At 38.4% G+C, this 987,096-nt stretch overlaps 14 protein-coding genes, 2 long non-coding RNA genes and 2 other non-coding genes across 49 annotated transcripts; 9 read left to right on the top strand and 9 right to left on the bottom strand.

Annotated features, from left to right (window-relative positions):
- Window positions 1-66,346: 66,346 nt before the first annotated feature.
- LOC124166819 (von Willebrand factor A domain-containing protein 8) lies at window positions 66,347-187,331 on the bottom strand. Its single transcript, XM_046544513.1, has 33 exons — window positions 186,930-187,331; window positions 186,763-186,843; window positions 186,444-186,685; window positions 186,133-186,300; window positions 178,536-178,700; window positions 119,005-119,163; window positions 112,493-112,717; window positions 110,206-110,412; window positions 109,105-109,265; window positions 107,748-107,923; window positions 105,123-105,229; window positions 103,525-103,715; window positions 101,671-101,881; window positions 100,740-100,888; window positions 97,905-98,061; window positions 95,409-95,589; window positions 94,693-94,898; window positions 93,915-94,066; window positions 93,520-93,631; window positions 89,209-89,347; window positions 88,159-88,364; window positions 86,908-87,087; window positions 86,397-86,539; window positions 85,587-85,941; window positions 83,678-83,817; window positions 82,636-82,820; window positions 80,937-81,136; window positions 80,183-80,338; window positions 78,309-78,417; window positions 77,544-77,664; window positions 75,472-75,661; window positions 74,486-74,724; window positions 66,347-66,719 (listed from the first exon to the last, which is right to left on the bottom strand). The coding sequence occupies exons 1-33, from the start codon at window positions 187,039-187,041 to the stop codon at window positions 66,611-66,613; spliced, it is 5,634 nt and encodes a 1,877-aa protein (XP_046400469.1). The 5' UTR covers window positions 187,042-187,331; the 3' UTR covers window positions 66,347-66,610.
- A 68-nt stretch (window positions 187,332-187,399) lies between these two features.
- LOC124166820 (formin-like protein 5) lies at window positions 187,400-211,545 on the top strand. Of its 3 annotated transcripts, XM_046544516.1 has the most exons (12): window positions 187,401-187,711; window positions 187,881-188,008; window positions 188,091-188,198; window positions 188,280-189,314; window positions 190,022-190,265; window positions 191,573-191,733; window positions 193,287-193,469; window positions 204,146-204,279; window positions 206,195-206,446; window positions 207,859-208,019; window positions 208,689-208,818; window positions 211,253-211,545. In XM_046544516.1, exons 1-12 carry the CDS (start codon window positions 187,434-187,436, stop codon window positions 211,277-211,279), a joined length of 2,841 nt encoding a protein of 946 aa, XP_046400472.1. In that variant the 5' UTR covers window positions 187,401-187,433; the 3' UTR covers window positions 211,280-211,545. The 3 variants fall into 3 exon arrangements, with proteins under 3 accessions (XP_046400471.1, XP_046400470.1, XP_046400472.1); XM_046544515.1 differs by having other exon boundaries at window positions 187,400-187,711; window positions 188,091-189,314; window positions 190,034-190,265; XM_046544514.1 differs by having other exon boundaries at window positions 187,400-187,711; window positions 188,091-189,314.
- A 4,611-nt stretch (window positions 211,546-216,156) lies between these two features.
- Window positions 216,157-219,272, bottom strand: LOC124166687 (probable isocitrate dehydrogenase [NAD] subunit alpha, mitochondrial). The gene is made up of 6 exons (XM_046544333.1): window positions 219,162-219,272; window positions 218,712-218,837; window positions 218,454-218,626; window positions 218,114-218,377; window positions 217,780-218,029; window positions 216,157-216,858 (listed from the first exon to the last, which is right to left on the bottom strand). The coding sequence occupies exons 1-6, from the start codon at window positions 219,186-219,188 to the stop codon at window positions 216,631-216,633; spliced, it is 1,068 nt and encodes a 355-aa protein (XP_046400289.1). The 5' UTR covers window positions 219,189-219,272; the 3' UTR covers window positions 216,157-216,630.
- Window positions 219,273-225,893: 6,621 nt separating this feature from the next.
- LOC124166657 (39S ribosomal protein L34, mitochondrial) lies at window positions 225,894-226,570 on the top strand. Its single transcript, XM_046544280.1, has 2 exons — window positions 225,894-226,100; window positions 226,219-226,570. Exons 1-2 carry the CDS (start codon window positions 226,066-226,068, stop codon window positions 226,514-226,516), a joined length of 333 nt encoding a protein of 110 aa, XP_046400236.1. The 5' UTR covers window positions 225,894-226,065; the 3' UTR covers window positions 226,517-226,570.
- A 133-nt stretch (window positions 226,571-226,703) lies between these two features.
- LOC124167213 (endophilin-A) lies at window positions 226,704-553,633 on the top strand. Of its 23 annotated transcripts, none has more exons than XM_046545068.1 (14): window positions 226,704-226,833; window positions 332,593-332,863; window positions 516,797-516,865; window positions 517,482-517,698; window positions 520,005-520,138; window positions 520,470-520,545; window positions 525,375-525,434; window positions 531,309-531,409; window positions 531,970-532,073; window positions 533,337-533,428; window positions 538,543-538,680; window positions 540,904-540,987; window positions 545,361-545,479; window positions 550,809-553,633. In XM_046545068.1, exons 2-14 carry the CDS (start codon window positions 332,819-332,821, stop codon window positions 550,926-550,928), a joined length of 1,359 nt encoding a protein of 452 aa, XP_046401024.1. In that variant the 5' UTR covers window positions 226,704-226,833; window positions 332,593-332,818; the 3' UTR covers window positions 550,929-553,633. The 23 variants fall into 23 exon arrangements, with proteins under 23 accessions (XP_046401024.1, XP_046401038.1, XP_046401034.1 ...); XM_046545082.1 differs by having other exon boundaries at window positions 332,590-332,863; window positions 520,470-520,536; window positions 525,375-525,383; window positions 531,324-531,409; XM_046545078.1 differs by having other exon boundaries at window positions 332,590-332,863; window positions 520,470-520,536; window positions 525,375-525,383.
- Window positions 553,634-557,742: 4,109 nt separating this feature from the next.
- LOC124166535 (alpha-aminoadipic semialdehyde synthase, mitochondrial) lies at window positions 557,743-625,242 on the bottom strand. Its single transcript, XM_046544085.1, has 18 exons — window positions 625,098-625,242; window positions 593,665-593,749; window positions 581,635-581,844; window positions 580,847-581,023; window positions 580,592-580,744; window positions 579,725-579,950; window positions 578,378-578,505; window positions 577,797-578,071; window positions 577,192-577,363; window positions 576,447-576,517; window positions 571,452-571,579; window positions 570,476-570,716; window positions 567,543-567,792; window positions 565,318-565,466; window positions 564,779-564,893; window positions 561,751-561,958; window positions 559,715-559,891; window positions 557,743-558,857 (listed from the first exon to the last, which is right to left on the bottom strand). Exons 2-18 carry the CDS (start codon window positions 593,737-593,739, stop codon window positions 558,742-558,744), a joined length of 2,871 nt encoding a protein of 956 aa, XP_046400041.1. The 5' UTR covers window positions 593,740-593,749; window positions 625,098-625,242; the 3' UTR covers window positions 557,743-558,741.
- Window positions 603,519-603,590, bottom strand: Trnaa-ggc. Its single transcript has one exon. It is a non-coding gene; the product is annotated as a tRNA-Ala (tRNA).
- Window positions 625,243-631,255: 6,013 nt separating the features above from the next.
- LOC124167313 lies at window positions 631,256-655,226 on the bottom strand. Its single transcript, XM_046545278.1, has 10 exons — window positions 654,137-655,226; window positions 653,890-654,025; window positions 653,770-653,813; window positions 652,208-652,402; window positions 651,607-651,832; window positions 649,406-649,639; window positions 643,830-644,101; window positions 641,901-642,055; window positions 635,029-635,216; window positions 631,256-633,761 (listed from the first exon to the last, which is right to left on the bottom strand). Exons 1-10 carry the CDS (start codon window positions 655,058-655,060, stop codon window positions 633,574-633,576), a joined length of 2,562 nt encoding a protein of 853 aa, XP_046401234.1. The 5' UTR covers window positions 655,061-655,226; the 3' UTR covers window positions 631,256-633,573.
- A 22,497-nt stretch (window positions 655,227-677,723) lies between these two features.
- On the bottom strand, window positions 677,724-682,882 carry LOC124167102. Its single transcript, XM_046544891.1, has 2 exons — window positions 682,581-682,882; window positions 677,724-679,045 (listed from the first exon to the last, which is right to left on the bottom strand). Exons 1-2 carry the CDS (start codon window positions 682,709-682,711, stop codon window positions 678,613-678,615), a joined length of 564 nt encoding a protein of 187 aa, XP_046400847.1. The 5' UTR covers window positions 682,712-682,882; the 3' UTR covers window positions 677,724-678,612.
- Window positions 682,883-703,725: 20,843 nt separating this feature from the next.
- LOC124166671 lies at window positions 703,726-729,730 on the top strand. Its single transcript, XM_046544305.1, has 4 exons — window positions 703,726-703,849; window positions 706,269-706,511; window positions 725,905-726,111; window positions 727,023-729,730. Exons 3-4 carry the CDS (start codon window positions 726,050-726,052, stop codon window positions 727,984-727,986), a joined length of 1,026 nt encoding a protein of 341 aa, XP_046400261.1. The 5' UTR covers window positions 703,726-703,849; window positions 706,269-706,511; window positions 725,905-726,049; the 3' UTR covers window positions 727,987-729,730.
- A 4,280-nt stretch (window positions 729,731-734,010) lies between these two features.
- On the top strand, window positions 734,011-748,347 carry LOC124166675 (WW domain-binding protein 11). Its single transcript, XM_046544312.1, has 10 exons — window positions 734,011-734,216; window positions 734,318-734,443; window positions 734,699-734,796; window positions 735,511-735,896; window positions 736,926-737,343; window positions 738,596-738,941; window positions 742,004-742,153; window positions 743,447-743,687; window positions 744,073-744,173; window positions 747,156-748,347. The coding sequence occupies exons 1-10, from the start codon at window positions 734,153-734,155 to the stop codon at window positions 747,269-747,271; spliced, it is 2,046 nt and encodes a 681-aa protein (XP_046400268.1). The 5' UTR covers window positions 734,011-734,152; the 3' UTR covers window positions 747,272-748,347.
- Window positions 748,348-753,936: 5,589 nt separating this feature from the next.
- LOC124166975 (suppressor APC domain-containing protein 2) lies at window positions 753,937-772,822 on the bottom strand. Its single transcript, XM_046544725.1, has 10 exons — window positions 772,644-772,822; window positions 772,361-772,481; window positions 771,920-772,218; window positions 765,451-765,650; window positions 763,656-763,832; window positions 762,987-763,042; window positions 761,847-761,947; window positions 759,335-759,481; window positions 757,306-757,554; window positions 753,937-756,162 (listed from the first exon to the last, which is right to left on the bottom strand). Exons 2-10 carry the CDS (start codon window positions 772,473-772,475, stop codon window positions 756,004-756,006), a joined length of 1,503 nt encoding a protein of 500 aa, XP_046400681.1. The 5' UTR covers window positions 772,476-772,481; window positions 772,644-772,822; the 3' UTR covers window positions 753,937-756,003.
- A 61-nt stretch (window positions 772,823-772,883) lies between these two features.
- Window positions 772,884-785,480, top strand: LOC124166840 (sphingomyelin phosphodiesterase 5-like). Its single transcript, XM_046544539.1, has 5 exons — window positions 772,884-774,090; window positions 774,198-774,310; window positions 782,209-782,425; window positions 783,891-784,099; window positions 784,525-785,480. Exons 1-5 carry the CDS (start codon window positions 773,394-773,396, stop codon window positions 784,732-784,734), a joined length of 1,446 nt encoding a protein of 481 aa, XP_046400495.1. The 5' UTR covers window positions 772,884-773,393; the 3' UTR covers window positions 784,735-785,480.
- A 2,558-nt stretch (window positions 785,481-788,038) lies between these two features.
- Window positions 788,039-863,133, top strand: LOC124167240 (DENN domain-containing protein Crag). Of its 8 annotated transcripts, none has more exons than XM_046545117.1 (35): window positions 788,043-788,765; window positions 789,173-789,495; window positions 795,884-795,980; window positions 798,236-798,355; window positions 801,491-801,614; window positions 802,500-802,569; window positions 805,248-805,420; window positions 807,487-807,719; window positions 808,958-809,083; window positions 809,166-809,310; window positions 809,812-809,987; window positions 810,929-811,115; window positions 811,208-811,349; window positions 811,450-811,595; window positions 811,996-812,121; window positions 813,500-813,702; window positions 814,166-814,286; window positions 814,377-814,573; window positions 817,152-817,441; window positions 819,758-819,916; window positions 820,766-820,921; window positions 822,114-822,528; window positions 822,774-824,015; window positions 831,700-831,786; window positions 840,041-840,190; window positions 841,226-841,464; window positions 842,138-842,333; window positions 844,607-844,833; window positions 846,298-846,538; window positions 846,917-847,007; window positions 847,778-847,945; window positions 853,711-853,884; window positions 857,564-857,658; window positions 857,837-858,012; window positions 861,605-863,133. In XM_046545117.1, the coding sequence occupies exons 2-35, from the start codon at window positions 789,291-789,293 to the stop codon at window positions 861,739-861,741; spliced, it is 6,834 nt and encodes a 2,277-aa protein (XP_046401073.1). In that variant the 5' UTR covers window positions 788,043-788,765; window positions 789,173-789,290; the 3' UTR covers window positions 861,742-863,133. The 8 variants fall into 8 exon arrangements, with proteins under 8 accessions (XP_046401077.1, XP_046401073.1, XP_046401074.1 ...); XM_046545118.1 differs by lacking the exon at window positions 831,700-831,786 and adding an exon at window positions 832,386-832,391 and having other exon boundaries at window positions 802,494-802,569; XM_046545115.1 differs by having other exon boundaries at window positions 802,494-802,569.
- On the bottom strand, window positions 789,510-790,440 carry LOC124167242. Its single transcript, XR_006866638.1, has 4 exons — window positions 790,342-790,440; window positions 790,075-790,262; window positions 789,692-789,968; window positions 789,510-789,564 (listed from the first exon to the last, which is right to left on the bottom strand). It is a non-coding gene; the product is annotated as an uncharacterized LOC124167242 (long non-coding RNA).
- Window positions 861,187-861,258, bottom strand: Trnag-gcc. Its single transcript has one exon. It is a non-coding gene; the product is annotated as a tRNA-Gly (tRNA).
- A 2,083-nt stretch (window positions 863,134-865,216) lies between the features above and the next one.
- On the top strand, window positions 865,217-868,895 carry LOC124167216. The gene is made up of 3 exons (XR_006866631.1): window positions 865,217-865,318; window positions 866,101-866,321; window positions 868,636-868,895. It is a non-coding gene; the product is annotated as an uncharacterized LOC124167216 (long non-coding RNA).
- Window positions 868,896-874,398: 5,503 nt separating this feature from the next.
- On the top strand, window positions 874,399-880,523 carry LOC124167215 (polyubiquitin-C-like). The gene is made up of 3 exons (XM_046545090.1): window positions 874,399-874,508; window positions 875,039-875,229; window positions 877,490-880,523. Exons 2-3 carry the CDS (start codon window positions 875,040-875,042, stop codon window positions 880,267-880,269), a joined length of 2,970 nt encoding a protein of 989 aa, XP_046401046.1. The 5' UTR covers window positions 874,399-874,508; window position 875,039; the 3' UTR covers window positions 880,270-880,523.
- The last annotated feature ends 106,573 nt before the right edge of the window (window positions 880,524-987,096 follow it).

The following is a 987,096-nucleotide window of genomic DNA, read 5'->3' as shown; positions in this document are numbered from 1 at the left end:
AAGAAGTGACAACATATAAATATTACTAATAACTTACCATCATAGGTGGATCTAGAGGGGGGCACGGGGGCTCGTGCCCCCCCAGACCCTTAATAAAAATATGAAATATTTTTAATTCGGTCACATTATCATTGCATTCGCTTTGTATTACGAAGTATCCTTGTACCCCCTAGGTCGCACTTGTATCCCCCCCCCAGAAAGAAATCCTGGATCCGCCCATGCTTACCATTATCTGTATAAATACTTCAGGAAATTCCTCTATGAAGTGTATAGTTCAGTTTCAGTTACATGGTATGGCAGTAGCAATTTTTTAAATCCACTTTAACGCATATTAACTTAATTAAACACTGCTGCCGTTATAAAATTTTTAATGGGTAAAATTCTTTTTTGCTCCGCAGATATCATAATTCATTTCTACCGAAATATCAATGCGCCTAGTGAACAATGAACTAATGGTTAAGGGGAAGACTTACTACGGTAGTAATCCGAAGTCCGTGTTTCGAACCTCTCTGCAATAATTTCTCTTCAGTTACATGGTATGGCAGTAACAATTTTTTTAAATCCACTCTAACGCACATTAACTTAATTAAACACTGCTGTCGTTATAAAAATTTTAATGGAGAAAATTCTCTTTTTGCTTGCCGCAGATATCATAATTTGTTTTTACCGAAATATCAATGCACCGATAATATGGAAAATATTTCAGTCAGGTAAACTGCTTCATCAAGTCTTTTTTCGTATTACCCAAATATTCTATCGTGACCTTGTGACCTTGACGAACACTTAGTGGCCATGTGAGATTGCTCTTGCTGCACTCAAATATATGCATATAATACTGGATCTTACTGCATCTGATTTTTGGGGTAGATACCTTACCCTACTAAGAAGTGGCAACATATATATATAACTAATAACTTACCATCATAGGTGGATCTAGAGGGGGGAACGGGGGCTAGTGCCCTCCCAGACCCATAAAAAAATATGCAATATTTTTAATACAGTCCCATTATCATTGCCTTCACTTTGCATTACGAAGCATCCTTGTGCCCCCTAAAACGAAATCCTGGATACAGTCTTGCTTGCCCCCCCCCCCCCCCCAGAAACAAATCCTAGATCCGCCCCTGCTTACCATTATATGCATATACTTCAGGAAATTCCTCTATGAGGTGTATAACAAAAAAATATCCCAGGTTGGGCACACACAGTAAAATACTCACTTGAAGATGAAAATAAATTTTCAGGGGCACCTACCACCTCCTTCAGAGTTAGGAAGATTTTTATTAAATTGTCTTGTACTGTGTGTGCCCCACCTGGAATATTTTCATCTTATATGTATAAATATTCGAGGCTGATATCCCAAAGCCCCTTACCCTCCATCTTACTGTCTAACAGTGTTATATATTTAAAAAAAACAATGCAAATTAGCTATGCAAATGAGGCTCTAATTTCCATGGTTGAACTGACCTGGCAGATCGCTGCTCAGTCACATAGCCAGAAAGGTATGAAGAGTTTGGGTGTTACCATCATAGGTGGATCTAGGTGTGGTTTGCCTGCACTGATACTCTTTTGTCTGTTTTGATACACACTGGATGCATCAGACAACGATACACTCGTTACAAACATTTCAGCTATTTAACGATGATATAATCTTTCAGCATTATAACAATTCATTGATTACTGGAAGGCATAATGAAATGTAACCACATAATTTGAAAATTGGAGTGCTGGAGGGCTTGTGGTCTTCTCAGCAGATGCGTTGCTGGTAGTCACCTCCAGGGGAAAAATATGGGGGATGTTTATGCCCCCCAAAACACCCCTATCGTTATAAAAAATTAAAACGTACAATATTAAAAACAATTTATACTGATCAAGCATTACCAGTAATATTACACTTATTCACAAAATCAATTTCATCCATTGGTACCCAATCCATTGTTAAAACCATACCTAACTAAATACCTCAACATGCACGCCTGAATTAATCTAACGCCACAATATGGACTCTGTGACAATATGTCCAAAGGCCTGCCTAGTCTGAGTTATTTATAATCGACAGAATTATATAATTAATATATAACCCATATTCTCCTGTTCCAAAGCTAAACTGTAGCGGGAAAAATACATGTTCCTAATCTTTTTGTGTAACAATGTCATATTATCATTACCAAAAATGGATTAACAACGCTAACAAATTGCCTATTTGCATACAATTGAATGAATTAAAATATTGCTATTCACACAATATATGCCCAATGCAATTGCACCTTTCTGAATATGTTCACTTTATTTTGGTTAATTGTCAACTGACGAATGTAAAATGTTCTCAATACCTTAATGACATTCCATTTTACTGGATTTGTACCAGCACTTTAATTTTCACAAAAATTACATGTAAAATGTCATCATACAAATTTTATGTCATTAATTACAAAGAAATTAAAATATTTTATTTTTACAACATCTCCTTAGTTACATAGTCAAAGGTAAATAGAAAATACATTTATTGCCTTTACTTGTACAAAGTAGTAGGGAGAAATTACATGCACACCATTTAATTGCATTTAAAATTAATAATTTCAAATGCTATTAAAATAATATCATTTAAAAAATCGAGACAAAATATCACTAACAATAAAACAAATCGCCCTTAGCAATGGGTGCAATTTATTCTGGTCAGGGTGTTACTTAATTATATTTTCATGGTCGCAACATAAGAAGACCTGCCTATTATAAGTCATTTCTAATCAACTGTAAGATGCAATATTAAATCCCTACTCTCCTGCCCCAAGTCTCAACTATAGCTGGAATAAAATACATGCATTAGTTACAAAAATAAAAAGGCTCTGTACAATATTATCGAAAAACATCACAAAAATAGTTATGCAAATAGTACTAATCACTGGAATAAAGATCACAGCAACATATATATTATATTCGATGGTTTCACATATTTAAATACAAATCACAAATGCACCAACTGTTTTAGCCAGGGATAAGTCATATTTGCTTGTTATTGAATAACCTTTACAATTTGCAACTCATGCGGAAAAACCACAAACTTTGGAAGAAAAAATATTCCATCACATTCCCAATAAGGGTGCAATTTTGTAAGCAATTGGTGCAAATTAATGACTTAACCCTGTTACACCCCCTCCCCACGATGAGGGAACAGTTTGGATTTGAGGGGGGCATGCACTACACTACGACCAAAATTAATAAGAATTAAAAAACTACACAAAATATAATTAGCAATTCATAACAATCAAGCACTACTACTACTAATATCACTCATTCATTCATAAACCACATTCCATTCACTCATTCATCAAATCACATTCCACTCTCTCATTCATAAAATCACATTCCATTCACTCATTAATAAAATCACATTCATCCATTCATACAGCCCTGCCTACCTAATTACTGCTTTGTATGCCTGAATTAATTAAACGACTAAAAACGGAATCGTGGCCACGATATACGAAGACCTGCCTAATCTGAGTATTTTTCTACTCGACGGTATGACGCAATATAAAATCCCTACTCTCCTGCTGCAAATCCTAACTATAGCTGGAAAAAATACATGCATCAATAAAAAATATACAAACACCCTGTACAATAATAGCAACAAAAAATGCAAAAAAAACAACTATCTTCAGGCATGGTGTCTTCTTCCTTCCTCTCTTCATTCTTCCTTTCTTCACGATAAAATCCTGAAGTCTCTAGTTGTCGGTGCAGTAACCTTCAGGTGTCCATTTCATGGACCTCCACAGTTGTCTCCAAAAGCAATCGCTGTCGTTGTCCACAAGCTTGACCTGTGGTAATATGTATATCAAATAAATTCTCATAATCCAACAAAGGGGAGACCTAAAAAGTTAACTCTCAGCTCAGAAATATCATTTCGAGGAAGACGTTAAGAAAATATTAACTTTTAAAGTGTCTAGAAATTTTTAAAATTAAAAAAGTGCAAGAATGGGTAATTCCAAATTATTTTATGCTTATCTATATCGCGATATTTCAATGTATTTTCATTATTCTTTAAACTTTTTAAAGATATGATTGGGCAATATTAGAAAATTTTCCCGGAAATCATTACAGTGAACTGACTGTGTTATTTATATAACTTGTTTTCAGACTTACTTGGACTTCATGGGTATTACTAAAAATTGATAGCAAATATATACCATTCTGCATTTAATATAAGCACTATTATATGAATTGGAAAACAATAATGAAATTATAAAAATCAATTCGATGAAAATATTTAAAAAGATGAAAACAGAAGTTACAAATATGGCATCCATATTAAGGACACCACACCTATCCAGGAGGATGTATTTTTATAATTTCTTTTAGGATATATTTTAATAATGAAGTCTTCTGATACGAAAGAAATAATTTAAGTTAATTCTCAAGATCATACATGCAAAGAGCCAGAGGCCAAAATATCACTTCAGAAACAAAACAGCCAAAAGAAATGAAAAATATATACTGATTTTTCTGACACCATTGGCTTAATAAATATTCAATACCAAGGAAAAATGCGTCACCGGAAATTAAGTACCATAAATTAAACTAAAAAGAGTATCAATATTGATACTCTTTAATATTAACATTATTTTTGCGACTTTTTTTTAAATATGTCACTTATACTCATTAAATTCAAAAATTCAGAAAGGTAGAAAATATGGCCAGAATCTCATGTTTCCCTCCAGTAGGGTCTCTGAGGAAGTAAATACTTGAGCATGCATGACGGATGCTGAGTTACCATAAGCAAGGCCAATATGGAAACCTCAACCTCCACATTACAATGAGAATATTAAACAGCAAAGTTAACACTTATGATCGATTCACGAAAGTCCCCATAACTGTCCTTCATTCGAATTATTAAATTTAATGGAAATGAAGTTTCAAATCTAAATATATGAAAACAAACGCTATCGTCGTCGTCAACCAATCAATGCCTTGAGATTCAGCGTGAGATTAAGTTTTGAGAGTGTTGCAAAAGAAGCAAGAGATCATAATTTTGGGTGCGGTTTAATTAAATATTTCCCATTGCAGAAGTGAAAATATTTATTTATTTTCTCACGCAATCATTATTTTTATCATCGAGGTTCCTGAATGTAAAAATTATAGTGTACCTATATGATCACTAAATAATGGTTCTGAACTGAACTCAAAACTTGGAAGAGGAATGAATGAAATCTCACCGTCTGCCTGCGGCAACCAGCTGTATTCTTTCGATATCTTTGCACGTGCTTTCATCGAGGCCTCGAGCAGTCAGCTCACACAATACGATCCAATGAACTCTGCAATTAAAAAAAAAAAAACACTCATAAAGAGAAGAAGCAATGTCCTAGAAAATCGGCATCATGGCCGAATCAATCAATAAATTTTCTTATGGCGCATGGGCGTTACAGAGTGAATAGGCTCACCTTTTAATTAGATTTAAAAAACTTTGAGTGAAAAATAAAATTTCCCGTATTGCAGAGGAAATTAAAATAATATTCAATTAATTAATAATAATAATTATAATAAAATAATTCCAATTAAATGGAACTATATCTTTGTTTAAATAGGAAAAATTAAGGATTGATTTTGAAGTGGGTATCCTTTCACAGGAAAAAAAATAGTTAAATAATTCTGATTCAGAATGAAAAATCATGATAGAAAATAAAATTTGTAATGAATAAAGAGATAATTAGAAACTAATTATAAACAAAAGTTATTCGCACTGCTTTATAAAGTGAAAATATTTTGCGGAGACTGTTGAGGGAGGTGATGTTTTGACTCGAAAACATTTGTAAAGAAAATACGTTGATGTGTGATTATGAGTCATCCAGAAAAATGTTGGCACAAAAAAATATTTAGCACATTGCAACATTTTTTTCACAACTTTTCAATTCAATTCAAATTTAATATAGATCAATGAAATATCACTTCCAGTTACTAAGTACCAAGTACACTTTTCAAACTAAGTAGTCAATGACTAAATTGAGGAGGATATTAAGTTTATTCGTTAATGTTGATGGCATTATGGGCAAATTAGAAGTTCAGTATAAGCATGAACACAATTGAGTTCCGTTAATGAATGCAAAATTGAACATTCTCAAGCAACTCGATAATTTATAAATTTATATGGGAAAAATGAACCAAATTTGAATGAATATTAAGAGATCATACCGCTCCTTATCTGCTGCAACTCGTGTAGAGCCGCAAGAAGCCGGCTCGGTAAGGTGCACCATCCCATCTTCTTCCAAGTGTCTTCTTTTTCCTTATCAGCATGTCCAGCGATGACTTGCGGACCTAGGGAGAGAGCGGGTTAGTGCATACACAAATAAATAACCCTTCCGAGGATTTGCACCACTCCAAAGCAACACACAAGAACGTGACAATGGCATCGATAGGAAATCATAAATTTCCTACCTAGCCACAGCCACATTCCTGCATGACGCAATGGAAACCGTAATGCAAAACCACGGCACAAAAAACTAAAACTAACGCACGCAAAAAACGCCTAGCCTTACGCAAATTTATGTTCATTGGCCAGAAGGGCCCAAAGCTAAGATGTCGTCTTCTTCTGGTCCCGAGATGTCATCCTCTTCTGTCTTCTCTTCTTCCGATGAATCTTCATTCTTCTCTTCACATCCAGCGATGGCTTGCGGACCTAGGGAGAGAGCGGGTTAGTGCAAACACAAATAAATAACCCTTCCGAGGATTTGCACCACTCCAAAGCAGCACACAAGAACGTGACGATGGCATCGATTGGAAATCATAAATTTCCTACCTAGCCACAGCCACATTCCTGCATGACGCAATGGAACCCGTAATGCAAACCACGGCACAAAAAACTAAAACTAACGCACGCAAAAAACGCCTAGCCTTACGCAAATTTATGTTCATTGGCCAGAAGGGCCCAAAGCTAAGATGTCGTCTTCTTCTGGTCCCGAGATGTCATCCTCTTCTGTCTTCTCTTCTTCCGATGAATCTTCATTCTTCTCTTCACATCCAGCGATGGCTTGCGGACCTAGGGAGAGAGCGGGTTAGTGCATACACAAATAAATAACCCTTCCGAGGATTGCATCACTCCAAAGCAGCACACAAGAACGTGACAATGGCGTCAATAGGAAATCATAAATTTCCTACCTAGCCACAGCCACATTCCTGCATGACGCAATGGAACCCGTAATGCAAAACCACGGCAAAAAACTAAAACTAACGCACGCAAAAAACGCCTAGCCTTACGCAAATTTTTATTCATTGGCCAAAAGGGCCCAAAACTAAGCCGCAAATATCGCACACGTCTTCTCACGATGCTTCTCTTCTTTCTTCAGTGAATACTTGCGTCTTCAATCTCCTCTTCTTCGTGCAATCTTCACTCTTCCATCCTTGAAGTCCAGCGATGGCTTGAATCTGTCAAGAGGTAAGATTAGTGCATGCACAAACAAATAAATAAATAACACTAACATGCAAGCCCTAACGCGACGCAACGGAAAAATACTCGCAGCACACGCAAATATAAATAATCACTCGCAGAAAAATGTCACACGAAATCACACGATAGATAAAAAACACACGCATTTGAAGTCTTGCCGTTCTTCGAGCTCAATTTGATGTCTTCAATCTTCATGGCTAGAAGGGAAAGAGTTACAGACATGTTACAATTAAGTACAAATAACACTAAGTTCAGGCGAGGGATTAGCAATGTCCACTCATTCCCGATACACACACACATTATCTTCCCTCTTCATTCTTCGAGGCCCCCTGCGATGTCTTCAATCTTCGGGGCCTCAGCTACGTCTTCGTTCTTCATTCTTCACTCCTGCAATAAATGGTGTTAGTACAAAACCCACCCAAATACCTTAAAAAAACTACACACACAAAAATACCCACATGGATATCCGGCCTAAGAATGCATTCTTAATCTCCTAGGACCGGTCTCATTCGTAGTAAATAACTTTAAAGTGCACTTTCTGGTACCTTTGTTTCAGCGCTGCTTCGAAACCTTTTTAAACTTGCTCCTTCGAGCCGTTACCTTTCGTGTACTGTTGTTACCTAGAGCTCGTGCTTTGATAATCGAGGGTGAATTCACTTCCCACCAGGAGTCTCTCATAACTCCAGTTGTGTGGTTCAGGTGGGCCCTAATTTACCATTTCACGTTCAAGATTACCTCATGTAAACCTGATGAAAATTTACGGCAATGCACAGCGTACGAGGAAAACTGCACTCTTGCCAGCCTTCAACTCAAGTCGATGAATGGTGTTCTAATTCTTCAGTATTCATTCTGAAATTGAAAAAGCAAAAATGTGGATTAAAATTCGAGTCAAATCTCTCCGAATAACATAAAAGGAATTAGCATTGGATGTCCCGCGAGGCCATCGTCTTCTTCTCTTCTTCATTCTTCCTGCACCACCCTTCATTCTTCCCCTCACGTCCGGGGATGGCTTGCACCTAAGGAGAGAGCAAAAAATTAAATTAAATTAAATTAAATTCGGGGGTATATTATTAAATATGGGTCACTCCACCTTAATTCAAAAAGCGTTTGTCCCTAAGAGACTCAGATTTTGATATCTGTATAGGTCTACATCAACCTCAAACTAAATACCCTGAGATCCTTTTTTTATGTGGTTTTAATACGCCATTGAATTTTTTCCAAAAAAAATTGCCTTAAATCATATAAATCCAACATTTTAACTATCAAATTGTGGTGGAGCCATTATTTATTGCTTATTTTAAAGCTAAGACCTTTAGGAAGTCACTCTGAGTAAAATATTTCTAAAGTTCACTTCCCTATTATTGTTATATTTAAATGTTTAAAACATTGTTAATCGACTTATCTCAAATAACCCACATCAAATACTAACGACATCAAATAACCCACCTCAGAATTGGCCCATGCATTTATTCTTTAGAATTTAGGCTCACTCATTACGTTAGAATTACAAAAATTAAATTTAAATCAACTCCTGAATGATATTTTTTGAAAATATTTAAACGTTTACTTTTTCTCCCGTGCGGCTTCCCGATTACTTTTAATACCAGTATGTGGACGTGTACTCATAGAATGGTAGTCTATATCATAGTAGTATGACCTACAGCTTCAACTATAAACTATCAACGATGAATTCATCAAAATCTGAGACCCTACGGGACTAGCTTTTTTGGAATTGAGGTAGAATGACTCAAACTATTATACCCGTCTGTCTTTAAAAATCGTGGAAATGGATGCTAAAAAAAGGCTGTTTATTTAAAAAGAAGAGCACCCAAAAAATTCTCTAGAAATTCACATATTTGTTCAATGACTTTTAAACAACAGGCTATTTTTTATGGAGCTTGCTAAAGTGATATTGAATAGGGTAGGTGTATTAAAATCTCTCATAAACTGATAAAATTATTGTACTTTAATGTGGAATTCTATATATCCACTCGATTTTAGCAGTGAAAGATTTGTATAAATATGTAAACTGACTTAGAAATATATATATCTTAAATTATTATAGTAGCAACACTAGAGATTTCGTAGAATGAGCAGTACCAAAGAAATACATAGCAAATAAACATTATTATTACATAGTATCAACTTTTTTGTTTTAAAAAATAGGCAGAAAACAAAATGTAAATATGTAACTAAAAAATTGAAGTTATTAACCACACGATGTTAGTATATTACAAGTTGAGCAAGATTCTTTTACTATATTGGATTTGTATAAATTGGAATTCAAAGTTGCTTTGTTCCACCGAGATCACGATTTAACGTTATATAGTTTATTTTGGATGCGTTTATTGTGGATAAATTAGTACGGAAGTTCATTTTTAATCAATAATCAGAGTCAATATTTATATAAAAATTTCCTTCTCTCTTCACATAAATCGTTGAAACTGATACTGGAAACAAAGGAGGCAGTCAAGTGAACCTTATTTCTATATTTCACGGGTTATCTTGGTGGTAAAATGAAAAATCAATAACTTAAAACCATCACCCATACCCATGCGTTATTATCGCGACAGAATCGAATGCGTATTTTCAGTGTAAATACGTTAATCTAACCTCCATTCGTTAGATTTATTAAAAAAACAATGTTTCATCATTTTTGTTAAAAAAAATTACGTGATACTGGTCCCCCACGTGAGATTGGGTGAGAATCGGCTTGACCCCCTCGCCCCTCCTAAACGCCAACCTTTTTTGGCCAACGCGTTTGACCCTTTCGCTACCAGCAAAGTAAATATTCTCCCGGACGGTTTTTTACACGGAAGACGAAAGCCGCAAATTTTCGTATCATATTTTCCTACGCAGGCGAAGGAATGCCACAAATATCCGTTTCGTTGCCCTTTTATGCCGGTCGCCGCTACGCGGAGTCTAACCGGGACCCAACAAAGCGGGGACATAGGCCGTACCCTCGAAATCCGGGAGCAGGTACCCCGATACCTCGTCTTCTATTACCTCTTTTTGTGGTAAGGGATAGCGATCATTCAGTCAGTTTTTGAAATAAGGATTTGTTCCTTTCTCAAAAAAATATAAACTAATAATTGACTTCTTTGTCTTTTAAGAAGCGTTTACAATTTTAAATGAAATTTTACCGGAAATATTAACTTATATCTCGATTTCAATATAAAAATCAGCAAAGAAATTGTTGATGCATTAAATCCGTTAATTACGACGGCATAGCTCCGTTCAAAAGTTGACAATGCACAGAAAAAAACCGAATAATTGAATTCGAAGTCTGCAACATACGGGCAAACAACAATTATCCATGCAGCTAATTCACAAAAACTAATCATGAGTTGACCCGGAACCAATTCCGCTGCTAGGGCTATCAACCCGGAAAGGAGGAAGACCAACTATACTTCTGAGTCCGAGGTAATGCGGAGTCCCCGCTAGGAAAAGTCGAAAAAGGTTGGCGCTGAGAGAGTGTGATTATCCGTGAGACCCTTCTTAACCAATGTCCTGCAAAAATAGTCCGTACAGAGGGGACGGAAGGGACCCTTGGGGCTAAGTCCAACAGTCATGCTAAGGAAAACAACACCACGAAAGGGTTAATGGATATCCCCAGAGATGTAATATTCGTAAGAATTGGCTTGTATGATACAGAGTAAATATATAGTTGACAGACGAAAGTGGTATATTTTGCTTGAATGTTGAAAAAAATAAGGAAATAAAATCCTTTCAGGAAATAAGGAAGGTGGAGTAATAAACCAACGAAGCATTATTTTACATTAACGTCCAAAAAAATATGGCTTAGATGTGCCTACAAGTCAAGGGGAAAGTGAAGGGTCTATCAATTTATAATGAGAGGAACTTTGATAATAATATGATAATAATATTCGGTTCTCTTATTTTTCACATGCATAAAGGCTTTAGTATCAAGTACGGACACGTAAAAGATAAGCGTGAAAACTCCATCTGCGAAAAAATTATGAAATTGAAAGTATGAAATTCTAAATATTGAATAAATATAATATAATTTTTCAAACGTTTCAACTTCAGACGTGAAGTATATGAATAAAAAATAATAAAAAGCACTGTCTTATCCTGTAACTCATGTCATAAATGATTAGCCTCATTCACTGAATCGAATCACGTACTAGCTTTCTGTACGAGAGAGACTATTTCTAGACTTAATCCGCTTCTTTGCTTATTTATGCTTCATGTGACATTTTTTCCAATGCCCTTTGAAGGTTTAGTTAAATTAGCGCCAACGAGAGTGAGACATGTATCCCGATGTCAAATGCTAACTCAGCATAATATCCAGCCAGCATTGTGCGAAAAATCCACGGAAAAAAAATCATTCGCCAGGATTCGAACCCGGATCCCCCCGAATGTATTTTTTTCCTCAGTGGATTTTAGCACAATTTGTGCATTGCGGGTGACTCTCGTAAAGTTACCACCGTGGCTGGTCCCGGTATACTTATAAAAAAAGAAACACTTATCCAGCCAGCAAACTGAAAAGGTGTTTGGCAGGGTTGGCTTATCTATATATCATAAAGCCCTCTAACGACCACTCATTCATTCATTCATTCACTCACTCATACAAATGTTTGGGGTGAACGAGACGAGATACGACAAAAAGTCTAATGAAGACCCCCTCTAAAATTGTCTGAAACCCCAGGAAAATTATGAAAACACAAAATTTACAATTATTTATCGGTCTATTCATATAAAATTGAGTATGGGGATTAGTTCAAAAAATGGCCACCAAATTCCAATGGCGGCGCGGCAGTCATACAAACGAGCAATCATAGCAACATATTTGTTTATGCAAACAAGAGGAGCTAAATTGGGAAAGAAGATAAAGGAATTAAAACGAAAAACTGATAAATATAAGGAAGGAAATAAGGAAAATAATATTTGAAGTGTCTATTTCTTTGCGTCTTCTTTCCGCAAGAACAAACATCTGTTTAAATCAAAGCGCATTCAAATGAAAAGCGGAGAAATATAAGGTAGGAAATTAGTTGTTGTTTTTGGTATATTACATCCAAAGTGTGGTGGTTATTAATTTCAAAGTTAACAAGTGCACTAAATGCCATTTTAGTAATGTGATTCGTGCTGTTGACTATAGTTCGTATCTTGTTGGCGATACACGATTGTAGTAGAAAGACTTTTAAACAAGTGTTACATAATATAGGTAGGTAAAAATTATTATATTTTCATTTTTTGTGATGGTGATAATTTTTTATTTTCGTTTAGGTTCTTTATTCCGTTAATGTCCTTTTTAATGTACAATGTTATCCGTGAGCTGCAGGAGTGAATAGGCAGTGAATAATACAATATGGAATATAAGTGCAAAGAAAAGTATTTCTTATTCAATTATTTGTCTTGCGAAAAGCACGTTTCCTTGAGTGACTAAGTTATTCAACTGTGAAAATTATCGAAATCTTGACATTCACAATGTCTTGTACACCAAAGACTGTGATCCGTTACTCACCAGATTTATTGCGCATTACGTTGGATATTAAAGCTGAGATATTTGTGTATCCCGATTCATTAAAACTTTAGGTATTATTTTACAAGAGGTACAATCCGGATTTCGCCTTCAAACCTTCACTTTCCTGTAGTATTTTTGCCTCCTGATTAACGTGGTGACATTCATTCCTGGCGGAAATTAATAGTTTTCGAGATATTTTAACTTTTATGGATAGCGATTTTCGGGTTCTGCGCATGCGCCGCCATTTACGATCTTCACTTACTCACCCTTTACTTTACGCACTTCACCTTCTGCGCATGCGCAAACATTACCATCATAATAAAAGAAGAGTCATGGGAAAGTTATTTACCCACTTTACCAACTGGACCAGCTCGAAGGATATTTTTTTCTAGTTGACCAACTCGTACATGTGCCCGGAAAGTGATTTACCCACTTTACCAACTGGACCAGCTCGAAGGATATTTTTTTCTAGTTGACCAGCCCGTACATGTGCCCAGAAAGTGATTTACCCACTTTACCAACTGGACCAGCTCGAAGGATATTTTTTTCTAGTTGACCAGCCCGTACATGTGCCCAGAAAGTGATTTATCCACTTCTACCTCCCACTTTGTTATGTATTGGACCATCACTAGGGATATTTTTCTCTTGTTTTCAATTTCAAACATGTTCCGTGAAACTCATTTACCGCCATTCCAATATGGCCGCGCATGCGCAGAACCCGAAAATCGCTATCCATAAAAGTTAAAATATCTCGAAAACTATTAATTTCCGCCAGGAATGAATGTCACCACGTTAATCAGGAGGCAAAAATACTACAGGAAAGTGAAGGTTTGAAGGCGAAATCCGGATTGTACCTCTTGTAAAAATTTACCAAACTTTAAATAGAGGTATTTCTGAAGTGAAATCATTCGCGATCAGGATAAATTATATTTCGATAAAATTCGTCATACTAGCTCCAATTCATGCTAAGGCGCATTTGTTCTAGATAATGATATTCAGTCCCTACGTAATTCGCTTACGAAGGGGAACAGCTGTTACATTTTATTCGTATATCAAGAATTTGGTTGAGTTTTGTGGAAAATAATTAATAAACGTGTTTTTCATTGTAATACGTAAAGTCATTATGTTATGATATTACGTATGCATTGGGTGTTACAGTGGAACGTGGTCTCAACGTTTTTTGTATTTGGATTGAATAAGTTAGAGAAACTCGTAGAAATTTATTTTACTTTTTTAGCCCCTCAGAAAAACGTTTCTCTTTATAAATATTTACATTCATATTGTAGCCTACGTACCATGCGCTCGTTTTACGTGAAAGTGGAAATATTGCTTATACCTAAGCTAGCCAGCTTAAAAGTAAACGATCCTTAAGTAACAAGTAGCAAACAAAAAGTGTAAGACCTCCCACAGTGAGCATAACAGGCCGCAGGCCTTTTTCGGGGGGGCCTAGGGGGGGCAGAGCCCCCCCAGCGAGCAAAGCGAGTCACAAGCATGTAAGCTACCTTCCATAAATTTTTATAAATAATAATAGTAATGGAAGAGGAGTTTCGTCCGTGATTTCAAATGAAACTATCGTTGAACATGTAATTTACTGCGTTCCTTTGGCCCTAACTTCCTTTCTTCTTAAAAATTATCGCTCACGGACACTATAAAATTAATCTGAATTTATTCATTTCCGGTATACAAAGAACTCGAATCAATTTTGTCATGTGGCAATGTTTCAAAAAATATTCCTGTAATTTTCCTGGGCAATGATTAGTACCTCCCGATTCCCAATGAAGTTATTCGAATAATAGAGATTTATATTATTGTATCAGCTTTAAACTAAGGAACACCTTTTCATTTTTTTCATTAAAACCAGCACAAACTAATATTTCAGTTTTCTACGGACAAATAATGATTGAAAAGCTAATTTTACTTTAAACAGAATCCCTACTACTATGTAGTTTTCCTATCATTGTTCTCAGTGCATAACATATGACGTTATTTATTCAACTTTCTTCTCTTCGGCAACCATTATTATCCTCTGTATTGTGAAATTCTTTAGAACTAATATCATCTACTTCGGATACCGCAAAGTAAAAGTTTCAATATTTCTGACTCTCGACAAGAGGGCAGGTAAAAAATTCTAACGGAATGAAAAAGGAAGATTACATGCGTGCTTGTCAGCGAAAAGAAAAATATTAACTCGAAAGCACACAATATATTAATGAGCGCATTTGTAAAAATTTATATACTAACGCATTTTATCATTAATTAATCGTTACTCGTCATCTGGGCGTTATTTAGACGGTGCGTTACCCTTTTACAGAACTAATCCACAGCATAATTTAAATTATTTAAAAATTTTTTGATCATCTAAATCTACATCTACATACTAACCAGCAAGCCGCCTCAATAGGCGTGTGGCAGGGGTTGTTAAGTCACCTGCCGTTGACAAATAAAAATGATATGGTCTAACGAAATTACGCCCAGCATTTAGTAAAGTCCTTAATTGTCGACGGGGGAAAAACTAATTCCCACACCAATCCGTTCGGCAAAATATCTCTCAATTTATCGTTTCTGTCAGACCTGGAAATGTGGTGGGGCTCTGATATGATGTGCTCCGTTTTCACTTCGAAAGATATCCATTGTCAATTGCTCAAGCAATCGAAGTCTAACGCGCAGCCTCCGAATCTACAGCGTTTCCCAACCTAATTCTTTTAACATCTGTGTATCACTTTATGTACGCCCGAAGCGGGTTTATTACGAATCGTGCAGCTTTCCTTTGTATTTTATTAATTTCACGAATAAAGTCTTTCTGCACCGGATCCCATACGCTTGCTGCATATTCAAGGTGTGGCTTGGCGAGTGTGAAATAGCACCTCTCTTTTACTTTCTCATCCGAAAATCCACCCTCTAAACGCTTGACGAATCCCAGCTTCTTCAGGACTCTGACAAAAATATGTCTCAAGGCCTGTTTACACGGTACATTAACACTTACGGGTCTAAATGTATGAACGCGAGAATAAACGCCAAAATGCACCGTGTAACCACCCAACTTGTGCGAATGGATGCACAGAAAATAGAACCTGTTGTAATTTGGTCCATGCATTCATACCTGCTCCGTTCCGATCCACAAAAATCATTCATGGAAACAGACATTAACACGTACGTGTTAATGTATCGTGTAAACAGGCCATTATATGCGTTCCCCAAGATAGGGTCGAGGTTATGGTAACTCCCAGATACCTTACTTCATCTGTCGCCATAATGTTAAAAATATCCACAGAAAATACATGGAGATAGTAGGGCGACCCGAGCAAAAAATTCTCCGTCGTGCATTTGATCAGATTAAGTTCGAGTCCCCACTCTTGGCTCCACACATGGACGTTGTTTAAATTCGTCGATGGAATTTAAAAGCCAGAGTGATCACTAATATGGCTTCCTCTGTAGCCTTTCAGTTAATACCATCCACAGCATTAGCATGGTTATAGTTGGACGAACTCTGCAAAAAATGCACCGACATGAATTTGCTCAAATTAAGTTCGAGTCCTCACTTTTGGCTTCACAACTGAACGTTGTTTAAATTCGATAATAGAATTTCATTGCCAGAGTGATCACTAATTTTGCGATATATGACGGCGTCGTTAGAAAATAAGCGTATTTTACTGCTAATACTAGGGCATAGGTCGTTTATGTTTATGCCTAATGAACAAAACGGGGCCCATTACGCTTCCTTGTGAGGCACCTTACGTCACTTCAACTACATCAGAGCTAATTCCTTATTGAACCACTTGTTACTTACGATTACTCAGAAAGTCGCGTATCCAGTTTACCACTGGTTCATCTAATCCACATGACTAAATAGTATATGAGTTAATTGTGACTTACCGTGTCAAATGCTTTCTTAAAATCTAAGAATAAAGTGTAATCATGTCTTTTCGATTCGAAAGATTGAAGGACATCGTGAAGAAAGAGCGCGAGCTGTGTTTCTGGAAGCCGTGTATATATAAAACATTTTCTCACAAATAAGGTACCTAATAGGATAGATTAAATCGAAATCCCTCCGTGAAGGGATTCAGGGCAAATTTTTGGCAGGCGGCTCCTCAAGTTTATTGAAGCCTCCTGAAACATCTAGTTATGACAATTATAATATTCCACACAAACATTTCATTTTTGCTTCATATGTTTTCTTATGAGATATACCCCTGCCTGTCCTTCCCGTATTTCATTTATAGCTAAAGGGTTCCTAGAGCCCGTCCATATTACGATAGTATTACTTACATAACACTATGTCATCACCGATGTATTCACAACAGCGTATCAGCATTCCACGCCTACTTGAACACCTTATAAAAACTAACAACTGTCATATAAAGCCTAAATAAAGTTTTAAAAAGGAGTACTGATATCCGTATAAATAATCGGTTATAAATTAGGACTCAACAATAGCTGTCAGCTCAGAGTTCTCAACGCGAATCAAGCTAAAAGAAGAATAACCAGACCGAAAACCTTTTGCAGTACAAGACTTCGGAGCCTCTGATGAGCTCAGTTATACTCCCAGAACTTTTCCGTTACAACCGCGTACAGTATAGACGTACTCGGCGACGGGTCCAAATTTGAATAAAGATAGGCAAAACCTCGCCACGGAGCCCGAAAGAAAACGCTGCAACGACGGCCCAACGTGAGTGTGGACGTAGGTTACCTCAGTACATTCCATCCGCTAATCGTAATTCTGATTGGGCTTATGCTAATGGAGTTTGACTCCAGATTCGGTGGCTAGGTCGTGTCCACCTCCGTTCTCGTCGGCTCTTGGTTGCTTACGAGTGAGGGATGCAGGTTGCTCTATGTGCCAACCTCTCAAGTTTTCACCGACCCGGCCCAATCAGTTAAGTAGGTCTACTGGGTGTCTACATACTTTGGAAAACGATAGTACTTCCATTCTACGTATGATGGAAGAATGGAAAACTTTCCGAGAAGTAACCGCGCGATAACCAAATGAATCCTTACATAAACCACCTCTAACATTTCTGTGCAATGTATAGGGCCATCTTACGATTATTCGCCAGTGTATTGGAAATTTTGTGGCTTGGATACGTATATGACGGCGTTGATAGAAATTCCTATTATCAATAAAAATCGTAAATTACTCTCACTGTAGCGTTCATTTTAGAGCGTTTCTACGCGTCACTGACTGACCGTTACACCCAGTTTTTGTTCACATATTTCCCCTTTGACTTAATACAAATCAATTTAGGAACTTTCTGGAGGATTCCACCAAAAACAAGTAAGTGAAAGCATACACTGGCTTTGGTACCACCCTGTGACCCCAGTAGAACCGGAGATTTTAAATTTCAAAGTCATCGTCACTGACTGACAAAAATGAAACTCCGTTTTGTGACGTTGTCACATTTCTTCGCATTGCTCTGAAATTATGCAAGGTAAAGAAAATCCACGAAATACGTAAAATAGTTCTAAGAGTTGCCCAAACGTATGCAAAATCGTGGATTTGTGTAAGTAATGGTTTCCTCTCATTGGCCATAAAAATGGAGCGTCACTGACTAACGGGAATTGTCATTGACTGACACATGTGATTTGATGCGTGTTAACTTTTCTTTTTCATGGAATGAGCATTGCAAAATATATCTATACTGAACACAGAAATTTATATAAAAGAAACATAACAGTTGCATAGCTAGGGGGTATGTCAAGGGGGTCCGGACCCCCCCCCCCCCCGAAATATAAAAACACAATTATTTTCCTTCAGAAAAAAGTGTTAAAATTAGTTTAGAACCCTCTACTTAGTACCCTGTTTTTAAAACATTTTCCCCCTGAGTTAGACCCCCCCTGAACGAAATTCCTGGCTACCCCACTGAAACATAAGCACATAGTATGTATTTTATCCAGTAATTTTGCTTCGATTTCTATATTCTCGCTTAAAGTGGTGAGTGCTCCTAGCACTATGATCTATTGCGTAAGGAGACATCTTAATTATATTTGTAGCAACTAAATCCACATGGTGAACAAAGAGTGTGTTCCGTATGGGTGAAATGCCGTGCCACTGATAGTCCAGCATTTCATTGGAGGCAGAAATGCCGTGTACAGGGATCTCTGCAAATTTTATTTTCATGCTGTTTTAATTACACACTCACACTGCATTTATTACAAGAGAACCCAACTTAAAAGCTTCCCAGGTCATGTTTCTGCCTTTGCCCCCAACTACATCAACACGACCCTTGCCATGATCTGTTACGACTTCATTGCCGCTCTCTATTCTTCCTGTTTAATTCCTCGCACTCACCTCTTTGCTTTTTCCTCTCACGATGCTCGCGCTGTCTCTCTGCTCCCGTCTTTACCATCTTAATAAATCCTGACATATGTTACCATTAAGGATTTCAGATCTCAACAATCATTCTGCTCCTATGTCCCGCTTTCACAACAAACGTACCGAAGCGACGCGACGACAATGAAGGTGACGTTCATACATGGCATGCCGAAGTCAACAATTGGTAAAAAAATAAAATACTCCGCTGCATAAACAAACAATTTACCAAGAACAATAAAACCGATAAAACATTATTACTCGAGGAACATATTATGCCACGAATTTAGTGTACCAGTCGGGGCCAATGAAGCGCACGCACCAAAATTTGAAACTTGAGCAATACCAAAGGTTAAAATGTCAGTCAGTGACGGCCCTCAGGAACAAAAACGGTGAATGCTGGGGAATTTTTTTATTCTGATCTTTCATCCTTGGGATGGACTTGATTTGGATACGAAACGATTTATCTCCCGCATCCCTCGATTTTGGTCAGCGGAAAAAAATGTATGTCAATCGTCACTGACTGACACCAAAACGACGCACTGTTGCGTTACATTCCTCTGCGTGAACAAGTGACTTTCAAGTATTGATGAAGTGGATTGGTAAGACACAATCATGATTGGGGAAAATGGTTAACTGGAAATTTTCATAGAAAAATCTTATCTTAGTTGCGAAATCTTCAGTAACAGATTGGCTATGTAAACGGAATCATTTGCTCATATGATACGAGAGCTCAATTCCGCGGCGTTTTCGTAAAAAATGGTTGGAGTAAGGGGAGAAACAGGTACGAATTATTAAAATTTGGAATATTTACACCATGTCAGGACTTTGAACGGTCCTTCTACCTCTAATTGAATTTTTGAACCCTAGTATGACAGTTACGTAGAAACGCTCTTTATTAAAAATATATTAATATGTGATGTTAGTTGTGATTTAATATTCCGTAAATATTTGTGGGCCCTTACGGATGAAAGCACAAGCAGTCTTCTACTTGACAATTCGCAGTGTGAATGTCTCGTCATCCGAAAAATCATTATCAGCCCGTTGCGTGCGAGAGGTGAGTATGTCGTGTGCGAATCTCCACGTCCGCCTTCAAAAATAATTCAGCGTGCTACCTCTGCCTTTAAGCTTATCTATTTAATGTTAACAGAGTACTTTATTGTGTTTCACCGCTAGAATTTCGTGTATTGGAGTGTTTGGAACCGCAGAGCAAAAACGCGTCTTATCTCATTTGATGCCTCATCTATGCAGAGGAATAATTACCCCAATATGGAATAATGGCCAAAGTGTACCTCATCGGAGTTTTTGGTTGGTAATCGAGTAAAACTCATCAGTATTCTTGAAACGATTACTTTTGCAGTAATTTGTATTTGTAACAATTACTTTTTACGAAATGCAAGTTTTATTTGTAATTTACTACTTACGTTGGAAGAGGAATCGGTACTATCGATGTAATCGTTAATTGCTCCTAATCGACGGTAACATTACAGATTTCACTGATTTGTCTAGGCCTACGTATAACTTCTAATCCTTGAGTGTCATACTTTCCTTGCTTAGGTTCAGCCACTCCTATGTTGCAGCCAAAGACAGGAATGGGTACAAAATACGACACCACTAGTGTCGTATTTTGTACCCATTTGTGGTGTTACAATAGTTATCATTGTATGTATCGCAAGTTAAAGAGCAACTTTAGCTATTTTTGACTCTAGTTTTCCATATTTTTACTCCAATATTCGACATAAACTGCCAAGTGGTCTTTAGAGTGGACAATTTCACAAGAAGTAAATATAATTTTACTGATTACTTTTAAAAACAGTAATTTATACCCGTAAATGATTTCCTTTTAAAAGTTAACTGCAATCGAGCCCAGTTTCTTTTTCTCAGCACTTTTACTAACTCTGCTCATTGGATAAATATACGATAACGGGCAAGTGGTGGAGGGTAAATTTCACTGGCATCCGAGGAAGTGATTTATTACCAAGGAGCAATATAAAATATTTTATATCTGGTGAGACCTGCCTTCATTTTCCATTTCGCTGATTGTCATTTTGGTACCACTGGATTGGTGCAGCCGAGCTTCTTAACCAGGTGAGATTCTACAGCCTCGAATTAATATTGATATGACTCCCTTCATTCTGTGTAACGGAATTAATTACGTTCGACTTTTTTAGTTACTCCAGTAATCAAAGGTTCATTTCCGTGTCTGAAAACTTCGCAGTGCCCCTTCGCTTGATTAAACTGTGGTATTAACATTAAAGCAACGGACGAAGTGAAGTACCTGGGAGTTATGATAACTAAAAATCAATCGTGGGGAACATATTTAAGGAATATTTTGGCAGAGCCCTGAAGAAGTTAAGATTCGTGAAGCGTTTTGTGGGAAGATTTTCGGATAAAAAACTGAAAGAGAGGTGCTATTTTACGCTCTTCCTGTCCACACCTTGAATATGCAGCAAGCATATGGGATGCGTTGCGGAGAGACATAATCCGTGAGCTGAAATAAGTACAAATAAAAGCTGCGCGATTCGTAAAAGAACAGCTTCGGGCGTACAGACAGCGTTACCCAGCAAATTAGCCATCGGAGACTCGGTGGCTGCGCGCTAGGCTAAGATTGTTTGAACAATTGAGAATATGTATCTTTAAGAGTGACATTGAGAACATAATATTAGAGCCCCTCTATATTTCCAGGTCCGAAAGAAGCAATAAATTAAGAGAGATATTTTGCCGAATGGATAGATGTGTGAATTCGTTTTTCCCCTGAACCATAAAGGACTTTAAAAAATGCTAATCGTTATTTCGTTTGAGCATCTTCTTTCATATGTAAACGGCTGGTATTCTAACACCCCCTGCCGCACGCCTTTTTAGGCGGCTTGCGGGGTAGTATGTAGATGTAAACTAAAGAGCAGTGAGTGCAAAGAGGTCCGGTGCTAAGATTGGCTACATTCAGTTCGTGTTCCGCTCCCGTCGGGTATGGATGTGTTCTGACTCCGTGTGCTTGACTCAACGCCATGCATCGCCGGTTGCGAGCCATTTATCGTAGTTTCCGGCTAAATGTGTGAAAATGGTTGCCTTCATTGAGTGGAAACCTTATTTGTGTAAATTTAAGTGTGCTAAATCGAGCTTACAGGAGTTATATCCGCCAGGCCTACAACATCTTTCTGGCATTAGTTCGTGTGCAAAGTGTAACACATCTACACGGAATACAACTTCCATCAATAGCGATACCTGCCGTAAAACTTTCCATGGATTTTCTCTACAGGAGTCACTGACATCGAAGGGATTGAATCAAGAGGACAATCCTGGAAATGTGTGGACTGCCAAAATTTACGAAAGATATCCCGGATGGACAGAAGTAAATCGGAAGGTAAATCTATTCAGGAAATATTTTGTTCGTAGAGGTTATAAAATAACTAAAGATAACGGATCAAAAAAACTAGGGAACACTATTCATAAGCCATACGATAAATTGCAAGGCAGGTTAAAGTTAATTGAATTGCAGGGTAAAATTTTAGAGAAATTTTTAGATCAAATATCCAAAATGTGGTGCTTAAGACGCAACTTTCTGACGTACTAAACCCTTCTGATGGCCTTGAGAAACGCATGTTAGGTATTAACACGGAAATTCATGGCATCCCCAGCCAATGTGATGAAAATATGGAAGTGGTAGTGAATAAAGTTTGTGCTGCATTAGATGTAGAAATAAATAATAGCCGAATTATCTACTACTACCCGGTTAAGACGAAATCTAGTTGGGAAACAGGAGGAATTCAACTCCGACTTCTGAATCAGCACGTAAATGATAACCTGTTAGCCAAGTGCCAAGTGAAAATATTTTTTTTCTGTTCGACTCTTGACCTTGTAATCCGTACCTCCAAGTGATGTACAAACGTGTTCAATAATATGTAGACATCCACGTGTCCCATTTTAGTGAGTTAAAATAATCTCCATACCCTAGGGCTATAAAATGATTTCAACTACGAATGTATCTGGTTAGTTATTGAGTATTGTCGATTCTATAAGTTGGGATTTTACTCGACGGATATTTGACCGAAATTAACCACAAGGAAATTAAGATACAACCACTGCCACTTCCCCTGCTTATTTCATCTCAGTGATTTAATCTGTTTAGAAAGAAATGTGTTAAGGTAGATAGAGCCATTATTTTTATAAATGTAGTACTGACTCTTGTATACTCTATTATTTTATAAAATGAAAAAGAGAATAATTAATTCGAATTTAAACCCTCCCACATTTCACCGCAACAACTGCACATGTAATGAACCTACTAAGCGATGGAGCCACAAATCCATAAGTCAGAAACGGTGAGTGACATATGAATATGAAAAGAGGATATACCATGTCGCAAAGTCAACCTTTTTCCGGGGAGATATCGCGGATCAAAATATCGAATTGATGCAAAGATATCGTACTGCCCACTAATTTCATTCCACTCCTCACAGCACGTGTTTCGATTCCTATACAGTCACAATTGGGTACAAACAAATTACTATTTCGGACAGAAATATATATCTTCAAAAGTAGCAGTGGCGATTACATTGCCCCTTGCGGGACCGCCCGCATCGCCTAATACTTCATAACCTAAATTGTAACTTTTTTATATCATAAGATATAAAGAAGTATAAAAGTATTGTATATGCGCATAATCATTTTGAATAAAACTATCTTAAACTATGCATGTGACTTGATTATTCTTCATTACGATTAAAGAAAAGGTAGCTCAAAATATATTTTGCGCTTCCCCTTGAGTTTTTTCTATATCCGTTACTGAAAAGTGAGGGGGAAGGATCAGAAGGAAGTAGGTTGGGTTGTAAGATGAGGCACAGACGGTAAGTCAAGAAGAGTTCATCATACAGACAACTTATATTCCGGACTTGCGTCATATCACGATATAAAAAAGGTTTTGGGGAAGGAAGTGGGGTTAGGTAGCAGTCAGGGGAGTACATATAATATGGGGGAGTGACTAAAAAACTCATTTCTGTTCGGTAAGTCAAATTTCTTCCTTTTCTTTTTCACTATTTCCCACTTTTCGGCCGCATCTAAAATAAGCCCTTTTTCTTGGAACCGAATAATTTTAATATCGAAAATTTGATGTATGCTTTAGTGCCATTGGGCGCTTTGAAAAGTTGGGTCACGGTTCTCCAAGCACCTTTTCCGTTCGGACACACGATTAAAGAAGTTCCTCCCAGTGTGGCCGATTTACACCCCCTCAAGTGAGTCACATCATAGTTTGCACTTGCTGAGCCCGAAAGAAAATACTGCCCAACGTGTGCGTGAGTTTCCTCAGTGCATTGGTTTTTGCCCCGGGAGTTCGACTCCCATTTCACTTGGCAGACTGCATCCGCGTCCGACCTCGTCGGCGATGTAAAGGCAAAGGAAGCAGCTTGCATTGATTGCCAACCCTGTAAGTGGTCACCGATACCAGTGGCGCAGCGAGGGAGAGTTTTGGGGGTAAACCCCCCCCCCCCAGAGCTCAGAGAAATATTTAAATTTAATCCATTTTACTTAATTGGATTGATATTGCTGATATAATAGTGTAAGGATGTATAAAATATCCCTCAGAAAGGCGTAAAAATCACCATTTTAACCGTTTATCATAAAATTCCGCAGCAATTTATAAATCTCGCACCTACCGCTTATCCTGGTGGGTATTCGATATCCCCACACACCCCGGTATTAGTTGCACGTAAACCCCCCCAGCCTTAATTCCTAGCTGCGCCCCTGACCGACACGGCCCCATCAATGAAATGTGACTGGTGGGTGTCTGCATATTATTGAAAACTATGATACTTTTTTACATTAATGAGACCCTTATGTGCTGGTAGAAAGGTGGGGTGGCGCAGAATGATGAGCACTGTAAGTATCTTAGGATTCGTGGAGGTAAAATTTATATGCGAAAAGTAGAAAAGGAGCCAGAAATTGTAGTTAGCATCATGAATGACGTAAAACAACTTTTATCATTGCTGTTGTGATTCATACTTCAATGGTATAGAAGGTATACCTAGACTATAAGCCAATTTTATGGATATAAATATTACTATAAATGAGTTTAATGGAATGAATTCCCTATTGATCGTCCATCAAAACATCCGAAGTGCTAGACGCATTTTTAATTTACTACTTTCACATTTAAATAGCATGTCACAATTACCCGATATTATATCTTTGAATGAAATATCTATACAATATGATTAAATTAATGTATATACAGTGATTGGGAAGGTACTATTCTTATGGAAATTGTAATACTTCTGAAAGAGCAAGAGGTGTGTTAGCATTGATTAGACATTACATAACAACCGTACTGAGGCCTTGTCATATAAGCTCTACTGATTGCTTGTTGATCAATGTTTCATGCAAGTTTTGTATATTTGATCTCTTTGTCATCTACAGGGACAAAAAATTTCTATTGATCTATTTGTTTTAGATTTTGAACCCTAATAAAGGGGCATACCTAAAACATTAGTAATGGTCGGTGATATGAATGTTCACTGTTCAGTTACTAATGCGCAGCTGCGATTCCAAGCAGTTTACAGATCTCATGACTTCATGTGACTTGACTACCTTAATCAATGAAGCAACCAGAATTACTAGACAATGAGCTGCCTGTTCAGATCATGTAATCACTCGGTTCTTCAACTCATTTAATGTAGACCTACAAGCCAAGGTTATGGATTTAGGTAAAACGCATCACTCTCCAGTCCAACCCAATCTCCAATCTTTCTGCTCGCGAAGAAAACGAAAGTACACCATCTAATGTCACTTTGTTACAGTATTGCTGCCGTAAATCATTAAATGAAAATGTTCGACTGTATTCTTGGGAAGTGTTGTATGAAGAACATGCAATTTCCTAAACTTTTATTACATTTTCAAACTTACTGTTAACATGCGTAAATGAGTCTTAAGTATGGTCAGGAATGAACGTGCCGTAAAATTAAAACCCTGGATCACTGACTCCTCGATAAGCAAGATTGCGCGTAAAAAAATCTTTTTCAAAAACTACGTCATCACCCGCACAATAACGGCTTGAGAAAAGAGTACGTAAAGATAAGAAATAAACTTTGTCTATGTGTCCGTAATGCGGCTAACTCCTATTACATGGAACAATCGGACAAAGTAAATCAAAATAAAAAGAAACAGTATAGTATCTTCAAGGAATTAACGGGAGCGAAACAAACTTCGGATGCATGAACTAATACAAGGAAATCGGACCTTAAATGACCCAGTTATTATTGATGTTGGCTTCAAGGAGAAATTCATAAGCACATTTGAGTCTCCTAAATTGTACCCATTTGTAAGAAATAATTCAATGATTGATAATTCATCAAATAGTAAAAATCATTTAAGCCTAAATTCCTTTTTGGAACCAGTAACCACGCCTGATGTATTAAAAATTGCCAATAGCCAATCTTTAAAAAAGCTGCCCGTCCATCGATCGACTAAATGCAGGAAATAAAGTTAAAATTATCATATAAGACATTGCAGATGTACTCTGCCATTTCTTCAATCAAAGCTTGCCATATGCAAGGTTCCCTGTATCCTTAAAGCAAGAAATTATTGTTCCCGTTCTCAAAAAAGTCGAACTACGTGGTATTCACAATTACCGTCCGATTTCTTTGCTTTAAATTTATTCTAACGTACTTGAAAAACTTGAAAAAAGAATACTGGTAAATTTTCCGGAAAAGGAAGTAGTTTTGTGACAGTCAATATAGTACGAGGGTCGTTCAATAAGTCTTTAGAAAAAGGCATAAAAACAAATTGTATTGGACCAATTATTATATATGTTTGATTTTAGTCTCCTTTCAGCTCTATAATTTTTTGTTAGCAAAAGTTGTTCTCTACAATCGGTAACAACAAAGAAACTATGGGATGGATACAGCTCAAATTTCAACTGCTGACGAGTCACAAGTGCTAATTTCTGACTAACATTAATTTTGGAAACTAAGGGAGCAATTTTTCGGAAATTCCAAGGACTTAGAGAACGAACCTCGTATTAGGATAGGTAAAAGTACACAGGACGCTTGAAAAACTTTATCACCCCGATTTTCCAGTCCATTAAATGTAATAAATAAACCGCCGCTGTATGCATATGTTTTTAGATAAACCACATCTGGCAGAAATTTGTAGCATTTCTATAAAGTCATTTCGAAAGTTTCCTGTCTGCGCGCTTCAAGTTAAGGTACTACAATAGCCATAGAAGTTACGAAAATATTTGTTCTGGAGTGGCTTAAGGATCTGCGTTAGGTCCAATATGATTTTTATTATAAATCAATCATCTGTGTAATCTAAATTTCAGTGGTAAACTAACCGCCTTTGCGGATGACCTAGTCCTGTCTTACAAAATTGTGAACTGGATTGATGTACAGCAATGCATAAAATGTGATATAAACGATATCAACCAATGGTTTGCATCGAACAAACCTAAAAAGCGAGAAATCACAATTTATGTTTCAATTTATACAAGAGCTTCCCCATTGCCTAATTTTGGGTACGGTTCTTCCAAGCGTACTAAAATGACATGCTGACAGTTTTACACTGGTTCCAGTTGAGGAATACAAATACCATGGTTTAGCAATTGATGAGCATCTTAAATGGAAGCATTATACAAATAATATTGCAAATAGTTTGAAAAATTGTAGAATGAAACACTATTTGATTCGTAGTAAGTGTTCTTTAACTGTAATTTACAATATTTATTATGCTTTCGTATATTCTAGGGTAAATTATGGTATATTGAGCTGGGCTAGTCCATTTAAAAATTCGCTCAAACGTAAACATACAGCTCTAAGAGCAATCACACTTGCTCCTGCAGCCGGAGCAGATGGCGTTTCACTCTCTTTTCCTATAATTGTTAAACTGCAGGTACCTACTACCCCTGAGACACTGATAAATCTATAAGGTGCTAAGGTTTTCTACCTTTGTGTTGATGGAGGTAGTCCAAAAGTCTTGGATAAGCCCCAATAATACTATCTACGAACAAATACTTCGTATGTATTGCCCAAACCAAATGTAATTTTTTTAAAGGCAGCTTTCTTTTCTTGGGACCAAAAATTTGCACTAGTTTGCGAAAAACAATCAAAGAGAGTAACAACATGTATAAGACTACGAGAGTAACAACATATAAACCATCATTAAGCAAGTGAACCTGGCTGTATACTAAAAATTATTATTGGGGATATCTAATAGAAGTATTTTCAAACCATATTCCTTTTTTATTGTTAATTCCATTTTTTAGGTTATATTTATTGTGTGTTTCTAACGTATCAAAAGTTCATTTGGAAGGCATTTCTTGGTTCGCAGCAATATGCACAGAATTACGCTTGTTTTTCTGAAGGTGATCCCTCCAACAGACAATAGACTGAGTTCAACAATAGCTCCGAAATTATATATGTATGTATTATTTTTAACTTTTTAAATAGTTTAAGGAGTAATACATGTAACTATTATGGAGGACTGATGGTAAAAATAAAAGGTAGGCATTTCACCATTGCAAGTCAACGCCAATGGTTAAAATCAACGGGAAACTTAAAACGATAAACACGTTTTTAAAATTTGAGTTTTATACCCTTGCATTAATATGGCGCCAGATATGAATAAAACCGTAGGAGAAAAAGATGACTGAATAATCGACTAACTATTGTACAATGGGCTTCAAAAGTAAATGTCTAGTTGAGACAGGCCACAGATAATAGGCATAATTCGCTTGACATTTTTCCGCTTTGGAAAATAGGCACGACAAGAAGAGGGAGACTCGGAGAAAATCATATTAGAACAACACTATATATCCAGGTCTCTCAGAAACGATAATAAGACATTTTTTCGAATGGATGAATTTTGTTTTCCTCCCGCACAATAAAAGAATTTAATAAATTCTGGGTAGAACTTCGTTACAGCCTTTCTTTTTTAATCGTTAACGGCTGGTGTCCTAACACCCCCTGCCACACGCTTATTGACGCGGCTTGCTGCGTAGTATACAGATGTAGAAGAGAAGGTGCTGAGAAGAAGTAAAAGGGGGAAGCTGCGCCGAATATATTGTGCATAAAAGCCTGCTCGTAGTCTAGACCCTATGTGGGAGGTAAATGGAAAAAATTCGCAATGCAGCCGATCTACCACCACAAATGTTTTCACAGGAAAACTGCTGATTGGTTTCACAGGATCAAATCCAGACCTCTAAGGTCTCCTCTGTCATCACACCACCAACCCTCAGCTCACATTCCATATAACATCCCTTAAGTCATGGAAATTCCCCTTCAAGATTTTGAAACGACATTAATTTGATATGTCTTTCAAAACTGAAGTTATGCGAGCATGTATTGAAAGAACGAAATCTGAGTTGCGGTTGGTTCGGTATAGTTATAATTTCAGACATTCGAGAGAAAAGAAATCAAAAATTAAACAAAATCATATTTTGTCACAAATGAAAATGACGAGTCATTATCATTAGTCAATTTTGACCTGTAATTGGTTGAAACGTGCTAATAATGAGTGGAAACTATTGTGCATCCTTGCATAAATGTGGAAAAAGTGTACTTTGTATTTTGTGACGTGTCCTAGATCAATGAATTTATATCAGTATCAAGAACTTCTTTTCCTTAAAGATATCCTTATAGATTTCCTCCTATTCCCTTAGGCAGCAGAGATAAGAGGTCTTAAGCATTTTCACGCCTAACTTGGGGGAAAGGAACCCTACGCATGTGTCTGATAACAAGGAAGTAAGTTTTAGCCATGATGACAAATACGAGAACAGGGCAGGTCGTAGTGCGCAAGTCAGTCGAAGTAAGCTAAAATCATGCATTGGGCAAGTAAAAATAAACGGCTCTTAAGACAGTTATTTGCATTTAATGCCTACCGACTGAGAAATTGAAAAATTTATCACGAAGTGAAAGGAGAGCCTGGACTGCCCAACGGTGAACCAAGCACTAGAGACCCACGCCGCTAAGTATTTCGCTGCAGCCCTTAAAAGGCAAAATTTCACAATAGGGTTGATTACTCAGACAAGAAACCGCAATTCATCATGAGAATTCGGTTGATGAAGTGGGAAGATTAGTAACGATGAAAAATGATCTTCTTCATTCAGCCATTCTCTGTTTAAAATAAAAAGATACAAGAAGGTACCGCCCACATATCATGAGTTGGTGATGCCATTACATCTCTAATAAATCAGAACCGATCAGGGAGGGAAAGCATTCCTAACTAGAGAACCGTCTAGTTGCTCCTTATAATAATACCCTAACCTTCCAAGACTAATTGTTGCATTTATTTTGTAAGCAGTTATGTTTAAGTTGTACGCACAGTGGCGAATCTATGGGGGGGCTAAGGGAGCTATAGCCCCTCCCCCCTTGGGTGTCCAATTCACACTAGAAGAATAGTAATTTTGTCGTACCCCCACCACTGATGGTCGGCTAACCAACCCCCACTTAGCCTCCCCCCTTTTCCCTATTCTGGATCCGCCACTGCTGATCCGCATCTTACTATATGTCTACTGTTTTCATTCTAGTAATAAAAGTGTTATCGTCGGCACAAATAAATAAAATAAGCAGCAATGAACTTCGCTTGTTACAGAGAGATTTTTGGGAGTATATAGGGGCGGTGACTTGCTTTGCATTAATTCGTGACGGTATCAATTTTTCTGCCAAAGTCTGGACACCTTCGATTTTTCACCGAGAATTGCTCGATAAGTGAACGATTTGTAAACGCAAAAATGTGTCAGTGCTATTATCAAAATCTACGATTAAAGAAAATCCTGAACTGGTCTATTGTGTCAAAAACAAGTATGAGCTCAAATAAAGACGTATCACTCGAGCTGAGAAATAGATCGAAGTAAGAATGGTGCATAGGAGGCAAAGGGGACAAGTTAGCTCGGTAAATCCCAGTACGCAAGTCATTCAAATTAAGCTATAAAGATTATAATACATGGTTATAGGTAAACCTATTTATCTGAATGAAGCCGAGCAAAATTGTATATCCTGGCAATGGATTAACATGACGACTATTAACTTATCACTGTGAAGCTGAAACATGCGTTTCATTTGTTGATGATTGAAACATATTTCTAAGAAGGTTTCTTGAATGTTCTCATGGTACATGACCCTACCTAATGCCACCTCATTGCATAAATTTATTAGAATATCTTGGATATTTTTTCCCGGGAGTCTCCCTCACGGAGGAACAAAGCAGACGTCGAGATCTACGTCGAGAAAAAGTTTACAATGCCCGTGAATCACCAAATGAATGGTCATTGGTCACTACGCCATTAAATAGTTCTACTTTGCGAGTGCATTGAGACAATGTGAAGTAAAAGCAAAATATAAATGAAGCAAAGGCTAAAGGAAGCGAATGAACCACCAAGGATATACAAAAATTAAAATGAACGAAAATTTGACTGACTTACCATATCTTAATCAGCACACCTCTCCCATGTGACCTTGTAAGGATTTCTCGCAAAATCTGATTTCACTTCACGCAATCGACAGCGACAACTGATTTGCATTGCTGTAAAGAAAAAAAATAACAAATTAAATTTCGCCTCGACTTAGTGCTCGATTAAAACGATAACTATCCTTTGTAAACCTCTAGTCACACTATAAATATTATCACTAGAAAAAAGATTAAAATATGCGAGAATATCTGAGTGAGCCATCTTGATAAATTTTTCAATAGAAATAAACGGAATTAAAGAAAGTTATTGGAATTCGATCCCTAACGACTGAGGATTTTTTAAAATTTCGTTCCTAATAGAGAACCAAGCGCTACTAGTAGTCACCCACGCTACCATGTATTTCGCTGCAGTGTTTAGGAGGCAAAATGCCACAGTAGGGTAGATTTTTCAGACCCGAAACTGTAATTCATTATACGTATTCGGTAGATGGGAGTGGGAAAATTGTATTAGTTACGAGGAAAGTCCGAAGATAATTAAGTTACGAGGAAAAATAATCTTCATAACTCAGCCATTCTCAGTTTAAACTGAAAAACACGCGAAGGTAACGCCCACAGTTCACGAGTTGATGACGTCATTACAGCTCCGGTAAATTTAACCGTTCAGGTGGAACCAATCATACAGGGAAAGAATTTCTAACTTCTTGTTTTCTAATTCTAATTTCCAACTCCCTCAGAATTATGGCCCAACCTTAGTTTCAAAGAAGCGTTTCATATTATGTATCAATGTACTCATTTCCTAGACCAATCCGTGGAATAGGTGGCTGCAAGGTGGAATATACCAATGAAGATTGACAAAAGATATGATACTACATATTCTGATTCACATCACTACATTGTTATGGAATATACGAATACTTTGATTAACAATTTTTTACGCAACCAATATAATACACCGGTGAAAACTTGAAAAGACAACGTCAGTACCAACTGATTATGACGGTATAGAGCAATGTACAGTCCCGAGAATCGCCGATTCAAAAGCTTACATTGAAACCCCGGTCAAAAAATTTCTGGAGCACGTCTTACGACCTTGGTTCACGCTTGCCGAGAAATAGTGAATTTAAAATTTGAGAGGCGATAGAAATTCACCACACACAAAAATGGATATTTCATACGTTGCAAGTATCTTGCAAGTCCCAAAACTTGACCAAACGAAAACGGCTCATGTAAATGAACGATGGAAACTTCCCTCCGAAAAATATATTCACGAATATCACATCGATAACATTACGTATCCTCAAACATCGAATAAAATATGGGAATTACTTGATAAGCTTGAAGACTATACAGGGTCCCTGGTTCTCAGCACTTCGTTGAACACGATTTTCCGCAAAATTAATTTACTTTACGGAATCGATAGTCACTCGCTGCAACAATTATTTTCACATGCCTAAAGTCGAAATCACACACCATCAGCACCGGAGAGGAATGTAGAATATGCAGGCTGTTAACTTTTTGGGAACACTCCCGTACTCACCTCTTAACTTAATGCAGGTTGCCGCCAGACTGAGAAAAGATTTTCACGAGACGCATTGTGGGCCTCTTCGAGTGTCACGTGACAACTGGCCGCCACAGTAAATAGTTCCGATAAATTAAAAAAAAAAAAACAGTACAAAGCAAGCGACAGCATAAAATAAATAACTTATAAAATATTTAAATATATACATTTTAATATTTGATGTTGCTTATTAATTTAATAATACGTTTAGGTGCGATTAGAAAATTGATTTGTTACGCGGAAGAACGAATTTTAATTTTAAGTCTTCGCGGAATAACTTTAGCGGAAAACAGTATCCTTACGCGAGGGCCACGATGCAATTTTTCCAAACGCTCATAGACCTTTTTCGCGTATAGACCTTCTAGAAAAATCATCCCATTGTGGGAGGGGAAAATCTGCTTCAAAAGTCATTCAAAGACGTCATCCGCAAGATTATCATCATTTTAACGCAAGTATTGCATTATTCCATTGCCTCTCGTAACAGTCTGCTCCGCGACGTAAAATTGGGCAGTAGTCATGGCTATTCGACGTCGCGCCTGCCTTAATTCGACGGCCTCAGTAACTGCCCTACCCCGCCTTCTATCAAGTCTTACCCCCCTCTAGTCTAACCGTCACGAACCTTGGTGTCATTTCAAGCAACTCATTTCTTGATTAGACAGCTGATAAACAAACCAACCCTCTTCGTCAAGATCACCTTCTTCCTCAGCAGTTACGGAGTTGGTGTAAGAAGACAGTGCGAAGGAGACTACGAAAGAAACATAAAAACTCTTCGGACGGCCATTTACGTGAGTACGAAAATGTTTTACTAGCGGTGGAACAATTCATAGGATAAACTTACTTTGAAAAATTCATGGGGGCTATTTTATGATAATGTTCGTAATTTTTTTACTGGTTGTATCAGTAGGGTGGGAAGAATCGAAAAAAGTAATAGGCATTTGTAAAATCTCGGTATTTGAGATGTGATTTTTTCATCACAATAGCAGTGCAATTAAAGGACGCAAAAATCGGTCGCTAACTGACCTCCATGACAGTGTTGAAAGCATCAAAATTATTATTATTTAAATGAGATAATTTGCTGCACTTTTAAGCGGGCGGTTGAGTTGTACGTTAAGATTCAATGGGATTGCTGTTTTTGTGTTGTTTATCATTTTCCATATATTTACGGTTTCGGTAGTTCCACATAGTACATTAAGAACTTAATGGTAAAGATCAACTCATTCGCATTTGCATGTATTTTCGTAATGTTTTTTCAATGAAATAATGGTAAAAGATTGAGGTCATTGGCGTGGTAGCGGTGGGAAAGTCAGGGCGGTCTCAATTCCTCTTCCTATCGAAATTCTAGAGAGAATGATCATATGCGAAATCTCTCATAATGAATCCCTCCTACCCGGACATTTTCTGTGTATGACAGGAGCAGTCGTTGTACATCGTTGTTTAGGGGGTTCATTAACTTCCATACCGACTTGGTGGTGTGCAATACTTGTCAGTGATAATACGTATGAAGGCTGATATACGTTGACGAGTGACGGTGGTTTTCATAAATTATTTTTAAACATTGTTCATTAATCTGTTCAAAAGAAAATTTTCATTGGTAAGCCACCTAAAAGCAATTGCAATATTTTCAAATTTCCCAGAAATTACGTGGGTAGTAGGGCGGATCGGAAAAATCGATTTTTTTTCAAATCCATCTGGCCCAATGAAAAAAAGTTGTGGGACCGATCAAAAATAAGGCCTGAAAAATTTGAGACCTCTAGGTGAACCCCTGACCCTCGCTCAAATGCGATTTAGGGGGGGAGGGTCGAAATTCTAAAAATGTAATATTTAATGGTCATTTCCTATAGATTTTGCCGAGTTACTGCCCTTTTTAGGGCAAAATTTTCGTGCATTTTGACGTATCTGCCACCGTTTAGCCACAAAATGCCTAATTTGAGTCCGCGCCCGCGAAGAAAATATTCCAACGCCCACGCAGCGTCGCGGATACAAGAGCCGCAGGCCGATCCCCTCCCCTCCCCGCTCGCTTCTACCCCTCCCACGCTTCCAATACAGCAAAATTCATTCCGCGTATGCTGCTAGGAGGTCGTTTATCTTTGATTATATAAATAGGAAGATGGTAGAAGGTAATAAAGGAAGCTTAGTGAGACGACTTGTCCCTTATTAGGCGCCTCGTCGGGGTTAAACAAATCGATGTTACCAACTTTTAGAGAAGTGATGGAATAGTTTTAGATCCGAGAACGCAGGAAAGGAGCCTACGGTCCATGAAAAGGCCTCTCGAGTGGCTATAAAGGTGTGCGAACTATGGTGACGCTTCCCTTCCATTATGTGTGTGACTAAATGGATTTAGCGATGCAACAGGAAGTACTAAAACTTACGGAAAATGGGAATAGGCCAAAAGTAGGGTTTTTGCTGAAGTACAAAACTCAAGCACTATTGACAGAACATTTGAAATTATGCGATATTTTTGCGTGTAAGTGCAATAAGGAGCATAATGTTCTCCCCAATGAAGAAGTATGCTGAGAGACCAGCGGACGAAACTATAGGAGTGGCTATAAAGGTGTGCTAACTTCGGATATGCGCTCCAATTTCGGCTTTGTCCGACAGATGTGATTAAATGGATTTTGGGCCAAAGCCGCTCGCGTCCCCTCCCCTCAAGCCTCTCCCACGCGCCAAATGCACCAAAATTCACACCAAGTGCGTCTTACTTCGTTAGTCTAAATATTTAATGTTTCAGTATCGTCTGTGGAGGTACAATCACGAAAGAATTTTTCAATTACCTGCTTTCCAATCTGTATTTCTTATGTCAGTGTCATTCCTCGTCTTTCGCTGATGTCAACAAAGTTTTGGTGAATTTCTTCACGAATCTCTCGTCCGTATGTATAATAAAAAGAAATATTTATCTTCAAATTTGAACGTTCATCAATAGATTTTTGAAAATCCACAGCACTAAGGTCAGATGTAGCCGGATGTACTGTGGTCTCTCTCCAATATGTCATCAGCGAGTAGTCATTAAAGTTGATATTAAAATCCAGCACTGAAAAAAATCTCGGATCGGCCGCCAAACGCATACTTGCAGCAATGCAAAGTCGGTCCTTAGATTGCCCTCTCAATGTTTATGTCGCAAATCTAAGTCAACTTAGTGCAATTAGCAAATAGACCTCTGTAAGGGATGAAATATGATTTGATGCTTTACCGGCGAATGATGTGGGTAAACTCTTCTCGAGATTCAACGAAATTTATCCCTGATGATGAGCCCCGATTCGGAGCTTGAAACGTTTGCCATTATGGAAAAATTAACCCGGTGGGAATCCTGAGAAGAGTTTACTCACATAGCAAGGGATGTTGGAATTATGCTTGTAGCATAGGGATGATGCCTCCTTTTTGGGCGGTATTCACCATCGCATTCAAATCCTTTTTATTTTTTAGTATCTAATTTTCACTCGGAAAGGAATCGAGAATCGCAGATTTTACAACTTTTGCTAATCCTCCGACGGGGGAGGCAAACCCAAAAGTGGGACCCTGTTTCTTCAACTAACATCACACATTCCCCTTTAAACTTGGATTGATAAGTGCTCTTGCCTTTTTTCATCAGACTAAAGTATAGTCTTTCACTCCATAAAAATGTATTCCTTTGATGACACCCTTTGATACCTCTCTTTTCGTATTCACAATAATTAGCATCTTTTTCTGTCTACGTAAGTAATTCTTACAAACTACCTTGGATGTTTCTTACGAAGTTATGATTTTTGCATCAACTAAAGTTGCGGGGACGATCATTGCTGTTTCTTGGTTCTTGCATATACCTCTATGACATTTGGCAGACGCATTTTCCACGCAGAAGTTCCCGTTTGAGTTTAGTCCTGAATTTTTATTTGATGAGGAAAGTAGAGATAAAAATCGGATGATTTCTCTTAAGTTTAATTTTCTTCGGATGAATTGATGAAGAAAATTTTTGATACTATTTTCCCATACAAGAATTGACGATGTTGACTCAACGCTCTCCGACGATCCTCTTTTTTTTTTCCTCAGTTGTCGAGCTTCTTTAGGACTTAATCCAGCAGGCATCATCTTTAGTTTCGTCCGCTGGTCTCTCAACATACTTCTTCATTGGGGAGAACATTATGCTCCTTATTGCACTTACTCGCAAAAATATCGCATAATTTCAAATGTTCTGTCAATAGTGCTTGAGTTTTGTACTTCAGCAAAAACCCTACTTTTGGCCTATTCCCATTTTCCGTAAGTTTTAGTACTTCCTGTTGCATCGCTAAATCCATTTAGTCACACACATAATGGAAGGGAAGCGTCACCATAGTTCGCACACCTTTATAGCCACTCGAGAGGCCTTTTCATGGACCGTAGGCTCCTTTCCTGCGTTCTCGGATCTAAAACTATTCCATCACTTCTCTAAAAGTTGGTAACATCGATTTGTTTAACCCCGACGAGGCGCCTAATAAGGGACAAGTCGTCTCACTAAGCTTCCTTTATTACCTTCTACCATCTTCCTATTTATATAATCAAAGATAAACGACCTCCTAGCAGCATACGCGGAATGAATTTTGCTGTATTGGAAGCGTGGGAGGGGTAGAAGCGAGCGGGGAGGGGAGGGGATCGGCCTGCGGCTCTTGTATCCGCGACGCTGCGTGGGCGTTGGAATATTTTCTTCGCGGACGCGGACTCAAATTAGGCATTTTGTGGCTAAACGGTGGCAGATACGTCAAAATGCATGAAATTTTGGCCCTAAAAGGGCAGTAACTCGGCAAAATCTATAGGAAATGACCATAAAATATTACATTTTTCGAATCTTGACCCTCCCCCCCTAAATTGCATTTGAGCGAGGGTCAGGGGTTCACCTAGAGGTCTCAAATTTTTCAGGCCTTATTTTTGATCGGTCCCCCAACTTTTTTTCATTGGGCCAGATGGATTTGAAAAAAATCGATTTTTCCGATCCGCCCTAGTGGGTAGTTCTATCCCCACTGCGTTACGACTGCGGCCTTGATTTGAATAACAGTAAGGGTAATAAAGTAACACTCTCACACATGGCTAACACCAGTGTGATGCCTCTTCAAGTGTTTATTCAAGTGTCGAATTACTCTATTTTCCGTGCCAATTCACATAAAATTCCAAAAATCATTCAAAATTTTCTGTCCGTCTTGATGATTATTCGCTGCCATTTGCGTGGATATTTTCGAGACCGCAACGATTTCAACAAGTTGGGCAAAATAATGAAATTTATAGTGCCTGAAAAGTATTTTTTCTGCTGCTGCTTTCCCGTTGAGCTGCAGCGATGGCTTTTTCTCTCTGGGTTTCCGTCCGGGTTAGGCTCCCCAATTTCTGCCGACGTTTTGATGGACTCGTCTCACTAACAGTATGTCGGAAGTCCGAGAAAAATTCATGGCATATTAATTGCCATTTCCGTAAATGCCGAGGGGCGAAAATGTTTCTCTAGGGCATAAAGTTAACTGCAGGGGAATGGTGTGGCCAATTTTCTTCAATAAAAGCCTTCGGTTTGCATAAATGTAACTTATTTCCTATTAACTTTCATCTGTAGAGGCGTTAGACCTATTTACCACTCACAATCAGTCTCCAGCTATTTTCCACGCGTTTATATGACCGGTTAGGCCCAACTTCGCATTACCACTTTTTGGGGCGAGTCAGGGCCTATAGACTCAACTGGATCTGAACCTCTCTGCTCGAGTAAAGTGTCCATATACCAATACATACCATTCTACCTCCTAACCTTTAAGCTCCCACCTCTTGTCCTTGCTTCGGCCTGCACAAACCAACCAGGACAAGGAATGAACTTTTCGGCCTAAGCTAGGATCTTATCTTCGAATAACACCTATATTTTAAGCTTTGGTTTTTCTTTTGTCTCTAAACAGGTTTGTTTTCCTTGCCTAACTTTTTCAAAGCAGCTACGGTCTTCTACAACTCCTTACACGCCTCTTAGAACTAATTTTCAGTGACGTCGCCTTACCACAGCTCCGTTGCTTATCAGTTGCCAGCCCTAGTTAACCGCTTCGATTTATTATGCTAAAAAAATGTGCTCATACAAAAACTATCACGTAGTGCCCAACATCAGCGCTGATATTTAGTGTTAGTTTTTATCAGGACGCATACCTCGAGGTCAATCGGTCTTTTTTGTGACGGATTACTAGCTTAAAACTCATGTACCAACTTGGAATTTTCAGGGTGCGAAAAATCGGCCGTAGACAACATTTTTCCAGCATCTTCAACTTGATCACTTTACTTTTTAACCGTTTTCTTTGATGATTTTTTTTTTAACTTTTGAGACTCAGGAAAATGCTGAGCAGATGTCATGATATTGTGCTTTGTGTGAGTCAATTGTTTTAAGTGCTGTCTACAGCTTCCTGTATTCATTTGCTCACTGTTGAATAAACGTTCGTAAAAGCCGTTTTACACGGGACACGGAATTGCGCAGGTTAGAGCTGCATTAATTTCTAAAATGGCGTGGAATTGCGCGAATGCATGAACGAAATTAGAACAGGGGCTATTTTGCCGTCTCGCATCCACGCATTCTCGCATGTGTTCTAGCAATTCACCACTCTACACGACGCAATTTTGACTGCGCCTTCACACGTACGTCAGACTGCGCAATTTCGTGTACCGTGTAAAACGGCCTTAAGAACATGACATGGCGCCGCCGCACAGTGGTCCCAAATCGAAAAAAGCTGGCCAAAATTAATTACGCCGTTGTTATTATGTATATATTTGACCTAAAGGTCAATTCTTATTGTTTTTGACCCGCTTATTCTGAATTTATAACTATTTTTTATGTATTTGCAATAATTTTATTGCTATTTCACATTTTGTTTAAACAATTAATTTTTTTAACATTGGAATTTGAGATTATACTGGTGATAGTAAATTAAAATTATGCATATCATAAAACTGAATTAGTTATTTAAAACATACATAAATGCATATAAAATTACTGCATTGTTTGTTTTTGGACAAATTTTGAACAACTTATTTTGAATGAACCAAGAGAACATTTTCTACTTTCTCATGTTTGATCGTATTTGATACGAAAAATAAGTTAATATTAATTGGAAATTTATATTATAAGTATATTATTAATATTATTGTACTGCATTAATTGTTTAAAAATTATAATATCTAATTCTAATTAAGTAGACAATTTTATAGTTCCTTGTAACGTGCCAATGGATTTGGAAGCAATTTTAAACGGGGTTCCGTATTTCACAAGTTTCAACGGAGGCATTATTTCAATCATTGAAATGTTATAAACAATATTTCATAACTCCTGTAACTCAAGTTAAACGCCAAATTTATTGATACGCTTGCAATAAGCTCTTTACGAAGTGAGGCATCAATTTAACGAGCACATGATTTGGTACGAAAAATTAAATGAGATTTTCCATTAATTTGGGCTATTTTAATTATCAAAAAAATAAGTTAACATTTCTCCTTATCTTTCTCAGTCATTGTTACGAAAAAAATTTAAATAAGTACATTCATGATCACTATCCGACAAATCCTCATCACAGTCGTCATCCACTCAATTCTTCCAGGATTAATAAACTCTTTACCTCGACTGGTAATTGAAGTAATTTCCTTCTTTGAGCCTTAGAAATACTTGATATCATTGCATCTGAAGTTAGGAGTAATCTTTTAAACAGGTCTTCATTCGTTGCTATCCAGGAAAATTTCCTTGCATCGTGCTCCCTGAATCTTCTTATGTCCTTATTCCTCGCCTCCATTGCCTCCTCGGACAAGTGGACAATAGGAAGGGCAGCTTCTTTAGATGTCCGTCGGAGGAGCAAGTACTGATGTTTCGTGAAATTACCAGAAACGATCATGGAAAGGGCTTCTTCGTGGGAGATTTTACTTTGCCTCACATCCTTGGCTCTCCATTTTGATAACACTCGCCGCGCTCTTGAGAGAGTGGTTGTTGTCACCTCATATATTATTTTCGCCACGAACTCATCACCTTTGCTTCGATAACTCATGGATGCTCTACTGGCGATGTGCTAGCTCTAAGATCCTCCGTTTTCCATCTCTAGGCCCTCTCACTGGACTTCTCAAATTGTTTAAATAAAGGCGGAGGAAATTTCAACTTCTCATTTAGGCAGTCAGCGAACTTTCTTCTAAAAAACCTGTCATTTCTTTTTCTTTCCTTCCACCGGCGAAGATAATTTGAGAGAAAAAACACTTCTCCGCAATTTTTTTAGGATAACTTTTGAATTAACGTCCTCATCTAACTCTAACTTGTTGCTCCAGCAATCCAATAAGTATTGGTTTTTAAACGATACGGACCCTTTTCCACTTTCGAGAAATTTTTCATGCATCTCAAGACGCGTGAAATTTTTCAGAGTTATCGAACTAAAACACTATGGGCACTCTTCTTCAACCCCACAAGTCTTCTTTAAAAAGTTCGAGGATACTCGACTTTTTCAAGACTCGATCTTCACGCTTGAGGAAACTAACTTTCACGTCTTTCGTTTGGCAAAATCTGAGTAAAACTGAGTTTTGGCGAGAAAATTTCGGGCAAGCGATGTCTAGAAGTAATTTGGGGGTTCCACAGTGTGAGGTTCGCGATGATATTATCTCCATTTTCTAGGAAATATCACATTTGAAAGGTGAAAAGGCTTACTCCGTTCATCCCCGGTGGCCAAAGTGCAATTCATAACAAGTGTACAGAGAGCGGTGGCTGTGTTTTCCCGATGGGCGCAATCAATAGCCTAGGCCTTTTCGGCCGTCGTTTGCCCTGCATGTGGTTGAGGAGGCCGCTAAGGAGGCGTCAGAGGGACAATGTGCCGCGTGAGGGCGAAAACTAACCCGTCTAACGGAAGGAAAGGGTGGAGTAGCATTTGAGGGATTCTTTTTTGTTTTGAATGCATTCATGTTTTTGAGGATTACTATAAGCACAGCTGCGAACTTTCGTTCCATAAATATATCCTTCCGCTCGAGTCCTTAAGCAATTTTTATGAGAGCATGGGCACGCGTAAATAAAAGGTAAGGTCAAGTGGAAACTATTAATGATAAAACGTTCTACGTATGACAAGAGATGTTTATTCATAGGGTAAATATTTTTTGCAGAAATAAAATATCCAACAATGTTGAATAACACCCATAAATACTGGATTTCCTCGAGCCCTACCACGCGCCAGCCAGGCCGCCGCCCGCGTCAGCGCATTGCATCATTATAGTTAAATCAATGCTGAGGTCGGAGTAGCAACTAGTAGCAAACATTTTCTTCACTACTGCGTTGCATATACTTTTCCCTTTGTATTGGTGCAAAAGACACCGTGCATTCACGTGCCTCTCTAAACGATATTGTACATTTTATTTGAAAATTCGGGTAAAAAACACTAAAAGTTACAAAATATATATAAAATAGTAAACATAGTAAAATCCGAATAAAATTTATGTCCCACTATGTAATAATGTTTATATTTGTAGTTAAAAATGTTTTTGGCCAAATATATCACGTAAAGGTTGTCCTGCATGACCCTGAACTTCCTCAAAATCGACCGATTTCACGCAACTGTGATTTTTACGGTGAATGCTCCATGTTTGACGGATCACTGCAGCCGCTCTGATGAACAAAAATACTAACTTAGTAGTGTATTTTGTAGACCATATCCTGTAGAATCCGAAAATAAGGTTCAAAAATTCCTTGAAAATTTTCGAAAAAACGACTTTTAGCCAGCTTTTTTCGATTTGGGACCACTGTGCGCCGGTAGTGCTCGGTAGTACTCGATGAGGGTCATGTGCTCGATAATACGTAGTCAGACGACGTGTTCAAAGTTAAGGGAATAAGAAAGTTTCGAGGATGCAGCAAGCGAGGCCTCCTAATCCGTTAGTCTTAACGGGCAATGTAAGTGATAATTTCCGGAAGTTTAAGCGGAACTTGGAGATGTATAATGTATATGTGACTTCTGGACTGAAAACGAAACCGAAGGAAGTTAAGACTGCCATTTTACTGAATGTAATTGGTGAGGACGGAGTTGAGCTCTTTAATACGTTTAATCTGGAAGAAGTTGATAAGTCAGATTACGATAAAGTACTACATGAATACAAAAAACACGCGAATCCTAGAAAGAACGTGGCAGTTGAACGATTTCCGTTTAACACGCGCAAACAGCAGGAAGGTGAGACCTTTCACTTCTTTGTCACTGACTTGAAAAAGTTAGTCAAAACCTGTGAGTACGGCAATCAGACTGATAGTGTTCTGAGAGACCGAATTGTTCTCGGAATGCATGATTTGGCTGTTCAGGGGCCCTATCCACTAAGACAATCTCTCGGATAGTTCGTGGTTGGTTCCCGGAAAGACGTAATCATTACTGAATGAGCTATTCACTAAGGTCTATCCGAACTTTCCGTCACGGGAACTCGTCCGAGAGCGGCCGAAATGACGGAGGGTGTCGGAAAATGACTTTCCGTTTCTCGGAAACGGAAAGGCATTTTCCGGCGGCTTATGCCAAGCAAGTATCAACTTTCTCAAGGGTTGCATTGATGAAACTGGGCTATACAAACGCGAATGTGTCTAATTTTTTTGTTATTGACGCAGACGCGTGTTAGTCTAAAAAAGTTACATGCATAAAAAAACCCGCCCTCAGCGCGTATTTATAAGAAACTTTTTTTCACAGGAAAACTCGCTCTCTGCACGTTTTTATTATCATCAGACTTCAATTATCATTCGAAAATGAAAAAATATATTTCGATCTATTATACTTTAAAATTGGTGGTCCAGATGAATTCTCCGAATGTGATTCATAATCGCAATAATTTGATTTTCCGTGACCAGCGGTTAATAGAAGAACGGGAGACGAATGCATTGCTTCCCGATCCCGTGGTTTCCAATTTATTTTTCTCTGAGAGTTGCTCATGAACACGCGCCATTTCAGGGTTCGTCGGTTTGTCGCTCTTGCCGACATTTTCATGTTTCCGAGGCCTCTTAGGCATGTTCGTCGCAGCACCCGCGTGCCGGGCGTATCCTTCGCGCGGGCAAGGCTGACACCGCGGCCGCTTAGGTGTGTGGCAGCCATTATGCCCCAAACTTAAAAGTCTATGCTCAAAACATTTATCTTCCTAGAATCGATGGAATCGGAGTCGACTTTAGGCGATCGATTCTCGATTCCGATTCCGTGCCCCAGAATCGGTGGAATCGAGAATCGACGTTTGGAATCGACTCATTCCTAGTATTAATCTGTTGATTTATTTGCATCATCTGTTACTCAATTCAAGCAACTGTATCTGTTATTTGTGTAAATTTGATGCTGAATGTGCATATACTGTGGTACTATTATTAGTATACAGAACTAGTAGAAATAGATGCAGGGGCGGATCCAGGATTTCTTTTTGCGGGGGCACAAGCATGGTCGTATCCAAGATTTTGCTCCGGGGGGGCACAAGGATACCTCGTAATACAAAACAAGCGCAATGATAATGGGGCTGCATTAAAAATCTTGCATATATTTTAAGGGTCTGGGGGAATGTGCCCCTCCCCCCCTAGATCCGCCTATGAATAGGTGGTTCTAGGTAGTTAAATACACTACATTATTTGAGGATGGAGCTGTGAGGAGTTCTCAATAGTAAACTATTGATGCTAATTCTTTTTTCAACAGTGGACTTCTGAGTTATCAACTCCTGGGATTGGGTATTTAGCTTATCACAGGCAGCAATATTCCAAAGGCTTAACTGTAGGACTGTTGAATTACCAACTCAGGAGGTCAGTGGCATAACTATGGTGGGGGGATAAGGGGGATAGATCCCCCCCAAAGCCTTGGAGAAAAAAAATTATTATAAAACTATTGCCTAGTTTTGATGTATAATGACTGCATCTATAACTTAGAGGTAAATTTTAAGTACCAAAATGATGTAAAAAAGCATATCCAGTCATCTTTCAAAAATTTTCATGGACCCCGATTTCTTGAGGGAGGGGGGGAGTCGCCCACTTGGCCACTCGTCTCCCCCAAAGCATATTCCTAGTTACGCCACTGCAGGAGGTAATAATTGGAAATTGAACGTGACATCTGTTGAAATTTTGCTAAATATAAAAATTTCAGAAGTCGTGAAAATACCCAACAGCATGTTTTAGTTTGGATCCAAAAAGAGTGATTCAAGCTTTGGTGGACATGCAACTTCCTGTTTAAGTTCACTGTTTATGCCAATGTTAGTCAATAATGTGTTAGGTCATGCAATTCCAATCTTCCTCCACAAATGATCATGGGATTTCATTGCATGTGTGGCCATATGTGCTTCAGGCTTTGTGTACATCTTTTGATAAATTGTGTCATTGCCAAATTTTTTCAGGGTTCCCAGAAGCATATGTCATAATTTTCTGTATTGCCCAAGTGGAAGTGATTCTTACAGTCGTTTACAACTGGCAGTTGTACTCAGTAGATAATTATTGGCAGTATTTTAAAGTGCAGCGCAAACATTACCACAGAGTTGATGTATATTGTTCTTCAATGGCAAATGAAAACAGGATTTATGCGCGAAATTTTCCGTCGTTTTATTATCATTCGTCTGTCTGTACGGAATTTAATGTTCACTAAGTTTTATTTAATTTTTCGCGGAAAATGACACGAACATCTGGAAGTCGTCTTCTCCTCATTAGAAGCTCCGCACATTCCCTTAGTGTACGATTTTACCTTTCGGCCAGGGAATACATACTTATCTGAATTGATATTCACCTTAAATCCTCCATTCATTCTTTTAAATTTCTAAGGCCCCTTTACGAGCAGACGATATTCCTTCTTTTGTTCCTACACGCTAATTTACCGCTGTTATACGTCATATAAAATGAAAATGGGCCACATTATCCATATTACCGATAATATCCACATTTCTCAGTAATTCGACATCTAATGAATAGAAAAATTGTAAATATACAGCTTCTGGCCTATTACGCCGATGTAAAACCACGGACTCTCAATATGGCGGAGAGTTGCGCCCACTCGGCTTCACCCTCACAGTCGAGCGTAGGCAGCGCCATCTCTTGTCCTTTAATAACTCTATGGTTTCAGTCACCTTTTCCATGCTTAAATCTTACCTATAACTTGAACAACCATGGCTTGCTCCCCCCCCCCCCCCAGTTTTGATCCTGGGTACGCCCTTGATTACTACGTCATGTTGATAGCCACATTGGCTATTTTTTCAGATTGGCAACTAAGTTCCCACTGCTTTTTTACTCTATAAAATTCCGCATGTCACTAAATGCTTATAGCTCAATATATTAAGTAATTGGAAGGAGTACTTTCTGTTCTACTAGAAAATTTGTTTTTTTTTAAGATAAAATTCTCTCATCAAAGATCATTATAATGGAATGTCGAGTTGAGAAAAATGAGCGCTTTCCACCAGTGGCGCAGCGAGGGGGGGGGTTTTGCGGGATAAAACTCCCCCCAGAGCTCAGAATTTTTTAGTTAAATCCATTTCAGGGATGCTGACTTACAAAAAATATTGGGGGGGCCCAAACCGGGGATCTTGCCCCGGGAAATTTTATAAGTAGTGAGTTTTAAGTTTTTTAAGCATTTTAGATGAGTCATATGATCAATATTAGAACCCTGATCACTCGAATCTCGATATCTGGACACACTGGGGAAAATCGACAAGCCAGGCACATTTTTTCCTCACACCCATAACGAATTGTTGAGGGGGCTCGGGCCCCCTCAGGCCCCATGGAGTCGGCGCCACTGATCCATTTTACTTAACTGCATTAATATTACATATAGAATTTAGTAAGGATTTATAAAATATCCCTCACAAAGCCGTAAAACTCACTATTTATCCTATTTTTTCTGGGGAGGGCCCCCGCGCCTCTCACTTACCCTGGCGGGTATTCCATACCCCAGACACCCCAGTGTTAGCTGCGCCTAAAACCTCCCTACCCTTAATTCCTAGCTGCGCCCCTGTTTTCGACACCTCTTCCTTTTTGCTGTTAATTAAAGTTCTCTAGTATGGAGTTAGCGGTATAGCTTAAAGAACCGCTAGTGATTGGTATGTCAAGTTCAAAAAAGGAAATTTTTACCTCAAAGCAGAGAGGAGAAAGTCACACCTCGCTCAAAGTCACACCTCGGTCTGTCCATCCAGCTGCATTGTATGTGGCCAGTCGGGCCAGTCTAAAAAAACGGCGGGAACTGAGTTACCAACCTAATGAAATGTACGAAAACTTATATAGATTTGTTGCTGAAAATTAGGCCAGCGGTAGGTATTTATACTTAATGTTATGAAGATACATTGTTTTTATGAAAAAACAAAACAAATGCGAGGTTAAAACGGTTGATCAAAATAATTTCAAACATGCTATTGATTTTCTAATGGGGCGTGCTCGATAAAATTTAAACGACGCGATAGTAAAATTCTCCGGATTTAATGAACACGGTAACAAGAGACGGAGATTTCTAAACAAAGTTCAAAAGCCAAATGTGCGAGGAGGATTTTGAAATTACAATTATGTATGTGTCAATACGTATGAATTTCCCACAAAAAACATTAAGGAAATATGATTCAATCAAGACTTCACATGATTTTTAGACCTTGAAGAAAATGATAATTTTCACTTATAAGTGTGTAGTGATCCGGAAATGGAAGATTTCCATTTCCAAATTATGCATAAACATGTTGTTGTGTGACGTCTCAGAATAGCCAGGTATGACAAACTATGCCTCGGGATTTGCACCTTTTCACTTTCGAGAACGCCCAGCCTTCCTTTTCCCCTTCCTCTTTGACGTTCACTTGTAGGCACCGTAGTGTCGCTTAAGTCAAACGAAATATGATTTTGTCCAATTAAATCAATTTCTCCGCCGAAGCAATATTATTTTTGAAAGACGGATTACACGTCTCAGAAGTTGATAAAGCAACAGCCGAATGATACTACAGCATATATTTAGTTCTATTCCTTTTACTGCCGCAGAAGTGAAAAAGCATTATCGGTACGACCATAATTTTCTATCAGTGATGAGGTAAGAATAACTATAAGTGCGCGTACGGCACGGTAACGCATGGTTTGTGAAAAAAATAATAAAGCTTCGGAAACGTCGAATTTTCGGGAAAAAAGTTATCAATGGCGAACTAGACGAGCATTTCTTGAATGATATCAATTCAAAAATGAATAAAATGGATAGACACTGAAAAAGTAATTTTGCAGTTTAATAAAAATATGCACTGTTAATCAGGGGCGCATTTAGGAATTAAGTCAAGGGGGTGTTTTGGACGCAACTAATGCTACATAGTCTGGGGGCCATGAAATACCCGCCAGGATAAGCAGGGTGCAGGGTACCTCCTTCAGAAAAAAAATTAAATAATGGATAAACGGTTCAAACAGAATAATAAATGCAACCTACTATTAGATTTTACCTCATTGAGTTATTAATACGAGTATTAATAACTCAATGAGGTAAAATGAATTAAACTTAAAAATTTCTCGGAGCTCTGGGGGGGATTATCCCCCAAACCCCCCCCCCCCCCCCCCCCCCCCCCCACTGCGCGTCACTGCTGTTAATTGCCCAATGCTCATTATTAATGGGAAATAATTCAGCTGACAGAAATACGACGAACTCTACGGTAAATTTACGAATACTAAAGTTTACAGTTACGTTAAAAGATGCTCCAGAAGTATTGAAGAGATCATTGAAGACCTTAAAACAAACATTATATTTTGATTGATTATATTGCGTTCTCATGCGATCTTAGAAAACTGAAAAAAAACTACGGGTAATGATAAGGTCTCCAAATAATAATCCATTATTGTCTGGAAAACTCCTCGTTCTGACGGTAGTAGCACAATCGCAAAATACCAAAAGAAACGATTTTACAAAATGATTTTGATTTCCACAATTATTGCAAATTTTACCAAATTCTCGACATTTTCTTTTATTTTTATAATTATAATTGCACTTTTTACACGAATAGGCATAATTTACTTCTGTCTTAGGTAAGTACTTATCAGTGTGCCTCGCTGAATCCTTCAATGCTTTAGCTCTCGTCCCTTTCCTGCTGACTGCATCCACGGGTTTGGTTCCTTGCAGGTTCTCAGCCTGATGTTTCCCCATCTCAGCTGCCTTGCAGATCTCGATGCTCTTATCCAGAGATAATTCCGGTATCCGCAGAAGTCTCTCCTGTCGGATCGGATACCTCGGATCCAAATATCCGCGGATATTGCCCTTCAACAGATACATCGGATCCAAAGTCGCGGAAGACATCGGATCTGGATCCGAAATTTCAAATAATAGCTTCAGTGAATGCAACGCCCCATCAGGGTGGAAAGAGTTCGGATTCTCTCTTCGAATGCGCCGTCGCATGCGATTCTTGTCCTACTCATGAACCGTTTTGTTTGAAAGCTCTCGCAGAGGTTACGAGTAGAATTTCAGCCGTGGCCAGGATTTTCAGCCAGAAAATAAAAAAGGCAAAATACGACTGGCACATAGTGTGACTCTTCCCAAAAGATTGAACAATCATCGGGGGAATCTCAGCGCCGTAGGATAATAACCACGTCAAAAGTAACTACGTCGCAGATTTCAGAAAACCACCCCCGGCCGTCCATCAGCCCGTGCCTCTGTTGTTTTTTTTTCGTATCCGAAATCACACGGACCAAAAATCATTGTCTTCTAAGGAAAATATCAAATCACACGAAAACAATTGAAGCGTGTTTCATCCCTAACTCGTCTCACCAACTGACCTTTTTTGGCCTACTTGCTTCAATTCTCCGTTTCAAGACGGCAAATTCTAGGTGAGTGACTTTCTGGGCCCGGAGATATCTTGATAGCTTCGACAATTAGATGACATGCATCAGATTCAAAAAAGAATTAGACCAAACGAGACGCATTCCTGACGATATTTCTATTTATTTTTGAGCTGTTATTGATTGCAACTCAGTTTTCTATCTACAATTCTACAATTAGACTTTACTGATATGCAACATTGTCCAAACAGCACAATTTTCAAAGAAGCAAGCGCAGCATTAACCCCTCGAACAATTAGAGACGGATTGGAAACGCCAACTGCATATATCACGTAGCGCGCCCGGCTTCGCTTTGAGGGCAACGACGTGACTGAAGCAAGATCTGACTTCTTCGTCCTTGACTCCCTCATTTGTAGCCTTGTTGTTTGAAATACGGAGGGAGCGCGCTCCTTCGTCTCCACCTTTCCTTCACGCGCTCCTTCCCAGTGGCGTAGCCAGGGGGAGGGTCCGGACGCCCCCCCCCCTCGAAATATAAAAACACAATTATTGTCCTTCACAAAAGAAAACAAAATATTAAAAAATCAGGAATTTACAGAATTTTTCTTTAACAAATTAAGCTTTTTCGATTATAAAAAGTTAAAGTTAGTGTTAAAATGTCTAAAAAGTTTTTGAATGTTTAGTTAAAATTAGTTTAAAAACCCATTATTTAGTGCCCGGTCAACCAAATTCCTGGCTACGCCACTGCTTCTTCCCCTCCACCTCTCCTTTACGCGCTTCTGCTGCCCACTCCTTCCTCATGCTGAGCGGTTGAGAACCTCGTCGCACGTGACGTTAATGCCGTTTTAAATACTGTTAATTGTGTTGCTAATTGCGCAGTTGCAATTCAATTTAATGATACACCGATAAAAATGTCTTTCATTGTGTATAAATATTTCCATTGAGATAAAGAGAACCAATGAATGCCGTGTGCGTGCACTGTGGCGTAAATTATCGCGAGGATGTGCTAAATCCACCTCACCATACTGAAGCATTTTCGGGTGAAACACAAGTCCGTATGCGATGAAAAAGTAAAATTCGGGGGAAACGTGCGTTAAGAAAATTTGAATTCAGTCGATAGCCAGGGGTAGCCAGGAATTTTGTTAAGGGGGGGTCCAAAACCAGGGGGGAAAATTTTTAAACAACAGGGTACAAAGGAGAGGGTTTCAAACTAATTTTAACACCCTTCATAATAGAAAAAACTTCATTTTTCAAAGATTCATTTTTTTTTCATTTTTAATTTTTGTAAATTCATGATTTTTAAATATTTTGTTTCCTTTTATGAAGGAAATTTCCTTCATAACAAACAAAATATAAATACATTGTGTTTTTATATTTTGGGGGGTCCTCTCGCTACGCCACTGGTCAGTGGTTCATCCTAAGATTTTTCCTATTTTCATTTCCAAACCCAAGCGTAACAGTTTAGGCCCTGAGTATGTAAAGATGTTTTAAAAAAAACAACTTGAAAGCCCATAAAATAATTTTTAATTTATAAAAATATTAAAATGTGTATGAAAATCTAAATATCATTCCATTGATTGTATGTACCCAGAATAAACTTGAATAATGACTTTGTTTAATGGCAGGAATTTGAAAATTCATTTGGATTCGAAAATATCCGATTCGAAAGATCTGGCTCCAAAAATCCTGGATCCATCCACCCCTAGTTATTTTATTCCATTCAATTCTTAAATTTTAATGACAGCAATGCTACAGATAAATCAAAATCCCATCTGTTAGAAGGAATAAGAATCGATGGAATCGATTTGAAGGAATCGGAAATGGAATCGGAATCGAAAAAAGTGGAATCGACTCATCCCTAATTAATACCAGCCCAACAAAAATTTCAAGCATTAGAAAAATGATCATGCATGGCTTAAGATTCGCATTACCTCAAGAAAATTACCACTTATCTAACACTGAACAAAGTAAGAGCAACAATTAGTCATTGGCAAAGAGAAAGTGGACATAAATGGACTAAATTTCATGCTACATCACTAACCAAACTCCTGGGATGTAAAAGATTTTTATTGTTAAATATGAAACTAAGGATACGAATGGGGTCCCTAAGTGTGCTCAAAGGTATTTCTCTGACAATTGCTAGTTAAGTTTCCCCTAGATAACTTACAATTTAGTGGGACTTTAAATTGATGGAAAATTCATCTCACTAGGTTGCCCAACATATGGACATAGCGTTCATTTATGAAGTAAAACTAATGAAAAAACTGCTAATGCCAACATCATGGACAAACTTGCATTCAAGAATTTATTAAGAACAATATATGTACTATCTTAGCTCAAGTAAATTTATTGCCACTCTTGTGTAAAACCATTAATGAAGCAGGGTGAACACAAAATTCTAGTACGAGTTGCCTCACAACCTACCTCTAGGATTAATCCAATAATAAGAATCCATGCATATAAATAGTACAATGATGCCTGCCAAATAGCCTGATGAAGATGTGGTGAGAAATTACACTTTGGGTTAACATTCAATGGAAAAAAACCAATAATTTAATTGGACAAAAGCAATTTTATTTACATGATGTACATAATTATATTTGAAAAATATAATCATTGACCCCTAAAAATAACAATTTTATTCAATTTTTGGCGTATTTTGCCAGCTTGGTGGGACTCATTCCTGCATTTTGCTACATAGTGAAGCCTTATATTCACATTCTCATGGCAAACAGATCTTATCAGGTGAACCCAATGATTATTTTCTGGCTCCTGGTCCAAAGCATGCTCCTTTAATGCATGGAACACATTACTCCCTGCAAACATCTTTAACACAGAGGATACAATGTACAATATATTCACTTTAACACTGTGCAGAGATGCTTGAACAAGTCTCTCTGCATATTTGCATATTCTCACGACATCGTGAGATGGCATTACAAGGCCACCCCTATCCTTCTTCTGGATAAGCCCACATGCATCATTGCAATCACCCCTCAATACTGCGCAGCAAGTGCCACACTTAACCTTCTTCTCCAGTGTTCTGACAACAAATCCAGCAATGTATGCAATAATATTGTCTGCTACCTCAGAGAAATGATGGGGATGGGGTAGAAAGTAGCTTTGGTCATGGGCTGTAGGGTCTTCCTCAATGGCAGCACTTCCATGACAAGCTGTGCCATTCAAAATGCCCAAAGAGTTGCATCCACTATCACTCCCAACATTTAAAATCTTTAGTTCCTCTAAAGGGAGGCAACTGGCTTGACTGATGCCCGACACCTGGCATTGAACCAACAATTTTTTGCATGCTGAGGAAAACTGCCTAGCTGTTGGGTTATTATTGTATCCCCCTTGGGACCTAATGCAGGAGAAAAATATTTCTAAATGGTCCTGACTCATTTTGTATGTTGAAATATACTTTAGGGGTGGTTGACTGCCTTCTACAAGGGATGAATACAAGCCAAGAAGGCTTTTAATATTTATCATAAATCCCATGAACCCAACTTTTCTATTTGGCATTGTAATTGCTACCCCTTTAGCATCTTTAATATTAGAGATATATTGGTCAGCGTAAGATAAAAAATCAAACACCTCACTGGAATTGAAGGCGCAAAGGGGTTTCTTCCACCCCTTTTGAAGGATATTTCTAGAATTAAAAATATCAAAGAGCCTATTGAATACCCTCAGGAATTGGCACAATGGAGCTGACCCTTGGAATTCATCCACACCAAGCTCACAAAAAATTCCATGGTATCAGCTGCAGAATAAATTATCAGCTGTGTTGCGAGCTTAACCTTCATCTTTTGTTTTTGCCAATGAACATGAGCATTCTTCAGCTTGTTAGCAAGATGCAATCCCTCTGAGTCTTGCAATGCTTTCAGTTTTCAATGAATTCCCACTCGATTAGAGAATGGGATCCATGGATTAAAGTTCTCTTCTCCCCCAAAGTATTTCTAACTAACTTTATCATATGCAACGGATCCAAAAAAAACATAGATAGGATTTTTCGTCACGAGGTGAGCAAAATAAGTTACATAATCTGGAGGAGCCAACTGTCAACCTAGCATTCTCGCCATGGTGAAATTGCTTGCTGCACCATCGAATGTGACAGCTGTTACTATTGCCCCAGTGTCGTGTTCTTGATGCAAAACCTGAAGCATCAAGTTCGCTCGCTGCTCACCTGACATCTGACAAAAAAATGCCACAGGGATTTTCCAATTGGCATTTACACCCACAATCATGAACACAGTTGCTTCCTAAGCGACAGGGATATCATCATCACTGGATTCAGTGCCAAAATTCACATAACCATGATACTTAAACCCATCCCACTCAACATGTTTCCTAATAGCCATGTCATCAACTAACAAAGAACAATAAATAGGACACTTTGATTGATTTACTTGAAGTCTTAGGGTATTTAGCGACTCCATCGTGACTCAGGGACTCCCGTTCATGGAGCTATACCATTTACTAATGGTACGAGGGTGGGGAAGACATGTGTTAAAAGTTGTTTGAACAAATTTATATGCCCTTGGGGAATAAAAGTTTAAAGTAAGGGCAAATGCTCTCAGCTCTGCTCCATATTTCTTAGCATGAGGCTTTCCATTTACAGACAAAAGTAGCCTGTTCAACAATGCTTTAGATTGGCCTGAAATATTCTCTAAAATATTTAGGCCATCTACACTGACACAATTTTTCTTTTTTAAAGTAGCCAATACTTTTGAAAGCTCAGCCTGTCTCTTCATATGCCTTCATTTAGACTGTTGAAGGGCTTTTATCTACCTCTTGCTTCTCAAATACAGGGCTTCAACTCACTCCTGAGTTTTGCAACTTCATTGCAGCAATCATGGGAAGTGCTTGGAGTAGCAGGATCAGCAACAGGAGCCAGTGTATCTTCAAGAGTATCAACCTGCATTGCCTCCCCTGCATCAGAGAGAGGTTGACTATCCTGAACCTCTGGAATCTTCCTCCTAGTCACCTGTCTCCTCTGTTTTGAAGGCTGTGGGAGGAAATTAACTATTTCTGATTATTCAATCATGACTCCTAGTCCTATATATGAGCATAAATGAGCTAAAGACTACTGAATGAAAATAGCTACTGTGGTGGCTACATTAGCCATGTTACTTTTATTTCTCTTGGCATGCACGAAGACTTTTAAGTAGAGATGGGTCGAATAACAGATTTCTCAAACTCGAATATTGAATTTGAATATTAAATCATTGCTCGAATATTCGAATACCTCGAATACTAGAATTCCGCAAAGCATATTAAAGGTACGATTTTTTCTTCTATTTCCTCGATCTATCGTTTTTCAGGGGGGACGAAAAAAACGATGAATGCGTGAATGTTTGTCTAGGTTGCCTATGCAGCAGGAAACCCAGGATTTTGGCGAAAAATTGAGATTTCCTTTAAAGGATTCAAACAGGAATTTAGCTGATTGGTGGAATATTTTAATTTTATGGAAATAATTTGGGCATATAGTTGATTCAACTAACATCTCTTTCAAATATCCTATGGGGACACACCACCTCGCAAAAAATGATTGCATGCCGTCCAGGCTTTTACACTGCTACGATGGATATCTATATGATGTATATACTCTTATCTACCAAACGCCATTTCAGCGGCACGCCGATCTGATACTCGGCTTCATACAACTTCTCATTTTCAATAGGTAGCTCACTTTACCCTCACTCCTACTGTCAAAAGCTAGCGGACAATCCGAGGCGTTTTGCAAAATACATGCGCTTCTCCACCGGATTTTCTTCTTCTTCCATTATTTTCAGTCAATCTTTGGAAGTTCTCACGAGATAAGTAGATGAATTCGAATTGCTAGCAGGGAGAAACCAAATATCCTGAGAAAATATCCCTTCCTCTGTGACTGTGACAATAGAGATTTATAGCATAACTCATAAATTGTAACTTGATATATGTTTTCGGAAAAAAATACCACATCAACTTCCAAGAAGCTCAGCTGCGAGGATATTGAGTTTTGCCAGAAACTCTATATTCTTTTTGCTCGTTTATTCTTTTTGAAATTACGCGCACATTACTAATATTTCAATCCAATAAAGGTTTAATATCAATTTCCGAAAGTCATTTTTAGACACCTTTTGGGCTAATAGATGACTCATGAAGCAGATGACCTCCAGAAATGGGGGTCTTCGAAGCAGGTAAGCAGAAAAAGGTCAGTGGGGGAGAAAGAGGGAAGGGTGAAACACGATTCTATTGTTCTCCTGTTACTTGATATTTTCTTTTGAAGCTTTTGATTTATGGTCTTCGTAATACCAACCCTGCGCAAGCTGGGGCCTTTTGTTTGATTTCGGAGAGGAGGAAAGCGTCGGAGGGGCCGAGGGCTGATGGTTGGAGGGGGTAGCGGATTTTGGGAATTGTGCTACGTAGTTACTATCCCACGGCACTAAGGTTCTCCTGGTGGGGGAAACAGGGAATTTTCTGATGTTTTCACCCGATCATTTTCGGTTCCCCATGTTGAACTCTTTTCACCCCGCTAATCCACGAATTTGATCTAATTCCTCAACTTGTGTAAAACGGCGCTGCATGCACTAAACGACAGAAGTTCTCTACATTTTTCCGAGTCAACTACCAACGATGTGCGTGCGAGAGTGTATGATGCGAAATGCAAAGTATTCGAGACTGTACCTTTAGCATAACTATTCGAGATCTCGAATATCGAATACTTTCTAGTATTCGAGGTATTCGAGTATTCGCGGATACTATTCGCACATCTCTACTTTTAAGCTATGTAGTAACATAATTCATTGAACTATATGTAAATACAGAACTGAATTTAAAAATTACAGCAAGACCTTTAGCTTAAGAGGACAACAATTCATGAATATAAAAAATTGCAAGTTGATAAACACGACCAGTTTGCAAGTATAACATAAGGATTTTCTTTGAATATAATTCAGCTGAGAACAGTTTGAATGAATAGAAAATTATGCAATTTTTATATGCAATCATTTAGAAATACCAAGTAACAAGACAGACCTATTTTATTAAAATAATGACAAAACAATAAAGCAACTGGAATAATTCTTCAAAAATCTGCTTCTGTGGAGCAGCATATTAATAAACCCTTAAGTTGGTAGGATTTAAGATCTGTAAATGTAAAGAACACTTCCAATAAAACGGTGATAAGAATCATTCAGAGGTGGTTATAGTAATGACTGGAATTCATGTATTAGTTCTGAAAACCTCATGGTTTACTTCAGATTTTGGCTTTAGCAGTAATTTTTGGGAAACGCCAATGAAGGACATAATCTCATTGGTATAGGGATATGTTAGTGACTTAAAAAACTTAAATACTTTATGATTAGGTACATGTTTAAAGATTTCAGATTCATGGACAGTGGGTAGTGTCAAATAAAAAACCACAGTTCAATAATTAACATAGAACCTCAATAATTCTTTAAATTGGACCAAGGTTAAAAAAATCAGTCCTTGGAGTGTACTATTTATTCTTTGCTATTGTTAAATATCAATACATATGTATGATACTAAACAAATTTTCTCAAACGAGTTCAGTACTTACAGTTTTCAAGTACGATGGGAAGGCAGAGAATATAGAAGGAATCGCATTCTCTCGCAACCTCACGTAACACAAGGATGTTCTGTCCATTTCCTCAGGTCGGAAATGTTCTGAACAGAGCACGCTTGCAGAGCTTGGACTCCAGTTCTCCCTTCTTACTGCCTTAACCCATGCTGCTCGCCTTTCCTTTCTTTTTGGAAACCTTAAACACGGAAGAAAAGTTGCTCACTCAACTAAGACCCACGAACCCAGATAACACGGCATTTGTATTACAACAATAATACATAAAAAATACGTGACCAAATACATATGTATAAGATGGAATACGATCGTATTACATCGGTATATTTCACGTAGAAGTGGTTCAAAAGTCCCTATGGATGTATGTATTCGTGCGTATTACAAATTGGAAATCTGAATACCCATACATGAATTATACATATGTATACAATGGAATACAATCGTATTATGTCTGTATATTTCACGTAAAAGTGGCTCAAAAGTCCCTCAGGATGTATGTATACATGCGTATTACAAATTGGAAACCTGAATATCCTTACATGTAATATACATATGTATCTGCAGGCCCTCGTACACGAATTATACATATTGATTTTCTGACCCACATCCACTTAATATCAATATGTATCAAACGGATGAATAAATATAAGGAAACCAGAACATACAGATAATAAAACATTTATTCAAAGAGAAAAATAAAATAATACACACTAATAACAAGTGTGGCCATGAATATTGCTAACAAGCATTAAGGGCCAGCAAACAGTAGGTGAAATTTAGTTAAAAAAAATGGCACAAAGATAAATCAAGTACAAACAATGGTTTGAGTTGAAAAGTAGAAAAAAATGTTAGCACGGAACAAGCGTTGTAACCCATTGCACAAGAAGAAACCTGAATTCAGGAAACCAACTCTGCACAATTAGCCACTTTCTGAAAGGAGAAAAGAAGAAGTCAAGTTTAAAAGTCATGCAAAAATATATCTTTTTGTAAGATCTGAATAGGAGCTCAAGGCCTTTCAATTTTATTTTTTTTCAATTCATATAGGCAGTCAGTATTCTGTGAAGTCTGTAATTTTAGTACTAATTCTGTATTCTGAATGCAAATGAAAGTTTGGCTTCTCTGCTAGATTCCAGACATATTAAGTTTTAAATTTTCTCATTTACCAATAATGCCGAGGTCCCAGCTAGCGCAGATTTGACCTTGTCCTTTGAGAAATCATATATTTTGGGGATATGCTTTCATTTTACAAAATTAATAGCCTTTCTCTTAAGAAGAATGAGAAATATGAGAAAAGATCATATGACTACTTTTAAATATAAATTAACTAGGAAAACGTGAATTCATTGGTATGCTTATTTAGTACATGATACTAATATATTAGTACCATGATTTAGTAGCGGATGACTCACACAGAAAAAATATAAACTTGTGATATCAAATTTTCAAACAAATAAATTTCATACATAACCGATAATTTCAGGCTTAACTTTAAGAAACCTCTCCATTATGGATAAAAAATTTTTTTCCCTCAAAGCTTACCTCGGTATTAACAATTCCACCTGGTCTTCTGGCTTTGCTTCGTCGTTTTTTCCGTAATCCATTCTCCTCTTGCCTCGGTATTAACAATTCCACCTGGTCTTCTGGCTTTGCTTCGTCGTTTTTTCCGTAATCCATTCTCCTCTTGTCCAGGCCAAGCTATTTACATCGTCACCTGCTGGGTATGCGCGAAAGAGCATGAAAAGAAAATTATAATTAATTAATTTGGCCCGTACGCACCTTTTTCTTACATATAATGACAAACTTTCGCATGAAAATTACGTATTTATCTTGTGTTAATAATAATGACGAAATGCACCTTGATTGACTGCATTTCAAGATGAAGGAAATATTACATTTTGCTTTAAGGGAACCGATATTACACGACCAATACTTCTTGTTCGTTAAATAATTAGAAGTAGAGGGCAAAACAGCTCGGAACCTCGAGGAATCTATCAGTGACAAGGCTACGCTGATAAGAATACAGTAGGTTGTGGTAATAAACAGCGATAAAACAACTTACACGTGAACGAAAACATTCCTTTAAACAATTTTTTCTGCTCTTAATTAAGAGAAGAAAAAATGTAACTTCAGCCGCGAAGCACGGAATTACTATACGACGAATAATCTATTAATTTATACGTACAAGATTGACATTACTATGTTTTACCATATAACTTCAATGGACACCAGTCTCCTCGATACATAACTCAACAAAAAAGGAAAACAATAGCCAAACATAAACAAAATAATTACGTCTATTGGCGCAATGTGTTGACCACATTGCGCCAATAGTTGTATCCAAATATACTCAAATAAAATAATTAATGTAGTCTATATAGGCGTACAATACAATAAAAGATAAATCATACCTTACCTTAATAATCCAGTGACAGGAAACTGCTGGAGCTGGCTTGCACGAATCGCAATAACGTGTGGGATTGAAGCACATTTCCAGCAAAACATAGCTTTGGGTTGAGCACACCATCCACACGCACCGGTTATCGAGGATTAAAACATTATGTCAATTCTTCCAATAAGTATAATAATACAAACAAATATAAAATTAACTATACATCAGTAGCTAGTTTATAACAGATTTCCTTTTGTTTAGTAGCGTAGATGCCGGAGTTCCTCCTACAGCACGTTCTCGTAGTCTCGAACGAAATGTCGAGGTTTACTGTCAACGAGATTATAACTGTATCACTCCCACTCACTTCTTTAGCGACAGTGAGCCGCGGAATTGAGAATTTAATTTTTTGTCTAAACAGTTACATTGAAATATTGTTTAAAAAATCAAACTTCGCTTTTACTTTTGATCTGTGCAAGTACTATGTTTTGTATTTTTCATGTATTGTGAACCATTTTTCCATGTGTATATTTCGCGGATAGAAACTGAATTTTACATATGTAATACGTCTGTATTTCGCGTGCATTTACAAATTAACATAAATAGCCGCCATCTTTACTACCCTCCCAGATAACACGGCATTTGTATTACATCAATAATACACAAACAATACGTGCCCAAATACATATGTATAAGATGGAATACGATCGTATTACATCGGTATATTTCACGTAGAAGTGGTTCAAAAGTCCCTATGGATGTATGTATTCGTGCGTATTACAAATTGGAAATCTGAATACCCATACATGAATTATACATATGTATACAAAGGAATACAATCGTATTACGTCTGTATATTTCACGTAAAAGTGGCTCAAAAGTCCCTCAGGATGTATGTATGCATGCGTATTACAAATTGGAAATCTGAATATCCTTACATGTAATATACATATGTATCTGCAGGCCCTCGTACACGAATTATACATATTGATTTTCTGACCCACATCCACTTAATATCAATATGGATCAAACGGATGAATAAATATAAGGAAACCAGAACATACAGATAATAAAACATTTATTCAAAGAGAAAAATAAAATAATATACACAAAGAACAAGTGTGGCCATGAATATTGCTAACAAGCATTAAGGGCCAGCAAACAGTAGGTGAAACTTAGTTTAAAAAAATGGCACAAAGATAAATCAAATACAAACAATGGTTTGAGTTGGAAAGTAGAAAAAAATATTAGCACGGAACAAGCGTTGTAACCCATTGCACAAGAAGAAACCTGAATTCAGGAAACCAACTCTGCACTATCAGCCACTTCCTGAAAGGAGAAAAGAAGAAGTCAAGTTTAAAAGTCATGCAAAAATATATCTTTTTGTAAGATCTGAATAGGAGCTCAAGGCCTTTCAATTTTATTTTTTTTCAATTCATATAGGCAGTCAGTATTCTGTGAAGTCTGTAATTTTAGTACTAATTCTGTATTCTGAATGCAAATGTAAGTTTGGCTTCTCTGCTAGATTCCTGACATGAGTTTTAAAATTTTTCATTTACCAATTATGTCAAGGTCCCAGCTAGCACAGATTTGACCTTGTCCTTTGAAAAATCAGATGTTTTGGGGATATGCTTTCATTTTACAAAATTAATAGCCTTTCTCTTGAGAAGAATGAGAAATATGAGAAAAGATCATATGACTACTTTTAAATATAAATTAACTAGGAAAACGTGAATCCATTGGTATGCTTATTTAGTACATGATACTAATATATTAGTACCATGATTAAGTAGCGGATGACTCACACAGAAAAAATATAAACTTGTGATATCAAATTTTCAAACAAATAAATTTCATACATAATAGATAATTTCAGGCTTAACTTTAAGAAACCTCTCGATTATGGTTTAAAAAAATTTTCCCTCATACCTTACCTCGGTATTAACAATTCCACCTGGTCTTCTGGCTTTGCTTCGTCGTCTTTTCCGTAATCCATTCTCCTCTTGTCCAGGCCAAGCTATTTACATCGTCGCCTGCTGGGTATGCGCGAAAGAGCATGAAAAGAAAATTACAATTACCTAATTAATTTGGCCCGTACGCACCTTTTTCTTACATATAATGACAAACTTTCGCATGAAAATTACGTATTTATCTTGTGTTAATAATAATGACGAAATGCACCTTGATTGACTGCATTTCAAGATGAAAAAAATATTACATTTTGCTTTAAGGGAACCGATATTACACGACCAATACTTCTTGTTCGTTAAATAATTAGAAGTAGAGGGCAAAACCGCTCGGAACCTCGAGGAATCTATTAGTGACAAGGCTACGCTGATAAGTCTAAGGTCAAAGATGTTATGACTAAAGCATAGGATAACTAGGAATGCAAGAACTACAATACAGTAGGTTGTGGTAATAAACAGCGATAAAACAACTTACACGTGAACGAAAACATTCCTTTAAACAATTTTTTCTGCTCTTAATTAAGAGAAGAAAAAATGTAACTTCAGCCGCAAAGCACGGAATTACTATACGACGCATAATCTATTAATTTATACGTACAAGATTGACATTACTATGTTTTACCATATAACTTCAATGGACACCAGTCTCCTCGATACATAACTCAACAAAAAAGGAAAACAATAGCCAAACATAAACAAAATAATTACCTCTATTGGCGCAATGTGGTTAACACATTGCGCCAATAGTTGTATCCAAATATACTCAAATAACATAATTAATGTAGTCTATGTATGCGTACAATATAACAAAAGATAAATCATACCTTACCTTAATTATCCAGTGACAGGAAACTGTTGGAGCTGGCTTGCACGAATCGCAATAACGTGCGGGATTGAAGCACATTTCCAGCAAAACATAGCTTCGATTTGAGCACACCATCCACACGCACCGGTTATCGAGGATTAAAACACTATGTCAATTCTTCCAATACGTATAATAATACAAACAAATATAAAATTAACTATACATCAGTAGCCGGAGTTCCTCCTACAGCACGTTCTTGACGTTCTCGTAGTCTCGAACGAAATGCCGAGCTAACTGTTAACGAGATTATCACTCCCACTCACTTCCCTAGCTTGTTGCGACAGAATTGAGAATTTAATTTTTTTGTTTAAACAGTTAATTTTAAATATCGTTTAAAAAATTAAACTTCGCTTTTACTTTTGCGCTGTGCAAGAACTATTTTTTGTATTTTTCATGTATTGTGAACCATTTTCCATGTGTATATTTCGCGGATGGAAACTGAATTTTACATATGTAATACGTCTGTATTTCGCGTGCATTTACAAATTAACATAAATATGGTCGCCATACTACCCTTGCTCACATCGATCAGTATATGATTTATTTTTAAGCTTCCTGGGTATAAATTCAAATGGATGAATGATCATTGAAATGAGGAAATCTGGCGTTTGCAGTGAACATATTATTTCTGCAAAAATGTTTCTGAACATTTCACTAGACGCCACGAAAATCCACCTCTCAAAAATTACAGGAAATATACATAATGTATATTTTGTGTATTTTTGACCACATTTACATATGTATTTCCTCTGTATTCATACATATGTAAAAGTTACAAGTGTTACACGATATTTACATTTGTATTTTTGACCACATTTACATAAGTATTCAAATTTCAAAAATACAAATGTATTTATCGTGTAAACACGTACCACTTTTACATATGTATGAATACGAAGGAAATACATCCAATAATACATATGTATTACACATGTTATACATAACAAAATTACATATGTATGTGACCCATGAAAATACAATATAAATACATTATGTATATCCAAATGTGTGCTGTTGGGGCTTGCTCACATCGACCAGTATATGATTTATTTTTAAGCTTTCTGGGTGTAAATTCGAATGGATGAATGATCATTAAAATAGGGAAATCTGGCGTTTGCTGTGAACATATTATTTCTGGAAAAAATGTTTATGAACATTTCGCAAGACGCCACGAAAATCTACCTCCCAAGTATTACAGGAAATATACATAATGTATATTTTGTGTATTTTTGACCACATTTACATATGTACTTCCTCTGTATTCATACATATGTAAAAGTGGTACGTGTTACACGATAAATACATTTGTATTTTTGTGTATTTTTGACCACATTTACATAAGTATCCAAATTTCAAAAATACACAAAAAATACAAATGTATTTATCGTGTAACAAGTGCCACTTTTACATATGTATGAATACAAAGGAAATACATTCAATAATACATATGTACTACAGATGTAATACATAACAAAAATATATATGTATGTGACCCATGAAAATACAATATATATACATATGTATATCCAAATGTGTGTTGTTGGGGAAGTTAACTGTTATCACAATTGATATTAATTCCAATGAAATCGGACCTCACAAGTACAAAACGATCAGTATAATACCCTAGCAAACAAGGATTGAGTAACTTCCTATTGGTGCCGTTAAGTTAATACAACTAACTCATCAATCAACAATAAAAATAATAAATAATAACATCAACAATAAAAGTTATAATAACAAATAATAATAATAATAATAATAACAAAACATTATTAAAACACAACATGAATGGTTTTCATCAATAGTTGAATCCTACGCCATGTACTCCGATCATTACCTTACCACCCAAGCTTTCAACGATAAATGACAATTATTGGAATAAATTACTAATTTTTCACGGCTAATCGTACTTACTTGTGGTACGCAACTCCAGGTTTCTTTTTATCTTTATGGTTATTGCAGCCATAGGCAGCGCCGGCGACCATCTATAAGAAAGAAAGAAGAGAGGAATTTTCACCATTATTATACAAATTACTGTTCATAATAGATATTGCGGATTTCTTAAAAGTAATCGCTATATTTTTACTTACCTTAATTACTTAATGTTAACCAAGGAAGCTGAAGATATCTCCATAAATACACATAATCCTGTCGCATATTTTCTTCAGGAAAAAAGGATTTCCACAGACACTCAATATGGCGGAAGGATTTTCAGCCTGGCTTCACCCAGAATACGTCAGGCCACCTCTGTTGAACGATATACTCTAAGACTGAAACCAACATTTTAAGGAAACTGTAAAAGCTCTTTATTAGTTTTTAAAATTATTTGCTTGAAAAAATATTATTTTACTTAAAGACATTTGCGATTTTTGCTTCTAGGGGGGGCAGCTGCCCCCTCTTACCCCTCGCTGGGTAAGCCCATGATTGAGCTATAAGCATTTAGTTACATGCGGAATTTTTAGAGTAAAAACACGGCGGGAACTTTGTTGCCAACCTAAAACATAGCCAATGTGGCTATTAACATGATGAGTAATGTGAATTAAATCCTTTATATTATTCTAAACTTATATCTGCTGGGTTCCTAAAAGGATTATACCTTTTTATCCAATAAAGAGTCATTTCTATCTTATTGTGGAGCACAATCGATGTTTTTCTTACAATAGGGGGAGTATAGCAGCTTGCAATCATGGACATTCAAACAGCAGATTCAGGAATATAGAGAACTCTAAGAAATCTTCATCTACAATGACTTACAATTAGTGAAGTGATACAGGAACTCAGTGAAATGAATAATAGAACAAAACATATAGCGTGACCTGAAGAGCTGAAGCCTCAAGAGTTGAAGATGCAAGAGGAGCATGCACTATTTCAGGACTCAAGAGATGAAGAATGGCGATCTGCAATCTGAAGACCTTGATTTTATTTTGTTTCATATTTTGTTCATTTCAAATGTACTTGGTTTTTTACATTTTTTATGGCTGTGATTGTGACTGTGGTGTGAATGAGAATATGTGATTTGGTGTGAATGAGAGGGTATATTCTTACAATTGTAGAGAGAATTCAATTTCGTGTGAATGAGGGTATATTATTTAGAGTGAATGATAATATGTACTTCGTTTGGATGAGAGCAGGAATGTTACTTACAATTAGTGTGAATGATGGCACTAATAATAGGGTGAATGCGGGTATGTTGTTTACTGTTAATATTATTGTGCTATTTAGCATGAATGAGGTTAGATTATGATGTGTGAGTGAGAGTATGTTATTTAGTGTGGATGAGAGGGAAAAGTTTTTGTTGCAGAATGTGATGTACCGCAAATGAGAGAATGATATTTCGTGTGAATGAGGGTAGTATTTAGTGTGAGTGAGAGTTAACATTTTGCGTGAATGAGAGTTAACATTTTGTGTGAATGAGGCCTTATAATTTAGTGTGAATTAAAGGGAATATTTTAGCTTAAGTGGCCGAATGTGGTGTTTTAATAGTGGTTATAATTGTTATTTCATATGAATCAGTGTAAATTATGCAATATAAAGGAGTTCATGATATTTAGTGACATTTAGGGTGTTGAGTGTTCAGCCAGGAGCTGCACCAAGTCAACCCCCCAAAATACATTCACCTGTTGCTCAGGTGTCAATAGATGGTGATGATGTTAAAAGTGTTCTTTGGATAGCTGGAAGGTATTCCTGGAGAATATAACTGCACTGTTTTTCCCCTTCATTTTATAAAACAGATTTATTTTAATCAACACATCTTCTATAAATATAAATATGTTTACAATTTCTTTGAAATACCAACATACATGTTACAAAAATAAATTTTTAAACAACAAATCTGGCAAATGTGCATAACATCAACATTATTTATTCTCAATTCATTCACACATTTTTCATTGGATCTCAGGGAAATTTACTCATGCAACTCACTTTCATTATGATAAATATTTATATATTGAATAGTAAGCTATTATTGAAAGATCATCATCTACTGCTCAAAACGGATGATGCAAATATTTGCTGAAGAATCTGAGGAAGTTCCTTCAAATCCAAACAGACAAAAGCTCTCCCTGCCGGAAGTTGCATTTTCAACCTGAAAAGTAAAATCATACTTTATTCTTAGAGGAATGCTTCCAAGACTACCTTTAAGGTAGTGCTTTAATTTTCTATCGAAATGGTGGAGTTAACCCAATAAGACTCATAATTGAAACCAAAAGACAATTTTTTGATTGATTATTGATAATTTTGTAGGTTTTTAATAAATTTTGTAAGTTTTTAATTAATTTTGTAAGTAAGTAAGCGAGTTTTGAGAATTTGGTAAGTAAGTTTCATGTTGGTTTGTCCAACATCTCCGCATCGTCTCCAATAATTTCATAATGAATACATTGATAGATGGACAATCAAGAATTAACTGGGATACCTCAAGTAAATATGACTTCTTTAACCCTTTCATTGCGTAACATTTTCTCAGAGTTGTTTCACATTGGCGGAGACTTTTTTTTCACTGCATTCACTTTATTTTTCGAAAATATGAAAACAATTACAATAAAAAAAGGATTTTTATATTCATTTGCCTATTTATTAAACAATTTGTTTATAGCATCACAGTGATGCCATCCGCACCCATATGATAAATGCTTCGGATATTTATGCAACCCATTACACAAACATTCGGAACGACGGACAACATATTTTTACGTAGCAACTAAGAAGCTTGAAATAATTTCTGAAATGATGGCGGAATTGAATTATAAAATAAGACTAATATTTTTTCAGATGTCATCCACTATCCATGCATCAAGTTTTGGGTAAATAAAAGTCTTCGAATTTTAATTTTCACATTTCTAAATTTTTAAATTTACAAGTAACTTAGATTTGCATGCAAACATATGAAAATTATTTTTAGCTTTTTGACATTTTCTTTTGCGTTAAATCTGCAAAAATTAACTAATAATTGTGAAATTCTTTGAAAAAAGGGTTCAAACACAGTCCTTGAACTTCTGCACATCATACACCATCAGAGGTATACTTATTCGCCACTTCTTAGTCGTTCTTAGGACGTGAGGAGGAGAGTTATTTCTTATGTTTGTCCTTAGAGTTTCAGTGGTGTAAGTGTCTCTTTTGAGTAACTCAATAGATATTTGAACAGATTATTATAATTTCCATGTATAAACTCAGTAGGGTAGTCACGGGAGGGGGGGTTATGGGTTTCAGAGATATAGCGTTAACATTTAGAACCGACGTACAAGAAATACCTAAACGTGTATGTTCCAGATAAAATGGCAATGTATAATAATCCAAAAATAATTGTTTCTTTGCGCATAGAAATTTTGCTGACTTTCTTTTCTGATTATGAGAGCTCTATTTGGTCGAAGTAAAATATGTAAATAGGGTGGTTTCCTTCATCAGAGAAAACGAAAGGCATTCATTGCGATTCGTTACCCACCATTAGTGTATTCATAATATACACATTATTTTGTTTTAGCAATACCGGGTTAGACGAATGGCAATGGTCCATTTTTATCCTCATTTGAAAACGGCCAGATTGGCGCCCATGCGATGCCACTCCACGTGACGTCACAGGGACCTAGTTTCTATACGAGAAGATAGGAGTTATACATCGTCTGAGGTTACCAATGCATGCATGAGGCCCAGAGCTCAGGGAAACATGTCTTAATAATCACTTATTAAAACTGGCTAAGGTCGGAAAGTTTTCCTCGTTTGATAAGTAATAAATAATCCTTATTTAAGCCAAGCGCTACCAGCCAGCAGGGTACTAGGCTACCCGCTAGCAGCCTGTGTCGTATCAGCGCTAAGCCTCGCCTCAAGGTCACCTCGCAGGGCGGCAACGGGAACCAGAAATACGTCACGCGGAGAGATTTCCCGGCATTCTTACCTATGCGTCGCGTTTTCGCGCTCTTGAAAATTTTCACTTTACATTTAATCGCGAAAAATAGATATCGTCATTTAAAAATCTAAAAGCGTGCAATACGTACTCCAGGAGTAATAATATTTCGATTTAGGCAATAAAAAATAATAGGAAACCACCCTATTGCTTCAAAGTTAAAAAAAACCTTGGCGTAGATGACCCAATGCAGAGTTTCATGTATACCTACACTTGAGTAAATTGTGCCAGAAGTAGTTTTATTGCGAGGAGATATTCTAAGCCTAGTTCACCAAAAGCTGATACATAAACGGTCCTTGGGGTTTGAAAATAGGAATAAAATTAAAAATAAAGGTTTCTCCCATATTCCACGTAAGTTGCTAAATGTATGTAAAATACTGAAATATCTAATAGAAAAAGGCCGTACGGTAATGTTAGAAAAAATAAAATCTCTATAGAGGAGTGAAATGCACGCAATCGAAAGATGTCCGAAGGAAAGACTGTACTAATGGAGAGAGTCGCAAAAACTGAGAAGGAAGAGCTGACCTTCTCCACGACATGCACAAAACAGAATACTTGCATGCATTTATAATAAGAATGGCAAAAATTCTTCTAAAAATAGAGATAACAGGCGACACAGAGCGAATTGTAGTCTGTTCCGCGGTGACGTAAAACGACTCTTTTATTTGAGCCCCGAAATTCGATTATTTACCCAAGGATTTCCCCAATTCTAATTTCTCATTCAAAATGAAAAAAATATAAAAGTTTTCCTAGAACCTTCATTATTTCCCGTGATTAACGAATTGGTGGTCGTAATTATTCCCACGTAGTAACTTTAACAAACTCAAACAAAATAAATGAGAAAAAGTCGAAAAAATCTATTTCTTTTTCCGTAACCAATATAACCACACCTCTATTGAAAGGATCGTTCAGGAAATGAGTTGCAAATATATTATGGAAGAATGTTATGAGTTATAACGGCATTATGTAAATATTAAGTTTAAACATTAATAAAAACAGTAATAGATTATTCAACTGTGTTTAGCGTGTGTATAGTGACCGTATTTTGAAATACGAAAATATTTTTCGTCGATGAGGTGGAAGGAAGATTATGACTAAATATCGTTTACAAAAACTTTAATAGGACTAAAACGAGAATAATAACATTCAAATGTGGCAACATTTAGTACAAATATTCAGAAGAGTAAAGAAAATATCACATTTAAATTTTTTTGTAATGGCAAAAAATCTTACAAATTAAAAAGTACTCCATAAATGTAAAAAAAAAGCATTAAAAAAATATAAACTTTTTTTCAAAAACGGAAGGCATGTCCAGGTAGCCTAATCCACTGCGTGTGCGGGAAACCATCATGAGAGTAGAAAGAACAGAGCGGAGGAGCGTAGGGAGCGATTGAAGGACATGGGCCGGCGTGGCATCAATGTGATGCCACCCGCCCGTTGGCAGGGCCTACGCTGGGCATCAATGCTATGCCATCCGCACTCAAAGGGTTAACTGAAGATATCCATGAAATATTAAACAGCCTATGATACTTAAGTTAGGCCATGGATTTTCCAAAATGTCTTCTCGTATTATAATTTTTATAATACAATTTCAAATAACATTAAGAAAAAATTGTCTCAAATTCATGAAACAAAATTTATGGACGTCAAAAGGTACATAATTTGAAGAAATTTTAATTAACACATTATCAGGGGTAAAATAATGATTGGAACATACACCACGACCGCATTAAAATGAGTATGGGCTATTGCGAGACTCCCGCCATTACGAGAGAGAGCCGAAGTTCTATCAATTGACCCTATGATTAGCATGTAAAAAAATTTGTTTGAATGAGGCCCTTTTGTTGTTGGCACTTGCCTTAGCGAGAGTTTCCAACACCAAAAAACCTTCACCAAGAGTCCCTAATCTCTGTAATTGCTAGCAATCTATTAAAAATGAAGTTAACATGGAGAGCTCAGTTTCTTAACCCCTCAACGCCTTCATGCGTACCCAGTACGCGCCCTTTAAATTTCGTATGCCACCGTCATGCATACCCAGTACGCTTCCTGACCTACTGTATATAATATTCTTTCTCCGCCAGATATTGTATTTTAAATTAAAACTAATTAGTCTACTTTTTGAAGAAATGTTTTTCCTCTCCAATAAAATATTCATAGCGACTTTATACCTTCAGGATTTTTAAAAATATTTCGATGAAATTCTGTTTCAAACCAGCACGTTCACGAATTCAGTCCAAAAACTCAATGCCTTCCTTCAACCGTACTATTTTGAAAACTGCCACCTATTCTGCTTGTGAGACGTCAAGAAGGGTCAGCTACTTTAGCTTGAGATATGGTATCTTCTAAGCTCACTGCCTTCTCTCTGTCTTCTCCTTGTGTGTCGTCACCTTGAGCTCCAAGTGTGTTTGGTCCGCCTCGTTAGTCCTAAGCGTCCTAAGCGAAGGGGCCATGTGCCTGGCTCTGCATTTATTTTTTCATTTTTTTTCTGGACAGTAATCAACGAAGATAAGATTCCTTCTAAACAGTCAGCTTTATGGTGTTCTTTCAAGTGGTGTGTTGAAATTCTCATCGGGTGTACTTCCTGTGTGTGGTATTTTTATTTATAATTGGGGATCCTACGAAATGGGAATAGTATTGAAAGGCAAAAAAGAGACTCGGAAGTCTGTTTGTGTGTTAGGTTATAATAAATTCATTGGTGGGGTGAATTTCAAGGACGTGTTATGGCATTTGTACCTAATGGAAAGAAAACGTCATTACAAGTGGCGTATGAAGTTATTTAGGAGACTATTGAATGCCACAGTCCTGAATTCGTATGTTGTTCACAGGAAAAACACATATAAAAAATTAACTTATCATTTCGCGTGCCGTTGGTCAAGGTAATATTTTTGAAATATCCAACTTCATACGGACTGTCACTCCTTCACTCCTTAGACAATTTAGTACCAAGACTCACAGAAATTAATTTCTTAAGGTCAATTCCTGTAGCTGGGAAGAAATCAAAGTCTCAGAGAAGGTGTGCAGTTTGTGCCTAATATGGGAAATGAAGAGACTGCGTGTACTGTTGTGAAAAATGAGCAGTGGGATTATGTTTGGATTGCTTCAAATTATGTCACACAAAGCAGATTTTCTAAGGCAAAATCATTTGAATATTCACATATTGACGTTTGAAAATTAACACGTGATTACCTATATGAAATGATACAGTAATAATAGAACAAAGTCAGAGAAATGGGCGAAGTTATAAATTTTCAAGTAGGTGAAACGGATAATCCAATGTGGAAAGTATCCAATCTGTTATGAAATTTTCAACCCCAAATAACTAAAATACATCATGTAATTGTATTTTTTAAATGCATGGAATGTTATAGATCTTGCAGCTTATTCGAAACCAAATTTAAATCTTTCAAAACTGAAAATTTATCCATTAGTTCATAAAGGAGATACATAAAACAATAAATATTTATTCAAATCGCTCGAAAAATTATTATAAAGTGGCACATTATATTATGCAAGTTTACAAAAAATTTCAACAATACTGATCGTATATTGTGAAAGATATAAATTATTGAATGATAGAATGCCAAAAAGGCAAAGTCGTTTAAATCTCATCCGGCCGCTGGGATGGGATTTAATTAAATGCCCGCCGCGCTTGAGGGGTTAACTGATAAAAAATCAAATATTTCTTCCCAATATTCAAAAAGGCTTTCAGGAATTTTAGGTGCCATCTGTACATCTCTCATAAGTGTCATCTCTCAACTACTTTTTTGTCCACTAACATTCTCAATGCATTCTGGATGAATCCTAGTTACTTTGAGGTTCCATTGAAAATTTTTTGCATGCTGCTCTACATGATGTATTGGAATTTCACATAATTATCAGATATTAATATTTATCTGACATCTTAACAACCACACCATTTCCAACTACACACAGAAATGGTGTAACATCAACGCAGCCGCTGAGATTTTGAAGTGTAATCAATTTTGAGTGTAATAGGATCTACATCTACATCTACATAATACCCTGCAAGCCGCCTAAAAGGCGTGTGGCAGGGGGTGTTAGGACACCAGCCGTTTACAGCTATAAAAAAAAAAAAAGAAGTGCTCTAACGAGGTTGGGACAAGCGTTTATTAAAGGATGAGGAGGTGGAGGAGTGCAAGAAGCATTTTAATTCAGAATTTAATGCGAGAGGCGACAAAACAAAAAAATTCATCAGATGCTGCATATGCTGCCAGCCTCAGTGGCGACATGGTAAAGTCCTGGCCAATCAAACAAGAGGTTGTGGGTTTGAGTCCACCCTGGGTAATTTTTGCTATTCATGGCATGGTTGTTTGTGTACATGCACTTGTTAAATTTGTTGAATACCCCGATATAAGAGAGCCTGTATGAGCTTTATTCGGTGGTTTGGGAATAAAAATATGTAGCATGATTCTCTATGGAAGCAAGGTTTAGACATTGACAGCAGCAGACATGTCAAGAGAGGAAGCATTCAAAGTGTGGTGTAACCGAAGAATGACGATGATGATAAAATGGATAGACTAAATAAGTAATGAGGAAGAGCTGAGAAGAGTGGGAGAAAAAGGAAGTCATCTAAAAACCTTAAAAAAAAAGACAACTTAGTTGGCCATATTATGAGGCATGATAGCCTGATGAAAACATTCATTGACGGATAAGTTGATGGGAAGAAGGTCAAGGGATGACCCAAATGAGTTACATAGGACAGGTTATAAAGGATGTAAAAGAGAAGAAATTCATCACAATGAAAATGCTAGCGGATGTGAGAGAGGAATGGAGAGCTGTTTAGAATGGTTCACTAATGTGATATACAGTTTGCATTGCTTGAAGTTTCCAGTCCGTCTCGTCTTGTTTGAATGCGCTCATGCTACGCTTGTTTCTTCCTAAATGGTCCTCTTTGGACTATGTTGAATATTAGTAGCCTTGTTGTGACTATAAATCTTAAGATCAATAAAATAAGGCTTACAAAACTGAAATGTTGTCAGATGTGCGTCATGTTAGGTCTCATTCTTTTACAAACCTCGTGAGCGTCATACAATTGCTGAAAGCTATCGAGATATCTTCGAGCTTGGTAGGTGACTCGCCTAGCATTTGACCGTCAAAAACTGGGAGAATTGAAGCTGGTAGACCAAAAATGGTCAGTTAGTGAGATGGGGTAGGGATGAAACATGTTTCCATTGTTCCCGTGTAACTTTATATTTTCCTTTGAGGCAAGTGATTTATGGTCTGTGGGATCTCATAACGGCCGAAGCATTGACTAATGGAGGGCCAAGTGTGGTTCCGTGAAATCTACAATGTGATTATTATCCTGTGGCCCTGAGATTCCCCCGCTTGTTGTTCAATCTCTTGGGAAGGTTCACACTCTGTCATGTTTTGCCTTAAAATTTTCCACGACTGCAATGCTATTGCAATACTCCTACGAGAGCTTTTAAACAAAATTATTCATGAGTAGGACAAGCATCATAGAGCAACGGCGTGTGCGAAGAGAGGATCAGAATTCTTTTTACTCCCTCTTATTGGAAGTTACATTCACGAAAGCTTTGATTTAAAAATTTCGGATTCAGATTCAATTTCTTTGATGAATTTGCATCCGGAGTAAAGGGTGAAGGGCATTATCCGTGGATATGAGGATCCGAGATATCCAATTCGACCATCCCTAGTAAGCATCATAAGGTTGACTTTAAGTGAATACCTACGTATCTTTGAGCACCATATACATATATCGTGTAAATTTAGCTGAAAAAATGCCGCATAAATTTTTAGTATCGAAAGAGGAAATTTTGATAAATATTGAAAGTCTGCATACATCTGCAACACCGCGCGATAGGATAAAACAATACCACAAAATTTTTTTCTTTAACTTCGATGCTCAAAATAGGGGTGCGTCTCTAACACGTGTGTAGCTCTTACACGCGCTTATAAGGTAAATATCACCATACCTGTCAGCTTGATCACCCAGAGAACCAATGAATACAGCATAGGCATTTACGCTGGGGGTGCCGGTGAGAGCAGTCCCAAACCGCTGAGGTGGTATACCATAGCGCTCAAGATTTGCATCAGATAGCACCAACACAAATGATTCATCACAGTCCTCTGTGGCTAGGGTTGAGACTGCATGTTTAGTAGCTTCAAGTGTGTGATCTCCAGACATGCAGAACTGCGAATGTGCATGCATAGTCTGAAATGGAAATTCTGTCATTAGCATGGAAAGCAAGCATGAGTATTAAACTAATTACTGACCAAGTATGTTCTATTCAGCATTCACTAAGACTATTTGACTTCAAAATTTCATTAGATATAAGAATACCTTTCAGCAACATGTTAAATCAAATATAAGCTATAAACATTTTCAGTGAGAAGAGAATCTTACAACACCTGACAGTATTCAAAAGCATTTACACTAATATGCATAATTTAAAAAAATAAGTTATACAATTTCTCTGCATTAAAATCATTTAAATGAAATGAAATCCTGAAAAATCTTTGGTATAAAGCCAGAGACAAATTGGCAAAACTTCTTTTGGTAGGGATTAGAGGCCTACAATGACAACCACATATTCAGGGAAAGCTGATCATTTAGGAGGAGTAGGCAAACAGTATTTGTAAAAAAATGCATGCAAAATAACCAATTTGACAGGCTTTACACCAATGCCTCTTATATGTACATAAAGTTATTGTATTAAATACCACTTTACACAATAACAGTGCATACCTGAAAACTTACCATCATTCTCCCTACCACAAATAAATTTGAATTTATGTATCAGAATTTGAATGGTGGAAATTGCATTGCAATTGTTTTCTGTCTTTAGGAGAGATTACTACCCTTATATCCCATTTCACAGGCTAAGCCAATGAATAATATCCTACCTAAAAATTATCCAGCTATTTTACATAGAGAAATTACATGACATTGAATACCTACCTTAATTACATCCAACCGCTCTTTATTATTCCTGGGTGGGTTTTTATGGTCTACGAATGTCAAGTCATAGCTTTCACCAGAGTGTCCCACAATGTCATACTTGAATTTACTTTCATAGCCTTCAAAAGCCTCCATCACCAGTATTGATGCTTCCATAATCCTATCCAACCTGGCATCATAGCTGTTGAACCTAGAGAGTAAAAAATTAAATCAATCACTCCTTGAATTATGATAATATTTTATCTATAAGTAACATTGTCATATTCATAACACTGTGAGCAAATAATGTGTGTCATCATGAACAATTTGTACATATTTGCCACACACACACGATGCCATTTTTTTGTATTGTGCTACCAACTAGAACAGAATAATGGAGTAGATGAGCAGTTGTTCCTGCCAACGGAGTCTATCAGATCACACTTATTTAAACCCCAATTAGATAACAGTCAGCTAAGGTCTGTAAGAAGGGTATTTAACTCAAGGAAAAAATAGCAACATAAATTACATTGACATCAAATCTAAAGAGAGTACTGCAACTATGCAGACTAATTCATTTAACAAAACATAACATTTGACAAAACAACATTTTTTTCAAATATTAATCAGGAAAATCTTCACTATGGTCCTATCTCATGGATGGTCAGTTATAAATGAAGGTTAATAGAAAGTCAGAATTTAAAACAAAAAATTCCTATTTTGAAAAACAGACATAAGGTGAGAGAATAAAATGATGTACTGCTGGGATGTAAATTGCACAGATACAAATCTTGAGATTTTTCAACACTGAAAGAGGAAAGTCCTCAAAAAACTCCTACAGCAAAATTTATCACTAATTTTTAATTAGTCTGAAAATAAGTCTTTAATTTATTCTCTTTTGTACCCAAAGAATAAAATTTGCACATTTCTAGAATTGGATTCAGGTTGCTAACTTAAGTCAGGATAACAAGATACAACAGAAGACTCTTGTTATTAAGAAGTTCACGGGACCGAAAAACCAAAGATTCGTAATAACGCTTGAATGAACGTTTCTTTTAGGAATCATCGAAAAAAAAATAGTTTGCCAAAATTTCTGGTCTCTGTACTTTTAGTCGCAATGCGTAATAGCTTCAGAGTCAAGTGTACAATGCCGCAATTAAATTATGCTTAAATATACAAAAAACAAGCACATCTATTTCATTCTCTCAAAAGAAGAATGTGGCATGACGCAATCGAGGTTTGATATCTTACCGAATACAATAAATCTTCGATAAACGAACAAGATGCCTTCCTTGAGACCTTGTTCGTCAGTTGATAAACCTACACAAGGCCCTGAGGAGTGTGGTTATTCTGCAACACTGCATCACAATTGTGAGTTACACAATTGTGATGAACTTATATGGGCTTGCGATGCAGCCGGAGCCGAAAAAAATTGCTGTCCATGGGAAGAAGGAACGGGCGAAATGCTGAGCAGTTCCTGACTTCACACCAATCCAATGATTCTTTGTTCACATTATGCCCAAAGTATGAGTTCCCCTATGCCAAACTGCATTGCACTGTTGTCAATTCGAAGTTAGCAGAGGTTTGCGTTGTTCACAACAACTCCGTTAATTTTAGTGGTATAAACAATTTGTTTTCGACTAACTGCTAATAATAGATGTGGCTTCTTTATATCAAAATTGCAATTTATAGGAACGAAAACTACGGGAATGCCAAGAGCTCAAAGTTGGGCAACTTGATTTTACTCGCAAAAAAAGGGGTACTTTTTTGAGAAAAAATGAAGTACACATAATACTATTGAGCCGATGATTTTTTTAAATACATGATACATCGTAAAAATAAATTCTTTTTCATGTGCTTTTCGAGGCATTTAAATTGATTGCTTCGTTTAGATGCTAGAGCTCCTCAAAATCGGATATCTTGCTTTTTTTTTACAGACATTGGGCTCAAAGTTTCTGCAGTTTAAAAATGGTCCGTTTTTGACCAAAACATCATTAGTAATTTTGGTATATACTGGCATCAACAATCCATTGTTAAATTTTAGTTACAAAATTTTTCTCCACCCTGTATTTACCATAAAAATTAAAACAAACCTATACATGCTTCCTGAAACATCAACAACAATTTTCAGTCGTTTAGGTTTTTGTTGTGGTGCCCCCATCTCTGGTTCCTTTTCAGCACGTCTCCGATAAATTGTTTTTTCTCCAGTCAGGCCTATAACAAGAAAATCAATCATTCTCTTAATAGGATATCAAAATATTACCCAATATAAAAAAAATAACTATGAGTAAAGTTGGGTGGAATGGCATTTTTCTCAAATTTGAATATTGAATATGAATACCTAATCTTATTCCCAATTACCTCAAATATTCAAATTCGTATCAAATACTGAATTTTCCACCAATTTTAAATACAAACGGCAAAAAAAATAAAAACTGTTGAACACTTTGCCAGTCACTCTACTTCAATTTGGCCCCTATATCCTAATGTAACTATCATCCACGATTACCTACACCAAAATTTCGCACATGACGAGCACCGCAGTTCTTTAGGTTTTTATGACATGCATATTGAAGGTTATATTATTGTTAATGCTTTATTGCAAACTTAAATTAAATAATGAATTGACAATTAATTTCAAATTAGAATATGTACAATGAAAATTTTGTCATGAAACAGAGTCATAAAAGGAAAAGCCAATCTCACGAACATTTGAAAGTATGTAGACATTATTCTTAATGCTGTTCTCGTGGAGTCATCAGCATTATGGACTAACTTACAACTGAAGCAGATTTATGTCAACCACAAAAAAAATAGGTGGTAAATAAAATTTCCGGATGACAAAACTTAATGCAAACCTTCAATGAGTTTAGTGTCGTCCATTTCTCCAGTTGTCTGATGTCTCACCCATTGTCTTTCCTTAGACTTGGCCTGCAAGTTGCTAAGGATTACCCGTAGGGATTTGACCTGAAACAAATGTTATGAAATCAATGAAATTTTTATTTTGATACAAAACTTTTGATGAATCTATGACCTATTTGGTGAAAAACATTTATTTCTTCCCTGTACCACTATTATTTACCCAATTAGTGTTTGATATGATACCTTAAAGGTAGTGGAGGAGGAATAATTTACCAGTAAATACAAATTCTATGTCAAAATATGCATTTAACAGAAAAAGAAAATTGGCACAGACATGAAGGATGATTTTACCAGTTAAGTCCCAGATAGAAGCTTCACAAAGGTGAATAGAATTCAGAACATTAAATCTAGAGACATATCAAACTATCAGAGGTAGATATTAACGATACAATTCTTCCATCAGTAATTTTCAATGCATACATATCAGTTACAAAGAGGTCTGTTGCACACTGAGATTGAATGTTGAGTACATCAAGGCACATTCAATATATCAAGGTGAATGGAAGTTGTAGTTAAGATTTACCTGGGTTAATACAAGATACAGTGCAACCTCGATATAACTAAACACCCCACGGTGCACTAATAAACACTCGCTATAGCGAATTGTCGCTTTACCGGAGGTGGAGCAAATAATAGCCAATATACATGTTGCGAACAGATATACAGGAACAGGAGTGGTGCGGCGACAGATAAACATCTATCCGATAAACGTAAGCATAAATCCAGACGAAAGGCGATGTTTTTTTGCATCACTAAATTTCCTTACTCAAATAATGACTAACTATTCAAACAATTTATAAGCGCCACACTGAATGAAAATCATGCAAAGCATTGTTTCGTCAATCATTATGTTTATCGAACGACAGTTTACCACATAAATTTGAGACTGAGCACTCCATTAACTTCATTTCTAACAGATCGCTAGCAATTACAGAGGTTAAGGAGTCTTGATGAAAGTCTTCCGGCCGTGAAACCCTCGCTATGGCGAGAGCCAACACCGAAAGGGTCTCGTAAAAACGAATTTTTTAACACGCTTATTATAGGGTCAATTGACGGTGCATCGGCTATCTCTCGTAATAGCAGGGGTGTCGCTATAGCCCGTACTCGCTTTAACGAGGTTCCACTGTATGTCAAGGTCAATGATAGGATTGACAATGAGCACTAAGGTATATAATTGCAATAAATATCAACAGGGGTGGATCCAGTATTTTCTCTGGGGTGGTGCCCAAGGGTCTGACTGGTAAACGATCATATCATATTTGAGATTAAAAACAAAATACTAAATTTATGTATTGTACAAAATATTCTCTTTATTTTAATATGAAATTTATTTATTTGAAATTTATTTATAAGAAATTAAATGATTGAGGCTCCGTGATAAAAACATAACTAATATAATGATTACCGAATAAAACTATTTGCATATTTTTTTAGCACCTTGGGGTGAGGCACGTACCCCTGTTCCACCCCTAAAGCCGCCTATGAGTATCAATATTATAGTAAGATTACATTGACGAATTGCTTCTAACGGCTAGGTTTTTTCAATCCAATGCAACATAACAGCAAGTCACATGAGATATTTGTCAACATGGCAACAACATTGTTTGGTTTGACAATTCCATCACAATCTTGTTTTACCATTGGAAACATGTTCAGGTTGTATCAATGGTGATGTAAGAATTTTTACTATTTGGACATGCACACCAAAACGTTTCTATGGCCTTAGATCCAAGATCGTCCAAAACTTTGTAGATGGAGTCCTTGCTGTTGCACTAATAATTACAAGTTGACAATGAAAGCGGCAGCTTACCTGCTTACTGACACCTGAAGAAAACTGCTCATAGAGCTTGCCATCATATTCACTCATCTTTATCTCCTTGAGACGTTCCTTGAATGCCTTTTGTGCCATCTCCCTAGCTGCCCTTCGAACATGCTCTGGCACTTGAGCCTTTTCCTCATCTGAAAGCTAATTTTAAAAAAAATTTAATGAAAAAAAAATTCAACATATCACAAATATTAAAAAAATTGTCAAAATAAAAAAAAACAAGGTCCCCATAATTAAGATGCCTGACATTTGAAGTCAGGATGTACACAGAATGTAGTCACTTATCACAATCACTTCTGCAGTAAAGTTAAATTCTGCCACGTAAACGGTGGTCAAAGGCACATTAACTGCAATAGGGCACTTAATACCAAGCACTATTGACCAAGGTAAATTTCCATCCAGGTTCCTTGATTACTATGACAAATTGATCAAATCATGAGGCCAGAAAGCCAAAGGAATACTGTTTGTACACAACAACTATGACATCCACCTTGAAAAAATATCTTGGCTAGGATTTGAGCCCGGATACCCCGATTTTTGATCAGGTATGCTACCAGCTACACCACCAAGCATATGTATCGGTATCAGGAGACTTCGGTTCAAATCCCAGCTAAAACAAATATTTTTTATGGTGGATTTCGTCCTTGGTGTACATAACTTTGCACCCATCAATTGATAGATGATTCAACATTGTTCCAGACTAAATTTTATGGCCTTGTTGCCTCATTCCTGGTATTACCTGATGCACATCATGCCCAGCATCCAATCTGTATGGCCCACCCTTGCCTCCGAGACCAGCTGTGTCTCTACCTCCAGTGCCACCAGCCCAAGTATTCCCTCCAACATGGGGTGCTCCAGTAGGATCAACTTTGCCAAACTTTGGCGAAGAAACGTCCTTCCCACTATGAGAATCAATGGTCATCTGGAGGTTGCTTTGGCCTAAAATGTAATAAAAATACAAAATAAACTCAACTTTACAGCTCTGAACAAAATTCACTAACTCATTATTAACTTTGTGGTATTCCATTATAAGTTTTCTTGGATATTAAACTACCACTTCTTTTAAAACACAAAAAATTAACCACTTCTTATTTTAAATTATACCACATCTTTTACAAGAAGTGGAATAAGTAATAGTTTAATATCCAAGAAAACTTAAATTTATAGCTCTGACAAATAAATATATTTGGCTAAGTTTTCGAATCCTACTCATCCTCAGTCAAATGATATCTACTATAAAATTGGAGCAAATGACTACAGATCCCCGACTGCTCTAAGCCTCCCAAAAAATGTAGAAAATAAAGTACGTAACAAGAATTCACAATGCTCATTCATATTACTCACATCTATTTATTTTAAGGATAAAATAATATGGGGTCTCCTTACACAAAGGGCAGTGTCTTAACTATGGGGGGATGAGGGGGATAGATCCCTCCCAAAGCTTCAGAGAAATTTAAAAATTATTTAAAATTATTGTCTAGTTTTGAAATATAATAAATGTATCTGCTTTTTAAAAATTTTAAGTGCCAAAATTATATAAAACGAGCGTGCTGCACCCGCTCCCAGGGGGCTTCCCCCGCTCTTTTCAATGCAGGTCCACAGAGGGATAGGCGCATTTTTAATTTTAAAATGTAGAAAAAAAAAAGGCAGGGTCTTATGTAGAAATTTAATTGGAATGTTTATGTACAAATTGAGGTCAGAGGACCTCTTTCAACACAATATAGGAAGTAATTACACTATCCTCTGTTAAACGCACATGATGACTCATTCTTACGTATCAACAGGAGACTTGAATGTGGAATCAGCCGCATTTTGATAAAAGTTATTTAAAGAATGCGAGATATTGTTGCAAATGAACAAATGTATCAGTTTGTGCGCCGTTAACGTCAGGAATATTTACAGTTTTTTTTTAATTTTATTATTTTTATTTATTTAAAAACCAATTTTAGGAAACAATAGCAATATTTAGGAAGTAAGATATGCCGTTGCATGTTCTCTGATAAATTCTGTGCATTTTGGTACCTCATTTGTAGAGTTTGGTTGCGTATAAGTTGAGAAAAAGGTATCAATACAGTAGAAATAATATAGAAGATTTATATGCAGGTGTGTTATTTTTCAAAAATTTTCCTCAGACCCCTGTTACCTAGGGGGGGTTGCACCCCCAGGCCCTGCCATCCCCCAAAGCATATTCCTAATCACACTATTGACCAAGGGTATAATTTGCCATGAAAAAAATCATTTTACTATGTTAAGATTCCAGGCTAACAAATCTCACCCTTGGCATATATTTACACCATGCGTGTGACGGCATACAAAGTCACTTGCTACATGCAGTGCTCTGGTGTGTCCTTATTTAAAATGATTTAACCTAATTTTACATTGATCTTAACCCCCAACCCTTGAAATATATTCTAAATACCCACTGCCATATTCTTTACCAGAACCAATATTTTTCCTCCAAGCTTTGAGTGAGAGTTCAAGATTGGAAAGGCCAGTTTCCCAAAGACGAATGGATCCTCCCGCATCCAATGAGACAACTCCATTACCGCTAGTACCAGCCACTAGCACAGATGTATCAGTTGATCCATAAAGGAAAGCCAGGTATGGTGAAACATTTGCAGGCCTGCAGCCAAAGAGAAAAATGAATAAATACTTCTGAGGGAAAAATAAGTTTTTCACAAAAATCATTGGTCTCACCCACTCAATTTTATCCATTGTGTCATATGAACTGAAATATAAATTTGATCTCAATGGCATGTCATTAGCCCACGATGAACTAAACAGCAAATTTAAATGGGAATCACATACATAAGAAAATTGGGATTGATTTGAGATTTTTTGACTTTAATATGGGTCAGAGTTGATAAATAATTTTTAGCTGTTTTCATGACAATAAAATATAATGATGTACTTTTGACTAAAATATTATTACTAGCTTGATATTAACTATCTATTACAGCCTCATAGTGGTAGTAGTTTGGCATCGGTGGTAGTGTTCCGATCTCCATTTCAATTTGCTATAGCAAGTTTTACAGGCATTCTAATTAATTTGGGAATGAGAGCTAAACATTATTTAACTTGGAAAATAAGGGCAACCTAATCCACAATCATAAAAATCCCTTAAGCATTCTATTTTGCTAAATATATATTCATCTATTGCAGGCCACCTAAGGTTTCACAGTTATCTTTTCTTAATTAATCACAATAAGTCAGTATTCACTGGACAAGTTATTGATTAAGAAATATTTTTGGTTATGTATTTAAATTCTTTAAAAAAACAGTCAATGATTGGTTGCCATGGTTGTAATATATTCATTCCTATGCACAGCAAAATCTCATTGATTAAAGAACCCAAAAAATATACCTTGGAATTTACAGGTTCATACATTAAGTTCATACATTAAGTTCATACATTAATACTATTTAAAATATACTAAACAGACTAGATTAGGAACTATTAAATGTTTAAAATGTACTTACTCAGGAATAGGAATGTAACGCAGTTTATGAGACATGACATCTGTAACCTCCAAAAATGCTGCAATGCCTGACCTCTTGTTTTCATCATTCTCTGGCAGAGCTTCTTTGGGAGCTTTCCATCCAGGCAAGCAACGGACAATCTGGAAGACAAAATTATAGGAAAATGAGAGAGGGAAGAAGATAAGCTAGCCCCTTCTTTCTTCAACTTGCCCTCCCTACCTGCATCAAAGCACAGCAGTTAGCCCTTTCCAAATGATCTTCGGATAACCTATCCGTTTACGTACCACCATCACTTCGTGAACATTTGATACATAATGTATCACAAACAAAGCAAACTGACACTAAAAATGTACTAGGAAAATTATTGATTCTTGAAATGCTCAAAGGAATTTATCAAATATGCACAGAGTTTGTTTCACCAAGGCCGCAGACTTGGTTAAAAGCATCACTCAGTCTGCTGAACAAAACAAGGAAAAAAAAAGGTATAAAATTAAGAAGGGTTCATCATAAAATTTTGATGCATGCAAAAGCCTAACAGGAACTAAATCGTAATTATTTCCATTAGATGATGCATACACGATTTATTTCAACGTGATTATTATAAGTACCTCAAAATATTCACTTTTTGGTGTGAATGAACTTCAAGACCAAAGTTATTTTTTTGAGCCAATATATGTTAAAATAGTTCTTGGAGTGTAGGTCGATGAATGTTATGCAAAAAAAGTTTTAGCCAACCTTTCTGTTTATTTTGAACGTTCCTCAGGGCTATGAAAGAAAATGTAAGAACAATATAAAATACAAAGATAACAAATATATACAATATTTTACATTAAAAAAATATTGCATTTATGTAAAACTATATTGTATTGTTTTTATGTAAAATATTGTATGTATACCTTTGTATTTTATATTGTTCCTATGTTTTCTTTCATAGCCCTGAGGATGGTTTAAAATGAACAAAAACGCTGGCTAAAACTTTTTTTGCATAACATTCATCGACCTACACTCCAAGAACTATTTTAACATGTATTAAACGAGATCAAGATAAGGAAAAAATAATAATTATTATTATTACTTAAGCCAATAGTGATTACTCATTGTAGCCTTTTGTATGTATTTCAAAACATTGACCAATAGGGTAGTTTCCTTCATCAAAGACAACGAAAGGCATTGATTGCGATTCGTTACCCACCATTAGTGTATTCGTAATATACAAATTATTTGGTTTTAGAAATACCGGTTTAGACGAATGGCAAGGGTCAATTTTATCCTCATTTGAAAAAGGCCAGATTGGTGCCCATGCGATGCCATTCCACGTGATGTCACAGGGACCTAATTTCTATACGAGTGGATAGGAGTTTTACATCGTCTGAGGTTACCAATGCATGCATGAGGCACAAAGCTCAGTGAAACATGTCTTAATAATCACCTATTAAAACTGGCTAAGGTCGGAAAGTTTTCCTCCTTTGATAAGGTATTAATAATCCTTATTTAAGCCATGCGCTAGCAGCTAGCATGGTACTCTGCTACCTGCTAGCATCCTGCGTCGTATCAGTGCTCAGACCCTCGCCCCAAGGTCACCTCACTTGCGGCAGCGGGAGGCAGAACGACGTCACGCTGAGTTTTTCCCGGCATTCATACTTAGCCATCGCGTTTTCGCGCCCTTGAAAATTTTCACTTTTCATTTAATCGCGAAAAATAGATATCGACATTTAAAAATCTAAAAGCGTGAAATACGTACTCCAGGAGTAATAATCTTTCGATTTAGGCAGTAAAAAAATAATAGGAAACCACCCTATTATCAAAAAATTATAATGAATCAAGACTGTTTATTATTATTTTTTGATAATTGGTCTTTGGGAATTGGATTTTTTGATAATTTGATAATCAAGACTACATGCTCCCTTACCTGGCCACAATCCTTGAGTAATACTGACAAGTTTTGAACTGGAGTGCGATTACTTTGTTGTTGCTCAAAAGTTTCTACTGTAGGCTTAGGCCACAAATATACATCATTTTCACTATGTTTTAACTCAGGAAATCCCACCACTATGGCAGCATATGTATTGTCAGTGGACAGAAGGCGGTTTGGAGAATCTATCTGATTTCCAAGGGCAGAGCTGAGCACAAACTTATCCATTGGCTGTGATTCACATTGGTTGATTGGTCCCATGCTAAGGTCATCTTTTGACTTGGTTTCATCCAGATAAATTAGATGATTTGCACACGGCACATTATCATTTTTCCTTTCAAGAGTATATTTCCTGGAGAAAAAACAAAACAATTAAATCAGGGGTAACTACACAGTAAATAAGCTTACGTTTTAGGGAATGATGACAAGAACTACAACATAAGCATTATTTTCTAAAACTGGAGATGGAATGAACAAAAAAAGTCACTGCTTTCATTGGCCAGAATTGAGACATTTTTATGCATATAAATAATACCAGTTTTTTTATGGGATCATAGAGCTACTAAACCTACATCTTTTGGCAAAAACAAATAAGATGACCGAGGCTTGTTGGACTTTTTAAGACCTAGAAACCTCAAATCTTATCACAAAAAAGTTAAAACCATCATCATTAGAAGACAAGGCCATGTTCTAAGAGAATCAGGTCATTCATTCAGACCCGTGGTATCAATCCATTGGGAAAAATCATTGACATCATGAGAAAAGACTACATATAATTCCAAACGGCATGATTTTTTTTTAACTTACGTGCCATCTGTTGCCTCCACAAGCCAAGAATGTGGGCCAACTAGATGAATGGAGGATAATTCAAAAGGAACAGTAAAAGAATAAGAGCTTAAACTCTCAATGTTTATCATTTCAATGTGGTTTCCACCAACCCTATATAGAACCTGAGGAAAAAAGAGCAAATTTAAGAGATGAAAAGTTTCCAAAAACTCGTGCAAAATTTTCTATATTAACACAAATTGCCTTTCATCATGAACACACATCAAAAAGAAAACTATAAGTGAGGTAGCATAGGTAGACTTTAAAGTTAGAGAAGTTAAATCAGAGAGGAGGGTTGAATGCTGAGTTGAGGAAAGTATGACTGCAGTTAGATGGAAGATGTTTTCAACAATAGACAAGGTACTTGAATTAATATGCCTGGTTACTAAATGAATCTACTTTAAGTAACAGAATTTTTTGGAAAATACATGCAGTCAAACTTTAAATGGTAACAGTAAAAATTGTAACAACACCGGAAAACGGCAAAACTTACCCCCCAATTTTGATCCATCATGCCAGCCTGGAAACTCCATCTCTCCCTGTCTTTGTATAAGGAACTACCAAGGAATGACTTGGCTAATCCTTTGGCATCTTCAAACAACGAAGCATTTGTTGGTAAAGGTACTTTCTTCACCACCCCAACAGGGGGATCAACAATCAATAAGGTGTTTGACTGAAATAGTTTATACATATAAAATTAGCGTTATGAGTGATATGCCATGCATAAAATAGTCAATAATAAAAGAATCAACTTGCCAATTCAACATATGTAATTACTAATTACATATGTTGAATTGGCGAGTTACTAATTAGGCATGTATCCATAGTTATGCAAAAACTTGCATGAAAACTATTAACACATTTGTAGAAAAAATTAGTACATTCGCTACTAAGTGACTTTATTTTCATATTACTAAAATTCAATGAATAACTTCATTTTTCCATAGATGTTAAATAACTTGGTGGTGTTGCTATCAATCAATTTGTCTCACTTTTTAAGGCGCTGCATTTTTATGTGAATGCTGCTAGAAATTTAGATATACTGTAACCTCTTTCATAAAGTATTCAGTGCTTGGTATTTGTGACATAACATAAAGTGTTTTGTTAAATAGTGTTTTGGTTTTTATTTTTATGACCCTCTTCCAGTAGCCAAATCAAGCTAGGGAGATTTTAGATGCAAAAATTCTGACACACAGTGGAGCATATGGCAATTGTATAAGAAAGGCAGCCATTATGCAATTACTTCTAACTTCCGACAAATGGTAACAACAAAGTTTGGAATTATTGCTGTATCAAAATCATTTATTGTATACTGGATAAGCAGTGAGATGAAAATCTATGCACTCATAGGATAGCAGAGCACACCTCACCACCAACCCATTTAATCTTATCTACACAATTCTTAGCATAAATATGCTTTCCTACAGCTGATTATCCAATTATGCAACTGTATTCTGGTGAGTCCAAGGTCTATGCCAAGTTTCAGTCACTTTTTTAAGTTACTAATTCTGACAGACATGAAACAATGATATGAAGTTCTCCAACGACAAGCATAACACAAGGTAAAATAAAAATTGAAGGACATCATGCATGCTTGTAAATATTCAGATGATACATATTTGTTCCAGCATGCAGCTCCTGTAGCTAGGCAACACATCCTACATCTGCAGTTATTTACAGGACAGGTGAGCCACAGCCAAGATATTGTGAGTTACATTTAATTTAAACCGGAGTGATGCCTTACATGTTCTTCATGCACTGCTAGGCATCCTTTGAGGTCCTTTCCCAATGGTGACATAGTGAATCTGGGATAAACACCACGTGGTACAGAGAAGTATCTTTGAAGGGGAAGTTCAGAAATTGAATCACCAGAGGGCACCATGGACATTAAAGACACAGGATTAGCAAGCAGGACATGAATGGTATCCTTCATTTGATTATTGGTTGTATCTGAAAAATATAAACCAATAAGCAATGTGCACATTATTAGTCCAACATGAAGACTGGATGCAACATTATTAAAGCCTTCTATTTCAAGAAGACCTGACCATGGGAGTACCCAGGGGGGGGCAGAGAGGGGCACAGCTGCCTCCCCTAAAAGCAAAAGTAAAATTAATTCAAAATGAAATTTTTGAAAAAATGTTCTTTAAATACAAAGAAAGTATTGACATTAGTATAAAATATGTCATTTAAAGCTGTTAAAATTTTCTTGAAATTTTGGTTTCTTAAACTTTACTGTATTATAACTTGAACGACCATGGCTTGCCCCCCTCTAGTTTTGATCCTGGGTACGCCCTTGGACCTGGCACTTCAATTATATCCAGCTAATTCATAAATGTATCACATTGTTTCAATAAAAATGATAAATTCACAATTGAATACATCAAGACTTGAATACAATGGACCTGAGACATGAGGCTGTTGTAAATATTTTTAAATTTTCCCAAAATAATCTTCAAAATCATATTTCAAATAACATCATTTAAGAGAGTGGAATGGTCTGACATGGTTAATTCGTATTTGAGCTCATGGTATAAAATGGCTGCATCGGTCATTGTAGCAAAAAGAAATACATATTTTCTCACTATGCCCCATTGATCATTATGCCTTAAAAGTGATACAAAACTTCATTCACAAGCAGCATGTAGTCAGTCCCCAATGTGATGCTGAGCATCAAGTTTGGCCAACACCAGGTCGGCAAAATCATTATGAGCATGTAATGATAGGGAGTATTTTGAAGCATTCGGCTTGGCATAAGGCTAATTAGTCTTCAAATAGATATTATACTTCCAACCTTTATCAACTGTGAGGGCAGCAATTATGTTTGACTCTTTCATAGGCAAAGTCCAATACGACTGCAGTTCACTGAAAAAAGCAGATCTGGCTTCTGTTTTGTCTAGAAGATGGACTTGTGGAGTGACACTTTTCAGGTCCTGAAATTTAAATTAAAATAATGATGTAGTGGAGCACACTTTAACTTGCATATCAGTAAATGCTTATTCTAATGAAAAAATCTGATAAAAATATATTTTTACAAAACCTATACAATTAATTACTAAACTATGCGAACAAGTTAACTCATTACTTCTTCTTTTCTTAAGACACAGACACATTTAGTGATTTCTAGTTTTCATTAGGCTAAATTCTTAGGTTTGAATATTCCAGAAATGAACGAAAATATAGGGAAAATCAATACATATTGGAGGACAAAAGTCCACTAATCTCGGGAAATCAATAGATGGTCTGGAAACCTGGGTCAGTAGAGATGAAGAAGTGTGGAAATAGGTGAGTGCTTTCAATATGTTAAGGCTTATGTTACATAAATTGCGTTTGCTTATGTGATCCACTAACACTATCAGAATGCTATTTCACACGCTTGTTTCTGGGTACTGAGAGGGCACATGGGAATAAACTTCTCCTTTCCGGGAACAAAGTCAGAGACTTTTAAGCCCATGTACCCTGAAAGGGGGGAGGAGGACAGAGGGAGAAAAAAGGGAAATGAGGCACCACCACAATGAGAGCATAGCAATACCTCCAGGGGTAAGGAAAGGGATGGAAGGGAATAGGATGTGAGAATCTTGACACCGTCATTTAGGCAGTGTACCACTAGCCAAATTGAAATTGCTGCACCTAAATAAATGGGACCACCCTACAAGAAGAATGATCAAAAGATAGGTATTTCATACAGTGGTACCCCCATTGGGAGCAGGATTGAAGGGGTCCTAGATCCCCCTTAGCTCTCTACAAAACAGGAATTCATCTTTCATTTATGAGCCACAGTCATGTGGTAGAGGTATTTTTGTCTGTCAATTGGATATGGCAACTTGCATGATTCATGTATACTGATTATTATGATTACAATTGGGTTAAAGGGAGGAATAAAAGCTTTGCTTTTTTTATTCCTTCAACTCCTACAATAAAGGACTTCCACCAACTCACGCCCACCACCACCTTCTTTTCAAAATATCCGACAGATTTTGAGATCCCCCAAGAAAAATATGGGCATGCCATTTATCTCATTACCTCAGATTGGCATCTGCACAGCACATTAATATGATGTAACAATAAGAGCAAGAGTATATACTATCACTTTTATACATGCCATTATTCTATCATTCATGTCTCATAAACAAGCTCTTATATCAAACACATGGTTCTGAAAATAGATATTCCATTAAGGACCTCACAGATTAGCCATATAAAAAATATCAGTGGTGCACAAGTAATGGCTAAATCTGACTGCATTGTTAAAAGAGTGGCAGAGGGAATAGGAGAGTGGAATGGTAGTAGATTGAGGAATCACAGTCATTGTACAGTTTCTTCATGAGGTGGATGGCTCTCAGGCACTACTGAGTACATATTTATTCTGGTCAGTTGGATTTTAAGATCTTTGCCAAGGAGCCATAGATCATATTAATCACCAATGAAGAGGAAAATTGTCAAAAGGTACCTGAGGGTGAAGATTTAAGAGAAGGACAAGGTGAGGTAGAAAGAAAAGGGTGAAGAAGAAATGAAAATGGAGCTATGTACCACTGTTTCGGGGGCAAACCCTTACATAAATTAAGGACTCACATCAGGGAAATATCTGTTTCCCTCCTTAGCCTAAAGAAGAAGGTTGTGCATTAGAAAAAATACTGTTCCTATATTTCCTATATCAAATTCTTATACATCTCTTCTCCTTCTACCAAACCTTGTCCTTCCCCGAAGCTTTCACCTTAGAGCACCAGTTCCTTTTCCCTGGTGACCTCTGCAATCCCTAACTCTCCAGAATATGGATGCAACATGATCAGGGATCTAGCCCACGAAGAAACACTCAGGAACCGTGAGTCACCACTTCAGTAACCTTCACTTTCTAACAATCCCTTTTTTTATTCTTCCACCTAGTCAACCAGAATTGACCATTCGAGCCGCCCATGACTTCATGGGGTCTCTCTCTCTCGTCGAAGGGAGATGGGAGTGCTGTGTGCAGGGTAGGCCCACTGCTAAATATATGTGCTTTGCTGGTCAAACGGAGGTGAATATGCGAGGCCCACAGCCAACTCTACGAATATGTACCTTGCCAGTCAAATGGAGTGACCCACTGTCGGCCCTGGAAAGGTGGGATATAAAAGGAGCGTGAGACCCCAATCCGGGGAATTTTGGAGACGCATACCTGGTACGAGGACGACCTGGAGTATGTTGGAGAGGGAGTCGTCCATCCACGCTACTCCTTCCATTCCTTTCCTTGAGCCCCCATTGGTCTCTAACGCCCAATTCTATTAGGCTGTGTATTTTTGTTAGTTAATTAAACTGGTGCCGATATGAAATTTCTATTGTTGTCGAGTTGTTATTTTTTAATACTACTGATGACCTTCCACATCGTGTTTCACATTGCCTCCAATCCATTGATTTTTATAATATAATACTTAAAAATAATTAAGTTCTTGTTATTTGTCTTATAACACATCACTTAAAAGGGTTAAGGCTTGATGCAATTTTACAGTCTCCCTAACCATGATAGAGAGGAGAAGGATATTTGATGAAGGAGACATGGGGATGAATGATTGTTAATGGATGGGAGGTAGAGTAAATAGGCCTTAAGTAGCCCTTGAGGAAGAAATTCAATTTAGTACAGTCGGCACCTTGGGGTAAGTTTAAAAAAATGGTAACCAGAAATCATATAAGAGATGAAATGAAAAAGTTAGAGAGGAGTCTGATCAGGGGTATAGCACTTTACAGTGAGGAAACATGGACATTTAGGAGGGAGATCAAGAGAAGACTGGAGGCATTCCAGATGTGGGTCTGGAGAAGAATGGAGCAGGTGAGGTGGACAGAGAAGTGGAGAAATGACGAAGTGCTGGACGTGGTAGGTGAGGAGAGGCAGCAGAGATAGAAGGTATGGATGGAGAGAGTACTGAGCAGGGAGGGAATGCTGAAAACGGTGTTAGAGGGCAGAATGTTGGGTAAACAAGGGAGAGGAAGGAAGAGAATAGGATTTTTAAATAGAATGAAAGGGAATAGACTTATTTTGAATTGCAACACAATGGAAATCTCTAATGAGCCAAAGTACTTTGTTGTTCCCCATAAAAAAATGTCATCGCAAGACCAGGGAATTGGTGAGGATTGACATCATCAGGTACAGTTGAAAGGTCTAGCACCATTTAAATAGTGATGCAAAGTCAGAGTTAAGCAGCACACCAGGAAGTACCTACAAAGTAAAGGAAGAAGTTCCCCATCACCCATTGCACCCACCTCTCCCACCCCGACCACACATCAGCAACATCATACATAGTCTCAAGGGTATTCTCCCCCAGGGTCAAAACTCTCATTCCACAACTCCTACCGTCTTCTTTTTCCTCCCACGTCTGACTTTCCTCGACTAAAAAAAATAGACGGAGGCCTTATAAATGTAACTTAAGATGTTAACTGTTGACGAAACCCTGGTTATGTAAAAGTTTTTTAATGTGGCACAGCTAAGTTTTTATTCTCATAATTTCCATTTTGAAGAGAACAACATTAGATTTAAACTATTTACAGTTCCAATAAACTTCAGCATAGTTATGGCTTTTTTGCAAGAGAGGAGGAAAAGGTTTAGCATGTCAGGTTTGGTCTCCAACAGTCATGCACTGAAGTAAAAATTCATCCATATGCAACTCTGAGCCTGATGGAAATTTGCAAGACTGTGGTGAAAATCTTAGTCTACTCAATCATAAGTAGATAGACAAATTAAATGAAAATACGTAATTCAAAATTGATCTCTACACATGAGTCTTCATGCAGAATTATCAAATGGCCAATATGTACATTTATTGTATTTTTATCATTGAGGCATTGTTCCATATTATAAATCAACATTTTAAAGTTTCTATATATGTTTTCATTTAGATTAAAATGATAAATTTTAGTCGGTAGAAACTTATTTGATTGAATACCAAATCATTTAAGGAGACTTTAGGTAGATAAGGTGATATCGCCAAAAATAAGAAATTCATAACTGAAATCCTAGTTTAGAAAGCCAGTCCAGGAATGAACTCTGGATTGTTAGAATTTATCTTGAAATTAAATGATATAATGATGCCTTCAGTTAAACACCTCAATGATTGATATTGTAAAATCATTGATCTACCTTTAGCTTGAAAAAATTCTCTTGCAGCATAAGGTCATGGGTTTTCAGGGGAGATCTGGGACCTACATGGGCCATCCACTTTCCCGCAAGCTGCACTTTTGGCAGCGGTAGCCTATGGGAGATGCAGAAAAATTTTATAAAAATCCTGCCCAAAATCAGTGGTAGGTAACCACTAAACAAAATCATGATACAACACATGCATTACTTGAATCACAAGTTTAATTCTAATCAATAATAATGCATTTCATTTTAACAAAATAAATTTATTTTAAAAATAAGATAACAACTTCCAACAACAATACAAAATTAGTTTCGATGATTGACACTTCGCTCGAGCAGAGATAAACTACGATTTAAGGAATGAAAGAGTAGCCTATCTTGAACAAATTTCTTACTCTTTGCCAAGGTAAATACTGGATGGTTTTGCCCCAACTGGAATTCCATGCTTGTGCAAAGTCTTCACCAACAATTCTTTTGATTCCTTGTTGTAGGAGTCAAAGTCGAAAACATTCCTCACCACGTTACCAAGGGGTTCCTCTGGAAATTTCTGCAATGAAAATTTAAAGAAAGCCCATTATCACACAGTAAAGATAGAGAATTTTTTTCAATAAAGATTAGTGCATGGATTTATTTTATACCAGCTTCTCCAAAAGTAACCAAAATAAATGGAGCTAACTTAACTATTACTTATCATCTTTTATTTTTGAAGAATAAAAAACAAAATGCTCTTAAATAGAATATGCATAAGTTAGTACCTCATTAAAAAGACTCAGAACTCCATAGCCAAAAGCCCAAAAAGTTACTCCAAGTTATAGTTCTTAACTCACCAACTAAAATTTTAGCAAAAAAAGTGAAGAAATACCATAACCCATGAGAGCATATGTTCCATTTAAAAACTTCTCCAGCTATTTTCAATAAATTTTTCCCGATTTCTGAGACCATTAACTTCATATTTCATTAAATTTTAAGCACTGCAAATTGCTTCAAATATGAGTTAGATACCATTTTGTTCCCACAAACAAAAGCAGGGAAGAGTCATGAATCAGATCTTGAATAAGATCATGGAATCACTTTGAACAGCTTCCTCAGAAAACCAATAGACGTACTTGTTAAATTGCCAAAAATGAGAAGTATTATTCTTCTCAGGAAAGACAAATAGGATGAAGTACTTACTTGAAGATGGCGTACAATATTGACAACTTCCCTGGTGGAATAAGGATATGAAACTAAGCCCTGATCAGCCAAATCCCTAAGCTCCCCAAAGGCCTTAACCAGCTTATGAATTATTTCTTCAGGAACGTCAGGTCCATAGTTTTTGAGAAGGGCAATTTCGGACTCTTTGCTTGGATTATCAACAGCATGGCAACTAAAAAGATCACCTAGAATAAATAAGCAAGCATTAGCCTCCAATCAATGAAAAAGCACAGTTCACAAAGTTAAACCAGTATCAGTCAAGTAATTTACTCCCAAATTAAATGATAATTGAAATATTATTTCATCAATTACATGAATGAAAATTCCAATGAAAATATAAGCTAGCCTTTGACTCCTGCAAACGTGGGCAATTTCTCAATCATAAAATCATTACATTTTCCCAAAATGAGTGCTCCAAAATCCAGTATTTAATTTTTCCTATCCTATTCAGCACTAGTGTTTAACATGCATGGTCTTAAATAAGATACAGGAACAAAAAATCTAGTAAATCAGGGATTCCCCGTTATTTGCCATTAACATCAAAATAAATGGGTTTTCTCAGAAAGCAACTCCCAAGAAATATGGTAAGCGAATGGGTTAACATGCAAACAAAATTCAGAATCACATATTGGATATGCTTCTTATCAACGTCCAACACCAATTTTCCCTAGGATGCTTAAGTGATCAAAACATACCCAAAGCACCAAAGAAATCATTTCCTAAAAATGGGAAGCCAGGACGATTCGCCAATACAATCATCCTAAAATCATCATGAAGAGGAATAATTCTTGGGTCTCCACTTAGTGCACGTGGATCTGATTTCCTCACGATTCTGCGACCATCAGACAAAATCATCTCTCCCGATTCAACTAGAGTCTGAAAAGAGAGGTTACAAAAAAATCAACCATTAACTGAGCAAATCAAATATTCATCAAGTAAATGCATTCAACCCAGACTGCTAAAGGGCTCACAGCCTAAAAGACAGATGGTTTTACTTTGCTAATACATAGTTATGGATATAAATTTGTCTCCTCTGGCATCCAATTGTTTGGATGTTGGATAATAGATAGGATAAACATCCTCAACATACATTAGCATCTTTCAGGATGAATGCATTTACAGACTTGATTTTCTTTTATCACAAGTACAGTTGGATAAATTTTAACTCTGCATTTGCCACAGCATGCATTTTTAAGTGCACATTTATTTCGCGGAAATTACAAAGTTTAAATTTAATTCAAGAGTAATCATGATCAATTCCCACATATGTGAGCCAAGTATGATTTCAATGATTGAACAAAAGTTGAGATGCACAATGGCATCATCACCAGGTATCTTGAGACATGAGAGATGTCTATGAAATCATATTAATACATCGTAATATACACCCATGTCTCGTATAGCGCAAGGGATGCGTTCCTTGGGGTGTTTGCGCTATACGAATTTGCGTTATACGAGAGCGTTTTAACATAGGGGAGATAGGGATGCGTTCCTGGTAGCATAGGTCTTGGGTATTGAATTTCCTCTAAAACATCTATATTCCCATAAAAAGCCTTAGAAAACATTATTTCTATAAATATTTATAGTTTAAAACATCTTTAAAGATAGTATTCACGCATTCAAAGACTTTTATTCACGTCAAAAAAAATTCTTACGTGCTTTCGAAATTCCATCCTGTCGTGCGGGTGGGCTAACATCTGCTATCTCAGGGGATCGTAATGCGTTGCCGGCAGTTGATGATTTTTCAAACTAGTCTAAAAACAACTATTGTGTCACCCAGGCCATTTTGTCGCTCATCGAAATGACAGGAAAATGCTACTATAAATGCCATTTCATAGCTAGCGGAGTTTATGAATGATAAATCATTTTAATTTGAAGTCCTCCGAGTCATTAGCAGCTACGTGAAACAGCCTTTAAATGCCTTGAAACCTGACCCAGGTTTTCCTTCCCTGAAAATGGATGAACGAGAATGCATTCTTTTCCAAAAGAATATCGTCTCATTAACACTAAAAACTAGTTGAGGGGGAAAGGAGCCACTTTCAATAACAGCTTGGAGTTCATCAGAAAATGTTGTGGTGGCTGCGCTATCAACACTTGCAGATTCACCTGATATCGCCGCACTGAAAATACCTGCTTGCCGTTTAAATTCTGGAACGAACCGGAGCTTTCACTTAATGTCTCGGAGCGATTACCACTCTCGTCTTTTTGTACTGATTCACCATGAACTTTCCGTATGTGTAGACCGCTTGGTTGAAGTTGGTGCGGCTGAGGTCACTGATGTTTTAGCTTCGTCTTTATTCAGAATAAGGCATCGTGAGTTCAAACTTCCGCGCAATATCGCTTTGACGCTCTCCATTTTCAAAGCAATTGACCTCTCTCAAGTCCTCTTCTAGGTTAATGGTTTTTCTTGATAAATTCTTGATTTTTCTACACGCATTCCTATTTTTTGCCATATTCTCTTGGTTTTTACTCTGTATGGCTCTATCTAAATCACCTTCTTCTGCTGAACAGTATTCCTGAGACGCAGAAGGGCTATGACTGCGGGGAGGGAAGGAAGCCATTGTGTTTAAGACTCTATAGCGGACCCTTTTATGTGTTGATGCTATTCATGCGCAACTCGGTCACCGCTCCATTTCTCCCCCGTGAATACCGATGACCTTGAAGGCTTTAGCATAGACTCTCTACCTGGAAGTCAATCGCCCGGTAACCTACGACGGCAAAAATACGTCTCAAACCATATTGCTGAAAAAAAACTCATTTCCACTAGCCCCACGCTTAATTAACGATCTAAATTATTTATTATCATTCTGTTAAGGAGACGAGATAAATCTTCGGTAGGCCGGCTATCTAGACCCAATGACGAGTAATACTTTTGGCAATTGCGCAGCAATGAATTTCGATTAATATATAAACAAAAAAGAAGATTTGAGGCAAGAAATAATATTAGTATGCGTAAATTGATGGAAATTTCGTGTGTACTTAGCGCAAGTTCACGTTTTATCACGAGAGCGTTTAAGATTTTTGATTAGGCTACACTGCGTTGCAATGTTTCCCCGAGGAACGAATTTGCGCTATATCGAAATTGCGCTAATCGAAATTGCGCTATACGAGACATGGGTGTATATAAAGGACTGATGTATTGGTTATGACCACAGTTGGATCTTTCAATTTAACACATTACTTGAGCTTACCTTTAAAATACACGTTACATGAGTTGGAGCCTTATCTGCTTCATCCACAACAAGAACATGGCCCCACTTCACTGCCTGCACCAAGGGTGAATCCTCGTACACTAATATACCTCCTTGCACAGTAGGCTGGGTGGTCAGAGTCTGGACTGTTGTATCCCTACACACAAGATAAAAATTAGCGATATGTCAGCCAAGCTAGAGTTACCTTTTTTTCTTTAAAATCTAAGGCAGGAGCAGACTCATTTCTTTTACCATCAAGGGTAATAAATTGTACCTTGATATTGAGCTAGCCAGTTTTGTACCAGTACTGTGCCAGCTATCTACAGCACAACTACATGATACACGCTGGGCATATTGATGGCCAAGTTCTAACAACACATATCTCAAAATTTGGCCGGTTTGACACAGGTATCTTTTACAAAGTGGAATAACATTAAAAAATAAAATTCAAGCTAAAAAACAACTCTTTGGTGGCAAATGTATGCTTCTTTTTCAGTTTTATGAATTTTTGGTTTTTAATTTTAGCGTACAATTAGAAAAAATTAATCATTTTTTACCCCTACTGTAAAGTTGCTATTTTTGAGACACGTGTTGTTTGAACTTAAGTCATCCATATGCAATCTGTGGAGGAGAATAAATTACTGTTGAGTACAACTCGTAATACATACGTTAAAAACTGACATGTTTTGAAAGAACTATCATTGAATATGCACCCCCTTTCACTTCTACAGCCACAACAAACAAATATGGAAAGAAGTAGTATGCAAATTCCAATAACTTGAGGCATATCTTTACTACCAGAGTAGGTAAATGATTTATGTTCCATCTGAAACAGCAAGGGTGCTGAACTGAATCACATGAAAAACTAGTATGATGAGTAAAATCTTAAATTTTTCTGTTCTCGGTACCGGTCCCGTTCCCCCCATTGGTTCTCAGTTCTCGAAGCTTGATTCCGAGGATCAACTTTTATTATTTGAATTAATTGCAGATTTAAATGAACAACCACAAGAAGTGAATGAAAATAATTTCACTAAAGATTTAAATTAGCAGGAAAGCTTTGTATAAAAAAACTTTCGATCGTCTCCATACTTTTATTTGCCAAGTAAAAAAGTTTACATTACACGTTGTTAAAGAATGCATGATCGCCCAATATTTATTTTTATTTTATTTTGTTTATTTGTTATTATTATCCACCGAATACAGCTCATATTGGCCATTTTAAATCGGGGTATTCAACAACTTTAACGAGTAAACGTACACGAACAAACATGCCCTGGACAGGGGAAACCTGCCCAGGCGGGACTCGAACCCGCGACCTTTAGTTTGGCAGGCGAGGACGTTACCCCTCCGCCACCGAGGCCGGCTAATATGTCACATTACATCAGGCAGCCACTAATTCTTTTTCCAGGTTTTTTTTAAATTCAACATTTTTATCCCACAGGGGTCTAATTTATTCTTTTTTGACAGAAATACTTCTTGCACAACTGAACAGGAGTTCCCTGAAAACAGTAGTGGTCGATGTTGATTTTGAAGAACCATACGAAATATATTGTATCCTGCAATGTAGTTTAAATTCTTACTTTAAATGACAACTTATTCGCATGCCCTTCTGTCACAGTTCTTATAACCTCAACACTAAACTGCTCAACACTCCAGCATACAGCGACACTATGGGTAAACTGAGCAGCCGGAATAGCCTGCATGGTAGATATGTCTGCCACGTGGGCGCCACTATGCACACCCCTAAGACCGCTTTCAGACGAAACGATTTTCTGCCGGCCACCGTTCACGGCACGGCACACAGCATTGCAGAGAGTCGTCTTGTTTTAAAGCTGCCTGAATTTCACATGAACAGTGGTTGGCGAAAAGTCATTTCATCTGAAAGCAGTCTCAATGTAGCATTGTGTGTATTTCACAACATAGACGGCACATCGCCGGGCCGGATTGAGATGGGTGGAATGTATTCAACAGTGCAATTTGACTCCTTGGAAGACATCCTATGGTAATTTGAAAGCGGCATAAGCAGCCGTGGGTACAGAAATGCTAAAATGTTGGTGAGAGCGACAAACTGATGAACCCTTAAATGCACGTGTTAGCCAGCAACACTCAAAAGAAAAAAAGTTGGGACACCATGCAATCGGAAAGTTTTATATGCATTTTTTAAATCTTTTTTCACAACTGGTCATGGCAAATCAAATAATTATGATTATGAATTACTTTAGGAGTAATTATAAGGACCACCAATTTTTAGAGCTACAATGGGTCAAAATATATCAAAATTTTCATAAGGTAATTTTATGATTACAAAAAAATGCACAGTGATTGCAGAAGCAAAGACGAACTCTAGCCAATGTTAATAAAAAAAATATTTCGACTGTTTCATGTTTGCCTAGCCCAGTTTTGACCAAGCAACCCATTGGAAAGTTGAAACTTAGTTGGCATCAGTCATTGCAGCCTGCAGCGAAACTCTGTAAAAATCCACTAAACGATTTCACGGAAGAAATAGAATATGGCATGTTCCTTATGTCCGAAGCTATTAAAGCGAATGTCATTGAACCATTGCCTCTATATTACTACAATCTCTCATATGATTAACAGTATATAATTCTTATAGTTGAAAATCACTACAATAATACCACAGCAAGTATCATCCACATAGATTTACTATGAGGTTAGATCCTACATAAGAACTATAGAAACCAATTAGGAGGGGAAGAGGAGAGAATATCACTTAAAACCCTGTAAATTGTGAATTCGTACATACACCAACCCTTAAAATTTTGAATCAATACAGGCATCATTTTGCAAGAGAAAAGACTTTACAAGTAGACCTACCTGTGTAACTGAATATACTCCCTTGGTCTATTAAGCAAATACAGCATTCGATCAACCAGTTTATTCTTTCCAACTCCCTGGTTTCCAACCAGCAGTAAGTGTTCACCAAGCTGGAAATCCTGTAGCAGCCACTCCAACTTTTGCATGTGCTAAAGGAAATGAGGAAATAGAGGTTTCATTCAAGGAGAGATCAATCATCATTTCTTTTGCTTCCAAATATTGTATGCATATATAAATTAAGATAGACGTATGTTATAGGGATGATCATCAAAAGCTTCTACTCAAATACCAGGATCTGAGGGTCAAAAGTGCACAGCATAGGAATTTTTCCTGAATTTTAGCTGAGCTTTTTCCAGGTGGTTATACATTTTAGCAATTACAGATCAACTTGGTAAAAGTTTGTAATAGCCAAAAAGGGTGAGCTCCATCTTATTTTTGTAAGAAATACATGATGTAGGAGATTTTTACAATGGCATCAACCAATTTTTACCACCCTCAATTTACTCAATGTCTGAAAAATAAATGAAATTACTGCTGACACCCCAAACAGAACATGCAAGGTTGACTAGGGAAAGGAACAGTCCCCCTCTTCCCTGATTATGTGGTATTAGATGTCTGTGGCTTAGACTGGGGTGAGCTCTACCCTAGCCTCTACAAAAAACCTTACAGGTTGAATCGATTGGTGATTGAATGAATATGATAATAAATGCAGCTTCTAATAATTTGGAGTCACCTCCAAAAATGTGAACTTCTATTAAAACATAGAGCCCAGCTTCATGACTTGAGCAAAATTAAACAGATAGGCTAACAAGCCGAATATATGTACATATCACATAAAATATTGCAGATCTTACAGAGCAGCTTGACAAATTAATGGAAACATAATGATAGTCATAAATCTACTAGAATAGTTGAGTAAAAATGCACTAACCTGCGGGACATCATAGAAAAGCACATCAGGAACTTTGGTTTTGTTTTTTGGATCATATCTTGGAACTGTTGTCTTCCCAATGGTGATATGGTCCTCAGTCAAATTTGCTACAGGAAAATCAGCCTCTTTTATTGATCTTTTATCAGGGGCTCTCAAATCAAAATCTTCTAGCTCTCTGTTTAAAGCTTGTTGGGCAAGGCTAGGGAGGAACCTGCAATACAAAAGTTGAAAATACACCAAAACGATGAAAAATAAACATTTTTGAAGACATTATAATTGGAAATAGCCTAATTTCATTAGGTTGAATGTATTTCCTATTTTTACAACTAGATCAGCCTCAAAAGTCTTAGTACCTGGAATTTCGAGGGAGGGGATGACTACCCTCAGAGGCTGGCTTTTTGCTATGAATGCTTCGCAATTCAAGTGATGCTTGAGAATTTAGATGATAAACACTTATCAATGTGAAATGGGACTGATATATTTTCTATTTACCAAGTTTTACTATTAATTATCAAATGGTGCCATTCATCACTTGAGTTTTTCTAGTTCACGAAGGAGTTACCTTTAGGCTTTTTATTTTCTTTAATAGAAGTTGCCTGCATGTATGAAACGTACATTTTCTTTGCACACTAAAGAGATAAATTACAGTAACATTCATATTTACAGCAGCTATAAGATAAAGAACAAATGTGAAAGTAAAGAGGGAGGTAGTGCAGGAAATAAAGCAGGGCTTGAATTCTTGTTTTAGGATGCTATAGGGTGGCAGTGGCAGATCTAAGGGGTCTATGCACCCCCACTTGGGTATACAATTTACATTAGATAGAATTGTAATTTTTTTGGACCCCCACTATTGCTGGTAGGTTAACCCCCTTGTCCCTATTCTGGATCCACCACAGTAGAGTGGCACATAAAACTCAGGGCAAAGCGTGATATTCAAGCTTAGTCGTGCATGGTGGGTGACCCATTTCCAGGGTGAAATGCAACCTTCATTTAATTTAACCTGAACAGATGAAATTTAAATACCGTGAGGCCATACACTATTATATTTATGGGCAAAATTAAAGAAAGAAAAAGTTAACAAAAAATCCTAGGTTGAACGACCAATGTCTGATGTCCAGTGCATCCTGTTGCTCGGCCATCTTTTTACGACAATTGCAAACTAGGAAGGAATACAAAATACCCTCACAAAGTACGAAGGAAAAATCAGCATGGAAGCTACAATGGCCGAGCATCTGTACGCTCAAGCTTAGCTCCCCTCTCCTTTCAAGAGTTGTCAAGTGTGACCAGAAGAGCTGAATGAGCAGGGACATGTTGACCTCCGTTGGCCTCCATTAGTCTACCGAAATGCCGTTGCTGCCTTCAGTGGGGGGGATCGGCGAGGGTAGGCATGGAGAGAGGAATTTCCACCAAAGAAGATGCCCCAAAATAAGCAAATCTGTGGCTTGTTTTCGATCATTACAAGTTGTTTCTCCAGCAAAAAAGAACAACTGCCATCTTGCTCTGACTTTAAATCATTTTCTGGCCTTTTCTTAATTCTTCTTAATATCTTAATATATTTTATTTCAATTCAGCCGTTGGAAATTCCAGAGATGACGAGACCCTTCACCAGTGAATATACTATTTTTTATTCATCTAATATTAAGTTAAACTAAATGGGATATTATCCTTTTATATAAAATTTAGCATGAATTCAAGCAATTAGAGTGACTAAATGTAAGAGTGCATTACAAAACTAATAATATTGAGTAAGAGGGATTTTTACAGGAACAGTCACATAACATAATCAGCATTTATAAAGAAATTCTGCAAAAATGTGACCATTTTGCTAGGCATGCAACTAGTTTATTGACTTACCTCGATAGGCAGGCTCGATGTATGATATCATAAACACTATCTGAGGGATACAAAGCCATTCGACGAGCTATTCTCAATAGCTGTCTCGTGGAAAGAGAGCCTGAGAGAGATTTAACAGTCGGATCTGCTGATGACCTCAGCCTGTGCGTAATATCCAGAACTTTCTTCATTGCTGGATCTATTTTACCATACTGAAACAGGGAGAAACATAAAACTTCAACCACAGGTTCAAAATAACTCTGCAATTCATACATTACTGATGACAAGAAAGTAATGATGATTGAATGAAAATTTATTACTATATTTTCCATTAGTATATCTTTACCACTAGTCTTATCTTAATGAGAAAAATGAATAATTCATCCAAGTGAAATCATTGAGTTGGCAGGAATTTAAACCAAGGTCTACCAACCACCACTCAAGAATTTTAATCAGTTCAAAAGTTATGTCCTCAGTTATTAGCAGATGAGTATGTGACTGCTACAATCAAATCTGACACTTTTAATACACAGTACACTCACGTTTATAGGAACAACTTTATTATGAAGTTTGCAGTATTACAAAGTAAACCGATGGCACTGGCAAAAGGGGTATGTTAACACATGATGAAAGAAATAATGTTTCAAAATTATGAACCTATGTCATCCGGCAAAGTCCCAACACTATCAAAATAAATACTATTACGAAGTATGATGCATACACTATGGCATCTAAAACATCCCCTAACTACAAATCAGAAAGCATGGCCATATACCCCACACCCTAAGAGTGGTGAATTACGCAAAGGAAATAAAGATGTGAGCCGTAACTTTTATTTGTGTGCACAAGACTACTGGGGAAAGAAGCCCGGAAAGGGAGGAGAATGCCTCCGGGCTAGATAAGCAATTACTTCATTCACTCACAGCTAAGTAACCAATCATTAGGGTTAGTTAATCAGAATAAACAGTAAAATAGAATATCTGACTTTCACGAAAAAAAAATGTTTTTTCCACTTTTTTGTCAGCTCGAATGGAAATAAAAACCCTTTTTTCAAACATTCCAAATGTTTAGCTTTTTTCCAGTTACACATCACTGCACAGTCCCATTGACTTGAGCATTTATGACACAGTTCCCCTGGAGGTGTGCTCTTCCAATACCAGGTCAACCTTCACATAGGAGCCTTAAAAGGGTGGGGTTTTTGATAATGTGTTTTCCCCTTTTGAATGCCATCATGAGACAAATTTTTGCAGAGTAAATATTAATTACAGATGTGGAAAACTGACAGGTGGAAATAGTTTGTCAGATAGATATTACTTCACAAGAACCATTAAAACTAGTGAGCAGAGGTTCCCCTCACTTAGAATGAAAAAGAGACGAATTAAGATCCATTTACAGGAAAAATTATGTGAAAGGGAATGAAGGAAAGTACATTGATAGCTAGCTATCTGAGTATTCTTACATACACAAATTGTATTTTTTTATTACGCAAGGAATAAAATGTTCCCGCTCTCCAAATAATGAATTCTTTTTATCACTGGCATTCAGTGTCTTCATTTAATACCTATATTAACCAAACTTCATCACTGAATATATCATCCATACTATAGCATATAACTTACCAAACTTTCAATGATACTGAGCTCCTCTAAAAGACTAAGAGCCCTCATTTCATGGTATGTGAAAAGGCTGAGAAGTTCTGGAGAGAGCCATTGTCCTGTACTGCCACCTGAAGTTAAAGAGAAAAATAAAAGTCTAAGAGTTAATTTGCACATTATTCTATGATTTGAGTATTTCAGCACTAATTCATCAACTAAACTGTTAGAATGGAATCTTTTCAAAAACCTTCAAAATTAGACCCACAGCATATATCTGTAAATGATGAACAGCAAAATTAAATTGGCAAGTTGATGACTGCCAAGTTCTGGGTTTGACAGCTGCGTCTGTCGTTTATAATTGACTACAGTTTTGAGAGCCATCCTGCTTTCGTCTTTAGGTCGAAGGTGAGAAGTGTTGATTTTTCGCCGCCTTATACATACACCCATGTCTCGTATAGCGCAATTTCGATTAGCGCAATTTCGATATAGCACAAATTCGTTCCTCGGGGAAACATTGCAACGCAGTGTAGCCTAATCAAAAATCTTAAACGCTCTCGTGATAAAACGTGAACTTGCGCTAAGTATACACGAAATTTCTATCATTTTACGCATATTCATATTATTGCTTGCCTCAAATCTTCTTTTTTGTTCATATATTATTCGAAATCCATTGCTGTGCAATGGCCAAAAGTATTACTCGTCATTGGGTCAAGATAGCCGGCCTACCGAAGTAATTTATTTCGTCTCCTTAACAGAATAAAAATGAATAATTTAGATCGTTAATTAAGCGTGGGGCTAGTAGAAATGAGTTTTTTTCAGCAATACGGTTTGAGACGTATTTTTGCCGTCATAGGTAATCGGGCGATTGACTTCCAGGTAGAGAGTCTACGCTAAAGCCTTCAAGGTCATCGGTATTCACGGGGGAGAAATGGAGTGGTGGCCGAGTGGCGCATGAATAGCATCAACACATAAAAGGTTCCGCTATAGAGTCTCAAACACAATGGCTTCGTTCCCTCCCCGCAGTCGTATGCCTTCTACGTCTCAGGAATACAGTTCAGCAGTGGAAGGTGAAATAGATAGAGCCATACAGAGTAAAAACCAAGAGAATATGACAAAAAAATAGGAATGCGTGTAGAAAATCAAGAATTTATCAAGAAAAACTATAAACCTAGAAGAGGAATTGAAAGAGGTCAATTGCTTTGAAAATGGAGAACGTTAAAGCGATATTGCTCGGAAGTTTAAATGCACGATGCCTTATTCTGAATAAAGACGAAGTTAAAACATCAGTGACCTCAGCCGCACCAACTTCAGCCAAGCGGTCTACACATACGGAAGGTTCATAGTGAATCAGTACAAAAAGACGAGAGTGGTAATCGCTCCGAGACATTTAGTGAAAGCTCCGGTTGGTTCCAGAATTTAAACGGCAAGCAGGTATTTTCAGTGCGGCGATATCAGGTGAATCTGCAAGTGTTGATAGCGCAGTCACCGCAACATTTTCTGATGAACTCCAAGCTGTGATTGAAAGTGGCTCCTTTCCCGCTCAACCAATTTTTAGTGTTGACGAGACGATATTGTTTTGGAAAAGAATGCAATCTCGTTCATTCATTTTCAGGGAAGGAAAACCTGGGTCAGGTTTCAAGGCATTTAAAGACTGTTTCACGTAGCTGCTATAATGACTCGGAGGACTTCAAATTAAAATGATTTATCATTCTTTAACTCCGCTAGCTATGAAATGGCATTCAAAGTAGCATTTTCCTGTCATTTCGATGAGCGACAAAAGGGCCTGGGTGACATAATAGTTGTTTTTAGACAAGTTTGAAAAATCGTCAACTGCCGGCAACGCATTACGATCCCCTGAGATAGCAGATGTTAGCCCACCCGCACGACAGGAGGGAATTTAAAAAGCACGTAAGAATTTTTTTTAACGTGAATAAAAGTCTTCAAATGCGTGCATACTATCTTTAAAGATGTTTTAAACTATAAACATTTATATAAATAATGTTTTCTAAGGCTATTTATGGGAATATAGATGTTTTAGAGGAAATTCAATACCAAAGACCTATGCTACCAGGAACGCATCCCTATCTTCCCTATGTTAAAACGCTCTCGTATAACGCAAATTCGTATAGCGCAAAGACCCCAAGGAACGCATCCCTTGCGCTATACGAGACATGGGTGTATAGCACTGGCCGTCCTCCTCCTGTGTGCTGATTGATCAGTACTCTCTTCCACACGTTGCTGATTGGGTAGCCATTGTCCCTGTTAATATTTGGGGTTTCCAGGCAGATCAGGGAAGCATTAGAAATCCATAAAATGCCAAATATTTACAGGGACAATGTCTACCCAATCAACAATGTGTGGAAGAGAATACTGACCAATGAGCACACAGGAGGAGGACAGCCAGTGCTATATAAGGCGGCGAAAAAACAACACTTGTCACCTTTGACCTGAAGACGAAAGCAGGATGGTTTTCGAACCTGTAGTCAACTATAAACGACAGGCGCAGCTGGAAAACCTGGAACTAAGCAGTCATAATGTACAATGCCGCGGAAACCTATGCACAAATTTAAATAGGCAAGTGGTTGACAAATATAATGTCCCTTGCATTCATTTTAATTGCCATTCTTGTAATTATATGAGATAGCTCACCAATAACTGGAGGGTCCGCTAATGCAATGATCCTAAATGAGGGATGTATCCTTAAAACTCCAGATTTCACCATGCTTTCATCGCTGAGGTTATTCTCCTTCTTTATTTCATCATATCGATCATGTCTAAGGAGTCTTTGTCCATCATAGAGATGCAGTTCACGATCATGGACCAGCCTAGATGTGGCAGATAACAAAAATCAATGCAATTTATAAGGAAAAATTAAAAATTAACACAACACATCTAACAAAAAATATAATAACATTCTGCATACTATTTTATTTAGAAACAATTTAAGACAATATGATTAATCATACAATACTGAAAGCTGATAACATTCTATTTAGTCTATAAATAAGAAACCGCTATAAGCAATATTGTATACTGTACTCATTTGAATGATGGATTAGCAATTCTAATGGAAAAATATCAATAAGTTTCATCCCCCACCATGAAATCTTGGTCTCAGGAAAATGATTTGATGAAATTGATTTCGGTCATTACAGATGCAGAACGAAAACAGGTTTACAAAATATTGTCCTAGTACATAACCATTTTTAAAATGCAGATAATACAAGGTATAACAAATGGGTGGAAGTATGAATCATGCGCTGGTGAATAATTATATGTATCAAGGTTCAAACTGTTTCCCCTGAATATAGGCCACATTTAATCTAAAATTAACTTTACAAACTAGGAGGACAGAAGTTTTGCAATAGATATCTAAAAGGAAGGGCAGCTAGGTCATTTTGACACACAACATTTTCTAGTTTCAGGATATTTCTGTAAACAATACGTGCAGTGGCACTTAAATGAAACTATGTAGTTACAGTAGAGAGCTGCAGGCTTACCCCAGAATTACAATGGATTATTTTACTGCACTGTATTTCCAAAAATGTGCAAGCACATAAACATGATTCTATACCCATTTTACCCAGTAATATTAGATTATTTCATTGGGGAGGGAATATATATTCTATGAAATAAATATAGCTATACAGTAGTTAAAATATTTGTTTTTTTATATGGTTTACAATTACTTACCCTCAGAACATTTTTTCACATTCTTATATACCAATTTTGCATTCAAAATAAGCTAATGAAATGGCCGGCAGGTCCCCACACAATAAACCATTCAACAGTGAATACACACATGATAAACTTAAAATACAGAAGCTGACTCAATCAGGTAGACAATGCTCCTCAGTTAGTAGAAACATGTTACAACATTGGAGCACATTGAGTCTCAAATTGAGTTCTCTAAGATAGGATTCTCATGAATGAGTAAACCCAAGCAAAAAAAATCCTAAACTCAAGCAGTAAGAAAGAAAGATAGAAATACTAATGGTTGCTTGACCTGTGAACAACTGCCAATGTGCTGGGATGTATCCGATGGATTCCATCGAGAACAGCCAGCTTCCCTTCCAGCGCAGCCGTCACCAAAGGAGAGTGCTGCCACACCGTGTCCCCACTTTCAAGGGTCGTTCTTTGCTGAATCAAGTCTCGAGAGGTCATATCCTTAAAAAAATAATCATTTTAAACCTTCAATAGATGAATAACTCACAAGTTTATGAACAAATGCTTTGAAACAATTGACATACAATGGACAAATTGGGGATTAGGTTGGTGTGGTGGTTAGAGTGTTGGCTTCCCACCCCATGGGCTCAGTTTCAAATCCGGGTGGTGGGAAAGAATTTTTAGACTGCCTGATCCCTGCTTGAATATTGTGAGGAGGACATTTCAAGCACAACACTTCGTCCATCGGATAGGACGATAACCTGCGGTCCCCTTTGGACGTTCACTTTTTCTAATCTAAATAAAGACTTTGCATGGTAATGTCATTGTTCTTTTTTCTTTTTCACCCAGTTAAAAACCATTTTCACAAATGCTCATTTTTCTCTCTCTCTCTCACTAGACCTTTGCATCAAACATGATTAAGATATATTAACCAATTGTGAGGCATTGGAAGTAATCTGCTAAGTGTAAGTCGTCTTCGCCGACGGTAAAGGGGTTCAGGGGAAACAAAGCAGGGAACAAGTCCAAATTCTCACACAAAGCAACTTCCTTTATTCAGCCCAAAGCATTACACTCTATCCCGCTGCCCAACCACAACTGCCTCCCTTAGCCGCCGCCAGTCCACGTCCCTGGAGTCACCGAGAGAGATCGTTTGTCAAGCGACTCTTCCGATGACAGCAGGAACGTGCTTAATGGCTGGGTCTCAAACGAAGTCCGTTCGAGGCGGCTCCCCGTCATCTCGCAGCTTTTAATAATCTTAATGAAACCACGCTTACAAAAGTTTTATTTTAAATGATTGCTACACAACAAAGCTATACTCTCATATGATAATTTAAATATACTTACTGCCCTTGAAAATAGAGATGACGGACGCAACCACTAGGGTCAAATTTTTAAAAAGGAATATTAAGTTCTAATGTAGTACAAAGGGTACATAACATACCTGATACAGGATAATTGGTTCGACCACATAGCCAAGCATGTTGGCCAAGCGGCTTATAGTTGCACTCTTTCCAGAGCCTTTGGGCCCAACCAAGCATATGTCACCCAGCATGTGAGATTGAATGAGTTCCGCCAAAAGTTGCTCTTGATACGGTGTGCTCACAAAGACCTCTTTGGATGACAACGGTGGGACGTTTCCCATTGGAATCTGTACAAGAAAAAGTATAAAGCAAAGAGCATAAAGTAAAAAACCACCACCTATTCAGGTTAATAAATGAAATTTTGGAGTCTTAATTCAAATAAGTGAAATGAACACAGGAGATTCCCGATTATCCGGCGGCCGTTTATCTGTGTTGCGGATTATACACACACAGTTCATGCTACTTCGACGTTCTCCGCGAAAAAATCAACTGATTTGGGCGTTACTTGGCGGAACGATGAAATGTTCATGGTGAAACAAAACACAGTACTATTCCACAAATTTTTATTTTAACAGTCTACAAGTTTCGAAGTTTACACCGTCATTATCAAGACTAACTGAGCAGTAGCGTACAACGTCCAGCCTTATTTATCCAACAATAGTGTGAGGGAAGGAAGAGGGGGGGAACTAAATGAGGAGGAGCATTGCTGGTTGGATTGGAGGGTCAAAACACAAAGTATAAAAGCTGGGGGGGGGGGGGGAGGCAGATAGAAAGTCAGGTGGTAACGAGGTAAATGGGAAGGGGAGGAGGAAGGATTGTTAAGGAAGAAGTCAGATTTTAAAACAGTAGATAAAAAATTAGAACATTTGAATACAGTCATATCATTAAAAATTTTGATGTTACGTGCAAGAGTGCATTTGGTGAATTCTAAAATATTTACCGCGATATTTATCAAAAAATAAAATCGGACGCAAAAGCACCAAGATATTTGCATTTTAAGGTAAGGCTACACCAGGCTTATTATTTCCATTAAAAAAATCCCCTTTATAAAATGGAATTCTTTTATTTACTTGCTGACAAGGAATTTTTCAAGTTTACTTGTACGTCTGCTCTAGCATTGTAGACGACGATCAGCGGACGGAAAAAAACTTTTATTTTTCTATTTCTTTTTCTATTATTTTTTCTATTAATTTTAGAAGATTTACCATCACGGGAGTTACGTGCTCCTTTTTTTCAACCACTGACGTACCCGATTGTGCTTAGCAGCGACGCCGACTTACAAAAAATATTGGGGGGGCCCAAACCGGAATCTAGCCCCGGGAGCTTTCATAAGTAGTGAGTTTTAAGTTTTTTAAGCATTTTAGAAGAGTCATATGATCAACATTAGAACCCTGATAACTCTAGTCTCGATATCTGAACACTCCGGGGAAAATCAACAAGCCTGACACATTTTTTCCTCACACCTATAACAAATTTTTGAGGGGGCTCAGGCCCCCTCAGGCCCCATGGAGTCGGCGCCACTGGTGCTTAGTGATCATGGATCCACAGATCAGCTGTTGCATACCAGGCAACTTGTGCGAGACACGACTACGCGGCATGGTGCCTAACATCTATAGTTTCCAATGCTGCGGAGTGGTTTCGAAGCATTCATGCAAATAACTTTTCTGAATCCGCGATCTTGCAGCCACGGATGCGTGGTCTTTGGAAACTAGGTATAACATGGAGCAGAAGTGGAGAAGTATGAGTAAAATCTCATTAACGCTGCTGAAAAGTTCGCGGTCGGGAAAAGAAAGCTCGTTATGATTCTGGAAAGCAATCTAAAATAACAGATAATGCGCGCAAACAATAACAGTTTGTTTGATTTGCGTAAATTTTAAAAATTACAAAAAATCAGAGTAAAAGTTTGGATTATTCGTGTTTACCGGTTATTCGTGCCACCTCTCCCCATCATTAGCCCAGGTAATCGGGAGTGTGATGTAGTCAGGCCCGCAACAAGGGCAGGGCGGAGAGGGCACACGTGCAATGGGCAGCAAATTTCAGGGGGGGGGGGGGGGAGCAAAATTTGAAAAGTTTATTTTTAAAAGTTATTTCATTATTCTTACTAAATTATTACACAATAATTGTTAATGTATACATTATTAAACAACAATATTAATAAAACTTCTTAATAGCAAACATAGGGTGAGTAATTTCAACTACCATGTCTCAAAAAAATAGTTTACGTATGCATTATATTTTAGTGGTGAGGGAGTGGGCAATAGGAGAGGAGGGACAGCATACAGATCTTTAGCCCCCCTGACAAAACTCCTTTTTTCAGCCCTGCTTATAGTGTTTTCGCGTAATAATTACTGCAGCCCAAACACTCACCTCAATAGCAGAAGTTTGGCCACCACATTCTATATCAACTCGAGCTCCGCCAGCAGAGGGAGTGATACTTTTGACTGAACTTCTGATGCCCATATCGTTACTTCCGAGGACTTCAAAAGTTTTCAAAATATCTTCAACAGCATTCTTTCCTTCTTGATTCAAAAAACATTTATATGGATACAACCTGCATATCACATCATAGACACTCATCTTTGGGAAAGTTTCCTGAAAATAAGAGTAAATATGGCATATCAAAAATTTACATATTTTTTCACTCCTAACCCCCTAAGTGCTGACTTTTTTGCTGGAGAACTGGCTTGACGCACAGAGAGTAATTAGAGGAAAAAAGCATGACCTCCGAGGAAAAATTCATTAAGGAGCTAATGTTGAAGATATCTATTTCTTTTTCTATTTAAAATGATTTATTTTATAGTGACATAACAACTTGACACTTTCTGAAACAAAAAAGTTATAATTGAGGTGAGATGGTATTGAATCATAAAAATTTAGTGATCAGGGCGGAGAGGGCACACGTGCAATGGGCAGCAAATTTCAGGGGGGGGCAAAATTTGAAATTCATCATAATTTTACATTGATGTGCAAAATTCGATGTCAGCTTGAAACACTATACAGGTTGATTTCAGCCCCAAAGACATTAGCAATAAATGAAACTAACAAAATATCAGAGAAAATCTTTGCCAAAATTGAAAAGTTCTATAAAATTTGACTAAATTTAGGTTTAAAATTCAAAATTCTGAATATGAGAATCATATTGACAAAACTAAAATGAGAACTAATTGTGCAAAAATAAAAATATCATGGTCATATAAAACACATAGCGTTAGCAGGGCATTTCCATGAAAATGTCAACTTTCATTCTCAAATTAAAATTTAGGCTGGAAATATTTTATCTTGAGAAATCGACATCTAAATGATGGAATTTTATGAAATCAGTATTTGAAATATTATTCAGAGCTTTATAAAAAATTTTCAATGTATACTTCGATTCACAGAGTTTTGGAGATGCTTGAAAACATTACACTTAGGAGGTTGACGTGGCAATAATTCCGTCACATGTTAATTTTGGGCTTATTTAGAACGTATTTTGACAACTAATTTTGTTTCTGTAAATTTACATCACCTTCATAAATGTTTTTTGATCCTGCGCAGCTAGAAGTGTTGCAATTTTTTTGTATTTTACAATTTTATCAATATATTGCATAGTTTTGTCTAAAGGTAATTCCGTCACAAATGGAATTGCCCAGCATGTAAAAGTCAATATTTAGCATCTGCTACTGCTGAAACCCCAATTAGCCAAAGAGTAACACAAACTGACACAGTTTATGTTTACAATATCAGACAAATTTGACCTCAAGTTCACCCAAAATGGGCTTATTCACACAATGGTCTCAGGCAATATGAACCAAGTAAAACAAAAATTAGCTTCAAACGTCAAATTTAAAATTATCCATTGAGCTCATGGTACACAACAATTCTTATATTACTAAATATTTACATTAAACATGAAAATTATGTTAAGAAAAGATAAACCCTAATATTCAACATTATAAATTAGAATACACAGAGGCCTATAAAATGGCAATCTCTTGTTATATATATCTACTCTAGTTATCTCTCAAAATATTTCTCTTTAATTTAATGTCAAGGAAGTTCCTGATAAGTTCCTCATTTAGAAATTGTCCAATCCATACAGAGAAAAATGATTTTAAAATCAGAGGCCTCTCTTGAATTTTCCACATAGTATTTTTATTAATTAATTATTAAATCATATATTATTAAATATAGTACAATAATGACCATTTCAAATAAAAATTCTGAGAAAAGAGATGAAGAGAAACTGATGGCACAATGGCAAAGAACAATAGGGTAGTTTCCTTCGTAAAAGAAAACGAAAGGCATTGATTGCGATTCGTTACCCACCATTACTGTATTCATAATATACAAATTATTTGTTTTTAGAAATACTGGTTTAGACGAATGGCAATGGTCAATTTTTATCCTCATTTGGAAAAGGTCAGATTGGCGCTCATGCGATGCCACTCCACGTGACGTCACAGGGACCTAGTTTCTATACGAGTAGATAAGAGTTTTACATATTCTGAGATTACCAATGCATGCATGAGGCACAGAGCTCAGGGATACATCTCTTAATAATCACCTATTAAAACTGTTTATCGTCGGAAAGTTTCCTTCGTTTGATAAGGTATTAATAATCCTTATTCAGGCCAAGCGCCACCAGCTAGCATGGTACTCTGCTACCTGCTAGCATCCTGCGTCGTATCAGTGCTCAGAGCCTTGCCCCTAGGTCACCTCACTTGCGGCAGCAGGAACCAGAACGACGTCACACAGAGTTTTCCCGGCACTCATACTTAGCCGTCGCGTTTTCACGGGCTTGAAAATTTTCACTTTTCATTTAATCGCGAATAATAGATATCGTCATTTAACACCTTGAGTGCGGCATGACGTGATATCACGTCATGGTGCGCTATCCCCTGGTGCTGATGACGTGATATCACGTCATGTGTACCCCGAGGGTTCCGGCCTTCCGTAAGAGCTCGGTTCAGTTCTATTATGACATTTTGCCCCCCTAAGTTGCTCAGCAGGGATCTAGCAGCGCATTTGTGAACGCCGTTTCAAGCAATCTTTCCTGGGAGGATCGGGAGAAATTTTTTCTTTTATCTTAAGGTAAGCCAATTTCCATTCATTTTCCCCCCTGTATTTTATGCTATTATTTTTATTTATGTCTATTAATGCGTGAATATGACAATATTTATTTTAGTTTTATTTTACAAATCATAACTATTTACTATCTGGAACTTAATTATGTGTGTTTATTAATTTTCTATTCTGTTTTAATAATGTTTAGCGAGAATATAGATATTTTTTCCACCCTTCTTTTTTTCTTCTTGCGAGACTAGTATTTTTCGAACCTTTGTTGTCTGATGTTAATAAGTTTTATTCAATTAATACATGAAGTACTGTGATTAGTTAAACTTTAATGTAAATTTGAAAATGCCATTATATTTTATTAATGCAACGTAACATATCTCTAACTTTTGCACCCTTTCTTTGTTTGTCGGTGCAACTCCTAAGCAGGGAGGGAATCGACAAGCGGCAATATTACGAGAGTGAAGTAAGTTATTTACGGAAAAAGTGTAAGTTTTTTATAACTTTTATTGTTGATATACGTATATTATGCACCTATAAACATTCTTATCATAATTGCAAATAACTTTTTGCACATTATCCCATGGATTGGCGAAGAAGTGCTAAGGAGTTGCTTTATAAAAATGCTTTTATTTTCTCGATAACTGTGAAACCAATGGCTTATGGGTGCTCTCAATTCTTTGTCTCGCCATTGTGAATATTTAGTTCCTAAACATAGTTTTACATTAGTTGAGCTGCTTGTAGCATTTCAGCTTTGGCCTATTTCACCGAGAGTGTTTATTTTGATCCTGTTATTTATCGGAATTTTTACAAAAAAATACAATGTATTTATTGCAGATGGTACAGAAGCGAGGAGTAAAACGGAAAATTTTTCATGCTGGCCAGTAGTCGATGCCGCCTGAAAGAGGTGAAATTCTCTATTCATCAGCTTTTGCCGATGATCAGCAGTCTTCGACTTTCCTTCAGGACTTGCAGCCATCGACGTCGAGGGAGGAAACCTCCGCAAGGACACAAACATTTCCTTCTTAGCTCTCTGCCTTCTCTAGACGAATGTACACGAAGAAGGAATAGTGGGAGCTCCTGGAAGAGAGCGGGATCATGTATTCTCTGAAGACTCCGAGCTAGAAATTCGGGAGGAGGAGGGTGGGGAGGAGGTTGAACCCTCACAGTCAGGTATTCCGTTGCCTCATTCTACGCCAGATCCCTTTATGTCAATAACTGGCCCATCCCCTTTGTCCTATTCTTTCCCTGAACCCTCTAACAATACCGTCAGTCCTTCTCCATCCGAACGTCCTTTGCGGTGGACCCGTAATTCAGTGACCCCTCAAAATATCACTTCCATAGAAAACTCAGCTCTCACCACTCCACCCCCTTCCAACTACCCAAGTGTTTTTTGCGTCTCCTTTTTCCAGACACCCTCTTTCGTATACAGAAATACTTTCTTATTATCTCCGAAAGAATAGGTTAGGAATTGGAAACAATTGACCTATGAAGAGTTTTATCGTCATAGGCCTAATATTTCACTAGGTAGGTGTTCCTATAACCAATATATCCAACAAATGGAGCATTTGACCTGCTTTGCTTTCGGATATACATGAGTCTTGATTGATTCTTTAGTATTCTTCAAGCCCAAACGATTCAGAGCCTGAGTATTTTCTCTAAAAAAATCCGTCCCTTTTAGATTCATTTTTATGCTCCATTGATTCCCTAATAATTCCTTCCCGAAAGATATGCACGCTTTTTCATTTATCGTGAACCCGCCTGAAAGATTTCCCTTTATAAATTCCGTCTTTCTGTCATTAGATCCTTTATTCTTCCATCCTACATTCCTTATCCCAAACCACCTTTACCACCAATATCTCAATCTCACTTCCCTGAACTCATCCATCATGAAGGAAGGTGGCAGAAAGAAGAATCGATGGTGCAAGTATTGCACTATTGCGGTGCAAGCATTCGTGGGCGTAGGAAATGACCGCAGAAATCTACATTGGCTGCTAGGTCTCCTCTACTCCGTCCCGAGCTTTTTTCTTTCTTTCATGAGAAGGCATAAATAGTATTATAAATATATTTTTGTACCATATATTGCAATAGTATTATAGGTTAAATATATTGCTATAAAATTTGTGATAGACGTATTTCCTACATTGGTAAAACATACATGACTGTACTTAGTTATATATAATTTGAAAATGGTCATCATTTAGATTGTATTGAATTTGTTTTGGGTAAATATAATATTTTTTCATGTCATGTGATTCCGTTTTTCAATAGACTAGGGCTCTTAGATAAATAAGAAGAAACAAGAGATTTCCAAGCACGATGGAATAAGTCTTTCCCTCGCGTAATTAGAAAGAAAATGCCATCGTTGCTTTCGGTAATCGGGTAAGTAATAATAGATGCTGCAAATCTATTCCTAGCAATATGTATTATTGAATGGTTTACTCGAATTGATATTATTATGCACCTAATGAAAAAATATTATTGCGGTAAAAATTTACATCATTTTCAGATTTCCGCAGAATATTCGTAGTAAGAACCGCGATACGTGGCCCAAATGAAGACTAATTGTAAGATGTTTGCTTGCAAATACTATTAGTTCCAGTCTTTATGCATTAATTTCTAACTCGGTAACATCATATTGCAAAAATATGTTATTGGCTTGAGTTCAGAAGATAGTAATGAGGAAGATATGGGTTGATTATTTCTATTTCCACATCCATTTTTATTTCGGCAACGGAGTCTATACCCCAATGACCCAAAAAGGACACGTATCAGCAAAATCTTTCCCCATCTTTTTGATGTGCCGATGGCACTTCCAAAAAAGTTATTCCTAGTTCTTACAAGTGGACCGACTAAATCTTACTATCACTCCTCGCTTCATCTCCGTACCCCCTCCAACCTTAGAACAGCCGGCAGGAGTGGTGCACGTCAAGAAACACCCTAATACACCGTCGGAAAATAATCTCGAAAGAGGAGTGCCACCCATCTCAAGCCACTAGATTTTTACCTGCAGTAAAGGAAATACATAATGGCATGTGAAAACCATTTTTGTTAAATATCTGATGCTTACGGGTGGTCGTATGGGAAGAAAGGAATTGGAGCTGAAAACATGAAACGAGTGAAGGAATTTGTGACGAGAATAGTGGCTTCAGAAGAAAATGTAGAAATTATTCAATATTATCGAACCCTACCCCGAAACTTAGGATTACTAGTACAAGGAATACGCCGAAATATCTTGCGCAGAATTACCATCACAATCAAACAGCTGTTCACGGCGATTCCTTGTACTTATAACTTGCATTACATCCATCTAAGCCAAAAATTTCCCTATGACAGTGGCAAAATACCAATGGCGATACCAGTAGAACATAACAAAGTCATTTTCCTCGTATTTTTTGGGATACATAGCGCAGAAAAAAAGTTGAAAGAAAACGGTGGGGAAAAAGCCGACAGTATGCAACCCGCATTACGCTTATATCCCGCTGTGCGGGTGACGTGATATCACGTCATAAATAAAAAAATTCATAGCAAACAAATTAGGGCCAAGAAATTTTTTTCATTATTTTTCCCAGCTCTTTTGGCACCGATGCATACGTTTTGCATTAAAAAACGACAGCCGCACCGGGGGTCGATTTTGAGTTTTACATGGTCAGCATTGAAAGTGTTAAAAATCTAAATGCGTGCAATACGTACTCCAGGAGTAATAATCTTTTGATTTAGGCAATAAAAAATAAAAGGAAACCACCCTATTGAAATAAGTGGTAATGTAGGTTAATGAAGGTATAAGCTACTGAATGGTAACTTAGCAAAACTAATGGTCATACCAAAAGCTTAGCAGCAGCTGGGAGGGCATCAGTGGGAAAATCAGGGAGTGACAGGGAGGCAGACTCTGGAGACAACAAGGCATATGCAGTGGAGAGTAATTGTGATAATCTTGCTTCATCCAAATTAGGGCACAGATCCCTTAGTGAATCAAACTGCTCCTGGAAAGACAGAAATGATTCGCATTCAATATAAATAGACTTACTCAAAATAATTAATAAAAATGTAAAACAATAACATCAAGAGGATAAATGGACTTAAAATAAACTGATTAAATACATTTTAAAAGAGGAGACAACAATGAAGAAAAACTGTGCTTCACAAGCTGTAGAATTTAAGGTTATATTCCAGCTACACCACCATTTACAGCTATAACCACAAGAGATAAGACAGTTCTTAACATAAAGTTAAATAAAGTAGTAACTCATTCTATTTATTTGGTATTTTATATTCAGTACACTAAGAAGAGCACATCAATCAGATTTTATAAATCAGTAGCAGATACAAAGGCCTTTAATCTAAAAAAATAATGACAAAATCCAGTGGGTATATATTTAGTGATAATGAATTTTAAAAGTTAAAAAAAAAATTCAAAAATTTTATTTCATATTTTTAACTTCATCATTCACCACAATTTTTTATATTTCATTAAAAAATCTAAAATTAACTAAGAGTTTTATCCCCTGAAATAATCATTATTTAAGAAAAAGGTTTTGCTAGCATAGCTTTATGCTATATGAGTGGCATTCAAGTGAATTTCCAATAGCATAACAGCAGAGAGTTTGGCCTTTTTATTTATCTTTACTAGACTTCATGCTGGAGAGGAAATTTGTGGAAGGTAATGACAACTGGCCTATTGAAGCATTTTAAGCTAAAAATACTTGTGCATTTATTTAAAAAAAACTGTTGCACTGGTGCTTTACTTGCATATTTGATCATGAAAGGCAATTTGGGTTTCCCGTTGAAACAATCATAGTTGCTGAAATTCTGAAGCTCAGAATGAGACTTGTATTGTATTTTGTAACTTTAGCCATTAAATTACCAACCAAACAGTGCAAAACTGAAACAGCCTTCCTTGACAGTAAAGAAGTCTAGCCACATATGCTTAATTTTCCGGCAAAACTTCCTAAAGTAGATGTGCCCCATTCTCTTCTTCATGGGCCTGTTCAATCCCCATACCTAAGGACTGAACCCCTCAAAAAAATTAATGAAAAAACCCCAAAAATATACATGAATAAACCCTCACCACAAACTCATAACTAGCCCTCATCACAAAATGTTGTGCTCACTGAAATAAATACTTGTTATTTTCCACAATTATAAACTTTATAATTCCACGATAATAAATTTTATAATCATGGAAAATTGCACCCATTTATTTCAATATGGAAAAATTCCACTCCATCACACTTGAATCTTTGGATTTAATTATCATGCTTATTTTTTTACTACTATTCGAAGCAGATTTTTCTCTTTATCCATATCTGGTTATATTTTTAGTTATATACTGAAATACTTCTTAATTTACAACCCTCTTCCCCCCAAGTATTATAGTTTCCTGAATTCCCCTAAAAATGTTCAATGCATCACATTGTGCTTTCATTTTATCAGCCTTCTTTCTTCTCCCATTGGCGACCCATACGTAAGTTTAAAAAAAAAGACGCTCACTGTCAACATGAATTGCAAAAGTTAAATGGATAGTCAAATAGAGATTGATGGCAGGGCGTTCTCCAAAGGCGCAGCAGTCAACCTAAAACGCAAATGTTTCCTAGTAAATTCCATAGAGGAGTTCAAATGCAGCTTTCGCGTGCCACAAGTACTCTTCAACTAAACGACGCAATTCCCCTGCAGAGAGCAGATGTTGAAGTTCCCCGGTAGAAAGCCACAATGGTCGGGCAGCGCTTCACCAACTTACACGAAGTTGATAATCTATTATACCGCCGCGGCGTAGATATTGAAAATAAAATCGTGCGCATTGAAAGCTATTCGCCGAAAGCATATAAGGAGTTCAGCGAGGTGTATGTGAGGTAATAGTAGGCAAGAAGCCATACGTACCGAAGGGGGGAAAATTTATAAGAGTTTTGGAGCATATTCAAAATAAACGCTCAATGATACACAGCCTAACGTGGGCCAAGATGTTACAGATCAAATTAAAATAAATCAGATATGCTATTTTCACACGTAAACTGAACAATTCCTCGTAAAGGTGGGTAAAATAGTCATCATTTCTCTTCTACAAGCCGGACGAAATTATTAACTTTCAAGCAGTCCCGCTGAACACCCACATGCATTTGAAGGCATGAAATTATATTCCGCTAAAATACACATTTAGCGATTTCAACGGAGCTATGAAAAAATCAAATCCGTCTTAAATGTTTCCGTCAGATTCTCTCCAACTAACTGGGTCATATTTTTTTACATATAACATCCACGAAGGACTACCAATTGCACCAAACGAGGATGTGGTCTCATTTAATGCGATCAACTAGAAATACTTCTCACAGTTTCATCCATACGTTACTTCGAAGAGTCATTTTAGATGGTCTCGTTAAAGCGGTCTAGCGTAAACATTAACAGGAAGAAACAAAAGAAAGTGAAGGAATAACATTGGTATTCCTTCAGCGCAGAAGTAAATTATGACATCAGAAGGATGTTACGGATATCGCTGATAATACCAGGAGTATTTATTATCCTGTCCACTCAACTCCATTGAGTTTCTAGCAAATTAAAACTCCGGATGTTACCAGAAAGAACTTCGAGAGTATAATGAAGGACTGGGATATGCGAACAGCGGTTTAAATGCTTTCCCGGAGAGTGGATTGCATTCCTATTCACTCAATCACCTATAAGCACAGGGCCCGTACTTGAGAACGAAACGCCCCATTCCACGCGATTCTGGAAACACGGCAAAGCAATCCATTAGACTACAATGAGCATGAGTAATTCCTCCCGCGGAACAATGGCGAAACGTTAATGCATTGTTTCGAAGCCGAGGCGAAGCACAATGCCAGGCGCGTGACTGGCCATAAAAACATAACAGACCACGTGGGTTGAAGATGCATTAAGGGCGATTGCCAGATAAGTGACAATAACAAAGCGCCCTCATCACGTTAAGCGATAATCCTTGATCGATGGCACATCACAAAGTGCTAGGCACTGACGACACATTTCCAACCTTCACTTGGTGAACAATACCGCGGTTCAGAGATTAAATCCCCAATTCAGACGTTAATGCAGCGATGGTATCGCTAGAAGCGACCAAAATTGGAAGTCTTTCGTGCCTTAAAAAATGTATAAATGTTCAAGGGGTCTGCATAGAGGCAGTAGCGGATACAGAAAAGACTCAAGGGTAGGGGGGCGCAAAATATATCTTGAGTTGTCTTTACTTTTATCGTAATAAAAAATGATCAAGTCATAGACAGAGTAATAGAAAATTGTATTTTAAGTGATTATACACATGTAAAATACAATGCCATCTTATGATGTAAAAAATTTACAATTGCGGTTTTGCAATGTTCGACAATACGGTCGGACCCGCAAGGGGGGGGGGGGGGTGCGCGCACCCGCGCCCCCCATCTGTATCCACCGCTGCATAGACGAGGCCTAATTCCGACCGATAGAATGCCGACCGACCGATTTCTGAAGTCACTTCGGTGCATTTTATTCTGTTTTCAAAAATGCCCGCGGCGCTGTGATGAGTGCAATACGATATGTTTTTTTTTATATTTTGCATTATGATGTTTATAATTGCGATGAATAGTATTGAAAAGTTATGAACACGAATACTACAAAATAGGATCCTCGAGTCGGCCTCTAAATGTGATGTCACCCACCGCGAATTTAAATGAGTTTACTAAAGTCGCCACTCGCGTCGCTGACGGACGAATTGACCCGAGTTTCACAGGGAAATTTGGTATAATTGGGGGTATAAACACAAATTTATACACACGATTATGTGGTGCATCAAATTCATAACTTTTCAATGCCATTCCTCGCAATTACAAACATAATAATGCAAAATATTGGAAAAAGGGGATCGCATTGCACTCATCACCGCGTCGCGGTAAGTTTTGAAAGACAATTAAAATGCGACCGAGATGGCAACAGAAATCAGCCTTCTATGGGATAGAATTGGGCCTCCTCTATGCAGTCATCTTGGTTGTGAATTTGATCGATCGCATCATCATGAATATAAAGTTCGGGTAATACCCCTTATTATTCCTCATTTCCCCGTGAAACTCGGATCTCTTTTGTAAACCCATTTAAATGCGCGGTCGTTGACGACACAGATAATCTCTATAGTCTCAGGCTCAACTTTGTGGAAGTTCATTCTAAAAAAATGGAAAGAACAAACCATGTATTTATCCACCAATTTATTCTCGTGGTACAACTAGTTTCGACGCAGCGGCGTCATCATCAGGTACCTCGCGAGAATACATTGTTGTACCGTGAAAATAAATTGGTGGATAATTATATAGTTTGTTCTTTTCATTTGTAAAAACTTTTAGAGCCCGACTTGAGGATCCTCTTTTGTAATATTCGAGGGTTCGATACTCACGTACACAGTGCTTCAACCAAAAGGTTGGATTGGAAGTTTGATGAGTGTATAGCTCACCCCGGACTAGGGCACAGGCGAATGAATGCGGCACATAAATGGTGGGGAGAGGGTAGTTTCTTTCCCCACGTTACTTTTCCAGTTTGAAGGTCTCCGAGGGCTTCGCCCGGGTGTAAATATTGGACCATTAGATCAGTATATCTATCTACCCAGCAGCCATAGAGTTTATATGTATGCAAGCAACTATGCGCTGTACTACTTAACGCAGGGCACCTGGTTTATAATACAAATATGTATTCTAAAATAATTGAACGCTTGAAATTTCTGGTGAATTCGGTTTAATCCACCATTCTCTAAACTATTATAAAACTAGCGAAACTAGACGCGAAGGAAAGAAGGAATTTTCAACACTCTGGGCTTTGTGATATATTCAATCTATTTCTTCAATGTAACTACAGAGCAAAATGTTTTTAAAATCAGAGGCCTCTCTTGAATACCCCCACATAGCTTCATATATTGTCCAAGCAATATGGAATTTACGACATGATTCTGAATTCTCAGATGCTATCTCACTAACGACTAAAACAACAAAAAACAAATCAAATTCGAATGCGAGGTTGAACAAACTTCGCAAGAATATATATTTTCGAAATCTTGATGGTTTACAATTGGAATGCTCTATCAAAACAGCGTCACCAAAAGCAATTCGATAAAATGAATTTCGAGGCCGATAACGTTATTGCATTGCAGGCATTGCGAGATCGATTAAATAAATAACTTTCCGTGAGCTGTGCAATGGCCGAGATTTTAAAAACATGTCCGCGGAAAATTCATCGCCCTACCTCATAATAGCCCCATCAAGATTTTCCCGTATACGGCGCCTGACCTTTCAAGAAACTTAGGCTATTAAGGAGAAGGCAGCACGCTTGGGTAAATTGAGCGCCGTGCGCCGCCACGCCTTCTTCTTTCAGACGTTTCCAAACCATTATAACACGTTTGAAAAACTGCTTCAATGGAAGTGACTTCTCCGTAGAATTACATAATCAAAATTTCACTATTTAACATCCTTTTTCACATATTGACATCGCATAAAAGACTATAGCAGATGATATGAAGTAAAAATGCTTTGCACTTTTCCCCAAAAATATTTATTTAAAAACGAGTATACATATTCCACTGCACAGCAGTATAATCAGAACTTAAACAGGAGATAAATAGTAGTTAGCAACCTTTATAGTACATACAATCATACGTTTGCGCTATCCAATTATTATCTCGTAAAAAACTAAATAGATAGAGTTCCCTATCACTAAATTTGCTCCCACGGCAGAGCATTAATATTTCCACGAAGAAACTACAATGGAAAGTCCTGATGATGCTGCAGTAAAGTGAAACATGTTGACTAATTTTTAAATAAATATTTATGTGGAAAAGTGCAAAGTAACTTCTCTTCGTATTCAACAATTCACTTGCATAAAGTATCAGCCTCCACGATCCATTAGATTATAGTGCATCCCATTTCCTGGAAAATATATTTCCGTCACAAAATCCAAAATTATTTAATAAATTCTGAAAAAAACTGCGACCAAGGAACGACTGAAAGAAGAAAGCTTTTTTCCGGGTAAATCCAGAAAGGGGAAAAACTGACTTAGTATACAACTAGACTTATTCCACGCAAACAGACAAACCGACCTAGGTTTCAGCAATGCATGCTGTTTCCAAAGATAAGCTGAAACTTTTCGGGATCTAATTATCTGAACTATTTTGTATTCATACTCAAGCAATTGAATTTTATCACCTCTGAAAATCCGCTGAAATGGAACAAAATTAGGGATAGTGGGGCATTGAGAAAAACAAATTACTAATTGTCAATTTCTCCCTTATAATTCAAGAATATAATGATTTCATCTACCTCGATAGTACATAAAATCACATGGAATTTCTCACATTTGCGCTAGCGAACTCTTATCTCGTAAATATTAATAACAAAATATATTGAGTTCCCCTATCAATAAAGTTGCTCCCAAGGAAGAGTATAATTATTTTCACACATTAACTGCTATGGAAAACCATTGGAGAAAAGAGGACAGATGTTTAAAAAACAACGTCCCATGGATGATAAAAACATTAAAATTGAAAAAAATATCAATAGCAATACTACTTTTAAAGGCTGATGAAAGTATGACCAAAGTAAAGCCGGCAAGAGTTGTCTTATAACAGGTAAAAGTGTTCAAAGAGGGGTAGGAGCAAGGCTTCCAGGTCAGAAATGTAAACATATAAAGACAGAGATGAACAAAAGGCTCAGCAAAGAAAGGATTCGACTCATCCTTTAAAATTTAAAAAAAAGTTAGGATATTTCCTGGCATTCCTGACGATTCACGCACAATTGTCAACGGTGTATACGAAAGCGAGGATGTGGGTTATTAACGGAAGACAGCGATTGGCCGAACGACACGTTCTCCGCCCCCTATCTTCTGTCATGGGAACCCTCTGGACGGCTCCACTGTAGGTAGGTATCTCTATTTTTTACTGATTTTATTCATGCATGATCAAACATTTTACAATATTTTTTAAGGCAGCGTTTAAACTAGACTACTGAACATATTGCAAAACATGATTGTAACAAAAATTTCATTCGTCAGCCTGTATTAAATAATATATTAAGGCGTTCGTGTAAGCAACTATAATGGAAACCGATTAGACTAGTTATTAGGATCTGTTGCTACCACACCCATGGTCCCATGCTCAATGCGTGAAGCCATTTTTTCTCCACTTTTTTGTATTTATTTTGCGGAAACTTACGTTAAACTCCTAATTTAATAATTTTCAATCAGAGCAATGTTTTTCTAGGTGGAAAATCTCGCGTATGCGCACGCTACGTCTGTTTTATTATCCTTTTGATCTTAGTAGTTTATATCGAACTGCTGCGGCCATTTTGATAGTATTTAACAAACTCTATTTATCCAATTGGTTTGGTAAAGTTACCGAAATATTAAATTTTCCGAATGAACCCAAATGTTCGATGAATTTCGTTATAAATTGGTATTTCTAACTTAACTTTTTTCAGTGTAGGTTATCAAGTGGCAGGATTCTCAAAGCTACGTAATTTCTGGAGGATCCACGACTAAATAAAATAGGTAGCGTTTCCACAGAAAAAATTATTCTACGCAGAGAATTTTCCTCTAAGTTTTTTTGCAACTTACAGACAAGGCCTTCTTCAGCAATCGATATTTGGAGGATCAATGAAGAATAAATTTTGTCATCACGTGAACTCAAGTTCTAAACTCTTAATGAAGACGTAGAAAATTGTAGAGTTCTGAAAATACGGCTGGGGATGGACGATACCTAAATTTCCATTCAAAGCCTGGGACATTTACCAAAATTGTTCGGAGGCAATTTCAATCTCATTTTCTTACCACTCGTCAGACACTCGACAACGGAAAACGCCCTTGCTTCAATCACTTCCCTCGCACCCACAATGGCACTTTGAAAAAGAAATCATCCCCATCCCCTGGCTCAACAATTCGACCCCCGGGACAAAGGCTACCGACGCCCAGAGGTAGGAAACAACCCCTTGCGGTTGAATTTTTTCCTGGTTGCGGGATAACACTCACGGCCGCGATGGGTGGGTAAGAGGGTGGGAGTGTGCGAGGTAACAGAGGGGGGAAATCCATTTCCGAGAACTGTTACGTGCACCCCTCACTCACTGCTTTCGGCTCTTCTACCTGTTTTACGGCATGACTGAAACCGCGCCATCAAACCACAACGCCAAACAAGTCAATAGGGTGGTCTCCTATTATTTTTTTATTGCCTAAATCGAAAGATTATTACCCCTGGAGTACGAATTTTACACTTTTAGATTTTTAAATTACGATATCTATTTTTTGCGATTAAATGAAAAGTGAAAATTTTCAACCGCGCGAAAACGCGAAGGCTAAGGATGAATGCTGGGAGAAGCCCTTGCATTGGTAATCTCAGACGATATAAAACTACTGACTACTCCTATAGCATCTGGGTCCCTGTGACGTCACGATGAGTGGCATCGCATGGCCGCCAATCTGGTCATTTTCAAATGAGGTTAAAATTCACCATTGCCATTCGTCTAAACTAGGATTTCTAAAACCAAATAATTTGTATGTTATGAATACAGTAATGGTGGGTAACGAAATGCGATCAATGCCTTTCGTTTTCTTTGATGAAGGAAACTACCCTATTCAGAGGGACTCATGCAGACATTGTATCGCAAAATCTCCAGCAGGGAAGCTTCAACATAGACCATCACGCTGAATATTTTAATAGGAATGCTGGTAGGAGTTAAAAGAATAAAAACTTTCGTGGAAGGTTACTCTGGTTTTCCACCGGGTCAGGTTCTCCATCACGGCCGCCGTACTGTGGTCGGAAATCGGAAAAAGCCGGACAAAATTACAAAAAAGCCTTTTTTGAGGCAGAAACTTGAAACTTCGCTGGTATACTAAAAAATGGTTGAAATTTATGGATATGTACTTCATGTGACATAGTTCTCATCCGTTACTGAGGATCAAACGTGGGCAAATTTCCATAAAAACGCCCGTCTTCAATTTTCTCTGAAAATCTTCCAAAGTAAGTAGATGGTGAAGTTATAGGTGGATTGTTGTGGAATAAAAAAACCACATAATCCGTTGCCATTGTGTTTTTTATTTAATTTTCTGTAATCATCAAGAATATCTTATATGAATTCTTACCATGCAGTTTTAAAATGGCGGACACTATTTTTCGATAAAGTTTTACATTTAGGTAGAGTTTCAAATGATTTTTCGGCAAAGTCACGAGAAGTAACTTGTATGAACGCATTATTGAAAGATTTCTTGAAGTGTGATTGCAGTATCTTTGAAATAAGTTAGCGAAGCCGGAAATTACATTGATTTTTCGATCGCGGGGCATGGTTTGTCTCCGCGCGGAAGCTGGATTAGCCGCGTCGAGGTAAGGTTTTGATGGGTTTTGCATGGGTTTTGACGCTCAGGATTCACCGTTTTTAAGTTTTGCTTCAAGACACCGATTCTCAAATATTATATGGTGAAGACAGTGGAGGATTTTCAGCCGAGGAAAGAGCACGTTTCATTGAAGTTCATTTAGTTTTCTTCGGATACGATCGAAGACCATGCTTCTATTAAAAGCGTTCGAACCTCGAAAAAGTGAGTTGTTTCCCTGGGACTCATACAAAAAGACCTCCCAGAAAGACACCAGCTGATACCCTTATACCTTCTTTACTCTCCGATCCCTGACCCCTAGTATTCTATTGCGAAAGTGAAACAAAGTAAAAGCTTTAGGATAATCAAACTAAATAGAGGATGGGTAAAATATATCATCCATAACAATGAAACACTGCATCGCGACGTTTCGATGCACGATTCATCCATTGTCATCAGTGCATCTTCTGCATCGTCATCAGGGCTTCATCACGTCTTCATTTGGTTCGGCCTACCGCCACCAGATGCATGGATTATTGGGGCACTCCCGGTGCATGAATTTCCCTCCGGGTCGAAACGAAACATTTTTGTTGAATAAAAACTTTTGGGCTATGTCGCCGCGTCAATTCTTGGGTAGCCCAAACGTTTCCCGACCGATGCTGCTCGCTTTCTCAAGGGATTCTGAAGAGTTGTGAATTTAAATCCTTATATATAGGTATCTGTGTCAGGTGGTGGGGGGAGGGAAGCGGGAGGTTGGAGGAGTGGGTTGTTCATTGTTTTTTTCTGATTACGGGTTGCCAAGTACGTCTAATTTTAATGCCGGTGTCCCTGTTGAAATTGTTCTTCTCTTCTTTAGATATTTCAATAGCTTCTCTGACGAGTCTCTGTTTAAAAACCTTTTACTTTGGCAACGATTTTTGCTTCCTTAAGGTCGATTGTGTGGCCCAGCGCTGCGTGTTCGGCTACCGCGGACTTTGTTGACTGCCCCAGTCGAATCGCTCCCTCGTGCTCCTCTAGGCGTGTTATGACTGATCTGCCTGTTTCGCCGATGAGATCAGGCAAGGAATTCGGTAGACCCCTTGGCGAGTACCCGCGAAAGTTTTAACTAAGAATTACGAAACATTTTTGTTTCGTTTCACTGGCCAACCCTGCTTACTACGCAACATATCATCGGGGAAACCTCTGACAAAACGGGGAAGCAATAGAGAGAAGAAAGCCCTTTCAGTTCCGTTTCCCTTCCCATGAGTCAACCGCCCTTTAAGTTCACAGCTTTCCGATCCCACCCACGCGACCTCGACCACACACATCGGCACCCGGGGCAGAACGCGTCGATTTCCCGAAACTTCCATTTCCGCGACCGTGGCGTTGGTCGTAACTATGAAAAAAGGACGGAAACAAAGCAAATAACACGAACACGGGGAGGAGGCCCTCCGAATTTCTGCTTGACCTTGATAGGATCTGCGAAGAGAATTGAAGGGTGCCTCGCATCGCGGGGCTACCCCGAGATTTCGATTACATTCCGCGTCCCGCGATGTTTATATTCCTCTTCATGGACGGCTTACGTGCCTTAAACCATTGGATCGGAAGGCGAAACAGAATTGCGGCGCAGTTCCCCCCCGAAAAGGAAGCGAATTGAAAATATAATCGCCTCGGGAATGTCTCATGAAAGACTCAAGAATGCAGACGATCCTCAGCTACGAAGCGGATAATAATCTCTCCATTTTTAGTCTTTCTTTAGGGAAATGATTCGATGATTTAGACCCGAAAAAATCTGAGATATAAAACAAGGATTTATTACGAAGATAAAAACCCCGTAAAGGAATTCATTAGCTCAATTGCAGAAAGTTATTTAGTATCGCGATCACCAATCATTCACGCCTGGACATTGGGTCACATTAAGGCTGGCTTACTAGTTCGCTTAGGTGATACACACGCTAAGGTCCAGCCTGGGATTTTTACGCTATTAAAAATATGGATTAAAGCTTATCAGGTTTTCCAACCGGGTCAGGGTGTTTCGATAGTTATACCCTCCTCCTTCACCTAGGTAGTCTCTGATTGATTCGGGATTTTTCCTTGGAACTCGGCAATAAATAGGACGACAAAGGAGGAAAAACCCCGAACCAATCGGACACCTTCTAGGTGAAGGAGGAGGGTATAAATATCGAAACACAGCGATATCGGCATCATCAGCCCTGAAGATGTTGGGAAAGTCTCCCGAAGAAACGTCGGCATACACCATGCAGACCCTGATCCGTTTGGAAACCCGAGAAGCTTTCATCCATGGTATTCACCGGGGAATTTCTCATATTCTCTATTAAAAATGGTGAGTGGACAAGAAATCTGGATCCAGCATTGTCTTGCACTAAAAGGAAGGCGTCAGGCTAAACACGACTTAATAAATCCTATCCGACAGATGGGCTTCTGTACGCGTGTGATGAGCTCTACAAGGCAGCTAGTTTTCGGGATACTTGGGGAAACATCCGTCACAGTCGCAATTTGCATCGCAAGCCGTTCAGATGGGAAGCTAAAACTATAGTACCCAGGATAATCCAATGCTACAAGAAATAGCCGAAACAAATAGGTGTTCTCTCAACATCGTCGATAGAAACTAAACGGACACGGTGCCCGGAGTATCCTACAATATAGACTTCTCCGCCTGTCACTCGTGGCGTGCTCGTCATACCTACGATATAAGTTCTAAGGCGAACAGGCGGATAAAAACTCAATCAATTGTCAGAAAACGCACCGATTTTAACGTGATATATTTACGCAATATAGTAAACTTGATAGAGGTGAATATCATAAAAATTGAACAATAATCATACATCACACTTAAGGATGAATATATAATATTACGAAATGTAAAAATACAGAAGGGACAATGGAGATATCAGGAACAGAGGAAGAATGAAGATGACGGATTCTACCAACGCCAAACAATAGATTTCTTCCAATGTCGTCATTCCCGAAGACAGAAGCTTTGAAGTGCCTCTTGCCTTTCATGTAACAATTCACGCATTCATGCTATAATGCCCTTCTGTACACTGTACTGTCAACGTCCTCCTTCAACACACTTGGCCCTCTTGAAATTTCTCGCGGACATCAGCCTTCTCGGATAATGTACAGCCTTTCGCCATTCGTTTCATTAAGCACAATAACCAACACCAAAAATTAAATAAACGGGGATACCCAGACCATTCTCTCACCACAGGTCTAGCCTTTCAGTATACAGCGCAGAAAATAATTTTTATAGGTCCAATTTCTGGCTATATCGGATGAGGACTCATGAAAAATTACACAATATTCAACGTTTCTACACACAATTAAGAGAATTAAGACGAAGGACATCATAAGGAAAGCAAGGAAAATAACCATGACAGAACTTTCCATGATGACCAGCTTCGTACTTCACATCAGATAAAAATATCACATCAGATACTTCACACCATAAAAATAGATTGATTAAACAACATTAAGAAAGCATTATCTTTCTTTATCCCGTTAATTAATCACGCGATCACAATTTATTATTGTTATTTATTCACTTTTTATTCAGAAATCGAACTCAAAAATGGATTATTAACCAGTTTTCTCTAAGTTCATTTCGCCGACTTTTCATTCGAATATTTCATAAGATAACTATATTTTCTTTCGGTGTGCCAATGAAACTTATTTTAGCTATTGGCTTCGACTTAGTCCATATCATGATTTAAAAATCAATCTCTCCTCAGATATTCGACGAATCAAACCAAATCAAACATAACTGTGTACAGAATGCATGTTTACTTAACAAATGAAATAGAATCACATAATTGACAGGAGTAACAATCAATAGAAGACAAATTAATACTCAAAACCATCAGCCACGAATTCGCCAGTCTTGTCAACACAGCACAAAAGTAAGATAAACACATTAGTGCAAAATAATACTTTTATATGCTCACAAATTGAGCCTAGTAACCAATTTATTTTTCCCCAGGAGTGCAGATATTTAGTGAAAACGAGTCGATTGGGCGCTTGAATTCATCAAGCGGGTAAATAGGGGGGGGGGGAACATAGTTGTGTCACATGTTTCCGAGTCATGTGCCCATAAGTGGTTCAAAAAGCGAAAGAAACACCCCAAATATCGTTTAAATGAGTGAAATATGCGGGCAATACGCTCATTCACTGTCAACAATACTTAAGACCATCTTAGTAACCACGGTGATCAATGCTTCGGGGAACCGTTTTATTATGAATGATTTACGCAATATAAAAAAAATATAGTGTATGGTAGATGAACTTAAGCGATTTATCGTATTTCAGCCATTACCCTAGGATTGTATCACCTCTTGATTTACTCACCTATTTTTGATTTATAATGTTTGCATACAGCAAACTTAATGAAATTAAAAACAGCATTTTTAGAAAATAAACGAACAGAGACTAATGAAATGATTATCCCAATAATTATGTCTCGAATAATGAAGTAATGTTCGGATTTCTCTGACGATGTATGTCTCTCAATGGTGTCAATTTTTGGATCTAAGGAAGGTTTACAACAACAAAACGCATTGATTACAATAAATATATTAATACGGTTATGAAACTTGAATTGGAGAAAGAACCGAAGAATGTTCAACTGTCCCCGTTGATGTTATATTCGGTAAGTAATAGCAGTTCGATATATTTTACAAAAACGTAGATTCGATATGTGTCGAATGGGAGCTTGGAAAGCAAATATATTTAATTGGTGCAGCATGAACAATGCTATAATAAACATATTCATAAAATTTCTTCGGTTTAACATCAATAGTTAGACAGATACGAAAAATTGCATATTTGCTACCGTAATCATCGAATTATCAAGTATACTGACACGTGAAGTTAAAATTTCGTAATCCTATTGATTTATCTTCCCGTTTGGTCATCTACCCTATAATTCATGGTCAAATACGCCCGCGGATGTAAAATCCTACATGTTATAGCAATTCGACATATTTTAAGAAAACGCTGAATCGATATATATCTAATGAGACAAAACATGCAAAACATATTTCCATTGGGGTTTGTGAAGAATACCAGGATGTGCACATTCACCAAATTTCATTGGTCCAACGGATATACGAATCAAGTTATGCCAATTTGCGTATTTTCTATAATAATTGAATTGATATTTCGACTATACTGCATCTGTACTGTAAAATCCGCAATGCTTTTGATTTTAATTCCGGTATATGGCCATTTACCATATAATTCCTAGTCAACTTTGCCCGTTGATGTAAATTCCTATGTGTTATAACAATTCCATATATTTTAAGAAAAAGCAGATTCGATATATATCGAATGAGAAACTATACACAAAAAATGTTTCCATTGGGCATTGTGAGGAATACCAAGTTGTACCCATTCACCAAATTTCATTGGTCCAACGCATATACTACTCAAGTTGTGCGTATTTGCTACAATAATCGATTCGATCTTTCGATTAAACTGCATCTGCACTGTAAAATCCGCAATGCTGTATATTATAATTCCAGTTAATAGTCATCTACTCTATCATTCCTGGTCAACAATGCCTGTGGATGTAAAATCCCAAATGTTAAGGCAAATCGATATAATTTGGAAAATGAAGATTCGATATATATCGCATGTGAGACCATATACAAAACATATTTCCATTGGGCATTGTGAGAAATATCATGATATACCCATTCCCAAAATTTCTTTGGTCCAACTTATATAGCAATCAAGTTATGCCAATTTGCGAATTTGCTATAATGATCGTATCGATCTTTCGATTATACTGACATCTGTACTGTAAAATCCGCAATGCTATTGGTTTAACTTCCAGTCTACGGGTATTTTCTATATGATTCCTGGTCAACTATGTCCTTGGATGTAAAATCCTGTATGTTATAGCAATTCGATAAATTTTAAGAGAAAGTCGATTCGATATATATCGAACGTGAGACTACATACAAAATAAATTTCCATTGGGCATTGTGAGGAATACCAATATGTACCCATTCACCAAATTTCATTGGTCCAACGGAAAAACTATTGAAGTTATGCCAATTTACGTATTTGCTATAATAATCGAATCGACTTTTCGATCATACTGACATCTGTACTGTAAAATCCGCAATGCTATTGGTTTAACTTTCAGTCTATGGGTATCTACTATGTAATACCTGGTCAACTATGCCCTTGGATGTAAAACCCTATATGTTATAGCAGTTCGATATATTTGAAGAAAAAGTAGATTCGATATATATCGCACGTTAGACTACATACAAAACATATTTCTATTGGGCATTGTGAGGAATACCAAGATGTGCACATTCGCCAAATTTCATTGATCCAACGGGTATACTTTTCAAGTTATACCAATTTGTGTATTTGCTATAATAATTGAATCGATTTTTCGATCATACTGACATCTGTACTGTAAAATCCGCAATGCTATTGGTTTGAAATCCAGTCTATGGGTATCTACTATTTAATCCCTAGTCAACTATGTCCTTGGATGTTAAATCCTACATGTTATAGCAATTCGATATATTTTAAGAAAAAGTAGATTCGATATATATCGCATGTGAGACCATATACAAAACATATTACAATTGAGTATTGTGAGGAATACCAAGATGTACCCGTTCACCAAGTTTCATTGGTCTAACGTATACGCTAATCAAGTTATGCCAATTTGCATATTTGCTATACTAATGGAATCGTACTTTAGACAATAGTGACATCTGTACTGTAAAATCCGGAATCCTATTGATATCCCTTCCATTATTTGGTCAATGCGTTATCCCTACCTTCTCTACTATCCCCGCTTTCAAAATTTAGCCTATGTTCTTATATTGGTGACGTAGATAGACGGGATGCGTGTATTTCTTACGGGGGCCTAATACAAAAAGGTATAAATTCATATCGATGTATCTTCATTAGGAAACGTAATTCATCTAAATAATTTATGTGTGCGCATAATTCATTCTTTTCCTTACATATTGTTAAAATTTTTATCCCCGTAACTATGTAAATAAGCCCAAAAAAAGGCTCAATCGAATACAACCTTGTATCGATCATAACTTCGAGTCTAATCAATCGATCCGCTTGATTTAACTTTTGTCGGATGAAACACATTATCAGTTGTATTGTGTATGACTTCCATGTTCAAAACTTGATTAACAAAAAAGTTATTAGCGATTAAAGCGTATCCAAGGAGATTGGTATCGATATAACTCGCACATGAATCGATCGAGCGGAATCATCACCATTGCAAAAGTTGACTATTTTAATGATGCTATTACCCTGAAAATTTCATCCATCTAGCTGAAATGGTTGCTAAGATATTTAAGGTTGTATGCTCCACAAAAAAATGGCGACAATGATTTTTCGCGTGCAGGACATTTTTCGGAATTTAATTATTAATTAACCAAGAGGGATACGGAGAAAGTGAGCTCAAACGTAAGGGTACGAAGTACCCATTACGGTTTTTCTAGGAGATTCCAAATTTTCACATGGCACATGTCTCAAGGCCGAAATCCGAATTTGAATATTCGCCCATCACGACAATGTAAAATCGAAATCGTTTATTCCTCGGAATTGTTTCGACATATGAAAATTCCAAGATAGCCAAAAAATCAACCAAAAAATTCTCTACCAAATAAGTCAAGGAATTTGTCGTACGATTATTGAAAGTTGGTCAAAAAAATTCCTAAACTTTTTCCATAAGAAAAGCATAGAAAACGTTCAAAAAATAATAAAAAATACTGAATATCAATTTGTCGCTATGGCAACTATACCAAAAAATCGACCAAAAAATCTACTTTATGTCCATTGATTATCATGTTCCTCAGACGTTTAAAAACATAGAATGAAAGCGAAAAAGATTTAGTCCCATAAGGCTCCCATGTTAATTCAAGTCGATATATCTCGAAAACTAATCGACTTTTTCAAATTTTCAGATTTTTTCTCCCGATGAATTTTTTTTTACTTTTGCGTCCAATAAGCCAAATACCCACACCTATCACAGTTTGGGCTGCGAATATTGATGAGTCAGTCAGTGGCATATCGATTTGCCATTATATATTAGCTTAACTCGCACGCTCCGCGCGCTCGTTAAGGGGCTCCGCCCCTTAAAACCCCGGTTCCGGCTTCGCCGTCTACATTTGTGGTCGCTCGAAGACTTTTAAAGTTCGAATAATCTCACCTCAGCTAGGGACCGGCTTCGCCGGCCAGGGGGTAGGGAGGCGCCCCACTTATTCCTCGCTGAAGGGCGGCTTCGCCGCCCGGGGGTTTAGTGTGGCAGAGGGCGAGGGCATTTCGGAACTGTTTCACCGTTATTCATTTAAGGGGCGGCTTCGCCGCCCAGAGGTGGGGGAGTCCACAGCGGCTGCGTCGCTTGAACATCGGGGCGGCTTCGCCGCCCGGGGGTTACTGAAGCTCCCCCTCACCTACGCCAGTTCCTCGTTGTGGGGCGGCTTCGCCGCCTTGAGGTGGAGGAGCCTCCCCGCGGCTGCTCCGCCTAGTCCTCATAAATGGTCTTCCCCACCGAGAGGGGTGCCCAGGGGGGATTCGGGGATTTTAATGTGTTATGCATGCGGTCAACAAAAGTCCACAGTGATCATGTAGCGATGATTGTAAAAGGTAGTGCAATGCGGATTAATAGTGGCGACAAGTACCCATAAAAGAAGACTTAATGGCAAGTTTTTCATTTTTTTCGGGGGGTTCCTACGGAATACCGGGGGTTTTATACTTGTGTTAAACCAGTGGACACAAATCGTTCTCATTAATTCCGTGCCGATAAGTCCTAGGGGACCGGAAGATTGGTCTGACGATTCTTTTACCTGGAGAGGCTATTTATTAGAAATTTTTTGGGAGGTTTCACGGGGTTATCGGGGGTTTTAATAAGTGGTAGGGGCACTGGTTAAATTGTGTCGAAAACTATTCGGAAAGGCGAGTGTAAATTTGTTTTATTTTTTTTTGGCGATGTTCCATGAGGTAATCGGGGGTTTTCTGGTATTTTTTCCCGTATGGTTTACGGTGGCTCGCCCTCACCAAATACTCCGGATATAGAGCTCAGAGGGGACCGGAAGTGCGGCGTAATGTTTGAGAAAAGTTCCCAAATGGGAGACTTAATGGCACATTTAACATTTGGGGGGTATTTCAGGGGGATTCCGGGGGTTTATGTGTGTGTTCCAGGTGGTCACCATCCGTTCAAATAATTTCCGTGGGGATGAATCGTTGGGGTCGTGGTATACTCACGAAAAGTACCCAAAAAGTAGAGTAATATGCAAAATTTAATTGTTAGGGGGGTGTATGTGGGTTTACCGGGGATTTATAGCTTTGTACTGCCAGGGGTCATCAATCGTCCGCATTAATTCCGTAGCGATGAGTGGTAAGGCTTGGAAAAGCGGCGGAATCGTGACGTAAAGTACCCGAAAAGGCTACTTATGTGCAACTTTTAATTTTTTAGGGGGTTTCGGGGGGTTTAAAGATGACGATACTATATGGTCACATTCATTTACATTCATATCTAACAGAAGTGAGCCCTATGACATCCATATTTTGAGAGTAATACAATAAAAAGCATACCAGTCCCCGAAAAAAGTGAGTAGCGCCCGCCATTTTTATTTTTTCGCGGTTAAATGCGTTGAATCATTTATTAAACGTTCATGTTTTCTGAAAGACAATAAATAAGTGTATGTAACTACAAAGTTTGAAAGAAATCGGTCAGGTTATAATTGACATAATCTTGTGTTAATCTTTTGGAAATCGTAATTTTCGGTGATTTTCGGAATATTTTAATTTTCTTCTGAGTAACCAAGGACGAAGATAGAAAATTGTTACCTACATTTCGTAGACGATGTTATGAGCATATATAATAATCATTTTCGTTATCCTATACCTTAAATTAAGTCGAAGGGAGCGGAAGTTATGAAATTTCAATAGAAAAACGAATTTTTGGACGCCATTTTGGCTGCAATTTTCTTAAGAAGAAATTAACAACATTACGTAATTACATGCCAACGTTCATCAGCTTTCAGGAAATGCATTAGCGATCCGTGTGGCACACACCATTCGCGCGCAGTAAAATAAAAACCGAAAGACGGTCCCCGGAAAAAGCGCGATTTCGGCCATTTTGTCGACCTAGCGACGACACGTGGCGGAAACTTCCGGTTTTCGGATTTTTCCTCCGGATCATTTCGGGTTCCCCGCACGCGTGCCAAATTTCAGCTCTCCAGCACTTCTGGAATTGGCTGGGAATTTGTATCCATGAGTCAGTCAGTCACCACGCCGGCTGTATATAGATAGGACTCGCCGCGCTGCGCGCGCTCGTTAGGGGGCTACGCCCCCTAAAACCCCCCGCATCCGGCTTCGCCGGCTGCCCCCACCGGACGGCTTCGCCGTCCAACCCGCGACTACTCGGAACGGCTTCGCCGTTCCTCACCGAGGGGTCGTCTTCGCCGCCCATATATTTAGGCAGCCCTCCGAGAGACAGCAGCTGGTTCCTCGGAACGGCTTCGCCATTCATCGTGTGAGGGCGGCTTCGCCGCACAAGGGTTACTCGAGTCCCCCATAGGCGTGGACTCCTGGGAACGGCATCGCCCTTCCTCGTGCCCGGGCGGCTTCGCCGCCCAAGGTTTACCGGTGTTCCCCCGCGCCTTCGACAACTCGGAACGGCTGCGCCATTCCTCGCCTGTGGGCGGCTTCGCCGCCCAAGGGTTATCTCGTCGTAATGGGGCGGCTTCGCCTCCCGAGGTTTACCTATTTCCCCGAGCCATGGCCTCCTCGGAACGGCTGCGCCGTTCCTCGCGTGAGGGAACGGCATCACCCTTCCGCGTGATGGGGCGGCTTCGCCGCCCAAGGTTAACTGTGTCCCCCCGAGCCGTCGACTCCTCGGAACGGCTTCGCCGTTCCTCGTCTGTGGGCGGCTTCGCCGCCCAAGGGTTATCGGCGCCCTCCCCCCTCGTAAGACACCCATTCGGCTGCTCCACGTGTTGGGGCGGATTTGCCGCCCGAGGGTCACCCGAGTCCCCCCAAGGGGTCGACTCCTGGGAACGGCATCGCCCTTCCTCGTGTTGGGGCGGCTTTGCCGCCCAAGGTTTACCTGGATCCCCCCGAGCCGTCGACTCCTCGGAACGGCTTCGCCGTTCCTCGTCTGTGGGCGGCTTCGCCGCCCAAGGGTTATCGGCGCCCTCCCCCCGTAAGCTCTCTGGTGATGGGGCGGCTTCGCCGCCCAAATTAACATATGTCCCCCCGGGACGTCGACTCCTCGGAACGGCTTCGCCGTTCCTCGCCACTGGGCGGCTTCGCCGCCCAAGGTTTACTGTGTCCCCCCGAGCCGTCGACTCCTCGGAACGGCCTCGCCGTTCCTCGCCTGTGGGCGGCTTTGCCGCCCATGGGTTATCGGCGCCCTCCCCCCTCGTAAGACACCCATTCGGCTGCACCACGTGTTGGAGCGGATTTGCCGCCCGAGGGTTCTCGGAGGTTTTCCGCGCCTCTGACTCCTCGGAATGGCTCCGTCGTTCCTGGGGCGGGGGCAGCTTCGCCGCCAGGGTTTTCACTCCTCACAGAGCAATGCGTACTACCAGCTATCCCCCATCGTTTACAAATGCTACCGGGGGATAATGAGGCAGAATGTTGACGCATGCTAGCCGTGATTGTGGCATTTTAGCTTATGACGATGTTTTGAAGGCGGTCCGGGGGTTAACAGGTTTTTTTTTAGTGTACTGGCAACGGTCACAATCATCGAAATAAATTCCTTAGCGATGAGTCATAGGAGAACGGAATTACTGCTAAAATATGCGAAAACACCGAAGAACATGCTATTCACAGAAAAAAAAATAATTTTTCCCTGGTCTTCTAGAGAGCCGCGTGAAATATCGAGGGGTTTTGTTGCATAAAACGTCTTTGTCTACCTACAGTAAAAATTATAGCGATCTAGCTGTAGGGGAACAATGAATTTTCCCGTATTACTCACATTTAGATTACCAATTCTGTGTTCTCCACATAGCGGTGCATAGGCGCTGTAATATGGCATAACTAATGTGAATTTCGTAGCCGTACCTTATGGGGAAGTGGTTATAAAAAAAATCGGTTTTAGGTGTCCTTGTCCTGGAACCCCTTTTATTACTCTACTATTTTGTTAAGAAATGTACATTTAAAAATTTGAAGTTTTATCGCGGGTGTGTAATTGGGGCAGGATAATTGAAGATGACGGGTAAATATAGCCGACACAATTCCCATTCGGAATCAATAAAAACGATACAACTGGGATGAATGGTACACGAAATATACGACTTATTAAGTAAATTTTATTTTTTTGGGGGTGTCACAGGGGGTTTTCGGGGGACCTAAAGTTCTTGTTCTGTAAAACGCGGCATCGTTAACCTTGGATAAAAATTTCGGCTCTGTAGCTGTAGTGTAAGCATGTTTTTTCGACGGTGTCACCCGTTAAAATTAAATATTCTGCGTTCTCCTGCTAGCGCCTCGTAGGCACACGAGAAAGACGTCAATCACCTGAATTTGGTGTCCGTACCACGTCGGGAAGGGGTACAAAAAAATTCCGAAAAATTTAAAATCCTGTGTTGAGGGAATGCAAACTTCACGGCGGATGTGTTGTAAGTTACCAAACGTTGTAGGAGTCGCAAATTCAATGAAAATACATAATCGTTAATTACTCGAAGTTTGATTAACATGTGGATATCAAAGGATAGCCAAAAAATTAAGAAAAAAATCTAGTATCTTGCGTTAAATTGAATAGGTCCTACGATTATTGCAAATCGGTCAAAAAAATTCCCAAAGTGAGCCCATAAGAAAAGCATTGGAAATTTTAAATTGTTAAAAAAAATACTTTTAAACAAAAAATTGCAAAAGCAACCAGACCAAAAAATCAACCAAAAAATCTAGTATCTCATAAGTTAAGGACTTATTCCTACAACGATTATAAGTTGGTTTTAAAAAAATCCAAAGATAGGCCCATAAGAAAAGCATTGGAAATTTAAAAAAATTATAAAAAATACTTATAAACAAAATATGGCAAAATGTTTCACGTCAAAAATTCGGCCAAAAAATCTAGTTTCCGTCAGTGACATTTCATGTTCCCGTGACATTTGTAAGTAGGCAAAAAATGGAATATGTTTTAGTCCCATAAGGCTCCAATGTTAATTCGGATCGATATATCTCGAAAACCGATCGACTTTTTCGAGTTTTCGGACTTTTCCCCCCGATGAATATTTTTTCTCCACGACCCGTAAAAATTTCGTCTTCCCAGCACGTCCGGAAGTGGTCGGGAATTTGTATACGTGAATCAGTCAGTGGTCAGTGAGTGTGCTATCTGTCACACATCGGGTTGTATATAATATAGACTCGCTGCGCTGCGCGCGCTTGTTAAGGGGCTCCGCCCCTTAAAAACCCCGGTTCCGGCTTCGCCGTCTACATTTGTGGTTCTTCGAAGAATTTTAGTTCGAATAATCTCACCTCAGCTAGTGGCCGGCTTCGCCGGCCAGGGGGTAGGGAAGCGCCCCACTCATACCTCGGAACGGCTACGCCGTTCCTCGTTGAGAGGCGGCTTCGCCGCCCAGGGGTTGAGTGTGCCCCCCGGGGCTACCCCGCTTAATACTCGGAACGGCTTCGCCGTTCCTCGTCAGGGGTCGGCATAGCCGCCCAGAGGACGAGGGCATTTTGGAACTGTTTCACCGTCATTCGTTTAAGGGGCGGCTTCGCCGCCCAGAGGCGGAGGGAGCCCACAGCGGCTGCGCCGCTTTAATGTCGGGGCGGCTTCGCCGCCCAAGGGTTACTGAAGCTCCCCCTCGCCTACGCCAGTTACTCCTCGGAACGACTTCACCGTTCCTCGTTGTGGGGCGGCTTCGCCGTCTTGGGGATAATGAGCCCCCCGCGGCTGCTCCACGTAGTCCTCATAAATGGTCCTCTCCACCGAGAGGGTGCCCAGGGGGATTAGGGGGTTTTCATGTATTATACATGCGGTCATCAATCGTCCACAGTGATCATGTGGCGATGATTTTAAAGGGTAGTGCAATGCGGCGTAATAGTGGCGACAAGTACCCATAAAAGAAGACTTAATGGCAAGTTTTCATTTTTTGCGGGGGGTTCCAACGGAATACCGGGGGTTTTATACGTGTGACAACCAGTGGTCACAAATCGTTCTCATAAATTCCGTGCGGATAAGTCCTAGGGGTATGGAACAGTGGCAGAATTCTGACGATTGTTTTACCCGGATAGGCGATTTATTAGAAAAAATTTCTGGGAGGTTTCACGGGGTTATCGGGGGTTTTAATAAGTAGTAGAGGCACCAGACAGTAGTAGAGTAAATTGTGACGAAAACTACTCGGAAAAGCGCATTTAACATTTTTTAAATTTTTTTTCGGCGAGGTTCCAGGAGATGATCGGGGTTTTCTGGTATATTTTCCCGTTTTATTTACGGTGGCCCGCCCTAATCAAATATTCCGGATCTAGAGCTCAGAGGGGACGGGTAGTGCGGCGTAATGTTTGCGAGAAGTTTATGTAGTACAAATAGGAGACTTAATGGCACATTTTACATTTGGGGGGATTTCAGGGGGATACCGGGGGTTTATATTTGTGTACTCCTGGCGGTCACCATCCGTTCACTTGAATTCCGTAGGGATGAGTCGTTGGGGTAAGAACCAACGGTGGAAAGTCACGAAAAGTACCGAAGAAGTAGACTTATATGCAAAACTTTATTTTTTGGGGGGTGTATGTGGGTTTACCGGGGGTTTATAGGTTTTTACTACCAGGGGTCATCAATTGTCCACATCAATTCCGTAGCGATGAGTGGTAAGGCTAGAATAGCGGTGGAATTGTGATGAAAAGTACCCAAAAAGGCTTCTTATATTCAAATTTTAATTTTTTAGGGTTTTTAGGGGGTTTAAATATGGCCTTATCATATGGTCACATGCATTTGCTATCATATCTAAGAGAAGTTGCCCGTATGAGATCCATATTTCGATAGTAGTACAATAAAAAGTAAACCTCTCCCCGGGAAAAATTAGTACTGTCCGCCATTTTTATTTTTCCGCAGTTATATCGACTGCAACATTTATTAAATTCTTATATTTTCGGAAACCATATGCATAGATGTATGTAATTGTAGAGTTTAAAAGACATCGGTCGGGAAAACATTGAAGAAATCTTGTGTCAATCTTTTGAAAATCGTAATTTTCGGTGATTTTGGGAACGTTTTTATTTTTTTCTGGAAAACCATGGACGACGAAAGAAAATTGTTTCCTACATATCGTAGACAATGTTATGAGCATATATAATAATCATTTTCAGTATCCTACACCTGCAATTACGACGAGGGGAGAAGGAGTTATGAAATTTGTTTCGAAAAAGCATTTTCGGACGCCATTTGTGCAGCAATTTAGTTTAAAATTATCTAAATCCATTACATAATTACGTGAATGCATTCATCAGCTTTCAAAACGTACATAAACTATCCTCAAGGCACACACCGTTCACGCGCAGTAAAATAATAACCGAAATACCGTCCCCGGAAAAGGCGCGATTTCGGCCATTTTGTCGTCCTAGCCACGACACGTGGCGGAAACTTCTGATTTTCGGATTTTTCCTCCGGAGCTTTTCGATAGATAGAATCGATTATAACTTCCCTTCTAATTATTCGATCCGCCTGATTTAACTTTTGCCAGATTGAGCACGTCAACTTTAGTATTACATTTGAATTTCGTATTCATACTTCGAATAACGAGAAAGTTATTAGCGAAGAAAGCGTATCCAAGGAGATTGGTATCGATATAACTCTCACATAAATCGATCGAATGCAATGGTTATCATTTCAAAAGTTGTCCTTTTTGATAATAGTATTACCCTGAAAATTTCATTCCTCTAACTTGAACGGTTGCCAAGTTATTCAAGATGGTGTGCTTCAGAAAGTAATGGCGACAATGATTTTCTCACGTGCAGGATATTTTTCGGAATTTTATTATGAATTAACCAAGAGGGTTATCGGAAAAACAGGGTAGGGCGTGAGGGTACGGAGTACCCTCTAAGGTTTTTCACGGAGATTCCAAATTTTCATATGCCGAAGTCTCAAAGCCGAAATCCGAAAGCCGAAAGCCGAAATCCAAAGCCGAAAGCCGAAAGGTTCACCTGGGTCTCCCCGAGCCGTCGACTCCTCGGAACGGCTTCGCCGTTCCTCGTCTGTGGGCGGCTTCGCCGCCCAAGGGTTATCGGCTCCCTCCCCCCGTAAGCTCTCTGGTGATGGGGCGGCTTCGCCGCCCAAATTAACATATGTCCCACCGGGACGTCGACTCCTCAGAACGGCTTCGCCGGTCCTTGCCTCTGGGCGGCTTCGCCGCCCAAGGTTTACTGTGTCCCCCCGAGCCGTCGACTCCTCGGAACGGCTTCGCCGTTCCTCGTCTGTGGGCGGCTTTGCCGCCCAAGGGTTATCGGCGCCCTCCCCCCGTAAGCTTCCTGGTGATGGGGCGGCTTCGCCGCCCAAGGTTTTCATGTGTCCCCCCGGGACGTCGTCTCCTGGGAACGGCTTCGCCGTTCCTTGCCTCTGGGCGGCTTCGCCGCCCAAGGTTTACATGTGTCCCCCCGTGACGTCGACTCCTCGGAACGGCTTCTCCGTTCCTCGCCTGGGGGCGGCTTTGCCGCCCAAGGATTATTGGCGCCCTCCCCCCTCGTAAGACACCCATTCGGCTGCACCACGTGTTGGAGCGGTTTTGCCGCCCGAGGGTTCTTGGAGGTTTTCCGCGCCTCTGACTCCTCGGAATGGCTCCGTCGTTCCTGGGGAGGGGGCAGCTTCGTCGCCAGGGTTTTCACTCCTCACAGAGCAATGCGTACTACCAGCTATCCCCCATCGTTTACAAATGCTACCTGGGGATAATGAGGCAGAATCTTGACGCATGCTAGCCGTGATTGTGGCATTTTAGCTTATGACGATGTTTTGAAGGCGGTCCGGGGGTTAACAGGTTTTTTTTTTAGTGTACTGGCAACGGTCACAATCATCGAAATGAATTCCTTAGCGATGAGTCATAGGAGAAGGGAATTACTGCTAAAATATGCGAAAACACCGAAGAACATGCTATTTACAGAAAAAAAAAGAATTTTTTCCCCGGTGTTATAGGAAGCCACTTGAAATTTCGAGGGGTTTTGTTGCATAAAAGGTCTTTGTTTACCTACAGTAGAAATTCCAGCGATCTAGCTTTAGGGGAACAATTAATTTTCCCGTATTGCTCACATTTATATTACCAATTCTGTGTTCTCCACATAGCGGTGCATAGGCGCTGTAATAAGGCATTACTCGTGTGAATTTCGTAGCCGTACTTTATGGGGAAGTGGTTTAAAAAAATCGCTTTTAGGTGTCCTTGTCCTGGAAGCCCTTTTTTACATCTTCTATTTTGTTAAGAAATGTACATTTAAAAATTTGAAGTTTTATTGCGGGTGTGTAAATGGGGCAGGATAATTTAACATGACGCGTAAATATAGCCGACACAATTCCCAGTCCAAATAAATAAAAACGATACAACTGGGATGAATGGTACACGAAATATACGACTTATTAAGTAATTTTTATTTTTTGGGGGGGTCACAGGGGGTTTTCGGGGGACTTAAAGTGCTTGTTCTGTATAACGCGGCATCGTTTACCTTGGATAAAAATTTCGGCTCTGTAGCTGTAGTGTAAGCATGCTTTTTCGACGGTGTCACCCGTTAAAATTAAATATTCTGCGTTCTCCTGGTAGCGGCGCGTAGGGGCCTGACAAACACGTCAATCACCTGAATTTGGTGTCCGTACCACGTCGGGAAGTGGTAAAAAAAAATTCCGAAAAATTTAAAATCGTGTGTTGAGGGAATGCAAACTTCACGGCGGATGTGTTGTAAGTTACCAAACGTTGTAGGAGTCGCAAATTCAATGAAAATACATAATCGTTAATTACTCGAAGTTTGATTAACATGTGGATATCAAAGGATAGCCAAAAAATTAAGAAAAAAATCTAGTATCTTGCGTTAAATTGAATTGGCCCTACGATTATTGCAAATCGGTCAAAAAAATTCTCAAAGTGAGCCCATAAGAAAAGCATTGGAAATTTTAAATTGTTAAAAAAAATACTTTTAAACAAAAAATTGCAAAGGCAACCACACCAAAATATCAACCAAAAAATCTAGTATCTCATAAGTTAAGGACTTATTCCTACAACGATTATAAGTTGGTTTAAAAAAAATCCAAAGATAGACCCATAAGAAAAGCATTGGAAATTTAAAAAAATAATAAAAAATACTTATAAACGAAATATGGCAAAATGTTTCACATCAAAAAATCGACCAAAAAATCTAGTTTCCGTCAGTGACATTTCATGTTCCCGTGACATTTTTAAGTAGGCAAAAAATAGAATATGTTTTAGTCCCATAAGGCTCCAATGTTAATTCGGATCGATATATCTCGAAAACCGATCGAGTTTTTCGAGTTTTCGGACTTTTCCCCCCGATGAATATTTTTTCTCCACGACCTGTAAAAATTTCGTCTTCCCAGCACGTCCGGAAGTGGTCGGGAATTTGTATACGTGAATCAGTCAGTGAGCTATCTGTCACACATCGGGTTGTATATATTATAGATTAACAAGGTCGGCGTTTCACGGATTGAAAACTATGCTACTCTTTCTGAGATCACGATACACGGTGGTTCGTTGAACCAGACTGATTGATCGAATTCGACCACGTCGCATCAGAGACTTCCTGGGAACTTCCGATCTCTCACGGAATTGTGAAGAGGAAGAAAGAAGAATTTCGGCCGGGAATTTGAATGAGCCATCTATGGGATCATCGGCTGAAGAGACGGTGAAGCCATGTGCTTGGGGATCGGAAAAAATGTACGATGCACGCGATTGGCTCACGTTCCGAAAGAAAGCTACTGCATGGACAGGGAAAGAAGAAAATTTAGGAACTTTCCGGGAACATAATTTCCACGAAGAAGCAGAATTTGAACCAAGTTCACACGCATTCGCCCGAGATCTACAGAAAGGGTCAGCGATTATATAATTCAACCCATCAAAAACATATCATCATCAACAATAACAATCACCAAACCTAAGATTGGTTTGACGCTGCTCTACACTCAATTCTCCCATCCAGGGGCGCAGCTATGAATTAAGGCTAGAGGGGTCTCAGAAAGGGTCAGCGATTATAGAATTCAACCCATTAAAACATATCATCATCAACAATAACAATAACCAAACCTAAGATTGGTTTGACGCTGCTCTACACTCAATTCTACCATCCAGGGACGCAGCTATGAATTAAGGCTAGGCTAAGGCTAGGCTAAGGTTCACGGCGCAAAACACTGGGGTGTCTGAGGGTGTGGAATACCCGCCAGGGTAAACACGAGGTGCGGGGGCCCTCCCCTAGAATTCAGATAAATGGTTCAGAATGGTGAGTTTTACGGCCTTCTGTGGGATATTTTATTAATCTTTACGCTATTATATAAGAAACATTAATCCAATTAAGTGAGATGAATTAAACTTAAAAATTTTCTTAGCTCTGGGGGGGGTAGGGTTTATCCCCAAACCCCCCCCTCCCACTGCGCCACTGCTGCATCTTTAATCCTTTTGATGCAGCCGATTAAATTGTCCCATCTCCTACACAAGGTTTTCAAAAGACTTCTCTCTTATCCTACTCTTCTTAGAACTTCCCCATCACTCGTACAATCTATCCATTTGCTCTTCATCATACTTCTACGACACCATATTTCGAAAGATTCCAACTTTGATTTCCCTGATGCCGTAATCGTCCAATTAAAAACACATTTCTTTAACTTATTTATTCGTTAATCATTGCAATCCTACCGGTATGATATCTGAACCACGGAAAACACGCGAACCTCTGGATCCAATTTGGGAGAAGCTAAACAAAACCCTCGTTTAATCCTCATAGTGCGATTTCCTGACAGTCGTTTGAAATAGTACGTGGACTAGGGGAAACAGACTAGCTTTCTCTAAAGTTCACCTAAAACACTATTAAAACAGTTCGGAATGCTGTTTGATATATCTAGCGATTTGATCGATGGATTTTTCTTCCTCATAGGAAAACCCACTAAAATTGCTGGCACATTAATTCCTTATGCTTGGTTTCGCTAATAGTAGGGCCCTATTCGCTTCTATAGCGTTGAGGTGTCTTCCCCTCGTCCCGTCCTTTCCGTCCATTTCCTTTCCCAGAGGCGTCGACGGGCTCCTATCGCGGCGGCGCCTCTTTCCTTTCCCCTTCCTCTCCTCCCCCTCCCCGGGTGATCGGGCGTATAAGCCACTGGCTTGGTTCCCGGCCCCGGTGTGTTGTATCCTAGAAGGGCTCCCTTGAGCCCTCATGCGTTGCTGTTTGATATGCATCAACGGTGGAGGTATATAAGTACCAAATTTTCAACTAAAACTAAAGCGTGAATACGCCTTCATCTTAGTAATTTCTTACCTCTACCTCATATGAATTCCGAAGGTTCATTTTTGATTATATATGATTTCAACAGTATGAGGTTAAAAAAAAACACAATTTTCCATCAAGCTTTAAAGAATTTCATATTATTATTGCGACTGATGATGACGAGTAAAATGGGAAAAACGGAGCGCACTAATTAATTCATTTAAAAAACAGAGTAAAATGCATTTGGGTTTCCTCATAAACTCTACCTTCAACCATCAAACCAGCCTTTGGTTTAAAAAAAACTATACAGCATGTAATAGGTAATTAGGTACTGATGATCCAAAAGATGGCAAATAAAACCGATCAGATCAACTGTATGTTCGAAATTCGACGCATTAATAGAGCAAATATATGAAACCAAGGAGATAAATGGAGAAAGAATCCTGGATAAAATGAAGGGGATGTAGGATGCTGATGGACCGTGCACCGATAGACAGAATAAAACATTAAAAATCACTGAAGACAGAAAATGTAAGACGAACTGAGAGGAAACGGAAAGAGGACTCTTTAGCTCTTATACATAAATAATTTTCTTCCGTTATCACTTGGTCATTAATTGCCACCTAAACATTACTTTTACTTGACGTATTATTTTGCATACGCAATAAGGATTATAGAGAGAAATACTACTAAAAATGAAGAAAGGAATCGTACCGAGCGGCAAAGGTGAAGGAACTCTACAAGACACGCACCTGAGGAATTCTCAAAATGCGTTTGGTGCATGATTTCAAGTGTTTTGAAAGGAGCTAATTAATCATTTTAACCGAGGAATGAGATGAGTATGCTTGCGTGTGGCGTGACCGCAAAGGAAATAGGCACGCTACAAATAGGCCAGCGACAAAAGAGAGATAAACTTCACATGATCTTGCAAGCTATCCTCTCTCCCAAGTCTCAATCAGCGACTAAATGTAGTCCGTAGACTCAAAGGCTTGCGGAAGATAGCACAGAAATCAATTACTCAGCCACAGTGGACGCTACTATTACGTACAATTGACCTGATGGAAAATAAGCGTAGACTTCAAACATAAAATATTCAAAACTAATAGAAGGAGCAACCACAAAGCGACGAAAGCATGGCCAACACATTAATAATAATAAGAAAATATATTCATCAGATTCAATCGCAGTGATTTCTGGCCATGAAGAAGAATATACAAAAATAAAATATTACAGAAATTAAATAATCTAAAGATGAAAATCGTGCGGGTAACAACGTGAAAAGGAAATTAAATGAATGCAACAGATGAGACCACTGATTTCACCCTGTTAAAAGCGAAAGCCAAAAAATATGAAAGGAGGGCGAAAATGCATTCACTAAGGAAAGAGGCCGATTAAATGATTGCATATTATTACCAATCAAAAACTATTACAAGGGTATGGAAAAAAATAGTGAATACAAAGCCAAGATTAAAATTATATCGCACAATTTGTGAAGTAAAAATACTTCCTGAAACACACAAGAAGCAACGAAAGGGAAATATTAGTATTAAGAGACAAGGTTACGCAAAAAAATGGTGACGAATTAAGATGGGTTCCATTGAATCGATATCAAAACATCAGCGTCAATATTCATAAAATCAATATTTTGACTTCAAAAAACCGATTCCCACGAGCAATTAAACCATTAAAATAGTAATATGGAACATCGATAACTGAGATTCGTTCAGATATGAGAAAAGAGTCGGTAGAGAAATCTTAGAGTAACAATGGAGAAAAAGTGACGGAGAAGAAGAAGGTAACCGGGATTTTTCAAGAAATACAGTCCGAAGACTGAAAGCCTAATTTGGATAAAACCTCCAGGAAAGTTTAAATTGGGACTGTGGAAGCAGTTAGGGTTTATAAAATCATTTTAAACCTGTAACCAAAAATTGGAGGGACAGTAAAGCCTGGTGGGCTGCTGATAGAGGGATCCCAGGTTCAACTCCTGGATGAAGCCTTCGGACACACACAAATAAAATCCTCGAAGAGCGAGGTAGCCCAGGGAAAGGAGTAAGCCACCCTATCATGAATATGAGAAATTCCACCCCTAAACCTTAGTTAGGGATGAGCTCTACCCTCACCTGTCCAAACAAACTTTCGGGTTGAATCACTGAGAGAGAGAGAACCAAAACTTGAATTCATTACCGCAACACAATCAGATAAAAGTCGAGAAAAGAGTAATAAAGCGAAGTCTAAATGTACAAATTTAAAGACATTAATATGCAAAAGTAACCTTTACGTATCCATTCATCAGTAAATGCAATTAGAACGAGTGAGAATCAGGTAGAAAGTTGTAAGCTACAGTTAACAATATGAAGAACGAAAACAATCCAGCAACTCCCTTTGATTTCAGTCAACAGATTCCGAGAAGTCAAATCGAAAACAAAACAAGGGAAACTGGAAGCCATGAGAGAGATTCTTAGCGATATCTGTAAGGGTTTGGTGGAGCAATTCAAGAATAACAAGGGAGAGACAGACTGAGGAGAAACGAAATCGGGAGTCGTTGGAAAAAAATACGGTAAAAGGCGGAAAGAATGGCCTCGGAAGGGAGAGAAGTCCACAGTCGAGGAAGCGGTTTGAGGGAGCGGTTGGAGAGGATAGAGATTTTTTTCGTGGTCGTTCCGGTCTTCTGTGGCCTTTGCGTGCAAGCACTTCCAATCGAAAAGGGCGGCGGAGTCACGTGGTAGGCGGCGCCTCATCCCACATCATTCCCCCACCAACCCTTTCCCCAAATCCCCGACAGCTCTAAAAGCCGGCGACACAATCAGAACGCATGCAGAACCAGATGCACGCCGGAGGCGAGGTCGGCCCCGCGGCGTCGGCGGAGCAAGCTTTCGGAGTGGCTAAAACGCAGCGATTAAAATACGACCCGATAGCACGCAATAGCGACGTGTGCGCAGCAATTGCCCCTGATTGTGACCATGCACAAGGGCCATTACTACGAATCGCAAATAGCTAAGACCGCGAAACTATAAGAGGATACCCCAATAGACCGATCGTATTTTGTCTATTTCACGGGACGAATTACCAGTTTACAATTTCTAATATGGCTCCGAAAATATTAAGGGCATTAAGAGCGAAACTTCTTATTTATTAACTTCTCAGGTGAAAAATGTTTACCTCAATTATAGAATCAGTCCAAGCGCAGGATATGGTGGGTGAGGTGATATCAATATAGGATACGAGGGACTAGAGTGTATAATTTTAGGTAAACGAGGGAGATAAAGGAAGATAATAGGATTTTTAGATATAATGAAAGGCTGCGTGACTTATTGTGAATTGAAGAGGGAAATTCATGAAGGGAGTAGAGATTGCCAGAATGCTTCTTGAGTATTCGATGAAAACCTATCTCAATAGAAAAAATAATTAAATAATTATAATACTTTCAGTGTTTTCAAAATTAAACTGTATCTCAAATACAAAACTTTTACCACTTGCGAAACACTAACGTGATTTTATTTTTAATTTTAGATAAATTTAAATGATTAATGATAATACAAACATAGAAGTAAGGAAACAAAACAGTTCATCAGAAACAATTCATTAGCTGCTTCATATCGAGCATGTTTCTCAATGAGAGCGAGGCTTGAACATTGACAGCAGCGGAGAAGTCAAGATTGGAACCATTCGAAATGTGGTGCTACCGAAGAATAATGAAGATAAAATCGATCGACCGCGTGAGTAATCAGGAAGTGCTAAGAAGAGTGGGAGAAAAGAGAGGTCTTAAAAACCTTGAGCAGAAGACGGGACAACTTAGTTGGCCACATTATCAGACATGTTGGCCTGATGAAAACAATCGCAGATGGACAGGTGGAAGGGAAGGAGGGCAAGGGATGGCCCCGAATGAGTTACATTGGACAGATTATAAATGATAAGAAAGATAAGAAATACGTCACTATGATGGACTTAGCGGATGGGAGAGCGGATAGGAAATCTGCATCAAACTAATCTTAGGATTGTTGACCCATGATGATTAAGCCTTGAAAAAATTAAGGACGTTTTGAGCGAAACTTTGTCAACATTTGCCAACATCTCAGATGCAAAGATTTTACCTCAATAGGGTGGTTTCCTATTATTTTTTTTAATGCCTAAATCGAAATATTATTACTCCTGGAGTACGTATTGCACGCATTTAGATTTTTAAATGACGATGTCTATTTTTCGCGATTAAATGAAAAGTGAAAATTTTCAAGCGCGCGAAAACGCGACGACTAAGTATGAATGCCGGGAAAACTCCGTGTGACGTCGTTCTGGTTCCCGCTACCGCAAGTGAGGTGACCTTGAGGCGAGGCTTTGAGTGCTGATACGACGCAGGATAGCAGTTAGCAGAGTACCCTGCTAGCTGGTAGAGCTTGGCTTAAATAAGGATTATTAATACCTTATCAAACGCAGGAAACTTTCCGAACTTAGGTAATTTTAATAAGTGATTATTAAGACGTGTTTCCCTGAGCTCTGTGCCTCATGCATGCATTGGTAATCTCAGACGATGTTTAACTCCTATCTACTCGTATGGAAACTATGTCCCTGTGACGTCACGTGGAGTGGCATCGCATGGACGCAAATCTGGCATTTTTCAAATGAGGATAAAAATTGACCATTGCCATTCATCTAAACCGGTATTTATAAAACCAAATAATTTTTATATTATGAATACACTAATGGTGGGTAACGAATCGCAATCAATGCCTTTCGTTTTCTTTGATGAAGGAAACTACCCTATTATAGTGTTAATGGTTTCAACACTTCACTGTATCTCAAATACTAAACTTTTACCTCACTGACACGATTTTATTTTAAATTTTAGAGTAAGATAGATGAATACAAGGATCCACTCAATATTTTCCGAAAATTCAATGTTAACATTTTAAGTTTAATCATGTAAAAGGTGACGAACAGAAACCGGCCGAGCGGGAGTGCTGCACCCTCTTAAACACAGCGATTAAATACGGCCCGATAACACGCAAACGCGACAGGCGCGCAGCAATTGCACCCGATTGTAAGCATGCACAAGGGCGATTACGACAAATAGCTTCAACCGCACAACTTAGATGACGGCCACTGCATGTATTCAAGGCGTTAACGCGCAATTCACGGACTTCCGTCAAAGTTTGCACGCCGAATGAACGGCCTATATCGTGAAGCTGAAAACTTTGATGTCTCGCTGAGAATCGGGAGAAAGAAGTGCCATTGGGATTCGAAATTAATCAATGAATATCATCAAATGTATTCCACCAAGGTATTCGAAGCCTAAACCCACCGAACTTAACTTTGAAGAATCCAAAAATTCCTCAATACATATTCAATACACAGAAAATACAAAAAAGTACATTTCCTCTTTTTTCCCATTAAATTGCATACTGTGCTATTTCAAAAGAAATGATTGTGATTCTTTTACTCAATTTCACCTTACAAGGATTTCTACAAAAACCGAACACCTCAAACACCAAACATGCAGCACACATTCTCGTTATTTCAAAATTTTCCATGGCCAAGGCCAAATAATGCTTTACCTTGGTGCGAAATGGTAGCATGCAAATATTTACATATTATTTGGGATTCTAACGTCAATATAAACCGACTTTATCCACGTTCCGCCAATATTATTTCGGGTTCTCCCAGGTCAAACACGCAAATTGCAAACACTTGGTTTTCGTAGCTATTTCTATTCGGTGGAATTCAAGTTTCATATTTTAATTGACGTAAATCTGCCCTTTGCTACACGTTATACTTTTCAGAGAGAACGCTGAGAAAATGGATTTTTTCGAAGAATCCTGGCCTTTTCCACACACCAGAGGGCCAATGCGCTTCCTTCGTTACTCATATTTTTGGGTCCTACATGACAACAGGTAGAGAAATCACATAATTGGGTAGTTTCTTTCATCAAAGAAAACGAAAGGCATTGATTGCGATTCGTTTCCCACCATTACTGTATTCATAACAAACAAATTATTTAGTTTTAGAAATCCCAGTTTAGACGAATGTTAACAGTCAATTTTTACCGCATTTGAAAAAGGACAGATTGGCGCCCACGCGATGCCACTCCACGTGCCGTCACAGGGACCTATATTCTATATGAGTACTCTGGAGTTTTACATCGTCTGAGATTACCAATGCATGCATGAGGCACAGAGCTCAGGGAAACATCTCTTAATAATCACCTACTAATATTACCTAAGTTCGGAAAGTTTCCTTTGTTTGAAAGGGAATTAATAATCCTTATTTAAGCCAAGCGTTACCTGCTAGCAGGGTACTCTGCTACATGCTAGCAGCCTGCATCGTTGTGGCGCTAATAGCCTTGCACCAAGATGGCCTCACACAGCGGCAGCCGAAACCAGAATGACGTCACAAAGGCTTCTCCTAGCATTCATACTTAGCCGTCGCGTTTTCGCGCTCTTTAAATTTTTCACGTTTCATTTAATCGCGAAAAATAGATATCGTCATTTAAAAATCTAAAAGCGTTAAATATGTACTCCAGGAGTAAAAATCTTTCGATTTAGGCAATGAAAAAATAATAGGAAACCACCCTAAACAAACTTTTCAAATCAAATCTTATTCTGATGTTCAATCTTCTTTCTTGAATGTCGTACGTAAAAGAATTTACCTTCGGCCAAGTAGTTAATCATAATCACCTTAAGAATACACGAATAAACCTTAGATAGCCAACGTCCGAGTCCACGACCAAATGCGTCAACACATTCATCATTCACCTCCTTCCACTCCGTGAATGTCTTCCACTTCGTGAATGTCTGCCCTGAGATACTGGTGACGTGTGATTCTGTGATAGGTTGATTTTTTTGTCTCCATTTCCTTCTAGCAGCCTTTTATAAAGGCTTTATTTAGGATTACAGATTAAACATGCCCTTTAACAAAGATTTAAAATCTTCGATCACCAAAAAAACATATTGTACCTTTGCAAAACATGTAAAATATATGGAAAAAATACACTCGAAGCGGCTGTACTTAAAGAATTTAATTAGATACCATGTTATTAAGTAAACTCAAAACAGGAAACGACATTACGGTAAAATTAAAAGATGGTTGATTGAAGGATGATTTATTTAAAAACGAAAGAAAATAGTATTGAGTTGATATACGGTCAAATTTACAAATATTGTCAACTAATAAAAAGTTTTACTTTATATTTTATGGCGTAATGGTAGTGAATATTTAGTATTTGGTTCGTGCATTTCATTGTATCTTGGGTATTGCAATGAGTACCTACTGTACATTAAAAATGGAAAATGTTGCAAAATAATTATATATTTAAATAATGTCACCTCCTGACAAGTCCGTAACGACTTGGCAGTGAACTTCATACTTTTCAACTTTTATTTTTAATGAACGAATATCTTCTATTTTTTGGGTTAATAAAGACATGTTACTATTATCATTTTTGAATGAGCTGTAAAGGTCATATAGAAATCATGACCTTTTGTGACCATGGAAATAATCATTTCGTATTAAAAGACAAACGTGTAATTAATGGCTAAATATACTCACTTTTCTTTAGAAAATATGATTCAAATACGGATAATTCCAACTCATAAAAACAATGTTCGGACACAGGGGTCAAAGAAGAAACCTACCAAAATTGAAAATCATAGCGTATGTAAGTTTTTAAGGAATTCATTGACTGCAGTCTTTTTCTTGCAAGCATTTTCCCTTCGATGCTATACAGCTACGCCTGAAACAAGCTATTAAATTGTAATTAAATGAGAAGCCAGAGTCTAAACAATGACAAGGGATCTTTTTCCGTCATGCCTTTATCCCCTCCCTCCCACTTCGTATGCACGCCGAAAATATTAGGGGCCGCGTTTCGCTCTCGAAAGGAAAAATCGATTTCGCGGGGAGAGGCAGAAAGGAAATTTAACGCCGACAATAGCAATTGGGCGCGGGAGGTCGGATGAAAATAAGAGAGACCAAAAAACGGATTTTCAGGGAAACATTCCAAGGAACAGGGGTGGAGTATTGCAGACAATGACGAGGAGAAAGATAAGAAAACACCGCCATGTAATAATGACAATAGGGGTCAATTCGCTTTCTTCGTCCAATACACCACAGTCTTCGCCTGAACTATCAGGGCTTTCACCACAACAATGTGACTATTTTATATTTTACCATTTAAATCGTATTTATCTCACCTTGCGCTGAAGAAATTTACTCATCATTTTATGAATGTAATGAAAGGAACCTTATGATGAAGTATTTACGTATGACAAGTAAATTTTTTGGGCATACATGACTGATGGTTTCAATTTTTTATTGATACAGCATGATACGCAGTTAATAAAGCTCCGGAAAATATAAAGCAAATATACATGAAAATAGAATGAAGAGGGAGAATAAGGAGAAAAGAGGACTTCTAAAAACCATAAGGAGAAGGCGGGTCAACATAGTTGGCCACTTTATGAGGCATGATGGCCTGATGAAAACAATCGCACATGGGCAGGTGGAAGGGAAGAAGGGCAAGGGACGGCCCCGAATGAGTTACATAGGAAAGGTTATATTATATGTAAAAGAGAAGAGATACGTCGCCATGAAAGGGCTAGCGGATAAGAGAAAGGAGTGGGGAGCTTCATCAAACCAATCTTAGGGTTGTTGACTTACCATGATGATGAGGAAAAATAAGCAACGGCCATTTTCAAAACATATCCACATGTCGCCAATGTCGCTGGTCTTCAAGGTACCATACGATCATTACAAAAAAAAAGACGTTTTCTCGGTCGAAGCGTTGGATTTTACGTGGTAACTGCATATGCACCACATCCAGGAATAAAACCTTAGCTCAATTTTAAGTGAACGATTTCAAGGTTGCGGTCACGCTATACTGCGCTTCCTCACGATTTCCAAATAAGAATTTACGGAAAATATATTTCTCCAGATAGAAATTAGTGAATTCGTGACATTTCTCGGCGAAAAGAAGGCATTTTCCTTTTCTTTCGGCAGAGATAACCAACACTAATACAAAGGAATGAATGAAGAAGATTGGAGAGCCAGAAGCTACGAGCGAATTTTACAACAATAAAACTGGTACAAAAACTGACTGATTTAAAATACCACCACACCAATGAATTTAATGTTTTACACAGAAATATTCTGATGCTATTAGCACCAATCAACAATTACTCGACAAAGAAACATTTGTATGCACGTCGATAATTTATACTACTTCTTGGTGTAATTCGATACCTCCACTACACAAACGCTCAATAATCGCCCACCGATTCAAATCCGCTCATCAAGTAGCCCTAGTAGTACTAGATGAGCGGATTTGTTTCGGTGGGCGATTGTTGAGCGTTTTTGCAGTGGAGATATCGATATGGGTTTTAGATGAAAAGAGAAAAAAAGGGAGCATAATAAAAAGTAAAATAATCCAAAATGATTCGTAGCTCCTACTGATGATTAAACACTAACTAGGGATATGCTACGCAGTGAACGCAACTAAGCATATCAACTAGTATTTCAAGAGCTAATGTGTAAAAACAAACACAAAAACAATACATATTTGGGGAAACAACACTGTTTGCTTTACAAAAATAAGTAAGTTATCAATTTTCAATCAACCAAACTGAGACTCAACATTTATTTCCTTTCTTGGTGCATTACTTAACATCATGTTGACGAAATTCTGATTCCACCATTCCCTTGGCGGAGCCAACACGTGCACAGAATATTTAAGTGAACCGCTAAAATTGGCAGTAATATAAATATTCGGGGATATTCGTGGAGACCGAAAACATTTCGCCAAATCGAGAAGAAAAATGCCACGGGGGCTATCGTGACTTCGCGGAAGTACTCATGAATGATATGGCCCCGAAAGACGAGCATATCGATATAAATAGAACCTATCCGGCATGTCATGAAGAACGCAGGGAGAATATAGATGACTGGCGGGAGAAACGCCATTACAAACGCAAAAATAATTTGAAATGAACGAGAAAGAATAACATTTCACGTCAGCAGAAAAGTCACCTCGCTGTTTATAAGCAGAGAGCAAACATCGACAACCAGTCCACGAATATAAATGTATGAATATTGAACTAACCATCTCAGTGTGTTCAGAAAGTAACGGGAATTTTAAAATTTCTCGGATCGTTTTCAAAAAATTCTTCAGCCAAGTATTCACTCATCTCTATAACCTACTAGCTGACTGGTATGGCTAATGACATTTCAGTCACTTCTAATTTATCGAGATGATTATCAAAAAATGTAAAAAAACACCTCCTTGGAACTTCAAAATTGTCATATGTCACAGTAACGAAATCTTCAATTACATGTAGACACCCACGAGTCCCACTTAATTAATGGGGCCTGGTCGGTGAAAACTTGTAAGGTTGGCACATGAAGTAAACTCAATCCTTTCCGAAAGGAAACGAAGAATCAACTACTGCCACCTCCCTTGCTTATTTACCCTCCGTGGATGAATCTTTTAAGAATATAGAGAGATATATATAGAGTCATTTTAATATTTATTCGTTTAAAAAAAATCAGCATTAACTTTAACTTTAGCATCTGCATGGATTCTGTTGATCTTAGGTATGCCTCTTCTAAAACATGAAAAAAAAATATGATTACATCGGACCCGAACCCTCCCTAACCTATATCGCATCTGCCGCGCACAGAAAAGACCTACTCGCCTATGGAGCCACACAATCACGGAGAGTCCAAATATGAAATTAAAAATAGTAAAAAAAAAACTCGCCATTGAGTCCGAAAGAAAACACTCCGAATGCCCAATGTGAGCGTGGACGGGAATTTCCTCAGTGCATTCAATCCGCTAATCTTAATTCCAATTTGGTTTTTGCTCCTTGAATTTGACTCCGGCTTCGGTGGTTCAGTCGCGTCCGCGTCCGTCCTCGTCAGCTTTCGGTGCCGTGAGGGGAAAAGATGTCGGTTACTTCATGTGTCAACCTTCCAAGTATTCACCAACCCGGCCCCATCAGTGAAGTGGGACTCGTGGAAGTCTACATATTATTGAAAACGATAGCACAACATAAAATTGACAAGCATATTTGAAAGTCAACCATAACATCATTTCACCGAATTAATTTCCTTAATTACATACTCAACCATAAGCATGAAACGCCATTGCACCAAATAAGCATGAGCTAACAAGAAATCATCCAAAAGAACGCAACCCCATTCGGGATACTTTTTTCGGCAGCCAGGAAAATCAATACGCAAAGGCACTGGCATCAGATAAGCAACAAAATATGAGTGTCAAGACATAAGACCACTCACTACCTGAATGAATCGCGTGGACAAAACAAAGACTTACATACCAGCCTTTGGCTCTTATCGCAGGCCTTTAATCATCCATATAGAATAAATTTCCCAGAAAATATTCCAACATTACACCACTTAAAGAAGCTGATGATAAGATAATCAAGAATGAGAAAATCTAAATATATGAGGGAGACATTTTGTACGGTCGATTATAACGAAATAAAAAAAATATTTCCATGAACTGAATTTTAGCTATTTTTATTTGCATTGGGATGCCTGAACCTCAAAACATAAACCACGATACCTTTCCGAAAAATATCCCAGTTTAAGTTTAAGCATTAACTAAAATCAAATTACAACCCAACAATTCAGTATCATCTTTTTTGTACAATTTTTCAGAATAATCTGTAATACTCGTGAAATGGGTGGTAAAAGGTTTTTTAGAGAGGGTAAACTAACTTCTGATAAGAATAAATACTTTTATTAAGAACAATTGATTCACATACTTAAAACAATACGAAAATGAGAAATTTTGATGGAAAACATGATTGAGCGCCATAAATACACAGATAACTTAGTGGTTCTTAGGTACATACCAATTTTCAGCCAAAATCTCACAATTTATTCTTAACTGCCAATTTCAGTTTTCCCATTACCCCTTCTCTATAATGTTCATTCCTTGACTACGAAATTATATGCTCCAGTTTAAGTGACCACTTGAACAAGAGGAAGGTAATTCGCACAAAGGAAACACTGATATGGTATTTCAAGGCCTTAATTCAAAAGTGATACATCCGTTTTCAAAAATCCTCATGCATTCATCATCTAAATTTTGAGAAATTTTACAAGGCCATTGAATGTGCAAATACTTCGGGGGATTGAGCAACAAAAATTTTTCTTGAGAGCCCCTAAAAACACCGGTTTTGAATGCATGAATATTAAAATATGTAGTATTTCCTCATCATGGAAAGTAAGAGGATCAAAAATGGTTAGTAAATACGAATAAATAAAGAACCTGAAAACATTATGACGTTATATTGGAAAATTGGTCAACAAAAAACAACAAAACAGAAATTGGATAAAAATCCACCGATGATCACTTTAGCAACAACTATGACAGAGAAACAGGAAAATAACCAACAATTAAACGTAACATAACATTTGGAAATCAAGTCCGTTAAGTACACATTTGAAAGTTACTTAAGGATCACCTAGAAATGTTTACAATTACAATGAAGAAAGCTGTGAAGCCCCAAAAAAATTTACACTCACTAGTCAAAATGCGATTATGTAACTCAAATGTTTTGCCAAAGTTTCCGATTATAAGAGCCCGAAAGCAATTCCTTACAAAATTCCCAAGAGAGGAATCATGAAGAAACACTGCCTTTTGCTGTCCTTAGCGCATTCACTGTTTTTCGATTTTGGCTTCTCAAAGTTGTTTCAGAACGCACAATCAAAGAGGCTAATGTTCTTAAAAAAAAACATAAAATCCTATGATGTCTCGCAGCGCCAGAGAATCTTGTGAGAAAAATAAAATAGTACCTAGCTGGAATTAGAGAATTCAATAAGATGATAAGCATGGCCACGAAAATATAAAAGCGTGATATAAAAGTTAATGTTTCGATGTCACTCGTTTCAGCGAAACACGTCAAAATTAAGGCACCTTTGCATCAGCAACTCTCGAAAGAGTAATTAATAGCACACGCTCAAACCATAGCATCAATCATCTCCCACACTGCTTCCACAGTCGGACATCGCATCGTCCCAGACCCTGGGCGTTTCCTTCTCAGTCTGAATGGGCACGAAAATGTGAAGCTCCCGTCTGGTGCTCGTGTAACTCCCAGCATCCCCTCCGGTCCACCCTTCGCCCTCGGAGTCCGCCGCCGGGGGCTGGGGAGAGTCGCCCCTGCTAGACTCTCCGCTCTCCACCCCGCTGTCCGGCTGAGTTAGCCTAGGCAGGGCCGCGAAGGCCTTGACCGCCACCGAGGGCAGGCAAAGCGGTGCCGCATCGCGGGATGACGATTCGCATCCCGAGCCGCACTTCCGGGACATCTTCCACGAGGCCCTCCTCTCCTGGGCGGTCCTCTTCGGGGCCTTCCCGCCCGACCGGGGGCCCCCGCACTCCTCGTCCACCTCCTTCATCTTCTTTTCCCGGCGGACCTCGAGGTCCAACCACTGCAGGACCCTCTCGGAGAGGGGATTGGCTTCTGGAAGTAGGGTTTCGGCAGGCACCAGGAGCTGCGCCGCCTGAGGGGGCGGTGGAGACGGCACCCGCCTGACGATGGCGGAGAAACGTCCCGCGGCCGACCCACCATCTCTCTGCCTCCTGCCGCGCCTCCTACCCGGATGCGGAGCCGAGAGGGGAGCGGCGTGGTGCGGCCGGGCGGTCCTCTGCGGCTCCTCTGGTTCGCTCTCCTCCTCGTCCACGCTCTCCGGGCCGAGGGCCACTCGGAGTCGCCTCAGGCACTCCTCCAGGTCGGCGGCCGTGGAGGACCTCCTCCACTCGGCCACGGCGGACGACTTCCTCGACGAAATCGAAGTCTGTCTCTTGGCGGAGTTCTGCCTGACCTTGTTGGCGGCGCTAGAGGGTCTCCCTGCCGCCAGGACCAGCGGGTCGTCCCGGGTGAGGATGGCATGTCTCCTCCCGTCCTGCCAGACTGTCTTCACGAAGAGGGGACGCAGGGAGGCCTCCCAGCGGGTCCGCGGAGGCAAGTCAGCCGTAGCCCGCATTCCGTCTACTCCCAGAGGAATCGGGTCGAAAGGCGACCTACTCCTCCCGTGATCGTGTCTCCCCTCCGTGCCTGACTGCGACTGTCGTGGTCCCTCAAAACCAACCGCGGAGGAGAGAAGCCTTTTATAACCTCGTCTCCTCTCCTCAATTTATATATATATACACACAACCACACACACACACCCCGATCAAGCCGTCGCGTGCACGTGTGGTCATGTATTCCGTCGACTGTTCCCACGAAATAAATACTTAGCACACACAAACACGCTCACATCCCAGAGAGTACATACATACGAATCAAAGTTCGGAAATGTGTGAGCGTGTGGGTGTGTGTGTGCGTGCGAACACTAAAGGGGGAGGAATTGTGGTCGACCGTCCAGAAAAACGGTGCCCGAAAGGCCAATACGCATGCGCGGACACAGTTGCCGCCCACCAAACTTCCCATTCTATTTCGCATGTCAACCCTTTTGTTTCCTTCCTCCCCTCCCTCCCTACCTCCCACCCTCCCTCTCCCCATTCCATTCTCTTATCCGCACGAAAGCCCCCTACTTCATCCCCTAAGTTTCTTACCGATTCTTCTCAAGCATTGACCAGATCATTGCCGTCGCCGCGTTCGATGGTTTCATCCGCGTTCGTCTCTCTCCGCACGAGGGAATCAATCAACACAAGAAAATCATAATTGCGGAATAAGACAAAGAGAAGAGTCGTCAAACTACAGATGCTGAGGTACACAAGTTCCTTCACAGCTAAATAATTGGTAAATAAGAAAGCCGTATTGCTACACCTTAACACTTCCTCACCATTTTGAATATAATGATCTTAACTTTTAAGGGCAATAATAGAAAAATGATTCCAATTTTACTAAGACGTTAATAAATTAATAAGAAGCAGCATTTATTTGGTTGGTTAGAATACTTAAATACAGATCAAAAGTATGGTTACGAAAAAATAAATTCCATATCAACATTTTAATCTAATTTTTCTTTTAAAACTAAGAAAAATTACATCACATTCACGGAGAAAAAAATCAATCGTTAAAGATACCGTGACGACGTCGTAAGAGCTTTTCTTGGTCATGAAAAAGTTACGACCATAAAAAAGTTTACTGACATCCATCACCGTAAACAGTTTGCGGTGAGCGGAAAATCCACGCCATTTAAGTAGCCATTAATATCGCTTTCAAAGGGAGAGATCAAGGCATATACTTCATCAAAACTGAATTCTGAAGATAAACATCATCTCAAAAAATGACATGAACAGTTTGCATAAAAGAGAGCGATATTTTTACCCACGAAAACTCAAGCAATACCTTAAAAAATAAATGAAACTACGCAATAACCTGGGAAATACGCCTAATTTTACATGAAAACTCTTAGTGCTTGGGTGTAAAAAAAAGTGCGAAATAAATTATCGCCTTTAGTTTTATTTAATTTTCTATGCTTAAATCCAATAAATAGGAAAAGTAAAATTCGGCACGGATTTTGATATTTTTTCCGACAAAGCTCCTATTCTAAACTTACTAATCTCAGCGACAAAAATTTTCCTAAACCCTTGCGTGTCAAAACAATTTCAAAATTACTCTACGTGGATGTCATTAAAAATCCATTTTTATTACATTAATAACTGGGCATCTACACCAGCAATATAAGCATCACTTACATTTTTTCAGAATAAAAAATATTGATATAACAAATTTTTCCAATTGATTACATTTTAGTGACTTGGGTATTAAAAACAGGAAAAAGAGAACGAAATAATAAGATAAGATAGTTGTAGATGTAAGAGGCGTTTATAGTTCTCTCCATAGTTGGTCCATATAATTTTCGAGAAAACGTTCTCGTGAAAATTCGTAGAACTGCGGGCAACGTATTATTTTTTTATTTATTAATTTCAATTACCCCCGAAAACAGCACAATGAGGCCTTAACACCATAGGATTTCAACAACTTACAAATAACCATTAACCAGAAGAGGACGCTCGGCAAAATGTAACATTAGAAAGCGCGTGGGGTGCAATCGAGTCCCCAAAAAAATATTTTTTTTCTCTTTCCTTGGAATGATATATGTAGTTATGCTGTGTTCTTTTTTAAATAGGTCCACCGAATTAAATTCATACTAATAATTATTCTTAATAAAGAAAGAAGAACTATGGGGTGATATACACCCCGCGCGCCCTTTCCCCGGTTAACACCTATACCCTGGATGGGAGCAACCTACCCAGGCGGGACTCGAACCCGCGACCAACGGTTTGGCAGGCGAGGACTAAGCCCCACCGCCACCGAAGGCCCGCAAATTACGTCTCTTTGAACTATTTGAGGCCGAATATTACATCTATTAGAACTTAATTGTGATTTTAAATTGCCGCCGTAATATTAAGGTCGGATATCTGCGTAGAATTGTTCTTTAGAGGAGTTAGTGCATAGAAAATATTCTTAAGGTTGAGTCTTAGATGTGGTAGTTTCTATTTCAACTTTTTGTGTACTATCCATGATAAAAATCTAGAAATGGTTATTTCCACGCTTTGACATAAAAGTTCAACTGCCGACCATGGTTTCGAAAGCCATCCTTGACAATGGCATGGAATGACTAAACCAAGGTCGGTAGTTGAGTGTTGTATTGAAAAGGTGGAAATTACAATTTGTGGTTTTTATCATGGATATATCGCACTTACACCAAGTTAAGCCTGAAACGATTTTATACGTTTATGCGTACTGTAGTTAAATTACTAAAAATTTCTAAAATTAGGGAAAAATGCCCAACAATCGAGTGAGGGATTCGATATAACGGACTAGCACTGTTAGTGTTAAAGAGTGTCGAATCGCTAAATGATTCTATAAGTTACCCTTTTTAGTGATCTCCCCAATTTGTCCTTGAAGTTTTCCGTTGGAAACTTGAGGAGTATGAGCCAGCGATGACGGGTTAATGGATTCCCATTTCGAGGGTAAGAGCTTCCCCGCTGTTTGCTTTCGGAGCTCGCGGCGTGAGAACGCCCTTGGACGTGGAACAGCTGCGCGCACCCACTCGTTAAGCGCCATCCTTACCTGTTAACAACTCCAAGCGATTGAGCTGTTTTCATTATTGTTCGCGGCCGGCTTTCACGAATGGACTCGGGCCACTTAAGCCGTCATTAGCCACCGTAAGATCGCATGCGCAAAAGATTTCGCCCCTGAATAGCCATATACCGAGCGTCAAAAAAAAAAACTTAACAAAAATGAATTTAAGAAAATTACTCTTAAAGAATGAGAGCCGACATTAGTCACCGTAAGATCGTTCGTACTGAAGATTTCGTCCCTGAATACCCACATCCCGAGCGCCAAAATAACTTTTTGTTACATAATGAAGTCACGATTTTTCACAAATTCTAGTCGTGGCCTAGCAAATATTTCAAGATAAATAACGCCAAACGTATTCTGCTTCTGTGGAAGGTAATTTTCCAGAAGTAAATTTTTTTCACAAATTAGATTTCACCACTGACAATAAGTCGGATTACACCGATTTCTACCCAACCGAGGAGAGACTTTTTCACCTCACAAAGAAACGCGGCACTTGCCCGAAAGAACTGCGCAGAAACTGCTGCAGATTAAGTCGCCTGTGTCTATATATATGACGGAAATATAAAAAGCAAAAACCTTTCAACTGAAAGTCATTTGATTTTCCCCAGAGTCAGAGAGATCTTGCGATTTCCGCACATCTCAAAGAATATTCAAGGAAAAGAAATGTTCATTCTACCTACTTTCAATCATGATGTTCGCTGAAAACTCCACGATACGTGAACGCTGTATCAGAGGAAAGGGAAGAGGGAGTCTTGAAAAGTTTGAGACAAAATCAGGGATAACAAGTTGGAAATGAGAATGTCTCAAAGAGTATAATACGAAAGGCAGCATTAGGTAGGAGCATGTTTCGAGTCTTGGACAGGATGAAAGAGTGAACTAGGTCCTTAGATGAATACCTTAAGCACCTTAGAAAGGGACATGGCGCTCCTTAGCAGAAAAGATAGATCAAGAAGGTCATAAGGAAAGATCACAAACGCCCTCCTAGATATTAAATTATCTCAAGAATTACATATGATGGAAACACGTCGCTCAGAATGTTGCACGCGTAAAATTAACAGATAAAAAATATTCAAATGGATTGTGACATTAATCCTTTTTCTCCAATTTTGCACCTAATACTTTGACCACATAATCGTAACATTACCCATGGTTTACTTCTAAGCACTTTTTTTCAAGCGCAGGGTAGAGGTACCATTTACTGACAATGAGCCAAAGTTAATGAAAAAAATGTGATTTCCGAATTAGAACAGCAATTCTTCGACCACAAAACACATTTAACTGCTCAGCGCCGATGAAGCAAACTTAAAAGATGATTCTTAACAATAAAAATCAAACCTACACCATGTCTTCATTCCAAACGAATATTAAAAATCACTCGTATCACTTTTTAATCACTCAGTGCATTAAAAATCACTCGTTACGATAACAGCAGTTAACTTTAACACATTAAAACTCTAGAGCGGGGGACAAAAAATATACTACTTAAATCCATTCATTATACTAGCAGTACTATCAGGCCACCCGGCGTTGCTCGGGAAAGATAGTACCCAAAGAAGTGGGAAACGTGGAGCTTGGATTTCATGATCATGCAGAATTTTAATGTTTCTGCTTTGAGCGAGTCAAGAGGTATGCCTAACCGTCAGGATGTCCAACCACAGAAGTTATAAGACGTGACGTAACAAACGGTAATGAGATAACGACGCAAAAGACGCGTCGGACGCCACCAAAAGTAGCACTACAGGGTTTGGAAGAATAAGATTCACCTATGTACTCACTTGGGTCACAATCCATCAAGCCGTGTGGAAACCCATAGTGGTCAGACAGAGAGACATCCTCGTTTATATGGAGCGGAACCCGGGGCGGAACGGGATAAGCGATTTTTTAAGTGCGAAAATAAGGTGCTGCGCAAGCGGCAATAACCATATCTTATATTGCTTATAAGTTAGGCTACACCAATCTGGAGTAGTTATAGTTATTGCCGCTTTTTTCGCACTTACAGGTTTCCCAGGATCTGCACAACATTTCGTTAATTTTAATGTGGGACCACTCGAGGTGATGGAGTTGAATATTGAATTCTTTGCTACTCTATGCGTGAGCTCTGGGCCGCCCGCAAACCCGCCTGACCGCATTCGCCCACCTGAGGCAATTTCCGATTGCGTGGGCGGTGGGAAATTAATGGAATCCGGAGTCTAAAACCTCTTATCCCCGCTCGGATTGTTCCAGCTATAGAATGGGCTTGGTTTTGGCGGAGGGGTGAGTAGAGGTGCGAGGCAATGGGCTTCAAGCCGAAGAGAACGGCGAGAAATTCACTAATCGACACACACTAACGATAAACTTGGGTTTTGGAGTGATAAAAGTGTTTTCATAGAGACAGTAGTTATACTAACATTTTTAACAAGCACTTAAGCTTCAATGGTTCGTAAAAAAAAAACTTTAACTATGAAATGAATGGCGGAGACTGATACTTTGTACACGTCCACCTTGGGATATGAAGCAAAGATACTTTGCACTATTCCACGTAAATATTTATTCAAAAATGATTCAAATGTTTAACTTAGTTATTTATGTGGAAAAGTGCCAAGTACTTTTACTTCATACTCTAAACTGTGAAATTTATAAGAAATTTCCGGTATTTTTACAATTCACAATTTATACTTAACAATATTTTCAATCTAAGTGATTCATGAAACCTCAGCCTCGGGCGAAATCTTTTTTCGTAATCATTTGGTACAGCTCATTCAAACTTTTAATGCAATACGAAATTATATACCAGAATTCATACCGCTAAGTAGGAGAATCATTACCCGAGGTTTTTGATTAAGATGACGTTAGCTGCTGCTATTTTACGTAATTATGGTTGACTACTAGCAGACAAGGGGCACACCACACATGAGAAGAGTAAGATGGCTTTTAATCGGGAATTGATTTTTCAGTCGGGGCGAGCACTCGTTCCTCCATTTCCTTCGACGCCGAAATCATCATGATAAGTCAACAATCCTATGATTGGTTTGACGTAGTGATGAGCGATATATCGCTAACTGTGATTGAATCACCGTTACTGAAAAGTAGCAGACACTGTCGGTGATTCAATATTCGAAATCACTGTGATCGGTGATTCAATCACTGGATTCGGTGAAGATAGCTCTGGCTGCTACCAAGTGATATGCGATATATCGCCACCTGTGATTGAAGAGAAGTAGCCGATCACTGCCGGTGACTAAATCACCAAATACTCGAAATCACTGCGACTGTGAATACGGTGACGTTAGCTTCGGCAGCTACCATGATGCTACCAACAGTAAAATAAGGATGTCTTATTCATCTTTTATGATAAATAAGACATTCTGTGCGAAATATACAGCTACAGCTTTGAATTATGATGGTTTAATTATAAATATGTATAAAAAATTATTGCCTCTTATCAATTCTTTTACCACATCAAATTTACTTAATTATTGTAATATAAACTCGGAATTAGATTTTCCCTCAAAAAAAATATTTTGCCTAATTTTACAATTTTCCATAAGTTTATTTGTTCTTATTGAGGAGAGCTCATTCCTTGGAATTGGACAAAGTAGCAGGATTAGCAGCGCCACAAATCGCCGATGACTTTTAAGAGTGATTCATCTCAGTGATCGCAATCACAGTTAAGAATCACCGTTACTGATGAGTAGCAGTCACAGGTAACGAAGTGAACCAAAAATCACAGTTCCGCTCATCACTAGTTTGACGCAGCTCTCTATTACTCTCTCCTATCCGAAAGCCTTTTCATAGCGATGTATTTCTTCCTTTAACATACTTTATAACCTGTCCTATGTAACTCATCCCTTGCCGTCCCTTGCCCTTCTTCCGTTCCACCTGTCCTCCTACGATTGCTTTCATCTGGCCATCATGTCTGACGCCGAAATAATGATAAATATCCAACGTCGATGCAACGCGACGCCAGGGGAAGCGATTGGATTCTCAATTTATGCTGATAATAATTAAAACGACACTTGACTCAACACCATACATTCTTTCTTTTAACGATAACATTTAACATCCATCTCTAACGGATTTTAATGGACGGAGAAATATTCATGAGGAGTGAGGAAATGTTTTAGGTTTTAATTTTATTAATAGGTATCAGCGGTTAAGTTTTCTTCATCGGCGCTAAGCAGTTAAAAGTGTTTGTAATAGAAGGATTGTTGTTCGAGCATGGAAATAACATTTTTTCATCAACTTTGGCACATTGTCAGTAATAATACTTCTACCCTGAACTTGGAAAAACAGCTTAGAACAGCAGTTACAAACCGGCGGTACGCGTACCCCTTGGGGGTACACGACGAACCAATCGAGGGTACGCCAAAAATCTACATCTACATAATACCCCGCAAGCCGCCTAAAAGGCGTGTAGCAGGGGGTGTAAGGACACCAGCCGTTTACAGCTAAAAAAAATGAAGTGCTCTAACGAGGTTGGGACTAGCGTTTATTAAAGTCCTTTATGGTTCGGGGGAAAAACGAATTCCCATATCTATCCGTTCGGCAAAACATCTCTCTTAATTTATCGCTTCTATCGGACCTGGAAATATAGTATGGCTCTAATATTATGTTCTCTGTGTCGCTCTTAAAGATATCCATTCTCAATTGTTCAAGCAATCTAAGCCTAGCGCGCAGCCTCCGAGTCTCCAACGGCTCCCATCCTAATTCGCTTAATGAAATAATCGGTAATGGCGGACGCCAGGAACTATGTATCTCTTAACCAGGAAATATTTTTACATATTATATGGGGAATTTAAAATATAATTTTTATTTATACAATCATTTATAACAAAATGTGTCACCTACCCTTTGTGAAATTATGTCAAAAATGTGGCCGCTAAATTTTTGGGGGTAAAATATTAATAATATACATATAGACGGCACGGGAGGAAAAAAAGATTGGGAACCGCTGGCTTAGAAGAAAACCACGGATAATATTATGTTTGCGCGGCTGCGGTCAAAATTCACGTCGGAACGCGATTAAGAGGCCCGAGTACAGCCACTCACTGAAATTTCCCTCCTTACTTCCGTGGGACGGAAAAACACTTTCAGGCCATAAGGAGGGGTCCTAGCACTTCAACGCAGTTCCCACTCCAAAATCTGCAGGCAATCGGAACGTGTTGGCGTGATACAGAACAATAAAACCTAGTTATTTCTATTTTGGAAGACGGGCGCTCCGCTCTTTCCGGGAGAACCAAATTGAAACTTCAATGCTGGCCAGATCTCATTCCATTAACGCCGCACCTCACCCCTGCCTTCAGTTAACTGCTTCCAATAGAACCTTTCAACCCTCCCACCCTTTGAAGTAGCTGCCTGCCAGTCACGACGCATTCTTGAATACATTATTGATAGTGGGCACACCACAACTTCTATCCCCATAGGTTCACCACAGTTTGCTAAGGCTACTTCATAGGAATTCTATTAGCGCGGCGGTTGGTTAATTCAATGGCGGAAGCCAGGGCCATAGACGAAGAAGGAATTCAGTAGGAAATGTTTTTGTAGAGGAGATGGAAATTTCAGTGGTGGGGTTCATTTCCAGACACACTTATGAATTAGTAGTGAGGGCTTCTAGAAAGCTCACTAACGTGTGCTACTAGGGAAACCTATTACCGCTTAACTCTCCCAAAGATGACTACACTTTGACAAGCAAGGAAATGCCCACTCACCCAACCCCTACCGCAACCAATTATCAGCTCTCTTTAGAAACGTCAACGACCGCGTAATCTCCAGTTGTGACACCGGCGCCCTTTTATCCTCAGGAATGTCATCCTGGACGTTATCAGAAAATAACGGGAATTTTTCAACTTCACGGGTTCTGAGTCCGATTGTCAAATTTTATAATTATATTGGTATACTTGCTCCTGAAGTATGATAAAAGTTTCATCTGTATTCATTGCTTACTTTGTCTGTGGCAGCCATTAAGGTTTTTATGACCTCGGCGATTTTCGTTTGCTAAAAAAATGGATCAAAGAATGATTGCAAAACAAAGATCAGGGACGGCTCCAGAATATTTTTCTGGGGGGACACTAGGGTCTGCCAGGCAAACTATCTTCTCATACTTGAGATTAAAAACAAGATAAAACAATTACTGTACGTAATATTCTCTTTATTTTATGTGAAAGTTATTATTATGAAATTAAATGATCGAGGCTCCGTAATACACTGAAGGCCGTTATACACGGCGAATGATCATACAAATGATCATGCTGAATGATCACATGATCATTCACAGGAGCATGCGACCAAAATAGAACATGCTCCAATTTTCACTGCATGATCATGCGCATGACGGTTCATTCGCGAATTTCTCCGTTAAACACGGCGAACGATTTCATTCTCGTGATCATTCAGCATGATCATTCGCATGATCATTCACCGTGTATAGCGGCCTTAAATAAAACGAACGTAATGATAAGCGTATAAATCTTTTTGTATATTTTTAAGCGTCTGGGGGGGCAGGTGCCCCCCCCCCCCTGAATCCTCCTATGGCAAATATTATCCACAACTAATGTGTAACAGAGTGAATGGAATGCTAAAAAAAACCTATAGTGAGTCTGGTGTGATTGAAACAAGAATTTACGAGTGCTATAAGCGTTTCCAAGATGGCCGTGAAGACGATGAAGATGACGAACGCCCCGGAATCTTCAGCACATCAACAACCGATGAAAACTTGGAAAAGAGCAAGGAATAGTCATGGACATCTAATTTAATGGGGACTATTTTGAAGGTGACAATAGTAATATTATTATACCCGATTATTCCTGAACACACCTCGTGTAATGCGGACAGATCCGCGAGAAGGCGAACTGCCTTCCCGGTTTTCCCCGTCTTCCGGAGCAGAGGGTCGACAATCCGACTACACTCCCGGACTACCCCTCGACCGTGGGTCATTAGGGTGAGCGCCTTTAGCGCCCGACGGTCGGGCGGTTTAAAGGCGCTACACACGTTCCGACCCGATCACCCGACACGACCGAACTCCCCGACCATCCCTGTCGGGGTCAGCTCCACAGACGTCCAAACCAATCCACCCGACCCAACAAACTTAACAAATATTCCGCAGTACACAACGTGATCGCGTGGAGTGAAGTTGGTTTCGGCTTGTGTTGGCAAATGGCTCCGCATTTTTTTCGAAAAATCAAAAAATTGGGTTTGGCTTTAGCCAGTTAGGTTCTCATTGATGGCATAAAAAAATAAGAGTATGGGCGAAAAAGTTGCTGCTTGAAGTTTCACCCACATGAATTTACTTCGAGAATTGGATGGAAATGATTTTCGAAATTGTTGGAGGATGGGCGAAGTGTGTTTCGTGGAGTTTCTCGGCAAGATCAAACCTCAAGTTGACAGAAAAAATAGCCGATAACGGTACAGACGCCTCAGAAATCGGGGTAGGGCGGTCGGCGGTTGGATGGTACCTGACAGGACCAACCGCCCGACCGTCGCACAGTGGGGCCAAACCCCACTTTAGACGGACAAAAGCCAAAAACCTTTACTAACAACCCTAAAATATTCATGTTCATGTTTTAGAGACCGCTTTAATGAAATACAATATTAAGTTATGAATATTTTCGTTTTTATTTTTTTTTCAATTTTATTACTTTTAAAATTTTAAAAGTAACTTGATTAGTTGTAAAGATATATTATATATAATTATTTGTAATAATAAAAAAAAAAGTTTACGTCAATAATCCTAGTGGTCAGAAAAGATCTGATATAAAATTTGCAAAATTATTTTAGCAATATCTTTGAAAAAACCTTCATGCTTAATAGAAAAATAAAGATTTCCTCTTAAGTTTGCATGTACCACTTTCCAATACACAAAGAAAGAAAATACTGCATTGAAGAGGTAGTTTTAACTTTCAAAAATAAAATACAATAGAATATGGTTTATCTTGCGTAGAGGGTGAAAAAGTACTAAATTGGCATTCCGGAATCAAATAAGTACACCTCAGTTGAACGGAAATAACCTTTTCGAGCACTTCATTAACGACAGGGTGGGAGCCTCGGGAATGGCCTCTCTACATTTCAAAAATCTCAGCCCTTTGTACAAAACCTCACCGCTTGTAAAATATATAATGCATGCAAATTTGATTTATTACAAAATAATAATATCTTAATGGACACTGTTTATATTATAGTTTACCCGTAGCTATGCGGCCATAGCGGCCGGATGGATTCCCTTTCGGCTTGCCATGCATAGCTAATCTTTTATCATAAAACTCTTTTTGCAACTCGATGGCAGTTGAATTCTTTTACGTTATTTAGCTCATTCTTCAATTAATGATATATCTAAAAATCACGTTACGATTCCATTTGATTATATAACTTTTCTCTAATTAAATAAAACTTTTCATCGTGAAAAATCAATGACGTCCCATTCATGATAATTAATTTCTCCACGCCTATTTTCTCCAAAATATAAATAGTAAAAGCAAATGCATATTTTCCATACTTATTCCAATTGATTGCAAGTTAAAAAAAATAAAATCAAAAGGGCCATTGTACTCTAATCATGGTTCAAAATCGACCATCCATTTAGGCGTCTGCGACTCCGGGACCAGTTCTTCGCTTTCCTCTAACTTTGACACTTATGTCTACGCGAAGGTGCACACATACCAACCCGTGAAATACACTGTTATGCAGTTCAAACATCCTATTTCCAACATAATATTTTTTTTTTAACCCATGTCAAACTTTCATTTTTGGACTTTTGTCCACTTAAAGTGGGGTTTGGCCCCACTGTGCGTCGGGTCTGACTGTTTTCGTCGGGCGACAGGCCTACACACCCACCAACCGTCGGTGCAAACGCGGTTGGTCCCGAAAGTTGGGTGGTTTGGTCGCAACGTGTGTAGCGCCTTACCATTCAACCGCCCTACCCCATTTCTGAGGCGTCGCAACGTGTGTGCCGTTATCGGCTATTTTTGCAATCAATTCGAGGTTTGATCTTGCCGAGCGACTCCATGAAACACACTTCGTCCATCCTCAAATAATTTCGGAAATCATTTGCATCCAATTCTCGGTGTAAATTCATGTGGGTGAACCTTCAGAAAAATGTGGGTGAGCTGGCCCCGACTGGGACGGTCGGGGAGTTCGGTCGTGTCGGTTGATCGGGTCGGAACAAGTGCAGCGCCTTTTTGCCGAATCCCTCCTCTCTATATATATATCCCTCCTCTCTTTTTTTTATAGGGCCATGGGTCGCACCTTCGACCAGCCTCAGAGACGCACTCCTGCCTGGTCCCGAACCGCATCCTAACTCCCTGGAGTCTCGCCGCGATCCAAAGCATTAAGGGCTCAAGAAAGTAATTTTATTAAATATTCTCATCTATTTTGGAACCAATTACGAAGAATAATGGCCTCGTTCACCAATTTTATTTTCCTTTCGATAGTGATAGAATTTGAGATTTGATGACACCCGCATTATTCTCTCTTTTATCACATACGCTTCCACTAATGTTGCTTCTGCCAACTACCCGACTAATGTGTCTCTGAAATATTTTGGGGGATTTGAACTCCTGTCTACCCCTTTCTGTATAACTATGAAGGAGACAGAATTAATTCCATCAGTACCATTGAAGAAAGAAAAAAGGAGACAACTAGGGTTTGTGTTGGCCTACTCTGAATGAAACCCCAATAGGAAAGGCCCTATTCTTAAGCAAATTACTGTACTTGAACTTCCCCCCACACAGGATAACAGCAGGGTTCAAAAAATAACTGCAAAATCTCTCCCAACAATACCATTTCAAGCTGAGACCAGTCAGAAATTAAAATACAGCAAACAGACCCTCAGAATGGATTTGGCACACTAAATATAATGGGTAGAGGGACTGGTGCAAATGCGGAATGTTGGTAATGTGGAACCATAACCTTTAAGGCTTGGGAGGTACTGTAGGCTAGCGGTGACCGCATCAACTTCTTAGCCTGCTTCTTTAGTAAGCCTTTAGGAGCAGTGACAGTCAACTCATGGTTTATTGTCTCTGAAATACTTGTTCCAAGTTTCTCTTCACCCATAAAACTTTTGAGGTAAGTTTTTAAGTTTAATTTAATCACCTAGTCCACCAAGCTATTTCTTAGTGCTATATAAGTTATTGTTAAGTATTAAACATGCTACAATCTGGTGTAATTTAATAATCTACTAGCTGGAAATGTAGCATAGTTTAGCTTCATAGTTCAATACGCCGATGCTGGTAATGTGGAAGCACAACACTGGGGTAAATGTGGAAACGTTTCCACATTTCCGTCCCCTAAATGTGTTCTGTCTACTGCATCAACTTTTCGCCAGTTTCAGAAGCCAATGAAGATTATTGGCCCCAAGCCCAAGTGTAAATGGGAAAATAAGGATGTCCAATCTATGATAAAAGCAATTGTTTCCTTTAGAGAAAAGAAGAACATACTTCGTGCGCCAGTTGTGAAAATGAGAACTACATTTTTCACTTTCGCAAGTAAACATTTGATTGAAAATTGTTATTTTTTAAGCCTTTGCATTGATTTTTCTATGAATAATAAGTAGATGATTTGATACTTCACTCTGATGTAGTATTATCAGTAAAATACAAATGTTTCCATGTTACCAGCACACATTATGAAAATCTAATCAAAGTGTCAATTTATAATTAACGATTATTTTTACGAAAAGAACGATAAATTTAGCAAAAAACCAAAATCAGTTATAAAGGGTAGAATCTTAGTGAGTATTTTTCATGAATTTAGAAAAATTCCATTAGAAAACAAGCTAATTATAACATAGTTTAAATCAGGGTTTCCACTTTTGCACCACTCTCTCCATTAAAAAAATATTTTTGTAAAATTTCCAATTGCTTAAACAGTGTTTATAATAACTTTCCAATTGCATTATCCCTGATTTCCAGTCCAAATATTGAAAATTTTATTAACTTTATATCAAAGGCAAAGTAGTCAAATTAATGGATTTACAAAAAAAAATGCAGCACGGTATACATCTACATATTACTCTGCAAGCTGCCCCAGTAGGTGTGTGTCTGGGATGTTAGGACAATTGCCCTTCATGAAGGAAAAAAGAAGAAAAGGAGGTGTACATTGGAGTAATTTGACGGGGAATCGGCGGCTGATGTGGTTGCTAGAGTGTTGGCTTCCCACCCCATGGGCTCAGGTTCAAATCCCGGCGGTGGGAAAGAATTTTCAGAGACTGCCCACAATCCCTGCTTGAATGTAGGGAGGAGGACATTTCAAGGACAACACTCCGTCTGTCAGATGGGACATTAAGCTGTGGTCCCCATGGCACCTTTCGTTAAGAGCAGGCTAATACTGACACTGGGTTTCTCTACACCCTTACTTACCTACCCTTACCTCATGGCGCAAATGACCTAAACTGTCAGTCGCCTCCTTCAAAATTCCAGTAATATGACTACTGAGTCCCACCTTTAAGTCCTGGATTGTTTGGGAGAGAAATGAATTCCTATACCTATCCATTCAGCAAAATATCTCTTTTCATTTATCATTTCTGTCAGACTAAAGATGATGTTCTAGGATGATTTTCTCAGTGTAGCTCTGAATGATATCCATTCTTGATAGCACAAACAACTCTAGCACATAGCCTCCGAGTCTGCAGCAGCTCCCAGACTAATTTTCCAGCAGTTTTTTACACATTGTATGATTTCCTTCGTAACATATTAAGTTTGTGGATTAAGTCTTTCTGAGCGGAAGAGAAATTCTGAGAAATAAAATCAAGCAGTGCCAAGTCAACACTAATCCCACCTGTCCAAGCAGGACGCAACAAAACACCCACCTCACTACTCTACCACAACAATCCTCCACACATTCAATCACGATTTCTGATTTTACGCTGGATCGCCACAATTTTTTACCTGGCCATGATCCAATTTCGCTAACATTTCCCTTACTTCAAATCCTGACTTATCCCCAAAATGCTACTAATTTCATCGTCCCAAAATCATGCAAAAATTGGTTAAATCGTCATTATATGGAATTATGCGCCAAAGTAATAAGCATACACTTCCACAAGAATCACGGGGTTAAAGAGCTAAACATTAAAAAAAAAGTAGAAGAGAAATTAATGGGCATGAGGATTCCTGAAGTACATATAGAAGTTATGCTGCCTTTCCATGCCCAAATCTACTTATTATTCGGAGCCTTATAAATAATTTGATTATTTTCTTATTCTGTTAAGGCTAGGACAAAAAGAAAAATGGCACATGTAACATAAAAATAAAAAATACTAAGTGAAAGACACAAGGAGTGCATTTTTCAGCCCCCTAATCGACAAGACCAAGCAATACTGATCCACTTAGAACCCATCTATCATGAGGAAATCACGTGGAAGTGTAGTTGAATATGAGTCCATGACTGAATGCAAGCATAAATTTTCAAAATTTGGGCTTATCAATCTCCTAAATCTCTGATACAAATATGTAGCTTACTTAACAAAATTAGGACCATTCTCAAGGTTAAGGATTAAGAGCACATTGCCCACTCGTAAGAAAGTTTTTTCTCTATTTGTTTTACCATAAAACGAACATGTTGAGCTGATGCAGAACATACCATAAGTTTAAAAAATTTAAACTTGGATTACTCACTTTGAAAGATTTTTCCTTGATATCCCTAGCTTGAAATCTGGATCGAAGAGGTGGGTCCAAGGGATTTCCAAGATACTGAGGAACTGGAAGACCTAAGGCTATCACACGGAAGTCATCATCAACTCGAATTAGTTTCCAACTGTCCAATTCTTCTTTGGTGTGTTCCTAAATATAAAAAATTATCAGGTCCATGAAAATATTTAACATTTAACAAAAGCAAGACAGGATTTACATTTTTCACATGAACTATTATTTGATTCAACAAACAGCCATAAAATATCTTTAAAGAACACAAACTTACACTTGATAAAGAAGTGAGACAAAAAATAATATTCAAACCTCGATAAGTGAGGAATGGGCAAGTGAGAAACCTCTATAAGTGAGACTCACCCAGGAGGGGAAATGTGCGCACACGGTCTGACTAAAATAGGAATGATGGGAAACCTATGCCGCACTCAAAATTTAGATTTGAATACATTTTAGTTAACTCTTGACCACCTAGCATGGGTCCCACAACCTTGACAATTAAATACTCGTAAATATTTTGGCACCCCAGTATTGTATTGACTTGTTCGTGACTGTACCTATTCCTCTCACCCCCTCAGTGTTCCCACAACCACTCGCTGGGGTTGGACGTACGCGCGTCTGTCACGGGTTAATAAAAAACTACTAGCTCGGGTCTGAGAGACCAATGCTAGGTGGTTATGTGATTTTTTTTAATTATTAAATTTTGATTGTTATGGCTCTAAATGATTCTATCACGAATGTGTTGGAGAACGATTTGTTAGACGACGAAAACCTACCGAATGAGAAATTTAGCCATATGGAGTCTGATATTAGGCTAGATCATGTTTTGGAAGAGAATTGTGCGACCGATTCTGAATGCGAAGAGAGAACTTTGGTGAGCAATAAATAGAATTCATCATCCCACCATATCGTTTCCCCAAATTTAAGTCAAGAAAAAGAGTTTTCATCAAAAGATGAAATACCCTTAATCCTTCATTTGAAGGAGACCAAAGAGGAAGAGTTATTTTAGTAAGTTTCGCTTTCGTAGGTAATTAGTTGGGGTCCAGTACCCAGGTCGGAAAGTCCCCTTCGTTTGATAGGGTATTAATAATCCTTATTTAATCCAAGCACTACCTGCTAGCTGGGTACTCTGCTACCTGCTAGCAGCCTGCATCATAGCGGCGCTCATAGCCTCGCACCAAGGCAGCCTCACACAGCGGCAGCCTGAACCAGAATGACATCATATGGGCTTTTCCCAGCATTCATACTTAGCCATCACATTTTTGATGCTTGAAAATTTTCACTTTTCATTTAATCATGAAAAATAGGTATCGTCATTTAAAAAACTAAAATCGTGAAATACGTACTCCAGAAGTAATAATCTTTTGATCTAAGCAATAAATAAAATAGGAAGCCACCCTATTGTTGGCAACCCCCAGTCGCCAAGTCACAGCATCTTCACTGGTTTTGCTATCATTTAAATGGTCTACCTTACCCAAGGATAGGCCAATATCACCTCAGAACACCATCACTTTTGTCCACCACTGCTTATTCGACGCGAGAATTTGCTTATCTCGCAGCTAACCTCTATATTTAGAGGTCAACCCACCATCCGCAACCCAGTGGATGCACTCGGAAGCTTTAAGTTCAGTTAGCATCCTTCCATTTTCAGACCTAATTATTGACATGACTTTCCCTCTTTTGCTGCCCGATAGCAACTTTACCTTTGTGTACAGCATGCCTACCTCTCCTTTCCACTGAGACTTTTCCATTTCCTTACACTCTCTTTTCCGACAAGCCTCTCTCACCCTCTATATTTCTCGCTGACAGTGGCAGATCCAGAGAGGGGCTATCCAAACTACACTAGATACACGCTAAATATAGATACGCTAATTTTGCTCAGACTACCACTACCGCTGGAGGTTATATCCCAGTCTGCCAATCGAGCCCCCCCTTATTCCTATCCTGGATCCCCTACTTGCTATACTTGATTACTTATTTCCCTATACATGTCTTTGCCCTCCTCTGTGTCCACCATCTTCCACTTCCATCTATCCTACATTTCTTGTATCATTTCCTCCATTATCCACTATTGTATTCCTAGCCTCACTTCGTCTTTCCTTCTAATGTCAGCATTTCCTCTTTTTCCCACGTTCCCAACCAGCCAAGCCCTTACACCATAAGGCAAGCCTGTGAATGGGATCTTTCCGTGCACTCAACCTAAGAGCAGGAATGCTAACGAGAGAAGTCGGAGAGTATGCTAGGCAGTCGGCGTGTGTACACGAATGAAGGAAGAATAAAGCATGATTGTTGCCGACATGAGGTCTTTCCTTTTTCTGTGCGATTTTTCCGATAAATCCCCGGGCGACGATGAAGAGAGGTGTCTTGGCGACCTACACTATTTCTTTATTTCCAACTTCCAATATACAGCACATGGAGGCCTTAACAACAGAGGAATTAACAAAGCAAGGCATAAACATCCATGCCCTGGATAGGGACCACCTACCCAGGCGGGATTAAAAATCCGCAACAAACGGTTTGGCTGGCGAGGACTTTACATCACCGCCACCGAGGCTCATTCCACTGTCAGCATAGCCAATAGATTTCTCAGTCACTTAAACTATTTCTGTTTTAATCTAGCCCCACCCTTCCTATACAGTCTGCCCATCTCCAATCTCCAGGATACTATTATCTACTAGCTCCCCACCATCCTTCGCATAGTCCCAAGATTCTCCATTTTTACATTTTCCAGATCAACCGCCCTCACCGACTGCCCTAACATTCCATGCCCCAACATTCACTGCTCCCTTCTTCTTCTCCATCTCCTTGGTCGTCTTTCATCCCTTCTTGGATGCTGCTGCTGAGGATTAGTCTCTGCAGGGATTTTGTATTTTGATGACCTTAACCTTTTTACTGCCACCGGGCTGATATATCGGCCCTGGCTAGTTGAGCAAAAACTGCCAGGGGCCAATTTATCGGCCCGACTTATTTGACCTTTTTTCATGATTGTGGCCTTTTCAACGGCTGTAATTTAAGTACACCCCCATAATCTATCTATGGTTATAAGATATACATATATCTTAAGTATTGGGAAAAAATATAGATGCATTAAATAAAATTAAAAGCTGAAATTTTTTAAATCCCTCGCAAATTCCGGAAAATAGCCTTGGCAGTCTTCGCACACCCTACCCGAAATGGGCTGGCAGTAAAAGGGTTTAGGACCTAGCTAACCTCACTGCTGTGAGCGACACCCACCCTTTGCAGACGTGCCCCATTCCATGAGTTTTCACGGCTTACTTGATTGCACTCCAGGTTTACAGGGAAGAGATAGTTGGTAGTGTTTTTCCACTTCCATTCCAACAGTGATTCTGACCCCACCATCATGTGGAACACCTTTCGTCAGCCTACTTGATCTTCGATCTATCTAATATGATCTATGATCTATGTACTGAAAGTAATTGAGAATCAATACCACAAGAGCAGCTCTGGGGGTCATAGGAATATGCAAGCCTTTTCATCACAACATGGTTGTAACCCAAGGGAAATGTTATAAAACAGTCTATGTATTTTATTTCAGCTGGTAATAGGTTGGTTTATCTTAAAATGTTTAGAAATATTGATAGCATATGAAAAAGTATTATGCAAAAATATTCACAAAAGTTGGCGGCTAATAATGCAACCAATACGTGCTATTTAGAACAGATACGTAGAGGTCCTTTGAAAAAAAAATTTTTGGCACAGAAAAAAAAACAATTTTGAATCAAAACTAAGACAAATATCAAAAAGGGAGGCATTAAACTGAGACAATACTACAAAGGAAGACCAAAGTATCCTTCCAAATATCTGCAATTCTGGAGTACCATTGCCCCTGTTGAGAAAGGTATAGATAGAGGCCTTTGAAATGTGGTGCTACAGAAGAATGATGAAAATCAAATGGATCGACCGAGTTAGTAACGAGGAAGTCCTAAGAAGGGTAGGAGAGAAGAGAAGCCTCATGAAAACCTTAATAAGAAGACGGAACAACCTTATAGGCCACATCTTGAGACATGATGGCCTGATGAAGACAATCGTTGAAGGACAAGTGGAAGGCAAGAATGGAAAAGGAAGACCTCGAACAAAATATATGGAACAAGTAAAGATAGATGTGAAAGAGAAGAAATACGTAGGTGTGAAAAGATTAGCTGATAGGAGAACTGAGTAGAGAGCTGCGTCAAACCAATCCTAGGATTGTTGACCAGTGATGATGATGAATATGGTTTTTACTTCACCTTATGAATACCACTGGTAACCATAAACATATTACAAAACCAACCACCCTGATTTTACTTTTTTTTATTTTCTTAAATATTCACATTCATATGCATAAGTAATTTTTTCACAGTTTTTTTAATGCAAAAATGAGGAATAATGGGCTCCCAATTTTATTTTCCAATCAATTGTGATAGTTTGAAACAGGAAGAGACTGATATTTTTCTGTTTTTAATCAGTCGCGTGCTATTCCTGGCAAAAAAATTCATGGATTTCAGCCTGATAAAAACACAAATGGTAATTTCCACACTATTTAATTTAACACTCTACGACCGACCATGGTTTCAAAACTTTGTGTCATTTTCAAGCACCCCCCTCCCCTTAGGACCCCTAAGGTAAGAACTTCTTTAATTTGAAGTTTTGGATGATTCCAAGTTTTTTACTGGTTGCCTGATGTTCGATTTATCCCTGTTCCACTGTATTTGGATTTGCGGACCGAGCATAGGGGAGTTTCTGCAGTTCCAGTGTGAACGCAACAGAGCTGGCGACCACATGGTCAACATTCATCAAGCAATATCATCGCTGCAGCCGGCTCCACAATCCATCTCCCGACCCCACACTGAGGTAGTAATGTTTCATCTTCAATGCAGTGGAGCACACATCAAGGATGTGTTAGTCGTTGAATACAAAATGGCTGGAGAAAGGGGATATTGAGGAGATGATCAATATGATGAATGTAGGAGGTAATGTGCCCCACTATGTCAATATTAATGTAAACTTAGGCAGCGTTAAATTCAAAGTTGATACTGGAGCAGCTGTAACTGTTGTGCCACAAAGTGGATCCCACTCCAAATTTCCCAATATAGTTTTAAGACCTGCCAGTTCAGAGTAAAGTTAAGTCCAGGGAAATAAAATTAATGTCAGAGGAAAAGTATAGGAAAATATACAACATGGCAGTCCAGAAATTAAACTCAAATTATCAGTGTGTAGTACAAAAATTTGATTGATATATGTATGTTGCTTTGGCCGATAATGACTGATGTTTTGTTCCCAGAGAGGCAAAGAACCTTTAGAGAGTCATTATCTCTCGCATCCTTCGGGACATTCACAACATCCTAGAGTGGCTTCAGCACCCAGCATTTTACAGTTCTTTATGGTATCTATACTGACAAGGTCTGCCAAAGGCATCATGTTACTTGGATGATGTCCTAATTTGTGGAAAAAGTGTAAAAGATTGTCAGCAAAATGGTTTTGCAATTTTGGAGCAATTGCAGTATGATGTTAAAATTGATGGAGCAAAATGGAAAATTTTTTTGACTGCTTTCAATTTCTTAGATCAAGTAATAGATGAATCCGGGATACATCCCAGAGAAGGCAAATTGGAGGCTCCTTTGAGTGCCTTGAAACCCAAAGTGAGAATTTTCAGCTCCAATAAAATTCGATCAAAATTATCTTTCATAGAAAATGAAGAGGTTTTCATAAAAAATATGGTCTAAGTTGGATACAAGGAAGAGTAGAGAAAAATTTAAGCAGGATAAATTATTTAAGCTTAGCAAAAAACTATAAGAATATTATTACATGCATATTAAGCATTTTTTTATAAAATTCACCTTTACGATCATGTGCATGCTAGAAATATTGAGTCTAAATTGGAGGTAGATGTCTGAACATACACCAATCCACAAGGAATATTCCTCTCCTAATCCATTTTAGGTATGTTTTAGATCTTCAAGATCTATACCATTTTCCTGAACTGAAGGCGGCTGACCTTGAGCGTGCTCGCAACCCACCCACTCTTCTAGCCAATCACAGAAGAGCGACAGGAGAAAGTGTGCAAGAGCCCGCAGTCTCTCTCCGAACTCCGTTGAGTGCACATCGCTCTCCAGCTGGCAGTGTTGCCAAGCCGAATCTTTGGGAGATCGCTGAGCGCTCGTTCTGCTGCCCCCGAAAGTACCGTTACTCCCAAGGCTGGCAACACCAGTCAACCAGATGGACGGGAGCGGAGGGGAAAAGGGAAGGGGATGGAGGGGAACGGAGAGGTGGAAGGGGCAGCGCTTCCCATTGGCTACTTTCTATTTTCCACCCAGCCGCCTTCAGTTCGGGAAAATGGTATAAGAGGCCTGCAGGTAGCTAGTCGCCTCAAGTGAAATATTGTATAAAAACCAATTTAATTGAACAACAGTATTATGTTGTCACTAGCTACACATGTCATTGTGAGGGGAAAGGGAATGATTCACCATCAAAATGTAAATGGTGTGCTGTATACATGCGGCAAGTGTGCCATGTGTATCCTAGTCTTGTCTAATGTAAGCCATAAGTCCTTTGCATTGTTTTTAATAGATGAAGAGGATGAAAGTGAATCCCCCTTGCATTGTAGTAAGGGGTCATAGGTTCTACACCAATAACATAAGGTAATTTACATCAAGTATGCAATTCACATTGTAATATTTATTAGGCAATTCTGGGAATGAATTTTTCAAGGTGAATTTCATCTTCAGTGTAAAAAATACATCCACCTGTGTGGGTATCTGTGAGGTATAAACATACAAACCCACATAGCAGAAATACTTCTCCAATATCACATGTTATGTCTCAGAGACATTCTGAGAGCTTCAGAGACATCTCTGTGATGTCACTATGTCAAAAAAAAATTGTCTCGGAGATGTCTAATGAGACGTCTCAGATAAGTCTCTGAGATGCCTCATGAGAGTTTTTACAATGGTATGCTTAAAAATGTAGGCAAAAAATAATGAAATGCAAATTATACAGTTATGGCCTACTTATCTCAATCATTTTTAGCGACAAATTTTTTATGGATGACCTTTTGAAAATAAGAAACCCAAATTAAATGTCGTGATTTTAATAATCACCACTGCAGAAATGCACCAAAAATACATATATGGAAGGCATTGATGGCTTATAGATACGTGTTTTTTTTAATTCCTGAACGTCTCACGATTACATCTCTGAGACATGCGTGATATTAGAGACATTCGATACCATAGAGAGATGTCTCTGAGAGGTTCATTGCTATGTGGGAAGTTACTTGCTACATGCATCACTTTAATTACTGAAAGATTCCTGCCTGCCATGATGCAAAATTGAATAAAACTTATCATTGAGCTGAGTATCCCCTAGTCAATAGCATAAGATTTGTTGAGAACCTCAAATTTGAGAGAGATTGATTTGAGAGAGAAAAATTAAATGGATAATGTGTCATGAAACCTTGCATATACGACTGCAAGGAGAGTATTTCATAAAATACAATCAATTTAGAGAACAACATCATATTATATGAGAATATTGGAAAGAAACCATAAACGGCAAGTAAAAACTATCTCACCTGCAGTAGTTTATCATATCGAGCAGCAGGGACGAGAAATCTGCCATCCTCAAGATGCATTTCTCTGTTCTCCAAAAGATTATTTAACAATGGTAATACGTTTCTTTCAACTTTTTCAATTCCTTCCAGGACTAAAACCCTTCCCTGCACAGCAGCTCTCACAGCACACTGTAAGAATTAAGCGTTAAGGGCATAATTATAAAGACCAGCACCCATTAGCACCACAAAGTGAACTTAAATGCGGCTGAATTACATTCGAGTTCGATTGCAAGAAAGAGTTAAAACCTATAAGCATAAATAATAATGCTAACCTGATCAAAATAATTTGAGGTGCCTTTGGTTATTTCACGACGCTGTTTTAAATCAGATTCGGTGGTGTCTCTGGAGAGAGATACGTACTCCACTTCACGTTTTGTCATCTGCAAATATTGCATTGTAATCTTTCTTCTTAATGGTCCAGGGCGACCGATTAAGAATATGTCTTGACCAAGGATATCTTTTTGAAGCATCCAATGAAGGTGTTGCAGAAGTTCTTGGGATAATACTTCGGGCACTAAGAACAAGGCAGGGTATTAGATGACCAATTCAGTAGCTATGTGCAGTAAATACACCGGTTAACTTTCTACTTACAGTACTTGGAGGGGACATATTGCGGATGGTCTGGTTTTCTTACTGTTTTCGAAACGTCACCAATTGAAACAGTCACATCACCTAAAAAATCGTCAAAATGATAGGCATTCATTCGAGTTATTTGGTATAGGCGTCCGTCCGATGCATTGTGATCACATTATACTTACTGGATTCGTATCGCTGAGTCGCCACAAAGTTTAAACGTAATGCCTTGGAACGCGAAGAGCTAAGGACACGCAAGAGTACTCCGACTCTCCGCTGAACAAGGTTGAACCCCATTATTACAACGCCTGCCCCTCTAATGAAAGCACTTAATCATTACAAATTCACACTGAATCACGTCCCCACATTAATTGCATTTATCCTCCCTAGATCATATCAATAAGCGCCAAATTTTGTTGCATCATAACAAGAGATGGTTAATAGTAGAACGCACTGTGACCTTTAGTAAATAAGTTTGAAAATGAGCAGTTGATTTCCACAACCAAATCATAATAAACTATATATTCCAAAAACCGACGATTTTCCCATTTAAACGTCGAGTAACTCTCATGCGATAGTAAAAGTTGCGACACATGCACAATTGAAACTCCCGCATTTCGGGATGTTTTTGTTTCAAATCGTCTTGCGAACTTTTCTGTGTTGTTTGTTTTTCACTCAATGTAGCTAAAATGGCGTACCGCGGGGTGAAAGGCGCCGACCCTTTTTCAACTAAAACATCTCGAAATGAAAGGTTTGCACAGATGTCCAAGCAGGAACAGCTCATTGAACAGAAGAAAAGGGAAATTCAGGCGAAACTTCTGGAGCAGAAGCAAAAGGAGGCGGAAGAAGCTCTTAAAAAACTCCAGAGTTCTCCTGGTAACACGAAAGGTAACCTAGGAAATTCAACGGGGTTACAAAGCAGTGGTGGATTAAAAGATAAATCGGGAAAGAAGACGTTCTGGAAAAGGTAATGAAAACATTTTGTTTTCTTTCATTTTAATAGAATCCCTCTTTTTTGTCGTGGGCGTTCTTGGATTCGTTGCTTCAATGTCCTTGTTGTTTATCAGTTTAAAGGACTTATTTACTCTTTATTGTTGCGAATATATTTTATGTTTAGTATTATTCTCATTAAATAGCAAATTTGATCAAAAAGAAGTCCCTCAAATTTCTGCGAACGCCTCTGTGAATCTTCCTGGTAAGGTGAACCTCTTTGTTAATGATGGCAGTTTCATGGATCAGTTCAAAAAGCTCTCGGGAGTCAAAGGTATTCATTGTTCATGTTATTATATTGTCTGATTCAAATCTTTGATTTGTATAGCTGTAATATCTTGCATTACAATCCGCAGATGCCAAAATCAAGAAAGAAGAAGATAACTCTTCAGCCAATGTTGGTAACTCGAAAAGCACCTCTCCCTCACAAAACTCAGGAGAAAGTATGGGAAATAATCAGCAAGGTATATATGGTGAATATGGAATTATAATATTCGAAGATTCTTATGTCCATTTTGGAAATGTTAACAATGCCACTTTGTTAGCTTCATCAGGGTCGGACGCCCGCCTATCTTCAGGGCAAGTGCCATTGACACAAGTCAAAGAGGAAGAAGTTAATAGTCAAGAACAGCAAGTGAATTCTAACGCTTGGGATGCCACCGAAGTGGAGGTTAAATTGGAAGCTGATAAACAATCTTGGAATGGTGTCCCTACTTCACAGTCTTTCCATGTACAGCAAGACACTAGTGTTGTGAACATAGTTGAGCAGAAAAGACCGCCTTCACCTTACTCTCCCTCGCAACTTACACACGATGACATTTCAGACTCAGTGATGCCTCCTCAGATGCCTACATCCGTTCACTCTGTGGGATCAATGTCCATAGCCCCAGTGCCTCAAGTGCAAACTTTGCCAGTGGTTCATGCTCAGGTTTTACCCCCTAGAAGTCTCCCGCAGGCTTTAGGTCCTATCCAAACCCAGCCTGTTACCGTTCAGGAACAGTTCCTCATGGGCGGGTGTCAAGGCCTGCCTCCTCCTGCAATGATCCGAGGACCACCTCCTATGAATATGCATTCCCACCATCCTCCGCCAATGGTCAATGCCAATCCGCTTCCACCCCCGTCGGCGATGGCGTTACCTCCACCATCGCATCCACCGCCGCCGCCCAACATCCCCAGCAATATGTCCATACCGCCTCCCCACATGGGTCCTAGACCGGGGGTCATCGGCCCGCCCCCTAATCAAGTGGGTGCATCCGCTGTGCACCTGGTGCCCCCACCTCCCCCTCCTCCACAGCGAGCAGCTTTCCCCTATCCCCCGGCCGGTAGTGCTCCCATGCAGCAACAGATGCAGCAGAACCGTCCCCCACACCTCCAGCAGGCCATGCCCCCGAACATTATGCCTGGCACGTTGACCCACCCTCCCGTTGTGTCCCAGCAGCTAATGGGCCCAACACAAATTTCCGGACCTCAAATCGTCGGTGTTCCTGTCATGGGCCAAACAATACATGGACTTCCTCAGTGCGGAATGAACGGTTCTTCACAGCCGTCACAAAATTTTCATTCTGGAGTGGTGGCCCAAGGTAAGTTGAGTGATTTACTTTTTATGTATATATTAAAGTACCTGATTTTGTCCATTAGTGGGATTAATTGGCTAATTCTTATTTGCTTTTCCTGTTGAATTGTTCTTGAAAAATTGAAATCTTCCCAGTGCTTGTTTCTTTTAATTTGACCGGTGTTCATCTTCAATGGTGATTGGTTTGGCATCCATTTTAAATGTTTAAAATTTGCTATATCTTAAATGTCTAATGAGATGGAGTAAATACAATTTTTCATTGATATAGGTTATTTTGTTATCTTGATGAATATTCCTCTTTGTCATTCATAGCTTGATAAAATTCAATTTCAAACAACAGCACTTATTATATTGTATTTTAAGAGATTGCTTTGGTGGTCGCCCATAGGATACAATGCGTGTGAAGCAAATCATTTTGTCAGTTGATAACATTTTATTGAGATTCCTGATTCTTCACTTTTAGCAGAGTACATACTGATTTTTCAAAGTTCACGATTCATGACAGAAGGTGTAATGTCATTGCCAAGTAGGAATTAAAATCATTTACACTGCATCTGTGCTAGTATTGCATCCACTTAGATTTCAAACCTGGTGCACAGTGGCAGTGCATATCATTGGTGGCCAATTGCACTCGGGTGTGCGTTTGTGCGTTGCCTTTTGTGTCCAGTTTGTAGATTCCACCTTAAGAAACACTGTGTGACCGGAGTTTCCTAGTCTCTCCTGCAGCTGTTGGTAGCGGAGTGGTGGCGCCTCCTATGCCTCCTATCCCGCCCCCTCCCCCACCTCAGCACCTTGCAGGGGCGGCCACCATGGCTTCCAGGCAGCCTGTGCAGCATCACATGGGAGTCAGTCCCGAGGTGTCTCCAGCTGCCGCCCAGCTCGCTAGAATGGTGGCTGAGGGTGGGGACGAGATTGAGGAGATGGCGAGGCAGAAGAATCGAGATGATCCTGCCATGTGGTATGTGTTCTGAAGCTTTGTTTACGCAGCGAGTCCAGCGATTGGGAAAACTGGGAATTGTGCGTGCATTTTTAGTTCCTGGAATAATTCATGCATGCATGCATTTTTTCTCCAACCTGGAATTTCAAAATCTTATATTTATAATTCATTTCTCGTAAAGTTTTTCCTATTCAATATCCATTTTCTGTCCATGTTTGCTGTAATTTTAAGTGCAGTAGTTTAGTAGAATTTTTACAATCGCATTGAGACTTGGAGGAAAAACACGAAGGATAGAATTCCAGGTGACATCACCATCTAATTAGTAGGTCAATGCAGGTTCTTGGCTTGCATTGAATAAATTTTAATTTTACATGCAATTTGTGTTAACTAACCTATTCCTTTTCCTTGTGAATACAAAAGAATAATATTATTTAAAAGTATTGAAGTAATTTTGGGTGTTATAAAATGCTTATGTATCGCAGTAATCATGTAAGATTGACTTGGAATTTTGCAAAATTTCCCTGGAAAGCCAGAAATTATGCTTGAATTTTTCTGCTTTGATTGGATGGACACCCTGTTACACTTTCAGGATGGTCACTCTTTGGAAAACCTGCTAAGTCTTGCAATGTCAGGGCAATTGGCAAAAAGATTTCACTTGATATAGACTGCATGTCCAATTCATTTTTGCTTTTATAAATGTATTTGCTAAGGCATTTGTGGAAGTTTGGGTGGTCACGTAATGAAATTTCAGAAGTAATTGTGTTCACCTTTAAGTTTTGACGTTAATTATGTTGAATGTTATGGGTGTATGCTTGGTGTTAACAATTCTAAACACTACCCGGTCCCTTATTTTTCAAAATTATGACTTACATTAGTAGCCATAATACTCTCATAAGTTAGAGATTTTATTTTTTTGTCCCAGTGATAACAGTGGTCTTAATTAAGGGTCATAACTCATTGTATGAATGCAATGTGGTTTTTTGTGTCCCTCTAAGAAGTGATGGTACTATGGCTGCAGCTATCAGAATTTCAGTATTTTGGGATAATGTAAGGAAAGTGAATGAGAATTCATGCTTGTGCTGAGTGAGTTGATTTCTATTCCATGTTTATTAAAATACGTAATTTAGATATGGTGAATATGTTAAAGAAATAGTTAGTCTCCAGCAATTTAATTGCAGTTAATACTCATTTTCATTTGATATCAGTGAGTATTAAATTTTCTTCCATTCCACATAAATGTTGCATTCACCTTGGAAAAACCTGTCCTTCTCATCCCCTTGAGTTTTTAATCGATCTGTTCCCTTTTTGCCTTTGTTCGATTGTTGCAGGTTTTTATATCAGATGGACAGTGTGGCTTATATCCAGTATAGGTGCTTAGTAGATAAGATTAGGAGTGATAAGCATGAGGGGGAAAAGGATAAAAATGCAGGGTTCATTAGGGAGCGGTACAATCCAGAAGAAGAGGAAATGAAATCTCACCATAATGAAAGTAAGTGCAATTAAACTAGCCATAACATTTTTGTTGATTCATTTTATGCATTTGTCATTAGACATCTAAAACAACTTTGTTGTAACATTAATAAAAATTTATAAAATAATGAAATGTGAATGAGAAAGGTATATTTATCTATGTATTAACTTCACCTCAATGAATTTAGAATATTGTTTTTACTTAACGTAAATGAAACTTGGTTTAAATCGAATCTTGGTCATGTTTGAAGTATTATTGGTTATAGATTATATCTCTTAATTGTCTAGGCTAATTGAAAAAGTGTAGTTACCTTGAGCTGATGATAGTCTGATGTTGATGAAACAGTTTTTTCCTATTGTGGAGTAGGATTTGCACCAAACAATTTGTGACAGAACTCATAGTGTGTGAAGATGAATTTTATGCTATATCTTTTCCTTGTAATGAAATTATGACCCTAAATCAATCCTCCTTATTTGTATTTATTTATGTATAACCATGATTGCGGCTAAAGCATTTTAAATCTTGAAAATGACATTGCAAGCAACATTTGTACGGAGTACTATCTTAAATTACTATTTTAACAGCAATTGTGAAATTTTAGTTGGTTATTCTGAAGGTTATTCATAGCACTGCTCATTATGCCCTCCAGATTATTAGTGATACTTTGTTTAATCTGTTTCATGGGCCTGGAAAGGTTTTTGGGAAAGTCATTTAAACAAATGTGAGATAGCACCATTCTACAGAGAACAGGTGCTTTAAATACAAATGCAAAAATTAGAACGAAGCTTAGTCGCTAGAAGTTTCTATAGCATTTAAAGTTAACATTAAGGTATCATAGTTACTGCTGAGCTCTCTTCATTTTCTAAAATTAAAGAACTAACACCCAACTAAGGGACTTCACACCTTTCGGTAACTTTCTCACTGTGTGAAAGGTGTTGGTGAAACTGAGAAGTTTTACCCAAGCGTCAATGTTTTCAGCAGTTGGTTTGGACAGTACACTCCAACTAAGCATTTTCTATAAAGGCATAACAACATCATCATAGTTGTGAACTCGCTTTATGATCGTGTGTAAAGATGGAACTTGACCGCTGGGTGGAATACCAACAGCGTGACAGAAACATTTTATGCTGCTGTCCCATTGGTGGTAATATTCCCTCGCATGATGCATACTCTGACCCACTCCTGTATAAATTTTCAACATTACTTATAATATAAAATTACATCAAAATCAAAAATTTTTGTTTTTTCTTCAACACTCTGTATGCTATTTCATCACAATTCCTTCCTTCCGTTGCTGTCTGTCTGTTAAATTTTATCAGAAGGTCACAAATGAAGTTAAAACTCAAAAATTTCATGTTTCATATCAGTAAATACTTTGTCCTCGTATTTATAAATATTAATATTACATGTATATTTTGAATTTTCACACTTAAGACATGAGTGAAGACATGTATGTATTGACAATTGCTGAAATTGGCTAGAATGGGTCATATTTGAAAGTACCACCATTTCTAACTTGAAATTTCAAAATGCTTTTGGTATCTATTAATTCATTAATTTTCACATTGTAGACATGGGTAAGAGATCGATTGATGATTGCCAAAGAGATGAGAGATCAAATGAAACTGGAGAGAACAGGGTACAAAGGAGAAAGAAGAGAAGAAGTCGCTGGGATCCTGAAGATTCGTCTGGCAGTGCTTCGTTCACAGGAGATGCTTCAAACATGAAGGACCAACCTGAGTCTAGAGTATTAAGTATGCTGACATTTTTTATTTAAGGTCTAAATTTCTTTTAATGCTGGATAATGCTAACCTGTGTTGCTGAACCTCTTTATTTATGCATAAAATCGTTTCAGGCTTGATTTTGTGGAATAATGCTATATCCACGATTAAAACACAAATGGTAATTTCCACGCTATTTTTTGAAATAGTGTGAAAATTACCATTTGTGTTTTAATCTCTTTATTTATAAATGTAGGGACGTGGAATGTGAGGACTATGATGAGGGCGGGGAAATTAGAAAATATCAAAAGTGAAATGGATAAAGGGAGGATAGACATCTTAGGATTATGCGAGGTGAGGTGGAGGGATGGGGGGGACTATTGGAGTGATGGGTATAGGGTTATATATAGTGGAGGGGAAGAAAGCCAGCGAGGGGTAGCTTTAGTATTAAACGGGAAGATGGGTAAGCGTGTGGTAGGTACAGTAAAACCTCCGTACAACGAATTTGAGGGGACCGGGAAAATCATGACTTCGCTGTAGAGGGTTTCGTTGTATAGTGGTAACGAGCGGGTTGCGTCTTCTCAGGGGCACAAAGTGTTCCGTGTGCTTTACGATGCAAGTCGAGTAAATTTATCAATCTTGCTTCATTTGCCATTAAAACCTTCCCTAGAGTGATGATAAACAATTTTTATTTTTTACCTTCTAATACCGTGGCTATCACCGCAGGATTTTCAATCTGCGTATTTCTTATTGAAATTACTATTTTCATCATCCATTCTGCTCTACGTCTCATCGCTTACTTTAACTATGGCCTGAAATGTAAGGAGTGCCAAAATTAATATTCAAAGGATCACGTCTTAAAGAGTGATCCATAATTTTCCTGAGTATCTAGTCGGCATTATTCTTTGAGTGCAATAATTGAAGTCGATTGCAAATGGCAGTTTTGTGCAGCAAATTTGCCTGAAAGAGCAATATTGCCCAAAGACTTACGAAATAAAGTGCATTGTTGGCATCCTATTGAAATTCCAGTAAATATCTATGTTCGTGACCGGTATGTACTAATATCTATAAACGACGATGGAAGTTAGGTGGGGCGTGTTATTTACCACGAGTACAATCGTGGAAGTTGGCAATCGAAGTAACAATGGCAATCTCAGATGATAATGCATTCAGTATGACCGATACTCCTCTCAGGTATGACTTAATAGAAGCTGGACACGATCGGTATTCTGCTGGTACACCCATTCCTCGGTGCCAAAACGCAGTACTATCCTCGAGTAAGCCAGGTAATATTTGAATCCACGCTTTGTCGTCTTTCATCCAGTGTTTAGGAGAGACTAAAAATCTCCATACGGTTTCAACTTTAGCCCGAGAACCAAGTCCGAGACTTATACGCCCGAGTTACCCAAGGAGGGGGTGGTAAAAAGGTAGGGAAAAGGAAGGGGTCGTCGCGACAAAGGAGCCCGCCGACGCTCTCGGGAGAGGATAGAATTGGAAGGTAAGGAAGGAAATCCCGGAACCGTCATCAGTAGGCTGCCCCGGGCTACGCTCAGCGAAACCAAGCTTACGCAATTACTTTACCCACTGATACACAAAAAACAACAAAAAAGTATTCCCCGAGTATAAGGACAGTTGGAATCGCTGGGAATTCATCCAGTTCACCTCTTCATACTTATTGTTAGTCAATTTTAAGCGAGGTTTGTGGTTTTTCAGTCCTTTACCGAACGTATCTCTCGTATGTGCCATTTGCAGGCCAAAACTATTAAACTGGAATAATTAGTCACTAAAGCACTATCTAACCAATTCAATACGACTTACGTTAGCAATCAGTTACGTTACGTTAGCAGAGAATAAAAACACGTGAAAGAACCTGATCCCACTCCTTTTCGCGTCTTTTGTGACACTTGAAGGACTTCTTTGCCAGGCGAAGATCGATAATCTGAAAACTCTAGTTGCACTGGTAATATTTCCAGTTGGACACAGCAAGAAGTCTAACCCCACGCACGTACTGAAATGAGGAGGAAAGGAGTGGATTTAAAACTAACCACTTCCAAACATTTCATACCAAAATGTCTATTATTCAATAACATTTCTCCTCCGAAAGGAAGAAGAACTACGCACTTAGTCGACTGTTTCTCTACAATGCTGCAGTTATCTCCCCTCCCCCTCCACGTTTCTTCGGGGAGCCCTCCCTCGCCCATTCCTCTCCTCAGTGATTCCCCTTCCCCTAACCGAAATCTCATGCGTCTCCGACAGTGCGTGACCCTGTGGTCTGCCGCTCTTCAAGTAACCCAACTTATTTGACACACACCCAGAAGGAGGACAAAATTCATGTATTAGTAATCTGCCTTTCGATTTATCTCTCCTTCACTTACCTCCTCACAAATATGAATACAGCATCGTCTACTGTCCTCGCTGTATATACAGTCAGCTCTCTTGAGACTTACCTCAGCCGAAACATTCCATATTCTTTGCAAATGAGTACATTTCAGGAAGTTTAAACAAATTTCGAAAAAAATGGGTTTAAATAATATTGTTAATAAATAAGAGACGGTATCTGTTTTTAAGTTTTTTAATCCAAAATTATTCTATTTAAAATAGTTTTGCAAAGTTGTCTGTCTCATCCTTTTTCTCATTTCTTTACTGGCTGCTTGCTCAACCTGCCGCAGAATTTTCAAATTTTCTATTCCATCTTCTGAAGTAATAAAAACTCGCTCCAAAACATCTACTGCGTCCACCACTTCCTTCCAACTGGGGCGCACTACGCAATTGCTGGACTCTTCTCTCTCTTCATCGCTCACATCCTGCGTCTCTGTGATTATTTCAGGGTCCTCATTCTTGCCAAAAACAGCGAGATCATCATCAATGTTTGCAAAGTCTTCGAAAGATACCCCTTCAATGTTTAACAATTGTGCGACTTAGCCCCATTCCTCCCTCTCCTCCGGCTGTGGGTTGTCTTGGACGTCCATCTCTCCGGGAAAGCCTGCCCTCCTGAAGCAATTCGTGATTGCGCTCTTCTCTACTCCATCCCATGCAACACAGAGACGCTGAATGGCTTGCAGGATGTTCCACTTCAGTGACTTGATGTCTTCTGTGTTTCCTATTCTAGGTAGAAGATATTCAACCAGCTGCCTTCTATATGCCCTCTTCACGAGGGAAATAATCCCCTGATCGAGTGGTTGCACTTTGCTCGTGCAATTAGGGGGAAAATGTACGACTTTCACGTTTCTCAGCTTCATATCTGATGTTTTGTGAGCGGTGCAGCCGTCAAGGAAAAGAAGAATTTTTCTATTTTTACCCCCCATGACTGCGTCAAGTGATGCGAGCCAATCTCTAAATAAAATTGCCGTCATCCACGCACTTTTGTTATTCCCATAACGGCATGGCAATTTTTTAACATGCTTGAAGCACCTCGGACTAGCAAACTTACCAATCACGAAAGGCTTCAACTTTTCTGACCCGTCACTATTAGTGCAGAAAAGAACGGTCAATCTTTCTTTACTTCGTTTGCCCCCATGGCAAATTTCTCCCTTGGTAGCTAACGTGGAGTCCGGAAGGAGATTATAGAAGAAGCCAGACTCATCGGCGTTAAAAATGTCTTTGGGATCATACCCAGCCACCAAGGAAGGCAAATTTTTCTTCCACTCCTCCACCACGGCCACGTCGACTGCTGCTTCCTCCCCACATACCCTGAGAGTCGTCAAATTCCACCGACGCTTAAATCTTGAGAGCCATCCATTAGAGGCGTGGAAATCATCTATCCCTAATGTTAGGGCTATTGTTTTCGCCCGGTCCTGTAGGATGGACCCAGATAACGGGATATTGGCACTTCTCACTTCCGTAAACCACTCAAATACTTTCCTGTCTAATTCGTCATTTTTGCATGACCGAGACCTCTTCCTTTCCGGACCAAATTTCTCAATACCATTTCCCATCTTGTGCCTGTTGGCAATAATTGTGGAAAGTGTGGATGCCGGAATGTTAAATCTCTCTGCAATTGCCGTTTTTTTCTCTCCAGTGTCGACCGATTCCAAAATTTGCAACTTCGTTTCAATGGAGAGTTGTCGGCGTTTTTTGGTGGTATTGGCCATTTTACTGTAAAGGAATAAATATAATAATAAGGAAGGAATAAAAATAACAGAAAAATACTCAATTTATAGAAAAATTAAGAAAGAATAATCTCAAAATATTTTCCAGTTCGTACCGTAAAAGCAAATCCTGTTGTCACAATCAACTCGTGCAGCCGTTTCCACAGGTAATGACTAAAGCAGACTAGGACAGACTATTCCTATATTTTCTCAGCTCCTAATAATCAGTAAAGCGAACAGGGAATGAGTTCCGGTCTTCAATTGTCCTCGCACACAGGAAAGATATTCGAGTCTGAAGAGTCGCATCTTTGTTACTACTGAATCCATTGCGATGAAGATAAAATAAGTTGAAGACTAGCCACATTTTTTATATCATCAGTGATTCCTCGATAAATAAAAAATATTTGGTTTTGATCAAAACGTAAATAATGTGAAGTAACGTTAAAGATAAATTCTTTTACGTTACTTGACATTGCTGAGCGATGCCATCAGGTATGTACCATGCATGAAAATTTGGTTGGTGGGAGTTAGTGACTGGTCAAGTGAGGAACGGGTGCGCTGGAGGGACGTGGCGGGTTGGAAGGGGGGACGGGAAGAGGAAAGGTATGATGGGATAGGCAAGGCACCTCAGGCCGTTCGTCATACCATGTCACTAGGAGAAAGGGTAGGTGAAGGTATGGAAGAGGTTTATTGCCACAGGTGATGGGAATAGGATAAAGCGGTAGAACGTAATAATTAGCCGCGAAAGTGGAGCTGCAGTTTTTGAGTACCAATATTTTGTTATCAAAAACGTAGTTAAAATGCTATATCTTGAAGGATCACTGATAATTTTATTCAAAATTGTGAAATAAATTGCCTTTGATTATTATACAATTGCAACAGATGATTTACTTTACGAGATGCAATACTTCAAAACATCAGTGATTTTAAACGGCAAAATAATTTCATGACGTAATAGAAAAATTGGTAGAGAATCATCAAATAAAATGCTTTCAGTCTTACCTGTCTTCCGCAACGTATTCGCCCAATCCGTGTCACAAGTATTAAATTTCTTGGCGATCGGCGTGGAATCCAAAACAGCTTCGAAATTCTTCCAGTTGGACCAGATCCCCGTCGAATTATGGGCGTTCCATAAACACAATGAAGATGGTATCCTCAAGCAATCGAGCAAATATATGTACGATCTCGAGCAAACGCACCACTTGCAGGTTAACAGACTACATCTATCAAGGAAAAGACGGTTATATATATATATATTTGGTGGAGGGGATTCTCCAGATTTTCTTCTGGGATGGGGACGGAGTAGACAAAAATTTGCGCTCATTGGTTGAACACCAACCAATGAAGTTTTGAATACTTCGCCATAGTAAACATACATTGTCAACTCCGACGGTTCCCACCATAAGAAAAAGTAGGTACAAATAAAGCCAATGCTTCGCTCCCCGTTAGCTGAGAAGGGTGATAGAGGAGTAATCAGTAGTTATCTTAGTTGACTATGGCCTTCAGCGAGCAAGATCACATTACGTAGAAATCTTCTCACGTTACCTTTCTGTACTGGGTTACAGCTGGCCGGCTGCCACTGTTACGCCCCCGCCCCTCTCGGTCTATTAGTCATCCGACCCGCTCTCATCCTCCGGCTAACTGGGGGGGAGGGGGAGAAAAAGGCAACTCCCCTCCCAACTTCGCTCGCAACAACTCCGAAGAGACATTTGATACGTACTTTCGGAATAGGGGTCGCAAAGTGAAATGATACGAGACAAGCAGATGGTGGCGAGCCAGTCCTACATAGTATGACTTATGGGGGCCGTGTTACACTCTCACGCGTTTAGAAAATATGCATGTGAATCCGAGGGCCCGTTTGAGCTTGCGCCTTTTCCGATGTTGCCGTCGATACTATCTTCATTGCCTTAGCAGACACGTCAACGGCACCCTCCGCTGCAGTTCTACTTCCTGCTTATTACGTAAATATCTAAGGAAAAATTATAAAATGTAAAATACTGCGTTTATTCTCAATAATTCGTTCTAGAGGGGCACTTTTCCTGTTTTGGGCCCAAGTGTGGACTTCGTTGTACGGAGTTTTCGTAATTAGAGAGGTTCGTTACGCGAGGTTTTTTTGCGTGCATTAACCATTGGAAGGAACCGGGACCGGGCCATTGACTTCGAAATAGAGGGGTTTTCTTAAAATTTCGTTGTATAGGGGTTCGTTGTATAGAGGTTTCACTGTATAGACCAGGTAAGCGATAGGTTTCTGGTGGTAGAAATTGAGGTGCGGCCCACCAACCTTGTGGTGGTCCAAGTTTACATGCCCACTAGCAATCATAGGGAGGAAGAAGTAGATGAGGTGTATGAACAGCTCGAGGAAATAATTAGAGACACACAGGGTAAGAAAAATCTGTTAGTGATGGGGTACTGGAACGCCTCAGTCGGGGAAGGGAGGGATGGAAACGAAATAGGAGATTTTGGTCTAGGAATACGGAACGACAGGGGAGAGAAAGCAGCAGAATTTTGTAGGAGAAACAAATTACTCATCACAAACACGTGGTTCAATCATCATAAAGGGCGAAGGTACACGTGGAAAAGTCCAGGGGATGCGGGGAGATATCAAATAGACTACATTATGGTAAGACAGAGGTTTAGGAACAGTGTGAAAAACTCGCGCAGCTTCCCTGCAGCGGATGCGGATTCGGACCACAATCTAGTGATCATGAAATGCAACGTAAGATTCAAAAGACTTATGAAAGTTAGGAAGGCGAAGAAATGGAACGTAGAAGCCCTGAAGGGGAGTATTAGGAGAGAATATCAGGAACTAGTGGGCATTAGTATACGGGAGATTGAAAGTACCAAGACGGTAGAGGAAAGATGGGATAATATAAAAACGGGAATAGTCAAAGCGGCGGAGAAGTCAATTGGTTACGTTGACAGTAGAAGGATAAAGAAGCCGTGGATAACGGAGGCAATGGTAAATGAAATGGAGGAGAGGAGGAAGCGGAAGAACGGGGCAAAATAATGTATAGACAAATTAATAATCGATTACGACGTGAAACTAAGAGGGCAAGGGAGGCTTGGTGGAAAAGACAGTGCGAGGAAATGGAAAAGTTCCAGAAGGATGGAGAAGTAGGCGCCTTGTACGCCAAAGTTAAGTCGCTATCGGGCGGCAAAAGAGGACAAGCCATGTCTAAAATTAAGGCTAAAGATGGGAGGATGCTAACCGAGCGAGAAGAGGTACAGGGTAGGTGGAAGGAATACGTGGAGGACCTGTATGATGGAACGAACAGACCAGAGAGATTGACTCTAGAGGAGGAAAGTGCAGTGGAGGAGGATAATCTTGGGCCGGAGATATTAGATTCAGAAATAGAGAGAGCACTCCGTGATATGAAGGCTAGGAAAGCAGTAGGCGTGGATAACATCCCGTGTGAGCTTCTGAAAAATCTAGGGAAGGAAGGTAAGAAAAGGTTTTTCGAACTAGTGCGCAAGATCTATGAGGAGGGATGTTGGCCGGAGGATTTCATGAAGACGGTTTTAAGTCCGCTTCCGAAAAAGAAGAAAGCTGTGGAATGCGGAGATTATAGGACTATCAGCCTAATATCCCATGCGGCGAAAGTAGTGCTGAGGATATTGAACAGACGAATGGAGGCAAGGGCAAACGAGTATTTGGGCGAAGATCAGTTTGGTTTCAGAAGAGGGAAGTCAACTCGTGATGCAATAGCAATAATGAGGTCCCTCGTGGAGAGGAACCTAGAATATGACCAGGACGTATATGTGTGTTTCGTGGATTTTGAAAAAGCGTTTGATAGGGTGAACTGGGTAAAGTTAATGGATATTCTCAAGAGAATAGGTGTAGACTGGAGGGATAGACGACTGATTCGTAATCTGTATATGGCCCAGACTGCGCAAGTGAGGATAGCGGACGGAGAATCTGGGTGGGCAAGCATTGGCCGAGGTGTGAGGCAAGGCTGTCCTCTATCGCCGCTGCTCTTTAACGTGTATGCTGAAGAGATGGTAAGGGAAGCGTGGGATGAGTTAGAAGCTGGGATAAAAGTGGGAGGAATGATGTTCAAATCAGTGAGATTCGCGGATGACCAGGCGTTGATCAGTCAGTCAGCAAGGGGGCTTCAGGCCCTAGTGGATGTGTTATACGAACGTTGCGAGGAGTTTGGGATGAGGATTAATCACAAGAAAACTAAGGTCATGCGGTTTTGTAAAGCATCACGAGCGAGGGATGTGAGACTCAAGATAAAGGTGGGTGGTGAAAAACTTGAGCAGGTTGAGCAATTCAACTATTTAGGCAGTACGTTAGAGGAAAACGGGTACAGTAGTAAGGACATCAGGAAGAGAATAGCATTAGCGAAGGAGGCTTTCATGAACAGGAAGGAACTTCTGAGAGGATCGTTGTGTAGGAGTTTAAAGAAAAGGTTAGTGAAGAGTTTGATTTGGAGTGTAGCTCTCTACGGTGCGGAAACGTGGACACTGAGGAAAGAAGACGAGAGAAGATTGGAGGCATTCGAGATGTGGGTATGGAGAAGAATGGAGAGGGTGAAATGGACGGAGAGGAAAAGGAACGACGAAGTTCTGGATATGGTTGGCGAGGAGAGGCAGCTTTTAGATGAGATACGCAGGAGACAGAAGGTTTGGATGGAGTTAGTGCTTGGCGGTGAGGGGATGTTGAAAATGGTGTTAGAGGATAGAATGTTGGGGAAACGAGGGAGGGGAAGGAAAAGAATAGGATTTTTAGATAGATTGAAAGAGAGTAGGCCTTACAGGGAATTAAAGAAGGCAGTGCTGGAAGGAAAGGGAGGCTCCCAGATCACCTCTTTAGTACTCCATGGAAACCTACCTTAATCGGTAGAATACTATAATAATAATTTATGATTTTACCTAAAGTTGTATTCAAATAGATCTCTATGCATTAGTTTCCCTGCAATGGAGAACTGTAAAAGCTTCCAATAGTCATTTTTTATGTTAAATGTTCATATTGAACCACCATATTAGTATTGATTCCTTGCATCATCCTTATTAGATTTTCTGTCTCTCTTGTGATAATTTCTACACTTCAGTTCTCTTCTTTATCTCTAATCACCGCCTCTAACATGCTGCATATTCAGAGAATGTACCTCATAGTTTATGATAGTCTCAATTATATAAAGGAACATAATGTGAAGTTTCAATTAAACAAAGCAAAACTTTTGGTCCTGATGAATAGCCAGTGTTACGTACACAGCACATTTGATGATACCAAGTTTAGAAAATAGAAATTTATTTTTGAAATTTCAAACCTCAACCTCAATCCCCCAGAAGAAGATATATGTATGTGCTCGTTTTGCCAAGAAAGGCAAAAAACTAGACTGCAGAACTATTAATAAGGACGTATTCACAATTGCAGATTATTTTAATTTTCTATTTTTTAGCCATGTGTGGAATGGAATTGAAATATTAGTAGATGGAAATTACATGTAATGAGAGGGATGGACCACAGACAAATGATGTGTTAGAAGATTGCACTCAAGAAATTGTTTTACCTTTGGTAATGCCCATTAGATGATTAATGCATCCAGACCATGGTGAGCCCAGTTAGGTTTCTTTTATCTGTCACATGACACCTTATTTTGGTGAAATTGTCTGAAGTAAGCTTACAACCATCCTGAGAACAAAGTTTAGCCTAGGGTTAGTCTGAGGTTTTTACATTCTGGACTACATCCAATGTGAAATGGACGCATTATAACCATTGTATCTGAGCCATATTTTATATGAGCATTTGTAACTTTTCCATATTGATACCACGAATGCACAAATGCTCAACAATCGCCCACCGAATCAAATCCGCTCATCTAGTAGCCAAACAACATGAATGCGCTCAGCTGGCAGTAGCCCGAGCACAAACGCTCTCCTCCGAAGCTTGGGGAATTGGGGGTGAGCATTTATGTCAGCGTTTAGCATTCGTGGATTCGGTGGGCAATTGTTGAGTGCTTATGCAGTGGAGATATCAATATGCTTTTCTTCATGGGCCAACTAACAAAAAAATCATGTGCTTCAGAGCTACCCTTGCTACTGGCCATAGTCAATATAACTAACTTCTACTGTAAATTTTTCATGCTGTTTATTAAAAAATCTTTGAAATTATGAAATTCGATATTACAAAGTACCGATTTTTCGGACCTGATGACTTTGTATTATCAAGAGTTAATTTTTCAGTTGAAGAAATAAAATATTTGACCATTCCATTGCAGTTTTCCTATTATTGTTTTTGCTTTTTTTAATTTTATGTGTGAAGAAATTAAAATAGATCGAAAAACACAATATTCTCTTCGTGTTAATATTTTCATATCCTTTTGTTTGCATTCAATATTTGATGCAGTAATTCCAACTTATCGCGATCTATTCTGGTCTTAAAATAATATGCGTAGCATTTTCCTTAGGAATAGGTTGCAGGTTAAGAAAATAGTTCTTTTTCTATTTTGAAATTGAAGCTGTGGTAGTTAATAAATAACTTTGACAAAAATCTGGTAAAGGGAATGAGGTCAAATGTTCTAATCTTATTTACCAAGAAATTCAGCAAGACATTACCGTAAATTATCATTTTTATTCCTTTTAAAAATTCATTTCATCTCGTCTTAATTTGTTTAGGTAATACAGGTGCTCAAATCCTCCTAAGCAAAGTAACCAGGACAGATCCACAACTCATACAATATGCCATTCAAGCATTTGGAACTTGTGACTTATCAGAAGAAGACTGGAAGAAAGCTGAGGATCACTATAAGGTATGTTATTTAGTCTCCATGGTAGACTGGAAGACAAAAGTAATTAATTTAGTAAGTAATTAATGTCTGATATTCTTGAATTCTTGAAATGCTACACAGCAATGGTTATAGGCTCCAGTGACCCCTCATATTTCCACCCTGTCCTTCCTAACTTCTTTTTTAAGTTAGAGGAACAATATCAACATTTCCTTACATGAAAAGTTTGGAAATATTTTTTCCATATAGCATAGGTAACTTCAATATTCATGTACTTTCCTACACCTTGAAAATTGTTAACTACCTGTCGGCCATTTCAAAAAATCAAAGAATCAGTAAAATTTTATTTTAAAAAGCTATTTGAGATGCAAAGATGTTGTTCTCTAAATTAAAAAACAATGAAGTGCACCAATAAAATATTTTGCCCGTGACAAGTTGAGGAAGATGATCGTTTCGCCTTTCTCACAGTTTTTTGCGAGTTCTTCTTCACTCCTTCGACTGTAGAAGCTAAACGTTAACGTTTAAATGATGTTTAATGATTCTTTGTTGTAGTCGAATAAAGAATGAGTAAAACGGCATATTACATGACTCTATGGAGCTTCGGCATATTCCATACAAATGTTTTAAGTTTAGCGTTCCACCTTTTTTGTACCGATAGTAGGTACTTTGGTCATGCTTTAGACTGGAAAAAGAGAAGCTAGAATTAGAAAACGACTTCATCCCACAAGAGACTATGAGCACATTTTACCGGCCTCCAAGTATTATGCAGAAGCGCTTGCTGTGGCTCCAGCAGCCTTTCGAAATAACCCATTGGCCGAGTAGAGGAAATTAAAACTGTTTCTCATAATTCCTCCTCCTTGTAAGAGTAATTATATTATTACCACCTCTACAAAATCGTTCTATGTATAAAGGCAAGGTGAAATTGAAAATAAAGCCACTTTTAAGAATTGATTATGTAATCAATGGCAGATTCACATGTCTGCGTGGTAATTAATACTTGCAACCTGCAGCACACCGATTCAACCTCCCTTTTAAAAAACCTTCTGATTTTCTTAGTCCCATAATTTTGGTCCTTTCATCTTTAGAATTAAGTAAATTAGAGGTTGGACAGTATCTTCCTAGTTGGCTGATTTTAGCGAGGGTTACTATTAACTAGATATTCAAATCTCAATGTCACTCTGTGATATGGCAGTCATTGTCATACTTAATGAGTTCCATTGAGGTATAACCTGTGGTATAATGTACTGCATTCATCACCATGATAAATTACTGAAGGGAAAGTAGATATTGTGGAAAATATTTGTATAAATTATTTCTAGTTATACCTTTTGGATGTCTGATACAGAAGTAGAACCAAAATAATCTTATTACATGGTTTATTGATGCTAGTACATATTTTCATTGATGCCATGGTAGTTGAACGATACAAATTTTCAAAGTTAAAAACTGTGCTATATTAAAAAATGTCAAAATAATATTTTTCTGAATTTCACTAGGTTCTTTATAGTAATTTATAATGCAAAAAGCAAGATATGGTATATATTGCCAACAAAAAACATGTAAACACTTGGTTACCAACCTCAAAGCATCTTATAGCAGAGGATACATTGATCATATCAGAGTTCTATTGTTGTTATCTATTCTATTGTTTATCTGTACTGTTCAGCTTATGACTTCAAGATTTTATTTGGAATTATACTCAATTGTTGTGCCATGGCCTCATTAATTCTCTGTTTTCTTATGCATATGCTCTTATGATGAGGTAGGGTATTACCTAGCGCTTGATGATTTCTCTTGTGGAATATTGTTTAAAATTTCCCAAGATGGCTTAGAGAGCAATCCTACCATTAACTGACCACCTTGGCATGACATGTATATTGTTAATTTGAAGGAAATTTTTATACAATTTTAATTATCCTGTTATCTTTTTGCTGTCAAGATAAATCTTCTGTACCAAGACATGGTGAAGAAAAGACAAGAAATAGAAAGGCTACAGCGTGCTGGGAAATTCAAGTACGAGTACGACAGTGATGAAGAAACGGAGGGTGGGGGTACGTGGGAGCACAAGCTACGTTCTGCAGAAATGGAAGCAACCCAGCTGTGGGCAGAGGAGTTGACGAGGAGAGCCCAAGGAAAGCATCACATTGGTGATTTTTTGCCTCCCGATGAGCTGGAAAAATTTTTGGAGAAGGTAAGCTTATTTTAAAATTGTGTAACCTCTTCAGGGTGTCCATCAATTGGGAGAATCAGGAATTATGTATGAATCCATGAATGTCGAAAATCATTCTCTTTTCAAAACTACCTGTTGCAACTGACAAAACTGTTATTAATGTCAGTGACAATTTTCAAGAATTCATTAGACAGGGTAGGAATGTGATTTTGGCAAAGTTATTGTCTGTAGTAAAGCACATCACACTTACCATCCATCTCCGTCACTGCTTCTGGCGAAAGTTAAAATGAATTGGCATTGGACAGATTTGATATCATTTTTATTTCCTCAAATGTTGTCATTCTCCCAGTAAAAAATAATGTGGCCATGGCAGTGGTTAATGGAGCAACCAGTGAGATTTCTTCCCACTATTCACACACATTCATTTAAATGTCTTAATCTTTAGTATTGCTAAAGAGAGAGAACTAATCTCAATTGTGATTACTCTAAAACTTCGATTTTACGCACTTTGATTTTGCATTAAGTCTTGTTTTTTATGCAGCGACACTCACGTCTGGCCGGAAAGCAAAGCAAAGAATTGCAACGGTGAAACTTCGGTTTTACATCTTTTCTTGATTTTATGCAGTTTTTTTTATTTTACGCAGCGTAACCCCAGCCGCAAAGAGCCCACTCATCTTGATTTTAAGCAGTTGTCTTTTGGCTTTGTGTATGATAACCTCAGTATTGAAGATAATTCTAATCTCAATTTCATCTACGTATCATCAAGTTTCTCAAAGTATTACGCATGCCTATAGTCGGGTTTAATCAGCTAAATCAAAACATTATTGCATTACAATGCACGTCAAACAAAGCTAGACTGGTAACAGCGACGCGGCTTTCCATTTACAAATCATCTTCCATGGATCCCCACAACAGTTCGTATCATCTCCGCTAGATGGTAATCACGTAAGAAGCTTTCGAGGCTATCCAAGGACGACTTTCGTCCTTCGCCAGGAGTGCCTAGGAAAGATACGGCTTTATATAGTGTTTATGTTCGGGATTGGAAAATCTCTTGAGGAGTAATATGAAGTTATATGTTCTTTATTCATCTCAATGAGTTGCAAAGACAAATACAGGAACCGTTGATATGTGGTCATGATGCTGAGCGTGAAACTGAAAATATTGCAAGTATAATTATTACTTCCCACCTTGCGGCCTCTCAGTATTTTTTCAGCCTCCTTTACATACGCCAATATCGCTCTTCGCTCTAATTAGCCATTGCAGAATATCGGAACCGCAAAGATACTGCAATCACCGTCCATGAGTAACTACTTTTGATTAAGATCGCGTAGGATGTAAACATTATCACGAAATTGTTTGGCTGAGTGAAATCTAGTTTTTAGATAGTGATTTTTGAATTGAAAAATTTTTAATGACTGTCTTTTTGTTTACAGTACAATGCCCTCAAGGAGGGGCGTGAGCCAGATCTCTCTGATTACAAAGAGTATAAACTTAGAGAGAATAATATCGGCTTTCAAATGCTGCAGAAGCTAGGGTGGACTGAAGGTCAAGGCCTTGGATCTGAAGGGCAGGGCATAGTAGACCCAGTTAACAAGTGAGTAAAATGCTGCCTCATCTTAACTCTTGAAATTGATATGTTATTGCAGGTGGATATCAAAAAGTTTATAATGATGGGTAGGTATCAGAAATGTTGTGCTTTTTATAACAGTGCACTCTATGTTAATGCTTTGAAACTAAGAACATAAATTTACCGCAGAAGTTGTATGATGTGACATAACAAGCAGTAATGAGAAAACAACTCTAAGGACACGTCGAATGCAACTGAAATTAGCACTACAGGGCTTGGAAGCATGAGGTGCACCTATGCACTAACTTTGGTGGAAATCGGTGCTATTATATGGGAGCGCATTGCGGACAGAGAAACAGACATCCTCTTTTATGTAAAGATATATATATTCAATCAAGTAAAAGTAAAACAAAATATTATGAGTTGTAATTTGAAAGTTTTTGTGTAATCAAAGCAAGTGTTTCACATTCATGGTATTCAAACAAAATTTAAATGTTTTCAGCAGGGTTAAGAATTCTGGATAGTGTATTGATGCCGGTAAAGCTATAGGTCTCTTGACTGGTTCCAGTCAATGTTTTCTCAGAGCTCTGAAGATGGAGTAAAGTTTTCGTTCTATCTTATGATAAGGTTCTCGGCTTAATAAATTTGGATTGGGGTTCCAATGAATTCAGTATTTTTTTTCTCTCTTGTCCTCAGAGCTTCCTCTCGTCCAGAAAATCAGGGCTTGGGACTTGACCGTCCTGATGATGTGTCCAGGGATGATGATGAGTATGAAGCTTACCGGAAAAGAATGATGCTTGCATACCGATTTAGGCCCAATCCATTGGTAAGTAATCCATCTTGCTAAGTACACCCATGCCTCGCTTAGCGCAAGGGATGCATTCCTTGGGGTCTTTGTGCTATGCAACTTTGCATTATACGAGAGCATTTTAACATTGGGAAGATAGGGATGCGTTCCCGGTAGCATAGGTGTTGGGTATCGAATTTCCTACAAACCACATACATAGATTACTTTCAACAGCCTTAGAAGACCTTATTTATAATTAAAAATATCTTTAATGATAGTAGGCACGCATCAAAAGAACTATTTTCTTGTTAAAATAAATTTTGACGTGCTTTTGAAATTCCTACCTTTCGAGCGGGTGGCCTAACATTCTAAAAAAATGCATGCTATCTCAGGGGTTTGTAATGCATTGCCGGCAGTTGACGAATTTTCAAACCAGTCTAAAAACAATTCTTGTGTCACCCAGGCCCTTTTGTTGCTCATCCAAATAACAGACAAATGCTACTTTGAATACCGTTTCACTGCTCGAGGAGTTAGTGAATAATAAATCATAACTGGCTTTAATTTGAAGTCCCCCGAGGCATTAGCATCAAGCAGCAACGTGAATCAGTCTTTAAATGCCTTGAAACCTAACTCTTCCCTGAAAATGAATGAACAAGATTGCATTCTCTTCTGAAACAATTTAGTCTCGTCGACATTAAAAACTGGTTGAGGGGGAAAGGATACACTCTCAATCATAGATTGGAGTTCATCAGAAAATGTTTCAGCACCTGTGCTATCAGCACTTGCAGATTCACCTGATATCGTAGCACTAAAACACCAGTTTTCAGGCGAAGTTTAAAATTCTAGAACCAAGCGGAGCGTCCACTAAATGTCTCGAAGCAATCACCTCCCTCATCTTACTTAATAGATTCAAATAAAGCCACAGCTTTTGCACAAATAACTGCCTGTGATAGAGGAACATCATTCAACCACATATTATAAATCCAGTTAGTTAGAAGTCTTTCTGTTTTTTCCAGAAATGAACTTTGACCTTGACGTATTGACCGCTTGGCTGAAGTTGGTGCAGCTGATGTCACCGACGTTTTAACCTCGTCTTTATTCAGAGTAATAGTGCATGATGTTGACGCCGTGAGCTTAACTTACGCACAATATCACTTTGATGCTCTATATTTCCTAAGCAAGTGATCACTTTCAATTTCTCATCTTGGTTTATACTTTTCTATCTTGATTCCTATTTTTTGCCATTGTTCACTTTATTTTTACTCTGAATGTCATATTTTGATGACTTGGGATTTAATGAGAGCTGTGCTCTTAATCTACAAATGTGTGTAGTTAAAAGTGACTTTTTTTAATCCTTATTTATTATATTCTTTCATGGTAACATCAAATTTTCTTTAGGTCATCCCCTCTCCTAAGTATAAAGACTAAAATACCTTTTGCCTGTCACATATACAAGGAAATACTCAACAAAATCCCATGGAAAATACTCAAATTTCCTTTCATAGACCTTTATCAATTGGTATTTTTTTAATCATAAAGATGATGTGGCATAAATGTGTGAATACATTGCAATGTCCAGTCATAAATAGCTAAAAACTATTATTAGGCAAAAAGGCAGGAAATTAATTCTGTTAGAAGAACTGTAAAAAGAATTTTTCATGGGGTAGTACAGGTAGGAAATGCAAATCCTTATTTTCACTATCAATACATGTTCTGACCCAGTGGCATAAGTATTGGGGGAGGGAGGATCTATCCCCCCAAAGCCTCAGAGAAATAAAATAATTATTAATTCTATTGTCTAGTTTTGACATGTTGTAACTGCATCTCTTCAAAGTTATTTCTTTAGTGCCAAAATGATGCAAAGTGTATTTCCAGGCATGTTATTTTTCAAAAATTATCCTGTATCCCCCCATGTCTGGGGATGGCCATCCCATCCCCCCGAAGCACATTCCTAGTTACACCACTGTTCTGACGTCATTCCAAAGAATTAGAACTACATGAATTAAAAAAACTCAATACATATACATGTGTTTCAAATGGTCCAGAATTGAAGTGGAATACTTAGCTGTCATTCCTCTTTTAAGTAATTTGTCTTTTGCGCTTCCCTTTAATCTAGGTCATCATGGAACTAGTTAATGGTCATGGGAGAGAAGGAACCAATGGGAGAAATAGATAATGGCCTTAGTTTATATTATCATTATTTTTCAAAATGTGAATCAATTCGGGTCTTTCAATTTTTAAATATGTATAGGTGAATCACAGTGAATAATAACATTTGATTTCCAACAATCACTCTTTCTTATCTTGTAAAAAGTGTCAATGCTGGTGGGAGGTAACAGATCTCAAGTTTTGATTGTTTTTGTAACTAAAGAAGAATAAATTTTGTTTATCACAGAGTAAGTTAAGATATTTAAATTTGATTTGCGAGTTTTTTCTTTAATGGCTAATATGTCATTTTAATTTCCAATTTCAGAACAACCCAAGGAGGCCATATTATTGATATCAATATCTAATGGTTTCAACCAAGTGGTGTGCATTTTTACAAGGAATCATATTTATAATGCCAATCAATTGCATTGTATAGTCATCTGCCTCATGTAGATGATAATTGTATACTTGAGGCAGGATTCCTTTGTGACAAAGTGACTTTATTCTTTCATTGGGTACCAAAATTACAAAACATCGAAATAATGTGTACATAAATTGAATGTTAATGCCTTTGTGCTTACAAATATATATATAATAAATTGAAAAATTTATAATGAGGATTGTATCTCACGTATCATTTATATTTGTCCCATCTTGTTTCTCACCCCATCATTCTTTTTGATATGCTATGCCCATTGCCAGCAAGTTTTGAAGTCTTCTCTTCCTTTATAATTAGCTTTTCCAATGGTCTGCGTTTCTGATTCGCAAAGTGCCTATGTCCCCATAAATGTTTGCACTTGCTATGGATTATACTTATAGCAAGGCATTGCTAAGAAGATGAGAAAATATATATAGCTATATGATGGCATTCTATTTACCGTACTACTAGTATTTCTTTTATGAACTTCAGCGCAGTAGGCCCAAGTCACCTGATTTTAGTATATGGCATAAGGTCTTCTCTTTTCATAGCTATGTCACTGTGCAGTCTTCCATAAGTAATGTTTAATTTATTGATGGTTTAATCTATTATTCATAGATTTGATCAAATGGATTACTTGGATATGTGAAGAATCAGTCGTGTTGTGATTGCACAACAAAAATCTAAAAACGGTGTGCAAGAGAAGCTTAACTTCGAGAACATGATGCACAAGAATATTGCTGACCATAAAAACGTTGACTGGTAATACTAAACTGACAACAATGCCTGTTCAATTATGTATGATAGTTTAACAACTGGATGGTAGTGTTGCCTAGCCATTGGATGTATTTCAACACCAACTGTGGGACTGCATCCATGAACCATCTCGCCATCCTTGATAGATGATTCTGCAGTTTGTCCTGCTCTGCATTCAAGTACATATTGAACAAGCTGTTGTATTCACTGATGATTCAAGATGCTCCTGTGTGCTGAGTTCTGACCACTTATGTCTGCTGGAGGTGAGTTTTTGCTGCTGATTACTGTGCAAATGAATATTTTATATCCAGCTGGTTACAGGCTTTGTAGGTATGTCTTTGTTTTACTGCTGAAGACTGGCAGACTACAGTTCAATTTTAGCAAGCTGAGAGACTGTAGACATGTTCCACTGAGACCTTCAGATGAGGGAAGAGCCTATGCATATACCGAGGTAGAGTGTACATTACCATATATTAGCCAACATCTCTGCCCATTGGTGGAGGTAAAACATGGGTTCTTTGGAAGATATTTGTCTTTATCTTCCATGAGTTGAGTATGACGCATCATAGAAAATCCCATGACTGCAGTATGGGGGAGTGACTCCATCCCAAATGACAGAGTAGTCAACATAGAGGAATAGGGTCACATTGGGCTCCTAATAGAGGGTACCTATTAAGGGTATCGAAGTTTCACATTTCTTATGTTGGGAAAAGTGGACATTTGGATACTTTTTCAAGCATTTTTTCAGTCCTTCCCGAAATTGTGGGGTAAAAAATTTTCAACATAATCAAGCAGTGGCACAGCGAGGGGGGTATTTGGGAGATAAACCCCCCCCCCCCTCCCGGAGCTCAGAGAAATTTTTAAGTTAAATCCATTTTACTTAGTTGGATTGATATTACAAATATAATAGTGTAAGGATTAATAAAACATCTCTCACATACTGCGTATCCTGGTGGGTATTCCATACCCACACACACCCCAGTATTAGTTGCACCTAAACCCCCCCCCAGCCTTAATTCCTAGCTGCGCCCCTCCCAGTGAGAAATGGGTCGTGGAACCCACGTGGAATCCACGTTGAGTGGTGGATATTTGGTGGTGGTGGATATTGAGTGGTTGGACCCACGTGGAATCCACGTTGATTTCAAGTGGATTTGTGGTGATTATCATAAAATGTTAAACAGAATTTCTAATTTGTGGAACTTAACTCTCTGGTGACATTGCGTCATTTATCATCCTGAAACCACGCTAGTTATGTGAAAATGTATCGCACATTCTATTTTTATATAATTCGTGGAAAGGCAGCCATGAGAGCACATGAAAAATCGTAGACACATATATAGAAGGTTTAGATATAGAGTGGTTGAGGTTTTAATGGTTTTAGGACAGCACCAACTGCTGTTTTAATTTTTCCACCAAATTTCCACGTGGGTTCCACGTTGATTCCACGACCAAAAACACGTGGTATCCACGTTAATTCTCCACGTGGGTTCCACGTGGATTCCACCACCCATTTCTCACTGGGCTGGAATCAAGGGCAAGTGAATGATGTATACCCTACTTTTGATGACTCTACCATGGATGCAAGTTGCTTCATCCAGCCCACCACTACTCTATTTCAACTGAACATATCCTACTGGGTGAAATATTTGACTTTACATTTATTATACAAGAAAAAGTACTCAAACCCTCTAAAAAAAGGGGGTACTTTTTTTCGTTATAACTGAAATAAATGCTTTTCAGATTTATTAAAAATTAAGTTGAAAGCAAGGGAGAATTGAATAGGAAAAGAATTGATGTAATTAGTTTTGCTGAGTCCCTTTGGCGTCATTTATTTATTCAGACTTGAGGACAGTTTCTGCTCCCATAGTAGTCTCCCTCCTCTAATTTTGTAACCTGTTTCTGTCAGTAGCTAACTGTACGTCTATTTGAACCCATATTGCCCCAGATATTTCAGCTGTCATTAATCCTGCCTTAATTAAGCCTAGGTACTTCTTTTCCCCTCTTGCCTGGAGTCTACTGCAATTAAAAGGACTCATATCCTTCCAAATACAAGTAAAAAAGTTTTTGGCAATGAGTTTGTCATTCCTCCTCAACTATTGAAATGCATAACCCATTGAATCTGCTAGTCGACTGTCTTTTTCTCTCATAAGAAAGAGTTTTTTTGGTATTCCATGCAGTATTTTAAGAACATGATACCATCTAATGCACCACCCATTTCATGGAGTTGGGGCTGTCACAAGAAACGCATGGGTAGACAGACACCCACTAATGTATCATGTATTTGGACAACAAAGAAATTGAGCCTTGTTTGAATTTTCCTCGTCGATCACTGAATAACAAACACTCAGTAAACTTAATTGAGTGACAGTGGCATCACTTAAGATGCGACACTTTATTCCCACTCAGTATCTGTTCTATTGTATTTTAGTAGGAGTCTTTGACAAATAGGATTTGGTACAGGTAGGAGATCCATATGTAATGAAAAAGCTATCTTCCCATGAACACTGAGGAAATATGCCAAGGAATTTAAATTATAGAAATTTAAAAAAGTTTACAATACTTAAGTTATAGCTTTTGATCATAGAAGTAAAGAATTCACATCGTAGCTGAATAGTGAATAAAAACACATTAATTTCTTGCCATCCTTCTCCTCATGAACTGTTGTTCTGGAACAGGGTTTTTATTCTGGTCATTATTTGCGATCACTAGCTGAGGCAGTCAAAGAAATTATAGGAACATTCTCTATGACTGCAAGGGTGTACCCAGGATAAAAACTAGGGATGGGGGGTAAGACATGGTTGTTCCAGTTATAGGTAAGATTTTAGCATGGAAAAGGTGAATGTGAACCAACATTTTAAGAAAACTGTAACAGCTCTTTATTAGTTTTTAAAATTATTTGCTTGAAAAAATATTATTTTCGTTAAAGACTTTAGCTTCTGGGGGGGGAGCAGCTGCCCCCTCCTGCCCCTTGGTGGGTACACCCATGTATGACTGTACTTTATCTAAATGACTAGCAGTCGCAAGCCCTAGACAATTGAAAAGGTAGAATGAATGCCCACATCCACATAATAATTCAAGTAAGAGGCATACCCCTCTTTCTAAAGTTGAAGCTCAAAAAAAACTTGGGATATTTTTCTTAATCCTACTATAATATGTCAGGATCACACACTGAACTTTCAGCCCACATACAAAGCCTTCCTCCGTGATCCTAACTTTTAAGGCACCTGCCTCATATCCCCCTACGGGAAGGATTCTTTCCCCTGATGACTCAAACTTAGCTTAACTTTTGGGAAAAAGGTGTTCCAGCGTATAAACACAATACATACATACATATACCCTTAGCTCCAATTACTAAAAATCCTTTAGGATGAAACTTCTTCAGTTACCATGTTTCTTGTACAAAAAACAGGATAGAAGTCTGAATTCTACCAATCTATTTGCAAATCTATCAAAATGAACTTACTGATAGTGATGAGTACTGTAAAGAAAAATAAAATCATAAAATACCCACAATGATACCAAACGTAGATCATAATACTCCATGGTAGATCAATCAAGATGCTTTTCTTAACATTAACCCTAAGTTTGTCAATTTTTTAAATTCATTGAAGAAAGTGAATCAGAAATACTTTTCTAATCATATCACACAAATAATCTCTCTCTCCTTTACGATTCAAATACGATTTACAAATTTCCTTTGCCTTCCCTTTAAAATAACAATTTCTCCTACATTCAAATTAACCAAAACAAGTTTTTTTTATGAAAAGGATTGTTTTCATGAGGTTATTTTATTTCATTATTCATCTCCTTTCCATTTAAGTACAACACCAGAGAAATTATGAACCTTTACAATTATAGTTTCTCTTTGTAATAGATAACAATATTTCAGGGGTCCTGCAACATTATGTAAGGTTATGCACGCATAAAACAATGTTAATTGGTAACACATAACAAAACATCCACATAATTTCATACAGCACTCTTTGTAACACCTATTTACATAAAGTAACAAAAAAGATGAAAGCATGGGTTTTGGGAAATGAGTATTTTCTTCCAACATTAACACTTTTCTTTTATTTGGCAATATAAATTTTTACAATAAATTAGACTTGGCATATTAATAACAATCCACAATGTGCTTTAAGTAATACTGCCTAAACATAAACAGATTAAATCTGAATATCGATGCCTCAATAAATGATAAAAATATGAATGAGTATAAATAATAGTTCTCTTATGAGTCTGAAGATCTGATCAATGATAAGGTCAAAAACTTACAGCCTTTGGCCTAATTAAATATAAATATTTTTTTAACGATCACGTAGATAGTTTGTTAGGACATGACTCTCAGAAAAATGGCATCAGCACGCTTTTTATTGTCCTTACATATAATTAAAGTTTGGATTCTATTTTTGGAATACTACTTTTGGCTCAGTATAATTGATATTAGCACCTAACTGGTAACTCCAAGCCTGACAAAATGTCACTATACTGACACAGTAATAGGTAATCTCTTTTTTTCTTTCTGCTTATGTCAGCTTCCGGCATATTTCATCGGTAAATTCAGAGCACTTGGCCTTTCCACCCAAATCACCCGTTCGGTACGTTTTTTCTTTGATCACTTCATAGCATGCCGTTTGTATTCTTTCAGCATAATCATTTAGCTCCATATACCTCAGCATCATAACTCCTGAGAGTAAGAGAGCAGTTGGGTTGGCAAGATCTTTTCCAGCAATATCTGGGGCTGTTCCATGAACCTACCAGGGAAAAGGTTAGATCATATCATGAGCAATAGCCAAAGAATTCATATAAAAAAGCTTACCCCTCCTGTACTTCCCCAGGATTCTCAGGGAAATTATTATAGACAAGTTTTAGAGTACCTTTGAGATCATGGTTTTTTAAGTAAAAAACCTACACGAGAGTTCTAGCACTATGATTAATGAAGGAGGTACCTAAAACACTACTGAAAACAATTATCTTCCACATGAAGGAAGGTATAATGCATTTCAACCTACTTGGCAGCCCTCGTTAATAGGAAAACTATTTCTTCAGTCTCACTTCTTAACATAAAGCAAAATACCACGACACACTTCCAATTTGTAACACCAAGTTTTAAGAAAATATTCACACAAAACTATTTCATCTCAGAATTTAAAAAAAATCGCAAGATTAAAATTGACTTATTTTAGTAAAAAGGGTAGCATTAGCTATAAACCATTAAGTTTAGGACACCATATATACATAATACCACAGAGCAAGTGAAAACACAGCCAATAACCATTTCAAAAGTGAAAAAATTCCGGTGAGTGTACATATTACAAAATATTTCTTAAACGGTATTTCCAATGAGCTTGTGAATCTGATTAAATGTTTGCAAAGCAAATGAGGGAAACTGGTGGAGAATGATGCTATGATAGCTTCGAAAAAGGACCATCCCCAAAGATTCAAATAGAATTATGGAGAGAAAATCATAATTTAAAGCAAGATATACGTTAAAAACCATTGATGTTGATGATATGAGGCTTCAAAAACGTAAACTTGGATTAAAAGAGATGTACATGCGATATGGTTATAAAAATAAAATAAGACTAGATTAACTAAATACGAAAACTAGCACGGTCATAGGCTCGAAAATGTAATTATTAGCGTATTAAGTGTAGAGATACTCGAGTACTAACCGACTCAAATAGGGCACCGTTGAGTCCAACATTTCCACTAGGAGTGAGTCCCAGCCCTCCCACAAGACCAGCACATAAATCGGAGAGGATATCACCGTACAAGTTAGGCATCACCAGTACATCGAATTGAGAGGGATCTTGCACCATACTAAGGCATACAGTGTCCAAGTACTTTTCCTCAAATTTGACATCAGGGTATTTCTCTGCAACCTCACGGCAGCATCTCAAGAAGAGTCCATCTGACATTCGCCTGGAAAGAATGATTAAGAATTATAAGCTATTTAAGGTTTTTTTTCAAATAACTGCCTTAATTTTTTGGATCGAAAAATCTTACATAATGTTTGCCTTATGCACAGCTGTTAGCTTTGACCTCTTGTTTTCCTTGGTGTATTTGAAGGCAAATTCTGCGACACGCCTCGACGCATCTTCCGTAATTAGCTTAATACTTTGCACTACGCCGTCAACAATCTCATGCTCAATTCCTGAGTATTCACCCTCAGTATTTTCTCGAATTGTAACGACATTAACATCATTGTACAGAGTTTCGTACCCCTCCAATGATCTACAGGGTCGAACATTGGCGTACAGATTAAATTCCCTGAAAAGTAATTGAAATATACATAGTAATTTGCTTTTCCGGTTGATCAAAATTAAAATAATAAAGGAAAACATACTTTCTCAAGGCTAAATTGAGGGATCGGTGTCCTTTCCCTACAGGAGTCATTAAAGGTCCTTTGAGACCAACTTTATTCTTGTTGACGGAATCAATAGCTGCTTGAGGGATTCCAAACATTCCATCTGGGCCCCTAACAGGAGTGACATCCACCGATTCCCATTCTATGGGTACCTATAAGAGAAAAATAGTAGGCTACGTTTCACTTAATTAACTGATACAAACTAGAATTAACTCTCGACAAGAAATATATAAATACTTTAGCTGCTGCAAAAATCTTTTGGACAGCTGCAGAAATTTCAGGACCGATGCCATCCCCAGGGATCAAGGTTACTTTCTTAACTTCGGCGCTGTAATTCCTCGTGAGGGGCAGGGAGGACGACACCTGAAAATTAAACATGCTCGATACTTGACCACTTTTTAACGAATAACATGCAAAGATAGATAAACGTAATTGACATTTAAATGAGAATTAATATATAACTCAACATGAAAGCACGAATCAGTGAAACCTAATGAGAGATTCATTCCGTGCCCCCGATTCCGGGAATGATTTTGTGAGCCATTATGAGCATACCAAAAAAGAGCCATGGAATACATAATTGCTACTTCCTAATACATAATGAGATTTGCTTTCAATATTAAACAACCAAAGAGGACGTTTTGTGGGCTAATTCTAACATAAATTTCAAAATAATGAAAGACCTACCACTTTCCTGATGAATTGAGCGGCCATGTTGATTAATAGAGATCCCTATTTTGTTGCAGACACCGGAGGACTACGCAGACGCAGCCGAAAAGGGTGGCAGAAACATTTGCTATCGTATACTCGCAATCACTTGCATAATATTATTTTAAATATATTTAACCCATATAGATACATTAGGAAGTTTTACAAGGATTTTTTTGCAAGGATTACATCATTGTTGGCGGTTATCACTTCATTAAAAGCCATAGTATATAATACATTGCATTATTTCTACAAATTAATTAGGATATCAAATGCTTGAGCAACATCTTTATACTTTATAGACTCTCACGCCTATAAATTTTTCAGAGTATTATCTTTAACAATTCAAAATTATTCTTGGCTCCATATATCTCCAGAGTTAGACAGGGAAAAAATGCAGTGGCTGTTATAAATTTGAATATGAGTCTTTGCTTGATGGCACCAAAATGAGATTCCCATTAAAGATTTTCCGCTCTGGTTAATTTATTTTGTCCATCTTCACCCATTTCATTTGGTGCACCGTCTTACAACTTATAAAAAAAATGTACATTGAAGTTTTTACCGATATTAACACAGTGTAATTCCTGCAAATAGGCGACAGATCTATTAAATATATAGGTACCAGTGTGCAGTCTATGCTATATATAAACGGTGAGTGGAAAATGTTAAAATAAATATACAACAGAAGTAACTTCGATTAATTTCACGATCACTTATGAAAAATAAATCAACTTTTAATCTTTGATCGCTAAACATTAACAAAATTTTTCATTTTAAGTGAAAGGGAGAAGAAAAACAATCACCATAGAACCCCGCGGTGTATATATACCCCACGTTGAATCTATAGATACTATAGATATCTAAAATACACAAAGCCTACGTTTGGAGATAAATTACATAGACCTTGGTCTTAAAAAATATTTCTTAATTCCTTTCGTCTGTCCTTAGTAATAGGATTAGTAATATTATTAGCGCATCTTAAACACAGAGTCGTAATGTGGCGCTAACATGAGCCCAATCTACTGCGCAAGCGTGAATTATACGCGGCGATTTGAAAGGAAATAAAAGAGTGCATCAGTGACGGATGGGTGCGGGGGAGTGGGATCTCAGCTCCCATAACTCTCGAGAAAAGATTGCTTTAAATAAATATAACGTAATAATCATAAGCGTATTTTTCAAATGATATTTTTTATTTCTCCAGCGTATGACATTTATATGTTGATGAATAAATGGTTATCAATTTTTTAAGGAGATTCTCAAAAATTCCTGTTACATCTTGCGAACTAGTACATAGCATATTTTTATGGACACCTTAATCCTTTCCATCCTAACCTGTCCACAGAAAATTCCCCATCAAACATGAACTTTGAATGCCCTTTTCCCCCATGTAATATACCTTTATTTCTGAGTAATGCAAAATCTATGAGTATATACTCATACATATATGTACATATGGTATTGAAAAAAAAAACTTCAAATGAAGCGCCATTTTATATTTAAAACTGTTTAAATGTAACGGCTATACCTAAATATGTTTACTTTATTATGTATTTCCATATAGTAAAAATTTAATTCTGTTAATTTCATCCCATTAGTGTTACAAGAGGAAACTATAGGTATCCAATTTTGCAGAGTGGTAGGATGCACAAGAAGCATCCCCACGATGTTTCTATATTCTGTCCAGTTGAGTTCTCTTCTTTTCTTTGAGCTGCAATATGTACATGCACTCAATCGTCTTATACCTATGCATGCGAATGTATATGTCAGAAATAATAAGTAGCAAATGAGAGGCTTCTTTTGCAACATAATATTTTACGAGAGGAGGGTTTTCTCATCATCCATTTGTTTAAGACTAAAAAGAAGCTCTTCTGCTTCGTGATTCTTATGCTTATAAGTGACTTCAAATGAATACATAACTTTCATTTTACAGGCATGCAGCCAGAGGTGAGGGTATTGAGGGCTACTGATCCTTGGACACGTTTTTTGATATAGCTACATTTCATAATGCTAAATACCAATGATGACCTTAATTTTCAGTATTGAGCCTATGAAATACATATATAACTGATTTAATGAAATTTATAATTTTTCGATATGTGTGAATTGAAAACAAAACATAAGTATAGTCAACCTTCATACCATCCCCCCTATGCAAATTTCTGACTGTGATATGTACCTACAGAATGAAATAATCTACCATGGTTGTATTACAACAGAGGCAAATATGTACTTCCACCATTTTTGTGGTCGTTCCCACTATTTACCACAATATGTTGTGGTAGATATGATCATATCTACCACAACATATTGTGGTAAACATCTGCTTTGGTCAGCTCATTCCACTCCATCAATACCTACATTCATTATAAGAGTACAATCCGATTGAAAGGAGACATGATATAGACCATAACGTTCCATTTTCTCTCTCACTGTTTTTAAAGGAGTTTCAGCAGTCTAGCGGGGATTTCCAGTTGTTTGGGGAACATAAATATGTATTGCAATTATCATGCCAAACCATGGAAGGAGCACGGGGAACAAGGGGGGGCACGGGTGCACGTGCCCCCCGCAGATGCTTAAAAAATAATCAAGATTTTCAATACTGTTATCATTACATTCGTTTTGTTTGTGTATTATGGTGCCTCAATCATTAAATTTCATATTAAAATAAAGAGAATATTTCATATGGTTTTTTAATCTCAAATTTGAGAAGACCCTTTGCCTGTCAGACCATTGTGCCCCCCCCCCCACGAAAAAAAAACTGGATCTGCCCTTGCTGGGGTCCATTCCCATCAAGAGGGTCTTTCATTAGGGCAAGCTTGCATTTTTCCTCAAACAGCTACTCATTAGCCCAATACTTGTTAAGAAGCCACCAAAATTTACATGAAGATATTTTTAAAAAATATTTGTTCAGCAAGTGCATCACCAATTGAATTTGAAGCGGCATTTTTTGATTTCTGGATTCATTTTTTCCCTAATACACATTCCCGTGCAGGATGAATAGCCATGAAAAGTTGATAATAAAACCCACACTGAAAATTCCTACTTTGTTAACTTGCCCTGTATACACTGCTTAATGAAATGTCATCCTTCAAAAGTAACTATGTATGTATGTATAGCTTTATCAACACTCAACTCTCTCTGATCAATAATTTCCTTGGTGATGTTCATTTCTTCAGGAAATGATTATTATCACTGATAACGAAATTAGAAGAGGATGCAAGTGTCAACTGGGTGTAGAAGAGAGCCTTTAGCATAGTAGGTCAAGTTGTCCAATTTCGGGTGGCCAACACAAGAGGGGTTAGAAAGCCGTCAGCTGGTCTCATGCTGATGAATAAGGAGTGCAGATGGAAGAATTTCAATTTCGGTAGGAAGAGAATCAATGGTAGTTGACTTACCCCTCTAAGCAGGGGCGGATCCAGGATTTCTTTCTGGGAGGGGCACAAGCAAGGCCGTATCCAGGATTTTGTTCAGGGGGGGGCACAAGGATACCTTGTTATACAAAACGAACGAAATTATAATGGGACCGTATTAAAAATCTATCATATTTTAAAAGGTCTGGGGGGGGCACGTGCCCCCGTGCCCCCCCCCTGGATCCGCCTATGCCTCTAAGTACAAACCTCAATCAACCATTTGCTCAGAATATTTTGCTTAGCACATTATATTTCATGAGCAGCTTACATTCGCACAATCTTTAATACCCACCCACTACACATTACTCCGGGGAACAATTTTTAACAAATTTTCCGTTGATTTCAATTTTTGAGCTGATGTGTGCTAAAATAGGTAGGATGATTTCAAAGCTGTACTTGGTTTTCTTCTACCACACCCAGTTTTTTCATTACACCCTCTGTGATTGTGACCACTCTGCTAGATTGAGCATCGATCACAGGAAGCATTATTGCTCTCCAATTGGCTGACATAAGCCTCATCAGACTGGCACTGGATGGCCAAGACTGTCAAGTAAAACAAAACGAAAAACGTTTCGTTTTGACCTGGAGGGAAATGAAAATAAGAGGCCTGGGTTTCGTTTCGTTCTTGAACGAAATTAAAATCACCAAGGAATTAAGTTTCGACCCGGGACGAAACTTTACTCCCGGGAACGAAACTAAATTAATCAAAACTCTACTGCTCTTCGTTTAGTTTCGGTCCCAAAAGTTGAGTGGAGGGGGATATGAATTTCAACCCATTACATTTGACACACTGTGGAGCAGGGTTGACGACTTACAAAAAATATTGGGGGGGCCCCAAACCGGGGATCTACCCAGAGAAATTTGATAAGTAGAGACTTTTAAGTATTCTAAGCACTGTAGAAGAGTTATATGATCAACATTAGACCCCTGATAACTCGAATCTTGATATCTGGACACTCCGGGGAAAATCGAAAAACCTGACACATTTTTTCCTCACACCCAGAACGAAATTTTGTGGGGGCTCGGGCCCCCTCAGGACCCGTGAAGTCAGCATCACTGGTGTGGAGAGTTTTAAACATTTAGCTGAAAATTAGAATGGCCAGTTTGTGTTCACCGTGGTAGTGGTTGAAATATGAGTGCCCCATACGTCTATAATGGGAGTAGACTGAACCTCTATTTCATTCAACCATACTTCGTACTCAGTGTGTGGGTTGAAACTAAACCGTTCGAAGGTGAAGCACATGGTCCTTCCATTGCGAAACATTATCTGTGTTTACCAGAGTTTTATTTTAGTTTCGACCCGAAGATGTTTTGACTCCAATTTCATTTCGACCCTGAGTTTAGCTCCCCAGGTTTGAAACCATTCAGTTTCTTCCTACATTTCGCTCCCGGGAATGAAACTATTGAAATTCTGCTGGTTTTGACTTTCGTTTATTTTCTATTGCCATACCTGTGAGCTGTGGCAGATCTATGTGGGGTACTAAGGGGGATATAGAATTTGGATGTGTGAACTGTGATTCTTGACTATGATCTTAAAAAGTTACTGATCATAACTTATCTTAAAAAAATAAACAAATTGATGTTTTTAATAAATCCAACGCAATGAAGCATATATATTAATTTATTTATACTGAAAATGCTCATTTTGAACAATCTCATGAGATTAGAGGGAGGGGGTGTGGGTCGAGCCAAATCTCAAAATATCTCACTACAAGGGGGTGTAAGGGTCCAAAAATCACTAAAAATCACCTCACGTAGTTAATGGACACCCGTTCAGGTGGAAGGATGTTATGTGAGTGGTTAAGGGAGGAGAAGAGCAGGGTTCATAAATGGATGCACAAATAAAGGTCATATGCGTAGTTGAAGAAGGAGAAAATTTAGGAAGGGGATTACCATTAAATGAGCAATAATTTAATAAACTCAATAAGCTGGATATTATTTCAAAACATTCTGTTTCTCGGCATCGACTTTCGGCGCCGACGAAGTCTACAGTTTCACTAAAATACCCTGTTATCATGAAGGAATCAGTAACAGGAAGCTTGCTAGGATCAGCCTAAGAATAACCATATTCCTTCATCTTTACGCAATCTATCGCTTTCAATGGAGGAGAAATAGATCAAATAATAGCCCTGAAGTCACAATGAACAACTCTGATACGTCTGCACTTCAATTAATGAATCATAACCACGCCGTCGCATGTATCCAAGTATGCAACCTCTACTATGGCCGTGCCTCCTCGTACTGAACTATGACGTCACTTTTCTACCAGCCAATCATCGGGCGTTTTCGCTTCTCACTTGCATTTGAAAATTCTCGTGAACTTTGATGCATTAAATATCGCAAACCACATCAAAAAATAATAAAAAAAACTTTCACCTAGGTATGCAAACATATATTTTTATACAATTTTGGGGCTATTGATTATATCTGAAATATATGCAAGTTCCCTATAGTGCCACATACTCCATCACTTAAGCTTCAGGGATGCATTGTAATGCTTCCAAATCTCAGTGGAGGATAAAGATGCTTTTACCACTCAATTTGTAAAACAACTGATTCAAATAAATTCAGGGTATTCCAGTTGCAATGCTGGTCATGAGAATTTTTTTTCCCTCAGTGGAATTTTCACGCGTTATTTACATGCTAATCATATTGTTTTTCTTTGTTGATTTAGTTTCCCATAAATGAATGTGGCAATGTCATTTTTTTAAACTGTAAAAGTTAACAGCAAGATTTAGAATGTTATTATATAAAGAAAAATTTCCAAGGGGAAAAAGATTTCACTTAAGATCACATTCTGAGCATGTGTCATTTTCCCTCCTCTTCCCTGTCTTTACAGCCTCAATTTAAGCCACATGTGCTGATGTGGGAGTCATTTCCATGTTCCCATACAACATAACTAATCATCCTTAATACCAAAGGCTTAAAAGCAATAAATAAATAAATATATATATTATATACATAATCTGGGGAATCCTTTATAAAGGAGGAAAATAAGTAAATTTTGCACCTGATTATTTCCGCTGTGGGTCGAAACCAGCATCATAGTTTATGATAAATTTAGATGAAAGGAGTGATGCATTCGTCTTTATCAGAAACATTTTGCATAGTTGAAGTGAAATTGTACATTATGAAATGAAAAAAAATTAACTATGAAAAAATGCATTAGTACCCACATATGTTTACCATTTTAATATAGTTGCGGATTATAACTACTACTTTAATTGAATATCAAATTTCCCTCCTTACTAAATTGCCTGAGTCGAAGTGACATCTACTGTAGACATGAAATACTAAAACAACAGCTGAGTAACGTAATATCAATTCGTGATTTCTGCGATTTGTTTTTTGTCTTATGTACACTGGGGACACTGGGAATAGCATAAAAGAGGTAACCTCAAAGGGAGCATAAGCACCGTGTGGAGTATATTAATTTATAGCGTTTTAAAATTTTATGAACCTTGTCCAAGAAAATGGCTCATCTCCTTTCCAGTTTGCTGAAGCCAAAGTAAGTGCCTGTTTTGCACAGAGTAAGTCTTGCTTTGATGCAATCGTATTCCTTGCTGTATAAGTGTTAAACTGTACTTTTAATTATTGTACTCACTTTGGTTCAATATGATCCGCAGGATATTTTGTGACTTGGTAACTTCTAGAGGCCTGCATTGTATTGTGAAAAGCCAGGTCCATGGACTGAGTGGTGGCAACACTGTTTTGCAAGTACCTGGTGCCCCTAGTTTGTTCTCCAAAGTTATCAATTGCTTCGGAATCACATCTGTCCGGAACAATATTAGAATACACTTCCCCAAGCCGGATGAACGCAAGAGGGTGACTCGTCATGGATGGCATAAACGAATGGCCACCGAATCAGGGAGAAAAATACTAATGAAAAGAATGCTGAAGGGAAGGCATGTTCTGTCTCACTAACTTTTGTGTTAACTTTATCTGTATGTATCTTTATTATTAAAGTTATAGCTTATACATGTTGTTTTCAATTTCTTTCATAACTTTCAGTCCTTAACCTCTTTTAAATTTGACTGCTAGATGTCGCCACTTGCTTTGTTAGTAGCGCCAGCGGCGGCTTCTTAGGGAAGCGATAGAAAAACAACTGGCGATCCGAATAACGTTGAATCTCGGTGGTAGGAAGTGGTTCGTCGTATCGGTACTTTTCTGCCTCTAATGTATTTTCTTATGGTGCTGTGGGATAAATAGTCGGCAGCTCTCCAGGAATTCTTCTGTTCTATGTGAGTAACAGTATTTTTTGTAGTATTCACATGTATCTTTGGGTTCCAATACGGTGGCATTATAATTCATAGAAACCTCTCTTTCGGAGCAGAAATTTTGGCCTCTGGATGCGAGTGATTTGTTTTGTAGATTGTGGATATGGGTTTGTGAATTTAATCTTGCAATTCCTGGCATGCAGAAATATGCCAATCGAGTTTCATGAGTTTGTACTTTACCTCCACGTCGTATGTGGTCATTACCCAATATTGACTAAGCACACTCATGAATTAATATGTCGTTTCTCTGGTCTTTTATGTATTAAAATCAGATTGTAGTAATTATAATGCTTCTTTAAATTAATGATAATTATATCGCAAGTTTTGTCTACTTATCCATCCCACTGCAGGTTCATGACCACGGTCGCTATGTTTGTATTTGACTGAATGAATTTGTTACGTTGAGGGAATTAATACCATCGATCCTTTTGTCATTGATCATTCGGGTGATATCGTATGGTTCGTGTCATTGTGAACCCCCATTAACAAATCCAACTTTTCCTGAGCAACTCTTGTAATGGCGTGTAAGTTCTGCCCTAAAGATCTCTCGTATTTACTCTAGCTAGTTGTTCATTAAATGTTTCATGTACGAGGTAATGCTTAATTGAGTTGCTACTAAAAATGTTGGCTTATTTATTCAACTATGAAGGAGGATAAGTTGATCCATTCAGCATCTGTAACGAGCGTATAATGAGTTCCCGCCTAACCGAAGCAGTTATGAGAAACATCCGAGTGCTGGTTAATATTACGAGTTGGCTGTCTGGAGCTAGTTATTTCCTATAAGTCTATACTACTGGTGAAATGTGAAATCAATCTCAATTTCTTGTTAGACGTAGTTTATCGACATCGTTAGGGGCCTATTTTTGTCGCAATCCCTCTGCGTGTGATATGTTGTATGTGATCAAGGGTCACCGTTAAACGTTGCTCGGCGAGCCAGCTGTTTTGACATCTAGATTTGTGCTAAAGTTGCTATAGCTGTGTGCAATTCTGATTCGTGTCATGCCGCATCCTGCCAAAACAATTTCTTGCGATTAGAAAGGAATTTCGTCTTCGGGCGTGCGCTGATTTCATATTTCGGCGATTGGTAAAAGTTAATGCATCCTTAAAATTTTCCTTTGTGATTTTACCTCAATGCCCTGTGAATGATAAATGAAAATTGTTGCAAAATCAGAAGAAAGTGACTGTCAATAGGTATGATTTTGACCGTTTAGTGTCTTTTGGATCTAATTCTAGTTCATATGTCTTGTAAGTGTGAATAAGCGGAAATCTAATAAATCCCACTGGAAAATGAGAAGCAATGGTAATAAATTCTTTCTTGAATAAGGAAAATATAATTTCTGATAGGTTTGCTGTGTTCATTTGCGTTTACATATAGGCTGCTTTTTGTAAGAATATCTTTTTCGTGCCATGGAACGGAAGTATTGATGTTGATTGTTAAGGAGCAGCAATTATACTAGATGGTGTTATTCTCGCTACTTTGGGAACCTAATTAGGTCTGGCTTACTTTTATGCAAGTAGATTTCATGAAAAAAATTCGTGATAAATTCTGGGGTAGTTGATATGATTAAAACCTTTGATGCAAGCGTAATTTTGGTTTCTTAATTATTCTTCCTTTTTAAGAAACAATTTAAGCGAGTCAGTTATAATTCAAGTACTTAAACTTATAATCCTTTGGTTGGTGTACTGCAGATCTCCATTTCTTCATATTATTCGCCAGTTCGTCCCCACTTCTATAGTTCGTACTTCTTACCCCCAATTACTTATTGACCGGCTCGAAGTACTTGCTTCCATAGGTTTTGCAAAAAAATATCAGTTGATTGTTAAATCGTGTTACAGATAGAAAATTGCTTCATTATTACAATACTCCCGCTTTACAATTTGATTGTACGTTGTTGTTTTTGGGAGGTTTCTTCAATGGAAACGTTTTTTATTGCGGAACAACTGACCTCGATGACCAATCATAGCTCGTAAAATAATTGCCCCATTTCCATTCGGGCCCTTTGTAATGAGGAGACTAACCTTTATTTTTCAAAATTTCCTGTGGTTTTCGGAGAATTTGCGTAATCGTTTATCGTTTTGTTATCAGACCCATTAGTATAAGGATTCTTTTTTTAGACTGTCAATTCAGTGGAAACTAGCAGGTCGAGGTGTTGCCTTAATCAAAGCTGTGAGGTTCGCGAAAGTTCCGTCAGAATCCCGCACAAGTACTACAGGTGTGGATTCCATCAATAAAGGCGACTGGCATGTATTTTGAATCCTTCGTTCTATGCCGCGAGTTGACGGTAATTTCGCAGCAACCCTAGCGTACGACCACCATACTCCGTTGAATGCCGCTCTTGGTTTACTGAGTTAGCCGCCCGTAGATTGTTCTGAAGTTGCACTGAAGAGGGTTAAAATCTGATGGGTTCTGTAGGCTATTACAGTCGAAGAATGATATCAAGGCTACTCTGCCGATGCTATTCTTTATTTGAGCGGACAGAATTGTAGCCAGAGATGTTTAGCGAACGAAAGTCGGTCATTGGGTCATCAAGTCACAACTGCCCTCTAGGTGCTCGCTACATCTCATTCTTAGTTTGAATTCCTTTGTTTTACCAGCTGTCGCCGTATAGTGTGTACCTAAGTCATATCTTTTGGATGACAGTTTTCGATATATTCTACGGTATAAATCGGTGAAATGGCCCCGTGTCTATCTCGGTCCGCTCAGATTCAGTGCTTATATTTTTTCGTGTGTGAGTTGACATTACGAAGCCGAACTCATGGCCTCGTTAGCATTGGGGATGAAAAACTTATTGAATTCTTACTAAGAATTGCTAACCGGTGGAGTGGCAGGAATCTTTATTATGTGTATATTACTGTCATCAATCCTATGATCTGGGCCGGCTCTTGACGTAATAGTTACCCGGGCAAACTGCTGTCATTTCGCTCCCCTACCGGCGGGTTTGGAATGGAATCCCTACCCAATTAAACGGTGTGTTTTTTGCATTAGAGTAAACTTTTAAAGTTTGTTGAAATAAATTCACTCAAAAAATTTGTATACAAAATATAAATTTTTAAAATCAGAAAATAATTTTTTTTTTTTGCTATTTGGGCGTTTGATCGCCCTGGGCAACCGCCCGGATTGCCCGGCCCTTCAGCCGGCCTTTCCTATGATTAGTATGACGCAGACTCCCGCTCAGATTTCCTATCGGTAAATTTTCGAATACCTACGTCAATCTTCTACTTTAAGTCCTTCATCTATTTCATCCGAGGCCTACCTCTGCAGTTCATACCTTCCACCTATCCTTTGATTAAGTTGTCCCTTCTTCTACCCAATGTTTTCATAAAGCTTCTCTTATCTTCTCCTCTTCTTAGAACTTCCGCAATACTCACGCCATACATCCATTTGATCGTCATCGTTCTTCCATAGCCTTCTCACATTTCGAAAGGTTGCAACCTTGATTTCTCCGCTGATGTCATCGCACATGCCTCATTACCACAATAAAGTATGCTTTAAATGTAAGTCCTTATAAATTGCTTCCCAACGTCATCGCTTATTCTTTCATCTGCAAGAAAGTTGTTTTCTCAGATCTCTCTGTCTTTGCGGTGTCATCGGGAATTTGCTGATTTTCTAATCGTGGATTTTCACTCCCTGTGCATATGTCAAAACGGGAAAATTTGAATGTCAACATATATTAATCCGTTTTTTTGCGAGCTAGTGTCCATCGAGTGGCAGCGAGCGTTAGAATTGTATCGCAAGGATTTGTGGCGTTTGGAATTATTTTGTTGTTTTTTAAATCATACTCTGTCATAAATAGTCGTGAGTAAAAAGCGTAGTATTAGATCATTAGGATGGTGGCGTTTAAAGAATATCCAATATCCTGACTTAATACAGTATCCAATATCCTGTTAGCAGAATATCCAGGATATCTGTGAATATTTTCATTCCTTAGATTTTGATATCCGATAGTTTCCCTTGTGAGGCGATGCTTGGAAAATTTTAGGTGGAAAAATATATTTTTGAAAAATATATGCTCCGGTCTTTTTACGATGTCGCGTTAGGCGTGAACCAGCAGAAATTCTTCGCAGAAGAGGTGGGGGCGTTAGCCTTTATCTGTGAAACTTGCTCTGCAGCCGCCTTATCGTCGATCGTGCCTTCGACTAGTGACTTATGACTTATGGAACACTCGAAGAAGACGTACAATTTACTTTTTAATTCCGTCGAGTGCGGCGAATCCGAGTACCGTAACCTCGAGGCTTTTCAGAATTCGGCGTATTTAGGTCAGCTAGAAAAAATTGGGCCATAAGAGGATTTTAATTGGGTTAATTAGGACTTGGAGAGAGCTGAAAAAGCGAAACAAATTATTTTGCTCTCAAGTTTATCCGTTGTTGCAAACTTATACCACTTAATTTAATTAGCATTCCACCAGGGCTGTACTGGGAGATAAAAAGATAAGAAGGGTAAATTGAGGTGAAAAGCGCATTCATATCTTTGCCTAACTTACAAGTAGTGTGCGCATTTCTTTCAGCGTCTGTGCTGACTCAGTCTCATTCATATCGATATATGAAGCCAATGTAATTATGTCGTGTACCCGACCAGGTTTTTAAGCCTTGGAGCTTAAATTTTGGAAAAAAATAGGTATATTTGCCTTGTCTCTAAGTTTGGTTGTAAAGGAGACTTTGTCGGATAACACGCGTCTCTAAATACTCGTGGATTGCGTTGATTTTAATTTGATCCATTTCATCGATTTAGGTATTCAATTTTACCAGTAAAAACAACTGTCTAAACAGGCGGAGTTTGTTTTAGATAGATTTCCGAAAAGGGAAGGTGGGATCGGTGAGGATGCTTCGCTTTTGGGAAGTTTTTGGGAGATTCCAGACGCTTTAGTTTGTAGTAGAGCATGGCAATTTTAATGATCCGATGTATGGAATTCATCTCGTTATGGAATAACTTATCTCTTCCTTAATTATTATGATGGATGAAATCATCTGTTGTATGCTAACACGATCTGAGGGAAATCGGTAGGAGTTGAAACCTATTTGTGAGATATCATTCTTAGTAAAGCTGATGCTTATCATAATTTAAATTTTTTTGCTGGATGTATTTATTTTTTCGTGGGTTCAAAGATTGGTGTAGCGAGTAGTTCGCATTGAAATAGATGGCGGCATATTACGAATGCATTTTAAATGCCGTCATACGCGGTGAATGATAGTTTACAAACAAATGAACTTGATCTGTGTCCTGGTCGGAAGGTATTTAGAACAGTTTTCTTTTACGCTCATTCGTTCAAACAATTTGGACCTTTGCGCGATGCAATGCTCCGTATGCTAGGGTCCACTTAAGAGGTGGCACGAATAAATTTACAGTGCAATACGTCCATAACATAAGTCATATTTTATGCCGAAAACGTGAAGTCAAGTGTCATAGTTCGCTAACTAGCTTGTAATAGTATAATGAGTCTCCTATTTAAGATGTATGAAGGCAGGACCTACAGTAGAAAAGATTTCTGCAACGCTAGAAACGATAAAATAAGAGAGATACGTTGCCGATGCAAAAAAATACACCTGAGTCAAAACAATCAAAATGGAAACCTTAAGAGGCCGCATCACCTCACGCTTACCCGGTCATATTACGTCTTTTTTCCAAGTATTGCATTTTTGAAAACTAATGCTGTCATCTTGAAATTTTAAGGGTTTTAAGAGAAAACTGTTGTCTACATTTACTTGAATCGGAAATGTATAGAAATAAAAGAATAAAACTTTATAAGGTTCACTTGTATATTTAAATGGGCACTACCCGGGTTTCGTAACGTAGTTATATCTTCAGGTCTTTACCATACTGATAATAATCAGTCACCTGAAGATGTAACTACGTTACGAAACCCGGGTCGTGCCCATTTAAATATACAAGTGAACCTTACAAAGTTTTATTCTTTTATTTCCAGCAAGGAGAGATTTCACGGAGTCAAGCCTGAAGTTATCACTTACAATTTCGAAAATGTGTGCGTATTACCATCGAGAAAAAAACTGAGCAGAAATTTTTACATCAGAGATGCTAGTAAGTGTTGACTTACACCCTCCGCCAAACGCCTATTTAGTCGGATTTCGGAGTAATCCGTAGATAGACGTCGATTTTTGCTTTCCCAGGTCCTCTCTCTCATCCCATGCGTTATACCCTGTCTCCGGCCGTTCCGAGATTCAGTTACGTGACACAATTTATAGCCTTCCTCTTCACCATGCCACATAACGTCTCTCTCCTCCTTCTCCATCTCACCCCCTTCCCCTTCATTCCGTACCCTGCTTGCACAAGGGTATCGCGGAGATGCCGTTCTGGGAGTCTGGAGGAGGGGTTTTCCGGAATGGCGTCGGAGAGGAAGGGGGTGCGACGATGGTGTGGGGTCAGAGGAATGCGTGTAGCGAGGACAGTAAACTCCGGCGCCAAGAAGTCCCAGTCTGGAGAAACAGGGCGCAGTTGAGGAGGGGAGAGATAGGATATCTGTTTGGCAAATATATCCCCGCTTCAGGGCTCGGAGTATTCGTCGCAGTGGTCTTCCTCTTTCCTCTCTTTACCTACTTTCCTTCCTTCCAGTTTTCCGTGCTCTTTCATTCGAATATAAATCCTAAATCACGCGATAATTTTTTCCATTCCTTACAATCGACAGCTCCTGCGATATATATTCCCTTAATTGTCCTACCTGCTCTCCTTTGCGCGTGCGAAATTTATGCCCACAATATAAAAATTAGAATAAAACTTGAAACATTTCAATGATGGAGGAAACCATTCCATAAGGTCGCTGTACACGGTGAAGTAACATGCGAATGATCATGCTGAATGGTCACGTAAGTTATTCACGGGATCATGCGAGCAAAATAGAACATGTTCTAATTTTCACTGAATGATCATGCGCATGACGGTTCATTCGCGAATTTTTCCGTTATAGCCTTCCTCAATGATTTCATTTACGGCTGCTAAATTTATGCATAACATGAACATTTTAGCACAATAATTTATGCACCATATAACAATTAGAATAAGACTTGAAAATTTTCAATGATGGTGGAAAACTGATCGTTGCACGCTATAATTTTCCGCGATGACTCGAGGGATTTGTTTGAGATTAAAAACAAGATCCAACAGTATAACGAAATTATCTTATCTCTTTATTTTTTTATGAAAGTTATTAATATGAAATTAAATGATTGAGGCTCCGTAATACACAAAACAAAACGAACGTCCCATCCTAGCCATTCACTATGTTCCCCCATATCCCTAGAATTGAATGCATCGCTTACGAACTCTAAATAGTAGCCATATGGATAGAAATACGGCTAAGGGTTGGTGAAAATTAGTCCTCCGGTTTCAGGTGTTGCTGGAAGTATCTTGACTCTTACTAAATTATCAGTGCTTGCGAATTTAGAGAAAGAATTTGTGTCTATGATATGAATTCTGGTGGGCTGCCAACCCTGATTTTTTTTTATAAATTCACGCCACATGTATTCGTTCTCGGGCTCAGCGTGTGGTCGCGGGTAAGCTCTACTCTTCAAACCACCATTTAAACCGTTAATCATATTTTACTCTTGGCTCTCTCCTATTCATAAGTGGAATGTGCATTCTCTTGCCTATGCAGTTTCTATGAATTAGTGCGAACACAGACTCGTGAATCAAGAGTAGCCACCAATTTAATTCGTTGAATTCTGATTAAGCAGTTCGTATTTACCGTATTGCATGGGTTAATTACGCCTCTTTGTAATTATTGCTTTTCAAAAGCTGTTTCGCTGGGAGCTGTGTGATAGCTGTGTCTGTACCGCATTTTTTGTGAATAATTCTCTCTCTCTCTTTGGTGCATATGAGGATTACGTGCTGCTTACCAGTGTGTCTGCGGGACTGTCAGTCCATTGTGCAGTGTTAATGCCAATGATTTCGTCAAATTCCCGGTCTTTGGATCATGTGAGCTTTAGTCCAATTTACTTTTCCTTCTATGGGTAAACGATTCATTGGGTAGCGTCGATCCCGTACTGAAAGACCCCTATCTTAAAAGCCATTCATGTTTATAACGGAGAAAGGGAAAATGATTTATTGGACTGAAAAAAAGCTCTGATACAATCTCGATTAGTTTCAAATTGATGCTGGTTTCAAACCAAATTTGTATCGTTATATTTATTTACCCCATCGCTCTAGTGTGTGGAAAAAACTGAAATTGGAAGCAGATGAACGAGCTTTAGCACTACGTCTTGAATGAGAGTATGATAGGCTTTCTCTTCGTGAACCAATAGTCATGCGACGCGAATAAAATATTAAAAAATATGTTAATTGCTGAGTAATGAGAAAACATTCGAAATTGCTCGTTTTTATTTTTTCAAGTGGAAGTGTTTTTTTTATAGTCCTTAAGTTTTCGCATTCATAGGTTACATAGCGTCGATCGTCAGGATAAGTAAGGGCGGAAATACCACTAGATAGTGCTATTCCTAAAAAATAGCTATCTTTCAATAAGTATCTTCTTATCTGCCAGACCACGAATACTTCTTGCAAGGTCACATCGATTGAATCACCTTCTCTGGTCTTATGGACTTCAATATTTCTCAATTTTTACCTTATTCCTCCTCGTCCATTAACTTCATCGATCTATCGTTTCATGTACTAAAATGCGTCTCGCTGTAATTTTTTTGTGGTTTTATTTGCTAATGCAACCCATTTTCAGTGACTTGATTCTTAGGGCTTCGGATCAGCAACTTTCGTAGGCTCTTCGATAGAAATCCAATGCTCTATATTGCAAATTGTCGAGTCCGTGAACACCATCCTTTTCTACGTTACTCGATAGTTTGAGTGATATTAACTGCTCGAGCGCTTGATTTGCATCTCTAACTTTGCGAATTCTCAAGTGTCTGTCAAGAGCCCCGATCACTTACGGCTCTTACGTTCAGCTGCTCTCTCAAATATTTTGGCGCCGTCGCAGTAGGCGCCACGCTTAAATGGCAACCGAGGAGTAGGTAAATGGTGCTCCACAACCCGTAACCTATGAATATCCATAACCCTTCGACCTTAGTTTTGGAGGCTTTTTTTTTGGAAACTCCCGTGTTCTGAGCGAACTTGTCCCCTGCAATATTCATAGCCATTAAGTCGGCTTGGTTGGAGCGGAGCAGCGTCGACCTGGCACTCCCCATCGCGTGAAACTCATTCCTCGCCAATTCTGAGTCGTGTCCCAACACGGTTTTAATCCTTCTCTAGCCTAACCACTATTATCGGTATACATTTAATAGACTAATGAGACCACACCTTCACCAATGCTCTACCACGCGTAAAACTCAAAAAGCTCTGGGGACGTCAATGTTTTTGGTGGAGAATGTGATAAGAGTATTTTATTAAAAAATCAGAACAATTCAAATGTATCCTCTTAATATTCAATCATTTTTGCGATAAATGGACAACTTTTTTCAATTCATACCATGATCCATCCACAAATGCCGAATCAATTAACCGTTTATATGGTAATAATTTCAAATGTCAAAATCTTATAATATTCTTTTAGCAGTTGACAAAAATTGTAAGCATGCAATTTTCTCCAGCTGTAGATGCAGAAGTCGATGACTAGTAAGAACTTCTACTTCAGGCGTGCATCAGAGCAATACAATTTTTTGGAGCAACTTCACTCAAATCTCCCATGAAGTAGCCTTGTTTACGTACGCGATGTCTTTTACATCCTTTATGATTTGTTCTTTGTGACCGATTCGAAGTCCTCCTTTGCCTAATATCCAGGTCTCTTCCTGCGGAAGCTGTCTAAATTTTCAATAAGTTATACTGAATCATTACCCTAGATGTGCAAAAATTGCTCTCTCGCTGGGAATGGGGAACGAAGGGGAAGGGCTGTTGTTATTTCAACTTACTTTGAAGTATTAGTGCGTTGTCCTTCTAGGGTAACCGCTTTGTACATATCTGCTGTTAGGTTTTTTTACTCAAGGTATATGCATGCCAATACCTAGATGGCAGTGATATTTACTCCCAAATTTTTCACCAACCTTCGGGTTCGCGCTAGGTGAAGCTTTTGTGGTGAATATTTATTTCTACTCTTAAAATCAGAAGAACTAAGCGTGGTGGAGTGGAATTTTTCCATATTGAAAGAAACATTTGCAATTTTTCACGATTATAATTTTTTATTCACGACCTAGGTTTATATGTTACTACATCATTTTAAACGTAAAAAATGGTTCTGTCTTGTATCTTGAAGGTGATGTAGTAACATCGAAACATAGTAGGTAGGGAATTAAAGTTTATAATGGTGAAAAATTGCAAGTGTTTATTTCAATATTTCTCCTCTGTGTCGTTTACAATTGGCAGTGGAAGCAAACCGATGTAGGCAAAGGTCATTGTTTCGTTCATCTAATTTGGTGCGTGCACCATTATTCGTGTACCTAATTCGTGCTTAGGGTTCCATCGGCTACATACGTACAGAGGAAGCCGCGTAGGATGCTTTCATCCTTGCTGGATGAACAAGGGCCGCTCTAAATGTCCTGTGGACTGCTGTAGGGGACAAGTGTTTCACTTGGGGGCGGGAGGGGGGTGGTTGAATGACACGGGGGAACCGCCTCCCTTGTTATCTTCCTCCTCCTCTCTCTCCCCCCCCTCCTCTTCTCCCCTTCCCTTTCCTGTCCCCCACCCCTCTCCGGACTTCCTCCTCCCCCCTCCATCGCCCCATTCTACCCTTCCGTATCTTATCCTCCTCGCCCCACCCCCTCAAATCAGCGCTCTCCCGTTCATGTCTCAACGCCCCCGCACTAGCGTCTCTCCACCCACGCATCTCTGCACCCCCTCCCTTTCCGTCACCCCTCCTCATCCCCAAGATACCTCCCAGTTTTCCCGCATCGCCTCAGCGTTATAGCGGCCAGACTCCCGGGTCTACTCTTGCTCTTCGATTGTTCCAGTGTCGTACAACTTGGATGCAGTCTCTCTCCCCGTTGCTCGTGGCACTAATACTACATGTTTTACATGATACTACTTAATTAGGGGGGATCGGGTTGGTGTGGTGGCTAGAGTGTTGGCTTCCCACCTCGTCGGCTCGGGTTCAAATCCCGGCAGTGGCAGAGAATTTTCAGAGACTGCCCGATCCCTGCTTGAATGCTAAGTGGAGGACATTTCAAGCAAAACACTCCATCCGTCGGGTGGGACGTTAAGCCGTGGTCCCCTTGGTGCCTTTCGTCAAGAGCAGGGTAATGCCGACGCCGGGTTTCTCTCCACCCTTCCTTCCATACCTTTGCCTCATGGCGCAAATGACCCAAGCTGTGTGTCGCCTCCTCCAAATACCATACCATACTTAATGAGGCCCACTTCAAAATATCTAATACTACGTGTATAACATTATTTTGCTAAATCAGACCCTCAACAAAATATCGAGTACTTAATGTTGAGACAACCAGTTGCGATATAATTCTATGCCCGACAGGAAGAATAAATTATGGGAGATATTTTGCAGAACGGACATGTGTAGGAATTCGTTTTTCTCAAAAGGATAGGAATAGGATTTTTAGACAGTAAGAAAGGGAGTAGGTCTTATTGTTAATTGAAGAGGGCAGTGCATAATAGAAGGGGAGGCTCCCGGAATTCTTTTTAAGCACTCCACGGAAACCTACCTTAATCGGTAGAATACTTTAATAATAATGTATGATATGATTTTGCTGAATTAGACCCTCAGAAAATTAATCAATAATACGTGAATGACATGATTGTGCGTAATTGGACCTACAAAAATATTCAGTTCCTCATGATGATAGAAGAACGCACAAATTTCTGTATTTTTCGACACTTTGCTACTTTAACTTACACCAATCTAGTTTTTAGCCAATAACCATATTTGTCAAGAGTGATCACCTAGAGAATGGCATCCCTTGAAACCTTGGTCGGAGTGGTTTAAATAAAATGTGGAAAAATACGAAAGGTTGTCTAATATGATTATGATTGAAAAATTCCACCAAATTAAACCTGAATCTATTATTTAAATCATGTAATTTGACCATTTTACATGGGGCACGGAATTGCGCAAGTTATAACTACATTAATTTCTCTTTATACCTTGGAATCGCGCGAATGAATGAACGACATTAGAACGGGGAATATTTTGCCATCTCACGTCCACGCATTCTCGCATGTGTTCTAGCATTACACCGCTTTACACCACGCACTTTTGACTGCGTCTTCGTACACGCGTCAGATTATGCAATTACGTGTGAAACAGCCTTTACATGAATCCACAGCAAAGGGCAGCTCCTTTGTTTTACACGTGATAGTTGAATCGTTATGAGGTACTCGTTATCTCCTCATCTTACGTTCTAATTCTTTAATATTTAATTCTTTTTAAGTCTTACAATGCTTCTCCTGTCCATTGCTCACAATTATTATCATGATAGTTGACTGCTGTGTCTCTCCCCGTTTTTCTCATGGCATAAATGCTATGCGCTTGCATTTCATTGTTTTTTTTCGTCGTAGACACTAGGAAATATCGGCTTCCGTTAATCATCCACATTTATTAAATAGAGAACTATTGAGTCAGAAGGCTTAACTCGCCCTCTTGTGAGTAGTTTACGATTCATGGATACATATTTCTGTTCCATGATGCCCTCTGAGGAGGTCCTCCATTTCTCTTGTATCATTCCTAAGTACACTTTTTCCAGTGGCGTACGGGTGCCGGATCGCCGTTCCGGCTTTGGTTAACTATAGGCATAATAGTCAAATAACAATATTATCTATTTTGTTGTTCTACTTTATTTCTAACAGATACATTCGTAACTAAAACAATAAATATTGCAATAACATTTTTAAAATACTAACTTGCAATTAATAAAACACACAGTAATATTTCACTTCTAAAAAAATTTATGGGAAGTGCGTTCCAGCACTGCCAATTTTGGCATGACGTCACTGCTCTTCTCCTCATTGATTAATCTCTCCTGTTGCAATTGACCTTGGTTGCCGTAAAGGTTACTTTAGGTTTAAATCTTGTTTTCGTTAAGCCTTTCTATGCTGTAGAACTCCGGGACCTTCGGCCTATGCCATTATCCCTTTGTATTAAGTTTCTCATAATTCAACGTGTAATGCATATTCAACACTTGTCTAAATTCTCTACCCATGCTGTGTCCTTTTTTTGAGAAAATCTAACCATTATCATCTCACCCACCTATCCCTGAACACGATATTATTTATGGTTTTCAGGTATTGCTCAGGTACTATAAAATCCACGAGAATATTATTACGGTTAATCGTGCCAGTAATTGAAATTTAAGATTAAAATTAAATCAACAAGTAACTGTCAAAAAGGGGAAAAATCATCTCATATCATTTTGGGAACCCCCAATGTAGCCTGGCACCTCTTCAGCTATCCTTTAGGAAAATCGAGGGAAGAATTTTTGGTGATTAAGGACGGATTGGCGATAGTTAATGCAGTGCTGAAAATGTTTTACTAAAATAGGATGGGCCAATGATGGGTAAGTATATGAAGACAGCGAAAAGCGAATTTGCCAGTCAATTTATGAAGAATGATCCATCTAGTTTGGTGTGTATTATGTGTTTATGTTGTTAATAGTTTTAGATTTTTAATTTGAAATGCATAACGATAGCTCGAGCCTTCTATTTATTTCATTTTTTCACAAACCCTTGGTGAATGTGCCTAATGAGCACTATGCCTCATTAAAAGATAATTTCTCGTATGCATGAATGAATTACGTAATATCCGGATTGATAAAACATGTGCAAGGGAGAATGAGATTATTTAAATAGGTCTCGGATCACATTATTCTTCGCTTTTTTATTTGCTCGTATAGACTGTGGAACATTGGACAAATAAGCCTTTAACCTTAAGCCCTCAAGGGTGAATGTTAATCCTTACGTTCAAATCCTCTGTGTATCCGCATGGCCATGGTCCTCTGCCATGCATAGGAAGAAATTAAAGATTCCGACGGTAAATTCTATCACATTTATGTCATTGTTGACTCGTGAATCATTTAGGCGTTCGGCCAACGGTAATGTTTTGTACTTAGGGTCTTATACTGCGGATTCTTAAATTTTATAAATGGTTTTGTAGTCTTCTATGAAAATGTTTTGTCTAATTCATCTTGAATTTCACTGCAAATAGTACCTGTTAGTTCTTAAAAATTAGGTATAGAAGAAAAATTTTCGTTAGAAGATGTAAAGTATATATTTTTGTGTATGTGAACTATGGAGGTAAAACCATGTAAAAATATTCCATTCCTGACTACTGCCAACTCGTGAGTTTTCGGCGAACAGTTATTAAGTTTGGTGGAATGAATGGCGTGTCTTTTGACGTCTTTGGAATATTTCTTCATTTTCTTCCTGAGGGTTTCTTTACTGTAGAAATGCATGGCTGAAGTTATTTTTTGATGTTATTTGTTGGCGATGAAATCTTAAAGAGGCTTACGCCGCGGTGCGTGGTCGTATTAAATCGATGAAATTTATTCCGTCCAGGCGCGCTTATTTTCTGAAGGTGCTTTTAGATGTTGAATGCCTATTCACTCCTGGAAATCTCTGATACTGCTCCGTCCTCCTATTTTTTAGTACTACTATTTTTAGTTTTATTTAAAAATGTAGCCTGTATGCTCATGGTGTACTGGATAGATTTATGTAAGTCCCATCCTGATGCCCCACTGCTATTATTCCTCGTCAGAATATGCATTTTTCAGTTCCAATGTTATTCATAATATGCTAGTCTAATGAAGTCAACGTTGTGAAGCGAGATGTTATGGAACATAATAATATGAAAATCAAATATGAAAAAAGGGTCAGTGGTGGATCCAGGATAAGGACTAGGGAGTGCTATGTGGAAGGTCTAGGGGGGTAACCTCCCAGCAGTAGTGGGAGTCCGAACAAAATTACCATTTTATCAAGTGTAGACTGAATATTCAAGATGGGGGCTATATCCCCCCTTGCCCCCTCCCTGGATCCGCCACTTTAAAGCATGTATGTAGTAAAGGTCCACTTTTATGTTTACTCGCACAACTCGTTTCGACGCATCTATGAGTCATCTTCGGGTACTCCTTATTTTTCCGGGTTGTAGCAGTTTTGTATTCGTGATAAGTATAAAAGGGGGGTTGAGGGAATTTATGGCAAGAGGGATAGTATGTGGAGTGGGTTTGATATTCAGTGTAATTCATCAGTCTTTTTCCTCTCTTCCTCCTTTTGGTGATTTCATTTTATACGCTAATGTAATTCAACCGAAGTAATTTTTTCGTCTCCAAATTGTAGTTTATTATTTTTTAACTTCTTTTTACGTCTGATATATCACTTGACTCGTGAAAATATTTTGGAGAATTGTACCGGTTGTGTTTCAAGTGATAGCAAGAAAGCGCGGAAAGATACATTTAATTTTATTCACTAATTAATTGTTAGACGGCTTGTAATAAATCAAATTACTTAATAAATCGAATCCAACCTGCTTCATGAGTCTCCCTCGTTTTGTCAGTTGATTTTCTGTTGGTACTGTACTCGCTCCGATAATTCTCTTCCCCTTTGTTCGGCATGTATCTTGCTCCTACCTAATACGAATACTAAAACTGTTGGGCCTTTTATGGTAATTTTATTTGCTAAAATTATCATAAAAATACTTTTTTTTCGTTAATACTACCCGCACTCTTTATCACAAACTAACAATATGAATCTAAATTGAATCTATCCCTGTCCAATACTTTGCTCCCCCTTTCAGGTATTTGTTTTCAATTATTAAATCGATGTTCAGTAACTTTGTATGTGAAAGAAACTTTGTTTTTTCTCAAGTTTAATTTAAAATTTTTAGGAATATACATTTTGGTATTTTATCATGCAATACCGTGAGCCTTACTAATGCAAATATCGCATCTTAATAATTGGAGGTAGTCTTTTGTTGAAGATTCGGTCAGGTTCAAATTGTGAGGAATAAACAGTTTTATTTTTTGAGGCTATGCGCAGACGGTATTTTCAGTGAGCTATGTGTTATAAATGTCTTTTGAAAAAAAAGCATATTTTTGGATAAATAAATTTTTAATACTGGGATTCAGATTCCCTTGATTCAGGATTAATACAGATTCCCTTGAGAAAGCGACCAGCATCGGTCGGGAAACGTTGGGGCCACCCAAAATCTGACGCGGCGACATAGCCCAAAAGTTTTAATTCAACATGACGAGCACCCGCGAAAGTTTTAACGAAGAACTGGGATTAGAAATTAAATCATTTTCTCATGCAGACTTCGTATTTATTTGGTTCTCGAAACTATTTTTGTTTCTTGAAGTGCAGGGATTAGTTATTTTGGCCGCTTTTTTACGGGGCACGTTCTTGCAGAGTCTGACGCGTGTACGAAGGCGCAGTCAAAATTGCGTCGTGTACAGCGGTGAATTGCTAGAACATATGCGGGAATGCGTGGACGTGATATGGCAAAATAGCCCCTCTTATAATTTCGTTCGTGTATTAGCGCAATTCCACGCCATTTCAGAGATTAATGCAGTTCTAACTGCGTGATTCCGTGCCTCGTTTAGAACGTCCTTTTGTCTTGCGTCGCACGAATTTAATTTTATTGGTGAAATTAACAAATTTATGCTGTATTTCCTTTATGGCTACGTTATTCGTGATTAGGAGTGAAAGCATGGCATAAAATGCAAAATAATAAGAATGCAGACCGGAATAGACGTATTAAATCGGTTCTCTGAAAAATAGTTGTTTGAGGAGGAAAAAAATCGCTCATCCCATGAAATTGTTTCCTTATATCTGAAACATATAAATTAAACTTCCGGTCATGGGCTTTCCCTTTAACTCTGTCTTGATATTAATTAGTTGATGTAGACTTATGCGGAGTGATGCTGTAGGAGCAGCAAGGTCTCCAGGTTGTCCTCCACGTCGTTTCACCTTAGTAACATTAGTTTCGCCGGGGTTGCAGCAGGGGTCTTCAGGTTTGAACAGAACTCGTGACTTCAAACCTGTAGGCCAGGGATGGTAAGCGAAACGAAACGAAAATGTTTCGTTTCCACCCGGAGGGAAACGAAAAAACCAGGCCTGGGTTTAGTTCCATTCCCGCGCAAAATTAAAATCACCAAGGAGTTTAGTTTCGACTCGGGACAAAACTTTGCTCCCGAATTACTTACTTAAAAAAAAAACTTCCCGAGAACGAAACTAAATTAATCGAAACTCCGCTGCTCATAGTTAAGTTTCGATCCCAAAAGTTGAGTGGAGGGGGATAAGAGAGACTAGTTTCGACCCATTACGTTTGACATTCGTGTAGAGAGGTTAAGACATTCAGCTTAGAAATCGAATGGCCGGTTTGCGTTCACCGTTCTCCTGTTAGTGGTAAAAATATGAGTGTAATGTAAGTGTAGTGTAATAAGTGATAATATACGTGTAATGGAGACAGGCCGAACCCACCGAACCTCTACTTCATTCAACTATACTTCGTACTCGGTGTGTGGGTCGAAACTAAACCGTTCGAAGGTGAAGCACGTAGTCTCTCCAGTGCGAAACATTATCAGTGTTTCGTTTCGTCCCAGAGTTTAGCTCCCCGGGTTTAAATACATTTCGGTTTGTTTATATATTTCGCTTCAGGGAACGAAACTATTGAAATTTTACTGGTTTTGACTTTCGTTTAGTTTCCGTTGCCATCTCTATAATAAGTTTAAAAATAATGAGCCGCAATACATCATTGATTTTTATCCTAAGAGAACAACTTTGTCTAATGTTACTACCAGAGCCGATCCCAACTATCTCCATATATCCCATTATAGGTCCACAACCTTTCAAAAATCATTTACTGTTGCCGCTTCACAAATATGGAATAGCCTCCTTAAAACACTCAAAGAATCTTCATCCCTGCTAATATTACGAAATAAACTATACTTCATATTAACCAGCTCATCTTAATTGACTACGTATACACTAAATAAACATGTTTGTATGTCCTGCATTGTTGTTTGTGTAATTTTCTTCCGTTGTATTTCATTAACTTGAAAATTTTGTAAATGTTCCCTGCCTGAAACCTTGCTTCGCCTTAACAACAATTTGTTTTGCTTTTTTGGTCTCAAAGCATCAACGAAGTCTTTATCCAGTTTTCTGCTTTGTATTGGCTGTAGTTACGTGACGTCGCGTCCCTCTCTGGAATGCTGAATGGTTGCACGAACCCAATTCTTTTTCCATCCGGAGTCCACTTCTTGCTCGTCGTCTCCGCATCTGCCTTCCTCCTTTCCGCCCTACGTCCGTGCCGCCAATCTTATTCTGCTCATCTCCTCAATTATGCCCGCTTCTCCCAATCGCTCCCAGCTCCTTATTTTTCTCATCTTACCTCATCACTATTCTCCTTTGAGTTCCCTTGGCCTCTGGAATCGTCTCCCGAGAGATTTTCTGCTGTCTACGCTGAAGACTCATCGGTTTCACTTGCGAGTTTGCTGTTGAATATTGAGTAACACGTCGCGCGAAGGAAGGAGATTTCGTTTTCTTGCCGGGGATAATCCCAACGGTATCGTAATCATGGTAGAGCACTTGTATGGAATCTCATGGCTTTTTGTGCTGGCTTGAACTTCGTTTTTTGAGGTATTGGTTACGGCAAAAGTACTATCCTTTCCTCGTTATCTGAAGAATTATGCCTAATTATCTACGCCTAAATTTTTGAGATACAGCCGTGCTTTAAAATTCTATTAATTTTTGTTCTCTGGAATCCAATGAGATGTTATGGTTGAAACAAATTTTGACTTGGTGTGCAACATTAAGATCAAATTATAGGGAAATTACGACCAGGGTCTATTGTGTTCTCCCTTAACAGTTCGAGATGGAAGCGAAAGTTTGTAGAGAGTAATGCGTAGTGAAAAAGACACGTTGAGAGGAAACCATGCGTCCCTGGTGTAGAATTTTCAGAGGAATTAAGTCCCTGTTACGTGATATGTGGAGACATGATCATACAGCTTCCCTTTCATCAGATGTGACATAAAATCCTGGTTCTCTGTCTCACCTTCGTTGGCTAATGCCGACGCCTTAATTCCATCAACCCTAACTTTATTACCCATACGTCTTTCCAGACGTGACCCACCTCCTATCATTAATGCCCTTAATGATGATCGGTCGCCTACCCCTGAAGACGACATCCTTGCTTGATGCAGTACGGGCTCGTGTGTTGAACGATCGTGAGGGAAAATGACAAGTCAAAGATGCCTAATTTGATGGGCCGTTGATGTGATTCAATTGTGTTTTCATCACTTTATGAGGTTGGCTTACTAAGGCGTCAATTATCAATAAGGTTCAGGTTTTTCAGAAGAATTTAAGCACTTGTTTCGTGATATGTTGGGACATGCTCATACAGCTTCTCTTCTGTCAGTTGTGACATCAAACCTTGGTTCTCAAATCCCACCTTCGTTGGCCAGTGCCAACGCCTTAATGAGAGAAAATTGAAAGTCAAGGATGCCTAGTTTGAAGGACTGCTAAGGTGATGGAATAGTTTTTTCATCACTTTATATTGGTGGTTTCCCCTTGGCGTCAATTGAATTATGGTCTGCTCGTTGAAAAAGCGATATTCCTATTAGCAGCGCACGGAAGCGTCTTCATCACTGGTCAACAATCCTTGGATTGGTTTGACGGAGGTCTCTACTCATTCTGGTGCCTTTCTTTCTTATGCCATCGCTAGTTATCCTGCTTAATAAATGACAGCATTAATGGGGGCGATGCGAGGTTATTCGTGGAATGCGCGGAGAAATATCTCGAGCATCCGGATAGCGATGACATTCATATCGCATGCTCTCTTATCATATCCGTTATTGAAAACGGTTGTTCACTCCTGCCATTTTCCCGCTCCTTTCCTCGGTTTATATTTCCTCCCGATAGAGGGATCACATTCGCGTTTGTCTCGCCCCGTTATGCGGAATCCCGAGTAGGCAGTCTACGCAAGGAATTTTCTATTCCCCACGCGCACAATTGCTTCACCGTGGTCGACGGCTTTAAAAAATATTCTATATTTTTTCCGCATTTTCTCCGACCCGTCTTGAGATGTTCCGCCCTGTTTTTCTTTCTCTCTCCCTCTTCCGCTTCTTGTGTTATAGGGAATCTCTCGCGTCCTATTCTTATCCGTTCCCCGTGTTTTCTTAGCGGCCCGTCAGCCTCGGCTTTATTGAGCGCCTCCTATCCATGCTGTTCTTTTCGGGAAGCCATAACTCAAAATTTAATAGGTTCTTTGTATTTATCTTTGTATTCCAGGCTTATCTGTCCATCATACAAGATAGTTTTGTAATCCAATCACCCGATTTTTTGCGCTGGTATTTTTAACTGTGTTTACATTTATGTGTAGGTGAAGTGGACGGATAGGAGGAGGAACGACGAAGTGTTCGACATGGTGGGCTAGGAGAGGGAGCTTCAAAATGTTATAGGAAAGTCTGAATATATGGATGGAACGAGTACTGAGCGGGGAGGGAATGTCGAAAACAGTGTTAGAGGGTAGAATGTTAGGTAAACGAGGGAGAGGAAGGAAAAGAATAGGATTTATAGATATATAATGAAAGGGAGTAGGTCTTATTGTGAATTTAAGAGGGAAGTGCATGATGGAAGGGGAGGCTCACGGAATTCTTCTTAAGCACTCCATGTAACCTACCTTAATCGGTAGAATACTTTTTTTTTATCTCTTTGCTATTTATGCACCCGTTAGAGCCGAATGTAATTCCTCGGTTTCGAAAATGAGTCAATTTTATCTTCAAATCTGAGCAAGGCACAGCGGTTCGTAGCTCAGTCCGAGAAGATGTTTACTTTACAAATACTTGTAGATAATGTGTATGCGCTTATATTTATTAACTCCCTTTCAAATCTAATGCGAGGAAGACTTAATGAAACCTTTGCCGAAAGGCTTTGAGAGGAAGGTAGCGTTTAAAATAAAGTGGAATGCGGCTTCCGCGAAAAGACGGATCGATTCTTCCGAATCATTGTATTTTTTTTATTATTTTTTTTATTCCTGATGACGGAACGAGCCTGCTTCAGCGAGTGGAAGAGGAAAAATGTTCGGGAGGGATGGATGATAGAATGGAAAAAAATGAAATGCGGATAAAGAAATGCGTCTTGTGGGTTGGTGGGCGGGCAGAGTTAGCGTGGAATAAAAGCGATTTATCCTTATGCCGTCTTCACTCCTCCTCCCTGCCGTCATCCGTTTCATTGTATTATTTTTTGCCACGTTCGTTTTAGATGCAACTGCCTATCCACTACCAAAGAGATATTTTCGAGGGACTGGAAAGCATTTCGAGTTCCTTTGAAAGTGAAAGAATTCGTGGGTTGGCGTTGACGGAATTGCCATTTCGTATAGGGCCACTTCTTTTTACAGCTTTAAACCTTATACATTTTCCGAATCTCATTATTAAATTGTAAATTAATAATTATTACTAATTTATTGCTATGAAAATTAGCTTTTAATTTAATACGGTAAGTCATAATGCCAGCGTTCGGCGAAGCAATACTATAGGTCGGCGCCGCTTCGCCGCTAACACTGAAAACTAGTCCACATCGCTGTGCCGAGTCAAAAATTGATTTTGAAATTTCAGAGTATTCTTAAAATCAGTGCTAAAATGGTTGATCGGCATTTAACCCGGTAACGCCTGAATTAAAAATATCATCCAAACTTTTCGTAATATTCTATTTTAAAATCAGTAAAATTCTCTTTAATTAGATGCATATTTTATAATTTTAGCACTAGTAGTCTTGAAGATACAGCCTGGTACAATGTGGCACCGCTAGGCCCTTAAGGGGTCAAAAAATCTAAATTAAATAAAAATTAGTAATTTCACCTTTTAATGCCAAAATCGTTGGATATTTTCTTTTTCACAAGAAGAAAGATTCATTTTCATCCAAAATCACTCAAAATTCTTGCTTAAAAAAGCAAACTATTCTGAAAAACGTAATTATAAATATGCTTAACAGTTTGAAACTCTCAAAGTCCTAAACAAATAACAATAAATAACAAAAAAAGGTTCGTTTATTATTGCACTATCTAGTGGTATCATAAAGGCGTTATCGAGATAATCTTAGGGCCTTATTCCAGAACGTTACTCAAGTCTTGGTCCCGACTCAAACTCGACTTGGTTGCTGCGTCGGTGTTACGAGAACACACTCGAGTCCGGACTCAAATTGATCCCCAAGTTCTAAGATCTCCGCCGCCACCGACTCACGTTTTTGAAGTGAAATATATCTCTTAAAAAACTTCCTCGTGTGATGTTGTAGTCCAGTCATGCTAGTTTTTGATAGTTTGTTTTTAGTTTTAGGAAACCGGGAATGAAAATAGTGTAGGCTAATGTATTCTTAGTATGATTTACCACAGTTACTCAGGCTGAAGTGAGCCAAGTGGAGGTTAGTTCCTAAAATACGGACTGCAATTCAAACTCATCTTGAGTTGGAGAGTGAGTGTGGAGTGAGGACTCAAGATAAAGTCAGGTTCTGGAATACGGCCATAGAACTAGAGATGGGCGAAATTTCGCCGTAATCGATTAATCGTACCAAATGATCATCGGTTCCGAAGCATCGATTCAGTATAAAAATCGGGATGGCATAATCGATTATTATGAAGATCGGTTGAATCATATGATTTTTTAGTAGGCATCGAATCATGTAATTCTACCGATGATGTGCAGGCAACGAATCACATGATTTTTAGCAGCCCCATAATCGATTACACAGTCGAAACAATCGGAACTCAATAATAGATTATCATCAAAATCGATTATTTCCACCCATCACTACTTGGAACTCAATGTTTGGCCTTCGGTGGGCAATAGAGACAATCGACGGGCACGCCGCGAAAACACGCCCGGACGACTCATCGCCCTTGTCGAATTTTTCATGTCGGCGCCCGCGTCTAGGCAACGCTATTCCTCACGTATTTGCATTTATAACCCTGTAGTTTGATGGATAGGTGAGGGTAGAGCTCACGCAGGACGAAGGTATTAACGTGCAAATTTTACTTCCTTAGGATTAGAGGTTAGTTCTTTTTCTGAAGTAACCAAGACCTTTCTGTACTTAAAGCAGTCGGAAAGGTACGCTTCGAGAATATATAGTTTGGAGTGATGTGACGGTTCACTTGGTTTTCAACTGAGGTCCTTTAGCCAAGCGTTTTGCTGATTCAGCTACCATGCTCCGCTATTTTGTTTGCTTCGTTGAATTTTTATCGCATTTAACTAAAATAGAGGGAAGGGAGCATGTTTTAACGTTTTCTAGTCCATTGCTTAATGCATATAATATCTGTACATTTATATAATTTTCACTATACACTAATTATCACTTTTGACATGATGTGACGTGACGGTTCTGTACTTGCTTGGTTTTGCGATATTTACCAGTGTACGCAAAAACTAAGTGATATTTACCAATTTAGAATTTACTCAAAAACAGCGAATTTAAGATATTGACCATTTTTACCGTTTTTGCCTTATGGTTTTATTCTGGCGTCATCTATGCGAACCATACACGCGCCAGGAGAGACACTAACACGTCATCTATGCTTGAGATTTGGGAAGCGCCATTTAATATATTACCGATGCATGTGTTTTTCGTGATCCTTGTTCCTATAGCCTCCACGAAACAGTTATGAAAGGAATTACCTCTGGTTTGACCGTTCTCTTGTGTCAATCATAGATCCAAGAAGTAACGGTCAGGCTAATCGTGTACCTGCCGTCGTGAATGCTCCTTTTACTATATTACATGTAGGTTTATGCACGTTGGGTAAAAATATTCAGCCCCTGCCAAACACCCTTGCGGTATCTCGCCGGGTATCATGTAGGTGTCCGTTCCGTGTTACTCATTAGTGTCTCTCCTGGCGCGTGTATGGTCCGCATTCAGCCATGATATGCCCTCGCTGTTCATTCCTCTCGCACTTTTCATTTCTCTGTCGCCCGTATGGTTTTAATGCGGTATCTCATTTCTGGCGACGCCGTGGATCATTCATTTTTCGCACTCGCACATTGCCGCATTCCTCCATAGAGTGCGGCCCAAACATTGGCGACTCTGCCTCCGCTGCCATTAATTCTGTATCTGTAAAAATATATAGCGATTCGGTTCATAATTTTATCGGCCATTAATCGCATTAACCCTTTAAAGATCGAACTAATTAACAACTGATTATTATTATTTTATATATCCTATTTGTTTTACTATTTAAGAGACGTAATGAAAGAAAACCCGACAGAAATTCTTAAATGCGTTTTCAGTTATTTTCCCTAATGGGAACACGTCATTTTTGCCATTTCTTGAAAAATAAATTTACATTTAACAAAAAAAAACTGAGTTTAACAACGTAATATATATTTATCTTTTGAATATATGAGAATTTATAACTGGAGGGGGAGAGAGATTATGGAAAAATATCGAATAAACCGCATACTCACTACAGAGGTGATAAAAATAACCAATTCTTCGTTAAAAATTTCGCGGGTGCTCGTCATGTTGAATTAAAACTTTTGGGCTATGTCGCCGCGTCAGATTTTGGGTGGCCCCAACGTTTCCCGACCGATGCTGGTCGCTTTCTCGAGAAAACGTATAACCAAACCAAACCAAAGAAAAATAACCAATTTTGGAAGGGTATAAATAACGACCAATATATACACAAGTCATGTGATTCACTTTTAAAAATACTTCTTTACTTTATTTACTTAACAAAACCTGTGAAAGTAATCACAGGTACAATTTTCATAAATTTTTATAAATGTTCCCAAACGGTAATATTGGACTGTAAACAGTTTCAAGAAATGATTTTTGCCTCCTGTTCCAACGTTGTCCTAGAGTATGAACAAGCAGGTGTTCCTCCAAAGTGAATTCAAAACTGTAATTTTATCATTAACTCAATCGGTTTCGATGTTATTACGCCATTTTATTGGGCGTTCAACGTTCTACTGGGTCGTTTACGCCTTAAAGTTGTATTTAATCGCTCATAGCAGAAATATTTCGCTGAAACTTAAAATTTCGCTCTTTTTAGTATTGTCTGATTCCAAAAGATACAATCGATTTGAAAGACTTTCCCCGGTGGGCGAGAAATATTCCACATCTATTATACGGTTGATTAGAAGCTATCTAGTCACCTGCGGTTGGTCTATTGTCTGTATTGTGCGGTCGGCCGCCTCACTGTTATAAGATAGCGCTGAGGTACCCGCTAGGTTTGTTTACATTCTTTTTTAAGACAGTGATGCAATAAACAAGTGAACGGAGTAATCGTGTATGCGGAAATATGTACTATCGTATACGTATTGGAAATTTGATTATATGAGATGTTTTTATCCGTAATGGGTCAGGGTTCATAGTTCATGATTGATAGGTAAAGCCGGTGCCGAAGCCCGAGAAACCTTTCTGCACTTGATACGCCGGAAGAATGTTAGATCTTAATGTTTTGCAGTCATCTCTTTACTCCCGTGTGATTTGGGAAGCGATTCTCGCTTAAAGAAAATTTCAGGGGATAAATTCTAGAGTGTCAGGCGAAACATGATGGAACTCCGTCGTGATAATTCAAAAAGGAAAGGCAATCAACTGGTTCCACGAGGTGTCATCATCAGACCACTGAGGATGATGATTACCGGCATGACGCCGCCTGATGATGACACCTTGTATCGAAACCGGTCGCGTAATTAAATAGTTGTGAAACTTGCCTTTCCATTCTGAACTATCGATTTCAGGGGAGTTAATTGTGTTGGCGTTGCGTCACTGAGGTCTCTTGTATTCAACAATAGGGTAGTTTCCTTCATCAAATAAAACGAAAGGCATTGATTGCGATTCGTTACCCACCATTAGTGTATTTATAATATACAAATTATTTGGTTTTAGAAATACCGGTTTAGACGAATGGCAATGGTCAATTTTATCCTCGTTTGAAAAAGGCCAGATTGGCGCCCATGCGATGCCACTCCACGTGACGTCACCGGGACCTAGTTTCTGTACGAGTAGATAGGATTTTTACATCGTCTGAGATTACCAATGCATGCACGAGGCACAGAGCTCAGGGAAACATGTCTTAATGATCGCCTATTAAAACATGCTAAGGTCGGAAAGTTTTCTTCGTTTGATAAGGTATTAATAATCCTTATTCAACCCAAGCGCTACCAGCTAGCAGGGTACTCTGCTACCTGCCAGCATCCTGCGTCGTATCAGCGCTCAAAGCCTCGCCCCAAGGTCACCTCATTTGCGGCAGCGGGAACCAGAACGACGTCACACGGAGTTTTCCCAGCATTCATACTTACGCGTCACGTTTTCGCGCGCTTGAAAATTTTCACTTTTCATTTAATCGCGAAAAATAGATATCGTCATTTAAAAATCTAAAAGCGTGAAATACGTACTCCAGGAGCAATAATCTTTCGATTTAGGCAATAAAAAATAATAGGAAACCACCCTATTTCTCCGGTCGGCATCGATGCCGGCGGGGTAAAATCCTCTCCTTACGACCGAGAGGTCGCGGGTTTGAGTCCCTCCTGGGTAGTTACCCCTATCCAGGGGATATTTGTTCGTGCACGTGTAATTGTTTAAATTTTTAATAAACCCCGATGTAAAAGGCCAACATGTGCTGTTTTCGGTGATATGGAAAAATAACTTGTGCAAAATTGAAAAGAATTTGACATCTAGTCACTTCGCTCTTTCCGTGTGCGTCCTTCCCAAGTGTGTCGCCTTCGTAAGAAGTCTCGAGCCGCCATCCTCAAGTTTAACGACGCAGTTCCCCCTCCCCTCATCCCTTTTCTCCCCATTCAAAGACACAACGGTAGCGTACGAGCGTACGGTAGGGGTGCAATTGTGATGTTAATTAGTTCCCAGGCTTGTCACCGTCAATTAGTTGCGTAAGTCGGCCGCGCTTTCCCGCCCTTAGAAGAGGAACTGCATATCCGCCGCAAAAGTAGTGCGACCTTGGATGCGAATCATGGCGGGCACCGGTGCTGACCTTTCTCAAGGCTGTTCACCCGATGGCGCGTCGTGTGAAAGTCGTGCTGGTTACCATCATCCACCGTGGCCCGTTCGGAATCACTCTCTCTTTATCTACTTTCTTCGCTCGGTGAAGTCTATTCTAATTATCCTTAGAGACAGTGAAAGTCGCTTCAGAGAGAGATAGAGAGGAAGGGATCGCACGTGAATGTAATTTTCCTTACGTCACGAACGTGCATCATTGTTATATCCGTGAGTGAAGGAGGAAGAGAGTCGTGTGTGCATTCTTGCTATTCATTGTGGCCTCTGATTCGGTCGGATGGTTTCTGCATCATCAACGTGAGAATTCATGGTCGCTCACTTCGAAATCTCCCTCAGGGTGGGCAGTCTTCTGGAAAACTTGGAAAGTTATGGAATTTCATTGACTGGAGTGACATTTAATATGTGGGGGAAAACGAAAAAAGAATCGGGAAAATTCATCTTTGCCGTCAATGGGAAATGGTGATTTTTCCAAATCTTATTATTCTTATGTGATATAGATACATCACTTCTACACGTTGAATTAACTTAATTTGTATCAAAATTATTATTTAGAATTTTTAATCATATTTTTACCTCATGTTAGGATGGATATACAAAAAATGCGCATCTTACAAAGTGGCTGGAAATTTGAAAAAAAAGCCTGGAAAGGTTGGAGAAGTCAGGGATATTCATGATGATATGTAAGTGATGCCACTCTTGCTCTGTTAATTTTCTTATTCTAACAATCAGTGTTCGGTTTTTACGCGTTTTATCCTCGTCAAAGCTTGGATTAACTCTTGATGGTTATTAAGCCCGAATCATTTTTCCGCCCTTCAGAGTTAGAGCCATAGGTTTTTAGAGACCAATTTTATGAATTGCCTGGCCATTCCCTCCGTCCCTTTTTCCACCGTTTATTCAGTCAGTTTCCGTATTTATTACTTTCATTCAATTGAAAGCCAAACGTTGCGTTGAAATCGCTGTTAGCGGCCGTGAGTTCTGATTGTCTAAATGACGGCACCAGCGATGGTTTCAGCGACGCAAAAATGGACGTGCGGAGTGATGGAAAAAGGGACGGAGTTTCCATCCCTGGAGCCATCGTGGAAAAAGATCATTTGAAAGTCATTTTTTGCGCCATCATTTGAGCGATCGCTGGAGCTGTCCCTCAAAAGGAATGGGAAAAATGAGCTCGCGATTCGAGCTTTATTGCGGAGGCGAAATGTCCAGGAACGGCAGGGGTGAAGGGCGAAGGGGGAAAGCACATTTGACTGACATTATGACCAAAACAGTGTCTTTTAGTTGAAATGAAATGTCGTGCCGTATTTTATTATTCGAATTTTCTTGGTGCTTCAGCGGACATTAAGGAAGGAAGAGACAACGTAACCACTACGGCGATTGGCCGGGGGCATTTTAATTCTGTGCTGGGTGACCAATATTGGATTTTCACTGTTTATATTGGGCTCTGTACGCTACATTTTTTCTTTAAATTGTCCATAATCTTATTTTTATTTGTAATGTAAGACATTAATATCCATGGCGATGCGGTAATAGAGTCAGAACCTAAGAACCTGAGTTAAATTGTGGATGAATTATTTGGCCTATCCTTAAAGATAAAATATCCTCACGTTATCTCGCATTCATGATGGCGTGTAGGAACTCAATTACTGGTTTCTTCCCCAACAACTACCCCATTTTCGTTTCCCCCCCAAGTTTAAGTTCCTTGTTTTACCTTATAAACACCTGGCGTCGAATGCCGTCAATCATCTAGTCCATATACGTCAAGGCAATGTAATTTTGTTTTCTCCTTCCCTTCTCTGTAATGGTGGTGGATGGAAATTTTTTCCCCAGCGCCTGCGTCCTTGTCACCTCAAAGCAGAGTTTTCTCTCCCACTCCGTCTCAATTACGGCTCCATCGAAGTCATGGCACTTACCTAAACAAGAGAACTCCATTTCTGCTGAGGAGAAGATACAATCTTAATGGTAGCTCGGAAAGAAATATCTTTTATTCATTTCTCGCCAAAAGCGCAGCGAAAATGTTCCTTGATGTCATTATAAAGGCACTGAAATAGTTTTTCCTAGTTTTTGCGATCTATTAATTTTTAGGTATTCCGTCCTTTTTCGTTGCCAAGTGTATTTTGTGCCCTTGGGCCTGTAGGTTTCTGTCGTTTAGGAGTCAGTGCCTTAGTTGTGTATGTAATCTGTGTTTCGCCTCTAAGATCAGGTTCTTCCTTTTATTTATATTAAGCTGGCCAAGATAATGTCTTTATGTGAAATTGAGTATATTTTGGAAACTATGTTTTGATCTTTTTCTAATACGATAGGCATTTCTTGAGAGTGTCATCCCTGCTATTCTGATCTTTCGTATCTGGCCTTTGGCTCTTTATAGAACCCAATAATCCCTTGAGAACAAATGCAATGAAATGATTTTTGTTTTTTTAGACTTGGTGTGGCTATGAAAGTCAACGACTTCATACTTTATGAAACAGGTTTAGTTCTAGTTTTCGCTTTTGAGGGTGGTTTTAGTGAGCAGTGTTTCATGGCTATGTTATGCATTAAACATGTTTTAGTGACAAGGATGGCATTCAAAATTATAGTCGAAGTATTTTCTCAGAGTACGTCTATAGTTCATCGTTGAATGAAATGGATTGCGATCGAAGAATGTATTCTTATTCTTTAATTAATGATTTTATTTGCTGACTTGATTATGGCTTTCCTTTGCGTCAACATAAAACTACGTGGGAAGATGAGAAAAGAAAAATTATTATTTCAATAAGAGGATGAATTTTTCCCTTGCGAATTAAGATATTAGGAGTTTCGCTGGTTTCCCACCGGGGGTAGTTGTGCATGTGGGAACCAACGTTTCCATTGCGTAGTTTGGCATCGAAACTTGGTGCCCACAAACATCGCTACCCGGTTGGGAACGGGTAACACCTTCATTTATTTCAGAGAATTTGGGAACCCACTGGTCCATTCAGCAGCGCCCAAAGATTTTCCTATTCAGTCCTCTTTCATTGTCTGCCCTTCCCACCCTTCGTCCCCAATATGGTGGTTTCCTATATTTTTTATTGCCTAAATCGAAAGATTATTACTCCTGGAGTACGTATTTCACGCTTTTAGATTTTTAAATGACGATATCTATTTTTCGCGATTATATGAAAAGTTAAATTTTCCAACGCCTAAGTATGATTGCTGGGAAAAGCCCGTGGGACGTCATTCTGGTTCCGGCTGCCGCCTTGTGAGGCCACCTTGGTGGGGGGCTATGAGCGCCGCTGCGATGCAGGCTGCTAGGAGGTTGCAGAGTATCCTGCTAGCAGGTAGCGCTTGGCTTAAATAAGGATTATTAATACCCTATCAAACGAAGGAAACTTTCCGACCATCGGCAATTTTAATAGGTGATTATTAAGAGATGTTTCCCTGAGCTCTGTCTGTCTACTCGTATTACATTTAGGTCCCTGTGACGTCACGTGGAGTGGCATCGCATGGGCGCCAATCTGGTCGTTTTCAAATGAGGTTAAAATCGACCATTAACATTCGTCTAAAGTGGGATTTCTACAACTAAATAATTTGTATATTATGAACACAGTAATGGCGGGTAACGAATCGCAATCAATGCCTTTCGTTTTCTTTGATGAAGGAAACTACCCAATTCCCCCTCCCGTTTTGCTTTCTTCTTTCTAGTTATAACCGTGTCTTCCCCGTGACCTCTCCCCCCACTCCTTCCACCTTGGCGCCCCCTACTATCGCCCCCTGCGGTTTCTCTCTCTCCCTCGCGATCAATTTCCCCAAAACGAGGTCCCCTCCTCTGCACACAATGCCACATCCTCCCTCCCACCCTAGTCCCTCTTCTTCACAAAGCAATCGTCGTTGCCCGACGTTATGGTGGTGTGTTTCCTCTGTATTGAATGCTCCCCCAAATGCCGGTGTTAAGAAAAATAGTACTAAAGAAATAAAAAAGTTATGAGAAACAAATTTTTTATCGCGAACTAATTAAAAAAATTATATCGTAAATTTCAAATTTCGGTTACGGTGGAAACTCTCTATAATTATAGGTATCTAGAGAATTACACATTTTTTATCCATCCATATGCTTAATGTAGATTGTAGTCGTCGAAATGTGTACGCGGGTATAGAACCAGCAGGTTATAATTTCGGAACAAAAGGGAATGTCGAGTTGAAAGTGATCACAAAAACAAAATTTTCAGCTTAGCATTATTCGTACGTACACATTCGACTTTTCAAAAATTACATTGTAAATTTCCCACCTTATCTGTCTCCTCTTTTTCTTTTATTTCCTTCTTCTTCTTTGGTTACTAAACTTTTGTTCAAGTAATTTTTGAATGAACTTTGATGTAAACAAATTTGTAGTTATGACTTTCATTCTCGTTCCTTTAAATGATCTCAGGGCTTTAATAGGATTTTGGTGACCATATCTTGAACTAATCTCCATATTAATTTTAAAATTTTGATAAACAATCGAAATTGCAGTAAAAATAACAATATAAGTGTTATAATATTGCATTGTCATCTGGTTCTGAGTTATCCTGAAAATTTCAGCTGGTTAGCTAATCGGAAAGTGGGTTAAAATTGAGTTGCTAGATTTGACCCGGATAGGATGACAAAGCTTTTTTATGAAAACGTTATGTAATAGTAATGAATTCAAGTACAACGTTATTTTTAAAGAGTGATACCGATTAAGGTAGGTTTCCATGCAGTATTAAAGAAGTATTGTGGTAGTCTCCCCTCTTTTCATGGACTTTCCTCTTAAATTCACAATAAGGTCTACTCCCTTTTAATTTTCTATCTATAAATCCTATCCTCTTCCTTCCTCTCCTTCGTTTCACGAGTCTGCGAGTCCAGGAATTCCGTAGGACCTGGAGAAATGTGCAAATTTTACTTTTTATGTTTCCTACTTCTCTATTGCACATCCATTCCTCGATCAACGCTCTTAAACCGTTCTTTGCAAAGCAAGTGCTGCTTGAAACGGCAGAAATCCTAGCTAAAATTCGTGTTGATATGATAAGTCTCGCGGTTGTGGATCCTTGATTCTGACGACGGTATTGTTTATGTATATTTATTTTTAATTGAGGAGGAGATAAGCCATAGTGTGCTAGTGATTTTCTTACGAAAAAGAGTTAGGTACAGAAATCGATTAAAAAACATGCGAAAGTTCTGAAGCCAAGGGATACGAGTAAGTCTCTATTATGTGCTGGCGTGGGGGAAATGATATGATATGATCTGGGGGAAATCAGATACACTACTAAAACTTTAGTTGATCTCGTCCGTTTTTATTACCTAATTTCTATCCGTAACTCTGTTCAGAAACAGTAATCACCCGTACCCCTTGGTTTCTCACTCCATCACTTAAGATTTCATTTCCGTGAATTTAAAATTTCGCGACGAAGGTGAAGTGCCTGAAGTTTGCACGCATTTCAATGCTTCGAGTTCCTTTTTACCAAGATGGCTTCATGCGCAATTCCTCGGGTGCCTTCGGGTTATGGAGTCTCGTCACTCCGTTGTGTTGAGTGAAGTGTCTCGCATGCTTCTGGGAATGTGGATCGATCCATGCATCCACAGATCGGCTTTCCTTTGCCACATAAAACCCTCTTATCCACAAAACTCGCATCGTTATCGAGCCCTGTGTTTGCTGCCGCGCACGATCTCTCGTCATTCGCTGGATGGAATTGCCTGTTTGTTCTGGAATTATGTAAATTGTCGCTTTGCGAATGCTCATGGGAACGGACGACGAATGCTTTCCCGTGTACGTGAGTGAAATGTCTGTTTTTCCGCCTCCTCTGCCGGTAACGATTTGCCATCGTGTCTTTGTGAGCTGAAATGCAATTGGCGCGTGATGAAATTGCCATGCTCGTGTTCTTTTAATTTTTAGTACTCAAGCTTAGCTTCAGAAAATCTATGTATATTTTAAGTTTACCTTCGCAAGTTTTTATTCTCGTATTTGAGAAGTGCTTACTGTAAACGGGAGTGTTAAGTGTTCTTCTCAGGTTCTTCTTGGAGTAAATTGAAATTGCTACGTTTAGTTGTTTATTTTATTATGATATATAATTTTATATTGCACCGTAATAATTCGATGAATCGGACAGAAAAAATGCGACAGCTTACCTTATTGTTAATAAGAAAGTGGGAAGCGTTCGTTATTGTGCCGGGAGCAGTAACTTTTATACCTGCTATTGCGTGACTGCAATGGTTTGATTGATAGGACATGTGAAGGTGGAGTCTGGAGTTAAAGCCAGATAATTCTGAATGGAGGAAGTAAATTGACACCAGTTGTGAGAATTTATTGGGTGGAGTTTGGGAAGGACCACCCGTCGGTAAAATACCTTTATCGTGACAGACGCCTTACAGTTTTATTTTCAATGGTTTGTTACCCCTCCCTCAAGATCACTTATAATTACGTGAGCCAACGTTAACGTAAATACATACAGTTGACCATTTATAACCCAGTGCTGCTTCTAAGCAACATCAAAAATGTATAAATTTTATCCTTTATTTAGGAAATATCTAAACTACGCATTATTTTGCGGTGTAAATTGTAATGACGAAATATTTAGCTGATAGCATGATAATTATATTTGAGTGAAAAATTTTCAAGTTTTCAAAATGAAAAATCTTGAAATTTGATTTCTCTCAGAAGCAGGTCTGGGTTAGAAAGGGTTAATAGGAGACGTGCATTATTGAAAGTGGTTTCCATTAATGTGTTCCTTAAAATGTTACTTATGAGTGATGAAGCGATTTTTTTCTCTCATGAGATACATTATTGCCTCCGCGTTACGGTACAATTAAATAAATATACGGTAAATGAAGGTAGGGAAGTATTTTTCCGAATTATAATTTCAATAAGTGAAACGCCTCCGATGACTTTATAAGTTATTCAACATTGATTCACATTCATTACTTTCAATGGCAATGTATTGTATGGCGAATAATTTTTCAAATGGATCGTGAACAATAACAGTTAGAGCATCGAATTTACGATGTATCTATGTACGTAGGATATTTTATTAATATTACATGCATTTTTGACTTTGCCCAATGAAACAATCATCCTAATTAAGCGCAACAAATCCTGGGGGTGACTTAGCAACTTAGTGGGGCATGTTTTAGCCCTGGTGCTCACAGCTATCAATCAGTAGAGAAACGACACGTAATTGGGTAACAAGAGTTGGGGAAGATCAGTGAGGTTGTCCGTAATATAGAACGTGAGTTTCTTAGCACCTTTAATCAAATGAACACTCCATTTCTCTTCTTTATGCCTTCACACAATCCATCCCTACCGTTGTATCTCGTGACCTTGGTTGTCTATTTTTTCCCATAATGACCGGCCAAACGGCAATAAATGTCCTCTTGGTTATTTAAGGCATTCTCTTTTTCTCTGATGGTGGTGGGAGGAATACAATTTTTTCTCGCGGACGCGTTCTTTTCTTTACAGAGACACTTCTCCTCCGAAGCGGTTTCTCGCCCTAGCTCGGTGGCGTAGGGCGTTTAAAGGGCTATTTCCTAGTTCTCTGCAGGAGTCTCCTTCTCTTATAAAGGGCCTCCCTAGGGAAAATGAGCGGGTGGAGTTGGGGGAAAGGGTTAGGAGGCGGAAAACATCAGGGGTTGGGAGTGGGAATCGAGTCGTGAATACCCTGGGAAGGGAAGGTGGAAAGGGAGTAGGTCGCTCTGATGCAGAGGAAAGCCCCTAGTGGCGAGACCCCTTGCTGCGTTATATTCTTCGAATTCCCCACCGCGCTATAAATACAGCGCGGACCCGCCGCTGCGTATTCCTGGAGCATTCTCTCGACTTAACAGAAATCATCTGCGGTTGTGACGCGAGATGGCGTCGCATTTATTCCTCCTACTTTCAGGAGTGGATTTTCATTGGGACACTTTCGGAATATAACCCAGATTTTCCCCATGTATCTCCGGAATTTATCCTCCTTCTGCATCGGTATGATCATTATGGTGCACGCCCAGATTGAAATTATATGATATTTGAGGTTTTATGCCTATTTTCAGCCAGTTTTACTGTAGTGAAATACGTTTTTCTATGAGAATTAAATAATTAACTACGTGGTTGACGCGTGATGGCGTCGTATTTATTTCTCTTACTTTCGGAGTGGATTTTCATTGGAACACTTGGACCTTTCATAGGAATATAACCCTATCCCTATAACCCTATTTTTCCTATGTATTTCCGGAATTTATCTTATCAGTTTGGTGCTCACGATTGACATAAATGGAAACTGAAAGAATAAACTTTGTTAGGTTCACTAATATATTTGAAAAAGCACGGCCTGAGACACTTGAAGATGTGACCATGTTATGAAACCCGGGTTGTCCTTATTTAAATATATTAGTGAACCTTACTAAGTTTTTTCTTTTATTTTTCATAATGGAAAGGTTGCATTAAGTTAAGCCTGAAACCATCTGTTAGAAATTAAATGGTGTTCAAGATTTTTGCCTGTTTTTAGCTAGTTTTATTGTAGTGCAATACGTTTCTCTGTGTGAATGAAGTAGTTAATTCCGCATGGTTGCAGATCGGTATTTTCTGCAGGTGCCTTGATTCGCTTCGTACTTATTTTTAACTGTGTCCAATATTTGTTCTTCAAAGGGTTCGTGTCATTACCCGGGCGGTTTTATGTATGATTGATCTTGCATCGAATAATATTCAAATCTGTTAATCGTATTAAATTGCTTAAAGGATTTTTGTCATTCATTGCTTTTTTTATTATATTTCAAGCCTTAGTACACGTTTTTTTTCTTTTCCTATGATTCGCATTTCGTTGAGAGGACGTTTAATAGGTGAATGAAATATGAATTGTATTTCATAGTTGGCCCCGTGTCGTTCAATCTTGCATTTTAAGTATATTTTTCCCATTACGATGTACTGAATTCAGTTTTCTCACCCTCTGGTGGGTCTCATTGTATGAAACAGCTAGAGGTTAAATTGTCTTTTTTCCAGAGTACATGGCCTATTGTGAAAGTAATGTGATTTGAATGGGAGATAATTATGTTTCCCTTCCTCTGGGTTGAAAACCTTTATTAGCTTCTCTTACTCCATATTTCGTCGATACTTCCATAAATTCAGATTCAATATTTTCATTTCAATTCATACCTTTTCTGACCCTTGCCTATGTGATTGCTTTGAACATTATGGTGTCCATATCTTCCATTAGCATGCCTCCTGTTGAAAATGTTGTAACACTACTCTTCGCACTTCTGTGCAAATCGATCATTCTAAACATCTTTTCAGTTTGTTGGTTGTCAGTGCTTGATCCGACGTCTACCTAAAAACTTTCGGAGTTAGACCTTTGTATCCCATAGCGCGAAATAGCTCACTTTTTAATTTTCCACAAAGCTTTATTATTCCGACCCTGAATTTCAGCCACTAGATATTCCTTGTAAAGGTCTATCTAGTAGTTGAAAACCAGGGCCGGAATAGTAAAGTTTGTGGAACATTACAAAGTGAGTTATTTCGCTTTATGGATATGCGGTTCCGCCAAGTGAAGCCGGAACACTTGATATATACTTTATATCCCAGCTGAAAATTAAATATTTAATTCATTGCTGAAACATGATCCCATCATGCGTTATATAATTTCGCTAATATGAGTCATAGAACGCCGATGACAGAGATTTAAGAATTAATTTTGATTGCGGTCTGAGTTTTTTGGATTATCAGGTTTTAGCTTTGCAGAAAGGAGAGCAAGCATAATTGGTCATTACAAAGTTTGGTAATTTAATGAGAGATCTGCGTGGGCCAAGTTTTCCTCGTTTTCCTGGAAGCAAGGCGTTGTTTCACGTTCCTCGGAGAATGAAAAAGGGATTCCATAATTGGAGATTTTTATTTGTACGTTTTGGAACAAATGTGCGGTTCCCTTTCACCCTCAAAAATGTAATTTAATTTTCGCTTCGATTATTTCATTTTTATCTCTCCTCGGAGAGATGCTACCTCGGAGATATCTTTTTTTTCGCCATATCTTACGCCGGGAATCCCTTTCTTCTCAATTCCGTTCTCAGGGAAACATTTAAGGCGTCGAGACGCCAAGCCGTTCCATTCTGTGCCCGAACGCAAGATAAATTTAGGAAGGGCAATTTGCGGTCACATTTTTCTCTGGTCTCTTAATGGAGTTTTTCTTCCTCCTTGCGATTTGAGGGGGAAACAACTTTTATTTCGTGTGCGTCATGGATTGCACCGACTTAGTGCTGATGATGGAAAAGCAGCGATGAAAGTTACGACCTTCTGTTATTTTAAGAGTGATTCCCTTGGATACAAATAAATATTATTTCGTTTCACCATTATTTCATGTGGACAAATATTAAGAAACACGATCGTGTTATGTCAGATTTTTTGAACTCAAAAAAGGATCAGTTATCTTTTACGGAGTAGAAAACAACTCGCATTAATGTAATGGGAAACCTGTGTCTCGCCCTCGTGGTCTTTTTTTGCGCCACATGTCTCCCATTAGCGAATTAAGAGGACGGATGACCTGCGTTCGCCTTTGGTTTTCAATGGAATGGTTCCCACGAGAAGATGTTAATTACGAAGTGGAATATTTGGTTAGCTTGCTTTTGAAGTTACTCTCTAGCCAAGGTATTTTATATTTTTCCCAGGGTATTTTATGCTACACAGAGATGAAAAAGTGTATAGAATTTTTTCTTTCGCCATTTGTTTGTTCTGTAATCATTTTGCTTTGTATTTGCCGAAGGTTGCCGATATCGGTGACGGTGTGGGTCCTCACTGCAAACCGAAGGTCGCGGGCTCGAATCCCGTCTGGATACGTTTTCCATGTTCAGGGTATGTGTGTTTGTGATCGGCCAAAGTTATTTCGTTAGATTTCGCCGGAACATGGGCTTAAATACACTTTTCCGGACAGTAAAGATAGATAAAAATATATAAAATCATCGACTACCCAGTTCCTGGATTTTGACAATTGTCGTGATGGATTGGGTAAAACCTTAACTTATACCCGGAATTTTGCTTTCGCGTGCTTCATTTTTGTGTGTTATATGCCTTATACCAACTTTTTCTCCCTTATACTGCTACAGTGGGTATGAGGTTCAGTATATGAAAACACTTCGTTTTCTCAATGCCAGTTCTCTCCTTATGTGTCGCTACTTTACTGTTTGGGGTGGAATCCAGCTGAGGATGTTACCAGGGTCGTATAAACTCAAACCCGTGGCTGTTTTGATGTTTGTCAGCTCATGCATGTGACAATCTCCTTGGACTGATAACAATAATTGTCGCTTTCACGATGAAAATAGTTTAACTATGTCGAGTTGTGTATGTTACTCTTATGATTACCTAATGATGGCAGTCGAATGCGCAACATAACGTATGAATATTTTTACGCGGCTTATTTGGTTGAAATATTTCAAGTCTGTACTTCAAAGTTCAACGAAATTAATGAATTTTCGCCCTGTTTAATCGCTCGAAATGCTCACTGATCTCCGACCGTGGTGTCTGCAGCCCGCAATCATATTATCACCTGACTTGAATTCAATCAAGTTTCGCGCTTACATTATGGCCTAATCACGGTCATCGTGGAGTGGTTAATAATCCGGTAGTGACCTGGGCATGTATATTTGCCATATTTATGCTCCACTCTGCGGCAATGTGTCGACCCATTCACGAATTTCTTCACCTGTACATGAACTCATTGCAGTTGTTACAATTAATTATTTTGATTTCCTTGTGATTGCTTCGATCGTATGTATAAAAAATATGCCCCTTTGTAACCTATAATGTTGAGTTAGTTGATCCCAACATCAACACGGGCCACTGGAGCCTATTAATGGCATTTTTTTAGCTAGTAGTTTGTGGCATGGTATTTCATTAGCAAGACCAAGGTTTGGACTACGCATGCGCAACGACACTCTCGAGGCGTGCGATGGCCATAGAGGGGGGTGGCAAAGGCCCCCAACGAACGAAAGCGGGTACTAACATTAGGATTCATGATCACAACTTATAAAATGTTCTTATATTTGGAATGCTTTCCATGAATTCATTACAGCTACTCGGAAGCTGTCCGGAAAACATCCGGTGTTATGATTTTCCGTGACGTAGAAATAGCTGGAATTTCCTTGTAAGAAACTTGGTGAAAGGAGATGTTGATACATGTGGTTTTTGTCAAAAACAAAGTGTGCAGTTGACACCATTTCATTTCGCTGTGGCAATAGCTGTGCATCTTCCTTTAGCGCGCGTAGAGCCTCGAAATAGATGTTTGTTTGAGTAGATAAAAATAAACTATCCCCGTATCCATTTCTTGCTTCCGCAATACGATATGGCATGATCAAAACGAGTTCACAGTCGCGAAGTACTTGTTTAAGAGAGTCGATACCTTTGGATGCTACTCTGTTTTTCTTCAGACTATTTTAATTACGTAGATGATTGGTATGGAAATTGAACCTCGGTGTTTAGTTAGGGTGAACCTATAGCGCTTACTTTATTAATTTCACGGGCAAACCCAAGTGAATCCGCTGTAGTACGGCCCGCACCACTTACTAGAGACTTTCCCTTCACCCCCTCCCTGCCTCGGCAAAGACTTTGCTCCTGTTGGCAAGATTTAAATTCTGATGGTACAGAATTTAACAGGTTGTTCATTTTGTCTCATGATTAATGTTGTTAAAGCCTACAATGTCGATTTTAACCCTTCAACGCCGTAGTTCGGGCTTTGCTCTCCGGCTGTGGCGCCATGCGCACGACCTGGACTGCTAGTCGCATCATATGCTCAGCAGTCCATACCACCTTGTCCGGTATAGTCCACAAATGTCCACAGGGGAGAATGACGCCTCGATAGCTTAGCTGGCTAAAAGCACTCGGCCGGAAATCGAGGGATCCGGGTTAGAATCCCGGTCAAGGCGAATGATTTTTCCTCTGTGGATTTTTCGCACTATTTGTGCATTGCGGGTGACTCCGTAAAAAGTTATCACCGTGGCTAGTCCCGGTACACTTTAATAAGTCCAGAGCGAACACCTCTAGTGTTCAAAGTTCGGGCTTTGCTCTCCGGCTGTGGCGCCATGCGCACGACCTGGACTGCTAGTCGCATCATATGCTCAGCAGTCCATACCACCTTGTCCGATATAGTCCACAAATGTCCACAGGGGAGAATGACGCCTCGGTAGCTTAACTGGCTAAAAGCACTCGGCCGGAAATCGAGGGATCCGGGTTCGAATCCCGGTCAAGGCGAATGATTTTTCCTCTGTGGATTTTTCGCACTATTTGTGCATTGCGGGTGACTCCGTAAAAAGTTATCACCGTGGCTAGTCCCGGTACATTTTAATAAGACCTTTCACGTACCTGGTAGCTACTCATTGCTCGCGTTCTAACTATGTTATTAAGCATTTTTCATGAGGGTCTCAAGCACTGTCAGCGTATTCTATGCATTAAATAATTCCGCATCTAAGAAATCACGAAAGAGTAAAACTACTATCTTATTCTTGAAAAAACAAAATTTCCATTTTTTTCTTCAACTCTTCTGGATGCAAGTGTATCGTTGCAGTTTTTTCTCTCAAAATCATTTGGTACCATTATTGCGGTGGAATGAAAGTGCAGCTTTGCAGCGCCCGGTCGGACGAAAGCCAAAATGAACCTATATTGATCCCATTCTGCATGACATATATGGGTATGCGCTTGATAGAAAGATATTATTTGATGGGGATATCCTCTGAAAAGTGTCCGCATCGGAATAAAAAAATTATCAGGAGACGGGAGGGGGTAAGGATCGCTTGGCTCGCTCCTCATAGAGCCCAGGAGGGTACAAGGGAAGTGGTATTACTCTTTTTATCGGGGTCAGTCGATTATCAGGTCCCTGCGAGACTCGACGCGACTCGCTCGGGATTTATGGTTTTGGGTGTTAAGAAAAACTAGTGTCTTGTACGTAAAAAAATACGTTAAATCTAAGGATGATTCCCCATTTTTCGATTCCGATTCTTTCAAATCGATTCTCAATTTCGATTCTTATCCATACTAACAGGTGGGATATTGATTTAATCAGTAGCACTTCTGTTATTAAAATTTAAGTATTTAATGGAATAATATTAGAAAGACAATTAAGTGGCCCAAAAATATAAACAGTGAATTGGTATCATAGTATAGTATCTTCAGCTTAGAGTTATAGATACTTCAACTGTTTCAGACATACATTGTTGACGTGATACTGTACATACAGTGCACAATGGCTCAGGTATGTGGCGGCCTTTATACCCCAAGCTTACAGTCAATTTACAAAATATTTATCTTTCTGGAATCGATGGAATCGGAATCGAATTCAGGCGATCGATTCTCGATTCCGATTCCGAGCCCGAATCGGTGGAATCGAGGATCGACATTTGAAATCGAGTCATCCCGTAGTTAAATCAGTGCAGTAAATATCTTCATGTCTTGAGTACATAAATCATCCGTCGCTCGGAATAATTTCTCTTCTTGCATCGAAGCGATCATTGTCTAGGCAGAACATGAAAAATCCTTGATGAATCATTGAAAAGAAAATCATTCGAAAAATGGTAAGATAACTTCAATTTTTTTTAATTTACGGAAGCTGATGGAATCGGTTATGTTAATAATCTCTTAAATTTATATTTGTGTTACCCTCGCATGTTTCATTTTCTTACGAAATGAGTTAGGTTTTTTAGCTCGACATATTTCTACAATCGTCATTAAGTCTTGTGATATCCAAGATCATATAACTTTCATTTCATTAGTTTTGGACTCCGCTTTGTTATATTTTATATGTATCCCCGAATACTTGTTATTAATGCAGCTGAGGGTTTTCGTAACTAATTAAATCGTAGATATTCTCCTTTAATTTCTCTCATTGATTTATCCATGCGAAATTGATACACTTTGGTTTCTATTTAATAAGTTTGCGTGTTAACTTATGATGAGTCTGTTTTCTGTGGTAATATTTTATCTCCTCCTTGAATTCTTTTGGGAGGGTTCTCCTTCAGTGGTGCATTCTTCTATCATCTTGTTTCTCTTCTTTTTTATTTGCTATCAATTTTCGTTCCCTCTTGTAGTAGGGGTATTGACGAATATTAATTCTCGCCATAGGGTATAAGATATTTTTTGCTTGATAACTTGAGTTTATATCTGATTTAGACTGTAATCTGTTCTCCTCTGGTGGTGTCGTTGTTGCCTATCTTGCCACTCTCGGCGGGTCTAAGACGCCCTGTGTGACTCTGTTCATTAAGCTTGGGGATCGCCAGTTGAAAAATTGCTGCATTTGGTCGGATTCAAACTCGGAGCGGATGGATGGGAAGCCCGATCCCTGCTAAGTGCTTCCCCGAGCATACTTCCTGTGCCCTTGTGAAAGTAATGATTTATTTTGAAATTTCATACCTGCGGTTGAAACTTTGAAAATAGAGATAGTATATTAGAATATCCTCTCCAGTAGGTAGTTAATCTCAAGATTTGTTTCTACAAACCTCATTGTCCTAACGTAAAAAGTTAGGTTTCACGTATATACGTTAAACGCTGTTTTACACGGGGCACGGAATTGTGCTGGTTAGAACTGCATTAATTTCTCTTTATAGCGTGGAACTGTGCGAATGCACGATCGAAATAGTAACGGGCTATTTTGCCATATTTCGTCCACTCATTCTCGCATGTATTCTAACAATTCATCACTGTATACGACGCAATTTTGACTGCGCCTTCATAGACACTTCAGATTGTGCAAGGACGAGCCCCGTGCAAAACGGCCTTAAGAGTCCTTGGATGTCTGTATCTAACCCCATCCCCTCCGCGATTTTTGTAATTATCTTGGATTTGGTGGATAGGCGATTGTTAATTTTGACAAAATCGAGACTAAAAGTTCTTTTATTCTCGATACCTATCGTCCATTTCCGAGAGTGAACGTCTTTAGTTCAGTTCATCCCAGTATTAAGTAATAGGGTAGTTTCCTTCATCAAAGAAAACAAAAGGCAATAATTGCGATTCGTTACCCACCATTAGTGTATTCATAATATACAAATTATTTCGTTTTATAAATGCCGGTGTAGACGAATGGCAATGGTCCATTTTTATCCTCATTTGAAAAGGGCCAGATTGGCGCCCATGCGATGCCACTCCACGTGACGTCACAGGGACCTAGTTTCTATAGGAGAAGATAGGAGTTATACATCGTCTGAGGTTACCAATGCATGCATGAGGCGCAGAGCTCAGGGAAACATGTCTTAATAATCACTTATTAAAACTGGCTAAGGTCGGAAAGTTTTCTTCATTTGATAAGGTATTAATAATCCTTATTTAAGCCAAGCGCTACCAGGCGGCAGGGCACTAGGCTACCCGCTGGCAGCCTGCGACGTATCAGCGCTAAGCCTCGCCTCAAGGTCACCTCACCGGGCGGAGGGGGAACCAGAAATACGACGTACGGAGAGATTTCCCATCATTCCTACTAACGCGTCGCGTTTTCGCGCGCTTGAAAATTTTCGCTTTTCATTTAATCGCAAAAAATAGATATTATCATTTAAAAATCTAAAAGCGTGAAATACGTACTCCAGGAGTAATAATCTTTCGATTAAGGCAATAAAAAAATAATAGGAAACCACCCTATTGCCATTCTTTCCAAATGTGTTCCACGGTGGAAAATAATGTATTCGGCCTTAAACCTCTATGAGCGTAACCGTGTGAAATCTGTAATTGCCCAATGTCAAATTTATATTTCTTTCTCCTCCAAGTGTGTATTTATAATATGTTCATCTGCCTGTATACCTTAGTATTAACCATTAGGCAAAATTCCTCAGTGTACCGCATGACCCCTTGTTGCCTTCTACCTCCACTTTTATAAACTTACACCTGAGCTGTAGCTTCCCGCGACAAAATTGTTCCGGAAGAAATGTATGCCGAACCTCTTTAATTGCTGGCGTGCATGCTATCGTCAGGAAGCACATCTACCCCTACCTTTTATCTTCCTCCCTCTCAAGTTTCTTGAACCACTCCCAGTGTTGCCCTAAGTTACTTCTGCTTTATGGTTCTTCCGTTGCAACCCTCTCGTGGAAACGTACACCCTCATGCACTCACGACAGAAAGTTATTATGATGACAAATATAGGGTTCAAAAACGGCGTAAAATTTGCAATGAAGGTGATACAGAAAAGTATGTACACTTACATGTTGCAACACCAAACATATCGACAACATCGGAATTTAAAAAAATGTTAGAAGCTTTTACTTGAAAATCAGCTATATTTTAATGAAATGGATTGTTATATTTCCTTTTATGTGCTTTACTTATAAAAGTATGTAAATTAGTTTTAGCTTCTTCATAATAAGGGAAAATACTAGCTGTACTGATCAACTAATGCGTTTTCCTCTACCTTTTTTTTGCCTTTGCAAGCACTTCCTGCCAAGCCATTGACTCAGGTTGACTTATATTGTTAATCATTTGTTTTATTTCTATGTAATCAAATTACACACTTCACCTTTTTATGTTTTAAAAGTTACATTGCATTGTTATTTGTTTATTGAATGCGTACCTAGTGACAAGAGAGCGTATTTTTGCTAAATGTGTTGGTATGACCATTGATACATCATATATCTTGAATATATATAATGCAAAGTGTACCAATTTGTACCAATAAATAACTTCAATTATTAAGTTTCTTGAACCTCTTCCCTGCGTTGCCCCAGGTTACTTCCGATTTATGATTCTTTCAATGCAATCCTGTGGTGGAAACTTCAACCCTCTAGAAATCTATCTGCGCCTACCCAGTTTAATAGCTTGCCTTGTCCAACTCCATTTTTATTTTATTTATCTGTATTCGTATTCAATTTCGTTCGTTATTTGGGTATTTGATTGTATAAATTTATATGTTAATGCATGTTTTTCCTGGTTGATGTTTTAGATTGTTTATTGTTTGTTTAAAGGAAAGTTAGCACGTGTTGTTGATAAAAAGAAGGGGGTTGTCGGAAAGATAGATTAAGAGAGAATACGTGTAACATAAAGAGGGGGGATGCCAAATTGAGATTACAAGGAAGTTAGAAATTATTTTTGAAGGATCCCGACCAGTGCGGGTCACGTGATCCGGTGGACGTTTCCCGAACGCACCCGCTTTGACGCGCAGTTGGTACTTTTTATATTAAAAAGTGCTGCTTGTCTGAGGGCGGTTGTGTGTGGAAGGGGGTCGGCCGTTCGTGTCCCAAATACTTCCTGACTTTTTGTCACGGTTTCCCGCCACTTGGCACCTTCTGGTGGTCCGAGGAGCAGGAGAAGAAGGTGGGCGGGACAGAAGGGAACTATCGACCGGGTTACTGTTTCTCCGGCGAGACGTTTCCCATCCCCCCCTGCCTTGCCTTCCTTGCAGACCGTTTCCTTACATCCCTCTCCATTCCCTCAGCTCAGTAAACTCACCCACTCCCATACGACTCTTTCTTACTCCTTTACCTCTCTTTCTCTTTTCCATCCTCCCACGCTAGTGACCTCTGGCGTATATACATATATTTCATTTCTCTCGGTCGAGATGGGCTTGTCCGGAGAAATGAAACCTTCACCGTGTTCGGGAAAGAATTCTTTTTTTATATGGATCAAAGCTGAAAAAATACCAGAGAAAGAGGATTTCTTCTCCTAAATCTCTCCCAGTTTTGGGGTAAAAAAGTTATTCAGCGTCGTCGTTGCTGTCTTATTTCCACGCTTTGCGTTTTCATCCTGAGCTTTCTGCGATTCTGTCATCAATCAGATCTTGCTTCTGGCATGCTATCCGTGCTTCATTTTTATCATAATCAGTGATACTATTCTTTGCGCGGTGGTTAGAGCAACGGAAAAACGGCACTGCCCCTTCATGTCTAAAACGTTGTAGTTACTGCTTTGAAACTTTTGATTTGAGTCAAACATTCATGGAAAGTTCTTTTCTCACCTATGAAATAGCTGCCCCGCTTTGTATAAATTTCACACGCTAATGGAGGAGGTAATTTATTCGTGAGATCTTCTCCAATCGTGATATTCATGCCAATCTTATGGCTGGAGGATGATTCGTTAACATTTCGTAGGAAAGAAGTTTTATGAAGGTGAATTAGGTCTTATTTATTGTTTTTTTCAACCAGTGAATTGGTTAATTTTGGATATGAGCATGTGTGATCATTATCCATATGGTAAGTATTTCAAAATCAGATTGTCGATAAAAAGTAGTGACGGCTGTTACTAATATTTTCTATTTATTTTCCGTAATATGTAGATAGAGTTGCTCATCTACGGATGATAGCGATGAGAAAGCTACTTTGAGCTGATTCAATCCACCCTTGATTAATGGTCCACTTCGACGAATCAATTGCATGTTTATAATTTTTTTCGCACGTTAGAGGGGCTCTGTCCCCCCTCTCTCCCCAAGGCAACTATGACGCAAAACCGTATCTCCCTGCGATGCTGAAATAATATTTCACGCAATAGTGGAATTGCGCAATTTTGCCAAAATTGAAAGTCCTCCGATCGGTCTGAAAATTTGTATCTCGACGTATCACGTGGTCGAGATTCGAAAAATGGCAGTTTTGAAAAATCTTATTTTTGGACCCAGATTTCCCCAAAAATCAGTGCCATAGAGGCAATTGGCAACACAGTAGTAGATAGAAAAGTTAGTGTTTCAACAATGTTTCCGTAGTTTCAGACGATTTTAGGGGGAACGGCATGAGTTTTTGTGGTATCTCGACTCCTTCACCCCAAACATTAGCCAGTCAGTCAGTGGTCGGAAATGGGTTTTATAGTGTATAGATTAACAGTAAGGTGCTAAAGGCATTTTTTAAATATTCTCGTTAGTTCATAATTTATTTTCCACTCATGTGCGCTTTCGCCTGTCCGGTCCTCTTTATAAAAAGAGCGCGCGAATGACATGGGACCCAGGTGCTCTAGAGCCCGCTGCGCCATTAAATGATTACTGCCATATACACACCTGACGTAAAGTACTTCAGGGAACTATAAATTTACCGAAAAATATTGTGCTAGTGTATGTGGTTCTTTAGTTCTTCCCTCAACGTTATATTCCGGTCGGTATCTTTACGATTCAGAATTCTTGTTCACTATAATTCGTTCTTATGTTCGAAATATTTAAGTGCTGTCATACCAAGAAATATAAATGGAGTGACCCCTTATCCGGAATGTCACAGGTCTTTGACTTAGTATAGCCTAAGCTTTACCCTCACCGATCCAATTCATCCTTCAGGTTAGAAAAATGACAATATTCCTAAATTTTATTGATATCCTTAAACTTACATTCTGTTGGAACGTTTTCAAATAAATATCATTCGGCAGAACTCGGTTGTCCAACTAATAATAAAAGGTGATAATTGAAAAAACAGATTTGAAAATAGTAATAAGTCGTACAATGAATGAGTATTACAAATAGCAAAATTAACGAAAATACAAACATCAACAAAATCTGTCCATTCGAGGAAATAATTACAGGAAAGTGTAAATGTAGGTATTCCATCTCGAGGAGTCCTTTATGTTTTTGGGCTCATCATACCAGATGTTTGAGTCAAAACCTGTTATTGATTTTAGGACAAAGTTGGCTGGACCCGTGATCCATAGAAATATTTCGGATCCATCCTGGCAGCAACATATGAAGATTTAATTATAGTTGGGAAAAATCGATTAGTATTACTTTTAAGATGAAAAATTTACATGTTTTGAAATTATTTATCTCACATCGCTATACACCATACCAAAGGGCTCAAGTTTTTCATTTTTCAAAATCCTCTTCAGTATCCCATCCTCGGTCATAACTTTCGTACCGCGAATAATTTTCTCCTTTAAATTTTTACCGCCATCTTCCGGATAGATGCGGCTTTATGCCGATGCTTCCTCTCCGAATGCGGGAGAGACTACTTTTTTTCTCGCTACCGCAGTCGTGGGGGTAAATTACAGGTCTCAGGAACGACACTGCCGTCTCCCTAGTTCTGAGTATGGGTGTATACCGTGAAATTGGTGCCTTGTATTGGTAAGAACATGATATCAACCTCTCAAGGATAAATATCAATTTTCCTCTTTGCCGAGACGTCAAAACTTATAATCTATGAACAGGATCCTTGTCTTTCTGTAGATGTCTTTAGGAAAAAGTAGGAAAAGTGTATTGGTAAGGTTCAATTAGTCATGTTCAAAAGATTAGTAGCGTTAGTCCTGTGATACCGTTTCGTAAATTTTCTTAGCGAAGTGGAATGGTCCTCGTTAACCTCTGAATTAACCCTTTTTTCTTTTTAAGTGCCGATACAAAATTGACAAAAAATTTGCTTCCAGTTTTTATTAATTTAACATATTTCCTCACCTTGGCAATGATTTTGTCATATTTATAATAATTACAACTCAACAGTGGTGTGGATATAATTAATTCATTTTTTATCTTATTGTCAATGGATCAACTTGTATGCCTAGTATTTGATGAAATCAGTACGAGAATGGTTTCTGTGCATGTTTAATATTAGATTGATTAAAAAAAATCTTCTGAATAACCTGCTCCTGGACTTATAACTTACTCGTGACGCTTGTTTTTATGGTCACGCTAAAAAAAATATTTTGTCTTGTGTGACGTCGTTGAAGTAAAATCTGCTTGTGTCTAAAGCATTGAGACTGTCGTATTTTTACCATGGTACTCTTGGATCGCGGTGGAATGGCCTCGGGTCGTGTGCTATTCGGCATTTTATGTTCACTGTTCTCATGTGGTCCCCTTATCCTGCTAGAAAGACCCTTATAATTCAAACTGTTTGGCGACGCCTGTTTGGATCATGCTATGACACTCCATTGGTTTCTTGACGAGTCCAAGGGCAACGTGCTCCTGCAGTGATTTTTTTCAAATACAAATATAATAACATTGAGCAGCCCTAATGATGAGGCCCGAGTCGGAACTTTAAACGTTGACTAATATTAATAAATTAACCCGGTGGGAATCTCGAGAAAAGTTTACCCACATTATTCGACGAGAAAGCATCAAAGCATTATTATTATAGTACTCTACCGATTAAGGTAGGTTTCCATGGAGTATTCAAGAAGTGATCTGGGAGCCTCCCTTTCCTTCCAGCACTACCTTCTTCAATTCACTGTAAGGCACACTCTCCTTCAATCTATCCAAAAATCCTATTCTTTTCCTTCCCCTCCCACGCTTCCCTAACATTCTACCCTCTAACACCATTATTAACATCCCCTCCCCGCTAAGCACTAACTCCATCCATACCTTCTGTCTCTTCCGTATCTCATCCAGGAGCTGCCTCTCCTCGCCAACCATATCCAGCACTTCGTCGTTCCTTTTCCTCTCCGTCCATTTCACCCTTTCCATTCTTCTCCATACCCACATCTCGAATGCCTCCAATCTTCTCTCGTCTTCTTTCCTCAGTGTCCACGTTTCCACCATCAAAGCATGTGTCATAAAAATATTAAGGGAATTTTTCTTTAAATAAGCAGTAAAATTAAATCGAGGAAATATTTCCTTCGGGTTTTAAAATCGAGCCTTCTAAGTTGATTGTAGTTGGGGGTAATGTGGACATATTTGCGAAGTTTAATAATAAACCTAATGCATGAATTTGGAGCACGTTGTAGCATGTAGTACTGTGTATGACGGCTACTGTGTACGGTGTAGTACTAATGCGTACTATTAGGAGGATAAACAACAGGATTTTTAAAACTTTTCTTGCTTTTTTGTGTTCCACGTCGGTGACTAGCGTTGCCGAAGATTGTCCCTTCTGAAATTCTCCAAGTATCATCATGTTCAGTGGGAGTGCGGACCGACTTTTACCCTGGCTTCCAGGATACTGTAACGAGCGTGGGTGCTGTGTTAAAAATCCGCTTACCAACTTCAAACGAGGCTAGAGAAAAGTGCGACTTGGAATAGGGCGCTGGGAAAGGTTTTTGGGGAATGAATATTTCAGAAGCAGCGGGGGGAGCTAACAGGTGGAGGGATGGAGAGGCGAGTGAGCCGGAGAGAAAAATTTAAAATGGAGCGTGCAGGGTTTTCTATTATAAATGAGGCCTTGGGCGATAAAAAGAGTGCAAAAAAGGGTGTGATCATCATAATTGCCAGGAATAAAAATATAGTTGGATTCATAATCATGTATTCGTACTTTTCCGCTAAACTTTAATGCTTATAAGCTTATGCTTATAAATACAACATGGTTCACCTCTAAGCAGCATCATCAGGTACATGGACATTATATAATTCTTGTTTGTTTTTTGTTACAATTTTGTTTGAACCCAGTTATGTATGATTAAAAAAAAAATTCGAAATAGTGAAAATAACGTGCATAAATAAATCGTACAAAAGACATAAAAGTATAAATGCCGGGTGTTAGCGGGAATGAATAGCGGGTCTTTAACGTTTTCTAATATTATTACACTGGACTAACAGCTATAAATAATACTTTTAAATGAAAGGGCAACTCGAACGTTTTTTTATACAAGTCTACAAGCAGTGTTCCATGTGAGCACCATCTGTCACACTCCACATGAGTTCTTCCCAAACGTTGATTCGAGTATCTCGAGAAATTGTTGCAACAGCTGCTGCAAATCCCGTTTCTTAATCCGTTGAGGTCAGCTGTTAGTGGATGTACGGATGCTATTGTCACCTGGAGGATTACAACCACATTACAACCAAACTTAATATGGAACGCAAGTTGCAAGGTAACGACATATTACGTCTTTACAAACAGTAAAACACTAAGAGCTTTGTGTTCACTTGTCACTGTCTTTGCTACTAACGCTCTCTGACGAATGAAAGCAGAAGAATTACTGTATGGGTTTCTTCTTCATTTGATGTATAATTTATAGCTGTCAGTTAAGTGTAATAAATATTATGAAGCGTTAATACCACGCTATTCATTTTGAAGCATCCGGTATATAGGATTTTTTTTAATCACTAGCAATTTTGCCAGTTAATTACCTCAGAAATGATGCTAAAATATTTAGTATAGTACTTGTCTGGATTAAAGTTTGGATATGGCATGCATAGGACGTGTACTTTTAATTTTGACTTAACGTGAATAAAAAAGGAGGGGGGCGTTGAAATAGATGCTTGTTGCAGTGAGTATTGTTGGGGTCTAATATGAATCTTCTAATTTTTGTTTGTTCCAAAGCATCCATTTTCAGTTCTTTTCATACGGTGTGTAAAATTTCGGAAAAAAAACGTGAAACATGTTGTACAAATATTATACTTAAGTGGAAAATACGAATACATATCGATGCATATTAATAACTTCCACGAAGTGAAGATTGTCGTTGTTGAACAAATATACTTGGCGCGTGGTGTGGAGAATTAGTTCTAAAACTGTCCTTAAGTTAAATTACTGTGTAGAAAAAGTTTGTCAATAATACACAGCTTAATTTCGCTGTACAATCTAGACCGGTTTCATCACTTTCGTGTCATTATTATTACTTATACCAATATTTCCTTTTAATAATGACACGTGAATGTTGCAACCGGTCGAGTTTGTACCAAATAAAGCAGTGTGGAAGTTCTATCATGAATAATTAACCTGCCGTGAGCAAGTTCCACTAAGTTAACTGGCAAACAATTGTAGATACACCATAGAGTTAATTTTATTAGTATTGAGCTTTAGTTATTAGTTTGCTTTTGCGGAAAGGGTTAAAGCTCCAAAGGCGAATAAAACAATTATTACTGGGGAAGTGTCATTAACACCCGGGAAATGTACTTTTTCTCGTTTTTGTTTTATCTTATGCTCATATTGATTTACTTTATGGTCATAAAAAAGCTAAATAAACTGTGAACTCGTTCGACACGTAAATTGTTTCCGTGGACACTTCACGAGAAATATTAGGCATTCTGCAATTCATTCTTTCGTTGTATCTTTGTGGTCGTGCACTCCGCGATAACAAACAAGCTGCTGGAAGGTATATCGACCTATTTCTTTAACGGAGAAAATGGGTTCATTTATTTGAAATTACCATAGGACGACGGAGCTAGTTAATAGCTTCAAAGAATAGCGAGAGGTGCACAGCATTGCGTTTTAGCTGGCGTGCAGGGGTGATCGACAGTCAATCATCGCTCACCCGATGACCCGATCGTTTTCAAAGCTTCCTTTCCGGCTGAACGCACTCAATGATCAAAAGAGGGAATGCTCTCAGAGGAAGATAACAGCTTCATGCATCCTGGCTCATGCATGCAAGCACCCTCAATGCGTGGGAACCAGATAGGATGGAGTTGCCAGCCCCGAGAAATGAGATATCCACCAAAAGCGTTTATGGGTCGGAATATAAATGGGAATATTTTTCCTTATCCCGCTCCGTAATGATGGTGGTGGTTGGCATGATAATTAAGAATATCTGATTGAAATCCGTAGATTCAAGCATGATGGAGTGGAATTTTTCCATGTCGAAACAAATTCTTGCAACTTTCCACGATTATGATATTTTTTTCAATATATTTGATTGTTCTGCTAATAATAAAGGGCTTAGACTCAAAGGCGAATAAAACAATTTAACAATTTTAGGCTATTTTTTGAAGAAGTGTCATTCACCCACGGGAAAAAGTACTTTTTCTCATGCACAATGCTGTGTACCTTTGGGTCGGTCTGCTTTGAATCTATTAGCTATCTTCGTCATCCTATGCTAATTTTAAATAAATAAGTATATTTTCTCCGTTAAATAAGTAGGTCGATATTCCTTCCAGAAGCATGTTGGGCATCGCGGAGATCACGCCTACAAAGATTCAATCCCCAGGAAAATACTGGTGAAAATTCAAGTTTTTTCATGCCAAATGGTGTAGCCAATTTGAGTATGGATTTCTAGGATTAAGGATTCTTGCATCGATTGGTACCGAATCGCCTTCGCAGTAATTTTAATTGCAGATAGGGCATTCCATCAATTGAGCACTCGAATGCTGCGAATAATATAGGCACAGAAGAGGAGGATCAGAGCCAGCCTATCGAAATATCCCTAATTTCAATGGTTGACGCGATTTTTAAGCAGCTTATCGCTGATTAAATTAAGATTTTCAACCGGTATTGTTAGCGAACATTAATTGTTAACAAATATTCGAGTATCTGATTACGTTATTTCTCGATCGTATGCTAAAGATCGTTCAAGCGTTACACGATGAAACATTTTTCAATATAATGTATGCAATTATTTTGGTTAACTATCTCAATCGAGTGTTGCTATAAACGCCTTCATGTAATGCCTTCGGAGCGGAGTTAGCTCACAATTAGTATTAAATAGTTGCGTAATTTAAGGTGATCCACAAATTATGTCCAGTGTAATTATTCCATTTCATACGTGAAGCTTTCCATGAATCTTTCCCTTCCGAGAAGCTTTCGAGTATGTATTTACTCAAGTATGCGGAATATTACTGATTGAATGACTAAGGTCGACGTGATGGTATTATTTGAATTTATGAGCTCTGTATAATTTTCCTAATTTCATCCATATTTAATCCCTAGAGACCAAGGTGGACGTCTTTCGTTTTGGCGGGAATATAATAGCGTTCTCTGTGGACACTGCTTTATTTTTAGCTCAAATTAGAATTCATATTGCGTGATGTTAAGGTTCTTTTCATGACGTTTTATTTTGACTTCGCTTATTTCAACTTTTACCACCCGCTTGGATATAAAGGTGGATATCGTGCAAGTTAGGATTTATACGCTTTCTTGCATGACTTCTTATCATGCTTTGGCTTCCATTTTGCGCGAGGTAATTGCTTTTAAAAAGCTTTTTGAGATTTAAGCGCGGATATAAATGACGCGAAACTTGTGGAGCATTATTTTTGTTAACTTGTATCTGTGTAACTTGTATTGGCCCTTCACCTTGTTTGTATCATGTGCTGGTAGAGCTATTTTTTTCAAAGTTATTCCTCCATCGTCTACTGCGATCTTTTTCCTCCGAAATCCATCCCCTGTGCCTCCTGTGTGCCATCCATTTTAAAATTTTTGTTTCAAACTACATGAAAGGTTGTCTTCTTAGTCCGGGGTGCTCTGCTGATTTTTGTATTTTTAAGCCTGCAGTCCACGTGATGCTTTAGTTTTCCCAGTATGGCATCGGGTATGAATCAGGGCTTATTAAAGTATGCCAGTGATACACTCGAAATTCGTGGTGTATTCTGCCGTTTAATGGATTCAGTATTATTACGTAAACATTTCCGTTGTCTTTACTTAGTTTACTTCACTTGTAGCCGTTGTAATCATTGCTTTAAACTCAGTGGCTCATTATTTATAAGTCTAGCTTTTTATCTCGTTTTCGGACTATGTTTATGAAATTGTAAACTTGTTCAAATAGTGCTTTAAGCTTTGGTAGTACCCGATTTAGCTGTCACTATCACGGCAAGCGTATGATCTAGGGGATGGGTGGCGAATCTTATGGCGATTGAGTGCCAATCTGTATTAAATTAGACTCGCTCGACGATCTAGGTGCTGACCCAAGCTATTGCCCCTTAGCTTCATCCTGGGTGTGCGTATCTGAAAAAATGCTCCTCTTGTAATAGGTTCGCCACCCACGATCTAGGTCCTATGTTTTGGCACCAATGATAGGTAGTTACGGTCACAAATTCTCCCGACGCAGTACATTTCATAGAATCTACGGAATAAATAAATGTCTAGGATGATGGCGAACTTTTATTTTAAAACTGAAGTTCATCAAATAATGAATTCTTCTCGACTTTGCCACTGGGTTTCATGGTCACCATGTCTGCCTATGCTGCCTGTGAATAGCTGGTGAGAGAACCCGTTGAGAAGCCCGAAGATCCGCCATTCTTATTTGCCGATAATGCACAATTATACTACGTGATAAATGCACTTGTTTTATGATGGCGAAAACTCGGTCACTTCTGCGGTCTTTGGAATCAAAGGAGTCCATCTCCATACTATTCTGCCGCATGGATTTACTTGCGCGACAGCATTTTCGCCCTATCCTTTCAGGACAGGACCAATTTTACCAAAGATTTCTATAACTCAATATAAACGAATCTCAACTAATAGTTATCTATGCAAAAGTCTTCATTCAAAATTTTAATGGTGGTGATTGGGTCTATGTTGCCGTTTGAAAATGCCTAGACTAAGTAACGTGTGAGAAGAATGAGTTAATTTTAATTTGATATGGTGACATTGAGTTCATAGCTACAGACTTGAGATTGCTCCTTTGTGGCGATTCGTAAAGTCGCCTTAATAAGAAGAGAAATGTATTTATTAAAATCATTCGATATTATTATTATGTGCGTAAATTCCACAGAGGAAAAATATTTTGCCTTGACCGTTTAATTTGTGTATCTCGGTCCAGACTCGTGATTATTTCTCCTAGATGGTCGTGTGACTCCATAAAGATACGCCTATGACCTGTCCGCGGTTATTTACTTGATTGAATTTACCTGATGTTGGCAATAAATGGATGCATTCGAAATATGTATTTCCTCGCCCGTATCGGAGGAATTCCGCAAACGAAACTCCACTTTCTTCTCTCTTTAAAAATATATATTAATAATGACTTATTTACTCCCAACATTTTGGTTATACAGCTGATAATAACAACGGAGAGGGAGCTTTAGGTGGTCTCCAAGGTCATAAGACCAGAATTGAGCCACCATTAAATAACAAAAATGTATGCCTAAAAAATAATGCCGTAAATATTACATAAGTGTTGTTACAGAAACAATGTCAAAATAAATTTTCAATTATTTCTTGGGAGAAAAACCGGTCTTTGGCAAATCTTTGCATTTAATTTGAGAGCATAAATTGTTTAATTTCAGCGGGTAGTGAATTGTATGTCTCCGGGCTCGCGACTGGGTTTCGGTGGGATCCGTAATAACTCGAACAAACGGAGAGAGGGTACGTAATGCAGTTAAAGCGTGGTTGATGACCCATTTTCGTCCATCCAAGCGTCCAATGGGAGAATTCCGTCATCTTTCTCATCGCCGCCACCCTACGTTCAATTTATTTCGAGATTGCGGTCTCGACCGCCCCGCTTCTCCGGCGCTATTGGCGCCAGGGGACGGGGGAGGGAAGGGTCTTCACTCTGAGAGATCAAGGAGTCGAGAGGACGAGAAGTCGTCGCAGATTAATGGGTCAATGTTAACGTTTTTCCCCGACTGTGCCTCACGTCGAGTACTTTAATGGGGGAGACAAGTTCTTGCTCGCAGGCGACGTTTATGGGACGGGCGCGAAGCGTGTCTTGGATCCAATATCGATTGATGAGGTGTGAGAAACCGACCTCCATTTCTAGCCTGTGATTCTCAGAGCTCATTGTGTTGGTGCAATGATCTCTTTGCTCTCTGTACGTGGTTATTTGCGGCGCCAACGGGATGTCACTGGCAGCCTTGGAATTTTGTGTAGTATTTGTTTCCTCCGTTAGTTCCATAATTTCAGTATAAAAATAAAGGCAACCTCCAATTGTAAAGTTTTAAATGCGACCAGCTTTCATAGCACCATCAGGTAAGAAGTAAAACCGGTCGGATGAAATATTTTAGGATTGTAAGTTGCGCATATATTTTTTATCTGTAGTTATGCATTGATTTCACATTTTCCCACCAGAAATATCAAATTACACATTATGTTTGTAAAATATTTTCTGGATAGTTACTTATCCAGATAATATTTTACAAACTTCTTTTTGTAACTTCTTGCTAACAGTCCTTAGCGTGACTCGAATACATGTGCATACCGACCTGTGGGTAGTACGAGATACGTGAGTCATTAATATGGTGGAAGTAGAGGGAATAAAAGAGAATAATGGAGATTTTGAAATGTATGAATGCGTTTGCGGAGCGTATTAAGGCCTGGTTACACGGTACATTAGAATGTACAAGAATCTGTACATTTTTCTGAATGGTTTTCTGAACAGATTCTTGTACATTCTCATGGACAAGATCCACGAGTAGGTGGTTACACGGTACATTTTTTCGGACATTTTTTCGTACATTTTTTAATGCGCAACAAATTATGTTAACTTCAAATATAAACGAATGGGGAACATGCAAACTTTTTTAAAAGTACTAGAATAATAAGATCCTTACTTCAAATGTACTTGCCGAAAATTTCGCGGATGAATAATGTTTTACAGCTGAGATATGAGTCTTTAAAAATAATCTTCATCGACTGTTTGAAAACACGTGACGGAGCGTGCGCGCGTTACATCACGGCCTGGAATCCACTGATGACAGACTGAGGAAGTGGATAGAAAAACTGTCTATGTAGGGACTCAAACACAAATTTGGCGAATATAATTGCTGCTTTAACGTCAAACTTCGGATTGTGAATATATTGGGTTGCCAAGGCGTTGTTGAAATAAATAAAGGCGATTGTTTGGGGGGCTTTGGAAAGATTAAATTAAAATAAGTTGATTGGAGATTGTGATCTACGTTACACACCTACATCATTTGCTTAATGCAGTAAGTGTATTGCAGCATGTTCCTTCAATAGAAAAACGTGTGAAAACCATATAAATCGTGTATCCCATAAAACCATATAAAGTGCCCCGGCGTCTAGTACCTCTATTTACTCGCCGGAGAAGTTTTTTGCTTGTGTTCGAAGGGACAAAAAAAGAGCAATAAGTGGTTGATGATCCACAGAATGGAGTCAAATACATTATCTATATTGTCAACGGGATATCCTCAACGTAAGTACACTCTTAAATCAGGGTTACCGCAGGATTTTATCAAGTTACTTATTTCACTTTGTAAACAACTCTATAAATGTACCTATCATTCTACCCATTGTAGGATCAAATTATAAGGAAAGTGGCTGTTTACGAGAATAAATACTGATTACGATTAAACCACGGTGAAAAATAAGGAATGTAATGGGCGGCCGGCCTCTCGTCACAAGGAGCCCCTAACAAGGAATATTCACGTGCCCCTAACAAAATTTCTCGTGCCCTTAAGCCTTGTGATATAATAAACAGGACATAATAAAGACAGTTGAATTTTAGACTTGAAAGCGAGTGTGTCGTGATTTCTCTCCATCCGTCTCCTGTGAATCGGGGCACGCTACAGGAATATACGAGAAATATGAGGCTTTTGGCAAGGTAAATTCAATATGCGATGCCCATAACGTTCGCTGCATGTCAACGCAACACCTAAAATTTCGACTCGATTTGCAGTCGGTCTCGATTCAAAAACAGGAACTTGAGTAAATACAGCGTAAATAGTACTTGAATCTTATTTCTTTGCCTATCACATGCTTTTTTATGACCTTATAACGATCATTTGGATCTCAATCTTGGATAATTCTCGCGGTTCATACATTAATGGCCTTTCCATCTGATCCTTCCTTTTACCCATCCCCTTTTCTTGTGTTCCATTCTTTCGCTACCCATATCCAATCAGTGAGATATCCAAGTCAAGCAAGATCATATCAAATCGAAATAACTATCGGGGCCGTACGTAAACAAAGAAGTCGCCTATACAAGCCAGATGAAATGAATGTGTCGTTTTTGTAGTCTGCCACCATGTGACTCTGAGTTCAAATTGTATGATTGTCTGAACGAAATTAGAGCAGGCGTTCAGAAATTCATACATTCTTACATTTTGCGTGGTTACACGGTGCATTTTCGCGTTAATTCTGAGATTCAGACATTCTCACATTTTCTTGTACATTCTCATGTACCGTGTAACCAGGCCTTTAGAATACGTACTACTGTTTTTGTTTTAGAGCAAATGCTGGGAAGGAAAATAGTAGTGCTATTTCTTTCCCTGCTGTTTAATGCTTGTACCGGCTCGGCTGTAGTTTTCCTGACAACTTATCCCTTCTCTCTTCTTATTAACTGTTAATTGCTTATTTTATACGGGCGTACCATTTAATTGTTTTTATCACATCGTTAGCTGCAGTACGTTTTCTGCTGCTTTTTGAGAAATAGGAGAATTTTTATGTGATTGTTCTAAGTTTGAAGTATGGTGTTGTTCTTATTGCAACGGGGAACTCTATAGCCCCATGACTGCCGTAGCGAAACTACTTCATCTTTTCCTGTTATTTCTAACGAAGTAGAGTGGGAGAAAATGAATTCCTTTCTTTTGATCGTGAAACTAATCATTGAAATGATGACAATAAATCGTAAGGAAGTTATCGTTCTATTTTATTCATACAAACCTTTGACTGGAATTATTTAGTGTGCGTTTATTTTTTTTTACTATTTTATCATTTGGGTTAGCCGTGGAATTATAAATATCATAACAATTTGTTTAATAAATTATGAAAAAAATTGTTACGTGAGTGCTCGACGTCTAAATAGGCTTTCTCCCGATATAAATTGTTTGTGTCGTTTCCTTGGTGTCCCAGCGGTCTTGGCTGTCGAACGTCACGCCAGTTTCCTCGCGTGAGATATATCGTGTATCCCAGCTCCACCTCCTGAGCTTCAGAGGGGCTCTTCATTGATCGGATCTATCAGTTTATCACAGTCCCACGTGGCTCTAATGCCTTATCCGATCGAGGCGGGACATGTCCCTCGGTGGTTGCTCTTTTCCGAAAATATACCGATAGGCCTAGTCCCAACACTCCATGCCCCCCTACGTTCCAGGGTTTCGCTTCCTTCATCGCCTTTCACTTCTCGCTGCTCCGTATTTATCTCGGTTTCCCAGCGAATTGCGGTTACTCCGTATTCCGTATGCAAATCGCCTGCGAGGTCTTTCGTTGTTTTTGTTGCATATCCGGGATATTTTTGGGTGTTTCAGTTTAAGTGTGCGGTTTTATAATCTGAACGGATTGCAGAATAATTATCTTCTTGTTCTCGGGTCAGGTATAAATCTGGGTGAACGTTCGATTGAAGGCGAGTTTGGGAAGCATTAATAACAGTAAATATTAGTGGTACATTACAGTGGCGCCAATTTTTATATCGTTTCGATTGTCCATAACCTTCTAGGGTTGCTTAATGTAATTTGATTGTGGGGATTAACGAACCTTTAGGAATTCGTTGTTAAATCTCCTCTGTTTGCTGCGGTATATGATTGGGGAAATAATCATCAATAAAAATTGGTTATAACTTAACTGTTTTTGTTAAGAGTTTATAATTATATTTAGTAGTTATCTATCTATACGCTGTTAAAGAGGTTGACATGGGGGGACCGTAAATCTAAACGAATATTCACCCCAATTACAGTTTAAAGCCCTACTAGTTATGCAAAAATTTATATTCATTTGTTTTAAAAAGAACAGAGGGAATAATTGGTAGGATGCTTTAAAATATTCAAGTTCTTTTAACGTATTTTCGTGATCAGTGTTATGTGGCTAAAGATCCTGGATTGAATCTGATAAGGTTTATTTTTATCCTCAATCATTACTCGACCAGATCTTCAGACTTCGGATTCAAAACGTGAATACGTTATGTAATGGTGGTAAATTTTTCTTAAGCAGGTGTCTTTCGTATGTAAAGAGTGATAATTTTAATGATAATTATAAAATTCATGCTTCATTTACTGTCTTACATTGCTTCTCTGTAGCTTACCCAGTACCGATTGATTTGAATATTATTGCTGAAACGGTCGCTGCAATGTCATATCAAAGCTTCCTGTGTAAGTTTTCATAGTTAAAATAATTATGCTGCGCATTTTTTAAAAAATATAATGTATTTCACTTTTCAACTTTTTCTAATGGCTATTTTCTTTCTTATTCCAGGTAAGTTGACCGTGGTGTTTTTTCTTGGGAACTTTTCTTCTGAGTTCGTGAGTAGTCCTTAGGACAATTTTGTTAAAATAATTTATCTAATTAGGGTTTCAACGTGGCGATGCCATTATTTGGCCACGAGCGCTTTGGCGGTGATGTAAGATTGTCTGAAGTCTACATAATCAAGTAACGGAGATAAATAGGCATTACCAAATGATAAGGCGTTACCAAATATCAAAGATGTTGCTTCAGTTTCACTCATTTCACTGTGATTTTAATGACTTAATTTTATCTCGGGTTGGAAATTACTTTGTACGAAGGCACTGCTTTGCAATATTTTCTGTGTTAATGGCTGTTCGATATCAGTTTTAAAGTATAACTGGGTGCCAGTTTTCGGGCAATTATCTGAATGTCATTCGTATTTTTTTTGGACTTAAGGGAAAGTTACTTCATACTCATTCCGGGTCTTTTTCCTACCTTTAACTTGATTATTACCCCTTTCCTCCTAATCAGAATACCTTGAATTACCAAAGTTGTTGAGCCTTTCTCCGGGTGGCCTACCTCGTTGGTTCATGGGGAAATACGTCAGATATGTTTACACGAGGTTAATGTCGATAGGAAATCATCAGATTGAATTCAAGGGAAGTGGAGAGTGACTCATTGTTGGGATTAGGTTTCTTTCGTCGAGTAGATGCTTCGAGAGTCCCGAAGTTTGCCATCCCATCCAGTGGACAGAATAGTGCACTTTAAAGTGCTCCCTTTAATCCCGAGGAAGTGCCAGTTTTATCTTCGCTAAATCTCGTCCTTTGGGGCACGAGCGCGTCCCTTTTCAATGGGAATCCTGGATTTACTCGCCGACCCATCAATCCTCTTCTCTAGCTTTTCATTTTTTTTTCTCTATCAGTCCCTAAAGGGGCAAAAAACAATTGCCGGCCTAGTGTCGCCATCTTGTGCCAACACGGCGCGCTTAATTTCTTCTTTTGGTCCAGAGCGCTACGAGTCACTATTCTCTATTGTTCTCCTCGCACATCATGCGCCTTGGTGCTGTACCCTGGGGAATTTTCACCTCCTTCGTCCTTACCGCTCCCTCCGGTGCGAAAGTCTCCCTCGTCGTTAGCTCGAAGCGAATCCTGCAGGCGCAAGTTCTGGCGTTGCAACATTTTAACGGGCTATATGGCCCCATTTTTCCGTCTCCAGAATTTTAAATGTGTCACTCAGGACAAGAAGAAGTTGGCATAGTATGCTTATTTTACTGTTGTATCCCAAGCCATTTTTTTCGCATTTCATTTTGATTTTTCTCGGTGGTTATTATTTCAAAATTGCTTTAAGAATTGATGCAAACATCACCAACGCATTATCGTTTGACTAATTCGAAGTAAATAATTTCTTCAGTGTTTTTGTTAGTTATATTAATATTTGCTAGCTATTATTTGTTGCTTCTACAAATTAATTGTCTCTCATTTCATCGTGTAAATTCGTATGCGCGGAATTTTTAATGTGTATAAATATTCCCATATTTAAACTATTTTGAATTCTTCAAATTTAACAGTAACCCACGTTGCTTCAAAAATGCGCTGCTATCGTTTATAGAACGATATCGCTGTTGCATAAAAATTTGTAAAAATAAAATACTCAAGAACAGGCATTTTTTCATGAAATAATATTTCTTCTCCTTAATTGGGGAGAAATGGCATATTTTTTTGTAGAATTTTGTTTATAATTCCTATCTCATTTAAGGTTTGACTTTAGCGATATTTCTAAATCCGTTCTTATAATGTATTCAGCTTCAATTATTATCTCTATTGTGGCAAGAAATATATTGCAACGTGTTCGGTCATTTTCGATGCTGAGTATGGTAATTCATACTAGTCTCCTCTCCTCGGATACCCGTCGTATCGAATTACACCTGATAAGCATATATGCTTTTAACTATTGTTTCGTGTAGGCAATTTTTACAGTTAAAATGCCTCGAGGTTATATTTATCGTTGGGATTCATATATACGGTCAGATTTTGTTTGAACTGTGTGTATGAGTTGACATTTATCTGTTAATTACTCGCAGAACACATTTTATCCTAATCCTCTCAACAAAATTCTCACGCCGCAGACATGGCGATGTGTTTTCCCCCTCTCTTTGTCGCGTGCTTGGAATTCTCCCTTATTAGAACCTTGGCCTCTTGCATGCCTTTCTCTGGCTACCACTAATACTTTTTTCTATCGACTTGAAGTTTTCCAACGTCTTTTTTCCTTGGCCGTCTCGTTTTCAAGATTTTTCTCTTGTTCCCGCTCTCCTTTGCCTCCTCAATTTCATTCTTATTCTTGCTTTGGATCTACCTTTATTACTCTTTTTGGAATCTTTTGCGCATAGATAATCATAGCAAGGGATCCTCATCTAAAATTCGTCCACATTCTTTTCTTGGCCTGACTTTTACCTTAATTAGAACTAGTGTTGGAATGAATCGATGCATTTGAAAAGGATAAGGATTCCACGGAATTCGTTAAGACGAGCTTTGTCATTAGCAAATGCTCTCTCATTTCTTCCACCCAGGCAATGAGAGAACCGTCCTCAAGTCTGTCAAATGAAATATTGCCTTCATTTTTCTACAGTCCTGCGCCAGAACTCAAAGAATTATATATGTATTCATAAATATTTCGTGTAATAGCATTTGGTTGCGATAGTTAGACGATTCTCGTCATAGTTTTACCCCGATAATTGCGTTGGGTCTTCCATCGTGGCTGGGGATTCATTATTTTGTCCCAAGCCCAAAATTAAATCTCCTTTATGGTTTTAAATTTTTATCGTTTATGTTCATCCGCACAACTTCCCTTATTTTTTCTACAATTAGGGATTGTTTTCTCATATTTTTTTAAAAGCAAAACTTAAGAGTTTTTCCATGGATGAATTGGTTTTCTCTGATGAAGCCGCAGGGACGTGAGGATAGAGGCAATTTGTCGATTTTAGTTAACCAGCCTTTTTAAAGTGTGTGCAATGTAATAACAAAAAAACATCAACAAGCTTATTTTACACAAGTATTCGTTTTCCGAGTTTTAGAGTGTTTTTCGGGTGATGTGCGAAATAGTACTTATGCATGAAAATTATATAAAAGATAATTGTTATTATGAAATTAGGTACGTAATGTTTCGAAGTATAACACTATACGAATCGCTTCTTATTTTCCGTCCAGTTTTGTAGCATCGTGTTATTTTTTTACTTGAATCTCGCATCGAGAGGGAGTTTCTCACTTTTACTTGCTCTCCGTTCCTGCGAGAGTTCAAGCGCGAGTATGCTCTCTTTCTCTCCGAAGTTGGCGAAATGAGGCGGAGTCGTATTTCGATGATTTGAGCGATCTGTTCGGCTTTTCGAGGTTGGTACTCTGTGTGGTGACGTCGCATGGAGAACTGGGGAAGGGGAGGGATGAATCTAATGGAGGTGGAGGGGCTGTGTGATACGCGTTGGTTCAGCCGGAATGCGGCTGCAGCGCGGCTGTGACGACTAAGTACATGGGACACGGCCCTCCTTCGGCGAAGGGGGATGGGCTCTCATCGCAGCGGTGAACATTAAAAAAATAAACGAGTAAATAAAAAAATCATTCCGTAACGCTTCTACTTGGCGTTTTTGAAAGATCCGAGCCGACCGCAGCTGATTGATTACTGCTCTCCGCATTAAGATTCCTCCTCGACGTCATTTGAAAAAAGGAGAGAGAAAAAGAGCACAATTTGTCTCAGTTGTTTTGATTATTGATTTCACTGTAAGCATTTACTTTTCAATGGTTGGATTTTATCCTATATTCGTAATTCCTCCCTATATCATCTCTAGGATGCCATCTATATCTACCCCTTTTCCACACCATATTCAGAATCACCCATTCTTTGGATACCTAGAAATGGTTTGATATTTTGATTTCAAAACTATTCGACCGTTACTCGGATTTTTGTGGAAACATTTTTTTATCATTTGTTAAGTTTTCAGAGAAGTCAACGCAACCAGCTTATCCTATTTTTACCTGCATAAGAATGCCTGTTTGACGAATTAATGTATTAGATACCTGTCGGTTTCTTTGTCTGGTGACATTCATCACAAATGGTTTTTATATTTTTTGACTCATAAGTCGTAACATGGTAAATATTCTCAACGCGTGCAAATTGATGGAATTCATAGCAGGAAATAATGAAGTACTGTAGTTGAAATTTCCATTGGATCGACAGCTACCTCTTCTGGAAGACTTCGTTTATCGCATAGTTTGCTTCGTTGAAAAAATCTGTGTTAGGATGAAGACACACACGAATAGTTTTATTTTTATATTAGGTTATGGCTTTTTAAGCTAATAGAACTGATTATACTATTTGAGCAGTATGAATATTGTTGATGTATATTCGATGTAGTGTCGGTGTCAAAGCTTTGAATGATGATAATTTTTAAGTGTTTGTTGTCCAGCTGGTGAAAATAGTGGACCCATTTTTTTTTGCATAAAAGTACTATTTTCACTGTGCAAATTAGGCCATAAAAACGAGTTGTAAATCAAAAAGTTACCCTCACGTCACAGTTATCTTCAAACATCTTCACTTGGATATGATGTCGCGGAATTTCTGAATTACGTAAAAAGAATTGATTACAGTTTACCATTACTTTTGCATGTAATATTTGGTATATTTGTTCAGTATTGTTGAATTGGGATAGTTTATTTGGAACAGAATCAAAAGATGAAACGTAGTGAGCTAAAAGAGGGCGCGCGTAAATCGAATTACTATCGGAAAAAATGTTTTTTTTTTTTAATTTATTAAATCTGGAAGTGGTTTTGGTCTGTCTCATGAGGGTATTTTTCCCCTCAAAAACCCTAAGGTATTCGAGAATTAATATTTTTTCTGTAAGAAATCAAGTGATGCACTTTTTCCCCCTGTGCGCTGCTTGACCAGACGGATCGTGTCGGCCAATGCAGATCTCTCTCCTTGAGTAGGATTCCCGCAAAGGGGATGAGCGCTTTGGCGCGCCAAGTGGCGAGTTGTCCTATTTCATGAGTCATCGATCAGCCGGTATTTATTCATAAGTGAAACTCGAGCCATCTTGATTCTCTCTTTGCTCACGGGCCACTTTTTAAGACTAAATACCGCCATATTTTTTATTTTTCATTGAACCAAAAAGTTTTTAAACCGCGACCATAACAGAGAATGTAATTAGAACGACGAATGACACTAAACCCTCTGTGAATAATTATAATGAAATAAGATCGAATTTCACCCGTTGAACCAATGTGAGATATTCTTCCCTCAACTTAACTGTTTGCTCATTATTTATGCTTCAAAATTTGTATGGGTCGTCATTTGCTCTTAAAAATTTAGGGTATTTGATTACGGCTAACATTCCGCCCCAAACTATGTCGGGGTAGTTTTAAAACGGATAAGTGCGATTGTTGGTTTAATTAAGCAATTATTCTGGAAATTTTGGGAGCAAATATTAATGTGTCAAGTTCTACAGGATTTTTTGGTATGTTAAAATTTTCGCGTAGTAACCAACGACGGAAAAGGGTGTGAAGCAAAGGGTGTAATGGAACCAGCTTCCAAACAGCTAACTTCAGCCGAATCCATGAGAAAGCAGTGGTTCTGGCCATTTTGAGTGTTTTACAAGGTAATATACGTAAAGGTTCACTTCTACTTTCAATTACTTTTTATCGGGTATACATAAATTTCGAGAATATAAGTTTTGAAGCTTATTCAGTATTTCAATTAGGGAACGTGAATGTGAGGGTTGTTCACGAGAAATTCGTTAACCCACCTTTTTGGGCATAGTATTGTGTTTAATGTTATAATACTTGATTGGAGTTGCGAGGTAGTTACTCCAATTTCTGTTGAAGAGTGCACTGTATTATTTACTACTACCCTCAGATTAGTTGTCGTACCTTATTGGTTTGTGCCGTTAGTTTTTCTAGGTTTTCTTTTATCGCAGTAAAATCGATAATAGGTACGTTACTCGGGTAATTCACACCCGTCGTCCTGTGATACCCATCAATCTCTCATGGCAGCCGCGTAGTGAAGCGCTGGTGTGAATTATCCTGCTCGCTGTGGGTGCAGTTTTCAATGAATGGCGAAGTGGTGTCGAGCTTTACTCGCAGCATATCCAGTCGTCAGTGACGTGGATTTCTGCGTCGATTACGTTGCTGAAATTGACCACTCTGGCGTTTTGTCTGTCATGCTGAATGTTTTATCTCGTATCTATTTACGACTTGCTCGTAAATTTACTCGTGGATTTACGACTTTGTTCTTTGCGGCTATTCTTCGATCGATCAGGTTCATTTCCTATTTTTTTATTCTCCTTATTTTTTTATCACATTGTTTCTTGAATTTGAGAAAACGGTTTCTCATTGAATATGTGCGAGAAATAATGAAGAATAATTTGATATCGATTTGTCATATTTCTGGACTTAACTAGTACAGAATAATATGAAAGCCGCGGTCTTTTCGTCCTTGGCTTTTTGGAGATTCAATTTAATTGATGTAAAAGAGCATACGGGTTTTCTTCCTCAGCTTTTAATTTTAGGCCCGTATTAATCAAGGCTAAGAGTTGAAGGTATTAGTATCAAAAATAAATACCTTTCGTTCTATTTCATCTAAACTTTTTTTTTCACTAAAATACCCCTTGGGACACCTTAAGGGCTCCGTTATATCCTGCTGATTGCTATTTTGATCTTATCGGTAAAATTTTGTCGCTTTTAATGGCTATTTGTGACCTATGATTTTCTTTATTTCTCAAAACTATTTTACGCCCATATGGTGAGATGGTCCAAGCCTCGGCTGCAAGAGAACTACTCTTACCATGCTGGAGCAGTAATATTTTTACTGACCGTTGTTACAATATTTTATTCTGATTTAACTTTGGACCTATCTAGCGTATTATGGCATTCATTGTGGTGAGGGGGTGCTAAGTAGCCATTTAGGCGTTGTTAGTCAATCTTTGGGACTATTCTATTCCTTAAAACCTAAACACGGAACCTCTAAATGCGCCCGAATCCCTTCCCATATTCTCACTCCCAATTAACCCCTACACCAATTATATGGCTCTAATTACCTCATTAAGTGAATAATGTATAATGTTGAAACCAAATTTTCTAGCTATTCCAAGGAGGCAGCCATCTGACTGAACTATGGTTAAATAATGAAAAAAAGGGAAAAACTGCTTGGTCATCTAGGTATTGGGAAGGTGTTCATCAGATTAAAGTGTCACGTCACAGCAGAGTCCACGGAAAAACTCGTCATTGTCCTTAACAGTGCTGAGTGGTATCTTTAGCGCACGTGGGTGAGGGACAGTGCGATGATAATGGCAGAGGCCAATGGCCATTTTCGTCTCCAATTGTTTTCTAGGTACATACTTACGTGAAGAGACCCGCGCATTCACTGTTGATTTTGTCGTTTGAGTCCGAGTAATGGTGTCCCCGGGACGAATACGTCTTTTTTTTAATTGGCTACGGATCTTTTATTTTCTCGTTGGCCATTGCTTCGCGATCGCAATAACGTCGTCTTTGTCTCTCTGTCCTCGCTCCTTTTTCCCTCTTTTTATTCCTCGGACAGCTCGGCAGGTTGGGGGTCGGTCGGGGAGGATTTAGAAAATAATAAAAAAATAACTAAACCCGTGGTTTTCCCCCAGTTTTTTTTTTCAATTTTTTTCTCGAGCCAAACCATTCAGCTCCCGCTTTCCCAAACTCTCCCCTTTCCCTCCCACCCTCCCCTCCAAAATCCCCTTTCATCGCGCGGGGGAGTAAAAATTTTCGCGCGGTTGGCACCCTTCTACGGTGACGTGGACGCGGGTATGTTGGTAGGTGGGGTTGGTGGTGAGTGGAGGAGAAAGGTGGAGGAGGATGTGGCGGAGTTTGGAGGAGGAAGGTTTGGGCGGGGGGGAGGGTGTAGGGGGTGAAAAACATAGGGGGGAGGAAAGGGAAGGGAGGGGGTTGTTATCGACGCGCAGGGATGCGCGGTGCGGAGACGTGGTGGGTCGCTTTCCGAGTCGTATCGACCGCTCTGTGCACGCCGGGGGAGGGGTGAGAGGGTGGGTTTTGGGTGGGGGGGAAGGTGGAAGAGCGTGAAAATGTAGGTGGGAGGGAGGGTTTGAGTTTGTCGGGGGTGTGTGAGTGGGACGGGAGGAGGAGAAGGGACCGTGGTTTTGCCGAGAGTCGACCGTCCCAACTCTGTGCGCGAGAGAGAGGAGACGAGCTTGCACGTCGCCGGGCGAGACGGAGAGAGAGGAAAACGTTGGAGAAGGGGCGGTTGCGTATAAAGGGGAACAAAGTCTGCCGAGGAGAAGGTGGGGGTAGGAGAAGCAGGACCTCTTTATATATTTTTTCGACAGGGTTACCACCCTCGCCGTCTCCCTCCTCACTCAGAGCCCCCTCCTCCCCGCCCCAGTCTTCCCCTCTCGGAGCGCAGACACAGCGGGAAAGTGCTCCTTGAACGCACGCGTAACGCCATCCCTTGTTCTCCTTCCCTTTTGCTCTCCCCGCCTACATATTACCCTCCCCACCCCCTCCTAACACACGCGCCCACCCCCTCGTCACAGCGTCGTCCCCAACGGTCTCCACAGAGTCGCCTGGACGAGGGAGAAGTATCGCCGCGTCCGGACGGAACGGCCGGGGATAGCCTTGATCCTCTTCGGAGGATACCATTTGTGCCACTTACAAAGTGAGAGAGAGGAATTTTTGAACGCCTCGTATCACCGAAGGTGCTGTGTGGTTTTACGCCATACTTCCTTGACTACCTCTTCCTCATCCTGCTCCCCCCTTCTGCGTCGACAGTTGTCCGCGGGTGACGGAAGAATTCCTCGATATACCGCGCTGGTGTTCGACGAGCCTCATCCGTCTCTTGTTTGGAGGGGAGGACGCCGTGCGAGCCCATTGACGGTAAATATACATGTAACGCTGTGTTTGTCGCGAATCTAACCTCCAGGGAATTGAAATTTTATGCATTCATGCTTAAAATCTCAGCCAGTGTAGAAAATATTGACCGTTAAAAAAATTCCTCTCATGCTGTGCTGGAGGATATTTTTTTTTACCGCTTTCTTGGTCGATCGATGTGTGCCTTCCTCGTATTTTTTTGTTTCACTGATAATCATAATGCATAAATTTGGACATTAGTGTTCTTTTGACACAGTTCCAGCACATTTTCTCGTATCGCAATGCATTTTGTCGAATAGCTTACGCACTTCTGTCTATTGAAATTATTCCTGGCTATTCCATCGCTCAGACTTAGGTTAACATTTGATGTTGAAGCTGTGAAATTATTTGTCCTGCCTCCCATTGGAAATTCAACCGTAGTGTGTTTGATCCTCACGTGAGTCATCGTATCTATCCGGCTTCTTGAGTTGCTGTTCGTCATGGTGTTTGAAGTGGGAAGTGACGGCTGTGCTATTAATTGCGAGAAATCCCCTGAATAGGCTTGAAGGTCCCTGAATGGCTTCCGGACCTCATGTGGTAATATTTCGGAGTGTGCCTATACTATGGGTGTGTTATTACACGAAAGTTTCCTATTTTCTCTCCTCAATTATTTCTATTTAATTTTTTCGGCATAATGTATCATTTTCTCCGTTAAGGAATTGCTTATTCTACTCTTAATTATCCTTTCTCTGTATTACCAAGTAATTCGTATATTGACTTCAATTTTAAGATGGCTTATCTTTGGTACGGAGTAAGGTAGGTGAGATTTGTGTGTGGTACGAATTAGTTAAATCACTGGCCGACGATTATCAGGTTGTGCCATCTTATGGTCAATATACTTGTACTATCTATTCTGAGAATGGTTATTTTTGCGAATTTATGGCTGATGCTTCCATTCCGTTATATTATTTAGGTAAATATTCGAGAAACTTTACTGGAGTACCTTATGATGTAATATTCAGCTTCTTAGAATGTAGCACTATGGCTTGTGATATTGATATGAAAATGGTATTTCCCAGCCATTTTTTTGTTTTACAATTGGAGTTTGAATCTACATTTATTCATTTACACGGTCCCCCATCAGGTAGCCTTGCTCTAAATGCCTGTTCATTCTTGCGAGAGAAGCGGGGGAGCGTGGGTATGCAACCCGCAGGGATGTAGTAGTGCGTGGGCTGCCTATGCTTTAGGATGGCTCTGACGCTTGTTCCATTCCCCTCCGCAGCTTTCCTCAATTGATCGCTGGCGCCAGAAAGCCAAGTTGAATGGACAGCGTGTAACGCTCAAAGATTGAATCAACCAGCTCCTCACTTTGGGGAGTTAATATTTCTGATAATTTTAGTTTTTAAGAATCATAATTTCTAGCTCTTTCGATCCAGATTTTCGACCGAAATTCAAGCTTGAGATAGGCATTGATTCTCATTGAACGAAACAAGTACAATAATTATTTTTTCGTAAAATAAGAATTAATCTCGTAATAGAATGTTTAAGATGTTAATAATTCTATTTTTTATTTAAGTGGCCTGAATATTTACCAATGTGAGATGAAAATACGATTTATGGATGGCACTTCTGTTTTATGATTCGGGAAAAGAATGATTCGAAATACGTTATCCTGTGAAGACTTTTTGCTGTCTTATTCTATGGCGTAATCGTTGACATTATCATGATGTCCTCCCGTTTTTTTCCCTTTAACCTCCTCACTCATCGGACTTAAACCATGACGAAATCTTATTGAGAGTTACCTTATCCGAGTAAATAATTTTTGCATAAATTGTTTCATGATGCTGTTTTTTCACCTAGATGCTTTTCATCAACATTCTAATGAAGACCCTTATTCGATCTTATTTCTTGCATTTTCCTTCGGCATCTTATTGAAATCCTAGAAATGTTTTTGGATTCAGCGATCAGTTTTAATGAATAAGGCGATAGTTTCACTTAGCTGTTTTTTTACTTACTCAGGCTACAAACTGTGTTAAACAATTTCTGTTTATATTAAAATCATCGTAGGATACAAAAGCATTTTCAAGACCCGTGGTCGATTATGAATAATTGTAATCGAGTTAGACTCACTCGACTCGTTACTCCACTAATGCATTTATTTTTTTCGGATCAATTCCCTTTTGAAATTCTCCTGCAATTGTTTCGAGGATGTTATCACACGAATAACTAGGAAAAGAACTTTCTTTTTCTGCCTCAGTTATAATCTTATTTCGTGTGTCCTTTTACCGTACTACAGCAGTTCACTCTTCCACGTACGGGAACGTCCTGGATTATTATTCCTTTCTTTTGGGAGTGAGGTCCTTTCATTCCCGTCCACCTATATGTTTCGTTTTTGACGTTGATTTGAGTAAAATAAGCCTCGGACTGGTTATGATCAAATATTTCACTCCCACCCGGGCTGGCTCAAAAATCGGCTTTGTGTCAAGACGACGGCATCGACCCAGCTTTTTCTTTTTTTTGTACATTCCCCTTATCGATCGGCCCAAAATGGCGGGATGAGTGGCTTAATGTTCCGTTTAAAAGCGTAGGTTGTGGATACGCGACGGCACGTTTTACTGCTGGCATAGAAAAAAAGGGGAGGAAAAAATAGAAGTTACGACAGGCAGCGCCAAACTTCCTTCCACTCCTGATTTCCCTCACTGCGGTTTCGTCCCACGCAAAGGGTGCCTCTTGGTTTCCTTCGATTTGAATATCGGCAAGTCGGAACTTGATTGCGGTGTCAGCCTCGCGGAGGCGGTACCCTGATTCCCCTTATTCCTCCAGTCTTCCTCCTTAGGTCTGAGTCGAAGTTGTCCTGCGGCGTGGGAAAACTGTAATCGTGCGTGTATGTTTGATCCCTGGAATTATGCTTGAATTTTTGCTCCAATCTGGAACATCAATTTTTTTTTTCGAATTTATTTCGCGTAAAATTTTTCCTTAGCCGGGATTCGAACCCGGGTCCTCCCGATCGCCGGTGAGGCGTGTTAGCCAATTACTTCATCAAAACATTTTAGTTTGCTCTGAGAAAATGGTTTGGTGCTGTGATTGGCTAGCACACCTGCAATCGGGAGATCCGGGTTCGAATCCCGGATAAGTCAAATATTTTTTCATGGCGATATTTTTCCATTGGTGCATTTAACTATCGCATTCTGAGGGACGTTAAAAATGATCGTATGATTGAGGCTTTAGCTGGGTCTGACGCTCAGAACTCAAAAAGCGACGCGACGATGGGAACGCCTCCTCCTGGTTTTCGATGGTTATTTTCGGTCCGCAGCTTTTTTACGGTTTTTCGTTCTCATCGGCGCCTTGGTGGCTCCCTTGATTCTCTTTCTCCTCCTTCCACTATCTTCTTCTTCGCGTTCTCTTCAAAGGTCCCCCCTGACCTTTTCCCTTCCGTCCCTTCTGCCGTGCCGCCCTCGGGAGTTAAGGGAGGAAGCGTGGGCGCAGGGAAGGCTATGGTGTAAATTGGTGTTGATGTCTCTGTTGTTTGTTCGATCGGGTCGGCCACCCTTTCGTGAAAACTTCAGATGTTTTGAAAACTGCTTGAAAATATTGCGTTGCGAAAATTACGAAAATCATTTTATACGCAAAATTTACCCATTTCCTGATTTTTTTGACTTCCTAATAATTCATTATCATTTTTTAAATCTCAAATGATTCTATCTGCTATCCTCGCAAACTCACCATTTTCACGAAAAATTCTTGTAAAAAATTTGTTAATTTCGTCAACTGGATTGGCAATGAATTATTCAGTATGGTGCATGAATCCATGTACTTAATCCAAAGGTTTAGCTTTAATCTTTTTTTGAGTGAGTTATTGTTTAACGTTTTACCAACCTTTAGAATGCATTATGTATATTTGTGAGTTAACATTTCATTCGAGGGGTATCTAAGAATAAAAATCGAGAGTCCAATTGCGTTGTTATGTTTGCCTGCGCGAATTCATTCCCTTTCCTAAGGTTAAATAGCTCAACGGCATGCTCATTAATAGTGGATCTGTTGGATTGAATTAGATGGATTTTTGCGCACAAGGATCAAGCTCTTTCGGGGAAGATCTAGGCTCGGAGTCAGAGCACCTCCACGGTTGATCGGATGAAAGAAATGAGTTTCCGGTAATGGGGTATGAGGAAGTTGGACGTATTCCAAATTGGAGAAGGAAGAGGTATAGGTTATGGTTGTCTTCTTAGTAAGAAGTAAGTGAACATTGTCTTTTATTTCTGGTCAGTGTGCGATGTTGATGCTGAAGTGTGAGGTAGGGAATTGGTTTTATATTTGGGGTAAATTAATTAGTACGATATTATAGATTGATATCCTTAGCTAAATAACCTTAAAAAATTCTCTCTGTCCATTTAGATTAAATTTGACTGGTGGGGTATTTCTATTTATGCCAATAATTTCATATATTTATCAGAGCCCCATGTATCTATCTCAATTAACCTTCCCCACTCCCTCCCCCACCCGAGAAAGATATCCTAGCATTCATTCGCTTATCTGCTCTTGTCTCTTGCCAGGGATGTGAAAACAATTCGTCTAGTCTTGGAGAACCTCCTCCTCACTTGCTATTTTATTCCCTCAATTCTTTCTTTAACGTAAATACAGGAAAATATCTTCATTTAATTTTCAAATAATTTTGACTCACAACTCCTGAAATGGAAACGACCTAGGGCAAAAGTTAGCTCGTCAGTTTTCCACAGCGAAATTCAGGTAAATTCATCGCCATAATTAAGACATTCCTACGTCACAATATGTGAATCTTTATGCACTGCGTCAAGAAGAACACGTCATATGTATAAGTTAGGGGACTACTCGCTGCACTTGTAACTGATTTTTCAGGGTGCTTCGTCAGCGAAGGCCATTGACACCTGAAATTTAGGACGACGCTATGTGGTGCAAATCCCATTTTAAGTATGATCAAAATGAAAAATGGATTTCCCTGCGCTTTGGTGTAAAATATAAGAAATGATAAACTCACTAGGTCAACTTTTTGGAAAATCATCGTATTAGTGAGTGTGGTAACTACGTAGTAATTTTCCACACAACGTTTATTTAATACGTGGGGGTTCCACTCTTACTTAGTCATTCTCTAGGGTACAACACCACCTGTTATACTCTTGATTACGATGACAGTAATTCTCTGAACCGGTTAGGTTAAGCAAACGTTGCGTGTAAAATTACCAAGTCGTCATTACTCCCAATTATATTAGAAGCAATACTCAAATGACACCAAATTTCACAAATGTATACATTTTGTCACAAATATAACCGTAAAAGACCCATCCTCTAAACTAATGCCGTAACAGTTAGTTCCTGACAAAAAAATGACATTCAGCGACATGATGTTTGCAGGATTGCATTTTTTAATTAGCAAAAGGTAGAAATACCGGGTGTTTCTGGAGGAATCTGTAATACTCCAGGAGTTAGTAGGGTAGACAATTTTGAGCATTTTTTGTCCTTAAACATGGGGTCGTAACTCCCTTAGCAGGACAAAATCCTACATTAGGCAACCCGCATCTCGTGTCTATCCCTCTGTGCGGTTGATGTGATATGACGTCATAAATAAAAAATTGCATAGCTAACAAATTAGAGCCAAGAAATTTTTTTCATTATTTTTCCCAGCTCTTTTGGCATCCATGCATGCTCTTTGCATTAAAAGTGTAGCTCCGTTACTAAGGAGTTGCGACGCCATTTTTAGAGGAAAAATATTCTTAAAATTGTCTCCCCTATCACCTACCTATAACCCAAAAATGCAATCCTGCGAACATCATGCCGTTGCATTGTATTGGATTAAGCCATAGCTTAATAGTTTGGGGATTGCGACCCCATATTTAAAGGAAAAAATCTTAATTATCTCCCCTGCCATCTCCTGAAGTATTGTAGATTCCTCCTGAAACACCCCAAATGAAAAACTTGTTATTTTTTACCACCGGACAGTCAGATCAATATATCATTCATTGTGACTGCATGCCGCGAGTGGAACAAGATTAACTTACAACTACGTAAATGATCATTACTCGCCTTCTTAAAAAGGGCACTACACGTAAAACTTCTCCGAGAACAACGACGTGACACGTTATGTCATGAGGACAGTAGGAAAGATTCAACACTTATCTCCTCCTGCTTCATCTACTTTTCTTTCCAGGTACTGGGTGACATATTCTTCTATTTGTAAACATCCATGTTTACATTAGCTCTTTATCAGTAGGTTTTCGCAGGTTTTTCACGCCCCACTTCTTGTGTAGGCATTTTCCTGCGGTGGGTTTTTTCCATTAAGGACGACAGTCAATATCCTTAGGTTTTTCCCACGTTTACTCACATCTTGTTACACTTTGTAAATGGTAACATTGTTTACTTATAATTTTGTTTGTTGATTGAAAACCTTACTTCTATGTTTCTTTTGCCATAGTTGACTGTATGTAATTCCAAGAGCAACTTGACAATGCATTTAACTGCTACAATTTAATGTTTGGCGAGGGGTTTTTAGTCCCAATCCTGGCCATAAATACGTACGAGCGTGATGCGCCCGCTCCCAGCGGACTTCCCCCGCTCTTTTCAATGCAGGTCCACAGAGGGATAGGCGCGTTTCTAATTTTAAAATGTAGAAAAAAAGGCAGGGTCTTATGTACAAATTTAATTGGAATGTTCATGTACAAATTGAGGTCAGAGGACCTATTTAAACACAGCATTGGCAGTAATTACACTATCCTCTGTTAATACTTGTTTAGCGTTTTCCTTAATATTTACAAAAATATTTTGAAAAGATCTTACCCTAGAGAATGCTACATAAAGTTGGCCATGAGAGAATACTGGGTCAGACAGGAATAAGCCAGCTCTTTGCAAAGTCTGACCCTGAGCCTTGTTCATAGTCATCGCATAGGAAACCTTAATGGGAAATTGTCTGCGAGTCAAATTAAAAGGCATGGTGGGATCCGACGGCGTTAACTGTATTCTTGGGATGAGGACAATCTTACCGGAATCGATTTTTAAAAATCGATTATTATATTTTTTTAATTTTTAAAAACCAATTTTAGGAAACAATAGCCAAAATTAGGAAGTAAGATATGCCGTCGCATGTTCTCTGATAAATTCTGTGCATTTTGGTACCTCATTTGTAGAGTTTGGTTGCGTATAAGTTGAGAAAAAGGTATCTATACAGTAGAAATAATATAGGGTATTATTATATTTCGAAGAACCTTTAAGGTCCCGCAGTTTTGTAATACCTTTCCGCCACTTTGTGTTTCTATCGAATCTTGTGTTCTTGTCCATTTCTCTTCTCCTCAATCCCTTATTTGTACCCCTTCTTCCCCGCCGCACGTCTCGTGCCTCTCTCCCTCCCCTTTCTCCAAATGGATCTCCGCGGGGGAGTCGAGGGACGCGCCTGTTTCGGTGTATGGCGGAGGGTTACACTTCCCGCCCTCGCGAATGTGCGGAGGCGGGCTTTATGCCGAGGAAGCGCAAGTTTTGTCATGCGTGGGCGACCGGCGTGTCCCTCCCCTTCCCTCTCCTGCTTCCCCTCCTTCTCTCCTCCCTTTCCACGGCCCTTCCTTACGTTCGTCTGGAGTGATGAGGAGCAGGACAGAGAGAAAGGACAATTTCGTTTTTTTTTCACAGACCTCTTCATGGTGCACTCGAGCGAATTTGTTTTTGCGTACGCGTTTGCGTGAGATTTTGCCGGTGAATTTTTTTATTGAGGTGGCGCTTATGTAGGAGAGCCCAAAATAGTGTAGTGCATGGTGCTCCTAAGTGCGTATTCCTAAGTGTGTGTGTTTAGTATGTACCTAAGTATGTCGAAAACGTGTATAAATCTAGAGGTTCTTGTTTCACAACCATTATTTTAATTTAGTAGAAGACCACCGCAATAAAGGTAAAATTTAGGAAGAACGAGGTATTTTTTATTATTTTCGAAGCATTTGAAACGGGTGGAAGCATTCGAAATGTGGTGCTACAGAAATATTATGATGATCAAATGGATCGACCGAATTAGTAACGAGGAAGTCCTAATAAGAGAAGAATAGTGAAGAAGACTCATGAAAAAAATTGAAAAGAAGAGGGAACAACATTATAGGCCATATCTTGAGACATGATGGCGTGATTAAGACATTCGTCGAGGGACAAGTAGATGGCAAGAACGGGAAAGGAAGGCCTCGAATAAAATATATGGAACATGTAAAGAAGGATGTGAAAGAGAAGAAATACGTAGGTGTGAAAATATTAGCTGACAGGAGAATTGATTAAAGAGATGCGTCAAACCAATCTTAGGATTGTTGACCAGTGATGTTGACGATTGTTAGTAGTGAGCTAGTGTAGGAGAAAAAATTGTAGTTTTTGTATCACATCCATTATTTCAATGAGGAGAAGACCACCGCGATAAAGGTAAAATTTAGGGAAAACGAGGTATTTTTTTATTAGTCAAGTATAAAGGAAAAAGCATATAACCAGTGATGGATTCAAAGTGGCGCTATAGCCCCTTTGGTGTCCAATTTACTCTAGGGAAAATGGTAATTTTCTTCGCATCCCCATTAATGCTGGGAGGTTACCCCTTAGGTCCCCCCACCTAGCCCCCCTTGTCCCTATCCTGGATCCGGCGCTGCATATAACTTTCAATGAGATATAATCACCACTGCCTTCGTTAAAGGAAACAAGGTTTCATATTTGCCTCGGTCTTTCGCCGAGGAGATCAAGGGTTCAGCTCTGAAAATTATGTGATGCAAGGAAAATTGCGGGAATCTTTAAGAATATAAGTAATTATTTTGTTGGCTGATTATTTTATCTGGAATAAATCCTGCAGACCACTGACCCCCGCTTTTTCATTAGAATGCCTAGGGATGGCTATTTACATAAAATTTCAACCTTCCGGTCTAGGTATCTAGTTCTTTTCTGCATCTGGTGATCGCTTTTATTCTAATCTTTCCATACCCGTTTACGTCAGAACTTCTTTAGTGAGTGAGATATAGGGTGTCGATTGGGGGTGCATTGTTGTGCTTCCTTTCATCCGAAAACTTAGGCTTCTGATTCCCTTGTGACAACTTCCGCTTTCCTCCATTCATCTTCTCTCAGACCTTTTGCATGCTTCTTCGACTTCTTTATTTCCCTCCTCCACGCCCATGAGTTTATTTCATTGTTGTGCGTCACCCGTATAATTTAATGCTTGTGGCGATTTAGAATTCCTGGAGAAATGGAATGAATTAGGCTTTTAAATGAACCTGGAAAATGTTTTTCTCTCATTGATGCAAAATAAATTATTTGTATTTGTGTTCTCAGATGCTTACGGATTGAATTCAGGGGTCACATTTGAACGCTGGAATTTCTCCTAGATTTTAATCATCTTAAATTTCTTTGAACTTCCCAATCTCCTATTTTCTTTGCCTTGCGTACATTGACTTCTGCTTTGCTTACCTCGTGATTTCAGTTGAACATAAAAGAAAGACCAGTTAAGGCTAAACTTCTTCTTGGTAGTATTTTCTGAATAATCATCTTACATTCTAGAAATTTATATGTATAATTTAGCTATTTTTGGATTAAAATCCATGCGTTTGTGCACCGTGAGTCCACTTTTTACCAAAAGATTTGCGTTGTCTCGATTTGATTATTTGGGTAACTATTTTATTTGTTTAATCAAATGTTAAGTTTTCTTGTTTTGTGAGTGAAATTTTGGAACTTGTTTAGACATTTCCAGAATATTATGAGAAAATGTTCCATCATATATTGTTGTATTTTTAAAAAGTTCATTCCAAGTCTGACATGAATTTTGGTATGATTGCAAGATCATCTTGAATGCTACACTATTCTTTTACTGGCAATCAAGGCAATCTTTGTCGTTTGGTGCTTAGTATGTGGCAGAAAAAATACCGCTTTTCCTTCCTGTCGCGTTTGGATGGTTTTGCCTTCCACAACTATTCCATGGTGGCAATTCATATCGGTATCCCCAGTATTTATGCTGATGCGCGACTTCTTTTAATGGGGATTTATTTCATTCTCATTTCTCGAGTAGTTCGCTTTCGTATTTCATTACCATCTTAACTTCTAAAGTATTAGCTTCTCTCTGGGCCACTTATCTTCCTTCTGTGGGTCTATTTAATGCGCTCTGCTTCAATTATTCAAGTCACCGTAATTTATCGCAATGAAAGCCGCGCTTTTAATTAAGTTCTGCACTTTACGTTGCCCACGCTTTTTCCTTTAATGGTATGCTACAGATACCTGGCTTTTTTAAAGCTCTACACAACTTACCTTAGGAGTAAATCGATTTTTTTGGTAATTTACTGAGATAGTTTTATTGAAAGCATCACATCTGTTCACGAAATAAGGAAAAAAAAGGGTTTTGCATGTTTGAACTGTAGTGCTACCGCCGTCGAACGTGGGTTTTCTTCACTAGTATATTTCAAACCTTAAAAAATAATGTCATTTCTTACTAAGCGTGATGTTTATATGGTAATAGCCCTTAGCAGTGGGAGAGCTGTTAATAATCAAATGCTTGCAAAGTAATCTTTAATATCTGATAAAATAATCAAATTGGAAATCATGCTCTTATGGTTGACACTTTGTCTAGTTCCACCTTGTCTAAGTTTGAACGTCATGGTTTCTTCCCGATTCTATGAAAATATTTTGGGAGCCCACGAGGATATCTTATACTGAATTGTTTTACTTGTCTTGGGAAAAGAATGTTTTATTTTCTTTCCTTAGAATCTGAATGATTGAAGGTTCGAATATGCCAAACCTTCACGTGGAGGGAATACTGGCGCCAAAACCACTAAAATGTCTTATTTCAATAAAAAAATGCTTTTTCGAAGTTCGGAAAGTGCTGGTATTTCGCGAATCTCTTGTACCTCCCGCAAAATCGACTCGTGTCCAAGTTAAACGCATCAATTCTTTGAGAAGGCCGCTCCGATAGCTCTCGAAGGGCGATCCCTCTTTCGTATCCTTTTTCCTGAGGGTCATAATTCTCGCGGGCTTTTACACCTGCGACGCGGCGGTCCTACCCGTGTATGTGTGTGGGCGAATGGGATTTTGTTCTTTATTTCATCCGCTTTGCCGGACCACCGCCTGTGGACCCCGACCGCCCTTTCTCCTTCGCGTCCGCGGAAATAAAATCCGTTGATCTCCGGTATCAGCCCACTGTAGCCCTCCTACTGGTCCATCTCGCTCCTCGCCTCTACCTGTGCAGGCCCTTCTCATATCGATCCGCCTCTCTGATTTCGTGCCATTGATCCCCAGCTCCTTCGTATCACCCATTTCCTACACGGCGCGCCGTGTAGTACTGATATGCCCAAGTGGACTGCATAGAGTAGGCCCAATTCCATCCCATAGAAGGGCGATTTCTGTTGCCACTTCAGTCGCATTTACATCCGCTTTCAAAAATGTCCGCAGCGCTGTGTTGGGTGCAATGCGATCCACTTTTTTCCTATATTCTGCAGTAAAATGTTTGTAATTTCGAGGAATAGCTTTGAATGGTTATGCACTTGATAAATGACATCAGCATAAATGTGAATTTCTGTCGCCGTCTCTAATTTTACCTTATTTTCACGTGAAACTCGGATCAATTAGTCCGTCAGATCCGCGAGTGGCGTTTTCTGTAAACCCATTTAAATGAGCTGTGGGCGACAGAGCATTATGAAGCCGAGTTGTGGATCCTCCATCGTCATATTTGTGGATATGGCGAAGGTGGATTTCGGCTTATAAATATTAAAAAGGCAACTAAAGGCAGATCATTCTTTAGAAATAGCTCATATATATTTTATATATTATATACACTTCGAAATGTTCCTCGACGAGGTAAATTACATAAAAAAGACCCCAGGTTGGGTAGAATCACAGTACACAAAAACAGATAAAAAACACTCACAGTACTAAATTTTCGGTGGCGCATTACCACCTTCCTCAGAGTTAGGTGGAAGGTGGTAATGCGCCACCGAAAATTTAGTACTGTGAGTGTTTTTTATCTGTTTTTGTGTACTGTGATTCTACCCAACCTGGTTTTTTTATGTTATATATAATATACATTTTTTACATCCTATCACATGAGAACCCGGTTGTAGAGCGTAGTTTTTTCTATCTCTAATTGTGTATAACTTTAAAAAATATTTGGACATAATATTATATCGCGTTGTTCTGAGAAACTGGACAGTTTAAACATTAAAAAGTTAGGTGAATGGATCATTGAAAGGTGTGGTTGCTCAAAAAAACCTTACAAAACGTAATCAAATTGGTTATTGGTAAGGGTATTTTTCAAGTTAAAAAGCGGTAAACAAAACGTGCGAAATTACACGCTAACAACTTCCTCAGAAAACCATTCTTTTTATTCGAAATAAGGGCAGTACAGTGAAGATAAAAAGATCAATTTACAATGGAATGACGTTATAGCTTCTCGTATTTAGTATTTTCGGACAGTTTGAACGCCATCGAAAAATCGACTTTTGTCCGCGGAAAAGGGCATGTCAGTCCACCGTTCGGCGTCGCTTTCGTTATGCTTCCAATGTTATATCATTATCTCGCTTCCTGCTATTGGAGCTCCTACGGAATTGACCTTTGCGTACCCCACGTCAGACCGTATGCTCGTATTTCCAAGTGCGTAGGTTGAGTTTTAGTTTTCTCGCATTGGGTCCGGTGAACGGGGATGGAGTGAAGGAAAATCTACCCAACGCAAGAGTTTCAAAACATGCGTGAATAACTTCTGAGGACTCCAGGGAAAATTTCATCGCGGGAACGCAAAATGTTCTCCGTCGTGAAGTCGGTTGTTTGTGCAGGTTCAATTTGATGTGTGTGGCATTGCTTACCCTTAGCTTGTTCGCCTACGGGCCGCCGTGATATTTGTCGCAGTTAAGAATCCAATTCATCGTCGAATTCATTTCCACTCGTAATAAACTGCTTCTTCTGCTTTTCGGTAGAATTCTCGAATGCTTGCTAAATTCATCTCAATTTCCTTGAAGCATATATTTAGAAAAATAAAAACTTTTTTCTGTTTGACGTGAAAAGGTTAATTTTCTCCATATTCTCAACAAAATCTAATTATAGTCTGTTATTTTTGGATCATGCCGAAACTCAATAAGGTCACACTTTCCCAATTTGGGCTCTACCTTGGAGGTTTTCCGTTTCTTTAAATTTCGGAACGCTGCTTTGCGGAAGGTCCAGCTGCGATGTTACTTGGAAAGAAGAGCGATTTTCCAATCAGCCTTTCATATTTTGTTTCCATTTCACCCTCTAAACTTAATCTCTGAAGCGCGAAACTAATCAATGAAAGTGAACTAATCAATGAAGCGAGAAATCGCGTTGGTGGTATCTATGGGCTTCGGTTTAATTAGGCCCTACCTTTGATTAATCTCATGCTATGTTTATCTCTTCAAAGTTTTACCATCTCCTACTCGGTTTCTTACAGCTCTGAATATTCGATGTCTCTTGTGTAATCAGATTATCTGTTGGAATGATTATTTAGTAATTGATAAGGTGCAGAATGTTTATTGTCTCGTGGGAATACAGCTTCCTTTAATTTTACAACTTATCATGCCATAAACGCGGACCATTCTCACTGAATAACTAATAACTAATTCTCTCTAGTTTATGTTAAAAAGCAGAATGAGTATTGCTCTGGTTTAATATCGCGTCGGCATAATATTATTAATAATTCATGAAATTATATAATCAAGAAGTTTATAATCGAGTTTTTCCTCCCAAATAAAAATTCTATCTATGGCAGTAATGCATACATTAACCTCTAACAAAATTAATTCATTTGCACGAAGGGTACTGGAAACATTTGCTTTTCTTCCTGCTCATACTTTTGAAATTATTTTTATGATAGGTTTTCTCTGTATTTTATACTTTATTATATAGTCTATGTTAATCTGTTGTAATTTCATCTTTCCTTTTTCCCTTGTTTGTAATTCTGCCACACGTCAATGGAGTCGCATTTTATAAATAAGTACACATCATCATGAGCCTAAAAATATGCATTTTTATAAAAAAAAACTGTGCAAAGGATTTAGTTTTCGTTGGAAAAAAGCTAGTTGCGCTGTTGGGAGCCTAAACTTGAATCTATCTTTGATAAAGGTAGATTTTTTGGTGTCGTCGTCCGTTCGATTCACTTTCAAGCCAATGAAGGCACCAATTCTTTAAGTATTGCACTCGTGCTAATGAAATCTGGCCTGATTTAAGCGATTAATAAGTGATAATGGGATCGTCAAAAATGCATAGTCTTTTTACGAGTGGAAATACAGTATATGTACAACGTGCATGGCCCAGGCCGAGAGCTCTACCAGGATGAGCCTCATTTCGACGTGTTTCAAATATGACGATGGTTTTAGAATTAAGCGTATCCTTTTCAACTATACTGTTACTTTTAAGGCAGAATGTCTGAAAGTTAACATTTAAAATAGCATACATTAATTTTGTAACACCAAAATTCCCTTTTTTCATTACTTTTCATTGAATATTATCCGCATAAGCGTGTTTAATTCATGTTTATAACCTTTGAGAGAACTCTTCTCGCGCTTTAAATCTACGAAACAAACCAACTATTACTATCGTAGTTTGAAGCAATAGTCTTTTCCGTTAAGCCATATGCTCTTGTTTTTTCAAGGGTCTTTACAAGATAAGGAGCTTGTCTGCTCGTACGTCTACCTGCGACGATATCGGAAATTGCCCGAGCCAAACGGTGTATGAATGTACCATGCTCTGCGAGGTCACGAGACGGGTTCAATGACTTCTGGGTCGTGGCGTTACCCTCTATAGAATCATGAGGGCAACGCGAAGGGCAATTTGGTGGGAGATCGAATAGTAAGAACTAATAAAACGTGACGACATAGCTCACCTGAAGTAAGTGATGGACCTTTTTCACTTGAAATTATATCATCAAAAGTTACAGTATCTGCATTGTGTTTTTCCGTGGTTACGTCAGGGTTTAAGTGGAAGAATTTCATCAATGATGAGTTTAATGTGTACTTTTTGCGGTTTGAGTCCGAGTGAGAATTCATGAACAGAGCACAGGTTTAAGAAGAACAGAGATGTTATTTTTCTTGTATAATTTCAGTTTATTTTTTATATTTTTGTTTAGCCAGTATTCTCCTCTGCAAAAAGTTTTGCTAAAGATAATTTAGGGGCTGTGATCGGATTTTCTTTAAACTTATCAAGCGCCTGTTTCTGATTGATTATTTAGCTAAACTCCTTTATCGTTCTGGTCGCCATCAGGGATGTAATTGCCTTTGTTCTCATATGATGATGTGCAATGCTTTTTGAGACCTTTTCATGTTCATTACGTTGTTCTTGCTTCGTGGTGTTAATATTCTTTCGCGGCGGCTTAAGGTCTCGGCGTAAAACTTTTATTTTCAAGACATGCTTTGTTGTTTTAGATTTTGTCGTTTTATTGAATTTTTGTTATAATCGTGATTTGATTATACACATTTCAACTGTAAATCGTGTGCTCAGGTTATTAGTTGAAACAATCGTTGAGATATGTCGGAAAAGCTGAATTTTTTCGTGACAAGCGTAATCATGTACTTTCTGGCTCTAAAATTGATTTTTTTTGCTCTTGCGTCGGTAATTGTGAATTTTATTCGTCCAATCTTATGTTAATTCTTCCATATGTGTAATGATTCCTAATATCTGTAAGCTTTGGCGTTAAAACCTTCCGGTAATGAATTAGAGAATTCAGTTGACGAACTTCCGTGACGGTGAGCGTATCTTTTTCTTTTTCTCTCGCGTGCTTCTCTTCGCTGGATGCGTGTACACCTTTTAATGGGGTCTGATGGGAGGTGGGTTTTTCGGTCCCGCCGCCGTTCCCAGGGTCGACGCGTGGAATGCAAATGAGGATAATGGCTGCGAGCTACGTTTTCATTGGTGGAGAGGTCCACGACCCGTATTCATTTCAGGAAAGGTTGTCAATAGTTTCACGCGACTTTTTAACCGGGTCCGGTGACCAGGAGAATCGGGAATTATGCGTGAATTTTTGGTCCCTTGAATTACGCATAAATCATTCATGCAGTTTTGTTCCAACCTTGAATTTCAACATCTTTTATTTCATATTAATATCACCTTAAAATGTTGCCATATCAACCACCATTTTTGGCGTAAAATATGTTTGTTGTAATTTATTGTAAAGACAGATTAATGTACATGTTCATGCTTTACAACGTATTGATTAAATACCGAATTGCACTTCATGAAAACATATTTATCTGTACAGCTCTTTAAATTATGACGAATGTCTTGAGTTGCTAATTGAGGAATTCGTAAATTAAGTGTAAATTTCTATTAACAGTGCTAAAATTAGCGTCTTTAAATTGGGAACTTAAAAAATGCATAAATATAATATTATTTAAAAGGATTTAAGTAATTTTGAGTGTTTTAAAATTCTTTCATATCGCAGTAATCATGTAAGATTAACTTAGAGTTTTGTGATATACCTGGAGTTATGGATGAATTTTTCTGCTTTGAATGGCTGGACACCCAGTGTTATTTCCGCGAAACATCGTCCGCTCTCGTTGCCTTCCTTATCCCGTTTCCACGATCCCCTTCGATCAAGGGTTGTCTAAGAGTTTCGCTGAATCCTTTTGCCTTAGGTGCTCGGAGAACCCTGTATACAGAGCGATGGATTTCTCACATCTCCCTCGCATTTCTTTCCTTCCTCTCGATTGAAAGTTCCGACTGTGTGAATTCAAACCAATATTTTGTCCTTCTCAAGCATGAAAAGAAAATTAGTGCTGGAAGATGATATGCTTGATTTAAAGTTAATTATGATTTGACACTTTCATGGCGAATGGAATGAATAAAGTTTTTTCGGGTTTGCGCGCGGGTTAAAAAAATCCAATCCAGCCGACATTTCGGGTTCCGTTTCGTTACCCATTTTAGTCTCGTTACCAGTAGCCAAAGGTCTGGAGTGATTAGGGGTCCTCGGCTGGGATCCATTAGGAGGCCCTCCTTCCACTCCCGGAAAATTTTAGGGAATTGCAAACCCGGAAATGGATTTTGTCGCTATTCTGGCTCTTAAAAGCTAGATAAAAGTAGAGAAAAAATACTATGTAAAGGAAGAATTTCACAGATTATAAACTGTAATAATATATCATTGTTCAATTACCTATTTAGTAATTTTTCCATCTAAGTAATTGCATTGTAATGTAAAAATTCTCTAAATGACCTTTTTGAATAGCCCTTTCGAAAAAGCAACAGGTTCTCTTTTATCTTCTGACACATTTATTTTATTTATTTTTTCTATGATAGTTTCTCACCTAGTATGTTGTAAATAATGCGACTAATGAAAACTTAGAATTTTATAATAGGGTGGTTTCCTTTTATTTTTTTATTGCCTAAATCGAAAGATTATTACTCCTGGAGTACGTATTTTACGCTTTTAGATCTTGAAATGACGATACCTATTTTTCGCGAAGTAAAGAGTGAAAAATTTCAAGCGCGCGAAAACGCATCTGCTAAGTATCAATCCTGGGAAAAGCCCGTGTGACGTATTTCTGGTTCCCGCTGCCGCCGTGTGAGGCCACCGTGGTGCGAGGATATGATCGCCGCCACAACGCAGGCTGCTAGCAGGTAGCAGAGTACCCAGATAGCTGGTAGCGCGTTGATTAAGTAAGGATTATTACTACCCTACCAAACGAAGGAACTTTCCGACCATAGGCAGTTTTAAGAGGTGATTATTAAGATATGTTTCCCATAGCTCTGTGCCTCCTAGTCCCTGCTAGTAGCCTTGAGAATGGGTAACGAGGCGGAACTCGAAACGTCTTGGATTTTCTAACCCTCGCGCAAAACCGAGAGAAGATTATTCAAGTTACGAAGTCGTTTTCATTGGGAGGAAATGGTATCGTTCACACAGTCCCAAAGTCGCAATTAAAGAAGATAATTTATGTGGCGAAATAAAGTCACGTTGGTTAGCTGTAATAGGAAACTGGGAACTTAAGTTAACCATCAGCCTCCTAATCTTAGGTTGACATTTTCCGTATTAATTCAATGTCCTTGTGGTCGCTTGGTCGAGCGAAAAATTCATCGAAAAAAAATTCGCCCCCTCGGAATTCAGTTTCCAGCTGCATGTGTCAAAAGTCGGAAAAGAAATACAGCTAACAAAGTTTCTCTCTCCGTCCATGGCCATTGTCGAAGTCATTACCAAACATCTCCTAGTCATTCTCAGCAGTTCGTGCCATTCCATTTTCACCGCCACTTGCTATCCCCCGTGCTAAGCCCTCCCGCGACCTGTGACCTTTTCGTCCTGCTCTCCATGCGAGGCGCGTGGGAGGAAGTATCCCTCACGGCGAACCGGAAGCGGGGAGGACTAGGGTGTGGGGGGAGGGGGAACCCTAGGGTATGCGTGGGAGCGGGGGGGGGGGGGGGGTTGGATGGGTAACGCGCGTGGGAGGCTGCGATTCTCCCGTTATCATGAGTGGAGCGGGAGGCTGGCCATGATCCCCGCTATAAGCCTGTGCCTCTCGTGTTCGCGGGATCGATTGGTTTTGGACGTTGTCCCTTTTGAGGGAATTTTGGAGAATACATTATATTTCCCCTCCTCCACTGAGAGCTTCCATTATCTCGGCATGGGGGCAGTGCTACTGTTCTATTCAGTTTAAAAAAACACCGTAAAATTCATGGTATCTTGGAGAAGGATTTTTTTCGATTCGTCATAAAATTGAGTAAAGGAAGAGGTTAGTTAATGGAAGTAGACCTGCTATTGCTTTAAAAACGTGCGTGAGATTCTCGAAACGGTGGCAGTGTAGCTGAAATGTTCAGGAGATCTCGTTAAACGCCCTGAAATTCCATTTAACTACCCAGCGTATTCATCCTTCTTAAAACTACTCAAATTATGTAGGTTTCTGAGATATAATATTTTCCCTAGGAAAGACTAGTGATAAGTGGAAGACATCATTATCATATATTTTTCCCGGTGCTTGAATGAAATAGCAGGAATAATATTCAGATTAGTTTTATAAAATACCTGTTCAGTAAAGGATGAGGCTCATTGAATTTTGTGCGTTGTCTATCCATGTATGTTGCCAGACCTCCCAGTATATGCTAGCCTTGTTCGTTACTCCATGCCATGTATTCTCTTGCTGTTACGAATATTTAATGCATAGTGTTATTTATTAGTAGCAGTTATTCTTATATCCCCTATCTGTCTCAATTCTATTTTTGAAATTCTTTCTTTTTTTAGCTTATATTTTCTACCTTTCGTTCTCATTTTGTAACGAGTTATATTTCTCCCTTTCCGTGGCTTTCCCAACATCCTTCCCTCTTTGACAGTTCTAAGAAGCATTTATTCCTCGATCCACTACGTGTGTACTTTTTATCACCATCGGCAGTTATCGTCTCTCACCGACAATGTCTAGAATTTCCTTGTTCTTCGCTCTTCATCTTACTCTTCACCAGCCGTCTTACAATACTACCTCTAATCATCTCGTGTCTACTCAGAAGACTATATAATTCCCATTTTTCTTTTACCTCAACTTTGCTGGGTATTTCAATTGTTCCAGATTTCGTTTGATCTTATGCTGTCGCTATGTCGTATTTTGAAGCGTAGGATAAACCATTTTCCTTCCTCAAGTGCATCTGTACCGCGATATATATTGGCAATGATGCCCTCGGTCGAATCTCTTTTCAATCTGTCTTTTTTTCCGCGACCTTTTGCACTCCTGTTGATGTCATCTTTTCCTCTCGGCAGTTCTCTTCATCCTTATTTCGGCCTCGTCATCTCCCACATAACTCTAACGGCTGCCCTGACATATTTTCGTGAAGGGGTCAACTTAGGAGGATCCCTATGACACCATTGTGCGTTGGTAGTCAGTGCGAGTCCAGATCGTGGTCGTGGAAGCAGATTTCGGTCCTTTGCCCCGAGTGGCTCGCGAATGTAGTGAGATCACGTCTGGTGTCGAATTGAATTGGCTGTTCGAGAATAGTCTTCATGAGCCGTATCGCCTTTTAGAACGTTAGTTTCATCCTCCTCCGCAAGTGGTATTTGACGTAAATTTGAATTTGGAAGTGTCCCCGAAAAAATAGAAATGAAAGAGTAGAAGACTGTTGAGGGTGGATTGAGTTCATCTGTTTGCAGCTCCTACATATGCTACGCGTGGATGTTGAAAGTCTTGCTTTTGCTTCGTAAGTGATTGAAAAAATTAAAATCCCTGTCTCCATTGTGTTCAATTTTCCCTTGTGAAGACTTTCCTGATTTTACATTGTTAACCATGAAATTCCGTAGATGTGGACTAATTTAGGTGAAAAGCCCTGTAACAAAATTCCTTGGATTTGTAGTAGATATTAAAGCATTTTCCCGCGTGAAATATTAGTTCCGTAATTTTTTCTTATCTATGCCTTAAATATATCTCTATCGTGACATTTTTTTAGGTATCTGTGTGTCAGTCCTAATATTTTCTGTCTTCTCTCCAAATTAACTTTTCTTAACTTAGCCGTACCCAATGTTGTGTTGTTAGTTTATTTATTCTCTCGAAATTCGTTTTTATCTACATTTAACTTAATTTTATCGTACTAAGGTGGGGATTTAATTTAATTATTCTCGAATATGGACAACTTAACGTGCGAGGAAGGTTTTTTGTTATAGCTTTTCACGGTAGGTGCTCAATGAAATTAGAACTATTCCGTTCCATTCTCAGAAGTCTTCTAAGTTCTCTGCTGGTTCTAGTGCCTGTTCTTTCTACTTTTATCGAGTCATTACATTTATAGTGTGTCTAACGTGGAAGATTTTGCTCCTGCTAACTTTGCCAATAAAGACCTGAGTGCTGTGTTCGTTGCTGCGAGGGAATTTTCTTTGCTAACTCCACTCAGCTCCTCGATTCCGCGAGGTGTTATGACGTGAATCGCAGGCTTGAGTGGCTTAATGTATAATCGATGTTAGAACCGTTATTCTTCGGATGGCTCTGCGTATTTTCTTCGATTTCGTACAAAAATATAATAATTAGAAAAAGGTAGACGTTCAGAAAACGATGGGATCCTTATAGGGTCCGTCACCGTTATTATTAACAGTGCACCGCTTAATTCCTAATAGTTCTCTCAATGTCATAACTTGCTTATGCCTCGTGGGTTCTTCGTCTCCTCAGTGATAAGGCTTCAAAATCCCCGTCTCTACGATGCCCATATTCGTTCACCTGGCTGTTCCCTACCTCTCGAAGGTTGTCGTTTCCAAGACCTACAGTAGTGGCGGTCTAGATCAAGTAGGCCTAATAGGCACCTGTTGGTTTAAAGTGCAACGTAACTTATTCGTCATAATTTGACTACTACCCCACCTTCTCCGATTGGAAATGTTTTTGTGTGTGATCCATATTTTTTCGTTCATTATTTTCAAGCATAAATGAGCGGAATTAAAATGTGAAAACCCTCCTCCTAAAGTTTGAAGTGATGTAAAAGTTCTCTTTATAAAAATGTATATAGTTTTAACGCTCTTTATGAGTCCAGTGTGTGCATTTTTATTAAAAATTGCATCTTATGATTGGGTGCTTAAAGTGGTAAATATTTTCGTTTTGGAGGAATTATATTATTCCCCTTTTGTGTGGAAATATTTTTAGGGATGCAGAAATATTTTCTGTTTCTCTCATATGGTTTTTTGAATTCTCCATGCAATATGATGTAGTATTGCAATCGCCAATTGAAAATTAAGTCTTTCGATTAAATCGCTAGTCACTTAAATGTTAGAAAGAAAGCACTTTTTCGTCCGTCAAATTTATGCCAAAGGGCATTCGAATTGCGTTTACTGTAAAACCAGCTAATGTAACAGACGGTTTTAAGTCTATACTCGCCGAGGAGTAGTTTAATTGTACCATCATGCGTCTATTTTATCTAGGAAATATCATACCGCTATATTTCCCCGAGCCTGTCCTGCTATAAGTATTGGCCAACAGCTGCTGCTGTTAAAACTTCTGTGGTTTTTTTGCGTTTTTAATTACTCAACAGAAAATTTCGTTGATACCCTTTTAAAATTTCAATCCGTGTACTTCATCCGCCTATGTCTACTTTCTTCTTACTTTCCTCATACATTTTGTGCTCTCTCTGTCTCACCCACGTCTCCATGAAAGTCCTTTTCAAGGGGCGCTGGAGTGCTTAAAACAGTATGTAATGGGAGCGGTTAAAATGCAAATGCTCCTCTTTTCAATTTTAAAATTTTCGTAAGTCTTCCCTTAAGGTGTCTATTTGAATTAAATTGGCGTCGCTCAGGGCTTGAAATGGTCATCGCGATTAATCTTTCATGCGGCAACACCCATCCTACTTTTTACGAATTGGTGGGACAGTTTGCTACAGATCTTAACTCACCCTTTGTGAAGCTGATGAGTGGAACGCTTTTGCGCAAGAATCACGAAGATACGACGTATGTGTTCATTTGAACATCGAATAAAATTTTTTTATAGTCATTGTGCTTTAACAGGGTTCATGCCGGTCAGAGAGGTCAGGGGAATGAAAACTGGGACTGAACATCATGGGAACGTCAGGGAAAAAATTCAAAAATTGAAAATCTTGGTTGAACTCGAAGAGCGTTATTGCGTTCGAGCAGTGAGGTGTGGGTTTGTTGCTGCCTTGGCTAAGCAGCACGGGATCTTGGCGGCTCCCACGGACTCGGGATTTGGCTGCTCAGGGTTACAGTACAGTGTTGCCACAATTATGGCATGCTTTCTTTTTTGTGAAGATTTGTGTTTTTTATAGCCCCAGATTTTTAAGCAAAGACTGCGAAGATTTAAATTTTTTTATTTTTGAGTTTTAATTGGAATAAGTTACTCACCTGGAGTAAAATTTGTTGCATAATATTCCTAGCTGTATTTTCCCTTATAATTTCTGTATTCGACTGATGTGGAATTCATTTTAAGTTAGGGAAATATTGAAATCTCGACCTGGAAAACAGGGATTAGGTTTTTTTCGTCGACTTTTATGGGGCATGTTGGCGCCAGTTCCTTCTCTCTGGATTGGTCGCTTCGTTTCTTTCTCTCAAAACCCTCTTCCTCGAGCTGTGGATAGTGTAGCCGTCCTCTCTCTCTTCATGTTGTGCGGCATCTTGATTATTTCGACGGTTTCCATGATTAGCATTGGATAATATCTCTTTCCCGTAGCGATGACTATTGGTTGCTCTGTTGCCGGATCCTCGGGTCAACTCATTCCTGCCGGAGATTTCGATGTATCCGAGGCATCCGGCAACAGCAAACTCGCGGCCGATCGGAGTGCTTGGTTCAAAGTTTCTATAGTTAAGAAGTGGTTTTCGACATAAATATCATTAGTAATTTTGGTATCTATTAGCATTAGCTATCAAGGGTAAACATTTCGTGGCACATTTTTTTCTCCACCCTTGTTAAGTCTTGTCCAAACTATCACGGCTCCTTGTAGACACTTTCCTGAAGATAGTGTGGTATTGCGTCTTTTAGTCCCGGTAAGGCATCCTCGGTATTGGTCACGCAAGTTAATATTGTGATTAAGTTAAGAAACTGTCCTCACCAACATATCCCACGTGGAGAAACACTGAAGCCATGGAGACAAAGAGGACTTCGTCGTGGTCGTCAGTGGAGAAGCAGTTTTCGTTGTTGGCGCTTCACGAGGACAGTGTTTCAGGCATCCCCGGGGATCTTCAATGAACGTACTCGTCCTGGAAGCCGGTAACGTTCTCCACTTTCGGCGATCGATATATCGACTCGGTCGAAGGGCCCTGGTGCTGCTGCTGGGCTGTACGGACACTCTCGTCCTTTCCCTTCTCTCTATCTCGTGCATTTCTTCCTCCGTTTAATTTTTTACAGCGTCTGGTCCCCCCGACATGGGGCGCCTTTTCAGCGCTGCGCTGTCCGTCGACACAAGACACGTGAAAAACGAATTTCGCCCGAACGTCGGTCGGGTACGCTGCGTGCTGAAAAGAGGAAAGTCGCCCATTTATCCGGACGAACGTATGAGGTCCCTCGTTCTATCCATGCTGGCTGTCGGGATCAATTATGTTATAGAGAATCACCTCTCGAAAGATTGTGTGCGTCATCGCGTCAGCAATACCATCGTAACCTACACATAGTCACATAGGGCTGTAGTCATTACATCCACGTTGGGATGGCCTTAAATTCTTAAATTGATGTAATCTTTGTGCTCTCATTTATGCGAACCAATCGAGAACGGAGTTAACCAATATAAAATATGATAAGAGCGCTCAATTTGAGCGTTAGATTTGCCGGCCTCGGTGGCAGCGGGGTCAGGTTCTTGCCTTCCAAACCGAAGGTCGCGGGTTTGAGTCCCGCCTGGGTAATTATCCCTTATACCCACGGCATGGGCGTGCGTGAATGTCCTTCTTTGTTGATTGTTAATGCCCCATTTCAAAGGCCTAAAATGTGCTGTTTATGGGGTAATGAAAATAAATAAATAAACATTTGGCTTCACAGTAGTAAAAAACTTAGCTCAACAATTGAAACCTCCTTCTTCAATATTTACACTGTCAATCGAAGAAGTTAGCCGCTGATCCACTTATAAATATATTTGACTACAATTTTGATAATTTTTTTAGCTTTAAATTTATTAAAGTCACGATCGAAACAAACACCACGAAAATAAACGTTGTGTTCCCAGTTAGCCATTCAGAACCATTCCGACTGGTCACGTGGCCTCGGATTTTATAATTTCACTCTTTGTGCCATGCGAAGAAGCCGAAAATCGCTCCAGTTTATGTTTACTCTAATTGTAAGATTGGAACCATCTGTGCCCGAGGCTCTCCGTAGCTCTTGTGCGAGATCCGAGGAATAGGTCAGGGTGGCGTGCAGCGGGGGAGTAGGCAGGGTTGCCAGAAGGTTGGCCTCTCCGTCGAGAACAGGGGCGGTTGTTCGGCCGTCATGGAGTAGTACCAGTCCCTTTACATTTCGCTGTTATCGCGTTTGCGCGTCGAAGGGTTTAGCCAATCCTAGTGGCTGGATGTAGCCTGGTGATTCAGGGTTGGCAATCGTTGAACGCTACGATGCGTGTTGAAGGTATAATTCATCGCTATCTTACCATGGAATTACATATCTTATCTTGCGAGAAAACATACCTAGGTTCGAGAACGCATACCTACCTAAGTTCCATGGCTGGCGGATCGGTTATTTTCCTTTGAACTATTTTATTAACGTCTTGATAATAATCTTTTCCTTGTTCAGTTCTAATATTAGGGACTACGGTTTTCTTACTCCCTTATGCTATGACGTTATTTTTGGTTTATTCTCTCTCCGCATGGAAAAATCTGTAAGTAGAGTTTACTGCTATTGTTATTTTGACCGTATCATGAATAAAATTCAAGGAGGTGAAGGTATTCAATAGTTAAATACCTATGGTCATTACATCACTGGCTTTTAGCACGGTTTTTTTTAAGGTCAAATGATGTTTCATGAACTTTTTCCTCTTCTCCAAAGTCTCGTAGAGGTGTGTTTTTGTGATTTTTTAAAGCTGAAAATTCCATAAAATTCTGTTGCATGACCTTGTAATTTGATTCGAGACAGTGAAACCATAAAAATATAAAATATAAGAGTGGTATTTGTTGTAATGTGAAAATTAATATTTGTAGGGTTTTGCATTTTTACGTTCAAGGTGATGATGAATGTTTGTTTTGTTATTTATTTACGTTGCCAATATAAAAGTGATTGTTGTTACGGCCTTGGGATATAGAAGACGAATAAAATAGTTATTTGTAACGAAGACGTAAAGAAGATTTTTCTTCCGTTTTTTTGACAGATTATGAGACTTAGTTGCACTAAGTGTTGATGCGAAGCGAAGTTTTTCTTTTGATGGTGTGAACGGCGAATACGTTTGAGGTTAGAAGAAGTGAACCCCATAATTGTTCTTTGTAAGTTCGGAATCATCAAAAATGGCGGAAGAAAAGAAGACGTGTATCCCAATACTCGACAGCGATAATTACGATGTATGGACTGTAAGAATTGAAGCTTTTTTAATGAAGAAAGATTGTTGGGAAGCGGTAAAAGGTTTCCATCCATACATAACATTCGGCAGTGATGGAAACGAGATAGAAATGGAAGACGAAAGCCAACTCCCACCACAAGAGGTTAGGCGCCGTCAGCGACAAAATCAACAGGCCAGAGCCATTATCATACAATACGTAGATGATTCATTTTTGGATGATATCGTGGGACTGGACCTAGCGAAGGATATGTGGGAAGCATTAAGAGACATGTGCACCACTTACGACGTGTTCCAGGAGATAATGTTCCTAAAGGAAATGGTAAATACCGAAAAAACGGAAGACCTTTCCATGATGGAGTACATGAGCAAGATCCAGAATTACAACTGTAAAATTACTAAGTGTGGCATTAATCTCCCGGATAGAGCACTGGCTGCGTTCTACCTCATGGGTCTGCCTCGAGAAAAATATGCTGGGTTTATACGAAGTATTTACAGAACAAATGAAGGAGACATAACATCCAAATATGTTAAGTCCCAACTCCTGCTAGAAGAGAAGAGAATGAAAAATGAGGATTACGCGAAGACAGAAGAACACAAGGCTCTCAAGGTAAAGAAGAAGCCAAACATACCTAAAGTAAGCAGTGAAAATAAATCACAAAATGCTCCAAAGAAACCTATTGGGAGGAGATACATTTGTTTCACATGTGGAAAGGAGGGGCATACTGCAAGATTTTGTCCTGCCATACAGAAGCAAGATGAAGAAGAGAAGAAGTCATCAGCATCAGTAGTATCAAGAGGCTATAAAGTACTCTGCATGCAAAGAAATCCAAACCATGCAAACAACGGCATATGGATACTGGATTCAGCAGCATCGGATCACATGAGCCCTAGGAAAGATTTGTTTGTTGATTTCAAACCCCTCTCTGGAGAAGTAACTGTGGGTGATGGTACATCACTAAAAATAGAAGGTCAAGGATCAGTGACCATCCAGATGTCGAATGAATGTGGTGGATGGAAAATAAAGTTAACTAATGTGTTATATATTCCTTGCCTCCAAGACAATTTGATTTCGGAAGGGAAATTAGAAGAGAAGGGCTTGACCATTGTGAGGAGAGACGGAAAGACTACTGTTAGCGACGAAGAAGCTACTCTGTTCCAGGGGTATCGCGTTGGTTTCCTGTATTACCTCACTACTGAAGGGAGTGCTTCTATTTCACAAATAAGAAAAAAAGCTGAAGAACATGAAGGTATGAAAGCATGTAAAATTGCAGCAACAACATGGCACAACCGTTTGGGACACCTGCACCATGAAGGGGAAAGAATCGTAGTCGAGCAGAAGAAGGCTTCCAGAGTTTCTTTTGCAAAGAGGCACACACACCTTGAACCAATGGACCGGGAGAAGAGGTTGGCTGAAGTAGAAAAGCTGGAGACATCGCTTCAGGAGGCAGAGAAAGAGGCCAGCGATTGGAAAAGGAAAGCAGAAGTTAGTAAGGCAATATCAGCGGCTGACCAGGCAGAAATGGATGCCTTCAAAAGTCGTTTGTCCACAGTAATGGCCAAGGAAGAGCATGGTGACCAGCTAATACTATTCCTAAATGAGTGTTTGAAGAGCAAAGATAGTACTATTAAGGAGAAAGAATTAGAAATGAAGGCAATGGCAGAAGAACATAGGAAAGAAAAGAAAAATTTAACGATGCAGCTGATGAAAGAACAGGCAAAAGTCAATAATTTGGAAGATACACTGGAGAAGAAAAATATAATGGTAGAAAAGTTACAAGAAGCCCTCCATAGCATGAATGTTTCTCAAGGCTCAAATGATAACTCACTGGTAATTGCCGCAATGAGATGCGGAAATTTCAAGTCCTCGGAGTATGCTTTAAGAGCCATGATGCAGGCTGCTGAGGCTGAAAAGCTCAGATTAATGGAATTGATGGCTGTATTGAATAAACGCCTGAAGGAAGAGCAATCACAGAAAGACTACGCCTTGAAACAACTGGAGATGGAAAAACGAAAGCAGGAGAAGACGATGACTTGGGAGGAGCTCGAGGCGAGAGGTGGAGAGCCAGAGGAGGTGACACCCATCCAGGGGCCAGGGGAGGTAATCATCGCCTGTGAAAATGAGCCTGCCTATGAAGGAGTAGCGGAAGGTGGTCTACCACATAGGTCTCAGAGACAGAGGAATCCCAAGACCTGTCCCTGCTGCAGAATGTCCAGATAGCAACATTCCGGAGGGATGGACATTCCGGAGGGACAACCCTACAAATATTAATTTTCACATTACAACACGTCCCCTCGTTCGAGGATGATGGAAAGGAACACAAAAAACATCATGCATAAACAATACGTTGGCAACGCCTATTCGAATTCCACCCAGGCGCTGCTTATTTTGTTAATAACGTATTCTAACAGTATTTCCTTCACTCCTAGTATGCTATGGGGCCTTATTCTTCATGGAATGATCGACAACTATCAGTAAAACGAATAAAGGCGCTCGTGGTATTGATTGGTTGAAAATGTTCAGAAAATACTAATAATGTATCTGGGAGAATGTAAACGCTTGTTTCATTTAAGTTATCGTAAACATCGGATTCGTTTGGTTTCATAGCGCAAAATATACGATGCTGAATTTAAATTACGTGGCATTGTTGTTTTGACATGTAATATCGCGTTCAAGTGTTATATCGCGTTCGAGCTAATGTTGGGTGATCGAAACTCTTTTCGCACGGTTCCCACTTATTGTGGATATTCTCATCTAACATAGTTCCTTAATTATTTCACTCCACAATAAAAATTTTAATAATTTGTCTCGAAGTCGAATGCCTTTAAGTTGCGTCCACATGCGACGTTCCTGTGTGAATCGTATCAGCTGTGTCGTGGTGGAGAGGATTTGTTAGAGTGATAGGTCTTCTTCTTGAGGTCTGGAAAATGTTACCCTTCTCAAGTATCTCGCCATCCAGATGATATTATATTATTAAGTATTAGGATAAAAACAGGAAGCTGTTCTGTATCGTTGAATTTTCGCTGTCAACTTTTTTGTTATTTACGATTACTGGTTATACTGATGCCTTACGGTTACACCCATTACTTGTTGCTCTTCTTTTCCCGGTTAATGTTGCTAGTCTGTCCCACCTATCTGAACCTTCTAAAAAAACGTTATTTATAAAACTATGGTTCCTTGGGATGTAAAGCAAAGTTTGGGAAGCATTTTCATTATCATCTGTTTTTCATCAATCGCGCGGTTCTGTGATTATTATGTGATACGATTCAATAGTATTTAATTACTCGAGTTTATTGATTATGTAGTGTGTTTTCAGGCGTAATCTTGTGGAATTACGTATCAATTATGAATTAAAAGATTATCGCCTTTTCCAGATATGCAGTAATAGAGTTTTTGGAAGGTAATTGTGGAAAATTTCCTGTAACTTTTAATTCAATAATAATTTTATCCAATTTTATACAATATTTTCCTGTTTATCATGCATTATTTTTTTATTTTTTATTTTTGAATTTTGAAGTAAAAAATATTTTATACAATTATTATTTTAATAAATCGTTTTAAACTTTTTTTCTTGGTGCACTCTTTAAAAAGAAATAAGTTTCCCTGGGAAATTCTTTTTACGAAGGCAACTACGTTTTTCAGTGGGCCGTAGTAATAGGTATTGTTTCTTCTTAAATTTTGTGTTTTAAGTACCGAGAGTCGTAATCTTGGTTGCTATTATTTTTACTAATGCTTGCATGTTATCCGTGAACGCTGAATTTTCTGCGTCGTAATTATTTCAGAACCTTTTTAGTATGAGGAAAACAGATGCACACTTTCCTTTGACCTTCAGATATCCGAAAAATAATATTGTAGTAACAAATAAGGTAATTTCATCATAACCGACGCATTGATTCGTAAAACGGGCAGATCCTGCGGCTAGGGAATTTTATGAGGTAATGTATCTCAACGGTTCCTGCATGTTCTCTAATTTTCTTGTTAATAATTTATCTGAAAATTATCCTTTATTATTTGAAATAGCTTTGTAGACCCTGTGTCGTAAAAAGAGGATTTGGGTAGGCCAATTACCGTTTTTCGTTTCGTGCCTTTTAGAGGAGGTTTACGTTATCTTATCCAGAATTTGCTCCGTTAAAATAATCATATTATTTAGCATAATAGTATTTTATCGGTGACGTTAATCGTTAAGCTCGTGTGCGAGTAAAGTATCCTTTAGGTGAGGTCACCGTCATTTTAGCAAATCAGGACAAATCATACTTGCTTTTGAATTTCACTTGTGATTTCTGCTTGAGGTAGAAGCTAATGTGCAAGCACTCATATTTGGTATTGTGTGCTTCTTTCATGTTCTTAAAAGTAGTTTGTATATTAAATGAATGTCAACGTATTTTTTCTCACTTGCCCGATGAAGGTGTCGAGTTCTAAAAGAAATTAAACTTTTTATGTCATAAGCAAATGCTTAATCTAAATGGTCGATCATTAATTTCCTACAATTATTCTGACAATAGTTTAAGGAAGGATATGGTGATGAAATAAGGCGTAAGTTTTTTCCTTCCCTTCCTTTAATTTCTCCGAAATTGAATGGAAGACTTCATGTACTAATGCTACGAAAAGCGAATATGATACTGATATGTTGTTAATGGCTCTAGGTATGTCAAACTATAACATGGTATTATTGAAGCTTTGAAAATAGGAAAATTGTTACTCATCGTGAATCATCGCAAAAAATATAAATGGGGTTATGTCTAAAGATGAATTATTTGATCTGCCTCACTTTACCTTTTCATTTCATCAGTAAGCGTCATTGTGTAAGTACTCAATAGGTCTGTAAAATCTGTTTTAATTTCTAATTTATTGATTTAATTTCGTGTCAAGATACTCGTCTTTCTTGGTGCACTGTCTGTAAAATAACTAGACATATGGAGCGGTTATTTTTGGTATTATGTGTCCCGACAAGGAAGGAATTTTCGCTCGAAGGCCTCGGTGTGTTTGCTCATGGTATCAGTGTTTGAAAAACTAGCTGTAATCGGAATGCGGGCAAGTTCAAGGAGAAGTGTTTCAATACAGCTTACAATAGTTACCTACTAAATGATCTAAGACACACTCCGATTCTAAGTTTTTGTTTATTTTACCGGATATGCTTTCTCCGCTTTTCAACTATTGATTGTTTCTCCTTGGTACGTTTATGCATCTTAAAAAGGGTTTTCTTGAGTTAGTGGATGAGGAGAGGGAGCTTATAGGAGATACTGAGGAGGCAGGGTATGCATGGAGCGATTCCTAGGCGGGAAATGGATGTTGAAAACAGTGTTAAAGGATAGAATGTTGGGAAAATGAGGAGAGAACTAAAATCAGGCAAGTCTGGTGTTTTGTGTGGAATTCATTCTTTGTAATTCAATTAATTCATGGCAATTTTAGCTTTGAGATCTGATATTATTGGGTTTTGGAAGAGAATAGAATTTTACTGATAGAATGAAGGGAGTGAGCCTTATTGTGAATTGTGGAAGTAGGTCTGTGAAAGGATGGAAGGCTGCCATAATATTTACTCTACTATATAAATACACCATGGGAACCTAACTTCATCGGTGGAATACTTAAATTATCCGTTCCGAAAAATACTCACTCCGCACATCTTTCGTTGGCATGGTCACAAAGTGAACTTTTTGCTCTGCATTTCTCCAGACATGAGGTTCGCTAATGCTTTATCGGGTTATCTCTTTCATCCCTGCGGATCCAAATGAATGAATAAATAGATTCTCAAAGCAGTCATTTACCTGCCATCTTCTGGCGAAAGAAGTCTTCATAACCTGCATGCAAAGATTGGTGTCTCTTTTCCTTATAATACGTCGATATACGTTGCGTAATATTCGATAGACTCATCGCTTATCTTATCAATAGCGTGTTTCATTTTCCACCCGGTTACTCGTCGATTTCAACCAGTCTCTCTTGTTCCAGCTGTGATCGATGGTTTATTTAATGCAGAACATTCTGTTTCGGATTCCTCTCAGATTTCACATACGTGGGTGTGGTTTAACAAATAGTTGAAGTCTTTGGATGAGTTATCACCCAGGAACGCTCTTCGATGCAACTGCGATCTGTTGGCAGGTTCGTAGTTTGCTCCTTTCTACGCTTTTTGTGACATTAGCCGCGTGGAAATAATTTATATCCGACCATATCTCGTAAAGTTGCCAACTTGGCTTCAATGTGAAGTCAACTTCATGCAATGTCTTCGCTATTATTTTGGAAGTCCTAAAAAAGGAGAATCAAGTGTTAAGTGTGGAATTCATTTTGTGTAAATTACACGGATATATGCTGCTTTAGAGATACCTGTTAAGAGACCGGGACTATTTTAGCTCTGAGATCGGATATTTTTGGGTTTTGAAAAAGTCTTTACCTCCTCAGCATAGACAATCGACCCAGTCGAAATCTCTTAAAATATAACTAAAATACCTCAGGATCTTTGAAAAAAAGATTAAGGTACACTTCAGCGTTTCTGGGAATCACTGTTTCTGTATTACCTGTTTATTTTGAGAATGATATGCATGTTGCATGGATTATTATAGATATGAAAGTACTTCATTGATTTTTTTTTTATTTACTTCAAATTTTTTCATTTCTCGGTTTACCTGAGAAATTATTTTTAAGATTTATATCATTTCTTGATTCCTCTTTCCCTGTATCTTCCATTGGCAATCATTTCAGTGGTTGATTTTTATATTTTATGACCTACTTTATATAGATTAAATTTTCGTATAATAAAGGTGCTGCACAAGCTATGAAAATGTTATTGCATGACGAGGTGATGAAATAGCTTTATCGACCTGTTTAAGGATTATTCACTAAGATAAATGATACTCGTATCTGGACACGGCCTGTAATTACCGCCAATCAACAGATCAGCTTCGTGGGCGGTGCTTAATGAGCTATAAGGATTTTCTCACGAGAGGCCTAAAAATTGTTTTCCTTTTGAATACTTTTTTAAGACTTCAGTCTTTCGTTAGCCATTAAGATCGCTAGTATGTACCCCACGGCTTTTTTCAGATTTACGTGCTATATACTAATTACCTCAGTAGTATCCAATCCTTGTCAAGCCTTATCCTCGACTCAGTGTTATGAAGAAGAGGGTGGCTTATTTTCATAAACTAACCTACAGCCGCGAAAACTATTTTATATTGTTTATTCAACCCTTGACGGATTTCAGGTTGAAAACTTCATTCTATGTTCATATTCATCATGCTTGGGTAGTTCCTACGTATTGAGGTCGTGTTTACATATTTCAGCGAATGAATAATAGGGTGATGAAATATTCCACTAATTTTATATGTTGTCCCACCGCTAAGTGTATTGAACTGGTAGGATAGCTGCGAAAGGTCTTTGAACGTTACCACCCTATGTCGTAGTTACGCCATTGCTCTCGTCCGACATTATTACGTCTTCCACTCTTCTAAAGTCTTGTGAGTGTTTGTGCTGTGGGTTCAATTGTACAGCTATGAGTTTGCATGCATGGAAACAAATAATAGTGAATAGAAAAAAGGATAATACTAATAGGAGCATGGAATCGCTCTATATTTTTGAAAGTGTTCTGGATAAATTTACGCTCGTCAATACAGACCTGTAGTCTGGCTCTTGTCTTCCTTGATCTGAGCAATATAATTGTGCACCCTGATGGTATTTTTGTCAAATTTTCTACCGACTTGAGCGGGGAAATAAAAAATATGGGACCAAATCAAAATAATCCCATTGAACTGAGTTAAAAAATGATATTTGAATGATGTTTGTGTTCTATTTGAAGTGAATATTAAATTTTATGTAGTTTATAAATCGCTATTTTTTGTAGCTTCATGAGAAATCTACTTTAGATTAATTTTTAAGTGCACGTTATTTCTTATAAAGTGAGTGTTAGGGGGATGATCGGTACAAAAAAAGTTTTTGCGTATTTTCGGAATCAGAATTTTCTCATAGATCAGTTGTTATGGCATTGGTATAATTATGCCCGTACTCTAGTTTGAAGCCAAATTGGCCCTAAGTCATTGACTTCTGACACCCATTATGTTGTTGGCTTTAATGATGTAAATGCCTATTCGTGCTTACTCAAGAATCGCTCCGAAATTGAATACTATATGGTAAAAAATAATGAACTATAAGGTCTCCCTTAGTTGGAGAATGTTGTACGGTGAATTTCAGTGAATTTACTTCAGTGAATTGGTCAGCTCAGTCACCTTATGGAGCTCTATCGCACGAGTGTGTTTTTGTATCCTCGTTACCGCTTTATTTGATATTAATACGTCTTCTCCGACATCGTTACGCCTTTTCATCCCAAAGCTCTTGTGGTCGTGTGAGCTGGAGAGTCGATTGCTGCTCTTCCAATGGCTCTGGCGTTCAGGTGACGTGTTTGGCGCGGCCACTCGTTATCCACTCATACGCCGCGCCGTGCGTGGGAGAAGATAATGCTCCGTGAGAGTTTCGTGTGGAATTATCTGGAGTGGCACCCATGCCCTTATCTCTAGAAGGAGCAGCGTCATAGCTGCCTCTCTGCGGTTATTAATGTCCGCCCGTTTTGGTGGCTGCAGCCAATCCATTTAATTCACTCCCATACTCTTCGGATATACGAGTCGGCCTTCCACTTTCCGGCCTATCTTGAAAGTTGAGGAATGAAAAAATAGTTCTTTAGCTTATGAAGTAGTAAAAATAACTTAAGGGATGAAAATGAAATGTTGAATGTTCGATGAACTGAGATGAAGTAGGCAAGGATCGAATTTTATAGTTTGGTTGCAAATCTGTGGGCGTAGGTTCTTATTCCCATTTTAGTTTATTTTTTCGGCCTCCATACTATATCCAGAGTATTCATTTAGTTTGTTTGAGGCTTGTAAGGGATTGAAATCTTTGGAACATATTTCTACTCGTTTATATGTGATTGTAAGATCTTCGACAATTTTTAGTAGAACTATTGCGAGGCTAAACTTCACTCAAACTCACAAACTCAAGCAAGGTTTCCGTCTAATTGTTTCGAAATTGACTTTCCAAAGAACTGTGGAGAGGCAATTGCCCATTTTCTGTGGAAGGAAACCTTTAATTAAAAAAAAAATTTAATGGACTTGGCCAATTGACTTGGATTTTTTTCAATTCGGAAAATATATTTTTGTCGGAGTGGCAACAGGTTTTCAATCGTTATTTTCAAACTAATATTTTGTTTTCTGTTAAAGTGCTATTTTATCTTGAGGTGACGGAAACAATTTTATCAAGTTGCCAGTTAGAGTGACCTGCTAAAGATTGTGCGATAATATTAAATGTTGCGGAAAAAGCCTTGGTAATCTATATTTTCAGGTATCGCTTAATCTCTCCTTATGCGTTTCTGTAATATGCCTTATCCGCATTAATAATTAGTTGACTCGGTTATCGCGTTAACAGCCGATAAACGTGATTATCGAGGGATTCAAATGTCATTATTATCTTTAGTACGTTATGTGTTTACAATGGACTGTACCTAGCCGTAAGTTTTACCTTGGTGCAGAATTTCCTCTGTGACTTATTTTAAATGTGCAGTAAAATCAGTTTGTGTGTTGCTGAGATTTTATGCTGAATAATTTCCGCGCACGAATCAGCGTTGCAAGTCGAACATCAATTAACGTGTTGATTTTAGTTAATTTCGTATAATTAAATTTTAATGCCGCTTAGTGATTATTCATCATGTTCCTCAAATTCGGTATCCATACTCTTCGGAAATTTTACGCTTGACGTTTTTCCACCTCCTACTAAAAACACGCAGTTTAATTAATCAGAGACGATGAAGTCGATTTTATTTTTTCAGTATATCATTTTAAATTCTAAATGTATGCTTTTTAATTCACCGATGGTCTTAATTTGCAATTTTCGTTAGCTATATTTAACCTCGACTAAAGTTCAGATGGATTGATGTTGCAGGATTTGAGTGTTATTTTTTTATCGCCCGTATTTATATGGAGGAAACAAAAAAAATGCTTCTAAGGATTTTTAAATTACGTTTCAAATTTCCGCTTTTGAATCTGAATAATGTTTTTTATGATGCTATGAACTTCATTTCAACGAAAATCATTATTAGCAAACAAACTTCAGTGCATTTCTCTAAACGCTTCATTATTTTGACTGATTTTTGGTGTACAATTTCGTGGGCTATCTTGTTAAAGAACGAATGTGTACTTTAGATTTGCATTTTAGATTTTTTATGATCCTCGTTAGCTGCGTATTTAATCTGTATCCAAATATCAATTTTGTGTTTTATCTCAACCAGGGTTACTTATTAAATTTCTCATTTCAATTTTATTTCGTATGTAATAATTTCATTACTTCTTAGTGGATCGTTCTTTTGAGGAGTAAAATTAATAATTATACGTAATAGAAAAGAATCACGCTTAATAACGACATTCTAACCTCTATGTTCTATTATCTATCTCTCTTATTTTACTCAGTATCCTGAAAACCACTTCGAAGGTGCTAAGCTGGGGTTGAGCTTTCGCAACATGAAATACGTTAGAACTATTTCGAATGCTTAAGGAAGGGAAATAAACATTTCATTGTGCCGTTTGAGGGAAAAATATAATATGCTGTCATTTCAGGAGTGTGACGTGTTCCCAATTTTCTCCACGGCCCTAATACCTTCTCTCTTCTGTCCATCCTCTCAGCAGGTCCTATTCGGAGGTCGTCTGGCCGGCTGCATCGCCGATAAAAGTGGACGTCCCGTAAGAAGGCGTCCTCAAGAAGCTCGTCTCCTCGTGGGAGAACGAGAGGTCCCAGTCTAGTCGTTTTCTTCGGGGATACTCCCTCGTCTCATTCCTTTCCGTGGGACTACTACTTACGCCGCCGTCGGCGTCTTCACATTCCACACATCGAGCCAACTCAAACACCACCAACATGGCGTTCGCCGGACTCAAGAAGCAGATCAACAAGGCCAATCAGGTAAGTGGAACCCAAAGCCTCCTCCCTCTTCTATTTCGTCCCCACCTTGGAGACCCTTTCTCGGAGATCATCTCCACCTTGTTAAGGGACGATTGGTTGGGATACCTTCTGAACCCAACCCACTCATATCGTCGTGGGCATGATATGCGCTCGAGTTTTGTATCGTTTAACTACATTGAATCTTCGTAAAACCGATTTCCACATAATTTTCCTTGTAAAAATCTTTATTATTCAAGACTTTACTTCAACTTAAGAGGTATATTTTTATAGGTTTTATTGTGGAAAATGGAAGAGCTAACTTAGCTAAGTTCACTGATATATTGGAAGAAGCACTACCCAGATTTCATAACATAGTTATATCGTCATGTTATGAAACCCGGGTCGTGCTTTTCAAATATATTTGTAAACCTAGCTAAGTTTATTCTTTCATTTCACATAATGGCACGGTTTCATACAGTTAAGCCTGATCAGTTGTATTAATAGATTTTATCACGGTTTAAACGAAAAAAATTCCCGTTCGTAGTTATGCTGGAGGGAAACACAAAATTTACGAAGGCTTTAGCTCGTAAAATATCGGGTATTTTCAGTTTGAAGAGATATTTCGTATTTATATGTTATAGTTTCTCAATAATATGTAACTAGAGATGGAATGTTTATAATGGAAAATTCCAAACATTGACGGAGAATTCTAGAGGTGAAATTTCATCTATAATTGTGTACACATTTTTCAAGACCGTATAAAGTTCAAGCTCGTATATTTAGTTCTTCTGTGTTTCAAAATAGGACACTTTTTAGGTGTACTTATGTCCAGTAGAGATTGCAAAATCCGTGATTAATCTTGTATTTAACCCTACCGTTTCTCTTTTCTTTTTAATGGGATTTAATTATAAAAATTATAATTAGTGTTTATTGGTATAGTTAAAGGTTAATATTCACAGAAATTCTATTGCTGTGTGGTCCTTAAAAAAGTGTTCACCGAGACCTTTTTGAGTGATTTATTTCGTGTTTGATCATTCACATCTCCCAGTGGATTCTATCCATTTCCCGACGAGAGAGGAAAATAAACGCGTCGTCAACCCTTTAGCCGTGAACTCGTCTCTTTTTTTCCACAAATTATGATCCCCCAGGGTTTTTCTCGCTAGCATTCAGCTAGGAGGGAAGGATGGGCCAAGGGCGGGAGAGGGCTGTGAAACGCGTGGTAATGGCCGGGGGTTCAAGTGAGGCCGTGGATGCGATATATCGATCGATCGTCGCCGCATCGCCTAGGGAACGAACGGGTCGAGTGTCGAGGACTAGCAGATATCGGCCCCGAGGGGCCTGGGAAGTATTATGGGGTTAGGGCGAGAGGTTAGGCTTGATGAAGCGTGTGTCCGAAATTCATGTGGATGACGCCTATGTGAGGCGACTGTTCTAATTTTTCCCCGTGTTGTGGTTTCGGCTCGATCCGTTTTGCGTGCGACGAATTTGCGTGATCTAGCACGCGGTGTGCATCGTTGCTGCTTTATTGTTCTTGCATTGGCCTATTTTCGCGTCTAAATCGATCGATAGACAAAAGCATGGCTGTCGAAGAATTCCAATTATCTATGCAAGTGATTGTCTTTCCTACGTCTAGTATTTGGAGTATACGAATGATAGATCAAAGATGATACATATTGATCTTTAGATAAAATCATCATCATCATCATTAGTCAACAATCCCAAGATTGGTTTGACGCAGCTCTCCATTTCTCTCTCCTATCCGCTAATCTCTTCATAGCTACATATTTATTCTCTTTTACATCCTACATCACAATTTTGAGGGGATGGTTAAAGTCAACATAATGATGTATAATTTGAAGTAATTATGACATATTGAGGTTTTAAATATTCTTCAAATATTGACCTTAATGACGATAACTATTTTTTGGATTAACGTTTCTGCCTAGTGTTGTACCGTTTGCCATTTTGACTTCATCCTTTTCTTAGTTGCATGTTTGACGTTTTCCTATCTGAGTGTATTCTCGCTGTACCATTTTTCCTGATCTGATCTCGATGTTCTTAGTCAGGCACATAACTATATCCAGCATGAATTTACAACGTGAGGTGCACGGAGTACTTCTATTAAAGATGTTTGTGAAGGGTTACGCAAGACCTGTTGGTAGCTACGAGGCCACGATGTAATACTAAACGGAGTGTCGTTAAAACTTCCGATAAATTACAAATCGGAGCGAACCCTTCCCCGTAATTAGATATTTCAGTGGTAATGTTAGAAATTCACGAACCAATACCCATGAAGCGTAATTTAGAATAAATCGCAATGAATTAAGATGGTATTCTCATCATATCGCGAATAACTGTCAGGGAATATTCTAATTCGCGAATGATACGGAAAATTTGTTTATTAAACAATCTTAGCAAAAAAGAGGAATTGTTAGTAGTACTTCATGTTGTGAGTCTAAGCTGCGAGTAATTAAATGGGTAAATATCAAGACTTCAGGCTGGTATAGAAGAGTACAGAAGAATGGAAGTCTTGTAGTTTGTATTTTTTCTAAGGTGTGAATGAATGGCAGATGTAACCGCAGGTGTACAGTGGTTCGAAGGGTCTTTGGAAATGTTTAATCCGGTAGAGTACCCTTTGCGATTATGACGGCTAATGGACCATTGTGTGGACTTACCATCTGCTCTCTGCAGGTCTTCACGATTCATTTATTTTTATTTAAACGGCGTGCCCTTGCAGTGGTGAAAGCGATAGCTAGAGAAGCTGCGATTCCTAGACTTTCTTGGTGTTATAATGGCTGAGGTATTACAGAGCTGTGACTACACGCCACGTTGAGTCGTGAAAAGGGTGGTCGTTAAAGGATGGAAAACACTCCGTAGTGTCTCCCCGCTATGCGTCTAATATTTCTGAATTATTTTCTCTACTCTGCTTCGAAAACGCCAGATATCTCCATTAATTTGCTTTTGGTCGTATCTGTTGCTTCGCGTCTAAATTGTCTCGGATAGATTTTTACGGAGCATGTATTTACATTAGGTGCCGGCCTCGGTGCCGGCGGGGTAACGTTCTCGCCTGCCAAACAAGAGGTCGCGGGTTCGAATCCCGCCTGGGTAGGTTTCCCCGGTCCAGGGCATGGTCGTTTGTGTACGTTTACTTGTTACATTTTGTTGAACGCCCCGGTGTAAAATGGCCAATAAGAGCTGTATCCGGTGGTTTGATAATAAAATAAAAATAAAAATAAATTAGGCGAGAAGCCAATCTAATTCGAACTCTTATATTATGAGTGTGACCCTACTTTTTCAACTGTATTTATTATAATGAAAATTATGGATTCCAAATTTTCCTCTGATATCGTACTCTTAAGTTATCGTTAAATTTGGTTTCTGTCGTGGACTTATCAGTATCTCATGCGAGATTGATTTTCGCATCCAAGTTTCATCGTGTTCTTCTACCTGAAACCTTTACGAGTGTGTGAATTACTGGCCCTAAAATGAAAGCTCTCCAAATTTTATTCGCCTGTGGTGGACATGCATTCCTACGTCAGTATTTATGAAATTACTTTTGATGATAGTGCCAGTATATTTTAAATAAATTCACAATGTTGAATGAAGTTGAGCACGTTAATTTTATGTGATATTTTTAACCATGATTTGTTATTTTCACGGAATAATTCTTAGGATGAATGTTTGACTTGTTCCCCCTTATTTAAAAAATAAATGTGTGGGTGGATGAAGAAGTTATTTGTGCGTCTTGAGCTCTTCGTCCGTGGTCGAATTAATTTCTTCCTTTCGGTTATGCCTAAACTGACTCGAACTTAATCTGAGCAAATGCATGGCGTTACATTTCTTGCGGAATTCGTCCAATTCCAACCATGTTTATGCAGTGGATGGTATTAACATAAAGGCAACAGACGAAGTGAAATACCTGGGAGTTACGATAACCTCGAACCTCACGTGGGGAACACATATAAAGAATATTTGCGGCATAGCCCTGAAGAAATTAGGATTCGTCAAGCGTATTGTGGGAAGATTTTCGGATGAGAAAGTGAAAGAAAGGTACTATTTCGCTCTCGTCCGACCGCACCTTGAATATGCAGCGAGCGTATGGAATCCGGTGCAGAAAGACTTAATCCGCGAACTGAATAAAATACAAAGGAAGGCTGCGCGTTTCGTCAAAAACTGCTACGGGCGTACAGACAGCGTTACCCAGATGTTAAGCGAATTAGGCTGGGAGCCATTGGAGACTCGGAGGCTGCGCGCTAGGCTTAGATTGCTTGAACAATTGAGAATGGATATGTTTAAGAGCGACACAGAGAACATAATATTAGAGCCACACTATATTTCCAGGTCCGATAGAAGCGATAAATTAAGAGAGATGTTTTGCCGAACGGATAGATATGGGAATTCGTTTTCCCCCGAACCATAAAGGACTTTAATAAACGCTAGTGCCAACCTCGTTAGAGCACTTCATTTTTTTTTAGCTGTAAACGGCTGGTGTCCTAACACCCCCTGCCACACGCCTTTTAGGCGGCTTGCAGGGTATTATATAGATGTAGATGTAGATGAAACCCTGTGGCATTCATTCATCTTTTGTTTTTAATTAAATATAGTGGTGGTCGGTGCAGTTGAAAGCTTTGAAGCAGTCACACTTTCATTATTCATGGATAAACAGCATTAATTAAACCTCACGTCTAATGGATCTCGTTTGAGGTTCGTTTTTTTCCACTTCAGTTGATAAGCCTGCAGCAGACACTTTCTATACGCATTGAATTAAATATTATTCTTCCGTTGCAGTATTTCGATCGAAAGTAAGGGAAGTAATTTCACTTTATTCTACATGCTTCATTGGTTAGACTCATTGGGAGGAGTAGAATTCAAAAGCTTCTTTTTTCGTACACTTGAAGAGTCAAACTCGATATATATCGACGTTTACCTCAGTTCTTCAAATGAGTTTCTTTTCTCGCGTCAAGATAGGTGCCTCAGCATAAAGTCAGCACCATCCTAAGCACACATTATTTCGCTGATATGCCGTTCTTCTTTGCAAAATTTAAACTGTTACTGACATTTATCCAAATTATAGATTACATTGCCTTAATTATTATTCACGTCTGTGTATCTTTCGTATGCCTTATCTTCTTCCAATCACAGGTTTTAAATTGTCCTTGCTTTTTCGAGGCAATTATGATTAAATTACCTTGCAAATGGAATTTAAGAGAGACAAAAAATAATTTAAAATATATATATATATATTTTGTTGCTTGCAAAGCACATATTGTATTCTCTAAAGAAAAGATAAAAAGTTATATAATCTAATTTAAAAATTGTTAAAAGAAAAAAAATGCATATATTCAATCTGCCAATGTTTTATAATCTTTCCTTTTCCACACAACACATTACCCAGACAGCGATACACATGCGCCAATTTTATTTAAATTTCTTTCGTAAACTGGCTGGTTGTGGTAAGTTTGGATCTCACCGGTACGGCAAAGTATACGCACCATCGGCGGTGACAATGAGTGACTTCCGTTTTATTTGCGTTTGGGGAGTTTGCATGTGTAATTATTTCCCCAAATCCTTATTTCTTCGTCAAACGGTGAGATACTGTAGTCAGCTTCCCATTCGCGTGAGTGGCTGGGAATGATTCTTCTGCAAATCGTTGGCCGTTTCGTTTGGGGTAATCCATATCCCTTGCATTCATTTGGAGCTTTCTTTCGCGCTTACCATGTAATGACGTTTTCAAAAAGAAAACGATCGAAATTTAGCATTAGAACTCAAAACATCCCTTCAAACGCAGTACAGGTTGATTGGGTCATCCCTTTGGAACACGAATAATAACCTGCGTACAGCTTACAGTGGGATTTATAAGTGCTTTTTTTTACTAATTATAACCTTTTCGGTGACGTCGCCACCTGTGTAGCGTCCGCCGTTAAAATGATTTTTTGTTATTTTCATTAGTGTCAAAATGAAAAACAGCTTTGTTTGACGGTACATTTCTACGAAATGAAATATTTTTGCTACAAATTTGTTTTTTTTTTGTAGCTTTTTTCAATCCTTTTTCGATATCGATCCTTTGGATCGAAATGGAAAAATACTCATTGGAGTTTTATGGCTGTGTAAGTTTATAGATATTCCGGAAAAAGTTCACCTTTCGCTTTAAATTACATTTGAATTCCATCGAATTCAACTATTTTTCGTTTCCAAATCAATCGAGAGAAATGCAGTGCGAATGAAAGAGACTTATCTCTTTTGGAAATAGGGAAGGGAACTACCGCCGCGCCGTAAGCAACTGTTAAATGTGTGCCTTTTTCTCTTAAAAAAAAAGATTCTTTCGAACAGTTGTATCACAAATATTCGTAGTATAGTTCAAAGGATAAATATTAGTTTGTCCCTCATTTAAAATAATCTAATGGGTGGTTGTATTGCGTTAAGTTGCGATTGACATTCCGTAGAATTTTCACCCATTAAGCTCTTACATTGCGAAACATTTTTTTATTTTTTGGAGCTAAAGTATTGCGTATATCTTCGTTTATCTGCTCCCTATTCAGTGTATACCCTGGTATCACTGAGGAGCGGGTTAAAGGTCGAGCTAACTGCTGTCCCTTCTCCTGCTACCGTCCAATGTCAGGGCAGCTATAATGGTTTCTAATTTGCTCTTAATCGCATAGAGGGGGAATTTATGTGGGATAAGGACGGGTTGGTATAAGCTGCCTAACGATGGTCCCAAGTCGTCTCATGCGACGTCATCGTAATCTTTTGAGTTTGTCGCTGGCGCCTAATTGGTTGTTCCCCGTCTCGTTCCTCCTTATTTCCCTATTCCCTGCACTTCTCATGTGCTATGATACGAGTGGGGTAGCATTCGCTGTGGGTCACTCTATGGCAATCGTTTTGGATAGTTTTCACACCCCGCTTGACGTGGCACAAGTTAGCTCAATGAAATGTAACCACTGATCGGGGCATAATTCCATTATGAATTTAAGCTACGAGCTCAATATAGCTTTTGTTATTCATTAAAATTTTTCAAATTCATTCCTACAATGACACCTTACAAAATTACTTATATAACTTTCTATCTTTATTCAACAAGTGGTAGTGTAAGGTAAACTAACTTATACGCATTGGTGAAAATGAGAAAAAGGAAAAGATCTCCTAACTTTGGACTAGTAGATTCTATTTTAAACGAGTTTATTATAATGTACACATGCATACATAATGTATACATCCAATGCAAAATGTTTTGTGAGGACTTTTTTCCTTTATATTTCTAACGTGATTGCTGTCTCTTATGGCGTAGCTTTTAAACCGGGTTCTACTCTGGCGTGTCGAGCCGCAGTTACCTTATCCTAATTCTTTAGTACAACACCTAATTTCTCGCCTTATCCGTTCAATGGTTTACAATTTATGTTAAATGCTGAACACGTGAAAATTAATAAAATAACGTGAAGAGTCCTCTGCTACCAATCGAGCCACCGGGTCATACCGGTGGATATATTATGCCATAAATCATAGTAGTCATAGTAGAGAAATATAATGGAAGGAATAATTGAAGGAGAAGTCATCCATCTTCTAGATTAAAATAATAGTACTTTCGATTGTAAAACAAAGTCACAAGCAAGAAGAACGTGAGTGATTTAAATGAACTAGCCTTAGAAAAGGAGTATTCGAGAACTACAACATAGTGACCTTGTAATCGTAACTAAGTGAGTGTTACTCAGTGAGTCACATAGTAATAATAAAGAGAACCTGTACGGAGCCCTTTCCGTATAAATGTGATTTCCGAAGGCTAACGTTCCGCGTGTGCGATTGCCCGCTCTCGTAAACATTCTCGAGACTCTCCTCCCTTCTTTTACTTACTCGGAGTCGTCTAAACCCTTTCCTTTCGCGCCGCGAGTCGTTCAAGGGAACTGATGAGGGTGGCCTCACAGATTGTCTTAACCGTCATCAAGGCGCATGGGGGTGAATTAGGAGACCTTTTTGAGGGATGTCGAGAAGACGGGCCGGAAATATGGAAGTGGCGAAAATTTCCTCTCGTTCGTCGTTTTGTGTGGAGCAACAGGCGTGTCATTTGTGAGGGGGAGTAGGGGGAGAGGCAGATAGGGGCATGGGTGACATTTTGTGTGCGGGAAGGGTAATCGCAGCGGAGTTGAGTGTTAATGGATTGCCGTCTTTCTATTTTGTTCTCACTCAAGAGTTAGTGACTCTGAAATAAAAAAATGAAAATGAAAATGCTTTTATAAAAATTTCCTTTTAAAAAGTATTAAATGCGCTCTTTAAGTAAAAATAAAACTTTTTCTAAACTCGGAGAATAAAGCGTGGGTGTTTATAAGGTTTATTTGAAATTAGTGTGGAAGGGCCTGATGGCTAGTGAAGCATTAAGTGGTACTAATTGTTAGTTGGGGAGAGCGGGGTAATAATGTACAATTAAGCATTTTTATTTAATATCTTTCAATTGAAAACGTCAACGAAAGAGACAATCATATTATATTGAAGGAAATTCGATTTCCCAGCTAGTCTTTGCTTCATATTTGGAAAATTTAACTTACTTTGATTGCTACCCCTATTTTAAAAAATCCTTACACTGCACGTTGTTGTCCCGAGTACCGGGGCAATACCGCACAGAGCGGTATTGCCCCGAACTGGTGACGTGCACGATATTGCAAATATTGTGGGGGGGAAAGATGGAGAATTTAGTGTAAAGTTTTATTCCATAATCGGAATAAGTAAAACAAAGCATATTAGCTTACATTAAAATTAAAATAATTCCCCTATCTTAGTTGTAATAAAATTGAGCTAATATAAACGTAAAATAAAAATAAAATCCATTTCTATTTACGATTAAATGTTTTATTGAAGCATCAAAGTATGAAAATCCATAATTAGTGCAGGCAAACTGACGACACGACGGATAAACGTCGTTCGGAGGTGTTCCAACTGTCGTGTTTTCGGATTATCGAGGTTCGCCGGTGCTTGTGAGGTTTGGCAACTCGCACATTGAAAGTCCCTTCATAATTCACATAAGCATTTTAATGTTAAAGTTGCTCAGGGAAGTTATAAGAGTATATGGGGCATTATCGTTCAACACGGGGCAATACGGTGTACCTTGCGCCTTGCACGGTATTTGCCCATGCAAGGTGCGCAGCATTTTCAACCCTAACCTAAAATAAGAGCAATATAGGACTTCTGTTTTGTATTAAAAAATAGCACATGACATGGGCTATTCAAAACCCTCAGTTTGCATTTAGTCACTATTAATATGTTTCCCTTACCTCAGTTCGAATAAGTATTTAAAATTATAAGGAAAGTTGACCAAACGGAAAAACTTTCGTCACATGCTCGTGGGGAAAGGCAGAAGCTCCCAGATTTCATTATAGGTTTCGCTTTCCTTCGGCTATGCAGCAGTACTTCCCAGCGCTCACTACATACTCCAGCAGATCTAAAATTATGGTGCACGGTAATGCCCCGCCGTACGGTCTCCCCTACGTAGTAGTAGTATGTGAAGTCGTACTAAGTAAGGAATGAATAAGTTGTCATAACTAATGAATCGTGGGTGCTAATTGGGTTAATTTGAAATGAATGCAGAAAAACGTGATAGTTGAGTAAGGATTGGTACCCACGCTTTATTATTTACAGTGATGAAAAGCTATTTTGTTAACTTTTGAGTGCATTTTATGCTGTTTTTGGAAAAAGCGTGTTTTTTAATCATTTTTATTTTATTTTTATATAATAATTTTTAGTGGTCAATCATGTAATCGAATATTGGTATTAGCTTACTTTTTGGCATTAACTATTGAATCGCAAAACAATCGTATTTCGCTTTTTTTTTTACTAATGAATAAACGTAAAATATTTGAAAATTTTTAATTACACAATTTCGGAATGGACTGGGCTTAAAGTCGTTTCCTCCGAAAACTTTCAGTGACAAAAGTTCTAGAAGAAACTAACGCCATTTAAGGAAATGTAGTTAATTAATTAGAGCACAATGGAATAAAAAGTCTGATTACTGAACATTGTGTAAATTTTGTTGTGCTACTTATTTAAAATGTTGTAAACTTTTATGAGGCAATTTTTATTAACTAACTCCGTTTTGAAAAGGACACCGATCGAGTAAACGACAAAAACATATTGTCTATTTTGGTGACTAAACTTGTTGGATTAACGAAGCTAATACCGCATGATATGTTGTATTCAGAAGGCGCGTAGCACGCATTCATTTCAGCTTCCAGTCAGCATTATTACGACTGATGTAGATAATGCCTAATAATTTTTAATTTCTGAAGCGTAATTATTTCTTCGACTATAATATACCTTGTTCCATCCAATGCGACTATTTTTCCGGTATGTTCCACATTTCTTCGGAGAGGAATGGAGATTCGGTAGCTTAACTGGCCAAATCACTCGCTCGGAAATTGTGGGATCCGGGTTCGAATCCCGGTCAATGCGAATGGTTTTTTTATCTGTAGAATTTTCGGGCAATTTGTTCTATGCACTTTATTTTTTAGGTGCACTGTGTTCACGCTCTATTTTTCTCATAGGGTAGAGAAGATCAGTATGAAGATACCACCTGAAGTTCCTAATCTTGTTTCTTCCTTTTAGTCCTTGAATTTGTTATGATCCGATTCGTTATGATCTTTCTATTATCTATTTCGGTGATTAAACTTGTTGTATTAACGAAACTAATATCGTGTGATATGTTATATTCATAAGGCCTTATACACGCATTAATTCAATTTAATAGTCAGTTTTATTACGAATGATATGGATATATCCATTATTTATTTAATTTCTGAAGCTATTTATCTAATTTCTAATTATATATAAGGCCGTAATATACCTTGTTCCATGCACTGTGATTATTTGTTTGGCATGTTCCACGAATTTCCTGAAATTTCCTCGATAGCTGGCCATTGCACTCGACCGTAATTCGGAGGATCTGGGTCGAATCTCAGTCAAGACGAATGATTTGTTTTCTCTGTGGAATTTTCGCACAATTTGTTCTCTGCACTTTATCCTTTAGGTGCGCTGTGTTCACGCGCTATTGGCCTCACAGAAGATAAAGAAGATCCATCTTAAGATACCGTCAAAAGTTCCTTAATCTTGTTTCCTCCCTGGAGTTCTTGAATTCGCTATGATCCGATCTTCATTTCTCTCTCTCTATCTCTGTGGTTTTCCTCTCCCTTCCGCTCAACTTCTCTCCCCATCCATTGCTCCTCGTGGAGGGAGTCCCTTGGACTTGGCAAAGCTTTTCCCCAGAAACCAAAAAACCGCACTACCGCCATCCCTCTTTATCCGGACATTCGTATCTCTGGATTGACTCTCTCCCCTCCACCCCCAGCCACACACTGTCTCGCTTGCGTGTACTCCTCCCACACCTCCCTCTTCCAGACCTCAAAATCTAATCCATTAACCGCCTCCCACACGCGGCCGACCCCTGCGTTCAGTGAGTCCTTTCTCTTGCCCTGTACGTGTCCCCCAATATAAAGAGTTCCGGGAAGAAGATCAACCGCACCACAGATCTCGAGCGTGTTTGTTTTTGTGAGAATTCAGTGCTTTTCCATTTAAACCTTATAAGAGACGGAAGGCGTTACTTTGTTTTTTTTCTTCATATTTTTGGTAATGAATAAAAATAAATTTAGTGAAAATTATCCTTTATCTCTGATATTGTAACATTTTTAAATATCCACCACTAACTTAACAAATAATTTCAGTACAATTCAAAAACAAGCTCTATATTTTGAAACTTGGGAGCAAAAAACAACATCAAAAAGCCACCATGACTATCACAATCCCATTTATATTATCCGTACTACCACTCACTGAACCACCGCCATGAACTGCACCAGTGTGGGGGTCTTGAGCTCTTCGTATCCCTTTACTCCGGTCTCTCTCTCTCGTAGACGCCTCCTTCTTCTCCGCGTCCTTTAATTCCTCCTGCCGATCCTGGGTTATGCCGTATTTTTTCCTCCGGTCGCACAATACACCACTCTTTAATTTTTCTCCCGATCCTTTCTATCACGTCTATCTCTTCCTTCTCTCCATATACGATTCACCTTTTTTCCGTTCACAACAATCTCCCCGTCCCTCACTACCATTGTTAGTTTTAAATTATTTACAAACAACATGGTGGCTTGTTTACATTATGTTACAATATAGACTGTTAACACTACCTAGATATTGGAGTAATTTATTTGTTGACCTCTTCTCCTGTAGTAACCATTTTAATATTTGTGTGTGGCGAATAATGAACGGAAACATTCCTCAATATTTATATTTACAAACCGCACTAGTTAAGTGTGTCTCAATATAAAGAGGCGATATATATCTCGAGCGTGTTTGTGCGTGAATATACTGCTGCTTCTTCGGAACGTCTTACGAGACGGAAGGCGTCACTTGAGAGTAGTAAGTTATGTTCATGAAAACGAATAAAAATTCATTAAATTGTTATCAATCGAATTTTACGACGCAGAATAAAAATTAGGTCGCTAAGAAATCTACATTTACTAATAACGACTTTGGTTTCGGCAAGTATAACTTTCAAAAGTACCTTTAGGGAATTTTCGGAGAGAACGGGAAATCGAACGTATAAAAAAGTCAGAATTACAATTATGCGCAACCATTCGAGTCACCAGCGTCTATCAAGCTCGGGGCAGCGCCGACTTTATCGTCAATAAAAAGGTAGATCATATAAAGTGTTTGCATTTCCCTTGCTGTGAATTTGACATCGGTATTAATATACCATCAGCAATTAAACTAATTTTTTTCGCATACCAGTAGTGGAGGCAGAAATTTTTTTCAGGGAAAACTTTCCCCCATCCTACTTTTAAATTCCGGCAGAGTTAAGGATTATCGTGCTGTTTCATCAAAATAGGATCTACCACAGGCCAATAAAAATTGTGTGATAATTTTCAGTGACAAACACAAATTAGTGTGTATAATGTCCTTTCCGGCAGGCGTTTCCTTCATAGCGGTTTTCGAGGGCTATTTTGCGGCGTTCGAAATTGTTTAGGAACTATCATTCCCAGGGGGCTCTGGCATTCGGTAAGATCGTCACGTCCCTACCCTACCTCACCTTTCGCATCGCTTTTCATCTGTCGAATGGGAAATAGAAAGTCACGTCGACAGTTGGTGTGTGTTTTGGTGCTACGATTTCGAGCAAAATCTTTTCCCCGTCCATATGTATTGGGGATATTTTCTGGCGAATGGCTTCGTGACCTGACTTACAAAAGCATCTTCCCTGTTGAACTAACCTCGGCCTTAGAAATGACGCCCACCAGGGTAAAGTTATTTCATCCATTCAGTCAGAATTGGAATTGTGCTCATTTAGGGCAGGGAAAATACACTGAAAATATGCTAAAAATTGGGCAGTTCGAGAAAGCGAACGGATATTTGTGAATGAAACGAAGTGATTGACGAAATTATATGGCTACAAGTCACTATAGGCTCCAACTGCACATTTATATCATATCTTGAAAGACCATTGCTCTAAGAATGCGGGGATATTTAGGGAGTTGCTCAGGTAAATTCATTGCTCTAAATAAAAATGATCAAAGAAAATCTGTTGTAAACGTCAAATATTCGTCAAAATCTTGAAGCGAATGTTATAAAGTTGTTTGGTGAAACATAACCATTTTCTGAGTTTCCCATTGGTGGTCTCAATCTCAAATCAAGGGATACTTCCTCACCATTGATTAATTTCTCCTTAAAAATTTTTTCCTCGAGTTAAAGTGGCACGAAATGAATGATGGAAACAATATGAATAATCCTAGATCGGTGAGATTAGTTAATAACTTCACTGAACTAGGTTCAGTTTTGAAGATGTTGACCATACGTTATCAAACTTAGTCATAGCAATTTCTGGCTTTAATACATCCCTGTTTGTTAGCGGCAGCATATCATCGTTTAAATTGGAGAAAGATAAGCGATATAATTTTCTTCCTAATTGTTTTGAAAATCTCGAAATTTTTGTGGAAATTTATGCTGTACGCTGCTTTTTATTTATTTCCTTCAGAATGATTTAGTTTTAAAATGAGTTCTTTTATCTTTCTCTTGACCGCAATTTTTAACGTTGATTGATTAGTGTCTTGGTGTAGGTTTTAGGAACCAAATGTAAGATTTTTGGCCAACGTCTCGGTATGTTTTTATACCTTTACCAGAGCTTTTTCGCAATGATTATGATTTATTTATTGTAAAAAGTTTGTATTTAATTCTTAAATTCCTGTACTCCAATACAATAATCAAATTTTAAAACGATCCTTACGTTTTATCATTAAATTTTAAATTTTTATTACTTTACCAATAAATTATACGATTTTACCAATAAAATATTCGAAATATTCTGTAATTATTTAACGAGGAAGAATTCAAAATTCCTCTGGATTTTTTTTTTTGAAAATTTGGTAATCTAAGGGAATTTTGAAAATCCTAGCTGTTGTACACCCTGTTTTACGGCTGGTTACCTTGAAGGGACTCGTTAGCCATTTTCGACGTCATAGCAATTTCGGTTTGCCCCAACAAAGGCTGCATGGATAAGGCTTCCAATTTTGTTCTGAATGGCCTTTTCGTCATCTTCCGCCTGGAAACCATCTTCTTTTGAATTTTACCTTGCTGGACACATTTACGGGATGTGTGTTGAAGTTCTTTCCAGGGTCGTAGTCTTTTATTAGGTAATTATAAGCAATCCCGCGCGGAGAAAGAAGAGTGGTTCATAATTAGATTCATCGACTCAATTTAAGTCGTTGAGGTAGCGTCCATTCTTTAGGGGAGACACTATTTTGTAGGTCAAAAATGTCCATCTCTGTCATAAACGAGCAATATACGTGTCTGCTGGTGTTTTTTTTTAATAACCTGGAGTATCATTGTCCGGAGAGACTATTTACGAACGTAATTTAAAGCTTAAAAGCCTCTATCATATTCAACGAGATTTAATTTGTTGTAGGATTTTATTCTGTGATTAAATAAAGCGGGTCTTTCAGGGTTTATCCTGTTTGGAATACCCGTGAATTTTTTTCAATGAATTTTAGTGTTATTGACGCAATAAAAGGTCGATCTTCGGAAAAAAAACTTGGAATTATGATTCCTCGTCTTGGACTAATTGTGGTAAAATGTTGGAATTTGGAATCTCAGATTGATTGGTTCAAAATACGGTGTGCTCCATATATTGAGCAAATATTCGAAATTAGAAATGCTATACATTTGAAAAATACATTTATTTAAACTATTTTTTGTGATTTGTTGTTCTTATGCGATTTAATATTTTTACTCATTATTATTTAAAATGGTGTTTTGTATGTATAGAAGCCAACAGTAAAAATTCCAAGGCGCTGGCGTCCGGGCACATTTTTAGCGGCTTGCGTTTACGCCGTAAATGGACATTAAAATGTTATGTGGATTGCGTATCAGAGGCATCACATGAATCTGCACAGATGTCTGCAGCGTAGTATTTTTACAGCAGCGTACGCCACCCCTCCTCTCTACTCCATTCACAGTCAAAAGCTTTGCTTGCTCCGACACCTCTTAAGTGTGCATATGGGTTTTTGTAGGGATCTCTTTCTCCCCTCTGGGACGATCAAGTTAGCCGAAATTAGTTTTTCCGTTATCAGTATCACAGCGTGGAAAAGGATAAATGAAAAACTACGACACTTATTTTAAATCTCGGTGTTTATCCTTCGTCAATGATCATTAAATAGTTTTTTGGATGGCATATTAGAGGCCTCAGGCAAATCCACCCAGATGTCAGCTGTGCCTAGTTTTTGGCCGCGGTACTATTCCCGCTACAGCTTAGCTTTGAGCTTCACGGAGTTACCATTCCCTGCTACAATGTAAGATCTAAGATTCTCCCGGAGAATCGAGTGAATAAAGGTTTCTCGGGATTACCTGCGGGTTATTTTCTCCATGTCTCGCGACGTTTCGAAAAGCGACTTGCATTTCCTCCTTATGGGATCTTCTGAATGCCGTTCGAAAGTCTGCAGACGCTGCGTTGTATCTCCTATACGTAAAGGTGAGTGAGTGATGTAAGATCTAAGATTCACTTGATACGCCCGGAGAATCTTAGATCTTACATCACTCACCTCTACGGTTAGGAGATACATCGCAGCGTCTGTAAACCTGAGATGGCTATAGAAACTAAACGAAAGTCAAAACCACTAAAATGTCAATAGTTTCGTTCCCGCGAGCGAAATATAGAAACGAAACGAAATGTATTTAAACCCGGGGAGCTAAAGTCTGGGTCGAAACGAAATCGGAGTCAAAACTACTTCGGGTCGAAACTAAACTAAAACTCAGGGACGAAACGAAACGCAGTTAATTTTTCGCTCCGGAGGGACCACGTGCTTCACCTTCGAACGGTTTAGTTTCGACCCACACACAGAGTACGAAGTATGGTTGAATGAAGTAGAGGTTCGGCCTACCGCCATTCAATGCATGGGGCATCATATTTTACCACTAATAGGAGAACGGTGAACGCGAACTAGCCATTCGATTTTTAAGATCAATGTTTTAACCTCTCAAAACTTGTGTCAAACGTAATGGGTCGAAACTATTCTACTTAGCCCTTTCCACTCAAATTTTTGGATCGAAACTATGAGTAGCGGAATCTCGATTAATTTAGTTTCATTACTGGGAGTAAAGTTTCGTACCGAATCGAAACAAAACTCCTTGGTGATTTTAATTTCGTGCAGGAGCGAAACTAAACCCAGGCCTCGTATTTTCGTTTCCCTCCGGGTCGAAACGAAACATTTAGTTTCCTTTCACTTGCCATCCGTGCGGTAAACTCTCGAACGGCATCCAGAAGATCCCCTGAGGATGAAAGGCAAGTCACTTTTCGAAACGTCGGGGAGGCATGGAGCAAATTACCCGGTGGGAAGGCCGAGAATCCTTCCATTCCGTACTACATCTTGCTTAAACCTCGGGTTTCCCTGCCACAGCTCAGATTGATTACCTGTTTGGGCTCCCTCGTTATATCATCCCCTTGTCTTTCTTCTCTTCTCTATACCACTATGCTCCATCCTTTCTTCACCCATAATTCTTTCCCAGTCAAAAGCTTTGCTTACCCCATTCCGACACCTCTTCGTGTGCCTCTGGTTCTTCTCTCGGGATCACCCCTCTGGGACGAACGGCAGCCGGGGAGAGAAATCTCTTGTCGCGATCGGATTTTAATGGAGTGCTACTGCAGTTCGTCTCTTACTCGTCCACTTCAGTCTACTCGCTTCCATCCCCGCCCGGCCTTAATGAGATTAGTGTTCCCTACCGCCAGAGGGTGTTCCAAGCGAGGGCTACGAAAAAAAAGAAATCTTTGCCGTAGTTAAGGAACGACTCGAGTTATGTCTGCCCTAACCTAAAATTGCTTTGCTTCGCCTGGAGTGTAATTTTGCTCAGGGTCGAAATCTGATAAAGTCGTGCAGTAGTACTTACTGCAATCCGTCTCGTTATATTAGATTGCGGATTACGCATTCTGCTTCTTGAGTGTTGGTTGCCGCTGTAGAAGTTAATTTCGCTTGCTAAGAATTCAGGATGGGTTGTTCCTATTAATCAAAAGTTTAATATCCGCCAAGCGCTAATTTTATTTTTGTTTCTGTGATAATTTATTTTGTAATACGATAGCTTTTCTGTTACGTATTCTTTTATCAAATGCGGTCATCTCTTGTAGCTAACTTGTATGAATCTGTATGATTATACCAGTTTTTTATATTTGAAATCCTAAATGAATGTGATGGAAAATTCAATTATTTTCTATTCTCCGTGGCGATCACTAGGTAATATTCTATATTTCACCATTCTGATGACAGTATTTGTAATTTTAGGATAACTCAGAAGCGTAATGATGGAGGGATCGGGTTGGCGTGGTGGCTAGACTATTGTCTTTCCACCAAGTGGGCTTGGGCTCGAATCTCGGCGGCGGTAGAGGATTTTTAAAAACTACCCGATCCCTGCTTGAATGTTGTGTCGAGGGCGTTTCAAGCGCAACTCTCCGTCCGTCGGATGGGACGTTACGCCGTGGTCACCTTGGCGCCTTTCATTTATAGTAAGCTAATCCCGACGCCGGGTTTCTCTCCTCCCTTCCCTCCAGGTGCAAATGACCTCAGATGTCGGTCGCCTCTAACAAATACCATGGTAATAATGGAATCACCAGCTTACGCCATGTCAAGGTATCAGCAGTGTTGTGCTAAAATAAATAATAACAACGAAATGCCATGTGACGATTAATTAGAGGATAATCAACGGGTTATATTCTTGCGAATAATTTGCATTTTCTAAACAAAATTGAAGAGGACGCTTCCCCTTAAGTTAAATAGAAAAATATCTACTCTTCAGGGAAAATTCTATAAGAAAAAAATAATAATAATAATAAACGATTTAAGTTTTTCCTAGTGAATACTTCTGACAAATATTTCTCGGGTTTGCATCCAGGTTAAAGCTTTTATGCAAGCCCAACTTGCTATGTTTTAGGCTTGCATAAAAGCTTTAACCTGGATGCAAACCTGAGAAATATTTGTCATAATAATAATAGTTTGCAGGAACATCGATAGGTACAAAAAATATTAACTTAATTTTTGAAATGTCTACGTATAATATCTTCCCATTTCATAAAACAGCAAAACACAACAAATGCATGTACCTGAGTGAAAAATAGTAAATGTGGTGATATATCAAGCCGGATTTGTTACAACACAAAAAGATAAGAGGTGGATTCATTCAAGCATACTTTGTTGATATGTTATTTAACGAGCGTGATGCGCCCGCTCCCAGCGGGCTTCCTCCGCTCTTTTCAATGCAGGTCCACAGAGGGATAGGCGCGTTTCTAATTTTAAAATGTAGAAAAAAAAGGCAGGGTCTTATGTACAAATTTAATTGGAATGTTCAGGTACAAATTGAGGTCAGAGGACCTCTTTAAACACAACATTGGAAGTAATTACACTATCCTATGTTAATACTTGTTTAGCGTTTTCCTTAATATTTACAAAAATATTTTTTATAATTTAATCATAATATACAAACATATACAAATACTAAATATACAAATAATACAATAAATATAAAAAATGAAGTTGGCCTAGAGAGAATACAGGGTCAGGCAGGAATAAGCCAGCTCTTTGCAAAGTCTGACCCTGAGCCATGTTAATAAAAAGCGCATAGGAAACCTTAATGGGAAATTGTCTGCGAGTCAAATTAAAAGGCATGGTGGGATCCGACGGCGTTAACTGTATTCTTGGGATGAGGACAATCTTGCCGGAATCGATTTTTTTAAATCGATTATTATTTTTTTATTTTAAAAACCAATTTTAGGAAGCAATAGCAATATTTAGGAATAAATAAAAGCGAACAAACCATATAAACTTTCGACGCAGCGTCGAAACTAGTAGTACCACATAAATAAATTGGTGGATTTATACATAGTTTGTTCGCTTTTATTTATTAGAATGAACCTCCAAAAAGTTGAGCCTGTTACGATAGAAATATTTAGGAAGTAAGATATGCCGTCGCGAGTTCTCTGATAAATTCTGTGCATTTTGGTACCTCATTTGTAGAGTTTGGTTGCGTATAAGTTGAGAAAAAGGTATCTATACAGTAGAAATAATATAGAGGATACTTCAGTTTACCCGATTGGGTGTATTCAAGGTTAAAAAAAGCTGAAGGAGGCCTATGCAGTTGTTTCAAGGGTTCTCCGTAGGTGTGTGACTAATGATGCGAGGCAGGAATCCAATGGACAGACAGGTTGACACAGTAATATTGGGTCGAATTACCTTCCGTCCACTCCACTCTCGTGGGATTAGCCTCGCGAGAGACAATCCCTTCCACGACAGACAGTGATGAGGAGTTAGGGTTTCGGTTGGTTGCAGCCGCAATCTCGAATCGTGACGTCAAGGAGGGGAAGGTGCGCGCAGTGCATGAAATAACAACTGAATGTAGGTGGGCGACAACAGTGTCACTCGTTGATGAGAGAATTTCGCCCGTTGCCATAGTAAAGTTCCCTTGAAAATTTTCGGAAAAAAAATGGTAAGTCAATGGTTTGCGAGTTCAACACGTGGAATGGTGACTTGATAGATTCGAAAATAATCTTTGTTGTATTCCGCACAGTGTTTATTTAGAAAAAACTACCGGTTTCGACCTTTTCATGTCATTATTTTTTAAGAGTCAAAGAGATAATTCTTCTCTTGATAATAACCTGAAAAGGTCGAAACCAGTAGTTTTTAAAATAGTTAATACTGTGTGGAATATAAGAGAGTTCATGTGTGAACCTAAATGCAACCAATTAATGTAGCTAACTAAAGCTGGAACAATAATTTGGAAGGTTAGTCTTTCTTTAATTTGTCCCTAAACTGAATTATTTGAGCGTGTACGCAATTAAAATACAGTATCATATAATTGTGAAAATTAGGTTTATCAATGTAATAGACTAGGCTAATTTTCATATTATAATAAATTATCATTGCTCAGAACTTAGAGTAGCATGTCTTTAAAAAAACTACCGCTGAGAAAATCTTTTTCAATTGAGTTATGATTAAATAATTACGTACTCATATTCAGATTATAAATTATACTTTGCTCATTAGTTACAGGAAAGTGCGATAAATACAACCTCATATACTCCTTGAAGCATTAAGTATCGTTAAAGCGCCCATGACTGTCTAAGGTTTAAGGTTATTGTCAAACGAGTGACTATCGGCGATAGGTTTTCCGTCGAAATTCTCCAGTCGACCTCTACATGTGTTGTCGCCAAGTGCGCTTTAGATAGGTTTAAAAAAGTCGCCACTCGCGTCGGAGATGGTAAGAGCGATCTGAATCTCGCAGAGCATTAGGCTATTATCAGGGCTGTTAACCTAAATTAATGTTCGTGTTGGTGTCATGGAGCAAACGTATAACTCTTCAATGCTAGTCCGTACAATTGTAATTATAATAAGTAAAATTGAGAATAAATACTTTAAAAATTTCCATCCTACTTGGGGGGATAGATGGCTGGAATGGTTCACCACCGGAAGTATTGGATCCCTACTCATCCGGATTTTTATGACAAGGCCGAAAAAATACAATTGTGCGGGCCTTAATGTATTTAACATTTTATTTTTGCTATTTTTGGCTTAATATATTTTTTGTTTTAGGTTACCGCCCGACTACATAACCGAATTGTTACAATTTTTAAGTAATGATAATAATTAATTGATCGCTATCATCTAATCACCGCCCTGCGGACGTTTTCGAAAACGTATTAAAATGGGCCGAAAATGGCAACAAAAGGCAAGCTTGCACGCACAAACATTGCGTGCAAAGTAAAACTATGATTTTACGGGACGGACGTCTCATTATGTTGTCCCCTTGCACCGGAACTTGATGACCGGAGACGCCCTTATGCCTCGTTCACATTACGATTGTCCGAGCGATCGTGGTAACGATAGTAGGCCGAACTAGCCGTGTGAATGCATGTCCTGACAATAGTTCACGTAGTTCCGAACGTTGCCGCTTTACGATGGTTAGGCGCTGAGAGACCGGAAAAGGAAGCGACAAGTGATAGACGAAAAGTTTCTGAAGCTCTCTTCGCTCTATTTTTTTCATGGATTTGTCCTAGGAACTAAAAATATGGGGGAAGAAAAATTATTCGATAAATACACGTGGAACACAGTAATATATTGACCCTACATACCTCAACAGCTTTGCTAACCGTCAATTTCTCGTTCACTTTAGATGTCAGCACTAGAGGGAAGCACAGATTTTAATCATCGTTGTGTGAATGCACGATAGTTCCAACGATTGCTGGAACAATCGTAATCTGAACGAGGCATTAGGAACAACACGCAGCGCGTAGTTAGTCGATGGGTCGTTCTGCCGCTAAGTCTTCCGTGCGTCCAATTCTCTCTCCTTCGTTTTCAACCTTTTGGGTGGGAGAGGGGAAAGATGACGCCAGGCCTTTGACGCTCGTAATCCGGAGCGTGGGTGAAGCAATCCTCTTCAAGCGAAGGTCGTTCCCATCGTTAAAAACTCGGGCGCTGTGTGTACGAGAAAGATACACGCGAGGAGAGGTGTAGATTTTTCCTTGGCCTCGTAAAATGTGGCTACGCCCTCGTTTCTTCCCGGCGACTTCGCATCCATCATCGCCTTTGTCATTACAGTCCTCTGTGGTCTTCTTGCGAACTTCTATTTTGGCTCTTCCTGAAATGCCTTTTTGTGTAGGCGTTTCAATGCAAGCCATTTAGCATTTGCGTAGGCAGGAAGCAAATCTAGGGGGGGGGGGGGGGGGGTACAATTTTTCGTGGTTAATTTTGAAGAATTTTCCTCTTCCTTTCATTGGAGATTCTTTGCCTGGCCTATAATTACTAATCGAAATTGATTAAATATTAGCATTTTCTGATAATTATCTACAAATTAATTTTGAATATAATTGTATTATATTTTTATTGATTGCTGCCAAAAAATACTGTAAAATTCAATGAATCAAAAAATTCGTTGAGCTTAGGTAACCTGTAGGTCGCACTTGTGATTGGGTTACAAAGTTCAATTTAAAAGCCAATTTAAATCACCAACCCTGTATTTTAACATTTCGAATTTAGAAGAATGTATTTAACAAAACTTCAAAACAGCTGCTTCGTAACAAGTATGTTGATAAAAATAAGTGAAAACTGAATTTATTAAAAATAAGTTGTCGTGCTTTTGAGAAACTCGTTTGGGCTATTTAAGGATGAGGTATGGCCACCCAATAGACGCCCTATGATGGCGCCACTGATAACTTTTTTTTTTTGAAAGATTACTAGCCTAAGGATTCGCTATGCGAAATTTTAATTTGAAATGTAATTTCAATGAACAGATTTCTATCAAATGGTCATCCCCATCGCTCTTTCATCATATTTTAACTTCCCATAACTATTAACTTATATTCGTTTTCAATTCACTTAGCCAAGAAGTGCTAGTAATTTTATCCAGTAATAATATTCTGTTCATATCTTTGGTGTCTATGTACTATTTAAACAGGGATAACTAATACGCTACTTGGCTTCTGAATGATTTCGTAGTTGAGATGCTATTACCAGTGCTCTTTTTACTTTAGAATTGTAGTGTGTTGATTAGGTTTGTTTGATTGTTGATATGCACAGATGCTGGGAGTTTGGTTCTCTCTTACGGTTCACTGAGCTGTGCTTGTAAGCATTTTATTTCGCCTTATTCTAACCGTTGGCGAGCTGTTTGCTTCATATATAAAGGCGTCTGATAATAAGGTGCTCGGCATTTGTGTATAGCATTTCTGCTTCAATTTTTCCGGCCCAGTGAAGTTTTCTGTAATAATTTTTACGCTGTGTTAATAATGTCCTTCATAATAATTCGTGACTGAATGATTTTATGGGCTCTATTCTTGAAGGTAAGGATTTAAAGAACTTGAGATTTTCAGACAATTTATAAGGACTTTTATAAGGATTTAAATTCAAAATTCTCTAACTCATTATTAACGTTGTGGTATTCCATTATAAGTTTTCCTGTATATTTCACTATTACTTATTCCACTACTTAAGATGATGACAACTCATCGAAACCCAGGTCGTGTTATATGAAAAAGTGATGGTATAAGTAATAGCGAAATATCCAGGAAAACTTAGATTTAAATTCAACAATGAAAAATGAAACATGTGATAAAAGAAATTGGAATAATCATGTTCTTAAGTTCTCGTTTCCTTTCAGTTTCCCTTATCCATATGAATTTGAAGTGGGAAAATAACCGTCGTTAATCGTAGCTGTATCTTCTTTCGTAAACTTCATTTGCCTAGTATGTGAGTCTGTGTCATCTGTTATCTGTGAGTATTATTCATTTGGTATCAATTCCCTCTTGCCGCCGCTGCGTGCCTTTGCAATTTCCTTTCGTGTGCTAACCGTGATATAACCAAAAGACAAAGTGGGCTGCTTTATTGGTTAGCTTCGAGTAACCTGACAAGAAGGAAATTGGGAGAAGGGAAACTGTGAAGAAAGAACACAAATCGTGATTGGTCTGGACACAGATTTGGCTTACCTGTATCTAAAAATGAAATCGCTCTGAAATGCCTAGTGGCCTAGAAAAAGTGCGGAGAAAGATTCATTCATGATTCATCCATTCTTTCTAAATCACCCAAAATGTTTTATGGAACATTTTGATGATCTTGGGATATTGTATATTAGTAATTATTTGAGTTATTTTCGCGAAAGTGTGGGTATATAATGAGCATTTATGTTGAAGTATACTGGTATCTCCCATTTCCAGTTATATTCACATGGTGAGAGAGTGAGCAAAATTGAGTGAGACCTATTTTCATGGGGAAGTGAATGAAATTTTTTTTAATGTTGAAGATTATTTGGTGCTTAGTTTTTATTCCCTTTCCCTCTATAATTGAGGTATGCATCCGTAAAGATTTTATATGGTTCTTCGTTTTTCTTTCATGCTCTTTCAAAAACCGGGCGGATTAATGTCCTCCATTTAGGGTGCCGTAGGTTTTCTAAGGCTTCTATTTCTATTCATGATACTTTTTCGTTAAAGTATTTTCACTCAGGATGGTTTTGTTTTTCATTATCTTATTGGTTAAAGTCGAATCTTTCAGGGTGTTTTGAAATTGTCATCTGATTTCGCAATTTTTTATGTAGTTTTAACAGCTGAATTTCAGTGTTGTAGATTTTTCTATGGTCCGGGATATGAGTCCTGGTTCCTTACCTGAGAAATCCTTTTTATCTTAATTCGGGGTAAGGCAGAATTCCGTTTTAATGAACCTTCTGATGTTTCACAAATTATGTGGCAGAAAAAATCGTTGGTGACTGCCATTATTTTGTATTGTGAAAACTTGCCTCACATTTACTTTCACTGCTATCTTTCGAATCGTTGGGTAAGAAATATGTATGGAATGACTTAAGTGTAAAAGTGGAGACAGTATATAAGGAGCGAGTTACTGTTTTCCAGAGAATCCGGTGTGTCACTTCAAGGCGAAAAATATTTTTTCACGCTCTTCATCACGTGGTGGATATTTTGGTAACTTGATTGGCAACTATTTTCTGTTTTTAGGTAACCATCCGATGCTGAAATTCAATATTAGCTTTCGTGTGTTAATTCCACATAAGTGAGACTCCGCGAGTTTGCGCTTCATGGGCTTTCCCGAAAAACTAATCGTCTCTTGAACGGCCTAAAAACGTTTCTTTGGTAATTTGGGTAAATTTGGTCAAGGGATCTTATTATGTCTGTGAAGAGGTTATCGCCGTCAGTGAAAATACTACAAATTTCACCTTAGATTAGAATCTTTAAGCATATAATATATTATTTCTTGGAAATCCTTTGTTCTGAGAAGAGAATACACGGAAACGCGTGGGGTACACGATCCCGTCTCTTTTGCTTCCATTTTATTCGCTTGTGGTGATCTCTTGGAAGCCTAACAAAAGGAATGGCCATATCGGACGGTGGGCCAGGAAACAAGTAACGAGTAGTTCCCAACTCCCAGGCGTTGGTTCTTGAGCTGCTGTTGGATATCCCCTGTTCTGCGTCAGACCAAAATGGAAGCCACTTTTTTTCGAAAACGAATCGATGTTCTCCTTCCCAGAAGATGGGAATCTACCAGTAGTAGGCCAGAAAGGCTTCATCCTGCCAGCTTTTTTGCGCCAGGAATCACGTAGGTCTTTCCATTAGGCTGATATGAATAAAATATGTTTAGAAACCACGATATATGCTTCTCTGTCAAATCAATTTCTTGGAAATATTTCTAAACGTATGATCTTGCGTTTCAGTTGCTAACATTCGAAAATTGACTGCAAATTCTATTATTTTTCGAGACTCGAGTCTTATAATGCCTCAGAATACAGTAATGCTGCACCCAAAAAGGCCATTTTCTATCGAGATCAAATTTAACTTTGAGAAGTTGTCATTTATTAATTATTTGACCATTTAAGGCTGTAAATTATTAAGCGAATATTTTGCAAGAAAAAATATTCATCCTGACTTTCTCTCCGTAATTATAAGCTAAATATTAAAATAAACTCTTGCAGTTTTCACGATTGTGGGAGTGATAATCGTGGAAAATTGCAAGTGATTATTTCAAAATGGAAAAAGTCCACTCCATCTTGGATCCATAAACTTGGATCTTCGGAGTTAACAAGCTAAATGTTATGCAAATGAAAAAAAATTATCTAACTTCACGAAGCATTAGCTTTTGTTTGTCTAACGCGTCACAGTTATTAAATTCTATCACATCCCATTTCATGATCGAAGAGAATCGTCAGGCGAATATAAGACACAGTCTCCGGCGTTACTTTGTGGAACTGTTTCATGTTTAAATAAAAATACTTTGTAATGTTCCACTTTTTATTTAAAATTGTACGACGCGGATTTCTGCATATCATGCTATCATCAGGTACAATTCACGACCCTCAACCTTAATTTACTCATGTTTTTAAACCTTTTGAGTACCCCCCTCACCCCACCTTTTCCTTTGTCGTTTCGCCTATGCAAGCCATCCCAAGGCATCCTCCCCTTCCTTCTAAAACAGCCTTACCCGTCATTAATGGTCCTCCCCACCCCTCTTTTTTCATATCCCCCCGCCACCCACGAATAATTATTTAAGGGTAAACCACCCACTGAATTGTACCTGATGATAGGATGGTTTGCAGAAAACCGGGTCATACCATTTGGAATAAAGTGTGGAATATATCAAAGTATTTTTATTTTAACATAAATATTTCGCACCGTCCGCGTGGTTCTAAACAGGGTCATGCAACCTGCGGACGTTCATGGATTGGCCTATTTTTCCGTATCGTATTCATTCTGTTCGCGGAAAGGAGTACCCAGCGGAATGGGGTAACTGTTACGGCTCTCATGCTTCCATTTATTCTGAGAGCATGATCATATTGCAATGCAGGACATGGAGAGGAGTCCCTCCTTTCAGTTGTTCCAGGGACTGCATCAGAGCAAGGAGCCTGAGAAGACGTATCTTGAGTCCAAAGGATCTCCGTCGAATTGCTCCTCAAAACATTGTGCGCGTCGCTGCTTCTTTTCCATCCCAACTCGTCCATTCTAAACGTATCAGAAGTTACCCTTTTCCTATGTTATTCCTTGTGAAATATTTTTGAAAAGACGTCAGTTTTGTATTAATGTTAGGCTCTTAAATCGAATGTCACTTTATAATGCATCATCACGATCAAACATACTACGGAAGGTAATTTTTTTTTTAGTTTTACCTAATTACTCCATTTCAATATCACTTTACGCTAGGCCGTGTCGAAAGAAAAACGATTTTTTGCTTGGAGAACTGTCATATTGTAAAGAAATTGTAAAATTTGCTCAAAATAAGACCCTAAAAACTAGAGACCTCTAAGTCACACGAAGATCCTCGCGCCGTTCATGTATGGTCTTCGCTAAGCATTAGGTGGTTAATCCTTCAAATTTACCTGGCGGTAGCTAAAAGTTTTAGTTAGGTTGTATTATGATCTTATCCAGAAGCTAACCAGTACTTTAAACCTTCTCCAGGTAAAATGTCTGCATGTAAATGTCTCCAGGTAAAATGACTGCATGTCATAGTGAGCGTTTACCGGTCATAATAAAACTAGCCCTCAGAATATTAACAAAAAATAGCGTGATGTCCGGAAAAAAACGCTAAATACCTAGCTACTTGCGGAACAGGATAAGCCACCCAACTGGTCACCTCGTTGGCTGGGGTTCTATTTAAATTTTCATTACGATATTGTGTGTGTCTATTTGGAAATATCCTAGTTAAATGAAATTAACGGTCGTTGAATAAATCATTTCGGGGCATAATCAAAGCACCGAACTGTTGTCCTCACTACCCGGCAGGCGGAGAAGGCTATTAATGGTTCCCTTCGTGGGGTTTCGCTCTTCCCGTTTTACCGCCTGCGTCGCTTGGAGACGGACGCAAAAAGGCCCTATATAGATGACAGGTCCATAAAGCTCCTTCCCCCTCCTCCCTAGTCCTCCATCTTTCATCCCCATCCCTCCTGACAGTCAGATTTCCTCCTTTTTTTTAGCGATGGACGAATCGGACGATAGGAAGAGGAGAAAATACGAGCAGAGGTCTCTCTTCGCTGAAAGGCTGATTTATATATGCTATCGTTTTGTCTATTTTGTAAGTCAGAATCGTCCAGATTGCGAAGAATATTTGTCGCCTGGTACTTTCATGAAAATGCCATGGGAAGGTTATTCTATAGGTAATGTACGAGAGGAGGAGGCAATTGAAATAGCTTTCTTGGAATAAATTTATTGTACTTTGATCTTCTTAAGTTACGTCTAATTTTTCTATCCAAGGTAATTGATATTATAAGGAAATTTTTTGCAAAGGAAAGATTTGAATACCTTGGAAATATTATGAAATGAAATATTTTAAGTGTAGGAGTTGTAATTTTCTACCTGTTAACAGAAACCAGTGAAGTTTAACTGTGCTCGTAGATATTGAAGTGGGAGTACTGAAGATATTGTTGTGGGAGGACTTTTTTTGGAGACTAATTAAAAATAGAATCTTTTTAGTATATATTTTCCGTCTAAATTTTGGCCGTCATGGAAAATCCTCGTCAAAAATTCTTCTTTTATTTACAGGAGATAGAATTTTCGCTCTTGATTTTTCCTTGTCGAGTGCAGACTTCATATCGGCTGTCACAGCAATTTATAGCATCAGATACGAAGGTCCGTATTTGAGGTTTTGCTTCCACATGTTATTATTTTATGGAGAGAGCAAGCGATGCCGATTTCCTGTTTAGACATCCTCTCCTTTCTTAAGTGTAGAGCAACCTTCATAAATGGCCTAGCCAATGAGATCAGGCGCTTGTTTTGCGTCATCGTCAGTTTGAATAAGAGATGCATTTATCCGTGTAGTATTGATACTCTTATTATGCTTGTCTACAATACTTTTCTAAGAATATTTCTTAGATTGCTGCTTTTCATCTTGTGGTAATTGTGCGTGTCCATTCGTACGTATGAATTGCAATACTCTCTGAAGGACGTATGCACTTAAATTCAGTTGATGTAATGCCACGAAGAGGATAAATCAGGGGCCTCTCTGTGATAATTGTGCCATATTTTTCAGCATTTTTTTCATCAGAAGGGCAAAGGCGTTTCTGTTTATTTATTTGGCCCAAAAATTCGAGGACTAAAGTAATGTAATTTTCCAGCCTAAGATGTTAATTAATCTATCAATTCAGTGATAGCATTGTCCTATTTTGTAATTTCCAAAGGGTTTCTCATTCGCTCCCAAATGATTGAACTGGTCCCATGAGAAGCACAGATTATTATATATCTTTTGCTGGTTAACTTTCGTAACAAATGACTCAACGGGAACTTTAGATTCTCACCGGGAACGATAATAAAAAATATTCTGGCTGTAGTATACTCATGCCTGATCAAATCTCTGGAATTTTCTCATAATTACCGATGCGTCTGATGAAAGTTTTCATTTTAAAGAGTTCAGCCTCATGATAATATGGACAGCATAGGTGATTCCCTACATGAAAATGACTGAGTGTTTGGAGTCAGTAACGGTTTGTTCACAGTCCAATCTCATGGTTCTCCTTTACTTCTGAACTTTGATTTAGAAAACTTGTTGGCTTATCACTAAATTCACCAAGATTAATTGGGGACTCTCGGCATAAAATCATAAATAAAGTTAAAATAAGATATTATTCATTTTTATGAGGACTACTGTCCATTACGTCACATGCATGCCAGGGCGTACCCAGGATCAAAACTAGGGGGGAAGGGCGAGCCATGGTTGTTCAAGTTGTAGGTAAGATTTAAGCGTGGAAAAGGAGAATGAAACCAACAATTTAAGGAAACTGAAACAGCTCTTTATTAGTTTTTAAGTTATTTGCTTGAAAAAATATTATTTTCTTCAAAGACATTTGCGATTTTTGCTTCTATGGTGGGGGGGGGGGCAGCTACCCCCTCCTGCCCCTCGCTGGGTACGCGCTTGCATGCATTTCGTACCAATATTTGAAGTTCACCAACGAGAGACAAATGAATATGCTGAAATAAATTTTACTAAAGCTGAGGTAGGAAAGTCAATGGAAGGATTGTCATTTCTTTGTAGGAAGTGAAGGTTATGTATGAGTCAATGGAAGGATAGATCTTTGCTCGAGGATCAAAATAATCAATCCTTTATCCCAGTGCTTCAGTTGGTTAAAGCGTAGAAATAATCATATTTTTCGATCACTCTGAAACTCTTTTTCATTCATTATTGAAAGATTTTGTAGTGTAATTGATAAGGTATAATATAATTGATAGGATATGGATAATTTGATATGGAGTAACAGGGAGAGTGAATTCGGGATGGTTGAATGCGATTTAAGGATATCTTATTGAAAACGTTTACTTAAAATTTAAAGGGATAGAGAATCGCGTAAGAAGGGTATGAACGCGGCGGAGAAGGAGATTTTGTAGGGAATCACTAAAACCAGTGCCACTTTTCTAGGAGCCGGTTTTTTCTACCTTCTTAACAATTTTTTAAATTTCATATTATCACTCGCCATCCTGAATGTCAACGGATTAAAATGTTGCTGATTTTGAGCACCGTACGGGTAAAAATATGACGGGGAGTCGAATTCCGTTTGAAAAGAATATGTTGAAACGGTGACTATATTTATCCCTCTCTGTCGCGACCCCAGTTAAAAACCTTGTGCCTCGTCAAATTCGCTCCTCGTAGGCGTTCAATCCTTTTTCCCCCGGCGATAAAAATCACTGCTGCATTTTCAAGTGACATCATGGCCACTTGCAGCAAGGTTGCATGTGAAGTAATTCCGCGCACATCGCATCGATGGGTTCGATGACTGCAAATTGCGAGGGTTGAAGGGCGAAGCTTCGGTCTGCCGCCATCGGGCCGAATTCCGTCCATTCTGAGAGTGGTGGAGACTCACCGTAACGGCGACGAGGTGATGGGAATGACGTAATAGCCCCACGTGAATAGGATCGTAAAACACGAGGGCGTTTAAAACTCTGCCTGCCCCTCCGTAACCAGGCAATACGAGAGGAGACAATGACCGGGGTTGTTTATCCGGATGACTTTTTGATGAGTCCTTCGAGTTTCCGCATTCGAATCCCGCCCGAGGTGTTTACATTTACGGACCGGAGCGAGTGACGAGTTCGCTTGGGCACGCGGAGGCTTTTCTTTAGGCTCATGCAAAAGTCGTTGCTGATATGAAAAACTTGGTGGTTTTTAGAGCGACAGTAATGTCTTTTTATTTTTAAGGCGGGGAGCGTGGTAGCCTTGTGAGTAGAGGGCTTGGCAGTTGATCGAGGAGTCCCGCGTTCAAATACCGTGTGAAGCATTCGAACACTCCCAAACAAAAATCCTCGAAATGCGAGGTTGCCCAAGCAAAGGAACAGGTCCCCCTTCCCCGAATATGTGATTTTCACACACCTGTGGCTTAGTCTGGGGTGAGTTCTACCCTCACCAGTCCAAACCAACCATCGCGTTGAATCACTGTGTGTGAGCTATAAGGCCTGGTTACACAGTACATTAACCCGCACGAGTCTGTGTGAATACCTATGCGAATTTGTAGGGCCAGGATGGAACATGTATCACGAATACATGAACTAAATTGGAAAGGTTCTATTTTCTGTACATGCATTCGCACAATTTGGGTGGTTAAATGGTGCATTTTTCGTTCGTTCATGCATGTACACATTAACCCGTACATGTTGATGCATCGTGTAACAATGCCTTAAATAGCTGAGGTCAAATTTCTGGATGAGAAATGGGAGAAAAAATGCACTGATGAGACTTCGTAGAGTTTATAAAAGACAGCTGCCTTGGAAATGTTTGAAAACGTTGAAATTATTAATTTGACATCCATTTTTGATAGCGATTCTCTAGATATGCTGGTAGAAGTCTTCATGTGAATATTTGTAAGACTTAACGCATTGCAATCTATTAATTAAATGGTTTTACGACCTCGACGGGCTATTTTCGCTGATCTAGTAGCACTGAGCTGAAATATGGAAGCAAATCTTCTGCGGCGGCTACCGCGGTGGATGGGTCGTAGTGAACACAAAGGACAAGCAAATAGTCACAGTTACGCGGCGTCCTTACTTCAATAAACAATGTAGCTTCCTGGCAAAAAGGTTGACTCCTCAGTGGGGAGGCTTCCCTTTAGTGATGGTGTCACACAAAAACGCTACCTCCAACGTGACGAGAAATATCCTCAATTATCATTCCCAACGATGAGTCTTGGAAGGTGCCCAAAAAACTTCATAATCGGAGCTAGTCATGGTTCCTTCGTAAACGAACGGGTCCTTTTGATGGGAGAGTCCTCCAAAATCAGGTCATTTTAATGAACCATCGTTTAAATTAGTTCGCTCAAATCGATATTACATTCCCGACTACATTATATCTCCTTAGATAGAAAATAATTGTAAAATGAAAAATGCAATCAAATAGAAATATTGAAAATTTCTCATTGTGACTCGAAGTACCTCATTCTTAATTTTTTTCTGCATTTAGTCAGCGACCTACTCACTCGATTTAGTGTTAACTTTATTTTTTTAACCATAAACTTTCCATTTGGAGGCATTCCATGCGCAAATGCTATCTCATTTCATCCTCAAGAATTTCCTGGATATCCTTCGTCCTTGGAGGTATGAGAAATACGCCGTCGGCGCCGAAACGGACTGGAATCCTTCTGCGTACGAGGGTAGTATGTGCGTTTAGCAGTTGGAATCTGAGTGAATTTTACAATCCAATGTTGGACCTCGCTCTTCTTGTTCCCCGTATGGAATTATATGTTTGGCTCCCAGCTATGACTTTTACTCTTACAAATAAATGGTTCACATATCTAGATCAATTAACAGCTGTAAAAACAACAGACATTGAAAACCTTAGCAAAAATAATTTTTATTTAATAATTAATCGAAATTAATGGTAACTAGGCTAGGAAATAGCTTAGCTACCTACTATCAATAAACAAATACGTGCAAAACAAAGGTGCGTCAAAATTCTTGTGTATTCCCTACTCATTTTTTTAATTATATTATTGTAAAAAAACTGTTTTGTAACCTTCATTTATGAATAAATATTGTATATTATTGTACCCTCATTTTTTCATTCATAGCCCTGATGAAGGTTTTAAAATAAGCCAAAACGTTGTCAAACAACTTTTTGCATTATATTACCTATACTTCAGGGAATTATTTAATCGTCATTTAAAAGGGTTGAAACAAGAGAAAAAATAAACTCTTACTTTGTGTTTTTCGCCCAATGTTTGCATGATAGTCGACTGTAGAGATCGCCCATAGCAAGCCATTAGCGTCGGAATTTAGCGCATAACAAGGAAATTTCTGTATCATGGGCTATCGGCTGCTATATACAACTCTCTGACGGTCTAAAAAGATCGCATAAAGGATTCTTTAGCTAGGGGATTCCCCCGTGTATGAATTCACTGATATTCGAACTCATAGCCCATAGTTCTACGACCATTTCACCATGCCGCCGAACCACGCATGTATAGTGTTATTCGTGTTTTATGTTTATCTGCCGAATTACAAAAGTAATTTAACATGCGATTTAAATTAGCTGTATGCCATGGTGAATGTGTGAACATCCACATGCGTCTCAACTTTCTGTTGCAGAAAGTTGTCGTTTGTATTGAAAGTACGCTACGCCAATGCACACGATGTTCTCTTTATATTTTTGAGATGAGTTTGTGTAAGAACCTTGGAAATTCAGAGAAGTAATTTTGAAAATGATGGACGAATCAAGAAAAAAAGAATCAAAGTAGCTAGGAGATGCGGAGAACGGCCAACGACTGCCCCGAATGAGTGTGGAGATTATAAGATGCACTATGAAGGAGAAGAAATACGTCATTATCAGTGGCGGATCTATCGGGGGGGGGGGGGGCTATAGCCGTCCAAGTCCATTGGACGTCCAAGTAGCTTCCTAGCAATTCTATATTCTATAAGAGGGGTGCTATAGCCCCCTCTTTGACGTCCAATTTACATTATATAGAATGGCAATTTTTTTTCGGACCCGCAATACTTCTTGGAGTTTACCCCATACTTAGCCCCCCCTTGTTTCTATCCTGGATATGCTACTGGTCATTATGAAAAGGTTAGCGGATAGGAGAGCTGTGTCAAACCTATCTTAGGGTTGCTGAATTTTGATGACGACTTTATCATGTTGACCGCAAAAAAATGTATATCCTCGGGACATCCTGATAAGAGATTTTGTATTCTGTTGTAAACAATCGTAATTCGCAGCATTTAAACGCTTTGTTTTTCTCAAATCCGAGATAATGTCCCGTTATTTCTCGTGAGGGATCGGTATTGGAAATATGCGCTCCTGGCGTGGGTGAGGTTGGAATTTTTGGGGTCGGGATGGGCGATAGTAGGGTTTGGAGGAGGGAGAGGAGCCTAATCCGGAAATCCAATTCGAGCCTTAAACCAGTCCGAAATCACCCCCTTATGAAATTTTCCGTGGTCTCTCTCAGTTCCCTTTCCACCCTATCCCTTCCTGCAACCCCTGCCCTGCGTCCTTTTATCTTCCTACCGACCCTTTTCTCCAAGGAGCGACCTTCCTACTCATCCTCTCCCATAAGCCCCCTTCTTCTTCTCCTGACATCGATCCAGTGGCAGTGTTGCCTGGGGATGAGGAAAAGGGGGGGCGAGGGGTGTCGGGCTCTCCCCCCCACCCCCTCCAACACCTCTCCCCTATTTGGGACCACCCTCCATCCCCTTCTGGCACCGGCGCCAAAACCTTAAAAAATAAAATTCCCCTCCCCCCACCTCCTTTCTTCCGTCTTATTTCCTCCCCATCCCCCGCCGTTCCAGTCCTTGGCGCCACCCTCTCTCGCACCCATGTTACTCCTACCTCCATCCCCCATTCTCTTATGGCTACATATAAAAATTTCTAATGCAGCTTTTCTCTTAACGTAATTTTCTAAAAAATATTTTGCCTACTAAAATTATTTCTGAGCTGAAGTATCTAAATTAAATATTTCTTAGTTTATTAAATTGGCAAATTTTCTATTCTTTTCTTCGTAGTGTCAAATTAATCCAAAGTAATGATAATTGCGTGTATAGTTAAATGAAGATAAAATGCATTGCCTTGTAAGTAACGAGGAAGTGCTAAGAAGAGTGGGAGAAGTCCTCTAAATATTTTAAGGAGCAGACGGGACAACTTAGTTGGCCACATTAGGAGGCATGGTGGCCTGATGAAGACAATCTTTGAAGGGCAGGTGGAAGGGAAGAAGGGCAAGGGACGTCCCCGAATGAGTTACATAGGACAGAGTTATAAAGGATGTAAAAGAGAAGAAATGCGTCGCTATGAAAAGGTTAGCGAATAGAAGAGAGGAATGGACAGCAGCGTCAAACCAATCTCAGGATTGTTGACTAATGATGATGATGATAGTTAACTATTGTATAGTTTTATTTCCAATCCTATAAATACCATTGTGGTCTTTTTGAAACAAAAATGTCATAACCTTCATGATAAGTGGTAGCTTTAGTCGATGGAACGAAAACCCTAGGGTGGGCTTTGCAGTGATAAATCTTGAGGCTAGGCTCTGAGACTTTCACGCCTGGACCTGAGGAGGGGGAGGACAAAAGGCAATAAGGAAGGAGACGCCGCAATAGAGCTCGATTACTCCTCCGGGTTTAGGATAGGTGTGGAAGGGAAAGATGGAAGAATCCTGCGACGTCATTTGGGTACCACTAGCGAAACCGATATTATTGTTCCTCGAGAAATGGTATATGATCTTATATACGAGGGCCATTTTTTTCAAACTCCGATGGGCCATGAGCAGAAGGCGAAATAATTTGTTAAAAATTATTACATAGCTAAATATTGAGCACACTTGTTGTGTTCTTTCGACATAATCGCCGCGGCGATTGAGGAATTGGTCGTGGCTTTAGACAAGCTTTATTATGCCTTCTTCATAGGATGTTGCCACCAATGGCTTCCAATGAATGTTGCCTTTTCCCTGAAGCTCATCGCCCTTGTGGAAACGCTTCCATCCTAACCACATCTTTATTTCAGCGTAGAAATGGAAATCACACGCCTCTAGATCGGCAGTTTACGGTGGGCGATCGAAAATGTCACATTGAAATTCATCAAAGAGCAGTTGGGCAGCATCAGCGCTATGATGACGGGTATTGTCACGGCTCAGAACACTTCCATGAGTCAGCATGTCTCCTCTTTTGTTAATAATGGGAATGGGCGTAATTTTTTACCCCGAGCAGCTGCATTAACGTATTAATAATTAAAATTCTCTGTTATCCGCATGAAGATGAAGACAAGTCAATGCTGAAGCCATTCGGCGAGTTTTCTGGCAGTCGTTCCGCAGTGTGCACTTGGCGGGGGAATTAATTGAAGCAGTATAATACAAGAGATTGCTTCTAACCTTAAACTAACAACTCGTGGTTAGAAATAATTTTAGCGTGTGGTTCGGAGGATGCGCATTTGCCCTATCCGCGCAGTACCCGCCTGTCGTTTGTGTGGTGTTTTTGCTGAGCTCAGCAAAAGAGGCCGAGGGTTGAAAAAAACGGCCCTCGCATATGATCCATGTATGAGGAGAATGATCGAGAGATTTTTCTGTAGGTAGGTAGTCGTGGTTATTTTTCCTCTAGTGGTGGCAATACACATGGTTTAATCATCGTGCTCCTGACATCGAACGACCTTTCCATCCATTTAGGTGCTGCATCAGCTGGACCTTTTACGAGCTGGGAAAATTGTGAAAATATACAACACTCCATTTAGAATGCATTGCTTTTATTGTAACCTCAGAAATCTCTATTCATGGTAATAGGGAGTGGTTTTCATCGCCAATTCAAAGTGCCTGCATAACAGCTTATTTTTATCTCTTCAAAACAGCAGTCCTTTGTTCGATTTTTTTAGCAAACATTACGTTATCTTATTCTACTGATCTCTCAGATTCGTGGTTATCTTTTTGCTATGTTCGTGTGTGAGTGGATTGCCCTAGTATGAAAGTACAGAACTTGTTTGCGTGATTTCGTTGTTGAGTGATGAGTATTCTTTTTTTTATTCCGCTCATCTTTCGGTCTAGAGCAAATTCTAATTTCATTTCATTGAGCAAGGTGATGACGGAGTTGAGTATTCTGCTCCTCTTTAAGAATCGGGATCATGCGGGGAAGAAAGGGAGAAGAATTGCCTCTTCGGGAAACTCTTATCAGAGTAGAAGTACTCTTTGAAGCTGGTGCACCTGAAAATATTCGTGTGGACTTTGAGCATTTAGAATTTGTCACTTATAATGGCTCGAGTGTTACCTCTTTCATGATAAGGAGAAATCCGATAATGAAAACATTTTCCCAGTGAACTAAATGCTTTCTTAACTCTTTGAAGTTGGTCTGCTGGTGAAATATTGAACGTTACTTAGTACAATATTTTTCTTTACACTTAATACCACGCTTGTAAACCATTCATTCTATTGGTAAAGAGACTAAACCGGAATACGTAGAAATTTTATAGAATTTTTTTACACAACGCTGGGTACACGAAGCTTTGTAGCTGATCAAGATTCAATGAATGGGGAAGACAAAATTGACTGAAGAATGGGCAAAAGAAATTTTTAGTAAATTCAATAAGATTCGTATCTGTAATTTGTTTTGTTGGAACGGAGAGTCACTATTTACTGCAAATACCTGGTTTACAATCTTAAGATAGGTTAGTCATCAATATAAAGCTTTTTCCATGAAATCCATCGAGAAAGCTCGTGGGCTTATTCTGCAAGCCCCTGTTGAGTGGTTTGCTAAATTGCTTAATTTCGACACCCTTCCTATCTCCATCCCATACATGAACATCTTAATCACTTTGATTCAATCAATTGACTCACGTCTATCGCTGTCTTAGCGTATGAACTATAAAATAAAGAATGTTCGGAATTGCTGTTGCGAATGGTGGCTCTAAAGGAGGGAAATAAAAGTGATATCTTTTTTCAAGATCCGACTATAAGTGCGTTAACCGTTATAAAGTTCGAGAGATATGCTGCATTCACTGCCTGAATCCTATGATTCCCTTCTTTGATATCAGTCTCGTCAAATCAATGCTTCCTTTTAGGTTCGTGCCGTCGCTATAAGTGGCCACGTTTTCCAAGTTTACGATCTTTTTACCACCCCAATCATTTCCATCACCGCCTACAGTTTTTGGTGTCTAATGACGGGAGGAGACAGGCTCGCATTTATAAAATGAATAATGATTAGCTTTAACACTTCCTCAATTCTACAGCTTATTTCTTTTGCAGTTCTCCCCAAATTAATATTTTTATTCATAGCTAAAGAATGTAAGACTTACTAGTCTGTGTAGTTAAAAAGAAAATGAATAAATATTTTTGCGTTTATTATTACAGCCAGAAACCCATATGAGGTCATTGTGCTCATCTAACCTTTAGTCAAATTGAGTGAATTTGACGGTGTTTTGCACAGAAAGTATCATTTTCTACGGTCCTACTTAGTTCTCATGAATTAAGCTACTTACAAAGTGAGAGGCAGTGGGCAACAAAGGTAACGTCGTTATCTACTCCTTAGCTACTTTCTTCTTGGCTTCGTTTTGCGATTAATGATGCCTAATGTGTCCTAGATTTAATAAATCCGTTTCAACATAAGCATGTAATGTAATCCTATCTTATAACTCCTAATGGTTGCTGAAGTTTGGTCATCCAAGAAATATTTTACAATAAAAATTAATTTACAATGATAAACGCTCACTCTGGGTGTCAGTCGAATTTTCTTCTAACTTGCAGCGTTTTCTGGTTATGAAAAAAACTCACTGTAAATCGGTTAATATATTGCTCTTATAAAAAGCCTATCTCTGTTGCTATAAATCAGCAGAAATAAACTTTCAACGTGAAACTTTGTCTCAATGAATTTCAATCACCAACGGCAAGAGTTCTGGTGGTAAATAGTAGATTTTTTCAACTATTGCCCGCCAAGATAAACATTAATTGGTACCATTTAGGCACATGTATTTGGGTGTAAAAATTCCTTTGAACGTGCAAATTGCAGCTTCCAAATTTCAATCATGTTGGTAATGATTTTATCCTTAAGTTCATTAACCACCTTTCTAGTCGTATATTAGTCATATATCTAGTATCAGTAATTATTGGCGATATAAGTTGTGATATTTGATTTATCCTTCTGCCATTATGTGCCTATACTGATAGTGGCGGAGTTTTTAGGTTTACGTTTTAAGCTTTTAAGATTTTTTTTACATATGACTTACGGTTGTTTCTTTTTTCCTTTATAGGTAAGTTTCGACGGTTTGGATAGTTATTTATGTTAGACTGCTGCCCTGTTTTTGCATCCGTGTGTACTCCTGGATTCATTTTTGTAAGTATTGAATCATTCATGAAGGAACTGGTATAAAGCCCTCCTTTCTTAATCATGGTTTTATATCTTAAAAACCTAACTTAATGAATGTTTTTAGAATGCCTCTTAAATATTTCACTTCTTTAACGTCTTTCTCGTCGCGATTGAATGGCGCAAACGAAGACCAAACTTAAGCGTGGACCTATCATTGGGTGCTTTCCATTCATGCGACTCACGCGTCGACTAGTGTCGACTCACGGGAACTGTTTATAACTCTCCTATTCCTGCGCGTTACCGTTTGTTGACTTGTGTCACAACAGTCGGCGACACACGCAGAATGGAACACGAAAACCGCGACGCAAGTCGACTTGTGTCGACGTGTGTCAATGAATGGAAAGCACCCATTGGAGGTAGCATCCTTAACTAAATGATCCTCGTAAAGAAAATATGCTCATTATGCCTCTAGGCCTGCATGTGTGGTGACGATGTATCCAGTGCAACCTGTCGGCATTCGGTGAAAGTGATTTTGTTGTCGTTGTCACCGTGGAAGCAAAACGTAGAGATATCAATTTTTAATCATTTCTCGAACATAAGGAAGACTTAGGGTGGTTCGCTGTGGAGCTATGGACTTCACGGATTTGATTTGTAAGCCCACGAGGGTATTGCGTGTGAAAGAGAACATCTCTGAGGCTTAAGCGGATTTTTCGCGGGTGTGTTCTTTTTTGGGAAAAAGTGTCATTGACCTGACAGGAAGAATCCCTTTTGTACTGGTTGGTTATTGCTATATCTTATATCGGATTTATCATTGTTTAACACTGTATAAACGCAATTGTTGTAGCTCATTACATGTGTGACGATCGATGAATGAAAAAATAGGCAAAATTTTTATTTCTGTACGCATTATTTTAAATTTAACCCTACCGGGACTAGCCATGGCGATAACTTTTACGAGTGCCACCCGCAATGCACAAATTGTGCGAAAAATCCACAGAGAAAAAATCATTCGCTTGACCAGGATTCGAACCCGTATCCCCCGATTTCCGGAGTGATTTAGCCAGTTAAGCTACCGAGGCGTCATTCCTCTCTGTATGCATCTCAGCGCTTTGCTGTGACTGTGCACTGAAGGGATAAAATTGTACTTGAAAAAGATATTAGCATGGCTAATATTTGAAACACAATCCTTTTTGGGACGATATGGCGGCAGTTTATTGAACTCGGATACTCACCCTTTTTAATTAATTTTTTGGAATTTCGCTGTTTAACCGTCATAACGTATCTTTTTGTGAGCCTCCAATGTGGGTCAGTTCATATCAAGTATAGAAGCATATACTTATCATGTTACTTAGTTCTAAATGATCCTAACTCGGACGGCTTAATGCAAAAAATGTGTTTCTCCATCTGCTAGTTTTGCCATGCATTTTCTCTTCTAATTATTAATTCTTCGGTGATTTTATCTCTTTTGGTCTTCTCTTCCGTGATGGTGCAACTCTAATTCCGCTGTCTTTTTGTGCTCTCATTCAAATTTTTATGATTTATCTTCGCTCGTATATGGTGTCCATAACTTCGTTCTCGGGAGGTGTTAATTTTTATGTTCATCTGCATCTACGCAATGGCTTAACTTTTACAGCGCCGGGAAGCGCTATCGCGCTCCTGTCTCTCGTCAAAAGTGCCAGGAGAGTGATAGCTCTCCTCGTGCAAGTCAATATTCATTTTTTTAACGTTATTTACTTTGTTTACATTTTAATGTTAAATAAAAACTTTTGGGCTATGTCGCCGCATAAATTTTTGGGTGGCCCCAACGTTTCCCGACCGATGCTGGTCGCTTTCTCAAGGGGTTGTTAACGAACAATTTGTTTGCATTATTACTGAACTCATATTTTGTATAAAAAATCGTCAAATAATGTATTAAATATGTGAAATCACGTAAAATAAAGCTTTTCTCGAGTTTTTTAATATTTACCTTCACTTGTATTTGAGACAATTTTTTTCCTGAACTACTGCAAAATCAACAACAATTCCTGGAACATTTTCGCATTGTACCTAGAAAATCAATTGGCACTTAAAGTTTAAAGGCCTACTTCTGGAGTGGTGGTCTCTCGCTGTTTGGTTCTCGGCTAGCCAAGAATAGGAAGTGAGGGTTAAATAATGGGGATCGTATACGGAGATTAGCGGGAAATACTTGATAGTGTACTAATTTTTTACCAAACATTCTATCTAGTAAAGAAAAATTTTTAATGTTATCCATTTATACAAGGGGAATTTTATGAAAGGTGGATTATTACTGGCTACAGGCGTATATGTAGGTGTGAAGAATGTGGTGAAACACTCATCGAGCCGATTCAACGAGAAAAAGAAGCTATCGGAGAGATTCGGAGAAGACACAGCCTGGTGGCTCGAAGGGATTCTGTGTGTGGTAGGATGGCTGCAGTCAGTGATGGAAGTGTTCGGAGGCAATAGGGAGGAAAGGAAGGTAAAAGGCTTTCTGAATGGGCCGGATGGAGGAAGGTTATCTGCTGCCCTGGGGAATGGCATCATTCGAGAAGAAATTGGCTAGCGGTCGTTATGTGGAAGCATCGCTCCTGCTCCAGCGGTCTATTTTTTTTATCACGTGACATATTATGTATTTACTTGTTTAAAACTTATGCTCTCATTTTGAGAATAGACCCTGGTGAATTATTGTCCCTTGTTTTTGCCTCACATTGGGTACTGATGTTAAATTGTCATTTTTGAGATCCTGGTGATTCTTGGTACGCATCTATTTTACTGATATACTCTAAACATTTTAAGACGATAGAGTAAGTTTGGTGCAAATAATACGCCTGTAAATCAGATAAAATACGATCGGTCTAGTGTTTTTCATTGCTAATGTGAGTCTGAAATTTAGAGGAAATGGAAGGAAAAGAATAACAGCAGAATGCAACATCATCCTAATACTCGTACATACAATGGGAGAAGATTTAGTTGTTTCTGAGCATGTGGCAGCGGTAGGAGAAACATGTTTTGCTGAAACTCTTTTCCTCCTGATGGCTTCGTGGCCTGGCCTTCACCGGAGACGTTAGGGCCGGGTAAAATACCTCGTAGGCCGCCATGAACATACATGAGTGGTGGAGTGAAGTTGTGTCGAGTAAAATGTCTTCCGCTGCTATCTTTCTCCGTTCATTGCCTCGAGGATTCGCACTCAATGTGACATCTAGGGCATTTGTGCATTCGGAAATTCGATAGGTGTGTGTGTGCCTCTGTGGCCCGCTTCATTGAAACTGACTCATTCGTGCGTTTTCATCACCATAGTGGTAAGGGCACGCAGACGCAGACGGAGTTTTCTTTTATACGTTCTTCTAAGCTCCCAGCCAATGGGCTGTCTTCTCAGCGAATCAGGAACGGGGTTGGTTTATATACTATATTTTGCTTCTCAGTTGAAGTTTCAGTCCATGCATTGCTTTAGGTTAGGGTAAAGGGATGTGGGAAGGATGGAGGGCAAATTTATTGTTGGCCGTCATCACTCAGACTCACGACTATTGATGTCATACAAAATGTAACAATGCTATGTGTCGTTACCGGGTAACAGGTGAAACGGAATCAATTGTTCCAGTTCCATTAAAATTGGCACTTGGGAATTTTAACCTTCTACCATTAGGGGCGCTGGCTCATAGGTCGCGGCTGACGTCACATACCAACAATCCGAGTGTAGGTTGGGAAGAAATTTTAATGCTTACGTTATTACTATTTTTTCATAAATCTGTTCAGGTTTGCATCTAAACAAAAAGTGCTAATTTCCCTAATGAAACATGACCCTGGTTTCATCTGGTTATGTACAGGGGACATTACGTGTTGAATAGCGTATTAACCCATTATAACCCAATGGGGCTTCTAACGTAAGTAACATCAAAAATGTATGCATTTTCAGCTATTTTCAGGAAAGATTTAAACTATGTAATATTTTGTGATGTTGAGTTAGCTAGTAAATATGTAACTGCCATATATGTAGCTGCCACAAAAACTATGATTGAGTGGAAAATTTTCACTCTTCAAAGTCCTGAAATTTAATTTCTCCTAGAAGCAGTTCTGGGTTAGAAAGGGTTAACCTGAAAATGACAATGCGTATTTAAACCCAGGTCTTGTTTAAAATCATTTGGTGAATTTCGCATTTTTATTTTATTTTCACCATGGAAACATTTCACGCAATTTCCCCTCAGATCGTTCAATTGTTGTATATTTGTTTCATAACCCCGAAAGATTTATTTTCCCGTCGAGCGATGAATCATTTCTCCCTCTGATTCCGTGCAATGATGCCTTCGCTTGTATCACTGCCAGCGTATAGAGTCTACAACATGCAGACATTCATGTTGCAGCCCTAACCCCTTAGGAATCCAGGAGATCCTAGGAGATCCTTTGATTGCTTTGAAGTTATTTATAAAAGGTTTTACAAAATCGAAGTCATTCACCGGGAAAAAATCAGACTGCCAGTTTAGGCAATCCTAGCTTCATGAAGATAACTTTGTTTACAGTTCTGGACCTACACCTCAATAAATTGTCTGCTAATTAATTATGTAGAGGACTAGAAGACAACCGATTATTATATAAAATTATTGATTTATGTAATTAGAGCCATTTCGAAATTATAAACTTCGCCGTTTTAGTTTATTTTCATCTTGGAAACATTTCACGCAATTACCCCTCAGATCGTTCAATTGTTTTGTATTTTTTTCATAACCCCGAAATATTTTTTTCCCTTCGAGCGATAAATTATCCCTCTGATTCCGTGCAGTGATCGCTCAATCGGAAGCCCTCACTTCCATCGTTGCCAGTGTATGGAGAAGATCCATCGCAGGCCTTTTACCAGCCATTCGCACCCGATCGATGATCCTCCTCTCCCTTCTACCTCTCTCCATTTAATCCTTTATTTTCACCGCTTCTCCTCTCTCGCCCGCTGCCGCCGCCGCACCTAATATCGTAATCTTGACGACGACGTGTCGATTGCAGGAAGGAGATCCGACCATCTCCATTTATCTCTTATAAAGTCCTTTTGTCTGTCCCTTTCGACGACTTCAGCGCACCCTATAGCCTCTCTGCCATCTCATTCTCTCGCCCGTGAGTCCCTTGATAGTCCCAGGCGTCGTCCTACCCGCTTTAATAAAGACAGTAATCAATCAATCTTTCTCCCTCCCCCCCCCCCCCCCCCGCCCCCCAATGCGCTTATCTCTTCTTCACCCTCTCTATATCCCAGGCGCTAACGCAAATCCCCTTCACTGCTCTCTCTCCCTTTGTCACCATGCCCTTCGCTCTGCTTAAACCCTCCTGATCCACCTCATCCTGCGGGGAAATTGCAATGGAGGACATGGGAAATGGAGGAATGGGGAAATTTTAGGGATCATAACCAGGGATGGCAAGTGAAACGAGAATGTTTCGTTTCGACCCTGAGCGAAACGAAAATACGAGGCCTGGGTTTAGTTTCGTTCCCGCACGAAATTAAAATCACCAAGGAGCTTAGTTTCGACTAGGGACGAACCTTTACCCCCGGAAACGAAACTAAATTAATCGAAACTCTACTGCTCATATTTAAGTTTCGATCCCAGAAGTTGAGTGGAGGGGGAAAAGAGGGAATACTTTCGACCCATTGCGTGTGACATACGTGTGGAGAGGTTAAAATATTCAGCTTAAAAATCGAATGGCCAGTTTGCGTTCACTGTTCTGTTGTTAGTAGTCAAAATATGAGTCCCTCATGCATCTATTGGCGGTAAGCCGAACCTCCACTTCATTCAACCATACATCGTACTCGGTGCGTGGGTCGAAACTAAACTGTTCGAAGGTGAAGCACGTGGTCCCTCCGGTGCGAAACATTATCTATGTTTTGGTCGTCTCGAGGTTTAGTTTAGTTTCGATCCGAAGTAGTTTTGACTCAGATTCCGTTTCGACCCCAAGTTCAGCTCCCCGGGTTTAAATACATATCGTTTCGTTTCAAGTTTTCGCTCTCGGGAACGAAACTAGTGAAACTTTACTGGTTTTGACTGGCCATCCCTGATCGTAATACCTGCGATAGTTTAGCTGTAGGGTAGCGTAACTCCAACTGGGTGAAATAGGATCTGCATGTATAGTTAATAACGTAATATTATTAGCAATACTAGATTTCTTGGCATGCTATAGCTCATGCACGAACCAGTTACTACGCGAAATTTTAGTTTTCTATCACTAACTAATAGTTATAATGTGTGTGGTAGCATGTTCGTATCCTTGGACTATCCTAGTTTCACGTCTGACCCCGTGTCGTTGTCCTGAGTGCTTGGTCGGTGGCGGCAGGCGGCATCTTTTTTGATTGAGGCTAGGATGAGTGCTGCACAGTGGCGTAACTTTGGGGGGATAAGGGAGATAATTCCCTCCCTAATCTTCAGAAAAATAAAAAATATGTAAAAATTATTGCCTAGTTTAGACATATATTTATAATAACTGCACCCACTTAAAGTTAAAATTCATTTATTAGTGGTGTAAAATGTTTTCCAGACATGCCATTTTTAAAAAATATTCCCGGAATCAACTGTTACCCAAGGGGGGGGGGTCTCTACCCCAGTCCGACTCATTTCCCCCCAAAGCATATTCTTATTTACGCCACTGGTGCTGCATGTCTCTTGTGGAATCTCCCCGTGTCACACACCCTGGTGGTGTCTTGCACGGTACCTCATAGATGTAGATGTAGGAAACGGAGTCGTTCAATCGGAACTGAAATCACAATTAATTTTGTAAAATTCGGCAGAAAAAACTCGAAAGTTGCCGCCCCCTTTTCATGAGTTGGTGACGTCATTGGTGTTGGAGTTCATTTACTCGTTCCGGGAGAACCGTTCACTATGGAGTATAAACAACGGCGAGCTTCGTGAAGCCGATAAGCGTTAATGGTGGATTGTACTGGCAGTTAATTAAATAAAATAATGTAAAGTTATCTTAGATATCCGTTTTTATATTCTTTACTTGTGCAAATAGATGAAGATGATGATAGAGCGTTGGAACTAGTTATGCTTGTAAAGAAAGTATTGGTGGGTAACCTTATATTATTTCATGTATTTATCATTATATTTGTCGGTGTCGGTGGCCGTGGGGTAAAGTCCTCGCTTGCCAAACCGAAGGTCGTGGGTTCGATTCTCGCCTGTATAGGTGGTCCCTTGCCAGAGGGTGGGTGTTATTGCTGTGCATTGTTAGTGTTAGAGCCCCTTTGTAAGTACCTATATGTGCTGTTTACGGGGCAATTGGGAATAAAATAAAATATATTTTTGTAATAATCTTCTTCTATAATCATAAATGCGTAACGTAATATCCATGTTTAGCATTACTTATATTAAAGTTAACGTGGAAGAATTTTGGGCAAACATCTATTGTTCTGTTGACGGCTTACACCGCATTGGTCTACTTAATGAATGCCCATCTAAAAGTCTTTCGCCGTGGCTGTACCCCATGCCCTCTTCACACCACCGACGCTGTCTTGTGCTCTCAACTCTGTCCTTCTCAGTTCCTCCAGAAACCCCTTATCTCCCCCGCAACCGCCCCCGGGAGACACTCGCGTTCATTGACAGTGGCCTCCAGTGGGTGCAGGCGAGGTCTGAAGGAGGTGAGGACCCTCGACGTTCGTCGAAATTTCAAGAGCGTTGGCGAGCGAAGTGCGAAGTGGATGGGGGATGCCGGTGTGGGAGGGAGGTGACGGTCGGATGAGTCAGAAGGCGGATGGATGGTCGAGAATTTGATAGGGTGCGCTGCTTACGAGTTGCCTGGGGTTCGAGCGTAAACAATTGGAGGTTAGAAGTAACCATGTAGAAGTGGTGTAAAAGTAATTAAGTTACCGGTAAAGGTACCGGTAAAGAATTTTCTGAAGAACGTAAGGAATTCTACGGAAAGCGTCTCGGTTTAATAGAACGCGTTCTTTTTCTAAGCAACTCTTAAGGCCGTTTCACAAGAGGAACGTAATTGCGCAATTTGATGCGTGTAAGATGGCGCAGTCAAAATTGCGTCGTGTGAAGCTGTGAGTTGCGAGAACGCATGGACGTGAGATGGCAAAATAGCCCGTTCTAGTTTCGTTCGTTTATTCGCGCAGTTCCACGCCATATTAAAAAATAAATGCAGTTCTAACCTGCGTAATTACGTGCCCCGTGTAAAACGACCTATGGGAAAACTGGTACTTATTGGCACTGGCACTGACTTTAGGGATGGAATAATTAAGTTGAGCTACTAATTGGCTACAGTGGATTTATTCGAAGAAAGGAAATCCAATTTCGCATTTAAGTTAGAATGAAAATATCTCAAAGAATTTGCTCTTAGCCTTCAGTAAGTCAACACCTGTTATCCTACCCGTTGATGATATCCCAAGACAATCGAAAAACCGGTTTCGGAAATATTTTCATTTTACCGTTAATTGGCATTAGGATTTCCTACCTTTTGTTTTTTTCTGGGGTGGATTACCAAGTACTTCCACTGCAACCTAGTCCCTGAAGACGATAGCGGAGTAAGCGTGCGAAACATGACAGATAGATATAGAAAACCGAGAAATTCATATGCGTAGCATCCTCGAGGTAATCTCGGATCATTCAATCGTTTTTTGTCTATACTACTGTACCCATGTTCATTAGAAAAAAACCTGAGAAAGGCCAATGTTATCCACCATTACTCTACGGTTGCTACGGCTGGGTTGTATAGATGTGAGGCCATTATGTTCCTTCAGTAATTACTACATTATGTTGAAATTGCAGCTTAATTTTCACTGAATTACAGGTTCTTGTGCTATAATATCTGAGGGTAATTACCAAATGTTAATAGAAATCAACTGCAACTGTGCGTTTATGTTTAAGTTCTTGAACTTTTCGTGTATTTTTTTAAATTCTAGTGTAGTAGGTTCTTGAATGACGTGCGTTCTTGTGAAGCCTTTTTTGTGAATCTTGCTCTTTCTTCAGAGTCGGTTTTGGGCAGTGAAGGAACGCGAATGGGTCGTGTGATGATATTGATGAGTACTTTGAAATTTGAATATATCCAGCAGTTCGACTTATTGGTACAATTTTATGATCCTTATACTCATGCGATTTAAGAATGTTAAAAATCCTATTGTCATATTTGTAGCTATGGTTTTCACAGTTTTGTCACTTACGTGGTCATTAGGTACGCACATTTATGCTCAAAATTAATCGTGAAATTTAATGAGTTGGTTATGTGGCTATACCATGAGCTTATAGCAGCTGCTCAAATCCAGGCTCCATAGACATCTTCGTCAAGAATTTGACTTTTGCTTAGAAGGAACAATCTAGGAGAAGACACGTTTTGTTAAATCAAGTGGAATTTCGGATCCAAATATCCTTCTATGGGTAAATTGACTTGAAATAAGTAATATTTCAAAGTCTGCGGCGGTGAAATATACGTGAATTGCCGTGAGAAAAAATTCCTCAGGAACGGGAATCGAACCACGAAACTTTTGCTTCCCGGGCTACTTCTCAGACCACCAGATTCCTGAATTCCCATGGCAATTGTAACTGGATTACATCGTAATTACATGGTTTGGCGTTACCTTACATGGAAATTCAGGAACCTGGATAGCGTAGTGGTCTGCGCAGTGCCCCGTGAAGTCAAAGGTCCGTGGTTCGAGTGCCGATCCAGGGAAGTATTTCATCATGGCAATTCATGTATATTTGACTTGAAATGTTTTTATTGTTTGTATTTTTGTGTTTTACACTCCCTGTCGCGTGTGAATATTTGCGGATCACGTTAAAATTTAAAATATGAGTTTTTTCTTCCATTGTAAAACCTCCAAAGAATAACAAAAAGGAAAATACTATAGTCGAATATTCGAAGTTGAACGTTCAAGAACTCTTGGAGATGGAAATGGCTTTCGGTGGAATCGGCTTAACAGAGGGGTAAGGGTAGCTAACGTTTTCAAGTGCTCTTTCTCTCAAAAGCGAAGCCGAAAGAAGCAATGGAGGAGGAGCCAGGGATATAGAAGAAAGAGGAAAGTAGGGGGATGATGATAGAGGCCTCAGTTTCGTCTTTCTCTTCTCCCCTTCTCTAATTCGCCCCAGATCATTGGGTCCTCATCCTCAACCCTTTCACTTCACTCTCAACCGCATATCATCATCATCATCTTCTCCTTCTCGGCACTCGCTAACGCCTCCACTTATTCATGTCTCGCGGTAATCCGCAAAAAAAGACTCTTCCGCGGATATCTCTCTCCGTTTAGAGGGTTTTTAGGCCTGTGTTCATGAGGAATATCCGTACTTTTTCTTCCGAAAAATGAATTTGACGTGTTATTTTTTTGTGCAATCATTCATGGGTAAGAGGTAAGACTTTATATAATCATTCAAATAAGAAGTGTTCTTACTGTCTCGACGTGATGGAAATGATTGACGGTCAGCTTTTCATATAAAGTGAGGGAAATTATGAAAAATTTGGACGGGAAATCTGGCTAGAGTCGGGGAAATGGAAAATGAAAATGTAGCATGAACCCTGAATATGTAAACAGTGCGAAATGTATGAATGAAACGCATTTCTTGCCTACAGGAAATATATATGAGAAATCGATATTTAGATATTAAAATAAGAAAAAATTGTTAAGGCTATTATGAGTTATTTAATTTATTTATTCATGTAATGTCTATATAAATATACATTTATTTGTTTATGTTACCATGACGAAGTTTGTTCTGTTTATCCTTATGTTATATCTTTTCTGTGCTGTGATTAAAATCATGAGAGAAAAAAGTGAATACATAATAAAAGGAGTTAGAAAGTGAATAAGAAGATACAATGTGATAAATAGTTTTTATTTTTAGGGTAAATAATTTTTTTTACATTAACCCCCAATAAGGGTTGATTATTATGGGTTGAAATGCCTTAAAAAAATTTTCCAAACAAAAAAAATAATTATACAAATAATTTAAACTAAATTTTACCCGTATTTGGCTTTAAAATATAATTTTTTTAGTTTTAGCTTTTAGGGGTAGTTTTCACCCCTAAAAAATAAAAGACGCCCTTCGGCATAATATAGATTTTGAAGAAGAATATGATTAGTCTAATCCCAAATATTTATGCAAATCGATTCGGTTTGAAAAAATTTTTTACAGGAGGTATGATTAGTATAAACACATATTTTTATGCAAATCGATTCAGTTTGAAAATTCTTTTTTACATTAACCCCAATAAGGGTTGATTATTATGGGTTGAAACGCCTTAAAGTTATTTTCCAAACAAAAAAAATAATTATACAAATAATTTAAACTAAATTTTAGTCGTATTTAGCTTTAAAAAATAATTTTTTAAGTTTCAGCTTTTAGGGGTAGTTTTCACCCCTAAAAAATAAAAAGCGCCCTTCGGCATAATATAGATTTTGAAGAAGGGGATTATGATCAGTCTAATCCCACATATTTATGCAAATCGATTCGGTTTGAAAAAAGTTTTTAAAGGAGGTATGATTAGTATAAACACATATTATTATGCAAATCGATTCAGTTTGAAAATTATTTTTTACATTAACCCCCCATAAGGGTTGATTATTATAGGTTGAAACACCTTAATATTATTTTCCATTGATTAAAAAATAATTTAAACTAAATTTTACTCGTATTTAGCTTTGAAAAATGTTTTTTTAAGTTCCAGGTTTTAGGGGTAGTTTTCACCCCTAAAAAATAAAAAGCGCCCTTCGGCATAATATAGATTTTGAATTAGGGGGCATAATTAGACTAATCCCAAATTTTGATGCAAATCGATTCAGTTTGAAAAAATTGCAAGGTTTTTCACTTTTATGAGCTTCATTTCCTGGACTATAATATCTTAATGCTGCTTCATGCGAGGCTAAATACTACTTCCCTCTTATTCTTGGTGATATGTACTCAATTTATGCGTCATGATCCAATTTTTTGCATTATCTCTTTGTTTGGTACATCAATTATCTTTCTACTCATTTATTTATTTATTTAACCCAAAAACAGCACGAGGCCAATTACAGAGGACTACAATAACAGGAGAAACAATTTCATAACACTAAGCAACGTAACCAGCAATAACAAAAAAATATTCAACAGTATTTACAAATAAATAACAAAGAATAGTCATCGGGTGGTGTTGTGTATTTCATTGTGTATTGAAGCTATTATTTCTGTTTCCACGTTACGGGAATACCATACTCCTTTCAACCAGTGTTTCAACCGTCGCGCCGCTCTAATTATGACCCCACTCTTGCGGTGTGTGAATGTTTGTTTTCTTCGCGGGATCCACGCCAGTGCTTTGAGTATCGTTTCCCTTTGATTCATGAGCACCTCTCTCGGGTCGACTTTAATTACTTCTTTCTTGCGGTATCAACCTTCGTATTACGTGGAACTGCCAATTATTATTTCAAGGCTTTGATCGTCTGCCTTTGCTCAACGTCGGCCCTCACCTTTGATGTATTTCTTCGAGCTTCATTGATAATTGGCGTTTGGATTAAGATATACCCTGAATTTATGAAAATTTTACGGGATGGGCATGTTTGTTTCCGTTGCTCTTTCAGCCTTTCCTTCCTGGTGATGTTTTTAGCGTTCAAATTAAAAATATCGTAGGGAATTCCGTGTCCAAAGTGATCTTTCTTCGTAAACTTTTAATGAGACGCCTTAGAAGTAAGTCACCATAAAAATTTCCCGAGCTAAGAAGATTTTTGGGGTCTTTTTAACGAATATCATGGTGGCACGCCGGAAATTATAAAAATTAAGCTTATCAGCTGTGATGGCAATTTTAACACCCATTCCGTAAAAAGACATTTTTGAGAGTTTTTAATTCCATGCTTGGAGTAATCGAATTAAAAAGGGTGAAATACTTATTATCACGCTTGAATCGGTTGAATTTATGATGAAATACTATTTTTGCTGTTCGTAAAAATCCCCATGGGTTACATGTTGTTTCCTATAATTGAAATAATCAGTAACGGTTTTTATCGGTTTCAGTTGTACCTTTTCCCAATGTAGGATGGACGGTGCTGTTTACCAAGATTATTCGTAGTGTCAGCGGTCTTAATGATTTGGTAACGTTACAATATGAGTTTCTACTTGTGTGAGGTCGTGTAAGTATATCCTATCCCGTTTTCCGGCACCGTGCGATTCGTACTTTCGAATGCAAAATGTGCGTTATCCAGGCGTAGCAGCATGTTCTTTTTCGCGGACCAGTTACTTTGTCAACTGAAGTAAATGTCTACATTTACTGAAATGCATCTAGTTTTTCTCATATTCTAATAACTTTAAGTAGGTATCTGTGTCCATCCTTATATTTTACGCATTCGTTAAACAATTAACGATACCATCTCGCATTCATATTTTCCTGGAAAATGACGTAAATAGGTATATTTATATATACTTTTCAGTTTACAGTGAGCTGTATCCCTATTTTCCTCTTTTTAGACTCATCATCTGTGATACGTGAAGCAAAATAGAAGGTGAAATGTGACGGCTGAATGGTACTCGAAATTCATTTGCTCGTATCTTATTTTTTAGGAAAATACTTATCAAAGAAGTCATTCAAATAATCAATAAAATCTTCAGGTGGGCTTCATTACTGAACGGCAAGCACTGAAGTTATGATGGCGCTGTTATTTTTGTGGTGATTTATTTTAACCGTTATGAGCTTGTTGCTCTCGGAATCATTTTAAAGACCAATGTGATATTTGACGTAATTTATTGTACTGTAAGCGCTGCAATTAGTTATTAATTAGAGATTTGTACTGAGTTAAGTTATGTACTAAGTTATGATGGCGCTGTGCCGCGATGGCGATGGGTTATTATTATCAGTTTAAAATAGTTGCTGCAAAATTTATGGGGAAAAAATGGACTGCCAAAAACAACTTTCCTTGACCATTTCCGCGACTCGAAACCCAGGCACTCGCGGGAAGTCCAATAACACCTGGCGACGGGTTGTTATCTTTTTAACTTGTGCTTATTTTTGCCTGATCAAGCAGAATCGTGTCTAATTAGGTGTTTTTTTTGTGGGACCATGCTCTTTTGAAAAATTAAGCAGTTAAATATTAGTTTTCTTACCTTACGCAGTTTCGTTGGTGTGACTGTTCAGAAATTGCTGGATTAGTCTCGTGCCCGTGAATAACTTTAATATTAACCTTGCTGAATCAAAAAGTAGTATTTGAATATTATTTCCCTTTATTTTCTTCCAAACCATATTTTTTCTCTCATTTCCTAACGTTTGGGAATGGTGTTTACGATTTGTATGAAAGAGGATTTGACCTTAACTGCTCTTATTTCGTGGGAGTGCATTCAATCTGGCTTAGGACTCCGAAAAATCCCATCTTAACAAAGCGCCTCCGTTTCAGTACAGCATAAGGATCGCGTTAATCGCATTAATCTTCTCTTTTTTGTCGTTATTAGATGTAGTTGAGCACCGGCGCTTGGAAAGACTCGGTATTCTGTTTCTGACTGAAAAAATTTTCGTGTAAAAATCAATTAAAGTATCAAAGAAACTTAAGTTTACCATCTTATCCGGATAAATTTTTTCTTCAATTTATTTTCGGGTTTACTGGTTTAATGGACGATTTCCTAAATGATAATGTTGGTTGGTTAGTAATATGAATATTTCCCTGAAAGAGGATATAACCTTATACGCTCTTGTTTCGTGGGAGTGCATTTAATCTTGATTATGACTTCGAAAAAAATCTCTTTTTTACCGTATATCAGTAACCCCCTTAGCGTAACTAAAAATAAAATGTCCCCCTGATGTAAAGTGTTGGTTTTGAAATATAAGGCTGCAATAGGCGGCCGCTACTGCAGTCTTAATATGGTTTATGTCGTGAAGGTATTTCGTGAGCAATCCGGTAAATGGGAAAAGTAATACCCTTATGTCAATGCTATCGAAAGTTTATTTAATCGGTATAGCTACAAAAAGTTACTTCCCGTATCATACTGTCATTCTTTGCATGGGTCGCGCATAGAACCCAATAATTATGTTTTCGAATTTTAATGATGGATGTTTTACATAAGCAGTATAAGAATTCATTCGAGTTGTGGTAACTGAACAGCTCTAAAAAGTAATAAATCACTCCAGAAAATTAATTACAAAGCTCTCTACTAATGCCAGTGATTATCACACTCCTATGAATGGCTCGGAAGAGAATTTAGCTCAACTATGTACTTAACTTTGCGTGCTTGACCTCACATGTTGTTGAACTGTCGGTGAAATGATCCGCCAATCACAGCTCAGGTCGTGTATCAATCATGCTATCGATTGAATGGAACTTTTGGAATTCCGCTGGAATGTCGGTTGACGCAACTATCTTTCTTGATTCTGCTTTATTTCTAGAGGAGCTTCATCTCATCCAATGACTATCTTTAGTAGAGTTACGCTATTTTAAGTTGTTGTGAACCAACAGTCGGTGTTTTGGAGATTTTCAACTCCATAAATACGCCTACTCAATAAGTTAAGTTATTTTGATCAAGGCTGTTGATTGCCAATTTTACCGGTGTGACAGAATGTCGAACTTACGCTATTCGAGACCATGAATTGAAATAACGGCAGGTTAAAATAAAGTGTTGATACCTATAGATGTTTTTCTTTAAGCGGCGCGGATGTTACGATATATTTCCAGTATGTCTCGTTCGTTTCTCTTTAAAACGATAATTTTTTTCATCTTTTTGCGTGAGCTGCTAACAACCTGTAGACCTCGTTCGGTGTGAATTGCAGCCGAGGGAGTTCCAAGGGATGCGATCCTCCTGCTCAAATCTCGGCTTCATTCTCGAGGTGCCGAATTCCTTCTATCTTCCTGCCCCGTCTAAAGAAGCCCAGGATATCTTTTCGCGTAGGAATGCGACCCCATTCATCTTCACCTCTGCTTGTCTTCGTGGACGTGGAATCTCGCCCCTAAATGAACGACAGTCAACTGTCGTGTCGTAATGGATCAATTCTTAGGAGAAACTCTTACTGTGATGACGGAGAGTTATGCCGTTCTCTTAAAGGTCTTTCAGAAGGCCAGTTCCCTTGGAAATGTAGAAACTAACCAATTTATTTATTAATAGTAGGTACTCCAAATTTGAATTTTCCGTATCGACCGGTTTTAATGAATATCAAAAGGAAATATTCTCGTGAAAATGGCGCTTGATGCGTTGGCACTAGTCGATGTCTGGTAAACATGTTGAAAAGTTGTTCCGGGCGAAGTTTGGCTGATAAAACGTATCGGGTGGCACTGTGGGTTATATTTTACTAATATTGCAAGTAGTTATATTGAAATTGGAATAGGATTATTTTCTCTAGGTTTATTTCATCGCATTGACGTCGTGTGTACAGAGTTATGAAAAATTGTAAGATTGATTGAATTCCTGATGATGAATAGATTGATTCAATTCCCGATAAAAGTCATCATAATGTATTTTTTTAAATTTTAAGTCCTACATTTTAAGTTTAGACTGCCTGCTTTACCTATCGTACACGTTTAGTTGGTAAGTAGCGTCAAATACATTACACATTTATTTTACTGCTCTTACGCTAGCAGTTGCAATATTAATATGTCCCCTAGTAAGGCAGTATTGAAATGAATGATTGCTGTAGTCTGCGTAAAGGCCACTGTACACGGTGAATGATGATGCGAATGCTGAATGAGCACGTGATCATTCACAGGATCATGCGAGCAAAATAGGACATGCTCCATTTTTTAACTGAATGATCATGCGAATGAAATCATTCGCCGTTTATAGCGGCCTTAAGAATTTTTGATGTGATAAAATATATTTTGCGCACAAGTTGTCCTCCTTTCCCGTAGAAGCCAATAATTTCTATTTTAGTTTCGACTCTCTTCTTATATGATTCAGTCAAAAATTACCTCTTTAAAAGAGCCACCTACCAGTCATCTTTCGCCTAACTACTCGGCAACATAAATCTCACGGATGCTCTATAAAAGATAGCTTTCGTTGAACTGACGGAGGAAGATCGCCGATGCACGTAACGTTGTCTTCAGTTACTTGATTGGGGCACGATGGGAAATTTAATGTCCCTTTGTGAGTTAGAATGAAACGTATATAAATCCGGTCCCTCGAGCAAGGAAGGTATCGATAATATGTTGAATTTCCTCCGCTAACGTTGAGAAGTACCCAAATTAATTTCTCGCGAACGAGAGCGTTGATAGGACGACGAGTTTGCGAGGTATATCAATACTGGTTTATTTTTATTTTTTTCGGCGCTCATGACCTGTTGAGTGTCGTGGAAACCCAGGCTGTAATGGAGTTGCCGATTAATCAATTTCGTCAGGTAATTCAGCGACCAATAATTTATGAATCATTTTATTGAGTGAGTATCCCTTCGTCTGGTGCTATTATATTTCCTCCGTTGGAACATTTTAAAATGAATGGGCTCATTTTATGTGGAAGGGGCCATTAAAACGTGGAAAGCTTAAAATTAATACCCCATATATAAGGATGATGGTGATGATTTGAAAATGTGAGCTCTAAAGACCCTAAGATTTAGCCCTTGACATATCTGGCATAAATTTGAGAACCTCGTTTAATGCCGGGTATTAGGTTTAAAGTTTTTTTTTATTTCTGATTCCTCTTACAGGGCTCTCACTCAACCGTGAAAACCTGAAAACCGTGAATAAGCCGTGAATTTCGTCTACCGTGAAAAAAACCTGGAAAATCCGTGAATTTCGTTATAAGACCTTTAAAAATTTATCAAACTTGATTTTAGAACTACGATTGACAGATCAAAAGAAAAATGGATACGTGGATCATATATCAACGTCAGTCACGCGCAGACACTGTCCACGAATTTATCTGCACACGCATATTCGTAGCGCAATTATTGGTCCGTGTGCCATGATGACACATTGATCTTAAACCTGTACCAAAGCCGGAAGACTGGTAACCAAAGTACTCATTAACCCTGGCGAAAATTCAGAAACTACTTCCCTGGCATCCTGGTCCCTCCATTTTCCCGTTCACAACCTTTAGCCGGAGCTGAATTATGCTGTCGATAGGTGACGTCAGAGAGAGACACTTTTATTGCTGCGTTTGCATTCACAACGTCTGTCGCGTTTGTTAAATTTTTAGTTAACCTTCGGCCGATGATCGTTATGTGATCAATATTTCTGCCTAAAATTTTTTATCTAAAACATGTGAATTTGACGACATCTAGACCGTGAAAACCGGGAAAAACCGTGAATTCTATATTTTAGTTGAAGTGGGAAAATATTTTAATATTTTATTTGCAATCTTCATCTACATCTTTTCTTCCTTGTTATATTCTCCATGGTTCCTTAAAGTGGACGGGATAACCTTAGGCTTATAAATATAATGCAATCATATCCCGTCCGAATGCTTGCCCAACGATCAAATTATAATATTTAATTCTATGATTCGTTATTAAAGAGAGAACGTTTCCAATTCGCATGTATTAACATCTTTGGTACCAGGAAATGATATAAAACGGACATTAATTCATCAATTTTACCTTCCAAATTACATGATATTATAAATAAAAAGTCGAAATGTGTACCAAAATTTGATTTCATATAGCTCCCTTTATTTTTATGGTAAAATAAAAAAAAATTCCTTTTCGACATATTTTTGCGGCGAAATTTTTTCTTTAACTTAAAAACTGTTCATTTTATTAAATAAAAAAAATATGAAGACTTCTTAGAATTTTACTTGAAATGAAAATAATCTCTTTAGATAGCGTTTTTAAGAACTTAAGTTGATTCCGTTTTCGTATTTAAAGAATAGGATTTTTAAATAGAATGAAAGGGTGTAGGCCTTATTGTGAATGGCTGCCAGGATGCTTCTTAAGTACTCCATGGGAACGTGCCTTCATCGGTAGAATACTTTAATAATATGAAGTGGATTATTGGCTCGGAGTAATGATGAAAATGATGTTAGTCAATTTTTTAAACTCACTGCGGCATAAGAGATTACTGGCCGTATTTGAAATTCTTATTATGGCCTTAAAATAAAAACGGGCTTGAATTCAAAGGTTAACTTTGAAAATGACTGACAGTTTCCATAATCACGTCTGGGTATATACTCGTCATCACCCGACACTTCTTGGGAAGAATGCGGGCAATTGATTCGTCTGGCGATAATAGAGATATCCCTTCAGCGTAATTTTCGCGCTCGTAAATGTTCTGAATCGGCTGTCATTCTAGTCACGTTCGAGGAACGAGAAAAATACATCGATGACCTTTGAGTTGCGTCATTTTCTGTGCTTCCTTCCTCAGAAGCCTTTTGAGATGTGTAAAATGGTACTTCTTATCATTCGATTGGGGTCGAGTGCCGTATTCGATGGTCCTACGTGAGTTATTGCCACACGCGCCCTTCCAAAATAAACTCCCGGGGCGGAGCCTTCCTGTCCCACGTCCACTCGATGTGTGGGAATGGGATCGAGGGAGGATCTTACGAAATGTTCCTCGTCCACATCTTATTTGAATGTCTCCTGTTATCGTGGTAAATTTACCGTCGCGATGCGACTTGAAGAGCTTTACTAAAATGGATTGAGTACACTACCTGTCAACTCGAAGGAACTGGCAAAATCCGAGATCACGTGGTGGATCTGATTGGATGATGATAGCGATTGCTTTAATGTTGATTGGTTGTAAGTCTTGTTGGCATTCGTAATGAGTAACGTATATTATATACACCCCACAAAATCCTGTTTGTTTGACGAGAAAATTGGCAGTTTATCCTCAGTATAGGACGAGTTCTACCTCATCTACCCAAACTAACCTACGGGTTTAATCAATTAATGAGTGCTCCATAAGTCCGATGACAGTTCTTGGCGATGTTTTACGAGGTGAAGTTTTGCTTGTTAAAGGGCCCCCGCGCCCTAACAACTTTTACAAAGCAACTATTTAGGCCTCGCACACGGACGACTTTTTAGTTGCCGCAACTAAATAATTGCGTCCAGACCTATCCCGAGGGTGAGTAAACTGTTACCTCATGGGTTTTAGCAACTAAATAGTTGCTTTGAAAAGGTTGCCAATGCGCGGGGGCCCAAAGGGCTAACATGCCGGAAGTACTGCATTATCGCCGCTACTCTTACTATCTTGGTTGGTTTGATGCTAGTTCTTCTCTACTATAATATACGATAGTTATTCCAGTTTGTAGTGCTTGGTATCCGACGACCTATCCATGCTCTTTACAGTATATTTGTATTTAAATTTGTGCTCGCAGTTTTCATTGATTTATTACTTTATATCAAGGATCTCCAATTTACTAGGCCACGAGGACCACATTCCAAGTTCCTAATCGCCCCGCGAGCCTGATAGCAAATTTGCGGATTACTGAAGTATCCGATACCAACGTCGCGCTACTTGAAACGAGTGCGCGGGCCGGATGAAAGCCCTCCGCGGGCCGTATTTTGGAGACCCCTGCTTTATATTATAACTGATGGTTTCGACGCCGATAAAGCAGTGTTAAGTGTTCATGATTGTGCAAAATGATAGTGATGCATGGACGTCCTAATCCGATGTGAACATTAACTCGGGAAAGGGCGCGCGGGGTGTATATCACCCCATGGTTCTTCTTTATTTAATAAGAATAATTATTAGTATATCAATTTCATTCGGTGGACCTATTTAAAAAAGAACTCAGCATAACTCTATCATTCCAAGGAAAGAGAAGAAAATATATTTTCACTTGGGTGTCGATGACATTGTCGACATTGACTGGGATGTCGATGGCTAAGAAATTGTGCGCATAGGCCAGTGTTTTGTTTTAATATGTAAAAATTCCATTATCGTTTTCATGCATCCCCGCCCCTCTCGACATTTCCCGAGATTTAATTGTTGCATCGTAATGATTTTTTATCCTCTTTTCTTTCACAGGTTAGTTTCCGGGTTGTGAGTGACAATTTGCGACGTGCCACCGATTGTCAGTTGTTTTGGTCGGACTTTTTGTAAGTACTTCCTCATCCTTAAAGAGTGAAGAAGCTCTCGTAAGTCATTGAGTCCGATGTATCAACTGGAATTCTAGTTACTCTAACATGATAGTGCCTTCTGAATCGCGGAATGAAAACGTTGTAGGGGTCGACAGAAAACCAACTGGGTATGGGGAAGATAATGAATGAGAATATGGGATCTTCAGCCTTAATCTCACTACCCATAGGCTCACAGCTGATTTAAAACTTATTTATAAGATTCTGAATTCCACCATCGACTGCCCTGCATTGCTCTCTTTTATCAATTTTCAAGTTCCACCCCGCCCTACCCGTTCTCATCCCCTAATCCACATGCCCATTCCTAGACTTTCACTTACTAAACGTTCGTTTTTCTTCTCCGCATTACTTCTGTCTTGAACTCACTCCCTCCACACATCGACCCCTTTGCTTTTCCATTGAAATCCTTCATAAGCCTTTCCCTATCCTATCTGTCGCCGAAGTAGTCTGTACCTGCAGATTCTTATTGTCCTTTTGTTTTTGTAAATGTAATCATTTGTTTTCTACTTTTTATATTGTGTCTTCGTTGTCTAATTTTTGTATTGTTTCCTGGCCACTATAAAATGGCAACTACATGCTGTATGTGGTTCTCTTTCTTTAAAATAAAAAAATAATGAAGTGGCCAAATAGTGCATGTTAAGAGGCAGTTTTAAATGAAGATCATATCTTACTGTGGTTCCTTACTTGTCTCGTTAGGAACGAATTTTGGAATATACCTGTTCTTTAGCAAATCAATATTTTTTATCGTTACTGTCGGATCGCTGTACGCTTTGTTGTGTCTAATTCCGTGTGCTGCACTTCAAAATTTTTTCTGCAATCATCTTACTATCTCGTGACATGCTTGAAGAAATATTTCTTCCTAACAAGTGGGTCCTTTCTGAGGAATATGAAATTTGACAGTCTGAAATTTTTTGTTCATTATACGGTTGGTTTCCATGCAAAATATCTCGCCTCTAACCTGTTGAATTATAATTTTGTGGCAATATTTATCAGTGTTTCATACGTACAAAAAAGACCTTCGTCGACTATCCTGGATAAGGAAAATTTTGTCCTTTCTCGTCGAGGCAAAGTGTTTTAAAAGTGCGTCTTTAAGCGTCAAAACTCTATTCTCCGAATAGCGAGGTTGTATTTTGCAGGTCAACTGTCCCGATATTTTCGTCGGCGTTAGCATTGCGTGATGCACCTCTTCTCGCCCGCGGGCGAGGCATTTTGTTGCGTGCCGAATCGCTGCAGTCTTGCCCGGCCAAGATATCGCCAGCGCAGCAGACGATTTGCGACCTGGGCTTCGTAAAACCATAACGGAAAGGGGTGGAAGGTAGTTATGTGTGGAGCATTTCAGCTTCCATGATTTTTTCCGCCGGAGGGCAGTACAAGCAATGATTATTTCATAAACACTCTACACGCAGTAATATAAAGTCTATGGATTAATATTGGATATTAATAGTACTAGGGAAATCTAATGATTTCGTTTAGAATTGGAACGAGGAGTCGAAATAATTTCTTTTTAATGCCTGAATAATCGGTGTTTTTATGACTCAAATTATAGTGAAATGTGTATTTAGTGAATTATTGGAATGGCCGCATGTCGGCCATGTGTTCACATGGAGAGAGTACTCGTTTTCGGGGGGTTGAAAGGGTTAAATGGCATTAGAATAAAATGTAATTGCTTTTCCACAATTATTTAAATGCCTATGACGCCGTTACGCTCGCATAGCCATCATCTGGCCTGATCTTCGACCTGATGATGACTCTATGAGTTCGACTACCAGCCTTTCATATTCATACTTCGTCATCGTCGAACTTACAACTGTATATCTGATGAAGAATATCATCATTTTCACGTATTAATTAAAGAATTTCTTGTAGTCAATTTATTTGTAACGTGAGTATTTTTATTCTGCCAAATATCATGGGAATTAAATGTTTTCATTATAATAATAATAATATCGTTTATTTTCGTGGGCACTGGGGCCCATGAGGAAAGTCAAATTTGAACAGTGCATATCGCCTACTGCATAAAAAGAAACAATACAATATTTTCGGCAAAAAAATAAATAATCGCACTTAGATATAACACACTAATTACAAAATTTAAGTTGTCAAACAAAAAAAATATGAACAAGAAATATGAACATAAGAAATTGAATATAAACAAGAAATATGAACATAAGAAAGTGAATATAAACAAAAGTAATTTAACTTGGGATTAAGGAGGCATTCTTCAGAAACCCATATGTGCTATGTTTAAACATATTGATATTTGTACTGCTTCTTATTTGGGCTGGGAGAGAGTTCCATATTCGTGCGTTCCGTATTATAGGTGACGCATATTACCTTACGTCTGAGATAGTTTTTCCAGCCTTACTTGTTGTGTAGCCTCTCCTTTTGTTCATTAGATTTTTTTATCGTTTGCCTGCCAGTAATTCACCCGTACCATTCTCGCCGAAGTAGGAAAACTCGTTTCATTGCTGTCAAAGGTCCTCTCGCTCTCCTTTCCTTATTGTCCCTTTTTCCATACTTGATGACCGGCCGATGTTAGAAAGAGCTGCTAAAGCGATGGCTTGCTCCTGAATGTCTCCCCTTCAACTTTCTCGTGTTTTTTTTTATTCCGAAACATTTTCCATCAAAACTATCGCAATGATGTTTCGTTCTTGGCCCAGAATTTCAAAGTTTAATGGATTTCGGCTCTTGAATTTTTGCATTTCGTTGCTCATTCCCTGTCAACTCTTATTTGAATTTGTCTCGCCCGCTAACTCATTCCATACTTTCAGTTCCATTTCATCGCTAGACCTTCCATTTTCGATGTTAGCTGCCTGACAGACACGTCAGTTATCCCAGTTTTACTCGCATAGGTGGAGAAACGCCCTATAAACTTTACTTTTGCTGTTGCTTCAGCAATTATTGATGTTTTTACTCCAATATTCGTTAAAAACAATAAAAAGGTATGGTAATTTTTCACATTATTTATTTAAGGCAACCGGTTTCGTCGCAGAGGCGACATCTTCAGGTGCAGAAATCGTTATTTTTATAGTTATTTTGTTGTTTATTTGGTTGCTATTACGCGTTGCTAGGGGAGGGTTGCGTTGGGTTTGGAGCGTTGCTCAACTTCAGGGGCATTTCCAAGAGGGGGGAATAGTTGACAAAAATATTCTCATTTGCTAAAGTTCCATTCCTGATGTGCTTCCTAATCTCCAACTCCTCCAAGCAGTCCATCCTTCTTCCCTTTTTCTCAAGGTGGAGTAATTCCGGAACAAAATGGCTCCTGTGGTCACTCTCCCGTAGGTGCTTTTAAATTGTGTGAAAACGTACCATACCTTTTCATTGTTTACAATGGATTTTCACAAAGTTAAGCCTGAAAAAAATCGAGTTTATCCAATTTCTTTATTTAATCGACGTTGACCTCTCGACGTTCGTTATCAGTTCCTCACCCTTTCTATGCTGAATCCCTCCCTTACTCACCTTTCAAGTATTCCATGTTGTTCATTTGATACAACTATTGATCATTAGTGTACATTATTCGATCTTTAATCTTCATTATCACTGGTCGGCAATCCTAGGATTGGTTTGACGGAGCTCTTCACTCAATTCTCTTATCAGCTAATCATTTCTCACTTACGTATTTCTTCTCTTTCACATGCTTCTTTTCCTGTACCATATATTTTTTCCGAGATGTGTTCGATCTTTATGTGAATTGATTGACCGTTTTTCGTTTTGTAAATTTGGAAAACCCTGCCAATTTATTTTCTTTTACCTTCTATGTGATATTTTATCTTAGCAGTCGTATTTTCTAATACTCTTGTTAATGGCGGAAAGGAGTACGGAGCGAGTGGGGGATGCTAAAATCCGCGTTAGAAGGTAGAATGTTCGGTATGCGGAGGAGGGAGAGGATGAGAATAGGATTTATAGATGAAATGATGTTTCTCAATGGAAGCGAGGCTTGGACGTTGACAGCGGAAGGGAAGTCAAGAGTGGAAGCATTCGAAATGTGGTGATGAAATTTCTAAATTAAATATTTCTAGGCCTAATAAATAGGCTATTTTTTATTTGTTCTTTGTTGTGTCAAAGTAATCTCAAGTAATGCTATTTGCGAGTATAGTTAAATGAAGATAAGATGGATCGACCGTGTAATTAACAAGGAAGTGCTAAGAAGAGTGGGAGAAGTCTTCTAAATATTTGAAGGAGCAGACGGGACAGCTTAGTCGGCCACATTACGAGGCATGGTGGCCTGATGAAAACAATCGTAGTAGAATAGTTTGGAGGGAAGAAGGGCAACGGACGGCCCCGAATGAGTTACATGGGATAGGTTGTAATGGATGCAAAAGGAAAGAAATACGTCGCTTTGAAAAGGCCAGCGGATAGGAGAGAGGAATGGAGAGTTACGTCAAACCAATCTTAGGATTGTTGACTAATGATGATGATGATGATGAGATTACATGAAAGGTAGTTGGCCTTGTTGGGAATTGAAATGGAAAGTCATACTTTGAATAAGCGACCGCACTGGGCAATTCGTAAAATGATCCATGTAAACTTAATAGATGTATTTTAATCGGTGGAATACTTAAATAATGATAATATCGATTTTATCCATCGTTTTATTTTACTCTCCATCGTTCACCCCATTGAAACTGACTCCATCTCTCCCTCTCCTAACAAATAATCCATTATTTCGGTCCATATTTTCTTCCATCGATTGTCCGTTTTCGTCATTCCCTCTCCTCCACTAGAGGGTTTTCATCCGTATTACGGGGTTATTCTTAAAATGATCCATGTAAACCTAATAGACCTATGGATCCATGTAAACCTAATAGCCTATTTAACCGATATAATAATTAAATGATAATAAAGTAGATTTTACCCATCGTTTTTTTGTACTTTCCATCACTCACCCCGTTGACGCTGATTCCATCTCGTGAGAAATAATCCATAATTTTGCTTGGTATTTCCTCTATCGATCGTTTCCGTTTTCGATATTCCCTCTCCTCCACGAGGGGTTTTCGTGTCCGTATATTCCATATCGCGGTGAAGCAGCCCCATCAACGATCCATCTCCCGCCGCTAAACGCTCCCCTTCTGCACCTTGCTCCTCTTCGCCCACCCCCGATTCTTCTTCATCCTCCATGGCCTTCCCCGCATCACTCCTGCTTCGCTTCAAGACCCCTTCAGATGTTCTCTTCAAACAACATCCCTCCCTCCCTCCCTTTGGCCGCACTTCCAGGGTAGCCCAGTTTCCTCCCCTCCCCCTGCAAAGCATCCCTTCCTACCCCGTTATATCTGCCGCTAGCTTCCGCAAACTGGGTCAACTCCGCAGCCTCCAACCCACTCCTCCTCTCCTTTCAGCCTTCCACATTTCCCCTTCGATCTTCTCCTCTCCCTTCTCTGCCTCTCTGTTCTTCGATCTCCGGGACCGTGCTGTAAGACGGGGGAGCGTTACAAATGGTAGGGAAAGGAGGTATATTTTTAGTTTGGTGGAGTCTCGGAGGAGTAGGGAAGGCGACGGTGCGATAAACGTGGCGATTTATAGGGGGTGAGGTCAGGGTAAGGGGCGTGGAAGGGAGTGAATAGACATTGGGATGCCATGCACGTTCAAGGACAGAAAAGGGTACGTTGGAAGGGCATTATTTTTCACATCGAATTATAACATGTCTATATGAAGTTTCTCCCTATTCTAGACTTGGAAACAAACGCTCAAAATGATTCCGTCATGATCTCAGGCGGATTCCGACGACTTTTCAACAGTTAATCTCGTAGTATTATGAGAAAATACTCAAAATCACTAGTAAATTTACTCTTAAATCTAATAAATTTACTCGTAAATTTACACTAATAAATTTACTCTTAAATCACTAATAAATACTCACGAATAAATTTTCAGGACATCTTTTGCCGTAACGGCAATTTCAAAAATAAGGAATGAAATAGTATGTGGTTGCTTGCTTTCCCTTTACTGAGCAATTATTTGTTGCCGCCAAATTCTGCTTTTTCTGAGCGTAGTTTTTTATTCCCCTATTTACGTCTTCTCTGCCGGTTATTTTGTCGCCCACTGTAGCGTATACTTTTCTGCATTCTATTGATCACCAATTAGCGATAAGTGCAGTATCTAAATCGCAGGATGAAGAATTCGAATGTTCCGTTTGTCTTTCTATATGAATATTTATACAAAGATTTTTTTTCACGAAATGCTCAGTTTTCGGAACATATTTTCAATCTTTTATCTTAATTATTTTTAACTTACTGAATTTCAATTCGTGTAGATTTTTTTATACATCCAAGGATGCGAAATAAGTCATTTGTGAATCCCTATCTAACAATAAGATGAGGGACGAGTTAATGTAGGAATATGTGAAGGCGTTTTATTTCACTGAAGAGTTTTTGTTCAAACTAATGACTTAGATTTTTTTTAATGGAATTACCGCTGCTTCTAGCTTATGATCGATCATTTTTAATAATTTTAATTTTTTTTTAATTTGCCTTTGTACACGTCAAAATGTCCCTCATGCCAGAGGTAATTGAACAGCTTGAAACGAAAGCAATGGGGAGGTTATTAGAAGACCTGAAAATACGTTGAAAAAAGAGTTCAAAGTGACTGCTGGCCTTAGTTATGCCAATATTTTAATACTCTTATCCAGAGACTCGCAGACGTGAAGCTCTAATATGCCCCTCGAAACCACATGTCGAAATATTATTATAGCCCATTTAAAATAATTTATGAAGGTGATTATTTTACAATTGTTGTAATTTTCATAGCATTTTGCTGTTATCATTGCGCCGGCAGTCAACCGTTGTCCTCTCCTTAGTTCATTCAATAGTTAGACTAAGGAGTCGATAAAATGAGGTAACTGAAGTATTTGATTCCTGTCGTGAGGGACCAGCTTCAAATATCTGCGATGGTTGCCATTTTCTGAACGAATCTCGACTGCTACTTGGGTGCTGCTTGGAGGAGTATAGTTCTTTTTCTTACGCTTTTGAAGTCTCACCAGCCGACGCCGTGTTCCTCTTCATACTCTCATTTCGATCACGATTTGCATGATTTACATAAGCTGTCTATCGCCTCGGTAGGATCGGGCGTAAAGTAATAGTCCTTTACATCAGCTTCTTTCATCTGCAGGTAGAAAAATCCATCTCTTGGTTTTCCTTTAGCCTTCAGTCCGTTAATATACATCAATTGCGCAAGTGGCTATATCTGTCTGTTGATTTTTTTCTGATAGGCTACTTACAATTCGCCATAGCCCCTGCATTGGCGCCGTTCTTGGGAAGAACGATTAACGCTGGCGCCGGGTTTTCTCCCGCCTATTTTCCTTGAGCTTCATCAATTGCGCAAGTGGCCATAAATTTTGGCTAAAATACGCTGGCGCCGGGTTTTCTCCCGCCTAATTTCCTTGATCTTCATCAATGGCGCAAGTGGCCGTAAATTCTAACTCAAAAGTCACTCACTTGTCAGTGGTCCCCTTCCTAGATAACTTTTGGCAGTACTGGAAGTTTAAGCATTTAGGAGTTACTTCCCGTGAGGGTTACTTCCATGAATTGTAGTTCGCTGTATTTAACTAACCCAAGGGAGTGGAATTTTGGGAAAGAAAAAGGAAAAAAAAACATTTATCATGCTCTTGTACATTCTAAAATTTCTTATGGTATAATCTGCTGGGGCAGTGCATACATGAGCACATTTAAGTGTGCACTCGTTTTTGCAAAAAAATAATTAGGGTAATATTGTCTAAAAATTACTATGAGCACTCATTTCCGTTGTTTGTGGCCCTAAATTTGTTACCACTAAGGCATTTGTATTTATTCAAAGTGCTTAAATTGCTTTTTGCCAGAAGTGGAAATATGCCGAGCGGATGTGACAAATATAAATATAATTTAAGGACTGAGTCATTTAAAGTAGCAAACAGACCCAAGTTAACTTTATATAAACGCTGTTTTCTGTACATGGGGGCAAAGTTATTTAATTTACTGCCCGCTAGAATTTAAAAAACCTTAATTGTAATACTAAGACTTGCTAAAGACTGGCTTTTCTTGCTAGAAATAGTTGAAAATTTATTTTGATGTTATTTATCTAAAACACTCATGTATCATTAACTGCATTATTACGTTTATTGGCATACATTTGTTATTTGATGGTGGCTCAATTCTGGTCCTATGACCTTGGAGACCACCTAAAGCTCCTTCTCTTGTTGTTTCCTATTAAGATGTAAAAACAAAATGTAGGAGTAATAAATTATTATTATTATTATTATTAATTTGAGGGTCTTACCGATGTAAGTAAGGCGTATCCCCAACACGGTACAGACTCGGATGAGAAGTGAGAATCGACCTATTGCCAACAAAGAACAAACGCAGACGCTTGGTTTCCCTACAACATCTCTTCGCATTACCCTCCCTTACTGAGTGGCACAGGTGATTATAGCTGTCGGTCGCGTATTCCAAATACCATCCCATCTTAGGGCGAATCTAGAGAGAGGAAAAAAAACGGGAATTGCTTCAGTGGCGTCCCTTCAAAAGTCGTTCATTTTAAAAGGACCCTCTTATCCCTCAGGAGCGGCTCGGTCCAGGTTTTTCCAATTACTCGGACTCTCCGTGCTGGCTTCGCTTCGCGAGAGCCCAATTTGATTGACTCAGCCAGTCGGCCGAGAGGACGTTTTAATGAGGTTTGACCGTCCTCCCGGCCTCGTTGCCGTCTTAGTTGAGCTGAAATCGCTCCCAATACTGCCCCCAACCCATTTCGCCGTGGTTTCCTTCTCCGTTCCTCCATTCCTCCCGCCTATTTAAGCCTCAATCACTCCAATAATTTTTTTCCGTCCCTCTGAGTGAAGGCTCCAGCGATAGGTTTTCAGGGACCAAAATGGTGGGCGCCTTGATTCATCATTTTATGAATCACACTGTTATTCCCATCGCCCCTTTTTTCATCGCTTATTCCATCACTTTCCTAATTTACAACTGTCATTCAATTAAAAGCCAAGCGTGACGTTATAATCCCTCTTAAAGGCCGTGCATTGTTATTAGTAGAAGGATGGTGCCAGTGATGGTTTCAGCGACGGAAAAAGGGATGGAATTTCCATCCCTGGAGCCATCGCGGAAAATGATTGCATAAAAAAATGGTAACATTGCGTGAAACGGTCATTTTTCCGCTCTCATTGGAGCGATTGCTGGAGCTATTGCTTTGAAGAAAGAAATCGCTTATTACGCTAAATTTTCTTTTTTATATTGCTAACTAGTAGTTTTATTTGTATGTTAGCATGGTCGTGTCCTTAGCACTCCCTTAGTTTCTGGTATGACATCGTGTGACGTTGTTCTGTGAGCTTGGTGTGTGTCCGGCAAGCGTGCGCGTTTCTGATTAAGGCTAGGATGGGTGCCGTATGCCATATGTGGAATCATCCATGCCTGGTGTGGAATCACGCCTTGCCACACACCTTGGTGGTGGCTTGCACGGTACCTCGTAGATGAATGGGTGGAAAAAAATGATCGTGTTATTCAGGCTTCATATCTTCTCAGTATCCGTTAGTGACCTTCCCCTTCAGGTGCAACAAAAACTGATGATCGTGTGAAACCTCAGGGGACAGTTCTAATCTATCTAGTTTGCGTCCTCACTATCACGAATCCGCTAGCATTATATTCCTGTGTAGGGTCATGTATCGTGTGGTTAAGGCCATACCAATACAATTCGGGGGTCACCATCATTGCACGAATGAGATAATCTAATAGAAAATACGGTGTTAAAGGCTGTACGCATTTTCTGTCTGAGAAACCGAGTCACCGGATAATACCTTTTAAAATGCTGTTTCGAGTGTGTGTGATTTACTTTGGAAATGGCATTTCATCATTGGTCAGACGTATGCGTAGTGGTGTAATTTCCTCTGTGTTAACTTTAAGAGGTCGTTACGTTCATAATGGAATGGCCCCATTTGTAAACGGAGCACGTTACCCATATGCATTTAGATTTGCGTCTCCTTTCTTCTAATATTTTTCATAATCGAAGAAATAACTCCTAACTCATTTTCAAGCATTGGGGTTGTAAAATGGGGTAGGGGGAGTCGCAAATTTGCATGGATATAGGCAATATGCTCCATTTCCACATGGCCCATGGGGCTGCAGCTAATGTGGACCTTCTCTTGTCAAATTTATTATTATGCCCGTGCTTACCAAGGGATTCGTTCAGCAGTATAAGTATACAATTATTTTGTGATTATTCTCTGTGCCAAAATGTTACGTTGCATACTCGTTGGATTAAAAATTAAGTTGTTTGCTGTGGACCAGTTAGACAATGGAACTATTCTTTTCACAACCGTCTGTAGTAGACTCGAACAATAGTGGAATCCAATGCAGGATTTTTCTTTGATCACCTTTCATTTTTCTTTTATGAAAAATATATTCTTTTCTTAGTGGACACAGTTCATATTTACGAATAAGATGAATTTTCGATGTTCTGAGTCCATTAATTATCAAAACAAAGACTTCTGTACTCGTGAGTATTCCTGTAAGTTTTCAAGGTCATTCAAAATTGTTGGGCATTATTACGGTTGCATTGTTCAGGAATCTCATTTCGTGCCATCAAGAATTTTGAAATGACTGTAATTTTTATAAAGGTGTGATGGAAGATATTCCACGAGTAATTCATGCTTTCTTTTTAAATGCTTTAGAATCGAAACTGCTACCTCTTAAGCTCCTAGCATTTAATGTTTCCTAGATGTTAAATTTAAGCACCCCACTCCAGCAGCGTTGACACAGACCTGGTCATTGTGAAATAATCCTTTTATTTATTGCACTTTACGATAAAAAAGTCATCTCTCGAGTGTAGCCCTTATTCTTGCAGTCTCCCCTCCCCTCATGGACTTCCCTCTTCAATTCATAGTAAGACTTACTGTTTTTCATTCTACCCCAAAAAATCCCATTCTCTTCCTTCCTCTCCCTCATTTATCTACCATACCCTCCAACACTGTTTTCAGCATCACCTTCCCGCTCAACACTCGCTCCATCCATACCTTCTGTCTCATCCACATCGCATCTAGAAGCTGCCTCTCCTCATCCATCATATTTTCACCACTCCTCGTCATTCCTCCTCCTCTCCGACCACTTCATCTTCTCCATTCTTCTTCACACACGCCTCTTTAACGCCTTTGATGTGTAAAAGTAATTCCTTCTTCCTTCGCATACTGTAATCTATTAGATATATGTATATCTATGATAACTTATTTTGCATTTACTATGAACAATAACGGTTCGAGTTGTTTGTTACCGAAATGCGCTTCATCCTTATTCACCCTTGACTGAGGTAAAAAATTTCTATTCCGTCTGAGGGTAGTCGTCTTTGAAGATTCTTTCACGTCATTTTCTATCTATCTTCTCTTGAAGGCTAGGAATAACGAGGCTACGGGTCGCAGTTGGTTCGTGGCTTTGCTACGATTCGCTCCTGGACGAATATTATTGAATGTGACGCGGTCCTATCCAATTTTCGTATTCATAAATTTCGCGAATCCCATCGGCCCGGTTTCGTGCATATAACTTCTCCCTTTCTTCGCTAATGACACTGGACGTACACTCCCTTGCTTTGGTCACTCTTTACTTTGGTGTGGCACCTTTCATTGATTATTCACGAGGGTCGTACGGAGGGCTTTTGCGATCGAAAGGTAAACTTCTTGAAGCTCAGTCTGCCTAAGGTGTGTCCAAGGGTTACATTCATCGGGTCAGATGCTTCACGGGGCTTACGTACTCCTGTCGGTCGCTTTATCCGCGGTTTGCGGTGTAGTCTCTCTTTTCATGTTCTATCCGACATCTATTCCGCCTGAAGGTGCATGGAATGGGTGGGTTATATGTTAAATTGTTAAAATGACTGAATTAAATAAAACAACGTCTTCACATATATTAATTTATTAGCTTTGGAACTAAACGCTTTTCTAAAGAATCAGGTGTTGCGATGATCATGAAAAGGCTTGAGCAATTCCTGGGTTAATAATACAGGATTTTGGTGTTTTTTGTTATTTTTATCTGAATTACCTACACCTAGTGATAACTTTCAGCTATTTAATCATGATGTGTTCCTATATTTTTATTGATTATACACAGTGTAGCATTTGAGTGATTCACATCTGTTATGGCAGTTTCCCACTAGGATTTAGTATGTTATTATTCATTAGCATTGTTCCTCTGATTTAGGATCAGGACATGTCGTTTAAATTGTGTTGCAATGTTGATGTATATGCACGCTATTCTTAATCATAATACGGTTATTTCAGTGCTCATAGATTCATAAAAGTTTTACAATTACTGTCAATGGTCAGATATGTTTGTCAATCGATATGATATATCAAGTAATTTTTCAATATCATCCTTTATTCATAATATTTCCGGGACATTTTAAATTTCATCGTATCTATGTAACCTCAGCACTAACGTATGGTAATATGGTATGTATATTAGATCGATCCTGATCGATCCTAATATGATCTATCCTGAAATCAAGATGATGGCATGAGTAAATTAATAACGATGCGTTATATAAAAAGGCTTCAGTAAAAAAGGTCACTGACATTATACGGAAACAGTCGACAAAGTATTTCGAAAACGAGGAAACAATTATCAAAGACTTATCTGTCCCGAAAACTATCAGTTAGGATAGATATTAAAGTGCGGAGTAGTATCTAAAAATTTAGGCAAGGGTAGCCTAATACGGCGAAAAAAGAAGTTGTACATAGCAAAAAATCGAAGATAACATATACAAGCGCAAGTAAAAGCTGCTTGCAGCACCGTCACATATTGTTAATCTGGAGTTGTATGTTTTAAACCTGACACGTTAATACTGAAATAGTTTGGTTTTGTAGCGTCCGCCCCGTGCTCTTTTGTGAGACGGGGATCGAACTCGGCTTCGCCGTGTGGGTCCTTGCCTTTGGGTGCCGTAAGCAATGAATTGATTCAAGCTGTAGTTTTTATAAATAGGAAAAGGCACTTTACCTTTGGGTCTCCCGAGAAGCGTACGGCTTAAGCAGGCAAAGGTCGCGGAGAGGCGGATAGAAGTCGGGCGCTCGGCAAGGCTGTGACTCTCGATGTGCTATTCTCGCTCTTTCCTAGGATGTTCGCGGGTGAGCAGGAAAGTACTGTTTGCCGACAGTGTAGCTTAACACGGCACGGAGAAGACGGGAGATCTCTGCTGGACCAACTGACGACCGCTCGTGGTACACACCCCGGTTGTCACTCCCCAACACCAACTGACTTCCTTCAGATTTTGAGGGTTTTTATATTCAAAATCTTGGCCCCCCAGGTCATATCCCCCCCAGTTGACCTATAGGACTATATGGGGCTCTAGGAAGTGGAGTGTTTGTTACGACAACTCCATGGCGTTGCAGTTTCATCAGCGATGGGTGTCTTGTTACGAATCCTGTGCTAAAATGTCCTGTCTTTCTAGCTCCTATATTTCTATCCCAATTTTCTGTATTCTCTCCTCCCATTCCCAGGCAATATGAAGGGATATTAAAGTTCTCGTGGGAGACGGAGACAAGCCGATGAGAGATTCAAGGGTTTCGTTTCGCTCGTGGCAAACTTCGCGTCCACCGACGTACGTCCCACAGCCCTTCTCGCACGAGATTTGATCAAACGTGGAAGTACTGGAGATGAGTCATCTTTGTGAATCATTGGGATTTTATTTTGACCCCGTTGTATGCATGTCGTTTCTATGGTAGGTTTTTGCGGCAGAACTTCTGTCGATGTAAATATCAAGGTAATGGGTTTCCCAATGACACTTCCGGTAATTGTATGTCTCCTACACTTAATTTTGTCGTAGGAAGAATCTGGATTGGCGAAGAAAAGCAGGGCCATCTCGGAAATGCTTATACCGCTCGTAATTTCTTGTTTTAATCATAGCAGAATCATCATATAACTTTTAAAAAATTTCACACACTTAGTTACCCTTTATCTGCTAATCATATTTAGATGCATTTATTTAATAAACGGAAGTAGCCGAGCTCATAAAAACGCGTCTAACATTAGCGGCTGCAACGGGCAAAGTAAATAGTGATATAACTGAAAGTTTTATCATACTTCTGGGGCATGTTTATCCATGTAAAAACAAATTGACATTCGGACTCTCCAAACCTGCGAAATTTAAACACTGCCGTGATTTTCTGAACACAACTCGTAAGTATTTATTCGCCATCGTTTTTAATCGTCCATAATCATGATATAGTCCTGCTGTGGTCCGTTGTTCTGCGCGGACTCCCTGAAGTTGCGTCGTGTCTACATTTCCTCTGATGGGTGGACGCATGTGGGGTCATCGGCCTGCTGAGTTCTCTCCTTGAGCCTCCCTCTGTCCTCTGTGTGGGTCACTCAATGCCTTGATGGAAGGACCGCTTCGAGGCCCGCGCCACCGCCCAGCACCCCTCTCCCCCTCTCGCTTTGATTCGGATTTCCATCAAGGGCGTTTAAGTGAGGAGGTTTAACGCAAACGATGATGATGCAACAGCACGGCGCGGCAGCCTGCCTTGCAGAAGTTCTTGAGTAACTCTCAAATGGGTGGGAGATGCCATCTTTCAAGCACTTGAGCGTGGTTTACTCGTCTACATCTACGAGGTTCCGCGCAAGCCACCACCAATGGTGTGTGGCACGGGGTGATTCCACACCTGGCATGCAGAACTCATCCTAGCCTTTAAACTCGACGGAAATACATTAACTAAAACTATGTGATTCTGAAAATTCTTAATCCCTCCTTTTTCGAATTTTTTCCGTTTAAATTTGTTAATTTGTGGGTCGCAATCGTTATTGCAGCGTGTTAAGTTTTCTCTGGAGATATTATTCAAGGTAATTTAATATTGACTAGGCTGATTCATTATCGTAAATATCATTATATTGCGGGGTGTCATGGTATTGTATGCCTGCTATGCTTGAGAATTAAGTGACTGTGTTATTATCACGATAAGAATTGAAAAATATAATGAACTCTCACGTTTTCTCCATATCGGCTTTAACTTCACCGCTGTCATAATGATTTGATATGAAGAAATAATGTTACCTTGGTGATGACGTATCGGCGTTGAAATCGTTCAGGTAGTGAATTAAAATATTATAAATTTGTATGTTTTTCACACTCTTCTATCATGTTTAACCCGCTGAAGTGCTTACTGCATAATTTTTACTGGCCTTTATCTAAGTATAGGAGTTCACGTCATAATTGCTGACGTTCTATGCTGAGTGATTTTTCATTGCCGCTTGTTTTTTCATTAGACTTTTTAGTCTTAAAAACTAAATTATTCACATTATGTGATCGTGAACCTGTGTCAATGCTATTTTGAAGATCAAAATCACTTATTAAGATCCTCTGCTATGGCTGTTTTTTCCAAATACTGTTTGCATTGTACTTATTAGTCCTGTGCCATATGTCACGATTGTTGAGTACATGTTCACATTGTACTGATAATCTTCGGTTTACACCCTTACCTCTTCAGAAATTTTTGTCGAGTTATTAGCTTTCGGAGTACATAATTTTTCGTGCGTGCTTCCCAATAGACTTGCTTTTTTATCGCATGCATTTTTTTCATGCTGAACGTCCTCTCATCGGGACTCGTTAATCCAACGCTCGTAAAGAAATTTAACCTTACGCGAGAAAGATAACTCACTGATAGAGCACGCTCCTCTCTCCTGGCATTTTGATAATTAATAAACAACATGAATCGATCCATCGTATCTCTGCCTCTAATCTGATTGGTGGAGGGCCGTAGTTTATTGAACGGTGGGAATTTGTGAGCAATTCGAGAGATTAGAGGTGTACTTTTATTATTTCCTTTGCCGAGGGCTTCATGAATGCCTTTTTATGCATTATGTTTCTCGTTTCCTTTTATATTACTACCCTCTTCTCCATGTGAAGTGATATCCATGCCTCTATCCAGTTGTGAATAAATAAAATGCTGCGATATTGCATTTTTCCGGATTCGAATTCAATTTTGTTGTGTGTGTTTTAGTGTCGGAGTATGCCTACCTTCAAGGTTACAGATGTCTCAAACTAATGTCTATGAACAATTTGACTCTTTATTCCATAACTATCTCTTAGAAAGTAAATGCGTAGTTGGTGCCGGTAATTTTCTTTGGTAGAACTTTTTCTTCACAGCCTAACTAATACGGCGATTCGTTGTAGCATGAAAACCGGCATTTCGAAATGCAAATTGGAAAATAATTCCAAGAAACTTTCTGCCAGATATTACAAATTCCAAATTTTTATTCCGGCAGGAATCCGTTTATATTACTCTTACTTATAAACGTTGAGTAGAATTCTATATAAATCATGATTACCTATGTCACCTATTTCATTATACGCTTAGAGTGTGGGACCTATTATCCGGTTTAATAGTGTAATTTTATTACAATTAACATTTTGAAACCCATTTGTAACCTCTGCGAGTTCCACAAGTGATAGCCGACGCGTGTTGCTTGACAAGTTTCGTTTGGTATGGTAGCGATCAATGGAGTCTTTTCAACCCTTTCATTTTTCTCACAACTGTGCTTCTCATTCATGGCGTTGCAGATCTGGATTACTTGCGTTGACTATCGAATGGACGAGGATATTTCACTAGAAACGCATGTGCTTGCGAAATTCGAACTCATGCGAAGATCTGTGGCGCTGTATGTCTAGAGAAGATGGCACTAAATGCGCAAATATTTACACGCATATTAATATTTTGAGTATTTTTCCATTAGAGGGAAAACCAGTGCGAATTTTTATGAATGATGAGATAATATAAAAGAGCATTGTACTCAGTATTCATTCAATTACTAATTGCTCGTTAGGAAATCCTAGAAAAATAATGGGACTTCGTTTGTTATTGAAGTATCCATGTTATTTTCAGAGGACTACCGGAATAGGATGTGATGCGTTCTCAGCAACTGTGTATACATATGTGTCTTGCGCAACGGTACCTCCGATTTTGATTGTCAAATTATCTTTCAACCATTAGCGTTTCTTCATACGTCAATGACGATTTGTTAGCGGAAGTTCACTTTCGTTTCTATCGGGTAGAGGCACTATATTGTCATCCCTAGTAGTATACTAGTTTGTCATCTCTACTGGTATACTCGATTTTCATCCCTAGTGTTGTACTAGATTGTCATACGTAGTGGTGTGCTTTTTCCAGTTCGCGTCTGAAATGTGTGGTGGTGAATGGGACGGAGTCTACGGGATAGCAAGTGATGTCGACCACCCAAAACAAGAATATTTGCGTTGCCTCGATTGTCATAGACTAAACAGAAATATTTATATATTATTATTTATAAATCATTTATTAGCGGAATTTTATTTCTATTTAGAAATATTTAGTCGCTTCGAAAGAACTTTTTTCGAAGCTCGACTTGTTATCTCAGAATGTTTTCTCTTATTAGTAGTCACTACATTGGAGCGGTATAACTTGTAGCTCAAGTCCAGGGTCGATGCAAGAATCTTTTTTAATTATCAGTGTATGACAAAATCACTTTGATATTTACGATCACGCTGTCCACTCGGGCGAAGCCTTCAGGCAAAAAATCATTCGCCTTGACCGGGATCCCGGTCAAGGCGAATGATTTTTTCTCTGTGGATCTTTCGCACTATTGTGCATTGCGGGTGACTCCCGTAAAAGTTACCACCGCGGCGAGTCCCGGTATACTTTAAACAAGCCTTCGGGCTCCTCCAACCCAAAATCCTCGAAGGGCGAGGCGGCCCTCGGAAGGGACTGGCTCTCCAAAGCCGAATACATTAAATTAACACGCCTGTTGCTTAGTCTGGGGTGAGCTCTGCCCTCACATATTCGACCCAATCATCGGGGTGTATCGCTGAGTGAGTGAATTATCCTCCCGTCTCTTGGCTAGGCTGCGCGCTAGGCTTAGGTTCCCTGAGCAATTGGGAATAGATGTCTTTCAGAGCGGCGCGAAGAACTTCATATTAGAACCCCACAATATTTCCAGGTCCGACAGAAACGATAAATTGAGAGAGTTGCTTTATGAACGGAAATGAATAAGAAATTAGGTATGGAAATTCGTTTTTCCGCATTTCTTTTTTCAACGGCTGGTGTCCTAACACCCCCTGCCACACTCCTATTGACGCGGCTTGCGGGGTTGTATGTAGATGTAGGAGCTAAATTGAATCACGGAAATTTGATATGAATAAATTCGCTGAAAGAATTATGGTTGATTTTCTCCGAACTTATTGAAATCAAAGTCGCTGTTTGGCACTTTTTTGAAATGATTAATTACGTGGAACTTGCTCGGTTTCCGCGATGTAAGCTTAACTTCATGTATGGTAGTGTGGCCTACTTGGTCGGCTTTTATCACTCCAGTCGCATTGTGAGCGCTCCTATTTATTTCCCTTGCAACATGAATGCCAGAAAGCTCGAGAATGCATCGCTGCATGGAGCGAAAATAACCGGCGCCCGAAGTAATTACTCGTTCTGGAATGAGGTCTGTTCTTCATCCTATTTGAGTGGTGGCGAGCTTCTTTCCCGTGGCTCATTGCCCAAGGTGATTCGCTCAGCAGAGTCCAGATCCACTGGATGAGAGCCCCACTGTTGCCTTCTTATTCCTTCGAGTATGAACAAATTTTGGTCTTTTAATTTCCCCCTACTTGATACCAATATGGAAGGGATTTGAAGTAAGAAATTTTGCTTTCCCCGGCGAATGACGTGGATTCTCCTCGGGTTTGGAGCCACGTTAAAAGTGCCTTGGTGGCAGCGGGGTGAAGTCCTCGCCTGCCAAACAAGACGTCGCGGGTTCGAGTCCCGCCTGGGTGGGTCACCTCTATCCAGGGCATGGTGGGTTGTTCGTGCAAGTGTAACTGTTAAATTTGTTGAAAAAACCGACATAAAAGGCCGAAGGATGTATGCTGTTTTCTGTGGTGTGGGAATAAATAAAAATAAAGGGTCTGCAATCTCCTAAGTTTTGGATCCTGACGGACCAGAAATTCATTATTAATTGAAAGGAAACGCATATTGTAAGTGGTGCAGAGGTACTCAGAGCGATTTTGGGGGATCCAGGTTCAAATGTATGTGAAGTCTGATTTCTACTCTGCGATCACTTTCGAAGCTGACTCCTTGAAGGCTTGCCCCTAATTAGTCTCTCTGCGCAGATGGCTGGAATCGATGGCTTGGGAATCGGGCCCTGGGAAGGATAGCGTGGACCTTTCACCGCATGCAAAAATGTGTGACTACCCGATATCCCCCCCTATTTTACGTTCGTTGACTGTGCCTGAGAGCCTCGGAGTGCCATTTTCATCGCTGTGGTGTTCCTTAAAAAATGATGTCGTTCTTAATTAACCTTTGTGGACATGTCGGCGGCTCTCAGCTTTCTTGCCGCTCAATCAGCTGTCATGTTGTGATTTAGCTCTGTCGATACTCAAGTATCATAATTCTTCCGGGACGTTAATCTTTTGGCTCAATATCTAACATCCCATCCGGAGAAAAATCATTGGATCATTCGAAGGGGGATTCTCTTTCTCTCCCTCTGGTAACAGTAACTTCCTAAATACGTGCGCGAAGCTCTCCTGTCACAAGCCTTCCTAACCAATCGTAAAGGTCTGTTTAGACGTAACATTAACCCGTATGAGTTAACGTCTAAATGTATGAACGAGTTGATGTCTAAATGAATGAACACGAAAATGCACCGTGTAACATCCCAACTTGTGCGAATGCATGTGCAGAAAATAGAACCTGGTCTGATTTGGTCTATTCATTTGTACATGCTCTGTTTCGGTCCAAAAAAATCATTCATGCAAACAGACATCAACTCTTACGTGTTAATGTATCGCGTGAACAGGCCTTCACCCTTAGGAACTCGTCATCATGTGTACATTCCTGTACGCTAATTCCTTCCCAAATTCAAACCTTATGAGACAGTGGAGGGCAAAAGTCAGGAAGACTTTAGTACTGGCTTCTGAGATGCTGCCCCGCGGGGTAGAGAGACTTCCGATCCCGGTGTTTAACGTCCTATCAGACGGACTGAGGAATGTGGCCTAGGCCCTCCCGACATTGAATCTGTCAGGCGAGCTAGTAGCCTCAACTTATCGTTCGCCTCCATTAACCAATCCTGCTAAGACATCGGCATTGCGATTGGAAAGAGAATATCCGTTCCTGGTCCTTAGAGATAGTACTCTAGCGTCCCACGCTGACTCGATCCTCTTTTGTGAGGCGACCCCAAAATATTCTCGCGACTCCAGCAGTAAAACCCTTCCCGGCTCCCGCATATCTCTCTATTTCTCCAAGTTTTTTCGAAAACATTTACTGCAGCCGCGTGTAAGGGCATAATCGCGGTTGGCGGAAGGGAATGGCTCAGTGGGACGTGGTGAGGAGGTGGTTGCAAATGAGGCCTTAAAGAAACAAATGACAGTCCCCATGCGTACAAAATCGATAGACTCCGGCTACACACACGGCGCACGCCCCGCGAAGTGAGAGTGGAGGAGGAGGAGAGGGGTGGGAGGGGAGTTTTAGGGGGTGGGGAGACCGCGACGGGATTGCCCCCTTCCACAACTCATTGCCCTACCCCGCTTCCCCCCTCCCTTCCCGTCCTCAGTTATTTGGGAGACCAGTGGTACATGGGCTGAGTTGAGTGAAACCTTTGTTTGAGCCGAAGCGGAGGAATGCATTGGCGTAGCCATGATGAGGGGCATAGGCGGATCCAGGGGGGGGGGGGAGCACGGGGGAACGTGCCCCCCCAGACCCTCCAAATAATGCAAGATTTTTAATACGGTCCCATTATCATAGCGTAAGTTTTGTATTACGAGATATCCTTGTGTCCCCCCCAGAACAAAATCCTGGATACGGTCTTGCTTGTGCCCCCCCCCCCCCCCCCCCCCCAGAAAGAAATCCTGGATCCGCCCCTGATGAGGTGAATAGAACCTCCCCCCACCCCCTAAGCTTAAGATAAAATATAATAATAGCAGTAAACATCATTGAAATATGAGATTAATTTTATACCTCTTTTTATCATATTAGGGCTGATTTCAGGGTTACGTCCGCGTTGTCATTTTGATGGCGACGTTTCACCAACTGTGCTGTAGGCGTCCTCTTGGAGGCCATCACAATGACAGCACGGACTAACCCGGAAATCTGCCCTACTGCGGACCTGGATGCTGCGAAAACCTACATCAGAAACTTGTTTTTATCATATTTAAATAATTTATTATTCTTCTATATATCTCATGGAAAGTCCTTAGTACTGTTTTTTGTGTTAAATCAATAAATAAAAATATTCGTATCACAGAAGTCCTAATTGCTTGAAATAGAGCCATTAAATGTTTTAGTTTTAATTTGGCCTCTCTGATTTATACAAAGCAGTGGTGAATTTGCATAATTAATGAACTCTAACAGGTTTCTTTTATTAATACACCCAATATAAAGCCAAATTTTCGGGTATCATTACCAGGTGTGGTGTGCCTCTGATCAATCCCCTAGTTACGCCACTGGGGAAGTGGGTCGGGAAATTGTTGGTATCCTCTCCGTGACCGGCTGAACTCATCTGGTTATTATGTCAGTGGCGTTGCTGATGGTGGAGGACTCTGCTTTAACCCTCTATCCTGAGTGGAAATGGCTTTAAATGGAGTATTTATAATTGGGATTTAATCATGGAAAATTGAGTTAATTTATTAAAAATAATTATGAAAAACATAACTTTTTGTTTAATATCCGAGAAGATACGGTGTAAGCCTAAGTTCTGGATGGAAATTGTACTATAAACTGGGATAAAATGCTAAAAATCTTGTTAAATGGAAGAGTGTTTGGTAAATTGAGGAGAGGGAGGAAAAGAATAAGATTTATAAATAGAATGAAATATACTAGGATATTAAAGTAACTGAGGCCAGCGAAATGTATTGGAATGACATCCTGATTAAATGAAAAGATGAATGGTAATTTATCATTAATTTTTTTAATAATTTACAATGTGTTTCGACCGTGAGGTCATTCTCAAGTACAATGTGCAAGTCCACGTTGTACTTGAGAATTACCTGACGATCGAAACGTGACGTACATTATTGAATAAATTGGTGGAAAATAGCCACCTCGCTTTAATTAAATCGGAATTGGCCTTGTTTGGAATTGAACTCATATCATCTCCTAGGAGACAGTCCGGGATTATTGACAGAATCTTATATATAAAAATGAATCGCAAAATGTGTTGGTAAGCGCATAACTCAACAACGCGTGGACCAATTCGGCCAATTCTTTTTTTAAAATGTTCGTTGAAGTCCAAGGATGGTTCTTACGGCGAGAAAAAATCGAATAATTGCCGGAAAACCCTAAAAACAGCCCTTTTCTTTTTCACACCTGGGACCTGGGACGACGAAGTCCAGAGTCGGGACCTGGGACGACGGAATTTCGGATCTCGAAAAAAGATCAACCCACGGCGGGATCAGACTACGGCACCAGTACGATCATACTACGGAATAGACCTACGAATCTGCAGGCGCTCGAAGGGAAGAAAATTTTTTTGACGATTTTCGAAGTGCCGAAAAATTTCATTCCAGAGTCCGGACCTGGGACGACGGAATTCGGACGACATTTTTCAAAGTCCGAAGCCGGACCTGAGACGACGGAGGGACTTCGAAAAATTTTCGAAAGCGGGGGTCTCGCCGAGTAAAGCAAGACGAATCCCCCAAGCTAGGGCTGAGTCTCAAGAGATCGCAGCGTGGCAGCTGCTCTACCGAGTACAACACCCAGCTCGGTACCAAAGTCGTCTACAGACAATTCCGAGACCCGACGCCGTCCTCAGTCGGTCACCCATGTTCGACCGCTTGGGGGAGGCATCCCGTCGGCGCTGGATACGCCCCGGGAGCCCCGGTTTCCCCGATCGGCAAGTCGGCTCGGATGCCGACGCACCCCTAAGCAAGGCGCGTCGACTAAGAGCAAGAAAAGTGTCTCGAGCCTGCCGGCTCTCGGGCCTCCTCAAATCACCGTTGCCTCATCGGCTAGAGGGGATTCTGCCTTAGAGGCGTTCAGGCATAATCCCAATAATTCACACCGAATTATTACCAGGGTGACGGTTCTGTTCAGGATAATTTTTTGCAAAGAATATAAAAAAGGTAGGAACAAAACACTGCCACATTACAAATTTTTTTGACAGGACGAAGTCTGTCGGGTCAGCTAGTACTATATGTAATCTTACCTTACCTCAATAATACTTTTAATAAATAGTGGGTATTATTTTACTCATGTACTACATCATCTAATGAGAGAATGCGTTGGAGAGCTGCATCAAACTAATCTCAGAATTTTCGTTCGCTGCGTTCGAGCATTACAGTTTATATTAATAAGCTTTCTTTCGAGCCCATTTCAGCGATGTCGAGTTAAGAAGTCTCCTTCCCCTTCAGGGTCGTTTTCTGGCTTATAGAAAGGGCCGGTACGGCTTAAGTGAAAATTTAATTCCTGGTAGCGCTGCTTTTTAGGGCATTGATATTGATCGCTGGGGTTTTCGTCGCTAAGCCACACGGTTTAGTCTTCTGCGCGAATTGAGAATGACTGAGGAATGTTGTAGCTCAGCCTTCCTCACTTAGAAATAGAGATTTTCTGTACGTTCCTACTTAGGAAAGAGTAATGGTAGGGTAATAACCGAGAACCGACCAATTAACTGGCAGAAGACAGAGTGAATGACCTTGGTGGAACCCAAACTATTTGATTTGGAAGTAGTAGCAAAAGTTTGAATTTGGAAACGTTTGGCGAAAGGAGCCATAATGTGTATCGAGATGAAATGACTAGAAGGGTTTTTTCCTTGCTCTCTCTAGTAACTGGATGCCGTACTAGTTGATGCGCACATGTCCATTCTCGTTAGGATTGTACCAACCATTGCAATGACCATGCTGTGTTTTCGATAAAAAAATATAGTACTGTTCATGCAAAATACATTTCATGTATGGTGATGTATACTATCAGCTTTTTTCGGAATTTATGTACAAAAAACATCCATCGTATGTTGTGCATCTTTGTTTCAGACTTATTTATTAACTTGCCTTTTATGCCTTGTTTTTTAAAACTATGTAGCATGTTGTTTTGTGCTGACGTTTTCATTTTAATTATTAAGATCGTTTTAATGAGCAAGATAAAAAAAATGTGTTCTCTTTGCAGAAATTTAAAAATTCTCTGAAAGAGTTCGAGAGGTAAATGATTTGTGCTCGATTAAATATGTAACAACCTTTCTGTGTTCTAATTCAAGTATTTCTTCTTTAATCTGAGCAATCAGGGTATAACTGCAAGATTAAGATAAGCTTTGAGATGGTGTATTGTATTTATTTTGGCGTAGTATGCAATAAAGGATAAGTAATGTGAAAATTACGATATTGTTATGATTGTAAATATGCACTAAATATTGAATGATAAGAATACTCTTTGAGGCATGCGGAATTAGTACCCGAATTATTTCCGTATTTTCATTTAAGAAACATTGGCCCCAAGTGATGGCATAGCCAGCCGACTACTCCCAATAACCAATAATTAATATTTCAGCGTTCATTAAAAATTATAATTTGATGATGATTAGTGGAAACCTTCCAAATTTCACTCATTTTTGCGTTAAAGTCTTCATCCCGTAGACCCGTGTCGAACGCAATTTGTGAGCGTAGCGGTCATAGCAAGGGGTTATAATGTTGTTTGAGGCGGGAGCTCGCGAGGGAAGGTGGGAAGGGTTTTTCTGAATGGACTGGTGGTGTGAGTCGGATCGATAGGGAAGCCAGAGGAAAGGCGAGGAGGGGAGGGAGAGGTGCGTGAGGTGAAGGGCAGGGAGCGAAGATATTGGAAAGGTAAGGGAAATGGGGAGGAAATTTATACCCGTGCGACGGAGGGGCAGGAGGGTTAGGGGGGGAGGGATCCCCCGTTACAGTTCTCTCGTTTCGGGGGTTGGTGCCACAGTTTGGAGGTGAAATGGGTGAGGTTTTAATGCAGTGCTATCCGACTCGGTTGTAATGTGAGCCCGCTGGCGAGGTCGCTTGCTTCTTTTGTCTTTTTTTCTCTTAGCTATTAAAGCGTGGTGTGGCGTGACGTCACATTGGGAGTGCTATCGCGACTCCTGTACGGATGAGCACATGACGTGTGTACTATAGCGTTCTCCCGAGGCACAATCTCGTGTGTGTTACTCTAGTTCGTTTCTCTGCTCTGCAAGTTGTGGGAATAAAATTTTTCTCCATTTTTTATTGGATCAATGATGTTGACTTGTTTTGTCTCGATGTGATGTACATTTTTATGCCTGGTATGATGTTAAAATGTATCGTGTCTAAGTCGCAACTTTCCGTGAACGTCGACGGCATTGTTGTTGTTTTAAGAAAGAAATCATTTTTAAAATTTAGTTTAAAAATATCTATGCAGTCTCATCTCAGTAGTTTCCCAGTTTCATTTCTTCTTGCAGATAATATCAGCGTTAATATTTGAGAGAAATCATATTTTTAATCAATTTTAACTACTTGAATGCTATATCAAATTCATAGAGCTAATTTTGGTACTTTTTTTAAGACATTCTTAAAATTTTGGAAAATTTCAACCGCGTAATTTATTCATTCTGCCCATTTATTGTAATATTCAGCATTTGAACATACGGCGCTTTGCTGATGCCATTCAGACGCCTTGGTCGCGCAATACCCGAGCTAACAGGGAGGAGGCCACATCTACAAAAATCTGTCCTTGAGATTTTGTCATTTGATGATTGATTTTGAGAGGTCGTCATAAAATTCTTGGATAACTGTTACAATTCATTTTGTATTGTAATTTTAATAATTTATTTTAGGGCTCCCTTTGTGTGCTGACAGCTACAAAACTAATACCTTAGATTTGGTTGGTAATTAAATTAAGATATAAAAATGCCGTGATAATAAAGAAGCATTATTCGACGTTGAAGAGGTGTGGTAATTAATTGTTGGAGATCTCCTAAACCATGACCCTAAATTTGAAATGATATTGTCTGTTATCCAATAGATATAATGTTATAGGACAAAAAAGATGGCTTCGTGGTTTCAGTACTTTGCTGAGTCATTTTGAGAGAAGTATGCTGAGTCATTTTGATACTTCAGTGTACAATAAATTGTACAGAAACACATTATCTTCATTTATTTTACGTTGTTTGGCCTGATTTTAATGACTGAAGGCGTGGAAATTTAGGCAAAAATCAGTGTTTCTCTGTGAGAAATATCGTCTTGTTCACCAGTTTTTCTCAGTCGTGATTCAAATCCTTAGGTGTCACGAGGATTGATGGATGGTCTGGCTAAATTGGTGTCCCGCTCAAAAATATCCAAAACTAGATAAAAACTATAAAGAGAAAGGACACACCAAGGCCAAGTTTTAGCGAACTCCCATTCTAGCCTGTAAATCTGTCCCCGGCGTCATGATTCCATTGTCTCGGAACAATAAATGCCATTAAAAGGGCTTGTAATATTCTGTAAACGCTCCAAGCTGCCCTGCTCCGAATGAATTATGTACCATGACGATACTTCGGCAAATTCCTGATCATTAATTGATATTGTGTCGCTCACACGCTACTTGAGTTAGTGTACGTCAATGACCATTTTCGCTTTCTTTTCAAATCCTTTTCTAAGTTATAAAAAGAACTCTATCAGTAGGGCCTGGGGATACAAATCCGTAAATTATGTATTTGTTGACCAACGTCCTCTCTGTGATGTCACATTGTGCTATGTATATATGGACTTCTACTACGACGTTTTCCATGGCATAATACTTATTACTTTCGCGTAAATGTAAATAAAACTCTTTAATCTGAATTGTCTTTGGATACATTTATTGAATTATTAGTGATTATTCTGTTACTTATTAATCCATTAGGAGCTCAGCACAATCTCTCAAGATCTTAAAGCTCTTAGATCAATTAATTAATGTTAGTGGGTAATTTCATGTTAAGTTGATTTATGCAATAAAAATGCTAATTGTACAGTCAATGGTAATATAGTTTTTGATGAGGAAATTAGATAAATAAGCAAGACGTTCATTGAATCAAAATTTGATTTGAGCATTATTATGCGTTGAATAGTTTATTCACGGTCCAATTTTTTTGTTAAATAGATTAGATCACAAAATAAGCAATTTGATTTGCCCAAAACAATATAAATGGGGTGATTAGTAAATAAAATCACAAGAACACGAACAGTAATGTGCAATATAAGTTTTTTAATGAGTGAAGATGGAGCTTCTTCCGATTTTCTTAATAGTTATATTATATTATCGATACACTGAATAATGTAGCTTGAAGTTTAGAAAACCAGAAATGAAATATGGGGAGCGCGGAATAAATTTCTCACCCACTTTATCCTCAAAGAATCAATTGAAGCCACACAGTAAGCGAGACAGACGATGTCAAATGTTTTTATATCGGGAAATTTTCCTTATCCTTGATATAAACCGCTTAAATTAGAGTTGACCCCAGAATAATGCGTTGGAGCAATATTGTTTGATACTTTTTTTAGTCTCAGGGCGTTGGGATAGCTATTTTTTTTATAAGATACAATATACCTTTCCCTTTCACGTAATGCGACTTGTTTTTTCGGTCTCCTTGCCTTATCCTGCCCATTCGCTGTCGGCTGAAGCGTTCGGGTGTCCCCTGAGTGCGAGAAAAAATTGCCTTGCCCTCCCTACTCTTCCCCACTTCCCCCATTCGGTCGTTGGTACGAGAGACTGCGCGTTCCCTCCCTTCTAATAGGGGTTCACATTCCCCGTCCGTCCTCGCACCGTTTTGCCCAGGAAATTGATAGCCAGTGTGGCGGAAAGAGATAAGCAACGGGATAAGAGCGGCTGGGAGTAGCAGCATTCGGTCCGTGGGTTTGCCTATTATTGGGGAAAGGGGTCAAGATAACCATTCCCGTAGGATTCGGCGATGTTTCGATGTATTTCCCGGGGATATCGCTATCACGTGGTATTCCCGTTTTGTCATCGATCCCTGTGGGTTTTTCGGAATTTCGCGTTTCGGTACAGCGCGCCTCTGCGTGACCGACGGAACCATAGGATTTTCATTTAGATTTGGGATATTTAATTTTTTACTTCCGTCTATAAGGCAGGCTTCTGCAGTTAAACTTCATCGCTGCACCATCTTTGCCTTTGTGGTGAAACAGTCTAGAATTGTCTCTATTTTCATTCCTGGTCTTTGTGAACATTGGCAACTTCATGCGGTTTCTTTCCGAAGACCAAGGTAGTGTAATGATTATTATTTACAAATCTATTATGTATGTACATATGTGCCATAATTATTAATGTCAATGGGGGTCTCCGGAGTTTTGTGACGGAATAATGGATTACCGGTGTTCCCTTAAGTAAAATATTTAAATATGGCTTCGTTGAGTGATCGGATTAAACGTGAAATTATTAAGCTTGAGAAAAAAACTGGTAGTTCTCTTTCTACTCACTCTATTGAAAATACGTTGCATATAATCTTCAACCAGATACTTTCTTGATGAACCATGATGGATATATTTCCGATTTTTATATGTTTATACCGTCTTACAATTTTCGCAGACAATGGATAATGTAAGTTTGACTTCTACGCTAGGAAACAAAATATGAAAGATGGGAGACGCGTAATAAATTCCTCAACCTCTTTGTTCACATAGAATCAATTGGAGCCTAGCAGTAAGGGAGACAGACGATGCCAAATGTTTTTATATGGAGAAATTTCCTTGTCCCTTTTATAGAACGCTTAAAGGAGATTAAACTCATTTCATTGGTTATTTATGCTTCAGCCTTCTGTCTATCTGTATTGATTCGTCTTAGACCGCTTTCAGACAGGAAGACTTTAGGCGCAGCGCCGTGCTTTCAAATAACCATCGGTGTCTATGGGTGCCTTCAAACGAGTCGAAATGCGCCGTTCACGGTACGGCGCCGTGGATGGCTGCCGTGGTCGCTACGGCGCCCATTTCAATCCGGCACGGCGCTGCGCCGTCCGCAGCGTGAAATACACACAATGCTACCTTGCAGCCGCTTTCAGACGAGACTACTCTCTACATTTCACAGCGCCGTGCCGTGAAAGGCGACCGGCGAAAAGTCGTCACGTCTTATTCTTTCCGGTTCCGTGTGTGACGTCCCCTATGCTGACGACCATTCGATGGTTCGGCGTACTCTCTGTGCTATTTTATAGTCGCCGAGAATCGTAAAGCGTTTTCTTCGAAGTGCCTCTGATGCATTGCGTAGATTCACTTCCGCAGTAAGGTGACCCGGGGTCACGGCTCTGAATATAACTTCAGTGCTCTTATTATTATGGAAACGAGCGAGTCTAACTATGTTCTTCGGTTCTTTTTACCGTCGACTGTTTTTTAATCGCTGCTCTCGCGTAATAGCATGGACACAAAGGAAGGTCACTGTTGGAGCTGTGAGAAGCATTGATGATCTTTTTATTGAAAACGATAACCTCCAAGGGGGAGAATCGTGATCGCAGCTCCTGGCCGTCTAGTGATTGGGTTGATCCAATATTCTGCGCTCTTAATATATTTACTTTATTTACCCCTCAAACATGAGTCACGCATTGTTTAGGTTCTCTTGAACTTTTATCTGTGTCGCACATGAACCAAAAACAACACCATTTCTGAGGTAGTCATTCTACTACGTATTAAACTACTTTTGACTGTAAAGTATTGGGGTGGTTCTGATTTCTACTTCTCATCTGTATGTTATTTGGGGTGCTCAATCTTTTTAGGTTTTCAACAAGTTTTCATGACGCAATATTAGAGAAAATGTTAAAATATTGTTAATGTTTAGCTTCGTTGTTAATAACACAATAACCTGGGCTCAGTGACTATGACTGCGTTGCTGGATTTATCACCGATATGAGACCATAACGGTAAATGAAAAGAATTGCATGAAACTGATCACGATTGGTTGAAATAAACTTCCAGACAGAATAAAGTGGCTAACATGTATCGTTAAAAATCTTAGGTGTTAAGGGGTGTGGTTTTCAAATGTTCCTGGTAAAAAGTTAATGCATGAGTACTTATCAATGTTAATAATATTTCACTAATACGAAATTGCAAAGTTTGGCAATTAATTCGAATTTAAGGGAATGTTGAGCCACTCCCTCATTCCTTATAGACTTTTCAGCCAATAAGCTTAAAGAGAGCCGAATATGTTTTTAGTTTAAATAAGTTTTGAGTAGATTTTGAAGTCGCTTAGGTTATCTATGTTTTTACCATTTTCAATTTTTTAAAGTGCAATTCGCAAAATACTAGAAACGATGTAGGAAAATGGAGACCATGTTTGGATATAGCGCAGAGGAATCAAGTATAGAATTCTAAAAAAACACCTTCGTTGGAATTTTCAAACTTTATTGTTTGAGATTGCCTTTGAACAACGGGGAAATGTGTTTTTGCGGGAATACGGATGGACGAAAAACTTTGCAAATGGCGCTGCGGTCCAATCGGTTCGTCGGAGTAAAAAAATCGGATTCCTCACACCTCACATTGGGAAAGAAAACGTGTAGAGGATGAAATCCACACTATCCCATAACCATCCCAGAAAGTCATTTTTGTCGATGTATTAATCGGACTCCAGTACAATCGTCTATTCATGTCTGGAGCAACGCTGAGTGGGGCATGTTATCGCCCTTTGCTCTCACCCTTGTATTCTTTTAGTGTCAGCTCGTCATCACGTACCCGGGCCGTTTAAACACCATCATGTGGGGTTAGCTATTTACGAATCTCTGCTTATCTGCTGCGATGAAGTGCGAAAGCGATCGTCGTCAGCCCAGGCACGTCGCTACAACCGTCTTTCATTCCTTCAATTCCTCACATCGCCAGGGTTGGACTACGGCGATGCATAAGAAATTTCTACTTACCTTTTGCCACCATCTTCCTACAATAGTGGATGACGGTAGCAATTAGAGGTATGTCGACCGTTTATTACGAGGTATCAAGCATCAACTCTCTTCTTTACTTGCTGCTGTATTCCATTGTCGAGGAATTGTTGGGGTTTTAAGATTAAATGAAAAACGTTCCTAGGGATACTGTACGATAGAGTTACTCTACCGATGTGCGAGAATGCTGTACGATTACCTTATAGTTAATCATCCATGTTTTCATTTTGTCAATGTAACCCTCGCGAAAGGGTTTTGCTACCTTTTTTGTAATCGTGTATGTTTTTATATAAAGGCGAGAAGATTCACAATTTTTTCGTAATTGTAGTAATGCGTTTTTAATACAAATCGTATTTGTATCTGAATTTCCCGAATCTAGTGAATTTGAGAAGTAATAAATATCCAAATGAATCCTATCATACACTCCGGGGATGCCGATTTAGGGTACTATATATCCTTTGAATATTAGTGTTAATGCTATAAGCGTGGATTGTATGATTTAGGAGTTAAATATTCCGCACGTGTCATAATTAATTAAAGCCACTACTGTGACCCTTTCTTGACTGAAATTAGGTCGCATCTATTGTGTGGAAATGTATACTGAGTCGTGTCATTGAGTTGGAAAGGACAGAGTAAAAAAGTGTCACGTTTGAGACGAAAAGATTTGCATGGATATCTCGCCGAAATCTTCACTTCGGGGATTACTCATGTTCCTAAAGTGTGGGCTAGATTAGCAGTAAGGGAGTGCATAACTTCCTCTCGATCAGTTTAATTTTGTCTATTTTCTGGACTATTTACTTGTTTTAAACTTACTTAAACCTTTTGAGATTTACCAGGCTAAGGTGCAGAGTAGAGCTTTGTCAGCATTTGCCTGTGTCTCAAAAATGTAGAGTAGTCTAGTATATTACATCTGGGAAAGTACATTATATCTAGTGTATTACATCTGGGAAAGTGCTGAGGTTAAGTTTGAAAATTTCTTATGTTATGTTAAGTAAAATGGTAGGCATACAGCTGCATTGCCTATTTAAAATGCGCTTGCAAGCATCCAGTTTTTGATACAGGCAAATAGTAGTTACGCTATATTCATTGATGATTTCATGGCAATAACGTAAGTTGTATTCAATTAAAATCAGATAATGCATCGGTCGAACGGAATCGATCCATCGTATAACGGAATCGATCCATCGTATAATGGAATCAGGTTACGGGAATTATTTTGTCACGCCAAACACATAATTTTCTGAGTCACTCGTCTCGAAGTAATTTTTGTCAAATTTATTTACAGCGACAAACTGTGGTTGTATGCCGCGAAGCTTTGTGAGCCTAGTATTTCATCGTGTTAAGTGACGACTCAGCTGTGTCGAGCGACCTCTCTCTCGGGTATTATGATTGACGTCCCGAATTAGATTTGCTTTCGTTGTCGTTGGTGGCCCAGGACGCGCGTTGGTCACCAAGTGAAGAGGCACGGAAGGGGACTCCTTGAAAGTTGATCGTTCGTTGCCTAATTGTAAGTGGCATCTTACTTGTTGAGCTTGCAATTAGAAGCGATGAGTGATTTCAAATTTTTCCCTTCGAATTTTCGCTGTGAAACTTAACTTCCTGAGTTTCCCATTGTTATTTTAAGTTGTCCTCGGGTTTTATCTACAAAGTGAGAGCCGAGATTATTAAAATACACATTATTCCCGCTCGACCGTATTTTTTTAAAATCACTTGTTTAAAGCATAAGCTATCGTCATTAAAATTGCATGTACAATAGAAGGCACCTGTCAGTATTTGGCTGTCTCTCGAATGTGAAAGTATAACGCCTGTATCTAGACGGATGAAACATTTTCTCTTTTGAGATACAGGAAAATGTCAATTATAGCCTACCTCATGCATCTTGAAATTTTCAATATCATAGCTCGCGTTTGGTGCATGTCATAAAGTACTTAATTCCAACTCTTCTCGTATGATAATGTTTTTGAAATATTTTTATCATATACCGCATCCTTCGGTCTTGAATTGAAACTTTAATAGTTAACCGTACTCATTTAAGTGGATATGTATTAAAATTACAATTTCAAACTTGTTTGATCCCACTGTCGCCACTTTTATTGAACGACCAATTGAATTTTATCTACCGGACGAATTAATTTTTTAGACCACAAAACATTGTACTAACTCGTCCTCATTATGTTTAAACATGTTTAATATATTTTAAGCTGTCACTACATAAATGCTTAACTGCAGACATGCAGTTTAGCTAAAACAGGAATTAGTAGAAAATCATTTGGACAGTTACGGATTTCGAATGCTATATCTTAAAAATTAAGTATTTGGACCTTAATAGCCTGTTCCAGACCCTATCTAACCGATAGTTGCGAAGTCAGGGTCATTAGACTGGGTCCGTACTGAAATAATCCGTTAATATCTCTCCAGGCTTGGAGATTTGTTTGTGGGATAACTGTTTTTAAGCGCCGTTTTATTTTAGTTTCATCGCATTTGTGATTATCAAAGAATCAAAGTTTTTTTTACTTTGATTATCACCCTTTAACATCGAAAACTGATGTGAGTTCGTAAAATACCCTGTGAAATATCATAAAAAATGGTGTGATGTTTTTCAATCACGTCGGAATTACGCGGAATGAAAGCCGAAGCTATTTCAAAGATCCAGGAAGTTTTGTGATTCGGCCGAAGGTATGGTCTTAGTAGCTCATGATGCACTTTGGCCCTTAAAGGGAAGAACGTAATGAATGGACAATTGTTTCACGTGTATTATTTTCATCACAACCTCGCACAATGGCCACTCGTGGCGTCCTTGGGCACTCACACCCACCCTCCACAGCAGCCTTCACTTTCAATCCAGCCTGCCTCTGTGGCCTGGTGTGGTGATGGACGCTTGGCTGACACTTCCTTATCATTCTCGCACTCTTTATCCCTCTCTTTTAGTGCGCACGATGCATTAGGGTTGTTGAGGGACCTCCGGGTTGGATGAGATGGAGGGTTAATTATTATGGAATATAAAGCCTTGGTCGATTCTTAAAACTATCAATTTTGAATATTAATTTCCATTTTTTTAATACTTTTAGTATTTTGCTTCCTTTTTGACGTATTTGTTAAAAGAATGCATTCCTAATTACTTGTTTTATTAATGCCAATCGTAAGTGTTTACAATTCGTTATGGAAAACTTAGGTTTCTCCTTTTATTTGTTAGTTAGCTTATTCCCCTTCGTTTTAAAATATTACCGGCCATATTCGACGCGTTAGTTCCTGTGAATATTTAATTAAGAATAATTTCTCGTCACGTATATACCGTCGGTGATAATTCGCTTGTAGATGTTGTAGGTTACCTGTTTTCAAGTTTAATCTATTGATTAAACATTTTTGATTCGCACAGATGGGTGATGCCTGAAGTTATGGAAGCAAATACGCTAGAGTGATAAATCAATCCGAGATAGATTTTTGTACCCATATACTATTTTGCCTCATTTGTGTTACATCTGGTAATTTACCTTGTTTAGTAATGCACCTTAGTTTTTTAAACTAATGATGAAACATTTCATCTGCGGTTTTATTAATTCAGCCAATTTTCGCTACTTTTCTGCTCATCTTCAGCAAGTAAGCAAATGTCGTAAGTTGGCGTTAGAATTGTGCTTCCTCGTAAATCACTTTCATTAATATATTTTCTTCTCAATTTTTTAGTCGATGGGAGTATCCTGAAAGATTCAGTAAATTAATAGCATAATTATCTTGTATTGAAGGAAGAACACTCTCTCAAATACTATATTTTAACAATTTATTTAGTGTATTAAAATGATCCATTTCGGTATATGCTATGATCTTTAATTAGTCTGTGGTAAGTTCGTTGAACAGCTAATCTTTGGGAAATATTTGTTAAAAAATTGCAGTTGATACATCGTTGTGATCAATTGGCTTACTATTCTTTTACTCGATGGTGTCACCAGCCCGCGTTTTTTCATTCATTTAATTACGAGATGGAAACCTCTGCTCAGGTTATTTTTCCTCTTTTTATGCTTACTGTGGTACTTTTTGTTCAATAAAAAGTGGAATTTAATTATTATTACTATTTTACCATACGCGTACGAAAACTAAGTCCACTAATTGGAATACTGCTTGTCATGCGTACATCATTTATGTGACGTGCTGAAAAATGACAGGGAAAACTTTTCAAATTTGAAATACATACAGGAATGCTGGCAGGGGTCGCCTTCTCGTAACCTGAAAATCACAAGGTGATAGCTTACGTTTTAAAGGAGGAATACGTCATGAGGAAAGACAGGTGGAGCGTGAGTGATGTATTTTCTTCAGCTGTTCTGAACGAAGCTTAACGCTGTGAGAACTAGAGTTCTACTCCATTGAGAAGGACGAGCATGGGTAATTTATTGAACCATAAACCCTTCATGCAAGTTTATATCATTATGACTCCTATTTTTTAGACATAGTTTAGAAATGAAAGCGATGTATGCCTTGGTGGGAGGAAAATAACAATAATAATGACGGGTATGAAAACTATCTCCGCGAATCGAAATGTTCTTGTCATGCATACATCATTTGTGTTACGCGCTGACGCGGACAAGAAGCTGTGGGTCTTTCAACTCCGTTGCCGTGGCTACTGAGGGCGTGCTGATGAAATCCATCCCTCCACGCCGTGAAGTGTCGGCGACAGATCCGGCTGCTGCGCGTGGCGGAGACCGGAGACCCAATTCACCGATACATGAACACGTGGGTACTTCTCGCACACAAAAGACGCGACCGCGTGCGTCAGTCACACTCCCTCCCACACCTGTCTCGCCGATGTCAGATTCTCTTTTGTTTCTCGCTTGCCCGCGCACGGAAGTTTCCTTTTCACTTGTTGGAATGCGATCGTTCGCGTCAGTTGCGAAATCTCGATTTCGTTTGCGAATTAGGTAGATGAGTCTTCATCTACATAATACCCCGCAAGCCGCCTAAAAGGCGTGTGGCAGGGGGTGTTAGGACACCAGCCGTCGATCAAAGGAGGGTCTTGACACTGTGAGAGAGACTACAGTAGAGACACGGAAGCTGCATGCTGGGCTTAGATTTCTTGAGCAATTGCGAATAGATATATTTAAGAGCGACCGGAGAACATCATATTAGATCAATTGTGTTTAGCGAAATATAATGGAGCAGCATATTGAATAAAATGACGAAATTTATTGTACTGTCCACTGGTTTATTAATGAAAACAAAGCGTTTCGACGCTTAGCGTCGTCCTCAGGTCAAATAGGAATAACAAGTGAGTACCGCCACAGATGTGACGCTGTTATTATCGTTTCTGCCCCCTCCTCTCCTGGGCCTGATATGTGACAGTGTTGCAGCGGCGGCGGTACTCACTTGTTATTTCTATTTGGCCTGATGAGGACGCTAAGCGTCGAAACGCGTTTTTATTATTAATAAACCAGTTGACAGTGCAATAATTTTTATAATTTTATTCATCATGTTAGAGCCTCACTAAGTTTCCAGGTCCGACAGAAGCGATAAATTAAGAGAGATATTTAGCCGGACGGATAGGTATGGGAATTCTTTGTGCCCCCGCACGATAAAAGACTTAAATAAATTCTAGGCCTAATTTCGTTAGAGCATTTCCTTTTTGTGTGTTAACGGCTTGTGTCCTATTACCCTTCGCCACACGTCTTTTTAGGCGGCTTGCTGGGTAGCATGTAGATCCGAATGAAATGGGAGATGAGGTCCGTGGCTCTGCATGCAAGGGCAGCAGTTTACTCTGGAGCATCTTCATCGAGACGGGACATGGCCTGCACTTGGAAGGGTTTCAGTTCTTATGCTGGTGGTTCCGTCAGAAATCTTGTATGGTGTGACAGAAGTTTTGTGTGTTTTCAATACTACGAGGGAAAGTTTAGATATGGTGCGATGAATTCTTTGAGAGTTTGGATGGAGTGAACATCAAGCAAGGATGGGATGTTAAATACCGTGTTATTAAGAATATATAACAACCGGGCGGCATCGGTAGTGGCGGGGTACCTTAATCAGCGAAATTACTTGAGTGAAAAGTAGGCCTTTTTGTGAATCTAAAAGGTAAATCATTTGGTTATAGAGACTAGCAGGGGTGATTCGCGAAAAAGTCTCCGTGTAAGCCTATCTCAACTGGTCTCAATATAAATAAAAGAAGTATCGGGTCATATATGTAACGGCACGAGGCGAGGTGGTTGTGATTTTCTGTAATTAGCGATTTATTCCTTTTGGCGCGAAACCCATTATGGTCACCGTGAATATATATTGTTTCAGGATATTTACGTGTATTCATCGGAGCATTTTTAGTTTATAAAATACATTCTACCCAGTTTTTAAAAAATGGAATGTGAAACAACCAAGACAAATATCTGGTTGCTGGGTTTGTTGGATCGTCAATTATTTAGGAAAAAGTTTGGCAAAATATATCGTTTTTCGTATTTGGTTATCCGAATGTATCAGGGTAGCTTTGAAATATCGAGATCACTCTTCATATCAACCTTTCTTTTCGCAGGAATCTGTCAAAATGTCAGATGTCAGCTACTACATACGCGGCTGTGTTCTGCCCTCGAGTGAGCCGTGTGGCAGTGAAATATCTGTGACCTTTGTGTTTCCATGGGGTGGGCGTGCCCGGTCGCTCTTCTTCGAAACGGCAGATGGCCCCCTTCATCCTCCGCGTAATCGTGGGCGTCAAACGAAGCGTTCATACTCTCTTCCGAGAACCAGATCCGCTTGCGAGGTCTACGGATTGAGGCGGACGACACTGGAATGGGGCGAGTTCCTCATTAATCGCGCTACTCATGAGCTATCTCCGCGGACATTCGCGGAAGTACCCTCGACCGCTGTCCCAAGCTACTTTTGCTGCACTCTTGCCCTGGCTTGCAAAGTTCAACAGTAGAAGGACGTATATAGACCATTTCCACCCATTCTCTTCTCTCTTCATTTACGTCAAGTTTTCTCTATTTTCTAAACCCAAGGTTTTTATTTAAGGAATTAAGAACTTGCTAGAACGCGTTAGGACCAATATTTGAAGCCTTTTTTTTCATTTGATTAATAATCATCTATAAAGGAGCGTTTTTACGAGTTATGGAAAGTGAAGGAACAAACTTTGTTAGGTTCACTAATATATTTGAGCAAGCATGACCCGGGTGTCATTACATAGTCACAACGTCAGGTGTATATTTTCTGACGATGTAATGTTATGTAACCCGGGTCGTGCTTTTTCAAATAAATTAGCTAACCTGACAAAGGTTGTCCTTTCGTTTTCCATGATGGTGAGGTTTCATACAGAATTAATTAAATCATCAGTTTTCTTCGAGAGCTATTAAATCATCAGGATGTTTTGTGAGTTTCGTAAATGGTTCATATCATAACATTTCTTTGAGATGTACTCAACATTGCATTTATCAGGGGAGTATGACTGCTGGGAAGTTATTTTCCTTTCATCATGGCGTACATGACTTTCTTTTCTAAATTATGCCTAAAAAGTAGGGGTTATTCTGATATACTCATGCTAGAAGGGTTCACGAGTCAAAATTACTCAGGAAAAATTCTTCGATTGGCAGTGTAATGGGAATACAGCGAATTCCAATCTACTGTTGTGCGATTTAAATATATTCACGACGCAAAGCGAGACATAGTTGAAATGAGAGTGTTAAGACAATCGCAACAGATTTATTTTACATGTACGAATTAAATACCTCTCATGAAATCTATTTGTGATTGGATTTACTCAATATGATGGGATATAAGTATCACCCGCACATGTTAAACGGATCATCCATAATAAATGTGTTAATTCACTTCACAACTCACGCATGCTAAGTAATGGTTTTAATCCTGGTCATTATTGAATTTTCAATTTTTTTTAAATGACGACTCCCTCTTTCCTGAAGTATTTGCTTTCAAGAAATTTAGAAGATATTTGACCTTACAGATGTGTTTTCATAGCTCATTTAATTACACGTGGGGACACAGGAACTGGTCTTGAATGTTTGCCATTATCCATTTATAACTCGCATACGTTCGAAAGTAAAACCTTAATTATATCTTTTATTTCTAGTTTACTGCATATTTTCGTGTGATATTTTCTATGAGTCATGAGATAATCTAATGGTTTACGTCCTTGGTTGTCGAAGACCGTATTTTTGATCGCTTTAACCCATATCCTACCACCGTAGCAATATGGCTATACCTTACCACACTGAGCACATGACGCTCTCGAAGAAAACCCGCACTTCTTTTTGCTGTCGAATTGGTTCATTTATGTTGTAGACACTTGAAATAACATAATCCATTTGTTAGTTTATTTTTGAAGACAGTCGAAATAAGCCCGCTGACGTGAAGAGACAAATGCAAAACGGAAATTCAATATGGACACCTATTGTCTGTAAATTTTATGCAAGTATCATAGCTGTAAACAGGAAATGGCGTGGAATAGATTACCTATTTTAAATTTCATGCATGCTAAAGTATGCTTGCCCTGGTAATAATTCGTCCTTTCTTTCTAGGTCACTTGTTACAATTGAACAACATTAGATTCTGTCCTCCTTACCACCCAATGTAGCTATATGGTTAAGGGCCATCCTGAATAAACAAGTTGATGTATCACCAAAATATTTCGCAGAATTTCTTAGGACGACCAGAGGAACAAAGTAGCTAAATATCTTCACAATCGAGAGCAGTAAGTATTCTGGGCGGAAATGGGTTAAAGTTGACTTGAAGTTATTTGATCCCTATGAATTTCTGCGGTTTAATCCGGATGCTTAGTCGTTCAGAAATAGACATTTAATGGCAATGGTAATTTCGCGGTAAACGTCTCACTTTTGCACCGACACCTATTCTTGAGCACTCGAACTTTTCAGGGTTAGGAAAGGCTGTGGATTCGCGGCGTTTTGTTTGGCCACTTAAGGCCCCAATTACCAAGCTTAGTAAGTGATCTTTAGCGGCGGGAGAGAGGCTGAGAAATGAAAGGGAACTCGGCGAGAGAAATGCCTGGCTCTGAGTTGATTTTAAAGACCCTGGGCGAAGTTGCGACTCTCTGGGGAGGAGTAGGAGGGATGGAAGGCAAGGCTGGGAAATCCAGGGGTTGAGTCGGTGAGATTGAACGGTGTTAGATATCCCAAAATGAAAGGGAAGGAAGGAGCCGTTGGGAAAATATTCCGAGAATTAGGGAGATAGGATGTGTGGCGGTCTAATTTTAGACTTGGAAAAGGTCTCTTTGAGCCGCAGTTGTTGGAAGTTTTGGGAACTAATGTGTCATTAGTGATTGATTTTGTTTCCCAACTCATTTTGGCATGCAAAACGTGGTGTGTTTGTTTGTTCATTGAAAGTGTCTTAATAACTTGGCGATTAAAATAAGAAAGCTTGGGTCGTTGATTTGTTTCCAGGGTGCCTTCATTATTTCCATGCTGATAAAAAATATATCTTCCTGTAATTTCCCTTTATCTATGTTTTGCCATATCTTGGATACCTTAAATATGTGTTCGCATCATGGGAACTTTCTTTCCCGTGAGGGTGAAATACGTAATAGTCATACTTCAGATTGCCTACTCGTGAGAATATAGTCACATACGCCTATGCAGGTCATCAGACCATTGACTCCTCCCCTATTTTTGGTTCTTGCGTTTTAAGATACCATGCATATATGTCCTGATGTATATTACTTCTTATTTCTTTTTGACATCTCGGATTTTCCACCGAATGAGTTGCTTGCTGGCCGGCGTTACGATGGCAGAAGCAGCCATCGAAACGCATGCCTACAAGCAACTCACCCGATGGAAAACTCACGAAGATTCCACTAAAATCATACGCTGGGAAAGAACGAAATCATATTTCTTAATTCTCGATGTACTTCTCATTAATTTTCAAATAGAAACAGCCGATTTACCACGGCTAACGACTAGAGCTGTCGTGATTAGTGCTAAGGTATAAGGTCGTCATGCTCATTGTTCGTAGATATGGGTCCAGAATACAAGGAGGGGGTGCAAGGTAGTTTGTGGGATCCGAGGGTAGGTGGCTCCGTTGGTCCGTGAAACGATAAGGGAGAAGCCATCGTGGGTAGGTGAGGGTGTCCTTTCTCTTTCCCAGTACATCATTGCCTTGATAGCTGCGGTAACAATTCCTTCTCTTCCAAGTGTGAAAATTCATCTAGGGTGGCTCTGGAATAGCATCTAGGGAAGACGAGAAGAAGTAGAATATTTTTCACTACCTCAGTCAGAGCTAATATCCCCATATAAATGTAAAATTATGGGTTATTCGTTCGGTTTATTTATACATAAACCTCTCCCGTAATTAGAAGCCACCCTACAATATATTACCAAATGAGATTTGATGCTTTCCCGGCGAATTATGTGGTTAAATTTTCTCAGGATTCCCACAGGGTTAAAAACTCCATTTCTGCCGATTTTATAGATCCCCGAGTCGAAGCTCGAAAGTTCTGCAGAAATGGAGCTTTTACCTCAGTGGGAATCCCAAGAAAAATTTACCCATAGTGTATTACCAACATATCTTCAGCCTCATGTCCTGTTTTTAATTACTTTTCCGACTTATCAACCCGTTAGGATAGTTATGGTTGGTAATGGTAGAGCTAACCCCGAATCCAGCCGTTGGCATGTCAATGTCATATTCTGGGTCGGAATCAGTTCATCTTTGTTGGGTTAGGAAAGGTTCTGTTGACCTAAAAAATAATAGGAATTTCTATAATTTATATCGTGAAATCCATGATTAGTATGGGAATCCATTGCAGATTCCGTTGTAAACGCCTTCCAATTTAGATGTGTTGTTTAAAAGTAGGTATATACCCAAATTACAATTTCTTTGATCAAAGTTGCACGCTTTCTCTCTATTTTAAATGTAATTTCGGTGGTAATAATTTTGGTCATTGTGGTATGAACTTTTTTAGCAATGAATTATAATGGTTTTTCTTTTTTTTACAGGTAAGACTTCGTTCGACAGATTGTTCCTTCTTTTTTAATTCTGCTCTGACGTAACACCTCGGAGTAAGCTGGGGCTACTCAGTAAGTATGTCATTCTTTTAAGTCATGAGCATGGGAATATTAAATAATTCTCATGTGATTCAATCGTGAAAGTCAGAAAATTAAATTATCAGAAAATGAAATGAAAAGGCATCTAATGCAACGCAAAAGAGTACTATCGCCTTAAATGTTTTTCGATAATTCTTCGTTTAAGCGATCTCACTTTCGGTTGTTCATTCTGAAGAGATTATCATGTATGCGAAAACATTTTCGTATCTGCACATCGAGCAATGGGACTCATTTCTACTTTGAAAAGATTGTGCACGTTGGCTACCCAAAAAGAATTCATTGGTAATTTTGGAAAGAGATTGGTTTAATGCTATTGTTACACTGCTAGAAAACAATTGTTAGCCTATGCAAGATTAGCGGAAAATCGCCGCTTGTAAGCTTTGTTCCTGGGTGTGACTATTGTCTTGGTAAAAGATAGCATTCCAAATAATCTTTCTGGAAGGTTTTTTGCCTCCATTACAGTTCATTTCACCACTTCATAGAAGTACAACTTTTCCAGCCTAGTTATATCCATTCCATTGATTAGTTGTGCGTTGCCATCTGCCATACTCTTCAAATCGTTTGAGTCAAACTTCTTTCTGTGTAATAATCTATTGAAATCAATTCTCGCGGTATATGTTTGCTATTTTTCGTGATTTCGTATCTCCTTATCACGGTCACGGAATATTTGATATTCCTATCTCGTTAATCTGGATGGTCTTGCATCCCAAGGTGGGACCTTGCTTTTAGACATCTGACGATTCGTTCCGAGTTATAACTTTGAAATAAGAAATGTGACATTATAACGAAAGTCATTTTCAATTAAATCTGTAACGTATGTCAAATCATATGTCAGCAATGAAGCCAATTAAGAAACTGAAGGAAGGAGATATTTAATGTGAAAGATATTTAATGTGAAAGATATTAAAAACAACTAAATCAGATTTTCATGATGCTAAATGTTAAGCATTAACTTAAATCCTTATATCTTTAATCTTACCCATCCACTTAAAGTCGCCACATGCGCAAATCTCAGATCAATTTTTTGTGAATTTTGTGGCGCATTGTATGCAAATATAGAAAATAAAATATTTTGAGTAAACACTGAGTTGGAATGCCGTAAGACATTTTGTTTCGCTTGGAGGCGCTATTAAACTACGCGCAATAGCGAGGCTGCAGCACTGCTTTTTAGTTAATCCGTGACGTCGCCCTGTCGCTGCAGTTAACAAGATGTCGCGGCTCTATTACCGTGCCTCAAGTGAGTGCTCTTGCGAGGCATCTCAGTTAAAACCAAATTTGAGCCCCCAATCCTGCTTTGGGAAAACAAATCTCCGTAGTTAATTAGTGGATGTCCAAAGTCATTTGTTAAGCCCATTAAAACAGAATCTTATGTAGTGAGAGAGTGTTGATTTTTTTAAAGAACGCCTTTTAGGAAGTAGGGAATGGGACGAACGAATTTTTTCATGCTGTCAACTGAGAGAAATCTCTATTATTAATTTTAAGGCCACTTGATATACTTATGAACGGATCCAATTAAGTTTTTTGGACTGAATGTTAAATTGAAAGCTATCTAAGAATGTCAGCACCGGCAATTTTTCGCCGACCAAACTTAACGAGTAATTTTAGATGCGCATATTCACTGGAAAGAGACTTATTAATCGTGCCTACCAAGTTCAAGTTTCACTATATTCTCGTTGTGAGTAGCAATTGATTTTTTTCTCTTTTGTGCTGTTATGCTAAGCCTTGAGTAAAATTTCGGTTGCAAATATTACGGGAGTGGCAAGGTTTACTTGCTATGCCAATTTCTTTCTAAATCACGAATCCAAGACACCGAGCTAATAGTTTTTTACATTGTATTTTATGATGTTAACTCTTGGTTATGTTTCTGTTTGCTCTTGTTTATTTTTAGGCTTACTTTCGAAAAAAGTACTACCTTTTTGTATAGTATGAAATGTCGATAACTTTTCTTAGGGCTCTCTGCAGTATACTTAATCTTCAATCATGCGATCATTTTTCCCCGCCCTTTCCGAGCGATAGCTCCAGCTATCATTCCAATGATGGTGGAAAATGGTCGTTTCTCGCAATCGTTTTCCGCGATGGCTGCAGGGATGGGAATCCTCTCCCTTTTTCCATCTCTTGGCTGGCTTCTTTCTCCGTTGCTGAAACCATCGCTGGTACCGTCTTTCAGCCATTAATGCGTCGTTCAGATTACGATTGTTCCAACGATCGTTGGAACTATCGTGCATTCACATAACGATGGTTAAAACCTGTGCTGCCCTCCAGTGCTGAAATTTGAAGTGATTACAATGTTCAACGTGTATTTAACTTATAATTTTTCTTTCGCCCATATTCTTCTTTGCTTGGACAAATCCATGAAAGAAATAGAGCGATGGGAGCTTCACAAACTTTTCGTCTTCCTCCTGTCGGTGTCGCACCGCCTAACCATCGTGAAGTGGCAACGTTAGGAACTATTACGTGAACTATTGTCCAGACATGCATTCAACGACTAGTTTTGCCAACTATCGTTAGGTCGATCGCTGGGACAATCGTAATCTGGACGGGGAATAAGAACGCATGGCCGCTTAACAGCGTTTGGAACGCCACCATTGGTGTATAATTGAATGACAGTTATTAGTATGGAATGTGTCTGGTATCCGATGGAAAAAGGGACTTTGGGAAAGACCGCATGGTTAAAAAAATGATGGGTCCAGCGATCACTCTGTTGGTCCCTTAAAACCTATCGCTCTGAGGGACGGAAGAAAATGATCTAGTGATTAAGGAAAACGGCCGGGTCTCTCCCCCCCTGTGAAGAATCCCGGGTTGTTAACCAAGAAGCCTTAGTTTGGGTCCCTACAGCCCTCACAAAGGATCTTGTTTTCGTTTGATTGCATGTGTGTGTGTGTGTACAAGTGTTGGATATTCCCGTTGAGAGAGTGGGATTAGGTCCCTGAGGTGAAATCTCCTCTTTCCCGCACAACAAAACAGTGTTTAATTTTTTGCAAGGTGGACAAGAAGTTGGAGATATTATACGGCTCATTGAGTTTTCATTCCATATTGTGATTGAGGCTATACGTGCTTGTTAACACCCGTATATTTTCTGACCATCTTGAAAGAATAACCAATGGATCGATTTCTTCACTCAGATATTTAGCATTTTGCTCGAAAATTGAAACCACAGGCGTTCGTTTCTCAAGTGCTTACGGCTGCTTGGTCGAGTAGACTCGGAGAGCCGTAGATGCTGCGTCCCGCAATTCGCTCTTGCTTCGATCGGCGTGAGGAGGATTTGCGGTCGTAAGTCCTGACTGCGGCCCGTTTTTGGTGATATGAGGCGATAATTTATGGCGTCAATTCGCCGTCTGGTCGGCCAATTTCCGAGGGCCTCGTTCCGTTTTTAATTAAGTGGATTTTTTTTTCCTTTCAATTCGTGGTCGGCGATTGGTTAGTCCACTTCAGAGGCGGAGTAACGACTGGTGCCCCTCGTATCCATCGTCATTGCGGCATTCCATCGAGTGATATCAAAGATAAGGAGTAATGATTGTTGAATTCATTGATTTAAACGTCTGATTTATTGAAGTCAGCGTGGATTTGATTTTTTCTTGTAGTTCCCTACTCATCATCACCGTAAGTCAACAGTCGTAAGCTTGATCTTATGCTCTCCCGGCGTATCTGGTGCAGAAAAGTTTCTCAGGTTTTCCTCCGGTTGATGTTTTCCATGTCTCCCGACGTTTCGAGCAGCGACTTGCTGTGAAACATCAACCGGAGGAAAACCCGGGAAACTTTTCAGCAATCGGAAGCTTGCTTTGACTCAACTCTCCATTCCTCTCTCCCATGCGCTAATCTTTTCATAGTGACGTATTTATTCCCTTTCACATCCTTTTTAACCTATCCTATGTAACTCATTCGGTACCTACCGTCCCTTGCCCTTCTTCCCTTCCTCCTGTCCTACTACAGTTGTTTTCATCAGACCATATCTCATAATGTGGCCAGCTCAGCTGTTCCGTCTTCTCTCTAGGATTTTTAGAAGACTTCTCTACTACTTAACTCGGTCGATCTATTTTATCTTCATCATTCTTCGAGAGCACCACATTTCGAAAGCTTCCTCTGTTTACTTCCTCTGTGTCGCAAATCAGTTCTCTACTTCATCACAAATTTTATCTCTCTGATAAGTGTTTTTTCCTATTCATGTTTCAATTCTGACTCCTACAACATAGTTTATCTATTCCATATGCATATTTACATTCCATTATTATTTTTTAATTACTATGCTCAGAATCGGTATCCATTAGCTGTTTCAACGTCACCTTACCCTGCATTGAGACTCGAGTAAACGGAATCTTTTAATTTCCTTTCCGTTCCCTGTCGAATCTCCATGGCAATTTCTCTCAAAAAATGAGGGATCTTGTAGCCTAAGAGGAATGCATAGTAAAAGATAAATCTCAGACGAAAAGATGAAAAAACTTAGCATTTTAAAGCAGGAGATAGAAACTTTGTGTTATAGGTAACAATACTCATATAGAAGTTTACCCCCAAGAAAGATACGTTAAACGCTGAAATAATTCTCTATGTCCTGACGCATATTTTGTTTATTTCGGTTTCCGAGTGGGTTCTCTAATGAAGTCGATGTTTGAAATGAAATTCGTAGAACGGTCGTGACCTTTTACGGGCGTATTCTTCACACCCCCGCTTCCTGTCGCAACATGTATCCATTTATAGTCCGCTGCTTTACTCTTTTTCATCAATTTAGAGAGAGATATCTTGTCTGTTAAAATTTTCGCCGAGCGAAGGAGGCTTTACGAAAATCACACGAAGTAATTTTTACACATCAACTGAGGGCCTTCGTGAAAAGAAAGGGTAGGTAAATCAATTCTTTTTTAAGAAACCTAGGGTTAAATATGGAGTTCGAAATCTCGAAGAGCAAGCTGAATATTTTCTTACCTTTCCGGTCTTGCGTGATTTCGGATGTTACCTTTGACGAAGGGAGGTGTAACATAGGCTCCGGGAACGTCGAAATTTGAAAAGCCAGGACTTTGTAATTCCTCATAAAGTGAATTAAACCTTTTATCACTGAACTATTTTTCACTTCTAAAAAATTGAATTGAAATTGTTAATTTATGAATTAATTCTATGAGAAGGTGTTGAAGTGTCAACATCGTTTTAGGGTCATATTCATTCCCTGGCTCTATTTCATACTGTATAGCTACATGGTATACAATTCTTCATGGAAATAGGGTGGTTTCCTATTATTTTTTATTGCCTAAATCGAAAGATTATTACTCCTGGAGTACGTATGTCACGCTTTTAGATTTTTAAATGACAATATCTATTTTTCGCGATTAAATGAAAAGTGAAAAATTTCAAGCGCGCGAAAACGCGACGCGTAAGTATGAATGCCGGGAAATCTCTCCGTACGTCGTATTTCTGGTTCCCCCTCCCGCCCGGTGAGGTGACCTTGAGGCGAGGCTTAGCGCTGATACGTCGCAGGCTGCTAGCGGGTTGCTGAGTTCCTTGCTGGCTGGTGGCGCTTGGCTTAAATAAGGATTATTAATACGTTATCAAACGAGGAAAACTTTCCGACCTAACCAGTTTTAATAAGTGATTATTAAGACATGTTTCCCTGAGCTCTGCGCCTCATGCATGCATTGGTAACCTCAGACGATGTATAACTCCTATCTTCTCGTATAGAAACTAGGTCCCTGTGACGTCACGTGGAGTGGCATCGCATGGGCGCCAATCTGGCCCTTTTCAAATGAGGATAAAAATGGACCATTGCCATTCGTCTAAACCGGCATTTCTAAAACGAAATAATTTGTATATTATGAATACACTGATGGTGGGTAACGAATCGCAATCAATGCTTTTCGTTTTCTTTGATGAAGGGAACTACCCTATTGTTTGGGACAATGCAATGATTGTTAAAACTGTTCTCCGTCGATTTGAACGATGCTATTTCAGTAGATTTGTCGCGCTTGCAGCTATTTCAATCACCGCACCCAAATTGTGTTGCCATTATGTTCCCCTTTGCTGTCTTACAACTATGGTTATCATCAGCAATGAACGCGTTGTATTCGTGCTGTAGTGACACTAGACCATTAATCAAGGAAAAGGTCGGTGCGTTTTGGTCGTAATGTGTTCTCTCGTAGTAATTCCAAATTGCTCCAAGAATTGCAAAACTCTTTACATAGCTTCGTTCAAAGCGACGGTCAACGGACGTAACGGTGTTCCAAAATAATTTCCATCAAGAATTGTATGCCATGTTGTGCATACTGTGTGTAGAACGGAGGTTGATTTAGGGCACGCGGCTTCTGGTAATAATCTAAACGGGTGCCCCCTGGCGATGGATGTAAGCATTGATAATTGCGATCGTAATTCCATGCGGGTCGAGACCTCGTGGGCCCGATGGAAGATGTATGACCGACACCGCTGGCTGCCGATGACGCTGAAATGTTGGTAGATAAATTCTCTCTCTCAGGTTGCGTGGCGTGCATGAATGAAGACTTGTGCGATTGACTGTCTTCCACGTGAGCTACAGCTTCGACCTAGAATTGACTCCGTCGTCGTATTTTACGCTCTCTGGTCACGTGAGATGGGTTTCAAGCGTTGGGTAGTTTTGAGCTCACCACCCCTTCACACCTGGTCATTGAAAAACATTCTTTTGAACCTCTACGGGATACAGAATGAAATTCCTCTAGCTGCCAAAAATTCATCGTGCGCGTTATGATGAAAATCCGCATTTCTATCCTTTACGAAAACCTGCAATACCTGGGAAAGTGATGGAATTTCATTTTGTCTGGAAAGCCATGTAGTGTCAGAGGAAATTACAAATTTAAAAAAGCCTGAGAAATTCATGTTTGCTTTAAAAGTTGAGTGATGATTTTCCTCATTCCCTTACGTATACATATATTGCCGATATTTTTTTACATCCTATTCCGAAGATATCATTCAGGTGGTTCTCCATCGCTGTTTAAATTCATTTTTATATCGTGAATTTTGTGAATTCGTGTAGAGGTTATTTATTATTTATACACCCTTGAATTATGATGCCCTATGTATCAGGAAAGTATAACATAGCAACATCTTTCTTCACAGATCCATAGTTTCTCGTTGTGCATTCTTTTCCTTACGGTTTCTTTTTTATTATATTTTTGCCTTTAATTACTTCCACGTATTACTTTGGGATATTATTCGCCGCTATAATCTTTAAATATTAAATTTTAATGGGGGCAGTAGTCTATTGGCGCACGGTCGCTTTTACAGTCTTTATGGGATGTATTTTGCCGCAACCGTGGTACTTCATCTCCCAATACGGTGCGTTATCATCGTTAGTGAATGCGTAAGTATCTTATTTATATACTCTGTCGAAGCTGATCATGAAGAAAGTGTAGAATATGGAAATTATAGTATCTTTACCTTCATTTCTTTATTGAAACCTAATACGCTGAGCTCTAGCTCAGGGTTTCTTAAACTTCTTGTCTATTGTTCCCCTCAGCTTTTTGCATTTGGTTAATGTATGCTTCTCACGGTCTAATTTTTGGTATAATATGTTTTTTTATCCATAAACTAGATAAAAATGGGTTTGTTCATGATAAAATTGTTGATTGAACAAAGTTTCTACGCTAACGTTTTACAAAACAATTTCATCGTAAGCAAGCTCATTTTGTTAAATTATTGAATTTCAGGTAACGTTATACCGTGTATTTTTTCGTGAGCAGCGGGCACTAGGAATTCGTAGTCTCCGACTTTTACTGCATAAAATGAGTATTAAAGGGTTTTCGTATGTGTCCCAATTAATCAATTTACGTAATACATACGACTACTTTCGACGCCTATATATTCAGGTGGAGAGACCAGAGATCAGGTTACTTTGAGTGGAAATATACGAAAGACTTGTGTTATGGTGGGGTTATATTGTGGGTCTGAACCAATATAGTGGGGTTGCGCAGAATTTTTGTTCAATCAAAATTTTTGTCGTGAACTGGCCCATTTTTATCTAGTTTATGTGTTATACCACCGAAAAATTTTCCAAAATTACACCGCTACAAACGGCCATTAGACATTACGATGAGATGAGGGGGCTCTTAATAAGAATTTTTGGGAATCCTGCTTAATCCCTTGTGGGCTTTTATACCATCGTATTGCATTGATGAAGTGCCCCAAGGGTTGTTATCGCGGATCCTGAAGAATCAAATTTGGCTTGAGTGTTGGGTGCTACAGCATCCCTTCCCGCACAGCATGGCTCTGTGTGATGCCGGAATGAAGCCAGGGGCGCACCTTCGCTTTCGTTCTTTTGGCTTTCATTATTCTCCTCGTGGCCTGCTCGAGGAATGTTTTAGTCCTTGGGTTTGAGCCACGTTCGCTTGAGACACGCCCCCTTCCGTCTTTACCTCCCCCACCCTTACCATCTTGAACTCCTGCAACCCTCTCCCCTATCCGAGTGACCTCTGCTTTGACCTTGGGGGCGCCGACGTCTGTTTTCCTCAACGCAATCATTCCTTTTTATAGCTTTCCTCCTTTTTCTCTGTGGGCCTCTTCAGTGTGTAATGACTTGTTCATGTAGCATCATCGTTTGGTGATGCGATAGCGTGCGGCCTTGAGTACGAAGACGTAAACCCGTGGCTCGAGAGATACGGTGACATCGGCGAAGATAAACGCGAAGGGTGTTGCCTCCTCTTCTCACGCGTGATAAATTGAAATTTTCTCATGAACGAGTAAGATTAATATTCAATATTCACCTTTATTGGGGAGATTTGATAGTCACTTCTTACAACTAGCCCATCGCATTCCAACAATAATAATAATAATTGTTTATTCTTACGGGTGTTAACCCATTGTACAAAAATAGTGTTACATAAATAAGCATATAGACATAGTGTTACAAAATTAAGTATATACAAGAAGCATATAAACATTAATAAGCATTATTTAACACGTTAAAAATAGTAAAAGGTAGCAAAAGATAACATGTGATCAATATAAAAAGTTATAAAATAGCATAAATATAAAAAGAATACAAACATTAATAAGCATCATCGGCATATTCATTTAGGAATTCATAGTCAACTTAAAAGAAAAAGAAATACATGAAGATATACTTGAAAACGATGTAGAGAACAATTCTTAGTTAAAATAAAATCACAAGGTAGCAATTCTTATAAACAAAATTCAAAAATTCGTTAAAAATATCGAAATACTACTATATAAGTGTAGGGAGATATAAACATGGTATGAATGAGCTGACTTGTTGACAAACTGAGTATTTATCGAAATGTTGATGGTGACGGTTTCATTTTGCAGTTAAAGTGCGTCTAATTAAGCTTTGTAAGCTTGTACCGAACGAAAGAACTTGTACGTGAGCGATAGGATGATCGAGCTTGAGGAAATATCGCTATTTCCCCAAAATAGTCAGCCCGTTGTCTAAGTTTACTTATCTTCTTATTTTCTTTTTCTAATTTCATTCTTAAATCTTATTTTACGTTGTTACAATAAATGATATTATAGCTTTTTATTTCACATTTTTTAATTTTTTTATAGATAGTATCATTTTTATGCATAAGCTTCCTTTAGCGTGCAATGGGGGTGGTTGGAGTACCGACTGATTACTGATTTAAGGAGCAATATTTGATCAGATGCTCATTAATTAAAGAGTATGTCCTTCGAGTGATGAAGTATTTATCGAAGAATCCTACCATGGAACAATCTCCTTTTTCCTTCTTCACCCTCCCTCAAATTTCCTTACGTTCAAATTTGGTAAAAGCATTCATGCTTTTAATATTAGTAGTTAACACTTTTTTTCAGATTGCGTGTAATCGCTTTTAAGTGTGGTTTTCTCTGTTTTTGCCATGTAAATCTTCGTATTTCAACTCTGCTCTTTTTGAGCATGCTATTTTTTTCGGATCTACATCTATTATCGCAAAAACCACGCCTCGCTTGTAATTTTGTGTCATTTCGATGGTTTCCAAATACGGTAGGGGAAAGCCTTTTTTTTTTTAATAAATTTTTGTCGACGGAATTGGGCGGTGCGAGCTTAAATTGCGTATAAGGAAAACGCTTATAAGGTAGTTAAAACTTAACCATTATCGTTGAACTTTACCGCTGATGAAATTCGTCTTAATATTTTGTTTAGTCGAGGTAAATGTTTTCACTAAATTCTATGGTTTAGGTCAATATTTTACGTTCTCTCTTCGTTGGATCCACTCGACTCCTCCATCATAATTTCGTAGGCAGCTGTGTGATAATTTCTATCGCTAGTCTCGGATGACCTTGAGATTTGAAAAAAATATGATGACGCTTAATCTACGAATTCAGTCGCATATTTGACGAGAAGTATACGTTTTCCCTATTCAGATGGAATGCTGACTGACCAGATTTTAGGGTTGTGGCGAACGCAGATTTTTCCTCCTCTAGTCCTGTCCCCGTGTGTGGGATAGTGGTAAATTCCTTCGTTTTTTCATGATCCTTGATGAAATGGTAGCAATGGGCGGTCAGAAAGGTATGTCTAATGTTTTGATGTTTATGAATTGTAATTTTCGTAATAGCTGTGCAATTGAAATAAAGGTAGTTGCATTTTTTCTCAATTATCACGGAGTAATAATATGTGAAAAAAGTGCAACTAACTTTTACCTCAGTATTTCTAACTTCCACTCTATCACATCTGAATCGCTTGAACTTACAGTTAGTAGTTATGATCTTAAAGGTCGATCACTGGTAAATGAGGGATGTCATAAAACTTAAGAATTCTGAATCAGTCGTAGACGAACATTACCATTCTCCTTAATTTACCATCTTATGCCTGTATTGAAATTCCCGCATATTTCGTAAGTTGGTATTTGATAATAATTAACTTTAGTCACTGATGACCTTGAGATTAATAAAAAATTGTTGATAGCTTAAATCCTAATACTTTCGCATGTATGACGAAATGTTTTCCATAAGACAATGGAATATTGACTGGCCAGATTTGAGACATGTTTCGAGCCTCTAAATAAATCGCTTAAGATAAAATTAAAAGATTATATTTTAAGTTTATTTTACCTCTATAGAAGCCATCTCTAAATTTTGCATGATGTACTCAATGATGTAGTAATGACTTAAGCTATCATCTTGAATTTTTCACGATATACAGGGTAAAACATAGGTAACATTTCACTGTACCTCACACATATACATTTGATGCATTTATGCGAAAATAATAAGGTAAAATTTTCATGTTACTTGTCTTGAACTCTAAATTTCAAATAGGATATTTTATCAAGTATTTGTAAGGACCTTCTATACTATTGCTCAATAAAGTTTCACAACCAATTGAGTGGCGACACTTACTCGCTTGGAAAAAATTTGACTTTCTCTCTTGTTGCATCTGGGGCCGAGCACTTGAATATGGAAATAATTATCGGAGTGTATCTTCGAGGATGATGTTATTCTCTTAGGATTTTTTTCATTAAAATGGAAGAAAAAGGAAGGAGAACGGTTAAATGTATGCAGTTATGACTTTTTACAGCTGGGCTATGAAGCCCAGTATTTAAAATGGCGCATTCTTTATAATACCATTTCATGATTGAGAAGTAAACAAATGAATTTGTTACCATGTTACCCTGTTTCATATGCTTGCTCTTGTAGTAACATGAAACAATAGAGAGATTAAAATTTCATGCCTCACCATAATTCGTCCATTCGTTGGGGAAAGACTTTTGACCCATAGTACATACCCTGAAAATTTCAAGGCATTGGTTTGAGTTAGAAACAAGCGATTTCTCACGAAAAAATATCTGTATAGCTGAAGTGTTGCGTCTTGAGAAGACGACATCGTCCTGTTCACAGCTTAATCTGCTATCATTAAACCGGGTCGATTTTTTTACGGCGTAAGTTATAGTGGAAATACCAAGGTCGACTTCTTTCCTGTTTTTCAGTGGTCGATTGTGAGTGACGATCATAGAATATCCTCCTTAGGCCTTTCCGGAGTAAGTGCTTCTATGATTAGCTAGAAATTAGTACCTCGATCTCGCTCACGGATCATCCGCGTGTAAAAAATTCAGTGGCATCGATTTTTTACACTTTTTCTGCTGCTTACAATCGGGAAAAACTTACGGCCGGGTAGAAATCTCGTTATGGCTGTTTTGGAAGCCTTATAGTCGACTGGGTGGGAACAGTAGTATTGCTAGAATGGGTGTGCTTGTTCTTTCCCGTTCCACGTCGAGTTCACGTTGGTAATGACCTCACTTATACATGAAATAATAAGTTGTTCTACCACGAGAACTTTGTAGTACTTATTGGTATAACAAAGAGATATTTGTCTTACGTATATTTGTGAGGAAATAAAATCATAATATTTATGTATTTTGCTTCTACCTAACCTCGTAATTTGATCAAATATACGTGCTTTAATCATTGAAACGAACGTAACAATTGTTAATGTTTTAATCTTTTTTTGTGAGCTGTAAGATTTCTCCTTGATGTATTCCGAATTCATGAAAGTTTCCGCTTTTGGTTTACCGCTTTACCGCTCGTGTGAAGATCTTTAAGTTCTATTATATCATTAGCAATTAACTCCCTATTTCTTGTGACGCTTTATTTCCGTTGTCATTTTCTGGAACATTTTGGTTCTTAGCTTGCTCCCTGCTATTAGCACCTCCATACAAAAGTTGGAATACTGCAGCCGTTTGGAAACTAGAGTTATTTAAAAGCGAAAAGCACTTTCAGCAAATTTTTATGGTAGAAAATATTCCAATAAATGTGTAAAGAATGCCACATGCCTATGTGATTTAACAATGTAATTATGCAGCTCGCTCTTACGAAATCTACTTCTCGCTCGATCCTGAATCTTATAGTATTTCAACTTTCGTAAAGAATGGATTCATTAGTATGTTCGTTTGATACAGATTTAGTGCCATTGACAGTTTCTATTTTTTATCTGTGCATTATAATTCCTCTACCATGCTAATGTAATCCGAGTTATCAGGAAATTTCGTCTTTCGTTACCTCTGTTTTCGTTAGAGCTGTTTTGTTTCTTAGATGGAATTTTTACATATTCGAATGATAATGTTGATATTTTTTGTAACTTCGTTCGACCTAGCCGTAACTGCTGCCCCGTATGGATTTTCTTTTCTTTTGAATTATGTATGAAGAAGAATCATAGATTATTGGGAAAGGTAATTTGTTTAGCCTTATAAATCATTTCGTGTTAATATATTCTCTAAAAAGAACTTGTTGTATTAAGGTATTCGGCTTGGCTTTAATTGATACACTCATCCCAGGAAATTTCTGATATTAAATTTAGTGTAATTCATTTAGATGCGCTCATCATCACTGGTCAACAATCCTAGGATTGGTTTGACGCAGCTCTCCACTCAGTTCTCCTATCAGCTAATCTTTTCATACCTACGTATTTCTTCTCTTTCACATCTCTCTTTACTTGTTCCATATATTTTGTTCGAGGTCTTCCTTTTACCATTCTTGCCTTCCACCTGTCCTTCGACGATTGCCTTCATCAGGCCATCATGTCTCAAGATGGGGCCTATAAGGTTGTTCCGTCTCCTTATTAAGGTTTTCATGATGCTTCTCTTCTCTCCTACCCTTCTTAGGACTTCCTCGTTACTAACTCGGTCGATCCATTTGATTTTCATCATTCTTCTTTAGCACCACATTTCAAAGGCCTCTATCCTTGCTTTCTCCGCTGCGGTCATTGTCCATGCCTCACTTCCGTATAGGAGCATACTCCAGATGTAGGTTCTTATAAATTGTTTCTTTACTTCCATATTTAAGTTTCCCGCTGTAAGCAGGTCTCTCTTTTGGTGGAATGCTCTCTTCGCCTGGGCTATTCTGCTGATAATTTCTTTCTTGCTTCTCCCGTCACTAGTTATCTTGCTTCCCAAATAACAGAAAGAATTACAGAACGGATGCGCTATGCTATCTAAATCGCTATTTTTCTCTTTATTGTCGGCAATTTCGAATTTCGTTCGATACATTTTGACTTGACGACTCATATAACGTAGTTCAGGCTTAAAATTTTTAAACTTCCGAGTGTACTTCGAATGTTGCTGTAAAAAAGAGGTTGTAAAAATTTTGGAATTCCCTTTCGTGTTTTCCTGAAATGCCCTTTAAATCCTTTCTGTGCTTGAAATGCCTGTGTTTTATGTAGCTCTGTCTCCTCGTGTAGATAAGCCCATGTGATGCACAGTCAGCGCAGTGGTGCAGTGGAAGATAAGATGAACGAAGTGAGATTTTTTTATTTGGAGTCTGTTCTGGTGGGGGAAAAAATGGGATGAACTTCGAGTCAAAGGCGCTCATATCTCCTATGAACTCTTTTTTTTTTCTCCTCGTCTCCCATGCTGTGCTGCTCAGTTTTTTATTTCACCTCTCATTTTCGTGCGTTCTCTATCTTCTGTTTAGGGTGTATAGTGATGCAAGAAAGTATTTATCGACATATAACCTAGTGTAATTTTACTTTAGTTTCATTAAAATATGCAGTTATAATTGTAGCACACATGCAGTCCACTATTTATGAACGAAATGAAACGAACGAACGAAATTACTTAAAGCCTTCAGAACGTTTCACTACTTTGAATAATAGTAACTCTTCATAGTTTCTGCAGTTACATCAACCGTGGCTGCCTCAAATCGTACTTAAATGATATGCGCATTGACCGTTATATTCAATGTTTTTTTTAATTTCCAATAACTCAATGGTTTTAAAAAAAATTATTTTTTTAGAATGATTAATTTACTCCTGCATATCACTCTTTAAGTTGCTTAAGTAATTTACGCGATTTTTTTACGGAGTGTGTGCTCTGTTGTTTTTTTTTCAAATGATTTTTACGTACTCGAAATGGCGTACATACCAATTCAGGTCTTAATTAGCGTAAATAGTGAAACATTCTGTCGATGAGAAAATAACAACTCTGTGTAATGCTTTATTTATTGATTACTAAGTGAAGTATTTTTCAGTTATTTATCACCATAAAAAGTGAACTTCAGTAGGTTGTTGCCTGCGGTTATTGAATGTCTTGGAGCCATGTGGTGCAATTATTCTTTGCGATTGAACGAAATTGAGGGTAAAATTTTATTATTTTAGTTTAAAGCATTTAAAATCGCGTTCGTTTTTTAATAATTGCATTACTGTTTTTTCTTTTTTTAATCTCTTTAAAGGAAAGCTAGGTGGTGCAGGGTATGATGATGTCTATCGTGGTGAAATGAGCCCTAGGGCTATCTACGCGTACAAATGCAGCCGGGATATTGGGTTTCATTCGCATTGTTATTGTGTTTATTTTGGATGTATTCGATGTTGCCAAAATGTTGCTGAATGATGCACGATTGATGTCGGGATAACTTCAGAGTTTATGTAGATGTTATCGGTTCAGGGACCTCTTCAACCCAGCCGCTAGCCCTGCCTCCGGGGTCACATTTCACCGCCGATATAGCGTGAATCGCTCGATCATTTTTTTCGTCCTCAGAGTGGTAGCTCCAGCGGTTTTCAGGGATCAAAAGAATGATCTCTCGACCCATCATTTTCTAAATAACACGGTCTTTCACACCGCTCCTTTTTTCGTTGCATATTCCGTCACTTTCGGTATTTACAACTGTCATTATGTCAACAAGCAAACGTAGCGTTACAATCGCTTTTAGCGACCGCGCTCTCTGATTGGCAGAAAGACGGTAGCAGCGATGGTTTCATCGACAAAAAAGGATGGAATTTCCCATCCCTGGCGCTATCGCGGAAAATGATTGAGTGAAACGGTCATTTTTCCGCCATCATCAAAAACTAACCAACTTGCAATGAACTAATCCCCTATCCTGAAAGCGTGAAATTCACACGTCTGTGGCTTAGTTCGTTATGAGAACTACCGTCAGCAATCCAAATCAACCTTAAGGATGAATGACTGAGGGAGTTGTCTTCAATCGCTGGGACGCCCAAAGGAAATGTGCATAGTATTATTTTTTGGGCACCAAAGGATGGAATTTCCATCCCTCCAGCCATCGCGGAAAATCATCGGTCGTTTTACGGAAAATCATCGGTAAAACGGTCATTTTTCCGCCATCATTGGAGCGATCCCTGGAGCTATCGCTCGGAAGGACCGGGGAAAAATGATCGTGTGATTTAAGCTTTATCGGCGGCGAAATACGATCCCGTGGATAGGGCTAAAGCCAGCCATTTGCACATAAAAAGGAAGTGCTCCAACGAAATTACGACTGGAATTTATTAAAGTCATTTATGGTTCGGGGGAAAAAGGAAGTCGCATATCTATCCGTTCGAAAACATATCTCTTAATTTATCGCTTCTGTCGGACCTGGAAATATAGTGTGGCTCTAATATTATGTTCTCTGTGTCGCTCTTAAAGATATCCATTCTCAATTGTTCAAGCAATCTAAGCCTAGCGCGCAGACTCAGTCTCCAACGGCTCCCAACCTAATTCTCTTAACATATGGGTAACGCTGTCTTTACGGCCGTAACAGTTTTTGACGAACCGCGCAGATTCCTTTGTATTTTATTCAGATCGCGGATTACGTCTTTCTGCACCGGATGACATACGCTCGCTGCATATTGCACTCGCTTCATATTCACGATCCGAGTGTTAGAGAAAGTAACTTAATATATACTCAAAACCGTAAATCTGAAAAAAATACTCAACTTAGTAATCAATACATAGAGCATTAAACAGAGCTGGTATTTTCTCATCGACAGGATATTTTACTATTTACGTTAATTAAATTCTGAATTGGTATACGCCTAAACGATGCCAACGCGTTTCAAGTAAGTAAAATTCATTTGAAAAAGAACAACCGAGCAAATACTCAGCAAATGGATAGGATTTATATCCCTGGAGCCATCGTTGGAAATGAATGCGTGAAACGATAAGTTTTTCCGCCATCATTGGAGTTATCGCTCGGAAGGCCGGAAAAAATGTGATTCGAGGTTTTTTTTCGTCGAGGAAATACGATCGCGGAGGCAGGGCTAGCGGCCGGGTTGAAGGGGTCTCTGATACGCTGCAGCGCCCGGGTTGCATGTCTATCTCCTGTTGAGAAAACGCAGCCCGTTCCTCATGCCGTCATCGTACCTTCATTCCTTTATTTATTCCTTTTATTTCTGCTGATTTGTGAATGAAAAACTTTGCTGTTTCTACAATTGTAGAAATTGTAGAAACAGCAAAGTTTTTCATTCACAAATCAGTAAGATGGATTTCTACAACGTGAAGGCCTCTACTATTCCGTGCATCCTTTTATTTCTTTCCCTCCACGCATGCATCTGTCTAGATCCTTCGCTCAGCTGAGATGGCGCGCCCTCTCCCCGCACGCAGCTGCCCACTTCCGTCTTCTTCACTTCTCTTGCTACCCGCATACATACACTCCCGTTGATTCGACCACCACAGAGTTTCTCATTCATATTTCCTCTTCGCGATGGAACAGTCGATTGAGGAGCAGATGGGAAACTTAGAGCAGCGTAGAAGGGTCGAATATTGTTGGAGAGTGATGAGTTTTCATGGAAGAAATGAGATGACGGTGTATAGAGGGCTTACTGAAAGTAACGGCAGTAATGGAGGGCGGGAAGTGGTTGATCAATGCCACAACTGCGGCGAATAGACAATATAGAATAATAGAGTAGAGAAAAGAGAATATATGAGAATAAGAAGTAGCAGATGTGAAGGGATGTAAAGACAAGGAGTCACTTAGTTGTTAAAGTAAATATAATAGTCAGTGGCGCTGACTCCATGGGGCCTGAGGAGCCCCCTCAAAAATTCGTTATGGGTGCGAGGAAAAAATGTGTCTGGCTTTTCGGTTTTCCCCAGAATATCCAGATATCGATATTCGAGTTATCAGGGTTCTGATGTTGATGATATGACTCTTATAAAATGCTTAAAAAACTTAAAACTCACTACTTATAAAGATATCCGGTTTGGGCCCCCCAATATTTTTTTTAAAGTCGGCATCCCTGATAAAAGTTTAGGTAATGGATAAGAAAGAGCGTTTCGATTCTATCCGAAGAATCCTGGATTTTAATCCCAGTTGAGGTTTTGACACCCCCAACACAAATCCTCGGGTTGTGAGGTGGCCTTTGTGTACTAATGAAATTAAGAGCGATTTTCGGCTTTTAGGTTTGCGACCAAGATTGAACTGCAAATATAATATCCGAAATCACATGATGTACTCCATGGACCTGTTTATTTCTCTACGATAATAGTGTGTTTTCATGACGGTTTACTTGTGATTGGAAATTCTATATCCATTAAATTTTATTCTCAAGGATAAGTGTCAGCTCTTCATTAAATCTGTTCAGTATTCTTTCATCTGTTAACTTGCATTTCATTTCCGATGGTAATGCTGAAGTTGCAGGTTCAAATTTGGCCTCACCTCTTGGTTAATGCGCTGCTACTTGAAGCATCCTTCAATATTTTTATTCTTAAAGTGATCGAGGCAAAAGAACTGCCCCCAACCCCGAAGGAGTGAGATTCACCCGCACTTCTCGGGGATGGCTTAGTCTCAGGTTGGGCCCTGCTAGTAATTATCCTCATTAATCTTCGAGTTAAAGCGCTGAGTTAGCTAACAGAGTAGTGCTTGGTGAGGTGCCCTATTAAATTTCTCAGTGGTGGTTGTTCTCTCCTCACAGTGGTCAGTGTATCGCAGCCGTGTACGGGTTTTAAGTGTCATGCATTGCCCTTGGTCGTTGGCTTATGATTTTTCTCTTCCTCATCTGTGAATACCAAAGAAAAATGAAAATAGAGGAGGCTAGGGCAAACAATAAACGTGTAAAACAAAAGATTGGAGAATTGAAAGAGTTTTATTGACTAGGAAACCGAATTATCAACGACGGAAGAAGCTAGAAAGAAATAGTCAGCTGAATAGCACAGAGGAGGAGGCCTTTCTACAAAAAGAAGTGTCTACTTACAGCAGAGAGGAAACAAGTCATCAGATGCTACTCATGGAGCATGTTTCTTTATGGAAGCCAGACGCGGACATTGACAGCTGCAGAGAAGTCAAGAGTGATAGCATTCGAAATGCGGTGCTACCAAAGAATGATGGAGATAAATGGATCGACCGAGTGAGTAATGAGGAAGTGCTAAGAAGAGTGGTAGAAATGAGGAGTGTTCTAAAAACCTTCAGGAGAAGACGGGACAACTTAGTTAACTAAATGCTGTGGTATGATGGCCTATTGAAAACAATAGTAGAAGGACTAGTGGAAGGGAAAAGGGTAAGGGACGGCCCCGAATGAGTTACATAGGACAGGTTATAAAGGATGTAAAAGAGAAGAAATACGTCGCTATGAAAAGGGTAGCGGATAGGAGAGAGGAATGGAGAGCTCCGTCAAACCAATCTTAGAATTGTTGATTTATAATGATTATGATAATAAAATATGTCAAACGAACAGCCGAGTGATATTGGGCCTCAGAAGCAACGTACACAAGATGCTACACATGATGATGGATTTCTGGATTTTATTCTCGAGAAAATTTATTCGCTTTGCTGTTAAAGGCCACTACCATTTATTCATAAGCAATATATATTATATTCATAAGCATATATATATTCTAATTGTTTTCCATAGGGGTGCACAGTAATCCCTGAACGTGGTAAATAATTTGTGCTCGATTAAATTTGTAACAAACTTTCTATATTCTAATTCACCTTCTTTAGCGGAATGGAGAGCTGCGTCAAGCTTATCTTAGGATTGATGACTTATGAAGATGATTCCCGTTTCCTTTATTTAATCCGCAGGAATACATTTAGAAATAAAAGAAATGTGTTTTTTTATCCTCATGGATCGATCGCTCTTCTGCGCGCATAAAAAATTCAAAGGAAATACGATCCTCGCTTCCGTTTCCCTCTCCGCCGCGATGTATCGATTTCCTATCTGAGATTATTTTTCGGCATTTTATTCTCATAAATATGCCATTCATAGCCGATTGAATTTTTATCGGGAGATAACTCCCCGTTCTGCCTGCAGATGGACTTGCCTGTTCAGCTAATGCGTATTCGGGATTGGTTCGTCTCATGAAATGCTTTGTGGTGTGAAATGTGTTGGAGTTTAGCTTCGCGGAAATGTGTTTACCCTACTTCGGAGATCGGGCATTGAAGATGTTAATCTTCCTTTGAATTGGAATAAATATGAAAATAATAGTGATTACAAAATCTTGGAAAATAATTGGGTGTAGTTTTTCGCTGGAGAAGGGTTATTTTTCAAGGCAATAAAATCCTAATTTAGTTGATCAGTAAAACTGCAGTATTATGTAGCTGTTGGTGATATTTTTTCGGCTGTGCACGCGTACTTATCCGGTTTGATTGCCGACGTTCCGTGGCAGTTGCTGGTCATTTCTTCTTAGGGAATTCCCTATGAAATTTTTGTGTATATTCAATACGTCTGACGTCTTTTGTGAGAATAGGACGTAAACTATTTTTCATTCTTCCGTAGGACCCATGAGGCCTTGGAATGGGTCCTGAATCATTTCCACAAAAGGATAAGAATTTCCATTTGCGGTTTTTGACATTTCTCTTAACTATCGCGTATAACTTTCTTTGTTCTTTCTAGCTTGAGATTCAGGAGTTTAGTGCTCTACTTATTGGGTAATTGTGGTGAAACGGAACGCCTAGGATCTGGAGGGTGGATAAGCGGAAGAGTTAATGGATGGGGGGTGGGTTAATGGAGGGGTGGGCGTCTGCAGTGACAACTAGCGGGTGTGAAGTTAGCGAGGCATGTTCGTGTGTCGGTTGTGGGTGGGTCGCGAACGGTCGCTTCTGGTTCGCAGTCGTCGAATGTGTTCTAGGTTATAGCTCCGTCTATTTGTCGCGGCCCATTGGACTCCAATGCTGGTTCTCTAACCCTCCACCTGCGAATACAGTTAAGTCACCGAAGGGTGTCTTCAATGTTGGAGCCAGCTTGTTTATGCATTGGTATTCATTCTGCTACAGAACTGTCCTAATTAGAAATTTTTTTCATTTTTTTTGCATGGGTATTCATTCTGCTACAGAATTGTCCTAATTAGATTTTTTTCTGATTGTATATGTACTTGTATGTAGTTAGTTAAATAATTTACATAGGTGATTATCGGAGGTAATGTATTGGCTTGAATTGAAAAAAAAAACTTTTACAAGGGTCTATTTTAATGACCTTAAAACTTATCCTTGTTGTCTTGTCCTTTGAGTTATTTTTAGCATAATTTTGTGTTACTCTTGAACTCTTTTGTGTAATAATGTGTTGCATTAAAACTTTCCGGAGCATGAAATCCGGTTAACGCGATTCTGTAGATACACGGGCATCCCTTTTGCATCTGAGCGACACTGCATGTAGCGTTCCAAATTTAGCATCTCTTTTATCTTGTCTCTTGATTTCTACCGCCATGGCATTGATTTTCTAATTATTTTCTGCCTACCATATTTACTTCCTTCATTATAACTTAAAGCTTGTGTGGCAATATTTGCATGCTTTGCTGGAATGTTTATTTTTCAATAAAAAAAATTGTCGCTGCGTAAAGGTCTGGCTAAGTTTAGGGCCATTTAGGGAAGAATGGTATAACTTTAATGCTAATGGGTTTCTTTGATGATAACTGAAGATTACTTGGATTCAGTAATCTTTTTTTTTTACTTTTATTGATGGATTTTTGTATCATCCTTCTGAACTTATAAAAAAATATAATGCAATGTTAATGAAATTTTTATTGCTGTTTCAGACATCAAAAATAGTTTACCTTTGCTCTTCTTTCATTTTCGGATTGCGTGGGCGTAGCTTTCAAATTTCCTGCCAGGGAAGCTAAAAATGAGCCGACAATACCTGGAGATAATTCCACAAAAGCTAAACTCAGCCGTCGTTTTTTAATGTATCAAGTAGCCGGAGCAATTTGCGTGAATCTGCCCTGAAATATTCATGGAAATCCTCTAGGAAGTAGGTCAAGAGTTTGGTTCGAATTCCAGTTGACTGATCGATGTCGGATGATTTATTCATGGATGATTCCCGGCACTGAATAATTTAGCGCACCTTGATGCGCAAAGCCATGTGAAACATCATTTCGCGGTTTATGCGTGCCTTTCTTTGTATTTTTTTTGCGACAACGAGACAATCCTTGGAGTCTAACCCGTGGCTATTGGAACACAATTCGTTCATTTTTGCCCTTCATAGCCGAGTTATAGCGCAGAAAAATATTTCTTTTTCTGCATCTGCATGCACAATTTTTTGTAGTGGTAGGCGTTTGAGCAAGAAGCAATCACTTCGGAATGCTCATCTTTATTTCTTCGATAAAAATAAACTAATGGAAGTATTAACAGTCCATCCATCACTTCTGATATCGTTATCGCGATCGTAACAATCTCTCTGAGGATGGGAGAAAAACAATGGGAGTCGAACAGTAGTGGACGACAATTCTGGTAGACGACGCTAATATGAATTAATTGGAAGTATTGTAATGAAAAGGGTGGCGTTAGGTTTTACGCGTCGTCGCGTCGCCCCGTCGACGCTGTGTTTCGCCGGAAGTAATTTAAATTGTGTTGGCAATCTGTGTGTGAATTAAATTTATGAAGTGATAGAACATCTCATCGCTACCGGTCTTTGTCGTGAGTACATTTCCTGAACAAGTGTGTTTGCAGTTTGTGTAAACTAAATTTGTGAAGTTCCTCTACGAGTCATCGCCCCCGATTTTCTTCATGGGTACTTACCAATCGCTAATGTGTTTAATATTAATTTCTTCATTTGATTTGATGAATTAAAAGTGAATGTTATACGGTCATCAATCCAAATATTGGTGTGACACAGCTCTCCACATTTTCCTATCAGCTAGTCTTTTCACACCCACATATTTCTTCTCTTTTTCATTCTTTTTTACGTGCACCACGTATTTCATTTGAAGTTTTCCTTATCCGTTCTTCCCGTCCACTTGTCTTTCGACTCGTTCTTGTCGTTAAATTCTCGGTTTGAGATTCTAATTAATACAGGATAGACTTTGAATACGCCGATTTTGATTATGTCTTTACCTTTACTCTGCCTCCTTTACCATCGACCTTTAAGGTTATGATAACCTTGCGATAAGGGATGTAAGGTTTTTTCCACCTTTGCTGCGTCTGGGGCTATGAGAACTAAAAAGACTTATCACGTCAAGACTGTAACCAGGAGCTTGCGGTGAGGATGACAGGTAGTTTCGTGGTGACCTGAATACGTACCTACTCACAGAGGACCTCCTGTTCCACCACGAAATCCAAAAAGGTGAAGAAAAGTCGCCTTTTTCATCATACGGCTCGACTGCCTTCACAGAAACCGTGCTTGGAAGACTCGCCTCTTAATCTTTTTAACTCATCGCTTGATCCTTCCGCGTTCTTTGATGAAGGATCCTCTTGATAGAGGCTGAAAATTTGAAAGAACTCGGGCTTTCACGGGCGTATCCGTGTTCGTTAGCTTCCTTTGACTTCCTTGAGAGATTTTCACCGGTCTACCTTTCATGATCCATCCCGATGCAAGGGAGGAAGCCAGCGTTAGAAGATTTTTTTTTGCAGTAAGTGCGAAACATTCGCTCCCACGCCGTGCGTTTGAACTTAATTCTCGGCTTATGAATTTTTAAATTATGTTCATTGTACTGACTTACCAATACTGTGTGTATAGCGCGAATCAGCTCTTTGTAGCTTGTATATATGATTTACTTTTATGATTCCGCTAGTAATTATTGTCCAATAATCAGCTCAAGATGAGGTGAATGAAAATTACGAATACTTATTTTAAATTAATCATCAGTCGCCGTAAAAATGTTGTAAATTATCTCGCTGTTAAGCTGGCTATACTAAATAGGTTAACACGTACTGTTTTTTAACCAGAAACCACCTCTTACTACTTCAATTCTCAACTAATTGTATGAACATTTTGTTGTTTTTTCTTAATTCGCCATTATTTCAGTAATTCATTACTTTACGCTCTTTCAGTCACGCTCATTACTTCCGCACTCATTTGCTCGTGTTACCATCTACTAGCAGCTGAGACTTCGGTGGCGACTTATTAAATCCTTCCATTGTAATTGCGATTATTTTCAAGAACGAAGACTAAAAATTTTCTTTTCAGTCTGCCCATACTACCTTCTAATGCTTCTCCGCGGCCACCTCAGAAGCGTGAGTGAGCACGTATTGCGTCTGCCTCCAGCTTTTAGCCTGTTATTGCCATATTTTCCTTTCGCCAATTCCCGTGAATTTTCGCGGGTAACACTGTCTTTCTCATTACGTCTCTGTTGTTTCGCCGATTTCTACCACCGAAGAAGAATCTGTTGATATTAATCACTCCTTATGAATTTTGTGTGAATCCTCTTTTGGAGCGCCGGTGCAAATTAATTGAGAGAGACAGTAATTAGTCTGCGAGTGGCCTCATTCCTCCTTATTACCTGCAAACATTAAGATTCCCCAATTAGAGGTCAATCCTATTCGCACCTAATGTTATCCTATAGTTTGAGATGATGTTAGGTAAACGAAGTAGCTGTACCCAGAAGTTGACGTTCAATTATCCCTCCCAAATCAGTGAAAGTGAAAAGTACTCGTGTTTACTTTCACAAAACCATAGTCATCTCCTGGCACGTAAATCAAATTGGATAAAAATCATGTATCATATACCTATAGCTAAGTTTAGCATGACTCAAGGGATTAAAAATAAATTAGTACTATAAAAAAAATGATGATGGGATCTGATAATATTTCCTGGTCGTGATTTCTCCGACTAAGATGAGCGTTGTTTATTGTGGCGTCAATCGTAAAACTGTCAGGTTTATGGAAGTATGTTTATATTTTCTCCATATGTATCGTGCAGAGAAGAAAAGTACGGTTCTGCGATGAGAACGTCATAAGTAATAGGAAATACTAACCAACCACCAAGAAGTGGCGCTAAATACTTTTTAATCTCCTTGAATAAGATGTGTTTGGGGGAAACTTTTTTCAGTTAGAATTATAGTTTGGAATAAGTGCTGGTGAAATTAGCTAGGAAATTGTGACTTTATTCCGTGGGTTAACCAATTTAATAGTTTGGAGGATAAATTCTTCATAGAAGAGGAAAGGATATATTTCTTGAGAGCTTGCGTATTCTCCTACCTTGTGTAATATATGTAAGCTTGTTAACGGATGAAATAGAGCAGTGTACCCTCGTTTAAATAATATGCATAAATAAGTTTCGGAGTCCGATCGTAAAGCGGATTCTATCGTATGTTTAATTGGCATTATTTTCAGACGAAGAATCGGTGTAAAGAGCATTACCGTGTGTAAATGTTGCAATGTAATTTTATGTGTTTCTTTATCAAATAAGGGGTAGAATTCCATCATTGGTGGAATATTGTGAGTGTGGAAACGAAATTGCGAAATTTGGAATTGAAAAAGTGCGCGCAAAATCAGCTCCGATCGTATGCTGGATTCATTCTAAGTCGAACTCATAGTAAAGCTAGGGACTACGGTACACATATCCTGATACCCCAATCGTTTTTCTTCCCTCACCCACCTTCCTCTCCAAAATGGATACATGCATAGGCTACTCTCAGCATTATTGGTCCCTGAAGGCGGTGTAGTGACATGGAAACCTGGATCGAAATAAAAGTTATTTTTGTGAAAAATTGCACCTCATTATTATTTCAGTGCAATAATGAGACTATAAGTTGGTTTCCGCTTCCATAGAAGCACGACATTATTGGAAAATCGCTTTTAAAAGACACGTAACGCACAATCTCGCTGATATTCTACTAAGTGTAATGGGACACCTTTGATTATCAAATATATTCGGAAAATCTAAGTGGCTCATCACTCGGCCAACTCTTTTTTTTATGCATCGTGCCTGAATCGTTCGCTGGTGTGATTCACTGAGTCCGAATCTACACCTTATTTCCTATTCGTGAATCCATTTTGTTGTAATTTTGTACAACTCAGTCCTAGAAAATTAGGATTCCATGCTGTTTGAGGCCCAGTTTTTCTTTCTATTTCATGTATATACCTGGTATCTTCCCTTAGTCGTTAAGAATAGAAAGAAGTGTTTAGGATATTTCATAATAAGGGAGGTCAACCATGAGGAGAAATAAAACATGCCCGTGTAGAAGTAAGTTGAGGTCAAATCACGGTGTGATCGTTCCAAATCCTAATCGAAGTCTATAAAAATTCATGCCGATATGATTCCCCTAAAATTTAACTAATGCTCCCGAAGGAAGTTACATAAACTGCAAGGGCGTACCCAGGATCAAAACTAGGGGGGACAAGCCATGATTGTTCAAGTTGTAGGTAGGATTTAAGCATGGAAAAGGCGAATGAAATCAACATTTTAAGGAAACTTCAACATCTCTTTATTAGTTTTTAACATTACTTGCTTGAAAAATATTCATTTCCTTAAAAAAATTTGCGATTTTTGCTTCAAGGGGGGGGGGGGGGGAGCAGCTGCCCCCTTCTGCTCATCGCTGGGTGCGCCCATGAGAAATTGTATGAATCCAGGTTCCTCGGCAAATTGAGTCTTGCTTTTTTCGCAGGAGAATTTGAGCGTGTTTTTAACACTCTTCACTAGGGATTGATCTGATAAGCAATTTAAGTGTCTATAATTTTTTTAAAAATTATTTCCATTTTGCATTTATTACTAGTTTTGATGTTTTTGTAGTAAGGAACACTTTTTTAAGCGCAATCTTTCCTTGATGCTTAGATATTTTGGTTTGTTTATGCTGGCATATGTATCGGATGGGTACCCCACCAAAGCAGTGCTCTTCAACGGCTCCTAATTTCATTATATTACACCTGACGCTTACTTTATGCTATGAGTTATGTAAATGAATGAAATAAAGGCTTTTATTATTAATATTTTCTACCAGCTTCCCTTCAGAGCCGAAATTCCTAGATTTCCCCTCATGTCAGCGTCGAGAGCCTTCGAACTGCGGACAATGCATGCTCGATTAGGTCCTGAGGGAAATCTCACTCGGCCTAATGATCCAGAAATCAGGTCATGTTGCATCGACTCATTAATAGGTAATAACTGTGTCCCTCTTTGCACTGGAGAAGTTTCCTCTCTGCTGTGTCCATGACCTCTGCGCCTACCCTTAGCGAAAAAACTGTTGGATTTTAACGGTTAGTGTTGGATTTTCTACAGTTACTGTTGAATTTTCGACAGTTACTGTTGAATTTTCTACAGTTACTGTTGGATCTTCTACAGTTACTGTTGGATTTTAACAGTTACTGTTGGATTCAACAGTTGTCCCAATTAACTGTTGAAATTCTCAACAGTTTTTCGAACAGTTTTTCGACAGTTTTTTCGCTAAGGGTACATGCATTGTAGCACCACATATTTCGAGAGCTTTGGCGCCAGGTCCTCTTTTATTGGGTAGCCATCTCTCGCTGCGACACACTAAATTTCCTCTCTGCGACGAAAATGCATCGTCCCCTCCCCCTCTCCATTCCGTTCGCATTCCGCTCTTCATTTTGCCGCCGCATTCGTTTTTCGGCCGTCAGAGGCGCGCGCGGGAGAGTGAGCCAAAAAGTGTGAATTCAGCATGAATGCATTGGCTTTGGCGTCATCGTGTGCAAAGGAGAAAAAAAATACAAGTTCATCCGCCCGGCGTATTGATTGCGCATTGTGGTCGCAGAGCTCTTCTCCTTGTTTACTTCGAGGGTGGGAGATATGCCCGCGGCATTAGTGCGAAGCTCGTCTCTGCGCAGGGTCAACCCAAATTTGTTCGCCGTGGCTGTGGTGGACAGGCGGTCGGGGTAAGGAGCGGGAGGAGGGGGATGGAGAAGTCGGTCGTTGCAGCCGTGGTTGCATTGAGGGATTTTAATGATTTTTCTCGAGTTGAGGTTGCAGTGAGGGGGACTAATGAACTCGACTACGTAACTTCTGGCGAAGCTGGGCTCAATATCCCTTGCGACCCGATAGTGAGAGCGTGCGTATCTCAAATTTTTATTCGGCGAAAGCTCCTAAAATACTATTAAAATGGCTGTGGGCTTCGGTTTGTCTGGCTCGTATACGTAATTAAGTGAGAATTGTCCAATTTTCTCTTCTCTCAATATCCCTTGCGACTTGACGGAGAGAGAATTTTTTAGGAGAAATTTTTATTCGACGAAAGCTCGAATAAATCCATTAATAATTTCAATGCTGGAGTATTAAATTCATGGCAATATTTCCGTGTCTTTTTAACCAACTATGTACCTCAGTTTTTGCCGCAAGATCTGGTGTTTTTTTTAAATTATGCAAGCAGGTCATGGTTTCCTTTACATTTTGAGTCCTTTTGAGCCATATTTGGCTCATAAGAATGTTGTCTGCCTTTAATGTGAAAATGTCTTTAGCAGGAAGAGTGGGAAGTTATAATTTCCATGTGATATTTTTTACTGGTCTCACTTATTTCCTTTTTGTTGCAAACTTTCAGTGATCTCATGTATTTACTGCTCCTATTTCCATAAAAAATTGCCTTGTCTAGTGAATTGCTTTTGTGCTTATTTTCAGCATTGAGTGTGTTAAAATGGTCGAGATTTTCGGTTTGTCAGGCATATATTCGTAATTAAGTGAGAGTTATCCATTTTCCTCTTTTATAAATGTTATGAGTGGCTAGATTCACGGCACCTCCATCGAGGTGTGGAAAAAGTTTTTAAGCTACATTGGCCGTGAAGTGAATAAGTCAGTCAGATCGAATCAGAGCGCGATAATACTTCATTCAGCTGCATATTTAAAACGACCCAACATTTCTACTACCACGGAATAATTTGCATATTTTATATCACGCAGCCTTTCATATCAGAGTATAAATCCCTTATTTCCATCCTTTTGTTGGTCTGCTTCACAACCTTATTCATTTAGGAAAAGGAGATTAATATGGTAGGATATTTGGAAGCCAAAGCATCTCGAATCTGCGAGTCATCTTCAATGTAAACAGTTTTTCGAATCTAGTAACGAGTGGATGTTGAATTTTTCTGTGGTGGAATAATCTGTAGAAAGTGTGATTTTCAAGGTCTTTTGATTCAATTTCCATTTTTGGGCATCCCTTGTATTGATGAGGAACGTTGATTAGTTCCAATTTCTCCAAACACTCCCTCCATTTTTCTCATTTTTTACGGTAACATATATAGGTCTTTAGTTGGTATTTCAACAGAATTTCGCGTTTAAATTATGCCTTTGTATCAGGTATAAAAGTAAAATAGCGAAGAAAACTGTTACTGACACCATTTTAGCCTTTTAAAAATTGTTACTAAGTTTCTAAGTTACGATGGATTTTCTATTTTATATGGTAATTTTACTTTTTTAATCGCTCTCTTAATCCTAAATCACGCGATCATTTTCTTCGTCCCTTTCCGGCTATAGCTCCAATGATAGCTGAAAAGTGACATTTTTTTTTCCGCTAGCATTTTCCACAATGGCTCCAGGGATGGTAATCCAATCCCTTTTTCCATCACTCACCACATCCCTTTTTCCGTCGCTGAAACCATCGCTGGCACCGTCTCTCAGCCAATCGCAACGCACGGCCGCTAACAGTAATTTTTAACGCCAAGTTTGGCTTTTGATGGAATGACAGTTGCACTTACGGAGGAAGCGATGGGAAAAAGGGACGGCGGAATGGTTCAGAAAACGATGGGTCAAGCAATCGCTTTTTTGGTTTGGATTATCACTCTGAGGAACGGGAAAAAATGACCGTGTGATTCTGGAGTAAGTGTCTTTGCGTCAGTCCTATTCCTTTGCCATGTGCGTATTTCCGTCTCTCACGCTTCGTATTTCCTATTTAGATGAAAATACTTTGTTAGTAGTTTCATTAATGTACGAGAGACCCGGTTAATTTCTGATCACAATAAACTTGTAAATGCGGGAAATCCCCTTTTTAATAACGCTTTCAGCATCAAAAACGAAAACGATGTGTTATTATTCCAGGGAGGGAGTTAATTTTTGCTACTCGATGACGTTGATGTAACTGTCAAGTTTTTCAAAATTTAATTAACTGTATTTATCTTGATTTTGGTGAAAACTGAACTGGTATTCTATACCTGCATACTATTTCGCAAGTTGTTGCTCCATATTTTTGGCATTTTTCAAATTGAGCTTGCCACCTGTGATTTTTAATACGTATATATTGATCCAGTTTACTCGAATACCATTTTTAGTGCAAACGAATTACGTTCCAGAAAATTGACATTCTCTGGGATGCAATTCCATCTCGAATGTTTTCAAATTTGGAATGAAATTAATCTGATACCCTTGTCTACTTTGTGTATTTTAATTCTCCCATTCATTGAAGCATCAGAAGTCGATGAGGATAAATATATTGTTTACTCAAAGTCTGGGTTAAAAAAGTCATAACATTTTTTCGTGTCGGTCTTGCCTGGAGACCCAAAGCGTAAACAAAAGAAGGAGGAATTGTTTCCACCGCAACGCTTGTTTCGGCGTGACCTTTGAAGGATTCATGTTTTATTTAAAGATCGCTCTGGGTATTTTGAAAATAACGATCGATGCAAGCCGTAAAGGAAGAGCTGGAAATCGTATTATTCGTGGTTTCCTCCCTGTCCTTTGTGAAACGTACCGGAAAACTAGGTTTTTTTTTCTTCGGTCGGCGAGAAAGAGCTTCCAGCTTGTCGGTGAAGTGAAAGAGGAGGAGAAACGCCTAAGCTTGTTGGTGGCAGATGTTGCTAATTGCTGTGCTAATCCATGAATGTTGAAAGAGAGCCTTGAGCTCGCCTTAAACCTTTAGAGCACTTCATTTTCCATCGCTGGCGTGGGACGCAATAGTTTTCCTCTCATCAAGCGTTTATTGTGACTGATGGCTCTTTTCACGTTAAGAGTTCTCGGGCCTCAAATCCAATGTTATGTCTCCAATAAATTGCTCAAACCACTATTCACCGCTCTCAATTAAATGTGTGGTTTACCGTAGACAATTATTAATTTTAAATGCGTTCCGACCTTGACGGAAATATTTTTACTGTTAGGAGATATTCCTGTAACTTTGCTTATTGTCTTTCTGTTGAAATGAATATAGAATGAAAAATATCTCGAGGTTGAAATTTTATTACCCTTCGTACACAAAGTACAATCCTGTCGTTACAGATAAATCTAGTTTTTTCATCTGAAAAAACTGTTTAAATGTGACACCAACATCTATTTAAGCTCTACTGAAACAGTACGTTTGCAATTACGGTAGTATTCAATTAATTTTGAGAGAAAACAATTTAAAAGCTGTATTGGTGCCATCGTTTCCCTTCTCGTTGTAGTGTCTGAGTGGAGGATTTCTTACCCGTCTTATTTCGAATCGTCGAATTTCTTATCCGTAACTCCGGAAAGTTATCTCGTGGATAATTATTCTATAATCTTTAAATTGAGTAAATGGGCTATTATTACTGCTTCCATCTATCACCAGAGAAAGTGTCCGACGAATAATAAAGCCCTCTAATTCGTTGGCATTTTGCCTGAGGTGTTTTTCGGAATTTACGGTGTTCAACTGAATGGCGCAATCCTAAATCATGAAACGCTTTTATTTGATGAATCTCAACTAAAAACAGAAGCCTGCCGGCGTAGAAACTCATGGGATGTAAAGGAAAAAAGCTTCAATTTTAAAAACCCACCAGGTGATGCCCGTATTTCGTTCGCGTATTCTCGAAAAAGGAATATGATTTTTACGCCAATATTTCTATTCCAATAGTAGCGTGAGTAGAGAATCTGCGATAGCATAATTCCGTACCCCTGTTATATTCGGAAACTAGCATGATTTTTTTCTGTTTCGAATGCGTTCATTCGATTGAGATAACGGGACATTTGGAGTGGGCTAGAAAAATTATCGCATTGAAACCTCAATTTCTTTTGTTTTTCAACTTTTTGTGGTTAATTTTTTTTCTACACACCTCGTAATTGGAATTCACAGGAATGTGATCTTGTGGAAATAAACCATGAAAATTTTATCAATTTTGCTTTCTCCGTACTAATTGTATTCTTCGATTCAACCGGATAGTGCCAACTGTGTGTAGATTTAATTTGTGGAAAATTTTCTCGTTCTTTCTCATGCTCCCTTTTTTCAATTTCATCCTTCCCATTTTAAATTTAGTATCTCTATATTGGTGAAATGTATCGGTTGTATGCCTCTATTATTTGTTAGCGCGTTCAACTTCAATATATTTGTTGATTTAGGCATCTGTTGCTGTAAAAATTGGAGTTCCTTATTAGTTTCATATTAATGATGATAGTGAGCTCCTTTCTCACTAGAATTAATTACTTGGTGTCTGTTACGGTCCCGCATATAGGCTATCTAGAGCTGAACTACTGATACGGTGCTGTGATCATCCCTCGTATCTACTCATGTTGTTGTTACAGCGTCACAAGATAAGCTTACTTAGAATGCAGATGCATAGTACTGGAATAACAGGGGATATCAGTTCAGAGATATCAACCAGAACACATTATCGGTTGGTACCGTTTAGGTCTTAGTACGATCCTCCGTGAGATACCTGATACACATGTTATTCCTCACTGTAGGTGGAAACCTATTTTTTATCATGTATGGGGTTCTATACTGTCCATATATTGGCTAATATCACCCCATTGACTTAAGGAACTTCGGTGGAAAGATTTGAATTATTTTACGCTGCTTAAATTCAATCATTAATTTCTATTTTATATCTAAAACTTTAATTTCACTCAAACCACAATAACGAGGATTTTATTATTTTTCCTCTGGAATACCTCTCTTTATGACTGTTATTATTATTCACGTTATCGTAAAGTAAACTTTCAGAGATTTTTTTACGCTTTGTTGTTTGTGATCCGGATCATGAATAGAATTTTTAGGAGATCAAGTTCCGGTAAATGACAGTGAAGAATGCAGAATGTACTTATATTTACGGGGAACAACTCACTATTAATTTTAGGGTGAATATATGTTTATCGCCTGTATAGGTTATTTCAAAGGACTTACCCTTTTCCTCGTCTCTCATAAAACATTTTTTCCCTTGGGGCAATAATTTCTTTATATATATTTTTTCACTACCTCTCCTCAGCTGTGGCTTCGAATGCCCCCTTCCCTGTCCAAGTCTTGGAACCTTTTGGAAGCGGAAGTATTCATCAGATTAATGGGTGCATGCTATCGGCAGGAGTTTCGTGACCATTTTAGGCTCCTTAATCGATCGCTTAGAGAAGGAAACACGGAAGAAAACTCCTCGCGGATGGTAAAATTAGAAGGTGGACTGCAATCGAGTATGCTGAGGATATTCGTTCCTTTGTTGTTTTCCTCCGTAGATGTATGATCTTCTCCTTCCGTGTTTTTCTGTTAATGTTGCAATGCTTTGAGAAGCAACTGTTGTAGTAACGTATTAATTGATAAAATAAATTGATCATGGAATGGCAGGATCGCCAGCCTACTGGAAAATCTCGAAATTATCAGTGGTAGGTGAGAGACTTGTCTATGGAAGTCAACGTCAGGGAAAACAATAATAAATTTGGAAAAAACATATTTGTTGCAAAAGTTTAAAAAATTGTGAGATTTTCACATCCGCAGGTGATTAAACATGTCTTCGATATTAGTGCATTTTATGCTTTTTTGATAACCATTTCTATACCTGTGGTGGTTTAATAATTATTGTGTCAACTTAGATATACTTCATTCTGAGTTCTCACTCTAATGAAATACGTTTTTCTGACTGAATTCATACGCTTGTCATAAACTCCATCTATTATAACTGAAAATTTTCAATGCTATGTGGTTAATGGCTGTTTATATTGATTTTATATCGTATATTTACTGAATTTTATTTTATAGTTTATCTTTAATAATTGTTATCTTTTTATCGGCTGCGAAGTCGTTCATGTTTCTTATAATACGATCTATGCATCAGTCATCATTATGATTGTAATCTGGATGGGTCAGAGAATTTCCGATTAATATTGTAATAACTACACTGTGTACCACGGATTTCACGGATTACCACGGATATGACATAGTGTTGCTGTCTTTATGCATCACTCAATGCTTTTTTCTCAGTTACGAACGGCTCCGATGGCTGAGGCTAGAACGCATGCCGGAATAAGTCATAGGCATATGAATTTCACACATTGAAAGAAGAGGGAGTGAGGGCTTTTCTTTATGCCATCTGTCATCCGGGAGCTTTCGTTTCAGAACCCTTCCGTCTGTAGTCTACGGCTCTACATCTCAGCTCAACACGCTCCGCTAAACAATCATAAAATAGTAAAATATATTGTAATTTTTCCCGGCGAATTATTTACGTGAAGTCTCCTCCACCCAATTCTCCAATCAGCCAACATTATTTTCGCGTAGTATGCGTTACCTTTAACTTTCTACTGTGCTAACTCAATGTCTTTATTAATTTTCCATAGAAATATGAATTATAATAGAGCTGATACAGGAATGTTGTGAAGTGTTGTAATATTTCTTTTACTTTTTTCTTTTCTTTGTATAGCTGATTTCCATTTTTGGGCACTTTATTTTCTCTACGTGTTATATGTGTCTGTTTTGTATATTTTGTTTTATTTTTGCTCGCCAGCAGTTGTGTGAAAGTGTAAAAATTGTATGCACCACAGGCCAAATTGAAATATAAAATTAATTTTTAATTAGTGAGTCGTCAACCCTAATGCGAGGCGAAAGTCTTATAGGATGTTCAATTCCAAATCATCGTTTGTATATATTTCGTGTGTTATTTGTATTATGAGGAATTATAGTAATTATTATTAATATTTTTAATTATTCGCTATAAATTATACCTATATGCTTGCGAATTAGTCAGTAATGTGGAAGAAATAAAGTGTCTTTCATTATTAATAGGAGAGAGGAATGAAGAGCTACGTCAGTCAGAGGATTGAGGGCAATTCCATTCGTGACGGAATTACCTTCAGAGAAAACTATGCTATAGGATATTTCGATAAGATTGTAAAATACAAAATAAAATGCCAAACTTCTAAGCATGATCAAAAAATATTTATGAAGGTGATGTTTATATACAGAAAAAAAATAATTATCGTAATACCTTCTAAATATGCCCAAATTTAACATGTGACGGAATTGCTGCCGGGTCAACCTCTTTAAGTGTATGTAATGATTTCAAGCATCTTCAAAACTCTGAGAATCGAAGTATAATCTGAAAACTTTTAATAAGGCTCTGAATAATATTTAAAATACTGAGTTCATAAAATTAACTCATTTAGCTGTTGATTTATCAAAGTAAAATATTTCCAGCCGAAAGTTTTAATTTGAGAAAAAAAGCAGACATTTTCATGGAAATGCCCTTGACGAAAGATGATGAGGAGGAGTACTGTGACTGGGGAGGGCAATCGTGATTGGATATAGTAAGTCAGCACCTAGTGGTTAAAGGATTCGATGGAAAAAAATATCCCAATTTGGGGTTGTTCGGAACTTTACCGAGGCTAGCTTCTAGCCATCATAGAGATGATCTGGGAGCGTATGAAAAGCCCAATCACCGTTGCCTCGGCCTAAAATAAAATGCCGTGGCCTATTTTCATTCCCATCTCAATAACTATCGTACCGCACGAAATCGCCTATAAACGAACCCATCTCCCGGGGCCATAAAATGCGACCCTTGACATTGAACGTGGCCCTCGGAAATGCGAGGTCTTTGTCAGCGTCTATTGTGGGATTTTTTACGCTGCGTGGATTCCGTTGATTGCCACGAATCACGATAGCCGAAGGGAGGATGGGTGCTTTCGTCTGGAGTGACGGGAATAGGAATTGAATCCACCCTGCAGCCGGTTAGGGGTGGAAATATGCGCATCTCGGCCTGCCACCGTGGAAGAGAATTCCGTAGTGCTTTGAAAGCGTATATAGCCGGTTTTACAACGTCTGGTTACTGGTAATCGTAATGTGACACAGGCCACAACTTAAAAATGGCTGGAAGTTTCCGTAAAACAGAGTATATTAGAATGATAGTTTGGTTTACAGGTGACATTACTTCGTCGTAGAATAATTCGTCTACTTCAGTTGCATACTCAACAAAGTTATTGCTATAGATGTTATGAAACCAATGACATGCATTTACAAAGTATTTTGGAAATAACGGTTTGGTGAACTACTGATCGTAGTTTGTCGTGGAATAATTCGTCTACTTCGGTTCTATATTCCAAAAAGTTATTGCCAAACGTTATAAAACGAAAGCGGTGTTTACACGATCAGTGCTGGTAAAAGTACTGAGAAAAAGTAACCGGACTCAATGACAGTTACTTTATAAAAAGTAATCAAGTATGAGTACAAATTAATACTTCTTGTGGGATTGTCCACTCTAAAGACCAGTGGCGTAGCCAGGCGTAGTCAGTGCAAAACCAGGGGGGAAATTTTTTTTAAAAACAGGGTACTAAGGAGAGGGTTTTAAACTAATTTTAACACTTTTCATAATCGAAAAAACTTCATTTGTCGAAGAAATATTTTGTAAATTCATGATTTTTCAATATTTCTTTTCTTTTACGAAGGAAAATAATTGTTTTTATATTCCGGGGGGGGGGGGGGGGGTTCTGAACCCCGCGGAATCACCTCTGGCTACGCCACTGCTAGAGACTATCTGGCAACTGTCGACTATTGAAGTAAAAATGTGGAATAATTGAATCATAGAAATTGCTAAAGCTACAGTTTCACTTGCGATACATACAATTATACCGACACAAGGGGTGTCACGTATTGTGCCCATCATAAGTAGACCACAACATAAGGTTGACTAATTATTACGAGCTAGTAACGATTGCAACGAAAGTAACGATTCCATATGGAGTAAATTACAAGTATAAATTACAATTTGTAAAAATGAATCCTTACCAGTACAAATTACTGTAAAAGTAATCGTTACAAGTAATTTGAATACTTTTACTTGATTACTTACCAACTGTGTATACAAAGCATTTACCCGTGGAAGTACGTCGCTGGACAAATGCTGGGATAAATGCTCGGAATGAGAACGGGGGCCATCTCCTGTGCATATGCGCAATTTTGGGCGTTCACACGGTGCATATTTGATGGTGGTTACGAAACTAACCGCGCAAAAACGCCTTAGGAGTTTAGATAATCATATTTTTATGGTGATTTTTTTAAAGACAGCTGATGTAGAGATATGCATGAACATGAGACTATGTACGAAGATGCTCAGAGCTGTTGCCGAATATCGGGATTTAAATCGATGTAAGGACTGCAGTGCACCAGCACTGCAATTATACTTTCTACTGCCTGATTGGGGTGGAAATATAGAGGAAAAATCGGCAATGGAGAGCCTCATAATTTCAATTGTAACGAAAAGTTTACAACGTAATCTCTAAAAAAAGGGGGGGGATAGTTTATCCGAGGGGAAGTGAATCTTAAGTATGACAAAATAAATTTTTTTGATCCCAGTCCGTCATAGAGTTGATAATTATTTTAGCGAGAGATGTCTACGGTCCTTTTTAATGGTGTTGTAATCAAAGATATGGAGGGACTCAACTGGAGGACATACCAAATATATGAAGTGTCTTCTTCGGAAGATATGCCTCACAAAATCATGGGAAATTGGAAAACGAGGAGAAAGGTTTCAGAATGTACGTAAAAATGAGGCGATATTATAACTTTCGCCTTTATTTTAAAACGTTTTTACTGAATATCAGGGAATTGAATACTCTTTTATCACCTCGGCTTTACTTCCATTTACATTCGCAAATGTAGGGAGATATCGAAATTGACCGTGGAACAGACAGACTAAGAATCTCGTTTTTTCCGCGATTGATAAAGAGACTATAACGGCAGCGTTAGAACTTACTAATAGGTTGGTTAGTTGTAATTAGTTAATAGTTAGTGGTTGTGTAGTCTACTAACCTATGTATTCTTTAATGCATGTTTCTGTATCTACCTAGTCCTTTCCTAACAGCTTTTTTGCATTTAATAGCTTAGTAGCCAGATTGCCTCTATCAGTGTTTGTTAAGTTTTGCCTTTGCATGAATGTGAAAGTATAATTTTTTATTATGCCTGACATTTTTCTGACCTTGTGGTGTGCATATGGGAACATGAGCGTACCCAGCGAGGGGCAGGAGGGGGCAGCTGCCCCCCTCCCCTAGAAGCAAAAATCGCAAATGTCTTTAAGGAAAATAATATTTTTTCAAGCAAATATGTTTAAAAACTAATAAAGAGCTTTTACAGTTTCCTTAAAATGTTGATTTCATTCACATTTTCCACCCTTAAATCTTACCTACAATTTGAACAACCACGGCTTGCCCCCCCCCCCCCTCCTCCCTTTTTGCCCAAAAGAGGTGAAAGAAATAAGCTACCTGACTCTAGTGAGGCCTCACTTGGAATATGCTGATAGCTTGTGGAACCCTTACGAGGTAGGACTAATAGCTGAAATCAAACTAGTACAGCGCAGGGCGGCCAGATTTGTGATGAGTTGTTACGACAAAAAGTGCAGCGTTTCAAGTATGTTACACGAGTTAGGATGGGAATCTTTACAGGAGCGTAGATCGAAGTATAGGTTTAACTTAGGAAACTCGAAGAAGATATTTTCTCAGACGGCGTGAATCATATCCTTCGTTTATTATCGTACTATAGTAGACGCGATCATGAGAATAAAATAAAAGAAATAGACTGCAAAGCAGAGAGATTTAAAATGTCATTCTTCCCTCGTACTATTAAGGATAGCAACGTTGTCTCAATTGATAGGATTAATGGCATCGCTCGCTAGGATCACTCATTGCATGTTTTTTCATAGTTCTAACCTTGCATGTATTTGCTTTAGGAATTACTATTCATTAGCAATTTTTTTAATGAATAAGCATGTATATTTTTCTAGTGTGCGTAATATTTCTATGACCGTGTGGTGTGCATGTAGCGGTCCTCTTGCATGCTGCATGTTGGTGATTTTTCACCCCCTGCCAAACACCCTAGAGATGGCTCGCAGGGTATTATGTAGATGTAGTTTTGATCCTGGGTACGCCCTTGTGTGGGAATCCTCTTGCATTTTGGTGATTGATCACCCCCTGCCAAACACCATAGAGGTGGCTCGAATGGTATTATGTATATGTAGAAATGTCTTACACAAATTTGTGTATTCATTCATTATTCAACAACTGCCAATCCCATGTCCTAACTTAGCCGCGATTCAAGTCGAAGCCGTATTGCGGAAGGGCGATGTCACTGTGCTCGCGATATGGTGATTCACTTCGCGGCGGGTCATTCACTGCCCACCGTGGTGGTAGCCTGGATGTCGAGCCGCTTGCATGAGTCACCCTTGCCTGACCAGCCCACGCTCAGCCAATACAAGTACTTAAACTCTTCCGCTCTCGAAACGTGTGGAGAAGAATGAATGTTGTTGAAGTTGGAGTATTCCCTGACCTATTTGAGGCACTAACTTGCAAATACAGTTAATCTTGCTTATAACGATCACGCATGTAACCAAATCCCGCCTATAACGAGGTGGGTATCCGGTTCCTCGGAATTTCCTATGATTGCCAATGTCAATTTCCCCGCATGTAACGAGTTCGGATGATACGAAATCCCCGCAATTACGAACCATTCTGTGGTCCTTAGTGGAATTATTTCCTCTTTTATAAAGGAATTAAGGCCATCTTCGCTACTTAACCGTTCCTCACCTTATTATCAGTTGTACATTGGCGAAGTAGTGCAGAGTAAGTTACGATTATTTGCAGACGACGCTGTAGTTTACAGAGAAATCCGTTCCAGCAAAGATATAGATGAACTAACGAATGACCTTGCTGCTATCCAAGCTTGGTGCGATGCTTGGCAGTTAGAATTAAATTTGGAAAAATGCGTCGTAATGAATTTCTGGAAGAAGAATAACTCCCTAAAGCGTAACTATATCATTCGGGGCACCCAGTTAAGGCAGTTGAATCCGTGAAATATCTAGGGGTTAGACTCAATAATGATCTATCGTGGAATAAACATATTCGAGAAATAACCGGTCAAGCTAATCGTAAAATGGGTTTTGTTAAAAGAATATTAGGAAAGTGCGACGACAAAGTGAGAGAAATTAGCTACTTTTCCCTCGTTAGACCACATTTGGAATACGCTGCCAGTGTTTGGGACCCTCATGAAAAAGGCTTAATAACAGAGTTAGAACGCGTGCAAAGAAGAGCTGCCAGGTATGTGAAAGGTCGTTACGATAGTCTTGTTAGTGTAACTGACCTCTTAGATAAACTCGGATGGGAATCTCTGTCGGACCGTAGATTGAAAAATAGACTAAACCTTTTAGATAAATTAAAGAGCAGTGTCTTTTCTGACGAAGTTAACCATATCTTGCGGACGCCAACGTACTACGGAAGATCAGATCATATAAATAAAATAAGAGAGATAGATTGCAGAACAGACAGATTCCGAATGTCATTTTTTCCACGATCAATAAGAGATTATAACGGCAGCAATAGAGCGCGTAAATAGATTGCATGACTTGTAGTGTAGCCTACTAACCTATGTAAAACTTACTGCATGTTTCTGAATTTCTATTCTATATTCTATTTCTAACAGCATATAGTAGTATAGTTTGTTATTATACGGGACGTTTCTTGGACGGTGTGGTGTGCATGTGGGAGTCCAAATGCATGCTGCATGCTGGTGATTGATCACCCCCTGCCAAACACCCTAGAGGTGGCTCGCAGGGTAATTTGTAGATGTAGATGTAGATGTTCTTCTATGTGGCCATCACCGCATAGTACCTACTACTCTTGATCTTAAAATCCTTCCCTTTAGAGCCGTTTGATGGAAATGTTGGTGCGATGGTTAAATTATCACGGATCTGTTGCTTAAATAAAAACGGTTCAAGGAATATCTGCTGGAAATACTGTGTTGTATATGACAAAATCCTTCTTCGTCAAAACTTTGACGCGGCGACATTGCCCAGAAGTTTTTATTTAACATGACAAAATCCTTTATGATGGATGTTACGAAATCTCGTTCATTACAAATTAGGACGATGGTTCCCTGAAATTCGTTAAAAGCGAGTTTTATTACTGTATTTGAAGAGAATTGTTTGTATTATGAAGAAGGGATAAGAGAATATTCGCAACAGTTAAGAACATGTCAGCAACTGTGTAACATATGAAAGATACGCCATAAAAGAAGTATGTGAAGTGATAATATAGCTTTCTATAATTGGACACATAACTCTCATCATCTTCTGCGATGTTTAGCTTTCGCTTCTTTGGGCGATATTACTCTTATATAAGACGTGAAATAAGTAGGTGCATGAGGTGTAAATCATATGCAGGTATGAATGGCGTGGAAGAAAGTGGAACGGTGACATACTCTAACAGCCTCAGGGCGAAAGACATTCGCGCAGCTGGCATTGCGGTGTATACGACCTTGGAATACTCGAAAAGCAAACACAGGGAGGAGTGAATCCTTAGTGTGAAGTCAGCCTCTCCAGCGCTGGGACTTGGGTTCCTCCAGTCAAACGGCAAGCCGAGGTCTCTTATACTCTTCTCATATTATGTCCTAGCCAAAATCTCAATATGGGTGAGATTGCGCAATCGTGTTGCTGGTACTGATCGGTGGTCACCCCCAGCCAAGCATCCTAGGCTCGCAGCCTATTATGTAGATGTATTCGCTCAAAGATTTCGTTTAATTAGGCTCACAAGATTAATTGTTTCAGACAATTATAATCACACTTTTACGTCCAACTTTAATCATTTAATTTCCTTTAAATCCAGACTATTAAATGAAATATTTAAATAAACACTTGCATTTATCCAGCTTCAAGTGGCAATAATTAAATAACCTGCAAAACCACTTTTCACTCTCTGGGTTTTGTCCAGGTTTTGGTTTTGGCCCTGTGCGCTGTCAATAATCAAGTGCATAACTTTTAAATGCTATTCATTGTGACTGCAATTATTATTTAGCAAGTATTGAGAATAAATGGATCGGTCCTCACTCATCAGCACACAGCGGACATGTTACAAAACTAAGTAAAAAGAGCAAAAAGTGGCCACACAAATCAAGGTTTCATGGAACGGACTGGGGTCTCCTCCGTGTAGTGTCCTTGACCTGAACGCTCAAGCTAGATGCGCTGAGAAATGAAAGCCGAGGCACCTCAACCCCATCGGTATTATCATAGGAAATGTAAAAAGTAGAGGGAGCACTTAAAAACATATTTATTTCAAATCTAATTATCAAAATTCATGATATTACATTTCACACTATATAGCTTTAAACTATCTTACATCTAGCCATGAGTTGATTCAGTTTTTACTCGCTCTACCAGGCAGTTTTTTTTGCGGATTTCTAAATTCATCTCCTTGATATCTGCACAAGATCGTCTAGTCAGTATCTCGCGTAAAAATAAATAAATTAAAACTACTTACGAAGTCATAGCAACCTATCTTAAGTTCTTACTAATGATTTAATGTGGAATTTTGTCTTGGTGTAGTGGACTCGGGTCGCTTGACGTATGAGAAGGGCCAATGTCAAACCTATACCTTCTGCAAGCTCAGCTCTATTTTCATTTTTTGTTCATATTTCCGGTTCACTTGGAACCATTAAATGGCATGTCACGTGATTTACCATCACTACGCTTAGGAAGAAGAATTCAATGGACTTGTCAAATCGGCTTAGCGGTTGCATTTTTTGCTTGCCCATGTGATTTAATAATATTTAGTGCTACATGATTGAGCACTTAAAACTTCAAGAGTGAATGAAGGGCATGGAAAGGCTTAATGACTCACACATATTTTCCGTTAAGGTTTTGTGATCTGTCCTGGAAATGTGTATTAGGGTATTTTTTTAATTATAACTTTGCGTCACTTTTTAAACTCCTCATTTCCAGTTACCTTACTTTAACTATTAGGTCACTGAAACCTCTTAAGGCTTTTGGCCTCGCCAGCAGCAACTCGCCATCTTTCTCGATGTTTCATCCAGTCGACTTCTGCTCCATCTCCTCTCATGTCTTTTACGATTTGGCCCTTCCTAGAAAGAAAAACATGAACTGATGAATCTAGATTCAAAGTCAGAATTAAAAACGAATTTTCAACAGAATTTAACATGGAAAGACCTCCTTACAGGGTGCGTTAACACTTAGGAGCTAATATCTAAATGTATGGACGCGTGAATGAATACGAAAATGCGCTGTGTTGTGCGAACGCATGAACAGGAAATAGAGCTATTTCTACTTTGGTTCATGCATTCGTAGATGTTCCGTTCCTGTCCACCAAGATAGTTCATACATTCACGCATTAACTTGTTCTTGTCAATGTACCGTATAACCAGGACTTAACAGGGGTTAAGGCCGCTATACACGATGAATGATTATGCGAAGGATCATGCTGAATTATCACGTGATCATTCACAGGATCATGCGAGCAAAATAGAACATGTTCCAATTTTCACTGAATGACCATTCGCGAATTTTTCAGTTATATGCGGCGAATGATATCATTCACATAATCATTTAGTATGATCATGCGCATGAAATAGACCTATGGACTAGGAGATGATCTCTTACGTTAACTTTTTTAATTTAGTCCAAGAAAGTCACCCCAAATAGAAAAACTGCAAGGCCAGGGAATAGAGGTAGGAAGTAAAACTTAATATTAGCCTCATTAGGTATTAATATTAGGTACATTAGCCTCGTTTCCAGTTAAGCCGGCTTCATCAGATATTCTTCTTAGATACGAGCGAACGGTCACGACGCCTGTTAGAAACGAGTGGCCATTTCTCGCGAAGCCGAAAACTGCTTCCGAGAAATCCCAGCGGTAGCGTTTTGGTTTTTGGCTCTCCCATCCCGCCTTGGGTCACCCGTCTTCCCGTTAAGGGACTTCGCATCAAAACACGGCAGCGGCCATGCCCTCAGGCAGCCGCTCGACCTTCGGTTTGGCCACAGAATTAGTCCTTCGGAGTAACGGGCAGTCGTTTCATTGAATCTCTCCTCCGAATAGACGCATTTAGTCTTTTTTCGCGAGGAATTACTTCCTTGAAATTTACGTATTCATCTAGACATTTTCAGGTAATAAAATAAGAGTAGAATTTTGTCAGCATCTGCCTGTGTCTAAAAAAAATCCGCCCTCGGGGAGTGCCGACAGAAGTGAAAACTTGAAATAACGTAAGCATTTTTAATGTTAGGAATAATTTCTAATGGAGTGTTTTATTAAATAAGCTACCCAAATTGAACGTATTAAAAGAAATTGAGTTATATTATATTAACCTTCACTATTCTTGTATCGAGTACACTCTCCTGCACGAGTATGGACTGGTGACGCTGATGCGAGTCTAATGATTTGTACCTCTCCACAAGTACTGTGTACATAGCGAGTGTACTGTGTATATACAGAATTATACATATATGTAGTAGCGGTGCCGGTGACGCGAGTCAAATGTCTTTTACCCATCTACAAAAGTGATCAACGCGACAGAAGAAGTTTTCACTTCAAAACGAAATATTAGTTTGTTAAATGCCGGAGACTGAAATGGAGCGTTGGATTCCGGCAGTTACACGGTGGAAGTCGCAGAGATAGATGCTGGTCGATACGCTATGCATTCTGGGATGGGATCAGTGGATGGCAGGGAGGTAGGGATGGTGTCGAGTCGATTTAGCGAATAGTTATATCCCCCCACCCCCACCCTCGTTCATCGAATATCGTCCCCATTTTCCATTGTAGCCGTTTGGTTTCCCGAGGGGGAATTGGAATAAATTGGCTTTCGGTCGATCGCACGGTTATTTCGTCGCCTCGTGTCGAATCGAGGCGTTTTATTTTTATTTTATTTGTTCCTTAGATTGCTTTCCCAGTAGCGGTCTAGTCGCTCTGCGACTTGATACCTCCTGCTTGTGCAAGCCTCACTAACGCGGATAATCCCATCAACTCGAGTGTGTCTCCATTTCGTTCCGGTGATATGTATCTTGCTTTCGAGCCGCTTGATCAATTTTCTTTGCCTCCTTATAAAATCATTCCAATCTCGTGCCGATTCGTTGTCGTTTTTTCTTACAAACTGCATCTCACCTTCACGGGTGGGGAGTTGACATAAAAGTTTTTCAATGATGCGCGGTGTTCCTTCGGTGAAAATCTCCATTTTCGTCCGGTCTAATTGTCACCTAAGTCATTTTTTTCAACTGTCTGAGGTATTTTTATAAATTTCTATGCTCCATTTTGAAGTTTCATGTTACTTATTGATCACATATACCAATATTCTCTAACCATTTTGCTGGCCTTGACCTCCATTTTTATCTTCAAACATTTACCATTGACAAGCATAAGTAGGGATGCAAATTTTTAATCGAAATCTTGCAAGTAATTTGTTCATTTATTTGTCTAGAGAAGTCAACAGAAGATACCCGCGATAGCGTACATAGCAATGTACTTTTAGTAGTAGCGATAGTGTTAAATGATCGCGTAATGGAGTAGGCATTAATTGAAAATATGTGTAAACAAATTCTCTTTCCCACGATCTTTTTCCAATTTTACCTCCGTTGTAACATATTTTAGATTACATGGCATAACTTTCAGCTTGTTGGATCAGGGAATTGTGGAAAAAGGCGAAAAATATAAAATGTGTGAGGATAGGATTTGAAAAATCGCCTCGTTTAGCTGGTCGAGACATTCCTTCGCGAAATGAGCTACCCTCTAATTCAGAAACAATAAAATTTAAAAGGATTGCTTTCGTAGCGAGGCTTAGCGAAATTATAATTAAGTCAGTTCATTTCCTTAGCCCAGGGTTCCATCGTGGTTATAGAAACTTTGAAGGAGCACGGTGGATGTGAGAGAGTCCGATTCTTTCGCGTATGCCTACATTCCACGAGGCAAGAAATACATCTCCATGTGCGTAGTGTATGCCCTTGTACTCCCTGTTGATGGCTCTCATGGTTGACCGAAAAAAACCTTATTCGGAGATTTTATTCCTTAAATTGATTAGCGTTCAGATATTCATTTCTACGTGTAATTCGAAGCCCAGTTGCATCTCACCTAATTTAATCTAATATTACTAAAGAGATGAGTGCGCCCAGCCGTCGCCCGTCTACTGATGGAAAAATGGATTTCGATTAAAATCGAAAATCGAGTTTTAATGGAAAAAGATCGAGGTAGTAGATATTTAGATCCCAACTCGCTTTTTCACCTTCGATCTTGACCTCCTCCATTTCTTTTCATTTTAGCAGCGTTACTAAGGCCAGTTAACTTAGAAAGGCACATCATCGATTATCTATAAAGCATCTCAATCAGTTGATCTTTCTTAAGAATTTTATTACAGCCGAATGGTTCTAAGCGTTGATCACAAAACTTAAATGGGCGTGCGTGGGTAAATTTTTGCTACTTATAATTCATTCGGCGATGGAAGGTATGGATGGAGCGAGTACTTAGCGGGGAGGGGATGTTGAAAACAGTGTTAGGGGGTAGAAAGTTAGGTAAACGAGGGAGAGGAAGGTAAAGAATAGGATTTTTGGGTAGAATGAATGGGAGTAGGTCTTATTGTGAGTGGAAGAGGGAAGTGCATGAAGTAAGGGGAGGCTCCCAGAATTTTTCTATAGTACTCCATGGAAACCTACCTTAATCGGTAAAATACTTCAATAATAATAATAATAATTCAATCGTGTATTCTTATTAGTATTTGGGATTATTTTATACTACTCAAATATGTATTCTGGGTGTTTTTCGATTGAATAATAAATATATTTTTGTATGAACTGTATATTTTTTCAAAAAGAACCATCGATATTTTGATTATTCTATATTTTGGTTCTAATTTCGATTGTTGTTGAAAATTCGTTCTTTTCATTTCGATTCCATATCGATTGCTTGTAAAATCGTTATTTACCCACATTTTTCCATCATTATTTCCATGGTTCCTTCCATTTCTTTCTCCTCCTTCATTATCGCACTGTCGATCCCTACCCAGCTTCGCGATTATGTGTAGGTACCATGCCTCTGCGTGCAAACTTCTTCTCCAATCCATCAGCACTATGCGGCTATCCTTTTTCCTCTCTCCACAAACGTCCCATCACCTTTTCGCTGTATGCAACGGCACTCTTTTTCCTATCCCTCCGATGTGTTTGAGAGAGCGCGGTGTCCGTTGCTATATTGTTTTTTTTTCATAGTCACGCGACCCGCTGCATCACGGCGAGGTCCTCTTCGATCGGCATGCCTGCTGCTCCATCTCATTGTCCAACTTCGACGGTGGCTCCACACGCGGAAGACGTCCTGGGGAAACATTACTCTTTTTTTTTCAATTTGTCTTTTTTTACTTCTTATTTTTCGATATAATTATTTTTTTCTAATCCGCCAAGCATTTTTACCCCGTCCCATAATCCTTGTTATATCGCGTCTAGGGATCGATATGGCTGAAATGGAGCGGCCTCATCCATCTTGACTCACTTGGGCTTTTCGTTCAAGGACGCGTGGATTTTCCTTCGCCCACAATTCAATTGTTATTTCTTCTCAATTAAAAAAAATTGAAAATATTGGCGTCTTTTGATAATAAGGCAGGATGTGGAAAAATATACGTTTCTGTGCTCTCTTCTTTTCTTAGGCGTCGTTGAAGTTCTTCGCTTGCACATCGTGCGTAAACGTTGCTGAATGCATGTAGAAATGAGGGAGACATTTGAATTTTCGCACTCCCTGGATGTCCCCTTGGATATCTTTGCTAGGGATGAGTCGATTCCACTTCTTTCCGATTCCGATTGCAATTCCGGTCATTTCAAATCTATTCCCGATTCTCGATTACGATTTCTTCGGTTCTTATTCATACCTGCTGGTAGGATATTGATTTGTCAGCAGCATTGCTGTAATTAAACTTTAAGAATGGAATGGAATAAAATGGCAAATACAATTAAGTGGCCCAAAAAGTATATTTAATAAAAATAGCTAGTTAGAATTATTGCAATATATCCTCAGCTTTAATAAAATAATAAACGCTTAATGTTTCAGACATAAATTGTCAGCTTCATAATGTACTGTGTACAATGGCACAGGTGTATGTCGGCCTCTCTTCCCCGATCTCGTAGTCTATTTTTAAAGTATTTATCTTCCTGGAATTGATTGGTGGACTCGGAATCGACTTTTTGCAATCGATTCCGAATCCGTGCCCGAAAGTCGGTGGAATCATGGATGGACGTTTGTAGTCTACTCATTCCTAGTATTTTCGTATGGATTTCTACGTCTGGTTCTAATTGGTACATCGGTAACGGTTGTCAGCATGTGTTGACTAGGGTGCATAGTAGGGATTATTTTTTTTGGGCGTTCTTTGGGCATTTCATTTCGTGTGTGGTCATCGATTTCAGATATCTCCATGGGTAGTCAACCCGTATGAAGCCATACCCAAAATTCCCAGCTGTATATCCGGTATCGTTAATTGCTTTTGGAGCCCTTCCAATTAGAATTTGGACCGTTTAACTTATTTTTAGTTAAAAGTCATACATACATAATTGCCTCGGTCGTATTCAGTGATACATACAGACAAGTTCTCTTTATCCGGTTACCATAGCATCCATCATCTAAAGTCTCCGCGTTCTCGAAAACTACCTGGAAAACCTCATTTGCAAATTTTACAAATAAGTATTCAATTCCATCTCTCATCCACTTTTTTAACGTGCGCCAGTTATCAAAATTCAGATCTTTCACGCTTATTCATCAATTGGAATATTTACATTTTGATCGAAGTTGGCCGTAGATTTTACGATACCTGCGCACCTTTTCAGGCCACATGTTTAATTGATTGGGTCTATATACGAGGTGTGTTCAGGAAATAATGGTAATTTATTTTTTCAAAAAACAAAATATATATTTGTCTACATTAATGTTGTCACCTTCAAAGTAGTCCCCATTATATATTATGCACTTATGCCAGCGCGTCTTCCAATCCTCGAAACACTTTTCAAACTCGATCTTCGGGATAGCCTTCAGCACTGTCAGCCATATCTTTTAATATCATACAATATATAAGCGGTACTTATTATCACTTTTCACGAACTCTTATTAATAATTTATTTACGATGCACCCGAAAATACTTCAGAATTGTTCACTACTTAATCTGGCTTTTTTACTGCAATAATCAATGTTCATCTTTGATTTTTTCAAATTTATTTGAATCAAGAGTCATACGAAGTTCAATTATCTTAATAATTATTGTCGTATTATGTTAAAAATATGTTAAATTAAAAAACTTCCGGTATGGATAGCCCAATGGAATCAGAATATGACTTGACAATGATGACTTGTATTTCTTTCGTATGTTTTTCAGTTTTGTGATTCATATTTATATATTGGTGCGCTAATCGTAATGGAATTGGTTACTTTCCTAGGGTTAATGATTGGAATTACAATCATATTACATTGCCTATCTTTTTTAAACATTTCCCTCTCTCTTTTTTATGTCCATTTAGATAACGACATTGTTCTTTTTTTACAGGTGAGTGGTGCCATGCCACATTGGAGATGGAGGTTAAAATGGCTGATGATGATTTTGAAAATAAGTGAGTAATTCTGACTCAAAGGGCCAATGATAAGCAAGCCTCTGTGTGTGGTGTGCATTGGTTTTTGGTTCCGAACTCAGAAACTCATCGGAATATAAAGTTTTGAATTTTATCTTGTGATTGTTTGTTTTGTGCTCGCCTTAAAGTGAAAATCCTCCTGTATGTCGCGTATTTCGTCCGAAATGGGTTCGGCATCTTAATTTTTTTTTCGGGGTAGAAATAATTCTTGCCGCGTTTTTTATTTCAAAAATTAATGTGTGTGTGTTGAATTGTTGCATCTGTAGCCCATTAATCGAGCCGGTATTTTAAGTTTCTTCTTCCTTAAATTGTGCTATCTCATGTTCCAAGTATTAGGATTCGTGGAACGCGGTGAGCACCATCGTGCTCTTATTTCCCCAGTACCATCTGGTGGGGTGACACCAAATAGTGGTGGGCGTTATGCGGTGGGAAAGTTCCTAAAAGTCTATTAGGCATCCCCCCCCCCCCCCCACCCAGAAATATTTTCTCTCGGAATCGTTACGATCGCAGCGACACAAGATCGGAATCGTCTTTTACTTAAGACAACCTCAATCCTTTCCTAGATTAGTTGATGACGTCACGCAATCCTGCCGGGTCAACTCTTCTAAAGGCCGTTTTACAAGGGACACGTACTTGCACAATCTGACGTGTATATGAAGGCGCAGTCAAAATCGCGTCGTGTAAAGCGGTGTATTGCTAGAACACATGCGGGAATGCGTGGACGTGAGATGGCAAAAAAGCCCCTGTGTCTAATTTCGTCCATGCATTCGCGCAATTCCACGCTATTCTAAGGCCGTTTTACACGGGGCACGGAATTGCGCAGGTTAGGGCTGCATTAATTTCTAAAATGGCGGGGAATTGCGCGAATACATGGACGAAATTAGAACAGGGGCTATTTTACCGTCTCGCATCCACGCATTCTCGCATGTGTTCTAGCAATTCACCGCTTTACACGACGCACTTTTGAATGCGCCTTCGCACGTACGTCAGATTGCGCAATTCCGTGTATCATGTAAAACGGCCTTTAGAAATTAATGCAGTTCTAACCTGCGCAATTCCGTTCCCCGTGTAAACGGCCTTAAGCCACTCGCCTCGGCCTCGCGTTATTCGTGATTGTTTTCCCTCCTGTGAGAGATTCAGTGAGTGGATCTGCCCGAACTATTTAATAAACCGTTACTCTCATGACGTCACCAACTCATTAAAAGAGGGCGGGATTGAAATGGTCTTATTGTTGTTTTTTTTCGCCCACTCGACTCCACTCTCCCTTTTATTGAGCTCCGCGGCTTTTATTGCGGGCTACGATGCGATGCTATTCCCGCGCGCGCTCTTATCTCTCGTGAGTGGCGGTTAGTGGGGCGGGACACAAAGGTGTTGGCAGTGGGGAAGCTCCAGGGAGTCCCGCCCCCACCTAGCGACGCCTCCTCCACTGCCCCAGTTTCCCGTCGCGTGGCCTCGGCAGACGTACACTGCCTCCCCCCAGCCATCCGCTTCCTCCCCTGACCTGCAGATGGGGTCGACGGGCGGACTTATCTCCCCCGCGCATTCTCCTCCCCTGCGCCGCGCTGCACTGCGCGAACCATCGATCCACGCCCTTTTGCAGTGTGGCCCAGTGAACGCAGCCATGGCACCGAGGGGAGCCTCTCACTAGGGGGTGTTGTGGATGCCCAGCGGCACCTCCCGCCTCTCAGTCACCCTCTGGGGGTGTCGCTCTTGCGGTCTTCTGGAGACTATAAGAGAATATCTAATATACCCCCAAGAACCACATTAACGCTTTCAGGACCGAAAGTGTATTTTCCCGCAGAAAATTTGCGTTTGCCTCAATTTTCCTGCAGAAGTAGAACTGAAAAATATTAATCCGCCAAAAAATGGTTGAATCTTGCATAACGTATACACACCGGGGCGCAGCTAGGAATTAAGGCTGGGGGGTTTTAGGCGCAACTATTACTGGAAGGTGTGGGGGGTATGGATTATGGCAATTCATGTCGTAAGGTTTTCATCAAGGATGGCAACGCAAGGAAGAATGGATTTCCGTGAAGCCACAACCAGTCATGATGTTCTCAGCTGGATTTTGTCTCCTATAATTGCATATCCATTTCCAATAATGTGATTTCATGTCTAAGGTTTGAAATACTATATCATATTTACTCCTCCTGTAATTTATAGAACTGCATCATTACCGATAGCTTGCAAAACTTTTAGTGAACTTAAATTGTGGTTTAAGTTTTGGCGCTGGAAATTTCATGGCTCTATCCTGGTAATAATTACTCTCAGTCAAGGGCAGGAATTGTTTTGGGCATTTCCATGAAAATGTCAACTTTTTCTCTCAAATTAAAATTTAGGCTGGTAATATTTTATCTTGATAAATCAACAGCTAAATGGGTTAATTTTATGAAATCAGTGTTTGAAACATTATTCATGGCCTTGTTAAAAGTTTTCAATTCATACTTCGATTCACAGAGTTTTGAAGATGCTTGAAATCATTACAATTAAAGGTTGACCTGGGAGTAATTCGTTCACATGTTAATTTTGGGCATACTTAGAAGTTATTTCGATAAATAATTTAATTTCTATGATAATACATGAAAACCGCCTTAATAAATGTTTTTTTGATCATGCATAGTTAGAAGTTTTGCAATTTTATTGTATTTTACAATTACATCGAAATATCCTGTTGTATAGTTTTCTCTAAAGGTAATTTCGTCACAAATGGAATTGGCGTTTAACTAAATTTCTTTCAAATTGATCTAGATCTGGGACGGTGTGACATATTTTTCTGTTCCTGTATTAGTTTTTGTCCGGCATATTTTCATTTTTGAGTAATCGGCAGTGACATCCGGCATCCGGTGTCCCTCCTGCGGTCTTCAGGAGACTGCTCTGACAATTTCCCCAGTTGTACAAAATAATTGAATAATATTCTTCGATGTGCGAAACCTTTGCACTTTGAGCGGTCATTCAAGTCAGAGCGTAATTACTTACTGTTGTATCTTCCTAGGTTGCACCCAATAAATAGTGAGGCAGAGTCGCTCGAAATATGAGTCCCCTCATGAGGATGATGCCCCTCAGTCATCACAAATTACTAAAAGACATAATAGTTATTTATCGTTCCATTTTACTTTTTTCTCTTATTTTTTAATATTGGAATATTGATTTTTGGTCGTTAATGAATGCTAGAGCTTGGGTTGAGGGAATATATTATATATATCCGTATATTTCCGAGTTTTCATTTTTATCTGTCGCTTATTTTTTTAGAGTTTTCAGCCGTGAAGCGTTGAAATTCTTACTTCTTTCGGCGAAAGGGTTAGTGGAGCCTCGAACCTCAAGCTCATTTTGCTCGGAACTTAGCAACACTGAGTATCACTGCCTTCTACCCGCTTTCTAGACTACTAAACCCTTCTACGACCTTTAAAGGCCGTCCAAGGTAATATTCCGTCCATTTGTGAAGAATATTTGAATAATTATTGTCACTAAACTAATTGCCATCCATTTCACCTTTATCTTCTTCATCTTATCTTCTCCAGCCCTCCTATAATGGACCATGTTTCTGTTCAGTGCCGTTCGAATGCAAAGTGCTCGTCCTTCTTCATGTTTTGTTTTGAAACGGGAACTTCGCAAAAATGTCTCTACGCAACGAAGGGTGTGTGCGTGATTTTTAAATATTCGCTCGAAATTTTTGTGCGCGTTGATGTTCCCGATGACCTTAACCTTTGTTCCTCTCGGTGTTGAACGGTGAGAATACCCCCTGTTTTTATGATCGCACGTGACTTGGTGGCTATTACGCGGGCTTTCGTGTTCAAGGCATGTGATTTGAAACGTTGCCAAGGGATGGATTCCCTCGAGCCAGGGCTGGAAATCGTTGGCTCGTGAATTGAGGGTTGCGGTGATATCAGGATACGACGAATTCGTCCCGAGATTAGCCGTGGCGGTACTCGGTAAACCTCTGTCGTTTGTGGAAGTCACCCGTGTAATAGCAGTTTTCATGATGTTTTTGTTTTAAATTTCTCTCCGTTCAGCCCATGGTAAATATCAATGGGATTTCATGGAGGAGGCCCAATTCCATCCCATAGAAGGATGATTTCTGTCCCCATTTCGGTCGCATTTTAATCGGTTTATTTTGCATTATAATGTTTGTAATTGCGAGGGATAGTATTTAAAAGTTATGAATCTGATAGGTCACATCATCATGAATATAAATTTCGCTCAACACCCCTAGTTATATCTTATTTCCCCGTAAAACTCGGATCAAATTGTGTGTCAGAGACACAAGTGGCGAATTCTGTTAACCCATTTATATACTCGGTGACTGACAACACATTTAGAGTCAGCATTGAGGATCCTCTTTTCTTCTTGGTAAATACTAGGAAGAGTTTCAGCCGATTCAAGCGTGATATAGTGGATGTTCGACTTACTGAAATAAAAGGTAGTTGCATAATTTTTCCAACTTATTCAATTTGTACGATGCGTTTCGGCTCACAGAGCCATCGTCTGATACAAGACAGGTCATGCAATCTATTCCAGGCTCTTCCTATTTCGAACTTGTCATCCATCTCACCTTTATCTTCTTTAAGGCAGGTATTGTACTGATATTGTACCAGAAAATGGCTCTGTGAGCCTAAACGCATCGTACACATTAAATGATTGTGGAAAAGTGTGACTACCGTCATTTTAAATGCAAAGAATAGGGCCGCAGGCCTACCCGTAGAATCTTGATTTATCCACTTTGGTCGCGTTTAAAGTTATCGGAAATGTCCGAAGTGTGTCAAGGAACGCAGGGCTTCCGATTTGTTCCAAATTTTTTCAATAGGGAATTTGCACATTCAAAGAATAGCCATGAAAAGTTATTAGCAGATTGTTAGTATCATCTGGAATATAGATTTTATTTTATTCCCAAACTACCGAATATAGCTCATATTGCCCATTTTATATCGAAGTATTCAACAAATTTAACAATGAAACATACACAAATAATCATGCCCTGGATAGGGGAAACCTAACCTGGCAAAACTCGAACCCGCGACCTCTTGTTTGCCAGGCAAGGACTTAACCTCGCCGTCACCGAGGCCGGCTAGTAAATTTGGTTTAATGTCACTCATTAAGGTGATACTCACCCATCCCCATGAAATTCAGATCGCTCTACGATAGCATCGCAGTGGGTGTCTGCACGTCTAGTGGTTGAGTGGAGGATTCTCCTCGAATGTAATATTTTTGGCTCAACTGCTGTGGGAGAACCGTTCGATTTAAGCGTGGAATTTCCCTTGGGGCGTCATGCTCCTATGCATTCGAAATATTCACCTCCAGTATTCATTTGTTTATTTGTGTCCTCTTTTTTTATTTTAAATTGTTCATCATTTCTCTTCTCCGTGGAGAAAATGCTGAAGTCTACAGCTCTTGTTGATGAAAAGAGAGAAGGGAGAGAGAACTTAATGCATTATATAAAGCGTGTTTTACTTTTTTTGGTGAGCTAAAAAGTTTAAAAAATTTCATTTATTTTGGAACTTTTGAACTTAAAAATCGCTTGTAAAGAATATTAAGTCGGATACATTCGTCGAGTTTGCGGCTCATTTCGACGCTTTGCGTAAAAGGCAGATTCTACATGCGTACATAATTTAATATAATTTCCATGCAAACGCCCGTTTTTACGCTCAAAAAGGAAAACCTATTAAACGAGTTGATTGGTATTTTAAGGTTCCAAGAGATATTCCCTAATAATTTGCTCCTTATGAATTTTTATGGATGTGATTTTTATTTCCATTTCCACAGCTCATGACATGCGTCACTATGGTACAAAGGATTGAAACGTATCGTAAAAAATGAAAAAAAAAAATCGGCGAGCGAAACACCCGAACTTCATCTGTTATCGCTGTCAGCACGCCATTCTAACACGCTTCACCGACGTAGCGTATTGTGGTTAAACATTATTGGCTGAATAACATGCTATAGAAGCTGGGGTCCTGGCGTCATCATACTCTCTTCGTGATGGATGATGTATGACCGTAGCAGTGCGTCGTATGTACTAACAAATTGAGAAAGAGCGGTGGTGTTTTTATCGTTACGGAAACCATCGAGCTAACGAAGAGAGCCCTCGGAAAATTTTAAGATTTTTTGCGAAGAATTTTAATTGTTTGATGGAGGTAGTAAAGGGTGAAGTTACTGGATTAGTTATGGAAAATGTTACAACTATTCTTTATCCTACTTTGAAAATTTTATTTATTGCAATGACAGACTATTATTTTGATCTATATTGACGCACGATTGATTATAGTTTTTGTGTTATGCAGTCATCTTTGAGAGATATGTATTAAAAGTGAGAGCATTCTTGATTTAAAAGTCGTTAAATTAACGTAATGCAATTAATTCATGTGCCGTCTTTAAATCATGTGATTCATTAAAATAGAAATACTCCCAATCTTGTTAGAAACATCACCAAAATACAGAAACACACAATAATACTTTTCAGGAACTCTTCTCGGGCTGTACAACAGTTTAATTCAGTCGTATAAGCCGACGTTTCGGAAAGCGCCCAGTCTTCCATTTCCAAGGCGTGTTACTGTCTGAATGTTCAAATTCTAACGTTGACTAATACGACTGAATTAACTTGGTGCAGAGTCCGAGAAGAATCCCATATTATTATTCATCAGGAAAATTTTAAATAGTTTAACAATACTACTAATACATATCGATGACTAAGTTCTAACAACACGTATCTCAAAAATAGCAACTTTTCAGGTGAGCAAAAAACGATTATGTTTTTCTAATTTTACGATAAAATTAAGAACCAAAAATTCATAAAGCTGAAAATGAAGCATAAATTTGCCAACAAAGAGGTTTATTTTGCTTGAATTCTATTTTTTTTAATTTTATTACGCTTAGTTTAAGATACCCGTGTCAAACCGGCCAAATAGTGAGATACGTGTTGTTAGAACTTAGCCATCGATATGTAAGTATGTTGGCTTTGGCTAATCGCACTCTAGAATTATCCGATTACTACTTGTAACCAATGCAGGCAATGTGAGTCAGGGGTGCAGCCAGGAATTAAGACTAGCGGGGGGGTTTGGGGGTATGGAATTTACCCGCCAGGGTAAGTGAGAGGTGCAGGGGCCCTTCCCTAGAAAATTTTTTAAGATAAATGGTTCAAAATGTTGAGTTTTACGGCATTCTGAGGGATGTTTTATTTATCCTTACACTTTTCTATAAGTAATATTGATCCAATTGAGTAAAATATATCAAGAATGATCGCAGGCTTTCCCGGCGTATTGAATCGTAGAAAATTATTCGGGAATTCCACCGGGTCAGGTTCTCCAACTCCATCTCGGCCGACGTTTCGTTTTACGAGTTGTCCATGGATATCAGGGATGCCGATGACGATGGACAAATAGTACATCGAAACGTCGGCCGAGATGGAGTAGGAGAACCTGACCCGGTGGAATTTCCGAGTAACCTTCCAAAATAAATCAAACTTAGAAATTTATCTGAGCTCTGGGGGATACGAATTTCCGAAAGGTCGAAAAACTTAACCTGGCGTAGAGCCCGAGAAGGATTCCTGAAAAGTATTATTGCGTGCTCCTGTATTTTGGTGATGTTTCTAACAAGATTGGGAGTATTTCTATTTTAACGAATCGAATAATTTAAAGACAGCACATGAATTTATTTCATTATGTTGATTTAACGACTTTTAATTTAAGAATGCTCTCACTGTTAATCTATATCTCTCAAAAATGACTGCATACCCAAACCCCCCTACCCTCGCTGCGCCACTGAATTGAGTAATTTGCTTCGTCACATTCCATTTATCAGAAACCAGTATTCTCTCAATTCATTGTTCCTGTGTGCGTGGAGCATAGACCCGCGCTGCTCCCGGAGTTCGCCAGAGGAGAAGAGAGGCCAGTACTCCGCCCGCTGGGATCAGCATCCTGGAAACTAGGGCGCAGGTATTTGCGGGGATATCGAGTGCTCTCTTTCCCCAACTCCTCCTGTTCGATTCGATTCCAGGGTAAACCAATGCTCTTTCCCGCATAATCTTCCCTTTCAATCTCCCATCTGTCTCCCGACCCTCTCTCGCCCACCCCTCCCCCACCTACCCTGTGGATAAGAGAAAAAAACGCCTCATCTTTTATCCCTAACATTGAATCCCTTCGTCCGTGAGAGGACGAATGTTCGCGAGGCCCGTTAAAGCTCCGCTTTTGAGTCATAAGGGATTTGAGGGACCTTTTTCGTATGTACATCTCGGATCCATTCTACGCGCCCGGAATCTTGAAATGCACGGGGTGCGCCGAAGACAGCCGCGGCGGCGGGCGTTCGGGGTGTGGAAGGCTTGGTTGTGGGACACGGCGGGGGTGGGAGGCGGTCCTTCACCCTCATAGCGGGAGGTGGGACTCACATCTCAATGCATCAACGGTGGCGCATTTTGATTTCCGACGTATCGATCCGATAACAGCCATTTTGTTTTCTTAAGGCCTGGTTACACGCTACATTAACACGTACAAGTTAATGTCTGATTGCGTGAATGACTTTGGTGGACCGGAACGGAACACGCACGAATGCATGAAACAAATTAGAACAGGTTCTATTTTCTGTGCATGCATTCGCACAAGTTGGGTGGTTACACTGCATTTTCGTGTTCATTCACGCGTTCATACATTTAGACATACTCGTACGGGTAAATGCGTCGTGCAACCAGGCCTTTAGATCTGTCACTTGTTTTTGACTAACTTTTGGCCTCTTAATAAGAAAATTACATCAAGTTTTCGGCCATGACGTACTTTTTGCGCAACAGGATACCCTCGTTTTTTCTTATGCTTCATAAAATAATGTGAAAATTTAAGAATGTTAGGGGAAACCTTACCTTATATTATGTCCGTGTAGGAAATTTCTCGGTAATCAATTAAAAGGTATGGTTTACCAATGCGCGAGATTTGGAAAAAAAAACTTAATTATGGAGACTAATCTTTCTTGAACTCCGTCATTACGTCTCGTGAATCTACCGGAAAATAAACCAGTCGCGCGGGCAAAAATTTTAAATATTAGTGCATGCAACACGTACAACACCAAATCTCTCCTTTCTCAAAGAAGCAAGTCTCATTATAATATTTCCTGCATAACTATGCACCTTTCGCTGGTCTCCGACGGCGTCAGACACCTGGCGCCTGTCTGATAAGGCTTATGTCAACCAATTGGAAAGTGCTCTCGATAAATATCATCAGCACTACTATGTAAGTGAAAGTCATTGACCTTACACGAAGTCTAGGAAACTGGATTCAATTATGGCGCTCTAAATCGCGAAAACTGCGTGCACGAACTGTCCTAGAGTCAAGATAGCTATTGCGAGAGCACACGAAACGTTACGGTTGATGCTCCCTTAGCGGACTAATTTAAAAAGGAAAGGATGCGAAAGTGTTTTGTCTTTAATATCTCACTTCCGACGATGAATCGCCGTTTTCCACGAAGCATGTCGAATCCGCTCCTCATTTGTTTGTGCCTTGCGTGGCTTCGTGTGTGACGCGAATTCTTTCTCCGCCTCCATTGAGGGCGTTCTCACGGTGATGGGCGCTTTGAAACGCTCCTTGCCCCCAAATCGCACGTCAACTTCGAAGTCAGGAAGTTCCCCGTACGATTTCCGACCACCGTATTGCCAGCGCGACTGGTTTATTTTCCGGTAGATTCACGAGACGTAATAACGGAGTTCAGGGCAGATTAGAGTCACCATAATTAATTTTTTTCCAAAAAAATGTTCTCCGTAGTGATAACGTTCACGGAAAACACTCAGTTGACGCAAATATATTTTGAGAAGCAAAGATCAAGTTGAATTAAAACCTACATTCTTTTAGTTTTTCGTCTTCATTTTCTCTGTAAATTTTTGTTGCTTGGAAACATCGCTATAAGTCGCCATGTTTTAACTATACAACACTATCATTTCCAACTTGACAAATTTCAGCGGAGCTATGGAGGGGAATCTATACATACCCATTTGTAAAACATTCATGCGTCGGTAAATGTACGATTATAGTTTGCAATTGATGTAATGAGGTTTTTTCTGTTTATTGTTATTTGATTTGCCTTAGCGTTTCCAGCAATTATCAGAACTTGACGCAGTCTTTGACTCAAGGGTTTTTACTGTAGTACTTGAATGTAAGATATCGAAGTAAAAATAGCAATTATTTTCGCCAAATTTGCGTTTCAGCCCCTGCATAGACCGATTTTCTATCCACTTTCTCAGTCTGTCATCAGTGGAGACCGTACCGTGACGTCACGCTCCGATGACGTCGTGTTTTCAAGCAGCCGATGAAGATTAATTTTTAAAGACATAACTAACAAGGGGAGACCACGAAAGTTGCTCCGCCTTTTTCGATGCCGTATTTTTTATGGCCTTCGGAATGGTGAACACATCCCTGAACTAGTAGTGGTTCCGTTGAATGGGCCTTAGTTTGGCTGTAATTAATTAATTTTCATGCGGTACTTTTCACAATCCGCATATAGTCCCATGATATCACGCCAATTACTTGTGGGTAGGTTGGGGTAGTGGTTAGCGTTTACGGCTGCCACCCGGGGGACTAGGGTTCAAGGCTCCGTGATGACTTTATATTTTCTTGCCTCCATTGTGATCATACGGCGTCAACTTTTTTATTAATTTTAATTGTGACAAGCATAGACATAAGACTATTTTTTTATCACCATAAATGCGTTAGGTATTTAAGCAGTGTCATTTCAAACACGGAGATACGACGACTACACTAGCATGGGGTTGGTGTGCGACAAATTGTTAAATTTTTCATTGCTTATACTGATCAACTTCCACATTAAAAATGGAAACCACTCTTGCTAGAGCACATGCCATTAAAGGCTCGCGGCGACCAACAACATCCGTACAGACATAATTAATAAGAACAAAAAACGATTATAAAATGCCATATTTCTCGAACACTTGTAATTCACTTTACTCCAAAGGGAGTTTACTTACACAGTACCTATGTGCTAAAATAACCATTCCGAAATATAATTTCCATTAATAAATAGGATGAAATAAAAGTTTATGACCCTGGACCGGACGTGGTAGCGTATAAAATACGTCAATCTTCGAAAGCCAAGGATTTCAACATCATACGTACATTCTGGGCTAGAATGGTCTCGTGTATTCCTACAATGTACTTTGACTGTCTTTATTGCGAGTTTTCAAAGTTCGAGGTATTGTAGCTAATTTTTTTAGATCAGCAAGAGGAACCCGTCACACGTGGAGTATAAATTACGCCGGGAGACCGGCCGTATACCACCTCTGTACCTTTATATCTGTATCACCTATAAATGTACAAGATTTTACTAATTTCTATAAGTAAAGATTAATTTTAACAAAAATCGAGTATTATCATATATGCACATAACATAGGCAAAGTACGCCATTCGCCCGGTTGTGAAGCAATAACAATCGCGCCCGCTAGAGGGTTAAAAGCAACAATTACACCAAATGTGTCTTGTGCTCGCCGCTTCCCAAAATCTTCCGTAGCCCTTCCAATATAATAACAAGATATGCACCAACAAATGTCATTTCTACCAAAAAAGCCACTGTTTTAGCCCCCCGTTAATCTTTCGTTATGTTTTTGAGTAGAAAGTGGAGCCTTCACTTCCCCGCGTTGAAAATGACACTGCTTAAATACCTAAACTTCATTATGGTGATAAAAAATAGTCTTATGTCTATGCTTGTCACAATTAAAATTAATAAAAAAGTTGACGCCGTATGATCACAATGGAGGCAAGAAAATAAAAATCCGTCACGGAGCCTTGAACCCTTGTCCCCCGGGTGGTAGTCGTAAACGCTATCCACTACCCCACCCGACCCACACGTAATTTGCGTGATATCATGGGACTATATGCGGATTGTGAAAAGTACCGCATGAAAATTAATTAATTACAGCCAAACTAAGGCCCATTCAACGGAACCACTACTAGTTCAGGGATGTGTTCACCATTCCGAAGGCCATAAAAAATACGGCATTGAAAAAGGCGGAGCAACTTTCGTGGTCTCCCCTTGTAAGCTAAAAAACATTATTCATCCGTCAGATTTGCGGCGAGCACATTCGAGGTTGGGACCTTCTTATAATAGTACTTTTTAAAAATTGTGCATGTTCCCCATTATCCACCTTCAAGTAATAAAATCGGGAAATTATTATTAAAAGATCAGTATTCCAAAACCAGTCTTCCGTTTTCTAATGACATTTTAATTGAGTGCAATTTGGACAAAGGTCAAAAATTGTGAGATGAGGATTTATTGAATGAATTTCCATCGGCATGCCTTCGTATAGATATCAATGTAAAGTACCCGAATGATTATTTTATGAATTACCATTTTAGTGCTTGAATAAACGTTAAAACCTAGCGAGATAATTGAGGAAATAGAATCTGCGCACCCCGAAAGATTTATTGGGCCAATTCTTCCCGATATTCGGGCGTGATCTGAATAAGAATTGGCATCCTGTGGCTCCCTCCGCGCTTGTCTCGACCCCGCTTGAGGGTAATTTTAATTTATTGAACCCCGTTCTTGTGTAACTTATCGCCATTTTCGTTCCGCTGCATACGTTTCCACGAATCGTTACGAGGAGTGCTATCGAGATTTGAGTTCCTGCGAACAGATGCCCCATTTTCGTTGGCTTTGCCGCTCCATAATGTGCAGATTTGTTGTTGAGAACTCTAATTGATGTAGTTAACTCAGTAGTATAAAACCCACTTTCGACCACTGACTGACTGATTCATACAATGTTTGGGGTGAACGAGACGAGATACGATTAAAAGTCATAGAATCGACCCTGTCGGAAATGGTCTGAAAGCCTAGGAAAAATTATAGAAACACTTCATTTTCTATTTATACAGTTTTGCCTACTGTCTCTATGCCTCTACTTTTTGGGTGTCAAAAAATCTATTGTCAAAAATGTCATTTTTCGAATATAAACCACGTTTCAAGAACGCCGTGAAACCAATTTTCAGACTGAGCGGAGTATTTACCCAGACGGCACAGAATCCTCCGTATCTAATTCGTATGCAGATAGTATCCATTGACGAAAAGCGATGGGGCGATATTCAATGGATACTATGTGCATACGAATTAGATACGGAGGATTCTGTGCCGTCTGGGTATTATTTTGGCCAAATCGTGAAATTTCACTATTTCGTGAATTATTATCTCAACAATGGAGGGATGTGTACGGTGTTGCGTCTTAGGATTACTACGAAGGAGATACGGTGCTATGACATACGGTTAAAAAAAAATTGTAAGACCTGGTAGTATGACCAGAGAAGGCCTTTCCCGGAGGAGTCTCTCAGGGGGGGGGGGGGCAGAGCTTCCCCTCGAGTGACTGCGAGTACCATCATATTTTCCCACTCGCTAATTTTAATCCCTGGATATTTTGATTTATTCCTGTCGCTGTTATTGAAAACGACTGAAACGAATGATGCCCATGTACTTTCTTTAGTTCTCACTAAGCTAGCCTTTATGCGCATGGGTGGCAGTAGTTTTTACTCAAATTTAACATCACCTAAGTCGATTATTATCGGTAGCATGTCAACACGCTCTCTGGTATACTTACCTTCCATTTAAATACCACAGCGCAAACTCATGAATCGCCGTGGAACAGAGAGTAGAGGCTGTAAGTTTACTAGTTAAAATCCTCAGAGATATCAGTGTTTACTTAAGATATCCCATTGAAATTGAATATAAATTTTATGCTTATTTATTTATTTTACATCCTCATATTTAATTAATTCAAATTCATTTGTTCCGTTGTCACTTGGCATAAACATGAATTTGGCCGGGAATCTGTGGATTCTATTGTAAAATTTACCTATTATAAATTTGTATAATTAATCCAGAATAATATATTACGTTTTAACGATATCGTCTTACAAACATCAGTAAAAATCTGAAAATATCCGTAAACTGTTGGATTTAAATAGCTTTGTGTTCATTAATAAAGTAAGGCATGCTGTTCAAATTGGGTAACCTTTATTTGTAGTAATCGCATGATGTACTCATTTTGCGGTAGACCGCCTGAATAAATGTTGTAAAAATAGGGATAAATGTTAGCTTAAATTCTATTTTTCCTCGACGTCACTGCAAATGTGGGCATTATGTTATAGTGACCGAACAAATTCATCCTTACAATATTGTTTAGTAAAATATTTTAGTGCACCATGGCCAAGGTTAGGTGAGGAAATGGGAAATTGTGTTGGTCTTCAGCGACACTTTTCGCCGAAGTAGTGGGTCCCCTTAAATGGCTATGTCGCGCATAGTTCCCTCTTTGATGACGCTCGTATTTTATTGCACTTTTGGAGCGGTCCAGTCTCTCATTTTTCCCGCATTGCAGTGGGTGCTGTGAGGAATCGTTGTTGCAGTGGGTGCTGCGAGGAAAGGAGGCCTTGTTGAGTTGTTTTTCTTCTTCCCGTTTGAGGTTAGGAGAAGCGAACGGAAAGGATTCACTGACCGTATTAGGAATCGGAGCCCATTTATGTATGAGTATTTATCGCTGAAGCTAGAAGCGGTCCTCGTTACGTCGAAAACAATTTTCTTTCTCGCTTGTTCTCTTCGGAACGATTTGGTTAATTGGCTTGTCCCAATGGCTTTTATTTTTGTTTTATTCTGATTTTATCTTTCTGTAGCTTTTTTTTATTTTTTAATGAACTTTTTGGAATTTTTGTGTGTTTTTCTTCTTTTCCTAACGCTGTTGTGGTGTTGATTTTTGAACTATTATGGGTCCTTCCTCATGATTTAAGTAGGTATTCGTATTTTGAATGCATCTCTTCGTCCAATTCTTAATCTATTATTTCGTCTGTTAAACGTTCGAGAATCCGAGGTGAGCAGATTCTCATTTAAATAACTATTTCAGTGACCTTAGGACATAGTGTTTTTAGCTTATCTTAATGCCGCTTTATTCACATTCCTTGGTCTGCAAACTTTATGATGGAACTTGATGTTAATAAACATAATTTTCCATGGCAGTTAACATTACCCCTATTCAAAACATTTTTGCGAAGGTACAATGAAGAGGTATCGATTTAAATCTTGGTTTCCTTAATCAAGGTAGGGTTAAATGGTGATCAACTTTCAGTAAACTATTCCATGATCTGTTGTAATTGAAATTCCCATCGCCGGGAGCGTCTACTCCGGTGTACATGTTTTATTATTATTAGGATTATTACATTTTTCCGGAAATGAATATAATCCGTCATCTTTCTCCACACTTACCCTCTTTTTTCCCACTTGTCAGCGCTTATTCGGAGGTCACTATTCAAGCCATACGAAAGACTCTTCTGGAATCCTTGCCGAACTAGAATGAAGGAACACGGGTAGAAAGTGAGATCCCTCGCCGAAACTAGCATTGGATATTTCTGTTTGCCCTTGTGAATATTGTTGGTTGGGGGTGAATTTTGTGTATGCAAATTGGAGAGGAAGAAAGGTGGCCAGACGGTGAGGTCGGTGGTTTTGGGCAGGAAAAAGGTTGATGCCTTTGCATTTTTATGACAGTTAAGAAAAACTTGGTTAAGAAGACTCATCATTAAGACGCTATAATGTTATTTTTTGGTCATCTATGAATTGCTATAAACTTATTTTACCATCTTGAAATTTTCAAAACATATAGAGTTAATGCTTTTCAACATGAGCTTGCGTCTCAAGTATGAAAATTCATCAGTATTATTGTCTTAGATTAAAATTTATGCCATTGAGATGCTGGAAAATTATTTAAATGGTCTACTGAATGTTCCCTGATGTATTCGGGGTAATAATTTTTGATTAAATTTTAAACTTGTAATTAGTGACTAAGTAAGATCGGTCCAATGGAAGTGATGTGTCCTCTTAACTCCACAGAATTAAATCTTAAAATCAAGTGGTTTCAGCCAGGGGAAGTTCCTGATGATATACAGAAGCGGTTGGGCCGTTGAGTGTACTTAAAATCGGTGGAGTAGCCCTTTTTTTTTAAATTCGATATTCAGAATGTTCGTTCAAATGTTTGTGTAAAACTTTCCCCATTTAATATATTCAGTATTTAATATTTTAGCTTATCATCAGAAGCGTCTCTAGCGACGACATTCACATGCCTTCGTATCGTCGTGAAATTCTCCGTGAAAGTGTGACGGCACGTCGTGATAGGCGCTATGCATTACAATGTCACGGTCGAGTGATCCGTGCGCAATCAATCTGAGCTAGAGACTGCCATTAGTGCATGCCATCCTCTCATCGATTAGAATCGATAGATTCTCCGGAAGCGATTGAAGCTTCGGAATGAAAATTCCTTGCGACATAAAATCCATCTTTCTTCGCGCTTACATTCTATGTACTTAAACCCAAAAAGCAATTAAATGCTATGGACGTACCTCTGGTAATAACCACCCACAAAATCTGTTTTAACTGTATAGGCGACGTTATTCTTTCATTTTTTTGTGAAAAATCAGTTACTAATGTGCATAAAAAAATAAGCGTGATGATTCTAAATTAATATCTGGGTGTCATAGCTTTCCAGCGTGTATGTCGTTCCACTACAAATATAAATTGTTCATGGACTGAATAGAAAATCAGCACTTTTTGTTTCACTGGCAATTGTTGCATTTTATTATCGTGAAAGCCAATCGTAAACGGTGTACCTTCATTCGAAAGGCGAGTTATTTCTTTCACACCCTGATCATCGGGTCAGGAGTAGGTAATTGATGTAAAAACTCTTTCCATCGTGTTTGTCAAGTCAGGTAGGTGGCTGGTTAGATCGGTTGCCAACTAGTTCACTTTGTGGAAATTCAGACTAATGAGATACAAACAGCTGTAGTAATTTTCACTCTAATTCATTCTGTCGATCGGTTTAAACACCCCATTATCAGTAACTGTCTCAAGCTCTCTCGGCTGTCTAGAATCAATTATCATTTATTAATATAACAAATATTTATTCATATAATAATTATTAAATATTTTCAGTGTTTGCTTTTCTATTAAAGCTATGTCGTTATTAACAATATTATTCCTCTATTGTCATTTAGAAACATCCTGTTCTGATATTGAAATCGTGATGGATAGATAACATATTTCTCTGAGAAACTGTATCCTTCATTGCGTAGCATCCGAAGGCCACCCTAATTCGACGGTCATTAAGGTCTGGGGTAGACGACTCGTCTCCTCTCCCTGCAGACGCGTCGCCGCGACTACTGTCTGCAGACTCCACCGGTGGTTGGCGCCAAGAAGTCTTGCTGGGGAGAGAGGGGGGTGGATTTCAGAAGTCGCCTGGAGCTCCCAGGCCGAAGATGCCATCGATTGGCTCTGCTCCCTCTTCCTCTTGTCGAAGTGGAGACAGTCAAATAAGGATTTATACTTCGTCACCTACCAAATCAGATTTCAAAATAAAGCAGGGATTCATTCAGACAGTTCGTAACTGCTATATTTCTCGCATATATATAATATTTTGCCCAATACCGATGACGTAGTTGAAACAATTGGGCTATTTTTCTTTCGTTTTTTAGGTTGATTTTTTATTATTTTGCTTTCGTATTTCATTCCGTAGTCGGGTTTAATGCAAATATAATGCAGGCTTCGTATTTATAGTAGTTTAGTGAGTTTGTTGCGTGTCAGTCTGTCTGCATTTTGCGCGGTCGCACTTTAGGGCCTACTATCTCAATAGTGATAGGTCTAATATCTCGCGCTGTAGCTCGACATTGCATCAAGTTGCGGGCGAAAAAACAATAACGGACCAAAGACAGCCTGCCCACCAAACGAGAGACAAACAGTGGCAAAAAACAATTAATTCCTGTCTCCTCTCTGCTGTGGTTCTCCTTTGAAAAACTCTAGCGAAGGATAGTCAGGCACAGACATGTCACTATTAATGCTTTGTCCCCCAAGCCTCCTGCGACCATTTCTCTCAATAGGGTAGTTTCCTTCTTCAAAGAAAACGAAAGGCATTGATTGCGATAAGTTACCCAACATTATTGTATTCATAATATACAAATTATTTGGTTTTAGAAATCCCAGTTTAGACAAATATCATTGATCAATTTTAACCTCATTTGAAAAAGGCCAGATTGGCGCCCATGCGATGCAACTCCACGTGAAGTCACAGGGGCCCAGATGCTATACGAGTAGTCAGTAGTTTTATATAGTCTGAGATTACCAATGTATGAATGAGGCACAGAGCTCAGGGAAACATCTCTTAATAATCACCTATTAAAATTGCCTATGGTCGGAAAGTTTCCTTCGTGTGATAGGGTATTGATAACCCTTATTTTAAGTCGAGCGCTTCTTGCTAGCAGCCTGCATCTTATTGGCGCCCATAGCTTCGCACCAAGGTGGCTCCATGCGGCGGCAGGTGGAACCAGAATGACGTCACACTTGCTTTTCCTAGCATTCATACATAGCTGTCGCATGCTTGAAAATTTTCACTTTTCATTTAATCGCGAAAAATAGATATCGTAATTTGAAAAGCTAAAATCGTGAAATACGTACTCCATGAGTAATAATCTTTTCATTTAGGCAATAAAAAAATAATAGGAAACCACCCTATTCATGTCTCCCCTCTGCCGTGGTTCTCCTAAGCAAAACTATAGCGAAGGACAGCCAGGCAGTGGCATACCACAAATAATTCCGTGTCCCCCAAGCCTCGTGTGACCATTTCTCTCAATTGGCCCGTGATTCTCGCGATTGGGCCATGGCTAGCAACAAGGTAACAGCCGGTAGCCCAGCAAGGGCAACCTGGGTGTAGAACACGCAGATGGACACTGCTAGTTTAATCTTATTTGTAATTTACGTCGATTTCCAACGTAGAAATTTTCTCATGTGTGTTTCATAGTCTTTGGTCGGCCCGGAAAAGGTTTTCCTCAATAGTTGTTTGACCCATCCGAGTCAGGGCAGTGCTCGCGATTTGCTCAATCGCGACGATCGAGGACACTGGGGCGTATATTCCTCATTCGGCGAGGACCTGTCGTGGCCGTTTGACCTGGAATGAAGGGACACGCTTTGACGGGAAGCGGATTTGAATGTTCCGGTGCCCGTGTGTGTTTGACTCCAGTCGAGCTTCGGACCCGTATCACTTTGATCCCCACGCTATTTCCAATAGGATCATTACTGTTTAAGTATTCCACCGATTAAGGTAGTTTGCGTTGAATATTTAAGAAGTATTCTGTCATTCTTTCCTCCTTTCTTGGGCTTCCATCTTAAATTCTCAATAAGATCTACTCCCTTTCATTCTGTTTAAAATACTATTCCCTTCCTTCCTCTTCCTCGTTTCCCAAACATTCTACCATCTAATAACGTAATGAGATAAAAGGTAGTTGCTTTTTTCCGCATTGAAAAGTGTGACTACCTTTTTTATTTCGAGCTTCCACTCTATCACTCCTGAATCTGTTGAATTTACTTTAACACCGTTTTCAACATCCCCTCCCCGCTCAGTACTGGCTCCATCTACACCTCTCTCTTCTTCGTATCCCATCTATAAGATTTCTATCTATTCATCCACCAGCTCTTCGTTTTTGCTCCTCCTCTCCGTCCACCTAACCTTCTAGATTCTTATCCAGCCCAATAGGATTCATAGCTAGAAAATAAAATATCAGGATACAATTATTTCTCTCGCGAACTCGGGTGGAAATTTGTATACCTACAGTACGCCTGGTCTTTATGCTCTCTATCCTCATTCGCATTTAACTTTCTTTTCCTACGGTATGTTTCTACTCTGTGTTTTTCCAATTTCGTGGCAGTAGAAAAGCAACCTTCTAGTCTGCAGATTTCCTTCCAATGTATGCACCAATTCCCTCTACTCTCTTGTCTCATCATCTAGCTTATATTGGGAAGTAATTCAGAATACAAAATCTCGTAGGTCATCCTCGTTGCCCTGACAGCCACTATTTTTTGCGGAAGAGCAATACGTATGATCGAGTTTTCGATTTCTCTCGCTTGTGGTATCTCTGGCGCACTCCTATGGAATATGTTAAATGGTCATCTCTTGCGTGGTTTTTCACCGTAAGTATTTCAATTGTTAAGCATACAGTTCTTCGGTCTTTCAAAGCGACAGACGTTACAGGCATCCTCCCCTGACCCTGGCATAGGTGCTTATTCCTACCTTTTCATAATAATAACGGAAGGCTTTTTCGAAGAGTCTAGTAGATATAACTAATATTCGTCAAGTTTCCACGGCATGGGAGAATAAGTTTAGATCCTTAGGCCAATGTGGTGGAGTTGTTCCATCGTATGCTGGGGAATAATATGAAATTTCCCACATTTTTTTACTTTTTGATGAGACAATCAGTTATGATATAATTCTAGGCCCGACAGAAACAGTAAATTAAGGGAGATATTTTGCCGAACGGACGTGTGTAGGAATTTGTTTTTCCCCCAAACAATACAGGAATTAAATAAATGCTGGGTAGATCCCAGTCTCATTTTCTTTCTTGTTTTCTTCTCTCTTTTTTTAAACGGCTGCTACCCTAACACCCCCGCCAAGCACCTGTCGAGGCGGCTTGTAGGGTAATATGTAGACGATACACTGCATCATTGAAAATTGAAAATTATTACTGTGAATCGAAACCGGTCGTGTCGTTAAATAGTTTTAAAAAGGAGGAGGAGAGTTTCATTTTATTCGCAATTTAATGTGTATTTCACTCCGTAAGTAAGTGGTCTAAATCAATTTTGGTGGTGAATTAGGACAAGAGCTCCTATAGGATCATTTTTCGCGCAACCCTTTCAGCGTGAGAAGGTTGTAGCTGTGGGGAAATATTATTTCCTAGTAATGAGGATGAGAGAAGATTGGAGGCATTCAAGATGTGGGTATGGAGAAGAATGGAGAAGGTGAAATGGACGGAGAGGAAAAGGAACGACGAAGTGCTGGATATTGTTGGCGAGGTGAGGCAGCTTTTCGATGAGATACGGAGGAGACAGAAGGTATGGATGGAGCGAGTATTTACCAGGGATAGGATATTGAAAAGTGTTAGAGGTAAGAATGTTAGGTAAACGAGGAGGCGAAGAATGGAGAAGGTGAAGTGGACGGAGAGGAAAAGGAACGACGAAGTGCTGGATATTGTTGGCGAGGTGAGGCAGCTTTTCGATGAGATACGGAGGAGACATAAGGTATGGATGGAGCGAGTACTTAGCGGGGAGGAGATGTTGAAAAGTGTTAGAGGGAAGAATGTTAAGTAAACGAGGGGGGGAAGAAAAAGAATAGGATTTTTAGATAGAATGAAAGGGAGTAGGTCTTATTGTGCATTGAAGAGGGAAGTGCATGATTGAAGGGGAGACTTCCGGAATTCTTCTTAAGCACTCCATGGAAACCTACCTTAATCGGTAGAATGCTTAATAATAATGTGCCAAAATGAAAGCGTGTCATATGCGGCCGAAGCGCTTTTTATGGATCGGGGTCCATTCTTTCCGTGCGCTTAGTGTGTAATGCGGTCATCTGTGCTCTATCCGTGTCCTTGGAATGCCCTTTCCGCACGCGCGCGAAAATGCCGCAGTGGAGAAGCGATGGCGTATAGCCACGATTTTCTTTCCATCTCGCATTAATTCGTTATGGCGACGCGAAACCATGCTATTTGTCCGGTTGAGGGTATTCGTGGAAAATCTCGGCTTCCATTTGCCTAATTGAAGAGTTTCGCATCACCGAGCGTTTGAACTGATGGTAATTAACAAGTTAGAGGCAAGAAATATGGTTTTGGGATGGTCTTCCAGTTGAGCGTGTTCAATTAATGTGAGATTATGGATTTTGAGCGTAGCATCTGTAACTAATGGTTTGATCCCGCGTGGAATGACATTGAATCATGGCATGAATGTTTGTGGATGATCTTTCAAACTTATTGTCGATTTATAGACTTGGATTTTTTACAATGCTCGTTTATTTTCAAATGACTGCTTTTGAAATTGGTACATAGCGGAATGAAGTTGTAAAGGGATGAAAATTTCTTAAAATAATGGTCCATCCACATTCCTTATTATTGTAGCCATAGGGTAAATATGAACTCTAGAGGGATAACATGCTTCTGCGGATGCGCTTAGATTGAAATGGCAGAATCCCAGGTCACGTGATGGGTCTGTTGGTTTTATTATTTGATTCAGACCATGGCGTTGGTTTACATACTGTTTATTTCGATTGGAAATTATATTTCAATCAAATTTAATGCTCACGAAGTATCATGTATAAAATTATCATTTTATCAAATATTAATAAAATCTGACTTCTTAAATTATTTAATTTTTAAAATTTTTAATTTTCCATAATGATGCTTAAGTATCCAGTCCAGCTTTTGATTTCTGTGGAGCCGCTCTGAGCGCTCTTATTTATATTTTTTTCTTTATTTTTTCTCCTAATTTAATCTTGAGTTGTGACTGTGGCGTTTTTTTCTGCCAAAAAATGTTGTTGCTCACTTTCCTCAGCTTAACTGTATCCTATAGTCCTATTTATAAATATATAAAGAAGATGTCAAAAAGCGCTATAAATTTTTTTAACTTTTTACAAGTAAGGGTTTTATCGGCTCATAAAAAATTGCATTTGAGTCAGGAAAAGGTGCGGAATCATTTCAGTGCGTGATATAGCCATAACTCAAATTTTGTTGAAGCAATTTTTTACAATGTAGGCTGTTGATAACGGTTGGTTTTCGGCAGTAGTTGTGATTCCACTCCAATTTGGACGAAAGTATGGAAATTTTTACGGCAGCCTTTCAAAAGAGTTCCAAGAAAAATAATTTAGATTGTATAGAAGAATGGGAAAGATAACAATAATGCGTCTATATTGGGAGATATTGGGACTAGAAAGTCCTTTATTCCATCTAACCCCTGCCCATATATTAAACACTAGGAATGCATTGTCAAGTTACTCTAAAAGGATTTTTTTGGACGGAATGAATAAGGCTCATTCCAAGGTGAAAACTGAAATCCAGTCTAGCACCTAGGGTCTGGATCTTAGACAGATTCGTTTGTTATTTTGGAAGTGCTGTTACCAGATCATCACTTTTAGTGACGATCGCCGATAATATATTTCCCGTGTTAATCCTTATCCATTTTTGTTCATATTTTCACTATTACATACAATTGCTATCATATTCCTGAGTTGTCTCTCTCATTTAATTAGGAATTCGCTCGATATGTGTAATTTCTCTTGATTTGCTACGAATTGCCGCTTATTGAGTCTAAGTAAGCAGCTGAAATTCAAAGGGGATAATTATACGGGCTGTTATCGACGAATATGTGGAATAGATTTTTTGAAGTGCGAATGAAATATAACAAGCACTTGTAGATGGTTAAATTAATGATCGGAGAAGATTAGAGGACACTTCAGATGACATGAATGATTAAACTTCATCTGATATAAAAACTTTGAAGATATAAAAACGAGTGCTAGAGAACATACGTAGTTCCAAATCCTGAAATATTCTCTATATTTTTTACCTACTACTCAGCAATCTATCGTGTAGTGCCTGATTTCTTTTTTTTTATTTTGGTAAAATACGTGAAGTATCATCCATGCAATTTTAGCAGCCACAGCATAAGCCGTGCGTGGTAGCCAGTGGTTTGATTAAAGCAACCGACTTATCCAACCTTTCACTCTTCTGTATCTCTTCGTCCCTTGCCTCGTGAAGCAGCTATATTAATACGAATAAAACATTTCATGTCCAGAATCTCATGTAAAGGATGCCAAAATCGGTCGGGTAATTTTTTAACCATCCTAATGTTAAAGTTAAGGTCACCAAACCCTATGACTTTGTTCAACCTGATCGTTTAGGGTACTTATGATTCCCAAAACCGCATAACCCATTATAACTTGTGTTCTGCAATACCTGATACTGAAATAATTGATTTAATACTCTGTTTACCTAGTGAAGATATCATCATTAGCCGTTTTAGGAACGACTTGAAAGCGCTACATATCAATTAGCTTTGCGCGCAGTTGCGCGCACGGATGCAAAGGTATAAACACCTTAATCAACTGGAGCAGCTTGTTATACTATCCGGAGCGTGTAACTGTAACTCCTCGTAGAATAACACACTGTTCCAATTGCTCCAACTGTTTCCAAAACATTCCCGACAGTTGATTCTCCATTTCAATGCACAATACCACTTTCGTTTATTTTCTTCTCATAGCATTTCTTGACTTTTTCTGTATTTATCTTCGTGTTTTTTTTTGCTGTTACCTTATTTAAGCTAACTCTTCTTTATAACGCCTCTCCTTTGCAAAGATAATTGTGCCGTTCTCATTCCTGATTTGGCAACGGATGAAATGTGACAACCGTGTGAAATCAAAATATCCAAGCTATGCAAGCCATTGCCTAAATATCCCCGCCTCATCGGTGTCTGTCAGCAGTTATGTGATGCGATAATTTTAAACTTGGGCATATTTTAGCGACTCTTCGCGAACAGCTCTGCCCTTGAAGAATCGCTCTTGATTTCCGTGCCCGTGCATAAAATTAAACATATTTAGAAAGGTCAGTTTGACGTGGATATAGGCAATACATATTTTCCTGTTATAATTGTATTGTCCGCGCGAATTTTATGAAATAGACCATCCTGTTTTAACGAGACGAATCTATCTGCCTTCAGGCATTGATAAATGGGACGTATAAGGTGCTTAAGACCAATTACAAGGGAGGAGGCGATGAACTTAAGTTTTAAATTGTTTGCATGAATGATTTCATTGAGACATCAAATGTTACTCGTGAGGCGATCTTTTTTACAAGTTCTAGAGAATGGAGAGAACCGGTATAAACTTGAAGATTTAAAAATGGCCTTGTAAAACACTCTTAAGTCCTTGACTTTCGAAAAGACCTTTAGAATGTTCTATTACGTTTCCGACTTCTTTACTGATATGCTTATCTTCTGATTATCGTTTTCGTTGTTAAATAATCGTTATTTACTCATTTCAAGTTTCCTCTGAGAAGGTGGGCGACGATCCGGGTGATTTTAATGACTGTTGATTTTGGCCTTTTACAAGGGCGTACCCAGCATCAAAAACTAGGGGGGGGGGGGGGGGAGTAAGCCATGGTTGTTCAAGCTATCATTAAGATTTAAGCATGGAAAAGGTGATTAAAGCCAACATTTTAAGGAAACTCTAACAGCTCTTTATTAGTTCATAAAATTATTCGCTTGAAAAAATATTATTTTCCTTAAAGACATTAGCGATTTTTGCTTCTAAGGGGGGGCAGCTGCCCCTCGCTGGGTACGCCCATACCCTTTTATACTCTTGATTTTCATCTTTAAAAATGTCAATTTTTTCTCGTGGTAACCAGGAAAAACTGTCGGCGTTGGTGAATAAAAATCGACTTTCTGTGTTGACCCTGTTTCAATAATCCTTGTACATATTTTTGTGCATTACTAATTAATCTTTTTAAAAGATAATTGGCGAAAGAAGTTACTGAATGGAGGGCTGGTGGACTCGCTTAAATTTAAAGCTTGCATCTGCCTGTTTATCTCCGTGGTTACAAGGCAGGTTGACTGAAAAAAAAGCGCTCAAAACGTCGGGAGATAATGAACGCGTGAAGAATTGCCTCTTTGTCTTCTTCCCTGACCAGCGCTGTCCGCGAAGCTCTGCATTTGGGGAAAGACGACGATATATTGCGGGCGAAATTGTCGGTAGAAGAGATTTTTCGCGTGTTCTTCAGTTGACTGAAATTAACCAGTTCCGGAACGGTGCGATTCCGTGATAATTTTATCGCAGAGCAGCGTTGATTCATATTTCATGAACTCAGAGCTCACTTACTGCAAATAACTGTCCCTCGGAAAACTGTCAACTCTCCGCAATAACTCTAGCTGAAATTATTCAACATTGGGAAAGCCTCAATAGGGTGGTTTCCTTGTTTTTAATTGTCTAAATCGAAAGATTAGCTCCTGGAGTACGTACGCTTTTAAATGACGACATATATTTTTCGCGATTAAATGAAAAGTGAAAATTTTCCATCGAGCGAAAACGCGACGGCTAAGTATGAATGATGGGAAAAGCCAGTGTGACGTCATTCTGGTTCCATCTACCGCCGTGTGAGGCCACCGTGGTGCGAGGCTATTAGCGCCGCTACGATGCAGGCTGCTAGCAGGTAGCAGAGTACCCTGCAAGCAGGTAGCACTTGGCTTAAATAAGAATTATTAATACCCTATCAAACAAAGGAAACTTTCCGACCATCGGCTGTTATAATAGGTGATTATTAAGAGATGTTTCCCTGAGCTCTGTGCCTCATTCATGCATTGGTAATCTCAGACTATATAAAACTACTGACTACTCGTATAGCATCTGGGCCCCTGTGACTTCACGTGGAGTTGCATCTCATGGGCGCCAATCTGGCCTTTTTCAAATGAGGTTAACATTAACATTCGTCTGAACTGGGATTTCTAAAACCAAATAATTTGTATATTATGAATACACTAATGGTGGATAACGAATCGCAATCAATGACTTTCGTTTTCTTTGATGAAGGAAACCACCCTATTCGTGAGCCAATTTTTGCTCTCTGGAATGGCGGTAACATAGTGAGCTATCTCCTACATTTTTCACTTCTGTGTATGTATTCTCTAATATGTGTTTGGTCTTTCCTTCCGCAAGAGCACACAAGGTCACCATATATAGCGGGAAATTGCTTGGAGGGCAGAGCGTATAACCAACGACTCCACTCCAATTACGTTAAATTCATTCTTCGCGGAGATCTCAGTGACTGCTTTTACCGAATTATTATTAGAAACTCCTCTTTCCAGCAGTTTTTGGGAAATACCTTTTGGTTCATCTAGAATTTGTGTTTTGAAAATTTATTCTTTCTAATTAAAGCTTTTACGATTTGAAGTTAACTTATAGCAATGGCCTTCTTATAACAATAGGTTTTATGATCAGTTATTGAATCGATAAAAGACTAGTCCTAGTATTTTCTCTGAGGCAGTCATCTTGAAATTCTCGGAGTGTATGGAGTAGTAGCTTGTGTCAACATTTTCCTACATCTCAACTATAAAAATGTTCACGTCGGAAATGATATTTACCATAAGATGCAGGAAATGTAGGAAAAAAGAAGAAAGGCTACTGGTTGAGCAGAAGTGGTTCGTATTCGTAAGTAAGTGAAGAGGAAAATAATTCCCGCGAAAAATTATTAACATCTCACTCTGACGTAATTTCTATTTTAGGTTTTCTCGGATATTCATGTCTGCACACGTTTTGACTTATGCTGCGTTTTGAGATCTTTCGATCGAGATTACGGCCGCCGTTGCAGGTGCCATCATCAGATGATTTCAGTGGCGCATGTTGATTCTCATTTGAGGGGGGGAGGCTGACCCCCTCCCTAATATCCGACCCTGAGGGGACGACTTAGATTAGCTGCTCCAAACAATGGTTTGGCCCCTTTGCAGAACATAACTTAGGTGACGGGCGTGTTCCCCACGATATTCGTATAGACATGCAGGGAAGCAACGGTATATGTGAAGGAGGACCATTCCATGATGCCGCCGCCTTCGCGTATGATTTAGCAAATTAATTCATGCTTCGGTAGCAATGTGATCTATTTATTCGTAATATTTACAATTTAGTAATTGCAATCGCGAGAAACATAATTGAAAAGTAATGAATTAGATAGATGATGTCGTCTCAAGTGAAAATTTAGTTTTACAGCCCTAACCATAGTTTATTTCTCCGTGAAATTCGAATCGCTTTGGCCGTTAGTGACGCGAGTGGCGAGTTAGGTTCCCTCCTCCGACGTAGACTCTCCATTCTTCTCCTCTCTCCGCTCTCCTCATCTCCTCGTACCTTTTTCATCCAAACATTCGTCATTATTTGGTCTACAAACCAACTGGAACCGTTGTCATCCTCTGAGCCTTTTTCCATCAACAGGACCCTCTAGGATTGTCCATTATTATTTTTTATTATATTATGATTATATATATTATACGCACTTATATGAGCAGTGAGTGAAAACGCTTTTACCCTGCCAGCCTATTTCGGGCGGTATGTGCAAAGACTTCCGATGGTATTTTTCCAGAATTTGCTAGATATCAGATTTTAAATTATTACAATTACTTAGTTTTATTGAATGCATCGAGAATTCTTCCCAATGCTAAAGATGTATTTAGAACGGTATTTGTGAGACGGCAGCCGGTGAAACGGCCGCAATCACTATATAAAATAATTTTTATTAAGTCGGGCCGATATATCGCCCCGGTTTAAGGTCCGTTTGGAGAATCTCACATTGCAATATACCGTGGTCGATGTTCTCCACGTAGTCACGTTTTGTCTTCCGCGCGAAAACTCGTCGAGACGGTGAGGTCGTTGAGGAGGCGGTGCTCCATCATAGCGGTCCAACTTCCGTTCCTCCCGACTCCTGCTTGCTGTTGCCGACGCAGCTAGGATGGTCCCGTGACCGACTCCCGGAGACGCCGCTGGCCTGCCTATGCGGAAGCCCCTCCCGCGAAGAAGTCGCCAGTCGAGACCCCGTTCCCGCGATGCCTCCTCATTTGCGCGATCGCGGGCAAAACCGGGCGTTCCTTTCCGCGTGCTCTGACGACGGTGGCAGACACCCGGTGTGTATACGAGTCTGGCGGGCGTGCGTGGCCTTGACACAGAGACGGTCACGACCGCCTGGCTGGGATGGATGTAGGCACTGCCGTCGCCGCTGCTGCTGCTTCTGGTGGTGGAGAAGCGAAGTTTTCTAGGCACAGCCGCGCGTGCAGCGGAGGAGAGCCACAAGTGGGCCTCGCTCGGGTTATTTCGCTCGTAGCGGTGCGTCGATGAATGAAAGCGGCGGCTCTGATGAAATTCATTTTGAAACGTTGCTACGCCCTTAAAATCTCACCTTTCCTCCGCGCAGTGGCGTAACTAGGAATATGCTTTAGGGGGTGAGGGAGCTTTGAGGTGAGGGGGAGGGTGGAATGTGGGGGCTTTGGGGGGGATGAGGGAAGGGGGATTAGAGGGGGCTACCCCCCCATGAAACGGGGATTTCATGAAAAGTTTTGAAAAATAACATACTTGAAAATGCATTTTACATAATTTTGGCACTTAAAATTTAACTTTTATCAGATGCAGTTATTATATATCAAATCCAGACAAGATTTTCATACATTTTTTGATTTCTCAGATGGTTTGGGGGGTATGCATCCCCTCAACCCCCCCCCCCTCCCCCATAGTTACGCCTTTGCCTCCGAGGAATCCGCCATGAGGGAACGACTGACATTAGCAATAAACACTGTTTTGGCCCCTATTCAGAACGTAACTTTGGTGACGGACGTTTCCCCTATGACATTCATATTTACAATTGTGAAAATAGCAGTATAAGTAAAGTAGTATCATTCCATGACGGGGCTCCGCCCTTGCGTATGATTTAGCAAACTAATTCATCTTCCTGTACTTAATTTTATTTCCCAATTCCGATAGGGGCGCATTTTAATTCGTTCACCATTTTTATGATCGTTTGTGATAGCGATAAAGGTATCCGTATTTTTCCGTTTTTCATTCCCTCGCATAACCTGTGGTGCTTTTCGCGACGAAAAATCGACGGCTTAAACCCTATCCGAGATCAGTGGATGACATCTCGAGCATATCCCTGGTGGGTCATCCCTTTTCAGCCACTCCTCGGCTTGGTTCTCCTGAGCGATTAAGTGACCCAGAACTTTAATGACGCCCCCAACTCATGAAAAGTGGGCGGCAACTTTCCCGTTCTCTTATATTAAACTTACGAGGGAATGGCTAAATGAGGAAAACTTTTTGGTTATGAGTTATCTGCCCCTTCCATCCTCTAAACTCTGTTAATTCGTTGCGTTTTCGGGTGTTCGACACGTTAGAAAGATTGATTGAGAAGGGACCATGAAGTCACACAAAGGTGGAGTTAGGGGTGACGGTCCGCCGCGCCGTAAGCTTCAGCACATTATACTCCTCTTATGGGTCGGGGCTGGGAAAAGCTTTTATCCATTCCATTCTTTCCGTAGAAGATCCGAGCCTTTTACGCATATTGGTGATTATGTCATAAAATGGAGATTAAATATGTATTTATACGAGTAAATCCAGGTTTTTCAAGGATTTTATGGAATTTTCGTAATCTAAATGTGAAACGGCAACGCTTATGTTGGAAGACATGACCAAATATTATTATGCTCTTTGAGTATCTTTATGAATTATCAAAGTATTTATTTTATCAAGGACAAAATATTACGGATTCGAAAATCCTAGATTTTTATATTTACTCTAGACACGGGTTTATAATTTATTTCAAAATGCTAAAATATCTAGAAGCAATCCTCGTCTTGTCTGGAGGAAGTTTTTTATTCATAATTAATCTTCTCCAACAAATTATCGTTTATAATACAATACTTATGTCAAATATTGTTTTCAGATAACAGTCGTGAATGATGAGGGCTTGACAGATGGACATGCCTATCTCGTTAAATGAGCTTTCTCGGAATTTTTAGTAGTATAGACGTTATTTAAGATAAGAAAGGTCGAATTTGTGGCTAAAGAAATCGAATCGGGAATTGTGAAAGAAATTTTGAGCCATGTTGATTATGCTAAAGGATTTAAGTGTTTTCCTCACGAATGAGCGAGTGAATTATTTTTGTAATTATCACCCGGCCTGTTTTGATGGAGCAAAAATTGCGTTAGCTGATCATTTAACATCGTTCTCAGGACGGTGGAGTGTACGGTGGTGCCTTATTTAACAGTGAGTTGCATTTTATTGGTGGTAGAAAATCTCACCTTTTCTTAAATTTTTATCTAATCCTCTCTGCATTTCAATTCTGTCACAAATCGACGCCTCAGACCGCGACTATACGAGTGGCAGGATTATTAGATGGGAGGTGTGAAACCTTTATCCTTCTGTGATGGGGACCTACTTCTACGAAAAGTGTAGCATGCCGCTAATCACGATTTAATGTGTCGTAACTTGACCTTCGCCGGGGTGGACTTATAATTTTCAGCGTACTCTAAGATGGGAATTAATTTGTGCCACCATTACGTGGCATAGTTCATTTTAGTGTTGACACTGAGGAATAATACACTTAAAACTAAAATGACCTAGCTATTAATTCACTTCATCGAATGATTTAAAATAGTTTTCTCGCGGTCTGCGGCGAGAAGTGGAGAGGGGAAATTTTTCTGAATGTCAATAAATTGAAAATTAAAATTTTTAACTTTACGATGGAAATAGCAGGAAAATAATATTACTTTGGTTTAAATTAAAACCTGTATTAAAGGCATTTAAAAATTAGGAAAAAATATAGGAGAATATTTTTACATACTTAAAATTATTTTGAATGATGCTTATATTGGATATAAATAAATCACTTTAATGCATTTAAATAGCTTAAAATTTACAATTGGAATTAACCAATCACTTACAAGCATTTGAACGACTTGAAATTTACAAAAGATAACCCGACTTAGGCAGACATTAAACTATCTGAGATAGTGAAGTCATAATTTTCGTTATTTCAATAATCAAGGCAATGGAAGAGTCGTAACTTCTGGTTGGTAAGGGGCATTCCTCACTTTTGTCAAGCTTCTTTTTGGTGATATTTATGGGCCTGAAGATATTTAAAGAATGTTCAGGAGATCTTCATTGACCGTGGAAGTTAAAATTTTCGGGCAGTTAGCAGTCGCGGCGGTCCAATATTATGAGTGTTACTATGATACGATTAGTGGCAGCCTGCTCATCTTGTTAGTGACTGCCGCCTCATGGATCCGCTTCGTCTGTCTCGAAAGTAAGCGCTTTCTCCGCCATTTACTCCCCCCTGATATCACCCTAACCCTTGGTGCGTGAGATCAATCCGGAAGTCTTCGAGGAGGAAGATCCTCTCTCCAATTATGTGGTAGCGCAGGGAAGAAAAGAGTCTTATATCGTCGGGTCACCGACGCGTTACACTTCGCTTTCATCTCTACCTTCCGTAAACCCGTTATCTTTCGGCTTTCAGTCATTCGATGGGTGACCACTCTGTCACGGAAAGAAATTTCCCGAGTTTTTCCCATTTTCCGCGTGTACATTTTCATGTTTCCACCAATATGTTGCGATGAGTTGTTCTGCGTTTTCTGTGCCTCATATTACGGAGAGATTTGCTGTGAAATTCCCAAAATAATCATAGGGATTAATAATTTTACCACGGCTCATCTGACAATCGATTGTTTCGGTTAGATTTGATATTTACCAGATCGACACTAATGAGCACCACGATAATATTTTAATTCAGAGACAGAAAACTTAATTTCGGTGCGGCCAACAATGTGTAGATAAATCATTATTATTTCAGGGTGTGCGCCTGTCTGTATAGCAGGTAGTATAACTTCAGGATATCCAGCTGTGTGGCATCAGATAGTTTAATTACAGGTGTTAATTAAGTATCAGAATTTTTGCCGATGATTCGATTGAATTCCTTTCAGTATCATGCTATAAATAAAATCATTTAAATATTAAAGTCAAGTTTATTTTACTTAAAACCAAAATTTAATGAGGAAACGACGCAAAAATATTCCAGGAGTATTTATGTACCTCAGAGATATTTAAATATAACGAATTTAACTTCGTCGCCATTATAAAGCAGTTGAGGCACAAATAGCATTTCTGTGCTTGAAACATGAAATTGCTAACCCAACTAACTCCCAAGCATAGAGTATTCCAAGTTATCCTGCTTTTATACTGGTAGCTTCCAATTTTGGGGGTTTTCTGTGTGTGACAGATATGACAGTGTGGATAGCATTTGAGTGGCGTGGGGAAAATTTATTACCATTAGTTTCATTAAATTGTGATGGCTATGTTACTGGTTTTGTTTATTGTCTTTTGGAGTGCTTTTTATATAAATCAATTTTTTTTATGAGGTTGATATTTGCTAATTGTTGGTTCCTTCTTTGTTTGCAGTATATGACGGAGAAGATGGGAGGGGCAGAAGGAACAAAACTTGATGTGGACTTTGTGGATATGGAAAGGGTAAGTTGACAGATTTCACCTGAAGATATTGTGTTTCGATTCACTAGTAGGAATGATTCACTAGTAGGTGAAAGTAAGCAGTTGTAAAGGCAAGAAAAGTGTGTGGATTCTCCATGCTCTTGGGTATTTCTCTACAAGGTTGTTTTTAGTGAAAACAGTGGTGTCTTGAATATTGGAATCCAAAAGCATGGGGCACCCACCTGCATAACTCAGCAGAATTCTTTGAGTTAGAGGGAAAGTATTTTTTTGCTTAATCTATAAGGGACTATCAAAAAATTATTTAAATTAGTTGTTTTCTTATGTGAAAAATCGCTAAAATTAAGACACAAAATCAGTACATCACATTGTCAAAATCAAACATGATTGCACCCTGCAGCTTATTGTTCTTGTTGCGTATTTTAGTTTTTTGTAGCATTGGTCTGAATATTATTTAAAGAATTTACATTTACATTTTTCAATCAATTCATCAATTATTGTCACTTTTTGCCATTTATTACAGTCAACACTTACATTGACGAAAAAAATTGAATTTCCAGCTGCTTTGTGTAATTTGCTTTAAAATCCAGTAAGGAAATCTATGTATTGATTTTAATATCTTGGCTTATTTCCCTTGTAGAAAACGGATGTCACATACGAGTTAGTTGAAGAATTGCAGATAAAGACAAAGGAATATTTGCAACCAAACCCAACTGCTCGGGCCAAGATGGCAGCTGTGAAAGGGATCTCAAAGCTTAGTGGCCAGGCGAAAGCATCCACATACCCTCAGCCAGAGGGTGTTCTAGGAGAGTGCATGGTCACTTACGGCAGGAAACTGGGCGAAGATAGTGTTTTCGGTGGGTAGTAAGATTTATTTTACTTTCCTATTTATTATTCTAGTGGTAGTAAGATTTTTTTTCGTTTTTAGTTTTAAGCCTGAGTATACATTACTTTATGGGATATATATAGTAAAAAAACTATGAACTTTGGTTTTATGTAAAGTAATGTATAGTATTACATTACTTTACATAAAATAATGTATACTCAGGCTTAAAACTTAAGGAGCAACATAACATTATAGTTTAGGGTATGTTCCCCACATATTGGCTTGTGTTGATGTTGTGTATGTACAGAACAGGGGCGGTCATCAAACAACTTTTTTCGAAATTCAAAGTTCGACGTATGTCAAAATGTAGCCCGAGGTGCCGAATGAGCAGAGAAAAAATTTTGTACCTGTAGGTTGACATCCTACGGTGGTGCCAGGGCCATTTATTTTTAGCGTAGGCAACCCTCAACACATACATGGTTTTTTTTGTCGATTTTGCACCAGTCATGTCTGAAATTGTCGAGGTAAGCAACATAGATCGAATACTCACGTTTTTTTTAGTGATCTGCATTTATATAGGAACAAGACGACCAACAGTGGCTTTTTTAACAATAACCAAGATTATCACGAAGCTCTATATTCCTACGTGGTTCACAATAAAGAAAAATTGGAAGATTACAGAAGGAGCAAAACATATCTGGGAAATGCTTAAGAGAATGAGACAATTCCCTGAAAAGTACAGTTCCTGAGAAATTCATCCAGAGCAAAGTGTTCTTCGCTCATCCAGAGAACATTCTCATTGCAATGCTGAATGATTAAAGGGCCGAAGTGCGAAGAGTAGCCTTACAAAGGATAGTGCAGGCAAGAAAGACGTATTCGCCAGAGGAAGGCATCAGGGTTTTTCACATCCCTGAGCAGTGCGTTGACATTAGTTCATAGGCACATAGGGAGATGAGGAGATCCTTTCTTTAGGATGGGAGAGGGGAAGAGTGTTGTTCTATATAAACGGTAGGGTCATATTAGTGCGATCATGCCCATACGAGTACACCAAATTAAAATATATGCCATTATTTAAGAGATTTTCAAAGTTTTTTACGTTTCTTTGCATTTTAATGCCGGTGATTGTATTAAAAAAGGGTGAGTATTCGATCTACGTTGCTTACCTCGGCAATTTCAGACATGACTGGTGCAAAATCAACAAAAAAAACATTTAAATCACGACATTTATCGCCGAAATAGCGTAAAAAGAGGGTTATGTATTGCGGGTTGCCTACGCTCAACATAAATGGCGCTGGCGCCACCGTAGGATGTCAACCTACTGGAACAAAATTTTTTCTCTGCAAATTTGGTACCTCGGGCTACATTTTGACATATATCGAACTTTGAATTTCGAAAAAAGCTGTTTGATGACCGCCCCGAATGCGCAGGTAATTAACGTTTAACATGAATTTGCTTGGCATGAATTCTTTAGACTCTGTTTTTGCTATTTCACGAAGATTGCTCTCTATTTTTTCAAGCAATCTTCATGCTTTACCTTAACTGAGGAAATCGCCAAAGCCCTCATGTCACCCCTTAACAAGCATGCGAAAAGCCAAAGATGAACATGAAGAACACTTTAATATATCGATGAAGTAATTGGCTCTACAATAGATGATAATATCTTGGATTTTCGATCTCTGTGCCATATCAACTGTATTAATGCCCATGGGCAGGGCCGGAACTGGGTCGGCGTAGTTTGGTCAGGGGGGGCAAAGATCAGTTTGATCCCCCTTCCCCCCTGATCCCGTGAGCCCCCCTCAATCCCTCCCTCCCCTCGACCACCACTTAAATAAAGTACCACTATTTTTTCGAGGTGCAGTAGTTGAAATTACACACCATATGTTTGCAATTAAAAAGTCTTGTTAATATTACTGGTTTAATGATTAATATAATTATTTAATTAATTTATTAATATTACTGGTTTGTTCAACAATTTAATTAGAAAATTATGTAACTTTTTAAATAAACTTTTCAAATTTTGCCGCTCCCTGAAATCTGCCGCCCAGGGCTCGTGACCCCTCTGTCCCACCCTAGGTCTGGGCTTGCCCATGGGTATTTAGCTCCCAGAAAAATCAGAGCATATAGTGTACTAAGTGTAAATTATACTGCCTGTGATACACCTTTCCCTTAACACGAAATACGCCTAATGCGACACTTTTTAGGAGTGTATTTATTGTGTTAAGTGACGGATAGTTGTACATACTTTAATCAGATCCTCAACAAAATCCATTCTTTCACTTAATTCTACTCTTGTTTTAATTATATGTACTCTCATTTTTTTCTTTGATTATCCAACAGCTGTTGCTTTAATTGAAATGGGCGAGTCAATGAAGCAAATGGCAGACGTCAAGTATTCATTGGATGACAATGTAAAGCAAAACTTCTTAGAACCCCTCCACCATCTCCAAACTAAAGACCTCAAAGAGGTCATGGTAAGTTTCATTGCTTATAGAATTCTTGCCTGAAAATATTTTGTTGGTATATGCCTTTTCTCTATATTGAATACCAAGAAATACCATATATCAGCTTATAAATATTACTGTTATTATTACTATGAAATTTTCTATGTCAATTTCTAAAAAATTATCTCTTTAAAAGTTTGTGAATTGCTTTGGAGATACCTTACTATAACACATGTGACCTTTACTTATGTAAATTTACATTTTATTTTTGCAGTTGATGTATGTAATTGTTTTACTAATTCTACGTTACTTCAATTGAATTAGTGCAGAAAATATCTCATTTCATTTCTTTCTTTTTTAGCACCATAGGAAAAAGTTGCAAGGTAGAAGACTAGATTATGATTGTAAGCGGAGAAGACAGGCAAAAGGTAAAGAAGGTGATTTAAGATTTTCTTGCTCTTATTCATAATTCTAATTATACTATCAACATTTTCTATTTAAAGTTTTTTTTTTGAAGAAGAAGTGGGCTGGGATTTTTTTTTACCTTTGAGAGGTCATTTTTCATTCCTTAGTTGTCTGAAGAGCCATTTTTTCAACTCTTATTACTTTTGAAACCTCGTTTTTCTTATGTGGGTGTATTGATAGAAAGGCTGGCAAATGTAAATGTATGCCCTCCCCATATTTTTTTGTTTTTCCTCAAGCTCCTATCAGTTCCATTTTCATCAAGTAAGAAATTTATTTGTATGACTCCAAGCAGCTCACCAGTGGATTCGATCCAATCATCTACGTCTTTAGGGTATGTGTCAGTAAATTACTTTTAAATGTGCATAGGTAGCTTGATGTTTCACTTACCTTAATTTAGTAAGGTCCTCATGACCCACAACCCCTCACCTTGCATAAGGTTAGATTTTTCTGCACAGTTGAAAAGTGGTAGAATGTACTTTATCTTAAATGTTCACCTGGTGCAATCAATGAAATTTCTTGTTCAAAGAAGTATTTGTTTTTTTCATTATTGAGAAACAGATCCCAATTATGAAAATAAGTCTTTGGAATAAGCTCAAAAATAAAGATTTGAATTAAAATGGGAGAGTTTTCACTCATCAAAAGGAAAAAAAATATGGTTTATTTTATTTTTTAAAATTTTTCCTGATGGATGTCAAGTTTTTCTTGAAGCATGAACAGAATTAAAGGTGGGCTTAGTAAGGCTAAGAACGATTTGAATCAAAAAGAAATACAGTTCCTTAGGTGAAAAGCTGTCATTAATATGAGTTCTCAAAGAAGACTTTTGATTAGCTTTCCAAAATCCTTTTTCTTAAAAATTTTATGTCAGTTATTTTTTTTTTGTTTCCCTGGACTACCCTGGCCCCAAAATATTCTACCTAGTAAGTCTCCCTACGATGAATAGATAATACTGCTAGACCCACGCTAAAAATAAACTTGAGTTTATGCATGATACTTGACCTCACCAAGAAAAGTATATTAGAATAGATGACTGAATTATGTGTTCATTTGTCTTTGCTTTAATAGCATATTGTGGAGCTAGTTCATATTTGATTGGTGTACTGTTCAAAACAAATCTTTCTTAGCTTGGTGGTAAAAAATTTAGGAACATAGTATAAAAAAGTACGAGAAATTGTTTGTAAATAATAGATGTATTAAACCAAAACCATACAAATTGCAGCAACCAAAAATCAAGGCCTGGAAGACTTTCTTCCAACTTCTACTCAAAATCGTGCAAATTGTAAAAGTATTAGAGTTCAAGATACGCAGAGAGTTTCTCTGCTGTATATGCTGGTCTGAAATTCACTTAAAAATAAAGGTGAACGGCCATAGTTTCTGAACTGAACCAAACTTAGTTTCCTCACTGAATATTGGGGTGAACTGGTGTGCTCAGGGTTGAAAGCCTCAGAGGGTAGTACGTATGTATGAGTTCATGAAGGGGGTTGACGTTTTCAGGTGGTGCTTGTAAAACTCCATTCTGAAGTAATAGGTAGAACATATGGTCAGCCTGAGTGGAGGGAGGAGTATTTTCTTCCCAACTCTGGCAACTAAACAGATAGTGTTTATCTTATTACATATTGTTTTGGCTGCCATATTTGCCCCTGTTTCAGTCATAATTGTAGCCAAGTACATATTTTTTTCAGACTGTAGTTTAATGGTTTTGGAGTTGAAAACAAAGTTGGTATGGTGTAGTCATACTGAAGTACTCATGTTATTTTGTACCGTGTTATAGTCCTCCAGTTAGTTCTGCAGGTTAAACACTCCGCACAGTGGAAAAACATGTGTAAACATGTACTATTGAGGGCTTCCCAAGGGGTGATTCATGGCATGTATGGATAAATATTAAGATGAAGACTTTCAGAAGGGTAATTCACATGCAAAAAGATGTTGAAAAAGTCAAGCATAAATATATTCCTCTGTCTGGGGGAGCTACAATTAAATAACTTCTCTCTCTCTCTCTTTGGAATTAAAAATGAAATATCTTTTTAGCATTTATTGTTTGTTTATATTATGTCCTGAGAAGTACTAGAGGTTTGTTTTTATTTGCTTCCTCCAAAGACGTGTCCACATTACTCAGTATTTAATTTCGTGGTTTGCTAGAGTATTTAGTGGATAACTATTTTCCAAAGATGGAAACTTATTTATTGACTAATATAACCTCTAGGATATTTTTTCAGTAGTCAATCAAAAGATAGCCAGTAATTCTTAAAAGAATACTTGACAGTTTTCTCCTACGCCTGCTTCAGATTTTGTATCATGCTGCCATGCCACTTCCTGGATTTATTTCTTGCTTTTATCAGTTGAGTCCCTTTATTTTTCAATGAATTGAAACATCGGTGAGTTATTGTGCATTCTACCACTTCCATGGAATTAGATGTGCTTTTTTCTTTATAATAAAAAAATAAAAGAATTTCTCATTCTAAAACCGGCCATTTCAATATAAATGAGTAAAATTCTCTTTGGAAGTAAGAGAAGGAAGATATAATATTTCAATTTTATTGAAGTAATAATGCAAAATATATTTCCATAAATTTTAGTTTTGCACAACCTGATTTCAGAGTTGATGGAGCGAATAGTTCTTACATGAAATAACTATGTTGGAAATATATTCAAATACTCTTTCAATGATTTTGCATAATGTAATTGAAGATGATTAAATATGGTGGCAATTTTTCCACAATTGCATGTATATAAAAGGCGTCTATTCACATTCAAATGTTTGTTCCGATCTCTTCCAGATTTGATTATTTCACTCGTGTCTGCTTATTTCTTAAGACTCTTCTAGAACTGTATCTATTGAACAAATGGACTCTCAAAAATATATCAAAATGTGATTTTAAATTATGTGCATGATTTTAGGTGACAATTACTGAATTTAATTCTTGTCTTCTCTTCTATATGCATGATCTCTCATCTTTTTTGACCCAAGATGATGAGTATTAGGAGGCTACTGCTATACTTCTGCATGTATCCACTGCATGATTAAATAGGTGGTCTACTTTATTGTTTTACAATGTTGCCTTGCATTTATTTATTTTGTCTGAGATTTGACTTGCATTCATTAGATCTCGTTATGAGCAGCCTGCCTTGCATTCAATAGGTCTTTATTATTATTTGATAAGATTACCTCCTATTCCATCATGACTGCTGGTTTTATTCATTGACTAATTGTGATGTGATAGCATTGAAAACATTTTTGTAGCCAATACCGTTGGCCATGAAAAAGTTTCTTTGGATGGTGAAATACTTCATTTTTTGTATTTATTTGAATCCTGAAAATTTACTAGATAAGCATCAATAATTAGCTGAATTCTACCTGGTTTGATACAAATGTCCCTACATAAAATTAATGTCAAATATAGTTCATGAAATTAATCATTATTGAATGCGGACATCAAATGCATATCGTGATTCATATGCTTCATGAAAATGAAAAACGAACTATTTCAGTTATGACATGTACATATGTAATTCATTCAATAGCCCACAAGATCATTTGATTTTTATGTGTAAATGTATCTTTTTGGAACCTGTTTTTGAGGAAGCATGTCATTGCATTGATTTTTATAGTATAAGACTAGACTATGATGCTGTTTCTTATAGTTGAGCTTATGTACTAAATGGTATGAGGGAAAATGTTTATACTGGCATAATGACAGAGGTAACCGATAGTTAGAAGTGAGGACAAAATTGCAGAGGTAACCGATTGTTACCTCCATCATAATGTCAGTATGAACCATAAAAATGGATTTCAGGAGTCCATTAGCAAGTTGACTGCTGTTGGTATTACTCCAGAACTAAGGAAACACCATTCTTTCTCTTTATTAATGGCTCCACCATAGTGTCAAGGCATCTTACTTAGCAATTATTAATACCCACACAATGTAGTCCATTTGAATTTAGGCTGTACAGTTAGTGTGTGGTAAATATCCTTAGGGGTGCACGTTGTCCAGTTGGAAAAATATTTTAGGAGAGTTAAAAAAATTTCTGGGATTTTTCAAATGAATATTATATTCCATCACAGTGTTCAGAGTTTTTCTGAAATACTTCTTCCTTTTTTAGAGGATAATACATCATCATCAGCATGGGGGAGGAGGGGAACCCTGGAGTAACAGTCATAAAATCACTCGAAATATCTCTTACATTCCAAGTTTCCTCCGAGAAGCAATGTAGACTCACAATCAGACAAAATTTTCATCCAACCAGGTGGTATGAATAATAATATCTGTGATGTAATACATATTTTTGTCTTCTGAAGTCATGCTTGAAAATATCATGGGGCTTGTTTTGTATTAAAAAAACGAGCGATGCAAAAACTGGAGTGTAGCTGTCCATTAGAAACTTGAGCGTATTTGCACCTGTTTGAGTGATGGCTTTGATAGATCATGAAAATGCTTTACATCATGTGTCGTGCTCTACCCTACATTTAACGTTTCATACATAGTAATTTGAGAATCATTTTATTTCTTACTGAATGCTCCATTTATGAGTGTAGTTAAAGTTTCCATACCTTTTTTTTTACCTATTTTCATACAGATTTTCTCTGATTTCAATGATGATGAAATACATTCCCAGTCAGTTCATTCATTCCCCTTTCCTCCTCCTTTCCCATCATTTCACACTCCCAAGTACATAATTTTTTCCCTTCTCCCACTAACACAGGTATTCTATTTTATTTCCATGTGTTTCGTGTTTGTTATGTTGTTGATGTGTGCGACCTACTTGACAACCACAATCACCAACAAATCAACCTCTAAATGGGCAGTCAAAAAAGGTACAGCAACTCCCAGTCCGTATGGAAGCCCAGCAAAATCTCCCTCGGGTGGTATGTTGCGTTTTAATGATTGCAATACCCCTATCTCACCTTTGGTTCACCACCCCTTTCTGAACATTACCTACTTATTCATGACTTGCTCCAAGGCTTCTTCGTATGATATGTATATCACCCCCATGCAGGTTCATGAGTGAATTCATATGTCCCGTCAAAACATTTTATTTCTTCATGTCGAAAAATTGTGTGGTTGCATGAATGAACTTTCATAAAATTTGAAGAGTCCCTTTGCATTCATGTGTTCATTGCCTGTGGGAGTACATTCATGCACACAAAAAGGCCTTCAGAAAAATTCTGATGGCTCTAAAACTCTAAACTAAACTGTAATGTCATCCCTGTCTGAGAATGCACACAGGGAGATGGGGTATGATTTTTAGGTTTCGCTTTCACTTTATTATTATATTTCTAGGATTATGGCATGGTGGAAATGGCAATTTTTTCAGATTATATCAGATAATTTTTTTCAATATCCACTTAAAAACTCTTCAACCCTTTATACTCAACAGAGCATTCCTTTTGTGTTAACAAGGACATGGAACTCTAGTTTTGTATTTTAGCTGATTAATTGAGAGTCGTTCAGTGTTACATAAAAGTAGTTAGTCAATTATTTTAATGAATTACAACATCATTAGTGACCAAAGAAAATAATAAAGTTAATGAATGCCCTGATTTGGAAATAATTTTATCCCCACTTTTTTTCATTTTAAAAACTGCATGTCAGAGGTGTGGCAAAAGTTCTAGATCCTGTTATCATATATATGTATTACAATTAGTGATGGGTCGGTTCGATTCCTCGATTCTTCGATTCCTCGATTCTCGACCAAGAACCGGAATCGAAAACGAGTACTTGATAAGGTGAAAAATCGATTCCGATTCCAGTAGTACTTCAAACAACAAAATATACGACTGCGTTTCCAACAGTCATTTGAATTTTCGCGCCACGTAATCGTAATGACAACACATCTTCTATTGATGTGCAAGTACTCGAAAATTCAAGTCGATCGGGTAGTTGGTACTCGACTCGAGCGTTTCGAGTAGCATTACGAATGTCGAGTCGAGTAGCTAAGGTTACAGAGCTTTCGAGGCTAGTAGGTCCTGCAATCTGCCGGCAGGAAGCGCTATCATGAAACTCATGTAGGTAATAATGCAGTTTTTAAAGCAGATAAGTCATTCTAATGCCTTGACCAGGTAAATTCAGCTTGCCGAATACACTATAATTGTCGACGTGGGCGCCGAATACCTTAACGCGTTTACACCAGCCGCGGCGGCCGATCGTCTTCCTACCCGGCGCACACTGGTCCGAAATCGGAAAAAGCTGGACATTGGTTTTTCTGCTTGAGAATTTGAAAGGGCCAAATATTACATGATTCATATATGTAGTATGTAATCTTTATTACAGCTATGAAAATTTCCGTACTCAGGGCTCTCCCTTGTAGTTTGGATACATATATATGGTCGACATATTATGAGTGCCAATATTTTAAAGTAATACCTATCATGTAACACCACTTTTCAGGTATTTTCTGTTTTGAAATTTAGCTATTATATTTTAATTACATAGTGATGATATGAAAGATGCTTTTGTCAACTGACTCTTTTACAGAGTAATATTTTTTAAAGTGGTTTTCTTGTTTCCTGGAATTAAGTCATATTTTTCTTGGAGCCTATGGCATCAGAATCGATGGAATCGGTATCGGTAGAATCGGAATCGAAATGTCAGAATCGGAATCAGGATCGGAATCGATAAAATTTTGGAATCGACCCATCACTAATTACAATATTAGGAGTGAAAAATAAGTTTCATTTTTTGAAACTTTTTTCCTGTTTCTTTGCAATTTGAGAATATAGATTGACAGAGTAAGGATTGCAAATAGGGAAGAGCTATATGAATGAAGAGCGTGTTCTTTAATAAATTTATGTCTTCCCTTAATTTTTGTGCATTCCAATCCACTTCGAATTGAGCATTTTTTATTGATTCACTTCCTCATGTTGTGTGATTTATATCTCAGGTGCTGCATTTTGAATTTGCCATTTCCATCATTTCATACCCAAAATTATCAGAGATGATCACATGAAATATATTTTCTGTGTCTGAAGTAAAGAATATTTTTAATACAATAAAATGAACTATTCATGTCAATGCCACATTATCTAAATATTCTGGGACCATTAAATACAGTTATTATTTATCAGTACCAGAATCCATACTCCCACCTTTCTCTTTGTTACACAGAATATTTAACAAAGGTAATTCAGAAATAATGTATCCTCTTAAAATCAGTTGATATCATATCCTTGCTGTTAACTATGTCTGTTGAATTGACAAATATAGGTCAAGTTTGGAAAACTATACTCAGATAATTTAATGCAAAGTTTTTGACAGTCCATGAAAGAGTAATCAAGGTATGTCACTTGAAACCTTTCCTCATATCTTTGTATGTAAGCTATTTATTATCAATTCAGTCGGTTTTGCCTCATATGAATCTATTTATTTATCTGAACACCCCTGATATTTTCTTTTGAGAAAAATTGATTACTTATCACATTAAGTATATGTTTCAATCTGTGATTATTTTCGCATGATGTCACTACCCAGTTAAGTACTGAGTTCTTTGGTGCTAATTCAGTCTGCAAAACATGTATTCAGCCGTAAAAAATTTCACCAATTTATTTAATTGGTTACACCTTGGCTTTTCATATTTACTCATTAGAATTTTGGCTGAGGATGTTCTGAAGTGGTATCAAAACTTCAATATTTTTTTAATCCTCTCAGTGCCGCTGAAATATGGTGATACTAGCAAAAAATGCCAACGTAAATTTTAGAATTTTTTAACTTTTTATGAAAAAAAACACTTTATGAAGTTACTATTTCACATATCAATGCAATATTTTAACCAAAAAGGAATTATTTTTTGTTATAATATTCTAATAAAATGGATAAAGGATTTTAAAAAGTATTACCATATTAGGATATTAAATCCAGTTTATGCTTGAGCCGATACATCAGCCCATGGCACTAAGAGGGTCAATGCTGGATAATTGAGTGGAATGGCTTGACTACCTACTTTTATTGAAATTTTTTGGCACCTCTTGTTGAAAAGTTTACCCACATTACATAGAATCAAAAAGTGTTCTTTTTTTAGTTCATTCTTAGTTGTTTTTTTGTTTTGCATATTAAATAAAAACTGATGCATGTGGTTTGACTATGGTCTTGCAATGAAATTTAGAGTTGTAGCAAGTGGGAATTGTTTGCCCCTCTGTAGTGGCTGGATAGGTCTGATACATATTTTTTAAACTTAATTTGCTCATCTTCTAATGGTAAATAAAGAAGAATGGGGCTATGCTTTATAAAATATGCATGTTTATTGGGTTAGATAATTGATTAGTTTTGGATGAAGTTTTTTTTAACATAGTAATCTCATGAAAAGCAATGTCTAACTTATAATTTTCTTGCATTATTTTTGCCTTGTACCAAATTTCCTTGACCTGCCTATCAATACACACATATACAATAATTTTACGGGTTGGATATCATTTGGCTTACGCTTTTTTTTTGTAAGTACTGTGCACTGCTTTTTCCAGTGCTTCCAAGAATAATATTTGTAAAGTTCCATCAAAGAAATAGTGAAATTTCTAAAACCTCTCGTACTTTTCTATGTAATGCATAATTTTGATCTATTATTTCTTTGATAGCTCTTTCCTTTATTTTGGTTTTCTTATCTTATTCTGCTCTGAATGTCTCAAAAATAAAAATGATTTGGTACTAAAATTGTTGAGATGAAAGTGGTTTGCATAAAATTTTATTCTTAAAATTTTGTATTTTTCAGATTCAAATTTTGGATGGTTGAGTATCTTATTTGTAAACTGTCTGAAATTATTTTTGCTCATTTTCTTGCATTTTTGAGTATGACTTAACAAAATTTTTTAGTAAGATGAATTAGCGAATTAATAAAGCCATTTAGGCAATTTTTGTTTTTTACCTCTGCTGACTTACAAATGTGTATAGAAGTTTCTCATGAGACAGTCTCACTACATACTTATCTCAATTATGGTGTCCTTCTTGTTACCTCTTCATGATTCCATATTTGAGGGAACATTCTCATTTAAAACAGTTGAGTAAATTTCATGGTTGCTTTAATATTTCAGCTTTGATAGTGAATTTATATTTTAACTCCTCAGGGTTATTTAATTGCTGATAGAAACGCCAATTTCATCCATTTTCATTGAGGCTGTAGCTCAAACATTAAATTCTTCAACCTTTCGGATGTCATTCCTCATTATATGCAAAATTTTAAGTTTACCTTTCCATTTTCCTTCCAATTCAGTCCTCTGCATTGATATCTTTCATTTTGGTGGCCTTTCTGTTCATTGTTAATTTTTTGATTGTTGTCTACAAGGTGTGGATTTTTAAAGTGCGACTACCAGCCATAGCTTTTTAATTAACTTGAATATCACTATAATGTAGTACTTCATTTATGTTACTAGCTTGCAGTGATGGTTTCCTATGTACAAGTAAACATTTTTGCAGTGTATTTTCGTACCAGTGACCTCGGCCTCAGTAAGCATCAACTGCAATTGTTATTGTAGTTATTTTAGTACTTGAATTGAGCTATAGAGTATGTCCAAAAATTGTCAGTGGATTCATTGAAGAAATTTGAATAACTAGACACCACTAAATATTAATAGGTTTCAAAAATGGGCTCTTCCTGTGATTTTATGTACCTCTTTTAGAAAATGTCAAACCCATTGTGGTAATCATCCTCTTGGATAGCCTTTTGAGCCCTGGCACTTACTTTTTGGCTTTGCAAAGAAATGATGTCTTTTTGTTAGGGTTTTCGTGTCTTTGAACAAAAAGAATTTAGTGAGAATCAGATCAGGACTGTAGGTCAGCTGGATATTTATTGCATGATATCTCTTGCATATCAGCCGTTAAGTTTGTTATGAGGAAGGTAGCAGGAGCTCAAATGTTGTCCTCAATGTCAGATTGGGCACAGTGAACCTGTAGTTTGAGTCTTAAGTTCACGTTCTCATGGATTTTGGTATTGACAGGTTTGCCTTTTTATGCACGCTCTTATTGGGCGAGCCTCCAGATATCAAAGAGCATAATTCATGGTCTTAATTATTGCTGGTGGTGGTCGCTGATGATTTCTTCAAGATCTGCTTTCAAAGACATGTGCTGCCAGTACACTTGATCTTCTAAATAAATTATCATTTGAGGCTGTCTTACTATTGGCATGTAAGTTTCCACTGCAGACTTGCTAAGTTTCACCCATATGATGATAGCAATCTTTTCTTCCCATGATTGCTTCATAGCAGATTGTGCAGGAGACAAATATGAGTTTCATTGATGTTCTTGTTCTGAGATGACTGACTGACCACGTGTCCATAAGCTTTGTTCCATTTTCATTTATCGTAACCATATAAAGTGGACTGTCCCAATTTTTCTCTTTAAATGAGAGATTGTCATTACTTTTTCGGCACACCCTTTAAACCATAGTAGAAAGCTAGTAATGTAAACAGGCTAAGCCTGTAGCCAGTTATGAGGTCAAGGGTTTAATCCCCTCCTCCCCTCTAAATTTTTGAACGGTACATTCTTAAGTAAGCCCCTAACCCTCAAATGCACTCCTGTTCTGAGTGAAGCTCCCGAAAAATGGCTGGCTATGGTCTTGGTGTAGGCTAACCAGGTTACATTACTCTCTCCAGAAGTAGTGCTTATAATTTTATGTATTTATTTTCATAATATTAATTTCTTTACTTGAGTTATTCCTCAAGTTTCATTTGTTTATTTTTCTCTTTTGTTTCCTAAGTTTGTTTTGATTTTTGTTTTCCTATGCTTTTTTTTTCTCCCCATTTCCCCAATGCTCACAGGTTCTCACATTACAGATGAGGAAATCAAGCTTTCCGAGGACAAATTTGCAGAATCGTTACAACTGGCCCAAGTCGGAATGTTTAACCTGCTTGAGAATGATGTAAGTAATCCATTTGCCCTGAAATATTGTTCAAAACATTGCAATTTTGATTTCTAATCAAGAACCTATCAAGTCCAGTGCCAGTATGCTTGCCCCAGAGGCTGTTTGTGAATCGTGAACTACAGTATGTCCATTTTAATAATGCGAATTTTTCTCTGCAATGGAAATTCCACAAATCATTGCACTATTCCTCCGTTTATCTTTCATCTGTGGTTCTTTATGCTGAGTGTCTATTTAACTATTATTCTTACATGTTAATTAAAACATTCCCATACATGTGAGGATACAGCCTGGATTAGTCATAGTGTGTGGGTTGCTTGATTTAATGCCATTCATTTGTGAGCGTAGTTCTTACTCAGAATAAGGATTAATTTGGATTGACATTATCTAATATAACACCAGAATTAATGTATCCCCTTAAATTTCTTTGATGACTTAAAGATGATGTCATCATAATTATTTTTATTAGAAGTATCTGCTTTCTGTGTACATAATGTTTTTACTTATGCGTGTGATTATATACTAACTGATGGATTAATATGCTATCATTTTTATTGCAGGTGGAACAAATATCTCAGTTAGCATCATTTGCTGAGGCTCTTCTAGAATACCATCAGCAGTGCACAGAAATCCTTAAGACTCTAACTGAAACAATGGTTGAGAAGTAAGTGTTTTATCATTAAATTTATATTTAGCGAATTCATTGTTTAACTCCTCCTCATTTTTATATTTTATCACCTTTGTATGATCCCTTCTCTAGAGGATTTGTATTAAAATTTAAATAGAAAAGACTTGGGCGTATGATTAAAAGAGAGAGTGTGTCTTAAAGTGTTTGAACCATTTTTACACGTAAATTGGGCTGCAATAAAAGCTTAATACTCTGATGTGAATGATGGAAGTTGCCGTTGCATTTCATGAGATTGTTTTTCAGATCCACAATTATTCTCCAGACCAAAATTTCCTAATACATTTTCACTTTGATGTATGTAATTTTTGTTTCAAATGTGGTTATTATCAATCTCTAAGGCTGAACCCCTCAAGCTTTTAGAGGAGAAGAATAGAAGTACTTCATTTTTACTTTACTAGCTCCTCATGATACTTGATGTTACTTAAATTTAAAACCTAATTAGTTAGATGATTTTAAAGAGTTGTCTTGATCCAGAATTGAAGATTGGTATCGCAAACATTAACATTGGATATCGTAGTCTCTACTTTGTTTGACGAGACTTAGTGGAGCAGTATGTTCTTTTGTAAACTAAAATTTTTTCTGCTGACCAATTCAAACTTTAAAAATATGTGAAAAAGTTTGATTGGTTTCCTAAAAACAGTCTCAATTTATTTTGGGATATATTTCCTCTGTTTCTTGAATTCCTCCACAAGGCAGTAGCCAAAAAATTTTTTTAGGGGTTAATATGAAGGGTACATTCTTTACCAGTGGTCTTGAAACTTTTTTAATGCAAGGACCAAAAATTGATTTTACAACGTCCAGAGGGCCACAATGTTCCGTGTCACTTTACCACCACAACAAAAAAATATAAAAAAACACTTATAATTTCAAATGGTAATAATCTTTATTAGTTTATTTCTGATTGGAGTGTCGATATTTGGTTCCCAGTACAATATTTTCTTCAACCTCAGGGGCCACTGTTTAAAGATCTTTGCTGTAGATCATAGCTCCCAAACATTCTTGGAACCCCTAGACTTGAGCTCCTCTTACTCTCCTAGATCTTTGAACACTTGTTACCTAATGATCAAACATATTACTTATATGTTTATTCATCAAGGTTGATGGAAATACCTTCACTGTTTTACTACCCTAGTACGCACTTAAACGAGTGGAAATATTGCTGTTATTTCATCATGTTTTTTTTCTAGTTTTTTGTGGTGCATTTTTTAAGTACTGTTTTTTTCCTGGTTCTGTTTGCAGGAAGGAAGAAGCTGCTTGCAGACCTAAATCGGAGTTCACGCCCAAAACACTGGCAGATCTGAATGTGGAGGGACTTAGTGATGGCCTTAATGGTGCGCCTCCTCCTTACTCGTCGTGTGTAGGGCCAGCATCAGCAAAGTATGGCAGAGCTGTGAATCATAAACCTAGTGCTCCACCAGCCATTGATCAGTTTGACTCGTGGGGATCTGCCCCCAAAGGTGACCTTAAATGGCAAAATTTCAAAGCCTTTACTCCATGGCTTGGGAAACATAACAATGGTAGTGGTGGTGGTGGTGGTAAAGTGCTGCTTTGGGCATCTTGACTAACATCCGATGTTTGGCTTTGGTGATCGTTTTTTTCCGCTATCTCGTTTGTACCACTAACCCATTTTGACTTTACAAGTCTACCTCTTCTCTGTTCTTTATCTTTTTTTCATGATTGTTATGTCAGTTATTATTTATTTCTGGTTATCTCTTGAGTTATTTCAATTCATCTTAATATTGATAAATATGGCTATAATTAAATTAGTCTAATATTCTCTGTGCTACAGGATTATGATTTGAAAAAATAATATTGCAAACAAAAACTCGTCCTGTATGTCAGTGGCGTAGCCAGGAATTTTGTTCAGGGGGGGGGGTCCAAAACCTTGGGGGAAAATGTTTGAAAAACTGGGTGCAAAGTAATGGTTTTTTAACTAATTTTAACACTTTTAATAATCGATAAAACTTCATTTGTTAATGAAACATTTTTTAATTCAAGATTTTTCAATATTTCATTTTCTTTTATGAAGGAAAATAATTGTTTTTCATATTTTGGGGGATGCATGATGACAGGGAGTGTGCTAGCCTAGCAGATACAGCACTTGGCTACTTATCATGTTCTGGGTTCAAATCCAAGTCTTAGTAACAGTCCCAAATAAAATCCTTGAAGTGCAAGGTGACCAAGGCAAAGAAACTGGCTACAATGTGCGTGATGTTCACATGTCTTTGGCTTAGCCTGAGGTGAGCTCTACCCTCACCTATCTTATCCAGCCTTCAGGTGGAATCACTGAGTGAGCATTTCAAAGAATGCAGCTCAAAAAATTTTTGTTGTTGAATTGTGGATTTACCTTATTTATCCTAACCTTATCCTCATTTTACTTATTATTTTATTGAAGCAAAGCCATTCACGAGAAAATATCAATGTTTAAAATTAAGTCCAGCTCTGCCTTGCTTTTTAAGGATGTTAAAATCTAGTCGTAGCAAAATTTTTTTAAAACATGATGCCATTCATGTTTTACTGTAACTATGAATTTGAATTTCATATGGTAGTCCTAGATTAGACTCAATATGTTGATATAAGCTTCTGGAGACTAAAGATGCGGTACTAGTGATTTAATCCCACTGACAACTCAAGTTCTCATCTTTATGACATGCAATCAAAGTTTGACTTTCAGCTCCATGAGCACTATAAGAAGCAAGTGAAGGTCCCCTTACTCCCATTCTTCTTCTTTCGTAGAGGAAGTGCCTTCACAGCGTGGATAGTAGTCAACACAGCTTATTTAGCCACCTACGTAGGCTGTGTAAGACTCTTGTGGCACTGTCTAGATCCTAATTATGTTGCTAATTCCACTATGGTGTATAAACATTTCCAGATCCTTTTTTCATCTCTCTTTTGCTAGTGGTTCTATTTATGAGACTACCCTAGAGTGAGAAAAGTTATTTCCTCAGTCCTGAATGGCATTGAGACACCAGATATCCTAAATATGTAGTATGTGGTCAAGAGACTCATAGTTTTATTTTCAATCCATTTTTTCCCGCAAATGTGTAAGTGAGGGTGCGTTTCCTTCCTGCTACCATTCTTTTTCCGGCTTTTTTCTTGGCATCCAAAATTGACCCCCTCACAAAATTACTTATTCTACTCATTAGTGGCAAACTCCATTTTTTATGCCAGAAGTTAGTTATTATCATCATCATTATGAAAGTTCAATGAGCAAAACCTTAACCAGCCAATGTCAGTTTTCCCTTACATCCGTCAGTTTCATCTCTTTTTCCCAGCTAGTGTTTCGGATGTACGATGTGTGGGAGTCGAAGTGGGAATAAACTGGGTTTTGCATGTCTCATGAACATTTTTGCATTTACAATGTACTGTTGCATACTCATTGTGATAAGGGAATGCAGTCTTTCGATATAGATGGATTTGACCGTGAATCTCTTTCTCTTTTATATGTCAAAAGCTGAAGTATGTGTCATATGCTTAACATGTATTCTTTAAGGATCATAGATCTTTATCCTCTTTTCAATTGCTGTTACATCCACAAGTGGCAGATATTTTAAAGCTGCTATTGCATGTGGTAGTTTGAATAGTTTTTGTCCATTACCAAAAAAAATGTTTATGGAATTAAACTCTCCGCCAAAGTTACTATATCAGAGAGTTAACTATTGAGCAATTAAATGTTAGCTTCCCTCCTCATTATGTTACTCTTTTCTGAGTTATAAGTTAATGATCCATAATTTACAAAATTTAGGATAGCAACATATAGCTAATAAATCACAATTCATGGTGGGCATATGTCGTTTGTGCCAAGATTTCAAACATTTTCAGAGTCTTTATGTGAATGTGTGATGCACTTTTCTCTCAGCATTTCAAAGGGGGTGACTTTTTCGCATTAGCTGCTTTTATTGTGATTTTAATAATGTGGAATGCTATTGAACCCATTTAACTTGTTTCATTGAGGTTAGTTTAGTTTTTTGCCACTTTTTTTGCCTAGAAATACCATAAATTCATTAAACATTAGGAAACTGTTTTGTTTTTAGAATCTTTCAATCAGAATAAAGAAAAAATGAATTGTTGAATCATTTTAGGCCCTTATTAGACTAGGTAGCAAGGCAACGTTGCCAGCGACAGTAGATTGCGATGAACTGGCTACCAAACCGAGTAGCCAGTTCAGTATCCAGAATTTTTTCTATACTCAGCGATGTGTACTGACTGAGTGGCGATGCGAGACTGGCGACCTAGTGTGATAAGCTCCGTATGTTACAATGCGGCGTTGCCAGTATGGGTAGCCAGTGGCGACCAGAGTGGCGACGGGGCTCGGTAGCCAGTCAGTCGCCAAAGTGTGGCTACGTCGCTGGCTACCCTCTTGTAATAACATCCATAAGAATCAATGACCCATGACAACTTGAGCAGCCAGTTTTGTCGTTGGCGACGTCGCCTGGATACCTCATCTAATAAGGGCCTTAGATACTTAGTTGCTGATAAGATGATTTACCATGTTTTTATATGCCATTATTTTATCAGCTTTGAAATATTTTTCAATACAATGAGCTCTTGATTCTCCTCAGCTGCAGATGGTATAGCTGGTAATTCAAAATAGTGTTTCACATTAAATTACATGTGCAATCAAGTGTGTATGATATTTATTCCATGAGAAATAGAAGTTGCATGTCTTGTTGAACTAGTTAAATGGGTTTTTCATTTCAGAAAATGGTGTCTCTGTTTGTCTTGTTTCTTGTCCTCATTGAGCACAGAAATATGCTGGTTAGTTTTAAAGCTTTTCCATCGTGAAAAAATTAGATTCTGGTTAATAAATATATATATCTTTTATGTTATTTACTTCATCATCCAATGGTAGAATGAAATCACATGCAATTGACAGTAATTGATAGTAGATTAATAATGATATCTAATGTATATTTATCTGAAGATTTTTGCAGCTTCTTTTATCTATCTTGTTAGTTCCTTATCTTGATAATTCTCTTGAAACACTCCCAGAAAGAGTGAAACGTTGAGCAGAAAATGTTATCAACGCAGCATTTCCCGAAAGGGACTAACTAGATGTAATGCATTATCTACACTAAAATTCAAAAGTATTTATGACGTCATTATATTTAAAGCAACACACGTGAGAAATAGCATTATTTTGGTATTAGCAGTTAGCTGTTATGTCATTGTCCTGTTGCTGAAGTTTCTCTGTTCTCTTATGTTCATCTCAAAACCACCCAGTTATCACTTTGGAAAACTCTTGCTGAAAATGCAGAGTAATTGAGAATTCATGGAAAATTTATTTGCTACTGAAAGTTTAACTGTAATGTTAAAACAACAATGTAATGTTTATGCTCTTGGAGTATAGGTCATGAGAAGAAACTTTATTGTAATGTTAAACATAAATCTGTAGAATTTGGTCATTCAAAATTGGAGTTAAAATGAGTACCTATTATTTAGTGTTGGCCTTGGTTATTTATGCAACCAATATTTTAGGTTTTAAACCCTATCAAAGCAGGAATGGGATTTTTATCGATGCCTTATTGAATTAATCTTTTGTTAAGGAAATCATCAACATTCTTTTTGAAAATCACTGTTAAAAATGTGTTTTATATGATTATTTTATTTTATTGTGCATTGCATTTTTTTTAAATAGCTGTATTGGAAGTAGTAATTATTACAGAACTCTTTCAACCATCCCTCCCCATAAGTTCTCTGTGTTTTTGTTGTTGCGGATAGACTTGTTTTTACATGGTTTCTAAGTCCTCAGGAATAATGTGATTTCATTTATTTTAATCTGCTACTGCTAAAAAGTACCTACTCAAAAAGTTTCCTAAAAATGAACTTGTTCATTTGGATGTTTGAGGTTCCTATTCATCTTGTTATTATACTAATAAACAGTGCTGTCATGAAAATAAGACGGAGAAACTTTAAGCGCTTGGCTCTGGACATTGAGTTATAGTGCTTGTGATGATCAGAATTAGTGTATATCATTACATTTTAGGTTTCCTTATCAGTGATCAATGCGCTGAATGGTTGAAGAATGATTGATGCTACTTAGGCATATTTTTGTGCTCATGACTGATTTGTATTGGGAGGACTAAGTCAATAGGTTTGTCTGTTTTCCAACTCTAGGACGATATGCCATTGTAGTGGTGGCCCTTTAATTTACTTCACTCATTGAAGCATATGAAATCTGTCACATTTCTTCTCTCGAATTATTGTGTCGGTTTGGCATGAGTCAGTGTGTCTGGGAATACTTTGGGGGCTACTCATCTCTATTTTTTCCTTCCACTTCACCGTGTTGTCTCTTAATCGAATCTTCTGCTTCCTTGACAACCTCTCATGTCCATCCTTCCTCTCATAATCTCCGATCATGGCGCCCCGTCACACGTGACCCTCCATTGAATGATTTGTGTGGTGGGCAAACCGACCTCTTCCCCGACCCCTTCCGACCCTTCAGTAGCAGTCCCTGGTCGCTCTCCGTACCACTCCCCGGCTCGTTCTCCCGCCACCACTCCAGTGCACCAGCCCAGCACGCTGCTCTTTGCAACTCCTGATGGCAGCCAACCAGGGGGTAACCAGAACAATAAACCACAGGGTACATTAGATCTCATTATCAGGGCTTCAGTCGATCTGAATGCAACCTCACAGAGTCCTGCCACCTGTTGAAAGACACTATTATTGTTCGTTGACTCAGTAGCCACAAAGCATCTGGTCTCTTTTTTTTCTTGCATGCTTTTTTTTTTTTTATCAATTAAATAATTCATCACTTACATTCATTATGGTATTTCGAAATGTGCAAATGATTTATTTACGATTAAACTGACTGGCACCACTATCTTCCTTGAGGGTTACCTTTATATCTTGCAGGCGAGATTAGTTTCACTTCCTGGGCAAAGTATGGTTTTCATGGTGAATAATTGGCTACCCGAGCAGTACATCTATCAGAAATAATGTTAATGAATCTCAAATTTGATGTTTGCTTGATCATATCAATTGGTACACCCTTATTGTTAATTTCTTCGTTCATTTTGGCTTAGAGCTGGCTGGAGACATTTCCTATAATCATCTGAACCCAATTATTTTATCATGCGATTCCAATTTTGGAGCTTATTAGTGTTATAAGTATATATTCCTAGATTCATTTATTCCTAGACAATCCTCCGATCCATGTAGTAACTTCTAAAATAGTTATATCAAATTCAGCCTGTATGGTTAAGTGTAGTGAGCCATGTTTCACCGAGGAAGTTATGTATCATTTAGTCTGGCTGAAACCAGTAAATATCATTTATTACGAAAATAAGTTAGCCTGTATTTTACTTTAGAATTTTATTCAAAGGGCAATATGGTTTTCAGAGATTTCATTACCTTGTTTAATAAGTAGGTAAGTTAACTTGAAATGAAAATAGGTAGTTCTGATCTGAATTTCTCTTGCCTGTGCATGTGTAAGAGGAAATATGGTTTCCGTAAATAGCCTGAAGAGAAATCTTTTAAAATTATCCTTATATACAAAATTAATCAAGATACAATGTGTCATCGTTGGCTGTGAATGATTATGACTCAAATGCTATTGTTTTTTAGATGTAGGACAAATTGAGGTGTGGAAATTATTGAATTAAATGAAAGGCTTTGCTTTTGATTAAGAGCTATACGAATGGGTATTTTTTAATTATGTGAAATGGTACATGTTTGGTTTATCACTTAAATTGAATGAATTTAGAAAACATTTGCTGTAGCAGGTAATAAGTGTACTGATTGAGAAAGCGATGATCATGTTTCTGTAAATGGATCATCAAAACATTATTTTTCACAATTTAATTACCTCTCTTCAAGTAATGCACTTTGCTAGCCTTATCATAATTTCAATAATGTTTAAATTTTGAGTTATTGAGTCAAAAATTAAATGAGAGAAAATGCATTTTTTTATCCTCGCCACTGAGTCAAACCTTACGGCCACACGTCAATCAAAGTTGCAGTCAGTAATAACTCAATTCTTTATGGTGAAATACTTACCTTAACTCCAATAATTTCTAAGGTATTGAAATCGTATAAAAAAATGAATTTATTTCTTTTAAAGAACAGGTGGCAAACTGTTAGTGGGTTTGCATGTGTACACACTCATTGTTATACATTTATTAACAGTGCATGACTTGGGCAAACACTGCTTAGGATTTTTTTTCTTGTTTTTTTTTCAAATTTTCAATACATTAGAAAGAACATTCAAAAAGCATCTAGCATCTCCACTTTCATTCTTCGTTGCATGCATATTAATTAACGAGCTTGAGTGTTGCAGTATGTTTTCCATAAGAATTTTGGAAGATACTCATGTAATGTAAATTTCATAACTACGCGTCTTACTGGCATTGTAGTTGGTCATCTTTTGCTGATTCATTGTCTATGCTAGCTATGTGATTTTTATGTTCGGTAGTTGAAATAGTCCTTTTCTATGTTCATTGTTAACTTTATGGAGCTTTTGGTAAGTACTCACTTTTATATTTCATGTAGATATTTGCTTTCCTTCAATGTTTTTTGTAAATTTTTAGTGTTTTACACAAACTGTTGCTGTGGTTCAGTTAGTCCTCATATGCTAACCAACTTCTCTTGCAGCTCTAGAATAAGGCAATTCGTGCATAGGTAATAAATATGCATAGGCTCGGAAACTGTACTTTTGCTCTTTTGTCTCTGGAGTTATCATGTATTTCTCTCCTATTCACATGTGCATTGGCATCCTCTGGCCTTGTCATTGGTTTGCCTTTGTCATTTCTCCCTCTCCTTTCTTTCTCTCTGATGCCTTTATGAAAATGCTGATTCTGCATCTTAGGCTCTTCTCAGCAATCTTCTCCTGCGAACCCAAAATCACATCTGGAGCTGTTTCCTCCTGGCAACCCTCCACGGTCTACTAATGGTAACTTCCAAAAGAAATAGCTTTGAATTCCTAAAACCATCTGTACACCAGCAGTATCAGTAAATTTATAGTGGTCAGGTGATCAAAAATGAGTAAGGTGTCCTTTATAACATAACCTACCTACCAATTCTTTCATACATTTTGAACATTGCTTTCGTCATTTTTCATTGCTGGACAAAATATGTAGTATGTGGTAAATACTGGAGGTTGACCTTAATTATATTGACCAATTATATGTTTCTCTCAGCTAAGTTCATAATAATTCTGTTATATCTTCTATGAACTTAGTCTTAAAGGTACTTGTGCTCAAATGTGAGTACTCTATCAAAAATATGGCAGTGCATAATATTAACAGTTAGAGATACCACAATTAGGATAATTTCTGGGGAAGATGCTCAATATAGCAACAGGATCAGGGGTTTTTTTCTATTATACTACCACTCTGGCCCAGATTATGTGAAGTGTACTGCCATATGGGTGCTATAGTAATGCTATTGGTCAGTTTATTCCTTTGTGTTATTTCAGTGGGTTCATTAGGAATGTCAGCATACATATTGATAAAAAATTTGGGTTGCGAATTGTGTTGGCTACATTTTTCATTGAAATGTCATTCACTGTGATTTCTCAGGCCGCAAATGTATCGTACCCATACATCTCCTTATAGTTCGATCTTCAATTTCTAGTGTCGATTATATCTTACCAGTTCTTATTTCCAAGGCCTGCCAAGATGGTCGTGAGATAGTTTCCCAATATGGAGTAGATTAAATTCAATAATTTTTGAGCAAATGAATTGTAGTGGTTAAGTATTTAAAGTTTTAGTATGGGAATGATTTTTCTTTGAGTACACTACATAGCAGCTGAAAAATCCCTGATCATGGTACTTCATGGTTGTTAATTATTTACTTCAGAGAAGAATAGTAACGTTGCTTGGAACCAAGGAAACCCATTTGTAATTTTTTGCGTGTTCAACTGTGGATAGTATGTTTTTAAGACTCAAAAGAAGTTAAATGAACAATTATCAGGAAGTAAAAAATTAAGGTTGCTGAAATGATCTATCCAACAATTCCAGTGCCCCATAGTCTGCAGTAAGGCTCTTCCAAGTATTTTGAATGCTACATTGTGGTCACCTTACTCATGATGAATTAACGTATGAATTCTGATTTTTGGCTGCATTACAGCCATACTCTTAAAATATCAATTTAAAATGTACAGCCATCTTTTATTCTTTGGACTTAATTATGGTCTCTTCTTTAAAACAGAAGTGACAAGTCTCATTTTTTTGAGCTTGCTAATGTAAATTTATCTGAATACTAGTGTGCAGTTGCAGTAACTACTCCCATGGTATAAGTGAAATGATAGGATTTGAAAATTATTGTCTCATTTAATGACTTCAGAAGTAATGCCAAGGAAATATTGAACCCTCAATTTCGCACACAAGTGTTTCACTACACTGTGGTATAGCCATGTGTGAGTTAAAATAAAATGCTGTCGAAATGCAAAGTTTTGATAGAAGATCGTAATTCCCTCGTGATTTTTAGCTAGTAGCATGTGTACTTTTTCGTGGCACTTTGGATTTATGTACTTTGAACCATCTAATCCAACAGCTTCTTTCAGTGCCTCACTTTACAATCAATTTCCCTGGTCAAGAATACGGTAGGAAGAACTGCGCTATATCAGTGAATTAACAGTGCCTGTTCACCCTCAGGCCATGGGTTCAATTCTCATTGGTGTTTCAACCACTCAGAGAATTTTTGTGTCCACAGTTATGTTGGATTGGCCCCCACAAAACTTAAACACATGCTTTGCTTATTACGATTTCAAAGGGGTAGAGGGAAAGAATTATCATCCCAGAAGCCAAAAATTAATTAATCTAATTAAAAAAATTTTGCTTGTGGACATGGCGATTTTGCAGACCTGAAAATGACTGTTATCTGATAGAGCAACCAGCTTTGGTAGTTGGTATTGATAAGTTGGAAGGGAAGAGTAGGAAAATTAGGGTAGCATGAGGTGAGGAGACTGGCTAAGATAATATTAAACAATCTTGCAAACTGTTAATCAAACAATGTATAATGGGCAACGTATTAAATTTCCTGTCATATTGCAAAATTGAAGTTTGGAAAATTCTTATCACTGTACAAATGCAATGGAAACATAAGAAATTTTTCCTTCTGGTAGTAATTTTTAATGTGATAGAAACAAAATTAACTTCTCCTCGGGAATAAGTCATGTCTATTAGCTGTTATCTTCCCAAACCTCATTATGTCCAATCTTTTAATGCTGCCCTGAAATAGTCAAAGAATTTTATGTAGTCATTTGTTCAAATTATAGTTCTTAAAATGAAAGAAGGCTGTGCAAAAAGCTTGAAAGTTATTCTATAATTTTTAGCAAAGTTTATTTTCAAGTAATAAGATTTTGATTGGTGTATGGTGATTTGATCCTTTTCACACAATAATCCCAGCTTCTATATGTTTAGGTAGTTAAGATAGTCATTTTTCACAAATTTTTTCATGACCTGAGTTGTTTCTGTCCATCCGTTCTAGAGACATATCATTTAGAAATTTTTCATGAGTTTCCACAATGATTATTTAAACTTATTATTGCATCTCTCCATGTATAAAAATGGAAGCCATGAACTCAGTTTTTGTTCCTGTTGGCTGTACATGTGCTGAAACATTATGATAACTTGCACAACAACGCAGCACAATTAATGTGTTATTGGTTAATTTAAGCTTTGATTAGAATAGTTGTGTTTGATAGATTCAGGTATATAAAGATTTACAATCATGGAAAGAACTGCTTTATATTTTAATGGCATTTTATAGAATAGGTATTGGTAGATTGCTGATGAATAACTTTTTTTCCACTCCAATGGTACTATTGTTTTATGCCATCTTAGACCTCTTTGTTATATGTCATTATTTTTTGGTAAATATTTGTGTTTCAGCAGCATTTTAGGTTTTGGTAGTTAGAAATAGAGTAATTATGAAGATTGTTTTGAGGATATCAATTTTTCTTTGTAAAGTGTGCAGGTGGTGGTTTAAGCATTATGAACCTTTGATAATGTGAGGATTGTGTAGCTGTTTGACCCTCTGGGACCCTATTTAAATTTCCTTTTTAAATAAATTCATAAATATAATTATCAATTATTGTCCTATCTATAATATGTGTGTTATAAGTTGGAATTTTGATAGATGTTTATTAGGCTATTTTTTCAAATGAAATATTGATGGCCTTGCTAATTAAAAGTTTTCTATCATGACTATCTCACCCTGAAAAATGTCAGCAATCAAGCAATTGTGGGAGTTGCCAACACGGAGATTAAAGAACCTTTTAAGATTCAGGTTAAGCTTATATCAGAATGTCTGGGATGTTTTAAATATACTTGTGTGATTACTATCGATGAATGAAGGCTGTCTGTGACATATCTAGATTTCTGAGGGTGGTGGTTATTGCATTAATTCACTAAATCTAGATGTCAATTGTGACTACCTGTGGTATCATTTATATATGAGATTGTTGATTATTTATTATTAATTATTATTGACTGGCTTTTATTACAATCATATGTTGAGTAGTTCTCTTCAGGATAGGGAGAGGAGTATATAGTCTAGGCATCTGTTTTTCCTGAGTATGTTATTTTGTGTGTACCAGTATAGTTACTCTAGTGATAAGGGAGTATTTCTAGAAATGTGCTTTTTACCCTGTGTTTCCTTACATATGGTGATATTGTGTAATGGTTATGTGAATTGTTCATAGCCTAATATAGTGGAGGGCTTTTTGGCATGAATGTGAATTTTTTTGTACTTAAAAGCTTAGCATATATTAAGCACATTGCATTATTAAATATGCATTGCACTTGAATAGAGTTAACTTGAATTGGCTAACCTTTAGCATTGTTTCAGATAACCTCCTAGATGACTGAAACCACTCTGAGCTTCTTATGGTCTTTTTATTTATCCATGAAAATATTGCATGATAGGGTTCCAATTCACAGTGAAACTTTGTCATACATAATGTCATGTATAAAAGTAATTTGAATATCTAACACCATCATAGAGTGAATAAAATAATATTGTAACTAATTCATAATTAAGCAGCTTTTTTACTCCTTGGAAATAAGTCACCAAATATAGAGTGACATTTAAAACTTTGATTTTTTAAATTTTCTGTTTGATTCCTAATGAATGGGCTACCACACACAATTTTCACTGATATCATCAAAGTTTTACTGCCATTTACATGTTAACATCCAGCATGCATATTACTTGATTCCTATTTTAAGTCCTACATTACAGCTTGCAAGCACACTATGTATATCTATCACCTCAGGTGAAAGAGATATTTTTTAACTTGCTGTTGTTTTCTCTCCGAAGCTTCCCCTCTTCCATCGCCAATGAAGTCGCCCGCAAAAGCACCAGCAGCTAATAAAACACCATGCTGTACTGCACTTTACGACTTTGAGCCTGAGAACCCAGGTGAACTTGGTTTCAAGGTAAGACTTGGTCTCTATCTTTTTTACCAATTCATATCACTACAGAGAAATCAATTGGGGTGAACAGTTTTATTTATTCCAGATGAGATGAGAACTGTCAAGAATATAGTTCATATGAAAATTATTATCGTTTTGCCTTAAAAATCTTATATTACATGTATTGACCTTGCCGTAGTATTTGTTAGCTAAAGCAGAACTAGGGTATCCTTACCTAGATCTTTGTGATACAATTTCATAGATGATGACTAGTAATTCAACTACTGGAAATAGAAAGGGAAAATTTTGGATTTAATATTTATATTGCCATCTATCAGCATTTCACTATGGATTCCTAGGGTTAGGGAAGTTGATGATGGCTGGGATCTCAGGATTTGGCTTCTAGAATCCTCTTTCTGATACTTTATATCTCTTGAGCATAATCCTAAATGTGCCAAAGATGAACAGTCACAAACCCAGGCCAGCCGTCTCCATTATTTTCTGAAGTCGACTTTCGTGTATTTCTTATGCGTTTCCTGTCCACTGGGGATCAATTTGACTTGATTAGGTTGTGCAAATGGTGCTACTTGACTATTTTAACCATCGCCAAGGGTCCCAAGCATGATTTAAGAGGTAGGAAGGCTCCATGAACCCATCCTCCCCCACCCCCCACAAGTCATGTAATTAATGCTTCTGATGGTTTTCTAAATTTCAAAATTTTTTATGATAACTATTTAGAAAAAATTTTGATGAACATGAAAATTTGGGTTAATTACTGATACCTAGAATATATTAAGCATTATTAAAACATTTTCGTTGGGAAATATTGGTAATGGCTGGAATAAATTCAGTCCTTACCAACATCGACCAAAATGGGTAAACTTAATAATGTAGCACACATTAGTGTTTTTGATTCTTCATGTGATGAGACATGTAGAAAACTGTAGGATAATATAAATCTCAAGAAAATGCTTAGAAATAATGAAAGATTGTCAATCAGATTGTCTAAAATACTTAAAAATATAGCTAAATGCATTGATGGTGCTTGGTAATCATGTGTTAGAGGCGTAATCTATAAGGTTATTTTGTAGGTACCTTTTGGAATCCTCCTCTAGGTGTAAATTCCAATTTTTGTTTCTTCCTTTGTGCTTTGCCTTGCCTTCTGGCACTGGGAGTTGGGGAAGTTAGGAAAAATTTGGGAATACTAAAGAATGCCTAGGTAAGAATTTCACGGACGATGAGAGTAAGTCAAACTGGCCTTTTCAAGGCACAGAAGGCATAGGCAATACCCTAAGTTTGAGCCCAGTAGAGAACATAGTTGCTCATGCTGGCCGTGGGGAATGACTTTTGAAAGTGATTGTATTTCTACAGATGGATAGCAAGGTTGATCTCTACCAGCAATCTCAGTGCTTCAGTCAGATGGTTTAAATGTTAGTGGCAATGAGTAGAAGTGATGAGGGATGATGTCTTTGTTGCCTGTGGCCAGGCAGTTCATGAACCTCAGCAGTGCTGCCATGAACGAGGGGTATTCCAAAGAGCTTTTAAATAATAAGTACATATTCGTATAATTATGTGAATGGCTAGTATTACTTCAATTTTAGCCCTATCTCCAACTTATAACTCCTAGAATCTGAGCTTCTCAATTATAAATTTCTCAATGACTAATTTGCTACTTATTATATTAAATTAAATATATAATAAGTATTCTACCAATTAAGGTAGATTTATCTTGAGCTTCACGAAACATTGTGACAATCTCCCCTCCCCCCCTTATCCCTTTCATTCTATCGAAAAATCTTCTTCCCTTCCTCTCCCTCATTCACCCAACATTCTCCCCTCCAACATTGTTTTCAACATGCCTTTCCCGCTAAGTACTCGCTCCATCCATACCTTCTGTCTCCTCTGTATCTCATCTAAAAGCTGCCTCTCCTCACCCACCATGTCCAGCACTTCTTTGTTCCTCTGCCTTTCCTCCAGAATGCCTCCAGCCTGCTCTCATCCTCCTTCCTAAGTGTCCTCGTTTCTGCACCGTAAAGCACTACTCTCCAGATTAGACTCTTCACTAACCTTTTTTTTGAACTCCTACATAACGATCTTCTTATGAGTTCCTTCCTATTCATGAATGCATTCCTCACCCAGATTCTCCATCTGTTACCCTCACTTGCACAGTCTGGGCCATATTCAGATTATGAATCAGTCGCCTATCCCTCCAATTTTCACCTATTTTCTTTAGAACATCCCTTATCTTTACCCAGTTCTGTATCAAATGCTTTTTCAAAATCACAAAGCAGGCATACATGTCCTGGTCATATTCTAGGTTCCTCTTTATGAGAAACCTCATTATTGCTATTACATCACAAGTTGACTTCTCTTTTCTAAAACCAAACTAATTATTGCCCAAATACAGGTCACGTGCAATATTGGACTAATCATAACTCAGCCTAATAGTAGACTAATGATGCCTAACACCTCGGCCAATGCTTGCCCACCCAGATTCTCCATCCGACGTCCTGGTCATATTCTAGGTTCCTCTCCACGAGGGATCTCATTAGTGCAATTGCATCACGAGTTGACTTCCCTTTTCTAAAACCAAACTGATCTACGCGCAATTACTCGTTTGCCCTCGCCTCCATTCGTCTGTTCAATATTCTCAGTACCACTTTCACTGCATGCGATATTAGGCTCATAGTCCTATAATTTCTGCATTCAACAGCTTCTTCTTTTTCAGTAGCAGAATTTGGTAACAGTCTTCACAAAATCCTGTGGCCAACATCCCTCCTCATAGATTCTGCTTACTATTTCAAAAAACCTTTTCTTACTATCTTGCCCTAGATTCTTCAATTACTCAAATGGGATATTGTCCACACCCACTGTTTTCCTAGCCTTCATATCATGAAGGGCCCTCTTGATTTCCGCATATAAGATCCCTGGCCCAAGATTATCCTCCTCCACTGCATTTTCCTCCTCTAAAATCAATCTTTCTGGCCTATTCTTACTGACATATAGATCCTCCACATATTACCTCCATCTACTTTGTACTTAGTCTCACTCCATTAGTATCCTGCCTCCTTTAGCCTTAATTTTTGACATGGCTTGCCCTCTTTTGCCGCCCATTAGTAACTATACCTTGGCATACAACGCACCTCTCCTTCCTTCTGAAAATTTTCCATTTCCCCACACTGTCTTTTCCACCTAGCCTCATTTCCTCTAAGTTTCACGCTGTAATCAAATATTTATTTGCAAATACATTTTTTCCATGCTCTGTGCCCACATTCTTGCAATTCCTTCTCTCGTCTATTTTTTTAATTATTTCTTTCATGGCTTTTGAATCCTTCTGCTGTCAACATTACCCATTGATTTCTTGGCTGGTTTTACTACAGTAGACTCATGTTATTACGAAGTTCACAGGACCAAAAAACCAGAGGTTTGTAATGACGAATTGCATACGAACGTTTCTTTTAGGAATCATCACTAAAACACTTAGTCAAAATTTATTGTCTCTTCAATATCCGATACTTATAGTCGCACTGCGGAATGGCTTCAGAGTCATTTGTATAATATAGGCGGTTAAATTACTCACAAATATATTAAAACAAGGACATTTGTTTGGTTTATCGATAGAAGAATGCAGCATGATGTAATCGAGGGTTGATATTTTCCCGAATACATTAAGTCCCTGATATACGAAGGAGATGGGTTCCAAGGTCTTGCTCGTAAGTTGATAAACCCATGCATTGAAAGGTGCAGTTATCCTGCAGAATGCAACTCTGCAGTACAATTATGCGTTAACTCACGATTGTGTCAAGTCAATCTAGCTGTGGCGAAAAAAATCGCTCTCTGCGGGAAGGAAGAATGGGCAAAAATTTGTTAATAATGTTTCTTTTAATAAAGATTGCATTGGCCTTTTCGTCAGGAGCAACGATTTTCGTAATAACAAGAAATTAGTAATAACATTATTCGTATAAACGAGAGTTTACTGTATTCCTGTTTTAATAATTTCCCACCCTTCCTCTACATTCCATGAGTTTTCAACTCTTGGGTAGTATTTTCCACTAGTTCTTGATTTTCTCTCTACGTAATCCCCCTCGGAGCTTCTGCATTCCATTTCCTTGACTTTCTAATATTTCTTTAGTAATTAGTTTTAATTCATCTTTTGAATCTGAAGTTTCATTTCATAAGCAATAAGTTATGGTCTAAATTTGCATCCACTGTCAAGAAGCTGTGCAAGTTTTTCACACTTTTCCTAAACCTTTGTCTTACCATGATGTAGTCTATCTGATATCTCCCTGTATTCCTTGGACTTCTCCATGTGCACTTCCACCCTTAGTGATGATTAAACCTTGGGTTTGTTATTAATAAAATTGTTTCTCCTGCAAAATTGTGCTGCTTTCTCTCCCCTGTCACATCACATTCCTAATCCAAATTTCCATCCCTTTGTCAACTGAGGTGTCCAGTCCCCCATTACTACTGTATTTTTCTTATGCGGGGTTTCCCTAATCATTTCCTCAATCTGTTCTTAAACCTCATATACTTCTTCCTCCCTATGATTGCTAGTGGGTATGTAAACTTGAACCACCACAAGGTTAGTGGGTTGCACCTCAATTTCCGCATCCAAAATCCTATCTCACCTGATCTATACTTACCACTCTCTCACAGAGCTTTCCATTTAATACCAAAGCTACCCCTTGTTGACTTACCACTTTATATAACCCTGTACCCATCACTCTGGTAATCAGAACGTATTATGCTATGTATTAAGTCCTTTAACTTTCACTGTGCATATTTATTTGAATTATATATTAGCATTAAAGATTTGAACCTAAGGCGATCCCTGCTGTCCATCATTCACATACTAAAATCTGTTTTTGGCCATAAAATGAGCTCACGTTTGACAGTTACATGCCTATTATAAAGGAAGCCATGGTCTGATTATCTTTTCAGAAAATTGGACTTTCATTATTCATCTCCATTTTGTCCTACATTCCGTAATACCTGCTAACCATTGAATACTTAAGTATATGTACTGGGACTAGCCACAGAGAAAACTCTACAGAGTCACCTGCTATGTTACTGCATGCAATGAACTACTTGTTCGGTACAGTCCACAAATTTCTTCAGAGGAGAAAGATGCCTTGGTAGCTTAACTGGCTGAAGCACTTGACTGGAAATTGGGAGATTGGAGTTCAAATCCCGGTCAAGGGGAATGATTTTTTCTCTGTGGAATGTTCGCATATTGAATGCTTTTTGATTGAATAGGCTTGCATTTTTATATGGTGGAATATTTATAATGCCCTGTTTCCTTCTTAACCCATTTATACTAAATACCTGAATATTCTTTTGCTTTTGTTTACAGGAAAATGACACAATCACCTTAATCAATAGAATTGATGAGAACTGGTATGAAGGCAGCGTAAATGGACGAACGGGTTACTTCCCAGTATCATATGTGCAGATTGTCGTACCTTTGCCTTGATCCCCCTCCCTCAACCCTGAACACCCCTTCCCAAATGCCCATGATTTGATCTCTGACCTCATTCCCCTCCTATCCAAACTACCGGCAAACCCTTCGACCCCACTTCCCCTCTCTTATCGCTCTATTACTACTACTCTTTCTGCATGTCCTGTACTCGAGTGCATTACTTGCGGCCCAGAATCTTGCTGGTTGATCCAGCATTATTGTGTACTGTATATTTTGCCTTAAACATTACCAAGATTATATGAATCAAATTCCAATTAAGCTTAGAAGCGTGATTCACTCGAGAATTGAGTGCTTCTGAGTATTTTGTAAATAAATAATTTTAAATGAGTTTAGTTAGGAAAGCTATGTACATTTTTTCTTGCTGAGTGTATGTAATTATGTATAAAGAGTTGGTTGTGAATTTTAGTTTTCATGATTTTTAACGCTCATTAAATTTTAACCGAGTCCCTGAAAAGGTTTTTATTTTTATTGAGTATGGTACCATGGTTGAGAAGAAATGATTTTTTTAGAAAATACTTTTGGTTAGAGAAAAGCGTATTTAGATGAATAGGGTGGGCATGTAAATGCATGCACATCGATGATAACATATTTATGGAATTATATCAGACTATTTCACCTCCTTAGAGATGGAATAGAGTAGAGACAGAATATATAGTCGGCATTAATTGGATGTTGATGGCAAATGTAATAAAAGTAATAATGAAAACATCACATCCATTTGCATCTAAAATTCTCATAAATGGCCAAGTAAAGATAACAATTTATGCCCATTTGGTGTCATGAAACATAAGGATATCATTCAATATTATGTATATACATGTATGTGTGTATATAGACATGCATATGTACACATGTACATTTGATATATATATATTTAAAATGTAATGTGAGGCTGCGTGTTACCTGTTCAAACAAGCCAGAGGTATTTCCTTATAAATTTTGTATTGTTATAACATGGGTTGCTTTGAAAAGGAAACTGTGTTCACAGAATGAGTAGATCAGATTGAAAGTTGAATAATATCGTTCTGCTACTGGTACTCTTAATTAAACTTGGCATCGATCATTTTGTAATTGAGAATACCATTGCATGAAGAACAAGGGCACTGTAACCTTGATGGACTACGATCTGTGTTTTGACAATACCAGGAAGATCAGACAATATAATGAAGAAATTATTGATGAAACTGTGGAAAGCAGTATTTTTCAGATGAGAGAGGTCTAATATTTTTATTAAAATTGTTCCTCTTGGCATAGTCGCAATTGCTATAAGTACCCAAAATATACTTCTTCACCTTTGGTGCATTGTCCATGATTATAATTCAATGTGCAAACTGTGTGACTTAAGAAAATGCTCTTTGAGAGCTTATTTAGCATATCATTTAAGTGAAAAGTAGCCCACGTTTTGAATTATTTTTTCCACTTGTATGCTGTTCTATCTTTTGGCTGTGATCTTTTGACCAATGTTTTTTGAACATTCAATAAGTTTTGATTTCTTTAATGACCAAGTTTACTTCTTTCAAATGTGTAGTCAGCTTATATTTGGCCCCCGTTATTGTTATTTTATGTTCCAAGTTCTGATTCATAGTTGTATTTGTCTCTACTTCCTAGATAACAAAAGTGAAACCAATTTGTAATTTTAATGTTCTACTTATCCTGCATGTTTGTACCCTGGAGTCAAAAAAAAACAACTTCAACACTAATATGAACAATAGGTGTTTCAAAATATAAACTATGTAAAGTGGATACATGTTCTATAAAAAAAGGCTCTGTAACTTTCACTTGGAATATTTGAGCCTATTAAGTTCATTTGAAAACTATGTATATCTTGTGATTCTATCCCTTTATATGTGAGGTGAAAAGGGCGTGATATTATTGGCATGGCTGTTGGAAATGTGTAGCATGAAATTCGTCAATTCCACTGAAAATGAATCCTTATAAAAAAGCAATAACAACAACTTCTTCATAATGCAATATTTATTTGATATTTCATAAAACAATAGGAAGCACAAAAAATGGTTTACCATTTGAACAGCTCATGTTGCTTGGCCCAATTGCAAGTCAAATATATTTAATGGTCATGGTATAAGTGTAGATGAATTTTCAAGTGTTGAATGTGGATGTATCATTACTTATGACCTAAAAGTCAAAAATCTTTTTTCTGTCAATGAGCATAAAAATCATTTCTTTTAAAAATATGTTTTACCTATCTCTATCTCTCTCTGTGACAATACTAAATGTCTCCTAGCCACTGGTGTGTGTCAATATGGATTTATGATGATATGTCATATCCTAAAAATGTTTTATTCTGTATGTGAATCAAAACTCAAGTCTTAGAAGATAAATAAATTTAAAATTGAGCTCATTCAAGTGTAGTGAGCCAATGTAAATGTAGCTGTTTAATTATCTAATGGAAAACATTCAAGTCTGCATTTTCAAGTGGAGATTTTGTTATAATAGATGAAACCAATTTGAGTGCAAATTTTATCAAATGCTGTTGCTATTTTGTTTGTGAGATGGCTGTCCCTCTGTTCCTCTCCTGTGGTCGGTGAGGAGTTTATAAATGATAAATGGGTGTTAAGTGAGGAGGTATTTATAACCTCCTGCAATGTGCTATGTCATAGCAAAGATAATTGTTATTGTGGTCCCAAATGTGACTCAACCAATGGCTAAATCATTATAAATATACATCTAAAGCATAAGTTGTTTAAGTGTTTCTTTCTGTACCCAAATTACCTTTATTTAATTGAGTGTAGCAATATAATAACAGAAGTTACTTGAGGATAGTGGAGGAAAATCTTAAGATGTTTTACTACATTTTTACGTAGAGCACACGAAACTTAATGAAAATAGCTGATCTTTCAGTAGCCCAGCAGAGCAGCAGGTCTCAAAGAAGCAGCAAAGTGAAAACTGACTGCTTTTGACTAACAAGAAATTATTCACCGTAAATCAAAGCAAGTGATGTCCACATAGATGAAAAATATCCTATATGAAAGGAGGACATCATCTGAAAATGGTAGTCTTAGTGCAGGAGAGGTTGAGATACTCTAATTCAAGAGTGATTCTGCTCAAGAATGAAATAGAATCTTAAAGTTAGTATCATTTGAAAATGGAGATTTTTCAGTTAGTAGAGTTTGGGGGACTATTGGGGGTTTGATACCCAAGAATAACTAAAGATTATTTAAAAAAACTGTAGGGAGGACTGTTCATACCTTTACTACTGATCTGCCAGAATATATTTCACATACATTATATAGTTAAAAATTAAAATGATTACTCACCCTGTACAGTCCCACTACACTTACACAGCCCACTAGATTTGATCAAGGACCTCTTCATTCGAATCCAAAGGCAAGGGATGTAAATTAAATCCGCCAACTGCAACTAAATCCATCATAGTTGAGCACATATTGAACATAGCTGACATTTTGCATCATTCGGAAAGGATATTACACTAAGATGCAAGTTAATAGTTTTGGGGGATAAAACCCCCCCCCCCCAGAGCTCAGAGAAATTTTTAAATTTAATCCATTTTAGTTAATTGGATTGATATTACTAATAGAAAAGTGTAAGAATTAATAGATTATCCCTCAGAAAGCCGTAAAACTCACCATTTAGAAACATTTTCTAAAATTTCCGCAATTTATTAATCTCGCACCTACCACATATCCTGGTGGGTATTCCATACCCCCACACACCCTGGTATTAGTTGCACCTAAACCCCCCCCCAGCCTTAATTCCTACCTGCGCCCCTGATGCCAGCAGCCTTCATCGCATGGATATTTAACTTGCATCTTAGTGTAAAAATTGTCACTGGAATGCTGAATTATCTAGTTAAAGTTTAATATGTATATCATATCTCCATGGGAAGAGGGAGGTTGGTTGCCATTATGTACCGAGGTGATGGCAATCCATAGTGCACTTAGTAACATTACTGCAACATCGTGGTAATGAAATCTGCTATTGATGTGTATCCTTTCCGAATGATGCAAAATGTCAGCTGCGCCTATGGCTGGCATAGTTTAACCCTTAGACTGCAGGAACATTTTTAAACAGTTTGTAAGCTGACTGCAGGAAAAACATTTTTCAATGTTTGACCATTGCTCGACTACCTACATAGGAAAATCCACTAGGATCGCGAGAACATTTATTGCTTATGCTTGGTTTCGCTAATAGTAGGGCCCCCTTCACATCTATAGCGTTGGGGTGTTTTTCCCTCATCCCGTCCCTTCCGTACCTATCCCTTCCCAGAGGTGTCGACGGGCTCCTTTCGTGGCGGTGCCTCTTTTCCTTTCTCCTTCCTCTCCAGCCCCTCCCCGGGTGATCGGGCGTATAAGCCACAGGCTTGGTTCCCGGCCCCAGTGTGTTGTATCCTTCGAAGGGTTCACCTAGAACCCTCATACTCAGTGCTAACTACCTTCTTCAGATTCCCAAAATTTTTATTGCTACCCGGGTAGAGACCAAGTGCACTTTCCCTCACTGTAGGGGTCGCTAATGTGGCTTAACTCACCCTGGCCATCCCTTACGGCAGAGGGTGCATCCAGGAATTTCCTATCGTACTGTCCATTTCATGTTGTTTCCTTCCCACTCCACAATGATAACCTTTTCCCTACTAAAGACGGAAATATATGTGTGGAAGTTTCTTGACCCGGGAGACGAAAGCCGTGTATGTATTTCCATCTGAGATTTACCCTCGGAATCCGGGAACAGGTACCCTGACCCCTCGTCTTTTATTACCACTCTTAGCGGTAAGGGTCATGCAATTGTTTATCCAGTCAGTTTTCAAAATAAATATTCGTTCTTTTCCCAAGAAATACAAACTAAGAATTGAATTCTTTGTCTTTTGAGCTGCATTTATTATTTTTAGACGAAATTCTACGATAAATATTAACTTATATCTTGAGTTCTGTATAAATATCAACATGGAAATTGTTGCTGCATTAAATGCGTTAATATTATTGACCTTAGAACTTTGTTTAAAATTCGACAATGCTCAGAAAAAAATTAGGAATTCAATTCAAAGTCTGCAATTTATGTGCAAGCAACAATTATCCATGTGCTAAATACATATAAGCAATACATAAGTTGACTGCCAACTAATGCCGCAGGTATGGTCGTAAACCCGGAAAGGAGGGAGCACAACTACTCTCGGAGTCCGAGATAATGCGGAGTCCCAGCGGGGAGAGGTCGAAAAAGGTTCCGTGAGACCCTTCTTAACGAATGTCCTCCAAAAATGCTCCGTACCACGAGAAAGAAGAGTCTCTTGGGGCTCAGTACAGCAGTCGTGCTAAGACGAAAACTCCACCGTCTCGAAACGGTTAATATGCCTACGACAAGTGCCCAAATGCAGGCCCATCCGTTGGTAAGAAAGAAGGGTTGCCCCAGATTACATCAGGTACTCCCGCAGCAAAAGGACTAAGCTAATGATATCTTGCTCAGGGGCAGATTAAGCTTGTTTTGGGTGGTGGTTGACTGCTCTCTTTGACACTTTGATGGTTTGCAATACCTCTTAGCATCTGCTTAGATAAGTGGCTCCTATATACGTACATATTCTTATGTTATCTTCAAACATTGCATTGTTGAGCCAGTGAAATGGAAACCTGCATTGGAGAGCCACTTTAATAATTACCTGCCATCTTTTCAAGCTTTTCACTTCATAGTTCCAGGAATGTTCCATTATAGGCTGGCCACCAACCCCTGCCCTCCATAATCAGTCCCTGATCTTGTTGGGCCTAGATAAACTACAGAAATCAATCACATTTGCTTCCTTTAAAAATGTTATTCTGAATTTAAATAAAAAGTTAGCACTACTATTAATCGCTAACACATATTTTTTAAAAGTTTTTGTGAATACACTTACTTTGTTGTATCCAATTTGATTATAAATTCATGAAACCGCCTTCACTAATTCTTGTGTATTAAAATTCAAGGATCCAAAAAATACCAAGAACATCGTAAAATTGCCACAAAGATCTCAATAGTAATTTCATCCACCAATTTCGGAGGAGGTCCTTCATAAAACTATACATATTAGATTCTCATTGCAAAGGATCATCAATTATGATCAATCACAGCACAACATCAGCCTGGCCACCCCTAAGTTAGATACAACGTTAAGACACCAGCCTTGGAGCTTGAGAAATCATTGCCACTCCATGCCAAGGTGTACTGTTACAACATCAAAAAATGCTGGATGCAAATGTATATTTTGATAAATTGTTACTTCTAAGCGAGATAACATGGACAATGTTATGATCACAATGTGGTGTAACATGAACTTCCAGGAAGACCATGCATGATGCCATTTCAAAAAATGGACATTTTAGCAAAATGCATACATTACTACTGCGGTGGAGAACATCCATTAAAATCAATTCATTGGCAATTTACAAGAGCTACAAAACTAATGTCTCCATCAAATTTTGGCATAATTTTTTCCCCTCTTGAATGCCACATGCATTCAGCTTAATTAAATTAAAGTCATAAATTTAAAAAAAGGAAGCTAATAAATAAAAAGTTAATTAGCTTCTCTTGCTGATTCTAAGGACTACATGAACTTAAAAGATAATGTCAAAAGCAAGTACATCTGATAAAAAAACAAAACATATGCATTAATGGTACAGACCAAATCTTTGCGGCGTACACAAAACATTAAATATGGCGACAAAAATTTTGAAATCTCTCTTTGCCAGTAAAATTCATTAATAATCCATGATTTTTGGGGAATACCTGAACTCACTACTTATGAAGGACAAGAAAAACAATCTGAGGCTCTAAGGAATATTTCCTTCCATGTCAATCAATTGATCAGTTATTATCAATTAGTATTTTAATGAAATTGGTAAAATTACAGTTATTTTACATTTGATATCAAACCTTGAAATGACTTCATTTTGTAATCTGATTCTCCTCCTGAACAATGATCAATGCATGTAACAAAACTGCAAAAAAAGGCATGGCAAAACATCATAAAACTAGGAATGGCAAGAAAGCACTCAAGGCATTGAATTACTTTCTAGTCCTCCTACTCTAGATAGCCAAGAAAAACAAAGCCATCAAAATCAACACTATTTATCTCCATTCTGCATGCCCTAGTGATCCAATTTGAGTTAAAAAAAAATAAAATATCAACAAATTGCTCAATTGTAAGAACATTTCAGGTTAAGAAGAGAATTTTTAGGTTCAGTGAAACTGAACAATGAATTTCTCAAATGTTTAAAAAACAACAGCCAGATCTGTAATTTCTCCATTCATGCTTGATTCTTCGGTACATAAAAATAATTCAAGTTTTTATAAAACAACACTTCAACCATTTAAACATCACTTGTATGTACATTAATATCAAATTCACATAGATTAAAAGTTTGCTCCTCCAAGTCAATGTGAATTGGTTATATAAAGCCTCAAATGCAGACGCCGCACCCAAATCCTTAGGAATCCTTGTTCTTAACAGGGCATTTTTTTACTCTGTGGTTTCCAATCAAATACATTTGAGGGAAGTAAAGAGATGGAGCTACAATCATCGTGAGAGACTGCTGGAAATGATGAAATCTGTACTGCCAAGACAAGGTCAGTTGGTTCAAAGTTCATAGCCCGTTCACTTCAAATAATACTTTCCTGGTTCTATCATTCCTTCGTATATCCACAAAACCGATGTTAACAACGCACAAAGCTATTAAACTGGAGCAATTAACAGCCTGCTCTCACCTTTGACATCAGCAATGCCTTCAAATATTCAGTCAAGAACTTATTTCAATCTCTATTCTACTTGATTAAAACTCTCAGAGTTAAAACACTTCTGCGATTGTCTTCATTTGAATTGAGATTTTTCTATAGACTCAATTCCTTCAACTTTGAGACGATTCAGCATGGGTCTGTAAATGTCCGGCGTAAAGGGCAAAACCATTCCTTTTCTCTGGATTTCTCCTGAAAGGTTAAAAATGGAAATTAACCTCAAAATATTTTCAAAAAATAAAAGAAACAGCACTTTGCCGGCCTTGATGGTGGCAGGGTAAAGTCCTTGCCTGCCACGCAAGAGATCACAGGTTCGAGTCCTGCCTGGTTATTAGTGCCGAGGGTAAACAGATAGATTTTGATACGAGTCTTTTGCAATTTTTTAGGCATCTTTGACTTTCACGCTCATCGAGAGCCAGCTGTTAGAGCTTGCACCAATATTATACCTGGAAAGGGACTGGTACCATGATTATTTTATTACGCAGTTTTCATAAAATTTTGCTACAAGGAGGTTTTATAAATGAGTGTTTTACTGTAATTCATTTCTTTCCACCAATAATGTGTAATAATAGTGATTTGATATGAATTAAGTTTTTTATCCAACTCATGCAAATTCCAATGTATCATTTGTGAAAAGGGCCATTAATAAATAAATATTAAATATAATGGTATCAGGGAAAAATTCTTCCCAGTATGTCATTGAATGAAAGATTTGGTCACAAGAGTAGAAAGCAGTTTCAGCAAGTTACGCAGCAGCAATCCAATGAGAAATGCTTCAATATTCTGCCAATTCTCCTATCTTTAAATGGGTGTTACCAGTCAATGTTGAAGTCAATGAATTTTCAGATTAATGATGCTCGACTGGGCTAACAACTTTTAAAATATTTCCCACAATTCCCAAATAAAGTGTAGTCTCCCAACAGAAACCTCTTCCTACATTTAAGATGATGCACTTCATAAAATCTCAGTAATGGACTGAGCGAATTTATCAACCTTGGACCGAACTCATAATTCGTGTAAACCTAAGCAAAGAGATTTCTGTATCATACCGTCTAGGATCATCTTTGCGGCTATAGCAGCTGGATATCCCACAGTCTTGGCCATTGCAGAATAGCCCTCAGGATCTCCGTAAGCAACCAAACTGATACCTCTATTTTCACGACGACCATCAGGCCAACTGATCCCCAGGTTATGTTGAAGAATCACTAAATCCTTCTCTCCTTTCTCTGAAAAAAAACAGAAGCATTGCATTATTAAGAGACAACTTCATATTGATAGAATTTTCATTGTTCAGTCAATGCAAGCAAGAGGAAAAATATATTCTTTATCAGAGAAGGCGGTCAATTATGGTATGCAATACATTTTATGGGAATTCATTCATTAGTTTGGAGATTTCAAATTAAGACATTATTCCCCCCAACATACAGAGATTTAAAATCTCAAAACCCTCCCACCCTTACTACAGCCTTGCTTTATGAGGTCATGACTTCTTTGACCATGCCTTGTATTCAGACATGGGGATGGGTTGATGCTTTTCCAGAGGGTTGGCTAATATGTATTGTGGAATTTTGGGATAGGTGGGAGAATGCTGGGGTGGTTTTAAAGCCCTTGGGGTGCATTAGAAAAATTTTACCTCGATCTGTCGTTTTTCAGGGGGATGGATGAAAAAAACGATGAATGCGGGAAAACGATCGATGCGGGAAAGTTTGTCCTGGTTGCCTATGTCCCAGGAAACGCTTGATTTTTGCGAATTATGACATTCACTAATGGATTCAAACAAGATTTTGGCTGATTACAGGAATTTTATTACTTTATCGAAACACTTAGGTCATATTGTTGATTCGAATTATATCTCTTTCAAATATCCTAAAGGAACACGCCGATTTGCTAAAAAATGTTTGCACTCCACTCGGAATTTTCACTGCTATTTCACTGTAAAAATTCTTATCCATCAAATGCCATTTCAAGTACACGTATTTACGAGAGAAATGTGCGTGTTATGCCTCAAACAACTGATTTCGCCGTCGCAGTGATTGGTTACGAGATGGATCAAGAAGGCCAAAAATAGTTTATTATTTGAAATGTTCCTTTCTAGCAATTAAATTTTTAATATGATTGAGGCAGTGTGGCATTAATCGTCAGCGGCACGCCCACTTGATCCTCGGCTTCATCCCATTTCTCGTTTTCACCAGGGATCTCGCTCTAACCCAACCCCTGCCGTCATGTGCTAGCGGACATACCGAGGCGCTCTGCAGTATTCGTGCATTTCTAGCCCGGATTCTTTTCTTCATCTTCAATTATTTTCAGTCCATCTCTTAAAGTTCTCACTTGTGTCTTCGGAAGGGCCATGGTCCGAAGACGAATAAGAATAAAACTAATGAAAATGAAACTGGACTCTATTGAACCCACACGGAAAACACTCGCTGGTTTTAAGTCAACCCACCCTGGAAAGTACGGAGCCACTCGTACTAGGTGAAGTTCGGCACTAACGCTATTGCGTACGGCGTAAGCAGAGCTTACTGCAGAGGGTGAAGCATGACCATATGACTGCGCAATGAAATTTTTTATCCTATAGAGAAGGCAACTTACCCACTCATTTCTAACAATAAGTAGCATAGCTCTAGATGAGCCGATGAATTCAGATTGCTAGTAGGGAGAAACAAAATATCCTGAGAAGACATCGCTTCGTTAGCAACTCAGACATGTGAGACTTGCAGCATAACTCGTAAATTGCAACCAGACAATTTCGGAAAAAATCCGCATCAACTGCCTTGAAGCTCACAATCTCTATCACTGCCTTGAAGCTGCTGTTCCCATTAGTGCTGTTTATATTTTTAGAACATGTTAACACTCTCTGGTTCCATATTAATGCTCTTGAAAATTCCACAACTCACATTAAATCCTGCACCCCACGTGCCCTGATCGTTCTATTTGAGCATGTATGCTGCTGTTTTTTTTGTCAGTGTTTATTTAATACTAAACAAAAATGACTGATCTAAAACTTTCATAATTTAATCAGAAAGTGGGTGTACACTGTACACCTTTAAATAATAATAACTTTATAATGGTAGTTAAATATACTCACCAAGCACAAGTTTCTTGGAGAGAAAATGAGAAAGTGTATCAAGAGGGGTTGACAGCTTGAGCACAGGATCGTCCTTTAGAAGTCCCAGCTCTTCCATTCCTGAAACTCTTGATTTCACCTTCCCAACTCGGTCATAGATTTTATGCTTCAGATTCTCATAAAAAATGTTGCTATCACCTTCACCCAGCAGAATGCATAGAAATTGTCTCTGGAAGGAACAGAGAAAGAGATTATCTACTAAGAAAATTTTTATACTCAAGCTTTTTGAATTCATAACACAACCTTTTATAAATATATAGTCATTGGTTTCACCCTATGATATAATTATAAATGCATTCAATTCAGAATATTTCATAATTCGATGCCAAAAAAACATTTCATATATTATTTTGCCATTAGTTATGAGAATGAAAACGACCATTAGGACCATGCCAATCTCACTGGAATGAACAACACCTGTTCTTAATGGGCCCGGTCCCATTTGATAAGCTTCCAAGGCAAAATTCATCGTGCCCCATACTTTCAGATAGTTGTAAAAGTTTCCCATTTCCACTCCGACAGTTTTTAAGTAACAACCAGTGCTGTAGTTGGGCTGGCATGGGCCGGTACTGCGTCCCCCCGAAAATCCAAATTCGTTGTAAGTGTACCGGTTAAATTACCTTTTTAAATCACATAAAATACGTTCAGGCATTCAGGGAATATGTGGACACGAACGTGAAACCTAAAGACCTTGAAAAATTACTACAAATATTTGATTCAATTCCAATTTCCACATCAGAATGCGAAAGAGCATTTAGTGCTATGAATGATATTCTCACTAAAAGAAGGAACAGTTAATTGGTAGAAAAAACCGGAAGATCAATTTTCCTCAGAAGTGTTGGGCTGCCATTAGAAAAATTTAATCAAGAAATTTTGTGCAGTCATGGCTCATATCAGAAAGAAGACCAGCTGGAGAAACAGTGTGTCAAAAATGTGACTCTCTCAACAAAGTCTACTACGAGTCCATCTTGAATCTCCTCAAGTGACTTTTGGTGACTACCACCTAAATTTTTTCATGACTACTGCACTGGTAACAACCATGGGCGGAGCCAAAAATTAAGGCTAGGGGGGGTTTTAGGCGCAACTAATACTTTGGGGTGTTGGGGTATTGCATACCCGCCAGGGTCAGTGGGAGTTGCGGAGGCCCTCCTCCAGAAAATTTTTAAGGTTAATGGTTCCAAATGGTGAGTTTTACGGCTTTATGAGGGATATTTGATTAATCCTAAGACTTTTATGTAAGTAACACAAATCCATTACGTAAAATGGATTAATTTAAAAATATTCTCTGAGCTCTGGGGGGGGGGGTTTTAACCCCCAAAAGCCCCCCTCGCTGCGCCACTGATAACAATATCATATGAACTACCTTTTTGTCTAGTTTTGACAATTTGACCTGATGACTATTAAATTCGTTGTTGTTTGTGAGTGACAATAGTTTCAAAACCCACCCTTCCTTCATCATCAGATCATATGGTAGAAGTCTTGATTTTTTGCCACCTTATATATCACTGGCCGTCCTTCCACCGAGTGCTGGTTGGTCAGCTCTCTCTTCCACTTATTGCTGATTGGGTAGCCATCTAACAAAAATAGCCAAAAACAAGATTTCGCAACTTTGACCTGAAGACGAAAGAGGGATGACTTCCAAAACTGTTGTCACTCAATCAGTGGTGTAACTAGGAATATGCATAGGGGGGTGAGGGGGCTTTGAAGGGGGAATATGGGGACTTTGGGGGGGTTGAGGGGGATTATTGGGGGCAACCCCCCTTCGAAACGGGGATTCAAGGAAAAATTTTTAAAAATAACATGCCTGAAAATGCATCATTTTGCCACTTAAAATTTAACTTTAAGCAGAAGCAGTTAGTATATATCAAATCCAGAAAAGAAATTTAAATTATGCTTTGATTTCTCTGAGGCTTTGGGGGGAATACATCCCCTCATCCCCCTCCATGGTTACGCCACTGCACTCAATAACAAAAAATGCGGGTGGAGAATACGGATTTTAGTTGTCATCATGAGCATCACAGTGGAAGCCTATGCGATACCCATTGACCTATCTGGCATGGGTGACCTTACCACAAAAAATTGGAATTAAAAAAAAAAATATGCAAGCATTTCCACCGTGACATAGTTGTAAAACAAGAAAACGAGAGGAAAAAAAAAAAAACCTCCAGCATCCTGGGACTTATGCATACCATCCGTGCACTCGTGTGTTCCTGGTTGTGTGTGTTAAATACGGTGATTTCCTATAATTTTTTATTGCCTAAATCGAAAGATTATTGTTCCTAGAGTACATAATTCATGCTTTTAGATTTTTAAATGACAATATTTATTTTTCGCAATTCAATGAGAAGGGAAAATTTTCAAGTGTGCGAAAATGCGATGGCTAAGTATGAATGCTGGGAAAAGCCTGTGTGACGTATTTTTGGTTCCCGCTGCCGCCGTGTGAGGCCACCTTGGTGCAAGGCTATGAGTGCTACTATGATGCAGACTGCTAGCAGGTGGCAGAGTACCCAGCTAGCAGGTAGCACTTGGCTTAAATAAGGATTATTAATACCCTATCAAACAAAGGAAACTTTCCGACCTTAGGCAATTTTAATAGGTGATAATTAAGAGATGTTTCCCTGAGCTCTGTGCCTCATGCATGCATTGGTAATCTCAGATGATGTAAAACTGCTATCTACTTGTATAGAAACTACGTCCCTGTGACGTCACGTGGAGTGGGATCGCATGGGCGCCAATCTGGCCTTTATCCAATGAGGTTAAAATTGACCATTACCATTCATCTAAAGTTGGATTTGTAAAACCAAATAATTAGTATATTATGAATACACTAATGGTGGGTAACGAATCGCAATCAATGCCTTTCGTTTTCTTTGATGAAGGAAACTACCCTATTGTGAACTTGTGTACTCCTGTGGCCAATGTTGAGAAAATCATAGTAGATAATATGTATAACAAAAATAGTGATATTATACAAGTATACTTAATTTACCCAAGTTAAATCTGGTCCTTTTGGATGCAGTGCAGGGTGGGGTGTGGGATCCAACAGGCCAAGGCTTATCATTCCTTTGATGGTGTCAGAAAATCCTTGAAAACGGATGGTGCCCCTAAAAGACAGAATCAATTGCTTTATCTTAAAATGTCCTAGATTTTAGGCACAAAAACATGGCAAAATGATTTTCTACAGTTTCTTTGAAAATTTAGTGGAGTTATCAACTTAACCCAGCATCAGACTTCGGAGCAAGAAATAAACTTTTACGTTATACAATCACTTTCTTAAAATTTATATCATTTTTACCATAATCATAAATACAAAATCAACTCATTTGAGAGATAATGTATAGCATAGAGGGCTTTTTCCACGAGGAGAATTTATTTCTATTTACTTAGTGCAGAATTGGCAATCATAAAAACATTTACCCCTCCACAGAATCTTTCTCTCTCACCCCGCTACCTGTCATCGGTTAGATCAAGTTAATTGTTCTAGTATCAACAAAAATTTGTTACAAGCCTAATTTCATTGAACCTTACCTAAGCACAGTTTTAGCCTCCGGAATTCTGTAGAGTGCAGTGTAAGCAGTACTGTCCCTATTAGGGAATCCTTCTAGACTAAAACCAGGCAAGAAATCAAGAGGAACAGCGGAATCCATCAAACTGCCTCCTTCCTCCACTTCGATTATCTGTAAATAATGGGAGAATTTGATCACTTAGTTGGGATTAAATATGAAAATATCATTAAAAATATGAAAACTTTACACCTTACCATGCATTCACCCATATTACAAGCTGAGAGTAAAATCGCAAAATAAATTAAGTGATAAACACCAAAATGCTGAATTCTTCTGTGAAGAATTTTCTTATCAAAAATAAGTCAATCCAGTATCTTAAAATTGCCTCACTCATTTTTCCTATTATCAGGAAAAACTTGTTTGCTTCTGTAAGGTGCACGTTTGTTAACACGTTGCGTACAGATGGCGAGAATTCTCGTCATTTTTTTCCCGAACGTTCCGAACGGATGACGAAGATTCTCATCATTTAGGCGCATCAACCTAAACAATTTTAAAGCGTACAATACGTATTTGTTAGTACGTTTCAAGTTGTTGTTCGTTTTTCATAATGAATTGATGCATCATAACGTTTGATTGGGTAAAGTTTTATTCTAAACATTAGCTTACCCCGGTACGCAACGTGTTAAGACTCACATCAGACATCCAAGCGCACCAGATGAATTTTCTAGTAACTTTACAGCTTACTTGGGTAAGAAAAATGTAGAATGATTTATATACACAAAGGATAAAGTTGACCATGAAAAAATATTTGGCAGAGTCAGGATTCGAACCTGGATTTCTCGATTGTCAGTCAGGTATTGCTACACCACCAATTCATCTTCTTAGTGCAAACTTCAGGGTGGGTGTTACCGAACAAGTCCATTCTGAGGAACATGTGACAGAGGTCATACTTACTAAGCCATTTTCAGAGAAATAAACCCTATAATATAAATGGTGAATTTCATCCTTAATGCATATAAATTTGCACCCGTGCATAAGAATATGTATGAAGTCACTTGTTTCGTGCAATGCTGTGATGTGGAATGATTCCTGGACATGTTTTCACAAACACTGAATTTTTCATGTCCCTGTATTTTTGAAACTTTTCATGAAGCACACACTTTACATAAAAATTTAAAATATAAACCTCGGGACTAAAGCCCAATTTAAAAATATTAGCAATAAATTTTCCATATGGAGCACTAAGCATACAACATTCCACTAACCATAAGTCATCGGTGGTGTTCACAGAAAAAAATAATGCAGAACCTGGTGAAATTAGAGAATTGGCGAAAATCAGCATGGAGTTTGGTGGATTTTGAATTAAAAGGAAAATTAAAGAATAACTTTGGAATGTGCACTGTCAAATTCATTTTTACCAAAGCTCTGCATCATGTTTTTTTAGTTCTAACAGGGAATCCTGGTATACAACATCTCAAAGATAAAAATAATGTGGATATTGTATGGAATTGAGAATTGAACTCAAGAAAAGAAATTGATGCTTTAAGACAGTGTGATAGCCAGGAATTTTGTTTGGGGGGCATCCAAAACCAGGGGGGAAATTTTTGATAAATGAGGCACTGAGTAGAGAGTTTTAAACTAATTTTAACACTTTTCATTATAAAAAAAACTTCATTTTCAAAAGAAATCTTTAGTAAATTCATGATTTTTCAATATTTTGTTCTCTTTTATGAAGCAAAGTAATTGTGTTTTGGGCAAGTGGATACTCCCTGGACCTCCCCCTCCCTAAGCCACTGCTTTAAGATTCAATTCAATATCAATACCTTAATTGAGGAAGTTTGCTGTTATAGTATGTACTGCAGAAGAATGATGGATGACTTCTATTCCACTCTAATTTTTTCTATGATCTAAATTAATACTTATTTCTAATCTTTTCTATGAACTGGCCTAAAAGGAGAAAATAATTTGCCAATTAAAGAGAGTATCAATAACTCATCCGCGATGCGACATGAAATGATTCCTTTTTTCAACATTTTCTTATTATTCTAGGCATATTTGACCAGTCAATGGGCTGAAGTCTACAGTAGTGGAATGATTTATGCATAGAATGTATAAGTAATGAGGAATACTATCTTAACACCCAGAATATAATACAACGAATTAAGCCCATGAGTAGGAACTAATTTTCCCATGAGTGCAATGTGAGATAACTAAAAGGGTGGATTTTAAATTTAGACTACACCTCACCTGGCCATTTTTCTTGTACCGAGCACCACCTAGTGTGTTGAGGAGAACACCTCTTGGACTCCAGGAAAACTTATAACGAAGGGGATTGTCTGAAAATTCAGGGGCTGGCAGTCCACCGCAGTAGGAAACAAACGAATCCACCTTACCACCTCCTTGGTGGATCTCATCGAGGCACTCCAAAGCTAAAAGATGGTCAATGCCAGGATCAAGACCAACTTCATTGACCACCGTCACTCCAGCATCTATGGCACTGTTAACGTTTTATGGAATAAAAAGGATGAAATCAATGTTAAGAGGTGCTTTAACATATATGTTTGCATTAATGGGCAAAACATTGATTTATGCAACAAGTACATATTTCAGGTCAGCAGAGAAGTGACCAGCCAAACCACTTGTAAACCTCTCGAAGATGATCCTCAATGTCACCATGAAGAAATGACAAGGCTGGCTTCAGCATCTGATACCTTTTGAGAAATGGCTATTGCCTCAGAGAAATGAAGTTGTGCCAACTGAAGATCTCAAGAGAGGCAATGTTTAGAAGTCGTGCATTAGCCTCAATTATAGAAATGTGTATGTATAGCAATTTTTCTGGTGAAACACTTGAGTTTGCCAATATTCGCAGGGGATTGGAGCTTTGGCTCCTGTACTCACCAGAAGTGTTTTACCCCAATGAAATTGTACACTTTCTCACCAATGAGCTAGGCTTTCAAATCGATCATAAGAAATCCAAGTTAAATTTAAACCATGTAATCAAATATCTAGGGGTAATCATTGATACAGTGAACCAGACTCTACAGTTGCCCCCTGCGGCACAAACAAAAGTGAAATCAGTGATTCCAAGCATACCCAGACTGCGCAAATGTGATATCCCCAAGGCTGCTGGATACCTTGCCTGGGTATGCTGGATCCTCAGACTACCCACATTCCTAGTGACCCAAGTTTTTCAATGAAATATCACTTGGTGGAATCATTTGTTAAACTCCAAGTTTTTTTGCCAAAACAGTGAGTTTACCACGACCAACTAATGAAATTGATGTGTATACAAATTCCACATTGACGACGGAAGCAGTAGTGATATCAGAATGGAATGTTAGTCAATCATTTTCCTTACCATTATTATCATTAATTAATGCATGTGACGTATATGCCGCTCTAACTGAGTTACAAAAAGCCTTTGATCTAATAAATGCTCTTGGATTGTTTAATATGCAAGGTAATATGTATGTTGATAACACTACTGCCCTTCAGGCATTATGAGAGGCCAAGGCATAATTTACCATATAAATCTGATATTTATACCTTTGTACATGGAAACAATAATAAAAGAAAGTGAGTCACACAGCGTGATCTGGTCTTGGATCCCGTCATCCCTCAATCCAGCTGACCAGCCCTCGTGGGCCGTGCCTACCCACCGTGGCCATCTTGGCCACTTTGGTACATATATATAAAGGTGGTATGTGTACAGGTATATGTACAGGTGGGCGCGTGTGCCCGGATTGAGGTATGTCAGACGGCATCTGGGACCAGCAAAATATGCACCTCTAGGCTAATTCAGCACGGATTATGCTATGATATTACACCAATTGTGCCTTCTTCCAACGAGGGAGTGCATCAGAGGAAGGTATAATAGCAATTAACAAATTCTATGGGTTTGACAACTTTACGGAAGGCTTGGCAGTTGGTGCAAAAGTGCTCCGTTTGGGATATGATTCCTTATGGTATCAATTTCATCAACATCCAATCAGGAAATGCAACAGAGGGGGCTGGTATACCGACATACATCTCTTCTCTGTCGCACTGGGTAAGTAGAATGAAGGAACGCAGGTGGAGAACGGCACACTGTGCTGTGCAGTACATGGCGCTAACTACATAATTATTGATTCCCACATTTCAAAAAAGATTTTAAGATCCCAGATACTTCTTTCTTTAATAGCACTGTCTTTCTATTAATAGATACATGTCTTTTTCCTGTCCAAATCCATTGCATTCCATGTCCATTCCATTTACGGTCACCCTGATATTTTATTCTTTGGTTTCGACTAAATTAAAATATTGGATCAGTGCCCTAACTTTCTCTCCACTGGACCACCATCAAGTTTTTCCCTTCATACATGGCAATTCACAATAGATGAACTCAAGGGTGGATGCAGGATTTTTTTCTGGGCCATGGGCATAATGGCTCAAGGGTCTGACAGGCAAACGGTCTTCTCATGTTTGAGATTAAAAACAACCGCAACAGTTACTGTACAAAATGTTCTCTTTATTTTAATATTAGATTTATTTGTGGGAAAATACTGATAAGTCATATATGCACATATATAACAATGACAGTTTTTGAGCCCTTTCCCACCTGGACGATGCTTCTTTTCCAGTGCTGACTAGCAAATGACCAATGACCAACTAATATGTCTTCTTGACTTGGGCACAAGGCTTAAATGATTGAGAATCTGTGGAACACAAAAAAACAATCGTAATGATCTTAAAAATCTTGCCTATATTTTAAGTGTCTGGAGGGCCCCTAAATCTGCCAATGGATGAACTATTTGAAGACATAAAATGATTGAGTGAAAAGTTTAGCACCATAACCTAATACACATCTACCGTTGAGGACCTCAAATCCGGAATCCAGAAACCCGGAAAACCAAAAATCCGGAATGTTTCAAAATTCCTCTGCACAGTGTTTTGACTTGCCACCTCGTGGCCTTGTTCTGGGACAAGTAGGAAGTCAGCACACACTATAAACATATGCTAACAACCTAGGCAGGGGCACGTAGGGATATCAAATATCAAGAACAAGAGCCTGAACGCATTTATAAATTGATTAATCAACAAAATATACCATGAAGACCAGAAATTCAGAAAAACTAGAAATCCAGAAACCCTTTGGTCCCATGCTTTCCAGATGTGAGGTCCTCAACTGTATATGTACTTACGCTTGGTTCAGTTCTTGCATTGCCTTTGAGCAGTAACTGGCAGTGACCATGTTCTTGCCGTGGGCGATGCAAGCAGTAGCTATTGAAGGATGCAGGGGGTAGGGCAGTAACGATATTACAAGGTCAGCCTCCTTGACGAGCACTTCGACATGCTCAGGGCGCCCCACAACATCTACAAGAACGGGCTCCACACTTGGATACTTAGTGGCAACTGCATCCGCCTCATCTTTCAGGGCTGATGCTGAAATAAAAAAAATATTTGATCCAATCAATCGGTAAATGTGGTGTTAATCTATCGATAGAATGTATGGCATACCCAGCTAATATAAGTGACAACATATACATAAAATACACTTGACTTCCTTAGATAAGTTCCCATGTTAGAAATATCATTTCTGGATATCCTCGGAAACAGAGTGCATTCTATATGCATGCCATCACTCGTGTGGGCATAAAATTGTAATTTGTATTAAAACAAAGATTGTATTGTAATATAAAATTGGAATTTATATTTAAAAAAGATAATATTGAAAGGAGCCAGTTTATGCTTCAAAACATTAAGGAGCACCAGCTAAAAGGATATAAGAAAACACCAACGAAGTATATGAATATTTTATAATGCCTGTATTCCTTGATAAATTAACATCACACTCCCTTTGTCATACTAAAATGCATGGGTACACAAGCTCATTCTCAGATCATTTGACCATCCAATTTACCAAGAACTTCCAACAATTTTAAAGCTCCTCATGTAGGTAATTGAAATGGTAACTACTCGAGGAAACAAAGCTTGAGACTGGGTGATCGATACTTTCTTTAAAAGCATCAACCAGCCCTTTTGAAATTAATAGTACAACATATTACACTTCTTACAAATTTTTTCATTAATATATCCATCAACTCAAGGTGATATTTCATTCAGTGCGGATAAACATATGGTATATAATGATAAAAATTTTAATGCAGAATCACTTACCAACTGTAAGAGCTATATTTTTATCTCTGCTAAGGTATTCCACCACTGGAGTGCTAACAAAGCCAGCCCCAAGAATAAGCACTTTTTTTGATGCAGCTTGCCTTGCTAACATGGCTGTCTCTGTTCTCCTGCAATGTAACAATCGTATACCATTGATTTAACTCAAATAATTCCTATAATTAATATTAATTTACTGATGTTTACCACAAGAAATGCTTAGTAGCCTAGGCATGACCTACAGTTTCTGCATAGTATTTGTATGACCAATAGGCTTGCCTACATCATTTAAACACATTGTACTGCATATGAACTTCAAAAATAACCCACCACAAAGTTTCTTTAAATTAACCTTAAAATTAAATCAGCATTTTACATTATCCATGAATGATATGAAAACATACTAATGATTTTTTCCGGTCAGTAGAATATCAAAAAAATTGCCTATTAATTGTCATTCAGTGAATCACCCATTGGATTCCCAATCAAAAATTTCATGCAAGTTCCCAATTAAAACCAGATCTGGCATTGGCCAGGTCACATCAGGAACAGGTTGAGGTTATTGGGGTTCTGGCAATGGGCTGTGGGGAGCTTGGTCTTGGCACACTTCAAATTTGGCTACATTTGATAATCAATATATGTATATCATACAGGAAAGCTCAGATTTACATTTGTTTTTTTTTGTTTTGGATTAAGAAATCTATGACAAATGTATTCGCCTGTTACAAATATACAAACTATGCAAGATACCTATTAAAACAGCCTTTGTAGGGAAAACTATAATGATACTATCCCTACACCAACATGTTACTCAATGGGGAAATCTGAAAACATTAATGGATCAAGTCTCGGGGGAATCTATCTCATAGGGAAGCCATTATCTACTATCATGCCATGTTAGTAGGTGGGGGAGGGGATATAGAATAGCCTCTCCAATTTTATAGGCTTATTTCCACTGGATACCGCTCGATGGTCATACACGCAAATGGTGGTGGCCCTAATGTATGATATTTAAGAGAATATAGATTTTCCTCCCATTCCCCTCAACATGCTCCAAAGAAGCCAGTTTACAAAATGCAGAGTTCCTACAGTATTTTAATACCTTTACCCATTTTCTATCTTCTGAAGTTCGTATTACAGCCTCTTCAATCATCCACAACAATATCGTCAACAACGCATTTCCATCTCTCCTGACATCTGCACATGACCATAGCCATGAAAAGTTTTCACAGGAGGTTCACCTTGCAAGATGGAACATTTCAGGAGTTTAAGTCGGGTGGTTCATTGCAGGGGGGTTTGAGGGAGACTTATAATGGGTCCAGGCCTAAAGAACTTACCTCATCCATTTAGAAGTTAGGTTAAGACCCAAAAAATATTTTTCTCGTCCCTTATATAGTTACCTATATATGTATACGTATCTCAGATTCCACCCATTAAATAATTTTAACGTTTCTAGGACACTTTTAGGCCATATTTTTTAGTGTAACTATCTTGAAAAACATCAAAGTATGTATTAAAAATGACACACATGGACAGCCACTCTTAAAGTATACCATATAAAACAGTAGATCTTGGAAACGAAAAAGTTTTTTCACCTTTAAATTTTTGCTGGGTGTAGTCATCCACAAAGTAATTTAGTCACAGCCTTCCATTGAAAGGCTCTCTCCTTCTCCCACTCTTTACGCCATCATTACATCAAAATTTTCTTTTTGGATACCTAACTTACATAGCTTATAATAAATATTTGTTTGTTATCAATAGCTATATTACTTGAACTCTTGCCATTAAAAAATGAGGGCCTTTCTCTAGACTAACTTAAAAAACACAAGAAATGCCGCACACTTTGTCACTCCTAGCGACACCATAATGCAATCAAACAATTATGTCCAATAAAAACAAGCACTCTTATTTCATTCTCTTTGAAGCACTTGAAGCACAGAAACTAAGTTGGTATCGATCCAGTGACAGGTAAGAAACTAACAATTATTTTAAAAATAAAAAAAATCCCTAACTGCACTCAAATTACAAAGATTATGATTCAGGAAGGTCTATTCAGGAGCAGGAAGAGAAATAGTAGCTGCAGTGGAATCCTTATGGAAAGTTTCCAGAGGAAACGAGAAATCTGAATATCATAACTAATAAAGCATGTCCATAATATAAAAAGCATTTTGTGAACTGGCTCATTCACTCAGAGATGGATACAAATTCCTGACCACTTCCAGAAACTATGTAAGTCATCATCTGTCCAGTGACAGGTGAGAAACTAACAATTATGTATTCCAAAAAATTAAAAAAATCCATAATTGCACTCAGATTACAAATATTAGGGTTCAGGAAGGTCTATCAAGAGGGAGAGATATGGAGCCTTTTAGAAGCTCACTTACTGTTATTGAGGGAAAACTCTCCTTCCACACTCCTACAGCTCCATTAATTCTTCCCTTCCCCTCCTCCAAAAGCACTTCTATCCCTCTCTTTGGAGCCCTCCCGTCCCTTTCTTCCATTAGATCCCTCAAAACAAGTCACACGGATCCTACTCGGGCCACTCCATCACACATCCAGCTGAAAAGTGTCTCTCCTCACCAGGGGCGCAGCTAGGAATTAAGGTTGGGGGGGTTTAGGTGCAACTAATACCGGGGTGTGTGGGGGTATGGAATACCCACCAGGATTAGCGGTAGGTGCGAGATTAATAGCTTGCGGAACTTTAAGATAAAGAGTTCAAAATGGTGACTTTTACGGCTTTTTGAGGAATATTTAATTAATCCTTACAATAATCTATAAGTAATATCAATCCAACTAAGTAAAATGGATTAAACTTAAAAATTTCTCTGAGCTCTGGGGGGGTTTTTAACCCCCAAAACCCCCCCTCGCTGCGCCACTGGTCCTCACAATAACATCATGTTTCTTGATATCATCTATTCCATGTTTGGTGGGCTCTCGTGATTTCTGGGTGGTCCTCCATTTCTCAATTCTGGCATCACTTTCCCATCCTATTCGCCACTTATGTCCATTACCACGTCAATCATTATTCGTACAAAGAACAGAAGAAAATTCTAATGCAGAGAGTTAATTGTAGCACTGAAGAAAACACTACGAAAGATATTCCTAATACCACAAGAGTGGGAGCTCTGGGCAAGCAATACATATGGAAAAACCTTCAATTTATGAATCCAACGGAACCGAAAAAATGTCGACTCATTGTGAGGGGGTTCAGTATACAAATTTGCTTGGCAGGTTTGGTTTTCGTATGACGAGGGAAGAGTTGACGTAGATTGAAGAGGTGAGCCAAAAATGTAGCAGCTGCAGACGGCTCCTTTTGGGAAGTTTCTGGAGGAGATGAGAAAATCTGACAATGGTAACTAATAAAGCATATCCATCACACATAAAGCTCCTTGCCTACCAACTCATTCACTCACTGATGAATAAAAATTCCCGACAAATTCCAGAAGAGGTAGAGAGCTGAAAATATGTACGGAGGTGAGGGACTAAAAATGATTAAGAGAAAAATTCCATAAACACTGATTTTCGGCACTTTTCCCCAAAAATAGATTCAAAATAGTGTGAACTCCAGTTTTTCTGTCTTAATTTGATGTGCATTTTACTTCCAATAACCTCTGGAATCCAGAGAAGCAAGGCTTATATCTGAATTTCTATGGGACTCCCAAACATCCTACAAGTGTATTCAATCCAAGTGACAAAATTGTATTCAAAATTTGCTCATCCCAATATTTCCAGCATACCTCCAGTGGGCAGCCTTTAGCACCAAAAGGATGCATAAGATCCGGCACTGGGCATTCTTTTGAGTTAGGGTGCCTTGAAGCCATAAAGTGTCTTCACTGACCTTGATGGCATCTTCCGATTATGTACCCTCAGCCCCTAAAATTATGATTTTGTGAGATAAAGAAAAAAAAAGCCTGATAAAACACAATTACCACCTGCCAGATCCGATATCCATGATAGGCAGAAAGATGGTGAATTAAAGGTATCGTAGGCAATGCTGACAATCCTCCTTTTTATAAGTTGTTTGGCTTATGGCTCTGCCAAATTAAATTAGAGAAAACAGGTCCATATTCTATAGGGTGGAATAAACTGTTCATTTTGATGTCCATTCTTTTTCATCCTGTTCAGTAAAGAAAGCAGTTCTAAATGCCTGCTCCTGACCAGGGGCGCAGCTAAGAATTAAGGCTATGGGGCATAGGCGGATCCAGGGGGGGCACAGGGGCACGTGCCCCCCCCAGACCCTTAAAAATATGCTAGATTTTTAATACGGTACCATTTTCATTTCGTTCGTTTTGTATAACAAGGTATCCTTGTGCCCCCCCCCCTGAACAAAATCCTGGATGCAGCCTTGCTTGTGCCCCTCCCAGAAAGAAATCCTGGATCCGCCCCTGCTAGGGGGTGTTTTAGGCACAACTAATACTTAGGGGTATGGGGGTATTGCATACCCGCTAGGGTAAGCAGAAGTTAAGGGGGCCCTCTACTAGAAAATTTTTAAGAATAATGGTTCAAAATGGCAAGTTTTACCGCCTTATGGGGGATATTTGATTAATCCTGACACTGTGCTATAAGTAAAACTGATCTAATTAAGTAAAATGGATTAAATTAAAAAATTTCTCTGAGCTCTGGGGGAGGGGGTTTATCCCCCAAACCTCCACCCTCGTTGCGCCACTGCTCATGACAGATGGTCAGGGTACATTAAAAATATATAATGCATATTTTCCTTATCACTTCTTTCCCATAAGATTAAAAAACTTCAAGAAAAATAACTTAAACATAAATCACCAATTTCATCACAAAGAAAACCAAAAGACCACAGAATGGATGATCAGGGCAGAGCACATACAAGGACACTATAAGAAGGCTATAAGGTCTGGTATGCAACATATAGGATTGTAAAGGACACGTAACAATGAGCTATTAAGTTTAAAGGAAAGAACTTCAAAGAAAACAATTTACTGGACACAACAGTGACTGATGAGATATTTCAACAATTTGCCTTACCGGTTAGCCATTCTCAACTCTTGAATGTATTCAAAATTGGGTGTCAATTTCCCATTGCTGGTGATAATAGCCTGAAATACAAAAGCTGCCATGAGTTTTATGAATTCTAGAAAGTTTACAGTTCTTTCATTAACAAAATTGAGAGTAGATAAAAAATTTAAGATTCAAACAATGGAGTATGAAAAATTCTGAAATTGTGGAGAAAAAAAACGCATTCCTTGTTTTGTTACTTTCTTCTCAGAATAATTGGCTAAACCTTTGAATTGATAAAAGTTGCCAGTCCAGATATGGGCTGATATTGCAGATGTGATGTAGCCAAAATGGCTAACTTCATCCTTCTATGATTATTTGATAGCGGCATTAATACCAAATTTTAATGCCTATTTACTAAAAGTATGGCCACTCTGACCAAAAAATAAATTTAAGATTTTATGATAATCTTCACCATACCTATACTTGGAAGCAAAAATTCTCGCAAAAGTTATTAACTTCTACCTCTAATTTAAAAAATCATATCCTCCATATCAATGCATATAGGTTGGCAACTTTTTGAGGCATTAAAATTTGCTTAAAGATAAAGTGAGAAAACAAGGCACACACCATTATGGCCTGGATCCTCCACTGAATGGATCATACTTAACAATAAATAAATTTACCTCTTCCTTAGCGTCATAGGGTATAATTCTCATTAAATAAAAGAAAGAATGAAATACTTATGAGTGAAAATTAGTTTGTATTCACTCACCCCATGCACAACTGGTGTGAAATTATGCTTTTCCAATGGGAGAGTTGCATCAGATTTGAGAATATCAAATGCATATGGAAAGAGAAGATCTCCAAAGAAGTCCGTAGATTCTCTCGGAAGTTGTGTCGGCATATTGTCAATTGAACACACCAATACCCCTGGTCCCTTAAAACTAAAATAAAGGAGGAATGAAAGTAATCACGGAATAAGACCAATTTTCATAGGACAGATGGTTGCACTTGTTTTCAAACCATGAGACTCATTGAGCATCGGGAGATTTAGTAAACATTGAGAGAACTTTCCATAGGTGAACAAGAACATGCCCAATTCTTTACTTAAAGCATAAACGGAAATAATTATTTCCAATATTTTCCCATACAGCGGCTAACAATGGAAGATTTCATCAGGAAACAACAAAATTTAAATAATTTAATAGTATGCATATCCACTGAACAGATAAGAGGAAATAAACCTGATAGCTTTACGTCCAAAGACATTGCTACAAAAAAGTAAAGCTGGTGTGGCTAAACCAAAGAGTATCCAAGAGGTTAAGTTAGGAATACATACTATAAAGCTCAGTGATAATCTGCAAATAAGTGCAATACCTCTTTGTATCCTTGTTTCTGTCGGCGTCATAAAGGCAAAACGGTGTGTCAATGGTGGTGCACTCATTCATGAACTCGATCGAGCCCCCTGGATCTGCACTTATGTCGCATATTGCCAGCATTCTGTGAGGAAGAGCAGGCGTCCCAACAGATCTCGGTAACCATGGAGTGTTAGCTGGTCTGAGCAGATACTTCGCATCGGGGATGGTCATCAGTTTTGGTGATCCCACTGCCCAATAAATGCCATTGATGATCACTGAAGCATACGGTGCTATCTAATGATGCAAGATACACAAGGCAAACATTAAATTCTTACAACCAAAACATATATACTGAGATTATTACATCAACTAACTACAATTAAACTTTTACTCATACACAATATAAATGTTTTATATCCAACTTTGCCAATTTGTTGATTCTTTGGAATTTTCAACTACAGAAAAATGAACAAATTGTTACCATTACTGATGAAGGAAAATACTCATGAATATCTACATATTTAGAAACTACAAAGAATAAGAGTATTGCAGTGCATAAAAAAAGTAGGTACATACTTAGTGGCTCATTGAAAAAATTACCTTTTTGCTAAAAGTAGAAATATAATCCTGTGGGTTTTCTTCATAATCCTGTGGATCATAACCTCCTGTTTCTTTGTGTTCCAAGTGATCCCTGCGACTCACTTCACAAGCATACAACTTATTCACACCTGCATTAAATATTCAAATAAAAATCAAAATTAAATAAATGAATAATGATCAATCCAAATTGAAGTGCAATATTGCTTTGCCTTTAAAATAATTAGGGATAAAATAATGATAGAAGTGAAATTCTTTCCAAAATTAAAAAAATCTTGGGTGGGTATTAATAACGCAATATTTTCATACGCATAGGAAATAGTTCTCAAGCAACTATCACAACATAATATTTTAAGGAATGAAAAACAAGAAACAAACTTCATCAATATCTCTTCAAACAATCTTCTTCTTCTACCATGGTACAGTCCGAGACAGAAAAATCTTAAAATCTTACAACCCATGGGCCAAACATTTTCTCAGTCTCTTGACTTGACTCGAACACTTGATGACGAATTGGCAATGCTGCTGGACCACGCCCACACTGCTGAGAACAATGAATGCCCAGCACATACAGCAAGCGGACCTTCTTTCTCGCTAGCCGCAAAGGTTTTTGAAGCCCATCCAAAAATGCTTTGAGCACAGTAATTCTAAAGGTAGCGTTCCCAACCATTGTGGTGCCCACCTCCTCCCTTCCCAACCCAGAAATCAAACAAAGACCAGTAGAGCGCAGGAAAGGGAAGACCCCAGGAAGGAAAAAAAAGCAGTGGCGTGCAAACTCATAATTTTCTATTGACTGAATAGCTGAATCCACGATAATTATGCTTTGCTTTAGCAAAAACGAGATGCTGAAGTTTATCCAGCTTCAAAAGCTCTCAAGATTCCTCACTGATAATGCATAGATAACAGAAGAACCAAATACCTCTCTCAGTTGAGCTTCTATAGAGCTAATTTCTTTTCCTAGGGTGTTCTTTTTTTTGCTTTTGCTATTGATTGTATTATGATGTACTTATCTTCATAAGTGGCATTTACGTGCCCAAGCTGGTGTCGTCCTCACCATGCTGTTTTGACATTGATCTCCACTATGTACTCATTTTCATTAACCAGTTTCGTAGACTACCTTCTATTTTAATACGATAAATTAACCTAACTTTCATAATTGATGCATTATTATCAATTTTCAAGCCCTTGTTTCATGAAAAGCCCCTGTTTTCATACACTGTCTGTTGAGTCTACTTTTCTTGAATCATTTTTCTGTAAAATTATAGCTACATAAATGAGCCCTATTTACGATTTTGTTTTCAATGTTGAAATTGGATGTAAAATTCCAAGGCTATTAGTATATTTTATTACCTCCATGCTCTGCTACTTTCTTCAGCATATCGGGGGGCACGTACTCGTGGGGCAGCTCTTGAAATACTTCCTGGGCTCCCTGAGAGACATTTCCAGATCCAGTGAATACAAATGTCAGGGGGCCCACTGACTTTGGCATCATGCCCAATGAGATCTCATAGCCTGCATCTCTGATTGCTTGTCGAGCCATGGATGAGCTCCTGTAATTGTGAGCTGGACCAATATGCTAAACGTCAAAAAAGAATAAGAAATGAATTACTTAACACTTGGCACTCATATTTTTTCACATTCGATACCAATAGCCGACTTGAAATTTGTGATTAAATGCCCCAGGGTTATGATGTATTGAGTATCACTCGACACACTTGTAGAAAGGGTTAAAGCAAGTTATGCTGTGGCTGAGGTTTGAGTAAACAAGAGTGTGCTTTCTCTATGTGAAAAAAATTCTATCAACAGTAAAAAGCACTGACTGCCATTCTGCCACCCCAGAAGAGAAACCCCTCCTCCACGGATATTAAGTTATCAAGAAAAATCCAATAAGTCAAGGAGAGATCTCATTAGTCATTCCGAAGTGGCAGAAGTTGAATACATATTTCAAACCTACAAATAGTTTTCCAAGAAATGTTGTCATAACACCCAAAATTTGTGGTGCATATAGCCACACATTCACTCACATTTGAAAGATGATGATACACATCTTTAAAAGACGATGATAGATGAGTTAAAGTAAACAGGATGTGAGCGGATATTTTTTCAAGTAATGTTAACACATGCTCATTTTGGTCTCTAAGTATACATGATAACTTAAGGTTTGACCTTCCTTCCATGCATCACCAAATATGTATGTACTCCATAATTATGTCTTACCATGAAAGGTGTGTGATGGCCTAGCGCAAGAAGCCTCAAACCCAGCCCATGAAGAATGTTGACCATACCAGCCACTCCAGCATACTTTCCAAACGCAACCACTCTTTGCCCACTTTCATCCACCAGCTTCTCGTAGTCAATCAAGCGAACATTCTACTAGTACATTGAAACCATGAAAGAGAAACACAGGCTTTTTAATTAGTAATAAAACAATCAATGATTTTCACAAAAAAAGTAAAATAATCTGAGGCCTACCTTTTCAATGATAGCATCCAAGAGGGGCATGTTGGCCTCTTGAGCTTTTATGACGTGAGAGAAAAAGCAATAGGTTTTATCGGGGAGGAGAGAATCCACTGGCACTTGCTTCACACCGAATATGACAGAAGCTTCAGATATATCTTCCTGGATTACAGCTCCTGAACTTAAGTATGCCTGAAAAGAGAGTTCATGCATATCGTATAACAGTTCAACTAAGGCAAACACAGTATCGTCTTTTATTTGTGATTTTCATGGTTTGAGGACATGTAACATTGCTTGAAATGCAAGGAATTGGTTAAAAAAACATTTTTAGATATGCATTGAGATTTTTGAAGAATAGAAATATTCATTAATAATAGTTATGGTTTATTTCACCGAAAAATATTTATACACATATCCTAACATATACTTAGGTACTTTAAAATTAGCAGAACAAGTTTCTCGCACAGAAATTTGGACCCTTAATTGAAATAAGTGAGTACATATGGATATACATGAAATGATACATTTATTAATGTCCCATGTCTCAAAATTTTCCATGTTCAGGAGCAAAGGAATTAAATAAATGAGGGTGGGTCTAGTGCTACTACTAATGGGTGGGGGAGTTCTTAAAGTATGTGATTACCCTTTGACATAGCGCATTGCAATGTGTAATGTCCATAGTAATAAAGTGGCTTGTGCCAAGATAGATGTGCCCAAATGGCCACGCCGCATTGGTCGTGCCAAGATGTCCGAGACCCCTTCTGCAGAGAAACCATCTCAGCATACTTGTGGGTTAAACTGACCTGCATGGGGTATGCCCTTCGATTTGAAGGCTGCACGATGACCTTGACTCCAGCTCGCGTCAACCTCCGAACGTTGGAGGGTGAGAAAGGAGCCCGCCTTTCCCACACTGACTGGTCCTCCCTGCGGATGGCAATCACCTTGCCCTGCAGATTCATTGAGACGCCAGCCTCAGGTGACGCTGACATACTTGCACCCCCTCTGGCATCTGACTGCAGGAGAAGAAGAAGGTAAAAGCAATTAAACACTCCATTGCCTGCGACGTTTTAAAAAATCTACCATGTTAATTGCCATCCTTGATGTACTGTAGGGGCAAGAGTGTACCCTGGACTAGAGGGGGGCAGGCCATGGTCGTTCAAGTCGTATCACAGAAAAGGTTTTGAAAGAAAAATTTCAAGAAAATTATAACAGCACTTTATTAGTTTTTAAATTTATTTGATCAAAAAAATATTTTTATATTAATTACATGTTTTAAACTAATATCACTTGTCTTGGATTTAGAGCAAATTTGTTCAAAAATTTCGTTTTGATCTAAATTCACTTTTGCATCTAGAGGGGGGGGGGCAGCTGCCCCTCCCTGGGGCCCCCACTGGGTATGCCCATGTGCAGGGGCATAACCGTGGCCATAGATCAGGGGGTTTCAGGGATGACCCCTCTCCCTTCTCCCCCTAGAAGGATTGTAGCCCCCCGGAAAATTTTGAAAAATTATAATTTCAATATTATTCAAAAATGTCATTAGTCTTAATTTCTGATTCTGAGCATGTGAATTTCTAAAATATTTTATAGAAGAGAAATACACCCTTCTAGAGGGAGAGTATTCCCACTTCAAGTGGGAGTACTAGCTATAATTAACTGCTCTATTATTACGACTACAAAAAAATAAAAATAAGTTATTTTTTTCATTTTGCCAATTATCAAACTTTAGAATAATTCAGAATTATTTGGAAAAAAAATATTCTGTATAATCGTAATTAAACTTTAATTCAAGACGTCACAAATATTTTATGTGAATTACCCCTATATTTCAAAGTTCCAGATTTTCGAGCAAACACTAGCAATCATGTAGCAATGAGCACTTTTTTTTGGAATATAATGTAGCACAGAAGTGAAATGGGCTGATTTGTGGGGGGTAACAAAAATTACCACGTTAATTTACTCTTTCTTACTGAAAATTTTCAAAATTGTAATTCAAAAACAGGGACTTGATTAAAATGAACAAATGGAGCGGCTATGGGCGAAGAATGTAGACGAGAAAACTTTGAGAGCAGTGCCTCCCCAGTGCGGCAATGGTTTCTGTCATTACTAGGAAAGTGTAATAGCGATAAAAATAATTAAAAAAAGGCCTTAGCGACCAAGGGATAAGGGCGGATTAGGCGGGTTGCTTTCATACCTTCGGGGTCTATCAATTACGTGAAGGTCTTTTGACGATTTTTGGACTTCCCACTCCCCCTTAGTAAGATATCGTGAGATTTGGCTAGACCCCCTCCCTTCAATCTCACGGGAGATTGTTCAAAATGCTTATTTTCAGGGTAAATACGTCAGCATATGCTTCATTTGGTCGGATTTGTTAAAAAAAAAACAATTTGTCTAATTATTTTTATTTAAGATTAGTTAAGACTAGTATTTAAGATTACGTTTTGCTCAATTCAACCCAGTTTTCTCGCAATTTTACACCGTTTCTTGCGAAAAAAATTACGTGATATTTGCCTCCCCCCCCCCCCTCGCCCCCTCTTCCACACGTGAGATAGGATGAGAATCGACTTGAGCACCTCCCCCCTAAACGCATGACGTAATTATCGTATGCCCCCTTATAAGGTTCGTCACATTTTTCAGCGGTATGCAATACCTCTGGACGATAATGCGTTCAAGGTCTAACATGCGTGGAGAAGCGGCTTTTAGGCACCTATTCATCAATTAATTTTAAGCAATGTTTATTAAGCTCAAGAAATAAAAACTTTAATCGGCGAGACGCCTTAAAAATTACAGTTTTTTCAATTATTCCTGAAATTACAAGGAAGTCCTCTTCCCCCCTAAATCCGCCAATGGCGGAGTGAGGAGGGTCAATGACCCCCCACGCGAAATGCATTCTCCACCCCACCCGAATAACCTCCTCTCACCCCCGAAATCATTTTTTGAGTACGACCAGGCCCGTGACGGGCCGCCGGGACACCCATGACTTTATGACGTTTCCGGGTGCGCCCTCCAGCCTGGAAATCTTTGGCGCCCCCCGGAAGTCCTCCCTCATGCATTGTGCTGTCGCTGTCTGGCCATGGCCGTCCACCGCCCTAAGACGGGGTCCAGCACGGGCCTCGCTACGACCTTGAAAAGGATGCCTTATTTCGGACAAACTATCAGCTTTCCGAGAACACCCACTGTATCCACAGAGCATACAAATCTTATATACAATAACATAATTCCGCTACTGCTTAAAGGACTATTTACACGGTGCATTAATACGTACGGGTTAATGTCTAAATGTATGAACGCGAGAATGAACGCCAAAATGCAACGAGTGACCACCCAACTTGCGCGAATGCATGCACAGAAAATAGAACCTGTTCTAATTTGGTTCATGCATTCGTATATGTTCCTTTCCGCGCCACAAAAATCATTTATGCAAACAGATATTAACTCGTACGTGTTAATTTATCGTGTAAACAGGCCATAAGGAAATAATTGAGTACTTATAAGCGCTATAGCGCTTCTCTCCCTACTTAAAAGTAGAGAAACGACTGCCGCAATTTTTGTTCCGAGCATTAGCTAATATTCGTATTTGTCTCTTCCAGCACTCACGTGATCTAAGTCATCCCCGATTTCTTGCATTCACAGCTAGTACTAACCGTGTTCTACACCTTACTATTTATCAAATCTGTGAGAAAGATTTTAAAGTAAATATGCGAGCTGTAATTGAGCTATAAGTTAGCACCCCGAGAACTGTTTCTAATATTTTCGTTATCTTTCGACTCCGGCGGCTTCAGGACCAAATTGGGAGGGGAAAAATATATTTCTTTCAAGAACGGCTCCATATCCATCATCAAAACCGTGTCTACAGCGCGTGGAGGCCGTGGCAACCACGCACGATCTCCTGATGGGCGCAAAAGTATACTATATACTTTTGCGCACTACAGACATAAAGCCCGAAAAACAATTAGTATAAAACGTGAAATTCAATCCTAAATGCTCAAAATCCTAATAGAAATTTTGTTACCTCTTGTTCAGGCTAAAACATACTGCATTATCTTTAATAAAGTAACTCGCGATGTTTGCTATGGAATTCGTTTGCATGATTTTTTTATTAATTGAGATGTTGAAAAACAACAGGAAAATAATGTTTTATATAATTTTCCATTCATTAGGACACTGGCCTTATCATCATTCAAATGAAAGACTAAATTTAAAGGATGGGGCACCCATAAACACTCTTGCAACCAATTCTTAAATATCCTATACAGACCGATGTCCATTGTAAAATTATAAACAACAATGGAGACGACTCGACATTGAGACAGCAGGGGGTGATTTAAGTCGAAATACCAAAGAGGAAGAAACGCTATAGCAGCCAATGGGAGCAATTTTTATTGAATAAAAACGAGAGGAGAGAGATTGCCAGAACTTCAATTAGTAGTATCGGAATACTTACACAGCGACGTTTAGGATATGTAAGAGGAGAACAAGAGCGAATTAAGATTAATTATAGCCAGGGGCGGACCAAGGATTTCTTTCTGGGGGGGGCACAAGCAAGGCAGTATCCAGGATTTTGTTCTGGATGGGGCACAAGGATACCTCGTGATACAAAACGAGCGCAATGATAATGGGACCGTATTAAAAATCTTGCATATTTTTTAGGTGTCTGGGGGGCACGTACCCCACCCCCTAGATCCGCCTATGATTATAGCGATGATTTAATTACCACAGAACTTAGTGTGGTTGATTGTCGCTGGAAGATGGTTCCAGAGTTGGGCTGAACGGCCGGTATATCTAGCTAAGTAAAAGTATTATCACCTCGTTCCTCCTATTTATAGCAGAATAGGGTGGTTTACTTTTATTTTTTTTAATTGCCTAAATCGAAAGATTATTACTCCTGGAGTACGCATTTCACGCTCTTAGATTTTCCAATGACGATATCTATTTTATGCGATTAAACGAAAAGTGAAAAATTTCAAGCGCGCGAAAACGCGACGGCTAATGTAAGTAGGAATGATGGGAAAAGTCCGTGTGACGTATTTCTGGTTCCAGCTGTCGGCGTGTGAGGTGACCTTGGAGCAAGGCTTGAGCGCTGATACGACGCAGGCTGCTAGCAGGTAGCTGAGTACCCAGCTAGCAGGTAGCGCTTGGCTTAAACAAGGATTATTATTCCCCTATCAAACGAAGGAAACTTTCCGAACTTAGGTAATTTTAATGGGTGATTATTAAGAGATGTTTCCCTGAGCTCTGTGCCTCATGCATGCATTGGTAATCTCAGACAAATGTAAAACTCCTATCTACTCGTATAGAAACTAGGTCCCTGTGACTACACGTGGAGTGGAATCGCATGGGCGCCAATCTGGCCTTTTTCAAATGAGGTTAAAATTGACCATTGCCATTCGTCTGAACTGGGATTTTTAAAACCAAATAATTAGTATATTATGAATACACTAATGGTGGGTAAGGAATCGCAATCATTGCATTTCGTTTTCTTTGATGAAGGAAACTACCCTATTTATACACTTTATTACGACACTTGGATAGGGGAGGAGGGGAATTTTTTTACTCAAGAGAAAAGTAAGCTCTTAAGAGAAAAATAGGTGATAATTGGCAAACGGAAGTGAAAAATACGTCGAACGACGAAATACTTGCTCCTAGACCAGCTGGTCTTCCCATTATTTCTCTCGCTTTTATTTCCAATTTTCTGATTCATTTCATTAAATACCTCGATTCATTCAGCGGAAATATTTAACTTAATTCAGCTATTTCAACATCCCCTAATAAAATTAGAGAGACATTGTAATTATTGAATTTGATCTTAATTTCGAATGAACTACGATAACCTTTCGGTGTTAAAATATCTCCCGAAACGTAAAAACTGCGAGCATCTCCGAATACAGCCACGTAAGTCTAGAAATGGAATAGGTTACACAATACAGGGAGATGGAAAATAAAAGATGAATTATATAACAATTACTATCGTGGGTTTGCTATATTGCGTTGCGAAAGGATATTTTCGCGAAATGATTCCGCCCTCGTAATGCTTTTAACCTTTACCAGCTAAGTAGAAGTAATGTATTAAATTCTAAGTCAGGCATATAAAACATTTTTGAGATAGATACATGCTTAAAAGTATTTACTGCATAAATTCTTATGCAATGGAGTGAGAACCAGATACATTTCACTTTAATATAATTTATTTTAATCAGTTTAATAAGCCACCTCGAGGGTCACAATAATGATTTTGGAGCATACGGTGTTAAATCGCACAAAGTAGCTATCGCAGAAGCAAAACCCGTAGATGAGTCTTTTAAAGAGTATTCGAGCAGAATCAAATCCTTTTTTGCACATTGTCGGAATTCTTACAAAACTTGTATCTGCTCTCAAGGATTAATCTATTAAATTTTAGCCAAGCATTATCATGCGCTAGCCTTTGGCATAGGTAAGTTATCAGAAGTGAATGTTACGTAAATTCAATTGGACTGCATAATACTAAATTCTATTGCATTATACATGCACTGCAGTGGCGTAACTAGGAATATGCTTTGGGGGGGATGAGGTGGCTCTGGGGGGAATGAGGGGGGCTACCCCCCCAGGAATCGGGGAGTTCAGGAAAAATTTTGAAAAATAAAATGCCTGAAATGCATTTTACATCATTTTAGCACAAATTTAACTTTAAGCAGATACAGTTATTATATATCAAATCCAAACAAGATTTTTAAATAATTTTTTGATTTCTCTGAGGCTTGGGGGGGGGGGTGATACATCCCCTCATCCACCCCTTCCCCCGAACTGTCACGCCTCTGATGCACTGGCATTTGAACCTGACACGCTATATAATAATTAGTTTTAATCGAAATAATTTTAAAAGCTCATCGAGGTCGTGAAAACAGAGAAAGTAGCTATCTGAAGATCAAAACCCACACATCACTTACAAAGGATTCGAAGATAGTCAAATTGTTTCAACAATTATTTCGAAACCATTGATGGAAACAATCATCGAAACTTGCTAAATAGAGCAAAAGCCAAAAGCCTACCCAACTTAAGAGGAAGTGAACAAAATGAAGTCTTTTAACTAGTGTCATTTGCTGATTAAGACTGCTTCAAATGCAGGTACCCATCATCTCCAATTTGGTAGTGGCTTCGTGCCATTTCTGGTCAGATTACTTCGCTCAATTGGGAAATTCTCTTTCTCCACCAGCACTTCACCAGGATCATATAAGGAGTGGAGCCCAGCAGCAACCTCTCCGAGAAAGCTGTGCTATTTAGCGTCTGTTTGAAAGAGACCGCTCACTCAAGAAAAGCACTTAACGCAAAGAAACGAGATGGTCTTTGTCACCCAATATACGACCGGAGAAAATTTTAAAACTTAAATGTGGCACATTCGGTCTCAACCTAACAAATATATACATTCACATCGTAATATTTGCTACTTGAAAACGTCAAAATCATAATTAGACACTGTCTCCTTATTGATTAATTTTACCGCGTATAATGATCTAAAAATTTTTAATTGCATAAATGATTTTATAAGCCCGGCACTAACCAGGTCCATCATTCGCCCTGAAGACGGTGCCAGAGAAGGCCATTGAAATGTTGGCAGCAATGTCGATCCTTACCCGGCCGATTTCCCGTGAAGACTTCATCAATAATGGTTGTGAATTCAGCGGTGGAAAATTTGAAAACCTAAATTTTAATATTTCTCATTGGCATTTCCTAAACCCGCAACTATCATACTATTCAAAGTAATATTTAACGTATTAGCCTTTCGACGGCTAGATTTTTGGATTAGAGATACCAAATATTTCAATCATCATGGAAATAGACAAATTACTGAAATATCACTCTCCTTTCGGCTTGACTTGGCTAATCTTTTCAAAAGATCCTTATCCCAAGTTTTTCATAAATTTGGCCAACAAGCTAACCATAACCAAGCTTTTTAATCCAATGTCACTGACGTCAAGCCTTAACGCTTCCAAGTTTAACGTCAATGTCCCAATGTAACTAGTAACTATCATTAACAAGAATCATCTTTGTCTTCAGCTAAACAGTATGAAGAGACGTCCCACTTTAGGCCTGGCTGACGACAACGAAAGACTTCTAAAGGGTTTATGCACGAATATTATAAAAGAGAATCCTCAAGTGTGCCTCCATATGCGTTCCAACCCACCGCGCATTTAAACGGGTTTACAAAAGTCACCGCTCGCGTCGCTGACGGACAAATTGATCCGAGTTTTATGGGGAAATTTGGTATAAATATGGGTGTTGACCGAAATTTATGTACGTGATGATGTGATCTATTAAAGTCATAACTTTTTAATGCTCTTCGTCGCTTAAAAAACATTATACTGCAAAATATTGGAAAGAAAGTGGATCGCATTGCACTCATCACCGCGCCGCGGGCATTTTTGAAAACCAATTAAAATGCGGCCTCATTGAAAACAGAAAGCAGCCTTCAATGAGATGGAATTGGGCCTCCTCTATGCAGTCCCATTCGACGGACAATAAAGAACTCTTGAAAACATTCCTCTGATCGCCCTGGCAGACGTCCGAAAAAATTTTCACCCACCTCCAAGACAACCACGATCCCTCACGAGTTGAGCCAAGAACCATACGCACCGCGCTTATCAGGATCCTGATCACACAGCTGGTCGTTTCCCAAACCTTTCCAAAATCACCAGCCCAATCCACTCTTATCCATGAATAAGTCCGCGTACTCTATCCAAATGACCGAATATCTCTTCCGCTTGATTACTTTCTCCCCAATCTTTTCCCTAAACTTGGGTTTGTTTGGTCTCTCCAACGACCAGTGATTGCACATTAACCTTGCATTGGCTACAATCCGTTCCTTTATGCATTTTTCCTTTCGTAAAACGGCCCTCCATCAAATCATAATGTCATGCCATTTTTTATGCATTTACTTTTGGTAATTCTTTATTCGTTAATATCGCTTAAAAGTTTTCAAAAAACATTGCACACGATTTCAGAAATTAATGTATTATAACGGTGCAACTAGAAAATTAAGGTACTTAAATAATTTCTACAGAATTTTGTAAGGTATTCCGTACAATTCTACGAAAACTAAGGATTTCTATAGAAATTCCTTTAAAAAGTGTTTCAATACTTCAAGGAATGTGTACGGAGTAACAGTGTAAGATTCACTTCGTTACGTACATACAACCATCGAGACAACGCTTAACTTCGAGGCAGAATACTCCAAAAAGCAAGGACCTGTGCTTGTATGTGAAAAAAAACTATGCAGGCTCATAGGAATGTAATGTTATCGAAAAAAAACTATTCCAGTTACCAAAAAATGACCATACTCATATTTTTAAGAATATCAGACAACATTTGCTGAAAATTTAACCGAGCATAACTGGATTAATATTTCAAAGCAAAAAGTCATGAAGATAACTCAACGAATGCACTTAGGTATTCATAGCAGCATAGCTCGCCTACACTAACCTTATTAAAAAGGCTCAAAAAAGAGAATATAACCCACTTCATCAGCATGAATTGAAAACGCTGATCGGAAAAGGCCATAAAAAACTTGAACTCCACGAGATTAAATGCAAAAATAGAAGACTCGAGGTCGAAGACTACAGAACTAAATACCATTATTACACGCACTTTAACCACTCCTTAATTTAAAAAATTATTGCTAACGGTTGCTGAAAATGCTATTTCAATGCTTTTTACAACCAAACATAAAAATATTAATGCACAGCTCGTCGATTCAAAATTTACTGCCCGAAATAACGGAAATCTTAGCCCAATGAATGTCGCATAAAATTTTTATGTCACAGGCGAAGCAGATAGATAGTAGGCGGAGCAATCGAGGATGAGAATAGATAATATATCGGAGTGAACAAGTATTATTCGTATTTTTCGTGAATGCCATTTTTCAATAATCTTATTTTCAAGCCTATTCGCAAATACGGAAATTAGTAAGGGTCTGTATCGCTTAATGCATGAAAATAATCTTCTAAAAAAACTTTTTTTGGAAATAATTCCTGCGTCACTTAACATACACCTACCTAAACCTAACTTTATACTTTTATGAAATGAAATAATTACTTCACGTCGTCCGTTATGAACAAATACATACAGATGGCTTCCTCTTGTAAGCATAAAGAAATAATTATGTTGTAAAGTATGGATTACATTTCCTCCAGCATCCCGGTCGTCATGGTAATGTTCTCAATACGTCCAGTTTCCAATCATGTGAACCGCTATTGAGTAAAAGCTGCAGTGAAGGCGGATTCTTCTTTCCTATCCAAAAATTCCACTGCAGCCTAAACTGAGCGATTCCTCAACTAATAATAAAAAATAATAAAATTGCAGCCATGTTAGTACGACTGGTTTTCAGAGCTCGTCCCGGCCTCGCCTCGCCGGAATTTGTTTTATTTTTGGCCACTAGTCCCAGCCTACTGGCTGTCCCCAGTGTGTTTCAGTAAAGTTAGTTTCTGCTTATATGTTTTCCCTTATGTAATTTCAGTCGTTCTGTTGGTGTGGTGGTTTACGGGGAAGGGATGTGATTTGGGACGAATGCGGAGTTTGGAGTACGGTGTTTGAAACTTGGATCTGGAGTGTAGTCCCAGAGGTTTGCAATTTTTTCATTATCTGTGCGTTCTAGGGATTTTTTGAATTGCGGTAAATTTGCCTTTAATTCGATGAGAATGGGAGTTACACTAAGGTCCTGTCGTAATTCCTTATTTCGGATGTACCACGGAGCGCCAACAATTTTTCTTAATAGTACGTTTTCCGTTTTTTGAATTTTTGATTGTTGAGTTTTCGACGCCATCAGCCAGACTGGTGATGCGTACGTCAGCAGTGGTCTCAGCATTGTTTTGTACAAAAGAATTTTTGTTTTCAAAGATAGTTTGGATTTCTTCTGCAGCAGAGGGCCAAGAGCTGCTGCTGCGGCTTTTGTTTTTCCTATTGAGTTCGTGATATTCTGGTTCCAGATTAACTTCTTGTCTAGAGTGACACCTAAAAATTTGGTCGATTCTTTTCTTTTGATTTCCTTGTTTCCGTAGTAGATGGGATTTCCTGTGCCAGCTTTTGGACGGCGACTGTAAGTCATGTGGACGCATTTATTTGGGTTGGCTGTTAGCTTCCATGTGTCTGCCCAATCTTCGTAGCTGTCGATCTGTTGTTGCAGCAGCTCGGCCGTTGTTCTGGGGTTTGAACATTGGGCTATATAGGTGGTGTCGTCAGCATAAAGGAAAGCGTCGTTGCCGGGGATCGAGGGATGCTCGTTTACGTACAGGTTGAAGAGGGTAGGGGAAAGGATGGCGCCTTGCGGAACACCAGAGAAAATAGGATGGGTTTCAGAGGAGGCTGTAGGAGGCTCAGTTTGACGAAGAAGGTTCTGTATGAGGTAAAGGATTTTATTATCTTTTGCAAGTAGAAGGGAATGGGAAAAGAGGAAATTTTCAGGATAAGGCCCAAGGTCCAAATCCTGTCAAAAGCTGCTTCTAGGTCCAGAGGGACTGCCTGAGTAGCTCGTCCCGGCTGCACAGCGGCGAAAATTGAGAACCGATCGCGAGATTACGAGATCACGAGATTACTACCCGACGCCATGGTAACGCTTTATTTACTTTCGCCCAGCGTTCGCGGTAACACACCAGCAAATACGTAAATACACTGCTAAACAAAGATTTTTTACATTAAGAACCCTTTGATCGAACTGCGGATAAGAATGCACTGAATAGTAGAGGCCTTCACGTTGTAGAAATCCATCTTACTGATTTGTGAATGAAAAACTTTGCTGTTTCTCCAATTTGGAACTTTATTTTCCTGACCAGTTTCGATACACTGTATCATATTCATAGGACTAGCCCTATGTTATATAAATAAAGTTCCAAATTGTAGAAACAGCAAAGTTTTTCATTCACAAATCACTGCGGATAAGAAGACATACTAACAACACGACCAGAAATCACGAAGATACAAAGAATTTCCGGGAAAAAATCAAACGTCCATGAAAATTAATATGGCTACGTAAACAAGTAAGAAAACTAAAATCTCAAGTTTGAATACATTGCACTCAGAACGGAATCACCAACAACCTACGAAAACTTCGTAAGAGCTCCTTGCTGAGAAGTAATGACAAAGTTTCCACAAGTAAAAAGGTAACAAGCGAGAATTTGCGAATAAAATTAGCTTTCATCAAATATGAATCAGCCATGGGCAGTGAAATGAAGAGAACTTTAGAAATAGCATTGAAGGTGAAATCGATTTTGCTAAGGGTAACTTTATTGAAATTAATCATTGCATACAAGCCATAAAACTTAACTAACAACTCTTTAACCTCAGTCAGCTTATTGACAATTGCTTTGCTCAATTTTCTTAGGGCTGAGTAGAACGATGTGGCAAATACATGCTCTTTCCAAAATACGCCGGCTTCGTACAGCAGAAATTAAGGTAACCTTTCCGTAGTTTCTCACATTTTATTCAAGTATTAAACAAAGCTACTATTTCACAAGACCATTTTTTGCCAAATGTAACCATTATAAGACTTTCAACGACTCTTAACGCATAGTCCATAAGTGACAATAAATATAAACACACCTAGTACTGATCGGAGAGCGGAAATTTTTTTCTAATATAAACAAATAACTCGCAGGAACCCTGGATACCGTTAATAACCACTTGATTTTATCTTGGCTTTCATGCACAAAGATCGAAAATCGCTCTATCCCATCCTAGCTATACGGATCTACATGCATATGCTACCGTGCGATTATTTTTTCTCTGCCCAACATTAAGCACGCACAAATACACAAAAAACAGCCTCTACACAGAGAAGAAGTGTCTCAACATTCATAATATTTCGCACTTACCGAGTAATAAGCACTTCTTCGGTACCGTCGGAAGAATTTGCTCCGGGACGACAGGGCCACCACCCGGAGCAGCATTGTGCTCGATCTGTAAAACGAATACATGAGTATATTAGAACATTTTCGAAAGCAAATTAGCACAAACGAACAAAGAAATAAATAGCCATTCCTCAGGACGAAAATCACTTTTTATATTGCCTCTGTGACTACTCCATCATGGACTCGACTCGGCTCAGTCATAATGCAATTCAACTAGGGATGGTCGGATCGGATACCTCGGATCCAAATATCCGCGGATATTGCCCTTCATCGGATACATCGGATCCAAAGTCGCGGAAGACATCGGATCTGGTTCCGAAATTTTAAATAATAGCTTCAGCAAATGCAACCATACCCCATGGGGGTGGAAAGAGTTCCGATTCCATCTTCGAATGCGCCGTCGCATGCCATTCTTTCCTACTCATGAACGGTTTTGTTTGAAAGCTCTCGCAGAGGTTACGTACGAGAATTTCAGCCATGGAAAATAAAAAAGGCAAAATACGACTGGCACATGGTGTGACTCTTCCCAAGACATTGAACAATCATCGGGGGAATCTCAGCGTCAGGAATTTGAAAATGCATTCGGATCCGAAAATATCCGATCCGAAATATCCGGCTCCGAAAATCAAGGATCCGATCCGAATCCGGATCCCGAAAAAATCCTGGATGCGGCCATCCCTAAAGTCAACTCAATCAAATGGTCAGCCAATCGGAATACCTCGTCACCGAAACATTGAGAATATTCGATTCAGCAAGATTCATTTTAGAATCGCAGCATCGGGTATTTGCTTTACATTTGAAGTCCACGGCGGCTCTGATCCATTTCAGATCCTTTTCCTTTCCTTCCTTATACGTTAATTCCCTGAATTTAATAACATTTAAACTCCAAATCTATAAAGATTTTATATTCTTTATTTGCATTTGAATGGAAACGAATAAATTCAGTTGGATTAGACTCGCGTTCGAAACTTCGCGAAACAAGATTTTGAATCGATTCGTTCTTTAAAAACAAGAACTCAATTTAAAAGGAGATTCAATTCTGCAATAAATCGATATTTTCTGTGTCTGATAATGGTGTAATATCCGAAACCGGTCATAGAAATTTTTATAAATATTTTGTGAAAGTGAAAAAGTGTCTGTTATTGATACCATTGATAATATTCAATTCGGCTACGATCGGGAAGCAAATTTCCTATTTTCACTCCATAATCGGTAAATATTGATTTTCATACTTCTGAGGGCGCTGTGGACTAGCCGCCAAAAGAGCGAGTCTAACCGTAGTGTACTCCATCTTATCTCTAATTTATATGGCCCGCCTACGGTGATATCCCCATTCCTGATGATCGGATTTATACATGGTTCATGAAAATCAACGGGTAAACTGGAAGGCGATAGCATTGTCGGAGATTAACGTTGGATGTCATATTCGATGCAAATAGTAACTCCGAGGCAAATATGAGACCGAAATTCTAACTGACGCGAGGCAATTCATTCGCGATCGAATTTTACCTTAATGGGACGAATAACTCATTTTCTGTTTTTATTTGTCACATATTACTTTCTTAGTGGAAAATCTATTACCTTGAGATTATCAGAGTAGACTTTGAAAACATTTGCCTTCGTCTCAAGCATGAAAATTTCAAATCTGGAAAAATATTGACGTGATATATTTAAATTTAAGGTCCAGGAAAAATATTGAAATGGATATAGCGTATATATAATATATAGTATGGTGTTTGGATGAGGCGACCGACAGCTTTGGTCATTTGCGCCACGAGGAAAGGGTTGGTAAGGAAGGGTGGAGAGAAACCCGGCGTCGGCATACGCCTGCTCTTAACGAAAGGCGCCATGGGGATCACGGCTTTACGTCCCATCCGACGGACGCAGTGTTGCGCTTGAAATGTTCTCCACACATCATTCAAGCAGGGATCGGGCAGTCTCTGAAAATTCTCTTCCACCGCCGGGATTTGAACCCATAGCCCACAGAGAGGGAAACCAGCACTCTAGCCACCACACCAACACGATCCCCTATAGCGTATATATCCTAAATATTTCAAGCTCATCATAGCTCAAGTAAATAGCACAAGAAATATGCCACTGTAGAAACGGAAGTGATGGCTCTTCGCAAAACTCAAGTTCAGTCGCTTCAAAAATCATAATAAAAAAAAAAAACAAAATAATTTATAAAAGTCGTCTCTCTTTTTCGTTTCCAGGCCGAGTCCTCGTCTCGTGCCCGCTTGGATCAGTCCTTCCTAGCTATACTAGGTCCAAGGACGAATTGTGCGTTAAGATGAGATGCCGAGTGGGTTGACGACCTCGAAAGAATCGCCCAAGGACCATTAATTCCATTTCTCGACTCGTACGTGCTGCATACGGCGCTGATAGCTCAGCTTTAAAGCGCTGGAACAATTTTTTTTTAAACAGAAAGAGAGCGAACTTTCTCGCTAGGATCACAGAAAAAATGCGGGCACCAAACCTCGAAATAAAATAGAATAAATTGTATCTACGCAACCATTTATTATTGCGGAAACAATCATTTTCGATAGTATTATGCATACTTTGTATTTCGTACTTCATTCAGAAGTTACGGTGAATAATAAATATAGCTTATGATTTAATTTCAATCACTTTTATTGAAAATCCTCATATACTTCGTCTAAATTTACATAATTCCCCGCAAGCCGCCTCCGCAGGCTTGTGGCGGGAGTTGCCAAGATATCAATCGTTGACAAAAAAGAAGCAAAGGAAATATTCGCGCAGAGTCCCACAAGAATTTACAAAATCCATTTACTGTGCGATCCCATACCTATCCGTTCGGAAAAAATCTCTCTCTCATTTTGTCGTGTCCGTAAGACGTGGAAATAAAGTGCGGTTCTAAGGCGATTGTTTCCGTCTCACTCTGAATGATATATATCCTTATTTGCTCAACCAATATAACGATGGCTAAGTTCTAACAACAAGTTACTCAAATTCGGCCGGTTTGAGACAGGTATCTTAAACAAAGTGTAATAACATTAAAAAATAAAATGCAAGCAAAAAACAACTCTTCATTTGCAAATGAATGCTTCTTTTTCAGTTTTATGAACTTTTGGTTATTAATTTCAGTGTACAAGTAAAAAAATCGTTTTTTTGCTCTGCTTAGAAGTTGCTATTTTTGAGATACGTGTTGTAAGAACTTAGCCATCGATAAGCCTCCAACTCTCTAGTGTCTCCAAACCTACTTCGTGTTGAAGCGGTGTATCTAGTCACTCGCAGGAGTTGAAGACGAATCGCACAGAATTTCCTATAGGATTCCTATAAGGCATAATTCCTAAATGTGTGATTCTTGATCGTCTTAAATACATACATGTATTTCATTACGATCACACATTTTTATTGGATACATGGATCACACATTTGTATTCTAACCTCATCGCACCTTCGCAACGGTTATCTGGTCCACTGTTCAGGCTAAGGCGTTTCTGCTTGATCCGCGCCAAATCGTCGCTTTTCCGCGTCAGATCAGTCTCTGGGTCATATCATATCAATCGAGTAATATAAACGTATCAAACTGATGATACTAAGCTCTTTGGGCATTAAAATGGTGGTAGCGAAAAGAGTACACATTATGTATCACTATGGCTCGATAAGGAGTATTTTTCCTTTTTTTAGTGGCGAGAAAATCGTTTTAAACTGTAAAATTTATCTTGAAAGTTGAGGATGTTTCGCAAAGATCCATCAAACCCCTTGCGTTAAAATCTTTGTGTCAAACTATTGAAAATCTGAACCTCAAAAAGAGGAGTTTTTAACCTGAGAAATTTTTTTGGCAAAATTTTAAATTTTGAGATGATAGAAAACAATTTCAAGGATACACTCTGCACACCACGAAAATTGCTCTATTTTAACTTGCGTTTTGTAAAATATTTCATCACTATAAAAGAATGGTCGAGCGGGCTTGATACGTCCTCTTAAGAAATTATTAATGTGGAAATATATTCTTAAAAATGTGCAACAATATTCTTAAAAATGCGCAAAGAATATTCATTTGCTATTTCCGATGAAGACGGTTAATAACAACGTCTAATTCTACAAACACCGATATTTTCTAGAGGAATGGAGAGGCAAACCACATGTAAAGTTGAAAAAAGAAATATAATCGAAAAATGAGAGCCAGATTCTATGGACAAAAATTAGCGTTAAAATTTCCCTAATACGTACGCTACGCACTGACCCAGAGTCAGCACTTACAAGATTTTTACGTCAATATTACTGACGCCGAAAAGTATACAAATCCCGTGACTGAGGCCCATAGTACATACAATTCTCTTCCTCCCAGCTCCTTTCTCGTTTTCATTCCTTAATTAAAACTGATAAGCTTTGGCCACATAGGCGCCGCGCTATCGGTGGACATGCTGGGCTGTGATGCTGAGCCATCTCCAGATCGCAGCCGTGTCCTCTTATTCGGTGCGTTGGAGTCGAAACCGCGTGAATCGGCGAAATCAGGGCCTGCTATCGCACCCACCCCTTCGATCTCGAGTGTGGATAAAGGGGAAAGGATTTTTCACCTCGAGACAGTCGGCTTGGTGTAACCATTCGGAGCGCGTAAGGCCCTTATGACCACGCCTTCGTTTTGTCGGCTTCCCCCGGCTAGATCATCGTACCCCAATTACCCATATTAAAAGACAATTTCAACAAATATTATTTACCTGACTTGGTTACGGCGAATCATAGCTATTCTCTATTTTCGTGTCCAGGGAAATAAAATAAGTGAACTGAGCTAGCTAAAAAAGTGTGTGTTACATTCACACACTTATTTTTTTAGCTAGATAGCTTTTTTTTAGCTGGGGGGAAATATAATATAGAAAAAAACTAAAAAATGCTGTGCCTAGAAGCTATGTGGTTCAAAACTTTGTTGGTTCACAGAATGGGAATGGCCTAGGAAATTTGAAAATATGTTACGAAAAACGGAGAGGAACAAATGTAAGCAAGTAGAAGGTAGGGAAAAAAGAAAGTAAGCATAACTAATATATCAGAAGGGTTAGTAAAATTGAAGGTGAGAGCATACTCTTTATGAGCAGTTACCATGACTGTCCCAAAGCCCTAATTGATCAGAACAGGGACTGAAATAATATTATAAAGATATATATTATAATATTATAAAAATATATAAAAATAATATATATTTACGAAAAAGCATACTGTTACGACCGATTGGAAAGAAGCCAGACTAATCAAATTTATGAAAGTTGCAAATCGTCATAAAACAAGCCACAAGCGTTATCCGAAACTTGGACACTTCAATCATAGGGGATGTTTTTGAATCGGGGGTCTACAGATTCGATTGTTAAAGCAAGATAACAACGGCTGTTAGACAAATTGAAGTCGGGGATTACAAAACAGCAAAGTTTTCACGCACAACACTTTTTCTGAAAACCATTAGATCTACAAAATCCATCACTTCCACTTTTCACGGTGAATACATAAGTGGCTATAGTTAAAATCCATTTAATGTAAACATCGAATCAACAGAGATAACACAACCAAAACTAAAACAAAAAAACTTTCAATCCGCATTACAGCAAGGTGGCGTTTTAGAATTCATGGCTTCAATTAACTAGTAGCAGGATAGAATGGGCATGATGGTCAATACATTCACAAATACTAAGGAACTCTAAGTTTGAGAAGTAAGTAAAATTAAAAATTATGATTCACCAGCAACAAATAGTAGGCACAATACCATTTTCAGGGTAACCTCACAGGGTAACCTCCATGAACAATTCAGTGTTTATGGCAATGTATTAATAATTGACTGATTCATTATATAAGGTAACGTTCGCCGCAGCCATAATCACGGAACTGTGGTTATCGGAAGGTTGTTTGGTAGTGACTGGCCATTTTCCATGCATTTTTTTTCAAAATTTTTATTTTATTCATGGTAAAATAATTCTTGTAGTATAGGTCAAATGTATATGATGCAAAAAAGTTGTTAGCCAACGTTTCAGTATATTTAAAACTATCATCAGGGCTATGAATGAAAACATGAGAACAATATAAAATACAATGGTATACGAGTTTCTTTTTACAATAATATAATTAAAAAAATACATCAGAAGAGAATACACAAAAAAATTAATGGTAACTAGGTTTGGTAAAAGCTTTGTAACGTAATTTCATGCGACACTGTCTCAGGCAGTACTCTGTGGAAGTCAATCATACTGAGAGTAAAAGATTGAACACCAATGCAGCTTCCACTTAAATCTTTATTAGATACGACCATGGTTTCGTAGCGATGCTACATCATCAGGTGGACAAAAAGTAAACGACATGGGTATATATAGTTGAAAACGTGTTGGCAACGGTTTTTTCAACTATATATACCCATGTCGTTTACTTTTTGTCCACCTGATGATGTAGCATCGCTACGAAACCATGGTCGTATCTAATAAAGATTTAAGTGGAAGCTGCATTGGTGTTCAATCTTTTACTCTCAACGTAATTTCAATAAAAATATGCAAAGCTAAGGTATTTCAAAATGTTTTGTGTATTATCTTCTAATGTATTTTTTAATTATATTATTGTAAAAAAACTCTTCCGTAACATTTATTTATGTAAAAATATTGTATATCATTGTATTTTATTGTGTTCTCATGTTTTCATTCATAGCCCTGATGATAGTTTTAAATAAACTGAAACGTTGATTAACAAATTTTTTGCATCATATACATTTGACATATATACCAATATTATTTTACCATTAATTAACGAGGTCAAGATAAGAAGAGAAAAAAATTATTTTCTTATGAAAAATAGCATTCAATCATGATGTTAACTATCTTTTAAGGTTTTACTCGTGAAATTTTGGCTAAGGAAAGATAGATAAAATAAAAAATCAATTACGCAAAACTCGAAAGAGAAAGCGGTGCAATCATTTCTTCATCGTTAAACATCATGACACCGTGCGCAACGTTACGAGGTGCAAATGGGTAATACCAACGCCCACGAATGGCTTCCACACTCAGGTGATAATGAGATGGTAGGGACACCTGCGACGATCCTTCCGCAAGATGCACGGAGGAAAAACTGTTATCATCGCATCTTAACGAGGGTAGCACACACCCACAGCGACAACACTGCGTCGTCGGACGTAATTCAGCGCAGGCGGAGAAGGAAGTCTGCTACGGGATACCGCACGAAAATGGATAATAAGAAAAATCATTGACTTACGCGGCCTTGTATGCAGCATGTCAATAAGACGGAAGCCCTTTTTAATAGGTTTAATAAATTCGAATAATTTATCAACACTAATCACATATTTGTACTGAAAAAAATATCTTAAGATCTAGATACATATATTTATGCTTGTCTTAAGATTTAATTACGGTTTCGATATTAAAAATTCCACATATATTCTTAAATTAAGGCCTTCAGGTTTTGTTTTTTCCCCACCACGAGAACAAAATATTCGTAACGTCCTATAAATATATTTTAAATAAATAAATTTAATTAATTTTTCCCTAAAGGCAATATTTTATCGGTGGAAGTCCATTACATATAAAAATAACACCACATGTGTTTATAAATAGAATACGATGGAGGTAGGCAAACCCATGCCTAGGAAAAATATTTTGGAGTGCTGTTTTGGAGAAGGGTTCATTTGGGGAGAATTTCTATATCTCTGAGGCTTTGGGGGTGGGGGGCCTATAATAGTTACGCCACTGGGTCAGAACATGTGTTGATAGTAAAAATAGGGATTAGCAATTCCTAAATACCTGTACTATCCCATGCAAACAATCGTTTTACACGTCTTCTAATATCTGCAACAGGTCTAGGGGATATATCCCCTCATCCCCTATCCCCCCCCCCCCATAGATACGCCATTGAATGAATGTATGGTACGGGATATTTCATAATTTTTCGGAAAAATTCATCAAATACCTCGAGGAAAGTCAAGTACTACATTGATGGAATCAAGGTGACTTCGGCCATACCATGAACGGAGGATCTGCATGGCTCTTCTTAGAAGACGATCAGCAAGGAGAGGACTAACGGGACATTGGCTACCGACATCAAGCAATACGACTGCCGTGATGACAAGTATCACGAGCTCAGCTTATAGTTGGCGGCGTTCTCGGGTTCATTCATTCATTAGTATCGATCTGATGATTAAGGAGCGTTTCGATGAAAGTAGAATTACGCTACCGTCCACAGAGTCAAGCGCCTCCTCTCACAATTTCATTCTTGTCAAGATTTCCAGTCCAATTTCTCTCCATTCATTAACCCTGCTTTCCTCATACCCCGATCTTTAGGCACCCATTGCCCCATCTCAATGAAAATACTAACTTCGAGTAATAGCGCTGAAAATTGGCTAACATTTTGAGCTGATTTTATGCAAGGATAGACTTCTGGATTGGCCCAGAGTTTTAAAAATAAACCGGACATGAAATGTTCCGAAATTTTGAAAATCTCTTGAAAATTAAAACAAATCATAAATTAAAATGCAAATGAATGTAAAACTCGTTCAGGAGGAAAGATTACATTCGGTACCAACTGAATATTCCAGCATTTTTCCGGCACTTACCCTCCCAGTAATCATTGTTTAATTTTTAATTTTCTGAAGATGCTTGGCTACAGTTTCTACAGAGAATAGAAGTACAAATGCACAAATAAGAAGCCTTGAGAACGCTGATTGCTTCCAAAGCTTCATCTAACGAAATTTAATACTTAACTGGGGCAACAAAGAGCTAGGATCAATGTAACTAAATTACATTAATCGTAAACTACTAATCCCACAAGGGAAAGAATATTACACCAAATAGTATTGACAGCTGACAGAAATGATTAAATAGTTTTATTCAATATACTATAATCTGAGATTATTTTTTCGGGATAATTTTAAAATATAATAACTCAGCGTAAAACCAGAGTGTTAACTTGATAAATGAAGGCGGAGTTCTCCCAATCTAATCCGTGCGCATGTTAATTGCAAACGTTCAGCAAGGGATCGGGTACTTTCACTGGGCCACCAAAAAATTATGGAAAACAAAAAACTGCTCCGATACGTTTAATTGAAAATGGAAAAAATTCTCTTCATCAATAAGTAAAAATTTTATGGCTTCAGGCAATAACTTCTAGAAACGCATGACAATCATAATCACAAACAAAATTTGTAAGCTTCCACGCGGAAAAAAAAGAAACAGCGATATTGGCGATTTGCTGAAACCTGGATCGGTTTCGAATAATTTATTATAAAAATATAAAGTTGTTTTCATAATTATTATTGTAAATACTTATCAATGTAATGAAATATCAAACAATAAATACCGTACTTATTCATAAAATGAAACAATTTGAATGAATTAATGCGTAGTCAATTTTTCTCCTCTAATCGAAGCATCTAAGGCTCATTTCCGTGCCCATGTCTTCCGGGATGTCATTAATTTCCCTCCAGATGCTTACGCGTAGGCGAAGAACTGCTATTGCGTAAAGCCTGGCCATATTTCTGCGCGCAAAACGCAAGCGGAAGGATCTATCGACTTTATCGCCTTCCATTGTTATCTATCCCGACACTGAATGGCTACATACTCTCATACGCGAACACACTCTTGGCGGCTGTCACAACGACATCTATGTCACTCGGCCAAAAAAACTAGCGAGGAGGAATGGAATTCATGGTTATAAAAATGAACACGCCTACAAGCCAAGCAACCGAATGAGCAGATGCATACATTCAGCGTGGGCGAAAGGATAATTGTCACGTGAAAACGACGAACAAAAACACTAATTCTATGAAATTAAGTTAAAAATTGACCAAAGGATGAAGTTCGCCATGAAAAAATATTTGACTTAGCCGGGATTCGAACCCGGATCTCCCGATTGCCGGTCAGGCGTGCTACCAGTTACACCACCAAGCCATCTTCTCAGAGCAAACTTCGGGATGGGTTTTACCGAACAAGATGTTGACGTCACAAGTCCACCTGACCGGCAATCGGGAGATCCGGGTTCGAATCCCGGCTAAGTCAAATATTTTTTCATGGCGAACTTCATCCTTTGGTGTATTTAACTTTGCACCCGTGCGCGTGACTGCGTACAAAGTCATTTGTTCCTTCAGTGCTTTAAAAATTGACACCGCTCACAGCTACCTAATATTGAAATTATAAGATGAAGTGGCAAAGGCGAAAAAACAAATAGAAGAGAAAGAATATAAATTGTTTGCACCATCAGCAAGACTATTTTTACACGAAAATTATCCGAAGAAATTTCAATAAAAGATGGAAGATACATCTCAGAACTCATACGGAACACAAAGAAAGGCCGGAAAGAAAAGTGAAAATTTTAAAAAAGAAGAGATAACGAGGCGCTAAAAATAAATGAAATACGCTATAATGAACACACGCAAATAGTTATGAGAGAGGCAAGAGCAAGACGGCGATAAATAAAGAGAAAATAAAGTGAAGAATAAAAATCAAGCCAACAAAACTGGGTAAAATTTTAATTAACCAGAGACTTCAGGGAGGAACATACTACAGTTTTATTAGGGTTAAAGTTTTATTAAACGACACCCTCATCATATGATCGATGTCTCAAATATCAACAAAGTAGGGTCGGCACGAAAGCTCGTTTCCACTTCCCTTATCAAGAACCTTCCTATCTTTCCGTAGTCTTTAGAATAATATTAGAATTTAATAACGTAATAATTTGTAAATAATGCACTATATATCATCTTTGTTAAATGTATATTTAATAACCTAATATGCAGAGAACCTTTTGATGAGTGACATATGGCATAAAACGACTCAAAATATAAAAGAAGTGATGACCTGCTTCTATGAACTTTGTCTTATTCTCAATACAAAAAAGGTTTTCGGGTGATAAAATAATGCTACAGCACGATGACTCATAAATAATTCATTTTAAAAAATTATCGAGAATTTTCTTTTATCCCACTTCTACACACCGCACTAAACTAGACACCCAAAGCTCATGTTTATTGCGCCTAGAAATGGCTTCAAGCTCAATTATTCAAGGCTATCCACACCTTCCTGCCTTGAGAGAACGCATGCCTACCACACGATCTGTCTTTTATGAATAAGAATGACTGGGGTAAAACTTGCTATCCAGGGATGGCAATCGACACTAAACGAAAGTCAAAACCAATAAATTTTCAATAGTTTGGTTCCCGGGAGCGAAAGGTAGAAACGAAACAAAAAAGAATAATGAGCTAAACTCAGGGTCGAAACGAAATCGGAGTCAAAACTACTTCGGGTGGAAACTAAACTAAACCTCTGGGACGAAACGAACCGCGGATAATGTTTCGCACCGGAGGGACCATGTGCTTCACCTTCGAACAGTTTAGTTTCAACCTACACACAGAGTTCGAAGTATTGTTGAATGAAGTAGAGGTTCGACCTACGGCCGTTTCGGGGCGTTCATATTCTTGCCACTGAAGGAGAACGGTGAACGCAAACTGGCCATTCGATTTTTAAGCTCAATGTTTTAACCTCTCTAAACGTATGCCAAACGTAACGTGAGCGACGGAGATTCGTTTAATTTAGTTTCGTTCCTGGGAGTAAAGTTTCGTCCCAGGTCGAAACTAAACTCGTTGGTGATTTTAATGTCGTGCGAGAACGAAACCAAACCCAGGCTTGGTATTTTCGTTTCCCTCCGGGTCGAATCGACACATTTTCGTTTCGTTTCACTTGCCATCCCTTTTGCTACCTTCGTGAAATTTTCAGGGTAAATAGAGAGGACCCGACTCAACATAATTTCTATCATTCTCAATATTCCACTCAGAATCTCAAATGTAAAAAAATGACACCTAAGAAAATAACTAAAGGGCGTTTTCAAATTTGAGATGAAGTGTTGACATCGGTCTACTAAGATGATAGCCAAAGTTCTAAACGAGTAATATGTCACCGAAAAAGACCATACAAGCGGGAGGTACCTATGCGACTTCTTTTTGAATATCTCCTAGATGTTATTAGTTGAAAATACAAGTAAAAGAGAAATCATGTAAATTACAAACAAGACAATGTTGACATAAACTTTTCGGTAGAAATTTCAATAAAAGAGTAAATCTCAAAACTCACTTAGAACATATGAAAGGAGGACAGCGCCCTATAAATACGTGAGACAATAAATCTCATTCTTCAGGGATACCAGAAACTTCCGAGCCTTCTTCCCGCCCGCTGCATCTTTAATTACTCTTTGGAAGGCTATTTGGGTTTCCCCCGTCTAAATGACAAGTGACTGCAGACGTTTCGAAAACCGAGTCGCCTTCCATTCCCATGGGTGAATACGGGTGATTGGGCAATAAACAACGAACTATTGCACGGGCCTGGTATGGCCCCTGACAGTGGCGTAACTATGGGTGGGGGGGATGAGGGGATGCATTCCCCATCAAAGCCTCAGAAAAATCAAAAAATGATTAAATTTCTTGTCTGGATTTGATATAGTATACTAACTGCGTCTGCTTATAGTTGAATTTTAAGTGGCAAAATGATGTAAAATGCATTTTCAGGCATATTATTTTACAAAATTTTTCCTTAAATCTCCGTTTCCAAAGGGGATTGCCCCCACTAACCCCCCCAAAGCCCCCACATCCCCCCCAAAGCATATTCCTCATTACGCCACTGCAGGGCCGGCCCTAGCAGGTGCGGGGCTGGGGGCGAACCTTCAGTGCGGGGCCCTTCACTTAAAATATTAAACTCTACACCCCATCTACAAACTCGAGCATTTTGAATCCCTACCACTCCCTTCAACATCATGTTCAATTGACAACATAGCAAGAGAACTTAGGCGTTCCTGTGAGATGCTACTTCTGAGATTAGTCTTGATGAGCTTCAAGCGTGAATTGCACAATAAAAACTACTGCATTATTATTCCTTTTTCATAATATTATTTTTTATCTAGCACGTACTTAACAATACAGTAATAGTTGAAATTGCGTTTTCAAAACTATCGTATATTTTAATTTTTTTTCACGAACGCAGGGCCCCCCAAAGCGCGGGGCCCGGGGCGGTCGCCCCGCCCTAAGGCCGGCCCTGCGCCACTGGCCCCTGACGATGAAAACCAAAATCGTGTTGTCATTGTCCCGATGGAAAACTCGAATGATCTTCCGCGTCACACTAAACGCCCGGAAAATACCAAAGGAAACCACCTCGCCCTAAATACCTTCATAATAGAGAAGAAATTCCTTTTTTATTCAAAATTAAAATCCAGGCCCGTGGCTTGCACAACCTGCCCGATGATTATATGGCGATTGATATGGAATGCATTCCCTTCCGACCGGGAGGGTCTAAAAATAGCCGTGGATGGGCGAGGTCACAGCGGAGCAGCAGCAACCCACAGACTTGGTCCGAGGAACCTCTCTTCCAGACGCAAGGTCGCACGTTCTATCCTCGGGAAGGCGAGTCGGAAAGACGGTTCTCCGTCGGATGGGACAGAAACAGAGCTGGAGTCGCTAGAACTCGAACCACGACACAGAATTACTCGGAAGTATGTATCCGATTCTCGAATTCAAACATCCCAAGTAATGCAATCCTAAAGGCCGTTTTACACGGGGCACCATATTGCACAATCTGACGTGTTTACGAAGGCGCAGTCAAAATTGGGTCGTATAAAACAACAGAATGGATGGAAGGCATGCGTGTATGCATGGACGTGAGATGGCAAAATAGCCCGTTCTAATTTCGTTCGTGCATTCGCACTATTGCACGCCATAATGAGAAATTAATGCAGTTATAACATGCGCAATTACGTGCCCCGTGTAAAACAGCCTTAATATTAGCATTGCAGTCATCCATGACACCCTTTCCCATGCAAATTCCTTCAGTTCTCATGTTGTTCTCCTTTGCGTTGCTATTTATTTGCCATACATACTGTTGGTTTTTCTCGGGGATATTCCAATTCATGTTTCCTTCCATTTTTGCCCTGTAATTGGTACATTCTCTAATGACATGGTCAATCCACCATAAAGAAGCATGCTCCGAAAATAAGTCGTAATACAATTCATCCAGACGTCAACGCTTATCTTCACCTATTAGGACACTCCTCTATTTGAGGAGTGTCCTTCGCTTGGGCGATTCTACATCTATTTTCTGCTGGTTTCTATCTTTTCTCTGGAGCGCGATTCTTCACAATTCCCGTTCTTATCTTATTCTTCGGTTCACCTCCTCGTTTGTCACCCCACCCGTTCATTTCATATTCAACACTCGCCGCTAGCGCCGAAGGCTTCTAGTCTCATGTGGACAGATTTTCCAGTGGTTCAAATGATACATATTTTTCAATGGTCCGTTGAGGGCCACTGATGATAGAAAGAAATGTTTTCTCAACTCATATCCGAGTACCTACCAGTAGCGGATACAGAAAAAACTCGAGGGGGGGGGGCGCAAAAGATATCTTGAGTTACCTTCTCTTTTATTCTAATAAAAAATAATCAAGTCTCATGCAGAGTTTAAGAAAATTTTAATTAAAGTTATTATATACATATACAAGACAATGCCATCTTATGATATAAAAAAGTTATAATTGTGGTTTTGCAATGTTTGGCAGTAAGGTTGGGCCCGCAAGGGGGGGCGCGCGCCCAACATCTGTATCCGCCACCGGTACCTACCTAATTCTAAGTGCATGAAACAAGGATAAACACAGCTGTTAACCGCATGAGCTGTTCAAAGTTTCATTCTCATTCCGAGAATCTCCATTGAGTAAGCTGTTTACTGTGGTCGAATAAATTTTTCCGTCTTCTGTCAAAGGTATTCAAAATTTCTCTCTTCTCCCCTACTCTTCTTAGAACTTTCGCATGACTCACACGATCTAGCCGCTTGATTTTCATCATTCTTCTATGACACCACATATCGAAAGCTTCCAAACTTGCGATTTCCACGACTGTCCTTGTCATCGTCGTCACTGCCTCACTATCATAAAGAAGCATGCTTCAAATGTAAGTCCCATTATGTTTTTTCCAGACTTTAGCGCTTACATTTTCACCTGTCAATAGACTCATCTATCTGGGGAATGCACTCTCCACTTGGACTATTCTACTGCTATTTTCTTCTGTTATCTTCCCCTAAAACAATAAATACTAGTGGAGGAACAACGCATGAGGGCTCAGGGGAGCCATTCGAGGATACAACGCACCGGGGCCGGGAACCAAGCCAGTGGCTTATACGCCCAGACACCCGGTTAGGGGGGGAGGAGAGGAAGGGAAAAGGAAAGAGGCGCCGCGCCGCCGCGATAGGGGTCCGTCGACGCCTCTGGGAAAGGAAAGGGACGGAAGAGGGAAAGACGCCTCAACGCTATAGAAGCGAAGAGGGCCCTACTATTAGCGAAACCAGGCAAAGCCATTAATGTGCCAACGATTTTGGTGAATTTTCCTATAAATGAGAAAAATCCATCGATCAAATCGTTGGATACTAGTGGAGGAACAGTCCAACGCATTGCAACTTTTCTGTTCCCTTGATTATTCCGCAAGTCGGTGAAAAGCGTGGTACAGTATTAAAAAAAGTTGGAACGCACAAAATGCATTTTTGGCGACTAATATGGATGTCACACACCGGAACGTAACGCGGAATGAATGCAAAAAAATTGGCTAACAATGCTCCTAAAATTAGGATTATATGAATTGCATGAAAGAAATGGGTTATGTAGTTATGCAATAAAAATGTCTGCCGCTAACAGCAGGATAATGGGTGATGAACACTCGGAGTAATGGAACGATGACTTGTCTTGACTATGAACCGAACTCAGCATTTATCAGCCCCGGTTATTCAATACGACCTTTCGTTCCCACTACTTTTTGCCGTAGGATGCTTTTTCGCATCAATTTAGGTACAGGTAATAGTCATGGGGGCCTACCACGGCATTGAAATCTCTGCGTTTAAAAAAAAAACAGGAAATGATACACAACATAAGTTTTAAAAAATGACCTCGGACTAATACATTTTATAAATATCAACGGTGGATTGCGAGGGATTAATAAAATGAATTATTGTAAGTGGAATTCTGTCAACAATTAAATAACGAGGGAGTTACCGTTCTCTAGGAGGGAATTATGATCATAAGAGTGACGGAATTTTTTTACTTTTATTTATTTTCTTAACCCAGAAAACAGCACTGATTGGCCTTTACATCGGTGGGATAGAACATAAAGACGATAGACGATAACTGACATCCATGCCCTGGGCAGGGGTAATCCAACCCGGCGGGACTCGAACCCGCGACCTTCAGTTTGGCAGGCGAGTACTCTAACCCGCTGCCACCGAGGCCGGCATATCAAATTCAGACCATTGAAGTGAGGTACCGCGTACATACTCTCACAGTAATAACAAAAAATGAATGAATCACGGTTTCGTATTAATCGCTGAACAGGAAAACTTCGCTTCTCAAAGTCCACCTTCATTACATTACACACTTCAGTAAAATTCATATGACGTAGGAGATTTAAAACTTGGATATTGGTCGGAAGCGATAAACGAGAAAATGATAAACGGCGAGAATAAAAATAATCCCAGCGCAATAATAGTTAGCGTTTTCTTATATCATTTACACTAGAGCTTTTCATAAAAAATATGATCAGCGAATAAAGTCAGTGCAATGATAACATGACACAAAGATAAAGCAAACGAGTAAACGAGATTTAAAAGTTCAACTAGCATTTCACTCATTACAGAACAAACAAAATTTTGTACAGCGACGAATTGAAGTCCAATGAAAGAACTTCCAATGGAACCGAATTTCGGCGACAGAGAAATTTTTCGTCTCTCCAGCCTTATCACTCGTGGCAAGGCGGAAGTGGACTGCAAGATTTCAAGCTGGCAACGTAATGCGCCCTCCAAGTGACATATCGTAAACATTTTTTTATATCATGACCTTCCGGTTCTAGGGCACGCAAACATCAAGATCCAACCGAAAAGATGTTTGTACTGACATGGGAAGGCTTCAACGGCGTAACTGGACGGGGGGATGAGGGGATAGATCCCCTTCAAAGCCTCAGAGAAATAAAAAAGCTTTTTAAAACTATTGTCTAGTTTTGAACCTCAATAACTGCATTTGATTAAAGTGAAATCTTTAGTGCCAAAATGATGTAAAGTGCATATCCAGGCATGTCATTTTTCAAAACTTTTCCCGAGTAAGTTGCCTGGGGGTCGCCACCCCAGACCACGCCATCCACCCTCCACAAAAAGCATATTCGTAGTTACGCCACTAGAAGGCTTCCTACTCCGTTAACCTACAGGATGCCCTCGCTTCCATTTCAAATTGGAGTTCCACCTGGAAGCTAAAGGTAAATCCCCTGAAGTCCAAAACCATGACCTTCTCTCTACGTGCTAATCCTTTAAATTCATCCTATAGTTTCTCTGGCCAACCAATTCCGAAAGTTACATGCCACAGTGATTTAGGAATCCTTTTTGACTCCAAGCTTACCTTCACCCCTCACCTTAAGCACATATCTACCAAAGCGATGGCTCTAGCTAGACTTTTGTACAGATTTACAGAAATACGGAGTCCTTTAGCTCTGAAATCTGTCTTTTCCGGATGTGTTCTTCCACTTATTGATTATTGTTCGCCCTTATGGTCTTCAGCCTGTACCTCAAATCTCAAAATTCTTAATAGACCTGTTAATTTCTTCGTAAACATCGAGAAAAACCGTAACCCTTCCCTCCGTAATCTCACTGCTGATGATCTCCTCTCTCAACTTGACATAGTTCCCTTAGGGCGAAGACGTACTCTTAGTGACCTCAGGTTTTTCCACCGAATCATGAATGGCCACTTCAGGTCTAACGACATTCTTTCAATGTTCTCCCTCCGTGTCCCTTCCCGTAAAACACGGAACTCGTCTCTTTTCCATCTACCTCTCCACCGTTTCTCAGTGACCCAGAGATCCCTTACCTACAGGCTACCTCTTACCTACAATTCCATCAAAGCTCCTTCTGTTGACATAACATCATCAATTTCTTCATTTACGACCGCCATCAGGAAACTTCCTCTTTAAATCCCTCTTTCTTTGTCCACCCTTCCCAAATAGCCAATGAGCGGATGAGGCGTTCATAGAAGTGGAGTATTATGTATATCTGAGTGTATTTAATCAAGTTTTATTTTTTTGTCGTTATTTCTTGTTCCACTTTATTATTTATCCATTTGTTTAAAAATCAAATGTAAAAGGTCTCATGTACTGTTTTTGGGTTTATTGCAAATAAATAAATAAATAAAAACCTCTCCCAATTAAGATAATATACGGATTAATAACATATGATGGAGCCAGAAAATTATTAGTTATGTAAGTTGAAAAGCGGATAAATAATGAGTTACAAGTTGATGGTTTCTGGCGACACCTTATGGAATTTACTCATTTTGAATTAAAAATTAAACTTTGTTTTTCCACAGAATATTTTTATTAGTTTATTTAATTTCCACGCAGCCATGGTTCTGACGCTCCGCGTCATCCTTAGACCTGAGGAAGACGCGGAACGTCGAAACCATTGTAGTGCACTCATAAAAATATTCTAAGGAAAAACTGAGTTTAATTTTTCATTCAAAATGAGTTACAACTCGAATGTTCACTCGTGGATGGATTGGAAAACAAGATTCAATTACGAGAAACCAAATCATATACAGGCACCATACGGAAAGTAATGAGAGATGTGTAAAGGCTAATGATTTGAGACCCATTAAAATGTAAAGTAAACGGCGATTTACATTTTAAATCAATACAATCATCAAAGATAAGAAAACCCCTATATCCCTGCTTCAAAAAAGTTAGGCATTAGAATATTGAATTTTCACCGGCAATAAAAATTCTGACGCGTGAATTCTATGCTTCCCTGAACAAACGAATCAAGTGGAATGATGGAGTTCTAGGAAAATTTCATCTCAAAACATACCGCAACAAACTTAAAACTCTCAATCCCCAATGAAATGAGAATTAAATTAATTACGACGAAGTTATTTCATGGCGTAGGGAGTATTGGCTAAGAACGGGACAAACTTCGACACCGTTCGCGCACCATTCCTCACTATGTTAAAATGTCCTCCCACACTTTCTATTGCAGAGCAGCACATGTGGCATTGACATTTGATTCCAAAGGAGATATTTCCATTCCGCACCCCATCGTCACGTGGAACGGACAACATAATTCTCAAGGCCAAAATGGAGTGGCGACTGCTATCAAGCGAAAGGGAGAAATAGATTGATGCAGAAGGCGCACACCGAGCAGGCACATTCGACAGAAATACGCCAATATCGTAGTTTAAGCACAAGAGGATCGAAGTATATTCGAGTCAAATTCCAAAAAAATGTAAAATTTCACGAAAAATAGATGGCGGGGACTAATACCCATAAAATTTCAAAAATAGGAAAGCGACATAATTCACATTAGAAAATGTTTTACAAATATTTGGAAACTTATGCATTTCGATCAGAATGCATCATTTTGCATATTCAAAATAGTTCGAAAAAAAAAGAAATTTCTGACTATAAGAATCTTCATAATTCAAGAATTTTGCAAATATCGATCAACTATCCTGAGTCTTATTTTGTAAAAAAACCAAGAGGATTAGGAAAAAATCACGAATAAATGGGTATCACAAAAATAGAGTGAAAGGTAGTATCGTCCGAATATTTCTAAGGTAACGCCGCGGAGTAAAGATATTCCTACCCTATGGGTAAGATGGATGAGCTACGAATCTGGTTACGAATGAATTGGCATCACACACAGCGAGAGGAAAAGAATCGTTTCATAAGCACATAGCGTAACGTCGAGTGCAATGGAGACGTGAGCGAATTTACAAGAGAGGGACGAGCGCGAATAACAGTGAACCGCAGATAATTGAGACGTACGCCAGAACACTACTTCCGAGAAGTTCATTCTCCCTGGAAAACAACACTGTCACTTACCCATTACGAAATCAACATCCTCACAATCTTAAAAAAAAGGTCCGTGATACATACATGAAATCAAATGGATCACCAATTTATCTAAATCTCTCCAATACTCAAGAAACATAATTTAATAAGGTAAGGAATCTCATATTTCAACAATGAAAATTGTCCGAAATATTCGTAATACAAAATTCAATTTTTTGTTTCAACGAACTCTAGTGCATACTAATGTCTATAACTCTTGTTTTAATTGGGATGAAGAAACAATTTCAACGTAATTGTAAATTTCATACATAATTACACAGAAGGATAAACTATAGTATACTTAATCTTCTTTTGTGGGAATAAGGCTTCAAAATCACTCCCAGTAACTTTAAAACTTAACTATCTCAAAACACGTCATCTTAGATTTTCATAAAAACACTTTATTGCCACGTCAATTCTCTATTGAGATACAAAATGTTAGTCTAGACCCACTATGGCAAGGTAGCGCAATATTATGCTGTTTTTCTATGCATAAAATTTGAAAATAATACAAAATTTAACATTCAGTAACAAAAATATATTTTTAAACCGTAAAATGACAACTACACTGAATTTTCATCGCTAAACTTAAAAGAAATTGTCTAATCGAAAAACAGAAAGGACCATTTCTCAATAGAATCGACAAATAAAAATTATTCAACAACTTCCACAGAATCTTTTCATAGGATTCTAAGTGAAGTCGAACGTAGACATTCTGATCTGGAATCGATTTTGATCTCGAACATTTCAGTCAAGTTTCAAATTTCACGCCAAAATTGAAATAATTACTTTCCAACTTATACGACTTATTCAGAAGGACCAGTACTCCCCAAATTCTGCATTCGGAAGTGAATAGCATAAATCACTAATTCGAAAAATTATGAAATTAAAGCGAAAAATTGTATTATCAGTATCTCGTGTCCGCCGACATAAATTTCTGTAAAAAGTAACATGCTGACCATTGAGGTAATAATACAATTATGTTGTTGAATGGTTTCCGGCTAAACTTTGTGGAAGTTGAAGTTCACAAATGACAAAACGACGTCGTTATGTCATTTGTGACAAAATGGGATGTATGGGATGACAAAACACAAATTACGTATTAGTACGTACAAACAAAACACGTATTAGGTATTTATGTTCTTCCCTTCCGAATGCAGACTTGGTTTTGTCATTTGTGAAAATTGTTTTGTATTAAAGGTTTAATTATCTCATAACTACATCAATATTTAATACTATCGATATCGATGAAAATTTTTTCTTAATGGTCATTATAATTAACCAGATAACACGAACACAGCAACACAAAAGCACAACAAAAGTACGCCTCTAGCCTTCTTATAATACTATGCACCAATGGAAAACCAAGCTGTAAAGAGGGATACGTGTCCACCGCTATTTGGATAAGAGACCAAGTAAAACTGGAGCAAAACTAGATGTAAATTAATCCCCAATCCACAGGAAGGTCAAGGAGTACACCCGCAGATAAGGACCTCGGAAAGTCAGATGGCGAACCGCAAATAATATCAATCGCCAGCAAACGATACGAAGGAAATTCAATGACGAGGATGTCCAATGACTGTGGGCAGCGTAATCCGATAATGTAGAAAATTGGCGCAACCGAGCGCGATAATTCTCGGCTCGACGAAATCTTAGGCTAATGGGGTCAACCAATTATTACGCAAGCGAGAGGCAAAGCTTGAGCCCTTAGGCAGACTCATACGCACGGCCTCTGAGATAATCAACACGAAGAAGGCCCCTGGTTGACTACAAAATAACATGAATTTGCGGTGAAAACGCTCACGGTTAAAAACGAAATATTTTAAAGCCATTACTTACATAAAAATCGATGGACCACGAACACTAAATTAGACCGGGTAGGTGAGGGAGTCGGAGAATTGGCTTTCCACTCCGTGGATCCGGGTTCAAGTGAAGCGAGCTTTAACTGAGGTAACTCAATCCCTCCTTGAGATGCACGTAGACGATTACTCAAGCGCAGTTGAGCGTCCGTCCGACTGTAAACCCCTTCTCTCTAACTTCGACTAACGTCGGGTTATCTCCATGATTCTATTCATGCCCTTCCTTAGCATAGCACTGATGACTTATTAATGTCGGTCGCCTGCTCGTAATACCTGAACTAAGGTAAAATATTCCGCAAATTAATTAAGTACAATAAACCCGCGCCCTACGATATTCATCCTGTAGGAAAGGCCGATTGTAGGGCGAATTTCATCTCAAGTTGAAATATTTTGAAGCGAATGCATTTCGACGATAAAAAATTATAGGCACAACTTTCTTCATTGCATTTACGAAGTTTAAAGTTTATCCAAAGAATTTTCTGGCCCTGCGACGCGTGAGAATGAGCAACAAATTAGTGTATGCAACCCGCACATCTACTATCATACACGTCTGGCTGCGTGTAGCATTCGCTTCACATTTATCCTTTTGGGAACCGAAATCGCAATGAATTCAATATGTTTTAAAATATCATTCCTCCATAAATGTCTCATTGCCCATGGTATCTCCATACGAAATAATATCAATCTCATTTCCACTCATCATCAACAGCCATAAATCTTAAGATTGGTTTTACACAACTCTTCACTCCAACCACAAATCACCAATTCTTTCGACGGCTACATACATAATTCATCTGCTTTGCGCCTTTCATCAACTGCTCTATGTATTCAATGTTGGTATTCTGACTGTAAAATTTGCCATTTATGGAACAGGAGGGCGACAAAGATTTTGCTGGTTGGAGGGCTCACCGGGATACGTCCCGGTATCCCCGCGGCCCACAGCATGGGCCTGCCTTAAATATAAGACGATGGAGCGGGAACGATATTATAACTTAGCCATTTATCACCGTGGTAGTTGAATGACTTGAATATTTCTGCAGGCAAAGTGGCGGAGTACGGGAAGCCGGAAAAGGCAACTCAAGGTTGTAAATCATTTAATCGATTTAAGTAAAAATATTCGATGTGTGAGGGACCATTTTAACTGGCAATTTACAGATTCAGCATTTCATTGAGGGCAGCATATTCAGAAACCACCCAACACATGAAGTAACAGATAGCTGAGAAAATATGGAATTCTTATTCTCATAATGGCACGTTTAATGGGAATTGTATCGGTTGGAAGGATAATCAGTCGAAAAAAGGACACAAAACGCCAAGAAAAAACTATATGTTACATCGACATGAGAAAATATTTTTCCTCCGACCATCTAAGAAAACAAAAAATTATCAATTCCCGTTATCTCACCCATTCAACTAAACGAGAATGGTCCCTGTTGTGTTCTAACAGCGAACAAAGTCACCGCAAACGGAAGATCAAGAAACATAAAAGAGACAGAAGGACGCAACACTCTCCGACTCCGGCTCGACCGATTCAATGTTGTTTTTTTCCTGACGTAAATATTGCCTAAAACTTACTCTGTCATATTGAAATGCCCAGGATGAAGAGAGTAGACGCTTTTCAACTCTTATCCTGCATCGCACGAATGCAAATTTTACCTCATATACTATACTAATATGAAAGCGGAAGTTTTCAAGAAGTAAGGCCTTTAAAAAATAACTTGACCTCATGTGACGCAGGTAACTAAGAAGTTGAAAACTTAAAGAAAGGATCCGTTAGCTCACAACAACTCAAAATGACTAGGACATAGGATTGAGTCATTTCTCGTAAAAGATTCAAAATTCTCTTGAAATAAACAAATAGCAAGGAAAATAGAAAAAAGGTCCACCGAAAGCTATCGTTATCATAAAAAATCAAATTCATGATTGGCAGTGAATCTTCGATACCATTGTTCGCCGGGAAAAAAACATACATTACAAAAGTCATGATTGATACGCGTTCAGTACTGTGATTGAAGGAGTAAATCATTAATTGGTCAATTTTCGTAATACGCCAAATCACGCCAAGGTAAGTAGCATGAGCCATAAATCGGACAGGCCGAGTGGAAGATTTTCCTCACAACAACTCGAGATTTTCCGAAGCAAAGACGAGCCAAAATTTTAAGGTCGTATACTAATGATGACGATAAGCCGGAGGCCAGTCAATCTGCCTAGCCAGGACCGCCTTGCAGTGCATTAACCCTTGCAAGGCTATCAACTATTCGGGGCCAATTCAAATGCGGCGAAACTCTTCGTCACTGTTTATTCAAGCCCCCGTCCAAAACATCATCGCTATCGCCCGATCCACACAATCTCAGTAGCGAAGCCCGCATACCAATGTACCATTTCCGGGAGAAGTTCTGAATGGAAATTGAGGGGACCAATCACAACCTCTAGATCAGTCGCATTTTGTCTTTTTTCGCGACGAAGTAATCGTGTATTATTACCATCTGAATACAAAAGGGTGGTAGATCTTCATATTTTTTTTAAAGCTGTAAAATAATTGGCTGTTTAGTTGCCTACAGTTGAAAAAAAACTCTGTTAATTCAAATTTGATAATTATAATAACATATAACGTCGAAGATATTACTTTTGTTAACGTTGGTACGTGTTATTTTTCCGCTATTTAAACATATGCATAGAAGATAATTATATATAATGATGGTCACCTAAACAAATGGTCCGCCTTCGAGGTAATATAACCATTATTATCTATTATTAACTTAATCAATTTGAAATTTTAAAATTTTGAGCGTTGGGGGTTTGAACGTTGACACCCTTGAACTTCCGAATAGCTAGGACGACTACTCATCGTAGGTGTGTATTTCAGATCAAATCATCGATATCTTGACCCAGGGGCGTATATATGGTGGGGCCAAGGCGGCCGGTTTCCTGCCAAGAAATGAGGAAAATAAAGCAAAGAATTTAGTACCGTTGTCTGAAGCATTTTCGAGGGCATGCATTGACAGTTCGTCGTAGATGTTACCCGGAAATATAAAATATCCTGGCATGTCCTCCTCAATAGCGAGGGGGAGGTTTTGGGGGATAATCCCCCGCCCCCAAGAGCTCAGAGAAATTTTAAGTTAAATCCATTTTACTTGATTTGATTGATATTACTTATTGAATAGTATGAGGATTAATAAAATATCCCTCAAAAATCCGTAAAACTCACCATTTTGAAACATTTATCTTAAAACTTAACTAGGGAAGGGCCACCGCACCTCGCGGTTACCCAGTGGCGCCGACTTCATGGGGCCTGAGGGGGCCCGAGCCCCCTCAAAGATTCGTTTGGGGGGGCGGAGCCCCCTCAATGTTTCAAGAAAATAATTAAGTTATATTATGCTTTGTGAAATCACAAAAATATATTGGTAATTTTTATTTCCCATGCTTGACAATAGTTACCTTTTAAAATAAATTCAACAATGTGTTAAAACAAATAATTATAAGGTTAAGCAGGTTAACTGAATCAGGTGGTGTGAATCATGATAGTGTTTCGGTGCTGCGACACACTTTGAATTTAACCTCTTCCCGGGGCAAGACCTCGGATATGGGCCCCCCCAATATTTTTTATAAGTCGGCGCCCCTGCGGTTACCCTGGTATTCCGTACTCCTCCGGCCCCCCTGTATAAGTTGCGTCTAATCTCCCCCCCAGCCTTAATTCATAACTGCGTCCATGGTCCTCCTTAAAAAAAAGTTGAAGCAGCCTCAGTATAAGGAGCCCGATCCTCCACACCCAAATGAGGATCTAAAAACGTCACAGATTTTCGGCATGACACACTGCTTGACAAGAACGAAAATGAAAACAGCCATAAACAACCAAAAATTCAACTGGAAATAATTTCACTCGCTCGCTCGCGTCGGCTCACAAATTGACTAATAAGAAATTAAATGGTGGCCAAATGATGCAGGGGTAGGTCTTAATACCTGTTTACACGGTACATTTACACGTAAGAGTTAATATCTGTTAGCATGAATGATTTTTGAAGACCGGAACGTAACATATACGAATAGATGAACCAAATTAGAAAAGGGTTTTATTTTCTGTACATGCATTCGAACAAGTTGGGTGGTTACACAGCGCAGTTTCGTGTTTATTCACGCGTACATACATTTAGAAATTCACTCGTACGGTAACCAGGCTATTAGATACGGTCCAGTGGCGAAACTACTGTCGTCGTCAAAATGATGTGCCGCTGTACTTTGCAAATTTATATCTGGACTTCAGTACATGCCATAATAATGAATAATACGTCATTTTAAAGTAAATTTTATTCTTAATTCTAATTTATTTTTTTTTTTATGATTAATTCAAAAATGTAGGCACGCGAATGCAATAAATGACTCCGCGCACCATAAAATTAGCCGTTTTGTCAACTTCATGAACTTTGTGACTCAACCCAGGGAAAACTACTGCGTCTACAAAATTCATCTTCCACAATAGGTTGTGAATATTAATGTAGATTAATAAAATGGATTTTGAGTACTTTTAAAACGTATATTTGTTGTAAAATAACGAAAATGTTTAAACACTATCTAGTCCTACAGTTTACCCCGAAAGAAAAAATAAAACTGATACAAACACTACTTAATTTATTTGCAATTTTTCTATGATCCATAATCTATAAAAATATTGATATTTTTGGATATCAATCATTTTTATTAATGTCATGTTGCCAAACGGGGCTTAGCCGGGCCAATGCCGGTTACCAGGAAGCAAAGTTTCGCACGCAAGACGTGGCAACGCAGCATTCGTTCGCTCTGGCTTATTTGTGTAATGCCCATATATAATCTATACTACATTAAAATCACGTATTTTCGGATCATAGAAAAATTGCAAATAAATTAAGTATTGTTTTTATTAATTTTATTTTTTCTTTCGGGGTAAACTCTGGGACAAGATAGTGTTTAAACATTTTCCTTATTTTACATCAAAATATACGTTTTAAAAATACTCAAAAGCCATTTTATTAATCTACATTGATATTCTCAACTTATTGTGGAAGATAAATTCTGTAGACGCAGTAGTTTTCCCTAGGTTGAGTCACAAAGTTCATGAAGTTGACAAAACGGCTAATTTTATGGTGCGCGGAGTCATTTATTGCATTCGCGTGCCTATATTTTTGAAATTTTCATAAAAAAATAATAAGTAATAATTGAGAATAAAATTTCATTTAAAATGACGTATTATTCATTATTAATGGCATACACTGAAGTCTAGATGTAAATTTGCAAAGTACAGCGGCACATCATTTTGACGCAGACAGTAGGCATATGCTTTGGGGGCGGATGGTATAGCCTGTAGTGGCGACCCCCCATGGCAACAGGGGTTCCGGAAAAATTTTCGAAAAACGACAAACCTGGAAATACATTTTACCTCATTCTGGCTATTAAAATATAACTTTAAACAGATGCAGTTAGTATAGGTCAAAAATAGACAACAGTTTTAAATTTTTTTTATTTGTCTGAGGATTTGGGGGGGGGATCTATCCCCCCACAGTTACGCTTAAAATTTAACTTACATTACAAAAATACAGCTTATAAAAAATACAGCTTAAAATTTAAATTTAAACAGATGCAGTTGTTGTATGACAAAACTAGACAATAGTTTTAAATTATTTTTTTATTTGTCTGAGGCTTTGGGGGCGATCTATCCCCTCCAAAGTTACGCCACTCAAACGGTCTAATGCCTACCGTAACAGTGATACCAGAGTCTCCAAGAGGGAATTACAATAGGAGGGAGATCTAACGGCGGCAATGAGAGAAGAAAGGAATAGTCTTGGGACCTAAATGAAGATTGAAGCAGAAAACTATCGCCGAGGATGAACGAGGGAACGAGTGACTGCGACTATGCAGTGGAACTGCCTACTACGAATATTTGCATCGGCGAAGATGCATTAGCCGGCCCGCGGCTACGAGAAACGGCTTGCTTGCTCGCCAAGTCGGCAAATATAGGTCAGCCCCCCTATAGAGAGCCATACCCTAGGCTAAACCGTCCAATAGGAAGTAAGTGGCCGCAATTTCCGAGAGGTCAAATATGACGGGCAGTCATTACGCTTTAATCATTCCCTTACGAGTGCTTGAATGAAACTCTCCGACAGTGGCTTACTACGGAGGATCAAGAAATGCAGCGTGCATGCGAACAAAAGCCACTGCACAAGACATGGGCGAATATAAGAGGGTATTCAGGAGTCCGCTTCTCCCACTCAAATGACTAAAATAAAGAAAACCCGAAGCAAAGCCATCTGAATTATTCGAATGAAAGGCCGCAGCATGCTGCGATAACCAATCTTGATGCGAGTTAACTTTACATTTATGTTAAACATACGATACCTTGAGGTGACCATATTAAAATTACTTCAACTAACGTTACATTGACCTCGACCCCTGACAGAGATGTAACATAGTATATCTACGCCACCTGTACAATAATAGAAACTACCGGGTAACCCTAACCATAACGTTCTGTAACTGGTGCACCTTTGCCGTAATTTCTACAAAAAAACACTTACTAAAAAAAACTACTAGTAAGTCGAAATCACACGAACGACTACCAAAGACGTGGAATGACATGGACCGGAACTCCACAAATTGATAAGTCCGACGACAGTTGACAAATTATCGTCGAACATTATCATCTCATTGATAGGGTAGGCGCGGATACAAGGTGGGTCAAGATAGGTGCGCGTCGGGATCGATACCCCTAAAGTCATTAATGATTTTTATATGTGCATGATGAGCCTCCAGTCACACTGGAATTAATCGGAAGCACCAAGAAAAAACGGTCACGATAGGTAGGATTTTATGAAGTGCCATTTTCCCGGCGTATTCCACTGGAGAATTGTTCTCGGGATCAGTAACGTAACTAGGGATAGGCTCTGGGGGGATGGGGTGGCGACCCCCCCCCCCCCAGGCAACGGGGTCTGGGAAAAGTTAAAAAAAATGATATACCTGGAAATACATTTTACATAATTTTGGCACTTTAGATTTAACTTTAGCAGATGTCGTTATTACATGACAAAACTAGATAATAGTGTAAGTCGTCCTCGCCGACGGTAAAAGGGTTCGGGGGAAACAAAGCAGGGAACAAGTCCAAATTCTCACACAAAGCAACTTCACATTATTCAGCCCAAGCCTTACACTTCTATCCCGCTGCCCAACTACGACTGCCTCCCCTAGCCGCCGCCAGCCCACGTCCGTGGAGTCGCCGAGAGAGATCGCTTCTCAAGCAACTCTTCCGATGACAACAGGAACGTGCTTAAACGAAGTCCGTTCGAGGCGGCTTCCCGTCATCTCGCAGCTTTTAATATACTTAATTTAACCGCGCTTAAAATAGTTTTAAATAATTTTTAAATTTCTCTGAGGCTTTGATGGGGATCTATCCTCTTATCCCCCCCATAGTTACGCCACTACTCGGGATTCCGTCCGGGTGATGCGATGGTTCAAATAATCCATGCCGCAAACGATTCGGAGAAAGAATTATTCTCTGTCTTCAGGGCTTGTTCTGCTGCCGGTGTGAGTGTTCGTCCATATTTCGTCCGTTCGAGTGTTTGTGGCATAGGCCCTGACGGGCAGGGGCGCAGCTAGGAATTAAGGCTGGGGAGGTGCAACTAATACCGGGGTGTGTGGGGGTATGGAATACCCACCAGGATAAGCGGTAGTTGCGAAATTAACAACTTGCGGAATTTAAAGATAAATGGTAAAAAAAAATGGTGAGTTTTACGGCTTTCTGAGGGATATTTTATTAATCCTTACACTATTATAATGGTAATATCAATCCAATTAAGTAAAATGGATTAAACTTAAAATTTCTATGAGCTCTGGGGGGGGGGGGGGTTATCCCCCAAAACCCCCCCTCGCTGTGCCACTGCTGACGGGAATGGGATATCTGACGGGATGTCTTTCGTAAGTGGGTTTGGCAAAACCATAAGACAACATACCGTGCGGTAACTCCAACAACTTGGCATCGAGCGATGACGATGGAAATATCACCCACCCAACTTCAAGCTAATAGTTAGGATTTTTTCATTTTCCTTAAAGAATAAAAAAATCCAAAGAAGTCTCTCTTACAGGCAAACCCTGGGAGTTAAATAACAACTATTTTGTGCCAAAGGCAGAGGCGGCGCCAGGGGGTTGGCCTAGGTGGACCAGGGCCCACCAAAATTTTTTGTCGGCCCAGCCAAGTAAGACGGAAAAATTTCAGAATCGAAAACCAAAGTCAACTTATTTTATAAAATTAAAATAAATTGTATGTAGTGATAGGCTAATGTAAAAATCACTCTGTTAATTTTGTATTATCCATATTAATTTAATTATATTTCACAGTTGTGGTATCGATTATGCTGTTTTTCAAGGGAATATAAAATGAATTCACTCTCGAAAACGCGTCAAGGCCTAAGGCATAATTTGTTTTTGCTGCGTGGCATGCATCGGGAAAGGGGTGCCATTTGTGTAAGGTCAATAAATTAATGTTTCAAACTATATTTTTTCCTTCGTATTCATCTACGTTAACTCGAGGTTAGGCTCGACGATTTTACAGTCTGGCCCACCCATGTGACACATGCTATAGCCGCCGTTGGCCACAAGAAGGAATTGATGAAAGTTTATATTCTTTTCCTATTCCGGAGCCATGAAAAGAGAGGACGACGGTGATGATGGATTCTATGGAACCAGTCTTCTCAACACTGGCCACGGAAAATTTCATACGAGATCACCCTCATGATGATGTTCGTCTCGAGATGCCTCAACAGATTCGACCTTGATCGCCACACAAGTAGGGAAGGGAAACAAGGCCACGGTGCCATCGACAGCGAACTCGATTAGATGGACGTCAGCTAATTATCGCATCTTAAAATAAATTGACACATTAAAGACGGCAGTATTGGATATTATTCATGATATGAGATGGCGATCTGAAATGGCTGCAGCAGAAGAGTTGCGAACGCACTGCAAGTAATGCAGATCATTTTATATACCCTGCTTTTTTTAGTACTCCTTTATTTGGCTATTACCTTCTCATAAATCGGGATTTCTGACTTTAAAATAGATCTTTTCTAAAGGTTACTTTGGTGCGTCGACCAGGAGGAAACGTAAGTGAACCGATTTCAGTACTTAATCGACAAGTGTACGTTGTAAACCCATTTGTGCACACAAATCATTACTTCAGGCACTTTATAAATAGCTTTTTAACAAATAAAACTTTTTAAAAATTGTGCTACACCGAAAAACTAAGTATCTTATGCACCAATCGGGTACTAAGTGGGATAGTGTGTGTACTTGAAGAAATTTTCTCCGAAAAAGGATGCTCCTGAAGCCCTAAAAAAATGAAAAGATAAATAGGCATGAATGATTGCTTAAACCTAGAGGAAACGCGGTGATAGTAGCCTCAATAGCACAAAGAGAACTAATTTTAAAAAGTTATACACTTCTCCCCTTGCATTATCACAACGAATTCAAAAAGACGCGGTGATCAGCTTCATTAAAACATGATGATTCCTAGGAGTTCAAGATTTCTCAGATATTAATTTTAAAAAGTCACGAAAGTCTAGACTTGCTGCTGAATTAATTTTGAGGAAACCACCTGTTGACGCATAAAGAACGGCGCCTTTTGAGATAAAAACTTCACTTGCCTGTATAATTCAACTCCTCAAGGAAAAACGGCGAAACCTTTGGCACAAGGGGGAAAACAGGAGCACACTTATACCACCAAGAAGTCCACATGAAACATTTAACATCCAACGTATTCGGTAGTCAAACGTGAACTGCTTCAAATACGCGACATGAGCGAAAAACGGCGGCGCTAGCGACATTCCTCGGACAACCCTGGAACTAAATCTGAGTTCAAGAAGTAAACGGGGCAGTTGCGGACGAAGCTCAATGGAGGGAGTCGGCTTGATTTTGGTAATATTTGAAATATTATCACCAAATAATGGATCGCAAATTGGAGAAATTCAGCTGATATCACGCCAACCTTTGACGTAACAAGATACTATTCAGGATTTCAGAAGGCCTAGAAGTCTCAAAAATTGAAACAAGTTAATTTTACGATGCTTTAATCGAGCTACTTGCGAAAATTGAACAAAAATCGGTTCACCAATAGGGAAATTGCATACTTTTTATTAACAGTATGTTGATATACTACAGTGAACACTTAGTACCGCAATATACTTTTTTCCGCTTAAAATTCAGTTAATACCCTAGAAAATGACTCCCAAAAGTCGCCCGAGTTTCGCGGGCTAAAAAATACCGCCCCCACTAATCTTTGGCTGTGACGTCATAGTTCAGTACGAGTCCAAGATCCAAGCCCAGTAACTGCAGGTTTGGAAGAGCCACGTTGCGTTTAAAGGAGAACATGGCTGAAATAAGGAAAAATTACAAGTGGTGCATTGTTCCTCTGTGCGATAACACCCCAGAAAAAATTTTCGTCTGCATTCCCACGGAGGAAATTAGAAGAAAAGCCTCGATGCATGCCGTCTGTCGGGATGAGCGTTACGGAAAAATAAGAGGAAAAAAAAACGGAAAAATAAACGGAATGATAAACCCGTGTGCTATGTGAGCGAAGATAACTTTAATATAAATAATATTTCCATATTTCATTGACTGAATAACTTGAAACTGAGATTTTTCGATAATTCGGCCGCCGTAGAATAAAAACTCAACTTCCGAACAAAAATCGAGATAGGTGTTTCTCGATGGTTACGATCGTTACGATGGACTCATATTATTAAGACACTTGTTAAATTTCAGTTACGGAAGGACATAGAAAATTCCATGATGTTTAAAATCAAGGGAGTCAATATGAAAATATAGATCTATATTTTCATATTGACTCCTCATATTGATTATCATATTGCTCAGCAACGTTGATCCTCATGCATTCGAGTGCCAGCCAAGAAGACAGCGTTTTCTTCTACTCTCGGCGTCAAAATGATGTGCCGCTGTACTTTGCAAACGTTATATCCTGGCTTCACTGCATGCTATAAAAATGAACTATTCGTCATTTTAAAGGAAATTTTATCCTAAATTCTGATTTATTTTATTACAAAAATTTCAAAAATGTAGACACGGCCAGTGCAATAAATGACTCCGCGCACCGAAAAATTAGCCGTTTTCTCAATTTCATGAACTTTGCAACTCAACCTAGGGAAAACTACTTCGTCTACAGCATTCACCTTCCACATTAATTTACACTCATTAGTGCGGATTAATAAAATGACTTTTGGGTATTTTTAGAACTTATATTTTGTTATAAATTAATGAAAATATTTAAACATTATCTTGTCCCATAGTTTATCCCGAAAGATAAAGGAAGTTGTAGATGGAAAAAGAATGGAATCCAGAGGTGGTCACAAAAAATTAATCGCAGCATTCTTTGATTTTATTCTACGCCGTTGCTTGCTTTTCAGAAAAAGTTGAGTCACAAGAGGAATGTTCCGCTGCCCTTGATTTGGAAACTGTGGAGATAGAGGAAGACGTGTGGATCAGCAATTTCCGTTTAGTTGGTTTTGTCAGGATAAACCAAGGATCCATTTAAAGGTTGTCAGGCCATCGTATAAAGATAGGATCCTGCTGTGCACCACAGGGGAAATGGGGTGTTTGAGAAAAAGTCAAACCTAAAGTTGCCCAAAGGAATGTGCAGTTCTATGTTGCTCTTTCCCCAGTTAAGACCAAATAGAAATTGGATTGGGATGATATTTTCACCACGGGTTCCAGTGATAGTGAGAGTGGAGGTGATCACGGTCTTCGTCGAAGGTCATACCTCTAGGATTTCCGATACGGAATTTTTAAGTGACAACCGGTCGCAATGACGATGAGCTCGCCTTTAGAGAAGGTTTCAGATATATCGTGAGAAAAGCTCCCAAAATGTATTAAAGACTCTTTTTGGAAAACATGCACATTTAAATGCTAATTTAGGAAGTATTTAATTTCAAAAGTAACTTATTAACACCTGAAGACGTTGTGTTTATTATATTGATCGAAGGGCGATTGACCGATTCTTTCTGCAGAATAGGAAGTGGCTTCGGGGTTTTTAGTCACAAGATGGTAGATTGTGTTGGAAGTTCGTCTATATTATCGCTACTAAATTGAAACATTAATAGTCTGGCTTCCTCAGAGCTTCCTGTCGCCTTCCAGGCAAGGTATTTTTAAGTTGAAAGTATCATCGACAGCTTCGAGGTGGATATAAGTTCACCATAAGACTCTACCGGACTGCCAAAAGAATACACATTTCACGTGAGTATACGCTTTCGCCAATATTATACGCAAGTCTCACTTTGTTATGAACTATAAAACATTACAGATGAACATCAGCTACCTTTCCATTTCTCGGCATCGACTTTCCGAGCCGACGAAGTCTACAGTTTCACTAAAATACCCTGTTATCATGATGGAATCAGTAACAGGAAGCTTAAGCTATTGCAATTGCTAGGATCAGTCTAAGAATAACCATATGCCTTCATCTTTACGCAATCTATCGCTTTCAATGGAGGAGAAATACATCAAACAATAGCCCTGAAGTCACAATGAACAACTCCGATACGTCTGCACTTCAATAAATGAATCATAACCACGCCGTCGCATTTATTCAAGAATGCATCCTATACTATGGCCGTGCCGCCGTGCCTCGTACTGAACTATGACGTCACTTTTCTACCAGCCAATCATCGGGCGTTTTCGCTTCTCACTTGCATTTGAAAATTCTCGTGATCTTTGATGCATTAAATATCGCAAACCACGTCATAAAATAATAAAAAAACTTTCACCGAGGTATGCAAACATATATTTTTAAATAATTTTGGGGCTATTGATTATTTCTGAAATATATGCAAGTTCTCTATTCAGCATTTCGCACGCCATATAAAACAATATTTTGGAATTTCAGGCCTCTGGAGTTCTTACGTGACGTAGTAACACGTACTGTCCCATAATTTTTGGGTCTCTTTATGGTTAGCACTCTCTGCCTTGGCTGGTCCACTTTTGGAATGTAATGTGCCGATTCTTGCAGCATTAGGGGCCCCAAAGCTCTAATAATTTAGCCTTTATGTGAACCGGATATGTCAAATAATTTTCTGAAAAAAAAATGTTCATATCACACGCTGTTATGTTTAAGGGAAGGAGTCTGAAATAGACACCACTTTATGCCTATCCAATATATACTCCAAGCCGTGTCACAAATTTTTATCAGGACCAACTTGTGACAATTATAGGTCTCCGAGTTAACTGAATTATCATCTCTCTTAGCATTTTCTCAATAAAAATCTTTTTATAATGTCCTCGGGCTGATGCAGGCAACATAAGTAGTTTCCTGTATTTAGAACTTCCCGCAAAAACACGTGCCGAATGTAACGGATGGCGACTTTCTACTGTTATGACGTCACATTCCGTCTGCGGTACGAGGAAAATATTAACAAATTCTATCCGCAGGGTTAGCTACGCCCGTTTATCATTTATATAATTTTAATATACGTGGCTACTTCATTGGGGCTGCAATCTTCGATCGCTCCACTAACCGACTATGATTGGTGGGTGTCTTTCCGCTCGTCCACATGCACTCAATTCGCGCGGGCAGTTCATACACGAAGTTACGAGACTAATTTCATTGGAACACATCAGTCAAAATACGCGGTTAACCTATAGGGATATTCTCGTCTCTATTACCCCTGGCTGATTTCTTATGTACGGCACTAAGTTTCTACCGGAAAGTTTCGCGCGATTCAAGGCCTGATTCAGAAATGTTTTCTGGGGAGGCATAAGAGCCTGACAGGCAAACGGTCTTCTAATATTTGAGATTAAAAACCACAAGCAACACTTACTATGCTAAATATTCTCTTTATTTTAGTATGAAAGTTATTGATATGAAATTAAATGATTAAGGCTCCATTTAATACACAAAACAAAATTAATATAATATGATAACTGTTTTAAAGATCTTAATTATTTTTTTGAGCGTCTGCGCAGGGGAGGTGGGGTGGAAACGTGCCCCCCCCCCCATAAACCCTATGTAAATAATTATCCATCACAACTAATTCCAAAAATAGAGGTTATGCGGTTGGCTTTTACACAAACGGTCTCATTATATGTATAGGTTTGCTTGCTGTATCCTTTCAAGTAACCACTGAAGGACTCACCACATTGCATAAGCTCTCGGTCTTAAGTATGAAATTGAGGGCTTTGGGATAAACCTAATCTGAATACTCTTGATTGAGTCACACTGGGTCTAGGTAATATAAAGCAGATGATTCAGCAATCTTCTGCACACATCCACACCAAGTATAGTGCAAAATAACATGGATCTAAAAACCAGTTTTTTCAACATCAATTGCGACTGGTACTTTTCAAGAACAATTCACCAGAAAATAACCTCGTATATTGCTTAATAATTACAACTGCCTGAATCATGCACCAGTTACATTCTTGATCCACCATTCAACCACCTGGGAGAACCATATGCTGTCAGCAATTTCCAGCATTGATAAGGAATCGTATCTTCTCACTTCAGCTATTGCTGTTCCGATTACAGTTCAGCGAGAAGAACATCTCCAAAACGGGCATTTAATACATCAAAGATGGGTGAATATAGTTTTTTTGGCAGTGGACTTTTGAAACAGACTCTGTTAACGAGTCTTATTCCTTTTCAGCTCTGTATTTCTGCATTTAAATTGTACTGCAATTCTATTTGCATGAATTGGCGCTTATGTCCTCCAGTAGTTGATTTCCTACCTTCAATTATATCATCAAAATTCAGAAATCTTATTATGTTTCATTACCTTCAATGCATCTTTACAAATATTCCAATGAGCATGCATCCACATCCATTACCCCACTTCCTTTGCCTTAAAGAGATTCTCACACACTGCTGGTATCTCAGTGACATCACCAAGAGCTTAGTTTACCCTCTATCCATTACACTAATTTACTTTTCTCACTTTGCTCATAATTACGGCTAAGCTTAATGAACTCCCTCGCAACCACATTCTGAACATCACCATTTCTATCATCAGGATATCCACAGTCAATGACATCTTTGTTACAAAGTCCTATGCAGATTCTTCAATACAATTTCTCATGACCTACATCCTTTTCCATTGATGATTTGGAATCATAGCGAAGAAAGTCACCAAATACAGTGCAACCTCGATAAAACGACCCCCCACGGTGCACCAATAAACACTCGCTATAGCGAATTGTCGCTTTACCGGAGGTGGTGCAATTAATAGCCAATACACCTCATATTACTCCTTTATTTTTATTTTATCGCTTAGACGTGTTTGGTGTTTTTTTGGCCATGGTGTGTTCCATCAAATGCTTCCTATGCACGCAACTCACGGACATGTGGGTATGCTGCCGTCTGCTTTCTGCCGCCCGAGGAACAAAAGAAGATCAAGCATTCGCAAATGCTAATGCCACAATATTTTCACCAAAATTAACTACTTATTTATCGAACGACAGTTTACCACATAAATTTGAGACTGAGCACTCCATTAACTTCATTTCTAACAGATCTCTAGCAATTACAGATATTAAGGAGTCTTGGTGTAAGTTTTTCCGGCGGTGAAACCCTCGCTATGGCGAGAGCCAACACCAAAAGGGCCTCGTAAAAACGAAATTTTTAACAGGCTTATAATAGGATCAATTGACGGTGCATCGGCTATCTCTCGTAATAGCGGGGGTCTCGCTATAGCCCGTACTCGCTTTAACGAGGTTCCACTGTATTTATGAACTCATGGGGATATCTGAATCTAATACAAAAATGCCAAGTAAATTTACCAGGAAAGTTAATATCCAAGCATTTTTAAATAAAAAATTTATTGCAAAAAACCTATACAATACGTGATCCTTTTCCCATACAGAGAACCAGATGGCACAAAATATGTAGGTATTTTAAGAACCTATGCCATCCAGAAGGCCATGGTTCATTTCCTTCAATGATAAACATTTTATATTTCATCAGGATCATGAAATAAAAACGACCTAATATTTCCATGATAATTAAGTTGTACTTCAAATGCCAGGGTCTCACACACCACTCATTCACTCAAATAGATCCACTAATTATTTAATTACAAGACTCATTTAGGCATAAATACAATTAAAATATTAGCTAAAAACCAAAGAAAGAGCCAAAACAAGGAGATAATTACATGAAGTTAAACGGAAAGCAGAGAATAAAATTTACCGATATCCATAAGAATGGGTATCTCATTCACATATGCCAAGTAAAACTACGCAATTGAGAAATTAAGCTCAAGTGCATTCAAAATAAAGGTGTGCAGATGGTGGAAAATATTAAGTAAAACCATGGCAAACTTGAAAGGCAGTAATCCCATAATACATATATATACACAGAACGTATTTCCAACAGAGTACTTGGAGAGCTGAAACAAGTGTTTAATCACGGCAAAAGTCTAACTGCTGTTGGACTCAAAATTAAACATCATCAAGTGGACGACAGAACTAACTCTAATTACAGGAGTTGTGAAAAACATTTTGGCCCAACTCGAGCAAATGGTTATCAACAATGAACACAACAAATGGAGAAGTAATAAAAAATAGATGAGCATCCATAGTTCAGAATCTCCACAGAAATCACACAAGTTTTGGGGGAGTTCAATTATGGTGCAATTAAATATTCTCCATGCAATAATACAAGGTAAGAAACTTTAAAAACATACCAGTGAATACCTCAACAACTTGCATGCAGAATTAGAAACAGCAATATCGATAATTATGTAAATTACAGTATAAACTCTCACTTTGCTCACATCTTCTATTTACATACCTCATTAAATTTACTATTTTGTACCACCAAGAAAACTCCTCCCCTCTTTCAAGGGAGAAGGTTACTCTCATCACAATATCCCCTTAGTTCTTCACTCATTAAGTTCTGAAAATGTCACTGAACATTATCTGAAACATGGCGATTAATTGTCCCCAGCTTAGTCTATCAAGTCCAAAGGGATATGAAATGCATTTCTTTACACTTTTAAAATTTCAATTCTCACATTTTGCAAGGCACAGGGTTTTTATGTTTGGACACTTTTCAGATGCAGGAGACCAATTGAACAGACATATACCTGCCATTCCCATCCTCTTTAAGGACTGCAATTTATAAATACAATGCCCTAAATCTTCAATATTTCTCATAAGGTCTGCATTTTTTCTTTGAGACCTACAAAAAACAATAACATATGCCCACTTCAAATACCCATTTAAAATACATAGCTATGCACATTGACATCATATGAACACAATTTTGGATCACTTTTGGGTTTGATTTTTTAAAAATCACAACATTTTTATCGTTTAGATTGCAGGCATTGGCTGTGTAGTTTCACTCTAGCTGACTTGAGTGCAGGACTTCTAGAATGATATGCATGTGATTTTGCCAATACTTATCGTCATGCTTTGGCTGTCATGTAGTTTTCACACACCTATGCTCCCTAGGTAAGAATCACAAACATTAAAAGGGATCAACATGAGATTCCAACCTCATCCAGGATGCTATGCTAATTCATAACTTTCCCAACACCCATTTTCAAGCACATTAAACCATCTGTCACATGAAGGTTTTTTGATGAGACAGTAAACCAGATAAATAAAGGCTTGTCTCTGTAAGACACATGATAGCAGAATTTCATCCCGCATCACTAATCTCAGTAAAAACTGTAACAGAAGAAAATGTATTTTATTTTCTGGGGGACTTAAAATGTTTAAAAATCCATTGTCATAAAAGTTGGAATTAAAAATGCAGATCCTACAAATTTAAACACAACCAACATTACTTTTGATAAAAATATGAAAGCGAACAGTACTAATTGGGATTGCAGTCACGGATTTCATTTTTCAAGAACATTTAACAGAGAGGAGACTGCATTACCTTAGAGTCACATCAACAACTTGAAAAACAAATCCCAGGAAATATTAGATCATCCCTCCAGAATGCACCCACAAAACAGTTAATGATTGACACCTGCAATTGCACTTAACGGGCAAAATCTCCCAAGATAAAGTGAACTCAAGTCAAAACAGCCATATTTCTTCATTAATTAAGATCCACAACTGGAATCTTTCAGTTTAAAGACGGCAACAATACGTGCCCGGGGCCTTTTAAGTGCGTTCGATAGGTGACTGCCACTGACGGTCTTGAAGGGACAAACGCTTGTTATTGGAGGGGTGGCGATGAAGTACAGATGGCAGTGGTGTGGAGTTGGTGGCAGTAGGAGGGATACAGGAAGCCTCTGGAAACCTTTCATGATACCTCTCCAAGCGCAGATACTTAACAGTCACCAAGTTCCCTGTAAATCAATGAAAAGTTAAGTATTTTTAATAACTGTGCGCATAGAGTAGAAGCAAAATAAGACGTCAGTTTTGGAAGAGAACTGGTCTAGGCTTGTAATCCTCTCACAGTGTCATACCCTGAGCACTCTCCCCCCACTACTCTTCGCTATTATCAGCAACATCTACAATTGATATGAAAACTGAATTACGTTTGGCCTCTTGTGTACAAGATTTATAATGATGAAGCTTCATTATGCTTATAAATTTGAATTTCATAAAGAACATAGAGAATTTATCATTATTGAAAAATTCCATCATTATATCATTTTCTTTGCTACATCAAGGTAGCAAAGAAAATATGTACAATGATTCCCTCAGTAACACCTTCATGTCATAAGGCAGCCAACAATAAAGAAATCACTATTTTTATTCATAAATTTGATGCATATACTTCAAGACAATGCTGCATTAAGTTTTCGTTTTAGGTACATTCCAGTTTCCTGAATGTTTGGAATATGTACTTCAGTGGGTATAGGTTATGCACTAAGGTAGTATACATGGATTGGAGATTGGTAAAAGTCACACATGACACGAAAATGAAATTCAGATCACAGATAACAGCCAAGTGAAAATTTTAGTGCCATGATTCACACTGATGATGTATCAATTATTATGTATTAAGGACCAGAGCATTGGGAAGTATTGTTCCTTAGTGTGATAGAGCTAAAGAAAACATTTGTGATATTTTAGTCAGTAATATGAAATGATTGACCTAGGATACTTTCAACACTTTTAGGGCATAATTTTTAATACAATACTGATTGTGAGTGAAATATTTATCATTCGACTTCATTTGATGAATTACTCCAAAAGTTTAGTTCAAAGCTATTTTAAAATTTAGGCGGAATTAAGAATAACAATTGTTAACACTGATATATGGGGAACCATGAGGAGATTATGACGATGATAGAATAAAAAAATATTTCCACCACTCGAAACAGAGACAAGGCCTTAAATTTACATTCCAGACAATTATAAAAGATTTATAAAACCAATAAATTTTCTCAAATCACTTAATCAACAATCTTAACCGTGAAATCACCCACAAATATCCCTCAGCTTCAGAAATTCCAAAGAAGAGGCAAAAACTTGTATTCCTAGTCTTCCAGAACTACTAGGAGAAGTGATCACTTTTGGTGGCAGCTTGAAAGGTGCCATTTTATTCACAGACTTAAAAAGCAATTTTATTCTCTGATGACAGAATTTTCTGCAGAGGGAACTTACCATCGAACCACCATCCATGCATCCCACGATATGCCTTGCCTGCATCCACACGAGAGGCACACTTTATGTACACACAGCCTTCAGCCGAACTCTTGTCCACAGCAACATGGACAACAGCTGCACCACTCTCTTCACACTTCTCAAGCACCGCATCTTCTGTGGCAACCACCCAAGATTCTCCGTACTCACTACACAATGGAGGATAATCAAAACAGCGTAAAGACAGAGCAGAGTGAAATTATGTTTCTCCAAATACCTACATGCACGTTAATCTCCAGAAATACCATAGCATTCCTTGTAGAGAATGAACTAAACTAAATTTATAAAAGTACCTTCTTTTCTGTAGATTCTCTATCCAAAAATTCACAATTATTAAAGCACCTTACATGAAGAAAATGGGATGTGTGACTGACTGAATCATCCATATACAAATTTTCAACCACTTATAGCAGAGGTAGAGGGCTAAAATTTGGCACTGGGGTGGCTGACTGGAAATTATCGAGAGGAAAATTCTGAAAACCATAAGTTTCTATTACCCTCTATTGTTATTACATCCAAATATTGGAAATTTAAAATTTCTGTGTACATTACAGAACTTGAAGATGCCTAGCTCCCAATCTCTTTAATCTTTGAGCAATGTTGTAGTTTGAACAGTCAATATATCAATGACTCATATAATGTACTACTTATTTCTCTTCACCCAACAACAGATCAGCAATTTCCACCTAAAATTTCAAGTTTTGTCACAAAATGTTACGTAGAGTTCAACGTGTATTTGATAAGCCGCTATACACGGTAATTGACCATGCTGAATAATCACGTGATGGTTCACAGGATCATGTGAGCAAAATAGACAATGTTCTAATTATCTCTGAATGATCATGCGCATGACGGTTCATTCGCGAATTTTTCTGTTATACACGGCGAATGATTTCATTTGCATGGTCATTCACCGTGTATAGTGGCTTTATGAGTAGCAATTAATTAATTAACCTAATTAATACCAAGTCAAACATTTTTACTAACCACAACTAAATGACTTACACGCTCGAAATTAGGCAGGATTATGACTGATTAGAAGTAGTACAATTTAGTATATTTACCAAACCTGAATGCTTATCCCAAACCTAAAACATCACTCAAAACTCTCAGACAGAAAATCTGGAGTAGTATTCCACAAGGGTTTTAGGGGTGCAAGCTCATGCAGCACGGCAAGTAAAAACATAATAGGTACAAATCTTGACTTTTAAATTTTGCAGCTTTCCTCTCCCCCATGATGAAAGACATACCCAGGCACTAAGATATGCTTCAACAAATTTAAATATTTACCAAAAAGAATAGTGCCAATGAAACTTACTTAAAGGTTTTCTAGTAGGCAGAGAACTGACAGTACTCTTAAATATAATTAAATTCAACTTCCTTAACCATGAAGCAATCCCCCCTTTTTGGCACATTTAGTTCAACTGATCCAGGGCACAGTAAATAACTTAAATAAATGGCAAACTACATTGTGTGTGTGCGCATGGAAGGATGTCTCCCTGATAGACCTCAACCTCTTCAACTGCTTGCTACAAAGAATATCTGACCAATACATCCCTCTTCACCATGGTAATGAAGGGTTATCATTGGTGATATGGAGCCCTTCCACCACATTCAAGCTTCTAGTTTTAATTTAATGGCAATGAAAAATAGCAGCATGGAAAGGCATACAGAGGCACACTGATAGAGCAAATATGATCAGCTGGGTTGTCTTCAGAGCTGAACAGGAAAAAATGTATCCTTACTATGCAATTCTTTATACGATATGATGATTTCCTAAATGATATACACAAGACTTCTCCCTTTCTACAAGGGCATTAAGATGGAAATTATATCTGTGTATACTTAAAAAAAAAAAGGTCCCAGCCAGCATGAGCAAGAAGAGTCGTACAGTGGAGCCTGTACATAATAAAGTTGAGGGGACTAGAAGATTACTTTGTAATTACTGAACTTCATTTTAAGTTGGCCCGCACTTGTAAACTTTGGACTGAACTTAAAAACAAAGCTGACTGTAGTATCATCGTGGAAATTATGAAATAACCTCGCACCGGGAAAAAATACCTTAAAATATTTAGAAAAAGAGCTACCATCCAAACTGACAGAGAAAACTGCTACCTTTTCTATTTCAGAGCCTGCCCCTATCAACTTCTATGGAACTCTTCACCACAGATGATCAAATGAATGTACCAATTCAACTAGCATTTGTGCAGTTAGGGTGGTCAAAAGGGAAGGGGTTATTTTGTCACCTTCTATTCATAAATTCACGCAACTCCTCTGTTTTCATTTCGAAATTTTCACCAAACTTCACAATGTGTATCGTAGATATTTTGAGGGACAAGCCACCCTTTGGAGAGAAGAGGTAGGCAAGGCTTTAAATCAAATCCCATTGAATTTTGGTCAGACTTGGAGTACGTAGGTACAATATGAATTAGTCTTAAATTGATATATTTAAATAATATAATTAACTAGTTGCTCTCATGACTTCCAGGTTTCCACTGCATTGTTTCTTGTTTGATAACAACTGATCTGACGTGATCTTAATGTTAGAAGGGGAGATTGTTGCATAAAGAAAAACTGTTGTCATCAAACATGTAACAATGCAGTGGAAAACTGAGATATCATGAGAGCACCTACAACTCATGGTGGAGACCTTCGCAAGTAATTAGGTAATTAGTTACCAACCAATGCTAATTTCTGTGCTGAAGGGAATAAGATACTGAAGCTCTTCTAGCCAAGCTCTTCAAAATACTGGCAAATGGTATCATCAATGATTACCGTATAAGCGTGTGTAAGAGGCGCACCTTTTTTCCCAGAAATTGCAGCCGAAAATGAGGGTGCGCCTCTTACACAAACTTCTTATCTTCCCCCCTCCCCTTCACCGGTCGCAAGTCTAAGGGGAACTGAGTGGCCTTGGTTTTCAGTGTGAGTCAGTCATCTGTAATCCTAGGTCAAAAACAAGCGGCAGACAGGGGAGTTTCTCCCTTAGTGACGTATTTTTTAAATGCTCCTGTTTGCTTTTCTTGTAAGCATCGTGCCGTAACGTCTGTACCCCAGAGATGAACATGGAAGATCGTGCAGGGTTTTTCGCTCGGAGGGCGTGCTAAATTTACTGCCATGAGTGGGCATCTCGCGGCATTTATACTGCATATAGTAATCGGTTATCAAAAGTAGAGAAACACGTATTTTTGAAGGACATACCTGGTTAATAGTCAATATCTGTCTTGCCGAGTAATTTCCATTACGATGAGGACCTGATTTTACAAAAATCATCTTCAGACGCTAATATGAGGATTATTACAACTGAAAATTATATTGGTAAAACCTGCGCTTTAAAAATTCGATTGAGTGTGTTCATTGTTGGACTAAATTAGGGATGGAAGAAATCAGAAATGCTTATAAGTGAAGAGCGCAGAAGGAGAGGTCCAGGGGAAGGAGCGCGATCCCTCAGTCTTTGAAGCAAGCAACGAAATACGGAGGGGAAGGAGCGAGCTCCCTCCCCTCCGTATTTCAAGCTACGAGGCTATGAGCGAAGGAGCACGGGAAGAACACGTCCGATCTTGCATGTGACGTCGTTGCCTCCAAAGCAAAGGGGCAGCAATGTGATATATGCAGTTTGCGTTGCCTTAAGTTTCCAGTCCGTCTCGTCTTGTTTTAATGCACTTATGCTACGCTTGTTTCTTCCGAAATTGTCCTGTTTGGATTATTTTGAATAATAGTAGCCTTGTTTTAACCATAAATCTTTGTGTCAAACAATTAGAGCTTAAAAACTTAAATTCTGTCAGATATGCGTCGCGTTAGATCTTTCTTTTTTTGAACCTCGTGCGTGTCATACAATTATTGAAAGCTATCGATATATCTTCGGGCTCAGTAGATGACTAACCTAGCATTTGGCCTCCATAAACTGGGAGATCGATCAAGGCCAGTTGGTGAGACGGGGTAGGGATGAAACATGTTTCCATTGTTCCCTTGTAACTTGATGTTTTCCTATTTTCCTGTGGGGTCTCGGAAAGGAAAAAAAAACGGCAGAGGCATTGGCTGATGGAGGACCGAGTGTGGTTCCGTTAAATCTACGACGTGGTTATTATCCTACGACGCTGAGACTGCCCCGATTTGTTGTCCAAGCTCTTGGGAAGGTTCATGCTATGTGCCTGTCGTGTTTTGCCTTAAAAATTTCCACGGCTGCAATTCTATTGCAATACTCCAGCGAGAGCATTTAAACAAAATTGTTCGTGAATAGGACAAGCATCGTAGAGCAACGGCGTATGCGAAGAGAGGATCGGAACTCTTTCTACTCCCTCTTATGCCGCTATTACCGCTAATTAATATTGAAAGAGAAAAGTTCGATAACTGTCGAAATTCCAGGCGTGTACGTCTGCAACACCGCGCGATAGTATTTAAAAAAATGCCGCAAAATTTTTTTCTTCATCGCTCCGATGCTCAAAATAGGGGTGCGCCTCTTACACACGCTTATACGGTAATATGTTCACAACCTATGAGCCTAAGAGCCCTACCTAATCACTTTACAACATGTTTGGTTACCTGGTGATCGCTAGCAACCACAGCCATGAAGCTGGGCACAGCCCTCGAGGCTCAGTCACTGAAAAATGAAGCAGTTGAGTCACAGAAGACCGCCGCCCTCCATCTTTTCCGCCCTGGTTCTTTCCCACCAATACTCCTGAGCCCTTGATCTCACCCCTCCAACGAGTCTTTATCTTTCATCCCAATATTATTGAGAGAAGATACCCCCCTTGTTCAAGGTGCATAAGTTCAGCACATCGATGGCTCAGTTCTAACAACGGGTATCTCAAAAATAGCAACTTTTCAAGAGAGCAAAAGAATGATAAATTTCTTTTACTTTCACACTGAAATTAAAACCCAAAAGTTCATAAAAATGAAGAAGAAGCATTCTTTCGCAAATGAAGAGTTGTTCTTCGCTTGTATTTTATTTTTAATGTTATTACACTTTGTTTAAGATACCTGTCTCAAACCGGCCGAATTTGAGATACGTGTTGTTAGAACTTAGCCATCGATACGATATTCTGAACATCAGAATACAAGGTGCGGCAACATAATTTCCTTTTTTCAAAACTTATTAAATTCCATTATATCAATTAGAGACTTTTAACTAGTTTTTTAAAATGTAGGCACATATCTTAACTTCTGTTTCACACAATTTTGAAGACCAAGCCAGGTAGGTGACGTCCCCCATTCTCCAGACAATGAGTAAACCATTTTCTGGCATTTGTCATGACTGTTACCAGCATATCAGGGGGTATGCTGGCAAATTCATCCCAAATGTTGGTATTTAAAGCTTGCAGGGTCCTTGGACTGTGCACATAAACATGAAATATCAAAAAATTTCATTGAAAAAATCACAAGGGGCCAAATCGGGAGAGAGAGCCGGCCACTCCAAATCGCCCCTAGTTGAGATGAAGTGCTCAGGGAAGTGTCCCTTCAAAACAGCCATCTTTGCTCTTGAAGTGTGAGCCAACTGAACGGCGCATGATGGCTATTGAATTTTGCAGAAACAAAACTTTAAAGTCACGCCTCTCGAACGAGACCACTGGCGCTTTGATACGACATCAACCGACAGAATGGCACCCTTTTAAAAGAGGAAATTATGTTGCCGTACGCTGTAATTATCTATGGTTGACTTACCAACCTGAGAACTAGAACATAGCACTGAGTATTAATTTTCAACTAGTCTTTATCTAACTTAGCTCATCACCATGGACCAAATGATTGGCGAATCTTTACAACTTCTAGTAATCACAGAGGGTATGAGTTGCAAGGTGTACTTTGGGTGAGTTTTGCTCAGCACTTGACAGAGGTGGGAGTTGGCATATTCTTCTAGATTGACAAGAGTAGTTCCAGTGCTCATGATAGTTTTCCCCTCACTTTTGTAGGCAAAAATTATTTGTTATTGTTAGAGCTCACAGCATCTTATAACATATACAATGTATCCATTATCTTTTATAACAGCTTTGAAGAGGCTGAAAGTATATCTAGCTGTGAGAAACTATCGTTGTTACGAGTGGGAATCATTTCAGAATGCCTTCATTAAAAGTGGGATATTTTTTCAAATGGCAAAGAGGCCTTCCTCAATGGGGAATGGCTTTCAATTTTTATCAGCAGATTATAAGTGGGCAATACTGAATTTAGGAACTAGGTAATAAAGGATTACTCTTTAGAGACAGCATGGGGACAAGTCTGCTCCAAGGACAGCCCAAAATACCATTCAGCCTCCATATGCATCCACAGCTCGCTACTCATTATGATCAAGGAGTATGAAGCTACGCTCCAGCAGGCAGTTCCTCAGGTAGCATGGATAGTTTTTTGGCTTAAATTTATTCACTAGCAACTCATTAAAACTTATTATACTTACAGACATGAATCTATGTCAATTAAAATGGTCATGAAAAAGTTGCCAACCCTACATAATTTAGAGTAAACATGTACCAGATAAAAATACACCACCAATTGATACCAGATATCTATATCTTTTTACACACATTAAAAAAAGTATCATAATAATTCAGGAACTAGCATCAGACATTATAACACTGACAATTGAAGCGCCTAGTCTTTAAGAAGTCTCTCAGCAACACCGAAAGATTCTACATGGAATACACAGTAGAAACACATATTTTTGAATCCATATCAGTCCACACTGTAAATATTTTCAGGGAAATCGAGGATCAATAATTGTCAATGCAAGGTTTCCAAATTAGTAAAGGGCCCATAGCTAAGTTCCCAATCATGCTACCAACTGTTAAAATGAAGGTAATCCCACTAAAGCCAATTAAGAAAGTCAATGAGCATTGGGCACTCACATTTCTGGATCAAACATGTGCCTGATTTTGAGGCAAGGCGTGGGAGAGCAAGGCAATGAGTTCACACTGCCTTCCATCGTCTCAAATGCTTGCCCCTGCCAAACTTTTCTCTTCGGATTTTGCTGTTGACCTGGCTGATGGTGGTTAAGCCCCACCTGGTTCAGACATAAATAAGTGAATGAGCCCAATTTGTAATGACTTTAAATAAAATAGGCATGCATAGTAAATATTAATCAATTCCTCAACACTAGTTTGTTAGTAACATGGTATACCCCAATGAAAAATTATTCCCGGTGACTTCCAATAATACTAAACATCAGATACTCAACCAGGATCAGTGGCATAACTGTAGGGGGTATGATTGGATGTATCCCCCCCAAAGCCTCAGAGAAATCAAAAAATTATATGAAAATCTTGTTTGGATTTGATATATAATAACTGCATCTGCTAAAAGTTACATTTTAAGTGCCAAAATGATGTAAAAAGCATTTTCAGGCAAGTTACTTTTCAAAACTTTTCATGAAATCCCTGTTTCCCGGGGGCAACCCCCTCATCCCCTCCCAAAGCCCCCACATCCCCCCCCAAAGCTTATTCCTAGTTGCGCCACTGACCAGGATTAATGAGAAATAGATGGAACCATGAAACTTAAATTGCTCATTAGTTACAGGTCATATGGATACACGCAAGGTGTAATGATAGGCCACTTAATCAAAACTTAATTCAATTGAGTTGAACACGATCAGGATTGAAAATTTCCTAACATTTAGTCAACCTTCTTCCTAAATGTATACTAAATTTTTGCTGAGACAAATAAAAAAGTTGTGTATGAAAAAGAAAAGATGGGTACAGAATTTTATTTTTATATAAAGAAGTGCAACTAGCCACGTGTTTTTTAAGCCTGTATTTCATACTGATTTTAAAAAACTCAATAGTTTATAAATATATATGTTCTATGGAGATTTAACCAACAAAAACAAAGTAAAAACTTTTAATTTCAATTTTATTGTCATGCTTTACACAAAAATAGTTAATCGCAACATATTCTTACACAATTTTATATAACAATCATATTAGTCAAATAAAAATGAACAAAATGATACTGCACAAAACTTTAAACATGGCACCTCAATGCAGTTATTTTATGTGTAAAAAATTAATGAATTACAAGTAAAATATAACTTCTAAACTACCCAAGTTACAAATGCAATATAATTACACATCCAACAATACTTAAAAAAACATGAGTCAAAACACTGCTGATAGTAGACCAATATCGGAACAAAAAAAATCACTTCAAAACTACGAGCTAAATTTGATAATACATCACCTAATACTTTAATTGAAGAACAAAAAGTGTCTTCTGCAAATCAAATGGGAAAATTCCCATGAAAAGAAAAATGTTTTTTGGGACATAATCACAGGCTAAAATACATTGATAATAAGTTACAAACTAAGAGAGATAAATAATCATTCAACCTATAAAATAATCCAAGCAACCCCAATGTTATTGCACTGGGATGAATTTAAAAACTTGTCAATGAATAAGGGTATTCTAAGCGCATTTCGTAACAATCGTGACTTTTAAGTTCCCAGAAAAAATTTAATTATTATATAGTAATATTAAAAAATACAAGTAAAAATTAGTGAACATAAAAATACAGGTAAAACTCTAGAATATATGTAAGCCAATGAACTAACCAAATAACCTTAAAAGAATTAATATTTCAAGTAACCTTGGAGATTAGTTCCATTAAAAGGAAGCCTATTTCACGTGACTACTTAAAGGAGTCGAATAACTCTTGGATTACTTGGTGACAAAAATACCAGCATTTTTGGAGGACAATTAATAAACCATATAAAAGGTAAATCTCCGTTAACACAAAAAAAGGTCATGGGCAATTATCTTCAAGCAGCTTTTCCAAAATGTACCTGAGAGCGGTGAATTGAAGAAACTGAGTTCCCAGTAGAAGAGGGTGAATATGTGTTCAAGTATGTTGCATTGGCACTGGAAGGAGTTGACGATGCCAGAGGCGATGACGCTGAATTGGAACGCAGGCCTGGTGGAGAGGGAGGTGGAGAAGCCGATGGCAACCAACGCCACACACGAAACTCCTCACCAGAAACCATTTGCACCTCCATACGAACCCTTGACTCTCTCTCCTCCAAAAACTGCACCACTTCTTCCCACAATGCTGCTTTTTCTGAAAGTATAAACGACAACAGATTGTAAGCTTGATCCACACATTAGTTGAAGGATAGATTGCTGATAATTTACAGGTTGGTTCACCTATTTATTGTTAGATGTTTCGTAAAATTATTACTGTATTTCTCTGAATCTAGTCTCCCTCCTGAATATACATAGTCCCCCCCCCCAAATTTTGAGGCTTCAGTTACGGGAAAAAAAAAATAAAAAATGCATTTGAATATAACCTCCCCTTTACTTTTACCACGGGGATTTTTGGAAAAAAAAAGGGGGGATTATATTCTGACAAATATGGTATCTGGATGAAAAGAATTTTCACCTTTGAAAAATTACAGCACCTTTTAAGTATTTAAAAAAACTTGTTAGAATATACCCGATTCTGGGGCCGTATTCTGTAACTCCAAACCGATCGGTGCGGCACCGATTCGTCGGGTGCGACGTCACACCGACTCCCGGTAAGAAGTCGTGCGATTCTGTACGAACCCGGTCGGTGCGGCACCGACGAGAGGACGGGAGATCGTCGGTAGCCGTACCGACAGCAAAAAGGTGTCGGTACGGCCACCGACTAGTGGGTTTCATGAATCGTGGGTGCGCATTGTACGTTTTATTTTGTTTTTATCTCACCACCGAGTAAATAATGAGGTTTTCTGCAATGTTATCTTTTTCTGCCCCTTCGAATACGCCTCTATAATTCACTGTGTCATCATCTATATTAATTACCTTGACATAAATATAAGATATTGGTTAATAAACATTAGGTTTGCCTCTATATAATGACTTTCTCTCATTTATGTTACCACTTTCACTCGCTTGTAATAGGATTTCTTTCACTCTATCATCATTTATTTGCTCCTTTGACATAAAAAAGATATTTTTGATTAAATATGAGTTTTGCCGCAATGTTATCACTTTATCTCACTCTGAATAGGCAACTATTATTTCACTCAATCATCATTTGGCGTTTCTCTTGGCATAGAAATAAGATCTTTTTATTTAAGTATGAAGTTTGCCACAACGGTATCAGTTTCTTTCATCTGTAACAGGCAACTATATTTCATTTTATCGTCAGCCATTGATTCCCTTGACGATGAAAGAAGATATTTGTTAATAAGTATGAGGTTTACCGCAATATTATCATTTTCTCTCACTTGGAATGCGCAACTTAAACATATGTATTTCACCCAATCACAATTTCTTTACTTCCTCGTCATTACACTTCTTTTAATTACACCCAGTTCCATATTTTTATAACAATTTCCTAACTTGTTCCTCTAATATGACTTTTACATTTGCTTTTGAATCCTACGTTCACGTTCCATGGTATGTTATTTTCGTCTGCTACGGTGCCAATGGCATAACCTTCCGTTGATAACATTTAGACGGAACTTACTTAATGACAACTATATTACCAAATCATGAATAAATAGCAATATACGGAACCAATATTTAAAAAAAGAAACTACGATCTCAAGGATAGTTTCAATAATTCATTCCAGCAACAACAATCTCCATCACATACAAACTTTATTGTTATGTTGTAATATTGTTTCCTTCGATTCTGTATGTACAGCATTACTACCACACATTATATAAGCATTGTTAACAACTTATTCAATATCGTTTATCTTAATCTAGCAATAAGTCGTAATTTCCGCAAATAAAAAGATTGAGAATGACGACAACAAACTGTGCCAATGAGTCTTCACTTGTTTTTACCCTTCTTTCATTGGTGCAGACACGTTTAACTTCGGATATATTCGGATTTTCCCTGTTTGGGAAGGAGAGGGAACCGTACCGACTGGATTGATACCGACGACCATACTGAATCGCTGAATTTGCCGTCGTCGGTATGGAAACCGTCGTCGGTACGGAATGATGTGCCGTCGGTGGGCTGGGAAGGGAAACCGACCGGTGCGGTACCGACGAAATACAGAATACGGCCCCTGAAATGATTGGATCCTTCAAACACTCCAGCAACAGCCATATTAAGGACTTGACTTATATTTTTTTGACGTTTAACAGTAGAAATACAATTATTTGTTTCTAATTACCCCTTCAATAAGTGTACATGAAAATAGGAATACTAATGCGTACAGTGCACTTTGATTTACTAACAATAAATCCTCTTAGGGATGAAGCTATAGATCACAAACCAAAATTTGACATAAACCATTGCATGATATCGATTAAAAATTTTTTAATTGATCTGCCTGATGCATTCAAAGCTACTAATAGAGTAAAGCTATATGTCAACTGGTGACCAAATATCACATTCATCTCAGAACTTTCCATTGCAGACTAGTCTCAGGCATTGAGGGATCCCCAACACTCGATTCTCGGAGATGCATTTCAATGATGGGCCCACTAAGGGTGACACAGAGTACCAGAGACTTGTCACAAATGCTATTCCAAAGCAATTGTTCACAGGCTCTTGGGCTCATCAAGAAAAGTAAATTACAAAAATAAGGAGAAAATTTGGATAGGCACTAGGTGCAGCAAAAGTACTCATAGGTGCATGCAAATTAAGCAAAGAAGACACTCATCAATTCAGAAGATTTTTAGAATGCCACCCCAAGAGATAGAAAATTTGAATCAGTAAAGGGATTAAGATACCATAAAACAGGATTAAAGTTTTTGACTGAAGATAGTCTGAAAATTTACTGCATGAGCATTTTTGTGTAATTGAGTCAATGAAATTCTTTTCAAACATACCATGAAGGCAGACAATTTCACAATGTGGGAGATGTGGGATAAGAGTTTTTTACAGCTACCTAATCATCACCAGTGTTTCACAAATTAATTACGATCTTTGACAATTTTTCTAAAGTCACGCGAAAAAAAGCTATGGACTTCAGAAAGTATGTCCTACGTACTTATAACTCATTAAGCATTATGCAGGGCCTGATTCACATTCCAAAAATGCCATTTAGGATAAGCTTGGAAAATCTTTGACACACTTAATATGAAAAGATAATACGTTATACAAGAACTGTGAAACCTACATACATTTACAAAATAATCCAGCACTCATTGTTCCACATTATTAGTACATTCATTTCGTGATGTTAGCATAGTGGATATTGTGGCTGTAGCTGAGATAAATCCATCACAGATAAATTTTAGTTAAAAATAAGAATTTGAAGAATTAAAAAAAAAAATAAAACTTAACCATTACTACCGTAAGAGTCCAAAACCTTAACAGCAAAAACTTGAAATCAGCCATCATAATGAAATGCAAACAGCAGTCTATTTTTCTATTTTAATTCCATCTCTCGCACCAACATTTTTCAACCTTACAACAATTTTTTTGTAAACTTAAGTATTTCTCAAATGAACTCTAAGTGCTGGTCCACATAAACTTTTATTTCCAACCCCTTTTTTTCATTTGCCTTTAATACCCAAGGCCGCCTTTATTACTACAGTGAGTCCTCGTTCTACGTCACCCCGTTTAACGTCATTTCGCGATAACGTCACGAAAATTTTGAGACCGTCACTCGTTTATCGCACCTTTGCTTCGCGATAACGTCAAGGCTTTTAAATTTCGCGCGAAAAAAAAGGCGAAGCGGCGAGCGTTGCAGGTTGTTCTTTTTGTGGGCGGTAATACAGTCAGTCTAAACGAAGTGTAAAACGGTGTGTTTATTGTTAATTGTGATTACGGTTTTAGCAAAAATTTCTGCAAAATGAATTCTTGCGTAGTTGCGCAAGGTTTTACTTATTATAATGGTTTTCAGGAACCTAAAAAGTGATTTCAAGGCATTTTTCCATGTAGAACTCGGAACTTTTGTCGTCACTTTTTTCACCGTGTTCACAATAATTTTGGTTCCTGCAACTGCGACGATGTTTCAGCGATGATGATGCCCAGGCGACGCTCGACCGGGCGACCACCATAGCGAAGCCGAAAAGCAAATGCGGGAAGATACAAAAATGGAGAAGGATTTACGTCACTGCTGCTATTGTCGTCAATGAAGACAGGAACTCGTATTTATGCGATAGTTTGGCATTCCCATCGTAAAAAATGCCCCAGATATGATACGCTAATATTTTTTTCACGTAGGAATTGTGAGGTCTAGGAGCCAATATTCACTTTTAACATTGTTTCTTATGGGATATTATGCTTCGATTAGCGTCATTTCGTTTATCGTCACATTTTTCAGGAACGGTAAGTGACGTTAAACGAGGACTCACTGTATATACTTTCATTCCCAAGATGCACCACCCTCCATACCAATTATTGACAGATTAGATAAAAACTTCAGTCAAATCACGCATTCTTTTCACTCGTACAGTGATTGGAGTTGAAATTTTATTAGAAGTGTGTGACCTTGTGATTGCATGGTATTTCTTTTTGGAATTTTAGGATCAGCAAGCTTGCAGATTAATCATTTCATAGAATATTTTAGATGAGTTGCGGGAGTGAAGTAGAACAATCTGACGGGAAGAATTGGAAGTGAGATGCTGCATCAATGATAGAAAAAGTCAGCTATTACTGTATTTCAATCCTGATCACTGAGTACTGTGACACCTGGATATTGGCTTCGGATCACAAGTATGCATGCATATCTTTCGTGCAATCACGGCAAATATAATTAGGCAAGAGTTAAAATGAAAATAAACAAAACATAGGAGTTTTTAAACTATGGAAATAAATAAATGTGTCCAGAGTACAGTGCAACTGCTTTTTATTATTTCCATTAAAAAATCTCATCAAATATAATGGAAATTTTGACAGATGCCTAGAAGGTACAGAAAAATTAAATACGTAAAAATATGAAATGTGCACAACTTATTGGTAGCAGTTTGATTATGCTGAGACTTAAAGATAAAGTGAAAAATCTCACAACAATTGAACACTCAAGAGATTTATTGCACGTAGTCTCCGAGCGTGGTTTCACTGCCATTTCCACATGCAAAACAACTCTAGAGACTTTAAGCCTCTTGAGGATGAATAGCTTTAGAGTGCAATAAAATTGAGATAACTCTCATGATACTCAGAGTTGAAAATTAATAACAACAACGCAGTAAAACCAGCCTCTTAAGGGAAATGACAGAATTTTCACGCAATAACTTTAAGCTAACTACAGGATAACATCTGGACTAGATAACTAAGGTATTAAGTTCAACCAATTCAGGCATGATGGAGTGGAAGTTCAACACATCGAAATTAAAGTAGCACTTTTACACTGTTGAGGAAAAGAGCAACAACCTTATATTAAAAAAAAAACTACTCCATGCAAAGAACACTAGACTATGAGAAATGTTTAGCACTAAACTTAAAAAAGAGCATTGTAAAAGGAGTACTTACTCTGTCTCTCTGAAGGAGGAATGAGTTGGTCCCTTACGTGATTGATTGCTAGATAAGCACCCTCTCCAGATGCAATGCCATCTGCACCACTGCCTAAAGATGCTTGGTGCTGCTGGTGAGCAGACAGGAGGGCCAAGGCCTGCTCCACTAATTGATACACTTCTTTCTGGTGACGCTCTTTGCGGCGAAGGTGCCAAGAGATTCCGACTTGACACCACCACAATGCAAAGAAGCCTGTAACATTAAACCATAAAGAGCTTAAATTACATTAAATTATTATAGTTATATTAAAGACATTAAATAAAAAATACAGAGAAGGATTGTGAAGTTGATGTTCCTTGATACCTTGTATCTGTAGCTATTATGATATTGGGCATTTACTACATAATTGTTTTTTCTTTGACTTTAATGAATTCGAGACCAATATATCATAGGTAAGGCAAAGAATTGTCACTATCAGTAAAGCTTTTGGCAGTGAAGGGAGGTGGCATTAAGCTAGCTAACTGAATGCGTCTTTTTCTGGTGTAACCCATAGCCATGTTTCCTGTGGTTTCCTCTTTTCATCAGTTCACCCAGGAAAAGAAGTTGTTCATTTCATGTTGAAGTACTGGAGGAAGGTTAACAGGGGAATTTCTCCATGCCACCAGATGATGAAATTTTCACTACATGAATGAGCCACAATATGGTTTTTTTGTCATCTGGTTCCAAGGCATCTCCTACAAAATTTTTCTTGAAAAGGTTTGTCGCTAAAGGGGACTTATAAAATTTAAGGTTTTGGGAGGTAGCTTTACATTGCCCAGAGATGAATTGCCTTAGTAAATTAGAGGGAGTTAAAGGCAAATGTCTCAAAAGAGACACTGCAAGGGGAAAAAAGTATTTCACATCATGAAGGGAATGGTTAAGAAGGACTTGCATAAAACTAAAATACATAGAATTTAAATGAGAGGATGGGCATTGTAAATTTTACCTACGTACAAGCATAAATTGTATTTTCACCAAGTTTACTTGAACATTCTATGAATCTAGGAGAAGAAACAAGAATTATCTACAGCTCATTTCTGCTGAAATATCAATGATAACATCCATATCGTGATTTTTGACAAACGTGCTATCAATAAACTTCCTTGCTGCTATGTTCCAATTACAACTCCATTATTTTTTTTCCCCCTTTTCTTGACCTTATTTAATATAAAATATGGTATTTCCTGGAGTATAGGTCATTTATACAAAAGTTAGCAGCCAACGTTTCGATTTATTTTCTTAAATCATCTTCAGGGCTATGTTAGAAACACACTTTTTCTAACATAGCCCTGATGATGATTTAAGAAAATAAATCGAAACGTTGGCTGCTAACTTTTGTATAAATGACCTATACTCCAGGAAATACCATATTATAATTACAACTCTCTCACTCAGTCGCTGAGCAAAAAGTTTGATTCCAAAAGGTAAATCCTCTGAATCCCAGACTGGGACATTACATACTAACAGATTAACTGCTGCTAACAAAATAAAGCAGGATATCCCCAAAACCATTCATCACAGAAAAATTAAACACTATCTGCCCGAGGTAATTGAGTTGAAATTTCCTTTTCACCAACTACTACAATTAAGGGCCCCCGCACACTGGCAACTTTTACGAAGCAACTATTTAGTTGCTTTGAGGAAGTCCCAATGAAACACACAGCATTGACTGTGGCCCCAAGCACAGGTGACTTTTTAGTTGCCGCAACTTAACAGTCACTCATGTGCGAGACCACAGTCAATGCTGCGTGTTTCATTTGAACTTCCACAAAGCAACTAAATAGTTGCGTTGTAAAAGTTGCCAGTGCATGGGGGCCCTAAGAGGCAGTAAATTACAGGAATTTGGCTCAGCAATTTATGATTGAGCAATCTGAAATTCTGATAGCAAATGAGAGGAAAGTTTGCTGCATGCTATTAAGACATATTAATACATCTCTCTGAAGATTTGTAATCTTAGCCAGCTTCTACGAAGGAAATAATATTATCCCCAAATTGGTTTTCAACAGTGGGAACATTTTTTCTCCTTGGAGCAAAAAATTTGGCATCCAATAAAATGACATAATATGAATTGTAAAAACACTATTTTCAAAGAAGTATCAAACATTCTATAACCAAAACCATGAGCAACCATTTTTTACATTTGTTCAAAACCCTGAAGCACTAAATCAGAAGACACATACCTCCACCAACAGCCAAAGCAGATACTAAGAGACCCACTGCTTTCTGCCACAGCACACAGCCCCAAGAAAGAGTGGGCTCTGGAACTACGTAGTATTCTTCAGCATCCAGTCCCAGAGATATAGCATCAGTAGGTGATATCACTTTCACGCCCCACTTCGGATTCTTCTGAATAATGATTCTAAGATTCCTCAGGCGATGGTCAATATCTTTAACACCCTTTTCATCCTGAGTTGAAATTGAAGAATATAAATGTATATTTGTCAATAAAATTTCAGAAGAATAATATGCATTAAAAAATTATATTATATCACTAATTTTAAGTGGAATCTAGCAAACTGTCTCAAATTAAAAAAATACAAAAGGTAGAAAAATTACGAACATCACAAAATAGGCAATAGGAAACCAAAATGATAGTGCGAGAAGATGTTCAAGGTAGTAGCAATACAATGCTTCTAATTTTAAATAATCCAGATTCAGTAAATTATTAGTTAAAGATTTCATTGTGTATGTCTTATACATACACATTATAGGCAACTGAAAAATAGAGCATTACTTAATTTCTCTGACAATATTACCATTTGATCATCCTCATGAACTTACCGCATTAACATTTTTCAAGAAAGCAAGGTGTTCCACAGCTTTGGAATGTGACACAACAGCTGCATTGACAGACTGACTACCCCCAAACCAACCAACATCACATTGTGCTTTGGCAGCTTTTTCTTCAAGCCAAGGATGTAGGAGTCGAAATAATTCGAGAGCAGGTTGTAAATTATTTCTATCCACACAATTCTCCTGTGTAATATAAAAGAGGCTGAATGTATTTCTACAGGGTAATGAAATTTTGTTAAGTAGTAATTACTTCTTAGCAACTCTTATAAGTCTTATAGGCAAGTTCTCCTGCAATGCTTCATACAGATTAAGCTGTTTCCCCGCTAATAGTGAATGCTGGCAAGTTATTCTGATAAAATAGTCCCCCTTTTAAACTATGCATTACCCACAAAAATATTCCAGCAAGACAAAGTAAGGAAGGTGACCCTGGTAAGAACTATAATAATAACAGGATTTTTAATTTCATGGACAGCATAATTTGATAAAATGTGCTTTATTATCCCAAATTCCATTACTTTACAAAATTAAATGCAGACATAAAAAACATTATAAAAATAAAATAGAGTAAGCAAAAATATAAGTATAATTGATCAATTCATTAATAATGCATGTAAATGACGAAAAAACATTTATAAAAATTGATGCATTAAAAGCTACTTCAAAATGAACACTAATACATGTCCACTACTGAGAAAAAAATCTGTGATGCAAAACCATATTTTCACAATGTATTTCACTATGCACCATCATATGATTGACAAATAATTGTAAATCACTTTCAAGTTGATTTTTCATTCATTCTCATGTGTTAAACATTGGTATTTCTAATTCATTTTAACAATAGTTACTACTACATTTACTATAGAGGAAACCCAGTACAATACTGGTGCATAGGAAGTTAATGAAGAAACAAAATTCCATGACATACTACAAATTACTAAACTAAACACATTTAAATTTAAACCCCAGGTAGAATTATTCTTCTTATCAGCAGGTTTTCCATGATCTGAGAACTGAATTGCTAAAAAAATATTTTTGTTCTAAATTCATTAACACTTATTACTGACTGAAAGCTTCAACTTTAACCCTAATCTAAACTAAGAGACAAAATGTTAAATTTGATATTTGTTCATGTAAAATCAATAGTGTAAACGAAAACTCTCCAGCTAGTTAAGGATATGCTGAGACATATTTTAGAATAGATTTTGCATAAATGTGGGACAATCTTCCGAGGTACCAACGCAAAGCTTCGATCCATCAAGGAGTAATCGGACTACACTGTAGAAGAATAATAAATAATCTTTGTCATTAAAAAATCAGAAAAACAATATAATAATATGGTTGGTTGACCAACAACAAAAAGTTTTAGAGAAAGAATATGATTTCTGACATCCAAATACAAGACTGTGTAAAATAAATAGGTATTAAGAAACCTGGAGAGTTAAGGACTCTCGGGTTAGTGATTATGGTATGTTGTTTCAGAGAGCATGCTGTAAGGGAAAGTAATTCTTTTTCTTTAAACATCAAATTTTGATCGTAAATGAACTCACCTGCGGTGAATTAGTATTTTCACTGCACAATGGATAATCATTTCCTGAAAAATAGGAGATTAATTAATACTTGTAATTGGAGGTAATCACATGAGTACAATTCCACACAGCTATAACTACCTTGTTTGTTTCCGTCCCGTGTCACAGCGTCCAATGCACTTGAAATGGCTGAATCCTTATACCTGACACTCATGTATGTCACACCTATGGCCAAAAAGAACAAAGCCGCCACAACCACCAACACCATTGAGATTGACTGTAAAAGAATACAATTTTTTATGTTTTTTAAGTCTCAGTATCATCTGAATTCGAATAACATATTTTATCTGAAAGACACGATCAGACCAATTTATAAACAAAGTCATACCTGCGTATCCCAGAATTTTTTCTCCTCCTCCACAGGAGCAGTGTTACTTCCAAACTGAGTTGATATCATTGCTCCCGCTCTTTGTTTGTTAGACACAGTAAAGGGGGACAAAGGGTGAGTAGATGGCAGTGATGTAGAAGCACTTGCAGAGGTTGAAATTTTTTGTGTTGAGTATGACGATGAAAAGCTGTGATGGCCATTGGGAGTATAAGGACGACTGTCAGATTTCGTAGGCAGTCTCCTTCGTGGCTCATAAGTGCTGGATAGATTTGTGCGATCGGATGAAATTCCAAGACGTGACGAAACTGAACTCAGGTAGCTTCTGTTGCTGCCCAGGCTTCCATCGGCGTTGTCAGTCGCCGGTTCTTCCCCAGCAACGTCCGAATCTGAGCCCGTCTCAAATCCGTCCCTCCTCAGAGTAGATTTTATATCGGTGAAAGAATCATTAGTTGACCGGGTTGATCGCCTACCCCTACCTCCTGCGGGGCTAACGTTAGATTCAAAAGAGCTTGGCGGCAAGGTAGATGAAGTCCGCGTCTTCGAAGCATAGTCCCGCTGACCTCCATCAGAAATGTCATGAGCATTAGCGTCGTTTCTTGAAGATGTTTTAGGTGAACTAGCATTCGGCTTAACTCCCGTAGATTTGCGTCTGGAAGAAGAACGTGGGGTAGATTTCGAACTCGGAGGAGGCATGGTTAACGAGTCTTCGTCCGCTTCACTTTCCTCCTCTCCGGAGCTGAACCGGGAGAGGCTTCCTCTACTTTTCTTCCCTGGAGCTTCATCGCCGGATTGTTTTTCAATGAACTGCTTAAGCTTTTTAATTAAGATTTTCCTGGTTGTATCAGTGACAGGTCCAACTGGATATCCAAATTCCGTTAATCTTTTCCGTATCTCCCCGTCGGACAACGTTTCTAACGACGCCATTTTAAACAATTGTCAAGTTCAGTACTGTCAGATGCTTAGATTTAAAATTAGAATTCTTCGCTATTAAAGATTCATATTCACCTTAAAAATCACTTTTTACATTATTTTTAAGTTTTATATTGATTACAGAGATTAACAAGACTAATAAAAGTAGACGTTACATTCCCAAATAGCGAGGGTAGAGATTGGAGGGAGTGGTAAAATCAAAAAAAGGCTACGTGCACTAGTGTCATCTAACGTCATGTAAGGAAACTAACACTGTAGCACGGAAGGCTCTCGATACGAATCCGGGTTCCCGCGGTCAGTGATAGCGGGGCTTCAATTACTACGTCGAGGTGATTGATTGGCTTTCCATCTATTCCCAGGTAATGATGACTGTCTTAAAAAAAAACCTGCATTCATCAGAAAGCAGTTACTGGTGTACACCTAATGAAAATGTTTATTTCTGGGTATCTTAACGACATAATTTCAGCTTCTAGAATTCAAAATCGACATACATTATTTGTGGTGCTCATGCATGTTTGGCAAGAGTTCAGTTTCCATCAAATGCACTTCATGATGCATTGCACTTTTATGAAAACTTTTAAGGCAACTTTACAGTGAAATACTCCATGAGCACTAAAGCAAATAATTAAATCAATTATTTCAAATAGTAAGATGGTTACTCTCAATGCAAAATTCTGCCACTAATTAATTTCATAGAACAGGCTGGCGAGCGGCTCAGTGCTGGCAATGATACATCTCTACACATATGTGTGGGTATCAGTGGCGGATACAGATGGGGGGCGCATGGGGTGCGCGCCCCCCCCCCTTTGCGGGTCCGGCTGTATTGCCGCGGCAAACAAAACAGCGAACATTGCAAAACCACAATTGTAACTTTTTTATATCATAAGATGGCATTGTCTTTTACATGTTTATAATCACTTTAAATAAAATTTTCATATACTTTGCCTGTGACTTGATCATCTCTTATTAACGTAAAAGTTAAGACAACTCAAGATATGTTGCGCCCCCCCCCTGAGTTTTTCCTGTATCCGCCACTGGTGGGTATAGGTTTTCAGAATATCCCAGTCAACGCAACAATTATGGTCACAGTGAGGCAAATTGTAGTTCACCTGTGGCAACTATGGCTAGCCACAGCCTGCCATATTATGGCCCGACTGTGGGTGCCATCTGGCAAGCCATAACCAAGAATGGCTTGCCATTCTTACCGTTCATTTGTAAGCATTGCAGATTCAAAAGAAAAGAAATACATCAATAAGAAAAGATTAGTTCATAGGAGAATTGAGTGGAGAACCGCTTTAAATCTATCTTCAGATTGTTAACTAGTGTTAGGTAATCCATAATAAAATAATGCATACAATTGATGAGACATAACTGAATATGTACATATTTACATAAATTTACAGCCATGTATTTAAAATAATACTTCATCAGTTATAAGAAGCAATGTTTTAACAATATGAATCAGTGTTTATTAATTTCCTCAATCCATATCGCCGCCTTTGGGTCATTTGCTGGGACTCAGAAACATTTTAGAGACTGGTCTCTCAGTGCTCAAAAATCACATTGTATTGGAGATGTGCATGCGGCATTAGGTGGGTGTTTATGTTAACCCTTTCGAGACGGCGGAGTTTTCGTCTTAGCATGACTGCTGTACTGAGCCCCAAGAGACTCTTCTTTCTCGTGGTACGGAGCATTTTTGGAGGGCATTCGTTAAGAAGGGTCTCGCGGAACCTTTTTCGACCCCTCCCCGCTGGGATCTTTCGTGCCTCCCCCTTGAGTTTTTTCTGAATCCGCTACAGCTCTTGACAGGGCTGACACCATGTTGGCTTATCTTCGCCATCCTCACAAAAGGATGACACATAACTAGCTCCTTTCTACTCACTGCCCATTCTTTGGCTATCTGGATAAGAAAGCCTTTGAATTGAATGTTATAGTTGATTGATTCTGTGTTTTGTTTACTCTGAAATGATTAAACAGAGCACAGTTGATGAGCCAAAGCACTAGGTACATACTTTCTTCAGCCATTTAATTTGCCATGACCCTAATTGTGTAATATGATAAATACTATATACCTGCTTTGACTATATGCCTTTCATGCACTCATAGTACTTCAGAATGCAGATACATTTTTGGACTACCTACCTGTCAAGGGTGGATTTAGGGAGGGTGTCATGACCTTCCTGGAGTCACGACCCTCCCAAATTTAATCAAAAATTTTTACTTTTTATTATTTTCATAGTTTTTGTATCCTTGTGGAGTAAAGGTAGCGTATATGCAAATGCATGGCTACAAGTCTCAAATGTGAGAGAAGTTTGAGTTGCACCATAGAGTAAGTACTTACTCTATGGTTGTACTCATGGTAGATTATAGCACTCCCTACTGTAAAAACACCCTTCTCTCCCTGAGGGTTATTCCATAATCCCTGAACCCAGATCATGACCCCTCCCCACTCCCAAATTTGATGCTGAATCTGCCCCTGCAGTAGTAGTCCCATCTCTTAGCATGGGTGTACCTAGCGAGGGGCAAGAGGGGGCAGCTGCTCCCCTAGAAGCAAAAATTGCAAACGTCTTTAACAAAAATAATATTTTTTCAAGCAAATAATTTTAAAAACTAATGAAAGGCTGTAAGAGTTTCCTTAAAATTTTGATTTCAATGACCTTTTCCATGCCTAAATCTAACCTACAAATTGAACAACCATACCGTACCCCCCCCCCCCCCCCCCAGGGGGGGGGCAAACTATGGTTGTCCAAGGGTGTACCCTTGTCTCTCAGCTTTGAGTTTACCACTCAAGAACTGTGAAAAGGGGTAATAATTCCTCATGTCCTTTTTGTTTTACCTTACCACAAGTCAGTGGCGCAGCGAGGGGGGAATTTTGGGGGATAAAACCCCCCCAGAGCTCGTATAAATTTTTAAGTTAAATCTATTTTACTTAATTGGATTAATATTGCTTGTAGAATAGTGTCAGGATTAATAAAATATCCCTCAGAAGGCCGTAAAAATCACCATTTTGAACCGTTTATCTTAATTTTTTCCGACGGAGGGCCTCCGCACCTCCCGCTTACCCAAGTGGGTATGCAACATCCCAAGCCCCTCAGTAATAGTTGTGCCTGAAACCCCCCCTAGCCTTAATTCCTAGCTGCACCCCTGCCACCAGTATTACTACACCTCACAAAAATGTGTGCTGTCCTCTTTTCAGAGTTTTTGTCTTGCATCAGGAGCCGGAGGAGCTGAACAAGAGGTTTGGAGGTATGGTTCTACAAACACTTACTTTCTTTTCCAGGAGAAGTTCTGCTATTTTTATACTGTTGTAATAGTTTTCTTTATAAGCATTATGACGGACATTGAGGTGAGGCTTCAGAAGAGAAAGAGTAGTTTGATCGCATTTTTTACCTTTGGCACATTATATATCAAAATTACTTACCTATGTAGCCTGAACTACCATTGCGAACCACATGAATTAGCAATCCATATTTTACAATTTTGCTGGATTGTAGGACTTAATTTTCAATTTAATACCTCTCACCATGGGATCATTGACTTATTGAGTATTTCAAAAAAGTTTTTCTCACATACAAAGAGTACATCAAGGACACAAGAATTTATTACAAATATCTTTGCAACTGAGATGCAGGACAACAGGGATGCCGACTTACAGAAAATATTGGGGGGGCCTAAACCTTGCCCCGGGAAACTTTATAATTAGTGAGTTTTAAGTTTTTTAAGCATTTTAGAAGAATCATATGATCAACATTAGAACCCTGTTAACTCGAATATCGAGATCTGGACACTCCAGCGAAAATCGACAAGCCTGGCACTTTTTTTCCACACCCCCATAATGAATTTTTGAGGGGGCTCGGGCCCTCTCAGGCGCCATGGAGTCGGCGCCACTGCAGGACAAGTTTTTAGAGGGGTGATGGTGGAGGACACATGTCTTCCCGAAAATTAACCAATATGCGATGGGCAGAGCCTAGCCTCTGGGAAATTCAGTTCTCCGCTTTCAGACCTCTGTGGTGTATGCTTCGTAAGTTAGCTGCGCAGCCAAACGTCTGATGGCTTCGTTCACTTGTTGTGCTGTGGAGATCTTTCCCTGTCTGTTTCCTTTTCCGCTTTTCCCAATTAACCTAATTCCTTTTTATGTCACCTTACTATAATTCCTGCACAGTCCTTATTATTATATTATCTCTTCTATCATTTCTTATTTCTTGTTTTGAGGATAATTCAACAAGGAATTTTCAACTTTCTGTGGAAAGTTGATCAATTTCTACGGCATCCTTCTGGTGTACCAAGGATAGATCCTAAGAAAGTAGACTTATTGCTCTGCAATCAAGCGAAGGCAATAGTACACAATGTGCTCCAGCATTTTCAATGACAGTTAAACTTTGTAACTTTCAAAAAATTTGGACTCAAACCCCACGCACCCACCCAAACCCCTTCCTTCCAGTGCACTGTATAAGCATTGTATTTGTTAGGTCCCTCAAAAATGGCATAAAGTGATAAAACCAGTTGGGAAATATAAATGCATGTGGGAATTTACAAAGTGTGACTCTTTCCATTAACATCTGACAAAACTTTGATGTTTTCAAATCTCCATTTCTGAGTCAACAGCATGGCCAGTGGCGTAACAATTAATGGGGGGGGGGAATGAGGGGATGTATCCCCCCCCCCCTAAAGCCTCAGAGAAATGAAAAAATTATTTAAAAATCTTGTCTGGATTTGATACATGATAACTGCCTCTGATTAAAGTTAAATAATAAGTGCCAAAATGATGTAAAATGCCTTTCAGGCATGTTCTTTTCCAAAAATTTTCCTGAACCAATTCAAAATTTTCCTGAGGTTGGTTTCTGGGGGGGCAGGGGGGTTCCCACTCTTCCTAGTGAACCATGCATAGTGACTGGTGGAAAAATGGTTTTTGGGACATTCTTTCATTTCCATTCCCTGAAAAAGTCTTTTGAGAAAACATGGCATCGCCTGCATCTCTCTCTTCCCAACCCTCATCGCAGGTCCCACCTCCATCTGCGGCACCGCTCGAAACATTCCTAGCTTGCAGGAAATGCCAGTTGCAAAGATATTTGAAATAGATTCTGGTACAATTTTCTTGTTCTTGTTTCACTTCAGGCTGGCCTAAACTTTGCTCTCAATCTCACACCAAATCTTTCATTCCCGCAAACCAGATGAAGCATTGCCCTTGTTTATACCATTAACAGAGTCAGAGAACGCATATCATGGGAGAGTGGCATTCCTTCTAGCTTCATTCTCTACAATATCAGAATCACTTTCACTTTTGTCATTTTCCACATTATACTCAAGAGGAACATGCAGCAGTTAATCATTGCACAAATTTAATAATGTTTCTTCTCCATGCAAAGCAGTGTTTTTGCTATGCACCATATTACATATGGTGTAGGTACTCAATTAAAATATTCATAATTTAACCCTTTTCTGCCGGCGCCTGCAATTGAAAAATGTTTTGCGTGCTATGAGTAGCATGAGAATACTTTAAACCTCTCTGTACGGAGCCTTTTTTTGGGGTGGGGTTACCCTAGTATTTTCATTCCTCAGATTTGGGACCCAGCTCAACAGATCAAGCCTGTCCCTTACCCTGGCCACTGGACTACACCCTCTAACCGTATATCAGCACTTGTGTTATCAGTATTTTTTTCAACCAAACATTGTAATTAGGTAATTTTCAAAAATTTACTCTTCTAAAAGAATTACTCACATTTTTTTAAGCATTGTGGAATTTGAAATGTCGTTTTTAGCGTTAATAACAACAAAGTTAGTAAATTCAAGGTAATAAAGCTATAACTTAGTCACTCAAGGAAACGTGATTTTCGCAAGACAAATAATTGAATAAGAAATACCTTTAATTGCATTTATTCTCCATATTGTATTATTCACTGCCTTTGATGCACCAACTCACGGATAACAATACACATTAAAATGGACATTAACGGAAAAAAGAACGTAAACAAAAATAAAAAGTTATCGCCATCACAAAAAATGAAAATAAAATCATTTTTAGTCCGGAAGTCCATTATTTTTAGTGCTAACATTTCCCTTAAAAATTGCTTACGCACAGAAAAAAATGAAGAATTCTTTTCAAAGTATTAAAAAAATTGTAGTACGCAACAAAATATATCATTGATAAAACTATTGACAATATAACCACATCGCAACGGATTCCTGCAGCAAGGATGATCATAAATGAGTGGGAGGGTCGGGCTTAATTGAGGAGTAGTGGCCCTATAAGGTCTCGCTAATTTGGGTCTCAGGCTGGGCCTGAATGCATCCGACAATGGGGTGGTTTCCTATTATTGTTTTATTGCCTAAATCAAAAGATTAGGAAATAAAATAGAAAGATCCTGGAGTACGCATTTCCTCCAGCTACGCTTATCCTCTTAGATTTTCGAATGGCTATATATATTTTTCGCGATTAAACAAAAAGTGAAAAATTTCAAGCGCACGAAAACGCGATGGCTGAGTAGGAATGCTGGGAAAAGTCCATGTGATGTATTTCTGGTTCCAGCTGTTGCCATGCGAGATAACCTTGGGGTGAGGCTTGAGCGCTGATACGACGCAGGCTGCTAGCAGGTAGCAGAGTACCCAGCTAGCAGGTAGCGCTTGGCTTAAATAAGGATTATTATTACCCTATCAAGCAAAGGAAACTTTCCGAACTTAGGTAATTTTAATGGGTGATTATTAAGAGATTTTTCCCTGAGCTCTATGCCTCGTGCATGCATTGGTAATCTCAGACCATGAAAAACTCCTATCTACTTGTATAGAAACTAGGTCCCTGTGACATCAAGTGGAGTGGCATCTCATGCGCGCCAATCTGGCCTTTTTTAAATGCGGTTAAAATTGACCATTGCCATTCGCCTAACCTGGGATTTCTATAACCAATTGATTTGTATATTATGAATACATTAATGGTGGGTAACAAATCGCAATCAATTCTTTTCGTTTTCTTTGATGAAGGAAACTACCCTATTGCTACCTCAGCAGTCACTTCCCTTCCCTCATGTCGGCCAGAGCCGACTTCCGGTCGTTTGCGTTGAAAAATCTGCTACAGCTATACCCAACGTTAGGTCTTCCACGTGTGAAAATGCCCGTCGGCTCCACCCTATGTCCAGTGCGAGAGGGTAAAGGATCTGAACACCACCACTCACTATGTAAAACTTACATCAACTCACAGTTCACCAGGATACATGGAAATGGACTTATCATGGTGCATCAAGAAAAAAAAACTATACCAGCCCCATAAAAAAACTGCTAGAGAATATAACCAGGCAAAGACTGATACCACATAATCCTATTCATTACCTATCCTTGTTTACATTTTCTAAGTGGAGCTCAGATCCGACCCTGAAGAGCTTTTAGTTTATTATGTCTGCATCTGAGAGGAGCTTAGGTCTTCAAGACCAGGCATTGCCCATGTGGTTCCCCTTAAAGGGATCAGCTGATGCCCTCTAGGTAAACACTAACTTCTGGTAAGGGAAGGATGTGGGGTAACCCAAGAAGGTCAGAGATAAAACAGTACTAAGTACCTCCATATTGAATGAGACTAAGTCCAACATCGAGCTGTTAGCATTGAAGCTATAAGCTATCGTAATCTAAGGGTTTACAATTTTAATATGTTTGTCTAAGCTAATATAAATGAAATAACTTCACCTAAATAACATTTACACGACCACTGTTCATAACAAACCACATAGGGCTAATGAAAAATTAAAACTGTATACTTTAATGTACTCATTTCATTGTTTAAAATGACATAAACAAATGACAGAGCAGCGTGATCAGTAAGTATTTTTGTATAAACCTATCTCAAATTTTAGAACAATTTTAATAATACATAATGTATATTTCTTGACCTTTCTTTAACTAATATTTATACTGTGTGTACGCATTGAATATTGCAAAACATTGGCAAGAGTATTGAAGTTAATGGAAAAAATATTGAGATTGATATATCTCCAATCAATTCAAGATAAATTTGCATATTGAAAATGATGTAACATTTTTAAATGTTGTTTAATTGATCCAGTCCTAAGTAAACACCACATTATCCTTGTTTTTCCATCCATCCAAATCCCAGTGAAAAATTGATGGTTAAATTGTTATGTAGTTCCACAAAACGTTTTTTTGGGAAAAAAAATTCCTCTTTCGTTGTGCTGCCAAAGGAGTATTTGATACTCAGTAGTCCAATTAGATAGAAATTACAGTTGTGCAAAGCTGAGTCTACATGATGCATAGCAAGGTTTTCGGGTTGACCTCCGCGTCGTTTCATCTTCATGACAACAGTTTCGCTGGCGTTGCAGCTGGCATCTTCAGGTTCGAAGTGTTTGATGCAGGTTTTTGTCCGTCTTATATAGACCTTGGTTTGAGCTAGGTACATTCTGATTGGTCCGTTTGGGTAAGAGTCTCTTCCAGGTGTTTGAGAGCAAATAGCTGTCCTCTCTGTTGAATGTGGATGTTTTCGCTATTTCGATAGCCTCTCGTATGAGTAGGGGAAAGTAATGCTTTCCTCTAGCGATGATTTTTGCATTTTCAAAGTCCACATTGTGTGTTGGTCCTTCCCATGCGTGCTCGGCGATAGCGGATAATCAAAACTGTCTATTTTTGGTGGCCCTCAGGTGTTCTTGCATTCTGCATTTCATGGCTCTTGATGTTTGGCCAATGTATGAGTCTCCGCAAGAGCACTTAACTTCGTATATTCCGCTTTGGGTATTCATGGGCACGCAGTCCTTGGCCTTGCATAGGAGGTTGGAGTCTACATGACTTCACTTACTGACACACGTGCATCATCTAAACGTTTGAGTGTCAATAGATTGAAATAGTTAATGGAATCAAAATGGGGGCTTGGGTTGGATTGATGGCTTGAGTGTTGGCTTTCCCATGTAGGAACGAGTTCAATACCCAGTGGAGGCAGACATTTCTTTGAGACTTCCAGATCCCTGCTTGGATGCTTTGTGGAGGGATCTCTCTTTCTTCATGGCACAAATCACCTAAGCTGCATGTTGCCTATCTATCTATGCCTTTAAAATCTATACCTACCCATCAAAATCAGTATAAACAAACAAACATAATTGGGGGAAAACTATACTTGCAGTGCTAAAAGTTTCAAAAATGAGCAAAGTGACATCAAAACTTAGAAAGAAAATAATTTTAAGAGTAAAAGTAAAAAATTAGAAGAATTGCATGATACTACTGAGCAGTGGCACAGTAGGGGGGCGGGGTTTGGGGATACCCCCCCTCCCCCCCAGAGCTCAGAGAATTTTTTTATAAAAATACTTTAATGTGACAGATTTTGTAACTCATATCAGGGGGACAATGAATCACAAACAAAACATCAAACTATTCACACAGCCATAAAACTCACCATTTTGAACCATTTATCTTAAAAGTTTTCTGGGGGAATGCCCCCGGCACACCTTCCACTTACCCTGGCAGGTATTCCGTACCCCACAGACCTCCCAGTATTAGTTGCACCTAAAACACCCTTAGCCTTAATTCTCGGCTGCACCCCTGCTACTGAGCGAATTCTGAAAGATATTGAAAAATAAGGTGACTGCCCCTCATAAGAGAAGAGACCCAGGAGCTTATAGTTTGAAGCGCCACCACTAGGGAGCACCACCTGCCCGAGATCCCCGGCCTAGGTCCCTAGCAATGTCTATAAGTTACGGGAAGCCCAGTGCTAAAAAGGAACCACTGAGACTTACGAATAGAGGCTGGAGAGAGAGGACTTCCTGCTCAGCCTCAGTTATTCACTCAAGGATCAAATGCATCAAGGGTTCGAGGATAAAGTTTGCCATGAAATGTTCTCACCCACAAAGAGAATGTAATTGAGGCTCAGTATGATCGAAATACAGAAGATTCCGTTTAATGGGTCCACCGGTTACTTGGGGCAGCCGCTTAATTGGGGCAAATCTTGAAGAATAGAACCCAATAGAGGAATATCCCAGAGTATTCTCCGCTTAATTGGGACAGCATGCCGCTTTTTTGGGCCATGAGTCGGCGACATAGACTCTATACTCGCGACGAAATTAAAATTTTTTGTTTTCAGAATACTATTTTTTTATATTTTCCTCCTTTGATTTACTCTTATTTTTCACAAATGTTCCTATTCTTTCCCTATTTTGAAAGCTCTTGCTGTTATACTATCTGCAAGAGGATAGGACTTTTCTTTAATAGGACTTAGTAAAAGACATTCATTCAGCGTCACCCGAGGCTATGAAAAATATTTTTAACAAAAATGTTATAATTCTTAAAAATGATAATAAATTAACTAAACTCGCTGATTTATTAATCAAATTAATAGTTTAACAAACTTATGTTGCATTATAAACATTCTTTAGTCTTCTTTCTACAATTTAAAAGTTTTTTATGCCCATATACGAGAGAGTTCGCCTAATTGGGGCAGCCGCTTAATTGGGGCAAAGTGCACAAGCACCGATATGTCCCAATTAACCGGAATCTACTGTAATACGAATGCAATGATAACCGTATTAAAAATGTACTCACACTCAAAGGGCTACCAAGTACCCATCCCAGATTCGTCAGTGGTGGTAACTTTCCCAGGGGCACAGTTAGGAATTAAGGCTGGGGGGGGGTTTAGGTTCAACTAATACCGAGGTGTGTTGGGGTATGGTATATCCACCAGGATAAGTGGTAGGTGCGAAATTAATTAATTGCGGAATTTTAAGATAAATGGTTCAAAACGTTGAGTTTTACGGCCTTCTGAGGGATATTTTATTAATCCTCACACTATTCTATTAGTGATATCAATCCAATAAAGTAAAATGGATTAAACTTAAAAATTTCTCTGAGCTCTGGGGGTGGGTGGTTATCCCCCAAAACTATGAAATAACCTCGCTGCGCCACTGCACTTTCCCACCCCCTAGAATAAATATAGCAGAGCTTTGCTCTTTTTGCATAAAAATTCCCAACATTCACAATCATGGGTGAGCTAAAACGCTTATAAGGTTGATTGATGACCAATCAAAATTCTTTCACTTAAAAAAAAAAAAATGTACCATAATGTTCATCAACATAAAGATAGGATATCTGGGACGATTATTATGATGATTAACTCTCAATACATTTGTTTTGCGTTTACAGAGAGGGCTTCTGATGGTCTGTTTCATTCCAAAGAATGAAATCCATTGAATTGAGGAGGATTAGCAATGAAAAAGTAAATGGTTATTTTATAGTTTTGTTGAGTGGTTTAAAAGGAAAGTTAGAGTATACGAAATAAATAATGATTATTATTATTACCAGGGGCGGATCCAGGATTTTTTTTCGGGAGCACAAGTGTCTGACGGATCATTTCATATTTGAGATTAAAAACAAATACAACAATTACTTTATATAATACAGTCTTTATTTTGATATGAAAGTCATTAATATTAAATCATTGAGGCTCGGTACACTCAAAATAATATGAATGTAATGATAACCGTATTAAAAATCTTTTTTTTTCTTAAACCTATGGGAGGGAAAGCGCCCCCCCCCCCTATATCCGCCCATGATTATTATTATTATTATTATAGGGTTGCGATGTGAGACAATAATGAATAGTTCAAGAAAAAATGTATGAAAGGGCTGCAAATTTCTGCTATTGTAATACTTTAATAATAATAATAATAATAATTTTAATTTTAAGCTATTTAAAATAAAATGGTGTATGCAATAAAGAGAATGCCAGCCTTTCACTATTGATGTAGTAAGATAATTGAACTGTGAAAGTTAGTTTAAAAAACGTTTCCACAGTAAGCCCTGACCCTGGTTGGTGCTGGAAATCAGAAGGGTCTTTTATGGCGATTCCCTGACAAAAGTAAAATATAAATACCCCTATTCCTCTCAGTCTGCGAAGGAATAAATGATTGCAGAGACATTCATTAAATTTTAATTAAATCATTGAAAAAGTAAGACCTAATTTCATGTCAATGCTAGGTTTAAGGGGTAGATGCAACCCACCATTCCTATGATGATTTCCGCTATCTTTGGTGAATCGAGACAAATATTGAACGAATAACTACAGCCGGAATGTTCGCTAATAAAAATATTCTCTATATGTATATGTAAATGCAGAAAAAAGTTATAAATATTCCCTTAATTATATATTTCCATCCTGAAATTTTCTATTCAATACATTTTCTCCCCCGTAAAAATCGGGAGGGCAGTGTGTTGTTAGAAAAAAGATATGACGCATTCAAAGATACTTTACGATTAATTAATTATCTCACATTATTCACTGACGTATATATAATCATTTGCGTCATGTTATGTAAAGGTGGATAATTTTTGTAAATATATAAAGTAGGGCGTAACGATAATGAGTAAAATATGACAGCATGACAAGCAAAAGCTTTCCGAAAACGATGAAAAATGTCCGATATATTCCTTTTTGCTTTCAGTCTCAAAATGGCTGTTATAGTATCCGTCATTCTTATCTATTTCAAATTAAAATTTTCGTATTAGTGCCCGCCAATGTTATGAGCTTACACTTGTTTCAGTATGGAAGAATATTCACCATCACAAATTTGTAATAATTACGAGTGGGATTCGTGGCTATTGAAACCAGGTTTGGAATAGATGATAGTGCTGTGGTATGAGCAAAGCATGAGAATGCCATTAGCACATACATCCCAAAAGACGCTGATTTTAGCAGAAAGAAAAGGCATCAAAATATTTTTTTTCAGATGTAAAGCAGCTTCGTACACAAAAATATAAGGCATTCACGAAAATGCAGGTTGCTAGAGAGTGCAACCCCAAATTTCTGTATTTCCAAGAGTTCATCAGAGGACTTTTTTTTATTGACCTTTCACTTCGCGCCGCCTCTTCCTTACAGATCCACCATATTGTGACGCTTCCCTCACTGGAAGCGAAGTGAATTCGTCGGAAATATTAGCCGCGGGGAATGTACAGGTAGACTCGAGCGTCTCCGCTGACCTACCTCAAAATCAATGCCCTGAAGTTCGGGTCCGACCTACCCCACGCAGGGGTGAAGCGAGTAGCTCACCAGACGCCTTCTCACATGCGCCGTTCGCTCCTTCAGCGCGAAATACGACAGGTAAGAAGAGACAGAAAGGGAATCTCATTCTGGCTTTTCCCGCGATTCCTCGTCACCTAATCCCACAGGGGGTTGATCATGGTATGAAAAGAAAACAATAGGGTATTTTCCTTCATCGAAGAAAGCGAAAGGCATTTATTTCGATTCTTTACCCAACATTAGTGTATTCATAATATACAAATTATTTGGGTTTAGAAATTCCAGTTTAGACGAATGTTAATGGTCAATCATAACCTCATTTGAAAAAGGCCAGATTGGCGCCCATGCGATGCAACTCCACGTGACGTCACAGAAGCTATACGAGTAGTCAGGAGTTTTACATAGCCTGAGATTACCAATGCATGCATGAGGCACAGAGCTAAGGGAAACTTTTCTTTATAATCACATATTAAAATTGTCTATGGTCGGAAAGTTTCCTTTATTTTGATAGGGTATTAATAATCCTTATTTAAACCAAGTGCTACCTGCTAGCAGGGTACTCTGCTACCTGTTAGCAGCCTGCATCGTAGCGGCGATCATAGCATCGCACCAAGGTGGCCTCACAAAGCTGGAACCAGAATGACGTCACATAGGCTTTCCCTAGCATTCATACATAGCCGTCGCTTCGCGCTTTTCGCGCGCTTGTAAAATTTTCACTTTTCATTTAATCGCGAAAAATATATATCGTCATTTAAAAATCTAAAAGCGTGAAATACGTACTCCAGGAGTAATAATCTTTCGATTTAGGCAATTAAAAAATAGGAAACCACCCTATTTCCATCAAAAACTCAAAACCGCGAAATTAATATAATCCGAAGGTTCAAGCCTGATGGAGTCAGGGCTGCTTTAAGGCAAAATACTTACCCGGGGAAACTGCAGTTGTGTCGCTCTCCTTCAGGAGGTTTTGGTACGAAATGCCATTTCTAAGCACATTCGGTACGATAAAATTACACGAGAAAGTTGCACAGAAAATATTAAATTTTTAAAAATCGGCAAACAAATATTTTTTGCTGTTTGGGCGTTTGGTCGCTCTCTTTAGGCCGTTTTAAACGGGGCACGTACTTGCACAATCAGACGTATTAACGAAGGCGCAGTCCAAATTGCGTCGTGTGAATTGCTAGAACACATGCGAGAATGCGTGGAAGTGAGATGGCAAAATAGCCCCTGTTCTAATTTCGTTCATGCATTCGCGCAATTCCACGCCATTTTAGACATTAATGCAGCCTACGCAATTTCGTGCCCCATGTAAAACGGCCTTTAGCCACGTCGCCCCGGGCAGTATCCGGGGTTTTCCGGCCTTGGATGGAGTGGAATGTTTCCATATTGGATAAATTGGGATTGGGAAGAGGATAAATTCAAAGTGTATCGCAGCACCGAAACACTGCCATGATTCATATTGAAATAAATACTTGCACTTTTCCACGATTATGGAAATTATAAGCAGGGAAAATTGCATATAATTATTTCAATAACACGATATTATGTTCGGGTTGAGTAACCGCAATCAATTTGCCACCACTATAATTTCATTAACTTCGCCGAATTGAAACTTTACACAAACAGGTTGCGTAATTGTGGGTTTCTACAATAATTTTTTTCTCGGCCAGAAACGAGCATTCCTGACACATTCGGCTTCGAGAATAAGCCACAGAAGTACTTATGTAAGTGCCCAAGTATGAAAAAGTGTTAAAATCTGGAAGACTACCTTCCTATACCTGAAAACTCTATTATTTCCTAAGGTAAAAGATGGAGAGAGCTACTTGAACAAAACTGGAGAGGATTAAGGTCCTTGTTTTGGAGGAGGGTGACTAATTACTTTCCGCTCCTCCTTAGGGGTACGCAATAACTACCAGCGGTAATGCGTCTGGTATACGAATAAAAGTTGCTTTTAGACATTGATCCATAAAATCAATGGTTCACGAATTCATTTCGTGGGATCGAGACATGATAGATTAAAAAATATACGATGTTCTTTTCTACACATTATTTATTGAAAATCTACCGGTTTCGACCGTTCGCGGTGATTATCAATAGGTAGCAAAATCTGTCTTTTAACCACTTACTAATGACCTGACAACGTTTATTTATGAATATATCATTGATCCATCAATTAAACGTAACTTTTTAAGCTGGTGAAATAAAAGTTTCTTTGAAGAGCAATATTGATGATAGCGATTATCAGTGATTGCCATAATTTCATTTTTCAAGAAATCACGGGGGGAGCGCGTGCCCCCTTTAATCTGCCACTGGAACAGCACTCTTTCCATTAGATATGATCGGGGGACGGCATACTCCCCCGGTGGCATTTCGCTGAGATCAGGTCGCCATGGCAACCACCATTTTGGCTGTTGAAACTGTCTTTGATTTTCCCCGGCGGAAACTCAGTGCGATGCGATGAAACCCAAAAAAATCCAGCCATTATTGTGAAGGTAACGCTAAAGCCTTAGCACCAAGAAGGAAATAGGAAGGCCCCTCCCACAAAAGAGGAGTCTTGGAATATGAGCATTCAACTTCGGAAGCAATTCATTAGGACTTACATTTGGGGCATTCTTCTTAAAAAATGTGAAGGATGGATGATGACAGCATGAGATAAATCAAGGCTGGACGCTTTGGAAACGCGCGCTGTTACAGAATGAATCAGTGGCGTAACTATAGATTCCCCACCCAAAGCCTCAGAAAAAAAAGCATTTAAAACTATTGCCTAGTTTTGACATACTCGTATAATAACGGCATCTGCTTAAAGTTAAAGACCATTCATTAATATAATGGTAGTAAGTCATTTGAGTCATTGAAATGAGTCATTTTGCAAAAATTTTCCCGGACCCCGTTGCCTGTGGGGGTAGGGGGTCGTCACCCTCCCAGGCTCCTCCAAAGCATATTCCTAGTTATGCCACTGAAATGAATAATGATGAAGAAGGAAGAATGGAAAAGATCAAATGGATAAATTTTGTGAATAATGTAAATATTCTAAGAAGTGCAGGAGAGAAGTGTTATGATGTTCCTAGAATTATTTGAAAAAAAAATAGAATATATCCCTAAGTGGAGCCTCGGAACTAGGTAATAGATAAGATAGGGTGGCAAGGTGGGACGGAGATATTCTTCATAGGCGGCTTGCTGAAATGAAAGATTTCATTTAGAACTCTATGCGAGATTACGAGGGAAGGGATAGAAATCGATCAAAGCAAGCTATCGCATTTTTCATTTATTGTAGTCACATACAATTAACATTAAACAGTTGTTACAAAGAACATTACCAGGTCTGTTCCTTGAGATTTTTCAAGTGCAAGCGAGCTGTCGGCGCCCCCACCATTAAGAAATGCGCTAAGGCAAGAGAGTTTCAAAAATCGGTTTTGGAGGCCTGCCCTTAGATGATAAAATCATTCTTCTCTTCTATGTTTTTCCTCTCGTCTTAGTGGAACATATTTCTACACTTTCGGGTCTTTTACCTTGACAAGCCACCTTCAATAACCTTCTTGCTCAACGCCCCTACACGCGGATGCGTTCTTCGCTTACACCTTGGGCTGGCCCACAGTAATGACATCTCCCTACCCAAATACAAATATCAACAGTTTTCCCATATAGTGCCTTGAATCGAAGGGTAAAATTTTTGAAATTTCATCTTCAAAGTATGACTGCGTTCAAAATACCCGATGATGGCGAGGACTAGGAGAATTTCCTTCTGAATTTTACAAATATGCTAAAATTTAGATAGGATGAGTCAATATCTCCACCTTGAACAATAATTCCACAATTTTTGAAAGGATTGAACGCAGCCAATAAGGAGCTTCGTGGCTCAGCGGCGGGGCGGTCAGCTGATTACGAATAGCAGGCAATGTAATCTCTCATAGATTTACGGTCCTAAAACTGTCAAATTCGACACGACAAAATTACCTGGGGTTGAAGATTACATTCGTTATGAGAAAAATAACTAAATTTTTGAGATTTCACTGTAGAAAAAGAAACATTCGACCCTTCACGAGAAGTAAAACTGACAGTATTGAAGGAGGATAAATTTACTTTTAGAAGGCAACGGACTTTACAATGTATTATCAACAAGAGCCGAAAATTAATCATCCCGTGATGTATCATTTGTAGAAAGTAATTGACATGATGATTTTCAAAGACATGATTTTATTTACCGATAGCTACCTTTTATTCCACAGCCGCTGAACTTTATTAAGTCCCCCTGATATTTGAAGCTTAGACAACAATTAAATGCCAACAAGCAGAAAACTGGATAGCCTGTCTAATGGCAAGGATTGAGTATTTTCCAGAAGAACAAGTAAACCCAATAATGAACATTCACAAAGGTTTAAGCAATAAACCACAAAATCAATATGAAACACAAATAACATATTAGTTCACCTTGGATTATATTTGGTATGATCTTCAACTACATGGTAGAACATGGTGTACAATGCTCACATATCTGAAGTAGGTTACGGTCGTTAACATTAACTATACTGTCAATGCTGAAAAATTCACACATGAAGAACAATTTAGCATTCATAAAAGTATAACATTTTCTCAATGTAACCCGTAAATACGAAACATTAATTAGGCATCAAAGATTATTAATACCGCATTTTACAGTTTTAATACAAACACTCTCACATGAAAATTGAAAACATGCATTGCCTTCGAAAATCAATGGTGGGTAACGATATTTTGAGTTGCCATCATTATTCCGTTCTGTAATACGATATACTCATCAATTTGGTCACCAAAACACTGAAATGTAGGAAAATTTTCAACCCATATTTCTATATGAGACGTTGGAAGGAAATTCCTCTATCTTCTCGGCAATTGAAAACATTTTGAGCTCCGGACATATGTTGATATTCAGAGATACAAATTTTGTGCGTACATTATATTTTTACCCGAAGAATATTTTATACCAAACGATACCAAAATAGCTGCATATGTTTCATTGAGGAGATTTAAATGCCTTCCATAGAAAATTGTATCAAGAAAGAGTCATGGTCCCGAAAGTTAACGAAGACCCACTGAGTAATTTGTTTTGGAAAGGTGTAAATGGCCCGGAAGAGGCTTTGTATTTTAAGATCTATATCGCTTATATAATGTAAATGTGTCTTTAAATAGACTTAATTACAGTTCGAAACAACGGACGGTCTGAGTGATAGAGGGTACAAAAATATTTGCGCTAGTTAACGTCAACTTATATGAGTAACCCTGCACCTAAAAAAAACCTCGACAGCATTGCGACACAACGATAAGATTCTTCAGGTATAGATGACATTCTTCAGGAATTTTCTTATTTCACTTATAATCGTCAATAGCTATCATGATGTTACGTTTCCGGCAGAGCCAAAACAGACATCACAGCTGCATATCGAAACTGAATTCGTCCAAGTATTTTCCTTTTTACATTTCTGACTGAGTTTGAAAAATAAAAATACCCGTATTTTCCCATGTTTTGTTCAGTCATCTGCTCTCTCAACTGTCGGCGATCGATAATCGACATCTTAATTTTCTCACCAAAAGACAATGGAGTCACCCTCAACTCTAGTTCAGTCTTCATGGACACTACAAAGCGTTCCCGATCGCTCCCTTTCCAGAAATTGAATTGGGCACTGAGCCAGGGAACTAATGACGTCAGAAACTTTTCCCGAGGGTGGCTTAATTTACCAGAGATTGCTGACAGTAAGAAGACTTTAATTTACCGCCGGAATTGCACTAAACCATCCACCTACCCGCCCAACTAGATTAAGTACCTCTGTCCCATTGGTTGATCCATCTACCGCGTTCATGAATTAAAAAACGATTTTAGGCTTGGAACCCTATATTTATCCATCACTCTGTCCACCCCTTATGCCTCTTCAATCCCTCCCATGATTATGCATTGCTTCATACACAATATGTCTTTTGCGACGTCTGTCATTCTCTCTTAACACGACCAAAACAACGAAGCATTTACTCCATAGCAATAAAATACATTTCTTCGACTCAAAACTGAGATGACTAAACAGTTATGGAGGATTTTGAGCATAAGTTTCTTCGGTTCAAGTTTCATTGGACTCGATGAATGCAAAAAGAAAAGTGGCAACACCTAAATGCGCCATATTAATTATCGAGTTCAACTCAAATGAAAAATAAATCAAGCTGTCAATTTCATTTAGCAACGCAAATGGCTATATCATGTATTGTATCAAAAATTCACAATTTTTTCAAATGAAGAGTTGCACAGGGTAAACTTCACTCATTTCAAGGAAAAGTTTTGCACACATATCTGACAACAGCTCGGATTCTATCGAATAAGTATATGTATATATTATATACACCAATTAATACAATTATTGTTACAATAATAGAACACTTTTATTCAAATAATTTGCTAAGTCAAAGTTACTTTCAAATGGGACGTCTCTTGGAATCCATTTGAGTTAGAATATTCACGCCTTTTCGCATAATATCAATGCCGAGAGGAGATAATTATACACCCCATGGCTTTTAGAACCCTTAGAAAATTAAAAGTAATTTTAGAAGGGGGTCATGACTTCTAAGAATTGATAACTCATCACTAACGAGAAAACCCTTTCGTCTGAAATACTGAGAGCTCCATCAGAAGATTTCGTCGCGACACATTACACATCTACATTACAACATAGAATCGATAACCAAATGTTACCCCAAATACGGGCTATGAAATTCATAAATCCGTTCCATTTTTTGAGCTATGATTTCGATATTTCCTCGGAGTATTCCATTAATTTTACCATTTTTGCTATGGCCACATTTGTGATATTTTGTGAAATAGCTATGTCAATGTTTCTATGATCCTGGTTTTTTCCCTAATACTCATTCACAAATGGCTCGCTCTTAGTACCGAAGACTAAGTACATGTAATACGAATATAGGTACTGCCGGTATTTACTTTCGAAGGACATTGAAAAAAGAATACTTTAGTCAAATGTTCCATATTTAGGAGTAAAAAACGCTAATTGTTAGCCAAAATATTTTTATGCTGTCTTATTAATGAATGAGTTTCTAATTATTAATATATTGATAAGGAGTGGACTCTACTCCACTCCATAGTCTGGAAAATTCAAAAACTGAATAATTTTTTGAATTGAACGTTTCTGGGTCTGACAGCGAGTTCGATTTCTTACTATTATTATAGTATTCTACCGATTAAGGTAACACATTAATTATTTTGCAAATGTACCAGATCTGTCTTCCATCCCAAACTGGGATTCCCAGTCCAAATCGCAATAAGGCATATTCCCTTTCATTTTACTTATATCCTATTCTTTTCCTACCCCTTTTCCGCTTGCGTAACATACTTATTTCACACACGGATCCCCGCTCAGTTGATTTACTCTATTATACGTCGCGATGCAACGGTAATATGGAATAAATAAGAGAAAGTATACATCCAAATTTCATAAAAACGACTTTTGCGCGCACAAATTGTAGATACACATAAAAATTTTTGATGCCCCACAGATGAAATTTATTTGAAACACATCTTCTGATATTTATAGTACTTACTAAATCCATCGAACATATATATTTACATTTACAAATTGATAAATATGTGCTTACCAAGTAAATGGAAGCGTTAATAAATGGAGCGTAAAGAGCCCTTAAATATCAAAAGTTGAATAATTAATACGTCCATTGACTAAATATTTTTATAACTTTTGTTAAAACGGCGCCATCTTTCGCAGCAAGACGGCGAAACGCGGCGAGATAACAATTGTCATTAAAGTGTTTGTCACAAGGATACAATTATTATTCTGCCTTGAGTATGAAAATATTCTACGAAGTGAAACCAGAAATAGTAAACTGAGCACTAACGTAATTACTACTAGCTCATTCCACAGATACTTTGATGAGACATTAAAACGACAACAGGAAAGATTCCACAAGCACTGCTACATTTATTAACTAACGGGCATTCAACAGGTAACTTATCGCTATTTTATTATAATAAGAAGTTTTCAATGATCGCAGAGCCCACCTCCCCTACGTAAGGGAATACAAGGAGCCAAACCGCCCCTCCACCAAAACGTACAATACGACAGTCAAATGGCCCCTTACCTTACCATGCTGCATCAGCGTGAGATTAATTCGATCGTTTGCTTTATCATCGTGAAGCTGAAACCTGCGACTATACCGCTGCTGTACTGAAAGTTTCAGGAGGAATCTACAATACTTCAGGAGGTTGTAGGGGAGACAATTTTAAGCATTTTTTGTCTTATAAATATGGGATCGCTACTTCTCAGTTACTGAGCTATGGCAAGGCAAACATTTTTTGGATGGACTATGCTGTTATTGTGAAAACGATTTTTCTTTGGTATCCAGCCTTTTCGACATTTTATTCAATATTCTGGATTTTTAAAGATATTTAGTAAATAAATTTGGACGAAAATATGCGATTAAAATTCTCTGGAACAATTTATCTTTGACCTGAATTAAACGACAGCTTTGAGCGAGTGTCAACAACACGATTGCGCAATGTCACCCATATTGATATTAATTGTTTCAGACAATTATAATTGCACATTTTCGTCAAACTTTGATATTTTAATTCCCATAAATATCCAGAGTACATAATTAAATGTCTTAAAGGCTGGATATCCAAGCAAGAACCGTTTTCATGGTAACCCAGAAGTGCACTGGAAAAATTTTTGCGTTGCCATAGCTTAGTAACTAAGGAGTTGCGATCCCATGTTTATCGGACAAAAACTGCTTAAAATTGTCCCCCCCTAATACCTTATGAAGTATTGCAGATTCCTCCCGTAACACCCTGTTAATTCAATTCATTCAATCCATGTTCAATGAAGCAATGCAATGGTTTTTGCTTCACGTCGGGATAGGTCGAAGTAAGTGACGGAGGTTAGTCTGTCTCAGCGGTCTACTATTAGTGATAGGATCGTTTCAGACGGAATTAATGCCTAAAAGCCCAGTGAATGTTTTCCATGTTTACTTCTACATGGCCCAACAATATTGAACGTTTCCAATATTTACTTCTACGCGCTTCATGTAGAAGTCAACACGAAAACGTACACCAAATACCCCTCGGCAAGGCTTTAGCAGAATTGGGAGGGTCACGTGATTCAAACCCCCTCCAAAATGTTGAGTAGATGTGGTGATGCCACTTACATATCATTTGTTGATATGCGTGATATTCTATAGTGTACAACCCAAAAAATGATAAATTTAAATTCTTCTTCTCAACAGCTTTTAAATTTCACAAGAGGTGCGGAAAAATATCACGCAGTTTTGATTTTCAATCGTTTTTTTTCATAATTCACAACAAATCGATTGTTGCGTGACTGGGTACGTCGATCGACGACTATCGATTGACGAGCTCGTAAACTTACTCAGAGTATGCGCCATTCCCATTCAAAAGATCGTATTTTGCCTTTCTTCCTGATGTATTAATTACTTACTACTTACGCTATAGCCCTGGAATATTCAGGTGGATTTAGTCGACCCCTGTTAGCATTTATCTGAACCTCAAATATGAAAAATTGACCACACACCTGGGGAAATTTTTTTTCACATTTTAGGGACAATAAATATTTACAAATATCTACTGTACGACGAAAAAATTTCAATATGATAGCTTAGGTTTTAAATAAACAATTTTCAAGAAAATCAGCCCTTAGTAGGGAGATTGATGCGTCTTCTTAAGTAAACTCCTTTCCAAATGGACCCCTCCCCAAATTTTATGCTATGGCCTTGCCTCCCGGAATATGTTTGACTGAAATTCAGTATGAGATTATTTTGTAAGGTCACATCTGACCTTATAATTCCATCCAGAATAGTAAAATACATTGTTTTCGAAGATAAGGATATGTGCGAAATATTTTATCAAGAGAAATCACCAAATAACTCATGCAGTGAAAATTTTAAAATACAGCCAATCGGAATTCTTGTAATATCGAATAATATTTCCAAAACATTGTGATATGGATCTGGCTATCATTTCGCCACGCACAAGTAGCGGTAAACTAAGCTCTTTTAAATTCTGACATTGCTGAGTCGAACTTCTTGCACAATTTGACACAGATAAGTGCTGCCATATTAGTAAAGCAGTAATTTTTTTCAGCGTACAAATTTTTTTTCCATCTAACCTTCTTCAAAAGAATAATTCGAATTAATTTGGACAGGAATGATGAATAGAAGTCAAATGAGGGAAATTAAGTGCGCCTGTCCATAAAATTTTATATCCCATAGTCATTGAAGATTAAATCTGCAAAATAAACTTAATACTAATTAAAATTTCGGAAAAACTGACAATGTACACATTTTTACAAATAGGGACTACAAAATAAAAGCGAATGATGAAACTGAAACTAACAATAAAATCAAATAGATGTGAGCAAGAAATAAGATGCTATAAAGCAATTTCTTACTGAGAACAGATAACGTTACACGGGCCTCCCCAGAAAATTATAAGAAACATGATAAATACAACAAATAAAATTACTCCCCCGAAATCGGACACCTTAACGGGGGCGACTCAGGGGTAAGGTCCCATGAAGAGCCCGAAAGCGTGAGGTATGTCGCAAGTGTGAACGATGCAGTTTTTGAGCTTGGGAACGTCGGTGATGGAGTTGAACTTGAGAGCGAAGAAGTTTAAAAAATGCATGCGGCGGTCCACCATCTTGCCCAGCCTCCCTTTGAGCGTCTCGGGCAGCTCCAAGCTCGCGATGTCCCTGCGGTCACGGACGTACGGCAGGATGACCCTCATGGTCAACTCCTTGAGACTGGGCACGCCTCTGGTCACGTAGACGATGCAGTGCTGACACTCCTCGCCCGTCTGCGGCAGCAGCCCGGTGATGCGCCGCTTCTTGATCCACACCACCTCCTCCGTCTCCGAGTCCCTGAACACCATGGGGCACGAAAAGCGACCCTTGACCTTGAGGCTGGACTGGGGCAGCAGGGTCGCGTACCTGCGTGCCAGAATACAACACGGTCATTCTCCTCACGAAGATATTTACCCGAATGATACCTTCCACCTCTAACATCATCATCATCACTGGTCAACAATCCTAGGATTGATTTGACGCAGCTCTCCACTCAGTTCTCCTATCAGCTAATCTTTTCACACCTACGTATTGCACCTCTTTCACATCTTTTTTTACCTATTCCATATAGGATACTTACTGATAACTTCCGTAAATATTTAACAGCTGCAAAATTACTTTGAGAAATAAACACATCAAGTGGAGAAAGAGAAGTCACATATATTCCATATATTTTTCGTTAACGCAGTACATGACAAAGTATTTCATAATATCGCCAAGGTAATACCGAAGAAAAGTATTTCATGCCAAAAAAATCGAAACTAGCTTAGTATGTTTAGCGTGGAATTATTCTATACCTCTCATTCCCGTTAAAAGATCACTTAGCTGTACACTCATCACCTCATCTATTCATATTATAGTTTCCTTCCTATGAGTAGTCGACATGCTTCTTCCTTTCCATTTTAATATACAAATATAAGATTATATCATCGAGAAATGTTAGAGTACCTATTGTAAAGCCTTTCAGTTGCTTGACGAAAAATTAACGAGAGATAAATCTTTAAGAGAATTCTCTTCCATCCAAATTAGGCTAAAACTATTTTTCCTTTTTTCAGCCGATGAAAGTTTCCCCATTCTCCGTCCTACTTAAATATGCATCACATTTTATCTCTATCCGGTTCCCAATCTAAACAAAAGGTTACCCTATCGTAATGGACATCACCTCGCACTAAAATCTTCCTCAGTCCCTAACGCATCTCAAAGGTCCGTATTTTCTCTTCAGTCATTGCTTCTTTCGCAACCACGACCATCAAAGATATTTTACCCTCCCTCACCTACTCCTACACCTCTCACATAAAAAACACCAAATTAACCACCTCCTCCGCCCCTGCTAGACACGCAAAAAGAAACACTCGGAATCACAGAATCATTCTGGCTCAGGCTGAGGAAGAAGTCACTACTGCGTAAGCTTCTAGTTTTATTTTCCCGTGTGAGTGTTTCTCTTCGTGTGTCTATGTTTAGTGATAGTGACTTGAACCATTTATAAATAAATAAATACACACAATTCGGCCTCAGGGCTGTAGCCTCGCGAGATGCTAGCACGATCCCGATCAACCCCATTTAAGGCCGTTTTACACGGGGCACGGAATTGCGCAGGTTAGAGATGCATTAATTTCTAAAATGGCGTGGAATTGCGCGAATGCATGAACGAAATTAGAACATGGGCTATTTTGCCGTCTCGCATCCATGCATTCTCGCATGTGTTCTAGCAATTCACCGCTTTACAAGACGCAATTTTGATTGCACCTTCGTACGTACGTCAGATTGCGCAATTCCGTGTACCGTGTAAAACGGCCTTTACAGTAAGTACGCAAACATGATGTTAAAAGCCCCAAACTACACCAATACTAGGGATGATTTAACAAAATTAACCTTCCAAATGCGATTACAAGAAAACAGTATTTAATGAGGAATCCAGGCAAAAAACGGTAAAACGTGTAATACAAAGAAGGAGAGTATTCTTGAGAAATTGCAGCTATTTAACCACTTCGTGAGGTTAGTACTACATTGGAGGGAAACTAACTCAGTAGAATGATGATTCGAAAATAGAACGGAGGTGATAATCAGCGCATGAATGTAAAGAAAAGATGAGAAAGAGGAGGAGGAGGAGTGTGGAGGCTTACATAAAGAGGAAACCGGAGTTCGAGGAAGGTCGGTGGGAATAGGTTTCAGGTAACAGGCAGGCACGAAACCTGTGGGGGTGTTAGAGGGATTCCCAACCCAACCCCTCAAAATTTTTCCTAATGGAGTGCCCGCGATTCTCCCGCTCAGAATTCGACTATCGGTATGGTATGGTATTTGGAGGAGGCGACCGACAGGTGAGGTCATTTGCGCCATGAGGGAAGGGTAGGTAAGGAAGGGTGGAGAGAAACCTGGCGTCGGCATTGGCCTGCCCTTAACGAAAGGCACCAAGGGGACCACGGCTTAACGTCCCATCCGTCCCATCCACACAACATTCAAGCAGGGATCGGGCATTCTCTGAAAATTCTCTGCCGCTGCCGGGATTTGAACCTGGGCCCACCGGGTGGGAAGCCAACTCTCTAGCCACCACACCAACCCTACAACCTTGTTGCTGGAAATATGATAAAAATGCGTGCATTTGTTGAAAGCAATTTTGTATGAAATTGAAGAAACACACAATGCTTTTAAGGAATCTCATCAGAATTTCCTGCCAGGGTACGCAGCAAGAACTTATCTTCCAGCATCATATAAAGGAAATTATAGCTTATTCGTAGGAAATTTTTGGACTTGGACAAAAAATGGATTAGTGCTAGAAATATTGCTGGAGTAAGTTTTGAAAAATGGCGGAGAGTAAAGAAGGTGGCATAGAAACAAGGACCTTGAGGAAGGAGGAAATGAAAAGTCTCGCGGCGTTCGACATGCAGTCACTGGAGAAAGTTCTACATAATGTAACGAGAAAGCTGAGGGCGGAGCTACGTTTGGACCCAGAACTCAGGGACGAAGGGGTGCTTATGGCTGCGAAGGATAAAAGTATCAACACGGCGAGGCCTGAAGATGAGAACAGGAGTCAGGAAAGTGGAAGAGGCAGATAGGATGCACGTCGAGTTAAAAAATTAATACAATTTATTTGGAGTCCGGCGAACATTTATCCTATTTACATTCAAATCTCAAAACAAATAAGATAACTCATCTTTTCAATCGGAAATAATAAGGTTTCTACAAGCAACATAGAATTATGATGTATTCAATAGGCATTTGTACCAAACTAAAATTAATCAACAATCATAAATTTATCAGCGTCGTTCGTAATTTTGAAATGCCAACATATCATGCATGACCAGTGGCGCAGCGAGGGGGGAGTTTTGGGGGATAAAATCCTCTCCAGAGCTCAGAGAAATTTTTAAGTTTAATCAGTTTTACTTAATTGGATTGATATTACTGACAGAATAGTGTAAGGTTTAATAAGCTATCGGTCAGAAAGCCGTAAAACTCGCCATTTTGAACCATTATTCTTAAAATTCCGTTATTTATTAATCTTGCACCTTACCGCTTATCCTGGTGGGTATTCCATACCCCCACACACCCAGGTATTAGTTGCGCCTAAACCCCACCCCCCAGCCTTGATTCCTAGCTGCGCACCTGTGCATGACAATTATATTTCATATTTTATGTTAAAAATATTTCTTGGAGTGTAGGTCAGCGTATGTTATGCAAAAAAGTTAAAGCCAACGTTTCTGTTTATTTGAAACCATCATCAGGGCTTAACTTTGTACATATTTATTTTTACAAAGTTAGGCCCTGATGATGGTTTAAAATACACAGAAACGTTGGCTATAACTTTTTTGCATAACATACGTTGACCTACAGTCCAATAAATATTTTTAACAAGCATTAAACGAGGTCAAGATGAGGAAAAAAATAATTTCATATTTTGTAATACCTCAGCATGTGTCCGCTAGAGATAAGGAAAATATCCACACTCCGGCTCGTCTTGTTGGCGCATTTCAGCGTCACCGTGATGTCCTGGTCCATGCTCAACAAGTTCACGGGATCATCCTCGCAGAGGAACATGGCCACAGGTGTTTCTGCGAGGCAGTCTCGGCCGAGCGGTACAGGAACTCCTCCCTCGCTACACGGAGATTTCGGCGGGCGGGATTTCCTCCGTCTTCCGTCGGGGGATGACCGGGACGATGTAAAGGGGGAAAATGTTCCCTCGCCCCGGAATAGGGGTGGTTTCGCGAGGGGTGGAGAGCGGGCAGGCGACAGGCAGGCGCAAGCGCCCTCTGGGGGTTGCGTGGGAATCAATCAAAATGCGTCCAGAGAGGCGGAAAAGAAAGACCACCCTGCCAATAATAATCTCTCCCGATGAATTAGCGCGCGGAATATAGGTTAATCAGTGCATGCACCGCAAACGCAAGGAGTATCCCGGGGATGCTGCGAGGAAAACTGCGTCGGTGCGCATGAGAGCATACGGCGATTGGCTGCAGGGTCCGCTTCAGGTATTTCTGGTCCCGCGGTACCAGTTTTCCTCATCGGATCCGGCGGGGGGGGGGGGGGGGGGGGGGTAATTTATTTTGGTGAAAATTTCGCGGAATGCAATTTGACGTCCATTTGTGAGAAAATAGAGCAATTAATCATGCACGACGGTATTCCCCCATTCTAATTCGCATGGAAAGCAGCACGACTATTGGATCTGGCACCTAAATCTGCTTAACCCTTTAGAGGCCTAACTAATTTACCGATTTTTTTATTATTATTTTTTGCATGTCCTATTTATTTTATAACTAATTAAGAGATATTATTAAAGAAAACCCGAAAAAAATTTAATGCGTTTTCAAGCATGTTCCCAAATGGGAACACACCACATAATTTTGCTATTGTTTGAAACATAAATATACACTTGACAAAAAAACTAAGTTTAACAATGTGATATATATTGATCTTTTAAATAAATGAGTATTTGTGACTAAAGAGCGAGTGTTTAGGGGAAAATATCGAGTAAACCGCACACTCCCTGCAGGGGTATGAAAATAACCAATTTTGAAAAGGCCTGATTAACGACCAATTATACACAAGTCATGCGTTTCACTTTAAAACGTACTTGTATACTTTATTTACATAGAAAAACCTGTAAAAGTAATCACAGATATGAAATAAAATTTTCATGAATTTTTATTAAATATGTTCCCAAATGGAAACATTGGACTGTAAACAGTAAAGGTATTTCTGATCCCAGATCCGGAGGGAAGAATTTATTTTGGTGAAAATTTCGCGGAATGTAATTTGACGTCCATTTGTGAGAAAATAAATCAACGCTGCAATAAAGCAATAAACATTTACTACGCACGACGGTATTCCTTTAATCTAATACGCATGGAATGCATGCAAGATGCTTCTATCCCACGCCTAAATCTGGTTAAAACCGGGCGATCCAACTAGTGGGCGTGAGGGGGTGCTGGAACAAGAATGATCCATGCACAGCAAGAATGATATGGCAGGAATAAAAAAAGAGTTGGCCACTCAAAGCGAGTTTTTTGGTCCGAGGGTTTTTCCAACTACCACTAAAGTAATGGTTGATGGCGATATTTTTTTAAAATGTGTAGCACGAAACATAATCGCAGATACATTAATATTGTATATTCTAAAAATTTCTAATCAGTCTGACCCAGGTTTCGACACTGTCATAGTGACATCAATTGTCACTATGACATTATGTCATGCCACCATGACATTATATACGTTATCGAAATCTGGGTCATACTAATAAAATATTTGTGGAACATACAATATTATTGTATCTGTGATTATTTTTCATCTTTCTACAACCAACTTTTCTGAGGAGCAAAAATAAATGAAAAAAGGATGTATACACTAGCCTCGTTACATTTAAAAAAATTTTAAACCTATCTTAGACCGCACATTGGTAGTAGTGTCGAGTTTATCATTGAAAATTTTGATAATAATCTCATAGCCATCAAATATCACATAGTGAACATATGTCACCATAATAAATTTTCATTGATATGTTCCGCATGTCAAATGAATACGCCCGGAAGGGACAAATTTCGTGCAAGTGTAAAACGAAATTTTGCGAAAGAACCAGCGAATTAAAGGATATGACTACTGAGGGAGATTTTTTATTTAATATTTTCGGAGCCGAGGGGACTTATAGACTCCCCGGGATAAAATGGTAGAGAGGAAGAAGCGATGTGTAGCGTGGGCTGATTACTGGGATACAGAAATACACCCACACAATATCCAGAGAGCTATTTCAAGGGTGATCAATATCAGTGATTGCAATTCACTTGAGAATTCAATATCCTACAGTTTTATTCATTTATATCATCATCCTAATGACACTCTCGTAATCCCTTAATTCCGATCATTTCTATTTCTTTCATGAACCAATTCACTGTAAGACGCTTAGTGGCAATACACCAGTAAAGTAAGGGAATAGTAATAATAGATAACATCATTTATTGCTCACAGATTGTTGCATGCGATTTGAAAATTGTTTCTACGTAAATAGTTAACAACTCAGTAATCAGTTAAATGCCGTAATGTTGCAATAAATTTAAATCGATTTACAAATAAAAATATACAACAAAGGTATAACCAAATATTTTCCATTTAAGAATGATATTAATTGCATTTGCTTTTTTCATTCTGACTCATGTTTTGAGCTAAATTACTATATTAATTACAGTAGAGAGAGTAATATAGAGAGAGTTAAAATGATTAACTTCGACCCTAAGGCAAGAGTTTTTGTCACACTCTAAGACTTGCACGGAGACCTGAATTAAATCTAGCATATCTATAATTTTTTTAACCATTTCTAGACACTCCCATCGAATTTTCAGGCTGTCGACGCTAAGGCCGTTTTACACGGGGCACATACTTACAAAATCTGGCGTGTGAACGAATGCGCAGTCAAAATTGCGTCGTGTAAAGCGGTGAATTGCTAGAACACATGCGAGAATGCGTGGACGTGAGATGGCAAAATAGCCCCTGTTCTAATTTCGTTCGTGCATTCGCGCAATTCAACGCCATTTTAGAAATTAATGCAGTTCTAACCTGCGCAATTCCGTGCAACGAGTAAAACGGCCTTTACGACGTGAAGAATGATTATGTGATTGCCATAAATAATCTTCTATTCCACCAGGGTAAGTACGCGCGAGATTTGAGTTCACAACGTTACGACGCAAAGCCGTTATCAAACACTGGGCAACGCTCAATACCATTCATGGCATATAGGCAGGGATGTTCGCCTTACAAAAAATATTGGGAGGGCCCAAACCGGGAATCTTGCCCCGGGAAATCTTATAAGTAGTGAGTTTTAAGTTTTTTAAACATTTTAGAAGAATCATATGATCAACATTAGAGCCCTGACAACTCGAATCTCGATATCTGGACACTCCGGGGAAAATCGACAAGCCTGATACATTTTCTCCTCACACCCATAACGAATTTTTGAGGGGGCTCGGGCCCTCTCAGGCCCCATGGAGTCGGTGCCACTGCATACTGATAAGAGCTGAGGGTAGATAGTCCAAATGAGATTTTAAAAAACCCTCACACCTTAAGACTAGGAATGCAAGCAGAAAGCTAGGAATGCAATTTCAGCCCTGCATATTTAGACGAAACATTTATGTTTTTTTATTCACACCTATTTCGTCGTTTTCTATCGTATTACGCACAGTCATACAAAGACTATGAGGGTTCTAGGTGAACCCTCTTAAGGATACAACACACCGGGGCCGGGAACCAAGCCCGTGGCTTATACGCCCGATCACCCGGGGAGGGGCTGGAGAGGTAGGAAAAAGGATAGAGGCGCCGCCGCGATGGGAGCCCGCCGACGCCTCTGGGAGGGGATAGGAGCGGAAGGGAGGGGACGGGGAAAAACACCCCAACGCTATAGAAGCGAAGGAGGCCCTACTAATTAGCGAAACCAAGCGTAAGCTATTGATGTTCTACCACAGTCATACAGTGGGAACGAAACCCTTAGGACGGGCTCGCGGGATACACTCCTGGAGCAGGGACTATAAGCGATCAGCTTTTTTCCTCTGCCACCAGAAGGGGAAGGACGGGAAGGAACAAGGAAAGGAGGCGCCGCCGCGATGAGAGCCCGACGACGCCTCCAGGGGAAGGACGGGGAAGGAAGGGAGGGGACGAGGAATCCTGCACCGTCACAAGGCGGGCAGGTCCTACCATCAGCGAAACCAAGCTTACGCAATTAATATGCTACCAATTTTAGTAGATTTTCCTATGAGGAAGAAAAATCTATCGATCAAATCGGTAGATACCACAGTCATACAAGAACTCTCAGGGTTCAAGGCGAACCCTGCTAGGGTACAATGCACCGGGGCCCGGAACCAAGCCAGAGGCTTATACGCCAGGAATCCCGGGGAGGGGGCTGGAAAGGAAGGAAAAGGGGAGAGAGGCGCCGTCGCGATCGGAGCCCGCCGACGCCTCTAGGGAAAGGAAAAGGGATGGAAGGGCGGGAAATAGGGATAAAACACTCCAGCGCTATAGAAGCAAAGGAGGCCCTACCTAGCGAAAGCAAGCATACGCAATTTCTCTACCACCATCCCGGGGAGATTTTTCTATGAAGAAGAAAAATCCCAATGAGAGGGACAGTGGGAAACCACAGTCCCTCTCATTGGGATTTTAACCATAACCACAGTCATACAGATTAATTTTCGATCTTCAACCAAAAAATATGATCGTTGACTCAAGAATTGGCTCTGCAATGCAAGCTCATGGAATACAATATTCGCCAGCTTAGATTTATCGATTGATTCATGCCATGCCGAGCAACTGTTTCTCGGATAGGCTCTCTGTTTCCTGATATTCCATATTTTCCTCGTTTTAAGAGTCCTCAAGGGATCCTCTCACCACATTATCCTTTCTTAATCTTCCTCTCTCGAATTCTACCTCTCACTTCTTTCTCTAGCTTCTTTCCAGAAATCCTCGTTTCGCGAAGTTCGGTTGTAACTTTACTGTCTTCTCGCCATTAATTTCATCACAGCATAGGAGAGACTAAAAATGGGATAGCATACGGGTTTTTCATACTTTCAGCTGACTATATTCTGTCACGGACACATATGCAGGCTTTATTAACCCATTATTGCATAAAGTTATTTTTGTTCAATTTCATTTAGAAAGTGATTATTCTGGCTGATAAGGTTCATTTTAACTTATCTCTGCAATTTTAAAATTTTTACAATCAATAGTTTAAATAATAGTCTGATATATCGGACGGTCAGTTTTCAGTGTTGATTACAGATTCAAAATAGTACAGAAAAACTTGATAATACAGAAAATAAAAAGATCACCCTTTAGAAGAAAAATGAGATAAAAGTTATCAACATATTGAGCAAAATACTACAATAAAAAATAATTTACTTACCCCGTGCGGGCGACTGAAAATTCTCTCAATCCCATGTCTCACATAAATGCTTCTCAAGTCGATAAATTCAAGGAGTCAGGTAAAATATTAGCAGGGCGGTGAAGACAGACATCCATTTGAACTTAATATATAGTATCAAAATGTAGCGCAAGTTAACTGGAACCCATAAAAAAAATTAAATACGCGCGTCCGATATGTCGGACGCTATTCACTAATAGATTAAATAAGAGGACTCCCTCATAGTAGACTACCTATCATATATAAAAATAGGGTCAAAATAACTTTACCTCAACCGTAGGAATGTCTGAACGACAACTATCTCTAAACAAGATAAGGAAGTTGACTTCTTCGCAATTAGGCTGAAGCAATTATGAACAAGGTCGCTGAAACATACTTTTATTTAGACGGTTAGAATAGGATGTATTGACAGCTTACCTAAAGATCCCATTTCTTGATTAGGATCATGAACCATAGATCCTGTGGTTCTCAATTTCGCCTTTCACAGAATCATTTTCCTTTTCACAATAATTTTCCGTAAGCCTTGCAATCGGTTTTCAGAAGTAAATTGGAGTCCCTCTAATCCGAACACGCTTAATCTGAACATCCGCTTCATCGGAACACCTCCGAGACGATTTTGTTTGCCTTTCCATTCTCCAATTCTTTCACTGTTCTCTCGAATTCGCTCCGAGGCATCCCTGGGCTACGGATGTCTTCCTCAGCTTGCTTCTTCTGTGAATGCTTCCCCCCACACAAATTAGCTATAGCTCTTTAATATTCCGATTTCTATATCTTCAATTAGCAGTTTCCCAATCCAATCTCTTCTTTTTCATCCAAATTTTCTATCTACGACATGTCTCTTCATTAGGCTGTATACAGTTTCAAATTAACCCTTATTTGTACTATCTTTAGTTTCCGCAGCAAGATTCGATTAATTATCTTTGGCCTTTTTCGATTCTACGAAGGCTTGATTATTCACCAACCCATGGTCTTTATATGGTTTCATTTCATGCTTTCGTTTACTTCCTCCTTTCTTCAAAGAGAGAAAATGTGCTCCATTGTCCGTAACTTCTTCATTTCAACCATTTTCTCTCCTATTGTTTTTCTGCTAATTCTGCAATGGTCTTCTTTAGGTTATACCATCTTTCAACTGCACTGTGGAGTATCCTTCGCTACTTGACTACCCAGCTTTCCGTCAATGACAGTGGCGAATTTTCCTCTGCTTTCCTCCCCTCCCTATGAACTTACATTCCATCTTTGTTTTCGTTTCGTCTTCCTGATTTTCTCGGCTGACTCAATCGCCAAGAGATTGTGATCACCGTTGATATCGGCAAGTCTTGCAATGTATTTGTTGGCTTTCAAACCTTCGTTTAGCCAGAAAGAAGACAAAATGGCATGTAGCTGTCTCCTGGGATGCTCTGGAGGAGGTAGCGAATAATGATGCACAATAAATATTTCGAGAAAAGAGGAAAAATACCCTACAAGAATACAGCATTTCTAAAAATATATTTTTTCATCTCTGCCCTTCCTCGCAGCATACCGAATAGCATTATAAACTTCATAGGATTCCAGAGTTTGTACTACCATTTTCTATCTATTAAGGAAAATATCGATCAAAATAATACTTGAATTCGATAAATTAACGGGATTTTAATTTTGTTTAAGTCCACATTCGACTCATACGAATGAAGTCGATCTTCAAAGAAGAGATTTTATGTTGCGGCAGAATGAATAGGAGGAGGAGACTCGAAGTGATATAATTAACCAAGTTTCAAATAACAGTAATTATAGCAATGAAGGAATTGCAAATAACGAGCGCATATAGCATGTAAATCGATTTTTCGGTCGATTTTTTCTGATGGATATCGAGGTTTAGTGTTGATGCATTGCTAACTCTCTTTCTCCACATACCTCTGATTATACGCACATTAATATGTGCTGGTATTCTAATCACTGGCTACCTTTCGATGCCTTTATTTTGTGGTAGCTTTCACACTATGATTATTTCCGATCGACAAAAACATGGATGAAAGAAATGTTTTATGAATTTTCGTCGCAGATAGGCCAGATCCATAAATGCACGCACGGAGTAAGTTGAAAGTGCAGGAGGAGCCCGGGTAGTATTATTGATTGAGCTGCCGCTGCAACCAGCCAATTCTAGGAATCGTCCTTTTCCGCACGAAGTATCAGAAACTGCGGACAAGTGCGTACAGGGGGAAGCACTGGATTACAGTTCTTGAAAATTTTCTGTACACCTTATAGGTGCTCTAAAACGTTGACCATCATAAAAAAAATTGTGTTCCGAGTGAAAAAATAGGTAAATTCGGTGTTTCGGATTCGGTACATGCATTTTTATTAAAAATCTATGAAACTTGATTGGAATTCGTTTAATTACTTGTCAATCCGTTTAAATTTGTCTTGCGCACGCGCAAAAATAGTTAATCATATATAATCAATTAGGAAACTATTTTTCTTCAGGGGCTGCAACAGTTTTTTTTTCATCAACGACGCGTTTTCAAACATGCGTGAATTCATTCTCATGAATAACGTCTATTTTCGACGTCGTATAGATGCCAAAGCGAACAGATATAACGAGTGAACGTGAATCCGTTTTTCCGCTAAAAAATTACCAAAAAGAAAATATGAGAGGCACTCAAACCACTGTAGAAATGCATTGCATGTTTTTTTTCATTCAAATGGGAAAAAATGCCTTAAGAAGTTTTCACGACCTACTGTTAATTTATATCACGTTTTCCATGATATAATGACGAATCTTAGATCATATTTGTGTAACGAAATTTGTATGATAGTTTTAATAAGCCTTATTAATACCCATAAATATCACTATAAACATCCAAGGAAATTAAAAAAAAAATTTAATTTCAAAATAAATAAGTCACTGGCAGTTTTTTTGAGAAAAAAGTTGGTGTAATACAATTAAGAGGGCAGATTTTTAAATCTTCACAGAAATTATATTTACTAATTTACTCGAATGAAACTGCTTCACATCTCACTCACAATTTTTCTATCGAGGCTCATAGAAATACGTTTCATATATAAATGTCGATTCTGCCCGCGTTCTCCAACGCTCCAGGGGAACCGTTTATGCAGGTAAAACACGCGAACAAAAATTGAACCTATCAGCTTCATATTTCAAATTTCCGGTATCGCTTTTGAAATTATTCCCACCTCCATTTAATTTCATCCTTTTTTTATCGATTTTCCCATTTTTTATTTACCCAACTGCCACCTGAATTATGGAAACCATTTCAGATACCTCCGAAACAAAAAGATCACGAGCACCGAACTCTTTCGGTGACAATCGAATTCAACAAAAGACGGTAAGATGCACACAAAATAAACAAATAATGAATACAATAAAATTGCCAGCCTCGGTGGCGGCGGGGTAATGCCCTCCTCGCCCGCCAAACGAGAGATCGCGGGTTCGAGTCCCACCCTGATAGGTTGTCCCTATTCAGGGCATGGTACTTGTACTTGTACGTCAAATTTGTTATCATTTGACAACTCTAATGTAAAAGGCCATAGATATCCGTTTTCTGTGGTACGGAAATAAATAAAATATACTCGTTTGAAATTCACAAAAAATCTGACGCTTACCAATATTGAACGATTCAATGCTGTTTCATTCTAGAAACAACATTCAGATAAGGAGACACAATCAAAAATTAAAATAATTAAAAAATATTAAGAAAAATTTGTCAACCAGCGTGGGAAAACCGTTAAACCGGTACCTGTCGCGGAACAACCTGTTGGATCGTAACGGGCGGGGGGTGGGAGGATGTAGATTTGTGGGGTACGGAATTTCACGCATTCCTATCACTAGTAAGTCAATAAAAATTGAAGAAATACCACAAAACATACAGAAATCACTCAATTAATCATTAAACTGTCCTAAAACTTACTTTGACCAGCCAAAAAAACTTTTCAAAAGAAAATTTAATTCATTAAAGGTGCCAGCCTCGATGGTGGCGAGGTAAGTCCTCGCCTGCCAAACAAGAGGTCGCGGGTTCCAGTCCCGCCTGGGTAGGTTGTCCCTATCCAGGTCATGGTTGTTCGTGTTCGCGTAATTGTTAATATTGCTGAAAACCTCGATGTAACAGGTAAATTAGCGCTATTTTCGATGGTAACGGAATAAATAAAATTTAAAAAAATATTTTTCACTACTTCTTCAAACTGTGGCTCCCGAATGTCCCCTGTGGGTAGATACCGGATCCAAAAGTCCACGCCCTTGTTCTTCAATACGCTCAAAATCACCGATGGTATGTGAGCATTGGCAGGTGCTGTAGTGTGCTCGGTATACAGTTGAACTCACGTGTGGAGATTAATTTACAGCGGTCCAAGCGCTCACCAAATCGTATGGTTCCATGTGGCCTGTGTCACGACGTAATCACTATCGAAAGGAAAGGTAATATCGGATAAAAAAAAATATGCGTCATGAAACAAAATGAGATCCCACATTTATTAGCGACAATCTCTATTCGGCAGAATTTAAGATAAAATTCAAAAAGCATACCATATATATCGGGTAATATGCCTGACAAAATTATGCGCTAAACCGTTATCAATATAGTTTTAAAACCTCAGGGCACATCCTATTGAAACTAACTGTTCACAACAGCAAGCTTATTTTTTTAAATCTATTCCCAGAGTCGTTACCTGTATTCGAAATTACTTTGCCGATTAATAGGGAATTTACCGACATTTTCATTATCATTCTCCATTTTAGAATGCAGCCTGCATCAGGATTCTCAGAGCACATCTTAAGTTTATAGTCGTCTCCAACTATTCACACTAATGCTAATACCTTGAAATTTTTTTCAAGCGAGTAATCAAACAACTAAAACAAAAAATTCGAATAATCTTGGCCACTACTGCTGACGGAAATACTGTTCGCGCAGATAGCGCCAATGTGTTAGTGGAATGCACAAGAGATAAACATATAGCCATTACACTTACCTTCATTTCATTACTGTAATCATTTGGGACTTGTAAATGTTGGACAGCACCTCCAAAAAATTAAAGATATTAACTTTTCAATTTCCACAAAAATTTGGCCCAAATATTACTAAAACGAACGTCAAACGATGACGCGAATGTTGAAGCATCGAAATAAAAAAATACACGCTCTTGATTCCTTCAAAGTTCAAAGCTTGATTCTTCATTATTTTCTTTTGCACTTGTGATTGTAGGTATGATTTTAATGACGAAAAACAAAATAAAGTAATCAATATACTTCATAAACCTAACCAAGAAATAAGCGACGTAAATATATGCGATTTTAAGACAAAATTCGTATTCATCTTTCTGTATGAGCTCCTGCTGATAATGAGCCTGTTTTACGCCAAGTCTATCATCGATTCTCAGATGTGAAAAATAGAATTACGCATATGATACCTGCTCATTACAATATTTCACACGTGATAGTCAAATGATTCTCAGCAGAAGTGAACAGTATGGTTTAAGAAGGAATGGGATTCCGCATAGTGTAAAAATTTTGTAACACTTCAGGATTTGTGATTGTTGTTTTTTTTTGTGTGCACACAATCATCATTTACCATCAATTTGACTGAATTTTGCATTAAAAATAACATGCATGCGGCATATAATGGCTTTCTTCGTATCGCTGACTAAATTTTGACTATGCTAAGGGAAGAAAGGAAAAAATGGAGCGAAGAATACCACGGAAAAATACCCAAGGTTATGCATGGAGGATGAGCAGATTAAGTAAGTAGATATGATGCTTCTTGGACCCAATCATTGTATCCCGATGCCCGTGGAAACTTTTGAAACAATGATCAATAATTTCATAACCTAGGGTCAATAAGAAGACATTTAGTATCGTGATTTGGGAGGTTATCGCTAAAGTGGATCAGTTAAGTGAAAGAAAGAGATATCTGAATACTGAGATATCAAAATAAAGGGAGGACAAAATTACGTAGGTAATGGAAGATTGCAAGCAACTCTAAGCAGGTCAAATAAGGCACGTAAAAAAGTCATTCAATTGGTAGGATAACCTCAGCGTCGATATGAGCTCGGTAGTCTTGTGTCGCCATTAGGTTATCTTACGTGTAAATGGTCATGCTGAGAGAAAATGCTGTACTAGAATCACTCTGAGTGGAATTAACGCACGATATATATGATCAAAACTAATAAAACTATTCGAACTTGGCTCCTAAAGATGAAAATTCAGCTCAAATCAACGTATTAACTCGGCATAAATTTTCTTATCAACTCGAGGAGATCCTCATTGAGTCTTCGTCCTGATTCTAAATATCTTTTGTCCTTTCGCACCTGACCCATTACATTTTCCATCCATTTTGTCCTAGCTTATAAGGACGAAATTTTAGTTAGTGTGCGAGATAAAAGCATCCAAAATCCAAGATTGATATTAGCTCGTATAAAATATATTTCAAATAATTTCCTACGACAAGTCACAGGAAATTTATATGGCAGGTAACTACGACACATGATGCAGTTTGTGCTTTCATTTATCATAGCCTCCTTAGCTGCCATGTCCAAGCTATATTATTGAGTAACGCTCAGCTATTTTAACTCATAGTCACTCAGCAGACGATAGGAAGAGATGGAGTGGGAAGGAAGGTCGCGGACTTGTTTCAAAATGAAATGACGGGCTGATATGACATTGGATTGGAGTTTTGGGTTAGCATTTCTATGGATTGATGACTCACTTCGGAGGGAGAGGGAGATAAAAGGAACTGCAGTCACTACAGACATACAATATGGATCATGAAAACCACGCAGACTTACTTCAATTTAATTTCTGGTCCTTCTTTAAAAATAACCACAATTAATCTAACAAAATGGTCAACTCCCAGACTAGACATTGGTCAATTCATAGGTATTTTTGTTTTCTCCAGCCATTGCAGCACCCGATTAGTAGGTACCGCGGGATTTCATGTAGTTTGAAAACAAACGAGATGGAAAAAATGAAAAAAATGGTAAAAGATGCTACTCCTAGAATCACTTTACAGAAATGCTTGGCGTACATTATTGGAATATACATAACTGAAACTAGCATTGCTTGAATTTCACTAACACTCTATATCTAAATTATTACAAATATTAACTAGACCAACCCATGATATTTACCATTAGTAAAAATATTTAGCAATTTGAAATTCTCAATACCTTGTAGGCTTAGTGAAAATACTTTCTTTTCCCCAATTGTATACCCTCGGTCATCCAATACTATTTAAGGTATATATTTTATTCTATCATTCTTCTTCCATTCACTTACAACCACCAAAAATTAACATTTTTTCCACTTTTTTCTACAACCTGTAGGCAATTGAACGATGTAAGAACACACACGACCACCGAATGGTTAATCGAGCTCACATAAACTAAGTCGGTGGTTCTTGATAGTAAATTCAATATTCTTAAGTGAGTCAACTAAGACCACGTAGAGAATTTCAAATTTAGAAAGAGCACGTGACAGGAAAGAAATTCTACGGAGTGTCTACCGCTATAAAGGTGGAGGTGGTCTAATAGGGTAGTTTCCTTCATCGAAGAAAACGAAAGGCATTGATTGCGATTCGTTACCCACCATTAGGGTATTCGTAATATACAAATTATTTTGTTTTAGAAATCCCAGTTAAGACGAATGGCAATGGTCAATTTTAACCGCATTTGAAAAAGGCCATATTGGCGCCCATGCGATGCCACTCCACGTGACGGCACAAGGGGCCAGATGCTGTACGAGTAGTCAGGAGTTTTACATCGCCTGAGATTACCAATGCATGCATGAGGCACAGAGCTCAGGGAAATATCTCTTAATAATCAACTATTAAAGTTGCCCAAGGTCCGAAAGTTTCCTTCGTTTGATAGGGTATTAATAATCCATATTTAAGCCAAGCGCTACTTGCTAGCAGGGTACTCCGCTACTTGCTAGCAGCCTGCGTCGTATCGGGGCTCATAGCCTCGCACCAAGGTGGCCACACACAGCGGCAGCCGGAACCAGAACGACGTCACACGGGCTTTTCCCAGCATTCATACTTAGCCGTCGCGTTTTCGCGCGCTTGAAATTTTTCACTTTTCATTTAATCGCGAAAAATAGATATCGTCATTTAAAAATCTAAAAGCATAAAATACGTACCAAAGGAGTAATAAGCTCTCGATTTAGGCAATAAAAAATAATAGGAGACCGCCCTATTATTAAGGTGCTGCTCCCGACGCCACTTATTTGGATGCTGCCGATAACGGTTCAAACCCAGACTTCAATCTGCTCCTGCTCCACTACCTTTACGAATTCCCAGTGGTATAGAAGGAGTATTTATGATAGCAGGGATGACAAGTAAAACAAAATTAAAGTCACCAAGGAGTTTAGTTTCGACCCGGAACGAAACTTTACTCCCAGGATCGAAACTGAATTAACCGAAACTCCGCTGCTCATAGTTAAGTTTCGATCCCATAAGTTCAGTGGAGGGGGAAAAAAGGGAATAGTTTCGACCCATTTCATGACAGAAGATTTTAAGCATTAAAACAGTAAAACATTTTATCAGTGTTTCGCTTCTCCCCATAGGTTTAGTTTGGTTTCGACCTGAAGTAGTTTTGACTCCGATTTCCTTTCGATCCTGAGTTTAGCTGCCCGGGTTAAATTCTTTTTCGTTTCGTTTCCGTATTTCGCTCCCAGGAACAAAACTATTGAACTTTTACTGGTTTTGACTTTCGTTTAGTTTCAATTGCCATCCCTGTATTATAATTATCGAATCGATCTTTCGATTATACTGACAACTGTACTGTAAAATCTGCAACGATATTGATTTTATTTCCAGTCTATGGTCATCTATTACATAATTCTTGGTCAACTATGCCCTTGGATGTAAAATACTACATGTTAATACACCATTTTTTACATTTGCATTAATAATATCAATTGAAAATGTGCTATTCCCACAATTTCATAGGATAGTTAATTGTCGCAATATACCAATGAAACATGTTTTATTAAAAATATACAAATTCGAAAATCAAGGAGAAAAAATTAAAAATAGAAAGCATATAAAAGCATTAGGGCGGTGCGACGGTGAAATGATTGACAAAAACAATAAGAAAAGAATTTCCTCTTGAATTGAACCATGGATCCTACATTTAACATTGGATGCTGCGCTGAGTATCCAACGGAAAATTGACTGCGCAACATCTCCTGTATAGCCTCCGTTCGATAAACAATCGGTGACTCTGCCACCAAAAAGAAAGACGAAGAATATGAAGGATGTGTCAATTCGATATGTGCCCATGTCTTTCTGATCCCATACTACCCTAGCAATCGTAGAAGAATTACAATCCTAAAGATATGAGTGTCTTAAAATCTTGTATCCCCCCAAAACATTCTTGTAACCTATCGTTTAAAATGTTTCTCGCCACTTCTCTCAGAGGAATATGGGCATTATTCCTGAGTACTTATCCTTCCTTAGCACACTTTCCTGACGCCGTTATTCCCAAAGCAACTTACTCAAGAACGGTAGTAGTGCAACCAAAAATGCTCAAAATTCTATAGAAACATGGTGGCATCATCTCATAAAATACAATCCTATACACAGTGTAAATAAGAACAAGAGCGATTTTCGTCTCCTGCGAATGCGACCGAGATCGTACTGGCCAAATCCGAGGTCAAGCGATGGGTCTGATTTTCTGATTCCAACGATAGAATTTGCTTTTATGTAGTGTATTCTTCCGAGTTATATACGAGAGTGCTCAAGGCGGTTGCGCAGTAACCATGAGCTGGAGCCAGCATTGAAAAACAAACTTCAGTATTGTCATGGTGAATAGAAAGAGACAGCAAATTAAGTACAAATATATTTTTTTAAACCTTGATAATATTTCTTATTTGCGATGAGTAAACTATCATGGAAATAAAATTTGCATCCCAATTAAATGACATGTAAACTCACGCCATCTATGTAGTTAGCAAATCAGATCATTTACGTGATATAGATTACCTATTCAATTTTGGTCGAATGGGGAGAAGCCGAAAATCGCTTTTGATTAAACTTACAACGTTATTTATTTTAATTTTGAAATTTAATTCCATGGAACTTCATTATTCAGGAAGAATAAATATCAGGATTTCAATGAAATATACACATAAGTATTCCTTTCTCCATTTTCCATAGTAACCTTGGAGTTGGGATTTTCTAAGTTGCCCTCGGCTTTCGATTACTGAGCAGCCACTTCGAACACTCTTATTTATATTTAATCAGAGTTTCAACGAATTTACCCACCTTTCTTTTCGTAAAATCGCTCAATTTTCCCTCTTTGTCAAACGACTTATCTACCAGAAAATCACAAGCGTTCAAATTTAAGCAATCGTATTTAAATGCTTAGCCTATTAATATTTTGAGACAGTAGTGATTATTAGGCCGTCCGGTAGTCATATGATAAATCGCTCACAGACTTGACTAAGTTTTTGAATTTTTTTCCGCTTAAATTTGTGTTCCGCCGCACGAATTAAGTGCTTCTGCACTAGGACCAAGAATGCTCGCGACGAAATGGATATGAGGTCCAAGCGGAGCAAAATAACACATCTCCTTAATCTTTTCGCCCGATGACCTCAAGAACGCACTCGTCTTTGCAATACAGACACAGCTGCGGCAAGGGTGCCCATCATGAGGTGCACGGAGATCAAGTTCTAATGATGATTAAATTTTCAAAGGTTTCCTCAGTCCTTTGCAAGTCATATTTCTCCTCACATTCAAGGTGTATCGCGCAGGATAAACTGATGAGGTCATGCCCAACACCGGTGGGTAACTAATCGCAATCAATGCCTTTCGTTTTCTTTGATGAAACTACCCCATTGCTATCTCTCCCTTTCGTTAGATTTGGTAATTTAGTTTTTTTATGAAGGATTTTGGAAAGCTTATTTTTGGGAAGTAAGGGCGAGTGGAAAGAAACCTGGCGCGACCTTGAGCTTTTAAACAACGCTCCACAAATGAACTTCCCTCGCATAGGATAGCGTACCGGATCATTGTCGGGGAAAAGGAGGAGGAATAGGGAATGCTCCCGTGTATCATTGAGCACTTACAATTAGTAGATTCCCGTTTCTCAACGGAGGAAATATATTTTAAACTTTGTTTCGCAAGTAATTCCTCGTGCATATCTTTTAAAGTCTCTATCTCAAAAAATTTAAACTGATTATTCTCAAAACTAGTATTACATTCCTCCCTACCGTTATCTTTTCCGGCATTTTCCCATTTATCACCCTCTTAAATATGTCGTCACCCCTCGTTATTCTTTCCACTGCTGTCAATTTTTTCCCCCAATTTCTCAAACCATCTATCTACCCTACTCAATCGGAAGTACTACTCTTTTTGTATTCACTGCGTCTGAGGCTATTTTTCTTTCATCTTTCGCTCGAAGCTCCTCCTATGTATGACAACTTCATTTATTGGCATTCATAACATTTTCTATACCTGCCAATTTCTATCTTACTTTGTACGTATGGTGTAAATTAAAACTGAGAATTTTATGCTTTTTGACTTTCTACGTCATTTCCGGTGAAGATTTACAAACGCCTCACCCTTAAATTCGTGGAAATTTTGGCAGTGGCCGTAATGATGATTTCTGTCCTAAAATAATTCAGGTCAGGTTCCCCCTCCGAAGGCTCTCAAAAATTTTTAATTTGAATTGATTCAATACTGATTTTTTCTTAGAGGGCTTGAATACCTTGGACATTTTTAGTTACATGAATAAATTTCAGCTTACACTTAGAAAATCACATTAGCTGGATTAGTAAATTCGTATTAAGGGGAAAGATAGTTTTGTGGGCAATAATGTGGAGAGAATCTTGTGTATCCTTTTACAAATCGGATTTAGCCAGGTAAAAAAATGTTATTTATAGTATAGTAAAATATGTATTCTAGTGAGTTAAAGAATATCGTCTTCCAATCTTCATCGTTAGTTAACTCTCGGTTTTATGTGTGACATATGCTAGGTAGAAAGGTTCCCTTTGGAAATTCGTGTGCTGAAATAATGCTACCTGTTAGACCCCCTGTTATCTACCGCCATGCATTTCAGATGAGATGTGTGGGCGCATAACACTAAATATAAAAATAATGCAAATTTGACTCTTCCTGTCGGAACCGGAAGTATATGTCTTGCATTATAATGCTCATGGCACTTGCGGAAATAATTCGAGTCAATAGATAGTTTTTCATCGAAACAATTTCAGGCATGTAGCTAATTTAGCAAAAAGAATATACGCGCATACCGGTACGCTGAAAACATATCAATCTTCTGTATCGGGTGGATGTGTAAAAAAAATAGCGCAACGACATTCTTTAGAAAAGCTCGAGTAGACATAAATGATAAAACAACCAATAGAGGTATTTAATAATTCATGTACCTACGTATAACTTCAAGATTCATTAAAAACATAGTATTTTCTATGAGAATGTATTTTTTTTTCTTGAGGTTCATAGCATTACGTGCAGATTACTTATGCAGCTTTTTGTGAAAACCTAAAAAAAGAGAACAAATGAGTATTTCTACGGTGATGTATGAGAAATTTTATCTGACTTGAGTCAGCGAAATTCAAATTATTTTTTTTTCTTGGAAGTCCAGTATAAATGCTCGATAACCGCAGACTATAGACATAAGTCAGCGTTTCCGCGGGGTATATTGACTTTGTTGGAAAAAATACACTTTAATAACGCTATAGCGTGAGAAAGCGAGACTGTCTACCGGATGAAGGGTCTTATGGTGGAGGTGACACAAGCTCGGAGATGAGTGATCAGATCACAAAACCATGCCCGAAAATGATCGTTTGGGAGAATTAATTCTTAAATTAACAAGCGATAAGGGTTATTTAAAGCGACGAAAATATGTGGCCCTCAGGGAATGATAAGGAATAGATAGGTTGTTCTATTTAGTCACCAAGACATGTTTATTTTTGGATAGATAGCAAAGTAAAATGTCAGAAAATGAGGTTAGTAAAGAAAGAAAGGAAGGTTGTTCGGGGAAATTGTGATAAAGTGAGGAAAGTTTGAGGAAAGCCACGAAAATCCGCGAAAAAGTTTGCTAAAAGAGATAAGGGGACCTTGGTTCAATGACTCACCTGACTTATTTAACTTTTTCACACTGATTTATTTTACTTTTTTTTATATTCTGAAAAATTTATAAATTTTCATTCTATTTATTACAAAGTGGTATCCCTCACACAGCCCCCGGGAAGAGATAACGTTTCCTCAAGAAAAAAAAGGGTAGATTCCTTCATCAAAGAAAACGAAAGACATTGATTGCGATTCATTACACACGATGAGTGTACTCATAGTATACAAATCGTTTGGTTTTAGATATCCCAGTTATCCCACAAATGTTAATGGTCAATTTTAACCTCATTTGAAAAGGGCCAGATTGGCGGCAATGCGATGCCACTCCACGTGACGTCACAGGGACCTAGTTTCTATACGAGTAGATAGGAGTTTTACATCGTCTGAGATTACCAATGCATGCATGAGGCACAGAGCTAAGGGAAACATCTCTTAATAATCACATATTAAAATTGTCTACGGTCGGAAAGTTTCCTTTGCTTGATAGGGTATTAATAATCCTTATTTAAGCCAAGTACTACCTGCTAGCTGGGTACTCTGCCACCTGCTAGCAGCCTGCATCGTAGCGGCGATCATAGCATCGCACCAAGGTGGCCTCACACGGCGGTAGCAGGAACCAGAATGACGTCACACGGGCTTTTCCCAGCTTTCATACTTAGCCTTCGCGTTTTCGCGCGCTTGAAATTTTTCACTTTTCATTTAATCGCGAAAAATAGATATCGCTATTTAATAATCTAATAGCCTGAAATACGTACTCCAGGAGTAATAATCTTTCGATGTAGGCAATAAAAAAACAATAGGAAAACACACTATTTTCCACAAAATAAATTGTACTGAGCGTACTTATGAATGATCTGACGGTCGATACGAGTGGTAGGAACCAATTTCTCCATGTTTCCGGTGTAACCGCGTCGGTTTTTTGGTGATGACAACAGTTTCGCTGGCACTGCTGCCAGCATCTTCAGGTCGAAGATGATGCCGGTCCACGATTTTTGTCCTCCTTATATAGGGGGTCAGTCCCGCCAGTTGTGGCTGCCGCTCTCTTATTGGTCCGCCTAATGAGCCTCCTCCAATGGACATCCAGATGGTAGCCGTCGTCTCTGTTAAAATTGTCCGTCCGGGCTGTCTCAATGGATTCGCGGATGAGTCTGGGAAAATACGTAACCTACGTAGTCACATTGAGTCGTAGGAAATTGAATAAAAGTTTGTGGAATATTGGCATCACTCTTTTTCATTAAATGAGGATGTCATTTCACCACATCTCGCCTGTCTCAGTTACTTTCAAATTACCAACTTCGGCGACCAATTTCAAAAAATACATACAGCGAACAAAACAATATCATGGACATGACAATCAGCACCGAATGGGCAGAGCCAAAAAACCTCGGTACAGCTTCCGAGGTTGATTTAGTATGAGAGGGTAGAGCTTACCCATCACCTTTCCACTATCGGAGAAATGCCTCAAATTCAGGGTAGAGATCAAATTTATTAGACAACGGATTCAACCGGAACCTTGACTACAGCATTTTACATAATAGGCCATTATGCCCAACCAACTCCAAGATGTGAATATCACTTATGGAATGTAGCAGGAAAAGATAATAGAGAATGATACAATAGGGGTTATTAAGAGAATGGAGGATTTTTTAAGACTCAGATGCTTTAAACGATATTCAAGGGGATATTCCAGCAAAAAAGACATTCCCGTGGTTGAGAAATATGAATCGACAAAATATAATATATTGAGCACCTGATTCATTTTGAACCCGTTATAACCCCATCCACTTGTATATAAAGACTTGAAGCAAAACGGTTAAATAGTTAATTACAAAATTGGCTAATCTGTTCCCTACCGCAGTATTTATGAAGTGGAAACTTTCGTACCATGCCACCTGTTGAAGAGCACATCAGTAAGGATTGGAATTACTAGGGCCAAGGGATACGGATTCTCATGGAGATGCATAACTTTAGCGTTTCCAATTTGGTGAAAGAGAGAGTGTCTTTTATCTCCACAGTCACTGAAAAGGCGATCGGGTTGGTGTGGTGGCTAGGGTGTTGGCTTCCCACCCGACGGGCTCGGGTTCAAATCCCGGCCGTGGCAGAGATTTTCAGAGACTGCCCGATCCCTGCTTGAAAGTTGAGTGGAGAACATTTCAAGCACAACACTCCGTCCGTCGGATGGGACGTTAAGCTGTGGTCCCCTTGGCGTCTTTCGTTAAGAGTAGGCTAATGCCGACGCCGGGTTTCTTTCCACCCTTCCTTACCTACCCCTTCCCTCATGGCGCAAATGACCTCAGCTGTCGGACGCCTCTTCCAATACCATGCCATGCCCGTCATTGAAAAATGACGCTGGAGTCGATGAATTCCTCTGAATGTCTGTTTTCATTAATATATATCAACCAAATTTTTCTTCGGCAGCTGCTTCGAAAGGACCCAGATTATGAGCACCGCGATAAGAGATTATAACATCCTAAACCGGGGAAAAAACGACGCCGGTTGGGGGGTGGAGGGGGGGGTAAGAAGGGGTCACGAGTGCATCGTCATCTTCTCCTGCGATCGGCCTCCTCCCACCTCCCCTCTGTTCTCTTCCGTCTTCTCGCGGACAGTCGCCTTCACCCTCCCACCCACGACAGATCGCTGCCGGAGATTCGTCCATCGGAGTTCTCAAGTCTCGTCCGCAGGGAAGAGTGCAAATCAGACCGCTGCCCCGAGGAGGTAAGGAAATGGAAACGATAACGGCAAATAGCTACTTGACCTCGATTCTCTCTCTCTCAAAAAAAATTGTGAGACATCGTCGCGCCCCGAAATACATCCGTGAAGATGTCGAAAAGAGTGAATGTACGCGAGTGTTTTCGCCCGAAATGAAGTATCGTGTTTTTACGAAGTGGTCAGTAGCAAAAATTATTCTATTTTTAAGTTTTTCCTGGATATACACAATTACTTATACCGATCATGATAATTCATTGAAACCCGGGTCGCGCTCTGATAAAAAAAATAAGTGGTATAAGTAATTTTGTACATCCAGGAAAAACTTATAGTGGAATACCACAAAGTAAACCAAGAGTTAGTGAATTTTATTCTATTTTTCCTCATTTTCTATTTTTCGAGCCCGCATTTCATATTTGAGACTATGCATACATACGAAGGAGTGCCTGTGCGCAAGGGCTTTATCATGAGATGAAGCATGGTGTTTTCAAACTAAGTAGTAACCAGACTAAAGTCATTCTATTCTTGCTCATTTTCTATATTTTTCGAGCCCTCATACCATATTTTATACTGTATAAATGTCAACTACGGACGGAATTCGCACCTTGGTACAAGAGCGATATAATTAAAGCAACACGGTGTTAAAAAGTCAATTATAAAATTGATTTTTTTGTTCTCTGCTGCAGAATTAATTAATTTCGGCCAGCGCGAGAAAACTTTCATGCCACTTTCGTGCCACCTGTTGAAGAGCACATCGGTAAAGATTCGAATAACTAGGGCAGAGCGAAACAGATTCCCATGGAGAAGCTAATAAGTTTAAACCGCTGAGGAAATTCAATCGCACTGCTTTAATATCATTGCACTTGAAAAGTTAGAATGTGGCATAGTGAAATCACTTGATAATTTTAAAGTGTATCTTCGGCTAACATTCACCCTAAAAACACTCGAAAGGTTAACGTGAGGTCAATTCCGAATATTTCGGCTTTTATGGCACTGCGAAAGAAAATGAAGTGTAAACTTGATTCCAAATCATGCTGCATTTACATTTGTGCATACCAAAGCATTTTCTTCGGGTTAAAAAATGTTGAGACTGCAATGTAAGTGAATTAAGGTATTATCGGAATAAGTTAATTGCAGTCAAGCAAGTCGGTATGGCGGGAAGATTGAAAAAACTCGGCCTAAGTATTAACATTGGGTCCCTCGTATACTTAAATACGTTAAGTTAATTTAGGCAATTACTGAAAAAAACTTATATTTCTTCTTCCTATAAGTAAATATAAAACCAATGACTACAAAAACAAATAAGATCTTAGTTTGTTTCACCGTTTGGCTTGCCGAATTCTCCTTTATTTTTTTGGAGGATATTCTCAGAATTTCTTCTGATTTTATATGAATGTTTCATGCGATATTCACGCGATTACCTCATAGCACTTTACTGTTGAGTTTGCTACATTGAATTTCAATTATATATATTCGGATTTTATACAATAATATTACTCAATACATATTCGAATTACTGGAGTGACTGATGAACAACAAAGAAATCATATTTCATTGATGCAATGGGCCTGTTTATTGAAGGTCCCATCTCATCCCTCAATTGGGGGGGGTAAGAAACCAAGGGATACAAGTGATTTTTTTCTCATCAGAGTTAGGTAAAATTAATTGTTAGAAGAAATACACAAAAATTGGTTGCCAAAGGATACGAGTGAGTCTCAGTTCTGTGCTGACATCGGGTGGAAAATTAAAAGCACTATGTCAAATATCTAATTCATCTCATTTGTTTTCTATACCTAATTTCTGTACCTAACAGTGTACAGAAAATGAAATCACTTGGACAGTTGGCTTCCAAACTACTCAATTATGATCAGTCCATGTCCAAACAGCACTTAAAATTTTCTATCTCACACCGGCTTTCGAAATATGTCACCAAGTATGAACTTGTCTCCGATACCCTTTTCCCCTAAGTCTTCCTCGACTCTCCTATGATTTTTGCGATGTTTGATTTAAGATTATGCACGTTCTTTTTTTGGTTCTACTACTGCTGCAAGTTGGACTTTAGAACGTGCAGAACGTGGTTTTCCCATCATTCATACTTAGCCGTCGCGTTTTCGCGCGCTTGAAAATTTTCACTTTTAATTTAATTGCCAAAAATAGATATAGCCATTTAAAAATCTAAAAGCGTGAAATACGTACTCCAGGAGTAATAATCTTTCGATTTAGGCATTAAAAACAATAGGAAACCACCCTATTCTCACGACTTGGCTCTCTGCTTAGTCAAGAGACCCAGATATGGGAACTGACTTCGACACAGAATGCGTCATTCACACGTCAACGGTCAAGTCTGAGGTGAGATCAACCCAGGCCTATCGCTTCCGACTTTCCGGTTGATAGACTGGCTCTTTTTCAACTCTCCCTTTATTTTCAGAATGGAACTTAGGTGGGAGAGGGTTATCCAGCCGTCTCTTCGGGCCATTTTCTTGGTGCTCTGCTGCACCGGGCTTGCCACATCGCCCCCTTCCGCGATATTACAGTGTGAGGTGTCGCCGAATTGGTCGGCGAGATCCGTGGGAGGCGGACTGTTCCTCACGAGTGACAGCTTCCGCGGCAAAGTGTCGCTGATAGCCATGCTGGACGCCACCTGACGGTTGTGCTTGGGGCAGGCCGCGCAGTAAGTACCTTCCAGGGAATTAAGGCTACGGGTGGTTTTGACGCAACTAGACCTGGTGTGTGTAGTATACTCGCCAGGATAAGCGGAAGGTGCGGGGGCCCTCCCCCAGAATTTCTTTTAGATAAATGGTTCAAAATGGTGAGTTTTATGGCTTTCTGACGGATATTTTATTAATCCTTACAATCTTCTATAAGTATATTAATCAAATGAAGTAAATTGGATTAAAATTGAAAGTTTTTCTGAGCTCTGGGGGGTGTTTTATCCCCCCAACCCCCCCACCCCCCGCTGCACCACTGGTACCACCAACAGATCCAACCAATGATACTGCGTTCATAAACGTATCCTGCGGGAGGCAGAAGCGAAAATAAATTTAGTTCTAAACAAAGGTTACGAATAAATTTTCCTTTTTAAGAAAAATAATATTAGTAGAAGACATGGAACTAAAATAAATATCATTATTCTTTCAAGCAAATAATTATAAAAACTAATAATTTCCGTCGTAATTTCCTTAAAATGTTTGTTTCATTAACCTTTTCTGTGCAAAAAAGTTACAAATTCAGCGACCACAGCTAGTTTTTCCCCTCCCCCCCCAGTTTTGATTCTGGGTAATGATTCCGTTTCCATTTGGAAACAGGGTGTATGGACTACCATTAAAATGTGGAATTCCAACTGCGAAAAACTTTTATTTCTCAAAATTATTTTGGAACTCAACTCATAGCAACGGATACTTGGAAATCGACTGGTCAAGAACAATGTGGTCCAAACAAAAAACTTTGTTATCTTTCAAAACAAATTAAAAACAAAAACACTACCGGTCACAGCTCAAAACAAAGAAGTAAAACAAAAAAATTAACAAAAATTAATCGAATGACGCAATAAAAAACGACAATATTTGCTCATTCCAACACTTACCCTTCACACATTTCCGTCCAGAAGTATTTCAGTTTGCGATAGTAAAGATATGTATGTGCCTTAAGTATTCTACCGGTTGAGGTAGGTTTACATGGACCATATTTCAAATCACGCCGGCCTGACTCACCTTACAAACAGATTTCCCATTTTAATTTATAATTGGGCATAGCTATTCCCTTTATTTTTTTTTAATCCTATTATCTTTGTCCCTCTTCCCTGCACACCTAACATTCTCCCGCCTAATACAGTTTTTTACCATCCCCTCCCTGCTTAATACTAGTTCTAACCACACCCTGTCTCTTCTGCATCTCTCTTGAGAAGTTTTCCCGACTGGCCTACTATATCTAGCACTTCGTCGTTTCTCTTTCCCTCTGCCATCTTCACCTCTTCCACGCCAATATACTTTTCCACGCCGTAACGAACAACAATCACAAAACACTTTTTTCTAAACAGTCTTACATAACGATACTCTCATTATCTAATTCCTATTCATAAGGACCTCCTTGGCTGACGCAATTCTCTTCCAGATATCTTGACTGCTGTGTCAGTTTTCCTCTACTAGATGAGAACAAAAATATTTCCCAAGTGTATCTACAATACGGTTCGTTAAAAATGACTCCTTCAGAGAAAGATAGATTATTTCTTCATAATCCGAACATCGAGAAAGTTCTTCATACGTTTATTTATTTATTATTTATATAGTTCTGAAATTTCTGAAATTTACTTGATTAGTAATGAAGTTGTTTTTTTAGATAAGTTATGATGCTAGCGAGAGAGAAACCTCAGTGTTTCCAGCTGCCGAAAATTGGTTTTGTTTTCTGTGATAATGAGGTCATCCACTCACACAGCACTGCGCTCCAATTATCGAAGGAACATGTCAACCATTACCCCTTCACAATTCCATGATACGGGGAGAGCAAGATTACACCCAAAACACTCGAACGGCAACTAGGCCAAAATCGGCGCATGCGAACGGCCAATGATTGCGAACCTGATAGTGGCCTTTTACTATCCCTAACTGAGAACGCAAATCTTAAAGAGAGAAAAAGACAGAAGTCCGATTTGTATCAATTTATTCAAGGCGAAAATACTAATTTAATTCACCATCTGCCGGTATCTGGATCGGCCCAGCTGAAAAAGGAATAATAGAAAGATAGGATACATTGAGACTGTCACTGTCATTATCCTCACCTGGGGTAAGAAGTATTAATTATTTCTAAATGCAGACAAAATCCCCGTTGGACATTTAAATACAGATAAAAATTTAGCGAAAATTACTAAATTATTCTAACGTTACGAGTTTAACAGCGACAAAAAATAATACTACATCAGTTGCCTTGCGTGTTGGAAGCTATCGGGGTAATATAACGCTGACCGAATCTTTTCCTTAAAGACGCATTTGAAGTGATAACATTCTTTGATGGCGAGCGCGCGTCATTCTTATTGAGAAACACGCAGGAAAATTTTCACGTAGTAATCACTTCTGTAACATTGGATGTCTTCATAACATTGGAGAAGGGGAATACATTTGAAATGTGTAATATAACGTACTTTACTTGACTGAAAATCGTCAAGAGGACGACCTAATGTACGTTTATTTAATTTTATAATTGAAATTTGTAATTTTTTAGGGGTAATGTGAGCATCAGAAATGCGTAAATTGTATTAAAGAGAACATTACTATATGTATACATATGAAAAGTTTTCACGGAACTAGAAGATATGACGCAACGCATTTTAATATAGTGATAAAAATAAATGTATCAAGCATGTATATTATATCTGTATGCAGTAGCGTAACTAGAAATATGCTTTGGAGGGGATGAGATGGACTGGTGTGGCGACTCCCCCTCCCAGGAAACGTGGTCCGGGAAAATTTTTGAAAAATTCAAGCCTGGAAATATATTTTACATCATTTTGGCACTAAAAATGTAACTTTTAGTAGATACAGCTGTTATGTGCATGAAAACTAGAACATAATTTTTAAATATTTTTTATTTCTCTGAGGCTTTGGGGGGAGGGGATCAATCCCCTCAAACCCCCCCATAGTTACGCCCCTGTCTGTATGAAATTAATCCGGTAGAAAACTACAGCTGTTGATTGACAACATACACGGCCTGCAATAAAAGGGTGATGAAAAACAGAAGTCAGAAATTAGGAAGGGAGGAATGATTCTAAAAGAGAGACAACTGTGAGCGAGGAACACACATTGGATGCAGAGACCTACAAGAGAGAGCGTAAAATAAATGACGGTCGATGAGATTCTACAACCCCCCCTAGTGATAGAGGGGGTTGTAGAATCAGATACTTTATGTTCGGAAAACAAGAGGGAGGAAGATGGTAAGACGATTGGAGTGAATTAATGTACAGAATATAGGAAAATATCGGTGATGACATAATGTAATTGAACCAAAAAAGTATCATCTGCGTTAATGGACCTATAAAATAGGATGAGGTCACTGGGAATATCCGCCAATTTAGCGTGACGGCGCCCTATCAATGAGAAAAATTCACTGTGCTCGAGTAATGCCCTCAAAACAGGTTGTAGTCATGCGTAATAAGAATAAATTTTTCCACAAAATTAAAAGATGACAAGTAAATTACGTCGAAAATTTCCCATGAGCACCAGAAAAAAAGTCTACTCCACCTGGGAGTACGTTCCTTTAACTCAAATTCCATAATGTTTAACGGAGCCCCTTTTGTGACCACCTATAACAACGATAAACAAAAACACACACTTTATTGCCGACTAGTTTCGGTTACACTGTACTATTTTCAAGACTAGTCTTGAAAATGGTACAGTGTAACCGAAACTAGTCGGCAATAAAGTGTGTGTATTTGTAGAAAAGCTAAGAAATTTCCCTCCAAACATTAAATATGGAATTCTACAAAGTAAAGGCCTCAACAATTCAGTGCAACGATAAACAGCATATCAAATTGGTATTCTCGATATTTTTCCTTCTATCAGGTGTTAACTTCATTAATCTACAATATGCCTCAGATTGCATCCAATTCACCCAAAAAACCACATTATTTATCATAAGATGTCATCTAACTAAAATATAAAGTAAGACATTACAAAAATAAGCAATCATCGACGATTGCTCGATGAATTAATCGCATGAACGATAAACAGAAACACGAACTGACGTTATTTCCGTCTGATCCCGAGTAAAGAAGTCAATAGAGAAGGCTATTCATATTTTAAAAAATAATTACGAATGCGGGGCTAGATGGAATGAAGGAGTGTTCCTCATTTGGAGTTGACACTATTTGTTATGCATGATTTTACTCTTTCCTGGCGAACAGAATATTTGAGGCTTCCTCCGGTTTCCGCGCGGGTAAGATTTCCTAAGAGCGCCGAAGCTTCAGGTTCCGACTCGTCACCCATTCTCAAGGCTATTGATATTTAATATTGAGGGCTTAGTGATAGAGGGGATTTTATAATCAGATACTTGACATTTGGAAAACATGCGAGGAAGATGGTAAGACGATTGGAGTGAATTAATGTGCAGAATATAGGAATATTTCGGTGATTATATAATGTAATTTAACCAAAAAAAGTATAATTTGCTTTAATGGACCTATAAAATAAGATATAATATAATATATTATAAATACGTCGAAACGTCGGCGCTTTTAGAATATCTTACACGCGCGGAAACCCGAGAAAAGTTTAAATACAAAATAAATGTTTTCTTACTATCATAATTTAACGAATATTTTCAACCTCAGGCTTTGTCATTTTAATAATACAATTAAAACAACTGACGCGGAAGAAAACCCTGAATAAATGCAGAGATCAAACCATCGCCGCGGAAACCTACGCTCTAACACAATTAAAACAAGTTAATAGCGCATGTGACCGAATAAAAACCTTAACTTGACCTTGAAAAATGTGGAACAAACCTTGTTCGACACTCCATTACAATTTCTATGGGCACATTAATGTGTATTAGGACAACGCATGACTGTTGCTAGAACGGAATTAAATTGTTATGATTTCCTGATAATAATTTCATAATTACCTTTTTTTAAACTTAACCTATCATCTTGTTAAAAAGATATTTGTCCTCTCAAAGCAAAGCATAGCATAGCACAACATGGAATGCCTATTCATGAAAAAAAATTACTACTGCTGTTGACCAAGCGTGTGTATGTAAGATTAAAAATTATTATTACTCCCAATATTGAAAATAAATCCAAATAATCTCCCTATGATCGAACAGAGGGATCGTGGTAGCCCCGTGGGCTTTTTGCTTGTCGAGGGGTACCGGGTTAAAATCCTAGGTAAAGTCCACGAACTCCCCAAACAAACCAATTGTCGAGATATCACAGGGAAAGGAACTTGTCCCCTTGCGATCTAAGAAATTCACACCCCTGCGCCTTAATCTGAGGTGAGCTCTGTCCCCACATATCCAAAACAACCCTCGGGTTGAATCATTGAGTCGGAGGGTGAGGTCAAGTATTAAAAAAAACACGTCAGTACAGCGATGGAGTCAAAATTGTCTTCTTTTCGCGAGATAAAATCAAACTCCATCCTGATAACAATGTACGTTTGTGGCTGAATTGGTGTTTTTCTCTGTCGGATTTAGTAATAGTTTAGGATACCTTAGAATTCCTAATACTAAAAAATAATAACTACGCCGTTTGAACAAGAGTGCGTATATTTGTAAAATTCACAATAATTATTTCGGCAAACATGTAAATAAATGCAAATAAGCACTTGATGCTGAAACAGAGGGAGCGTGGTAGCTAAGGTTTTAAAAAAAGTAGTAATTATTTTTCAGTGTAAGGAACTCATGCTAATCTCTGCTATGATTTTATCTTGAGATATCAAATACCTTTTTTGCAAGATGATAGGTTAAGTTGTAAACAAATAACACGTTAAAATTTTAAAAATTCCTTATCGAGACTCACCTATTTTTAGCAAATATCGAACCCGGATCCTCCCTAATGGGAATCAAAAAGGCCCATAACCACCGCACCATTCCCATCGAATAAGATGCGACTCTAACAGTAAGATAAAATAGCTTCTTGGGCTTCTAAGAGAATAACACCAACCACTGTAAAAAAGAACTTATGATCACCAAGGATATGTTTTAATTTCGCACTCAATGAAGCCATCTTTACACGTACCTACCACACGTATAGCGCGCTATTGATTGTGCGAATTTTGCCAGAAAAGAAGAAAATAACTAGCTCTAAAGCCATAAATATATGGATCTATGGTCACGCATTTGCGCCTGCATGATGTATTCTTGAACGTTAATACGTATATCGATGGCCAAGTGCTAACAACACGTATCTCAAAAATAGCAACTTTTCAGGAGAGCAAAAAAAAACAATTTATTTTTTAATTTGAATATAATTTTAATTGAAATTAAAAACCAAAAATACACAACACTGAAAAATAAGCATACATTTGCAAACAAAGAGTTGTTTTTAGCTTCAATTTTATTTTTTATTAACAGTATAAGCAATATTACCTCATGTTAAATGGAATGAAATAACTATGTTTTATTCCACACTGTATTTTAAATCGTACGACCCGGGTTTCAACATCTAGTGTTATCATCAGGTATAATGAATAAAACATAGTTATTTTATTTCATTTAACATGAAGCAATTCCACACAATAACGCCTGAGACTGTGTCTTATAATATTACCTCAGATCGGCCAAATTTTGAGATACGTGTGGTTAGAACTTAGCCATCGATATGCGTCTCCTAGTGCGGAAACATACACCACGATTTTGTACAGCTTCATTGCTGCATTCAATATTCGATGCAACGGAGAGAACATGTCGGCTACTGATTGCGCGGCGCAAAATTCTTCAAACCCAAAAATCGAAATAGGCATCCACACGAATCGAAATACAGATGTATCTTCATTAAAAGCCATTTACATTAAGAGTTCTTTCACCAGCATTCTTTTTTCTTTATGCTTTAGGTTTTAATCGCTAGCAATATACGTAATTCATGCGTTTGCCGATGGTTCAGGGCACTTATACGTTTGAAACGTAACGAGTGAAAGAAATTTCGGGAAATCAATCATTTAGACAATGTGTAACAGAACATCGGGCCAATGATGCAATGATGAACTCTTCCACAGATGCAAGCAACGTAATGCATAAAGATCATTTCGGGAAATCCAAAATCTACACAATATGTGGCTGAACACTGGGTCATTTTTATCAAAACCTTCACAGATGTAACGTAATGCGTAACGTTCATTTCAGGAATTCAGACATGAAGACAATATGAAGCAGATCACAGGCTCATTTTTATTTAAACTTTCACAGATGTAACGTAGAGTGCAAAGGTTATTTCAGGAAATCAAACCTGCCGGCCTCGGTGGCGGCGGGTTTAAGTCATCGCCTGTCAAACAGGGGGTCGCGGGTTCGAGTACCGCCTGGGTACCAGTATCCAGGGCAAGGTTGTTTGTGTTCGATAAATTGTTAACTTGTTAACAACCCAGATGTAAAAAGGCCGCATTTCTATTTTCGGTGATATGGAAATAAATAAATAAACAAATATTTAAACTACACACGACGGAGCACTGGGTCATTTTCATCCCAACTTCCACAAATTAAGTCAAATCTTTTCCCGATCATCTCCCTTCGCGCATAAATATTCTCAGAGCGAGTCGTAAGCACGAGCCAGCAATAATTTTATCGCCTCGATGAGCAGATGGGGGTCAGGAGATGTCACCGAGGAATCGCGTGTGAAAAGCACGGACCTCAAGAGTGACACAATAGCCCGTGCTATTCTGGTTTCTCTGTTGACATGCGCCTGGGTCCACTCACGAACTTTTCCCGAGGACGAGGCCTTGGTCGATACCAATTAAGGCATAGCAACGACGTTCATGGTATTATTTCAATGGGCTCCTTCACAATTTTTTAAAGTTAAGTCAGTACGGATTGAAGCCATGATCCGTCAAGCGTGTAGTGGAAAGGTTTCGGATGATAAAGTGAATAAATAGTATAATTCCCCGATCGTCAAGCAACACCTTGAATACTCAGCGAGTACATTTGACCCTGCGCAGAAAAACTTAACCCGTGGAGTTGATAAAATTCAAAGGAAAGCTTCGTGATTCGTCAAAAACTATTGTGATCGAACAATAAGAGTTACAAAGCCTTAAAATGAATTAGGCTGACAATGAGAGCGTCTATAAATTCGAAAGCTACGCGTGTCTTACATTTGTTGATCATTTAAGAGTATAAGCATTCAGAGTGATACGAAGAACATCATATAAAAAAAACCACATTATTTCCAGGTACGACAGAAACTATAATTAAGAGAGATATTTTGCCGAGCGGATAGATATGGGAATTCGTTTTCCCCCGAACAATAGAAGACTTTAATAAATGCTAGACGCAACTTTTTTAGAGCATTTCCTTAATTGTCGGTTAATTAGATTGCCATTTTCCCAGGACATTCGCCAATAAAAATGAGTTTTTCCGTTCGAACAAAATTTCATTAATATTCCAGGTTTTCCCAGTTTTTCAGATAAACAGACACACTGCGTCTTCATTTTTTTTAACGACTGGGGCCCTACTCTGACTGTGCGAAATTCAAACACGTAAAGCAAGGTCCGGAGTGAGCTCTAATGCCACCAATTCAAAGCATACTTCGGGTAGAATCACTGATTGTGAGTGAGTGACTTGAAGTACAGTAATCTCAAAGTAAGAACTCTTCATCAGTTTTAAACTCGCGCCCTAATGTGTTGGGTATGACCGGAATGAACCGCTCCATATTATTCCGAGCGGGAAAACACTATTCAGAAGATTTCGGGCACGATTTTTAGAAATCTCGATAGCCGCATTTTTACCAACATACTAGCAGGCCATCCGGCGTTACTCGGGGAGGATAGTACCCAGAGAAGAGGGAAACTTGGAACTTGGATTTTATGATCACATATGATATTTATGTCCTCTCTTAGATCGTTTCAAGAGGTGTGCCTACCCAGCAGGATGTCCAATCGCAGAAGTTGTATGACGTGACGTAATAAACAGAAAACGACGCAAAGGACGCTTCGGACGCAACCGAAAGCAGTACCACGGAGTTCAGGAGCTTGCGATGCACCTATGCTGTAACTTAAGCCGCAATACTTGCAGCCGTATGGAAACGCATAGCGGACAGACAAACAAACACCCTCTTTTATGTATATAGGTAGATGCCAGACTTCCTCGTGGAGTATGATGCTATTACCGCATTAAAATAGATACCATTTGAGATTGGAGTTATTAATCGTGTGTGTGGCTGTGTGCAGGGGCGCAGCTAGGAATTAAGGCTGGGGAGGTTTAGGTGCAACTAATCCCGGGGTGTGTGGGGGTATGGAATACCCACCAGGATAAGCGGTAGGTGCGATATTAATAAATAACGGAATTTTAAGAAAAATAGTTCAAAATGGTGAGTTTTACGGCTTTCTGAGGGATATTTTATTAATCCTTACACTATTCTATTAGTAATATCAATCCAATTGAGTAAAATGGATTACACTTAAAAATTTCTCTGAGCTCTGGGGTGGGATTTATCCCCCAAACCCCCCCCCCTCGCTGCGCCACTGGCTGTGTGTGTGACTGTAGACACGTATTCTCCCTGCCCGAGATGTATTCTCCCCTTCCGCCTCTTTTTGATCGGATTCGTTGGTCCAAAGAAAACAATCCTCTCAGGCTACCAGAGGTCCATTCGGATACCTCGAAATCTATTTCGGATCCTTCACCATCTTCTCTAGAGGGTCGACTTTAGGTTACCTCTTAGTGACTCTCTTTCTTCTGTAGTTCTGGCGGAACGGACGCTTTGTTAAACGGACGCTATTTGAATCCTCTTCTATTGATATAATCATTTATTCGCCCTGAAAATTTCCCTTTGATTTTTTATATTTACGCCCACAAAACGAAAAATCGCCATGGGTGTTGAATAGACCAGCAGGTTTCGTATCCTAACGGTTTTAATGTCACCGTCTTAGTTAGGTAAACAATTACCGTAAATTACGATGGTGTTACAATCTGGCTTTTCTCACTCGAAATTATCTGAAGCGGTTCAAATGCTAGCCCACTGCGTCATCTCGCGGCAGCGCTATTGCACATATGCCAACCATAACATCCACACATTTAATCTTTTATGACGAAGGGCATTAGTTATGCACCCAAATATTTTTTCTATAGTACCACGGATTTTCTACATATTTACAAATTAGTCCTTCGCTAACATGAACTACGTACTTTCACGCAACCGGTAAAGTGATCAGCTGACTATTTCCCGTAAAATGGTGACATAGTAGAATACGTGATACGAATAGCGCGCGAGTAGGTAGGTACTTCTGCGAGATAAAGAAAATATACAATTTTAAAGGAGAGCTGAATTTTTATTTGATTATTTTCCAATCATATGCATCAAAAACGCTTAGATTTTCAAGAACGAAACTCTCAGTAGTCAGCCATAACAGAACTCTTGAAATCATTTGAAAATGGCTAGAGAGCTTACAATGACTAGATAGAATTGATAACCTCACACATAACGATGTTAGAATAGAGTACAACGTTACTTTTTAATGACAGATATGAACGCATAAATCGAGTCCCTAAATACACGTTTCTCTAAGGTTTTCTCTAACACAATGGGTAAATTTTAAATAATACGTCTCTCATTCGATTGGATCCATCAATATTAATTACCCTCCAAGCAATTGCGATTTATTTTGAATGTTTTCATTTTTCCTACTTAGTTTTATCCAAACAGAGAATTAACGAATAAGACATTGAGCAAAGATTCACTAGAAAATTTAACTTATTGCGTTAAACTATAATGTGCAGATAGTAAAATCCCAAAGCATGCTTCGCATCTTTTTGTGGAACAAAAAATAAAAATGTACCGGCACATTGTGTTTTTCACGATTTGCGATGCACTGAAGACCATCCAATATATGTATCAGTAAAGAAGCGAGAGAAAAAGGCTGGAGACTCAATACCGGGAGTGGATAGAAAATCGCGAGTTGGATGTAGCAGGTGATTTCTTCGAGAAGATTCGTAGGCTAGTCGTGCGGTGATAGGAATATTATATTCGTTTGGTTGATAGAGATTTGGTTGATACAATGTTACACATCATACACGCTATTCCGCGTTACACATTATATACGGCCCGGTTCCTCTTTTGTACTAATTGTTTTAGCAGGTTGGGTAAATTAAGCCATTCTCTCAAAATATCGTCGATAGATTGAAAGAAACGAAACTTATAAAAAATTTATACTATCCATTAAAAATTAACTTAAGTCAAATTTTAGCTTTGACCTGCAGGAGTTTTCGTGAGGGAATCAAATAAATTTTCAAAGTGATTGTTTGTTTTAAAACAATTTTCAGTACTTCTTTTTTTTCAGTGCAATACACAATTTACAATGCTCTTATAATATTTTGGGCATGGATGTCAAAGCATAATAGCATAGCATAAATTATCGCGTAATCACTTCTGTCCAATCCATTCCAATCAATCAATCTAGACCAATCAATTGACGAATTTTTAGGCTGTAAACTAGGAGCTCTATAAATTTAACAGTAATAGCAATGCTTTGAAGTCAGATGAGTGAAAAAATATGGTTGCATTCATTTTAATATCGGCAAGTACACTCCGGAGACGCTCACAGTTAGGTTTTCAAAATTGATTACTATTGCGAAAACAAATCGCGACACTAGATATATCTATTGCCTAAGGTCACCCCGGGGAGAGATATGAGAGCCCTAGATGGACAGCGCACGCGAACTTGGATTTTATTGCCGTGTGAATATGTTGAGTGATGAGTACATAGCAAACGGCGACAATCAGACGTGATATTCCTCGTGGAAAAAGAATCAATGCGTGCGTTTTCTAATCGAGCTTCAAAGGTTCTCTCCACGATGGCGGGAAAATATTTATGAAGAACAAATTAAGATTGTAAAACAACCATTTGCTGTAGAAAAAGTAGAAAATAAAAGTGATGATTTATTCAGAGAACGCATACACGTATAAAAATACAAGATTTATTAGCAGCTGCTTCAGAGCATGGGGAAATAAACCATGCAGAAAAAGTACCTAGGGAAATAAGCTTGGAAAATGTTTAACATTTATATACACAATGAAACTTGCCCATACGGCCACATCCATTCAACGACCAATTTCCTCTGGAACAGAACATTAGGATTTAATGTGGAATGGATTTTTATCGGAAAGAGACGGAAGGAAAAACGCTTAATTTCTTGAGTAACCATTACCAGAAGACGACCCGCATTTATTAACGTTAGTTTTACACATATTAGCGTAGGAAGCGATAAAACACATAACAAATAATGAGACTAGAGGCGAAAAATACAAATATTGATTATTCAAATTTAAATTCCACTCCTTTTTATAGGTCAACCTTCAACGGTAAACACCCACATTATTAATAATTAAGGAAACTCTTTCTCGGCATATGCGAACAGTGTTTCACAGTCTTCCGATCGCGTTAAAAATTCCGTCGTCGCAAAAGTTCCGAAGAGCGCGTAGCTCATCGCCTTCAAGGCGGTCTGATTTAAAGCTTATGGGTCAGGGTGATGAAAGGAAGCAATCGAAATCCGGAGGATAAAAAGAAAACTGTTAACCGAGGCCGAGGTATCCTCTTCATCCAATCATGGATCCCTATCATTAAGCGCATCCACCAATCACATTTGTTTCCTATTTGCCCACGAGTTAACCCTGTTTCCGGATGCTCTCGACAAAGGAAAATGCAGGGAAAGCATTCAAAGTCATGAGTTGTCTAGAGCACTCGACTCAAAGTTTCTGTTGATTAAAAATGGTGCGATTTCGAGCTAAACATCATTGATTAATTTGGTTCATACTGGTATCCGCTATACAGGGTTAAAATTTCGTGAACTAATTTTTCTCCACCCCGTTTAAGTCTGGTTGATCGATGGCTGCATCTCTACTGCCCTGAAGACGAGGAGCAACGCGGCCTTCGAAACGTTGGCGACGATGGAGTTCATAACCCGTGCCTAAGAGCGAGAAACACACAGTGGCCACATTATTTTCTGCCAACGATCAATCCTCACGCAACCACGACCGACATCTATTTCGACAAAATACTTCGTTTTACGCGAGGGAATTTATCAAATTTATTCAGGTTACTCTACGTTCTACAATAAAAAATTGTTCTTTTGGAATATCGTTGCGTACTCCACTCTTGTACCGACTCTCATGGGCGTACCCAGCGAGGGGCAGGAGGGGGCAGCTGTCCCCCCAATCCTCCCGGATGCAAAAATCGCTTAAGTGTGCAAGGAAAATCAGACTGGATTGAATCGAAAGTTTTCAAAAAATTTTCTTTAATATTAGTTTAAGACGTAACAAAAATGTTTTAAGCAAATTATTTTAAAAACTTATAAAGCGCCGTTAAAACTGTCTTAAAATGTTGGTTTCATTCACCTTTTCCATGCTAAAATGTTACAGCTTGAACGACCATGGCTTGCCCCTCCCCTAGTTTTGATCCTGGGTACGCTTTTGCCTACTCTGGAAATTCCACGTTTTAAAGATCGTCGAGGGAGTGCTAGCTCATCGTTAACTCCGGATTATTCCTCTTCCTTGAGAGTTAGAATTTGAGAAAATACAGTCGTACTTCCATGGCCTACATACCCGTGATACTGTTTTTTACGGGAATTCGGGATGATATGGTAGCCAGTGTGTTGGCTTCCCACTCAGTCGATCCGGGTTCAGATCCCGGAGGTGGCAGACATATTTCAGAGAACGCCCGATCGTAGCTTGACTGCTTTGAGGAAGGCACTGTTAATTACAGCATTCCGTCTGGCAGATGGACGTTAGGCCGTGGTCCCCTTTGTGCCCACCGTTAAGAGCGATAACGCCGACGCCGGGTTTCTCTCCATCCTTCCTTCCCTTCTCTATTCTCACATCTGCAAATGACCAAAGCTGTTCTGAACACCACCACCAATGTTTTTATGCATGAAACCAAAATTTCTAAATTTAATTCAAAAGCAGATATTCAAGCAATTTCCCTGTGGAAAATTAATTGAAGTTTCATTTTGTATCTACTCATTCCTGAAAAACTTACCCTAGTGACCTGCATCCAGCGGTCACTTCTTAAGCGGCCACTTCAAGTTTGCCCGTTACGCGGCAGCTTACGACAGGTTTCAGCATAAGGCTGATGATAAGCAAAGTGACAAGGGCGCATATTTCATTTTCTTTAACGAAGGAATAGCCCTTGAGGAGAGATTAGCGCAAGCTGGAATTCAATGAGGATGGGTCGTAAAGAAGGAGAGACTTAGGGGTACTCTGCATTTAGATGACAAGAGGAAGTGCGCAATCACCCTGAAGGGTGAAGTACTTACACAATCGACCGCACTTACCCCACCAAGAAGAAAGTGGCATTTTTTAACTGGATTAACTGTACACACAGTTTATTACGTCAGCGCGCAAACCGATTTTACCCCTTCTATATTCATCATAGTTTATGGTACAAGAAACAATAAAATAGACAGTGAAACTACGATGCGGAAGTAGAATAGGAAAGCATGGGAACGGAATGAAATCGGGGTAAGGCCAAAGATCAAGAGGAATGACCGCACGGAGAAAGCAGTGCATATATGCTGCAGAAATTCGCAAATAATTACTTAGTGCATCATAACTTTAGCTGAGTTCATGGGCGTACGCAAGAGGGGGTATACCTATAGGAGGGCGCAGCTGCCCCTCCCCCCTTAGAGGCAAAAGTAAATTTATTTCATAACGATTTTTTTAACAAATATTCTTTAAATCCAACAAAAGTGATATTACTATTAAAAATGTAATCAAAATAAAAATATTTTTCCCGAAAAAATAATTATAAAAACCATTTAAGCGCTGTTATGATTTTCTAGAAATTTTGGTTTCATAAACTTATATGAGTCACGACTTGAATGACTACGGCTTGCCCCCTCCAGTTTTGATTCTGGTACGCCCTCGGCTGAGTTCGCAGAGAAACCAATCAGACCACATCAATGCGAAATGGAAGAGATAAGATGAGCGTAAAAAACTCGCGGACCAATCCAGCGGCTGATGCGGACCCAAAAGGACCATATCCTAGGGCTAACTACTACGGCGTAAAATTAAAAGTGATAATTTTTTTGCACAAAAAGCGAAAAAGGTGCATTAAATCCACGAGAAGAAGTAATAGGATGGAAGACCAGAAGTTGGCGTAAGCTTGGAAAACCAATAATGAGATAATGGGGGAAAATTTGGGAACTTTAATAAAATGGGCAATCGAATGTGGCATATTCCATACGGAATACTGTTTTAAGTGTGTACTTGAAAAAAACGGAAGCGTGAAAGGGGAAACAACAATACTATCAAGGGAAAGAAGAAAGTGTAATGACACCAACAAAATAAAAAGGAATACATTATAATCATACATTAGTACGGGAGCACGCCCCCTTCCCCCTCAGATGCTTAAAAAATAGACAAGATTTTTGATAGAGGCTCGAAAAATGTCGATATTATTAATGTAACTTATTATTATTTTCATATTAATAACTTTTATAGAAAAATAAATAGAATATTTCGTACAGTAATTGGTTTATGTTGTTGTGGATCTCAAATATGAAAATACCGTTTGCCTGTCAGATCCTTGTACCCCTCTTCCCCCCATCGCCCAAAAAAGTCCTGGATCCGCCCTTGCATACACAACGGGAAGAGAACCGCGATAACTAGATGAACGCATAATAACTGAATGAAAACGGTAACTGATTGAAAATAGAATAAAATCTGAAAATCAGAATAAAATCTGTATAAATTTGGTCGTTTTCCGATTAAACGCGAATTGAAGGGAAGAATAACCGCGGGTAGGGTGGTCCAAATTTTTTTTTTAACATTAACATGTGCGAATGGATTGTTTTGGTGTAATTTCACAAGCAAACAAATCGCAGAACAGAATAAGCTACATCGTGAATTAATTGACACAGCCGAATCGCATTTGAAAATTTCGGATGCATTTTAACTAAAATCGCCTACTTTACAGGGGCAACACTCGGTTTTATTCAGGTTTAACGGCTGGCATTGCGGTTATCACAAGGGCGTACCTAGAATCAAAACTAGAAGGAGGGGGGGGGGCAAGCCATGGTTGTTCAAGTTGCAGGTAATATTTAAGCATGGAAAAGGTGAATGAAATCAACATTTTAAGGAAACTGTAACAGCTCTTTATTAGTTTTTAAAATTATTTGCTTGAGAAAATATTATTTTCTTTAAGGAAATTTGTGATATTTGCTTCTAGGGGGGGATGGGGCAGCTGCTTCCTCCTGCCCCTCGCTGGGTACGCCCATGGTTATCAGTAACAAAATTAAGCCTTGGTGGTATCTATTACCATTCTCAATGAATTTCTTGAGTTTTAAGAGGTTAAAAATTATTTAAACAATTTTAACCTCATCTCAACCATAATATTCCCATAGCTGTGGCAAAATTCCATACGGCTGTGTCACAACCCAGTCAACACAAGGTATCAGCTATCTAAGAAATAGAATACGAAACTTTGTCAAACTCATGCAAAGGATAATTGCAGAGAAGTGCTTCTCAATCAATAGAAGTCTGTGGACCTCTCCGCTTGCAACTTATTTACACACAACCCACCCAACATTCCATCATATCCTTATCAGCTGTAGGCCTTCCACTGCACCTTAACTGTTACCAAATTTAAAGGTGATCAGGTAAAACATTTATAGAGGATATTAAAAATTACACATATTTTCTCCATCAAGCTCAAAGTCCTTACTTATCAGTTCTTTTTTATTTTCCCCATTGACCACTACTGAGACTCACATATCTGTTGGATATTCCTCAGGCAGAATGAATATTGGAGGAGGAATAGGAAAAAATGGTTTGAATTTCCTTTCCACAATAAGATAAATACAAGAACAGCATAATTTGATAATCAGTTTTATTCACATTCTAAAAAGTTTACTTTTAGAACACTCAAAAATAGGGGTGGTAATTATCAATTGGATGACAACAAGTACAGTTTAGGATAGAAAAATCAATCTGAAGATAAGTGTATGAGGGACAGTATTTCATATCCTAAAAATTCCTCCACAAGAGGGATCAAAATGATAATATGTATTGAAAAAGTCTCTCTTTTAAAAAATAAATCAACACAAAAACATTTAAAGCACAAAAACTTCCAGAAAAAAGTACCATTAAAAAGGCAATGGTCATTACCTTAATACGCATTATATGAGTAAAATTTATGGAAATATTGCATCTTCCAAAGCATAAAAATGGCACGCATCCTCTAGTTTAGGCAACCCAAATAGCTCACACCCCCTGATTTTTCGTTCTATATCCTGTAGTTCTATCACTTGGGCCATAATCTAATCACAGGAAAAGGCTTGTGCTTTCCTATGACCCCTTGAGCTGTACTGGAAGAAGTAATTCCCAATTACTCAAGTAGGGGCACCCATGCCTGATAGGTTGAAGGGTAGGAACCTGACAAAAAGGTAGTCCCTGTGATGGTGTCACGTAAAAAACCCAGTAGGATCTTATTCAAATGACCCTTGGATTTTTACACAGGACCCAGCCCTTTAAGGCAAATATTGTAGGCGGCAGCCTCGAGGTCCTGATCATGCAAAACTCTTGCAGTCTAATCATAAGCAGCAATATACAAGAAAGATGTTAGGAAGACTGAGAAGATAGAGAAGAAAAAGGCAGCAATAAGCGTAGGGACAAGGAATGCTAGGGCAACAACGATGACGGATAAGTTAGAAAATAACTACAGGGAAATGGAGAAAATATATCTTAGGACTGCACAAGGATATTTGACTTAAAGTAACATCAAGAAGAAACAGAAACTTAAATAAAAACCCACATCAACCTTCAACCCCATCTCCATCTTCTTGAGAAAATAAAATTGATGCCCAATAAATTGCTAATATACCAATGCCCTGAGGAAGAGGACATTAAACTGATGATGCATATTTTTAAACTGTGTTATGGGTTTACATAAATAGCACATCTCTGCCACAACATAAAAGTTATAGAAAGGGGAGGAGAGAAAACCAAGTAGTAAGAGGTCCAGAACAGGCCAATAGGGTGGTTTAATATCATTTTTTTATTGCCTAAATACAAAGATTTTTACTCCTGAAGTACTAATTTCACAATTTTAGAATTTTTAAATGACGATATCTATTTTTCGCAATTAAACGAAAAGTGAAAAATTTCAAGCACGCGAAAACACGACAGCTAAGTAGGAATGATGGGAAAAAGTCTGTATGACATACTTCTGGTTCCCACTGCCACCTTGTGAGGTGACCTTGGGGCGAGGCTTGAGCGCTGATACGACGCAGGATGCTAGCAGGTAGCTGAGTACCCTGCTAGCTGGTAGCACTTGGCTAAAATAAGGATTATGTATTATTCCCCTATCAAACGAAGGAAACTCTCCAAACTTAGGCATTTTTAATGTGTGATTATTAAGAGATGTTTCCCTGAGCTCTGTGCCTCATGCATGCATTAGTAATCTCAGACGATGTAAAACTCCTATCCACTCGTATAGAAACTAGGTCCCTGTGTCGTCACGTGGAGCGGAATCACATTGGTGCCAATCTCGCCTTTTTCAAATGAGGTTAAAATTGACCGTTGCCATTCGTCTAAACTGGGATTTCTAAAACCAAATAATTTGTATATTATGAATACACTAATGGTGGGTATGGAATCGCAATCATTGCATTTCGTTTTCTTTGATGAAGGAAACTACCCTATTGGATACATCAAGATTAGGCCAGAGGAGGAGCTTCCCTATGACCACACCCCTTTGGTATACGACAGTATATGGGGAGCATATTTTGGAGAGTCAGTTGGCAGTACTTCTTGGAATGCTTTGAGGAAGTCTGGTGATATGTGTAGCTTAAGAAAGTATTGTTGAGCAATATTTTGAGAAACCAAGTCAAAGATAGGGGCACAAGACAGTAGACAGTTAACGAACACTACAGAAAACTATATTTCAATAATCAATAATGAATACAAGCTGAATTTTAATGGAGGTACAAAAGAATAGGGATAGAGAGTATGAAAGTTAGATGCAGATAAATGGGGAAAATATTAAATGGGGTGTTGAGAGCAAAGTCAACAGAAAAAACTATGAGTAACTGGAGCATTGGCGTAGAGTAGGATTATGAAGGTTTTGGTAAATGGCAAGAATGGTGGTCAGCAAGGAATATGCTGAATGCATAAAATCAAATCCTGGAGAACATATTCACATCTTAAGAAAGGAGATGAGGACAGAAAGTAAAAGAAATATTTTTGGTATCAATATTCTCCAATATCAATTGTATATTACTTGTAATTCAATTTTTTCGAATGTTGAGAGATACAATGAATTTTATAATGAAATTATTGGCTAAAAACTATGTACTGATGAACAAATAAAATTTCAATTGAAAGGCAACTTTTAGACCCCCAGTTATGTCACTAGCCTTCTAATCATAACTTATTTACCCATTAGGCTAGAAGAACTGCGCGGCCGCCTCAATGCAAGAGGGCTAGGGGATGCCAGGCTGGCAATAATCAATTCAAGAAGTGCAGCTCATGAAGGTATAGCATTGCAGGCTGCAGGGGGATTGGTTCCTGTTCTTCAAGATAACCCACTGATGGGACCTTCCATTTGGGATTTATTAGGGGCAGTGAAAGATGATATACTCATCTTCGACAGGTTGGTATCCATTAAGATTATCATATTATGCTCTATTACAAGAATTGCATTGGTTAAGATAGGTTAACTAGCATGGAATATTCTAAAAATCATCTTTGAAAAACTACATTCAAAATGACAACTCATGAGAAGGATTTGGTCGATGGAAGGGTAAAATTAGATTTAAAAATTCTCATTACGCTATCTTCTCATAATTAAAAATAAAAAACCATGAAAGTTTCCACCCACTTTTAAAGGGTTGGCAACACAACCCCTTTCATCAATGCATTTAGACTGTAGAAGTCTTGACCCCAAAATTGAAATAAATTATAACCCATAATAAAATTCAAATACAGGTGCAATAATGGATAGGATTTAAATGTGATATTAAAATATTTTACTCTTATGGGCATATGTATTGATTTTTAAGATTAAGAGGCCCCCCAGCCGGCATTTCAATGTTTGCAAAACAGAATTCAATGCCACCAGATAAGGGTTTAAGAACCACTTATTAATAAATGTATGGTGTTATTTATTTATTGATAATCAGGGTCTTTGAACATTATAACCTAGAATTTTTAATATTAATTTCTAAATGGTATTTTGAATATTCATCAGTTGGCCTCCATATTTACTCATGTTTTAATGTTTTTCATGCCACCATAATAATTATCTGAAACAGTCCTGTTTGATAATTCAAACTATCTGACCTTTCTACGTATTTACTTGACTATATTGTGTCACAAAGGATAAATATTGTTAAAACAAACTAACAACGAGATACAATTTTTCAAAAAAAGTAAGGAAGAATCCTGATGGAAGGAGAAAAAAAATACATCCATCCTTGAATTTTAACTACATATTTAATCAGCAAATTGTTATGCTGAATTAAAGTTTGAAACGATTTCTAAAATTGGAATAATTAATTTCAGATGTGGGAGGCTAACCTACCATGTCATCATGCCATGGAGTATGCTGACATACCCATACGTCAAAGCAGCTCTACTCTCAACCTACTATGATGAACCATGTGGCCCATGCAATGACACTGTCAACTCACATTATGAGCAAGAACATCGTCATCAAGCACACCCAGACGGGAAGGATGAGGCATCCCATGTAAATGCTTCTTATACAGAAAGACTGCTTCTACATTCATCCAGACAGAGAATTGAACAGCCACAACCAATGAGCCCAACACACTACCCATCCCCAAACTCAACAGCAGAGGGAGAAGAGATAGAAACATCAGTCATGGCACCACCAACCAAAGCTCACGAGGAACTAGATCTAGGAGTGAATGGAACCACTATGTCCTCGGAAGGAGAAGAAACAAGTGGGATGATTGCAGCTCAAAGAGAGAACACAACAGAAGCAGGAGAAGATCAAAGTGAGCATACAAATGGTGAAGGACTACCAATCAACATCATAATAAGATATCCCCATTCACATCAGAACCCAGAGGGAAATTTTGAGAAGCATGACTACCTTGTCATGAAAACTGGAGATCCAACCTACCACGGTCACCTGATGGATATGGAGATGGAGAATAGACAAGAAGAGACAACACGTTCCGCAAATCATCAGCAGAGGAATGCAATCAGGCGGGAGGAATCGGGTGAGGGTTCTAACAGGAAGAGCAGACCGCCACAGGATTATCCCTTGTGGAGAAACACGTGGGACGTTCATAGGAACAGGACAAGTGCCGCAAGAGGGGTGAATATGGTGAGGAAGAGGGTAGAGGAAGAGGATTTGAGGGAGGGAGCTGTAAATTATCAAGGGGCAGCGGATAGCTCGGAGGAGGAATCAGAAGAAGGTGTGGATGCTGAATTACTCAAGCAGAGGATGATAGAACATTACAGAAAACTTTTGCCATGGGTGAACTACACCCTGTAGTTTATATAAAAATATTTTTAATGAAATAATTGAACAACTTAGACAGATGAATCAACACCATCAGGATGTCTATCATAGATTTTTCAACAAGCCTTATCGTGAGTTAATAGCCAGTTGGCACATTATGTCCACGGCATACCATTGCAACCAACTCATGTCACATGATAAAGCTTGTAGAAAAAGTTCTGTAACAGATAACCAGGATGCTGTGCACCGCTCAGTTATCAGCAATTATTATTTTGCAATCACCATACCAAAATCTGAATTACTCCAGCTTCCTTTGGTAATGCAATATACTTTGGATTAAATTGGAAACATTTTCAGTACATAAAAATCAAGTAATTTACAAATCAATTTTTAAGCTCAAATAAAACCAGCCATTTGTCAAAAGAAAAATATTTTTATGAAAATCTAAAGTGAACATAAATGTCAATGGTATGCAATGGATTTGGGTGCAAATGGTTAAGAGTATTTTAGAAACTACAAACTAACCTACAGTAAACTGAGTTATGAACCAACAAGTGCATCTGCTATGAAAAATTCCCAATTAGGAAAAATTATTCTCCTTCAGCAGGACGTGATTTGGGACTCAGAATGATGGACTAGAATTCATGATGGATGCGTTATTTTATGTGTTCCGCAATTCTAGAGTAGAGTCATTCAACCTATACTTGACTCACTATCTAGAAACTGATCATGGCAAATTCTTTTCGGTAAAAAATAAAGTATTCTAGCCTTTAGAATGAATAAGCGCATAAAAAGTATTGGATAAGTACAAGAGTACATTTTTTCATAATGGATTCCTTTCCACAAAATCCCTGCTGACTGCTAATATAGTGGTAAATAAAATATTCAAAAACTTTAGCTCATTGGCACACGCTATTTTTTCATGTTAATACTTTTTTATGGGCAGTACTTAATTAATATTGATTAAAATAAAAATAGCTGAATTTTAAAAGTAAAGACAAAAAATGGAAGCTTCAGCTATCATTCACAATATTTCTTATTAATTCTGATGGTAATGAAGTAAAGCCCCATGCATAAACCTTTACATCCTATTTCTTGTAGGATAACTCCATTCAAATTTCATACAACCTTGGAAGATGCAGGAAATATTTAACTAAGTGTTATTCCTTTCATGAGAAATAAAGACCTTCAATCCACTACTGAAACCACTTCATCACTTCAATAATTAGTGAACAGCTTTGGAAAAATGAGGGGGTATTTTTATGAAGATATTTTGTGGCCTAAAATAACTGAGAATGTGTTTTTGTTTAGTTACACCAGCCACCGAGGCCAAATCATCTTCAAGAGTGCATGGAATGTTCAAGCAATAATAATTCAATTTTTGGAGAGATACAGAAATGGCTACACGTGCCATGTGGGCCAAATTTTGACAGTGAAAGTCTGTACCTACCCATGAGAAGTTTTGTGAAAGAAATTTAATTATTTATATACATACATACTTATATTATTTTGTACATAGCTTTATTTTAAATTATGATTTGATTTTAAAAGAATGTTGAGGTGAAACATGAATAATTCCCCAGAGTTCATAAAAATAAACTATGGGTTTGTTGACAGTTGCCAAATAATGTGTTCAATGAATTATAATGACGATTCTGTTAGAAACTACTGCGCTGGAGAACATGAATCTGATGTATGCATTGAGCACTTGTACAAATGGCTATTCCAAGATAAACTTTATAAATTTTCAAAATAAATTTGGTTTTCTCAGAAATAATAGTGTTAATAAGTGCATACCATCCTAAAAATGAAGCTTAGTGCAGGCAAATACTAAGCTTTAGGTTGACCAATTGTGGAAAAATTATTAATGCCAGCTAAGATGATCTCTGCAGTCTCTTCAGGTTTTCACCACGTCCGTTGGCTTTTGGCGACAACAGTTTTGCTGACATAGCAGTCAGCGTCTTCAGGTCGAAGGTGGATCCTTTGACCTGAAGATGCTGACTGCAATGTCAGCAAAACTGTTGTCACCTAAAGCCAACGGACCCGGTGAAAACCTGAAGAGAATGCTGAGATCATCTGATAAACGCCGCAAAAATCTTTGAATCTACAATGCCAGTTAAGACCTAACAAACAAATTATGCTCTTATTGAAAATGAAAGCTTTGTTTCCATGGCGTAATTCTTCCTCTCCCCTTGAACGAATGACATTTATGGTTTGATGGCCCAGGTAGGTGACAATCATTGATGTTCCCTAGAATCATATCCTCAACCTGTAGGCTAATGAACCTTTCCTCAGCCTGAGGGGGGAGATTATCTCCATCCCTCTTTGTCAATCACCCAACTCATGGCATGATTCTGTTATCAACTGCTTGTTTTTTAGTGTAATATTTAGTATTTTCAAGGTAAGAGTCGGCTACGGACATCCGGGATTTCGTAAAATGTTCTTGGGATCGCCACCGGGTCAGGAAATGCATAACTGCCAATGTTTAGATGGCCGAGTCGGACATCGAAACGTTGGCAGTTATGCAGTTCCTGACCTGGTAACGATCCCGAGAACATTTTACGAAGACTATTCACCGGGAAAGCATTAAATCTTTCATCAGGGATTTTCTTTTGCAGAGGAAGGGGAGTTTTGAATGAAAAAGAACAAGCATCAGCTTTAGCCATTGTTAATTCAACTGCCAAAGAATGTAGGAAGAGTTCTTGGTTCTCTTTTTGTTCTTATTGGGTGGGAGCCAATACCATTTCGATGTCAACTTCAATGAATTATAATGATGATTCAATGATGATTCTGTTAGAAACCAACCCTCTAACTCTACATCAGCCACTCTCCATGTGTCTTCCCTCCCCTGACAAGCTTTGGAAGTAAGATATGTAAGCTGCACTTCCCCAGGGCTAGCCAAGACTGCCAGGCAACTAGAGATCACCACTCACCAAGAGTAAATGTTCTGAATTTTCTGGTGATGGTCAATAGATGGTAGGTGTTAGGCCATTTTCTATGTCAGAAGTCTGGGGTTTAGGGTGAGTTAAGCAATCTGATATTCCATAAATCCTCTCTCTCTCCATCTATAGCTCTCAATGAGAATATTCACTGCTAAGTCAAGGGAATCTACATCTACATACTACCTCACAAGCCGCCTAAAAGGCATGTGGCAGAGAGTGTTAGAACACCAGCCATTTACACATATAAAGGAAATGCTCTAACAAAATTACAACTAGCATTTATTAAAGTCCTTAATGTTTTGGGGGAAAAACAAATGCCCATATCTATCCGTTCAGCAAAAAATCTCTCCTAATTTCTTGCTTCTGTCGGACCTGGAAATATAGTGGGGCTCATAAGCGGATCTAAGGGGGAGGGGGCATGTGCCCCACCAGACCCTTAAAAAAATGCAAGATTTTTAATACGGTCCCATTATCATTGTGTTCGTTTTGTATTACGAGGTATCCTTGTGCCCTCAGAACAAAATCCTGGATACAGCCTTGCTTGTGCCCCCCAGAAAAAAATCCTGGATCCACCCCTGGTGGGGCTCTAGTACATAATATGTTCTTCGTGTCGCTTTTAAAGATATCCATTCTCAATTGTTCAAGCAATTTAAGCCTAGCTCGCAGTCTCTGAGTCTCCAGCAGCTCCCAGCCTAGTTCGCTTAACATCTGGAAAATGCTGTCTGTATGCCCCTAACAGTTTTCAATGTAATGCACAGCCTTCCTTTGTATTTTATTCAGTTTGCGGATTAAGTCTTTCTGCACCGGATCCCATATGCTTGCTGCATATTCAAGGTGCAGTCGGTCGAACACGAAATAGCACCTTTCTTTTACTATCTCATTCAAAAATCTTCCCACAACAGGCTTGACGAATCCTACTTTCTTCAGGGCTATGCCACAAATATTCCTTATATGTATTCCACATAAGAGGTTCAAGTTTATCGTAACTCCTAGGTACTTCACTTTGTCTGTTGCCTTTATGTTAATACCATCCACAGCATTATCATGGTTATAGTTGGCCGAACTTAGCAAAAAATGCACCGACATGCATTCGCTCAGATTAAGTTCAAGTCCCCACTCTTGGCTCCACAAATAAACATTTTTAAATCCGATGATAGAATTTCATAGTCAGAGTGATCGCTAATTTTGCGATAGATGACAGCATCACCAGCAAATAAACGTGTTTTATTGCTAATTCGGGAGCAGAGGTCATTGATGTATATCATGAACAAAAGGGGGCCCATAACGCTTTCTTGTGGAACACCTGATGTCACTTTAACTACAAAAGTAATGGACTATACTATGCAAGTGCCACAAAATACCCAATGCCAAAAGAGCCTTGCTTCAGGCTTAATCTGGTAGAATTCTAACATACAAGTAAATTCAGGCATTATGGAAATTTTCCCCTCCTCTTTTACCTCAACCTCTCCACTACTTGTTCCCCTACAGGTTATTTTAACAAAAAGTTATGAGAAGAAGTCAACTGATGATAATACAAAATGTATTGAAACCAATCTTGTAAAGAACACTATGTACCTCTAGAAAATTGCACACATTCAGGATTGAGGAGCAAATTCCGCGGACGGTACGCAGACCCCTTGTCTTACATTACCCATCTTTGCAGTAAGGGACTGCAGTGATACAATTTTTTATTCCGTAAATATATACTAAGAATAGAATTATTTGTCTTTTGAGCAGCGTCTACAATTTTTAAACTAAATCCTACCATAAATATTAACTTATAAGTTATATATGTACTTATAAGTTATATGTATACATACATCTCAATTTCAGTAAGCATCAACATGGAAATTGTTGACTCATTAAATCCATTAATATTGACTATATAGATGGTTTGTTCAAAATTAGACTATTCTCAGAAAAAAACAAGGAATTCAATTCGAAGTCTGCAATTTGCATGCAATCAACAAGTATATCTACGTAACTTATTCCTACAAACAAATTTGTTAAAAGGGTTATAAACCCAGAATGGAGCTGGAGCCCAACTACCCTCAAAGTCATGAGAGATAATGCAGAGCCCCCAAAAGGAAGGGTCGAAAAAGGTTGAACCTGAGTGTGTGATTATCCGGGAGACCCTTCTAAATGAATATCCTGCAAAAATGCTCCGTACAGAGGAGACAGAATGGGCTCAGTCAAGCAGTCATGCTAAAGTGAGAACTCCACCAAGTAGAAAGGGTTAATGGTGTTTCTCTGATGCCCTTCCACTCAATGTTACTCCATATCCTTATCCTTTCTTTCAATTCTCCCTTACTCTTTCGTACATCACCTCGCATATCTATCCTATCCACCCAACTGATATTCAGTATCCAGCACTGAGTTTTGATGGTTTCCATTCCTTTCTTCTTCGTTTCTCCAATCGCCCATGCTTATGACTGCAGAGTGCCACAGGACATACAAATATCTTTAGGCACAATTTCCTGTCTCGATTCTTACGCCCTCAAAGGTGAGTAGCAGCCTTTTTTTTCATAGATACAGTCTTATAAGACATATTCATATACATGTTGATACTTGCTGTTTATCGTTCTTATCTCCATCTCAAGTAATGGTGTTTGCATGAATAATTCTACTGGCTCAATCTTTAGCTCAACCAGTAACTGGGTAATATACAAAATCATTGGTAACGCACCAGCTTCTTATTAGTACATTCATTAGTCCATGACCATTTTGTCATATTTTATTAGTTACTGGGAAAACACAGACCATTTAATGATAAAATATATAAAAAATAGAAGGGAATGGGATATTTCATTTATAATTGGTGGAAATTCAATAGTTTCTAACCAGTACTTTTCCTTAAGGTTACGCACGATATACCATTACAAAGGAAAGCAAAAACGAGTAACATAATAATAATTCAGCTATTCAATTCCTCCAGTGTTATTAATCAATGTATTTAATAGGAAAGAATTAACCTTAATTGTTTCCTTTCTTCGTATGTAGTGGTTGATTATTCCAAAAATCATCGCGGCGTCTTTCAAAAAATTTTCTTGACTACAGCGCGACCATCGGCGGCGGTAGGATAAGTGAACTACATATCATGTATCGTGGTATCGTTTTTCATTTGGAGCTTGCGAACCATCAACAACAAGGAATCGGCGAGGAGTTTTCAGCCTTTTGAAAAGGATATGTAGTATTTTTCTATTTATTCATCCAGTTTTCTGAGTTTCGTCAAGCGGATCCGTCGAAACCAGTAAATCATGGGGCGTCGGTCGATTAATACCACTAAAAGTGGGAAGTATATGAACCCCACGGATCAAGCAAGTATGTTTACTTAAACATTGAATGCATATCACCAATTAATAATTTCTGTTCAACCTTCTTCATTAAAAATAGCGAATTTATTGATAATTTGTATATCTTAGGGAAAGAGGCAAGGAAAAAGGAACTGAAGAAGAACAAGAAACAGAGACAAATGGTGCGTGCCGCTGTCCTGAAAGGGAAAGATCCTCTTCAGCTGATCGCTGAAATGGAGAAGATTGATCAAATGGGTAAACACTCACCTACTAAACTTAAAACTCTCCTTTGCTAGAACGTCGCGTGTGTTTATCGCTTCTCAACTCCCAAGATATTAGTTCTACGGTAGAATGATACCATATTCTATTCTGCTGTGCAAGAGGTACATGTATTCTTGCTTTCAAAATGCTGATGTATGATTTACGATTCACCATTTCGTTTGATATTTAGTAATGCCTAACTAACTTAGCGATTTTTTTAGTCATTCTCCCTTAACGTCTGTGTTACAGAATATAATGTGTTGCAGCCTCCACCTCTGAATGAAAAGGTGCTTAAGGACAAAAGAAAAAAGCTTAAGGACACATTTGAAAGAGTTTTAAAACTTTATGTAAGTATACTTTTTAGTTTTTTGTGTGTAACTGGCTTCGAAAAAATTTTGGGAAGGTAATTTAAAAATGCAAAAGGTTGAACTTCAATGTGAATTAATTGCTTTTTGCCACATGCTGAGGAGAATTTATGGAATGGGTCTATCCTCTACACTTTCACGATTAGGATGATGTTTCATTGGCACTCTCTTGAAAGTTAGTGTGGTATTTCTAGGATGATTTCTTTTAGTTTTGCCTTAGCATAAATTTTCAAATTGGTTCCTTTGAGTATTTATTATGTGTAAATTGAAGATGGTATGATGGAATTTTCTGCTTCTTGAATTATAGTTGCTAGTGAAATGCCTTTCTAATTATAGCTTACATTGTAGCCTTGTGACTAAATGTATTTAGGAGTAAAAAATTAATTTCTGTTTTTTTTTGTTGGAATTATTAACTTTCATGGATTTTCCAAATAGTATTCATTAAATTTTAGTGTGATCTTTTGAATTCTTCATAAGACTTTTGTAGATATATATATATATATAATTTAAAGTTATCTTAAGTTTTTTTTAATCTTAATATCACAAAGAATCACCTAATGCAAAGATTTTTAATCGTGTTGTGCTATTGAAAGTTAATCAGATGCAATCATCCATCTAATTTTGGCCTGAGAAGCTGTTATATCAATGTCGGATTATTATTAATAATAATGAAAAGAGCGTCTATCTTTATTTCAGAACAAAGAAGATCCAGATCGGTGGTCTGAGCTTAAGCGCCTAGAGTCTGAATATGAAAGAAGCAGGGCTGGTTTGGTGGCATACTTTGAGTCGGTGCGCCATGCCCAGCAGGTTACAGTGGATGAAATCCCACTGCCACTTCCATTGCCCTCACTGATGCAGACAGATCCCTCCTTGGCTGTCATCATCGGCACTGAAGAGGAGGATCCAACCACTCAGATACCCTTGCCTGCTGACCTTCCGCTCCCACCATCGCTCTTGCCTCCTACTGCCCCTATCCAGGCAGCTATTGCTAGCTCTCTGGCCACAGCATTCCCCAATCTTCCTCCAGGAATAGGCCCTAGCTTACCAGTGCAGGGAATTTTGAAAAAGACCTCAGCCTACAGGTTTGTATGGTGTGATCTATTGCCTATATGTAGAACATTATTGTCCTAAAAATTCACATTAATCTAGTTAGAGTTGTGAATGCCTTTGTGCTGTACACTATGTCAATAATTTTAATATTTAATAATAATAATATTTTTTCTCTTAATGATACACAACTAAGGTCTTGTTATCATGTGATGATATCATAAATTTTTATGGATGTTTGAAGTAGCCATGAATCATAAAAATAGTCAGTCAATGGGTGCACCTCTGACCTGATAAGTACAAGCAAAGTCAGTGAATTTTTGGAAAACTCGGTGCATTTTCTTCCTGAAATTTATTAAAAGCCTGATGGAAGCTTTAAGGCTATTTTTTAAATCACTCTCCATACTTACAGAATACATGAAAGCATTCTTTTTCATTCTTCAGAAAGAAATGCAACATTTTTGAGCTGTTCAATGCCTGAGTTTTCTGGTAAATGTGAATGCAATTTTTCCAGGAGTTTTCCCTTGACTTTGACTGCAGGCAAGCTGAGCTTTTCTAACCTTTTTCACTACTTTTGGAGTGGTGTGAAGCTGCTCAAATGAGCCCCTCAAAGACTGATCAATCTGGCTCAGTGAGGCAACTGAGCTTCAGCAGCATGCTTTAGCAGGGCTCTAGTACCTTTATTAGGCTCTAATCTTGTAAAACGAGGCTATCTCATTAATTTTTGCTACCTTATTTTTATTATTCGGTGATGAAATAATTTCCAGAAAATTTGTGAAAAATAATGGCCTTTTACATTGGTGTTCTTAACAAACTGAAGAATTACACATGCATAAACAACCATCCCCCAGGTAGGGGCAATCTAGTGAGGCGAGACTCAAACCAGAGACCTCTTGTTTGGCAGGTGAGGACTTTACATCACTGCCACCAAGGCCAGTGGCCGGATTAAGCCCTAGTAATGATTTGTAGCTCTTCCATTGCAATCATATCATTGTTCAATTCTTTTTCAAATTTAGCCTAGATAGTGAATTATGGCATCATCCCTTGGGTTTTTGTCACTCTAGTCATGTCCTGCCTCCTGGTAAGAAGCCCCCTGGAGTGCCGGTCGGCCCTCCACCTGAGCTCAGTGATGATGAGGAGGAGGAGGAAGAAGAGGAGAAGGAGGAGGAAATAGAGAAAGAGGCATCCGCAAACGAAGCAGAGGGCTCCACGGAGAAGGGGCCATCGAGGACTCGGGTGATCAGGTTTGCAGATGCAGTCGGTGATGAAGGGAAGGCTTCAACGGAGCAAATGGAAGTGGACGAGGCTGTCCCACGGAAGGGGAGCAAAGAGGACGAGGATGATGGGAAGAACGAGAGGGGCGATAAAGGGGCCGAGGAGAGTGATGAGGAGGATGTGCAGCCGGTCGCACCAAAGCCAACTTCCTTGCAGCAGAAGATGTTGCAGATGGCTGGGCAGGACATTGACGAATTCATGAGAGAGGTTAGCGTAAAACTATCCTGCCATTACCTTACGCTCAGCTAGATAATGATTGATGTAGAATGACTTAAGCTTTCTGCTTTCTGTTGAAGCTCATTTTAGTTAGTATGTTATATAGCAAGAATTGCTTTATAATGAGTTATTGGCATTGTAGTGTCTGAAGTCCTCTGATAACACTTAAAAAATGCAGATATGTATTGGGAGGCCAAGAAGTCCCTGCCATGCTATGTGCTCTGTATTACAAGGTATATCTGTTCAGACAGGAGGATGTGTGGCCTGCTACTGTGCAACTGGTTAACTAGAAAGTAATCAGGGATCAACTCATTTTACGGGCAGTTGCAGTGGTAATAACTCTGAAAATAGGTTTAAGATGTTTATTTCGCTACCCAATAAATGTCTAAGCATCGCAAATACAATACAGGTAGCCATGCCAATGAAATCACAGGGCACAATTCTGATGAATGGCTACCCGGCTTGCGGGCATAGGAGTCTATGAAAGAACTGCAACATTAAGGCAAGCATAGCTTTGTTTGGGGAGAAGACTCAGTCTGTGGGTTGGGATTGAATGATTTTTGCACATTTTACCTATCCCAGATTATACCATACCAGTGATCACATTATTGCATAGAGGTACAGGAAGCCACAGATGCATGGTTTTGTTAACAAGCTCTAATAATTGTGTTGCGATATCTTATGAGTAAAATCATGTACAAATATGCTTGTTAACTCAAATGCTGATCTTATTCCTCTGTGAAAAATCAATGATTCAAAAGAAAAGCTGATACGGTGTTACATGAAGGTGAACGTGGGAATTTAGGGGCTTCATCTTCACCTTTGGATATAACGAGCACATGATGTAGTGAGTGATTTTCTGGGAATTTGATTACCAAGCTTCCACTGCAATTCTATTTAATTTATATCATTTTTTAGTTTTCATTCTTAGTAATTAAATAAGATACTAATTGCCTTAAAGTGTAAATTTGATTTCATTAAAATCTTGGGATACGTAAACCATCTGTTTGACTACTTGACTTGAGATGAAATTTTAAAAATATGGAATTGAATATTTTAACTAAGCATTCGTTAATTTTCAAAATATATAAATATATTTTCCCAATAAAATTCCTGTGCAAAATATATAATTGGGATTTTATGAAGCATACTACTCTTCAATTTTATGATAAATACTCATTTAATTATGTATTTCTTTACCTCAGTCCTCATAGTATATTCTATGCTTGCCTTTCTTGTGCAGATGGAGGAAGTACATAGGAGGAGGGAGATGGATAGACAAGCAGATTTGAATACTAGGATATCCAGGATTGGTGAGGATGAAGAAGAAGCTAGTGCCAAGCGTGTCGAACAGACCAGGATGCAGCAGCAGCCCTCTATGCCTGCACCAACATCTCAACCCCCACCAATGCCCATGCAGCAGCAACAGCAAGCGATCCAGCAGTCGCAGCTGATGCACCAACAAATGCAACAGATGCAGATGGGTCCACCCCAGCCCCTCGGAATCCCACGTCCTCCACCGCCTCCTCCGCTAGCACTGATGAACCAGCCGCCACCTCAGCTCCAACAAATGGGAGGCCAGCAGCAAGGTGATGTGCAGCAGACAATGAACACCCTTCCTCTACAGATGCCTCTATTACTATAATTTTAGCCATCCAGATGCTACTTTCAGATACTCGATGCTATTTGCCCCAATTCAATTTAAATTGTTTTGTTTAAAACCCCAATTTCAATGTTTTAATACCTTCATTTTTGCTTGAATAATTGACTCTCATTTGTGATCATGAATGGCTGAAAATTCGTTGGCTGCCTGAGAATGGAAGATGAAACTTTAAAAAATTAACTAATTTAGATATACATCATCATCATCTTGTGGTGTTCTGCCCTTCGGCAGGTCCCCCTCGCCAATCCTCTCTCCATTCCCTCCTCTCTCCGACCATCTCCTTCAAGTCTCCATACCTTCCAATTTTAACTTGTCGATGAACTTCAGCCTTCTCCTTCCCCTTCTTCTGATCCCTTCCACCCTTCCCTCCAAAGCTACTTTCAAAATTCCATTCCCTCTCATCAAATGTCCCAGCCAGTTACCTTTCCTTTGATTTATTTTGTCCATCAACGTTCTTTTCTCATCTATCCTATTTAACACTTGCTCATTTCTAACTCGTTCCGTCCACCATATTCCCTCCATCTTCCTCCAAACCCAGATCTCAAATGCCCTAATCCTGTCCCTGTCTCTCTTCCCCATCGTCCAAATCTCACATCCATATTGTACCGTTATTGGCGCCGTCCCTCGGTCTACACTACCACTAAACTAATACCAGGCTAACGTGAATCGGGTAGGTTCTCGTCCGAGGAACCGTGACAGGTTGCCAAATGAAAGGTCAGGATACAATTATCTATAACAGCATTTGTTTTTATAATTAACAAACAATTATGAAATCTCATTACCTTCATTAAAAGAGAAACAGACCAAGCATGCGATGGAAATGAATATTTCGGGTGGAGAAGAAGCCAACGTGAAATGACTGGCTCACGTAACCCGCCGCCCGCGAGCAAGCAAACCACAATACGGAACTCGGAAAACAGACCCCCCATTCCCTCATTCACATCAGAAACAATCGCGAGAGAACTCAACACGACGAATTACAGGCAGGGCAAGTACTTGGGGGCTCACAGCTTTGATGTCCTGGTGGAACTCCAGGATAACTCCCGGCGTCACGGCGAAACTCCACAGCTGTTCCGGCGAGACCGCTGCTCAAAATCGGGATCGTTGTCTCACCGCGTAATCAGCCCTTCCGGCCATCGCCGACCTTCCGCCAGGCAAGGTTGGCTGAGATCTTTTCATCGCCGTGATTGAGGAGAGAGAGAGAGAGCGAGACACCGGGTCTCACCTCCAAAACTCACACCTCCTCTGCTTCCCCTCCTTTTTTCCCCTCTCGTTGTTCGGGAACAACTGCCTCCCAACCTGCGTTAAGCTCTCTCGCGCGCGAGTTCCGTATTTCTACTCCCCTGACCCGCGACCGCGCTGGCTTGCACTCCACCCGGTGACCCCGTGGAGTAACAATATATAGATAAATAGATATATCCATCCATAGATGTACGTATCATGTTAAATTATGTTTCTTGCCCATAATTTCCAGCTAATGATCTCCAGAAGTATGCCTTAGAGTATGTTATTATTATAATACCAATGAACAGGTTTAGCAGAATTCATCTTGGAGTACCTGTTGGAACTCTGACTTAATCTCTTTCAGTGTGGGCTTTATTGTGATTTTAAATGTGGATAAGCACTGAATGATGACGTGCTACATTTATTAGGTTTTTGATACATACAGTGAGCCCTCGTTTAACGTCACCTACCGTTCCTGAAAAATGTGACGATAAACGAAATGACGTTAATCGAAGCATAATATCCCATAAAAACAATGTAAAAATTGAATATCGGTTACTAGACCTCACAATTCCAATGCGAAAAAATTTTGGCGTATCATATCTGGGGCATATTTTACGATGGGAATGCCAAACTATGGCATAAATATGAGTTCCTGTCTTCATCGACGACAATAGCAGCAGTGACGTAAATCCTTCTCCATTTTTGAATCTTCCCGCATTTGCTTTTCGGCTTTGCTATAGTGCGGTCCAATGAATGCTACCAGACGCTACAGACCGGGGATCCGGTGCTCCGGTCCATAGGCCCTACCCTCGCTACGAGAATTTCTTTTCAGACCGGTAAGAGCGAAATCAAAATGGCGGAAATGAGCGAGGGCGGGCAAACTGGGATTATGAGATCGAAGAGATGGTTTTAATTGTGAATTGAGGCGGGCGGGCGTCGCCTGGGCATCATCATCGCTGAAACATCGTCGCAGTAACAGGAACCAAAATTATTGTGAACATTGTTCTCTTGGACATTGTCGTGGAAACGTCTCTGATGCTAAAATTTGCCAAAACCGTAATCGCAATTAACAATATACACACCGTTTTACACTTTGAATAGACTGACCGTATTACCGCCCACGAAACAAACAACCTGTAACGCCTGCCACTTCGCCTTTTTTCTCGCGCGAAATTTAAAATACGTGACGTTATCGCGAAATGACGTTAAACGGGGTGACGTAGAACGAGGACTCACTGTACTTCACTATGAAGTCTTCCTTGAAAGAAATAATTATTTATTAATGAATCACATACTGTATACGAGACAATAATCATGTTACGGTTAAGTTTTTTTTTGTTTGTTTTGATTTCAACCTGATCTCTGCTCGTATAACCTTAGCCATGTAACCAAATGTGCCCATGAGGGCATGGGAAAAAATTCACCTCTGTGCCTATCATGCATTTAGTCTAATAATTTTACCAGGTATCAAATATAATTCTACAGGTATTCATAGTTAGAGTTTTTTTATGAGTTGAGAATGCTAGAAGGAAGGACTGGTTGACCAGTCTTCATGAAGTCTTTTTGTTTTGTTGTCCATATTATATTTATCTTTTAGAAATTCCTTATCTTGGTGTTCGATTTAATTTTCTTTTTTTGCATTATTTATTTTATTTAAAGATGGAATTCTTCTCTATATACTTATTGGGTTATCTGCTGATGGGTATATTCTCATCCCATCTCAGTAACCCTTAATGCTTTATTTCCTCCCGTTGATTACAGGCCCTCCTATGGGAATGCCTCCACCTCCGTTGATGCTTTTCCGAGGGCCTCCTGGAATTCGTCTACCCCCAGGACCCCCACCAGGAATCCCTCCACCACCACCAAGGAATATAATTGGAGGTATCAGACTGCCTCCAGGACCTCCTCCAGGTATTAAATCATCAATTTGATACTTTTTTATTCTCAAAATGCTTGCTGCTATGGTACAAGTCTTACAATTAGTATGTATTTTATTTCTAAGTACAAAGATGATTGCTTAAATTCCCAGTGTTTTATCTGGTCGTAAATGGTGGACCCTATTATCTTTTGTGTAGAAGAAGGAAGCTTTGGATGAAGGATCACCTTGCATTTAAAAATATCAGGAGGGTTCAGCTGAAAAAGGATCTAGGATCATATGGTAGCTACCATAGGTTCTCCAGCTTGAATATTTTAAGGGCAGTCAGTTGCAATGCATGCATTACTCCTAAGGTGCATTTTTATGCAAAAATATGTTCTCATAGTGTTCAAAGGGTTAAACCAAGACTTAGCCAGGAAAGAAATTTAGGGGAATTTGTAATGGCAGGGAGTATATTTTGGAAAGTGGGGGTTTATTTAGAAGGGAACCATATCTCATGTTCATTTCTGGGGGGGAGGGGGGGGGGTTGAACTCCCACACTCCCTGCCAGAAATACATGCCATCCAAGCATCATCCAACTTAAGGAGCAGATATTGTTATCATGACATCTTGAAGATGGTAGCATTTAGTGTAATTTGGCTCAGACATCTTCTGTTGAGGGCAGCACTTCCTTTGGATCTGTGATTGAGGAATCAGAAGAAAATTCCCCCACCTTTTCAGCCATGCTATAGTTGGTTAAACGTCACCATCTTCGAAATATCAATGTGTCCTGTCCCATGTCTGGAAACTTGCATAATGGATGACCACAACAACCTTCTTTGGAAACCAATACAGATCTCTTTGTGATATACCTAAGGTTTAAAATATATTATGGTGAATTTTAATTAAAGTAATTATTCTCTGTTGGAAAGAAGGAAATCATGGAGTTGCTGATTACATTTTGTATCACATGTGAATTGAAGAGGGAAGGGGAGGCTCCCGGAATTCTTGCTATGCACTCCATGGAAACATACCTTAATCGGTAGAATACTTTAATAATAATAATTCATTTCCTGTCTACAGCGTTATTTGAATACATATTGAGTGTGGTTGATAATTTTTGTTGGTGCGATGGCCATAGCTCCTATGGCCAAACAAAAATTACTTATTGCATTATGTGGTACATAGTTATGTTATTTAAGAATATCATTAAAAATTTTAGAACTTAGATTGTTTCAGTCTAACAACAACCCAATCCAATAAATAAATATGTATTGAAATAAAACATACGGGTGTGCTAGTTGCATTGCGTCCCCTGATATATTTCCTTTTGATGGTTTATTTTGCAGGAATGCCTCCTCGAATGTTGAGACCACCAACGTCTTTGCCTCCTCCACCTCACCAAGTCCCACAGGTGGCACCACCTCATCCTCCTTTAATACCCCCTCTCGTTGGTGGTGCAAACCCAAATGTTCTCTCGGCCGCACCACAGCTCATTGGGAGGCGAGACGGTTTGTCTGGTGTGGGTGATGTTGGCCACGACAAATCACAAGGTTCAGGAGCAACGATTGAAGCTAAGCCACAAATTAGGTATGTAATTATCTTATTGGTGAAGTTGTTAATGCTTTTGTGGTCCATATGTTGTCAATTAATGAAACTTTTTGATTAACCCGTGACTGGTGGCTTAAAAGTCAACATTTCTTCCCCTCTGCTGGGGACCTCTTCAGGACCTCTTTGGAACTTTTCCAAAGCACATTAGAGAGGAATAAATGTGGACTTTAAAGCCACAAGACGGAGGTTATCTTGTTGGTGTTAAATCAGGAATTAAAAAAGTAGAAAGCCTTTCATTACTTGGTTTTTTGATACTTAAATAGTCTTCTTTTACTAATGTATTGAGGATTTTTCCTAATCTTATTCAAATGACATTTTAATGCAGTCAATACTTGGAAAAATTATATTTTTATCCCTATTTTAGGAACCTGAGTGCAGATGTCACAAGGTTCTTGCCTACAGCTTTAAGAGTAAGGAGAGAAGACAAGAAGAGAAAAGATGGAAAACCTTCCAATCTCATTCCAGGTATGTTAATTGGAAATTTTAAAACACATTTTTAGTACATCAAATAGCCCAAGCCTCTCCCAATCATTTGGAACATGCGTACCATTACAGTTTGACTTTAGCCTTGCAGATGTGTGTACTGCCAATGGTGAAATAAATTATTTCGTCAATTAAAAAAAATTATTACAAAGTTATTACAATCACAGGACTGAAAAACCACAGGTTCGGTCGAAAGAAAATAAATTCCCCAAGGCCGTAATCTTTGGTGGGCAAAGTGGGGGGTGAGAAGTTACAAGGCTGACACGGGGGGTAATACATGGAAAACAAGCTAAAACACTACGAAACAAAACAATCGCGCAGCTCACTCAAGCACCTCCCGGATTTTCTCCGAGGAACAAATGTCCGCCCAGGACACATGCACTCGCATACATTGGTCTGTAAAGCTCTCACTTACGCTCGCTTGCGTGATAGTTCGTTCAATCACTTATAAAACCACAGGTTCGTAATAATGAACTTCGTGAGAGCGTTTCTTTTAGGAATCATCACAAAAAAACATACTTTGCCAAAATTCCTTGTCTCTTCAATCTCGTGTACTTCTTCAGTCTCGTGTACTAGTCACGCTTCGGAATAGCTTCAGAGTCATTTGTATGATTTACCCGATTAAATTATGCACTATTTCAGTAAGTCCTCGACGTGCAAACAAGATGCGTTCTCATCTTGTTCGCAAGTTGTTAACCTATACAAGGCATCAGAAAGTGTGGTTATCCTGCATAGTGCAACAGTGCATTACAATTTTGCATTTTGCGACTGTGACGAACGGATCTAGCAGTGCATGCGACGTGCTGAGTCGAAAAAAATTTGCTGTCCGCTAGAAGGACGAACAAGCAAAAAGCTGAAGAGTTCCTTACTTCATAAGGGATTACCTAATTGATACTTTGTTCAGACTGTGCTCAAAGTGTCAGTTTCTCTACGCCACATCTCATCTCATCGGCCAACTCTATTGGTGCCAAATTTGAAATTTCGGCTGGAATTTTTCAAATGTTCGTATCTCCGAAAGTCGAATGTTCGTCCAAAGAGGACTTACCATACAGCCAATTTACAATCTGTAATGAGTGGATCACCTTGATTCCACCGGAATGAAGCTTAATGTATGATTTTGCTTGGATACTGAAGTGTCTCCCACTGAAGAAAGAACCATAATTGATGCTCTTGGCCACAGTGCACGAGGAGAACTTAAAAGAAGTGCTATGATTGTGACGTAGCATAGTGTATAACCACGTAAATCCCATTGCTTACCTGTGGAACTTAGTTATAAAGTTCATTTTATAACCGACCGGGACTGAGGTTCGTAATATCGTAATAATGTTTCTTTTTACTATCGATTGGATTAGCCTTTTTGTCAGGACCAATGATTTGCTTCATAAATATGAGAACTTTGTTGTAACGTTGTTCGTATTAACAAGCGTCTACTGTACCTCTATGCCTAGATAAAAGACTTCATGGTTCAAACATATGAAATTCCATTGTTCAAATAATTGGCAAAGTTTTTACGTAAATTATAACTAAACACATGCCATGATCCCTAGGTTAGTCCAGCAGTGGACATCAGGTACAAAATGATGATTTGCTCGGGTTTAAACAGGTTCTCAGGATAAGAGTATATCAGTGAGTAAAAGAATGAGAAAAGGAGGGAAGCATCGAATGGTAGAGAGGGAGAGAACTAGTGTATTAAACAAGTGCAAGGACCTCCTCAAGAATAGGAGAAACCCCACTGAATTCAATGCCATCCACCAAGTGTTAAGTTTTTTCCTTTATTCCCAAAGGTAGTGTATTTGGTAATAGTGAAAAATAACAAATCAAATTTTCTTGTCTTCTTTAAAAACCAATTTCAAAATTTCTATTAATGTTGTTTGCTCTATAGTGCAAAAGTACCTGGGAGGAAACGTCAATTTTCTTTATTTGGAACGCAATTATTACTCTTCAAAGGTACGATGCTAGCTAGTCTGTGGTAATTCTACTGAATAATTTGTTCGTACATACTTAGTTGTTATCTACATATTTCTGTACCCTACCTACCTCCTCAACTTACTTACAAAGGCTAACCTAAGCCAGGGTTATTTGGAATAGGTTGATGTACCCCCATTAAAGCTAGATTACTAGATTAGAGAACTAATTTCGATGCCGAAGTGATCAGGCATCTATAATTGTTGAGTATTCATTTCATCAAAATGAGTGGCTTGGTCACTTTTTCTTATGTTTGTAGACGAGTATCAGTGTCTGTCGTCGTTTATGTTATTCATGACAAAAATCTCTGAAATGGTTAAATTTTACTAATAAATTTGAAAAAAAACACCATGTCATGGCACTGAAGTATAAGGACTGCATGATCTGGTTGGTAGGAAAGGTTTAGTGAGAATTATGTTGTCCTTCTTTGACACTTGTGGAAGGAACTCAAGTCTCTTGGTTAACCTCTACATCATATCAACTAGCCCCTTCATTCAGTGTTACACATATACTGGGAAATGAAAAAACTCCAATGGCCGTAAAGAGGGGACCTTGTCACAGGTACAAACAAAACACTGTATTGGCATGCTGGAACGGGAAGATTCCCAGCCTCTCCACTGGAAACCCTTCACAATCACTCTCTCAACTCTGAAGGAACCTTTGCGAGGGTTTAGGGGGGCCTCGCTAAGGCTGCTTCCGTTAAGTAATCACACTCACACAACACTTACTCTGTGGGTTATACTCGGGGAGAATTTCTCAAAATCGAGCGTTGACATTGAGGCTGTAGAGCTCGCCTTTTTTATTTATTGTTACTAATCTAATTTCAACATGTAACTCTGCTGCATGGCACCTTGTAATTTTGAAAGTTAAGTTTCATTTGAGTAATGGAAGTACTTAGAATTTTTTTGCTTCAATTTAAAAAATTATTTTTCTTGTAATATATCTCCTGATATGAGATGTATGTTTGAAATATTTTAACCCTTATGTTTTTTTTTTCAGAATCAAAACCAGAGAGTATTGTAGTGTCAGGAAAGCCAATGACAAATGCTGCGGCACCACAGACAAAGGACGATGCTTACTTACAATTTATGAAAGAAATGGAAGGGCTTTTATAGTTATTTTCCTCTAAGTTGACTTGGAAGTTAATCTCCTTTTCATTTGGTGCCTTCTAGTACTGAGCCTTGTACAGGATAATCAAATATGACCTAGTATATTTCATGAGTTGAGCAAAGTAATAAGGTTTTGTAATTCTTCCTGGTTGATATTTAGTGGATTTGTGCAGGTCAATAGAAATAAATCATCTGAATTGAATTTCATTCATGAAAAGCAATGTGCACAGTATGGGGATAAACTATCAGTTTTAAGATGGTTGCCATCCACAGGAATCATCCAAAGTCTTACTGAAGTCAAACCTGCTGCATTTAAAAGTAAATACTAGTTTGTCAATAGTCAAATGTAACTTCTTCGGTGATGTTTTAGCTGCCTCAAAAGTTAACATTAACTTTTATTGAACATAACTTGGATATAATGATCTCAGTATTTGAGAAAGTAGACAAATCATCACCTTTAAATTTAAACAATGTCTTTGTTTGCTGATTTTCGTATATTTACTTGTTCCGTGTTGCTATTATTTGGCATTTGTAAATTTGAAATCGACTATGCCAACTGCTCAAAATATTTCTTTAAGTGTTCTGGATGTGAGTTGCTTACATTTCCCCACCTTAGCGTATGTTACAAATCTCATGGAGACTTGACCAAGCCTTATTAATTAGTTTCCATCATGCAAATTATTCTGTGTCAAGTGCTGGTATAAATGTCCCGTTGTGTGCATGTTTTTTCACCATTGAGATTTGATTTTGCTGTCACCTAAGAAGTTTGCCTACCTAAACAATATATCTTCGCCCAGTTTGTAAATAGTAATGCATCCCTTTGCATGAGATCTCACTTATGGCAAACCTGAAGAATGTGGGGAGAAAAGCAATAATGACATGGTCCATACGCAAGATATGTTCAGTGTTAAAATAATATCATATACTGTGCAAAGATAATAAAGCTATTAAATGGCTTTTATGGTATTTGATATATAGTAAGGTCGTCATTGTAAATTATCTTAGACTTTTCATGGACTGGAGACATAACTTGTAATTAAAGTTTATGTAATGTGACTGAATAAATCTCTCTGTATCTACTATCCTGATACCTGTGATTTACTGAACCCAAGCTCGGATATGATATATGTACTGAGGACAGTGGCATAGCCAGGAATTTCGCTCGAGAGGGGTCCAAAATCGGTGGGGTGGGTCGCCCCAGGCAGTTGCCGGAATTTCCTGGCCTTGGATGGAGTAGAATCTTTCTATATTGAAATAAATACTTGGACCTTTCCACATTTATGGAAATTATACACGGAAAAATTGCAAATATTTATTTCAGTAACACGAAATTATGTTGGGGTTAAGTAACCACAATCAATATTCCACCACTATAATTTCATTAACTCCGCCGCATTAAAACTTCACACAAAAGCTATTATGGGCTGCATAATTATGGGTCTCTGCAACGTGAGATGGCAGAATAGCCCCTGTTCTGATGTCGTTCATGCATTCGCACAATTCCACGCCATTTTAGAAATTAATGCAGTTCCAACCTGTGCAATTCCGTGCCCCGTGTAAAATGGCCTTAATGGGTCGAATGCTATTAACATAATGTGTGAAACCTAAAGGGGAGCATGGATGAATTTTGTTTCTCATGAAATCAAACGAAGTTAACACGTTGAGTGCCATATGGTTTTATATCGACTTCCCCATCAGGCCGCGTGCGCAAGTATCGTGGTACAGCAATGTGAAGGGCAATTCTGGCAAATTAGAATTTACTCGATAGAAATTTTTAAACGTATTAGGGCCATCATTTCTTGTTGTACTGGAAGGTATTCATGTTCAAAAGGGAATGCTTATATGGGCATTCATCCAACATGTTAGGTGCCTCGCCTGTTTGTTTTATAGTTTGGCCCGCTAGTAAGAAATGACACAATCTGCAGACACCTGGTCGAGTTTCAGCAGTGCGAAAATATTGGAAATCGTGCAATGAAGGAAGTGCGGCAGAAAAATGACACGAAATTTGACCAAACAGGTAATAACATTTTGTGACACTTGTGAGGGACGACCATTTTTATGTTTACCATGTTTTAATAAAATCTATTAAAATTTTATGAAAAAATGTTCAATTTTTATCCATATTATCATATTTTATACTGTCAGTCACCAGTGACTGACGCGGCCTGAAGGGAAAGCTCTGTGTCAGTCACCCATGACTGTCGTGGCACTCAACGTGTTAATGGAGAATTTTCTAATCGATCCAAATATATTTCAGTAAACTGTCCAAACATCACCACCTATGGGGTTATTTTAACCCTTTTACTACCAGCCCATTTCGGGTGGGATGTGCGAAGAATGCCAAGGCTATTTTCCAGATTTTGTAAGATTTCAGATTTGAAATCATTTTGGCTAATTAATTTTATTTTAATGCATTACATTTTTTCCCAATGCTTAAGATATATTTATAGCTTATAACGATAGATAGACTATTGGGTTTACTTAAATTACAGCCGTTGAAAAGGCCACAATTACGAAGAAAAAAAGTAGAATAAGTCGGGCTGATAAATTGACCCCTGGCAGTTTTTGCACAACCAATGAGGGCCGATATATCGGCCCGGAGGCAGTAAAAAGGTTAAACATTGCACGCCTCTTCACTTATAATAAGTAGTCCTGAACAAAAGAAATAAACCACTTAATCCTGGACTGAGGGCAATGCTCTCAAAAGCTCTGCGAGCGGCCGCAATCTTACAATGCTCCACCCCCACCCTTTGTTTTCAGAGGGCTCATTCTTAGCAGTCCCACCCCAAAGTGGACGTAACTATTTGCAAAGGGAAGGACTTGCTGGAGAGATAGAAAATCTACCCGTGGTAAATGTTCATGGTTGAAAGGATTTAATAAAGAAGCCTTAGGGAAAGTTTTGGAAACATGAGCACCTTTTTACACAGATTCAGTCTCGAACAATAGGGTGGTTTCCAATTATTTTTTTATTGCTTAAATCGAAAGATTATTACTCCTGGAGTACGTATTTCACGCTTTTAGATTTTTAAATGACGATATCTATTTTTTGCGATTAAATGAAAAGTGAAAAATTTCAAGCGCGCGAAAACGCGACGCGTAAGTAGGAATGATGGGAAAAAGTCCGTGCGATGCATTTCTGGTTCCCCCTCCCGCCTTGTGAGGTGACCTTGATCGAGGCTCTGAGCGCTGATAGGACGCAGGATGCTAGCGGGTAGCTGAGTACCTTGCTGGCTGGTAGCGCTTGGCTTAAAAAAGGTTTATTAATACCTTATCAAACGAAGAAAACTTTCCGACCTAAGCCAGTTTTAATAGGTGATTATTAAGACATGTTTCCCTGAGCTCTGTGCCTCATGCATGCATTGGTAACCTCAGACGATGCATAACTCCTATCCTCTCGTGTAGAAACTAGGTCCCTGTGACGTCACGTGGAGTGGAATCGCATGGGCACCAATCTGGCCTTTTTCAAATGAGGATAAAATTTGACCCTTGCCATTCGTCTAAACCGGTATTTCAAAAACCAAATAATTTGTGTATTATGAATACACTAATGGTGGGTAACGAGTCGCAATCAATGCCTTTCGTTTTCTTTAATGAAGGAAACTACCCTATTCACTACTGATTCTGCATTACTTATGCTTTTTTGTCCATAACTCTACATACTAGATGTAGGTCACTAAAATTTTCACCAAAAGTAAATGGTGTATAGTTCATATAAAATAACCAAGTACTAAAAGTCTAAAAAACAATCTTAACTAAAGTCATCCAAGGAATCCCAAACTGTCCAATGAGAAAAAAAGAAAGATGTGAGAACATTAGATATTTTATTCATTTTACATTGGATAAGGTGGTGGACATTTGATTTCTAAAAACATGGATGAAGACTTATTTGCATCATAAAATAGACGTTTTAAAGGCAGAGATCAAATTACTTTCATTTTCGACTGAGAGAATAAAAAAGGAGGACATTGATTTCACTGTTTCTTCATACAAAGAAAATAAAATGGATTAGAAGAGCATTTTTTAAAACAGAAAAAATACAGTAAAATCACATACACATTCTATATCACAAAGAAGTGGCACATATTACCATCTTCACAAGTGCTTCTCACAACAATAGTGTGTGCAACAAAAATCATAAAATCACATGAAACACAGGCAGATGAAGTACACACATTATATCACTCTATCATAATAATTCTAATTTGAAACGATTCATAAAAATTTGTTAATTATTTCAAATAGTATTTTCCATTTGTAACTTGATTATATCTATGTAGTTTAAAAAATACAGTTAAAAATTCAAAAAATAATAATTAACAGACATTTTCCTTGCGGTCCAACATTAACTGACATAAACAATCACAATTCATATAGATAATCATTTTGTAATAATTTAAGAATACAGCCAAGGAATGAAAGTCAAAATATGTAATACGAACTTAATGATTTCATTTAAATGCAGATTTTTCTTAAACACAATTTCTTTGAATATATGTAGTCCTTCCCCTATGAGCCCAATTTTTGAGGTTTCAATTTTGGATAACATAAATCACTTGGGACTCTACATTAGACTCAACTCAAAGGCTTGGCCCAATTACATTTCTCCCCAATTTCTTAGACAAAATAGGGTGAAATAGATTATGATTTATACAGAAATACAGCAAATAACAATTCAATCCATTATTTTAAATTTCTTGTTTCCTCTATGCCTACCTTCCCCAATTATGTTCACAGCACTTTCTTACTACATGATTTATGCATCCAAAATATTTATTAAAACAGACATTCAACTTCATCTCACTTAAGGAGAAAAATATAAAATTTAACCAATAAAACAGCTGTTTGACAAGAATCTGCAAGGTGGTTAGATGATAACAATAGCCAAATTCATGCATAAACTGATGCTCAAAATATGTACATACTATGAAAAAATAATTATTCATACAATGCAGCAGAAATTTAAAAGGCAAGATTAGTCAATACAAAAACTTACGAAAATGGATTCATAAATTTGAATTATTGGCCTCAATAAGTCAAGGAAAAGATTAAATGAGAATAAATGTTGAGGAAACAGGCATCAATATGGAGTTCATTCTGAAATGCAACCCAAAACCTGTCCTTGAGATTTTTTTTCAATGAAATTCACTGACTGATAATATTGACAAAAAATAGTCACATTTCATCAAAAATAGTTTTTTATCACATTATTCATCGTGGCAATGGCTAAAATATCCTTACACAACACTGGATTAATTGGAAATTTTTTAAAGCATTTACCAACTTCAGACAAAAACTTCAGAAATTTTCAAGATTCATACAAGTTGCCAATTTCTGCCAACTACTGAAATGCTATAGGGCAACTTAAATTCCTCTGCAGGGCTTCGGAAACATAACTTGCACAAAAAAGAGCAGGGTAAATTTATCATGAGAAAAGTTAATCTCTTTGGATACTATGTACACAAAAGTAAAGTTTGGGATGAGAGGAAAAGGCATTTCTCATGTTCCAAAGATTTTCGACATCAGTTGAAAAGGGAGCATAAAAATTCATTCCTACTTAGTAAAAGATAAAAAAAACAGGAAAAGATCTCTCAGAAATCCGATTCCTTGGTACAGCACACTCCCGATTACCCAGGCTAATGATGGGGAGAGACGGCAGGAATAATTGAAAAACCCAAACTTTCACTTTAATATCTCGTATATACATATGTATTCATAATTTACCGAAAACGAACAATATATTATTATTATTATTTATGCAGTTATTCAGTTTTTTTGGGTGTTTCCCGGACTCATTGAGACCTTTCTTTGCCAGTTTGCGATCTTTTTAGCTGCAATAACATGGTTGTACTCGTATTATTAATGCTCCATGTAAGGCCTGTTTTCAAAAACCACACATCCACGGCTTAGTGATCACAGATACATAAAAGTGGTCAGCACAAATGCTTCAAAACCACTGCTCGACGTCGGAAACTATACTGTCAGGCACCACACCACATAGTCATGCCTCGTGCACAAGTTACCCAGGTTGCAACTGCTGCGTGACGGGTATTCGCGATCACGGAGCGCAGTCGCGTGCTGCTAGGCTTGGAAAACAGGAACACGGTGCTCCCGTGAATGCAGCCAGCACACGATTGCTTCCGTTTTACGAAGGGGATTACAATGGAAATAATAAGCCTGGTGTATCCTAGCATTAATGCAGTAATTCTGGTGATTTAACGTCTGATTTTATTTATTATGAAGATCGCAGACAATTATAAGCGAGAGTGAAAATTATGCACGGATAATCCACAACACAGATATACCGCAGCTGGATAATCGGGAGTCTGGTGTACTTGTAAACCACAGGTGCTATTTCTCAAAATGGATTTATGCTCTTCCCTTTTATACATGACACTGATCCTACAAGTTTCTGCTTGGCAAGTTCAATCACCCCTGAGATGTAGGAATAATTATGCCTCTTATGGCAAGGGATGCATTCCTAAGTTACGTTAAAAAATTGTACAAGTTTCATAGTAAACATGGTTAAGATATCACCGCGTTTCACTTAGACGGAAACAAACACCACGAATTTCCCATTGAATGAAGTTCAATTATGTAAAAGACTTGTAAAAGTATCTCTGTTAATATGTATATTGCAATCAAATGTCCACGATGACTTTTTTCTAAATATCATGAGAAATTTCCTGAAAATGAGTAAGGCCATGGCATGATGAAATATATCAAGACATTGCAAGAACAATTTTCTTAACATTAACTGGATGCCTTTTTCCAATTAACAAGCCTTTAATTGGTTTCCTGAAACTGTCAAAAGCTGGAAGTCACATTCATAAAGTTATGCTACGTTAAGTTGATGCGAACAGGATAGTAATGTCAGCTATTAATGAAGGTACCCTAGTGATCAGCTAAAATAAAGTACAAAAAATGTGTAAAGACAGTCAAAATATTATCAAAATTACTACTAAAAAATGGAAAATATAAAATGTAAACTGATATTGTAATACCTCATCCTTAAACATGAGAGGTTAAAACTACACAATGTCAGAAAGGAACTACATATTGCACAACTTCATAGTATAAACTGATTAATGGTTGTAAAGCTAAATGCCACACTGTTACCTCTACCCAAAGACGTGATGTCGAGGTGATTTGGCATTCTCAAGTTACGCTCTTCATTTTGATTATCCAAATCACTCCATGATTGATAGAGTGGGAAATTTGAATTTTGCAGTAACTTCAATTAGATCAGTTCAATGAGATTCAATTAAATGAGTTCTTAGATTAATTTTTTTCTTCCTTAAGGAAAACCATCTAAAATTATGGCTTAATGGATCCTTTCCTACTAAATAACTCACACACAGTGAGTAATAAGAAGTAAGGAAAGGCACTCTGATTGAGATTCAACTTCATGTGGCAAGGAGAAAGTCAAAAGAAAAATTTGCAATAGTTTAAATGAATGTAAGTTGTTTACACAAAATAATTGAAGAGTGGCAAGAACAGATGTGAGAACTTCACGGCATAAGTGGCTTGACAACAATTAAAGTAAAGAATTCTCATCATGAAATGCAAGTTTCATCTCACTAGCATGTTTTTAAAGAGAATCAGTGATTTTTCATCTCACTATCACAACAAGATGCGAAAAATTCCATTTTAACCCATTATGTGACTTATTCTACCAACCAGCATAGCTGGAGAAAAACTGTGAAGCACCAACACAACTGCCCAAATTTTTGTTTGCATATGGGAAGTTTACATTTAATTTATAATTTTTTCACAGCTTTCCAAATGCCACAAAAAGGCTTCAAATCCCATACATGGAAAAGGATAGGATCACAACTAAAAATGAATACACAAATATATTTACAGCGGATGATTTACGATGATAGTTCATTTAGCACGACTATGAAGTTAATACAGTCAACTGATTAGTACACAATGAAGAGAGATGAAATATGCTGGAATTGGTGGATTTAAAATGCAATTTAAAATTATAGTAAACTGATGAAAATAAAATTGGCATGCTTAGTGCACAAAAGGTTAGGATAAATTCTAAAGCAGTCAAGACAAGTTTTCATGGTTAATGGTATTCAAACACTACAATCACAGCTCTCACGAACTTGGATTACTTGAAACCATTCTATAAATATCAGAGAACTATTTCTCAAACTATCAACTATCAATGCTAGACAAAAAAATTCAATTGACGCCTCATACAATATCCGGAATGTGAACTGAATGGAATACAACAACATCTTGGTAGCATTAAACACTAAGCCTCTGGCCTTTATATTACAATAAAAATTAATTGTATCAAAGAAACTTACTCCATAACTATGCTTATGGAATTTTAACAAATATTGGTCCACATAAAACCATTCTGCCAAAGGGAAATATAAATTTTTTTAAACCAATGTATTAATTTCTTTCACAATATTCAACATAAAACTATGATTCCTCTAACACATCATCAATATCATATTTAACAGCAACATTCATAAAAATATTGAACTTGCAATCTGACAATTACAAATATCACATTCATGGAAGATCAGATTATCACGGACGGACACAATTGAATATAGAGTATTAAAATTGTATATTTCATTGAACAACAAAATACCTGTTCCAATACTGACAGAAATAACATTAGAGGAAGACTTAGAAAAAATATGAATGTATATAAAAATATTTCCAGAATTTCCAATAGGATCTGCACTATGATAGTTTCCAATAGGTAATAGCTACATGAATCCTCCAGCAGCCTCTTCTAACATAGCAGGCTCTTCTCCGACACCAGATCTTCTTCCAGCTAGATCAGATTTTAATTGGAATAACTCGCGGATGAGCAATGTCTTCTCCCTCTCTAGTCCAGCAATTCTCTCACTTTTCTTACTGACTTCCTAAAGGGAGGAAAATGAGAAACCATTACATATCTTAGTTTACAAAACTTTGACGGAGTAAGGAAAATATTCTCACATGCTAGCTATAAAATAATAGAATAAGGAAAAATACTGCACAGATGTGGAGTCAACTACAAAATTAATCATACCTCAACTCTCCCTTTTGTTAGACTCCAGGAGGAGTGTGCTTGACACTAATTGGAATTATTCTGATAAGTTTTCATTGAAAGTGGTTTATTGTGAGAACTCAATTTCATGCTAAACAAATATGAAGGGGTTTAGCTCTAATATCCTAAACAGACTAAATAATGTCCTCCGAATTTTTGGTTCCATGAACTTTGAAATAACTAGAATCTCTTGTAAACATTTTGAATACGCGTGGTGGTTATCAGAAGGTGCTAGACGCAAGACATTTAACCCAAATGTGTAGAGCACACCGTGGTCCGTTTACGCATGCAGCACGTTTACGCAGTGCATTTTTTCCAAACAGAGATACTATAAATGGCGTGCCTACAGTCATTTGATACGAATGCTGTTTCATAGGGGCTTTTCTTACACGATTTTGAGCATCAGTCAAGCGTCGGTCTGGCGTTCTGTTAACCAATGAATGGGCCAAGTTTACGCAGCAGACTTGGACCTAAAAACATTTTTTTACGGTTAATAACACAAATAGCCAACAACTGAATGCGTATAATTTTTATTTCATTGACTGCTTTATAAAACCACAATGCTCAAAATTTCTTAAGCTAAAACGTAAGAAAATTCATTGAAAAAAATCCGCGTAAACGTGCTCCGATCCACCCTATGTGAATTCAATAAAGAAAATGTCTTTCTGACAAGCAATTTTGATACTAATTTACGTACTTTTATTGAATTTTTATCCTTATTTTATCATAATAAATTAAACATGGTTAAAAACGATACAGCCGCTCTTGATTTATAAATATTGTAACTAAACTGTAAGTTCATTGATTGTAAGGCGGTACGAAGTTTGCCGGGTCAGCTAGAATATCAATATTAAGCTTTCAATGTATTAAGTAATCAAAGATGTAAAGGAAAAGACAGGTGTAAATACAAAAAGATGGCAGATAGGGGCGTTGAGCAAGGAGTTGCATCAAACTTAGACTTAAAATATGCACCGACCTCAGTCAAGAGATGGTTCTGATGCTTCAATCTCTCCACCAGAAGATTGCCCTGAGGGTTATCCGACTGTTGTGGTGGTCTGCGGTGGTGAGGGAGAGCAAGATTCATATGACCCCAATCTTCTAGTGGACTGTTGTCCCCATTTTCACCACTTCCCCAACGACACAACAACGCAAGGTGACGATTCACTTCTAATACTCGTGCTCGCCTGAGCTCAATCCTTTCCTGCTGCGCCTCAGTCCACTGTTCCTGGAAAATTAAATAAGGAAAATGTGAGAAATACTATCCTCTAGGCACATGGTTTGCACAAGGCATCAAGGAAAGCCATAACTATACACAACAGGGTGGTTTCCTATCATTTTTTTATTGCCTAAATCGAAAGATTATTACTCCTGGAGTACGTATTTCACGCTTTTAGATTTTTAAATGAAGATATCAATTGTTCGCGATTAAATGAGAAGCGAAAATTTTCAAACGCGCGAAAACGCGACGGCTAAGTATGAATGCCAGGAAAAGACCGTGTGACGTCGTTCTGGTTCCCGCTGCCGCAAATGAGGTGACCTTGGGGCGAGGCTCTGAGGGCTGATACGACGTAGGATGCTAGCAGGTAGCTGAGTACCATGCTGACTGGTAGCACTTGGCTTAAATAAGGATTATTAATACCTTATCAACCGAAGAAAACTGTCCGACCATAGCCAGTTTTAATAGGTGATTATTAAGACATGTTTTCCTGAGCTCTGTGCCTCATGCATACATTGGTAACCTCAGACGATGTGAAACTCCTATCTACTTGTATAGAAATTAGGTCCCTGTGACGTCACGTGGAGTGGCATCGCACGGGCGCCAATCTGGCCTTTTTCAAATGAGGATAAAATTGACCCTAGCCATTCGTCTAAACCGGTGTTTCAAAAACCAAATAATTTGTATATTATGAATACACTAATGGTGGGTAACGAATCGCAATCGATGCCTTTCGTTTTCTTTGATGAAGGAAACTACCCTATTGTTATGGATAATCAACGGTAGATTGATAAACTTGGATGGTAAGTTGATTTACATGAAACTGACTGATCTTAACCTTCACATTCAAATGCTCCCATTCTACTACTGTACTTAACACTTCAGCTGACATATGGTCTCCCTCCCTTCATCCAATGAATAAACCCCTTCCCTCTTCTTCACCTTCTCTCATCCTCAAAATCCTACAATCCTACTTTAGTCTTCCCAGTACTACAGCACAGTCTTTACAAAACTTATAATAAACTAATTCTTATTTCGTGAAATATAATATTATAATGTACTAAGCATGATATTTTGTAAAAAAATTGAAATTATTTACCCCACTGGATGATTTTTTTCTAGAATTCTTTTTAGAATTCCAAGAAAGATTCTTTAAAGAATTAAGCTTTAACCATGCATCCATTTAAATCTTGATGAAATACATTTTTACGCTTCCTGATAAAAGTCATACTATCACTGCCTATTTTGTCTGGCCATGCCAACTGTTTAGCATTCGTTTGGGTAGGTCTGTGCAGTTTCTTGGTGCACCAGTTGACGGAGGTTCATGCGGGTAGAGGTTACAGTTGAGATTGGGGAGTTAGGTAAAAAGGAGTGGGTTCATGTAAGACATCATCTCACAAGAAGTTCAGAGGGAGTTAGAACCCCTAGACCCACTAGCTATGTCAGTGAATTTCACACATTCAGGGCTAAGGGGGCCAGTTCATTTCCCCAGTCCAACTCGCACTTAAAGGAATTTTTGTTTGGGGTTATCCAAAAGATTCACCTAGAATTTGAACCTGCCATGATTTCACCATATTATGCATGATATTCTTCTGATATATTTGCTTCCTCTAGTCAGGGCATGGGGAGAAAAATACAAAAAACAGACATAATAGAAAACAACTTAATAAGAAAAAGGAATAAAAATGCTTTTATTTTGAAAAACAGCTACTGGGATTTAAAAAAAATAAAAATTTCCAGGCCAAAAATACTTCTAACACACAATGGGAATAATACAAAGGTGACTCACCCCATGTGATCCCATTTTTCCAAGGTATTTCATCCTTTCCTGCACAGCTCCAATGTGTCTCAAGTACCACTCCCTTGCCCTCTCCACAGCTTGCAAACCCTGCATTAGAACATCCTTCTCTTGCTCTATCTGCTTCATCCTCTTCAGCTACGAAAAAAAATCTCAATAAATTGAACAATTCTTTTCCAAAAATGGGCGAAAGAAAATAATCATTGACTTTACAGCAATTCCTGAAGTTACTTCCAAACAGATTCTATCCACCTATAAATATGGCACTTTAGGGTATATAATAAGAAGGGCAGAGACCAAATGTTGAACATTTATGCTCACCAAAAGCTGCTTCCAGACACTTTTTATGTGACCATAGGTAAGACCACGATAGGGACTACCATAGAGAGGAGACAAAGTTCAGAAAATTAAGGGAGTAATTTGAGGTATGGGTGGTACAAAATTATGATACTAAAAAAAATTTCAATGAAACCACTACATATCCTTCATTACACTTTCACCAATATTCCAGCAGAGATACTGTTAGTGCTGACATATCTACGACATATCATAAGAGTGCAAAAGATCCACAGAAAAAAAAAATCATCCGCCTTGACTGGGATTCGAACCCGGATCCCCCGATTTCCAGTCGAGTGCTTTCGCCAGTTAAGCTACCAAGGCGTCATTCTTCCCTGTGGATATTTGTGGACTATACCGGACAAGGTGTTGCTGGACTGCTGAGCATATGATGCCACAAGCAGTCCAAATCGTGCGCACAGCGCCACAGCCGAAGAGTAGGCCCAGACATAGAACACAAGGAGGTGTTCGCTCTTGACTAGTTTAAAGTATACCGGGACTAACTGCGGTGATAACTTTTATGGAAGTCACCCGGAATGCACAATCGTGCGAAAGAGCCACAGAGAAGAAATCATCCGCCTTGACCGTGTCTCTCACACGATTGTGCATTACGGGTGACTTCCGTAAAAGTTATCACCGCGGCTAGTCCCGGTATACTTTAAACTAATATCTTAAGAGATCATTTTTTACAGACTCCCTACCTTGCTCAATACCATTTCGACTACTCACCCTTCCCTGGATCTATCAATGCTCATCAGATCATTCAAGAGGCAGCTTCGAAAAGCCATATTCTAAATCTTTTTTGAAATATCCTTCTTATAGTTTATATTTGTTAAAGCTGCAGATTTTAAGTTTTCTATTCAATGTAAATGCCGTTTTGGCTGTTTTTGAATTATTCAATAAATAAATTAAAGAAATAAATATCTACCTAATGCCAGTGCCCTTTCCCCACTAAAAATGAACCAATGAAGCAGAAAGACATATGCCAATTAAATAATGAGCAAAATAAACTTGAATCAAAGCAAAAACATCAAAAATAGGATGAAGAAAACCGAGAAAAATAATATTACATACTGATTGCATCAATAACATAAGTCAATTGAAATTTTTATTAGCAGTGCCATCTTTCTTCTGACTGAAATAGTTAGAGTTAACAAAATTGGACAAACAAAGTAACATCCACCCATTGGGTAAACCAGCAACAGCAGTCGAGATGCAAGTCATAAAAACACCCTGGTCAGCATCAATGAAAATCACTCTTCGCATAGCACTTCCACTGCTGGGCTTCAATTTTTCATCTTTCATCTGGCTATTTCAATTTTTTCAACACAGCAGAAAGATTATTATACAACCATATATTACCCATCGAGTGAAAAAAATAATAAAATTGGCTGAAGTATAATAAGTACAATATAGTGGTATACATCACCTTGTTTTTGCGGATATATATTAATATTTTTCGCCTTTGGCACTTGGTTTGCTTTAGAGAAACCAATATCGTTTACGTACAACCATCGAAAATATATTTTCATGTCACTATTTGCCACAGAATAAACTTAACTACGGAAGCTAAAGTGAATGACAAACCTTGATGATGCAACGTAAGTTCTCACGTCAATGATCATATTTGCCCCATACTCATCACTATCTTGTACATACTACTTTTGAAGTCATTTAAAGACAATACGATTCTACTTTTGGCTCGATATCAGAGTATTTGTAGCGATAATTAATGTACCGACACGACCCGGTGGATGACACCGATTGTTTATTTACCATGAGCCATTGCCCTAATGATACGCCCGAAAATTATCGGACGTCTTTTCTTAGTTAGGTCTCACTCCGCAACCAGAGTGGAAAACTGGCACTTACCCACCCCACCACTTATGTAGGGTCGACTGAGAACGCATGTAGAGGCCTCTTGTTATGTAGGGCCGTATATGTAGGGTCGACTAAGAATACGGGCCTAAAACCTCACAAAAACAGATGACTCAATCATTCCCCCATCGAAAACTTTTTCTTTGAATTTAAATTGGGTGTTACTCATTTGTAGTTGGTGTCACTCTTCAACCATTTTGCTGATATTTTTAGTAACTTGTCACACTGATTTTATTTAAGTTACCTCACCAGAACAAAAAAATTTACCTCAAAAGGAAATTATACCAACCATGTTATAATCAATTCCATTTTGAAGAGTATGTCGCCTGGGTTCCCTTCGGCGTCCAGTCACTTTTTTGTGAGGAAAAGCACCTCCTTGATCTACTTGACCTAGGAAAAGAATATTTTTTTTTAACTTGTGCAAAAATGATTATTAAAGTAATACATAAACACTTATTCAGAAAATGCATAAGACAAATAAGTGGGTCTTGACAGAGTCACAATGTTCAACCACTGAAAAATAAGTCCACCTTAGGATATGATGCATATCCTATGTGCTTCACAACTTTGATGCATAATAATGTAACTCCCTTTCATAAAAGTTTATAGAAACTATTAAATGAGTTCTTTTAAAAATGAAAACTTTAATATTTTCTACAATGCAGCATTTAAGCTAAGCATAGGGTATGATACGACAAATTTTTGAATAGCAACAAAAATCCTGTTTATTTTAAAGCCAATTTTAAGGCCATTGTATATACTTTTCCAAACAAGTACAAATAAAAATAGATAGTAATTACTGCAACTCTTATATAGCAGTCTTATAAAAGGCAGAATGAATAATTGAAATACATATAACAAAAGAAAATAGGGAATTGCAGTAAGGCTGGTGTTTGAGGATCACAGCAATAAGAAAAATAGGTTTTTCACAACAGATATATCAAAAAGTACCTCAACTAGTGAATGAATAGAATCACCTGAAATCATGAACATATAGTGCAATAATTTGGATCCAGAGATTAGAGATAAGTGGGACATAGGGAGAGAAATAGGGAAAAAATGAAGTGAATACAGGGAAATATTCAATTGAAAAATATTTCACTAAAAAGCAAGAGAGAATATAACTCTTCCGGCATATTAAAAAGTGGCAGGATTTAGGAATACTTGATAAGTAAAATTCTGAAAAGAGATGGAATCCTGCAGTCATTCAAATTAGGTAGGTAAAACAGCTGGTGCAAAGATTTTACAGTAATGAAACCACCCACCAAGATTAGGATTTGAGCCACAACACCTTTATGAATGTGCAATTTTGGGTGTCAAAATACTGATGAGCCACTGACTGGTCCACAATGTTTTTCAATACATTGACTACGATTAATAGAATCAACAAAGGCACAAATAAAAAGAACACCCCAAAATGCATTCTTACCTGAGGGTTTTCCATCTCCCGATCCTCGACCAGTTTGATCAGCATAATTTTGCCGGCTAATTAAAGAAATGATACACAAAATTAATTCCATAAATTGAACAAGCAGCACATTTAATTGTTAAGACAATTAACAACAAGAGTAAAATGTGATACAGGGAAACCCTGAATGTACACATTTTGAGGGACCCTTGTTGTTGCACAGTTAGGAAATTATGGCTCAGCATACAAAGTATTTAAAACGAGGTTTGAATATATAGCTAAAATTAAAAATAAAATTGACTTTTATAATTTTGAGGCTTAACTTTACACCATACATATCAAGAAAATCTCTTTTGCAGGAGTAAAGTTGAGTTATCCCTTTCTAAATAAAAATGTTTTCACACTGTGAAAGATATTTTCATTGATAGATTATTACATTAAATTGCAACTGTGCAATCTGCAATACCATAAGCAACATTTATAACAACTTATGAGTAATACACGGTGAGTTGGAAGAACTACAACAGCATGAGACGACTGCTCAGCGATAGGAAGGGGTGGGCATTAGAAGCACGTAACATAAAGGTGAAGGTGTGCACTCCCTCCGTCTTTCAAGCGACAAGGGTACGAACAAGTGAGGCAATGGATGAACACATCCGATTTCAGAGATTTAAAAAAAATTGAAAATACCTAGAGCCACTCTCAGATGAATTTTTCGATGAATCTTGGCCGTTCATCATGAGGCCAATTTGCCACTTTTGAAGTGCTGTGCGAATTTCAGCTCGATCCAAGTTTCTTTCAGTGGGTGGTTGCAGAGGAGGACGAACTTCTGGCATCACGTTTCCCCTGTCAAGCCCAGCACTCAACCTAATACAAACAAATATTGACATTAGTACTAAATTGCAAGAGACTTAATGACACCCAGTGCTCCAGGAAAATTAAGAAGATATAGAAAAATGGGTATTCAAGTGTAGAAAATTTTGATCGCGCTGTGTATTAGCCTGTAAATATTAAAAAGGTACTTCACACAGTATTTGGAAATAGTTAAGGCCACTATACGGGGTGAATGATCATGCAAATGATCATGCTGAATGATTATGTGATCATTCACAAATTTTTCCGCTATGCACGACAAATGATTTCATTCACACGATAATAGGGTGGTTTCCTATTATTTTTTTATTGCCTAAATCGAAAGATTATTACTCCTGGAGTACGTATTTCACGCTTTTAGATTTTTAAATGACGATATCTATTTTTCGTAATTAATTGAAAAGTGAAAATTTTCAAGCGCGCGAAAACGCGACGCTTAAGTATGAATGTCGGGAAGTCTCTCCGCGTGACGTATTTCTGGTTCCCCCTCCCGCCCTGCGAGGTGACCTTGAGGCGAGGCTTAGCGCTGATACGACGCAGGCTGCTAGCGGCTAGCCTAGTACCCTGCTGGCTGGTAGCGCTTGGCTTAAATAAGGATTATTAATAACTTATCAAACGAGGAAAACTTTCCGACCTTAGCCAGTTTTAATAAGTGATTGTTAAGACATGTTTCCCTGAGCTCTGCGCCTCATGCATGCAATGGTAACCTCAGACGATGTATAACTCCTATCCTCTCGTGTAGAAACTAGGTCCCTGTGACGTCACGCGGAGTGGAATCGCTTGGGTGCCAATCTGGCCTTTTTCAAATGAGGATAAAATTTGACCCTTGCCATTCGTCTAAACCGGTATTTCAAAAACCAAATAATTTGTATATTATGAATACACTAATGGTGGGTAACGAGTCGCAATCAATGCCTTTCGTTTTCTTTGATGAAGGAAACCACCCTATTCACCGTGTGTAGCGGCCTTAAGATCTGATGCTTAAATGATTTAGCCCAACATCATCAAGTGCGTACGTGTTGGATGACAATCATTAACAAAAGTAATAATTAGACTTTCCCAAATAATAATTTACAGTGTTATGATACACGTCGGTGAAAATGATGATTATAGATTAATAGGTCAATCAGTCTAAGAAATTACATGAAAAAACTATATGCATTAGAACATACATCAATAGAAATATCAAACTTAACCCCTTCTCACAAGAAGACAGTTTGAACATAGAAACACAAGAGATATCAAACTTCACTCATCATCCAGTTCCACTCTTTAACTAAAGAGGCAGCTCTGAGACAAAATCAAGATCAGAATACAGGTTACATATTTATGTGAAATGTATTAAAAATAACTTTTACTATCTCACAATCAGACATTGCCACTTCTTAGATTAGCACAATATTCCTTTCTGCTTTGTCTCAGAATAAGGGCAAGTAAAACATCTAAACAAGAATTACTGAGAAAATCCAGGGTTAGAATGCATTAAAAGTAACTACGATAGATGTAAAAAAGCCAAATTAAACTTTACCACTAAGAATGAAGAAAATTCTTTCAACTAATGACAACAATTAATAGCAAACAAAAAGCTGAGACTGAGTGTCTGCTACAGTACCTGGGGGGTTTTGGAGGTCCAAGAGGATGCCTAGAAATGTTTGTTGGAGCTGCCTTTGCTGGAGCAGAGAGTCTTGCATCACTGGCATAATTACGTAGCTCTGCACCGATTCTATTGTTGTCTTCTTCGGGATACATTTGCTGCTGCAACTGGGGCATACTTAAAGTTCTTTGCTGGGAACCCATTGCACTTAGACGACTCTGAAATAATCAAACATACACAATATAAAATGCATGCCTAAAAAATTACTTTCAAGGTTTAAACTAAAGGTTTTTCTTTGAGTATCCGTGAAAAATTGACAGAAAAAGTAAGAAGAAATTAAGTCAATGAAACAACTACTTATTACACTAGTAAAGTAATAGGGTAAAAAAGGGGAAATGTCTGAGGAAATTAAAATGAGCCATCTTTAAATTTTCATTCCGACATACAATTTAAAATAATTTGTTGCCCTGGGTGAGACTTAGTGGGATCGACTTAACGTGTTGAAATTTAAAAAAACTTTATCATTCTTTTATTAAAAATTATTAGAGAATTTAAAAAATTATTCCGTCTTCAATGCTAATGTACCAGATGATGTTGTGCCACGTCGAAACCTAAACTGTGCAGTGTTAAATTGATGAGGAATTATTAAGTTTTTTACAATTCACTATACATATAAAATTTTATGTAGGAATGCACTGAGTTTCGCACTTCGCTTATAGTTCCCACCTTCCTTCACCATGGAGAACCAGTGATGAGGATGGTGCAAACAATTAACCCTTTTACTGCCACTGGGCCGATACATCGGGTCACGCTGGTTGTGCAAAAACTGCCACGGGTCGACTTATTTGACTTTTTTATAATGTAACTAGCTGACCCGGCGGACTTCGTACCCCCTAACAATCAATGAACTAACAGTTTAGTTACACATTTATAAATCAAGAGCGGCTGTATCGTTTATAACCATGTTTATTATAATAAAATAAGATACTAATTCAATAAAACTACGTAAATGAGCATGAAAATAGCTTAAGAAATTTTGGGCATTGTAGTTTTATAAAGCAGTTAATGAAATAAAAATTATACGCATTCACTTTCTGGCTATTTGATGCTGGCTTTTAACCGTAAAAAAAAGTTTTTAAGTCCAAGTCGTTTGCGTAAACTTAGCCCGTTCACGGGGCAGGTTAACACAACGCCAGACCGACGCTTGACTGATGCTCAAAATCGTGTAAGAAAAGCCCCTATGAAGCAGCAGCATTCGTATCAAATGACTTTAGGCGCGCCAGTTACAGTATCTCTGTTTGGAAAAAATGCACTGCGTAAACGCACTTCGGTGTGTCCTACACATTCGGGTTTAATGTAGTGCGTCAAGCACCTTATGATAAACAACAGTTTTTCTTTTATCAGGTGCAATAGAAAACAGATGACGCTAAATAAATATGGCGAAGCGAAGCAGTGACGCAGCGAGGGGGGTTTTGGGGGGTAAAACCTCCCCAAGAGCTCAGAGAACTTATTTATAAAAAACTTTGTTACTAATATTAGGGGGACGGATAGGTAACAAACAAAACATAGGTATTTAACTATTCACACAGCCGCAAAATCCGCTATTTTGAACCATTTATCTTGAAAAAATGTCTGGGGGAGGGCCCCCACACCTCTCGCTTACCTTAGCGAGTTTTCCATACCCTAAAGACCCGTAGTATTAGCTGCGCCCTTGAAGCGAAGGAAGAAATACAGCGGATGGTTTACCGACTCGTAAACATAGCAGGTTTAATTTACCATGAGAAAATCATGGGTTTTCATTAGCACATGAGCACAAACATCACTAAAACTGAAAGACTGACCATGCGATTTGTTAATCGTTATCGCGAATGCAACACTACTTGGAAATTGAATACATTTAAGCTCAAAAGGGCATATATGTTGGGATCATGGAAAGATGAGGAATGAGAACTTCCTCATCTTTGAGTTTTCCTTTGAGTAAAGTCGCGTGAGTCACATTCATTATTATTTTTTTAAATAACCAAACGCGTTCCGTTGGATAGCTATGGTGAGTTTAGGTTTCGAAATATCATGAACACAGAGCCTTCCTTTAGCTGTTAATCGTGCCGTGGTAAGCAAGGTACGTCCAAGGACTTTATATATTCAGTTAGATGGTTGGTGACTTCGTCTTCGTTTATTACTCAGTTAAAAGATTTGAATTCATGCAGAGTACCAATTATTTGATCCTGATTTACCTAGTTTGAGTGATCCACATCTTCGTTCTAGGCCGTCGAAATTGCTCACTCAATCAATCATTTTTGATTTTTGTGGTGATCAATCATATTCTGGAACTCTTTGTTGATGAGCTCACCTTCCAAAAAAAAATTGCAAATATTCGGAGAAAGTGTAATCAAACTGCTCGATTCCTCGACAGGAACACGGACATTACCTTTTGTCAACAATTGCTTGGAGATTTGTTTACAAACACGGTAGTGAAGAGTCAACTCGAGCTGGGCTTAAAATTAGCTAGAATTAAATATTTTAAATGCAATTTCAATATTTTGAATATATTTAGTAATTAAAATATTATATTGTTACGAAGTTCAGTTATTAAATGGGTAAAAACAAAACAAATAATTTAATTGGTAGTTTTGACCGACTTATCAATTGCTCATGATGATAAAATAAAATAAAATGGTTAATTTCCACACACTTTTTTTATTAACGAACTACCGACCCGGTTTCGAAACCGGGTCGGTAGTTCGTTAATAAAAAAAGTGTGTGGAAATTAACCATTTTATTTTATTTTATCATCATGAACATTAAACATTTCCACCATATATCGCCGGACACTGTGAATTATTATCAATTGCTGTTGCGTTGCTAACTCCTAAAAACATATTGTTAGAAAGAGATGAATTTTTTTTGTGAAATTATCCTTTTTTAATGGCCTATATGTTAACCCCGCCTGAGACGAATCCAGAGAACCAAATCTCATTGAAATCGGTGCAGCCGTTCTCGAGTTATAAGTGTTCTAACTAACACGATTTTCGACTTTCTTTTATATATATAGATTGTGGCCTTTTCAACGGCTGCCATCTCATTTATACACATGTGCTTTATCTCTACTGCTTAATAATATGGTTTCACGGTAAATAATAAAATTAAGTAGCTGAAATAATTTAAAATCTGAAATGTTGCAAATTCCGGAAAATAGCCTTGGCAGTCTTCGCACATCCCACCTGAAATGGGCTGGCAGTAAATAAAGGGTTAATGTTGCCTCACAATCCATGAGTGGCTTGTAAATAGGCCATGGAGGGTTGTTTTCATACACAACACAGTGGTTCATCCTGTAGGTTCATTTGGATAGGTGAGAGTAGAGCCAACCCTAGACTTTAGAATGGGGTGTCAGAAAATTTCACCTGGGATTTGATCCCAGGACACTTTGATCAGTAGTCAAATACTATGACCACTGGGCCACCATGCTCCCCACGAATATTAAATATGCATGTGGTGCAGTCAGCAGCCATGTTCTTTATCCTCTAGGCCAAGGGTCTCCAATTTGCTAGGCCACGAGAGCCACATTTCAAGTTCCGAATCGCCCCGCGGGCCGGATAGCAAATTTGCCGATGACTGAAGTATTCGATACCAACGTCTACTGAATTATCCAGTGGCGTATTTTTTATTTTTACTAACAGTTGAAGGCGACTTTGACGTGCAGTATAGCGCTGCAATGCTCCTCACAGAGCGGCGTCTCACAGAGTTAAACGAGCGAGAATCGCGCGCTACTTGAAACGAGTGCGCGGGCCGAATAAAAGCCCTTCACGGGCCGGATGAAAGCCCTTCGCGGGCCGGATGAAAGCCCTTCGCGGGCCGGATCCAGCCCGCGGGCCGTAGTTTGGAGGCCCTTGCTCTAGGCTATCATGTTCCCCATTTAACACAAAAAGGACTAAAATTGCAATCCAAATTTGAAAATAGTACTCCCAAAATGTGGGTTTAGAAAGAGGAAAGAGTTATTCAGGTAAATCTGGACAGGTAAACATATCCTTGTAGTGAGTCCTAAGATAATTTTTCATCGAAGTGGTGAAGATGTGCTAAAATACCAACTAAATAATCAAATGATTCCCTCCACACAAACATACCAACTTTATGAACACATTTTCTTTTAAAGTAATAAATGATGCATATATCATAGAAGCACAAAGCAATATTGTCAATATCAATCGTTAAATTTTCAAATTTAATATCAGTTAAGAATTTTGAACACTTTCCGTAACATATCATATTATACCAAAGGTTGCTTCGGACATTTATTAGGCAATACATTTGAAAAAAGTTTAATAGACCAAAAATAAATTCCACGAGGCAAAGTGTGATGTGATGCCATACATTGACACATTTTTGTCCAAATTTCACAACTTTAACCCATAATGAAACTCCCTTTCATAAAAGTTTACAGAAACTATTAAATGAATTCTTTCAATAATTAAAAATTTAATATTTTGTACCATGCAGCACTTAAGCTCACCCATTCGAGTGCATGGAGTAGCCTTTTATCATATAATTTTCATGAATGAATTGATTGCTCCAGACTGCTCAAGCATCCGGTAAATATAGAAATACAAGAGTTAAAATGAAAAGATTAAGGACAATGAGAAGTCCCTTCCTAAATGAACTCCTAATGAGAACTTCATGGAATTATTTCTCTCTTAACTGGAAGAGAAAACGCCCAAATTTTTAAAATATTATTAATCTCTTTCAGTAAAAGTGATGTTTAAAATTTTATTTTCCACCACTTTGAAAATACCTATTATTCAGCTGTATTATTTTCAATATGGTTCAAACAGTAACATGCTGATCTTGGGTCAACTCAGGGGTGGATTAAGGTCGTAATTATGGGGGGCAGTTCATTGTTTCAATAGCCCCCTGGTGGTATGCAATGCATATGATGAACATGTAAAATTTAAAATGGTTACTTTTCTCATCAGTCATCCTTTTGCTTTGACTTTAGCATGCCCCTCAGACAGAAAAAACCTACTCAAAAGGTTGAAAAGACAAAAGAGATTATCCTAGTATAGCATTTACTGAAAAAAAACTTTGAACCATTATGAAACAATTTACTCATGACTAAAAAGCCATCAATCAACACTAAATTTGAAAATATGTATGTATGATTGATTGGTTTTATTCTATTAACTTTTTTGGTGAATGCCACTTAACCAGCACCAATTCGACATCCATGAGGGACACAAACCCTACTTATTTTTACTCTCGCATGAAGAAAAATGATTCCTATTCTTTTCCCACATGGTGATTTATTTTTCGAACCATAGTTTCATCACAGGTCAGCTTTTCAAGGGCGTACAGGAAAATTGAGCAGTATATACACTGAGTAAGAGGTGGAACCCGGATATGGACATAGGGAGAGGCTTAGTGGGGGGTAATCTCCCAGAAGTAGTGGAGGTACGAATAAAATTACCATTTTATCTATAAAAAAAAAGGCCCGTAAGCTTAGAGTTAATTTATATTTAAATTTGTTAAATTAGGTAAATATGTAAGAAAATCTAACAAAATATGTACTTTTGTCCAGAGTGGCAACCCCCAAATATTTTGATTTAACCTAACGTGTAACCCCCTACAAAATAGACCTGCCACTGTAATGGGTTAAAAATGGAATGGGAAAGTTTTGGGTGCCGAGGGGGGAGGGTTAAGGGGAGGTGGCAGTTGGGATCAGTGTTTGGGTAGGCTTCACTGTGGGTGGGGGGAGGGAGGGGTGAAGGGTTGAAGGATCAAATACAAAAGCGGAGGAGGGGGGAGCGAGAAGGATATAGGTGGTTATAAATACATATATGTATATACTGCTCAAATTTCATGAACCCCTCATCTTGAAAATGCTACGCAGCAACAATTTCATGGTAAAAACAATTAATCACCATGAGGAGAGCAAACTTTTTATTCCTTCAGCTCCTATGATAATGGATTCACACCCACTACTATCACTTGATTCCTTTTGTTAGGTTTCCCTGAGTAAGGGATTAGCAGGCATTAAATGAGCAAGGGATTTGGAAAAAACTTAAAATTGTGGAGCATTCTTAAAGTGCTCACTACCATCGGCTTGAAATGTGGGCTCAGAAAAAGGTCTGGATGTTAGGGGACCATTCTACTCAGAGGTCAGAGCAATTCTGTCAGAGAAAATAACTTCTATTCATTGACAAGGTCACACCACTTGCCATAGCAACCACTCGTTCAGAGAATTTAGCAAATGAACGTCAAATATTTCTTTAGTGGCCTTCTTTCAGCATTTTTTTTGACACACAATGCGTATGGAGTGATGATGACTACTATTAATCCTATGACACAACCAAATGTAGAGCGAACTCTAAATATGATATTTTTCTTCCAGTTCCTCCTTCCACCACCTTTATGCACACATTTTACACACACATATTTGCTCACTACTATCACGTAATAAATAACCATAAGAGCAGTAGTAAAACTGCATCATTACCATTGATGGAATTTTGGCTCCACTTTGACTGTGATCCACGTCTGATGAGTTTTTTGTAACTAGATGCCTGCTGGTTTTGCTGGGGTCACTTGCTTCATGATCTAAAACTGTCTCCTGAGACTTGCTTGAACTTGAGCTTCTGGCACTTTCTGCTTGGTTTTGCAACAGACAAATTTTGAGGCCAGTGCAAAAATGATTGAAGGATATCAAACCGTTGGGCGGAGTAACTTTTTTCAAGCTTTCTAATACTCCTTTAGGAAGTCCTTTGGTCCCGTCATCTCGCCATCTATTTTCAATATCTACGGTAGAAAATGCAATTCAATAACGAGCGTATCGAGGAGAATTCACAAAAACAGTAAAGACTTCATTAGCGACTAGGCGAGTAATCTTAGCTCGATTGTGTAAGATTTACTCGAGTATCCAAATTACAAGATATCTCACCTGAAAAGTGAACATAGCCAGTGTTTTTATCATCCATAATATCAAACAGCGTTCGCATGGCTAAGACGAACTGCGCTGGCAAACCAGAAAGAGAACTCGAGTTTTGATGCGACATGTTGCGCTAAAAAGTGTAAAAAAATTAACATTTTACTCATAATTACATAATTAGATGAATAATTTCAGAAAGACACAACATAACTCTGTGCAAGACAACCGCTGGGCTTCAAAAACACTTTCAATCGACTGCATCAATATATTATCCCCAAGTATAACAGTTACGTACATCTAAGTGTTTTCTTGATTATCATTGAAGTTCCTAGACAACAAAGAGTTCATTGATGAGTCCTCGCGTCCACGACATAAACTGGGGGACACTAACCATGTTCTTTGGTAAATTGCTCGCCAAATATACTTTTGTTTACACCACACTCCACACAAAAACAATCTCAATCACGAAAGACAACCACGCCATTCCTTGCAAATTACGAGATTGCGGACAAAAGATGGAGTAAAGGCGCATTATTTGAATTCGGGAGCGCAACCAGTTATTTTGGGATGTTTGCTCATCAGTGAACCACGGCGATCGGTGATTAGGCATCTGTCACGCGTCATAAGAAACCTCATTAATTTTATCCAATTTGATAGAAATTTGCCACTTTGATAACCACAAAAGAAACTTGTCTTTTAGGGGAATGAGGTTTTTTCTCGTTAGTTTTTTGAAAAGACGCAAGTCAGTAGAGGCATCGAAGAAAGTTTTAGAAATGCGCTGTGAAATACTTTTTTAGTAGTATAATGTTTCCATTCACGGAAAATGTAAAGCAATGTTTGAAGAAATGACGTTTGTAGTGGAGCCAGTTTATATCTTTGGGCTTTTAGTATCTTATTGTATGCCTGTGATTATATTTGCTGACGGTTAACTATATTTTCCTATTCTGATGTGGACTCCTATATTCACGAGTTCAGTGGTTTTGTTTCGTGATATGGTTGCTGTAAATGATTAGTTATTGTTATGTGGTCATAAATTATTCACAGAATGCATCGGTCTCAAAGATACTCGAATTCTTACCTCAAGGTGTTGGATACCATTGCCTACGCCTTACTTTTCCCTTGGGTAACCGCAGTTAGCTTATTTTTGGCTTGCTACATTTCAAATATCATCGAAAAGCTTTATCCTCAAAAGAAGTTAATCCAATATTTTGTGCTTGGACCTTTTTTTGCCGCTTTGACATGCTTGTTACTCCCTATGGGGGTATTAGGAGCCCTCATTTGGATATGGCTGTGTACGTTTACAGAGAAGGAGGCTTATTCTTACTGTATAGCGGAAGAATACGAGTGGAGTGAAGGTAGAAAGCGGTCATCCTCAAAATGCATGGATGATGTTAAGGATAATGGTCACATTTTTACTTTTGCCTCAGCAAACGTCCTATTGGGACCCGATTTCTTAAATAAGCTCAATCATAACACATCTGGATTTAAGAGGTGTGGGAAAATTGGAGAGAAACTCACCAATCACAATGGGAAATATCTCTCAAATTTGATGGTGGAGAAGAAAGAGGTGGGAAGAAGGGATTTCATTTTCACTGAATTCCCATCCGTTGACTTCCTATGCTTGCAAGAGGTTTGGGAAAGGTTCCATGCTTCAGTATTGTTGAATCATTTATCCAGCCAATATGGATATTTTATTTATGATGTTGGAGAGTATAGTTTCAAGAGCAATCTTTGTTTACTAGGTATCTATATTGATAAGAATGCTTATATAGGTACCTTGCCCATCCGATTACTTTATTTCATATTATTTTTTGAGATACTATTTGACCTTAACATTCTTTTATTGTAGGAAGTGGGTTAATGTTTGCAAGTAAGATGCCTATACTAGAAGCAGAATTCAAACCATTTTCATTCAGAACAAATCATGCCAAATTTACTTCTCTTGGAGTTCTTTGTGTCAAAGTAAGTAATCCTATTGCTTTCCTTAAAGGTTTTTGTTGACTCAAAGTATGGATAGTCTGACTTTGTGTCATTTGCACTGCACCTTAGGTCTTGTTGTTTGAAATTGGTGATGGCTGCTGGCTGGCAAAAATAATGACTGCAGACAGCAATGGCATGAAGGGGAAATTTTATTTTTGGTTCCATAATAGCAAGTTGCTCGCCAGGTTATTCTTAATTACTATACAGTCCGTTTATGTGGCTGCGAGGGTGAAGCCTATAGACTACGCCACCTGTGTAAGCAGCCGGTGCTGCAGGGAGGGGGGGTTTTGGTGTGTTAAAACCCCCTCAGAGCTCAGAGAAATTTTTAAGTTAAATCCATTTTACTTAATTGCATTAATATTACTTATAAAATAGTGTAAAGATTTATAAAATATCCCTCAGAAAGCCATTAAACTCACCATTAATCTTAATTTGTTTCTGGGGAGAACCCCCACACCTCCCGATTGCCATGGCGGGTATTCCATACCCCCAGACACCCCAGTATTAGTTGCGCCTAAAACCCCTCCTAGCCTTAATTCCTAGCTGCGCCCCTGTAGGCAGCATACACAGGCTGTGAAACTGTCCACAACCACTACATAGATGGCTAAACGCACTTTGTAGGCAGCCACATAGGCCATTTGGCAGTTGCATGGGCTGTGAGCCATCTGTATGGACACCACCTCATGGTAACATAATATGTAAAAATTTTAATTGGAAAATTCTCATGAGAGAACCTCTGCTTGTTATTAAAGTGATAAGTTTGCAATATTTTCCCTTTAAGTGTATGTAAACTAGATGTAGATTAATCTTTAAATTCTTGGTACCCCTCAAGTAGCAACCTGCTATGCAACAATAACAGTGATTATTGAACAATCAAATTAATATCCAGTAATTTTGAAGATAAATAGTATGCATACCTAAATCTTTTCATGTTTTTGTTCCTTTACATACCTGATCTCTTGATTATTGTATTATACAATATGCAATCTTATGATTGGATACAATCTTTGGATTCCTGAATCCTTGATGACGATGGGCGAGTTGTTCGTCGAAACAGCGTAAGGAGATATGGAGAAACTGACCCGGTGCAAAACCTGAGAAAACTTAACTGCAATTGTTTGCCGGGAAAAAACAAAAACTGTTTTATACAAGATCTTTCTGTGCTATTCGTCTTCATCAGGCCATGTGGTGTAATAATTTTTCCGGATTAGGTTGCCTTGTTTTTCTTCCCAGGATTTTCGTTACACTTCTCTTTTCTCCTGCTCATTTTATGACTTCCTCATTATCTAACTCAAGTCATCATCATCACTCTTCTGCAGCAGCGCATATCCATTGCTTCCACCCTTAACTTCTCTCCTGCTGTCATTGTTTATGCCGCATTGCTGTATAGAAGCATGGTGTGTATTTAGATATGATGAATTGCGGAGAGAGAATTTGTGTTTGTGAAAGATAGCTTTTGAGGGCCGTTGCATGAGGTCCTTGTTTGCAATAAAGCTTTTGCTGTCATTGACCAATGCTGATGAATGAGGTCATTACCTCAGAGCAGAAATCATAATTCATGTAAAGAATTCTATAGATGGAAAGGAAAGATAAGTTACATTGACAAAAAATGTTACCCAATGCAGCCTTTCAAAATTAAAAAAATTGCTGCCCACTTTTCATGAATTGTTGATTTTATTTTTTTTTAGCCACTCTTTACCTTGATCATAGGGTGAAGGAATCATTCACATGAGTGTAAACAACAAATACCGGACAATGATAAACAATAATACATCACCAGAGGCTAATGCACAAGATTAAGGAGTTGCCGAAAAGAAATGACCTATTCAGCATAAGCACGTGATATGTCATCTTATGTGCTGAAGGGTGAAGGCTGTTGATTCTCTGTGAATAGCTCAAGCTGGAGGTGATGGATCTAAAAGCAGAAAAATGCAGGACTACCCATTTATTTTTCAAGTTCTATTACTATCGAAAATAAGAAAAATTGGTCAAAGAGCCCAATGAATAAGTAATAAGCAGTTTCATTTGATTCTGATCACAATATATGTGTCAAAGCAGTGGTGTAGCTAGGGGTGCGTGTCCCCCCCCCCCCCAAACCAATTAATTTTAGCAGAAAAATATTAAACAATGAAACATTAAGGTTTTTATTTCTTCTAAACATGAAGGGTGTAGAAGTTGAGGACATCTAGGCCATTGGATCATTGAGGACATAATGGAGAAATATATGCTTAAAATACCCCCTAACAAAATATATATAAGGTGATTCTGTTGCTTTTTTTAATCACAAGAAGACCAAGGTTATGCGATTTTGTAAAGCTCCATAAGCGAGACTAAAGATAAAGTAGAGTGGTGAAAAACTTGAGCAGTTCAACTATTTGAACTTATTAGAAGAGCCTCAGTACTTTCGAAAATAATATATTGAGAAGGATTTTTGGACTGATAAAAGAAGGAGATACATGGAGGATAAGGAAGAATAGAGAATTGAAAGAATTGTATAGGGAGCCAGATATTGTGGGCGTAGTAAAAAGTAGGAGGTTGAGGTGGCTGGGCCACATTCAACGCAGAAATGATAAGACAAGTGTTAAGAGGCAAGCAAGAGGGTAGGAGACCGCTAGGAAGACCTAGGATGCGATGGATTGACGAGGTGACGAAGGACTTGAGAAGAATGGGAGCAGACATAGAGCAGGCAGAAGACAGAAGTGCATGGAGGCGCATGGTTGGTGAGGCCAAAGACCACTTAGGTTTACAATGGCCACAGGAGTAAGAGTAAGTAAGTTCAACTATTTGGGCAGTATGTTAGAGGAAGACAGATACAGTGGTAAGGACATTAGGAAGAGATTTGAATCAGCAAAGGAGGCTTTCATGAACATGAAGGAGCTTCTGAGAGGTTTGCTATGTAAGAATTAAAAAAAAAAAGGTTAGGGAAGAGTCTGATCTTGAGTGTAGCGCTTTACGGTACAGAAACGTGGACACTAAGGAAGGAGGACGAGAGAAGATTGGAGACATTCAAGATGTGGGTGTGGCGAAGAATGGGGAAGGTGAAGTGGTTGAAGATGAGAAGGAACGATGAAGTGTTGGACATGGTAGGTGAGGATAGGCAGCTTTTAGATGAGTTACGGAGGTGACAGAAGGTATGGATGGAGCGAGCACTTAGGAGGGAGGGGATGTTGAAAACAGTATTAGAGGGTAGAATGTTGCACCCGAAAAATAATCCCCATGACGCTAACCCACGCTGCCTTCCCTAAGTACGTTCCCTTTCCTCCCCCCCCCCCTCCTACGCGAAGTGCAACAATGTAGCGCTCTACAGACATCTCCTCTCCACCCCTTTCCCCTCCCCTTCCACTCTTTGCCCCCCCCTTTTTTGGTATATAACCCACAGCAACGCTACTTGTACTGCTAGTCCTATGAATATGATACAGTGTATCGAAACTAGTCAGGAAAATAAAGTTCCAAATTGTAGAAACAGCAAAGTTTTTCATTCACAAATCAGGTAGAATGTTAGGTAAAGAAGGGAGAGGAAGGAAAAGAATAGGATTTTTAGATATAATGAAAGGGAGTAGGTCTTATTGTGAATTTAAGAGGGAAGTGCATGATGGAAGGGGAGGCTCCAGGAGATCTTCTTAAGAACTCCATGGAAACCTACCTTAATCGGCATTAATAATAATAATATTAGGGAATACTCAAACAGATTGACATACATACTTGTTAGCCTTGGGTGATGAAATACACAAGCATATGGGATTAAAATCTTTCAAGTTTAGCATGCGAAGGCTTTTCTTCAGCACCACTTCATGCAGCTAGAAATAACCTCCAGCTTATTGCCACAAAATGTAATACCACAAAAATATGAAATTGCCAAGAGAAAAACTTCCCATGGACAGATATTGAACCACTGACCTATGACCTTTGGAACAAAAATCTATGACATTTTAATTATATTAAACATTTATCACGAACAGAAGATAAAAATATGGAATGGTTTTCTTTGGCATTAAAAAGGAAAAAAATAAGCATTAAAAGTGCACTAGCATACTATTTTACACTAAATTTTATTAGAAATTAACCCTTTCACTGCTATGAAGGTACCTGGTATACTCGCAAGGCAGGGTGCTGTGAACGTACCTTTTCTTTCTCCCTTCCGTGTGCTCAGCACTTGAGCCACATATGATGGGTAGGTTTCTGGAGAGTGGACAACAGTGTCAGGGTTAACGGATCAATGAACCTCACCCCTTCTTTCCTGACTTTTCCATCATTTACTTTCAACCCATTTATGCCGAAGGTTTGAAAAATGCGAATTTCACCCTGATTTTTACATATTTTCGATTAAAATACGTATGAAAACAATATTCGAAAGAAAAAACAATGTATCTCTTGCCAATTATTAATTATGAGGTGTTCCAAAAATGGAACACTAGGCAAATCCACTACTATGACGTACTCATGCAAAAATTTGATTCAGACTTTTATTAACTCTTTATTAAGAATGATATCCAGGTGAACACTTAACATACAAGGATACATTGTCATTTTTACATTGAAAAGAGGTATTTTTGTGGCATTTGACATAGCGAGCTTGCTTTCCCTGCTTTACATTCTAATGATTCATGCCGTCATGTCGTGAGTCAAGTTTACGATTCATAATAGATTTCATGATCTCCCTTTCCCACCAGGCTCAGCAGAATTACCGTATGTCTCCATACAGTGACAGGTCACACGGTGACAAAATTTAAGAAGATCCATTGGCTTCACATAATTTATTTTATGCAATTGCCAAGCATTTTGTAAAGCCAGCTAAAAGCAGAATAACCGGAAGACCATTTCTTGAGCCACCACGGTTGAGTACCATTTCTTTCCACGGTTTGATGCTTGATACTTGTCAATATTTTCATCAGCTCGGTCCAATCCTCCCATATACTGATTATAGAGTTTGATTGAATTTGGCAGTGTAACTTGTATCTTTTTTACTGCTTTTGAGAATAACGACCTACTGTTGCAAAGGATTGACAGCGGCACCAGAAGATGCAACAATTACAACACTTATATCATTTCATCTACAAACAATATTGCCTTTTCCACCAATTCGGTAATCGAATGTGCTCCAATCTTTTTTTATTTAGGGTAGCATCAGATAGTAAAGGAGGTTTGTCTACGCAATCTTTTCTCGCTATGCCAGTTGCTTGGTCGCCAATTGAATGAAGTTTATCAAGGAGTGCAATGCTTGTAAACAAGTTGTCGAACACCAAATGGTATTTACCGGGATGCTGCGTTGTTAGTGCCTAAGTGAATTGCAGAACAATTGAAGCACCTACACCATATTAATGGTATTGAGTGTTTGGGTTTTTTTCCTTGATAAGGCTGAAACCAGCAAATGTAGCCTAGACGCACCAGAGTTTATACCCAAACCGAATAGCCTTACCCCGAATGAGCTGCTTGCACCCGTCGCGACCGAAATAGGGAATCATGGCTTCATCAAAGCTGAAGTATATGTATTTCATTTGGTGCAAATTTCATAGATCTGTCATTCAGACGCTCAGTTAGAGGTCGCACCTTGGAAAACTTGTCCGTGTGGTTCAAGTTACAATTGCCAGCAAAATGCAAATTTGAAAATATTGTTTCAAATATTGTGTCACGTCTCATTGCACCACTAACTAGAGAATTATGCGAATCTTTGCTCCCAAAGCATGCATCGTCTCGGAAGAGAGACGTAACCACTCAGGAAAATTATCCCCAAACAATACCGAAAGTCAGTTCAAAGTTCACTTCAATATCCAGAAAGAGTTCTAAATATTCTGTAGGGGTTTTCATTCTCGTGATTTGTCTTCTGAAACTCTACCTCCTACTGACTGGGCAGTCAGATCGGCTTTCTTCCATTTGCGCACAACTTTGGTTACTTTTTTCTTTGAGCAAGAAGAGGTTGAGGCGAAGCAGAAGCCGATGCACTGCCATTTTCAGTAGTATCACCATCCGGTATCAGAAAAAGGTAAAAGTTCTCGTCAGAAGAACCATGAATGAGATGAGAAGAAGCGCGCAGCAATGAACTGGGAAGATTATTATTGTTCCACATCTAACTACTTACTTGATTTAAAATTAAAGTGAATATTTCAGTGCGCCTGAATGTACGCATAATAGTAGTGGATTTGCCTAGTGTTCCAAAAATCGAACACTGTTAAATAAAAGCTTATAACTAAAACAAAATACGTTGTTTCAAAAATTTCTTTACGAAGCACTGTAGGTTAACTACTACTGAACATGCAGGGAAAAATTTGCAACATTTGGGCGTAATGGCAAATAGTTATTAATATAACATTAGAGATGGTCACGGAAAAACTGCCTTGAAAAAAATGACTGATATTTCTCAACACACTGACTGCGATGGGTTGGCAAAACTGACTAATTCTTTGCACCCCGTAGTGCAATATACCTTTATAAAGAGGGATAGAAAGAAAAACCATGACATATCGGTGTGCAATGAGTCGTAGTCAGTAAATTAGAAAGTCGCGTCAGGTGTTCCAAAAATGGAACACTAGGCATAAATGGGTTAAGAAAGAAAATATAAATAAGATAAAGCGTGAATTAATAATTAATAACAAGCACAATTTATTTATACAATTACCCCCGAAAAGAGCACAATAAGGCCTTTTACATCAGGAGTTTTAAACAATAAACAACAGACAATCTCACACACCCATGTCCTGGCAGGGGCAACCTATCCAGGAGGGACTCGACGCGACCTTTGGTTTGGTAGACGAGGACTTATCCCCACCACCACCGAGGCGGACTTGGAATTTGAGTATTCGTTGACCTCACATGTTTTATAAATAGTGCATAATTTTCAATTTGCAAAAAAATTGACTTGATGGAAGAAATTATGGTAATTTTTGGTTTCTGCACTGAATAAATAGGATTAAAAAACAAATGCACTGCCATTGAAGTCATGTGTTTCGATGCTTTCACATCATTTTTTATTGTGTCCAAGCTCTTTTCTCTCTGTCCAAGTCTACTGATAAGATGGAATTTGGAGGGGGATACTAGGGTAAGAGAAGGGGGATGAGACAAGGGTGGCAACAGCTCCTGTGGCATATTCCCAGGGTATGGAGATGAGGTCCTGGTATCTCCATGCCATTCTCTATCCTCTGAATGTTCAAGGAAAGTAGATTGGGTTGAGGAGAGGTATGGGGCATTCACTTATTTATGTTAATGGTCTGCGTAGGCAGGTCGTTAGCGTAATATTTGGAAACCTGCCTCGTGAACGGTTGTGAAATATGTATGAATTGCCATGAGGAAAAATTCCCTGGACCAGGAATCGAACCAAGGATCTTTGGCTCTCCAGACTACTGCGCAGATTAGTGCGCTATCCAAGTTCATGATTTCCAATGGTAATTGTTCCGAGGCAAATGTTACTATATGCTAGGCCCTTGCAGTCTATCAAGGATGGCAATGAAAGGGAGAAATGACTTCAAGCCGCAACCGGTTGGCAGCAACAAAACTGGGCTAGAACTTTAGTTAGTGTTATTTCATTGCCATCCTTGATGGACCACAAGGGGCTAACTTCTAGTATCATGAGCCTTGGTACAATTCCCATTGGAAATTAGGAACTTGGATGGTGTAGTAATCTGCACAGTGATCCGGAAAAGCCAAACGTCCATTATTCAAAACCCAGTCCAGGAGAATTTTTTCTCATGGCAATTCATGTACACGCCTTTTCTTTTACTTTTGTAATGTTTGTGAAGAAAATTTTGATTCTGCATTAACTCATAAAATTTATTATAATATATGATGTTATTTATGATACCATACATTTACAGTATTATGTCACTATCAAATTCCTATGTGAGAATTACTTTCATATGCATTTATTTTTGGCATCATATTTGTTTCAGGTCCTCCTAAATTACTGTCAAAATGGAGATCGTCATGTGGGAATCATTGCCAACCTACATACCCAAGCCTTTCAAGGGTTTGATGCTGTCATTTATTCACAACTATCTGAGGCTTTGGAATTTATAGAAAATTTCAAGGAGAAGAATTTGCACACTGGTGATATTGTCAAATTCGACATTGTGTGTGGTGACTTCAATGCAGATAACATATCTCCAGGTAGCTATACTTTTAGAGTTGCTGAAGGCTTACTTACACTTTACTTTAGGATTGCTGAAGGTCCTCTGCATTTAGTGATGACCAGGTATTGTCGTACCTAAGAATTCCTTCATTTTTATGAATGTGTTGTGTAAATACAGTACACTCCCGATTATCTGGGCTAATGATGGGGAGAGACGGCACGAATCAGGAAACACGGATAGCCCAAACTTTCACGTTAATGTCTTGTAATGTTCATAATTTACGTAAAACAAATAATATAGTATTAGTTATGCCGTTATTCTGTAGAGTGCTAGAGAGTTAGAGTGCTTCCCGAACTCATTGAGAGCTTTCTTTGCCAGTTCGCGATCTTTTTAGCTGCAATAACATGGTTGTACTTGTATTATTAATGCTCCATGTAAGGCCTGTTTTCAAAAACCACAAATCTGTGGCTGTATGATCACGGATACACAAAAGTGGTTTGCACGAATGCTTCAAAACCACTGCTTGACATCGGAAACTACACTGTCAGGTACCACGCCTCGTAGTTGCCTCGTTCGTAAACCTGCTGTGAATGCAGTATCCCCCTCTTCATTTTGTGGAACCGAGTTAAGGAAAAATTTTCATTGTCCCACGTGCATGGTCTAGGACAATAGGGTAGTTTCCTTCATCAAAGAAAACGAAAGGCATTGATTGCGACTCGTTACCCACAATTAGTGTATTCATAATGTATGTACACATTATTTGGTTTTAGAAAACCCAGTGTAGACAAATGTTAACAGTCAATTTTAACCTCATTTGAAAAAGGCCAGATTGGAAGCCATGCGATGCCACTCCACGTGACGTCACTGCGGCCTAGATACTAAAGGAGTAGATAGGAGTTTTACATCATCTGAGATTAGCAATGCATGCACGAGGCACAGATCTCTTAATAATCACCTATTAAAATTGCCTATGGTGGAAAAGTTTCCTTCGTTTGATAGGGGAATAATAATCCTTATTGAAGCCAAGCGCTACCTGCTAGCAGAATGGCATTACCGAGTTTACCATTACCAAGTAGATTAGAGTTACCTTCATGCGCGGCAGCAAGCAGCCTGCATCGTAGCGGCGTTCATAGCTTTGCACCCACGTGGCCTCACTTAGCAACGGTCAGACGTCAAACGGGCTTTTCCCAGCATTCATACTTAGCCGTTGCATTTTCACTCGCTTGAAAATTTTCACTTTTCATTTAACCGCAAAAATTAGATGTCATCATTTAAAAATCTAAAAGCGTGAAATATGTTCTCCAGGAGTAATAATCTTTCGATTTAGGTGATAAAAAAAATAGGAAACCACCCTATTCAACTTTGGTGGAAGGGAAATCATATTCCCTTCCCTCCCTCCTAGTGCAAGACTATGCCCCAATCATGATTAAGGAGGTTTTTGCACCTCTGGCCATGGCCACTTATTTAAAAAAATAATATTGACATCTTTTTTTTCTTTTCAGGAGATGAAGATGTTCAAAATCACCCAATATTTGATGAATACGTTGATCCATGTGTTGAGAAACCTGGAAAAGACAAGAGTTGGTCAATTGGCACTGAGCTAAGACAAATGACTCTTTTCAGTCCAAATATCTCAACTCCTGAGCTTTTCAAAGAGGCTTTAATTGATGATTCCTTGAGGAGACTGTATGTTTTAGATGCTGATGTTGTGGTTAGTTTTATTTTATCATACAAAATGGCCTTTTTAGCTGTCAAAGACATCTCTATCTGGATTAAACATTTTAAAAATTATAATCTGTTAAAAATAATTGAATTTAATGAAATTAAATTGTAAATTCAATTCATTTTTTATCCATTTGAGGAACTGCGGTGCCCGGAATGTTGTCAAAGTAACGTGGTTAATGTGCATGTACATTGGCTCTGCTACATTTGAATGTCTACAAATATAGAAGTCTTTTCATTTATACATACATGCTCTTTGATTTTTAATAAGAATTTCTCGAGGGAAAAGAAATTTCAAGCTGATCAAAATCTAGATGCACTAAAATTGCCAGAAATTCCCTCCCATTAATTTTAAGGCTTTCAGATGTGTAGTTCCTTGATATATATTTATTTGCTCTCTTTTTTTGTTCTCAGATTCATAGGCCTAGTTTAATGACTGCTGTAGTTCAGCCAGATTGGGCTGGGAGAGTAAAACCGCAACCTTATGGAGGCATGCGTCGGGTAGATAAAATAATAATGCACAAATCCACCAAAACTAAAACTTTGGGGTATGGGTTCGTGACTGCTCTTACTCATTTAACTGACCATCTTCCTGTGTGTATGACAATCCAAACGGAACAGTGACAGGTGTTTTTGTTGTGGTACAGTTGTATATGATTTGCAGTTTAAAATTCTTTCAACAAGAATCACTACAACATTGTTGAGAATTTCTATCTCTTTGTTAATACATATTCTTGTTACTCACTGGGTATTTTCCTAATTCTGTGTTGATTAAATGTTTTGGCTATACTTTCCATCCTGCAATTAACAGAAGAGTATGAGCTACATAATATTCCAAAATTGATATATACGAAAGTAATTTGTGATAAATACACTGAAGGTTAGTGATGTATATTTTTTTCCTTGTTGTGTTAATATTTTTTCCAAATTGTACTGGATAAAATAGTACATTTTGCTCAGTCAAGTGCTGTCTAGATGAGGATGTGTAAATTAATGCTTGTGTTTTCACATATCAATGTTAACATCCACTAATGCTGATGAAGATTAAGTGTTCACTTGGTGAACTCGTTTACGCATTTGATGTTTGAATGTGGAAATATATTTTTATAGTGGACATGGTGCGGAGACACAGATTTCTCATGTTGCTAAGTCTAACTCCTATTGTGGGAATTGACTAAGGGTTGTTCTTATTTATTTATGAGAATTGGCAACTACTGTTGTATAAACCAGTTTTAAGATGGTGTAGCACCATTGCACTAAATAGCTCCTGTATTCACTGATCTAATTTACATATATTTTATCATACATTGAACCAATGAAACTTTTATTGAATCTGTTCTGCAATAAAGAGTTTATGTTTCTTTATGCTACTCCTCATTGTTTTCTTGTTTTAACTTTTTCTGCATTTTTACTCTTTTAACCCTTTTCCCGACTAAAGACGAAAATATGCGGCAGGACGTTTCTTGACCATGGAGATGAAAGCAGCAAATTTTTGCCGGAGATTTTTCTACGCAAGCGATCAAATGCCGAAAATATACATTTCCTAGCTCTCCCCCTTTTATGATGGTCATGGGTTCGCGAAGTCTTTGTTTTGGGACCCAACAAAGTGGGACTTGGGCTGTACCCTCGAAATCCGGGAGTAGATACCCGGACCCCTTGTCTTGTATTACCCCTCTTTGTGGTAATCTTCCCCCTTAAGGGACTGCAGTGATTCAATTTTTTCATTCAGTCAGTTTTCGAAATAATATTTGTTCCTTTCTCAAAAAATGTAAACTATAAGAATTGAATTTTTATACGAAATTCTGTGATAAATATTAACATATATCTTGATTTCACTATAAACATCAACATGGATATTGTTGCTGCATAAAATGCGTTAATATTGACAGTAGACCTTCGTTCTAAATTTGACAATTCTCAGAATAAAATGAATTCAAGTTAAAGTCTGCAATTTACGTGCAAGCAACAATTATCCATATAGCTAATTCGTATAAACGAAGCATAATTGATAGCATACCAATGCCGCTGGTAAGGTTATAAACCAAGGAGGGAGCCCAACTATACCCTTGGAGTCTGAGATAATGTGGAGTCCTTGCCAGGAAGGTTTGAAAAAGGTTGGTGCTGAGAGTGCCTGATTATCAGTAAGACTCCTCTTAACGAATGTCCTGCAAAATGCTCCGTACAGAAGGGGCAGAAGAGTTTCTTGGGGCTCAGCACAGCAGTCATGCTAAGGCGAGACTCCACCGTCTCGAAAGCAGTAGCGGCGCGTGCGTATACGCATGTTAGCAAGTGCACACCCAAAGATGAATAAATTATAAAAGAAAACTATTCCTTTGCAACGCGAAGGATAAAAGTACTGTCTGCATATGCAAGAAACATTAGACTCCGAACGCTACAGCTATCTCCTTTTCGAATTCACCGCTCTACAAGTGTGCGATCCCGTGGCATCATGCCGGGCGCATTTTCGGTCTGTGCAATCGCTTGAGGGAGCTCTGGCGGGACGAGGTAAGCGGGGGGTATGTGCTGTTCAAAGGGGCGATGGGAGCAGACTCAAAACCATGCGAATGCGCATGTTTTTGGTGATTGACTAGCAGGTAGTGTAGTGGTGTAGCCGCCACCTACACTACCTGCGCCCAGGATCCTAGTCCGTCTACAGAGCCATCTGTATAGCCGTTTTCTACACTACTTCCTCATAGGGTGTAAGGAAAAGAGAATGAATTTCAACTACCGTCACTTGTAAAGGTGTGTTGAGAATAATTATTTTCATACATGCTAATATTATTTCTGTTCATGTAATTTTAAGGGTAGAGTGTACCAGTGATATGTTTTGCTTGCTATGTATTCTATTACGACGAAATATGACGCTCATGGATTAGGATTAACATAATATAATTAAATCATCCTATATCTGCTCTAATGCACACCCTAGATAAATTACCACCAGCCGCCACTGCTCGAAAGGGTTAAATCTTTGGACCAACTTTTATTCTATTCAACAATTAATATTGATGATTATGCTCAAGTCAGGAGTGAGAGGTATGGAAAAGGTGTATTTGAATTGGCTGCTTGTAGCATATGAGATCTTGTCAAGAGTTATGAAATAGAGGTAGCATGGTGGTAGTCACCAAGTCAGGGAATATACATATATTCCCTGAATAGGTCTTGTTCCTTCCATTCCCATTTCTCCAATGGAAATGTCATCTGTTAAACTGAAATGTTGAAATCAAGATGTATTAGAAACATTCTTAATTAATATAAAGAGCACTATATTTTTTGTATTTACTTGATAAGTAAAAATATTTATGAAATAAATAGTTATCTATAATTTTGGAGGGGTGTCCATTCCCATGTTGGTCTGCTTTGATCCATGCCTGAGCAGAGATTAGAGATCCAATCAACCCAGTGGCAGATACAGAAAACACTCAAGGGGGGGGCGCAAAAGGTATACCTATTGAGTTGCCCAGACTTGCAAAAAATATTGGGGGGGCCCAAACCGGGGACCTTGCCCCGGTAAATTTTATAAGTAGTGAATTTTAAGTTTTTTAAGCATTTTAGAAGAGTAATACGATCAGCATTAGAACTCTGATCACTCGAATCTCGATATCTGGACACTCCGTGGAAAATTGACAAACCTGACACATTTTTATTCATATCCGTAACGAATTTTTGGGGGGGCTCGGGCCCCCTCAGGCCCCATGGAGTCGGCGCCACTGGAGTTGCCTTTTATTTTATCGCGATAAAAAATAATCAAGTCACAGGCAGAGTAAAATAAAATTTTAATTAAAGTAATTATACACATATATAAGACAATGCCACCTTATGATATACAAAAGTCACAATCGTGGTTCTGCAATGTTTGCCAATACGGCCGGACCCGCAAGGGAGGGGCGCGCGCCCCCCCATCTGTATCCGCCACTGAATCAACCCCAAAAAACTGCCATGAATATGAGTGCCAATTGGGCCACTTTTCCATTAACATTTTCATTGTGACCATTTCGAAATCCTATGAGACTATGCAGATGTGACAATCAGGTGGAGCTGTGATGACATAGCGGCAGAAATATCATGTAGACATGACATCAGGAAAGATGTGTTCCTTATAAAGCTTTGGATTAAAATTTCTATCATAATTGACACCTATGTCAATGTAATATTTGGTTAGTTTTTGAGAAATGAAATAATTCCACGAATCCTCGATTTTTGATGGTTATTTATTTCATAAATTTTGTACGTTTGCCGTAAAATAACAAAATATTAAATTTATTGGCCAGAAAATGTTTGCCAATGATTCACAAAGAATAGCTCGTATTAATTATATCAGCGAAAAAATAGATCTTACGCCATTATTCATGCAATAAATAACTATTTTATCTTTGAGCCGTTGCTGTATTGAAAAATTAGCTGCGAAGATACCCATTTTCGGTATTTTTATAATGCCTCTTCACTTGAGGCATTCAAATTATGCGCGCCTTTATTTATGCAATTGATCCTTTGTTATGACGTCACGACCTTGAGACATTTTAACATGGCCACAACTTTTATTGAAAATTGTTCATCTAGTGAAATGTGGTGCAGTAATACGTTTAAATGAATGTAATTCTGTAATTTAATTTTCTTGGTGAAGTGTTAAAGTATTCACTGATCGGGGTATAACGGTGAGAGCTTTTTGATGTTAATGTGGAGTAATTGGCGTAAAAGAGTGCTTTTCAATTCATGCTGTATACAGATTTTAATAGAATGTTATTTATTCTACTTGACAGACGGAAGTGTGACTAGTTTTTTTTAGTATAAAAATTAAATGTTACTTATATAATCTGACTCAATGCTGGGTATCGTTGTCACAGTTTTTTTCCTGCGTAGAAATTGCTGATTTGTTTTTGTTTTGATTATAATGTGAGTGTCTTTCAGTCTGGGTTTATGTTTTGTTTTTGTGTTTAGTTAGATAAAGTTGTGTATTTATGTTGTTATTCTTTAAAATACTTCTGTATTCCTCTCCAGCGATTTTGGATTATCAATCAAATCAGTGTTGGGTTCTCAAAGCCATTTGGTTGTGACTTTGCAGAAACGTTTTGGATATTGTCATGGAAAAAACTTCAATAATTACTGCCCTTCATATGAAGACAGAACGGAGGTGATTTCGGTTTGGTGGCTGGGGAAAATTTGCTTGCTCAAGGAAGAGGATGGATGAGCGACGGGTGGCTGACTACTTCGTTGTGGCAGGCCTCCCAAAGGAGAATCCCCAGCCCCTAGATGACTTTTCAAGGGATGGCGCACATCTTAAGCCAACCCATAACCAAGCTCCGATAACCGATGTCACTGTGATCTTCCGTTCCTTAGGAGAACGTTGCCCTCCAGGCTTCACATGTATAGAAACAACTCCATCAGGTGAGTCATTTTTATGATTTTAATCTCTAGATACGCATGTGGCATATTCGTTTGGCTCACAGTTTTAATCTGAAAGTGAAAGCGTTTATTAGTAGGGCGTTGTTTCTTTCTTCAAAATATTTTAACCGTATTCCATAATTTGACCAAATTTTTATCTTTATATATTGCGGCGTATGGAGGACTTAAATTTACTCACACTGAAAATACATGTCCAGATAAGATCCGTGTAGATAGACGTGAATGCCTTAAGAGTGATGTTTTTGCCAAATATCTAATAATTGGGGATAAGTATTATTGCAAATCCCTCTTTTAATTACTTGTAGATACTCAATACATGGCAATCAATTGCTATAATTCTTGATTATATTGTAACCTTATTTTAATAATGCATTTACACTATGGCCACCATAGATATATACCTAAATTTACTCATGCTTATGCATAGATATCTGCTTTAGCACCAATTGAGATACCTAAGGTAGAAATCATTTAGATCCATATAGATGTTTATAGTAGCTTTAACTTGTAAAAAACTAAATTGAAAATCGTTGAAAATTCCTCATAACATTGTTAACTTACACCATATTGTAGTTATATGCACTTCTCTTAGCTCTAAAAAAAACAAGAAAATATCATGCACCAAAGCAGAATTAGTATGGTAAAGCAAATAATCTTTCCATTCCTGTAGTCCAAGATATGTGCTTGCAATTTCAGCATGTCAATTCTCAGTTATCTGGTTAATAGATTTTCCCTGATATTTTTTTCCCCTGTACCAGTGTGAAAAATACCCACATCAGTGTTGTAAATGAATTAATTGAAGGTTAGATATTTGAATAAATTGTAAACTTACTCTCAATGTTTCAAGTATCATCTGCTGCAGTTTTGTGAAATATTTCTCATCCTATAGTGTGGAACATCAAAACATATCTTCACCACAATTTTGAAAGTTTTGGTGGTTATCTGTGTTTTATGTATGAAAGATAAGTTATCTTATGTTTTTGGATCAAAATATGATTTTATCTATCCCATATCTCTTCCTGTTGATAGAAATGTAGATTTCTTCTGATAAAAATTCTTTCAATGAGGATATGGATTTAAATCGCTCTATGAATAGAAAGAAACTCAATATTTTTTCCAATCCCTTTTAAAATAAATTTCCCATATAGTCATAGAAAGTGAAATTTGTGCGTATTAGTAGAAACACCTTACATTTGGGAAAGGGTTGTATTATGTATGATCAGTATGTGTGTGCTTTGCTGATCACAAAGAAGATATTCATGGAGAGAATGAATTTATTAATAGAAAATTGGGAAATTTTCAGAAAATCCATTGCATTCTATAATTTAATTAAAACTAGCTATTAAAAAATGTTTATGTGGTTTTTCTATATTTTGGGTGGTGTAGCCACCCTAAGCAGACCAAGGATAGGGTGCTCTCTGGATAATATATGGTACACATCTGGTCTTTTCTAATAGTGCATTGCAGGAAATTGATGCAGCCCCGCATTTTTCATAACTCAAACTTCTTGATGCATCAGAAATTATTGATACAGTAGATGGGAAGGCGTGAAATTGCGCTACCTTTAAAATTTTACTTAACCAAAAATTGAATTGTATTTTTATTTTTGGAAAACCACACAGTAATGTTTATCAACTAAATATTTGTGTGGATACCAAAGCTTCTCTCTCCAAAACAAATTCATGGCTAAAACTGCTACATGCCTAAGCTACATAACATCCCTGTTTTTTGGAATAAGCCTCAGAGATTCCCATCAATTTGCTCATTCTGTGGCTTTAAAGAAAAAAAAGTCTTATAAAAGTTAAGACTTGCTGGGCCATTCTGTAAAAGATAGCGGCTGTGCTATTATGACTAAGTTGCTATTTGTGGCGCAATATTACGCCCCTCTGAATCCCTATCTCAAAATAGCAGCCCCCAAGCGGAATTTGGGGTCGCTTTATAGCATCGAAAATAATGCCAGCATTTGGCTGGCATAATTCCTATTGCGACACCCTACCAGGGCATTTTTAGCGCACAAATCATGGCACTCAATTATGTCGATGAAGATGCTGGGATGGAAAAAATTACCTGTCCGTTACTATGGTTAAACACCATGTGCAAATTCACTTAAGAGAAAGGCAAGTACTATGCCTGGAAAAGCTCAAATGCCTTTGAAGTCAGTGTAGAAGATTTAATTGGATTTTTTCGGGTGACTACAGAACCAGGGAGACACTTGTGCCAACAATTAAAACTGGTATTTCCGAGAAGAGGTCGGAGTAGCTTAAAAATACACGCCCAGTTAGTAGGCAATACAAGATTGTCTACACCACCTAAAAAAATACAAATCAGCATGTAACTATAATTGGAGAGCATTTATTATTTTGTTCATAGTTAAATACAGTTTTACATAGTTATTGATTCTGACTTCTTTAACCCTTGTGGCCCCCCTATCAGCATAGTCTAAAAAGAACAATGCAAAGGAAACAAGACTTTTGTTTAGATTGTGCTATCAGCATACATACGAGCGTTCTTCTTCCTCACCTTCCCACGAAGGTCCTTCCTCGCCTATATACTATTACGTTAGATCAATTGTATTGAATATATACCATCAAATTCAACAGATGGATTAGGAATCGAACCAGGCTATAATTTTTCCCTAAAATAGTCAATTATTGCATGTGTACACATTCGTATTTAAGCATAAATGCTGCAGTAACATTAATGTTGTTGGCAATACATTATGACTAACCTCTCCACTGTGTACCCTCAGCTCTTATTTTTCCAATTTAAATTTATCTTTATGTTCACTAAGTTTGATCGTAAAGTTTATTTTTGAGTTTGATCATAAATACTGTACAAGTTTGATTTTATTCGCCTGCAATGCACGGAACTGTTTTCGATCGTCAATTCGAAACTCGTATCTTACTCTCAGACCTTTTGGATCAGCAGGTAATATCATAAAATCTAAAATTGGCTTTTGACCACTTGGCGACGATTAAAGAATTAAAAAGATATATTTTAATTATTTTTATACTAATTAATTACACATTTATACATAACTTTCTGAATTATTCGACTTGTATCATTTGCCCTACACCAATATTCGTACTGACTGCAGATTTCACCAGGGTGTAACATAATACGTTGCAATTTGCAGAATCAAAATCGATTAGTATTTGAAAAAGGGTAAATTGCGACGGCACAATATTGCGTCCCCAAGATAGAGAACAGCCCTTTTGGGCTTTTTCCATGAAGATCCATGGATTTGTACTATTCTATATACCCATTAATGAATTTCTGTAATCCCAATAAGCATTTGTCTAAAATTTCAGTGTAGTAATCAATGTTTTAACCCTTCAGCCGACCTATTTTCCAGCCCTGGCCCATTTGGGGCAGTTGATGGATTGAGATATTTTCCACTTGCATTGCAGGAATCCCTTCTGAATCGCACAAAGGTATCAACACTACAATGCCTCAATGCTTTTCGCAACAATGGAGTTAAGGCCATGCACTGATGTTCATCTTGCGTGATACAGAATACACTCATAGTCAGAAAAAATGCCTGATTTAGTTAATGGTAAAACTGTGCCAACACCAAATTTTCAAGTGTGCTCAATTTCTTGTTCGACAAAAACCTACAAGTTTTGAGTTGGGTTCGAGTTACAATGCTGTATTTAAATTTTTTTGGAGAAATCATTAATTATTTACAATTCATGATAAACTTCCTAATTGACCTCAATAGGTAAAAAATTGACCTTTCTACCTAATTTTGTTTCAAGTTAAACAATGCTTCTTTATGTTTTCATATAACATGGCAAGATGATTATGGAGCATATAATTGTTGCCTTATTGCAGATGCTGGCGTAGATATTTTAAATTATAAGTGAACAGAATTATTTATTTCAGTACAGCTATTTGGACTAGGCTTCATAAATATTTATTGTTGCTTTTATTTTCCGAAAAGTGGTATGTATTTGTAGATAAATTATCATATGTTGAACACAGTAGTTTCCTTGCATGCATATCCTCCCTACATTAATCTTGTCTAGCATAATATGTTGTCCCAAAAAATATGAAAAAGTCTAAGAATTTGTTCTTGATTACACATGGCCATCCTGTGCCACTGCTTGTTTCAAGGTATTTGGGGAAAAGAGGCAAAAGTGATAGGGATCTTTGGGTTGTGATAGGGGATACATTGACAATGGCGGTGACTTGAAGAAGATACAGTGGAACCTCGTTAAAGCGAGTACGGGCTATAGCGACACTCCCGCTATAACGAGAGATAGCCGATGCACCATCAATTGACCCTACAATAAGCGTGTTAAAAAATTCGTTTTTAAGAGACCCTTTTGGTGTTGGCTCTCGCCATAGCGAGGGTTTCACCGCCGGAAGACTTTCATCAAGACTCCTTAACCTCTGTAATTGCTAGCGATCTGTTAGAAATGAAGTTAATGGAGTGCTCAGTCTCAAATTTATGTGGTAAACTGTCGTTCGATAAATAAGTAGTTAATTTTGGTGAAAATATTGTGGCATTAGCATTCGCGAATGCTTGATCTTCTTTTGTTCCTCGGGCGGCAGAAAGCAGTCGGCAGCATACCCGCACGTCCGTGAGTTGCGTGAATAGAAAGCATTTGATGGCAGTCACCAAGGCCAAAAAAACACCAAACACGTCTAAGCGAGAAAATAAAAATAAAGGAGTAATATGAGTGTCGAAATTAATTTATCTTCCTATTCGCTCTGCAAAATTAAAAAAAACAAAAGCGCCCAAGGAATGCAGACGATGAAGAGTTATAAGGAGCTTTGTTCGGGCGGTTTTGCCCATTCAAATCTGCGGGAACTTCTGAGAAAGGGGCTACGCCCAAGCCTGAAGCGGAGTATTTTAGGGATAGATTGCGAATCGAGAATTTTGAGAGTGCGGAAGGTTGATTATACTAATGCGAAGCACCAAAGCGTTAGCTCCCCTCACAACTCCCCTGGTGATGCCTGCGGTGTAAACCTGAAGTCGTGGAAGAGAGGACTCCGATCATAAGTATCTTTAGAAGTATTCCCCGCGTCATATAACATAGACGAAACGGAACTTTTTTTTACATACAACTCCCCGACAAAACCCTTGCAGTATGAGGTATTTCTTGCAATGATGCCTCTAAAGGTAGGTAGTGCGCCTTAGCGATGATGTAGGATGTACGAAGCAATGATACTCAGCGTGAATTGTCCGGATGGACGTATTTATTCTCCGTGGCGGATTTACAAGGGTGAACTATTCGGGTCATTGGTCGGAGTCGTACTGGCGCTCTCTTTTGTTACGTGGGTAGCCGAGCATCCCCTGGTGGCCGCTGGAAGAACTCACAGAACAACTAACTCTCGTTTGCAGTGCCGTGGTAAACTCGGTGTATCATTTCAAATACGTCGCGAGCGTAACACTCAAAGAGAAACTTTTTTTCAACAACGGGAATTTTAATCACGTCATTTTTCAAGCTTAGCAAACTTTTTACCGTAGATGATGAAGATATTACATTATCTGATAGAAAAAGTCTTCCAAGGCGGGAACGTTATACAACCTTCCACCGGTAGAAACAAATGTAATGCGTTATTTCACTTCACTGCCGGTTAACGTACAGAAACAATAAACATACACCAATGGAAACCTTTGAGGCATTAAATAACCGCGATACTGTTTTGTCAGTTAATTTTTGAATTTTCAGTGGAAAATACCAAAATAATAGAATGATCACGTAAATGAACTAATAAAGTGCATAGAAAAATGACTTCGTCGGTTGTACATTAGCATAATGATTGACGAAACAATGCTTTCCATGATTTTTATTCAGTGCGGCGCTTATAAATTGTTTGAATAGTTAGTCGTTGTTCGAGTAAGGAAATTTAGTGATGCAAAAAACATCGCCTTTCGTCTGGATTTATGCTTACGTTTATCGGATAGATGTTTATCTGTCGCCGCACTACTCCTGTTCCTGTATATCTGTCCGCAACAGGTATATTGGCTATTATTTGCTCCACCTCCGGTAAAGCGACAATTCGCTATAGCGAGTGTTTATTAGTGCACCGTGGGTAGTCGTTATATCGAGGTTGCACTGTAGTTGTTTATTAAAAAGAGTACGAAAAAACTCAAGATCGACTATTGACAAATGGTCTAAAGTGGCAATGATCGGCAAAAACTTTGATTTGATGAATGTTTTAGGGCAGGTTAATCTCTTTTTTGTGGCACACCACATGAATAGTAGAAAAAATGTACTAGGATTTGGAAAATTTTGCATTTGTGTTTTGATCTCTAGTACAATTCCTGTGTTTGAAATTTAACACACCACAATTATGTTCATGTCTTTTAGATTATATCAAATCTCTAGTTGTATATCATAATTTTTTTCTTTAATAGGATACATAGGAGATTTGAATCATGGCAGCCTCCGTAGTCCGGAAGTTTTCCTTTGCTACAGAAGGGGTAGAGATAAACCACCTCTGGTGGATATTGGGTGAGTTGATGGTTTAGTAATACTGTATAATTAAACAGTAATGTTCAATTATTATTTAATAACTCAAAGTGGAGAATTCATAAGGATGTTAATTTGGATATAAGACCCTCAAACACTTCACAACCTCACTTACACACTAATTGTTTTGGTCCTGTAAATTAACCCTTAAGAATCCATGTATTTCCAACCTCCATTATGAAACTTTTCATTTATATTATGACCTTGGTAATGAAATGTATTTCTCTGGTCTCATCATTTGAAGTAACTTACTTGTACAACTTTTAAGATAGCTGACTCTTCTTTAGGTTTAATGAGGATTCTTCTCTCTCTCTATCTCTCACACGTCTCAGATTTCCTCATTGCTCATAAAATCACTAAATTGGTTAATCAATCACTTTATCCCCTATTAAAATTTAAATATGTCATCCCTACATCTCTTAAAGCGCAATTAGTATCTAATTTAATATTACCTGTATTTGACTATTCTGACATTGCCTACCAGGACCTTTCTCAAGAACTTAGTCTTAAGCTTCAACGTTCCATGAACAGATGCATTAGATTCATATTTAACTTACAATTATCGGACCATATAACTGATTATATTAATAAACTGTCATGGCTGAAACTTGACTCTCGACGCCGGCTGCATACTCTTTCTCTCCTATATCAAATTCTAAACACAAAAACACCTCCTTACCTATCATGCGAATTCAGGAGTCTTGACACTGTCCATATGACTAACACAAGAGGGAATCACAATCTTGTTATACCTCATCACCGAACTGTCATTTACAACAAATCATTTACCGTTACTGCATGTAGGGAATGGAATAATCTTAACCTTTCAATTAGGAACTCATCATCATTGGCATCTTTTAAGAGGAGGCTACACAAAGCACTTTTCACCTCACAACAAGTAGGTATACATGACACTGAGCAGCGCCTGCGACAAAGTGATATGCATCACTGAATGCTTATATATATATATATATAATATATATATATATTTGTGTATCCTATGTATCTCATGAACTATGTTGTATTTTGCATGTAACATGACATTAGCTTTCACTCAGTAGGTTTTCGCAGGTTTTTCACGCCCCCCTTCTTGTGTGGGCGTTTTCCTGCAGTGGGTTTTTTCGCTGAAGGATATTACACCCTTATCCTCATGTTTTTTCCCACAAACTTAAATCTTTTTTACACAAAAATGTCACGTATAGTTGTTTATATTTTTTTTGACATTTCACAAACAGTGTATATTGTATATTCTTGGTACTGTAAACGTTTGTCTAATATTTTATGATATACTTGCATTAACGTTATCGAGGGGTTAGGTGGAAGAGGGGACTTTCCATTCTCAACCTCGCCCGAATAAAGGCATTTTATTATTATTATTATTATTATTGCTTGCTCTGTCAATCCAATTAATTTTGTCTTTTTTCTTCGGAACCATATTCGAATGCTTCCACCCATGACTTTTGTGATGATGAGTGAAGTTTTTTCGTTGTTTCGCTGTGTCAATGTTTGGGTGTCCCTAATATTTCTCGACTTAAGACGGTCGCTTCGGGAAATGCTGGGGCCATCCTAGCATTGACATGGCCAAATATCCCCATATGTTTTGATCATCATCAACCAAACTCTAGATTTATAATTAATCGTAGAGGGCGTAACTTGGTGGAAATCCATAATAGCACGAATACAAGGATCAAGAACTTTGCTATTTCCACATAATATTTTATTAGCACCGACCATGGTTTCGTTACAGAGTAACATTATCAAGGTGAAGATTTAGGTAAATTGATCCTGCTATATATACACTGTCAATTTACCTAAATCTTCACCTTGATAATGTTACTCTGTAACGAAGCCATGGTCGGTGCTAATAAAATATTATGTGGAAATAGCAAAGTTCTTGATCCTTGTATTCGTCCTCTAGATTTATGTTCTGAGGTCAAGTGCACCAAATTTTGTACCATTGTTAATGACTGGAAATATTTGAAATGATTGCCAGCTATTGCAAGTGATTTTCAAATGTGTATTTGAAACTTAACTCAAACGTAAGGCAGCAAAATGAAACTTTTCAAAATGAAACAATGGTTTTCATTTTGCTGCCTAATTGCTGTGACTTAATTATCCTCTGTAAAATAAATACTGTTCAATTTGGCTTCCTGTCTTCCATTGCTGTTAATTTTATTTTGTATTCTTAAGAATGGTAGCGTTGAAATATATAATATGAAATGTTATATTTATTGTAGAGTCATGTATGAAGGAAAAGAACGCCTTATGGCTGATTCAGAAGTTGTTCTCTCAACACCTGGTGGACATGCAGCTAATGTTAACAACTCAGGAGCCAAAACCTTTGTCACCTATCGAAGGTAATTATAATGAAGCTATGATTCCCTATTTGAAAGAATGCTGTATTTTTAAAATTTGCTCTACTTGTCCTTTAATGCTGTTATTTTATTATATTTGATAGTTTTTTGGTATTTTTTCATGATATTTTCTGATGGAAGTCTGTGTTACCTATATTTATACTTGCAGTAATGTTGCTCAGTAGTGTAAATTCATCTTCTATTTAAGGTTGCTGGGATTTAACAGTATGTTATGCTCATTGTTGAAAATCTATTTTATCTAAGGTATTTCACTGCCATTGTTTTAATAATAGCAATGAATTATGCTTGAAGCATCATTGGCTTCTTGGAAATTAGCCTTTGGGAATTCATCTATTCCTGTCTTACTTAATAATTTTAAAATTGTCCCAGCCTCTTTATCTCCTCTTAACTTATGAAGTGGCATACATCTTAAAACAATAAAAAATGAATAAAAACTTTTTTTTAAGTATTATTCATGAACTGAATTTGCTGTCTCCGGCTCGCAGGATTTAATTTAAGCCTCTTACTGCTATTCTTCTTCCTGGGGTACTGGCAAGAAAAGCAGAGGGTATTTTCATAGAATGTAGCAACTATGGAAAAAAAACAATACAAAGCTATTTTATTACATATGCATATGCAGTTTTTTAATTGGCAAGGTTAAACTGGTTAATATTGATAAAATATTTTTATGTTTACTGAAATAAGTTATAGTAAATTAAATAATGGACTACCGAAGAGCCAATGTATTGGCCTGCTGCACTTAAAGGTTCTTGAATTCTTCACTGTAATGAAGAGAAAAGTTGTAATTATAACCAGCTGTGTTTCCTGTATCCCCCTCAATATGCCTTAATCTCCTCAAATCAACACGGCTTCCGTAAAAATCGCTCTACTACATCTGCTCTATTCCATGCCACCGACTTTATTTTGTCATCACTTGACAACAATCAAAAAACTGTAGGAATCTTTTATGATTTCTCCAAGGCATTCGATTTTGTGGATCACTCTCGGCTACTTCGTAAACTTAATTATTTTGGAGTGAGAGGCATTGCCAATAAATGGCTTCAGTCATACCTCAGCAATCGGACACAGGCTGTCTCACTGTCTGTAAATGGCAGTATATACTCCTCCAAAAGTACTTCTACCACCGTAGGAGTTCCTCAGGGTTCAATCTTAGGCCCAATCTTATTTTTAATCTACATAAATGATTTAGCTCATTCCCTCAGTAATATTCCAGCTTCTAAAGTCATATTATATGCTGATGATACGAATATTTTACTTTCTTCTCCAACTCAAAATGACATTATTATGAGCTCTAAAAATGCAAATGATAGTATTTTAAGCTGGTGTACAGCTAACAAATTGATTTTAAACACACAAAAGACACACACTGTTCAATTTTGTGGTAATAGCAATGTTCTCGAGAGCATCCTAATTAGATTGGATAAAAAGTCTATTGAGAATGTGTCCCACACAAAATTCCTTGGTGCATACTTATGTAGTAATATGTCCTATGAGATGAACATTGACTTCTTAGCCAACAAACTAAGTTCAATCTGCTATCTATTAAGACACCTTAGGAACTCTGTTGATTTAAATATTCTTCTTACATTGTATTACGGTATCTTTTATTCTCGAATGTCATACAATATAATTTTTTGGGGCTCATCCCCTCATGCCTCCAAGGTGTTCACATTACAAAAACGTGCAATTAGAATCATTGCAAAAAAACCTTTTGATGCTCCCTCCAAGCCTATTTTTAAAGCACTTAACATTCTTCCACTCCCGTGTGTATATTTATTATCAATTTTAATTTTTGTACGTTATAATCTTGATTTGTTTATGCTCAATTGTGATGTTCACAAATATGAAACTAGGAATTGTAATAACCTTCATTATCATTCCATTAGGACTAACAGATCAAAGCTGGGCCCACGCGAGCTGGGCCTCAGAATTTATAATAAACTTCCTGCGCATTTGAAATCAATTCAGTCGATGGAGTCATTCAAAAGGAAGTTAAAATCTTTTCTTCACGAGAAGAATTATTATTCTGTTAACGAATACCTATTTCATTCCTCCTATTAAGCATTAATATCCTGTGAACATACAATTATTTATAATCTATTATATATGCATTTTTTTCCTTTTATGACGTGTCTTATATCTTTTGCTGTAAGGTCTCTAGACAAAATAAATTATTATTATTATTAATCTTTGTAGTTCAAAGTTTTTTTTTGTTTAATCTTTGAAATGTTTGTGTAGAACTAAGTCCCTATCATTTACTATGATGATATTGTTGACGAAAAAACTTACTATGTATTTCCCTTTTTTCTTTTGACTAATACTTCAGTTATTAAGTCCAAGGGAACCAGGTTGTGGATATTTCAGCTGTCATTATAATGTCCTTGGGTTATAATCCCTTTCGGCAACATCATTGGCACCCTTGGGAAATTGGTATTTCTATATTCTAATGTTTATTTTTTATAAACTGCTCCAATGAGCATTTCAATGAAATAAAACCTGGGTTACAGTACTGTAGAGGTATTCAAGGCTGTGTTTTGAACAAGAATGAGTCTCCTGGTTTCATGGAGAATAAATTATTAAATGCTTTGGTAGTTGACTTCTGCAATATCTTGAAGCCCCTTTTGAAAATAATCATTGTTTTTTGTTATGGATTAATTACTTTTGAACTAGGTGAGGTGGCGATATTTTGTGGAACCATATGATAATTAACATAGTAATAGGTACTGTTTTGTATGGTGCACAGACGTTGTTACTACATATGTTATATTATGTATTAATGACCTACGTTAAGGCAGACTTTATATTTTTTGTTCATGAATTTGAGACTTCTTATCTAGGTATATCTAAGCTCTATATGAAGTTAGAATAATGACATTTCTTGAAGATTTGCGAATTGTATTAATCTAATGAATTTTTAATGAGAACTAATGTGAGAAAACAGGAAATCAAATGTAAATATGTTAATAATATTTCTTAAATGCTAAATATTTTGATTTGATTTTGTGAACTCCCTTCTTAATAAGGTTGCATAATAAGAATTAATTCATTGAATTGTCATTGTTAACTGTTTATTAAGGATGCGAGTTTAACACACTTGTTTTTTTCCTATTTTTTCAGGGCACCAGAATCTATGCCTTGTAATGAGCTTGTTGTAACGGATATTTGTGTCATCTTGACAAGCAAAGGGGAAACTGCTCCACATGCCTTCTGTATGATAGAAAAAAATCTGAACAAGGGAATGGTATGTTTCAATGTGTTAATTCTTTAATATTGTTTCCATTTTAAGTTGTTGATGATCATGTTCCAGTCATACTTTCTGTCGAGTACAAGCAGGGAAATGCGGGAAAATTCAATTTGAAGTAAGATAAATTTCAGGTAGCACAATTTTTCATGAAATTGCTCTGGACTGCTTTTGCTATTGAATTGCCAATTGAATATATTCATAGATTGTAAAAGGCTAAGAACGATGGATGGTGGTTTTTTCATGCCAATTCTGATTGGTTAAATTATTGTAGTGTAGGAAATATGGTTTGAAGAAAAGCTTGAAAATTGAAGCAAGTCTGTACTGAAAAAATTCACTGTTTGTTTGGGTGATTATCAGTAGTGGTGGGGGAGATTGACTTTAGATTTTGCTATGAAACTAATTGTTGATAATCTCATGGTCAGTTAATTAAAATTTGGAAATGCGCTGTGACATTTGAATCAACATCATTATCAATACACAGCTCAGTGGGTAGGAAATGAATCTTAAGCTAAGTTATGACCTTTTGGGAAGTGCTTACTACTGCTTAAAGTTCTTGGTTTCTGTACAAAAATAATTCATGGGATATACTTGGGCATTAGAGTCGTATGCTTGCTGTAGATTGTTGTATGCTATCTCAAATAAACACTTCACCTATTTCAACTCACTCATTCACAAAGTTAAGAATATTTATTCCCCTCTACGTAAAATAATCATTGAGTTTATACTGCAGTAATTTTTTGTGTTGATTCAACTGTTATTTAAGTTTATATTTTTTTATTCTTTGTTTTTTTTCTGTTGAAGTGGCATTGAAAAGGTTAATAGTTGCTTGTATTTTGTTGAACTTTTTAAATTTGAACGTTTATTATTGCAATTTAGTTTCAGGTTGGGTCAGATGTCTACCTTTGCTATAAGAAATCAATGAATCGCGCTAATCTTATTACTTACAAGCCTGGTGAGTACATATTTATTTAATTATAACTGCTGTTTTGTGTATATTTATATATTTTAATTGAAGGTGGTTATTATTAATGGTGTGATTTTATCAGGGCTTGCTGTGTAATATTAAAATATTAGATGTCTTATTCCACCTCATTACATAAATACTTTAATCTCTAGGGTCTTCAATTTTGATAAAAAATTTTGTATGGACGTATATTCACTAGGGTGGGAATGGTCAACAAATATTGATTGTATGCAACCCACGCACCACCCAAAATGTCTACCTAGGGTGGCACTCACTCTTTGTGCGAATTCCTGGGAACCTAAGGGAAACAAATGTCTTACGAGTCGTTGTAAAAAACTCAGAAGGGACAGAAAAATCCGATAGTGACATCATCTTTAATTATGTTGGAAAAATACCCCAAAAATACCAAAATTTCATAACTTTTAGTGCCATGCGGCACGATTTCCCGGTATCCGATAGCAAAAACAATTCCCACAATTTATTTTCTGGCCAAATGTGGGGGGGTGTCCCAAAAGAAATTTATTTTTTATTTTATTTTATTCTCAAACCACCGGATACAGCTCATATTGGCCATTTTACACCGGGGTGTACAACATATGTAACAAGTAAACGTACACAAACAACCATGCCCTGGACCGGGGAAACCTACCCAGGCGGGACTCGAACCCGCGATCTCATGTTTGGCAGGCGAGAACGTTACCCCGCCCCCACCGAGGCCGGCAAATCGAAAACTTTTAAAATAAGGACCACCCTAATGGTCACCTCCAACTAAATGCCCTGATACTGTTTTGAGAGAAAAGTTTTTGTGTGATGCATAGGCAAAACTTTTTGTCATTTTATGCACATTTTATTTATTCTCATTTTTGCCAAAATGTATCCCTTGAATCATAAAAGCCACACATGTCTCCACTCAATTGCTGTATAAACATGTTTTTTTTACACGTATATCTATATTACTACTCTAGAAATAAAATTTAATTAAAACTGATAAATGTGTATTTTAAAATTATTTTAACATTTACATTTTTCTCCCATGCTGCACTCAGGTACTCCATCAGTTATTCATAGTGTAGGTTTAAAATATAAGTCTATGGATATGGTAATTGCTCCAGACCACGGTAAAATGATAACAGCTTCAATAATAAAATATCAATGCTCCCGATATTGATTATTTATGCTATATACAGTGCAACCTCGATATAACGACACCCCACGGTGCACTAATAAACACTCGCTTTAGCGAATTGTCGTTTTACCGGAGGTGGAGCAAATAATAGCCAATATACCTCTTGCGAACAGATATACAGGAACAGGAGTGGTGCGGTGACAGATAAACATCTATCCGATAAACGTAAGCATAAATCCAGACGAAAGGCGATGTTTTTTTGCATCACTAAATTTCCGTACTCAAATAACGACTAACTATTCAAACAATTTATAAGCGCCGCACTGAATAAAAATCATGCAAAGCATTGTTTCGTCAATCATTATATTTATCGAACGACAGTTTACCACATAAATTTGAGACTGAGCACTCCATTAACTTCATTTCTAACAGATCGCTAGCAATTACAGAGGTTAAGGAGTCTTGATGAAAGTCTTCCGGCGGTGAAACCCTCGCTATGGCGAGAGCCAACACCGAAAGGGTCTCGTAAAAATGAATTTTTTAACACGCTTATTATAGGGTCAATTGACGGTGCATCGACTATCTCTCGTAATAGCGGGGGTGTCGCTATAGCCCGTACTCGCTTTAACAAGGTTCCACTGTATAAAATGATTTTAATGATATTTATGCGAGAGCTAAACTTAAGATTTGGGTTTAAATCGGTTTTTATGATTTGATTTTCAAGTTAATTGAATTGCAATCATAACTTTCATTTTTCTCTTCTTAATACTTAAAGTAGAAGCTTATTGGAATAAGTATGGCATATGGTAAGAATTGTGTTATAGCTAGTGATTGGCCGTGTACTGTCATAAAGCCAAATTTTACGTGTTAAAAAGTATGGAAATAGTGATGTCAGAAGTCTGTACCACAGAATACTCTTGTGAGGTATATCTCTTCAGTGTGGTGCATTACCAATTTAACAAATGGAGCTGTGTCGAGAACTCTTCAACACCGCTGAATTGGTTGGCTCCACTCTGGGTTTGTCAATGCTGCGATGAAACTGGGTAGAGATTTCTCTATAACTTCATTTTTTTTCTAGAAGTGATTTTGTCTACTGCAAGATAGAATGCAGAATATTGTAATGTTCCTCTTTTCTTCTTAACTTCACAAATATGGTTAATTCACTTTACAAACTATGGATGGTCGAACCGGATACCTCTGATCTAAATATCCACAGATTTAATAATTTTAGCTCTATTTAGGGGAGAATATAAATATATATTTTGAAAGTATAAAATTAATAAAATATGAAGGATAAGCAACAAGGAAGAATGAAAAGGGAATTTTGAGGATTCATCTTTTAATGGCTTTTACATCACCTCTGGATATAACTTGCACCTGTTATAGCAAGTGATTTTCCTAGAATGATTAGCTCTTGTTATACTGAGCTTTCACAGTATTTCCTCATATGTTTGGATATATCTCCCAAAGTAATTTTTAGGTAGATGATAAAAAATGTCCACATTAATTGCCTGCATTAATGGAATTTTGTCAAATTTAGGTATCCTTGCACGGTATCCACATGTAGATCAACCCAACTTCCCATTTCCTGAGTCAGTGCCCATGTTTTGTTTACCAATGGGATCCACCATTGAGTGCTGGCCGGCCAAAGCTGCTCAACCACGGCCCATTTTCTCGACATTTGTCCTCACTGTGTCAGATGCTGCTGAAAAGGTAGTTATTTTAAGTTATTTCATTGTCAGCATTACTGAAAGTTTAAGTTTTTTTCTTTAATTCAAACTTTTCTTCTTTTCTTCATGCCTTTATTTGGTATGATCAAATGGGTGATTATTACCTTTTTAGTTCAAGCAATTAGTAAACAATTTGTTAATATAGAATCTTCTAGAGAAAGACTGGAATCAGAAAAGGGAGTTTAAATAAGGATAGAAAACAAAAGATAAATGAAAACCTTCATGTGGAATGTAGAGTTTGTCTTAACCATGCATCAGATGTTGATGGTATTTTGTTTTTTTGTTAATTTCTTTCTCTTTTGTTGAATTATTTTTGAAATGATAGCCCTGCATATAAATTATACAGGTTGCTTCAGCACAAATTATCTTTTAAACCAATACTCTTTCTTATTTCTTTATTGTGATTAATTCTATATTATTTGTATGCTATTGAAAGCAATAAATGTATTTATTTGTTTATTTATTATTTCAAGGTTGACTGTCTGTACCGATTGAATATTTATGCCAATTCAAGTACAGTGAGTCCTCGTTCTACGTCACCCCGTTTAACGTAATTTCGCGATAACGTCACGAAAATTTTAGTGCCGTCATTTGTTTATCGCACCTACGCTTCACGATAACGTCATGTCTTTTAAATTTCGTGCGAAAAAAAAAGGCAAAGCGGCAGGCGTTGCAGGTTGTTCGTTTTGTGGGCGGTAATGCAGTCAGTCTTAGCAAAGTGTGAAACGGTGTGTTTATTCTTAATTGCGATTACGGTTTTAGCAAAAATTTCTGCAAAATGAATTCTTGCGTAGGTGGGCAAGGTTTTACTTGACAATGGTTTTCAGGAACATAAAAAGTGATTTCAAGGCATTTTTCCGTGTAGAACTCGGAGTTTTTGTCGTCACTTTTTTTGCCGAGTTCAGAATAATTTTGGTTCCTGTAACTGCGACGTTGTTTCAGCGATGATGATGCCCAGGTGACGCTCGCCCGGGCGACCACCATAGCGAAGCCGAAAAGCAAATGCTGGAAGATACAAAAATGGAGAAGGATTTACGTCACTGCTGCTATTGCCGTCGATGAAGACAGGAACTCGTATTTATGCGATAGTTCGGCATTCCCACCGTAAAAAATGCCCCAGATATGATACGCTAACATTTTTTTCGCGTAGGAATTGTGAGGTCTAGGAGCCGATATTCACTTTTTACATTGTTTCTTATGGGATATTATGCTTCGATTAACGTCATTTCGTTTATCGTCACATTTTTCAGGAACGGTAAGTGACGTTAAACGAGGACTCACTGTATTGTAAAGCACTTTAACCACAGTATATAGGCCAATCTTTACTGCAATATATTCAGGCATTGAAATCACCATCACTGTCATTCTCGATTAAAAGAAATTAAGAATCTAAATTTTAGTGTGAAAAACTATTTCAATTTAATTTTTTATTCTTTCCCCTCTTAAATAGTGCCTATACAACTGTCAACGATAGTATAACCTTTTTGATTACTTTACTGTTAGAATATGCTATAACATATCCTTAAATCTCAATTGTACTGGTGGACTAATTTGAAATTATTATTATTTTTTTTTGGAACATATTGTTCACCATGCGAAACAGCCACAAATGCACGGTTTTTGGAAATGAGCATCAATGTTTTACATGATTTCATTTTAAAATTATCCATAAACGCACTAGTTAAGTCAAATACAGATCATATACTACTGTGAAATAACGCCGATATGAAATAATAGTAGCTATTAAGGATAAAAAGGGAATAGGGAGGCTTTATCCTTCATTGGCTAGGCTTTATCACGTTTATCCTAAGCATTTTTATTACCGCTTGTATCAGCCTACCCTTATCAAGTCTTTATTAAATACTGTTTACCAAATGTAACCAGAGTTGCACATTAATTGATGAAGATTTGTTGCAAGCACTGTTCTATTTCAGAACTCTTGTGGAGTGGTCCCCGAAGTGCACCATAAAAATTGTTCGTTTGAAAAATTCATGATTCTTCTTTCAATGGTGAAGCTTTTTTTTAGTTAGTGTATTTTTATTATTTCAGGTATATGGGTCTGCCATTACATTCTACGAGCGCTATCCATCAGAAAAATTAACAGCGGAACAGCAAAAGGAGCTTGATTTTGATGTCCAAAATGAAAAAAATACAAAAACTGTTAATGTTAATAAATGCATTTGCCTTCTTTCTCACTGGCCCTTCTTTGATACTTTTGAAAAATTTCTCCTGTTTCTGTATAATATGTCAAATACTGGCCCTCACACAGTTCCTATTGAAAGGTAAGAGTTCAGTTTTCATCTTTGTAGCATAAAACTTTCTTTATAGCATTAATACAAAATTAGGTAAAATATAATTCCTAATAACACAGGCCTTGGATGGGGGTGGCTGATTCGTCATGAGGTATTTTATGACTGGAATTTTACAAAAAATAATTGCTTTGTAATGGAATGGATTTTTATTTTTTTATACAGGCTTCTATTTGCCTACATTTTTTTATACTGCTCATATCAGTCGTACTATCCCATCCATCTGCTTAATGTCATATTAAACATGGTGTATTCTGTATCTACCATTAGCTCAGCAAATGCTTTGTTCTTATCAGTTCCATTCCAATAAATATTAAAGGATGTTGCAGTCACTCTTGAAGTATGATTTTCTGTAAAGGAAAATGTTATGAAAACATGTTTATCTTTCCTATAGGAATTAACGCAATGTACAATCATTTATATTTTCCTGTGAGAAAAGTAGAAAAATGGAACGATTGTAATATATGCCTGAGCAATGGATACGTAATGATTTTTAATTATTTCCAGTATTGTGGAGTAGTGTGCATTATTTGTAAACAGCTGTGAAAAACAAATTAAATACATTATTTGACCAACTCTATCTTAAATTCAACTTTGGCTAATACGTTGGAGTTTGATATATGTTTTATTATCACAAATTTTTGTGTGTTCGGAAATGTTTTTGTACTGGTCCATTTCAGATCCCTATAGTATACTTTTAATCAGGTTTAAGGATGATACTGGGGTTATTACCAATTTTGTTGAAAAAATTCAATTCAGCAGACTTTTTTCTATTTAGGTTCAGCTGAAAAAGCCAAATTCTCCTGCTTTTTCAGGATTGAATACTAATGCTTAATCAGTAAGTTTTTCGGTCTACAATGGTTTGGTTTATTCCTATAGTCAACTAATGTTTTAGTCTTTTGGCTTTTAAATCAAATAGCGTCAGCCACAGTAGAAGTTGACTTGCCAAGGCAAGTGATCCTATATTGGCAAGGTATCCAAAAAGTGTGTTTTTTTCCTGGGAAAAATTCATATAAAAATCAATCGTTTAAACATGTCTGTTTGAAATTATTATTGAACAATTAAATGTAAATTGAATATCTATCAGTTGTTCTCAACATTTTTTGAAATCAGGTGTTGGTAATATAATATCAAGAAGATTATTATATTTGTGGAAAATGGATTGATTTATTTTTAGTATTCACACTCTTTCATTTTTTTTTAATTTTCAGGCATATATCACATTTTCTAGAGGATATTCCTTTCCCTTCACCTCAGCGTCCTGGTATTCTTATTCAGCTGTCAGCAGTTGATACGATTATGTTGATACAACCAGAAGACTTACCCTTGCCTAGAAGGTAAGTGTGGATTGCCAGTGTTTTTTTTTAATCGGCTTCATTTGATCATATTTTTATTTACCAAATTTGTCTTTTCTTCTAGTGGAGCAAGCTTTAAACAAATGCTAATGAATCTTGGGCCTGACAATTGCTTGCTTGTTTTGCTCTGTGCCCTAACTGAACAAAAGTTGCTTGTTCACTCATTGAGGCCTGATGTTCTTACTTCAGTTGCTGAGGCAATCTCTATGGTTTGTATGGTTTCTTATTCGTTAACTTTGTATGATAAAACTGACATCTTTTTCATTTTGTTGAATGCAATGAAATCAGTCAGTTATTTTAGGTCATAAGATGTTTTCCTCCAAGTAAATATTTAGAAAATTCAATGAATTGTATTATTTCATGGGGAAATTACTTTATATATTTGAATGTTTTGGAAAACTGCAACTGGAATCATACTATTTCATAGTCATTTAAATGAAATTCTTATGTTTTTGGCAGATAATATTCGTGGAATAAAGAAATATAAAACGTGTGTGATGCTCAAATTCCTCTTTGTTCAACTCTGCTTATCTACCCACTGTATCAGTTATAAAACAAAGTCACTGCATCACTATGCAAGTTTTATTTGTGCTGTTTCAGTTTCATTTGTCTATGTATTTGTATGGGTGGTAGCATGATGCACTCGATGATAGAATTCTTTGTGAGCCAGTAAAGTATGAGTTTGTTAGTGTGTATTTCTTTTATTGCAGCTTATATTTCCATTTAAATGGCAATGTCCGTACATACCCCTGTGCCCTCTTGGTCTTGCGGATGTCCTCCATGCTCCTTTGCCATTTCTCATAGGGGTGGATTCAAGGTTCTTTGATCTATATGATCCACCTCCTGATGTTAATTGTGTGGACCTGGACACCAATAATATTACTATGTAAGTATGTTCTTCCTTCCAAAGTACCAATGATAAATGAAATTAAGTTCAAAATATGGACTGAGATGCCATTATGATTTTACAGTACAGATATTCTTTTACATCCATAGTATCTATGTTTAGCCTACCTGTTGGTTTTTTTTTTTTTTTACTTTTAGCGTGATGCAGGAAAAAAACCTTTGATTTCTTGCCACTATAGCGTGTAGGATGGAAATATGGAGGGTACTATTTGAGTAATTACAGAATTAAGGGATTCAGGTATTGCACCCCTTCTAATGTATTTCAGGCCATAACTCCCAATTTCTTGTCATTGGTGAGATGTATTTTTCTGAGAACCTATATTTAACTTCTTACATTGATTATATACTTATTATTTCCTTTTAATTTATGTTATTGGATTAATTTATCAATGAGCCCAGTCACTACGTGATATTGTTAGTATTGGATTCCTAGCCAGTTGGTCACCTGCATAGACAGTTTGCTTGAGTTTATGGATCAGGGGTAATTCGAATACAATGATAATAATATAATAATACAATGAAAAAAATGATTCGTGATAGAGTGAAGGAAGCTCTCAATTAGTCCTCAAAGCAGTTTAAAATAACATACTGTGTGCATAGATAATAATGTATTGCTTGATTTACATAAAGTATGAAAACTACAAGAAATAAAAGCGAAAGCTAGGGTTATTCATATTTTCCGATTATTCATGCTGCCGCTCCCCATCATTGGCCCAGATAAATGGCAGTTTACTCTGTATTTGCTATACATTGCTGATGTATAATTTCTTTATATATTATTAAATTGCATGTCATCATGGCTGTAATGAGCAGGTAGAAGGGGTGTCAAGGGATCAAAGTGTCCTCCCACTAAATAATTCCCGCCATGAAAATTCCTTTTGCCTACAGTCTTGCAAGTCATTTATAATTTTTTTATTATAGGTGTGAAGAAAAGAAGGCTCTGAATGTCAAAATTCTTCCTAAGAAACCTGCAAGGGTTTTGCGTGCAAGCCTGCAAACATCATATGAAAATCTAAGGCAAGTAGTTCGAAGTAAAAAGCTTAGCAAAGGCGATGATTCAAGCAAAGATGGCAGCATAGATAGAGATTTGTTGAGGAAAAGGAAAGAGGTATGGATTATCTTTATTATTATGAAGAATTTTTTTTATAATTTAGTTGAGTAATGATAGTTGTTACATGGGATCTTTTTTTGTGATTTCAGCAAATTTTTGAACTGGAGATACAAGAAGCATTTTTGAGGTTTATGGCCACCATCCTCAAAGGATATCGATCGTACCTATTGCCAATTATCAAAGCACCAACTGTTGGAACCACTGATCCCAATTCTCTCTTCGATCTTCACGGTAATTCATTTGATTCATGTGCTTGCATTTCCTGTTCATTTTGATGACTATTTAAAATTACTCAAGGCCTTATCATGTTGCTTTGAAAATTTTTAAACAGGTTTCTTGCGCTCAAGGGACAAAACTCATCACAAGTTTTTTACTATGGTTATGAAGACTCAGATGTTCATAAGATTTATCGAGGAAAGGTCTTTTGTTTCTGACATGGATGCAAGCCTTGCCTTTTTCGATGAATGCACAGAAAAGGTAATTATTTCGTAGGATTTGGGTCCTTCACTATTTTTACAAATTAGATAATTGAATGCATTGTCTCAAAGATCCAAGCAAAAGTGTTACCGCCATGAATATGCTTGCTAGGGAATGATAATGTTGCTTTAAAAAAATGTTGCCATTTGAAATACTGTTGCTTCCGAAATAAGAAGAATTTCCCATTTTTTAAACACATATTGGGTTTTAGAGCTTAACCTATATTTCCAATAAGGTGTTGGTTTAAAGTTTTGCAAAATTTACCAGGAACTACTTTTTTAATGTCACTCATTTTTTAAATAATTAGCATGTAGCTGCACATAATTCATTCATTTCTAGCTTTCTTCTGCTCTCATTAGGTCAATGTTTTTATTTATTCTATGGTTTATGTATTCTTTAGGTTGATGGTGATGATGGCGATTCTCACTTACTGGAGCTAGATGAGTCTCACAAAAGTGAAAGGACAGTATTTGTAATGCCACCGGAACCAAATGGACTACCACCTGGAGAAAAATATTCCTATGAGGTAAGAATAAGCATAATTATTTGTCCATAAGCCCTCATCCATTAACGTTTTTGCGTGCTTGTCCATGTGGTCTTGTTTCATTAAATAAGAAAATGGATCCAATATCAGAGTTTGGCAAGGAGTTAAGAATTCTAGGCAACCATTCATTCTTGTTCTTCATCTTTCATTGTATTTTTACCTATCCATAAATTCTTTTGACTCAATGAGTCCAAAAGCAAAATTTTCCATCCAATATGTTGAAATAAGGTGATCAAAATGAGGAATACAGTTTGTTCTAAGTGCAAACTATAAGAATTCCCTATTGTTAGCAGCAGACTTAAATTTACATTTAACACTTACCTAAATTTTAAGGGTAGTTGAATTGCTAGATCAGGTTATACAGAGGAAGCTCATTATAATGAGTAGGGCTACGAAGTGCCCATGATGGAAAAATAAATCTTCACCATGCGCTGGCAGCTGGGAAAGGAGGCATGAGCCACTAGGCAGGAATTGAAAACCGTGATAGGGAAGCGAAGCTAACAGCTCTTTCACATGTTAATGTTACAACGTCAAGCTTTTAATTTTTTATGATTTCTCTAAGTATGTTAATATCTGTAGTAATGAGTGAGCTCTTAAAATGATAAGATCACCAGATTAGAACATAAACATTTTATTTTCTCTTGTCAACTCCATTAAAATTGGAAGGTTTTATTTGCACCGTATGTTGTATAAAAACTGAACAAAACTGTACATTTATCTGAATGAATAGAAAGCAGGTTCCATGTTCAGTACAGACTTTCATACTATTTCATATTGCAATTTTTCTTAACATTAGCCATTTGATTTTATCGATAAATGCACCTTGTAAAGAGGCATTTAGGAAGAGAGCCAAGAGGAGGTGTTTATGTGGGGGTGTATCAGTTTGCCTCTTGTGTTAATGTTTTAGGTTTGCGTTAATTCAAAGGCACTTACATGGATGAGAATAGTTTCTGCTGTAGTTAATGTAAATGTGGAGTGCTTGAGAGCGTTTTCTATTGTTTAAGTGAGAATAAGTGGTCAACGGTGAATTTTGCCTATCCCTTCCTTATATTAAAGCTTATAAGCTCTTTGAAGTGGTTTATTATTTAATCATTGTGCCATAAAATACTGAATTTTAATCATACCACCTCATGTTTTGGCATAAAATATTAACTGAATGATGATTTTTATGGATGTTTCTGTGAGTGTGTCAGTGAATTTGGTCTGTTAAGTTCTCTGTCAATGCATACATGCTATGTATAGGTGCTAAAATTAAGGAAAAATAGGTCTGCTGAGTTAGAGGAACTTTCATTGTTTTCAAATATTATAAAATACAATTAGAATTAAATGAAATACTCATCAAATCTTGTATTCTTTTCAGAGTTTCACTCTGAACAATATGTTGTTCAGTCAAAAGGATGTCAAGAACTACTTAAGTGTTGGGGGTCGTTTGAGTGCTCCAGTTCCTGGAAGTCCTTTGGCCAGGAGAACCAAGCATGAGATAAAATCTGCCCAGAAATTGGCTAGGAAACATGCACCATCGCCAGAACTGTGGGCTAAGTGCCTTCTAGGGACATGTTACAGGTCAGTTTATTCGAGTAGTCCTTTCTATGAGGATAGAGTTACTCTTGATAATATTTATCCATTGAGACTGGAAAATCAGCACTTCATAGTATCAAAGTACATAGTTTCAAGAATTTTTAATGAATTTCACAAATCGTTTACTTTAATTTCTCTATTGTCACTTGTCTTCACAGTATCGTTTCAAAGGCTAATAGATGTTATATGTGATAGTTTTCTAAAATATATCTGGTTTTTGCTTGCTTTACAAACTATCGTCTTTACAATCTGTATGGTAGTAAATGGAAAGGGTACTGATTTTTTGCATGGTTAATCACATTCATGCTAATATATGTTTAATCAAAGCCAAATTTTAATTCCCATTTTAAACAATTTTATATTTTTTATGTATTCTTTTCATTTGTATGTTGTTCAAGCAGAGTTTGGTTCATGATATTTATGAATGTTTCTGTTATATTTTTTACAGCTTATGGTTCATCCATTTACCCAGTTTTGTAATGTTGTCACCTTCTAAAGTATCATGCTTGAGGACAGCGTATGATATTCTTGTCAAGATTCAAAAAATAAAACTTCAGCCAACTGATGAGGTAATTGTACTTCAGTCATTTTCCGGTGGAAGTATCACCTTTCTTACTCTGTGACAGTGCATAATTTTTGTTATTTTTGCCACCCACAAGGTTTGTTATCGAGTGATGATGCAGCTATGTGGAGTGTATAGTCATCCAGTTTTGGCTGTGAAGCTTTTGTTTGAAATGAAAAGACATGGTATTCAGCCGAATGCACTCACCTATGGGTTTTACAATCGTGCTGTCCTTGAAGCTGCATGGCCATCGGACATGACTAATTCAAGTCAACTGCTTTGGAATAAACTAAGGTATTACAAAAATATTTTATAGTGTACCATAGAACAGTGTTAAAGTATGGATTATGTTGATGCAGAACCCTGTATCCTTGCCATTTTAATGTTTAGTGATGCATTGGTTGGAGAAACTTCTATTTCCTTCCAAAGTTCCCTCCTCAAACTTAATCATATGAAAGCGTAAGTTTGGAAAAATGAGTCTATTCTTGAAATAAAATAATAAACTTAGCAAAGTTCTCACTAAAAAAAATATATATGAACCGAATTTGTTCAGTTCTGCTTGAGTGTCTTTTTTTTCTGTGTTGAATTCCTGAAAATAGTGGACCTTATTTGATCTAGTACAAAAATTTGCTGGCTACGATAGAGTAGTTTCCTTCATCAAAGAAAACAAAAGGCATTGATTGCAATTTGTTACCCAACATTAGTGTATTCATTATGTACAAATTATTTGGTTTTAGAAATCCCAGTTTAGATGAATGTTAATGGTCAATTTTAACCTCATTTGAAAAAGGTCAGATTGGTGCCCATGCGATGCCACTCCTCGTGACGTCACAGGGACCCAGAGTCTATACGAGTAGTCAGGAGTTTTACATTGTCTGAGATTACCAATGCATGCTTGTGGCACAGACTCAGGGAAACATTTCTTAATAATCACCTATTAAAATTGCCTATGATCATAAAGTTTCCTTCGTTTGATAGGGTATTAATAATCCTTATTTAAGCCAAGTGCTATCTGCTAGCAGGGTACTCTACGCTACCGCCATGCTCAGCACCAAGCAGCCTGCATCGTAGCTGCCTTTATAGCCTTGCACCCATGTGGCCTTACACAGTAGCAGCCAGACGTCACATGGACTTTTCCCAGCATTCATACTTAGCCGTCACGTTTTCGAGCGCTTGAAAATTTTCACTTTTCATTTTATAGTGTAAAATAGATATCGTCATTTAAAAATCTAAAAGCATGAAATATGTACTCCAGGATTAATAATTTTTCGATATAGGCAATTAAAAAAATTAGGAAATCACCCTATTGGATGAAGAACTTACTGATTATGTATTGCTTTTGGTATGCATCCAACTTAATTGGTATGCGTAGTCACCTCTTGGTCATCTGTGCTAATCATTTTCGATTGAGGATTAATAATTGAGACACAGTAGTAACCAAAAAACATAGAGTAACTGGTCATGGTTGAAGCCATGTATAGTACTTGCTCACTTTTGCATTGTCATTAACTAAATCAAATCTCAACGCTGGAGTCCAATGTTGATGGGGTCTGGCTCAGTCAACCACTCACTCCCTCTGTCACAGTCCACTGTCTGTTTTCCAGCCTGTGGCATTGTCTGTTTCACTCATTTTTTCCTGGCCTGGCACAGTTTGAACTACTTTGCCTGATGTTGTCAGAAAGCAATGTTGGCTTTAAATGAAAAAAGGTGATTATAGCTAGCGGATGTAAACAAGGTATGAAGCTAAATAGGGTGACATAAAATTAGGTCACACTAAATTTCGCCAAAGTCGGGTGTTTTACATGCCACCACTATCAATCTACATAGTAAAAAAATCCTATGAAGTCAGTAAAATTCAAGTCATTGGTTTTTGTGGTATTGGCGGATCTCTGAAGTAGGACCAAGTGCTCTTTCTAATTTGCGGAATTTTTACTTGGGTGAGAATGAAAATGCTGGCTAAAGCTGCGATTATTGTATTAGAGTTGTTGCAGGTCAAAGAAATTTGCAATGGGTCAGTAAATGGTATTGAATCTCAACCATTGCATCAGGGAAAATGTATGCCATGTGAATCAAAGGGGCAACTGCTGCTGGCTAAGCGCTTATTTTTTGTGACTCTTTGAAATTGTGTGTATTGACTGTGATTATTATTTATAAGTTATTATTTTTATTTCCTTGTAAAGAAAAATTTTTGATAAATAATTAAAATATGTTTCTGCTTGAGGCTTTTGCAGCACTGGATTGCAATTCTCTCCATGGTTTTCGGGTTAACTGGGTCAAAGTTATTTTCAAGATGATGTTTCGTGGCCTAAACATCATCTGAAAAATAACCAGTGGCGTAACGATGGGTGGGGATGCCCCCTTAAAACCTCGGAGAATATTATATTGTACTTATGTTTTCCCTGTTGTGATGATTTCTTGCAGAATTACGTGTGAAACCCAAATTTTAAGTGCCAAAATGATATGAAATGTATTTCCAGGCATGTCATTTTTCAAAAATTTTCCTGAGGGGAGGGTCGCACCCCCCAGACCCCTCCATGTCCCCCAAAAGCATATGCCTAGTTACGCTACTGCAGAAAACCATGGAGAAAAATGCAATTTAATTACATACTTATGTATAAGAATTTTGTTCTTTATTGACTCTTATTCTTCAAAAATATTATGTACCGATTGAAATGATATTGTGCACAAGGGATATGAAAATTTTTCCCTAGGAAAAGTTTGACATTTTGAATTTGATATTCTTGTGACAACCCTACCCATCTATGTATTTACTTTTGACATCTCCTCCATCCACCTGTGGTTTTTAATTCATTTTTTCGATCTTTTCCTCCTTCAAATGTTCTTTTAATGTTTGATTCTTTCCTCATTACAGGAATGTGATATTTGGAGTTGCTTTATTTCGCCAAGCAGGACACCGCAATGCTCGCCGTCGCCTCTCCCTCTCCACTGATCACGTTGACCGTCCCTCTTCATCAGAAGCCGATGTTATCTCTCACACATCTGTTGACAGTGCCAACTCCCAAGAATGGGTGCCCCCACACTCAAATGCATCCATGCCAAATGACAAAGTCAGTAATCCTATCCCTCCCCAGCCATTGCCTACGTCAGTGCCAGCCGTACCTACAAATCCTGCTTCATCCCATCATGCAGTGGCTCAATCAGGTGTGTCTTCGTATATGAATGCATGGTCATGTTTCTGCTGGTGTTATTCCATGAATCATACAATAATAATGGCGTAAGGAATTTCGAATGGGAAGGAAGGTTAAAATATTATTTTGCACTGTCATAGTGGATTTTTTAATTACTTTTTTATTTTTTTGTTTTTTTTTTGCCATTGCTGTATTATTATTATTTTTCTTTGCCATCAAGGAAGGAAATAACGCTATGAAAAAGAGAATTTCATGTTGAACTAGATCAGCATATTTTTCATTTTTTTAAATGGCTCAATTAAACACATTCTTATGATTACACTTTGGTAAAAATAAAATTAGAAACGCATTTTTCTACCTTTTATGAAACTGTCAATTGTCATCTGCTATCAATTGGTGTCTTAACCTGCTCTGTTTCCTCCTTGTAACCGTGACCTTAAAAATTTTGTGCTCCATTCTTAAGCTTGTTTTCAATTTTCATACAGTAGAAGATCGTTAATCCAGAGTTTGCTTAACCAGGGGTGTTCCAGAAGGATCACTTTCTTTTCCATTCGATTCAATTAATGATGCCACTGCCATTGTAATCAGGTTGATGAATGAACAAAATTAGCTCTTATTGAGCCTAAAAAAATCTCTGAATTTTTGCTCATCAATAAGAATATTCATAACAAAATTTTAAAAACTCGATTGAATTACTGGATAGAGCTTCTCCATGGGCATTCTTCTGTGAATGCAGAGCTGGTGACTTTGACTCACAAGCTGGGTGGATTGAAATCATGTTTCACCCTGTCCCCTACGATCTCAACACCGAACATTTTTGTATTAAATGCAATCAAATGGTGTTAACACGTACCGAAATCATGTGAAACTACCTTATTTTTTGCTACTTGAGTGATTTCATGACAGCACGAATTTTTCTCCAAAAGAGAATATCAGTCGAAATTTTGAATCACCATCAATGAATCAATCCCTTATATAAAAAAAAGCACTGGATATGTGCAGTAAAATAGCAGGGTTCCCCCTCAACCGTGAAAACCTTAAAACCGTGAATAAGCCGTGAATTTCGTCTACCGTGAAAAAACCTGGAAAAAGCCGTGAAATTCGTCATACAACCTTTAAAAAACCTCTCTAACTTGATTTTAGAACTACGATTGACGGATCAAAAGAAAAATAGGCCAGTCACTCGCAGACACTGTCCACGCATTTATCTGCACACGTATATTCGAAGCGCAAATATTGGTCCGTGTGTCATGACGACACAGACCTTAAGGCTGTGATTGAACGACCTTTAACCAAAGTGATCATTAACCCTGGTGAGAAATCACACACCTCTTCACTTCCCTGTCACCCTCCATTTTCTCATTCACCACCTTTAGCCGGCCCTAAATTTTGCTAACGATAGGCGGCGTCATAAGAGCACTTTCATTGTGGCATTTTGCATTCCTGGCATTTATCGTGTTTGCTATATTTTTAGTTAATGTGCGGCCAGTGATTTTTATGAGATCAATATTTCTTCCTAAAATGGCTTATCAAACAGCCCGTGAATTTGACGCAATTTAGGCCGTGAAAACCTGGAAAAAACCATGAATTTTATAATTTAGTTAGTGGGAACCCTGAATAGATGATTGCAAATAAATAAATCCGTTAGGAATACCTTGGTGGTTGACTCCAACAGCACAACACCGACGAAATTGCCTAAGTGAAGGGAGCCACTGACAAATTTTAACAGTAACTCCTGTTCTGGTGGAGGTAAAAGCTTTTCACTTGGTCCAGTTCAGCCAGCAGTTATTCAAGGTCCAACCACGTTAATGAAATTTAAACTTGCGAAGAAACAAGGTGAGTCAGCTTTGATCAGTGTAGGCAATATTTATCCATTAGCCCGTGGAAGTAAACAGCATATGCTGCTGTTAAAATGGTATTCAACCAACATCATCTTACAGGTATACTAGAAATAAAATTCTCTTAATGGATCACCTTGAAAGCCAAAATGTGTGTACAGGAGGCTTTTTATTGGCACATTTGACCATCATTTCACTGGGACGACAAAATATTTAAAGTTGGCAAGATTCTTGAAAAGCTCACTTTATAAGATTCCGTTGTTGAGAATTTTAGATTAATGATCTTCTACTGTAATTGAAAATGGTCTGGCTTGAAGTATGAGAAATAATGTAAAGTAATTCTGCCATTACTAAGTTTTTTCCATTGCTTATTTTTTTTTCACCTTATAATATTATAATTTCTCCAAAAAAATACTTTTAAAAATTACTTTCCTATATTTTATGGCAAAAAACAGCTGTGCTTTATTTGATTTCATTTGGTTTGTTACTAGGAAGCCTATCTGACATTGGGTACAGTTCAATGAATGAGAACACTAAGAATAATTCTCTTCAGCAGCTTGACGAGGAGAGAAAGTATGAAAGTGGTAGTGACAGTCAAGGTCTCAGGAATGCTAATTCAACATCTACATTAGAGCAAATGGCTGAAGTTGGTATGTTTGATACTGAGAAATGTACCATTTGTCTGTGGACTAACATGTCATTAAACGTCAAATTTTCAAATACAGCCTCATATTTGTGATTTTTGACCCATTATTTCAATCTGCAACACCTACATGGCAAATCTCAATGCTGTATGTAGAGTGGCAGCATTTGTATGTGATGGTCTGGATGTTTTGAAAATATTTATTCCACCACTCTTTGGTCATCAAACTGTTATGTTCACTGTAAGTTCAGGTTTTTTTCTTTTAATTCTGTGGGCCTTGACTTTATATAAATTTTTTTTGATACATTTTGTTAGTATTGCATTCCATACCCTTTGAGACGAGCAATGTATTATGCCATGTCTGCCTGTGTTGATTTTTGCTGTGACAGTTTTGCTAACTTTGACAGAACTGGTTAGTCTAGCTGATTCTACCCTCAATTTTTTTTTAAATTCCTTGGATGCTTTAATGAAAATTTTCTTTCTGAAGGTTCTTCTGTTTCATTAGCTTCTTTTTTCCCAATTCTATCGTATGTTCATTTTTGTTTTATCATGTAACTTGCAAAAACTTGTCCTGGCAAAATAGGAAGATAAACTTAAAAGCTTCTTCCTCTCTTATTATCAATTTTGCATCAAATGAACCGGTATGCATCCTAAAGGACCAAGACTGGAAACCTCTTCCTGAAGGAATATATCCTCTTTCTTTATAAATGAATGATACATCTATTTTGATTAAATCATTTTCTATTTTTTATGTCTCAATAATTTGCATTTTGATAGTGTGTTTTGCATCCAAATTGGAGTCCTTGGGTCTGAAACACATTTTTAATGAGCTTAGTAACTAACTCCTTTTCTGCAGGACCAATCAAACCATTGGAGGGACAATGCAAGCCTGCTGTCGTCCTTGATCCTGTGGACCTAAGTGCCTTTGATAAATTCCGTTCAAGAGTGGGCAGCATAGTTAAGAATTCAGCAACTCCTCTCATTCCCGTGTCATCATTACCTCAACAGTCATGTAAGTAATACGCTTACACATTTTTCTGTCCCTAATCTGCTTCTAAGAGGATAATTTATGTGCTGTACATCTGCTGTGGAATTTGTTTATGGTGAAGCTGAGGGGGGGGGGGGGGGGGCTTACTACGTTAAAATCGGAATTTCTTTGTATGTTGGCCCACTCTTGTGAACTTTGAATTGGACTTCGAAACTAGTTTACTACATCTACGAATCTTACATCTTCTGGGCCAGAATATTCTAACATTGTACATAATGCCAAAATCACTGTTCTATTGTTAATTTTTTTTCCATAGAGACAGAATCACCAGTTTTGGAGGATAACTGTGTTTTCCTAATTACTTTATAACAAACAAACTTTTGACTTTTAAAATTCCAAATTTTCTGAATCTGATTGCAATGTTACGATTTCAATTGTTTGAAAAGGATGTTCTTTAATACGTAAAAACAATGAAGCTGCATGTCACCAAAGTTACACAGTTTGCTGCAGAGCCAAAAACCAGGGCTCTCTTTTTCAATCTTAACACATAAAAATTAGCTAGTGTTTAAAATAAAGTTGCCTTAAACAATCTGGCATGATATAAAACAAGCTTTCTGCTAATGAATATGTTTTTCTAATTTCTCTTTTTTAATGAGTTATAGCTTTCAAACCTGTATCACTTTTTTTTAAGCGGGCAGGACTCTGTGATAAATGCTCCTTTTTTGGTAGGAATTTTTATATCAATATCTATCCTAGCTCTGTTGGTTGGTTCAATACAAAATCTTAACTTGATTGTGGATAGTTCTAATTTAATTATTATGATACTGGTGATCTTAATAGCCTATGCAGAGAGAGTCCTGAGGGCTCCACAAAGCATATGGGATACATAGTATTATGCTAATGAAGACAATTCTGCTTATTTAGTGATATTATCGAAGCAGAATTTGGCCAAATGCAGTAATTCCCAGAATTTTCTCTAGACTCTTAGGAAATTCTAACAAAGAAAATTCATTACATACATTGAGCTTGTATTACTGGTGGTCAATAAATAATACTCATTATCATAAGTGTTCAGCCCTGGGTAGTATTCCTGCCTAATTCCTTCTGAAGTTGTAAAATTTGTTTTTTTACTATTGTGGACATTCATATAATTTATGTTTCTCCTGCCATTAACATATTTTCTGGACTTCATCTATGGTTATCTTTTTCTTTTCAGATGACAGTAGTGCAGGATTACTTATGACTGGCCTCTATGATGGGCCAGTGTTGTTGGCTGGATCAGGAGATGGAATGAGAAGAATCGATGACATTATCCTGGAGGGCGATCACAGTCGAACATCTCATTCAGATGGTGAAGGGGATGCCAAGGAGCACCACAGTGGTGCCCCTCCTCCATCACCATCAGCACCCAATGCCCCTCACTTTACCCACCACCTGAAACCACGTCGACGCCATCAGAGTAGTGGAGCCATGGACTTCTCTTCTTCCCAACGTGGGAAGCTCAGGCATATGAGCAACAGTGGCCAGGGTTGTACAGATGGTGGTTGGCCTCCTTTCTCGTCACATGGCCTTCCAAACAGTCCTGAAGGAGCCTCTCCATCAACCCCTGGCGATTGCCTGCGTCTCTTAAGGTATGGAGTTCTTCCACTTTCTTTCTGCTCTTGTGAAAGCTTATTCTAAAGTTTTGAATGCTGACTGATTACAATGTATTATCTTGGGAAAATCACAGGGTTTTTCTTATGATTTGATAAATACAAATTAATAAGATTAGATAATTCAAATTTGGAAAATATTTATTTTCTTTGTTTTCTGATGGGATCATCTTAGTAGCTGATGATAATCATTGCTAATGGATGCATATTGTGTGTGTTTTCAGGTCTGAAAGCTTTGCAAATGATGCTCAAATTCTGGAGAAGCTCAATCAGCTTAAACTTGACTGTGGCAAGGAAAACATAAACAAAAATGGACCAGTACACCACCATCAGTTTGGAGAAAGTGGCTCGTATGCCAGGCGAAAACTTCTGATGGACCAAAAGGCTGGCACTGGGCTCCACAAAGGACGGGTACGAGGAAGTGAGCATCCACACCCATTACACACAGTGAGCGATGAGGAGGCGGAAGATGAGAATAGTGAGACTGCAGTGCCTGTGGAGGGTTCCAGAAGGCTGGAGAGTGATATTATCCACAGGGGTAACAATGAAGGTAGTAGAGATTCTTTAGCCAGTAAAGACAGCTCTTCAGAAGTTCACTCCAGTCCTTCTTCGAAGAGTATGGTTGAACGAACTGGGCGGTTGTTTTCAGCTCTTGGAGCAAAGGTGAATAAGCTGAGTACGGACGTGCGGGAGAAGGCAGAGGCTAGAATGGGGCGTAGAGGATCAGATAGCTCTGCACTGTCCAGTTCTTGTGCGACCAACCCTCTTCCTGCGTCAATGGAGGCACCCTCTCCGCCCTCATCCTTGTCAATCTCACCCTCGTCTCCAGGAAGGGCTCCCCCACGCTCTCCGAGTATACCCATTCGAAAGTCCCCCCACAGTCCGGCGAGGATGGTTGTGACCGAAAATGATCCACTTGGTGCCTTTGCGGGAAGTCCAGATGGCACAAGAGAGGAGGGGAGGAGTGGAGAGAATGCCGAGGATGATAGGGAACCTTCGGAACTCCACTCCTCGCGTAGCCCGTCTTGCGGTTCAAGCAGGGTTCAATCGCTGGACTGGGAAGGTGTAGGGATGGGCTCTGGGGGTCCTTTGTTGTTTGGGGATACCCCTCGCAAGAAGGGATGGGAGTCGGAGGAGGAAAGTGAGAAAGTGGCCAGCTCTCTTGATGAGACGGCAGAAGTTGACGGGGAGGCTAACAGTGGTAGGTCATGGTCTCGTTCTTCTTTGCCCCCTCGGCCAGGTCCGAGGGCTAGTCGGTCACAAGAAAACTTGATAGATGAAGTTGTGGAAGAGTCTGAGGGAGAATCTGGTCTGGAGGAATTAGAAAGGCAAAGTGGGAAGAAGAAAGTGATTCAAAGGTCATCCACCATGCCTGTTGATGCGTCCTTGGCTGCTCTGCCTCCTGCATCTACCAGTGTTGCATCAAGTCTGACGAGCCTTAGCAACAGTTTTAAGCTTCCTTTCAGGTATGTTTCATTTTTAGATTGGGTAACATGAGCATGCATTTTTCCTTTCTGTTCTGTGACAGGTTAAAAGACATATTTTTATAAACTCTTGATTTTCTTCCAGAAACAGTCATTTGTCCGTATTTCAACTCATTAGATATATTCCCCTTAGTATTTCTCTATGAATGACACGAAAAAAAGTGATTTATAAATGAAATTTATTTTTATAAAGCTGAAGTAATTCAAACTCTTGCGTTAGTGTCTCTTATATACCTCAGCAAAAGGTAGAGTGAGATTATGGATTCTTTATTAATAATAAATGTGTACCTTAGAACTTCTCCAAATGTGGCTCTCTGTTTTGTAGATTTCATTTATAGGGTTAATCATTTGGAATGTGAGGTATAGGTTTTATTGTTTCCTGAACAAAGGTCAGAATCCCACTAACTTTTCAGTGTTAAATGCAGTGGCGGCTGGTGGTAATTCATCTAGGGTGTGCATTAGAGCAGATATAGGATGATTTAATTATATTATGTTAATCCTAATCCATGAGCGTCATATTTCGTCGTAATAGAATACATAGCAAGCAAAACATATCACTGGTACACTCTACCCTTAAAATTGCATGAACAGAAATAATATTAGCATGTATGAAAATAATTATTCTCAACACACCTTTACAAGTGACGGTAGTTGAAATTCATTCTCTTTTCCTTACACCCTATGAGGAAGTAGCGTAGGAAACGGCTATACAGATGACTCTGTAGACGGACTAGGATCCTGGGCACAGGTAGTGTAGGTGGTGGCTACACCACTACACTACCTGCTAGTCAGTCACCAAAAACATGCGCGTGCGCATTCGCATGGTTTTGAGTCTGCTCCCATTGCCCCTTTGAACAGCACATACCCCCCCGCTTACCTCGTCCCGCCAGAGCTCCCTCAAGCGATCGCACAGACCGAAAATGCGCCCGGCATGATGCCACGGGATCGCACACTTGTAGAGCGGTGAATTCGAAAAGGAGATAGCTGTAGCGTTCGGAGGCTCATGTTTCTTGCATATGCAGACAGTACTTTTATCCTTCGCGTTTGCAAAGGAATAGTTTTCTTTTATAATTTATTCATCTTTGGGTGTGCACTTGCTAACATGCGTATGCGCACGCACCGCCACTGGTTAAATGACGGGAAGGAGAGAAGACAGCGTCAAGTTTCCTCACTTTGGTTGAAAATGATCTTATCTATTGTCCGATTGGGCAGCTCTCTCTATTGCCATGGGCCAATAATGGGCTTCGTAAACCAGAGATTTGAATCTTTAATTAGACTTGGCTATGTGCTTTGTTAATGAGTAAAATAATATTATGAGTATGGTTGGGATCAGGAGAGTAGCTTGTAAGTAGGGGTTGCATCACAAAGTTGAGGTGTATGAAACTTAGGTTCATCTTAAGTTCCGGAGTTCACTCACATTCAGATGCCAACAAGATTTTTTTATGGCATTGTAGGGTAAATGTTGATAGTGTAGAAATAAATGGAATTTTTATTTTTAGTGTTGATTTCATGGCATCGAATAGTATTCTCAAAATTTGGCTACAATAGCAAAATAATTTTTTTAAGAGGTGACATGGCTGATAGTAATTAAGGAGGTAGACATTTAATTCTTTAATAAATAAAAGGATACTTGAGATATGTGTGGCCAAATAAAGAAATACTAGTTGCCTATTTTTTCAGTGTTTAGAGGAAACCCCTTCCTTTTGTCTAGTGTTCCCTCAAATGCAGGTTTGTCCAGCATAAATCAGAGGTAACCTCTATGTATGTGGAAATTTTATTTCATACATATTCATTTTCATAGATTTGAATGCATGTAAATGTAGTGGTATGAAAAATAAAGACAGAAAGTATAAGCAATAAGACCGAGGGTAGTAGAATGTTATAAGGGGAGCATTAATCCACGAATGACTTATCAGGTAAGTGGAAAAAACTAAGTGGAATCAACATTATGGTTTTACATTGGTTTGTATTTTTACACCTGTACTTTTCCCTCTGTCCTGGCTCATTTTCCTATACATTTTCTTTTACCTTCGTTTTGTGGAAAACCTACCTAGTTACCCAGTTTGTGATTAAGTTTATGTAATTATGTTTCTTTATTTATTCCTCTCAGTTAATATTATTCCTATATTTTTAATAGGTTAAATTTTGCTGCATGAAACTTGATACGAACTTAAACTGACTATTAAAGTTCTGGTCCTCATCCAATGATCCAGTGGCTTTTATTCATCATTTTGTGTTTGATTCACAGAAAATTTTAGACTAATATCACCTGATTTTTCCTTGATGTCTTCATTCTATTTCACAAATCTTTGTTCTTACTGGATCTCTTCATTTACCTACATTATTATTAACTGTGCCACTGATCATTGTGAGCCATTTGAGAGGTTAAATTTACATTTTTTGGACCATTGTCATTTTATGTTATGTACGTGGAACTCCTTTAAAGTAAGTCCTCAATAGGTCCTTTCAGTGTTGTAACCTCAAATAAATTTTTATGGGCAAAAATGTAACTGGACACCATCTTGGAGCACCTTGAGCATGCAGGAATTGTGGGTGAATGCAGGGAATGGGAGGTTGCTTATCTCGCTAAAACCATGGGATATTCTGCTGCCCATTTTCCTTCTGGTTTGCAAATGTAATCATTCTCTTTGTCATGAACATTAAATACATGGTTAATAAATTGTGTTATGCTTACATCCTACCAGTGAAACTTGTGTGTGCCAAATTGTTGAAATGAAGAACGAGTGACGTTCCATAATAATATAATTTGATAATCCTTGAAATTAAAACTGTTGGAAGTCTTGCTTGGAGTAATGTTTCATTAATGCATCTGTAATGTGTGGGATTTGATTTGTATGTAAAAGCTGCTCTTGATAAAACTGGTGCCCAGAAAACTTGGTAAAATTCTTGAAATGAAAGTAGAAACTTTATGAATCCATCTGAAAATTATGTACGAGGGGAATTCAATAACAAATGCAACAAATATTTTTTCTGTAACAGGGATTGTATTATTTAGCATTTAAATACACCGTGATATTTCCCAATCTTTTAGCTTCACAACAGTTTTTTTCAACATAATCTCCATTCAATGCTACGGCTTGACACCACATTGAAGGGAGGTCCTGTATACCTACCATTCCACTGGTCAATGTTGAAGCCAACATTGCACAGCATCAACAACTTCTTCATCATCCCCTTAGCAGCGATGATGAAACACGCATTGCCCAATGACTCACCGTGCTTTCATTCACTACCAGATCACTGTAATTATACTGCAAGCATCTATGAATATCGATGGCTAAGTTATAACAACACGTATCTAAAAATTTGGCCGGTTTGAAACAGGTATCTTAAACAAAGTGTAATAACATTACAATGTACAATTCAAGAAAAAAACAACTCTTCATTGGCAAATATATGCTTCTTTTTTAGTTTAATGAATTTCAGGTTTTTAATTTTAGCGTACAATTATAAAAAATTAATCGTTTTTTTGCTCTCCTGAAAAGTTGCTATTTTTAAAACACGTGTTGTTAGAACTTAGCCATCAATATGTGAGATACCCTGGTTTTCTGCCCAAACAAACTCAATCAGTCACTATTTTATGGAATGCACCTCGGTTGCAGATGCCAATTTTTACAGCTCCGGATAGCGCGGTCATTTACCAGAAAGAAAATGTGTTGCAATACTTATTGAACCCACCTCGTCTAATAGGGTTTAGGTTTTGACTGAAGAAGTCAAGGACCATGCATGTATTTTGTTCAGAATCACAATTTTCTAAGAAGGGAGGTGAGGAATGGAAGGTGGGTAGGTGTATACCAGATGTAAGTGGTTTGAAGTGAAGAAGTATTGTACCCTGTGAATCAGGTATGGAGCATGGCATTTTTTAGCATCAAAACTCAAAAAATAAGCTGCTTATCTTAATTTGCTTTAGTTGAGTTATGTATGTAATGGTATTCTGAATATATCCAAGTTCCCCTTTCAGTTTGTATGTGGTATTTAATTCCATTGCTGCTACTATTTCCTGTAATCATTACTTAGTCCTTTTATTCATTAACTGATAATTGTTCTCAACTGTACTACATACAAATTGATATCACTAATAAGACATTATTTAGCTGCTTAATGATTGTAATTCTTTATTGATTTGTTTGTGTGTAACATAAATATGTATCCTATCAGTTGGATAGTTGAAACACACGTTCAGCATGTGATTGGAATTATGTAATAAGCATGTGGAACTTTGATTTAAGGTATTAATCAGCTTTAATTGCCTCACTTTAGCTGCTCACGTATCTGGATAGATAAATAAATATGTTGGGAATGCAGGACAATTATATCTTGAAATTGATAAATAGGTGACTTAGATAGTGTTTTTTTCTATTGAATTGTGTCTTACAATTTATCTTTAATGCTATCAGTAGTTTTTATTCCCTGTGTTCAAATAGTGTTCAAATTGTTGAAAACTCATGGTGTACTAATTAGAGCCTCTGCAGGGAAAAAAATTTGCTATCATGTACCAAATAGAAATGTAATAATTGCCTAAATAGGTTTGGGGGTGCTATTCATGGGGTGGCTCATCCCTCTTTATACTCCTTAAAAACTCTAGTGCAAAATGAAACTCATTTAGTAATGTTCCACGAAAACTTTTATTAGTTGAAACCCAGGGTCGGAACAATAAAAGTTTTCGTAGAACATAACTAAGTGATTTATTTTGCGTTGTAGATATTTGTTCCACCAAGTGAAGCCTGAAAAATTTACATACACTCCTTGAAAACGTATTAAATCCTTAAAAACGTATTAAATCCTTAAAAAAATTATACTTCATTGAAATTTCTGGAAATTTTTGGGGTAAAGTCTGTGATTTCTATAGTTTTCCTGGTTATTATGATGTGTAGGAGATCTCATTAGGTGGCATGAGAAGCAATTGACTACTAATGGATACTTCTTAATATTTTACAAGTTTGCATAATAGCCTACCTGAGACGATGATGCTGTGTTATGTTATCCATGTTAATGTACATATTTACTTTCACCAGAGAGCACCAAAAGAGTGTTATGTGCATTTTATTCCTTGCTTTATCTTTTGACCTATCATTTAAAAAAATTAGGGATGGGTCGAATAGTAGATTTCTCGAATTCGAATATTAAATCATTGCTCGAATACTCGAATACCTCGAATTTCGAATACCTCGAATACTAAACGATGAATGTGAAAATGTTTGACTAGGTCGCCTATGCAGCAGGAAACCCAAGATTTTGGCGAGTAATTGTGATTGCCTTTAAAGGATTCAAACAGGAATTTAGCTGATTAATGGAATATTTTAATTTTATGTAAACAATAGGGTAGTTTCCTTCATTAAAGAAAATGAAAGGTATTGATTGTGATTCGTTACCCACCATTAGTGTATTCATAATATACAAATTATTTCGTTCTAGAAATACCGGTTTAGACTAATGGCAATGTTCAATTTTACCTCATCTGAAAAAGGCCAGATTGGCGCCTATGCGATGCCACTCCACGTGACATCACAGGGACCTAGTTTCTACACGAGAGGATCGGAGTTTTACATCGTCTGAAGTTACCAATGCATGCATGAGGCACAGAGCTCAGGGAAACATGTCTTAATAATCACACAGTCTGTTTGATAAGGTATTAATAATCCTTATTTAAGCCAAGCGCTACCAGCTAGCATGGTACTCGGCTACCTGCTAGCATCCTGCGTCGTAATAGCGCTCAGAGCCTCGCCCCAAGGTCACCTCACTTGCGGCAGCGGGAACCAGAACGACGTCACGCGGAGTTTTTCCCGGCATTCATACTTACCCGTCGCGTTTTCGCGCGCTTGAAAATTTTCACTTTTAATTTAATCGCGAAAAATAGATATCGTCTTATAAAACTCTAAAAGCGTTAAATACGTACTTCAGGAGTATTAATATTTCGATTTAGGCAATAAAAAATAATAGGAAACCACCCTATTTGAGCATTACGCCTCCGTCGTATTTCTTCTTCTTCCCGGTATTTATTTTCCTGCGCAAAATGCTTAAATAAAGTCAGAAATATGTCGTGTTTGGTCTTAGTCTTTTTTAAATTACGCGCACATTACTAATATTTCAATCCAATAAAGGTGTAATAACAATTGCCGAAAGTCATTGTTAGACACCTTTCGGGCTAGTAGATGACTCATGCAGCAGTTGACCTCGAGAAAGGGGGAAATTCGAAGCAGGTAGGTAGAAAAAGGTCAGTGGGTGAGAAAAGGGGGTGGGTGCGAGACACGTTTTTATTTTTCTCGCGTAACTTGATATTTTTTGAAGCTAAGGTTTTTGTAATACAATCCCTGCGCGAGCTGGGATCTTTTGTTTGACTTCGGAGAAGAGGAAATCGTCAAGAGTGGGTGAGGCGAATGCTGAATGGAGGGGGATAGCAGATCGTGGGAAATGCGCCAATGTCACTATCCCACGGCACTGAGTTCCTCCCTATGGTAGTTTCATCTCCTGGGGAAGATTCAAAATAAGTGCCTGTCATTATTAGCCACAAAGGACACACGGCAAACACCTCCTCTCATTTTATCAAAAGATGGATGCGGGAAAATGGTCAGTGGGGAGAAAGAGGGAAGGGTGAAACACGATTCTATTATTTTCCGGTAACTTGATATTTTTTTCAAAGCTGAGGTCTTCGTAATACGATCCCTGCACTAGCTGGGGCATTTTTTGTGTTTTCGGGGAAGAGGAAATCGTCTGAGGGGGTGGGGCGAACGCTGAATGGATGGGGATAGCGGATCGTGGGAAATGCGCCAATGTTGCTATCCCACGGAACTGAGGTTCTCCTGATAGGGGACACCTGGGATTTTCGGATTTTTTTCATCCGATCAATTTCGGTTCCCCACGTCGAACTCTCTTCACCGCTCGAACCCGTGAATTTGATGTATTTCGTCAGCTTGCCTAAAACGGCGCTGCATGCACTAGACGACTAGAGTTCTCATTTTTCCGAGTCAACTACCAACGACGTGCGAGCGACAGTGTATGACGCGAAATTCAAAGTATTCGAGGTATTCGAGACGGTACCTTTGGCATAACTATTCGAGATCTCGAATATCGAATACTTACTATTATTCGAGGTATTCGAGTATTCGCGGATACTATTCGCACATCTCTAAAAAAAATCCTTCTAGCTTAAAATTCCTTTATTTTCTGAGGGAAAGGTTTTTGCAGCTCCTCCAATAATTTTCTCCTAAACTGCGTGCATGGTTGTTTTTGATTATTGAGAAAAGAAATTGTTTTCTGAATGATTAATGGAAGAACTTAATGACTACAAAAGAATAATTGAAGACCCTTTATTACAGGTCTGATTACTGCCTGTTTAATTCCCTTTTAAATAATTTGATTTCTCCTTAATTACCCAGAATACTTTCAATGCTAGAATAGATATTCAAATCGTTGCCACCCTGTACCAATGAAGTATAGTGTATGAAATTTCACTCTAGGAGTTTTCTGTATTTTCTTATTTACACAATGTAGGCTTGTTCTTGTTTTATTTTTGAGTTGCCATTTGTCTCTCCCTTGTAATTCTAACACTAATTCTGGTAAGTACCTTGATATCCCACCCAATTGTATGTCTTGTGCAGTGAGCTTTGTGCAGCTTAATGAGCATGCATGTATGTTTTGTTTTCAGCCGGTATAGTCCTGCTAGACTAAGTCTGCGTAAACCTGACCTGCGCCTGGGTTCACAGATCATTGAGAATGCCCTCACCTCTTTCAGGTTAGAAAATTGGTATAATGGATTTGTGCTCTATCTCGTGAAAGCATGTGCATGAAATTTTTTCTGACAAGGAAGTGTCCTCGGTAACTATTACTTTTTCAATTCTGGCTGTGGATTGGTATATTTAACAGGTATGCTAAGGATTTTATTCCCTTTTAAGCATGGCTAATTATATTCTAGGAACCTCGATCTTGAATTTCATGGTAAATAATGTGTTTCATTCTCATTGAGAATTAATAATTTGTTTGCATTTTTGCGTCATTTTTGGTTTTAGGTTTCTCAGCGTTGCATTTTTGGTAAGTATTAGGGTTAGATTTATTGAAAATTCTAAATGATATTTGTTTTCACTCATGAAAAGAAATCAAACATCTTGCACAGGATTTTTTGTTTTGAATTCATGCCTTACCTAGGTGATTCAATTATTTTTTAATAAGTCATTTTGTTTGTAGGTGTGGTCTTTGGCAATTTTTTAAATTGTTTACTATTATATATTTTTTACTGATGTTATTTATATGTTTATGCAGTACATATTCATATATTTTGAAGCTAAGTGTGCATTTTGGTCTCTTTAAATCCATGTCACACATTTTCTTTTCCAGAAAAGTGTATGCATCCTTCTGAAAAGCAAAGATAAATATAATTTTTTTTCAACTTTTATCCTCAGATTTTTGTACATTTTTAGTTATATGTAGCTGTTAATGTAATGACTGTAATTATCATTGTAGTGTCAAAGAGACTTATTGTTTTAAGTACTAATTCTACTCTACCATCCTGAAGTAGGTTGTCAATTTTGTCTATAGTATGTCAATTTAAATCCATTAGGTTGATTTTTGGATTAATGTGTGGTTGAAATTGTTTAGTTTTCCATTAGTATGGCCATTTGTGGTCCGTGCATAATGGTGACCCTCTTGAAAAAATGACGATACCAAATTCCCATAGCCACTCATCACAAGGTGTTCACAAATCATTGAAAACCAAGAAATCCAGGAATTATTCCTCAATTTTCAGGGCTGGGAAAATTGTTTGAAGTTACAAGAATTTCAGGTCAAAATCTGACGTTTTCCAAAATTTATCTAAGCATGGAATTTTAGTCAACAATCGATGTATGAAATGGCATTACCAACACTTATTTTATGTAAAGAGGTGATCTTGTTAACTTGATAAGCTCCATTGCTGAAATTTTTTTTCATACTAATCTTGGATACCTGTTCTCATGATCTGCAAAATTAAATGTGGTAATTATCTTTTATGAGAAACCCCCTTTGCTCAAATATTTACGTGCATTGTGTATTTTTGATAGAATTACAGCACTGGATATAAATCTACTTTTCTTCCTGTTTCCCATTTGGATTTTGTATTCAAAGTTATGTGGCATTACTTCAGATTATATTTTACTTTTGGCCTTGGATGTGTGCCATTTTTATTTGGTTGGCCCATTCCATCTCTGAGACTGTTTTTATTACCAGGAGAACAATATATGAGTACCTAAGCCCATTTCTGGTTTATTCTTTTTTTCAATTCCAATATATATAGTGCTAATAGGACAAAATATTATATTGCTTTATTTTTCCACTTCCATTTTTATTTGTAAAAATTTTGGGATCATTTTTCTCAATTATCTAATTACTTTAAGTAGTTTTATTGATGTAGCAAAGAGTCCAGCATGTATGTTAGACTTGTAAAATTTCTCATTAGTTTGTATAAGAATAACTTGGGAATTTTTAAAACTTTCATTTTGTAAACCTGGAATGATGCTTGAATTAACAATTTGATTTTTGTAAACACGCAAATAAAGGTGACCTTGGCCACTAACATTGTGCAACTATGTTATATGGACTTAACTTGAGCTGTAACTGGTTACATGGTGCATGAACCCTTACGAGTTGATGCCTAAATGTATAAATGCGTATATGAGCGTGAGAATGAATGCAAAAATGCACCTAATAACCACCCAACCAGTGCAAATGCAAGAACATACAATAGAACCTGTTCTAATTCGGTTCATGAATTTGTGCATGTTACGTTCTACCGCAGTAATTCCCATTCCTATATTAACTCATATGAGTTAATGTGCCATGTAACTATACCTCAGTAGCATTTTCTCTCTTAAAAAACAAACTATGTGTTTCAAGATAGCATATGCCTAGAGATGAGATGAACTAGAGTTTGAATAGCAAATTTCAAGCTTGCAAGTTCCCTACGAGATGAAATCATCTCCAGGTAAATAGCCAGTTCTCTAATACAAACAAGACTTATGACTAGGGACATGCAAAAGTCGCAAATACAATAACAGGAAATTTAACACGAATTCCGGGATTTCCTGCGAAAACGCGAATTTCGTGCTAATTGCGATTTTCTCCGATTCATGGGCGATTTTCACCATTTTTTTCTTCTGCTCATGTTTCTCCCACAATATTGTTTTTCGAGGGGTATATTTAAGCCGTAATTTTTTCACTGCATTGGCCACTTATCGACGCGACGAATTTCCATGGGCCGCCGTTCACGGCACAGCACGGTAGGATGTCTCGTTTGAAAGTGGCCTGAATTTCAGGGCACCGTGCCGTGAACGATGGCCTGCAAAATGTCGTCGCGTCTGAAAGTAGCTTCAAGGTAGCACACTCACACCATAAATGGCTCACCGCCGGGTCCGATTGAACCTTACCTTGCTGACCGTTGACAACTCCGTGCCCTCTACTGTGGGATTCAACTCGTTTGAAGACATGCATTGAGACCAATGGTTATTTGAAAGCACAGTGCCGTGCCGTTGACGAGGGCCGGAGCAAAGTCTAAAAGCGGCGGTGCACCGTCTATGCGGAGAAATACAAACAGAGCTACATTGATGCAGCTTTCAGCCGAAACAACTTATCGCCGGCTGCCTTTCCCGACACAGCACCGTGAAATTCAGGCCACTTTCCAACAAGATGACTCTCTGGATTTCACGGTGCTTTACCGTGAACGGCGGCCCACGGAAATTCGTTGCGTCGGTGAGTGGCCAATGCAGTGAAAAAATTACGGCTTAAATATACGCCTCGAAAAACAATTTCATGGGAGAAGCATGAGCAGAAGGAAAAATATTATGAAAATTGCGTCTGAGCTGGTGAAAGTCGCCCATGAATTGGAGAAAATTCATGATTTCCACAAAGAAACACATTCGAGGAAATAAGGTGACTTGTTCGTCAGGAGGATGTCTAAACCACATTCACACGATGTCTACAAAGTAGCTAAAATGCCATGTAGTCCAGGAAATGAAGCATTTTGGCTCGCAATTTTTTCAAACTGAATCGCTTTTTCTTGAAATTTTCACAATAAGTAGGGAATATACCAAGAATCAAAATCTATATCATACCGACGGGCGCTTTTACCCTGGGGGTGGTGTCCACCCCATCTCAGGGGTGGAAAATATTAATTATATTTTGACTAGAGGAATCGATAGAAAAATACATTCTAAGAATAAAATGTTTTCTCCGTTTTTTGAGTAAAATTAATATTTTACGAGTTATTTGCGATTGAAAGTTACAGTTTTTTGACGAAAAAATCAAATATTTTAATCGATTATAGGCAAATAACTTGAAAAGTATTAATTTTATTAGGAAATTGTGAATTACAAAACTGTAGCTTGTAAAAAATTAAATAAAAATCTTATTTTATATTTCCTTTATGACCAATTCGGACCGAGCTACAACTTGTTGATGGTTATCTATTGTATGTCATACGCTAAATTTGAAAGATTCAATACCAAAAAGCGGGAAAAATGTAATTTTCGAGGAAAAGTATGTGATCTGTTTAAAAGTGTTTTTTAAAAACTTTCTTATAATGAGAAAAAATATTTTTTATCATGAAATTTGAGCGAGTTATGATTAAAAATAAGATCAGTCCCTACTTTTTTGTACGAAAAAATCAGTGAAAACAACTCCTTATTACCACAATAGACAAAATTGGTCAATGCCCTTCAGTATTTCTCTTTATTTAAGTATTGTTAATTGATCCTAGAAGTTTTTTTAATTTACAACTCTAAATTTTGAAAAAAATTGGAGGAAAAAGTGAAAAGTCAGTTTCTACAATTTCGTTATAAATGCTCTTTTTTTCAAAATAACTCCAAAAAAACTGGAGATATGAAAAAAATGCAGGAGTAATAAATTGTAGCGTCTTTACTTTCAAATATTTTTGTGTGTTTTAATTTTCTATACAATAAATATTTGGTGAGATATTGATAATTAAAACCTCTATTTCCAAGGGAGCTCCACCTTATTTAAACCCTTAAATCCCTCCCCTTTAAAAATAAATGACTCGAAAAAAATTCAATTCACATGACCTTGTAGTCAGTAAAAACCCTACAAAATACAATTTAAATGAACGTTCTATCATAAAAAATAAAGGAGCTATGTTTGAAATACCAATCAAATTTATTTTCGAAAAATTCGAAATCCACAATTCAGAGCATAATATTCCTCATAATCAGCATATACTTTGTGTACTTTACGTTAGAAGCTAACGATACACTCAAATTTGCTACAAAATAAACACACATACCCATAAGATGTATATATACATACACATATGTGAGTATGTGTGCTCTCGCTTACAGTGACCTGTGAGCATACATGTGGTGGGAAGATTGGAAGCCATACAGTCTCCGTTTGATTGTGTTTCATGTAATGTCTACATAAATGTACATTTATTTGTTTATGTTACCATGACGAAGTTTGTTCTGTTTATCCTATTATTATATCTTTTCTGTGCTGTGATTAAAATCATGAGAGAAAAAAGTGAATACATAATAAAAGGAGTTAGAAAGTGAATAAGAAGATACAATGTGATAAATAATTTTTATTTTTAGGGTAAATAATTTTTTTTACATTAACCCCCAATAAGGGTTGATTATTGTGGGTTGAAACGCCTTAAAATTATTTTCTAAACAAAAAAAATAATTATACAAATAATTTAAACTAAATTTTAACCGTATTTAGCTTTAAAATATAATTTTTTAAGTTTTAGCTTTTAGGGGTAGTTTTCACCCCTAAAAAATAATAGGCGCCCTTCGGCATAATATAGATTTTAGATTAGAAGAAGGGGGTATGATTAGTGTAATCTCAAATATTTATGCAAATCGATTCGGTTTGAAAAATATTTTTAAAGGAGGTATGATTAGTATAATCACAAATTTTTATGCAAATCGATTCAGTTTGAAAATTCTTTTTTACATTAACCCCCAATAAGGGTTGATTATTATGGGTTGAAACACCTTAAAATTATTTTCCAAACATAAAAAAATAATTATACATATAATTTAAACTAAATTTTACACGTATTTAGCTTTAAAAAATAATTTTTTAAGTTCCAGCTTTTAGGGGTAGTTTTCACCCCTAAAAAATATAAAGCGCCCTTCGGCACAATATAGATTTTGAAGTAGGGGGTATAATTAGTCTAATCCCAAATTTTGGTGCAAATCGATTCAGTTTGAAAAAATTGCAAGGTTTTTCACTTTTATGAGCTTCATTTCCTGGACTAATGGGAATCTGATGGCTTGACTTAATCAAATTACTGGACGGTTCAAACTATCCAAATGCTCACATTCTATAAAGAGTTAACCCTTTCGCTACTAATTACGAAAATATGTGGCAGGACGTTTCTTGACCTAGGAGACGAAAGGTGAAAATTTTCGTCTGAGATTTTCCTACGCAGGCGAATGAATGCCGAAAATACACATTTCCTTCCTCTCCTTCTTTTATGACATTTGTGGGTTTGCAAAGTCTTAGTTTCGGGACTCAACACAGTGGAACACAGGCCCTACCGCCAAAATCCGGGATCAGGTACCCGGACCCCTCGTCGTAATTTACCCCTCTATGTGGCAAGGGACTGCAGTCAATTGTTCATTCAGTTAGTTTGCAAAATAAATATATGCTTCTTTCTCAAAAAATATAAACTAAGAATTGAATTCTTTGTCTTTTGAGCAGCGTTTACAGTATTTAAACGAAATTCTACCATAAATATTATCTTATTTCTCGATTTCAGTATAAAATCGGCATGGAAATTGTTAATGCATAAAATTCGTTAATGCTGACAGTGGAGCTTCATTCAAAATTTTAAAATTCTCAGAATAAAATGAGGAATCCAATAGGAAGTCTGCAATTTATATGCAAGCAACAATCATCCATATAGCTAATTCATATAAACAAAGCATGAGATGACAGCGAACCAATGCCGCTGGTAGGGTTATAAACCGCAAAAGGAGGGGGACCAACTACCCTTGGATCCCAAGATAATGCGAAATCCCCACTAGGAAGGATCAAAAAAGGTTGGTGTTGAGAGTGTGAGATTATCCACAAGACCTTTCTTAACAGATGTCCAACATAAATGCTCCATACAGAGGGGACCGAAGAGTCTCATGGAGCACAGTCCTGCATTCATGCTAAGGAGGGAACTCCACCGTTTTGAAAGGGTAAAGGAAGTTAAAAATTAGCCTCGAGAATATTCATAAGAGTACTTTTTTGGATAAAAGCACTTATTACATCTGCAAAACATGACAACCTCTAAAGCAGCTGCTGTAAAGTCAGTACCTATGCAGATGGCTGAAAAGGCGTCAACCAAACTTAGTTCTCTTCTGATAGAAGACCTAAGTAGAAAAATAGGTATTTGAAAAGGTCTCAGTTTTGGATCCCCAAGAAGTTCCGACTACAGACATGAACCCTGACTAAAAGACAAAAAATTCTTGGCCTCGAATCACTGGAGACAGAGAAGTTGGGGTTGGGAGAATTACAGAAATTACTACAAAAGCAAAATTCCCGGGGTTCAGTGGATATAATTAAAGCAATCCAGGAGCTCAAATGTCTGAGACATCGGTTGCATCTAAGTGCCTTTAAGCACTTTGGATTCCCTCTGCAAACGTGGGCTCAGAAAGATTTCTTTCCTGCTATCGCAGTGTGTTTACAGATAAGAGAACAAATCTAAAAGATGGCGACTGGATCACAACAGCAGTATTTCATTTGAAATTACAGACATTTAAAAGTTATTTCTCTTTATGTAAGCTGGATATGTACATGGATATGCGAAGGATAAAATAAGTAAAATAGGTGAATTCAGTCAATACTCCATGTATATTATTGCTTATATTATAGCATATTAAATTATTCCTGGTCAATAATATCCTAAATTTAGGGCAATGGTTGGGCCACAGGAAGGATGGCTCTTAATCAGCATCAATTATTTTGCCGTTAAAATATCACCGATTTCAGGGCAAAATAACGTCGCTTTTGTAAAAATGTAACACCACTTTTGGATATAAAATAACCCCACCTTTTACATGTCCCTACTAATGATATTCACACTTGCTGTAGCCATGTGACTTGTTCAGGCTAAAAATGGTGGGGGCATTGGTTGCAAGTGTCACCAAGTATACACTTCATGCAGTTTTTGCTAAACTTTTTTGGAAATATAAAAATATGAGTTTTTGTTTTTTCTGGAGCCGTGAAATTCATTAATTTAATTATTTTGCATTGAATTATGGTATAATAGTAATGCTCATGTAGTTTTGATTGTATTTAGGTAAAAAAAAGAAAGAAATCTTGAGTCTTTGTTTTGTGGTTAGTGTTGTGAACTTCAGTTTATTTTATTTTTCTGCAGTGTGATGATTTTTTAAATAATTATGGTAAATATATATTTAGATAATACTCCTTTATTGTATTTTGGTGTCCTCTTTTTGTTAGCATGTACCATTGGTCATAAAATTTGGCCAGTTACTGTCCATGCTCAGTAGAACCTTGAATATCAGGAGCAATGGGTTGGCCATACTCTCATATCAGTTTAAGCATCTGGTCTAATACTGGCATTGAATTTGCTAAAACAAGCCAATTTAACTTTGTTAAAAATGTATTATGAGCGTATAATTGCTATAGTGAATTCATTGGTGAATTCCTATATACTTTTCTCTTGTACTAAATAGATAAGTTTTTTTTTCATTATATATTCCTGCTTAGTGATAGCTTTTACAGTCATTCCTGACAGCTTTTGCTCACATATTTGGGGTTCTCTGAGGTGTACCTACATTATCCTTAGTTGTTTTTTTTGTAACTTGTATGTATATTTTGGATAGTTCCTGAATCTATTGAAATGCTAATGACCATTTATACAAGTTCAAATTTATTGAGTCACTTTCTCTGCGTTTGGTTCTCTGCTAGAATCAATCTGTGTAGATAAAGGTTTAATGAGCTCAATGTCATTTATCTGATACCATCATTATCTTTCTATTTAATTTCAGTCCGAGTAGTATTACAACGAAGAAATCAAATGAACTAATAATGGGAGGAATTAACAGCATTAAATCAGCTGCAACATCAGTAGCGAAGAAGTTTGATGAGATTAAGGAAGCAATATCTGCCAATAGTACTCCAGTGAAGGCTGGTTCTGTGTAAGTACCTCTCTTTTAGTTCCATGTACACAAGTAAACAATATGTTGTATTTATTGCTCTTGTGGCAAAGTTGAATGCTATTTAGCATAATAATTTGATAGGAGTCACCTGTATAGCAATACTTGAAGTACTGGAGTTGTTAGGACACCATTCAAATAGGTTTAGAGGTCTTCAGGAAGGTTATAGCATGCCTATAATGGCCAAATCATAATTAATTATGCTATTCTAAACTCATCTGTACAGTATCATGTAATCCAATTCTGTCATTTATTTCTTAAATAGGGCATTATGTTTATAGATAAATCTCCATACTTTTTAATTTGGAGTCTGCTGACCTTGATGGCAATAGCAAGCGGCAGGAGCAAGCTAGGCTATATGCAAATGGATGAGGATAGAAATTGGGGATATTCAGGGGTAGGGAGTGCTCAGAGCTCAAGCTCAGCATGGGAGTAGACGGTTAAATGGCATGTTCTCACACTCACTGAATGGAAAAAGTGGTTTGAGTGCTATGGTGGAGATTTTGAATCATCTAACAACAAACACACTATTGGCCACTTATATGGATTAACATTTGAGCTCCCCCAATCAATGATAAGTCCTCAGGAAAAACTATATTTCTACAGGTATTAAAATTTATTTATGAGGAAAATTTAAAAAAATAAGACAATTATCTAAAATTTGTTTTGAAAAATTGTTTCAATTATTGGTCTGAAATCATCATCATCAAGAGTGTCTGAAGATTGGTTAAATGCTGCTCTCCCCTCAATTTCTTGTCCACTTATCTTTTTATGCTTACATAATTCTTTTGTTTTACATCTCTCATCACCAGCTCCATTATTCTTATCCTTGGCATCCCTTTGCCTACCTGAAATAAAAAAATGACGTATAAAACTTCTTGCTTGTGATTTTGGTGGATGGATATGAGCATAGATTTTTTAAATAAATATTCTGGAATTTTTACCATGCTGATGTGTGTCACAGTGGCAGTTTTTGGGTTAGGCAACTTCTCAAATATTTTTTCTTTTCTCTTTCAGACCTCACCGGCTCTCTGAAAGAGATTATGATGATGAGTCTTATCACGGTGATGGTGTGGGGAGTAGTTTAAGCATAGATGAGAGACGAAGGCGGACTTCAACTGAGTATTCACCTCTGGCTGCAGCAGCAGTTGCTGCTGTTGGTGCCCAGCATGGTGGGGAATATTGGGGTAGCAATTTATTTGACTTGTTTGGAGATGGTAGTCGGAAAGGCAGCTCATCCAATTTGCTACCCAATGGTGAGAATAATTACCTGAACTATGGTTTTTAGTTCATTACTGTACATGCATAGTTGCCTGAATTGTGAAGGAAACAAATTCTATTTATGGTTTCATCTAAGCAAAATTTTATCTGTATTTTATTTGAAAATCATTCTTATGATATCTACTTCCACTAGCTTCTTGCCAGTTGGTCTTGTGATATTTCTTTGTATGTATACTAGCATCAGAGAAGTTAACTTAGGCAATGATACTCACAAGATATCCCATTATGCGTCACCATTGCATAATTTTTCTTCTGAAATTATTGAATTTCTAGAAGTAATACTTAAAAAATCATTTTTGAATCTAAATGAACCAATCTTCTTAACTTGAGGCAATATGTCTTTGAGTTTGATCAGGAATTATTAAATTATAGTGGTAATAATAAGTCCTGATTGCCGGTTAAAACCCATCCTCAAGTTTGCTCTGAGAAGGTGGCTTGACGGTGTACATAATTGGTTAACATGCCTGACCGGCTATCGGGAGATCTGGATTTGAATCCCGGTTTAGCCTGATATTTTTTCATGGCTAACTTCATCCTTTGTGCATTTAACTTTGCACATGTGCACGTGAATGCATACAAAGTCTCTTGTTTTGTGCAGTGCTTAGTTGAAATTTGATGAACTGTCATTGGTATTTACATTTTTTTCAGATCCAAGTGCATCAATGCAAAGCCTATTTCCTGAGAACCTCTATCCAAAGAGTACATCTGTTAGAAATCTTCGAGTCCCAATGGCCCTGGAGATGCTGATGACAACTTGCTCCAAATGTCACAATTGTTCTTCATTGCTGTATGATGAAGAAATAATGGCTGGCTGGGTCCCAGAAGATTCCAACTTAAACACCAAGTATGAATTTCTGAATATGATTTGTTTACATTTTTTTAAAGTTTGAAGTATGAATAAATATTTACTGCTTCCAGTATTTGTATGAAATTTAGTGTATGAAGTATGAGGATCCATTCCAAAGTGATATTAATCAATACATCATAATCTCTTATGATTTTACTATTCTTCTGGACTATATCCTAGAGTTATCAGCATGAATCTAATGTAGTATAATGTTCATTCTTTATATTCAGCTAATAAATTAACTCATATATTTTAAACACAGTAGCCCAGGATAATTCCTCTTGAAGGAAATCAAGAGCTATGGCATGTACTATTACTTCACCAATCCAATTTACACATTACACAATTAATAAGTATTCATGGTTAAATAAAAACACAGTACTATTCCACAACCTTATATTTTTGCAGTCTACTAGTTTCAACGTGTACAACGTCATTATCAAGACTAAACGTTGTAAACGTTGAAACTAGTAGACTGCAAAAATATAAGGTTGTGGAATAGTACTGTGTTTTTATTTAACCATGAATATCTCATCGTTCCACCAAGTAACGCCTAAATCTGTTGAATTAATAAGTACTTAGTCAACCAGATTTGCTTTTCATTATCACGTTATACTCATTGTTTCTTCATGTCATCGACAAGAATTGTTACAGTTGGATTAAGTAAATATAAAAATTCATAACTCTTATGGATGATATAAAAGTAATCTCCCATTGACGATGCATGATGGATTAATTATCTTGTCGCACAACCTGTGATTTGCTGGTTCATTGCCTCAAGACAATGCAAGACTGGTGAATCAGGCTTTCAGCATGAAAGTTGTAATAGAGATGATTAATGCCTATTAAGATTTAATGTTACAATTGGTTAATTTTTGAGGATAATGTATTGTGATAATTGGTGCGGAAAATCCCAGTTTCAATGTTTTGAAAAAGAAATATTAAAAATCAACATAGGGGGAATATTACCATCATACCGATTAGAAATGATTGTGAAAGAAAGTGGTAACCATTAGCAATCTCAATCATTTTTATGCTGAATCGCAGTCATTTCTATGTGCTTATACCCATTTTCTGTCTGTTCTGCCTTTTATAGTATGCCAATGTATCTAGCATTTTAGGCTGTTAAGTTAATAGGTATATTTTAGTGTATTTTTGAAGTTGATATTTTTATAGTTTCATGTTCTCCTTCCCTATTATTGTGTGACTCCCTTTTTGGTTGTATTTTCTGATGCATCTCTCGTAATACATGACTTGAAAAGTTATTCTGTTATAACAAGATTACAACATGTATCAGGATGAAGGTAATAGGATTGTAGAACACTATGAATGGATCTTGAATGCACCATATATTTTTTCTTGCACACTCTGACCTTGTGATATTTGTAATTTAAGTATGCCTTTTTCCAGTTGTCTCTGCCTTGATGCTTGTGAAGGGCTTAATACTTGTTCTCATAAATGAAATAATTGTCACCAATGATGGGTCATCGTTGCCAATGTGGGGTCATAATGAGCCATTTGGTCTAGGGGGGAAGAAATTTTAGCCTCTGAATAATCATGAAATTTAAGACTTCTCCAATGCAATATTGATCCCTTTATGATCTAATATACTGTAAGAAGATACATCTGGATGCAAAGACTTAAAATATGTTTCTACTGCTATGAAAAGATAACAGGGCAGGATGTTTCACATTTTTGAGGAGAGTTGAAAAATAACCTTAGTCAAGTGGGCCAAGCAAACTTGACTATGCTTTTCCATGGAGAGGTTGTGTCAGTCAGCCAGCCATGTGCGGAACCAGGGATCAGTATTTGCATCAATAACAAAACTTCCTTGTGAGAAAGCTAAACAAAAATGCAAAATGGTGATGCTGTCAAAGTTCACGAATCTTTACTTGTGATAGACAGTTATGTTGGTTTGTGGTGAATTGGATAAAATTAATGAATCGAATGAAATTAAAATTAATGAAATGAATTATGAATAAAATTTTTGAATGATTAACCATTGTTACGCCATTATAATTGTATGCCTAATATATATTAATCAATTTATTGAATTATGTCTTGTTAATCTTGAATTTATTCAGTCGGTTGATACTGCTCCCAATTAGAGGAGTGTAACTATTAGTGAAAAATGAATCAAATGTAGTGTTTCCTTTAAGAAACAGCTGTAGATGAAAAATACTGGGAAAACCTTCAAGTAATGATATTTTGTCTTGTTTTCATTTCACCTTGGGTTCTATATACTGAATATCCTCATTTTTTTATTTTAGGTGTCAATTTTGCTCCAAGGGAATGGTACCTTTCCTGACAGTTACAATTTTAGACTACCGGGTTCATGCAATGGATGTAGTGTTGAGCATGATGACGCCTGCTCCAAGTGTCGAAAGTGTTGCTGTTGGTGGTGGAAGTTCCCTCTCTCTCAATCCTCCAAATAGGAAAACGTCAATAGGGTCCTCATCTCTGAACATCCCAGAAGCACACTGCAAATCCACTCAAGGTGAGGACTCGGATTTTGCTACAAGAGCTTTATGAAGTACACCACACTCGCGATTATCCGGGCTACTGATGGGGAGAGACGGCACGAATAATTGGAAAACACGGATAACCCAAACTTTCTCTTTAATGTCTTGTAATGTTCATAATTTACGTAAAACAAATAATGTATTATATATATTAAACAAATAATTCTGTTATTTTAGAGTGTTTCCCGGACTCATTGAGAGCTTTATTTGCCAGTTTGCAATCTTTTTAGTTGAGATAACATGGTTGCACTCGTATTATTACTGCTCCATGTAAGGCCTGGTTTCGAAAACCACACATCCACGGCTTAGTGATCACGGATACAGAAAAGTGTTCTGCACGAATGCTTCAAAACCACTGCTCGACGTCGGAAACTATACTGTCAGGCACCACGCCACATAGTCATGCCTCGTGCACAAGTTACCCGGGTTGCAACTGCTGTGGGACGTGTATCAGTGATCACGGAGCACAGTTGCGCACGACAAGGCTTGAAAACAGGAACACGGTGCTCCCGTGAATGCAGCTAGCATGCAATTGCTTCCGTTTTACGTAGGGGATTCTAACGGAAATAATAAGCCTGGTGTATCCTAGCATTAATGCAGTGATTCCATTGATTTTGCATCCGATTGTATTTTTTATAAAGATCGCGGAAAATACTGAGCTAGAGTGAAAATCATGCACGAATAATCCGCAACACGGATATAGTGCAGCCGGATAATCAGGAGTCTGCTGTACATTCTTTCATCTAAAAATCATTTAAAAAATAGGAAAACATCATCAAAAACCTCTCTTTTTTGAACAGTTGAGGAATTTTCTTTAATAAACTCATTTTATCAAGCCTTTCAGTTTTCCAAGTTTTTAATCCATTAAGTAATCCAAGGGTTTGGATATTTATTTGGAGGCTATTAGTTTTTTTGGCTGGCAGTGGCCAGTCTTCGTTTTAGATTTTTGGTGAAATTGCTGTATAATAAAAGATGCCCTAAATAAGAATTAATTTCAATATGTTTTAGCATGAAAGTGGGAGTAGTGAAAAAATAGTAGCATCAGGAAGGGGCTGAATGGGGAATTCCAGAAGTTTCGTGATCACGCTCTGCCCTATTTGAAAAAATATTTTTTTGCGATAAAAAATTCATGAACTTCATTATTTTTCCTTGGATTGAGTGAAATGTTTCGTGTCCCTCCCTAATGGTGTCAAATTTTTTATCGGTGTCTTTTCATTGAAATTAATATTCTTGAACACATTAATTTATTTAAGAAACATTACGATAGCTTTTTTTAGCTGCAGATGCTACTTTTTTGCTTTTATAGGTTCCCTCTTTCTGTTGACTCCGTGGGTAACATACATAACTACAAGAATGGCATTGCGGCGCCATCTCTAGATCAAACTACAAACTTGGGAATTCAACTGGATTTTAACATTATAACTTCAAATTTTTTTCAGGTATTAATGAATCAACTTGTGCAGACTCCAGCACCCTTAGTAATGTAACTGAGGAGAAGGATCAAAGTATTGTGAATGAGACTGAAGAAAAATCATCTCTTGTGGCTAGCACACCATTGAAAAAGACTGAGAATGCCAAATCAGTATCCCCATTATTCCCACCCAAAGGAATCAGCTCATCGAGTGGTGGTGTAGCAGATTCAGTGAGGTTCAGCTCATCTGTGCCCATCCTTCCCACAGAGTAAGAAGTGATTTCATAATGCTTTTTCATGTGCATAGTTTAAAGTCTGTGAACATACTACATACTTCAAACTTACCTTTAAATATTTCAAATAAAGTTGCAAATGATTTTAGATTGTAAGTCAAGTTTTCCCGATTACAAATACTGAAAATGTGCTATTTACAAAAGAGAGTGTAATCACAGTTCCACTTGTTCATTAAGGTGTGTTTTACTGCACTGTTTATCTTTTACTCTTATCTCCCAGTGAACGACAACCCATTAAACTCCAAAATTTTAACCTTATTGTTTTATCCTCTGTGTAGATCACATAGCATTTTGATGTTTATTTTGGAGTGAGTTTCATTATCATCTACTATTTCATACAATTTAATTCTGTAGTGGTGGCGTGACTGGAAGGTACAGGAGAAGAAGTGAGTCCCATCTTCTCACTCAGCCAAAGGAAAATACTGATGTGGATGACCAAGAAAAGGTAAAGCCTTGTGCTAATAACTAAGATACCTTTATGTAATCCCTCTGCCACTTTAATTTAAGCATAGTTCTTGTGTCAATGGTATAGTGAGGGAGGTTCTGGGCTAAATGGGATTTTGTGATTTTGATCGAATTGGAATGTTTTGGAGGTCTCTTTGGTCTGAGATTTGAGTAAGGGCAAGCAGAAAGTCATGAAATGCCATTGTAAAAATAATGTCTGCCTAAATATTTCATTTTATAAAAATTTATGGTACACAAATGTTTTTTTTTTATAAGCTTCCAGTAATGAGTCGCATACTCTTTTTCGTATTAGAATACTTAGCTCTAATGTCTAAATATATTTAATATTTTAATTCAAAATCAAATAGTTAGGACAGACTATCAGTTAGTCGATGGCAATGAATTCATTGTGCTCTTATGAGAAACAGGGAAACCTTTCTGAAGTGTGTTTAAAAAGTACTGATTATTTCCTGTTTTTCATCTATACTTTACAATGATTTATGTATTCCTTATCTAAAATGTTTTCATATTCATCATCATTAATTTCAAGCAGGATTTTCGAGACTCACTTGGGCAGTGAAAAGTGTTAAGAAGACTAATAATTCAGAGATAACTATTTTGTATGAATGTCAGTACATACCCTGCTCCTTACCCTCCTTAAAACTCCTGGGCAGGCTCGTCCCCCCTCTCCTTGACAATCATTACTTTTATAATATCTTTCTGCTCGCTCTTGTCTAATAATTTTGATTTCTTTTTTTTATGCATTGTTAGAATGAAGATGTATCTCTTGAACCGGTGCAACTTGAACTTATCACTGTGCCATACTTGAATCCTCTTGTACTTCGCAAAGAACTGGAAAATATTTTGGATAATGAAGGAGATACTTGCCTCACTCTTCCGCAGTTTGTCGATGAGCATCCCATCATTTATTGGAACATGGTAAACAAAATGGACACATTCATACACTTCATATTATTTTTCGTGTTCTGCTCTATCTCTAAATGATCCATGGAATGCTATCAAGTTAAATTAAAGCACACACATGTGAGTAAATTTCCTCATTAAGGGGCCACAGGCAAGGTTGTGCATTACAAGCTGCGAGATTACAAAGGATACCGTATTTTAAACAAATGTTTCTAAAATACTTTCTTTGAATTAATAAATGAACTTTAATTTTATGTTGTCCTGTTAGACAAGACTTAACCTATTAGCTCTAAGTCATTTTCATAGTGCTCCCTGTGGATGTCTTGTAAATTTACCAGGCTATTTTCATGCCTAAGGTTTTATTACATTTATATGGAATCTATTGAGAGAAAATGAGAATCCATTGCCTCCAAAGACTCTAATCAATGTCTTTCCCAGCACTCTACAAAGGGAAAATACTTTTCTTTCAAAATGATATATGTATTAAATTCCAATGCCTCTCTTGGCGCAAGGGATGCGTTTCTTGGGGTCTTTGCACTAATCGAATTTGCGTTATTTGAGACCATTTTTACATTGGGAAGATAGGGATGTGTTCCTGGTAGCATAGGTGTTGGGTATAGAATTGCCTTTAAACCATGTACAGTGGAACCTCGTTAAAGCGAGTACGGGCTATAGCGACACTCCCGCTATAACGAGAGATAGCCGATGCACCGTCAATTGACCCTATAATAAGCGTTTTAAAAAATTCGTTTTTACAACACCCTTTTGTTGCTGCCTCTCGCCATAGCGAGGGTTTCACCGCCGGAAGACTTTCATCAAGACTCCTTAACCTCTGTAATTTCTAGCGATCTGTTAGAAATGAAGTTAATGGAGTGCTCAGTCTCAAATTTATGTGGTAAACTGTCGTTCGATAAATAAGTAGTTAATTTTGGTGAAAATATTGTGGCATTAGCAATCGCGAATGCTTCATCTTCTTTTGTTCCTAGGACGGCAGAAAGCAGTCTGCAACATACCCGCTCGTCCGTGACTTGCGTGAATAGAAAGCATTTGCTGGCAGTCACCATGGCCAAAAAAACACGTAACACGTCTAAGCGAGAAAATAAAAATAAAGGAGTAATATGAGAGTGTCGAAATTAATTTATCTTCCTATTCGCTCTGCAAAATTATAAAAAAACAGAAACGCCCAAGGAATGCAGACGATGAATAGTTATAAGGAGCTTTGTTCGGGTGGTTTTGCCCATTCAAATCTGCGGGAACTTCTGAGAAAGGTGCTACGCCCAAGCCTAAAGCGGAATATTTCAGGGATAGATTGCGAATCGAGAATTTTAAGAGTGCAGAAGGTTGATTATACTAATGCGAAGCACCAAAGTGTTATCTCCCCTCATAATTGCTGGTCATGCCTGCGGTGTAAACCCGAAGTCGTGGAAGAAAGGACTCTGATCATAAGTATCTTTAGAAGTATTCCCCGCGTCATATAACATAGACGAAACCGAACTTTTTTACATAACACTCCACGACAAAACCCTTGCAGTATGAGGTATTTCTTGCAATGAAACCTCTAAAGTTATGCAGTACGCCCTAGCGATGATGTAGGACGTACGATGCAATGATACTGAGCGTGAATTGTCCGGATGGACGTATTTATTCTCCGTTGCGGATTCACAAGGGTGAACTATTCGCGTCAGTGGTCGGAGTCGTACTGGCGCTCTCTTTTGTCACGTGGGTAGCCGAGCATCCCCTGGTGGCCGCTGGAAGAACTCACAGAACAACTAACTCTCGTTTGCAGTGCCGTGGTAAACTCGGTGTATTACTTCAAATACGTCGCGAGCGTAACACTCAAAAAGAAACTTTTTTTCAACAACGGCAATTTTAATCACATCATTTTTCAAGCTTAGCAAACTTTTTACCGTAGATGATGTAGGTATTACATTATCTGATAGAAAAAGTCTTCCAAGGCGGGAACGTTATACAACCTTCCACCGTTTTCGCCTGTAGAAACAAATGTAATGCATTATTTCACTTCACTGCCGCTTAACGTACAGAAACAATAAACATACACCAATGGAAACATTTGAGGCATTAAATAACCGCGATACTGTTTTATCAGTTAATTTTTGAATTTTCAGTGGAAAATACCAAAATAATAGAATGATCACGAAAATGAACTAATTAAGTGCATAGAAAAATGGCTTCGTCGGTTGTGCATTGGCATAATGATTGACGAAACAATGCTTTCCATGATTTTTATTCAGTGCGGCGCTTATAAATTGTTTGAATTGTTAGTCGTTGTTTGAGTAAGGAAATTTAGTGATGGAAAAAAACATCGCCTTTCGTCTGGATTTATGCTTATGTTTATCAGATAAATGTTTATCTGTCGCCGCACCACTCCTGTTCCTGTATATCTGTTCGCAAGAGGTATATTGGCTATTATTTGCTCCACCTCCGGTAAAGCGACAATTCGCTATAGCGAGTGTCTATTAGTACACCGTGGGGTGTCGTTATATCGAGGTTGTACTGTATATTCTTATTGATTGCCAAAGAAAACCTTATTTATAAATAAATTTATAGTTTAAAATATCTTTTAAGATAGTAGGCACACATTCAAAGATGTTTTTTCTCATGCACTGAATTGTTGAGGCCTTTACTTTGTAGAATTCCATTATATGGTTGGAAGGAAATTACTTAAAGAAAAGCAAAGTAATTTCCTTCCAACCATGTTTTTTCTCATTAAAAGAATATTCGTACATGCTTTAGAAATTCCCTCCTTTTGTGCGGGTGGGCTTAAATCTAGGATAAAATCTCAGGGGTTTGCAATGCATTGCCGGCAGTTGACGAATATTCAAACCAGTCTAAAAAAAATTATTGTTTCACTCAGGCCCTTTTTTCACTCATCCAAATGACAGACAAATGCTAATTTGAATACCATTTCATTGCTCGCGGAGTTTGTGAATGATAAATCATAACTGGCTTTAATTTGAAGTCCCCGGAGGCATTAGCAGCCACGTGAAAAAGTCTTTAAATGCTGTGAATTCTGACCCAGATTTTTTTTCCCTGAAAATGAATGAACGAGATTGCATTCTTTTCATAAACAATCTCGTCTCGTCTACATTAAAAACTAGTGGAGGGTGATAGGGGCCATTTTCAATCACAGCTTGGAGGTCATCAGAAAATATCGCGGTGATTGCACTGTATCAGCACTTGCAGATTCACCTGATATTGCTACACTGAAAATGCCTGCTTGCCGTTTAAAATTCTGGAACCAACGGCAACTTTCACTAAATGTCTCGGAGCGATTGCCACTCTCGTCTTTTTGTACTGATTCACTATGAACTTTCTGTATGTGTAGACCGCTTGGTTGAAGTTGGTGCGGCTGAGGTCACTGATGTTTTAACTTCGTCTTTAGTCAGAATAAGGCATCGTGCGATTAAACTTCCGCGCAATATCGCTTAGACGTTCTCCATTTTCAAAGCAATTGACCTATATCAATTTCTCTTCTAGGTTTATGGTTTTTCTTGATAAATTCTTGATTTTTCTACCCGCATTCCTATTTTTTGCCATTTTCTCTTGGTTTTTATTCTGCATGGCTCTATCGAAATCACCTTCAGATTCAAATAAAACCACAGATTTTGCACAAATAACTGCCTGAGATAAGGGAACATTTGACCATGTATTATTAATCCAGGTAATTAGAAATCTTTCTGTTTTTCCAGCAACAAACTTCACAAAGGTGTCGACCGCTTGGTTGAAGTTGGTGCGGCTGATGTCACTGACGTTTTAACTTGTCTTTATTCAGAAAAAGACTTGAGGTTAAAGTTACGAACAATATCGATTTAACACTCTCTATTTTTAAAGGAATTGATCACTTTCAATCACTCTTCGAGATTTATCCTTTTCCTTGATAACTTTTTATTTTTATACCCAAATTCCTATTTTGTGCCATTGCCATTTTTACTCCTTCTACTGCTGTACAACTGCCACACTGTATTCCTGAGATGCAGAGGGCTTAAAGACCGCAGGAAGGGAATGAAGGCAATGTGTTTGAAACTCTCTAGCGGATCTTTTTACGTGTTGATGCTATTCACACGCAACTTGGCTCCATTCTCCCCCGTGAATACCTATTACCTTGAAGGGTTAAGGGTGAACCACCTATGTGGAAATCAATACACCCAAAAACCTATGATGGCAAAAATTACATATCAAACTATATCCCTTTCAAAGAAACTCATTTCCACTTGCTCCAAACTTAATTAATGCTCTAAAGTAATTAATGTCATTCAGTCAAGGAGACGAGATAAATTACTTCGGTAGGCCGGCTATCCGAACCACATGACGAGTAATGCTTTTGGCCATTTTGCAGGTGCACAATGGATTTCGAAAAATATATTTTGGCATCCCGCCCCTGGCTCGCCCCGATGTCTAAATAGAACCGGGGATGGGTGGTCTCACAAAAACAAAAAAAAATATATAAATCCTCGTGGATCCCTCCCGCATGGGACCTACGGGACAAACCTATGTCACTCTCTTCATACAATTTACGGGAAATAAAAATATTCCCCTTCTTTGGAGATAATTGCGGGTGGGGGGTTCCCGATCCGACCTGATGGGTAACGTTCGGACGGTTATGCCCTCTTCCACGACGAATTCAAGAAAAAGAAAAATGATCGGGGCGAAAGGAATGGCGAGGGATTTTTTTAAGATGACCCGTGAAGGAGTTAAAAAAAAAACACACAAAACTTTCAGCGAAACAAAATATAATTTAAACAATTTTTATCCTCCAACAAAAAAAAAGATAAATCCACAAACAGGTGGGATCCAGCAAACTCTCGTTCCTTTTACTGCAAACTCCTCTTTCTCCCTTGTTGGATGAAGCTGCATCCGGAACGTAAGGAATGTGTCCTTTTTAAGCTGGTCCTTGCTCCTTCGGACAGGTGGGGGGGTCTCTTATTTCAGACCATGATATCCAGGAATCAACCAATTGCGTGGTTGATAGGCCCCTCATCTTCACTGCCGTGTCGCACCAAATTCGGGCATGGGCTTCTCCCAACACTCACTTCAATCTGTTAGTCCTCTTTTCTGACACGCGCACAACCTTTTATATCCCCCTTCTTGGGGTGAGGTAACACACAAGAGGGAGGGGGAACACATTATGCACGGGAAAAACCCGAGTTCCTGTCCTCCCAAACACACTCACACAACACTCATAACCTTATCTAGTCGACATTCATCCCCACTTATGCATACACACTTTCCTCCACGGGCCGTGGTCTGGGGGGTGTGAAAGGTTAGTGGAAAGGAGCGGGTAGGGAAATGAATGCACCAATTTAGGTGGCACCTCGTAATGGTATTTGGACCATTACAATATAAACAAAGAAGATGATTTGAGGCAAGAAATATTTTTAATATCCATAAAATAAGTGCAATTTTGTGTGTACTTGGCACCAGTTCACGTTTATTCAAGAGATTATTTTAAGGTTATTTCATAAGCTTAAGCAGCGTTGGGATGTTTTCCCGAGGAAAGAATTTGTGCTATATCATGATTGCACTAATCAAAATTGTGCTAAGTGAGGCATGGGTGTACATGGTAATATGAAAATTATCATTGTATGTTCATAAAAACTTGAGTGTATCGTATATGGGGTGGGAATAATATTCAGAAACTAACCGTATGACACAATCATCACAGTTTTGATGATGGAAAATGAGATTTGTTTGTCGAATAATTTTCATTTATTCTGATGGTGAAGGCATGAAAAATAAGATCCATTTTTATATTTTTATAGGTGTGGATATTTCAGCGTATCAATGTTGTCAGCCATTTGCCAGGACTTTGTTTAAATGCTGCTGTGACAACAGGTCCCAATATCCAGCACACCATTCATGCTTCATGGGCCTCAGCAGACTACAATAATGTCTTCATTCGATGCTTGTGGGACAACTCAAGACTGCATGAAGAGGTAATGGCATCATTATTGTGTTCAGTATGGTGAAAATACATGTATACACACATAGTTGGATTTTGTTCCAGCTACTGCTGTGACTGGGTGCTATCAGATGCCTCTCCATCTACTTCTATCTTCCCACCATTTTTCTTACTGCTCTTGATGACATTGCAACCCTCACTTCTCCATGCTCTAATGCATACGACCTTTCCATCTTTTTCCACGTCTATCGTTCTTGGTCTTTTTCTGTTTGGTTGTAGTTCTTTCATTATTCTTGGCAAATTGCTAACTTCCATCCCTTTATTATGCCCATACCTTGTGATTCATACCTTTCCTCTTTCTCTTTTTTTACTTTATTGGCCTATCTATTTCTGTTCTTAATATGTGTCTTCATGCCAATTTAAATCATTTGCTTGTATTCTTCTCCATTCTTTTTCTTTTTTAGTATATGTTCCTATCCCATGTCTAACTATAAGAGTTTAATAATTTCTATTCATAAATTTATTCGCTTCTGTTGGTACTTATTGTTTCCTAGTAGGTGTTTTATTGTGTCACAGAAATTTTCTCCTTTCTGTATCACTTATAGTACTCTCAAAATTTTTCCACAGTGTTGAGAATTTCTCCATCAACATTAATAGGTATTTTCGTGCATGTACGTATTGCTTCCAAACGGCATGACTTCACTCTTTTCCTTGCTAATACATATCCAGATCAAACCTCTTCATTTCTTAGCTACAGGCATCCTGATATTTTTTTAATATCATCGTCCTTATCTCTTCAGAACACGATATCATTAGCAAACATAATTTTCCTGCCGTTTTCTTTTTTATTTTATTTTAACTGCTCTGTTCATACTTTCCATTGCAGTGTTTAATAATGCAGGGAATATTACACATCCTTTTTTCAATCTTTCTTTTTAATATCAAACCAATCCATCTCTTCAAATGTTAATTTTAGCTCTACAGCAATGTTCTTAATGCGTGGCCTTAGTTATCTCAGTATTGGTCTCTTCTATTCTTATCTCTCCCATGGCAGTCTAAAATTTGTTCCTGTTTATTGTGTCATGTGCCTTTTCAATACTAACCAGTGGTATTATTAGTGTTTCATGCACTTCCAGCTCTTTTTCATTAGTTGTCTTAGTGCAAAAAAATAAGGACAACCTCACTCTTTCACCTCATACCCATCCGGTCGCAATTTGTTGCCCCATGGCTGTAGATAATAGCAAATAATGAATTGCAATACTGAAAGTATTGAGAGTTATGACTTCCAGTGGCATTTCATTTGTGATTGCTCTGTTCAGAATACCGAATTGCACCTGGGTCGTAATAGTCTTGAAGGTTACGATTTTTCCTGCTATCTTGGCAGATAGTGCAGTGATAATGCCTTTCAATATTACAACCTAAAACTGGTTTTTTCTTTCAGATTATTAAATGAACTCAACCTATTATCATTAATGCGTATCCTTAAAAATTTGAATGATGTTGCATGGCTAATGTGATTTTGTTAAATTTTGATGATTTTAGAGCTATTTCCTTATCATGATTTATATTTTCAGAATTATTTTGTGGTATGTACATTTTAAAAATTAATTAGCAGCTCAATTTCACTCTATAGAGGTGGCTTTAATAAAATAGTATAAAAAGGTGTTATTCAATGACTTAGTAAAGTTTAATTAATATAAATACATAAGTCTTCTATCCCTTTTAAAACATAAGAAGTGTTTAAATTACAGAGACATAAGTTGGAAATATAACATGAGTAAACAAAGCTTGAATGTGCTTGCATCTAATTTTGAGATGCATATTAAGTCAAAATGGTGGCACCAAGGATTTCTTGAATAAAAATAGTTTTTCATCGACTCCAGAGCAGAGCTCTAAATACCTACTCATGTGAAGAATTGATTTCTATCCTTTTAAGACTTTTTCAAAATGTTTTTGTTCAAGTAATTTTTCTGCCAAGAAGTCAGGACTCCTGTGTAGCAGGTAAAAATTCTATTTGAATGCAAATTCAAATATTAAATTTTACATAAATTTACCCATATCTTAAATTCTTTACTGTCTTAATGAAATTAATATTTCTAAAAACTTAATTTTCAATATGGCTGATGAAAAGGAATAGTGCATAGTGTAATTTTATTTAGGGAGTCTTTACTTGCAATGCTAATTTAAACTCTCAAGTTATTACGAAGTAAATCATTGGTCTCGACATAAAGGCCTATCCAATCTACAGTAAAAGAAAGGTTATTACAAAATTTCAAACCTCAGTGCCACTCCTACGGGTTACAAAGTGAACTTTATTACAAAGTTCCTCGGATAAGTGATGGTGTTTGTACTCTAATCAATGGCATTCTTATGCACTAGACTACGTTATAACCATTGCGTTATGTTTAATTTCTACTTGTGCTGTGCGCCCAAGAGCGTCAATTATAGTTCTTACTTTAGAAGGAGATACTTCAGTATCAACGTAACATCATATAATAAGTCTCACTCCTGTGAAATCATGTTGATCCACTCATTACCGCTCATAAAGTGGAGGTACAGTGTGTCCTCTTACTGCACGCATTCGATTTATGAACTTTCAGAGGTACAAACATTCAAAAAATTCAAGCGTGCCCGAAATTTCAAATTTGGCACCTTTCAAGTTGGCCGATGCGACACGGTATGGCTTAGAGGAACTCACACTTAGGGCATAATCTGACCAAAATATCATTGAACCCAGTGTGAATTCAGGAACTGTTCAGGGTTCTGCCCGTTCTTCCTTCCTGCAGCCAGCGATTTTTTTTTGGGCTCTGGCTGTGTTGCACACTCAGCTAGATCAGTTTGTCACAATAGTGAGTGAACGCACAATTGTGATGCAGTGTCGCATTCTGCAGGATAACTGCACTCCTTGATGCCTGGCTTTTTATCAACTTATGAGCAAGGTTTCAAGGAATGCATGTTTGTACATCAAGCACTTACTGTATTCGGAAAGATATCAACCCTTGATTGTGTCATGCTGCATTCTTCTTTTAAGAAAATGAAACGAATGTGCTTGTATTTATCTAATAGTACATATATAATTAAAACGTATATTATACACTTGACACTGAAGCTATTTTGCAGTGCGACTGAAAGTACGGGAGATTGAAGAGACAAGAAATTTTGACAAACCGTGTTTTTTTTTCGACGATTCCTAAAAGTAACATTCATACGAACTTTATTATTACAAATCTCCTGTTTTTAGGTCCCATGAACTTTGTAATAACTAGAGTCTACTGTAATATTTTTTATGAAACTGCTGCAAATTTGTGGTATAAAATTTATGAAATGTTTCATTTTGTGTTATGTTTTTTTTGCTATATTCATTAATCGTCTTAGTGCCACCAAAATTTTGTTGATACTAGTGGATAGTATCAAAGTAAATTTAAGAATTTTTTAGCACTTTATGGAAAAGCACATTGTTAAGTTACTATTTTAGATATCAGTTATTTTTTACTACTATTTTAGATATCAAAAGCCCGTGGCACCATCAGGATCAGTATCAGGTATATCAGCCCGTGGCACTACGAGGATTTATAACTATGATTAAAAAAAATATATGCTATCTAGTACTGAATGTGTCTGCAGATTGAAAACCTTCTGAAAGTGATGAGGATTTATGGGAAGAGTGGCCAGAAGCCTAAGTAATAATGATTGATTCTACTCTGAACTTATAGGTTGGCCATCCTATGTACGTCCTTTGGCAACAGAATCCACAGCTGAGTTCTCTCATAAGTGCCCTTCTGACTGACAGAACAACCGTCTCTCGAATGTAAGCTTTCTATTCATTATTTCATGTATTTCTCATATTTACTGGCTATTTTTGTCTATTAAATTTTTAATTTTTTTATTAGTCCTAGTCTTTATGAATTTTCTTTTTTTCATCATGTCATAATGTCACTCGCATGAAAATTTGGGCTATTTTATATGATAATCACTTAAATTCACAGGGTAATGCAGAAGGTCATATCTGGTATCAGATGTAATGACCTCCTTGACCCGTTACGAAGGTTGGCCACTGAAAGGCAGAAGCTGAAAGTGAAGGGAGTTGACCGCCGCCATTCTCTCTACAGGGATATTCTATTCCTTGCATACACAGCATTGGGTCGTGAAAACATTGATACTGGTGAGTTTCATTCTGACTGCTACTTGACTTAGTTCTTTATTCCTTATGATGTGCCCATCTTGCCCCTCAAAGTAGCTTTAAGTCTAGACTATTATAACTTTTCTCTCATGACTTGTTTGAGCACTTCTTTCATTTTTTCTTTTCCAATTTCATCATTTTCATTTTATCCAAACCCTCACCTTCAATATTCTCTGTCTGCCTCATCCTCCGTTAGCACAGTCCCTGTGTCTGCTTCATAGTATGGACTGCATACTCCGTTTAATTTTCCTTGTATTCTTGGAATTCATATGAAAGACATCTGCTCTTTCCTTGCGATAAACTCCTCTGTTAGCTCTACTCTCATCTAATCTCTTCCTCTTATAATCTCCTAGAGATCAGGCAGGTAGTAAGACTTGGTCAAATCCATGTATTTGGTATTCAACCAAAGCCTTATTAATGAGTTAAAATACCTGTGGTGAATTTTTTTATTCACCAATGGCAGAGAAATTATAATGTAATTTTGAAATCTGATTTTATCCTGTCATATTGGATCATATCAAACACTATTGTAAAATATTTGCCTCTTAAAGGATGATAAAAATATAACAAAAATGAGGAAGATTAGGGTTTTATAGCAGAATTCCATGAAATAAGGCACATATTTGAATGCAAAAAAAGGATGTTTACGTTACACTTTGGAAAAACCTGAAATTGTGCGAGAAGGAGCCATTTATCTTATGAACGAACAAATATTTTTTGGACATTCCCCACTCCTTGCCATACCTCTCCCAAAGTGCACCACGCAATGACGCACACCCCTCCTAAACTTCCCCTTCCACCTGCCACCCATCCGTTCTGTATAAATACAGCTCCGCGACCAACTAATTCTGATTGTACTTGATAGTGACCTAATGGTTGAAATGCGTCGTACTCTATATAAATCAGTGGAAAAGTGCCATCTCTATTTTCTTTTAACACTTTAATATTGGAATTGATGAGTTCAAGTGCAATGTGCCTGAAAGACACAGATGTGAAAAAACATTAACTCTTAGCATGGCTCAGTGGTACACCTTTAAAAAAGCCACTATTATTAGTGCACTCGAACACTTACATGATGTCTTTCATGCTATGCACATACCCCTTTACATGCTGTCATACGGCCCCGGACCGCTCCAGCAAGGTGCAGTTCAACGCATTCTTTAGGCTATTAAGTATCATCATATGTAATATATTATAGCATGTGAATTCTATAAGACCAGTGTTTTTTATTTTCCTAACTCATTTATCTAATAATGCTCTTATATCGCTTTATTGTGTCATTATTTTGCTTAATTATGCTGAATATTCTGCCACTGATCAGTCGGCATAAATGCGAAAAGTGAAAGTCAAAACAAAAATCTACTATAAGTGTCAAGGGTCTATGCCGCCTAGTGGCATGAAGGAATAAAAAACAAAACTTGCGCTGTGCCTGTCAGATCGATTGCGCCCGAGTGAAGGTTTATGACCTTTAAAAAAAAAATTCATTAACTCTTGATTTACCTTGTGGTATTCCATTATAAGTTTTCCTGGATATCAGACAATTGCTTTTACCACTTACCTGTATTTTTTATCAGAGCTCGACCCGGGTTTCAATGAATTACCATCATCTTCAGGCGCAAATTTTGATTTGTTTATCTTATTATTGTTACCTAGTTACTTGATGAATTTTAAAACAGCAAATTAAAATTGAAATGCAGCAATTGCAATGGTGTATACGTGGGACAGACAGGAAGAAGTTTTGAAATCAGGAAGAAAGAACATTTAAGTGCTTACAAATATAACAGATGAAAAAAGTAATTTTGCTAAACACTTAATATGCAACTGCCATAGGAGCGATTTTAAAATGAATATTTTAAAATTTTGTAATGACCGCTATGAACTGGACTCTAGGGAGCAGTTGGAAATTTTAAAAATTATTGAAAGTCAGGACAGTACTCTTATAAATGAATATATCTACCCATCCTTTTCCCCTATTCTGGCATCCGTTTTAAAAATCATCAAGTAACTAGGTAACAATAATAAGATAAATCATAATTTGCACCTGAAGATGATGATAATTCATTGAAACCCGGGTTGCGCTCTTTAATAGTAAATGGTATAAGTAATTGTCTGATATCCAGGAAAACTTATTGACCTTTTTCTCAGAATAGAATAAAGGGAGGTATCTGTGTGTTAATAATTCACTAAAAAGCTACCGATGCATTCAGGAAAGAATTTTGCTGGAAGATAGTTGAAATTTCTGGTTATTTAACAGGGACCTTGAGGCCTCTTGGAGTAGAGTTCCTTCCATGGGCCCATTTTATGCAAAAAAAATGGTCTGGAGGGGAATTCTTCCCTGTATTATATGGGTGCAAAAAATATACATGCGTGGACGGTTCATTGATTTTAATCATGTTGGTGTGTCCTATGTGTTTGAAACTCAAGTCGAAAAGTTTTCATCATAGTTGCCAAATTCTGTGCAGAGGTTTAATTTTTGATGTTGTAAATTAGTTCTAATGAAGGTAGATGGCTATAACTTTTTTCATGTAGTTAAGATGGACATATGAGTGGAGTTTCTTATTTTTATGTTGTAGTTCGTTAGTTGATTTGAAATAATTTTCCTAGAAGTCGAGTTTATCATCTCAAAATATCTACATCTACATACTACCCCGCCATCTGCCTATAAGGCATGTGGCAGGGGGTGTTAAGACACCAGCCATTTGCACATAAAAAGGAAATGCTCGAAGGAAATTACGACTGGCATTTATTTAAGTCCTTTATGTTTTGGGGGAAAAAGGAATTTGCATTTCTGCATATCTATCTGTTCAGCAAAACATCTCTCTTAATTTATCGCTTCTGTCGGACCTGGAAGTATAGTAGGGCTCTAATATTACGTTTTCCGTGTTCACTCTTAAAGATATCCATTCTCAGTTGTTCAAGCAATCTAAGCCTAGCATGCAGCATCCAAGTCTCCAGCGGCCCCCAGCCTAATTTGCTTAACATCTGGGTAACGCTGTCCGTATGCTCGTTGCAGTTTTTGACGAACTGAGCAGCCTTTTTATTTTATTTTATTCTCAAACCACCGGATACAGCTCTTATTGGCCATATTACACCGGGGTGTTCAACAAATGTAACAAGTAAACGTACACAAACGACCATGCCCTGGACCGAGGAAACCTACCCAGGCGGGACTCGAACCCGCGACCTCTTGTTTGGCAGGCGAGAACGTTACCCCTCCGCCACCGAGAACGTTACCCTTCCTTTGTATTTTATTCAGTTCGCAGATTAAGTCTTTCTACACCAGATCCCATATGCTCGATGCAAAATAACACGTATTCTTGATGTCAACAATAGTATATCTTCTCGGGAACCCGGGACTCAGAATTGGCTGAAGTTGTCTTGGACTCCTTCCCTTCAGTCCTTCTATTTTGGATGAAATACTAATTTGATTTTTTGAATTGTAATTGTTTAGATTTAGTCCAACTAAAAGGGTTAAAACAGCATTTAAAAGTTTGGAAAGTATCATCTGGTTTTCTTAATCAAACAATTTTTCCATTTTTTTCACAACTGTAATTAGTCTTCATTATAATTTCAGTGACATTTGACCAGGAATATGTGAAGGCCTATGAAAAGTTGTCCGGAAAGGATTTGAAGATTTGCCATAAGTGTGACCGTCCCCCCTCTAGGAAATCTCTATACTGTAGACATTATTTTAAAGAATTGGATCTGTAACACCAAAATTCACCCAGTGTTTGTCACTTGTTTTGTCATCATCCACCCCAAAGCCTTCAATGTCTTCGAGGGATGCCATGGACTTAGTAGCATTGTTTGAGTAGCAGAATTGCTATGTGACAGAATACTATATTGTTACAACTATTTTTAATGTGTTTTGGAAGTTACTCTATAAGAACCTGTGACACAATAATGACTTGTATTCAAGAGTTTTGCATGTCTATATCAAAAAGCTATTCTTTTTACTTGAGAAAGTGCTATATTTTCCCAAATCTCTCTATCATATAAAATGCTCATTTTATGTTATGTTTGGAGCATTCTAAATATTGAGTATTCATCTAGTAATGAGTTAATGTAGCTGTGTTCATGTAATGAACGTAAGAAAAATAATTGTCTCATCTTCATCCTCATCAAATGTTTCCAAGATGAGTGTACAGCGCCATTGTGTAGTACATACTCTTAGCAAACCAATGGTGCGTCCCTCAATATCTCTCCGTCCAGGAGTATTGCAAAGGAATCAAAATTGTTGCACTCAGAAGAAGTCATTAAATCATTCAAGCTTTCAAATGAGTTAATCTGATGGGCTTGATTATTTGCTTGACATATATAAAATTTATGGTATTATTTAAGGGAAAAGTTTTTTTTTAGTCAACACCTCCCTTAAAAATTACCTGCATAAAAATATGTATCCATTGAGGTATTGCAATGGAAATATCTTCATGCATATGGAGAGATCATTGACCATTATTTCTTATTTAATGCTTTTTCATGTTTTATGGAAATGAAAATGATATGTGTTTAATTAATTCATGTACTTTCAAGTAAAAGTAGCGTATTTGACATCAAAATGCTACTGAGACATAGAAGAGGAGTTGATAACTATTTACTTGTTATGATTTTAAGTCCTTAAGCGTGTAGTTTTAATTTTGACTATTTTGAATGGAAAATGCTGAAGGTTGTTGGAATGTTTTTGATGCTTTGGGACTTCTATTTTTTATCAATGTTCAGTGTTGGACTTTAAAAGGTGTTTGCACATGTTACAGTACATGGCTTCATTGTGTTTGAAGACTCAAACATTGAAGAAACTGATGATAAGTCAAGCGCCTATGCATTATTTTTGAACTTCACAGTTCTGTGATTGTAAAAATATTTTTAAAATTGTAGTTGCTCAAAAAAGGGTATGAAATGTACAGTTTGTTGATAGCTTGTGCAAATTTTTAATGTTATATTATTGTTTATGTTCATATCTTAAAAAATTTAAGTTTCATGTACCACTGAGTTATATAGTGTAAATACGAATGGCATTAATTTTATGAAATTGCCAAACTACACTGTTTTACCACACTATGAATTTTTCGTTAATTTGATAAAAATTTTGTATTTCAAATTTCATTTATTGGTAATGTTTTATTATTCCGCATTCCCATTTGATTTCATGTACATACGTAGTTAGATTGCTTTAAATGAATTTTTAGAGAAGAAAGAGTTGAATGACTGCCTCCCATTAAAGAAAATAATTAAAATTGGAACCATCACTAAAAAAATAATATATGTATATCGACTAATAACTTTGAGAAATATCTACCTTGCCAGATTTACCTTCATTTCTATTCCACTTATAGAAGAATCATCAATAGCCCATTCAAAGACACAATATGTATTGTTTCATTCAATTAAGGGAGTAATTTTGTCATGATTTGATTAAAATGTAGCTATTTCTTGTCACATACATAATCAAAAACTACTTCTATATTGGAAGTCTAACTGCATCAGTTTTAATTGTGGCTTCTGATTTTTGTATTTGGTAATAATGTGATGACAAAGAGCTTCGTATCTTTTTTTAATCTATTTGCACCACAATTAAAAATGAAAGCCTTACATATTATTACTGCAACCTCTTACCTTGAATGAAATGATTGTTGAAACATCCATGAGAATTGTCAGTGTCAAGAGTAGAGTATAATTTGAACAGCTGTTAATGATGATTAGCCCTCCAGCTTGGGCATCTTTTTGCTTTTTGGTGAATGGCTCTCGTATAAATCTCTCTCATGGTGAGAATGTTTATTAAATATTAAACCATTAATCTGGTAAGGATAAATTCAATGGTCAATTATAATGGATATTCGTGCAGTGGGTCGCACTGCTCAATAGTGCGAGCCGTTATGAACCATGCCGAGCTGGATATGTTAAGAAGGCATCTATGGAAATGGCTTCTTTTTACTGCCACAAATAATTTTTTAAAGTTCAATTTATGATGATGCAGAAAATAAAACATGCATGTAATATTATTGGAGCAATGAAATTATGAGGAGAAAGTTGAGGGCAAAGAAAATTTTATTGGGAGTAAGTGAAGTGTGGAGTTGACACATCAAAGTGTTGACTACTGAGAAAGTGAGGAGAAATGGCTTTAAATAAAAGGACGGGAATTCTGAAGTAGTACTAATGGTAGATTTATTGAACTGCTTCAACTAGTTGACATGGATAAAGTACTAATATTGCTAAAAAAAACTAATCGATTTAGAAGTAGTAAAATGAGCAGGAAGGCCATAAATGCAAGGCCAAATTAAGTATCAGTGGTGCCCTAAGAAGAGGCTGTCTCGATTTCCCCTATTATTTATTTATTTCAGTGCCAGAGTATTCATAAAGGTGCCCCATAAGGCTGTGCCTTCAAGCATGGAAATAGTTCCAGATGCTTCAAGAATCATGATCACGCAACCATCATAAGCAAGAAGGCAGACATCACAGAGGCTCATTATAGTTCTGTCTCCAACTCGCCTTAAGAAGGTATTCACCAAAATACTGCATACCCAAATTACCTGCATCAGTTTAGTCTCACGCATCAGCAGGGAAATTACATTTGCAATCATTGCAAGGGAAATATTTCTTAAAGTTCTACGGGAAAAACATATTCCCAGTAGGTTTCTATATGAATCAGTGTTGAATTTGCTTCATTATAAGATATTATGCGTACTCATTGGCCAGCATGTTTATAGTGAATGAGCGCAAATTTTTATGCATAAAAATTGTGGCTTAGAAATACGCAGCACTAGTTTCCTTTCCTAAAAGTGGACATGACAACTTTAGTGTCACGGAATATAGTGTTCATAGTTCACCGACTCATTGCACAGGTAAAAAGATATTTACATCCATTTGGTCCTCCCTCGCTGTTTTTCCCCATAATTTTCATCGGAAAGATGCAAAATATACATATCACTCTACATGAAGAGTAAATTCATTCTGCAAGCTTGCACAGCAACGTCAGTGGCATCGTGGCTTTACATATATTCGTCTCAAACGCTTTCTTAAAGATATTAAAACACCCACCAATTATTCGCACATAAATTTTGTGATGAATTATGAATGAAAAGAAACATTTTACAGTTGAATTGAGTTAAATAAGACATAAATCCGAGAATAGAGAATACGCCGCCATCCGCCCACCTGCGCCCACCACACGGTATGCGTAACTCATTTGCGCGGCACCTTCGAACCTTCGCGGATTTGGTTGTGTTTATCTCACCCATGGATACGAAGGTTTTACGTTAGATTATTGTTGGAGCGGAAGGAAGAGTTTACTGTGAGTATATTGAAGTACTTTTTAACATATTTATTGCAATTTATCTGCGTTATTGTTCATGTTAAGGAAAACAGCATTGTGCATTCTTCGGACTGATCCAATTTAACTACTTTTTGCGGTGGCTTTGTCTCAAACAATTTGACAGTTTAAGTTATAGACTCTATGATAAGATTTCTTTTCATATGGTTTATTTAAAAGTAATCATCTACGCTGATATTAATGCTAACATATCCTGGATAAACAATACAATGCTAATTAGAACTATGTAAATGATATAGGATCTGGGGAATAAGAAAGGTGGATTGATGTACGAGTACATTGTCTAGTAAATAATTGTATTTGTTTTTAGTGCAAAGACTTTTTGTTTCTTCTTAACCAAAGTTTGTTGCTGAGGAAAGCTATTTTTTAATAATTTGTAATGTGTATTGACACATTATTTAAAATAATAAAAAATAAATAAAATTATTATTTGAATTTAAGTAAATTTTTAGTGACACATATGTCATTTGTATTGGGAAGTTAATTTTTTGTTGTCCATTGGGTGTTATATAATATGCAATCATTTATTACATAGACTGTTACAGAGGAAACTAAATTTTGTGTAATGGGCATTGCTCACCGCTGGATATTTTTATTGCTTTTACAAAATATAATGACATCATATGAATTTTTTTAAATGCCTCACCATCGGTTTACCAAAATCTTTGTCAATTAATGCATAGTTATCCTTATTTAGTTATTTTTGTGGCACTTACACACTTTTTTCTTTCTAAATCCAACAGTGAAGGTGTCTGTTATTAGCAGCAAGTAAACATGCAAATCTTCGTTAAAACCCTAACTGGAAAAACTATTACTTTAGAGGTAGAGTCATCAGATACAATAGAAAATGTCAAAGCAAAAATTCAAGACAAAGAAGGAATTCCTCCTGATCAGCAACGCTTAATTTTTGCTGGAAAGCAGTTGGAAGATAATAGGACCCTGTCAGACTATAACATACAGAAAGGTAAGTGATGACAGGGACACAGCTAAGAATTAAGGTTAGGGGGGGTTTTAGGCGCAACTGATATTTTGTGGTGTGGGGGGTATTGCATAGCCATTACGGTGAGCAGGAGTTGCGGAGGCCCTCCTCCAGAAAATTTTAAGATTAACGGTTCAAAATGGTAAGTTTTATGGATTTCTGAGGGATATTTGATTAATCCTAACACTATTCTATTAGTAATACTAATCCAATTAAGTAAAATGGATTAAATTTTTAAAAATTTCTGAGCCCTGTGGGGTGTTTTATCCCCCAAAACCCCCCCTCTCGCTGCACCACTGAATGATGACACGTATATGCCAATGATATTGTTTATAAAATTATATCCAAATATTATACAAAATAATCTATTTTCTGCGATCAAACTTTAATCTATTTCTCAATTGATAAGATTTTATGTTGAAAAGCATTATATTGAGCATTTCTTTTTTGTTTTGTTTAAATTTTTCATTCGACTTTTTTTTGCCATTTCTCCATGCCTATCAACAGTTTTTTTTTGCACATTTCAGTGGATTAAACTGTTTCCCTTGACCCTTCTGTCACAGCTGCTATATTTTTTACCCTTTCCTGCCAATGCCTACACTTGGAAAACGTTTTCCTTTCTAAGAGTAGCATGAGAATATTTTAAACCTCTCTGTTCATAGCTCTTTTTTGGGTGGAGTTACCCTGGTATTTTCGTCCCTCAGATTAGGGACCCAGCTCAACGGTGCAAAGGACGGGGACTGTCCCTTACGAGTGTTGTTTTCAACCAAATATTGCATTTGATTTTCAATTATTTATTCTTATGAAAGAAATACTAACATCTTTTTAAGCATTTTGGAATTTTGAACGGATTTCTAGCGTTAATAACAACAAAGTTAGTAAATAAAATGTAATAAGGCTATGAGTCGGGAAGTCCATTACTTTTAACTCTAAAATTTCCTTTAAAAATTGCTTAAGCACAGAACTAAATGAAGAATTGATTTCTAAGTATAAAAAAATTATAGAACGCAACAAAATGTATCATTGAAAAAACTATAGACAATAAAGCACTTTGTAATGGATTCTTGCGGTGAGGATGTCATAAATGAGTGGGAGGGCCGGGGTTTATTGCAGAGGAGTGGCCTCAAGGACTCGCTGAGCTGGGTCTCAGGCAGGTCCTGAATGCATCAGACAAATGCTACCTCAGCAGTCACTTCTCTTTCCTTGCATCGGCCATAGTGGACGTCCGGTTGTTTGAATTGAAAAATCCGCAACAGCTCTACCCGACGTCAGGTCTTCTGCGTTTGAAAATGCCCGTCAGTTCCACCCGACAATCAGCACGAAAGGGTTAATCCTCCACTGCGTAGGAGACCAGACTTTCTGTAGGGCAGAACAGGTATAACACCATTGTAACCCCCTCCAAATGCTATTATTGAGATTAGGCATTGCTACTCATTATGTGACAGATTAGTGGATCAAACAATCACCAAATCAATTTATTTTTGGCAGGCATACATCAATAAAATATGTACGGTAGACATTTTTTGAAGATTCAATGAGACTCTCTTGAAATATAGGGTATGGGTTATAAAGATAAGAAGGAACTTGGAGAGCTATTAAGAGGAGAGGGTTGAACATATAATTATGCTTTTCTCACAGCTGCTGGTACATATACTTATACTGCAGCAAAGGATTAAAGGTAGGATGTAAAAAGAAACTTTTAAGAGATGAACTATCACACCACCAGAAACAACACATCTAGGAATCAAATTATGACAAAAGACAATTTTATTGATCCATCTTTAGTTCTCATTGAACATAAAAATATTCGAAAAATAACTTGATACGTATATAGCATATTCAAAGATTTCCCTAGATGTTGCCATTCTTTTATTCTATAATTATCTCATTGGTTGTTTGATTTATGCAAAGGTCTGAGGACTTGGTGTGCTGAGCTTTTACTTAGTTGGCCTGTGGTATCCAGCATATTATAGATATTGGAAAATAGAATTGTTTGCTCTTTACTAATTTTGGCACCGCCGCACCAATGACAGCATGGGTTTTTCTCTATCCCCTCCCTTCCAACTCTATCATCACCCTGGAGGCATCAGCAGGCTCCTAATTGCAGCAGTGCCTCCTTGTATAATTATTGAATTAGAGTATTCTCTTTAGATAATATCAATATAAAAGTTATCAAAATATAATCATGCATTATTTGGAAGAGAAATTATAAATACATAATAATATTCATTAGACCTAAAAAAGAAATCTCATCTATTATAGCTCACAATGTGAACTATCATTTGGATTCCCCTTACAGAATCCACTCTCCATCTGGTTCTGAGGCTTCGTGGAGGTTTTTGAAAATTGGACCTAGAAGAATTATGCAGAGGGAAACCATAATCTTTGCTGATGGAGGCTAATTAAACAAAATTAATGAATGATTATAAAATGCTTAAATCCATGGTGAGCATGTGAGAGGAATACTTGGTCAGGAGGTTTAACTGAACTGGTATTGGCATTCAATATCAACCATGTATACATCAGCTTTCATTGTATTTCAATAAAATTTTACAGTAATGATTTTCTATCAGTGAGTTACAAATAAAATTTTTATATTTCTTCTTATCACTGCATTGAAAATACTTATGCATTGAACGATTAAATTTTAATGGAAATTTGTCGAGAAAAGTTAGTTGTTTGTCATTTTTTACTCTCCTTCAGGCAGTGGCAGCTGGTGCAGGATATCAGCGATGTGTCCCCTCCCTTCCATCACCCTAGTCCTAAGACCCCTTCTCACCCCAACCCACACAATAAAATGTGTGGAAATGTAAAATTTACCCTCTCATTGCTTAAAAATGCAGTCCAGACCGATAGATCTTGCTGCTAAAGAATTTAACAATCACCTTGCCACTGAACCCTTGCATTGTGGGGAACACCTTCTTCTCAATGGAGACCATTACCAGCGCACTTAACCATTCCTGTGATATGGTATTTTGTGGGATGGTCGCAATCCGCTTGAACAATGAGAAACACCTCTAACGCTGCTGGAGTAGAGCTGTACGACACAGCACATAGTTGATGTAGCTAGCACATGTGCAGAACTGCATTTTTAACATAGTAGGAGAATCCCTGTGAATTCCTACTGGCTGCGAACTTCCCAGCACTCGTTGCTGTGTGCTACGTACTACCACTCATCTGGAGGAAAATTCCAGACTTATTACAAGTAATAAAACGGATGAGCACAGAAAAATCAGTCTTGATTGTATTCTGAATGGATGCCATGAGCCTTATTTTCACGTAATTAATGTGCTATAGCAGTACAGCTTACAAGCACCAGGTGCCACTGCATCCACGGTGAAGAAGATGATGCACTGATCATTCTACAGTGCCAATACTCTTACATGAATCTAATCAATTAGTTAACATTTGTTTCAATCTTTCCAGCTTTAATTACGACTTTTTATTAGTATGAAATCTTGAGGTTTAGTTCCTATTATATAAAAAATACATATTTGCTGACATCAGAAATTTATTTTCCATTTTCAAGGCTTATTGCATGTAATGATTTATGATAGCAACTAACAAACTAAACAGCCACGTAAATGGTATTTCACATAAATTTTATTAGTTTGCTTTTAAAACTTTAAATCTGATAGGTAGTTAAATGAATTATTGGCCAGTTTTACGTAGTAAAATAAATTTTGAATATTTGACCAGCTTTTTTATTTGTTTTAACTCTCATCTTTTTGAATTTTTATAAAAATTAAAAGAAGAGGTCAAGAGCAAAAGAAAAAAATGTTAATTATAACTTCAGATTTTTATTCTTTACATTTACATACTTTCCCATTAGCTTAGACTTTAGCTAATCAGACACACAATTAGCACAAATTTGATGCTTCTTTTCAAAAAATAATTCATTGAAACGAACTGGGTTTAGAAGTACAACAGCATTGAAGGCAATGGAATAAGAAAGATTACAAATAACCAAAGGTGAAGTCTTGAGAAAAATTATTAACAAATAATGGTTATTTCACTCAGAACGTTAGTTTTCAAGGAAGTCTGTAGAACTTAATGTTCAAAATGACAATGTCTGTAGATCAAGGGGAGGAGGAGGTGGTCCATGTGCATGTCAAAATCTCATTTTTGCAAACATTCATACATATTTATCTCTTGCTCTTGCACTCAAGACCTTCAATTGTACTTAGAAATGTGGGTTGTTTCAAGTAACTATTTTTACTGGAATCTTGGAGTTAAGGATGTCCCATAAGTAAATGAGGAAAATATAAAATTTTCATTAATAGATTTCCAAAAATATGCTGAGCTGACTTCATCAACTGATGATTCAAAATTAGGCTCTGCATGGTATATTTTCTGAAGGTCATAATTGGAAATCAGTGAGTTTTACAAAGGCTCTTGGGGCATTAAACAGGAAAAAAATAACATTGAACTAGATATTAAACGTACAATGACATAGAACTAATAAATTAAGTCTGCTATAACATGAGAATCATGGTAAACATGGATGCAGGAATTGAAGCCAAATAATGTTAGCATTTAAATGTTGCTAAGGTCAGCTCATGAAGCTTGAAAAAGGAATTGTTTAAAATCATATGCATTGAATTGCCCACATGTGGAGTACATATTTTGAACCTTTTTATTGTCATAGGTTATCTTCTATGAAAGGAAAATTAAAAAAATAAAATATGCAATAAGTACTCCTTCTGGGAAGGATCGTCTTATCCCCAGGCCATTAGTGAGTCATACCTTTTCCCCATAATTTTTTTATACTAGTAGACATCAGGGGCAGATCCAGGATTTCTTTCTGGGGGGGGGCACAAGCAAGGCCGTATCCAGGATTTTGTTCTTGGGGGGACTCAAGGATACCTCGTAATAGAAAATGAACGCAATGATAATGGGACTGTATTAAAAATCTTGCATATTTTTAAGGGTCTGGGGGGGGGGGGGCACGTGACCCCCCTAGATCAGCCTCTGGTAGGCATCTCTTTTTCTAGGAAGTACTGGAGTTTATTGTCCCACACACTAAGGCCATCACTTTTCTGCCGCGTGTGGCAAGTAGCTTTCCAGAGAGTGAGCTGCAGGGAAAGTGTTAAAAGAGGGTTTAAGGTATACTTTCATAATTCTAGGGCTTTCCTAAAAATCTTTGATTCTATTGCTTGGGAAGTCCTGGAAACAATAAACACATCCCAGAAATTTTAGGAAAGATCTAGAACAAATGATGTGTAATAACTGGCTCCCGAAAAAAAGAGCAGTCCAGAATATTCCACCCCACCACTTTCCCATACCCCACCCATCTCTTTTTTACTACAAATGTATTTAAACTGGTAACTGTGATTTAGATTGTTATTGCCAGTAACTATTACGTTGTACTTTATCATATAGGAGCATTTAACCCCAAAAAAATTAGTAAGTCATCAATAGTTATCACATTTATTTTTTGAAATTTTCAGTAGCAATGGAAACTAATTGAAGTTTTTCATTAACCACGATAAAGTACATATTAAAAATGCAAAATTACTACTAAAATCTTATAACACTTTTTTCAACATCAAGCAGCTGCAGGTGACTAAGTCACGCATGATTTATATATGGACCATGTCACATAAAAGGAATTTCTGCACAAATTCTTGACTAATGAACATAGTTGAAAAGAAAATGGTAAGGGATAATTCTAGAACTTGCTCTTTGAAATATGGCAGGTATATCCCAGATGCTCAAAGTAAGTCGCAGTGAATCTAATCATAATTAGAGTAACTATCACTTAGATGATTAAACAGCTTACCCTTCCATAATATCAAGTGCATTCAAGCCTAAGCGGCACAGAAGAACTAACAGGATAAATGCAGAGGGCTGCTATCCAAGGATCATCAACCATCTATGTAGAGGAGCACCTCAATAAAAGTATGTATAGTAATGCCATGGAATTTTGAGGTAATTTTAATGTTGGAAAGAAAGCTTCAGATGAGCATGAAAGCAACTTATGCTAACGATTAGTATCATTATTAGTTTGGAGAAAGGCAAGTGCTTGTGTAGTTTGTAGGGAAACAATGAGATGAATCAATACCTCCACTGCACAAATGCTCAACAATCGCCCACTGAATCAAATCTACTCATCTAGTAGTCTCGGAATTCTAGGAGGCTCAGATAAATACAAAATGAAGACATCAGTGCCATCCAATTGATTCAGCAAAGAGCAAGAAACTTAGCAGATGAGAACAAATACAACTGACGGAACAATTTCTATTTGGGTAGTGAGTTGGAGAAAAATGGATGCAGTATGTACCTGCAGCCAGGGGCGGATCCAGGATTTTTTTCTGGGAGGGGCACAAGCAAGGCCGTATCCAGGATTTTGTTCTGGGTGGGGCACAAGGATACCTCGCAATACAAAACGAATGCAATGATAATGGGACCGTATTAAAAATCTTACATATTTTTGAGGGTCTGGGGGGGGCACGTGCCCCCCCCCTGGATCCGCCTATGCCTGCAGCTCATTAGTATAGTGGTGAGAGAATAACTTAGGTATAAGAGGCTTTCATCAACAGGAAAGAGTTACAGATTCATTGAATAAGTGTTAATAAACTGTTTTTAAGAGAGACATTAACATAGGACCAGTGGCGGATCCAGGATAGGAACAAGGGAGGGGGGGCCTAAATGGGAGTAATATCCCAGCAGTACTTAGAGGGGTCCGAAAAAAATTACCACTCTATCTAGTGTAAGTTCGATACCCAAGGGAAGTGGCTATATATAAGCTGCTTAGGATCTTGACATGGAATACAGCAATAGGTATAAATATGATATAGAAATATAGACTCTGAGGAATAAAAATGGGTAAGCTCAAAGCTTTTCAGAGGGGCATGAAGAAATATAGATAGAAACAAGTTCTTTCACAGAATTCGTATATCTTCCTGTAATGGTTGATGCTGAAAACGAAAAGGATATTGAGACAGCAGGATCGATGGATCGAATTAAGCGCATAAGGTGTTTCAGATGATGCAGAATTTGTTAATCTTAAAGCACCCAAACTGTATAAATCGCAGTGAAGAACTCTGAAGGAATTCATGGACCATAAACTTATGTAGTTTATGTCTCCCTTTGTCAACGGGGACGTTACGTCAGCCTGATTTTGGGCGTATGTTTTTGAGTTTGATGAGTAGGTGGATGCTGAATTTGAAAAAGTTGGGAATGCATTGCGTTAAATCTTGAATACTGATAGGGCTTTTAGAATTTTTTGAATTAACGAGGAATGGGAAGATGTAGGCCATAGACTGTTGAATTAAAAAAGGCTCGAGATGTATGCAGTCCAAGAAATATAGTGGGAGTCAACGGCTTAATACAATGAGAGGAACAAATTACAAACATTTCAGATCCTGAATGACCTGTTTACTAGCATTGCACATGATTAATTAAAAAAAGAATCGCTTGATTGGCTTAGATTTGCACATAATAACATAAATAATCGTGGAATAGTTATTATTTCAAGTGCGTAGCTTAAGGTCGGCAGAGTTGGTGAGATGTAGGGTGATTATTTTGTGATCTTTTGAATACTTACAACTCGATAAGAAATACTTTTCGCATTGGTGATTGTTTTAACTAACTCACCGCGGAGGCCTCCGTAATAATCTTTCCGCATTGTTATTCCGTGGTCAATAACAATCAATTAAAAATTTACAGTGACCATGGTTACAGATACATGGTTCTAGCATATAAAGAAATATCCGAATTCAGGCAATAGAACATTCGCAAAAAGCCAAGGATGTGTAAACAAGTAAACATGGAAAGTTGACGAAATTATGGAAAGCTAAGAAGTCAGCCATTACTTCTAGAGACTTCCTTAACGCGAACCAATTGGATTTCACAGTAATCTCATATTCCGTAAATAACTCACATTCAGTCACAGGTCACAACTCCCACCACATGTGGCGGATGTGGTGGGGTGGGCAGGTGGAAATGAATGAAGGACATTTGAAACAGCGAACTCCATTGGCTTGCTTTGACGACAACTTCACGGATAGACCAATAGGAGTTCCATGTGCAATTCATATATGGGCTCAGCGTCAGCTGAGTCGTCAGTTCTTTTGAAGAAAGCGTTGAGGCAAGAAGTGAGGAGTCAGTCCGTGGAGCTTCCGTTTTACGAGATTTGTTTCCTAGTCTTGCAGCCGTATTGTCGATAAAGTGAGTTTTCTTAAAGGTCTTGCCATTAATTTTTATAGAAGCACCTTACGATTAACTCGAAAATTTAACAGATTAGTAACTTTGAATTCATACCAATAATTTCGCGTTTCTTAGTGATCTGTAGTTCTTATTCGCTGCATTGGACAGTATCGAAGTAATGTGAAGTTGAAATAGTTTTTAATATAGTCACGATGAATCCGAAGTATTATATTTAAGTAGTAACGGTCATTATATTTGAATCTCTTCCGTATTTCAAGCCTTGGCAATCTGGAAATGAATTGTTCTTTACTTGTGTGTTATTGTTCAAGTTATAATTAGTATGCTAGCATAAATTTTGTGAAGTGGAGAAACCAGATTTCCTCTGATTCGTCATGCAGAGGCCCTGGTTTGAAGGATGAAGTTGCAATCAATATGTCCGCCATGTTGTGTTGCAATTCTCAGCCGCCATTTCATTATGAGGCAGTTGGTTCATTTATGCTATTTGATGTTTCTTTTTCTAATTATATAAATACTTCTCCTTATTTTTTCAGAATGCAGATCTTCGTGAAAACCTTGACGGGGAAGACGATCACATTAGAAGTTGAGGCGTCAGACACAATAGAAAACGTGAAGGCGAAAATTCAGGATAAGGAGGGTATCCCGCCTGATCAGCAAAGATTGATCTTTGCCGGAAAGCAGCTTGAGGACGGCAGGACTCTGTCTGACTACAATATTCAAAAAGGTATGTTTTTCATAACAGTCAGTATTGCAGAGCTGTATAGTGTCTTCCATTTTGATGCGGAAAATCTCTTAACTAAAGAGCTTGCAATTTACCCGAGTTTCTAGACCTGGTTTCGCGGCTCATTAAAACGTTCAAGTTATAACGTGAACGTATGAACGCGTGAGTGAGTGCAGAAATGCAACAATAAATACCCAACTTGTGCGTGTCCATGATTTGAAAGTAAAAACTTACAATTTCGTACATGCTATCGTACATTTTTCGTCACGGTCCGCCCGTTCATGTATTTTGACATTCTCGACTCAAGTTTATGGGTTATCCAGGTCTTCATACGTCAGAGACGGAAATAAGACTTTCTATTTTGTCTCCGATGTTCCGGATGGCGGAAAGTGTCTGGCTGGTAATGAATTTTTGGAAACCCAAATCATCTCGGAAGGTAATTGTAGAGTTGCACACATGTTGGTCACATGAGGGGTATTAATTTATGTTACCGTGATCAAGTTAATGCAATCTTATTGTGGATTAAACATGAGGAATCGGGCTCAAATTTTTACGACTAATGTAGGCTAAGGTCAGGAACATGGTTTAAAATTTAACTGCCATTGGGTGTCGAAGATGTGTTACAGCGGCACTAGACAATAGTTGCAACAGATCTTGCTTTGCGAGTTCCAGATATAAGTGAGATTTGGGTGATATTTCAGAAAAGTGATGTGGGAGTATTTTCGGTTATTGTGAGCCAGGTTAAAGTATCGGTGATATACTAATCGAAAAAACGCGATCACCGTGAAAACTTTTTTCTGTTTAGTCAGTAATAACGCAATGTAGTTAGTCATAGTGTTGAAGTACGGAAAGCAGAAAACTTACAGCTTCCAGTGGTAATGATTTACATGGTTGTCTAATTATCCAGTGTTCTTGAACTGCGACTAGTACCTTGTGAATAGAAAATTTGGAATGGCCTAGTTCCAAATAAAAACTTAATCATACATCAGTTAGTCTGGAGAAATGCGTCTAACGTGCACCGTATTGGTTTACCTTAAGTGAATCAATTTTATATTTGGCATGTAAGGATTTTTGCTTAGCCGATGGGCCGTTCTTTGTCAGATTAACCAAAGTTTTTACGCGATCGAACCGACCAAATTGGAAATTATACTCGCGGTGTAACGAAAATTGCTGTGTGCATTCATTTGGGCATGCATAGATATCATGTGAAATATTAGTCTCCTTGTGAATAGTTAATAAAATATGGGAATTTTAATTTAGTAATTACTCAGTGCTCAACACACAATTCAGAGTTTTTATTTTTGGCCTTAACAATTCCTGGTGTGCATAACGAATTTTTTTTTCTCTCTGCATCGTTGCACTCTCAAGTGATTACTATCGTGCACCCTTGCACCATTACTTCCATGCTATCAGGCGTATTTGAGGTGAAGGAGTAGTAATACCATTATTTTTTATAAATTAATACTAATCAGCTTAGGTTCTCCTGATACGATGAAATTAATGCCATGATAGGGTGTACCTTCCAGTGTCGGTTTTGTATTTTCGACTTAGGAACACATTATTTAAGATTTTCTAGTATTGTTTGCTAATATAGGAGCTAATCTACCCACTATTTTGTCATTTCATTTGCTTTAAAGCCTTTAAATACATGCAATTTTTTCTGGTTAGATGTGATGAGTTATTTTCATGAAAAGCAGTAGTGGATGCATGATTTTTATCAAAAATTTTGCTTGTACATGCGTGTTATTTTTTTTTTGGTTCACCCAATTTTATAATTTGATGAAACGCTTTCAATGTTTACGCATCATTATTAAGAGCTGTTATTAAAAACTCTGTAAATAACATGCTGCAGCAATGAGTTAAAACTAATTTTTAATTTGTAGCATTTTATGAACTATTTGCATTAAGCCATTAAAATTTCAATTTATTTTTATTTATTAAAAGATGAGTGTTTGAATGTTCATGGAAATAGTGGCTGTAAGGACCTGGTTATTGAGTTGAAAATTCCCTTTATCTGATTGATGACAATAGGTTGGTTATGGATGATAATAATTGTTGAAATTTATAATGACTACATGGGTGGGTTAGCACCTGATAATTCCATTTGTGCTGATAACACTCAGTTTTTAGCCTCAATATTATTACATGTAAACATAGGTAATTGATTAAAGTACTTACAATTCTTGGACGTACGTACAGGAAATGTCTTGGATAGTAAATTGCTGGATAATAATTGCACGCACCTTAAATTGATTCTTTTCAGAGTCAACATTGCATTTAGTTTTGAGACTCCGTGGAGGGATGCAGATCTTTGTGAAGACCCTAACCGGCAAGACCATCACCTTGGAAGTGGAGCCTTCAGACACAATTGAGAACGTGAAGGCCAAGATCCAGGACAAGGAAGGCATTCCCCCTGACCAGCAGCGATTGATCTTTGCTGGCAAGCAGCTGGAAGATGGCCGAACCCTCTCCGATTATAACATTCAGAAGGAATCCACCCTCCATCTTGTCCTCAGGCTTAGAGGTGGAATGCAGATTTTTGTTAAGACCCTCACCGGTAAGACAATCACGTTGGAGGTGGAGCCTTCAGACACAATTGAGAACGTGAAGGCCAAGATCCAGGACAAGGAAGGCATTCCCCCTGACCAGCAGCGATTGATCTTTGCTGGCAAGCAGCTGGAAGATGGCCGAACCCTCTCAGATTATAACATTCAGAAGGAATCCACCCTCCATCTTGTTCTCAGGCTTAGAGGTGGTATGCAGATTTTCGTTAAGACCCTTACCGGTAAGACTATCACGTTGGAGGTGGAGCCTTCAGACACAATTGAGAACGTCAAGGCTAAGATCCAGGACAAGGAAGGCATTCCCCCTGACCAGCAGCGACTGATCTTTGCTGGCAAGCAGCTGGAAGATGGCCGAACCCTCTCCGATTATAACATTCAGAAGGAATCCACCCTCCATCTTGTTCTCAGGCTTAGAGGTGGTATGCAGATTTTCGTTAAAACCCTCACCGGTAAGACTATCACGTTGGAGGTGGAGCCTTCAGACACAATTGAGAACGTCAAGGCTAAGATCCAGGACAAGGAAGGCATTCCCCCTGACCAGCAGCGATTGATCTTTGCTGGCAAGCAGCTGGAAGATGGCCGAACCCTCTCCGATTATAACATTCAGAAGGAATCCACCCTCCATCTTGTACTCAGGCTTAGAGGTGGAATGCAGATTTTCGTTAAGACGCTTACGGGTAAGACAATCACGTTGGAGGTGGAGCCTTCAGACACAATTGAGAACGTCAAGGCTAAGATCCAAGATAAGGAAGGCATTCCCCCTGACCAGCAGCGACTGATCTTTGCTGGCAAGCAGCTGGAAGATGGCCGAACCCTCTCCGATTATAACATTCAGAAGGAATCCACCCTCCATCTTGTCCTCAGGCTTAGAGGTGGTATGCAGATTTTCGTTAAAACCCTCACCGGTAAGACAATCACGTTGGAGGTGGAGCCGTCAGACACAATTGAGAACGTGAAGGCCAAGATCCAGGATAAGGAAGGCATTCCCCCTGACCAGCAGCGATTGATCTTTGCTGGCAAGCAGCTGGAAGATGGCCGAACCCTCTCCGATTATAACATTCAGAAGGAATCCACCCTCCATCTTGTCCTCAGGCTTAGAGGTGGTATGCAGATTTTCGTTAAAACCCTCACCGGTAAGACAATCACGTTGGAGGTGGAGCCGTCAGACACAATTGAGAACGTGAAGGCCAAGATCCAGGATAAGGAAGGCATTCCCCCTGACCAGCAGCGATTGATCTTTGCTGGCAAGCAGCTGGAAGATGGCCGAACCCTCTCCGATTATAACATTCAGAAGGAATCCACCCTCCATCTTGTCCTCAGGCTTAGAGGTGGTATGCAGATTTTCGTTAAAACCCTCACCGGTAAGACAATCACGTTGGAGGTGGAGCCGTCAGACACAATTGAGAACGTGAAGGCCAAGATCCAGGATAAGGAAGGCATTCCCCCTGACCAGCAGCGATTGATCTTTGCTGGCAAGCAGCTGGAAGATGGCCGAACCCTCTCCGATTATAACATTCAGAAGGAATCCACCCTCCATCTTGTCCTCAGGCTTAGAGGTGGTATGCAGATTTTCGTTAAAACCCTCACCGGTAAGACAATCACGTTGGAGGTGGAGCCGTCAGACACAATTGAGAACGTGAAGGCCAAGATCCAGGATAAGGAAGGCATTCCCCCTGACCAGCAGCGATTGATCTTTGCTGGCAAGCAGCTGGAAGATGGCCGAACCCTCTCAGATTATAACATTCAGAAGGAATCCACCCTCCATCTTGTACTCAGGCTTAGAGGTGGAATGCAGATTTTCGTTAAGACGCTTACCGGTAAGACAATCACGTTGGAGGTGGAGCCTTCAGACACAATTGAGAACGTCAAGGCTAAGATCCAAGATAAGGAAGGCATTCCCCCTGACCAGCAGCGATTGATCTTTGCTGGCAAGCAGCTGGAAGATGGCCGAACCCTCTCCGATTATAACATTCAGAAGGAATCCACCCTCCATCTTGTCCTCAGGCTTAGAGGTGGTATGCAGATTTTCGTTAAGACGCTTACCGGTAAGACAATCACGTTGGAGGTGGAGCCTTCAGACACAATTGAGAACGTCAAGGCTAAGATCCAAGATAAGGAAGGCATTCCCCCTGACCAGCAGCGATTGATCTTTGCTGGCAAGCAGCTGGAAGATGGCCGAACCCTCTCCGATTATAACATTCAGAAGGAATCCACCCTCCATCTTGTACTCAGGCTTAGAGGTGGTATGCAGATTTTCGTTAAGACCCTTACCGGTAAGACAATCACATTGGAGGTGGAGCCTTCAGACACAATTGAGAACGTCAAGGCTAAGATCCAGGATAAGGAAGGCATTCCCCCTGACCAGCAGCGACTGATATTTGCTGGCAAGCAGCTTGAAGATGGTCGAACCCTCTCCGATTATAACATTCAGAAGGAATCCACCCTCCATCTGGTTCTCCGTCTCCGTGGAGGGTTTTAATGTTTTTTCCTCAATGTGGATGATGCAAGAACTGATTAATTTATTCATAAATATAATTTTTCGGAAGTATGTTAGGGCTCGTTTAATTTCATGATATATCTTTTGTGTCATTATTGTGAATGTTAGCCAAAATTTGAGGAAATGCATAATTCCATGATTTATAGTATTATGCTGCAATGTGATACTTTTTTTACTGCTTAAAACTTTTTTTATTGAATTACTTGGTTATAATAAATTGTCTGTTCCACATCGTATTTGGTTGTTAATTTTTTCTATGTCATCTTCTCCTTACCTCTTCTTATTACTAAGATGTTATTGTTGTTGTATTTTACTAAACTGTTACATTTTCAAGTATTACCTCGCTAGCTTTTCATTATAGGATATGTATTTTTTAGCACTATGTGGTTCTATTCCTAAAAATGATTTACGGTAAATTTGTCTGTTCTTAATACAAAATTTTTAATTATTATTTTAAAAGATAATTATTCTTTACTATTTACTTTGCATATGCAATGGTGTTTTCACAAGACTTGGTGTCATGTTTTCCAGTTGTCTTTTGGCAAATGATTCATGTTGTCACTCCTATAGTGCCGGCCTTGTCGTAGGGCTAAATTCTAGGTGTTCATATCAGTCGTTTGTATCAGTTTTGTCAGATATTCAGAGAATATAATTATGAAGGTGTAACTATTCCGATGATCTGTTTGTTTCCATGCTTCTCTCCTTTCATGATGAAGCTTAAATTAATGGTCATCTCGATGCATATTTCGTGGTGGGCCCATTAAATTTTCATCTTTCTATTGCTCTTGTTCAAGTTTTACAAGTTACAGGTCGTTGTTCTGGTTGGAAATCAACCAACGTCAAGTGACTCGTTCATTAAAAAATTTTGCTGCGGCACTACAGATCACTATTTCAAAATTGTTTACGTTATGATGGGAAAGTTTGTTTGGTGGCTTATTGTCTGTCACTTGTCTGTAGATGTTAACCGTTTTTTTAACGAACTGAAACAAATGCGTAGGTATAATGTAAGATGGTGCGTAGACGTAACTACCGTAATTGTCCCTTATTAATATATAATTTGCCGAATGTAATTTGGTGTATAAGCTACTGAGGAAGAGGGATGAATTACGAACATGCAGTTGCTGATGGAGTCCAAGTGGATCGAGCAGACTTGATTCGTACATCCTATGTAATCTTTTTTGGTTGAGCAAGATATCCATGGAGAAGGAGACTTATAAGGCGGAGGTAACTACTTCCGATCTAATCTAATCGAACTAATCCGATTTCTCGTAGGGAGTATGTAAACATGTTATGGATGCTTTGCGATAAGAACCATGCCAAAAGAACTGTAATTCTTTCGTCTTAACTACCGTGAAGTGAATTGAAATCATAGATACATCGTGGTTGCTATTACTTTCAATTGTTGAAGACCGTTGCAGCTCCATTTCCATTACTTCTGTTCATTATTGCCCGAATTACTTATAAAAAGTCTTACTCTGAGTCAAAAGTTCTCTTTATTGAAATAGCTGTGTTGTTATTACCGTGTCGGATCCCCCATGAAGCACAGAAATATCTCTTTGGGCCAAATTCATTGTGTTGTATGACAGTGCATTCGATTAAGGTTCATCCATGTAGAGTAAATAGTTTCGATAAATGGTTTGTGATGTGCCCTCCTGGTATGAGTAGGGGCGGAATTAGGTCACAGGAGTGAAGACCCCCCAAATTTTATCAGTATTTTTTTATTGCTGTTAGTTTCATATTTATTATTTTTTTAAATGCTTGTAAAGTGAGTGCATATGTAAATGCTTGGCCACAAGTCCCTTACTTGTAGAAAGTTCGAGTTTTATTTTTCCTTGAGCGGTAGCACTCTCTAACGTAGAAACGCCCCACTCTTTCGGGGGGGGGGGGGCGGTATTCCATACTCCGCAGGCCCCGGTCATGGTTCCCCCCCCCCCCCCCCCAATATTGGCCATAAATTCGCCCCTGATTATGAGGGAAAGGAGGACAAGATTGAGCATAGCAGTCGGAATTAGCCTGATAAATAGTGTGCATGGGATCATCTGCGTCCTAACAGTGATACTCCATGTATCCTATTATATCATACTCTTACTTGGGCGTACCCAGGGGGGCAAGAGGGTTTGCCCTACTAGCAGCGGAAATAAATTTCGTTCAAAACGGAAGTTTTAATAATTAAAGGAATTGAAATAAAAATCATTATTTTTTCAAGCAAATGATTTTAAAAACAAATACATCATGCAAAAAGGTTAAGAAAAGACTTGGCTGTTTCACAAAATAAAATATATTTGCGACCGGTTTCGATACAGCGTATCATCATCTGGCCAGTGCCTTAACCTTTGTGCATCATGAAGGAGTTTCACCATGTTACGCCAACCACCATCACATTTAACAAATACATCGTTGTCGTAATTGTCTTACAATTTTGATTTCATTCAGGGGCGCAACTATAGCAATTAAATTTAAGGTGGGTTTTAGGACATCTAATTCTGAAGGATCCGGGGGTATGGGATACCCGCCAGGGTAAGCGTGAGGTGCGTGAGCCATCCCCCGGACATTTTTACGGTAATGGTTCAAGATGGCGAGTCGGCTGTGTGAATAGTTCAAAGTTTTGTTTGTGAGTTATCCGTTCCCCTAATATTTATTGCAAAGTTTATCCTGTTAAAATATTTATATGATTATATATTAAAATACATTGCTCTGGGGGGGTTATCCCCCAAAACCCCTCTCTGCGCCACTGGTTTTAATAACCTTTTCTTCGTTGAAATCTTACATTAACGAAACAACTCGATCGACCACGTCTTGTTTTGATCCTGGGTATTTGCACGAATCCGAGATAATGTTTTTCCGCTCCCAACTCCTGCAGGAAAGAGGGCTCGTTTTTAACTGGGTACTCGACGTGCATGCTTATGCTACTACGGGGTGCATAATTTAAGTTATGGATGTTCGAGTTCGCCGCTTGATAGCTTTGCAAACTGACGTAAAAATTTCAGCATCGGCTTAAAATTATTTTATTCCGCGTTATTAATTTTAATATATTTGTTAGTTTTTGGAAAATTAATTTAAACTGATATGAAACGTTTAAAATGGAACAATTTACACGGTTTACTTAAAAAAAACATTGTATTTGTTATGCAGAGGAAGTTCGCAAAAAGCTGAAGAAATATGTGTATTTCTCCTCATCGAATAATACATTTTCTTCCTTGTTGAGGCTTCTTCGGAGTATTTCTTTGGAATGGCCCGGTCTTTCAGGTTTTTTACTGCGAACTAACGTTTATTCGGACAAGATATGGAAATTTGCTCTAGAGAACCCGACAGACCCGGACTTCTGACTGCGTAGGTTTCCGCGGTGTCGAGGTTCCAAAATCTCCATTCTTCCGGTCGAAGATGATGACGCTGGCGGCAGTGCTAGCGAAACTGTTGCCATCAAGAAACAACCAGACGCGGTAGCACCGGAAGAATGGAGATTTTGGAATTTTATTATTTACTGCAGTTAAAAATGTATATTATATATAGGTTGTATTTATTATTCTTTAGTTTCGCTTATTAAATTCAAAATGCACTTTAGAATGGAGGGAAGGCTTGTCGCAATTAAAAAATAGTATTTACGGGTGGTGATTTAGTGCTGGTTCTGTTGGTACCTAGTAAGTAGTCATTTCGCCGCGGCGAAAGACATCTTATGAGGTCAGGAAAATAAAGTTTCTCGTGTGTTATTGGCAAACGTTGATATCAAGGCATCCTTTAAATACCTAATTCTGTTGAAAAAAATGGAGATTTTGGAATTTCATTACTTACTGCAGTTAAAAATGTATGTCATATCCGGTATTAATTATTCTTTAGTTTCGCATTTTAATTCAAAATGCACTTTAGAATGGAGGAAAGGTTTGTCGCAATTAAAAAATAATATTTACGGGTTGTGATTTAGTACTGGTTTTGTTAGAACCTAGTAAGTAGTCATTTCGCCATGACGAATGACATCTTATGAGGTCACGAAAATAAAGTTTCCCGTGTGTTATTGGCAAACGTTGATATCAAGGCATCATTTAAATACCAAATTCTGTCGAAAAAAAATTTCGTCCCCCGGAACACCTAAGATTAATTTTCGAGATCTGACCAACAAGAATGCAAATTACTTTTCTTAACTTGAGCTCAGGCTCAGATGGTTGAGGCTCTGTTATACACAACTAAACGAATCGGAACCACGGAACCGTATTAAACATCTTGTCTATTTTTTAACCACCTCTGAAGGCCGTTTTACACGGTAGACGGAATTGCGCAGTCTGACGTACGTGTGAAGGCGCAATCAAAATTGCGTCGTGTAAAGCGGTGAATTGCTAGAACACATGCGAGAATTCGTGGATGCGAGACGGCAAAATAGCCCCTGTTCTAATTTCGTTCATGTATTCACGCATTCCACGCCATTTTAGAAATTAATGCAGCTCTAACCTGCGCAATTCTGTGTACCGTGTAAAACGGCCTTGAGAGGCGGGGAGGAGGAAGTTTGAACAATGCATGAAAAATATATTGTTGTTTTTTAAACGTCTTTGATAAGATATTTTCTATATCAGTGTAATACCACCCAGTGGCGTAGCAAGGGGGGGTCCGGACTCCCCCCCCCCCCGAAATATAAAAACACAATTTTTTTTCCTTCATAGAAGAAAACAAAATATCGAAAAATCATGAATTAACAATATATTTGTTTAACACATTTTTTTTTCGATTTCAACAGTTTTTTTTTCAATTATGGAAAGAGTTAAATTAGTTTAAAACCTTCCACTTACAATTAGTACCCTGTTTTTCAAAAATTTTCCCCCTGGTTTTGGATCCCCCTCAGAACTAAATTCCTGGCTACGCCACTGACACCACCTTTGGAAACTCGTTTTGGCGGTTGAGGAGTATAAATACAAAATCTCCCGTTTCTCCGATTTGGGAATAGAAGGATCCAAAGAGGCCCTAGTTTAAGTGTGGTGGTTTTCTCAGTGATTGATTCATTTGAATTTGTTGCTAAATTTGTATTTTTACGGCAAGGAGTATAATGTTTAGGTCTGAGATCTATATGCGCTGGTCTATGATTTCATTACGTAAATTTTACGGTGGAGTGAACGAGGAACGAGTATTTGAGAGTTCGAGTTACATCTCGGAGAAGGGAGGTGTAAACTAATATGCCGTGCTATCGGGCCAGGGAGGGTGTATCGAATACTATGTTTTAGGCGTTGTAAATCTTTTGTGCCGCTTGGAAGAGGAGGCAGGCTAAGTAGCGGATACAGAAAAGAAACTCGAGGGGGAGCGCAAAAGATATCTTGAGTTACCTTTACTTTTATCCTAATAAAAAATAAGTCATATGCAGAGTTTAAGAAAATTTTAATTGAATCTATTACACACATATACAAGACAATACCATCTTATGCAGTGGCGCAGCGAGGGGGGGTTGTGAGGGATAAACCCCCCCCCCCCCCCAGAGCTCAGAGAAATTTTAAGTTTAATTCGTTTTACTGAATTGGATTGATATTACTAATAGAATAGAGTAAGGATTAATGAAATATCCCTCAGAAAGCCGTAAAAGTCACCATTTTGAACCATTTATCTTAAAATTCCGCAGCAATTTATTAATCTCGCACCTACCGCTTATCCTGGTGGGTATCCCATACCCCACACACCCCGGTATTAGTTGCACCTAAACCCCCTCCCAGCCTTGATTCCTAGCTGCGCCCCTGCGATCTTATGATATAAAAATAAGTTATAACCGTGGTTCTGCAATGTTTGACAATAAGAGCGGGCCCCCATCTGTATCCGCCACTGGGCAGGCATGTTGCCTCTCTTCTATCCATTAGAAATCTCGTTCATGCGGAATGCTGCAAAGCATTCTCCTTGTCGGCCTTTTCTTGAAATTCACGCCAGTTTTCCGTCATGACCCAATTCTTGATGTAGAGCTCATCCTTCTTTTATGCGATTCTTCCCTGGCCTGTACTATATTGTACGTTTCCGCCACCGTAGTCTCGGTGTAATAAAAATTGTCTTTCCTGCTTAGGCTTGTGCTATATCACTTTCAAGAACGGCTTTCTATGCGGAATATAAGAACAATTTACTGTTTACGTGTGTAACCTTAACCCCGATTCTACACTCAAGTCTTCTGGAGCATGGTTACCTACCAGATTGACTTTCCCAACATGTGCTCCGCGGCAGTGGCGAAGCGAGGGGGGGGGGGGGGTGTTTGGGGGGATAAACCTCCCCCCCCAGAGCTCAGAGAAAAATTGAAGTTTAATCCATTTCACTTAATTGGATTAATATTACTTATAGAATAGTGTAAATATTAATAAAATATCCCTCAGAGGATCGCAAAAATTCACCATTTTGAACCATTTATATGTGAATATTTCTAGGGGAGAGATCCCGCTTACCCTGGCGGGTATTCCACACCCTCAAACACCCCAGTGTTTGCGCCTAAACCCCCCCCCCCCTTAGCCTTAATTCCTTGCTACGCCCCTGCTCCGCGGTACAACTATAACAGTTGCCAATGAGTTGCAATCTTAGAAGGGATACGCGTTGAGTTAACTTTGAGATGAAGATAAGTAATTTTTATAGCGCTTTAAGATAATATATTTAAGCACCTTTAATTATAGAAGTAAGAGAAATGTGCAATTCATATGGGCTGTAGTAGGAGTGGTTCTTGTATGATATAATTTCAAGCAGGGCCGGAACTGCGAGATTTTTCAGGAGAGGGGGCAAAGATCGATTTGCCGCCTCCCTCCATCCTTCCCCCACCACTGAAATATGATACTTCCGTAAGCTATTTTTTGATATACGGTAGTTGAAATTACACGCCGTATGTATGATATTGATAAGTTTTATTTATGAAAAGCACTTGTTAATAACACTTATATTAATTCATGCATCACACTTCTATTGAAATATACTTATATTAATGCAATACACTTATACATACCTAGCACAATTAATTTGTTAGTGTTGCAACTCGATTGCATCCACGCAAACATTTGTTAAGTATTGTACCTCGAAATTGAATCCTTTTAGCCTTCTTAACTGCAAATGTAATGATGGAGTCGTCAAGTTGATAATGGTTGCTCGTTTTGTGTTCAATTCATATTTTAATAAAATTAGAGATAAATTTTTAGACTGAGTTGTCTGTAGCCTTCTACGAGTTTGGATCCACTCATTTGTTGCCTTTCTCACCAAATTCGTCGATTTCACGCGGAGAAGAATGTCTTCCGGGTGTCCGTCCGTTATTTTACGCTTCTTCAAATGTTGGTTTCGCTTGTATAGCTGCAGGAATTGGTCCGAATGCTTTTTATATCTGAGCTTGCGTTTCGATTCACTGGTAAACGTTTTTTATAGGTAAGAAATGGGCAAACGGGGACAAATGCAAGGGAGAAAAGTATTTTCATTGCGGTGAAGGCCTTTTTATTTGTAAAAACAGCTTTTTTGATGTTTTGGTGCTTAAAATTCGTTTATATCAGTGGCGTAACTATGGGTAGGGGGAGAGGGGATAGATCCCCCCGTAGCCTCAGAGAAATAAACAAAAATTTAAAATATTGTCTATTTTTGACGTATAATGATTAAGTCTGCCTAAAGTTAAACTTTTTAGTGCCAAAATGATGTAAAATGTATTTCCAGGCATGTAATTTTTCAAATATTTAACCAGATTTTGGCTGGGAAGGAGTCGCCATCCCACCTCCCCCAGGCATATTCCTAGTTACGTCACTGGTTTAGAGGGAAATAATTCCTCCTCTCCGGACTCCGGAGTGCCTTCAGATGAAAAAATATTGAATTGACGTGTTCGTAGTATGGTAGCATGAGTAATACAGAGCTTTTTTGTGAGTGGCTTACGTGAATTCGGACTGGGTATTCATTAAGGCTAAATTCGTCGTTATTTCATTTTCTTCAAACGGCAGCATAATGTTTTCCTGGGCGTGTGCAGGGAAATAATTTTCAGCCAGTGTCGAGAACAATCGGAGAAATATTTTTCTACCTCCTTCTCTGTTCTTCTCGTCATTTCCCGATTGTCCTTCGTAGTGCGAAGTGTAGGTGCCCCACCCGCTGCATTGTCATTTCCCTAATGGAGAGAGAGCACCATTTACGATACGGCCTCCTTTTTTTGCGAATGCATATCGACTTGTACAATCGATGGTGACCGAGGGGATCTGAATTGATTTTAATTTCCTCCCAGCTCTTCTTTTCGATTTGGTGGTGTCTTGAGTGCGCGATGAGGACGCCTTTCCCGCCCTCTGTCCGGAAGAGCGGGAACATCAAACAATTATGGCGGTGAGAGGAATGATTGATACGTGAATGAGGTTCGCGTGCGAGGACTCCATGAGTGGTTTCCCCTAGGATGATGGGGTTGAGACATAAGAGGCGTTGATAGGAGCAATGTAGCGGCAATAAGCCGCAGCATTGTTCCCCTCATTACAGGGACACTATACTTTGCTCATTCGTCCGAACATGCGAACTGGATGAAGTTTACTTGGTGCAGTAAAATCCGGCTTTGTTTACTTACCGAACACTGGGTTAATTTTTGAAATCAAGGCCGTAGCCTGTGGGGGGAGGGAGAAGTGGAGGTTCATGTGGTTCACACTAGAGGTGTCATGGTGCCGGAACGCCGTTCCGGCACTGGTTAACAAAAGGCATAATAGTCAAATAACTCTGTTATCAATTTTGTTGCCTCAAAATTTCTAATATATACATTCGAAACCAAAACAAAAATTTTAGTAATGAAATGTAAGTAATGACTTTTACTAAAAAAAACCAGAGCAATATTTCACTTCTAAAAATAGTTATGGAAAGTGCCTTCCGGCACTGCTAATTTTTCCATGACGTCACTGGTCTGCACCCCCTAAATTTGTGGGAGTCAGGGGCGGTCTGGCCAGGTGGTCTGGACGGCGATCGCCGAGGGCCCCGAACTTAGGCAGAGCCACCTAGAATACATGTATTCTAGATTTCTAGGTTTCGCTTGGGGGTGGGGGGAGCACAACGCTCGCGTCCATCATAAAGTGTATATGAAAGGTGTAATTAAGAAAGACTCAGATAACTTGAACCGAAGTTATTTTGTGCAATTAAAAAATTCTACCATTTCCTGCTTAAAAAATTACTGCTTCCTGATTGGCTGTAGTTGCATGGTATTCCATGCGCTCCGAAAGGTGAAAACGATAGGGGTCAGGGTATGGAGAGAGTGAAGTAGATGAAGGAAAACCACAAAATTGTAAGATTTGTGGGCGAGGGAAGGAAACTTCAGGAGGAGATATGGGGAAAGCAGAGGGCTTGAATGGGCACGAAGCGAGAGGGGATTTAACACGGTGAAAGCATTGCCATTTTGACATAATACCATATACAATATGCCGAATGCTAGGTCGGTATAAATGAAGAAGTGTGTAAATAGGCAAGTACTTTCATTATAAAAATCTATATCAAGTGTTCAGGCTTCACTTGGTGGAACCATAGGCGGATATAAGGGGAGGGGGCACGGGGGCTCGTGCCGAATGCTAGGTCGGTATAAATGAAGAAGTGTGTAAATAGGCAAGTACTTTCATTATAAAAATCTATATCAAGTGTTCAGGCTTCACCCCCCCACAGACCCTTAAAAAAATATGCAAAATTTTTAATACGGCCCCATTATTATTGCGTTCGTTTTGTATTACGAGGTATCCTTGTGCCCCCCCCCCCCAGAACAAAATCCTGGATAAGGCCTTGCTTGTGCCCCCGCAGAAGGAAATCCTGGATCCGCCCCTGGATGGAACCATATATCTATAGTGTGAAATAGCTCACTTTTTAATGTCCCACAAATCTTTATCATTCCAACCCTGGGTTTCAACTACTATATAATAATTATCAAGGTGATCGAAGGATTAATTCAGTTTTGTGGAGCATCAAAAAGTGAGTTGTTTCTCACTATAATTTCATGATGTTAAATACCAAAGATTTCCACCGAATTACGGTAGAAACTGTATTTTTATGCGGAGAGGGTTTGTTAAAAGTCGCCTTAGATGGAAGAATGTTAGGTAGGCGTAGTAAAGGGATGTTGGGAATAGGATTTTATGGCATAATGGAATGGAATAGGCGTTACTGAGAGGGAAGTTCAATTTTAGGGTGGGTAACTGGAGGGTTGAGAAGCAAAATGCTCCACTTTAAACTAGCTTCACCGGTAGAATACCTTTTGTAATTATAACTATTATTGTATCAATACGTGTTTATTATATTTTAAATAATAAAAATATTATTTATTTTTTATGCATTTACAGCTGCCATTCAGGGTTTTGTGGTTAGTACGGCACATCTAAATCAAATCACTACAATTTTATCCGTGCAGACATAGGCGGTTTTCGAATGAATCATCTCGTCTTTCGCGGCCACATTAAAAATTGTGATCTCCCGGATTGTAATTAATTAAATGCAGGACACAAGAACAGGTGATTGCGTGCTGGTGACCAATTAGGTTCCGCGGGAGGGAAGGCTGTTCAAGATGACATTGCGATAGGGATAAGACGAGAATGAATCGATGAGGTGAAGGGCGTCGGGGTGCGTGCCGATCTGAGGAGTGAAATCGTGCAGGGAATAAATGTCCTTCAACGCTGAAATATTGCATGATGTGTGTGCTCCTGCTTCATTCTACACCAACATTCAACTGCGGGTTTTTTCACTACCATAGATGCGATGATATCAATTTGGAATGATCAGTCTATCGGCTCATCGGCTGGATTTTGACCTTGATAAAGGGTAATGTGCATGCCATCTGCTACGCAAAGTGGTAATCATGCAGCCCACCGTAGTTTATTTGACGGTTGTTTTTTGGGTGGTATTAGGGGGAGCCTGCCCCTCTCTCAAGCTCGGCCCATGAGCAAAAATCCCTATCTCATAAAACAAAAATAAGAATTTTCAATAATATATGTACCCAGGGGCGGATCCAGGATTTTTTTTCTGGTGTGGCACAAGGATCTGACAGGTCTTCTCATATATGAGATTAAAAACAAAATTCAACAATGGCTTTAGAAAATATTCTTTATTTTGATATGAAAGTTATTAATATTAAATTAAACGATCGAGGCTCCTTAATACATAAAATAAAACGAATGTAATGATAACCGTATTAAAAATATTCTCTATTTTTTAAGCGTCTGGGGGGGTTTAAACGTGCCCCCCTGATCCCTCTAAATCCGCCTATGTATATGTACCCAATAATGATCTACGGGCCAGAGATGTGAATACTAAACCAGAAAGAGGAGAAATCGTTGATAGTATTCGAAAATAATGTTCGAAAGTTATTAATATTAAATTAAATGATCGAGGCTCCGTAATACACAAAATAAAACAAAAGTAATGATAACCGTATTAAAAATATTGTTATTTTTTGAGCGTCTGGGGGGGGGGGGCAGGTGCCCCCTTGTCCCCTCCCTAAATCCGCCTATGTATATACCCAATACTGTTCTATGGGCCAGAGACGTGAATACTAAACCGGAAAGAGGAGAAATCATTGACAGTATTCGAAAATAAGGTTTTACGTAAAATTTATGGAACCGCTTATGAACAAGGGAGGTGGAGAAGAAAATTCAGCAGGGAGATCAGAGGACTCTACAGGTGTACTGATATTATTGGTGACATTAGGGGCAAAAGATTAAAAAGGTGGTTTGGCCACGTGCTGAGAAAAATAGACGGAAGTAAGATGAAAGAGGTTCTAATAGCCAACCCAGATGGAAGACCGAGTAAAAGAGATGGTGGGACCACCTAAAATCTGATTTGGATAAGGCTGGAGCTTCAGGATAGGAAGCAAAAGACAGAAAGAGATGTAAGGAGATTTTTGGTGCAGCTAAATATCAACTAGGAAATAAGTGGCCCTGGGAGTAAGTGAGAGAGGGGGAGCGTGGCCCCTCAAACTAAATAGCAATCGGTCCGAAAAAAGTACGAAACCTATAAATCAAAGTACAATGAAAACAAAAACATCAAAAGTTTAAATAAATTATAGCCTTAGGTAATACTTTAAATGCTGTTTCATCATCATTAGTCAACAATCCTAAGATTGGTTTGACGCAGCTCTCCATTTCTCTCTCCTATCCGCTAATCTCTTCATAGCTACATATTTATTCTCTTTTACATTCTTTATAACCTGTCCTATATAACTCATTCGGGGCCGTCCCTTGCCCTTTTTCCCTTCCACTTGTCCTTCAACGATTGTCTTCATCAGACGATTGTCACCATCGTGCCTCAAAATGTGTCCAACTAAGTTGTCCCTTCTTCTGCTTAATGTTTTTAGGAGGCTTCTCTTTTCTCCTACTCTCCTTAGCACTTCCTGGTTACTCACACGGTCAATCCATTTTATCTTCATCATTCTTCGGCAGCACCACATTTCGTATGCTTCCACTCTTGACTTCTCTGCTGCTGTCAACGTCCAAGCCTCGCTTCCATAGAGAAACATACTCCATATGTAGCATCTGATGAATTGTTTCCTTACTTCTATGCTGGTATTTTGTTTACAGAGGCTAATTTAAACAAATTTTTCGGGAACACTTAGAGGCTATGGAATACTTCCCGTTCCACTCATTCGGGTTCATCTCCCAGGTGAACTATTCGAAAACTTCCAACGTAAGTTCGTGGGGCTTTAGAGGATGGAACTGACTTCCCACCGTCAATGTGTGAAATTTAAAACCTGATGGCTTCGTCCTAGGAGAACTCTATTCTAACCGATGCACTGATTGCGCTAACACACTGCACATTAACTAATGTAACAGTGACTCTTTTAGTCAGGTGAACTTTCGTTTAGGGGTGATGAACTTTCGTTTTCTTGGAACCTTTGCTTCATTAATGTTGGAAGATTACCTAGCGGCTCTCTCTCTCCAGAATTTTTATGTAATCTGCATCGTAGTTGTAAGGAATAATTTTACAACGAATTATATGAATTTCGATAAATAACTTATCCCAGATTTGTAGACAATGAAAGATTGAAAGCCAATTTGGATTTTTATAGATTTTTATATTCGACCCAATATATTATTTTTAAATTTTATATTGCTTATAACATTTTATCGTTGACCAATTGCACCAGTTGTGGACTAGTGGAAACAAGTGTAGTAGAGTTTGTAAAATTAAAATTAAGTGGACAGTACGATATCTTTGTGTATCATTTAATATGCTGTTTGTTACACGATAATTCTTTTGTCATTGCTTTGGCCTTACCTTCTGAGCTACTCTTTCTGTACATTTCCTCTCCCCCTACATGTCTAACCAACCTTGAGATGTTTCCTCTGACCTCACTGACCCCTGATCTCTCAGTATTTGTCTTCCCGCGCCCTCCCCCGCCTTATATCATCCTTTTCCACCCCCTCAGCACTTCTCTGGCCCCCTCTACCCCTTTTTCTCTCATTCGGACCGACCCGCCCTTATCTTTCATCCCCTCCCGCACAGAACGTTCCATTTGCCGCATGCGTCATTTCTTTAGTCCTATCACGCGCGGCGGCCGCCTTATGCTTAGTCACCTCGGAGAAACAAAGATAAATGTCCGTGGCTTGTCTGGTCGACTCACTCATGCCAGAAGAGATTGCTTTCGTGTGAGGAGAAGAAAAAGATATGAGTGGGAGGAATGGAAATGATGAAAACGGAATGAATGGATCGGGGAGAGCAAAGATTGCCCCAAATGGACATTCGAAATCAGTCCGATTCCCAGTATATCTGAGCTACACCCATGTGGTGATTGATTCCCTGTATCGTTTTTTTTATTTCTTTAAACATCTCCCTCAAAGCGTTCCATCGTCTCTCATTCTTTGTTTTGGAGGTATTCTTAAAATGCATGTGGGCGTGTTTCGACTGGATGGCCCCGTTTTCCCAATTTTTTTTTTTCGTCGGAGCGAATTGTAGACAACCGGCACTAGCCGCCCATTCAAATGCATTTTTTCCGATGTGATTTTTTTCGAAATCGGCTCGTATTTTATGCGATAATTTTTTAAAATCCAAGTGTCAAGGTTATTATTTAAGTACTCTACCGATTCAGATAGGTTTCCATGGAGCATTCCGGCAGTTCCCCTTCCCTAATGGACTTCCCGCGTCAATTCCTGCTACGGCCTACCCCCTTCTATCATTCTATCTAAAAATCCTATTCTCTGCCTTCCTCTCCCTCGTTTACACAACATTCTACCCTATAACACTGTTTTTGACATCCTCTCCCCGCCTAGTACTCGCTCCATCCATACCTCCCGTCTCCTTCTAGATCTAGATAGAATCTCATCTAGAAGCCCTCATATAGTACCTCATCCCCTCACCCACCATGTCCAACACTTCGTCGTTCCTCTCCGTCCTCTTCACCTTCTCCATTCTTCTCCATACCCCCATCTCGAATGCCTCGAGTCTTCTCTCATCCTCCTTCCTAAGTGTCCACGTTTCCGCGGCACATAGCGCTACACCCCAGATCAAACTTTTCTCTCACCTTTTCTTTAAATTCTTACGTAGCGATCCTCTCATAAGCTCCTTCCTGTTCGTGAACACCTCCTTTGCTAACGTAATTGCCTTCCTGATGTCCATCCTGCTGTATCCGTTTTCCCCTAACCCACCTATTTTTACCTTGAGCCTCACATTCCTAGCTCGCGATGCTTAACGAAACCGCGTAACCTTTGTCTTCTTTTGATTAATGCTCATGCCATACTCCTAGCTACACTTGTCCAATGCACCCCTAGAGTCTGCAGCCCCCTATCTAAATAGCTAATCATCGCCTGATCATCCGCGAACCTCACTGATTGAAACGTCATTCCCCCCCACTGTTTATCCAGCTTATTCTGACGGTGGGAGAGAATGTTCATAGACTGCCCGATCCCTGCTTGAATATTGTGTGGAGAACATTTCAAGCACAACACTCCGTCCGTCGGATGGGACGTTAAGCCATGGTCCCTTTGGCGCCTCTCGTCGAGAGCAGGCTAATGCCGACACCGGGTTCCTCTCCACCCTTCATTACCTACCCTTCCCTCATGGCGCAAATGACTTGAGCTATCGATCATCCAGCTAATCATTTTTTTGTAATTAGCGGTCCTAATATTGATCCTAAGATTTCACGCTACTGCGTTGCCTGTCCACGATTTTAAATTCAGGCTGTCAACAACTCGAGCATCGCGAACACTAGGAAGAAAGCCATTTGGGTTTAATTTGTCAATGGCCAGTACATTAGTCCGTGCAGTTACTTACCTGGCGGGCAGTGGAAGGGAATCGTCATCGGTTGACATAGAATGAAACCTGGTGAAAAGTAAACGTATAAATGCATTTCCGGATTCCATTCCAGCTATTGCCAGATCTGGGTGTTATCCGATACCTTCCCATCCTATAGGGTAGTTTCCTTCATGAAAGAAAACGAAAGGCATTGATTGCGATTCGTTACCTAGTGTATTCATAATATAAAAATTTTAGAAATACCGGTTTAGACGAATGGCAAGGGTCAATTTTATCCTCATTTGAAAAAGGCCAGAATGGCGCCCATGCGATGCCACTCCACGTGAAGTCACAGGGACCGAGTTTCTATACGTGCAGATAGGAGTTTTACATTTGTCTGAGATTACCAATGCATGATTACCATGGCACAGAGCTCTAATAACTTATAATACTCTATAACTTAAGTCTTAATAATCACCTATTAAAACTGGCTAAGGTCGGAAAGTTTTCTTCGTTTGATAAGGCATTAATAATCCTTATTTAAGCCAAGCGCTACCAGCTAGCAGGGTACTCAGCTACCTGCTAGCATCCTGCGTCGTATCAGCGCTCAGAGCCTCACCCTAAGGTCACCTCACTTGCGGCAGCGGGAAGCAGAACGACGTCACGCGGAGTTTTTCCCGGCATTCATACTTACCCGTCGCGTTTTCGCGCGCTCGAAAATTTTCACTTTTCATTGGATCGCGAAAAATAGATATCGTCATTTAAAAATCTAAAAGCGTGAAATACGTACTCCAGGAGTAATAATCTTTTGATTTAGGCAATAAAAAAATAATAGGAAACCACCCTATTCTATCTTCCCACCATTCTCTTCGTGCACTTGATGCCATTGCGTCACTTCTCCAAGCTCTCCTGCTCATTAAATTCTCTTATTAAATTCATCTACATCTGCATAATACCCCGCAAGCCGCCTCAAAAGGGCGTGTGGCGGGGATGTTAGGACACCAGCCGTTTACATATAAAAAGGAAATGCTCAGACGAAAATATCCTAGCGTTTACCATATAGTCCTTTATTGTGCGGGGAGGGGGCTCTGTTGGACCTCGAAATACAGTGGGCTTCTAGTATGATGTTCTGTGCGTCGCTCCTAAAGATATCCATTCACAATCGTTCAAGCTATCTCAGCCTAGCGCGCAGCCTCCGAGTATCTAGCGGCTCCCAACCCAATTCGTTAAACATCGGTGGAATATTGTCTGTACACCCGTAGCAGTTTTTGATGAATCGCTCTGCTTTTCTTTGTATTTTATTCAGTTCGCGGTTTAAGTCTTTCAGCAACGGATCCCATACCATTGCTGCATATTCAAGGTATCTTCCTTTAGGTTCCTTTTCCTTTCCATTATACGTTCAGCTGTAGTTCTTCTATCATTCTTGGGAATCGCATTACTTTCATCGTTCTTAAGTGTCAGTTCCAGGTAATTCTTACCTTTTCCTATTCATCTTAATTGTTTTCTTGGCTCAAGTCTATCATTTTATCTTTATTTCATACTCTGTTTGTGATTTTCCTCCCTTTAATCGCTCTGATGATTTTTTCACTTACTTTAATTCAACTCCTTCCGTTTTTTTGTAGTTCATGCTTTCACCCCTATAAATTTTGGTAAATCTGTCCCTACGCTATAATTATAATCATGTCAATTAAAGGCTGATGGATTGCTGTCTTAAGGGGTAATAAGTGACACTCTCATCGCATCGTGCAGTTTCCACGGTTCTTGATGGATCGCGAGAGAAGTTTTGGGAGCAGAACGCGGAAAGATATGCGTTCAGGGTCCCACCCCGTCTTTATATAATCCCCTCCTCTCTTACTTGATCGCGTGTCCTGAAGTCGTAAACTGTCGGCGTACCCTCAAAGAGGGGACAGGGTATGGGAGGAGGGGTTCCGTTCGCGTGGGTGGTAGGGTAGTGGACTCCGCCCCCATAACCCTGATATCTCTCCTGGAATTCCTATCCCTCCACGCCCCGGTGGCCTTTCGCAGGGGCGCATAAGCCCTTTTAAGGGCACGAGTGTTTATTTCCCTTGCTCGAATGGATAGGCAAGGAGTTGAGAAAGGGTTGGCAAAAGGGGATTTGGTATTTTCGGATTTTTCCCCGGGGAATATGCAGTTTATGTTCCCGAGTCACACTGTCTCCAAGTGTACCCCGCCTATTTTGTTTGGAATTCGTGCCGAATTTTTATCGCTGCAATCCTTTGTCTTCTTGCATAATAATTCTGTTTTCAGCTCGGCATTTCTATAACACCCGTTTAGCTTACCTCATGCCATAACCTGTAAGGACTCCGAATTTCTCTTCGTCACTTGCCAATAAGCCCTCCTGCTAAAGAGGTCTCTAGACTCCTCATTCATTAGTACATGCTTCTAATAATGCTTCTATATCCATCGTTAAAGGTATTTGTATTTTACTGCGTTAATGGCTAGTATATTAGACTGTGTAGGTACTTAACTGGTAGGAATTCGAATGGGCCTTGACTTGAGCAGAAGAGAGCGAAATGACTCGAGTGGTCAGGGGCTAGCTTGTGAGCTGAACTGATGGCCACCCCTCAAATCCGTCATCTAAGTGGCTTTAGCAACTAAATTATCGGTTATGTCACTCGATATCTATTTTTATGCATCGTAAGATTGTTGTGGTCGCTACCACTGGCTGATTTCCATCGCGTTTTTCTCCGGTTTTATGTATTTGCTTCGTTCTCTGAACGTTTGACATTGCTTGTAGCGTTTTTCGACTACAATAAGACGCTTGTAATAAATCGAAACACATGTATCTCGTGAGGTAATTTTTGGTGGAATCGGAATTGCATTTTGCACCCCTCTAACTATTATCTACACTTATCACAAAAATAAAAAAAATTACACTTGTACCCTTTGGCTTCTAGGGGTCCTAAGTTACCATCTCATGCATATTCTTGTGTGTCGCGAAGTCTTTAATGTTTCCAATTTTTTCGTGATAAAAGGACGTGATTTTCGATCCAGGATGGCACTGTTTTCTCCGTATTTTTATTTAGAGTTTCGATTCCTTGAGACCAGTTTATGGAAAAAATTACCTGGAGATTTGTTTAAAATTTTTACAGCTGCACGCCGTTGTATTCTTGCATAATAATTCTGTTTTCAGCTCGGCATTTCTATAATACCCGTTTAGCTTACCTCATGCCATAACCTGTAAGGACTCTTAATTTCTCTTCGTCACTTGCCAATAAGCCCTCCTGCCAACGAGGTCTCTATACTCGTCATTCATTAGTACATGCTTCGAATAATTTTTCTTCCTCGTCTTTGTCTCCTCCATTAGTTCCCTTTTTCTCCAAGTATTTGGGGCATCTGCTCATCCATCCCCTCATTCGTCCAAAGAAGTTTGATTTTTCCTCATCTAGCCCCCAGAAGAATGCCAAATGCTTATCGGCAGCGTTTTATTGTGGTCCACATTTCTGTGTTAGCCGGCGCGATCCAATTCTTCATTGTTTTCTTGCGTTTTCGAAACTTATCATGCAGCGCACTCGTCGAGCCGTATGCGGGTTTTCGATGTCAAATTGCTGCCTTCTAGTTCCTTGCGCAAAAAATAGTAAAAACATAATTTCATTTTCAAAACTCAAAAAAATTGCAAGCAGGATGAAAACCAAGAATGAAGGAATAAGAGAGGATAAAGCGTTCCTAAACTAAATGATTTGCAGGCATTCAAATTGAAGCACTGTCAAAATGTAGCTGCGTAGCGTATTTCTTCGCTGGTTGAGTAACTTTTGGCTCTTCTGTCTCAAAGAGTTGCCGACCCCTGCCTTAGGGTCTCTCTTTCAAATAGGATATTATTTGCCTAACCTTTTTGTGGCTTGGTTCTTGTGCCTTAGTAACCCAAGTAATCGAAATTAACCAAAGCATTATTTTCTTTATTCCGCACAGTCTTCACGTTGTTGGTTTTCTAGGTATTCTGTTCCATTCTAGGTTGGTATTCAACTGTTCCTTTTTATCTCGAACCATATCGTCATCGATTGCTAAAAAGTAATATGCTATCTTATCTTACCCCACGAGCTATAGCTACCTTTTAATCTCGATATCCATTTGATGGCCATAGGTTGATAAGAAAGAAATGGTCATCAGAATAGCGAAGGCGAAGAGGGCTTTCTACAAAAAGGAGAATCTACTTACAGTTGAAAATAAAAGTATAGAAGTGAGGAAACAATTCATCGGATGCTATATATGGAGAATGTTTCTCTGTGGGATAATTATTATTCTTCTTATTATTAAATAATTAGTTACAAGTCGACCATGAAGTCGGGTGGTAACATAAAGTTAGGAAGTACATTAAGACACAATAATATACATAAACCAAAATACAAAACAAAATACTAGATAGACGCTTGGAAGTTCAAAGGTGCGGAGTAGTTATGAGTGGAAGTATACGAAATGTTACCTTATATACACCGAAGAATGGTGAAGATAAAATGGGGAAGCATGAGTGTGTACTGTACACACTGTGTAATATATACAGTCTGAATATATAAAATATATATGTGGTCAGAATATGTTATGAGAAGTGCAAAATAACTGTGGGAGAAAAGAGAGAAATTCTCAAAACTTTATAAAGAAGGCGAGACGACTTAGTGTCCAGGAAATGAAGCTCAAAAAAGTGCAAAACCTTGCAATTTTTTCAAACTGAATCGATTTGCATTAAAATTTGGGATTAGACTAATCTTACCCCTTACAGATCTATGCTATAACGATGTGCGCTTTTTATTTTTTAGGGGTTAAATGTACCCCTAAATTCTAAAACTTTTAAAATTATATTTTAAAGTTAATATGGGTAAAATAAAGTTTGAATTAGTTTAATAATTATTTTTTTTATGTTTGGAAGATAATATTAGAGTATTTCAACCCTTAATAATCTACCCTTATTGGGGGTTAAAGTAAAAAAATATATACCCGAAAAATATAAATTATTTATCACATTGTGTTGATTTAAGAATGCTGTTTCTTGAAATATGCACAATTTCATTTTGAAACTTTTCAACCCTTGAAAACCACCCCACATAATATATAATTGCAATACTTATTAACTACTATAATTGGCATAAATAGGAAAAAAGTAAAATTAAATTTCATTTAACATTTATTTACAGAGACAAAAATAAAACTTCAACAAACACAGACAAAAATGAATTTTATAATCATTTTAATAAACATTATCATCGTCGTGGTCGACGTCATTCTCATCTATTTCTGAAGGCCTGTTTACACGATACATTAACACGCACGAGTTAATGTCTGTTTGCATGAATGATTTTTGTGGACCGGAACGGAACATGGACGAATGCATGAACCAAATTAGAACAGGTTCTATTTTCTGTGCATGCATTCGCTCAAGTTGGGTAGTTACACGGTGCATTTTGGCGTTCATTCTCTCGTTCATAAATTTAGACATTAACCCGTACGTGTAAATTTACAGTGTAAACAGGCCTTAATAGAGGTGCCCTGTTGTTACAATTCTCACCAGAGCACCCAGAACAGGTTGAATTGCAATATAGTCCAACTTTTTTGCAGCCACGTGAAACGCCGCACCCATTTTTTGCAATTACAAAAAATCATATTTAGAAGTTCTCTAGGTGCTGGAGGTGTATTCATTTTAAGGAGGTGCAATGAATCTTCCTTTAAGAACCATCCCCAATTTTCTGTCGGCTGAATGCTTATGTTTCCAAGCCACTGCTGAATTTGGTAATATGTTCTTTTTATGTGTTCGTCGTAGGCAACAACGGTGGACAGAAGAGAGACAGTTTTACGGCACTTTTTTTCGTTGTATCCTTCATGAAAGACTCGTAGAGCATTTGCTCGAGAAAAGTTTTTAAGTGTTTCATTTTTTTTACAAATTTTTGAGCTGTATGTTTTTGGCAGCTCCGTACAATCCTATTGCAAAGTATCTGCCGGCTTTTAAAATTTCAGCAGGTTCAGCAGTACTAGTATAAAAAATCTAGGCGTGTTCTCTCGCGTCAGCTCTTTTTCTATGGGATCAAAAAATCTTGTTTTACCTATGTTATAAAAAGATGAAACGGTATCACATCCAGTGAATGCCAGAGGAAATGCTATCAATTTTGCACTGTCTCGGTAGCCTATTTCGAAACCTTTGGAAGAATATACTGTGGAGAAAGAATTTTGTTTTCCAAGTTTGAGAAATTCTTTCTCTACTTTAGCTCTGGCAGTTAACATTACAAGTATATCGAAATCATCAGCTGCTATGATTTTCTGTAAATCTGACCTATCCTGAATAGCTAATTCAACAATTGGTCCGTCAGCTTCCCCTTTACTTTGATGGCAGTGAACAGATCGTTTCTCTAATTTCGCCATAAGTTGTGCAATGAATTTACTTTTATTTTCGTAATTAGATAGAAATTTGTTTTGACTTACAGAAAAAGGCGTGTTTGGTGTGAGTTGATATACTTTACAGCTAAGCTTTTGTGAACGACGTTGTCTCTCTATTATTTTCATACTTTGCTCATTATAACCATCGAAGATTACAGTAAAGTTAGCGCCAAAATTTCCTTTTAGATATGAGATGTACTCTTGAAAAACCCGTTGAAACCTACAATTTGATGGCCACCCTTTTTATGAGGGTTCCAATCTCTCTCTTTTTAATTAAAATAAATTTATCAATAATACTTTAATAACAACAATATCAAGATTAATAATAAAAATAATTTCAAGATTAATTACAGGGACATTAATTACAATTAGATTAATTGGGTACAATAGAGTACCTCAATCGATGATGTAGTGAGAGTTGTTTTTATCCATGATGGCGTCTACTGGTTAAAATAATGGATATAAGGAAGTTTTGGCTGTTTTTCACAGTCTTACGTCATCAAATAAAGATAGAGGATAAGGTGCCAGTTCAAATTTCCAATAGAATTCTAATTATGTATGATTTAACTCTTTCCCGGCGAACAACATGTAAAAAATCTTCTCGGGATACAGTTTTTACAGAATTCTAATCATTCGTTTTCCTTTCGCTTTTCCTTATAACACAAATTATTTGGAATAGCAAAAGTGGATCTGGAGATCTGGACCAATTTTTAATGTATGTACTGTTAACCCCGTGCAGTGAAATTACTCTGTATTTTTTAGATCGTTTAATTTCATTAAAATACTTGCCATTGATTGCTCGCATTGCTTGAATTCCAACATTCAAATCATCGTGACTATTTATCTCATCTGTTCCAATTAATCCTGCTACAATATTACGTAAATTGTCAATATCTTCAAATTGGTTCTGTTCTAGTAAAAATTGCTTCATCGTCCGAACATCTTTGATGTCTCTTTCAATCCTTGCATCTCTAGAGTTTATATGATGGTGACTTATTGCGAACTCTAAATTGCAATATCTTTCTAAACCTTCAATGATATCTTTTGTGTGTAAAATACCTTTTATGAATTTAAAGAATACGCTTTTTGTACAGTCTCTCTTAAATGGTTCAGCTTCAACGTCATAGCTCTCATCAATGTTTGTATTATCGTTTGATCAGAAAAAAATGCCAGACCAATGAGTATTACTTCCACGAGAACTAAAAAATCCATCATCAGTGAACTTTTTATATTCTTCGGGATCCATTTTTCTTTTCAAAGACCTCATATCTTGTACATCTAGCCTTGCAGATTTAGCGTAGTTGTAATGGCCAGCTGCATGGAAGATAGCTATCATAAAAAAACTTTTTGGCTGAGCGGCAGACATGATAGCGTGAGAAATATATAACATTTTTCTAGAATACCATATCTTATTGCTGCCATCTTGCTTTTTATCTGTGTAAATGGCATTGAGAAAATATCGAAGAAAAAGGGGTGATATATTTTCGTCAAAATTATTGAAAACCTTGTCACTGCCAGGATATTCATTCAAGCGACACATGGTACTTCTAATTTTCCGATGAATTAATTCTGAAGCAGTATCAATCAACTTTTCTTCTCCGATACTTAGCTTCCTATTATTGTACCACGAATGTATGAGTATATCATTTAATTATTAGCAAAACATGCAAACGTAAGTTACACCACCCATCCTGCTTGAAAAGACAATTTGATCCGAAAATATACGTTGTATACGTTCTTTGATCGTGTTTTCAGTAGGAATTATATCAGAAAATTTAATAGCTTCGTTGAGTTCTGTGATGGTAAATTGGCATTCTTGACTTGAAAGCATAAATTCGAAGTATTCTCCCATTGCTTGATCTAATTTACTTGAGTTTGCCTTTCGAGGAATTTTTATTTTTTCTGCATGTTGGTTGACCAACTTCATTAAACACTCATGATGACATTTAGCACGCAAACATATTGATGAATGCGAATCTCGCAACATGTGTGTCGTGAATGACTTGTGTTTGTGTGAAACTCTGTGCTTTTTCTCAAGTCTTCTTATCCTAACTTATCACCCGTGTTGTAGAAATGAAAGGAAACCATGTTTTTTAAGGAGTTTACGACACATAAAAATAGCTATAATTCCTGTTCACGCAGCTTTCAGAAATACCAGAAATTAAAGATTTATCTTTTAAAATTTCAAAATTGCGCATTGTTTCTTTTCATTTCGATATGTATGAGTGCAACGAAATATCACCAGATACCGCACAATTTTATACCGTATTGTTTTTATTATTTTCACTCGCAGATTTTCTGCAGTGATTTTGGCAGGTTGCAGTCTTTTCGAACACATTTTATCGCCATGATTTGTCGTTGTTTAATTAATTTTTTTAGCATCGTATTTAAAATATTATAAAATATAGTGGAAGAGTGGAAGCATTCGAAATGTGGTGCTACCGAAGAATGATGAAGATAAAATGGATTGACCGTGTGAGTAACCAGGAAGTGCTAAGGAGAGTGGGAGAAAAGAGAAGCCTCCTAAAAACATTAAGCAGAAGAAGGGAAAACTTAGTTGGACACATTTTGAGGCACGGTGGTCTGATGAAGACAATCGTTGAAGGACAAGTGGAAGGGAAAAAGGGCAAGGGACGGCCCGAATGAGTTATATAGGACAGGTTATGAAGGATGTAAAAGAGAATAAATATGTAGCTATGAAGGGATTAGCGGATAGGAGAGAGAAATGGAGAGCTGCGCCAAACCAATCTTAGGATTGTTGACTAATGATGATGATGATAAAATATAGTATTAATTTGAAATGGCTGCAATATTTCCTCTGCTTAAACATTCCATTCTTCTATCCTCCGACGTAGGAAGGAAAATGTTAGCGTATTTGAGGGCTGCCTCTGAGGCTCTAGCTTAAACTTATGTTCCTTCCTCGCATCACGACTGGGTTCTTTTAACCTTTCTAATAGGTCTTTCCTAATTTGAAATTTAAAAAAATTAGGACTAGCGTAACAATCAATTCCTAATAACGAATCCTTGAATCCATAGTGGAACAATGCTCCTTGATGAGAGGAGTTAACAATGAGAGTCAAATAATGGTAAACGAAAATTCTCATTTACTACGCGACAATAAATAAAAAGGGATTTATGTAATGGAAATAGTGGCGTTCGGTCATCCGCGTCGTCGCTCCAGATTTTTCGTCTGGAATACTTATTAATTTTGTTTGCTAATTGTGTTCATTCGATTTATGAAGTATTGATACGTGTCGCCGCCCCCGATTTTTCTTCGTGAGTAATTACCGAGGCGTTTCTAATTAGTGTTAATTTGATTTATGTAATAAAGGTGAACATTTCAATAGCCTATAAGTATATCCTTATATTTACTTCTTCCTGTCAGTGTTTCTTGGTTTTCTGAAATTTTCATCGTCCACTCTCCCCGAGATCGCTTATATTATTTTTTTTCGATTTTCTTTTATTTTGGATTTCTATCAACCTCGTTTGCTTCCGCTTTGTTTATTACCTCAGAGCCCGGCATTGCATTTCTCAGTTCTTTGGCGTGCAATTCCGTTGTTATTCCAACGTATTTATTTTTACCCGAAATTACCTGATGTTCCTCTCTACTTTCTCCGGCGAAGGTCTCAATCGATGTTAGCTCATTCCCCTCTATTCTTTTTCCTAATTATCTATCGTGGGTACCTTACTATTTAGTTCAATTTTATCGATCTTGAACTTTTGCCTCCCGTTTTAGCTATTTCTTTGTTATCCATCCTCAACGTTTAATTTATTTTTTGTATGCCTTTTGTGCCACTAGATCCTGGCCTCGTTTATCCTTTCTTTTTACCCCATAGAAAGGAGAGGACCGTCGACGTCGGATACTTGACCTGTAAACCCACATATGGTACCTTCAATATCGTAGAAATTGCTTCGAAAATATAGCTTTCCCTTTGTGAGCGTCAGAACCTTCTGCTCATGTCTGGTGCAGGAGTTGAAGAATTTGTATCCGCATGTACCTTGCTTGAGTTTTCTCGCTATTCCCCTTTCTTGACCTACCATCAATCTGATAAAGTGACAATGCCAAATTGAGTATTAGTTTTTCTTGTACGCAGTGATTTTTAAAAATTACATGGGAATCATTTCAAATTTTTGGAAATGGCTGCACCGAATTCAATTACATGGGAACCTGATTTAGTTTAATGATGCATGAAAAACTCCGATAGACTTAAAGAAATCTTTTCTTCACTATTTACTAGTGCAGGACAATATTCTTTAGGGCATTGAAATTCGTCTTCTTAGATTTACCGCGTTCATTATATTTTATAAAACATTGTCTTCTATCTTTTTCCGGATACCTCTTCAGGAATTTGAAACACATAATGGATAAGGCTGACCCAAAACAACTATCTCGACAGACCGTGAAAGCATTTTCCTGCTTTTACTCATAGTAGTTTCAAAAGGACCTTGTTTCCATTCCCATCTTATCTTCGTAATGAACGGTTTTAAAAGAATACTTATTTGGTTTAGGAGTCTCAGACCTCCTTTTGTTTTCTCGACGCTGTTCATTCCCACGTGACAGGCGATGAAATGTTTCTGGGCTACTGGCGCAGACCACATCTGCACTTTTGCTTCTCTCCGCAAAGGGTGTGGCGTGTCACTTCGGGGTGTGGTTTTCTCGTCTCTCGTCAAACACCACGCCCATTTCCAAATCCAACCCTCCTTCCTCCTCCTCCCCCCTGAACTCCCCTGCTCTTTAATCTCCGAATTTACTTCCTTTTCCTGAAAAAATGTCCCTCCTCTTTTTTTTTAGTGCGGCCATATCGCCAGACGGGTCGGCACGACTCATCTCCTCCTTCCTCCTAGAGTGAAATTGCCCGAATCGTGAAAGGTCGTAAATTGCACGCTTCAGCATTTGGGCCGTTATTAAGTGGGAATATTTTTAAGGATCGAAATTATATCCCACTTTTCAGGCGAAGGGCATTGCGACGCTTACAGCCTTGTCATTGTTGTGGATACTGACATACTTTCCTCTTGTAAAATACAAAGTAAAACTGCGCGATTTGTAAAGAAAAACTGCTGCTGGCATACGGAAAGAATCTCACGTTTTATGATCACGCCGATGTCGCGTACAGTTTTGCTGTTCCGGTTAGTCCTTGCTCACCTCAACCAGTCCGTTTGCAGCATTCAAATTCAATAGCGCATATGTACCGTTGTCGTTTTTAATTTAATTTAATTTTTATTTTATTCCTAAACCACCGAATACAGCTCTCATAGGCCAATTCATATCGGGGTATTCTACGAATTTAACGAATAACGTACGTGAACAACCATGCCTTGGGTAAGGGAACTTTCCCAGGCGGGACTCGAACCAGAGACCTCATGTTTGGCAGGCACCCCGTCGCCACCGAGGCCTGATTACATAGGTAGTGAAAGTTGTTGGAATATATTTGAATGCTGTTTCAATGTTTATTTCATTTTGTGAATTTGCCTACAGAGGTTACATGCGTTTTTTAAGGTTCAAGTTATTAATTAATTTATATCCTTGAAAACCACCCCGAGACAACAGAAGTTGCAGGAATTTGATGAAACTTTGTTCAAGTATTCTTTGAAAGAGGAACTTTCAATGACCCAAAGAAAAGTGTTCCCATTTACCGCTTTTAAGATATTTGACGGTAAAATTAGGATAATGTAACTTGGGCTCTTATGGAGATATCGCGAAAATTGCGCTTTTGCGAAAAACTGCCTGAAACTGATGAGGTGGCTTGGAATCTCTGGTACCGACATCGCAAAACGAAAACCACTGCACCGAGTTTACCTTACATTATTAAATATATTAGGTTTACCGGCTTTTACATACGTAGCTATTTCATATATTTTGTTTATAAATAACTATATTTGTTTAGGATTTAGCCCTTAGATTGTGAATGTTTAGCCAAAAGTATCGTCAACATTTCAGTGTGCAAAGTTTGGAAACAGTGTTGAAACCAGTCAAGTTGACTACTGTGAATACCTTTTAAAAATAATTTTCGACGTTTGCATTGTGGTGAGGTGCAAAACTGCAGTAAAATTTCATTCCTAATTAATGTTTCTTTTGTTTAATTTTTTACGACCGCGTAAATAATAGGTAGCTCGACTATAGCCAATGCCGCTTTAACTACTATTTGAAATTACACTGGAAAAGTTGGAAACTGCAATAAGATACAAAGATAATTATTTTTGTGATTTTTAGATTTTGTTTTTTTAATTTTAATCAAACTAGTAATTTTGTTTGATTATCTTTTTATTTTTCTTCGTATTTTTTTCATTCGTTCATCATCATTTTCGATTTTTGCGAATTTTTAATACAAACAAAAAGGAAGAAAAATTGATAAAAGATGATGGTGCTTTTATCATGAAATTCAATGATTCTTTTATATTTTTTCCCATTTTATTTCCCCTTTTATTATTTAGAAATTATAAGCAAGCCTTTTATAAATGAAAACCTGTGATAGGAAGGAGGTTAAGACATAGAAGAGTAATTTGTATAGAGACATGTGTGTACGTAGTTGGGATACTTTGATCGTAATCCCAAATGTGTGAAGGCGTGACACAGATGTAATATGTGCAATGTTACGGTCAAGTTCACGATGTTAATGAAGCATAATGGCGAGTATGTTGAATAACACGCATAATTTTCTTAAGTTAGGAATAAATGTACGTCGGTACTTGTTGATAATAAGTACCGATGAATAATACCCCGTTAATTACTTAATATAATTACTAATCGCGTAACCTCGGTCTATTAAAATATGTTCTAATCTATTTCTACGTTCGTTGAATAACAACGAAACTATTCAAACCTCTCATTTCACAATCCTTTATTGAAGTTTCCAGCGAGAAGTTTTGGGGAAAAAAGAAGATTTCAGAAGAAAAATACAAAGCAAATAATTACCAATCACCATTTAACCATGTTTTTCTCCTGCGTTTAAAACAAAGAAATACATTTGATTTAAATATATTCTTTAGTTATTATAGTTGTTGGCGATCAGGGGCGAGGGAGGAATTAAGTCTAGGGGGGTTTTAGGTGCAACTAACACTGGGGGGTGTGGTATGCCGGCCAGGGTAAGCGGGAGGTGCGGGGTCCCTCTCCCAGAATTTGTTTAAGATAAATGGTTCAAAATGGTGAGTTTTACGGCTTTCTGAGGGTTATATTATTAATCCTCACACTATACTATAAGTAATATTAATCAAATTAAGTAAATTGGATTAAACTTAAAAGTTTCTCTTAGCTCTGGGGGTATTATCCCTCAAAACTCCCCCCTCGCTGCGCCACTGTAGGCGATATTATTAATAGAGGAGAAGTAACCTTTAATCACTGATGTAATGAAAAAATGAAGCGCATTATTCTTTTTCAAGGAAATATTCTATACGGGAAAATGTGGGGGAATTGCAATATGTGGCCACCCTGTTTAAAGTTCACTGATTAGTCTTTCTTTTCCGGATCCCATATGCTCGCTGCATATTCAAGGTGAGTTCGGACGAAGGCGAAATATCAACTCTCTTTTACTTGTTCATCCGAAAATCTTCTCGCAATACGCTTGACGAATCTCAGTTCAACAGGGGTCTGCCACAAATCTTTATTGCATCTGTTCCACACGATAGGTACGAAGTTATCTTAACTCCCAGATATTTCACTTCATGTGTCGCCTTTATGTAAACACAATCTCAACATATACCTACATGGGGATAGTCGGACGAGAGAGATTTCTACGCAAGAAATTTCAACTATACTTTTGAATGTTTATGTATGTAACATGTGATGCTGAACCCGATATCGGGCTCATCGCCATGCTTTTATTGACCTCTTTTGCAACCTTAGCGTCCACTCTTGATAGACGCTCCAATTCTATTGTGTAGCTGCGTTTAAAATTTACAAAGGGGTTTCCGGAAGATTTTTACCAAGCTGATCAAAATAATATGGCATAGGAGGTCGCTTTCCTTGGTGTTGTATGAAGGGATTAACATCCTGTAATGAGTACCGTTCAGCAGAAGCTCGAAATAGTGGAGAACTGAAAACCATGGAAAGGACGTATTACATCTCGAGAGTGGATATTTTGATGAGTTTTAATAATTTTCTCGTAATCTGCTCGTACCATCGATTTTGTAAGCTTCGATAAGATTTCCCTCCCATTTCTTTGATACATATCTGCAGAAAAGAGGGAAAAGGAATTACGTGTTATTTGAGAAACAAGTACCTATTTACAATATAACTGATAACTTCAGGCTTTACTTTGTGAAACCTCTCAATATTGGAAATAAAGAAATAAAAATTTGTAAGGTTCACTGTTATTTAATTATGGGCACGACCCGGGTTTCATAACTTTCGTAACATACGTAAGTTACGAAACCCGGGTCGTGCCCATAATTAAATAATAGTGAACCTTACAAAGTTTTATTTCTTTATTTCCACCTATTTACAAGGCTTAGTGACCGTACGGTAGACTTATCTTCAGACCAGGAAGCGCTTCTTGACTGGCTAATTAGTTTCTGGAAATGAACGATGGCTGAAGTTTGACTCACCCAAGACTGGCGAGGTTATTTTCTGTTTTTCATTTAGCTCTACGTCATTAATCATTACCATCTCGATTTCAAACTGATCGGTGGTAGTGTATAACTCTAAATTGGCGTTTTCAGGTTTTTATTATTTTAGGACGAAGCGAACTTCTTCGCTTGAGCTGAAGTCACTGCTAACGTCCCGAAAAAGATTTCGGATATTTAAAAGGATGGGCTTGCATAGTTTCCATGACACCCCGTGCATGAGGGCTATCTTGCTAATTTGCGTTCTCTTTTTTTCCCTTGCCGTCTATTTGACAGGGAGCTGTCTCGCTTTCTTTCGAGGTCTCTTAAAGACGCAATGAGGGCGTGGTTCGTATTGTACGAGTCATCAAATTAATTCCCCCTCCCACTGCTACCACCCTATATGCCTCAAAGGCTGGCTTGTCTCCCCGGAGAGGAAATATTTGCCCCTTCAGAAGTCTAAGACATTTTTCATCAGCAGTGTCTCCTGCTGCTTGGGGTTCCTCTTGTCCCTTGCTCGACGTCCGCCCCCACTGAGTTCCTTCCATTGCCTCCTGGGCGGATTAAAAAATAAAATGGTCTCCCTCCCAGAAAGCAAACAGCTGGGAGAATCCGGGAAAGAAAAAAAAGCGGACGTGAAAATTCCGTGCTGATGTTCCAACATGCGATGTGGAATTATATTTTGATGGCGCGAGGTATTGTCGCTTTTTTCGTAGTATCTCGGGTTTATATCCAAGGGCGACAATAGGTTACAGCAGGTAATTATGGCTTATAACCATAACTTAACAATAAATAATGATTATTATTATTAACGCACTATAACAGGGCGGTGGCTTGGCAATAAGGCTTATGGCTGTGATCTGTAATTTGGTTTATTAATTCGATTGGATTTTTGGGGAAAATGTAGTCAAAGCAGTCCTTCAACTGGTAAATTATGAGTATAAAGTAAAAGAATAAATATGAATCACTTGCCTCCTAAATATCTGCATTCTTCTCCTAGCCTCTACTCATTCCTTTTTCGAATTACCTTCCCATTTTCTATGGATAGCATCCAGGGTCCCGCAAGAAGTCTTTGGGACACTGTATGTGTAGTTGTAACTCGCGCCCACTACGAGGACTTACTCAACTCCCCCTCTGTCGGCATGGTTGCGAGTGCAGAGTCGCGAAAGCAATTTCCCCGGCCTGCACGTTATGAACACCGAGTTGACGCGGGTCCTCATCACGGAACTTCGGGATCAAAAGGTATTTGCGCTCAGGAGAGAGAGAGATGTCTTGCTGCTCCTCAGTCAACTTGCGGACGCCGAACGTGGCTGGGGAGCAATTTATTTTGTGGCTCCGCGGACGGTCGGCGATCCGAGTAATGAAGTATTCGGCAAATATGGTTCGCTTTTAGAATTGATGCAATCAAGCGAAAAATTTGCTCGTCTAAAATCAGTCAGGGGACATTGGGTCGGTCGTATGATACACAGCGGCAGGGTATTATATGGAATATTTTATGACAGATGGTGCTCTCTGTGTGAAACATGAATGAATTATAGAGTCTAAAAATAATGGATGAATCCTAGCCATCGCACAGAAAGGGAAGACAACATATATGATTTTGGCGAATTCTGCTATTAGCGGTGACTAATTAAACTTGAAAAAGCAGTCCATTTCAACGCTGCGTGTGAAATTCAATGTAAATATTCTTTTAAATTTCCAGTACTATTTTTCAACGTTTGAATAACATTACGGATCACAGCGAAATAAGTTAATGAAGCCTCACATTTTTTCTTACATCATATGATATGAAATCAACTCCACAAAATTATATATGTAAATATGAAATGCTAGGTAATGAAGTTATATTAAATGGCTATAAAGTAGTTTACAAATATTCGAAAATATTTATAAGTGTGTGAGTGTTGCATAATTATTTGAATGATGGGTCAGTTAAAATATTTATGTATAGAACAGATACATTTAGAATGTAATTTTTTCCGCGATCGTTTAAGAGACTATAATATTATGGTAATATTAGGGCAAGCAATGTAATTAGCCAGGGATATTTTCTTGTTTATCGATGCCTAATGGCGATGCGCTACGTCCATTTTCAAGACATATTTATTGAATATCGTAAATATTGTCGTAAATGTAATGGTGTACATGTGCAAACTACCTCTCAAAACACCACTATATGCGTGAGGAGTGAAGTAAGACTGAAGATTTGGAGTTACTTGCCAGTTTACGAAAAATGTATTTTTAAATGCATGATGTGTGAAAAAGGCGATGACTCATTTGAGCATTTTCGAAGTATGTCCAGGAAATAAAGGGAATTTTAGTCTTTCGAAACAAAATTATTTATTCGTCTACGACTATTCGTCTATTGTTGTCGACTTCAAAATATTCCGCATTTGATTCATAGCCATTCCTTTCACTTTTTCCACATTTTCATCGTTTGTTGATATGCTGAGGCGTTCGTCATCTTCAACGTCTTCGGGGGCATCTTTGAAACACTCATATCACTCGTAAATTCTTGTTTTTTTTTCATAGCAGACTCACCTTTGTTAAAATTTCACGTGCTTTGTTACACTCAATCTGGGATCCATTTCGTTCAACAAACGAAAATCGCTAAACTAATCAAAACACGTCTAACCTTAGCGGCTTCCATAGAAAAAGAAAACTATAAATACAGCTGAAAATGTTACCATACTTCAGGGGCATGTATACGTAAATAATATTAAAAATTGGAAATCGGACTCTCAAAACCCGCGAAATTAAATAAATTGCGTTATTTTCTGAACTTACTTCGTACGACGTCGACTACCAATTCTCTTTACTTTTATCATCAATTTGCCGTGAACTTAGTGTACTTTATATAATAATGTATTAAAATTAATATCATGGCTCCCTCTGCAGCATCGATCGGTTTGAAAGCTGTTTGGGTTTCTTGCAGAGCTGCTATCGTTCATAATCCTCGCAGTGTGACTTCCGTCTTCATATTCATTACCATATGCATTGATATCGCCGATACTCGGCTGCCAGTGACATTTACTCCTCGGCATTCACCAACTCCGCCGTTGGCCGACCTTTCGATTACTGCCCGGAAAATGTTTTCACTTCGCTTTCTCTAAAATTTTAGAGGGACGAAACATATTGAATTCGCTTCTATACATGTGAAGGTTTTGGACTGTCATCGCAGCAGTGAAGTTATGAGGAAGCAATTTCTTATAAGCTTTTAAGAGCTTATACTCCTCGTTCGAAATGACCGCATTGCGGATGGAAGTTTCGACTTCTTTGTAGGATGATTCATGAAATGTAAGTTATCACGTCGATATTGCAATGTATCAATATATAACGTGAAAGTGCTTTGTCATTGTAGTATACAAAATGCACTCATTAGTTTTATATAATTTCTTGTTGAATTTCGTATAACATTTTGTCACATCACGAAACCTTCAAATAATTTCTGATCACGGTAGCATTTGGCTTTAATGTAACATAATTGCATCCAATGTTAATAAGCGATACATGAAAGACATTGGAAAAATATTTTATTGTCATCTATCACTATTTATGAAATACACCACCTGCGGGATTGCCGGGTGTTAATTTTGCTGTGTTTTGAAGGTAGATTATGATGAAATTTAATTTTTCTAATAAATAATATCTTAAATATATTACTTTCTAGCATCGGAATGGAATTTCACTCAGTTAAGCCTGAACGGATTATCAAATTATGGTATCCAATTTGTAATGTGCATGTTTTCAAGTCATTTTCGGGCCTTTGAGCTGATGACACTTAATAAAATACTCATTCATAATGTAATTCAGTGATTTAGTGCTACCGTAAAGAAAACATTGATCAGATTAACACCATAAGCGCTGTTAAATGGTTACGAATGAAATCCCGTATTTGACTGTTCAAACCACGATCCTCAGTTCAACCTCAATCCTTTCTCTGCGTCAATGCTAGAAATTGTTCATTTATCCCTTCGCGGCTTGCTGGTTAGAGAGCCTGTAAATAATATTTTTCGGATTTACAATAATTGAGGGATACCCGAAAGAAGTTAGGTAACCTTAGTAAAATTAATTTTGGCGGGACTGAGGTGCAGATGAAGTCATTGAACCTTACATATTGGCACTAGGCCCTCAAGCGAGGCACGGCTAAATGTTAAATGACGATATAAACAAATATATAATAATATTTATGAAAATTGAAGACTCCAATTCGTGGAAGTTATTTATAATTATGTATAATGCTCACTTTTACCATTATCAAACAAACACACATTACAAACACAATTGCCCTGGGTAAATACGAACGAAAATCGGGAGCGACGACACGTACCAAATCAAATTACACACAAATTGCAAACATTAAGTATTTTGGATGAAAAGTCTGAGGCGACGACACGCCCGACCGAACGCCAATATTTCCATTACATGACTCCCTTTTTGTTTATTTCTGCGTCGTCAACAAGAATTGTTGCCTATCATTTTTTCACTCCCATTGTATTTATCTTGTCGTCACGGAGAATGCTTACAGTGAACATATTGTAAATATAAACAATAATAAATAATAAAATATAAAACACATAGTAAATATAATATTGAAAATGACACAATGTGTTGAAACCATGGTCGGTTGTTGAGTGCTGAATTAAAAAGTGTGGAAATAACCATTTGTGCTCTTCATCATGTATATAGCGAACCAGTGGCGCAGCGAGGGGGGGGTTTGGGGGATAAAACCCCTCCCAGAGCTCGGAGAAATTTTTAAGTTTAATCGGTCAAACAGGGAATACGTGATCCCGTTTTAAAAATAACGAAAGAATATATTTAAACATCGTTATGTATTAACATGCAGTTAAGTTGTGCTAAAAACATGGGGAAAACACCAAAAATGTTTTTTTTTTACTATTTTGAAGATGTTCCGGAGTGAAAATTAGCAAATCTTTAGGCATCTAAAAATTTCGTTGGAGGGGTTTCTAAATGTTTACTTTCGATTGCCTAATCCCAAACAAGAACCCAGCCGAGAGCAGATTTTATCATCTTATTCCGCCATAGCCTTTCCCCCAAACTTTAATATTTGCTTAACATATGGGTTTCACCGGTAAATGATGATGCCACTTAGCGGTGAAGCGTGTTTTATAAATATTAAAGTTTAGTGGTAAAGTACGAATATATAATTATGGATACAAATACGTATAATATTAATGAACCTTTCAGCTAATTAGCTGGGCGTGGAATTTTTTATGGCCTTACCACCCGGAAGTCTCTCTAGTTCTTGTAGTCACTTCCCCAATTTAGTAATTTCATGTGTAATTTTAATTGTTGGGTTGTCCTATTGTCATTTTTCGTGCGCGAAGCCCTAAATGTATTCATCAAACACGAGATGCTACGATTGGTGTGAGTATACATCGAGATAAAAATTAATATTTCTCTCCTCGTATTCCATCGGAAAAGTTCTCTTATTTTTACCTGCCTTGCTTTCTGGCCTGACGTGTTTCCTGCATTTGTATTGTACTTAATTGTGCCTGATTTATATTATACCATTCACATCGATTTACAAGCCCTGTAAGATATGTCTATCACATAAAACCTGATTAATAACCTGTTATTAACATATTTACGCGCAGTAGAACTATTCATATATGGTTTCAGTGGAAATCTATCACTGTTTTTAAATATTGTTGAATGCTTTTTCTTTTTTTCAATTAATCGTACTCGTTTTTCTACTCATCCTGTCTTTAAATGCATATGTCCCAGAAAATGAAATGGGAAAGTGTATAATCTAAGGAAATCCAAATGATACATGACGTTCTTTGCGCTTTCGCTGTCTGGTAAGCTAAGCATTCTGTTTCCGCTTAAACCATCACAATTATTTTCTCAGAAATGACATTTATTTTGAACATTTGTTCATTCTGTTGTACATTTATTTACATATGACGTCGATATCATTTAACAGACACTATTATCTTGCGGGTCGTGTTTTCTCGTATGGAAGTGAAAATCGTTGCGAAATTCTGATTAAAATTCGAAAATAAATCGAGGAAGTGCTCGGTGCTTGTGTTTTTAAACTTGAGTTGAGCCTTATGTAAAGGTACTTTGCCATTGTCATGGATGTTAAGCAAAAGTTTAGCTTAGTAAAGTTAGCAAATTTAAGTTTTGCAAAACTTAGCAATGAGTTTTCACCAACATGACATATACAAAACCTTAACACAATACAATAACAACTTCACAGCACTTGCTGCATTAAAGCAGCCCCATTCTCCATATAAAACCAAATCCTCCATGAAGATTTGATGTTAAGTGGAGAAACACCTCTCAACTGCTCTCCTCTCTTTCTGAAAGGGCGTTCATTGCCTGCCATGTTTCAGATGATTTAAAATTTTCACCCTACGACGAATTGTTTTTCGAAGAACACCAAAAATCTCTGTAGCTTCCGTAATTGACATTCTATCAATTTTGACCTGCCGCAATGCACATTTCTAGTCTTCCTAGGCCTACCTTTGACACATCGACGGCCCGGTCTTCTTCACATAGGTGCGAACCACGGTGACCCATATAACCCAACAAAAACAAAAATTTTCTATATTCTGGTGAAATATATAGCAACTAAAGTTGATACAACATGAACGAAGAGTTGACATAACCATAAAAGGGTACTAATTCGATTCATGCAATAGGGTAGTGTCCTTCATCACAGAAAACGAAAGGCATTGATTGGGATTCGTTACCCACCATTAGTGTATTCATAATACACAAATTATTTTGTTTTAGAAATACCGGGTTAGACGAATGGCAAGGGTCAATTTTATCCTCATTTGAAAAAGGCCAGATTGGCGCCCTCGCGATGCCACTCCACGTGACGTCACAGGGACCTAATTTCTATACGAGAAGATAGGAGTTATACACCGTCTGAGGTTACCAATGCATGCATGAGGCGCAGAGCTCAGGGAAACATGTCTTAATAATCACTTATTAAAACTGGCTAAGGTCGGAAAGTTTTCTTCGTTTGATAAGGTATAAATAATCCTTATTTAAGCCAAGCGCTACCAGCTAGCAGGGTACTCAGCTACCCGCTAGCAGCCTGCGTCGTATCAGCGCTCAAGCCTCCCTCAAGGTCACCTCACAGGGCGGCAGCGGGAGCGAGAAATACGTCACACGGAGAGATTTCCCGGCATTCATACTTACCCGTCGCGTTTTCGCGCGCTTGAAAATTATCACTTTTCATTTAATCGCGAAAAATAGATATCGTCATTTAAAAATCTAAGAGCGTGAAATACGTACTCCAGGAGTAATAATCTTTCGATTTAGGCAATAAAAAAATATTAGGAAACCACCCTATTGACAGGTGATGAAATCTCTCAGATAGTAAGATAAAACATAAATTTTTCACATGTTCTTCTATTAGGTGAAATACGGCGTTTCATATTAACATGAATTTTTACTTAAACCTACCTCAGATCACGATACCGCACTTGATAGTGCACACGCCACAATCCAGTACCTGCTCAAAGACTTCTTAAGGTAATTCCAGAGTAGTCCGCTTGGTATAAAGAGAGGATAAAGCACGGAACAGTTTGAGTGGACCACTTAAACCCACATTACGGTACCGGTCCTTAGGTGTTCTACATACGGTATCATATTCATTATTATCATAGTATTCTACCGATTAAGGTAGGTTTCCATGGAGTACTAAACAAGCAATCTGGGAGCCTCCCTATCCTTCCAGCAGTGCCTTCTTCAAATCACTGTAAGGTCTACTCCCTTTCAATCTATCTAAAAATCCTATTCTATTCCTTCCCCTTCCTCGTTTACTAACATTCTACCCTCTAACACCGTTTTCAGCATCCCCTCCATAATCCTCCAATCCATACCTTCTGTCTCCTCCGTATCTCATCTAAAAGCTGCCTCTCCTCGCCAACCATATCCAGCACTTCGTCGTTCCTTTTCCTCTCAGTCCATTTCACCTTCTCAAACACCTCTATACGAGTACCTTCCCTGCTCTACTTTACCCCATTTTACCCCACTTTGCGGTACGCAGGGAAGTAAAAAACTTGGAACTTGGAATTCGTGGTCACGTAGCAGGATTTTTAAGGTCAAGTAACAAAGCATGTTTGCTAATGGTATATATATATGAGGGGTTGAGAAGCCAAGGGGTATAAGTGATTTCTTTTACTAAACGAAGTTAGGAACAGAAGTGAGGTAAAGAAAACAAACGAGATCAACTAGACATTTAGTAGTGCATTCGATATTCCACTCGATTTCAGCGCAGAACTAACAATGGGACTCACTCGTATCCCTTGGCAACCAATTTTTGTGTTTTAATTCTAACAATTAACTTTACCTAACTCTGTTAACTCCCCTTCACATTACACGTTTTCGCCCGTGCGGGAAAAAAACCGCACGGTTTTAAATCGTGCACGGCTGAAACCGTCTAGTGTGAAATTGTGCATTTGTTCACGTGGATCACTGTGCAGAAAGACGATACGGTAGCCGTGTGGCCCTAGTGGCACTGGATGGCTGCAATACGGCTAAAAATCGTGCCCGTGTTTTAACCGTACAATGTGAAAGGTCTTGTAAACTTCTTCAGTGTTCTAATAGAAAAAGGCCCGCGCGGTTTTTCCCGCATGTGCGAAAACGTCTATGTGCTAGGACTGTAAGGAAAGAAAATAACTAGTACCCCTTTGTCTTCAAACCTCCTCATATATAATGGCAAACAATGGAAAAAACGTGCAGAAAAGTTTCTCGGGTTTTCCACCGGTTGATGTCGCCCATGTCTCCCGACGTTTCGATCCGCGACTTGCTGATCATCCTCAATGGCATTGGGAAGATCTCCTGAGGATGATCAGTAAGTCGTTGCTCGAAACGTCGGGAGACATGGACGACATCAACCGGTGGAAAACCCGGGAAACTTTTCTGCACATGATAAGCCGGGATAACCTAAGATCATACAATGGAAAAAACGATTTCCGCATGCCACGGACAGCATCAGCTTATACTCCGCTCCTCAACATTAATCTTTATGTGTGTCCGTATGTGCGTAGACCAACAATGTGGTGTGAACCCTGTGGAGTGGACAAAAATGTTTTCACCGAAAGGATCAATAGTTTAGCGTAGTATCCTTGGAGTTATGTTTTCCCTTAGATAGCGTCAAGAGGTGTGCATACCCGGAAGGATGTCTAAACAGAGAATTTGTGTGGCGTGACGTAACAATCGGTAATGAGAAAACGAAACAAAGCACGCGTCCGACCCAACCATAGGTACCACTGGCTTTGGAAGCATTAAGTGCATCTACGTACTAACTTTGGTTGCAATCCGTGCTGCCGCATCGAAATGAATATCAGACAGACAAACAGACATCCTCTTTTATGTGGATAGATATGATGAGGAATTCGGTTCGATATTCTGTAAGGAATTGAATTTGGACACGTCGCAGATCCTTAACGTTTTCATAGGATTAACGGTCACGAGCCGTCACATCAGGCCAATGTGGAGGAGAGGTTGGGCGTTTTGGGGGTAACAGGGGAGGAGTCCTTTTTAAATGATTGATGTGAGATCCCACCCTCCATCCGACCCCCTTCCCGCTAACTCTGTTCCTCCTGCGGCTTTTCACGCATTCCGGCCGTAAATAAGTGATGGGCGCCATTTACAAAGAAGTATCCATCTGCCTCTATCACCTGTCTGTCTGTAAAAAATAGCAAGCAAGACGCCCGAGTTTGAGGTGCTATATCGTCTAAAGGAAGCAATCTTTTTTAATTCGATAAATATCGTACGAAAGTGAATTTATTTCTAATGAAATATTTTCGTGATAGTGAATTGTTGCTGCTTTTTCTTACGAAAATTTTAGGCGAATCGTGAAAAAATGGTTGGTCATTGTACTCGTTTTTTTTTTTCAAATTTCCTATATAGATTTGGTTGAGATCTCGTCTCTCGCGGATTTTTATAGCCGAAATCCTTTATTATTATTATAGTATTTTACCGATTGAGGTAGGTTTCCATCGAGTACTAAAGAAGTGATCAGGGAGCCTCCCTTTCCTTCCAGCACTGCCCTCTTCAATTCACTGTAAGCCATACTCCCTTTCAATCTATCTAAAAATCCTATTCTCTTCCTTCCCCTACTCGTTTACCTAACATTCTACCGTCTATCACCGTTTTCACACATCCCTTCCCCGCTAAGTACTCCCTCCATCCAAACCTTGTGTCTCCTCCGTATCTCATCTAAAAGTTGCCTCTCCTATCCCCGCCATTCGTTTAATTTCCTTAACCGCGATACACCCCTAGGAATGGAACAGTGGCGCCGACTCCATGGGGCCTGAGGGGGCCCGGGCCCCCTCAAAGATTCGTTTGGGGGGGCGGAGCCCCCTCAATAATTCAAGAAAATAATTTAGTTATATTATGCTTTGTGAAATCACAAAAATATATTGGTATTTTTTATTTCCGATGCTTGACGATAGTTACCTTTTAAAATAAGTTCAACAAGGTGTTAAAACAAATACATTAGGTAGTAAGCAGGTTAACTGAAAACAAATGGTGTGAATCATGATAGTGTTTCGGGGCTGCGACACACTTTGAATTTAACCTCTCCCCGGGCCCCTCCGATATGGGCCCCCCCAATATTTTTTTGAAGTCGGCGCCCCTGGAATGGAAGCACATTAATCAATGAGTGAATCGAATTCGATTTATTGAAAAGACTACCCTGTAATCCCATAAATTAGTGGTAAATGATCGATCGAGTGAATTTATCTAATAATGACCTTTATTATATCTTTAAAAATATAATGAATCATTAATGCAATATAAAAGAGTCTTAATACCAAGAAAAATATGAGAATTGGCCTCTTATTCTGTTCATTAAAATTTCTTCGCAACTAATATCCTTACCTTGTTACATTTTTCTTTTTATTTTATTTATTATTCTGATTTCAATTTATTTTTAATGCAACCATTCTCATCATTGTCAGAGAGTTATTTTCAAAAGATGTATAAATTTAAATATGAATGAGATACTAATAATCTTGGCCACAACGATACAATACTCATTTTATCCAACCATTAATTAATAATTATTCATTTAAATGTTATGATTACCTTAAGGAAAATTAATTACTTTGTGCAAAGTACCCATAATTCTAATATGCATGTTTCTTAATTCATAAATTTTCCCGGTTGACAAGAATAGTAACTAATTTCGATAATTAAAGAAAGAATATATTTTGGCCAATCGATCAATAGGAAAAAGTAATCGATTATTTTTGTTGAACAATTTATTGCCATAGTCTCATGACACAACTTGGGAGAATAATTCGGCTATCGGAAATTCCTAAAGTTACATGGATTCAAAGTAAAGGTAGCATTGAATGAGTAACTGGTCTGGTCAGCTAAAGTTAAAGGTCAAGTCATATGTCTTGTGAAAAAACCGGCCTTAGGTATACAGGGTGTTTCAGGTGGAATCTACAGTATTTCAAGAAGTGGTAGAGGAGACAATTTTAAGCATTTTTGTCCTGTAAACATGGCGTCACAACTCCTTAGTTACCGAGCTATGGCAACACAAGCATTTTTTGCAATGCACTTAGCAGTTACCATGAAAACAGTTTTTCTTAGGTATCCAGCCTTTTTCGCATTTTATTTTATACTCTGAATTTTGAAGAACATTAAATAATTACGATTGGATCCAAACGTGCAATAGTCTGCAACAATTAATCTCAAAATGTGTGAAATCGCGCAAAATACGGTTCATTTTCGCTCAAAGCTCTCGTTTAAGTAAGCTCAAAGGTAAATTGTTTCAACTGATTATAATCATAAATTTTTGTCAAACCTTAATTATTAAATTTCCTTAAAAATCCAGAGCATTAAATAAAACGTCGACTGAGGCTTGAAACCTTAGAAAAACCGTTTCCATGGTAACCGTAAAGTGCATCCAAAAAACGTTTGCGTTGCCATAGCTCAGTAACTAAAGAGTTGCGAACCCACATTTATGGACAAAAAAATGCTTAAAGTTGGCTCCCCTACCACCTCCTGAAATATCACAGGTTCCTCTTGAGACACCCTGTACACGGATCAGTATTTATCGATATATGTACGCATGGCTTGACTTATTTATAAACTTATATGTATAATCGTAGTATGGCAACGTGGTTTGTAGTGCTGGTCATAAGACATGGAGTTCTCTCGCCGCAGCTCTTACTCTTTACTCGTCGTGCAGTGGCTATCGTTAATATTTTTAGTTTCTTGTCAACGTCTGTTTGCAGCTGGACTTTAACCGTCATTACGATAGCGCCTACAAACTGTATACTTCTCTCTCCGGTTAAGCGATTTGGCGCTTTAGGATCTGCGTATCTCACGGGGTTTATGCCCCTGTGGTATTTCCGTTCTTGCCAGAGAGTGTTTTTGAGGGCTTCGAGAGGAAAAATAAAGGAGGCAAAGAAATCGTTTTGCTCTCCCTTCCCCTCCCATTCCTTCCTACATTAATGCGGTGGTTGCCCTGAGAATAGAACTGCGAACGCGGCTTTGAACGCCCTTGGACGCTGTCGATGAGAGAACATTCCCCTATTCCTATCAGTGTATTCTTTTTTACCACACGCTTCCTCCTTACTTGCTTCGTCTCTTTGTCTGTTTCTTCGATGGAATCTTGTAATTGATTCCCGTCTCACTCATTTCCCATTGTTGGATCCGCTTGGGATTTTGCACGCTTCTGATGAAAATTCAATATTTAATAATAATTTTATTATATTTTATAATAAAATACATTTAATTAAACTATAAATAAATTGAACTAATAAGTAAAACAAACTTTTCATCACGTGGAGAAAAAAAACGTGGGTGCTCATTAGGTTTAGATATTAATGGTTGGAAGGAAATTACTTTGCTTTTCTACAAAACACACACTTTATTGCCGACTAGTTTCGGTACACTGTACCATTTTCAAGACTAGTCACTAGTAATGGTACAGTGTACCGAAACTAGTCGGCAATAAAGTGTGTGTTTTGTAGAAAAGCAAAGTAATTTCCTTCCAACCATATAATGGAATTCTACAAAGTTAAGGCCTCAACAATTCAGTGCATTAGATATTAATTCTGCGTGCCAATCCTCACTCGCTTATCTTCTTTGTTCTTCTCTACTAATTTCTCATAAAGCTGATCAGTACCCACCAATTTAGGGTTTAGATAGAATATGGGACTTTCTAGTCCCAATCTCGCCCAATAAAGTCAATTTATTACTACTATTACCCTTTATTCAGCTTATTTGTTTCATTCCCATCGATCAGTGCGGCATAATGTAAAACCTCCTATTAACGCGGAAGATGGGGTTGTATGGAAGCGTCACGACTGTAAAAATGTCAAAATATCCTCCCAAACACATTTACGGATCACTGTGCTGTGAATTCATGCAGTTTTCCCAATATTCCAACAAATAATTCCCGAGTACCTGATTTAAATAAGAGAGCCAGCCTCCATAAAAGTTTTGAATTTAACCTACGCGCACAGTTTATAACAAATTCAATTTTTATTTTTAACGATAGAACCATTTATCTTCTTTACACTGATTTATGTATATTATAAACTAAAAATGAATTGAGGCGAGCTATATTTTCTCGACCTCTCTTGAGGATGCTTCTATACTTCAAGGATTATTTTTTTCATATTCGAATTTTGATTATGAATTTTTAAAAAATTTAAAATATCGTCCACCTTCATTAATTTTTTCATCTACTTCGGTAGAAAGTTTAACGCAGCATACCTTACTGAAAACTTTTATTGTCAATGCCGAAGATTATTTAAATTGAACTTCAAATTACTCATTCATAGCCCTTTTAATATGAATCTAGAACCATACTACGGTCATACTGCCCTCATTTTTAACTCAATCACGCCGTACTACCGCTCCGTTTGAATATGAGGTATAGCTCAAAATCGGAACATTTGTCACTACCGTTCACCGCGTTAAATACCCTGAAGCAAAAAGAATCAAGCCTTCATTTTGTCTTCAATATTTTTCAGCTATTCCATTTATCAATCTATCAGTGCTTTTCGCTATGTGTTTAAAAGTTGCTGGATACCATAGTAATCAAGGATTTCAATTGAAAGTTTTATTTTTCGTAACTCAATATATTTTCATTTATGACATTTCTCTTATAGAAATACTGTGTTTCACTTTGAAAAGCTAGGATTTAATATGATTCTACGTAATGGGGTGTCTAGCGAAAACTTTCATCACTCTGTGAAGCATTCTATTTTTAGCGTTCGTAAATTTTATCTACATTTTGAGATCTATTCGCCTGACTTACTGCTCATAATGTGACTCCTCTCCTTGAAGATATATGTATACCACTAGTGATGGAAAAAAACAGAAGACAGTTTTTTGCTGAGTCTTCGCAAATTTATCTATTTTTGAAATCAGGGTTATCAAGATAAAACTTGATTACCACCTTTGCATGGATAATTTAGCTGAGAAATGGGAACGAATACCTCTTAAGTTGTCTATGCTCTACGGTCCACTAAATATGTCGTCAACAAAGGAAGTCGCAGAGAGAATCATGGAGAAAATTTTGCTCAAGTACTTCCCTCGTGCGCAAACTTGAGACTAGGATGCTAATTCTTTTACTGGCGGGAGCGTCATCCAATTCTGGAAGCTAGTCAAAGAAGGGATCTTCGTCTTTGCTCGGAATGCGGTCTTGGTCGTTCCTCTGAGATTAGATCGTCTTAGCTCTTCGGATTCGTTAGGATCTCCTCATGTCATATTGCAGCTGAATTCAAATACTTCCCTATGTTGTTGAAGTGGGCTCAGAACGTTTCCATCGAGGAGTTAATTTCAGAGGAGTTTATTCTACTTATTATAATTACCTCTCACGTTCTGATTACCGCCCGTCAGAAGTGTTTAATTGCAGTTTTTAGGCCTTGGAAACGACTTCCTTTCTACAATTTCCTCCAAAAGTACCCCATCACTACCACCACCTCCACTGTTTTTTATATTTTTATGTTTATAAATAACTTAGTAGTTATTTATGTATTGTAATCATTTTCAATGTGCATTTGGAGCGCGTATCACTGCTGTCACCTATTTATAGCGATAATCCAACAAACTAAAATGTATTTTTTGCACCTGGAAATTTTTTGTGGCGAGCTCCCAGGTTGGTCGGATGTACATGTGTGTAAAAATTGTACCTTAAGCTACGAAGAACAATTTGGGATTTGAAAATTTTTCATCATGGGGCATGAATAAAAACATTACTTAAATATAAGTAATAGTAAAAGTAATTTTTGTGGCATTGTGAAAAAAACGCGTTTTTGAGCGATTTTTAATTTTTTGTTTTTATTTTTGCATTTTATAATTTCGCTTTATCGTTAGCCATTAGCTTAAAGATTGTGTCTGGGCAGGTAATGAAATTTATCATTCTTAAATGAATAAATCTTGCATCCTTCAATGTTACTTTAATATAATGTCCGGTTCAAGGTGTCTTTACATGATATTCATGAGGTCTGTATTTGATGCAATTTTTCATTTACATATTGGCGTGTATATAAATTTTTTGGAGGCACAAGCAATCGCTAAGCTTGGCTCATATATATTGCTTGCATATTGCCGAATCGATCCGAACATGATCGCGTACTAGTAAGCAATTCCGAACGCGATTTGCTGCTCCGCTTATTCCCAATCGATTGTTAAATGACCATCCGGTGTACCTTTGATTCGGAATTCGTGATGCGTACGTGATCTGTCGGGCCATGTCCACGACAACACGATCATTTCACCGGCATCCCTCCCTGCCAGCCCCTATGCACGATTGTGCCCTCGTCCCTTATCTCGCCTTCCTGCAGCATACTCCGACAGGGACCCTTTCCAGGCCCTACATCCAGCATTGTATCTACCGCCGCACAGTGGGCTGAAATCGAAAAAAGCTGGCCAAAAATCATATCTTCCATATTTTTATAATTAGCTCGACGAAATTTTTCCTACTATTCATATTTGGGTTATATAACATGAATATAAAGACTTTTTGCCGAAAAATTGATCCTGGGAAATTTTTTAAACAAATTCGCGGAGACGAAAAAAAAGCAAAAATTGACTATTTGGACGGCCTCAGTTAAGAGGGAACTTTTAATTGAAATTAATAGTTAGGAATAAAAAAGTAAGTAGTTTACCATGAAATTTAATAATTTAAATAACAATGTTCATACAAAATACATAAATTATTTTTTTAAACATTATTAATGATTTAGTCAACTAATTTTGCGTTAACACTTTGAAAGGACACACATAAGAAATCACCTAGCAAAAAATTTATACCATAAACCAAAATGCCACATAAAATTATTTATGAACCATAATATATAAACATAAATATATAAAACATAAGAAAACATTAGGGATAAATTTACCAGCCCACTACCAGTTTTCATCGGATTCCCAGCCGTCACTGTCCTCATCAGAAGTTGGCTCCTCTAATACAAGTAAGTTTCGTATATCGATTGAAACATTTCTTTTAGCATATGTACCTACATACATAACTATTGGATATTAGATAATCCGAAGTAAGGAGGAGCCTTCGGAAAAGATCTCCCATTTCTTCTAAGCGCAAAATTTTTCGCGTGTGGTGCGCTCCGAATCTTTTGATATCTTTGTGGACAGATTCCAAAGCCCTCCTAAGAAAATTGGCCAATTGGAAGCACTGCTACCTTGGCAAGTGATGCTGCATGAAACTGCACTTTGTGCACCGTGGGAGGCATGTAGTATCACGGATACATATCCACAAAAAGGGATGCAGTTTCTGAGCAGTACTCGCTGAAATTGGCGTAATCTATCTCAAGTCCAGATGTCAGAGCTTTTAAAATAAAGGCAAACCTTGAGATGAGTTCCTCGCTAATGCCTATTTAAAAAGGAAAAAAAGTCCTCACCAAATCCTTCTTCCAAAAATTTTTAAATATTCATAACAAATTTTGGAATTAATAAATAAAAATCTATATAATATGATTTTTTGATGGTAAACATACCGGTAATTTCTGATGTTAGCTTAGGTTCAGAAAATACGTCGGGCTGTGTTTCCATCATTAGTCGTGCCTTGACCATGCTTTGACAAGGAGTCTCAAGAAGAGATTCATGCATATCTGTTGGGAGCGGTATATCCTTCTCTAAACAACATCGAAATTTTACTACAAACCTGACACTGGTTCTCTTTCCATATCTGGATATACCCATTGAAAACGTATTTATCCATGACATTCTTCAACATTTCCTTTGTCTTCTCGTCTTTCCCCAATTTTAACTTATCCGAAAGATATTGAAGGGCAATTCACGTTTTGAAGACAGCGAATTTCCACTTTCATTAACAATAACGTCATGTATTTCTTTGCAGGTTACTTTCATGCGCTCCATTTTCTCTCATCCGAAATATTAACAATCTAAATCACCGCGTAAGGAATGCGAAATTAGAACATATTTCCCTTAACAATACACACGATCACAGAGATATTTTACTTGGAAAACGTACCTTTTTATCGTTCCGAGATATCCTTCACTAGTGGTACTTAGTTCGGCCTCAACGCTGAAATGTCACGATATAGGGAAAAAAATCCTCGCTCTTCGCTTCCATAGCACAGGCACGCACATTCTTTCGCACTCACGAAGGCAAAATGACTAATTTTCTCGGTAAAATATTGGAAGAGAATAGTTTTCAACCAATTGGAGAGAAGCATTTGTGGAAAACCCTGTGCGAAGGGAAGCGATCCTCAACAGTGCAATAACTCTTTCATAGATCGAGGAAATAAAGAATTAAGCGGCATTTCTACAAAGGGACAGTTATGAAACGAGTACAGAACTTCTTTAACGCCAGATAAGAATCATAACACGGTGGTTGGGTTTTCGGGTACAATAGGGATTAACGTGGTCGGCAGGGTAGTGCCCGCCGCCACTGTGCGGGCGGCGCTCCGCCACACGTGTGCCCTTTCCAGTGTCTGAGCTGATGGGAGTTATAAAAGGTCTAGAAGAGTACGGATAGCAGAATATGCAAGTGTGTAGTGTTAAGAACTGGGCTTTCCAAGAATTAATACATAATTATTTGCTGCCGCCCGCTTCCCGGGACAAGAATCTGACTTGCCGGCGCAATCTTTGAGTCCAAAGACTTATGAAGGAAATCGTAATGTGCCCTTGGAAAAATTGGAACAATAAGACTAATATGGCATGCTAAATGTATACAGAGTATATAAGAGTAGACAACTCCAATTTTTGCCTCACTTTTGGCGAATTATCGTCGACTACAGCTAAGTCTGAACAAAGGTTAGCATCTAACCACCGCGTCGGGCGGTTGGACATTCATGCACGTAACTTGATGGGAGAGGCGGGGTGGCAAATTGGGGCAGGATTTTTCAATTGATAACTAAAGTTGACACTTCATTTTATAACGTGGTGCTAAACACTCCGTGAAGCAAAGTGAAAAACATCAAGTTTTTCTCTACATTATGCTAAGAATACGTGAAAAATAGGACATTTTAATTGTTTCAATAAAACTTATAAATATTATCGCTAGAATTAAAACTTTCACTACAATGGATTCTAAAAATGTCAATTTCTATTATGTAATGATTTAAATTTAGGCATTTTTAAACATAACGCAACAGTAGAAAAAAACTTCCGTCAATTTTTTCAAAAAATGGGGAAAATATTTTGCGATCATTTTTCATTAAATTGACAGATGTCTCCTGCTTTAAAAAAATTAGTTATAAATAAAATTATTTCAGTAATGTTGTCACTGATCATTCTATAATTTGAAAATATATTAGTTTTTTCCAAATTAAAAAGTGAAAAAAATCATTTTTGGCCAGCTTTTTTCGATTTCAGCCCACTGTGCGCCGGGACATGCTTCTCCCATGCCGCGCTACTGCTATGGTGCCGGTGCCATTGTTTACTGTTGATCGGGAATGCACTCCCATGGACCGCATACCTACAGGTAGCCACATATGGGCGGGACAGGTTTGTGTATCGTATCTAAATCGCCTGAACATTTTTTCAGAATTAAAAGGTTTATTGCCATACTGCAGTTTCACATGTACAAATTTACATAATGAGGCAGTATTATAGGTATTTACAGTAAGATCCCCGTTATAGGAAAACATTTCACCTTCAGGACATGTCACAAATTGTTATTGTTTATATCAGTGGCGGCTTACCCATAAAGACTCTCGGACGCCCCCCTCTCCAAAGATTTGAAAAAGGAAAAAAATAATTAAATACCCATTCAATTTCCCAAAATGTTATACTTCTAATTAACCAAAGTGTTTTTTCAATCTCATACATCGAAAATGTAGGAAAAACACGCAAAAATAGCGCGAGAAGTTCGCATTTGTAGCCGCGGGGCGCTTGCAAGAACGTTCCAATCCATCACCATGTAGTTATATGAAGAGTGGTAGTGGTGGGGGCCGCTGGTGCTATGACGCGTCTAAGCTTGTGCCTTGTGTCTTGGGATGCCGCCCCGAGCATGCGAAGAGCGACGTATCTAGTGAGTTGACATCGCCGCGCCGCCCGGCGCACAGTGGGGCCAAACCCCACTTTAGACGGACAAAAGTCAAAAACTTTTACTAACAACCCTAAAATATTCATATATATGTTTTGGAGACCGCTTTAATAAAATCCAATATTAAGTTTTCAATATTTTCGATTTTTTAAATTTTTTTTCGATTTTATTTCTTATAGAATTTGAAAAGTAACTTAATTAGTTGTAAAACTAGATTATATTTAAAAATTTGAAATAATTAAAAAAAAAGTTTTCGTTAATAATCCTAGTGGTCAGAAAAAATCTGATATAAAATTTGCAAAATTATTTTAGCAATATCTTCGAAAAAACTTTCATGCTTAATAGAAAAATAATGATTTGCTCTTAAGTTTGCATGTATCATTTTTCAATACACAAAGAAAGAAAATACTGCATTGAAGAGGTAGTTTTAACTTTCAAAAATAAAATAGAATGTAATATGGTTTATTGCGCGTAGAGAGTGAAAAAGTACTAAATTGGCATTCCGAAATCGAATAAGTACACCTCAGTTGAACGGAAATAACCTTTTCGAGCACTTCATTCACGACAGGATGGGAGCCTCGTGAATGGCCTCTCTGCATTTCAAAAATCTCAGCTCTTGTGTAGAAAACTTCACCGCTTGTATCTCATTAATGCTCAAGCCTCCCTCAAGGTCACCTCACAGGGCGGCAGCGGGAACGAGAAATACGTCACACGGGAGTTTTCCCGGAATTCATACTTACCCGTCGCGTTTTCGCGCGCTTGAATATTTTCACTTTTAGTTTAATCGCGAAAAATAGATATCGTCATTCGAAAATGTAAGAGCGTAAAATTCGTTCTCCTACTCCGTAAGAGTAATAATCTTTTGATTGATGCAATAAAAATATAAAAGGAAACCACCCTATTTTTACAGTACCTATATATACTTTATATTGATGGAGCAAAAATTGCAATCGTAATTTTTAGAAATTTTTATAGTCGTACTCACAGTATATTATTTTCAGATTATGTATAGCACCTGTCGTCAAGAAATAATTAAGATAATTTACGTTCGGCCATCATTTAGCCGCAACTATATACCCTGTTGTGGGCGAAATGTTATAAAAATTCTTTGAAAACTAATAAAAAAGCTTTAATTGCTTAATACAGCTTGAATTGTCGGTAATGTAAGATTTACCAATAATGCAATTCAAGCTTGGCAAAGTATTGTCGATAGTTGGGACCATCGATGACGACGCTTGACTCAATAGCAAGGAATGGCGAAACCCTGACGGCCCCGAGTGATGGCATTAAATTACGCATCCAGCTATCTTGGGAAGAGTTCCTAACATTGCGATCCATTTTAATGTATGGGAAATGCATTCAGCTTAGAATTTTCTTCAATTACAATGATTCAGATGAGATTGAGATTTGGATGATAAATTACTGGGATGCTATACAACAGAGCCATAACTTCAAAAGTTCCGTCTTTTTATTTAAATTCTGAGCATTGTTCCATGGTGAGAGGAGTGAACGCGTTGCTATGGCAACATATTGGACTCAGCATAAAACTTATTCATAAAGGCCGTATCACACTAGCGACTGCGACCGCCGCTGCGACCGCGATTTCAGCTGCGGCTGCGACTGCACCCCATCACACATTGCGGCCGACGCCACGATCGCGCATGCGCACGTATGAACGTTTCCGCTTGTGGCTTGTTTGTTTACGAAAGCCCAAAGAATAGATAGAGAGCAGCAATTGTTGAAAATGTTCCTAAAATATGTTAAAACGTACTTCATTTTCATTCACCTGTGTACTCGGGTGCAATATCCAATATACTGGGCTTCCATCTTCACTTTAAAAATCCGAAATTATCTCAGCGTTATCTTATAACCTTCTTGAACTTCCCTCGCTACGGTAAACAAAACAAACAAACACGTCTGCCGCAAGCGCGCGAGATTGAAATGGAGCTCTCTGATTGGCTGCGACTGCGACTGCCTCGCTCTGATTGGTCGACGGGCCAGTCGCAGTCGCGGTCGCAGCCGCAGCGCCTGCCGCAGTCGCTAGTGTGATACGGCCTTAAGGAGTCATGAGAAGCTCGGCCTCGTTTTTGATGGTATACATCGAAAACCACGTTTCGATTTTCGATATTTTACCGAAAACAATAAATAGCCTACTCTTACTCGGTGTCATAAACAAATGCATCCCTTATTATACTTCACTACGGGAACAGTTGGTTCCAACATCAAACCAGGTCAGTGACATTACACAGAAAATATTTATACCTATGGAACCCATTGATGACATGATTTAGAGCTGTCTGTTTTATTTTGGGTTGTGCATTCGCAGCTCGACTCCAAGAATATAGTAAGGAAGCGTACGAAAGTGGCTTAAGTCGAGTTGACATGTGGTGTTTCATCATATTGGTCGAAGCCAAGTTTCTTATGGCTCTTCATGAATAAGTTATGTTTTTGGACAAATATATATTGCCATAGCAGCGTATTTACTTTTTATTTGACCATATGCTCGAATAGCTGACTCATGATGGCCGCTGCTAAAATGTCCATGACTAGGCATATATTCTATAAAATCAATTTGCCGATAAAACTTGCAAACCTGGCTCATAATTTTTTTGATTGCCGTATTTGAAGACAACAATATTAAATGTGACGTAGTTTCCAACATTTTTATGAAAATAAATCAATTATATATTATACGTAACTTGTCTTTAATTGTTTCAAAAATATTATGAAAATCATTTATTCGTTCATCAGTTATTTCTGGACCTGCTGCAGTAGGTATATCCTGGTTCGGAGGTTCTCTATAGACTTCTTACTCTGCCTAGTGAATCTCTCGTTGCTAGCATTACTACCCGTTCTTCACTGCACATGTAACCTTTGCATCCAGAGGAATCGTTAAGTAACCAATCCACCAACTCCATCGTCCACTTGCACGGTATTTTAAAAATGCGAATTTATAGGTACCGAATTTACTCTTGTCTTGAATCTGGACGAATCCTGATAGTTAAAAATGGTGTGCGTAAAATGTCAACCAGTCGCGAAACCGTGGTAATTCCGAAAGTTGAGGTTTTGAATTAGTTCCCCATCGACAAATGCTCCATTCGCGTCTCAGATTCGATGCACAAACATTTCCTCCTCTGCTAATTGCATGCCTGCTTTCCTGCTTCTGGCCATGACTCAATGACTGACTCATGCGTGATCCACGATGGAACTTCGCAGCCAACTAGTCCGGCGGCATCTGTAATGGAACTTCCGTGTGGGGCCCAGGAGTTATAATTACTTTCGCTGGGTCCTCTATAGCAATATTGAGCTTGAACTTGAGAAATACTGTATCACCATGGGGTTACCTTCGTTCATTAATACATATTCATTTTTACAAAAACGAATATATATTCTATTTAGAGGTATCTTACTTTAGTTATTTCAAAAGTATTATGAACATCATTAATTGGTTCTTTAATTATTTCCGGACCAGAAGCAGTAGGTTTATCCTGTTTCGGTTTCCATGGAGTATTTAAGAAGCATTCGGCTGTCTCCCATCTCTTCACTGACTTCACTCTTTAAACCAAAATAAGGCCTTTCAATTCCATTTAAAAATCCTGTTCTTTTCTATCTCTTCCTTCCTATCCCTCGTTTACCCAACATTCTACCTACTAAAACTGTTTCCAACATCCCCTTTATCCAAGCACTCGCCCCATCCATAACTTCTGAGGATATCTCATCTAGAAGCTGCCTCTCCTCACTCATATTGTTCAACACATCCTCGTTCCTCCCCCTCCACGTCCACTTCACCTTCTCCATTCTACGACACAATAGTAGTTGAAATTAAAACACAGCAATCGAAGGGGTGCTTGGGTCCTTTTCATGGCTCTTGCTGATTACATGTTATTAATGATTTTTTTAGGCCTCATGTTATCAATGATTTCCTTTTGCCTTTGGCCTTTAAAATAAGAGAAAATTTGATTGATCGATAATTATTTGCTATTTCTCTAGTGAAAACGTCCTTGCATTTTCGAAAGTATGCATCCGATCTTAGAATTGCTGTGTCCTTTATCTACCCTTGGAGCAGTAGCTTTTTCATCGTGGAGCGAGATGCCATTTCACCTCAAACTTAGGTTGCTCATTCTAGGGAGGTTTGTAAATGCATCTCATGTTGATTCTCTTTAAAATTCAAAAGTACTCTTCTAATTATACGTCGTCGAATGACGGCCACAAAAATAGATTTTCTTGCCTTATGTGCTAGGAATTTTATTTTAAAATCCGAATTTTTATACATGTTCTTATAATGATATCTTACTCATAATTATCATCTGCAGCTCTACAACCGTGTGTCGGCCTTGGCTTTTTCTATTTTATCCCACCTCTCAGTTCTTCTTTTTGCTTTATCCCACAATCCTGTCGTTGCCCTTGTCTGTTTGCCGGCTCGATATTTTGAAATTCCATCTTTCTCTATCCGAGGCACATTTAAATGTTTCGTAGCAAGCGAATTTTTATGGAGTAGGTTTGCTAACCCAACGCCTAAATCCCGACTCCGCCGAAAAAAAAATCTTGGCCCATCATTGGACCGATAATTGAGTAATTAGCAATTGAATGACGTTATTGAAGTCACTTTATTTCCATGGAAATGGCGCTACAGCAGGTTCAGATTTTTAATCAAACTCTTAACTTATAAATTTAAGGTTTAAAGTGTCCACTTTTCGTTACCTTTATTTTGGTTTTTTACTTCAATAGATGTCATCTTTAAAGGAAAAATTATTTTCATTAACATGCGTGAAAACTATTTCTGTAGGTTTAGCGCAGTCTAGTACCTACCGTCATAAAAGCGTACATCCAAAGTTTCAATCAAGGGTTCTAATATTGATTCTCTTTCTCCATCGCGTTGCCATCCTTGATGGATCGCGAGGGCCCAACATCTAGTACCATGAGCCTCGATACAATTGCCATGGGGATTAATGAACCTGGATAGCGTAGTGGTCTGTAATTGGCCCAGAAAGCCAAAGGTCCGGGTTTTGATTCCCGGTCCAGGGCATTTTTTTCTCATGGCATTTCATGAATATTTCACCGCCGTTCACGCGGCAGGATTTCAAATATTTCGCAAGGGTTCTAACATGTGGCCTTATAATTATTAGGTTAGTTTTTGATACAAGCAGAGTTTACTTACGATAATTCTGGAATAAGGAATCCTCCCACTTAAAAATTGATCAGTTATACTTTTAACCAAATGACACGGCTGATCTCAAGAGCACAAATTTCCAATACCTATTGTTCATTGTTTTTCCTATCTTGATGTGGACTCACTCGATGGTAACCAGAAATGTCATATTTATTTTATCTTCGGATCAAAACCGTCCAATAGGGAGAAGTTCTGAGAACATGATGACTAATATGAAAAATAAATACTCGGCTAACTTAGTTAAATCTTTAATCGTCCGTGGCATATCACTGGAAGATGTTTTTTTTCTGAGAATGAGGTATTGATCGCCTGGAAGGAAACGAAGAAAGGCATTCCTAAGAACAAAATCAGCCTTCAAATCTAAAATACTAATACAAATTTCCGTTCGATCGAAAGCAAGGGTACTCGTCAGAGGCTATTGCGTCATCTGTTTGCTTATTCTTTTTAACCATAACGTTGTAATTTTACCATAGTGAAAATTTATATTTTATACCCTTGAAATTATTGCCTCCTAAATTTAGTAATGAAGAAAAAGATTAGGTAGGGAAACTGGATATTTCGCTAAGGAACTTTTTGATATTAGGAAGCGAGTCATGGTATTTGATATTGTATAGGATTATGTGTTTTCTCGTATGAGTTGCTTAAAACCATTAGATATGTGTATATTCATTGGAAAAAACCAATTAAGGGAGAAAACCATTTAAGCCGTCGTCTGGTATAATCTCTTTCATGTATAAAATTCCTATATATATCATGGGAAAGAAAGTCGGAGATAAACGAATGAGAAAATAATTTATTCTGTATTTTCTGTGAAGCCTATATTGGCACCTCTACGCCGACGACCTTGCAATCCTTTCGAAATCCTACGATCCAGACACGGCCGCAGAACACGTTCAGGACCACCTCGATGACATCGAGGATTGGATGAAGTCTTGGAAACTCCAACAGAACCCGAAGAAGAGCCAAGTAATCCAATTCGCCAGGAAGAGGAAAAGATCCCTTTCTTCCCCAATTTACTACGGGAGAACGCGAATCAACCGCAGTGCCACAGTCAAATTCCTCGGGGTGACTCTCGACGAAAAACTAACCTGGAAAGCAAATGCCACGGCTTCCACTAACAAGGCGAAAGGCGCAGCTGCAGCAATACATCCTCTCCTTAAAAGTCCACACATAGCTCTGGATACCAAAAAAGTCCTCTAGACAGCGATGATCAGACCGATCATCACATACGGCTACCCCGCCTGGGGCTCAATTGCAAAAACCCACCTAAGCAAGCTCGAAGTCCTTCAGAACCGGGCTCTGAGAACCATCACTGGCGCACCGTGGTACGTCCGCAACAGTTATATTCACAGCAACCTACAAATCAAAACTATACCAGAATTCCTACACGATATCGCCACAGCCTTCGAAGACTCCCTACATAAAACACAAAACGAACTTCTCACACCAATCTGGACATACCAAGACAACCCACACTTTAAGTACCACCGACCTAGAAGAGCCCTTACACACCCTACACAATAAAACACTAAATGACCATCTAAATACATAACCGCCAAATAAACAAAAACATGCCGAAAACCGATTACCAGCTTTAGCTGAATATCGTGATATTAACTGCTCACACAGTTACCACAAATGCGATGCGATGAGAGCCTATATTGGCGTGTTTTGAGTTTTTCGATTCATTTGGTTTGAATAAAATCGAGAACTGTTTTTGGCCCCATCTCGTCGCTCGAGGTGTGAATGCATGAAAGTCCTCCTTTTCAATGTCGCATTTACCCTTCACGTGCTGTTTGTTTTTCCCCTCGTAAGTCATACTTATATTCTCATCATGCGGCTCAAAACCAAGTAAGGCTTCCTGCAAAACATCGCCATTGACTTGCTTCTCGCTTAAGTAACTTCTGACCTTGTTCACACTTCAGAATTCGATATTCTTTCCCAGCGAAAAGAGAACGCATTGGAGGATCGGGTTTGTGGGGTGGCTTCCCATGCAGTGGACCCGGGTTCATCTCCCGGTGATGACGAAGATTTTACAGACCGTTCATTACTTGATTAAAGTCTTCCTGGAGTGCACGTCAAGTGCTGTACTACTCTGTCAGTAATGAAAGGATAACGTCGACGCCGGGTTTATCTCCATCCTTCCTTCTCTACCCTTTCCAATAGGGTGGTTTCCTTTAATTTTTTTACTGCCTAAATCGAAAGATTGTCACTTCTGGAGTACGCATTTCACACTTTTAGATTTTTAAATGACGATATCTATTTTTCGCGGTTAAACAAAAATTAAAAATTTCAAGCGCGCGAAAACGCGACGGCTAAAATGAATGCTGGGAAAAGCCCGTGTGACGTCATTCTGGTTCCCGCTATCGAAAAGTGAGGTGACCTTGGGGCGAGGATATGTACGCCGCTGCGATGCAGGCTGCTAGCAGGTAGCGCTTGTCTAAAATAAGGATTATTAATAGGATCCTACCTTATCAAGAGAAGGAAACTTTCCGACCATAGGCAGTTTTATTAGGTGATTATTAAGAGATGTTTCCCTGAGCTCTGTGCCTCATGCATGCATTGGTAATCTCAGACGATGTAAAACTCCTATCTACTCGTATAGAAACTAGGTCCCAGTGACTTCACGTGGAGTGGCATTGCATCGGCGCCAATCTGGCCTTTTTCAAATGTGGTTAAAATTGACCATTAACATTCGTCTAAACTGGGATTTCTAAAACCAAATAATTTGTATATTATGAATACACTAATGGTGGGTAACGAATCACAATCGATGCCTTTCGTTTTCTTTGATGAAGGAAACTACCATACTGCACGTATGACCTAAGCTGTCGATATCCTGAATACTCTCCTATCGAGACCGCATTAAGCTGCCTGCTTAGGTTTGAAATTCGGCAATCTTCATGGTTTGAACTCCTACGAGATTTCACTCATCCATCATGTCCATGCACTATCATCTTCATGTGTTCAGTGGTTCCGTGTCTCGCTAGACCCTTATGAGAGGTCTCCTGGAATATTGAAATGGTCACAAAAAATGGTGATCTTAAAATTCATGTGCAATAAGCTACATGATGAAAATGTAAGTCCAAAACATTCTTAGTGGATTATAACGACTTGATTTTACTGAATCGTATTCGAATTAGGCCAAGGTCAGCGTACTTATAGGGGCATTACAGCTGATAGGTTTGATCGTTGAGGGTTGCAGTATCTAATTTCTGACCTAGTGGTCCGCAGGCTTCTACGGTTTGGAAATCACACGTTTTGCTTGGAATATGTCACCGATGAACAGCTTGGACAATAGTTAATTTTCGAATGTTTATTTCCATGAAAAAAATTTGATTAAACATTGAATATTACCTTGTACACTCTTGTTTAAAGACTGCTTTTGTTTTTAAAATTTATCATTTTATTCAATATCATGTCCTTCGTCCTTTATGATGGTTTTCATTTCCAGTTGATTAATGTAATTCTGCAATTATAATCAAATCACATTACTTGGACTGAAATTTTTTATTTTTAGCCTTGATAGATGTCTGCGATGGTGAAACTCCTTTTTGAATAGCTTACGCGAAAAAGTATTTGTTAGCCACGAACTTACCTCGTTAACATCGTTTTCTCCTCCTTCATTATTAGGGAAGCATTAAGAGTGGTACCTCTCGTTATAAATATATCGATAAGGGAAATGGTATTGATCGAGATCGTTATAAAATTTTGTCGTAAGAAAACTTCAAAGGGTTTTTTCCCTGCTAATTAGACTCAGTACGGTCTCAGTGATCTAATAGATGGCATCCTCGCGAAGCAAACACACCGTAATTCTTTTTTACTGAGAAGTTCTGTTCCTGATGGGTAATGTATTAGGAGAAATTCCTTTATACATCTCAGGGAGAAAATACTCGACTTTCGAATTGAATTATAGGAAAACGGTCGCAGTAAGACCTCATGGAAATGACCATGAGAGCATATCGGCATGCCCCAAAAGTATCCAAACCAATGCTTGAATTCTTTCTCGACGATAATTCGGAATTCAAAGAGGCATGGTGCGGACTCCGAAGTTGGAGAAGGTACCCTTTTGAATGGAATGGAATCTGAATAGAGAAGGAAATCGGAATTTTATTCTTTGCAGTTCTTCAGGGGGTTAAAATAGAGGTGGATGGTAGATAGATCTACCATGTCTAATTTAAATTGCCTCAAAGTGACTTCCATTCCATGAACACTATCGGCAGGATAAGCAGAACAAACTTACGGAGGAAAAAGAGCGTCGAAAGAGATTACAGGGTGGCGTCAAAGGGAAAACTAGTTTGAATACTCAAATGAGTACGGGATTTGAATACGAGAGGCACTCTTAAATATTTTTCTTGGGTTGCATAGGAAACATAAGGATGTCTTTTGGTTGAATCCTCGCATGCATTCTGAAGCTGAACTCAAGTTCACTCAATTGCGAGAAAAATACTCAGCATTAATCAGTCACTTCTGGTTCTAGGGTTAATGTCTTCGCCTTTTCCATTTGTTCTGGGTGGTAATGAATATCTATGACCAATGGTCATTGACCATAGATTCGCTATTATTTTAGTCCCGAGTTTTCTTCAAATGCGTGTTATACTTAGATTATAATACAATTTTTAAACTTTTGGCAAACAGTTATATTTGTTGTGAACACACTGACCAGTTCTTCACATATCGCTATAGGAATCGATTACACCGTAATCAATTAATTTTGCATTATGTAGCACCATTGCCTCATCAGTCATAGCGCGTTGATACTAATCATGCCCTGGAAACATTGATTTGACTGAATTTAACTTAAATTCAACTGATTCAGAAGTGATATAGGTTGTGGAAGTTTGACACGTTGACGTAAAAGGTAGTTGCACTTTCCCAAAGTTATTGTGGAAAAGTGCTAATAACTTTTATTGCAATATGAAGTTTTAACGTTAACTTCAGGTAGTGAAGAAATGTTGAAGCCGCACACGTGTAGCGGAAGTGGAGCGATTATTCAAACTTATTCATTCACCCGTTTGACTATGGACGACGACTTCGATGATATTCAGCGAATAGAACCGGAGAAGGCTTCACCCATGTAAGTAAAAAATTGCTACGGGCGTACAGAAAGCATAACACAGATGTTAAACGAATCAGGCTTGGAGACACTAGAGACTCAGCTTAGTTTTGATTGCCTGAGAAATTCATAATAGATCTCTTTAAGAGAAACATTGACAATAGATTCGTTATAATCTATTCTCAATTGATTCGATATAATCTAGGGACTCGGAGGCTGCACGATAGGCTTTGATTGCGTGAGCAATTGCAAATAGATCTCTTGAAGAGTGATATTGGCGATAGATTCGTCAGAATCTATTCTCAATTGATTCGATATAATCTCTTCTCAATTGATTCGATAGAATCTCTTCTCAATTGATTCGATAGAATCTATTATCAATATCGTCTATTCTCATTTGATTCCATTCTATTCATCAGAGTAAAATAGAATAGATTTCACACTCTGGGAATTCAGAAATCGTCAACTTTGTGGTGATCATGGAGCGTACTTATATTTTTTTCCTCGAGGCTCTCTAATCGTGGAAATGCTCTCGTAAAATAAGACTACCTTAGGGTGCGGCCAGGTTGTCTGCCTTCGACCAGAAGAAATGTTCTCCTGCGCTCACCATCGAAGGTGAGGAACTGGGGAAAGTTCGAAATAGGACGTCGCGACGTTGGGTTGATGCGGCGCTGTGGAACTTTGGAGAAAGGGCTCGCTTCCCGCACTTTGATCTCCGCGAGGTCTCGCGATGGGAATCTTATGTGGGAGAATGTACGAGGAACTTGGTGGAATTTCCAGCGGTGCATCCCGAGTGCTCCAGACGCTGGGAAATGAAGGCGGACCCCCACAGCGCGGTGGGCGACTACCAGTAAACCTCGGTAGCTCTCCTCTGAAGTCTCGGTGTTTGCAATCCGTAGTCCATATGCGGTGACGGTGGTTTCTTCAAAAAAGGGGCCAATTAACATCCGAAGAAAATATCTTCAGCCTTTATCGATAAGAAAAATAATGTATCCATTTTTGAGGGCAGTAGTTGATTTTCTTAGGTTGTGAGTGTTTACTTCTTGTGCTTAATGAGAATTTAAAATGAAGTTTAGTTTTTAACGTCAATTTTGAATATAAGCATCCGATATTGGATTATAATTAGTGCATTCTACCGATTAAGGTAGGTAGTTTAGTTTTTTAAGTCGATTTGGAGTAGAGGCATCCGATATTGGATTATAATTAGATTATTCTACGGATTAAGGTAGGTTTCAATGGATAATCAAGAAGCGTTTTGGCAGCCTTCCCTTCCTTCATGTGCTTACCTCTTCAATTCAAAATAAGGCCAATTCCCTTTCATTCTATCTAAAAATCGTATTATCTTTCTTCCTCTCCCTTGTTTACCCAGCATTCCATCTTCTTACACTTCCGATTTGAATAGGGAGTTTAAAAAAATCTACTTCGTAGTGGCCGCTCTACAATCGTGACGAACGTAAATAATGGATTCCTTATCAACTTTGCAAGCGAGGCATGGAGATAAGACGATTAGTTTAATGCAAGTTTTTATTTAATTTGAAATCAATGCTCTGGTCGTGCCAAGAATTAACAGAAGAAAGCATGATTCGACACGGATAGATGTAGCTTAAGTGTACGAAAGTCCCCATCGTTATATTTCAACTGTTATCGTTCAAAGAGTCGGTTAACAAGATCCCCTAATATTGGTGCTTTACCTTGTTAATGAAAGTATACTTTATTAATTCAGTCTCTGAGGTTGAGTTTGTTCCCCTATCAATGATTTTGGCGGTTTTTCTGGGAATAAAAAAAAAATATTTTGCATATAGTCTTTTATTTATTGATGTCAGCCAATGTAAAAGCCTTTGTGTGTTTTTGGTGGTAAAATATGTAAATAAGTAAACAAACAAAGACATTAAGAAATAAATAAATAATTGAATAAATAGATACGTGGATAAATAAATGAATATATAGATAAATGAATGAATAAATAAACAAATAAAGAAATCTCATTTTGAAGCTTTGGACCTCACCTAAGTCTATTAGGCTGAGAATTCAAACTTGCTCTATCCCCTGGCGTCTCGTGATATTCGCGTAAGAAAAAGAAATAGTTGCTCGCGCAATTGGACTGTATACCGTATTTCGCAAGAGATTATTTTTTAACGTCTCTTCCCTGGTAGTCTTTTTGTTTGGAATGGGTAGGCGCGGTGTGTGTATAACCCGTTGCTTCAGTTCCTCGAGTAGTCTCGAAGCTATTCGTTGCTTGCTGGATCAAGTTTGATTTCTATTGGCTTACTTTCTTTCAAACGTTTGTCCATGAGGCAAGTCCATTGGCCCGCGGGGTATTCGCGGCCATAGCTATCCCAGGGGTCGTTGCGGTCGAGCATTGCGCTCATACGAGTTCTTGTTTAGAGTTTGGTCGCTCGCGTTCTAATTGTGTCACCTCAATGAAAGTGTTCTTGGCACCGGCTTGTTTTCTCTTCGTAGTCGCTTCGATCTGTGGCAAGTTGTAATCTGAGTTGAGTGCATCAAATCAAGAGTGAATCTTTTATAATGTGGCCTTTGCCAATCCACCTGCGAAGCCCAGTATGAAGAAGAGATCGTTTGTCTCGTGTGTTCGTTCAAACAACCATTATGGACTGTCGCAATATTTTGCGGAAGGTATTTGGATACAAGAGGAAGTGGAGTGATGGATAATTCCCACGGAGAGATGAAAGCTTTCGTCTGAAATATTCAAGGTACAAGTAAGCTAATTTATTCTTCTACTTCACTCGATTTGGGAATGAGGTATTTTATATGTAAGGAAATCGGGTGAATCAAAAGGCTATTTAGCATAGATTTTTCTAGCTTTTTTGGCACTCTTGAGAAAACTGTTTCATTATGACCGAGTAATAGTGTTTTTCCCTTCAATGGCCGAGTTCTTGACATGCGTCCAAATTTGAACGGCATGGGAAAATCGTGATTCTTTTCGGCTATGTTGTTGCCTTGCCTTATTGACATCATTTAGTTGGAAGAGAGGGAAAGAAATTTTCAAAGACATTCTAAGAGGTAATAACTCTAAATAATTGATACATATATGTGCAAGCTTTCGTGAGTTTGATTTTAGAGGAAAGTTACATGCTGGTTGGTCTACGATAATACGAGGATCACGTGGTTTAACGGTATGGAAATGGTGAAGCTCAACAGCCACATGGAACCGTGAAAGTAGGGAAAATTTTTGCTTTATTCCTTTAAGTATCAACATGTGATGAGTTTAAGTTAGGACGGAGAAAAAGTTCTGGAAGAATTGATATTTTTCACCAGAGTTTATTTTCCATTCCAGAAAAAAATAATGTGTCATTTCCCTGATAGTTGTGCTTTGATTTATTGTCGAATTTATTTAATCTCTGACTTGTTTGGCATCTCTGAATTTTATTTGGCCCTATTCGAGTCATTGCACTTAAGTATCCGTAGTTTGTGATTTATTTCTCTGTAACATGGTGGAACGTCCATTGTATTTGTTTCACTGAGTATTTCTGTTAAGCCTGAATCACACGATCATTTTTTTCGTCGCGTAAGTAATCATTATCGCGATCACTTTTCCCGTCGCCAAAAGCGATCGCTCTAGTGGTTATTTTTCTGAATCACACGGTCACTCCCGCCGTCGCTTTTCGCATCATTTCCGATATCACAGCTCGTTGTCATAGGACCCGCATCACGAAAATATATAGCGTGTTTGTTTATCTATGGCGTTCCCACAATTGTCAAACGTTGCGCTGCAATCGCTCCATAGGGGCATGCGTTCCGATTGGCTGATATGGGGTTTTAGTGACGGTTTTAGCGACGGAAAAAGCGACCGAACGAGTAATGAAAAATAGTGATGGAATCCTCATCATTAGAGTGATCGCGAAAAACAATTGCCGGCGAGGATCATTTCGCCTAGTGATCGCGATAGTGATCACTTTCGCGACGAAAAAAATGATCGTGTGATTCAGGCTTTTTCCAGTAGCCTCGCACTTTCATTCCTGGGAATGTTTTTTATCCCAAAACGTTTCAGTATCCACGCTATTTGTGGTATTTATTTTTGTTAAGTTCGTTCTGGCGACCTGTTAATGCATTTGATGTCATATTGCTAATTTCATATTCGAACACTTTACTCTGCTCGTTTAATTTTCCTCTGCGTTAATTACTTTGTAACTCGTACTCTTCCAAGCCTCCTTTTACACGAGCTCGAGAGTTATTTTTTTTTGCTCTTATTGAGTGAACAGGGAAATAGCTCCAAAATTCGCTGTCACCCACTCATCCAAGTGGGTGTTTCCCATAGATTCTCTTAAATAATCAATGCTCGTGCTCTTCATCTTTTGCGTTCTTGTGTATGGTTTCTGTTTCATTTTAAAACCACTCAAGAAAGAAATATGTCCTGAAAATTTCATGGCTCTATATCCAGTACTTATTTTGGGATATGTGTTGAGGAGAGTGAATTAGTCAGCCAGTTAGGAAATGCTGCTACACATTTAGGTCTGGTTACACGATACGTTAAAGGTGCAATTACACTGAGGAACATGTTATATGAAGAAGACACATATAATATGTTTTACGAAAAAGTTACAAATCCGTGTAACAATTTACATGTAATATTGTTTCATACCATAGTATTACATGTACCATGTTACACGGATTTGTAAAATTTTCGTAAAACATGTTATAACGAACTTGTTTATATAACATGTTACTTAGTGTAAACGCACCTTTACACGTACGATTTAATTTCTAAATGTACGAACTGGTGAATGAACACGAAAATGCAGTATATAACCACCCAACTTGCGCGAGCGCAAGTACAGAAAATATAACCTGTTCTAATTTGGTTCATGCATTCGTACATGTTCCGTTCCGATCCGTAAAAATCGTTCATGTATTCATACATTAATTGGTACGGGTTAATGTACCGTGTAACCAGGCATTCTGAGATTAACAGCCTCAGTTAACAATATAACGATTGGTACCGATTTCTGTTCGGATTACTTGATTTTTCGGATTAGACGAAATAATAGTGAAAAAATCGGTTTGAAACGGTGGGACGAGTCACAAGCCTACGAACTGCGTTGAACCGCGTAACTGGACTACTTGCTGTACTCGGCCTATTTTCGACGCACCACATGGCCGAATCATAAGGGCGCCGGGAACGTTCGGCAGTCTTGACTCCCGATTATGTGTCATCAGTCGTTAAAGTGCGCAAAAACTTTTTTCTCGTAGCTGTTAGGATTAAGCGGATGTTTGGATCCGTCCTTGGTCTCAGTCAGTGTCACGTGATTGCTGGTGCATTCACGATTTGATTCACGATTCACTATTGAAGCACCCCTCAAGTAGTATGCGACGGTGGCGTAACTATGGGGGGGAATGACGGGATAGATCTCCCCCCAAGGCCTCAGAGAAAAAAAATATTTCGTACTATTGCCTACTATTGACATATAATAACTGCATCTGCTTAAGGTTAAATTTTTTAGAGCAAATTAATGTAAAATGTATTTCAAGGCATGTCATTTTTCAAAAAATTTCCCGGACCCCCCTGGTGGGGGGGAGGGGCATCGCCACCCCAGCCCATCACACACACAGCCCCAGAGCCCCCAAAGCATATTACTAGTTACGCCACTGGTAAGCGAGTATGGGCTGAAGGAATTAACGGAAAATAATATTGTGGATCCATACTCGTATTTGGGTGGCCTGGCTTCTCAAATTCTCTAGTACCTAAAAGATTCCTTTTATATGGATATTCTAGTAAAGGGTCACGTAAAATCATCCGACAATGAGTGGTGACTGCAGAGTGTCTTCTATTCATGTCAAGCTTGTAGCAAAGTCAAGGGGTGTAGGATTATTCCAGAAGTATTATTAGTAGTTTCATATGCTTTTTGTAATAAAATTCACACCGAATAAATTATAATCGCATCGTGCCAATCGATATGGATGCTCTATGGATATCTAATTGCATTTAAATGATCGATTATGTGGTAAATTTGAATAGTCGTAGTAATTGTCTGATGGTTTTTACTGAGTTTATTAATGACTGTTTGGTTGGAGAACGTGAGGAGTTCAATAAAGAATGAGATATAGTATAAAAAAAACCTTGGCGGTTGATCGAACTGTCTGATTCAACGTAAGCTCGAGGAATGATTGAGATACTAATTGGCTGTAGCAAAGAAGGAAAATAATATTTTCCTTCTAACTTTAATTTGAATTTGGATTTACTGTCTTCAGACTTATTCAACGCATGTCCGTGACAAAATTCTTTGCCTCTTGTTTTCTAAGTTCTTTTTAAAATTTGATTTGCTGGTTTAAAGGGCTATCATATTTTACTTATTGATGATAGAGATTTTTTTGTAATTTAATTGTTTTGAGAAGCTAAAGTAAAATTCTTTTAATCATTATACTTTCGTAAATAACTATGTATTTAATAATGCGATGTGATATTTTTCCACGCTATTGCGGTGAGATAATTTTCCTTTATATAACTATGGTAAGGATTAAGGCATTTTAATGTACCGCACCAACTGTTGGCTCTATTAAAATGTTTATTTTTTATTTGTACTACGATGAGCCTCTTTAATATGGGCTTGACCGGACTGTTGTGAACAAGTGTGATAGTCCAGAGAGGGTTATTTCCTCGCACCGATTTTGTATTTTTTTCTCTCTTCCATCTCCCCGTAAGGGAGATAAAAATGTTTTAATCTTCTCAATTTTTTTCATAACATGCCCGATTGGCGTTTACGCCATCGTCAGCCATAGCCATCCCTTCGCTAATCGATCCCATTTCCTTGGACAAAGACCCCCGTCTCCGGCGCTGCTAAAAGGTTATTTCGTCGCTTTTTTGTTTTTTTTAATAAATATTTTTTAATATGCTTTAACAAGGTCGATCCTTCCCCACCGGATCACACTGTGGTGGGGTCGCTGTTTGTTTTAATAATGTCCTCAAAAGGAGAGAGAGCGAGAGAGACCTCGGGAAGCAAGCCACTCACATATTGTGTGCGCTGGTTAGTGTAGCGTGTGATGAAGGGGTATACGAAGAAATAAAAAGAAAAAGGAATAGACCCCGTTAAGGGGAGAGGAAGGGGGTTGATGGGGTGGTGAGTGAGGGCGTGCGGGTCGCTTTCCGCCCCGATAAATGTTTGCCTTTGCGGCAGGATACGTACCTACTTACCCTCTCCTACTTTCACCCCTCCCTCACTAAGGATAGCATTCAAGAACGGGTTACTGGAAGGCGAAATAATAACCTATACGTATCCTATCGGATTTGTGGCTTCAATCGTTCCTTTTCCGTAAATTCCCTACCCAACCTTCTGCTATAAATACTGTCAATTTACCTGCATTCTTCACCTTGATAATGTTACTCTGTAACGAAACCATGGTCGGTCTCAATAAATTATCATGTGAAAATAGCAAAGTTGTTGATCCTTCTATTCCTGCGATTACGGATTTCCACCAAGTTACGCCCGCTACTATTAATTAAATGGTAGCAAATTATGGAATTGCTTATCTAGTAAAGAGGATGGGCTTGGTGTGGTGGCTAGAGTGTTCACCTCCCGCCCCCGTGGGCTCGGGCTCAAATCCCGGCGGTGGCAGAGAACTTTCAGGAACTGCCCGATCACTGCTTGAATGTTGTGTGGAGGACGTTTCAAGCGCAACACTCCGTCCGTTGGATGGGACGTTAAGCCGTGTTCCACTTGGTGTCTTTCGTTAAGAGCAGGCTAATGCCGACGCCGGGTTTCTCTCCACCATTCCTTCCCTTACCCCTCCCTAATGACGCAAATAACCTCAGCTGTTGGTCGCCTCCTATTGATACCTATACCACTTACCTAGTGAAATACGGAATCCCAAAAATAGCCGAATATTTATTCAAAGAATCTTTTACTACTGGTTTCTAAAACGAAGTCCACGCTCTGATATGGACTTACCACAATTAATGTAATTTAATGCAATTTTCAAATGATGTATTTGCACTAAACTTAGTTTCTGTATTAGCTAATGCATTTATATGAAATAAATGTAATTTGATGTAATGTTCGATTGGAATATTTGAACAAAATTTTATTTATTAATTAGTTCATAAATTCCCATGTGGAGTTGCCCATAATATCACTCTATCTTTTCTTGTTTTGTTCGCATTATTTAAAAAAATAGCCGACTAAATACTGGAATATTTGCACAATGCGGACGTTTATTCTCTCGTAAATAAATCTTTCTAATTTATAGAAAGATCATTTGAGCCTGAACAACCACCGAGTATGTTTCAAATTTGAATTGACAAATTCTGGATTGGGATTACGAAATGAAATATTTCATCTCTCTCACCCCACATACAGCACCCCCTTCTCTTTTCACCGAGCGATTCTCGTGTCGTCGTGTAGATTAGTCGCGTCAGGTCGGCGTTTTTAAAATGCACGGAGCCCAAGAACCGCGAGCGTCGTCGAAGCCAGGGTCGGGGAAGAATTCAAAATTCAGTGCTAGTAAGACGTCTCGCCGGAAAGCGGCGGACGTCAATATGCACGTGGAGAACGCGACTCAATCCCATGGGACTGTATGAATTTTTGCTGATCGCGCCCCCAAGGCCAGGGAGAGAGGGATGGTCTTGGGACTTCACCCCTCCCATTCCCCCTGAAATGCTCAGGATATACTGCACTGAGTTGCTCCCCCTCCAGGTGAACTCTCCAGAAATCAACTTAATGGTAGATGGAGTTAATTGGTGGAACTGTGTAACAGAAAACATAATCACAGGTACATTAAGACGGTAAGCTTCACCTTATTTTTTTTAATGGTCTGACCCAAGTTTTGAAACTATTCTCAATGTCATTCTTGAAGTTCATAAATTGAATGGAAGAAGCAGATATTTTGTGGAGATCCATCATACGATATGAAGATATACTACTTCGCATTTCTCCACATAAAACTTTATTTCACCTGAGTCAACATGTTGCAGTGTAGTGAAACTTGTTGACTCGGGTGAAATAAAGTTTTATTATTTTAAAGTTTTATAAATTTTTAAGTGTGGAAATGTGTAGAGTAGTATTACTTCATATCTTGAAGTTCGCATAATGTATAGTGTCGAAACCTAAGTCAGACCATTGAAACATTTTTGGATCGTAGAATATAAGTGTATCTGTGATTATATTTGCCCAGAAATGAACCCCTTCCCTCCCGAAATGTTTTCTGGTTACGGCCCTATCACGCACCTTTAAGACCCGTTCTAAGTCGTGCTGTGGTAATTTTCCCAAACGCTTACATTCAGCGATCCTACCCGAACTTTGATTTGGATGGTTTAGGGTAGAGCTAACTGCACACTAATCCTCAAACACACTTCGCACTTTCTGTGAAGGGCGTCAGTTCCTTCCCCTGGTCCTCTTCGCACATCGAGGATTTTGTATTGGGGGTGTCCGAAGCCTTCACGGGAGAGCTGGTTTTATAATTTCTGGTTACACCCAACCATAAGATGATAAAGCCTTCAACTTTACCTGTCGGTGGCTGAAAGTTGTGGTTAGCTTTTGTATAAGATAAGGTGCAGAAACGTGGACACTTAGGGAGGAGGGCGAGAGAAGACTGGAGGCATACGAGATGTGGGTGTGGCGAAGAATGGAGAAGGTAAAGTGGACGGAGAGGAGGAGGAACGACGAAGTGCTGGACATGGTGGGTGAGGACAGGCAGCATTTAGATGAGATACGGAGGAGATAGAAGGTATGAATGGAGCGAGTACTTAGCGGGGAGGGGATGTTGAAAACAGTGTTAGAGGGAAGAATGTTAGGTAAATGAAAGAGGGGAAGGAAAAGAATACGTTTTTTAGATAAAATAAAAGGGAGTATTGTGAATTGAAGAGGGAAGTGCATAATGGAAGGGGAGGCTACCGGAATTCTTCTCGAGTACTCCATGGAAACCTACCTTAATCGGTAGAATACTTTAATAATAAGAAAGACTTCCAGCTAACCAGAACTTTCAGTCACCACCAGTTAAAGTGGAAGGCTGTATCATCTTATGGTTAACGCTAACCAAACATTGAAAAATCGTGTGGTTGAAAACAAATTGTGTAATATAATTCATTATGCCAAAGTGTCATTTTATAATCCTGTATCAGTGGGTAAAATCCTTTTTAATACAAAGGACAAGTATGACGATCTACAGAAAAATGGTGTTTATCAGTTGAAGTGTGATACCTGTGTTATTAAATATGTTGGACAAATTGGGAGAAATTTTAACGTAAGAATGAAATAACATCGACGATGTTTTTTAAATAACGACGAATCCTCCGGAACATCCAAACATTTATGTGACGAAAACCATTGGTGTAATTTTGAACCCAGGATTTTACATTGTATTGTCAAGGGGAGAAAAATGGACTTTTTAGAACAGTTTGAAATTGTGAATTGCCCCACTAAACTTTGTAATGACCAATGTTCCCCTCTCAGTCACCATTACTTTACGTCACAGTACCATCCCCCTACGACCCTCAACCTTGATTTCCTCATGTTTTTTAAACCTTTTGAGAACACCCCCCCTTTATCTTTTTTCCTAGTCGTTTAGTCTATGCAAGCCAGCCCAAGGCCTTCCCCCACCTATTTCTTCGAAAACAGCCGTCATCATTGTTCCTTCCCCCCTTTTTCATGTACCCCCCCTCCACCCACGGTTACCTATTTAAGATCAAGCCACCCATCGAATTGTACCTGATGATAGCATTAGATGCTGAAACCCGGGTCGTGCTATTTAAAATAAAGTGTGGAATAAAACAAAGTACTTTTATTTTATTTTATTCTATGATTGAAAAATCGGCTCAAAGAGGTCTTGCCATAGAGCCCCTGACGTCGATATGCACGAGGAAAACGTGACTCGAACCTCTGGGGCTGTATGAATATTTGCTGATCGCACCCTTCGACGGGAATACCCGTCCCCAGCAATGCTCAGTTAACTTGTTGATACGCTCACAATCAGTGATCCAACCCTAAGGTTGTTTTCGATGGGTTAGGGTAGAGATGACCCCGGACTAAACCGCTGGCGTAGATCACACGTTAGACCAACGATCTATCAACTCGGCTATCACTCTCCTACCTGATATGTTATGGAAGGAAGAAAACTTAGTTTGTTGCCATTGATGGTTTATTTTTCTTTTTTTTTCTCAGTTTCGCTTTCTGGTGGTAATGTTATTTGCCCGAAGCCCATTTTTATGCATTTTCCTGGTAGAAATAGAAGAGTTGAAGTACGATATCTGTATTTTCAATGTTTTATATGAGATGCCTATTCCTCCTATCATTGGCTGCGCAACGTCAAAAGTTGGCACTGTGTATTTTCACTCATTAAAAAACGTATAGCGGCGCCATGGGAAGCTTTGCCATGCAGCATTGATATGAATCAGATAGTGGTTTGACCGATTTTTGGTGACATGACAAATCAGAAGCTTTTATAAATGAATTTATGAAGTAAAACTCAATTTTCCATGCCAGCGTAAGTAGGAAACTGAGTCTTTCAATTTTTTTATTTTATGCTCTCTGCAAATTCGACTTTGTGCTTTTGAATGGATATCAATTGAAGGTGACATATCTGCCCCGCGCTGTACATGTAGATATCCCACAATGGTATCGTTTTCGCGCATAATTTTATTAATATAACCTGGAATTGGCATTTAAATTATCTTCCATTTAGCTTGTAGGGAGCTATCCGAGTGTCGTTGCTAGGAAATCATTCTGTTCACGACGTAACGAGATGCTGAATTAACTCCGTGGGTATCAAGGTTCTGCGCATTTAGTATTTATTTTTTCCTGTGGATACAATCATAGCGTACTCTAAGGAAAATTTTGTGTCTTATTGCTAATAGTTTTAATGACAAAGAATGTAATCCTTTAGAAAATGGAATCTTTGCTATGTCTACACGCATAATTACTTGTCAGTATTACTGACCAAGGTTTTGAGTCGAAACTAAAGAAAAATGAAAAGAGATAATTTGGTATTAGCGGAAGCAATGGATTATTCGAGGAAAATCATTTCAGTTACATACCAATCGATGCAGCAGATGCAGCAGCAGCGATGGCTCGATGCAGCTTTGAATTAGTAGTAGTATTTATCGTGAAAAAAGATCATTTGGTAATGATAAACATGATTGTGTGTGGATTTGGTTATTTCATTTGCAGATGAAGCTTATGTGCAATTGTATTTTCCAAGATTATGCTTAATTTTGTCGCAAGCCGACAGAACGTGAAAAAGAAAAAGTAAAGACCAAAATTAAATTAATTGGAAGTAATCGAGCCTCTTGACACTTTTCTCGATGATAATTTGGGAATTGCTTTTACCACTCTTGAAAATTGAGTTATTGAATTCAAGAGAATTTTTGTGATCAATAGATTTGTAGTTGGTTCCTTGTCGTACCCACTTCAAGTTATAGGTGGCGCTAGTGGAAGACTGTGTACAGTGAACTGGGTCGAATTCCAACCCAAGTACATGCAGGGCGTTTCATGAGGGATCTGCAATGCTTCAGGAGGTGGTAGAGGAGAAAATTTTAAGCATTTTTTGTCCATAAACATGCGGTCGCAACTCCTTAGTTACTGAGCCATGCCAGCGCAAACATTTTTTGTATGCACTTTGCTGTTACCATCAAAACAGTTTTTCTAAGGTATCCACTATCCAGCCTAATCGACATTTTATTTAATACTCTGGTTTTTAATATTAAATTTTATTTAATGCATGGAAGGACGGACTTTATATATGGAATCAAAGGGGCAGAGCCAGTTCCTTAGGTCTTACGCGAATGCAAACTTCTGTATCACCCTGAGGGGGTAATATTAAAAAATCAAATTCCTCGCACTACACTAGAACTTCGGCGATGACAAAATGATAACTAAATCCAAGGCTTATCTCTACTTTTATGAAGCAAACGTGTACATCTCCATAAATTTACCTATTTATAAAGACGCTATTGAAAACTAACCGTTGACTTTGTCTTAATCTTCTCAGCGGCTTAAGGAATATCCGGCGCGTTAATGCTGCGATGCGAGGAAAAAGTTTCTCCCAGTTACTGTTATCCGTGTCGTTCGGCTAATTGCTTTTTAATGCCTTCTCAGTAACCTCGGGTGTGACGCAGCATACATTTAGAGCCGAAATCGTGAAAGAAGTCTTCCTTTCTCCGTCAAAGGCGTCGTGTCCCTCTCCAGACGGCTTCCGAGAGCGTGAGAAGTCGTGCGACTGAGGTATTTTCAAAATTTGATGAAGCGTTTGGGAGGTCGGCCCGCGGCGGCTTTACACGGTTGATTGATTGAGGTTTCGATGAGGAGAGAACTGACGATGGCGGTGTGATGATTAGTTAATGGGAGAGGGACAGCATGTCTTAAGGCCGGCTTATGGGATGAATGGCAAAACATTGAAGTAAATACTTAACGGAACATTTGCGTGAGTTCTGAGGGGCGTTTGTAAAAAAAAAACAACTAGTCGGCCACCCGGCGTTGTTCGGGAAGGATAGTTCACAGGAAAATGGGAAACTTGGATTTCATGATCACATAGGATTTTAATGTTTTCTCTTTCATCGTGTCATGAGGTGTGCCTATCCTTCAGGATGTCCTACCGCAGAGGCTGTATGACGTGACGTAACAAACGGTAATGAAATAACGACGCAATAGATGCGTCCAACACTACTGAAAGTAGCACTACGGGGTTCTAGAGCATTAGATGGACCTATGTAATAATTTTGGTCGCAATCCATGGAGCCGTATGGAAACGCATAGCGGATTGACAGAAAGACATCCTCTTTTATGTATATAGATTGATATCCCTTGCTGGAGGCTCTCACTCTTATTCCAATGTAAACTCTTAGTAATGGAAGACAATAAGGCTCTACGCTGTGGTATGGGATAATATATGCATATTAATCGGAGAAGACGAGACCAGGGATTACTGGTGTATGTAGTGCTCCAAGTAATGTATACTAGAGTAGTGTTTGCTGTAAAAGTAAGGGAATTTGAGAAAGCTTTGGTCTTAGAAGGTTTAGGAGTCCGATAGCCCGCTAATGGATTGTTATGGATTACCTTAATTGAATCGGTTTTTACTCTATGATAGAATATGTTAGCCCGTCAACAAAAAGATTATGGGAGAATTACAAATACTTGCCTGGGAGAGAATACTTGCCATTAGAACTAACACCAAACAGGCACAAACACTGAATCAAAATTTGGTTGAGTTGTTCCTTAGCTGTATTGACGCTTTTTCCGGATATTATTGTTATAATACGTACGTTGCTTTTCATCCAGAGTTATCTAATTCTTCCACTAAGGAAATAAAAGAACGGATTAAAATCACTGGGACGTATGAGTATGACTCTTAGCAATCCAGAAAATCCACATCAATTCAAAATGGGCCAAACATCACTCTAATTTTTCCGTTAATTTAACCGAATTTCGACCCATTATTTTCCATGAATTTTAATGCGCCATAATCCAGTGGGGTAGCCAGGTATTTCGTTCGGGGGAGGGGTGGTCCAAAATCAGGGGGAATTTTTTAAAAACAGGGTACCAAGTAGAGGATTTTAAACTAATTTTAACACTTTTCATGATCAAAAAAACTTCAGTTGTCAAAGAAATATTTTATAAATTCATGGTTTTTTAATATTGTGTTTTATTTTATGAAGCAAATTAATTGTGATCATATATTTCGGGGGGAGGGGGGGTCCGGACCCCCCAAATCTCCCCCCTGGCTTCGCCATTGCCGTAATCTCACCCTAAGTTCTCCTTAAGGTTAATTTATCGCGGTTTTTTATGAAATGACCTTTGGAATCGGGTTAACTGGCTATAAAGTGAAATTATATTAGAGATTATTTTATACCATGGATGAAAGTGGCTGATTACAGAGTCCTATGGATGTTCAACCATGGGGTGACTTCATCTTCATACTACCCCGTAAGCTGCCTCAATAGGCGGGCGACGTTACGACACCAGCCGCTTACACATAAAAAGGAAATGCTGTATTGATATTACGCATAGCATTTATTTAAGTCTTTTTATCGTTTGGGGGAAAACGAATTCCCATCACAGTTCGGCAAAATATCTCTCTTAATTTATTATGTCTGTCGGACCAGGTTATGCAGTAGGGTTCTAATGTGATATTCTCCGTGTCGCTCTTAAAGATATCCATTCTCAATTGCTCATGCAATCGAAGTCGAGCGCGTAGCCTCCGAGTTTCTTGCTGTTTTTATTGCTATACTTCTAGCGGGGAGGAGATTTTAATAACAAAAAAAAATATGTACCCATTGCTTGCGGCAACCTTCGTATGACCGTGTCATTTCCCATTATTTTCATTCTAATCCTCACATGCAACTACAGGATTCATATACGAAAGGAATGCCTTCAATATTTAAACTTCCTTTGCGTCGTGGTCCCTCAAATATTTATTGATGGCACGTGTCATCGGGGCTAACGGGAAGAATGAGTTTGCGGCTCCCGCACGCTTTGAATAAAAAATATAGTTCGAGAAAGAGGAGAAGAGAAAGAAACCGGAAGTTGTTTTTTATACAGGATGGAGATAAATTGTGTAACGAAATTTTAACTCTGGATATCTGACGCCAGTACGAACCAAAATTACTAATTATGTTATTGTTAAACTAAATACGCACCGTTATTAAACTACATCGGGTGCTTTTTATTCATCGACATGCGTCGACACAAGTCGACTTGTGTAGCGGTTCTCGTGTTCCTTTCTATGTACGTCGCCGATTTTTGTGACACAAGTCAACAAACGATTACGCGCAGGAATTTGAGAGTTTGAACGAGTTTACGTGAGTCAACACTAGTCGACGCGTGATTCTTATGAACAGAAAGTACAAATGAAAAGGCAGATGCAGGCAAGCATTCGAAGTCAAGAGTCGTCCAGATCTGCATCTGGCTACTGGGCAATCGGTGCGCTTGGCTCAAAGTTTCTGTGGTTTAAAAATGCTGCGTATCATTTTTTTAAGGAAGTTCATGTTATTAGTAATTTAAGTTCCTACTTTCATCAGCTCTCTACATGTATTGAGTTTGTAGCGTGGCAGTCTGTCTGCATTTCGCTTGGCGCAATGTTTCTGTAGTTTAAAAATGGTGTGTCTTCGGCCTGAGCATCCTTAGTGATGAATAAACTTTTCTCGGGTTTTCGGGCGTGAATCGATCATTTAAGTTCAAAGTTATGTATCGGGGAAGGCATGTTTTCGTAAAAGTGGAAGAATCCCTTCGTTCTATCAATTACTCACCGACACAACCCATTAGTTCGTTCATCAGGTCGGAGAAAAGTTTATTCGTTCTATTCGTTGGGAAAGTGTTAAATAATACATAGTTTGCCTCTTACCTCATTTTCTCAACCTTCTCTTATAACGTAAATGACCATGGCTATCAGTCACCTTCTCCAAGCAGTACCGCAGCTATTTGAATAAAATTAATTATCTTTAAAGCAGAAATGTATAGACTAGCTTCGAAGGGTAAAAGAGGCCTCTGGATACGAGTATTTGTGTTCTTCTATACAGAGTGGAGAAAATTTATGTCTCGAAATTTAAACCCTGAATAGCTGATACCAGTATTAGTATGCTAAAATTATTATTGATTTTTGTGCCAAAAACGCACCATTTTTGAACTTTGAGCCAAGCGCTCCGATTGGCCGCGACGTCCCTGCCCTGTCGTCGGGTGCTCTGAAGCCAATAACTACGTCTCCTCATTTCCGAGATTTCGGAATCGAACTTTCCGTTTCCGTCTCCGATTCCGTTTCCGTCACTCGGAAGCGCTTTGATGCTATCCATTATGCTAAATTTACTGCATTGTTGAAAAGCGTTAATGCCTTCATAGGTATTAACGCTTTCAACTGGCTTAGCCTGTAGCTTTATTTAATTCCGGACTCCGTACATAATGATCCATTTCCCATAATGTTAGGTACTCATACCGTTCCAGTAACGCAAATTACTTGTGACTTCTTACCAGCTTCTGCAGCACCACATTCGCGGTAAAAAATATTCCATAACTTACCAGCCGGCAACATCACTTTCCGATTTTGAGAAACGGAAACTCGTCCGAGACCCTCTGTCATTTCTGACGCTCTCGGACGAGTTTCCGTGGCGGAAAGTTCGCATAGGCCTTAGTGGATAGCTCATTCCGAAATTATGAAGTCTTTCCGAGAACCAACCACAAACTATCCGAGAGATTTCCTCAGTGGATAGGGCCCATGGACACTCATGACCTCGAATGCTTTGCGTACCGGAGATCGCGATGTAACCAAGGTATCCGGCAACAGAGCAAACTCGCTCCCGATTGGAGCGCTTGGCTCAAAGTGTTGGTAATTTACAAATAGTGCATTTCCGATGTAATTATCATCGGTAATTTTGGTTTCTACTCGCATCAGATATCCAGGTTTAAAATTTCGAGACACGATTTTTCTCCACCCTGCGACTCAGTTTTCTTGTTGTCATTTTGAACGGGGAAAAATTGGTTTTCGATGTGTCTGGGGTGGCAAGTGTTCTTTTCCCCACGCATCGGCACGGAGAAGACGAGTCGCGCGGAGATAGATCGCGACTTCTCAGCGATTCAGCGGCGAAGGGACGAGTCCCCGAGGGTGGAATCCCATCGACATTCACGGCCTCTCTCGAGCGAGAGAAGAAAAAAATGAGGGTCGGTGATGCGCCGGAGGACGGCGCTGAGCCAGGGCTCACTCGATCAAACGCTCTTCGGCTGAGGGAGGCGTTCGCTCCCTGCCTTGCACTTTATCTTAAAGGGGGCGCCATGAATTCAGAATGGAATGGGAAGACCCCGCGAGAGGGAGAAGCCTCTTTGCTCACCTCACGCGAAAACAGATCAGCAGCACCAGCACCCTCAGGATTGCTTTGCTCTTCGCTCCGAATGCCTTGCGATGTGCCGTTAAGATGCACGTGAAAAAAACTACAGGCACAAAGGAAAAGGCAGGCAAGCATTCGAAGTCAGGAGTCGTCCGGAGCAGTGGCGCAGCGAGGGGGGGAGTTTGGGGGATAAAACCCCCCCCAGAGCTCAGAATTTTTTAAAAGTTAAATCCATCTTCTATATTATTTCTACTGTACAGATACCTTTTTCTCAACTTATATGCAACCAAACTCTACAAATGAGGTACCAAAATGCACAAAATTTATCAGAGAACATGCGACGGCATATCTTACTTCCTAAATATTGCTATTGTTTCCTAAAATTGGTTTGTACATAATTAAAAAAAACAAAAACCGGTAAATATTCCTGACGTTAACGGCGCACAAACTGATACATTTGTTCATTTGCAACAATATCTCGCATTCTTTAAATAACTTTTATCAAAATGCGGCTGATTCCACATTCAAGTCTCCTGTTGATACGTAAGTATGAGTCATCATGTGCGTTTAACAGAGGATAGTGTAATTACTTACAATGTTGTTTTTAAAGAGGTCCTCTGACCTCAATTTGTACATGAACATTCCAATTAAATTTGTACATAAGACCCTGCCTTTTTTTCTACATTTTAAAATTAGAAACGCGTCTATCCCTCTGTGGACCTGCATTGAAAAGAGCGGGGGAAGCCCGCTGGGAGCGGGCGCAGCACGCTCGTTTTACTTAATTGGATTAATGTTACTTACAGAATAGTGTAAATATAAATAAAACATCCCTCCGAAAGCCGTAAAACTCACCATTTTGAACCATTTATCTTGAAATTTTTCTAAACGAGTACCCCCGCACCTCCCGCTTACCCTGGCGGGTATTACACACCCCCAGACACCCCAGTATTAGTTGTGCCTAAACCCCCCCAGCCCTAATTCCTAGCTGCGCCCCTGGTCCAGAGCACCTGGGAAAAGGGCAAACTCGCGGTCAATCGGAGCGTTTGGCTTAGAGTTTCTGTAGTTAAAAAAATGTGCGTTTTCGATTTTAACATCATAAGTGATGAATAAACTTTTATCGAGTTTCCGCGCGGGTAAGAAATGCGCCCTTTGGATTGTAAACCACCCTTTGGACTATTTTCCTATTCTCTCCGAATATGGAGCGATGCGCCGTTGAAGCAAGCACACATTGGACATTTTGGCTTGGACGAATGGATCCTGTTACTTCAAAGTAACGTATCGGCAAAGGTAGGTTTTCACAGAAGTGGAGGAATCCCTACGTTCTATCGATAACTCACTGACGCAAGCCATTTGAATACAACGTGGGGACGAGGAACACGTTTTTCCTCTACATTTTTCGGCAAAAACCAATCGATGGCCAATCGACGACGACATATTGTGTACAAAATGGACGATGATTGATTTATAGTTATAGAAAACCCGTGATAATCAAATTCTTCTTCGATAATGATTGAGAACAAAATCTATATAACCTACCTTAAGTTGCTATTGGCTGGCAACCAAAATAATTAATTACAATACTCCTTTACATGAGGCAGAAACTCCAAGTGGGACTGTTATAGTAACGTTGGTTAGCTAGAACCCTAAACAAACCATTGTAGATAATCTGTACTACAATGAAGCCAGCTACCCTTCGATACTCGATTGGATACAAAAAATATATATTAGCATTCATTGCAAGAAATATTGCGATGTATGACATCAACATCGAGTTTAGTTATTGCATTGTCGACGGTGAAAACCATCGGTTATGGTCTCCGAATGTTATTGCCAGCCTCCACATACATATATGTATATCTCCAGCATTGCTTACCTCCAAGGCGCAGCGGAAAATGGTGAACCGACGAAGGTATAGCCACGGTATAACCAAAAACGGTAAATACGGTATAAGCAAAAATGGTACATAGTTGCTGTATTTTATGTACTCAAGTATACTGTATGAATGTATTATTCCAATGTTTTTTTTGTATCTAGAATTTATAGTCTCTTCAAGGGTTCTTACTTACTCCTGAATTGATATTATTATAACAGCTCATGGTTCTAATCAATGACTAATCATCTAGTAATTCTCAAAAACTTTATTTGTATTTATAACCACATCCACAAAATCAAAATTGGAGGTACTACTTATTGTTAGTTGTGGTGGTTAAGAACTAAGATTCCAATGAAAGCATTTTTTACACGTTAATTTCGCCACAACTCTCACTGGGCGACTTTAATGAAATACACGGAAGGCGGAAGGTGTTATTTCAGCCTCGTAGCATAACGATATTACTTTTCAATGCGAGGGAAATGCGCCGTTAAAATGATAGGAATGAAAATGTATCAATAATTCCATTAGCGAATTCACCAAAAACATGGGGATGTAAGGGCATTTTCATAATTCTTGTCCTTCTTCACTTTCCCCTATACTTGTCCTGGCTAGGGTCCAAACACCCATCCTACGTAGACGTAAACTGGGCGTTTCAAAATAGCATGTTTTTATTGTCTTATTTTCCATTGCTGTGATTAGAAGTTCGTTTCTATTAGTAGCATTACTTAATTTTTGATGTTGTTGAAAACGGATCTACGAGTAGAATATTATCTTATTATGAAGAAAAAATGAATAATGTCATCTTTTCTTCTAATTGTACTAACAAACAATTGCCAATGAGTATCCTATATTGCATGGGTATGTTTCCTGGAATGAACAACTTTTGAAGTAGCTAACATGCTGTAATGATTATTATTGTCATGTGATTTGGTGTGATTAGCTGCCCGCGTATGGTGACTGAGATATGTTGCTACAATCCACCATCGGTCCACCGTGGACCATCGAAATTAACTAGTGGACACCTGCATGAATACATGGGCGGATTAGTGTCGTTGTTTTCGGCGATTCATCACTTTCCTTAGCGTCTTGGTGGTATGCAATACCTCTTAGAGCAATGCATTTAAAGTTTGATATGCGTAGACGTGTGGAATTAAGATATTTATCAAATATTAAAATTTGGCTACCTTAAGGGTTGCCATCTTCTCAAATTTTCTAGAATAAATGTGGGCATCGCCTCATCCCCCTGTAATCCGCTAAATCATGGAGGGTCGCCACACTGAAAAATCCCGCCATCGGAAGAAAACTTAATATAATGGTAGTAATAATTCGTCTTAATTAGGCGAGATTGTGACAAGAGAGTCCCATATTCCATATAACCCCATGTCACACATGAAATATTGGCAGAAGGATACATTGTCAATTTACTCTTGAAATTAAATGTAGTCAAAATTTAACAATATAGACCTATAAATATGCTTTAAAAAAACAAAAAATGTAAAGTGAACAAAGTTACATTTATTAAGTGTGAAACGATGTGAACGAATGTGGGAAAAACCTAAGGGTATTGACTTTCGTCTTAATTGAAAAACAATCCACTGCAAGAAAATGGCTAACGTCCTTATTGGTTTCTTCTAGATATCCAACTGGGGTATGCGACCTGCGTAGGGAATTTTTCGTGACTTTGAATTAATTGGCTGAGTTTGTCACTCATGCATCAGAGGGTTGCTCACGTGTAGAGAGAGCTTCGCGACCGCGGAGCTTCAAAATACCACCGAACCTGGTCGTTGCGCGACACGGCATATTGATTTCATAGATGATCTACGTAGGGGAAGGGGATGAATGGGAGGTTTACCTGAACTGGAAGAGGGGATGAAATAATATAGAGGGGTTTTGGAAAGGATTTCAGCGGAAAAGGGGTGGTGACATAGGGGTAAATTCGGTGGTTGGGTTTGGTCGTAATAGGGTAGTTTCCTTCATCAAAGAAAACGAAAGGCCCATTGATTGCGATTCATTACCCACCATTAGTGTATTCATAATACACAAATTATTTGGTTTTTGAAATACCGGTTTAGACGAATGGCAAGGGTCAATTTTATCCTCATTTGAAAAAGGCCAGATTGGCGCCCATGCGATGCCACTCCACTTGACGTCACAGGGACGTAGTTTCTATACGAGTAGATAGGAGTTTTACATCGTCTGAGGTTGCCAATGCATGTATGAGGCACAGAGCTCAGGGAAACATGTCTTAATAATCACCTATTAAAACTGGCTAAGGTCGGAAAGTTTTCCTCGTTTGATAAGGTATTAATAATCCTTATTTAAGCCATGCGCTACCAGCTAGCATGATACTCTGCTACCTGCTTACAGCCTGCATGGCAGCGGCGCACATATCCTCGCCCCAAGGTTACTTCACTTTTCGACAGCGGGAACCATAATGACGTCACACGGGCTTTTCCCAGCATTCCTATTTAGCCGTCGAGTTTTTGGGCGCTAGAAAATTTTTCTTTTCATTTAATCGCGAAAAATAGATATCGTCATTTAAAAACCTAAAAGCGTGAAATGCGTACTCCAGGAGTAATAATCTTTCGATTTAGGCAATAATAAAATAATAGGAAACCACCCTATTGAGAGGTATTTCTTAGGATTGCGATTCCTTAAAATTTTATGGATTGTCTCTTTTCAGTGCCGGAAATAAAATCTTCGGGCGTGTAAAGTATCTTTTAAAGTCTCTTGCGTAAAGCCAAGGGATTTAACGGCGACCACGGTCGAATAAGCCTTTCTTTATTGAGTGTGCTTTTACTTAAATTCGTTTCCTGAGCATCTGTCTTTTCTGTCTCTCTCCAAACTCTCTCATCAGCTTCTTCACTTGATTTTTCCGTCTCTTTCACTTTTTTCTACGAACTAGATCTTCAAAATTATTTTTTTACTGATTCTTTCTGCCTTTCTTGACCCTTTTCCCCTTGACTCCTCCAGTATTCATACATTTCCCGCGTTAACTGATCGAATAAGCCATAAACGATTCCAGCCAACTTGGCGATCTTTACTCCAACGTATATGCACATTAGCAGGTCTTTATTGGGCGACAATAATTTTTTTCTTTTTATATATATTTTTTCGTCTTGTCCATGGTCATCGAAACAACTTATTTAAATGCTCTTGTTACTCAATTTCCCGTTCAACTGGTTTAATATGTTGCATCTCCTGTTTTTTTTCCACGAACTAGATCATCAAATTCAATACATTCTTGCTTTCAGTCTTTCTTTACCATTTTTACCCTTGATTCCTCAAGCATTGATATATTCCCGTGCTCAATGATCGAATTACCGATTAACGCTTCCAGTAAACTTGCTGATCTTTACTCCAATGTATATACACAGTAATGGTTCTTTATATTGCGACACCAATTTTTTTTCCTTTTATACATGAAACGTACTTTGAGGCCTCGGGGGTATGCGGAGGAGTGTAAAGCTAAAAAAAAAATAGAAGGCACGGTTGAATAGAGTATCAAAATTTAATAACAAAGAAACGGTCGAATTACAAAAAAATCACCTTTCTGAACTGTGGTGGTGACTAATCCAACTAAAGATTCGGAGAAAGGGCGAGGTAGGAAACAGGGATAGAAGATGGACAGGAGGAAGAAACAGGGATGTTACCTTGGCTGTAAGAGGTAGCGGTGGTAAAAAAAAGGGTCCTTTGGTCGCCTACCGAGAACGGCTCTTCTCACGCAAACTCACCCAAAAACTCGACAAGAGCTTTAGCAAAACAATGTCCACCGCTCGCGGACAAGCATTGCCTTATTGTACAGTAGATTCCGTTTAATGGTTCCACCGGTTACTTGGGGCAGCCGCTTAATTGGGGCAGATCTTGAAGAATAGAACCCGATAGAGGAATATCCCAGAGTATTCTCCGCTTAATTGGGACAGCATGCCGCGTTATTGGGCCATGAGTCGGCGACATAGAGTCTATACTCGCGACGAAATTAAAATTTTTTGTTTTCAGAATAATATTTTTTTATTTTCCTCCTTTGATTTACTCTTATTTTTCATAAATGGTCCTATTCTTGCCCTATTTGAAAGCTATTGTTGTTATAGTATCCGCAAGAGGATAGGACTTTTCTTTGATGGGACTTAGTAAAAGACATTCATTCAGCGTCGCCCGTGGCTGTGAAAAATATTTTTAACAAAAATGTTATAATTCTTAAAAATGATAATAAATTAACTAAACTCGCTGATTTATTAATCAAATTAATAGTTTGATAAACTTATGTTGCATTATAAACATTCTGTAGTCTTCTTTCTACCATTTCAAAGTTTTTTATGCTCATATACAAGAGAGTTCGCCTAATCGGAGCAGCCGCTTAATTGGGGCAAAGTGCACAAGTACCGATATGTCCCAATTAACCGGAATCTACTGTATATGTTTTGGCTAGAGATGTGCGAATAGTATCCGCGAATACTCGAATACCTCGAATACTAGAAAGTATTCGATATTCGAGATCTCGAATAGTTATGCCAAAGGTACCGTCTCGAATACCTCGAATACTTTGAATTTCGCGTCATACACTGTCGCTCGCACGTCGTTGGTAGTTGACTCGGAAAAATGAGAACTCAAGTCGTTTAGTGCATGCAGCGCCGTTTTAGGCAAGCTGACGAAATACATCAAATTCGCGGGTTCGAGCGGTGAAAAGAGTTCGACGTGGGGAACCGAAATTGATCGGATGAAAATAATCCGAAAATCCCAGGTGTCCCCCATCAGGAGAACCTCAGTTCCGTGGGATAGCAACATTGGCGCATTTCCCACGATCCGCTATTCCCCTCCATTCAGCGTTCGCCCCACCCCCTCCGACGATCTCCTCTTCCCCGAAATCAAACAAAAGGTCCCGGCTCGTGCAGGGATCGTATTACGAAGACCTCAGCTTTGAAAAAAATATCAAGTTACCGGAAAATAATAGAATCGCGTTTCACCCTTCCCTCTTTCTCCCCACTGACCATTTTCCCGCATCCATCTTTTGATAAAATGAGAGGAGGTGTTTGCCATGTGTCCTTTGTAGCTAATAACGACAGGCACTTATTTTGAATCTTCCCCAGGAGATGAAACTACCATAGGGAGGAACTCAGTGCCGTGGGATAGTGACATAGGCGCATTTCCCACGATCTGCTATCCCCCTCAATTCAGCATTCGCCTCACCCACTCTTGACGATTTCCTATTCTCCGAAATCAAACAGAAGATCCCAGCTCGCGCAGGGATTGGATTACAAAGACCTTAGCTTCGAAAAAATATCAAGTTACGTGACAAAAATAAAAACGTGTCTCGCGCCCACCCCCTTTTCTCACCCACTGACCTTTTTCTACTTACCTGCTTCGAATTTCCCCCTTTCTGGAGGTCAACTGCTGCATGAGTCATCTACTAGCCCGAAAGGTGTCTAACAATGACTTTCGGCAATTATTTTTACACCTTTATTGGATTGAAATATTAATAATGTGCGCGTAATTTAAAAAAGAATAAGACCAAACACGACATATTTCTGACTTTATTTAAGCATTTTACGCAGGAAAATAAATACCGGGAAGAAGAAGAAATACGACGGAGGCTTAGCATTTGGGCGTAATGCTCAAATAGGGTGGTTTCCTATTATTTTTTTATTGCCTAAATCGAAATATTAATACTCCTGAAGTACGTATTTAACGCTTTTAGAGTTTAATAAGATGATATCTATTTTTCGCGATTAAATTAAAAGTGAAAAATTTCAAGCGCGCGAAAACGCGACGAGTAAGTATGAATGCCGGGAAAAACTCCGCGTGACGTGGTTCTGGTTCCCGCTGCCGCAAGTGAGGTGACTTTGGGGCGAGGCTCTGAGCGCTGATACGACGCAGGATGCTAGTAGGCAGCAGAGTACCATGCTAGCTGGTAGCGCTTGGCTTAAATAAGGATTATTAACACCTTATCAAACGAGGAAAACTTTCCGACCTTAGCCAGTTTTAATAGGTGATTATTTAAACATGTTTCCTTGAGGTCTGTGCCTCGTGCATGCATTGGTAACCTCAGACGATGTAAAACTCCGATCCTCTCGTGTAGAAACTAGGTCCCTGTGAAGTCACGTGGAGTGGCATCGCATAGGCGCCAATCTGGCCTTTTTCAAATGAGGTAAAATTGACCATTGCCATTGGTCTAAACCGGTATTTCTAGAACGAAATTATTTGTATATTATGAATACAGTAATGGTGGGTAACGAATCACAATCAATGCCTTTCGTTTTCTTTAATGAAGGAAACTACCCTATTGTTTACATAAAATTAAAATATTCAATTAATCAGCTAAATTCCTGTTTGAATCCTTTAAAGGCAATCACAATTACTCGCCAAAATCTTGGGTTTCCTGCTGCATAGGCGACCTAGTCAAACATTTTCACATTCATCGTTTAGTATTCGAGGTATTCGAATAATCGAGCAATGATTTGATATTCGAATTCGAGAAATCTACTATTCGACCCATCCCTAGTTTTGGCCCATTTGCCACCACCAATGTTGGGCCCCTGCTAAACGGAGGCCATTTCCTTTTGGCGGAGGATTTCACCACCCGCCAAGCTGCTCGGCCGATAGCGTAGAGTGAGACACGGCTCATAAATATATTCGCATATTTCATAATTTAAGAGGTTAAAGGATTTTAAATACAGCATTTGAGGGAAAAGTGGAAGATGACTGAGGAGTGAGGTTAGGAAGAAGTTATAAGGCAACCAAAGAGGTGGCGCGGGACAGGAGGAAATGGAGACAACTTTGGTGTTTGGGACCTACCAGTGGGCAGAAAACCATTTGATGTCGATGACGTGTATTTATCGTCGTGTCCATTGTCATCAAAACGACTTATTGAACTGATCTAGTTCCCGTTCAACGTCGCATAAACACAGGCTTGCATAGGAATTGTTCTGACAAAATACTTTACCATAAAAGCAATTTACTCGTTTTATCGTGAACTTATATTTTGCACTGGATATGCAATCGGTATTTTAGAGAGATTGAAACCTACGGCGACTTGAAGATTAGCTCTAGGAGTAGTTATTTGATGCACTTATATAAAGGGTTATATCTCGTAGCATTGTAAGTTGGTCCTGTTAGACTTTTCTGCTGTCGATTTTCCTTTCTTAATGTTAATACTATTTATTATTCAAAAAAATAATAAGTTGCTGGCAGAATGAATGGATTGTAGATTTGTTTTCTTATTCGGATAATTCACCATTCTATTTAAACCCACGCTTTATTTTAATATTTACTTTTTTAATAACCTAAACTTATCCTCCGCGGTTTTCTACTCCTAGATGGATGGATTTATACAACGCCCCACTACCAATGTTTCTGTGATTGCACGCCTGGAGATCACTATCGATGGTTTAGACCGTCAACTATGGAGTGACTCAAGTTGATGTTGATGACTGGCATCGAAAAATTTGTAATAATGGCTAATATATTTCTTGTATCCAATCGAGTTTCTATTGACAGCCGGAGTCGATGGAGCCCAGATTAATTACTATGGTTGCTTAGAGTTCTTGGTGACCAATGTAACTACAACAATCCCCCTTGGCGTTGCTGTGTCATGAGAAGGCATACAGTACTTGATTGTTTTGTTTGCTTGCATATAGCAACCTGAGGTAGGTTATATTACTCCGGTTCTCAATAGTGATTAATCATGATCGAAGATGAATATTGACTCATGGTTTCTCTCTAACTATAATCAATAATCATCCATTTTGTGCACAAAATGTCTTCGTCGGTTTTGAAAGGCCATCGATTGTTTTTATCCGAAAAAAGTCGCTGTAAAACGGGTTCCTCGTACTTACGCGGTGCGTACCTTTGAGCTACACATTCTTGCCTTGGCACGTTGTATAATATACATTAAGGAAATGGACATCAATACTAACTTTTGTGTATTTTTTATGCCTCGTTACCTTTCTAATTTTTTTATTCCCGGTCAATTGAGTTGGGGTTACTACACTTTGGGTGCAACAGGGCTCGACACTGCATTACCTTTTAATTTTTACTCATATGGTTAATGGGAGAGGGATTTTGGATTTGTTATTGCGGAACGTTAATGAAAATTTTTGTGCATTTTTTACACCTCGTTACCTTTCTTATATTTTATTCACGGTCAATGGAGACGGTGTCATTGAACTTTGGATCCAACAGGGTTCGATACTTTATTACCCTTTTTGTTTCCACTCATGGTTAATGGGATATGGGTTTTGGATTTGTTATTGCGGAACAGGGTTCGGAAAGCGTGGATTGACAAGGGATGACGGAAATGAGGCCGAAAAAGCCAAGTCGCACGCGTGCGTGTGTGTTTTGTTTGTTTCAATCCGCTAGGTGGCCATCACCCACCTACTTCCCCACCCTCCGTGCCCTTTAAACAGAAAGGCCTCCAGGGCAATCAAGGCTCTCCTCCAGGATATCCGGACCCCCTTGAGACAGCCATCCTTTGCGGAGGCACCTCCCCATCCCACCCCCTTCCTTTCGACGCCAAACTGATTCATCCCTTTTTCATACCATCTGGGCCCTCTTCAGCTCAAACTAATTCGGTGACACCTCGAGACACGAGTTTATTATTCGCACGTATGTCAATTTGCTCGTATCTGAGATCAATTTTCCCCATTGAAATTAATTGAAAGGCCATTAACCCGTTCAAGCCCCAAAAATGCCACCCCATTTTTTTGTTACGTGTTTTTGAATTAGAAAAATGTATTTTTAGATGACAAATTGTATAAAACCATAGTAATAGAGCGAAAAAGAAACTGGTTTTTGTACAGTGTATGGTTGTAAAGTGTGCAGCGCCACTGCCGGCCGCTCCTCGTATCTAAAATTTCGCCCGTATTTCAAAGCGAAACTTCGCTCGAACGGCTCGTATCTCTAATATCTCGTATTCAACGGCACTCGTATCTCGAGGTACCACTGTCATTGTAATAATTCGTCTTTGTTGGGGTAGATTGGGACTAGAAAGTCCCATTTTACATCTAACTTTTCGTCACACATCAAATATTTGCAAAGGAATACATTGCCAAGTTACTCTTAAAATTAAATGCAGTCAAATCATAAGAAAAGAGACATGGAATTATGTTTGAAAAAAAAACAAATAAAACAAAGTGAACAAAGTTACATTTGCAGTCAAACAATGTGAATAAATGTGGAAAAACCGAAGGATGTTGACTTTCGTCCTTATTGAAAAAAACCCACTGCAGGAAAACGCCCACATAAGAAGGGAAACGTGAAAAACCTGCAAAAACCTTCCGAGAAAGAGCTAATGTAAACATGGATGTATACAATTACAAGGAAATACCAGAAAATTCCAAAATGACGTTTTTAAACATGAAATTGTTGTTGGCTGCTCAGGTTTCTATGTGGGGAGTTGACCGAGGGCAAAGCTCATGTGCTCGATGAAGAATATAGAGAATTCATCGGTTAATATGGGTGTGATCTGCCGAAGGTTACGTTATAGCTGTAAATCCACACTGAATTATAAGGGTGGAGACCATTGTCTTCTCACCAGATTTCATCAAATCATTTTATATTGCAATGTATCAATGTATATGTAACTAGTTATTGTTCAAAATTTCCAAAACTTAAAATAATTCAGGAGTGAAGCCATTTCTGCTGTGTGTCGAATGATGCAAGGACCAAGTCGATAACTCAATGCAAATGACAAAATACAGAAATATGAATATTTTTACGTCTCCTGGCCAAAGTTACCCGGAAAGGGCATAAGTTACCTCAGTTGGCCATGCTGTTTTGTTACTGTTGCCACTACGTAAAATCCCTTGATAGTAAGATCTCCTTATGGTTTATCGAATATCTTACTTTCTTGGTTCTGGTTCTTCAGAGCAGGGACTTAACCAAACTTACTGAGATTTCGTCTCGCATTTAAATCCTGACCTTATTCTCTGCTAACCGAACCCAAGCTCTTTCATCTTTTCCATGGACATCCTAGATACCGTACGTGACTAAGATGAGATAGTTTGCCTCTCGCGAACCAGAATTTTTCTCTCCCTTTGGGATTTTTCATGGATACAGGAAAGGATTTGCTTCAAGAAATTTTGCGTCCCGAAGAAGTCTATCGTGGAAGAGCAAACTGGCTTTAATTTTTTGCTACTTTTCTTTTATTAGCGTTGTTTGCTTTTTGCTTCTAGCCTAAGAGAGCAGCTAAATGTTTTACTAGATGCCTCTATGAAATATATCCTTTGATTTCAGCCTATCGAGTTTTATAATCCTTCATTACATATTTATTTTAATTTTTTTGCTCAGAGTCACTTAAAGTGAATCATGAAAACTTGATTGAGAGCAGAAAATACTACGTCTGGTTGCAGTAATTGCGTTAACCGGATGGAGGAAAGCTTGATTTTATTTTATCTCCTTGGAAAATGAATGTTTATTCTTTTTCACACTGGTTTTCTCTGTTGACCCAGGAATAAATCTTGGTAAACGACAGTGTTTATTGCCTGCATCCACTTTGAGGAAGCTATGTCAAAATACAGGGGTCGCATCAATAAGGAAGTCTCCACGATGTCAGGGAAACTGTGATTGGAGAAGATAAAACACTGCAATTGTTTTTGTGCAATATCTTTTATAGCTGAAATTCAACCGCATTCAATTTATGTATGATTCAAGTGGGATAATTTAGTTCACCTGGTCGGCTAGATTGAGAAGAGAGAATATGAGGTCTGGTTGCAGTAGTTACGTTAAGTTTTTAAATTTATTTTTTATTATGTTCCTATTTAAGTTTTAATTTCAATGCTTTCTCGTAATTAATCGTTGTATTACTTGCTCATTGGGGAGCGTGGCGGACCAGCGGGTAAAGAGTTTGGCTATTGACCGGAGGGCTCCGAGTTCAGTTCCCGGGTGAGATACATGTTCAGATAAATGTCACCAAAAAATCTTCGAAGTTCAAGGTGGTAAAGGGAAGGGAACTGTCTTTCCCAACCCGAATGTGTGTTATCACACGATTCAGCTCTACCCAGTCCTCACGAACCTTTGGGACGAATCTCTGAGTCAGTAAATTATTTTTTCACTCCCATTTTCGGAGTAATTCCTAACACAATTTCATACTTTTTGACTCACTCGACGGACCCTGCATTGAATTTTTGAGTTTATTACTTGAGAAAAATTAGTGGCAAAGAGTCAATGTGCTCGATAAATATTTCGATTTTCAGGTATAATTTTGCAGGCATTTGTAAGAATTCGAATAATTTTTTTCTTCCTTCTTATCTTGACCTCGTTTAATACATATTAAAATAGTTCTTGGAGGGTAGGTCAATGTATGTTATGCAGCAAAAGTTTTAGCCAGCGTTTCTGTTTATTTTAAACCATCCTAAGGGCTATGAAAGAAAACATAAGAACAATATAAAACACAAAGATAATAAAGATAACAATATTTTTACATATTAAAAAAATCATATTTTTTATGTAAAAATATTGTTATCTTTGTATTTTATATTGTTCCTATGTATTCTTTCATAGCCCTTAGGATGGTTTAAAATTAACAGAAACGTTGGCTAAAACTTTTATTGCATAACATTCATCGACCTACACTCCAAGAACTATTTTAATAAGAATTCGAATATATGATGTTCGAAGCCTAAGTCATAATTTTCGCGTGACTCGTATTGGGTATCCATGTTTGTAGAGAATTAGATGTGGCGAGATAATCGCACATACCTACTTAATATACACTCCCGTGCGACTGGCTAGACGCAGGCATAAATCGATGCGAATACACTGGCTGAGTAATGTAGAATTTTAGGTCATTGGATGGACTTTAAAAAATACGAAGGTTTTGTGCCGCACTAGTGACTATTAGGATCGAATTGTAAAGGAGGCGATTGAAATTAAACTGAAGGAGAAGAGCATAAATAGAGATAAAGGCTTCCAACTAGGCAGTACCTGGAACATCATAATTAACCGCTACATCCGTAAACAACAATAAGGGCAACCAAGGATATGAATGAATAATTAAATAAGTGACGTAAGGATTAAACCCCCGAAGACGATGGCAGACTCAGCCGTTGAAACGTTGGGAGAAATTACCCAATACCGCACCCGGTGTAAAATCCACTCTACCTACCCGACAGGGGGATTTATAGTATGAACCGATTGATTCAGAGTCCAGAGAGCTAGCATACCATTTTTATTATTATAAGCAAGATTAAGTAAACAAATATTATCTCCTCAGGGGTGCAGCTAGGAACAAAGGCTCATCATCATCACTGGTCAACAATCCTAGGATTGGTTTGACGCAGCTCTCCACTCAGTTCTCCTATCAGCTAATCTTTTCACACCTACGTATTTCTTCTCTTTCACATCTCTCTTTACTTGTTCCATATATTTTGTTCGGGGTCTTCCTTTTCCATTCTTGCCTTCCACTTGTCCTTCGACGATTGTCTTCATCAGGCCATCATGTCTCAAGATGTGGCCTATAAGGTTGTTCCGTCTTCTTATTAAGGTTTTCATGAGGCTTCTCTTCTCTCCTACCCTTCTTAGGACTTCCTCGTTACTAACTCGGTCGATCCATTTGATTTCCATCATTCTTCTGTAGCTGAATAAAGGCTAGGGGGGGTTTTTGGCGCAAAACACTGTGGTGTCTGAGGGAGTGGAATACCCGCCTGGGTAAGTGGGAGGTGCGGGGACCCTCCCCTCGAAAAAGTTTCAGAGAAATGGTTAGTTTTACGGCCTTTTGAGGGATATTTTATTAAGCTTTCACTTTTCTATAAGTAATATTAATCCAATTAAGTGAAATGGATTAAACTTAAAAATTTTCTGAGCTCTGGGGGCGGGGGTTTATCCCCCAAACCCCACCTCGCTGCGCCACTGTATCTCCTTGACATTGCGTAACAAATACAATAACAAGTTCTTGAACTTAAATAATTTCAAGTAATAAGTAATACTTAATTTTAAGATAAGGTGAGACTTAAGTAATGAGGGTAGTAATTTAATTTCAAGTGATTCTTCACCCGGTGAGAAGCCCGAGAAATTCTCCATCAAACCGGCGGAGGTGTACGAATTCCATTGTGACACGTGAATGAAGCCTACGGCGTCAGCGGCACGAGATTGCTTCTCTCCTTCCCGAAATGATATTTTCCCGACAAGAGTTTCACGTGGGGATATTTTTTTTCGGAATTATTATTTTGATTATAATTATAGCGGATATCCCAATCCAGTGCCCTGCCCCCCCCCTCTTTTACCCGTGGTGTGACTTACAAGGTTAGATTAAAATCGATATTCTTTTGTGCTATCTCCTTCCCGTTCTGCCGCCTGGTATTGCCTCCTCGAGAGTTGTTCATTCCCGGAAATTTCTCATTTTGGTCGTGGGAATATTCTGGTGGTTCCGAGGGATCGCATTTCGTTCGATAGAGTGCTTGCGTTCCCAATGTTCCTTTTTTAAATCCGAAGAGTTTCAATTGTTTGCGTTTGCGTGTCGACCAATTCTAGATCCTCTTCTTTCTTTTGGAAACATTATCCAAATATATTGGATGAGCACATTCTGGAAAGAAATATTCAACATCTTTATTTCGCTATGTATTGACGTGGATATTTTTCTCCAAATTATCGCGTTCTGTTGCCGTCAAGTCTTGGAATGAGTTGCTATTGCGCAAATTGAATATTTTCAAGTCGATGTGCAAAATCTTAGTGAAATTCCACCAGGTGTATACATTTTCTTGACGCGTATGCAGGCATAGATAATCTTTGGCTGTAATGAATCTACAACGTTATTGATTGTATAGTTTTCTATTTTAGCGCACTTTCTCATTTATGGGAAAAAGGCGCTCTTGTATTCGGTTTGTTTGCATATACAGACACATAACGCACACATTTGTTTGATGAGACATGTTTCAAAAATACACATATAGTGAGTTGATTTTTTTCAAATTTGAAAGTGGCTATTTATTTGGGTATATATTTTTCCAAATAATGGCGTCATGTAAGCATCAAGTCTTTGAATATGATAGTGCCAATGTAACCTTTTCGAATCGAAAGGCTCAATTTTAGTGAGACTCCGTCAATTTTTTTTCAAATTTGAAATTCAGGAAAAGTGTTGAAAATGGTCTACGAAAGTATCTATGAAGAATATAGTAAGTTAATTTTATCTCAAATTTGAAATTCGATATTTATTTGCGTGGATATTTTTCCAAATTATTGCGTCATGTCATCGAATAAGATGGTGCCTCTTTCCATCCTGAAAAATGAAAGAAAACAGCCGAAGTTTTGAACAAAACAGTACGTTGCCGGTATAGCGGGAGTGATACGTTTTCTTAATACGAATTTCCCTTAGCCTTCTTCAGCGATTCATATTTTTCCGTGCCGAAAATCCGCGACCTTTAGATGAGAGGAAGCGGAGGGGAAATGCACTCCAACCCCTCTCACTCTTCCTCCCTCTCCTACATTTCCTCTTATAGATGCCTTTTTTAGAAATCAACCTTTCCCCATGACACCCTCATGAAACCCTACCAACCCTCCTCATCCCTCCCCCATCGGAACCAATTCCTCTCCCTAACCCCACCCTGCCAGCACAATCCATCGGAAGTGACTTTTACCTCCTCCTACTGGGAGGAAGAAAGGGATTCCCCCATGCAGTATGGCGAATGTGGTGATCGGAAGGCAACGTTTTTTTCCCTCAGAGAGATGGCGCTTGCGCTAAGGCCGTAGTTTTTCCACCCCACTCAGGATATGCTGGAGATCATAAGGGTATAAGCCTCCTCCAACACCAACGAGCATTATTACAATCAAATGTTACTGAGATAATGGCGTGGAAATGCAGTACTATTAATTTATATGTGGTGAATGCAATCGTGAAAAAGGGTCGAAGAATGAGTAATTGCAAATATTATTTTTCCTTCTCTTGACCTATATGTTTAACTTTGATTAGTGTCTTTGAGTATTGGCCTTGAAGATTTAAAATGTAAATATTTGTCATTGTTTTGGTATATTTAGACACATTCATCATCGGTATATTTATACACCATTATATAATATGAGTACATACATTTGATACATTAAGGCATAAAATCTTATTAAAATTATTTTTACAATCACAAAATAAAAAGGAGTACATTAATGAAAAAGAAGAGACCATAATTTTGACATACCTTTTTTTGCATAATTTTCACATAGCTAACTGTATTAGCAGCTTAGTTACCATCAATATACAAATCCAATTCATTGAATGAAAGTGATACTCGTGTTAAGTCGTGGAAACTATCATAATGGAGTTGATTAGTTGATTACATTTAAAGGTCCACCATAAGAAATAAATAGATAAGAGAAACTTTAAAAAAATTTGTGTATCATATAATAGCAATGATATGTCTTTACTAACAAAAAAAGACAAAATATTCGTAAACGTAAAAAAGGAATGTATAGTTCTCTACTTACAATTAACTCTTTAGCAATTAGACTTGTCAGCAGGTGACATAATTTAAATGTTAATTTTGTTTAGCAACATTTTCAATTTTTATTCATGTTACTTCATCCCTATACATAGTATGTATACTGTAAAATATTCAATTCAAATACCAAATATACAATGAAATATATAATACGAACATACAATAATATGAAGAAAGATTTCGTACTTTCCCGGCGAATGGACTTGGTGAAGAGTTCTCGGGATCGCCACCGGGTCAGGAACTCCATAACTGCCGACGTTTCGATGTCCGACTAGGTCATCGAAACGACGGCAGATATGGAGTTCCTGACCCGGTGGCGATCCCGAGAATTCTTCACCAAACATACAAAAATATGTGAAGTAAAACTCTTTATTTGGTGACAATATTTGTAAATTTATCCACATTTAAACTCATTTGGTACAATTTTATTTTATTTTTAATAATATCATTCTTCAATCGACCAGCTTTTAATGTTTGGATTAAGGTGCGTTTACACTGGGTAACATTTTGTATAAACAAGTACATATAACGTGTTTTACGAAAAAGTTTAAAATCCGTGTAACATGTAAATTTTTCGTAATGATGTTATGTGTAACTGGTTTGAATAGCCTGTTACTCAGTGCAAACGTAGCTTTAATATCGTTTCTTACCGTAAGTTTACTTAAATTACGTGGTTTCTGATTAAATTATTTAGATACTACAACTTTGAATAGTTTTTTTTACTAATATTGTTTATGGCAAAGATGCAATATAGTTTCTAGTTCCTCGTAGATTATCAATCTCTCTTAAAGATAGTGTATTTTAGAAAGGTAATCGCCGATTCATTAAATAGCGTTAGTTTTATTTAGCGTTAGTATTTCTGCTGTTCCTGTTTACGTCCAGGGTGAAGAAATAAATGACTTAGGCGTGTTTTTCTGTGCCCCTTAATGGATTATTTGGACTCTGTGTTGTGAGTCATATCTTTTATTTAACTAAGGAAGATCTTCCTTAAAGTTGACTCTGAATTTAGCTGTAATCTGTTAATTTGTGATGAGGTCGGAAAAATTGGGAGAAAGAAAGTGGGAATAGGGTCAGACGCTTTCCTGTAAAAGGTCGGTTCAGAATGAATTTATTAATAAGTCAGGATCTCACGAACATGATTGGATCGAAATTTCATGAAAAGTTTATCGATGGCGCAGGGTGCTGAACAGATGTGCGCTTGTCCAACATGATCATTTTTCACAGTTATGTTTCAGAAAAACATGAATGTCTTAAAACATACGTGAATACCTTATCCCTTCGGGGGAGGGGCGAGAATTGATTTTTATCGAATGATTTGTACCGTAGATCTCTACGTGACTTGAAACTCCCGTAAACTCCTGTAAACTCTTTTAAATGCGCGGTGGGTGACAACACATTTAAGAGGCCGACTCGAGGATTATCTTTTGTAATATTCGTGAGTTTAACCTTCTCACTGCCACGGGCCGATTTATCGGTTTTTGTTTCTCAGTCGAAAAATGTCATGAGCCGAAATATCGGCTTTGAGGTTGTTAATTGTTTAAATTATATAATAAATTAATAAAATAAATTTGAAGCAACTAAACTTTTGAATAAAACTCATGATTAATTAATGAGAAAGAAATTAATACAGTAATAGTGCAATAAAAAAACAGAATGTTGACGTACCAAAAATAACATACTAGAAAAATTTTCGCGAAGATGTGACATTTTATTTGAATACCTTTGGAATTTATCGCCATTGCCACTCAAAGTATCATCTCACATTATTTATCGCGCCACAGGAGCTCACCTGCTAAACATCCCATTAAACAATATTTACACCATCCAGCCAGTTAACAATGTAGTAATTATTTTGCGTATATGTAGGTGTCACATAGGTGGTGTGTTGTTTGCGCTATTAGAAACTTAAATACTAAATGTTAACGTTGGATTAATACAATAATGCATAGAATAGGACAATATTTGCAACTTGTCCATTTTTTCCGGATATGTCGACATATACTTCATTGTACCGAAGGGACTCGTCCAGGAAATTACGAAAAAAGGAACTTACGTGAGCGGAGAACCCAGGCCGCATATAAAGCAGGCGTGAATTTTTTTTTGCTCCAAATCGAGGAGTAGCAGGCGGTGTGGTGGTCTCAGAGGTGGGGTGGTTCGGTGAAAAACTTTTCCGGAGAGGGAGGAGTGTGTTATTTGGGAGGACGGAAGAGTCTAGGAATAAGGGCATCGGGGGTGTTGGTCGCAAGGGACGGAGCAGTGACCTTCGCCGTACCCTTGACGACCGCGGATGAGGGGCGGTTGGTGATTTTGTCATGCCACACGGTCCGATGGGGAAAGATTAAAGTTATTATCAACACGCTTTTATTCTTATACTAGGGCAAGGAACGTGTCGATTTTTTCTTTTCGTATTTTTTTTTTCTTCCGAAAGTATTTTATATAAATTTATGTTATAATATTTCCTGGAGTTTAGGCCAATTTAAACAAGTTATAGCCAACGTTTCGATTTATTTTGGGCTCTTAACTTTGTACATATCTATAATAAATAAATAATATATATTAATATTTAATAATAATTAATATGTAATATAATATTTAATTAATATTTTTAATTTTTTTTTCTTTTATTTTTTTTTTTTTTAATATGTAAATATTTATTGTTACAGGATAAAAAATTGTTTACAATAATACATTTGATAGTTAAAAATATTTGCATACAATAGTTCCATACCTATAAAATATTAACCATTCGTTAATAGCCATTCAAATAAGTAGTCATATTGCTTAACATATTACAAAATTTTAAAAAAGTTACAATATATAAAATATTATCTAAAAAAAAAGATATTGTCATTATATAATTCAATTCAATTAAGTATATATTCCAATAAAACATTCAGGTTCTTTAAATATTTAGATTTGAATGAAAGCTACATTATTTGCATTTTAATGGTCCCGCTAAGCATTAAGCTTATCAGCAGGTTCCATTATTATCTTTACTTTTACAAAACATTTATTAAGTGTTAACACATAGACAATATACATATACCCCCTAGCCACATAGAGTATTACATTATGACACTCAAAAACATATCTAAGAAATAACAAGACAACCGTTTTACGATCTCTCCAGTAGGTGCTTTTTTAGTTTACTTTTTAATTCCCTAATAGTTTTTATTCTCTTCAAGTTATCTGGTAACTCGTTTATTGCCATTGGGATTTTAATATTCATTACACCTTTACCATAGTTGTTATTATATTTCGGTACATAGTAATGAGTAAGATTTCTCATTTCCATGGAGTGTTTAATTAATTTTAATTAGTATTTAATTAGGAGAATTAATAGTAATAATATTAGCATTAATATTTTTTTCAATAAATATGTACAAAGTTAAGAGGTGATGGTGATTTAAAATAAATCGAAACGTTGGCTATAACTTGTTTAAATTGGCCTAAACTCCAGGAAATATTATAACATGTATTAAACAAGGCCAAGATAAGAAAAGGAAATAAAAATAATTTACATAAATTATCAACCGATACAAAATATAATCTATCTACAAATATTTTTGAAATAAAAGAGGATGTTTGTTTGCCTATCCGCTATGCATTTCCATGCTGGTGCATGGATTGCAACCAAAGTAAGTAGGATGCCACTAATGCCCCCAAAGCCCGTAGTGCTACTTCTGGCTATGTTTTAATTGTTAATGTTAATATGTTAATGGCTAATTTTTAAACACGTATCCTTGCATGGAACTCGCATTTATAAAAAAAACGAATCGCCGTTGGAATAAAATGCCTGAAGTCGACTCTCGGTCGACTCATGCCTCAAGCAGGGGCGCAGCTAGGAATTAAGGCTGGGGAGGGGGTTTAGGTGCAACTAATACCGGGGTGTGTGGGGGTTTGGAATAACCCACCAGGATAAGCGGTAGGTGCGAGATTAATAAATTGAGGAATAAGGTAAATGGTTCAAAATGGTGAGTTTTACGGCTTTCTGAAGGTCTCGTTACACGATACATTAACACGTACGGATTAATGTCTAAATGTATGAACGCGAGAATGAACGCCAAAATGCACCGTGTAACCACCCAACTTGTGCGAATGCATGCACAGAAAAAAGAACCTACTCTAATTTGGTTCATGCATTCGTACATGTTCCGTTCCGGTCCACAAAAATCATTCACGCAAACGTACATTAACTTGTAGGTGTAACCAGCCTATAGGGATATGTTATTAATCCTTACACTATTCTATTAGTATTATCAATCCAATTAAGTAAAATGGATTAAACTTAAAACTTCTCTGAGATCTGGGGGGGGGGGGGTTATCAAACCAAAATTTGAAAAATATTTAAGTTTTGCCAAAATTTTGGTCTCGGCGGATTGAATCTAAAATATGATCAGTATGGAACGTGTTAAGTAACAAATAGGTCTGTTTTGTTCAAATAAACTGGATTGTCAACTTGTATTTGATTGATATGCGGGACTCCACCGTGTGAATTCCTATACGAATATGTCCTCATTGCGAAAATTAATCGCATATGCATTGGAGCCCAAGCACATACGAAGTAAAAATTTAGGTAAAGGTATGAATGGTAGAATCTGAAACTGTTCTTACCCGTACCTATGAAACCAAATATATCTTGTTTTTACGTCTATTTGCTTAGATTTTTCACTTTTTCCAGGTCAAAATATTTAACAATCATTAATTTGCGTTTGAAAATCGAGAAACGCAATTGTATGTCACATAAGTTCCTGTTTTTATCTCGATTTAGTAAAAAAATTCAGGATTATTGCTTAGTTTTGTTAAACTGTACTGTTACTGATTCAGTTTAGTATTCAATAGCCGATATTGTCAAAAATATTTTTTTCAGAGTTTGATAATCTAAGAGTTGTTCGGCTTACACAGTGCACGTTTTACACGAAGAAGGTTTTAATCGAAATCCTACTCTTGAGATATTCCTTTGATCTCCTTAAATGATTTCGTTATTCAGTTATGCCTTCGTCCTATAACTTTTCATTCTTAGAAAGGGGACTCGACCTTAATCTGAGCAAATGCATGTTGGTACATTTTTTGCATAGTTCGTCCAGTTTTAACCATGTTTATCCTGTGAATGGATAACATGGTAACATAAAGGCAGCAGATGAAGTGAAGTACCTAGGAGTTACGATAGCCTCGAACCTATCGTGGGTTGCATATATAAGTAATATTTGCGGCATAGCCCTGAAGAAATTAGGATTCGTTAAGCGTATTGTGGGTAGATTTTCGGATGATAAAGTAAAAGAAAGGTGCTATTTCTCACTCGTCCGACCGCACCTTGAATATGCAGCGGACGTATGGGATCCGGTGCAGAAAGACTTAATCCGCGAACTGGACAAAATACAAAGGGAGGCCGAAAACCGCTACGGGCGTGCAGACAGCGTTACCCAGATGTTAAGCGAATTAGGCTGGGAGCCGCTGGAGACTCGGAGGCTGCGCGCTAGACTTAGATTGCTTGAACAATTGAGAATGGATATCTTTCAGAGCGACACGGAGAACATAATATTAGAGCCACACTACATTTCCAGGTCCGATAGAAGCGATAAATTAAGAGAGATGTTTTGCCGAACGGATAGATATGGGAATTCGATTTTCCCCGGAACCATAAAGGACTTTAATAAACGCTAGTCCCAACTTCGTTAGAGCACTTCATTTTTTTCAGCTGTACACGGCTGGTTTCCTGCCACACACCTTTTAGGTAGCTTGCGGGGTATTATGTAGATGTAGATTCCATCCAAAAAGTCTTACTTACCTTTTTTCACCCTTGCCGAGCTATCATCCTGCTGACTGTTGCTACATTCAGCACCTCCTCCACCCATTTGCTGCGCCAACCCCTTCTCCTTATCTCGGTCTAAAAACTTCTTCTCCTCACCCATCCAATTTGGACGCTCTTCATCCTGCTTTTTTGTCACCCTGTGTATTTCACCTTGTCCATTCCACTCCATTCTCGCGGGTCGAAGGCTCATTCTACACAATCTCTTCAATATTTTCTCTTTTATGCATCCCATCGCAAACTTCACGCCTCTTATAAAATGTGCGACCATACAGAGATGGAGTCTTATGTGTTCAGCCCCTGGTTATGTTTGTTCCTTCCACTGTAGCAGCGTAACTGCTGTACTGATTTTTCTGGGCCAACAATCATTTGACCCTTTGCTTTTCTTGATGGATTCTGGCCAACATGATTCCGGAAGATTACTTCCGGCCCTGACCGAATATATCTAGTTATTATGTTTGTCATCCTTATTAGAATGCACCCCGTAACACATATGTGAAATGCATGATTGTCATATTGGACTGAGTCTACCATAGCATAGCATAGTTTAGCGAAGCACGGCATCCCCTAAAAATTCATCCCTACACGACCGCCAGTTTGATAGAGTACGCGCCGCGGGAAGTTCACCTCCGAAGAGGTGTATGCTGCCTGTATGCTCAATTTAATTAAATAGAAAGGATGACTTATTTTTTACCGCAGAGAGTGACAGCCATTGAAAAATTCATAAAGCCATTACAAATGTGATGCTTGAGTAATTATATATCATACAGCATTCATTTAATTTTTAAATAATGATCAATCCGTAGATTTTGCATTGAACGACCCAACTAGCCTTAGACCCGAAATTTATTTTTATTTTATCTCAAACCACCAGATACGGCTCATATTCGGCATTTTCTACCGGGGTATTTAACAAGTAAACGTACACGAACAACCGTGCCCTAGACCGGGGAAACCTATCCTGGCGGGACTCGAACCCGCGACTTCTTGTTTGGCAGGCGAGAACGTTACCCCGCCGCCACCGAGGCCGGCGAATGCATTACTGTAAGACCGAAGTTACCTTTATGAAGGGCAAATAAAGGGGCCAGCTTAACTAGGCAGGAGAAAGGGAAAAAGGGTTATTTTTTATTATTGAATAATGGTCATTCATTAGGTTGGGCATACTCGTAACGAACTTACATGCAAGGAGCCCTAGAACTGAAATATACTGCATTAACACCGAAGTAACCTTTGTGAGAGGCGTATAAAGGGATCAGTGTAACTACTGTCCGTACCAAAAGTGTAGAGAACCTAGTTTGAGCGCTTATAAAAACCTTACCCTAAAAGCTGCTTTCATGATATTGGTACCATTAGTTTTCTTGTTTTATTGCGCGTTGATTAATATGGTTGGAATATTTTTACCCTTCTACTTAAATATAGATATGAGTTGGGAAACATACATCCGGCCGCGATTGAAATGTTAAACTCCAACTCTTATATTAGTTTCACGTTGTGCCACGAGATACTCTGAACAAGCAAATAATCATTTCCGATTTTCCTTTCTGAAATCCATTGGATAATTTACAGTAGGGCTATTTCTTACGTATGTAAAAAGGCAGTGTAACCGGTACCCTTATAACGATTTTGGATTTTAGGGAGTACGCCTTACCGGCCCAACTACAGCACTGGATATTAGTGCATAAACTTAATAAGTACCGGTTTTTAAAGCCTTTTTAAGTAGGCTTCAACTTTGAACTTTAGCCGACATTGTATGCGCATTACTAACTTTATCAAATATATATTTTATGCCATTAAGGCTCTTTTAGCATTAGACTGAAGTCGAAATTTACCACCGAAAAACATATACCCGAAAAGTACTAGTTAGAAATAAGTAACCTTTGTGAGGAGCAAATAGAGGGATCAGCTTCATTACTAAGAGAGAGAGAAATAGGGATATTTTATTTTTTAGTATTGATCATTCAGTAGATTGTGCATTGTCCTAACGACCCCTACTTGTCAAGGCACCCTATAACCGAATTGTACTCGATAAGTAATGTAAGACAGAAGTAACCTTTGTTACTGGCGAGAGGTGGATAGAGTTACTACCTTTTTTATTTTATTAATTTATTTATTATATATTTAAATTATTTTATAATGTATGTATTTAAATTATTTTATAATTTAATAATAATCATTCGGTAGATTTAAATTTTAGGTACATTTTCCTAACGACCCTACTTCTCAAGGCACCCTGGAACTGAAATGTACTACAGCAAGACCGAAATAACCTTTGTACGGGCGAATAGGGGAACCAACTTAACTAGGTAGGACAGAGGGAAATAGGGTTGGTTCAGGGCTTTAAAGCGGAGCAGGGCGGGGTGTGTGCTAGGGGGTGGTGGCTGGGAGGGACTCGTGGGAATAAGGGTATTCTCACCTCCCCCCACCCTCCCCTTTCTCCCCCACCCCCATTCTCGCCTTTTGCGCGCGCAACGAAGCGCTTCTGTATGTGACGAGACGGCATCGCAGTGAGAGAGAGAGAGGAAGGTCGAGGGGGGTGACCCCCTCCCCCCCTCACCCCACTGCTCGATCTAATTCCCCAACCCCCTCTCCTCCACCCTGTCGTCGCAGTCTCCTGCTCTGGCAAATAGCTTTGGAAAGCGGCCCATTGCTCCCGTACATAGAGAGGGAAGGGGGCGAGTGGGGCCCGATAGGTGCTGAACTATGCCTTGCACCCTCTAGAGTATGCATGTAAAGGAGTGATTTTCGGCCTCCGCGCACGGGATGGAGATCATTGAAATGGGGAAATTCGAGGTCACTTCAGGGGTGACTGCGTTTTAGTACCTCGAGAAATGACTTAAATTATAGGTGTGCGTGAATATTCAGGGGTGAATTCAGTCCTGATTGGCGGATATGCTGGAAAAAAGCCTTGATTGCTCTTGAGGAGAGAGATGAATTTTAGTTTTGTGTATTGCAAACAGTGAAGTATGTGTATTCGCTCATTTTCTCAAGGTTAAGGAAACGTCTAAATGGTCGACCTCAAGGTAAATTATAAAGTAAGGCGATTGTGTGCTTCTGCGAAGGGACCCAAGATCGAAATGGCAAAATCCGAGAGTATGCCCTTGTCTATCGATTAGGTGCTGAATGGCCAATAAAATATGTTAAAGTAATGCCCAATAATGTTAAATAAATCATCATCAGTTGGTATTCTGCCTTTCACTTGCAGGTCCCAAACACCAAAGTCGTCTCCACTTCATTCTGCCCAATAAATACAATGCAATAATTTCCTATAATTCGAGGTAAATTTAAAATTTTGGCCTTCACCTTAGGCTGAGATAGCCGCGAAGTTCTAGTCTGCCATGTTACCGAGGGTAAATAGTTTATTAAGGTCGCCCTAAGAATGGTTTTGGCTGTAAAGTCGATATGATGGTAATTACTGTAGAAATTGTTTTTTAAAGTTGTTATCCCCAGCCAAATGTTAGCCACTTGCTATGTTTAACTATCAGTATGTAGAGCTAGCTTAACCCCAATATGGGCAAGGTGAGTCTCTCGGACTCATCGCATCAAATATTTTTCATTGTATTTTGTAATTGAAATTTCAACATGGCTGTAAATTTTTGAATTCTTCTTATTTTACATTTCCTATAAAATACAGTCATTCAAAATACTTTCAGAACTAAAGTTACTGCGAAGTATTTTTTTCTCCTTAATTGCGTCAAATTAGGGCAAGGTGAGGCCGTGAGACTCATGATGCTTCTTACTTTCTTCTTCGCTCATATTTCCTTCGCCGAGGGAACAGGAGCTAAATTATGGCAAATTTTTAATACAAATCATACTTGCTTGCTATGTTTACAAAATTGTAGCAAACAATATTTTTTTTAAAGATGATACATGATTTGCGTCGTGTATGGACTCATTCTTTTGTAAATTTGACGTAGAATGCTAATGTTGCAACTCCATGAAGATAAAACTCTTGCCAAAAAAGATAATGTTTTGCAATTTTCAGCTCATTAACTGGCATATTCATCATAGCTAGGCGACAGTATATGGATTACACGGAGATTATCGAGGATTGACATTATTACCGAGGATTGCCTACGGCGAAGTCTCTGCAAGGATTTCGCATAATACGGACCTCGAGGACCTTTCCGACCTCTCTTCCACCTATGACATCCGCTCTTTGGGGCCGGATCCCGCAATGCCATCCGAGGCTCGTTTGATCAAGCTCCATGTTTTCAGGGAAGAGATAGTTGGTAGGGTTTCCCTCTTCCATTCCAAGAGTGTTTTTTACGTGACACCATCACGTGGACTACATTTCGTCTGGCTCTTACCTTTCGATCTATCTGGCATGGGTGATCCTACCGGGAATAATTTATAACTTATCCAATTTATTATTTATGCAGCTCTAAGGTCATAGGAACCCGCAAGCATTTCCACCTCGGTGATATTGTAGCCCTAGGGAATCTAACGATTTGATCGTTGGATCATTCTTCCTCATAGAATGATTCTCCGAAGTCGTTAGAACATTAATATAGGTTTGCATGGTTTCGCTGTTTAGTTGGGCCCTTTTCGCTTCAATAGCGCTGAGGTGTTTTCCCCGTCCCGTTCCTTCCGCTCCTATCCTTTCCCAGAGGCGTCGACGGGCTCCCATCGCGGCGGCGCCTCTTTCCTTTTCCCTTCCTCTCCAGCCCCTCCCCGGGTGATCGGGCGTATAAGCCACGGGCTTGGTTCCCGGCCCCGGTTCGTTGTATCCTCGAAGGGTTCGCCCTGAACCCTCGTACTCTTTGTAGCCCTAGGGAATGGATTGCTTATAATATTACTAAATTCCCTTTATTATTATTAAATACTCCTTAACAAATATTAAGAATAAGTGGATCGCTCTCCGCCCATCGCCGCGTTACGGATATTTTTGGAATTCGACCATAACGCTGCGAAAGCGCAACGTAAATCAGGCCTCGACGAGATGGACTGGGTTCTCCCTTTTGTACTCCCCCAGGATATTGTAATTTTCTCCCCGGTTGCGCTTCGTCCGTGGGCACCCTGACTTCTATCAAGCAGGCCCCTGACCTCTGGCGCGCGCCGCCTTGGCCCTCATTCTCCCTCCTTGAAATGTCTCCTTGAACTCTTCGCTCCAGACGTTTCCCCTCCAACTGCCCCTTCTTCCTCCTCCTCCTCCGAAGGATTCAAATTATCTCCTCCCCTTCCCTCGCCAATTCTCGCGGATCCCTACCACTGTTTTCACTTAACCTTTTCGACACAAAGTGACGGCGTTCGGCTTGGAATGCATTGGAGAGGAATGGGATTACGTCCGCCTTGACGTCATTTTTTTTGTTTCCTCTCTCTGATGTAGATTGTGAGATAACAAATAGAAAAAGAAGCTTCTTTTTTTAAATTCCATGTGTATTTTTACCGATTATTATATCGTCACTGTGTGCTGTTATCATGTTTGAAAGTAAAAGTCATAATGGCACATTGTGTCGAAACCATGCTTTGTAATAATAAATTACGGAATGGACGATTCGAATTCAAGTCTGCCAGGCGAAATATGATGGAACCCCTTCATGATAGTATAAAAATGCATTGGCGAGTCACGCAAGTATTTATTGATAAGACCATTATATATCCGTAAAAATTCCTGAGCTCGAAAAATAAATAATATGTGTTTAAAGCTGATTTGTTAAAAATGATGTTTTGCAAATATCGTAATCTTTAAATCTTATCCGATTAAGCCCGATAGAATGGTTCATCACTGGTGCTTTATGTTTGATTATTAGTCTTCAAGTCTCAAATCGTTAAATATGCGTTTCGAAGAGTGGAGTGAAATAACTTTAAATCATAAGAAGTCCAGAGTTATGCGGCATCACGAGCTAGGAATGTAGAGAACTCAAGTTAAAAGTAGTTGGGCAAAAACTTCAGCAATTAAAGTAGTTAAACTATTTTGGCCGGACATTAGAGGAAAACGGATAGGGTAGTAAGCACTTAAGGAAGAGAATTGTGTTAGCTAAGGAGGCGTTCAAGAAAAGGAAGGAGATTATGAAGGGATCGCTATGTAAGAGTTTAAAGAAAAGGCTACTGAAGAATCTGATCTGGAGTGTAGCGCTTTACGGTGCGGAAACGTGGACACTCAGGAATTAGGACGAGAGAAGACTCGATGCATTCGATAAGAATGGAAAGGATGAAGTGGACGGAGAAGATGAGGAGTGACGAAGTGCTGGAAATG

The sequence above is a fragment of the Ischnura elegans genome, chromosome 10 (genome assembly GCF_921293095.1).
Source record: "Ischnura elegans chromosome 10, ioIscEleg1.1, whole genome shotgun sequence".
Taxonomy (NCBI): domain Eukaryota; kingdom Metazoa; phylum Arthropoda; class Insecta; order Odonata; family Coenagrionidae; genus Ischnura; species Ischnura elegans.
The sequence above is the reverse complement of the archived record's forward strand: the minus strand, read 5'-3'. Positions and strand labels throughout refer to the sequence as shown.

Excerpts from the sequence above, each read along its gene's own strand:
- LOC124166819 (XM_046544513.1), bottom strand. The coding sequence starts at position 187,041 with ATGGGGTTCAACCTTGTTCAGCGGAGAGTCGGAGTACTCTTGCGTGTC. Across the intron at positions 93,632-93,914 it reads AGTATTTACCTTGGCAAAGA|GCTACCGCTGCCAAAAGTGC; the intron begins GTAAGAAATTTG and ends CATCTCCCATAG. Across the intron at positions 80,339-80,936 it reads CTGGGCATGATGTGCATCAG|CTTTCAGATGAGGAAAAGGC; the intron begins GTAATACCAGGA and ends TTTTAAAATTAG.
- LOC124166820 (XM_046544514.1), top strand. The coding sequence starts at position 187,434 with ATGGCGTACCGCGGGGTGAAAGGCGCCGACCCTTTTTCAACTAAAACA. Across the intron at positions 190,266-191,572 it reads CGAGATGATCCTGCCATGTG|GTTTTTATATCAGATGGACA; the intron begins GTATGTGTTCTG and ends CGATTGTTGCAG. Across the intron at positions 206,447-207,858 it reads TGGAAAAATTTTTGGAGAAG|TACAATGCCCTCAAGGAGGG; the intron begins GTAAGCTTATTT and ends TTTTGTTTACAG.
- LOC124166687 (XM_046544333.1), bottom strand. The coding sequence starts at position 219,188 with ATGGCCGCTCAATTCATCAGGAAAGTG. Across the intron at positions 218,838-219,161 it reads CTCAATTCATCAGGAAAGTG|GTGTCGTCCTCCCTGCCCCT; the intron begins GTAGGTCTTTCA and ends TTTAATTTTCAG. Across the intron at positions 216,859-217,779 it reads ACGGTGCCCTATTTGAGTCG|GTTCATGGAACAGCCCCAGA; the intron begins GTTAGTACTCGA and ends TTTCCCTGGTAG.
- LOC124166657 (XM_046544280.1), top strand. The coding sequence starts at position 226,066 with ATGGCTCATCTCCTTTCCAGTTTGCTGAAGCCAAA. Across the intron at positions 226,101-226,218 it reads TCCAGTTTGCTGAAGCCAAA|GATATTTTGTGACTTGGTAA; the intron begins GTAAGTGCCTGT and ends TATGATCCGCAG.
- LOC124167213 (XM_046545068.1), top strand. The coding sequence starts at position 332,819 with ATGGCGTTCGCCGGACTCAAGAAGCAGATCAACAAGGCCAATCAG. Across the intron at positions 332,864-516,796 it reads AGATCAACAAGGCCAATCAG|TATATGACGGAGAAGATGGG; the intron begins GTAAGTGGAACC and ends CTTTGTTTGCAG. Across the intron at positions 545,480-550,808 it reads CAGGTGAACTTGGTTTCAAG|GAAAATGACACAATCACCTT; the intron begins GTAAGACTTGGT and ends TTTTGTTTACAG.
- LOC124166535 (XM_046544085.1), bottom strand. The coding sequence starts at position 593,739 with ATGCTGCTCCGGGTGGTGGCCCTGTCGTCCCGGAGCAAATTCTTCCGA. Across the intron at positions 578,506-579,724 it reads GAAAGTAGCAGAGCATGGAG|GTGTGAATAAGTTGTATGCT; the intron begins GTAATAAAATAT and ends TATTTAATGCAG. Across the intron at positions 570,717-571,451 it reads AAATATAGCTCTTACAGTTG|CATCAGCCCTGAAAGATGAG; the intron begins GTAAGTGATTCT and ends TTTTTATTTCAG.
- LOC124167313 (XM_046545278.1), bottom strand. The coding sequence starts at position 655,060 with ATGGCGTCGTTAGAAACGTTGTCCGACGGGGAGATACGGAAAAGATTA. Across the intron at positions 652,403-653,769 it reads AAAATACTAATTCACCGCAG|GAGAATTGTGTGGATAGAAA; the intron begins GTGAGTTCATTT and ends TATATTACACAG. Across the intron at positions 649,640-651,606 it reads TGCTTTGGCTGTTGGTGGAG|GCTTCTTTGCATTGTGGTGG; the intron begins GTATGTGTCTTC and ends TTAATGTTACAG.
- LOC124167102 (XM_046544891.1), bottom strand. The coding sequence starts at position 682,711 with ATGTTCCTCTGCGAGGATGATCCCGTGAACTTGTTGAGCATGGACCAG. Across the intron at positions 679,046-682,580 it reads TCTAGCGGACACATGCTGAG|GTACGCGACCCTGCTGCCCC; the intron begins GTATTACAAAAT and ends TCTGGCACGCAG.
- LOC124166671 (XM_046544305.1), top strand. The coding sequence starts at position 726,050 with ATGGGACCTTCCATTTGGGATTTATTAGGGGCAGTGAAAGATGATATA. Across the intron at positions 726,112-727,022 it reads GATATACTCATCTTCGACAG|ATGTGGGAGGCTAACCTACC; the intron begins GTTGGTATCCAT and ends AATTAATTTCAG.
- LOC124166675 (XM_046544312.1), top strand. The coding sequence starts at position 734,153 with ATGGGGCGTCGGTCGATTAATACCACTAAAAGTGGGAAGTATATGAAC. Across the intron at positions 734,444-734,698 it reads GGAGAAGATTGATCAAATGG|AATATAATGTGTTGCAGCCT; the intron begins GTAAACACTCAC and ends TCTGTGTTACAG. Across the intron at positions 735,897-736,925 it reads AAAAAGACCTCAGCCTACAG|TCATGTCCTGCCTCCTGGTA; the intron begins GTTTGTATGGTG and ends TTGTCACTCTAG.
- LOC124166975 (XM_046544725.1), bottom strand. The coding sequence starts at position 772,475 with ATGTCGCATCAAAACTCGAGTTCTCTTTCTGGTTTGCCAGCGCAGTTC. Across the intron at positions 763,043-763,655 it reads TCATCTGAGAGTGGCTCTAG|CCGGCAAAATTATGCTGATC; the intron begins GTATTTTCAATT and ends TTCTTTAATTAG. Across the intron at positions 757,555-759,334 it reads GAAAAATGGGATCACATGGG|GAACAGTGGACTGAGGCGCA; the intron begins GTGAGTCACCTT and ends TTAATTTTCCAG.
- LOC124166840 (XM_046544539.1), top strand. The coding sequence starts at position 773,394 with ATGCATCGGTCTCAAAGATACTCGAATTCTTACCTCAAGGTGTTGGAT. Across the intron at positions 774,091-774,197 it reads GAGCAATCTTTGTTTACTAG|GAAGTGGGTTAATGTTTGCA; the intron begins GTATCTATATTG and ends CTTTTATTGTAG. Across the intron at positions 782,426-783,890 it reads TGCAGATAACATATCTCCAG|GAGATGAAGATGTTCAAAAT; the intron begins GTAGCTATACTT and ends TTTTCTTTTCAG.
- LOC124167240 (XM_046545115.1), top strand. The coding sequence starts at position 789,291 with ATGGATGAGCGACGGGTGGCTGACTACTTCGTTGTGGCAGGCCTCCCA. Across the intron at positions 831,787-840,040 it reads AATGCCCTCACCTCTTTCAG|TCCGAGTAGTATTACAACGA; the intron begins GTTAGAAAATTG and ends ATTTAATTTCAG. Across the intron at positions 858,013-861,604 it reads TCGTGAAAACATTGATACTG|TGACATTTGACCAGGAATAT; the intron begins GTGAGTTTCATT and ends TTATAATTTCAG.
- LOC124167215 (XM_046545090.1), top strand. The coding sequence starts at position 875,040 with ATGCAGATCTTCGTGAAAACCTTGACGGGGAAGACGATCACATTAGAA. Across the intron at positions 875,230-877,489 it reads TGACTACAATATTCAAAAAG|AGTCAACATTGCATTTAGTT; the intron begins GTATGTTTTTCA and ends GATTCTTTTCAG.